A 1,153,433-nucleotide genomic window follows, 5' to 3' on the forward strand; every position below is an offset into this window, starting at 1 on the left:
AATGCGGTTTTGAAAAGAAATGCCACAATGTTTTCGATTTCCACTCTCCATCAGTATTTTCCGCTCTTTAGAGTAAATTATGGTCTAAAACGAACGAATTATCCGAATGGGACGGAAAACGGTAGATTGATGTACTTGTACAGATAAATAAATGATTACAGTTTCAGAAAAACTGTATGATTCATTCAAGAGAAAGAGCTTCACAAAGTGATCAAGTCAATAATGCACTGGTGCACCTCTGGCCCTTATGAAGTAATTATTCGGCTTGCCATTGATTGATAAGAGTTGTGGATGTCCTCCTGACAGGTACAGTCACGAATCCGTTAAACTCTCGCGTTAGATAGTCAAAATCCCGAGCTTGTTAAAGGTGCCACGGATGACAACCAAAGGGTTCCAGGTATGAAAAGAAATGCCACCCCAGACCGTCACTGCTGGTTGTCGGACGGTGTGGCGGGCGACAGGTTGGTATCCCACCACCGTGTGGGGCGTCTCCAGACACCTCTTCCCTGGTCATCGGGGCCCAGTTCGAAGAGGGAGTCATCACTGAAGAGAATTCTACTCCAGTCGATGAGACTACAGGCCGAAGAAGTGTACGAAGACGCCTCGGACAGTGGTGGGGTCCCAACATGATTGTCGCCCGACAAACAGCCTGACAAGTAGGAGTGATCGTCTGAGGTGTCATTTCATTTCATAGCAGGACACCTTTGTTTGCCATCCGTGGCGCCGTTACAGCATAGCGACACGTCGACGATATTTTACGCCTCGTTTTGTTGCCCTTCATGGCAAGCCATTACGGGCTTACATTGGGACAAGGTAATGCCCGCCCGCACGCGCCGAGAGTTTCTACTGCTTGTCTTCATACTTTCCAAACGGTGCCTTGGCCAACAGTGTCGTCGGATCTCTCTGGGCAGGGGTCTCCAACTAGTTAGAGATTCCGAGAATCTTACATGCCAGTTCGACAGAAGTTGACAAGATATCCGCGGGAGGACATCCTACAGTTCTATCAGTCAATACCAATCGGTGTAACTGCTTACATAATGGTCAGACCTTGACCAACTTGTTGTTGACTTACTCAATTTATGAAGTTCTTTCTCGTGAATAAATAGTCCTGTTTCTCTGAAATTGTATTCATTTGTTTGTCTGTACATGTACATCACATGCGTTCTAACTACTGATATTACATTCTGATTCTTACTAGTTTTCCTTCCACTCGGCCATAACCCACCAACAATCTGACACTAACACCTCAGGTTTTTGAAATAGTGGAACATCAGGACGTCATTAAACATCTGTCGCTTTGCACGTGAGATTTGTACGCTCCTTTCGTAGATGGTACCGATCTTCCAGTGCAGCGACCGGTCAGAGGTGCGGCACCATGCAAGCCTTAGTGGGGAAGGGCAGAGGACGGAATCGAGGACAGTCCAGTGCGCCGTACGGACTTTCCTTTTATTAGTCGTTCTCGCAACAGCGGCCGATTCAATTTTGCGGCGAGGACGGCCGTATCGGTGCAGAGATCTGCCGGGGTGAGGCTGCCCCCCGGAGCGCCGCGTGCGCGCTCGTCCGTGTCTTGGGCAGCTCGCCGGCTGGCGCCGTATCTCCTCTCGCGCCGTGCGATGTCACGCTGCCCTGAGCACTGGGCACCCAGCACCCGCCGTTGCCCTTCCCTCAGCCGCTCACCTCCACCTCTCCCGCCGTTTCTCACTCTTCACGGCTCATTTCCTCTCCTCGTGACGCATCCGTACCGCGTAGCCTTCCTTTCTGTCAGTCCATCCACTCTCGAGCCCTACGAGGATCAGACAAACATGCTGAGGCTGACAGAGAAACACTCTTTTCTTTTTTAGGTCAAAACTAACTTGGTACTGTACGTAATCCCATATACACTTAACGGAGTTTCCGGTATGAGAACGCAGTTAAGAGAAAAAATACGACGGTATGTACAGGGTGTCCGAAAAGACTTTCCATGATTACATAAATTGATAACTCAGGCTAGAAGTAAGATACAAATATGAGACTTGTGTCCAATTGTTTACAACTATCAAAGTTTTATTTCCGTTTTAGATTCGCAGTACGTAAGTAGTGGATGAGGTGCAGTGCCCAAGAAGCCATGTTAACCAATCAGGAGAAGGCACAGTGTGTCCTGTGGTACCATGAGACACGATCACCAACCACAGTGCAGAGACACTTCCAGACAACATCTGGAAGGAATCCACCTGATGTCAAGAGCTTTAAAGCCTGGTATGAGAAGTTCAAGGTAACAGGATCGGTTGCTGACCTTCCGAGGTCTGGTCGACCAAGAACCTCAGCAGACAGGGTGGAAGCTCTAAGGCAATCTTTTCTGCGAAGTCCGAAGAAATCGGTGCGCAGGGCCTCACATGAATTACAGATGCCAAAAAGCTCTCTCCATGACATTTTACACAAACGTTTATTGTTTCGTGCGTACAAAGTGCAAATCGTTCAGGCGCCTTGTTGCTTTTTAATGACAGTACGTACACGTCGATAAGACTTTGCGGTCGAAATGCTATCACGTATTGAGGACCATGATGGTTATCTCCTCAGACGAATTGCCTTTTCCGACGAAGCGACTTTTTTTGTCAGTGGAGTAGTGAATCGTCATAACGTGCGCATTTGGGTTTCACAACCCCCTGGCGAGGTCATGGAGTGCACCAGAGGCAGTCCAGAGGTGAATGTTTGGTGCGCGCTATTGCACGATCGAATTATCGGGCCATTCTTCTTCGCTGAGGCTACCATCACATCTGCAGTGTATCTGGACATGTTGCAATTGTAAGCTGTTCCTCAACTGCTTCAGTATCACCCCGATATCGTGTTTCACCAAGACGGCGCACCACCTCATTGGGGTTTGGACGTCCGTGCCTATCTCGATATCACCTTTCCTGGGCGATGGATTGGTCGTGATGGGCCAACAGTTTGGCCTCCACGCCCTCCTGACAAACCCCATTAGACTTCTTTTTATGGGGCTATGTCAAGGACGAGGTCTACCGAACACGTGTGCCAGATCTTGAAACCCTGTGACAACGGATAACCACAGTCGTTGAATCGATCCCTCCAGTGATGTTGGCTAATGTGTGGACGAAAATTGAATATCGCCTAGATGTGTTACGTGCTACCAAGAGTGCTCATGTGGAAGTTTACTGATGTGTGAAAAAAAACTTTGATAGTTTGTAAACAATTAGACACCAGTTTCATATTTGTATCTTACTTCTAGCCTAAGTTACCAATTTATGTAATCAGGGAAAGACTTTTCAGACACCCTGTACTTTTTCAAAATATTGTTAAGTTTGGCAGTTAGCTTTAAATTGCCAAGAAAGTAAAATTATGCACTCCACAAAACGAAAAGTCGTCGTATCCTATTGCGATACTGCAATGGTGTCAGCCAGTTAAGTTATAAATTGAAAGCCGTGTCTTCAAAGCTTCAACGTTCCCTCTCTGCAGGAATAATTTTGGGCCAGGTTAGTTTCAAAGCAACACGTTGCAAACTTTAATGTCACTGACTGTCAAAGGAGCTCCTTCGTTTGAAGAAGAACGCTAGGAGCAGAAGCATACGTTCCTGGGGGCTAGCTGGCGGCTAGGACCAACCGGTAATAGCATCCCTGAGAGATCTGAAGAGTTCCCTCCGTACTCGTTAATAATATGGACACACGGTCTAGCCACATTAATCTGATCACCGCCTGTGTTCGAAGTCAACAGACAGCAGGTGACAGCACTAGCGGAGGAGAATAATAAAGCATGTCGGAAGAGGGAGGGGACGCAAAAAAAAAAAAGTGCAGCCATTGTTGTAATACGGAAACGGAGCTGTTCATCTGACTTCCAAAAGGGCATAATCATTGACTTGCGTGACAAAGATGGCTAAGATTGTAAACTGTTCGAGTACCGCCGTGGTTAACGTACACCGTGTATGGCAAAATACTGCTATCCAAAACCGGAGCCAGGCCAACTGTGGTGAATCACGGGCCGTAGATGACGGCTGTGGGGATGTGTATGGGAGAATAGGCGTGCAACTGTTGAGCAATTAAGTGTTTAGATGAGCCAACAATGCCTCCTCAACGATCGTTGCTGCGTATGGGGCCTCCACAGCAGGCTCCTTCACGCACCCATGATGACTGCTGTTCATCGGCGACGAAGGCGGGAATTTCACATCAGCTGGACGTCTGCTGAGCGGCAACAGGTGTAGTTTTCAGATGAATCATGCCTCATGTTCCTGTGGACAGATGGCTGTTGGCCTGTACGGAGTGAAAAACGTGAAAGCAAGCACCCTGCAACAAATATCGGTCTGGAGAACGTATTCGTGATAGTCTCTGGGTGATCTGGTCATTCTGAAAGGTACAATGGATCAACACACGTATGCATCTATTCCTGTAGATGAGGTCCACGCCTACATACACACTGTGTCTCCTCGGCATGATGGCATCTACCAGAAGTACAATTCAACGCGTCACGCAGTTCACAGTGTACATGCATCGCTCGAAGAGCACCGGATAAGTTTACCGTACTTTCCTCGCCACCAGACACCACGGATTTTAACCCTGTCAGGAAAATGTGGGACCACCTCGATCAGCCCATTCGCACCACGGATACTCTACCGAGAAACCTAGTGCAGCCTCCACATCCCTGTCGATACTTTCCAGAACATCTCTGACACTCGTCTCGCACATATCGCAGCGGTCCGCTCTGCAGCGAGTGGTTATTCAGGCCTTTGACAGGTGTACATTTGTATCGTATGTAAATTAATTTTTGAATTTAAAACCTTGCCTCCAGCATTTTACAGCAATAATTTTGGGCCAGGTTAATTTCAACGCAGCGCCTTTCGGACTTCAATTACTAGTGGTCAGCTAGATGTCGTTGACCTTTAAATAGGCTCCATAGTTTGAAGAAGGACGCTAAGAGCGCAAACAAACCTTCCTGGGAGGTAGTTGGCGGTTAGGACAAGCCAGCTAGTAGGATCCTAACAGATCTGGAGAGTTCGGTAGTTTCACAGACTTAGTTGTTTTCTATGAACGCCTGTTTAGGATATGCAACGCCGCTTCCTTTGGACGCAAAGATGAAAATATAAAAACAGTACCCAAAATCCAATATAAGCCCCTAACCCAAGATCCAAATTTCATAAAAAAAGAAAACAAAGTCCCACTATGATAGCATCACTTTAATAGTAGCAAGTATACTGAAGAGAAACAATGTAAAAAGAAGCAGAAAAGAAATCCAGTATAAAGAAAGTAAAATTGAATCCCTTTTGTGTCAAATTAAAGTAAAAGTAGATCGCAAAGTAGTGTACTTATAAATCACGGAGTAGAACAAGTGACCTCAAAGAATACTCCTTGTGAATACTGTTTGAGGACACCGCGGAATACAGAAGATACAGTTATACATTGTTTATGTGCTCCTAGCGCTTGCTTGATCGTGTTGTAACTTAACGTGTGCTCGTGTACGTAGGCGATACGAGATTGTTTTTACATTTTGGAGATTTGCGATCTGCTAGAAATCCTTAAGCTTGAAATAGGTAGATCAGCCACTTTGAGTATATCATTACGTAGAGTGAAGATAGGAAAAGAACGGAAATTTGTCTTAAATTGATTACTATCAATGAAAGACTGAACTTTGTCGCAAAGTGATAGACTGTTAGTAATTTAACGAAAAAGGAAGTCAATATTCGTATCGAATTGTGAGAAAATACCTAGACTTCGTTAAAACAACTGGTGAAATCTGGATCTTATTGCAAACTCTTTGACTGAATTTTACGTAACTAATTCCACCCAGCTTAGAAAAAGGTCACTTCTTTAAGACAATGATAGTGCTTAGTAATATTACGTACTTACGTAACTTTTTATCAGTGCAACGATACAGATTAATAACAGAGCGCTGAATATATCTATATATATATATTCTTTATCGCTCCAAAAAAATGTTATCGTACTGATTCAGACTATTTAGCTTACGTAAACTGAAAACTTTAGTGGAGAAACTATTGCTGTATATAGTCTGTAATCATGATTAGTGCAATAACAGCAGTTTGTATGCATCTATGTGTATGCATCTACATGTGCTCGTACACGTTGGGGAGCATATGACTATTTGAGCTGGCCAGTACAAATAATACGCACTCAGCGTGAATACAGTGCAGCAGGAGAGATTTCTTTTGTAGTGTTCCTCATCAGACAGTGTACAAACATTCTACCGCTAGCTGGTCGGACCACGAAATTCATCAACGAACATTTTCAATACAAGGAGCGGTTAGAGATTGCAACAGAATATAGTGCCTGCCTTGAAACTTCGAGAATGAGATATTCACTCTGCAGCGGAGTGCGCGCTGATATGAAACTTCCTGGCAGATTAAAACTGTGTGCCGGAACGAGACTCGAACTCGGGACCTTTGCCTTTCACGGACAAGTGCTCTACCATCTAAGCTACCCAAGCATGACTCACTACGACCCGTCCCCACAGCTTCAATTCTGCAAGTACCTCGTCTCCTACCTCCCAAACTTCAAAGAAGCTCTTCTGCGAACTTAGTGACTGCCTTGACAGCCTGTTTTCCTGCTGGAACCGAGTTCTCAGCAGTATCGCTCAGCCTCACTTTTGCTGCTGTCTGGAGCAGATACCACGTAGCGTCAGTATAGTCAGTGTCCCTCAAGTAAGACCTTGTGGTAGGCGTCACATTGGTGAAATTTTGGCAATAAGGCCTCACGCACTTTGAGGAGCTGTGAGAGCCGTTGGAAATCAAATATGAAGTTAACTGTTCGTCAGACGTAAATGATCTACGTAATTCATGCAGTTCAAAGACATGCGTAACAGTCCAATAGTGGCTTCCTTGATGTGGAACCTGATCTTTCATACTGGTGCACTCTTTCCTCCCGATTTCAGTGTTCTGTATTCGTTTTCTTGCATATTTTTAATTCTTTAATGAAGAATACTTTGCAATAGATGAGTCATATTTGGGCTTCTCCCATTGCAATGATTGTGGGATGGTCCTCACTGTTCGCCTACATCCTCATGATAAGCTGTGATTAACAGATGTTCAGTTTGACTGCCTTATTCAAGTGTTTAAGTAGGACAGAGTCATATTATGAAAGAAAACACATGCAACACTGCTTTAATATTTTACAATATTCACTATTAATTTCATAAACCGGTTTTCGGCTGTCACTCCATCGTCAAGTACAAAGATAAATATGTGGTGCAGTGACATTTTGTATTTCCACAGATGAAAATGTTAATGTTAGATTTTGGAATAAAACGAAAGGAATTATTTAAGTGGAGCTATGATGAAGCTTATTTAACTAAGATAAAATATGGACACATTCAATCATGAACTACATCCAAATTACAATTGTTCATAGAAGAAAATAAATTTAACAATAAACTTTGGTGATATGTTCCAAGGATGTGGCTGAGCAAAATATTCCTGCCTTTAATAGGTCCTAAAGCACAAATACCTAAGATTTACTGGTCAGATTAGGTAGCTATGTGAAGCAGCTGTTATTACACAAAGTAGTTTTTTAATACGACAAGAGAAATTATAGTAAAGGATATAAAGGAAAAATGAGCCATGTGAGTAAGAGGGGTATTTTACAACATGGCCTAGATAGGATTATAAGACATATCTGCAGTTAGAAGTGGCGAGTAAGGGAACTGTGTTTGGGCCATTCAATACTAAGCTTGGGCAGACAGATATATGTTTATTAAATTGCAATTCTAATTGCAGATCCTGCTCATCATCCTGTCCACGCCATGCTGTAAATTACTCCTCTTACTAACTTGTCCCTTTTTTTATTTCATTTACTATAATTCCTCTTTGTAACGATAATGTAAAACTCCTAAAACTCGTAATTGCTTTCGTTAAAACTCATATTTGTAAGTGTGTGGTAGGCATCTGAAAATTGTATACAATTTATGTTGATATCGAACATGTAAATATCAGTGCAGAGCTACAGAATTATGTGAAAATTTAATCTTGAATTGAAATATGTGGAGCTCCAGCTACACTATGTGAAATCCAGACTAGCCAATACATTAAACTATTCGTCTTGGAAAAAGTAATCTGTTTTGAACGAGATTTATGTATTCCATCTGACTGCCGAAAAATGACTCAGATTAAAATGTTGGCACTAAATATTACTAACCTTTATCTTAGTCTTGCAAAGAATCATTGTGTCAGAGCTGTTATTCCAATTACACGGGAAATTAAAATAAAATTTAACGTATCTGAATTTCTCATAAAACTGCGTGAGACCTCACAAGATAGCACTTTACTGAGATCTTCTGCTGGTATTAACCTTCTGAACTGATATGATATTTTCACAAACACATTCTGTCAATCACGGTACTTTACAGTGGACATGAACTTTTATGATAATTAAATTCATTGGCCTAGCTGTGCGAGCAGAACGCTTGTCTCTTCTGCAACCCGTAACTATTCAGATAATGATGAAACTGTCAACATCAAATTTCATTTGCCGTACTTGTGATGTGCAGTGCAAGACAGGGTCTTATCAATTTTCATAAAAATGCTTCTGCAGCATACAACTCGCGATGTGCAATGCGAATGTGCAAACACATTCATAAAGATAAAGAACGAAAAATGAGAAAGTTAATTTAACGACTGATGAATGAGAAAGATTCCAAGTATGTTTCATTAAGCCATAACAACTGTACACCCTTTCATAAAGTTCTCATAACTAGACAATTTAGCAAAGTATTTCTTAATTAGTTTTGCTCTGTACAACTACCTTCATTGACACTTGTTTCAATTATAAGAAAAATCCATGCACTTCAGTATAAAATTTCTATAGTAAACTACAGCCATACACAATGTGCTGACAGTAAGAAACTACACAGTTACAAATATGAAAAAAGCTAGATTACCTTAACACTCGAGTTCGTAATTCTTCCATTATATTTACTCAGTGGCTTGAATATTCCTCAAAAAAAAAAATATTATTACAAAATGTTTTTTTTAAATATTGCTGATTCCACTACACAGTAGGCCAGATTCCATCCTTTTCAAACCAAGTACATCACCATACTGTCCAATACACACTGCCTGCAACTCTTGGAAAGGAGTAACTGCTCTGACCAACATCTGTGGTCTCAGGAACAGACTTACAAGGACTGTGGTTATATCGATACTACAGATGGCCAAAAGTCTTGAAAATCGATATTCACTTACTTGCTTAAGGTCACCAGTACAGTTTATCTGTTCATAACTTAGGGCCTATTAAAGACAAGATTATTTTGTTCAACCACAGCCTTGGAACATGTTACCAAAGTTTAGTGTTAAATTTATTTTCTTCTATGAACAATTGCAATTTGTATATAGTTAATTAGTTAATGTAATTTAGGACCAATTAAAGACAAGATTATTTTGTTCAGCCACACCTTTGGAACATGTCAACAAAGTGTATTGTTAAATTTATTTTCTTCTATGAATAATTGTTGTAATTTGTATATAGTTTAATAGTTAATGTTTCACATATTATATCTTAGTTAAATAGTCTTATGTCGCACTTTCACTGAAATAATTCCTCTCGATTTAGTCCTAAATCCAACATTAACATTTTTCACCTCTGGAAATTGAAATACTCTATAGATACACTAGTTTAAAATCTTCGATCCTACAAAATTTCAATGCACCACCACAGACATTCATTACTAGACTGCAAAGACGCATCTTTTACTGAAGCCTGACGTTTGATAAGGGAAGTTTGTGTATGGTACTAAAACGATTTTCTGAAAGGAAATGACGTAAGCTTTGCGAGATGGTCTAAACAAGTTCTATAGTTGAGCAAATTTTTGCCTATTAGTTGAACATAACACATACATTGTAGAATCGTATTATGAAAAGAATATCACGCTACATATACATGCGTTTAAAGCGGACATTAGTTTTCGTAAGAACACTCATATGAATAAAGAACTTTTTATTAACGACAAGTAGCACATTCTACTTGTGGAACACTTCCGTAACGTGCACACTATTCGAAGAAAAGACGAAGTTGTTCAAAACTGATTAAAAACACATCACTAAGCTACGTCTGGTAATAATGGATTTATTAAACCCCTTAAAATGTACATAAAATATTAAAATTCTGTAATATTTCAGATAAGGTTTTGTATCTTCTGAAACTTGAAAGAGTGCATAGTCGTCTCGTGAAGGGCTTTTCACACGCTGGCTGTGTACCGCGAGCCGGTGTTGGCGTTCTCCTCAGATCACTGTAACAAAGCTTCCTCAAACTGAATAGTTCGTTCACTGCAAGATCTATTAGTTTTCCATTGTCCTTATCTACGGGATCTTATTTTACGAAGCATTTGAAGCATTTGATATGTGACATAATTTGTAACCTTCTCGCTGGAAATCGTTCTGGCGCCTTGTTGTTCGACTGTTGCATAGTGTCTCATCACAAACGAGATGCAAGTCAGCTAACCTGGTCAGAACGTGAAAACCATAAAGAACCCGTAAAAATGATAAGACACTTTCATACAAACACGTAACAATAATAACGTAATTACCTATTCAGGAACGTAAATTGCTGTTTGCAGTTATGGAAACTTGCCCTTGTTTACAGTAATATGTAACTGCATTGCAAATCAGATTATATGCCACATCATAAGATTCCATATCGGACTGCATACGAAACAATGAAAACAATTGTGATTGTCGGCCTAAGGGACGTCCAGTGTCAAATACTTCAAGAAACTCTAGTAGGGAAACGGTGCATCTTTGATATATATATGTCATAAAACAAAAGCGTCTCCCTTGGCGAAAAAATAATAAACAGACAGTGGCAAAATGGAAGGTTCATTTAAACCCCTTGAGCACGGTTTCGTTCAAACTTACTGGGTTACATGATGGAGTGGAGGTATGTTAAAAATAGCTGAATGGCGTCAGTAAAATATAAATTTTTACGTCCATAATATTAAAAACATGAATGGAGTAGTTCTTCACCAACGTACAGCTAATGCACTAGCTAATGCACTTGGGCTAAGGAAAGCCTCCAGCGAGAGAGGGTACTAGTAGCGTGTGCGAGGAAAGTGCGCAATTGTGTTGAAAATTATTATGCTAAACAAGCTTAAAACGTTAAAATTAAAATTATGACACTAGAAATCATATGATATTTGGCTATGTACTTATGTAAAATAAATAAAATGGCAAAACAACTGAGAATAACCTGTTATTGAAGGTTAACTTATTAACTATATGCCATTTTATTAATTTTACATAATTACGTAACCAAAGATGATGTTTTTTAACGTCATAATTTTAATTTGAAAGTTTTACTTTAGTTTAATACGTATTCACTGTTAACCTATTTAGGTTGTCACTATTTTCCTTCCTTTCTGTTATTATTTCTTAAATATTTAGTTTTTCTGAGTCAATGGTGACTTTGTAAGAAATATTGTTTGTTCTATATAAAACTTGCAACATGATGTGCCTAATATTTTCACAATATATGATCTACAGACGAAAATAAACTAAACTATACTAAACTATGCCAAGACCGGCGTCCATTCGGAGCACTCATGAAAAGTGGACATAACTTTGGCGTGGGCACTTACGTCATTAAAAAAAGAAAATAGGTGCAGTATAAATCAATATTTTTGCTGTAGATGTTGATACATGAAGATGTATAGACACAGTCTGTGTCAGACTTTGGCAAACTGCGTAGTTGAATTGCTTTGTTGCATGTGTTTAATGATAATGTTATTGCATTTCATTTCGAACAGCACATATACTTCTTTGTATTATTAACTGTAAAGATACAGCATTGCATTTGTACAACATAGATAAACTTGCGTTATTTCAGCTTTTTCAGACGAGTCGTACAGTATGACTTAAAACTTTGACTTGATTACTATCTTGTAATTTTGAAAGTTTTGTTTTATTACTATTAAATATTTATGTATGCTCCAAATTGTTTTTGCCAATGTTATACAGCGATTTAAAATCTTAAGTAGTCTATTGGAGCACAATTAGTAATGCGAAGCCTGATGCAGGCATATCATTATTCGAATTATGAGCAATACTGGCCTTTGTGGTATGTTGACAGTTCGACTAAATTCACGGAGGCAAAAAAAGACGCGAAATGGCACTACAGACTTACACTGTACGTTGTTTTGAAGCCAGGGTTGGCGGGGCCTACAGCAATCTCAAATAGCCCAAAACATTAACATACCACTGTTCACGATTGGTCCTTGTTCGTTATTTGTGTCGTGTGCACGCAACAACTGTTTTAAATACTAAACATTACAGTGCTTACATGAATAACACAGTGTCACGAAGTCAAATTTCGAACGTTATTCTGTCCTTGAAGGCGTATTGGCTCCGTACGACACATTTGGCCTCGTTAATGCAAGTTATTTTTTGTTGATATATTTAGAATAACCAAGAAGAGAAGTACGTGACGTACAAAGCATGCTTTCGTAATCCATTTAATTCCACTTTTACTGTATTTCTATCGATAGCAAGTGAACCTGGAACTCCCAATCCTTGTTCGTTACGTATTCCGCTTTCGACATTTTTAACGTTCTCGTTTCCAAAAGACTTGCCTACGTGTTAGCCCATAAACGTGTGCAATGACGGGAGACCCAAGACATGGTATCGTATGTTGATCATGTCAGCAAAGTGAACGAGTGTTGAAATGTCAAAGAAAGAGACTAGCATAGAGGTGTACCTCCATACAGGATAGAGTTCTTGTTTTATTAGATTGTTAGTGCATTAGTATCACTATAGTTTACACATCTTCTTACTTTTAAATCTTACCTGTGATCCATCTTTCAGTATGTGACCAATAATAGTAATTTACAGGGTAAAAAAACGGTGTAATTTTTTAAGAATGTTCCAGCAATGTGCAATACTATAAATAGTCTCAAACGCTTAGACCCCGTAAAATGGATATTTTGCTTCAACATGCATGTAAGTCCTTTTTTTTTTAGTGATGATAACCTAAGCTGTTTAACATATAGACCTACCTTTTCAAAACTTGTCTGTTTGCTTGTTTTCCAAGCACCTGCCCGCGAAAGGCAAAGGTCCCGAGTTCGAGTCTCGGTCCGGCACACAGTTTTAATCTGCCAGGAAGTTTCTTATCAGCGCACACCCCGCTGCAGAGTGAAAATCTCATTCTGGAAACATCCCCTAGGCTGTCGCAAAGCCATGTCTCCGCAATATGCTTTCTTTCAAGAGTGCTAGTTCTGCTAGGTTCGCAGGAGAGCTTCTGTAAAGTTTGGAAAGTAGGAGACGAGGTACTGGCAGAAGTAAAGCTGTGATGACGAGGTGTGAGTCGTGCTTGGGTAGCTCAGGTGATAGAGCACTTGCCCGAGAAAGGCAAAGGTCCCGAGTTCGAGTCTCGGTCCGGCACACAGTTTAAATCTGTCAGGAAGTTTCATATCACAATAGAAATGTACGTCTACTTTCATCATCTGCTTCAGTTTACTCTTGAATTTCACTTTGAGCTTTTTGAAGTACATAAGTCTATACCACTCCTACCGTGCTCTCAGTGCTCGCGGGTTAACGAAATAGGTGCTCCTACACTGGCGCGATCATACTTAGCTGCACACTGCGTCTGGGGGAGCGGTCACGACCACTTCCGCACTCTTTCATCACTGAAGCTGCTCTGCTTCCTTTATGCTCCCAGCTCGACAGAGAGTTTCCATACGAAAAGCTAAACAACGGCACAGTAACTGGCATTTCGTCTTTGGTATCGGTATATTAAAATAAAGTTCCCGTGGATATTACCCACCAATTAACGAGACATTACAATTACAATCAATTAGATACATTCACAAATAAATACACTATTACATCCATTACATATTAAATATATTTATCTGTAACAAAACCTGCAGATTCAGAATTAGAAGTACAGCATAAGTTACCAACGGATATTAAACGGAGAAAAATTTTGGATGGTGCAGAAGGTATTTTACAAGTATCTGCATTTTCGGTGTTACAAACGGAAATACGCAAAGACTTCAGAAAAAATAAAATAATTTTAGTTCACAAGAAGACAGGTGCTGACAGACCAGTCTAATAATTCATGGTTGGAAAATACTGACACAAATTATTTAAAGAAGGATGGAGAAACTGGTAGAATCCGACCTTAGGGAAGATTCGTTGGCTTACAGAAAACTGTAGAAACACGAGAGGCAATGCTAACCCTACGACTGTCTTAGAAAATAACTTCAAGAAAGGGAAACGTACATTTATAGATTTAGAGAAAGCTTTTAACAATGTAGACTGGACGACACACCTCGAAATTTTGAAGATAGCAGGTATAAAATACAGGGACCGAATGATTATTAACAACTTTTACGGAAACCAGACGGCAGTTACAAGAGTCGAGGGCCATGAAAGGGAGGCAGTTGTTGAGAAGGGAGTGAGACAGCGTAGTAGCCTATTTCTGATGTTATCCAATCTGCACACTGAGGAAGCTGTGGAGGAAGCCAACGAGAAATTCGGAAAGGGAGCTACAATTCAGGGACAAGACGCAGTTTTTCGACGACATTGTAGTTCTGTCAGAGACGACTAAGGACTCAGTAAGGCAGTTGAACGGAACAGGCAGAAACCAATGAAAGTAAAACGAGGGTAATGGAATGAGGTCTAATTAAATCAGGCGATACTGAGGCAATTAAATTAGGCTCAAATGGCTCTGAGCACTATGCGACTTAACTTCTGAGGTCATCAATCGCCTAGAACTTAGAACTAATTAAACCTAACTAACCTAAGGACATCACACACATCCACGCCCGACCGTAGCGGTCGCTCGGCTCCAGACTGTAGCGCCTAGAACCGTATGGCCACTCAGGCCAGCAATTAAATTAGGGAATGAGACACTAAACGTAGAATTATTTTATATAGGCAGTGCTGAACGGCTTTCAGGGAGGTTAAAAACTATTACGAAGTACACAGGTGTACCACTATTTTGTTATTCAAGACAATGGATTTCCGTCCAACATCAGACCATCTTCGGGTCTCCTGCACCAGGAGGGGAAAACCAACGCGTGTTCATAGGTCTGCCAGGGAATATGCTGTTCGAAATTGTCTCGTGCATGCAGCCGAACTGATTGATCATTGTAGAACGAATATACATACCAGTCGTCTCCTCCCTCCGCCGACTCTGTATGGATCTCGCGATGTGCTGGCCGTGGTGGTGGCGGTAGCTCGCGCTCGGGAGTCGAGTGGTGGGCCTCAGTCCGTGCTCTGTCTTCGACGTGCTCGGTGTTCCGTTTCCGCTGCGTTTGGAGAATTTTCAGTGCCGGAGCCCACGCTTGACGAAGTGGAGTTCTGCTGCTCTTATTGATGACGTTCTCATGTAGCCATCCGAATGCGAGAATGCATATGTCGGACAAACAGTTCGTACAATTGAAGAAAAGTGTACGAAACATAAACGGCACACCGACCTCCAGCAGCCTACAAAATCAGCAATTGCTCAACACTGCCTTGAAGTCAACCACAAAATTAAATACGAAGATACAGAACTTTTGTACAACACATCCCACTATTGGGACTTTGTCTATAAGGAGGCTATCGAAATCTGACTACATGAGATCCTCGGCAACAAGGCCAATTGATTTTAACTTAGTTACGCGTGGGATCTGGCACTGACAACTCTCCAAAATCAGTGGAAACGGGACACCAAGCATGGCGAAGGCGGAGCGCAGACTCAGGATCGCCACTCGACTCCCGAGCAGGAGCTACCGCCCCCTCCGTGGCCGACACATCGCACGGTCCATACACGGAGTCAGCGGAGCAGGGAGACGACTGGTAAATATATGGCACACCCACTTGTCTAGGATGTCAGTCAGCAGGAGTAATCTGATGATGGCACTTTGTACTGTCGAAAATTCGCTCTACAATGATCAGTCAATCTGGCTGCATGCCTGGGAGACTTTCAAGCAGGAGGAAACCGTACAACAAACGTATACAATTCTAGCTCATAACTATTATGTATGTAGACATTAGCGAGACGCCCTGCTTGACCTACAGGACACGACAGTTAGTATAAATTGTGGAAAGGGACCAAGATATGGGGCTGTCAGTTGCACTCGAAAATCCAACTTTATTATTTGATCAAATATTACAAGAGCCCCAAAAAAATTTTTTTTTAACACACAGCTTTAATCTTTGGGACTTAATTATCTGCTGAAAGATACTAATTTAAAAACGGCCGAATCCCAATAACTTAAAACCCAAGCATAATCAGAAATTTAAAAGGCAAGCTTTATCTTAAAACAGTTCTTTAGTTAGGCTGAGGTAAACAAGTTAAGTTCAAATCGGCTGAAGGCCTAGCACTTAAAACTCCATAACTTTAATTTTTTTAACACCAAAGGCCTTACGTTAAACAGTTCTTTAATTTAGGCTGAAGGCCTAAAAAGGAAACAACTCAAACCCAAAATCGTCTGAAGGCCCAAGACTTAAAACTCAACAACATTAAATTTGTTAAGATGCCAAAGGGCTTACGTGAAACAGTATATCAAACTAGGATGAAGGCCTTAAGAGCAAAACAACTCTAACTTAAAACCAAAATCGGCTAGAAGCCATACAAGTAGAAACAACAAGAACAAATTTTAAAAAAAATAGGGCAGTACACCCAAGGACTCTCAAATGTTCGAGGGTCGGCCTGGAATTCAAACACTAACGCTCGCTTTGATGAGACAGGCAGTCGGCATAACCATTTTCAATCCACTGGGAACCCAACCGACAGACAGTCAACAGACCAATGATCAAGATCAGTTCCGCTCCACACTTGAACCAAAACTCAAACGATTCTGACAGCGGAGACTGGATCAACAACCAGAACGGATCACAGACAACCCATAAGCGATGGACGGCCCAAATACACGTCGTCTAATCAGACGACCGACCAAACGGCCAAGCAAGATCGTTGCCGCTCAAACGTGTGTGTCGGCAATCGTCGGTCGAGTGATGGCTATCCTTTCCTTCCTCGCTACTCCACGCCAATCAACCAATTCAGAGCCAGTACGACGACAACCTTTAAATAACTTGTCAGTCAAACCACATAAACTACACATAGTTTCACGAACACTTGCACGAAGAACTACACAATGCTAAAGGCAGTGACTGAGCAAAACAAGGACGAATCACGAGCTGGCACACACAGCCAACCCGTAAGCGATCGCCGGCCAAATATACGTCGTCCGACAAGACGACCGACCGACGATCAACCAAAGTCGTCCCTTCTCAACTCATGTGTGTCAGCAATCATCGGCGAGTGATGGCTATCCGCGCCTCCCTGGAGCTGCATGCCCCACTGGCGCTACAACGCGACTGCACCAACCGACCAACTGCTACACATCAGCACGGAAACAACACTAAAATAAGTGGGCAGTGAATATCACAGGTTACACACAATTTCACGAACACTTAGAAGAAGAACGCACCAATGCTAAAAGCAGTGACTATGCAATCACCAGGACGAACCGCGAGTTGAGACACACACCGCCAACCCATAAGCGATCGGCGAGAAAATACACGTAGTCCGGTAAGACGACCAACCGACGATCAACCAAGGCCGTCCCCAGCCATGTGTGCCGGCAACGGTCGGACGACTCATGGCTATCCGAACTTCTCTGCCGCTACAAACCGACCGAACTTCTGCCGCGTCCCAATTGTCCAACTGCCAGGTCCGAACTCCAATGCTGGCGCGTTCCAATTGACTTCATTGCCCGGTCCGAACTGCACTGCTGGCACGTTGCAACTCGTTAGACCACACACGACGACCAGGAAGTAATAGCAGTCCAGCAAAGATAATACGGCAGGGCCTATATCGATAAGCGCTGCTGCTGCCGCTCACGGGCAGGCAAGGCAGCAACTCAGTGACACCAGTAATTGAAAATTAACATAACGAAGAGGCAGGACGGTAAAAACAGGGTGTTAAATAAGAGATGGCACGAACACGAGCCACGCACGGCTCAATTAGATATTCACAATCATATGTTAATGCAAGAGCGTACTTACGAAAACAGCTCAGCTAAGCATGCTCACAGTTGCAATACCAATCGTAACTTACAGACTGTTCCATTATTATTATCAACTGTCTATGCATATCATTTATGTCCTGACAACATTAGTGACGGTTGTGTGTGCCCTGTTATCACGTTCTCTACTGAACAGGTCAAAGCCCTCGTGACGGAATCCTTATACATTCCAGAGATATAATGATTACTAATATATTCATGGAGGTAAAAAAGAAGGAAGTTTCCAGAATGAGATTTTCACTCTGCAGTTTCAAGAAGGAAGTTGTCTTTACGTCACAAACTTGAAGCCAACGTCCACCATCTAACGTAGCCCAAAACATTATGTTCGCCGCATTTATATTTCCGTGGTTCACTGCCGCGATGCTTCCCCGTGATGTCACTCTGACGCACCCTTTGTAACGTCCCCTTAGAAAAATTAATGAATTACTGTGCTGATAAACATCTTACGTTATTTGATTTTCAAACAGCTGAGCAAAACTGAACGTACTCAGACATTCACTAAAGTGACACACAATATTTTTAGCCCAACGCAATCTGACTTTCAGTAATCCCTACAAAATAATGGCCCTGACTAACAATAACCCATACCTTTCATGAATTCTTACCTCAAAAAAATCTTCGTTACTCGAACTACTGCAATACAGCGAGCGCCAATGCTGCCAGCTAAATAAAAGATTCTAACTACTGAAGGCACTAACTACTGATAGGCTTAGTTAGCAAATGAAAGATTTTGATAAAGAACAAAAAATGTATTTACCTCAATAGTGTTCAAAAGTCATAAAATATATAGCAGTTCATGACATGCAGTCATACAGATTTACTGTCTCTGTCCAGATCATCCGCTCTCAAAACTCCGCCATCTCACTCCCCACATCCACCACTGCTGGCGGCTCACCTCCAACCGCGCAACGCTACGCGCTGTTAACATCCAACTGCCCAAGACTACAATAGCGAATATTACAACAATGTTAACAGCCACAGACTGCACACAGCACAGCCAGTGAATTTCATACTGAGTGCTACGTGGCGTTACCAATATAAAAACCTAAACAGCCTACTTACACCGTGGCCAGTTTTGGGGAAGGGGCCCAAACAGCGAGGTCATCGGTTCCATCGGATTAGTGAACGATGGGGAAGGAAGTCGGCCGTGTTCTTTCAGAGGAACCATCCCGGCATTTGCCTGAAGCGATTTAGAGAAATCATGGGAAACATAAATCAGGATGGCTGGAGACGGGTTCGAACCGTCGTCCTCCCGAATGAGAGTCCAGTGTGCTAACCATTATGACACCTCGCTCGGTGACCATGGGGGACATCTGTTGACTTTTGCGGTCGTGTCCCAAATAGCGTCTGGTGTTTTGACTTTGTGGAGATGTCGTCATTTCATCAGAAATGCAGCTTGCTTCGTTTACGGGTGTACTAGTCAGTCAGATTGTAATCTAAAGTTTAAAGGAATCACATTTTATTCGTAAGTGGAGCCGTTGAAGCTATATAGTCTTTTGTAAACCTGAATTATGATAGCGCTGTTTACTTTCACTCATTCACAGACCGCTGTCACTCTCCGAACTGGCGTACAAAGGCTGGGCTGCTTCCCCTCAGCTTATGCGTTATTGTTACCGGCCCCGTCCTGTTTACATGCTTGCTTGCTTGCTGCCATGTTTTCAACAGTCGTTTTCAGACTCTTGGATTACAAGAACATACGTATTTTCACATGGTTTGCCTGAATATCATACCACTTACGCCATAGTTCTCCATATGAAGCACATAGCAGTATTCTACCGATCACTTGTACAGTATGATTCTGAAGCTAAGGAGTGCAAATCATATCTCTAGAAACCCGAAACTTTTGCGAGATGCAGCAAAGTGAAATGTCCTGCAAACCACTGAGTAACTGAAAACTTATCTCGTCTCTGAAGATCTTTATGTGAAAAGTGGAAAATAGAGGAAACTGTTAGTTCCACTCGTATTTTTTAACGAATACTGATGTCAATGATAAAACAGATTCAAAAATCATCCTTCTACTTTACAAAGTAAGGTTTTTCTCCTGTCCGGAGAATCAGCAAATATCTCTTCCACCTGTCTTTCATCATCTAGATCCACACAACACACACAACAATCGATGTTCTCTCAGCCAAATAAAGACAGGAAATACATAGAAGCAGTCAACCAGACAATTTACTTGGAAGGGAATTATTGTCCAGCGCAAACACATGCTCCAATTGAATCTCCTCAAATTTCCATGGAGAACACACGCAATCACGAAGACTGGCCAACACATACTGAGTATTAGTTCGCTATTCACTCGCCTAGAGAGCGATACAGTTAGGTCAGCTACATTTCTGTACCCCAACCAGCCTCTCCATTAGGATGGCTCTGCTGTAAGCTGGAAATGTCAGTCGTTTTGGCCACACATCACCGCCGATACACGCTCTCTGATTGCTAGGCCAAATCGTCCTAGGAAATGTGCCACATATATTTTATCACTGTATTTACAATTAAATTTTACGATTTCAGTCTCAATCTGATGACATTTGACAATGAGCGAAGTATCAGAAATGACCCCCCCTGACAGCTGTGGCTCTGGAATTATGAAAATCTGTAATATTCTTATGAATGTACGTAATCTTCCACGTAAAAAATCTTTCATTCCACTTACAGCCATTGCAAGTTTCCAAGTCAAATGCATTTCTTCGCACGTCTGGACATAGTAATTTTCTTTGTACATGTCAGCACACTGACCACAATCTTCAATCACAGCGAATCTATCACACATTCCCTACTAAGTATAATACTTCGCCAATAAATGAAAGCTGGTGATATCAAATAATACTGAGTGAAAATCCGTGATGGATAGACAAGTCTCATTTGTTTTTCTTGGGAGTAGTACCAGTGTCTCTTAGGAAGAGATATGTAATCATCTTATAAGCGACCAGCTATTAAAAGAAAACACAGAAATGTACAAAATCGTTTGACCATTACACTGGCCTTTCAGATATATAGTGTTATGCTTTCTGGTAGATATGCTGTCTGTGACTTGGAATCAAGTCTCTCCCTTCAACCACATACTGTCCTATAGAGATGTATTTTAATGATTACATCCACTGGTTAATCATATCCATGGCACTCTCATATCTCGAGGCGATTAACCTTTTTCGAGTCTATCTGCTACAGTAAAACTCCAACGTGGTTTTAGACAGCCCCTCTGCATCCAGTAACTGTCCCTCAGTCTCTCATCCAACCCCCCTTCACCTTTGGGCATGTCATCATACCAATTTAAGTCGGAACAGAGAAGAAATCAGAGAGCACTATATATAAAACATTCTGCAAACTTTAGAGAAACAGAGTGAGCTGAATTAATATGACAGGACTGGCTTTTTTTGAATACTCAGTGGAAATGGGAGCATGCTGTCATAGCTCCTCCAATTATGTACAATGTGCAAAGACAGCACCAAAACGAAACTTTCTCTTGCTACATGAGGTAGTAGAAAAAGACAGTACATGCAGTTACACGAACTGGAAGAACGATGAGAGTTTTTTGCTACTGCACTGCAATGCATCTCCAAACTACACTCCTGGAAATTGAAATAAGAACACCTTGAATTCATTGTCCCAGGAAGAAGAAACTTTATTGACACATTCCTGGGGTCAGATACATCATATGATCACACTGACAGAACTACAGGCACATAGACACAGGCAACAGAGCATACACAATGTCGGCACTAGTACAGTGTATATCCACCTTTCGCAGCAATGCAGGCTGCTATTCTCCCATGGAGACGATCGTAGAGATGCTGGATGTAGTCCTGTGGAACGGCTTGCCATGCTATTTCCACCTGGCGCCTCAGTTGGACCAGCGTTCGTGCTGGACGTGCAGACCGCGTGAGAGGACGCTTCATCCAGTCCCAAACATGCTCAATGGGGGACAGATCCGGAGATCTTGCTGGCCAGGGTAGTTGACGTACACCTTCTAGAGCACGTTGGGTGGCACGGGATACATGCGGACGTGCATTGTCCTGTTGGAACAGCAAGTTCCCTTGCCGGTCTAGGAATGGTAGAACGATGGGTTCGATGACGGTTTGGATGTACCGTGCACTATTCAGTGTCCCCTCGACGATCACCAGTGGAGTACGGCCAGTGTAGGAGATCGCTCCCCACACGATGATGCCGGGTGTTGGCCCTGTGTGCCTCGGTCGTATGCAGTCCTGATTGTGGCGCTCACCTGCACGGCGCCAAACACGCATACGACCATCATTGGCACCAAGGCAGAAGCGACTCTCATCGCTGAAGACGACACGTCTCCATTCGTCCCTCCATTCACGCCTGTCGCGACACCACTGGAGGCGGACTGCACGATGTTGGGGCGTGAGCGGAAGACGGCCTAACGGTGTGCGGGACCGTAGCCCAGCTTCATGGAACGGTGGCGAATGGTCGTCGCCGATACCCCAGGAGCAACAGTGTCCCTAATTTGCTGGGAAGTGGCGGTGCGGTCCCCTACGGCACTGCGTAGGATCCTACGGTCTTGGCGTGCATCCGTGCGTCACTGCGGTCCGGTCCCAGGTCGACGGGCACGTGCACCTTCCGCCGACCACTGGCGACAACATCGATGTACTGTGGAGACCTCACGCCCCACGTGTTGAGCAATTCGGCGGTACGTCCACCCGGCCTCCCGCATGCCCACAATACGCCCTCGCTCAAAGTCCGTCAACTGCACATACGGTTCACGTCCACGCTGTCGCGGCATGCTACCAGTGTTAAAGACTGCGATGGAGCTCCGTATGCCACGGCAAACTGGCTGACACTGACGGCGGCGGTGCACAAATGTTGCGCAGCTAGCGCCATTCGACGGCCACCACCGCGGTCCCTGGTGTGTCCGCTGTGCCGTGCGTGTGATCATTGCTTGTACAGCCGTCTCGCAGTGTCCGGAGCAAGTATGGTGGGTCTGACACACTGGTGTCAATGTGTTCTTTTTTCCATTTCCAGGAGTGTATATACAGGTAGCACAGTCTTAAGGAGATCTGCGTTCCTCAGGGTGCATTTACATCTGCCACCCAAACATTCTCTCTTTCATCATTATTGCGTACCTCCAACAGAGAAAAAACTGCAAACTATAAAAACTCCACTGGCATCATCTGTGAGAGTTCTCAATAAAATTTTACCATACCCCTATCTTCTGACATATATATCGAAAATAAATACCGGCTGTGTGCTGGCGTCTAGCATATGTGGCGATACTATTAAACCCATAGGTATTCATCCACCCAGTGATCAAAGTCACCTGCACAAACCAGCGTAAAGTTTCATCACCTGTACTGTAGGAGGACCATATCCCACAGTTGCAAGAGAGGGTCCATGTTTCGTTGTCTGATACATTCTTTTTTCTGCTGTAACACATTCAAGCAGTGTATGACTACAGTTTTGTACACCACCATACATTTGATTTTTGCCACCATGACTTCGAGGTCTGTGTCAGGTTCTAAACTGACTCCATTGGCTCTCACAGAAAACTGGACATCACATGGTGTAAATTATGCTGCTGCTCCCACAACACACATACAGGATGATTGAAACAAAAAAACAGACAGTGTTTCTTATTGACAAAAAAGCTGAATATTGGTACGTTTTTACTTAACACCTGCTTTGTTTAACCTTTAAATCTAAAGGGAGTGGAAAGGCTGACCAATAAAGTGATCATTTCAATTCCAATGTGTTTATTAAATAAAAAAAATCTCACATAGACATTGACAGACGCCACTCAGACAAGCTTATTTACGAAACACTACATAAGATCATAAGCAAGTTAATAAATCATTAGCCATCGTTCTCCCATAAACATTGAGAAACGCCACTTAGGCAAAATATTTAAGAAACTCTCTCATTGCGAAAACTCATTAATAAACCATTAGCAACGATCTCATATAAAATTGACAGAAACGACTAAGGCTGAATTTGAACATAACTTTAACAAAACAACTCTAGTTCAGACAAATTGTTAAAGACCCCTTCAATTCCAATACTTTAACGTTACATGTAAAATAACAGTGGGCACACTGCCTCAATTTTAACACGAATACTTAGAACATATTTATTAAAACCTAACTTGGGCAATCTTGCAAATTACTAGACTAGAGAACCTAGCAGAGTGAAACCCGAAATTATTCAAATGCCCACTGGCTTGTAAGATGGGCTTTTAGGGCGCAGAAAGTTACAACTTTGTAAACTCATAAATGTGTAATAACAGAAGTAAGGCCCAAGCTTTTAAGGCCGAAATTTAACCACGAACGGTGGAACCGACTGATGGAAGCAATACTTAACTTTGAACCAAGACGTGGCTCCGTTTGCAACCCCACGTCGAATAGGCCACCGAAATGTGAACCCAGCAAACGCTACCGAATGGGAACACACGAGCTCAGGCGAAGTCCACCGCCCGTAAGCTAAACTTGTATTCTAAAGGGAAGCTCTGCGTTTCGGTTGCCCGCTGCCTCAGCTCACTGAAACACAGACCACACCTGACAACAGGAGGCCAAATACCTTTCCTTAACTTTAACATTCAAGGTAGACCAGTAAATTAACACTATAAAATCAAGGCTGAACAACAACTAATTTCACTTACAAGTCCTTTGCTTAAGTGAAACAGGACCTGATAACAAAAGCTAAGAGTGGGAAATGAACTGGCTCACGAGAACCGACACTCACTAGAACTTAATGACACACATATTGGCCACCTTACGTGGGCCTGCAAAGCTCAACACGATAACCTTTAGAAACAAAAACTCAGATTGCCCGCAGAGGACATATTGACATGGATTAACTGATATCGTAAGCAAATTAAACACTTACTAATAATAGCTAATGAACTAACATTCTCCAAATACATCAATATTACGCGAAGCAGAGCATACGCTTAGTAAGAGGAATGAAATGAAATTGGACACACATAACATCACACGTCCTGCAATGTCTTACTGTACCAAGAGCGATCACAATCACAGTTAACTAAGTGTTCTTAGTAATTAGAGTACTTAACTGGGTGTCCTGATGCTGGGGCAGTTTGCGAAGATGTCAGACCATCACTTTGCGAGACCTTAACAGCGTGTTCCTCCAAGGAAGCGGGCACATCCACAGCTCACGAGGTTGCCGGAGAATGCACAGCTCCGGCCAACTCCTGCCGCCTCCAGTATAACCACGCGATAACTGCCGCCCGGCCTCAGGCATGCTGTCCTCGCTTCTGCTCGCCAGTCAATCGCCTACTCGCGCACTGTCGCCTTCCACTCTCAAAATGTTCCCTTACTCGCGGTCGGCACTCGCTTGTATCCCGAGCCGGCCCCAAGCCCCCAGAGACACCTCTGTACTAGGAAATCGATCATACTGATGTCAGAAATACTGCTGACGCCAGTCCGACCAAGGCTCACAGATATCTCAACATATGGAAACTGGAAGAGCTTTGTGGCATTGTGGAACGTTTCCAAACAGTTATCTGGAGGTGACTGATGACCTCTACCCTTAAACTCTTCTTTCACAATGGCAGAGTACCAGATGGCTCTGTGTTCCATGTCAGCTGATTCCTCATATTGCTGTCATGTACACAATCACTTTTTCAGTGCTATCCATCCCCGGAAGGTGCTGCCTCTCCACCAAGACTCCTTCTGCATCTCAGACAAGTGATGTCAGTCTTTATGTGGTAATGTGGTGTGCATACTGTAAGACCTTCGGTACACACACCATCAGATTATTTGACTTTTCGCTCTAACGAAGTAGGCGAGTGTCAGCAATATGTCTCGTGGTCTTATCGTGGCGTGTTTATCTTCTGCCGTTAGGTCAGTCGGTAGAAATGCCACTTGCACGCTTAGAGTAGCAGATTGACGGTGGCCAACTTTAAGCAGAACTTGATTAATTTTCACACACATTTATTAAAATAATAAAAATCATAAACCTTACTTAACTTGATTCTGGATGCTATTTACAATTGACAATCTGAAGTTCCTTTGGTCTAAGTACATTAACCTTATTCTCACATATCTCTGATACTTGACAAAGTGTCTATTCATTTCTCTTCATGGCTATGGACAGGAATATGATAATCTTATTAGGCGCAGACTGAAACTTGACTATAGACTGGTACAGACAAATGCACACTAATGCAGACCTGTACAGACTGGCTAATCAGAGGTCTGCACACTCGCGTGTTCAGGTATCACTGGGCGAGTGTGTTCCGCGAGGAAAAAAGGTTCTACTTTAGCAGCAATCTCATTGGCTGCGTTACATATTAATACGCGGATCGGCGGAAGCAGAATTTGGCCCATCTCTAAGACAGCGCCATCTCGTAGTGCGGAGACGGACGAGCGCTACACCTGCGCTGTTGTGCTTAGCGGAGCGCGCTCTAGTGGGAAAGTTGTGTACGCGCTGACTACGCGGAACTATGTACACAATAGGTAATGAACAGCATACCAGTGAATGGATGGGATAGGAAAAACACTGTGTATGTTCTGTAACAAACATCAGAGTTGATAGTGCGATCAGTTTTAGCAATTTTACCAGTTTTTTACCGTAATTTCAATGTTGGCCAATGACTCAGCAGCATGCTTCCCAGTTTATGTTTCATTGCTAACCCACCTCTCCTCCACTTTGCGAGTACCATATTCTAGATTGCGAATGTGGATAGATGACTGTGCAGTACAGCCATTCATTGTTTATTCTCGAACATATACACCAAAGTATACAAGATCCCTTATCATTTAGCTACAATATAGCAGGTCAGCAACTAGAAGCAGTTAATTCCATAAATTATCTTGGAGTACGCATTAGGAGTGATTTAAAATGGAATGATCATATAAAGTTGATCGTCGGTAAAGCAGATACCAGACTGAGATTCATTGGAAGAATCCTAAGGAAATGCAATCCGAAAACAAAGGAAGTAGGTTATAGTACGCTTGTTCGCCCACTGCTTGAATACTGCTCAGCAGTGTGGGATCCGTACCAGATAGGGTTGATAGAAGAGATAGAGAAGATCCAACGGAGAGCAGCGCGCTTCGTTACAGGATCATTTAGTAATCGCGAAAGCGTTATGGAGATGATAGATAAACTCCATTGGAAGACTCTGCAGGAGAGACGCTCAGTAGCTCGGTACGGGCTTTTTTTTTAAGTTTCGAGAACATACCTTCACCGAGGAGTCAAGCAGTATATTGCTCCCTCCTACATATATCTCGCGAAGAGACCATGAGGATAAAATCAGAGAGATTAGAGCCCACACAGAAGCATACCAACAATCCTTCTTTCCACGAACAATACGAGACTGGAATAGAAGGGAGAACCGATAGAGGTACTCAAGGTACCCTCCACCACTCACCGTCAGGTGGCTTGCGGAGTATGGATGTAGATGTAGATGTAGACAGCGATCTACATATTTCTATCACTTCGATCATAGTGCATCATTTACGATTACGATTGCCCATCTTTCCCTAAGTGAATGGGAGTCACAGTGCATCCTCGCATTCTTAGGATAAAGTTTGAGACTGAAAGATTTCCTCATATTGTCTTTGACCAAACCTACCTGCAACACTGTCACCGATTTAGCTTGCAACTGACCAGAAGTAGACCGCTACATTCCATGTCTCATGAAGAAACAAAGGCAGCTGGGTCCGTAAAGTGCTGTTCCTCAGCAGTCTTACTCACGGCACCAATCCAACTGCACAAAATCTCTCCAGATGCGCTGCGCATGTCGAGGATGTTATGACCCATTGTTGGTGTATACTCGATATGAAAGTACAGTGGTGATATAACAGATGGTTAAGAAGAAGAAAACGTGTGGTTTTATGAATCATTGTGCTCCAGATGGACAAATTTTGAAGCATATGATGTAAATCTACTGCGCTATCAATTCTAAAGAATTACTCTAGTTTTTGGAAAAAACGACATTTTGTCTATGGAGTGCGTGATTGATCCTCTTGCAAAAATTTTTGTTTATTTATAGACACAATCACATGTTTATGACACAGTCATAATCGGTTTCGGCCATACAATGACCATCTTCAGATACTAAAGGCGGTATACACTGAACACAGGTTCATGCGTTGTCAAATTACTCTAGTGTCTGGGGTCAGTACCAAGAAGGTGTTGGTAAGAGAGCAATGAACATGAAGACATTCCATCTAATTCCGGACATAAATGTCCAACATCTGACATACGAGTATATCTGCCCTGTAGGTTTTCTATGCCGTTCACTATGGTGACGAACTTTAAGAAGATAAAACTATTTCCTTAAAACATAGTCTTTGTGATACATGCACAATATAGCTTTCTAGATGTGTATAGCACTCACTGTTTATATCTAATCATGGTTCAGAAATTGTACTGTGCTCACATTAGTCCTGTATAAAATGATCGTTAGTAATGGAGTATGCCTCTTACAAAGAAAAAGACAAATGCATAGCAGCGGTGTTTGACATGTGAAATTACACATGCCACTAACTCTCTAAACAGAACATCTACCGAGCAGATGTATACATGGGATTGCCATTCCTCACAAAGAGCTGTCACTAATTTAGAATAACCACAGTTATGAAACCGAAGATTCGATTTTATGCCTCAAGATGCACCGGGGGAACAGAGTACATTGCATAAATCTTTGTTCGGCTAGAGGATGGTGTCAAAACAGGATGGACATGTTTCATCGTCATCACACGTGTGTTGTAAGTCCTCTGATTGCTGAGAGATTTGCTGTTAAAGATTGCATGTAGATATTACTACTATCTCATGTTGCAAGAGAAAGCTTCGTTTGTGCTGCCCTTACAGATCGTACATAATTCGTGAAGCTACGACAACGTGCTCTTATTTCCAATGAGTGGTCAAAAAAGACGGGTCTGTCTTATTAACTCACCTCACCTTGTTTCTCCACAGGATGCAGAAGGTTTTTAGACCTAGTGCTCTCCAACTTCTGCTCAGTTCTGACTTAAATTGGTACAATCACATACACAAAGCTGCAGGGAGGATGGATCAGAGACTGAGGGACAGTTACCGGATGCAGAGCGACTGTCTAAAACCATGTTGGAGTATTACTGTAGCAAATAGGATTGAAAAACATGACTCATTTCGAGATGTGAGAGTATCACGAATATGATTAAGTAGTGGCTGTAATAATTAAAAGACATCTCTATATGATCCAACGCAAGTAGGTGGTTGAATGTAGAGACTTGATTCCAAATCACAAACAGCTTATCTACTGGAAAGCGTATTACTATATATCTGAAAAGCCAGTGTAATTCTCAAACAATTTGTACATTTCTCATCACCTCAAGCTATTGTAGCTTTTTTAAATGATTCATCGCAAAGCACACCATCTACTGTATGTGATCATTCTCAGTCAACCATCATCCTCCCACATATATAGCCCAGTGGATGTATCGCAGAACCTTTGACATGGCATTGAGACAGAATGTACTACAAATACTGGAGAAATATGCAGTAGTGGTATAAGGAGTTGCAGATACCATCTTCATATCACGTTCCTTAGCCGAAACACATTATAAATTCAATGATGTCATTGTATGCTTACACCACTCGCGATGTGTACTCGCACATTCGGACTGATAATAAACAGCCCAGCGATCACTGTCTATATTCAATGTCGTGGTATTTGTGTGAAAGGCCACTTCATTCAGAGGGAATGCTCTATCTCGATTTATAAAACTTGTATAATTCTTAACATGGATACTGTTACCGATACGTCTGTGCACTGGCAGAACAAAGACCACTTGTGAAAGTAACACAGCCGCTGTAATCGTATTCCTTTTTTAATAGCTGGTCGCTTAAAAGACGATTACTTCTCTCTTCCCAGAAAGCACTGGTATCACTCGCAAGAAAAACAAATGAGACAAGTCGATCCTTCGCGGATTTTCACTCAATATTGTTTGGCATCACCAGCATTCAGTTATTTACGAAGTGTTACACTTAGTAGGGGATGTGTGATAGAATCGCTGTGATCAGTAGTCTAATAAAGTAAGTACACTTTGGTCAGTGTTCCGACATCTGCAAAGAAAATTACTATGTCCAGGCGTGGGGAAGAAATGCATTTGACTTCGAAAATTGCAATAGCTGTAAGTGGAATGAAAGATTTTTTTTTTTTTTTTTTTTTTTTTACGTGAAACATTACGTACAGTCATAAGAATGCTACAGATTTTCGTAATTCCAGAGCCACAGATGTCAGGAGGGGTTATTTCTGATACTTCACTCATTATCGAATGTCATCAGAGTGAGGCTCCAACCGTAATATTTAATTTTAAGTACAGTGATAACATATATGTGGCAGTTTTCCTAGGACGATTCTGCCTAGCATGCAAGGAGCACGTATCGGCAGTGACGTGTGGCCGGAACGACTGACGTTTCCAACTTACGGCAGAGCCATCCTAATGGAGAGGCTGGCTGGGGTACAGAAATGTAGCTGACCTGACTGTATCGTTACAGTGGTACTTAAAATCCGTCTTGATTGCAAATTTTTTTATTCACATGACCGGTTGCGGTCGCGTAGCATGTGAAAGTTGTTGGATTTGGACGAGTTACTCCTGCAACTGAAATATCAGATCTGAAGATGGTTCTGAATGAACCGAAACCGGTCATGTGAATAAAAAATTTGCAATCAAGCCGGATTTTAAGTAACATTACAAAATCACTGATTGCTGTTATCCCATAAGACATTATGTCTGTTTTTGCAAAACTGACTGTATCGCCCTCTAGACGGGTGAATAGCGAACTAATACTCAATATGTGTTGGGCAGTCTTCGTGATTGCGTGTGTTCTCCGTGGAAATTTGAGGAGATTCAATTGGGGCATGTGTTTGCGCTGGTCAATAATTCCCTTCCAAGTAAATTGTCTGGTCGACTGCATCTATATATTTCCTGTCTTTATTTGGTTGAGAGAACGTCGACTGTCGTGTGTGTTGTGTCCACCTAGATGATGAAAGACAGGTGGAAGAGATATTTGTATGGTTCTCTGGACATGAGAAACACTTTAGTTTACTTTGTAAAGTAGTGAATGAGTTTTCAGTCTTTTTCATCACTGACATCAGTATTCGTTAAAAATTTGAGTGGAACTAACGGTTTCTTCTGTTTTCGATTTTTCACATAAAGATCTTCAGAGACGAGATAAGTTTTCAGTTACTCAGTGGTTTGCAGGACATTTCACTTTGCTGCATCTCGCAAAAGTTTCAGGTTTCTACAGATATGATTTTCACTCCTTAGCTTCAGAAGCGATCGGTAGCATACTGCTATGTGCTTCATGTGGTGAACTATGGCATAAATGGTATGATATTCAGGCATAGCATGTGAAAATACATACGTTCTTGTAATCCAAGAGTCTGGAGGTGGCTGTAGAAAGCATGGCAGCAAGCAAGCAGGTCTGGGACGGAAAACATAACGCCTTTGCGCTGAGGGCAACCAGCTCGGCGTTTGTACATCAGTTTGGAGAGTGACCGCAGTCTGCTGAGAACGCTCTGATCGCATTATCAGGCAAGAGTGTGCGGGGGCAGTTGATTTGTGATCGTTGGCCACGGTGGATGGACAGAAGCAGAGTAGAGCAGTGTAATTGAGGAAGTGTCTTTGGCAATAGTTTTTGTATTTCATGATTGTAGACCTCTTTGCCAGTGTTTAACTGTCAGTGTAGTATGACGTATGAATTTTTCCGCTCTGTATCAAGTATTCCTCGACAGTAGCAGAGCAGAGCAGTGTAACTGAGGAAGTGTCCTTGGCGATAGTTCCCGTATTTCATTAACTGTGTATCACTTTTGCGGGGAACTGTCAGTGCAATATGACTGCTGCCTGTTTTTCCTTTTTTTTTTTTTTTTTTTTTTTGATCTGCACAAAATAGTTTTGCTGCTGAAAGCCTCGTAATTTGTCTATTTGTAGAAAATGGCGCAAAGTGCTCCCACATTGGCAGCAGCAGAATTTTGGCGGGTAAATTCAGTAAGAACTAATCAGAATGCTCCATTCACAGGAAGTTCCATGACGTCAGAGGGTCACAAGACATTCTTTGTGCGGGACATAGGAGCTTCTGCAGAATGGCTCGAACAATACGGTGGCAAGATATATACGGGAAGCTCTGTGACGTCTGAGAGTCACGTGACGTCATCATTGTTCGAGTTTTCAGAGACAAGTTCAAGCAGACTATACTCCTCCAGCTCGGACAGGTGGGATGCTGTCCTTCAACCTCCATTTTGCCTTTAGAGCATCTCCAGACCAGCAGCTGTAGGATATCGAAAATTCACGTAAAATTCCAGCCATGTTTCTCGTCAGTAAGACAGTGCTTCGAATTCAGTTTGTGTAACTGTTTTGATATTCCCTCTGTGATTAGACACCAGCGTGTGCTTCGAGAAGTGCAGAAAGTATCGTCCCTAACTCCAGCAACACTACATAAAAACTAAGCCCACCCACCGTTTCAGAAAAGTGATGAACATCACAGCAACTGCAGGAAATCTTTCTCTCTGTGGCAGTGCCTTCAAACAAGCAGCTAAAACTCGAAAATTGGTGCGTAAAATCAGATATTGCAGCTGATATCAGTTTCGGAATCTCTTTCTAATAAAAGTATGTGAAGTGTCTCAGGGAGATTTGACAAGTGTGCAGCGATCTTTTTTGAGTCTGTGTTCAAGTGTGCCAGTGATGGTATACCTCGGAATAAAACGAGTAATTACATTGCAGATTCGTAGATTGTTTAAATATTTTTGCGTCATCTGCAAAACTCCCTCTCTCTCCCTCCCTCTCTCTCTCTCTCTCTCTCTCTCTCTCTCTCTCTCCCTGTCTCTCTTTGCGCAGTGGTACATTTAGTTCCTGTAACGTCTTCACGTTATGCATGTGACAGTATTCCGCACATTGCGTGAACACCTATAACTCTCGAAGCAGTTCGTGTTCAACGACAAAGGTCATGCGTGCGCCGGGAATGAGAAGGAGGAAGGCTGCGGCTAATTCTAACGCGACAGGGAGTGCTTAGCGCGCGGTCCTGCAGCTGCCGCGAGGCCGCGCTGAGAGCTGGGCGCCCATTGGAAGAGGTCACACACTGGAGTTGGTGAACGTCTTGCCTCTTGCGCTTCGGAAAACTGACTGAACTTTTATCGAACAAACTACAGTTACAGCACACGCATTTATAAGCAAGAGCTGCGAAGTGTAACGTAGCCCCATCCTGCTGCATCTTCATTATTTGTTGAAGCGTGTTTGTCTTCATCAAATGTCATTGCTTTCCAAACATCATGCAGGTGGCTATCGATGCAGTCCTCAGTTCCATGATTACAGCTAATACACCCATTAAATACCTCCTTTTCCAGCACGGAGATTTCATCCATCAAACATAGTAAACAATTACGTCCATCCTCCCAGTCCAGCAGCTGGACACACACTAAGTCCTTATTCCGCAATTTTTTCCCACACCGCCATCTTGGATTACATCACGGGAGGGAAGAGGGGGAGGCTGATAGCGCCGCCTGATGGTGGTGTTCTGAACTAGGCAGTTGGACTCCGAACCCCGTGGTGAACACACTGGGTCGAACTACTGTCTATGACAACTGTAATTGTTTAAATAAACAATGCATGCAAAATAAAGACTTATGTCCATCCTAACCACAACACCAGCACAGACTGAGTCCCACTTGCCTAATGGGGGACGGGATGGGTGGCGTGGAGAAGGGAGGGTGTTGAGGGGTTAGGGTTAGGTTATTGGATGTAGCCCAATTGACCTATTTTCCGGCCAAACTTGAACTTCCGCCATGACGTCACCACGACGTTGCCATACCCATGGTCGCCATCTTGGATCCGACATCTTGAATAAATCTGGCAAGACTGCAGCGTGGGGTTGCGTTCTTGTTGATGTTCTATTAGCGTTCGCCGCGAGCCACAGCCACAGTAGTGCATCGAGTAGGATTGAAGATTTGAAAGATGCTCCCCGCCTCCCACGCATGGTGTGGGGTGACAGGTCGAGTGTAATATCATTGAATGTCCCCCTCCGAGACAGAGTCCAGCTGCTGGACTGGGAGGATGGACGTAATTGTTTACTATGTTCAATGGATGAGATCTCCGTGCTGGAGAAGGAGAATTTAATGGGTATATTAGCCGTAAACATGGAACTGAGGACTGCATTGATAGCCACCTGCACGATGTTTGGAAAGCAATGACATTTGGTGAAGACAAACACTCTTCGTCCGATGTGTAGTTTTCGAGATATTTCAATGTTTTCAGTTAAAATGATCACCCTATGTAATCGGTATGAAAGCTTTAGTGCCTCCAGGTCTCTTCCACTTCTACAAACTTATGTTATGATCCAGAATGAGATGTTCACTCTGCAGCGGAGTGTGCGCTGATATGAAACTTCCTGGAAGATTAAAACTGTGTGCCGGACCGAGACTCGAACACGGGACCTTTCCCTTTCGCGGGAAAGTGCTCTACCAACCGAGCTACCCAAGCACGACTCACGCCCGTCCTCACAGCTTCACTTCTGCCAGTGTCTCGCCTCCTACCTTCCAAACTTTACAGAAGCTCTCCTGCGAACCCTGCAGAACTAGCACTCCTGAAAGAAAGGATATTGCGGAGTAATCTGCCAGGAAGTTTCGTATCAGCGCACACTCCGCTGCAGAGTGAAAATCTCATTCTGGAAACATCCCCAGGCTGTGGCTAAGCCATGTCTCCACAATATCCTTTCTTTCAGGAGTGCTAGTTCTGCAGGGTTCGCAGGAGAGCTTCTGTAAAGTTTGGAAGGTAGGAGGCGAGGTACTGGCAGAAGTGAAGCTGTGAGGACGGGGCGTGAGTCGTGCTTGGGTAGCGCAGTTGGTAGAGCACTTACCCGCGAAATGAAAAGGTCCCGAGTTCGAGTCTCGGTCCGGCACACAGTTTTAATCTGTCAGGAAGTTTTATGTTACGATTGTTAAACCAAATGTTAGCGACGGTTAAATTATACTCTGTGCAGAATTATATCAGATCGTTTCCTTTTCATTCCTTTCCGCTGACATTCACCTACTAGTTTTCCTTCTTTACTTTTCCTACTATCTATTTCCAGTCTCCCACAATATGAAATATTGTTGCCCTCTAATTATCTGAGTATTTCTTTTATATTACAATACATTTCTTCAATCTCTTCATCTGCGCAGCTAGCTGACATATGAACTTGTGCTACTGTGGTAGGTGTGGGCTTCGTGTTTATCCTGGCCACGACAATGTGTTCACCCTGCTTTTCATGGTAGCTTACCTTCATTCCTACTTTCTTATTCATTATTAAACCCACTCATGGATTCCCCCTATTTGATTTTGTATTTATAACCCTTTATTCACTTGACCAGAAGTCCTGTTCCTCCTGCCACCGAACTTCACTAATTCTCACTACATCTAACTTTAACCTGTCCATTCGCCTTCTTAAATTTTCTAACCTACCTGACCGATCAAAGGATAGAAACTTCCAGCCTCGTATCTGTAAAACTCCAGTTTTGTTTCTCCTGTTGACGATATCCTCATGAGTAGTCCCCACTCAGAGATCTGAATAGTACGCTATTTTACTTCCGAAATATTTTAACCAATAGGTTGCCAGCATAATTTAATTACTCAGTAAATCTGCATGCCCTCAGCAAAAATTATGTGTGTAGTTTCCCCTTGCTTTCAGTTATTCATAACACTAGCACAGCAAGACTGTTTTGGTTGATGTTAAAAAGTTAGATCAGTCAGTCATCCAGACTGATGCCCCTACAACTACACTGACTTTGTTAGGGTTTGTAGTTCTTGCAGTGAAATTATCACTCACTCTTCTCGTATCGTTCTTTTCAGCTCATATGCGACCTCAAATTGCCTTCCACTGCGATAAGCACGTCTTGTAAGTGTTCCCCAAAGATTTTCCACGGAGTTCAAATCCTGGCTTCTTAGAGGCGAGGAAAAGACACCAATATCTTTATCTTCAGACCACTTTTATACTGTAGCAGAAACATGCACCGATGCATTATTCTGTTGAAACTTTTATATTCCGGCTGCAAGGCAGCGCGCGGGTCTGCTCTTGTAAACTGAATTGTAGGCCAAATGTAAGGAGTGAGTAGGAGCAGGAAAAAGTGAAAATCTCTCGGTATTGCACTTAGAAATGGTTTAACTATATCACAATATTAACTGAATACATAATAATGTGAATACCTAACTTTGCTCTGAGGTGCACGTAGGGGCTAAGTCTTAGACCCGTCGTAAGTAGTGCAAACTCCATATGAAGCGAAACTGAAGCGAAGTGTCACGGCCGTCTGCTCTTGATCAAATGGGTACAATCTGCAGCGGCGCTCGTAGAGCTGAACAGCGCCAGCTAGAGCGCGCTGTCGTCGGTGTCGGTGTTGTGGTGCCAACTTATGAACTTGCACCTACGCCGTGGCATCGTAGCTATCGATACCACATCCCTCCCCGTGAAACGACGCACCGTCGTTGAGTGTGGCTTCCGACGGCGGGTGGAGGGACCCAGGGGCGGCGCATCTGAGGGGGCGGACAGCAGAACTGCCGGGGAGCGCTGTCCACCCACGACCCGAATTGCTCGTGAGGGGGCGAGGAAAACGCCCCGTGGAAAACCTGCCCTGGCTGCGCACCGCCACTGGGTATGCTTAGATAAGGAGGTGGAGCAACGACTGGGGCGGCGTGATGGCAGCCTCAGCGTCCATCGGTTCTGGCACCGCGGAGGAGCACGGCGGCGGCGACGGCGGCGGTGACGGCGGCGGCAGTGACAGCAATGGCTGGAGGTGGCGCCGTGGTGGCGGCGAGAGGCGTCCATCTGGTGACCGACCCGGCAGCGGCGACGACAGCAGGTGCGTGCGCGGCGGAGGCGCCGTCGGTGGAGTCGTGGGCTGAGGCGGCGGAAGCCGCGAAGCCCCCAGTTCTGCCGGAAAATAACCAGCGGCAGAAAACCGAGGACGGCACAAACGGATCTGGTTCCGGTGTCGCTTGACAGTGCCGGAGGGACCAGAAATGACAAATAAAGTGCAGCCAAGCTGGCGAAGAATGCGCCCCTGCTCTCAGCGCTGCCTGCCGGAGAAAACGCGATAGAACACCAAATCATGCGGTGCCAACCCAGAACGAGGCGAAGCAGTGGGAGCGCGCGGCGATGTGTGCAAGAACTGTAGGAGCGACCGATGGCCATGGCCATGTAGCATTTCCGCTGGGGAACGGGTACTGCGCGGTTGGGAGCGATATGAAGCAAGGAAAGTCCAGAGTGTGCACTCGCGATAGTGCATGGCGTGCAACTTGCTCATCTGCGACTTAAACGTGCGCACAAAGCGTTCAGCCTCGCTGTTCGACTGGGGGTGGAATGGGGCTGAGTTCAGATGGCGAACGCTAGTAGCAGCACAGAACGCTTCAAACTCTGAGGCCATGAACTGGGGGGCCATTGTCGGAGACAATAACTTCAGGAAGGCCCTCGAAGCAAAACATTGACGTCAAAGCCCGAATAGTACTGGCAGATGTAGTAGAAGACATAGGCACAACAAAAGGAAAGTTGCTGTACGCATCAATGACTATCAACCAGCGGGTGCCCCAGAAAGAACCCACAAAATCAATATGAACGCGCTGCCAAGGCGCGGTAGGAATCGGCCACGCAAAGAAGCACTGGCGGGGAGCAGATTGATGCTCCGCGCAAGAGCGACAGTTAGCAAGCAAATTCTCATATCCTTATCTATGCCGACCCAAGTGCAGTGACGACGCGCTAATTGCTTCGTCCGCACTATACCCCAATGACTAGCGTGTAGCAAACGGAGGATTTCCGACTGCAACGAACGAGGTACAATCATACGAGACTGATCATTGTCAGTTCGTAACAATATAACACTGTGGTGTACAGACAAGTTGTGACGTTGAGCAAAGTAACGCCGTACAAGGTGATCTCGAATCTGCGTAGCAGATGGAGGCCACTGAGTACGAATATACTGCAACAGAATCTGCAAAGAAGCGTCGACGACTGACGCGGAAGCAATGCGACGAAAATCCACCGGAAAACCATCAGCTAATTCCTTATCTTGTGAATCAATAAACATGCAGGACAGTTCGGAAGAATCAAACACTTCGTCAGGACCCACAGGCAGACTACACAAAGCATCAGCATTGCCATGCTGGGCCGTAGGCCGAAACAAGATTTCGTAATTGTAGTTAGACAAAAACAAAGACCAACGTTGCAACTTTTGTGCCGTATGTGCTGGAATTGGCTTTGACAGGTGAAACAACGACGTGAAAGGCTTATGGTCGGTGACCAAATAGAACCTGTGACCGTACAAAAAATCATGAAACTTAGTTACTCCTCAGACAAAAGCTAAAGCTTCTTTCTCGATTTGTGAGTAGTTTTTCTGGGCAGAATTGAGCAACACAGACGCAAAAGCGATCAGGCGATCGACAGAATTAATGCAGTGCGAGAGAACCGCTCCGATGTCGTGAGAAAATGAGTCGACAGCCAAAACAACTGGTTTGGAGGGATCAGAAGGAATCAAACAGTGATCATTCAACAAAGCAGATTTGAGCTTGTGGAGAGCAGCCTCACATTTCGAAGACCAAACAAAAGGAACGTTCTTACGCCGAAGGCAATGCAAAGGCGCTGCAATCTGCGCTGCAGTTGATATAAACCGAATATAATATGTAATTTTGCCCAACACAGTCTGAAGTTCTTTCAAGTTCCTGGGCGCTGGTAAGTCTCTAATCGCACTAAGATGTGCCGGCGAGGGGTGGATGACCCGTCCGTTAATCATATGTCCTAAATACTGACTCTCAGTTTGAAAAAAATTGCACTTCTCTCCGTTACACTTTAGTCTTACCTGCAAAAGTACACTTAACAAGGCACGCAAATTCTGCAAATATTCGTCAGGGGTGCGACCTGATACAACTTTATCGTCCAGATAATTGGAACAACCAGGGACAGTGGCACACAACTGCTGCAAGTAAGACTGAAAAATAGCAGGAGCCGAAGCACAACCGAACGGAAGGCGGCGAAACTTGAACAATCCAAGGTGGGTGTTGATCACAAAATAGCACTGCGACTGTTCGTCGAGCGGGATCTGAAAGTATGCGTCCTGTAAGTCAATTGTGGAAAAGAATTTTCCCGCACCAAGCTTATCAAAAATGTCCTCAGAACGCGGTAAGGGAAACGTAGCTACCACTGTCTGAGGACTTACTGTAGACTTAAAGTCAGCACAGCCGTTTCGTTTCTTTACACACACTATAGGCGAGGCATGGCGAAGCAGAAACAGGTTCAATGACACCACTGTCCTGCAAATGCAGCTACGGCGTCGCGCAGTGCGTGCAGTACCGGGCGTGCGCGCCGGGAAATATACATGGAATTGTCTTTAACTACAACATGTGCTGCAAAGTCCGTGGCACAACCAAGGTCATCAGAAAAGAGTTCAGCAAAATCATCGCACAGTGCGGCAACACTGTCTGCATGGTCACTAGCGTTGATGCAAAGTACATAGTCCTGAACTGCGAGGCCAAAAACTTCAAATGCGTCTATGCCAAAAATGTTCGTAGCATCACTAGAGCGGAGCACATGGAAAGACACTGTACAGCTCGTTGCACCATACGTGGCTTGCAAACTACACACGCCGAGCACTGAGATTTCCTGTCCAGTAAATGCAGTCAGCGTGGAATGCGAACGACGAAGCGGTGGCGAACCAAGCAAGTCATATGTTGATTTGTTCAGTAAAGAAACTGACGAACCAGTGTCCAGCTGCATGCGAACCGAACGTCCACAAATGTGCGAAGTCACAAAAAGTTTCCTCGCATCACGCTGAATGCGAGAGGAAGTATCTTGCAATACTTCATTCACACGACAAGCTGTTGACGCATGTGAAGCAGAAGGCTTTGAATAAATGGCATTAACGTCCATAGGGTGAGGTGAATCATGATCATGGCGGTTGCCATTGCGGTGACGCCCACGCGAGTCACGTGAATGGGAGACAAGTTGTGTATTAGAGTTTCTCTTACTACACAGCTTGCACGCGTCCTTTCTTATTACAAAAATAACACTGTGCTTGACGGGATGGGCAACTGTCCCGTGGGTGGACACGAAAGCAGTTTGGACATGATTTCAGTTTCTTAGTGGGTGCCAGGCCTGGAGCTTGTTTACGTATGCATGAGCAGCGCGGTATGGCTGGCCGTGCTGGGGCCAGGTGGGAGGGCAAATGTTGTGCCACGCTAACAGTACACACACCCTGGGTCACGTCGAACGTGGAAGTAGTCATGTCTAATATATCTTGTCTGTCTAGAAAGTCCACTACTTCCTGCAAAGACGGGTTTTTAAATTTGAGGATTTGCTCGCGGATGCGGTGATCCGCCACATTATGTGCAACAGCGTCTCTAATCATTATATCCACATATGAGCGTCCAGACGAGCAATTAAAGTCACAATCAGAAGCTAGTCCCTGAAGGTCCACTAACTAAGATTTATTGGACTGAGTAGGGCCACGCTGGAGGCAAAAGAATTTGTAGCGTGCAGCTATCACATTTACACTGTCACGGAAGTGTGAGTTCAAATCATCAATAACTTCGTCGTAAGTTTTAGTTTCTGGGCGGGTGGTGGGAAACAACTTGACGAGCACACGGTATAACACAACAGCCGCGTTGGCAATGAAAAAAAGCAAGCCGCTCCGTACCTGGTATGTTGTATGCTGCGAAGTGTGCCTCGAGCTGGGCGATGTATTCTGGCCAGCGTTCAACGTCTGGACTGAAGGCACGAAGTGGCGGCACGGTCGGCGACGGCGTCGGTACAGGCGGTGGCGTCGGAGGCGCCGAAGTAGCTGCAGTTTGTAGTGTGGCCAGTCAATTAATGGCAGCAGCCAGCTGCGTCATTTGCTGAGCCTGAAAACGTACAAGATCGGACAGCGAAGCCTGTTCCTGTGGCGACGCCATGGTTTACACAAATGAAAGTCTTATAGCGACTGGGGGAAGCAGTCATTCACTCACACGGCCATACGAGAATATCACAAAAAAACTAAATCAGTACCGAGCAAAAAACATAGGTAAGAGAGAAAAGCGGCAGCTATGTCGCCAACTTTTGTATCTCGCCGGCAAGGCAGCGCGTGGGTCTGCTCCTGTAAACTGAAGGGTAGGCCGAATGTAGGGAGTGAGTAGGAGCAGGAAAAGGTGAAAATCTCTCGGTACTGCTCTTATAAATGGTTTTACTATAGCACAATATTAACTGAATACATAATAACGTGAATACCAAACTTTGCTCTGAGGAGCACGTAGGGGCGAAATCTTAGACCAGTCGTAAGTAGTGCAAACTCTATATGAAGCTAAACTGAAGCGAAGTGTCCCGGCCGTCTGCTCTTGATCAAAATGGGTAGAATCTGCAGTAACGCTCGTAGAGCTGAACAGCGCCTGCTAGAGGGAGCTGTCGTCGGTGTCGGTGGCTTAGTGCCCACCTATGAACTTGCACCTACACCGTGGCATCGTAGCTATCGACACCACAGAAACGTTAGACTTTCGTCCTCTAGGTCCCCATACATTCTAAACCATTAGGTCTCTAGCATATCAGTGTACGTTTTAGAGTTCATTCTGATATTAACCCAAGCAATGCATGATTTACCTTCAATGCAGAAGGCTGCCCAAATCATAACACTTCCATCACAAAAATTTCTGCTCATTCTTACCCCCAGCTCTGTTCTCTGATGTCAATCAAACTGAAATCTAGCCCGACTGTCTAAATTAAACTTCTTTTCATTACTGAAGATCACTTTGTCCCATTCTCAAGTCCATGACGTACGTTTTTCACCAACGTAAGTCCATCCTGTTCATGTTTAGGCAGCAGGTGTCTGCAGTCGTCTGTTGAGTATAAGACGTTTTCACTTGACAAAATTTGTTGTACACGTCAGGCAGTTACTGGCATCTGTAAATCAGCAGCAAGTTGAGAATAATAACGGTTTGTGGCCCTTGCTTTGTCCAAAAGCAACCGTTTCGCGTCTCGGATAATTTTCTACTCTGCCCATATTTTCCGTACCATGCTCCCAATCTAGCGAAATTATCAATCACTATGCTTGAATGATTTAATTTAAGAGCGATTTCACGATTAGAGTGTCCCATATCTTTTTTCGCACTGCTTTTTCACCACATGACTACTGTTTTCCGAGTGGCGTTGTTACAATCGTGGTTTATGTACGCGACACACACTGTCACTGATGGTGTCTGTTTCCTATCTGCAGTAAAGGTACGTACACACACACTAACACCACACAGAGCTGACTGCCTTTATACCGAGTTGTCCCTCTGTTATCTGAATCGTTGATATTTTGTTATATGTTGTATTACTGTCCTTAAATGCGATACCATTCGATTGCATTTGTCGGTATACTGGATCTCATACTAACGTATACGTACTGTGCACAAGTATCCCAAACGGTAATAATTTTTATGCAAATACCCATGCCTTTATACTGATTTCCACTACGGATCATATGCAAGTCCAAATAGTTGCGTTGGCAACCCGTCTTATCTACTCAGAACCACATATCAGAGTAGTCTGATACGTGGTTCTGAGTAGACAAGACGGGTTGCTAACGCAACTACTTAGATCTGAGCCGGCTGTTGTGACCGACCGGTTCTAGGCGCTTCAGTCCGGAACCGCGCTGCTGCTACGGTCGCAGGTTCGAATCCTGCCTCGGGCATGGATGTGTGTGATGTCCTTAGGTTAGTTAGGTTTAAGTAGTTCTAAGTTCTAGGGGACTGATGACCACAGCAGTTAAGTTCCATAGTGCTCAGAGCCATCTGAACCATTTTTTTAAATACTTCCACTAAAACACTTTTTTTTGGAGGGGGGAGGGGGCCAGCATAGGACCCCTGACAATCCCCCCGTCCCCTTGGATCCGCGCCCAAGCTGAACACCGGAGAGCTACACTGCGGCAAGGCCCATGGCTCCGAGGCGGCAGGGTAGCGGGCGTGCCGGACGGGTCGTAATTTAGCGAACGGGGCCTCGGCAACTGAAGAAAGCACTCGGCTGATGGACGGGTGCGCGCGCTGCAGAGGCCAATTCTGTCGGCAAGTGGCGGTCGTGCTCGCGCGGGTGGGCCGGCGCTCCGGATAAACGGACGGCGGCGCTCGTAAGGAGCCGGCCGGATAACTCGGGCGGTTCCACCTTGATTACCGTTCAGTCGGGCCCGCGAGTGTCGAGTTACGGTCGGCAGACGGCCGTTAGCACCGTGCTAAACTGACGGCTATTAGCTTTACGACCGCGACTCGCAACAACGGGCGCAGTTCGTACGACAAGAGCGTTCGCTACGGCGATATTTCACCTGCTGATGCAAGACTCCCGTCTGGCGCGCTCGCCAGCCACAATGGGCCATCCGGTTGTCCGTCTCTCCGTGCTACCAGAGCGCTTCTGCAACCATCACATCGGGGCCGCATTCGACACGACACACAGCTCGGCAGATGCCGAGTAATACGAAGATTTGGACACTGAAAATCTCTATAAAAATCAACATGAATTCCACAGACAGACCATCCCGGCATTTGCCTCGATCGATGTAGGGAAATCATGTAAAACCTAATCCTGGACGGTCACATGTCGATTTGAACCACCATCCTCCCGAATGCGAGTCCACTGTCATGAAAAGAGGTTATCAGATAACTGTCGAAAAAAGAAAAACAATAGTAATGAGAGAATTAAGTTAGGAAGCGAGACACTAAAAGTAGTAGATGACTTTTGCTACTTGTGCAGTAAGATTATTGATGAAGGCCGAAAGAGAACATAATGCAGACTGGCAGTACCAAGAAAAGAATTTCTGAGCAAGAGAAATTTATCAACACTGAATACAAATTTACAATGGAGTGACAAAAGTCATGGCATACCTCGTAATATCGTGCAGTGCAGCAACTCGAAGTGGGAAAGTCTCAACAACTCTCTGGAAGTTCCATGCAGAAATACTGAACTATGCTGCTTTTACAGCCGTCCATAATTGAAAAAGTGTTGCCGGTACAGGATTATGTGTAAGGACGGACCTCCTGGTTATGTCCCATACATATTCGATGGGATTCATGTCGGTCGATCTGGGTTGCCAAACCATTCGCTCTAATTGTCCAGAATGTTCTTCAAACCAATCATGAACAACTGTGGTCTAGTGACTAGGCACTTTGTCATCCATAGAAGTTCTATTGTTGTTTGGGAATATGTAGTCCATTAATAGCTGCAAATGATATCCAAGTACCCGAATATAACCGTTCCCAGTTGGTTTCAGTAGGATCAGAGGACCCAGTCCATTCTACGTAAACGCTGCCCACACCATAATGGTGCCACCAACAGTTCGCACAGTGTCATGTTGGCAACCTGGATCCATGCTTCGTGGGGTCTGCGCCACACTCGAATCTCATCATCAGCTCTCACCAGCCGAAATCGGGGCTCATTTGACCGGGTCACGGGTTTCCAGTCGTCTAGGATTCAACCGATACGATCACGAGCCGAGGAGAGACGCAGCAGGCGATATCGTGCAGTTAGCAAAGGCACTCGCGTTGGTCGTCCACTGCCATAGCCCATTAACGCCAAATTTTGCCGCATTGTCCTAACAGATACGTCCGTCGTACGTCCCACATTGATTCCTGCGGTTATTTCAAGCAGTGTTGCTTATCTGTTAGCACTGACAACTCTAGGCAAAAGCCGCTGCTCTCGGCCGTTAACTGAAGGCCATTGGCAACTGCGATGTTCGTGGTGAGAGGTAAGGCCTGAAACTTGGTACTCTCAGCACACTCTTGACAGTGTGGATCTCGGAATACTGAATTCCGAAATGGAATATCTCTTGCATCTAGCTCGAATTGCCATTCTGCGTTCAAAGGCTGTTAATTCTCGTCGTGCGGCCATGATCACTTCGTATGCTTTTTCGTATGAATAACATGAGTACGAATGACAGCTCCTCCAATGCAGTGCCCTTTTATATTTCGTGTACGCGATACTGCCGCCATCTGCGTACTACATAACGCTATCCCATGACTTTTGTCACCTCAGTGTGTTAAGGAGTCTTTTCAGAAGTATTTGTCTGGAGTGTGTCCTTGCGCGAAAGTGAAACGTGAAAGATAAGCTGTGGAGAAAAGAAGAGAACTGCAGTGAAACGTCGTGGTATAGGAAAGTGCTGAAGAATAGATGGGTACATCGCATAACTAATGGGCATGTACTGGATCGAACTGAGGAGAAAAGAAATCTATGTCTACGGTGCTGAGAGAACTGGTCGGTTTATAAGACACTTCCTGAGATATCACGAAATCGTCTGTTTAGTAATGGAGGGAAATATTGGGCAAAGATTGTAGAGAGGGACTAAAGCCTGAGTTTAGTGAGCAGGTTCGAATGTATGTAGACTGCTGTAGTTAACGGAGATCAAGAGCCTTGCACATGAGAGTCTGTCGTCGAGAGCTGCATGAAATTAGTCTTCGGACTGAAGACACAACAGCAGCGCAAGCAGCACCAGCAGGAACAACAACAACAACAACAACAACAACGTAGTAATAATTCCCGGTTTGTTGGTCACTTAATAATTTTTAAGAATTTGTTGGTGCCAGGGAATGTGGTGCCAGCGAAGAGTAACGATATCGTTTGATGTTTTTGCAGAAAAATACAAATTGCGTCACATATGGTGGTGCGATAACCACCAGTTTTCAGCCATCTGCTGCCACGCTGCAACTTTCTATTCAGTGATTGTTGAAATGGAACTGTCCGTGAAAAGCCTGCTTGGCGCTTTCGCCGTTTCTCGGCGCCCGTTGTACTGGCAGCAGTTTCTTACTTGCTATCCTCTTGTAGTGCAAGTGAAGACGATACACTAAGGCGATCCAGTTTCCTTCACTCTGGCCTGTCGCGAAATAGCTAATGTACCGCCACTTTTGCCAAAACTAGTTCAACCAAAGTAGCCTACTTCTAAGGAGAGAACCTCACAGACAGCCGGATCGCCGATGCTACGAGTTGCGTCTGCTTTTTTTCTCCTTTCTGTTTACTTTCTGAGGGCATACGCGCTCTCAAAATACTTGAGAAACCAGTCTGTGCAACAACAAAAAAATAGACACGTTTCTTAGTGTTAAGGTAGGATGGGAACTGAAAGATATATAAGTATAATAAAAACATGTTTATAATTAGTGCCTGGGACAAAATGACCACAGCAAACGTTCCGTATCCTACGTGACTGCATCTTAACCATTTTCAAACTCTATTAAGAACGAAATATAAACGAGAAAGAGAGAATAGCGCGTTCTTTTCTGTCTAGCTATTCCATGGAGAACAACGCAGTGTTCCTGCATCTACAGTATGTACATTGCATACCACTGTGAAGTGAATGGCAGAGGATGTTAACCACTGTACAACATGGTAGAACTTCTTCCTGTTCCATTCGCGTATGGAACAGGAGAATAATGCTTGACTGAAGAGTAGCGCTCCACCAAAACCCCGGCTCAATAGGTGTGGTACACTACATAAATGTCGTAGAAAACGTAGAATTACCTGTGTTATTGGTAGCACTGGCAGGGAAAGAAACATATATGAATATGTGAGACAGAAACTGGGAGCCAGCCACTTTCGTTTATTTCTTTTGAACATGATTAGAACCGCACATCGTTCAATGTTGGTCCAGTGTGTATTTTATAACGTTACAAAATATAAATTTCAATTTATAAGTAATAAAAGTTAGCTGCTCGTGTAACTGTCACGTAAAACAGAACTACAAAACTAAACTCCGCCCAAATAGCGCATGAAGGCCCAACGATACCTAACGGCCGTTGTGTCATCATCACCCCACAGACGTCACTGGATGCGGATATGGAGGGGCATGTGTTCAGCACCCCGTTCTCCCAGCCCTATCTCAGTTAACGAGAGCAGAACCGCTACTTCTCGATTACTTACCTACTCAGTTTTGCCTCACAATGGCTGAGTGCACCCTGCTTGCCAACAGCGCTCGCCAGACCGGATGGTCACCCATCCAAGTGCTAGCCTAGCCCGACAGCGCTTAACTTCGGTGATCTGACGGAAACCGTGTTACCACTGCGGCAAGGCCGTTGCCGTAACTTTCGTCGAACAAAAGCAGTTACTTTTGATGCAAGTACAGCTTACATCCACAACCACAAAATGAAGCTATATAACTGTTGTTATTTTGTACTCAATAGTACGTTCTTCATCATCTTCATGATCGAAGGCAAGAGTTTCCAGTTATTATTGGTAAGTGTGAAAGTTGTGTATGAATAACAGGAACATGTTTCGTTCATTTAATTCGTATTATAACAGCCCTGTGTTTCAGGTTGCAAACCAACAAGGTTAAGTTTTATATAGGAATCCAAATCCGAGAAGGTCATCCAACGACGCTACAGAGCTCAAAGTTATAGGCGCCGGCGCTTGTAAAGTCTTTTCTACTACCTTTACAAGTGTGTAACATGAAACGAAGCACTCTCCGAAAAATACTTCACAAATATCCAGTCTGATCTTGGTAAGTTTTCAAAGAGGTGCAAAAATTGGCAACTTCCTTTAAATGTAAGTAAAGTAAAATGTACAGCTCACAAAACGAAGAGAAATAGTATCGTATGATCACAACATCAATGAGTTACATCTGGAATCAGTCCTCCGGCGCCTGTCATTTTGACACTCTGTAGCGTCTTTGGATGACGTTTCTGGACATGGGCTCCTGTCTAAAACTTAAATCTTACCTCCATAAATATGTAACATGAATTGTAAAACACTCTGTATATTAAACAGTGACAAGCAGTAGCTGACAATATTGGTGGGCGAGGTGGTCGTGACGCCGACACCGCATGCCTTATGCATATGGTGGGTGAGTCACATGACAGGGTGGCTCACAATCACAAACAAAAAAAAAGATTGAGGATGCTTGGAACTTTTTCTGTAGATATCACTTTACTGCTTAAAGATGTACCTAACACAGGCTTCATATTAACGCATAAATCTGTAATGAAAAAAAAAATACAAGTATTTCTCGCGGAACACTTCTCAGAGAAAATGCAGTCAAATAGGACTATCATGTCGCCATTATCGTATATCCAGCATGGTGATCATAAGAGGGATTAGAGAACGCCATAAAATACTTAAGTGTAAGTCTTTAGCCCGACGTACTGCAGGATGCACATTCCGGGTTCGGAGTCACTTGCAGGAATGTACTTCACCATCCACGAGAGAATTGGTTTGCAGAGTACCTACTGGACTGTTCTTTACGAGTACTGGCCAGCCTGGGGCTCTGGCGGATTAATATGTGAAGTGTGCTTTATTCGTCACAGGATCGCGGAACGTTCAACAATAACAAAAAACTTATATGCCTGTGATTATGAATCACCGATTGCCATCCCGGTCAGAAAGGGAAGTGCTTATTAAGATACGCAGCTTGCGTTTCCAGATCAGGACGGTTGATGTTTGAGATGCTTATGCTGTATTACGTTTCAGGAGATGGTTTCGATTTTCAAGTACTTTACTGTGTGGGAAGACTACGCCAGTGGCTGTTCTGGTGTAACCACAAGCATCGGAACGAAGAGGAAGAACACAAGACCAGAGAAGGCGGTGAGGCGACGTCAGCCAATAGCCCACTGACAAGGACAGCGCCACGACAGGAGCGACCTCTGTGAATATAAAGCGCCGCTCCTGCCAGCCTCGGCCAGACATTAGTGGACAGTATTCGCAGAGTGTTAGCACAGCCCAGCAGAGAAAGCTTGCCAACAGGTCGCGTGTGGACGCTGGGACTGCGTTTTAATAAAGTGTGTTTCCTCTCTATTTCTTATCCTTTACTTTGGTGAGGAGACACAGTAGCGTGCCGATGGCTACAGCGGTTCACGTGGCCTTGCTACGGTATGGCGTTGGCCAGAGAATACGAAGGCGACAGCCGGGGCTGGCAACTTCCAGCATCTACCCCTCCCGGACGATGAGCTTCGCCCTGACGTCTACCCTTCCTACCAACTCTAGCCCCACCTTCCCCCTGCCTCCTCCTCAGGGCTCCCTCTCCTCCCCCTCCCTTCTCCTGAGCGGCTTTCCCCCTCCTACGCCCCTTCCCTCTCCTGTGCTCCCTTTCAATGTCTCTGCACTCCCTCCTGCCTTGTCCTCCCCTCTTCATCTCCCGCCCTGCCTGTCTCCTACCTCTTGGTGCGCCCCCTGTCCCTCCCTTTTCCTCTTCCTCCCGCCCCCATCTCCCCTCCCCTCTTTTTTCTTCCTCTCCGACCTCCATTCCTTCGGCAGGTCCCTATCAACGATTATTGTTCTTTGTGAGTGTTCCGTCGTTTCCAGTGATCTTGTTTTTTACGTGTCTCCCTCTGTGTGATTTTTATACTGTGGTCAACTTTTAACTGGTGTTTGATGATGTGTTGGCAAATGTGCCAACACCTTGTAGATAGAGGAGGCCGAAATGCACGTTATCTAACGCTGACGGGCGTGAATTCTGAAGCAGGATAAGTAGTGAATGCTAATAACAAAAGTATGCAGCTCCTCGAATACTCAACTTTTATTCCTTCATGTGAATACAGCATTCTTGATGAGACATTTCATACGATAACTATCAAACTATGCAAGGCTAATGGCGCCTTGCTAGGTCGTAGCCATGGACTTAGCTGAAGGCTATTCTGTCTCTCGGCAAATGAGAGAAAAGCTTCGTCAGTGAAGTCGCTATCAAAGTCGTCGTACAACTGGGGCGAGTGCTAGTCCGTATCTCGAGACCTGCCTTGTGGTGGCGCTCGGTCTGCGATCACATAGTGGCGACACCCGGGTCCGACATGTACTAAATGGACCGTGGCCGATTTAAGCTACCACCTAGCAAGTGTGGTGTCTGGCGGTGACACCACATTTGACTCCACTGGTTTTAAGTATTGCCTGCTGTGTTCTTTTAACTTTATGTCGACTTTTTAATTGTCTCCCAATGTCCCCATATTAGTTTATATTTTAACTCCCGTCATCTCCATTTACTGTATTTTTATGTCCCCTTTTAACCTCCATTTTTTATGTAAGAGTTCCCCTTGTATTTTTGTTAAAGCTATTTGGCTGGAGAGCAGTGGACTGTGCCGCTGCCAGCCCTACCCTGCCTATATGGGGCAGGGGAATGAAATTACAATAAAGGAAAAAAAACGGGGCTGGCCAAAGGCGGGGCTTTGTATATCGGGACGGGTCTTGTACAGTGACAGCAAGCGCCCCTGCGATGGGTATTGTTTCTATCGTGACCTGACATAACAACCTTCGTCTGGCCATTGCTGTGGATTCTTTGATTGCTCTCGGGGAGGGTCATCAAACTAGAGCACATGAAATATTAGTTCAACTGGGGCACAACGCTTCCATGCTAAGCTCTTGGCCTCTGATGCAAGGGCACTGCAGTGCTAAGAGGTGGTCTTCAGGAGCGCCTCCATTCGTCGTTGCAGATTGCAGCGACCCTTCGCTAATGTCTGTGCTATTGATTTCGCGTTGTCGACTTTGGGGTGATACCACGATCTATGGACGTTACCACAGTTTGTGCAACTCTCCATCATCTCGCCACGTACTAATCGTGCAGAAGAATGTAGCAAGCGTGTACGTATTTGCTGCACTGTATAAATTGTTCTGTTAACATATGACGCTGTGGAACCGCGCGACCGCTACGGTCGCAGATTCGAACCCTGCCTCGGGCATGGATGTGTGTGATGTCTTTAGGTTACTTAGGTTTAAGTAGTTCTAAGTTGTAGGGGACTGATGACCTTAGCAGTTAAGTCCTATAGTGCTCAGAGCCATTTTTATGACGCTGTGATACTTGTTTATAAGCGTATTTTGTTAGAATAATGTGCTGCAGTACTGGATAAATGTTCTTTCTTTGAACTGAGGCGTGAGTATTTGGGTGAATTATAGCTAAGAGCAATGGGAAGCATCAGGAACAGTCATGGCGTCATTTTTACTGTGGTAGTTCGGAACACCAAAGCAGCTCATCCCAGTAATATTTACCGCCATTTTCTAAGTAGGATAGCTCTGCTGCTGATGTTCCATCTTACTACAGAGTATAGTTCCGACTGATGAAGAGGAGGGGAGGTGTTGAGCAAAATTATTGTTAATAATCTGACATTAATTTGTTATTCTCATTTATAAGAAATACCTCCCAATCCAAACATGCTCCTTTGACTGCTGAGTACATAGCATAAATGAATGGCAAAACACACTCAGCCATCTATAGTAGTAACATAATGTAAAACTGTCTTGTCTGTCTATTTGCCTGTTTGAACATGTTTCTAGAAAATTACTTCGCGAATTTTCATGGGGTTTTCGCAACTAACTTTACCGTCCCAACGCAGCTTGAATCAGTTCCCTCTCACAAACAGTCAGATCTGCCCCAATATTTATCCCTCCCACCAATTTTCACTCTTCCCCACCTATCCCGCTCCTTAGCAGGGCTCTTCACTTCTTTTCCCTCCCCATCCAGCCCCATAACATTCCTATTGATACCGCATAGCACTGCCCTACCCACACACCACAGTCCTCCTCACCCTCTGTCTTTCGCACTTTCTGTCTTCCCACTATCCACCCTAACACTAATCATCTCCACAGTTTCCTACTTAACAGATACCTATCTTTTTCTGTCCACAACTCTAAAGCCTCAGCATATTATCTCTTCCCGAAATACTTCTCTCCCACCGCAGGTTCTTCAGATTTTAAGTAAAAGTTCAGTGCTCTTTAGAGGAAAAATTTAACCTTCCTGCAAAGCGTTTTTAAAATGTGCACAGGTTCGTCAGTAACAGTTGAAAAGCTTTTATGGCTGTTGAAGGGTAGGTTGTGCTGTTAAGAATAAAAATTCGGCATGTTGCGCCGTTTTCGAATTAACTAACAGAAAGTAGCCAATCAGGCCGTTGCTCGCGCGAAATCTAGTGACCTGTCAGGTACAAGCAGTGTCAGTTGTTCTCATAGCGTAGACGATAACGCAAGAGAATTCTCAGCCTTTGGCTCTATTTCGATCCTTACTACAGCCTCAAGTCCAATATTTGTACCGCTTTCTTGTTCAGTTTTAGGAAACCAAACAAAGAACACGTTTGGCGGCACCGGCTCTGTCTGACCACTTGAATTTGTTCGCACAACGGCCTGACTGGCTAAATTCAATAGCAATTAACTCGGAAGCGGCACAACGTATCGAATTCAATGCTAATAACTCGGAAACGGTGCAACGTACCGAATTTTTTCTTATCGGTTATTTCTCAGCACAACCCACCCTACAATAATCTTACAGGCTTCTCACGTTATTTCTGACCACTCTGTATATTTTCATTTTCAGCTGTTAGTCCCCTGATTTCTGATTTGAAAAAGACAACAGTCTTAACGTTTTGTATGTTGACGCCAATAAAATTTATCTTATTTGTTGTTTTTAAGAGCGTGGATAACGTTTCTCCTTAACAACATTTCTTCCCATCTTTGTTACATTTTGCAATTTATCGTGGCTGAAGAGAGGAAATACGGCTGCCAGCACACCCGCCACCCATACGGGTCGAGAAAATCAAATAACAATATAGGAGAAAAATTTAAAAGGTGTTGAACTGGCACTCTGATGTCCCTTCAAAAGATCTTTCGCCTTTAACTAAAGATTTCCGTCGAGGGTAACAGACTCTAGGGAATTTTCGTAGTGCTCAGCTATTGCTGAGCCATAATCACAAGCCGGCCGTTGTGGTCGAGCGGTTCGCGGCGCTTCAGTCCGGAACCGCGCTGCTGCTACGGTCGCAGGTTCGAATCCTGCCTCGGGCATGGATGTGTTTACTGTTCTTAGGTTGGTTAGGTTTAAGTAGTTCTAAGTCTAGGGGACTGATGACCTTAGATGTTAAGTCCCATACTGATCAGAGCCATTTGAACCATTTGAACCATAATCACAAGAAAAACATAGGTAATAACGAGTGGCAGTAACAACAGGCAGATTGAATTGTGAGAACGAAGCGTGTGGTGTAGCGGAGCACGTCGGGTCAAGTAAATGTTTTGGTTTGATTTCGGATTGTGACACGCTGTGTCGTAGTATAATGAAATCAGTACATTTACCCTGAAATTGCGTGAAACGTCTGTCTATTCAGACGGGTGTAGAAAGAATATAGAATTCTATTGCTCGAGTTACATAAATTTCAGGAGCCTAATATGCAAATAGCATAGAAGTACTGATAATGTTTTGGGTTTTTGTGATAAACTCAGAAGAAAGTCTCTCGAGCAATGCTTTGCAGAGGCGAATGTGAATGCTTTCTACAGCAAATCGTTACAAAGGCACAAGTGGTATAATTCTTAAAAGCCTTACCCAACCCCAGTGCTAGATATTTCGAGAGTGTTTACTTGCACTGCACTTCCACAACCACGCATAAGCTGATATTTGCGAAGTGAATGATGAATGATAGGATTTTCTAAGTTTTTTTTGTAATACCAGTATATGGTTAGGAGACTGAGTTTTTAAAGGCAAAATTACTTTTATTGCACAACTATGTGCTTTGTAGGTATGGCGTCAGTGATATTTCGGTTGAAGGAGGTTGGAAATGATTTCTTTTTCACTTATTTCCAAGAGAATTGGTAACAGTGGCACTGGCTTCTTCCATAATAATTACTTGGTTCTTTTGTTCATAACAGCTGATGAACATGACATAGATGCCTAGTATTGAATTGAGTAGCAGTCTCCTGATAGGTATAATTTAGATATGATCTGTCTCAATGAGACGTAAATCTTGAATTTCAAGAGTTCTTCCCACACACAGAATGAAGAACTATGTATCTGCTGTTGACTTCAATGTTTGAAAGTTACTTGTGTACAACATTAGCCACACTTCGCAGTTTCTTTTTCAGTAACTCCGTGGAAGATGTGGCACGTATTACTAAAATGTTTACTGCTTCCTGTGGTTTTTTTGATTCAGCTTACCTTTTAAGTAAAATTGATGGGGGCCCATCCTTGACGTACGCGTACACAGGGCTGGTGCGTATTGGGCACCAGAAGAACGATGAAATATCAATAAACTCCTTACAATGAAACTACTTTCCCTGCAGTCTAGTTTCGCTGTGGGATGCAGTGAAATGATATTGGCAGAGGATGTGGCAGATAATCACTTTGACCAGCCTGGTTTTTTTATGCTTTGTAACAGTGTGTATACTCATTCCTGATTGTGAAGTGTAGTGTAGTGGAGTGGCCGTAGGTAGGTGACATTACACGGATCCAAGAGCACACAGTGTATGACAGATTGTAAGCTTTAGTATTACTCAAGCACCAACCAATACTTTTCTTTGATTATTGTGATTAAAGGCTCGTGTCAGAATCCATTCACAGAGTCACGCTGTTCTCTCAGGAACGTTAACCAAATATGGAATATGATGATAACATCCTGCAAAGTGCACAGAAGTATATATTTGAGCATCTATGAAAACGTAAGAAGTAACCACTGTTGTTATTGTTATTCAGAGTTAATGTTGTATTTATGTTTCTCTGAAATTCAGTTTTCTGTCTGTGGTTTAGCCCTTTAAACACGCCAGAAGCTCAAGTTGGTAGTTTTTGTGTTGCAATTGAATTAATTTTTGACTGCGGTGTGGTATTGGCATTTGTTCCCTGTTCACTGTGACATGAAAGCTAATACAAAAAAATAGTTTGTAGATTCTAAGTTGTACCGGCTAAGAAACACTTATGGGATGAAGGTCCCGCTTCATCTTTTTCTGATATGATACGAGGATTCCAAAACGTCTTGCATTTTAGAATGGAGTTTCTCAAAGTTGTTGTATTGTTGTCAAATTATCCATTATTTTATGAGAAATTTACTTTGCTTTTTTTAAAAAAAGAAAAACGATCTTCTGCAAAATAATCTCTGTCCTGTTGCTGTACCAGCTGGCCTGATGGAGCGGAAAAAGTTTCTAATGACCCTCCCTTGGCCACTAGCAAAATTATTAAGTATTCGGTGATAAGAGCAAAAAGAACAAACAGACAGGCAGCCTCGAAACTTCCCGCTGCAAAATTGATTATAACTACTGTTCTCTACTCTTACCAGGTCCTCTTCCTTCCTAGTAGTAAATGATTTAAATAAATCTGTCCTTTGGCGTTACTTTTGAATATGAAAATTGAAACTGACTTTTTCATCAAAAATAAAATATTTAGTGCTGTCGATCTTAATTACTGTTTTCTAGGCTGAAAAAGAGTAAATTATTAATTTTGCAGTAATGCGTGGTGTCTCCGGAGTTCAGTCGAGCGCACCCAGCTTAAAGTTCTTCTTAGCAACCAGCGTAAGAAACAGCTTTTCAAGATGTGCGTCTTAATGTAACTCTGAAAAATTCTTGACGCTTTTATTGAAGAGCAAGCCAGACGAATACGATTCCGAAAACTATGCATGATAGCCTGTGTCGGTAGGGCAAGTTCCACAAATGTTCGCATTTCACAAAAGACAATCTGTTCATTCCAAAAGGCTGTGTTATTAAACAGGAATAGCAGAGTACTGCCTAGCATTCAAAATCCTAAGTCTTCTGCTTGCTTGCACTTTTTATTGTAATTACTAGGAGAAGAAACGAGAAAAGTTTTACCTTTTTAGGTAACAATTATTATTTCATACAAACGTCCTTCTCAGTGCTCACCTATTATAGTATACAGGGTGTCTCATAATTAATGGCGTAAACGCATACGGTTGAAAGTACACGATACTAGAAGCAACGATGTCTCAGTAAACACAGGGTCGAAAATGTATACCTTAAGAGCTACGAGCAATTTTTCATCTTCGATACTGTGAAGCAAATCTCTTCTACTGCAAGTTCTTTGCCTTCCATATTTTGGGAACTGGTAGTATGGACCAGAACAAGAAAAAAAAGTCAAGTAAACATGTGCTCTAGAATGCATTCCTTAAGAGCTATGAGCACATGTTCATCTTTGCTACTTTGAAACACAGCTCTTCTAATGATTTTAATCGTAACACGTTGGTATCATAGTTCAAGCATAAACATTCGCATAGTATGTATAGATCTGCGAAACATATTGACAAAGAGATTCGTAGAGACATGCTATACACTGTGGCTCTTCTTCTACTTAACACTTCACATAAAAAATTGTGTTTGTGGACCAAATAGCCGTGAAGTTACGGGTGTGTGATTGATAGTGTGGACACGACGCTGAATGAAAGTATTTGTGAGTATTTTCAAAATGTCCACGTGACGAAAAGCAATACTCTTGATTGGCGAAAAGGAAATAACATAATTACGAGTACCTTATATCAACAGCTGTTGGATGAGTATCAAGTAAGACACAAAGCGAAACAAATGGGAAAGTACGGATGCAAGTGGCCAAATATCGACCAAAAACTCACACTGTTACATGAGATGAACATGCTAGTGCAGTGCGAAACTTTCGGAAGTGAGGGGCGGTATTAAATAAAGCACAAAAGTGCTATGTGATGACCTCTTGTGAATTACACTCTTTCAGTGGCTATTTTGCGTGTCTGCTTCCGCCATGGAGCACTAGTGTACGTGCCCCAACCCGCCATCTAATGTCCGGAGGTGCAAGTGGTGTTTAGCACAGTCCCACTTGAGGCACCGTCCGCACCCGGTAGCTGAGTGGTCAGCGCGACAGAACGTCAATCCTAAGGGCCCGGCTTCGATTCCCAGTTGGGTTGGAGATTTTCTCCACTCAGGAACTGGGTGTTGTGTTGTCCTAATCATCATTATTTCATCCCCATCGACGTGCAAGTCGCCGAAGTGGGGTGAAATCGAAAGACTTGCACCCGGCGAACGGTCTACCCGACGGGGGTCCCTAGTCACACGACTGTATCTGTATACCTGAGGTACTTGTCTCCGATTACGGCAAGAAAGAAGTACCACACAAAATATTTCAGTGAAGAATCATTACATCATGAAGGGTAAATAGAGGTAGAAGTAAGGTTCTTCGCAGAATCTCCAAGTTTAACTAATTGTTCGAGAAGGAAATGGCGAAATGAGAAGAGGTGGCGTATTCTCGTAGGACGTATTGACGGGCTTGTGGCATAATTAGCAAGTGGTCATCCCTTTCCACGAGCACCGCAACTCTGCTCTTCTTACCAACCTCGAGGAATCAGATTCGGATAATGGCTAACGATTACCCTCCTTTGGCCACCAATAATGTGTCAGTCTTGTTACGGCCATTCCATGTGTGACATCCATAGTACGACCACCAGTATCACTACCTACCATACAGGGTGGTCCATTGATAGTGACCGGGCCAAATATCTCACGAAATAAGCATCAAACGAAAAAACTACAAAGGAAAAAACTCGTCTAGCTTGAATGGTTGGCCCGCTGCCATAGGTCAAACGGACATCAACTGCGTTTTTTTAAAATAGGAACCCCCATTTTTTATTACATATTCGTGCAGTACGTAAAGAAATATGAAAATTTAGTTGGACCACTTCTCTCGCTTTATGATGGATGGCGCTGTAATAGTCACAAACGTATAAGTAGGTGGTATCACAAAACACTCGCCAGTGCGGAAGGTATTTGCTTCGTGATACATTACCCGTGTTAAAATGGACCGTTTACCAATTGCGGAAAAGGTCGATATCGTGTTGATGTATGGCTATTGTCACCAAAATCCCCAACGGGCGTGTGCTATGTATGCTGCTCGGTATCCTGGACGACATCATCCAAGTGTCCGGACCGTTCGCCGGATAGTTACGTTATTTAAGGAAACAGGAAGTGTTCAGCCACGTGTGAAACGTCAACCACGACCTGCAACAAATGATGAAGCCCAAGTAGGTGTTTTAGCTGCTGTCGCGACTAATTCGCACATCAGTAGCAGACAAATTGGGCGAGACTCGGGAATCTCAAAAACATCGGTGTTGAGACTGCTACATCAACATCGATTGCACCCGTACCATATTTCTATGCACCACGAATTGCATGGCGACGACTTTGAACGTCGTGTACAGTTCTGCCACTGGGCACAAGAGAAATTACGGGACGATGAGAGCTTTTTGCACGCGTTCTATTTAGCGACGAAGCGTTGTTCACCAACAGCGGTAACGTAAACCGGCATAATACGCACTATAGGGCAGCGGAAAATCCACGCTGGCTGCGACAAGTGGAACATCAGCGACCTTGGCGGGTTAATGTATGGTGCGCGTAATGTTCTACCGATGTTACTACAAGATGTTTCACTGCATGACAGAATGGCGATGTACTTCCAATATGATGAATGTCCGGCGCATAGCTCACGTGCGGTTGAAGCGGTATTGAATAGCACATTTCATGACAGGTGGATTGGTCGTCGAAGCACCATACCATGGCCCGCACGTTCACCAGATCTGACGTCCCCAGATCTCTTTCTGTAGGGAAAGTTGAAGGATATTTGCTATCGTGATCCACCGACAACGCCTGACAACATGCGTCAGCGCATTGTCAACGCATGTGCAAACATTACGGAAGGCGAACTACTCGCTGTTGAGAGGAATGTCGTTACATGTGTTGCCAAATGCATTGAGGTTGACGGACATCATTTTGAGCATTTATTCCATTAATGTGGTATTTACATGTAATCACGCTGTAACATCATGCGTATTCAGAAACGATAAGTTCACAAAGGTACATGTGTCACATTGGGACAACCGAAATAAAATGTTCAAACGTACCTAAGTTCTGTATTTTAATTTAAAAAACCTACCTGTTACCAACTGTTCCTCTAAAATCGTGAGCAATATGTTTGTGACTATGACAGCGCCATCTATCACAAAGCGAAAAAAGTGGTCCAACTAAAACATTCATATTTCTTTACGTACTGCACGAATATGTAATAAAAAATAGGGGTTCCTATTTAAAACCTATGGCAGCGCCATCTAGCGGGCCACCATAGTGCCATCTGGTTTCCCCCTTCAAGCTAGACAAGTTTCGCTTTTTGTAGTATTTTCGTTTGACGCTTATTTCGTGAGATATTTGGCCCGGTCACGATCAATGGACCACCCTGTATAGTTGGGTTACAGCTTGCCCGCAACCTTGAACTTCCACCGTCGGCGGATGGTATGGTACTTCAAGTCCCACTGCCACACCTTCAACGTGCTCTCCAGTGATGTCATTGTAAGATAGAAAAATTTTACCCCCAACACCAAGACAGTCAGACCCCCGTCCATTGGTGACGCTGTACCACAACCGAACACAAAAAAGACGCTTTCTACCAGTCAGCTGGGCCCACACATAGCGATGTTCACTAGCTTGCTGCAGCAGCAGCCATCTCGATGGCTGCTGCTGGTGCCGTGTTGTCTGCGAGTCGCTGCCGCAGCCGACTGGTAATAGGCATTTCCCGCTGCCGCGGAGCATCATCACTGCTACTCCTTCAGATGTAGAGCATGTACTGCTCCAGGACTCAGTAGTTGGCTGGAAACCCGCGGAGAGAGAAAATAAGGCTATCCCTGCCAGCAGCGTACCCCAATACACGGGAGGGTGGCGATCAACAGGCGATCTGTCCGTCGAAGAAGAACGACGTCCGCTCTCCAAAACTTCGCAGCAGTCCAGACGAAACAGTTCTCCTTCCAACCATTCTGAATACACTTATCAATGAGACTGCATATACGAAATTAATGACATCCCACGTGATGTTGACCAAAAACGGCTGCATGGAAACACATCAACTTGGCCTGAAACAAAAGTTTTAAGTCATAGGAATGAAATTGTAGAAAGGGAAGACTAGGTATCCAGACCAATGCCACAACTTCTTGCGCTGTTATTATGAAAGTATATCCGAATTGTAACATAGACTGTGGTACAGAACAGCAAGGAACTTCCTTAAGCTGGGAATTGCAGGGTGAGCTAGAATCCCAAATCTAGACATCAGTGATGCAAATGCCCTTAACAGGAAAACGTGGTGCCGAAGCCATAAATCCAGGACTATGACGCAATGGAAGAAAGTCATTTTTTCGGATGAGTTTTGTTTCACACTGTTCCCAACTTCTGACTGAGTTTACGTCTGGCGTATAGAGTCTGAAGCCTGCTATGCAGAGTGCTTGATGCCATGAGTGAAACGTAGAGGGGTTGGGGGGGAGGGCGGGAGCGGGAGAGAGAGAGGCTCGGTGTCCATTTCGGCAACCATATCGTGGTATTCCATGGGGCCAATGCTTACTATGCAAGGTCGCATCACCGTCAAGGATTGTGTGATTATTTTGGTTGATGAGGTCCATTCCATGCTATACATTTGTTCCCAGTCGTGATGCTGTTCCCAATGACGACAGGACCCTTGCTCACACAGCTCGCATCGTTCAGAGGACGTTCGTGAGGACGAGGATGAATTTTCGCATCTCCCCTGTCCACCGCAATCACCGGATCTCAAAAATATTGAATATTTGTTGGAGAGATGGGTGGGTGATCACTGTCCACTTCCATCATCGTTAGCTGAACTTGACACTACTTTACAGGAAGAATAGTATGAGATTCCCTGTACTTATTCATTCCGAGACGACTGGAAGCTATTTTGGGTAGCAACGCTCTGGATAGTTACTCCTAAATATTTTACGGCAGATACCGTTTCCAGCGGTTTGTCATCAATAGTATAGCTATACAGCAGTGGATTTCTTTTCCTATGTACGCTGGATTAGGCTTGGAAATTTGCTCTGTTTTTGGCATTTCTATATATTTGTCCACCCCCTGGAAGTATCGTTAAGAAATAGACAGCTTTGTTGAGAAATTAATTTTCCAGTTAACTGTTTCAAATCAAATAATTAGAGAAATATAGTGTTTATTTCGTAATTTTTCACTCAGTGTGAGTACTTCAATCTAGTTTGGAACATCAAGTTGTCAGCTTTAAAATTTCGTAGACATTTAGTGAAATTTGTAAGCTAAACGTAAAAAGAGCCATTGTGGTAACATATCGAGTCGAATAAAGATTGTAAACGTTATAATTCATAAATTTTAAAAAGATTGAAGGAACATTATTGTAACACAAAAGCTTTTCCTTTGTGCAGGTGACGCCCTACAACTCCTATGTATTTAAAAAACGTCAAACACTGCTGATAAATAATTCTTTATTTTCAACCGGTTTCAATTTTCAGATCACCTTCAGGACTATTAAAAGTTACTTAACACAGCTTACACGACAGTATTAACAACGCAGCGTCCACACAGGCGGTTTATCCATGCAACACATACTACAGGCACTGCCCAGTTTTTCGGGGGAGAGGGGGAATTTACGTTAGCAGTTTTGTACTGAAAAAAAGAATACTGTTTAGTATCAAATGCGCACGAATGTACGCCGTTTTTCAAGCTATGGAAATAATAAATCGCTGAGCCAAATTCTGTTCTCAAGTCTTTAAAGAATACGTTGTTCTAATTCTACACTCATGCTCATAAATTAAGGATAATGCTGATACATGGTGAAACAACGCTCTGGTGGCGGTTTGCGGGTTTAAATCACCTCGGGGTATGATCATGCGGTGCATTTGACCTGCGGTCGTCGCACGGTGGCGCTGGCAGCAGTCCACGTATGCAGAGGTGTGTTGGTGCATGTCAGAGAACGGTGCAGCGAGTAGGTGTGCAGACGTTTTCAGACGTGCTAATGGTGACTGTGTGTTGAAAATGGCTCAAAGGACACATATTGATGACGTTATGAGGGGTAGAATACTAGGGCGACTGGAGGCTGTTCAAACACAGCAGGTCGTAGCACGCGCCCTCTGTGTGCCACAAAGTGTGATTTCAAGATTAGGGCAATGATTCCAGCAGACAGGAAACGTGTCCAGGCGCTACAGTACGGGACGTCCACAGTGTACAACACCACAAGAAGACGAGTATCTCACCATCAGTGCCCGCAGACGACCACTGTGTACTACAGGTAGACTTGCTCGGGACCTTACCGCAGCCACTGGAACAGCTGTCTCCAAACACCCAGTCTACAGACGACTGAACAGACATATTTCATTCGCCTGGAAACCTGCAAGGTGCATTCCACTGACCCCTGGTCACAGGAGAGCCCGTAAAGCCTGGTGTCAAGAACACATTACATGGTCATTGTAACAGTGGTCCCTGGTTATGTTCACGGTCGAGTCCAGCTACAGTCTGAACAGTGATTCTCGCCAGGTTTTCATCTGGCGTGAACCAGGAACCAGATACCAACCCCTTAATGTCCTTGAAAGGGACCTGTATGGAGGACGTGGTTTGATGGTGCGGGGTGGGATTAAGATTGGTCCATGTACACCCCTTTATGTCTTTGACAGAGGAACTGTAACAGGTCAGGTGTACCTGGTTCAAATGGCTCTGAGCACTATGCGACTTAACTTCTGAGGTCATCAGTCGCCTAGAACTTAGAACTAAATAAACCTAACTAACCTAAGGACATCACACACATCCATGCCCGAGGCTGGATTCGAACCTACGACCGTAGCGGTCACTCGGTTCCAGACTGTAGCGCCTAGAACCGCACGGCCACTCCGGTCGGCAGGTGTATCTGGTCTGGACGTCATTTTGCACTAGTATGTCCGCCTTTACAGAGCTGCACTGGGTCCCACCATCCTCCTGATGGATGATAACGCACGGCCCCACCGAGCTGCCATCGTGGAGGAGTACCTTGAAACAGAAGATACCAGGTGAATGGAGTGGCCTGCCTGTTCTCCAGACCTAAACCCCATCGATCACGTCTGGGATGCTATCGGTCGACGTATCGCTGCACGTCTTCAAACGCCTAGGACACTTCAGGGGCTCCCACAGGCACTGGTGCAAGAATGGGAGGCTATACCCTAGCAGCTGCTCGACTACCTCATCCAGAGTATGCCAATCCGTTGTGCGGCCTGTGTACGTGTGCATGGTGATCATATCCCATACTGATGTCGGGGTACATGCGCAGGAAACAGTGGCGTTTTGCGGCACATGTGTTTCGGGACGGTTTTCTCAAATTGTCACCAATATCGTGGGAATTACAGATCTGTGCCGTTTGTGTTCCCTATGTGCCTATGCGATTAGCGCCAGTTTTGTGTAGTGCCACGTTGTGTGGCACCACATTGTGCAGTTATCCTTATTTTATGAGCATGACTGTACTTCATTAATCCACATTGTTGTGTCGGCTGCTACGGGAGTCACCATGGACACAAACAATAAAGGAGAGAAGTTGCGATAGCCAGCGGCAAGAATACAAAATGATCTGCGCAGAACACTTTAGCAATAATTGATCACTTTATTTTTAAAAAGTAATGAAACTTAGCTTCTTGTGCCTCCTAAGTATCGTCTCCCTGTCACTCGGTACTGGTGTTATCTCTCGGAGTCTGCGGCCCAAATGGCCGACGAGCGGTTGGCGTCTGGTTAAATCAGCGTTGACAGGAGGCGCTGAGCTCTGTTTTCCTAGAGGTGTGACGCTGCCCGCTCTTTCCAGTGGCGCACGCGTCAGCGTCTTCTTGATGCCGTTTTGTGGCGCTGTATTGGTCGGTGTGCAGTCGATGCTTTAAGGCCCGTTTCGCACTGGGACACTGGTGACAGTCACCAGAGACGGTCACCAGTAATTGTGATGAACACTCCTGGATCACCGGTGTCCGACACCGTAGGTAATTCCAACTGATTAGTTAGTGAAATGGACTCGAGAGAGGAGGAACTTTCGTTAGTGCTTCTAAACAAGAGGAGGAGGAGGAGAATGAAGACAAAACGTTCATTACACTTGCATCCACTGCTACGAGGTCGGCTGGAGAAAATATTGTTATATACTCTTTAAGTCGATCTGAGGCAAGATGACAAGAAGTTTTTTCAGTATTTTCGAATGTCGAAAACTTCATTTGATGAACTGCTAGGAGAAGTTCAAAAAATGGCTCTCAGCACTATGGGGCTTAACTTCTGAGGTCATCAGTCCCCTAGAACTTAGAACTACTTAAACCTAACTAACCTAAGGACATCACACACATCCATGCCCGAGGCAGGATTCGAACCTGCGACCGTAGCGGTCTCGCGATTCCAGACTGTAGCGCCTAGAACCGCTCGGCCACTCCGGCCGGCGCTAGGAGAAGTGAAAGAAGAAATCACAGGAATGGACAATAATATTTGAGCTGTATTTTTTGGACCATAAGGCGGAGCGCCTTAAGACGACGATAAGACGCACACTTAATTTTGTTATGAAAATTTTGAAATATAAGCATTTTTCTAGATTTCTTCTTCATTTCCCCTGTAGGGGTGTCCCTTCTTATCGCATTAAGATTGCGTAAAGATACGCTTAATACTAGTAAATGCGAAGGATAAGGGGTGAGGGATGCAAATGTGCTTGAAGGTTAGTGTCGTGCTAGCCTTTACAGGCGTAGCAACTAAATTTCGCTACTCTTTTATGGTCCGAAAAATAAGGCATTAAATTTGAAAAACATACAACTTAACATTCTTTTTCATCCATGCTCTTCTCATTGAAATCAGGCACAAACTTCGTTATAATTTCTTGCCAAGCATTCGTTTTCACCACTGTGTTGGTATAATCATCGCTTTTGACATCCCAAATAGCAGGACGACTTTCTACTTCACTTACAAAGTCTTCCGTGTTAATCAAATCTAAACTCATGGCTACAACGTTTACAGTATAATGGACAACGAATGTTCCGCGTCACTGTCTCAAAAATGACTGCCTGTCTGTTGGCAAATCGGCAGCGCTGTCTCTGTGATTTGTGTGCCAGAGCGAACACTCAATTCAAACTAATGCATGTCTGGCGGTGACTACTGTGAACACAGTGACCCTGTCCGTCACATGTGGCGAGCGTCACTGCTGGGTCACAGTAGCCCGGTGAGGCGGTGTAGTACAAATGGTTCAAATGGCTCTGAGCACTATGGGACTTAACATCTGAGGTCATCAGTCCCCTAGAACTTAGAACTACTTAAACCTAACTAACCTAAGGACATCACACACATCCATGCCCGAAGCAGAAACCGAACCTGTGACCGGACCGTAGCGGTCGCGCGGTTCCAGACTGAAGCGCCTAGAACCGCTCGGCCACACCAGCCGGCCGGCGGTGTAGTGTCCCGGTGTGAATGCTTCAGTTCAAACGAATGTATCTCTATCGGTGACCGTCGCTGGTGACCGTCACCAGTGTCCCAGTATGAAACGGGCCTAAGACTGCACATTCCTCCACCCAAAATGCCGCACTGTTGTCGTGTAGCGAGCCGACTTACGACAACTCTTTCCAGGCCGGTCCGACGAAAACCGGAGAGGGCAGCGATGACACGGTGCCGGCGCCGGGACGAGCGCTGGCAAGTTGAGCTGTTGCGGCTGCAAAGGCCATGGGTCCAGCTCCATCGGTTCCGCTGGCGGATCCGAAGTGGCACTGGGGGTGGGGGTGCGGATGGGGGGGGGGGGGGGCGGCCGCAAGATGGTCCCCATAGGATGGGAATCTGGAGACATAAAACCTGCGCTAGACTCTCGCACTCGACAAGCATGAATCTGCTTCTGATAGCGCCGCAACAACCCAGCTCAGGACCTTGAATTAAATACATGCAAGCGCTCAAATTTCAGAGAACCGTTCCTCTCCCCCTGCGCCTGGTGCGACCAAAAACTCTGAAAAGAATATAACATTACACGCAAAGCGATTCTTGTGGAGCGTGGGAGGTGCCGTGCTGTGCGGTGGGTGCAGCAACTGGAGCAGCGTGCGGTGGCGCCGGACACGTAGAAGCTCTATCGACGACGGGCCGTCTCGGGGGGCTGGAAGGAAGAGCAGCAGCGCTTGCTTCTGTGTGTGGGAGCCACGTAGTCTGTTCATATGTTGCTTGAACGTACGCACAAATCGTTCAGATTCTCCATTCGACTGAGGATGAAACGGAGCACTGGTAAGGTGAGTGGTACCGTTGGCTGTGATAAACTGTTCAGAGTCCTGAGCTGTAAGCTATAGACCGTTGTCTGTAACCAACACTTCAGGCAAACCTTCCAAGTAAAAAATAGATGACAAAGACTGAGTGACACTACGCGGCGTAGTCGACTTTATGGGCACTGCAAACGGATATTTGTTAAAAGAGTCCACAACGATAAGCCAAAGAGTGTTCCAAAAGGGACTAGCAAAGTCAGTACGCACTTGTTGCACGGCGATTGAGACTTTGGCCACGCTGAAAACGTTTGTGGAGGGGCCGATTGATTTTCAGCAGAAACGCGACACTGTAACGTCATCTGTTCAATGTGTGCGTCTATGCCCAGCCAAGTACAGTGCCGACGCGCTAACTGTTTTGTGCCTACAATTCGCCAACGTCCTTGCTGGAGCAGTCTACATCTACATCATAGTCCGCAAGCCACCTAATAGTGTGTGGCGGAGGGTACTTTTTGTACCACTAACTGAGTCCTCCAACCCTATTCCACTCATGAATAGCGCGTGGGAAGAATGATTGTCGGTAAGCTTCTGTATTGGCTCTAATTTCTCGTATTTTCTCCTCATGTCATTACGCGAGACGTGTCTCAGGGGTCCGGAACCGCGCGACTACTACGGTCGCAGGTTCGAATCCTGCCTCGGACATGGATGTGTGTGATGTCCTTAGGTTAGTTAGGTTTAAGTAGTTCTAAGTTCTAGGGGACTGATGACCACACATGTTAAGTCCCATAGTGCTCAGAGCCATTTGAGTATCTGAGGGGAAGTAATATGTTTTCCGACTCTTCCCGGAGAGTGCTCGATTGAAATTTCAATAGTAAATCTCTCAGTGACGCATAACATCTTTACTGTAATATCTGACAGTGGAGTTTGTTGAGAATCTGCGCAACGCTCTCGTGCCGACTTAACGATTCCGTGACGAAACGTGCCGCTCTTTCTTGGATCTTCTCAATCTCTTCTATCATTGCTATCTGGTAGGGATCCCAGACAGATGAACAGTACTCCACAATCGATCGAACAAAAGCCTTATAAACCACGTCTTTCGTGGATGAGTTATATTTCCTTAAGCTTCTTTCTATGAATCTGAGTCTTCCATCTGCTTTTCCCACTATTTGTCTTACGTGATCTTTCCACCTAAGATCGCTCCGGATAGTTACTCCTAGATATTTTACGGCAGCTGCCGTTTCCAGCGGTTTGTCATCAACAGTGTAGCTATATAGTAGTGGATTTCTTTTTCCTTTGTATGGGCAATATGTTACATTAATTTACGTTCAGGGTCAACAGCCAGAGCCTGCATCATTCATTAATTCTCTGGAGGTCATTCTGTAAATCGTTACTATCTTCTGGCGTTGCTACTTTGTTATAGACAACCGCATCATCTGCGAACAGCCTTAAAAAGCTTCCGACGGTTTCTACTAGATCATTTATATATACCGAAAACAGTAACGGTCCTATCACACTTCCTTGGGGTACTCCGGAAATTTTGTTCCGTTAAAAGCGACGTATTGAATTCTGTCTGCAAGGAAATCCTGTTTGAAATCTGCTCAGATACTCAATAAGCTCATTTTTTCCACTAAACGGCAGTGCGGGACGGTGTCAAATGCCTATCTGAAGTCAGGGAACACAGCATCAACCTGAGCGCCATTGTCTACGGCGCTGTGGATCTCATAGGGTAACATAGCGAGCTGAATTTCGCAGAATCTCTGTTTGCGAAATCCATCCATGTTTATTTTTATAGAGAAGATTTTCTTTCTCCAATAGCGTCATAATTCTTGAGCTTAAATTAGATTGACCTCAACGATACAGGTCTATAATTGTGTGCATCTGTCCTATGGCCCTTGTTAAAAACTCGTGCTTTCTTCCAGTCGCTAGGTACCCTACGTCGCTGAAGCGATTTCCGATAAATTACTGCTAGAAGGGGAGCAAGTTCTTTTGCATAGTCATTGTAGAATCCTATAGGTATCTCATCTGGTCCTGAACCCTTTGCATTACTGAGCGACTGAAGTTGTTTTTTCTATTTCGCAGTCGGTTATCTCAATATCTGCCATTTGGACGTTCACAAGACGATTGAAAGAATGGGCCGTGTCTGCGGTGAAACAATTTTGGAACACCGAATTTCGTATGTCGACCTTCTCTCTGTTATCTTTCGGTTCGGTACCAACATGGTCACTGAGCGAATGAATAGATGATTTTGACCCACTTACTGATTTTACATATGACCAAAACTTCTTAAGAGTTTTTACTCAAAACAGTTGACAAAGTTTTACTTTCAAAGTCATTAAAAGCTTTTCTCATTGCTCTCCTTACGCTCGTGTTCGCTTCGTTCCACTTTTGTTTGTCAACTAGGTATTTACCTCTCTTGAATCTGAGATCAGGTTTTCTTTGTGTACGTAGCAGTTTTATAACACGGCTATTACACCGTGGTGGGTCATTCCCATCCGCTAAGACCTTATTCGGAACATACTTGTCCAGAGCATATTGCACGATTCCTTTGAATTTTTTCCATTTCTTCCCCACATCGTCGTCCTCATCATCGAATACTTGATGCTGACTGCTCAGGTACAATAAAATTTGTATCCTGTCACTCTTGCTATGCAAAAACATCTTCCTACCTTTATTAACATTCTTTGTCAGACCCATTGCCATAGATGCTCTCACAGCCTTATGATCACTCATACCTTCCTCTACGTTAACTAATTCGATAAGTTCAGGATTATTTGTTGCCAGGAGGTCTAAGACGTTACCCTCACGAGATGTTTCTCTGAGCATTTGCTCAAAGTAATTTCCGGACAGGACATCCAGAACAATCTCACACGAATCCCTGTCTCTGGCACCAGTTTTGATAACATGTTGTAATACAACGGCATGATCAGGAAAATTACTAACGATATTCTACTAGTTCTGTCTGAAGCGCTCTACCACTTGAGCTCCTCATCCACGCAGTCTATAAAAGCATTCGATTACCACTTTTGAGCGATCTTTGATACTAACTTCACCCAGATTAATTCACGATCGGAATCCTTGATAACCTCACTAGATTTTATCGAATTCTTTACTTCAATAAACACCCCGCCATCATTGGTGACTAACCTACCCTTAAGATAAATATTCCACTCTGAACTTAGGATATAGTTGTCACTAACGTTTGGTTTGAACCAACTTACTGTTCATAATGCTATTTATGCATTATAGCCTTCAGTAAGTGACACAAATTCTGGGACCTTTCCTTGGATGCTCGTGCAATTTACTAAATCATATTAACCGTTTCTATCTCTGCTCTGCGACTATGAACGTTCTCTGAGGACATTATGGCTAATTTATCAGGCAAATCGTCTTTGATCCCAAGGGAGGGTTTCTCTAACCTATAAAAGCCCCATGAACACGCCACACGTACTACGCTACCCCTAGTAGCCACTTTCTGCGTGTAGTGCACGCCTGACCTATTAAGGGGAACCCTACAATTCTGTACCCGATAGCGAAGGTCGAGGAATTACCATCCGATGCCGTCGCAGAATCGTCTGAGCCTCTGCTTTAGACCTTCCACTCTGCTCTAAACCAGAGGACCATGATCAACCCTGGGTACGAGGCTACCAATAAATAGCTTAGCCTGCACCCAACGTGCGACGCTAGTTGCATACACCAAATCAGGCACCCGCCGAAAGGAGCCGAATACGCCCTCAGAACCTAAGCGGCAGGCGTCAATGGTGCCGACATGTGCCACTGTATGCAGCTGGTTGCACCCGGTGCGCTCGATAGCCGCTTGCCACGGACGAGACCTCCCGGCAAACATACAGAATGCACACTGGAATTCCTTCCCGCCTTGCCTGCTATCTCCCTGAGGGGCTCCATCACCCGCCTAATATTGGAATTCCCAATGACAAGCATACCCACACTCTGCACTTGTCCAGAGTGGGCAGGAAACTCAGCCACTGGTCCAACAGGAGAGGCATCCCATGCTGGCTCGGAGTTATCATCAACACTGGGAAGCACCTCATATCTGTGAATGTATGCTTCCCCGGCGTATACAGCTGGCGAAGAGTTCTCGGGCTTCCAGCCGGGTGGCGATGTCTTCAAACTGCGACGTTTCGACGAGTGACATGCTCATCATCTTCTGGCGAAGTGCCGAGACTTTTCGGATGCCGGTCCCTTTATACCTGCGGTGTGCCCCCCACCACCTGGCCGCGGGAGGCTGGGTCCAGAGGAGCCGTCGGGCGGGGTGGAGGGGGAAGCGGGTGCGCCGTTCGTGTCTCCGTCAGAGCATTCTGATCGCGTCTCGTGAGCTGGACGGTTCTTGTTGCGTTCCTGGCGTATTGCGGCTAATGCTGGATTCCAGGCCGCGCTCAGTTGATAGCTTTCGTCCCTGTTCACAAGATTCTCGTGGACCCGTATTTCTATTGATTCTTTAATGACGCTATCCCAACAGCTCCCGGCTCGGCACAGCACCCTGGTGTTTTCGAAATCAAAGGTGCGGTTTTCTTTGATGCTATGTTCAGCTATAGCAGATTTCTCCATCTGTCCAAGTCGAACATGCCTGATGTGTTCCTCGCACCTGTTAGAGACGCAGCGCTGCGTTTGACCAATGTACTGCACACCACATTCGTATGCAATGCTGTATATACCAGGTGTGTTTCCCGTCTGAGAGGCTTTCTTTGACACAAATGACGTGCGCCCTATGTACCAAGGTGGTCAGTACTGACTGGCGTTGCGCCGGATGGTGGCAGCTGGTTGCATGGAGGTACGGGTCTGTGTGCGTCTTTTTTCTATATACTGAATGGCCCAACGTGCCATCCGCTTTCTTCCTGATCAGTATGTCCAGGAATGGAATACAGCCATTCTCTTGTACTTCCATCGTGAAGGTGATATTCTCATGTATGCCGTTTAGGTGGTCCACGTGCTCTGAGGCTATAAACACTGCGATAGGGAATAGCTTAGTAGGCAGTTCAGTTGAAGAGGAATTTACATCTCTAAAAAGGGCAATCACAGAAGCTGAAAAAAAAACATACATACAAAGAAGGTAATTGCGAGGGTACCAGGGATAACACAAGAAATACCCCAGTTAATCGATGAAAGAAGAACTACAAAAACGTTCAGAGAAATTCATGAATATGGAATATAGACATAAAAGTAACTGAGGAATGAAATAAATGGGCTAAATGGCTACAGGAAAAAGTGTGAAGAAATCGAAAATGAAATGATGGTCCGAAGGACTGACTTAGCATATAGAAAAGTCAACAGAAGCTTCGGTGAAATTAAAAGCAAGGTTGGTAACATTTAGAGTGAAATGGAAATTAGACTATTAAATGTAGAGAAGAGAGCAGGTAGGTGGAATGAGTACACTGAAGGCCTTTACGAGGGGGAAGTCTTGTCTGATGAAGTGATAGGAGAAGAAAGAGGAGCCGATACAGAACAGATGGGGAACCAGTATTAGAAGCAGAATTTAAAAGTGCTTTGGAAGACTTAAAATGGAATAATGCACAAGGGATAGACAACATTCCATCAGGATTTCTAGAAGCCTTGGGGGAAGTGGCAACGGAGCAACTATTCACCTTGATGTGTAGAATATGTGAATCTGGCGAAATACCATGAGACTTTCGGAAAAACATCATGCACTAAGCTCCGAAGATTACAAGACACGATAAGTGTGAGGATTATCGCACAGTCAGCTTAACAGCTCATTCATCCATGTTGCTGAAAAATATACAGAAGAATGGAAATGAAAACTGGAGATCTGTTCGATGACAATCAGTTTGGCTTAAGGAAAGTAAAGAAGATACCAGGGAGACAATTCTTAAGTTGCGCTTGGTAATGGAAGCAAGACTGAAGAAACATCAAGACAAGTTCATAACATTTGTAAACTGTTCGATAATATCAAATGGTGAAAGAAGTTGGAAATTGTGAGAAAAATAGGGATAAGCTGTAGGAAAAGTTGGGTAATATACGATGTGTACAAGAACCAAGTGGGAACAATCAGAGTGGGAGACGAAGAACCAAGTGCTCGGATGAAATAGATTGTGGGACAAGGATGTATAGTCTTTCGCCCCTACTGTTCACTCTATACATCGAAGAAGCAATGACGGAAATAATATAAAGGTTCAAGAACGGAATTAAAATTCGAGGTGAAAGGATATCAATGATAAGATTCGCTTATGACATTGCTATCCTCAGTGAAAGTGAAGAAGAATTATAGGATGGAGTGAAGAGTCTAATGAGCACATAATATGGACTGAGAGGAAATCGAGGAAAGACGAAAATAATGAGAAGTAGCATAGTGAGAAATTTAAAATCAACGTAGGTGATCATAAAGTAGATGAAGTTAAGGAATTCTGCTATCTGGTCAGCAGAATAGCCCATGACGGTCGGAGCAAGGAGAACATAAAAAGCAGACTAGCACTGGCAAAAAGGGCATTCCTGCCCAAGAGAAGTCTACTAGTATCAAACATAGACCTTAATTCGAGGAAGAAATTTCTGAGAATCTACGTTTGGAGCATGGCACTATATGGTGGTAAACACGAGCCGTGGGAAAACCAGAACGGAAGAGAATCCAAGCATTTGAGATGTGGAGAACCAGTGAGGAAAGGAATATATGGAAAACACTGACAAGAAGAAAAGACAGGATGGTAGGTGATCACGGAATAACTTCCATGGTACTAGGGAAGCCGTAGAGGAAAACAAAGGTTGGAATACATCTAGCAAATAATTGAGGACGTAGATTGCAAGTGCCACTCTGAAATGAGAAGGTTGGCATATGAGAGGAATTCGTGGCGGGCTGCATCAAACCAGTCAGAGGACTGATGGATTAAAAAAAATGTAGCCATAAAAAAGTTCCATTTCCAATTCTGTTAAAAACTTGTGTAATACCGACCTTTACTTCATTTTCTTGAAAGGAAAACACCTGGCTAGAGAATATTTTTTTCTATATAGTTTCCTTTCCCTGAGAGCTATGGGGTGGGCGCCCCCCACACTGCACCCATATATGGACGCCCTTGATCAAATCCAACTATGTCATTTTAGTAAAAATTTTGACTTCTTATTAATATTTTGTTGTTTCTTCAAATACGAGGAATTATGTTTACTTTTTGCTGATAAGTTTTGATAAACGTTAGTATGGACTACACATAAAACAGTCAATAAAAATGTTTTCAAAATTCAGTGACTTTTTTCTTTGATGAGATTCCTATATGGAGCGCGATCACTGTAGCATCAACGTGAACTTTAATAAGTTAGAATGAATTTCGAGACTGCAGAAATCAGTGCCTGCAGTGGCTTGCAACTGTTGTTTTTTCTTCTTGCTGGTAATTGGATCGATGGTAGATACATGGTACAGTGAAACCTGGTACAGTGCTCAAGTTACTCCTCCCACATGGTGAAAATGCGAGTAGATATAATGTGTCACTTGATCAGTTTCAGTGTATACCGGCATTACTACGTAGAGGTCCAAAATATTATTTTAAATTTAATGTTTGAGAGAGAAATTGTTCCTAAAAGGCTGAATACGGTTTTCAGACCTGCAATAGTGCTGGTCCAGCTACAAGTAACATGAGCGAAAATTGTGGTTCCTTCAGCAACATAGTGTACGCCACAAATAAAAATGCTAAATAATCATAAAATGCTGGCTTTCACTGCCAGAATTTGCGTAAGTGCTGAAGGGGATAATGCATGACCCAAGGTATAATTGTCTCCCTAGCGTTTCACCTTCCAATGCTGGAGACATCATTACAGGCTGTAACGACTCAGAAAGCATTTACAGTCTCGAGCAAGCTCAGCAAGCCGAACTGTTTATATGAACGGTTCTCAAACGATTTTGCTTAAGAGTCAATATTGACAATGTAGGGTGAGATCTTGGGCTGCATAAGAAGGGGCCGGGTAATGAGGATACCAAACCATGATTACTGATAGCAGCTTAGCACCTGCATATTTCGAACCTACGTATTAGTATTGGAACAACATTCGTACCACTCGAAAGGACCGTTATCCAAGATGGCGGCGATGACGTAATCCTGTATGGCGGCTGTGACGTGAACCAAGACGGCGGATTTTGGCGGGCAGTTTAAATTTAGGCGGGAACGCAGCACGCCCACCTCTCCCCTCCCCCAAAGAAATGCCCTGAAGTTGAAATTCCAACATGATAATGCACCAAAACGCTCTTATCTCTACTAAGCAAATAAAATGGCGGAAAAAGTACTTGTCTCTATTATTTAACCAATTTCAAGCAGATGTGTTCGCCACCAGGTCTGGACTCCAACTGGCTTAGTTCATATCGGTGCCACTAGAGGGCGCTCTCCTGACATCAGGTGATGATGCAAGTACCGTTATTCAAGATGGCTGCACCCAGTGCGTTCACCAAGACCTCCAGAGCCCAACTCACATAGGCCATATTGTGCTCACCAGAGGATGCTACAGTGACATCAGGTGATGACACAACATCGTCTGCTGCTCTCTCTCCCGCACTGTGTCAGCCGCACGCAAGCGAGTGACCACTGATGCCACAGCCTCAAGCCCGTACCTTTAAACTTGCACCGGACATAGTCTTTCGTAAATATGCTAACGAATTTAACTGAACACAAGTGACACCAACAACATGCATCTAACCTGTCAATTACCTAGGTACTTAATTCCAGTTGAGTTTTAATCATATTCAATAAGTGAATTTACAATTTCAATATTCAATATGGTGTTCATTCATAACCTAGCACCCATCAACCCCCCCCCCCCCTCCCCCCTGAGAAGGCTGCACTCCTATTTACTGCTGTAGTCATGTGATTCGACTTCATAGAACCTAGGACTTGGAACCAATTTCCACCAATGCCACACCCACCTGGACTTGGAATCAAATAGTTAAAGTCTCCACCACAATCCTCAACCGTCCGCCACATCCCCCTATCAGCCCATATTCTCGGCCTAACGTGCACTAACGTGCATAGTACATGATGTAATCCAAGATGGTGGGGCGAAATGGCGGGAAAACGACTCTCTCTGTTATGGACATAACTTTTTATTTTGCAATCAATGTCTCCACCACGAGATCTAGACTCCAGCTGACCTAGTACTCTTTACTGCCACCACAGGGTACTGTCATCCCTCCTGTGACCTAATCCCAGATGGTGGTCTGTAGGAGGAAACTAGCGCAAAAATGACTCAGACTCCGCTGGGCTGCTGGGAAAACTAAGGAAGGAGTGCACTCTATTTAGTTTGGAACATTTTATTTAGAAATCGAATATATTTATGACACTGACGCAAAACACTCGCCATGTTATGCTTGGAGTCACAATACACAGTCTGCAGACACGCAAACAGCTCCTAATTTATGCAAATAATTTAAGTACAGACATTCAGACTCCTCCTATATATCTCAGCACAATTATGTCTAGACACGCTTAGTACTTGTAAACTGTCCAAATAACGGATAGCACGGACTACAGACCTGCTCGTAAAATAATTCAATCAATGCGTGCAACCACCCTCCGCAAACTCCTCTCCAGTAGAGTGCACAGGCAACCCCAACGAAGTGGCACAGCCGTCAGCGGTCAAATTACACACAGGCCCCCACCCGGGTCCTGCAAGCATTAGGCGGCGACATCTCATTCATACTTCATTTCTGAGAAATTCATATCCAAATACGTGTTCACCTAGACACACGTGCTGACGTGATTAAACAGAAGCGAAGCCTCGAACTGCTGCCGAACGTAGACGAAAGTTGTATGTAGGCGCCGTTGATCATGCGATGGGACAGGGGCGAAGGCTTATTTACAGAGCCTGCACACCAAGCAGGGCAGCGTGCGTGGTGTGTTCCTCGCTACCCTCACTCTAACAGTGGTCCGGCGAAGATGCTGCAGAAATCCATTCCAGAAGAGCAGAACCTGCTTTTATCTTAGCAGTTGTAATGGACCATACGTAACGTTTGACTGGCACTCGCCGCGTGTAGCTACTTACCATCGCAAGCGCATCTAGCAACGTTCTCAATCTTATACTCAAGCTACATTGCTATCTAAAATAATAACCAAGTCGAACTCTAGTAAATTCCGTAGTCCCCCAGAAATACTTAACTTGCGCTTTTGTAGTAGTTTTCGTCTTCTCTCAGCCTGTATGCACGGAATGGTTAAATGGTTCAAATGGCTCTGAGCACTATGGGACTTAACATCTATGGTCATCAGTCCCCTAGAACTTAGAACTACTTAAACCTAACTAACCTAAGGACATCACACAACACCCAGCCATCACGAGGCAGAGAAAATCCCGCCGGGAATCGAACCCGGGAACCCGGGCGTGGGAAGCGAGAACGCTACCGCACGACTACGAGATGCGGACCCTGCATTGGTTAGCAGATAACGATTGACTGATATGGCTTGTTTGAGTCGGGGAAAAAAGTTTTGGGGGATGTTAGCAGCGAAACAATGAGACATGAGTGCAATATGAGGAATGAGTCGAAAGCGGAATGCATAGTCATCAGCTATTCCGTCAGTGTGAGAGACGAGTCTAAATGTAGAGCTCATGAATGACATTCAGACTATAGTTTGGAGACCTACGCCAACGTCGTAAAAGTCTTCAGTTTGCTTATGTTGTATGTGTCTTTTATTTAAAAATCAGCAGATGTGTGGCGTGTTATGGTTTCCGCCGTAAGACACAGGAGGTAGTAGCAGCAGCAGTTTGAGGTGAAAAATACGCAAAGGGACTGTGTATACCGCTAGGAATGCTTGGCTGGCTGCACACTGCGCTATTCTTGGAGTGTAATGTGAAATCTCTTTCTCTGTGCTGGATCACAGTGCAGCTGTATGTCATTGCGCAAGCATCGGTCCCTAGTTGACTTCTAAATGGGGATGAGATATTTATAGTTCGTAATTTTTCTCTGTTGGGGGGCGTAGAGAATAACTATGATAGCATGTTGAACTGATATGATTAAAATTGAACTGGAATTAAGTACCTTGGTAATTGACAGGTTAGATGTGTCACTTGTGTTCAGTTAAATTCATTAGTATATCTACAAAAGACTATGTCCACCGTGAGTATAAGGGTGCGGGCTTGAGGCTGTGGCATCAGTGGTCGTTCACTCGCGGACCACTTACGGGGCACGAGAGAGAGAGCAGATGATCTTATGTCATCACCTGATGTCAGTGTAGCTCCGTCTGGTGGACACAATATCAACTAAGTCAGTTGGGCTCTGGAGCTCATGGTGAACACACTGGGTGGAGCCAGCTTCAATGACAGTGCCTGCATCATCACCTGACGTCAGGAGAGTACCCTCTGGTGGCACCGATACGAACTAACCCAGCTGGAGTCCAGACCTGGTGGCGAACAGATCTACTTGAAATTGGTTAAATAATAAAGACAAGTACTTTTCCCGCCATTTTCTTTGAGTTGTGGTGCATTATCATGTTGGAATTCAAACGTCGCGCCATTTTGGGAGGGGGTGGGGTGGAGGTGGGCGTTGCACTTTCCTGCCAAAATTCTGAATAACGTCATAACCGCTATCTTGATTGACGTCAAGCTGCCTTCTAGGACAATGTTATCGCTGTCATCCTGGATAACGGTACTTTGGGATGGTACGAACATCGTTCCAATACTCATATTATAAGGTTTCACACTAAATATTTTTAAGTGAAAAAGAAAATAATATATTGGAAAAACATGCACTTTTCTGAAAGCTTACATAGTGACCAATTTTCCATATCTAAGCGGGTACTGTGGCCAGTGCCATCATAATAGGATCCAATGTTTTTGTGATTTCCAGGCACATTGTCTTGGCATCGTCATACTCTATTTTCTGAAAGAATACCAAACGTCTGCAGCAGATCGTTTTTTATCAGACGTTTGTATTAGGCCAAAATAATAGAACAGAGATGGTTTTAAATTATATAAGTTAGTCAGTTCAAAAGTGCCACGAAAGGTTAGAATTGTGGATGATAGCTTTCAGTATAGCAGGTTTTAGTATTCAGTTTTATCTGTCATATTATGCTTGGTTTTGGGAAGTAACCAATTCTTATTGGGGTGATCACCTTGGTCATTCATCCCATAGTGTGGTCACTTCTCCCGATCGGACACCATGTAGGCATTTGTAATTCACGGAAGAAACTATCAAACTGAAACAAATAACAAGGAGCTATATTTGAAGGCCAAAAGACGTTCAAATACTGGTATTGTACAAAAATTATTAGTTTCCATACAAGTGAGGTAACAAGAATAATATAAATGATTGTCTTACATCAGACGACTCAAAAACAAAACAAAAAAGCTTTAACTACACTACTGGCCATTAAAATTGCTACACCATGAAGATGACGTGCTACAGACGCGAAATTTAACCGACAGGAAGAAGATGCTGCGATATGCAAATGATTAGCTTTTCAGAGCATTAACACAAGGTTGGCGCCAGTGGCGACACCTACAACATGCTGACATGAGTAAAGTTTCCAACCGATTTCTCAAACACAGACATCAGTTGACCGGCATTGCCTGGTGAAACGTTGCTGTGATGCCTTGTGTAAGGAGGAGAAATGCATACTATCACGTTTCCGACTTTAATAAAGGTCGGATTGTAGCCTATCGCGATTGCGGTTTATCATATCGCGACATTGCTGCTCGCGTTGGTCGAGATCCAGTGACTGTTGGTAGAATATGGAATCGGTGTGTTCAGGAGGGGAATACGAAGCGCCGAGCTGGATCCCAACGGCCTCGTATCACTAGCAATCGAGATGACAGGCATCTTATCCGCATGGCTGTAACGGATCGTGCAGCCACGTCTCGATCCCTGAGTCAACAGATGAGGACGTTTGCAAGACAACAAACATCTGCACGAACAGTTCGACGATGTTTGCAGCAGCATGAACTATCATGATAGTCGCATCCGTGTTTGGTGACATCACGATGAATGCACATTGGAAGTGTGTATTCGTCATCGCCATACTGGCGTATCACCCGGTGTGATGGTATGGGGTGCCATTGTTACACGTCTCGGTCACCTCTTGTTTGCATTAACGGCCCTTTTAGCAGTGGACGTTACATTTCAGATGTGTTATGACCCGTGGCTCCACCCTTCATTCGATCCCTGTGAAACCCTACATTTCAGCATTATAATGCACGACCGCATGTTTCAGGTTCTGTATGGGCCTTTCTGGATACAGAAAATGTTTGACTGCTGCCCTGGCCAGCACATTCTCCAGATCTCTCACCAGTTGAAAAGTCTGGTCAATGGTGGCCAAGCAACTGGCTCGTCACAATACGCCAGTCACTACTCTTGATGAACTGTGGTATCGTGTTGAAGCTGTATGGGCAGCTGTACCTGTACACCCCATCCAAGCTCTGTTTGACTTAATGCCCAGGCGTATCAAGGCCGTCGTTAGGCCAGAGGTGGTTGTTATGGTTTACTGATTTCTCATGATCTATGCACCCAAATTGCGTTAAAGTGTAATCACATGTCAGTTCTAGTATATTTGTCCAATGAATACCCGTTATCATCTGCATATCTTCTTGGTGTAGCAATTTTAATGGCCAGTAGTGTAAAATCTGTCAGTCTCACTGACAGCGACAGTGATATGTATTACAACTATTCTGACCACTTCTCGATAGGCAGCATCACTGTTCAGGGTAAAAAATGTGAAATGGTCACTTTTCTCGACCCGATCACTTTACCACACCTCCCCCTATCGAGCTTACTATTAATTGGTAATTTACGAGGGTAGCTTGAAAAGTTTTCGGAACGGAATAGAAAAAACGCACTTGGTCCAACGATTTCCAGTGCCTTGATCCCATCTCGAAAATGCGTTTCTTCCAGGCCCACAAACTAGTTGTCAAAAAAATGGTTCAAATGGCTCTAAGCACTATGGGACTTAACATTTGAGGTCATCAGTCTCCTAGACTTAGAACTACTAAAACCTAACTAACCTAAGGACACCAAGCACATCCATGCCCGAGGCAAGATTCGAACCTGCAACCATAGCAGCAGCAGAGTTCCGGAATGAAGTGCCTAGAACCACTCGGCAAAACCAGTTGTCAACTACGGCTATCAGTTCTTCGTTTGAAGTGAATCTTCATCCACCAAGAAAAATTTTCAGTTTTGGGAAGAGATGGAAGTCTGATGGAGCCATATCAGGTGAATAAGGCAGGTGTGGCAACAATTCGTACCTTAGTTCGTGTAATTTTGCCATGGCGACGGCACATGTGTGCAGGCGCGCATTGTCATTATCAAAGATGACTTTATTCCTTTCTAAATCTGGCTTTTTTCGCGTATCTTTTGTTGAACTTTGTCCAGGAGGTTAACATAGTTTTCTCCAGTAATTGCCCACCCAATGGGGAGATAGCATACAAACAGAATCCCCTTCGCATCCCAGAACATTGATGCCATGACCTTTCCCACCAAAGGAGTTGTGTTTGCTTTCTTTGGTGGCGGAGAATCAGCATGTGTCCACTGCTTTGATTGTTGTTTTGTCCGTGGGGTATACTAGTGCACCCAAATTTCATCTGTGTTCACAAAATGGCACAAAAAATCTTGTTCATTTCTCCTAAAACTGACCAAACATTGTTCCAATATGTCCATTCTCATGCATTTTTGAGCCAGCATCAAGAGCCGTGGTACCCATCTTGCAGATATTTTTTTTCATTTTTAGTTCTACAGTTAAAATATGATATACACTTTCAAATGATATCAGACAAGCGTTAGCAATTTCACACACATTCTATCGGCGATCCTCCATGATCATTTTGTGCACCCTTGCAATGATTTCTGGAGTAGTGACACATCTTGGTCAACCACTGTGCGAATCATCATCTAAGCTCTCCCGACCAAATTTAAATTCGTCTGTCCACTTCGCAACAGTTTAATATGAAGGAGCCGAGTCTCCCAGAGAAATCTAGAAACCAGCATGAATGTCCTTTGCTTTCATACCTTTCTTTACGAAGTACTTAATCACTGTTCGAATCTAAATTTTTTCCATCTTCGCAAATCACTATGCGGGAACAACAATTGAGCCGTGTCACCACCACAGCTCTCTTCCAAGAGCACTGACTTTGCACACGTTTCCAGGCAACAGTTCAATGAATATCACATGAACAACTCGTTGCACTAGCGATGACCTCTCGTCGTGACTCTGAGAATTTTCCAAACCACCTTCATATATAAATTAGTATGTTGTATTAATAATAGCAAATGCTATAGGAGACATGATCACAAAGGTTTAATAAATTTTTTGGATGTCATTTCTCTTTTAATCATTGCATGGTATTACACCAGCCGTAAGTTGGTTTCGTATTACTTGCTACATACATGTACCTAATTTAATGATGACTGCATCTATTATGTGCATTTACAAATTCATATTACTTCCATTTATATCATAGCTGCTGACGGGTGCTAGTTGCACACATTCGTTAGTTGTCGGCATTGGAGGACGAACAATAAAGCCTTTTCTCTCTCACTGCTATAAGCCCCGGAGTGGCTGTGCTACTTAGCACTCTCCACCTGACATAAGCAGCAAGCTTCATGCATCCCATGACCGAATTCACCAATATCAATTAAAGTTAAGCGCATCTCAAAATATTATTGTCTCTGTAAGAATTTTTGTTTGTTACTGAGCAAGAAAAATAAACTCTTATGAAGATCTTAATATTAGCCGACTTTTTGGATTCGGCTGTTTGTTAGTGGATACGACTGAGAATCGCTGACTGCACGATCACTTGATTCAGGCCATTTGTGGCCTTTGACAACCACTGGTATATATGTATCCAAGCAACGGGCGGTCCGTGGCGCCATCAGACCACTTCCCAAGATCGAAGAGTCGCGACGACGTATGCCATGGTACTTGTAGTGAGGAAGAGTTGGTGCCGTTTGTGTTATTTAGCATTAAGGCCCTTAACTTGTCTAATTTCAATCCTTTCTCTTTTCTGTTAAAACTGTTTTTGTGCTTCTGAATATCAATGGCCTCTCTGTAGGCCAACATACTATCATAATAATTAATAGATTATGGTAAAACCACAGTGTCAGAAAAACAAACTTGTGGTTTCCATGTCCTATAATGCATGATATGCTGCTGCTGATTTGTCCGTCTTGCCCAGGCAACCGCTCTTGTGCTCTTTAAGGCATGTGCTAATATTTCTTTTTGTAGTTCCTATGTAGGCTACTCTTGGCCACAAGTGCAAGGGAGTTTGTATGCTCCTACTGTGGCAAGACTGATGATTTACCTGGCTCTCAAAGGCAAACCATTAGGCAGAGCATTATAATTTGGACTGTGGCTTTACAAGCATAGAAACCTCATCCCTCCTGTTCTAAACTCTCTCTCCACAAATCACCTCATCAGAGTTAGCACTTGGCCAAAATCACTTTCTTTTCATTATGTTTCTCTATCTGGCTGTGTGAGTAATGAGGTGTATTACAATCAAATCAAGGTTCTACAACTGAATAATCACAAAACAATAAAAACCTAATAAAAAATCTTCTTAAGAAATAAAATTTTTCTTGAATATTAAATTCTCTTTGGAGATAAAATTCTTGGTGGAAACTAAACTCATCTTGGAAACTAAGTCAACATAAAACACCACTCTCCATCCAGGAGGCGATTCTGTTCTGTCAGTATGATGGTGTCTGTAATTAACTTGTTTCAGTGCTATGTGCTGTGTACTTCATCGACACCAATCTGTGTTTGGATTTTGACTTTATATTGTTGTTACAGCTTGACAATATGACAGGATTAAGCAGGGCCAATTTAAGATCCAAGCAACACAAGTCACTGCTTGGGGTGCTTGCTCCTGTTCTGAACTATATAAATGATTTACCTAAGACAATGGAGAGCACTTCACAACCAGCAGTGTTTGTTGTTGACTTAAGTGTGTTGATAAAAAAGAGTCCAAATATATACATTCCAGATATAGACATCAGAATAATGGAACACACATACTCCTAGTTCATAGCTTAGTTCTTAATCTTACAAAAACTAATATTAGCAAGTTAAGAACAAATAAAAATGTCTCACAAATGTCAGGAGTAGTGATCAATGGGTGTACACTGCAAGAGGCTCCATGTGTGAAGTTTCTGGGCACTTAGATAGACAATAAATTGAGGTGGGACCTGCACATGGATACATTAACCAAATAATCTCAGTTCTGCCTGCTTTGTTCTTAGAAACCTCTCTAAGTGCATCGATTTACAAACAAGATTGCCAGCTGCCTGACAACTAATATGAGCTGTGCTTTATAACAGCCCTTTAACACCTAATTTATTTATATTGTTCATTAACAAGATTGTTGAACTAATTTATAGTAGCATCACCATGATTTGCCCATTTGAAATTTTCATTTACAACACCACCAGGACATTTAGCATAATCTGTAGTTTTGATACATTTGTCTTCATACTTTTACTTCTTACATGTATTCCGAATCTCAATTTGTTGTAAACATGTGTGTTTTGAATTTAAAATCAGTGGTGTTAATTATCTGCATAAAGTGTAGTGTGTGTAGTATTTATGCAATTTGTACAGAACATGAGAAATAATGGGCTAAGTACTGACCCTTGTGGAATACCCAACAGGAAGAAACTGATTGAATAAAAATAACGAAATGTTATATGGTTCCCAACCTGATGCAATCCTTTCAATGCAGTGATGTTACAGCAACACACCTCTTGCTTTTGCTGCTTGTTTATCCAAACAACATCTCAAGTGGTTTTATAAATCTCAGTGGGATCCATGCTATTATGTCCAATGGAGTGAAAATCTGAAACTATGAGTGACCATAACTGTGGTGTCTGTATTACTGTTCAGCAATGCTAACCTTTATTTAATGTAGGCAGTCATATGATTTAATACAAATTTTTTGTAACGCCTTCTGTAGAGGAGGAGGAGGAGGAGGAGGAGGAGATTAGTGTTTAACGTCCCGTCGACAACGAGGTCATTAGAGACGGAGCGCAAGCTCGAGTGAGGGAAGGATGGGGAAGGAAATCGGCCGTGCCCTTTCAAAGGAACCATCCCGGCATTTGCCTGAAGCAATTTAGGGAAATCACGGAACTTCTGTAATCACACTTTAAGAAAATGATAAACTTTCTCTAGCATAGATTGTGTGTTGCTGTAGACATTCCGCAAACTTCCTACTGTATGATTCACTGCAAAATAGGTAACCAGACATTTGTTTTGGACTCAGCCTATTGCTCCATCAGGCAAAGCATCAAAGTTTTTCATTGTTCTCTACGTTCTGTATTACTGTGATAGGGGACCTGCACTTATCGTCCCGAGGTACTCACAGGACACAATTTACTTGAGATATCCTACATGTAAACACCAGTGTAAATATTGGAATAGGCATAAGCAAGAACACATACATTTAATAATTGCTAATTGTTTGTCTTCTCTCATGGCTATGCTCTTTCATTATGAAATAAACAATAAATGTCTTTTGTCCTCAGTCACAGTTGCACTGTTTCATTAGGAAATAAACACTAAACTGTTCTGAAGTGTGCACTCATCAGTCTATGTGAAACCAAAAAGCACCAGTGGTTGACATGGGTATACAGTTGCTTTCTGATAATGAATCAAACAGTGTAGAGATCAAGAAAGAGATGATCTTACTCATGACAATTCACTTCCATCTGGACAACTTACTGTCTTTCTGCACAAATGACTATTACCAAACTGCGACTAGTGGCAAACTTTTCTGCATAAAAATTTACTTAACTACATACTAATATTTTAGATTTTTATAACAATTTGAAGACCATTTTCGTACCACTATTTTTGCTTAAACCTGGCATTATGATGTTTCCCCATGTTTTCATTCTGTCTTCATGTCCATTAATTGCACAAATAAATCATCATCATGAATATGAGCATTCAGTAGTTTCATGATGTCATTAATTAAATGTGTCATATCTGTGATACTTGAGGTGTGGAGAGCAAGAGAGGATTCTGTTATTAATGATTTATGATAGTAATGTTTTACAACTACTGCTGAGTCACCTGCCTCCCAATGCTTCACAGTCCCCTCTTACACCTGCACATGTTCCCATACCCTATGTCCTCCATCAGGATAACCACTTATAAACCAAGTTTTGCTGCAAAGGGGAGAGTCAGTGTTTTCTGAGACTAGAAAAAGAGTATGGACTCAAAAGTACAACTTTCTAATCTGTTACCTGTGTCTATGGACCATTCACTTATCAGTCAGCTGCATTTTTTAATCTTGTTTTTCAGCTCCATGATATTTGTTTCTGAAATTTCACTGATGATGTTGAATACTAAAGGAAATTTAATCATTTTAAACTGTTTCCAGCATGCCAATGACAAAAATTTATTTTGCTAGGAACAAATCAATTTGTTAACATAATCAATGTATATTATAATCAGCTGCGTACATTATCCAATTGTACAACATACTCCTTCTTGCCATAAACAACAACAGATTCTTAATAACTGATTTCTAAGTGAACATTTATTTATATTACCTTGCAATGCTTCAGTTAAATTTGTCAGACATTCTACATACACAGAATTTTCTGTACAATACCCATTAAAACATAGTGTTAGGTTATCTACAATCTGACCTCTCAGAACACAGAGGATTCAAGCTCAGTCTTACACATTAAACTGCAATTAACAATCCATAACAATGTATTACACAATCTGAAGTACAAATCAAACGGCTTCTACAGAACAATGGTAGCAAATATATTCATTATTTCATCAGACTAGTTTAGTTATGAATGTTGAGCTGATTAAAGTACTTTTGTTTTTATTCCATCAGTCATATGCCAGATTGTTTCTGGTTTCTTCAGGTATTTGCTTCTGATTGGCCCCTCTCCCATAAGAATCACTATTATTTAAATATTTCTTATACGGTACATTATTCCACTTTGTGTTGCCTGTACTTTGTAGCATTGCACTTTGTGCTTGAAAAATAAGGAATCAGATAACTGGTGTGAACACTGGCAGTTCATTACACTAATACCAAAGATAGTTTGTATATTAGTTCTATATATGTCAGGATTTCTTTTTTCTTCTCTCCTTTTTTTTGGGAGGGGGGGGGGGGGGGGGGGGTGTGCAATGCATCAGTTCCAATAGTAATTTCTGTCCAGTCAACAAAAAGCACGTAAAATTAAGTGATATGATTAATCAGCACTTTTCCCCAAGATCTTTCAGTATAATGTTAAAGTTAAAATGCTGAAGGAGCAGCACATATGGATTCCCCCCCCTTGCTTGCAGTTGCTTAGGAGTATGTGTTATGAAATGATAACATCTGGCTAGCCATAGGAAAAAACCAACATGACAAACTTGAGGGATAAGTAGGAACTGTTAGTACAGCATCATTATCATGAGTTAATGAAACATATTACCTACTACTAACTTCATTCGACGAGGGGCATTTATTTAAAATAATCTGAAGAATGTACAAATTATGATTAACATTTATTAAATAAGGCTACTACAGATAAATAAAATACAATGTGCAAAACTGCGAAGTACACATCATGAATTGTGAACACTTGTTCATATTAGCACCGATTACTACACAACAAAAGCAAAGCATTCTTACAACACAACCATTTATCTGCTGGAAAAGCTTACTAAATAAATTAAACTAAATTAGCAAAACATTTATTTTAATTACAATACAACAGTTTTGAGTGCCTGATCCCAGTCAAGGAGAGAAAGATAACAGGCCATCCTTAACGGAAAACAGCAGGTACTGTGGGTCATAATACATCACAAAATTAAAATATGTTTTACATTTAAATGTTACCTATTCTGACACATGTGACACAATATTAATTTACAACACTATCAAAAATATATGTTTATCTATTAAACCCTGTTATAAATAATGGTTACCTTCACTAAATTTTGCAAAAAAGCTACTCTGAAATATTAAAATACTGCTGTGGTGATGAAATGAACATGAAAGATGTTTTGAAGGCAGAATTGCGAGCGATTTTCAGATGTTAACATGAAACAAAGCTACAAAAGAGTCAATAACAGCAGTGATATAAATAAAATGTTGATATACAAGCTGGATATAGCATCATTTATATAGCATTTTTCTATCAACATTCGCAGTTTAGTGGAAAGGCAAAAAATATACACAGAAAACAGAATGTATCAAAACTAGGTAACATGTCTGCCCCCTAGGAACATTTATTATAAAGATGCACAAATTAGACCAGACTGCACTCTTCGCAATTATTCTACATGGTACATTTCATTGCTTTTTTTGTTTCATCATGTACAGCCTTTTACAACACTTACATGTATAGAGTTATATTTAATGCAAATGAATACAATTTTGTTACAAATATAAAATAACTTTTTACAGCGTACATATATTTACAAAAATGAGTTATACTTGTAGGACAAAATGAGGATTATTAACATCTTTTGAGCACAACATAATTCCACACAGATGGTTTATAAAAATAACAGGTACTTTTGTTCTTTGAATAGTGTGCACTGATGTGCGCATTTAGCACCTAGAATGGTCCATATCATTACTTATGTACTATACATTCAGTCTTCTAAAATATCATAACCTAGAGATACAAGTGTGTTCCGCCGCTCTTCAAACAATCCCTTTGCATAATTTATGTGATGTGATACCTGTAAAGAGAGTTTTGAGCAAAATCATTAATGAAGCAAAGAAAAACAGTAGAAACTGAGAAGAAGAAATGTAACAGTTATATGCTCAATAAATGCTGTTGAAGTGGTACTTTTGGATCAGACCTAAAATTATTTCTAGAAAGATGACTGTTTCTGCAAACTGACAGTTGCTTCACTCCATCAGATGAACTGGATTTCAGTTGGATTTCTTTCTACCCCACTTAAACAAAATTTTTTTTTTTTACTTTTATGGTAAAATCTTCTGAATTTTTAGGCCACATCACATTATTCCTTAAAATTCTAAAATACTCAATGTTTCAATCTATCTGCTGGGGTAGTTTTCAGAATTGTTCTGGAGTTTACTCCTTGTCTTTAAATATGTCTGCTTGTGTGCGAGTGTATACCCGTCCTTTTTTCCCCCTAAGGTAAGTCTTTCTGCTCCCGGGATTGGAATGACTCCTTACCCTCTCCCTTAAAACCCACATCCTTTCGTCTTTCCCTCTCCTTCCCTCTTTCCTGATGAGGCAACAGTTTGTTGCGAATTTTGTGTGTATGTTTGTGTTCGTTTGTGTGTCTGTCGACCTGCCAGCACTTTCATTTGGTAAGTCACATCATCTTTGTTTTTAGATATGTTTTTCCTACGTGGAAAGTTTCCCTCTATTATAACCAAATAATATATACAGTTCCTCAATGGTCTTGGTGTTGTTATTGTTGTCTGCAGTCCAAGGACTGGTTTGATGCAGCTCTCTATCCTGTGTAGGGTTCTTCATCTCCAAATAACTACTGCAACCTAACATCCTTCTGTAGCTGCTTACTGTATTCATATCTTGGTCTTCCCCTATGATTTTTACCCGTCCACACTTCTCTCCAACACTAAGTTGGTAATCCCTTGATGTCTCAGAATGTGTCCTATCAACCGATACCTTCTTTTAGTCAATTTATGCCACAGATTTTTTTCCCATAATTCTGTTCAGTATCTTCTCATCAGTTATGTGATCTACCCATCTAATCTTCAACATTCTTGCGTAGCAGCACATTTCAAAAGCTTCTGTTCCATTTTTGTTTAAACTTATTCTCGTCCATGTTTCATTTACATACAAGGCTACACTCCAGACATGTACTTTCAGAAAACACTTCCTAGCTCTTAAATATACATATTCAATTCCATTATCCTCATTTTGCTTTTGTTGCTGTTCATTTTATATCCTCCTTTCAAGGGTATATCCATTCCGTTCAACTGCTCTTCCAAGTCCTTTGCTGTCTCTGACCGAATTACAATGTCATTAGCAAACCTCAAAATTTTCATTTCTTCTCTCTGAACTTTAATTCCTGCTCCAAATTTTTCTTTAGTTTCTTTCACTGCTTGTTCAATGTACAGATTTAATAACATCGTAGAGGGGCTACAACCCTGTCTCACTCCCTTCTCAACTACTGCTTCCCTTTCATGCCCCTCAACTCTTACTACTGCTGTCTGGTTTTTGTACAAGTTGTAAGTACCCTTTCACTCCCTTTATTTCACCCCTGCGACCTTCAGAATTTAAAAGAGTATTCCAGTCAACACTGTCAAAAGCTTTCTCTAAGTTTACAAATGGTATAAACGTAGTTCAGCCTATCTTCTAAGATAAGTTGGAAGGTAAGTATTGCCTTGTGTGTTCCTAATCTCTCCAGAATCCAAGCTGATCTTCCCCAAGCTTGACTTCTATCAGTTTTTCCATTCTTCTGTACTGAATTCGTTTAAGTATTTGGCAACCAGAACTTATTAAACAGGTAGTTTGGTAATTTTCACAACTGTCAGCAACTGCTTTCTTTGTAATTGAAATTATTACATTTTTTTAAATCAGCGGGCATTTGCCTGTCTCATACATCTTGCACACCAGACAGAAGGCCATCAGTAGTTCTGATGGAATATTGTCCACTCCTGAGGCCTTGTTTCGACTTAGGTCTTTCAGGGCTACATCAAATTTTTCTTGCAGGATTGTATCTCCCATCTCATCTTTATCTATGTCCATTTCTTTTTCTATAAAATTGCCTTCAAGTTTACCTCCCTTGCACAGACCCTCTATATATTGCTTTCATATTTCAACTCTCTCTTCTTTGCTTATTACTGGTTTCCCATCTGAGCTCTTGATATTCATACAGCTGCTTCTTTTTTCCCCAAAGCCCTTCTTAATTTTCCCATTGGCAGTGTCTATCTTTCTCCTAACGAAATGTGCTTCTAAATCCTTACATTTCTCCTCTACCCATGCCTGCTTAGCCATTTTGCACTTTCTTTCTATCTCATTTCTTAGATGTTTGTATTCCCTTTGGCCTACTTCATTTGCTGCATTTTTATAGTTTCTGTTTTCATCAAATAAATTCAATATCTGTTGTGTTATCCAAAGATTTCTACTAGGTCTTACCTTTTATCTATTTGATCCCCTGCTGCCTTCACTATTTCATCTCTTAAAGCTACCCATTCACCTTTTACTGTATTCTTTTTTCTCTGTTCTAGTCAACTGTTGCCTAATACTCCCTCTGAAACTCTCAGTAATATATGGTTCTTTCAAATTATCCAGATCCCAGCTCCTTAATTTCCTACCTTTTTCCTATTTCTTCACTCTTAATCTATGGTTCATAACTAGTAAATTGTGGTCAGAGTTCACATCTGCCACTGGAAATCTCTTAAAATTTAAAACCTAGTTCTGAAACCTCTGTCTTACCATTACACAAACAATCTGAAACCTTACAGTGTCTCCAGTTCTCTTCCATGTATATTATTCTTTCTCAATTTTTAAACCAATTAAATTATGCTCTGCACAAAATTCTAGCAGATGGGTTCAATTCCAGTCCCCCACGACTACTAAATTTTAATCTCCTTTAATTCTCTGAATAGTTTCTTTTATTTCATCATATATTTCTTCAATCTCTTCATCAAGTGTGGAGTCAGTTGGCATATAAACTTTAACTATTGTGGTGGGTGTGGGCTTTGTGTCTAGCTTGGTTACAATAATGCATTCACCATGCTGTTCATAGAAAGCTTACCAATTTTCCTATTTTCTTATTCATTATTAAACCTAATCCTGCATTGCCCCCATTAGACTTTGTATTTATAATCCTGTATTCACCTAACCAGAAGTCCTGTTACTCCCGCCACTGAATTTTACTAATTCACTACTATATAACTCTGACCTAGCCATTTCCTTTTTTAAATTTTCTTAACTACCTGCCCAATTAGGAGATCTGACATTCCGTGTTCCGATCCTTAGAATATAGATTTGTTTTCCCTGATAGCAACATCCTCCTCCTCAGTAGTCCCCGCCCGGAGAGCTGAATGCGCAACTATTTTAACTGTAGAATATTTTCCACAAGAAGATGCCATCATTATTTTACTAAAGAGTAGAGTTGCATTTGCTTGAGAAAATTTACAGCTGTAGTTTCTACATGCTTTCAGGTATATGCAATACCAGCACAGGAAAGCCATTTTGGTTGATGTTACAAGGCAAATCAGTCAATCATCCAGACTGTTGCTCCTGCAACAACTGAAATGGCTGCTGCCCCTCTTCCAGGAACCATACATTTGTCTGCCCTCTCCACACACACACACCTCTGTTGTGGTTGTACCCATGGCATGGCCATCTGCATCGCTGTGGCACAAAGGGTACCCCAAGGCAAGGTCCGTGGTTCGTGGACATACTGACACAAAAAGGGGAAATGACAGAGAGAAGGGCAAACTACTAAATTTCATCCTGCAAAGTTGTTTTATTTACAAGAGTCATTCTAAAAGTAAATAACTTTTGTTTCAAGCAGCTGTGATTCAAATTTAAACATCTGTCATGGCACTCCACAAGCTTTACTATACTTTCTGCATACTCACTTGCTGCCAAGTTACTGAACTAGTCACCAATGTCTCTTTCAGTTCTTTGCATTGCCATTGGACTTTCTGTACAAAACACCTGCTATTTGGGAAAATGATGATAATCATTTGAGACCAAGTCCAAGCTATAAGGAAAATGTTCAAGAACTTCTCAAATAAATAGCTGAAGCAAAACATTTGCCAGTGTGGCAGAATGCGGGTGACTGTTACAGTGAAAAAGCACAGTGCCACTAGATAACAATCCATGCCATTTGTTTTGAATGGTGCAGCATAGTTGGTGAAGGCTCTGAGAGTAGGTCACTGCATTCATTGCCTTTCCTGTAAGTATGAAATTGATGAAACGGATGCTGTTTCAGTCCAAAACACTGTTTACATAACCTCCTTGGCACTCAGAACTTTTCTGTTCTTTTTTATTTATTTATCATGAGTTTGTGACTAACGAAATACTGTAATTAGGCATGAATGTCCTAAGAATCATAACTTAATGTATTTTTTTTTTTTTTTTTTTTTCAAATTTATTTGACTTCAATACAGTAGTCAAGCCACAGTCACAGTAAATTACAGAAAGCTTACATGACTAGTTTTGGTGAAGCTCAGAGACCACTATCAAATGTAACAAGTATAAAATGAGTCTGCTATTCATTATGAGAACCTAAATATAAGTTACATCTAACCATAGCACCTTTGTCATAGGAAACAATGTTGTGAATATCATGTTAAATTAAGCCTCTTTATGCAGTAATGGCAAAGAAGAAACAACATTGCAATTGATCACTGTAAAGTGTTTATCTACAGAGAACATAAAAATCTTAAGTCGTACATGTTGTATTACGATCAGCATTGTCCAACTACTTACATAACGAACCTGACAAGTGAAAATCTTGTCTTATTAATCTTAGCAATTCTGCTGTTATTCTGAAACATACATCACTGAAGTATGAGATGGAACCATTAACGGAAGTATCAGAATTCCCCTTGATGAAGTTAATGAAACAACATCCATGCATGAATACTGTATATTATTATCTGTGTATATTGGCTCCAAACTAACTGGTCAACTCTGAGACAAAAATCTCCACATTCCAACACCTTAAAGCTGAAAATACATAGCTTGTAATCTGGAACACAGCACTCAACAGCACTATGTCCAAGAAGCAACTGTTTGCTTGGACAACACATGTACAGCCGAGGTTAACACATAATTGATCAACACAATGGCCACAGCACTCAACAGCACTATGTCCAAGAAGCAACTGTTGTTCTAATGGAAATTCCACAAGTGTTTTGTAACTTATTTGTATTCAACAGTATCAAATGATTGTTATAATGACAAGAGTACATATTTGTGCATTGCCATCTGAGAACATGTATGGCAATCAAATTATGAGGGCAAGTCAATAAGTAAATGAATTTTTTTTCTGCTCCTCAAGTTGAGAGCACTAACTCAATACTGACATGCCTTAATGTCACTGTTGTTCATGTTATGCTAGCTGTTTTGGCTCAATTAATATTTCTTTTTGTAGTGACTTCAGAGAATTTTACTATGAGAGCTCTGTTTTCTGTATTCACCAATGAAGAAATGAAGGCAGTGATTCATTTTCTATATTCTGAAAGAGCTAAATTTGTGATGATTATTGACAGACTGCAGCTGCAGCATGGTGACAGCTGTCTTAGTGAGTGAAAGTATAAGTGGATAAACTGCTTTCAAAATGGTCATGTGTTGATTTTCATGCAAGAATTGAAATATCTACTTTTGCCCAAAGCAAAAAAGTTCAAAAGGAAAGCTGGTGAAGGAAAGATGATGTCGACAGTGTTTTTGGATATGAAAGATCCACTGCTAATTCATTACATTCCCAAAGTGTAAATAGCATATCATGACAGCTACTGTGAGCTACTGGAAGATCTGTAACCCAAAATCAAAACAAAGAGGAGAGTGAAAATTTCAGAAAGTATTGCTGTACTTCAGAACAGTACCATCCTTCATAAAGCTGACAAAACAATTCCTGGCATTCAAAATCTTGGCTTTGAGCTACTCCGGCAACCATTATACAGATATTACTTAGCTGCAACTGAGTTTACCTTTTTGGTCTAATGGAGGAGCACCTGTATGAATCAAATTTTTTGTCAGATGATGAAGTTGTGCAAGTCTGGATGTGTACAATGCCACAAGACTGCTTCCAGAATGAAATTAGGAAGCTTGTCAAAATGATATGGATAAAAGGCATGTAGGTAAAAGAGGTTGCATGAGAAACAACATTCTTTCCAATTCCATTATCCTAACAAAAAATTTCATTTAAAAAAAATTGGCTTTACTTTTTGACTTGGCCTCATGTTTTCTGCCCACATTTCAGTATCAGACTGATGATCAGATTAATGGACAGAAGTCTCCAGCCCACTAGGAGCAGGAAGTCATAAAAGAAATGAAAATGCTTGCATTGTTATGTAATTATCTGTCATGGTGTATTAGTGCACTGCTGTTATTATACTTACAACTGCAGCCTTATTCTGTGAAAAGTTTCATCAAAATCAATGAACATAGCAGCAGGGAACAATCAGTTTATGGGTAAGTTGTTGCAATCCCCCGGAAATTGTTGCATCCCAGATTGGCCACAAATACATGTACTTACCAAATATATTCAGTTAGTGGCGGCCACTTTCAAATCAGGACCCTTTTCCGTCTGCGCATGTCTGCATTCAGTGCTTTCAAAGCTCAAAACATTTCCTTGATGTCATTTTTTATAAATCTGTACATTGCTCACCCAGTTTTTCCCTCTGGCAGAATACAAGACCACTTCAATTGTAAGTGGCCTATGCACTGCCAATAACAAGATTACTTTTGATCAAATTTTTTAGCATAAGTATAATATTTGAGACAAAAATATAATAATAATAATAAAATAAAAACTCCGCCATTGCCGGTCCCAAGCCCGGATCCTCATCTTACAAGTGATGAGGGAGGAGGAGGGGGAGGAGTAACAACCTCGTAAAAAAAACCTGGGTCCATCTGGCTCCGGATGGTAGCACCCTGTGAGGGCCCCTGCCTAGGGTTACGGGTGAAAACCGGTCAACGGTCTCATAGGCGGATGAGGAATTTTTAACTCCCAACGGCTGAGAGAGCGGAGGAACCAAAAATCTATAACTGCAAGCGTCTGTACCCAGATTGGGCGGCTTGTGGGCAGCGTCTGTTCCCCATGTTAGAGGCGGCTGTTTCAAGAAAACCTTCTAACGCTAACAACGTTAGTCGTATTCCTGGTAGGTTACGCAAGTAATCTCCCCAACTTTGAAGAATTTCAACAGTTACAATCTTAACGCATGATGGAAATGTCTTTCAATAACGAAACTACCCCAGGTGGCCAATCCACCGTCGGCAACGACGCAAGCAGACCCATGGATTCTGGGGAGTCTGCAACACCATGCAAATCCAACAAGATTAAATCCAGAAAAATCTTCAACATAGCAACTCTCAACATAAACTCCCTTCTCAAAGTGGGAAAACTTAAGCACCTTACAGACCAGTTACACACGGAAGACATACAAATTGTGGCGCTACAAGAAACTCGCTTCACTGATGAAAACACATTTGAATCAAACAAATTCAGAATATTTAAAGGAAAACCTGGAAAAATTGTAATGAAGAAATGCCCTCAGCTTGGCACAGCTTTTTCTGTAAACACAAAAATTCTGAACTCTGTCGAACATTTTTGGTCAACATCATCGAGAACATCTTTCCTCACTTTTCGATGTGCAAATAAAAAATACACATTAATCAATGTTCACGCTCCCACAAATGACAAAAATAATGCTAAAAATAGGGAAGAAACAGATGAATTCTGGGAAAACCTTAAGGATCATATACCAGAAAGCCCAGAAAACAATGCAAAAATACTTCTAGGAGATTTTAACGCTCAGATTGGAAAAGAAAAGAAATTCCGCGATATTGTCGGCAACTTTCCCGCACACAAACGAACCAACAAAAATGGAGAAAGGTTAATTATGCTCTGTAAGCAGTTTAAACTCAAGCTAATGTCAACACGTTTTAAACATCTTCCCAGAAAACAAAAAACCTGGGTATCTCCGATAAAGAGTATTGGAGGATTTTCAAATAGATCACGTTGCCATCTCCTCCAAATTTGAAAAAGAAATATTGAACATACGTGTCCGAAAATCTCTAAACCTCGACTCTGATCACTATCTCACGAAAATAAAAACTAAACTGACCCCACAAAACAAACAGAAAAGCAGAAACGGTGAATATAAAAACAGAAATTAAATAAATTTTGATCTTACAACCCTGAGAAATTACAACCTTAAGTCCAACTCTAACCTCAAGGATTTTCAGAAAAAACTAAAGACATTTTCCCCTTCACAAAACCTCCAAGAATTTCAGAACAACTTGATTGAGGCGACAGAAACAACCTTTCCAAAAAAGAGCAAACCGAGACACCTGTGGTGGGACAGCAACTGTAATGAAGTTCTGCATGAAAAACTTAAAGCCTGGAAAAAGTGGAACTCACATAAAACTGAAAACAACTTTGATGAATTTAAGCAAGCCAGAAAGAATGCCTCAAAAACTATTCGCAACACCAAGAGACAATATGAAAAACAACAACTGGACTCAATCGAAGAGAATTTCAAGAAATGCAACACGGCAGCTTGGTACAAAACATTCAACCAGAAACTCCGAGGATACCAGTCCCCTTGCCTAAACCTTATGAGAAATAATAAGACTCTCGCCACCAACAATACTGAAAACTGTGAAATCCTGGCTGAATATTTTGAGACACTCCTAAACTGCCAAACACCCATCCAGACTCTCAGTTTTACGCAACCAGAAACATTACCAACACATTCAACACCTCCGACACGAGAGGAAATCACAAACATAATCAAAAATCTCAAAAACAGGAAAGCATGTGGAGAAGACACAATCACAGCAGGAATGCTCAAGCTTGGGGGAGAAACATTAGTAGAAGCACTACACAAAGAACTTGAACAAGTATGGGAAACCAAAAAATCCCAAGTCACTGGAAAACTGCCCTAATTCACCCTTTGTTTAAAAAAGGTGACACAAGGGATGTTAACAACTATCGTGGAATATCGCTTCTCCCAGTCCCATACAAAATTCTGTCAAAAGCCCTGCTCAATCGTGTATCACCAATTATAGAGGGAAAACTTGGAGAATATCAAGCTGGTTTCAGACCAGGAAAATCCTGCGCCGAACAAATTTTTAACCTCAAAACAACAATGAACTATTTATCTACAAGGAGCAAGAAATATTTCATAACATTCATTGATTTCAAAAAAGCTTATGACTCAATCGATAGGGACACACTCATCAAAACACTTCGAGAATATGAAATAGATGAAACAACAATCACCATAATCAAAGAAACATTAACAAATACAACATCAAAAGTAAAATTCCAAGGAGAAATTTCACGGCATTTCGAGGTCAAAACCGGTGTCAGACAAGGAGATGCGCGGTCCCCGGTACTCTTCAACTGTGTTCTGGATAAAGTGATAGCAGAATGGAGAAAACTCCTGCAAAAACATGGAGTTGAGAAAGTCCAAATTGGAGGGAAGTGCTACAAAGCCATTGAAACAAACTGTTTTGCCTTCGCTGACGATCTCGCCTGTTTAGCTTACACACAAAAAGACACAATAAAACAAATAGAATTACTTAAAGAAACTGCTGAAAAAGCAGGCTTGCAAATTTCATTTGAAAAGACAGAAATCACTACAAATATCAAAAATCCACCAAAGAAAATAACTACGAAATACGGGAAAATGAAGGTATCTAAACATTTTAAATATCTTGGTGAACTAATTCAGCCTGTGGCAAAAGGTCATCCAGCCTGCAGGGCTAGAATACAAAAAATTGAGACAGCAACTCACTACTGCCGACAAATGTATTCAAAAAAATGTATATCCAAAAACATTAAACTCAGACACTACCAGACTGTCATTAGACCGCAGATACTATATGCATCAGAAACACTGGCAAATTTTACATATGCAGAACAGATAGAAAATCGTGAAAGAAGAATTGTGAGGACAATTCTTGGACACAGGAAAATAGACGATCAAGGCAAGCCTGTATACAGACTAAAAAGCAACAAAGAAGTGTATACGAAGTGCAGCAAAATTACAGACGAAATTAGAAAAAGAAGATGCTCCTTTTATGCTCACATCATGAGGATGAACCCGAATAGGCTTACAAAACAAATATTTTCGTACATCGCAAATCTAAAAAATAAAAATTTATGGTTTATCAACACAGAAAGAGATCTAAAAGAAATGGACATAGATCAATATTTAACAGAAACCTTTTTAGAAAAAAACTGAATTCATTCACGGGTTTCGGTGTGAAAATTAAGAAGACTTGTGGAACTAAATGGTCTGAAGAGAGAAAAGCCGCCTTCAGTGCAAGAATGAAAGAAGTGTGGACTGAGAGAAAGAAGACTTCCCAGAAGCGCAAGAAATAACTGTTTTCACGGTCTTTAACGGCCAAATTTGTATAATAAAAATAATAATAATAAAATAAATCTGCATACCAATCCACAATGGTAAATGAGTTCTTCATAAAAATGAAATGTTATTTGGCAAGTGCCTCCCGGCGGGTAGACCTGATCATCTGGTGCAAGTCTTCAGTGACTCGCACGTCAATCAGGATGAAATGATGATGACGATGATGATGATGAAGATGATGATGATGAAGATGACACAAACACCCAGTCTCTGGGCAGAGAAAATCTCCAACCCAGTTGGGAATAAAACCTGAGCCCCCGGCATGACAAGCCAGCACACTGTCCACTCAGCTACAGTGGTGGACAGTTTCTTCATAAAGCAAGCAGTCTTGTCTCTTTCATGTAAAGGTAGCACTTTTTTTCACAACTCTGCATTGTAGACAGAAAGATACCACCACCACCACCACCCCCCTCTTTCTTGCATATCTTTTGTTCTTTTTTGGGTATGCACTTTAGAGAAAGAACCTTTCATGTTCTTTTAAGATATTTTTATAGACTTATTACTAACGTTGTCAGTGTTACTGCAACTTAAAGAGTTTTAGTAATTGCGTCCACCTTATCTGCCTCTAATGTTGTTGTTGTTGTTGTTGTTGCTGCTGCTGCTGCTGTTGTTGTTGTGGTCTTCAGTCCAGAGACTGGATTGATGCAGCTGTCCATGCTACTCTATCCTGTGAAAGCTTCTTCATCTCGAAGTACCTACTGCAACCTACATCCTTTGGAATTTGCTTAGTGTATTCATCTCTTGGTCTCCCTCTATGATTTTTACCCTCCACGCTGCCCTCCAATACTAAATTGGTGATCTCTTGACGCCTCAGAACATGTCCTACCAACCGACCCCTTCCTCTAGTCAAATTGTGCCACCAGTTCCTCTTTGCCCGAATTCTATTCAGTACCTATTAATTAGCTACATGATCTACCCATCTAATCTTCAGCATTCTTCTGTAGCACCATATTTCGAAAGCTTCTATTCTCTTCTTGTCTAAACTATTTATCGTCCATGTTTCACTTCCATACAAATACTTTCAGAATAGACTTCCTGACAACGATGTTAACAAACTTCTCTTCTTCAGAAACGTTTTCCTTGCCACTGCCAGTCTACATTTTACATCCTCTCTACTTCAACCATCATCAGTTATTTTGCTCCCCAAATAGCAGAACTGGTCTACTACTTTAAGTGTCTCACTTCCTAACCTAATTCTCTCAGCATCACCTGATTTGAGTCGACTACATTGCATTATCCTCATTTTACTTTTGTTGATGTTCATCTTACATCCTCCTTTCAAGACACTATCCATTCCGTTCAACTGCTCTTCCAGGTCCTTTGCTGTCTCTGACAGAATTACAATGTCATCGGCAAACCTCAAAGTTTTTATTTCTTCTCCATGGATTTTAATTCCTACTCCAAATTTTTCTTTTGTTTCCTTTACTGCTTGCTCAATATATAGATTGAATAATGTCACAGATAGGCTACAACCCAGTCTCACTCTCTTCCCAACCACTGCTTCCCTTTCACGCCTCTCAACTCTTATACCTGCCATCTGGTTTCTGTAAAAATTATAAATAGCCTGTTGCTCTCTGTATTTTACATGTGCCACCTTCAGATTTTGAAAGAAAGTATTCCAGTCAACATTGTGAAAAGCTTTCTCTATGTCTACAAGTGCTAGAAATGTAGGTTTGCCTTTCCTTAACCTATCTTCTAAGATAAGTCGTAGGGTCAGTATTACCTCATGTCTTCTAACACTGCCTCTCATACAGTTTGATAAGAAACAAAACCAACAATTTGATACACATATCATAGTAAAGTGAATATTGATTGGTGTACTACATTGTTCTAAAATTATTTACCTGTTTAGCTGTAATTTCATCATCACAGCGAACACGTGGCTTCTTGACTGCCTCCTGCAGCACCACAAGCCTTTCACCGGCAGCTTCAGCTCTGACTGTCAGTTCAATATAATACATGAGGCTGCCGCTGCTAAGTGACATTTCTTGCACTGCTTTGCAGAAAAACAAGTCACTGAAACAAATTCACATGAGTTATTATGTAAAACAGGTAGCAATATTTTTCTTTACAGGAAGAAAAATATGTTGACAGGACACAAATCATGTAGTGAAAAAGTATTATCAAACATACAAAAATTTAATGTTTTTCAAATATACTGTAAATGACTAAGTACTTTTCAAATGGTTTGAACTGTTTGAGTTGATTGTTTCATCTCGGGCCATGCTGCTAAAATCAGATAGACAAAGTTAATTTTTAGAGTTTGAGTGCAACATTCGGTCACTGTGATTGCACCAACATACAATATTTCTATATTTATGATGTTTAGATATTCACACTTATCAGTTGTATTAAATACCATGTGCAATAGACAATACAATAGTCAACGACTGCTACATCATGGCTATGACAAATCATCACCAACTACTGTCAACCATGCCGACTCACATGGAAGTTTAAAATAGGAGCTACCAGAGAAGTGTCCATTGGAAAAATAGCAATTCCTTGGCAACAATGATATATGTAAGTATTGTGCCTCCCTCAGAGTATCCATTAGGTCAACAGCAAAGGAGTAATAAATTCATCCATTAGACTATGGATGTCTGGGATCGCAAGGCTTGAACTTTGAAGTTATAGTTACAGTGTGTAAACTTTTAGATGGCAGACCTCTCCCTAGTCCTGCATCGGTAGAAGTCGGTAAACGTCGGGAGGCTTCGGTAGGCACGCAGTTTCGACTGCTGTCAACATTACGTAGCTGACTGTGTTGTACAAGGTAGCCATTGTCGTCTGCTTCGTTATTGTTTTGCGCTGTACTGTTCTGTGAGTTTTTATTGTGCAGTTGTGCTAAAGATTATCAAAATGAGTGAAGAGGCAGTTGCTGGCCCATCTCGGGAGTCGCCAACAACCCCTACCGGTAGGACTACGGTTAGAAGGAAGCCAGTATTACATAGCGATGCACGCAAAATTATATTGCGTGTGATTGAATTCTGCAAAAGGGAAAGGGAGCAGAAAAAATTGCTTCACCCGATTTACAAATCTTCAGTGAAAGCTGCTACATACACAGGACAAAGCATGCGTAGCATTGGAAGATTCAAACAGTTTTCCAAGAATCATCATGGCGTATCACCACAAATGCCTGGCAAGAAAAGGTGAGTTTCCATTTCAGATATTTTGTTCACGATCACTTTGAAGGAGCCTCCTATTTCATCCGAATTACCTTATATTTACCTCCTCTATGGTATAGAAAGAATTGTTAAGAAGAAACCACTTTAAACTACATTTGAAAACACTTGTGCTACCTATCAGACATTTTATTTCCATTGTTAGACTGTCAAAGAGTTTTACGGCTCCATATTTTACCCCTTTCTGTGCAAAAGTTAGTTTCATTAAAGGATAATGCAGATCATTTACCCATCTTGTGTTGTCTTGTGAATAGCTCTGTTGCTCTCAAATGTAGATAGGTTGTTGATAATATAGTTTGTAAGTGAGTAAATGTACTATGAGACTGTGGTTAATATTCCCAGCTGCTTAAAGAGATACCTGCAAGATGTAGATGTGTGAACTCCACTTATAATTCTAATTACTTTTTTGTACAATAAATACTTTATGCCAAAAAGAGGTGTTAAGCCAGAATATTATGTCATGTCCTTACCTAAAAGACAAGTCCTGCGACCAATATTGAGATTTAGTTAAAGTAAAGATGGAACTTCGGGTGTGACAGAAAAAGCCACAAGCCACACATGTTAGGCTGCTGGAGCCAACTTGGGCGGCCTATGGGGAAAAAGTCACATGCCTGGGTTACAGTAGCCCAGGAGAGAGACTCAGGGGGCCTACTGAGACAAGGGATACATTACTGAATTAATGAGGTGACGTTCTTAGATGGTTAAGATAAATAAGGTGACAGAATTAATGAAGCAAAGTCCTTGGGCAATAATTGCGAGAGAAAGAACGAAGCTATGAGGGGGTGGGGGTGGGGGGGGGTGAGAGAGAGAGAGAGAGAGAGAGAGAGAGAGAGAGAGAGAGAGAGAGAGAGTCTTGTGGTGGGGGGTACAATATATCACAAGAAGCCAACGGAAGGCATAAGATGAATTTGGCAGCCTTAGAGGGAAAGACTTTCTAACCTCTCCATACAGGCTCTGAAACATAACTGAAGAATAACTAAGTAATATAGCCAATGAAGCTTTGACATTGTGTCATGTCAGGGATGGCAGGCTCTAAGGGGAAAGGCAAGTGGAGGGGTCCAGCAGGAGATTCGTAGCACACTGCTTTGGAAGAGAAGCAGACACCTGTAGTGGAGATAGGCCTGAGAAATGGTCATGGGCGGAGACAGCCATAGTGTTCGGCTGACGTTGCTGGGCGCAATTGGATAGAGGCAAGGCTCTGTTGATGCTATACTGAGATGACTGTTTCAGTTAGTAGATGGAACAATGATAGACAGTTACTGTCTCACTGCAAGGACTCGAATTTAGTGGGAAGACACCTCAGCTAGAAGGTCAATCTGACGAAGATTCCGAGTAAACTTCAATGTTAATAATTCCGTTTAGTGCTTGTTCACCTCATCATCCTCCCATCTCCTACATGTAAATTAGGGAATTTTCATCGGACAATCAAGTCTCCCATTCAGTTCAGTCAACCAACTGCATTCCACATATCATGAACTCCTGTCACTCAATCCAAGACAAAACCTAATCTCAGAGCACAGCAGTTAGCCCACAATACTTCAATGAATTAAAATATGCTAAATATGTCTAAGTTTTCATCAATATGCATTCCAAAGAACTTACAATTTTCTACTCCATTTATTATTTCTTGAGTATGTAACCAACTGTTTTAAATAAAGCACCAAAAAGAGCAGGTACAGAACACTGTTGTCCACTAAGCAATGCAAATTATGCTGACTGCAGTAGTGGTAATATAATTGTATTCATGGAGCATTTCATTGTAAAGCAAGAGGAGTTCAATGACCTGTCTATAGTTGTTAGCTGATGTGGATGTTCAAAAAGAATGTGTGATTTTGTTCCATTTAGCACTGTAGTAAAATTTGAATAGAAGGCATCTGTCATGAATTTAATATCTGGTACAGTTATGCACACTGCTTGAAAGGCTGTGCAGTTATACAGAGAGAAGTTTACACAAGCAATTTTGATTGGAAGACACATTTCTCACCAAAACGGGTACATGCATGAGATAGGATCATTAAAGTTAATACAAGATGCTCAGGTTGCAAGCTGGTGAAGGTTTGCAAACCAAAATTGGGGATGATGTGCTTCGGCTGCATAAAATAATTGCCGACAAGAAGCACCTTTTACTTTGTTCATACTGTTTGTGTATGGAGACTAGAGCTTGGCGCTTACTCTCCCAGAAACTACAACCATTTCACTCACTAAACATCTTCAAAATAGTCAACTGTCTTGTGTACACACGTTGTGATAATTTGTTTTGCCAGATGTTGGCCTTTTCTGCTTATTATGTGTAACACAGGTTTTTGTTCCTTCCAACATATTTATCATTCCAAATTATATTGTTCTTAAGCTGACTTCAGACTCATCTACCACCTATAATTAAGTATAAGATGTGACTAATATTTTGAGGATACTTTCAAGATTCTGCTGTTAATATTCTTATTTTTGGGTTGCAATCATGCACACATCTATTTAATACCATATTGCAATTAATTAACACAACTGTCTCAGGCAAGCAGAAGAATTACATGTTACCATGTTGATTTAGTTAAATTTCTGTTCATACAGTAAACTGCCTAAATGTTACTTAGAGATAACCAAGCAAACCGAAGACAACCCACAACTAGCAGCAATAAATATAAACTACACAATGTATTCATTCTTCCAATAACCGAATCGTGGCACAACAAGCGATACTTTTAAAAACTTAATATGTTACATTGAGGTGACAAAAGTCATGGGATGCTGCCTAACATTGTTTCAGACCTTCCTTTGCTTTATATAGTGCAGCACTGTAACGTGATGCGACTCGAGTCATTGAAAGTCCACTGCAGAAATACTGAGCCATGCTGCCGCTATAGCCGTACGTAACTGTGAAAGTGTTGCAGCTGCAGGATTTTGTGCACAATCTGACCTCACAATTATGTCCCACAAATGTCCAATGGGATTTGTATCAGGTGATCTGGGTGGCAAAATGATTCACTCAAATTGTCCTGAATGTTCCTCATACCAATTACACACAATTGTGGCCTGGTGACATGCGTATTGTCATCCATAAAAATTCCATCATTATTTGGAGACATGAAGTCCATGAATGGCTGCAATGGTCTCCAAATAGCCAGATCTAACCATTTCCAGTGAGTGAGGTATCAGAGGACCCAGTCGATTCTGTACAAATGCAGCTCACACCATTATGGAACCACCATCAGCTTGCACAGTGTCTTTTTGACAATTTGGGTCCATGGCTTCATGGGGTGTGTGCCACACTCAAAACTTACTATCAGCTCTTACAAACTGAAATCTGGACTCATTTGACCAGGTCATGGTTTTCCAGATGTCTAGGTTCCAACCGACCCAGGAGAGACACTGCAGGCAACGTTGTGCTGTTAGCAAAGGCACTCATGTCAGTCATGTCAGTCATCTGCTGTCATAGCTCACTAACACAAAATTCGCCACATTTTTTCTAATAGATACATTTGCGTATGTCCCACATTTATTTCTGCACTTATTTCATGCACTGCTGCTTGTCTGTCAGCACTGACAATTCTACGCAAACACCACTGCTCTTGGTCATTAAGTGAAGGCACCAGCCACTGGATCGTCCATGGTGAGAGGTAATGCCTGAAAAGCGGTATTCTCATCACACTCTTGACATTGTGGATATCAGAATAGTGATTATCTTATTATTTCCATGTGCCCCATGCATCCAGCTCCAGCTACCATTCCATGCTCAAAGTCTGTTAATTCCTACCATGTGGCCATAATCATGTTGGAAACCTTTTCACATGTATCATCTGAATTCAAATGACAGTTCCACCAGTGCATTGTTGTTTTATACCTTATGTATGTGATACTACCACCATCTATATATGTGTATATTGCTATTCCATGACTTCTGTCATCTCAGTGTATAATGCGTATATACTCTTTGAAATGCCTGTATTTATTTATTCAAATAATCCTTTTGGAGAGTATGTAAATCAACTTTGGCTTTTCTTCTCTCTCTCTCTCTCTCTCTCTCTCTCTCTCTCTCTGTGTGTGTGTGTGTGTGTGTGTGTGTGTGTGTGTGTGATTTTCCTTGCTCTCAGACTTATTTTATTCTTTGAGACTATCATTCCTTTTCTTTCTCGGTTCATGTCCTTCCATTTGTTTACCTCTTTCTTTCCTGAAATCCTGCCTTTAATGTTGCTTCTATAAAAAGTGTTCTGTTATCTATTAGGTGCATTCTAATTTCAGTGTTTCTCAAACCTCTGTCAGTTTCAGTGAAGCATATGGATTTGGTTTTGCAGCTATTTAATTAGTTAATGTTTTGCTTGGTTAGTCTGTTAATCATTTAGTATGTGTCTCCATAAAACTGTAGTCTTCTTAATCAGTTTGCTTCTCCATTTTCAATGCTTAATCTTCATTTGCATTCATGATTGCACTGCTTTTATGTTTTAGCATTTTCCTTAAAATTCTTCTTTCAACTTTTTCCAATTTGTCATGATACTCAAATTTTGTTACTCTTGAGGTTTTCTGCTGCGTACAGTGTCTCGGGCCTTACCATAGTTTTATAGTGTCTTAGTTTTGTATTCCAGGACCAAGATTGTTCCTTACCATTTTACACTATCCTTCCTCCCTTTATTGTTTAGCACTGAAGCTGAGGCTGTGTTGACTAATCTACAATCTTTGTGAGACTACCCTTAGTGTGAAGGGGAAGGTATTAGAATGGTGTGATTTCCTCCATTTTTGGCCCTGTCAACCTAAGTTCCTGTTGCTCCCTCTTACCCTTTTCCCACCTCCACCAGCTCTTTCCTCTGTCAAAGAAGAACCTGTAATTCTGAACAAGTACTGTTTCTTAACATAGATATATGCAGCATAGACGTAGTACTACTGATGAAGCTACAGCAACTGCAACGCGAGGCAAAGGTTGATTCCCTTATAAAAAATACCCATAAAGCTAGTGTGGACACCCCAGACAGCTCACTGGTTACCTTGAGTCCACATCTGAAAACGCCCAATTTCTATTCATTGACTCATGAAACAAAAATAATTAGTTTCTCTATTTTAATATTTCAATTTTGGAACAGAGAAACAATGATTGATGTACAAATACTTACAGGATTAATATCTGTAGTAGCGGTGGGAACTGTTGCACAAAATTATCTTCCTCAGCTGCATTTAATCTACACAAAGCCCATCATTTTACAATCTTTCAGTCCTTGTAAAAATTCATCCTTCTATTCTGCACTTTTTATTTCAGTACTTTTTTGTTTCATGTGACATCATATAAACACCTTTCCCCAACGCAAACAGTTTTTCTAACCTCTCTCTCTCTCTCTCTCTCTCTCTCTCTCTCTCTCTCTCTCTCACACACACACACACACACACACACACACACACACACACACACACACAAACCCCAGTGCGCGCGTGCCGCTGCTGCCCCCCCCCCCCCCCCCCCCGCCTCCTCCTCCCCCCTCTAATGAAACCTTTTTTTGCTATTTGTTATTTTTTAGTTACAAATATATCTCATCTATTAATAAATAAGATTGATGGAAAAAAGTGTTTTATTTTGCTCACCCTAAATTTATTTCCAGAACTATATTGTGACTGGCTGCAGCTGGTCCACAAGTAAATACACGTATTATCTCACTGGACACCAAGATACGAAGATCTTCTGCTCCACTTCGTAGACACTCATATGCAATAAACCTGAGAAATACAAGCAATGTTGGTAAGAGAAACTTTTGGCAATAAGAAGTAATAACTAAAGAGAATGACACAAAGGATGAGTGTGAAAAGGACAGTCACAGGAAGCAGATACACACAAAAGACTACAAAAACACAATCTACTACATTTCAGTCCCTGTAAATATTACACACCCATATTTTTAATATTAATCACAAAATCTGTCACTCAACCCTGCAGCCCTTCTAATGGTGGTAAATGTTGATTTTGCTCTGCATGTACTTCAAGAGAACTATACACTTCTTTGGAACAAAATTTAATGGTTGAAGCTTTGTCCTCTTATGGACTCAATAATCATAAACATAGAAGATAATGCATGGAAGTGACACCTGTGAAACATAACCAAATATACAAAGCAGAAAGCAAACAAGGTGGAAATTATGTTCGTAACTCTAACATTTGTGATTTAAAATTATATTAGGAATCATGCACGGAACAAGTAGCAAGAAGTACAGGACGCTGTCAAACCAACACCAAATCAAAAATTTCAGGCAGTTTCATGAATATTGTTGCATAAGAACATACATGTAACAACAAACATACCATCTGTTTAGCTTCATTTTCAATCAGGAAAGAACGATATATTATCAAACATTAAGTGTAAGAAAAAGCTTAGGAAAATTAGTGTAATAATTAACTATACTATACTTTCTAGGTATACAATCTCTGACCATTCAGACCAAGTTAATGTGACATTACTGCAGATAATAAGATAGAAGACAATGTGCAGGTTATATGCTCCTGGGGTTCAAGAGAGAAGATGTGAGAGATTCAACAATTCCAATTTTAGAAATAAATGCAGAGAAAGAGAGAGAATTGTAAGAAAAATAATTTACAAGATGTAAAGCCATGAAAAATATTTTGAAACAGTTTGCATAAACACAGAGAGTAATTTGGGAAAGAAAAAGCACTGTCTAAAGAAAAAGATTTGTGTCAGATTTTTGGATTGTTTAGTCTTAAAAAATTGTTAAATAATTCAGCATTGTGTTATATTCATCCGAGGTGAACTGAAATGTGTGACGATAACTTATGCCATATTTTTTTATTAGGTGAATTGAAATTTGATGATAACATATGCATTGTTTTAAATAAGACCATCATTACTGACAATTTTTCTGTAAATACTTACTTTTGCACTGCCAAATAACCTGCCCCCCCCCCCCCTCAAGAAAGTCATTCCTTTCAAATTTATCAATGGAACAGAAATTTTGGAAGATAAGTATGATTAGTACCGCATGATCAGCCTGACTGCAACATCCAACTGGTGAAATGAAAATAATTAAATTTATTGCGATGAGTGTCTCAAGCAGTCAGTATAAAATGAAAGTACTTTATTAGAATCCTGGAAAAAATACGCACATTAATATAATTTAGAAGCTTGAGGTACCCATAATATAGGCACCAATTAGAAAAAGAAAGAACATGCACTAAAAAGAGTCTGTGGTATAGGTTTTAAAGTTGCAGCCCATGGACACCTACACGTTGACAGTGTAGGCTGATAATACTTAACAGGCTATCCAAAAATAATCTATGTTTATTTCACTTATGGTTATAATAGAGGGAAACATTCCACGTAGGAAAAATATATTTAAAAACAAAGATGATGTGACTTACCAAATGAAAGTGCTGGCAGGTCGACAGACACACAAACAAACACAAACGTACACACAAAATTCAAGCTTTCGCAACAAATTGTTGCCTCATCAGGAAAGAAGGAAGGAGAGGGAAAGACGAAAGGATGTGGGTTTTAAGGGAGAGGGTAAGGAGTCATTCCAATCCCGGGAGTGGAAAGACTTACCTTAGGGGGAAAAAGAGGACGGGTATACACTCGCACACACACACACACACATATCCATCCACACATGTACAGACACAAGCAGAAATATGAAATATGTCTGCTTGTGTCTGTATATGTGTGGATGGGTGTGTGTGTGTGTGTGTGTGTGTGTGTGTGTGTGTGTGTGTGTGTGTGTGTGTGTGTGTGTGCACGCGCGCGCGAGTGTATACCCGTCCTTTTTCCCCCCTAAGGTAAGTTTTTCCGCTCCCGGGATTGGAATAACTCCTTACCCTCTCCCTTAAAACCCACATCGTCTTTCCCTCTCCTTCCTTCTTTCCTGATGAGGCAACAGTTTGTTGCGAAAGCTTGGATTTTGTGTGTATGTTTGTGTTTGTTTGTGTGTCTGTCGACCTGCCAGCACTTTCATTTGGTAAGTCACATCATCTTTGTTTTCAGATTTATTTCACTTATGTATGATTTTTTGGAAGTTAATTAAAAAATTCAAGACTTACAGTTCTGAATAATTTCTATCATTGATATCATAAAGATATCGCAATCCTGTGCTTTGTTTTGAGTCATATGGTGGCAATAGACCACTTGTACCTATGACACAACGAGTTTCACGGACTTTTTGGCGATTTATTCGTATTGAGCTGAAACATCAAAATTAATTTGTGTATTACATAAACCTCAAAATTGCAAAATAAAGTTCTACAATATCACATTAAACTAATACCTCCACACTAAATTTTTAGCATTTGTTACAGAAACAAGTAACTCACAATCCAAGCAGCTTACCTTCGGCTGGAATCTCTTACAGCACTTGCAGCTTCAGAAGCTAGATCCAAAACTCCAACAACAGGTTTAGTTACTGTTCCTACAAGTCCTTTACCAAGTCCAGAAATGAAGCCCTGTCACACAAAAAATAATAAATAAATAGGAGGCAAATACAGCAAGTATTATATTTTGTACTGTGCTATTTTGGCTTCCATAGTTACAGCTTTTAACCAAGATAGTGATCAGTCAGAACATAGTTACCACACACTTATCATGGGAATGAGCAAGTAACTTTGCAAACAAGATGAATGAAAAGGGGCACAGCAAAATTATTTAGTTATCTTTGTATGAAATGTGATTTAATCAAATTTGACTAACAGTCTAGTATAGTGGTATAGGATTGTTCTAGGTATTAGATTTTGGGCATTAAACAGGGAAGTCTTCAGTGCTGACTTCTTAAAATTAGGAACTGAAAGTTATTGATTTTTTTACAGGTTTAGATATCCACAAACCTGATCATTAATACAATTCTTGCACATCATCAATATCTCAAAAGATATCGCTTTTATTGTAAATAGAATAATTTGAAAAATCTCATAATCTGATTTAGCATGTGTGCATTGCTGGTTGATCACAAATTTAGAAGGATCAAGCAACCACTCTAAAACACCCTACAATTGCCCAATCAAGTTAAGCTAAACTTAAAAATCACACATCAAAAATTAAAGTTTGTCTAACTGGCACCCCATTATCACCTAAAATTGAGTGTAAATCACTTTGTCAGCCAACAGCTTCCCTCTTTTTGAACATGCAAAAGGAAGGAACTTAAAATGTTGCCCAGAGTGAGTGCCATTCCACAAGCTCCATCTTATCAGAGGAAATAAGTGTTCATCTAAGGTTAGTGTCTGAGACAGAGGAGAACAACGACTACTTTGTTTTTCTTATAACATGGAGGAAGAGAATGAGGACTACTTCATCCTACTTATAAAATGGAAGAGTACAGAATTTCATTAGACACAACTTCCTGTTTATCACATCTGCCACTAACTCTCTCTCGTTTTGCTTTCAATCCTTTGCATTGCCCATGAAACAACAGCCTAACAACAGTCAGAAGAAGTGTTTTTCATGGAGAATAATTTTGCTGCACTATCAATTTTCTTATTTCTGACAACACCACTATTTCTTGGCACCCAGCAAAATGCCATCTCACCTTCACAGAACAATTCTGTTCGATATCATCTGGATTAATTTATCCACTGGCTGGATTGTTTGTAAAGTGAGATGACAAGGAAATTCTGACCATCTTGAAATGTCATAAAACACACAGAAATGACTTTGTAAATAAATCTAGTGACACAATAAGGAAAACAATAAGAGATTCTCCCCCCCCCCCCCCCCTTAGCTTATAAAAAAACAGCTATAGTCCCATGTTCCTCAGATAGCATGTCATGAGGAGAAGTGCTTATAACATATCCCCCCATTTCCACTTTTAGCCTGGGTATGATAAGCACCATCAAGGATATGTGTTCCATTGCTGTTTGAAGACAGAAATGTTTGCTACATCAATTAGTGCATCTGGATGGCAAATAGCTTGTTTTCTTGCAAGTTTTGCTCAATTACCCAAAAAATGACTGTGCAGCCCAAGTGCTGATGAGAAGAAACTCTGACATAGACAGGACTTTGTATAATGTTGAACAAGGTGAAAATATTACTGTATATTAATAGGTACCTCGCAAGTCTCAGCACAGAGGATGTTAATGGGACTGGTTATCATGGTGGATGGCATTAAAGAACTACAAATAGGAATGTGTGGCTGATGTGTATACTGTAGTATCATAATCGAGTCTCACATTAACGAAAGTTTCACTAATTAATCTGCTTTCCAATTCTCACTGTTAAGAAAATTTAAAATGTTTAGCCCTCTAGTTTCATGGCATTCTGGTTCGAACTGCCACAGATGGCAGTTGTGTGCACGTGATATGTGCTTGCTTGTGCGAATGAACGCGCGCGTGTGTGTGTGTGTGTGTGTGTGTGTGTGTGTTTCTTTTTCTGCTGAAGGCTGTGGCTGAAAACTAATGTGTAAGTATCTTTTAGATGTGCCTGTCTGCAACTTAATATGTCATCTTTATGGTAAGTAGCAACCTAAATTTTCCCTACATTGTTAAAAATTATTTATAGCCACAATAAAAAGAAAAAAACTCAAAATACTCTCCTGGGGTACATAGGTGCACATTTTGAATGTCAACATATTAGAACAACCATTTAGCAAGGATCACAGCATATTACGAACTGTTCACTCAATCTACTATATATAATTAATGGCTGATATCTCCCAGTGGTTTCTGGCAGTGAGTTGAAGATTTCAAAACTGCTTTATTGCACACCTATCTGTGCCAGATCACAATGCAGGTCCCCATTCCTTCTTGGTTTGGTATCACAGTGCATAAAATTTCAACAACTAATGACTTTATGGAATAAATATATTGGGAAGTGATGACTACTGTCAATATTTTTTTTCTTAAAAGGAATATGACAGGATAATATGAATGACTGTTTTGAAGATGGAAGTTTTAGTTTGTTTTTGTATGAGAAATAACTACTCATGACTTTTTTATTCAGCAACCACCCACCTCATTATCACACTTGTTTTAAAGTTGTGGCTTTTCAAAGTATTTTGTACCATACTCACAACCTAGAAAATAAAGATGAGATAATCATTGCATGTGGCATACACAGTTCCACTGTAATGCTGAATGGTGGCTTCTGAAGCATTTTCAGAGCTTACAATGACAGGGGACTGATGGTGCTGACCAGCTCACACTCTGGAGCCACCCAGCCTGTATATGCAAAGTTCTTTGAATTTCTTGCCATTTGGCACCACCAAACAGTTGGAAGGAAGTGTCTTGAACATAATAAGAGTACTCTGATTTGAAACTGCTGATGCTGACAAATTATACTGAAATTGATAATGGATGACAGGCTCCTAACTCACAAATCATCATCTTGAAATATTTGGGAAACAAATTACCTGTATGTGGGTGTACAGTACCATTACTGCTGCTCACATTATAAGTACTTGTAGAATTCAAGCCACAATCTATTTACTAGATCAAAACATTATTCTGACAATAGACTTTATTTCTATATGGAAAATAATGAAATGAAAGAAATGACAACTGGTCACAGAACAGAATAACATCCATAGTCATTTAAATGGAAAGGCTATAAATGGTGAGTCACTGGTGGCAGATCTATTTAATATTCATTTCTTAAATGTAGTAGAAAATATAGGTAAAATCAATTCAAGACAAAAATTGAAGCACAATGTTGAAAAAGCAGCTTTCATAAAATTCAGTCATAGGATGTCTCACTCACTCTGCTTTTTGAAACTATAAAAATTTTACCTTCTCTCAAAAGTAAAACCCCACTTGCATGTGGTGGTGTTTCCAACAGAATACTAAAAAATTATTCACATATAAGATGTAATGCATCACTAACTTAGAGCTTTTCCAGAGAGCTTGATATAATTAATCATTAAACCCCTCTATAAGAAAAGTAATAGGAGATGATAAAGGTGATTGGCACTTCCAATATAGCCACTGACCATAAATACTACCTGAGAAACACCACAAAGCCTGAAAGTACATTTAGCTTTAAACTGGTCAAGGTACAGGATGTTACTAATATACTGAGGAAAATGAAGAACAGTTTTAGTAGTGACGTTCATGGTTTAAGTTCAGCCATGTTAAAGTGTGATTCAGTTCAACTGCCAGAATTGATAACACATGTAGTAAATACATATATTTTGGAGGCTCAGTTCCCAAAGGCACTAAAGTTTGTTAAAGTCACTCCAATACACAAAAAAGGCAGCCTCTCAAGTTGTGATAATTTTAGGCCTGTTTCAATTGTGCCAATCTTGTCTAAAGTGATAGGAGCTATATTAAATAATCAAATAGTAATATACTTTGAAGAAAACAAAATCTTCACTGTTAGTCAATTTGGCTTCAGATCAGGGTTAGGAACTGTTAAATCTGCCTTATTACTTTTAACACAGTGTGTGAAGCAACTAGAAAGCAAGCTAGTGGTTCAGAATAAACTCTCTGATTTATCAAAAGCTTTCGACACTGTGTCTCATGAAATCTTATTGAACAAACAGCAATTCTATGGCTTTACAGGAAGTGCTCTGGAATTGATAAAATCTTATCTAAGTAATAGAGTGCAGAAGGTGGTTTTTAATGGTGCAGAATCAGATTACTTACCTGTGGGCATGGATGTCCCAAGGTTCTGTACTTGGCCCAATTCTATTTATTATTTATATAAATGACTTACCATGTAACATAGTTGGGCCGTCAACTAGGACTTACTTATTTGCAGATGATCTTGCAGTCTGTATAACTGCAGAAACAGCACAGAAGGTGAAATATGAAGCAGACCAGTGCACTGTCAAAGCTGAAAATTGGTGTAAAGCTAATTCCCTTTGTGTCAACCGAAAAAAAAAAAAAAATAATACAAGACCTGTATGTATTGTGGAATAATAACACTGAACTTGAGCAGAGCTCAAATGCTGTTAATTTTCTTGGAATCTCAATTGATTCAAAATTATCCTGGGGTAGCCATATAGAAAAAGTGGGAAGCAACATTAGCAAAGGAACATTTGCTCTAAGGAAGCTGCGTCTTTGTCTAAACGTGCCAGTACTTAAAGTGGTTTATTTTGCTTTAATACACAGTCACATTTCCTATGGTACAATACTGTGGGGACATCAAAGCAAGGCAGCTAATGTCTTCAAACTACAAAAGAAGGCAATAAGACTTATATGTAGCTTGGCACCCAGAGCTCACTGTAGGCCAAGCTTTAAAAAATTACAGATTATGACCCTGGCGTCAATATTTATACTACAGTGTGTAATCCATATTAAGGAAAACTATCCGAGTTATCAACAGTATGACATGCGACATAATTATAACACAAGAAACAAGCAGGACCTAGTTTCTTTCTGATGTAACTATAAAAAAACACAAAAGTGCTTCTTATACAAGTCCATAAAATTTTTTAATGCAATACCCCAACATATCACGGATCTTCCAATTCAACAATTCAAAAAAAAAGTAAAAGAATTTCTTCTTGAGCTCAGCATTTATGAAACTGATGAATTTTTAAGGGAGGCAAAGAATATGGTATGACTACACTTTGTGATCAGTTTTTATATGCTTCTATATATGAGTAAGTCTGTAATTGGCTAAATTTACTATGCAATATCAATTTGTACCAGAAGTTTCTCTGTTTTGTTTTTGTGTGAAGGTACCTTAATTATCTGTGTCATATTTATATTGTGTAATATTTTTCTTGTTTTTGTAATTATTTGTGTAACATTTATACTATGTAACATTGACTTTTGTAATGCCTCAGATGATCTCTGAGGTCTCTACAACAATAAAAATCAATCAATCAATCAATCAATAACTACAGAACTGTTTCACTACTGACATCATTTTCCAAAAATTTTGAGAAGGTGGTGTACTCTAGAACAATATCCCACCGGAACAGCAACAGTATTGTCAGTAAATCACTGTTCGATTGTCAGAAGAGTTGCTGAATTGAGAATGCCATTTACACATTCATTCGCCACATTTTACGAGCATTAAATAATGAAACTGCACCTATCTAATGCACAATGTAAATCAAATTATTCTTCTAGATAAACAAAGATTTTATGGAGTTGATGGTATAGCCAACCAATGGATGTTATACCTAATGATGAGAATGCAGTAAAATGAACTTAATAATTCAACCCATATAAGCAGGGAGATTCTTCTGACAAGGGAAAAATCATTTCTGGGATTCCAAAATTCTCAATGTTAGGACCACTATTGTTCCTCATGTTTGTAAGCAACCTTCCATCTAATACGAAGCAAGCACAGTTATTTCTTTTTGCAGATGAACCCAAAAATACACACAACAGAAGAAATGGTAAATAGTTTTCAAAAGTATTACTGAATGATTTTCTGTAAATGATCTTCCACTAAATTTCATAAAGACATAACATACTGCACAGCTAGAGGTAATGATGATGAGGTCCCATACTCCGAGGAGCCGCACCACCGTACTAGACATGGTCCCAGTGGAGGTGGTTTGCCATTGGCTTCCTCCGACCATAATGGGATGAATGATGATGGTGATAACGAAAATGACACAACAACATCCAGTCGTCTCGAGGCAGGGAAAATCCCCGCCCCCACTGGGACTCGAACCCGGGAACTCGTGCACGGGAAGCATGAAAACTACCACAAGACCACGAGCTACAGATGCAGCTATAGGTACTACACCAAAGTTAAGTGTAACACATAGTGAGGAAATAATAACTAAGGGAGAAACTTCAAAATTTTTAGATGCCCTTACTGATGAGAATAAACACATATTTGAACTCCTAAACAACTTACTGTAGTTCAGTCACATTTGCACTTTAACCATTCCACGTCTTAGGGAAAGAAAAATCAGTAGGTGGGCACATTCTACATATTTTAATTCAACAATAGCATATGGAATAATGTTTTGAGGTAACTCATATTTAAGAAAGAAAGTCTTCGTTGTTCAAAAATATGCTGTAAGAATAAATAATATGTGGTTCTAACCCATGATTACCTTGCAGACACCTGTGCAAGGAGTTAGGCATTTTGACAATTACTTAACAGCATTTTTATCCCCTCATGAAGTTTGTCATAAATAACCCACCACAGTTGAAAAGGAATAACGATGTCCATAATTACAATACAATAAAAAAAAGACATGTATGTTTGACACACTGCTAACAGCTGGAGGGCAATCTAATTGTTATATTATTCTGAAATATCAGGTATGCCAAGATCACTTTTAAATATTTTTATTGATTACCAGTTTCAACAGATCTGTGATTTCATTGTTGGATCTTGTAACACATTCTGCTAACATGTTACAAGATCCAGTGATGACAGCACAGATATGTCGAAACTGGTAATCAACAAAAAGATTTACAATCAATCTTGCCATACCTGATATTTCAGGATATTAATAATTAAAAAAGACATTCATTAGTCCACATTAAGGTTGCCTTTAACACAAAAAGGGGTGCACAATGCTGCCACCAAAAGTTTTGAACACAAATGTTTGACAGACAACCAAGTTAAACTTGGAAACAAACTGAAAAAGTTTCTCTATTCTGTAGAAAAATTTCTATTTTTGTAATATGTAAAAGGTAGTGGGTACTAATTACTAATTCACATCTGTGTTTAAAAAAACACTTGTAAATGGTCAGCACGTAGCCATATTTACATTTGAATTTCATCATAATACCAATACGGACCTCTTTTTTAAAGTGATTTTTGATTTTTTTCCCAAAACTTCATTGAATGCTCTTTTTTCCTTTTTTAAAAAAAGAACATAGAGTAAGATACAGAAATTTGTATTTGGAGATGTTGCAAACATGGTTAATATCTCAGCTTTAAAAAAAGGCAATCAATATGAAGAAGCTGTAGCATACACTGCTAATCAGGTGTGCGAGTTGTACTCCAGTACACAATATACTTTTCTGTCCTTGGGATATAAGTCCTTTTCACACAGAGAGTACTTTATTAAGCCTTACAACATGTTGCTGCAGACAACAATCAGGTTCATCCAGCAGCAGTGCAGTGCCATTGAGGTATGACAACTGTGCAGTCTTGAAGAAGCACTTATTGTGATTTAAAATTACTGCAATGCAACTAAATTAGACATCTCACTCACTGGCAGCAGTTTTTAAGTTGGACTAGGCTACTTTACACCATGAAATATTGGTATGTGTGACATTGCTTCAACTCTACAGTATTTAATACTTACTTCAGCAATACTATTCAAGAATGAATTTTAATTTTTTCCCTTCATACACCATTGTGCTACAAATGCCATGTAACTTCTCAGTATAACGTGAACTTTACCTGCATGCCATCATTTGCAGCTCCTTCATATGTCTGCTTAAAGACACTGGTAACACCTCCAAGTAGGCCAAAACCTAGGCCTTTGAGTCCAGCTACCAAATGTTCACCACTACTGCTGTTTCTGACTTTGCGTATCCGCTGTCTGGTCTCCTCATGTTTGTCATCCAGAATGACTCTACCTAGGCCATCAGACAGAGATCCTGAAGCACAAAAACTCACAATTAATTATGAGTCACTAGTTATCGTGAAGCATGCTGCAGCAATTCATTTTCAGCAGAAGTGAAAATGTTGCAAAAGAATCAAATAAAAAGAGTTTTGATCATGTTTTCAACTTTTTTTTTCATTATTATTATTATTACTCTTTCTTTTCTCAGATGTTATGTCTGGTCAAAAATGGAAAGTGACGCGGACCTTGATCAAGCGTGACTTCCTTTTAACTGTACGGTATACGATACATTGCATTTAGGAACTTTCGCGTAATTGAACATGAATCAATAATTACAGATTTCTGTAGTTGTATATATAAGTTTGGATGTAGCTGTATTGTGTTGATGCACTGGTGGATATTGTGTGGTATGACTCCTGTAGTTGACAGTATAATTGGTATAATGTCAACTTTATCCTGATGCCACATGTCCTTGACTTCCTCAGGCAGTTGGATGTATTTTTCAATTTTTTCTCCTGTTTTCTTCTGTATATTTGTTGTACTGGGTATGGATATTTCGATTGGTTGTGTTAATTTCTTCTTTTTATTGGTGAGTATGATGACAGGTTTGTTATGTGGTGGTGTTTTATCTGTTGTAATGGTTCTGTTCCATTATAATTTGTATTCATCATTCTTCAGTACATTTTGTGGTGCATACTTGTATGTGGGAATGTGTTGTTTTATTAGTTTATGTTGTATGGCAAGTTGTTGATGTATTATTTTTGCTACATTGTCATGTCTTCTGGGGTATTCTGTATTTGCTTGTGATGTGATCTACTGTTTCTATTTGTTGTTTGCAATTCTGCATTTATCTGTTGTGGTATTGGGATCTTTAATAATATGCTTGCTGTAATATCTGGTGTTTATTGTTTGATCCTGTATTGCAATCATGAATCCTTCCGTCTCACTGTATATATTGCCTTTTCTTAGCCATGTGTTGGATGCGTCTTGATCGATGTGTGGCTGTGTTAGATGATACGGGTGCTTGCCATGTAGTGTTTTCTTTTTCCAATTTACTTTCTTCGTATCTGCTGATGTTATGTGATCTCAAGGGTCGTATAAGTGGTTATGAAATTGCAGTGGTGTAGCCGATGTACAGGGTTATTACAAATGATTGAAGCGATTTCACAGCTCTACAATAACTTTATTATTTGAGATATTTTCACAATGCTTTGCACACACATACAAAAACTCAAAAAGTTTTTTTAGGCATTCACAAATGTTCGATATGTGCCCCTTTAGTGACACGGCAGACATCAAGCTGATAATCAAGTTCCTCCCACACTCGGCGCAGCATGTCCCCATCAATGAGTTCGAAAGCATCGTTGATGCGAGCTCGCAGTTCTGGCACGTTTCTTGGTAGAGGAGGTTTAAACACTGAATCTTTCACATAACCCCACAGAAAGAAATAGCATGGGGTTAAGTCGGGAGAGCGTGGAGGCCATGACATGAATTGCTGATCATGATCTCCACCACGACCGATCCATCGGTTTTCCAATCTCCTGTCTAAGAAATGCCGAACATCATGATGGAAGTGGGTGGAGCACCATCCTGATGAAATATGAAATCGGCGCTGTTGGTCTCCAGTTGTGGCATGAGCCAATTTTCCAGCATGTCCAGATACACGTGTCCTGTAACGTTTTTTTTTTTTTTTTTTTTTTGCAGAAGAAAAAGGGGCCATAAACTTTAAACCGTGACATTGCACAAAACACGTTAACTTTTGGTGAATTGCGAATTTGCTGCACGAATGCGTGAGGATTCTCTACCGCCCAGATTCGCACATTGTGTCTGTTCACTTCACCATTAAGAAAAAATGTTGCTTCATCACTGAAAACAAGTTTCGCACTGAATACACCCTCTTCCATGAGCTGTTGCAACCGCGCCGAAAATTCAAAGCGTTTGACTTTGTCATCGGGTGTCAGGGCTTGTGGCAATTGTAAACGGTAAGGCTTCTGCTTTAGCCTTTTCCGTAAGATTTTCCAAACCGTCGGCTGTGGTAAGTTTAGCTCCCTGCTTGCTTTATTCGTCAACTTCCGCGGGCTATGGATGAAACTTGCCCGCACGCGTTCAACCGTTTCTTCGCTCACTGCAGGCCGACCCGTTGATTTCCCCTTACAGAGGCATCCAGAAACTTTAAACTGCGCATACCATCACCGAATGGAGTTAGCAGTTGGTGGATCTTTGTTGAACTTCGTCCTGAAGTGTCGTTGCACTGTTATGACTGACTGATGTGAGTGCATTTCAAGCACGACATACGCTTTCTCGGCTCCTGTCGCCATTTTGTCTCACTGCGCTCTTGAGTGCTCTGGCGGCAGAAACCTGAAGTGCGGCTTCAGCCGAACAAAACTTTATGAGTTTTTCTACGTATCTGTAGTGTGTCGTGACCGTATGTCAATGAATTGAGCTACAGTGAATTTATGAAATTGCTTCAATCATTTGTAATAACCCTGTATTTATATGAGTGATTGCTTTGTGTATTTTGCTAGTTTCTGCTCGTTCTAGAAAGAATTTTCTTAAATTGTCTACCTGTCCATAATGTAGGTTTTTTATATCGATGAATCCTCTTCCTCCTTCCTTTCTGCTTAATGTGAATCTTTCTGTTGCTGAATGTATGTGATGTATTCTATATTTGTGGCATTGTGATCGTGTAAGTGTATTGAGTGCTTCTAGGTCTGTGTTACTCCATTTCACTACTCCAAATGAGTACATCAATATTGGTATAGCGTAAGTATTTATAGCTTTTGTCTTGTTTCTTGCTGTCAATTCTGTTTTCAGTATTTTTGTTAGTCTTTGTCTATATTTTTCTTTTAGTTCTTCTTTAATATTTGTATTATCTATTCCTATTTTTTGTCTGTATCCTAGATATTTATAGGCATCTGTTTTTTCCATCGCTTCTATGCAGTCGCTGTGGTTATTCAATATTTAATCTTCTTGTTTAGACTATGCTATTTTTCTTACATTTGTCTGTTCCAAAAGCCATATTTATATGATTGCTGAATACTTCTGTTATCTTTAGTAATTGGTTGAGTTGTTGATTTGTTGCTGCCAGTAGTTTTAGATCATCCATGAATAGCAAATGTGTGATTTTGTGTGAGTATGTTCCAGTAATATTATATCCATAATTTGTATTATTTAGCATGTTGGATAGTGGGTTCAGAGCAAGGCAGAACCAGAAAGGACTTAATGAGTCTCCTTGGTATATTACACGCTTAATCTGTATTGGCTATGATGTGATATTATTTGAATTTGTTTGGATATTAAGTGTGGTTTTCCAATTTTTCATTTCTATGTTTAGGAACTGTATCAATTTAGGATCTACTTTGCATATTTCCAATATTTGTTGTAACCATGAGTGGGGTACACTATCAAAAGCTTTTTGGTAATCAATGTATGCGTAGTGTAGCAACCTTTGTTTAGTTTTAGCTTGATATGTCACCTCTGCATCTATTATCAGTTGCTCTTTACATCCTCTTGCTCCTTTGCAACAGCCTTTTTGTTCTTCATTTATAATTTTGTTCTGTGTTTTATGTGTCATTAATTTCTGTGTAATGACTGAAGTTAATATTTTGTATATTGTTGGTAGGCATGTTATGGGGCAATATTTAGCTGAGTTTGCTGTGTCTGCTTGATCTTTAGGTTTCAGTTATTCGATGTGTAAGTGTATCAGGGAATGTGTATGGGTCTGCAATATAACTGTTAAATAATTTAGTTAAATGTGAATGTGTTGAGGTGAACTTCTTTAGCCAGAAATTTGCTATTTTATCTTTTCCAGGGGCTTTCCAATTGGGAGTAGAATTAATTGCTTGGGTGACTTCATGTTGCAAAATTATCACTTCAGGCATTTGTGGTATCATCTTGTATGCATCTGTTTCTGCTTGTATCCACTGTGCATGCCTGTTATGCTGTACTGGGTTTGACCATATGTTGCTCCAGAAGTGTTCCAAATCTGTTATGTTTGGTGGATTGTCTATTTTAATGTGTGTGTTATCTATTGTCTGGTAAAATTTCTTTTGGTTTTGTTTCCTTCTATTTTCACTTTTTTTTGTATTTTCTAAGTCGTTTGGCCAATGCTTGTAATTTCTGCTTCTTTTCATCTAATTGCTCTATCGCTTCTTGTTGTGAGACTTTACTTTTTTCATTTTTTGTCTGACATTTCACTTCTTATAAATTGTTTTAGCTGTCTGATGTCTTTTCTCAGTTTTTGTATTCTGGTCTGTAGCCTGTGTTGCCATGCTGGTTTCGTGGGTTTCTTCTGTGTGTTGGTTGGTTCTGATCTCTGACTAGTGTGTATATTTAGTGTAGTGAGTGCTCCTATATAAACCAATAGTTGTAACTCTTCCATAGTTGTATTTTCATTTATTTTGTTGTGTATGATTGTGTTGATAGTTGTTATTGTTGTTTCGACTTGTGGGTTATTTGGTGGTCTATGCAAGAATGGTCTAATGTCTGTATTTGTGTCTTTGTATTCTATACATGTCAGCTGAAATTTTTCTTCTATATCTAACATGTGTGTCACTTCGTGTTCTATTTGTGCTTGTTCTGGTGGCTGTCTTAAGATTTCGTTTTCCTCTGATTGTTTAATTGATGCGTGTTGTTCTTTGTTTGTTTGCTCTGGGATGTTTGAGTCCATTACTGTATTTTCTTCTTCTTCTGATTGCACATTATTTTGTTCCAGTATTTGTTGTACTTGTTGTTTGATGTTTTCTAATTCTGACTGGGGTATCCTGTTATTTTTGATTATTACGCAGATCTGATCAGCTAGTCGTTGTTCTGTTAAAAATTTTAATTCTGGGTATCTGGTAATAAATGTTGTGTATATTTGTGATCTGTATCCAGTTGTATTGGTTCCTAAGTTTGTTGCTTGGTAATAACAGAACATGATGTGTCGATTAACTTCATCTAACCATCTCATCCTCTGTCTTTGTTTTCCTTCTAGAGTGGTTGCAGGAAGCATATCCTGCAAACCATCTCTATTTGGATTTAAATCATTTTCCGTGTGGCTAGCAGTGTCGTTACCATTGTGGATGGGCATAGGGTTCAAGCACTGTCCCCGACCATGACAGTGCTTGTCCGAGGCTTCATTAGTTCTGTCCTGAACCAACTAATCACACAAAAAGGGGGGTTAGCCCTATTAGTGGTTTGTTGTTTTCGTCGCCTTTTACGACTGGCAGAACATACCGGAGGCCTATTCTTTTCCCGGGCCTCCACGGGTTTTATTATTATTATCTTTCCTTTCTCAGACCTTAGGTCTGGTTCGGAATGAAAGTGACGCGGACCTTGATCAAGCGTCACTTCCTTTTAACTGTACGGTATATGTTACATTGCGTTTAGGAACTTTCGGGTAATTGAACATGTATCAATAATTACGGATTTCTGAAGTTGTATATATAAGTTTGGATGTATCTGTATTGCATTGATGTACTGGTGGATATTGCGTGGTATGACTCCTGTAGTTGAAAGTATAATTGGTATAATGTCAACTTTATCCTGATGCCACATGTCCTTGACTTCCTCAGCCAGTTGGATGTATTTTTCAATTTTTTCTCCTGTTTTCTTCTGTATATTTGCTGTATTGGGTATGGATATTTCAATTAGTTGTGTTAATTTCTTCTTTTTATTGGTGAGTATGATGTCAGGTTTGTTATGTGGCGTTGTTTTATCTGTTATAATGGTTCTGTTCCAGTATAATTTGTATTCATCATTCTCCAGTACATTTTGTGGTGTATACTTGTATGTAGGAACGTGTTGTTTTAAAAGTTTATGTTGTAAGGCAAGCTGTTGATGTATTATTTTTGCGACATTGTCATGTCTTCTGGGGTATTCTGTATTTGCTAGTATTGTACATCCGCTTGTGATGTGATCTACTGTTTCTATTTGTTGTTTGCTAAGTCTGCATTTATCTGTTGTGGTATTGGGATCTTTAATAATATGCTTGCTGTAATATCTGGTGTTTATTGTTTGATCCTGTATTGCAATCATGAATCCTTCTGTCTCACTGTATATATTGCCTCTTCTTAGCCATGTGTTGGATGCGTCTTGATCGATGTGTGGCTGTGTTAGATGATACGGGTGCTTGCCATGTAGTGTTTTCTTTTTCCAATTTACTTTCTTTGTATCTGTTGATGTTATGTGATCTAAAGGGTTGTAGAGGTGGTTATGAAATTGTAGTGGTGTAGCCGATGTATTTATGTTTATTATTATTATTATTATTATTATTATTATTATTAATAGCAACCAGTTTCAAACCTTTCCTTGGATCATCTTCAGGCTTTTCCTGTCATCAACAGTCATTATGGTGGAAAATGCCTGAAGATGGTCTGAGGAAAGGACCAAAACCAGTTGCTAACGAATAAAAATCTGAAAATGTGATTGAAACTGTTTTTGTTTGATTTTTAGCATGTTATTCTCATCGCTGCTTTACTCTAACTAACAGAATCTTTCTAAAATTTGAAAATGATGTAGTTGTGACAGCCAATCCAGAAGGCTCCAGGAGACAGCTGGATTGTCCAATCACAGCTGTAACATTTCCATGAATGAAAATGAATCATCGCACGATACTCCGCTGCGCCATTTTGTTTTGCATGCACACACACACACACACACACACACACACACACGCACACACACACACACACACACACACACACACACACACACACACACACACACACACACACACACCAAGCATTTTCATAAATAACACACTCAGATATGAAAACAACAATTAACTAAATAAATCCTTTACCAGTGACTTTAGCAGCTGAATTGGAAAGGCCATGTGTAACATTCCTCAGAAGTGCAGTAACATTGCCCTCAAAAATAAGACCAGACATCCCCTCAGACACATCGTTCACAAGGCCAAGGGGGTTTCCCAAAAAATCGACAGATCCCAAGATGATAGCTGCCTGCCACTTCAGTTCCTGAAAATGAGTGATTTGAAATTTTAGTTAGATCAGTAATAAGAAAACTGGCAGATTATATCCCCACTATATAACATGCAGAATCACACCAAAGACATTCAGAAAAACAATTTTTCAGCAATAAGTCTCCAGGCTAATGTGCATCACGCATCCAAGAACTTAATGGTCAGCTGAATTCTGGACAAAAACCACAATAAATTATTTGCAAGAAACCTTATGAAAATGAAAAAAAAAACATCACCAAATTTATGCAATTCTGCATACATTCTCGCAATCTTTAACAGACAGTTGACAGACTTCGTTGTTGTTTACTCTAACAAAGTTGAGTCATGTCTTTCTCCAGTACTTTCCTCCTCCTCCTCCAGATGCACAGGAGAGTATCAAGGTGATGCTGAATGAACTTAACTGGCAGATGCCTGAAGATAGATGCAAACAATCCTGTGAAAGCCTATTTAGAAAGTTTCTTGATACAGCTTTAAATGATTAATCAGGGAATATATTACTGCACAAACCTCCATATACTGTTCCTGTAGGGAGCGCAGGGATAGATAAGAGTAATTACCACACACATAAAGCATTTAAGCAATATTTCTTCCTACAACCCATATGTGAATGGATCAGAAAAAGTCCTAAAACTGGCACAATGGGAAGTACCACTCTGCCATGCTCGTAGCAATGGTTTGCAGAGTACAGTTGTAAATCTAGATGAATATTAAATTTTATTAAGTTAATGTGCACAACTATTTTGTTTTATGTCTTTTTATCAAATGAAATACAGAATAGGGATAAAATTCTAGCTTTCAGATGGTTGATTACCAATGGAAATTAATCCTAAGTTGATGAAAGATTAATAAGTCTGCTCCTACATTTTCAAAAGTTTACACCACATCATCAGTTGAATAAACAACCAAAAGACCAAAGTAATAAACAATTTGGCATTATACAGGTGTTGATTAAATCATTACCACAACAGGAAATTCAGCAGAAATATAATGGTGTATTTTATACTGATTATTATGAGAACACTATTCTTTTGCTTTAAGAATAAATGACATATAGAAAAATTACTTGTTTATGTTATTTTATCCATGATGGATTGTGTTGACCTCTGTGCTTGTTCTTCAATTAAGGATTGTTGATGCTGAACGCAACCAGCTACAAATACTTTTAAAAAAGGTTTTATTTTATTGCCATCTTTTGATGGTTACACCTGTTTAAATACAGATTATATTCATCTGCAACATTTCAGACACTTCTGCAATTTATTCTAGTGAATGTCATTTCAATTGCTTTCCTCCTCCTGCATTTCTGGGAGGGTGCATACATATATTACACAAATAACTGTGGCACATAAAAACTTCACAAACTTCTCCATGTCAATTGCAAATTTCCACATGTACTTTAAATTAAGCATCTGTTTTGGATAAGCCAAGGAAAGGTATCAGTATTTATTCTGGATAAACATGGGAGCATATGAGGCAATACTGACACCATAACTTGTCCTAAAGGATAGACTGAAAAAAGGTTACAGGATTCTTCCGTATTACCAGTGATTATAATTCAGTAATATAAAGGTAATTTAATAAACTGATGTTGATTGGATGATTACAAGAACACACCTTGACAATGGGAAGTAAAGAAGGAACTGTCAAAAAGGAAAACAACGAGAAAATATAACATTGGTAACATTTGGTTTGTAGACCAAAGAACAACAAATATACTCTTAATTATTATCCCTCATGGTAAACCTTAAATTGTAACATTTGTAGATTTACAGAAAACTTTAGAAAATGTTGTCTGAAATACATTTTTTGAAATTCTGAAGATAGCAGGCATAAAATAAAGGTAGCAAAAAATTGTACAAAAGCCAGATTGTAGTCACAAGAGTCGAAGGGCATGAAAGCGAAGCAGTAGCTGAGAAGGGAGTGAGGCATGGTTGTAGCCTACCCCCAATGTTATTCAGTTTGTACACAGAGTAATCATTTAAGTAAAACACACAGAAATTTGACAACGGTATGGTTAAGCTTAGAGAGAAGAAATAAAAACTTTATCGTTTGAAGATGATGACATCATTCTGACAGAGACAGCAAAGGACTTAGAAAATTAGTTCAGCGGACTGGATAGTGTCTTGAAAAGAGGTTATAAGATGAATACCCAGAAAACTGGAATGGAATATAACTGAATTAAATTATATGATTTGAGGGAACTGGGAGTATGGAATAAAACACTGAAAGATGTAGATAAGCTCTAGTATTTGTGCAGCGAAATCACTAACAATAGCACAAGTAAAGACATAAAATGCAGATTTGCAAATGCCAGAAAAGTGTTTCCAAAAACAGATACATATGTTAATGACTGATTTAAATTAGGAGTTTAGCATTATAGATAAGTGAAATGTGGATGACAAACAGTTCAAATGAGAAAAAAATAAAAGCTTTAGTAATGGAATATTTGTTAAGAATGCAGAAAGATTAGAGGGGTCGATCAGATACGTAATGAAAAGGTACTGAAGTGGAGAGTAAACACATCCTGAGGCATCAAGGAATCATCAGTTATCTGTTTCAAAAGAGAGGGAAGTGAAGGCAATAAAAATTGTTCAGGGACACCAAAGCTTGACTACAGCAAATAGGTTCTAGTGGATGTAGATCACAATGTGTATGAAGAGATTGCACTCACACAGAACAGCCTAAAGTGGAGAGTTTCTTCAAACCCATCTTCGTACTGAAGATCACGCCAACAACAATGATAATAATAATAACACAGCAGCACCAGCAATATACAAAAGTTTTATAAACAATCTAACCACATATTCAAGTGATTTTAAATTTAAAATGTTTCTGGAATCGACAAAACAAAACAAAATTACATATAGTAAAATTTAGCATAAAGGTAGCTTAACTGTCATGTTAAATTTATCCATACTCACTCTTTTTCTAGAAATTTGCTACAATTTGTGAGATATATACATTTACGTATGAAGCAGGGAGAAGAAATAAAAACTTTACAGTTTGTGGATTATGACATAATTCTGACAGAGACGGTCTGGTCATGGCAGCCAGAGACAGTGGTCATGCATGTGTGAGCTGGAATTGCGTGAATATATATCTGTGTGTGTGTGTGTGTGTGTGTGTGTGTGTGTGTGTGTGTGTTTTGTCTATTTCGGCAGGAGCCTTTTTGGCTGAAAGCTTAGTGTTAAGTAGTCTTTATGTTGTGCCTATCTGCCCTGCCTACAAAATATCATAGTAATATCAGCTGCCACAACCTTATAGAAATATATTGTATTAATTTTCATTTCTGTACCTTCTCTGGCTTCTATTTATTTTATTAATCAAATTGTATATAAAACTAATATTCTAATCTCTTTAATACATTTCAAACTGATTTAAAAATAAATACAGTAGCTCCTCCTTACTGTACACACATCTCATACCAAAGCAATTAGAGATTTCTTTTATCCTTGCAATGTCTGTCACATTTTCCATCATTGTTGTTGTTATCATCAGTTGTTATTAGCAGTGCTTTTGTTAAGTGCATGATATGTACACTTAGTGTTAGTAATTTCAAAGGGTACTACATCAATAATTTCTGACATTTGTACACCCCCCCCCCCCCCCCATAGCAAACAAAGGAAAAAAAAAACACTCAAATTTCCATTCCAGTGTATGACAGTGGCTACAGGAGAAGAAATAAAAATATACCTATTTCCATTCCAGTGTACGACAGTGGCTACAGAAAATCACTCTTGGCAAAAGAATAACTTTAGTAATGTATTCCCTTGTTCTTTCTATCAGTTATTTACAGCCACTTCCCAACAAGGCTTATTTGTCGGCGGGTAACTGCAGCTGATGAGCATGCATTCTATATGCAGTAAATATGATTACAGGAGCATACAAGGAAGTGTGCAGTAGTGTTTGTATAAGGCATGTTCAGAAATTAAGTGTACTGTGAACATAAAGCTCTGTAGAGGATGTCAAATTAAACACTTTTCAGCTGTCAATTTTCAACCTTATTTTATTGGGCAACCAGTTTCAGCATTTTACTACACCGTCTTCAGGTCACTGACTGATGTGTAGGAATAATCTGCATCACTTGTGACCAAAACAGGGGCCAGCAATACTAGTATTAGTAGATCACAAGTGAGGTAGATTATTCCTATACATCGGTCGGTAAAATGCTGAAACCGGTTGCCCGATAAAATAAGGTTGAAAATTGACAGCTGAAAGGCATTTAATTTGACATCCTCTATCAAACAGCCGAGTCCCACAACCATTGCTAAAAAGATGGACGTACAGAGATAACACTCTGTGGTTTTCTGTTTTGTGAGGGTTAGAAAAGAGTGGTAGAGTGGGGTCTCTTGACCAGAGCAAGCATGACAGGAAAAGGATGGTAGGTACACTCACATTATAGTGTCCAGATGCATGAATGAAGATGGTCAGAAATTGTGGCAAGTGCGAGCCACATGCTGAAGGAAATTTCTTTGTGAATCAAAATGGTTTATTGCGAAGGTGTTATGAACAGAGCTAGTGTATTTAATTAGTGTAGGGAGTTTAATTGAGGTAGAACAAATGTTTATGATGAACACAGGAGTGGAAAATCATTTATTCTGACTGACGTATTGATGTAAAAAATTGAGAAAACATCATGAAGGTCAACAACTGACAATGGATGAAATTTCTATGATGTTTCCACAGAACTCCAGAACACTCTCATATGAGATACTCTCAGAAATGGTTGTATACCAGAAACTGTGTGCAAGATGAGTCCCAAAACAGCTGACTGAGCAACACAAGAAAAATTGGGTCAATAGTGCCCACACATTCTTGAGCAACTTGAACTGGAAGGTAAGGATTTTCTGAGCTCTATTGTGACTGGAGATGAAACAAGGATGGCCGATTGCAGGCCTGTGACAAAACAGAGTCATCACACCAATTACCCATCTGTCAAAAAATTTGAAACCACAATTTTGGGTAAAAAAAATGATGGCCTCAATGTTTTGGGATCAAAAAGGCATTTTTGGTTGAATTTATGCTTCGGGGGGAGACCATCAATGCACAGTGATACTGTGAGACCCTAAAAAACTCTAAACGGGCATTCAAAACAAAAGGAGGGGAATGCCAATGAGGCAAATGTGCTTGTTGCACCAGACTGCTTATCCTCACAAAACCTTAGCCATGAAAGCACTCTTGGACTCACCTGGTTGGGATGTTTTGCACCACCACTCACCTTCCCATGACTTGATGCCTTCAGATCATCATCTTTTCACTTACCTGAAGACACACAAGAGTGGAATTAAATTTTCAACTGACGAGCTGGTGCAGAAAGGGCTTCTGAAGTGGACGAAGGAACTGGCTGAAGAGTTCATCGAGGAGAGCATAAAGAAGCTTGAACCATGGCTCATCAATGAACATCGAACAGGACAATGATAACGTGGAAAACTAGTCAACAAGTATATCAACAATATCCTGCAATTCCTTTTTATTCAAAAATATTTTTTTTAATTACATAAAAATCTAGTACACTTACTTTCTGCAGAGGCCTCATACATAATTGAATGCCTAATTGATGTACACCTCATAATGTCATAAAATATTTAATTAGACAAATATCTATTTTAGTACAAAATTAAAAAGTGCATGAAAGTAGACTATTAACATGTGTAAACTGAAGGGATTGGCAGAAGAAACTACTAATCCTCAATTTAGTAGGTATATGACTGAACACATTATCTGTTGTGTTTTCGGGTGTGTGTCATGCCAGTACGTAGTAGCTGCCTACATAATGCTAGATAGCTCTGTCTACTATACATACTGTTTTCTCTTACGGTATGTATGTTCTTGTCTTTGAATTTAACCAAACATGTAATACGCAATATCTCAAAACATGCTCATGTTAGTACTTTCTTCTGCCTACCCCTCCAATTAGGAAAATTCTTTACATAATAAACTGTCCAATAAAAAAAGTAAAACACCCTGAAGGGGACTAAGAAATGAAATGAAACTTCACAGGATAAGAGAGTGTATGATTTTACTTCACAGTGAGTGCAAAATGTAATAAATTTTTTTAAGGAACTTGACAGTCTGAGCCCACTTATCAGTATGTCATTGCATACCTTCTGGTGTGGATGCATGCACTGATTTGGTTGGGAAGGTTACCATAAAATCATTGCATCCTCTCCTGAGGCCAACAATCCACAACTGTTTTAAATGGTCCTTGATATCCTAGATACGGGCACTGTATGGAGTTGCCATCTAATCTGCTCCTACACATGTTCTATTGGAGAAAGATCTGGGCGCCTTGCTGGCCATGGGAGTGCCTCAACATCATGCATCTAGTTCATAGACATGTGTACCATGTGTGAATGAAAACTGTCATGTTGAAAAATGGCACCACAATAGTGTCACATGAGAGGGAACAGGATTTCCATGACAGATTGTTGTCCCTCACTTGCTACCAGCGAACACCTGAAATCGTACCTGACCAAGATGCCAGGAGTGGCACTGCTATGTCTCTTCAAAATATTGAAAGAGTGGGATCTCTCCCCACGTACTGCAGAACTGTGATTCATCATTGAACACAATGTGACACTATCATCAGCAGTCCATGCTTCCCACTTACGCCAGTATTTCATTTGCAGCTATTTGGGTCATGGTGTTAATTGTAACCTACACATGGGACAGTACTTTCCTAGCCCAGCTGTTGCAAGTCTCTAACCAATGGTGCAGAATGACACAGAATGATGAATTATTTGTTCTGGCAAGTGTTACAAAATGCTTGGTGCATAATACAGTGATCCTCCAATGTGTTGGTCAGAAGTAGTCAGCTGGAAACCTGATGATGATTATGCCTGCTCTCATATTCCAATGCAGTCCAACATCAGGCCACTGTCACTTCTTAATGCCACATGGACACTCCATGATTTGGCCAGCCAGCCAAATAGAAACCCACAATGAAGACCTTTTGAAACTCTGTCAGGTGCTGACAACATTGTCTCACACAAGTAAGCAACATCTTTATGTCCTTCGCAGAGATCACTCAACATATGACAGTGGACAGTGTTAATGCCGCTTATATACCCTACCCGGCCTTGTAACAACACTAATGGGTTCTGGTGGCCATTATACCTGTCACAGAGAAGTAAAACTCTAATCATTCACATACTCACCCATGGTGTGTATGTGTATGAAGTTACACTGACATCTGACCATGACTTCTGGGTGCTCCCCCCCTCCCCCCCCCCCCCCCCCTCCATTTATTTTTCAGGTAGTGTATATAATTCTAAAATATGTCACACATCTAGATTTTTTTAAACAGTGATTGGTACATACCTCTTTGAAATGTTTGATTATAGAATTAACGAGGAAAAGACTGCTCTCAAACTGATGGGTTTTGTAGTATGGCTCCAAATCAACTGCGGCATCTTCAAATTTAATTAGCTTCAGTCCAAGTTTACGCTTGATAGTGCGCAGTTCAGGAGCCAACTTGTTAGATGTCAATACACTCAACCGAATCTACAATGGAAATTATGATAATTACTATCTGAAAGACTTCCTGCAATGTGTGAATTACAGAAATCATGATGACTGTCTACATTTCTGATATAAAGTTCACTGGAAAAAAATTTCAAACCTGGCTGGGCTCAAGACGTAAACTTCCAAAGTAATAGCGCTTTGTACTAATTGATGAGGCTTCAGTGATCAATCTCTGAGTCTCAACATCACTTTCTTCCATAGCTTCTTGGTCAGCATCCAACTGGCTGTACCCCACAAATAGGAAGAGTTTCAGTAGAAGCCTTTCTTCTATTGTAATAGACAGGTTCTTCACAGAGACCATCAATCGCTGAAATTTAGAAAAAAGAAACTTAGAAAAAGCAAACCATGATCTATTTTACAGTAACTCAACTATATGTTACAGTACCCCTAACCTAATGAGAAATAATTAAATTTGAAAAATGCAATAATACCAAATGAAATCACAGAAGGTCAAGATTAACTGTCTAGGAGGATTCACAATAAATTAACATCACAGAAGACAGCACAAGAAGCTGTGTAAGCCTCTTGGAATACTATATAACAACATGGCAGAGGTTCATAGTAAAACTAAAAATAAAAACCTCAAGACCCAATAAAAAGAACATAAGAAAATTACACAGTGAAATCGCAAAGGGATTTTGGTAGCATAAGGTGACAAAAACCATAGAACTGAAATGCATGAAAAGAAAAGTGGGTCTAACTACATTTGAAGGCCCTTGTAAAAGGTGATTAAAATTACAAGGGGCATTAAAAAAGAAACAAGCCGGAGGCATAATTACAGCTGGAAGTCATTGTCTGAGGTGAATCGTTTGCCCCTCAGAGTCTTTTTAAGGGGTCCGAAAATGGCGTAATCACAGGGAGAGAAGTATGGACTCTATGGAGGGTGGCCAACAACCTCCCATTTGAATTTCTGCCGTGACTGTGTTAGGCGTATGAGGCTTTGCATTGTTCTGGAGCAGAATGACCCCCATGGGTGAGGATGCCGGGTCATTTTGATTTGATCGCTTGGCGAAGGATGGTCAAGGTTTGCAAGTAACGCTGGGCATACACTGTTGTGCCATGCTACAGGAAGCGAATCAGAAGGGAGGGGTGACCAGGGGGGGGGGGGGGGGCATCTTGGTCAAACAAGGACGTTAGCATAATGTTTCCTGCACTTGTGTGGATGGCCTTGACTTTTTTTGGTGGTGGTGACCTTGGATGCTTCCACTGGAGACTTTGTCATTTTGATTCTGGTTGAAAGTGATGACACCATGACTCATCTCCAGCCACCACTCGTGCCAGGAACGCATTCCCTTCCCGAGCATAGCGCTGCAGATGAGCAAGACACTTGGCCATTCAACATGCTTTCTGGTGTGGTTGAAGACTGTGGGGCAGTCATTGGGCACACACTTTGCACATGTGCAGTTGTTCCTTCATTTATTTATTTATTTATTTATTTATTTATTTATGCATTTATTTTACCTGGCAAGATTAGGGCCTTCAGGCCCTCTCTTACACCTAACCAGGCATACTCAGATTCAACAAATTTCAGTGTCTACAGAAAATTAGGACATATAACATGTTATACAATATTAATGTTAAAGAAAAAAAAATAGAGATTATAAAAGTAGTACAATGATAATTATAACAACCAAAAAATAATTATAACAATCAAGAATAATAAAAATAATAATAATAATGATAATAATAACAATAATGACTATGTATATGAAAGTAAACATGTTTTTCTTTTATGAGTGTCAGTCCTATTGCTACTTGGGAATTTTCTCGTTATATTCTTGCAGCTTGTGAGTTATTCTCATCAAGCAGAGACATAAGACGATGGAATGGGGTGAAAGAGATATAGAAGAGGTAGATAGGTTAGAGGAAGAGAAATAGAATGGTAAAATTCGAAGCTATGATGGAGAGGAGAAAGAAAAAGATGAGGGGGGGGCACAACAATGGTGGCTATACCGTCCCTAATATGTAAGTCTTAAGTTCCCTCTTGAATGTTGAGTGGTTTTGGATAAGACGCAGATCACAGGGGAGCGCGTTCCATAATCGTATGGCTGAGATGGAGAATGACACGGAGAAAGATTTTGTGTTATGTAAAGGTACAGCCAAGATGCTACACGTATCCGATCTGGTATTGCGGTTGTGGAATGATGATAGGTGTTTAATGTGAGAAGATAAGTATTGGGGGCACCAGTGGCTAAGAAATCGATGAAGTAAGCACATCGTGTGGAGATCGCGTGCCTTATGTGGGCGTATCCAACCAAGCTGGGAGTATGAAGGACTGATATGATCATACAACCGTATGTTGCATACGTATCTAACACAAGCATTCATCACTAGCTCGAGGCATCTCGAATTTTCATTATTTGTGCCATGTTGAACTACATCACAGTAGTAAAGATTAGGCAAGACTAGTGTTTGGACTAATTTTTGTTTAACATGGGTTGGAAATATTTTTCTAAATTTTTGAATTGCATGTAGGGAGGAGAGCGATTTCCGGCAAGCTGTGACTGTTTGTTCTTCCCAGTTTAGGTGTTCATCCAAGATTATTCCAAGGTCTTTTACTGTTTTTTGGTATGGTAGTTGGGTACCATTGAGGAGTATTTGAGGGACTGTTTCGCGAAAGTACCGACTGATTAACTTTGGATGAGATATAAGTATGACCTGGGATTTCTTGGGGTTTAGTTTCAGACCTAGGTTCTGTGCCCATCGAGAAACAGAGCAAAGATCTGCGTTCATACTCGCTACTGCGTCAGCAATGTTCTTGGGGCTTGCACTTATGTACAGTTGGATGTCGTCGGCATATAGATGGTAGTTGCAGGAGTGAATCACTGAAGAAATATCATTAATGTACAGTGAGAAGAGTAATGGACCAAGGACGGAGCCTTGGGGAACTCCAGAGCGCACGTTTTTCCATGATGACTTTTCCGACCCACAAATGATTTGTTGACTTCTGTTTTTGAGGTAGCTGTCGAACCAGTGTATTGCGCTGTTTGAGAAATTCAGCTGCTTCATTTTAATTAGTAATATATCAAAGTCAACTGTATCAAAAGCCTTGCTAAAGTCAAGCAGTGTTAGGATGGTAGCTTCACGTCTGTCCATAGCATGTTTAATGTCATCAGTTACTTTGATTAATGCAGTTGCTGTACTATGGTGCTTTCGAAAGCCTGACTGATATTTGTCGTGGATGTTATGAGTTTTGAGGTAATCCGTCAGCTGTTCATGGACGATGTGTTCTAGGGCTTTAGATATTGCAGGAAGTATGCTGATCGGCCTGTAGTCACCTGGCGACTTAGGGTTGTCAGTCTTGGGTATAGGTTGAATTAAGCTTTGCTTCCACTCAGTTGGATATGTACTACTGACAAGAGACAGGTTGAAGATGTCTGTGATAACTGGAGTAATAGTGTTTACGACGGTCTTAATCATGCCAATGCTCACTCCATCATTTCCTACTGCCTCGGAAGAGATTCTCATAATTGCCTTGTGTACTGTGCCGGTAGTGACATGTTTTAGGAAAAACTTGTCTCTCGAGAGATTGATATCTTGGGGCTGGTAATTTTTCGCTGCGTGGCAGTTTACGGCTGTTGAGAAGAAATCGTTTAATTCTTCTGCAGACGCTTGATAAACAGCGTCAGATCTTCGCTTCCCTATACCGAAACTGCGCAGCTTTTTCCACAGTGCAGCAGGTTTTGATATGCCGCATACGACAGAGCGGGCATGTCTGATTTTGGCATTCCTCACGCTTTGCTTGGTTCTATTTCGGAGTTTCCTATAAGCTTCGTACGCCTCGGGAGTTGGGTTACGCTTGAAGGCCCTATGTGCAGAATCACGTTCATTCATTAACTGGCGTAATGCAGTGGTGAGCCACGGAGCGGGAGCTCTCTTTACCTTGACAGTGCGTTGAGGAGCATGTTTATCATACAGTGCAATAATTTTGCGACATAATTCCCGAATTTTTCCGTCTAAAGTCGATTCATTGCTTATATCATGCCAAGGGATGTCTGAGCAATCCTTTTGAAAAGCATCATGGTTAACATTTTTTAGGTTTCTGTAGGTTACCAGGTGAGATTTTTCTTTGGTAGTATGTACTGAGTAATTTAAGAAAATCACGTCATGAGCAGAGAGTCCTGGAGCGGATGTCTGATTGGCGCGAATTATTTTATCTGGTCGCTTTGTTGCTATTATATCTATGAGTGTATGGCTGTGTGGCGTGTGATGAGTTGGGTCCAGCGGTGTTAAACTCATATCATTGGAGTGGAACAGTCTCCTAAGTTTTTCTGCAGAGGGAGATTTTAACTGTAAGTCGATGTTTGTGTCGCCCATAATGATTATGTGTTCATACAGTGTCACGAGCGAGGACAGGGCAGACTGAAAGGAGGACATAGCACCGACGTTTGGAGGTTTATAGATTACTCCAATTAGCAGTTTCTGATTTGATGTATTTATTTCGAAAAACAAGAACTCTGCTTCTCCTTCGCCCTTTGCATCCGATGTGCATAGTATAGTAGGTCTCAGATCAGAGCGAATATAGGCACCCACACCACCCCCGCGTCGTGTTTCACGATCTGCCCTTAGGAGAGAGTAACCAGTGATTCGGATAGCGTCGGAAGAAATGTTTGGTTTCAACCAAGTTTCAGAGACGAGGATAATATGGAACAGCGATTGGCAGAACAGGTCACAGAACTCGTCGAAGTGAGCCGTTAGCGACTGAGCGTTCGCGTGGGCCACAAAGAGCCTTGGTGTGAAAACTTCTGACGATCAATCAGACCACAGCAGCTATGGCTTTCACTGTCACTTGGAGGTCCTGGATAATGAGTGCATCCACCAGCTGGGCAATGCCATTGGTAATGCAGTGTCATGCTCCAGACTGTGCATCATCGGCTAATGTCCTTCCCTGAAGTGCTTGTGCCACGCCTTGACCACTGCAAGGGACATGCAGTGTTCACCATACACTTGTGACATTCGTCAATGAATGCTCATTCCTCCTACTCCTTCTGCTGTCAGAAAATGAACAACACTTCTTTGCTCTTCTTTTCATGCCTCCATGTCACTGTTTGCAATGCAACTGGCAGTGTTGGACAATTGATGCATGCTGCTGCTAGCTCTATACAGTCACGTGACATGCACACGTGCCCTCCAGTGAGGGGCTGTGAATTTCCACGTTCTGGTCGGAACCACTCCTTGGTACACACGCCACGATATTACCCTCCTGTCACCAGTTTGCGCATTCCAGACTGTGGCTTGTTTCTTTTTGAACGCCGCTTATGTATAACAGCAGAGACACTTACGAAATGTGTTACAAAAAGACGTGAGACTGGTAAGACTGTGTACGAACTGACAGTGTCGTTGCTTCTCCCTCCGCATGACTGGCTGAATAATGCCCTGGACTCAATGCACTTTTAAACTTGCTGCAGTTGCTACAGGAGTTTTGAGAGCATCTGAAGTAAAGTTGTATCTGCTGGTGTCTTATGACAATGAACCAGCAAAAGAATGAGCAGTACTGCACCATTAAATTCTACATGAAGCTCTGTCAACCTCCTACTGTGATTAACGAAAAGTTATAAATAGTTGATGGAGAACATTTCTAGCCACAGCACAAGTGCTCAGAAGGAAAGTTGTGTGAGACAGTGTGAGTTGGGATTAGCCCAACTGACGTTTTCAAAATTCATGCTGGTTGTAATGGAGGACATTCTGTTCTAGATACCTCATTACGTATAAGCTCAGAATATGTTCTAATTATATAACAAATGTAAATGTAGGATATTGTACAATAGTTCTGTGGGTCATTTCTGCTATCCTTCTCATAGATGGGTGTGTCGTGTCTTGTCAATGAGTGTCTGGACATTAACTTTGGTGCCAATAACAGCTTTATATATAGCCAGAATTTTTTTGGTTTTTGTGAGGGACCTTTTGACAATATTCAGTTACAGTAGTTACTGAAAGCTTCACACATTGTCCTATCAACAGACAAACATGTTTTGTTCAGTATCTCTCTGTCTATAATCCTATGCTTTGTTTTTACAATTATTGTGTAGTAAGAGTCTTTGTTGCTGTAGAAGTTGCACATCAGTTACTATATTACAAGGAGAGTCCCTCCTGCAATTGTGACATATAATTGCCATGTAAGTACAAGCACAATGTATATCTGACATCTGGAGCAAAAATATTTAAAAACATTCACAATTAAGATACCATACCACAATAATGCCGTAATTCTTCATATTATGTCACATAATTACATTCTCATCATAGGGGCTCAACTGACGGTGGTTGCCAGACAGAATGAAAAAGGATGCCAGAAATGTTTACATTTCAGATTATATCCTTCATCAGAAGTAGAGTGTCACTGTTATTCTAGAAGCTAAGGCCTCCTCTATGTGGTGAGTAGCTCTCTATACCCTTCCCATATATATTGGTATCACATGCGATAGTAGCCATGCTTCAAGATTCACTGATTTAATAAAGAAATATGGTTTCAAATTGAGTTTCTTTGAATGTACCAGAGACAATGGGCAATCAGCAACATGTATTGACAATGTTCTAACTAATTATGTATATGAAGATGAGTATAAATTTTGTCTAATTCTAGATATTTCAGATTATTGTGCATTGTTCATTGAACTGCCACAGACAGACAGGAACATCTCACATGCATGAGAATCCATATAAGCAGGAACTTAAGCAAAGAAAACTTGCTAATATGTAGTGAGAAGCTAAAAGAGAAAATATGGACTTTTGATCATTGTAACTCAAGTGACAAAAACTTTGAGAAATTCCTAAATAGTTTTATTGGTGCCTTTAATTAAACATTTCCACCTAGATTCTGCAGCAATAAAAAAACAGATAAAGTAAAGTAGATTACCCAGGGCATAAAAATTTCCAGTGTAAGGAAAAGGCAACTGCATAGAGAACTAAAATATAATATAGATATTAATTTCATTGAGTATGTTAGACTCTATAAAACAAAATTTAAAAGAGTTGTCATGGCAGCAAAACAACTGGCAAATAACAGGCTAATTTTAAATCATAAAAATAAGACAAAGGCTGTGTGGTCAGCCATTAAATCTCAGTTAGGTGTTAAAGCCTGTAACCAAGAAATATCAAAAATTGACATTGAAGGAAATACTATTACAAATCCAACTCAAATACCAGAATACTTTAAGAAATTCTTTATAAATGTAGCTAGGTCTGATGTACATATAACAGATTATCACAACAAAGTAAATCCCTTTGGGCTAGGTGAAAATTCTGAAAACTTTACAAAATTCTTAAAAGTTTCTGTGGAGGATGTGGAAAATGCTATTCTAACATTAAGAAACAAAAAATCTGCAGGTTGGGATGGAATGCCCATCAAAGTTAAAAGTGGTACACAACAGAATTGCAAACCCACTAGCTCAAACAATAAATCAATGTTTTGAAGAGGGCTGATTTCCAGAGGTACTGAAATATGCTGAAGTCAAACCACTCTTCAAGAAGGGATCAACAGAGATGATGGTAAATTATCGTCTTATCTCGATTCTCACAGTCCCATCTAAAATATTTGAAAAACTTGCTGTTGCACAAATCCAAAACTTTCTTCCAAAGTATTCTGTTATTCTAAACACTCAATTTGGTTTTCAGCAGGAGAAAAAACATCATAGATGCAGTAAACAGTTTCATTGAGAAAATAAGTACATCATCGGAGAAGAGAAATACGGTGGCAGGAATTTTCTGCGACTCACAAAGGTGTTTGATTCTGTAAACCATGCACTGCTAATTTACAAACTTGAAAAGTATGGCATTGGCAGCAGTGGTAGTGCCCTACAATGGCTTAAATCGTACTTCTCCAACAGAAAGCAAAGAGTTAGCATCTCTTCAAATGGCGCGTATTATTTTTAAAGTGGGAAAAAAAATTATTTCAGAGAGTTCCTCAAGGCTCCATATTAGGCCCAGTCCTATTTCTCTTCTATGTTAATGGCTTACCATTAAATATCAGCTTCCCATCAGTTCTGTTTGCAGCTGATACTTCTGTCTTAGTTGAAGATCAGGCTTTGGAAAAAATTCCCGAATCTGTGATCAGTACCCTCAGTACCTTAGAAACTTGGTTTCAGCTAAATGGGTTGAATCTAAACATATCTAAGACTCATGTGATGCGTTCAAAACCAAAAAGTCAAAATGTGAGCAGATTAAGATTGTACACAACAAACAAGATACAAAAGAAACTGACTCAGTCAAATTCTTAGGTTTAAATGTAGATAAAAATTTGAGCTAGCAGGCACACATTGAATACCTGGCCAATAAAATGGGCAGTTTTACATTTGCAATGCAAATATTATCAACTGCAACTGACATAGACACATGAAAAGTAGCATATACAAGCTACTTTGAATTCATTATTAGGTATGGTATTGTTTTTTGGGGTAACTCGACAAACAAGTGCAGATACTACAAATACAGAAAAAAAAAAATCATTTGAAATATGAGCACTGCAACTCACAAAGAACAATGCCAACCATTATTTAGGAAACTTAATATTTTAACTCTGCCATCCTTATACATATATGAGATTATTATATTTTTGTACACCACACATGAATTATTTGAGGGAAACCATTTTTTCCATTCACATGATACTAGAAACTAAGAAAATTTTATGCTCCCCACACACTGCTTCAGACTGTATGCCCAGGGACCTAAATACATGGGAATGAAAATTTGTAATAAATTCAAAGGGAACAAGTTGATGCAGATGAATTTAGGTTCACTTAAAAGAAAGCTGTATGAGATACTTACACTGAAGTGTTATTACTCGGTGGATGAATTCGTGGAGGACAAACTCGAAATTTGAGCTGGATACAATGTGTTACACATTCCAAGAAATATCCTTCTAGTTTTATTATTTATTAATGTAAAAATCACTGTAACTGTATTATAAATTTTTGACATGTCTCCTGTATCCAAACCAAACAGATTGCAAATGTACATCATGAGATGAATAAAAATACAATTCATAATGTTAGTCCTTCCTGGACTTTCAACTGCTTAAAAGAATGTTGACTTTATATGCCAATAACAAAAGTACAGAGTGGACAGCCACTGTGGATTTAATAGGTAATGCAGCACATATATCCAGGAAATTATTGTACTATCAGGGGAGGAGGGGGCACCTACAAATATGCGCCAACACCAGGAAATGCAGTGGTTGGAGAGGATAGGCAATGAGGAATGAGATGAAAGCATCTTTTATCTTAAATGCCATTACACAAAAAGCATTAAAATTCAATATATAAGCTTAAAAATATTTATTAAATATTCACAGAAAACAAAGCAGTAATGAAAAAGATGTAAAGTTTAACAAATCTTGTTCTACAGAACAAGTAAGTACAAGGAAATTACATGCATCTATGAAAGTAGAAAAGATGCTACCATTGAAAACAATCTCAGGTTTGGCTGAGCCCACAAACCCACAACATTTCATCAATAATCCAAGAGCCTAAAAACTGAAAGGTGCTTCACCTTGTTTGGATTTATTTCTAACCACACAGGACCAAAGAGATCTGAGAGAGTATGTTAAAAGCAGATTTAGCTACCAACATATGATAAAACCTGTAGCAACTTAACAGACTTGCTAGGCATATTATATTGCTAAATGTTGTAGTGTTCCTGTTGGTTGTAGCTAGCTATTTTGTTCTTGAGCTATTAACTTCAAACTATAAATTCACTTATCTAGTTATTTCTTCACAGCCACCAATATTGAAAAAGTTTGGACTTCATTACCAAAATTCTGCAGTAGTCACTAAAAGTACATCACTCAACATAACATGTAGTTTTGTAAATGAATGCGACACCAGTTCAACTAACATGACATTTCAATAAAGGTATTTCACCTGATGCCAAGACGAAAAGCACATTTACATTTTATGTGAAGTTATTGGACATATGTTTTCAAAGCAAATTTATCTCACAGAGGTGAGTTTTTCCTGGACAAAAACGAAATATCTGAAGTTGACTTATATGCATATTGCACGGATTTTGCACTTAGTTTGTTTCATGATATAAGACTGGTTTACAAGGAGGAAAATCTGAATAAAGACTGCTTAGCTTTCATTGATAATACAGTTACCCTCCTCTGTCAGCCACTGGAATGATCCAAGTGTGACCTTAGATCCCAGATGACAGGTTCCAGTCTCAACTGATGACACCAGGAGAGCAGCAAGTTGCATATTTAGCTTTCTGTGTGTGCTTCCAAAGTTTTAAACTTGAATTCCTTCAACATTTTTGTATTTAAGAGGTGTAGTCTCACATTACAGTAAGTGTAAAGTGTAGATTCATGTAGTCTGTAGAGCAGTTGTCATTTCTTTTGAAAGGCCAGCCACACGTTTCAGTAGGGAGCCAGCTTCCTGTGGTGACACACAGGACAGCAACAAGTTATATATTTATCTTTCTCTGTGTGCTTTTATGGTTAATATTTAAAATTTAGAAACACTAGAATGGATAGGAGTGTGTGCATCCTGTGTGTGGATGTAGGAGCAGCTGGCCACAGCTTGCAAACAGCTAATGATACTTTTGGCAGCAGTCAGTCGTTTTCAGGCTGCTGGCTCAGGGTGTAGCCAATCTGTGACTATTTGCTGATGGTTCTAAGGTGTACAGGAATGTGTAAACATTTAGTGACTTTAAGAGGATACAAGTTTGATTAGACAGAATTTCCAGTTGGTGTGATGAATGGCAGTTTGTAATAAATGTGGAAAAATGTAAGCTAATGCAGACAAATATGAAAAATAACCCTGTAATGTCCTAATACAGCAATAATAGTGTGCAATTTAAAAAAGTTGCAAAGCGATATGTAATGGAACAAGCACATAAGGATGGTATTAGGGAGGGCAATTGGTCAACTTTGATCTATTGGGTGAATTTTAGGGAAGTGTAGTTCTCTGCAAAGGAGCCACTGTATGGAATACTAGTGTGACCTATTCTTGAGTATTGCTTGAACAACATGCAAGTCTTAGGAAGACGCTTCGTGAAGTCAAATGGGAATCTCTCGGGGATAGATGACATTCTATTCACAAACAACTATTGAGAAAATATAGAGAACCAGCATTTGTAGCTTACTGCTGATTGATTCTACTGCCGCCAATGCACACGTTGCATAAGGACCACAAAGATAATAGAAAGTAGGGCTCATACAGAGACATGTAGAAAGTCATTTTTCCCTCATTCCATTTGCGAGTGGGAACAGGAAAGGAAATGACTCCTTACGGTAAAACGTATCCTCTGCCATGCACTATATAGTGGCCTGCGTAGTATGTGTGTAAATGTAGAAACAGAAGACCAGAGAAAAGTGATGCTACTAAACTACATGAATTAGTCCAGAAATTTTAAATGAAAAAACACAATTATTGAATGTTACAACATACTGTGAATCAACACACAGAATAACTCAGAAAGCAGACTAGTTCAGATGTCTGAGAGAGTGGATACAAAAGCCAAACAGAAACGGAAAAAATTAATAACAATAGGACTCAGAAAATGGAACTGGCTTACAAGTGAACACAATAGAATTACAACAAGAAATGTGTATTCATCAAAGCAAAATTTTGAAGTTTAAACAAGATAAACAAATCTTAATGAGAATGTGGAAGATGCTACTGGTAGAACCAGGCATTTCTGTTCAGCTAACTGAATTACTTAAATTAGAGCATGCGGGATATTAAATAAAATATTAGACAGCATAATAACAATCACAAGGATAATGCCAATGCTTCGAAAGGAAATATGCAGAAACGGAAACATTAAACATAATTTAACAATACCAGAGAAGGAAAGTTGCTACTCACCATATAGCGGAGATGCTGAGTCGCGATAGGCACAACAAAAAGATTCACACAATTATAGCTTTCGGGCATTCAGGCCTTTGTCAGCAGTAGACACGCATACACACACACACACACACACACACACACACACACACACACACACATTCATGCAAACGCAACTTGCACACACCAATTTTGCATTAGTGTGTATGTGCGTGTGTATATGTGTGTGTACTGCTGACAAAGGCCTTAATGGCCGAAAGCTATAATTGTATGAATCTTTTTGTTGTGCCTATCACAACTCAGTATCTCTGCTATATGGTGAGTGGTAACTTTCCTTCTCTGGTATTGTTACATTCCATCCTGGATTTTCCATTGTTTAAACATAATTTATAAATTCTTCCAGGCTAAATATTTACACACTGTATTATAAAAAACCTAGCATACCTGCCTGGATAGCCATGCATATTAAAGTGTCACTTCCAAGATGTGGAGGAGCACCAGATCTATCCGGTAGATTAATGACAAGGGTAGGTGCGCCGGTCAGCCTGAATGTGGCTTTTAGGCAATTTTCCACCTCCCACCAGGTGAACAAAGGACTCGTACCCAAGTTCAATCTCAGTTACATAATTTAAAAACATTTAGAAAACTTTTGTTCACTTTCACATGGAGAACACTACACAAAGACAGTTGTGGTAAACACATGTTGGGGTGGCAACAGGATGGGCATCTGGCCATCCCTTAAATTAACATCACATCCACTAATCACCATGCCAACCTTGCACCAATGTGGTACCAAGTTATAATAAAATGATGATGATGAAAACCTAACATCTCTAAAATAAGTGCAATCTCTCAATAACATAACTGATTTGAGATAATTTCAAACAGAAAGAAAAATCAGACTGCAACATACTGAGTAATCAGCTATGAGTTTTATCAGCAACATTGCTTTACCTTATGTATTCAGTTGTACAAAATGTATGTACGATTTCTTAATGTGCATTTGCAGCCTTATTTGTTTGCTTCACTTTTCATTTAGCCTTGCTCCCAGCTAATTCATCCTTTTCAACCTACATACTTCATCTTTTTAAAAGATTTAGCTCACCAATATTTGCACAAGGAATTACTGCTTCTGTGGATTAAGTAGATAACATTAAGGCTTCCTACTTTGGCTGCTTTCATACATTAATGTCATATACTATTACATTCTGGGGAACCAAACTCTTTGGGGGGGGGGGGGGGGGGGGGGGGTGAATCCACTGTGGAAAAAGAAAAAAAAAAAGCTATTAGAATAATGAATGGTGTCCATCATAGACACCCTTACAGGCTCTTGTTTTGAAAGATAGGTATCCTTTCTAAAGCCTCATAGTATATTTTTCCCTTGTTGGCATTTACCTGTAACAACTTTGCTCTGTACAATGACAACAGTGAATATTTTTCCTACAACACATGAAGTTTGTACATGGAACTGAAAAGTCTAAATCTGATTTAAAAAGAGGTTTATTACTCCAACATGTTTAATGCACTACCATCACACATCAAATGCCCTCAAAGTGTCAAAATTCACATTCTGAAGGAGTATCTAGTAGAGAAATCTTTTTATGCGGTCCATGAATTTTTGATAGGAAATGAATACCATCACTAAACTTAAATTGTTTTACACATATTTATTTTGAGCACTATCAAAGGCATTCAAAAATCTGGTTTTTGGTATTCATGTATTTATTTGTTGAGTGTAATAGTTAGCTAAACTCTGCTTCCTGCTGATCCTTCTTCAGCATAACACAACTTTCTGTTAGTTGGATATATGTTTTTAATTTGATGTTATACCTGCATAGTTTTCATTTATGTAAGTTACATCTAAACTACATACTATTTGAAATGTTCCCTATCACTGCAATTCGCTCACTACCTGACTCTACGGAATAATAAATAAATAAATAAATATTTCCATCTCTAGTCATTGCAGCTGGTTGGAGGTTGATTTGGGGGAGGGACCAAACAGCGAGATCAACAGTCCCATCAGATTAGGAAAGGATGAAGAAGGAAGTTGGCCGTGCCCTTACAAAGGAATCATCCCGGCGATTAGCCTGAAGCGATTTAGGGAAATCATGGAAAACCTAAATTACGATGGGCGCATGTGGGTTTGAACCATCATCCTCCTGAATGCGAGTCCAGTGTGTTAACCACTGCGCCACATCACTCGGTCGAGTCACTGCTGTTCTCTGCAACTTCTGGGTCTGTTTTTTTTTTATTATTTTATTTTTTATTTTTTTTATTCCTGTTTCCTTTATTATCAGTTGCTTCACATACATTTTCTTTTACTTTGGAATGATTTAATATTGTGATGCTTCTCCCTCCTCGCTTCGACCACTGCTACGTGGAGAACTTGGACGGAATTTCTGTCTGGTCCTCCCCCTTCCTGCTTCCTCCCCCACTACAGTGGAACCTTGCATAGAGAGCATAATTTATTCTAGAATCTTACTCGTAGTGTGAAACATTCATTAAGTAAAATAATTTATCCCATCTAAATTAATACAAAATATGATAATGCATTCCATGCAGAAAAAGTATAAAAGTTTTATGTTATTCATGCCCTTTATTCAAAGAAAATTATACTTACAGTATTACATACTTTATTATTTATGATACATAACTAATTCTTTTTTACTAGGAAGCTATCTATAGTCATCTGTTTCTGCCAATGCTTCAACACTTGGTGAAGGTGCAACACAGCATTATTGTCAAATAAACTTGTAGCATGCATAGCCGCTTTATTGGGGTGGTGATAATCGACGTACGATGCAACCAATTCCTATACTTTCAGCATTTCTCTTATTGCGCCAGAAGACTGCTGCTTTGCTGTTAGCACCTCTGCCACTGTCTCCTCGTCCTCCTCTGTAACTCCATAAGCTCTTAGATGGTCATTTCTTGGTTGTGATCTTCCACAAGCTCATCAACAGCACTGTTATCCACTTCTAGTCCCATGCTCTTGGTCAAACACACACTCTCATTGACTACAGGTGCCACAGGTACTGACTCAAATGCTTCAGGGTCACAATCAACAATGCACTCCGGTCAAAGCTTCTCCCAAGCAGAAGTGAGAGTTTCCTTGGTAACCCCTTCCCACGCCTTTTCAATCATCTTGTCACAGGCAATGAAGTTAAAATGATATTTCCAAAATTCTCTGAGAGTGAAATTGGTAGCTTCAGTCAATTCAAAGCAATGCTTGAAGAATGCTTTAGTGAAGAGCTTCTAAAAGTTAGAAATAATCTGCTGGTCCATAGGCTGCAGTAACGAAGTGGTGTTGGGAGGCAGAAACTGGATCTTGATTAATTGAAATTCTTCAAGGAGGTGGTCTTGCAGGCCTAGAGAATGGGTAGGAGCGTTGTCCATAACAAACAAGACATGGAGTGGGAGATTCATCTCAAGTAAATATTTCTTCACCAATGGACCAAACATTTCATTGACCCAATCACAAAAAAAAATAATCATATGTCACCCAAACCTTGTTGTTGAACCTCCACATCACATTTAACCTGCTCGTCTGGACTTAACACCTCATGAAGGCTCGTGGAGTTTCTGAATGGTAAACAAGCAGTGGTTTAATTTTCATATTGCCACTTGCATTGGCACAGAACAGCAGTGCCTTTTGATCGGGCAATACATTTTCCTCTGATGTTATAAAGGTATACTTCAGCAGCTTTTTACAGAATAGACCTGTCTGATCACAATTAAAAACCTGTTGCAGCAGATAACCCTAAGAATCTACGAGCATCTTGAAGCTGCTTGATAAAGTTCTCTGCTGCCTTTGTGTCGGAGCTGGCTGCTTTGCTGTGCCTCACAAGGCTGTGGAAGTTGGTTCTTATCTTAAACTTCTCAAACAATCCATGGCTTCCCTCATCATCCAGAATACTAAACCATTGTTTAGATACTCTTGTCACTCCCTTTGAAGCATCTGTATCCTTAATCTTGCTCTTGTTCTTGAGTATAGTGCAAGTAGTTGATGTAGACAGATTGTATGTGTGTGCTAAATCAGCAATGCTCACACCACATTCATGTTTTCCAATGATTTTATGTTTAATTCCTAAGGTCACTTTGTTTCTATTATGGTCACCTTCTTGCGACTTTATCTTCGGGGACATTTCTACAAAGGGTATTAAAATTTGCACGCAAAAACAGCTCTGTGTGAACACAAGCTGCACTAAGATGGTAGCAGAATGAGCGCTAAAGCCAAACTGCAGTACATACTAAAGACATTGTTCATATGCCACGGCCAACAATGAAAGGTGTTCATATTGTTGAACATTTCCCACGCCATGCATGAACAGCTGGTGACGTCACATTAAATGTTGTCACTTGTTATGTGAAACATCACTCATTAAGTGAGTCATTTTTTACAATTTGTTTTGCTCCTTATGCGAATTGCACGTTATGGGTGTGTTCGTTAAGCAAGCTTTCACTGTATTTTCTTTTTACCATACATACCTGAAATAAAATCCACTCAAAACTGTGATGAAACAAAAGATCGGATTCCGTATAACCAACGCATCTTTGATGAACAAATTTATAAATGAACTGTATGAAAGGAATTAGTTCACACTGTAAGCTACTCACAATATTTGTGATAGTTCTGTTCTCTCAGTTTGTTTAGTTATTGTTGTTTCTATTATTTTTAGTGACAGCAACATAATTCATTATTAGCAGTGGCAGTGTTGATGAAATTGACACTTTATTATTTTAGCCCACTTATCGTGCCAATATTTCTACTAACATATACCAGATGCAGACAGATACTCTTTGGCTGAATAATTAGATCTGCTGGAGTTGTACATTCATTAAACTATGCTGTCAGTGACCTCCATCTCCTTTCTCCCCTTCCCCATGCCCTCTACCCTTCATCTTTTTTTCCAGTAACAATATATGCTGCATTAGGCCTGAAATTAACTGGATGTTTATGAGTATTTTTAGCAGACTTACCAAAATTTTTTCCTTAGATGATGGGCACTGCTTTTTTACATTGATTTAAAATGTTAAGTCGTACAATTTTAGGAAAATGGTTTTGCAGAAGTTTTACAAGGAGGAGGGGAAGGAGGAGAGCAATCACATAACAGAAGCTTAACACACTGAGAACCTGTGTCATTAGAAAAAAATAATAATAATAAAAATAAAACAAAGAACTACTTTCTGTAACAGGCAAGAGATTCTTGCTGATAGTATTCAAAATTAAGTGAAACCACTGCAATACTTGTAATAGGAATATAGTGAATTACCTTATATATTTCAGCATTAGTACTAGAACTTGCTTGTTGTTCAATCATAATCTCCAAGGCAAAATCTCCACTTGATGTTTCTCCATGGTTTGATCGAGACTGAGTCACATAGAGCGGCACAGCACACTGTGCTTCCACCAACTGATTGTCACACTGTACATCACGTACACGTAAATACATTGATGTTTCTTGGTCTGACCATAATGCCTTCAAGTCTATTTCTTTAAGTGTCAAATACAGTAACTCTTCTGCTGGTGTATGCTGTGATACGAGGCTCAGCCCAAGACCAGCTGGTAAACTGATTTTTACCTATAAAACATGCAGAAATGATAAGCTCATTGAACTAACAACACATTTATTGCTTTGTGTAAGCTTTTAACAGCAATCTCAAAACATAATTACAGGCTGTAAATCGTGCTCTGGAGAAGTGCCATGTCCAGATGGCATGCAATCAGGTTTTACAAAGAGTACTCCACGGCACTGGGCCCTTACTTAGCTTGCATTTATCACAAATTCCACACCTCGAGTAAAGTATAAAGTGACTGGAAAAAGCTCAGGCGACTCTTGTACATAAGAAGGGTGAAAGAATGGACCAGCCAAATTATGGATTAATATCAGTTCGCTGCAGAATTCTGGAATATATTTTCACTTGGAATATCATAATTATATTTCCTAGAGACGGAGAAGTTTCTGCCCACAAATCAGCAAGGTTTTAGGAAGCATCACTTTTGCAAAACTCCACTTGCCCTTTTCTCATATGTTATACTGCAAACTATTGGATCTACTTGTATGTCTACATCTACACCCAAACAGACACTCCGTGTCACCATACAGTGTGTGATAGAGGGTTCCCTGTACCATTAATTTCCTTTTCTGTTCCACTCACAAATAGCGAAGGGTAAAATGACTGTCTATATGCCTCCATAAAAGCCATAATTTCTCTTATCTTCATGGTCCTTAAGCGAAATATATGTTGGCAGCAGCAGAATCATTCTGCAGTCAGCTTTAAATGCTAGTTCTCTAATTGCCTCAACAGTGTTCCCTGAATAGAACATTGTCTTCCCTCCAAGGATTGCCATCTGAGTTCTTGATGGATCTCTGTAATACTTGCAAGATGATTGAATCTACAGGTAACAAATCTAGCAGCACACTTGTAAACTGCTTCAGTGCCTTACTTTAATCCGAGATGGTAGGAATCTCAAACACTCTAGCAGTACTCAAGAATGGGTCATACAGGTGTTCTATACATGGTCTCCTTTACAGATGAGTCACACCTTCCTAAAATTCACCAAATATACTGTAATCGACCATTCACTTTCCCTATAACCATCCTAACATTCACATTCCATTTCATATTGCTTTGTAATGTTATACCTACATATTTAATCGACAAGACTGTGTCAATCAGGACACTAATAATGCTGTATTCAAACATTACAGGATTGTTTTTCCTAATCATTTGTATTAACTGACTTTTTCTATATTTAGAGCAAGCTGTCATTCATCACACCAACACAACGTTATTTAAGACATCTTGTATCTTTTTACTGTCACTCAATGATGGCACGTTCCTATACACAACAGCATCATCAGCAAACACTGCAGATTGCTGTCCACCCTGTTCGCCATATCATTAATGGATATAGAAAATGATAGCAGTCCTGTCAAACTTCCTTTGGGCACTCCTGATGTTACACTTGTCTCTGATTAACACTCGCCGTCGATGTCAATGTACTGGTTTCCATTACTTACAAGTCTTCGAGCCATGCACTTATGTGGGATCCTATTCTATATTATCGTACCTTTGTTGGCAGTCTGCTGTGGGGCACCATGTCAAATGCTTTTCACAAATCTAGAAACATGTAGTCTGCCTGTTGCCCTTAATTCCTCTACACCCATCTTACTAGAACTAAGTGATGCCAGTTCATGAAGTGAGATGTTAGTAACTGCTTATCTGCTCTGTCTAGCAGGAACACTCTCCTAGCCTTCTTGACTGATTTACTAACTTTTCTAATGATTGCTGCTATAATGACATCACAATCACCAGTCCTATTTCTGTACTGACATTGTCAATAAGTTCCAGCCTATTTGTAGCTACAAAGTCTAAGGTATTTCCACTGTGTGTGGACTGCTGAGCTAGCTGCTCAAGACTGTTTATAGAAAACTGTCTAGCAGATTCCGTATTTCTAGATTTGTGGAGAGTATTTGACACGGTGTCCCACTGCTGGTTGTTAATGAAGGTACAGGCGTTTGGAATAAGTTCACATATATCTGAGCACCTCAAAGACTACTTAAATAACGGAACCCAGTATGTTGTCCTTGACAGTGAGTGTTCATCAGAGACAAGGGTATCATCAGGAATGCCCCAAGGAAGTGTGATAAGACTGCTTCTGTTCTCTATATACATAAATGATTTGGCGGACAGAAATCTGTGGTTGTTTACTGATGATTCTATGGTGTACAGTAACGTGTTGAGTGGCTGTAGGAATATACAAGATGACTTGACAAAATTTCCAGTTGGTGGCAGTTAGCCCTAAATGTGGAAAAATGTAAGTTAATGTGGATGAGTAGGAATATCAAACCTGTAATGTTCGGACATAGTATTACTAGTGTTCCACTTGACACAGTAAAGCCATTTAAATATCTGGGCGTAACATTGCAAAGCAACATGGGGTGGAACAAGCATGTGAGAACTGTGGTAGGGAAGGTGAATTGTCAACTTCAGTTTACTGGAAGGATTTTAGGAAAGAGTTGTTCATCCGTAAAGGAGACCACATATAAGATGCTGGTGCAATCTATTCTTGAGCACTGCTCTCGAGTGTTTGGGATCCATACCAGCTTGGGTTAAAAGAAGACATCGAAGCAATTCAGAGGCGGGCAGCTAGACTTGTTACCGGTAAGCTCAAACAACATGTAAGTGTTACAGAGATGGTTCGGGAACTCAAATAGGAATCTCTGGAGGGAAGGCGACTTTAAAATAAAAAAAATAATAAAAAAAAATAAAAAATAAAAAAAAAAATAAAAAAACCGCTAATGAGAAAATTTAGAGAATCAGCATCTGAAGCTGCCTGCCAAACGATTCTACTGCTGCCAACATCCACTGCGAATAAGGACCATGAAAATAAGATACACGAAATTAGGGCTCATACAGAGGAATAGAGACAGTCGTTTTTCCCTCTCTCTATTTGCGAGTGGAACAGGAAAGGAAATGACTAATAGCAGTACAGGGTACCCTCCGCTATGCACCATATCTCTTCTCCGAAAACTATGTGGAACAGATATTTTAAACCCTGCCTTTGAGGAAGTTCACATGAAACTGGTAACATGCAGTTATGGCAACAATGAATAATAAAATACAAAGGCCAATTAGAACAAGAAGAAAGATTGAATGTTCAGCAAACTAGACAGAGAAACAATAGTGTGATACTTCAATGAGAAACATGAAACTTTTAGCTCAGGATACGATCACATAGAGGAACTATGGCTCAAGTTTAAGAGAATAGTCGGCCATGCACTGGATAGATATGTACCCGGCAGGACAGTGTATAGCAGGAGAGATCCTCCATGGTAATCAGTCATTGTAAAGGAACTTCTAAAGAGACAGAGACTACTATGTAATGGGTATAAGACAAAATATAGCACTACAAAGAGATGCTGAATGAAACACGTTTGGACGGCAAGGGATCAATGTGTGAAGCCTACAATGACTACTGTAGCAGAATAATGTCAGAAGATCTTTTACAAAACCAAAAGAAATTCTGGTCATGTGTAAAGACTGTTAGTGACTTCAAAATTAAGTGTCCATTCACTCACAGATGAGATGAACTGAGATTAAGAATAGCAAAGCAAAAGCAAAAACACAATTTTATAAATGTTCCTTTACAAAGTAAAATCCAGAGTATTGCCCCAAATTAATTCTCATAACACTGAAAAGATGAGTGAAGTATGTATTACTGTCAGTGGTGTTGTCAAACAGCTGAAATCTTTAAAATTGAACAAAGTCCCAGGGCCAATTCATGGCTGATTTAGCCCCTGTTACTATAATCTATAATAGCTCCCTCAACTAAAAATTTGTGCCCAGTAGTTGGAAGAAAGCATCAGTCACACTTTTCTACAAGGAGGACAACAGAAGTGGTCCAAAAACTACCATCCAATATCCTTGACATTCATTTGTTGTAGAATCTTAGAACAAATTCTGAGCTCAAATATAATGAGGTCTCTTAAACAGGATGACCACCTCCATACCAACCAGTAGGGATTTCAAAAACATACATCATGTGGACCCCAATTTGCACATTTCTCACATGACATCCTGAAAGCCATTGATCAAGGTAGTCACATATATGCAATATTTCTCGATTCCCAAAAAGCATTTGACTCAGTATCACATGCTTATTACTGAAAGTACAATCATATGGGGTATCAGGTAAAATATATGACTGGATTGAGGATTTCTTTGTAAGGACAACACAGTATGTTATCTTGGATGGAAAGTCATCAACAGATGTAGAAATGACTTCAGGAGTACCATTAATGACCTCGCAGACAATATTAATTATACCCTCACGCTTTTTATAGATAATGCATTTATCTATACTGAAGTAGTCTGGATGAAGCTGCACAAATATTCAGTCAGACCTTGATATGTTTACAAAGTAGTGTAATGATGAGAGCTCGTTTTAAATGTTCAAAAATGAAAAAATGAAAAAAACATAGTATCGCATGAATATAACATTATTGAGTCACAGCTACAATCTGTAAACTCAAATAAATACTTGGCTGTGACACTCCGTAGGAACATTAAGTGATCTATCATATAGGCTCAGTTGCGGGTTAAGCAGGTAGCAGACTTCAGTTTATTAAGATAGAAGTAAACTATCCTGAGAAAGCCTGCTAACAAATTTTCAAGAACTGGCTATAAATGGTAACTCTAGGAATATATTACAGCCCACTGCATACTGCTCCCACAGGGATTGTGAGGACCAGATTATGTTAATTACAGCACGCACAGTGGCATTTAAGCAAACATTTTTCCCACACTCCATATGTGAATGGAACAGGGAAAGCCCTAACAACAGGTATAGTGGGATGTACCCTGTGCTACGCACTTCACAGTGGTTCACAAAGGGTAGATGTAGGTATATGCAGAAGTAGATGAAGAAACATGATATTACAATGCATTTTGAATGTTGTTTCAAAACGCTATTAGCTTCAGTACTGTCAGGGGAATATAATCAACACAAGAAGTTTCATGGAGTCACATTATGTTCCTTGCATTTTTTAAATCATTTTTTGCTGTCAAACTCTTATCCATTTCTGTGAAATTATCCTATTTCTGCCACAAAGATCACTACACTACACCACCACAAATATACAGTACTCAATATCAGAGCATAAATCTCTCTCTCTCTCTCTCTCTCTCTCTCTCTCTCTCTCTCTCTCTCTCTCTCTCTCTCTCGTATGCCCCCCAACCCCTTTCAATACACCGAGTGATCAAAAAGTCATTATAAATTTGAAAACTGAATAAATCACGGAATAATGTAGATTGAGAGGTACAAATTGACACACATGCTTGGAATGACATGAGGTTTTATTAGAACCAAAAAAATACAAAAGTTCAAAAACTGTCCGACAGATGGCGCTTCATCTGATCAGAATAGCAATAATTAGCATAACAAAGTAAGACAAAGCAAAGATGATGTTCTTTACAGAAAATGCTCAATATGTCCACCATTATTCCTCAACAATAGCTGTAGTCGAGGAATAATGTTGTGAACAGCACTGTAAAGCATGTCCGGAGTTATGGTGGGGCATTGGCGTCGGATGTTGTTTTTCAGCATCCCTGGAGATACCGGTCGATCACGATACACTTGCAACTTCAGGAAACTCCAAAGCCAATAATCGCATGGACTGAGGTCTGGGGACCTGGGAGGCCAAGCATGACGAAAGTGGCGGCTGAGCACACAATCATCACCAAACGACGCATGCCAGAGATATTTCATGCGTCTAGCAATATGGGGTAGAGTGCCATCCTGCATAAACATCATGTGTTCCAGCAGGTGTTTATCAGCCAGGCTGGGGATGATGTGATTCTGTAACATATCGGCGTACCTCTCACCTGTCACAGTTTACAAAACCAGAATCATGCATTTCCTCGAAGAAAAAAGGCCCGATAACAGTAGATGTGGTAAATCCAACCCATACCGTGACTTTCTCATCATGCAATGGAGTTTCCATGACAGTTCTAGGATTTTTGGTAGCCTAAATTCTGCAGTTGTGGGCGTTGACAGACCCTCGGAGTGTGAAATGAGCTTCGTCGGTCCACAACACGTTACTAAACCAATCGTCATCTTCCACCATCTTTTGAAATGCCCACACCGCAAATGCCCTCCGCTTCACTAAATTGCCAGGTAACAGTTTATGATGCCTATGGATTTTGTACGGATAGCATCGGAGGGTACGCCTCAGTCCCAACCAAACAGTAATGTATGGAATGACGGTGCGACGTGCAACTGCACGAGCGCTGACTTCCCCGTACATAGACGAACCCGCTACATTCTCCATTTCTTCCTGAACAGTCTCAGCAGCATTACGCCTTGTGCTCGGTCGGCCACTACATGGTCTATCTTCTAAACAACCAGTGGCTTCGAACTTTGAAATCATTCTCGCCACAGCTGCATTTGTCGACGGACCTTTACCCGTTCGAATCCCCTTCCTATGGCGATAGGATCGTAACGCTGAACTAGCACATTCCCCATTCTGATAATACAGCTTCACTAAAAGAGCCTTTTCAGGTAATGCCAACATGCTGCGGCTGCTGGTGCATATGATTCTCTCTCTCATTACAGCTCCTTTTATACACAATTGTCATGCGCGGTCACTGATGTTTTTCTGTCCAGCGCCATCTGTCGGACATTTTGTGAACTCACTCTCTCTCTCTCTCTCTCTCTCTCTCTCTCTCTCTCTTTCTGTCTTTTTGATCACCCAGTACATGTACAATACACCTAAGTTCACAGAAATACTTTCTATGGAGCATATTTGGAGATAAATAAAATAAATGTTGCATGACTCAAACCTCAGTGCAAGCCTTTGGATTTGACTACACTTTGGCTGCATGTCTGTCAGTTTTGCTGCTAATCTCATCAGCCAGTTTCTCTTTTGGCCTCAAAAGGCTGATTGGGCCACATTTCAGACCTTGGCACCACAGAAAAATCTGAGATGTTCACCATGTACCTCCATGTTAGTAGCCATTGGTGTAAACCACTACATCATGGAGGTTCATTAGAGGTTTCTTTGTGCAAAATAAAATATTTTCTGTGAAATGAGTAGCAGCACACATTTTAGTATTCACTGATCAATAGTGTGTCTGACACACACACACACACACACACACACACACACACACACACACAAGTGCATGTGCATGTTCATGTTTGTGCACCCTTGTCGAAAATGCTACTCTAGAGCTCAATCAGTTCTCACAAAGACTGGAACCAATCACACAAAAACAGGGTACTATTATAATTAAAGAGCCCAATTTGTTTCTATGTATTTGAGAAAATGAAAACACAGGATCTTTTTATGAAGACATAAACATAACAGTTATAAACTTTCAGAAAGAAGCCTAAACACTAGGTCAATTTTAACATGTATTTTCCCAAAATGAAATTACTTTTCAGAACAGGCAACAAAGGTAAAGCTATGAAGGTGAGTCAAGAGTTATGCCAGGATAAATCATTCAGCAAGATGATTGCCTGCAAAAGGCAAGGATTCGGGTTTTTGTTCCATTAGTCAAAAAGTTTTGACCCATCAGGGAGTATATTTTACTATTCCTTTCTCCGACTAAGATGGAGGGGCAGAGTTCTGGAAAATAAAAATGTTTAATCTTGTTTATGAAACACATTTTATCAGTTTGTGGATTACAAGAAACAGCAAATCACAAACTTTGCTCACAAATAGGTCTTCCTGCAGGAAAGAGGCAGTTATGTGTTGTTATGTAGTTTCCTGTTCTTTTCTTTGGACATGTTGATGGGATCAGGTTCTACAGCTTTTTTTGTACCCACTTCTGGCTGCCCACTCTTCCCAATCACAAACTGTTCTATCCAATGATTAGATGACACATGTGTTAAGACTGTTTAATTCATCACACTAAATCCCTCAAAAGCAACTTTGGATACTGCATCAGGTTTATAATTTCATAAACGTTTATGAGCTCTCTGCAAAAAGACATTTTTCTGATTTTTACCAAGTAAAAGAAAAAACCTAAAAAAAGATGAAACAGGAACATTTAAAAATTCCAGTTAGAATCCTCATGCATTCGTTGGTTACTCCACTTCAGTGGATAGCTCTTATCATTATTTTTGCACAAAAAACTGAAATTTTTAAATAAACTTTAATGTTCCTTTTTAATTGCAAGTGGAAACCAGAGACAAGTAATTCCTACGAGTAATTTACTTTCAACATGATAAACCAACACACACATACTTATTTTCTTCATAAATCCAGTTTCCCTTAATGTTTTCAGCCCTGAAAGCTTGGAGTAATGATTTTATTTTTGTGCCTCCTGAAGGTAAAACCTATCCTGCATCTCTGTGAAATCAATAACGTTTTTAACTTTGGTCAATTCCATTGCCTTTCAGAATTTATGCCACCATCCAAATTTATATCTGGTGTAGTTGGTGCAGTTACTTTATTCTAATCTTTGAACTGACTTTTCTAGTTACAGGCTAACATATAGATTAACATGGACTCCTAGCCATTAACTCACTGCTGGATGTGAAAAAAGTATGAGCAACAGATGAAAATCCTACGGCTGACAAGGTATCAAACTCCCAAACTTTTAAACCTGTAGTCTGGCACTTGTTGAGGTACTATGTATTCCTTACCTTAAATAATAGTTCCCTTGAAAAAATAAAATTAATAGTAGATACAAGGAACAATGGTGCTATGATATATCTCATGCCTCATGCATTGCTGAAGTGTAGTTGCATGAGTAGAACTAAAAAATAATGTGTTTGTTAATGTTAACGCTAATCATGTACACATTTTCCACAAACTGACACATTCCACATCATTTTGATACAAAAATCATTCAAATGATGTATGCAACATGTGACTAACTAACCAATCAACTGTTATTTATGATTGGAAAGGCTCAGCAGCTCAGTTGTTAAAAGCCAGACTACAGATTCAGAGGTATGGGGTTCGATCCACTGTCAGTCCTAGGTCTTTTATCTGGCATTTATCACTTCTTTTAACCTCTGGGAGTGATTTAATTTGAAAAATGCTGAATTGCACCACAGTTTGGAGTCCATGTTAAACCGTAGATCACTCTGTAATGAGCTGCCTAAATTAGATCAAAGTTTAGAGGTGTGTATCAACACCTACAACAGGACAAAGCCTAGTAAAGCACTGTAGTGTTCAAATTAACCTTCTGGTTGATGACAAATTTACTCACCAGTAATTACATCCCTTACTTCACAAAACAACTTCAACTTTAATTATATGTAGCTTCTAAGCATATGTTACTTCTGTGCATTTTACTTCTCACCAGTAACACTAAGTAAGGGAGCTGGAGCTCACTTCCTCTTCTTCCTAAACCCCCAGCCAACCCTTTAAAAACCAATCAGGAAAAAGTAGTTACATAAGTCTGTAAAATTTTTCTAATTTTCTACTTTATATGTCTGGATATGTATTGTTCCAATACAATGTTTTATGACACTGTTCTCTTTAATACATCTTTTTTCTCAATTTTAATGTTTTACAGTGTGTATCAAATGTGAATTACCAAGCTATACCCTCTCATTCAAGTCAACTATTTTGCAGAAATTGTTACAACACATTTCTGTTCACAACTGGGCAGTTTCCATAGGTAGATCTTTTAATGTGCAATGTTGTATGTGTGGGTCAGTACAGTGCATAAATGTACTCAGCTGGTGAGACGTGCACAATTATATTTTGGTCCTGACCCATCACAGCAGTACTGTTAAAGAGGAATTATAGCTAGTCTTGTTCAACAACATAAAACAATTTTTTCAGTCACAATGAGAAATTACCTGCATCTCTTTTGAGTCGTTATGACTAACTCGTCCATCAGTGGATGTAGCACCATGTTTAATAGTCATTACTCTGTAATTGTGAGCATCAGCATGCTGCAACACAACAAAAAGGCATTAATGAGACTGATTTTTACTAATGATAGAATAATGAAAGCAAAATTATGAACAGTAGGCAGATGTGTAGAAGACACAATAGTGAATGGAGAGTAAGAGATAAAACTAACGTTTCAGTGGTTACTGCAACACTGATGCTTATTGAATACTTCAAACAATCTCATATGACAGTTTTGAACTGCAGTTATAGTTTTAGTTAGGATTTCGGTTTTTTATGTGGCTGTAAAGAGAATATGCAAATTGTGCCCTTCAGTTTCTCCTATTAAACTCCCAGTTGAGAGATTAAATAATCCCTTCTAGCATCCCATAATATGAAATAACCTGTGCCAAAATAGTATTACAAGGCAACATCAGATATGCCTTCAGACAACCTGTCAGCTTAAGAGAACAGAACTGCAATCAAATAAATAAAAATAAAATCTAAAGTAGAGCAACAACACTTTCATATAGTTATACCCACTAAAAGATAAGTCATAATTAAAAGTAAGAAGTATCAATGGGTTTCCATCAATACAGAAAAGACATCAGCTTTAATAAATAAAGCAACTGCACAGAAAACTAATAAACACAAAACCAACAAATGTTTTATTACTGCAAGGAAAAACATGGACAACAGATGAAAATATAGTAATCAAAATTTACATGTTCTGTTCTCAATATATGGTATAAAGATGTTTTTTAAGCAGCCTTCTTTTGTGTGTGGGCCACAGCTTCCCTATATCCTACCAGCAGATTGAACCTGACCATTTGCTATACCTAGCACTGAGTTCATGTATTTATTCCACTCCATATTTTCACACACTGGTTTTCCTAGCCATTTGCACTGTTCATTTTCTTAACACTCCCGTACAAGGTAGAAAATGTAACACAATAGAACAACCCAACATGGCTCCATTCCTTAAACAACTACTTTCCATCCTATCTTCCCTTTTTCTGCATATACTGCATTTTTATTTTGCTGACAGGCTCAAGGAAACTAATACAGTGTCACCCTCCACAGCATCTACACTTGGCTTTGGACAGTGTGTTTCAAAAAGACTGATCTGATTTCAAAACTCCATATTTATTGATAAAAACATATTACTACCATGGACAAATTGCAAAATACTCACAAAATTTAATAAGTTTTTGCTATGCAAATACAAAAGCACTGTGTGCCCACCAGCAGTATCACAAACAACATCTAAATGATAACTAAATTCGTCAAACTTTACATAATGTATCTGCTTTTACAGAAGTTATGGCAGTTGTTATTCTGTTTGTTACTTCTTCTATGTTACGATGTAAAGGAGAGATGAATACACTTTCCTTCGCACACCCTCACAAGAAAACATTTCATGTGGTCAGGTCTGGTGATCTGGGAGGCCAAGAATGAAGGGCAGTGTCTCAGGGTCTCGTGTGCCCTATCCAGTGTTGGGCTATCTTCAAATGCTGTGGAACTGGCTTTTTCCACAATTTCAGGAGGACTCCGATGACTTCATTTTCCAACAGGATGGAGATCCACCACATTAGCACAACAACATATTTCAGTTTCTCAATGACACACTGCCTTGACACTGGATAGGATGCACGAGACCACAAGACACTGCCCTGCTTTCTTGGCTTACAAGATAGGCAGAGATAAAGCCATGCAATTTGTTCTTAGGGAATACGTGAAGGAATGTGTTGTCACCCCTCCTTTACCTTGTAACATAAAATAAGTGAAGAACAGAATAACAGCTGCCATAACTTATGTACAAGCAGATGCATTATATAAAGCTTACGATAAATTTAGCTTATCATCTAGATGTTGTTCGTGCTGCTTCTGGTGGACACAGAGTATTTGTAACAGCATAGCTAAAACTTTAAGATTTTGTGTATATTTTACAATTCATCCCATTCCTGTAGTACATTTTTACCCATAAATATGGAGTTTTGAGATCGGGTCATTCTTTTTTACACACCTTGTATTTTGTCTACTCTTATAATATACATGGTATAATGTACATCTAAGTAGTAGTTAACACAATCTAAGACCTCAATTTGCAATGAAAATAACTGAATGATTTTCGGCTTTTCAACTGCTTACACATGTAATTTAACAGGTATTTTTATTCAGGTTTAGCTTCCAATTCACATACAAGAATTAAGTTTAACAGATATAAAATCACATGCACTGGTAGCATCTGCTTATTAACTTTTATGTGCATAATTATATAACTAATTATAATTAAAGCCAGTCAGTAGTCATTGTTACAAGCATTTATTTTTTTTAAAATTCTTTCCATGTACTGTTGCTCATACTTCTTGCTATTTAGGTTGGATGCACACCAATGGCACACAGCTATCACTATGCTTCAGACTTATACTGGTATATCCATATTATATCAAGAATTACGAAGCTGACTATCATTTTAATACACCATGGCATTAAAATCAAGACCTAAGTTTCCATTATACTACGCAAAACATATCTCTGTTGTAGAAAAAAAAGTGTCAATGTCCCATCTTCAACTGACAATAATAATTCCTGTACAGACAATACTGAACTTTATAAAAGTTTCAGTGATGTGGATATGAATGTGTATTGAAATATAAAGTAGAAATCAGGAAGCAAAAAGAGTGGCACTCTTTTCCTAGAAGGCAGGCACAGCAGAAAACTATCAAACATTCTGCAAGATATTGATAAAGAGCTTCAAGATATTAGCATTGTCAACCCCGACGCAGTTATGAAAAATGTCCCTGTTGTAAAATCCCAAAAGTTCATGCTATAACAAAATGATTTCATAGTCTGTATTATGCATATGAATGACATAGCAAAGAATGAGTGAGATGCTTGTCTGAGATCTCTACAGAACTTTTTAAAAATTAATGAATGTAGAAATGCTATAGTCATTATGATGCCATCCAGGCATGTTTTAATTCACAACTCTTGTGTAAATAAAAAAATTAGAAATACAAACATAGAAATTAGGAAGCTATGCTTCCAGCACACAAATTATGATGTATTAAAGGTAGGTGAACTGAGCAGAAACCTGCACACTAGACATAGTACACACTAGATATGGAATGAATCTCAGTTATGAAGGGAATACATTTTCATGTAACAAAATCAATGTGGTAATGAACTACAGACTCCCACAGAGTGAAACATTTGATATTAATGTTGCATTTTTAAGAACAAAAATACAGCTCCTGGTTTTGGGGAAGGTACAAAGGACAAATGTTTTCTTGTGCCTGATTCCATTCTACATGAAAGCTAGTAAGGAGGATCACCAACCCATATGATTTGGTCCACAAGTAACGAATCTTTGAAAGACTGCACTGAATTTCAGACCCCTGAAAATACCAGAGCCCACTGGAAAGACATTTTAGATGTTTTAGTTTGTAAAAATAACTCTTCTGAGTCATTATGCATACAAAATCAATGCACAGAACTTTTATCTGTTCTCAATTGTAATTACAACCTTGCAGAATCAAAATTTGCAGAAAATATCTATATTTATTATCAGACTATTTAGTCTGTAAGAAAGAATTTTTTGGTATTAGACCTATTTCTGCTTTAACTCTATTTGATTCTGTATTTATAACTCTGTACTCCAGCCTGACAAGTGGGGGTGGGGGGAGAGTGGGAAGTGGGGTGCTATTGGTAAAATACCAGGAACCCAAGCCTCATGGGGGCAACCAAGTCTCTCAAGGGTTTGGATCCTCCAGGTGCTAAGCTAGTAAATGCCACACTAATATTGTAAAATAATGTAGAAAAAAACAGATTGCTACTTACTGTAAAGAAGACATGTCAAGTTTCAGACATGCATAATTAAAAAACACTCACACTAAGCTTTTGGCCACAGCCCTTGTCAGTAAAACACACACACACACACACACACACACACACACACACACACACACACACACACACACAAAAAAAAGCAAGTACAACTCATGCACACATTATTGCCAACTCCAGCATCTCGAGCCGGAATTCCGTGTCATGTGAGATGCAAATAGCAACCTGGAGGAGGTGGAGAAGAGAATGGCAGTAGTATATGGGTGCGGAGACACACAAATGCTGTCTGGTAGAGTGTGCAGGGCCTGCACTACCAAAATGTACACAGCCTGGAGGTTGTTGGGCAGAGAGGTGGGGGAAAAGGGAGCAAAAAAGGAGAGGAGTGAGGGAAGATGGGCTTATGCATTGGCAGAGGGCTGCAAATAAACAGGGTGGGAGAATGATAGGATGAAGGGGGCAGGGGCTGTTGGCCAGAGGGTGTGGCGATAGCATGTTACCATAGGTTGAGACCAGGGTAATTACAGGAGTGGAGAATGTATTGCACGGATAACTCCTACATGCACAGTTAAGAAAAGTTGCTGGTGGACGGAAGGATACAGATGGCCAGTGTAGTGAAGCAGCCATTGAAATCAGATGTGTCATGTTCAGCTGCATATTGCACTACAGGGTGGTCTACCTTGCTCTTGGCCACAGTTTGGCAGTAGATGTTCATCCTGATGGAAAGCTGGTTGATAATCATATCATTATAAAAATCTGTGCAATGACTGCAGCACAGCTGGTAAATGAACACCTTTTCAGGAGGGGTGGGTAGAATCTTGGGCAGAACATCCCTCATGTCAGGGTATGAAGATAGGTAATCAAAGCCCTGGTGAAGGATGTGGTTCAATTGTTCTAGACCAGGGTGGTACTGGATGATGAAGGGGTAACAGTCTTTTGTGGCTGGTTCTTGGGGGTGTGAGGGGAAATGGTGTGGGAGAACTGTTTGCAGACTAGGTCTGGGGGTAATGCCTGTCTGTGAAGGTGTCTGTGAATTTTTGTAACTGCAGCTATGCTGTCCCTCAGTGGCCAGGCTACGCAGGAGGGATTTTTTGTTGTGAAAGGATGACAGCTGTCAAAATGCAGATACTATTAGAGGTTGGTGGGTTTAATGTGCAGATAAAGCCATCAGAGAGGGGGAGGTCAACATCTAGGACAGGGTACACTGGGCTGAGGAGGACCACATGAAGCAGATGGGAGATGAAGTGTTGACGTTGTGAATGAATGAAGACAGTGTGTATTGCCCATGAGTCCAGATCATGAAGATGATATCAATGAATCTGATCAATGAACCTGAACCAGACTAGATGTTTTGTGTTTAGGGAGACTAGGAAGAGCTCCTCTAGATGGCCCATAAAAAGGTTGGCAAAGGAGGATGCCACGTGGGTGTCCTTGTCTGAGGTTTATGATACTTACTTTCAAATGAGAAGTAGTTGTGGGTTATAACAAAGTTAATAAAGTGTATGAGGAATGAGGTAGTGGGTAGTAATTGGTGACTTTGATGTGGGAGGCTAGATCATGGGAAGTTGTTGGTCAGTGAGCAATGGGGCATCCAGAATTGTTGGGTCTGTGGGTCTTGGGGAGCATGTAGAAGTTGGGTGTGCTGGGTGTCACAGGGGTGAGGAAGGAAATGGATTCAGGGAAGATGTTCTGGGAAGGGTATATGGTTTTAAGCAGGAATTGGAGTTTGTGTTGGACTTCTGGGATGGGATCATACTGGCAGAGTTTACAGATGGAGGAGTTAGATAATTGTCAGAGACCTTCTGCCAGGTAGTCACTGTGATTCGGGACAATAGTGGTGGAATCTTTGTCTGCAGCTGGGATGATTAGGTCAGGATTTGTTTTGAGGTTGTGTATGGCTGCTCTTTCTTCTACTAAAAGGTTGGTGTTCTGAGGAAGGGGGCAGGAAGATGAGGCTAAGTTCAAGGTATGGTTATGTGATTTTTTTTTTGGGGCGGGGGGGGGGGGGGGGGGGGGGGGGGGCGGGAGATCACAGTTGGATGGTGATATGAACTGTAGGAGAGAGGGTTCAATGTTCTTCAAGTTTTTACCACCATCTAACTGTAAACCTCACCCCCCCCTCCCCCCCCCCCCCCTCATCTAACCACCTGTTGGTCACCTGCAAGGAATTCCTTACCTCCAAGCTAGCCTCACCATCCTTCCCAAGTTCCTTCCTCAGAAGACCAACCCTTCAGTAGAAGAAAGAACAGCCATACACAGCCTCAAAACAAATCCTGACCTCATTATCCTAGGTCAGACAAGAGATTTACCCCCGTTCTTATGAATCACAGTGACTACCTGAAAGAAGGCCTCCACCAATTATCTGACTCCTACACCTATAAACTCTGCCAGAGTATTCCCATCCCACAAGCCCAACACAAACTCCAATCCCAGCTTAAAGCCTCAAAAGCCTCAGACCCTTCCCAGTACATCTGCCATGAATCCATTTCCCTCCTCACCCCTATGACACCCCTCACAATCAACTCCTACATGCTCCTCTAAATCCACTAACCCAACAACCCTGGATGCCCCATTCTGGCTGGTTACTGTGTCTCCACTGAAAGAGTTCTGGTGCTCACAGACCAACAACTTCAACTGAATGCCCGTAATTTAGCCTTCCATGACAAAGACGCCTACCACTTCCTTTACTGATTCTCCACCATTACCACCCCTTTACATCCTGGATCCCTTCTTGTCACTGTTGACACAACTTCCCTATACACAACCATCCCTAATGCCCATGGTCTTACAGCTATTGAACACTATGTTTGCCAATATCCTTCAGACTCTAAAACCACCACCTCATTCCTCATACACCTTACTAACTTTATTCTAACACACAACTACTTCCCATTTGAAGAGAAGGTGCATAAACATATATGCAGCACAGCCATGGGCACCCACACAGCATCCTCCTACGCCAACCTTTTTATGGGGCATCTAGAGGAGACCTTCCTAGCCTCCCAGAACACCAAACACATGGTCTGGTCTAGGTTCACTGATGATATCTTTATGATCTGGACTCAGGCCCAAGACATCTTATCTTCATTCCTTCACAACCTCAATGCTTTCTCTCCCATCTGGTCCTCCTCATCCCAGAGTGCCACATTCCTAGATGTTGATTCCTCCTCTCTGATGGCTTCATCTGCATATTAAACCCACCAACCACCAACAGTGTCTGCATTTTGATAGCTGTTATCCCCTTCACACCAAAATACACCCCCCTCCTCCCCCCCCCCCAACATAACCTGGCCACCCGGGGGCAATATAGCTGCAGTGACAAAAATTCCCATGATCAGTAGGCAGTGACAAAAATTCCCATGCCCAGTATGCTGAGGGTCTCACCAAGGCCTTCACAGATAAACAATACTCCCAGACCTAGTCTGCAAACAGATCTCCTGTGCCATTATTTCCCCTCCCCCCCCCCAACCCCCCCCCCTCCCCCCCAGAAGCAGCCACAAAGGAGTGTCCCCTTCATCACCCAGTACCACATTGGACTGGGACAACTGAACCACATCCTTTCCCTGGGCTTTGATTAGATATCACCATGCCCTGAAATGAGGGACATCCAACCCAAGATACTTCCCACCCCTCCTAAAGCAGTGTTCTGTCACCCACCCAACCTCCACAACATCCTAGTCCATCCCTATGCCACTCCCAATCCCAACCCCTTGCACAAGGATCATAGCCGCATGGAAGGTCCAGGTGCAAAACCTGCCCAATCCACCCACCGAGCACTTCCTATTGCAGTCCTCTCACACCCACGAGAAGCCAGGACGCCTAGGAAAGCAGCTATGTCTTTTACCAGCTCTGCCACAATCATTGCACAGATTTTTGTATTGGTATTATTACTCGCAAGCTGTCCACAGGATGAATGCCAAACTTTGGCCAAGAGTAAAGTAGACCACCCTGCACCACAACATGCAGCTGAACATAACACATTTGATTTCAACGGCTGTTTCACTACCCAAACCATTTGGATCCTTCCCTCTACCACCAGCTTTTCTTAACCGAGCAGGGGGGAGTTATCATTATGACACATTCACCGCTTCTGTAATTACCCTGGTCTCAACCTATGGTAACATGCTGCCCCACACCCTCCGCCCAACAGTTTCCATCTCTCCTGTTTTCCATCTCTCCTGTCCTATCATTCTCCCACCCTGTTTATTTGCAGTCCTCTAACAATGCATCAGCCCATCTTTCCCCACTCCTCTCCTTTTTTGCTCCCTTTTCCCCACCTCTCTGCCCCACAACCTCCTGACACCACACCTGTTGGCAGCCTAGGCCATGCACACTCCATCAGACAGCATTAATCTATCTCCCCACCCATATCCTATATCCCTTCCCCTTCCCCACTCCCTCTTGCTTGCATCCCACCGTTTGATGTTGCATTCTGGCCCAAGATGCTGGAGTTGGTGGTTGTGTGTGCATGAGGTGTGCTTGATTTTGGGTGTGTGTGTGTGTGTGTGTGTGTGTGTGTGTGTGTGTGTGTGTAAGTGTGTGTGTGTGTGTGTGGTTTTTTTTTTTTACTGATGAAGGTAGTGATCGAAAGCTGTGAGTGTCTTTTAACTGATGAAGGCTGTGATCAAAAGCTGTATGTGGGTGTCTTTTAACTGTTCCTGTCTGTAGCTTGAAGTGTCTTCTTTACAGTAAGAAGCAGTCTGTCTTTTCCTACATTGCTGATATTCCTATCTGGAGTTTCCATTGTTTGATATTGTGTACTAATTTTTTATCATACAGTAAATAGAGGAACATTGCCCCAGCACCAGCACTGCTCATCTACTCTACATCTTTGATTTACACTTCAGTTCTTCCCTTTTATCATCTTTCAGAGAGATTGAATACAATTCTATTTTATGTTTAATCTTGCATGCACAATATTTTCTTTAGACATAATCCACTAATACCACCTTGTGTTGGAGTCCAAGAACCACTTTCTTTAAATATTGTCGGAAATCTTAACAAAATATTTTCCCAACAAATGTACCTGGCAACAGCTGTGAAATGTCATTATAATTTGGTAGGATTGACAACAACATTCAAATATAATGAACTTCATTCCAAGATGATTTTACACAAAATACATAGAAAATATCTTGCATGCAAGAGTACAAACAAAAAATATTTCTATGCATATATATGAGATGTTGTTGTGAAAGAACTGTAAAAGGAAGAAATGAAATGATGAGAAAGGGGTAACATTGATCATACTGATGCTTGGAAGTAAAGAGGTAATGTTCTTCTTTTGTTTATTCTAAGGACAATCAATTTACATGGGAACTCTCATTTTACTTTATGAGACATTATTTCTTTGTCAAAGAGGCTTGACCTTCAGGAGTCCATCTCAGTAAAACTGGAGAACTAAATAATGGCAATTTCCTCAGAATATTAAAACTATTGAATAACTATGATACAGTTCTTGCAAAACGCATTAGCAAAGTCAGAGACGGACAAGAAGCTATAAGCATTTACAAGCATATCATCTGTAAAGTGATACTCAGAACGAATTTATTGCTAGTTGTGCCCATAACCTCAGGAGTTCCATCCTGAAACAAAGAGAAAATGAGTTCTATTATTCAATTATTGTTGATGCAACTCCTGATTCAAATCATGTTGAAAAGACAACATTCATCCTGCATTATATTTACTTCTGTAAGGAAACTGATGCATATGAGATAAATGAATGGTTCTTGGAATTTGTAGATTATAATTAGAAAAGAGGACTTACTAGTGCACATTTAAATAGAATCAATACTTGTGAAATGCTCAATTCCTGATAGTGAATGCAGTGGACAACGTTATGATAACAGAATAACATGATAAGAAGCAATTGCCTGAGGCTACAGTTGCGTGTGTGAGTTGCATTTGCGTGCCTTAATGGCTGAAAGCTTTAATTGAGATTGCCTTTTTGTTGTGCCTATCTGTGACTCAGCACATGGTGAGTAGAAACTTTCCTTTTCATAATTTTTAAATTCCATCCTGGATTTTCCATTTCTTCAATGGAACCCTCTTGCAAAATTTTCTGTGTGTACTTGCCATTGGCTGATACAGAGCACATGCAGCCGAGAGTTGTCATGGAGAAGATACTTTCTTCAGAGGGATTCAGCATCTTTACAATCTGGTCATTTGCAGTCCACAATGATTGAAAATTCTGAAACTAGGTGTTGGAAGTTTTTTTTATTCCATGTCTGATTTCTGTAGGAGAGCTCGGGTTGAAGCTGTAAAACCAATTTCAGCTAACTTGGATAAAACTGCGGTTGCTTCTGAACTCTCAGAAGTTAATTTAATCAGCTACAACAGGTTCTGTGGCACGGGGTGTTTAGGATACGTGAGATGCTTCAACTGTTTAATCATGGCATCAATTTGGCTACAGTTGATGGTATCAATTGACTACAGAAAAAAAAGTCATTACAAACTCTAAATACTACCACTGATGTTGAAGTAATACACTTAGAGAGCTTATTAAATGACTTAAAATATTTTCACAAAAATTGAGGCACCATTCTCCCAGAATCTAAAGTTGTTACGGGGGCAATTTTGATTGATTCTGAATTTCCAGAGGTGCGGTGCTTTCTGAAATGTGTGGGAACACAAGGAAATGAGCAAGGATAGAACACTTCATATCATAGTGTTATTGGCACTAGACATTTTGTTAATGTAAAAGGCAGTATAATACTTAGCTTTTTTGTTTTAAAATGAAGTGAAGTAAGTTAAACCAATTTTTTAAAAAATTAAATGGCACTTCTACACATTTTACAATAATTCATTACTTAGTGACATCTGAAATGGAACTTGTAAGTTCATCAGTCGAATCAGTTTTCTCACTTGCCATTTAGATGTCGGTTGAGCTATCATCCAGTTCCTTATCTGTTGTGCTCTTGGTTTCCTGACAACTGTCTTCCTCGCTGCTTTTCAAAGCAATATTTATTACTATTCTTTCAATCGCCAACTCAATGAAAGTAACATGGCACTGGTATTCTTTCTCGATATTTTTTTCCTTTGTATTCGCACACTCATTCATCATTCATACGATTGGCGTATCAGTTCTTTAAAAGCTGCAGTAGGAAACTGGAGACATGGTTGTGATTACTCTGTATTTTACTACATTCCAAATGACTTTTTGATTGTAATAGAACATAACACAAGGCGTAACACAATAACTATTTCCAGTTTTCTGAAATAACAGAGGGCATGAACTTGAACATTTATCTTAATAAAGCAATGTCCAATAATGCATTTTTAAACTTGAACTGGGATGAAGAAAACTGTGTATTGTAATAATGGTGCTGGAAGGACTTCAAGGCAAAACGAGTATGAAATTCAGAGCGCATTCTTAGCAATGACACATCATGCAAGTGTGCTAGACACTGTTTTTCTTTCAATGAAATTTTTACAATTAAATACAATCAACATTGCGAATATATTTTAAAATGTTATTTCAATTTGTAGGCACATCAATCTATTCTTTTTGACTGAGAACATGTGGAAATCAGAAATGCGAATGCAGATAATATGATTGGAAAATATTTCATGCTTGAACCAGATAATTTGTAACATGTAACTGAGCTTAGTGCTGTTAATAATGGCTTGATGATATACTTGTGTATACTACCAGAGCTATTGCACCATGGAAAACTGTTAGTCTGCTTGAATTCCACTGGCAATATCTCATTCAATATACAGTACCTTAGTATAAACTGCATTTGTGAACTTAGGTTTAGTGTTTGACATGAAATTTTACACAGTCCAGTCACATTAACTGATCACTGCCTGTTTGATGTCAACGTGCAATAATCACTCACAGATGGCAGGCGGTTGCTATAGTAGTCGAGGGCACATTTTTAGCATGTTTGAGGGGGGTGGGAGAGGGGGGGGGATGAGGAAAACAGTGCAATCATTGTCACATTGTGAAAACAGAGCAACTTATCTAACATCCAAGAAGGCATGATCATTGGCTTTCTAGCCAAGGGTGGAGGCATTTCCAAGATGGCTAAGTTTTTTAACTGTTAATGAGCTGCCGTGGTTGAAGTATACCATGCATGGCCAAATGGCACTATCCAAAACTGGTGCCAAGGCAACTGTAGAGCACCATGAGCCATAGATGATGGGAGGAACAACGGCTGCAGAGATGTATATGGGTGAACTGACATGCAACTGTTGCACAACTGACCGACTAGATGAACCAAGAGGCTATCAACAGGGTCTCCTCAATGAGCATTCAATAAACATTGCTGCATATGGGCCTCCACAGCAGGCACCTGGCTCAAGTACCACTGCTGACTGCTACTCATTAGTGGCAAAGGTTGGAATTTGCATGCCAATACTGCAACTGGATGTCCACTGATTGGCAACAGGTGGGTTTTTCAGATGAATCATGTTTTATGTTCCATTGGCACACCCTGCAACAATCGTCAGGAGAGTTCAAACCAGAAGAGGGAGAATTATGGTCTGGGAAATGTTATCATGTCATTCCCTGGGTCGTGTATCACCACATTGGCACACCTACATGCATTTTGTTTTTCCTCAACACAATGGCATCCACAGGCTATCATTGGCACACCTACATGCATTTTGTTTTTCCTCAACACAATGGCATCTAGCAGCAGACAATGCAACATGTCACTCAGCTGATAATGTAGGTGCATGGTTTGAAGAGCAAGGGGGTGAGTTTACTGTACTCCTCTGGCCACCAAACTCCCCAGATTTAAACCCAATTAAGAACCTATGAGACCACTCCATCAGCCTGTTTGTAATATGGATCCTCAGTACCTTCAAGAACCTCACTGACACTCTTCCTGCATGCCCATGCTGCAAAAGGTGATTATTCAGTTTTTTTATAGGTGTTCACATTAATGTGACTTGGTTAAGTATTGATTTTTTATTTCATTCCAATAAGCATTTTTTGTGTGTCTGCAACACACCCCAAGTTAGGCTATGTTTAAAATAACAATAAAATTGGACTGCTATGTTTGGAGATGGGGCCAGTCCTGGCTCTCAGTGACCAACCAGAAGTCCTGTTAATCCTGCCACCACACTTCACTGATCTCCACTATATCTAACTTAAACTTCTCCATTTTCCCTTTCCAATTTTCTACCCTACCATCCCAATTAAGTGATCTAACATTCTACTCTCCAATCAATAGAATGTCAGTCCCCCACGATGACAACATGCACCAGAGTAGCCCTCACCCAGAGATCGCAATGGAGGACTGCTTTACCTGTGGAATATTTTACTCAAGAGGATGCCATCATTATCTAACCATACAGTAAAGCTGCATGTTCTTGGGAAAAGTAACAGATGTAATTTCCACTCGAAAAAATGGTTCAAACGGCTCTGAGCACTATGGGACTTAACTTCTAAGGTTATTAGTCCCCTAGAACTTAGAACTACTTAAACCTAACTAACCTAAGGACATCACACACATCGTGCCTGAGGCAGGATTCGAACCTGCAACCACAGCGGTCACGCGGTTCCAGACTGAAGCGCCTAGAGCCGCACGGCCACACCGGCCGGCACATCGAGGTCATGTTGGCTGATGTCACAAAAGTCAGATCAGTCATCCATATAGTTGCCCCTGCAACAACTGAAATGACTGCTGCTCCTCTTCAAGAACCACATGTTTGTCTGGGCTCTCCACAGATACCTTCTTGTTGCGGTTGAAGCTACTGTGTTGTTGAGGCATGTAAGCCAACCCATATTAGCTATATCTGTAGTTCATAGGAATTTATGTCAAATGAACATTTTCTTGAGTTGATGAGCAATGTTGGAAGAAAGGCATGGTACTCTTAAACAAGTTTCTGTTGCAGCTTTTTAGGCAGCCTCAAGGCAGTGAGCCTTGGTACTGTACAGGAATCATGGGGCAGGGAACTATCTTGATATTGTAAAAGAACTACTGAGGTCATACCACCTTATGGGATGTAATATGTCACTTAAATAACATTTCTTGAATGATCATTTGGACTTTTCCCTGGATAACCTTGATGCCATTAGAGATGAAAATGGGAGAATTTCTGAAATGGAAAAATGTTATAAAAGTAATTGAACTAACAATATTATGAAATGGATATAATACTACTTGCCATTTGGTAGTCCCTTACTTCCACCCACATATCCCCTTCCCTTTTCCCACCCCAGCACTACACAGCTTTCTATTTACCCACTTACCTTATTCCCTTCTCTACTCCCACCCCTCTCCCCAAAGCTCCCAACTGTGTTTAACAGCCCTACCACCACATCCCTCCATCCTCCCATAAGCAGCTCTACACCTTCTCCACCCATACCCTGCTATCCCCTTCTCCCCCCCCTTACCCCCCACTACCCATGCCAGTTTGCTTCTCCTATCTGGCACAGCTGCTGTCTACAGTCTCGCCATGGCAGCCAGTGAGAGTGATCATGTGCGTGTGAGTTGTGCTCATTTGAATATGTGTGTGTTTACTTTGGAAGACGGTCTTTTAGCTGAAAGCTTAAATTTACAGCAGCCTTTTCAATGTGTCTTTCTGCATCTCTGACTCCTCTATATGGTGAGTAACATTCTATTATTTCCATAATATTATTATTGTTATTCCCTTCTAATCCTTCCATTAATTGCAATATCACAGTGTTGTCCAACTACTGCTGGTCCTTACTAAGCAGCATTTCTGAGGCAAAGTACTGTGGGAAATCTGGAAGAATATATATTTAAGTATGATTATTTACTTTTCTTTACTCCAATGTTTCTCATTTCTTTGATTCCTTTGCACAGTGATAGACTTTTTGGCTGCTTGCATCTTGAAGTCTTGTTGCAAGAGGGGGTCATTTTACCAGACACATACAGGGTGTTTCTATCTTCATTATATGAAAATAACCATTAATTATGAAAAAAGGTACATAACCTGCAGAAATGTTTGATACAGCATTGAATGCAGTATATCTTCAAATTTTACTTAAAAATGTCCAATGTGGATAACTTTTGTAACATGACAAATGTTCCATCTGTACTTAATTCCCTGACACATTTTATGAAGCAAGTCTTGATGTATGGTGCCAGCTGCTTGCATTATCCATTGTCGCAGCTCGTCACTGCTTCCCAGAAGTGGAGGAACAAACATTTTTCTTAAATGTAATGCCATACACAGAAGTCCATTGGGGTTAAATCAGGTGATAGTGCCGGCCAGAATATTGTCCCATCACATCCAATCCAAGTCAGCACATTCCTACAGAGACACGTGACAAGTTCACGATGATAATGTGGTGGTGTGGTGCGCCATCTTGCTGGAAAATAAATTCTGTGTCCATATCCTGTTGTAATTGAGGCATTCAATAATGTTCAAGAACACCAAGGTATGATATGCCAGTCATAGTTTACTGAGAAAGAAAGGAAAGGACCATAAATCTTGTTACAACATACAGCACAAAAAAATTACCTTAGGCAAGTCCCATACATGGTCAGTTATGTGACACTGTTTCTGTTCAGCACATATGTGAACAATATGCCAATTTCCTTTACTGCAGGTATGTCACTGAACACAATTTTATTAACAAAATCATCTTCAGTCGCCATTTTGTTAAACATTTCTACACAAAACTCAACTTGTTTTCCTTTGTCACTTTCTCTTAAAGCTTGCAAAAGTTCCAATTTGTAATGTTTGAATGACAGTGACAGGGTTTTCTGTTTTACCTTCAGCACTGTAACACTAGGCATATTCATGTCTCATAGATTTACTGCTGCATCACAGAGTGCTGTCCGACCATGACCATGGTGATATATAGCCCAGCTTCGGTGAAATGACTGTACCAATTAATAAAGGTTTGTCTTTGAGGTGGTGGCGAGTGATATTTAGTCCTGAATTGTCTCTGATCTGTAGTAGCAGATTTGGATTCATGGAACCACAAGCACATGCTCTGCACCATTATATGACTCCATGATGACTGTTGAATTAGCTCATTTGTGCATGCCACAATATTATGTGCGAATAAAACTGAAGATATACTGCATTAAGTTCACTATCAAAGATTTCTGCAAGTTATTTACTTTTCTTCACAATTACACATTACTTTTGTATAACTAATTTATAAAAATTCTGTATAATTATTAAGCTGCTGTAAGAATTTGCAAACACAATTATTAAATGAAAACTGAGGTCAGTACAGAAATTCTTAAATTTGATCTGGATTCAGGGACCAACTATCTTCCAGAATATGTTCTTGTAATGGATTTTGTGTGTGTGAACAGTTATATCAAACAATTTCTCCATTTGCATCCTGTGAGTTACTGAAATGGATGCAATATGGGGTATTTCAGCATAGACCTTGTCTCCAATTGCTGTAACTTCCACATTGCAGGATGCTGAAACATCATAGGTATGTTCATTAATCAGTGCGCTGATGCAGTATGACCCGTGGTCTAGGGGTAGCGTCTTTGATTCATAATCAAAACGTCTTCGGTCCCGGGTTCGATCCGCGCCACTGCCTAAATTTTGATAAATAATCGGCATTGGCGGCCGAAGACTTCCGGCATAAGAAGTCAGCCTCATTCTGCCAACGGCCTTGTAAAAGAGGGCGGAGGAGCGGATAGAGGTTCAGGGCACTCTCTTGTCCTAGGGGTGGGAAATTGCCCCTAAAGGCGGAAGAATCAGCAATGATCAACGACATGAGGATGCAGAAGGCAATGGAAACCACTGCATTAAAGACACGTAATGTGTATCCACAGGACATGTGGCCTGTATCTGAAGAAGTGTCATGATGATCTCTCCATTGCCAAAAGATTCCGGAATAGTCCCCCATTCGGATCTCCGGGAGGGGACTGCCAAGGGGGAGGTTACCATGAAAAAAAGATTGAATAATCAACGAAAGGATAACATTCTACGAATTGGGGCGTGGAATGTCAGAAGCTTGAACGTGGTAGGGAAACTAGAAAATCTGAAAAGGGAAATGGAAAGGCTCAATCTAGATATAGTAGGGGTCAGTGAAGTGAAGTGGAAGGAAGACAAGGATTTCTGGTCAGATGAGTATCGGGTAATATCAACAGCAGCAGAAAATGGTGTAACAGGTGTAGGATTTGTTATGAATAGGAAGGTAGGGCAGAGGGCGTGTTACTGTGAACAGTTCAGTGACCGGGTTGTTCTAATCGGAATCGACAGCAGACCAACACCGACAACGATAGTTCAAAGAAAAGGTTACAGGAGAATATGGGCTTGGAACAAGGAATGAAAGAGGAGAAAGACTAATTGAGTTCTGTAACAAGTTTCAGCTAGCAATAGCGAATACCCTGTTCAAGAATTACAAGAGGAGGAGGTATACTTGGAAAAGGCCAGGAGATACGGGAAGATTTCAATTAGATTACATCACGGTCAGACAGAGATTCCGAAATCAAATACTGGATTGTAAGGCGTACCCGGGAGCAGATATAGACTCATATCACAATATAGTAGTGATGAAGAGTAGGCTGAAGTTCAAGACATTAGTCAGGAAGAATCAATATGCAAAGACGTGGGATACGGAAGTACTAAGGAATGACGAGATACGTTTGAAGTTCTCTAACGCTATAGATACAGCAATAAGGAATAGCGCAGTAGGCAGTACAGTTGGAGAAGAATGGACATCTCTAAAAAGGGCCATCACAGAAGTTGGGAAGGAAACATAGGTACAAAGAAGGTAGCTGTGAAGAAACCATGGGTAACAGAAGAAATACTTCAGTTGATTGATGAAAGGAGGAAGTACAAACATGTTCTGGGAAAATCAGGAATACAGAAATACAAGTCACTGAGGAATGAAATAAATAGGAAGTGCAGGGAAGCTAAGACGAAATGGCTGCATGAAAAATGTGAAGACATCGAAAAAGATATGATTGTCGGAAGGACAGACTCAGCACACAGGAAAGTCAAAACAACCTTTGGTGACATTAAAAGCAACGGTGGTAACATTAAGAGTGCAACGGGAATTCCACTGTTAAATACAGAGGAGAGAGCAGATAGGTGGAAAGAATACATTGAAAGCCTCTATGAGGGTGAAGATTTGTGATAGAAGAAGAAACAAGAGTCAATTTAGAAGAGATAGGGGATCCAGTATTAGAATCGGAATTTAAAAGAGCTTTGGAGGACTTACGGTCAAATAAGGCAGAAGGGATAGATAACATTCCATCAGAATTTCTAAAATCATTGGGGGAAGTGGCAACTAAACGACTATTCACGTTGGTGTGTAGAATATATGAGTCTGGCGATATACCATCTGACTTTCGGAAAAGCATCATCCACACAATTCCGAAGATGGCAAGAACTGACAAGTGCGAGAATTATCGCACAATCAGCTTAACAGCTCATGCAATGATGCTGCTTACAAAAATAATATACAGAAGAATGGAAAAGAAAATTGAGAATGCGCTAGGTGACGATCAGTTTGGCTTTAGGAAAAGCAACGGGACGAGAGAGGCAATTCTGACGTTACGGCTAATAATGGAAGCAAGGCTAAAGAAAAATCAAGACACTTTCATAGGATTTGTCGACCTGGAAAAAGCGTTCGACAATATAAAATGGTGCAAGCTGTTCAAGATTCTGAAAAAAGTAGGGGTAAGCTATAGGGAGAGACGGGTCATATACAATATGTACAACAACCAAGAGGGAATAATAAGAGTGAACAACCAAGAATGAAGTGCTCGTATTAAGAAGGGTGTAAGACAAGGCTGTAGCCTTTCGCCCCTACTCTTCAATCTGTACATCGAGGAAGCAATGATGGAAATAAGAGAAAGGTTCAGGAGTGGAATTAAAATACAAGGTGAAAGGATATCAATGATACGATTCGCTGATGACATTGCTATCCTGAGTGAAAGTGAAGAAGAATTAAATGATCTGCTGAACGGAATGAACAGTCTAATGAGTACACAGTATGGTTTGAGAGTAAATCGGAGAAAGACGAAGGTAATGAGAAGTAGTAGAAATGAGAACAGCGAGAAACTTAACATCAGGATTGATGGTCACGAAGTCAATGAAGTTAAGGAATTCTGCTACCTAGGCAGTAAAATAACCAATGACGGACGGAGCAAGGAGGACATCAAAAGCGGACTCACTACGGCAAAAAAGGCATTTGTGGCCAAGAGAAGTCTACTAATAACAAATACCGGCCTTAATTTGAGGAAGAAATTTCTGAGGATGTACGTCTGGAGTACAGCATTGTATGGTAGTGAAACATGGACTGTGGGAAAACCGGAACAGAAGAGAATCAAAGCATTTGAGATGTGGTGCTATAGATGAATGTTGAAAATTAGGTGGACTGATAAGGTAAGGAATGAGGAGGTTTCACGCAGAATCGGAGAGGAAAGGAATATGTGGAAAACACTGATAAGGAGAAGGGACAGGATGATAGGACATCTGCTAAGACATGAGGGAATGACTTCCATGGTACTAGAGGGAGCTGTAGAGGGCAAGAACTGTAGAGGAGGACAGAGATTGGAAAACGTCAAGCAAATAATTGACGACGTAGATTGCAAGTGCTACTCTGAGATGAAGAGGTTAGCACAGGAAAGGAATTCGTGGCGGGCCGCATCAAACCAGTCAGTAGGCTGATGAAAAAAAAAAAAATTGTAGTTCCACAGTCTGCCACCAGGTGAAAATAAACTGCCTTGACAGAAGAATGGGACACATCCCCAAGGAAGCTGCCTTAACAGAAGAGTGGGACACATCCCCAAGGAAAACAGTTCGGTAGCCAGTGTGAATAACTGGTGAGTCCAATATCGACCTATATGTCGGGAGTCTGACCTGTGTCAAACATGAACATTACACATGTCTGTTACCCTGCTTTCCATATGACAAAACCTGTACCATTTTTTGTTGTAAATATACCACTCCACCCCTATTATGTACGTAATGTGTTTCAAGTTGTTCATCATTGCCAGTTATTGTCAAATGTCAAAAGTGTGTGAATTCCTATGGGACCAAACTGTTGAGGTCATCAGTCCCTAGACTTACACACTACTTAAACTAAATTCTGCTAAGGACAACACACACACCCATGCCCGAGGGAGGATTCAAACCTCCGGCGGGAGCAGCCTCGCAGTCTGTGACATGGCGCCTCAAACTGCGCGATTACTACGCGCGACACCTGTTATTATTCTTGTCCAACAATGTCCCTGCTCCTTTGCAATTGTCAAGCAGTGCATTATTCTACACACATACGTGAGGTGTAATTCAAAGGCCACAAAGAAAACACAGTGGTAATATTACAAGTCTACCTAAAAGTTGCAGAATTCAGTACTTACGAGAATGTGATATGACTGCTTCTCCTTCAGATCACTTATTTGCAAGACAGTTGTGGGTCCATCCATGAGAACATTGACTGCCAAAAATCCAGAACCTGGGCGCAACTTTTGCCTGCCAACAGCCTGCTCTATAGGTATACCTGTAACTGTCAACTGATGACATACTGGCTGTGGTGGTCCCAGCACAACCTCATTCCCTAAAATAAGGAATGGAAATGGATTATTAATCTCCATATATATCTAGATAGGAAATGATTACCTACCATAAAGGCATAATTTACAGAAATTACACATTTTCAAGCAGGAACAAATCAATTAATTTGGTAAAAGGAGATATCAGAGTGTCTACAGCTGAATATGAGCAAAGTATTAAAGAGCTTTCCTCTGTATTAAGCAATGCTGTGGAAGATTTGTAAAACTGGTGGTATATTAAATGAATTATCCCACAATCAAAGTACAAGCTACTAAGCTACTGATAATTTGTTTCCTACTGTTGCTAATATTAAAACACAACAATTCAAGATGTTGATTTTGGACCTATTTAAGAACAACTTTACGCAAATTTTTAAAGTATATGAGTTAACCATCACATGAAGATCTACACCGACAGTGTCTTAAGAAGAAAAATAAAACCAGTACTATGTGGTGCTTCTGTTAATATATCACTGTTTAATGTGTTGGTAATTTCTGTTATCATTCTCTCTTCTTCAGTTAATAAGAGTCACATAGCTTTGGTAAACAAGACCAGAGGTAGGCATTCATCGGCAAGCAAACTGGTTTCCCGGCAACAGTGGAAACTAACTTGCTCAGGTGACAAGGTCCAGCCACATCTCAATTTAAAGTAGCATGTGGTGTTACCTCACAGTGCAAGCATGAAAAATACCTTTGCACTAAGCTGTCACAGCTTGCTGTTAATGGCTAAATTTTACTGACAGTGAGAAAAAGAAAGGTGTGATAGTGCCAACAGAGTAAACAAGTCAACGGTATGCAAATTACGGAAGGAGGGACACAATGCTGAATAGATCACGATTCAAGTATCTGCTGTAAAGCAGAGTAAGTAATATAAAAAAATCTATTCACCAAGTGGCGGTAGGAGAACACACACACAAAAAGGTTTAACTTTTACAAGCTTTTGGAGCCAGGGGCTCCTTCTTCTGGCAGAAGAGTTGAAGGGGAAGGAAGAAGGATGAAGGAAAAGGACTGGAGAGGTTTAGGAAAAGGGGTACAATTCAGAAAAGTCACCCAGAACCTCAGGTCAGGGAAGACTTACCAGGCAGTATGAGAAGGAAAGATTGATTGTTGGGGACAGTCCCCAACAATCAGTGTGTTCTTCTGCTGTCACTTGGTGAGTTGATTTTTTTATCTATCCATTTACATTATATTGTCAATAACCAATTGTTTTCATTATAATAAGTAATAGGCACACAGTAAATATTTCATTGAGCATAGAGATAAATGTGTTATCAAAGACAACAATTTCTGTAACTTTATGAATGATGCAAGGAAATACCATCTTTGCAAAAACTTTACAATTTTGTCACATGGAAATGGACTTCCAACTTAGCAAAAAAAAGTCTGAGAAAAAGTATTCCAGCTATACAGTTTTCGATTACTTATATTAAATAGTCATTAGCAGACCACAGAAAAAGTGATTTTTTTTAAGGAAAGATGAAGCATCAGAATTAAAACAGCCAGTGATTAGTTTAGATGAACAGTGGATTCATAAATGCCACACTGTGAATAAATGTTGCAAAGTGACAGTGCGCAATGCCATTTTTTGTGAAAGCAGAGTTTCACTTCTTGATCACTTCTCTTCTATGACTACAACAGGAAAATCGATTTTATCATACAGAAATGGATATAAAAAAATTAAATATATAGAGACATGGAAAGAGAAACTTTTGTCATTATTTAAGGCGTACCAACCTTCTCCTGTTACTTCCAGTGACAAAATTTTGCAGGAAAATGCTTTCCTCCCTAGTGCCATCATACCATGCAGACCTAAATCCTACAATACTACTCTGAAGTCTTGCAAAAACAAAGATCCTTACTCATAATGCATCAGGTATCTTGTGCTCTAAACCAAAAAATAACAGGAAATGGTTCCTGCTGCTAGTAAACAAATGATGTGTGACATCTGGCCTAGAGCAAGCCACTCAATATAATGTTACCTCAGCAGTTTGTGTGTCAATTTTGCTGATTTTATATTCAATCAGTTTTTCAGTTGACCACACAAGACTAAGTGGACTTCCTTCAAGATCTCTCCACCACACAAAAATTTGAATTTGTCAACAGGAATCAAACTTGGGACCTTAGTATTACTACCTAAACATAATACCCATTAGATCACACAGTCAGTTTATATTTGTTACTGTGATATTAGCTTATACTCAGTGATGGATTCACGGGGTGGCCCAGGGGGGGAAAGTCCCCCCCCCCCCCCAGAAATTGGAAATTCCCCCGAGAAATTCATATCTATAGTTGTGGTGAAACATAAAAATTATCACCTGGTCTGTTAACTTGTATCGTTGTGACAAAATTTAAACTACGCCAGCTGCTGTTGCTAACGAAGTTTGGAGTCAACTATGGAGAAGTCATGATGACATGCAGTTTTTACAAGCAAAATGAATGTGTAAGACAATAGGTGGCGGCTGGGTCCCTATAGTTTGGTTTCGTTACTTATCGGTTCGGTTTGGAACACTTAGCATTGATTGTTCTGTTTTTATTATTATTATTATTATTTTCGATTATTCCCATTTAAAGAGAGTGTTTGAACTTGAATTCCTTTATGATGATTGTTTATGTTTTTTTCTGAGACCAAATTTTCTTCATGTGTTCACTGCGTTGTTTCTTTCCCTCCGCTGTCCATTTGCATCCTGGTCTCTTCTGTGATGTGGTGTCAAATTTATGTTTTTTGATTATGTTCCTGAATTCAGTTCCATTTTCTGCATTGTTTACTGTTATGTGTGCTTGTCTGAGGTCCTCTTTAACTTCTTATATTCATTTTGTTTTCATTCATCCTGTGGATATGTCCATAGAACTGCATTCTTCTTTGCCTTATTGTATCCGTAATCTTGTCTGTGTATTTATATAATTCTGATGTTGGTCTCTTCTTCCAGATTCCTTGCTCTTGTATTGGGCCAAAAATTTTCCTGAGAATTTTCCTTTCTTGTTTCTCTATTTCTTTGATTTTAGTTTGCCCACTTATTTGTGTTGTTTCAGATGCATACAGTGCCTCTGACAGTACGACAGTGTTGTAGTGCATCAATTTTGTGTTAATGGATATGGACTTTTTGTTATAATAGTTCCATGTGAGTTTATATGCTCTCTGTAGTTTTTTTATTCTTTCCTCATTGGTCTTTAGGTTATTATGATTAGTATTAGTATTAGTATTATGGTAGTATTATTTCCAACACCAACAAATTAGCAGTTGCTGCATAATAAGTGTGCAGTAAATCTAAGCGTTGCAAGGTGTGTTGGCAATGCCAATTGTGGAATAAGTCAGTCTTTCCTCTCTCATGTCTTCCCTCACCGCACATCCAATCGGCCTAATGTGTAAACTAATCCCTTAGCTACACAGCCCACCCTCGCTGTGAACTTTATTCTTATCCGCCACTCATATCTATACTTTATTTGCCCTTAGAATAAACCTGAGGTCGCAAAACACGTCCCCGAGTATTGATACGGAATTGGAAGTAGCATTTGACAGTATAAAAGATTGTTTTAATTTTTTTATTGCATTACTGGGAATATTTCCAAGATTTAATAGCCATACAGATTTTTCCTAACCAATGAATCGAAAGCTCAAACCAAATATTTGCGTACACTTGACAATGATTTTCGCAGTGTCAATGGGGATACACAATTTTTGCCTAAGAAGCAGTACATTCCACCATGAGTGGTACTTTTGGCAATGCTGATATACGAGTATAATCTAAGCTTTCATTGTTGTATAAAAACTCAATGCATTGTTGAAACTGTTGTAAGGTTGTAACAGTCAGTCGACAGGTTACTATGGAAGTGTAATGTGATTACGTAGTGTACTACGCGCAGCCTTCGTCGGTTTATAACATAAAAAGAAGTGTTAGTGCTGAAATACAATCTCGAAACAATAAACTTTGATTTCTTTCTTTTCTAATAAAAGACAGTGTATTGCAAAAGACAAAGACGAGTGTGAGTCTACTGAAAGAAGTGCTAGTGATTGTGACGATGAATTGCGTAGGTCTACCAAGTCTTCAGTTTCCCTTCCACAGTTTTCAAACGATAAATGTGCTATTTCTGGCCCATCCATAAACTGCAATTCTAAACAAAGTATTGAATGGAGATTAAGTATCAGCAAAAATGGGAGTGTAAGTACAATTGGTTGTACTTTGATCACAAGCGGGGAGGGGCTTCCTGAAAATTGTGTAAAATGTATTTAAAAAACTATATCAAAATTCTACAGAAAACAGGAGGAGTGTTTATTTCTGTACCTTTCACTAAATTTAGAAAAACTACTGGAAGCACGGGAAAACTAGAAAAGCACGCCAACTCAGAAAAACATGCAAGAGGCGTTGCACTTGGAAACTGTAGATTACAGGGCTTAAATGCTCCAATTCATGCACAGATATTTAAACAAAATGAAAATGAAAAAGCTTTAAACTGCCAAGCATTGTCATCATTAATTCAAAATCTGTATTTCCTTAGTAAGGAAGAAATACCCCGCACAACAAAATATGAACCTCTAATTCGTAAGGTAGTACTGAAAAGCAACATTCATCTTGAAAAGTGGTTAAAATTTAAGAGTGAAAGGTCGACATATCTTAGTAAGTATACTGCATCAGAATTGTTGACTTGTTTGGGAGAGTCTTTAGACTTTCAAGATCTAACGTTTCTCCGTGACAAATATTTTTCATTAATGGCAGGTGAAAGTGTCTTTAGTAGTTCGATATGTTGCACCGTCTCCATCGTTTGAAGTGAAGGAAAGGTTGTTATGTCTCGTTGAGTTGAAAAGCACTTCAGCTGAATCCATATTTACAGCAATTGATACTGAACTAAAGAAAAGAAAACTTTCTTACGACAGATTATTATCTTGTTCTTTCGACGGTGCTGCTAATTTTAGTGGTTCTATCTCAGGAGTCCATGCTCGGTTGTCAGAGAGGAAGGGCCATAAGCTGCAATACATTCACTGTAGCGCGCATGTTTTGTCAATTGCTGCCACCAACTCTAGGAATAAACACCCCATTATAAAACACATGTTGTAAAAGACATTTGCAAACTTTTTCATTGTTCTTCCAAAGGAGAAAATGTTTTGCATGAAATTCAGTGTCCTTTAGAGCAACCAGTTTTAAAAATACTCAAAGCTGTTGACATCCGATGGTTAAGTACCTATCAACAGTTCATGCTATTTTCCTAACCTACATGTCCATTAGAATGGCATGTGAACATATACACAAGGACGGCGCAGATTTAACAAGTTTAACTGGAGGAATCTTGTTAGAAATGATGAATTCCAATTTCATTGTAGGTTTAGTGATTTTATACGATACGTTAAATGCAGTCTCAAACTTATGTAAAGTTTTGCAGAGACAATCACTTAAAATTTCGCAAATCCCTCTACTTGTTTCTGGAACTCTGGAACATTTAAGACACATTGGCTGTCTTTGTGACTGCGATGGTCATAGTGCAGAAAATGAAACTCATAATAAAATTAAAAAAACTGCAGGAGGACGCAATAAAAGTTAAAGGTGTGCTACTCACGAACGTAGAGGAGCAGATTTAAGCTATGAAAAGCACAAGGAAATTGGTTAAAAGTATGATTGATGAAATTGAGCAACAGTTTGATGAGAAGGCAGTAAAAGTGATAGTTACTAAGTGCATATTTTGAAAGTTTTAAAAAATTTCTAGAGTTTATTGACAATGATTGTAAAGAACTGTGCTTGATTTTGGGGCTTACAAACATTGACACTGTTATTGCAGATTTGCATTCTTTTAGGTACATTGTTACTAATGAATTAGATGATACATCTTCTGATGCTTCTTTCATTCTGAGAGCCAACATCGGCTACGAAGCACTACGAACACTCCCTGAATGTGTATTGTGCATTCCCGTTTCAACTTGCAGTGTGCAAAGGTCATTTAGTACAATGGACAGGGTGATGAAAAAATTAAAGAATAGGATGGGTCAGGAAATGCTCCAAGTTTGTGTGAAGATTTCAACTGAAGGGGACGACAAGCCAACAGAAAGTTTTATTGATGACGTCATCAAGAGATATGCTGTAAAAAATCCTCAACGTATTAGTTTGATGTAAGTGTGAGTTTTTTTTGCATGCAATAAAATTATTTTATTATTTAATATAATTAACTTAGGCTTAGCATAACAGCTTAGTACTGAACCTACATATTATTTAATTATATATTAGCCATTCACGAAAAATTTTAAATATTAATAGCGCTGCTACGTCTTTAGAATGCTACCATTTAAATTTTAAGCCTATAACTTTGTCCCCCCACCCCCCACCGTCAAGCTATATATTCCCCCCGGGGAAAGTGGCTGGATTCATCACTGCTTATACTGATGTAACATTATGAAACTTGGATGGTCATGTGCAATATTACAAGAGAGTATGCAATAACTGTGGGAGGAAAGATAGTTGTAAAAACAAAGAAACTTAAAATGTAATAAAATCAGTTGGAATCGATTGAAACAAAGAATTGGTTTTGCCGTTTGCAACTGAAATAGCAGATAATGACTCAACTGGCACAGCTGTGGAAGAGTGGGGAAGGTAGTTTTAGAGACACAGCCAAGATGAGATACACTGTATACACTGTTTCCGATTTTGGTATAAATACATAATTCATTCAGTGGTGCATACAGATATGTACTAGGACAGCGCTCTACTTCTCAGACCACTGGAGTATAAGCATTTATTGCTTCTTGGGCATAAACATGATGGTGCTGCCACCCTGGCCAAGTAACCAGTTTAATTTACCAAGCAATTTAAGTAATTTCTTTTTCTTTTTAGTTAATTTATTTCAGTTTTAACATTTAACTAGTGACACAATATTTTAAAATGTTATACAGAAATTCAAATATTTCATCTTCATCATAATTTGTGTTTTTGCATTAAATCAGTTTGGACTTTGGAACATTCCAGAAGAGAAGAGGCGCCATCACTGGTCACTGATCAAAGATGACCCAGAGGAAAAATATGAGAACACTGCTATACAATATGATGACACAAGTAAGTTCTTGCTCGATAATGTAAAATTAAAATCATATTGTTGGATCATTTAAAACCATATTGTTAGATCATCAAAGCAAACAGGTTGTGGTTTTTAGCTTTCATGCTATTCTGACAATCCTAAAAAAATTCAATTTTATTTCACAACAAACAAAATCTACAGATGAGATCAGTTGAACAAATCATTAATTCACAGAGATAACCATTCTAATACTGCCCATTCACTCATGGCCCATTGAAAAATAGTGTATGAAATATATATTTTAGGCAACTCAAGCAAAAATTTAATAAAATATGGAGTACTAGTTACTGAGGTTAAATAAATTCTTCTTCTAATTTAGTGTATCTATCTTATGACAAGTTTCAATTGGAGGCTCTCCATTGAGTCTTGTTTTTCCTTCATCTGTTTGTACGTTCATCCTCTTCTAATGTTAGCCATCATTCTAATTCTCTTCCTACCTCTTCCTCTCATCCTTTTCACTTTTCCCTCTATAACTGTTTGTTGCAGAAAATTCTTATGCAGTATATGGCCCAGCCAAGTTTTACCCCTCTTTCTGATCACTTCCAATAATCTTCTTTCTACCTGCACCTTTTTCATTACTTCCTCATTCTTAAGTCTGACAGTCCACTTCACCTTATGAAGAAGAATGGTTAATTCTTCTTTATAGCCACATTTCAGAACTTTCTTAATATATTTCTTCTTTCTTTTTAACTCTTGGAAAAATCACCGGGATAATGCTGTGGAAGTTCATCCTTATACAGATAGGCAGGGTTTGGCTGCTCCATGACAATGTTTCAAGCCTGCCGTTTGGGTCAATCTTTAAGGTATTCTTCTCTTTCAAAAGCGCTCTGTAGGGACCAGTATACGGAAGGTGTAACAGTCGTTGTACAGTATAACGTCTGAGCCACAACTGTGATCATGTAAGCAGATCTCTATGGATGAAAACATTTCTCTCTCAGTACCTCACAGGTGGACCTGAATGCAAACATTTCATATGGTACCTGAAGTGCCATGCAAACTCTGTCATTGTTTGTGGAGTGGTCGACTGAATTGGTGCTGGAACAATGAGTTGTCCTGGTAACACACAACTGCTTGACACAAACTAGGCGAGCTGGCAAATACTGCAGATCCTCCTTTAGTATTGTGCACAGTCCTAACAATACCAATAGCAAGGCATCTGTCCACATTTACGAGTAACCCATCAATGCCACCTTTAGCATGTGATGGAACCATTCCACCATTTCATTACTGGTGATATGGTAGCTAGTAATGGAAAGGTAGTTGCAGCCGCACAGTTGAAGAAGCTCGTTAAACAGCTGTGACTCAATCTGGTGTCCACAGTTAGTTTAACGGTTTGAGGAATGCCAGACCTCGTAAACCATATATGCACCAATGTCTTTGCAACTGCTTCTGTGGATATGTGTGGTATGGTAACAGCTTCAGCCACCTCAAGAAATGATCCATTACAGTTACTAGATAGTAGTGACCATCTGAGAAGGGTAACAATCCTACTATGTCCACATGTATGTGTGAAAATCTTGCATCTGGGGTTGCAAAATGTGCAGCCGGTTGTAAAGAATGTCTGCCAACTTTGCTGCACTAGCAACTTCGGCAAGAGTGTGCCAAATCACAGCAGTCCTTCTGAATTGTGGACCACACCACCTAGCTTGCCACAAACTTTGCTGTTGCTTGGATGCCCGGATGAGCCAAAATTCTGCGGGTATGTACAAGCGTTGTTTGCTCGGGATGTGTCACACCAGACACTCATGACACAATATGGAACAAAAATGTGTCATAACTACAAGGCTGTGTGTCCACTTTGGAGCAAGTTGTGCAGTACTGTGTCTTTTTGTTTCTTGGCCACTATCTCAGCTCACGTCACCGCCTGTAAGCTGGCACTATTTTGTGACAGGCAACCTGTGGCAATGCTGTTTCTACATGAAATGTGATGGACAAGAGTTGTAAATTGCATTATATATCCCACTTGCTTACACTGCCGATGTGAGCCATGATCTCTCACACACTGGAAGAAGCAAATTAGTGGTTTGTGGTCAGTAAAAATTGTAAAATTTATTCCTTCCACACATAATAAAAAATGTTTAATGGCTGTGTAGACAACCAACTACTTGAGATCAACAGCACCCCATTTCTTCTGTTATGGTGTAATGTTCTGTTAGTAAAAGGCAAGAGGCTGCCATCAACCATCCACTCTCTGCTGCAATGTTGTGCCAATTGTATTTTGGTTCACATCCATTACAGCCAGTTGGGCACTAATGTGTGGGTGAGTCAGCTGTGCTGCTTATGCCAAACATTGCTTGACTTTATCAAATGCTGCTTCACTCCCCAAAGTCCAAGGACCTTCCAGCCGCTGGTTGTCTGCTTGCCTGAGAGTAGTGCAGTAATTGGTTCCTGCTGACTTGCCAGCCCTGAAAGTTGTCACCTTAGTAATTTAACATTTCTAGAAATCTGGGCAATCCTCTCCCAATTGTTGGCAAAGGCATATCTTGCACTGCTGCCACATGTTCAGGAAGTGGTGATGGGCCGACTGATGAGACAACATACCCAAAAAAACTGCCACACTTATTTGCCGAAAACACTCTCCGCAGTATTAATGACTATGCCATACTCCAGTAGGTGCTGAAAAAGCTGTCTCAAGTGAGACAGATGCTCCCAAACTGCAGATGAAAACATGAGGATATCATCCCTATAGAAGAATTAGGAATGGTAACCCACACAGCTCTGCTTGCCTGAGAGTAGTGCAGTAATTGGTTCCTGCTGACTTTCCAGCCCTGAAAGTTGTCAAATAATTGCATAAAACACTGCCATGTCTGCATGGCATTTCTCAAACCACAAGACAAATTTACACTGAAAAAGTCCAAAACGCATTAATACAGCAGGTGTTTGAATGTCCTCTGGCACTATCAGAATTTACAAAAATGCCTTTGTACAATTGACCACAGTAGAGAACTGAGCATAAGTGATGGCACTGTTAAACTCAGTCACTTGAGACACAGGGTGACGATCGGAAATTGTAGAGGGCACAAGTGCCATGTAATCCCTACATCACTGCCAGGAGCCATCCCTTTTGCATACCATGTGTAGTGGAGCTTCCCAATGCCTGTTTGATCAAGTCACAATATCTGCTTTCAACAGCTCTTCGAGCCCTGCTTGCGCTGTCAGGAGAATGTGAGGTGGAAGCTTATGTGCTGCTCTTTCAGAACAGTGGAAAGCCCTCAGGACTTAAACAAATAAATCACAAATAGGATAAACTGTCAACTAAACATTTATGTTATTTAACTGTATTGAATGTAAGAATGAAATAAGCAACCAATTACACTTATTCTATATGGTCAAGAGTAAAATGCAATACCCTGTATCCAAGTACCTGAGTGAGACAACAACATAAAAATTATGTAAAATATTATTTTCTACATGGAAATGTATCAGCTTCAAAAGTTTTTGCACACCTATTAAAATGTGAACTACTCCTGTTTGGTGATTACCTATTTGTTTGTATTGAAGACATTTGAACTTTGGGGATCATTTAAAAAAATCCTGCACACTATGCATGCGCGACTGTTATGATGGTGTGATCAAGTTGAAATTCATGTCAGTTGTGAGCAAGGCTTAAGGTGTTATGTCTATATTTGTGTTTGCTGATTTGTGTGGCTGTGTCATGAGTTTTTCAGGTTTACAATGGAATCTGAAACCTAGTCAGATTGGCTTATTTGTAGTGTGTTACTATATCAAAATCGAATCCCCACGTGGAAAGAACACAACTGAAATTTACAACACTTTGAAAGGAATACTGTGGAATAGTGTAGTGGGTCGTAGCACACTATCACAGTATCACAGTGGCCTGGTTGTAAGATCAGGTAAGCACTGAGGATGACCCAAGTAAGTGGAAGGCCATCAACAGCAATAGGCTTCATTTCTCAAGTTACTGTTAACGAGACTTTGATGGAGGAGTGACAAAAACAAGTGAGAAAATTTCACAAGCCAGACTGCCTGTCACTTCAGTTTACAGAATCATAACTGAAAAGTTGTAGATGGGAAAAGCTGCTGCCAAATGGGTTCTGCATGGTCTGAGTGCAGAGCAGAAAGTAGGTCACAAATGAATTGCAAAATTGTTTCAATGTTATCAAACTGAAGGAGAACAGTTTCTGAAAAGGATTGTTACAATTGATGAAACCTGGTTACAGGATTTTAAGCCAGGACTGAAGTTCCAGTCATTACAATGAAAAAGTCCCAACTCTCCACGCCCAAAAAAATTCTGCCACCAACAGTCAAAGGTGAACGTGATGATGACCTTTGTGTATGACAGGAATGGAGTCATAGCTACAAACAGAGTGCCCCAGGGGATGTCTGTAACAGGTACATACTACAAGATGTTTCTGCAAAATGTTTAGCACCCAAAAATTCATTAAAGAAGGCCTGAAATGTTTGCAGCTGCTGTCCTCATTTCACACATTAATGGAAGACAGCACATTGCTGTACCTGTGAGTGAAATGCGTGACAAATGTGGATGGGAAATACTTCCCCACGCACCATAGAGTCCTGATACGAGCCCATCAGACTTTGTTTCCCGAACTGAAGGAATCATTCCGTGGAAAATATTTTTATACATTTGAGAAGCTTTCAGTGAGATGACCCAAGTAATCAGACAGCTCAACAATGAAGGGGCCCTATCTGGAATACAGACATTGCCAAAACATTGGAAAGCTGTCATAAGCAAAAATGGAGATTATATTGAAGGCCTGTAAAGGTAAGTTGTAAAATAAATTATTTTCTTCAGTTCTGTCTCATAGTGTGCAGAACTTTTGAAATGATCCTCATATTATCTGAGATTCACATTTAAGTTATATCCATCATCATTAATTTCTGCAAGAAATTTAACATAAGCAAACTACATGAACCTCATATAATTAACTTTTCCTTGAGATATTTGAGTCTCATCTTCATCTACAATAATGATAGCAGCTGAAGAAATGAATTAAAATTTGTGCCGCATACAGGTGCTATTCCAATACAGTGATTATATAAGAAGGGGAAAACAAGCTGAAAACATGAACTGAAGTTTGTGTTAAGAGTCGGCAATAGGGTAGGGTAGCCCATGCAGCTGTGTTGGGTGGTTTGAAAAGTTCTCTGAATCACGACGAGAGGTCAGCGCTAGCGCAACGGGTTGTTCACATAATATTCATTGGCCTGTTGCCTGTAAACACACAGCACGTCAGTGCTCTTGGAAAAGACCTGTGGTGGTGACGTGGTTCTGTTGTTGTTCCCGTGTAGTGATTCGCGAAGATGGGGGGGGGGGGGGGAGGGGGGAGGGGGGGGATCGGGATTTGAGCAGTGATTAAGTACTTCATAAAGAAAGACATGAAAGCAAAGGACATTTATGGTGATTTCCAGAATACACTGGGGACTCTGCTCCTTCATATTCAACTGTTGCCAAGTGCACAAATGAATTTAAATGTGATCGGGAGAGCTTAGACGATGATCCACGCAGTGGTCAGTCATGATGTGTCACTACTCCAGAAATCACTGCAAAAGTGCACAAAATGATCATGGAGGATCACCGATTGAAATTGCGTGAAATTGCTCATCCTTACCAGATGTCATCTGAAATGGTATATCACATTTTAACTGAAGAATTAGAAATGAAAAAATTATCTGCAAGATGGGTGCCGCAAGTCTTGATGCTAGATCAATGCACGGCCACACACGTGTGCCATCGCCATGGCAAAATTACACAAACTAAGGTATGAACTGCTGCCGCACCTGCCTTATTCACCTGATATGGCTCTGTCAGACTTTCATCTCTTACCAAAACTGAAAATTTTTCTTGGTGGATGTAGATTCACTTCAAATAAAAAATTGATAGCCATAGTTGACAACTATTTTTCAGGCCTGGAGGAAATCCATTTTTGTGATGGGATGAATGCCCTGGAACATTGTTGGACCAAGTGTATTAACACACAAGGAGACTACATTGAAAAATAAAAAAGTGTCTGTGATGTAAGTACTTTTTTCCTAATCCGTTCCGAGAACTTTCCAAACCATCCTTGTATAATGGTATAATGCCTAGAACCATGCCTAGTAAGCTGGGAGACCCTTGTTCAAGTCCGGACCATGTCATAAATTTTAATTCATTTCTTCACCTGCTATCATTATCGTAAACTATATAAAGTTTCATTCATACAGCAGCCCCTCTGAATTTAAAGATAGCAGCCACATCAAAATTGAGACTGATTTACAAAGCTTTGTGATAACAAGGCATAATTCATTACCGACATCTGCGCACTGCTGTCTATGACTTTCATTCAATCATTTCCCTACGTTCTATGCTAGCAATGTCTCAAATGAGATAGTTAACCTTCTGAAGCTGATGTACAAATAATACTACTGGTGTAACTAGAAAACTTTACACATGACTGTGGACAAATACATATCCAAGATCAGATTTCAAAAGTATAACACTGTCAAATTCAATCACAAATAAGTTCTAGTGAGTAGAAAATGAAGGAGAAAGATGCTGATCCAAATGCAATAGTTGTACTTTGCATGTCCATGACAGATCAAAGTCCCTAACTTCTTATTACTGTGGAAATAACTTCAGCTCCGTTAGGTACCTAGTGAGGACCGTATTTCACTTAGCTTTCTGATAAAGTCCTCCAACAGAGCCACCAAATTTGCCAATGTTGTCAACTGATGAGTGACAACTCTCTCTCTCACCATAACTTTATCACTGGAAAAGTGGAATCAGATTATCTGGCAGGACTTCAGCTACCTCTCATAATACTATGAAATGAGGAACTATTCCACCTTCCCACTTCTCCCAATGTGATGTTCTGCCATCAACCCAACACACTCAATATCACTGTCTGCCTCTTGCTCATTATTTTCCCAAGCACATGCCTATGTCATGTGAAAGATCCAGGTACAAGATCTGTCTCATTCATCAACCACCACCTCCTATTTCAGTTCTACAATAAACTTTCTTATCCCATTAAAGGCAGAGCAACCTGTAAAAGCAGCCAAATCATTTATAAACATTGCTGCACCTATGGCCAAAAACCAACTCCACACCCTGAAGAATGTCACCTGTCAAACTGCAGCCAAAAGAGAACTACACTACCAAGTTACACAGCATATTGCACAAAATAATGGTGTTGACTCATAAGACTTCTACACAACCCAAGAAACTGAGGACCCCCCTACCTCCAAAACACCAGTTTTTATTAACTGGAAACTCACATAGCCTTTGTTCCACAACCTCTCTGCTCTAAATCTATTTCATAATCCTACCATGCCCCATGCCACCAAATCCAGCCACTCATCCCAACATCAGTCGCTGTTTATCCTTCTTCTGGAACCACTTCTTATCTTTTAAGCTCTTACTGCTCAACTTGACTCTTCAGGAGTCCCCTGTACTCTCTTCTTTGCTTCTAACATTCTTCTTAGTAGTTCCCTAACCTGCCCTAGAACAGATCTACCAGTTATACCACAGAACATTTTTTTTCTGATACCATCATTTCCCTTCCTCCCTTCTGCCACTCCATATACCTTCAATGTCCCCACAAGTCAAATCAGCAAAGATCAATACCGCCCATGTCACATGTCAGAATCGGAAGATAAACTATTTCTGGGTGAGTTACAAGTGTTCTCTGGTTTCCTGAACATGATGAAGTATTATGCTGAAAGCGAGCAATTATTGCTCAGTACCTACCCTACTTGGTGAGCCTTGATCTAGCCTCTGAACACACAATCAGTATCTGATTCTTATCTTAGAATATATTTTCAGTACAAATGGAAAAGTTTGGGCTATAGGATATTACTATCTTCTATAACCTATGTACATAATATAATAGTACTAACATAGTTTAAAGTAACTGTTCAATTTTAATCACGCCTAAAAGTCTGACACATTTGAACTGACAACACCAGTAGCAACAATATTAGATCAACAAAGGAGTACTGATAGAAAGCCAATTAGTGTATTGCTGGTTTGACTATTCCATTCCTACAGACAAAAATAGAATCATCAACCTTGTTGCACACCTATGAATGTGTTGTCAGTCAAGGGCATATCACGGTCTGAGCAAATGGCATATGTTGATGAAGCTCTAAAATATTCACACATGTTCAAGGTGAGAGATTTATTTTCCCCAATTCAACAATACTAAGGAAAATACATGGATGTCTACATGCTGCAGGTTGGGAAAAATTCGAGTGTACCTTGGACAAGGCGAGTTGAGGAGGCTATGAAGGAAACCATTCCCCGATACAGAAACTCTGACTGGCGATGAATGATGTAAGCACAAGATTTTCTGACAATACTGAAGTTGCATGCATAGTGTTGCAGAATTAACATCAAAATACTGTAAAAATATTAGCTGTACTGTAATAATTTTCTAGTGGGTCTTGTGTGACTGGATCAAGTATTCATTTCCAAGTGTGATGCTACTGCTGCATAGTCTCAGCGATACGTGCACTTCATGCTCATAGTCAAATAAAATTATACTGTGAGCGTGAGTTTTAGTCTTGTTAACAAAGCAGTTTAACTTATGGGTTTATACATTCTTCATAAAACCTCTCATTACTCTGAAACTCTTACAATAAACTTTAGGTGCAATAGTAGAGAGCTACAGCACTTATGGATAGGTGGTATTAATAATACAGAAATTAAATGAGAGCACAGGAAGGGGGAATATTAATGAAAAGCTAACATTATTGAGTGAATCTACTTCATCATTCTCACCTTTACTCATTTAATTGCAATAATCATTTGTTACAAAAGCAAAATTAATCAGAAATAAAATGTTAACAGAAATCTGAATGAAATACCTACACATTTGCCAAGAAGAGCTTAACCGGGATCCTCCTGAAAAAATATTAGCAGCAAACTAAACAAAGCAGTAATTAAATATCAAAGAAAGATGTAATATTAGTCTTTTAAAAAGAAACAATAACCACAGAACAAAAATTAGTAGCATGCATTGAAAAAGTTGTATAATTTTCAATCACAAGCTAAAGTAACTGCATAACAGATTTAAAACAAAATAAATAATTTTAATTTTGCACAAGAAGTGTACATCAATCTCCAATATAACTCACGCATAACAAAGAAATATGTACAACAAGAATAAAAAGATTGACATGCATAAACACATTCATGGTGATGCCTCAAACAAAAATGTAACCATTTTTTTTAACTCACCAAGAAATCATATGCTCACCATTTGTGGTTTAATTTCATTCAAGAGAAATAAAATAAAGTCAACAGTAAACTAGTAACAAGTGTTAAATTCCTAGCTTCAGAGGATAACATTTCACATTAATCTTCAGTTCTAGATGATCATACAGGCTGTTCCTAAAGAAATTATGAGGAGTTGGTATGAACTATCTGAAGGGAATACATAACATAAATAGACAATCTACTCCAAAGAGTCAATTAGATGTATCTGAATTTTCCAGGGACTGACATGTGACCAACCTGCACCATCACACAATTTACACAGAAATACACCAACCACAGATACAATATAAGGAGAGGAAAGATTAACCATCTCTTATGAAAAATGTAACAATATTATGAAAAATGCAAATTCTATAGCTGAATTGGAGTAACCACCAACTTTTTATGTGGCTATCCAGTACCTAAAGCCTTTTCTTCATGAGGGATGATTGGTCTTTTGCTTATTTTTCTTTTGGATCCACTGTTAATTTATTACTTTTATTGTAATGTATTGAAAACAACAAGAACTCTCATTACAGTCCAGGTAACAACATCTGTACCATATGCCATAGTATGAGTATATTTAAAAGCAGCTACCCTAAAAAGCATTAGATCTCACATAACAATAGATAAAAAAAAGTTAAACCCCAAAATTGATAGTAGCAAGATTATTGGGGAAAATTTATGTGTATATCAAAAGGATACTCTAATGGGAAAACGGAAGTTGCAGTAGATACAAAACTCAAATCCACCAAGCTAGAAACTGAATCTAAACTTGAGATTGAATGGGCAAGACTCAGTATCAGGTTTGAGCATAAACCAATAGGTGCATTTTCCATTTGACCACCCGACTCAACCCCAAATCTAATCAAACCTTCAGAGAAAACTTTATTTCACCAATACATATGTTCCTCAATCACACCATCATTATCAAAGGAGATTTTAATCATTCAGAAACTGGGATAGTTACAGATTTTTAAGTAATAGGAATGACAAAGGAACACTACACAATATTACAAAACGCCTTCTCTGAAAACTAAGTAGACCAGATACTTTAGAAGACCACTCATGATGGAAATAAATTAGCCGTAATAGCAACAAATTGACCTGACCTTTCGATGCCAGATTCAATATGGACATCCTCAAAGATCACAAAGCATTTTTAGCAATAATGATTACTAAAATGAGGAGGCTTGCATATTCCCTAAGTAAAATAACGAGACAATCATATCATGTCTCTCAAAGAAAAATTCAAAACATTTACTCTTGGGCAGGAACATGTAGAAGAACTGTGACTCAGGTATAAAATAGTACTTGACCAAGCACTGGATGGATATACAGGGTGGTCCATTGCTAGCAACCAGGCCAAATATCTCACGAAATAAGCATCAAACGAAAAAACTACAAACAACGAAACTCATCCAGCTTGAAGGGGGAAACCAGATGGCGCTATGGTTGGCCCACTAGATGGCGCTGCCATAGGTCTAACAGATATCAACTGTGTTTTTTTAAAATAGGAACCCCCATTTTTTATTACATATTCGTGTAGTACGTAAAGAAATATGAATGTTTTAGTTGGACCACTTTTTTCATTTTGTGATAGATGGCGCTGTAATAGTCGCAAATGTATAAGTATGTGGTATCACGCAACATTCTGCCAGTGCGGACGATATTTGCTTCATCATACACTACCCGTGTTAAAATGGACCGTTTACCAATTGTGCAAAAGGCCAATATCGTGTTGATGTGTGGCTATTGTGATCAAAATGCCCAATGGGCGTATATTATGTATGCTGTTCGGTACCCTGGACGAAATCATCCAACTGTCCGGACCGTTCACTGGATAGTTACGTTATTTAAGGAAACAGGAAGTGTTCAGCCACATGTAAAATGTCAACCACAACCTGCGACAAATGATGATGCCCAAGTAGGTGTTTTAGCTGCTGTCGCGGCTAATCCGCACATCAGTAGCTCACAAATTGTGCAAGAATCAGGAATCTCAAAAATGTCGGTGATGAGAATGCTACATCAACATCGATTGCACCCGTACCATATTTCTATGCACCAGGAGTTACAAGGCAATGACTTTGAACTTCATGTACAGTTCTGCCATTGTGCAGAAGAGAAATTACAGGATGACAGATTTTTTTGCATGCGTTGTATTTAGTGACGAAGCATCATTCACCAACAGGGGTAACGTAAACCGGCATAATATGCACTATTGGGTGACGGAAAATCCACAGTGACTGTGACAAGTGGAACATCAGCGATCATGGCGGGTTAATGTATGATGCGGAATTATGGGAAGAAGGATAATTGGCCCCCATTTTACCAATGGCAATCTAAATGGTGCAATGTATGCTGATTTCCTAGATAATGTTCTACCAATGTTATTACAAGATGTGTCACTGCGTGACAGAATGGCGATGTACTTCCAACATGATGGATGTCCAGCACATAGCTCGTGAGCAGTTGAAGCGGTATTGAATAGCATATTTCATGACAGGTGGATTGGTCGTCGAGGCACCATACCATGGCCCGCACATTTGCCAGATCTGGCGTCCCTGGATTTCTTTCTGTGGGGAAAGTTGAAGGATATTTGCTATCGTGATCCACCGACAATGCCTGACAACATGCGTCAGCGCATTGTCAATGCATGTGCAAACATTACAGAAGGCGAACTACTCGCCGTTGAGGGAAATGTCGTTACATGTATTGCCAAATGCACTGAGGTTGACAGACATCATTTTGGGCATTTATTGCATTAATGTGGTATTTGCAGGTACTCACGCTGTAACTGCATGAGTTCTCAGAAATGATAAGTTCACATAGATACATGTATCACATTGGAACAAATGAAATAAAGTGTTCAACTGTACCTACATTCTGTATTTTAATTTAAAAAACCTACCAGTTCCCAACTGTTCATCTAAAATTGAGAGCCACATGTTTGTGACTATTACAGTGCCATCTATCACAAAGCGAAAAAGTGGTCCAACTAAAACATTCATATTTCTTTACATACTACACTAATATGTAATAAAAAATGGGGGTTCCTATTTAAAAAAACGAAGTTGATATCTGTTTGAGCTATAGCAGTGCCATTTAGTGGGCCAACCTTAGCGCCATCTGGTACCCCCTTCAAGCTAGACAAGTTTTGTTCTTTGTAGTTTTTTCGTTTGATCCTTATGTCATGAGATATTTGGCCCAGTCACGATCAATGGACCACCCTGTATACTTAGTAGAACAGTTCATGGTGGGAAGTACACTACATGATGTACAGTTATTGTAAAGAAACATCTAAAGAAACAAGGACTACTGCACAATATGTGTAAACAAAGCACAGAGTTACAGAGACAGAGATCCTGGATGAAATGTGTTTAGTTGTCAAGAAGGCCTTCAATGGTTATCCTAGCATAATCTTTTCAAAGTATCTCTCACAAAACTCAAAGAAATTTTGATGATATGTGAAGTCTGTTAGTGGCACCAGAGTTGGTGTCCAGCCACTCAGAGGGGGCACAGGAACTAAAATTGATGGTAGCAAAACAAAGGTGAAATGCTGAATGTTTTCAGTATCTTTACAAATGTTATCAACAGAGTAATGTTCCGTTTAAAGTCAGGTACCATTTCATAGATGAGTGAAATACATATTACCCTATCCAGTCATATTAATTGGACCACTTGTCAAAAACCTGAAAAATCGCCTTTGGCAGTGAGAGATGTGAAAGAAGTGAGTCAGTGAGATACTGGAAGGTACCAACAGGGATGTGGAGTTATGTCTACTCCAGTACTGTGACCAGCTGTGCTACATTTCCCAGTTGATGACCCATGGCGTGAGCAACATGATTTACATGGTCCCAACAATTCTTGACTGGATATAATATGGAGAGTCAGTTGCCAGGGCAATTTTGTAAACTCATCCTGGTGCTCTCAGAGCCTTGCACATACATTGTGAGTTATGTGACATGTTGCAGTGTCCTGCTGCTAGATGTCACCGTGAAGAGGAAAAATGAAGTACATGTCGGGGTGGACATGGACCCCATGGATATACGGAAACTTGTGTTGATCTACTGTGCCTTCCAGCATGGTGAGGCCAACCAGAGAATGCCATGAAAACATTCCCCAATCCATAAAGCTCCCTCCTAGTTTGTTTTCAGAGGTTTTACATCACACAAGCTAAAAGCCATCTGTCTGATGGAGCATAAAACATGATTCATCTGAAAAGGCTGACTGTAGGCACACAGTGGACAACCAGCTGCGGTGATGGCATGCAAATTCCAGCCTGCATTGCCAATTAACAGCAGTCAGGGTGAGTGTTATCAACCAGGTGCCAGCTGTGGAGGCCAATATGCAGCAACATTCACTGGACGGTCATTGACGAGACACTACTGGTAGCCTCTTGGTTCATCTGGGTGGTCAATTACTCAACAGTTGCATGTCTACTCACCTGTACACATCTGTGCAGCTTTTGTTCACTCCTGTCATCTATGGCCTGTAGTGCTCCACAGCTGGCTTTTTGCTAGTTTTTGATAGTGCTATTGTGCCATGCAAAATATACTTTAACCAAAGTGACATATAAACAATTTACAAACTTTGCCATTTTGAAAATCTTCCACTCTTGGCCTGAAAGTCAATGATCATGCCCTTTTTGATGTCAGCTAAATCATTCCATTTCCACATTCCAATAATGACTGCATTTTTTTCCACATCCCACCAACACTTTATATACCTTTCACTGATTCTTCTGCCACCTGCTGTCTGTGAGTTGTATGTTGATGTCAAACACAGGGGACAGTAACATCAATGTGACTGGACCATGTAGTAGGGTTTAGAACAGTTGAAATCATTTTAATCAGATATATTTTTTGAGTGGTGCATTAGAAGGTAGTAGGAAATGGCTGCTAAAAGAATGTGTAGCAATTTTACAACCCTACTGAAGAGTGTTTACACTATTCACAAAAACTATTTAAAAAAAAACACCTAGCTAAGAGAATTTAGTGATTTGAAGTGACAATTATATGGGCTGAGACTATTAATCAAGTTATGAGATGAACTGCCTATGTTGGTAAGAGAGAAGATTGCACTAACAATACTTTAAATAGCATCAGTTTACAAAGGAAATTGCTTACAAACTACTTGTGAGAAACATTTTAGAATTATGATCAAGTGTGTAAAATTGTACCAAATAGAATGAACATAGGATACTGCTTATATACAGAAATGGGCAGCATGAATAGTCACACATTTTTTTGACTCTTGGAAGAATGTTATGGAGGTAGATGCTGAAGAAACTGAACTTGCAGACTCTTGGAAAGTAGGTGCACACTATCCCAAGAAAGCCTACATACAAAGTTCCAAGAACCAGCTTTAAATGATGAAGCTAGGAATATACTACAACCACCTACATATTTCTCCAACAGGGATTGTGATAACAAGGTTAGGCTAATTCCAGTATGCACAGAGGCATTTAAACAGTCACTCTTCATGCATTTCATATGTGAATGGAACAGGAAGAAGCTCTAATAACCAGTATGATAGGAATTGTCAGTTAGACCATCAGTGAGAGAAAACCTCGAGTTCCTGCAGCTAGTAAGGCAAGTACACCATTCGTTTGTTATATATCTTTTAGGAGCTTGAAACAAGAGTGTTTTATTTTCAGTTATCTGTGTAGTTACTAGTTTATTTTTGAAATTTCTTGCGTGTTTGAGTGCTTACTCGACAAACCTTTTATTTTAATAACAGTGTAGCATACAGTACTACCGTTGTTATCGACACATGTATCAAACCTTGTATTGTACAGTCATTTGTTTGTTTTGGTTAGTATAGCTCAGTGTCGGTTAGACTGTCAGTGAGAGAGCACCTTGAGTTTCTCCTGCTAATAAGCTGAGTACACTGTTCATTTGTTATTTTTACAAGCTTCAAACAGGAGCGACTTCAGTAATGGATAGTAACTGTGATTGCTATATACAGATGTGAGCTGAGTTGGTGACCCTTCGCTCACAGTTCTAGGCGTTGTTGGCTTCCGTCACACAGCTTGAGGCTGCTGCCAAGGGGCACCACTGTGGGTCAGATTCAGATGCATGGATGCGAGGGACGTCGAGCACGTCCCATGTAACCCCTCCTCCCAACCGGTTCTTTGCTGTAGCCGCCTCGGGTACAGTCAGCACTGATGTTGACCTCTCACCCGTGGTCAAGTGAAGTGGCAGACGGAGCAAAAGACCTTCTGAGAGGCCGAACATAGGACCTCCCTGGTATGTTTGATGAGCAGGTTTATGTGGCTGATGAAGTCTCTAAGCCGATGCAGTCATCCACCCCATTCCAGAGGAAGCTTCTCGACCTGTAGGGTCTGGGCATTCACAGAGGTTGGGTTTGATATAGTAGGGAGCTCCAACATTAGGTGCGTAATGGGGCCCCTTAGGAACATGGCTGCCAAGGAGGGGAAGGAAGCCAGCGTGCACTCCGTGTGCATACCAGTGGGAGTCATTCCAGATGTGGAAATAGTGTTTCCAGATACCATGAAGAGTACAGGGTGCAGCCAACTGGAGGTGGTGGCTCATGTTGGTACCAATGTTGTGTGTCACTTTGGATTGGAGGAGATTCTCTCTCGTTTCAGGCAGCTAGCAGAAATGGTAAAGACTGCTGGTCTTGCTTGTGAGATTAAGGCAGAGCTCATCACCTACAACATTGTCAATAGAACTGACTGTTGTCCTTTGGTGCAGAGCTGAGTGGAGGGTCTGAATCAGAGGCTCAAGCAGTTCTGTGACTGTGTAGGCTGCAGATTCCTCAACTTGTGCAATCAGGTGGTGGGTTTCTCGGTTCTGCTTAATAGGTCAGGAGTCCACTACACACAGGAAGCGGCTAAATGGGTAGCGGGGGCTGTGTGGAAGAGTCTGGGCGGTTTTTTACGTTAGAGGGCCTCAGGAAGCCACAGAAAGGGCATTGGTCTAAAAGGGGGCAGGTAAAACACAGTACAGTAGTTGTAGCAACAATCGATATTGTAGTTGTAAATTGCTGTAGCTGTGTTGGGAAAGAATCAGAGCTGCAAGCCCTACGAGAAAGCACTGAAGCTCAAATACTTATAGGTATGGAAAGCTGGCTAAAGCCGGAAATAAGTTCAGCCGAAATTTTTTCAAACTGCCTAATAGTGTTCAGAAAGGATTGATTAAATACAGTTGGTGGTTTTTATTGCTCATGAAAACCACACATTGCAAGTTGTACCACCATACACTGAGACCTTCAAAGGTTGTGGTCCAGATTGCTGTACACACTGGTACCTCTAATACCCAGTAGCAATTCCACTTGCACTGATGCATGCCTGTATTCATCTGGCATACTATCCACAGTGTTCATCCAGATTGTCCCACTCCTCAACGGCAATTTGGTGTAGATCCCTCAGAGTGGTTGGTGGGTGATGTCGTCCATAAACAGCCCTTTTCAATCCATCCTGTGCATGTTTGATTGGGTTCATGTCTGGAGAACATGCTGGCCACTCTAGTTGAGTGATGCCGTTATCCTGAAGGAAGTCATTCACAAGTTGTGCACAATGGGGGCAAAAATTATTGTCCATGAAGACAAATGCCTAGCCAGTATGCTGCTGATAGGGTTGCACTATCCGTCGGAGGATGGATTTACATATCGTACAGCAGTTACATTCCCTTCCATGACCACCAGTGGTGTATGTCGGCCCCATCTAATGACATCCCAAAACAGCAGGAAACCTCCACCTTAATGCACTCGCTGTACAGTGTATCTAAGGCGTTCATCCTGACCAGGTTGCTTCCAAACATGGCTCCAACGAATGTCTGGTTGAAGGCATATGTGACCCTCATTGGTGTAGAGAACGTGATGCCAATCCTGAGTGGTCCATTCAGCACGTTGTTGGGCCCATCTGTACCGAACTGCGTGGTGTCGTGGTTGCAAAGATGGACCTTGCTATGGATGTCATGAGTGAATTTGCGCATCATGAAGCCTATTACGCACAGTCTGAGTTGTAACACGATGTCCTGTGGCTGCACAAAAAGCAGTATTCAACTTGGTGGCGTTGCTGTCAGGGTTCCTCTGAGCCATAATCCGTAGGTAGTGGTCATCCACTGCAGTAGTAGCACTTGGGCAGCCTGAGTGAGGCATGTCATTGACAGTTCCTGTCTCTCTGTATCTCCTCCATGTCTGAACAACATCGCTTTGGTTCACTCCGAAACACCTGGACACTTCCCTTGTTGAGAGCCCTTCCTGGCACAAAGTAACAATGCAGATGTGATCAAACCGTGGTACTGACCGTCTAGACATAGTTGAACACACAAGACACACACAAGACAACACAAGCCATGTATCTGCTTCCTGGTGGAATAACTGGAACTGATCAGCTGTCGGACGCCCTCTGTCTAACAGGCGCTGCTCATGCATGGTTGTTTACACCTCTGGGCAGGTTTGGTGACATCTCTGAGCAGTCAAAGGGACTATGCCTGTGATACAATATCCACAGTCAACATCTATCTTCAGGAGTTCTATGAAACTTGGTGGTGCAAAACTTTTTTTGATGTGTGTAGTTACTGAACAGTCCAAAGATAACTAGAGTCTCATTTCAAATAGGTACCCCACTCATACAATTATAGTCAGTGGTGACATCAATCTACTCTCAATACGCTGAAAAAATTATGCATTTAAAGCCGGTGGCAGACACAAAATGTCATCCAAAATTATACTGAATGCTTTCTCAGAAAATTACTTTGAACAATTAGTTCATGAGCCCACTCTAAGTGTAAATGATTGCGAAAGCACACTTGATCTCTTAGCAACAAATAATCCTTGACAAATAGGGAGTTTCATGACAGATACAGGAATTAGCGACCACAAGTCAGTTGCTGCTAGGCTGAATACCGTAACACTCACAACCATCAAAAAGAAATGCAAAGTACAGCTATTTAAAAAAGCTGACAAAAATGCTCTTAACGCCTTTTTCAGAGACAGTCTCCACTTCATCCGACGTGATCATGTAATTGTAGAAAATATGTGGAATGATTGCAAAGAGACAGTATTGACAGCAATTGTGAGATATATACCACATAAATTAATAAGTGATGGCACTGATCCCCATGGTACACAAAATACGACAATCGCTGTTGTAGAAGCAATGAAAAAAGCATGCCAAATTTAAAAGAACTCAAAATCCCGAAGATTGGTAAAGTTTTGCAGAAGTTTGAAATACAGCGCGTGCCTCAATGCGAGATGATTTTAATAATTTCCTCAACGAAACTCTGTCTCAGAATCTGGCAGAAAACCCAAAGAAATTCTGGTCATACATAAAGCACACCAGTGGCAAGACACAATCAATACCTTCACTGCATGATAAGAATGGTGAAGTCACTGATGACAGTGCCACTAAAGCAGAGTTATTAAACATGGTTTTCTGAAACCCCACCAATGAATATGAAGTAAATATTCCTGAATTACAATTAACAAAAACTGCCATGATAAGAAAAATAGAAGCAGATATCCTTGGTGTAGCAATGCAACATAAATCACTTAATAAGAGCAAGGCCTGCGGTCCAGATTGTATAGCAGTCAGGTTCCTTTCAGAGTATGTTGATACAATAACTCCATATTTAGCAATTATATACAACCACTCGCTCATAGAAAGATCCATACCTAAAAACTCGAAAAATGCCCAAGTCACACAAATACCCAAAAAGGGAAATAGGAGTAATCCACTGAATTACAGGCCCATATCACTAATGTCGATTTGCAGTATGGTTTTGGAACATATACGGTGTTCAAACATTATGAATTATCTCAAAGAAAATGATTTATTGACATATACTCAGCATGGATTCAGAAAATATTGTTCTTGTGAAACACAACTAGCTCTTTATACTCAAGAAGTAATGAGTGCTATCAGCAGGGGATGTCAAACAGATTCCACATTTATAATTTTTCCAGAAGGCTTTTGACACTGTTCCTCAAAACGTCTTCTAACCAAACTGCATGCCTATGGAATATCGCCACAGTTGTGCGACTGGATTCGTGATTTCCTGTCAGAAAGGAATTCATAGTAATAGACGGAAAGTCACTGAGTAAAACAGAAGTAATATCCAGCATTCCCCAAGGAAGTGTTATAGGACTTCTATTGCTCCAGATCTACATTAATGACATAGGAGACAATCTGAGTAGCTGTCTTAGATTGTTTGCAGATGATGCTGTCATTTACCATCTTGTAAAGTCATCAGAATTGCAAAATGATTTATATAAGATATCTGTATGGTGTGAAAAGTGGCAATTAATCCTGAATAAAGAAAAGTGTGAAGTTATTCACACGACTACTAAAATAAATCCATTAAATTTCGATTACGTGATAATTCACACAATTCTGAAGGCTGTAAATTCAACTAAATACTTAGGGATTACAAATAGCTTTAATTGGAACGATCACGTAGATAATGTTGTGGGTAGAGCAAACCAAAAACTGTGATTCATTGGCACAACACTCAGAAGGTGTAACATGTCTACTAAAGAGATTGCTTACAACATGCTTGTCTGCCATATCCTAGAGTATTTTTGTGCGGTGTGTGATCCGCATCAGGCGGGACTGATAGATGACATCAAAAAAGTACAAAGAAGGGCAGCTCATTTTGTATTATCATGACGTAGGGAAGATAGTGCCAAAGACATGGTACGTGAATTGGAGTGGCAATCATTAAAACAAAGGCATTTTTTGTTGCGACGGGATCTTCTCATGAAATTTCAATCTCGAGTTTTCTCCTCCAATTGCGAAAACATTCTGTTGGCACCCACCTACATAGGGAGAAATGATGATCACAATAAAATTAGAGAAATCAGAGCACGCACAGAAAAATTTAAGTGTTCGTTTTTCCCACACGCTGTTCGAGAGTGGAAGGGTAGAGAGACAGCTTGAAGGTGGTTCACTGAACCCTCTGCAGGCACTTTATTGTGAATAGCAGAGTAATCATGTAGATGTAGATGTAAATGTAAATGAAGTGCCCTCTGTCATCCACTTCACAGTGGTTTGCAGAGTATGGAAGTACATGTAGAAGTAGAATGTCAGCAATGCTCAACTACGAAAAATCAATGCCCAGATGAGCAACAGTACATTACGATGAAATGAGATCAACCTGCACGTGCAGTTCATTGAGCTGCAACGAAACATTTGTAGCTTCTTCAGAAACATGAATAATCAATGATGGTTACACTGCAGCAAAACTGGACATTTTGTGAACATGTAAAACAACTTGCTGTTAATTCAACAAAGGTCTATGACATTAAAAATGTTAATTGTCTTCAAATGCTTATTCACAATTCTAAGAATGTGTTATCAACCAGGAGTATTTAATTACAAAAACAGGCTCAAGTTCCAAAAAAACTGAAAGACATACGACAGATCACATTTCCCCAGAGGCAATGGTTACTCTAAATATGAAAATAGTTATAGCAGATGTAGTCAGTTTCCATTATTCAAGTAAAGTTTCTACAATATCACACAATTTGGAAAGAAATGACTAAGACATATGAGTAACTTCTCTGTGTAGTACGAAACCTACGAAAAATTTAAAGATCTATTGCTTTCTGCCTCTTTATGTGAAGAGGAGGAGGAGGAGGAGGAGGAGGAAGAGAAGAAGAAAATGTAGTAACAATTTCTATCTTTACTGATAATAAATAACATTATCACTAAGTGATCTGTAGCACACATAGTAGAATGGGATCCATACACCTAATACAGCATGAAGATTTGGATAAAATGACAACTTTTTTGACTTAGTCTCCAATGGTAGTGTTAGCCAACAGCTCACCATAGTGTATGCTGAATGGTATATGGGTATATTTCGCAAGTATATTTTTCTGGTATTGAGATAAATGGAAGACAGCCAAGTACCATAACATATAGTTAGACAAATTACAAGAAACAGGCGAATAAAAGCTCTTTACAAGATAACTGAAATATGAAATTGTTGCCCTAAACAATGTGAGTTTAATGAGCAGCATATTCGTCCATCAAATTCTTGATCAAGGGAAAGGAAATGGACCACATATGGTGTAGCAATTAAATTGAGCAAGTACAGGAGGAGGAGGAGGGGGGGGGGGGGGGGAGGCACACTTACACTATGAACTGCATCATAAGGGATGTAAAGCCTAATCCATCTGCAATTGAACACCATAACAGGTACACAAATTTATGGAACCACAATTCAGAGTCAGCCATGCCATTATTTGGTAAAGAAACTAATCTACCTTCACAATGTAACAAAAATTCTTCTCTTATAGTTGTTATTAACAAGCATGCATCTGTAAATGATCACTGCAGCAGTACAAACAAGTGGTATGATAATTCTGGGATCTTCTAAGATGAATATCTGATACTACTATAATATCATAGAGTTTAGTGTATGTAGTGGTATTCCAAAGGCCCAACAAAGATGATACAAGAAGTATACTTATGGATGGGAAGGATTAGAGAATGAAAAGATCCATGGTACACAATTAGAAGAAATTATAAAAAGTGGAGAAAGTTTAAATCTGCATAATTTTGAGGCAATGGTGTTGGATGAGTCACCAAATTACACACATACTTTAAAAGCAACAATTTTCATTGTGCTTTGTTGCAAAGCATATTTTATGGTTTATAACTGGGAGCTTTCAATTTACACAACTAGTGTTCTGTTTATTCATACTGCCAATTTATGCAAATCATACCTGCACACAACGCTGTATAGTTTTCCTATGTGAGGAATTTCACACATCGCCTTTCTATAATAATGCAAATTTCACCACTGACTGAGCTGAAACAGAGTCACTGACCATGTGGCTGGGTGTATGCTTTCAACTGGATACAAGGAACAAGTTTTGAAAATGAGCAGTAAGCTTGGTTACAGCCAGGACAACTAAGAGGAACGGTATGTATTCTATGGTGATCATAAAAGGTCAATTCCCTGTTCAACAGAAACCTCAGAATAGAAATGTCATACTTGTGTGTAATCTCTTCTCTTAAGTAGCAATGATACTGAATTTTTAAGGACAGTGGAAACATCCATACGACACCCATTATGAAGTAGTAAGTGTCCACTTGTGTTGGGCAAGCAATCATACTTACAGTTTCGCCTAAGACTACTGAGCAGCTTGAGGTTTGTAATAAAAATAGAAAATTCGTTTTCTGGTAGCAAATAAAAAAAGAAAAGAAAACAGAAACAAGAACCTTCAGTTCTAACCATTACTGTATTGCTTGAAAAACATGCAGCACATTATTGATTAAAAAATGGTGTGGTACGAGGTCCGTTCAAAAGATTCTGGAACATTTGTAATTTAACACCAATAGTATGTTGGAGTAAAATGCAGTTGGCACCCCTACACAAGCCTGTGTCTAATGTGTAATTCAGTTCTGAATTGAGTAGAATGCCATGTAGCACAGTTTGCGAATATCGACATGGCAGTGTTGGAGGAGCAACATGCCTGAATTACATTTTATGTGAAAGTCAAGAAAACCTTTATAGAGACCCACCAAATGAGGCACAGAGCCTACAGTGATGAGTGCTTTTAAGCCATACTCAGCATTACAAATGGTTCACATGGTTTCAAAATGGCAGGACGGAAGTTAAAGATTATCCTCAATACATATCATCCCTTCAATGTCTACCGATGACGCTCATGTCAGAACATCAACGAAACTGTTCATGCCAGTTGAAGACTGTCCAACAGATTGCATCAGAATGTAACATTTCAGCTGGATCATATCACGAAATCCTGAAACAGAATCTTGGAATACATCGTGTTGCCACCAAGTTTGTCCGACAGATCATGAGTCAAGACCAGAAAGACCTTCACCTCCTAATCTGTGAAAGCTTTTGGATCACACAAATGAGAATGAGATGTTCCTTAAGAGAATCATAACTGGTGATGAGACGTGAATCTATGGTTATGATGTTGAGAACAAGGTTCAATCTTCACAACAGGTCAGGAAAGGTTCTCAAAGACCAAAAAAAGCTTGTCAGATCAGGTCACATGTCAAAACCCATGCTGATAGTTTTCTTTGACTTTGAAGAATTAGTTCACCATGAATTCATGCCACAGGGACAAACTGTCAATCAATGGGACGTGTTGTGACACCTGCAAGAAAATGTGAAACGGAAACTGCCTGAAATTTGGTGGGACAAGTCATGGCTCTTGCATGATGATAATGCACCCACATATTCATCACTGTCGACGTGTGACTAATCCACAAAAAACAAAATGACTGTGCCGCCTCATCCTCCATACTCTCCATACCTGGTGCCTGTGGACATTTTTTTATTTCTAAAGTTGAAAACCCCATTGAAAGGACAAAGATTTGTAATGTCAATTGAGTTAAATGAAAATTCGCAGATGGTGCTTTGCATGAACCTGCAAGAGGCTTACCCAGACTGCTTCTGGAAGTGGTGTTGGAAGCAGTGTATCAATTGTGAAGGAGAGCATTGCAAAGGAGACCATGCACAACACGTAAAAGGTAAGTGAAGAAAAAATTTGTGGACAAAGTTTCAGACGTTTTTGAACACTCTCATATAAGCGAATGAGTACCTTATTTTCCCTTTCCTCATTCTCTCATTCTGAAGAGAGCTTGTAAAGTAGCAGGTAGTCATTTTTTGTTTAATAGAGTAAAACCTTGGTAATTCAAGCCCCAGCAATTTGAACCCCCGTTTAATTTGAGGTTGGTGATGGATGACAACTACATTAGAAAAAATTAAAAGAATATCACGCATAAAATCGAAAATATGCAGGGAGTGGATGTGATCGGTGGTCGAGCTGCACGTGCATACATTGTTTACAATCATGCACACTTTAGCCATTTTTGTTGTTTCACTTGCTGCCAGCTGGCCAGTGTCTGCTCTGGCTCAGTTTTGTCAGGCCATGTTTAGTATTTATTATTGTTCCTACCTTATTTTGCCAATATCAGCTTTGACTCTTCAAAACAGAAGAAGACATTTGCTTCTTTGGAAAAGAAAGTTTTAGCATTGTAAAGATTGGAAAGTGAGGAGACTATAAAAAAGATAGTTGCAGAGTTGGATGTAGGCAAAGTAACAGTAGGTGACTGGTGACACAACACAGCCAAACTAGAGCACTCATATTCTACCAAAGCATCTTGTTCTTCTAAAAAACATCAAAATTTACAGATCATAAAATCATGAAAACATCAGATTATGAAAACACTAGCAAAGCCTTTTATTTGTTGTTTACTCAACAGCGAGCTATAAGAGGTCCAATAAGTGGTCAGATGATTCAGGAGAAAGCGTTTTTATTTAGAAAAGAATTGGAAGAAGAAGGAGAAGAAAGTTTTTCTGCTATTTCTGGCTGGCTGGATTGGTAGAAGCAAAGATATGGGTGGGCCAGTTTGAACTCTGCACTGAAAAATTATCTGCTAACAGTGGAGCTGTTAAACTGATCCAAGAAAAAATACAAAATATAGTAAATCAGAAAAATCTGTCATTTTATCAAGTTGATAATTGTAATGACATACGACTCGATCATAGAATGCTTCCTACTCAAATGCTAGCAGCTAGAAATGAATCCTCTGCTACAAGTTATAAGAAATCAAAAGATAGAATAACGATCCTAGCTTGTAGTAATATCTTTGGGGGTCACAAATTGTCATTTTTGTTAATTGGTAAGTCTGCTAAAAAAAAGAGCTTTCAAAAATATACAGATGACAATCTTACCAGTTTTGTAAAAGAATAAAAAAAGTGCCAAGATGGATATTTCAATTTTTTAGCAGTGGCTTTTTGACACATTTGTGCCAGAAGAAAAAAAACTTAACAAACAAAAAATTAATGCTCAAGGGACTCCTTACTCTAGACAATGCAGGATGTCACCCCAAAGCTGACGAACTTCACAGCGGATATGTTTACTCATTTGTTTTATCTCCCAATACTGTTAGCCTCATGCAGCCAATGGACCAAGGAATGTTGGTGTATTTGAGGGGAAAAAAAGTGTTAGCCCAAGTTGTTGCAATCTCTTCTGCTCTCAATATAAAATTAGCCCAAATCACTAGAAGCTGCCTCGGGCGAGAGGGAATTGAGGGATGTTGTCTATTGTGTTGCAGAAGCCTGGGATCATTTAAAACCAGAAACATTTAAAAAAGTCTTGGAAAATATGATAATGAAACTAAAATACATCATTAAAGCAAAACAAACATTCTGTCAGAACAAAATGACAATGAACAGTTGTTAGATCTTATTCGACATCTCTGCTGACTGATAATGAAGTGCAAATGTGGCTGAACTAAGATGATCAGTATGAAATGACCAATAGTACAACTGAGGAAATGGCAAACAAAGGAAACCAATTCTAAAGATGAAAAGGAAGATGACAATGTTCGTGTCAACAAAGTGAATCACAGTGATGGGATGGTGGCATTAAAATTAGCACTGCACTAAATGCAGAACGAGAATGTGGCAACACCAGCTGGCTTTATGCTTCTAAGAAGATGGCAGGACAATGCTACTAAGAGCAAACAGTCTTCACAAAAACAAAACACTGTTGATTATCAACAACCTCTTGAGTTGCAGACAGGCACAATGAAAAGACTGTTAAACATTACTGCTTTCAAACACGGCATTCTTAAGCAAAGAAAACACATACATTCACAAAAACAAGCGCACCTCAAGTACACATAACCACTACAATTGGCAACTCCTACCAGAGGCTTTGGTCGCATGTTATAATGTCTAACAGTCTATTTGTTGTGCCCATCTGCAACTCAGTGGGTCATCTTTATGGTGAGTACCAATCTATTCTTTTCCTAATATTGTCGATTTTCCAACCTGGAGTTTCCACTGTTTGAAAAACTGTTGATTATTTTTTCCAAAAATAAAATATGTACAGTAGAAACAATTGTAAACTAATTCATTTAATATGTACGTATTTAACATACAATGTTTGAGTTTCTACTAGCATATTATTTCTAAAATAAACTAAGTAATACATTAACGATGAAACAACTTTGTTTTTTGTACTAGTACTGTGAACATCAACTTCTGAATCTTTTTCAAATAAAAGATTTTTAAAATTGACAGTCTTCATGTTATTTGAGTTTTCACAAATTTGAGCTCTATTTGGCTCAAATTATCTTGAATTAGCAAGTTTTTACTCTACTAAGACTGCAAAATACTAACACGAATTCTTTACAGACGAATGGAAAAACTAGTAGAAGCCAACCTCGGGGAAGATCAGTTTGGATTCCGTAGAAACACCGGAACACGTGAGGCAATACTGACCTTACGACTTATCTTAGAAGAAAGATTAAGGAAAGGCAAACCTACGTTTCTAGCATTTGTAGACTTAGAGAAAGCTTTTGACAATGTTGACTGGAATACTCTCTTTCAAATTCTAAAGGTGGCAGGGGTAAAATACAGGGAGCGAAAGGCTATTTACAATTTGTACAGAAACCAGATGGCAGTTATAAGAGTCGAGGGACACGAAAGGGAAGCAGTGGTTGGGAAGGGAGTAAGACAGGGTTGTAGCCTCTCCCCGATGTTGTTCAATCTGTATATTGAGCAAGCAATAAAGGAAACAAAAGAAAAATTCGGAGTAGGTATTAAAATCCATGGAGAAGAAATAAAAACTTTGAGGTTCGCCGATGACATTGTAATTCTGTCAGAGACAGCAAAGGACTTGGAAGAGCAGTTGAATGGAATGGACAGCGTCTTGAAAGGAGGATATAAGATGAACATCAACAAAAGCAAAACAAGGATAATGGAATGTAGTCTAATTAAGTCGGGTGATGCTGAGGGAATTAGATTAGGAAATGAGGCACTTAAAGTAGTAAAGGAGTTTTGCTATTTGGGGAGCAAAATAACTGATGATGGTCGAAGTAGAGAGGATATAAAATGTAGGCTGGCAATGGCAAGGAAAGAGTTTCTGAAGAAGAGAAATTTGTTAACATCCAGTATTGATTTAAGTGTCAGGAAGTCGTTTCTGAAAGTATTTGTATGGAGTGTAGCCATGTATGGAAGTGAAACATGGACGATAAATAGTTTGGACAAGAAGAGAATAGAAGCTTTCGAAATGTGGTGCTACAGAAGAATGCTGAAGATTAGATGGGTAGATCACATAACTAATGAGGAAGTATTGAATACGATTGGGGAGAAGAGAAGTTTGTGGCACAATTTGACCAGAAGAAGGGATCGGTTGGTAGGACATGTTCTGAGGCATCAAGGGATCACCAATTTAGTATTGGAGTGCAGCGTGGAGGGTAAAAATCGTAGAGGGAGACCAAGAGATGAATACACTAAGCAGATTCAGAAGGATGTAGGTTGCAGTAGGTACTGGGAGATGAAAAAGCTTGCACAGGATAGAGTAGCATGGAGAGCTGCATCAAACCAGTCTCAGGACTGAAGACCACAACAACAACAAGACTGATGAGCAAATTCAAGAACTTCAAGTTTGTACTTTATTCCATTCATGGTCTTATTACATACTTCTTTTGTCACAGAGGAGCAGCACTCTACCAGCCTTACAGAAAAGAAGGCAATGTGAAGCTGCTCACATATTAACTGATACTCTGTACAGCTGGCAGCCAAGCAGTGCCAGAGGATACAGCTGCCTTAGTTCACTTGGCTTCCATTTCATCTCCCAATAGTTAACTGTAGTCAGAACCCACAGTTGTGAAGAAGACAGATAGATAGATTAGACGTACTTTAGTTCCATAGATCCAAAATGAGGATATCATCAAGAATGTAGAACATGTCATGAAACAAGACTACATAATACATATTTACAGAGAGAGAGAGGGGGGGGGGGAGGGGGGCGGGGTAGAGCTTCTCCAGATCCTATGTGAAATGGCACTCATAGATGCAGAACAAGCAAAAAAATTTAACATTTTAATTTAAGACCCTAATAACATAATTGTCACAAAATAAGTAAATGTATAATACACTGTGGTGCATATGAGAATGTGATAACAGATTACTGTATGAATTTTGAACTTATTGTTGGTACTATTTTGCATAATAAAACAAAAAAGTGTTTAAAAAAACACATGACTTAATTTAAATAACAGAAAAATGGTTCTAGCAGTGATTTGATCTTAGGTCAAAATATTTTACGGTAGCAGCTGAGTCTACAGAGTAATACCGAAGCACCACTGAGCACGATACAGATACCAGGTATACAGAATGTTAAGTAACTAGGAAAGTGAGAGAAATCCTTATTGAAAAATTCTTACCAGGCTCAGAATTAACAAATCAGTTTATTGGTCTGGCACTATCTGATTATGATGTTACTCTAGCACTCTAGGATAACACATCTATTTCAAAAGAAGTAAAAAATTAGGTGTAACCTCTAATCTGAATCAAATAACAGCAAGTGGGAGGAGAAATTGATCACTTAACAGAAATTCATTAATGGGGGAGATTTTTGATATCATTCATTTTGTAAAGAGCTAACATTTTGTAAAAATGTAACATAAACAAACATTGTCCATCACAATGTCCTCCTTTATTGCTCCATAATAAAACAAGACCACAGACAGCCACCAAAACCACAAGAATGAAAATGTCAGTTGCAGTGGCATAAGCCTACAAGGAAGCGTTACAAAATCTTGTGTACCATTGCGATAAATGTTTTAGTATTTTATTTTTTTTAATAAGTGGACCTTACACACCTTTGAACAATTGTTCCTTTCTCCTGATCTCCCTGGGGAATATACAGCAAGTGGATAATCACACAAGGGTCATTCAATAATGAAAGAGAGAAATTGGTCTGGAGAAAAAAGAATTTATTTTTACAAAACAATACTTTTTCTACTTTCCAATATAATCCCCTTCAAAGTTTATGCACTTGTTCCATTGGACTACAAGATTTTTTATTCCAGCTGCAAAGAACTCATTATCTTGATGTTTGAACCAATTTCCCACTAACTTTTTCATGCCCTCATTGTCCTGGAACCTCTTCCCACATAATGCCTCCTTCAGCGCACTAAACAAATTGAAATCACTAGGTGCTAAACCAGGGTTGTAAGGGGAATGAGGCAGTACTTCCCAGCCCATTTTGTCGATGGTTTCATGGGTTAGTTGAGCAGTATCAGAACGTGCGTTGTCTTGCTGGAAAATCACACCTCTCCTCTTAGATCCACAACTTCTCCCTCTGTTTAAAAGCAGATCCAAGTAGTATTGGCTGTTCATTGAATGCTGCTCTTCGAGGACCGTCAGTATCCCAAAAAAACTGTCAGCATGACTTTTCCTGCCAATACTTGAGTTTTTAATTTTTTCTTGACAGGTGAGTTGGTAAGCTTCCACTCTACGCTTTGTCTTTTTTCTTCTGGTTCATAATAGTGAACCCAAGTCCCATCACAAATTAAAATTTTGTTGAGGAAGTGCTCACCTTCTCTTTTCATAGCATTCCTTTAGCTCTGTGCACACTATCAACATTGTTTCCTTGTGTAGCCGTATCAACTCCTTTGGGAGCCATCTTGTGCACGTTTTGCGGTACTTCAGCTTGTTGCAGATAATGTTATGAACTGTACCAGTACTAACTTGAACCTTATCAACTATCATTTCCACAGTCACACAGTGGCCGGCATGAATAATGTCATCAACGCGACTTTCAAGTGGGGGAGTTGAAACTGCAACTGGTCGGCCAGAACGGTGTTCGTCAGTCACAGAGTTAAACTGCTCTACCAACTTGTAAAAATTTGCACAATTCATACAACCTTCACCATAAACATTAGACATTCTGCCATATATATTCACTGGTTACTTGCCTTCAGCAAGTAAAAAATGAATAACAGAACGTTGTTCAACTACTGTGGATGTTTCCAGCAGACTTTCCATCTTGAAATGTATTTTTGAGGTTATAAACAAAACAATGTTGATACATCAGCTGATCAGAGCTCATCCTAGTGATGCCAACTTAAAGCCATAAAAGTACCAAACTTGCCCTACTAACAGTTTTTCCCCCAGACCAAATTGTCTCTTTAATTATTGAATAACCCTCATATTTTCATTACCATTGAAACTGTCGTTAACAGCATTATATTTAATGTGAGCGGCAGTATAAAAAATGCGCATATTGTTTTGCTGAAACTTCTTTGAATGTGTGTAACTAATGCCTGTCTTCTAGAAATATGGTCAACACAATCATTCCATTGCAGTTTTAATGACTGCTGTTTAGATCAAAGGTAAGACCCAATTTTTCTGGAGCACAGACCTCACAACAGTGGTCCTTCATTATGGAGACTTGACATTTAAAGTAAATGGTACTTTACCTTGCCGTAAACCAAAGAAGCCATCCTTAGCTTGAACACACATGTTATAATGAGCACAGCAGAGACGTCCTTCAGCAGTAAATCTCCAGGTTTGCGTAGACTGACGGCGGGCATCTGGACGTCGTAACACTAGAGGGACATATTGGAGTGGCTGAGGAGCTGGTCCAGCTATATCTAGGACAAGACCACCACTGCCAGATTGATCATGTGGTGGTGAGCTTCCTTCATGCTGCAGCAAGCCCTCACTTGACATCCGCCAAAGCTGAGATCTTACTCCATGCTCTTTTCGAGCTAACGTAACACGGTTACTTCCAGGTAACACCTCCAGAACAAGCTGCTGGCCTCTGACATCTAATGGATCACCGTGAACACTGGTGGCAAAGAAGCAATGATAATGTTTACTGGTTGACTAGAAATACTGAAAAATAGTTACACAGATTTTTAATGGCAAACAGGAAAATACCAAACCATGATAATTTTGAATAGAATCAATATTGCCTAGGTGAGGAGAAAGCAGATATTTTTCTCTTTCAATTTTGGGTAAAAAACTGATTTCTTGAATAACTGACATTAAATGCGTTTTGTCCACGAAAATCTGAGACCCAAAATCTGTCGCATACACAACTTGAACTATTTTTCAGATTTTGGAGAACTGTGATCAATGACAATAACGAATATGAGATGCAACTGATTACCAGCTTTTGATATTAATAATTATTTGTTTCAAAGCACAGTAATTGGAAAATGAAAGAAGCAAAAACAGCAAAAAATGCTAGTGGAAGCTATCTCACATTTGAAGCTCCTAATATAAAACTTAACAGAAAAACTCAGTACAAGCAACTGATTAATGAGCTGCATAAATATTAAGTGTCCAAAATGATGGTAGTATCTGGCTTTGTGAGCAGCAAGTCAAATGGAATATAGGGACTGTAGGCAAGCGGCACATTGGGTTATCAGAAAATCAAGATACTTCAAACAGAATCAAAACATAAAATCAGTTATCAAATGTGTATTTAAAAAATGATGAACAGGGAAAGGAGACTCAAAGGAAAGAAAAAGAGGAGAGAAAATACAGGAAACAAAGATTTTAACAAAAGAGACTCATGGAAAGGTTGACTAAGGGGAGCAGCAGAAAAAAGCCTACTGTGTTCTGTAGGACCAAATTGAGGAGCAAATCTCCATGGTCATGAAACATGTCAGTACATGAAATTACAACTGAAAAGTAATAACAGATAAAATAAAATGTATGTGAATCATAAAAAACGTCACGCTACAAGCTTATGAAAATGCAATCAACAATATAACACAGGAATCGGCTTATTTTTTCAAGGAGTTCCTCAACAGAACCGAAAGAGTGACCCATGAGGAAACTCTTCAGTTTGGATTTGAAAGTGCATGGATTACTGCTAAGATTTTTGAACTCTTGCGGTAGCTTATTGATAATGAATGCAGCAGAATAGTGAATGCCTTTTGGCATGAGTCAAGGAAGTACGATTCAAATGCAGATTGGATTTCTGTCTAGTAGTAACTGAGCAAAAGCTGCTAATTCTTGGGAATAAGGCGATATCATTTACAAGAAACAACAGTAAAGAATATACATATTGTCAGGCCAATGTTAGAATACTCTGACTAATAAACAAGAGGTTTACAAACTTACACCACCTAGTGCCCGAACTGTCCACTTCTGAGCCCAAGATACCATTTGAGAATGGGAAGAGTTACCCCAAAATTTAATATCATATGTCTTAAGTGAATGAAAATATGCAAAGTAGACTACTTTCCATGTCGAACTATCACTCACTTCAAATACTATTTTAACAGTAAAAACAGCAGCATTAAGTCTTTGAACAAGTTCCTGAATGTGGACTTTACATGACAGTTTACTATCTGAACACTGACAGCAGTTTCCTATCTATCTGAACACCTAGAAATTTGAACTGTTCAATTTCACTAATCATATGCCCATTCTGTGTAATTAGAACATCAGGTTTGTGTGTGTGTGTGTGTGTGTGTGTGTGTGTGTGTGTGTGTGTGTGTTAGAAACTGTAAAAACTGAGTCTTACTGTGATTTAACATTAGTTTATTTTCTACAAGCCATGAACTTATGTCTTTAACTGCACTATTTGAAACAGTGCCAACATTGAACACAACATCCTTTATTAACAAGCTAATGTCATCAGTAAACAGAAATATTTTAGAATCACATGTACCACTAGAGCACACACCATTTATATAAATAAGGAAAAGGAGTGACTCCGGCACTGATCCCTGGAGCACACCCTCCACCTCTATTTAACCATACCCTATTCAGACCCCACAACACAGCCATTCTCAGTACTGTAGAGAATGACCTTTTGCTGTCTGTTCTTAAAGCAGGAGATGAACCAATTGTGAGTTACTCACTGTATTCTATACCGGTCCAACTTCTGGAGCAATATTTTGTGATCAACACAATCAAATGCTTTAGTTAAATCAAAAAAGACGCCTAGTGATCGAAAACTTTTATGTAATCAATCCAGTATCTCACAGAGGAAAGTAGCATTTTCAGCTGTTAAATCACTTGTAAAACCAAACTATACATCTGATAGCAAATTGTGTGCTATAAAATGATCAATTATCCTTACATACATAGCCTTTTCAAAAACGTTAGCAAACAATGGTGCCTACGTTATTTCTTTCTATAAAGCAGCTTTACTACTGAGTACTTAAATCATTCAGAAAACTGACCATTCCTAAAGGAAAAATTACAAATATGGCTAAGTACAGGGCTGATATGTGCTGCACAGTACTTTAATATTCTGTCAGATGCTCCATCATATCCATGAGCGTCTTTAGTCTTCAGTGACTTAACTACTAACTTCTCAGTATCACAGAGGATTAATTCAGACATCAGTCTCGGAAAGGCATTTTCCAATATAGTTATATGATTCCCAGTGGAAACTAATTTTTTATTTAATTCACCAGCAATGTTCAGAAAGTGATTCTTAAATACTGTACATATGTCTGACTTATCAGTGAGAGAAATATTTTTACTACATACTGACTTAATGTCCTCGACCTTGGCACTGCTGACCAAACACTTCCTTCATGATATTTTTATCCCACTAGTCAGCTACCCAGGCTGCCTTTTACTGCTAGTACTCTGTTTAGAATGTTCTAATGGAAATAAACTTTAAATAGCATGAGAAATGTGTTAAGGAAAGCATTATATTTCTCATCTATGTTATCAGCACTATAAACAATCTGCCACTCTTGTTCCTTAACGAGGTTTAAAAAGCTCTCTGTTGCTACTGGATTACCTTTTTTACATAGTTTGTAATTATATCTAACATTTTTTTGTGTACAAAAACCTTTTAGTGTTAAAATTTGTGTATCATGATCTGGAAGGCCGTTCACCCCTTTTACTAACAGATTGCCCACCTAGTAATGAAGAAGGAATAAAAATGTTATCTATGGCTGTACTACTGTTCCCATGCATCCTGGTTGGAAAAAACACAGTCTGCATCAGATCATATGTATTTAGGAGATTTCCAACATCGTTTTTCTTACACAATCACATATAAAATTAATTCTGAAGTCATCACAATAACTAATTTTTGGTAATTCCTATAAAGTGAAGCAAGAACCCTCTATAGCTTGAGCAGCTCTGAAGTCTGAGTTAGGAGATCTACAAACTACAACAATTAGAATTTTATTTTCACTAATTTTGCTGCCCCTGCACAACATTCAAACACCTGTTCAGTGCAGTGCTGTGATATGTCTACAGACTCAAATGAAATACTGTTTTTTGCATACATGGCTACTCCCCCCCCCCCCCCCCCCTCTGCAAAGAACTCACTGAAAAACAGCCTCCTAATGAAAATCTGAAAATCCTGGTAAATGCCTCTGAATTGTCAATTAATTTAAATGGTGCTCTGGTATACTAATAATGTCGGAGTCAACATCTATAAGCAGTTCACAAACTTTATCTCTAATACCTCTTATATTTTGATGAAATATGCTAATTCCTTAACTACTTGGATACCTGACCTTCTCTGAAGTTGGTTTTTTTGTTAGACACACTTCCTTCAAGTAGGAATACCTATCAGCTGACTTTAATCTTAAAAAAGGTGCATCTCTAACACCATCTACAACAGGAATTTTCCCACCAGTGATCCCACCACTGCCCACTACACTGCCACCTATAAGCATTGTCAATCTTCACCTCTCATACCTATTGAGACGTAGGCCATGCCTAGGAAAAACTGATCTATTGATAAGACTCAACTCGCACCACTTCAATGTGGACCAAGCCCACTACCATCTGTGCCTGCTCAAGCCCCATCTTAACACTCGTAACAGTGACATTAAGATGAGGCCGACCGTGATGCTGAAACAGTTGTACAAATGGCACATTTTCCCCCTGCGCTTGTCTCCCTCCACAACCTATCTAGTTCCTCCTTCGCATTCCGAACATGAAGGGCACAGATCTTAAGCTTCTCATCCTCTATTGACTTATTTCTGCTCCAAATTCTGCATTTCCATCAGAGGAATTTTCTAGAGTGCCCACTGGCTTCCCCACTACATCCCCCCCCCCCCCCAAAATGAAAATACTTTGAACAACCCTCACATCATAATCGACTACTCACAAACCTATGACAAAGCACACACTTCCCACTCATGGTGAAATGTTAGCAGTTACTGAAAAAACTAAATGCTTATGTGACCTAAGTTCAATTACTACAGTAGAAAGATTTAAATAACTAAAAATATTGATTCTGAAATTTGCTAAAGCAACTACTTCTATTAATAGTACTAAACTACAACTAACACCAATACCACAAGAACTTCACACAATTTCTTATCTACAAGCAAAAGTTCAAGTGTCCACTAGAACACAATGAAATTAAACACACTGAATGAAAATTTTTACTTAAATGTTTCACTATAAACAGTAAAAAATTGTGGCTGAAAACTACTGTACTAAACATGACTACATGCTGAAATCCTCATTCCGTCTTCAAGATGTAATGTTTTCCCAGTATTCATGATGGTAAATGCTTTGACAATTCCAATGAAAAGGACACTGATATTTTCACTAGCTATCTTTGTTCATTCGCAGCTTGAGCTGCATCTATCAAGAAGGGGTCACCATGGAAATACTAGACCTTCATCTTCCTTCATTCTTCCACAAACAAAGCTGATACTTTTATCTTTTTTTTTTTATTATGCTGTCCAACTACTAACAATTTCCAAGGTCAGTGTTATTAGTTCTCAAATTAGCACACATGAAGGTACTGATTTGAATAAAAGAGTGTTTTTGTTATGATTGTACTCGTGCAAAATCAGTTGTCAACTCTAGTTGCAGAATAGGTTTAATTATATCGTGTTTCAAAGTAGTCCCCACACATGCTTAATCAGATAAACAGCAATAGTGTGCTATTATAATATTATGGGTTATTTAACACAAAGAGAAATTCATCAAAACTTTGTGAAGGTTTATGCAGAGTGTGATCTTTAATTTTCAATAAATGGACAGCTGAATTAAAATGTATCTGTTCTCTTGGAGCAAGTTTATGTGGAAGAATTCCCAAAACTGCAATCACAAACGAAAACAAAGAGAAACAAAATTTGGTACTGAGCAATCAGTGATTAAAGGTATATGAAACAACTGAAGCCATTTGCAATTTAGTTACTAATGTTAATGTATGTAAAACCTAAAGCTTAGCTCATTTCATGTACAATACAGAAAGTGAAACCAACAAATAACTAGCAGATCTCAAACAAGTCACAGTTAATAACAAAAATCATAATACAATAACTGAAACACTATACAAGACATTTAAAAGAGGCATTAACATGAAAAAAAACTCTGTGAATGCAGTGAATAATGTACCGTAGAAAATAAGAGGGGCATGAAGGAAGTGGCACTTGGTTCTCCACATCAGCTTGGCTGCCTTTTTTGTACTGTGGCTACCTCCTCTCCCCCACTACGTTAGGCTCTATGTGCTGTCAACAACAGTGGCATTACTTGAAGCCCATAAGTGGCCATGGATTGGGAAATCTTAAATGACTGTGCAATATTCAAAATCGCTTATACCATAGGGTCCTTAACGTGAAGGCACTCTGATACACCTCCTTATTTGGGGCTGAATGAATGATCATGTCTCTGACTCTGTGTCTGCATAGGACACCTGGGGCATACCCATGATGAACTGACACTTACGACTGAAGCCATGAAGCTTGGCTGCCCAACTCCATACAATTGCTGTGGCTGTTTGTGACACTGGAATAATTCAACACACAGAGTGATAATATACATTTATCCATAATAAGAAAAAGGATCCTTACAGACCTATGTGATGCCCATCAGGAACACCACAAAATGCTGATGATGGACTTCTCTAAGCGTCTCAGTCTTCTGCATGTTCATCATGGCGGGGGACGAGAGAGGTGAAAAACCGATGGCTAAGCCTGTGTCAAAATAGCCAAGATTTGTTCCAAAACAGCCCTATGCACCTGTTGTTATTGCAGAAGTGATTGGAGTGAAGCCTAAGAGGTGAATAGCACAAAAACCACAGAATCTAAAACAATAATTCAACTCTCATTGTCACCACTTGTGTTCTGACTAGGGACACAAGGAAACATACAGCCATAAAAGAAACACAGTTTATACGGCCATAGAGTGACATCAACAAAGAGCACACTGAAACCACTTTACAAGTCTCGAACACATTTAAATCTGAGTAATCGGAGGCCCCTGCCTGCCCTTTTAAAGATGCTACCCATGTCAGGTACCACTGCTGTAGTGCCTCCCACACATGGTAGACCTGCTGATGGTATACAGTAACCAGGCTGCCCCTTGCGGCCACCTCGGGTAGTTGTAAGCTTGCCATTTGAATGTCAGCATGCACTACGTCTGCTGTAGTGGCCCGGCTTACATCCGCCGTGAGCCGTACATACTGTAACCAGCTGGTTACTACACAAACTGTTTGACCAAAGCCTCATAGATGTGGATAATGCTGACCGAGCACTGATGACAACGTGCAGACAATCAGGGAACTGATTCATGGCAATTGAATATTTTCTGATGGTGAGGATGTTCATACAGTGGTTCTCAAATGGTTCCATGGCCAAGGAGTGGACTTCTCTTGTCGGGGGATTGAAAGATTGGAAGAAGAAGAGTTGGAATATTTACAAAAACTGGGTGACTATGCTGAAAAATAATGTCATGTATCTGTGTCACTTTAAAGCGTAATGCAGAATTCGATGAAAGTTACTTGGCCTGATACAGTACAGTGTAACTTACATTTCGATGTCCCGCAATACGGTCAATATGAAATGAAATAACTGGGATATGGCACTTTTACCATTTGTAACATCTGTTTGCATCACTGTCATATAAAATACCATACAATTTAACTTTCACTCTAATTGTGTGATGTGAAATGGAAATGTGACAGCCACATCACAGAAATGTGTGAACGGACCAGAGCTGCTCACTGCCAGCACATGCTAGCTTCGACAGGTATCAGTCGGAATGCACATTTAGTGATAGGCTAAATTCTGGCAATGTGTGGTGCGCACAGGTGCATGTCAGCAAAAAGCAACATACCGTGTAAGCTGGGCTATGGTATGTTGCAGACACTTATCCCGGAGTCTGATTCTACAAGCCATGGACCACAGGGGCTGAGTTCAACAAGAGCTCCCCTATGACGCATATGGCAGTTTGGCTGGTGGTCTCCATTCATATTTGTTCCTGTTTCATCGCACCGCGAAGTACACGGCACCCTCGCAACAAAAAAGAAAGTTTAATTCATTCTAGACAAGCGTCCACTGTTCTCCCGCAACCACGAAATCTGTCAACGCATTCTCACGGCAGTGCACCAATGAAACTACTATGCAACACCGTTACCGTTATCGCCAGCTAATAGACACTGCAATCAGAATTTAGTTCGTCAAGTGTACATTTACACATTTGTGCTGATTAAATATATTCATGATAAATATTTACTTTCACAATGCCTGTCACCACAACCTACAACCTGAACGTAGTGCATGGAAGCAGCAATTAAGTCGGCTCTCTATACAACTGACATTTAAGCATTCCCGCTTCAAAGGGAATCATAAACACTTTTTTCCTATTTTATATAGATCAATGAGGATTGGATTAGATTATTAATAATAAAAGCCAAGAAATCTTGATGGTTACTTGATTAATTTATCAAGATAACAAAGATTAATTCCATTCTAAAAGTTAACATAGTAAAAAGAACATGTAAGATACAATAATTATTTTATCATTGTACATTATATACTGATATTTTTGAAATATTACACTTACTTCTCAAAGGTGCCAGTGAATGCGATGTATATAAAATTTTCATAAGTCAGTCCTCGACCAGGTCCTAGAGTTGCCATTTCGTAGACACAAGATGCACCTCCAGGTGCAACTAGATTTATGTAATGGGGCTGAGTGGGTTCATCCCAAGCATAAGCAATACATGTTCTTGGTCTCACTACAGTCTGCAGGATTTCGTCACTGATGCAACTCTGTTAAAATAAATGTGAAACTTCTAGTTCAGTAGCAGATATCTGTTACACAAGCCAATAACAGTTTTCACAAAGTTCTCTTCTACTTTGTTTACAAATCTTTTGGAGATCTGACTGTCCATTACGATCTTAATTTGTAGTTCCCTTACAAGGAAACATTCCTAGAGTGTGTATGTAGAGAGGGAAAAATAATACAATACATTTTTTTTTTTCATTTTTGCCCAATTTCAATTTCATATCCCAAAAGGTAATTTGGCATTTAGGTTTACAGGAAATATCTGCTAAACCACGAAATTTGAAAACCGTTTTTCATATGGAAGATGAAATGCAATTAACTTTCTTGAATTTTTGCAAAATAACCACACCATCATTAATTAATTTTGAAACATGAAAGCTTTTGATATAACACAAATTCAAGACGCTTTCATGCCACTACCATTGATGTGTAATAAAGCTGATTTCTGAAGCACAATTTTTTGAAAATAAACTGAAAACCTGGCTGTCTGAGTATTTTCAACATACCAAATTAAAATAGCAAAGCATTCACTATTATTCTAATTATTTCTTTTACTTATACTGTATCTGCTTTATGTTTTAAATAGTGTTTTCATATTTTAAATTCATTTTTTTTACATGCATGTTTTTTGTTACTTGATAGTTGTGAGTACAGTAACTCATTATAATGATACACATCATTGCAATAATGATAATCTGAAAATAAATGCTTGAAACTTTGCGAAGAGAACTGATACTAGTGACTGCAGTTTGAGTATACTGTTCCTCAATTGGAGATTATGATGTCAGTTATTCAGCAGAACTAGATCTGAAAATTTTCTCATGAAGTTCTTCCAAGATAAAAAGCCATATACATCCAACAGCTGCACCTGTCCTGTTGACACTTTTGGGATCACCAAATGGAAAAGTTCTTTGTCCTCGTGTATGACACTCAGAACAATTCTTTCACACTGACCACCCCAGGAATCTAAAAATAATACAGATTTTTTTTCCTGCAGTGGTGATGTGGTCAGATGTTAGATTACCACATTTCAATGCCATCACATGACCATTTGGGGCTTCAAAAAGAGATTCTCAAATTCTTGGTACCAACTCTCCATTAGTTTCTTTTAAAACTACGAAAATGGGAGTGGTGAGTGTGAAAACACAGTTTGGAGCATCGTACATGAGGACAAGGAACTTGTTCATCCAGTGATCTCTAACTGGTTGATGGGGCTGCTGGACATATATGGCTTTCAATATTGGAAGAATTTGTGAGATTTTCAGACTGTTCTGCTGAATGATTATGATGTCAGCCTCCACTTGAGAAACAATATAATCAAGCTGCAGCTACCAGTAAATAAACAATTCTCTTCACCATGGTTTTACAATGTGCTCAAATATGCTTGGTACAAATCTGGATATTTGGAGGACCACCTGTCACAATTTGAAATCCTGCTGAATTTTGTTTTAGAGTGTGTTTCCCGTCACGTGTATTATGTGAAGAAATTTCATTCATTCAGTGTCCTTGGCATAAAAAAAGTTGTGTTTCAAACTTTTTTTTTTTCCAAATTATCATTACTGTAACAATTTAGTATCATAATAATGTGTTACTTATTGTTTTCAATTAACAAAATACATGTATGTGAAATGGTAAAAAAAATTAATAATAATGACATTGTTTCTTTTTAAGGTATATCTTTATATTATTATTATTATTATTATTATTATTACTGTTGTTGTTGTAAAGCAGGTTATTTGTGTAATAACCTGCATAATCAGGGAATTTTCAGCTAGATACCAGACAACTGCCATACACTCTTCAACAACCAAAAACAACAATTTCTGCAAGAGTTGGATATTGAGCTAAGTTCTGTAATAGATTCCTATTTTATCAACAGTAATACCATGGATTTCATTAGGGTGACAGCATGTGCCAAACATTTCACAAAACTGTAGCTCAGTTTTAAATGAGATGCTCACCAAAAGGCAGAAGCGCTGCATCATTGATAGGCATACAAACCAAAGATTGGATAGTGGTAGAGTGAGGGATAGAGAGAGGTGGGAGGCAGTGAGGGGGTTCACATTGTTTTTGGCAACAGTTTGGTGATGGCCATTCACTCTAGTTGACAACTGATTGTTGTCATACCAACGTAAAACAGTGTGCAGTAGTGTAATGGATCCTTACAGCACATCCGCCACTCCCATAACCTTCCTGGCCTAAACCTAAGGTAACTGCCCCCCCCCCCCAAATCCCCACCCAAGAGCGTGTTCGCGTGCCCAGCGGTATGCCACCTGCCCCCTCTGTCTGCACCCGTAGCTAGCCCACAGGCATCTCCACACTCTCCCACAAGCCAATACACATTTCCCTCCAATCCCCTCCCTGCCTCCCACCTCTCTCCATCCGTCACCCCACACTACCCCATACCCACACCTCCCCCCAGTACAGTCACCATGGGACAATAAAGAGCGGGCAGTTAACTGAGCACAATGTAGGGAGACAAGCATGTGCCTATGAGTAGTGAGTGAGCGAGTGAGAGTGTGAGTGTGAGAGAGAGAGTGAGTGAGTGAGTGAGTGAGAGAGAGAGAGAGAGAGTGTGTGTGTGTGTGTGTGTGTGTGTGTGTGTGTGTGTGTGTGTGTGTGTGGGCGCGCGCGCGCGTGCGTGCGTGTGTGTGTGTGTGTTTCCTACATCTAGATACAGGAAATACATTTTTAAAGGTAGCATAACTCCATACATTTTGCTTGTGCGCCTATCGACAAAAGAGCACTTCTGCCTTTCGGTGAGTAGTCTCCTTTATTCGTAAATAACTCATAGTTTTCAACCAGAACTTTCCATACAATACTGTAGCTCAGTTTTATCACAACCAGCTACAAATCTGCTACATATGGCAGATTATTAGTAAGAGGACCAACCTGCATGAAGTAATGACTTTGTTCCTATGAGAAACAAATGACAGATGAGTTCAAGTTATACTATCAACTGTTCACTTCTCTCTCAGCCCTAAGTCTTGTGTGTTACCAGAAGACACTGCGCAGAATTTTATAAGAGATGTCAAAATAGGAAATAAATAGATTTGGAAATAGTCTGATACAAACCTGATAAAACTGCATGGATACCTCTGACAAATTGTCAATGCGTATTGGTGGAGGCATTGTATCAGCATCTGTGAATACAACACAGTATGTGGCACCTTTCAAAACTACTTCCACACGCAGCAGGTACATTTTACTGCTTACATCTCTGAAAAAATAAATTGCAATAACTACAGGCTTAAGTTACTTGGAACAAAATGGGTATAAATCACATTTTCACATTTTATACCTTATATTTACATGCAGAGAATAACTGATATCTATCTGGAATCCTCCAGACCACAAAGAGCCTGAAACATTAGGTAAACGAACACAAAGTAACTGGTCTTTGTCGAGCCGAGGCCAATGCCATGCTAAATTGCAATCAGGCACAGTCCTCAGGTAAGTTGCTTCAGCTCCAGGATCAGTCTAAAAGAAAAGGAGGAACTATCAGTGCCAATCACAAGTGAGAAGACGAAGAAATGTTTCAATTAGCCCAATATCCTGTTGTTTTAATTATACTACAAGGATAACAGTAACCAAAAAATAAAATATAAGAATTACTAATAATTTCATCATAGTTTTCTGCAATCAGAATTTGTGCTGAGGGTACTAAAACAACCTAAAAACTTGGAGGAGCACTGAAATACTAATACAAACATTTCTATTCAACTGAAACACACAGTTTACAGTATCCAAGTTACAGATATCAAACTTTTTATATTGATGTTTAAAGTAGTTATAACTGTAAAGAATTCAGTTTAGTCCTTCTGCCACTACTTCTATCAATGAAAACTTGTTGCAGAAAATGAGTTGCATTCTATTTTATGCTACAGTTCTTATTCCTATACGACTTACAATCTGTATCTGGAAGGGAAAGGAATAAAGTACACAGATTCCACACTTTACGAGAGCCAGCATCAGTAGGTATTTACTTTCAGGCTAGGAAAATACCTTTATGAACAAGTTAATCCTTTTAGTACTAAATGTGATTCAGTCATCACAACAATTTCCATAAAAAGTGTAAGTTATGAAATAATGAGATGTGGTGTCCTATACTTCCAAATCAAGGCAAATGTTATAGTGTTTCTGTACTGTGAATACAAAGCAAGGTCAAAGCATGGCTCTAAGGCACTTCTTTCAGTTTATATGTTGTGCAAGGACTGTTGTAACAGTCAAACAGCCATATTGTTATGTTTATGCCTGCAAGATATTATCAACAGCAAGGATGTTAGTTCAAGGAAGGAAGGGAATCGACTGTGCCCTTTCGAAGGAACTATCCCAGCATCTGCTTGGAGGAATGTACAGAAATCAGGGAAAACGTAAATCTGGATGCTGGATGCGGGATTGAACCATCATCCTGCCGAATGTCAGTTCAGCATGTACACAATATTAGTTTAAGTTAGCACTATTTTGATTACATGAAAATTAACTTGAGTTATGATGTATTTTCGTTTTGCAGAGGCTGTATCCAGTTTTGAAATAGTTATTGTTGATAACAACTAGTCATTTTATTATTTAAGACATGTTTGCCCACTGGGAAGAAACTAAGGCACACTACAAAAAACAACTTTCATTGGCAACAAATATGCTGAATTCTGCTTTTATTATAGAAACAGGTTGTATCACTGAAGTATAGAATAATATTTGTTGGTTTTCTGAACCAGAGTTTAAAACTTCATTTACATGATTTAGCACACCTAATTACCAAAGAAGACAATATACATGCTCTGTATTTTTTCTATGAGTGACAATAGCTTCCAAACTATACAGAAACTGATATTATTCTTTTTAATGTTGTTGAGCAGTTCTGGAATACAGTAAAGATATAAGGGGGACTTCCAAAAGTGAGTTATGCATTATTATGGCAAGCAAAGTAACTTTTATCGAATGCTGCAATACACTTCAAAGTGACATGGATACATGACACTACTTTTCAATATAGTCCCTAAATCCTTGTACACAACAGTTCAGAATGTCCTCCCAATCATTCAGTTCCATGACAATAGAAATCTGCTCCTTGGTCACTGAGTCATTTGAGAACCACTTTGTGAATGTCTTCATAATTGGGAAATCTGCGCGAACTGCAAATCAGTTCCTTGGTTGCCTGCAATCGTTGTCTGTGGCCAATGTTGATGGACTTCATTCCCAATCAACATAACCCACCTCTTGTGGCCTTTGTCACATTTTTGGCATCATTTCATAACTGATGGACATGACACTGAATTTGGCCCATATAACACCAGAATTTCACAGTGAATCTACGTGCAGTTTAGACATTTTGGCACAAGGATCGCACTGTTCCACAAACTTCCACTTTGGAGTACATCTCACTCCCACACTGAGAAGAATCTGTTATCCATATCACAGTAGAACAGTCTCTGCAAGAAATCCAGAACATGAATTCTTTTCTGAAGTGTCACATTTGTTGCAGAGCTGTGTTAAAGCGAGACACTTTATTTTTGAAGCCCCATCACAAATTCAGTGTGGCACTGGAAAAGGGAAATCTGAAAGTAGTAGTGGGAACCCTAGGAGTTAGTAGAAAAAGGGGAGTGGCCTTTCTCTGTGCCAAGCTCCTTATCATTTAATAAGTCCATCACAAAACAGTGAACAGGTTAACACAATGTACATTTGCCATGAAGGCATTTCACAAGAATAGTGGCAGTCAGATAACTGCTCAAACAGAATTCCAAATCATTAAAATTTAAGCATCACAGTCACATTCCATCTTACCACATGAAGACAAGGGTTGAGAATTTAGAGGAGGCATGTTCAGCTCTAAAAAAGAACCACATGGTGGTCAGTGCACTTATAAAATCCCAGAAAATATTGAAGGACTATTAGCATGAACTGGAAGGAAACCACTGTGATCAGCAAAGAAACTAAAAAGAACAATCATCTATTGTATATTCCACAGTGATTTGAAGTTCCACTTTTATCCAATTCAAGTAATACAGGAAGTGAAACTGTTTGACAGGTCTTCATTAAGCACATGTTTTCACAACATGGCTACATTCATTGGCCCCAAGACCACCACATTTGTCAGTGTGAAATGCTTCTTTGTGGGGCTATTTCAAATGCACAAAGTATACACCACTTGCCCAATGACAACCTCTAAGTTGAAAACTATGATTCGAGAAGTAATTGCTGTAATTTCTATGGATTCATTCAAAATAATCCTTCACTCCCAGGAATACATACATTTGAATGACCATCATCTTAAGGATCTTTTCTAGACACAAACTTTCGGTGTTGTGACCCTTAAGGTTGTGGAATTTACTGTCTGCTTTCAACAATACAGCCTGTATATTAATTTTCTTCCCTTTTGGGGAAGTTAGTTATAAGTTCCCTATTTCCTCATGGACTTCATTTCAAGGCGGTAACTAACTCAGCTGCATGTTGGCTTCCACCAGTCCACATGATTACTGCTGTTGCTACACGTCCTATGCAACACATCATAGTCTAGAAACACTAGATTAAAGATAAGTACTTTCTCTCTCTCTCTCTCTCTCTCTCCCTCTCTCTCAATTCTTAACTTTGCAAGTGAATTATGCACATCTGTGCTGCTGTCATTGTCTTTTGTCTATCTGCTTTATAAACAGCACAGCCCCTGCATACCATTTCTATTGAATCTTGCAAACATTTTTAATTCCGAAAAATACACCTTCTTCCTTCAGCCTGTATGTCTTCATGGACAGCTAACTAATCTATTCACTTCCACGGGTTTCTTTATGTAAGCCCTAATGATAATTCCAGTGGGACAATGTACCACTGTTGCATTTGTTCCTTTCCATCAATCCAGCCAGTGCCGGGTCGGGACACGTACAGTGCTTCACCAATTTCACGGAGAGACCTGTTATTGTGATGAGGTTGCCACTCTTCTCTCTCTCTCTCTCTCTCTCTCTCTGTGGGAACAATCTGTGTTTCCCTTCTGCCTGCATACAGTGTAACGATGTGGTCAAATGTGACAACATTTTTCAATGTTTGTGCATCATGTATCTGAAGCAGGACATGGGAACCAGCCCAGTATTTACCTAGGAGGATGTGGAAAACCACCTAAAAACTACAGCCATGGTGGCCAGCACACCAGCCCCTATCATTATGCCATGAGTCAGATTCAATCTGCTGCCGGTGCACATCACCATGTAACAGCAGCAAGTGCTTTAATGCATTCTGCTATCAGAGATGATACCAATGTTGCAGTCTTCCTCTACAATTCTGTCCTACATTAAACTTTTGTATCACTTTCTATGTTCCTCACTTATTACACAACTAAGAAACAGTGAACAATGGTTCATTTTTGTACATTTTTGCTTTTTGATAGTAGCATTTCCTTTCTGAAACCAGAAAACAAGAACACAATAGTTGAAGCCTCAACAAATACAAATAAGCTGAAAACATCATACTCAACTTCACACAATCAAAATATTTCTCTAGTCCTAAATCACCATAATTTTAGCTATGGTGCCTCTTAATTATCCCATCCAATATAAACAATGAAGCACATTAACTTTATTACTCAAGTCTAGCACTTGGATATTTAGTTGTCCCTTTTCTGATTAACAGTATTGTGACTGAAAGCTTACTATTTTAAAAACAACGCCTGAACAAAATTGTAACAGGCATAATTAGATATCACAATAATCACAGACTTGTGAAAGAGCTAGTCCTCTTATAAAGAAAAAAAATTAGAAAGGAAGAAGTGAACATTCATGATGTTTAAAGCATAAATATATACATATAAGATATAAGAGAATGAGGTCTTTAGGTATGGAACAAAGAATCGGTTTCGACAAGGATGTGGAAAGAAATTGAACACATCTTTTTGAAATAAACCATCACTGCATTTGTCTTAAGCAGTTTAAGGAGATATGGAAAAAATCCAGCTACACAGTGATTTTAATACAATTCCTTCTAAATGACGCCACAGCTTTAGCCACTGTAGCACCTTGTTCAGTTAGTAGTCTTGGGTTGTGTTCATCAGCACAGGGCTATATTTGTAAATGCATCACCGTTCTGTAACACAGTATTTAAGTATTTCCAAAAACTATGACAAGGCATATGTATGTTAACACATGGTAGCAGTTATTTTGGCACCATAGATATCAATTTACTGACAACATCTTAATTGGTACCTACCGTACCACCTGTGAAGCATTTTTGGGCAAAAAGGAGATGATGACTTGACATATTGTGAAGTTGGTATCTTGGAGATAAAGTAACTATGTGTGTAACTCTGTGACGGCCACGACCAGGGCGAACTTCGATACCAATTAAATACACAAGATCTGGGCTGTTGCTTCTCAGAGCAACTCTCAGTCTGCGCACTTGTAGGCCTTTCTGAAGGTGGAAGTGATTGCACCACTGTAAAATAAATGACATAATAAAAAAGAAAATTCATTGCTCAAGATTCAGCAATATACTGGAAAGTTATAAGAACTTGTGATTGCTTTTATATGAATTCTTTTTCATCAAAACAAACATTTTCAGTGACAAAATGTAAATTCTGCTTACATGTGGAATTCCTTCTGGGTGTACTTTATTGCCAATCCTTGCAACAACTGTTGGAGTAGTTTCATGATCTGCAAAGGAAAACATAAGTGGTGCCACCATGCGTGCCATTTCGTGCTCATCAAATTGCCCAGCTGTGTCTGTTGCAACTCCTTCCTGTCGAAATACTAGAGGGAGACCAGTTCTATTGTAGATCCAGAAAGGTACTGATACAGAAACCTAAAAAAGAAAGTAAAGTATGCCATTTCAAGGAAAATTCACCAAATATCTTTATACTGGATTTTTAGCATTTACAGTAGTGAGGGTAATTCATGTGAAAAGTTAAACTATATGAACAGTTTCTTCCATATCTTTTTCCATCACCACAGTCTCCCAAATAATTTCCTTTAGATCATTTTTCTTGGCTTTGTTGTGGAACAGACACATTTTAGATTATTTATGTACATCATTCTCAGGTCTGAATAACTCCCATTTCACATTACTACTTTGACCTTAACCAAGTGTAGCCAATCAGATGTAGGATTTTGAGGCATATATGTCTTAAGATAAAAACTGACAAATGGCATGTGTATATCAATATTACATTCAAACTATATGAAGCAACAAACCTATGAAATAGGATGGCACATATGTAAATGTTTGTTTGAACTGTATAAACAGAGAGCTATTAATTGAGTTTAAATTGCCAAGCTATTGATAATATAATGACTGTTAGTCTTAACTGAATACAATATTGGAAAATGTTGGCTGGGATACACATAATCAATTAGTTACTATAAAGTGAGATGTTGCTCAGCGGCTAGGTATATAAACAAAAACTTTATCACACACACACACACACACACACACACACACACACACAGAGAGAGAGAGAGAGAGAGAGAGAGAGAGAGAGAGAGAGAGAGAGAGAGAGAGAAAGGGGGGAGCGTAATTAGGTTACATTGGTCCAGACTGTGCAGTCCAACCAGATGACAAGTTGTATAGTGTAGAGAGTGTGGTAAACAAGGAAAAGGCAAATGAAAGGAAGGATGAAAGGAAACATAACATTTTGCACTCTCTTAAGAGAAATCATAAAAAATTAGTTCCTCAATGATTTGCATATGAATAATTTGAAGCAAAGACAGCCGAAAAAATAGATGCCCGAAATAATGTGACAATTAGCTTCTGACATCTCTGGAAGTAATTGTGGGATACACTTGAAAGTTTGCATGTAATAACTTACCAATACAAGGTCGTAGCATATAAAATGTCATTCTCCTACTGCTTTCCAATAGTTTACAAATTGAGAGGAAGAAGGTGCTTATAACAGTTTTCACAACGAAACTTTGTCTCGAAACCTGACAGAAAATCCAAAGAGATTCTGGTCGTATGTGAAGTATGTTAGTGGCAAGAAACAATCAATGCCTTCTCTGTGCAATAGCAATGGAGATACTGTTGAAGACAGTGCTGCCAAAGCAGAGTTACTAAACACAGCCTTCCAAAATGCCTTCACAAAAAAAGAAGTAAATATTCCAGAATCTGAATTAAGAACAGCTGCCAACATGAGTAACATAGAAGTAAATATCCTCAGAGTAGTGAAGCAACTTAAATCACTTAATAAAAGCAAGTCTTCTGGTCCAGACTGTATACCAGTTAGGTTCCTTTCAGATTATGCTGATGCATTAGCTCCATACTTGACAATCATATACAACTGTTCGCTCACAAAAGATCTGTACCCAAAGACTTGAAAGTTGCACAGGTCACACCAATATTCAATAAAGGTAGTAGGAGTAATCCACTTAATTACAGGGCCATATCATTAACATTGATATGCATCAGGATTCTGGAACATATACTGTGTTCGAACATTATGAATTACCTCGAAGAAAACAGTCTATTGACACACAGTCAACATGGGTTTAGAAAACGTTATTCCTGTGAAACACAACTAGCTCTTTATTCACATGAAGTGTTGAATGCTATTGACAAGGGATTTCAGATTAATTCCGTATTGCTGAATTTCCAGTAGGCTTTTGACACTGTACCACACAAGCGACTTATAGTAAAAATGCATGCTTATGGAATATGGTCTCAGTTATGTGCCTGGATTTTTGACTTCCTGTCAGTGAGGTCACAGTTCGTAGTAACTGACGGAAAGTCATAGAGTAAAACAGAAGTGACTTCTAGTATTCCACAAGGTAGTGTTATAGGCCCTTCACTGTTCCTTATCTATATAAATGATTTGGGAGACAATCTGAGCTACCATCTTAGATTGTTTTCAGATGACACTGTCATTTATCAACTAATAAAGTCATCAGAAGATCAAAACAAACTGTAAAATGATTTAGGAGAGATATCTGAATTGTGTGAAAATTGGCAGTTGACCCTAAATAACGAAAAGTGTGAGATCATCCATATGAGTGCTAAAAGGAATCCGTTAAACTTTGGTTACAAGATAAATCAGTCAACTAAATACCTAGGAATTGCAATTACGAACAACTTAAATTGGAAGGAACACACAGAAAATGTTGTGGGGAAGGCTAACCAAAGACTGTGTTTTATTGCCAGGATACTTAGAAAATGTAACAGATCTACTAAAGAGACTGCCTACACTACACTTGTCCGTCCTCTTCTTAGAATACTGTTACGCAGTGTGGGATCCTTACCAGATAGGACTGATGGAGTACATCGAAAAAGTACTTTTTGTATTATCGCAAAATATGGGAGAGAGTGTCACTGAAATGATACAGCATTTGGGCTGGACGCCATTAAAGGAAGGCGTTTTTAAAACTCAATAATGACTTTCTTTCTTTCCTCTTCAGCTGAGATGTACTAGCCATAAGCAATAGTTTAACTGCAGTTTTTAAACAAAGATAATTTATATGGAATAATATTCATATAATTAATACACTTTTAAATACTAAGTATTTTCAAGTTTGTGATTTATAAAACGCAATAAAATTTAATTTCAGTGCTAGGTTAAAAACAAAGATTTCCCTGAGGGCTTTTACTTCTTCTTCTTCTTCTTCTTCTTCTTCTTCTTCTTCGAGTCACATGGACTTTATATCACTTGCTAGACATCAAAATTTTTAATACTGCCTTCCCCACAGAGTACTAAACAATTATTGTATAACATAATAAAAGATGTTAGATTTAATTTGAATACCATTTTCAATGCAGCTCTACCCGGTCATATTTTATTAGTGGCTTATATATGCTCACACAGCAAAACCAAATATAATTTTTAGGTGGTTTAGCATTTAGAACATTGTCTTTCTAATGAAAATAACTTAACATAGTTCGCAGAAGACTCTTTTTTATAAATGCAGGGCAAAAATAGCCACTTTTGGTGTTCTTAGAAAAATCGTCAACTTTGCCCTAATTTTGCAAACAATTAAAAGCTAAACATCAGATTTTTTTTCAAGTCACTATTTTTTTCAGCAGAATCTGCTGCAAATTATCCATAAGCAAATCACAGATGAAGTCTTTTTTCATAATTTTGCTTAAGACAGCGCAAAAAGTTGTGCAAGGTGACCTAATTTTCTTTTTACTTCAAGAAAAGGTTACCAGAGATGACATGACTCAAAGCTGTTGAAAATGCACAGGTGGACTGTAGATAGCTGCACTGTATTTCCGGAAGTACTGAATTAATGACCGTGAAACTTTACCAATGCTCACTGGAAATGAGTGATTGTTCATAGTAAATTACATCAAAGTCCCTGATCGTCCTGTGGAAACCGCTACACCAATTGGAGTGGAATGACGAAGAGACAATGTCCAAAGGTACTGCCTTACCAAAGAATATGTTAGAGAGAAAGTTTACACAATCATTTAAGTCAACCATGTTTTTGCTCAGCAATATTATCTGTCACTGAGCAGTTATATATCTCCTTCATCTCAATATGGTGGCAATTAATGCAAGTGGAGAGCTAATTAGCAGTTTTTGCACATAAAAAGGTGTGAAGGAGATGCAATAGAGTTAGTACACAGTAGCTGCTTTCAGAAGTGGCTCTGCCTCTGATGGGGTAGGACAAACTGGGCACAAGGCACAGTAAGAGGTAAGGTGAAAGAGGGTATTCTTTTGCAATTGGTAATTATTATTGTTTAGTATTAGGAGAATGGGAGGATATAAGATATTTGTTCGTAGACCAGGTCTGAATCACCGTGCATGGCTGTGACGATCTTGGCAATGTCTTAAGCATGCTGGGATAAGGACTGCCAATCAGTGCAGACAAGCCATCTACAGACAGCAAGACTGTAAAGCAGAGAATCTTTGGTGTGGAAGTAATGGTATACTATATTATAGTGAGAACTGTAGGTTTGATATGAATAGACATTTTTATCCAGCCATCAATCAAGTAAAGATCGGTGGCTAGGAAGGTAGGTTGTAGAACCAAAAAGGTGCAGGTGAAACAGATGGGATCAGGAAGTGTTAAGGGAATAGTGTCTTGCCCAAATCCAGTTCATGATCATAGCATCAGTTACCTTGGGTTAGATTTTGGGTTTAAGATTTGATATGGCTATGAGGGACTACTCCAGACAGTCCATAATTGGGGCTCAGATGTTTAGATGATAAAAATCAGGAATTTATCTACTTTTTATGTTCTAAATATACTTTAATAATGCGAAAAACAAGTAAAAATAACAATATTATGAAAAGGGTAGTTGCTAGTCACCATATAGTGGAGATGCTGAGTAGCAGGTAAGTACAACAAAAAGACTGTCGGAAAGTAAGCTTTTGGCCAACAAGGCCTTTGTCAAAAATAAACACACACACGCACACGCATGCAAATGCAACTCACATACACAAGATCACAGTCGCTGTCAGCTGAAACCAGAGTGCGAGAAGCAGTGCATGAGGGGCTAGGCAACTCGATGTAGCATATATTGCAGGGTGAGTTCCCATCTGTGCAGTTCAGAAAAGCTGGTGTTAATGGGAAGGATCCAGATGGCACAGGCTGTGAAGCAGTCTTTGAAATGAAGAACGTCACATTGGACGGCGTGTTCGGCAATAGGGTGGTCCAGCTTTTCTTGGCCACAATTTGTCGGTGCCCATTCAAGTGGAGAGACAGCTTGTTGGTTGTGCTGCCCACAATGCTGCATTCTATGTGGACATGACAACCAACAGGCTGTCTGTCCACATGAATGGCCACCGACAAACTGTGGCCAAGAAACAAGTGGATCTTTCTGTTGCTGGGCATGCAGCCCAACATGACATCCTCCATGTTGTCATGTCCATAGAATGAGGTACAGTGGTTGCAGTTTAACTTGTAGATCACATGACTGGTTTCCCAAGTAGCTCTGCCTTTGACAGAATAGGTGGTGTTTGTGACCGGACTGGAGTAGACGGTGGTGGGAGGATGTACAGGACAGGTCTTGCATCTAGGCCTATTACAGGGATATGAGCCATAAGGCAAGGGGATGGGAGCAGGAATTGTGTAGGGATGGATGAGGATATTGTGTAGGTTCAGTGGGCAGTGGAGTAAAACTGTGAGAGAGGTGGTAAGGATAGTAGGTAAGGCATTTCTCATTTAAAAGCACGATGAGAGGTAGTTGAAACCCTGACAGAGAATATGATTCAGTTGCTTCAGTCCTGGATGTACTGAGTTACAAGGGGAATGTTCCTCTGTAGCTGGACATTGGGTCTTTGGGAGATGTTGGATGATTGGAAAGATAAGACACAGGTGACTTGTTTTTGTACAAGGTTGGGAGAGTAATTATGGTCTGTGGAGGCATCAGTGAGACCTTCAAGCTGGATTGCTTGTAACTACAGATGTGAATAACTTGGGGGGGGGGGGGGGGGGGGCACTGTCACAAGGGGTAGAGTACCAGTGGTTACAAGTGACAGATTAGCAGTTTTTTAGGGTAGAGAGGGCAGAAACAAAAGATGTTCAGAGACAGGCTGAAAATGACATTCACATTGATGAAGCAGGCAACCAGAAAGCAAATTTTAATGTACACAATTCATGCTGACAGCCTCTGATTGAAACTAGAGATAATCAAAAACTGGCAGGAAAATTACGTTCATCCAGTTGTCATTCAGCCAGTGCACAAAATTAGTTATCGTTATTGCATCAGAATATCCGAGGACTAAGGGGTAAGCTTAATGAGTTGCTTATTTGTGTTGAAGAATTAGAGTTGAGCAAACCAGTTGATATAATCTACATCTCTGAATATCATGTGACCACTGGTATAGATACGTTAAATGTTATGGATTCACGTTAGCTTCTATATTTCTGTAGAGAAAATACGGAGAAAGGAGGAGCTGCCATATTTGTCAGAAACTGCTTCAATTTCAAGAATATTTATATTAATAAATTTTGTTCAGAGAAGCATTTAGAAGCTTGTGCAATGGAAGTTGTATTACATAATGGAAGTTGTATTTCATAATAAGTCCTTTATAATAATAGGTGCATATACAGATCACCTTCAGGAAATTTTAACCTTTTCATAAAAAATCTGGAAGCTCTGCTGTCCCATCTGATGGTAAAAAACAATGTGGATTTATTGAAAAGCCCTGTCAGCGAACAATTATTGCAGTCAGTAACACTATCATTCAATTTAGTTCCTACTGTGAACTTTGCTACTACGATATGTAAATGCTCTGAGGCTGCTATTGATAACATCTTTGTAGACAAATCTAGGGGAAAAAGTCATGTCACAAAACCAATAGTAAATGGGCTATTTGATCATGACATGCAGCATCTTGTGTTAAATGTTGAAACTTGTCAGGATAAAAAAATCTATTAAATCTGAGTACAGCAGGATAATAAATAAGTCAAAAATTGCTCAGAGACATGAACTGGATAGATGTTTACAATACTTCTGACTCAAATGGAAAATACAAAGCATTCATTAATAAAGTTACTTTCACTTTTGAAAACTGTTTTCCTCTAAAGCTAACTCAAATCACACAGAAGTCAAAAAATAAACCGTGGATTACACAAGGAATAAAGATATCATGTGGGACAAAAAGTAGACTGTATCAACTACCTAGGAACAGCTCTGATGTTACAATTGTAATGCATTACAAAGAATATGGCAAAATACAGAAGCAAGTAATCCAGAAATCGAAGCAGCTTTATTATGAGAAAAAGGATAATTGCATCAGGCAACTAAATAAAAACTGTATGGGATATAGTGAAGACGGAGACAGGTGGGGCCAAAAAGGAAGAGGAACAGATAGCTCTCAAAATAAATGAGACATTGGTAACAAGTACAGGTAGTGTTGCAAACCCCTTAAACAAGTATTTCATTTCTGTTACTGACAGCATGGGGTTATCAGGTTCTGTGAACAGTGCAATGGAGTATCTGAGACCAGAATTTAAAAATAACTTCAGTAAAATGGAAATGACTCTCACGGCTCCCAAAGAAGTAGCATCCATCATAAAATCTTTAAAATCTAAATATTCCAGTGGGTATGAGAACATTTCCAGACTGGCTAAAATATGCTGAAGTTAAGCCTCTTTACAAGAAGGGGGATAAAGAGATACCATCAAACTATCGACCAATTTCACTTTTGCTGGCTTTCTCAAAAATATTTGAAAAGGTTGTGTTCAAGCATCCTTAAGCATCTGACTGCAAAAAATATATTGTCCAAGTCAGAGTTTGGATTTCTTAAGGGTTCTGATATAGAGAAAGATGTTTACACTTATAGTGAGAATGTACTTAATCCATTAGATAATAAATTAGAGGCTACTGGCATTTTCTGTGACCTGTCAAAAGCCTTTGACTGTGTGAACCACAGCATTCTCTTAAGTAAATTAGAATATTATGGTGTCACCAGCAATGCTGTGAAATGGTTTGAGTCTTATCTGTCTAACAGAAAACAAAGGGTGTCATTGCAAAATACCTGTGCAGTAAGCTGTCAGTCTTCATCTGACTGGGAATTAATTACATGTGGTGTTCCTTAAGGGTCCATTGCTTTTTCTTGTGTACATTAATGACCTCTCATCCGTTACATTGCCAGATGCTAAGTTTGTTTTGTTTGCAGATGATAGAAACATTGCAATAAGTAGGAAGTCAAGAACAGGTTTACAAACAGCTGCTAATCAAATTTTCACTGACATTAATAAGTGGTTTAAAGCTAATTCACTGTCACTAAACTTTGAGAAGACCCCTATCTGCAGTTCAGAACCTGTAGGAGATTTCCTTTCGGCATGTGTATAACATACAAAGACATGCAGATCGAAGAGGATGACAGTGTTAAATTTCTCAGATTACAACTTGATAATAAATTCAGTTGGAAAGGGCATATCACAGAACTGCTTAAGTGCCTAAAGAAGTCTATTTGCCGTGAGAATGATGTCAGATGTAGGAGGTATAAATATAAAAAATCCTGCATACTTTGCTTATTTTCATTCTATTACTTCAGATGGGATCATATTCTGGGCAAACTCATCAAACCGACCAAAGGTTTTTTGGGGTGCAAAAGCATGTGATAAGAATCATTTGTGTTGTAAATTCAAGAACATCGTGTAGAAACCCGTTCAGGAAACTTGGTATTCTAACCACTGCTTCTCAGTATATTTGTTCCTTAAGTGATACATTTCTATTTCCCACCAATAGCTCAATACATAGTATCAATAATATGAATAAGAACAATCTACATAAAGACCTAAAATCACTTACCTTGGCCCAAAAAGGGGTCCAATAGTCAGAAACAAACATTTTCAATAAATTGCCAGCAACCATTAAAAACTTGGTTTCAGATAAAGCATGGTTTAAACAGAGTTTGAAAGACTTTTTGATAGGCAACTCCTTCTATTTCATAGATGAATATCTCAACAGAGAGTGTTAAGCCATAATATCTGTTAGATTTCAGTTTTGACAGCACTTGGCCACAACAGTCAAGATTAGGTATTTTGTGTATGATTTATTAATAGAGCCTAACAGTGTTTCATTCTGACAGCATGTTAATTCTGTAAGTATTACCTTTTCCCATTTACTGCATTGTATTCACCTATTTCGACAATCTCCTGACATATGATCAGGGTAGTAAGTACTATATTCAAATGTTTTATGTTTTTATGTTATACTTTTTGATATGTTCCACACCCATGACAATCATCTCTCTTTTTTTAAAAAAAAAAGTCTACAGAATGAAAGCTGAATCTAATCTAATCTCAACTAATCTTATGGCGAAAGATGGCTAGGTTGTATGGAAGGGGCTTCTTTGTACAGAATGGGTGGCAGCTGTTGAAGTAGGGGTGTTGCTCGTAGTTAATAGGTTTCATATGAACAGAAGTACTGATGTAGCCATATTTGAAGTGGAGGTCAACATTGAGGAAGGTGGTTTGTTGGGTTGAGAAGGACCAGGTGCAGCAAATGGGGGACAAGGTGTTGAGGTTCTGGAGGAATGTGGACAGGGAGTCCCTATTCTCGATCCAGATCACAAAGATGTCATCAATGAATCAGAACCAGGTGAGGGGGTTTGGGATTCTGGGTGTTCAGGACGCATTGCTCTAGATGGCCCATGAATAAGTTGACATAGTACAGTGCCCATAGCTGTACACCAAGTTTGTTTATGCCTTCGAAGGAGAAGTAATTGTGGGTGAGGATATATTTGGTTGTGGTGACCAGGAAAGAGATTGTAGGGTTGGAATCCATTGTGCATTGAGGAAGGTAGTGTTCAACTGTGGCAAGGCCGTAAATGTAGGTGATACTGATATATGCCTCAGTCATCCATTTTCTCATTTAGAGGCAAGAACATGGAAAATGGCAAGGCAATGCTGCTTTAGTGTGATCTGCTAGAAGAACATTTCTGTCTACTTCTGCACATGCTGTTCGTAGTATGGTTCTTATTCCTTGAAGAAATGGAGGACTGCAGGAGATGTGCTAAGTGAAAAGTTCCACTAAAGTTCACTGTACTGATACTATTTTCACCAAGTGCACTTGAATTGAGAAAGGTCAGGCTTATTGTCATTTTTGCTGTTTCTGACACCAACTTTTTTATTGCCCAAAAAATACCTTGCCATGGCAGTACACGAGTATGCAGGTAAGACAACTATGTCGTTTAGGTTTTTCAACAGTATGATAACAGTTATCATTAAAAAACCAGAAGCCAGAATTATTTTCATGGTGATTACCTCTAAATATAATCTGGAATGTAAATGTAACTGGAATCCAGAGAGTTCTCAGATATCAAGTATCAAGCAGCATAAAAGTATAGGTTGTAAGAATGCAACAATGTAAAGAAATAAGTGGCAAGCAGTGCTGCTGGTTGCCAATGGGCAACAAAACTACGTCACACATCAATTACAGTGACAGTCGTAAGTCTCTGAATCTCTTCTTGATGCCAACATCTAGTGCTTGCCAACTGAATATGATCCAGCTGTCATAATACACACATCAAAAAAAGTTTTACATCACCCTAGTTCCCAGGACTCCTGAAGACAGACATTGACTGTGGGTATTGTATCACAGACACAGTCCCTTTGACTGTTCAGAGGTGTCACTAAACCTGTCCAAAGATGTAAACAACCATGCCTGTGCAGTGCCTATTATGCGGAGGGGGTCTGACAGCCGATCAGTTCCAGTCATTCCACCAGGAAGGAGGTACAGGCTCATGTTGTCTGTAGTTCAACCAAGCCTACATGGCCAACCGCAGTTCGATCACATCAGGAAGAGCTCTCAACAAGGGAAGAGTCCAGGCGTCTCGGATTGAACCAAAGCGATATTGTTCGGACATGGAGGAGATACAGAGAGGCAGCAACTGTCGATGACATGCTTCTCAGGCTGCCCAAGGACTACTATTGCAGTGAATGACTGCTACCTACGGATTATGGCTCGGAGGAACCCTGACAGCAATGCCACCTTGTTGAATAATGATTTTCATGCAGCCACGGGACGTCGTGTTACCACTCAAACTGTGCGCAATAGGCTGCATGATGCGCAACTTCACTCCCAATGTCCATGGTGAAGTCCATCTTTGCACCACAACACCAGGCAGCACTGTACAGATGGGCCCAACAACACGCCGAATGGACCGCTCAGGAATGGCATCACTTTCTCTTCCCTGATGGGTGTTGCATATGCCTTCAACCAGACAATCGTCGGGGACATGTTTGAAGGCAACCTGGTCAGGCTGATCGCCTTAGACACACTGTCCAGTGAGTGCAGCAACGAGGAGGTTCCCTGCTGTTTTCGGGTGGCATTATGTGGGGCTGACATACACCGCTGGTGGTCATGGAAGGCGCCACAATGGCTGTACGATACATGAATGCCATCCTCCGACCGATAGTGCAATCACATCAGCAGCATACTGGCTAGGCATTTGTCTTCATGGATGACAATTCGCGCCCCCATCATGCATGTCTTGTGAATTACTTCCTTCACAATAACAACATCGCATGACTATAGTGGCCAGCATGTTCTCCAGACACGAACCTTATCGAACATGCCTGTGATAGATTGAAAAGGGCTGTTTATGGACAACGTGACCCACTGACTGCTCTGAGGTATCTACACCGAATTGAGGAGTGGGACAATCTGGACCAACAGTACCCAGTGCCTTGATGAACTTATGGATAGTTTGCCATGACAAATACAGACATGCATTAATGCAAGACGATGTGCTACTGTGTATTAGAGATACCAGTGTGTACAGCAATCTGGGCCACTACCTCTGAAGCTCTCGCTGTATGATGGTACAGCAGGCAATGTGTGGTTTTCGTGAGCAATAAAAAGGGTGGAAATGATGTTTATGATGATCTCTATTCCAATTTTCTGTACTGGTTCTGGAACTTCCGGAACTGAGGTTATGCAAAAACTTTTCAATGTGTGTATGTTCATGTAACAGTAATACTAGCGCTACCTTTCGCTCAATCATGTCTCCTTACTACCCCATAAATGTCTGGTTCTCTTCTTTTACGTACACATCCATTACCCATGTCCAATCCTCTGCACAATCAAGAACTATGTCTTTAAATTTCCTACCAACTGAAATCTAGTACTTCATTCCTGGGACAGATGATGGATTATACCCTCACTCAAACTTATTTCTCCATGTAGAGGAAATCCATAGCACTGTGATGAGCACACAGTGGCACACTCGTATGCCAGTAGCTATGGATAGGGCTTGGATTTTTATGTAGATGGCCTGGTTGTATAATGCAATGTTAAAAACAACATACAAGAAACTGATTGTAAACATTCTGCTTCCATTGCTGTACACAGCATGCCGTGCTGGTTTCGCCACACTTCTGCCAAGTGGTTGGCAGCATGTTTATGATCAAAGTTCTGGAATGTTGTATTTAACATTATATATGACAACCAGACCATCTATTTACTGACTTCAACACAAGTCGGCAACCTGAAAATGTTCAAAGAAACAAAACCGGTCATAACACAATAAAAGTGTAAAAATACAGTTGAGGTGATTTTCATTAATTATTAACATACAAAAAGGTTAATGGGGTATTCCACTAGTATACACGAGTTTTGAACTGGACAAATTTTCCTGCTACATATTTCACATTCAAGTTCCAGTAAATTTCTTGTTAGATGGTAATGCATTTAATGGCTTGAGCAACTCATACAAAGAGCATATTTTAAGGAGAAAAGTCAATTTTTTAAAAATATGATGTAATAGGATAAATAAAAAAAAATCTACTCGTCAAGTGCCAGTCACTGCTTGAGAGTGGATTTTTTATCTATCCAGTTATATTAAAGGGCATATTTTGCCTGAATCAAGGCTAAACAAGCTACACCACCTTTTTCTCTAATACACCCCATTTCATTTGCATTCTCAGCTGGAAGTAGATACTGACTCCTGTACCTCCAAATGCAGAAAATCATCATTCCCATAGCATCCAGCCAGTGGGTTAAGCCTATGGTCATCGTTCTTAAGACAGGTAGAAAGATGACTTTAAAGCTACTGCTCAGTCACTATTTGAGATTGATGCCTTCCCTAATGATGGCTAAGCTCTCATGAGGTTACTATCTAAAGGCTTTGCTTGGCCAACAACTATCTGCAGTTTGCCTAAGATGAAGACTCAAAGAAACTCATGGTAATCAGTAATCCTTCTGGCTTGCGTGAGTACAACTACATCCTCTTTGGGGTAGCCAGTGAATCACCTTCAACAATTCTGCCAATGGTTTCATACTGTCCTAATTATTTAGATGATATTATATCTACAAGGGGGTAATGTTACTGAATCTCACAACCTTCTTTAACATACATGAGTGTGGATCATTTAGGTCATATTCTGAGTAGTAAAATCCTCAGTCCTATGAAGCAGCATATATAAGCTGCACATGAACTGTCTGCACCACTTAAATGCAAGGAGTTACACTCATTTGTTGAAAATCAAATTATTACAGGAAGTTTATTTTAATAACAAAACAAATTTAGTTTTCTTTAAACAGTCTCTCTCTCTCTCTCTCTCTCTCTCTCTCTCTCTCTCTATTCTTCTAAAATTGTGGCCTCTCTAGCTCCCTCTAGTATCATGAAGTTATTAAGTGACGTCTTAACATGCCCTCTCTCTTCCTCTAATGAGTGTTTTCCAGATGCTTCTGTCATGACCAATTCTGTGGAGAATCTGACTTCACAATAAAAGTGGCAAATTCAAATGATAGTGCAATTGTGAAAAAGTTGTCAAAACATCACAACTACATCTTAAAATCCTGCTCTTTTTTTTATTACTTATGCGTCCAGCAACCATCTTGTTATTATTGAAGCTTTGCAGTGCAGCACTGGCATTATACTCTCACAAAAATGTTGACAGCACTCAGTAACAATCTGCCTTTGCCTCAAAAACACATCATGGTGGCACAAGCTAGCTATTCACACACTGGCGAGGCACCTTTGATTATGTTTGCATTAAGAAATTCCACATCTATTTTTATGGAGTTCAGTTTCATCTTATCACTGATCACAAACCACTCTTTGTTTTAATCGCCCATGTTTTCTTAACTTGACTGACTAATGATGTGCTTCTGTATGCAGAGGCAAGTTGCTGAAAAAATTTTGTGCATAATAATGACAATATTATGACCAGGATACACTGCTACTCTCCATTTAGAGGAGATGTTAAGTCACCGACAGACACAACAAAAAGACTGCTATACATCTGGGCTTTTGGCCAAGAAGTGTTCTTCTAAAATAGAAAACACACATACATTCATGCAAGCACAACTCACACATACATGGCCATTATCTCTGGGCACTGAAGGCAGACTCTTGGGCCTCAGTGGCCAGAGGCATTAGTCATGTGGGTGTGAGTTGTGCTTGTGTGAATGTGTATGCATTTTCTACTTTGGAAGAAGCCCTTTTGGTCAAAAGCTCAAATGTATAGCATTCTTTCTGTAGTGCCTGTCTGAGACGCACCTCCTCTATATGGTACTATATTGTATACTTTTCGTCAGATTGTCTTTATTTTATCCAGTATTTTCCTTTGTTTGGTTTATCCACAATATTTTGATGACTGTATAAGTTGTTGAACTCTGATGTACACCCGAGAACACATGACTAACCACTCTCTGCTCTGTTTGATCCACACACCTTTTTGCTAGAAAGACCCAACAAGTTACAGCACTGCAAACTTTTTCGCAGAATTTATCATTACACAATCTGCTCTGAAACATAAGGTCTGCAAAATAAACTTCATAATTTTCTGATTACACTGTATCAAATTGTCCAGGTGACTCGCTGCTTCAACTGATAATGAAGTGCGCTCAAATGGATGGCCAGAGGGGCCCTTCTGTGAATTCTCCCTTCTATGGCAGTCCCGTCACAAACTGAGCTACTACCACCATACGAGCTATTTACAGGAAGGAGAGATTAAAATCCCCAACACACAAACAGATGACATCTAACGCAGACTCGGATGACAACACACAGCAACCTCCCAATGGTGCCTCAGGAATATTTTTGTGTACCTCTCATCGGCACAGCAACCACTTATCGCTGGGGTCTACCCACTGGTTACCTTCAAGGCATGAAACATTACCTGCTACTGCCAATTCTCAGTTGCATTTTTACTACTTACTCGTTTATATAACTTGCTGTATGTGAATCTGTGAGCTCATCTACTGTGTGGACTTTGGTTATATTTGGACTGCTTCAAACTTGGTGAGATCTCGGGGGTGCATTTATATGGCATTAATCAAGTTGGTGTATGAACTGACAAAAAAAGAAGTTGACATACAAAGTTGGATGTGGGTAATAGGTTGCTCATATTGTCTGACTGGGGTAGGAATTCTTTCACTGGGATGACAGTACAGTAACCACTATCTCTGAAACATGTATTGTGGGGTGTTTCCAAAAAGAAGATATCTGTAGTCCACTGCAGAGCATAATAGCCTGTAGTATGAGATGATGTGTCATGTTAGGTTCCCCACACCATACACCTTGTGGCACATACGACATTCAGAGTAAGTCCTGTTTTGGTAGCAATACAGTCAACTTATCTGGCTCAGAATCATCTGGTGTTCAAATGAAGCCCAGTACCTTTGCCGATTGTCAACCGATAAAGCTAAATGACCCAAACTGTATGGTATACATTGGGCACATTTGGCATTTTTGATAAAATACAGGTGTTTTGCAAGGCAACAGATTAAGAACATTTCCGACACACCATTCAGATAGTAGATCAATCACATTTCTTTTCCCTGAGCAATACTTTTCACCCCAAGAGAGCTATAATGCTCCCTAAATACATATCGAAATGTCTAAGATTATTTCTGGATTTCAAAAGTTGTCATTATCTACGGTTGTGTGTTTATTTTCCAGATCTGTTACTAATGGGCGAGAGTCAAAGGTATTTTGGTTGTACACTTCATTGTGCCACAAGAGAGAACAGCTATGACTTTCACTGCCACATTTGCAGATGAATCCTCAACGATGATATATAACAACATTACTGATGCACTTATACACAGTTGAATTGTGGGTAGGTTAATAAAGATGTATTTTATATAGCTCACACCACCCATAACTAAAATGTGTGCTGTCCATGTATGTTCTTCCAGGCAGGAAAAATTTAACTGCAGTATCATAAGCAACCAACTATTGCTTATAGTATTGCATTTCACACTAACATGTGTTTCATAACCAAGCGTTTTATAACTGATGATGGTGCATAAGGCACTGAAATTAGTTATTACAAAGATACTTAGCAATCGAGATAGAAAATTTTTTATATTACTAAACTGATGGTTTGTCTTTTGTCGCCTGCTTTATCGATGCAAGAATTGGGTTATTTATTCAACTTGGGTTTAACGAATGTTACAGCACAGAAGATACTTTCCCTAAGAAGTGTCATAAGATGCTTTACATCAAATGGGTTGGAAAGTCAATACAAAGACCACAATAATGGACGTGAAAACAACCTTTTCCTTTAGGGAAAATAAGCACATCACAGTAGTATAAGTAATAATCATTTAATTATTTACAAAATAGAAAATAGAAGTTATTTGAACATTTTACATGGAACATACACACATTTAGCTGAACAACCAGAGAATACTCTGAGGAAAAGGAGGAGGAGGAGGAGGAGGAGGAAAAAAACACCTATGAAACACAAGACAACTGAGATCTTTAACAAGATTCTTCTCAATACATATATAAAGCCCCACTTTGTCTCCCATTTCACATTTGATTTGCATTTGTGCAGTGTAGTATTCTGTGCTTATGTATCATATGTATAATGTTGCCTAATAATACAGACGTAATACAAAAAAAGTCTTCCCCTGATTATGGTTGAATTGTACTGAATGTCAAGATCATAATGATTTTTGTTTTTTGCTTTCATCCTGGAAGTTTCAGTGCAACAATAAATGTTTATTTACAGAGCTTAGAGAATCTGTACTGTTAATGTTTTCTTCAGTCACTACCATGCTTCCAATGACAATGAAGAAAGGTAATAGTGGACTGTCAAGGTGGTATACTGTGACAGCAAATATTCATGCTGATTATAAATATAAGGATCTGATTCTGTGACGTACCTTGTATCCTGTACCTCTTCGTACATTCACTGAAATCTGAAGATACAGTCTTCGCCCTTGGAGGTCCTGAACCCGAACACGTCCACTAAAAGAGCTACTTCCTGATGGAATTATCAATGTACCAATTCCTGGAAAATTTTCCAACCTGAAATTTATTTCCACTGCAGCCTCTGTGTCTACCTGTAAATGAAGAGATTTTGGCATCGAATATATATATGCAACACATTTTGACCTCTATAAAAGGAGCATATTTTCCTACAGCTTAATGATTTAATGAATGAACTGTTAAAAAAATTTGAAAGTGTTTTATCCTGTTCTGATACCTATATGGAAAAATTAAGGTTGCAAAAACCTCAAGCTTCCTCCATGAAGAAATATATGCAAATCTGATTTATGAACTTTGGACTGAAAACACTAAAAAGGGAAATGGAGGTTTAATGCAATTATTAGGACTTTCAAGCTTTGTAAAACACACACACATGTACACACATCAATCAAGTTTAGTGGAAAGGGGGACAAATACTATGTGAACCTTCAACATGAGTGGATCAAATCAGAATATCTCACATTGTGAACAGGTCTTACACTGAACTTTAAAAGCTACTGGCATGGACACAGGAAGCCCTTGTCAAAACTATCCAGTAATTAAAAACAATGGCAGAATGCGAGAACAAAAACCACTCAACCATTATGTTATGAATTAATTAACCAGAAACCATGAAGAAATACACACGCAAATAGATGTACCATTCAAGCTTTTATCGATCGCTATGATGGCTATTACACTCAAAACTTGCCTCAGTAACACAAATAATGATAAACACATTTTGCCTAGAATGAACACTATTACAAGAACCATTGTGTAAACTGGCTCCCTCATCACTCTAATGAAGATCACAAAAATATTATTCACACCTTTTGCTTAAAGAGGTTTAGCTTAAAATAAGGACAAAAGGATTTTCCCATACATAACCACATATGATAAAATTTGGATCCATAGTCACATACCACAATGGCAACAACCAGACCACGAGTCATAGAGAAGAAATGACTAGATCACTTCAGTAGTGCTAGTAGCAGAACAGTATATGTGGACTTCCTGTGAACACCACATTCTGTCTCAGGTAAGTAATAAACTGTAAAATATATACACACCAAGCACAAAAATAAATAAAAAAACTCTCACAACAACATAAAATAAAATATGTTTAGAAATCTAGCAATTTAGTACATCAGACTAAAGCAAAATTCATCTCAATTTTATCTGGTAGTCTGCTTAAAAGGAAGTATGGAGGTTTAAGTTATAACATATGCCTGGGTTGATGACTGCACGTTGACAGTTGAACAGCTGATCTGTTTGTAACATGTTGCAAATAGCGATTTTAAATGCACTCCCTGATGGGCTCAAACCAGACTGTAAGGGGCCACTACAGCAAGAGTACGTTCGAGATCAGCACCTGCTGCACCAGATGAAGATGACTTTGTTCATCATTAGAACAGTATGCACAAAAATAGTGTTATCCTCTTGGCAGGGGATTAATACATATGCATTCTGTTAACCACACTGCTTACATCTTAAAAATTTGAGGTTATTTAGTTTCATTGAAACTTCCTGAATATTATTCTTGAACATCAGCAACTCTTTTGAAAGTCAAAATAGCATCATCCTTTACCTGATGTAAACTAAATGACTCTGCTGGACGAACATGTCCCTCAAATTTTTGGTCTTTTGACACACTGAAGTGAAGGTCATATGGCAGTAAGTTGGTTATGCAGAGAGGGCTGAACAATGTTATAGTATGCCCTGGTTGCAACCACGTACTTCTTGCCAGTGGTTTTTCAACAGGATAATTGTCCCGATGCACTGCCACACAAAATCTGTTACAAAGAAAATTACAAGTGGTTAAGAATACCATCTACAAATACTATTCAAAATGTCATTATGTTTTTGAATACCAACCTGTAACAAAGATCTCTGCTACTGAGACACTGTCGATGTTCTGTAACAACTTCCCCTGGTTTGCTCACATGATTCCATATGATTGGACGAGTGCAATATAAGTAACGTTGATCAACAGGACGTATCCAAAGCTGTGACATGACATGAGCGAGAGGTATAGGCATGGCAGTAGATGCAGGTACTCGCAAAAACTTCACAGCTTCTGTAAAATAAAACTATTATGAAGCAGTGTGACTATACGGAAATCAATATTATTTTCGTTCCTGCATGGTGAAGAGGAACCCAATGATAAATAAATGCTATTCAAGTCTATTTGCAAAAATTGTTGTTTGTATTGTAGTTACCCACTTAACTACAAAAGACAGATAAACATTAACAACACAAAAGACTTTATTCAAATACGACTACATGAGATATATACAAAACACATGATGTTGTCACAGACAGGGACCACACTGCAGTTCTCAGATCAAAACAAACTCACTATGAGTCACACTGACTTCTCGCACTATAAATGTGTGACAAACAATATGTCACCACAGATAATAAGTAGTTAAAACATTTTGATAATATTGGACTTCTAATGAGAAGCTTGGACTTCTAATGAGATGCTAATAAGCAATGTAATTATCTGTTTTTTACTAAATTTAAGAAGCAGGAGAATAAACTACACACAATTCTCAAAGTTCTTGTCAGCAATGAAGTGGAAGTATGTGCATTACTGTTCAGTTAATATGTAGTTTGGAAAGTTAAGCACTAAATCTTGAATGATGTTTTGAACATAAATGCCTACGATCTGAATTCACAAAAGCCATACTGAGACTTCTAACAATTTCATAGTTCTATTCTACAGTCAACACATCCAAATAAGAAAAGAAATCTATCATCCAATCTGAGTTATTGTTATAACAGTCCACAATGTGAGACTGTCCTGCTCCTTGTGGTAGCCATGGGATACAAAAGAAAGCATTTCACCTCAATGATTTCTTTTATGCTCTCAATTTGTGTTTCAAGGTCTTGAGCAACTACATTTTGCATTTGGGAATTGGAAAAGTAGGAGAGAAGTATTGCCTTCCTCAGATAGAAAGCATGCATGGATAACTCTGTTGATAACCTGTATAATGATAACATCTGTGTTCTAATCCAAGTTTGGCACATAGTTGTGAACCTTTATGAGGTTTGATACAACACACACTCTGACACAAGATAAAGGAATCATTACTTATACCAAATATTGATTCTTGTCACAACAGTAAGTCAGTTTTTAACTAAATGACTTAGCTGCAGCTTAGGTCACTGGCACAATGCAATGAAGCATAATCTATTTTGATTTGGACAAGTACAATACATCTTATACTGAGGTTCTGAGTAGTGTAGATAAATGACCAGAATGGTGCAGAAATTTCAAGCAGCGGTTTACTGTTGGAGTGTGACTCGCTCACAATCAGCACACACTCGATTCTACAAATAATGTGCCACTTTTACAGACAGTGATTGATTAATTTCTCACATATATTTTTAGCAAGCTGAACCTAAGCACATACTGCTAAGTGAAAAACTCTAAATAAAATGTGAAAAAGAACAACTGAATAAAACAACAGAACATCTGAATTGGCAAACCTACTGTTCCTATCTGAAACTAAAGAAAGTAACATTCCAGTTCCATCACTTTTGTTGTACCTCTCAAACTGTATACCAAATTCCTAGATAAGATACAGAGCTCATATTAAAGATAGCTTGACGACTCGAGAAAAGCATGCATCTGCTTCAGCAAACGATTAACAATAAAAAGAAGACTGGTACCATCTACAAACTGCATCCCAGAGATGCAAATATAATTCCTTTGTAGTCCACTGAGAATGAAATGGCACTACTAATTAACAATAAAAAACAATTTAAAACCAAATGTGAATTACAACAACATAAATAACACCACATGCTCATTAAAGATAACAACAGATGTTTTAGAACTTAATAATGCTGACAAAACAGTGCTAGGTCACAAGGCTAACAAATCTATACAAAAATACAAAGGTATGGAGGAACATTAACAAATAATTTTGAAATAAACATGCTCCAGTTCATCAATAACAAACTCCAAAATGACAACACCTTAGCAGACAAAGCAGAAGAGGGTTTCACAATAATTGTTATCAATAAAGACAGATATACACAAAAGACATCTAATCTCTTTTACAAAGAGTGACATACATGAAGCCACTCTTGGAACACACACAAAAGTTCCAAGCTAAATTAATGAAATACCTGAACTATTAATAACTTCCTTTCATTAATAATGAATTAAAGACCCTGGTTGTAACAAATTCCGCAGTTCCTAAGGTCATAGTGCAGCTAAAGAATCATAGCAACAACATACCTAACAAGCCCACTGAAAATTCTACCAACGGCCATGTCATAAATTAATGAGAGGACTACATGTCACTTTAAATGAAAGTCCACTTTTAATAAATCACGGTCAACTAGAAGGCACGTAAACCATTACATAAATTCCACCCCCCCCCACACACACACACACACACACACACACACACACACACCACTGTGCTGTATTGCTTCCTTCCTCGTCATCAGTTTCACAGAAAACAGGAATGTAATTTTTATGAATTATCATTTTATGATTAGAATACTACTGCAGAATCTGAATCATTGAAACTTCATAATCCTACAATCCTACCACTGACAGAAAGAAAGAAATTAAAACTGCACATTTTCACAGCAAAGCACACCCTTTTTATTTCTCACAGTCAGTTCCATAAGAAAACTTTTACTTTGCTTTTAAGGAGATATTTAGCTTACATACATCTGAATGTTTATTAGAATATAGTGTAAAAATAAAGAACAGTCTTTATACAGTAAAATACATAACATGTACCTTAAGACACCACACTGCTTCTACCACAATGTCTTTAGGAGCAGTAAACTGCTTAAGCTCCAAAGAGAGGTTAGTGGAATTGGAAGAAAAGTCACGTAAAATCAAGAAAAGTATTAAGGTTATCAAAAGTATGGCAAAACAACAATCAGCCAACTGAATTCAAAATAAGTCTCGTTTCACCTGTGACTATGGCTACCCGCATTACAAACACGGTCAACATTTCGTCAGATGCACAGGAAAGGATGGAAGGAAGAAAGAAAGGAAGATTGGGTTTAATGTCCCATCCACATCAAGGTCATTAGGGACGGTCCAGCTCCACAGGGGACACACTTGTAGCAGACCCCAATGTTAACAGTACTTCAGGCATAGCGTGTAACTAAGAATGAGCTGGGCTGTGTTCAAAACACACCTGTCTGGTTTTAAGTAGAACTCCTGCCGGCATCACAGAATCACTTGGCACCAGCTTCCCCACATGAGGTGCTAGGACAGAGCCCAGGGGCATATACTTTGCAGACAACAGTGCCATGATCATGAGTAGTACATTGCCTACACCAACCACATACTCTCCAGGCATCGAGCAGATATCACTCTGCAATGTGTTTAGTCATCCAATGAGCTATTCTCTGTCACTTCAGTTCACTGAGCCACTGCAAGCAATTCAAATGCAGGAAGACCTCCGCAGTATACACCTCCCAATGCCAGCAGTCGTCCAATCTGGTAGACACCTCACTGCAGCCACTACTGCCTCCACTACAAGCTGCGAGATGTCAACCAAAAACTTCACATCCTCCCACCAACCTTGGACTTGGTGCTCCAAGACAGGTACTCTTGTGTGGCACTTGGACTATTAACAGTGCTCAGTATTCATCGTCACTATACAACCTAACAGACTTTGAATTTAAATCGTTAAGTGCCACTCCTTTGGATTTACGATTTATTATCCTGACCGTAGCTTGTTCAGTGACTCTGATCTTTGAGATTCCTTCAATGGAACTTCTTATCCTTCAACATAGACAGAGATTTAGTGATGTTATGGTTTATGAATTGTTAACTTGTGGTAGTGACAATGTATACTGAATTTACACAGTTCATCGGTAAGAGCAATTTAGTTGTATTCTGACAATAATATAAAAAGGATAAACAGCCACTCATCACACAGAGGAGATGATGTGTTGCAGACAGGTACAACAAGAACATTGCTACACATTTTGCTTTCAGTCAAAAGGTCTTCTTCTAAAGTAGAAAACACACAGACATTCATACAAGCACAACTCTCACAAACATGACCACTTTCTCTGGCCGCTGAGGACAGACTGCCCATAGCAACTATGCCCGATGGGAAAGCAGTCTACATGTTTGAAAGATATTTCCACCGTTTGTTTGTACAAACTTCTTTATTTTATATTATTATCATGATTTTGGCATTAAGCTGAAGTACAACAATGTTGGGTATAATTAATACATGAAAGCATAGGGAACACAACAAGCGAAAATGAATAAATTACTCTTACTGTTGTTCTCTTTATATTGTTTGAAATGAAAAATTAAAATAATTTAAATTTTGCCTATTGAAAAAGATCTGAAATAATTAATTGTTCTTGTTTCATTCTAATAGCAATTCGCTCTACCTGTCTCTCTACAGAATAGAAAAATCAATCACAAAGGCAGTCGCTGATGGCAGAGATGCACAAATGTGTGTGTGTGTAGGTTTCCCTCTTCATTCTCATTATGTCCAATTGTGTAAACAAAATGTGGAAGCAAAAGAATTCCATGAAACCACATTAAGAAGATATTCATGTTCAAATGTGAGACTTGTTTCTGATAACCACTATAAAACTTGTAACACAATATAGGTTAAAAAACTAAAGCTTGCAGTCTTCGTAAACAGAGAACAATAGGCACAAAATCTAAAGCTTGCTGCCAACAATGAGGTCACTACACCAGTGACACCTTTGGTGAGAAAATTTTTTTGTCATCTTAAGGAGCATCTTGAAGAGGAATTTTTACATCTGACATCACGTCATACCACCATAAGACTGTGCACCTAGTACGGATTACTGTATTTCATGAAGAAGTAACAACGATTCATGAGCGCCCATTATAGAGATGGCCATCTCCAAAAAATACTTTCCCACCCTTCCAAATCCTGCAAACCTATAATATAGGTGGCCATGTGTATAGTCTGTGTTTTCTGCTGTGTTGCAAGGCTGAGTTCGTGTAGGAATGCAATGCACTTCTTGCAGAAATCTGTATGAAAATCAATGTTAAAGGTCGAGATAACATCAAAGGAAACCTAAAATGTGGACACTGCATTGAGAGAATAGGACTTCTCTCATGACTAATAAAAATGAACATAAAAAGTAGGAAACATAAAATGCGGGAATGTAAAAATGTTGTTTTACTGTATAAGTATTCTATACAACTCTTTTCTAACCCTGGTACTCTCCAGCTCTGAGATGCCCAGCACACAATCAATGAAGTTATGATACACTGACGACAAAACTACAGCAATATGTCCAGTGTATTCTCCCAGACAATCAAGCCCTGATGGGAGAGTACATCTAAAAGTGGAAAATTTTCCCCTGTGTGCACAAAACAGAGGTGTCAGCTTTTCATTATAATAACAGACTTGCAAACAAAGAGTTCAACATTTGCTTGCAAAACAGATGTCCTAGCTGCAACAGTCATGATTCAGTCATGACTGCCCCTACATATTACGATGTCTAGTAATGCTTATGTTATGTTTCAAAAGAACTCAAACTAGGGTATATGCGAATCAACGCAAAGTATTACTGCCACTATAAATTCAACATGGACACAATTTCTACTTGGTGCAAGTCACATACCCTCACTTGTGATAAGCCAAAATCTTCGACAAATGACCAAGACATTCAAGATCTTTAGGATTATCAACTTCAGTCAATGTGCCTAATTCTCATCATTCTCATAATAATTTCACATCTACAACAACAGAATTTTCTCCTTAAATATCCCTGAAAGTACTTGTACATACATTATTCTCCCCCTTCAGGTGAGAATATGCCTCATACATCACTGTGGCTGCCAAGTGCTGTGATTTACAACAGTGTAAGTGATGGACATACCAACATGTGTTCATGCTGCAGAAATGAGGGACACTGATGTCACCTAAGAGTGATAGTGGTCTCGAGAAGTCAACCGTTAAAGAAATTGTTGAACAGTATCCTATAGTAATAGCTGTCTTCCTGTGGACTTCTTAATAGAAACAAAGATATGTGTGAACTATATATTAAATTTAGATCCAAAATTTTAACACACACACACACACACACACACACACACACACACACACACACACACACACACACAACCACCACCTTCCTGTAACTTTGTCTTGTATTATATACAAAAAATTTCTTGCTGTAATTGTCATGCAACTAACAAATTACCAAGTAAAGTTCCCCATCGTGAGAATCTTATATATCAAGTAATAATTAATTCTGGGAACATAAAACTCCTAACTGATGATAGCAAAGCTGTCAGTTTTGAGAACACAAGCTGATTCCTAACTAGGTCCATTTATTCTGCCTTACAAGTGTTTAAACTTCTATCACAACAATTTTTTATTAAGTTTTATATTTCCACTGTGACTATTAGTCTTGGAAGAGAAAGTAATGAACCGTTCCTTCTTGAAGGGGTGCTCTACACCAACATATGATATTCCACATAAAGAATAAGATGAAACTCTGCAAATATGTGAGTTACCTCCTGGTTCCAGTGAACTGTTTTCTAGCTTCACCTCGACTGCTTCATGAAGCTTGTTTGATAACACTAGAGCTGACCTCACAGTCACTAATTTCTTGGCAGACCCTTCTAATGTTACTTCAAACACAATCCTGGCCTCTGGTACATCCAAGTACTGAAAATTAAAACATTTTTGAGTTTACTAACTGAATGTTAGTAAGGCAATAACACACAACATACAGAAACCTTTTATCTTCTCTAGCTTTAGATAGCAACAGGTATGTAACATATTTAGAAGTAATATCAGAATGGTTACCATAAGAATTCACAATTATGACTCAGGTTTTCAGTTGCAAAGTTTTATTTTCTTTAGCAGGAATAAGAAAAATACATAGCAACTTTTGTACTTGCAGCCTGATAATTCAAAGTTTGTGCTTACAGAAACAATGAAGCACTTTTGAACTAAACATTCCTGCAATGCCAGTACAGTCAGTTTTAGTTAACAATTAGATTTGTCACGTGTAACAGAATTTTTTTATTTTTTTATTACTGCTGTGCAAAAATCTGACTTTCTGCATGTTAAACATTCTCAAGATGTCTTTGTTCCTTACATATTTGCAGTTGTTCTCCAATACGGAAATAATACCATATGTTGAAGGTCATTATTACTGTTAGATTTCCATTGGTGCTGTGTACCCAAAGAGCACTCTCTCAGAACCGGAAAGAACAGCACAGCAGAGCAAAGCACACCGTTACTATGAAAATGAGGTACACATTTACTTAACCACAGCATATATATAGATTTATTATTGTTACAAATTTAACAACAGTCATCAGAAAAACTCAATCACTCACTGTAGACCAGAAAGCTGTTGAGGAACTCATATTTCCAACAAGAACCCATTGATGTATGTATTATTTATGAGAAACATGAATACATTATAATATCTGAATTCAGCACAGTTTCAGTGCAATAGTGAACTGTCTACATATGTCTTGTCAACTGATTTTGTTTTGACAATGGCTGCAATACTATATGAATTATTACTTGTTCTTTAGAATGTACTCATAGGCTTTTAAATGTCTGTGATAAGCTTTTTAATTAAATAGTGTGCAGTGAGCAGATTGAAGAACATACAACAGAATGTTGAAAGCCTATGAGGGGCAGTAACTTGCTGTCACTTCATCAGTAGTATAGAAGACACACAGGAGATGTGTATGATTACGGGCATAATATATTTTCATCCAATTTCTCACAAATAAGTCAAATGAAATAAGTATTTTGCCAGACTCCACACACAGTTTAGGAATATTTTATAATCATTAGCATAAAAAGGAGAAATTCAATTGTGAATATTGTTATAAACAAAGAGCCATCAGATCTTGCATTGTACCAATGGCCTCCAGGATCACCTGATCTCATGGTACATGATTTTTTTTATTATCACTTGGTTGCATGTTGGGCATCCACTGGAAAGTACACTAAACATTTGTGAAATATAAATGAAAGCTTTGACATTGAAGATTATTACTAAAAGTACCCAAAAACTGCCCATGCATCATTTACAAGATATATCCTTAAAAGATTGTACAGTTCTGAAAACAAAAACTTTTTAGTTATTTGTGCAAGTTAAAATTGATCCCAAGTCTCTGTCTTCATTCACATAGAAAATATAGTCTAGTAAAATTGAATGAATCTTTTTGAAACATGTTGTACATAGCATCAGGAGTTCCAACACTCAGTACATCGATATAAACACTTACACTAAAAAATTATACTTCTAGCTTTCAGATCTTCATGCTCTTACTTCAGGTAGGAAATTAGGATTTAGTGGTGAACATTACAAGGACCTTAGGTTGACAGGGATCAGTCTGTTGTAAGGAGGAATAGCAGAAAAGATGACGTAAACTCTGTCAGAGTTACAGCAAAAACAGTAACCCTAGTAAATACAACACACTTATTTCTGCTTCCCATTTTCTCCTCCTATTTTAATCCATCTTTACTTCTCACTCTCTCCCTTTTATTATCTGAAGATGATACAGCACTGATCCATGTACTATCTTTGTCCTCAGACCTCCACCTCACAACAGATGAGCCCTTCTCAATCTAGAGTATGCATGATGTGCCTCTCACCCTCCTTCCCAACTTTCTCTAACCAATGACCTCTTTCCTCCATTATGCAGGAACTTAAACTTCCAAAAGCTAGGATTATTGTTTTCTGCTTTAATAACAATATTATGTAAAGCATAGTTGCTACTATGCTATTCACCATATCAAAGATGCTGAGTCACAGATAGGCACAATAAAATTATTATTAAACACGTAAGCTTTCAGCCAAAAATACCTTCATCAGAACTGTATTGTATTCTACGGAACTGGGGACCTAGAAATAACGGAGAGCCTTTGTCCCCACCGTAGCCCTCAGTGGTTCACAACCCCACAACAGGCTACAGCAGTCCACTCATCCCACCACTGCCCCACACCGAACCCAGGGTTATTGTGCGGTTCGGCCCACAGTGGACCAGAACCCCCTTCCCCCTGGGAATGTCTCACGCCAGACAAGTGTGGCCCCAATGTTGGCAGGGTAGAGTAATGACAGTGTACGCATACATGGAGAAAGTGTTTGCGCAGCAATCGCCGACATAGTGTACATGAACACAGTCTCTGGCAGCCAGGGCCAGTCTGGCCTTTGCAGCCAGAAACTCTGTGTGTGTGTGTGTGTGTGTGTGTGTGTGTGTGTGTGTGTGTTTTGTCAAATTCTGATGAAGACTTTTTTGGCCAAAAGCTTTTTTGTTTGACAGTCTTTTTGTTGTATCTATCCGCGACTCACCATCTCCGCTATATGATGAGTAGCAACTATCCTTTTCATTAATGCTGTCATTATTCCATCCTGGATTTTCCATTGTTTTATTTTCTATTTTAAGTATTTCTATCAGCAGTACTCAGAATTTCATCTCCTAATTGTAGATACTGAAAAGTCATTCTGTCTTCTTGTAATTTCACAAATTCCCTCAATTATATTTTCTATCTGATACAGTTGATTCAATAATCTATTTGTTACAATTTTGATACTGTGGTATTTCAAACAAGTTTTCATAGCCTTTTAAATTTCTTGAGTCTCTCTGCAAGGAGTAAAGAACAATAGCCCACAGCCTGTATTAGTAGCATTCAACACCCTTCAGTTAAAACTTCCAGGTTGAGAGACCGTGATTGATGTAGAAAACTAATCCCTGACATTTTGATTCAGACTGCAGGAAATATCTTTGGAGGTAAAATGGCAACTGCATCAACAGCTCTACTAGTGGCCAAAGAATTTACAGAGCTGCATCCATCAGGTGATGCTGATCCAGAAAACTGAGTTGTCCCCAGTACACTCTCTCTCTCTCTCTCTCAATGGTAAACTGAACTTTTAGATTGATGATATTGACATGTCCCGAGAAGACATATAATTCCTCTTTGACATGTGTCCATACAGTAAAGGTATCACCTATATGGCAATACCACTCAGCATGTCTTTTATTGGCAGTTTGCAGCACCCATTATTCAAAAATCTCCATAAACAAGTTGGTAACAGCTGAACTAAGAGGGCTGTCCATAATCAACCTGTCAATTTGCTCATGAATATCACCACTGCATTGGAAACAGGCTGCAGCAAGACGGTCTCTAAATAAAAATACTATGTCAGTCAGAAAAATATCTAATATATACAAAAATATTATGAATAGGATAGATTGCTTGTCACCAAAAGGTCTTCTTCTTAGTAGACAACACACACATTCATTCAACCACAACTCATGCACACATGGCCACTGTCTCCTGACACTGAGGCCAATTCGGTGGCCTGAGACAGTGGTTATGTGTTATGAGTTGTGCTTGCATGAGTGTGAATCTCACATGTTTAGCAGTCTTTCTGCTGTGCCTGTCTGTGACTCAGTACCTCCACTACATAGAAGCAATCTATCCTTTATAAAATACTGTCATTATTCAATCCTGGATTTTCCATTCTCTAATATATATGAAATAGCAACAATGTACGAAAAGATGGACTGCAACTTACCATAAAAAAGGACATGTTAAGTTGCAGACAGGCACAATTAAAAATTACATAAAGAAAGCTTTCAGCCAGAGCCTTCATCAGGAAAAGAGAAACAAGCACTATTCATACCCACAAGCAAGCACACTTCATGCACACATGACCGCCAACTCTAGCAGCTTGTGCCAGAAAGCAACTATCAGGTGCCATTGCAGCAGTAATCTGGAGGGGGCTGGGAAGAGGAAGGGGAATGGCTATTAGTGTACAGGTGGCGGGGGGGAGGGGGGGGGGGGACACACAGATGAAACTGTCTGGTGAAGTGTGCAGGGTCTAGAATACTAACAGGCCCAGCGTCAGGAGGTTGTGGGGCAGGGAGGCGGGAGAAAAAAGGAGAGGGGCAGGGAAAAATGGATAGGTGCATTGGCAGAGGGCAGCAAACAAATAGGCCGGTAGGTAAGAATGGGGAGAAGATCATAGAACAGAGGGGATGTAAACTGTTGGGTGAAGGGTGTGGGGAGAGTATGTTAATGTAGGTTGAGGTTGGGATAATTATAGGAGTGGACATTGTGTTCTAAGCATAATCGTCATCTCTTCACTTCAAAAAAGTTGGCAGTGGAGGGGAGGATCCAGATGGCTCGGGTAGTGATGCAGCCACTGAAATCAAGCATATTATGCTCAGCTGCGTGTTGTGCAACTGGGTCGTCTACTCTGCTCTTGGCCACAGTTTGGCAATGGCCGTTCAACGTGGTGGACAGCTGGTTGGTAGTCATACCAATATAAAAAGTTGCAATAGTTGCAGCAGAGCTGGTAAATGACATGGCTGCTCTCGCAGGTGGCCCGGCCCAGGATGGGGTAGGATAAACCTGTAACAGGACTGGAATAGGAAGTGCTGGTTGGGTGGATTGGGCAGGTCTTGAACCTGGTTCTTCCACAGGGATAAGATCTCCTGACACAGGAGGAATTTTTTGGTGTGAAATGGATGGCAGCTGTTGAAATGCAGGTACTGTTGGTGGCTGGTGGGTTTAATGAGGACAGAGATGCAGATGACGCCACCAGAGAGGAGTAGTTAAACATCTACGAAGGTGGGATGCTGGGTTTAGGACCAGGTGAAGTAGATGGGACAGAAGGTGTTGAGATTGTGAGGGAATGAAGATACGATGTCTTGGCCCTGAGTCCAGATCATGCAGATATCATCAATGAATCTGAACCAGACTAAGGATTTGTCATTTTGGGAGGCTAGGGATGTGTCTTCTAGATGACCCATAAACATGTTGGCATAAAAGGGTGCCATGTGGGTGCCCATGGCTGTGCTGTAGATTTGTTTGTACACCTTCCCTTCAAAGGAGAAACAGTTGTGGCTTAGGGTAAAGTTAGTAAGGCGTACGAGGAATGAGATGGTGGTTTCAGAGTCTGAAGGACATTGGGAATGGTAGCAATCAATAGCAGTAAGACCATGGGCATGAGAGATCTTTGTGTACAGGGAGATGGTATCAACAGTGACATGTAAGGATCCAAGAGGTAAAGGGGTGTGTGTGGTGGAGAATCAGTGAAGGAATGAGTTGGTGTCTGTGATGTGGGACACTAGGTTACGGATTCATATGTGAAGTTTCCATTGTTAGAAATATGACATAGCTTCATTTGTAGGTATCATCATAAATAAGGGCACAATATCTAAGCTGACTCGGGTCCATGGTCATGTCTTAGTTTCTCAATAAAGTGCACCAAGTTTTTGATATTACTATCAGTTAGTTCTATGGCTGCAGCAATGTGACTAGACATCTGGCCACCTTACAGGTGGGAGACCCTACAGCACTCAAAATATGAATCTCTGGCTTGCAAACCTCTGGTAGGCAATACAGTTTGTCCTGCAGAGTTGTTTCTTACTGTTCAAGGAGAAAGAAGATTCTTTTACCAGTTGATTGGTAATTCTTAAAACTTTCCTCGTAGGATCCTACTGAAGCTATTACAAGTAAGACCAGTAATCATCTTATCATAAATCTTCAGTCTGGCTTCGTCAGCAGTAAAGACTATACTGTCACTATTTTCTTTGATATCCCTCAATGCCTTTCTTTCTGCTCATGACAAAAATTAATGTTAGGTGGCTTGGACTGAGGACGTCTCTCCTTTCACAGCATTTGCAATTACCCTGTCCACATTCGTGTTACATACTGTGTGACTTTGACATCAAATTGTTAAGGAAACTTTCTTCCTCACTTGCTTTTCCCTTTTCACAAAACTGTTTCTAAGGAGTTCACAGTCTGCAAGACACTATACACTAATCTTCCTTCCCTTTCGTTTTCTCAAACCAAAGATAGACTATCTTTGAAAAAGAAAATTTTCACCCTTTAATAATGACTTAATGCCATCTTTCAATGGTAATTCTAGTATCCTGCCACTGCAGTGATACTTAGGGTGACTCAGAGTGGTAGCAGACTCATTTGTACAGCATACAGTTCCATCTTTGACTGACATAACTCTAGGGACTGAAGCACACAAGTCACCATGGGGATGGCTGTTAGCCCTCAACACCAAACATATACCCAGGCAAGAGGATGGATCAGCAGTTTGTATTTCTTTACTGCAGCCTCCTTGCATTAATTCTAAAATACAACTGTTACTTTGCTTTCTGGGCCTTACTTAAGATTTGGGACTCTGTGTAATTGCATGTTGGTGTTTACAATGATTTTGGCTTTGTTCAATGATTCTGATTTAAGAAGACATTACTTTCAGTCACAATATTCACCCTCTACTGAATTTTCAACCTAGTGTCAATTTTCATTAACAGTTTCCATTGTTATGCAATGCTAGTAATACTTCTCACACTCACATTCACTCTGCTTTGCTACTGTTTTCTGGTACTTGCAATTACTAGCTGGCTCAAAAATTACAACCACTTGTAAAACCTAGTAACATGTCATCCAGTGTCTTGTATAATGTCTGGTCTTTTGAGATGCAAACACGTGTAGAGGGTGCTAGGCTTAAGTCTCAGTCAGTGTCAGAAGAAAGGAACCTGTCCTCTGTATCCTAGTTGGTTGACCTACAAGGTCTCAGCTGATGGTGTAATTTACTGCACTCACAGTATAACACATCCTAAGTGAATCTTTGTGATGCTTGTAGTTCCCAACCATGAAGTTCGGGCTAGCTTTCTTAAGCCAAGATTCTTCACATAGCTGTCATTTGAAATTGACATCAGCAGTACAATGTGCTTTTAAAGTTGAGAAATCACAATGGTTTTCTTGCAACAATCATGGGTATTTGGTGTCTGTTTCTCTAAGCACCCATAACTATCACCATGGCTCAGTATTGCAATGTACAACATCAGGGCAGTGACATCAGCCAATACCAAACTTCCACACAAACTGATTATCTCAAAGATCATTAACAGTCTGGATACAGATTTTCATGTGGATACTAGAGCTTCTATATGCCTAAATAACACTGAAACATACAGGCATATCAACTCATCACCTTAGGAGGCAACTTAACATCACCTGGTAATGTAATCAGTCTGTTACTTTAACATGAGAAGTAACAGTCCGGGTTACCTATAAACATGTAGGTACGTAGACTAATATCATTTTTGTCATGTTTTCACCAATAGCAAGAATTGCCATAACCATGGGAGTGTGCATTTCAGTGTCTGCAAGTAAGATATTTATGTACTTGTGGTAGAAAAAAGAGCTACTGCTCAAAAGCTAGCATGAATGCTGTTTTCGGTTACATGTTTCTGTGCTACATGCATGAATCCAATAAAGGTGATTCATTGCCTTGTCCTTATTTTACATACTGCTCCATCCAGGCATTTCTATTGTTGAATATGCTAATTTATGAGAATGTAATCTAGGTTGTGCGCAAAGCTTTGAAGTATACATACCATTAAAATCTGGTGTTAACCCTCATTTCTGTCTGGGGCACAAGTAATTACTTAAGGTGGTGCAGTACTGGCCACAATCCAGATGGCCACATTTCCAAATACGCACTCCGCCAGTCACAGAGTTGCATTTCCTACCGCTGCCACCCAGGCATGAGGGCATTGCCACAAATGATTACACCGCTGCCAAAGAGATGCAAGCATTCCCTCTCCAGAGCTCCAGCAGTGGATGTACTTAAGTTTGAACATTCATGCACTGACCCCCATTTTGTGTGGTTGCCAGCTGAACAACATTTACAGACTTTCATAGTAGCCAGGGCTCAACATCTTCTGAATAGCCATTGTATTGATGAATGATAGATTTATAAATATTTTGTATCTGTACACATTTCTACATTCAAATCTACTGTTAGCAACTGACACTGCGTCTACAGCAACAATTATGTATTATTTTTATTATTTGATATTAGCTGTAGAATAAATTAATATCTGAATTCTCTGTTCATGAATGGCATCCGATCCTTCCTTCTGTATCCTCTAAAGAACCACGAAGTGTGGACGGAAGACAGCAGGTCTTGCGGGACCAATCACATCCATGCACTGTTGTAATCACAGAGCACTAAAAGCACAAGTCATCTTTGTGGTATATTAAAGCATCTATTAGTGCTCAATCTAACAGAGATCTTAATTCAATTCCACATTCTTAAGAGCTACTTTCAAAGTTATCAAGAGGCCAGTCCTATTCCAAGATAAGCTGATGCTTATCTGCAATTAGTCTTAGTTGCAGAATCAAAGTGGTTTATGGTAATCAATGCATCTTCGTGCTATATCAATATCACAGATTACCTTTTGATGTAAGTGCTCTCACAATACTTCAAAAATATTTCAAACAGTTTGCACACAGGAGTGTTAGTGGGTTCAAATACAAATTAAGAGAGTGTCATATTTCGAGCGGGACACTCAGTGCCTCAACCACATATTGAGTCACAGTGGTCCAGGTCCACACCAACCCATAACAAAGCAATCAACAGTCTCCCTCCATCTACAAATTTGTAGGAGATCCTGTCCTCCTTGTTCAAGATAAATTACTATAGCAAATTTATGCTAAATGGTGAGCAGATAACATAAACCATCAATCAGCTTATAAATAAATAAGAATCCAATTTTAATGGCTCAGCACTGTCATGCGGCATTCTAGAAGGTAAAAAAGTGTTTGAAATCTGATTTCCACCTGCCCACATTGACACCATGAAAAAATTTAACCTTGATGATACACACACAAAAATTCAGAGTAGGCAATGTTCTGCCATTTAGGCCCACCAATGGCACAGAATAACTGATAACATATGCATCTAAAACGTTTACAGCAGCACAGATGAATAACTGCCTAATAGAAAAGGAGTCACTAGCTATTATTTACAGTATCTCAAATTTCTTATTCATAACAAAATTTCACCTAGTCACAGACCACAACCTGCTAATTTCACTTTTTGGCCCTGAGCAAAGCAACCATATAAGATGGTGCAATGATTACAGTGATGGGCACTCCCTTTGAGCAGTCACCATTATGTGGTCCACTACCAGCTTACCACTCAACATGGCAACACTAACACCCTGGCACATCAACCAATGGATTCTAGTACGAGGTCGATAAGTCAGAGGCACTTCTGTTTACACGGTCATGAAAACAAAATCGTAACTGAATACAGCAATGTGCAGTCACCAACATATTTATATTCAAAGATTAAAACAGATAATTTTAAGACAACTGACAGATAATTTTAAGGCAATTATCATGATATATACTTAGGATACTCACCGAGAGATAAGGATTCTGGTTTTCAGGCACTGCTTGTCGAAAGTATACCCCTACTTTATCAACAGAAACAGGAAGTGTACATTTCCAGCCATTAACCTTCACTAGAAGCTGATGAATGGTATGTTTGTGTGTGTCTCTATGGCGAATTTTTCCTGCAGAAAAAAAAAAGAAAACAGATACTCACATTAGCAATTAATAGTAGAGGGAGGGACTGGAAGGAGCCTCAAGCAAAATTTTCTAAAATCTTCATCAGCTATTTGATATCCACTACTGGATTAAAGTCTCCCCTACGACATTCACATCCATTATAGTTTTCAGTATTACGCCAACATGATGCTCCTACACAAATTTCTATTTCTATCTGAATACTTTCTGTAAGCTTTGTCTCTGTCTTTTCTTATGTCTGTTTAAAGCCACAGAGATTTTTCTTACATCTTTATGGATTTCAAGTTGCCAGAAAAGACCACGATGAAGATGTAATAGATGGTGGGCAGATGGCATTTGAAAGCACACAGTAGCAAAATACATGATTACTTCTGAAGTCCAAAATACAAGCTAAAATAATATGAGCCCTTGACCAAGCAGTGGATGTTAAGTAGTGGTGGTGGTGGTGGTGGTGGTGGTGGTGGTGGTGGTGGCAACAATTTTGTTAGTAAAATTCATAACTTTATTTGTGGTACAAAAAAACATGCAGATTATACATAGCAGTGATTTGTTAGTAACCCCTCCCCCCCTTTCTCATATCTTCCATGTTTTAGTTTATTCTTTTGAATTTCTGCTGACTGTTTATGAATACCAGGTTGTTACCTGTTTCCATATCCATACATCAACAGTCCAGTGTGTGTTTCTTGAATCTTTTCTTACCATGGCATCATGATATACAGCACAGTTGACATATTCTTGTCTCTGAGAACTTTCCAAGTCCATCTTCCTCCTCCTGTGGAGCAAATTTTGGTTACAATTTGCTGACATCTACCACAGAATTCCATCTTCCTCTTTCATTTCTTTTTCCCAGTCCATAATTTTCAGTGATTCTTCCATTACCCCCCCCCCCCCTTTCTCCCACTCCCAACATGTTGCTATATTTCAATCTGCAAAGACTTCCTAACTGTCATCCCATTTGAAATCATTTTTATTATTTCCTCAATTTGCACATACATTCTTTCTATTTCACTACCATTGGCTTACTATTTCTGTTTCAGAAATGTATGTATGCTTCTATAAACACACAAAAATACAGCCTACAAACTGACTTTTCCATATCATTAAACTGCAATGCTAAAACAATGAAACTAATGAAGTATTCAAAAATTGACAGAACAGTCCACAAGTGTACTCGTGGTGCTCTGTGTCCAATGCGCATACCAAGTACCAGTACTACACCCATGAAGAGTCAACAAATAAGCAGGGAAAAACTAAAGAAACTTATTCAAAACAGATTGGAAAAATTTTAGAACAACATATGAAAACAATTACTCTTACCATGAAAATACTGATCCCCATAGAGGAATCCCTTCTTGAGGGTGTGTGTGGGGTGGGGGGTGGGGGCAAACACATGGGTCCTTAGCTGAATCTCACATTACTTCAACTTGCTTGTGTCAGGCTGCTTCTGTTTTCTTTTCTATTGATCTCAATTAGTCAACTTTTTTTCTCCCCACCAAAATAGTATAAGGTTCTGAGGCTCCAGGTCATCTTTCATTTTCCTGTTTTATTTCTAAAAGCGAAGAACCCAAAAGAGTTAGGGTGGAAGAGGAGTCTTCTGGAATGACTTAACTGCAGAAGAATTATCTTTAAGGCAACCTGAAAACACTGTTGCCTTGCAGATAAGTGTTGACTTGTCAAAGGCTAGAGGAGGAAAACATCGAACAAAAATTACCTGGCCCTTCTGGATCGGTGTTTTGCCAAGAATTGGTAACCCATACATGTAAAAAGATACACACTTAAAAGTCTCACATTGAACCTCAGAACAAAGCCGGACATGGAACAGGTACTAGGTCTAACCTTCGAGTTGCAAACAAAGAACAATATCGCTAACAGATTGACACTTGACAAGTGAACAACATTTCTTGGTACTAGAAAATAAAATGCAGAAAAAGAATTTGAGGCCTGAGGCATAGATATGGAGAAATCCATTCATTCACAAGCCTCTAGATGAAGTTAACTGATTATAGGTTTTAAAAGGAATTGACAAGAGCACCTATTTCTCAGTCTTTTTATTAGCTGAACCAGAGATCATCCTAATTACCGAAGTCAGAGCCATAATAAAGACATGAATGAAGAAACTATTTATTTGTTTTATCCCAGCAACCAATCAATTTATTTATTTTGTTTTCATTTAATATACTGTGATAGGTTTCAACTTTCATATTTTGCATCAATCTTTCTCCCCCCTACCCCTCATGTTCCCATTAATGCTGAAGTTACTGAATTAATCTTAAACCAATACCACTGTAGTTTACAAGCACTTTCCAATGTAATCCCAATGCAATCATTTTGTGTGAGAAAAAGTGGAGATATGGGGAGAAAGAACAAAGTGGAGCATGATCATTAAACATTATCCCTGCAAGTCAGACATTTTACTTACAAGTTAAAAAGTCCATATTTCTTACGTCATATATTTCTTAGCGCAATCAGAACAATGTATTAAACAAATTCCATCACATCTCTATAAGCACAAAGTACTGAGCACTGTACAGCTCGCTCCTGAATTTTCTAAATTTTACTGTAGAGCTTGGTTTGTGTCCTTCATAACTAAAGATAAACACTTACTGCATTACTGCAATACAACACATGCAGTTTGCCATAAGAAATTGATTATTGATCTGTCTGCACTGACATTTGTGGTAATAATAGCTAGGCATTCATTTGTTTACCAGTGAAGCAACTGGCTAGTACCAGCACAAAACAAATACTTTATCTATAACAGGCATTGAGGTCATTCAGGTGCAGGCTACATTTAATTACAATTTTTTCTATCTGATGACAAATGGTGCTCCACAACATATTTAAAGCATAAAGAATAATTAAATGTATCACTATTACCTCTGTCTTCATAGGTGAAGGGCACTGTTGCTTCAGGTGGAACTTCAATCCATTTCTTGTGTTGTTCTGTGTGCATGGTCTGGCCTTCGGACATGCTTGAGTAACGAAAAGTATTATATATACACACATTAATTTTAATCTGTATAAATACAATCATTAATTCAATGTTTAATCAACAAGTCTTTATGAGAGCATAGAGAAACAGACTGGTACACTGATGGCACTAATACCAAAGAAACTTTATTTTTATTATGTTTTTAGTGAATATTTAGTTCAAGCAGATTAACTGGAACACTGGTCAGTCATAAAACTCTTTGTTTTTAACAGTTTATTGGCACCAGAGATTAAATCAAATTAGTGAAAATTTGTTAAGATTCTGTTCCTTTATTTTCAGCTGTTATAAAATGAGTGGTTTCATTCAAATGCAGCCATGTTTCTCTTGAAGATGATCCAAGTGAAAGACATCCATGAATAGCAACGTCGGTTGCAAACATTGATGAAATGTGAATATGGGACCGAGTGAAGAAAAGAAACTGATTTTGTGCAAGGCTCTATTACTGTGAACAATGTGTGGGACTGCCACTTCACCCCAGTAACAAATCTGCAATCAAATCACTGGATCAAAGCCAATGACTTGTACAAAAACAAAGTTTCAGTACATTTGCTGGACATACTTTACCCAATGTTTACTGGGATGCTACAGATACTATTCTTGTTGACTTCTTGCAAAGGCTACAACAATTGGCAGAAGCTACACTAGGTCTTTCCATCAAATATTTGAAAAACCACATTAGCAGTGTATGGGACGCGAACAGGAAAAAAAACCTTAGAACAAAGAGGCTTTGACAATGGGGAAAAATGAGGGATTTGAGGTGAGAACTGCTGGAGCACCACACCTGTACACATATTCGGCACCCCTCTTTCTTCTGACCATCACCACATCTACAGAAACTGCCTGAAAATAGTGTCAAATCAAATGAAGCTGTTATTTACAGCTACAGGTGCACATTTCACAGAACTTTAGAAACGCAACCAGAAATTGAATTGACACACTGAATATATGAAGATGGTATCTGTTCTTTTGGACATGTCCATCTTCATATAGTTAAGGCAAACCAGCCACTGACCAACTTCTTCTGTGCTGGATGCACACGCATTGCCCGAACTCTTACGGGACTCGGTAAGATTGTCTGCCGCGAGTAATGAGTGTAATGGGCAGGGGCACTACGAATGTAGTGTGTGGACATTAAGTTGGGCTTGTGGGTCTCAAGGGGAGTGTGCAAGGGATAAATCCCTGCAGTCACACTATCCTCTGCGCCCTCAGTGGCTCAAATGGATAGAGCATCTGCCAGGTAAGCAGGAGATCCCGGGTTCGAGTCCGGTCGGGGCACACATTTTCAACTGTCCCCGTTGATGTATATCAATGCCTGTCGACAGCTTAGGGTCTTGATTTAATTATCATTTCACTCACTGAAGGCCCTCTGGACATTGGCTACTGCTGTAGTAGAGAATTCTGACAAACAGTAGAACAATATTTACTCATAAATATTCTTTCACCATTAAACAGCAAAAAATTTCTACTTTTCTTTGTAAATTATTATTTACGAACACCATACAGATATATGTTGGTTTGGTGCTACGGAGAAATACAATATAATGAATGTATGTTGTATCCCACAGCACCTATCGCTTTTGTCAATGTCACTGAAAGAAAACATTTCATCATGCACTGATACATTTAAAGTGAACTTATCAGCAAAGCAAAGTTAACAGTAGCTTTCAAAACCCCGTTGAGCTATATAATAAATTAAAGTGGAGACCAATAAACAGATACAATTTTTATGAATTCCTTGAATGAATGAAGCAGAGAAGAATGGCACAAAGAAACCAGGGACTTTGATTTCACACATTCCAGCAGAAAAGCTTGGACTTCGGTCTGGAAGCTGCAACAAGACCCATCCCTTAATACAAAGGAGTCAACAGTTTTATGTGACATGTGACTTAGCAAGAATTTCCTAGGTTCTAGCAGATAAAGCAAATGTTTGACAAGTAAAAAAAAAACATTAATGAGGTCAAGAACTCTCTACTTCAGCCACACAAAATTAAGAAAAGTTTTGAATGCAAATAGGCTCTATCCTGAATTTCTGACGTTACGCACAGTGACGTGACGCAAAAGTAACTAATTCCACTTTTAACAAAATTCTACACAAACATACATTATCAGCAAAATTTAAGAGATCTATGCTCTTTTTTAAAAAAAAATAAACAAATAAATAACAAATAAAAAGAGAGAGAGAGAACAGTTGAAGAGATATGGCCACCTGTGTAAGCACCCATGTCATATACCCCCTCTGATGCAATCACTGCACAGCATTTTATGTGGGCATGACCATGGACCACCGACCAGCTGTCCAACAGAATAAATGTTTGCCACCAAACTGTGTACAAGAACAAAGTTGACCACCCAGTGGCACAATATGCTTGATTTCAATGGGTGCTTCACAATTTGTGCCATCTGGATCCTTTCCTTCAGCAAGAGCTTTTCTGAGCTATGTAGAATGTAGATAGGAGTTATCCTTGCAACACATCCTTTCCTCCCATAATCCTTCAGGCCTCAATCTCTGCTAACCCATTGTCCCCTTACCCTCTACCCAATAGTTTCCCCTTCTTCTGTCCTGTAATCTCCACCCAAACCATGCCTCCATGTCATTTTCTTCACATACAGTATCTAATCAGCTCCAGTACCCATGTGCCTCATGCGTAGCCCATGCCCCTACCAGCCCTCCCTCCGGCATTCATAACCTGCACACCTGCTGTCTCTCTTCAAGCTGCTATCTACCTGTTTGCAACCCTTCTTCCTGCTTCCCACATCTTTCTCCCTCTACCCACACACACCTAGATGCTAGAGAGAGAGAGAGAGAGAGAGAGAGAGAGAGAGAGAGAGAGAGAGAGAGAGATATTATTAATTCATGGCAACTTTGAACTAATGTTTTTAAAACAGAAATATGTCTTTTCTGCCTCTCTAATTGTCTGGCATCAGCAATAACCAGCCCATGGTACCATCCTCCTGGCATAGTCAAGCCAAAATATCCTGGTGTCACATTAGACAGAATGCAGACATAACAAACACCTTTCCAACAGAGGTAAGAAAGTACAAACACATGAGTGAAACTGGTGTGGAATCTGGCAGGTGAGCATATACATCAGTTCCCCACAGAGCATCCCTTGCAATGATATACTCTGCAGTCAGATATTGCACACAAGTTTGGTTCTGCAGCATTATGTGGAGAAAGTTTACGTTATTTTGAATGCTGCAATAAGAATTATTAGTGGCATAGTCAATTCTAAATCTACAAGCTGGCTACTGATACTATCAAACATCTGCCCAGCTTATTTTCATCAAAGGGCAGCTCCTTTAAAATCTTTGTCAGCAAGTTTCTAAAACTGAATCACTTGATTTTTGCAAAGATTTATTCTTGCTGCCAACAAGATGCCTAGAAACCGAAAGACCAATATACGGAGGAGTCAAAATGACTTCCACTGGATTCAATCAGGACGCTTGATCAAAATGTGAGTGGCGAGCCACAAAAACATGAGACCACAAACTTGCTAACCCTACAATTAATGTTGCAGGCTTTCTTCATCTTAGGGAAGTATAAGTACAGCTCATCATATTCCAGACCGGAGTAAATATATGCAAATACAACATGCACAAATGGGGCTTTTGCTCTGACAGTAATCAAACAATGGAAACTCCTGGTAGGAATATCAACAATGTAGGAAAAGACAGATTGCCACTTACCATAAAGAAGACATGTCAGGTAGAAGACAGGCACAGTTAAAAGACACTTATGTAAAGCTTTGACCACAGCCTTCATCAGTAAAAGACACACACACACACACACACACACACACACACACACGCACGCAAGCACACCTCACGCACACACACCTGCCAACTCCAGCCTGCTGATGATGATGATGATGATGATGATGATAGGTTTGTGGGGCACTCAACTGCACGGTCATCAGCGCCCGAACAAGTCCCTATTTTTAAACAGTCCAATTTTTACACTGTCCAATCTAGCCACTGTCATGATGAATGATGAAATGACAGCGACAACACAAACACCCAGTCCCCAGGCAGAGAAAATCCCCAACCCGGATGGGAAACGAACCCAGGACCCTGTGATCCCGATGCAGCAACACTCTAGCCACTAGACCATGAGCTGGGGACAACTCCAGCCCGATATGCTGGAGTTGGAAGTTGTGTGTGTGTGTGTGTGTGTGTGTGTGTGTGTGTGTGTGTGTGTGTGTGTGTGTTTTACCAATGAAGGCTGTGGCTGAAAGCTTTATGTAAGTGTCTTTTAATTGTGCATGTCTGCAACTAGACGTGTCTTCTTTACAATGAGTAGCAACCTGTCTTTTCCTGCATTGTAGACTGTGGTGAAATTTAGACAGTGAGCCACATTGTAAATAAGTGCCTTGACAGATGTTTCCCTGGTAGTATCAAAATGCGCTGTGTAATGTCAGGGTTGCAACGAGATGGCCTAAGTGAAATTCTCTGATATTCCACTGATTTCCAGACAAGTTATAGCATTTTTCCTGACAAATTTTAAGATCCCGAGGGTAAGTACAGATGTAAGTTGACAAAAAAATATAAAGACTTCTGTATTTCTCCCCTGTGCGAGCAAAGACCTTTAATACTAACATCAACATCTTCTGTAATGAACTGTTTTTACATGGAGAAAGTAAGCCAAATGGTATGTGTGTTTCATTAAAACCACTGTTGTTTTTTATTTACATAAAATGAAGCACATGTGGTGACAATAATATGTATTTCCTTGGAGTCACAAGACAGATTTAAAATACCTTCACTGGTTTCAGAAGTAACTCAGAAAAAGTAGGCCTGTTGAAAGAATTGTATAAGGCAGGGAAGAGCTGCATAAACCAACACTATAGGTGACCGCTAATAAAATGTTGTCTCTAATTTGTTCATTATTGTTGGTTGTTACCCACTGTGTTATATCTATTATTTTACAGGTACTGTGTGATTTTTCTTTCGAGAAATATATGAGTATACAGCATGCAAATCACCAGCAACTGCCACAATTTTCTTCTTCTTATCACACACACTTTCTTACATATACACCAATTTCGAAGCGCCAAAATGTACTACAATAAATAATATGTCTATAAAATGCCATACTGTACAATGTACTTGTGGTGAGACAGTCACACTCTCTTAAATCCATCGCCTGTGGCCTCCGGCCTGCTGAGGAGCACCTCTATCCTGGGTCCATGTATAAACCACAAAAATCCACCAGATTATGCCACACACAAACAGTGCCAGCCTATGAGCAGATCGGTGAGACTAGATCCAATGGGCACGGTCAACACATCAGTGTGAAACAATGGGCTTCAGATCAGCAGGCGCGATCCGTTAGAGATACCTGCACAAATGGCCTGTGGTTTCGGCCCATTGCGGATATCCACTCGTGTGGCCAGCTATTCAATTGTCACAGACAGCATGTTGATGAAATGTTGATCAATCCATGCAAAAGATAACTTGCGCAAACACTCTGAGAATCAATACTAATGAGTATAGGTAGCAACTCACCTTAAAGGTGATCACTGAGCCACAGCAAGGCACATGGAAAAGACAATCACAATCTCATAAATAAATTTTTGGCAATAGCCTTTGTCAGAAAACGAGAGCACATACACATCCATACAATCACTCAGACATGACTCATGCACACATGACTGCTGTCTCCAGCTGCTCCATCAACAATCTCTGAGAATCAGATACAAATAAACCACTCCTCATGCCTCCCTGCTTCTCGTCCACAGCTACTAGGCTAGCAGCAAGAAGTGGTGGCAGCACTGACTGCAAAGCTGAGGGGAGTGGTAGGAAAGTGAGAAGCAGTAAGAATGAGAGTTTAGGGAAGCGGCGCATGTTCTCAGCTGTGCGCAGCCAGTGATGATGCATGTCAGTAAACAAACCATTTCATATGCTGAGACAAAAACAAGATTTTTCCAGTTTTTTTCTTTCTTTCTTTTCTTTTTCAAAGTTCTCTGATATTCCCCTGACATGTCTGAAATTCCCTGATATTCTCTGATTTCCATAACTTGTGGCAAACCTGAATGTTTGTATAGTGTAAATAGTTGCACCTGTGTAATTTTTGGTTGAGTATGTAAAACTATTGGGCTGTTGTACTGAAGCATGTAATAATGATGATGATAATGATACTACTACTACTACTACTACTACTACTGCTGCTGCTGCTGCTGCTGCTGATGATGATGATAATAATAATAATAATAACTAGCAATGGAATATACCTTAAGCTACACCTTCATTCACATTTTAAATAACACAGAAGCTTCTTGACATACTGCTACAAGACGGAGCAAGCAAATCACAGGGAACCCAATCTCTTATACTTAAATACTGATGTGCCTGTTTTTCTTTACACGCAAACAATAACCAAAAGTAACTCAACAGCAGATGTTACTAACTGTATTAGTGACACACAAAATATTACTATAGCTAGGGTGGATATTATGGCTTGTAACAATATAGAGACCTATACAAAATTCAAATATTCTTTCCCCAAGCATTGACATGAGTTCCACTATTTACTGTTTCCTGGATATGATGAATGAACAGAACAAGCTGGATTAAAAACAGTAAGTACTGTGAAAACCATGTTGATTTCTACAGAGACGTTGTTTGATACGCATAAAACTCATCTAAGTGGAAAAAGTCTATAGTTATGTAGAGTTGTTTTGATAAACCTTTTCTCCACTCACATGTATGTTTTATTGTTCCAGCAGCCAAAAATAAAACACTGGTATGAGACAGCCAGGTAAATCAGATACTTAATATAGAGTATAACCTGCTAAACCAACAGATTGACCACTTCAACTTACTTCCAATTCTGCACTCATATATTTTACATTCTACTGTTTTTTGCATAAATGCTACAACTGAAAGAAGAAACTGTGTTGTAGACTTCAGTAAAGCAAATGCAAAAAGACAATTTAACAATCTGATATTTCAGTTTTCCTTTTCTGAAATGTAATGGATATTTCTTCTCTTCCAAAACAACTACAGGTGACGCACTCACGGATCTTGAGTAGAACATCTACCTGCTTATTTGTATACAGGGGGGTTTATTTAAACACCCCCACCCCCAATAAAAAATAAAATAAATAAATAAATAAAAAATCTTTATTCATTAGTACTGGTCAATAAAACTGCACTTCAGACTTATGCAAAATTGATTGAGCATCTGGTTTAAACCTTCCACCCGGCACCACACAATAAGACAATGCTACATATTCCAAATGGGACTTATGATGGCCTTCGAACCCAGGCAATAGGCATCACAGGTGTGAATATGAGCCATTACCTGACAGCTGCCGCTGGATGCACCCAGTACATTCAATAGTGGTTGACACTCTTCTCCACATCCTGGATGAGGTGCCCTACCCCTTCTCAATACCAGACCTTGTAGAAATATTGGCCCCAGTACTAACAAGTGAGGTGGCTCACATTTTCAGCTATTTACCCCGGTTAAGCACATCACATCAGAAGAGGCAGCATGCTCAGGGATCTCAGGTTATGTTACTCATACGAGAGGTGGCACAGCCATTAGCCTAAAGCCTCATCATTGTCACAGCCCAGAGTAACACTGCACACATAAGCACTTAAGTAAACAGTTAATCTATACACTATATATCAAAAAGTTTGTGGACCACTACCACCTGCCAGGAACACAATATGCTACCTTTACTGAGCAAAAGTAAAGAGTGATGATCATCAGGTACAGGAAGCTTGAATGGCAGTTTTGAACATTGTGTCTGTGACATTGTAGAGTCCTAAGAAAGGCCGGACTTGACACTGCTTGACATGTCTTCCTGCACATGTATAAATTCAACCCACATCTAGTAAGCCATTGACTGTGCCCCTTTGCTCACTTAACTGCAACACTTAGCCATTCCTGACATTTTACTCCTGAAGACACTGCCAGTGATAGTTGTTGAAAACTTGAAAATGCTAACATAATTGACACTGCTTGAAAACTGAGAGTATCTTATTCAGCCATTTCACCACCATTGACTCTCTGGTGGTATTAGGAAAATTATTCCTCACTATCTTATTATTCAGTAGATTGCTTAATTGTGGTATTCAATGTACTTTAACAACAGGTGTCTTGGGAGATCCTAAATTCATTATCAGTTTTATTTCTGTTGTCACTTTGTATATTAAATGAACAATTAATTCTCAATGCTAGCTCCATCTTTAACATGAAGACTAAATATTTTACATATATATTACTTCTCTATATCCGTGACGTGAGTATGGAACCACAGAGTCGAGCCTGTCTTGTTGTGTACAGCATATGGTACAAAAGGAGAGCGGCGTCTGTAACCAGCTGGGCTATTCTTGGAATAAAAGTCAACTCTGGAACAAAAACACACTCTCAGTTGTAATAAAGTACGGAGTATGGAAATTGGATTCCAGAAAAATCAACTTCAAGGTCAAGTTCACCTGTCTTGTGACGTACTCCCATAATCTAGCATCCAATTTTCTTTAACAGTCTTGAACAAGTCTACAATAGTACTGGTAATATTTACATTCAAGATATCTACTGAAGTTATGTTCACATTTAATCTGTTCTCTAACAGACTTGGTGAGGAGGGTGATGATGGAGAGTGATTCCATGTTAACTGACACCTGAAAATAATGTCATTGACAAAATAAATGCTAGTAAGCAATACGCACAGGAACAGAGAGAGAGCCACAGATAAACAGAAATCATTAGGCAAGAAAAAGTCAAATTATTGGTAATATAACAATGAAAATAATCATTTTTTTACAATGTAATATAATTGGATACATAAAAAATCTACTCACCGAGTAGCAGCCGGAGAACACACATACAAACAAAAGGTTGTACTATGCACAAGCTTTTGGAGCCAGTGGCTCCATCTTCCGGCAGAAAGGTTGAACGGAAAGGAAGTGGGGTGAATGAAAAAGAAATGGAGAGGTTCACGAAAAGGGGTAGAGTTTGGAAAAGTCACCCAGAACCCCGAGTCAGGGGAGACTTACTGGACGGGATGGGAAGGAAAGATTGATTGTTGAGGACTGCACTCGACTAGATTTGTAAACCCAAGAGCTAAAAGGTGGAAGACAGGGTAATATCAAGACAGAGATTGCTGCTAAAACATTGCACACAAGTTAGTAAGAATGAAAAGCTAAGTGCATTGTACATAACAGAGGTGGGAGGAGGTCAGTGAAAAATGACAATGAAAGATGTAGAAAACTAAAGTGGAGTGAAGAAAAGAGTAGTTATAATGAAGAAATGCTGAGGTGGAAGAAATTAATGTAACTTAAGGCCAGGTGGGTGACAAGAACCAAGGACATGTTGTAGTGCTAGTTCCCACCTGTGAAGTTCTGAGAAACTGGTGCCTGGGGTAAGAATCCAAATGGCACGTCTGGTCAAACAGGCACTGAGGATACCATTGTCACATTGTAAGAGCATGCTCTGCAACAGGATATGCGTGTTGTCAGTATACACCCTCTGCCTTTGCCAATTCATCCTAATAGATAATCTGGTGGCAGTCATGCCAATGTAAAAGGCCAAACAATGTTTACGTAACAGCTGATATATGGCAGGTGTCATTCCACAAGTGGTGCTCTCTCTTTGACAGTATATGTTTTGCCAGTTACAAGGCTGCTATAGGTGGTGGTAGGTGGGTGCATAGGGCAAGTCTTGCAGCAGGGGCAGTCACACGGGTAAGACCCATAGGGTAGGGAGGTGCAGAAAACGCATAGTGTCTGACAACGACATTGCGGAGCTGATATATGACAGGTGTCATTCCACAAGTGGTGCTCTCTCTTTGACAGTATATGTTTTGCCAGTTACAAGGCTGCTATAGGTGGTGGTAGGTGGGTGCATAGGGCAAGTCTTGCAGCAGGGGCAGTCACACGGGTAAGACCCATAGGGTAGGGAGGTGCAGAAAACGCATAGTGTCTGACAACGACATTGCGGAGATTGGGAGGGTGACAAAAAGCTATTCTAGGTGTGGTGGGTACAATCTCAGACACAATGGATCTTATTTCAGGACATGATTTTAGAAAGTCATGGCCTTGTTGAAGAAGCTGATTAATTCATTCAATACCAGGACAATACTGAGTGACAAGTGGAGTGCTCCAAAGTTGTTTTTTGGAGGGCATGGGATTCAAAACAGGATCATATGAAATTTAATTGGGAGAAGGTATTTAGACATTCCAGGAAATTAAACAGGTCAGCTTCACCAGAGATGGCATGGCAAAGAGGTCATCAATGTATCTAAACCACACTGTCAACTGGAAATATCATTTTGCGACCCAGTCCCAAAACCTTTCCAACAACAAACCTGGCTCTGAACCCAGCTTTGAACAGTTCTGACCACAATCCCAATTTGATCCACCACCACTACCTCAAAATCATCCCTTACAAGCCTTCCGAGAATTTCTCACATCCAGTATTGCTTCACAATCTTTCTTCAGCTCCCAGCAACATGGCTCTAATCTGTCCTCTGCAAAACTCCAGGCTTTGCGTTCCCAAATGCTGATGACTCCATCATTATCTTCCCAACAGACAAAGGACCTACCACTGTGGTACTTGATTGACAGAAGTATGTTAGTGAAGGTCTATGCCAGTTGTCTGACACCTCTACATACAGCATCTGCCATCAAGATCCCATCCCTGTGATTCCAACTCAACTGTTAAAATTTACCTTCTCCCAACTTAATTTCACATCGTCTTATTCTGAATCCCATGCCACTTTCCTTGATAATGATATTCTCACCGAAGGCCAGCTATACATATCTGTCCACATTAAACCTATTAACAAACAACAGTATTTACATTTTGACAGCTGCCATCCTTTCCATGTCAAACTTTACTCACCCCATACCGCCTTGGCATTCGAGGCAAACATATTTATTCGGATGCCGACTCTTTATAGCAATACACCACCATTCTCACATCAGCCTCCATTAGACATAATTGCCCCACAAGCCAAGCTCAAACGCAGATTTCCCTAGCTATCACAGCCAATCCTGGTACTGCTGATCCTCTCAAAAAACAACTTTGGAGCACACCACTGGTGACTCAGTATTATTCTGGTCTGGAATGTATTAAGCAGCTACTTTAACAGGGCAATGACTTCCTAAAAATCATGCCCTGAAATGAGATTCATTCTGTCTGAAATCTTGCCCACCACACCTAGAATAGCTTTTCGTCGCCCTCCCAATCTCCACAATGTCCTTGTCAGACCCTATGCTCTTTCTGCACCCACCTCCCTACCCTATGGCTCCTACCCCTGGTGACTGTCCCCACTCCAAGATTTCCACTACGCACCCTCCTATCACCATCTATAGCAGCCCTGTAACTGGCAAAACATATACTATCAAAGGGAGAGCCATCTGTGAAATGACACGTCATGTACCAGCTATTACTTCAACACTATTTAGCCTTTTACATCGGCATGACTACTACCAAGTTGTCAGGATGAATGGGCATAGCCAGATGGAGTATACTGGCAATACAAGATATCCTGTTGCAGAGCATGCTCTACAACATGACAGCCATGACCTCAGTGTCTATCTCAGCACATGTGCCCATCTGGATTCTTCACCCAGACACGTTTCTCAGAACTCCACGGGTGGGAACTAATGCTACAACATGTCCTCGGTTCTTGCCACCCACCTGGCCTTAATTTACCTAACTTCTTCTGTTTCAGCATTTCTTCATAGTAACTACTCCGATCTTCACTCCATTTTGCTACATCTTTAATTTTCTGATCTGTCTATTTTTCCCCATCCCCTCCCACCTCTGTTATATACAATGTATATTACCCTGTCTCCCACCTTTAAGCTCTCACGTTTTCGAATCTCATCCAGTGCAGTCCCCGACAATCTGTTTTTCCTTCTCATTACGTCCAGTAAGGGCCCCCTGACCCAGAGTTCTGAGTGACTTTTCCTAAACCTGTCCAGTTCCTTTCCCTTCACCCATCTTCCATCCCCTTCAATCCTTCTGCTGGAAGAAGGAGCCATAGGCTTTGAAAGCTTGTGTATGTAAAACCTTTTTTTAATTATTGTTAATAATAAATAATGGTGGTAATAATAATAATAATAATAATAATAATAATAATAATAATAATCCAGGGTTCCTTGTAAGTTAATTTTTCATTCTTTCTTCCAGATAATACATCATTACCTGCATGGTAATACACAGTACACGTGTGTACTCAAGCTTTCACAGTCACTGCGACAGAAATGTAACAGGCATGCCTTTCTGACAGATTAAAAAACACAACCAGAGGTGAAAGATGTAATAAATGACAGAAAAATCCTTAGACTGCCTGGGGGTTGAACCTACGACCTATGGAACTGTAGTCTGGCACTCAACTATGAAGTCACACACCTTACGTTATAGAAACTCATAAATAAAGAGGACTAGTGTGGAGCTTTTTTTTTTAATTAAGTGCAATACAGAAAGCTACATGCAATACAAAAAAAGTAGGAAAATGAGAGTAGCAAACACAGATAATCTTATTATATTAGAGGTGATTATTAGAGAAATATCAAACCTCTTAATATATCTAGCACAGCTCTGGAAGAAATGTCCTTATAACCAAGAATGTGGCCATTTTTAGCTATTGTCAAATTTGAGAACAAGGTTTTATCTATAAAGCTATCAAAAAGCAATCACAGAGTTTTGATTACAACTGAAGCCAATTAACTATCAAATTAGAAAATGTCTGTACTGAGTGTCATGATACATTTTACATGAAAGGTAACAAGTTGTTCCATACTGAACAGTGAAGTATGCCCTTTCAGTATTACCAGAACATATTAGAAGGGTAGTAAATGCATATCCTTACAGAGTACTTTAGGCACAGAAGAAAGTTTTACAAGAACTGGCAGAAAAGATGTTGGAAGAAGACATAATTCATGAAAGCCAATGTGCCAGTGTTATTACTGTCAAAAAAAAAGGAGAGCTAATGGATGAGTAAAATAAAGATGACAGGGCTACCATAACGTGAATGAAATAGCAGTCAAAGAGGCTTTCCCCATACCTATTATTTATCACTGAAATACTGGATCAGCTGGTAAGAGCAATGTACTTTCCCACTTTATTCTCTGCTAGTTGAAATCACCAAATACTGATGGAAAAAAAAAACAGCAATTAGTACAAATTTCCAGCACTATGGGCACAAGAGCGTGTCCACAGGATTGAGAAATGCATAAGCATTTTCCAAAGATTACTAAATGTTCCTATGCCAGGGTTATAGGCAACGTCTAGTATATATGAATATTATTATTTTTGTTAGAAACTCACTAAATGAGAAAATGAAGTTGCAAGAAGTTTTCGATAGGACAAGGAAGCACCAGCTGAACCTCAAGCCAAGTAAGTGTGAATTTCTAAGGTCTGAAGTGCTATTTTTGGGGCACAAGTTAATGAACAAAAGGATAGAAGTGAATGAAAGAGATGTGGAAAAAATCAAAAACTTACGAGTCCCTAGGACAACAAAGAAAAAAGAAGGGTATCTCAGACTCTCAAGATTTTACAGCAAGTTCATTCCAAAAATTTGCCAGATTTTGAATCCCCTGTACATGTTATTAAATTACAAGAGGGGAAACAGCAGCAAGCAGCGTTCTAAGTTAAGAGAAAAATTGGTGAACCCCTTGATACTGAGCTACCCTGATTTTGGAAAACTGTTTGTAGTAACCATCAATGCCAGAGGAGAAGTGTTACAATTGTTTTTGTCACACGGAAAGTTTGGTGCAGATTTGCTAATAGCATGTGCCTTGATGTCACTCATTAAAAACAGATAAGAGTTTACTGCGACTGAGTAAGAATGCTTAGCAACCTTGTGGGCTATGAAGCAGTTCGGACAATATGTGTACTGAAGAACTTTCACTACAAGCCTTTGACCTGTATTTTCAGTGTTAAAGACCCACTGTCACAATTGTTTAAGTTGTGGTTGAAGACCAAGGAATACCTGTACGATGATGTGTACATGATGAGAAAATTTACGTATGTGCACATGCAATAATTAAAATACAGCCCAGTGAAAGAGAGCCACACAAATGGTAGACACACGAACACTGGAAGAGAGCAATGAAATTAGTGTGGATGAACAGCCACAGAACGTGAAAGATATGCATGATAATCAATTAGAAGGGCACCAAGCGATCACAGGATGTTAGACCGCATAAATAGTATAAAACAGAGAGACAAATGAAAAAATATATCCTACAGTAGATTCGAACCTGTAACACTTGCCAGAAAAGTAATTTCACACACAGCAAAATGAAAGTACTGTTAGTGATTACAGACAGGGGAGAAATGGACTTTGAGAAATGCAGTATCAATATAGAGGGTCTATTCTATATATGTAATGAAAGCAGGAAACATGCACATACTAACATTTCAAGATGACTTAAGTAAGGTCACATCAGTGATCCAATAGAATATCGAGGTGTTGAGACAGTGGTGAAAGAATTTGTGGAAGGGACTGTATTGTGGTATGGAATTAGATCAGTACTATTAATCAACTAGGTCTTGAATTTTTTGGACTGATGAGTAATACTGGGCCACCTAAAAGTAACAGAGCTCACACAATGGACCTAGAACAAGGGACATCAGTTCTTTTCACTTCTATGAGAAGTAGCAGAGATTTGATAGAAGTAGAACAAATGTGAGTCGCATTTGTCTCTATTGCATAACTAGGCAAAAAGCCAGACAATTTTAAGATAACTCTCCAAATAGGGAAAAATGTTTCAAGCAGTACATATTATTCACACTTGAGCAATAATTGATTAAAGCCAAGAAACTTTATTCTATTACAACAGGTTTCTTGGGCCTGGCAAATCCATCCACTCCACTAGACTGTCCTTAAACAGTCAAGGAGTTTTCTCTCTCTCATTCCGTTGAAATTGCGAAAGGAGTTACTGCAACCCATTCATTGTTGTTCAAGTATTGTGTGAAACTTATGGGGACCCAACAGATGCTTTGCTTTTGACATTATAGTTACAGAGGATGTAGAAGACAGGGTGCAAATGTTATTCACAAATTGAACCACATATAGTCTACCTACATTTACTGATCTAAAAAAACAACACTGCAGTCATAGAAATATAACACATTAGATAAAAAAACAAATTCTCATTTTAGCTATTTAGGTTATGATATCAGTTAACAGTATGATGATAATACATGTATAAAACTACACAAATCCCAAACAATGTACATAACAATTAAATGCAATCTGGAAGGAAACCAAAAATGGAAAATCAATTCAAATTTATAAAATTATGATTGGTGGGTAGTTCCTTAGAGAAGTACAACATGGGTAATGCCCGAAACAGACAAAAGTCACACAAAAGCAGCAGGGAAGAACTTCCTTAGCTCTATCAAAGGGTATGCATTAAATGATAAAGTGGTTAGAGAGGAATTTAGATTTTTTAGCATCAACTGCACAACAAAAGTGGACATGAGGAAAAGGCAGAGGTTTACCTAAATGAGAAGAGAAATGTAGTCAGAACTGCTGGAGAAAGCAGTCATGCATGTATGAGGTGCTTGCTTGTGTGAATGGTGTATTTTCTTTTTTGAAGAAGGTTTTGGCTGAAAGCTAAATGTGTTAACAGTCTTTTCGTAATGCCTGTCTGCAGCTCATTGCACCATCTGTATGGTGAGTAGCAGTCTATCCTTTTCCTAATATGTTTGATACTCCAATCTCAAGTTTCCAGTACTTAAATTCTGACAGTTGCCATCCCTTCCATGTGAAACAACCTCTCCCATACAGCCTTGACATCCGAGGCAAATTTATTTGTTCAGCTGCATATATTTTACATCAGTTCACCATCATTCTCACCTGAGCCTTCACTGGGCATAATTGCCCTACCAATCTAGTTGAAAATTAGATTTCCCAGGCCACCACATCCAATCCTGGTACTGCTGATCCCTCCAAAAAAAAAGGGTTCAGGAGTACAATTCTCATCACTCAGTATTATCCTGGTCTTAAAGATATTTGTCAGCTACTTCATCTAGGTTATGTCATGTATCAGCTGTTATGTAAACACTGTTCACCCTTCTACATAGGTATGACTACCACCAAGTTATCCAACATGTTGAATGAGCATAGACAGAGGGTGTAAACTGGCAACACACAATATCCTGTTGCAGTGTGTGCCCAGCAACAAAACAGTCATGACTTCAGTGCCTGTTTCACCACATGTGCCATCTGGATTCTTACTCCCAGACACAAGTTTCACAACACTTCAAAGGTTGGAACATGATCTTGGTTTTTGCCACCCACCTGGCCTTAATTTACACTAGTCATTTTCTTTAATTTCCTCAATCTCAGCATTTCTTCTCAGTAAGTATTCCTTTCTTCATTCCCTTTTAGTTTTATAAATCTTTTTATTTTTTGACCTGTCTATCTCAGATCCCCCTCCCCTCCCTCCAATAAAGCCTATCACATACAATGCACTTACCTTTCCGCTCTTCGTAACTCCTTCACAATGTTCCATCAAAAATCTCTGTTTTGCTTACTGCCCTAGCTTCCACCTTTAAGCCCTCAGGTTTTCAAATCTCATCTGGAGTTGTCGCGAACAACCCATCTTTCCTTCTCATCTTGTCCAGTAAGTCTGCCCTGACCCAAGGTTCTGGGTGACTTTTCCGAATTTTCCCCATTTCCTAAAACTCGCCAATCCTTTTTCTTCCTCTCTCTTCCTCCCCCTTCAATCCTTCTGCCAGAAGAGGGAGCCATTGGCTCCGACAGCTTGCACATTTCTTTAAACTTTATATGCATTTTCTCCTGTCACCACTTGGTAAGTAGATTTTTTGTACCAACCCTATTACATTATATTATATTTTTATATTACATTATATATTAGACACATTTTTACCCCAAAAATATATAATTGTTTTTGTTTATATATACACTTCATGTTTTTATTTAGCTGTAAAGGTACTTGTTACTTACCCCCATGGTTCAAGGAAAGGCTCCCATCCAGACAAGAGCCTGTTGTAATAATCACCACATAGACAGAAAGAGGAGTTTCCAGCACCACCAAGTTCCTGTTTCAGTTGCAACTGCAGAAATGTCAGTTCAAATAATGGGACATCAGAATCTCTGCAGTCATCTATTATCACCAAACGTAGGCATGTGGTCTCCACCTATCAAAAATATGGGCTGTTATGGGTGATATGTTCTTGCACACATATCAATTCATATAATGAATGTAATAGGGAAACATTCCACACGGGAAAAATATATTTAAAAACAAAGATGATGTGACTTACCATACGAAAGCGCTGGCAGGTCGATAGAAACACAAACAAACACATACATACACACAAAATTCTAGCTTTCGCAACCAATAGTTGCTTCATCAGGAAAGAGGGAAGGAGAGGGAAAGACAAAAGGATGTGGGTTTTAAGGGAGAGGGTAAGGAGTCATTCCAATCCCGGGAGCGGAAAGACTTACCTTAGGGGGAAAAAAGGACAGGTATACACTCGCACACACACACATATCCATCCGCACATACACAGACACAAGCAGACATTTTTGCCTTTGTGAGGGATTTTCAGATTACCTCAAAATTTTCCTTTGACAACATTTTAAAACTCATTAAATGGCTCTGTGCTAGACTGAAGCATGCATACAATCAGATGAATATGCAGGAATCTTTTCCTTTTACATTTTCGTAATGTGCTTCAATCTAACACAGACCTGTTTTAAGGTTTTTAAAATGTAAAAGGAAAAGGTCATTATGATTGATCTGATTGGATTCATGCTTCAGTCTAGCACAGAGAGATTTAATGGTCTTTAAAATGTTGAAAAAGGAAAATTTTAGGATAATCCAGAGACGCTACATGAACATGAAATGCATTGCTAGTAAAAGAGTAAACCGCAACCAAGACGGTTTTTATTTCAAATATTCTACATACAGTTGCTTTACCAGATGGCCTCATTGAGTGGAAAACATCTTATATTTTTTTAAAAATTATAGTCACAGACAAGCACAACAAAACGACTGCTAAACAAGTTAGCTTTTAGCCAGAAAGCCTTCTTCTGAAATAGACAACATACACACACAGAGATTCATGCAAATGCATCTCACACAGATGACCAACCAATTTCAGGAGGAGGACTTCTGACTGAAAGCTTATTTTTTAGTAGTCTTTTTGTTGTACCTGTCTGCAACTTAACATCTCCACTATACAGTGGGTAGCAATCTAGCCTTTTCATAATATTGTCATTATTCCATCCTGGACTTCCCATTGTTTGTTTTATATAAAAGAAGTATTTCTGCTACTCGTGTTCAAAATTTGTCTTACTTATTTTGTAACTTAAATAAAATGTTGTGTCGCCGCCATTGGTCCTAGGGTTAATCTCTCTCATGGGGAACAATGTCAATCATTTGAATGTGTAAAGACATTACTGACCCATAAGGTGCCCAGCTGTAATCACAAGTTGAGATTGCACAATGACTTTTAGAACTTGAGCGGATGGACTATATCTGCTACCCACAAGGTGAGGCTATGAAACTCAGTGCATAAAGGCCATTTAGTTTCAACTTTCTTAAGTGTGCAGTAACTTTGTCTACAAGCTAAAGTGAGTCTCTAGCAACTCACAGTGTTTTTAAATTTCAAAACAGCATTCCTCACTGCGAGCTTAGACGGATCAAAAACTTCATGAGACTTGTTAACATCAACACAAGCTGGTTTCTGCAAAGTGAACTTAAAGCTATTAGTACCATCCCACTTTTGTAAACTCTTAAAAGTAAATAAGTGTCCAAGGAATAGAAAAGCAACTGGAATCACTCAATAGAGGAAAGTCCACTGGACCTGACGGGATACCAATTCGATTCTACACAGAGTACGCGAAAGAACTTGCCCCCCTTCTAACAGCCGTGTACCGCAAGTCTCTAGAGGAATGGAGGGTTCCAAATGATTGGAAATGAGCACAGATAGTCCCAGTCTTCAAGAAGGGTCGTCGAGCAGATGCACAAAACTATAGACCTATATCTCTGACGTCGATCTGTTGTAGAATTTTAGAACATGTTTTTTGCTCGAGTATCATGTCGTTTTTGGAAACCCAGAATCTACTATGTAGGAATCAACATGGATTCCGGAAACAGCGATCGTGTGAGACCCAACTCGCTTTATTTGTTCATGAGACCCAGAAAATATTAGATACAGGCTCCCAGGTAGATGCTATTTTTCTTGACTTCCGGAAGGCGTTCGATACAGTTCCGCACTGTCACCTGATAAACAAAGTAAGAGCCTACGGAATATCAGACCAGCTGTGTGGCTGGATTGAAGAGTTTTTAGCAAACAGAACACAGCATGTTGTTATCAATGGAGAGACGTCTACAGACGTTAAAGTAACCTCTGGCGTGCCACAGGGGAGTGTTATGGGACCATTGCTTTTCACAATATATATAAATGACCTAGTAGATAGTGTCGGAAGTTCCATGCGGCTTTCGCAGATGATGCTGTAGTATACAGAGAAGTTGCAGCATTAGAAAATTGTAGCGAAATGCAGGAAGATCTGCAGCGGATAGGCACTTGGTGCAGGGAGTGGCAACTGACCCTTAACATAGACAAATGTAATGTATTGCGAATACATAGAAAGAAGGATCCTTTATTCTATGATTATATGATAGCGGAACAAACACTGGTAGCAGTTACTTCTGTAAAATATCTGGGAGTATGCGTGCGGAACGATTTGAAGTGGAATGATCATATAAAATTAATTGTTGGTAAGGCGGGTACCAGGTTGAGATTCATTGGGAGAGTGCTTAGAAAATGTAGTCCATCAACAAAGGAGGTGGCTTACAAAACACTCGTTCGACCTATACTTGAGTATTGCTCATCAGTGTGGGATCCGTACCAGATCGGTCTGACGGAGGAGATAGAGAAGATCCAAAGAAGAGCGGCACGTTTCGTCACAGGGTTATTTGGTAACCGTGATAGCGTTACGGAGATGTTTAATAAACTCAAGTGGCAGACTCTGCAAGAGAGGCGCTCTGCATCGCGGTATAGCTTGCTCGCCAGGTTTCGAGAGGGTGCGTTTCTCAATGAGGTATCGAATATATTGCTTCCCCCTACTTATACCTCCCGAGGAGATCACGAATGTAAAATTAGAGAGATTAGAGCGCGCACGGAGGCTTTCAGACAGTCGTTCTTCCCGCGAACCATACGCGACTGGAACAGGAAAGGAAGGTAATGACAGTGGCACGTAAAGTGCCCTCCGCCACACACCGTTGGGTGGCTTGCGGAGTATAAATGTAGATGTAGATGTAGATGTAGATGTAGAAGTTGCAATTGATTGCTGTTATTGGAAAGTGCAGAGGTGGAGCAGAAAACAGCAAAACATATCTTTGAGTGCTATACAGAGCTTCTTATGTTGGGTGTTATTCTATTAAACAGTCACAAATAATGATTATTACAAAACAGAACCAAGAGGGGGACAATTCTGCTGTGATCAGTGTGATACCTATAGAAATGTTTGAAGAGAACTATAAGGATATTGACAGTCTACCATGGAATCCACATTCATGGCACTCTCAGATGATGTTATGCCCCAGATGTAGAGGGGGACAGGGATTACTACAAGTTGTCTGCATAAGAAGACTTGCTGTAGAGCCTCATCCTGATTATTAATCAATGAGTAAAAACTCCTGAAACCACACTGGTAACAACTGAGAATTTTCTTGGTTTTTGGTTCATAATCTTCAACACCTTCATTACGATATTACTAATCTGAATACTTACATGATTATTTGAGTACGTAAGACCCTCGTTTTGGAAGCACAGTGAGAAAAACCCGTCTCCAAGAACAAGGAAAATGTACTATCTATCAAATTTAGTTGAAAATGGAAGGAAAATTTCCTTTTGACTGTATCTGATTCATTATTTGCTGTTGTAATATTTACTGGGTAGAGAAAAGGTCGTGGTACATTTTATCATTCTTGGAAATGATATTACCACTGATTTTTCTAGAAACTCTATATAGTGTTTCCCATTTATCTTTACCACACTAAATAACTGTTTGTACAGATGCAAATTACAAAACGTTTCAAGCAAATGTTCTTTAGCCGTCATGGGGACATCAATCAGCACAACAACCCACATTGTAGCTTTGGTTTTTACAAAGATATGAACATCGGTATGACTTTTTTAAATGGCACCCTGTATTTTTTATTTGGTAATTCATTTCCTCTCCTAAAGACTTATTCAAAAATATATCACAGTGTATCATTCAGTGAAACACAATGATATTAATCACATAACACAACACGGACTTTGAGTCCAGGATCACAAACTCATCCATTTGCTGGAGCTGTCAAAAAACAAATGAAAACCAAGTAAAAGCATAACACAAAATTGACTTTGACTCTCCTGTACCATTGCCCAGTAGTAGAACATTCAAAGGTGCTCAAAAGTGATGACCCTGGACACAGATACACTGGTGCACTCATTGAATGAAAGAATTATTTACTGCTTCCAGTGTTGCCTGCTGAAGAGAATTACAAGCATGCATAATATGTTCCTGCATGTCCTCTGGAGTTGTTGGAATATCACAATAGACAATGCCTTTAATGCATCCCCAAAGAAAGAAGTCCAGAGGATTTAAATCAGGAGACCAAGTAACTGTTCCTCTTTGCGCAATCCATTTAACATGATACCTTTGGTTCAGAACACAACTTGCAAGCAAGGCATTATGTGCTGGACATCCATCATATTGATACCACATATGCATTCTGGTCCATAGCGGCACTTCAGCCAGAAGAGGAGGAAGAATTCATCTGAGGAAGTTGGCATACGCTGTGCCATTTAGGCTACCATTGATGAAATAAGGGCCAATAATTGCAGTACCAAGCCTCCGACACCAGATTTTAACTCTCCACTGACGCTAATGTTCCACCTAAGACATCGTTGGTTGTCGCTGGACCAATAATGCATGTTCCTTGTATTTACCTGTCCTTTGTTTGAGAAGGAACACTTATCAGTAAATAGAACATTGGAAAAGAAGTTCGGGTTGGTGAGGATATGCTGCTGTGCCCTCTTGACAGAACTGTAAACGATTCTGGAAATCATTCCCATGCAATTCCTGATGTAGGTGTACATGGTAAGGATGGAACCAGTTACGTGTAATAATACGATGTACACTGGTTTTGAGAGTCGATCAAGTACGTAAATTTAAATATCTCGGAACAATTGTAAATGAGGAGATTGAAAGCTCAGAAGAAATTAAATCGAGAATAGGACAGGCCAGAAGTATCTTTAATAAGATGAAAAATGCATTCTGTTCGAGAGACATTTGTTTAAACACAAAAATGAGGTTGCTAAGATGCTATGTATTCTCAAAATTATTATACGGAATGGAAGCGTGGACATTGAAAAAGAAGGACATGAACAGTTTAGAAGCTTTTGAAATGTGGGCATATAGAAGAATACTTAGAATTAGTTGGGTGTCGAGGATTACTAATCAAGATGTCCTAAGAAGAATGGGAAAGGAAAAAGAATTAATTAAAACTATTAAAGTAAGGAAACTACAATATTTAGGCCATGTTATTAGGGGAGTACATTACAAAATATTGCAAATAATACTAGAAGGGAAAATTTGTGGGAAGAGAACGAGGGGTAGAAGACGGACATCCTGGATTGACAATTTAAAAAATTGGTACAACTGTTCAACGTCAGAACTCCTTAGATCAGCCAAATCAAGATCAGAAATTGCCATTATGACAGCCAACCTTCTTAGAGGAGACGGCACATGAAGAAGAAGACTGGTTTTAGGAATGCCAATCTTGTGTTCAAGCTGTTGTGTGCTCACATGTGGATTCATAGTAACAGATGTGAGAATAGTAACTTCAGCAGCTTCGTCTGTGCGAGTGCTACGACAAATGCATTGTCATGGGATGAAACTTCCTGTTTCCTGAATCATCGCAACATGACAAGAACACATCCGTCGGGAAGGTGGGTTCTTGTCAGGATATCGCTCTCTGTACAGTTCCGAAGCCTGTGTAGCATTTTGCCTACCTTCAACAACAACAATAAAAGAAACATTATGTAGATGCAGTTTGTAGGAAGGATAGCATTTACTGTATGCCTACTCCACACAACAGTATTTAAAATAACTAAACTACAGAACTAAATGTACCCATACATAAGGAAACAGTATTGCAATTACTGTTCTGTTAACTTACATTCCCTATAGATGAGTAGCATTTCTACCTTCTCTTCGTTGGTGTACATTCTACTCACACAAGTCTTCAACTGACAATGGTTGATGGAATTCCGGGTGCGCATTCTACTTATGTTTACATTTGTCCTCTGTCAACGTCAGCACTTGGATGTGTTCCATTAACCTGAGTACCTGCACTGGGAGCTGGGAGCATGAATGTCAATGTTGTGTTATGTAATTAATAACATTGTTTTTATTGTGAACGGTAAACTGTGATACATTTTTGAATAGGTCTTTTGAATAGGAAATGAATTACTGAATAAAAAATACAGGGTGCCATTTAAAAAAGTCATACCGCTGTACATATCCTTGTAAAAAACAAAGCTACAACGAAGGCAATCATGCTGATTGATGTCTCACTGATGGCTAAATAATGTTTGCTTGAAACATTTTGTATTTTGGATCTGGACAAACAGTTATTTAGGGTAGTCAAGATAAATGGTACACCCTGTATTCCAGCAAAAGTTTGGGTCCATGTTAGCTTCGGCAGCCACACAAGTAACATGTTGTGCCATTGCCCAACCAGTGTCAGCAGTGCTTACATGTAGGCTACACTGTGTAATTGCAGCTCATATTAGAGACCTGGAATATGTGTTATAACAAATTCTGATGACGTTTCACACTTTAGTGGAACTCATTATCCACTTAATTGAATTTAAGAACAGAGTCTGGCCCTGGGAGTGATCTCCACTAACCTGTCTGATGAACTCAGAATAAGAAGGGGACAGCAGTGTCATGCTGTACGAACAAAATGCAGAGGTTTTCCTAACCCTGGATGAAACAAATGTTTTATGTTAATGTGATGAGGTGCAAGATCTGGGCCACCTGCTGCGGTGTTGCTTGCTGGATGAACCTTAAACACTATAAAGTCTTTCTAAATACAATAATGAGGCTAATTCAACAAAAATTTCCCAGAAAACTTGTTCAAATTAACAATTAAAGGAATAAAGTCAGAAACTCCAGCCTTGATTTTTTCTTGCTGTCCTTAATGATTTTTCTTCTTTTGATCTCACAATACAAAATGTAGCAGGTTTCCTGTGATTGGACCACACACGAAACTGCTATTAATTTAGAGTTGTAACTATCATTCCACAAAGGAACACAGCCTCCTGAGTTTGCCAAAAAACACTGGTATTGATGTTCTGTGGCCTGATCCACACATTCCACCCTATCCTGTGAACTGTCACAGTGTTTGGACACAGCTAACTAGTCATACAGAGTGCAGTTGGCTCTCCTACACGTACATTCAGAGGCTTTCTTTCAATGTTTGCTGGATCTTACAAGTTAACCCATAATGGTACAGATGTCACTTGAATGAACATCAGTATCCACTTTCGACTGACATGCATCTGTGAGAGATGAAAAGCATAATAACAGGACAATAGCAGAAAATAATCCAAAGAAGTAGTGACAGGGGTGTAAGTCCAGTACTGAGGAGGCATACATTCTTGAAGAATCACACTGATTCTTTGGCTGATACTGGTGGATAAGGTTGAAAAAGGAAGATCAGGGCTCAACATCCTCCTAACATCAAGAGAGATGATGCACAAGCTCAGAATGTTTCAAGGATGGAGAAGGAAATCGGACGTGCCATTTCAAAGAAGACATCTTGGTATTTTCCAGGAGTGATTTAGCGAAATCACGGAAAAGCTAAAACTGGATGGTCAGATACACAGTCCTACGTCCATGGAGAAGGAGTACCACACCATAATTTTTGGATTGAGGCCCACCCAAAGAAAGAATCATAGGCGAGTTAATCAACGACAGTCTTCAAAGTCTGCCTGTCTACAGACTCACTTAGTGAAAAGTATAGCAAACATAGTGTAGCCATCCTTTGGAGAGATACTGTAGCTACAGGTGCTTGCTTCAAACGAGTGACACAACGCACAGGCAAGCTACCATTCAGTCTCGGTTTATGTGTTGATTTAATACATTCCCCGAAACAAAACTGGAATCCTTTGGATACTAGTGGTACACAGAAACTGTTGAATATTCAAATGTAAAGGAGCCCAGCAGTCAATTGCAGAATCAGTAATTTATTCCAGATCCAGTTTTCAACAATAACATAATCACCATTGTGAGTTACCAGAAGAGTCAAAAGGCATAATGACATTGGAGCATAAACATTTGACAAGCGGCACCAGTATTTACATGGCAGAAGCTACTCAAACGACAAGTACTGGTTTCAAGGTCTGGAAACCTGACAAATAGGAGGAACTGATAGAGTATGACATGGTAGTCGGACAGTACAGCATGGTACACAAGGCTGTAATGCTGAATTTTTAATGAGGACACAGGTGGTGTAATTTTGAGTGTCATATTTTCCAAATCGCTAGTGGTACTCGGTAAAGTAGTTATGTTGCCTGACAAACTGTCATCATTTGGATCAGATACTATTAATTATCATATGGCAATTACACATCACTTTAGAAATACAAATAAAATTTATACATAATGTGAATCAGTACACTACCATTACACAATTCTTTAAATGATTCCAGTGTAACTGTCACATTCTCAAAAGCTTCCTTAACACATAAGTAGGACAGTTATACTGTTTATGACAATAAACACATTCAGGAAAACAATAAATATTCTCTGTTGTTATCTAAAAGTACTTGTGATGTTTCAACAGGAAGTCTCAATACACTGGTGGTCTTAGGTTTGTGGGTATTGGTGTCTGCTGGTGCTGACCAAATCTACTAGAACCTGTATGTTTAAATTTGCAAAGCTCATTTGTATACCACAAGAAACTGAGAAAGCCTGTGTCAATGCAAGTAGTGCCCATTATACCTGAGAAAGCACTGTTCAACTGAAGTGTGACAAGTGCCCTAGACGATGCCCGCCAATAGCTGTTTTACCTCAACAGCCATCTATCATTTCTACATATACATCTATGTCTACTTGGATACATTGCAATGCTCGGCAGAGGGTTCATTGAACCACCTTCACAATAATTCTGTATTATTCCAATCTCTAATCAAATGTGGAAAAAACTAACACCTATATCTTTACAAGTGAGCTCTCATTTCCCCTATTTTATTATGAAGAATGTTTCTCCCTATTTAGGTCAGTGTCAAATAAATATTTTCTCATTTGTAGGGGAAAGTTGCCAACCAAATTTCATGAGAAGATTCCACTGCAAAGAAAAACACCTTTGTTTTAATATTTTTCACCCCAAATCCTCTATCATGTCTGTGACACTGTCTTCCCTATTTCTCGATAATACAAAATATGCTGCTCTTCTTTGAACTTTCTCGATGTACTCCATTAATCCTATCTTGTAAGGATCCCACACTGCGCAGCAGTACTCCAAAAGAGGACAGACAAGTGTAATGCAAGCTGTCTCTTTAGTATATCTGATGCATCTTCCAAATGATCTGCCAATAAAATACAGTCTCTGGTTTGCCTTTCCCACAACATTTTCTGTGTGTTCCTTCCAATTTAAGTTGTCCATAATTGTAATTCTTAGTTATTTAATTGAATTTATGGCCTGTAATTTGATTGATTTATCGTGTGACCAAAGTTCAACGTATTCCTTTTAGCACTCATGTGGATGACCTCACACCTTTCATTATTTAGGTGCAAGTGCCAATTTTTAAACCAATTTGCAATTTTTTATTTTTATTTTCTGATGACTTTACTAGACAATAAAGACAGCATGACCTGCAAACAATTTAAGGCAGCTACTCAGATTGTCTCCTAACCATTTATATAGATAAGGAACAGCAGAGGGCCTGTAACACTACCTTGGGGTACGTCAGAATCCACTTCTGCTTTACTTGCTGGCTTTCTGTCAGTTACTTTGAACTGTGACCTCTCTGCCAGGAAATCATGATGCAAGTCACTTAACTGAGATGATATTCCAGAAGCGCACAATTTGACTACAAGCTGCTTGTGAGGTACACTGTCAAAAGCTTTCTGGAAATCTATAAATGTGGAATCAATTTGAAATCCCTTGAAGAATTCATAATGTTTGAACACAATGTGTGTTCCAAAATCTTGCTACATATCAAGCCATGAAACTTCTACCCACATACCTGTTGAATTGTAAGCAAAGCACTAAATTGTCATACAAAGTAGATAATAAAATCACGAACTCCCAGTCCACCAGTGAACCTGTATTACAAGGTGTACCACAGGGCTCAACCCTTGGACCCTTTCTCTTCCTTATATATATTAACGGCATTGCACAACCCGCTAACTCCCATATTGTAAGCTATGCAGATGACACGTCAATCTTATTCCATGGGAGCGAATCTAAAGAGCTAGAATCTCTTGCTACTAGTGGTGTAACAGAAGAAACAAAATACTTCAATGATCAGGGACTCAAGGTGAATGTCACCAAATCTCAACTACTGACATTGAAAACAGGCAGTTCTCACCACAACAATATGAATAGTGTGTGTAATATCTCTGCAACAGAAAATGGTAACTGTAAATTCCTGGGTGTATATGTTGATGAAAATTTGGGTTGGACATACCACATTAATTTCGTATGCGGAAAAGTCAGTAGTGCCATATATCTCCTCAGCCAGCTCGCAAAGATAGTTCCGAGCCAAGCACTGAAATTAGTATATTATGGAACACTTTAGCCCTTTCTCAATTACGGAATTGAACTATGGGGCTGTCAGAATACTACTACCACAGAAAAGAGCAATAAGACTTATACATAGGATGGGACACAGAGATTCATGTCGTGAAGTGTTTGTGCAGCAAGAATATCTGACAATATATTCTCTGTATATCTTCAAAATAGTTGTATTTTTTATAAGTCAACCAACAGAAGCTATCAAGGGCAGTGATGTACACGATCACAACACTAGAACAAAGTGTAACTATTTCCATAACAGAACAACGTTAAAAATGACTGATAGAAGTCCATATATTAGTGGTTTGATTTGGTATAACAAGCTACCAAACTCTCTAAGAACATACACGGGAAATGTTTTTAAAACAAAATTAAAATCTATTCTAATAGAAAAATGTTTATACTCTTTCAATGAATTTTAAGATAGTGATTGTAACATGAGGCATTAGCATATCTGTTGTAATGAAATAAATGTAAAAAATAGACATAAGAAGCAACAGCTACATAATATAGTGTATTTTATAAGTATAAATATAGCCACAGTATTAAGTTTGACATTTGCAAAAGCCATTATTACGATGGCTCCACGCAAAGAAAATGTAAATAAATAAATACATAAATGTGGGCCTGTAACTTAGTGGATTACCCCTACTGCCTTTTGGTGAATATTGGCATAACTTGTACAACTTTCCAGTCTTTGGGTACAGATCTTTCATCAAGTGAACAGTTGTATACGATCATTAAGTACAGAGCTATTGCATCAGCATACTCTGAAAGGAACCTAATCGGTATACCATCTGGATTGGAAGACTAGCTTTTACTACGTGATCCACGTTGCTTCATTATTCCAAGGATGTCTACTTCATCTTCTTTGGTGAAGGAATTTTGGAAGGCTGTAGCCCTACCTTGGCAGCATGTCATCGATAGTATCTCCATTGCTATCATGCAGAGAAAGCACTGACTGTGTCTTGCCACTAGCATATTTTAAATACGACTGAAATATCTCTGGTTTTTCTGGCAGGTTTCAAGACAAAGTTTTGTTGTGGAAACTATTGTAAGCATCTTGCACTCAAGTCCGTACTAATTTTGAGCTTCTGTAAAAGATCACCAGTCTTGGAGATTTTGCATTCGTTTAAATAGGGTGTGCTTTTTTCATTGTTTATGCAACAGTGCTCTGTCTTGTTTTGTGTAGCAAGGGGGATCAGCTCTGTCATTTGTTGATTTATTTGGTAAAAATCTCTCAATTGCTGTAGATATTATTTCTTTGAATTCAAGCCACATCTGGTCTACATTTACATTGTTAATTTGGAACGAGTGGAGATTGTGTCTCAGGAAGGCATCAAGTGAGTTTCTATCTGCTTTTTTGAATAGGTATATTTTTTGTTTATTTTTGAAAAATGTTGGAGTTACAGTATTCAATCTCATTATGACATCCCTGTGTTCACTAATCTCTATATCCATTTTAGGTTTACTATTCGAGTGGGAACTTGAACTAATTGCTCTAAATAATTTTCAGAGAATGCATTCTGCACAATGTTTTATGCTTATCTCCGGATTTAAACATGCATTTTCACCAACATATCAAGGGTAAATTGAAGTCGCCACCAACTATAACTGTATGAGTCAGGTATGTGTTTGAAATTAGAATGAGGTTTTCTTTGAACTTTTCAGCAATTGTATCATCTGCCTTGATATTCATGAATATGTATCACACTCATGATACAGGCAGTTACGCCAGTGTCCCCATACTCTGTGACATGCAATTTCCATTGTTGCATAGCACAATGGTCACTCAAGCATGCTTGAGGTTGTTTGCTTGCTATGCTGTACTGTACTGATATTTATGAATCAACCATCTACTTTGTTATTACAAAATGTTTTATTATAACATAAAATAACCTATAAGTAATTTTATATTTACCTGATTTCTTTTTTCTTTCATCCCAAAAGCTGGTGAACAGTTTTATCTTGTCACATAATCAAAGCAATATACACGCCAGCCAAAATAAGAGAATTCAATCCTCCAACTACAAGTTACCCCTTATAACCATTTTCCCAGAGGTGCTAGTCTTACACTGTCATGAGGCCTCTGCAGAGATTAAAGGAAATAGGCAGAATTTAGTGACAAGCTGAAGATTTGAGTTAGCCTGTGAGGTGTTTTCAAATAGCATAGTTGGCACTGAATCACACACAAAACAAAAATCTTCAGGTAGAAATCACAGATCAGGATACAGTTAATAATAGTACCATTCTCATTATTCTCTTCATTGCCAAAAGAAAAGTCTGTGGCTATGCTGAATGCGCAAAGAAAACTGTGTGTGTGTGTGTGTGTGTGTGTGTGTGTGTGTGTTAGTTTTTGGGGGAGGGGGGGGGCGGGGGGGGGGCTTGAGTGGGAGAGACTCAGCAAAATGTAACTAACGAAGGCTATTATTTAAAATTGTGGAAGCAGATTGGTCTCAAGTATGGCATGATTTCGTTCAGTGTACAATCACAAATGTTGCTTCCACAATGTTAAATTCTTATTTGAGGTACATTATAATCATCGATATGTGGTTTATACTGTTTCAACTGTTAACTCTGCCAGAATAAAATATTATTTAATAGCAACTTTTGGTAGTATAAAAAAAATTTTATCGGCTCTACTGATGCTGTGAGCACAATTTAAACATTTTTTTACACAATTTTATACTCACTGTGATTGCTTCAAAACCCAAAGCTGTGTGTCTATCTGACAAACTGTCAGAATTCTCTCTGCAATCTGGAACAGCATTCTGTGTAAGCCAAATAGCTGCATCATCTATATCACCATGGCAAAATTCCAGCGCACGAAGACAGTCCTCGGCTTTGAATCCAATATTCACTAGTTTGTTTACTTGATCTGCCAGCATAAAATGTGTAACAATCAGTGAAGACATACTAAAGATGGATAAAAGACACTTTGTAATGAACACTGCTGATCCAACATCCAATACTATTTTTTTCTGAACTATCACTACTCTGCACTGAAGGCCTACATGAAACAAAGGTCTTTGTCACATTTCTAAATTGCAATTAAAACTGTGTGGAATGAGGCCATGCTTACATATATGGTGCCAGTAGTACATCAGTGCACCTACTTTTTACACAGCAGTTTGAGATATACTCCAAAAAACATACAAGAAACTGTGTGGAAGTAGTGAATGCTGATGTAAAAAAGTTCCATTTAATCATTTGTTGTGTAGTGTTTTTTGTGCAAATACTGTGTTAAATATTATCCTGTTTCTTTGATACATGTAAAAAATGTAAATGTTACATACATCTTATGTTTGCAGGCTGGTTGCTCTTGGTGCTGTGAGAGTCTTGAGCCTTGGCCCATGGGGTCTGTTTTGGTAAGCTATTTAGGATTTGAAGGAACATGCGCATATCATGATATGACAATCGTATAGTTAGATCCTTTGATATTATCTGAAAAATAAACATATACTATGTCAGACTGCAGCCATCCAAAGAAATAAATGTTTTATGGTTTTTTTGTGTTACCCTTACCTCCAGCACACTGTCATTTGATGCATGGCGAGCTATTTCTATGCTGATGTGAACAGGATCTATTATTGACAATGCTGTGTCATCTTCCATGTCCAATACACAGCTAAAAAGTTCGCAATTATTTAGTTCACAAGAGAGAGGTTTCTCCTCTATTTGTGGGCGATAAACAACAACAGAGTTACTCTGCAAGACATAAAAAGTGTTTATAAATTGTGACAGTGCAAGATATTTTACAATGACAACAAAATGTCTTAGCTAATACAAAGTACATTGAAATGACTAATGTAAAAGAGGAAAGAAATAAAATGTAATGCAATTGAGCCAATCAAAACTAGCTGTTGCAATAAAAATAAGTGATATTTAAGAAATGAATATCACCAAAAAGAAGTAAATAGTATAGTGTACACAATTCAAATGGTTCAAATGGCTCTGAGCACTATGGGACTTAACATCTGTGGTCATCAGTCCCCTAGAACTTAGAACTACTTAAACCTAACTAACCTAAGGACATCACACACATCCATGCCCGAGGCAGGATTCGAACCTGCGACCGTAGCAGTCACGCGGTTCCGGACTAAGCGCCTAGAACCGCTAGACCACCGCGCCTGGCTGTACACAATTATCTCCACTTTGTCAACATTACATTGGTTCAATTTGAAATTATTACTTGTTTTCATTTTTTCTCATTTCACATTCTTGCAAGCAGGACAGGTGTCACAGTCATTACCAGCGACACTATGCCTCCACTATAATTGAATGCTGCAGATTTTCCACCTATAGCTCATTTTAGGTAATTTCATCATTGACATTCTAGTTTAAATATTTAATAACTGGTCAAATTAATATGTACTAAGCAATTAATCCAAAAGTATAACATGCCAAACACAGCGTTCAGTACTGTAACTTACTTTCAGTATAACAGCACTGGAGTCCCATTGAGCTGCATTTTCCACTAGCACTATTTCACAGTTTGTTATATTCATCTTTAGTTCAAATGCTGGAACTGTGTTACTGCCTGGTACAGCTCCAGCTGTGCTATTTGCTCCTGATTTCTCTATTGTTTCATTTTCTAGATTTTCATGGAATGATATGAAAAGTTCTATGAGAAAGTATTTCAGCTGTTTATAATGAACAAAATAGAGTCTGACATATTTCACAACATACAATAGTAATAAATAAAAACATACCTCCCCTGGGTACGTCTGCATTCTCAATTATAAAATTTCTAACAGCTTCCCACCAGTCTAGAATTGCCATGAGGCGCATGTCCTTCAGCAGAATTGTGAACATCGCACTATCCTGTCTCCTCCTAAAAACAACAACATATTTTTCCAAGAGTACAAAGTGATTTCTTGCTGTATTAGTTCTCTGAAATGCTGGCATTTGTTGAGAGTTAATTTTTTTTTTTTATTCATATGTTGTCATTATACAGGGTGAGTAAAAAGAACTTCACAACTTTGGAATAATATAGAAATTTATTGCAATAACTTACACAATCGGTAGATGTGTCAATTTGTAGCAAGTAACCTCAAGTTTTACATAAAAGTGTCAAGTGTCATATTGGTTCAATGCGACTACCATTTGTGATGCGGCAAATATCCCAATGGTAATCAATTTATTTCCACACTTGTTGCAGATAATCAGGTATAACTTGTGCAATGGCAGCGTAGATTCGATTTTTCCAGTCAGCTATATTGTCTGTTAAGACAGGAACAAACAAATAGTCTTTACTGAAACCCCAGAGAAAGAAATCCAGTGGTGTCTAGTCTTGGGAGTGAGGTGACCATGCGACGGGCCCTCCATAGCCAATCCCCTGACCTGGGAAGCAATTATCAGGAAAACATCAAATTTCCATGAGAAATTGAGGTAGTGCATGATCTTGCTAGCAGTGAACCTCCCCTTCGTGGTCATCTTCATCGACCTGTGAAATTACAAAGTTTCCAAGCACATCCTATTACACAATACCAGTGACAGTTTTCTCCATGAAGAAGAAAGGACTGTAAACTTTCAATTTGCTAAGGGCACAAAACACATTAATTTTGGCGCTGTCATGAATGTGTTAAAGGATTGCATGTGGCTTTTCACCATCCCATATTCTGTAGTTGCGGGTGTGCACCATGCCACTGATATGAAATGTTGACTCATAGCTGAAGATTACTGTGTTCTGGAACATGTGGTTGTCCTCTATCCGATGTAACATTTCTGCACAGAACTCCTCATAAGTAACCTTATCTGCATAACTAATGTGCTGTGTCATTATGAATCTGTATGGTTTCAAGTGTAAACATCCAGGTAGTACTCGCTGAACATTCTTTTGAGGAACGCCAATCTCGTGACATGCACTTAACGTTGATTTTTGTGGACTACAGGAAAAGCTCTCCCTAACCTGTTAGGCATAATCATCAACACACAGGCATGCTGGGGATTTATCATGTTGAAGTGAACAACCCGTCTCAACAAAGTTCTTGTGCCATGAGCAAATTGTAGGCCGGCTTGCATCTTCTTTAGCATATTAGGTGCGAAATTTACACCTAACAGTTGTTGCACTGTTTGTTTCATGAAACCAAAACACACAGCAAGCACACTCTGCACCAGTGAAAGTAGCTATTGTAACTGTGTGCTGTGTTGGTGCTCCTGGTGGCAGAATGGTGTACTGATGCACTGCATGAATCAAACTTGATGTTGTTTGCTATAATATGTCACATGCAACAATTCTGTAAGTTATCTGAGTAAATTTCTACATCATTCCAAGGTTGTAAAGTCCTTTTTGACTCACCCTGTATATTTTGATTAATGTATATACTGTATATACCCAAGTATAGGACAACTCTGAGCATAAGACAACCCCTTTGCTGTGAGTGAACCAAGCAGCAACATAATTTATGATCTTGGTTGTCACAAATATTAGGCATTTTTTCCAGATATGTTGCAATTTCTGAGATAGATCCTAATAGTAAGGGAGAGTTTTGTACCTTAGAACACTCTTCAGACATTCACTTCTACACTCCATTCATCATAAGAATAAGCCTAACGTAAACAAGTACAAACGCAATGGTTGGTCAGAAGCCATAACACATGCACACTGGTGTTGTTCACTCTTGGAAGTAGGTCCTACTTCTGTATTAGATATATTATTGCTAAGCTACATTAAAAGAAACTAAGATATTCAAATGTATAAATAGCCATCAATGTTTTTCTTAGTCAAATTTTAGCCACGTAGTTTTTATTTAAAAAATCATGTACAGTCACATCCTCTGCACTATTGTCCTCCGTTGATGCACAGTATAAATAAAATGACTGAGGATGCTTCCTATTCTGTAGTGAAACACGGTTAAAAAGTGCCATGAAATAGGTTGATCTTAATGATTTTCATAAATTTAGAGAGAGATAGTCAGCTTTGAAGTTTTCCATTGAACTATATTAAATTCTGTTGAGACACAAATACCAACAGGACATACAGCAGAATCAGTAGCAGAATTCACTGAAAATCTACTACAGTTCATGATCCGCTGGTTCAAATCTCATCCATGTCATTGATTTTTCTCACTCAATTATAAATAAATACCTACATCTCGTAATTGTAAAATTCATATTCTTTTGTGAATAATGCATGCCTTCTTGTTTCTAATTACATATTCCACATGAAATTCCTGTTTTCATTTCAAATATAAATTCTTAATCATTGATATTTTATGAAAGACTGTTGATAAAAGTTGCTTAAGTTAAGGAAATATAACAATTTAATTTTTAAGGCAAAAATGAAAAACCAGATATTCTTTATTTGGACTATGTCCATCGTTTTATATCACATATGCAGATAAGTGTTGTAGAAACATGAAGAACATGAAAAATAATCATTTTTCACAGTATCGAGCACACCATACAAATGCCGCATTTTTACATTTGCCACTGTACAAGTACAATATGAACCCTTCAGAACTGACCTGGAGCCAAGTTATGAGATTTGGGCCAAGAAGTAACAAGACTGTCAAGCTGCCAGATGTACATAAATTTTTCACATGTAACTGCCGAACGCTGGCGCAATATAGAATGGCTCCTCATAAAAGAAAAGGAGAAAATGCGTTGCCTGGTTGGCTTCATGGATTCTGTTGTTGATAGGCTTGTTACCAATGTAGCAGATGACACTTCCAGAACTGAAAAGTATTTCTCCGATTCTGATAAGGAACGAGCTAAGAGATTACCAGATGACTGACTGTAATTATCTGCAGTGGCTTCAGTATTCAACAGTATGGTGAAATCCCTGCAGTGTATTTTTGCATCACACACAGCTCACTAAGAAAAATTACCCTATGTTTAAGTTGGAAATTTTCATCACTCTTGTTTGTAATTAGAATATTATGTCACATAAGGATGAGAGCATTTTATGATTCCCGTCTTTTCACCTAAGAAGCACACGGTAATGCTGGAGTTTTGCTGAATATTATTTCTTTCTCTTTAAAAATTAAATGGCATGCAAAGCTATACTGTTTCTTTGCTCATCTCTTTTTACATCTGAGCTGCAACTGCTCATGTCTTAACAGGTTAGTTGGACCACTGGCTGGGCAGTGCTGTCCCAAGTTTAATGTGCCGGCAAAGCTGCTGTCCCACATTATCGTTCAGTCTATGTGCATGTAACACAGGATAAAACATATCCTTATGATCATACTTGACTGTACTGGTCACAGCTTGGCTTCCGCTCCACATGAAATGAAACCCAATGAGTTTCATGCAAACGCGGAAGAATACATGTGGTAATGTTTACATCAGGTTTATAGAGCTAGCCCTGTAACAGAAATTTAATATATTTTCTTATTCCATTTTGAAATGATAGCAATAGCTTTGTGTGTGCTGCAGTCTTTTTCTGAAATTACTAAAACTACTTCAGAAAAGCAAGGTGAAAAACTGTTTCAAGGTACAACATCCTCATATACATGGTACAGTCACATTAAAGTGACCACCACTTACATTAGACATTAAAGTGCAATAACCACTGTGTAAGTGGATGTAAAACTGTTTAGGGATATGAAGTGGAATGATCACAAAGGCTCAGTTGTAGGTAAAACAGGTGGTATACTTCGGTTTATTGGTAGAATACTGGGGAGGTGCAATCAGTCTACAAGATAGAGTGCTTACAAGTGACTCTTGTGACCCCATTTAGAACGTTGTTCATGTGTGTGGGACCCATACCCAATAGGACAAGTAGGAGATACTGAACATATTCAGAAAATGCAGCACAAATGGTCACATATTTGCTTGATGCTTGGGAGAGTGTCACAGAGGTACTGAAGGAACTGAACTGGATGAACAGACATAAACTATCCCAAGAAAGTCTATTAACAAAGTTTCACAAACAAGCTTTAAATGACAACTCTGAGAATATACTACAATCCCCTACATATTGCTCACACAGGGGCTGTGAGGATAAGATTAGAGGAATTACTACATGCACACACATAGTCAATCAATCCTTCTTCCCATGCTCCCTACATGAATGAAATGAGAAGAAACACTGATTACTGCTACAGCAAGACGTACCCTCTGCCCTGCTCTTAACGGTGGTTTGCAGAGTGTAGATGTAGATGTAGATGGCAAGTTGCAGCACTTGCAGTGGATGGTATATAAAGCTTGTTGGGGGATGACAAAAACAGTGCAGTCACTGTCATAATGTGGAAATGGAGAAATTTGCCTGAAGTTCAAAAGGACATGATCATTGGCTTCCGGGGCAAGCACAGAAACATTTCCAAAACAGCCACGTTTGTAAACTGTTTGCATGTCTCCATGGCTAAAGTATACTCTTTAAGGCAAAACAGAGCTATCTAAAACTGGCACTGAGGCAAATGTGCTGCAGCACAGGTCATAGATGACAGGGGTGACAACGGCTGCAGAGATGTATGAAGCTGAATATAAATGCAGCTGCTGAGCAACTGACTGCCCAGGCAAACCAAGGGGTAACCAACAGTGTCATCTCAACACGTTTTCAGTGGACACTGCTGCGCATGGGCCTCCGCAGCAGGTTCCAGGTTCATGCATGCATGCGCGACTGCTGTTTGTCATCGATGAAGGCTGGAATTTGCATGGCAATACTGCTACTGAATATCCACTGAATGGTAACACGTGGCCTTTTTAGATGAATCATATTTTATGCTCTATAACACAGAAAGAAAAACACCTTGCAACAACAGTCAGGCTGAAAGAGGGAGAGGTATGGACTGGAGAACGTCGTTTTATTACATTCCCTGGATGATCTCATAATTCCGGAGGACACAGTCCACAGTCGATCAGCAGAAATATGCATCTGTCCTTGGGTACCACGCCATCTCTAAATCTAGCATTTATTCCTCAGCAGGATGGCACGTATCACCAGGACAATGCAACATGCCACACAGATTGCAATGTACATGTGTGGTTTGAAGAGCACCAGGATGAGTTTACCATACTCCCCTGGCCACCAAATTCCCCAGATTAAAACCCAATAGAGAATCAGAGGAACAACCTGATCAGGCTGTATGCACCATGGATCGTCAACCAAGAAACCTAGTGCAGTTTGTCATGGCTCCGCATCCCTGTTGGAACCTTCCAGAACCTCACTGACGCACTTCCTGCACATGTCGAAGTGGTCCATACTGCAAAAGGTGATTATTCAGGCTTTTGACAGATGGTCACATTAATGTTACTTAACAGTGTACCTTGTAACAAATATTCTATTCAAATTTAGAAATACTGCAACTGAGAAAAATCTTGTCAATGCTGTAAATAAAAGTCTATGTATTACATTGTTATTCTACTACATACCAATAATAGTAGGAGAATTCAAATTAGGAAGTGGTATTATAGAAAGCTTGTAACAAGTTGAAGCATTTTGTAATAGAAATTATTAGCAACAAAAACAAAATTCCATTTTTGGGACATGTAAAACTGTTATGACATTAAGTAAACTCAGTTCTTTTGAAAATATCATGTGATCGATAACAAAGAGATCTTCCATTTCACAGTACAAGATGGTGCACTATGACAAAGTATGACAAACAGCCACACATTATGCAACTAGTTTTAAAAATACACATAATGTTAGTCACCGTAAAACACTGTAAATGAATAATTAGTAATAACCACAAAATAGCTTTAACATATAGTACAGCACTCATGTATGTAAAGCTCACAATACTTACAAACACTGCACAAAACACAACTCATGTCTCACAACAACAAAAAATAATAGAAAATACTGGAAACTTCTTATGGCAGTCTCTAGTGAGTGTTCCCTCATTTTATTTCTAAAATATGTCATTAGATCGAAGAACCGATCAGGAATCATTGTGTTTCCATAAGTACACTATCCTCCAGGTATAACTATCTCCCCTATAACTGAAATTGCTATGAGGGAAAAGAGCAGCAATGAAATTTATAATCTTGGTTGTCACAAATGCTTGGTAGCTTCTGAACGTGTCACGATTTCTGAGGTTGTGTTCAGGATGGAACCTAATACCAGATCTGAAACTGTTGTTAGTTAAAAGAGGGGCAATGAAATTTATTGGAAAAAGCTGGTGACAGTGTTCCCTCTCCAATCCTTCCAAATTCTGCAAAATACGAGGGTGGTAGGAAAAGTTCTCAGAACAGAATAAAAAAAAGTACTGATATCACTGAAACATTTTTAATTTTCTATTGTCGTCTCCTTGTAAATTAATGCACTTGGTCCAACGACGTTCCAGTGTCTTGACCCTATCTCGAAAATGTGTTTCCTACAGGGCTGCAAAATAATTGTCAACTCCGGCTATCAATTCTTCGTTTAAAGTGAATCTTCGTCCACCAAGAAAAATTTTCAGTTTTGGGAAGGTATGGAAGTCTGACGGAGCCACATCAGGTGAATAAGGTGGGTGAGGCAACAATTCATACCTTCGTTCATGTAATTTTTCCATGGCGATGGCACATATGTGTGAGCATGCATTGTCTTGATGGAAGATGACTTTTAATCAGCAATCCCCCATGACCATTTTTGTACACTTTTGCAATGATTTCTGGAGTAGTGACACATCTTGGCCAACCACTGCATGGATCATTATCTAAGCTCTCCCAACCAAATTTAAATTCATTTGTCCACTAGGCAACAGTTGGATATGAAGGAGCAGAGCCCACGGTGTATTCTGGAAATTAGCATGAATGTCCTTTGCTTTCATACCTTTCTTTACAAAGTACTTAATCACTGCTCGAATCTCAATTTTTTCCATCTTCGCAAATCACTACGCAGGAACAACAGAGCCACGCCACCACCACAGCTCTCTTCCAAGAGCACTGATGTGGCATGTGTTTACATGCCACAGTCCAATGAATATCAGGTGAACAACTCGTTGTGCTAGTGCTGACCTCTTGTGGTGATTCTGAGGACTTTCCAAACCACCCTCACACATTTACATGTGACCTCAACTGCCACAGCTTCATCTGCAAAGGTAAGATAACCCATCTGTTAATCTATGACACAATGTAGCAACAATGACCTTAGCAGCAACCCATTCTGTACGCTCGAATGATAGTCAACAATCTGCAGAGAAGCACTGTGTCAAACACTTTCTGGAAATCTGGGAATGTGGAATCTCCCTGTTGCCCTCCATGCATTGTTCCCTGGATATCATGTGAAAAAAAGGAGAAGCTGTGTTTCATATGAATGATGCTTTCTAAATCCGTGCTGATTTGTGGACAGAAGATTTTCTGTCTCAAGGAAATTCATCATATATGAATATAGGATATGCTCCAGAATTCTGCAGCAAACAGATGTTAAGGATATTGGTCTGTAATTTTGCTGGTTCGTTCTTTTATCGTTCTTATATACATGAGTCACCAGCTCTTCTTCCCAGTCACTCAGGACTTTACATGTGTCAAGAGGTTTGCAATAAATCCAAGCTAAGGAAAGACCAAATGTCATAAAGTTTTCTCTATAAAACCAAACTGGGATTCCATCTGGATCTGGCGACTTATTTGTTTTCAACTCCTTCAGTTGCTTCTCTATGTCAGTGAAGCCTATTACTGTGTCAGGTATGACTATTCTATGTTCTTCATACGGAAGTCTGTGTGACAGTCTGTACAGTCCTCCTACACCAATGGTAAAATTTAAAATTACAGCTTTCTTTTTGCTGCCTTCTAGATCTCAACCAGACTCTTTTAAACATTGTTCAATTGGTCACTTATCATTAAAGTCAGTCAAGGCCACTACAGAAACAACTCTGCAACTGAATTATTTCGGGAACACTAGACTCTGTCTACAATATTTCCGGTGCGCCATTTCCCAGGCTCCCAGTGAGGGCATACATTATATGTCAACAAAGAGACAAATGCAATTTTATTAAGTAACTGGTATGTGATTTTACATTCTTGGTAGCAGAGATAAAGTGCTTTCAGGAGACCAAGAGAAAGTTACATCACATAACCTATTCAACATAAATGTTTTCTTGGTGTGTTTTCACCTACAACAAGTCACTCAGAATTATGGAAAGATACGCTAAATGGAATACACAATGGTAAAGCAAGATGTAGAGAATGTTAAGGGAAACATAGGCCAAGAGAAGGAACTGATACACAGGGCAGAAACACATTCAATCAAATCAGATTCCTGACAACGCCTGTATAATGTAGGTCCACCATCCACATCTGCCACCCCATTCCACTTTTTTTCCCCTGCCCCCACGCATCCTTCCCTGTACCCCATTATCTTAGCCTCACAGTTATCACATTGTTCGGCAACATCAGAATACTGTTGACTAAGCTACAGGTTTTATATTTATTAAATATAATTTCAGCAACCTACATAGGATGTCGATTTGCAGCCTTGGAATCAGTTCCCAGCAGGATGCAGCAGCAGCAGCATTCTACTGAAGATGGCGAACACGTGGATTGCCCAAATATTGAATTGATTTGACTTTAGGATTTAGCAAACTGGAAGAGACTTTCAAGACACATTACGCCGGAAATGTGTACAAAGTCACAATAATTATTCTTACCTACAAAATAACAGTCTATTAGGTTTCTGCATATTTCTGTCATACCTGGCAATGTGTCTACTACGGATGTTGTAGGGTGAGAACCTGCAAGCCTTCAAACTTTAAGTTGGAGCTAAGAACTTCTATTAATCAAATAAGTACCATTCAAAGCTATACTGTTCTGTAATATGTTTGTTTCCACGGCCATCTTCACAGTAGCTGTTATAATCGGTTATTATTAGTTGCCCATGTGTTCTACCTATGAGATATTACACAATCAAGTCACTTTTGTAGGAAGTCTTCACAAATATTTTGAGAATTGTTTCAATTGTAATACTTATGTCTCCAGAATATGATCAAAATGTTCAAAACTGGGATAGTTAGTTGATGACAGATTTTTATGTTAACAGTATCTGTAAAATTCTATCAGTGTACACAACTCTTCATTTCAACTAACCACTGTACACAACTTATTTATCACCTTTTGATGTGTTTTATTAGTGTGCTTCAACATTTCTAAACTGTTTCATTTCATTTTACAAAAGAAATGTGGATAACACTGGCATCACATCAATGAGAGAGAGAGAGAGAGAGAGAGAGAGAGAGAGAGAGAGAGAGAGAGAGAGAGGGGGGGGGAGAGGGAGAGAAGCAAGGATTATATCAGGGTCTAACCAACATTAAAGATTAATTATGGCTATTATATTACACTTCTTTTCAAGAACCATGTCTTCAGCTTCTTGCACATTTATATCACAATTTATCTACATCTACATCTACACGGATAGTTTGCAAATCACACTTAAGTATTTGGCAGAGGGTTCACCGAACCACCTTCACAATAATTCTGTTATTCCACTCTTGAACAGTGCAAGGAAAAAATGAACACCTATATCTTTCCAAGTGTGCTCTGATTTCCCTTATTTTGTTACAATGATCATTTCTTCTTATGTAGGTTGGTGTCAACAAAATATGTGCATATTCTGTGGAGCAAGGTAGTGATCGAAATTTTGTGAGAAGATCCTGTCACAATGAGAAACAACTTTGTTTTAATGAAGTCCACTCCAAATCCTGTATCAAGTCCATGACACTCTCCCCCTATTTCTCAATAATACAAAACATGCTGCCCTTCTTTGAACTTCCTTGGTGTACTCCGTTAATCCTATCTGATATGGACCCCACACCACACAGCAGTACTCCGAAAGAGGACGGACAAATGTAGTGTAAGCAGTCTCTTTTTATGCACCTTGTTGTATCGACTTTTAACACTTAATGCATGAAGCAGCATTAGTTATATCTTTGCTTTTGTTTGTTCTTCACAACAAACATGTCGAGGACCACCTCATGAAACAAAGTGTGATTGATGGCCGACCTTCCTACAATTGTCCACCACATACGAATTTCATTACTAGTATGAGGAAGCAAATCTTTCATGAATGGTCACAGATGTGGAAACTCTCACAATACATGAAAGGAAGACATTATGCAGTAACACAGCTGAGCATTCTGCAAGAAACCTGTGTTTCACCGTTTATGCTATCTAGATGCTATACCACTACTATAACGCACATCACGTTGGGTCACATGTTATTCTTCACCTCTTTATAGGATGAAAGTTCAGCCACCTCAGTACTGCAAAGTGCATCCAATGAGATTGCAGACCTCATCCACGTAATACTTGGGTGTTCATGTTATCAACAGCACAAACTTCTTACAGCCTTGATCAGAGCAGAAATTCTCCAACCTGCAATGGTGACCCATCAGTTTCAGCAGCTGTCCAGAGCAGACTGTCAGTACTGCCCATTTTCCGCAAAAAGCAGATATCTCTACATATGTGAATTGAAGTCCATTGTTCACTTCTGTCTGCACGTTCATGCTACTCTCAAATTTTAATACCATTTTCACTAACATATGGACCAATTTGTGAGGATGTTTTGTGTATATAATTTTAAGTATTTTGTGCTAATTAGCTGAACTACAATTAATGAAAGTCCCCACCGCTGTGAAAATGATTTTCCATCTAGCAGTGAAAGGCGTAGGACCGCCTGACTATTGCGCCACTCTGGTGCAAGCATCACAGGTTGTTTATGAACTGCTGTATATTCAATCTCCCCTGAAATTTTATGCTGACAACACCTACAGTGTTTGAAATGTTTCAATGCCAAGTAACAGTGGGAAAATGATGCACAAGTGTGTTTCCTGTTTGGGATTGGGTTCCAGTGCCCCATAAAACATCTGTTGAAGCATAACACAAAATAATGTGAGATTTGCATAACAACCATAGCCCTATGTTCCTGTTTGGGATTGGGTTCCAGTGCCCCATAAAACATCTGTTGAAGCATAACACAAAATAATGTGAGATTTGCATAACAACCATAGCCCTATGGATAATTGCACCAATTTGTTCTCTGCTGACTTCCATCAAATCTTACCAGTAATCATATGAAGCCAAGGCATCTGCCATTGCCCTCTAGAGGTGAACTGCACTATTAGAAATCATCCATACGTTTTACACACACAAGTTACCTGCCACGTTTTTCTGTCTGTATGTGAAGGCTAATCTTAGACACTACTGTGCAAATTTTGACCTGGTTTTCACAAATACATTCAGATATTGTCCAGAATAATGTGAGTGATTTCCATCACACCAATTATGTTCACTAACTTAACTATGGTGTCTCCCACAGTGCAGACTGTTACTGTGCGAAGGAGAATGCCCACTTCTCCTTCGCTACTCCCTGTAGCAGTGAAAGTTCTCGATCTCTTAGAGCCACCACTGATGCAGTAGTGTGATCCATTGTCCTGCCAAAAGCAGGATGACCAACTTCAAAAGTCGACTCAAAAACTAGAATTTGATATTGAAGATAAATGTAATAATGTAGAATCTGAATTAAGTGGAAAATTAAAATTTTGTGAAAATGTATGTAATGTTAAATTTAATTCTGTAAGATAGGAAATGAATATCTTGAAAGAGAGCACAGATCGATCTATGGAATTAATATTGATTACGCAATCGAAAATTCCCTGTGTTAGTATATGAGCTGTTACTACAAGAGATGTCAGTTCACAAGTAAATAATGTAGAACAAAACTTCAAAGAAAAAATAGTCAACTTTGACATTATAAATGTAAGTAGTCTGGCAGAACCTTTTGAGCTAATTATAGATAGAGACATTTCCGAGAGTATAATCTCCGGAAACATTGGGACTGTTGCTATTTCCAAACCTAATGATATTAACACCATTATAGATGACTTGGGCAAAGAATTCAAACTTGTCCATGCCAAGGTAGAAAACAGAATAACTTTACCTGATGTTGTGTTATCTAGTAAAGTGGTAATTGTTCTGTTGTGGGTAGACTTTCATACAAAATTTAACGAAAAGTACAGGTTTGCATTTGCTCAAGTGAGGTTCATATCAGATCCATGGGATCTGGGCGGAGTCACATCTGTCCCCCATGGGATGTTAATGTTCTGTGTTAATATCAAGGCCATACCGCTTCTTGTAGTATTAGCAATAAGTGATCGTATCATCATTCGTGGTCTCGAAGGTGTTACGTATGCTTCTGGTCCATGTTATGTAATCAACTGCATAAATTGTGTTATTATATCAAGTCATGACTGAAGAATCTATTAGTGTTTTCATAATATGCTCTCTAAAAGCAGTTGGATTCTGATTTGATATATCCGCAGTTGCCTCCATAACAATTAGTGCCCAATGTAGATGTAAGTCGAGCGCACCCTCCACTCCAGTTAGCATTAAATCCCGAGTTAGAAGAAGTCCTTGAGTATTTAAGTCACCCATGCACTCCGCTCTAGTCAGCAAGTATCCGGAATCCCAGTATCAGAGAATAGTTAGGTCTTCATTTTGCCTAAGCTGTTCTTTGAGAGTTACCAAGAAATATTAGATTAATACCAGACAGAAATCTGTATGAAACATTACATAAAACATAATTTTTTACCCTTTGTAAGATATAATATAAATGTGATTCAACAGCCAGTCTCTTGCGCCTTCCACATATATTTAGGTTTTTATTTTTGTCTAAATTAGTCATTGTACGTAATCTCTTCACCAGTTTTTCCATACAAACACGTGTGTACAGGTATTGATGAACGGAGACGGATTGTGTGTGTGTGTGTGTGTGTGTGTGTGTGAGAGAGAGAGAGAGAGAGAGAGAGAGAGAGAGAGAGAGAGAGAGTGGACAGTATAATATGATGGTACTATTGAGACATAGTGATGTCAAGGTGACATGAACTGAATAGAGGATTATATATGTGTATAGAAGTATAATATAAACTGAATAACTAGACAACTGATTGTAGTGTATAAATTTCTATTTTTATAGAATATTTTATACCTTTTATGTAATGTGTTGTAAATGGGGAGGGTTTGTATCGATTTTGAAAGGGATGAGTAATGTAGGTAAAAGCATGACTAACACTACACACGCATCACACCTTTCAGACAACCTTTGCAGACAAGTGTGACTGATTCTTCACTATTTGCCATTCCATAGGTGCTGCTAAGATTCTTTCTTCAGGGACTTAAAAGGTGAAGGTCAGAATGTCCATTCTGCAGGAGACGTTTAACATCATACATCCTCCGGCTTCTCACTCAAGTACCGGCAAAGAAGGGATCCTGGGGAAGGGGGAGGTGGGAAGGGTTTCCTGTCCTTGGGGCTATCTTCTTTCACTTCTTTGATCTTAGCAACCATCTCTACTTCTTCCTTTCTTACTTCTCTACTGAGTACCTATCTATATTTCCCTCTTTCCATGTGAATATACTTCTACTATTGAAGTACTTCTCAATTTCCGTGGTTCATTATAACCTGCAACTTATTTCACATAAGTCAGCCGAAGAATCAGGCTACACAAACACACTTAAGCATACACAGCATTATATATAATTTTGTGTCTATCAACATACCAATGCTTTCGTTTGGTAAGTTACATCATCTTTTGTGGGAAAAATATACCTAAAAACAAAGATTCTGTAACTTACCAAACGAAAGCATTGGTAAGTTGACAGAAACAATAACACAAACATGCACACAAATTTCAAGCTTTTGCAACCCACGGTTGCTTCATCAGGAAAGAGGGAAGGAGAGAGAAAGACGAAAGTATGTTAGTTTTAAGAGAAAGGGTAAGGAGTCATTCCAATCCCGAGAGCAGAAAGACTTACCTTGGAGGGGAAAAAGGGACAGGTATACACTCGCGCACACACACACATATCCATCCGAACATAACAGACACAAGCAGACATGCTTGCAAGTCTTTCCGCTCCCGGGATTGGAATGACTCCTTACCCTCTCCCTTAAAACCCACATCCTTTCGTCTTTCCCTCTTTCCTGATGAAGCAACCGTTGGTTGCGAAAGCTTGAATTTTGTGTGTGTGTTTGTGTTTGTTTGTGTGTCTATCAACATACCAATGCTTTCGTTTGGTCGATACATGCATCTACCCTCTGTCGCATTGAATCCCTGATGCGCTGATGCAGACCTGGAGAATGGCGTATTGTATCACAGCCGTCTACAATACGAGCATTAAGAGTCTCTACATTTGGTACCGGGGTTGCGTAGACAAGAGCTTTCAAAAGCCCCCATAAATGAAAGTCAAGAGGGTTGAGGTCAGGAGAGCGTGGAGGCCATGGAATTGGTCTGCCTCTACCAATCCATCGGTCACCGAATCTGTTGTTGAGAAGCGTATGAACACTTTGACTGAAATGTGCAGGAGCTCAATCGTGCATGACCCACATGTTGTGTTGTACTTGTAAAGGCACATGTTCTAGCAGCACAGGTACAGTATCCCGTATGAAATCATGATAACGTGCTCCATTGAGCGTAGGTGGAAGAACATGGGGCCCAATCGAGACATCACCAACAATGCCTGCCCAAACGTTCACAGAAAATCTGTGTTGATGACGTGATTGCACAATTGTGTGCGGATTCTCGTCAGCCCACACATGTGTATACCTGTCCCTTTTCCCCCCTAAGGTAGGTTTTCCGCTCCCGGGATTGGAATGACTCCTTACTCTCTCCCTTAAAACCCACATCCTTTCGTCTTTCCCTCTCCTTCCCTCTTTCCTGATGAAGCAACCGTGTGTTGCGAAAGCTTGATATTTGTGTGTTTTTTATTGTGTCTATCTACCAGCGCTTTCCCGAAGAGAGAGAGAGAGAGAGAGAGAGAGAGAGAGAGAGAGAGAGAGAGAGAGAGAGAGAGAGAGGGAGGGAGGGAGGGAGGACTAATAATGACCCCTTATCACATATGTACAGAAGTATAGAAAAGCTAGAATAATTCTACATCAAGTATGCATCAGAGGATACGTGAGTAAAGAAAGAGGACATAAGCCAGAGGAGAAATTATTAAGGAGGGTCAGTCTACCAAAAAGTCTGACAACATGTAGGATAGTGGGACTCTTATAACCCAAGAAAGCATAAAATATGTTGAATAATGGATGTAGGCATGATGTACGCTGGAAGCGTAGAAGTTGTTGCTTAAAGGAGGTCTCTAGGATATGAAATGAGGTATTAAAGAGTGAATATGAAGTGTGAAATAGATTTTAATTTTACCAGATAATATTTAATAATGGTGTACATATAGACGCATACTGGGGCAATGAACTATGAAGCCCCTCAGGAAGGAGAAGGAAGACGCACCCAGTATGTATTGGATGAAAAGGGCAGATAGGCAGACCCAAGAGAGGCTGACCTATACTGTGCGGACAGGGGCGCCAAGAAGGGGATTGACCTGTACCAGAGATTAGGAAGTTAAAAGGGGCGTACCGACCAAAACGGAAGGAGGAAGAGCATTCACAGAGTCAACTTGTACATAAGGTATAGGTACTGTGCCTAAACGGATAAAGGCAGTATCATGACAAAAATCACACATTTTGCACAAATTATTCTGGTAAGTTTGAATTCTCTATTCTACTGGTAGTGTCAGTTTGTATGTTTAAGAGTGTCTGAAAGAACACTTTTATTTGCCCAGAGTTCCTCCAGACTACGAGAAACTGTAAATAATGAAATGGATAAGTACTAAAGAAAGAAAACGAAAAACAGTACAGAATGGTAGTGTAAAGAGCAACCGTAATTAAGGGTCTGTGACACCTGAAGTTTACAACTGGAAACTGAGACAGAGTTCTAACGAACCCTAAATATTAGGATAACTTATCAGAGTACCATTAAATATTCGAGGTTTAATGTCAACTTAGTGTAAGAGTAGAATGAAGGAAAAGGTAGTTAAAGTTTACTCTAAATAAGTACAAAGAGCTGTGTTAGAATGTATACTGCTAGAATTGTATGTGATATAAGTTTACCTAATGATTTTATAAAATATCGTGTGTTCGATTTACAGGGGGGGTGGGGGGGGGGGGGGTGGATGTAGTGCTTCGAGAATTTCAGAGGAAATTCTAGAATCACTCGGCCTTCCACCATTTGGAACACCCGATATTTTAGATATGAGTATGAGAAACGAATCAGCCGACTGCCCATAGCTGTATGTGCAGGTCAAAAAGAACAGCCACGAGGAAAAAGATGGACACGACGGCACAAACAGCAGCAGACAAGTACTTGCTGTATGGTCCACAGAGTTTCATGTACGGGCAAAGAAGAAAAAGAAAAGTTTATGTAGTATTCTGTGCTCTTTAATTTCTGTGATTATTGTAAAAAGACTAGCGTACAAATGAAAGTAGTTTCCTAAGGTGAAACACGTATGTAACGTAGCAGCGATAATGAGGCACGTTAAAATCTTTGACCAGAGAGCCTTTTATCGTGGTTAGTATGCGCTTGACCGCGCGAGTGTTACGAGCAGTACTCTAGTAGTCGTCGTGCAGTGCACTCTGTCGGTAGCAGTAGCTCAGTGCAGTCGTCGGTATTAGTCGGTCGGTAGTAGTCGTGCAGTACAGTTGCGAGCAGTCTGTCAGTGGGCAGTCTGTGAGCAGTGCAGTATGTCGGTAGTAGCAGTCGAGTGCAGTTGTGTGGGACGCAGTCACAGGCGTCGACATGGGTCTCTGGTCAAGATGCTGAATGAGGTATATTATTAATGTAAGTAACCATCAGATAATGTAAAGTTTATTTATTGTAATTAATTTTCAACAAGTGCCCCAATAATAATTTTGATTTCAAAGCAATATTTTTAACAAAAGAACTATTTAATTGAACGAACGATTTCCTTCCATTTCCTTTAAAGAAAAGTTTCAGTTAAATTTCAAAAAAAAAAAAATATAAAAAAAATTAATACTTGCAATGCATTTCCTCCAAGCCGTGGCCAACAATAAGAGCAGAAATTTGACATGCAGTTTCAATGAGGTAAGAAATTAATTATGATTTTTTGCAAAGGGCCAAAGACCGATATTTCGGTTTAATTGAGTTATCATTATCACTGAGATTTTTTTATCACTGAATTGACTTTCATTTTGTGGGGAGCTTACACTAGGAACAGATTGCTAATTTTTATTTAATTGTCATTGTCATTAAATTTATTTGCTAGGGAGGTTACACTTAGCTCAATGATCATTAGCAGTCTTAAATAATATCTTTAAAATTTCGGTGGAAAGGTTACAAAGGACACTCATGAATTGGACTTGTTTGAGACTAGAGATTCTCGAATTACTCTATGTCTTGGTTATGATCGAAGCGAGACACATGTAAGCTATTTTGAAGAAGAGCAAATGATTCTAATGTTCAAAGAATGAGTTAGCTTGGCAAAGTTATTGTTGATGAACATTGAAAATATATTGTGATTAAACTGAAAAGTATTCTACAAGTACACAAATTATTTCAAGAATAGAAAAGTAATTAGTAAATTCCCTTAAGCAGCTTTCAGGAGATCGACAAGTGGATTAATCAGAGAAGAGGATCGGCTACACACACCGTTGAATTGAGAGACGTGTGAGTATTGCACTCCAGCACCACACTGTCTCTTGATGTCATCCAGAGAACGTTATAAGCTTTCCTGGCACATGCTGCTTAAATTGTTTAAGATGATGGTACTCATTTACCTGATGATGTTCTCTCAACTTTAATCATAAATCTATGCAGTTACCCATAAATACAATTGCCATTATACTACACAAGTCATCAAACTGCAGAGACTTTGTGCTACCTGTGCAAAGCTGGGGAGGATTGCTAATCCAGCTATAAATTAGATGCAAAGGTTTCAACATAACAAGATGTGGTACATGTACTGTATTATTTTTAGCAAAAGGAATACCAGTGAGGTTGTCTTGATCTGATTGGTGTAGTCTTCAAGGGAATTCATATGTACAGGATACTCAGACACAATTTATGTGTAGGAATGTCTACTGCTGTTGTGAACATTTCTTTCTCATTGTTAGAGTCATATTCTCTTTCATTTCAATAGTTCAAAGTGCACCATGGAGTTTAACTTGTATCATGGTAATTTAATATAAATGTGTTCTATATATGATATTGTATAACAGTTCTGCCAATATTCACTTCTAAGGCTAATTTGTTACAGCCTATGCCTAATTAATATAACAATAATAATATTATAAATAACTCCTCGATATGTTTTCATTTATCTGCTGACCAGTTATAGCAATGATTTCAAACTGGACACACCACGTCTTTGGCAAGGTATATCCATTTGATTCTGATGTCCGATGAGGCAGTAAGTATATGGATCGCCATATTGATATGATATGCTATGACATGTGATTAATTTTTACCTTTCGCAAGTATGAATTTATACCACCTATATACAGGGTGTTACAAATAGCTACGGCCAAACTTTCAGGAAACATTCCTCACACACAAACAAAGAAAAGATGTTATGTGGACATGTGTCCAGAAACGCTTAATTTCCATGTTAGAGCTCATTTTAGTTTCGTCAGTATGTACTGTACTTCCTCGATTCACCGCCAGTTGGCCCAATTGAAGGAAGGTAATGTTGACTTCGGTGCTTGTGTTGACATGTGACTCATTGCTCTACAGTACTCATTGCTCTACAGTACTAGCATCAAGCACATCACTACATAGCATCAACAGTTTAGTGTTCATCACGAACGTGGTTTCGCAGTCAGTGCAATGTTTACAAATGCGGAGTTGGCAGATGCCCATTTGATGTATGGATTAGCACGGGGCAATAGCCGTGGCGTGGTACGTTTGTATCGAGACAGATTTCCAGAACGAAGGTGTCCCGACAGGAAGACGTTCGAAGCAATTGATCGGCGTATTAGGGAGCACGGAACATTCCAGCCTATGAGTCGCGACTGCAATGGACGAGGCAATTCTTTGTGCAGTTCACTATAACCCTAATGTCAGCGTCAGAGAAGTTGCTGCTGTACAAGGTAACGTTGACCACGTCACTGTGAGTGCTACGGGAGAACAGGTTGTTTACGTACCATGTACAGCATGTGCAGGCACTATCAGCAGTTGATTGGCCACCACGGGTACACTTCTGCGAATGGTTCATCCAACAAATGTGTCAATCCTCATTTCAGTGCAGATGTTCTCTTTACGGATGAGGCTTCATTCCAACGTGATCAAATTGTAAATTTTCACAATCTACATGTGTGAGCTGACGAGAATCCGCATGCAATTGTGCAATCATGTCATCAACACAGATTTTCTGTGAATGTTTGGGCAGGCATTGTTGGTGATGTCTTGATTGGGCCCCATGTTCTTCCACCTACGCTCAATGGAGCACATTATCATGATTTCATATGGGATACTCTACCTGTGCTGCTAGAACATGTGCCTTTACAAGTACGACACAACATGTGGTTCATGCATGATGGAGCTCCTGCACATTTCAGTCGAAGTGTTCGTACACTTCTCAACAACAGATTCGGTGACCGATGGATTGGTAGAGGCGGACCAATTCCATGGCCTCCACGCTCTCCTGACCTCAACCCTCTTGACTTTCATTTATGGGGGCATTTGAAAGCTCTTGTCTACACTACCCCGGTACCAAATATAGAGACTCTTCGTGCTCGTATTGTGGACGGCTGTGATACAATACGCCATTCTCCAGGGCTGCATCAGCGATCAGGGATTCCATGCGACGGAGGGTGGATGCATGTATCCTCACTAACAGAGGACATTTTGAACATTTCCTGTGACATTGTGTTTGAAGTCACACTGGTACGTTCTGTTACTGTGTGTTTCCATTCCATGATTAATGTGATTTGAAGAGAAGTAATAAAATGAGCTCTAACATGGAAAGTAAGCATTTCCAGACACATGTCCACATAACATATTTTCTTTCTTTGTTTGTTAGGAATGTTTCCTGAAAGTTTGGCCGTACCTTTTTGTAACACCCTGCATAACTGATTGGACTTTATGTATTTATAGTTATTTCATGCTTCGTCCTGATGTAAAAAGATACTATGATGATGATGATGTGAAACCAAAACCAGTACTTACAATAACAGACAAAATTAAACAACTATCTTCAATTTAAACACACACACACACACACACACACACACACACACACACACACTATTTATTATATTGAAATAATTTTACTGACATTGTACAATGCGTCTGTTACTTTTCTAGATGGTCACGATGTTTTCCATGCATTTTTGGTAATGTGACAAGTTTCCCCAAACCAGTGATGTAGCAGGATGGGTCCTGCGCTCATAACCAGCTGTTCACTGTCGATGCGACTTCATTATCAGTGTTGAAGTTTTTACCTATAAGATGACCTTTCAGTTGGGTGAACAGGTGAAAATCACCTGTGGACAAGATCTGGTGAATATGGAGGATGAGGGAACATTTTGCAATTGAATGTTCTGAGCTCCGCCTGGGTCATTCGAGCTGCATCATGCTAAGCATTGTTTTGAAGGAAGAGAACTTTGTCTCTCAAAGTCCTGGATGCTTTCTTTTGATGACAGTTTGCAGATTCCTCAAGACATTACAGTACCTCTTTGCATTCACTGTGATGTTGTAAGGGTTGGGTTGTTTTTTGGGGAGGAGATTAAAGGAACCATCCTGGCATTTGCTTGGAGCGATTTAGGGAAATCATGGAAAACCTAAATCAGGATGGCTGGAAGCAGGATTGAACCATTGAACCGTCATCCTCCCGAATGCGAGTCCAGTGTGCTAGCCATTGTGCCACCTCGCTCTGTTATATGTCGTAAGGCAGGTGGTGAATGAGTAACATCTTTTGACAGTCCCAAAACGTGGTTGCGACAATTTTACCTGCCAAATGTGCAACCTTCGCCTTTTACTATGGATCTCTCTTGCCAAGTTGCAAGCTCTGACATTTTGTCTCCCCCATCTGAATGCTCAGCCTTCCCCACAGAAAAAGATTAACCCCTGATTGATATCAATGGTGAATAGTTGTTTTGCTGCAGGAGGGGGAGGGGGGGGGAGGAGGGGGGCGGGGGGGAATGACGGAGTGCATCTCACAAGTGGGACACTTTGCAGTGACAACTCCATGCCAACTGGCAGCAACCGGCAAGTTACTGTGGCATGCATCGTAAGCTGCTGTGTGAAGATTGTTTCTACATACCAGTCAGACTCACCAGCCCTCAGTTGTCACAGGCACAGTTTATTTTGGAGAGAAATTAAAACAAGGAAACTTATTTACTGGATGACCCTCATATTTAACACCAAAAAGGAAACTTCTTGCACTCCCTCACCTATGATGGACTTCAGCTTGTACTTCTTTGTCAGCATGAGCAGTTTTCATAGGTTGAAGAATGTTGGTGAACACATTAGCTCTCTTGTTCACTGGTTCAGCTGTAATTATAAAATTTAAATATCAACTCAGTTATTAGAATAAGATGAAAAAGATAAATTAAAAAAAAAAAAGATTTGCTAACTTTCATTATGAACAACTGCTGATTACTTTGGTATGCAAGATTTTTTTAAACATATTTAACACTGTTTCAACAAAAACAGAACACAAGAATTTACTACAAAATAAAAAAATAAATATAGCAGAAGGTTCTGCTTAGAAGAAATAGGTGGACATCACACCTGGACCAACAGCTATAGATATTATGAAAGTGGGAGCCTCAGAGATCACCCCAGTATCAGCATAAAAGTCAACAAAAGGCAACATAGCAATGAAGATCAGTCTGAGTTTCGTAAGAAAAGCCACAATGTTTACCAACATTACACAATGGCTATGTGATTAACTTGATTTGTATTTTAGTTTATCAGTTGACTGTTACTTCTGAATCATTCCTGTACCCCCAAACTCTAATAACCCATGGGTTGGAGTGACTGTCTTCCCAGGAAACACTTTATTTTTCCTATTTCCTTGCATTTTCCCAATGAAAAAATTATTTTTTAATCAAAACTTTAGTTTCAATTCTGTTTTAAAAATTACACATATGCTAGCTTTGTCCAGTTGTTCCTATTTTGGAAGCTGATTAATTGAAGCTTCTTTACTGTTGGGTATGTTTCATTTAACATACATGAAGTCATGCTAAAACATCGCAAATCTGTGAAGTACACTTACAGGGTATAATATAGTGAAAGTCTGCGTGATTTTTAAGGATTGCACTTCTGACATGCTTCAATTTCACGTGTTGGTATGGTACCCTCATTGTTATTCCATTTGTTTCAGATTTTTCTTGAAAGATAAATATATGTTCATTCATTTTAATTGGATAACATGATTCTTCTGTAAGATGTGAAACACTCACCAACTACCTGGATATATAGTTTATTCAGTGTTATTCTCTTCAGACATGTGTTTCCGATGTAAAAACTAAAATCATTGCAAACGACATTTATCAATGGTACCACAATTCAGCTCTCAACAGCCTGAAAGATTTGACAAATTCTTTAGGGTCTTATCTTCCACTAAGGGGAAAATCCTGAGCTTTACCTTCACAATCATGAAGAACATGCAATGTCATGGACGAGTAATACACTTATGCTCATAAATTAAGGATAATGCTAATACATGGTGAAACAATGCTCTGATGGGCAGTTTTCACGTTTGAATCACCTCGGGGTATGACCATGCGGTGCATCTGACCTGCTGTCGTCGCATGGTGGAGCTGGCAGCAGTCCACATACAAAGAGGTGTGTGGTGCATGTCAAAGTACGATGCAGTGACTAAGTGTGCAGACATTTCCAGGCGTACTAAAGGTGACAGTGTGCTGAAAATGGCTCAAATAACACATATTGATGACGTTATGAGGGGTAGAATACTAGGGCGACTGGAGGCTGGTCAAACACAGCAGGTTGTAGCAAGGGCCCTCCGTGTTCCATAAAGTGTGATCTCATGATTATGGCAACGATTCCAGCAGACAGGAAACGTGTCCAGGTACTACAGTACGGGACGTCCACAGTGTACAACACCACAAGAAGACTGATATATCACCACCAGTGGCCACAGATGGCCATGGAGTACTGCAGGTAGCCTTGCTCAGGACCTTACCGCAGCCACTGGAACAGTTGTCTCCAGTCACACAGTCTACAGATGACTGAACATACATGGTTTATTCGCCCGGAGACCTGCAAGGTGAATTCTACTGACCCCTGGTCACAGGAGAGCCTGTAAAGCCTGGTGTCAAGAACACTGCACATGGTCATTGGAACAGTGGTCCCAGGTTATGTTCACAGATGAGTCCAGGTATAGTCTGAACAGTGATTCTCACCAGGTTTTCATCTGGCATGAACCAGGAATCAGATAACAACCCCTTAATGTTCTTGAAAGGGACCTGTATGGAGGTCATGGTTTGATCGTGTGGAGTGGGATTATGACTGGTGCATGTACACCTCCGCATGTCTTTGACAGAGAAACTGTAACAGGTCAGGTATATTGGGACATCATTTTGCACCAGTATGCCTGCCTTTTCAGGGGTGCAGTGGGTCCCACCTTCCTCCTGACGGATGACAACACATGACTCCAACGAGCTGCCATCGTGGATGAGTACCTCGAAACATAAGATATCAGGCGAATGGAGAGGCCTGTCTGTTCTCCAGACCAAAACCTCATTCAGCATGTCTGGGATGCTCTCAGCCAACATATCGCTGCATGTCTTCAAACCCCTTTGACACTTCAGGAGCTCCGACAGGCACTGGTGCACGAATGGGAGGTTATACCCCAGTAGCTGCTCGACCACCAGAGTATGCCAACCCATTGTGCGGCCTGTGTACATGTGCATGGTGATCATATCCCATATTGATGTCAGGGTACATGCACAGGAAACAGTGGCGTTTTGTAGCACGTGTGTTTCGGGACGGTTTTCTTAACTTATCATCAATACAGTGGACTTGCAGATCTGTGTCGTGAGTGTTCCCTATATGCCTATGTTACTAGCACCAGTTTTGTGTAGTGCCACGTTGTGTGGCACCACATTCTGCAATTATCCTTAATTTATGATCATGGGTGTATATGCAAGTACCGAGCGATCCTCGGGATAAGGAGTCACACCTGTTTCAAGAGTCAACAGCCTTTCCTGAGGGAAAGTTCAGAGCATTCTTTTGCCCTAGGATGGGAAACTGTTCCACAGGACAAAAGAACCACAGGGCTAGTCACTGACATGGGGGGGAAGAAACCATCTGTATTAAAATCACAAAAACAACAGTATGATGGGTTCCTCAAACATGAAATAATCCGGAATAGTCTCTACTCTGGATAAGTCATTCAACAAAACTTTTGACATCTGTGAATGACTGGGCATTGAGTGTAAACTGCCTAACAAAAAAAAAACACCATAGAGAGTGATAATGAGAGGCTGACAAAGCCATTCAGTAAATTTAGAGCGACACATTTTTACCCAATTACTGATACTTTTGTTCACAACCACAAATGCAAATCTCATGCAAATCCAATGGATGAAGTTATAGGCACATGCATAGCAATGCAGCCTTTATTTCATCATTTTTTCTGGTATGGATCCAGGATATTAATGATTCTTGTTCTGATAATTCACCTGATAATCTTCCAGGCATTCTTGAGGTAAGTTGCTTGCAAGACTTTTAATCATCTTACAAAATACTGTGGAGTAAATGTGCATTTTAGCCAATTAATCATCTAAGGAAGAAAGGAACATTATGGTTCTACTTTCTGCTGACACTGATATCATCATCTTGATGGCCTGACATGGGTTTGAATGACTGTCCTCCCAAATGCGATTCCAGTGTGTAACCATTGCACCACCTCACTCTGTGTTAAATTACCAGACACAAGATCTGTATTTACGAGGTGGAATCCAAAATTTTCAGGACTGGTGCTGCCATCTGGAAAGTAGGAGTAGTAGATCTTTACACCGCTACGTGGCAAGAGCTACATATCTGATGAGTCAGAGTGCGGAGTGGCATTCAGCTGGGAGGACATGTTGTGTGCCCACAGTGATTTCAGTAATACTCCGTGTTTGGTGTGTGGCGATTTTACGATGGATCTGCGAACAGAACAGTGCGTGTGTATCAAATTCTGTGCAAATCTCGGGAAAAGTGCTGCGGAGACCCTTGCAATGATTCAACAAGTCTTTGGGGAACAGAGCATAAGCCGTACGCATGTGTTTGAGTGGCATGCTCGGTTCAGGGCCAGCCATGCAGATGTCGAAGATGAAGCTCGCACTGGAAGGCCCATTAGCCACACAATGCCAGACGTAGTTGCCAAACTTCAACAACTGGTTCGTGCGGACCAACGTCGAACCATTCAAGACCTTGCGGATGTAGTGGGTATTGGTTATGGGACATGTCAATGAATGTTGACTGATAAATTGGGCATGCATCATGTCACTGCAAAATTTGTGCCAAGGATCTTGACTGACAATCAGAAGGCACAGCATGTTGAAGTGTGCACGGACCTTCGTCAGACTGCACCTGATGATCCAACCTTCTTGTCACAAGTTATCATTGGTGACGAGAGTTGGATTTACAGTTATGACCCAGAGACAAAGCAACAATTCTCCCAGTGGAAGAGCCCGGGCGCTCCAAGACCCAAAAAAGTGAGACAGGTGAAGAGCAAGGTGAACAGCATGATAATTGCTTTCTATGATGCCAAAGGAATTGTGCACAAAGAATTCGTTCCACCCAACCAAACAGTGAATTCCACATACTACTGCGACGTTTTGCGACATCTTCGTGAAAACGTGTGGCAAGGACGGCCCAAACTTTGGCGTCAAGGGAACTGGCTGCTGCATCACAACAACGCGCTCTGGCACATGTCCTTGCTCACCAAGACCTTTCTGGCAAAAAACAACATGGCGGTTGTACCCCACCCACCATACATGGCAGATTTGGCACCTTGCGGGTTCATGCTATTCCAAAACTGAAACTCAAGTTGAAAGGCCGTCGGTTCGACACTCTAGAGAGGATTCAGGAAGCATCGCTGGCAGTGATAAACACCCTCAAACAACACGACTTCCAGAAAATGTTTGACCAGTGGCAGAAGTACTGGGACCAGTGTGTACATGCAGATGGGAATTACTTCGAGGGTGATGGTGACCATTAGACCAAAGGTAAGGTTTTTAACAGATGGCAGCACCAGTTCCAAAAATTTTGGACAGCAGCTCATATTATGTACTATGACCTCTTGACAAAGGAGCAAAGCAAGCAGTGGAAACATGCATTCACCACTACCAGTACCAGTAAAGGCCCAACTACTATCAGGCATGATGATGATGCCGAATGTTTGGAGACTGCCATGGTGCGATGCTAACAGATTGTCAGCTTATGCCTGTAAGGGGGCCAGACCATCAGAGAAGCATACTACTAAAATCTCCTGATGAAATTACGTGCGTCTGTAAAGATGAGGCATTGCAGGAAGCTATCCAAGGGGGTGCCAAATTTAAAAGAACGCAAAAGCCCCAAGACTGGTGAAGTTTTACAAAAGCTGAAAATTTAGCACAAACTTCAATGTGAGATGCTTTTAGTAGTTTCCACAATGAAACTCTGTCCTGAAATTTGGCATAAAACTGAAAAACATTCTGGTCATATGTGAAGTACACCAGTGGCAAGACACAATCAATACCTTCACTGCACAATAACAATGGCGATGTTATTTATGACAGCGCCACAACTGCAGAATTACTAAATATGATTTTCCAAAATTCTTTCACAAAAGAAGGTGAAATAAATACTCCAGAATTCAAATCAACAACAACTGTCAACATTGGTAACTTAGAACAAGCTATCCTCGGTGTGACAAAGTAGTTTAAAACACTTTAAAAAGACAATATATAAGAATTAAAGTCACCAATCTTACCTTGGAAACGTGTGTCAATAAGAAGTATCTCCTGAGATGCAAGGTCAATGTCTTGTGAGCCATCATTCATCAGTTCCAGCAGTAATCTAGACTTAATGAAATTTATTCCGGCTAAAGGAATGCCCTGTTGCCTTTGCAGTTGAAGAGTTACATTCTCCAGCTCCAACAGAATAGAAAGCAGAGTTCTGTCTCCTTCCTTTAAAAAAAGGACATTTTTCAATTTTCTGACTTCACATTTAATCTGTAGATGGCATTTGCATTATTTTGTTTTTTTTGTCTTAGAAAGATACTTAGAATATCCTTTCAGTCAAAACATTACTTTAAAACAGCACACATTGTGTGTTGTGTAACAAAGAAAGCTAGGGAGTGATCCTATAAAACCCCATTACATTACTGAGAATATAATACTATATGTATACAAACTGAAATGATGAATCAAAATCTGTACAGCTCAAGTCAAATTTCAGGAGAGCAAACGAAAATTTTATATAAGATGCAAACTGATTACAGCATTGTTTGCAACATTGTTGGACAGTTAGGGTTGTTGTGCCAATAGTTCTGCACATAATTTACTGTGTTACTGTATGAAAGAGTCGAGAATAAAGTAATTCTATATATTTGCCATAAAGATGATATAGTAACTTGCAGACAGGCACAGCGAAAATACTTACAGATTAGATTTCAGCAAAAGTCTTCTTCAGAAAAGGACACACACACACACACACACACACACACACAATGACCACAATCTCCAACAGTTCAGAACAGATGCCGTCTGGTAACAGATCACACATTTCTGCAATATTCTAGGGCAAGTGGCATGAGTGTTTTATAAGAAGTCTCCTTTGTAAACTGATTGTGTTTTGCTAGTATTTTTCCTATGAAAGGAAGTCTCTTTCTGCATTTTCCTATGACTGCAGCAGTGCTACTGTTCCATTTCATTACCTAACAAACTGTTACAGTCAACTATTTGTAGGAGTTCACAGATTCCAGTTGTGACTTATTGATATTGTAGTCATACGATAGTACGCTTTTTTGTTTCATACAGTGCACAATTTTACATTTATGACCATTTAAAGCACGTTCCCAATCTATACATCATTTTGAAATTTTATTAAGATCAGAATGAACATTTTATCGGCTTTTTTTTTTTTTTCAAATAGTACCTCATAACATATTACTGCTTCAGATTTGAAGATGCTGAGGTTACTATTAATACTGACTGCAAGGCAGTTAATTAACAACATGAACAGCAAAGGTCCCAACACACTCCCATGGGGCACACCTTAGTTACTTCTGTACCTCTCAATGGTTCTCCATCCAAGTTAACATGTTGTGTATTCCCTACCAAGAAATCCTAGGTCCAGTTACAAATTTCGCTTAATATCCCACACAATACAACTTCCCCTAATAAGTATAGATGTGGTGTTTAGTCAAATGCTTTTCAGAAATTGAGAAATAAAGAATTTAAATGACTGCTTCATCCATGGCTTTCAGGACACCATGAGCTTCACGTGACTGGTGGTTTTGGAATCCATGCTAGTTGTCAGGGAGCAAGTGATTCTGTTCAAGATACGTGCTTCACTACCAGGGACCTGAAAATGTAGCAACTATTTTTGTCAAAATTAGTATTTGATAATGGCTCCTGTGTCATTGCTTGCTAAGGTTGGTAGCATCATAAATGAGGCAGTTCAGGCTCAACCTCTACTGATGCCTTAAACCACTTTAGATCAAAACACCTGCTGTCTGAAACTGCCATGTTACAGTGTCCATATAATACCAAACAAACAACATAGCAAACAAATGTACATATTTCATTGTTCTAAGATGCTAGGTCTCATGGCAGAGTCCTAAACTGTATCTTAGAAGGGCTGTTCAACCTACTCCGTCTTGTTGCACCGGAGCATAGCTTACGCGCACTGATGTACTGTTGCATTCATTCCTAGGTGTGCTATTTATTTTGCAAACATGTTCTTATGTACATTCTATTGCCAAATTGGGCAATAGCAGTAACCAAAAACTGGTTAAATTTTCTATATTTAAATGCAGAAAATAAAGCTATTTCAAATGTCCTTCGATAGTTTATCTGGATACAAGTCACTATGAAATTGCAATTATTTGGCATATTCACAATTTGGGGCAGAATTCACATTTATATTCGCATTTATACTGATTGTGAATTTTTTAGGTGCCTACTCATAATGTTTGAGCTCAGACTGTTACATAATAAATGGATGTCAAGGATGTTGGATGGTAGTTTTGTGGAACACATCAAGCATCTTTCTCATACAAAGGTATGAGCTGTGATTTCTTCCAACTACTGGGCATGGTTTTCTGTTCAAGGTATCTACAATAAATTATGGGTAAAAAAGGTGCAAACTCAGTTCAAATTCAGTACAGAATCTGATCAGAATTCAATAGGGAACTACAGCTTTATTCAATTATAACTACTGCAGTTATTTCTCAACAACTATATCACTTGTCTTTACACTGGTGCAAGAATTAAATTGGGTAAATACCCATGGACATTTGAACATGAAGTTCAGCAATTCTTCTTTTGCTTTGCTACCCTCAATTTCAGTTGCAAAGGTAATGGTGAGGCTTTGAATGCAAACCCTGGTGCCACTAACAGTCTTTACACATGACCACAATTTCTTTTTGTTTTGTGGACATTCCTTCAATAATGTTGCCCTCTTGACAATCAAATGCTTTTCATTCAACATCTCTCTCTCTATTACCCTATGCTTTGTTTTACATCTAATATGCAATAGTCTCTGTTCTTTAGAAGTTTCTTTTGAGTAACTGTATAACATGAGCTGTTGTACAAGATGTATATCTACCAAGTGCATGGAAAAAACTATTCCTCTAAACCTGAGCCACAATTATTCTAATGCTACTCTCCAGAGCTACATGTTTTGAGTACCCTAACGAGATTCTACACTACTGCTTCTTTATCCAACTTGCTGAGCATATACAGGGTATTTCAAAAATGACCGGTATATTTGAAACGGCAATAAAAACTAAACGAGCAGCGGTAGAAATACACTGTTTGTTGTAATATGCTTGGGACAACAGTACATTTTCAGGCGGACAAACTTTCGAAATTACAGTAGTTACAATTTTCAACAACAGATGGCGCTGCAAGTGATGTGAAAGATATAGAAGACAACGCAGTCTGTGGGTGCGCCATTCTGTACGTCGTCTTTCTGCTGTAAGCGTGTGCTGTTCACAACGTGCAAGTGTGCTGTAGACAACATGGTTTATTCCTTAGAACAGAGGATTTTTCTGGTGTTGGAATTCCACCGCCTAGAACACAGTGTTGTTGCAACAAGACGAAGTTTTCAACGGAGGTTTAATGTAACCAAGGGACCGAAAAGCGTTACAATAAAGGATCTGTTTGAAAAATTTCAACGGACTGGGAACATGACGGATGAACGTGCTGGAAAGGTAGAGCAACCGCGTACGGCAACCACAGAGGGCAACGCACAGCTAGTGCAGCAGGTGATCCAACAGCGGCCTCGGGTTTCCGTTCGCCGTGTAGCAGCTGCGGTCCAAATGACGCCAACGTCCACGTATCGTCTCATGCGCCAGAGTTTACACCTCTATCCATACAAAATTCAAACGCGGCAACCCCTCAGCGCCGCTACCATTGCTGCACGAGAGACATTCGCTAACGATATAGTGCACAGGACTGATGACGGCGATATGCATGTGGGCAGCATTTGGTTTACTGACGAAGCTAATTTTAACCTGGACGGCTTCGTCAATAAACAGAACTGGTGCATATGGGGAACCGAAAAGCCCCATGTTGCAGTCCCATCGTCCCTGCATCCTCAAAAAGTACTGGTCTGGGCCGCCATTTCTTCCAAAGGAATCATTGGCCCATTTTTCAGATCCGAAACGATTACTGCATCACGCTATCTGGACATTCTTCGTGAATTTGTGGCGGTACAAACTGCCTTAGACGACACTGCGAACACCTCGTGGTTTATGCAAGATGGTGCCCGGCCACATCGCACGGCCGACGTCTTTAATTTCCTGAATGAATATTTCGATGATCGTGTGATTGCTTTGGGCTATCCGAAACATGCAGGAGGCGGCGTGGATTGGCCTCCCTATTCGCCAGACATGAACCCCAGTGACTTCTTTCTGTGGGGACACTTGAAAGACCAGGTGTACCGCCAGAATCCAGAAACAATTGAACAGCTGAAGCAGTACATCTCATCTGCATGTGAAGCCATTCCGCCAGACACTTTGTCAGAGGTTTCGGGTAATTTCATTCAGAGACTACGCCATATTATTGCTACGCATGGTGGATATGTGGAAAATATCGTACTATAGAGTTTCCCAGACCGCAGCGCCATCTGTTGTTGAAAATTGTAACTACTGTAATTTCGAAAGTTTGTCTGCCTGAAAATGTCCTGTTGTCCCAAGCATATTGCAACAAACCGTGTATTTCTATCGCTGCTCGTTTAGTTTTTATTGCCGTTTCAAATATACCGGTCATTTTTGAAACACCCTGTAAATCCTCCTCCTTTGTTGCTGATACCAGTTTCAATGCTGACATTCTCAAAGGGGTCTGTTTTATTTGTTGCTATTAGGTCCAATATATTTTCATCATGAGTGAGCTTCTGAACAATCTCTTCTTCGTAGTTCACAGAGAAGATATTTAGTAATGTTTCTCATAATGTCTTGTCATAATTGGCACTTGCAGAACTGCAATTTTCCAAAATTATTATTGAGTTATTAAAATCTCCTCCAATGATGGCACTGTGACGGGGGAACTTACGTACCACCAAACTTAGGTTTTCTCCCAAGTTTTCTGTTATATCTAAAGGTGAATCTGCTGATTGACAGTAGGGTTAAATTTATGCCCATCCTTAATACCAAGTCTTGCGTAGACAATCTTGGGTGCAGTTTCAGTTTCTATCTCAGTGGATCCAAGTTTCTTGTCTACTGCAACAAATACACTACATCCATTTTCCATTAGCGTATCCTTTTGATATACACTGAGATTTTCTGCAAAATCCTCCCTGCTATCAACTCCTAGATTTAACCAGTTTTCTGTATGTAGTACTATGTGAGCTCCACTGCCTTTTAGGAGCACTTCAAACTGTGGAATTTTTCTGTGAATGCTTTGCAGTTAATCACTACCATTTTAATACTCTCGTGTGTAGGGGGAATTTCTTTAGAGCTTATACTGAGACTTCCAGCTCTCCTACAGCAAATGTTACCTGAATGGAGAGTAGTTTAATCTAAAAACCCTCACACACACACACACACACACACACACACACACACACACACACACACACACACACACACAGTCAGCTATGTGGATAGCAGCTTCTGATGTGTAGTATACACTTGACCGATTCAGTGGGACCCTGCAGTTCTCAGTCCTATGATAAATGTCCAGGTAGTTGCTCTCTAGCTTGTCACATAACCTTCGCTATATCTGGTTCAATCTTTCCATTAGACTCAGAACCAGGAGCCCCATGCTTAGTTGTAGCAACAATTCTGCAACTTGAGAGTTTCACTGAATATCCATGAGCACCGCTACTATTCTCAGCCCTTCTGCTATCTTGAATGGAATGATCGAAGTATGATCTCTGAGACCCGGTGACAGTATGTGCCACAATCTGCAGTTAGCTGCACACTGTTCTCTCAATGGCTGCTGAAACAACCTTTTGAATATGTTGAATGAGGCCCATAGGCACGTACACTAAGTGCACATAATGTCCCTCCCCATTCCTTGCTGCCATTTCTCCAACGCCCCCTTTCCACCAAAGCGAACACAAGTGAACACGCAACAGCAAATGAGAATTCTCACTGGTGTCAATGCTAGGCACGTCATGGTTCGTCATGCAAGGGTCATATTCTCAGGTGTTCACTTGTGATCCACTGGTTGTCGGTTTTAGAGCAAACCATCAAAGGAAGTATGTGTCCTCTCCACTTTGGCACTAACTTCAGTGTGTTAAACAGAGCACACTCACTTGGCTGCTGTATGCTGCTTTTTGTACGCAAATTATTTTTTGCTATTTAATGAAAGTGAATCTGTGGTGATGGAGTGCATGTATGATAGCGTACTTCTGTTGATAGAAGAGTACAGATCCCACAGTTGCTTGTGACACCCTAGGGATCCACAACATGAAGCACTTAACCAAAAAAAATAAAAAAAAAATAAAAAATGCTTGGTAATAAATTGCCAAAGTGCTTAAAATGCCAACACAAACAATGAAGAAGAAAACAGTCTCCTTGCTATTCTTAATTGGAATGATATGAGCCTTCCGGAGGTCTATAAGGTATAGCCACAGACACTGGAACTGCGTTTGAGTAACAGCACTTTCCTGAGATAAACTTACATACATTTTTGTGAATAATCTTATTGCTGCTGCTTTGTGGAAATGCAAGGGTATCATCTAAACTAAAGGAGAGTAAGACAAAACCTGGCAAAATCCAAATTAGTTCCCATCCTAATGGAGGATAACTGAATATTTTAACCTTTCCCGAGACAGCCATTGTGGCAAAATATTACCATTCAGACAAATTTTAATGGACCCTTTAGCAACCAAAATATTGGAATGACACTGCCGTAGTGTCCCAGATTTCCAATAATGATTATGATAATATACTGTAACAATTTTTGGTAATGGGATGTGCTAGTTACATCTTATGTATCTTTGAGTTAAAGGGCTCTTATGCTTTTAAATTTATTTTAAAGCTTGTTGGTTGTCATGCCCACATAGAATGCAGCACAGTGGGCATGACAACCAACAAGCTGTCTGTCTGCATAAATGGCCACCAACAGACTGTGGCCAAGAAACAAGTGGACCACCTTGTTGCTGAGTAGGCTGCCCAACATAACGTCCTTCATTTCAATGACTGCTTCACAGCCTGTGCCATGTGAATCCTTCCCAACAACACCAGATTTTCTGAACTGCACAGGTGGGAACTCTCCCTACAATATATCCTATGTCCCCATAACCCTCCTGCCCTCATCCTCCATTAATCACTGTCCTCACCCATGCAGCCTGTTCCCATTCTAGCACTATACAGCTGTCATTCCAAATTGCACTCCTCTTTTTACTTCTCTCCTTTTCTGCTACCCCGTCCCCCCCTCTCCACCATCCGTCTAATCTTCCAACTGCACCTAGCTGCCCGACCCTCTCTCCACCTTGCCCTGTGCACTTCCCAGCAGCACTTCACTGTCCCCCACCCCTACCTACTATCCTTCCCCCACCCTGCCCCAGCCACCTCCTCATCCCCAACCAGTTGCCACTCGCATTGTGCAGTGGTGCTGCTGCTCACAGTGTGGCTTCATGTGCCAGAAACTGCAGTCGTGTGTGTGTGTGTGTGTGTGTGTGTGTGTGTGTGTGTGTGTGAGTTGTGTTTGCACGAGTGTGTGTGTGTGTGGGGGGGGGGGGGGGGGGTGTCTATTTTTGACAAAGGTCTTGTTAGCCGAAAGCTTATTTGTGACCGTCCTTTTATTGTGCTTGTCTGTGACTCAGCATCTCCACTGTATGGTGTATATGGTGTGTAGCAACTTTCCTTTTCATAATATTGTTATGTTCCATCCTGGATTTTCCATTGTTTAATAGTTAGGGTTAGTCCCTTTTTAGTTAACATTGAGTTAATAGTGCCCCACAGAAAAATATTGTGATCTAGTACATGTATGGTTAAAAAACACCAAATGCCAGTTCAGCAAAGAAAGTGTGAAATTATTCCATCATAGATTAAATAAATAAGGTGGAAAGACTTACCTTAGTGGGAAAAAAGGACAGGTATACACTCGCGCGCACACACACACATATCCATCCGCACATATACAGACACAAGCAGACATATGTAAAGGCAAAGAGTTTGGGCCTTTACATACTCTTTTGCCTTTACACACGTCTGCTTGTGTCTGTATATGTGCGGATGGATGTGTGTGTGTGTGTGTGTGTGTGTGTGTGTGTGTGTGTGTGTGTGTGTGTGCGCGCGCGCGCGCGAGTGTATACATGTCCTTTTTTCCCACTAAGGTAAGTCTTTCCGCTCCTGGGATTGGAATGACTCCTTACCCTCTCCCTTAAAACCCACATCCTTTCCTCTTTCCCTCTCCTTCCATTTTTCCTGATGAAGCAACCGTGGGTTACGAAAGCTTGAATTTTGTGTGTGTGTTTGTGTTTGTTTGTGTCTCTATCAACATACCAACGCTTGGAACCAGTGATTAAAGTACACAAATATTTTATTAGCTGATCTTTCTAAGACTACACTTGATTTGTTATTTATTGCAATGTTTGTATCATCGGCAAACAAAATGAACTTGGCATCTGGTAATGTTACTGATGAAAGGTCATTGATACACACAAGAAAAAGTAAGGGCCCCAAAATGAAACCTTGTGGGACCCCACATGTAATCAGTTCCCAGTTGGATGATGCCTGATAGCTTGATACATGTTTCTTTCCTAATAAGACCCTTTGTTTCCTGCCAGAGATATAAGATTTGAACCATTTTGCAGCATTTCCTGTTACACTATAATATTCCAATTTATTTAAAAGGATATTGTGATTTACACAGTCAAATTCCTTTGACAGATCACAAAATGTACCAGTTGCCTGCAATTTTTTTGTCTAATGAATTAAGCACATTTTCACTGTAAGTGTAGATAGCCTTCTCAATATCAGAACCCTTTAAAAATCCAAACTGTGACTTTGACAGTATGTTATTTGAGATAAGATGGTTATAAAGCTGATTGTACATGACTTTTTCTAAAATTTTTGAGAATGCTGGCAACAGTGAAATTGGACGGAAATTTGATGCTATTTCTTTATCTCCCTTCTTAAACAGTGGCTTAACTTCAGCATATTTCAACCATTCAGGAAATATTCCACTGATAAACAACTGGTTACACAGATAGATTAATATGTTACTTAGCTCAGAATCACATTCTTTATTTAACGTTGTTGATATTTCATCATACCCACTAGATGTTTTTGATTTTAAAGATTTTATGATGGACATTATTTCTGCTGGGGTAGTGAGGTTCAAATTCATATTATGGAAGTTACTTGAAATATCCGGTCTGAGGTATTCCATAGCAGCCTATACCGAACCTGACAACCCCACCTTTTCAGTAACAGTTATAAAATGTTTGTTAAAAAGTCTACAAAACTATACACATCTGTCACCAATGTATCATTTACTCTTAATGCTATTTGTTCCTCTTCATGTCTGGTTCTACTGGTCTCCTCTTTCACTATATCCCATATTGTCTTTATTTTGTAATCTGATATGACTATCTTTTCCTTGTAATATATTTGCTTTGATGTCCATATTACAGTCTTTAATATTTTGCAGTATTTCTTGTAATGTGCTATAGCATCAACATCAGAACTGTTTCGGATTGACAGATACAGTTTTCTTTTTGTTTTACAAGATACCCCTATTCCTGGAGTAGACTTTGCTCTAACCTTTGTAAGTTTTGGGGGAAAACAGTGTTCGAATAAGGTAAGCACTTTATTAGCAAAAGTGTTATATTTTTCATTCATGCCATGAGCACTGTAAACATCAGTCCAGTGAATGTCTCTGAGGAGTGTCCTAAAATAATCAAATATGTGTCAAATACTAAAACTTCAGAAAACCATCATTAGAAGTATGTACAATGTGGGGCAAAGAAAATCACGTCAACTACTTCTAAAAAATTTATGTATATTAAGTGCTCCCTCACTATACATACATGAACTGATTATCTTTGTACACAGTAACCCTGATTTATTTATAGCAAATCATTTTCAATATCAGAAATGAAAATAATTTTACGTTGCCCACCCACCGTTTAAAACTTTATGCTCAAACTCCACATTATATGGTTATAAAAATTAATAGCAAAGTGAAAAGAGGAAAATTGCTCAACATAAATTTAGAAACACTGAAAAAATCCTTATATGAGTAACTAATGCAGAAATTTTACTATTCAGTAGAAGAATTCATAAATGACAACCTGAAATTTTGAGCAGGAGACAGCAAGTACTTAGGGCTGTTAATTTTTAAAAGTTTGTTACTTTTGAAGAAAAATTATTAATTGCTTACTTAATTAATTATTCAGTACTGTATATTACTGAAACTATAAGGAAAATTGTAAACTAGTTTCTGTGTTTTGATGAATTTCCAGTAAATTAAGTCAATGGCTTGAAATTGTATATTATGAGACAATAAACTTCTGTTCTATACTACAGTGATGACTTGACCAATGTAGACTGGAGTATCTGCCCAAACAATCGCTTAATGTCAAGCATGCTTAAGATTTAACATAAATATAAAAGCAGAAGAGCTCTTTAACTCAAAGATAAATAAGCTATAATCAGCACACCTCAATACCAAAAATTTTTACAGGAAATTATCATAATCACCAATGAAAAGCTGGAACGCTACAGCAGTGGCATTCCAATAGTTTGGTGGCTATAGAGTACACAAAAAGTTGTCTGAATGATAATATTATGCCAAAATGGCTGTCACTGTACAGATTAAAATACTCAGTTATCTTTCATTAGGATGGAACTAATTTGGATTTTGCCAGGTTTTGTCTTACTCTCCTTTAGATGATAACCTTGGGATTTCCACAAAGCAACAGCATTAAGACTACCCACTAAAATATATGCAAGGCTCATATCATTCCCATTAAAGGCAACAATGTAAATGTCTGTATCAGCGTCAGCTTTAATCTAATTATTTTTCACAGTTCTTTGTCACATTTCTTGTTTTTCCACAGTTAATTTCATGTCATGATTCACAACATGCTCTCACATGTCCCCCCCCCCCCCTCAACTTGTTGAAAATCTTGTCATCACAGCACTTGGAATACCATGCCACTAGCAACACTTATTTCTTGGAAAATACCTATTTTATTTGACAATTTATATGTTATTTCTCAAGACATTTATCAATAAAAGTCCACTATAAACCTGACATATATCTTCATAACAATTGTTAGAAATGTGTAAATAATTATTTTCTATTTAGATTCTGACATTTTACATGAGATAATTAGCATTAAATATTTCATTACTCTATTAAGAATTTGTTTTTACCAGGGAATATGATCTTGATGCATCAGGACTGCTTGAGTAATAAACCAGAAGGTCCTCTACATTTTCTCCAATATTGTAAGTGAGAAGACCACGAATCAATTTGTACTGAGCCAAATCTACTGCAGCATGTACTGCTGATAATTTTCCATTAACACTCATGTCCGGTACTGCAATGAAAGAATAAAATGATCATAAAATTGTTCACTTAACAACTAGTATTCCGTCAGATGCAAGAAAATGCAATTATATACACAAAGTGCTTAATGTCAACAGGCTTACAAAGTTATACTGGGAATTTAATCTATTTCTGTACAACAAAATGAAGTGCATAAAACACATGCATATGGTTTGAAGAAACATATGAGACAAATTACTTTCTCTGTGAGCAGTATGTGTGTTACAACAAAAATTGGCACCCATACTATGAACATTTGGGATCCCATCATTAAGGAAACAGTGGAAATATGATTATCTGAGGACTTCAATTCGGACAGTGGTTTCCAGCTGGACACTATGAAGAATCCTATCAATGGGGAAACTTTGTACTTGACCTATCTGATGTTCTTTTGTGTTTTTATGGAATGAAATCAAAATGTATGCCTACAGAATTTGCATCAGAAGTCCATCCCTTCAAGTAACTTATGTGCAATGACTCATAAGCATACCACACATGTGTCACCTGGGTCTTACACAGTTCAGTATTCCACCACCAGTATACAACCAAAGATGATCTTAAGCCTCTGCGCCAAAATATTGTTGCACCATGTTACTGACATCTAGCAAATCTCCCAAAATTTCTTAAAACAATGTATCCACAGGGAAAGGTTTCCATGTCATAAGTGTATTATTGCTTTTTTGTAAAATGTGAGATTACCTGGTTCAGTAAAAACTACAAGTCTTTCTCTCTGACACTCTGCTGGTATACACTGACATGACAAAAAAAAATTACATACTTCCTAATAATGTGTCGCACCTCCTTTTGCCTGGCGTAGTGCAGCAACTCGATGTGTCATGTACTCAACAAGTCACTAGAGTCTCATGCAGAAACACTGAGCCATGCTGCCTCTATAGCCATCCATTATTATGAAAGTGTTGCTGGTGCATGACTTTGCGCACGAACTGATCTCTCGATTATGTCCCATAAATGTTTGATGGGATTCATGTCTGGTGATCTGGACAGTTAAAACATTTGCTTGAATTGTCCAGAACGATCTTCAAACCAATTGTGAACAATTTTGGGCCCGTAACATAGCACACTGTCACCCATAAAAATTCCATTGTTGTTGGGGAACATGAAGTTCACGAATGGCTACATATGGTCCCCAAGTAGCATAACACAGCCATTTCCAGTCAATTGTTCATTTGGATCAGAGGACCAGTACGTAAACACAGTCCATGCCATTATGAAGCCACCATCAGCTAGCATATTGCCTTGTTGACAACTGGGGTCCACCGCTTTATGAGACCTGCATCACACTCAAATCCTACCATTAGCTCTTAACAACTGAAATTAGGACTGATCCAACCAGGTCACATTTTTCCAGTCATCTAGGGTCCAACTGATATGGTCACTAGCCCAGGAGAGGCACTGCACATGATATTGTGCTGTCAGAAAAGGCATTTGCATCAGGTGTCTGCTGGCCCAGCGCATTAACAACAACTTTCCCTGCACTGTCCTAACTGATATCTTTGCCGTACATTTCACATTGATTTCTACAGTTATTTCACACTGTATTACTTGTGTGTTGGCACTGACAACTCTATGCAAACGCCGTTGCTCTTGGTTGTTAAGCGAAGGCCGTCAACAATGCATTGTTTGTTGTGAGAGGTAATGCCTGAAATTTGGTATTCGCAGCACATTCTAGATACTGCGGATCACTAGTGTTGAATTCCCTAACAATTTCCAAAACAGAATGTCCCATGCTTCTAGCTTGAACTACTGTTCTACATTCAAAGTCTGTTAATTCCCAAAAAGGTTCAAATGGCTCTGAGCACTATGGGACTCTGAGCACTATGGGACTCAACTGCTGTGGTCATCAGCCCCCTAGAACTTAGAACTACTTAAACCTAACTAACCTAAGGACATCACACACACCCATGCCCGAGGCAGGATTCGAACCTGCGACCGCAGCAGCAGCGCGGCTCGGACTGGAGCGCCTAGAACCGCACGGCCACCGCGCCCGGCGTTAATTCCCACCATGGGGCCATAATTACATCAAAAACCTTTTCACATGAATCACCTGAGTACAAACGACAGCTCCTCCAATGCTCTGCCCTTTTATACCTCGTTATTCAATACTACCGCCTTCTGTAGATGTGCATATCGCTATTCCATGACTTTTGTAACCTCTGTGTGTAATGGAATGAGTAAATACAACCACTATACTCACTGTGCAGTTAAGGAAAACAGTGGTGAAGAGACATATAAACTGGACTTGAAATGTTGCTGAGCTTTCAGACAATGTCCTGCTTCAGAGCTAATTATTATAAAACACTCATAAAGTGTGGCTGACAGCTGGGAGAAAGTAGCAAAGAGGGAACAAGAGGTACTGCAGGCAATGCAACACTGCTGATATCATCCTGGTACAGACAGGTGAAGTTTTATGTGGCACACAATAAATCAAAGGAGTGGGCTCAGAAGAGTGGAGTGGAATGCAACAATGAAAGAGGGAGATTAAGGAGAGGAAAATGTGACCGTAGATTAATGGGTTAAAGTCATAAGCAGTATTAAGACAGGGATGGAGGTGAATATGGGACAGGGGCAAGTGGAGATTGAGGCCAAGAGAATTATAAGATTGAAGGATGTGTTGTAAATATAATAGCCATCTACATAATTCAGAAAATCTGTTATTGGGAGGAATGATTCAGATGGCACAGGTTGTGATGCAACAATCATTCAGGTTGAGAATATTGTGATCAGCAGCATATTCTGCCACTAGATGGTCAACTTTGTTCTTGGCCACAGTTTGGCAGTTAGTATTCATTCAGATGGACAGCTGATTGGTGGTCATGTCTGCACAAAAGGCTGCATGAATGTTACAGCAGAGTTGGTACTGGACATGACTGTTTCCACATACAGCCCTGGCAATGTAGGAAATACTCATGAAAGAACTTTAATGGAGTATATTGGGGGGATGTGTCGCATCTTTTGGATATGATGTGCAATAAACAGGTCTAGCTGGTCTGAAACACGTGTTCATGCAAGCAATGTACTTCTTGCTCTGATAATTGTCTTCAACTAACATAAAACATTTGAATGTACCTACATTCTGACACAGAGTAGGTACAAAAATGTTCCTTCAGTTACTCTGTTTCTCTGGTTCCAACGCATGTTTCTCCTTCAAGCATCTTTTGTTTCCTTACCAAAAAGTAGAAGTGTTGAGGCATCAATATGCACACACAAATAATGGTATTAAATCTCAAAGATCATTTACTTTTTTAAGTTACAAAGCTTTTAATAAAGGCCAACATAACTATTAATTATCATTCATAAATACAGGGCGTTTCAAAAAGAAAGAGCAGATTTCAAACATTTATTTCTCAAAAACTACAAATGATAGAAACACAATTCAAACGTTTCTTGTCAGAGAAAGGTTCAAAGTTTTTCAATGGTCCGCGCAGAAGTTCCATGCAAATCCGCAGTGGCGCTGGCGTTTGTTTGTAGGAAAATGGCGACGACACCACAGGAACGATCATTTTGTGTGCTGCAATTTGCAAAGTTAGAGTCCATTGTTGGTGTGCAACGTGCATTCCGCCGTCAATTCAACAAACAGCCGCCTCGTCATAAGCAAATTTATGAGTGGCATCACAGATTCGTAGAAGATGGTTGCATCTGCAAGCGAAAAAGCACGGGTCGTCCACGCACATCGGATGAAAATGTCGAGCGTGTCCGTGCAGCTTACGAAAGGAGCCCTAGAAAATCCACGACACGGGCAAGTCACGAACTAAACATGTCTAAAACAACGGTATGGCGCGTTCTGAGTAAGCGTCTGCACATGAAGCCGTACAAACTGCAGTTATTGCAAGCATTGCGTCCTGACGACCACAACAAAAGGTTCGAATTTTCAACTGCAATTCTACAGGACATGGAAGAGGACAATTTTGCCGAACGATTAATTTTTTCAGATGAATCAACGTTTCACATTTCTGGTAAAGTTAATCGGCATAACGTACGAATTTGGGCGAGTGAAACTCCGAGGGACGTTATTCAACATGAAAGAGACTCACCAAAGGTTAACGTCTTTTGTGCAATTTCGGTAAACAAAGTTTATGGACCTTTCTTTTTCATGGAGAAAACTATCACAGGAACCATTTACCTGGACATGTTAGAAAACTGGCTATTTCCTCAACTTCAGGAAGATTCAAATCACTTCATCTTCATGCAAGATGGCGCCCCACCACACTTCTCTGAACCTGTACGACGGTACCTAAATAACACCATTCCAGGACGGTGGATTGGAAGAGCAGGAGCACAAGATCAATGTCATCGTCTGTGGCCTCCCAGGTCACCAGACCTTACTCCCTGCGATTTTTATTTGTGGGGGTACATAAAGGACTGTGTTTATGTCCCACCTATGCCCGCTACTCTTCAAGAGGTACGACATCGAATTGTTGCGGCCGTGAATTCGGTAACTAAAGACCAGTTGCGTCGTGTGTGGCAAGAAATGAGATACCGGTTTGATATTTGTCGTGTAACAAATGGTGCTCATATTGAGGTACAGTTTTGATATTTGTTGTGTAACATTTGGTACTCATATTGAGTGAAGGACCGTTGGAATTGTGTTTCTATCATTTGTAGTTTTTGAGAAATAAATGTTTGAAATCTGCTCTTTCTTTTTGAAACGCCCTGTAGTTGATAACTGAGGTACACTTTACACGGTCACATATGCCTAGAGCTGAGAACTGCCACACTGCTTTCAGTTGCTGTCCACCGGTGGAAGATGCTAAAATTATTATAGAATTATGAAGAATTTCAACATAGCTGTCTTTCATACTGTAGCAAAAACCACTATTGTAGCAGATATGCACTCTGGACCAGGCTGGAGGTCTGCTGTTCACTGCCTACTATTTGGGAAAAACCCTACAATTGTGCACTGTTGGGCAGTCCTGTGTCGATATAAGAAGCCCACATTGAAAGCCCCCTCACTAAAAGCTCTTGCCTTGGCCTCTGCAGCCATACCAAACTCTCATGATACATTTTAAAACTTCTCTCTGGCTAATTCCCTGAGCATATGCATTCTGTTACAAGTCACATTTCTACACATAAAAAGATGTAAATAACAACAGATTATGTGATTGAAATCACATGTAAGATACGTTGTCAGAGCATTTAATCAATGTATGAGGGTTGACTGAAAAGTAATGCCTCCACCTTCGTAACTCTTCAACAGTTGGCAGCAATGGTATTCCACAGAGCCTGGCTTGTTCCGTAGCCTCTTCTCTACAGCTCCAGTTGGCAGGAAGCCTTAGCACTGAATGGCTGTGTTGTTACAGCATAAAGTATGGAGCCCTGTGCAGACGGTCAGTCAATGCGATTTAAGCAATGTGCAGTCTTTGAATTCTTGGCATCAGATGGTGTCACACCAAAGGAGATTCATCAAAGAACAAAAGATGTTGAGGTGGGAACATCTGACCTGTGTGACAAACAAAGGATTGGACATCCTGTGACAGCAACCAATGAGTTTCACACACAAAATGTTGACAGATTGATTCAGAACAATTGTCGTATGACAGAGAAACTGAAGCACAATCGGCATTTCACATGAACATGTAGTTCACATTATTGCTTTGCTTGGCTATCAGAAGATCTATGCACGATGGGTACCTAGGATGCTGACTGCTGAAATGAAAGTGCACAGACTTGAAATTTGCCAGGAACTCCTCTCACGTTACGAGAATGAAGGTGACACCTTTCTCCATTCAATTGTGACAGGAGGCGAAATGTGGATACACCATTACGACCTGAAGACAGAACATCAGTCTATGGAATCTCGACACAAAGACTCGTCCCAGAAAAATAAATTCTATACGCAGCCCTCAGCTGGAAAAATCATGGTCACAGTGTTCTGGGATGCAGATGGTGTTACGATTTCATTGATCATGGAACAACAATAAATTCAGAGTGTTACATCACAACACTGCAAACTCTGAAACAATGGCTAAAAAGGGTCCGAAAGGAAAAGGGAAATGTTTCCCTGCAGCATGACAATGCCAAACCACACACTTCATGTGCCACCACAGCAGAACTTCAGAGACGGAATCTCACCACCGTACGGCACTCTCCATACAGTCCAGATTTAGCACCATCTGACTTACACCTGTTCCTGATAATGAAAGATGATCTGCGGGGACATCATCAGGCTTCTGATGAAGACATTGAGAGAACTGTGAGATCTTGGTTGAAGAAACAGAGTGTCGACTTCTTCTGTGACAGCTTCAGGAAGCTTGTTCATCGTTGGCAGAAATTTATCCAATTGGCCGGTGATTATGTGGAAAAGTGAATATTGGTAATTAAAGATCACATTCTAAGGATTATTTCTGCATTTGATTTATTAAAATATTGACATCCAAATCCAATTAACAAATGTGGAGGCATTACTTTTCATTCAACCCTCGTACAAAACAAACCCATTCTTACAAAAGAATCTGGGTGCATTCGATGTAGCATCTAGAAAACAATTCACTATTCTGATCTTACACAGTAAGAATCAATGATGAGAGAAAATTATGAATGTTCTGCATTCATTACTGTGGCATTACAACATACATTTCTTCAAACTTTCATAAATAGAACTTTTATTTCTTTAACATTGTTATGATAACCTATCCAAGGTTTTGCTGTAACAAATAGCACAAACAATGAAACATGTCAATGTACCAACATTAAAACTGCTGTATCTGTGCATTCATGATTTTATTGACATACAAGGGTACAAAATAAAATGTGCTTCATCACTTTCTGTCATTCCTCAGTTGCTTCTAAGTTCTTGCAGAAGAAGATCCAGTGTGGGGAGTAAGCGGCTCTCACCCACATTGCGAGGACGCAGACATGAAAACCAGCCTAAGACCAACGACGCCAGTACCAGTCGCTGATCACTGGTGCCGATTCCACACACACTTGCCAACGCTGAAACCACCATTCGACGCTGTCGGTGCCAGCACTTTTCACCGGCTCTGATTACACATCCGCTCACCAACACAGCTAGAATTCTATGCCAGGTGAGTGTGAAATAAAAACTTTATTACTCTAGTAAGAAGTGTTACAAAATACTGTGGGGTGAACTTTTACTGTGTAATTGGTATAATTATAATTGGTATTAAATGCTCACAAGAGCTGAAGTCTATAGAAGCATGGACAGTATGCAACAAGTTAGAGGGAAGTCAGAACCAGCTATGGCTATGAGAATTACTAAAGAAGGGTCGAGTTAGTAAATCTGATCAAAACTTTAAATGTTAAATTAGACACTCACTTCAAAGCCCAGAGTGAAGCTCTACGTGCTCATTCCAATGCTCAGAGTTCAGCTTTAGATGCAATTTTTTTATATATATAAAAAAAATTTTAAAAAACCTAGACTTAATAAACTCAACAAATTCTAAATTAAAGGCTCGAGGTGAGATTGTAAATAAAGGACTAGATTTAGTAAATTCTCAATTGAAGGTTCAGAATGAAACTCTGCATATTCAAACAATGAATATAGGTTCGTTAAATGTCAAAGTAGATGCTCAAAGTAAAGAATGTAGTAATCTATGCGAAGGCATGGGTCCTTTAAAAACTGAATTCGATGTCAAATGTAATAACGTAGAATCAGAACCTACTGAAAACTTAGAATCTTTGGAAGACGTGTACATAGTGAATACAATAATGTTAAGAATGAATACTTTGAAACAGGGTGTAGATCAGCCTAAGGAATTAATACTGATTATTCAATCGCAAATTACAGGTGTCAGTAGTTGAGTGGATAATGTCGATGAATACTTCAAAGAGAATATATCTAACTTTGATATTATAAATGTATGTAGTTTGGAGGAACCATTTGAAAAAATTGTAGATCGAAAAGTTACTGAGAGTCTAACCTCCGGAAAAGTTTCGACTATTCCTTCTTCCAAACTTAATGATACTTGCAAGGTTACAGATGACATGTGGATAGAATTCAAGCTTATCCAAAACGAAGTAGAAAAAAATGTATCATCACCTAATGTTGTGTTACCTACGGAAGTGGTGACTTTTGCAGTGGGGAGACTTTCAAATAAAATTTAACGAGAAGTACTGGTCTGCACTTGCTCAAGTGAAGTTAATATGAGATCCCTCTTTCCTGATGAAGCAGCCGTGGGTTGCGAAAGCTTGAAATCTGTGTGTGTGTTTGTTATTGTTTCTATCAACGTACCGGGAATGACAGGTGAGGTATGAGCGGCGGCAACTTTAAATTAGCGGAGATTGAGGCCTGGTGGGTAATGGGAAGAGAGGATATATTGAAGGGCAAGTTCCCATCTATGGAGTTCTGATAGGTTGGTGTCAATGGGAAGTATCCAGATAACCCGGACAGTGTAACACTGTGCCAAGATGTGCTGGCCATGCACCAAGGCATGTTTAGCCACAGGGTGATCCTCATTACCAACAAACACTGTCTGCCTGTGTTCATTCATGCGAATGGACAGTTTGTTGCTGGTCATTCCCACATAGAAAGCTTCACAGTGTAGGCAGATCAGTTGGTAAATCACGTGGGTGCTTTCACACGTGGCTCTGCCTTTGATCATGTACACCTTCCGGGTTACAGGACTGGAGTAGATGGTGGTGGGAGGGTGCATGGGACAAGTTTTATACCGGGGGCGGTTACAAGGGTAGGAGCCAGAGGGTAGGGAAGGTGGTTTGGGAATTTCATAGGGATGAACCAAGAGGTTACAAAGGTTAGGTGGACGGCGGAAAGACACTCTTGGTGGAGTGGGGAGGATTTCATGAAGGATGGATCTCATTTCAGGGCAGGATTTGAGGAAGTCATATCCCTGCTGGAGAGCCAGATTCAGAGTCTGATCCAGTCCCGGAAAGTATACTGTCACAAGTGGGGCACTTTTGGGGTTCTTCTGTGGGAGGTTGAACATACCTACCGAAACAGAAGGAGGAAGTGCACTCATAGGGTCAACCCAGGTGTAAGGTACAGATGCTGATCCTAGGGGAAAAGGACAGTATCGTGACAGAAGTCACACATTTAATAGGAATTCTACATTCCACTAGCATTATTATGTTTTATGTGAATTTACAAGTGTCGAGAAGAACACTTTCATTTGCCCAGAGTTCCTCTGGACTACAAATAGTCCATAATTAATGGGGCTATTATGTACTAAAGAAGCAGTACAAAGAATTAGAATAAAGAGTAAAATACTCAAGTGCCATGAACACCTGGAGTTTATGATTGGAAACCCAAAGGTTTAGGCCCCACAATTCGTAGACATAAAAGAATTGATTCCAACATTGAATGAAATACTCCCGTTTTATAATCAAAGTAAAATGAAAAAAGAAAATCTAAATAGTAAATAAAAGGGTTATACACAGTTAATAAAAAAGTGTGGAATTATGAATTGTTATTCTATGTAATACTAATGTACATAATGAGTATGTATTAAACACATGCGTGTTTGAGCTGAGGGGAGGGATATGTAGTGCTTCAAGAATTTCCGTGTAAATTCCAGAACCACTCATCCTTCTACAGTCTCGAACAAACAATACTTTAAAAATTAAGTGTGAGAGAACGTACATACTGCACGACACATGTTTGTGTGTGCAGGCTGGTAAGGAGTCACGAGCACAAGGTAGACGCGACAGACAAACGGCATTGACAAGTGTTTGCCACTCACGCCACGGAAGCTGTATTGGAAGAGCAAGAAGTAGTCATGTAGTATTTCTTGCTGTTTTGGTGTCTGTGATTATTGTTAAAGAAAAATGAACAATTGATTATAGACATTTAATTGTACTTCATGCGTTGGACTTGCTAGAAGTAAGACATGTTCATAATTATGTAGTTGCAAAAACTATGCTAAAAATGTATTTAACCAAATCTAATGCTAGACAAATCGGTTGAATTGCAAACATTCGAATATTTATGTGAGAAGTGGTGAATTTGTTCTTTGTGGGAGCAGAAATATATCAAGGCCAAAATAAAAGTATTCTGTGAGTATCCACTTATTTCATGAGGAGAGGAGAGAGAGAGTGTCCGATAAATTCCCCCAACCAGCATTATTCTTTGGAGAAGGAGATTTTGGAGATTGATGTAGCCAGCTATCCAGATCAGACGATCAGCTGTGCACATCAAGTAAGTCAACTGATGTGAGAGAGGTGTGGATTTTGCTTGCAATCCAAAGTCACACCGCTTCTTATCGTCGCACAGCGTTAAGAGGTTGAAACATTGTGAACAGAGCAAAATGGAGTCTACTTACAATATGGCATTGTCTGACTATTTTGCAGTGTGAAAACTACTGATGAACTACTGTAAGATTTCAGTGATAAATAGTAAGTGTGTCTAATGCATAGACGATAATTCAGCTAAGTAGTTCACTTCAAAAATTAAATTTTTCAGGGAATTTTTGTCTGAAAGAATTTACTAAATCACATACTTCATCTTGTCAGAGCAATATTAATTACACATATATTGGACTACGTTCACTTTTTCAAATGAGACAATAGTAATTGCTGCTAGCACCCTCATGGATTACAAAAAGACAAATTTAATCAAGTTTCACTATCCAAACTAAGATAAGCAGTTTCAGAGAAAACAGAATAATTATAACTGCCTATTTTAAAGATTAAACTGATTGCTGCCTTCTGTAAAAGTAGTTCCAAATAAATAAATATGTCAGTAGCGTGGAAGGACTCCAATCATGCAATATTAGTTGGAGGCAACTTTAACAAAGATAGGCTGGGATTATACGGATTCATTTAAGGTGCTGTGGACAGAATGTCTTGTCAAGAAGTTCTGAACATGTTTTCCAGAAACATGTCTGGAGTAGCTAGTTCAACAACTCACATGCAATGTAAATATTTTATAACTTGTAGTTACAAAAAAGCATGCCAGTGGTAGTGGTCATGTGTGCATGAAGTGTGCCTGCTTGTGAGAATGTATGTTGTTTTCCTTTGCTGAAGAAGGCTTTGGATGAAAGCTATAATGTGTAACAGTCTTTTTGTATGCCTGTCTTCAACTCAATGAGTCATCTCTCTCTTAATGTTGATTAGTTGGTAACTCTTTTTTCCAACCAATAGTTCTATTTTACTGTGTTCCATTCCATTTTATGTGAATTTCCTGATGATGCTGCTGTTCCCAATGTTTTCCAGAAACTTAACAATCCAAATGTATGGCAATGAGTCAGAGGCTTTTCTGCAGTCAATCCAGGACATATATAGATTTGTTTTCCAGCATTTGCAGTTTTCCAGAACCATTTTGTCAATCAGGAGTTGGTTTTTTGTACCCCTACTGAATGATAAGATGTTAGTGAAACTGTTAAGACGGGAGGGGGACTGACCTCCATAAGATATAAATCAAGTGCTATGACACGACTGGTTTGTTTAGAAAATCAAGTGCTATGACAATACTATGATTTGTATCTTCTGAGGGTTAGTCTACCTGTCATCTTTACAGTTTCACTAATATCTTATCATTTAGTGACATTTTGAATGTTGCACTGCTGGAGGTGACTGTCGCAAAAACATACAACATATCAAACTGATATCTTGGCTGAAACTTAACTGAAGGGCTATTGACAGGTTGATGTGTTAATGCTCAAGTATGTTTCAAGCTACTTCCAAAAATTTCAACATACCTATCAGTGTAAGTAGCCCCCCCCCCCCCCCCCCCCCAAAAAAAAAAAAAAAAAAAAAAAAATCACACTCCTTTCTCCTATCTGCTTATGATTAATAAATGTTTTCTTTCTTATTTCATGTCAAACAGTTCAATTTATTACAGTTCAGCACTGATATCGATCTAACAGAAACTACCCTTCCTCTTCTTTTTATGAAGATCAGTCTTGGAGAAATTGTTAGACACTTTTTCCTCTTTCTACTGCATGCATGCAATGGCATTCTTCCATTTTTTCCTTCAACATCCACATATTTGCAAGCAGCTGCAAATACAAGATACAGTGACACAAATAGTTATAAATAGAACCTACTCCACAAATGCTTCTGATAGTTGAGGTTCCGATCAACCTGCAGGTGCAGTTGACATTTCTCTTGTAAAAGTGATGGCCCTGCTCGCATGACATAAGCTGACATTCCCAACATGAGGCTGCCTGCAGGAGGAGACTGGTCATCCAAACACATCACTTTCCATTGTCCAGGATACAGGTCCATGTTCATCAGTTCAACTTCCATTACATCCAGTAAACACATTTCTGCAAACACAGATATCCAATGTTACAAAATTTTATTACATTAACAACAAAAAGGAAAAATTTACTTATAGCTGAAACAGTAAGGACTGCTGCAGGCTGACATACATACGGCACTGGTCCTCTTAAACATTTGCTTCATCTTGAAAAATGGGAAGAAGATTAATGTTTAACATATATTTGACAAGCACATTGTTAGAGACTGAGCAAAAGCTCAGGTTAGGGAAGGATAAGGAAGGAAATCAGGCATTCCCCTTTCAAAGGAACCACCCAGGCATTAGCCTGAAGTGATTTAGGAAAATCATGAAAAACCTAAATCAAGACGGCTGAACATGGGTTTGACCGCCATCCTCCCGAATGCGAGTCCAGTGTGCTAACCACTGTGCCACCTCACTCAGTGGGAGGTGCAGTATATGTAGTAAGCATTGCATAGTAACAGTATCTTGCGGAGGGAGTAGAAGTGGTTCTCGGATGCCTGAGCCATGGTGAGGTGTTTCTGCAGTCATGAAAGGAGGGGTGGGGTTCAGAGAACAGGATTTTTATGGCTAGGACACTGCGAGTGGGGAGAGGGTGGGGGGAATTCCTTGGCTTGGACAGCATTTAGGGAACAGTTTTAAGGTTTTAGCCATGGAAAGGAATACTTTTCTAAATTGTTGCAGTTAGATGGAGTAGGAGTCCATTGTGGGAGAGATGATGTTAGAAAATGGGAAATGATATGGAAAATGGAAGAGTGAAAATATTAGGTGGTCATTAGGGGAACTGAGTTTGAGGAGTGAAAAGGATGGAAATAATTGAGCTGGGAGCAACAGGGTGGTTTTGTGAGTTGGTATATTTGACCACATGTTAGTTATCAATATCTTTCAACACCCATCCTCCTCATAATGAACCCCTCCCCCCTCCCCCTCATCAACCCCACACAGAACACCAAGACTATCTAGCTGACCTCTTCAATTAACCACATCCTCCGAAACAACCTCCCAACACTCCACCAACACCAGAACCCAAGAAATCCAAAAACAATGTCGTTAAACTTTCCAACAAAAACTTCAATCCCACAGAGGATTGTTGTATCCGAAGGCTTCAACTTCAGCCTCATACCCAAGTTTAATCACACTGGATTTGTTAAAGATCTACTTCCCCCCCCTGCCAACCCCTACAGTGGAGATACTTAGGCCTCAAATCAATGCCAATGTAATGACAATATTGAACCCTTGCCCATCCAACATTGACCCTCCTACCTAACCACCCCTGCAACACCTTCCTTTAATTCCTTACTTCCAGCTTGGCCTCACCATCCTTCCCCAGGACACTTCCTAAGAACACCAACCATTGAACAGGAGAACAGAGATCCTGACCTAATCATCCTTCCTCCAGACACAGGCTACACCACTGTTGTGATGAGTCACACCGAATACCTGACAGAAGGCATCTGTCAACTGTGACTACTCCACCTACAAGCTCTACCATAGTGATCCCATCCCAGAAGTCCATCATAGCCTCCAATCCCTACCAAAATCTACAGGCCCTTCCCAGAACCTTTCCCCTGAATCCATTTCTCTCTTCAACCCAACAACACCACACACACGCACACACCTTCTACATGCTCCCCAACATGCACAAATTCAACAGTCCTTGATGATCCACTGTAGCTGGCTATTGTGCTACCATTGAAATAATTTCGATCCTTGTTGACCAACACCTCCAACCAACTGGCCAAATCTAGGTGATGTGCCGCAATCATTTTGGTTTAACCACAATCCAGTCCAGTGACATCGCTAGTAGGTGATTGGTGGATACATGTCACGTGTTTAAGTTCTCCCCCCCCCCCCCCCCCAATTAAGCAGCACGCTATGCCGGGGAAGGGGGGGGGGGGGGGTTGCTGAATGAGGTGCAACCGGAGACTGATGCTGGCAGTGGTTCTGTGGGATATGTGAACATTTCGTGCCAGATGAAATGCTTTTTTTTTGGTGAGATGGAGTTTGCACACATCCTTGTGAGGTGCGGAAAATTCTGTAGAAGCTTTGGACAATAGTTAATATGGTGAGCTGCGACAATGAACTGTGGGGAACAGCGCTGGCATTGCAAATCACTATAAATGTTGTACATTGCATTCAGTTGCTGCCACTGAATTTTGAATTGGTGTTCTTCTGGACATTCCAAGGTTCTAATTGATAGAGTTGTCTCACCTTATGGCTGGTTAAAATCGTCAAGGGTATATATCTTTGCTAAGTTTTGATTTTCAGAAGGAAGCTGTTTTGGCAGCATGGACATATTTAGCCAACAAATTTCAATTTGTAAAAATAATTATTAGACCATTCTGGTTCCCTGTGTCAAAGTCCAATGGGCACATTTCAGCCAATAATAATTGTATGTATGGAAATGTATGTCATTTCAGTTAACTAATTTCACTTCTCTGTTTGTTGTCAAAGCCTGATAATACTCTGTGCATTGGTTCCCATGGTAGCACAACATTGTTTGTAATTGCAAGCAGCCTGATGCGGGTTTGATCTCTCTTGTCCAGGCGATGAAATGGTCCATTTTCTGGCTGCAGTTCGGTAATGGTGGTAACTTAGTTTCCCAGGATTAAAATTTCTAAAGAGAAAGGTATGAGCCCGCTCGTAACTGCTAAAATGAATCTAATGTAAACAGTTGTGACTTGACGCTCATTGGAGGCAATTTGTTGTTATGATGGATTTGCATAGTCACATTTTGCTGTTGGCAGACGCTTACATGAGCACTGTGTGTCGTTGTTGTATATGGCGCATTTCCTTTGCAATTTAAGTTATTTTCGTTTATTTCTCTTGTTTATGTTTTATTGTTGAAGTATTATTCTGCAGTAGCGAGATACAGTAATATCCTTTGTTAGAGTATCAGTTCTTATCAGTCAAAATTACAAAAATTTAACTGAAAACTGAAGCAATGATAAATTCCCGAAATTCTAAAAAATTCCTGGGTTTTTTCCCAGATCTCCTGGTTGTTCCGGGTCGTATACACCCTGATAAATGGAAATCAAGCTTTACTTTAACCTCGTACAGTTTTGGGATGGCTTCACATTAGCGAAGGTGCTAAATTTCAGGCAAAATCTTTTATTAGCTGTAACTCCGTAACTAAACATTTGTGGACCTACGTTTATCTGAACTTTTTTCTTTAGTTTTACTTGTAGAATAACATATTAAAATATTTGCACGTCTTCGTGAATCACCTTGTAGAAACAGGCAGGCAAGTATTCATACTGCCGTCTCATTCTGTTCTCCCACCCCCCATTCTCGAATGGTAACATTCCCTCCCCTCCCCCCCCCCCCCCCCCCCACCCACCCTTTATTCAGTCAGTATCTTGTGTATTGATCCATACATAAGTCATCAACAAATTCTTTAATTGTCAATGTAAAGGACCTGTTGTTGTTGTTGTTGTTGTGGTCTTCAGTCCTGAGACTGGTTTGATGCAGCTCTCCATGCTACTCTATCCTGTGCAAGCTTCTTCATCTCCCAGTACCTACTGCAACCTACATCCTTCTGAATCTGCTTAGTGTATTCATCTCTTGGTCTCCCTCTACGATTAAGGACCTATGAGTACCATAAAATATGAAACTGATCTTCATGCCACAACATATATCACACACATTGTGTACAACAGGACAGAAACATTCTTGATAAGATGATTGCAATTTAAGTCTTCACATCATCTCAAAGTTTCGCTCTACAAGGGTTTTATTGTGTCACGTATATTTAATTAACCCAGCAATCGGAGATTTACTTTTATGACATACCATGACAATCCAACAGAGCAAAATGTTTATTCTGCTTGCATATATAATAAACGTCTTTCTTTTCTCCTCCTCTTTTCACAGTATGTTTGACTCAACTGCAAAATTTTTCAGCTCTTTTTTTTTGTACTAAAAAGATCAGTATGGACTAACAATTTTGTGAAAGAAAGTTAAGCATCCAAAACTATCTTAAACACCAGTCACAACAACAAACAGATTTATTAAATAAGGAACTGACCTGGTGGTGATGCATCTGGTGATATTTCCTGTCGAGAAGGTACTCTTATAGTCCCAGGTGACCCATACATCTTAAAACTGTTGCTCACGGTAAGCCTGCCCAAATCTGCTACTAGGATGTCTGATGAGAGTGAACTGACTGGCAGCATGATAACCGGAGAGCCTGCATGCAATTCCAGAAGCATGCGTGGTGCATGTGTCAATGATTTCGGTATCTAAAAGAAATTAAAAGCGTCTCAGCAACAGCTTGGAATGAATAACACATCTAATGTTTTGTATGAGGTGTTTGAATCTATGGATAACAAAAAGTAATTAAATACAACTAAAATGTCTCAGGAATGACAGACCATTACTACTACTACTACTACTACTACTACTACTACTACATCATCATCATCATCATCATCTTCTTCTTCTTCTTCTTCTTCTTCTTCTTCTTCTTCAGCTCATGTGTTAGGAACCTCTCCTGGTTATTATTTCCAATACTGTATGCTCTTGTACAGCCTTTCAGTTTTGTATGATAAGTCTTTTCTTGTGTTGTATTATTCATTTTTATTTATTGGTGATGAAGACTATCACTCACTTTCACATCTGGGTGTGGTGACAGCAACAGACTCATAGGATATAATTAATGTCCTCTTTGTTTCTTAACTTTTAAAATTGCTCCACATATTAAATGTATTGTTCACTTTCTGTTCAGAGTCCTGGCTATAACCTACATTATTTCAAATCTCAGATATCATAACTTTTAATTGTTCTATTATGTCATTGTTAACCATTATCTATGATCTTTTTGCCTCTTGTGTTACAATGTGCACTGACTGTTTCTTGGATGAAACTTTTATGATCTATTACTGCAGTGCAAACGTAAATGGAGGTGGGATTCATTGCCAGCAAACAAAATTATTGTCTGCCTGTAGAAGTGATCTGAGCATTGTATCTGTTTGGATTCCTTTATAAAATTTATTCTTCCACCTTATGAATTGGTGTTGACACAAAAGTCAAAAAGGACTCATACTTGCAGTATCAAATTAGACTTGGAATGAAAGACTTACACACATAGCTAGCAAAGTTGACAACAGAAATGCTCTAAGAAATAGAGTGCTAACAAACTAAGTAATTCAAACACAAAAATATTTTATAACAGTATTCCACAGAAAAATTTAATAATTTCTCTCATAGTGTGAACCCTCCAACATTTTTGTATTTAAATTCATGAATTTATTTACTGATAGTCACAAATTGAGCATCCATCTCTATTATACCATGTGCATCTTTCCTTCATCGGAGAAAATGGACAGTTGGTATCATATCAATCAGACATATCACATAAAAACTGCCAACAGCATATATACACATATCAAGCACATCAAAATCACCACCAATCACTCAATTTCCTACTCTTTTCTCGTTTATTATTGCAAGCTGGAAGCTTCAGAAGTGGTAAGTACATGCAATTTATCATCACTATTATAACTGAATGTTCTGTTAATTGGCTTTCCTTCTTCCAATTGCTTGTTCTCCCTTACACCACAATTTCTTGTTTTTTTTTATTCTCCCCCTCCTCTCCTCTTTACTCACTCAAAAGGCTGTAATATCCTGTCACATTAGTTACTAATGCTGATTTTCACTAAATGGCCAAGTATTGTCACGTAAATCCTCAAAGCACAGTAACATGAATATGGTTTCTATGAAAATCAACTGTCTCATTCCAAAATAACTGCTTAATAAGCCGATTCCTTCACTGCATACATATTAGTTGGAGATCAAAGAGCTGAATATATATAACTGTCTGAAGAAATTCACTGTAATAAAGCTAAAGGTAAATGTTGTGTAAGCTGAATATTTTTTTCATATCACTCATCATCAGTAACAAACACAGAAAGACAAAGTCAAAAAGCTTTCTGATTTTGTCTTTCTATAGCTGGCAATTTTCTATTTTGTAATTCTACAGTTGCAACTGATAGGCTCAACACCCACTACTTCTTCAGCAGCATAAGGAAATATTCAACTAATGCAGTCTTTACTAATGCCATCTACATCCATATCTGCATCTATATACATACTCAGTAAGCAACCATATGGTGCGAGGCAGGGGTTACTCTGCACTGCTAAGAGTCATTTCCTTCCCTGTTCCACTCGCAAATAGAGTGAGGGAAAAATGACTATCTACATGCCTCTGCACAAGCACTAATTTCCCTTATCTTATCTTTGTGGTCCTCATGCAAACTATATGTTGATGGCAATAGAAACGTTCTGCAATCAGTTTAAAATTCCACTTCTCTAATTTCCTCAATATTGTTCCATTAAAAGAACACTGTCTTTCCTCCAAGGATTGCCATTTGACTTCAAGACACATCTTCATAATACTTGCCTAATGATCAACTTCACCAGTAACAAATCTAGCAGCACACTTCTAAATTGTGTCCTCCTTTAATCTGACCTTCCAGGGATCTAAAACATTTGAGGGGTACTCAAAAATGGCTCGCACTAGTGTTCTATACACAATCTCCTTTAAAGATAAATCACACTTTCCTAAAGTTCGTCAAATACACCGAAGTCAACCATTTGACTTCCCAACCACTGTATCCTAACATACTCTTTCCATTTCAAACTGCTTTGCAATCTTACATCTATATATTTAATTAATGCGACTTTGCGAAGCAGCACTTTACTGGTGCTGTATTCAAACGTTATGTTGTTGATTTTCCTATTCATCTGCATTAACTTACACTTTTCCACATTTACAGGCTTGTGTACTTCTCCAGTCATTCAATGACGACGCCTTTCCATACACCACAGCATCACCAGCAAAGAGCCACAGACTATTGCTCACCCTGTCCATCAGATCAATGAACCATGGGGCCTACTCACAAAGGATAAGGTGGGTGCACCGAGCTTTTATTGAATGAAGAATATGGCAGATAGGCAGAACGAAGAGAGGCTGACCTATACTGTGCGGGCAGGGGCACCAAGAAGGGGATTTACCTGTACCATAGAATATAGGAATAAAAATAATGATGATGAGACTTACCAAACAAAAGCGCTGGCAGGTCGATAGACACACAAACAAACAGAAACGTACACACAAAACTCCAGCCCTCGCAACCAACGGCCGCCCCGCCAGGAAAGAGGGAAGGAGAGGGAAAGACGAAAAGTTGTGGGTTTCAAGGGAGAGGGTAAGGAGTCATTCCAATCCCGGGAGAGGAAATACGGGTATACACTCGCGCACACACACACATACCCATCCGCACATACACAGACACAAGCAGACATTTGTAAAGCCAAAGAGTTTGGGCAGAGATGTCAGTCGAGGCGGAAGTAAAGATGCAAAGATGCTGTTGAAAGACAGGTGAGGTATGAGCGGCGGCAACTTGAAATTAGCGGAGGTTGAGGCCTGGCGGATAACGAGAAGAGAGGATATACTGAAGGGCAAGTTCCCATCTCCGGAGTTCTGACAGGTTGGTGTTAGTGGGAAGTATCCAGATAACACGGACGGTGTAACACTGTGCCAAGATGTGCTGGCCGTGCACCAAGGCATGTTTAGCCACAGGGTGATCCTCATTACCAACAAACACTGTCTGCCTGTGTCCATTCATGCGAATGGACAGTTTGTTGCTGATCATTCCCACATAGAATGCATCACAGTGTAGGCAGGTCAGTTGATAAATCACGTGGGTGCTTTCACATGTGGCTCTGCCTTTGATCGTGTACACCTTCCGGGTTACAGGACTGGAGTAGGTGGTGGTGGGAGGGTGCATGGGACAGGTTTTACACCGGGGGCAGTTACAAGGATAGGAGCCAGAGGGTAGGGAAGGTGGTTTGGGGATTTCATAGGGATGAACTAACAGGTTACGAAGGTTAGGTGGACGGCGGAAAGACACTCTTGGTGGAGTGGGGAGGATTTCATGAAGGATGGATCTCATTTCAGGGCAGGATTTGAGAAAGTCGTATCCCTGCTGGAGAGCCACATTCGGAGTCTGGTCCAGTCCCAGAAAGTATCCTGTCACAAGTGGGGCACTTTTGTGGTTCTTCTGTGGGGGATTCTGGGTTTGAGGGGATGAGGAAGTGGCTCTGGTTATTTGCTTCTGTACCAGGTCGGGAGGGTAGTTGCGGGATGCGAAAGCTGTTGTCAGGTTGTTGGTGTAATGGTTCAGGGATTCCGGACTGGAGCAGATTTGTTTGCCACGAAGACCTAGGCTGTAGGGAAGGGACCGTTTGATGTGGAATGGGTGGCAGCTGTCATAATGGAGGTACTGTTGCTTGTTGGTGGGTTTGATGTGGACGGACGTGTGAAGCTGGCCATTGGACAGGTGGAGGTCAATGTCAAGGAAAGTGGCATGGGATTTGGAGTAGGACCAGGTGAATCTGATGGAACCAAAGGAGTTGAGGTTGGAGAGGAAATTCTGGAGTTGTTCTTCACTGTGAGTCCAGACCATGAAGATGTCATCAATAAATCTGTAACAAACTTTGGGTTGGCAGGCCTGGGTAACCAAGAAGGCTTCCTCTAAGCGACCCACGAATAGGTTGGCGTACGAGGGGGCCATCCTGGTACCCATGGCTGTTCCCTTTAGTTGTTGGTATGTCTGGCCTTCAAAAGTGAAGAAGTTGTGGGTCAGGATGAAGCTGGCTAAGATGATGAGGAAAGAGGTTTTAGGTAGGGTGGCAGGTGATCAGCGTGAAAGGAAATGCTCCATCACAGTGAGGCCCTGGACGTGCGGAATATTTGTGTATACGGAAGTGGCATCAATGGTTACAAGGATGGTTTCCGGGGGTAACACATTGGGTAAGGATTCCAGGCGTTCGAGAAAGTGGTTGGTGTCTTTGATGAAGGATGGGAGACTGCATGTAATGGGTTGAAGGTGTTGATCTACGTAGGCAGAGATATGTTCTGTGGGGGCTTGGTAACCAGCTACAATGGGGCGGCCGGGATGATTGGGTTTGTGGATTTTAGGAAGAAGGTAGAAGGTAGGGGTGTGGGGTGTCGGTGGGGTCAGGAGGTTGATGGAGTCAGGTGAAAGGTTTTGCAGGGGGCCTAATGTTCTGAGGATTCCTTGAAGCTCTGCCTGGACATCGGGAATGGGGTTACCTTGGCAAACTTTGTATGTATGTGGTGTTGTCTGAAAGCTGACGCAGTCCCTTAGCCACATACTCCCGACGATCAAGTACCACGGTCGTGGAACCCTTGTCCGCCGGAAGAATGACGATGGATCGGTCAGTCTTCAGATCACGTATAGCCTGGGCTTCAGCAGTGGTGATGTTGGGAGTAGGATTAAGGTGATGTGGGAGAGGAAAGATTAAGGACTTTTATTAAGGATAGGAGTTGACGGGTGTGTTCATTGGCTGAGTTGATGTGTAGGTGAAGGATTAGGTGGCTGAGGGCAATGGATTGTTCAGTTTGGAACTGGTATAGGGACTGATGGAAAGAAGGGCTGCAGCCAGAGATGGGAACTTTAAGTGTGAGCCCTTTGGGGGTAATGCCAAATGTCACACAAGCCTGAGAAAATAGAATATGGGAGCGTAATCTGGCTAGGGCGAAGGCATGTTTACGGAGGGAATGTAAATAAAACTTAATGGGGTCATTGTGGGGGTGTTGTGAGGGTGACATGGTATTAGAAGGTGGAAAGTGTAACATGAGGAAATGAAAATGAAAATAAAAATATATGGGGAGGGATAAAGGTGGACTGGAAAGTAACTGGAGATCTGGTGCGAAAAAAGGCGAAAAGGTGTTGGTTACAGCTGGGCTATGTTGGACTTGGGTTGGTAGAAAACGATGTGCACAAAGGTTATGTGGTTGTGTTGCCGCCAAAACACGTTAGAGGACGGAGAAATTCGGGAAAATTTCGAAAAAACTGCGTGTAATATATTAAAAGAAGTGGTTTTGTGGTGGCAGATTATGAAAATGAGGCTAACAATTGTCTGACGAAGAAATAATGACGTTAAAACCTGTGGGAAGCGGCTAAAAATTATCAGTGATGTGGGAAAAACGGAAATGGAAATAAAGCGAAAGTTATTAGAACTAGCCGAAATGGTTGTTTAAAAGGTGAAAGGAACTGTTTGTGAACTAGAAATGGTGGATTTTATAGTGGCGGTAGTGTTGAAAGCGGCGAAAAAAATTTTTTTGGTTATGGTTTGGAAGTGGGTTACGTATTATTGGGTATATATAGGCGGGATAAAATTGTATAGTAGATTACGGTAAAAAGGAGAACATGAATACAAAGTGAAACTACTGGCAAAAACAGAAAGAGAAAATAAGACGACAGAAAAGATTTCGAAATGCAACAGTGACAACAACAAACGTAATTGTTGGGTTCAAATTACTGATATCAATATAATAGAGGGAAACATTTCACGCGGGAAAAATATATTTAAAAACAAAAATGATGTGACTTACCACACGAAAGCGCTGGCAGGTCGATAGAAACACAGACACACACATACATACACACAAAATTCAAGCTTTCGTAACAAACTGTTGCCTCATCAGGAAAGAGGGAAGGAGAGGGAAAGACGAAAGGAAGTGGGTTTTAAGGGAGAAAATCACCCTCTCCAAACCTTCCAGGAATTTCTGACTTCCAGTCTTGCATCTCAATCCTTCTTAAAAAACCTTAATCCTACTCCCAACATCACCACTGCTGAAGCCCAGGCTATCCGTGACCTGAAGGCTGACCGATCCATCGTCATTCTTCCGGCGGACAAGGGTTCCACGACCGTGGTACTTGATCATTGGGAGTATGTGGCTGAGGGACTGCGTCAGCTTCTGGACAACACCACATACAAAGTTTGCCAAGGTAACCCCATTCCCGATGTCCAGGCGGAGCTTCAAGGAATCCTCAGAACCTTAGGCCCCCTGCAAAACCTTTCACCTGACTCCATCGACCTCCTGACCCCACCGACACCCCACACCCCTACCTTCTACCTTCTTCCTAAAATCCACAAACCCAATCATCCCGGCCGCCCCATTGTACCGGGTTACCAAGCCTCCACAGAACGTATCTCTGCCTACGTAGATCAACACCTTCAACCTATTACATGCAGTCTCCCATCCTTCATCAAAGACACCAACCACTTTCTCGAATGCCTGGAATCCTTACCCAATGTGTTACCCCCGGAAACCATCCTTGTAACCATTGATGCCACTTCCTTATACACAAATATTCCGCACGTCCAGGGCCTCACTGTGATGGAGCATTTCCTTTCACGCCGATCACCTGCCACCCTACCTAAAGCCTCTTTCCTCATCACCTTAGCCAGCTTCATCCTGACCCACAACTTCTTCACTTTTGAAGGCCAGACATACCAACAACTAAAGGGAACAGCCATGGGTACCAGGATGGCCCCCTCGTACGCCAACCTATTCATGGGTCGCTTAGAGGAAGCCTTCTTGGTTACCCAAGCCTGCCAACCCAACGTTTGGTACAGATTTATTGATGACATCTTCAGGATCTGGACTCACAGTGAAGAACAACTCCAGAATTTCCTCTCCAACCTCAACTCCTTTGGTTCCATCAGATTCACCTGGTCCTACTCCAAATCCCATGCCACTTTCCTTGACATTGACCTCCACCTGTCCAATGGCCAGCTTCACACGTCCGTCCACATCAAACCCACCAACAAGCAACAGTACCTCCATTATGACAGCTGCCACCCATTCCACATCAAACGGTCCCTTCCCTGCAGCCTAGGTCTTCGTGGCAAACGAATCTGCTCCAGTCCGGAATCCCTGAACCATTACACCAACAACCTGACAACAGCTTTCGCATCCCGCAACTACCCTCCCGACCTGGTACAGAAGCAAATAACCAGAGCCACTTCCTCATCCCCTCAAACCCAGAATCCCCCACAGAAGAACCACAAAAGTGCCCCACTTGTGACAGGATACTTTCTGGGACTGGACCAGACTCCGAATGTGGCTCTCCAGCAGGGATACGACTTTCTCAAATCCTGCCCTGAAATGAGATCCATCCTTCATGAAATCCTCCCCACTCCACCAAGAGTGTCTTTCCGCCGTCCACCTAACCTTCGTAACCTGTTAGTTCATCCCTATGAAATCCCCAAACCACCTTCCCTACCCTCTGGCTCCTATCCTTGTAACTGCCCCCGGTGTAAAACCTGTCCCATGCACCCTCCCACCACCACCTACTCCAGTCCTGTAACCAGGAAGGTGTACACGATCAAAGGCAGAGCCACATGTGAAAGCACCCACGTGATTTACCAACTGACCTGCCTACACTGTGATGCATTCTATGTGGGAATGACCAGCAACAAACTGTCCATTCGCATGAATGGACACAGGCAGACAGTGTTTGTTGGTAATGAGGATCACCCTGTGGCTAAACATGCCTTGGTGCACGGCCAGCACATCTTGGCACAGTGTTACACCATCCGGGTTATCTGGATACTTCCCACCAACACCAACCTATCCGATCTCCGGAGATGGGAACTTGCTCTTCAATATATCCTCTCTTCCCGTTACCCACCAGGCCTCAATCTCCGCTAATTTCAAGTTGCCGCCACTCATACCTCACCTGTCATTCAACATCATCTTTGCCTCTGCACTTCCGCCTCGACTGACATCTCTGCCCAAACTCTTTGTCTTTAAATATGTCTGCTTGTGTCTGTGTATGTGTGGATGGATATGTGTGTGTGTGCGCGAGTGTATACCCGTCCTTTTTTCCCCCTAAGGTAAGTCTTTCCGCTCCCGGGATTGGAATGACTCCTTACCCTCTCCCTTAAAACCCACATCCTTTCGTCTTTCCCTCTCCTTCCTTCTTTCCTGATGAGGCAACAGTTTGTTGCGAAAGCTTGAATTTTGTGTGTATGTTTGCGTGTCTGTCGACCTGCCAGCACTTTCATTTGGTAAGTCACATCATCTTTGTTTTTAGATATATTTTTCCTACGTGGAATGTTTCCCTAACTTCAATATTAAGTGCAATGCTCAGATAATTATTATTGAAACAAAAAGAAAAAGAAGAGCTATGTATTAGGTACACAATTGCTGGAAAAAAAATATTATATAAACTGATTGAAATGTAAATTAGCGTTATGTGAATACGATCTTGATGTACATAATGAATGTGTTAAAGGTAAGGGGAGGGATATATAGTGCGCTGAGAATTTCAGGGTAAATTCTAGAGACACTGGTATTTCATCGTCTCAAACACACGATATCTTAAGGATCAGTGTGTGAGAGTGGAAATGTGCCTACTGTGACACGGTTTATGTGTGTGCAGGACATGCGTTGTTAGGAGAAGACTAAAGTTGTGGCGGTCTATCGGCACTGACAAGTGGTGGCTGCGCATACCTTGGAAGCCATATGTCCAGTACAAGGAGTAATCCAAAGCTATTCTTTGGCAGTGAAATAGTAGTGACTGTTGGGAACAAACGAAATATGTTTTATCTAGAGATTGTTTGACTTGCTAGGAGCAAGAACTGTTTTGACAAGTGTTATAAAAACCAAAAGAAACTGTAATGATATATGTAAAGTACTAAGGTTTACCAGATGGGGTCGATTTGCGAGACGTGAAAGCGCATGTGAAACTTGTGTAGTTTTTTTATTGTGAAGAAGAAAATATAGAAATATAGCAAAGTTGATATGAAAGTATTCTGAGAGTAAGAAATCATTTCAAACGTAGGAAAGTAGTTCAGTATAATTTCCCTAACCAGCAAAAAATCATCTTAGAAGAAGCATTGTGAAGATTGATGCAGCCATTGGCTGCACATAACACATAAATCACCCGCAAGAGACGTGCGAGTCTTGCACCCCAGTACCACACAGTCTCCAGTCCCAGGAAAACGTTAGAATGTAGGTCGTCGAACTACATGCTTAAGGCAGTTTTTGGATAACATGTTCAAAAGTTCTTCACAAGGCTGCCTGTTCATACCACCTGCAATGAATCCATAGATGTTCCCATCTAGGCTACCTGTCCATACCACCTGCAATGAATCCACAGATGTTCCAGTCTATATTTGTAGATTAAAGTCACTTTCAACTAACACTGCATGATCTGTGTATTTAACTGCTACTGAGTATAGACTTTCTTTGAATTATTCTAAAACTGTCATGTGACTTGTAAAAACAGCACTTAACCTGAGTTCACCTAGACTGTTACACACATCCAGGTAACTTCGTAGTCAGACTCAATTTTGAGCTTGATGGGCATAATATTTTTGCCGACTGCAATGAACACTCCTCCTCCTCCTATAGTGTCCGATCTGTCTTTTTTTGGTATATGTTCCACACTTCACTACATATTTCAGAGCTTTCTACTTACAGATCTCAGATGACTCTCAGTTCTGAGAACAATTTGAGTCTTCACCACTTCCACCAGTTGCCCATATGAACTGAGGATGGTCCCAGAAATCAAGTGTGAAACGTAACTGGTGCCAACATGAGCCACAACTTACAGACAACTGCACCTTACATGCCTGGCAACCACAACAAGGGCCTTCTCGACATCTCAGATGAGTTCCCCTGGCAGACATACTGAGTGCATATTGGATTTCTTTCCGGCCCTGGATACTAGCATTGGAACTTCCTATCAGTAGCAAATCCCTCCTCCCATCTGCCTGTTCAGACCCTGTTGAACGACTGGCTACACGTCCACTCACAGAGTGAATGGGTGAGGCCAGATGGCCAGTCTCCACACTGACTCTGAGCCTTGAGTGACACATACGGGTTACCACCTGCCCCATTTACCCTGTAGTGAAGGCAATTTCATTGTGTCGGATACAGTATGAGATGCCACAGCAGCTAAACATCTGGATGAAACAAGTGACACCTGAAATGTTTCACATGGCATGCCGGATTCTTCACCACCACAGCTCCCTTATGCAGCAGCTTCAAGACTGCTGACCATTGCCAAACTATCAATAGCTATTCGCAAACTGTGGCTATTTATCCCATCACTATGAACTGCTTCAAATATATCTAAATAGCAGAGCATTATGTTTCAGAAATATTGACAAGTCTCCAGCCTCACAATTGAGTATGTTGCTGCCAATATTTAGCTTTTGATTAATTATCTCTACAATGTAACACTCAAGTCCACATCACTTGTCTGAGGAATTTATACACAAGTCAATGTTTGTTTGTGAAATTAAATCCATTGTTTTGGTTATTGGGTTTAAAACACAGTTGACTAATAGCTCATTACATGCCAAGAATTAGGTTAGGTCTGACAAAGCTGGATGAAACTGAATGTGTCACTGTTGGAAGAGACACATTAATATCACTTGCAGCACCTTATTAATTAAGGTGGCCTGAGAGGTACATAAAGTAGCTCCATATATACATAAAGTGCATTTTTTTTACAATGTCGCGTCATCTTGGTAACTTTAGCATCTGAAAAAATTGCACTGTATTTTGAACATAACGCCCTCTCTATTGCCTAGAAGTAATTATTTGCTGCCAAAGTAGGATGAGTAAAATTGATGTTAAGAAATAAAGATGAAACCAACAAAACTGGTGGAAGTAACAGAGTAATCAGTCTACTGGATGTAGAGCTGTCATCAGCCATTATTCATTGAAGAGTGTAATTTCCTTTCCTGTAGTTTCTATATACATTACTGTTGAAACAAGCATCTACATAAGCATGTTGCACATACTAGTATACAGAGTGTGTGGTTGTATTTGTCATGGTTTTCACCTTTGATGAGGTTCTGTTCCCAGCTGGTGTCGTCAAGCACCAGAGCTTTCAGCCTTCTGCAAGAGTATTCCTAGTACTTCGATTTATGTTTGCATTCAGCAAAATCTTTCTGAGTTTGTCCTTATGGAGCTTTACAGAGGCATCATGAGTTATTCTGGGACCAGAAACTCACCATACTCGTTTAGCAAGGAATTCTGTTATTACTCAAGTGGTGGATATGTGCAATTCATCTGACACCGATTAATCACAGTGGCATCTCTATGTTCAACTGTGATTTCCTGTTTGAGGTCCAAAACTGACCAAAGCTTCTGCTGGTAAAAAACAAACAATTTCTTGTTATCATGAATCTACATTCCACATCTATAAACCACTGATAAGACAATAACTACATGGCTCATCATCATGTTTATTTGTAGATCTTTATCAAAAAAGATCTGGCGGTAAATTGTCCTAAGGTTGTTTGTGCAATACAGATTCAGATTTCCACATCATTTTCGTGGGTGCAATATTCAGAGACACCACTTCCAAAGTTGGAGAAGTGTGCTACCTGCTCAATATATGTCACACAGTGGAAAATTCAAGACGGAATAACAGCAATATGGAACTGTTGTTCCATAAACCACACACAATGGAAAATTCAGGACGGAATAACAGCAATATGGAACTGTTGTTCCATAAACCAATCACAAAGGACACTATCACAGTAAGGAAGAGCAGATTCCTGAGCAGCATATGGAAGAACTGGGGTTTTCTCAATTATTCATATGCACTTTTGTAACAACCGACAGAAACATGAACTGGAGAATAATTGTCCTTCGTTAACAGTGTTTGTTTGTTTAATCTTTTACTGTGAAAATGTTATCCAATTGATACACTATTCGTTGTTGGGTATGACCATTAAGTAGAGGGTAAAAACTGTGTGTGAGAACACACAGATGTGTTTAATCCCGCCTGTAACTGAAATACACAGAGAGATCACTTTGGTACAGAAATTAAGCAATCACGAAAGTGTGGAGTATTACTCCAGTCACAACTGCAAAAGGTACACTGATGAGCCAAAACATTATGACCATCTGTCTAATAGCCTGTTTGTATGCCTTTGGAATGAAACACATCACTGATTCTGTGTATCCTACATCTGACAGTTTGTTGGTAGGATTGTGAAGGTATGTGGCATTATATGTCTATGTACACGTCACGTAATTCACACAAATAATGGGATGCTGATAAGTGTACACAAATATGGCACCTGACAGTGACCCAGAAGGGTTCTATAGGCATTACATCAGGTGAATTTGGTTGCCAAGATATCAATGTGAGTTCACTGTAATGCTCCTCCAACCACTGTAGCACAGTTCTAGCTCAAGACATGAACAATTACAGTGCTGCAAGATGACACTACCATTAAGGAAGACACCAAGCATGAAGGCATTCAGATGGTTTGCAGCTATCAGCGTATCCCCGATTACTACCACAGGCCCCATGCAAGAGCAGGAGACTGTCTCCCATAGCATAATACTGCTCCCACCAGCCTGTGTCCATGGCGTGCTACACGTTTCAAGCCACTGTTCACCTCGAAGATGGCATTTGTGGAGATGACCATAGATCTTAGTTGTAGCAAAAATGTCATTCACCTGGAGAGCCAACACATTTCCACTGATCGACAGTTGAATCCGTAAGGTCCCATGCCCACTGCAATCATAATTGATGATGTTGTTGGGTACAGATGTGGACACATAGGGGCGTCTAATGCAGAGCCCCATGTTCAACAACATACGACGAGCTGTGTACGCCAGAATACTTGTGACCACCATTGAGCTCTTTTGGCAGAGATACCACAGATCATCTATCCTACTTTATAAAGCAGACAAGCCTTAGAACCACACATTCTGTGAAGAGTCATGGATGTCCAGTCATTTAGTGCCTAGTGGTAGTTTCACTGTACTGTCTCTTTCTGTAGATGCTCACGACAGTAGCATGTGAACATTCGACAGCTTTGCCGTTCTCAAGATATTCATTCACAGGCTCTGTGTAATAATAATTTGCCATTCATCAAAGTCATTTAACTCTATTGATTTCCCCCATTTGCATCCCATATCTTTGCTAGGATGATGCCCTGTCCATGTCTGCTCCGCTTACATACTTCTGTTACCACGTCACATATCCGCAACACCATCAGGCAGCATCCGACATCACGGTGGGCAGTGGTCATAATGTTTTGGCTTATCAGTGTATAGAACAACCATAGCACCTTGAAACCACTCATGTCTTCAGGGCAATTTGTTGAAGGTCTGTTACAAGTCACAGAACACTAAGAATAGAAGTTCAATGTTGTTCTCTGCCTTTTTCTTCTGGTTATACGATACTGAAGAATATGTCCATTGCAACTCTGTAGGAGTGAATGCCATACTAAGACAGTATGTATGAAGACTTTTCAGAGGAATTGTAGAACAGATTTTTCATGTCAGCTGTTACTAGATAGGATCCATTTCCTGCTGCAAGAGCCGCAACATTAGTATGTAAAACAAATTACTCCACCTTTGTCGTTTAATGCTACTTTAATATTCCATTGTGCAAGACTTATTGGAACAGTAAAGCTATTAAACAGCTATGATGGAGTTGTTTGTTTTACATATTAGCTCTTACCGACTCAGTTTTTCACATTAAAGGATCAAGTGATGATTCAAGGCTTGATGGGATATTCTACACTTTGCATGAATTCTATGGAAATATTGTCTGCCCTGGTCCACAGACATATCATGGTTTCAGCATCTCAGGAGCTTTTTTGGGCTCTATGAATGATGGTGCTGTCAAGATTTGTAAAGGATGTTGGGAGTAATTATAAAAGAAAGTCTTCTACAGCAGGAGGGTTACACTTCAACAGTGAATTAAAGTGTTCTTTCCAGCATCTCAAGATGTCTTAGTTATCAGTGATAATGTTAATAACGATGTAATCAGTCAGGGTTCGTAATGAAGTACAGATGGTATAGATATAAAAATCAAGTAGGTGGTAATGTGTAACCATGTAGTTCATCGACTTTTCTTTTTTCTTTTTTCTTTTTCTTTTTTTTTTTTTTTTTTTTTTCCTTCTTCTTCTTCTTCTTCTTCTTCTTTTTACCACAAGTTATTCTTGAGTTTTCTTATTTCTGTCTGACAGTTCTGTTGCAGCTCTTAAAAATTAATCTTCTTCACACTAGAGACAGCACCTGAGGTACAGATGAACAGCGTTGTCTTTTGGCATTAATGAACAGTTAAATTTGTCTGTTTATTTTATCAAATCAGACATTCTTTCCTTTTGTTGAATCCAATGGCCATTTGTATCGATTCTACAATGATGTTTCAAAGTGTGGTACATTTCAGGTCTACTTCTTTTGTACTGACTGGATGGTGAGTCAGCTGGTCTGTAACAGAGTGTTGGTATCAAGCTGCATAGGTATTGCTTAAAAATGAGCACAGCTCAAACTGAGTAGTGAAAATGGAGTTAAAAAAAATTGCAGCTATTGAGACATTATTATGTCTCTCATGTAATGTACAACATAATAGTTCTTCCCATTATTTTTTATTGTTATTGATCAAACATTTGGCTCATCATCCTGCCTCTCGTTATCAACAGTACTATAACTAACTATCCATTACGTTTATCTTACCAATTACCACTTGTATTTCTGGGCTGATCATTTGGGACTGACAAATAATTCATAAATGTATCTAGAAATAACTTCATGGAATCTACACATACCTCTCTACCAGTTGTAGCAGCTCGAATACTGGCCATGACACCACGCAACTGTGAGAAATGATGGAAAAATGCCTGTATTTCAGCAACAAATCTCTTTGTATGGATGTATAGAACTGTTGACATTTCTAATTTCAAATGAGAATCATACTCGCGCTGCAGTGACACATCTTGCTGCCCATAGCTGAAAAAATATTGGAAACAGCTGACTCTTACTGAAACACACACAAATCAGCCAAAACAAGAGAAATTGTACTCCACAGGGAACAATTTTTAGTAACTACTACTCCATTTAAAAAAATAAATAAATGAATAAAAATATTAAGTATAGTTGCATGAGTAGGACTAAAATAGTTTGTGTTCATTAATGTTAACACTAATCATATATTCTGTAAATCATACATATTCTGCGAGCTGACTAAGCCCACATAATTTCGATAAAAGAATCATTCAAATGATCAACAGAACATGTAACTACACTATGTGATCAAAAGTATCTGGACACACTGAGAAACATATGTTTTTCATATTAAGTGCATTGTGCTGCCGCTTGCTGCCAGGTACTCCATCTCAGCGACCTCAGTCGTCATTAGAAATTGAGAGAGAGCAGAATGGGGCACTCCGCAGAACTCAAAGACTTCGAACGTGGTTCAGGTGATTGGATTGTGCCATACGTCTGTACGCGAAATTTCCACACTCCTAAACATCCCTAGGTTCACTGTTTCCAATGTGAGAGTGAAGTGGAAATGTGGAGGGACATGTACAGCACAAGGTCGACCTCATCTGTTGACTGGCAGAGGCTGTCGACAGTTGAAGAGGGTTGTAATGTGTAATAGGCAGACATCTATCCAGACCATCACACAGGAATTTCAAACTGCATCAGGATCCACTACAAGTACTATGACAGTTAGGCGGGAGGTGGGAAAACTTGGATTTCATGGTCAAGAGGCTGCTCATAAGCCACACATCATGCCGGTAAATGCCAAATGAGGCCTCACTTGGTGTAAGGAGTGTAAACATTGAACACTTGAACAGTGGAAAAACATGAGGAGGAACAAATCACAGTTCACAATGTGGTGATCCAATGGCAGGGTGTGGGTACGGCGAATGCCCGGTGTAAGTCATCTGCCGGCGCATGTAGTGCCAACAGTAAAATTTGGGGGCAGTGCTGTTATGTGTGGTCATGTTTTTCATGGAGGGGGCTTGCACCCCTTGTTTTGCATGGCATTACCACAGCACAGGCCTACATTGATGTTTTAAGCACCTTCTTGCTTCCCACTGTTGAAGAGCAATTCAGGGAAGGAGATTGCATCTTTCAACACAATCGAGCACCTGTTCATAATGTACAGCCTGTGGCGGAGTAGTCACATGACAATAACATCCCTGTAATGGACTGGCCTGCACAGAGCCCTGACCTGAATCCTATAGCACACCTTTGGGATGTTTTGGAATGCCAACTTTGTGCCAGGCCTCACGGACCGACATCAATACCTCTCCTCCTTATTGTTAAAATCCTATTCCTCTCTTAATATTTGCTGACACTGTTACACATTGCACATTAGAACTTGCAGTGATGAATTTTGTATTTTAGATGGTACTATGATATAGAAAGCACAGAAAACCTAATTCCAAATAAGTGCACTAGGATTTGCTCCACATTTCTCCCAAATACAATTTGCCTTCATCATCAGTACCTCAATCCGTTACAACAATGTTTAGTTTTCTCGAATGAGGGGATAGTAACTGTCTTTTAATTTTCTTTTGGATTATCTTAAAAGATCTATCTTTCAACTGATTAAAGATTTTTACATCACATTTTCCATTATTTTTAACTTACTTCATTCAATACTGAGGCTGTGTTGAAGTGACAGAAATTAACTGTACAAATAAATCAGTTACATACACAGACAGTGTTAAGTCTGTTTTGCAACTTTTCTCCCATATTACGTAACATTGTAAATATGGTAACATAAAGTTCTGTTGAAATGCAAATAATTGAAGAGTAAAGGCAATTCCTCACATAATGTTAAACGACACATCTGGAAATACTGAAGTCTACATGCAGCTGGGATACCTACTCTTGAAACTTGTATACTAACATAACGAAGAAGCAGAATTCAAGTTGTAAGTGGTTTTTAAATACATAAAATTTGCGAGTGAAGAAATAGCAAGCACTGGTAATCCACATATTAAAAGTGGTATTCATAAAACTACCTGCTAGGTCAATTTAAAAATCATTATTTTATATAAGGAGTGGTCATAGTGAGATTCATAAGCTACATATTGCTTTTGCTTCAGTGTAGTGCAGCTCTTGAAATAGAGTATATAAATAGATAGAGCATAAAAATAATAATATTTTTAAAAAATAATACACACTTATACAAGACCACGTCCATGCCTGATGCATCATGCAACACACAAACACACTGCACAGGTTTTAGTAGAGTGTTCGTAGGTACACAGAAATCTTCCAGTGCGCGCACACATTCGTCATTAAAAATGGAAAACGAGAAAACATCACCAAAAAGACCTCCACATGAATGAACCATTTCCTCTGATGTATCAATATAGTGTGGAAGTTATTTATTGTTGTGCAGAGCAGGTTTGTCTGACACCCACATCTGATGTGCCACACTGCACTGAACCTCCTTTTTTGGTTTTGCACAGAGCGGCACGGCTGGGTGGATGCACTTAATACAAAAGGAACTCCTCGCTCAAACTCACAACTGTGCAACCTTCTTGTCAATTTGACAACACTAGGTCAGCAGCCAGTCACATTCATAGCTAATAATATGGTTACTTTTCTGTGAGCAGAGAAACTGTTCAAGTAAACTTGTGAGTGTTGCTTGTGACCTGATAGTTAAAACGTTATCTAATAAGTGTAAAGACACAAAGAAGAGAACAGTGCGTTTAATAAAGAGAGAGAAAAAAATTCCTTTTTGTAGAAAGGAATGGGAAACCAATGTGTCTTTTGTGTTGAATGACTGTTACAGTACAAGGTGAGTACTCTCAAATCCCATAATGACACAAACCACAGGGAAGACTTTCCTCTTGTTTCCCAGTTAAAGAAAGCTAAACTGTCAATATTAAAGGAAAAATTTCAAGGACAGAGCTTTTCCCCCTTTTTTACACTGAAGGATACTACACAAGGTAGTGATACCAAAAAAGCCCTGGATGGTGTTTTAGTGTCCACTGTATTCCTCATAGAGAACATTTAGCACCTAAATATTTTGAATATCCATAAAGTTATGCAGATGGTGCAAAGAACTGTGAGCTACATTTACTCAAATGACAAAAGACACAGACAGTTCAAATCCTCCATAAAATAAATCAGCAATACAATCTTCCTGACAATGTGCAATGTGTCTTGGTACTGTTTAGTGAGATAGCTATCAGAAGTAATGTTCTAGGCAGATTTTTCTAATTAATGGATACAACCAAGCAAGAAAAAGGAAAATCTTTCCCTCGGCTTGATAAGCCACACTGGCTGTTACGTGTGGCCTTTTTTTACTGACAATGTTCAGCATTTACAAATACTAAACACATCATTACAAGAAAGAAAGAAACTTATTCTGTGTTAGCATAGTCTGTTTTCAGCTTTGATAACAGATTAAGACTCTTTCTGAAAGACCTTGCAACTAAAAAATTTGCTCATTTCATATGCTTGAAGGAAATTAATGAAAGCTTTCCTTTATGTCAGATGCAAATACAAGATTATTTAAACAGAATGTCTGTTCTGAAGAAATAAATGTCATATTTAGTGATTTCATGGCACTTAAATCTTTACTTTCATTCTTGAAAGATCCTTACATTGTTGATGATGTGGAAGATGGGTGTTCCATTTCACTGCTACTTCTTATGGACTCAGCAGCTATACAGTTGGAGTGAAGGGAACTTCAAGAGGACAAAGGACTAATGCAGTGGTTGTTCAGTTGTTGAATTTTGGACGAAGGTTCCAGAAGACAAATATCAATGAACAAGGGAGTGTGCCAAGAGACTGTTCCATTTTTGGAACCACTTATATGTGTGTGCACAAGTTCATCAAATCTAAATACTGATGTGTTCTATCTGACAATCTAGGCTCACCAATTATCAGCCTGGTTTTAAAATTATCAGCCCAATTTCAAACAGCTCAGATCAAAGCAAACAATGAGGAAAACACATCACCAATGTAACTTCTGATTTCTTGTTGTGTAATACAATAGTGTTATATCAATTACCAGTCCCTAAAAAATTCAGCTCACTCCTAAAGATAAAGTAAGGTAAGTGATGATGATAAAGTCCCATACTCCGAGGAGCGTAGGGGATGATGTGGGAAACCCGCACCGCCGTACTAGGCAAGGTTCTAGTGGAGGTGGTTTGCCATTGCCTTCCTCCGACCGTAATGGGGATGAATGATGATGATGATGATGATGATGATGATGAAGACAACATAACACCACCCAGTCATCTCGAGGCAGGGAAAATCCCTGACCCCGCCGGGAATCAAACCAGGGATCCCATGCGCGAGAAGCAAGAATGTTACTGCAAGACCATGAGCTGTAGACTAAGGTAAGTGGCCAACCCCTGGTCTACATAATTCCACTGTGGATATTAATTAATTCAATACCGAAAATTTAGCCACATGTATATGCCAAGATACAACAGAACTATATCAAGACAATTCCCTGTGATTTTTGTAATGTACTACTGACCTGTTATTAATATATAACAAAACTATCATCAGACATTTTGATAAATTTTGTTTTTGTTTTGTGCAAGTTTTGTAACTGTGGTACACACTAATACTCTGTCAGCTGACAAATCAGTACAGCACAGCACCTACCAATGATAAAAGCACTCTTAACTACAAATATACTTAAGTATCTTCCTGCTTGATAAGTAATAATCTGGTTCATTAATTTTATGATTTCCACATTTCTTGATACTTTGTCATTGTTTCCACAATCTTATCCATAAAAAAAATTTATTCTTTACCTAAAGTAAGTGAAATTAAGAGCCTCATGGCCTGATGAAATAAATCGCTCCCTGTAAAGATGACTATGTGGGGATACGTCCAAAAGGGACATACTTCCCAAGCGGCCATCCACATAAGTATCTTGGCCTCGAGAGCGGACAGTAGTGTGCAAGTTGGAGATATTAGCACAAGCAACCTCATGTGCTGGAAGGTTTAACACTAAGGTCACAGATCTTACATCCACCTCCAAGTCTGAATTAATAGTATCTGGTTCCTTCACTGAAACAGACCACAAAAGGAGAATATTTAATCAATTACATCTACATATGATATCTGAAGTATTTTGCAAGTGCAAATGCAATTTCAAGGAATTCAAAAACTGACTATTAAAAATCATGTGAAATTTCACACAAAGATAAATAAAACATTAGCAAAGCTGTGAAAAAGAGATTTGAAGGTAAAGACCTCAGATATGATGGCATAAGAAATTAGTGAGTGAAAATAGGAAAAATGAATCAACGTTTTGACATTTTCATCTCCAAAACCTGCTATTATTTGTAATACAAAAGTCGCAGAGCTTAGACGCTTTAGAACATCTGCAACATGCAACTTCCTGTTAACGAAATAAACAGCTAAGAATTCAGAATTTACCAAATATTGGAAAATCCACAACAGACTAATAATATGAATCAGGATTGCTACTCACCATGTTTAGAAGCAGACAATGCTTTTAAATGTAAACCTTTGGATGAGCCATCCCATTAAGTCCTTCTTCATATGTAGAGAAGACACACACACACACACACACACACACACACACACACACACACACACAGTCATCTCCAGGCCTCAACACACAGAGACAACAAAATCAGAATATTAAGTTTCGTTTATTATTTCTAATGGTGTGGTCTGCTCTTGTGCAGCCCTGAGTTGCAATTATCAAGTTTTATCTAAATTCAGTGACAGTCGATTAGTATTTAACTTACTCCATTAAGTTTGCTTGTAACACTTGCATAGTCAGCAAAGAGAATTACTTCTACTTGATAGATATACAGGGTCATTCTTATTAACATATGAAAACCCCCAAAGCAACACAGATGATGCTGAGACAAGTAATTTAATATAAGAGCCATGGGGCTGTAAATGTAGGGAAATACCCTACGGATAAGAAATGAACATGTGACATTGCCAGATGATGTATCTCATAACAGAATGAAATTTTCACTCTGTAGCGGAGTGTGCGCTGATATGAAACTTCCTGGCAGATTAAAACTGTGTGCCCGACCGAGACTCGAACTCGGGACCTTTGCCTTTCGCGGGCAAGTGCTCTCCCAACTGAGCTACCGAAGCACGACTCACGTCCGGTACTCACAGCTTTACTGCTGCCAGTATCTCGTCTCCTACCTTCCAAACTTTACAGAAGCTCTCCGTTCGCAGGAGAGAAACAATGATTGAGCAATGCAATACTTGCATTCGAGCAAACAGCACAAATTTTGAACATCTTTTGTAAATGCGATCTTTTGTAAATGTAGAAGTTACAAAATTATTGACTTCCCTGTAAGCAAGCAAAGGCTGTTCTTATTTTGTGTTTCTTTTGTTTTTTAATCATGTAATACTGTAATGCATAATGGTAAGGTTATTCAAAAAGTTTCTTTTGTGTGTAACAAAGTTTATTTGGATCTCTATTAATGAAATCTGTCATAATGAGGCATTTAACCTTAAAACAGTTCCCTCTCCCAGCTGTAACCATGGCAAGACTATCTTGATGTAGCTCTCCATTTTGTTCTATCCTGTGCAAGTCTCTTCATCTTTGCAGAGCTTCTGCAATCTGCATCTAGTCTAACCTCTTGCTGTAGTCACAAAAATTGGCCTCCCTTTAAAATGTTTGCCCCCCTCCTCAGTTCCTTCTATTAGTAAACTGAAAATACTTTGAAGTGTCCCATGAATCAATCCCTTCTTTTAATCAAGTTGTGCCATAAATTTATTTTCTCAACAATTTGATACATTACCTCCATATCGAACCCATCTAATCATCAGAATTCTTCAGTAGCACCACATTTCAAAAACTACTATTCTCTTTTTGTCTGACCTGCTTACAACCAGTGTTTCACTTCCATATACGATTACACTCCAGACTCCAATGTCAGCACTTTATAATCAGGTGCTGCATCATGGCACAGCACCTATCCCTTATCTTGCATGATCAAGAACGCTCACCTATTGAACTACATACGAGACAGCCAACATAATTTCATATTTCTTTTTCCCAGGTTTGTGTTTTTGAATATTTTATGGTTCAGGCAATGAAGGATAAGCTGCAGAATGCCATTCTCATTCAAAGCTGATTATTTGTAGATTATCACTGAACAAAGTGCCAGATGTTTCAAAATGTGTATTGAGGTTCTAAGGCTTTGTAGCATGTATTACAGTCAACTTGCAATTATAAATAATACATCACACAAAAGAGTAACTCAAACAAATTTTCTTACAGTTGTTCAATGTGAGTACCAATCGTCATGCGGCACACATCAAATCGATAGGCAAGTTCTTCCCAAACTTTGATCAGTGTGTCTGAAGCAATTGTTTCAACAACTGCTTCAGTTCTGTTCCGTAAGTCAGGTAGATAAGCTGGTAGCAAAGGCACATGCCCATGATCCTTTATGAACCCACTAAGGTAAAAACTGAATGGCATCAGATTGGATGTAAATGGAGGCTATGAAAAATGTGCTCTGTCATCTGGCCCCTTGCAGTCCCAACAGTCAGGTACGTCATTTAACCAATCCCATAATGAGTTATGCCAGTGAGGTGGTGCACTATCTTGGTGCCAATGTTATGTAGTTCAGCTTGTTCCAATTGAGGAAATGCCCTAGTTTTAGCACATCACTATAAGAAACACAAATTATAGTTGCTTCACCGAACAAGGAAGACCCATAAACCTTCCGCCAAGATACAATACAAAAACATTCCATATAGGAGATTCTTGTTGCAATTGTACCTTCCTGTGAGATTTGCAGACCCCCTGATGTGCTCACATTTCCACTTAGGTGAAACGTTGCTAAGAAAATAATTCTAAACATGGCCGTAAGTCACCACAAAGATGTCACTGGAATTGCTAATTCATATCTCGCTTTCCGGACTCTCACTTGTTAAATGCATTCTTCAGTCAGTCTTGGTCCCTTTGCAAAATCAGCTGGTGTCTTCAAATTGATGGTATCATCTATGGATGTTGCCGTCACTTGGAGGATTATAATGGAACTTCATACAGAATGCACACTGCACTGTAACAACAGATTAATCCTTGCAAACTGTAAAACACAAAAAGCTTTCTGTTCATTAGTTGCCATTTTTGCAAGTAGTGGTTTCTGACAGGAAGAGACCAAAAATAGTGCATGTACACAGGTATACAAATAAAACTGTTTAAGTCACTCTTTTATTTGATGTATTATTTATAATTATACATTGAACATAATAAATGCTACGTAGTCTTAACACCCTGATACTCGTCTTGAACCATCCAGGACACTGAATGTGCTGTTTTCTAAATGGCTTCCAAAGATTCAAAATAGTTTAAGTGTTTATCAAGATAACCTCAAAAACATGTGAAGGTGAATACAATGAAGGGGATTTTGGAGGAAGCATTCAAAATTTCTGTATTCCTAGTGTGATAGCCACAACACTTAGGTCACAAACCTATCTATAATGAGCAACAAAGTAAATAGGGGTGTTTACTTAATAACTTCAAAAAAATAGACTATCTGCCAAAAAGAATTTCACTTGCTGCCAGTCAAATTACATTTTGCTGTCAGAATAGTTCACAGTGCAAAGGCACAATTACAGAGCACATACCTGTTGCTTCCGATGACCCCTCGGGTGAGACTGTTCTTGATATTGATGGCATTCCAGAGCCAATGCTGAAGAAGTCAAATACAACAACCCAAGACTCAATGTTGGCCACAATATCCAGGGAATTGAAATCTACTGTCACTGAACGTTGTACCTAGCAGTAAAATAAAGTAACAAACTGTATTCCTTAAATGTGGACTTCAGAATGACAAGAACTAGAATTTAACATGATAATCTCAATGCACCTTACACAATATTGCTTCCAGCAGCCTGAACATATGTCAAGCAATTTGAAATACGACAACTAGAGCATGCAATGTGATCAACAATTACAATATATTAGGAACACAAGGATACACAAGATCATTAAAGACACAATTTATTGGGGCATGAAGTTACATCAACAAGAGTACAATGAAAATAGTTTACATGTATCAAATACATTTAACAACTAAGGGCTCACAGGTCCATGCACACCCTAATTAAGATGCTATCCACATCAAGTGTCATTTATGTAATACGGCGACCACATAGAACACACGTCGACAGCCACCCTGGGTACTTGCTGCCACACTGTTGGCAGGCACTACACTTGCTGTTGTGGTTGACACCTGATTTTGTATATTAAAAGCAGTTTTTGTGAAAGCCTGAACTGTAAAAATACTGGGTTTATTTATAAATAACTTTTCTGCTACAAGTCACAATTTTCTTTTATTCATATATGATGTATCTCGTGAAATGATACCCATTTTCAAGTGTATATATTCTTTGTACAATGCCATTTTTATGTAATTTTTTCGAGGCTGACACCTGACAATGATACAAGAGAACCAGTAACATGATATGACTATGTCTGCCAATTGTGTAAAAAAGCAGCTTTAAAGTGAATGTAATGATGCATCCACAAGAGATGTGAATGTGGTCAAGGATGCGATTTTCAACAAAGGCATGTGGTAGAACAGCCTTCGATGGCTCACTGGAGGTTGAGTAACAGATGGACACTCACAACATAGCGGTGTGTAGTAAATGATGAATAGCTGTAAGCCCAAAATTTCTTTGATCACAACAAATTGTAATGAAAATGCAGAGGTTTAGATAGACCTTTAATGAACTGATTGCTTGAAACATCTTATTTCAAGAATCTCAAGTTTTAGTGCTAAATTCACCACATATTTATTCCTATGTAATGTCTCTTAGGTTTGGCTCATGACACAGTGAATCATCTTGCATAGCACTGGTTCACATATCATAGTACATTTTTAAGATGTGCTGTTCCTAATTTTGCTATTAATTGTTTCGTATTTTGGGTTCATTATGTTCTCAAGTGACTTTTATAATGAAGCTGTGACACCAAACACAGCTTGTTGTGTTCCACATTTTCATTAACAGAGTAGATCCTTTGATGAGAGAGTCTGATAGGATATGACTAGGGTTAGTGAATCAGAATATGAACCAATATCAGGTTACAAGGGAGAAAAGTAGATAAAATATTGCTGGAGAAGCAGATATAAGAGCAGATACTAAGTACAGGAGGATAACATAGATAAGGAAACAGGAAATTTAACAAGATTAAGAGAAGATCCATCATGGAAAAAAATGAATGCATGTCTTTCTTGGGTGACCCATAATGACGTAACATTTAACACATACAATAATGTAGGAAAAGATAAATTACTACACAAACCTCAAGCATACAAAACCGCCAACTCCAGCTTCTCGAGCCAGAATGCAACATCACATATGATGCAAGCAGCAATCTGGAGGGGTGGGGAAGGGGAAGGGATAGTACTGTGTGGGTGGGGCGAGGGACAAATGCTGTCTGGTGGAGTGTGCAGGAACTAGACTGCCAACAGGCATAGCATCAAGAGGTTGTGGGGCACAGAGGTGAGGGAAAAAAGGGGGAAAAAAACAGGACAGGAGAGGGGAAAGACATGGGGATGCATTGGCAGAGGGCTGCAAAAAAACAGAATGGGATATGAGAATCGGGAGGAGGTGATAGGACAGACAGGATGGAAACTGTTGGGTGGAAGGTGTAGGGACAGTATGTTACTGTAGGTTGAAGCCGGAATAATTACAAGGGTAGAAAATTGTAAGGATAACTCCATCTGCACAGTTCAGAAAAGCTGGTGGTAAAGGGAATGATCCTGATGGCTTGGGTACTGAAGTAGTCATTGAAATCAAGTATGTTATGTTCAGCTGCAGGTTGTGACATAGGCTGGTCTACTTTACTCATGGCCACAGTTTGGCAGTGGCCATTCATCCTGGTGGACGATTGGTCAGTTGTCACACGAATATAAAAAGTGCTGAAATGATTGCAGCAGAACTGGTAAATGACATGGCTGCATTCACAGGTGGCCTGGCTTCTGATGGGGTATGACAAACCTGCAACAGGGAGGATGGATTGGACAGGTTTTGCACCTGGGTCATCCACAGGGATATGACCCTTGTGGCAAGGGGGTTGGGACTGGGAGTGGCATACGGATGGATCAGTATGTTGTGGAGGTTGAGAGGGTAATGGAACACCACTTTAGGAGGTGGTGGGAAGTATCTCGGGTAGAATATCCCTCATTTCAAGCCACGATGATAGGTAATCAAAGCCTTGGCGAAGAATGTGGTTCAGTTGTTCCAGTCCAGGGTGATGAAGGGAACACTCCTTTGTGGCTGGATTTTGAGGGTAGGGGAGGATTGGTGGTTGTGAGCGGAAATCACTTAGGAGAACTAGGTTTGGGGGATAGTGCCTGTCTGTCAATACCTTAGTGAGACCCTCAGCATACCAAGCAAGGGAGTTTTTCTCACTGCAAATATGCCATCCCTGTGTAGCCAGGCTATATGGGAAGGATTTTTTGGTGTGAAAGAGATGACAGCTGTCAAAATGCTGGTAATGTTGGTGGTTGGTGGGTTTAATGTGGGCAGAGGCGCAAATGAAGCCATTAGAGAGGAGGAGGTCAACATCTAGGACGGTGGCATGCTGGGCTGAGGAGAACCATGTGAAAAGGATGGAAGAGAAGGTGTTGTGGTTGTCAAGGAACAAAGATATGGTGTCTTGGGCATGGGTCCAGATCATGAAGATATCATCAATGAATGTGAACCAGACTAGGCGTTTGGTGTCTTGGGACACTAGGAAGGTCTCCTCTAGATGGCCCATAAAAAGGTTGACATAGGAGGGTGCCATGAAGGCACCCATGCATGTGCTGCCTATATGTTAATATACCTTCCTTTCAGATAAGAAGTAGCTGTGTGTTAGGATAAAGTTAGTAAGGTGAATCAGGAATGAGGCAGTGGATTTGGAGTCTGAAGGACATTTGGAAAGGTAGTGTTCAATAGTAGTAAGACCATGGGCATGTTGTATGTTGGTGAATAGGAAGGTGGCACCAACAGTAACGAGTAGGGATCAAGGAGGTAAAGGGGTGGGGATGGTGGAGAGTCAGTGAAGGAAGTGGTTGGTATCTTTGACATGGGAGGCTAGATTATGGGCAACTGGTTGGCGGTGTTGATCAGTGAGTGCTGAAACTCTTTCAGTGGGGTGACAATAACCAGCCACAATGGGGATCCAGGACTGTTGGGATTGTGGATCTTGGGGAGCATGTAGAAGGTGGGTGTGCGGGCTGTGACAGGGTGAGGAGGGAAATGGATTGAAAGGAGATGTTCTGGGAAGGGCCTAAGGCTTTAAGCAGGGATTGGAGTTTGTGTTGGACTTTTGGGATGGGATAACTCTGGCAAAGCTTATAGTTGGAGGAGCCAGACAATTTGCAGAGGCCTTCTGCCAGGTAGTCACTGCGATTCATAACAACAGTGGTGGAGCTTTGTCAGCAGGTAGGGTGATTAGGTCAGGATTTGTTTTGGAGTTAAGTGGGATCAACAGGAATAAATGTAACTAATTTTCAGAGGAGAGAATCTGGGGCTTGCATCAACAATCCGCTCAGTCGTGAAGTCTGTGTTGTGCGCAGACAGTCGTTGACACAGTGTGGTTCGGAAGTAGATGCATTTTGAAAGGCAGTGAATAAACACAGAAAAGCAGAGAAAGAACGGACACTGAGAAGAGTAATGCTATAGAGAAGAGTAACATACAGCCACACAAAACTACTGTATCAAATTAGAAATTCCAACAACAAAATGACCTAGAAGATAACAGTGATGACATATTTATAACAGTGAATCAGCTTCAAAAATTCACAAATTCAACCACGGGTAATCATAAACTGCTTTAAGAAAATGTCACCACACTCATGACCTGCCTTGTTCGTACTGTTGCTGTCATCGTTTATGTTTTGTTAGAAAGCTCTTTCTCAATACTCATTCAAACACGAGAATTTGCTACCTACAGTCACCTACGTAACTTGGATAAAAGTAAACCTGCATTCTCAGTGCTGTTCAGTAGAGAACTATGCCTCCAACTGTGGCTGGAGCAATGCAACTCGAGTACACCATTCAGTCTGTGAACACGCCTCAAGAGTCAAATCAACCTTAGATCACACACACTTTGTCACTTCACGAAAAGTATAGTTGTTAAAATGAGACCTTTCCTGCACAGAGAGATGTCTTTCAAACATTTAATTGCTGCTGTGAGAAACAAAACACTGAAAATCTGCCTTCCCCCACAATCAAAAGAACAAGCTGAAGAGAGCTACCTACAAATTGTGGCTTTTAGGTGTGTGGAGGAGAAGACAACAAAACTGCAAGCTGTTTCTTTCAAGGGAATTGGAACAGCTGTGTTGCCCCAGACAGTACATAATCATATGCACACAAATAATTTGGCCTCTACACATCCATATTAACGACAGTGCAAATATTCTAAGTACTGTAGGGAGTGAAGAAGACGGTTACGAGAGCACCTGGAGTGCAATCAGGATCAATGTTGTCAGGTTCTCACCACTGATAAGTACAGGATTTATTTTCCGCTTGATGATGATCATAGAAGTGTATGGACCTAGTCACATACTAATGCCCATCTCAGGCAAGCAGTTCAATAAATTCAGCAAGGCAGTCATGTTTGGGGTTGGTATTGTGGCGAACTTTCACCGCCCATCGTCTGAGCAGTTCTGTACGTCCCTAGCTCACTACAGCCATCTGCTATGGTACTGAGTTTCTTCCTTCATGCATCTGCTTCCTTCCCAAGCTGTTGATCCTGCTGTGTAACCAGATACCTGCCTTCTAGTCTCTGGCTACCTGTACAGGGCAATAGTTTGGCTCTTAGCAAGGCTCTACCCCCCACCCCCCACCCCCCACCCCCCCACCCGCAGACGAAAATGCATGGGAACACCTTGCCAACCTCATGAACAGCTTCCTGTAGGAGGCACGAAGCAAACAAAAATGGCCTGCACTATCTACTGACATAAATCTGACTGAGCATGCTTGGAACATGTTATGCTTATAGTGACAAACCCTCCTAACACACTGAATGGCCTCAGGGCGACCACTGACGAAGAGCTATAGGCAATGAGGAACAATTTCTCGACTACTTTGTGAGCACCATGTCAAGGACGATCCAAGGAAATTACAGTGAATGGAAAGGAGCAACATAGCACTGAAAATTACCCAGCAACTGGTTTTGATTTTATGGATGTAAAAAGATGAGCAGTTTCAGATGGGCTGCCTTTATTTCAGCTACTGTTTTGCTTTTATTTCATGTAACTCTTACTTTTTTGTGTTTTGCAAGGTTTATTATTTCATCCTCTGTTCCTTTGAACTTTAAACCCACACTCATTTGTAGATGAGTAGTTTATCATCTTGCATCTGTGTCAGAGGGGCAACCAAAGTTTAATTATCACCTTACAAAATAGAATAACATACTCAATTTTTTGTTAGCTGGTTCATGTCCGCAGTCCTGGTACACAATTAAATACTCCAATCACATTACCACAGCATGCAGCTACAAGAGCCAAAACCAAATGGCACAGCCCATCTCTACTTTAGTACATAACTTTGTCTTTTCAAAGCAAAAGTTAAAACTTTATAACTGTCCCTTGTACTTACAATAATCTAATTTAATACATACACACCATCAGCATACTCATAGTGAACCAAAAATCAAACTCAACACGATAGACAAGTGGGACGAATACTTACAGAATTATAAAATGAAGCAAAATTTGGTGCTTTTGTATCTACAAGTACAACATTTATGTGCATGAGGTTATCTTCCCGGAACATTCGTTGAGGTGATCCGTGTGCACGTGGAGATGGTGGTGGTGTGCATGGGTATTCCACAGTTTTTGTTTTCTGGAGCATTCTACCTATAACAAACAAAATTGAAATTAAATTTGTCTTATAATATTAATAGTTCACAGGATCAGCTGTTTGAATATATTATCTGGCATTCTCTCAGACTAAAAATCAAAACAGGCACAACGGCCCCACACACATTAATTTCACAAAAAATAATGATTTAGAGGCACTAAAACAGGTGCACATGCTTTTCAACAAACTGATATCAAGGAATAATCATGTCAGATACTTCCCCTATTCACTAAGGAAAATATGTCAGTGATAATAGGTCAAATATAAAACACCAATAAGTATTATGGCAGTTTCAGGTAGACACAGAAAAAAAATTGTACGGTTAGGGAAAGGAATAATACGAAAAGCACAATTAATAGAGATAAAAAATCAACACCTATTGGACATAAATAAAGAAAATTCTAACAAACATCAATAAAGGAGAGGAAAATGGGGTGTGGACAGGACATCTACAAGAGGGACAGTCCATTTGCATACATTTGTCCTTCCTGCCTGTATGCTAGCGATCAATCATAAGTATTAGCCATGCAGCAAACATGTCGGATGGTAAAATACATGAATAGTTCTAGATATAGACTTGCCTTTGATGTTACGTGTTTTGAAAAGATGGAATACGTGGTAATAGGTAGGTTCATGTTATTGGTTTTACTGACTGGATGGTTGCATGGATGGGCTACAACTTTCTCAGGTCAAGCACTTAAACGACAACATTCCTACCTAACAACCTTGCCATATGTGCCAAAGTTATGTTCAAGACACCCTAGTAACCTTTTCAACAGCCTTGAAAAAATTTCTAGCATTTGCAAATCATTGTGGCCAACAACTATGACTGAAATGGGCACATGACCATCATTACTGGATGTTGGCGCAGTAGCAGAGCATTACATGGTCTGATGAATCCCAACACCTTCTTCATCACGCCAACAAGAGGGCACGAATCCATCCTCTTCCAGTAAAGCAGCTCCTTTACACCTGTACTGCAAGACAGAGACAAACTGGCAGAAGTTTCACTTCGCTCTGGGGAACATTTACGTTGTCATTCATGGGCCCAGTGGAGTTTGTGCAAGGCACCATGATGGCCAAGAAGTATTGTACACCAGTTGGGACAACATACACCTCTGATGATGTACACGTTTCCCAATGGCAGTGGCATTTTTTGACAAGAAAATGCACATGTCACAAGGCCAGGAATGTGCTGGAGTGGTCTGAGAAACACAGTAGTGAGTTCCAAATGATGTGCTGCCCCCTTCCCCTCCCAACTCACCAGATCTAATCCCAAATGAACAGTCTCAGAAAGCTACAACAAAAAAGACAGTCAGAAAGGCCAACAAGGACTTTTAGGCCACAAACTAACTTTCCGACAGTCGTTTTTGTTATGTCTTTCTGTGACTCAGCATCCATGCTTTATCGTGAGTAGCAACCATCCTTTTGATTATACTGCTAAAGTAACAATGGTATAACCTAAGCTGACAAAATATATCTACTTCTTCAAAACACCAGTCATGCTGCCCTTTCATGACCCCCGCCCCCTCCATCATCATCATCATCATCATCATCATCATCATCATCATCATCCTCCACCACCACATCCACCAACTCCCTTTTTTCCCTACCGTTTCCTCACCCCTTCCACCATGCTTCTCTTCCACTACCCAACCAAATGTAAACCAGTATTTGACACATACTTTAGCATGTAGTAAAGGCCTGATGTTCACTAATGTGTCTGACCGAGCTCTTCATCAAGAACCTCCATCCAATTTTGCAAATGAACAAACCTGCTTCCATATATTACCTGAAGCTGTAATATTTGCTGGTCTTCTGAAACCAGTCCCCAGGTGACATGGAAGTGATCCTCTGACCTCCGGAGGTGGCTGTACTGCTAATGTAGCAGCAAGATTTGGACATGACTTGGAGACAAATGAAGGCGGTTGCACATACTGACCATCGCTCTGTGCAGATGACACAACTATACAACGATGTTTGTCTCCAGGTTCCTTCATCAAATCCTCCATCAACAGAGATCGCAGGCACATCTAAAAGAGGAGAGAAAAGTTCTAAATTAATGAATTTATTCAGTATGTTTTTCCCATAATAAACTATCAAGTATCAGAAAATACAATAACACACAGTTCTTTGTGTGCAACAGCAATTACACCAATGATATACCCACACGTTAAATTATCGCTAGCTGTCACAGGCATAAAACTAGACCAGAACTAAAATACAAATTAAATGCTGTTCATTATCTAACTTATGTTAATTTTTAATAATTCTTTCATTAGAAGAGTTGGAAAAAAAGAAATCAGTAAAAGTAAGGGCAGATTGTTCAGGCACAAGAGGAAAGCAAAAGTGCTCAAACCTTCAAATCAGAGAAGTAAGATGTGAGGCACGAAAGTACATGAAGTAGTTACAGTGGGCGAGAAGCAAGCGGAGTGCAGTGAATGAGAATGTCTAACACCTACGCACTGTTATTAAAACACACAGGAAGTCATGACACATTTTGCAGGTTTCAGAGTTTCAACAAAAAGAGGAAAAATTTAAATGTAACACTCAATCAAGAACAGAATCATCAGAGATGGGGCAACATCTCAGACTAAGTACGGATGGGAGCAGGCAAATACCACAACGTTTTTCAATAAAACACTATAATCATCAACTGAAACTAAGCAAGGAATGCATAAAAAAAACTTTATCTTTATGGCCACAAAGAGTTCTAGCTCTTCAGATACAAGTTGTTGCAGAGTGAGTTTTCAGAATTTAGTAAACAAATATCCATTGTGTCATTTTTAAACAAAAAATTTTTCTGCCTTTCATTTTCTTTTATGTAGCCCATTGTGTCTACTACAGTTTTGCCTAGATCATAATTTATTTACAACCAATTACAACTTCACAGAGTTCATGAATTTTTGTAAATACAGGGTGATTCAAAAAGAATACCACAACTTTAGGAATTTAAAACTCTGCAACGACAAAAGGCAGAGCTAAGCACTATCTGTCCGTGAATTAAGGTAGCTATAAAGTTTCATTTAGTTGCACATTTGTTCGCTCGAGGCGCTGTTGACTAGGCGTCGGCGTCAGTTGATGCTAAGATGGCGACCGCTCAACAGAAAGCTTTTTGTGTTATTGAGTACGGCAGAAGTGAATCGACGACAGTTGTTCAGCGTGCATTTCGAACGAAGTATGGTGTTAAACCTCCTGATAGGTGGTGTATTAAACGTTGGTATAAACAGTTTACAGAGAATGGGTGTTTGTGCAAAGGGAAAAGTTCTGGACGGCCGAGAATGAGTGATGAAAATGTAGCACGCATCCAGCAAGCATTTGTTCGCAGCCCAGGAAAATCAACTCGCAGAGCTAGCAGAGAGTGCAAATTCCACAATCAACCGTATGGAGAGTCCTATGAAAAAGGTTAGTTATGAAACCTGAACGTCAACTACCCGAGGCGATGGATCGGCCGCCAGGCAGCCCGTGACAGAGCACTTCATCACTGGCCTCCAAGAAGCCCTGATCTTACCCCCTGCGACTTTTTCTTATGGGGGTATGTTAAAGATATGGTGTTTCGGCCACCTCTCCCAGCCACCATTGATGATTTGAAATGAGAAATAACAGCAGCTATCCAAACTGTTACGCCTGATATGCTACAGAGAGTGTGGAACGAGTTGGAGTATCGGGTTGATATTGCTCGAGTGTCTGGAGGGGGCCATGTTGAACATCTCTGAACTTGTTTTTGAGTGAAAAAAAACCTTTTTAAATACTCTTTGTAATGATGTATAACAGAAGGTTATATTATGTTTCTTTCATTAAATACACATTTTTAAAGTTGTGGTATTCTTTTTGAATCACCCTGTATATTTGGTATGTGTACAAAGGTTCTGAATTTATTTCTTTAACTATACCTGCCAGTGGACATCATGAAGGAGAAGACAAGCTGACATGTAGCGCAACTGAACAGTGTGCAAGTTGCTCAAATTTTGAAGCACTCCACTGAGCCTGAGAAACTTCCCTTTAATGAGCTTTGTTAGGTGCTTACACCCCATTTTTGCCATCAACCCATTTGGTGGTGGCTGGTTTACAGCTTAACCAGCATCACAAGTGCCCTGGGCAGTCATATGCAATGTGGATCATCCTTTTGCAGGGCCTCTCACCAAGTGTTGTTTAGAGTGTCCGAAATGCCACCTCATATGCATTCACTAATTCTGAACTTGATTGTCAGGCTAGCTCCTGATCACAACATTCGGATCAGGGCATTGACCTTGTCTGACCCCTTTTTAAGTGACATTGCTCAAACTGCAGAATCACATGAGCTTATGGTGATGGCATGGGACATCCTTTCTGATAATTCACTATTGGCTGATGGCCCAACTGGATGTACATGGTAAACAGCCACTGGTGCCCCACTGTATAACCAAGGCGGCTAGACTCTTGCCAAGTCATTGTGGACTGCTGCTGTTGATGAAGTCAGTACTGTGGCATCACTGCACTTTCCGTCCTCGCCCATGCCAAGCTCGGCAGGCTCACGCCACTTGCAGCGTCATCGTTCCCGCCAGCAATATTTTCCAGGTCCTCAGCACCATTGTCCTTTCAGTCGTCCGACAAGCCAGCTGTCTGGTCTCAACTGTCATTTGATGCAAGTTAGCCATGACTGCCAGCATGAGGGGGCCATGTGTGGGGTATGGTGGGGAACAGGTCAACTGGCAACTGTTTGTGACAGTGGATGGGCTGTGAGTCGGTCATCTGATGCCCTGGTGTTTTCACTGGACTCTGGGGCTGCAACCAAATCCCTGCATGTGTCGCCCCAAAGTATTTTTCTGATGTTGGTAGTGGATAGGCAGCCAGTGCAATTTCATGCAGACACAGAAGCGGCAGTCAGCCTAATTAATTTAGATACAATCAGGCTCTTGGGGTGCCTAGAGTTGCAATGGCCGTTTCGTCAGCTTACGTCTTACATTAAACTGCGTGCTCCTTTGTGGGAGCAATTATCTGTATCCACATGTTATAAGAATGTAGAAAGTCAACTTATCTTGTTAGTGGCCAACTAACCATGGGTGCAAAATACTTTTGGGCTTGTTGGATTTTCTGTTTTTGGCTCCCAGATAGTTGACAGAGTGCATTCAGTGTCTCAATCCATCCCTATTCACAATTTGAACCAATTATAGAGCTCCTACAGGAGCTGTTTGAGAACATCTTGGTCCGAGCAGAAAATTTTGAGGCCATTGTCGGTACCCAAATTTTGTCATCTCCACCCCATTCCCTTTGCCACATGCATCTTGGTAAACGCTGAGTTGCAGTGTTGGCAGGATCAGGATATTGTCTCCCCTATTTCGTCATGTATGTGGACCAGCTCTTTGGTGGTGATTCAGTCAGTTTTACAACACCACCTAGAGAATGGCCCTTGTTCCAAGCTTGAGAACTGGAGTTTTTTCCCTGGAGGTGAATGTTTTTGGTCATGTGCTTACTCAAGATTATTTTTTCCACATGAATGATGACATCAAGACCACTGTCAACCTACCAGTGTCCAAAAACCTGAAGGAGCTCGAGTCTTTTTGTGTAAGCTTTTGTAATATGCTCAGTTCATTCCCACTCCATGCCCACGTGCCAGCCTCTCAATTACCTTGATCAGTAGTGCAATAAGTTTGTCTGGTATGCGGATTGTCAAGGCGCTTTTCAGTCTCTCAGGCAGTGTTTGTGCTCTGCTACCTGTCTGACTTCCTTTACATTGAGCAAACCTTTAACCCTGGCCTGTGATGCTTCCCAGAATGGCACTGGTGCTGTCTTGTCACACCAGAACCCAGACGGCATCGAACAACTCATCGCTTATGCATCACGAGTGCTAGCTATTATCTTTGGGGTTAAAAAGTTCTATGTCTTCTTCTATGGGGTTAAATTCCACATCAATGATCACATGTCATTTGTTTGCTTATTTGGCCTTCATTACAAGCGGCAAGATAGGAGTGTCCACTGGTTGCAGTAACTATTGATATGACATTCGTGTGCTATGGCGGCTACCAATGGGACCTGATCTGGAGTTTGATTGGCAAACCACATGGTTGTTGGTGGTCAATGCAATTTCCCATATGTAGCCAAGCTGTCCTCTGTTGCTGACTGCCACAGTTAGTGCATTCTTAGTCACTTTTGCCATCGATAGGCTCCCAGGACCCTGGTATCTGACAACAATCGCCAGTTTGTGCCACAGGAGTTTGAGGACTTTTGTGTTCACAATGATACTGAGTATCTGACTACTGCAATATTTCACCAGGTTTCTAACTCGGAGTTGGAGCACTTCATGCATACATTTAAGATCCAAACAAAGAAGTCTGTGTCTGCCGCTTCGGGTGGCAATGCACAGTCGAGTTTTTTGGCTACATACTAGGACGGTGCCTGTCAACAGGAATAGTCTGGTGGAAAGTAACCATGGATGTGCGGGTTCCCCTGTATTTGCTAGACTCTTGAGTGTTATCTCACAGACAACTGTGGACCATCATGTTTTCCTCCAAGGGCTACCACTTGGGTCCAATCCTTCAGCCAGTGGCAGAAGTGGCTGTTAGGTATCATGGTAAGCCACAAAGTTCTGAAGTTGTTTGTGGTGGATCTTGGTAGGGAGCAAATCAGCTACATCCACATCCTGTTGGGACATCACCACAGCAGTCTGCTGGTCTGCCAGGCAGTCGGTTCAGTCACAATGTTGTTCTGGGCAAGGGCTTCCACTTGCAGCACTGTGTTTCACTAATGTCGCCCCCTCCCTTACTCGGCTTTCACCTGCAGCAGTGGCCCCCAGTGAAGCACGCATCTGCATCTGGCGATGTATAAAATAAGCACTCTTACTCTCCCTGATCTCTATTTGGATTTTATATACTTCACTAGCATATTAGGTTTGCAATTATTCATGCCTTCTTTCTAATATTAATAAAAAGTACCCGTCACCAATGCCCAAGGAGAAATTTTCTCGGATTGCCATCAAATTTTACTTTGCTGTCTGTCAGACATTTCGTATAAAGTGACTGAAAAATTTTGTTGCAGTACAGTGCACCCTTTTTTGTGCCAAGGACAATCTTAATGTGAAGTAATGAATGTTATTTTTCCTCCTGGTACTGTAATTAAGTATTTCATTGTTCCTTCTGAACTGTAGTGGATTGTTTACAGCAAACTTCATGAAGGAACAGATACATTGTGAAGCAGTGGTCAGACTGCCGAAGTTCTTAAACAGTTGTCTACGAGGTGATCATGGGTGAGTGTCACATATTATTCTTACAGCACATTTTTGCTCAAAGAAGACTTTCTTTCTTAAAAATGAGTTACCTCAGAACATTATTCCACATGACATTACTGAATGAAAACATGCAAAATATGTCAGCTTACTGATTTGTTTCTCCCCATGATCTGCAATGATTCTAAGAGTAAATGTGGCAAACTAAGTCATTTTCGGAGGACCAAAACGTCTTTTTTTCCTAATTTAGAATCTCATCAATATGGAGCCCTAAGAATTTTGATGTTTCCACACTATTTATTATTTCTCCACCATATGTTACACTTATCATTTGTGCAGGACCTCTAGACGTGCAGAACTGAATATTCGCAGAAAACCTGTCAACAATACTTTTAAGAACTTTGCTTGCCAGTTCTTCTGTTTCTGTATGTATGATTGGACTGATTACAATACTAGTGTCATATGCAAAAGAACTAATTCTGCTTATTGTATACTAGGTGGAAGATTGTATACATATAAGGGGAACAGTGGTGGACCTTGGGGAACCCCACATGATTTCTCTCCAGTCAGGATTATGTCACTACACTACTTAAATTACTATATACAACTTTCTGCACTCTTTCAGTTAGATATGATATTATTCGTTGGTTGGCTATACCATAAATCCCATCAGACAACAATTTATCTAAGAGAATACTGTGATTCACACTGTCAAATACCTTAAAGTAGTTGCAGAAAATACCAACCAGCACTATTTTATTACTTAATGCTTGTAAAATCTGATGAGTGAATCTGTAAATAGCATTCTCAATCTAGCAACCATATTGAAATCCAAACTGTGATTTGCTAAGGATACTATTATTGCTAAAGTGAGATACTATTCCAAAACACACTATTTCTCAAAAATTTTCAAGAATGACGTCAGCAGTGAATCAAGTCAGTAGTTATTGGCATCTCTCTTACCACCTTTCCTGAAGAAGGGTTTAAAACGGCATATTTCAGTCTCTCTGGAAAAATGCCGTGAATCAGTGATGCATTACTTGTTTCACGTAAGACTGGGCTTATTACATGGGAACAAATTTTTAGTACTCTATTGGAAACACCATGCAAGCCAGATGAGCTTTTAATTTTTAAGAGGATGAATAATTTTCTTAATTTCAGGAGGAGGAGTTTTTGATACATTCATATGACTGAATGTCATTAAAGTTACTATTTCAACACACACCAATTCTATTGCTCTTTTGCTGTTTGTCCCTATGCTTTCTTCTATATTTAAGAAGTGATTGTTAAATGCATTTGCTACCTGTGACACATTATTTATAGCCCATCCATTCAGTTCAATAGATATTTCGTCTTGTTCTGTGGCTGGTTGTCCTGCCTCTCATTTCACTACATTCCGCATAGAATTCTGTTGTTGGAAGTACTGATTTCTGACATTATGTGCATGTGCTTTGATTTTCTAATAAAATTTCTTAGTAATTTTGAGTAGTTTTTGTAGTTTGCAGCTGCTGGAGGATCCATACTTGTTCTTGCCACAAGATATATTTCCATTTTCCTTTCACAAGATACTTTAATCCCTCAAGTGAACCATGGCTCTTCACATAGCTGTTTAGTGTCCTTTTTGATTAGCTTATGTGGAAAACTATTTTTCAATAATGATATGAATTTATCAAGGAATAGATAAAATTTTATGTTAGCACTTGATTCATTATATGAGCGTGAGTCAAATGAAAGCCTTAAATTTGAAATAACAAATCGAACTTTCGCACCGTTATCCTGTAAGTCGGTAAGCGTGCTACAAACAGCGTACAGAATGGCCTGTAGGTGGCAGCATAGTGCAGATGCACACATACCGTTGCAGTATCAGTACAAAGATGGCCGCCCCACTTGCGACTTGCACCAGGGAAGAACAGCGCTCTGTTATTCAGTTTCTGTGTAGTGAAGGTGTGAAACCTATTGAAATTCATCACTGAATGAAGGTTCAGTAGGTGACGCATGTTTATCCCAGCAGCAAGTCTACGGATGGAGTAGGAAGTTCTAAAATGGTGTGACTTCAGTGGAAAATGCTCCTCGTCCAGGTCAGGCACAATGAGTTGTGACTCCACAGAACACTGTAGCAGTTCAAGCCATAGTTAAGGAAAACCACCAAGTGACACTGAATGACACTGCAGCATGTTTACAGATTAATCATGGGTCAGCACACCACATTGTGCATGATGTGCTCCACTTTCACAAAGTGTCTGCAAGATGGGTGCCATGGCAGCTGACTCCTGAAATGAGAGAAAGACGTGTTGATGCTTGTGAAGAACTTCTTCGGCACTTTGAACGAGAAGGTGATGGCTTCCTTGAAAAAACTGTTACTGGGGACGAAACCTGGGTTCACTTCCACCAACCAGAAATGAAGAGAGTGAGCAAGGAATGGCGCCATTCCTCATCACCAAAACCAAAGAAGTTTTGAACAGAACCATCAGCAGGGAAGGTTATGCTGACTCTTTTATGGAATGAAAAGGACATCCTTTTGGAGCATTACATGCCTATAGGGACAACTGTCACCAGTGCATCATACACAGATCTCATAAAAAAATCATCTGCGGCCTGCAATCAAATCAAAGCGACGTGGACTGCTGTCAGCAGGTGTCCTTTTGCAACATGTCAATGCAAAGCCCCACACTGCCCATACAACAGTTGCAACAATCACAGACCTGCATTTTGAGTGTCTTCCTCATCCACCATACTCACCAGACCTTGCCCCAAGTGACTTCCATATGTTTTGACCACTCAAAGACTCAATGGAAGGAAAGAAATTCCGTTCTGATGAAGAGGTACGCCACGCGATGCATGAGTGGTTCCACGCACTACCAAAAGAAGGAAGGAAAGAAGTTCCGTTCTGATGAAGAGGTACGCCACGCGATGCATGAGTGGTTGCACGCACTACCAAAAGAATTTTTTTCTAAAGGAATTTATGCACTTTGTAAGCGCTTGGGGACTTGCATTGAGCATGGGGGAGATTATGTTGAAAAGTGATACAGCTTTGTAACACTTCGGGGCAATAAACAATATTTTAAAAAATATTTAAGGTTTTCATTTGACCCAACCTCATTAATTACCTCCCACGTCATCACCTGTAAACTATTCGTAAAAACATTTGTCCTTGAATCATTAATTAGTCTAGATTATTTTTACTGAAGTGTATCCATACTGTAAAGTGCTATGTTATTTATCCTAACTAACAGTGCATCACGAACAGAGAGAGTATTTGTTATTGAGTAAACAGTTATTTTCTTACTCTGAGCTTCATCAGAGAAACCATTATCAATTAGGGCCCTACTGTCTTTATCCACCTATGTTGGAAAATTAATTATTGAGACAAATATGTAGGTTCCAAATAAGGTTTCCAGATCATTTTTACTGTCAGAAACCCTTAGAAAATCCATACTGAAGTCACCAGAGACTATTAACTTCTTGCTGCTCTCTGACAGATAGCACAGTAAGATATCTAGATTCCTCATCAATAGTTCAAAATTTCTCAGTAGGGATCTAGATACAGTTACAATTAAAAGCAAACTACTTTTCAGGATTAATTCATAAGCACACATTTCTATGTTCTAATCACTACAAAATCATCTTCTCTCAATGTTTTTGAACTTGTGCTCTGTCTTAAAGTATGCAACAACTCCTCCTTTCCCTGCGTTATTTCTGCTTGAGTAGGCTGCAATAGTGTAATCTTTTACATGTAACTTATCTAAACCTGTGGTTATGTGGTACTGAGACAGACAAAGCATGTCCATCTTTTCAGAGCTCTCAAAATTTTCCAAACAGCTACTGAACATTCTATTCACCAACAAATTTCCCTTTAAAAATAGTAAAAAAACCGTCTTATTTTTCATTACAGTTAATTAAAAGCAGCTACATTATGTATATATGCAGTTTTGGCAATATACCTGTATGTTGGTTTCATAACGATGAGATCTATCAAACTGAACACTGAAGTCTCTTATAGACAAATCTACTAGGCCTTGTTCTCCTCTTCCAAAATCACCTTTCAACTCTGCTATGAATACTGGAAGATCAAAGGACACTGCAAGAAAAAGAAGAAATACCCACGACATTAATGAAGAGCTATACATCACATTTTTATTCAACCAAGCACTGCTAATAATAAGTGTGTGTGTGTGTGTGTGTGTGTGTGTGTGTGTGTGTGTGTGTGTGTAAACCAAATTAATGATTTCCATACGAGGTTATTTGTGAATATACTACATATTTTGGTCATAATCATTCAGCTCAAGCACAGTCCAAAAGATAGAAATTTCAGTACAACTACAACTACATTTTGCAGAAATTAATTTGGAACACTTGATGAACAGAGACAGTGCTTTATTAGGCTTATCCCTACTGAATATGGTATCCTCCTGCCTTTCTCTATTATGAGAACTGACTCTCAGAGTTACCCAGTGTAGCCACAGTCTTGTGTTTATCTTCACCCCAAGTGAAGATTTTCTCGTATGCATTCAAATTACTCAGTCTTTGATTGATTCCTGGTAATATTACATTTCTTTTTGATCATCATTAGTGTTGTATGCAGTGAATATATCATATTTACACTGTGCAACAAAAGTATAGGCTCACTTTTTCAAAACCCTATAATTATCTTCCATTGTGACACATAAGTTTGAAATGTGGCTCAAACATACCTACAAACTTCCTCTGCTACAATGCAAAAGCATGTCACCCTGAGATGTCCCCCTTGGGATTCAGCAATCCAAACAGCAAGGTGTCAATGCATGTATAATAAAAAAAAAAGTCACAGCTGAACTTCATGTGAGCTACAAGGTGGGTGGATGATGTCACACTGGCACCAAAGTTCACCAAAATTCTGAAGGCCACCACAGATGCTTCACATGATGGGAAGGTCGTCACAGCCTACCCTCTTTTCACCTCTTCTTTTGACGCTTTTATGATGGAGGTCAGAACCATGACACCCAACATTGAAATGACACAGTTTTCTTACAGGTGGGCAAGGAAAACATTTCAGGCACACCATCACTAAGAACTGACACAAAAAGGACTCAGGCTGTGGCACAAAAGGCTTCATTGGGACCATACCTTCCCTTGGGACATCGATCCCTGTACTTTGTGCAGTCAAACATGGAAGTTTGCACTGCGATGAGCAACAGGACGATGTTCTTGACAATGTTTGACACTGCTGCTACCCGGGTATGACCACTTGTATTTGGTGCATTATCCTTGTATCTGTACTAAAAACTAAACTCCGTCCAAACAGGCCTTGGAAGGCCCAACGGTACTGACCAGCTGTCATGTCAACTCAGCCCACAGGATATGGAGGGGCATGTAGTAAGCACACCGCTCTCCCAGCCATTTGTCAGTATACGAAACCAGAGCCACTACTTCTCAATCAAGTAGCTCCTCAGTTTGCCTCACAAGGGCTGAGTACACCCCCCTTGCCAACAGCACTCAGCAGACCAGATGGCCACCCGTCCAAGTGCTAACCCAGCCCGACAGCGCTTAACTGTGGTGATCTTATGGGAACCGGTGTTACCACTGCGGCAATGCCGTTGGCTTTGTATCCGTACATATTGTTTATTTTAAAACTGACATGTTGATGTCCAGTGATTTTCATGACCTTCACATGCATATTCGTGATGTGCAATGATACATAATACAGAGGGAGGAGATTGTGTGAATTTGTACAGCATAAGGTATGTTACTTTTCCAAGTGTCGTCATTATCATCATCATCATCATCATCATCATCTCAGCCTTTTCCCACATATGTGGGTTCAGGGTTGCTTTGCAGAATCCTTCTCTTCCATAAATGCTATCCAGTGCTTGTTCTCCGAGCGATCTTTTCTCCCGTAGGTCCCTTGCTATCTTGTCTTTCCATCTCAGTTTCGGTCTTCCTCTTCCCCTTAATCCTTCGATTTCTAGGTCTTCAACTCTTCTCCCCACGTAGTACTCCCCTCTTCTCTGCACATGTTCATACCACCTTAGCCTACTTTCTTGGATTTTCTTCCCTATGGGTCCCACTTTCACTGTTCCCCTGATGTACTCATTCCTTAGTCTATCCTTTCGTGTCACTCCACTCATCCACCTTAACATTCTTATTTCTGTCACTTCCATCTTTTTCTCTTGGGCTTCTGTAATTGGCCAAGTTTCTGCACTATACAGCATCACGGGCCTCATCACAAACTTGTACAGATTTCCTTTCATTCTGCAGCTAACCTTCTTATCACACAGTACTCAACTCAGTTTCCTCCAGTTCATCCATCCACTATTTATCCTGTGTTGTATTTAGGTCTCCAGTCCTCCATCACTTTGCATGTAGGAGACTAGGTATTTAAATTTCTTGACCAGCATCAGTTGTTCTAATTGCAGGTTACTATATGCTCGATGAAGAAACAATACCGCATAACTGACAAATTGCTGATTTTTCGTTTTTTAGTCAGATGATGTCGTTGACCGTACATGCATCTGCTCTTAACGCCATAATGCTGAATTGTTAATTATTTACCATGAAAAAATCATCTAAAACAATACCATCTATGTGACACAGCAAATAAATAGATGGCAATACTATGGAACTGTAGAGAATTAAATACTGCCTATCTACAATCTATGGATTCCGTAAACAATACCACGTAAACACAGGAGCAAGCGCAGCACATTGTTACTGCCTTATTACATATTTAACAGCGCTCGAAAGTGGTTCCATGCTTGTAGCTTCATTCGTGATAATGGACATCGATATAGATGACGAACTTTTTACTGAAGAAGAAATTGTTTCTCAGCTGAAATCAGCTTATGAAAGCTGAGAATCATTCATGAGTGTGACTGACAGCGGTAAAAAAATGGTTTTATTATTCACCTTTGAATGTTAGTGGAACCGCAAGTGTCTTATTGTGATATAAATCAGAGTGCCCCCACTTCACTAGTTTTGTGCTTTATTCATTTCTGCCAAAGATTTGTAGACTGTCCACTTTCTTGTAGGATCTTCCGTAAATGCAGAACAAACAACAGGTGAGAAAAGTCATAATGCTGAAGTTACATTTACCGAAGAAGAATTAATTTCGTATATGGTGTTCTTGGTTACTGTTCCTGCAACATCTAATGATGCAGGTAATTTTCTTGGCATTATTGTTAATAGTATTACTGATGCCGTTGTTCTCATAAATACATGAATTTCAGCTTCATCTTTGCTTAAATTAATTTATAAATATTTTTCCACCTAGAAACTTCAGTGGCTGTATCCAACAATGCTCAAAACGAAACCACAGTCACAGTTTCCACTAGAGACAACAGTACTTCACACTCATTGCTATGCGATGATGCTCATTGCTTGCCAAACATTATGGATAAATTATCAGAAGATCATGGGAGCAATAATGATGCTGACAGTGAAGGCCACGAATTTTATGGTGACGCAAGCAATGACAGGAAAAGGAAGTCTAAACCATATCCTGAAGATTGGAATAAAAATGCCAATAACATTCTGAGAATGTGTGGACAGGCATATATCAGATATAAAAGAAGTTGAATTGGTAAAATCACTCATGATACTCCAAGAGATACGAAAATTAGGTTCAACATGTACTTAGAAGAAGTGCCAGAAATCCGTTCAAAGGAAGTGTCATCAGTTTTCTGTGGATGATAGGCAGGCAGTATTTAACACATTTCGGGAAACGATGTCATGGGATCAGAGGAAGGTTTACGTCATCAACCTTGTGGACATAATTCCAACCAAACGTCCAGGGAAGAACACTGGCGAATCCAGGAGAAAAGGGACGCTCATTTATCATTTGAAAAATGAGCTGGGGAAACAAAGTATGCAAAAAGATGTTTCTCAATACTCTTGGGATTAAAGAATGGACTGTCCGATATTAGCTGGGTAATTCCACACATGGGATGAGTCCTGATACGGAATCGTCATGACCTCGAATCAAAGAGAAGAAGAAGAAAGATGAGAGAGCCTTCATGAAAGAATTCCTGGACTCTCTTCCGAAACTTCCGTTGCATTACTGCAGGAAATCCTCCTCAAAGTTGTACCTTGAGCCTATTCTACAATCCAAACAACAGCTGTATGGACTCTATGTGGAAAAATGTCATGCAGAGAAGGTTTCATCATTAAGTCGGGCTACCTTTAACTTGATTTTAGAAGATTGAAATATTAGCTTATAAGACCAGTGCGACTTGTGTTGTAGTTACAGGCTTGGTAACTTGAGTGAAGGCGCGTGGAAGCAACACACACAATTGAAAGAGCAGGCAAGGATGCAAATAGATGCTGACAAGAAAGAAGCCCAGCAGAAGCTCTGCTCAGTGTACACCATGGACTTACAGGCCTTGAAAGTAGCTCCATTTTTAAGTGCAAGTGCAGTTTATTATAAAACAAAGTTGGCTGTTCATAACTTAACAATTTAGAATTTAGAAAGTTGTCATACAGTATGTTACTGGTTCTATGAAATGCAAGGTGATTTGGTTGCATCATGTTTTGCCTCATGCATCATGGACACCCTACCCAGAACGATTAAGGAAAATCCCGTTCAAGTCATTCTTTACTCTGACGGCTGCACATATCAGAACAGAAATGTGATATTATCAAATGCTCTTTTAAGATTAGCAATTGATACTGGAGTACTGATTACACAAAAGTTTTTGGAGAAAGGCATACTCAGATGGAAGTGACTCAGTTCACAGTTCCACTGAGTGCAACCTTAAAGGACGTGAAGTTACACTTCCTAGCCAATACGCTATGATGTCTAAAGAAGCGAGAAAAAAGCCACAGCCATATGAAGTCCATTACCTAGATTATTACTTTTTCATCAACTACACAGAGAAAAGCTTGTGGCTGTACAACTCAATTAGGCCTGGAAGAGCTGTAAAAACTGAGCCTACAGTTACCGATCTGAGAGCGCTACAGTACCACACAAATGGTATTATTTACTACAAGTGCTCTTTCAACGAGGTGTGGCAAGAATTACTGAGGCGTCCGAGGAAAATTTTTGGAGATGTTTGCTTCCCGAAACTATACAAGGAAAGACTGAAAATCAAGAAATCCAAATGGTATCATTTACAACTTAAATCAGTTCTTCCTAAAGATTGTCATAGTTATTATGACAACATTCCTTATGAATGAAAATTATCATGGAGGTAACTGTGTGATGAGTATCAGTGCAGTGTAATTCTCTGTTGCTGCTTTGAGTGACGTTTAGGATTTTTCTTGAAGAATGGTGCAGACATTATCAGAACTATGTAAACAGTATATTAATTTAAAATGTTTCTATGAAATCTTTCAATAAAAAAGATTAATGCTCCAAAACGTGTTCTTATTAGCTTTCTCTGCACCAAATACCAACATAAATGTGTCAAGTCGTGCCAGGAGACTAACAAACAAATACCGCCTAAGTAACAGATCATGGCATAATAATTCCACGTATGTGCCGTAATTAAGCTTTCTAAAGCGTATCGTTTTTGTTTCACAATTTTAATTGATCCAATATTTCCTTGTAGTGCTACGATGCAAATTTAGCGCCACTGTGAAATGCATTAGGCATTTCGGAGAGTTTTTTGTCTCTCGTGTAAAATTCTTCTTTTGCTACTTACGCAGTATTGTTTCTTCACTGACGACGTAGATCTTTGGCATCCTTTGTACACATATACCCTGTTTTCACCCTGCTAATGCTCATTTCCCTTTCCTCTAGAGCTTTTCTCCACTGTTCAAGATTGTCTTGAAGTGCCTTTTGGGTGGGTTCACAGATTACAACATCATTGGCAAATATCATGCTCCAAGGTGCCTCTTTTTTCACATCTTTGACTAGTACATCCACGACAAGGTCAAAGAGATATGGGCTGAGAGCAGAACCCTGATGTAGTCCTACTCTCATTGGTAATGCCTTTCTTGCACCTGCACTGCAAGTGTCACTGGACCTTCATACATGTCTTCCACCACCCTAATATATTTTTCATCTCCGACATCTCCATACCTCTTGCCCCGACACTCTGTCATACGCCTTCTCAAGATCAATAAAGAACATATGCATTTCGGCTTGTACTTCTCTGTGCCTCTCCATCAGTTGCCTTAGTGCAAATATTGCGTCAGTTGTTCCTCTTCCCGGCATAAATCCAAACTGTTCTTCACATACCTCAGTTTCTAGATGCAACCTCTTCTCAATTATCCTTTCTCAGATCTTCATTGTGAGGGACATTAGTTTTATCCCTCTATAATTGCCACAGTTATGGATATCCCCTTTCCCCTTCTACATGGGAACCAGTATACTGCTTCTCCACGCATGCGGCATTCTTTCTTCTTTCCCCATCTTCTACATTAGATCCCAGAGAATATCAATTCCCTATTCTCCCAGACTTTTCCATACTTCTATTGAGATTTGGTCTGCCCCAAGGGCCTTCAAATTTCTCATTTTCTTCACCGCGTGTTTGACTTCTTCCCTACTTATATTTTGGGTCATTCCTTCATTTACATCACCATCTTCACACTTCTCTCGTACATTTTCCTCATTCAGTAGCCTTTCTAAGTACTCCCACCACCTATTCAGGATTTCCTCAAGGTCATGTAATATTACACCTGATTCATTCTTTATCTGCCTCATTGATGTTACGTCCTTGCTTTAGCAATCCCTAGGAGTTGCCTGTCACCCTGTCTTCTTTCCAGCTCTTCATATGCCTCTTCCATTGCCTCAGCCTTTGCTTTTGCCACTGCTCTTTTTGCCATCTTTTTAGCGGTCTTGTAGGGTTCCCTATTCTCCAGTCTTCCTGTTAAGTCTCATTGTTTTTTGCATCTTTCTTCACTTTTATTGATTTCTGAACCTCCTCATTCCACGACAATGCCTCCTTATCTTCTGGTGCTCCCTACTCTGGAACATTTACTTTGAGAAGTATCCATTGTTGTTTTGGTTTTGCACTAGATTTGTGAACTTATTACCCTGTAACTTGGTTCTATCCACTGCAGATCCATAGATGGCAACATACTCTTACTGAAATAGGTTATCAAAATAAATGCTTTACTCCCAATTTTGGCTTTTTGGAGTTTTACTTCTGAGTTTATTACACTGCAGACTGCCTCCATCCTGGCACAATGCCACGAATATATAATACATATGTCACCTAAGTTATAAAAGCAGCAGAAAGAACGAGAACAGAAATCATTCCCTAAATGAAGATATACGTGACAACTAATGTATAAATAAAGATAAAGTATCAGTCCAGAGAAAAAATTGTCTGGCAGCATATCTGAGCATTTAGTTATCTCTACAGAAGAACAGGAATTTTATCAATAACAAATAAAGTAACAAACAGGAAGAATACTGGAACAACAGGCCTTATATTAGATATTTTCACATAAGTAACTAATAACAGGGCACAGGAAAGAAGATCAATGTTATAAGGTAAGGAGTTAGGAAACATACATTTACAGGGTAGTTGTTACTGTTAAAGATTTAAGATGGGATGTGACCAAGTTTGGGTAGGTATATTGGTGAGTAAAGGGTAGGTGGCGCCATGGAAGGGAAAGGCTAGACATAGGTCTGGTGAACGCATGGAAGGAATGACCTGTACTGCGTCTTTTATGCACAGTAGGATGAGAGGGATAAACACATTCATGAAATAAAAGAAGTATTTGTACTGCATTTGCCCACAGAATAAGATGTAAGTGCAGCTCTTACACAGGTGTGAAGCTGTACAATGACTGTCAGTCACACTGTTGAAGTGTTCTCCAAACTAGTTGCAATATAAAAGACATGGAAACTTGTATTATTTTCAGTTCTACGTCTAAGCTAAATACTTTGTCTCTTCTATCTGCAGCATTGTCAAGTGTGCATCACTCAGTTATACATACCCACAACAGGTCAAAATTAATATTCTGCATATTTTGTAATCATCAAATTGGATGGGAACAGAAGAATAATATTGGAAAACACAGCAAAACAGACACACTCGGTTTGCCAGCAGAAAAATTCTGTGGCTTCTCAATAGAAACATTCACTTTCTAAAAGTGTAAACATAGCCAAAAGAAGGAAAGAAGCAAAGACTATTTCAGGAAAAAAAATTTGTTGATCATTCAAAAAATTTTACATACATGTGAACTCCAGTGATGAGAGGTTAATCTTAGTTTTGGATTGAGATTCCTTGAATGTATTACTTTGCAAGATCACAGAAGCCTTTCAATTTCCATGCACACATTTTACTAGCAGACTACTAGGCCCAGCTGTAAAGTACGAGGGGTGTTTTTTAAGTAAGTACCATTTCGAAATAAAAATAAACAAATAGACTTTACTGAGCAATTATATTTTTACATAAAAGGCTGAACTTTAATTTACTTTCCTACATAATTCCCACCAATATTAAGGCACTTACTGTATCATACAAACAGCTTTAAACAACATCCATTCAGAAACCTGCCACCTGAGCCTAACTTTCAATAATTAAAAATGTTCTTTAACAATTGCATAAAAAACAATTTCTGATACTTGAGGAAACTCATCAGATGATGTCAGAATCGTAAAGTGTCTCTTCTCTCACACATTTTCATCAACTTTCTGCTACAAATTATCAATAATGATTTTGTTCTTCACCACGCACAATCATATGGTCATCTTTAAAAGCTCTCACCCATCTCCGTACCATCCCATTGCTCATAAATGTAAGTAGTGTGCTTTATGCAGTTGTTGCAGACCATTTAAATTATCAGAATTTATGCCCAGGCAGCAGATTTCTAGAAGGATGGTATTCGAAAGTTGGTTGTACGATATGGTAAGTGCCTTAATACTGGTGGGAATATGTAGGAAGGTATATTAAGGTACAGGCCTCCATATAAAAATTAAATTCCTGCAAAAGTCTACTGGCTTTAATTATTACAAAACTGTACTTACTTAAAAACGTGCCTCATATAAATGAAGAATACTGTCATCTAAATCATGTATTTTGAATTAAAAAATGGATTTTCACACCATATTTTCTCAAATTCGAAGTTCATTGCCAGGTCACAAGAAGCGGTGCTGTTGTTCTCTGCTTCCGTATTGTAATATGGGCCGTGCACTTCTTATATTTTGTTGTTCTGTGAGATCCCACTTGTTTCAACCAGTCTGTGTCAGTGAATGTTCAATAACTTGGCTCATTTAATATACTGTATTATCAAGATTTCAAGATGTTAAATGGAAAAAAGTGTTTTATATAGTTCATGAAATCTAAAAGTAGAACCTAGAGTTGTTCAAAAACCACTTGACAATCATGAGCAGTAATGTGATTTTAGTTCACATTTTATTCAGTAATCTTCTCTATCCCCTTAGCTATCTTGTTGATTGTGAACAGTTCAGAAAGAATCTTTCAGCAGCAGCAGGAGTAGTAGTAGAAGTAATAGTAATAGTACAAGGATAAGGGCAGGACAACATATTGCATTTAGGAAACACTAGGCCTCACAAAGCATGTCACAACACAAAGAAATGTCACTGAATGAATAGAAGTTTGGTCTATCATCTCCTGCAGTTACTAACTAAGGTCCTCACTATCATATTTAAAGTAGTAGCTGATGAATACCAATCAGAGCTGTAAGAAATGAAACCTGCTTGGCACTTGGTGATAATAGTAAGGACTTGAATATCTTTCTTCTGACATAATCACATAGCTAAAAGCGTAGCATGTTAGCCTGTGATACAGAAAGGTGTGCCAAAGCCATGTGAATTCAGACAGCAATCACGTTTATTGTCACATTAATGACTGGCTTAGCTTGGTCACTGTGGCAGTTAGGTTTTCAATCAAAAACTTTATTGTTAATTTTCCAGAGTATATTTGATGTTGTGCTGGATGGAAGTGGGTCGCTTCAGGTAACTAGGATGATAAAAATGGCAGCAACACAGAAACTCTCATCAATATGGAATGACTATAGTGTGGCACTCCTGATTTCTGAAAAATATAACGCCGATGACCTGAGAACTCTTTGTGGCAGTTTCACATAACTGTTTAACAACAACTTAAAAAATCTAACATATTTGTAATAAAATACAGTAGGAAATGATTACAATTGAAGTAACTTTTCATTATCAAAATGAGAAAATTGTGCACTGCACAGTAATATTTAATCCTGCAATGTCGATGATTCTGAAACAGGCAAGAATCTGCATGCTTCATACATCATGAGAAGCTGGCCAATGGTGACTCATCATACCTAACACAAAGGCTGCTTATAAAAGTTATATACAAGCAACTGTAGTACAAATATGATCTTCTGTGGAAAATCTAACACTTCTAATTTCTAACCCTGGTTCAAATGGCTCTGAGCACCTAGAACCGCTTGCCCACACCAGCTGGCTCTAATTTCTAACCCTCCTCCAGCCTGCTGTCAGTCATAATTGGCAGTTTGCTGCTGCAGACTTGGAATATTCAAGGACACATAATATATTGAAATATATGTGCAGTCTATTTGGTGGCTGGTGATGGAGGGGTGGGGGCGGGGAGGGAGGGGGGGGAAGGTACATGGTCCAAGCACACAAGACACATTGGTACCCACAAGTCAGAGATGTATGACGCACAATAAAGATGTCATGGAGGTGTGGATTTTGGACGGGGGTGAGCGGTCAGAGGAAGGAGAAAAATTGTTGGGTAGAGGGTATGGGACAGCCCACTAGAATGAATGGCCTCTGCCAAACCGTGGCCTAGAAGGAAGTTGAGTATGAAAAGGCACAACATGCTCGAGTTCAGTTGCTGCTTTACAACCAATGCCATCTGGATCCTTCCCTCCAGCAGATGTTGTTCTGAACTACACAGATGGGTGTTATCCTTGCACTGCAGTTTTTGCTCCTCTGGTCCCGTAAACCTCCTGGATTCAATCTGCATCGCTGTCCACACACCCTCTATCAAAAATTTTTCCCTTCCTGCCTCCTGTTATTCACCCAATCCATGTCTCCGTTTCGTCATCATCATGCGCCACACAACACTGGCTTGGTGCCAGTGGGTCACATGCCTAGCCAGTGTGTCTGCTACCGCTTCCTCCTGCTTTCCTAGCCTGCACACCTGTCACCTCACTCCAAGCTGCTGGCTATCCCTTCCCAAAGACTTCCGAAAGCTGGCATAGTTTTTTTTTTTTTTTTTTTTTTTTTTGTAAGCAGCTGTTGAGGACTCATTTCAGTGAGAGGTCTCCTTTACTTCTAAATCATTTGCACTTTGCCAGAACTTTCCTTACTATCAGTTATTATTGGTTTTCTGTCCTGAACTTACTGCAATTTAATTAAAAAGAATTACACCAAACGCGTTTCACTTCTATTTATAATGCATCTTCCGTGGTTATTCTGCAAATCAAATACATATGTTTGTACATTTTCGGTCATTTTAGATTGAAAACAGTGTTTTGTTTATGAAGTTGGAGCGCAAATTACTTACGGTGTATCTTTACACTTTCTCTTTCTTTACATTTTCTCCACACCACTGCTTCTTCTGTCCTTGTTAGCAGTGGCTGATGAAAGACTTCCTTTCACATATTCACTTGGCAGTTCTTGACATTCTACAGTATTTCTTAAACTTCACCTTCATGAACTGATCTGAAGTTACAGGTGTTTCTCATTCTGCACAGTATAGCAGTGTTTCTGTCTGTTCCTTGCATAAAAAGTTCTCGGTTTACTTGCCGCGTCAAATTTGGATAAAATCCCAAGCTTTCGATGACTACCTCCGTCATCTTCGTCAGGGGTAAAACTGACTGTCGTGGACCGGTGAGGCTTCCGCTTTTATAAGCAGTGGACGGTTTCTCATTAGCTGGATGACGTCACGGTGAAACCGATGCGTACTGAGGTGGTGGCCTCTATATCCATAGATTTTGTTTGCGCGCTTTATCCAGCGTTGCTTGCAGCGCCATCCATCGCAACAGGCGGAGAACTGCGAGGAATGTAAGAAGTCTCCCTCTGTGCCCTTTCTATATCAATTGCGTGCTTCCATGCATTGCTGAGTGCATAACCGGAATCTCTGTTGAAATTATTTTCACAGAGTCTAATTTCAACTGCTTCCCTGATGACAGAGTCCCAATAGTTTGAAGCGTGAGCAAGTAGTCTTGTTTCATCGAATAAAATCTTATGTTTATTTAACAAACTGTGCTCAGCCACCGCTGATTTTTCTAGATACCTGTATTTCAGGTGACGCTGATGTTCCACACTGCGATCGGCGACAGTTCTATGGATATAGAGGCCGCCACCTCAGTACGCATCGGTTTCACCGTGACGTCATCCAGCCAATGACAAACCGTCCACTGTTTATAAAAGCGGAAGCCTCACCGGTCCACGACAGTCAGTTTTACCCCTGACGAAGATGACGGAGGTAGTCATCGAAAGCTTGGGATTTTATCCAAATTTGACACGGCAAGTAAACCGAGAACTTTTTATGCAAGGACTCCATCGCGAAAGACTTCGTAGTCATATTTCTGTCTGTTTGTTTGTTTTCGTGCAGGTTGTGACTGTTGCTGACCTGGGAAACTACAACTTTTCATTTCTACTTTTTTAAATTATTTTTGTGTGTGTGTGTGTGTGTGTGTGTGTGTGTGTGTGTGTGTGTGTGTGTGTGTGTCCACTTGTCTTGTATGTTTGGCAGAGATGTTAGAGGAGATGGGGGAAGGGAAATCGCAAAGTTAGTGTTTTTCCTTTTTTTTAAAAAGGGGACAGAACCTGGGAGGAGATGGTAGCAGTAAATGAAGACTGTAGTTATTTGTGTATATTTAATGTTATATTAAGTAGTCAGCTGTCAGTTTAAAGAGTGTATGGTTTGCCAGGTTATGGCTTTTTGATTGTGGTAGTTTTCTTGAGTGAGAAGGTGATTTTTGTTGTTGTTTATTCTTAAGATTTCCATGGCTGTATCTGTTATGTTGGTGTAGGTGTTCTGCAGAAACTGATTTATTTGTCATATATTCCCATGTTCTTATACGCTCTTTGTACCTGGTATCAAATGTCCTCCTCGTTTGAGCAATCAGTTTTACTTGTTGTTTTTGAGAAGTATCTCTCTCTCTCTCTCTCTCTCTCTCTCTCTCTCTCACACACACACACACACACACACACACACACACACACACACACACACACACACACACACACAGAAACAGACACACACACACACACACACACACACACACACACACACACACACACACACACACACACACCAATAAATAAATAATAAAAAGATAAAATAAATTAGTAATTTCACAGGTTGGCAATGCTCACAACCTGCATGAAAACAAACGAACAGACAAAGTCTATAACACTGTGCAGAGTGGGGAACACACACAACTCCAGTTCATTTTATGTGGGTGAAGTGTGAATAACCCAAATGCAACAGAAGAAATACTGCAGAATGGCAAAAACTGTCAAGTGCAATGTGAAAGGAAGTCTTTCAACGTTAACCACTGCTAACAAGGAGGGAAGAAGCAGTGGTTTGGAGAATATGTAAAGAACACATACAAACATATGTATCTGATCTGCAGAATAATCACAGAAGATGCTTTATAAATAAAATCAAAATATGTCGATACAATTCTCTTTAATTAAACTGCAGTATGCTCAAGACAGAAAACTAATAATAACTTATTTTAACAGCTGTTTCAGAAGATGGCCACACAAACAAATATATTTCCTTACTATATTTACATCTTTGATATAGTTTAATACAACATTGACTGCTGTAGGTGAGATCTGTGGAATATGAGTAATGCAAATCAATGTATACCCAAGATGAATTCTTCTACATAAATATGAAAGGAATAACAAAATTGTAATGACCAAGCATGTATACAATCAATATCAGCTGCGACACAGATAACTAATTAAACTTACACCCATGAAGTTTGTAAAGACACTAAGATGATAGTCTACTTTAAAACATTTTTAAGGACACACAAAATTAACTGTCAACACCAACCTTTCAAAGTAAGGGGATGCTTGTGCCCAGAAAGTTGCCCTGATGAGTCCACTGCATGAGTATGCAATGCTTCTTCTAACTTGAGAGTGGATATACCAGATGTCTCCTCTTCTGCAATATCAGCTAACCTGCGGCTAGTTGCTGTAGGGGATGGTTCCAGTAATGGAGGTGTTACCAGAGTTGATACAGTTTCCAATAATTGTTCATATTGCTGACGAGAAAGTGAAATTTTTAACTGTGTAACAACAGTCCCAGTTACCTACAGCAAAAAATTTAATTTAAGACTTAAAGTCACAATGCTGAAATTTTCTTTCAGCTGTAAAATAAATAAGACAACATATATTTGCTCCTCTTGTTGTCAAGACCTGTTTGGTTTAAATAATACATTGTGTGGTTCTCATTAGAAGTAATGAGCAAGAACAGGTGCATAGCACAAAAATTATTTGTTGAACAGTAATGAAGTGAAAAAATGCAGTGGGAATGAAACTGGAAGAAAACAGAACAAAAAATGCACGAGACCAAAACCATTTACACTAAAAAGAAAGTTACTCTGGGCTAAATTCCCAAAGAAATAAATAAGAACAAAATAGCTAGCAATGAGTTGAATAATAAAGCACGGAAATATGTAAGCACAAGAAAATAATTTAAAAAATAAAAAGATAACCTGTGAGGAGGACTTAACAGACTTAATGAATGAGTGAATGGAAGAAGCAGCTGCTGGATGTCCGTAGAAAAGAAATTTTCATCTTAATTTTGGTGGCAGTACAGAACAAGTACAAACGTAGCTTGTATACTCTATCTTGGAATATCATTGTTATTTTGCCGTAAGTGTACCACTAGAAATTGGGACAGTAACCTGCTTAACTTCATCTCTGATAGCCTCCTGTAATACCTACCATTCTACCATTCAGTAGATTAACATTATTTAATGTCATTTCTACAGGAACTTTTTCAATACAAGTGTGTATGACACATCATCAAGAATTTCACTTGTCAACAAAAACAATTACTCACTATCATTAAGTGAATCACTACCTAAGTAAATCAGAGCAAAAGCATCCTGAATTAAAAAAGGCGTACATGGAAGATCTCCTCAGATTCTCCTTTTAAATATAAATGGGTGTGTGTGTGTGTGTGTGTGTGTGTGTGTGGGTGGGTGGGGGGGGGGGGGGTGCATGCTACATTGTTTTCATAACAAATAAGCAGTGCATTGTGCTGTCAAAAACTTGAGCATGACCTTGCCACCAGTTGCTCTAATCCTGACAGGTATCTACATTTAAGACTAAACAACAACTGATGTACAGTTGACGAAGTGAAATCCAACTTTGTGAAATGTTGTCCCATATGGCATAGGAGAAAAATACACCTAATATTTACAATAACATAAGGAAAAGATAGATTTCTGCTCACCATAGGGGTAACACGTCCCGTTGTAGGCAGCCACAACAAAAAGACACTTACACATTAGCTTTTGGCCAAAGCCTTCATCAGAAAAGAAAACACACGCACATTCAATTCACACAAGCAAACACATCTCGCACACATGACTGCCATCTTCAGCAGTTCGGACCAAATTGCTGGAGATGGTGGTCATGTGCTTGCTTTTGTGTGTGTGTGTGTGTGTGTGTGTGTGTGTGTGTGTGTGTTTCCTTTCCTGACAAAGGCTATGGCCAAAAACTAATGTGTCAGGTCTTTTTGTTGTGCCTGTCTGCAACTCAAAAAAATGTTCAAATGGCTCTGACCACTATGGGACTTAACTACTGTGGTCATCAGTCCCCTAGAACTTAGAACTACTTAAACCTAACTAACCTAAGGACATCACACACATCGATGCCCGAGGCAGGATTCGAACCTGCGACTATAGCAGTCGCGCGGTTCCGGACTGCGCGCCTATAACCGCTAGACCACCGCGGCCGGCTGTCTGCAACTCAATTTGTCATAGTTATGGTGGGCAGCAGTCTATCTTTTCCTTACAATGTTGATATTGCAAAACAAGGAAAAGATAGGCTGCAGCCCATCATAAAGATGATATTCCAAACTGAAGTTTCCACTGTTAGATTACACCTAATATTTAGACTGATGATTTTTACAGCCATCACTCAATAAAAGCAAAAGTACTTACTTTCATGTCTGAAAGAACAAAGAAGATTGGCAATCCACAGCTGCACAAAATACTTTGAAAATATATTTGCTAACTGTGAATTCCTTGGCATCAGCTATATTAGGTATAGATACACTACCCATTAGTGACCTATGAAGGTGTGCAGGAGTAGTCGAAATGGTTAAGGTGACCACTTGCAGTAAGTGGGAAATCCATAGCTTTGCACAAATTTTCACACCCCTAATGGGTAATGTATCTATACCTGATACATTTACTGCCAAAGAATTCACAGCCAGTGAAATATTCAAATATTTTCTATAGCTGAGGATAATCAAACTTGTATGTTCTTTCAGAAATGTAATCAAGTACTACAAACCTAGGGTGGCATATAATGATGATAACCTTGATATCGATTCCTCATGGTCTTATTCGCCCCATTGTGGAAATCCCAGTAATGTTGCAAGCATTAGATGATGAATATAGCTGACTATGTAATAAAGCTGTAAACAGCGAGACATGTGGAGGTTTGGATCAGTCCAGGGAGTGTGCACAGAGAGCCGAAGCAGTTAAGGTGACTGTTCATGATAAGCAGTAAATCCAGTTTCGAGTCCCAGCCCAGCACAAATTTTCATTTGTCACTAATGGGTAGTATATCTATACCTAATACAGCTGATGCCATGGAATTCACAGTCAGCAAATACATTTACGAAGCAGAAGTAGTGTAGGCATTCCCTTCATGTCCATGAAATAATGTCATGCAGTTAATCAATGTGCATACTAGGATTTATTAATAAAAAACAAATCACACAAAGGATTAAGAACTTACTGAGTTCAATAAACATCACCTCCAAAATCTATTACTGTACACACAACATCTAGTAATAAAGTAAAATAAATTACTTTTGTAAGAAAACACTGCAAATAGGAAGGTAGACCTGCCTGCATCAAATCATGTAATTCCACTTCTTGAAATTCAGGAGGAGTCTCTGCGCCAAGCAGCAGGTTATCAGTTTGTTGTCTCATTAGCCCACAGTGCCTTTCCACCAGAAGACGCAAAGCTGTGTCATGAAGAATTGGCTTGCCCTCCTCCAAACAAGAATACAGTTTCTCTGCACGCATTGGAGGACAGTCAGGGTTCAAGCTAAATGAACAGCACATTTGTCAAAAATAATTTCATAATTTAAGATCATATTTATTTATTAACTCGTCGAGTTCTGTAGGACTAAATTGAGGAGCAAATCTCCAAGGTCATGGAACATGTCAGTACATGAAATCACAACATAAAAGTAATAACAGATAAAAATAAAATGTTTATGAACCCGAAAAAAGTCAATCCATAAGTTTAAGTAAACACAATCCACAATACAACAAGAATCAGCTTAATTTTTCAAGGAACTCCTCAACAGAATAGAATGAGTGACCCATGAGGAAATTCTTCAGTTTTGATTTGAAAGCATGTGGATTACTGCTAAGATTTTTGAATTCAAGTGATAGCTTATTGAAAATTGAAGCAGCAGTACACTGCACACATTTCTGCAAGAGAGTTAAAGAAGTCCGATCCAAATGCAGGTTTGATTTCTGCCGAGTATTAACTGAGTGAAAGCTGCTTATTCTTGGGAATAAACTAATATTGTTAACAATAAATGACAGTAAGGAACATATATATTGAGAAGCCAATGTCAATATACCCAGACTCGTGAACAGGGGTCAACAAGAGGTTCATTAACTTACACCAGTTATTGTCCGAACTGCCTATTTCTGAGCCATAAAAATTCTTTATAATACCATACGACATAAGGGAATGAAAATAAGCAAAATAGACTAATTTTCATGTTGAATGATCACTCACTTCAGATACCGTTTAAATAGTAAAAATGGCAGCTTCAAGTCTTTCAACAAGATCCTGAACGTGGGCTTTCCACGACAGCTTACTATCTATATGAACACCTACAAATTTGAACTATTCAGTTTCGCTAATCATATGCCAATTTTTTGCTATTTTGCTATATTTGCTATTTTGCTATATTTTGCTATTTGGGGAGCAAAACAACTGATGATTGTCAAAGTAGAGAGGATATAAAATGTAGACTGGCAATGGCAAGGAAAGCGTTTCTAAAGAAGGGAAATTTGTTAACACAGAGTATAGATTTAAGTGTCAGGAAGTCGTTTCTGAAAGTATTTGTATGGAGTGTAGCCATGTATGGAAATGAAACATGGACGATAAATAGTTTGGACAAGAAGAGAATAGAAGCTTTCGAAATGTGGTGCTACAGAAGAATGCTGAAGATCAGATGGGTAGATCACATAATTAATGAGGAGGTATTTAATAGAATAGGGGAGAAGAGGAGTTTGTGGCACAACTGGACTAGAAGAAAGAATCGGTTGGTAGGACATGTTCTGAGGCATCAAGAGATCACCAATTTAGTATTGGAGGGCGGTGTGGAGGGTAAAAATCATAGAGGGAGACCAAGAGATGAATACACTAAGCAGATCAGAGGGATGTAGGTTGCAGGAGGTACTGGGCGATGAATAAGCTTGCACAGGATAGAGTAGCATGGAGAGCTGCATTAAACAAGTCTCAGGACTTAAGACCACAACAACATGAACAACAATGCCAATTCTGTGAAATTAAAACGTCAGGTTTCATTGAACTGTGTTGTTAGAAACTGTAAAAACTGAGTCTTACTGTGATTTAGTTTTAGTTTATTTTCTACTAACCATGAACTTAGGTCACGAACTGCACTATTTGAAACTGAGCCAATGTTGCACACAACATCCTTTACTATCAAGTTAGTGTCATCAGCAAACAGAAATACTAGAGGGCATATAATCTATGTAAATAAGGAACAGAAGTGGCTCCAAGACTGATCCCTGGGGCACCCCCCACTTGACCGTACCCCACTCAGACCCCACATCACAGCCATACTCAACATTGCGAATAATGACCTTTTGCTGTCTGTTGCTAAAGTAAGAGGTGAACCAATTGTGAGCTACTCCCAGTATTCCGTAATGGCCCAAATTGTGGAGCAATATTTTGTGAACAACACAATCAAAAAATATGCCTAGCATTCGAAACCTTTTGTTTAACCCATCCAGTACCTCACAAAGAACAGAGAATATAGTATTTTCAGTTGTTAAGCGACTTCCAAAGCTGAACTGTAAATTTGATAGCAAATCATGCGATATAAAATGATCAATTATCCTTACATACAGAGCCTTTTCAATAACTTGAGCAAACACCGATGGCATAGAAATAGGTCTAAAATTTTCTACATTGTCCCTTCCTCCCTTTTTGTAAAGCAGCTTTACTACTGAGTACTTTAATCGTTCAGGCAACTGACCATTCCGGAAGGAAAAATTACAAATATGGCTAAATACAGTGCTAACATGTGCAGCACAGTACTTTAATACTCTGCTAGGCACTCCATTATAACCATGAGAGACCTTAGTCTTCAGTGGTTTAATTACTGACCCAATCTCCCCCTTGTCTGTATCAAAGAGGAGTATTTCAGACATCAATCTCAGAAATGCATTTGCCAAGACAGTTATATGATTCTCTATAGAATCTAAATTTTTATTTAATTCAACAGCAATGCCCAAATAATGATTGTTAAATACTATACATGTATCTGATTTATCAGTGACAGAAATATTTTTACTATGAACTGTCATATCGTCGACCTTGTGCTGCTGACCAGACACTTCCTTCACAACTGACAATATGGTTTTAATTTTACCCTGTGAATTAGCTATTCTACTTGCATACCACATACTCTTTGCCTTCCTAATAACATTTTCAAGCACCTTACAATACTGTTTGCAATGGGCTAATTGCAGCTTGATTGTGACTGCTTCTAACATTTTGATATAATACCCAATTTGTTCTACATGATATCTTTATCCCACTATTAATGGGTGAGTATATTAACACAGTACAAACATTACATAAAATTTTTAACAGATAACAGTTCCACATTTAATATAGACTAAATAGACATTTATTGTTTATCTCTTTCTCATGAATCACTTACTGAAGATCTCGTGTGCCCCTGCGTATCGTATCCAGAGAATACACATTAATATCTTTGATGTCTATGTTGTAGTATTCACGCCTTATCCATATGTCTTCAGACTCACTTGGCCAGCTGTTGTTCAGTGACATTTTACCCAGGTGTGCAACAAAAACTTCATAGCTGGAAGCACAGCGTGGCAGTACAACAACTGGGGAGTCCAGTACAATGTCCAGTCTAGAAAAAAATGATACATAAAAACAAAATCAGTGACAAACTGTGTCTATTTTAGTAAGAATGACTGCATAAAAGCAATATGAGTTACTTATAGAAATTTTATCATTTATGAAGAAGCAGCTATTTCCTAAACAAGATACTATTGTGTGTTAGGGGAACATTTTAATAGTGGTGATATTCCCTAAATGACAGTTCAAAAAGATGTACAAATGTAAACTTCTACACAAAAGATACATTTTTTCCAGGAATAAAATGATGCGAATTTTTTTAAAAAAAAAATGAGGGAGTGGGGGGAGGTTAAATGCATTTATAATTATCGGACAATCTAAGTAATAGTTACCGATATACAGAACCATTTTTGTTCATTTTAAGGCAAAAATATTTTAATTTTCACTGTTTTAGCATGAAAGATGCATGCAAGGACACCATGAGGTATAAAGTCAGACTTTACAGACAACAGAGAACAGAGGCAAGAGTTGGGGGGGCAAGATAAAAATCATAACTGACAGTCAAACTCAACATTAAAATGAACTACAGACACACACATAAACCAGAATGTTTGTAGTACTGGGAGTGATTGGGAGAATGGTGGCGTGCTCACCCATTACAAGCAACATACAGCATTCTTTAAATAAGTGCATATATTTTTCTTTAGTTGTGTCAGCTTCCTCTGGATGCTCATTCTAACAGGTTTTTATACACTGAAAAACTGTACACAAATTAAATACTGAGTAGTTCAATATTTAACCCTTCTGCATTTTCTCTGAGCAGTAAATATTTACACAGCTTTGTGGTGAATGAAGTGCAATGAAGATGCAGATGTATGGAAAATTCCTGATGGAATGTTGTATGCAAAAGCGAATCACTGATCACCATGTGAAAGAGACACTGACCTTGGCACGCATGTATAAAATATTGAAAATTACTGAGCTTTCACACCAACTCCTCCTTCAGAGGTACCTTCATGCAAAAGTTAAGCAATTTCGCATCTTTTACACAAATTCATGTGTTGTTCACAAGGCAATGCTCTGGCTTACATGGTCAAAACCTGTTTATAGAAAGAGAGGGGTGGAGATGGATGGAGGGAGGGAGGAAGGAAGGAAGGGAGTGAAGAGGGCGGGAGAAAGGGAAAGGGAGGTAGAAAGGGAAGGATAAAGAGGAGGGAAAAGCACAAAGAGGGGGGGAAGGAGGGGGGAGAGGGAAGGGGAGGGAGGGGGGGGGGGGAGAGAGAGAGAGAGAGAGAGAGAGAGAGAGAGAGAGAGAGAGAGAGAGAGAGAGATAAGAACAGTATGACATTTCTCTTGAAATGCTCAAGCATATCTTCAAAGATTGTAACAGATACCTGGTTTATTGTTAAATTGCAGACAGGACCTTCTCTAAGTAGCCTCCTTCAAGTAACTATGGCAGAGGATCCTTTCCACCCATTCAGACAATGCTTCATGCCCTACCTTCATGGAAAAATATTCAGTTTCCTTTGTACTTTTAGCACAAGGAACAGGACATGCAGGGGCAGAATAGGATTGTAAAGTGAATGCATGGTAACTGGATAGGAAACTCTTCAAGAAATGTTTTTGTGTTCATCACAACGCAAGTAGACACATTGTCATAGCATAATAAGAACTCACACTGGTCTGACAAGTGCATCAATTTGCTTTGAAAGGCATAATCTAGCATACTTACTTTTCAGTTTTTTTGCATGAGTCATTGTGGCTATGAATTCACTTGCCTAAACATCTGAGAAGTGTAGCTACAACAGAAACCATCAAAACCATACATGGTATTATCTTGACTTACAGTGGATATGTTGAGTAACAGACAGGCACAACAACAAGACTACTAAATAAATGAGATTTTGACCAAAAGGCCTTCTTCTGAATTAGATAAAACACACACACACACAAATTAGTGCAAACACAATTCACACACACATGACCACTGTTTCTGGCTGCTAAGGCCAGACTGTCAGCAGCTGAAGTGACGGGAGAAGCAATCTGGGTAGTGGAGGTAAGGAGGCAGCTGGGGCACTAATGCAGAGAGATAGAAGGGTTTTGGTGGAAGATGGTAAAGTGCTGTTTATGGGAGCATGCAGGGATGAGGTGGGAGAGGGAAGGGCAGCTAGGTGCAGATGGGAGTTTAGACGAAGGGTGGGAGGAGGAGGAGTACAGAGGAGTACAGAGACAGAATGTGATGGTGGTGTGGGAACAGGGAAAGGGATAGGTGAGTGAGGAAAAATGACTAATGAAGGTTGAGGTCAGGAAGGTACCTTTGATATGGACGGAGGTACTGATGTGGCTATCTTAGAGGTGAGGGTCAACTTCAAGGAAGATAGTTTGTTGGGTTGAGGAGGACCAGGTGAAGTGAATGGGGGAGAAGGTGTTGAGGTTCTGGAGGAATGTGGATAGCGTGTTCTCACCCTCAATTCAGGTCACTAAGATGTCATCAAAAAACCTGAACAAGGTGAGGGGTTTTAGATTCTGGGTGGTTAGGAAGGTGACCTCTAACTAGCCCATGAATAGGTTGGCATAGGATAACACAGTGCACGTGCCCATTGCTGTACACTGGATTTGTTGGTAGGTGATGCCTTCAAAGGAGAAGTAATTGTGAATGAGGATGTATTTGGTTGTGGTGACCAGGAAAGAGGTTGTAGGTTTGAAAACCATTGGGCATTGGGATATCAGTGTAAAGGGAGGTGGCATCAATAATAACAAACAGGGCACCGTGTGGTAAAGGAACAGGAATTATGGAAAGTTGGTGAAGGAAATGGTTGGTATCTTTTCATATAGGAGAACAGCCTGTGGGTAATAGGTTGAAGGTGTTGGTCTACGAGAGGAAAGATTCTCTCAGTGGGGGCACAGTAACTGTCCAGGGTGGTTGGATTTACAGAATTTAAGAAGCATCTAGAACGTAGGAATGTGGGGCATGTTAGGGGTGAGGGGAGAGATAAACCCATCTCAGAACCTCTCCCCAAAGTCTTAAGGATTTGAGGAGAGAATGGAGATCCTGCTAGAGTTCAGGAATGGGGTCACTGTGGCAGTGTTTGTAGGTGCATGAATCTGACAGCTGGTGGACTCCTTCTGGTTCAAAACAACAGTGGAGCCTTTGACAGCAGGTAGGATTATAAGGTCGGGATCAGTTTTCAGGCAGTGGATTGCAGTTCTTTCTATGGCTGTAGGATTAGCTTGCACGTTGAAGGATTTGGGCAATGTTGCTGAGGAAAGGTTTGAGGTTAAGAAATTCTGGAAAGTAAACAGGGGTGATTAGGGGCACTGGGTATGGATCACAGTTGGATGGAGCAGTCAACAGAGTCAGGCTGGGTTTCACATAGGTCTTTGTCAGGATTGGTGATAAAGTGTTTCCACTGCAGGGACTGGAACAAGGAGAGGTGGTTTTTAACAAATCCAGCATGACTGAATTTGGGAGTGGGGCAAAAGGTAAGGCTTTTGGAAATAACTGATACTGCTGTGGGACTATGGCTTTTGGAGGATTACGTTTTGGATTCTGTACTGTGGTGGTAGGGAATATTTGAGGGTAGGGTAAATGCAGTAGGTCTGCAAGGCAGAGTTTGCCAGCTATGGGAGGAAGTTTGAAGGCTGTTGTATAGGTGGTGGATAGTAGTAGTGCAAGGCAGAAGTAGGAAGTAAACTGGTTGGAGAGCTTTTTAAGGTGGCACTGTGCATGCTGCTCTAGCTCCTCAAGGGCAAGAGTTTCAGTGTGTGAGATGGGATAGAGGACTTTGGGATTGCAGAAACCAGAATTTCTTGTCCTCAACTCTCACTTGCCTCATCATCAACATTCCCCAAATCCCTGAAGATGCAAGTTAACCTTACATCTGCAGTAAGAACTACAATCCACCACCTAAAAACTGATCTTGACCTATAATCTACTTGCTGACAAAGGCTCCATCACTGTTGTTTTGAAAAACAAGGATTACCTGTCAAAAGGACTCTGCCAGCTGTCAGATTCATCCACCAACAGACCCTGCCACAGTGACCCCATTCCAGAAATCCAGCATGATCTTCAGTCTCTCCTCAAATTTGTACACCCATCCCAGAACCTCTCCCCAGAGTCTCTCTCTCTCCTCACCTCTATCACTCCCAGCATTCCTACCTTCTAAATGTTTCCTAAAATCCATAAACCTAACCACACAAGATTCCCCATTATTGACAATTACTGTGCCCCTACTGAGAGAATCTCTGCTCTCATACACCAACACCTTCAGCCTATTACCTGCAACCTATCCTCCTCCATAAAAAAAAAACCAAACATTTCCTCCACCAACTCTCCACAGTTCCTGTTCCTTCACAACATGGTGCTCTACTCTTCACTACTGATGCCACCTGCCTTTACACTAATGTCCCCAATGCTCACGGCCTTACCACTGTTGAACACTACCTTTCCTAACACCCGACAGATTCTAAACCTACAACTTCCTTCTTGGTTCACAACCAACTATATCCTCAACCACAATTACTTCTGCTTTGAAGACATCACCTTCAAACAAATCTGGGGTACAGCAATGGGTACCCACATGGCACCATCATATGCCAAGCTACTCATGGGGCATCTAAAGAAATACTTCCTAACTACCCTCAGTTCTAAACCGCTCAACTGGTTCAGATTTACTGATTACATCTTTGTGATCTAGGTTTAGGGTGAGGGCACCCTATCCGCATTCCTCAAGAACCTCAACACCTTTTTCACTTCACCTGGTCCTCCTCAACACAACTAGCAACATTCCTCGATGTTGACCTCTACCTCAAAGATGGCTATATCAGTACCTCCATCCATATCAAACATACCAACCCACAAACAATACCTCCACTTCTACAGCTGTCACCCATTCCATACCAATACGGCCCGCAGCCACAGCTGTAGTGATGAGCAGTCCCTCTCGAAACACACCAAAGGTCTCAACGAGGCCTTCACCAACTGTAATTACCCTCCCAAACTTGTACAAAAACAGATCACCTGTGCATTGTCCTTCCCGTCACCCACCATCTCCCTCACACCAACGTAGCCACAAAAAGAGCGCTCCTCTCATGACTCAGTACCACCAAGGATTGGAGCAACTGAATTACATTCTCCGCCAGTGTTTCAGTTACCTCTTATCATGCTCTGAAGTAAGGAATGTCCTATCCATTACCCTTCCCACCTCTCCCACAGTGGTACTCTGCCATATACTAAACCTACACAACATCCTCGTCCATTCTTACACTATACCGCTCCCAACCCCTTGTGTCACGGCTCATATTCCTGTAATAGATTTAGATGCAAGACCCGGTTCATACATCCTCCCACCACTGGCTATTCAAGTCCAGTCACAAACATCACCTATCCCATGAAAGGCAGGTCTACCTTTGAAACCAGTATGTGATCTACAAGTTAAGCTGCACTCTACATGGGTATGACAACCACCAAGCTGTTTGTCCGCTTGAATGGCCACCGACAAACTGTGGCAAAGAAACGGCTGGACACCAAGTTGCTGATCCCACTGCCCAACACAATGTTCCTCATGTCAATGACTGCTTCACAGCCTATGTCATTTGGATCTTTCCTACCAATACCAACTTTGCTGAATTTCACAGGTGGGAATTATCCTATGTTCCCCTAACCCTCCTGGCCTCAGCCTTCATTAGTCAGGTGTTTTCATCCATCTATCCCCTTCCCTGTTCACACTCTAGCACTATACAGCCTTCTTTTCCACCAATACACCCAGTCTTTTTACTTCTCTCTTTTTCCACATCCCCTCCACCCCTGCACTCCATCTAACCTTCTGACAGCACCTAGCTGCCCACTCTCTCCCCATCTCATCCCTGTATGCTCTCACAGGCAGGATTTTACCTTCACCCACCCTTCCCAGCCACAGCCTCCTCCTTACCCCCTCCACCCAGATTGCTTCTCTCATTATACGCTGTTGCTCGCTGTCTGGTCTCGGCAGACAGAGACAGTGATCAAGTGTGTGTGTGCAAGCTGTACTTAGTTGAATGTATGTGAATATGTTGTTTACGTCTGAACAAAGTCTTTAAGCTGAAAGCTTAGTATTTACCAGTCTTTTTTGTTATGCCTTTTTGGGACTCATCATCATCACTGTATAGTGAGAAGCAATATCCTTTTCATAACTGTCATTATCCCATCTTGGATTTTCCATGGTCTAGTCTTGGAAGATGGGTGTACTCAGTTGTGTGAAATTTTTCATAACTGTCATTATCCCATCTTGGATTTTCCATGGTCTAGTCTTGGAAGATGGGTGTACTCAGTTGTGTGAAATTTTCAAGATTGTGTTGTATGAAGAATTGCACATGATAAAGCTTTATGGACAATGGGCTATGTATCTACCATGGTGGATCACAAACTATTTCACACAATAGTTTCAGAATCTGGTGCATTTTTTGTAAAAACAAAAGTTTTTTCTGTGTTGGTATGTGACAATGGATGAAACATGGAATCATTGCAACACACCAGAATCAGAATAAAAATCAAAACACTGGATACAAGCTGGTTCTTCACCACCAAAGGTGGGACAATGCCATTAGTGGAAAAGGCCACACCAACAGTAGAAAAGGCCACACCATCAATCTTTTGGAAATCAAAGGAATTGTGTTAATTAACTCTCTTCAAAAAGAAAACGGTAACTGGGCAGTAGTATTTATTTATTTAATCTGTCAACTTTTTAATGCAAGGGGGTACCAAAAGACACCAGAATTATTTTTTAAAGGCTATATATTTTCCAATTGTTAACAAAATAACATTACTGCCTCCAGAGTACTCTCGATTACAACTAATACATTTGTCCCAATGGTGCTTCCACTGTTTGAAACATTTTTTGTAGTCATCTTTGGAAATGGCTCATTTTTTTTCTTGGCTACTTCAACGTTTCCATGCTGGTGTCCTTTCACAGGATTACCAAAAGTCTCCCCAAGTGAAATTCACTGATACTTCCTTGATTTCCAGACAAGTTTTAGCATTTTTCCCTGGCAAATTTTGAGATCTCAAGCATAAGTACAGACATAAGTTGACAAAAAATGTAAGGACTTCTGTACTTCTCCCGATTTTTTGTTTTGTTCTGTTTTGTTTTGTTTTAGGGTGCAAAAACAACTAGTGTCATACGCACCCACGTCAAAACTGTGAAACACAAAGATAAAGAGAGAAGTTAAAAACGACTACGTGTCAATCCCCAATGATGGAAGATAAGATAGGTAAAAACAGGGACGTGGAGAAAGGTATATTAAATACGTCATAGAGAAATGGAGGCCCAGAAATAAAAATTAGATGGCCTTCACCATATTACAACGAATGATAAAAAGTAAAGCATGGTTGACAACCCGTGCTCATTCACTGAAACAGCTGATAACTCAGTCTGCAAACCCAAATGGGAACGTACACGGTCAAAAAACGGCATTACAGCAGGAAATGGTGGACAGTTAAAAGTTGGGTGCAATGTGCACAAAGTGGGGGAGGGGGGGGGGGGGGGGGGGCAATGTCCAAAAAGGCAACAGCGTAAGTGGCCTCGTTTCCTGTCAGACCGACATGACCTGGAACCCATATAAACATCACAGTGGCTCTATCAAGAGTGAGCAATTGAAATCTTTCTTGCACCCACTGCACTAAGAGATGGACGGTGAACAGTGCACAAAGGCTTTGAAGGGTGCCGGGTGAGTCTGGGCAGATAACACAATTGAAAATACTATGTCGTTTGATGTAAACTGTGGCCTGATACAGGGCGAAGATCTCTGCTGTAAATACTGAGCAGTGTGCCGGAAGCCGATATGTCAGTCCAAGAGCCATCAATGTACACAAAGGTACTATAGCAGAATTCCATGTGAAGGTCATGAAACTGAAGGCATAGAGCGAGGCTGGTATAGTCTCCTTAGGAAGCGAATTAAGTCCAAGGTTAACAAGGGCCACTTCACGAAGCCAAGGTGGTGAAGGGTTCACACCCACCAGGAAACTTGCAGGGAGCTTGAAATTAATCTGCCAGAGAAAGAGCCAAAAATAAACTCCAGAAGGTAAAAGAGAAGAGGGACATGCACCATACTGGCGATTAAAGGAGTGATCGAAGGAGGAGGCAGAGGATGGGTGGCCACATATGGCAAACAAACGGCATACATATCTGCTGAGGAGAAAGTTATGGTGGTAGGACAGTGATAGTTCGGCAGCTTCTGCATACAGACTCTCAACCGGGCTAGTGTGAAAGGTGCCAGTGGCAAAATGGAAGCCACAATGGTGGATAATATTGGGATGGTGTAAGAAAGACTGACGTGCAGATTCAAAAACAAAGCACCAATAGTCTAGATCAAACGGACAAGGGACTGCTACAAACAGAGGAGAATATTTCGATTTGGACCCCAGGTAGTACCATTGAAGACACGTACGACGATGAGGGCCACATGCAGCAGGCTGCCAGGTGAGACGTGGCAGGACCAAGAGTGTTTTCTATCAAGCAAGAGCCCCCGGAATTTCGTAGTTTCAATGAATGAAAGAGCAACAGGCCCAAGATGTAAAGATGGTGGAAGAAATCAACTGCGCTGCCAGAAATTCATACAAACTGTTCAGACAGTTGAAAAACAAAAGCACTGTTGATGCTCCATAATCAAAGACGATCAAGACATCACTGAAGACGCCACTCATTGAGCCAGGTCTGTGAAGAACTACAAGGGTGGCAAAATCATCAACAAAAAGGGAGCCAGAGATGCTCAGTGGGAGACAGGCCACAATAGGGTTAATGGCGATAGCAAAGAGGACAACGCTCAGGGCGGAACCCTGAGGCATACTGTTTTCCTGGCTAAAGAAGTCCGACAAGGCAGAACTCACATGCACCTTGAAAATTCAGTCTTTCAAAAATTTCTAAAGGAAACAGGGCAGGTGGCCAAGAAAGCCCCACGTGTAGAGAATACGTGTAATACCACAACCCCTTGGGACCCTATATCATGTTCCAATCTCATCTCCAATCTCCCAAAGAGGGCATATATACATATAATATTAGTAACAATACCAGAGAAGGAAAGTTGCTACTCACCATATAGCGGAGATGCTGAGTCGCGATAGGCACAACAAAAAGATTCACACAATTAAAGCTTTCAGCCATTAAGGCCTTTGTCAGCAGTACACACACACACACACACACACACACACACACACACACAAACCCAACTTGCACACACATCTGCATTCTCTGAGAGCTGAAACCACACTGCAAACAGCAGCACCAGTGCATGATGGGAGTGATGACTGGGTGGAGGTAAGGAGGAGGCTGTGGCGGGGAGGGAGAGGGATAGTATGGTGGGAGTGGCAGACAGTGAAGTGTCGCGGTTTAGACAGAGGGCAGGAGAGAAGGTGCTGAGGGGGGAGGGTGGTAAGTAGCAGTAAGGAGAGAAATAAAAGAAATTAAAAGACTGGGAATGGGGGTGAAATGACGGCTGTGTAGTGCTGGAATGGGAACAGGGAGGAGGCTGGATGGGTGAGGACAGTGACAACCAACAAGCTGTCTGTCCACATGAACGGCCACCGACAAACTGTAGCCAAAAAATAAGTGGACCACCCGCTCGAGTAGGTGTTAGAAATAATGGACCAGTCAGGACAATGGGAAGTCCAGAAGGATAAGTCCAAATGGGAATACACGTGCGAGGAGTCCGAAAGGAACGTGGGTGCTGCTTTGTTAAGGCAGAAAAGGTTAAGCTGATTAAGATGATCAGCCAAGAGGACACTTCTTGGACAGGTTCTGAGAGAACCCCAAATGGGATGGTGTGCATTAAAGTCACCAAGCAGCAGAAATGAGTGAGGCAGCTGCCCAATAAGCTGGAGGAAGGCAGCCCTGCTGACATTGAATGATGGAGAGGGAAGTAAATGGTACAAAGGGAAAAGACTGAGTGAGGAAGGAAAAGGCATACTGCAACAGCTTGAAGACTCCCCCATGAGATGGAATGCCAACCTCAGGCGGAAGGTCAAAACGAAGCAGGAAGAAATGCGAAACTCGAAGCGGTCGTAAGGACGCAATTTTGTTTCCTGAAGGCCGCGGAGAAGTGGGTGCTGCAATTCTAAAAGCAGCTGCAAATCCTCTTTGTTGGATCAAAGGCCATGAACATTCCATTAGAGGAGAGCCATGATGAGAAAAAAATGAGAGGGTGTCACCTCGATGGCTGCCGAGTGGCAGCTTGTGAAGACTCGCTGCTACAGGGCACAGAGGCAGGAGGATCCTGCTCCATGAGGTCCACAGAAGCATCGGCTTTCTTCTGCTGTCGACCTGAGGAGTTCAGTGCAAAAAAACAGTTGGTGATGTGCACCAGCAACATGGAGGCTGGCCAGTCAGAGGAATAACGTGGCAACACCATCGAAGAGGAACTTCGAGTTGGCGAAGATGACCATTCGCCCTTGTTGGAGCCTTTCCGGTTAGCAGAGGAAGACTCATGTGTTGGTTGGCTGGAAGGACATGGGAAGTCTAGACGGGAGTATTCCTTCTGTCCTTTCCAGCCTGCCGGTTGTGTAGCTGGTGACTTCGCCCCATGAGACAAGAGTTTGATGGCTTGTTGCACAGCTGGATGAGAGGACTGCAATGCTACCATGACACTGGACGATTTCACAACCTCAGAGCTGAATTTAAGGTTGCATATCTGCATGGCCATGTCCTTCATGGAACGAGATGTAGCAAGAACAGTACTGTAAGTGCCAGACAGTAGAACGCAGGGTTTGCGACAAGCCAATAACTTGCGAGCGACCAAGTAAGGAACTTTTACCTTTACCTGGATCTCCTGGACAAACCGCTCATTGAGATACATGGGACCATCTCGAGAGGAGGTGGCATGGTCACCACTGCAGTTGATACAGCAGAGAGAAGAAGGTGGACAATCACCCTTATCAGCATCCCTACCACAGGTTAAACAATTGGCAGAGTGTCAAAACGACATTCAGGTGTGGTTGATACGATGACACTGGTTACAGCGCATCGGGTTTGGAATGTACAGTCAGACTGTGAGAACTGCAAAGCCTGCTTTGATCTTGGACGGAAGTACCACTCTATTAAAGCTTAGAAAAACAATGTGTGTGGGCACTAACGAGGCATCTACCTTTATCGTCACCCAACAGATGGCAATGACACCCTGTTAGAGAGGTACGTTTGGATTTCAGCCTTGGTCAGACTGTCGAGCAGCCTTGTTGAAAAAACATAACAGGAAGAATTCAGAGATCTATGGGCCTTGACACGAACAGGAAAGCCATGGAGAAGCAAAGCGACAAGTAGTTGTTGCATTTGAGAATCAGAAGTAGTTCCTTTGCGTAAATGAGAGCAGGATTTCACAGGTCAGCGATTGCATCAACACCTTTCTGAATAATAAACAGATTTACCACTGCTAAGGACTGACCGCCTTCAGTATGTGAAACCATGAGGAACCGTGGTTCAGCTGGGAGCATTTTTGAGTCGTTAGCCTCATTTTGTAAACGCTGACTGTGAAGATGATTGGCTCATTGCAAGAAGATCTCTCCCCCCCCCCCCCCCCCCCCCCCATGCCCCCCATGATTGTCAGCATCTATGTGGGCATGCTCCTTCCGACTGGGTGTCCCCTTCACAAGAGGGCACACCTGCTTTAGGTGATTGTTCATGCCTCAGGTCACACCTCCAAAACACCTGACAGAGGGACCAATTGGTACTTAGGGAAGGTAGCAGCTCAGGCAATCATCCCTCCCTGGACCTGGCCTGTATGTGCAAACCCTACCTGTAGACCCAGGGCTGAGAATTATGCATTACCCAGTGACCTGTTGCACATCAGATGCATGGGCCAGCCTTCAGGAGTGCATAGAGAGAAAGAAGAAAAAAAGAGGAGCCTCTAACACCGAAGGGGAGAAAGGATAGGAGAAGGTGAATGAAGAAATGAAGAAAGGAAAAAAGAACAAAAAACAGTGGTGAGACTATTCTTATGTCAGCTATGGCTAGAGCAGAACATTCCCAAAAACACCCCAGACATGTTCCCCAAGGAAGGGGAAAAAGAATAGCAAGAAGATAGACATGCAGCACAGAAGAGAAAAGATGCTGCAAAGGCTGGGGCTCCGTGGTAGATCTCTCTCCCTTGTGAGCAAAAATCTTAAGTACTAACGTCAACATATTTTGTAATGAACTGTTTTTAGATGGAGAAAGTAAGCCAAATGGTATGTGTATTTCATTAAGACCACTGTTGTTATATTATTTCAACAAAATGAAACACATTTGTGACAAAAATATGCACTTCCTTGGAGCTGAAAGACAGATTTAAAATACCTTCACTGGTCTCAGAAACAAACTCAAAAAAAAGTAGGCCTCTTGAAAGAAGTGTACAAGACAGGAAGAGTTGTGTAAACCAACACTATAAGTGACCACCAATAAAATGTTGGTTCTACTATGTTCTTGTTGTCAGTTATTAGTCACTGTGTTATGTCTAATATTTTACAAGTATTGTGTGATTTATTCTTTCAAGTGTTATAATGAGCACACAGCATACAAACTGCCAGCAACTGCCACAGTTTTCTTCTTCTTATTGTCCATACTTTCTAATATACAAATTATTTTCAAAGTGCCAAAATTTACTATAATAAATAAAATGTCTCTAAAATGCTGCATTGCACAATTTACTTGTGGTAAAACAGTCACAATTCCTGAAATCCATCACCTGTGGCCTCTGGCCTGCCGAGGAGCACTGCAAAACCACAAAAATCCGCCGCATTATGCCACACACAAACAGACCTGCACTGCAGGCAAATTGGAGAGACTAGATCCAATGGACAAGGCTTGCACATTAGTGGGAAATGATGGTCTTCAGATCGGCAGGCGCGATCCACTGGAGACGCCTGCAGAAATGGCCTGCGGTTTTGGCCCATCGCGGGAATCCACTCGTGTGGCCAGCTATTCACTTGTCACAGACAGCATGTTGATGAAATGAGATCATGTTGATCAAGCCATGCAACAGAGAACTAGCACAAATACTCTGAGAACCAATACTAATGAGGATAGGTAGCAACTCACCGTAAAGATGATCGCTGAGCCACAGACAGGCACGTAGAAAAGACAGTAACACTCTCACAACTAAATTTTTGGCCATGGCCTTTGTCAGAATACAAGAGCATGTACACATTCACACAGTCACTCAACACAACTCGTGCACAGATGACCGCCATCTCTGACCACTGCGTCAACAATCTCTGGGAAACAGATCCAAACAAACCACTCCTCCCGCCTCCCCGCCTCTCATCAGTGGCTGCTAGGCTAGTGGCAAGAAGTGATGGCAGCACTGACTGCAAGCTGAGGAGAGGGGTAGGAAGGGGAGAAGCAGTAAGAATTAGAGAGTAGCAAAGTGGTACATGTACTCAGCTACGCCCAGCCAGTGATGACGCACGACATCTCAGCAAAGAAACCAATTCATCTACTGAGACAAAAACGAGATTTTTCCAGTGGTTTTTTTTTTCTGATTTCCCTGACATGTTTAAAATTCCCTGATATTCTCCGATTTCCAGAACTTGTGGCAACCCTGTTTCATGCTCTTTTTCATGTCAGAAACAAGAAAAAGTCGCACAGAGCCAGGTCAGGTGAGGAAGGTGCATGGGACAGCAGAAGCATGCCATTTTTTGCCAAAAACTGTTTTACAGAGCTGGCTGTGTGTGCAGGTGTGTTGTAGTGGTGGAAGAACAAGTCTCCTGTCTGTCATACATTGGGTCTTTTTTGAGGAACACCATGCTCCAAGATAACTCACTAACTTCTGACAGTTGATCAACTGTCTGGCAACAGACTGTGAGCATCAGCTCTCAATTTTTTTTTTTCAATTTTTTGGCCAAGCGGACAGCTAATGGATGTCCAGAAAGAGGTTTGTCACCAACCAGCATGCCGCCATTTTTAAATCAAGCAAACCACTCATACACTTGAGTTTTTCTCATAGCATCATCTTGGTAAGCTGGTTTCAGCATTGAAACAGTTAGAGCGGCATTTTTACTGAGAACAAAATAAAATTTCACAGCTGCATGTTGTTCACTTAAAGTTGACATCAAAGAAAACAAAACAAAACAGCCTAGCACAAACAATCACTGCAGATGAACAGAACAAGCCAGGTCGACAACATAGATGGCACTCAACTGGCAATGAGTTGTTCTTTATACACCTAGCGGCAGAAATGCATACTAAACAAGCTGCGCCCATTGCAGTGTTATTCCAGTTTTGGGGAGGGGGGGGGGGGTGCCCTCTCGTAAACATGGCTCCGATACAGTGGGAATTAGTGAAGCGTGATGGCACATCAGGACTTGGGGTCAGTTGAATATATGTTTATAAATACAAAGTAAAACAAAGGGTAGTGCAGGAGTAGGTCTAATAATCACTAAGAAAACAAGAATGTGGGTAAGCTACTATGAACAGCATAGTGAAAGCATTGTTGAATCAAGACAGACGTGAATCCAACACCCATCATAGTTGCACAACTTTACATGCAAACCGACTCCACAGGTGACGCGTAAAGAAAGTATGACAACAGAAAGGAAATTATCTACATAGTTAAATGTGACAAAAGCATCACTAAGACAGGTGACTGGAATTTGGTAGTGGGAAAAGGAACAGAAGGAAAAACAGCAAGAGAACATGGTCTGGGGAAAAGGAATGAATGAGGAAGCCACATTGTAGAATTTTGCACCCAGTATAATTTAATAATTGTTTATCTAAAAACACAGATGATGTGACTTACCGAACGAAAGTGCTGGCAGGTCAATAGACACACAAACGAACACAAACATACACACAAAATTCAAGCTTTCGCAACAAACTGTTGCCTCATCAGGAAAGAGGGAAGGAGAGGGAAAGACAAAAGGATATGGGTTTTAAGGGAGAGGGTAAGGAGTCATTCCAATCCCGGGAGCGGAAAGACTTACCTTAGGGGGAAAAAAGGACAGGTATACACTCGCGCACACACACACACACACATCCATCTGCACATACACAGACACAAGCAGACATTTGTAAAACTTAGTTGAATAACTAAAGAAGGATGTTGTACGCCTGAAAGAGATCTTGTGATGCTACACAGTTTCAGATTAATTATATGAAAGTAAGATATTTTAAAACTAGATTTTAAACTGTTAAGACACCTCCAGGGGGCAGATATGGACTCTGTCCATAATGTATCAGTTATCAACTGTAGATTAAAACTCAAAAGAAATTGCAAAATGGTGTGAAGCAAGGAGATGAGACCGGGATAAACTGAAGGAACCAGAGGTTGTTGGGGGTTTTGGTGGGGGCGTTACGTTACACTGGACTTAAACGAGGGAGAGAAATACAGTAGAAGACTAATAGCTAGCTTTACAGGTAAAATAGAGAAGGTAGCACAGGATCAAAGATGTAGAAAGACAAAGACTAGATGAAATCACTGGATAGTTCAGGATATATTGACTCTAAGTGACAAAAGAAGAAATTATAAAAATGCAGCAAATGAAGTAGGTAAAAAGGAACACAGATGTCTACAAAATGAGAATATGCAAACTGGTCAAGCTGGAACAGCTATGCGACAAATACAAGGCTGTAAACACATGCATGACTAGTGGGAAGATAGACACCATCTATAGGAAATTTAAAGAATCCTTTGCAGGAAAGAGAAGCAGCTGTATGAGTATCAAGAGCTCAAATAGCACCAAAGACGGGACAGAAAACGTGGAAGGAATATTCAGAGAGTCCATGTAAGGGAAACAAACTTCAGGACAATATTACAGAAAGACAAGAAGAAGTTGGTGAAGATGAGGTGGACAGTATGATACGGCTACATGAACTTGACAAATCACTGAGACATAGGTGAGGAAAAAAAGGGCACCTGGAGTAGATGACATTCGCTCTCAAGCTAGCAATGAGAAAATTTTTCCACCTGATAAGCAAGATGTATGAGACAGGCAAAATACCCTTATATTTCAGAAAGACTGTAATAATTCCAGTTCCACAGAATGGAGGTGCTAACAGATGTCAATACTATTGAAATATCAATTTAATATTCATAAGTCATGGTTGCAAAATATTCACCCTTTTTTTTCCTTTCTACTCAGATGACTAGAAAAGCTGTAATACAGTGCCTATTACTTATCTTAGAAGTTAGGTTAAAGAAAGGCAAACCTACATTTAGAGAATTAGTGAATTTAGAGAAAGTAGTTAACAATGTTGAAATCAAATAATGGGAAATTGAGGATGGAACAACAACATTATGAAAAGTATAGGTTGCTACTCACCATATTGAGGGGAAGTTCATGTGCAGACAGGCACAATAAAAAGACTGCTAAGCATTTGAGTCCAGTGTAAGTGGCCAGACACAATGACACTGTGTGTGTGTGTGTGTGTGTGTGTGTGTGTGTGTGTGTGTGTATGTGTGTGTTTGTTTTCTACTTTAACGAAGGCCTCTTGGCTTGTGTGTGTTCTCTACTTTAACGAAGGCCTCTTGGCTGAAAGCTCAAATGTTTAGCAGATTCCAGATGGCTGGTTGGTTTGTTTGGGGTATAAAGGGACCAAAGTACAGGGTCATTAGTTCCTTTTTCCTGATGCAAGCAAGGCTCAAGGTATAAAAAACACCCAACACCACAACTAAAAAGAAAATGAATGGAACAAATAAAAAGCGAGGAAAACATACACCACAAGGAAAAGTAGAGTAAGGGCTGGCTGATCACAATTATAAAAGAGGATGAGCCAGCCACTTTGCAACACATTAAAATGTCCACCCCAAAAAGACAAGGTGAGATGAACACACGTAGGGAAAAGACGATCATCAAGACAGACAAATGCAAAGAAAGTGAGACAGAGTTAAAATTGAGGGAGGGTGGCCACCTCAGAGAGAAGGCTAAATGCCCACCCTTATACAATATGGAGAAAAAAAAAAACTGGCAAATAAAATGTAAAACTAAATCTGTTGTTGAGGCACTGTTGCCCGACACTGAAGGTAGGGTGCTCGAAGTCTCCTTAAGGGCACGCAGTTTGTTGTGCGTACCAAGATTATGCCATTCCATCTACCAAAGCTGAAGAACCTTGCGGCACAGATGGACTCCTGGATGGTTGCTACCAAAGGATGGTGGGGGTAGCACTGGTCGATAGCTTGTAGGCTGCTCAAGGAGTCAGTAACAGAAGAAATGACTCGCAGAGCATGAGCAGATGCGCTGAAGAGCATGAGAAATGGCAGCCAGCTCTGCAGTGAAAACACTGCAGCCATCTAGCAACAAGTGCTGTTCAATATGTCCTCCATGAATATACGCAAAAGCCAACGTGACCATCAGCCATCGAGCCATCAGTGTAAATCACTTCATGGTCCCAGTACATGTCAAGAATCGAGAAGAAGAGACAGCAGAGAGCTGCGGGAATAACTGAGTCCTTAGGACCATATGAAAGGTCCAGGTAAAACTTTGGCCTAGGTGTACACCTTGGAGCTGTAAGTGAATGGACCTCGAGTATAGGTGGTAAAGGCAAGGACTCCACTTCAGACAGAAGAGATCAGACACAAACAGCAATCTTAAGCCCTGACCTGGGCCTCCGATGCGCGAGATGAGCCGCCATGGATGGGAAAAGGAGATGGTAATACGGATGCTCAGAACTATGAATGTGTGCAACATAACAGGCGAGAAGTTGTGCACGTCTAACCTTCAATGGAGGGTCTCCGGTGTCCACTACAATGCTGGTCACCAGACTCTTCCTAAAAGCTCCTGTTGCCAGTCGAACACCACTGTGGTGCACTGGGTCGAGTAAACGCAATGCTGAGGGCACCACCGAACCACAAACCAAACTCCCATAGTCAAGGCGGGATTGAAGAAGGGCTCTGAAGAGCTGCAGCAGCGTAGAGTGATCTGTAACCCAGTTGATGTTGCTCAGGCAGCAGAGAGCACTGAGGTGCTGCCAGCACTTCCGCTTCAGCTGACGAAAATGAGGAAGCCACGCCAATCAGGTGTTAAAAACCAGTCCTAAGAATTGATATGCCTCCACTACAGTGAGTGGATCATTAAGGTAAAGTTTTGGTTCTGGATGAACGGTGTGATGCCAACAGAAGTGCATGACACACAACTTCACAGCTGAAAATTGGAAGCCGTGGGCTAGAGCTTATGACTGCACCTTGTCGATAGCTGCTGCTAGACCATTAATGGCCACTAAAAATAGAGATACACTCAATATAGAGCCCTGCAGGCCCCCATTCTCCTGGATATGAGAGGAACTATAGGAGGCACAAACTCGGACATGGAAAGAACGGAGCAATATGAAATTTTGGATAGAAATCAGGAACGGGACCCGGAGACCCCATTCACATAATGTGGCAAGGATATGATGTCTGCAGGTCGTGTCGTAAGCTTTTCGTAAATCAAAAATGGCGGCAACCAGGTGTTGGCATCGGGTAAACGCTGTTCAGAAGGCGGACTCGAGGGAAACTAGTTTATCAATGGTAGAGTGACCCTGGCAGAAACTGCCCTAGCATGGAGCCAGTATGTCTCGTGACTCCTGGACCCAACACAAACGCCGGCTAACCGGACATTCTAACAACTTACAAAGAACGTTGGTGAGGCTCATGGGCCAATATCTATCCACACCAAGCAGGTTTTCACCGGGTTTGAGCACTGGAATGATGGTGATCTCCCGCCATTGTGATGGAAAGATGCCATCGCACCTGATCCGGTTGAAGATGATGAGGAGATGTCGCTTTTAGTCGGACGAGAGATATTTGATCATCTGACTGTGGATAGGATCTGGCCCAGGAGCTGTGTCGGGGCAATGTGCAAGGACACTGAGGAGCTCCCACTCTGTAAATGGAGCACTATAGGGTTCACTATGACGTTCAGTGAATGAGGGGGCTTTCCTTTGCACCCGCTGTTTGAGGGTGCGAAATGCTGGGGGATAATTCTCTGACGCGGAGGCTCGAGCATAGTGCTCAGCAATTGCGTTTGCATCAGTAGATAACACACCATTGACGTTAATGCCAGTAACACCTGTTGGGGTCTGGTACTCACAAACACATCTGATCTTCGTCCAGACTTGGAAAGGTGATGTATGTCATCCAATGGTCGAGACGTACCTCTCCCAACATGCCGGTTTCTGTCTTTTTATAAGCTGGCGAACGCGGGCACGGAGCTGTTTAAAAGCTATTAGGTGGTCTAGGAAAGGGAGCCACTTATGTCGCTGCAGAGCTCGCCGACACTCTTTAATGGCCTCAGCAATTTCCGACGACCACCAAGGTACTGACTTTCTCAGGGGCACTCTAAAGAACTAGGGATCGTGTTTTCCACTGCAGAAGCGATTATTCTAGTGACCTCCTCAACTACCACATTGATGGCACCATGTGGGGGAGATTCAACGGTGACAGCAGGGGTGAAAGCTTCCCAGTCTGCCTTGTTTAAAGCCCATCATGGTAGACGTCTGGCGGAATGGCGCTGGGGGAGTGACAGGATGATGGGAAAGTGATCAGTACCACACAAGTCAAGTGGGCTCTCCAGTGGACAGATGGGACAAGTCATGGGCTGCAGAGGAATAAATCAATGGCCGAGTAAGTGCCACAAGCAACACTGAAATGTGTGGGGGGCCCAGTATTTAAGAGGCAGAGGTCAAGTAGAGACAGGAAAGATTCAACTGGCCAGTAAGCACAGTGTCACACCACAAGGGGTTATGGGCATTCAAATCTCCCAAAAGTAGGAAAGGTTTAGGGAGTTGATGAATCAGTGCAGCCAATGTGTTCAGGGGTACTTCACCATCTGGAGGATGTATATGTTGCAGACAGTTATTTCCTGTATTGTCCTTATCCTGAAAGCCACAGCTTCAAGAGGGGTTTGACGGGGCACAGGGTCACTGCATACTGAGTTCAGGACATAGAGCGTCAGGTGGAGTTTGTGTCTATTATAGTTGCTACGGTTCTTGTAATATCCCCTTTAGCTGTGAAGGGCAGGGGTCTACATTGCCAGGAACCAGGTATCCTGGAAGGCAATGCAGAAAGCAGGTGTAAAGCTTAACAGTTGCCGTAGCTCAGCCAGGTGGTGGAAAAAACCGCAGCAATTCCACTGAAGGGTGATGTTATCATGAGGCTGGAAAGGCATGAAGCATAAAAGGAGACAGGTTACGCCTCAGGGTCATCTGCTGCCGCGGATTGAGTATTTGTATCTATTCCTATTGTGGATGAGGCATCAGTGAGATCCAGGTCCTCGGGGGATGTTGAGATTTCCATCTCATTTGCAGGGAGTGGTGGTGTTGGGGCCACCAGAGGGTCCTTTTTCTTAGCAGACTTCTTTGTTTGCTTGCCCTCTCACTTCTCTTTAGGGGCTTGCTGGTAGGACTTCTCTGAAGTAGCTTCAGGCACGGATGACGACCGTGAAGCTCTTCATCCAGCAGCTTTTGGCTCCTTTAGCCACTGGCGAGTGTCCACTGTGGCATTAGTGGAGACCTTGGGAAAGAGGGTCCCAAGGGACCCCTTCCACACCAGTGGAGCCGGAGGAGGCTGTTACTTCTCCAACTGGGAGGAGGGGACCAATGTCCCCTGTGGTTGGTGGGGGGGTGCTTGCTCCCGATGTAGGTACTTTGGGAGCAACGGAAGGAGATTTTTCCCCCTACCACCAAAGAGTCAGATGTATTCTGGAGGCCCAGAATTATAAGAACTGAAAGGCAGAAAAAGGAAATACACAGTGGCAAAGGTAGTGAGAGACAGTTGTAACCTATCCCCAGTGTTATCCAGTCTGTGCAATGAGCAAGCTGTGAAGGAAACCAATGAGAAATTTAGAAAAGGAACTAAAGTTCAAGGAGAAGAAACAATAACTTTATGGTTTGCCAATGGCATTGTAATTCTGTCAGCAATTGAACAGAAAGGATAGTATCTTTAAAAGAAATTATAAGCTTAATATCAACAGTAGAGTAATGGAACACTGTCGAATTAAATCAGGTATTGCTCAAGGAACTAGACTAGGTAATGACACATTAACAATAGCAGGTGAGGTTTCCTTTTTTAGCTACAAAATGAATGATGTTGGCTAAAATAGAGTGAATGTAAAATGCGGACTGGCAATTATAAAAGCATTTCTGAAAAAGAGGAATTTGTTAATATCACATATAAATTTAAGTGTAAAGAATTTTTTTCCTGAACATATTTGTCTGTTGTGAAGCTTTGTATGGAATTGGAATGTGGATTACAAGCAATTCACTGAAGAAGAGAATAAAAGCTTTTAAACTCTTATACTACCAAAGAATGCTACAAGTTAGGTGGGTAATTCTAACAACAAATGAGGAGGTACTGAATCGAATTGAGGAAAAATAAAATTTATCTCACAACTAGATTAATGTAAGGGCTTGTTGATGGGACACATCCTGAAGCATCAAGGAACTGTCAACCTGGTGATGGAATTAACTGTGGGGGTTAAAAATTGTAAAGGGAAGCCAATGCTTGAATACAGTGAGCACTTTCAAATGAATGTACGTCATGGTAATGTGGAGATGAAGAGGAGGCTTGCACAAGAAATTAGCATGGAGAACAGTTTCAAAACCAGTCTCTGGACTAAAGGCCACAACAATAATACATCTGAACGCAAAAATTTGAGGAAAGAGACCTGATTTGCAGAACATGACAATATTATTCTAGCAAAACAATGCACATGCCCACAGAAGTGTCTTGGCAAGCGGAAATTTGAGGGATCTGACATACAAACTTTTGGTACATCTGCCCTATTCCCCAGATTTGGTTTCCTCAGACTTCCATCTCTTCTCAAAAATCAATCTTCTTTGCTGGTCAGTAGTTTTTGTGCAACCAAAAAACAATAGCAGCTATACGTGGGTATTTTGCAGCACTTACAGAACACAACAGAGATAGAATAATGTCACACTGCTGGATGGTGTATGTTGATGTTAAAAAGAGATTATGGTGAAAAAAATTTTTTAAATCATAAATTCTCATTTTCACTATCAGGCCAAGAAAAAGTAAAGAATATTAGGGTGTAACATCCCATCAACAATGAGGTCATCAGAGGCAGATTATGAGACCAAGAACTTTTCAGACCACCCTCAATATGAATGTTGCTTTCTCTCTATTTCAGATCAGTGATGTCACATTTCCATAACATTCTAATTAATAGAACTACAACTGCTGAGTATTCTGCTCTCATACGGTATGCTCTCTGCATCAATGTCTGAACACAATATGCCTTTTCATTGATGAGAAGAATTGTTTGGTGACCACATGCATTTTCAGCTCCTGTTTCATAAAAGGGGCAGGACACAACAAAAAATTTCTATTCTTAAAAAATATGCTCACTTTGTAGTGTACATCTTCCTGGAGAGTTTCCTTTATAAAACATACATCTCTGAGGACATATAAGACATCTTATTTGATCTTAAGTGTAAGGAAGTGCAGCACCACATCTCTTCGCACAACATTCTTAAATCAACCTTTATACTTTCACCAGGGATTGTCATATCTGAAACGAAGGACTATCAGTATCAACACTTTTTCTGCTACTATCAATGTGCATTGTTTTGTTGCCTGATTTTGTTTATTACTTGTTTTTAAAGTCTTGTTGTGTGGTTTTGTGAATTTCAAGTCACTTTTCATTTCGGTGTGTTGTTTTGTGCTTGTTTGTGGCATATTATCACACAAGATGCCTAGAATTCATCGCTTCAAACATAAACAATGTCACCAGGGCAACACATACACATTAAAGTGTGCTACAACAAATAGTACACCAGTGGCAGAAGACTGCAACCTCTCAGTGCCAGTAAATGTATCAACACCAAGGGCTTCAAGAAAGAAATTTGTTCTTGGCACTAATGAAAATGGAGGCTGTGAATCTGAGGGTTCATGCAGTAGTGTTGTTGATATTAATACACTATCACAGTTAATATTTGACAATGTTATGAGCAAGCATTGCTTTGGCATGCAGTGTGTTTCTATGGTGGAAGATGAAAATGCAAGGAATGGCCTTGTAACAAACGTATCTGTACTCTGCAGCAAATGCAAACTTGGTGCATCTTGCATGCCATCTACAATCATAAACAAAGGCTATGATGTGGATGTGAGGGTAGAGTATGGTAAGCGCTGTATTGGTAGGGGAGAGAAGCAGCAAGAACGTTTTGAGCTGTGATGAATCTTCCACCTCAGCCAGGAAAATTTGAGGGATATTGTTGCTGAGGGCACACTTTGTTGAATGGCATTGTTACAGCAACATCTGTTGACACTGGCTAAGTATTAAATGTTGAAGTTTTTAGCAAATCTTATCACAGTTGTGTGAAAGGGATTCCAGATCATGAATGTAATATGAACTATAAGGGCTCAAGTAGAGGTATGGTAATACAGGGAGCTGTCAGCTTGTTTACCAGATCTGTTGGCATCCCACAGTCTGTGATATGTGAAGTATATTGTTAATGGTGACAGTAAAGCTTAACTTGAGGTTCAAAAATGTGCTCCATATGGAACTGACACTATTGTGCAGAAATTAAGAATATGTGGGGCATGTACAGAAAATACATAGCACTAGACTTAGAAAGCTGAGACAAGATTTGTCGTGATGGGAAGGAAATCAAACGGAGAGGGTGACTGACTGATGCAAAAAATTGACAAGCTACAGATATACTGTAGATTGGCAATAAGATGAAATACAGGGGATTTGAAAACATGAAGCAACCATTTTGGCTTTATAGTTCCACAAAAGGTCCACAAACAATAATCCTACTCACAATTTGTGCCCAAAGGGAAGTGAACCATGGTGTGGCTACTTAAAGTCAATTGCTGGTGGTGAAGAATATTATCACAGGAATTCTCCACCAGTTGCTGTAATGTTTATGGACTTTTTGAATGAGAAATTACTGAAGACATGTCTACATGGTGGTACCCAACACCCAAAAGGGAATTTTAATCAGTGTGATGGAAAGATTTCCAAAAACAATTTTTGGGGGAAGAAACACACTTGGTATTGCTGCTTATGATGCAGTTTCATGTTTTAATGATGGTGCGCAAAGCAGGAAATATGTTTCAGAGAAAATAGGAACCACGCATGGAGTGAACTGTACAAAAGCTTTGTATGCAATAGATAGAGAACATGTAGTGAAAGCAGAAAAATAAGTTTTGGAAGTGACAAAATCAAGATGAATGTATCATACAAATGTGAAAAAAAAGAAAACTGATACAGAAAGTGAAAAAGAACCTGCTTATAGGCTGGAAAATTCTAAAAGAATGCCAAAAACAACCTGAAACTTAACAGGCATTTTCTGCAAAACACAAATTTGTGTATGTAGGTACATTAATACCCAAAGCAAAAGTCCTATTACTTTCAAACTTTGCGTGCTTATAAAAAACAACCTCCTTAATGCAAAACACTATAATTTTCCACATCTATTAAAAAGTGATGGAAATTGAGATAATTAAATAAGAATTTTGAGTTTTTCTACACATGAAGTTTAAAATGTAAGTACTCATTCACTTTTTCAACAATTAAATAAACTCAAAGAATTCCCAACACCAGCAAGTATGTTTAGTATGTTCAGTAAAATTCATCAAAGAATCTGTCTTACTTATGAAGAAAAGTATACCTACATCAAAAGGTGATTCCAAAAGTTAGAGAAAAACTGATGAGATTTTACATGCAAAAAAATATTCTGTTAGGTTTTGGAACTTCCACTACTAGGAGTGTGAATCCTGCCTTCTTCCTGGTCATGCTGAAAAAGTTTTTTGAATTTATTAGGAAAAGTATTGGTAGTAGAAATTAAAATGTTCTGTGGTCTCTCTCCAGCTTTCAGTCAGTCATGGCAATAATTCCTACTCCAGGTAGTATCAAAGCTTCAATTCGTGTTTGTAAAATTAAACTCTTTTTCCATTAAGAAAGATATTACTTACTTTATATTGATGACTTGATCTAGAATTCCATCCTCACTGGGACTGTATGGTGTCTGTGTACTTGTTACACTATCCATCAGATCAGCTGCAGATTGTGAGACACTGCTCTGACCTCTTCGTTTTGGAGAAGGTGTCTCGGAACCAATGGCAGTAAGTGACGTGGACAACTTGTTGTTTGTATAAAAAGTCTGAGCTAGTAGCTCTGTCCTGTTAACAAAAGTTAAATATGAAGATTTAACCTGAATAAGCAAATAAACCTTGTCTATTTTAGAAAGTCTGACCACATGCTCATTAATTTCACAAACAATACAATCAGAAATACAGTTACAATATCCTAAAAACAAATATTGTTAAATTTATCAAATGAAATTTCTATATGGTCTACCATACACTAATTTTGCCATAAATAAAACCTCACAGCCAATCCCATCACAAAGAATAAAACTATCTCATCTTCAGAAAAGATCAACTGTGCATGGATGAAATTATGTACTTCAGTAGTACACATGGAAGACAGTGAAGGGTAAGTGGAAAACAGAAAGAGATGGGAGAAGGACATAAAGAAAGATGATGATTATGATGATGATGATGATGATGATGATGATGATAAGGAGGAGGAGGAGGAGGAGGAGGAGGAGCTACTGCATTACACAGAATTTTATTCATTTTAATCAAGTGACACCTATTTCTAAAGTTTTAGATGTTGATCGGTCATCATTTCCATTACCTTTAGAACAGAAAGAAAATGATCTTGCGTGCACAAGATAGGTTTATTTGATCTTCATATGTGATGTATTTAGCCTGTTCTAGGCATCATCAGACCATCTGGCAAAACTACAAACTTGTATAAGTATAAATTGACATTGAAGAACACAATAAATGAATAAATTAAAAATAACAAGAGGAACTCAGGGCCACAAATGTGTTTCAGGGGGTGGTGAGAGATACAAATTTCAACTCAAAGTGTTGCACCATATCTGAGCTTATCGACAAGCATTCTTGCTAGTATTGAACAGAATTAAGAGTCCCATAGGCCTGGGAGGTAACAGCCAGATAGCCACTGTCAATGCTTCATTACATCACCTCGAAGCAAAATGAAAGAAAGTAATAACAGTAGGAAAGATAAAACTACTAAAGTATGCAAGAGGTACGTAACACAGGCAAACAGGTATATTCAGTGAGAAGAAAAAACTCACAAGTGCAAAATAAACTCTTATAAAGGCTAGATTAATACACCTTTGGCAAATGATTGGGCATTCTAATAATAGAGAAATAGCTAAAATTTATAGCTAAAATTTTTAGTAAAAATATTAAGCAATGCTAAACCGGAAAATTAACTGAAACGATGATAACTTACACACAAAGAAACCACCCCACAAACACAAGTATGGTCTGTTCACAATGCTGTGAGCACCTGCTGTCTTGCTGGCAACTAGACTGCCAGAGCAAGTGTCAAGGCCCAGTGGAGACATAGTGAGGAAAGGTTCACAGGATGGTGCATTGAAACATAATTAATTGTTGGCTAGTGCTTAAATAAAAATAATCAATAAGTAATATAAGTGGCAACTATCATTTAAAGATATGCATCTTAATATCAAAAAATGTTTGATGTTTAGAAAAGTCTTGTTCTTTTAAAATTCAAAAGTTTTAAAAAGATATGCTTAGAAATTTTGAACTCTTCCAATAAACTCAGTTTCTTACCTTTGTTGGCCACAAGAAGGGTTTTAATGTTTTCTAAATATGGGGGTCGATGACCACAAGATCTGAGGTGTTGGGCAAAGAAGGAAATTTTTTCACTTGACCTTTTCTGTCAGTAGATATGAAGCAGCATTTATTGCATGGGAGAGCCCTTCAAAAAAATCTTTAACATTAGTATACCAAAATAGTTTAACCAAGTTGTATGAAAATGACCCATGAAATGGAATAGCCACAAGTGTACTTTCGCACACTGTGGATGTAAGTGAATAATAGTGGAGACTACATCGCTTTTCCACTCGTCATATAAACAGTTCATCAGTGAAAGGCTTTAACCATTTTTATGTGCTACAAAGGACAGATTGTCTAACTCTTTGTTGATATTGCCGTCAGAGAGAGGGAGTTCACACATTCATGTTACCGCAGCTCTAAAATAGCTGTGTTTATAGCTCCTTGTATGATTGGAGGAGGAGTGCACTGTTGAAAAACTAGTAGAAGGCTTTCAAAAATATTGAAGGTGATTTTACTGTCATTCAACTGCTGTGAGTGGTCAAGATAATTTAAGATCCCATCTTGGTCCATTATTGCATAAATGAAGATTAACTTAGGGTAACACTGACTGAACTCTTCAATCAATGACCCAGTCTCTTTGCAAGTGCAATCATCAAAACATCATCTACATATCTCTTGTACAAGATCAGTTTTTCACCAATAGAGCATTTTCATTTAATATATTCAGGTCCAAAAAGATTGACAAATGGATCAGCCAGGAAATCAGAGAGGCAACTGCCAATTGTGATGCTGTCTCCTTGTTTGTAAAAGAAACTGTTAAAAGAAAAGTGATTATGGGAAATTAATATTTCCAGAAGGCCAGTGATCTCGTAAACTTTCTCTATTAAGGACTCTTTTTGCAATCAAGAATTTACACTTCCGTACAGGTTTTTTATATCTGGGGAGAGTAGAGAACAATTTTTGGGTTGGGCAGACAAGTGCCTTGTAGGCAGGTAATTAACTGTTTCCCATTACAAATCTAATAAATGAACAAGTGTTTTGAAAAGAGCCAACAGTTTTTGATAAAATGATTTGTATCTTTAACTGATGTTTGCCACTTATATTACTTTTTGATCATTTTTATTTAAGCCTGAGCCATCAATTATGTTTCAATGCACCATCCTGTGAGCCTTTCCTCACTATGTCTCCACTGGGCCTTGACACTTGTTTGGCAGTCTAGTTGTCAGCATGACAGCGCATGCTCACTGTATTGTAAACAGACAATATTTGCGTTCATGGGATGGTTTCTTCATGGGTAAGTTATCATCATTACAGTTAGTTTTCCAATTTAGCATTGCTTCTCACTTTGTTGCTTCACATTTTTATTAAAAATTTTTGCTGTTTCTTCATTCTTATTAATGCCCAGTCATTTGCCAAAGGCGGATTAGCTGAGTCATTATAGGGGTTTATTTTGCACTCTTGAGTTTCTTCTGTACACTGACTATGCCTATTTGCCTAAGTTAGGTACCCTTTGCACAATTTAGTAGCTTCCTTTTTCTTACTGCCATTACCTTTTTTCATGTTGTTTCTAGCTGATGTAATGAAGCATCAACAGTGGACACCTGGTTGTTCCTACCAGTTCTACGGGACTATTAATTACGTTCAACATCTTGTTATGATTAGCAAGAATGTTTATCAGTAAGACAGTTATGGTGCAATATTTTATGAGTTGAAATTAATATATGTCACCACCCCAGAAACACAAATGTGGCCCTGTGTCCACAGTCCAATTGGGGTTATGTCTTCATCTTTTTATTTTTAAGTCATTCCTTTATTGTTGCCTTTAATAGCAATACAGTTTGTAATTTCTCCAAATGGTCTGATGATGCCTACAACGGGCGGAACATGATGCCTGTAAAGATTAAATGAACTTATTTTGTGCAACCAAGACTGTTTTTTCTGTTCTAAAGATCTATTATGCTCATGGCAATAGTGCCACTGTGACAATCATCGAGTGGACTGATTTTAATTTCCATTACCCGTAATGGTGTAATAACAAATGTTGAAGATAAAGGGAAATTACTACATACAGTCTAGTTCATCTCTTATACAGTCTAGTTTATCTCTTGGACAGCCTGACTGAGAAGTATCTTACAATATACATCATCAATAAATGTTCTGACTGTTTACTGCTGCAAGCACGTTTACTTACCGAGCTTGAACCAGCCCTATTGCCATTTCTGTAGCAGCTGATTTTATAGATCGAGCCAAATTTGTGAGATACTGCTGAAACTCTGCAACACAACACTGCAATTCTGCCACAATTTGAGGTGAGTGTGTATACCATACAGACGCCATACGGATCTTTATTTCTGGCCATTTCAAACCTATATGAACATCAAAACATTTTACATTTAATGGTGTAGACAGCTAATTATGTTATGTGCCACATATACTGTTACTGTACTTCTGTATTTCACACATATATGAAGATTTCTCATGTTTCAAAAAAAAAAAACAACCAATTTTTGAAAATACAATGTTTCAAAAAGTTTGAAATTAGCATCATTTAGATATAGTAGGTGAGTTTCAGAAGATCACATACAGACAGTTAAACATTCTTACGGATACATACAGGACTGTAAAAAATATACTGCTAATTGGTGCCCTGATTTTCAAGTCGAGCTCTCAATGCATAAGGTGCTTCCAAACACTCAATGTGAAGTAAAATTCCGAAACATCCAATAAATGACCAATTACATTTAGAGAAGATCATCACTGGCATACTGCTGTCAAGAAACCATCCTCAAGTATCTCATAATATGAACAGGTACATCACCACAATGATACAATTAGTCCTCAATGTTCATGAAAGCAGTTAAGAGCATGACTGAAATTTCAGTCTTTGAAACTTTCATACAAAGTAACAAAAGAGCAGAATCATCCCCACAAATATGATCATAATGCAATGGTTCCATAAGTACACTTCACATGCTGGAACATGTTATTAATCAGATATTCTTTTAATCAAAATACTATCAAAACACCACATCATTTACTATTAACAGTGGAGGAACATTGTGCATGACAGTGAATCAGTGGTCACTAATATAATATAGAGGGGATGGTTAGCATTGGTGAACATAACAATAGAAAGCAGCTTTCTGAACACCACATCCTTCGGCCTCGCAACACCTGGGTTTTCTCATCTTCCCCAACCAATCCCCCTTCTCTTTCCTCCCTGTGGATGGAACTAATAGTTTTGAAAGCCAAAAATAGTTTTTCACTTTTAAATATGACTAACAGCAGCACTGGAGTTTCACTTCCAGAAGGTACAAACTGGCCAGCCATTTTATCTCTTTGTAATATTCATAGTTTTCTCAAAAGTATTTTCTTTTGATACAACGGAACATCACATTAGACAAAAACAAGGCTTGGAGTGGCCCTCAGTACATCATACAAATAAAACAAACAACAGAATAGGTCCTAGAAAAAGAACCTACGGGAACATATTGTATTATTGTTTTCCACTTTGAAAAATAATTTACTGCATTTGAAATGATAATCACCCTATGTCTTCCTTTAGACAATTACTCTTTGCAGAGGTGTCTAGAATTTTTTTTATTTTTAAATCTTTAGTGAAGTAACTTTGGTCATTATTTCCTTTCAGTTAACTGGTTTCAATTAATTTTGTCATTGCAGTACTTTGCAGCGTCATTTAAATCTTGGTACTGACTGCTTCATTTGCTCTCATTTTTTCCACCTACCCATTCTTTTTTCATTGGAGTCTTTGTGGGTGTGATTATAATTATTTTTATACATTAACATCAATTTGATTTCTTCCATTTTATTATCTTATATTTTCATCCAAGTTAACAAATTCATTTCTATTCCTGATTTTGTTTGAATTTTGTTTTATTTACAATTCCTTCTTATGTTTAAATCTTCATCTGCATTATTTTGGCCATAGTATAACAAGAATTTACATTTTAAATGTTTTTATGATAATTACCATCCAAAAAACATACATTTTGTAATGAAAATACATTTTTGACATCATTGCAGAGCCAATTAATACATTATTTTGTCTCTTATTCATTAACCAACAGCACAGGAGTTTCAGACATTAAATATTATGACAGACAAAAAAAATAATTAAAATCACATGAACAAAGACTCTATATTTGAAAAAAAAAAAATGCACTCAGGCACAAGAAAACATGCAGGTTTACCCCGGACAATAGTATAAAAACACCCAGGACTTACCTGGACACCCTCTAAACTAGGACAAATCAGAGGAAACCTGGACGTATGGTAGCCTTAAGTATGCAATACATAGGAACTGAGTATACAGAAACAGTTAACACACAATCAGGCAAGTGATCAAGTGTGCTTTACAGTTCCTTCCATTCCTTGAGCCCGAATCACAAAGCCATGCCTTGCTATTTACATTTTCAGACTGTACCAGTATTGCAAGTAAGGGTTTTTTTCAATTCCATGCCATTTTCTATACATCAGTTGCAGTACATCGTACTTTTCACTTTTGTTATATAGAAATGCATAATTTTTAATTCTGCAGTGCTGTTTTGCAGTCAAAGCTACATACAATGCCTTCAAGACGAACTAGCAATAGTTTGTACCATTTCAATTAAAAAGAAAGTAATACCACAAAACGCATCTTCATGCAGTTGGAGGTTCATTTGGAAATTTAGGGAGACACTTAAGAAACATCTGACTCAACAACCTACTCTGATTCATCTTCCGTATTGGCTGGTGAACCATGCTTCAGACCTCAGCACTATACATCACACTCAAGTTTCCTAAGCCCTCAGTGCACTAAACTTCATCAAAGATTTGGGTGAAATTCGATTGAGAAGCAGTGGTTTTAATGCCACAACAAAACCAAAAAGTCATTAGTATTGTAAAAACAGATAAATACTTAGCTGAACTAATTTTACACAGGCTGTCTGACCTGTTACTTTGGTGGGAACGAGAAAAGTAATGTATCCTCACTTGCAAAAATTGTCCATGCCAGCTAGTTCAGTTCTTGCAGACACGTTTTTCAAAAGCTGGTCAAGTAATGACTGAGAAAAGAAATAGGTTGCTAACAAACAATATGTCTAAAACAATTTTTGTATGATATAATGGCTTGTAAATATTTCACTAAGAAAAAGTAATGTAAATGTAACATTATTTTGAATAAGTATTTGTTTGCACTTCGAGGATAGATTTTTTTTTTATTTTTTTTTATTCACACAAAATTCATTTATTGTATATCTAAATATTTCTTTCTAATGATATGAATATAATAGAGGGAAACATTCCATGTGGGAAAAATGATGTAACTTACCAAACAAAAGTGTTGGCATGTTGATAGACTGATAGACACACAAACACACACACACACACACACACACACACACACACACACACACACAAAATTCAAGCTTTCGCAACCAACAGTTGCTTCATCAGGAAAGAGGGAAGGAGAGGGAAAGACGTAAGGATGTGGGTTTTAAGGGAGAAGGTAAGGAGTCATTGCAATCCCGGGAGCGGCAAGACTTACCTTAGGGGGAAAAAAGGACAGGTATACACACGCGCGCACACACACACACACACACACACACACACACGTATCCATCCGCACATATACAGACACAAGCAGACATTTGTAAAGGCCAAAGCAACCGTTGGTTGCGAAAACTTGAATTTTGTGTGTGTGTTTGTGTTTGTTTGTCTGTCTATCAACATGCCAACGCTTTCGTTTGGTAAGTTACATCATCTTTGTTTTTAAATATTTCTTTCACATCATAAGAAAAAAATTTTGTGAAATAAGAATAAGTAATTCCTTTTTCCAGACTATCAGATATCAAAAAAGGCTGGAAGCAGATAAAAGATCTTGGTAACAATTGGAATAATTTGATCTATAGTGATTCCTACAGTCCAGAGAACAAAAAGACGGTCAGAAAGTGAGCTTTCGGCCAATAAGGCTTTTGTCAGAAATAGACAAAACGCACACACACATGCAACTCACACACACATGACTACAGTCTCTGGGGCTGCTGAGACCAAACTGACACTGTGACCGTGTGTGTGTGTGTGTGTGTGTGTGTGTGTGTGTGTGAGAGAGATCTGTTTCCGACGAAGGCCTTTTTGCCCAAAAGTTCACCTTCTGGCAGTCTTTTCGTTGTGTCTATCTGTGACTCAGTATCTCTGCTATATGGTGAGCCGCAACTACTCTTTCCATGATACTGTAACATTCTATCTTGGATTTTCCATCGTTTGCAGTTGGAAAAAAGGCCATTAAATTTTTGTAGGCAGTAAAATTTTGCTTTCTAATTGATTAGCATCAGGTTTTTTTCTAAGTGGTCTTATCTACATCTACATCTACGTGGCTACTCTGCTACTCACAATAAAGTGCCTGGCGGAGGGTTCAAGCTGCCTCTCTACCGTTCCACTCTCGAACAGCACGTGAGAAAAACGTGCACTTACATTTTTCTGCACGAGCCCTGATTTCTCTTATTTTATCATGATGATCATTTCTCCCTATGTAGGTGGGTGCCAACAGAATGTTTTCACAATCGGAGGAGAAAACTGGCGATTGAAATTTCATGAGAAGATCCCATCGCAATGAAAAACGCCTTTGTTTTAATGACTGCCACTCCAATTCAAGTAGGATGTCTGTGACCTTAACTCCCCTATTTCGTGATAATACAAAACGAGCTGCCCTTCTTTGTACTTATTTATTGGTACTTTAAGGTGAAAAAAAGACCTATACAGTTCACTTGAACTGTTTCTTCAAACTAGTTCAACAAGAAGAATTGTCTTCAAGGAATGGTTCTGTAAAAAGTATTACTTAGCCCATCTCTAATTCCTTGGTTTTAGTAATTGATCAATTTAATAAGATGCAATGGAGATTTGTCTCAACTAAAAGAATACAGAAATGGAATCCATGAGTAATTCTGCAGCTCTTATTGATATCAAATGAAAATATATTTAATTTCTGAGTAACATGTTCAACAATTTTTAAGTTCACTATTCATCAATAAGCTTCATGGTACCAGAAGTATGCAATGCTTTGATAGAAGGACCAGAAGATTTCATTAAGGGATGTTTGAAATAACAATACAATTATTATTATTTTTATTTTATTTTTGTTACCAGCAGACAACTGTTTACACTATCAGTTCCCACTTCAGGTATGTTTCGAGACAGTATGAAACTAATGGCATCAAATGCCAACTGCTTCCACGTCTCCTATGCAACTTCTTTGTCTCGCATTTGGCACAGGTTCGAAGACTTCAGAATCTTTTGTATGCCTCATCAAGTGTGAGTCCCAGCTGATCCAGCTGCTTTTTTTCAGACTGTGATCTTTTTATACATTAACCTGGCATGAATGAGGTGAGAAATTGTTACACAAGCTATGAGGTGGCTATGAGATACCCAAAACCCTGATGACTGATTTTTGATACTATAATCGTGTATTAAGTATTTTTTACTTGGGATATTAATAATGGTGTCTATTAAACAAGATGAGTAAGTAAAATACTATGTTTAAGATATAAAACCTTTTTTTGGGAGAAATAATGAGGTGCCTATATTTCCTCAGAAAAGTACAAGTTTCAGAAGTTTAACATTTTTTTTTTTTTTTTTCCTTACAAAATTCGAACAAAATCACAGATGAGGTGCTACAGCTGTTGCTATTGGTCAATGCACACCATGAACAGAGCACCAGACACAGTGTAGACGGCAGAGGGAACGCCTAGCACAACGTAGGAATAAATACCGGACTCGTTCCACACTGCAATCAGTATCAGACAGCACCTAAAGAAGACTGCGAGTCACGCAGTTGAAATATTGTGCAGAAAAGACGTGAATAACTGGCAGAAACCTGATTGATCAACATGACAACGCCTTGCTGGGAAAGCTTGAAGAATTACATTAGAAGTCCCTATGGTGAGCAAACGTATTTAAATATTAGAAAGCTAGACAAGCTTCGACAACGGAAGAGCAGACTGCTCAGTTCTCTCTGTTTCCTGCTGTGATGCCGAGAAGATGACGTGGTTCCAGTATTTGCAGAATCAAACATCACATAAATTCGAGAGCAGCCAACAGAATTGAACATTGAGCGAGCTTAGCATTGGTCAGGGAGAGAGTACGTAACATGTGCCACCGAATTGATGTGATGTCCAGAGAGTTGCTGGCTCTACACATTTTTATAGCAAATTCTCTAACCAGACAAGACTGGGACCGAGTTGATGGCACCTTCTGGACCCTAGCTGAGTGCACAAGAAAGAAATCGGCGTGTTGACAAATAGTCAAGTTTGAACGTCTTAACAAAAAGCACAGCTGAACGAGGACGCTCGCACTGTCGTCAACCTGAGTGAGAAAGAACTGGACGCGACCACCTTGAAAGTATTGAGCAAGGGTCTCAATTTTGCAATTACCCCCAGAAATATTCCTGTTGCGGCCTTCATCAGTGCGGTAGAGCAGGTGGCCTTGCAACCCAGCACTCTATCTTCTGAAGATGCAATGTACACAACATCCAGACCCCAAGGGACACAAGTATAAGGATAGAATTAGAGATGACAGCCGAGTACATGTAACTAAGGATGTACATGAAATGGCACCTCAGACAACATACAAAGTATCTGAGGATGATCTTCCGAGTCTTGAGCAATGATTTGAACACAATTGGCCTGAAAATGATGCTGCAGCCAATCCTGGGTCGGGGACAAGAATTCGGATGGAACGCCTAACAAGACACAGCATGGTAACAGAACGTCCTAATTCACAGAAGGGCTCAAATGACGCCATTCAGAACTTAATCCAGCTATACTGACAACGGATAATAACCAAAAAGTACGTGCACAGCATTCGAAACAGCCGTGGCTAGAAGAAAATGCTACAGCCGTTGCTATTGGTCGGCGCACACCACGAACAAAGCGCCAGATGCGACTTGGGAAGCTTGAAGAATTACAAATTACAGATTGTTTGATTAATTTACATAATGATATTATCTTCTAATTATAAAACAGAAAATGAAAATAAAAGGTCTTACGAGATCAATTAGCTCCGCACCAAAATTACACCTACCGATCAGCACATTCTTCGCACGTAAAAATCACTTCCTCCGTACATATTGACTACTCACACTTGGAACAACAATGTTTTGTTTTCCTGGTCTCACCACACCTGACATATCTACCAGTCAGTTTTTTTTGGAACTGGTGATGAAGTTTCTCCCAGTTGATCAGCAATCCTCTTTCGAATTTCTCTTGGAAGACCTACATTTTCTTGCCTAATGCAAAGACTGTCATTTATCAGATTCAACTCTAAATTACAAATGAAATCTCAGCACTTCATGCGTGTTTTGTCACCTTTGTTATTTTCTCTGTAGACTGTGATGGCATTTATGGCAGCCATATTGAGTATACCATAAAAAATTGTCAGGCCAACGTTACCTGTTGCAGGCAACATCATAAGTGGCACTCAGTTCATTTGTGACATCGACACCAGCTTAAGTTGCATTGTAATAAGTGATCATTTCTGGTTTTCTTTTATCACCTGTCGATTGGTCTATGTTTTTATCATGGTGTAATGCTGACATAATCAGCTCAACTTTTTTTTAAGGTATGTAGGACACCAATATAACATCATTCTGGAATCCAAATCGAGAACTACATACTTCAATTCCTTTTTTGAAAATCTCACGTACACTTGCCTTGTTTTTATGGGCTGTGCCAGCAGAAGTCAATGAATGTTCTTTCAAGAGATGGATGATAAGGGGGTAACTAGTAAACCAATTATTGAACATCAAATTCAAATTCCAAAATGGTTTACAATATCATATGCTTTATTACTAAGCTGGTAAGGCCCTGGTAGTCGTTTTCTCGAGTATACTTCCAGTTTGAGGATATAGAATGTCTTTACATTTACAAGAGCATATATTTTTATGCCGTATTTGGCTGGTTGGTCTGTCATGTATACACGGAAAGGACATCTCCCTCAGAAAGACAACAGCATCTCATCAATATTAAGGTTCTCAAACAGCATACAGTGTTGTTTAATATTTTCTGCAAAATTATCAAAAATATCTCTTATAGCAGCCAGACTGTCAGTCTTTTTCCTTTCATCCCAGGTGTTCTTATCATAGAATCTCAAATAATTTTTGAGAAAGCAAAACCTCAGCAGTGACTTTGTAGTCTGAAAGATTGCAACTCCAGTGCCACCTGTATGCCACAAATAGTTCAAGTTTTGTCTGTCTGAGCAGTTTAGGCCCGCTAGATACAAAAGTTCCATAAATGCCTTCAAATCCTCCAAAGTTGCATTGTTCATGTGGTACTGCTCTTTATTTTCTGGATTTTTCCCCTGATATTCCTTATTTGATTGTTTGTATGTCTAAGTATAGTATTCAACATACTGTTTGTTATAAAAAGACTCCAACATTCAGTCTCCATTTTGACACATTTTGCAGAACCTTTTACACCTGCATAATTGGTAATAATATTCTCTAAACGAATATAGGACAATACTTCATCCATTTTGTACCATCTTTGGAAGTATAAAAAATCCCACATACCTCAGGTGCCTGACTGAGCCAATAACACAGATTTTGGCTCTTCCAACTCATACAAAATACCCTCTAGCTCCGAATCACTTTCTTCACTTCTTTGAAAAAATCTGTCAATCTCTTCTTCACTCTCAGAGTCACAGGAACTAGCATTTGAACAGTTTTCTGAAACTACTTCTAGTAGTTCTTGTAGCCCATGTTTATTTTCTTCATAAGACTTCTTGAGAGATATAAAATCTAAAAATAAGTCAAAGAATACTGTAAATAACTATATATCTCACAAACTTGCTGACAGCTTAAAAATGTAACACTGACTACGAGATCGGGTGTGACGTACACAAGCCACCTTTGCACACATGTATCTCCCTCCGATGCTGGTGCAACAATAAATTCAACACTGCATCTTTCCTATCCCTCCCTTACCTCCAGCTACTGTGACAGCAAGATTTGTGTGGCAACAATGACTTTCAATAATCAGCACTTCAAAACACCTCAGGTATAACATACCCAACCTCACTCACACCGGGTTAATTTTGACATCCCATAGCTCAGCACATAGATGAATTGCATTTAGAAAACTCACAGTTCTCTCATTTTTCCACTTCTACATTGCTGTACACAACATACAACTACAAAATACATGGCTATATGTACACATGCACAGGAAACAAAGGTTAGAGCAAGAGGGAAACATTTACAGACAGAGACGGAGGTAGATACTGCTCTGCAATACGAAATATTCTCCACCTTCAGTGGATAACACCAGCAATCCTTTAGCAATTACCTGCAACAGCTACCAACAGCAGTACTGTCCAGCTATACAGCAAAATTGCAGCAATGTTTATGGCAACGATCGTGCAGCCAAAAATTACCATAAAATATGGCCCTCTCAATGCACCTCACGATATTAGGCACTCTCACCATCACTGAATCAATTATTTCATTAAGATACTTCTTAGACAGGTGCACTTCAATACACGATGAACTTCCCACCCAGAACCACTGATTATTTGTTAAATCTTTCTTGATCGCTCATGGAAAGGTGTACACGGAATAGAGTAAGCAAGTTCTGGCAAGCACACAGGCAGCCACTGGGACAGGAGCAGTACTGGCACAATGTTTACACCACAATTTTTTTTTTAATAACCAAGTTTAATGACAGTAGAAGTGACACATGCTTCATTATGAACGGTATAACCCCCCCCCCCCCCCTCTCCAATGAGGTACAGGTAGCAACTGCAACAGTAGACGCATTTCAGAACATATGAAAAGGTAGGGCAATATACATTCACTATGTAATGATTTTTAGAATGCTAGACAAAGTAGTTTTTTTATGGTCTACATGGTTAGTGGGCAGGCCACATAACACCAGCATCCCAAGTTTTCCAACTTCAGTCACATCAGTACAAACAAGTCCAGCAATCAAGGGAACCAACTAGATATACAGCTGTGGTAAAGTTGTAACACACAATCAACAGCAATTATTTCAAACCAAAATATATATGAACAAACCTTCTGTTAGTGATGTGTGACGATTCAGAGGTCTGCACACACTAAAACTCAGTGCATCAGTAACCTGGTTGTGGTGTTGCCCAAAGCTATAGAGGTCAGCAGCCAATCCTGCTAAAGAATCACGCTCTCCAAGTGGGTCTTTTCCAAGTGATAAGATGCGTGGGTGAAGATGACCTTCTGGTGTCAAATCCAACAACTGCAGTCCACCAAGAGATCCATGAATAACAACATCATTCCCTGTAAAATGAACAAATAAACACTGTGCTAAGAGGCTAATGAAAGTAGTTTAATAACACATCCATCACAGTGTCAAACAAAGGTGGAAGAATCTCCAACATATCAGCTAGAAAAAGACAATTGTCAACAAAAGATGACAAACTTTGGCTTTTGAAGTAGTTCTTCCATGTAGCAAAATAAAGGAAAGAGTTCAAGGAAGCAAGACTACTCTGATGTAAAGTTCCTTAGGACTATGGATTAAGACAAATAGAGAAAGACTGACAGAGTGGGAAGTCAATACATGAAAGCTGACAACTTGAAAAGTTGAAAGTGCAGGGAGTGTAAGGTGAACTAGAAGTGGAGCACATGTAACAAAAGTTGACAGCAGAAAAGAAAATGGAAAGAATATAGTAACTACAAAAAGATGTGACACAAGGGTCATTATTTTTGGGCACTTCGTCCCTAGGTATCAAAATCAAATACACAGTTCTTACTATACAAAAACCATACACCTGCACAGTCTACCTTCAGATAGTACACAAAACTATCAGTTTCTGGATTTTACATACTTCTGCTTTTACTGAGCAATGTGTGTGATCCACTGCTCAAAAATTTCATTCATACATGAAATACTAGATTTTCTGAGTTGCCAGAAATACAAAGATCATCTCAATGCAAAGAATAACAGAAATCAGATACTGAGCATAAAGAGCAGTAAAAATGCAAATTAAACTATGAAAAATCAGGGACTGAATAAAACAATATGAAATTAATAAATTGCTACTCACCACATAAAGGAGGTGTGAGTGGTAAAGAAAAACATTTAAAAGTGGCCACTATCAAACAACGTTCTTCGTGACATGGACACACACACACACACACACACACACACACACACACACACACACACACGACCACTGCTGTCCTCAGGTGCTAAGCTCTGACCTTATAATATCAGCAGTCTTTTTTCAATGTGCCTGCTTGCCACTCAAACCGCCTCTACATAATAAGCAGCACGTTAGTCATTTCATGTTGTAAAAAATGCAAATTAATTTACTCAAAGCATTTATTTGCAAATCGAGATTTAAAACCTGTATTCCCAATACACACACTTAAAAACCTTAAAGGGCATTTTAATAATTCTTTACTGTCATTTCAATTACATTATTGGACAAAAAATGAAATAAATATTAGTACTTACCGACTGTAGCCAGTATTTTTGCCTGTGACATTGTAGCAGTGGCAATTTTACGACCTACAATAGTTCCATCCCTTACAACAGCACGTAAGAGCAGCACATTCAACCTATGGAAGTCAAAGGTCACCTCTGTTCGTGTTGGTTCCCAGTTTGGTCCTTCACTTTCCTCTATGGGTTCAGGAGAAGGAGCTGGAATTCCAGTTCGAGTTCTTCCACTCCCTCCATTAAATTGCGGAAAGATAGTTTGCATGAAGCCCAGAAGTTCAACTATCGTCTCTTGGTTAGCTGCAAGACAAGATTTTATACTGACAAAAAATAGTACAGGGATGCATTATTATTACTATTATTATGCAGCATATTTAAAAGCATAAACACTGTGATCTTCATTCCGTGTATAAAATATTGCCTGCAGAAAACTTCAGAATACATTCTGGAAACAATCCCTTAGGATATGGCTACGCCACATCTCCACAATATCCCTTCTTCCATGAAAGCTTGTCAGGCTAGGTATGCAGGAGCACTTCTGCGAAATTTGGAAGATAGGAGATGACATACTAGTGGACTGTGCGTGTGGGACGTGAGTCATACTTCGATAGCTTTGTTGGTACAGCACTTGCCTGGGAAAAGTAAAGATCCAAGGTTCAAGTCCTGGTCCAGAGTTTTAATCAGCCAAGTAGTTCAGAATGTTGTTGCCTACATGGTAGTTATTGAATGTCTACATAATCCTACTTGAAATAAAGAACAGAAAATTAAACTGTTTTACACAAGTGCAGTCTGTTCATTTTTTCTTAATATCACATGTCAGACACACAATTCAACCAAAACTACCTGTCAAATGAAAGTACACTCTTAAATGTAAATAAATAAAACTACAGTCTTTAGCAAAGTAAACTTTTCTATGAATAGTTTGAACCATTCCTCTCCAACCTGAAAACAAGCTTCCATTCTATACTTGAAAAAAGAGACAGCATTGGTCGTATATTTTTTACTATTGCAAAATCGATTTTCTGTCACTGAGTGACCATCTTCAGTGCTATATTGTATAACTTAAATTGGGATGCACTGTTGTCACTAAGCTTACAGCAAAGCTTGCCGTAAGCTTAGTGACAACAGTGCATCCCAATTTAAGTTATACAATATAGCACTGAAGATGGTCACTCAGTGACAGAAAATCGATTTTGCAATAGTAAAAAATATACGACCAATGCTGTCTCTTTTTTCAAGTATACCTGTTATCTGGTCGTAGTGCACAAGACAACATGGAGTCGCCAATCAATAAGCTTCCATTCTCCTCAAGAAAGATGCATACGCACATGCTAGATTACCTCCAAACCTTCACAGACTAATGAAGATGTATGTTATACCTTTTGTTGCAGTTTAGTAGCCTCTGCTATTTGTCTCAAACTACACTTCTCAAGTGGCCTTGCAAAAAGTAATCCAACAAATTTAGATCTGGAGACTGTGAAGGCTATAATGTTTCTTCCTCTTGGACTTCTTTCCATGAGCATGTTCAATCACTTTCAAAAATTGCTGCTAATTTGTAGATCAGTATATAATTGTGATCTAAATTTTGATCTATTTTTATTGCTGGTATGTAAAGAATGCAGACTTTTTTTTTAAATTAATATGAATATTTTTTTCATAAAATCTATAGATTGCTCAATAGCCAGCCGAAGTGGCCGTGCGGTTCTAGGCGCTTCAGTCTGGAACCACGCAACCGCTCCAGTCGCAGGTTCGAATCCTGCCTCGGGCATGGATGTGTGTGATGTCCTTAGGTTAGTTAGGTTTAAGTAGTTCTAAGTTCTAGGGGACTGATGACCTCAGAAGTTAAGTCCCATAGTGCTCAGAGTCATTTTTTTTCATTGCTCAATGGAGCTAACTGAACTTTTTCCAGCACCTCTCAAGGAGACCAAGAACAATTAACAAACCCTACATGGTAACAGCAAAGTTATACACAGTGTTTCAGCAAAGCAGTTACATACTTTCAAGAGAGATACAGTGTACCTAGATGATGGCAAATCACACTGCAATGCATGGTCAGAAACACTTTCCTGGTGTGGTTGTGATGATGCAAAACACAAAAAAGGAATGACACGAACCGGGTGAAAAAACACGTTTATTACGGTTAGTACAGCAAACTTGCTGGCTAGCTTTGGCTGGTGTATGGGATAGATGGTGCTATGTACCGCAATGTCAGATGATGCAGCATGTGCATGGTCCTTGTAGTCATGCTCACTTAAAAGTTCATTTCACCTACTGATAGAGGGGAAGTAGTACGGCACACTAAACGAATGCCAAGCTCATCAACATGCATCTGGAATATGGGACCACTAATTCCTGTGGATGAGATACACAAGAGCTGTAGTCCAAACATTACCCCAAATGGAAACTTCACCTGCCACACTTTCTTTGCACACTTGCACAGGAGATGGTCTGCAAAGAGATCCTCCAGCAAGGAGAGAGAACAATGTGAGTGAATAGTAACATGGTAGCCAATGAGGAGATACGACAGTCATGTCAGGATTTTCCACAGCAGCATCTAGTGGGTCCTCCATGATAGCCCCATGCACCAGTATTGCACCCAGTGCATGCAGTTACTGGAGAAAGATGGTCTTACTCCACAAGTGGCATCTGTACAGTGGTATTTGCAGTTCTGTACAACAGTTCCACATTTCCCTGCCACCAAGTGTTGTCTGAATTGTTTTCTTTGGCCACCCACAAAAAAGGAAAAAAAAAAAAGAAGAAAAAAGAAAAGAAAAAAAAAAAAAAAAAAGCCTGTGTGATTTCAACACTGGATGTCGTGGTTCTGATCTCTCATCACAGAAGAGGCATTAAAAGAAGGGGTGAAATGTGGGGTGGGGGTAAGAGGGGTTTCACATCCTTCCATCATATGACATGTCCACAGTGGCATTACGCAGAAATGTGATGAAATTTGCTGCCGATTTGACATCATTAACAGTGGTGCATTTACATATAGGCCCACTAGGCACATTCCTTGGGGTGGCATCTTAAAGGGGGTGGCCTTTTTTGCTTTGTACTCATTTTAACCTTTTACATTTTAAAACAACTACACTTACAAACAACAGAAATTTTTAATATTGTTAAATAACTTGGTAGTTTAAATAAGCCTTAAGAACAAAATTCGACAATACAAGCTTGGAAATATACATAGTTTACTTGCTGACTGAATGGAAATATAACACTGGGCTTCTATCTGGTATCATCTTCATGATTGTTCAAAATATTTTGAAGTAAGCAGTCAGGATGGCAATCTACAATACAATGTTTGAAATGTTATTATTCCGAGAATGTTGTCGGCTTCTACTTAACCCTACCATATTTTACCTATGATAATACGGGGACCCCTGAAAAGCTGTGATAAACTAACCAGCAGTTTCTTAAATACTGTAACATGTGTGGCCCTCAGTATGTAAAACCCTACTCACTAAAATTTCTTGTAGAAATTACAGGGAAGTATCAAGTCAACCCTCCATTACTGTAATTAATGTGAAAGCTCTGTGTTCTTCAATATCTGAGCTTTGACTTAATGACACTCATTTAACAAAACATGTTGATACTGGGAATGTTTTACATTTTTAAACACATGTTTATATGAAAAGAACAGGCAGAATATCTAATAATGTGTGAAATACACTTCCAACAGTTTAAATTTTTTTAATTTATTTATTTAGTTACTTTTTTTGGCAAAACAAGAAGAAGCAACAAACTTCCGTTTGTCTCATTTATTGTGCTGCAGCCTGCAAAAATCAAAGTTTCCACTTGGTGCAATCGAACAGTACGTGGCATTGCAAATTTTACATTAAACTTCTTAACCCAGCTTTTTTTCTTCAAGGAAAGGTTTTTTTTTTATTTTATGTTGGAACAAAAGGTGCATTTGCATTTGTGTATCGACATAATAGCAGTGCTCACACAAATGACAACACACCACATCAACTGCCAACAAGAATACTTAAAAATTGTAAGTTATTCTGTCCCAGCGATACTATTGGGTCACAAACAAAACAAGTAGAGATACGCTCTTCAACTGATGAATATTTAAATATTTATGTATTCATCTGTTTGTCTCTATATGTGGTTGCGAGTGAACATACGATGAGTTCCACCGAAAATGTGTATTCCAATTGTACATTAAAAAGGGGTTACAGAAAATTATCGAGATAGCAAAGTTTACATTCATAATGACCATAGCCGTCTCATCTCTCCGCGATGCCTCGACAACCCTGCGTCAAGAGAATTGAAGCACACAAGAACAATTTGCATGAGCAGAAGAAGAGGGATGATCCAGAACCAGTATTGTCATACCAAGCTCTATGCACGATGGCAATAACAAGAAAAAGAAATACGTAAATTTAAATTCTGAATATATGTATTGAATACTGAGGATTTGGTGATATTAATGCCAGTTAAAGTTCACTCAAGATATGTGTACCTTGCAATTTCTTTCAATTATTCTTTCAAAACTTCCCTTTTAATTATTTGAGCAATTTTTGATCAGTTTCCACTATATATTATATCTTATTCCCCCCACTAATATTCAATGGCGACAGTTCAAAGGACAGCACCGAGTGGAATATGAACACACCTTTCAACTGTTGAGATAAAAAAATTTTGAGATAAATAATCCATTTTACCCTTAAAAGAAACTAATGAGGTCTTTGTTGCATCTATTACATGTCCATGAGATTTGGACTAATGAAAACTTTAAGGAGCAACTTAAATTCTGCCTACAAACAAGACGCGCCAGTAATGCGGATTTCAGTGGTTAAGGTAGGAAGCTGCTTTGCTGTATGCTTATATGGCCGCACTTGGCACTGTCTCTCTCGCAGTAAATAATCTCTTTTCCTTCCAATTAATGTCCTTTACAGAAAGTGCATTTCTATAGGAAAGATGAAAATTTGCGTAAAGTCAAGATTGGAGTACAAAATAATTCATTCAAATTCTGTAAGACTGTAACAGAGAACAATCAGATTCATTAATGAATACGTATATAAATCTGTTTTATTTGAAAAGTACCGATACAAACAAAATTTCATGCTTAAAATCTTTTTTTCTTTTCATAATTTTGTTAAACATTGTTCACAATGGAGTCAAAGGAAATGGCTATTGTCGAAAACTCATTACAAAGTGCAATACGTCAAGATGTCGGAAATCCGAGCTTGGCAACAGTTGAAAGTAACGCGCCTACTCATGAACTGTTCGATGGCTACCAAGACAACCAGGTTGGCATCCCACTATTAAGAATTGATGACACTGGATGTAACTAATCATTATGACACTCGATGAGACAATTTCTCAGTTCTCACCGGGAAGCGTTTTTCCAAACAGTGAAAATGAAGCACGCGACAGTGAATCTTTCTCTGACTATTTGCTCACTATGCCACAAACGCAAGAGCAGGAAATGGTTCAAAAAAGCAATTTAAATACTAGTGACACCCACAATTTGGCACAACTCATGCAACTAACAACACAACAGCTTACAAAACAACAGGAATTTCGGGAAAATATAGGACAAGAGTTTGCACAGCAAAATCAGGGCATTTAACCATTTCAAGAGTAGTATTAGTCAACAGTTCAGTGAGGTGAGCACAACTATACACACTGAATTATCTGACAAATTATCTGGTATGTTTACAGAGCTTGGTAAAGAACTAAAACAAGAAATAATTACCTGTGTGTCTCATAATATAAATACACTAACAAAAAAAGTAACATCCATACATTATAAACAGGAACAATTTGCAGACGAGTTACAAAAACTTATTGAAGCATATTCTCAAATTTAGGAAACGGAATCCCAAGTGGATGCGTCAGCAAAAAAGTGACAGCTGCAGTCAGCAGGCTGCAAGACGTATGCAAAAACCTACCTACAGAAATACACAAGTTGGGTCTAAGAGTAGACCAGTTAAGTTTAGAGTCGGAATTTGCCAAAAAGCAGAGGGATAAGTTATGTGCAGATGTAAAGGAAATAACTGAAAAAGCTGAAGCCGAGATGCTAGATAAGGGTAGCACCCTTGCTGAAATGTGGTTTCAGAATGCAAAATTTATGTAGATACTGTAGAAGAAGTGCTAAAAGAGAGATAAAGTCAACTTCTAGCTAAAATAGACTCGGGTTTAAAGGAAGGTGAGGAAGGGTTACGAGACAGTGTTGCTAAAACTACTGACATTCCAAAACAACATGTGACAGAAAACAAACCTATGCTTTTAGAAAAATTAGATACCTTCACAGGTTACCCACAATATGGGGTTAACCTGTTGAAGGAGAATAATGAAGGTTGCACAATGCAACAACACTTGCCGATAGTTCCACCTATCGAGCAAGCACAGTTGCCATGCACTAAGCCACGAGCGAACATAAACATACCTGTCACTGACAGCGTGGTGTGTTTGTCAACATTACTTGCAGATAAGGGATTACTTAGGCATCGACAATTCCCAATATTTACTTCTGAAGGGAAAAGAAGACACCCTGTGTTCTTTATCAGAGCATTTCGAAATGTTTTACCTCGTACCTGGATGGAAGCCCAGAAAATTAGATTTGTTGTTGGTGGATACACACATGGTGACATTCTGCTATGGGCTATGGACATGACCACTATTATGAACAGTTTAAGAGAGCATTTCTGGATAAGTGTTGGTCTGAGGCTATACAAGAGAGGCTCAGGCATGAAGTATTCAACCCAGCTCTGTTCAATAGCATGTATGAAAGCTAAGGAGCTATTTGGAAAAATATTTGAATAAAAGCAGATACTGTACAAACCTGGTATTTCAAGTAGACGTGCTGAAAACTTTAAAGAGCCATAAAAACTCATTACCATCCCGGAACACGATACCGAATACTTTCTATCTCTACTGGACTCAATAGAGTTAATAAATGAAGAGAGACCAGTACAACCAAAGCCTGTTAATATGCCAACAGCAACACAGAGATTTACGGACCAACAAGTAAACAACGGATTCATAGTATAACACAAATGGCAACCTTACCCCACACAGACCTATGGTAATGATAACGGTAATCACAGCGGCAATGGAAAAAGCCATAAATACAAAGGTGGATATAAAAGAAATGGACAAAAATATAATAAAAATAATTTCAATGGGCGAGTAGCATATGGCCAGCCTGTAAAATATGGCAGACACAAACTACCGGCAATAATTAGCCAATCGCTTGGCAAACACAAAACAATAACAGACAACCAAATAACCCATAGACATCGAAATTCGGCCAGCACATACGTGCTGAATAACAAGAGGCAAAGAGAATTTCAGTGGAGAGCCTCCCAGGAAACCAACTGGTGTAACCGAACACCAATGGTCAACATAGTGGAAGTTACGCCTAACCTAGAGATTGATGCCACCGCTATACCGGAAAACTTGAATCGGTCACGGTGGACCCCCGTTCTGTGACCTTGGAGGGGAGTGGGGGCACAAGCTCGATCGAGACTTGAGACTTGCTTTATCAAATACAATCAGGGTAATGAGGTGAGAGATGGCTCAGAATCAAGGTAATGAGGGTACACAGAAAAACTTGATAGAGAGCAAGGTACAAGCTGCTATTGAAAGCCAAAATATTTGACCTTGATGTACCCACTGTGCTTGACACAGGTGCTACAACTAATTTGATGTCACAGGGATTCTTTCAAGAACTGAAGAAATGTGGATGTGTATCCACACTGCCACTGCAAAATTGCAAGGTACAAACTGCCACTGGTCAGAAATCGAAGTGAGTCAAGATACAAGTCTTAATTCCCATACAATTAGGACAGTTTTCTGTAAGATGCAATTTTTTGATAGTAGAAAATTAATAGTTGATTGTTTAATTGGTATGGATACATTTAGGACGTACGAAGTAGAAATTGATATAGCAAAAGACCAATGTCATTTCACTGTAAATAACCAATTATTTGTAATAGACCTGATCAGGGGAAGTACTAATAGATGTAAAACAGAAGTTACTCACAACCTTGCAGTTCAATTGATAAATCCCATAGTTATGTTTGTCAACACGTCAACACAATAAGCACAAAGGTTAGGTAAATCAAAGTACTTGTCTAAAGAACAGCAAGCAGAACTTACGGAATTGCTACTTGCTTATATACACGTATTTGAAAAAAAAAAAAAATTGGTATTATTAAGGATTTCATGCACAAAATGGAAGTGTATCCTCACGAAACTTTTTGTTCTACCTCATACCCTATACCATGGACAAAGAGAGAAGCAGAAAAAAGATTAACAGGATGCTTGAATGGAACATAATACAACCATCATTTTCCCCTTATTGTAATCCTATCTTGGCTGTGAGTAAGCCGGATGGCAAGGTGCACTTGGTTCTTGACACATGTAACATTAATAATATTACTGTACCAGTTCGAACACGTCCAGACAGTTTAGAGGAACATCTTATGAAATTCCATAATGCTAAATTTCTTACTGTAATCAACCTCCGATCTTGATATTGGCAAATAAAATTACACTAAGAAAGTCGGAAGTATACTGTCTTCGTATCCAGGGGCAGAAGCTTTGAATTTCAAGTATTACCGTTTGGATTGAATGTAAGTGCAGGTGTATTTATCTCCGCACTTGACAGAGTGCTAGGGCCAAAACTTTTGAGTAAGGTAACAGTATACGTGGGCGACCTTTTAGTCACTACACCCACTTGGGTAGAACATTTAAGACTAATTGAACAAGTATTGAGGCATTTTTCCAAATATGGAGTAACAGCAAATCTCAATAAATCTAATTCCGGACACACAAAGGTAAAATTTTTAGGACATATAATCTCTCCGGAAGGCATACTGTCGGATCCTAAAAAAACTTGACACCATTAGGAACTGTCCTGTTCTTCAAAACAAGAGACAATTAAAGGCATACTAAGGCCTAGTGTCATTTTTCAGGAAATTCATCCCTAACCAACTTATGAATAGTGATGCTCTACTCAATCTTCTCCAGAAAAACAGACCATGGGTATGGGACAAGCAATGTCAAACAGATTTCGAAAACATCAAGCGAGCCTTATTAAATGCTAATATTTTATCTTAACCAGACATGAAGAAAGATTTTTGTTTATGCACCTAAGTGTCTTCTCACAGTCTGGGTACATGCCTTTTTCAAACTGTAGAAGAAGAAGGAAATCTCATTCCTGAAGTAATCAGCTTCGCCAGTCACACCTTATCTGAAGCTAAACGTTCATATTCAGTCACGAGGTTAGAGTGCTTGGCTGTAATTGGGTCCCTTAAAAAATTTGAATATTTCCTTTGGAGTAAACACACAAAAGTGTACTATGACCATCAGTCCCTATCGTTTTTGTTAACTTGTAAATTGCTACACCAATGGTTAGCCAGGTGGTGTATGTATCTTCAAGAATTTGATTTTGAAATGCTATATACAGGGTGGTCCATTGATCGTGACTGGGCCAAATATCTCAGGAAATAAGCGTCAAATGAAAAAACTACAAAGAACGAAACTTGTCTAGCTTGAAGGGGGAAACCAGATGGCGCTATGGTTGGCCCGCTAGATGGTGCTGCCATAGATCAAACGGATATCAACTGCACTTTTTTAAAAATAGGAAGCCCCATATTTTATTACCTATTCGTGTAGTACGTAAAGAAATATGAATGTTTTAGTTGGACCACTTTTTTCGCTTTGTGATAGATGGCGCTGTAATAGTCACAAACATATGGCTCACAATTTTAGATGAACAGTTGGTAACAGGTAGGTTTTTTTAAATTAAAATAGAGAACGTAGGTATGTTTGAACATTTTATTTCAGTTGTTCCAATGTGATACATGTACCTTTGTGAACTTATCATTTCTGAGGACGCATGCTGTTACAGCGTGATTACCTGTAATTACCACATTAATGCAATAAATGCTCAAAATGATGTCCATCAACCTCAATGCATTTGGCAATACATGTAACGACATTCCTCTCAACAGCAAGTAGTTCGCCTTTCGTATTGTTCGCAGATGCATTGACAATGCGCTGACACATGTTGTCAGGCGTCGTCGGTGGATCACGATAGCAAATATCCTTCAACTTTCCCAACAGAAAGAAATCCGGGGACGTCAGATCTGGTGAACGTGCGGGCCATGATATGGTGCTTTGACGACCAATCCACCTGTCATGAAATATGCTATTCAATACCGCTTCATCCGCACGCGAGCTATGTGCCGGACATCCATCATGTTGGAAGTACATCGCCATTCTGTCATGCAGTGAAACATGTTGTAATAACATCGGTAGAACACTATGTAGGAAATCAGCATACATTGCACCATTTAGATTGCCATTGATAAAATGGGGGCCAATTATCCTTCCTCCCATAATGCCGCACCACACATTAACCCTCCAGTCACTGATGTTCCACTTGTCGCAGCCATCATGGATTTTCCGTTGCCCAATAGTGCATACTATGCCTGTTTACGTTACCGCTGTTGGTGAATGATGCTTCTTCGCTAAATAGAACACGTGCAAAAAATCTGTCACTGTCCCGTAATTTCTCTTGTGCTACTGGCAAAACTGTACACAATGTTCAAAGTCGTCACCATGCAATTCATGGTGCTTAGAAATATGGTACGAGTGCCATCGATGTTGATGTAGCATTTTCAACACACACGTTTTTGAGATTCCCGATTCTCGCGTAATTTGTCTGCTACTGATGTGCGAATTAGCCGCGACAGCAGCTAAAACACCTACTTGGGCATCATCATTTGTTGCAGGTCGTGGTTGACATTTCACATGTGGCTGAACACTTCCTGTTTCCTTAAATAACATAACTATCTAGCAAACGGTTCGGACACTTGGATGATGTCGTCCAGGATACCGAGCAGCATACATAGCACACGCCCGTTGGGCATTTCGATCACAATAGCCATACATCAACACGATATCGACCTTTTCCGCAATTGGTAAACAGTCCATTTTAACACGGGTAATGTATCATGAAGCAAATACCGCCTGCACTGGCGGAATGTTACGTGATACCATGTACTTACACGTTTGTGACTATTAGAGCGCCATCTATCACAAAGCGAATAAACCGGTCCAACTAAAACATTCATATTTTTTTACGTACTACACAAATACGTAATAAAAAATGGGGGTTCCTATTTTAAAAAACGCAGCTGATATCCATTTGACCTATGGCAGCGCCATCTAGCGAGCCAACCATAGCACCTTCCGGTTTCCTCCGTCAAGCTAGACGAGTTTCATTCTTCGTAGATTTTTTGTTTGATGCTTATTTCGTGAGATATTTGGCCCGGTCACTATCAATGGACCACCCTGTATACAAAAGGAAATCAAAACATAATAGCTGACCTCTACCCAAGATACCGATACCAGAATTATCACTGGATGATAAAATATGACAAGCAGTACTCAACCTCGAAACCTAGGCTAAATATAGAATGTTTATACATTCAGAATGTTTATATATTGAAGAAGGGCTGTATACCGTCTAAGTTGTATATGTGTTTAATAATATTAGATTTAGGATGCTGGAAAATCACATTCTAGAATTTATGTTGTTAGTTGATAAGAAAAAAATTTTTTTCTTATATGTAATATGTGTAAATACGCATATATGAAAGAGGTATTAGTGACCATCAAGCCACTGTACACTTATCTAAGAAGATTTAGTTTAAGTTAGTATTAAGTTTTTTCTTCCAGGGAACACTGAATTGACATGTCCTCAAGTGAAGAAAGATAAATGCTTGTAGAGTGTTAATTACCACATAAACATAAGAAATGACCACACCGCAAGTAAATATAGTTGTAAGTTTATGATATGTATGAATGTGACAGTGTGAAAATATGTGTACAGGAATAAAGTTGCAGTACACGATGCTGAAGTAAGGTGGAGCACTACCAAACTATCAAGGGGTCTAAGCCTAACTAACGTGAGTGTCGACTACTCACGAGAGCGTCAAACACCTGATTTACATTGAAATTTTTATACACGTTTGATACTTATATAAACACTACTTTATGCTCATTTCACATAACATATACTACTGATGACAACTCTGTATACCTCAGCATACGAAACGGTTATCCTTTATACAATGAACATAACAAGTAAATGCTGAGATGCACTTTAAATACTGAATAAGTATTCAAAACGATTGGTACCGTCAGGTTTACAAGAGGTCACTGAAAATTGAAATGAAATGTATATCAGTTTATGCCATAAAGGAAAAAAGAATCTGTTACTGTATGAATGTTACGTAAAGAATGTAAAAACAAAAACAAGAGTAAAAAGTGTACTCATATAATTGAAATTTAACAATGTAACGAAATTATAATTTAACAAATTGCACTAAACAAAATGACAATCAGACTGTAATGTATATAAGCAACAATAAAGGCATATCAGCAAATGAATAGGATAAGTTTTTTTTTTTTTGTCATGTGTATAGTATGTGGAAAGGACACTACAGAAATTTTGTGTAATGCAACGGTATGAAAGACACTCAAAAATAAAGCGCAAAAATGTATGAAACCTGCCTGCAAAGTGTCAAGTGTGCATGTGAGACATGTGGGTGTGCGTGTTATGAGCTAAAAATGACAATACTTTGTGTAACATGAATTTTGTGTGCTTGAAAACGTTGTAGAAGTGGCAAGAAACATGCCTTGTTGGTGGATGTCGGATGTACGACTGGTGTCCCCACTGAATAAGTGTGAACAACAGGGTAAAATACATTCTTCAGGACGCTGATAATGGAAATCAGTTGTCACCACATCAAAGATTTCACAAGGGATCATGCCGATGGACACAAGCTCCACAAATTTGTGCAGTGAAGACTATGTGGATGCACGACGTGGGCACTCTGACTTGAAAGCGAGCAGGAACATTAGTGGACGTTAAGCTGCACGCGCATGCTTCGCAAGCTAAACAATGGGCAATACTGACTAACAATAATAGGACTATGTGGTTACAGCAAACACTTTTTTTATGAAGGAAAACTTATGTAGGTATGTGTTAAGGGAGCTGACATGCCTATATAAATTGGTAACCATATAGGGTAACTCAAAAATGGCCAAAAAATAGGGGCTATGCCCATACTGGCCAGAGTTATCAACCCATAAAAAGGGAAATAAGCTCAGACACTGTGCACCTCCGTATGACGTCAGTGCACAATGGGGAGCAATTGTGAAGAATCATATTATTATTATTACTTATTTCTTTTCTCAGACGTTATGTCTGATCAAAAATGGAAAGTGACGCAGACCTTGATCAAGCGTGACTTCCTTTTAACTGTACAGTATATGTTATATTGCATTTAGGAACTTTCGAGTAATTGAACACGTATCAATAATTACGGATTTCTGTAGTTGTATATATAAGTTTGGATGTAGCTGTATTGCATTGATGTACTGGTGGATATTGTGTGGTATGACTCCTGTAGTTGATAATATAATTTGTATGATGTCAACTTTATCCTGATGCCACATGTCATTGACTTCCTCAGCCAGTTGGACGTATTTTTCAATTTTTTCTCCTGTTTTCTTTGTATATCTGTTGTATTGGGTATCATGAATCCTTCCGTCTCACTGTATATATTGCCTTTTCTTAGGCATGTGTTGGATGCATCTTGATCGATGTGTGGCTGTGTTAGATGATACGGGTGCTTGCCATGTAGTGTTTTCTTTTTCCAATTTACTTTCTTCATATCTGTTGATGTTATGTGATCTAAAGGGTTGTAGAACTGGTTATGAAATTGAAGTGGTGTAGCCGATGTATTTATATGAGTGATTGCCTTGTGTATTTTGCTAGTTTCTGCTCGTTCTAGAAAGAATTTTCTTAAATTGTCTACCTGTCCATAATGCAGGTTTTTTATATCTATAAATCCCCTTCCTCCATCCTTTCTGCTTAATGTGAATCTTTCTGTTGCTGAATGTATGTGATGTATTCTATATTTGTGGCATTGTGATCGTGTAAGTGTATTGAGTGCTTCTAGGTCTGTGTTACTCCATTTCACTACTCCAAATGAGTAGGTCAATATTGGTATAGCATAAGTATTTATAGCTTTTGTCTTGTTTCTTGCTATCAATTCTGTTTTCAGTATTTTTGTTAGTCTTTGTCTATATTTTTCTTTTAGTTCTTCTTTAATATTTGTATTATCTATTCCTATTTTTTGTCTGTATCCTAGATATTTATAGGTATCTGTTTTTTCCATCGCTTCTATCCAGCCGCTGTGGTTATCCAATATGTAATCTTCTTGTTTAGTGTGTTTTTCCTTGACTATGTTATTTTTCTCACATTTGTCTGTTCCAAAATCCATATTTATATCATTGCTGAATACTTCTGTTATCTTTAGTAATTGGTTGAGTTGTTGATTTGTTGCTGCCAGTAGTTTTAGATCATCCATGTATAGCCAATGTGTGATTTTGTGTGGGTATGTTCCAGTAATATTGTATCCATAATTTGTATTATTTAGCATGTTGGATAGTGGGTTCAGAGCAAGGCAGAACCAGAAAGGACTTAATGAGTCTCCTTGTTATATTACACGCTTAATCTGTATTGGCTGTGATGTGATATTATTTGAATTTGTTTGGATATTAAGTAGGGTTTTCCAATTTTTCATTACTATGTTTAGGAACTGTATCAATTTAGGATCTACTTTGTATATTTCCAATATTTGTAGTAACCATGAGTGGGGTACACTATCAAAAGCTTTTTGGTAATCAATGTATGCATAGTGTAGCGACCTTTGTTTAGTTTTAGCTTGATATGTCACCTCTGCATCTATTATCAGTTGCTCTTTACATCCTCGTGCTCCTTTGCAACAGCCTTTTTGTTCTTCATTTATAATTTTGTTCTGTGTTGTATGTGTCATTAATTTCTGTGTAATGACTAAAGTTAATATTTTGTATATTGTTGGTAGGCATGTTATGGGGCGATATTTAGCTGGGTTTGCTGTGTCTGCTTGATCTTTAGGTTTCAGATAAGTTATTCCATGTGTAAGTGTATCAGGGAATGTGTATGGGTCTGCAATGTAACTGTTAAATAATTTAGTTAAATGTGAATGTGTTGAGGTGAACTTCTTTAGCCAGAAATTTGCTATTTTATCTTTTCCAGGGGCTTTCCAATTGTGAGTAGAATTAATTGCTTGGGTAACTTCATGTTGCAAAATTATCACTTCAGGCATTTGTGGTATCATCTTGTATTCATCTGTTTCTGCTTGTATCCACTGTGCATGCCTGTTATGTTGTACCGGGTTTGACCATATGTTGCTCCAGAAGTGTTCCATGTCTGTTATGTTTGGTGGATTGTCTATTTTAATGTGTGTGTTATCTATTGTCTGGTAAAATTTCTTTTGGTTTGTGTTGAATGATTGGTTTTGTTTCCTTCTATTTTCACTTTTTTTTGTATCTTCTAAGTTGTTTGGCCAATGCTTGTAATTTCTGCTTCTTTTCATCTAATTGCTCTATCGCTTCTTGTTGTGAGATTTTACCTAACCTTTTTTTGTTTTTTTTTCTGACATTTCATTTCTTATAAATTGTGTTAGCTGTCCGATGTCTTTTCTCAGTTTTTCTATTCTGATCTGTAGCCTGTGTTGCCATGCTGGTTTTGTGGGTTTCTCCTGTGTGTTGGTTGGTTCTGATCTCTGCCTAGTGTGTATATTTAGTTTAGTGAGCGCTCCTATATAAACCAGTAGTTGTAACTCTTCCATAGTTGTGTTTTCATTAATTTTGTTGTGTATGGTTGTGTCGATAGTTTTTATTGTTGTTTCGACTTGTGGGTTATTTGGCGGTCTATGCAAGAATGGTCTAATGTCTGTATTTGTGTCTTTGTATTCTATATATGTCAGCTGAAATTTTTCTTCTATATCTAACATGTGTGTCACTTCGTGTTCTATTTGTGCTTGTTCTGGTGGCTGTCTTAATATTTCGTTTTCCTCTGATTGTTTAATTGATGAGTGTTGTCCTTTGTTTGTTTGCTCTGGGATGTTTGAGTCCATTACTGTATTGTCGTCTTCTTCTTCTGATTGCACATTATTTTGTTCCAGTATTTGTTGTACCTGTTGTTTGACGTTTTCTAATTCTGACTGGGGTATCCTGTTATTTTTTATTATTACACGGATCTGATCAGCTAGTCGTTGTTCTGTTAAAAATTTTAATTCTGGGTATCTGGTAATAAATGTTGAGTATACTTGTGATCTGTATCCAGTTGTGTTGCTTCCTAGGTTTGTTGCTTGGTAATAACAGAACATGAGGTGTCGATTAACTTCATCTGACCATCTCATCCTCTGTCTTTGTTTTCCTTCTAGGGTGATTGCAGGAAGCATATCCTGCAAAACACCTCTATTTGGATTTAAATCATTTTCCAGTTGACTAGCAGTGTCGTTACCATTGTGGGCGGGCATAGGGTTCAAGCGTCGTCCTTGACCATGACGGCGCTTGTCCGAGGCTTCTTTAATTCTGTCCTGAACCAACTAATCACACTAAAAGGGGGGTTAGCCCTATTAGTGGTTTGTTCTTTTCGTCGCCTTTTACGACTGGCAGAACATACCGGAGGCCTATTCTTTTCCCGGGCCTCCATAATGATTATTATTATTATTATTATTATTATTATTATTATTATTATTATTATTATTATTATTATTATTATTTCCTTCCTCTTGTTCTTTTTTTTATATGTATAAGATACATATAAATAAAATAAAATGTTATTTTGTACCAGCAATACTATTTGGTCACAAACAAAACAAGTAGATACACGCTCTTCAACTGAACGGCAATATGACTAGTTCTGCCAAGTTAATATTGTTAAAAAATGTGTATTCCAGCTGTACATTAAAAAGGGGTTACAGAAAATTATCAAGATAGCAAAGTCTATTCGTACACTCACGACGACCAAACCCATCTCTTCATCTCTCTGTGACACACTAAGAACCCTGCATCAAGAGGATCGAAGCACACAAGAATAATTTGCATGAGCAGAAGAAGTGGGACGATCCGGAACCAGTATTGTCATACAAATCTCTACGCACAATGGTTGTAACATGAAAAAGAAGTACACAAATGTAAATGCTGAATTTATGTATTGAATATTGCGGGACTGTTGATAATAATGCCAGTTAAAGATCTTTCAGGATATGTGTACCTTGCAATGTCTTTCAATTATTCTTTCAAAATTTCCCTTTTAATTATTTGAGCAAAAATTTCCATTATATATTACATTTTATTCCCCCTGCCACTATTGAAATTGCAAAACATATTTGATTTTTAAATTAGAAAGACAGTGTCAAGAATATTCCGAACATATTTGCATCCCAGCTAAAATTCTGATGATGCAGGAAATGGAAGCCTAAAAAGGGACTGTCTCGTTTTCTTTACGAGACGAATTCCAGCCAGAAGGTATGCTTCTACTATTAACTGACAACAGAGAAACAGGTGACAATGAAATTAAATTATTCTGCATTGTCATTCTTTCATACCACAGTTATGTTAAGTAATCCGAGTTGGTCAGTTTAAAGGAAAAATCTTTGTGCTTGTGTGCCATGTTTAAAGTAAAAAGCTTCATGCTCATGTGCAGTGTAGTATGACTGGAACTGGATACAGTCTTTCTCTCTTTCCTTCCTTTTACAATTTTTTCCTTTTGTTTTGACTGTTGGTTGTAAGTGCCATAAAACGAATAACAGTGAAAAAAGCAAAATGAAGTGTGGCAGCATTTCGGAAATTATCGAAGGAAAGGCGAGAACAAGAAGCCAATGTTCTAAAAACAATTGGTAGAGAAGATAAATTTTTCGCAAAAAATGTTGCTGGTTCAATTTCGAGTTCAAGTAGTATGGATGATGTTTCTGGCACTGCAGCTGTTGTAAAACAAGTAAATAAAGACAAAACAAAAGTTAAAAATGAAGAAAAACAAATTGTTCCCGATTTCGAGTTTCACGAAAAATTAAGTGTCGAGTCAGGCATTACAAAAAGTAATACCCTCATTAGTGATGAACCTGCTGAATGGTGTGTCAATGAATCAACAATCGACATTCTCTTACAATGTGGCATTAATCAAAAATGAAATGGTGATTTTTCTAATTAAAGAAGATCAATAGGTGATAAAACAAGAAATTTTAACAAAAAGGTATTTTACTGAAAACTTTTAAATGGTGAATCGACTTTGTGTGATTTTTCTAGTATACTCCTGTAGGACCGGTGCTGTTTTTTTGGGCACCATCAACATGTAAATTGTTCAGAGGTAAGGCTGCAATTGGTACTAATGATATTGCAGATTGGAAAAATATTTATAACATTTTATTTCATCATGATAATTAACTTGAACACAAAAATTCTGAGTTATCACTCTCAACAAGAAAAAAAGTCACTTGGAACAATAGACAACCATTTCGAGTCATATGTTGAGGCAGAAAAAATGTACTGGCGTAGGGTGCTGAAAAGAGTGTTTGCAGTAGTGAAGAAGCTAAGAAGTCATGGACTTTACCTACATGGACACATTGAAAGATTCCATTCATTACATAATGATCAATTTATGATGCCTTTTGAACTTTGAGCCAAGTTTGATCCTTCTCTCGCAGAGCAGATTGAACAATACGGAAACCCAGGGCAAGGACATATAAGTTAGCTTTCTTCAACAATCAGTGATGAAATAATAGAACTTCTTTCTGAATGAATAAAAATAATTATAATAAGTGAAATAAAATAGGCCAAATATTTATCTACAATAGTAGATTCTAATGTGGACATTTCACATATTGATCAATTATCTTTCATATTAAGATATGTGAACGAGAATGGTGGACCTGTTGAATGTTTCCTTCTGTTTTCACCAAACCCAGGACACAAGTCCGAAAACTTAGCTGAGGCCATACTAAAAATCCTGTCTACAAATTCCATTGATATTACTTACTGTGGAGGCCAGTTATATGACAACACAAGCAATGTCAGGAACCTACATTGGTTTGCAGGCACACATTAAAGAATGAAACCTGAAAGTGCATTATGTGCCTTGTACAGCACATTCTTTGAATTTGGTCGGCACTAGTGTTGCAAACTGTTGTTGGGAAGCTTGTTCATTTTTCAATGTAGTGCAAAACCTTTGTAATTTTTTCTCTGCTACTGCACAGTGCTGGGATAAACTTCTTTCTTTCATGAAACCAGGAAGCAAAACGGTAAAAAGTTTATCAAAAACACGCTGGTCTGCGAGAGAGGAAGTGTGTGTAAGGCTATATGAAGACTGGGAGGGCATTATCAATGCCCTCACACATATTGCCAATAGTACGTTTGAAAAACCAACTGCGCGAAATGAGGCTTCAGCATTATTGAATCAACTCAGCAGACTAGATACAGTATTCATGATGACAGTTTGGAAGGACATACTCCAGAGATGTAATAGTGTAAATATGAAATTGCAAAGGGTAAATATTGATACTAAAATAGTGCATGAATTATATGAATCACTTTTAGGATTTGTTGCATCTATTCGTGGCATGTTCGACTATTACGAAAATAAATCCATGGAGATTGTGACTGATATAGACTATGAATGCATCTATAAAAAAATCAAGAAAATACAAACTTCATGATGACAAAGAAGTGGACTCTGAAGAAGTTTTTCTGACTGGAAGGGAAAAATTTAGAGTCGAAACATTTCTCCCAGTACTCGACAACTGGTACGCCAAATTAGCAAGTATGAAGGAAGCATACTGAACACTGCTGGACTCCTTCACAGTTTCCAGTAACCTTAAGAACAGTTCACCTGACGATATTGCTGAATGTGCAGCAAAACTCCAAACATCATACGACACAGATTTAGAGCCTTCCTTCCCTAGTGAGTGTGTACATTCCACGGAACTCTTGAAACTTCTGATATTAGTGATATACCAGTTGAAATGAGCAAAATTTTAAAAAAAGAGAGGTCACAGCCCGTGGTTCCAAATGTTTACATTGCTCTTAGAATATTTCTATGTAGGGCACTTACAAATTGTTCAGCAGAGCATTCGTTTTCAGCTTTTAAAAGACTGAAATCATACCTACGCTGTATGTTGTGTGAGGAGAGATTGAATGTCTTGTCCATTCTTCACGAAGCTGACCTCCTAACTGATAACCATCTGATGTATGAAGATATGATGAACGAGTTTTCTGCCACCAAAGCCAGATGCAAACTTTGCTGACTGGTGAGTTTATTTATTTATTCATATTAGTTTTAAAAATTTAAGATTATAATGTGATTTTTATTATAACTTAGAGCACATTCATTGGATTTACAAACTACGTATTACTTGTTTATTTTACAGAACAAAGAACTAAACCTCGTTTACGTGCAGACATGACCGAAGGCACCCGACAATACTAAACAATACCTAAATGACCGAGGCCACTCAGCACTGTACTGTCGTGTCATACTGATACTGTAGTATATTACAACTGATGCATATTCTTGGCATATGATGAAATGTATAGTTATAGCAGAAATATACGTTATTGGAGAGTAGGCTTAGCTGATAAAGTGTTAATAAAAAATGAAGTTCAGTTCTGTTGATAAATATATAAAAGCTTTGCTAATACCGTTAGAAAAAGCTATGGTGAGAGCAGTAGCTGCAGTACAAAACTGTTCAGCCCTTACATGGATTAAAGGTATTGTGTACACTTATTATGCAGCATCTAGCTACACAGATCCTAATGCTTTACAAGTTAGCTATCAGTTTATAAAACAAATTTGATTTTTCCACACTAGTCTGTAAAATTATGTAATAGCAAATCCAGTTCTGTGTTTGTTCGTCTGTATTTAGTTATTAGTTAGTGCACCAAAATCTCTATTTCATTTTCATTTCTTACGCTTTCCTGCAGATTCACGTATTAATACCAAACATGTTGTTTTTTATCTGCTACACATTCAAGTTATTAGATCATAAAACAACAGTTTAATTTTAATTTTGAACGCATCTCTGTAAAAGTATGTATTTATTTCTAATGTATGACACATTCGCTTCAATTTTTAGATTATAATACAACTTTTTTTTATTTTCACTTTCAACAGTTTCATATAAAAGTACACATTAAAAGCGAATGTATAACAAAAATCCGTTGTCTCCTACGTGCTCTGCTGAATTTTTAGGCCATAAAAGAAAAGTTACTTTCCTTGTGTTTGTTTCTGTTGCCTTTTAACAGAGGAATGTGTTAACACAATGCAGTTTTAAGTTTGTTTTATCCACTGCCGTACACCAAGTACACTTCAGGAACCATATTATATTTTGACTGAGCATGACTAGACCGCTGGCATGTTCTTCAGAAGAACAAATAGCAAAGTACAGAAACAGCTCACAGCACTCCCACACAAAACGGCAAATGTGAAGTGGTCGGGTAATAGTTATTATTTAAAATGCGCTTTTTGGGGGGTGGGGGGCATATAATATGGTGTGCCTATGGGCTCAAAATTTTAAAATCCGCCACTGCAGCCACCATTTTGTTTACTGATGAGGCAACTTTCATGCTGGAGGGAATGTTTAACCCACAAAACACCCAGTGCAGTTAGAGGAGAACCCACATGCAACAAGAACCCATACAGCCCAGGGACAGTTTTCAGTTAGTGTATGGGCTAGTGTTGTCGGCTACCACCTCGTCGGGCTGCACTTTTTGCGCCACCATTTGACAGGTGCAACCTATCTCACCCTTATTTAGCAAGTATCGCTGTAGCTATTGGACAACACACACACAGCCTCTGCAATGCGTTGTGTCATATGGTTTCAGAATGATGGGGGCCTCCCACATTACAGTCTTCATGTGCATTGCCACATGAATGCAATGTATTGTCAACACTGAATTTGACAATGTAGTACTGTGCCCTGACCAGCAAGATCGCCTGACCTCACCAGCCTTGACCATTTCCTTGGAATACCTCAAGACACTGGTGTACAGAACCCTCATTAACACCACTTTGGAGCATGTTGCATGCATCATGGCAGCTAATGAGGAAGCCTGGAACACACTCAGTATTTTCCAGCACAGACCTTCCATGCACAGGAAATGTGAGGCCTGCATCACATTCTGGAACATGATTTTGACACTACCTTCGATGATGATAGTTGTCTGTTTTTGCTCTTCAATTCAGTGTTTTATATTTGTACAGTCATTTTCACATACAAAAGAGTTACCCTTATATTTTATGATTCGGATAACTCGTAAGCAACACTGTCCATAACTAGTTAAGTTCTCCAGTCAATGTAGCAATATAACTTAAGAGATTAGAGTGTCGTGCAGCTATTGTCTCTCCTTTACTCAGGGTATTTGGATATTTTCATTAGAAATTTCTGTGACTTGTAAATAGAAGAGAGTACCTAATATTTTGAACAGGAACCCATGGCCGAAAAAATGTTTGACAGGTAGGTATGCAACAGGATAGTAATGGTGGGGGTCGTCAGGTCGGGTCAGCTGATGTCATTTGACATCTATTCTATGTCTTTGATCTGTTTCAAGACTTACTCACATGTCTGAGTGTACACACTTGCAGAATACACTAACATGATCCTTCTGAATGGTAAAGCTCATGGTAATGGAAGAGCTGCTCATTGCCTTTATCAAGACCGTTCTCCACAACATCCGACTCCACTGCATTCCCTTTTCACCACAATCACTCGACAGCTTTGAGAAAGCTACCTTCAATGTAAGCAGGAGTGACTGTGATGCTCCGAGGAAATGCAGCACACCCCAGCTGGGCAAGGTTGAACTGCATCACACTGAAGAGAACCCGTCAACAAATTCATGAGCAATTTCTTTGGCTATTAATAAGTGGAACTGAAAACATGTGATGCACTGGGGCATGTCTAATCAATTAAGTATTCACATTACCAATATGTTTTCAAATGGTTGTAGCATGGAAACTGCACATTTCCGGACATAGGTTCCAATACAAAATGTTATCTACTCACTCCCGTCCACTATTTCCGCATTACATGGTTAACATACGTAACTATTTGTATTGAATAAAATCAAACAATGGAAACTCCAAGTTGGAATATCAACAACATAAGTAAAACATAGATTGCTACTTACCATGAAAATGACATGTTAAGTTGCAGACAGGAGTAAAAAAACACTTACATACTAGCTTCCAGCCAATGCCTTTGTCAGGAAAGGAAATACACAAACACATTCATTCACACAAGCAAGCAACCTCCTGCATGCCTGCCCGCCATCTTCAGCAGCTCAGACTGGAATGCAACTGTCACATACAACAGAATCAGCAATCTGAAGGGGGCGAGGTAGGGAAAGGGATAGCAGGGTATGGATGGGAGGTAGAGAGGAGCACTGTCTGGTGGAGTGTGCAGGGGCTAGAATGCCAACAAACACAGTGTCAGGAAGCTGTGGGACAGGAAGGTGGAAAGGGTAAAGAAGGGGTGGGGGTGTGGGGCAAAGGGTACCGAAAAACAAGAGGAGCACGGAAGACTTTGTCTGCATACAGATCTCCTATGCCATTTCCCCTCAAACCTTCCCCCTGCCCCCCCCCCCCCAAGTCCTCCTGCCAATACCAAAAAGAAGTTACAAAGGAGCCCTCTTCATCACCCAATACCATCCCGCACTAGAAAAACTGAACCACATCCTTTGCCAGGGTTTTGATCACTTATCATCATGCCCTAAAATGAGGGACATCCTACCCGAGATCCTTTCCACCCTTCCTAAAGTGCTGTTCTATCACCCATTCAACCTTCACAACAACCTAATCCAGCCCTACACCACACTAAGTCCCAATCTCAACCCCTTGCCACAGGCATCATACCCCTATGGAAAACACAGATGCAAGACCTGATCATCAATTCACCCAGCACTTCCTATTCCAGTGCTGTCACAGTCTCATCCTACCCCATCACGGGCTGGACCACCTGTGAAAGTAGTGTGTATATACCTGTTATGCTGCAGTCCTTGCACATCCTTTGATACTGGTATAATTACCAATCAGCAGTATACCAGGATGAACGTCCACTGCCAAACTGTGGCCAAAAGCAAAGTAAACCACCCTGTGGCACAACATGCAGTTGAACATAACATGCTGCTTCAATACTCGAGCTATCTGGATTCTGCCGTCCACCACCAGCTTTTCTGAACTGCTCAGATGGGAGTTATCCTTCAAAACATTCTCCATTCCCGAAATTAACCAGCCTCAACCTACAGTAACCTACTGTTCCCCATAACCCTCCACCTAACAGTTCCCACTCCCTCTGTCCTACATCTCCTCCCTATTCTTATATCCCACCCTAAGTTCCCATCCCCTCTGTCCTATCACTTCCTCCCTATTCTCATCTCCCACCCTCTGTGTGTGCCATCCTCTGCCAATGCACCTGCCCATCTTCCTCCTTTCCTTCTCCTCTCCTTTGTAACTCCCCCCACTCCCTGTCCCACAGCCTCACGGTGCTGCACCTGTTGGCAGCCTAGTCCTTCCACATTTACCAGACAGTGCTCTTCTCTCCCTCCCACCCATACCTTACTATCCCTTCCCCTTCCATGCTCCCTCCAGATTGCTGCTTCCATTCTACATGACTGTCGCATTCTGGTCTGAGCTGCCAGAGATGGCAGTCATGCACATGCTTGTGCAAGTTGTGCTTGCTTGTTGAAAAAAAAACATTTTTTCAGCTACTGTTCTATCAACTTAATCTTTGTTAGCAATTGTAATAGGTAAACTTCTAGCTGATTCCTCATTAATTAAAAAAAGTTATACTGAGTGGAACTGTCACCCAATGTTGTTTATGCTGTGTCACCTTCACATAGAACATATCTACCATCACATATCTATAGACTAGCTTGAAAAGGAAGTAGATCCTTTCATTTACTTAATAACTTTCTGACCAGGTGTGTTCATCCTCCAACGGAAATAGCTAAAATATGTATTTCCATTAGTAATTTAAGTCACTCATCATTTGAGATGAGCAAGATACAGCTTCGATTCATTTTTCAACAATACACAGTTTGCTGTGCTCCTTCACAATGCTAGTTCAAGATTTAAACATTCTGGGCTGGACCAGTAATGGGAAGTCCTCATACCCTAAGCTTTAGGTGTTGTTTAGCATGTTTTTTGTTAATTATTTTGGAAAATACTCTCAGTATCCTCTCAGGAACTTGGGAGGTCGTATCACACCTTATTCTTTTGGGTGTCAGCCCTTTGGTTGCTACCAGGATAAAATATCAAAACTACATTCCACATTGAGCAGGGAACACTCTTTCTTGAGTAGTTCTAGATACTTCCATACCGAAGAGCGGATTCCCGAGAAAAGTGCAAATATGTACACCATGACTACTTGTCCTACAAAGCATTTTCTCTTTACTCTCCCATCACATGGAAAAACCTTAGCATGATTAGCAGATAAGGGTCTAGTTTGATTAATACCAGAGACACACAAAGTTAGTGCATTAATGTTGTGTTACACGAATGATAACAAAGAATCTGCAGGTAAAGGCATGCAAAGGTTATAAACATCTTCCCTTTAACTCAAAACTGAAACCTGTACAGTTTATAAAAATACAAAAATAGGTTTACTCATTATGATCTACAACTGGCAGCCCTTGTGACACTTATTGCTGTTTGCATTTCTCCAGTATGCCATGATCTGTTTTACTTCCTTAGTATCCAAAGAGTTTATGGTATCTTCAATTTCAACCATTCTGTTTGAGGTTATTTCCTCTTCACTATACCTGTATCCAGTTATTTTTCTCCCTTTATATTTGAACACTATGTATGGCAGGTTTGGTTTTTTTGTTCCTTTGCTTTACAGTAACAACTATCTATCTTTGTATATTGTCACTATCTGGGGAGGTTTAGTCCCCCCTTGTGAATTCCGAGCAGTCTTTCCCGACATCTCTTCTTCATGTGCTTTATTAAGGATATCCAACTGTTCCAAATAAGTTAAAACTGAGGTGACCTGACTCTTGTCCACTACAGCCCAATCATTTTCTCAGTTCATTACGTGGGCATCCTACTGATTAATCCTTTCATTAGATGACTCTAACACATTGTTTCATCTAAGAACTTTACCCCTGTTAGGTGGCATTCAAAATACTTTCAGAATCCACCCCATTAAGGTAATATGGTTGTAATTCTAGGGTTTGTTTCTGCTGTTCTCCCTCAAACAAATATTTCTCTTTACATTGTCTCCCAAAACCTTTACAATTCTGGAAGTCCTTCACATTAAGGACTGCACATTCTCCAGTTCTGACCATCCAATAACCTCTTATGAATCTAATTTTCTTTCTATCATTCTATGTTTGTGTAAAAGCATCTTCTAATGTTCGTATAAAGCCTGTAAGATGTATTTCCCTTTCGGGCTTGAAACACAGAAACTTGTTGGATAGATGACTTCCACTTCCTAGACAAAATTCCTTCCATCTCTCATTTATTCCTGGTGAGTGAACAATACTTCCTTTTCATTCTCTCTTGTTTTCAGATTTCTTTAATTTCTCTCTCAAAGAACAGTAGTGTGGACTCTACAATCTCTATCTCCATTGTCCTCGCAGCACTTTTAATGTGTGCATTTAGCGATCTATGCCATCTGCCTAGTAACTTCCTGTAACCTACTCTCAGTACGTTCTGTTATGTGTGTAAAATCTACTAGCACTGACCATTCTGTTTCCACTTCCGTAGTACAGTTTTGTCGGAACGTTTCTTTCAATTCAGTAATCAAATGACTATTAGAGCTCTCCTGCTTCTTTAAAGTTTTGAATTACTGTTAGTTTTCTCTTAACTTAGTTGTTACATCCAAGAAACATTCGTCCTGTAATATTCTTAACATATTTATATGAGATGACACTTCCTGCACAATTCAGGGACTGATGACCTCGGTGTCCCCTCCTCCAAATCAAGCAACTTCAGTTCAAAGCACTTCTAAATTATTGTTAAATTCCACTTTCAAGCATGTGTTATTTTTAATCAGTTCTTCTCCTAAATTAGTTTGAATTACTTAACTGATGATGCTCGTCAAGTTTTGTCACACTACTATTTAAAATCAGCAAACCTATCTAAACACATTAAAAAAAGTTTTGCGTCAAACACATAAAAAAAAGTTTTGCGTCACCTCGCTTCAGACAGTTCTGGACCCTGTACAGAAAATTGGAAGAGAGATCAACATAAACTTCATTTCCATCCTTTTTATTGCTCATGAAAACCACACATTGCATTTTGTACCACCATACAGCGAGATCTTCAGAGGTGGTGGTCCAGATTGCTGTACACACCGGTACTTCTAATACCCAGTAGCACATCCCCTTGCATTGATGTATGCCTGTGTTCGTCATGGCATACATACTATCCACAAGTTCGTCAAGGCACTGTTGGTCCAGATTGTCCCATCTTCAATGGCAATTCGGCATAGATTCCTCAGAGGAGCTGGTGGGTCAGGTCATCTATAAACAGCCCTTTTCAATCTATCCCAGGCATGTTCAATAGGTTCCGTGTCTGGAGAACATGCTGGCCACTCTAGTCGAGCGATGTTGTTATCCTGAAGGCAGTCATTCACAAGATGTGCATGTTGTCTATGAAGACGAATAGCTCACCAATACACTGTCGATATGGTTGTACTATTGGTCGGAGGATGGCATTAGACCTATCATACAGTCATTATGGTGCCTTCCATAACCACCAGCGGCGTACGTCGGCCCCACATAATGCCACCCCAAAACATGAGGGAACCTCCACGCTGCTACACTCGCTGGACAGTATGTCTAAGGCATTCAGCCTGACCAGGTTGCCTCCAAACACGTCTCCAAAATTTGTCTGGTTGAAGGCATATGCGACATTCATCAGTGAAGAGAATGTTATGCCAAACCTGAGTGGTCCATTCGGCATGTTGTTGGGCCCATCTGTATTGCGCTGCATGTTGTTGTGGTTGCAAAGATGGACCTCGCCATGGACATCAGGAGTGAAGTTGCGCATCGTGCAGACTATTTCACACAGTTTGAGTCGTAACATGATGTCCTGTGGCTGCACAAAAGCATTATTCAACATGGTGGCATTGCTGTCAGGGTTCCTCTGAGCCATAATCCATAGGTGGTGGTCACCACTGCAGTAGTAGCCCTTGGGCAGACTGAGCGAGGTACATCATCGACAGTTCCTGTCTCTCTCTATCTCCTCCATGTCCAAACAACATTGCTTTGGTTCACTCCAAGACGCTTGGACACTTTCCTTGTTGAGAGCCCTTCCTGGCACAAAGTAACAATGTGGACACGATCGAACCACAGTACTGACCATCTAGGCATGGTTGAACGCAAGTCGTGTACCTCCTTCCTGGTGGAATGACTGGAACTGATCGGCTGTCGCACCCTCTCTGTGTAATAGGCGCTGCTCATGCATGGTTGTTTACATCTTTGGGCGGATTTAGTGACATCTCTGAACAGTCAAAGGGACTGCGCCTGTGATACAATATCCACAGTCAACGTCTGTCTTCAGGAGTTCTGGGAAATGGGGTGATGCAAAACTTTTATTGATGTTTGTATATTATGATGGTTAGAAGCTTCAAACACAACTGATAATTTCTCTATTTTTTCTTTTATTCTATTTAGTTCTTTATTTAAATTGTCCATTCTAAGATCACACACTTAGTTCAATTTATACCTGCCGTTTAATTCTTTGTTGAAATTGTTTAAATCTCCTACCTTTCTTTTATTTCACCAAAATCCTTAATTCCCATGTTTGATTTTATTTAGGCTATTAAATTTTTTTACAAAGAAATAGTCAACTTTTGGTCCATCTTGCTATCCTTTCACTAATAAAGTTTCAGAAAGACAGTCACTGGTATTTCTGTCTGACCTTGTTCACCTTTACAATCACTTGGTGTCTGCTCACCGTCAGCGTGTGTGTCTGGTCAGCTTCCGAAGTGGCAATGTTAGCTGCCTCAGCCCATTACTGCACGTTGAAAAACAACATCCACTCTCACGAGGACAATCATAGTGGTGGTGGCGTCTACTCCCCTAGAAGTGAGATCCGGCAACTGCACAATTTGCAGTAGTGCCAATCAGTGACAGTTGTGGCATTTTTGATTGCAAAACTTAGACAAAACACTGCTGGAGCAAATGCGATATAATTCTTGCCACCCACTGCTGTTATAATTATCAGTCTTCAACAAATTACACTGGTTCCAACTGTTCTTTTGGATATTACAATTTGGAGATTATTATTGGTGAAATATTACTTTTGTTAATTTCTCATTTCTTCTTTGTTAACTTCCTTTGATTTCAGTCTTCTGTTCAGTAACCAGTTATAATGTTTCTTGCTCTTGGACTACTTCTCATGAGCATGTTCAATCTGTTTTGTGAAATGTCTGCCAATTCGTAGATAAGTATATAACTGCAACCTCAATTTCAATCTATTTTTATCACTGATACGTATAGAATACAGTTCTCTTCTTTTATCAATATACATATATTTTTTCATACGAGCTACAGCTTGCTCAATGGAGCTAATTTGCCCCAATGCCTCTCATGAGAACCAAGAACAATTAACATGTCCAATTTACACCCGAGGCATCATGGAGTTCATCAATCCATCTCTTTGGCATGTGTGGACCAATCAATTTGTTACCAATAATGCCACATTAGAAACTCAATGATAATTGTTCTTGAAGGTTTCATTCAATGTAAAAAGTATGAAAGAAGATATTTCTGGAGGTTCCTATGTGCATACTGCCCAATCTGTATGTGTACATTATAATTCTGTGGCTGGCATTAAAACAGCACTCTGTTTAACTGGTTTTTCACTATCATCCAAATTTTTAGCATTATGACATCTTTCTGTCTGTATGTCAGGAATTTGTGCTAGAAATCCATGGCATAAAACTGTGACTCCCCTTGCTGGTCGCAAACCACTTCTCATAATGTGAACAATAAGGGTGCGCAAAAGAAGTAAGTTCTCCAACAAGAAAACACCATCCATTCATAACATAACAGTTGGACACCACTTGCTTCGATTATAAGATGCTCCTGCCACAGTAAAATAAATCATGTTGCATCTGGTTACATCTAAATATGGTAACAGAAAGACAAAGTAGAATGTAAATATTTTAGGACTAAAGCTAAAAACTCAATAGTAAAGGCAGTGAACCATCGAAAGGCACACAAACATGACTGAAAACTTTGCTAGCTTTCATAAGAATCCTCTTTTCAGAGACAGCATACATGACAGACACAAAAAATATGACTGAAAACTTTGTGCTTTCAGATGAATCCTCGTGTGTGTGTGTGTGTGTGTGTGTGTGTGTGTGTGTGTGGTGTTACACTAAAGTGCTCACAACATCTTTCTGTCTGTATGTCAGGAATTACAGTAGAGGTTTTGATACTATTTTAACTAATAGAAAGACTGCCTCACACAGAGCATTTGTTTTTATTACCGCTATGTCAGACAAGTCATCCAGCCATAGATACTTAGTCCTACCTGTGCAAAGCCAAAGGATTTATCAACTACTACTTAAGAAACTGAGGCTTTATAATTCTCAACAGATCAATAGACATTTATTCGCAGTTAGTAAAATGTCGTCTGCTATCAGCTATGAACAAATTCCCGCTCTTATTTCCAAGCTAAATTAGAGAGTTCTTGTCAACAGCTCTTTGGATCAAACAAATAAAATCAAAATTATTTTTAAATTAACTTCATCTATTCCTTGAACGTGGTCAGGTAGTCCTACATGGAACACTGTAGCAGTCAGCTTACAGCATTTCATCGTGACGTTATTCCAATGGTACGTGTATTCTGAGATTTTTCTTGCAACTTTCAAGGTATCAAACAAAAACTTTCAATTCATGACTTGTTCTCACTGATTATATTACTTGTTTATCCACAAAACAGTGATAAGGCTATTTCTTCCATTTGGTCATGTTCAACTGTAAAACTATTTGTTCGCAAAATCCACTATTTCAGTTATGGCCATGTGGCCATTATCAAGTGATGTTGTGTGAAAATTATGCATCAATGTATGTCAAAACTTTAAAAAATATCTGACATTTCATTATCACATCCACATGCCACCTATTTAGTGTTGTGATATTTTACACAAATCATGTAAAACCATTAAACATTTTCATTGTATTAATAGTAACAATGTTAAATACCCATCATATGGAAATAATGATAACATACATACATGTCAACCCCCCATGAACCATGGACCTTGCCGTTGGTGAGGAGGCTTGCGTGCCTCAGTGATACAGATAACCGTACCGTAGGTGCAACCACAATGGAGGGGCATCTGTTGAGAGGCCAGACAAACGTGACATTCCTGAAGAGGGGTAGCAGCCTTTTCAGTAGTTGCAGAGGCAACAGTCTGGATGATTGACTGATCTGGTCTTTTAACACTAACCAAAGCGGCCTTGCTGTGCTGGTACTGCGAACGGCTGAAAGCAAGGGGAAACTACAGCCGTGATATTTCCCGAGGGCATGCAGCTTTACTGTATGATTAAATGATGATGGCGTCCTCTTGGGTAAAATATTCCGGAGGTAAAATAGTCCCCCATTCAGATCTCCGGGCGGGGACTACTCAGGAGGATGTTGTTATCAGGAGAAAGAAAACTGGCGTTCTACGGATCGGAGCGTGGAATGTCAGATCCCTTAATCGGGCAGGTAGGTTAGAAAATTTAAAAATGGAAATGGATAGGTTAAAGTTAGATATAGTGGGAATTAGTAAAGTTCGGTAGCAGGAGGAACAAGACTTCTGGTCAAGTGAATACAGGGTTATAAATACAAAATCAAATAGTGATGAAATGTATAATGAGATAAAAGAAATTATTCAGACAGAGAAGGGAGACGAAAATTTAGTAGTCATGGGTGACTGGAACTCGATAGTAGGAAAACTAAGAGAAGGAAACGTAGTAGGTGAATATGGAATGGGAGGAAGGAATGAAAGAGGAAGACGTCTGGTAGAATTTTGCACAGGGCATGACGCAATCATAGTTAACACTTGGTTCAAGGATCATAAAAGGAGGTTGTATACATGGAAGAAGCCTGGTGATACTGGAAGGTCTCAGATAGATTATATAATGGTAAGACAGAGATTTAGGAACCAGGTTTTAAATTGTAAGACGCTTCCAGGGGCAGATGTGGACTCTGACCACAATCTATTGGTTATGAACTGTAGATTAAAATGAAGAAACTGCAAAAAGGTAGAAATTTGAGGAGATGGGACCTGGATAAACTGAAAGAACCAGAGGTTGTAGAGAGCTTCAGGGAGAGTATTAGGGAATGATTGACAAGAATGGAGGAAAGAAATACAGTAGAAGAAGAATGGGTAGCTTTGTGAGATGAAATAATGAAGGTAGCAGAGGCTCAAGTAGGTAATAAGACGAGAGCTAGTAGAAATCCTTGGGTAACAGAAGAGATACTGAATTTAATTGCTGAAAGGAGAAAATATAAAAATGCAGTAAATGAAGATGGACCGGAAGTGCAAAATGGCTAAGCAGGGATGGCTAGAGGAGGACAAATGTAAGGATTTATAGGGCGCATATCACTAGGGGTAAGATAGACACTGACAGCCTTTGGAGAGCCAGTCCTAACAAAACTCTACCATCTGGTGAGCAAGAGGTATGAGACAGGAGAAATACCCTCAGGCTTCAAGAAGAATATAATAATTCCAATTCCAAAGAAAGCAGGTGTTGACAGATGTGAAAATTACCGAACTATCAGTCTAATAAGCCACAACTGCAAAATATGACACAAATTCTTTACAGACGAATGGAGAAACTGGTAGAAGCCGACCTCGTGGAAGATCAGTTTGGATTCCGTAGAAATGTTGGAACACATGAGGCAAAACTGACCCTACAACTTATCTTAGAAAATAGATTAAGGAAAGGGAAACCTACGTTTCTCGCATTTGTAGACTTAGAGAAAGCTTTTGACAATGTTGACTGGAATAATCTCTTTCAAATTCTGAAGGTGGCAGGGGTAAAATACAGGGAGTGAAAGGCTATTTACAAGTTGTACAGAAACCAGATGGCAGTTATAAGAGTCGAGGGGCATGAAAGGGAAGCAGTGGTTGGGAAGGGAGTGAGACAGGGTTGTAGCCTATCCCCGATGTTATTCAATTTGTATATTGACCCAGCAGTAAAGGAAACAGAAGAAAAATTCGGAGTAGGAATTAAAATCCATGGAGAAGAAATTAAAACATTGAGGTTCGCCGATGACATTGTAATTCTGTCAGAGACAGCAAAGGACCTGGAAGAGCAGCTGAATGGAATGGACAGTGTCTTAAAAGGAGGATATAAGATGAACATCAACAAAAGCAAAATGAGGATAATGGACTGTAGTCGAATTAAATCGGGTGATTCTGTGGGAATTAGATTAGGAAATGAGACACTTAAAGTAGTAAAGGAGTTTTTCTATTTGGGGAGCAAAATAACTGATGACGGTCAAAGTAGAGAGGATATAAAATGTAGACTGGCAATGGCAAGCAAAGTGTTTCTGAAGAAGAGAAATTTGTTAACATCGAGTATAGATTTAAGTGTCAGGAAGTCGTTTCTGAAAGTATTTGTATGGAGTGTAGCCATGTATGGAAGTGAAACGTGGACGATAAATAGTTTAGACAAGAAGAGAATAGAAGCTTTCAAAATGTGGTGTTACAGAAGAATGCTGAAGATTAGATTGGTAGATCACATTACTAATGAGGAGGTATTGAATAGAATTGGAGAGAAGAGAAATTTGTGGCACATCTTGACTAGAAGAAGGGCATATTCTGAGGCATCAAGAGATCACCAATTTAGTTTTGGAGGGTAGTGTGGAGTGTAAAAATCGTAGAGGGAGACCAAGAGATGAATACACCAAACAGATTCAGAAGGATGTAGGTTGCAGTAAGTACTGGGAGATGAAGAAGCTTGCACAGGATAGAGTAGCATGGAGAGCTGCATCAAACCAGTCTCTGGACTGAAGACCCCAACAACAACAACAACATGTCAAATACTTTTTGAAGTTTTGATATGCACTGAAGCACAATTTTGTCAGTACTCCACTGGGTAACGGCGTCATGGTCAAAACCCAATAGTGGATTTTATGAATGAACAGTTTAGCAGCCAAAGGCAACCACTATATCATTTAAAAATTTTACAAGTTTGTGAATCACAGCCATGAAAAGCTTCTTCCATTTGAAAATATTTACAGGATTGTGAAAATGTAACAAGACAGTACCAAGCAAGCTTCTGATTTTCCCTTCCCCACAGCTTAGGCAGTCTTCAAAAAAATATGAAAATCATGCCATTTCACATGTAGAGTTTCTCAAACTATTCTCAAAAAGGAACCACTAATAATGCTTACAACACTACAGGTATTTTCCCAGAATTCCTCCTATGAGTTCCTACCAGGCAGCTTTTCTCTTGATTATTAAATCTGTGGGTTTTTTTTTTTTTTGCCATTAAGCTACGTGGATGTTAGAGTCTATAATAATGTCTAAGTTAGGTGAGATTACAACACATGCCCACAAGTAGAGTTATCAAACTCTATAGTAATGAGAAAATTAAATAATCATACACCTTCCACTCTGCGGAGGTAAGTAGTAAAACAGTGCACATTACAGACAGGTGAAAAATTAGGTAAATAATCTGATATGAAAATTGCATTTGACAAGCAATCATCTTCACTGCTTTCAACAGCACAATTAATATTCTTTACCTCATTGAATTTGCACAACATGCACAGAATATCCATACCATCGCCAAGTGCTGTGTAGAGAGCATTCTGAAAACTTAAACTTAAGAACATTGAATTTTGTACTGTTCTGTGAAGCTGCACTTGGTCTCAACAGACATTTCATTTCAAATTTTGGAGTAGTATAAATCCAAATCTGTGTATTCACTTCTTGAAAGTCTGTTACGAAACAGGCAATGAATGTTTGCATCAATCAACTTTCACCCACTTTTTTACCAAGACCTTCCAATTCTGTGACCTTTCTGTGTGTTTGTCAATCTGCTACCATCTTCCAATGTCACAAGAAAACATACTTTTAACATATTTTTCTGCATAAACATTTTCAACTTAACAGTCCTTTCAGTTGTCTTACCTATTATATCCAGGTTATTAAACTGGATAGAAGCAACTTGAAGTGCTTCTCCACTGCCTTCATTGGATGGACAACTGGCACTAACAAGCAGAATTTCAACAGTAATGAGTGCTTCTGCATCCAACGGCTCCATAGTGATGGATGGTGGCCTTGCAGGTAGTGGTGGGGAAGTGATATGAGGTGGGGATGATGGCACACCATACGTAGGTGAAGCAGCTGTAAACCAGAAGAACTTGATTAATTTTTGATATGCTTTCAAGTTCTTTTCAAATATAAACCAATACAATTCATTAGATAAGACCAGATTCATTTTTTGCTCCACAGACCCAAAAATGTGATGATTCTCATGGATGTGGAACATGTCAGAAAGTATAACATACGAAACATAAAACATTTGAATATAATACTTAGTACCCCGATCACATGCCAAGAGATTGTCAAAATATGTGAATACATTACATAAATGGGAACTGCTAATATTTTAAGAATTAATACACTGTCAGAATGAAACATTGTTAAATTTATTAAACACAGAATATCTAATCTTGACTGTTGTGATCAAGTGCTGTCAAAACTGAAGCCGAACAGACATTTTTACTTAAGCTTGTCTAACAGTCCCTGTTAAGATATTCATCTACAGAAAATAAGGAGTTGCCTGTTGCCTATCTAAAAGTTTTTTAAACTCTGTTCAAACCATACTTCAACCATATTTTTAAAAGTTGCTGGCAATTTATTGAAAATGTGTGTTCCTGAATATTGGACCCCTTTTTGGACCAAGGTAAGTGATTTTAGGTCTTGTTCTCAAGGGAATTCAATGTCTTAAACCATTACTATAATAGAAATTCCATACCGTGGAGGGAAAAAATAGGAAAGATAGCTACTTACCTGCAGCTGATTGATGCACAGTGTGCAACCAAGCACACACTCACATGCCCACACCTATGCGCAAGTGCGCGAATGCACACACACACACACACTCACACACACACACACACACACACACACACACACACACACACACACACACACACACACACACAAAAAAAAAAAGAGAGAGAATACATTTCACTATCTTGGGGTGGGGGGGGGGGGGAGGAGGAGGGGTGTTGCAGGCTCGCAACACATCAATCAAATATTTACTTACAATATTTTATTTTTTAAATAACAGAGTCAAGCTAATAATTCAAAAGAAGTAAACACAGAAATATCAACAATGCACTAACATATAAAAACTACCAGCAGAAAAGGAAAAATATCAGTCAATCAGCTTTTGAATTGAACTGTCAACCTTATATCCTCCCACAAAAAGATGAGCAAAATGTGAGCTTTGGGTTGTTTATAATTAACTATTACATAGTAAAATATTAAAAAACACACTGAGAAATGAGGATTAAGGTTGAAGAAACAAGAGTAAAACTTATTTATTCAGTATAATAAAAAACACTAAAATGAAAATAAGGAATGGGCAAAATTGAAATATTTTCAAGAAGCTAATACCACAACATTTAAAACATTGTAGTTACATGTCTTTACAAGTCTCTAAGCAGAATAAAACTTTAACATGTTACAATCTCTCACTTACAGTTTCAAATGCAGCACAGAATATCCTATGATGCTGTAGAAACATAATGCAGAAACATTAACCATAGGATGCTTGATTATTTGCTTAATGAGTTCCATTTGGCAACAGACTTTTCACTGAAATGCAGTTTCATAGCATTATCACTGGGTAATATCTATTGAATTTCTATGTTTGTTGCAAGCTCTGGAGCAGCAGCCACCACAAGTTGAACTATCTGGTACGCGTACATTACTTGTGGTCACACTCTCATTCAGTTTCCATACTGCTGGAGTGGTGGGATATTACACACTGCTTGCGACAAGCACATAAATAATTTTCAATCTGGTACCAACTTGCCTATGACAGAACAACTAATCATTTTTCTGAACTTATCACATTAACTGTTTGTCAGTCTCACTTTCACACAGTATGCTCCACAAAGAAAGCCATCCTAGACTTCACAAATTTAAGCTCTAGCAGGGCTAAAGAAGAAAAATTATTCTGTTGGTATGCTACCCCGCTAAAGTCTTTGATTGTTTGGATCATAAAATTCCACTTGTCAAAACTAATGTACGGCACTAACAATATCCCTCTTGTGTGGATGGAGTGTTACTTTCATGAAAGAAAGCAGTGTGTCACAATGGAAAGCTGTGTCCCAGCATGAAACTAACTTCATAGCTTGGAAATATAACATGTGGAGTCCCGTAAGTGTTGTTACTGGATGGATTCTTATTCTTATGCTACATAAATGACCTTCCCAAGTTTAAAAAATGCTGCCGATACAAGCATATTAATTAATGGTCTAAAGTCAACCTCATGAAATACACCTCAGATGATAGCTGTAAAGGCCTACAACCGATGGACCATGAACAGTTGCCTTCATTTCATGAAAACTCCTATTACACAACTCTAAATGTAGCTTTAGTGTTTCGTGACTGAGGGGAAACAACACGCTACAACTGAAGTGTGTAGATAGCCAAGAAAAACTGTATGTTTATTAAGCATAAAGAACAGAACACTACGACAGTTTCTCATGACATGAGTTGCTCTACTTGGATCAGTCTGACAGCCTATGAGCAAGGCCTTGGGTGGCAGTATAGGTGTAGTGTGCTTGAGGATAGACAAACCCGACGTATATGAGGTCATCCGCAATGGTGAGCCTAGGGTGCTCACAGCTGGGCTAAGTCCCTGGATCCATCACCAATAGCGAGCGTAGGGTACTCAATGATGAATCAAGTCTGCCGATGCTGCAATGAAACGCTCCTCATTGGCTCTGTGAAGTATACTCCTGTCAATGGACTGCTAGGCGCAGCCAGGGTAAAGAACACAGTGTGATGTAAGCATGAAGTATGAACGACTGATGGGTTGCTAAACACAGTGGAGTGTGAACTTGTTGCTGAGCAGTTCAAAAGCAACCTAAATATTTGTCCGGCAGAAGGATATTAGCAGAGGCACATGACATGTGGAAAGGAGAGTATGCCATGATGGCTGCTGTTTGTGGTGATGCTTAACTTCTGGCACTGAGTCTGGCACCACAAGGTATCGTGGCGGATGCTGAAGGTGTGAGTGTTCGATTGTTTTCATTTAATCTCCACAGGAAGTGTTGTTAAAGGCTGAACGCGGACACACCAAGTAGAAAAATTGGAGTTCTGCAAGCACTTTGCAGAAGCTTGTCACAATGAATGAAAGCAAAAGCAACAGATGTAGACCTTTTAGGTCACAGCCACAGATATGATTTGCTGTGCAGAACTACGAAGTACCCACCATGTATGGTAGTTCCTGCATTGTTTAGGAAAGACATTTTGCAATAGGCCCATGATCATCTGTTGGCGGGTGATGGAGGATGTACAATGACCAACAGACAGACATGCAGCAGAAAAGTTTTGGTGGAGAACCAGAAAGCAAGCTATTGACCACTAAATGAAAGACCATTTGGGATGTGTGCAAAGAGCAGATCTGAGTTACTGACAAGTGCCATTGCAAAGATTATCAGAAGTGACAAAACACTTTGAAATGCTTGGTTTATATACTCTTGGACTTTTTCATAGGACATAGGATCAATGGAGAGACGTCTACAGACGTTAAAGTAACCTCTGGTGTGCCACAGGGGAGTGTTATGGGACCATTGCTTTTCACAATATATATAAATGACCTAGTAGATAGTGTCGGAAGTCCCATGCGGCTTTTCGCGGATGATGCTGTAGTATACAGAGAAGTTGCAGCATTAGAAAATTGTAGCGAAATGCAGGAAGATCTGCAGCGTGTAGGCACTTGGTGCAGTGTGTGGCAACTGACCCTTAACATAGACAAATGTAATGTATTGCGAATACATAGAAAGAAGCATCCTTTATTGTATGATTATATGATAGCGGAACAAACACTGGTAGCAGTTACTTCTGTAAAATATCTGGGAGTATGCGTGCGGAACGATTTGAAGTGGAATGATCATATAAAATTAATTGTTGGTAAGGCGGGTACCAGGTTGAGATTCATTGGGAGAGTCCTTAGAAAATGCAGTCCATCAACAAAGGAGGTGGCTTACAAAACACTCGTTCGACCTATACTTGAGTATTGCTCATCAGTGTGGGATCCGTACCAGATCGGTTTGACGGAGGAGATAGAGAAGATCCAAAGAAGAGCGGCGCGTTTCGTCACAGGGTTATTTGATAAATGTGACAGCGTCACGGAGATGTTTAGCAAACTCAAGTGGCAGACTCTGCAAGAGAGGCGCTCTGCATTGCGGTGTAGCTTGCTCGCCAGGTTTCGAGAGGGTGCGTTTCTGGATGAGGTATCGAATATATTGCTTCCCCCTACTTATACCTCCCGAGGAGATCACGAATGTAAAATTAGAGAGATTAGAGCGCGCACGGAGGCTTTCAGACAGTCGTTCTTCCCGCGAACCATACGCGACTGGAACAGGAAAGGGAGGTAATGACAGTGGCACGTAAAGTGCCCTCCGCCACGCACCGTTGGGTGGCTTGCGGAGTGTAGATGTAGATGTGAACAGCTGGTAACAAATATATTCTAATGATAACAAATCATTTTTCCCATTAATAGCAATGATAGCGATTCGAGACCAGTGAGCAAGCACAGTCGCAAACGCAATGGTTAATAGTTGGATACTAACATTTTATGTTCCTGATACTGTAATTACAGATCACAGTACAAATTTTATGTCAGACCTTTTGAAGCAGTTCATCACCTGCTTTGTACCTGAGAACTTCAACCTAGTCCTTCCTTTACACAAGCGAATAGTCGTACTAAATGGATTTACCATACAATTTCACATATAATAAGCCGTTACACTGGTAGTCAATTGGGATACATATTTGCAATATGTCGTCTCAGAATATAATTCAAAAATAGAAAGTAGTGCAGGGCTGTCACCAAATGAGATGAATGGCACCATCTCCTTTCAAGGTTCTGAAACCTAAAAATTCAGAGCCAATGATGCATCAATGAAGAAGTTCATGATATGAATAAGAAAACTTTGGGAGAAGATCAAACAAGTGAATACAAAAGCACACAAACGTCAAGAGAACATGGGGCAACACACAGGGAAATTACTGTTTTATCAAGTAAATCAGAGGGTATTGGTAACTAACCTATACCCAAGAATAGGAAGAACGAGAAAGTTTTTAAGTAAGTACAAGGGTCCACATCGTGTGACAGGGATGACATCGCCAATGAATGTGAAGATATAGTTTCCGATGAAAACATCGGTTATTCATGTAGGCCAAGTCAAACCCTTTAGTGGACCGGCACACACATTGCCATAGATTCCTAAACCACCAGTGTTATGGAAGACAAACTCTAGGAAGGCAAAGAAGCTAGGCCTTAAAAATGTTCAGTGTTCTTATAGCATACCATATCCATTAAGACCACATGTTAACTGTGTACATCTGTTTTTGTTTAAACCACTGGGATTTACATTGTTTTGTTTTGGGGGTTTTGCTCTTGATTAGGCTAGATAGTTTAATGAGTTCATATTGTGTAGTGTACAGAAGAATTTTGTTGTGCACTGAAGCTTTTGTAAGGAGGGCGGGAAAATGACAAGAAATCTCTTTCACTCAGGTGGCACGCCAGGCACCCAGGAATAACACAGTAACTTGGTGCTCTTACAACTCGTAGATTGGGGGATAGGGAGTGAATTAAAGAACCTCTCTCTTGAATTTGGAGTTGCATTCTAAAGACAGTGCGACATCCTATTAAACAGTCATCGGTGGACACCCGGTTTAACTCAGAATGAATGGAAGATGAGAAATGAGGTGCATTGTTTAGAAGACACTCTTGGGACTTGCAAAAAGAAGCAGAGGAGGAATATCACTGACTGCAACCATCTTATACGAAGCCAAGGTAACAGTTGAAGCAGGTAACTGACTGGTGTGAAGGACACTGACTTGGAAAATGAGAGGATGGATAAACACATTTGGACACCTTTTCAAGATAGTATTTCAAACAGCAGATGATGAAGATATCTGAAATTTAAATAACACACTGCGCCAGGTACAAGGAGTAAGGCGGACCGACATTACCATTCAAGTGAGAAAAATTAAGATGAAACCAGCTGAGGTCGGTAGATAATTGTAGCCAGATTGTTACAGATTTTGACAGATGGTATCAATATGCACAATTGGAGACAGTAACATTGCAGGAATCTGTTTTCCACGCCATACATGCCATTTCTGTAACTGAATTATGGCATTTAGTGGGAATAAATGATGGTAACTTTGCATTATTTTACCACACATCAGTAGTTGAAGTGGTGACAGGTTGAGTGTGTTTAGGTGTGTCAATATGTTTTCCAGTAGTAGGTTTAAACACCTGGTATCAATGTTTTATTGTATACCCTTAAGCTGTGAAGTGGAGCATGGTACGAAAATGAGTACAAGTATTCACTAGCGAAGTACCAGAATGGTCTGGACTGGCATGCAAGCATGTGAGGTACAGCTGTTCCTGGGGAAATCCAAAGCAATTGAGTGTTGGAGGGAAGTATTAACCCCTTATCCACGTTTCTATAGGTTGATTGTATGTTGGACATATTCGTTATACACTCCAGAGAAGCCACAGGGTACGTCTAAAATGGAGTTTAAAAAGGGGGGGGGGGGGGGGGGGGGGGACTTAATAAATGGAATGGTTTGCAATAAAGCTGGATGAAATTTACGCTTACCAGGAACAGTTATGGGTACAGCAGTAATTCAGTTACCCTTTGCTGTTATGGCCAGAGCTGTTAGAGATACTGCCAATCCAAAACCTGATCTTTTTAAATAATACCCTAAACTCTGTTATCACATCCAACAGTACTACGAGAAGCAGCATAGTCAGGTTATAATCAGAAGCATTTCAGCTACGAGTGCTATAGTGGTTCTGCCTGTCATTTGTGTAATTTTCTCCATGACATTCTCAAAAACATAACAAAAAGCACTTATGACAAAAAATGTAGTACTCAACAAAAGGAAGCTTGATAATTTGAGAAAGAAGAACCAGCTACCTATAAATAAATGCATATATAAGAACAGTAACCCTATAAATATTTTCCAAGAGTTGTAAATACAACTGACATTCAATTGAATCACGATATAAGGGCACTGCTAAAAAGAGCGTGAAGCGTAGTCTAAATCCAAAAACGAATCACAACAAAATAAAAGACACCATATGCACACTAAAGATAGCTGCAGACTTTGCAGAACCTAACGATGCTGGAACAAGCAGTACAAGACTACAAGGCTAGTAAAATTACACAAAAACACATAGGCCACTAAAGCAGCAAATAAAAATAATTTTACAATAAATATAGTTAAATCCACCAATAACAAACTTAAAGAAGAGTATAAATTACACACACTTTAATTCTTTGCAAACAATCACATACATGAAGTCCATGTTGACCCAACACCAAAATTCCATGCTAAAATAAGAAAATGCCTCAATAACAGTAACTTCCTCTCCACTAACAAGGAACAATCTCCAGAGGTGGGATTGAGTTTTTGAAACCATTTATACGGTGATGATGGTTAGGGCCCCAGGTATCTCACGCTCTAGACATTCACCCAGGTGGATCCTCTTTTGCAAATAATCAAGATTTTTACAATGATGTTCTAGAACCTTAAAATAGCAGTTGTACATACAGTGGTGTTGTATCATAGTACGTAGTGTTTGAGCTAACTCAATTAATTGGTTTAAATATACTTTTTTTTTAATTTCTAATCCTTGGCATGTCATTTTAATCATCATATTAACTTCTTCATTTGCTCTTATTTTTCTTCCTATCATTTTGTTTTCATTTTGAATATTTTTGCATGTGATTGTAATTATCTTCTATATTAATTTCAATTTAATTTCTTCCACTTGGTCATCTCATATTTTTGTCCATGTTACTGCATTCATTATGTATATTCTTCATTTGGAACATTTATTTATAAACCATTTTTACCATTTATATCTTCATCTGTGTTATTTTGTTCACAGTCCAACAGGAACTTGGGTTTTGAATTTTCATATGTCAATTACCATCCAAAAAAATGTACTACTTGTACAAAACGTAAAATACATTTTTGACATCACTGCACAGCCACTATAAATGGATTACTTCATCTTCTCCTTTTAAACCAATAGATCAGCATTTTCAAACGTTTAAATAGTGTGATAGCTGTTTTCATTGATTTAAACTCATCCAATGTGCCTAAAACAAAAGTTTTATGTACAGGAAGCGAAGCTACATCCATCTCTGCAGATAGTTTCTCAGTAAAACTTCTACTTTTGTGTAAAAAGCTGAAAGCCACAGTTTTGGGATTTACTCGTGTTCTCTCTCTCTCTCTTTCAATTTTGAGGCAATTATTCAGCAAAAAAATTTGATTTTTCAACATCTTTTAGTCACTTATAACAACTTGATAGTAAACTGGTTTTATTATCATTATTACCCATACTTATTGTGGTACTCCTCAAATAAGTAAACTACCAGGCATATTTTGAAAAGTTCACAGGGAAGAATGTAGTCACTGCTCAGTTTATATTTGGAGTGTTTTAAGATATGGGTTGCTGCATACTAAATACAGTTAACATATCAAAAAAAAATTGAACCATGGAAGAAGGGCAATATCTCTTTCCAGTCCCCAGTAAATAACATATATTTTGACATTTGATCACTATGAGCTATAACATGCAGCAGTCAACATCATGGTCATGCAGTAGGCGTATTTGTGACATACATTTCTCTTTCATATCCCGAAGTCAGTTGCAATCACATTCTCAGTTAGTACTGCATTAAGAGCTATTTTCATTTTTCAAACTAGGAGCAGACAGCTGCAGATCCATTGGTTGAGCTAGCTATATACCGTGTACATAAATTTTTCCTGTCTACACTAACAGTTTCATTTGTGAAACATTCAGTAACTATTTTCAGTCACATAATGTCCAACAAATGGTGTGTGTTAGAGCAAGCAGTGAATGAGAAATGGGATTTTGCTATTGATATAACCCAAGTCTTCTGCATTTTGGATGTTTTACACTTATCTATCTCCTTATCTATTTTATGCTAACATACACTTAAGCATCAAAGACTTATATAGGCATGCATATTCAAATAGAGGGGTATGTAAACAGGCAGAATACGGTGCTGCAGTCGGCGACGTCTATATAGGACAACAATTGTCCGGCGCATTGTTAGACCGGTTACTGCTGCTACAATGGTAAGGCATCAAAATTTAAGTGAGTTTGGACCTGGTGTTATAGTCGGCGCATGAACGATGGGACACAGCATCTCCAAGGTAGCGATGAACTAGCGATTTTCCCGTACAACCATTTCACGGGTGTACCTTGAATATCAGGAATCTCTGACATTGAAGTGGTCGGAAAAAGATTCTGCAAGAATAGGACCAACAATGACTAAAGAGAATCGTTCAAAATATCAGAAGTGCAACCCTTCCACAAATTGCTGCAGATTTCAACGCTGGACCATTAAGAAGTGTCAGTGTGTGAACCACTCAATGAAACACCATCAATATGGGCTTTCAGAGCCAAAGGTCCACTCGTGTACTCTTGATGACTGCACAACACAAAGCTTTATGCCTCACCTGGACCCATCAATACCGACATTGAACTGTTGATGACTGATGTGCCTGGTCAGACGAGTCTCGTTTCAAATTGCATTGAGTGGATGGACATGTACGGGTATGGAGGCAACCTCATGAATCCATGGACACTGCTTGTCAGCAGGGGACTGTTCAAGCTGGTGGAAGCTCTGTGATGGTGTGGGGCATGTGCAGTTGGAGTGATACTGGACCCTGATACATCTACATCGACTCTGACAGATGATTTAAGCATCCTGTCTGATCACCTGCATCCATTCATCCGACAGACTTGGGCAATTCCAGCAGGACAATGCATCAACACACATGTCCAGAATTGCTACAGAGTGGCTCCAGGAACACTCTTCTGAGTTTAAACACTTCCGCTGGTCACGAAACCCGCCAGGCATGAACATTATTGAGTATATGTGGCATGCCTTGTATTGTGCTATTCAGAAGAGTTGTCACCCCCTCGTACTCTTACGGATTTATGGACAGCCCTGCTGCTTTCATGATGTCAATTCCCTCCAGCACTACTTCAGAAATTAGTTGAGTCTATGCCAAATGGTATTGTGGCACTTCCGCATGCTCACAGAGGCCCTACACACTATTAGCCACGTGTACCAGTTTCTTCGGCTCTTCAATGTGTTATGTTGAATTTACCATATTTTTTCCCTTTTTTCAACCATAATGGATGTACCCATCATCATCTTCACTGCTGAACGTTTACGAGTTACAAAAGATCAAGCATATTAATATCTTCATCTGGTGAAGACTACATATTCCGATTCATTCATAGCACAACTGTCCCACATGTCTCTGACAGCACCATTTCAGTGTGAATTGCCCATGTCCCATCTGTACTACATCCCTAACTCGCTGTGCCACGTCATGCCAATTCTGTGTGAATTGGGGCGTGGGCTGCTACAGAGTAGAGAAATATGCCAAACCAGCAGTAGCAACATGCATTAATAACACAGGCCACTCTTTGAAAACTGAAGACAACTTGGAAATATCACACAAAATCAAAATAAGTAAAAGAATGGACATGATGGAAGAAATTGAAATTTTAACTCGTAATACAAAAAATTGTGATAATATTCTTAATCAGACAACTGAATTTGAAAACTCAAAATTCTTCAAAAACCTTAAAGCAATACTAATGCAATAGATTAAAGATGTACTAGTGTGAATCATATGACTACCAGATCATCAGTACTGTAAATAACACTGAAAGAAACAATCGATATTCATCCACACACTGATGGGGCACCATATTGTATTTATGATAGACTGTTTACTTCTATGGAGAAATGACTGTGTAGTGAAAGTGCATCAAAAAACAATGTTAAAATAAGCAGGGCAATAGTGTAATGTTGAACAACAGCTCCGTCAGTGCATCAATGATGTAGATGAAGCTTTGAGATGTCAGAATCTACATATAAAAATTATATCACACGAGTAAGCATAAACGTCTGATGATGAGCAAATCATGCTCAAAAGGCATTGCAATGAGTTAAATAAAACATATAATAAATAACTTAATTAATGGAAATGGTAGCAGAAAAACACAAATAATTATTCACGTAGTCATAGTTCCTACTAAACTTAGTCTGTGTGGCTACAGTTAATAATAATAAAATAATAATAATATCAATTTAAGAAAATTCTTTCTAGAACGAGCAGAAACTAGCAAAATACAAAAAGCAATCACTCATATAAATACATCGGCTACACCACTGCAATTTCATAACCACTTCTACAACCCTTTAGATCACATAACATCAACAGATACGAAGAAAGTAAATTGGAAAAAGAAAACACTACATGGCAAGCACCCGTATCATCTAACACAGCCACACATCGATCAAGACGCATCCAACACATGGCTAAGAAAAGGCAACATATACAGTGAGACGGAAGGATTCATGATTGCAATACAGGATCAAACAATAAACACCAGATATTACAGTAAGAATATTATTAAAGATCCCAATACCACAATAGATAAGTGCAGACTTTGCAAACAACAAATAGAAACAGTAGATCACATCACAAGTGGGTGTACAATACTAGCAAATACAGAATACCCCAGAAGACATGACAATGTAGCAAAAATAATACATCAACAGCTTGCCTTACAACATAAATTTATAAAACAACATGTTCTCACATACAAGTATGCACCATAAAATGTACTGGAGAATGAGGAATACAAATTATACTGGAACAGAACCATTATAACAGATAAAACAACACCACACAACTAATCAAAATATCCATACCCAATACAACAAATATACAAAAGAAAACAGGAGAAAAAATTGAAAAATACATCCAACTGGCTGAGGAAGTCAAGGACATGTGGCATCAGGATAAAGTTGACATCATACCAATTATATTATCAACTACAGGAGTCATACCACACAATATCCACCAGTACATCAATGCAATACAGCTACATCCAAACTTATATATACAACTACAGAAATCCGTAATTATTGATACATGTTCAATTACCCGAAAGTTCCTAAATGCAATATAACATATACCGTACAGTTAAAAGGAAGTCACGCTTGATCAAGACAAAATACTTTACTTTCTCAGACGTTAAGCCTGGTTAAAAATGGAAAGTGACGCGGACCTTGATCAAGCGTCACTTCCTTTTAACTGTATGGTATGTGTTATATTGCATTTAGGAACTTTCGGGTAATTGAACATGTATCAATAATTACAGATTTCTGTACTTGTATATATAAGTTTGGATGTAGCTGTATTGCATTGATGCACTGGTGGATATTGTGTGGTATGACTCCTGTAGTTGACAGTATAATTGGTATAATGTCAACTTTATCCTGATGCCACATGTCCTTGACTTCCTTAGCTAGCTGGATGTATTTTTCAATTTTTTCTCCTGTTTTCTTTTGTATATTTGTTGTATTGGGTATGGATATTTCGATTAGTTGTGTTAATTACTTCTTTTTGTTGGTGAGTATGATGTCAGGTTTGTTATGTGGTGTTGTTTTATCTGTTATAATCGTTCTGTTCCAGTATAATTTGTATTCATCATTCTCCAGTACATTTTGTGGTGCATACTTGTATGTGGGAACATGTTGTTTTATAAGTTTATGTTGTAAGACAAGCTGTTGATGTATTATTTTTGCTACATTGTCATGTCTTCTGGGGTCTTCTATATTTCCTAGTATTGTACATCCACTTGTGATGTGATCTACTTTTTCTATTTGTTGTTTGCAAAGTCTGCATTTATCTGTTGTGGTACTGGGATCTTTAATAATATGCTTGCTGTAATATCTGGTGTTTATTGTTTGATCCTGTATTGCAATCATGAATCCTTCCGTCACACTGTATATATTGCCTTTTCTTAGCCATGTGTTGGATGCGTCTTGATCGATGTGTGGCTGTGTTAGATGATACGGGTGCTTGCCATGTAGTGTTTTCTTTTTCCAATTTACTTTCTTCATATCTGTTGATGTTATGTGATCTAAAGGGTTGTAGAACTGGTTATGAAATTGCAGTGGTGTAGCCGATGTATTTATAAGAGTGATTGCCTTGTGTATTTTGCTAGTTTCTGCTCGTTCTAGAAAGAATTTTCTTAAATTGTCTACCTGTCCATAATGCAGGTTTTTTATATCTATAAATCCCCTTCCTCCATCCTTTCTGCTTAATGTGAATCTTTCTGTTGCTGAATGTATGTGATGTATTCTATACTTTTGGCATTGTGGTCGTGTAAGTGTATTGAGTGCTTCTAGGTCTGTGTTACTCCATTTCACTACTCCAAATGAGTAGGTCAATATTGGTATAGCATAAGTATTTATAGCTTTTGTCTTGTTTCTTGCTATCAATTCTGTTTTCAGTATTTTTGTTAGTCTTTGTCTATATTTTTCTTTTAGTTCTTCTTTAATATTTGTATTATCTATTCCAATTTTTTGTCTGTATCCTAGATATTTATAGGCATCTGTTTTTTCCATCGCTTCTATGCAGTCGCTGTGGTTATCCAATATGTAATCTTCTTGTTTAGTGTGTTTTCCATTGACTATGCTATTTTTCTTACATTTGTCTGTTCCAGAAGCCATATTTGTATCATTGCTGAATACTTCTGTTATCTTTAGTAATTGGTTGAGTTGTTGATTTGTTGCTGCCAGTAGTTTTAGATCATCCATGTATAACAGATGTGTGATTTTGTGTGGGTTTGTTCCAGTAATATTGTATCCATAATTTGTATTATTTAGCATGTTGGATAGTGGGTTCAGAGCAAGGCAGAACCAGAAAGGACTTAATGAGTCTCCTTGTTATATTACACGCTTAATCTGTATTGGCTGTGATGTGACATTATTTGAATTTGTTTCGATATTAAGTGTGGTTTTCCAATTTTTCATTACTATGTTTAGGAACTGTATCAATTTAGGATCTACTTTGTATATTTCCAATATTTGTAGTAACCATGAGTGGGGTACACTATCAAAAGCTTTTTGGTAATCAATATATGCTTAGTGTAGCGACCTTTGTTTAGTTTCAGCTTGATATGTCACCTCTGCATCTATTATCAGTTGCTCTTTACATCCTCGTGCTCCTTTGCAACAGCCTTTTTGTTCTTCATTTATAATTTTGTTCTGTGTTGTATGTGTCATTAATTTCTGTGTTTATTATTATTATTATTATTATTATTATTTTGATAATTAATTATGAGTGCAGTATGAAATCATTATCATTGATTACTAAATCTCACAAAATGAATAAGAAAGGAAAAAGCAACACTAAATGTGATGTAAGGAAAAAAATAACCACAGTACACACAAATGAAAGAAACATTATAAACATTTCTGATCTTTTCTTCAGCTAGGAATTAATTTTCATTCTTGAAGTTAAAAACTTTTCACTCATTAATTGTCTAGAACAGAAATAAATGTGTTACACACACGTTTGTTTGACAAACAAATAAATTCAATTGTGACAGATGAGTTATGTATTTTTTCAACAAGAAAAACACAAACACATTTTAAATCCACTTTTTTATCCTTTTAAGCATTAGCAACATGATTATCAGAGTAGCTGCACCATATAGCCACTTATAATAAAAAAAAAAATCTTTATTTATGACAGATTGTTTCAGCTTTATTGCCATTATCAAGTGCGTCTAGATTGATGCAATGTCCATATTATGTTGTTAGTGGACTGTCTTATAGTTATCATTTTTTTAATAATATGGTAAATGATGTTAAGACATTGAAAATAAAATGTTAATGATGCCGTGACAGTAATTTGACAATTCCAGTGTCGTAAGAGTGGAACTGTCAAATTACTGTCGCATTGTAGTTAACATTTTATTTTCAACTTATTCACATCACTTACCATTTCACTGAAACAGTGACAGTTATAAGATAGTCCACTAACAAAGTAATATGGACGTCACGTTAATCTAGATGTACTTGATAATGGTGGTAAAGCTGAAACAGTCTGTCATAAATAAAGTTTACTTATTTTACGCAGCTATTTGTTGCATCTACTCTAATAATCGTGTCAGTGTCAGACATACATTACGCTGCTGGTCCTAAAGAAGAAAAATTTTTAAGCATTACATTGTATGCTCAATCTGTATATTGAGCAAGCAATGAAGGAAACAAAAGAAAAATTCGGAGTAGGTATTAAAATTCATGGAGAAGAAGTAAAAACTTTGAGGTTCGCCGATGACATTGTAATTCTGTCAGAGACAGCAAAGGACTTGGAAGAGCAGTTGAACGGAATGGACAGTGTCTTGAAAGGAGGATATAAGATGAACATCAACAAAAGCAAAACGAGGATAATGGAATGTAGTCAAATTAAATCGGGTGATGCTGAGGGGATTAGATTAGGAAATGAGACACCTAAAGTAGTAAAGGAGTTTTGCTATTTAGGGAGTAAAATAACTGATGATGGTCGAAGTAGAGAGGATATAAAATGTAGACTGGCAATGGCAAGGAAATCGTTTCTGAAGAAGAGAAATTTGATAACATCGAGTATAGATGTAAGTGTCAGGAAGTCGTTTCTGAAAGTATTTGTATGGAGTGTAGCCGTGTATGGAAGTGAAACATGGACGATAACCAGTTTGGACAAGAAGAGAATAGAAGCTTTCGAAATGTGGTGCTACAGAAGAATGCTGAAGATAAGGTGGGTAGATCACGTAACTAATGAGGAGGTATTGAATAGGATTGGGGAGAAGAGAAGGGCATCAAGGGATCACAAATTTAGCATTGGAGGGCAGCGTGGAGGGTAAAAATCGTAGAGGGAGACCAAGAGATCAATACACTAAGCAGATTCAGAGGATGTAGGTTGCAGTAGGTACTGGGAGATGAAGAAGCTTGCACAGGATAGAGTAGCATGGAGAGCTGCATCAAACCAGTCTCAGGACTGAAGACCACAACAACAACAACATTGTCAGGGAAAGAGGTTCGCAGGAAACAAGAAACTCCTAGGATAAATAGTTGTAAATACTGAATCAGAATACATAAAGTGCAAATAAACGGCTGGAAGTTGCCTGCACTTTGTGCCTTTTTTGATCAACTGTTTAGAGCAATTTTTTGCTATTTTCCAACATGAATCTTCCTTTCTTTCACTGTTTCCTAATCCCAATGAAGAAAATGCTTAAGGACTACTGATAGACTGATAGTTCGAGATTCAAATTTTTATTTGCCATTTGTATTAACTAATCATTTCGCTTACAGTATTTTTTGAGTACTTAGTTTTCAATTATCCTGCACAGCAAAAACCCTGATATTTTCTTTCAAAAGTAGAAGAAGAAGGAGGAGGAGGAGGAGGAGGAGGAGGAGGAGGAGAAGAAGAAGAAGAAGAAGAGTCAGTTCTTCTTTTTTTTTTTGTCAGCATGGCCAACTTAATTTGTCAGATGTATGACTTCCTTTCGACAGTAACATGTAACATGGGAAATGTAGGAGTCTTGCACAGCTCCTAAATATGTAACAACTTTTCAGCAGTTTCCACCCGTATGAAAACCATTGTTTCCATAGTAAATGAAAAAAGGACATATGTAACTTTCATATGAGTGACAACTTAGCATACAACAATAAATTACAACATATACATACCTCGTAATGAAGCTAGAGGGTCTAACTGGAGGCTAGATAATGCCTGAGTAAGTGCGATGGGTGATGTCGCTTTGAATGAACGAGGAGCTGTGGGATCAGGTGAACCTGGCGAAGTTGGAGATGTAGGTTCACTGTCCCGCAGGCTACCGCTTACACTGTCCATTCTGTACAGGAAAATAAGTGACATATTTAAAAGATGCACTGCCCGTTGCATAATAAATTTCATTATGTCTAATATGTTTTTTTCTTTTATTATTATTGTTGAAGTCCTAGCCAAAATTATAGATAGCTGACAAAAGTAACTTTAATATAATAAGAGAAATTTTCATAAACAACAGAATTTCATAGGCTCTAATGTATCAGCTGCAATATGGCGTGTGTAACTTACAGCCAACAGTATAAACATCTCTGAATGGAGATCAATTTTGACGTCAGTTCGGAAATTGAACTCTGTTCGGAAATCTGCTCTACTGCCTAACACTAAATTTGGGTGCACTGGAAGAGCTTCATTATTGATCTAAATTAGCAATGAACATGCCTGGTAACATCACTGAAATCAGTTACTGGCATAATTATCACACTTTGACCACAGGTATTAATTGTACATCACAGATACACATCATATATTATCAACAGTGTCATGTTATAAAGCTGCAGGAAAGTAACATGGAAGATGTGCAATCTTCAAACTTCTCCCCAGCCTGAACCAAATATGGATTTGAGTAGGTAAAGAATTTAAAGATTTAGTTTACAATGAAAGAGCTAAGAATTACCCTGGTTGACAGATCGATTCATTGTTCAGTACATCAAGAAGCACTTGTGCTAAATTTGCAGGCATGCAGCATGTGAAAAATATTTGATGGTATGAACAGAAAAATTTCTGAAGTCACACTCATTATTCTACTGTCAACCGCAAATGTTTTTGATGGAATTGTACACTGAGCATGGGTACTATGTACATCTGCAAAGTACATTTTTTTTTAAGTCAAGGGCCATGCCTGGAATAATTTTTCAATTAAACTCACCATTCTTGAATTTATGAAGGAAAAAGGAGTGCAACAACGAAAATTATGGATTGCTGACCTCGCATTTTAAGTGGCTTTGACTGCACACCATCCACAGTAAGACATTGCAAGATGATGAAGAACTTCTTTCTGATCTGATTGGGATGCATTTAAAAATAAAATTGCATTATAGAAGGGATACTTTGACAAACACAGTCCACTTCCCTAAGCTCACTGCTGCTAAAGATGACAAGAGGTCTGAAGAACTCACTGTAGCCTTGAAAGAATTATGAAAACAGTTTCTTAAATGTTTTGAGGATGCTGTAAATCTTACTTCTGTTTTTGAAACTGTTTGCTGATTCAATTGAAAACACCCCTGTGCATGTGCAGATGTAACAGATTGATCTGCAAGGGAATTCACATTTTAATGACAAATTATTCTATGTTAAAACTGCCCACAATATCTGCATATCTTTCCTTGGGTAGAGCTTCCGTGTCACTATAATGAGGTTGTGAAAGTGCTACAATATTTTGATCATCATATTTGAGCGAAAAATCTTCATTCGGTTATGAAACTAATCAAGTCATGATTATATGGAAACTTGAGTACAGAAATCTGCGAAACTGTCTGTGTCTGTCCATATGCTGACAGTTTGTACTAGATAATAATCATGTCTTCAGTGTGCCAAAAGTAATTAAATAATACTGAATATTTGTTTTGTTTCTGATCTACGTTGTTGTGAAATCTGAAATATAAAACCAAGATGTATGCAATGAAACTGCACTGGCAGTTAAATGTGGCCCATTCGCTGTTTCCCTCTCTTTCCTCTCCTTTTGCTCAGAGAGTGCAGAGAGAGAGAGAGAGAGAGAGAGAGAGAGAGAGAGAGAGAGAGAGAGAGGGGGGGGGGGGGAGGGGGGGGGGGAGTTTTGTGCAGCAAAGCTGAGCGCTACGACACTCCTGCCAGGATGTGCCCAGAAGGTAAAATCTTGGTCGCCCCAGCCTTAAACTAGCCACATTAAGTATGAGTCATCTACAAGAACTGTTACGACATCAGTTATTATCTGCACTTATTATTTGCATAGCTAGTGATTTTCTTAACCTAACCTTACAAATCTATGAATATATTTTGAGATTTAGCAACGTAAAACTGATGTATTCAGATATGTATTTAACATTTTTTGTGTTTAACAATGACTAATTTATTATTTACTTCTTTTTAACTCATATTTTCACAAAACTAATGTATTGTTTTGTAATGTCACTAGGTTGTAAACTGACAAATACAGCTAATCTGAGAAATTTCACCAGCCAAAGAAAATCTTAAATTTACATTTTTGTAACCGTTTTCTAAGTTCAGCTTGACCAAAGGTCATTTTCTGTGTTGATCTAACGTCAATTGCTTTACACAATAAGTCATTTTGTTAAGTTATGAGTAGAAGATAAGGAACCGGGGTGGGGGGGGGGGGAGGGGGGGGGGTTAGAGAGAGAGAGAGAGAGAGAGAGAGAGAGAGAGAGAGAGAGAGAGAAGCAACCAACTAAAGCAATAAAAAGGAAGATTTGGATTTATTATTGTCAATCATGTGACCATTAAAGAGGGGACACAAGCTCAGATAACAAGTGTGGCAAAGGAAATCAGGCACCCATTTGTGGAAGAACTATCCTAGCATTTTATGGAAACAAAGGAGGAGTGCGAAGCAATCAAGGTATGCTTTAGATTCCCAGAAAGTTTAGAAAGTAGGAGAGATGTACTGGTAGGACTGAAGCTGTGCCAGGTTAGCTCAGACAGCAATTGCTTTGCTCACAAAAGCCAAGATCACTGTTTAGAGTTCTCAGTCAGCACACAGTTCTGTCTGTAACTTTAACATGCATTAACAACTTGCAGAAGTTAAACAAAATCTCCATTACACTTAACAGATTTGTCAGGAAAGACAAAATGTATGTGAAGAATGAGACAAATATGACTATTCAAAACTTCACTTGCAGTTTCTATTTGAATATAAATTTTTCTTTGCTTATATTTGTGTATTTTGATAACTAAACTTGCATTCAAATAGAATAAATTCATTAAAGACCTCATGAACACTTTCCTTGCCAATTAAATTAATCAACCACTAACTAAAATTCTTTGGATGATATGATTCAACACTGAAACAGCACCAGAAACATTTTCACACCACTGACTATATAAATTTCTATCATTCATACAGTGAGAGAATAAGAATTTTAAACAATCCCAAAGCAATATCGCAATTTGTAGCCACAATTTCCATTAAGTAGAAACATTATTTACTTTTAATAAATTTAAAAGAAACAGAGTTTATACAAGATCAGCCCTTTTAATAGTGAGAGCTAGAATCACTATAAATCAAAATTTCAAAAATTGCCAATAAATAAATAAACACAACACGATGACAAAAAGGAAACTTCTTTACCCAACATGCTTATGACTTGCAACAAGCAGCTCAAAGTCTGGGCCAAATGTCTGTAATGCATCAGCCAACAGTAGACTGTGAACACTGAGCGACATGCTGGTATCAAATGGACGCTTCGTGAATGATGCCCGCACTCCTGAGACCTGCAGCTCAGCTATGCTACGGCCTCTGGACTGGACCTATGGATGAGACAAGCAGAAATTATTTTTCAATGCATAGTGTACCAATGCATAAACAAATTTATCAAATTATAGCAAAAACCTACCAAAACATTGAATATAAATATTTTAGGCACATTTTAACAGAACAAATATTTTGACTCTTCAAGCTCTCATAGCTTAGGAAATTAGTGAAGAGTTTGAAGCAGACTGTAAATATCACAGCATTAGCACTCATACCATTTTGACAAATTATGCTACATCTGTCATCATCATGTACTTTTTGCTTATTGAACATCATAATTTATTAGGTAAAATCAAACAACAGAAAAACCAGGACAAAATGGCTCTGAGCACTATGGGACTTAACATCTATGGTCATCAGTCCCCTAGAACTTAGAACTAATTAAACCTAACTAACCTAAGGACAGCACACAACACCCAGCCATCACGAGGCAGAGAAAATCCCTGACCCCGCCGGGAATCGAACCCGGGAACCCGGGCGTGGGAAGCGAGAACGCTACCGCACGACCACGAGATGCGGGCAGGACAAAATAATGACAATATTATGACAAGGATAGATTGCTACTCACCAAATAGTGAAGATACTGAGTCGCACACAGGCACAACAAAAAGACAGCGAAACAAGTAAGTTTTCGGCTAAAAGGCCTTCTTCTGAATTGGACAAAACACACACACACACACACACACACACACACACACACACACATTCATGCAAACACATTTTACACACATACGACCACTGTCTCAGGCTGCCAAAGCCAGACAGAGGATGGGGAAAGGATGGGAGTAGGTGGGAGCAGGAAAGGAGAAAAATAAAAAGACTGTGGATAAGTGGGTGAACAAGAATGACTACCAAAGGTTGAGGCCAGGAGGATTAGGGGAATACAGGAGATATTGCAGGGAGGGTTCTCACCTGCGCAATTCAGAAAAACTGGTGGTGGTTGGGAGGATCCAGATGGCACAGGCTGTGAAGAAGTCATTGAAATGAATAATGTTGCATTGGGCAGTGTGCTCAACAACTGGGTGGTCCAGCTGTTTCTTGGGTGAAGTTTGTCAGCGGTCATTCATGTGGACAGACAACTTGTTGACTGATATGCCCATGTAGAATGCAGCACAATGGTTGTAACTTAGCTTGTAGATGATACAACTGGTGTCTCATGTAGCCCTGCCTTCAATAGGATAGGTGATGCTTGTGACAAGACTAGAGTAAGTGGCGATGGGAGGATGTATGGTAGAGTTCTTGCATCTAGGTCTATTACAGAGATATGAGCCATGAGGAAAGAGGTTGGGAGCAGGTATGTGGGATGGACTAGGTTATCATCTAGGTTCAGTGGGCGGCGGAATACTACTGTGGGAAGGATAATGGGTAGAACATTCTTCGTTTCAGAGCATGATGAGAGGTAACAGAAACCGCAGTAGAAAATGTGATTCAGTTGCTCCAGTCCTGGTTGGTATTGAACAATAAGGGAAATGTTCCTCTGTGGACAGATGGTGGGCCTTTGGGAGATGGTGGGTGACCGGAGAGACAAGGCACAGGAGGTCTGTTTCTGTTCCACATTGGGAGGGTAATGACAGTCTGTGAAGACCTCAGTGAGACACTTGGTGTATTTTGAGAGGCACTGCTTGTCACTACAGATGTGATAGCCGCAGAGGTCTGAGGATTTTGTGGTATGAAATGGATGTGAGCTGTTTGAAGTGGAAGTATTGCTACTTTCTTTCGTTCATCTTGCTTTACCACCTCCCTGTCTCCTCCTCCCCTCATCATTCATTAATTCAACCATCTGGCTGGAAACTTACTTGTTTAGCAGCCTTTCTGTTGTACCTGTCTGTGACTCAACAGCCCCAATACATGGTGAGCAGCAACCTATCTTTTCATACTACTATAATTTATTAGGTGATCTATAATTATAAATCTGAAAAGTTCAGCACTTTTAGAATTGTACAAAGTGTACAACTTTGCTTTAGCCGTTTGCCAGTTGGTGGTGACAACAGTAAGTAGCAGGCGAAAGAAATAAATCGCAGATATCAGGCACTTAGCTTGGACCTCGGTCAACATAACTTCATTCAAACATTAGTCAATTTGTGCCTGCATCATAAAGTTGTTCTTCATTGAAAATGTCAGTTTACGAGCCTAATTCTCATCATTTGCAGGAGGTGTTATTGTTTTGTTTCAATGTGAAGAAAACAGTGGCAGAGTCTCATCAAATGTTCTCAAGTACATACAGTAAGGGCACTATTAGTGAAATAACATGTCGTGAATGGTTTCAACGCTTCAAGAATGGTAGTTTTAATTTCACTTACTGCCACAGTGGTGGAAGAGAGAATGTTTTTGAAGATGCGGAATTGGAGACATTGCTGAGTGAAGACTTGCATCAAACTCAAGACGAAATGGCACAATTAATGGGAATGACACAGCAAACCATTTCAAAACATCTCAAGGCTATCGGCATGATTCAGAAAGAAGGAACTTGGGTCCCGTGTGAGCTGAAACCAAGAGACGTTGAACAGTATTTGTGTGTTTGTGAACAGTTGCTTCAGAGACAAAAACGGAGGGTATTTCTGCATTGCATTGTGACTGGGGACAAAAAATGGGTTTGTTACGATAAACCTAAATGCAAAAAGTCATGGGGATATTCTGGCCATGCTTCCATGTCGATGGCAAAACTGAATATTCACGGCTCCAAGATCATGCTCTGCATTTGGTGGGACCATCTCGGCGTCATGTACTATGAGGTGTTAAAACCAAGTGAAACAATCACAGGTGCTCGTTATCAAACACAATTAATGCATTTGAGCAGAGCATTAAAAGACAAACAGACGCAATACAGCGAGAGGCATGATAAAGTGATTTTGCAGCACGACAACGCATGACCCCACGTTGCAAAAGAGGTCAAGACGTACTTGGAAATGTTAAAATGGGAAGTCGTACCCTACCCACCATATTCTCCAGACATCGATCCCTCTGACTATCACATGTTTAGATCAATGGTGCATGGCCTGGCTGACCAATACTTCCGATCTCATGAAGAAGTCACAAATTGGATCGATTTGTGGATTGCTTCAAAAGATGAACAATTTTTTCGACGTGGGATTCGAACACTGCCCGAAAGATGGGAGTAAGTAGTGGCCAGCGATAGAAAATATTCTGAATGATACATGTGCAACCATTTTGTTTCATTAAAGCCTCAAATGTTGGTGAAAAAATGGGGGAAGCAAAGTTGTACATCTTGTACACTGACTTCATTATTACTTCTAAACAGACAATTTCTGTCCATTATAATTATACGGGCTGTTATGCCGTGGTCGGTTGATGAATTCTGTGTCGATTCCCAACGTTTCATCTCCGACTGTGGGAGACATCTTTAAGGGGGTCCGTAGCTCCATGGAAGGTCCAACACACCCACTGCAGTCAGTAGCGAGCCAGTGGGAGTGTTGGACCTTCCATCAAGCTTTGGACCCCCTTGAAGATGTCTCCCGCAGTCGGAGATGAAACGTTGGGAATCGACACCGAATTCAGCAACCGACCACGGCATAACAGCCCAGATAATTATAATGGACATGATATTTCCGGCAGTGAAAGTCTACATTTTAGTATCAGACAATTTCTGCTTCTTGGTGGGTAACATCAACCACGACTTGAGATGTATGTAATGAACCAATAAAATTATTCTTGCATCCAATTCCTTAAAGACAAATCCAAAGCTTTCTTTCTTTCTTTCATCCTGTTCTTCCATCTCCCTGTCTCCTCCACTCCTTATCACACATTAATCCATACATCTCCAATACAGTTATTAGTTGTAATGAGGCATTTACAACAAGACCGCTTTCACTGTTTCTGTCTACATTAATTTTTTTCTAGCACCACACAGCAATCGGACAGTCTACATATTACAGTGAAACCTTGTATTAATGAACCCACTTTTAGTGAATATTTCTATTGGTCCTGGAAATTCTGTTTTAATGAACACCACTTTTAAGTGATAAATATTGAACAGTATACAACCCAGATATGATGAAATTTCTATCACATTCAAGAGTTCACACCTATTTCTTTTATTTTTGAATTAGTTCGGCTAAAGAGCTGATAGAGGGAATGTCAGTAATTTACAATCAATTCCTATTGACAATACATAGGTCATAGCTTCTCGTTTTCAGTTCCGCACAAGTTCCAATTCTCGCAATTTTAAACTGCTAGGTGATTTAAAAATATAAAAACACTACTGTGCACTTAAGGCATTATTAGCACTGGATGACTGCTGAAATTTGTATAAAGTTTCTTAACATTTGACAAGTTAAGATGGATGCAGCAAGAAGAAAGCTCATTCTTATCATTGATAGATGCCCTGTACATTCGCGTGGAATGATATTTTGTTATTTCATGCTAACTGTACTGCAGCCGCTAGGCCTGGGCGTAACCCATTCTGTAACAGCTAAATACTGAGTGGCTGTTGTGCACAGATCAAAGAAAAGGATGTAATGTGAATTAACGTTTTACAAATAATGCATATGTTTGTTGCCACCTCAAATACTGTAACCGAACAGCGTGTTGAACTGATTTACAAACTTCCAGAAATAAAGGATAATATTTAAGGTGGCTTCCTTTTTATGTAATCACATATATCTGTCATTAGTTGAATAAAGAAACTCCTGAATACAAAAAAATTCTTCTTTGTGCCAGACGCTGCCTTCAAATTCAGACAGCAGTTGCTGATTTTACATGTGACATATAAATGCTTGTTGAGTTAGTGAAAAATGTGTGGCACATATGTATAAATTTTATGATTTGCTAGAGTCAAATCATATGCATTTCTGATTCAAGAGTACAATCTCTATGGCGTCAAACCTCCACATTATGATTATGGGTTACTTTGTTGGCAAATTGGACCCAAATCCACATTTAAGGAAAAAGCATTCTGATCCCCAGGGATTCGTTAAAAAGGGATTTTAAACAAATTACTTGTATGCTAACTAACAATTTAATTAGAAATAGTTCCCTAGCAGCATGTACCACATATTTATATATGCTAACAGCAGTGGTCTACTTGTCTGGGCTTTGCAGGATACAAGATTACCGAGGCTAACCACAGTATCAATAAGTCATCCTAACAAAAAGGCAAAAGTTAAAGTACGACCCAGGACACATGTATGCTTCAGAATCATTCCAAATGTCTCAACAGAATTGTTATCAGGGGGTCATGTGCATTGACAAAATATCTTCATTCATGATGGAAGATCTCTGCATCATTCATATGTGAAGGTGGCAGACATCCCTGGTGACCCATTTCATTCTGCACAAACACTTCCCACATGAGTACATCATAATTAGCTTGCAATGTCTCCAAATCATGATAGGTATTTAATATCTCACATTCTTTGCCACATTCATAATGAATAAGATATGATACCCACGTAGTTAAACATTATTGAAGTCCATGTTTCGTTGTGATTAGTTAGCAGAAGTACTCATTAGGGACGGTGTCTTTAGTATCTTTTAATGAGTGGGTTGTTCTTGATAATACAGCTGCTCACACTTTGCTAAGCATCTGTGAAGAATGAGTGTCTACTACAGTGTGGGTAATTTTATTAGCTGTACGGTTTAAACAAAGACAAGTTACATAATGACAAACATACTGTCATGGAAAATCCAACAAAACATGTGCAGACTACATTTGTCTTCACGGTGATAATCTGGAATCTGGTTCAGGATAAGTTTTTCATATGGCAATCATGTTTATGTCATCTGTTTCTTAAAACACTTAGCCAAATAAGAAGTACTTCCAACTAATTAATGTTACTTTATCTGACAGCAAACCTATCATTGTTCAGCAGCCAATGCTTCTGTCTTCCTTACGTAGAAAAGAAAATGTAGTAGCCTTCATTATGGCAATTGTGAGCAAGGTGGTGAGACAGTTCACATAATGAATTCTCATTTGGTAGAACTTAGATATGAGGTATGTGTTTAGTCTCTATTACTGCTCTGAATTGAACATAATCTTATTCCGAATTTGACATTTGTAAGCAATATTTTTGAAACATATTATAAAGAAGGCAATATTCACGAAAATGAAGTAATTCCCTCTTACATACTGGACTTACTTTTACTAAAATATGATATTCACTTTTTGTATAAAAATATACCTCAATTGAAAGGTGTTCCACAGTAAATTGTAACATCAGCAGACGGGACACTTCTCGCTGAGTTTTCTCTGATAAAAGGTCACTAGAGCCCCCAACTTCCGCCTCTCGTAGTATCTCTCCTTTCATATCACTTGTTGGTGTCATTTGAGATCTACAAGTATAAAAAATGATTAGCACACAGTACTCATATAGTTGTCTGGGGAACACAAGAAATTATCAATTTAGATGGCACAATTAACAAATAAAAAAGCAAATTTTCTGATGAAGCAATAGACAGAAAAAATATATAAAGAATGAGATTCATTGTATTAATAACCTATTTTCACAAAAACACTTAAAAGGAGGATTCCTGAAATACTCACCTATGAAAATGAGCCACCAACCAAACTAAATAGGATCCAGAAACTACCTTCACAAAAGTAAATTATGCACAACCGTACATAGGATTGCATACTTGCTTATTGCTATCAGTTGAAACGCAAAAGAAATTAATGAGGAAAGTATTTTGTTGTATGCCTCACCTGAAAGGGGAAGGTAGTAAACCACCTCCAGCAACTGTAGACATGACTGTCTTTATTGCCTGGACTTTGTTCTCATTCATATGTACTACAAGTCGAGGCAATGTTGCAGATAATGCCAAATTTGGAAAATTCGGATCAACTGTAAACACTCGTCGTCTTTCCAGCATAATAGCTATGTTAAATCGGTCTAAAAGATGTAGAGTGGAAGTGCCCTTAAGATGTGCATATTTCCAGTTATCACGGACTCTTCCTACAAGAATCTGAAGATCACCAAGTTCCATGCGATACCTGTAACAGAATGTGAAAGGATTTTAACTAATGCTAAAACTTATTGATGAATAAGGAATTATTTTCATCCATTACACTGAAAACAGATTAAAACACACACACACACACACACACACACACACACACACACACACACACACAAACTACTTGTGCCATTCATCTTCCTCCTCCTCCTCTTCTTCTTCTTCTTCTTCTTCTTCAGCATCACATCAGGTGCCTCAGCACCTGTCTCAGTAATATAATTTGATCTTTGTGTTACAAATCTAATTTATTATTAGTGCAAATTCTCAATCAATTTGAAGAAAAATTGTGTCAACACTATTCTTGGAAATTTTCTGTCCCTGAATAGAACTGTCTAAATACCAAGAACTGACTCACTTGATACTTTCCTCAGACTCAGCCAAAATCCCTCTTTAATAGCATGATGTCTGGTAACTGAAGGATGTTAATCAAATACAATGTATCATATTAAATTTTCATTGGCTCGGTAAGTTCACAGGTTGTGGTGACATTGCACCAAAGGCTATATTTAACTTCCATAGGCTTCAGACTTTTGTAAGTTTTTATACTTTCGGTACATGAAGTTCACAACTCAAACATCAATCCCCCAAAGCAGTTCAATGTAACTCTCAAAAATTCTTGAGAAAATCGACCTTTGAGTTCTCCAACGGACTTTAATTTGCAAAAGGTCAGACAGTTTTCAATGGACAGGGTGTGTCTATCAGTAGTGCCCAGGGTTGGTTATCACTGAATCACTGGTTTGAGGAGTCTAGTTTTGGTCATTATTTTATTATTTCACTCAATTTGAATACCTACATACCTAAATACAAAATTTATAAATATACACTGATCAGCCAGAACATTATGATCACCTACCTTATAGCTGCCATGTCCACCTTTGGCATGGATAACAGTGGTGATACGTCATGGCAAGGAAACAATTGGGCCTTGGTAGGTTACTGGAGGAAATTGGCACCACACTTGCACACACAAGTCACCAAGTTCCCAAAAATTCAAGCGGAGGGTGGGGGTAGGTGGGGCGACGTGCGATACGCACTGACACCACGTTCAATCACATGCCAGACGTGTTGCATTGGGTTCAGGTCTGGCAAGTTGGTGGGCTAGCACATCAATTGGAACTCACCACTGTGTTCCTTGAACCACTCCTTCACACTCCTGGCCTTGTGACATGGCACATTACCTTGTTGAGAAATGCCACTGCCATCAGAAAACATGATCATCATGAAAGGGTGTACATGGTCTGCAACTAGTGTACAATGCTTCTTGTATGTCATAGTACCCTGCACAAACTCTACTGGACCGATGGATGCCCACATGAATGTTCCCCAGAGCATAATGGAGTTGTCACCAGCTTGTTTCCGTCTCACAGTATTGATGTCAAGGAGCTGTTCCCCTGGAAGACGATGGATTCGCACCCTCTCACTGGGCTGGTGAAGAAGGTATTGGGATTCATCAGACCATGAAACACTTGTCACTGTGCCAAAGTCCAGTGCTGATGGGCACATGCCCATTTCAGTAATAGTTGCTGATGTCATGTTGACAGGCACAAGCATTGGTCATTGGCTGTGGAGGCGGTCCATCATTAGGAATGTTTGGTGCACTGTGTGTTAAGACACATCTGTACTCTTCCCAACATTAAAGTCTGAAATTAGTTCCGCCACAGTTCGCTGCCTTTCCTGTTTTACCAGTCTGTCCAGCCTATGACATCTGAAATCTGTAATGAGGGGTGGCTGCCCAACCCCACAACGTCTGGATGTGATTGCACATCGGTTTTGCCATGTGTTGAAGACACTCACTGCAGCACTCCTTTAACACAAACAAGTCGTGCAGTTTCTGAAATGCTCAAGCTGATCCTCTGGGCCATCACAGTCTGTCATCAGTCAAATTCAGATAGATTGTGTGCCTTCCCCATTCTACACACAGACAGTACACTCACTGATACTACATGCACCATGTGTGTCTCCAGCAGTTATTGCCTGAACAGATTTATATCAATAGTAGGTCAGTAGTCATAATGTTCTGGCTGATCAGTGTATCCTAATTATATGTAATCATCATTTTTATAAAAAATGCATGTATTCTTGTTTCTAATTACATACTGCACTCAAAAATCCAAGTTTCATTATAAATATAAAACACACACACACACACACACACACACACACACACACACACACACACACACACACACACACACATGGCCACTGTCTCCATGCGCTGGGACCACGTGTTTGCGAGTTGGGCTTTTGTGTGTGTGTGTGTGTGTGTGTGTGTGTGTGTGTATTATGCCAGTCTGTGACTTAACTCCTCCTCTGTATGGAGAGTAGCAATCTCTCTCTTCCATAACGTGAATATCTGGCTTACGACCAGCAAGTACACTTTGAGGAAAAATCTGTGTACTCCATGCTATTAATAATATATGGTACGTATGTATTCAGGGACCTACTGTCTCAGAAATAAACTAAAAATACTTCGAATGAGCTGGTTCTGTTCTAGGTTTTCAGGAGGTTTCCCTTGTTGTATGGAAAATGCCACAACTGGTAATACCCACTTATATATTCACAATTGAGAATCCTGTCTACCCCACTTCTCATTCCCAAGAGCTGTGATGAATTGAGCTCCACAATTGGGCTGGATCATAAACAGCCCATCCTGCTTTTGGATATGAAATGAAAATAAAAGAACAGGAAAAAAGATGAAAAAATGGTATATTATTGTATGAGATGAGTTTATTCCACAGTTCATTACACTCTACCAGATTACCAAAAAAGACACGTCCGTGGCCCCTTAACAAAGTGCATACAACACCACAGTCAAGCTGATAAGGATAGCTATTTCATTTCAGCACGGAATTACTTTTCTTCTTCCTTTCCATGTGTGAGTTTCCCCTATTCTGTAACACTAATGCTACAATTCTGGTACTGTATCCCTTACTGTAATTAGTCCTCAATGGAATAAAAAAACTGTTAGACAGTGCCATCAGTGCAATCTACATTGTACAACTTAATAAGTACTGATGCCACAAAGTTATTAAGTGATCAGTCTTGTCTTTGGAACTGCTTCATTCAACTGCACACATTCTCTAAAGGATTTTAACTGGGTGTCAATGTGGGCAGACTAGCTCATTGTGTCTGCTCATAAAGTAAAGCCATAATCTGCTTACAAATATAATCATTCACTCATAGCAATTTTATACAACACCTAGTTAATATTTTACTGTCACACAGATTTACGTGCTCCCTGATACAAAGATGTTGCTGGAGATATCATGCCCACCCCCACTGAGTGAAAGAAATACGAGTACTTCATGGGGCGGGGGAATGTAACTATATCCTTCCCCAACAAGAGAACATTCCCTATTCTTTAGTGTGAAGTTAGACACACAGTATCAGTTTAATTAGACTCCTCACAGTCTTTACCTATAGAGTGCTCCAGCTTTTGTAATAAATGAAGTCAACTCTTCTTTGAAAACTGTGTCTCATGTGCCAGTTTCCTTCAGAACAGAGAGTGTATGTTTCAAGATCTTAAGGATGGTTGGCCTTTGAAGAAGTGCACTAAGTGGACAATACAGGGTTATTTGTAAGTACTTGCAGGGTTTCATATGACTGCACAAAAACCATATACCAGTGGACACAGCATCAATCAATATGTTTTGTGATGTAGTTGCAGAACACACTACTAGGGGACCTGTGCATCAGAACTTACCCTATAACAGAGCAACATGTGTGTTTTGTGTCAATGAATTCACTAAATGTGAGTGTGTTGTATCGGTTTAGTGATAATTTTATACCTGATATCAGGTGAAATCTCCGACAGACAAAACAATTCATGAGTGGCATGACACATTCAGTGAGACTGGCTGTATATACGGTGTTAAGAAAACAACTCCACTGGGATCATAAGCAGAGGAGGTGGAGTGTGTACACAAATCATTTATCAGGAAACTGTAGTAATCTATGATACATACATGCAGAAAACTGTAGATACAACAGTCAACTGTCTGGCACACTCTACGCAAACATCTGAATGTAATGCCATATTGACTCCATTTATTAAATGTGCTGACTGCTCGGGACAATGAGCTTTGTTTTGACGTTACAATGACTTGCAGCATCTATAGTAGGAAGACAGTTTTTCACAGAAGTTGGTTTTCAATAACACAGCCATGTTTCACGAGTATGGACAGGTGCATTATTGTACTGTTTATTTTGGAGCAGAACATCCACACGAGATTGTGGAGTACATTTGTGATTCACCTAGAGTTAAAAGTCCTTTGTGCCATGTCCTCTTCAAAAGTTTATGCACCACTTTTCTTTATGGTCGAAACTGTGACTAGTTTTCTGTACCCGGTCATACTGCAGCAGTAGCTTGCATCACAAGTACAGCGAGACAGTGCATACTTCATTTTGGAATGAGACAGTGCTCGATCACACTTTTTCAGCCATTCACAATTACTTCAATGCTGGACTGTCTCAGAACTGGAGGGGGCGTACTTCTCAGGATGACTCTCATCTTCTTCAGTGGTCCCCATGCACACGTTTTAACTCCATGTGATTCCATGTTATGGGGTTATGTTAAATATTGTATGTTACTGCTTCCACAGCCACTTAATTTGGGAGAGTTGCAAGGAAGGATAATTAATGCAGTCATAGACATTATCAATGATATATAGGGCAAAATCTATCGTATTGACATTTCCCAGTGTCACAAGCAGTGTCCATATTGTGCTAATGTAATGTTAGTTAAAACTTGGAGAGATGTTCTACAGACTGATTTGTGCGTATTTTTTCATGTCTAAATCAAACTATGTAAAGACTAGCAGATTTCATGCAGTTGTCTCCTGAAACAACAGAGGTACATATGAATACACTGACCTGTACAGCAGGTAATATGGAGAAAAGAAAGGCATACAGACTAATAAAGGGATTTAAGGAATCCACAAACAACCTAACCTGGATGGCAAAATATGAAATTAAATCCCACTCCTCCTAAATGCTTGTCCAGATACCTAACCACTGCAACACCTCACTTGGTAATTACATAAGAGACCCTATTGTGATGATGCAACTACAATCTGATTAAAACTACTTGGATAGTTGACACATCACGTGTTGTAACTGGTTCCTCCAATTAGAGTGCTCAGTATCATGTCCGAACCATTCGCTGCTGCCAACCTGCAACAAGAATCAACTCACTTCCCAATTCCTTGTCTGGCTTTCTTTCTTGACGTATTTGGATCCTGAATCATGGGTCCGGTCCTTTTCGTATTTCATCACACATGACAACCATGTCAAAACCAACACACACACACACACACACACACACACACACACACACACACACAACGCTAACAAAATACACAGGCTTCATAAACAACACTAACCAAACACTACCGAATCCTTCTGCACAAGACACGATTCGGCATCATTTATACAGTTATTATAATCATAGAGATTGGCTTACACCAGATAAGCTTCCCATGACATTGCATGTAGCTGAAGTTTTGAAGGCTGTCAATTAATTTTTGTGACTGGGTCAACAGAGTCATAACTCAACAGCCTTTTGAAGTGTAATAGTGAAGTGTAGTGGTTAGAGTATAAAACTGACATGTAAAAGGTTGATGGTTCAAATCTCACCAAATGTAATGTTTTTTTTTTATTTTCTAAATCTAATCAAAAGACTTCAATTATCATTTCTATTCAATTAACTGTTTTAAAAGTATTTTTTTTTATTTCTAAATCATCATATTGACTTTTTTATTTGCTCTTATTTTTCTTCCTATCGTTTGTTTTTCGTTCAGAATCTGTTTGTGCCAGATATAACCCGCAACCAAGTGCCAACCAGGACTTCTCATCGATTGGTAATGCAGCATCACATGTAGCCCAGGTGAGAATAGTTTCAGGTAACTAATGAGAGTGAGAAATTACATTTTGCTTTTACCACTAAAACTGAAATTTTGTTGTGGAAGATGGCTAGGCAAACAAACATATTATGAAATTTTTCTTTGTTTAGTTTACTCTTAGAGGTTAGTCTTAAACGCCATGAACAAAGCAAATATGATTTTAGTTCTGCTACAGATTGTAGAGCACCATTTTTTTCAGATACACTGCACATCATGAGGTTGTGGTTACGACAGGACATCTGTTTAAATTCATGGCTACAACATCCATTGTTGCCACAGTTCAGTCGTTGGTCACCTAAAACCAGCCACTGAGAGTATCTCCCGTTTCCGTCGTACCTCACAGTGGCCACTTCCAACTTTGCTCCACATTACACATTAACAGCATCTGTAAAGTGGCCCACTGTGTTTGCGTGTAACCTATAACAGAGCGGTAGCCGCCAGCAGATGTGGCAACATTGTAGCAGCAAGTGACAGACTGAATTATCAAGTAATTTTAATCGGACCACACTAAAGCAGCTTATTTGATGTCAAGGGTGGCTTTGACATGTCCATAGACTGAGCTACATTCATGTAAAGACTCACCGATATCAAAGTCAATGTGATTCCTGCTGCAGTAAGCAGCTTATACTAGTGTATAATGAAAAGGATACTTGCTACTCACCATATAGGAGACGTTTAGTCGCAGATAGGAACAACAAAAAAAACTGTTGGAAAGTGAACTCTTGGCCAATGAGGTCTTTGTTGAAAATAGCCGACATACACATATACACACTCATGCAAATGCAACTCATACACACATGACTGCAGTCTCTGGCAGCCAAGGCCACACTATGGGCAGCAGCGCATGATGGGAAAGCCAATAGGGTGAGGATGAGGAGGGGGCTAGGGTGGGGAGGGAAGTGGGAGGGAGAGCAGGTTAGGGGTGGGGGATTGTAGTGCTTCTAGTGGGAGAGAGCACGGACGAGATGGAGAGAGGGTGGGACAGCTAGATGCAGTCAAGTGGCTAGATGGCTAGATGGTGGGGAGGAGGGGGGGGGGAGGGGGGGGGGGGGAGGGGGAGTAGTAATGGAAAAGGAGAGTAGTGAAAATACTGAATGTGTTGATGGAATAGAAGGCTGTGCAGTACTGGAATGGAAACAGGGAAGGGGGCTAGATAGATAAGGACAATGACTAACAGAGGTTGAGGCCAGGAGGGTTACAGGAACATAGGATATACCACAGGGAGAGTTCCCACTCACGCAATTAAGAAAAGATGGTGTTGGTTGGGAGGATCCATATGGTACAGGCTGTGAAGTAGTCACTGAAATGAGGAATGTCATGTTGGATGGTGTGCTCAGCAACACAGTTGTCCAGCTGTTTCTTGGTCACAGCTGGTCGGTGGCAATTCATGCGGACAGATGGCTTGTTGGTTGTCATGCCCACGTACAATGCAGCACAGAGTTTGCAGCTTAGCTTGCAGATCACATGACTGGTTCCACAGGTAGTCCTGGCTTCAATGGTATAGGTGATGCTTGTGACTAGACTGGAATAAGTAGGTGGTGGTGGTGGTCGTGGGTGGTGTTGGTGGTGGTGGTGGTGGGAGGATGCGTGGGACAGGTTTTGCATCTAGGTCAATTACAGGGATACGAGCCATGGTGCAAGGGGGTAGGAGCAGGGGTTGTGTAGAGATGGACGAGGATATTGTGTAGGTTCGGTGGGTGGTGGAATACCACTGCGGAATGGATGGGAAGGATAGCAGGTAGGAAATTTCTCATTTCAGAGCACGACGAGAGTTGGTAGAAAGCCTGACAGAGAATGTAATTCAGTTGCTCCAGTCCTGGTTGATACTCCATCACAAGGGAATGTTCCTCTGTGGCTGGATGGTGAGACTTTGTGAGGTGGTGGGTGACTGGAAAGATAAGGCACAGAAGATCTGTTTTTGTACAAGGTTGGGAGGATAATTACAGTCTGTAAAGGCCTCAGTCAGACACTTGGTATATTTCAAGAGGGAGAGCTCGTCACTACAGATGCGACAGCCGCAGGTGGTTAGGCTGCAGCTTAGCTTGTAGATCACATGACTTGTTTCACAGCTAGCCCTGCCTTTTCTATTTTCAACAAAGGCCTCATTGGCCGAAAGCTCGCTTTCTTACAGTCTTATTGTTGTGCCTATATGAAACTGAGCATTTCTGCTATGTGGTGAGTAGCTATGATCCTTTTCATAATACTGTTACATTCCATTCTGGATTCTCCATTGCTTATTTTATATTAGCATACGTGACTTTCTAAACAAGAAAACTGATTTAATGAGTAATGCTCTCAGAACCCAGAAAAATAATTATGGCTGTTGATCATGATCAAGTAATAGGCACCATTAAATTATTAACACGGCACATGTCAATTCAAAATTGCCATGCCTCCAAACACTACATCCTAGTGTTAAGGGTTGAAAGATTTAGGTTGAGTTTTCAGTAGAGGTGCCTCAAAATTTTTATTAACTATGATGATATTCATTGCACAGTTCATATTGGAGACAATATTTTGAGTTATTAGGGCAAAATTCAAGTGCCAACCTCACAGCTTCATTGCCTGCAAAAGGCAAGGTTCTGAGTCTAATTTCCAGTAAAGCACACGGTTTTAACCCTATTAGATTACCCTTCAACTGTCACCCTTGGTGAGTGAAACTGGACATCAAGACAACAGCAGATTTCTTTAATTAGCTCCTTCGTTCTGGCCCTCGGCTGTAGTACATCAGGGACAGCTTGGTGGTACTGTCCAGTTGCCTCTTGTGCGAAACAATAGACATCAAGCATTGCTGACAGCACAAGGAGTGGAGTGAAGCGTGGCGCCACTCAAATGCCACTGTCACTGGCGTCTCTGGCTGTAACCAAGATGACGGCGTGGCAATGTGGCTGATGATTCCTTGGGGGGTGGCCGTGACCTCCCTCCACTGAGCAGATGGCTCTCTGTCCAGTGGCGGCTGCTTTCATGACTTAGGACACACTGCCCTGTACTGTGGTCAAGCACTACACCCCAAACTGCATTCCAGGATGTTGCTCTGGGTGTCACAGGTATGTGGTGTAGGCTGTGATGCTGAGACTAGAATATTTTAGTACACGAATGGCTGAGTGCTCATATGCTCCTGACTATATTTGTTTAGAGCTTAAGGGATGTACTCTAAACACTTCTGTGGTGGCAAGTGAGGAAATGCTTCCATTCTTCCCGAAGTGTATTGCAGCATTGGCTGTTGCTATACCACATTTAGCTGGCTCTGCTTCGCAATGCCTGTTGGCCATGTTTTGCTTCACAACACATAACACTCTTTCCTGCCTGTGGTTGGCTCTGCTGGAACTCACTTCTGTTCTGGCTTGATACACTACATTGCCCTCCTTTTTATCAAGACTTGGTTCCTGGAGTCATCTAAACTAGATTATCCTTTACACTAGAGTTCCTGCTGACTGGCCCTAATGGTCCTGTTTCGCCTCCTTAAGAGTTATTCTAACAACTGGTTTCCTTAACCCTATCACTTAATCTTACACATTTCTACTGTGCTGCTTGCCATGCTACTTAACTCAAACACCATGGAACTTATTCCATTACTAGGTTTCTCGCACAATAACTTTTAACTCTTTATTCCAAACTTTCACGCTAAAATGAATCAATTATCCTTAATACTGCCCCCTTGTGCATTCATCTTCATTCTGCTGCTTTTACGCTCAGGGTATCCAATCCACTGGAATCTGAATGACAGCCTGATCCCAACTTCATTTTCTATGTACCAAAAAAAAGACTGCACTCAGCAGAACAAGTGTCGCAGCAGTGGTTGGTACGACAATAATCATGGTTCTCTCTTTCCAGTACTGATTTTCCAGATATAAATTTACATGCTGCAATAAGGTTTCCAGGGAGACTTGTCCCTCCTGATGGTTCAGAAACATGTTTATATACTGCATTAATTCTGACCTTAGAGTTTGATTTAAGTTGGTTAGATCTGCACCAGGTTGCACTTCCACGGGTTCCCCTGACCAATACAAACAAGGCTAAAATCTCAGTGGACAGATGGAAAATAGGTCCATTATCCCTCACACTGTTCCATTTAATAATAAACCACTCCTGTTTAATTCTAGCCTCTTTGCTGATTTAAGCTTCCCCTGTGCAAAAAAACTAGCCACTACTACCACCTTGTCAAAGGTAGAGTACAACCAAAGCACCTGACCCGCTGAAAACACAATTCTGGCTTGACACTTCTTTATTGCATTCTCTTACCTCCTTTTGTCTCATTAGCAATTTCACTGTGCAGGAATCCTGCCCCTCTCTTATTACCATATTCAGACTGTATTTCCCCTTGGTAGCATTTTCGTAACTTTGCTTCCATCATTTCTACATATCTTCCCATGTCTTTTGCAATTAACAACAGTCGCTGAATTTTTACTCTCACACATTTCTTCAATATCCCCCATATTACAGCATACACATGAACTATGTAGCAGTCTTAACATGCTTGTTTCCCTGTTATTGGTTCAGAAATGGAGATGTAAACTTTTGCACCATCAGTTCTCATCAATACTACAGTTACATTGAAATAAAAAGGTAACTTTTGTGCTAGAGTTCTAAAAACAACCCCAACTCTGGCAGCAGTTCCCTTCTGTACTTTCTTTAGACCATCTAAATATTGCTCTGGTGACAGCAAGTTTACCCCCAGCTGACCTCTCACAGCCTGCTTCTGTAGTACTGTTACTTTCCCTTGTGTTTCTCAACACCATCTTCTAAGGACTGGAACCCTTTACTCGTAACTACTTGCCTTTCTAAGACTTCTACTTCTGACTAACGGCCCCTTCTCCATCTCTAGCATACCACATTACTTCTCCAGTCACTTGTAGTAGTAGTCTTGTGTTATTCAATACGTCCTTCCCTAAACTTGTAATCTGCATAATGTGCCAATCACTCATGGGTTTGTTCCCTTTTGCACACTACTTAACCTCTTCTACAGTGTCGTTCACCCTTCTAATGTCTTCCTCATAAGCATTGCCAAATATTGTTTTCATAAGCTGACCTCCAGCACTGATCAAACCCCTCTTCCTTCACGTATGGGGAGTAACCCACAGTACCTGGGTCATCTCACTCCTTACTTTCTCGTATGCTCCATGTACTCTCTCATATACTCCAGCACTTCCTTTGATCACTACATCTTCCTGCTTGGTGAACAGCACTCCCCCTTCCAGGTACAGATTCCTTAACACTTCCACCCCAACGAAGACCAGTGGTCCTGCTATGAACCGTGTCATCTCGTCTTTTTGCACCTCATCTATGTGCAGGAATACCTATTAATCCTCCTCAATTTCAATGCTGCTCTGCAGCTGCTTATACTAATTACACTAAATCTATACCTAACAAAAAATATATATTAAATGGCTATCTCCTCTGTCTTAATCCAGATGGGTTCCTCATAACCGTTTCATTCACAGCCTATTGTTCACCTTCTGATATCTTTCTTCTCACTCTCCCTTTCTTGTTCACATCTCCTATACCTAGAATAACTTCCACACGCCCTTGGAAAGGTTTCAACTCCCCTATATGCACGATTGTTTTTCTCGCTGTCAATTTAATCTTGACATTCACTGGCAACATAGTCTGTACCTCTTGGTATGACCCCTGATACTCTGCAGAAAACTTCTTTGTCTTTCCCTTTGGTTTATATGAAGTTGATAGCATCGCCCCACTAAACAACCTTACACTGTGGCATTCTTGCATTATGGGCCACTGCTTCTTCCTGTGTCTTCAGTGCTTGCGTATTTGCCCTCTGTACTCTATTTCAAATTTCCCTTATCACACTGGCAAATTCCTTAACAAACTCTCCAGTCTTCCCTTCCTTTGTTTTCAATATGTCGAACGGTGGAGGAGTTTTATGACCATATACTACTTCATATGTCAATAATCCTGGATTCATAATCCTGTATTCATATGCTGTTTTGAGTTGTAGGCAGAGAAGACATACTTTAAATAAATTTTGCAGGTGGTGTGATGAACTAGCATCATCCCGATTGTCCTTTGCATTCTTTCCCTTCTTCCATTGGGTTGTGGATGGAGAATACACATCCTTAACTTCTTCACATTCACTAACTTACACAATTCCTTGAGTAGATTTGACATGAAGTTCATTTCCTGGTCTTTTAATACTGTTTCAGGCACTCCAAACTTCAGTATCCAATTATTCAAAAGTGCTCATGCCACTGTTGCTGCCTAGTGGTTTGGCATTGCGACCATTTGTACATATCTTAAAATGATCTATAACTGTGAGTATGTACTTATTCCCTGCAGGTGTTTTATTGAATGGATCTAAAACATCAAACCCCAGAAATTTGAATGGTGCTAATGCTTCATGTAACCTCTATAACTCTCGTTCGACACAATCCGCTCTCCGTGTGCACTGTATGCAATTCCACACATACTGGTTTACGTCCGTCTGCCTATACCTCCACCAATACCTTTCTGCTACTCTTCAGCTGGTAGATCTGCACACTATTCCTTAGCTTCGCTGGTACCACAAACCACAGTCCCAACTTTGTTTCTCTGCATAACAGCTCATCCTGAACACAAAACTGTGACTGTTTAAAATACTGCTTACATTCGTCATTCGCTCTCTGTGCAGTTTGCCATTTCTTATGCTCATTACCCTCATTACCCACAATATGCAGTACTACTACTTTTCTCCTTAAGCCATCAACATTTCTGTGCTTCTCCTCAGGTTTATGTATAACTTTGAAATCAACATTACTTAGTTTTACAGGCCATCGCATCAACATGCTAGAAGGATCCTTTAACCCTAACAACCAATTTACAGCTGCATGATCTGTTATTAATCTAAACTTCTCACTGTACAGATAACGTATTAAATATGTGATTCCATAAATAAGGCTTACCATCTCTTTCTCTATTGTGGAATAATTTCTTTCTGCAGAATTTAGTTGTCTTGATGCTTAAGCTACTGGATGTTCTACACCTTCTACCTCTTGTCACAAAACACAGCCCAGAGCAAGATTTGATGCATCACATGATAAAACAATTTCTCTATTAAAATCCAGAAATAGCAATACTGGGCTCGATGCTAAAACTTCTTTTAGCTCTTCAAAAGCATGGTGGCACTCTTCTGACCACATAAATTTATTACCTTTTTCTTAACAACTGCGTCAATGGTCTAGCAATACCCAGCAATCCAAACCAGCAGCAATAGTTCGTGACTCCTAAGAACAATTTCAACTTGTTTACAGATTCTGGTACAGGAAATTCATGTACAGCTCTAATCTTGGGTCTGTCTTAACTCCATCTTTACTTACGATATGACCTACGTATGTTACATCTTCTATCACAAAATTACACTTTTCTGTGCTCAATGTTAACTTTGTTGCTTTCAACCTTAGAATTCCTTCCCTTGGATCACTGCATATCGCTTCCATAGACAATTATGTAACCGTGGTACACTAAGCACTACCATGGTTTTAAGCCTCTGAGGACTCCGTCCAACAACCTTTGAAGTGTTTCAGGCGTTTTGTCTCAATACTATAGTGCAACCTCTATCTCGTGATAACCACTCTTCAAAATCTTCACTGAAATATATTTGCGTTGTCCTAAATGGTCCATGTTTCTGTCATGTTTGGCAAAGGTTAGATGTCTGTTATGGTTTCCGCATTTAGATGTTTGTAATCACAACAAAACCTATCCTATATTTTCGTGTTGCATCCTTTTTTGAACGCAACTATTCCTGCCCCCTATGCACTGTTACTTTCTTCAATTATTACATCTTTCAGCTGCTGATCGATAAATTCCTCAAAATTGGCTGTAAGTATCTAGGTATTCTATATGGTCTGCGGAACACTCATGATTCATTTCTTGTTGGTATGCAATGCTGTGTAATATGCGTAGATGGTAATAGCCCTTTTGGAAAAAGTAAATCCTTAAATTCCAATAGTAATTTTTCCGTCCATTCCCTATTGCTTCCTTCCAGGTGCATCACTTTTCCTTGTAAGGAAGTTTCAATGGCGTCTGGTAATTGTCTGTGGCTGACATCCCTCGTGTCCCATTCTTCTACCAGAATATCCATATTAGCAATTAACAACCTCTTTGTTAATCCTATGTCCTCTGCATTAAAATTATTTATAAAAACAAATCCCATCTTTTCACCCTTTATTTCTTGTATTCTTAGAATACCTCTATTAACTAAGCAACCCACCTGATCTAATAATCCATTCTCTTCTAATGGTTCCACCATGCATAAAATTCCTATCAACAAGCTAGACTCAGCACTGAACTAAATGATTTCCCAGTACCCTTTGGTACACAATCGTGAAAATCAAGTCTTAGTGTGATCGTTCACAGTTTAATGAGTTTGTTCGTCTTTCATGATACACTCTTCACAACATCACTACACTGGCAATGGCTTCACCTAACAAACATCAAGTTCCACCCTATGTTGCCGAAGATTGATTATGGGAGAATGCTAAATAAGAAATCTAACATAACTCACATATGGCACAATCTCTACACAATGTTAATCTGAACTGTACAAAAGCGAATGTCAACCAATCCTAATGGTGTGACGTCTTTATCCCCTACCCCATGCAAACTGTACTGTAGTGGGGTCCCATTGCTTACATTTCACCAGATCACTATTGGCAACTGATACATGCGCCCCTCTGTTCAATAATATCCTGCAATCCTTTTGTCCTGCTATTCCTCTTTTTGCACAGTCCACCTCTGCAAACAATTTCATAGCATCCAATCTTACTGGGTTTGACCATGGGTGGACGTGGGACTCCCCGCTGCTGTTTAACACCTTATTCTTACCCAGTCCTTTACTTCTAAAACTATTACTTCCTCTTACTTTATTCGCATAACCTTGACGCTAGTGACACTGCCTCCTTACATGCCCCATTCAGCCATACCTGAAATATTTTATGTAAGTTGCAAATACTGCCCCTTTACCCTGCATTCCAGTTCACAAATCAATCTCCTCACACTATATAGCTAACTGCATTGCTGTGGCAAATCTGCCAGACCCCCTGCCCAACCACGTCTTGACATTTTTTTTCGCATGAACCTCTGAAGATGGCATCAAGCACCCTCTGCTCAGCTCCTTGCAAAATAATTTCATTGACTGCAGCATCCTGTCTCCATCCACTGGCACATCCATTAATTTTCCTTATTCTATCCACAAATTGTTCCACAGCTTCTGTATTTCTCATAGTTATTACCCCTGATTCTTCCCTACAGTGTCTGGTGCTATTTCATTTTGTATATCTCTGAATTAACTCTTCTCCAATTTCTTCAAATGTTGCAGCTCCCCTAAGAGCTTCTGTATACCATACATAAGTTTTAGCTTACCCTGTCCGTCTCAATTTTTCAACACAAAATAATTCCTTATCAGACAAACCTTCCATCTCAGCGAAATTTCCAAGGTCTCCCACAAACGCCTGCACATCCTCAGTTGCCTTACCAGAAAAAGGAGCAATTAAACTTGCGACTGACAAACCTACACCCTACTGTCATGATCACGTATCTGTCAACCCACGCAGTTCTGTATTACTTGCTGTTAATTATGCTACCTTTTCTAATAATATGCGTACTGCTTATGGCTCTGACATACTTAGCATCTCTGGTCTGTCAAAGCTTTGTCCTTGACAACACTAATTTTGAGAACTAACACTCACAAGACAAGAAAACAAAATACATTAACTTAATTCTCACATTGAACAGCGCACTCTTATTTCATACATATGTTTTCACTATTTGTAATGTGACATCACTGCTGCCTGTTAGCAACGAGGTGATTGTCTGAAATTAACCTAAAATTTCTTTCAATATTTTAAGTATCTGAAAATGTGAAGTTTTCAGTTAGCTAAACTTTCTCATCTTGCCAGTTTAGTTAGGTATTACTTATTTCTATTTCAGCTTTTAGCATGAAACTATAATCTCTTGCATCATTCTTTTTTAGCCAGTGTTGTTTCTAGTTAACAACCTATCTGTGATTAACCTTTCCTTTAATTGGTAGTTCCTTCAAAACTGTAAAATTGGTTAGTTTATCATGTTCTGAAATGAAACATTGTTATTATTTAGTTCTGTTAGTCCTCAATACAACAAATGTTTAGTAATTTTTTAAACCTATGTATTTTCTTGAAAACGGCAGCAGGCTAATGTGCAGTTTACATCAACAGCAATAAGCTTATAAACACATATTTACAGGATGATGCATAGAAAGTAAGAAGGTGAGGTACATAGGAGTGCAATAAAACTTTACCTGTCATACAATTTTTGATGGAGAGAGATTTCAGATAAGTCCTCATTTCTGGATGGAGGGTGCAACACTAGGGAAGGCATCTGTGAAAGCTCAGGTTCACTTGTCTGACTTCCTGGTGGTGTGGAACAAGGTGTCTGAAATTCATCTGCAAAATAATACGGTTCAAGCAATAGATTGAGAACACTAAAAGCAACATAAAATATTATTAGTTTCTCTGTGTTCAGAGGGTGCTGATTCCCAAACTGTATGTTTAATAATGAAAAGTCACTCCAATTGCTAACAAGAACTTTATTAAGTCTACGACCGGTTTGGGCCTATATATAATTTTTTTTTTTCTACCTCCTATTATGTAAAATATTTATAGACAATATCCGTCACATTATGCATTAACATTGGCAGTTTCACATCACTTGACAATAGCCTAATGTAAAGGTTGAAACCAATTGTGGACTTAATGAAGTTCGTTTTAGCAACTGGAGCATCTTTTCATTAACTAAAATAAAATATTGCAACAAAGAAGTGTGTGCTTAAGTTTAACTGTTTGAAAAATGCCAAAATGGGCGATTTGATAACAAGAGGAAAATAACCAACCACCAACATAATTCCTGCAGCCAATTAGCAGTGTCTTTAAATTAATAGCTACAGATATACTTTTACTTGAAGACAAAAAAAATCTTGAGGAACTCCCTAAAATGAGTAGAAAAGACAAATTAAGCTGAAAAATCTGTGCCTATGACTCATAACAGTAACAATAAACACAAGTACTGTCACAACAGCTCACAGTGCCAAGAGGCCCACTATGAAAACAGAGAAAAATGAAAATAACTGTATATCCCCAATGTGTTGTACTTAATATCTACAAAAGGTAAGTAAATATATGACGTATCTACAAGTCACATTTCAGTTTTTTATCATATGGTTAACAGAATGAAGCACCCTTAAGTGAATGCCAGTGCTACATGTACTGACTAATTCCATTTAATGTTTGCTTCCAGCATAAAAATCACGTGAGGTAAGACTGGCAGAACTGACACACAAGAGCCACTTAGGTAATAACGCAGACCTTAGTGTATGAGCAACCCTTGCATCTGCTAGGTCATGGTGCTAGCATGCTTTACTGTCGCACGAGAGTTACCAAATGTTAAAGATAAAATTTGTCTGAATGCTGGTAATAATTTAAGTATTTCTAATAGTAAATATCATTGTATTGCTGTAAGTACTGTGATCCACTGTTGTTAACCAGCATGTTTAAAGAGCAAGAGAGAAATTTCAAAGTATTGTTTTCTGGAAAAGGATTAACAACAGACAGACTGATTAGAAAGGCAACACTGTCAAAGGAGGAACGACTTTGGAGATTTTGGTGGGAGACAGACACATTCAATCTGCAATGATACAGCATGAAGAATAATTACATACCAGTAGATATTTGCGACTAGTGCTTGGAAAAGTGATAACTTGGAGCAGACATTTTGGTTGGAAATATCGTACAAGAACCCAACCAGCAAGTTGTTTAAAGCTACAGAAGCCTGGAAATAACTGGTAACAAAGTTACTTGCTGGCTTGGGAAAGATTATGTTGTGTGTTACATTGTCTGTTAGAACAAACTTTTCAGCAAATAATTGATTTTTCATCTAATACATGTTTCAGTCAACTCTTTTGTATAAAATATTTGTGATCTCAATGCTGTCTCAATGTAAAAGACTTCATTTAGAGTTTTTGTCTGGTAATAACTGAAATTCTTTCCAGTCTCTCTACATACAATAAAATACTGTTGTTAAATGTTAATCACTAAAGGTATTGTGCCACATTCTGTAGGTTACATTGTGTAGAGTGCAGAGTGAAAAGTTGAAAAAAGAAGTTGAATTCAGGAAGGTCTCTGGCCTTAATAATTCACAAACTTTAGAACTCAATTTCTACTAAGTGCCATGGTAACATGGCTACTGAACACAGAATACATGGTTATTATTACTTTATATTCTAACTGCAAAGCTACTGCTAATTCTCGTTGTGGTACAGTCACAGAATGAACTTAGCAATGACTAAAGAAGAATCGTTAATGAATTCTATGTTTTATTCAGTGAACCTTTTCACTAACTGATCAAGTTGCACTGCTTTCTCTCTATAGTGTTGGATGCCTGTAATGTCAAAGGAACTATAAATTAGAAAGGCCGAAACTAATATCCTTTAGTGTAAGTTTGATGCTGAATATGGTAAATGCTGCATACTACCAATTGTCTTACCAAAAAAACTAGATAATTATATTTTTGCTTTGGACACTGGCTTGCAAAAGGAACTTTTTAGGAGCTCTTATTTCTGTTGAATGCTTAAGTTTGGTTAACAGTTTCTGTTATTCTTGAAGCCAAGTGGATGAATGTAATATCTCATACCTGTGACAATACTGGTGCGTTATACAGCAAGGTTTATAAGGATCACCATTATTTGCAATCTTAATATTATTCCCAATTTGTAAGTACTGTATCTGTGGTATGAAATTGCTCACTTTTTTTTTTAATAAGCTAGTAGTAGAACAATATATTTTTCATATATGTATGCAAATATTGATATTACACAAATATTGATATTTTGGGGCACCGGTTGTACTAAGGAAGTCTGGGTACAGCACTAAACACAGTGTAATAACATAGATAAACGCTGAACAATAAATGTGATGCAATTATTTTACTGTTAAAAGTAACGAATGAACTTATTTTGTATAACTTGAAACATGTCGAGAAGGTACACAATCATTATCAATGATACTGTAAATATATTGAATGTACAGTTGCTTGACTACTGGTTTCAATCAAGACTGGTCAATGAACATTGTACTGAATGCCTGTTTAGAACTAGGTAACCAATGACTGTACAGAACAGGCATTCTGTGGCAGATACACACATAAATAAGAACCAGAAGAATCAGGGTAACTTGGATTTTCCCACATTCGTAACTCTATATCCAACACCAACAATCAGCTGTAGTGAGTACTCCCCTCATTATCTACCTGGTATCCTCTTTACCTACAAATTATATTGGTGTTCTTTTATTTCAATGCCAATCTCATTCCCATTCTTTTGCCCATATAGGGCCTACACTCTCAACCTCCTGAAATACTCAACCATACGTGAGAGAGTAAAGCACACTCACCAAGCCCACTGTATTGCAGTATCGAGACAGGTGCAAGGCCCCTTTAAAACACCTTCTTTATATGTCAACTTTGTTATAAATTATGTAGAGCCTTTTGTAAGCATGAAAGCTACAAACTGTCCATCCAGATAGTGGCCAAAGATATAATTGTTTCAAAACTTTTGAAAAGTTATTGATTCAGAAACACATTCACACTTTCTAAATACAATATATCCCCTCAGAGTATCTAACCAGATTTGCAAATGAATAGAAAATTTCATGACAGCGTGACACAGTTATTTATCCTGGATGGAGAGTCAACACCAACTAAAGAACTATCTAGTTTCCCCCAGAAAGCATATCACTGTTGTTCATTTTATACATCAATGACTTATAAGATAATATTGCAATCTCAAACTTTTCATGTATGTTGGAGTTATCTACCTGGAGGTTCTGTCTCAGAGTTTTAGTAATATCCAGTTAGATTTCAGAAAAGTATCAGCCTGGTGTAATAGTGGCAACTAACACTTAATGACAAGAAAAGAAGGTTGTGCACTTTATGAAACATAAAAGTGTGACAAATATGCACACTTGTGTAGGAACTTGTGCGATTACTACAAAATTTTCACTTTTTTCTGCTCACTTATTGTTCTAACACAGTTATCAACATTCTACAACTGTTATGTAAACTTAGTGTTTATGAATGTAATCCATACAATGGCAGCTGTAGGAGATTCCAAAGTATTAATGTAAGACCCAAAGAAATGTCTTCCTCAGATGAAATTATTAAACTGCAAGTGATCAACTGCGCAGAGTTCAAAGCAGTCCTAAAAAGCAATGGAGCTCGTATAACACTTAGTGAACATAGATGACTATACCCTGAAATAGACAAAAGTGAGATTTTTGGAGTAGATCTGTGTATCAATTAAATAGGCTAATGGCAAAATATGGCATTGCATTTGTTACAGCAGTTAAGAAACTTAAAATCCTCCAAGACAAATGGAAACTACACACGAGACTGTTCAAGCAAATCTCAGTGTGAAGGGTGAAGATAAACTTTCAATTGGATCTTTGTACCTATCACTGGGCTCACCTTCAGATGTAATCAAAAACATTAAAGAAAACCCCAATCATTCTGTCATCACTGGAGAAGACTTAAATCATTCAACAACTGACTGGGATGATTACAGTTTCATTAGTGGTAGGACAGACAAAACATACTGCAGAATATTACTAAATACCTTCTCTATAAACTTCCTGAAACAGATAGCTCAAAAGATGGAAATAAATTACATCTAATGCAACAAATAAAACTGACCTCTTTGCTGTTAGTTATAAAACAGACATTCTCAATGATCATGAGGCATTTTATCAATAATCAATACTGAAGTACAAAGGGTGGCAAAAGCAAGTAGGGAAACTTTCACATTCAATAAGCAAAATAAAGAGGCAGTCACATCATATCTCAAAGAAAAACTCAAAACATTTATCTTTGGGCAGGAATACGTAGAGCTGTGGCACAAGTTTAAAATAATAGTTGACCAGGGAGAAACCCTCCATGGTCTACAATGAAGGGGGGAAAAAAAGTGATTACTGGATAAGAGGTGTAAAACAAAGATTAGGGCTCCAGGTGCAGAGATGTAAATGAAATATGTTTGGTTGTTAGGACGGCAATGCAAGAAGCCTTTAATGACTACCTTCGCCAAATCTTATTGAAACATACCTCACAAAATCTGAATAAATACTGCTCAGACATAAAGGCTGTATATGGTACCAAAGTTAGTATCCAGATACTCGTGTATGACACTGGATCAGAAATTGAGGCAAAGCAAAAACAGGAATGCTGAACCCTGCTTTCAGATGCTTGTTTGTAATGGAAAACACCAAAGTACAGCCCTGGTTTACTTCTTGCACCACTGCAAGGATGAGTGATACCCATTTTAGTGTCACTAGAGCTGAGATGTAGCTAAAATCGCTGAGATGTAGCTAAAATCGCTAAAATTAAACAAGCTTCCAAGACCCGATGAATCCCTGCCAGATCCTATATAAAAATGGCAACTGAGTTGGATCCCATTTTAACCATAAGATACTGTATGTGCCTTGAACAAAAACTGTTACTGGAGGAAAGCACGGGTCACATCCATTTACTAAAAGGGTAGCTGAACTGATCAATAAAACTACCGTCCAATATCACTGACATACATCTGTTGTAGAATCAGAACATAATCTGAGATCAAACATAATGGTATCTTGTACAGTATGATCTCTTCCACACCAATCATAATGGATTCCAAAAGTATTCATCACGTGAAACACAATTTTCACTTTTCTCACATGACATCCTGAAAACTTTGGCAATCAGCTGAATGCAGCATTTCTTAACTTTAAGAAACTATTTCGACTCAGTGTATCACGTGCTCTGTTTGAAAGACTGACTGAAAAGTGGGGTGTCAGCTGCCTCGTTCTGCCTTCCTCAGCATCCTCAAAACTTTTCCCAAACATTTTGGCATATGAATATATTCACACTGTTTTCAACATGTAACTCACCTCTCACTCACTCAAGCTCCCATAACTGTTACTCGCTCACACTCACTAATCCATCTCTGTAAATCGCTCATTCCCATCCACTCCTGTATGCCATTCACACTCCCTCATTTAACCAACTCACTGTTATCATTTCTTTGTGTGTCTATGCCATTGTCTCCTGCATCAGAGCCACAGTCCCCTTTGTTCTATCCTACTAATACTGTCTCCTCTCACTGTCACTGTCTCCTCTTGCTCTATCTCTTACAACTGCTATCTCCTTCATTCCTTCCCACTGCTGCTGTCTCTTCTCACTGTCACTATCTCTCTCCTCCCCACTGTCATTGTCATAGACTCTGTCTCTCATTACCACTGGCTCTCATCCACTTCCGCTTTCTCCTCCTTTTTTCCCTCTCCCACTGGCAGTGTCTGCTTCACTGTTCAGTCACTGTCAACTATGTTCCACAGGCACTACATCCCTCTCTTTCTATCATACTCCCATTGTTTCCTCTGCTCTTTCTACATCACAGCCATTGTCTACTCTCTTCCAGTATTTATTACTTTTACATCTCCTTCACAATGCAAAAGTCTCCTCCTTCCTCATCATAAACTGCAAATACATTCACGAGCCAAAATTTTCAGGAAAAATTTTAAAGGTGCTGACAAAGGCAGAATAACGCAACTGGTACCCCACCTTACAACTGGAATTTTTTTTAAACAGGAGCAGATTTCCCTTTTTGTGCTCCGATAGAAGCATTTTTCTGCTAGTTCCCTTGTTTTTCCTGCTACAGCAGGGCATATCACTCATATACAAAGAACTTTATGGGCCAGTAAAATTTTGATAGTTTACTTACGTGAAATTAAAATAACACAAAACTAATTTTACACCTCAGACCAGATTTTACACGCACAAAAATTTTTCATGTGTTTCAGTGCTGCAACATGGGGTTCCCCAAACCCTTCTGATGATAATGGAGGCTATTTACAGCATATTTTTCCATGCTAAGTCACTTTATAAATTACGTTTTCACCTCACACCGTATTTTACATGTATATTTTACGTGTTCAAGTAGGGTAACTTTGAACCCCCTATATTTCTGAAATGGAGAATGATATCACGAAAATTTTCAAGGTTGTTTGAGATCCAGTTCTTAGGAATATATCTGAAGAATTTCAGCTATTTGTTGCACATTGCCATCTTAGAAAAACAGCTCACTTTCAGTACACGAAAGCCATGTTTTTCACATTTTTCAGGTAATGCCCATGAACTAAATGGCGCCTCAAGAAACTCCTTAAGGCGCACGATAGACCACATACAATGCAAAAAGAACCAACCAATTTTCTCCGTTTGCCTATGCTGGAAGAACTGTGTAATATTGAAAATTTGACTCTGTATTGTAGGGCAGTTACAGTATGACACTCCTTCTGTTAGGGCTACACAAAAAACCTGACCCTACCTTTCTATCACCAATAGAATCCAAGGAATGGGACCTGGAAAAATCCCATTGTTATGTGCAATGTTTTGGAACATTATTAACTAGTACATGCTGTCACACATGTGTATCCTTTAATGAAATGGCAGGCAATATTAATTGCAACCTCAGTCTTTTTGCAGATGATGCAGTTACGTATAACTAAGTACTGTCAGAAACAAAGTTGCAGAAATATTCATCAAATTTTAGTAAGATACCAAGTGTTGTAAAGACTGTTTACAATGATCAGAAATGTAAACTTGTGTACTTCACGAAACTCAGAAAATTAGCATACTTTGAGAACAACATCAACGAGTCACGACTAGATTCAGTCAACTCATATTAACACATGGGTGGAACACTTTTCAAGGGTATGAAATGAAACTATCACATAGACTCAGTGCTATAATAGGGTGCACACAAAAAGGTGGGTGATGAGGTGATGTGCAGTGGCAAGAAGCAGTGTACCAAGTTACAATCCAGCTAAGAGTATCGTTCTGACGTGTCTGCCTGCAGCATGCATTTCAAGGTGCGCATAGAATATTTAGCATTGATTTTCATGTTAGTTTAGATACACTGATGTTTAATTAGATACTGTAGTGTTAATTATGGATGGCAAAAAGCAAACACCACAAGTATTATGTTAAGATGGAACAAGGTAGTTTTTACAGCACCTAAATTCTACTAGAGAGAGTCGGGAGCTGAAACAGTCGCTCAGACTTGCCAGTTATCAGGGTAGGTAACATCTAGAGGATGAGGCATGGGTCAGAGACAGAGTGCACAATGGTGACACCACAAAGCATTCTCTCTCTCTCTCTCTCTCTCTCTCTCTCTCTCTCTGCAGAATGCATCATGCAGCCGATTTCTAAAGTGCACACTACTATAGGTATGGGATGTTGCATGCTTCGCTCTGTTGGTAAGATGCAGGAAAATGCAGTCAATGGGAATAAAAGAGTATATTTAACACACACATAAAAAGGGCAACAATAATAGTCACAGGTTCTTTTTAATCATAGGAGAGCATCTGCCAAACGCTTGATGACAGATGCCTGTTATTAAACAAAAGCATGTTTACAAAATTTCAAGAAACACTATTAGCCACAGTAAATACAGATATTCTTCAGCCCCCTATGCACCATTCCTAGAAGGACTGTGAATAAAGGATTAGACTAATTACAGCATGCACAGAGGCATTTAAGGAGTCTTTTTCCTGTACTCCATACACAATTGGAACTCCCAAGAAACCCTAACTTGTAGCAACCACAATGCTCAATAGACCATTAACAGCCGGAGAATACAGTAACAAAACAAAATGTGAGGACAAAAGAAATTTATTCCCTGCTTACAACAACAATGTAGTGCATAGTCTTCCAGTCTTCTAAATGGAAGAGAAAACTACCATGTTTCATCAACTAGAATTCAATGTTGTCAACAATTTCGATCAATCATTTCATTTCATGATAAGTATTGTCAGTCAACTGTTGCAGTTAAAAAATGAAGCAGTAAATTACAGAAAACTTCCCAATTGAGGTCATAGCTACATTTACATCAACTCTTACCTTCTTCATCACTTTCTTTGTTCTGGCTGGCATTAATGCTTGCTCTTGGCAGGTCAGCTCTATTACTGAAGTGGAATTTGCCAAAGTCCACAACAATCATGAGCGCATTTTTGTCACAGAAATGTTCCAAGAATATAATTTGTGGGGCAGAGATGTTCAGCTCAATATCCCACACTTTGCGATCAATCTGAAAAATTACAAGTGTTTCACTTACACACACTTTTGGCACATCTGCATTTCAACACAAACTACAATGGAGAAAGTTGCAACACACATTCTGGCATATAGTAAATATTGTAGTAAAGTTCCATGTTCTGGCCCTAGACAGGTCAGTCGGTCCCGACTGGCCAACATCTCATCCTCTGTCAACAGCATCATTGGATGTAGTCACACTACTGCTCTCCTAGTCAGTGTCAGGTTTCTTGACCTTAGAACTACTTCTGACTGGGTGAGTAGCTCCTCTGTTGGTTTCACGAGGCTGAGTGCATCCCATACCACTCATCCCATGAATGAAAAATACCTGGCAGCCAGCCATGCTGACCACTCAGCTACAGAGGCGGACATCCTGAACCATAGCGTTCCCATGTTTGATGTATTTGCTGCAGAATTCTTGAGCATATTTTGAGTTTGCAAACAATCAATTTCCTCGAGAGAGAAGCTGCTATACACAAATCAACATAGATTTAGAAACAATCATGCATGCAAAACTCGCATTGCCCTTTTCGCACATGATACCCTAAGAACCACAGACGAAGCCAACGGACAGATTAAATATTCCTAGACTTCCAGAAAGTGTAGAAGCTGCTATACACAAATCAACACAGATTTACAAAGAATCATGCATGCAAAACTCGCATTGCCCTTTTCGCGCATGATACCCTAAGAACCACAGACGAAGCTAACAGGCAGATTAAATATTCCTAGACTTCCAGAAAGTGTGTGATAGTGCCAAACTGCATGTTGTTAAGGGTCAGAGCATACAGATAAGGTGAGCAGCAATCAGTAACTGTTTACTGAAGACACCATAGTGGATGGGACAGTGTCATCACTGAATGACCACACACAGGATGACTTGGAGAGAATTTGACTTTGGTTTGATGAATGCAACCTTAAGACAAAAATGTAAATTAATAAAGGCGAGTAGGAAAAACAATCCTATAATGTTTGAATACAGTTCAGCGATGTGCTGATTGACACAATCACACTGATTAAATATCTAAGTGAAACACTGCCAAGTGATATGAAATGGAACAAGCACATAATGTCAGTTGTAGGGAAGAAGAATGGTCAACTTCAGCTAATTGGGAGAAGTCTAGGAAAGTGTAGCTCATCTTTAAAGGAGACAACGTATGAATACTTCTGTGTCTCATTCTTGAGTACTGCTGGAGTGTTTGGGATCTCCACCAGGTCAGATTAAAGTAAAACACTTAATAATACAGCAGCATTAAAAATAATCTACAAACTGAAATGGGAATATCTAGAGGAAAGAAGATATTCTTTTCACAAAACACTATTGAACCCTTAGAGAACCAGCATTTATGACAGACTGCAGAACAATCTTACCGCCATCAACATACATCTCACATAGGGACTACAAAGACAAGATATGAGAAATCAGGACTCATATGGAAACATACAGACAATAGTTTGTCCCTCATTTCATTTGTTAATGGAACAGGAATGGGAATGATTAGCAATAGTACAAGGTACTTTCCACATGCACTCTATGGCGGTTTGCTAAGTATATATGTAGATACAGATGTCGATATTTGAGAAACTGATGTATCATCATTCTATCTGAATGAGGTAATTTAAATGTCCATAAAAATACTGGCAAAGGATACCAAGAAACATTTATGATTTACATTACTTGTGCAAACCAACCAACTTTAAAAAACAAAAAACCTGGAGATTCAGTTTTAAAAATTGGGAGGTACGAATGACCGAAAACTATGGCTCATTTTCAGTGAAATATTGAGACAACTGAGATGAATCTTTCCCTATGACATCACGAAGCTATATCATGGCTAAAAAAAAAAGTGAATAAAAACACTGGAACTACCCAAAATTTGGCAGAAGAGTTTCTGTAAAGTTTGGAAGGTAGGGGACGAGATACTGGTGGAACTGAAGCTGTGAGGATGATTCTTAAGTGTGCTTGGGTTGCTCAGTCAGTACAGCACACCCCACAAAAGGCAAAGGTACTGAGTTCAAGTCTTGGTCTGGCACACAATTTCATCTGCCAGGAAATTTCATACCCAAAATTTGATTTGTAAAATAAGGGAAACGCAACCACTTACCTATAGTGGATTGGTGTGTTGTGCATAAAAACATGTAACTGAAAACAGTTAACCAACGATTTATTTCTGTTATAACACTTCAATCATTCAGCACTTATCACTCCATCACTTCCACTTTTAACACCTAATACCTGTTATTATTATTATTATTATTATTATTATTATTCATACAAGCAATGTTTTCTCAGTGCTTTTATTATTTCCACAGGCTCTGAAAGATAATTTGTCCATCTCATGATACACAAATGTCACATCAGCTGAGAGTACAAAATGCAAACAACGGATGTTTACTAGACTCAATAAAGTTTGGAAAATGTTCTGGATATTGCCTCAGGAGAACAGAGTCACATTTTTTTGCCAGAATGAGGAACAGAACACCAAATCAAAATACTATATTATAAATTACAGGATGAATAACATGCATCTGACATAGCCGTTTACACAAAAGTACAGACTTTCAGGGACTCTGATAACAAAATAACATTCTTAATCACCCACTCTAAAGACTTATACCTATTGTAAAAATACTGAATAATAAGCGACTTCAATTAAGCACAGTGACAACACACACACACACACACACACACACACACACACACACACACACAGAGAGCACAACACTTAACAGTAAAAGTATACATTCTACAAAATGCACGGATATGAGGAAAAATAGCAACTGATATACAGGTCGCATGTGACTTCCAGCTTTCTATAAACATTGATATGTATGTTGATTAGAAACAGTAGGTAAGGGACTTCCGACCACTGCCCAAAAAAACGGGAAATCGTGGGTTTTCATAACAAATGTATTAGGTTTGATGATAATTGACTAAAAATTTGGAGAAATTATGGAAAAATCGGGAGGGAGGAGAAATTGTGGAAAATCAAATGTCTCTTGCCTAAAACGGGAAAGTTAGCAGGTATGCTAGTGTCATTAAGGGACCAACAGTGTCTAAAAGTTGGAAGTGAAGAGATTCAATAGTTGTACACATGCTTCTGTCCAATTCTGATTCCTTTTCTGTAGAATTTAAGAATGAATATATTTTGTTTCCCAGATAAAACATAACTGCAGCATACTCCTCTTTGATTAGTACATGTATTTCCATAACTAATCCAAGCTTGGGCTACTACATATATTTCCATAACTACACCAAGTTTGGGTGATAGGGACAGCAGTTACATGTGTGTACCAGTCATATCACACAACACTTGGCACGTGAAAAACACCAAACTACAAAAACTGTTGCATCACTGAATTTTAAAGTTATGATACACATCCCTTCTTAAAACTTGTGTTATAATTAACTATCTGAAGAAAACAGGGAATGTGTATCAACCAACACCAAATAAATACTGTCATGATGAGGATGAGGAAAGAAAACTAACTGTGACTCACTGGACTCATGGAGAACAGCTTATCTGTACATAAGTGAACAATGGAAAATCCAAGGTGGGATAATGACAGTATTGTGAACATTATATTGTGGGCCGCAATCTATCATTTTCATAATACTGTCATTATTTGTACATAAAATACACTCATGAATAAAGATAGCCACAGTGACAAAGAGATGGTTCTCATATCCGTATGGCAATAGTTAGACATCTCAAGTGATTGGGATGTCGTGTGACCTTGCACTGGGCATTGGAATGGCAGTCAAATGTAGAATGAGCAAGATGCAATATCGGTGTCTTTGATTGCAGCCAAACTGTGGATGCCCAGCACATGTTGCAATGTGATGTCTTTTTGAATACATTCTTTTACAATGATATTAGAGAAGGAAAGTTGCTACTCATCATACAGCAGAGATGCTGAGTCACGATAGGCACAGCAAAAATATTCACACAATTATAGCTTTCTGCCATTAAGGTCTTTGTCAGCAATAGACACACATACAAACATGTTTACACACACTCACGCAAACGCAACTTGCACACACGTCTACAGTCTCTTTCCATTGTTTGATTCTTTTACAATGAGATGCATATGCTTAATTAGGCTTCTAACAAATTACAATCTATTTTCCATAAGCACACTCATAATGTATTCAGCCTACCATCAACTGCCACCATTACTAGCATTTCTCGATAGTGAAGTTCTGTTGAGTTGAGACATACTACTGTGCTATCCTACTACTGTGTACATCTACAAAGTAACTGCTGATAATAATTTAACACAGTAACATTCCTCTCCAAAAGCTGATCGCTCACATGCCTTTTATTTAGAAATGTCATAGTAAGAAACACAAAAAACCATTCTAAATCACAAGACACTGTAATTAAGACATTGTATTTCAAGCAATGCTGCCTCTTATAATAAAACAGCAGAACATACTCATACATTTACCAGAACAATGATTCTAAATTTACACGAATTTATTTAAGAAAATAACTGTTTTTTAACTGTTCACGGCAGATGAACAAAATTGACTTTACACATAAATTTCCATTATATTTTTCAATTCAATTTTGGAAGGAATGTAAGGGTTTAACATTCCATCAACAATTAGGTCACCAGAGGCAGGGCATAATCTTGGAGAGGGCAAGAAAATACTACACTTCCTTTCAAAGGAAAATGGCATCATTCCCAGTGCCCAAATCTCTCAAGGCTCAAGGGTTCGGATCCATCAGCATCCTAAGTTGGCAAAAATCAACCTTCCATTGTAAAATATTTTTTATGTCATATTATAAATGTAAGAACATCTCCCCAGCACCAGCATAACCACTCTCTCTCTCTCTCTTCCTTTCCATTTCAGTATTAAAAGTCGTACAGGTCAATCCGTACAATTCTATTTCATGTTTAATCTTGAATACGCAACACTTTCTTGTCTATGCACTATAACTACTGTGAAATGGACTCAAAAAATACACTCTCTTTAAATGCTGTTGGAAATCCTACCAAAACATTTTCCCAACTAACTTTCACAGAATCAGCTGTGAAACATCATTATAATTTAGCAGGTCCGCCAACAACATTCAAAGATAAGGCACTTCCAATTCCATCACAAGGTGATTTTAAATGAAAATGAGTGTACAGAAAATATTTTGCATTCAGGAGTACACACAACATAAAACATTTCTATTTGTATACAGTTCTTCTGGAAGAATCATGAAACTGAAGAAATGAAATGACATTAAAGATGTACATTTCCCTTGCTGATGTTCGGAAGAAAAGAATTACCATTACTCTTCTTCTTCTGTTAGTCCGTGAAATAGCCAACTTACATGGGAACTCTCATGTGACTTGATGTGACATTATTTCTTGGTCAAAGAATATTGGCCTTCTGAGGTTCAGCTCTGAAAACTGGAGGGCCAAATAATGAAAATTTCCTTGGAATGTTAGAGCTCTTGTGTCACTAGGATCCAGTTCTTGCAATATACATTAGCAAGGTCAGAGACTGACAAGATCTGGAAAGTATTTACAAATACATTATCTCTCAAGTGATACTCAGAATAAATTTATTTCTTAGTTGTGCCCATCATGTCAGGGGTGCCATCTTGGAAATGAGAGAAAATTAGATGTATTATTCAATTACTGTCACTGCAACTCCTGACTCAAATAATATTGACCACACAACATTTATCCTGCATCATATTTACTTCATGAATGAAGTTAGGTTTTTGGAATTTGTAGATTGTCATTAAAAAATTAGGGTTACTACGGACATTCAATTCCATCAACACTTGTGAAACAGTCAATTCCATGCAGTGAATGCTGCGAACAAATTTGTGATAAGTGAAGTAATATTAGATGGTCTTATAAAGGAGCTCAGACACTTTTTTTTTCATTGAAATCATCTTGCAAAATTTTCTGTGTGGTTGTCATAGGCTTAAGTCAAGTACATGCAGCCAAGAGCTGTTATGAAGCAGATCCTTTTTTTGGAGTGATGCAACTTCTTTACAACCTTTTCAGTAGCAGTACATCTGTTCTGAAACAGAGTTGGAAGTTCTTTGTATTCTATGTCTGATACCTGTTGGAATGCTTTAGGTTGACACTGTAGTACCAACAGCAGCTCATCTGGATAATATAGCTATTGCTGTTGAAACTCTAAGTTAAATTTGTCAGCTGAAACATGCTCTGTGGTATGGGGTGTTCTGGATTCTTTGTTATCATTCAGATGTTTAATCATGGCATCAGTTTAGCTAAAGGTTGCTGGTACCAATTGACTACAGAAACATATTACTATAAACTCCAAACACAACCAATGACTTTGTGGTAAGATGCTCTGAGACCTTATTACATCTTTGCAAAAATTGAGATGCCATTCTCCCTGATCTAAAGTTGTTGCCAATGTAGGTAATACCAATGCCGAATTTCCAGAGCTACGCACTAGAAAGAGAAAATAATTTCATACTGAGGCCAGGAATGAAGCGAAGATGTGAATTCAGAAAATTTATTCAAGATAAATGTATTTCAAACCTTTCAGGACAATCTAGCGTCTAACTTGAAAACCTGATTAGAAACAGAGCAAATATTAGACGAAACATTTGGGTTTTATGAAAAATACTTAAAAATGACTGACAATCATCGGTCATTGAGGCATGCAAGTTATTTATCACAGAATACATATTTAGAAGAAGAAATTAAATATCTGAAAAAACTCATACTTCAAACTTTGAATACATTATTTTGGAACCATCAGAACTATTGAATGAGATGCACGAGCTTAAAATTCTATGATTGTTTCCAAATGTATATGCATGTATGCACACTTTTTATGCTCTTCTAGTGACTGTGGCTGAAGCAGAAAGGTCTTTCAGCACTCTGACTCATGTTAAAGGTTGTCTCATATCAATTACACATGAACATCTCACAGATTTGGGATCCTCGGAAACTGAATATAATTTGACAAGTCAACTAGACTCTGATGCTATGACTCAAACATTTCTTGAGCAAAATGCCTGCAATGTACCACTGACAGTGTTATAGGCAAGTAGGTTACAATATGTTCCAAGCTGTGTGTATGACTCATGGTGGCCTATATGCAAGTGGGCTGACGTCGATTCACTGAAATATGTGGACACACCATGGAGTGAATGAGGGAGGATCACTCCTTATCATAGTGTTACTGGCACCAGACCTCTTGTCAATGTAGAATTTGTTATAATACTTAGCCTTTTGTTTTAAAGTGAAGTGCAAGTAAATGAAAGCAAATTAAATAATAAAATGAAATGGAGTATACTCATATTTACTTACACTTTACATTAGTTCATTATTGAGTAGCACCTGAAGCCTAACCTGTGAATTTGTAAGCCATATCAGCTTTCAGCCACGCCACTACAACTGTCTGCTCTCTTACTTATCTTTTCCCCTATGCCCATATGCTTAAAATTTTGGTCCAAAATGCACCCTTCCCCCACATGTATGGATGTTAAAGTTCGCCAGTCTGGGAGGGTCCAGATACTCCCAAAGCCTATGTACGGCGCCCCACATTTCTCTTTTCATTTTCACTGTCTCCTCTCTCTTTTCCTCCTACTCCTTCTATCTTCATGCATCTCTCTTGGGTTTTTTTTTTTTTTTACTGCCCCTGTCTCTCACTGACTGTCTATGTGTCTCCTCTCCCTCTGGCTGCCACTGCTACTGTCTCCATCCATCTCTCTCTCTCTCTCTCTCTCTCTCTCTCTCTCTCTCTCTCTCTCTCTCTCTCTCTCTTTCACTGACTTGACTGATAGTTTCTCTCTGTTACTATCACTGTCTCCACTTTCTTCTCACCTACTGGCACTAACTTTTCTCACACATCATGTGTGGATGGATATGTGCGTGTGTGCGAGTGTATACCTGTCCTTTTTTCCCCCAAAGGTAAGTCCTTCCGCTCCCGGGATTGGAATGACTCCTTACCCTCTCCCTTAAAACCCACTTCCTTTCGCCTTCCCCTCTCCTTCCCTCTTTCCTGATGAGGCAACAGTTTGTTGCGAAAGCTTGAATTTTGTGTGTATGTTTGTGTTTGTTTGTGTGTCTATCGACCTGCCAGTGCTTTCGCTCGGTAAGTCACCTCATCTTTGTTTTTATATATAACATAAAAATATTGAACATACACAAACACATGCATGAGGTTTCCACTGGGGAAAATATTTGTTTTCAACTAAGAGACAGTAAAATTTAGCGTACACAGTTGTAACCAGTGGTTCTGGAAGGGTTAGTAATAATGCACAAATTTATCCCCACCACCACCCCACCAGAAATGCATTCTTACAACAGTAGTAAGACTAAGTTTTTGCATTACATTTTATACTGAGTGTGCATTACAGTTTAAATTTTAGACACAGGTTTAGGCAGAAGTCAGATGAAATGCCAGTTAAAATATAATTGTAATTTGTGAAGTTTCCTTCAGTATATTGCTTATTAAAGCCCAAGAGCACAATTTTGCCCAATTTTCCTCTACTTTGCTCACTGTATGGCATAGTACACAGAGATTAGCTTGAGTGCAGGAATACTGTCAACTGATGTTTGAAGCTTATAGAAAGATCTTTTGGGCTGAGGAGTCACAGTATATGTTGGTACAACTGATCACTGGGTACGAGAACAATGAGACCACAGGAGTCAGCAAATCCTGATTGCTGAAAGACACTGCTGAGGCAAGTGGAGGAGGAACTGCTGAATGGGGATATTTACACAGGATGAAATGGGTCTCCTGAAATGACTGCCATCATGTCTTGTTGGCAGGCAATATAGGAACCCACAACCCAAACATGTGCATCTAGTTTTGTTCTTGTAGCCCATAAGCAACCTGTGTCTTCAGTCAGACAGTGCACAAAACCATCACCCCTAAATCGAGTCATACTGTTTGGAGTAATATTCCACATGTCTGGAGTGGGCCTTAAATCTAACTGCAAGGAAACTCCATGAACTGTGGTAAAAGTTAAAGGGTAATGGACCACAGCAGTGTGTTTATGGTATCTAATGAAACCCATGTCACACTGCATTGCTGCTAGAATCAGAGAGAAAGGGAGTGTTACTTGCTACTTAGTATGTTTGTCCAATTCAGTTCCTAATGAGTGTACAATGACATTTTCATTAAAGCTTATTCTTTGATCAAAGAAAAATGTGCAGCAGCATAGATACAGATTAATAAATCTGCACTAAATGAGTGTTAATTTTAGTTAAATCTTAAAATGAAATATCTTACTACTTCTCCTTCAAGCATTTGTTCCCAGTTCCGTAAAAGTTCTTCTTTTGTTTTCTTTTTCATTGCTTCATAATGATGGCGAGCAGCAAGCCTCAACTCCGCATCTGGTTTTTTATGTGGCCTTGTGAAGAAGTCTACCAAAGACTTCACTGCAGCAGGGTTATACACAATGTCAAGAGACTGTGACTGGATATGTAACCTAAAATCACATATATATATATATTGTAGAAGGAAAATTCACAATTAAACTACAGATGTGACATAACAATAACAATAATAATAATAATAATAATAATGCAAAAGACCATGAGGTTATGAATCCTGCTCCCTCCAAACATGAATTAATGCACATAGTCCTTTCAAGTCATGAGTTAAGTTTAAACTGGAAAAAAATACCATCCACTTCACATGCATACAAGACGATCATGAAGGAACTGACGGAAGACGATGTGTCTATTTGAACAATGCACCCCAATTCAGTGTAATTAATTGAATTCCTGGAAAATGACATCACTATTTTTCAGAAGGTGTCCCCTGAGTCACAGCATAAGAAAAACCAGAAACCTGTAAATGGTACATATCACACAAAATTTCAAAGAACATAGATCAAAATTGCAGTTTTACATTACTCAATATAAGGAGTATTCGGAAAGTAAGTTCCGATCAGCCACAAAATAGAAACCACTGTGAAAATAAAAAATGTTTTATTTGCAACAGTTAACTAAAAGTTCCAGTTACTTATGTACATCGTTGCCTATCAGAAATTTATCAGAGCATTGTACCAGCTTTCCAATGCCCTCATCACAGAAGGCAGTCACCATTGCTTTCTGCCAATTCTCTACGCTAGTCCACAGCTCACTGTCTGTGCCAAAATATTGTCTTCATAGCCAGCGGTTCATGTTAGCAGACATGGAATTCAGAGGGAGCCATTTACAGGTTGTATTTTGGGTGTTCAAACATTTCCCATTAAAAATGCTGAAGGAGCATCTTCACTGACCATGCAGAATGCAGCTGAGAGTTGTCTTGAAGAAGGAAATGCACGACAGTTATGTTATGTGAGCTGCACAGCTTCAGGTGAAATTTCTCACCAGGCATTGGTTGGAGACACTATTTTCTAGGCGTCTTTACATGCTCACTGGGCACTCAGAACTGAAAAGAGCGATGTGATGTCTTTGATGGGTATAACAGAGGCACTGCCCAACACATCATCTTGGAGTTTCACAGTGGTTTCCATTGCACAACCAATCGGAACTTACTTTTTGAACACCCTCATACTTACCACAACAAATAAGGAATTGGGAGTTTCTTCTGTATAACATGTTCATATCATTCTGCCTGGTGCATGCATGCACGCAGGCGCGCGCGCACACACACACACACACACACACACACACCAGCAAAGCAAGTTAAAAATGCCACTGGATATTTACCAAATAATTAAACACAGTTTATGTTTCTTGGCAATGAAGATATTCACAGATATGATAAAAATTAAATTTAATACATGTTTATGCATTCTTAATGCAGTTTCCTTTCCAAAATTTCTACTGAACTGAAATTTGTTCTTTTTCTTATCCCAATTTGTTTCATCTGATCAAAAATATAAAAGAGGAATGTCTTGCAAGTTAGTTGATGGATGTGAATACATTAGACTCTTGCTAAACTGGCCATTCCTCACACATATGGGTGCCAGATAAGTGGGAGTGCCGGATTGTTGAGAGTTTCTAAAATTTAGTATAAACACATAGGGATCGTACTTTATCAAATCAAAAGATACATTCATTTTTACAGAAAACTTAGCACTTGTGTGTGTACATGCGTATTAGTATCACTCAACATTCAATATGAAACATGTCCCAAATGTTAGTTGTAACCATGATGATATGCAACGGTAGTATACTTTACTACACAATGGCTTTACAAGCATTTCAGAGGTCGTTCCATGTTTCTAATTGTTTCATAATGTACTCCAGGAAGATGTCTCCAGCATCAGCACCAGTGGTTTTGAGATATCCTCATGTTCTCTCCTCCTATATCGTCTTCTTCATTAGTTTCATCGTAACTTTCCCGTGAGCTTATGATTACCTCTTTTCTGCTGAAGTTTGGTCATAAATAGTTGTTCATTCAACACTGTTGCCAGTAGCAATGGTTTTCTGTGAAGAACCTCAGTTCAGTTTATATCTAATTTCGAGTTTCTGCTTGAGGTCTAGCATAACGTGTTTCCCTTTAGAAGCATTGATAATGAGCCATAAGGAAAGCCACAATTTCAAAGTGTACAGGAACGTCGAACATTGTAATTAACTAACAACATTTTTGCAGACCAAATTTCTTTATTGTAAGCGTCATTTCAGGTTGAAAGACTAGAAGCTGGAAGTGTGCTGGATTACTGCGAGGCTGGACTACTGAGGGCCGTATTAGCGAGAGTTTAGTGTAATAAGCTTCCGTCAAATATGAGAAGAAATATGGATACAAGTGTTAGGAAGTCTTTTCTGAAAGTATTTGCGTGGAGTGTAGCCATGTACTGAAATGAAACATGGATGATAAACAGTCATTGTGGTGCTACAGAAGAATGCTGAAGATTACATAACTAATGAGAAGGTACTGAATAGAATTGGGGAGAAAAGAAATTTGTGGTCCAAAATGACCAGAAGAAGCGACTGGTCAGTACAATACATTCTATGGTTAACCAAGTGAGTATTTAAGGGAAATGGGAAAGGGAGGTTGGGGGGGGGGTCGGGGGGGGGGGGGGGGGGGGGGAGTGTAAAAATTGTAGAGGGACACCAAGAGATGAATATATTAAGGAAATTCAGAAGGTGCAATTGTTATTCGGAAATGAAGGGATCTGCACAGGATGTAGTAGCATCTACTACTCATCTACATGGATACTCTGCAAATCACATTTAAGTGCCTGGCAGAGGTTTCATCTAACCACCTTCACAATTCTCTAATAATCCAGTCTTGAATAGCGTGTGGAAAGAACGAACACCTACATCTTTCCACATGAGCTCCAATTTCCATTATTTTCTCGTGGTGATAGTTTCTCCCTATGTAGGTCAATGTCAACAAAATATTTTCGCATTCGGAGGAGGAAGTTGGTGATTGGAATTTCATGAGGAGATTCCGTTGCAATGAAAAATGCCTTTACTTTAATGATGTCCAGCCCAAATCCTGTATCGTTTCAGTGACACTCTCCCCCATATTTCACAATAATACAAAACGTGCTGCATTCTTTGAACTTTTTTAATGTACTTTTTTAATGTATCTGGTAAGAATCCCACACCGTGCAGCAGTATTCTAAAAGAGGACAGACAAGCGTAGTATAGGCAGTCTCCTTAGTAGATCTGTTACATTTTCTAAGTGTCCTGCCAATAAAGCACAGTCCTTGGTTGCCTTCCTCACAACATTTTGTGTTCCTTACAATTTAAGTTGTTCTTAATTGTAATTCCTAGGTATTTAGTTGAATTTATGGCCTTTAGATTTGACTGATTTATCGTGTAATAGAAGTTTAATGTATCCCTTTTAGCACTCATATGGATGACTTCACACTTTTCATTATTTAGGGTCAACTGCCAATTTTCGCACCAGACAGATATCTTTTCTAAATCGTTTTGCAATCTGTTTTGATCATCTGATGACATTAGTTGATATATGACAGCGTCATCTGCAAACAACCGAAAGCGGCTGCTCAGACTGTCTCCAAAATCGTTAATATAGATAAGGAACAGCAAAGGGCCTATAACACTATCTTGGGGAACGCCAGAAATCACTTCTGTTTTACTCGATGACTTGCCGTCAATTACTATGAACTGCGACCTCTCTGACTGGAAATCACAAATCCAGACACATAACTGAGATGATATTCCATAAGCACGCAGCTTTTCCTACAAGTCGCTTGTGTGGTACAGTGTCAAAAGCTTTCCGGAAGTCCAGAAATACGGAATTGATCTGAAATCCCTTGTCAATAACACTCAACACTTCATGCAAATAAAAAGCTAGTTGTGCTCCACAATAACAATGGTTTCTAAACCCATGCTGACTGTGTGTCAATAGATAATTTTCTTTGAGGCAATTCATAATGTTCGAACACAATAAATGTTCCAAAACCCTGCTGCATATCGACGATTATGATATGTGCCTGTAATTAAGTGGATCACTCCTACTACCTTTCTTGAATATTGGCGTGACCTGTGCAACTAATGCATCAGCATACTCTGAATGAAACCTAATTGGTATACAGTCTGGACCAGAAGACTTGCTTTTATTAAGTGATTTAAGTTGCTTCACTATTCTGAGGATATCTACTACTACGTTACTGGTGTCGGCAGCGGTTCTTCATTTGAATTCTGGAATATTTACGTTATCTTCTTTTGAGAAGGCATTTCGGAAGGCTGAGTTTAGTAACGCTGCTTTGGCAGCACTGTCTTCGATAGTGTATCCATTGCTATCATGCACAGAACCTTGAACAACTACAGACAGGACACTTATATTCACAGGACATGTACATTAGTTTGTTCTGCAGATATGATTATCATTTGAACCACGTCGGCCCGAGGGTTCAAGTCAACGTCAATATCGCGACACAAGTCCACCTACCGGTATTTGTAAAGCAAATAATTTTTGCAATTTCTTGCAGTAGGGTGTGTTGGATTGTCTCTTATCTCACTTATTCTTGTAACATTTTAGTGGTTTCTGTGGGCAGATAAGACAGACAACAAAGTTTAAGTAGTCTTACTGGCAGTTGATGTGGTGTGTTGTCATTTGTGTAAACACTGCTGTTATGTCTACATGCAAATGCACCTTTTGTTCCAACCTAAAATAAAAATAACCTTTCCTTGGAGAAAAAGAAGGTTAGTTATGAAGTTTAATATAAAATTTGCAATGCCACATACTATTCGATTGCACAGAGTGGGAACTTTGATATTGTAAAGGCTGCAGCACAATAAATGAGACAAACAGAAGTTTGTTCCTTCTTTTTTTTCCAAAAAAAAGTAACTAAGTAAATAGATAAAAAAATTTAAACTGTTGAAAGTGTATTTCGCACATTATTAGATATTCTGCTTATGTTATTCTCATATAAACATGTGTTTAAAAATGTAAAACATTTCCAGTATCAATAATTTTGTTAAATGGGTGTCATTAAATCATTGCTCAGATACCGAAGACCACAGAACTTTCACCTTAATTACAGTATCAGAGGGTTGACCTGACACTTCCCCGTAATATCTACAAGAAATAAGTAGAGTTGGGTTTTACATACTGAGGCTCATACATGTATTTAAGAAACTGCTGATTAGTTTATCACAGCTTTTCAGGGGTCCCCATATTTTCCTGGGTTAAGTAGAAGCCAACAACATTATCAGAATAATGACATTTCAAACACTGTATTGTAGATTGCCATCCTCACAGCTTACTTCATAATATTTTGAACAAGCATGAATATGATACCAGATGGAAACCCAATGTTAAATTTCCATTCAGTCAGCAAGTAAACTATGTATATTTCCAAGCTTGTATTGTCAAATTTCATTCTTAAGGCTTCTTTAAACTAGCAAGTTGTTTAACAATATTAAAAATTTTTGTCATTTGTAAGTGCGGCTATTCTAAAATGTAAAAGGTTAAAATGAGTACAAAGCAAAAAATGTTGCCTCCCTTAAGATGCCGACCCCAGGCCCATGCCTAGTGGGCCTATATGTAAATCCATCACTGTTGATGACGTGAAATAAACAGCAAATTTCAACACATTTCCACCTAGTTCCACTATGGTCATGTCATATGGTGGAAGGATGTCACACGCCTCTTACCCCCACCCCACATTTCACCCCTTCTTTTAATGCCTCTTCTGTGACGGGAGATCAGAACTACGACATCCAGAGTTGAAACCACAAAGGCTTTTTTTTTATTTCTCTTTTATGGGTTGCCAAAGAAAACACACTGATCAGAATTGACAAGAAAAGCCCTCAGAAAGTGACCCGAGGGGCATCAATGCACACACCCTGAAGTACACAGTGTGATGGTTTGTTTGTTTTGTTTTAGGGTACAAAAACAACTAGAGTCATATGTGCCCATGTCAAAACTGTAGAACACAAAGACAAAGAGAGGAGTTAAAAACAACTGCATGTCAATCCCAAACAATGGAAGAAAAGACAGCTAAAAACAGGGGCATGGAGAAAGGTCTATAAAATGCCCATAGAGAAACAAGAGGTCCAGAATGAAAAATTAAGTGGCATTTGCCACATTGCTACACCGGATAAAAAGTAAAATGCAGTTGACAGCCTGCGCGTTGTTCGCTATAACAGCAGATAACTTGGATAGCAAACACAAACGGGAATGTAAGTGGTTAAAAAAAGGGCATTCCATCAGGAAATGGCAGTCTGCCAAAAGTTTGGCACAATGAGCTCCCCCACCACTTAACAAATAGTGCTGGCTAAAAAGACAGTGCTTGATATGCAACCTAGTTAAAATGATCTCACAGTGAGAGGGCCGAGAGGAGATTGTACAAGCTGCTGGGAGAGGCTTAATAACCTGGAGCTAGTTCCCATGGAAGGAGGACCAGTGGTGATGTACCGTATTTACTCGAATCTAAGCTGCACTTTTTTTCCGGTTTTTGTAATCCGAAAAACCGCCTGTGGCTTAGAATCGAGTGCAAAGTAAGCAGAAGTTCTGAAAAATGTTGGTAGGTGCCGCCACAACTAACTTCTGTCGTCTAATATATGTAATGCTTCGCAGGCACAAAGATAAATACTGGCACCAAAACCTTTGCGTCAGTAAATAAATTTAAAAAAAAGTGGAAGACGAGCTTTTTTTCTCCGCCCTGAGCTTCGACCACTGGATTTTCAAACATTATCCAACAAAGTAAATACAAATTCTGTATTGTTCATCTTTGAATGTAGCAGCATTTCAATGTACTACGAAAATCCAACTGGCAAGACTATTTGGGATGTTTGTCAATATGGCCAACTCTGAGTACTGAATCTTTTCCTACTTGTGAGAAGAAATTGTTGCTAAAAGGAACTTTTATGAATTGTGAATCACATGCAGTATTCTCTTCACCATAAGAATAATACAAATATAAACATTTTGCCGTGTATTCTTTCGTGTTTGCTGCTATCTCATTTAAATCCTGTCTGCTTACAAAACTGAGTGAGACAACAGCAGACGCGAAAGAATACACATATCATGTCATGTTTATATTCGTATTATTCTTATGCCTAATAGCGATACAGTCAGGAATGAAGCACGGCAATTGACTAGATTTTTAAATCTAAGATGACTAATTTCTGTGCAGAATGTAATGTACTAAAGAGGCGTCTGCAAAGATTTTCAAACGGAGAAAAATTTTCGCTTAACTCTCGTTCAGAACATCATCTTTCATACGCAGTCTATTATTTGGTTCTTGTTGATCGTTATCAAAGAAAGCAGCAGTGTAAGTAACAACAAATAGCAGTCTCTTGCCATTGTTTCGCTAATGAGACGATTCCTCTCTTTGTTTTTTTTAATTGTAAGCGGCGGTAGCGTGCACAAAAGCAAGCCATACCACGAGCGGCGACAGGCTGTAAACACTCATTATCAGAATGCGACAAACAACGCATGACACAGTACAGTAATGCATTTTCAGCTTTTAGTGACGGAAACACCTATAACAAATAGAACAGCACTTATCAGATCAAAGAAAAATAAGCAATCAATTCAAACCAGACGAAGCACGAGAAAAAGGAAGGGTACCCGTATAAATACGGACGGAGCGCCTGACGCATAGCAACGGCTACCTGGTAAAGCGTAACTGCTAAGCTTACGACTCGAACCGAACTACTATAGCTGTATCGTCATTCATTCGACCTAAATTGTGTCTCATATTACAATGGACCAACTTTGTTTCAATTTGGAGGTGCAGCCTAAAACTTTTCTCTCCCCTTGAATTTCAAGTCTCAGATTTCAGGTGCGGCTTAGATTCGGGAAATTTTTTTTTCCTCGATTTCAAGTCTCATTTTTCAGGTGCGGCTTAAATTCGAGTAAATATGGTAATAGGAGCAGCAACAGCTCACACTTGTGTGGGGTTTGTAGATGTTTTGCAGTGCCATGACCAGCCCTGGGTTAATACAGTTGTCAACCATGTTAACAGAGTGCTGAAGGGGGGAGGGGGGGTTAATGTTGGCAGAAACTAAATCTCACATCTGTGCTGTGCCTGTTGATACAATTAGGAGGTGGGGTCACTCTAGTCATGGCCTGCACCTGGATAGGAGCGTAGGAGGGCGAAGGATAGATTAGTTGATCTTGCAGAAAATGTAAGGGGGCCACATGCAGACAAAACAAAATACCTGTGATTACTGGAGTCAGAGGGACACATTTTTTAGGTTAGAGTAAGGTTACAGAAAGAGAGTACTGAAAGAGATTAAAACAGAACAGTGCCATAATGTATGTAGCAGTATCTGAAGAAATGAAATTTGTGTGGTTCATCAGAACATTAGAGGATTGAAAAATAAGATAGATGAGCTTCTTGTATGCTTAGAAAATGGGTTAAATTATGAAGGTATAGATGTTTTGTGTCTCTCTGAACACCATGTAACTGCAGGTATGGAGAAGTTAAGTTTAAGAGATTACAGATTAGCATCTTATTCATGTAGAGTCAACATGGAAAAAGGAGGAGTTGCTACTTATATAAAAACTGGACACAAAGTCAAAAATATTGAAACAAATAGTTTTTGTGTAGATCAGATTCCTGAAGCATGTGCTTGTGAGTTGCTACTGCAATATACTTCTATAGTAATTGTAACAATCTACAGATCCCCTGAAGGTAACTTCCAGCTATTCATGAAAAATCTAGAGGCATTGTTGAGCTACCTGTCAAACAAAAAGAAGCAGTCAGTGGTCTGTGATGATTTTTATGTAGATTTCTTAAAAGAAACGGATAGTAAAAATGAGCTAGAATCTTTGTTTGGTTGTTTCAATCTAGTATCTGTTGTAAATTTTCCAACTTGTGTGCAGCAGGATAGTAGGTCACATATCAATAACGTTTTCATAGACAGTGCTCAGGCAGAAACAATTAATTTGTACCCAGTTGTTAATGGGCTATCTGATCATGATGCACAGTTAATGGAAATAACACATAGCACTTTACGGGTTTCAGGCAGGTTCATACAAGGCAGGGAGGCTTATTGATGCGAACAGGATACAGAGTTTTAAGAGCATCCTAGAAGAGGTAGAATGGGATGAAGTATACAAAAAATGATGCTGATGCCAAATTCAATTTATTTCACTGCAAATTTGTCTCAATATTTCAGTTTCTTTCCTTAAACCTTATCCAAAAAAAGCCATTACAAAGTCAAGTAAGCTGTGGATTACTAAGGGAATTAAGATGTTGTGTAAGAGGAAGAGAGAAATATATTGACAGGCCAGAATACGTCAGGATCTGACGTTACTTGCTTACTACAAAAGATACTGTAATATTTTAAGGAAAGTCATTAAGAAGTCGAGAAGCTTATGTCTTCTGACAGAAATTAATAATGTGGATAATAAGATTAAAATTATATGGAATATTGTCAAACGGGAAACAGGGCAGCCTGAGAGTGCACAGCATACCATAGCAATAAAGCTAAATGACGATGATGTGACTGATAATTCACAAGTTGCAAGTATTTTTAACAATAACTTTCTGAATGTGGCAGCAAAAATAGGGTTAAAGCGCTCAGTTGAAGAACCAAAAAAACATCTTAAGAAGTCATTCCCCATAACTTTATGCCTTTAGAAATAGCACCAACATCCCCCACTGAAATTAAGGGAATTATAAATATACTGAAAAAACAAGAGCTTATGTGGTGTTGATGGACACTCTAACAGAATTTTGAAGTGTTGTTCTGATTTAATAAGTGGAGTCCTTCGTGATATATGTAATGCTTCGCTGGCACAGGGAATTTTTCCAGACAGATTGAAATAGGCAACTGTCAAACCTCTTCATAAGAAAGGGGACAAGAGTGACTTAAATAATTACAGACCAATCTCATTGCTGACTTCATTTTCTCAAATATTCGAAAAAACTATGTATTCAAGAGTAGTCTCACATTTAAGTGAAAATTATTTACTCAGCATGTCACAGTTTGGATTCTGGAAGCGTCACTCGACTGAGAACGCTATCTACACATTTACTCATCAAATAGTACAAGCCCTCAATAACAAATTATCACCAGTCGGTATTTTTTGTGATCTTTCCAAGGCATTTGACTGTGTGGATCACGTCACATTCTTAGAAAAACTCAGGTTTTATGTAACTGAAGGCTATACACACAGCTGGTTTGAACCATACTTAACGAACAGAAAGCAAAAAGTTGTGCTGAATAACACAAATAATGTTGGGAGGGTGGTAAATTCTAGTCAATGGGGAGTTATCACAGGGTTCAATTTTGGGTCCTCTGTGAATGATCTCGCACTTAACGTTCAGCAAGCAGAATTAGTATTTTTTGCAGATGACACAGGTGTTATAATAAATCCCATTCCAGAAAAATGAAATGATCGTATGGCATTGTTGGCCGGGAGGCCCCATGAGGGGAAGTTCAGCTGCCGTATTGCAAGTCCTTTTTACTTGACGCCACTTTGGCGACTTGCGAGTCAATGATGATGAAATGATGATGATGATGAACACACAACACCCAGTCATCATGAGGCAGGGAAAATCCTGACCCAGCCGGGAATCGAACCCGGGACCCTGTGCGCGGGAAGCAACAACGCTACCACAAGACCACAAGCTTTCAAAAAATTATTAAATGGTTCTCAGAAAATGGACTCTCCCTAAATTAAAAAAAAAAAAAAAAAAAAAAAAAAAAACCACTCACTATATCCAGTTTTGTACACCAAATAGTAGCATATGAACAGACCTCAGTTAGCAGGGTAGATTTCTCCACATTTTTGGGTGTTCACATTGATGACAACTTGAACTGGAAGAAGCATATTACTGAGCTTCTCAAACAATTAAGTTAGGCTTCTTTCGCTCTTTGTATAATCGCTACTATTGGTAATAAACAGATCAGCCCCCTAACGTACTTTGCATATTTCCACTCAATTATGTCTTATGGAATAGTTTTCTGGGGTAACTCACCACTTAGACATAAAGTATTGATTGCACAAAAGTGAGCAGTAAGAACAATTAGTGGTGTTCACCCAAGGATGTCATGTAGGCACCTATTCAAGGAGTTAGGTATTTTAACTGCACAATCAGAGTACATATATTCGCTAATGAAATTCATTATAAATAATCCGTCTCAATTTGCGAAGAACAGTGATGTTCATATGTACAACACAAAAGGGAAAAATGACCTTTCCTATCCATTATTGAAGCTGTCAGTTTCTCAAGAAGGAGTACATTATTCAGCAACAAAAATCTTTGATCATTTGTCCAACAACATAAAGTGTCTGGCAGATAGCAGATCAAGTTTTAAATCTAGCTTAAAATCATTTCTTTTTGACAACTCCTTCTATTTCATGGATGAGTTTCTGTTTCAGAACTGATAAAAAAAATTTGTACCTCTAAATGTAGTTGCATGTGTAGAACTAAAAATTTCAGAAATATTAATATTAGCACTATTCATGTGTGTGTGTATATATATCTTGTAAGCTGACTTGTTCCACATCATATCGATAAAAAAAAAAAAAAGATCGAGAAAATGATCTACAGAACATTACATAACTAAACTAAACGATGGCAAAGTGACACAACCTGCTGGCACACAGCAACAGAGAGATCATCGCAGGGGATATAAGAGCTAGCAGGCTGAGGTAAGAGACTGCAGCCTTGACAACAGCGTCAGTGGCCTCGTTTCATGTCAGACAGACGTGACCAGGAACACACACAAACATCACAGTAGCTCCATCAAGAGTGAGCAAATGACAGCTTTCCTGGACCCATTGCACTAAGGGATGGATGATACATACACACAAAGGCTTTGAAGGGCACTGCGAGAGTCGGAGTAGATGACGCAATTTAAAAGCCTGTGTCACCGGATGTACTACATAGCCTGATACAGGGCAAAGAGCTCTGTTGTAAATACTGAGCAGTACGGGTAAGACAAACAGATGCTTCCATTCCCTGTTTTACTTGTTTTCCCCTGATTGAAGGATTTTTAATAGGTTTGTAATTTAGTGTCTCTGTCAGCCCCATTACAGCTTCCTCTGCCCCACCCTATCTCTCATTTTCATTGCATTAGATAAAGAGATTCTTCTTTTATTACACACTTCACTTATAGAAAACAATATTTTTTCTGTAATATGTAATGCTATTACTGCAGTAAACTTATTCAGTAATTCATAAATACAAATGCATTTTGCAGTAAATAAAATTGGCAATAATGCAAACAGGTACATAAATATTTAAGCTTCCACAGAAGAATTATTGTCCAAAACCATAAACACAAGATAGATGTGCGCTAAATTGTGACAAGATGTGAGCATACTGTCATGCAACTTTGGGCAGTATTTCAACATTTCATTGGTGCCGGTGCTCGTAATTTGATTTGAGGCATTGTCAACAGAGTTGGTCATTGCCCTTACAATGGACGCAAGGCAGTCAGCCTATGTTGGGACTTGTGCCAGCAGCCAGACAGTGCCATATCCTAAAGTACAAAGCATTATGCAGAAAACAGTAGAGTTTCTGCTAATGTGTTATCGCAATGTATTTCGAATATTGTGAACAATCAGACAAAAGTAGTTTTATAGAAGTGTACGTATTTGCCAACAATTGGAAAGTGCTGTTTGCTAACCGTGCTTATATGTATGCATGAACATAAATTATTATTATTAAGATATTTGTGTCTATACCACTGAGAAACTTCAGTAACATTATGAAACTAAGCCATGGTTCTTGTCTATAACAAGTTTACTGACAGTACAACATCAGCATTTGTAAACTTTAAGGCAGTACTAGAGCGCAAAAATATTCTGATTTTACTTGGACAGTAATGTATAATCAGTAATTAGTTCTGGCCACACACATATGATTAACATTTACCAAATGGAAAGTGTAGCTTCTTATTTTCATAGAAGGATTTTCAGGATATACGAAAGTGTATTTTCGAGTTTGTTTGATGTTACTCTGAACATCGTAATTAACATTTTCAGATGTGATCTGGAGCAGTGTGGACAATAAACACTTGCCGCCTGCATACAGCTGAATGGTGAGTGATATAAAAACTGTGTTGTGCTCTGGTCAGACCTTAATGGACATACAAAGGCACTATGCACATTTTATTTCATAATGTGCCATATACAGGTATAGACAACATGGTCAAATGTCATAGTAGAAGCAGCACCAATACACACAAACCACACTTACATAGACCAAACCTTTTAAATGAATATTACAATATCAGCAAACAAAACATCATGTTCAGATTTAGTTACAATCACAGAACAGGTTATTTTTGTATGTTACAACAATACAAACAATGTCACCACAGCTGATGCATCAGTAATGACAAAATACAGAAGCCATGGAAGGGGGGTTGTTAATTCAAAATATCTGTCATGCACTGACCTGCAGTCAGTTCCAGGAACAAAAGGCTTGTACTCGTAACTAAGTGAGAAAAGAGGTTCTTCTGATGGTCCAGCTCCTGCTGTTGCTGCACGTGTATTAAGTAGAAATCTCTGGATACCAGATGCAGGCGTTCGTCCACCTGGCCCTGGTCGAGGAAGGGCTGATGCAGAATCAGGACGATTCTGAGGTGCAATTAACACAGGAAACACTGAGTCTTGTGTCAGCTGATCACGTAAGTATATGGCCCCAAGTTCAATATCGAAACGATGCGATCCAGTTCGTGGCCGTGATTCAAAATCAAGTTTTACATTCTCAAACTGCAGCTCAATGAATGGTGTCCTACAAACAAATAATATACTTTTTAAGCAACAGCTTAGGGACAAATATAAACAAATCAGTAAGACGTTCAATACACAACTAGAGGCTGTAATTTAAGTTTTGTCATTAGAATATATACGTTTTCCTACAATGCTATCCTCTACGGCAGTGAGATGATTTGAACCCTTTGTTTTAAAACTGTTGTGATAGAAACAAGCAACATTATAATACATACAAAGACAGTTATTTAAAGAATAAACAAATATTTTGGGTAAAAACATAGAACTGCACTATGTGTTTAACGTAAGTATCCTTTTATCTTTACTCATTTCTGAAAAATCAATCCACCCTTCATATTGCACAGTTTCATTATTGATACCTGCTCATTATTAAATGAGCTGCAATACTATCCACATAAGATACAAGGGCCAACCCTTCTAAACACTCATTCCAAAAATGTCTTAAGAAGAGAGACAAGTGTAGTGTGGAACTGAAGATAACAAGAACAAAAATAATAAAAATCTGACTACCAAAATATGAATAATGAGCAGTCAGTAATTCACAGGTGCAAGAGGACTAAACTCCAAACAAATAACAGGATGCCTATGGAGATATGAGAGTTAAAGGATGGGGATGAAAGAGTGGAGTCCCTGTCATTTACTCTAGAGTTTGGAGTAACAGTGTCTCCCCTCATTTTTCATCTTCAATCCTCCTGACACAGAAACTTCCCAAAGTTCTAAAAGTTGCAAATTCAGTTATTTTCTAACTTCTTGTGTGTGTGTCCATCATGCTCCAGTTCACCCACTTTTGGCCACTGGGAAGTAGAAGTTCCATTTCAGTATCAGATAAACTTACATTAACTGCCTTTATTTTCATTTATAAAATATTCTACTTCTACCAAGTGAATTCCAAGTAGCAGTGAACAAATTTTCACACTATGTGCAACAAGCCAAATTTCCAAAAGTTACTTACTTCTTCCGATCTTCAGTACTTGTGCACAAGTTGAAAGTACCCCACTTCAATGTGAAATTGCACTGTCCAAATACAACATCACGGCGTAGCAAAGTGTTATTTTCTAGTGTGTCTGCTAATGCGTCAAGTAACTGATCTTCTATGGGATTCTGTTCCGTCTGCTGCTGGGAGGATGTAGAAGTAGAAGCTGATGTAGATGGGCTGGTATACCACCACTGGGGAAACCACTGCATCAGCACACTACGGCCCGAACCCGTTTGCGGCGCAGCAGCTGGAACTTGAGGGGGACGCACTCGTTTCATTGCTATCTGTAACGAAATAGAGGAAAACTAAAGCCATAATGTTCCCCAGAATTTTCCAGTAATCTAGATGATATCCAAAACCATAGAAAAATCTGCAATCAAACCCTTACATTTAAGACATAATAAAATTTGTCAATGGTGAGAACTCAGGCTATGAATTCAAAGGTTCTAGAACGGAATATAAGATAGTCCTGCCAGATTTTTCAGAATTTAACAATTTTTTCCTCTCAAAATGCTTTGTATCCACAAAAAATTCCAAGTAGCTAAAATCTTAAGAGTCCACATTAAACTGACTAGCTGAGATGGTTCTCAGGATATAGGAACTGCATATTTTCCATCTCTGACATAACCACATTTTAATCCACAATGCACCCATATTCGCAACGTACATTACACTATAACTGCATATACTGTTTCAGTTACACAATATAATCTGTTATGCTAGAGAAGTACAATACACTGCAAACCTTTTACACAATCCCTGACCAAACAAGCTTGAGAGATACCTTGATCCATTCGAAGAATTCAGGTAAGAGCTATTTAGTATAGTCTTAGTGTCACAGATAACACTCTGCACAAACAACACACTAATTTAATACAAAAGTAACAGGATTGGTTGGATTATTAAGGAATTATTTTAAATTTCCTGGCATTTTAAAACTGTGTGCTGGACTGTGACTTTAACCCAAAACCTGACATTCTGCACGAAATGTTCTTACACACTCATTTATCCAGGCACAATTCACAACCTGTACTTGACCTTACTTCTGCCAGTAACTTCCTTTTCCTCCTACATTTCAAAGTTCACAAAAGTTGTCCTGCATACCTTGTGGGACTAGCACTCCTGAAAGAAAGGATACTGTAGAGAAATGACTTAACTACAGTTTATGGGATTGCTTCCAGAATGAACTAACCTCAGAAAGAGACTGTTTCCTGAATGTGGCACAGCTATTTATCCACAATATCCTTTCTTCCATAAGTGCTAGTCGTATGATGTATTTCAGAGAACTTCTTTGAAGTTTGGAAAGTAGGAGATGAGGCACTGTCAGAAGTAAGACTGTGAGGGCAGGTATCAGCCATGCCTGAATAGTTGCTTCAGTAAGAACACTCTCTGTTAAAGATAAGGTTCTGGACTCAAGTTTATGGCTGGCACACAGCTTTAAATTGCTAGTAAATTTCAAAACAGCACACTCTCCACTCCGGAGAAGAAATGAAAATATTTTTGCAACCTGAAACAGTATGCTTACCTCATGCGAGACTCATCAAAATTGATCTACTCAATGGGAAAGGAGAAACTGTTTCCTACAGACATGTTTTCACTTGCTGCTGGGAAATCATGTTTGAGGCCCCAATACAATTCAAATAAGACAGACTGCTAATTTCCATACTTATTACAGTATAATTAAAAGAAGAATGTTGGTTTGCACACTGTAATGCTTCACTAGACACAATCTTAATGCAGGGGGTATGCCCTTGCATTCCTCCAATCTTTAACTGGCTTAGCAACCGGTTATAAGGGGACCCACAATTTGCATGAACTCCAAAGTTCAGCATTACCATGTCAACTGTTTCTCACATCATAATGAATCAGACAATAATAAAACAAGTAATTCAATGGAACAGGGCCAAACCCAAGAAGGAGGTTGTAGGTCTGGTATCAGCTGGGCATTTGGAAATATAGTGTTCAATAGTGGCAAGGGAGAATTGGGGATGTTAGTGTGGAGGGAAGTGGCATTGATAGCGACGTGTATGGTGTCATATGGTAAAAGAACAGGGACTGTTGAGAGTTGATGGTGGAAACTGTTGGTGTCTTTTATATAGAGGCTAGGTAGAGGTTACGGTTAATAGGTTGGTCCAAGAAAGCAGAGAGACTGTGGACGCACAGCAACCAACCACAACAGAGTATTCTGGATGTTTGGGTTTATCAACTTTAGGAAGCATAAAGAAGGTAGAAGTGTGGGGAGTTTGGAGGAGCCCTGCTGTTATTCAACACTACCGTTCCCAATGCCCAACTGACTCCAAACCTACAACCTCCTTCCTGGTCACCATGATCCAGTATTTCCTCACTCACAATTACTCCTCCTTTGAAGGCTTTACCTACAAACATATCCATGATATAACAATGGGCACCTACATGTCACCATTGTATGCCAACTTATTCTAGGCCCATCTACAGGAATCCTTCCTAATCACTCAGAATCCCATACCCCTCACCTGGTTCAGATTCAATGATGACATCTTGATCTGTACTGAGGATGAGGACACCCTATAACCATTCCTACAGAATCTCAACACCTCCCCCCCCCCCCCCCCATTCGTTTCAACTGGTCCTCCTCAACCCAACAGGCCACCTTTCTTGATGCTGACCTCCAACTCAAAGATAGCTTCCTCAGTACCTCAGTCCGTATCAAACCTACCACAACCATCAGCACTACCTCAATTTCTACAGTTGCCACCCAATCCAAGAAATCCCTTCCATACAGCCTAGCCACCCATGGCTGTTGCATCTTTACTGATGAGCAGTCCCTCTCTAGACATACCAGGGTCTCACTGAGGTCTTGATAGACTGTAATTACCCTCCCAACCTTGTACAGAAACAAATCTCCCATGCCCTGTCTCCAATCACCCACCATCTCCCTCATACCAACCACCTGGCCACAAAGGAGCACTCCTCTCGTGACTCAGTACCACCCATTACTGGAGCAACTGAATCACATTGTCTGCCAGGGTTTCAACTACCTCTCATCATGGCCTAAATTGAAGAAAACTCGACCCACTATCCTCCCCTTTGCTCCCAGTGGTATTGTGGTGCCCACCAAACCTACGCAATATTCCTGTCCACTCCTACTCCACCCCTGTTCCCAACTGCTTGCCTCATGGCTCATATCCTTGCAACATAGTTAGATGTAAGATCTGTCCCATACATTCCACCACCACCACCACCACCACCACCACCACCACCCTCCCGGCCCCAGTCTCCTCCTTAACACCATCACCCACAGACTGCTTCTCCTATCAGGTGCAGTTGTTGGCAGTCTGGCCTCAGTGGCCAGGAACAGTGGTAACACGTGTGTGAGTTGTGCTTGTGTGAATGTGTGTGTGTGTGTGTGTGTGTGTTTTCAACTTTATAAGAAGGGCTTTTGGCCGCAATCTTAGACGTATAGCAGTCTTTTTGTTATGTCTGTCTGTGACTCATCACCTCCTCTATACAGTGAGTAGCAATTATCCTTTCCATAATATTGTCATTCATTGATGTAATATATTTCCTAGTCCACGAGTGACTTACATAGTCATAGCAGAGGTCTCTTTTCACCACTTCCAGACACTTAATAGTTAAACACATTTATTAAATCTATTCAGTGTTAGATAATTTCAGATTTTGTTATCCATAATCTGAGCCAGAGCAAATAGTTCAAACATTCAAACCTTAGTCTTTGTCAACTAGCCGCCATACAGGATTGTTAACTGTTCTTTGCATATTTTTGCTACCATCAGATCATGTTTTATTTTTCTCATCACACTTAACATGTATTTTTGTCCAATTTTAATACATAAACTTGTGCCATAACTTTTACAAAACATCAATCCCATGTTGATATACTAATCACTCATCAACAACTGACAAAATAATGACAGGGCCACCATTTCATTAACATTATTACAGCACTGAGGTTCATTCAGATTCTGATAACTGTGATAACCTCTGATGCATCCTATCAACAACAAACACGATTAATGGGCAAAAACAATTTAGCAGACGCATGGGACAGGTAGTCAAGTGGAAGGTTTACTAGTTAAAGTGACTACTGTCATGGTAGTAACTCAGAGCTGCCTGTCGCCTTTCAAAATATACTGGAAGTCCAGTGTAGTCTTGCATGCTTATCACTGTCAACAATTATGAATTCTCTCTCTCTCTCTCTCTCTCTCTCTCTCTCTCTCTCTCCCACCCCCCCCACCCCCCACCCCCCCACCCCCACCCTCACTCACTCCAAAATACAGTGTAAATGAATATGAAAGCACTTGCTTTCTGGTACATGAAACATAGCAACAATAGAAAATAAATTACTCGTTTATCAAGCCCAACTTCATTTGGATTACTGGTGTTCACAACCACCAATTACTGATTTCTACAACTTCATACATAATCATTATGTCATACATTTCATTAATACATATTTTTGGAGTGTTTTGCAAATGAAAAACCAAAATACATACAAGACTAAGCAAAAAAATTACAGTGCATTTACAAACCTCACGAAGAATCCGTAGTTCATCCAAGCTTCGTTCAGTTTCTATGCGGGTGCGCAGCTGCTTGTCTAATGGGGCCGCACCCGGGTTGGCCAGACTATGGGAATACAGTTTTACATACTGCACATTATCTTTGGCACGTGAAAGTGCTTGCTGCCAACCTGCACTACCTGTCAAGGGTGTATCTGGCAAGAGCAAGTCATGGCAGCGAGCAGCATACAGCCACCACTGCCGAGGACAGACTGACGGCTGCTCCGTTGGGCGCCAACGTTGCCGTCTGAACAGTTTTCCTACTTTGTTAAGGCCTTTTATGCAGCCTACCATCTGTGCATACTGCCACTGGAACAAATCATTTTATTATTTATCACTGTAACACAACTAAACAACAGAAAGGTTTCATCAAACATGAAATCACAAAGGTTTCTTACTATGAGTATCAGAAGTGAGCCGCAGCTCGTATTTTTGTCTTTTCTCCACTTACAAAACAGCAACTATCATATTTATTGAGGACTCCAACAGCAAGATGGGAATCTCGCAGCACTGAAGTGTAATCCTATGGTGAACTGCTACAGCAGTTGCAACGAGCAGTGCCCCAAGGTTGATGGCCACAACATTTTAGTGCCAACATGCTGGTTGAGTAGTTGACTGCTGCAGTAGGTTTGAGGAACATGTTTGATCTGTTATTTAGCTGTGGTAGAATATGAGGCCCATTTCACTGCAGCCTCACTCGTGGATTCTCATCACATCACAACCTAACAGATAGCATTTTAATGTGTATCTTATTTCTCTCGTTTCTGCATTTTTCCAGTTCACTGTGAGACTTCATTCCTGTTACCCACTGCCTCCACTAATTGTTCAGCTGTGTTAGCAATGTGAATTTAAGTATCATTACAGTGCATAAAAAGCTTGTGATCTCTTAACTACTAAACTACTAATGTAAAGTTTGCTAGAGAGTGATTCTAAAGAATAGCCACATTCATCAAAAAATGCTAAAATTGAAAGAAGAAAGTTTTTTAAAACAATTTCTGATCCATACGCACTGATTCCCAATTTTCATCATTTGTAATTACCACTGCATTGTCTATGACACAGGGAGGATGTACTCGCTGTCTACAGCCATATAATACTCTTCATTCTTGGATGATCACAGCCAACAAGCAAGACACAAATGAAATAAGCAAAAATCAATTTATACCATGAAGTCCCTTCCATACAACCTAACCACTGACAGTCGTCACACCTGTAGTGACAAGCAGTCTCTCTCCAAAAATGCCAAGTGCCTCACAGAGGGCTTCCCAGCCCCTATTATCATCCGAACCTCGTCCATGAACAGATCTCCCATCCCTTGTCTCTCAAGTCTTCTACACTTCCCACATACCCACTGTTCAGCCACAGAAGAGCACCGACCAAGTTGCTGAACATGCCACCCAATGGTACGTTCACATTAATGACTGCTGCACAGCCCATGCCATCTGGATTCTTCCTATGAACATCAGTTTTTCTGAACTGCACAGGTAGGACCTCAACCTGTAACATATCTTTCATTGCCATAACCTCCTTGGCCCATACCTTTGCTAGTCCCTTGTCTCAGACCTTCCTATCCCTTCCCTGCTCCCACTCCAATGCTACACACATGTATCTTGCCAAGGCACTTGCAAGTCCTTTCCTCTTCTCTTATCTCTTATCCCCCCCCCACAAAAAAGCCTCCCAATGTAGCAACCGTGTTCTGTCTCCATCTAGTCCCTGCATGCTCTGCTAGGCAGCACTAGCATCTTCCCCAACCCTTATCCTGCTATCCTTCCCCCTGCCTGCCTCACACCTTTTCTTTACACCAACCACCCATCCCTGATCGCTGCTCTGTCAGATGCAGATGCAGTTGCAGTGTTTAACATTTTAACAATCTTCCTCATTGTGACTTTATGCGACTAACACCTCCTCTGTACAGTGAGCAGTAATCTATCCTTTCCATATTGTTGTTTAAATTTCTGAAGATGAGCTAATCCTTGATACTGGCCAAATATTAAATAATTTACAAGCAAAGTGGATGGATTATCATAATCAAGATAGGCACAACTTCACCATTGATCGTTGTAGCACAAGTATGCATGCCCATTAGTAAGCAGATGATGATGATGATGATGATATTTAACAAATTTATGTTTATATAAACGAAAATTATTGAGTGTGTTAAGGAAGCTGAAAATTTAATAGTGATGAGGGATTGGAATTTTACTGGAGGAAGAGAATGAAAAATATTAGGATGACATGAACTGAGGGAAAGAAATAAAGTGGAAGTCCCAGGTAGAATTCTGTGCAGACCACAACTTAATAATTGCTAACATATGGTTTAAAAAATGTGACAGAAGATTGCATATATTCAAGAGACCTGGAGGCACTGGAAGGTATCAGTAAGATTAAATAGGGGTAAGACAGGAATTATATTTTAAGCTGAAAAATTTTTCAATAAGCAAAGAGAGTATTATCTATGCTAACGTGTGTGTGTGTGTGTGTGTGTGTGTGTGTGTGTGTGTGTATCACCAGTTTTTGTATTGACGTGTTTTTTCTGTTCAGATAGTCACAGAAAAATGAAGTAGTGAGCATTATTCTGAAAGTAACTGCTGAATCATATTTATCTATATATTTTTGTGCAACCAATGTTTTACACTGAATTAGGAAAAGCTGTTTTACCACTGCATGAAACTTTGAAGGCAAACAACTATTTTTCTAAATACAAAATCACATTGCTGCTCACTACAACTAATTGGTACTGAACGGGAATAGGAGAGTTTGTGTGCTGGTAACCTTGTAACCTACGTTAAATACAAACAGCCACCGTTATAAAACCAAATCCTGTAGCTTATCTTCTTAAAATGACCTTCAAAGTGGTGACAAGTAAATTTAATTAAAATGTTATGTACAGCAACAAATTAACAATGTATTTATGTTATTAACTGATCCACACACATCAAGCATTTCTTTATCATTTATAACATACAGTTCATATTTGAGTGCTTGCCTTTAAAAAAAAGTATTAAAAAGTCACCAATATTGAACATCAAACCCACAATCCTAAAATACACATATCAAAAAAAGTTTTGCATCACCCTGGTTCCCAGAACTCCTGAAAACAGACACTGACTGTGGATATTCTATCACAGACACAGTCCCTTTGACTGTTCAGAGATCTCACTAAACCCGCCCAAAGATGTAAACAACCATGCATGAGCAGCGCCTATTAGACACACGGGTCCAACAGCTGATCAGTTTCACTCATTCCACCAGGAAGGAGGTACACGGCTCATGTTGTCTGCAATTCAACCGTGCCTAGACCGTCTATACTGCAGTTCGATTGCATCCACATTGTTACTTTGTGCCAGGAAGGGCTCTCAACAAGGGAAGTGTCCATGCATCTCAGAGTGAACCAAAGCGATGTTGTTCAGACATGGAGGAGATACAGAGAGACGGGAACTGTCGATGACATGCCTCACTCGGGCCGCCCAAGGGCTACTACTGCAGCGGATGGTCACTATCTACAGATCATGGCTTGGAGGAACCCTGAAAGCAATGCCACCATGTTGATTAACGCTTTTTGTGCAGCCACAGGATGTCGTGTTATGACCCAAACTGTGCGCACTAGGCTGCATGATGCGCAACTTCAATCCTGATGTCCATGGCAAGGTCCACCTTTGTAACTACGACACCATGCAGCAAAATACAGATGGGCCCAACAACATGCCAAATGGACCGCTCAGGATTAGCATCATGTTCTCTTTACTGATGAGTGTCGCATATGCCTTCAACCAGACAATCGTTGGACATGTGTTTGGAGACAACCCGGTCAGTCTGAACACCTTAGACACACTGTCCAGCGAGTGCAGCAAGGTGGAGGTACCCCCATGTTTTAGGGTGGCATTACATGGGACCCGATTTACGCCACTGGTAGTCATAGAAGGCGCCGTAACAGCTGTACAATACGTGAATGCCATCCTCCGACCGATAATGTAACCATATCAACAGCATATTGGTAAGACATTCGTCTTCATGGACGACAATTTGCGCCGCCACCATGCACATCTTGTCAATGACTTCCTTCAGGGTAACAACATCGCTCAACTAGAGTGGCCAGCATGTTCTCCAGATTGAACCCTACCATACATGCCTGGTACAGATTGAAAAGGGAGGGCTGTTTATGGACGATGTGACCCACGATCCACTCTGAGGGATCTACGCCGAACTGCAGTTGAGGAGTGGGACAATCTGGACCAACAGTGCCTGATAAATTTGTGGATAGTATGCCACGATGAATAAAGGCATGCATCAATGCAAGAGGACGTGCTGCTCGGTACTGGAGAGTACAGCAATCTGGACCACCATCTACATCTACATTTACACTCCACAAGCCACCCAACAGTGTGGTGTGGAGGGCACTTTACGTGCCACTGTCATTACCTCCCTTTCCTGTTCCAGTCGCGTATGGTTCACAGGAAGAACGACTGCTGGAAAGCCTCCATGCGCACTTGAATCTCTCTAATTTTACATTCGTCATCTCCTCAGGAGGTATAAGTAGGGGGAGGCAATATATTCGATACCTCATCCAGAAACACACCCTCTCGAAACCTGGACAGCAACCTACACCGCGATGCAGAGCGCCTCTCTTGCAGAGTCTGCCACTTGAGTTTGTTAAACATCTCCGTAACGTTATCACGCTTACCAAATAACCCTGCGACGAAACACACTGCTCATCTTTGGATCTTCTCCATCTCCTCTGTCAACCCGACCTGGTACGGATCCCACACTGATGAGCAATACTCAAGTATAGGTCGAACGAGTGTTTTGTAAGCCAACTCCTTTGTTGGTGGACTACATTTTCTAAGGACTCTCCCAATGAATCTCAACCTGGCACCTGCTTTACCAACAATTAATTTTATATGATCATTCCACTTCAAATCATTCATACACATACTCCCAGATATTTTACAGAAGTAACTGCTACCAGTGTTTGTTCCGCTATCATATAATCAGAGAATAAAGGATCCTTCTTTCTATGTATTCGCAATACATTACATTTGTCTATGTTAAGGGTCAGTTGCCACTCCCTGCACCAAGTGCCTATCCGCTGCAGATCTTCCTGCATTTTGCTGCAATTTTCTAATGCTGCAACTTCTCTGTATACTACAGCATCACCCGCAAAAAGCCACAAGGAACTTCCGACACTATTTACTAGGTTATTTATATACATTGTGAAAAGCAATGGTCCTATAACACTTCCCTGCAGCACGCCAGAGATTACTTTAACTTCTGTAGAAGTCTTTCCATTGAGAACAACATGCTGTGTTCTGTTTGCTAAAAACTCTTCAATCCAGCCACACAGCAGGTCTGATATTCCATAGGCTCATAAGGCGACAGTGCGGAACTGTATCGAACACCTTCCAGAAGTCAAGGAAAATGGCATCTACCTGGCTGGATACGCTGTTTCGATCCGCTCACTGATTTAATGTAAGACCAGAACTTCCTAGGATTTTCTGTCAAGTCAGTACATAGAATTTTACTTTTGAATTCACTGAATGCTTCACGCATAGCCCTCCTTACGCTAACTTTGACATCGTTTAGCTTCTGTTTGTCTGAGAAGTTTTTGGCTGCGTTTAAATTTGCAGTGACGCTCTATTTGCTTTCGCAGTAGTTTCCTAACTTTGTTGTTGAACCACGGTGGGTTTTTCCCGTCCCTCACAGTTTTACTCAGCACTAAAACACATTTTACGATTGCCTTGAACTTTTTCCATAAACACTCAACACTGTCAGTGTCGGAACAGAAATTTTCGTTTTGATGTGTTAGGTAGTCTGAAAATGTCTATTACTCTTGCTAAACAGATAAACCTTCCTCCCTTTTTTCTTATATTCCTATTTACTTCCATATTCAGGGATGCTGCAACGGCCTTATGATCACTGATTCCCTGTTCTGTGCTTACAGAGTTGAAAAGTTCAGGTCTGTTTGTTATCAGTAGGTCCAAGATGTTACCTCCACGAGTCGGTTCACTGTTTAATTGCTCGAGGTAATTTTCGGGCAGTGCACTCAGTATGTCACTTGATGCTCTGTCCTATCACCCGTCCTAAACATCTGAGTGTCGCAGTCTACATCCGGTAAATTGAAATCTCCACCTAAGACTATGACATGCTGAGGAAATTTATGTGAAATGTATTCCAGATTTTCTCTCAGTTGTTCTGCCACTAATGCTGCTGAGTCGGGAGGTTGGTAAATGGAGCCAATTATTAACCTAGCTCGGTTGTTGAGTATAACCTCCACCTATAACAATTCACATGAACTATCCACTTCTATTTCACTACAGGATAAACTAATACTAACGGCAACAAACATCCCACCACCGGTTGCATGCAATCTATCCTTTCTAAACACCGTCTGTGCCTTTGTAAAAATTTCGGCAGAATTTATCTCTGGCTTCAGCCAGCTTTCTGTACCTATAACGATTTCAGCTTCGGTGCTTTCTATCAGCACTTGAAGTTCCAATACTTTACCCATGAAGCTTTGACAGTTTACAATTACAATACCGATTGCCGCTTGGTCCCGCACCCTTTGAGGCTGTTGCCCTTTCTGTACTTGCCTTAGGCCATCTAACCTAAAAAAAAAAAACGCCCAGTCCATGCCACACAATCCCTGCTACCCTTGTAGCCGCCTGCTGTGTGTAGTGGACTCCTGACCTATCCAGTGGAACCCGAAACCCCACAACCCCATGGCACAAGTCAAGGAATCCGCAGCCCACACGGTCACAGAACCATCTCAGCCTCTGATTCAGACGTTCTACTCGGCTCTGTACCAAAGATCCGCAGTCAGTCCTATCGACGATGTTGCAGATGGTGAGCTCTGCTTTCATCCCGCTAGCGAGACTGGCAGTCTCCACCAAATCAGATAGCCGTCGGAAGCCAGAGAGGATTTCCTCTGATCCATAGCGACACACATCATTGGTGCCGACATGAGTGACCACCTGCAGATGAGCGCACTCTGTACCCTTCATGGCATCCGAAAGGACCCTTTCCACATCTGGGATGACTCCCCCCCCCAGAGTGCACATTGGTTTTCTTCCCCTCCCTTGCAGCCATATCCCTAAGGGGGCCCATTACGCACCTGACATTGGAGCTCCCAACTACCAGTAAGTCCACCCTCTGCGACCACCCGGATCTTGCAGACCGAGGGGCAACCTCTGGATCAGGACAAGCAGCCACGTCCGGCCGAAGATCAGTATCAGGCAGAGACAGAGACTGAAACCGTTTCATCAGACAAACTGGAGAGGCCTTCTGTTCAGCCCTCTGGAATGTCTTTTGCCCCCTGCCACACCTCAAGACGACCTCCCACTCTACCATGGGTGAGGGGTCAGCCTCAATGTGGGCAGTATCCCGGGCAGCCACAGCCATAGTCCGATCGAGGGATGCGTGGGACGAACTGGCCGTCCCCGACAAACCCCTGTCCGGACCCCCACAGTGAATCCCATTGGCAACAGCCTCAAGCTGTGTGAATGAAGCCAACACTGCCTGAAGCTCGGAGCGAAGGGATGCCAACTCAGCTCGCATCCGAACACAGCAGTCGCAGTCCCTATCCATGCTAAATATTGTTGTGCAAAGAACATCTGAACTGATCTACAGAGAGCACAAACAATTCGACACAAAATTTAAACGGTTATTAAAATACAAGACTGCCTAGTAAATGCAGTAACACTGCTACTTGTGCACTGCTGACACACTGCTCAGCGGCAGAAGGCTAACTGTACTCTCAGTAACGTACAAAGCCTATTTGAAAGAAATAAACAAATGACAGACTACTACGTGACTTTATACACCACATATATTAAAATGCAAATCTGCCAATGCTAAATACGAAACTACACAATGATTTGGTGGATTTAACTAAACAAGTGCGCTAAGAACACTCAACCAAATTTTCAACTTGACTACAACACTTATATGAACGCTAAATAAGCCACTTCCTGCTACTTGTGCACTGCTGACACACTGCTTGGCGGCAGAAGGCTAACTGAAAGTCTCGTTGTGTGATGGTACTACATGCAATGTGTCATTTTAAAAGCAATGAAAAGGGTGGAGATGATGTTTATATTGATCCCTACTGCAATTTTCTGTATGGGTTCTGGAACTCTCGGATCCGAGGTGATGCAAAACTTTCTTTTACGTGTGTAGTACAAGGTACTATTTGGCAGTAATATTACCTGAACTAGTTACCATGTGAAGTCAGAGATCAAATTATCTGCTACTCATAACACATAATGAGTCTACATCAACAACCCTTCCCCCTCCCTAAATCCTTAAAATACTAAGAGTTCACTGAGCAGTACCATTTGTCTTAACTCACAAAGTTGACAGTTACGACAACTAACACTGCTCTTACCATCGCCAACTAGCAACCATTAAACAATGACTACATACGAGATTACTATCTTAATTTTTCTTTCACTTACATCCACCAGAGTTAACGGGACCTCATCTAGCTGCAGATCACACACAATACGTGGCTGTGTCTTTGAACGTAGCGGTTGTTCACTCCTGTTCCGTTTAATATGTGCCTGTGCGCTCACGGGAGACATCAAAAAATGGTGCTCCCACGTAGATGATTTCGACATTTTTACCTAAAATTGTGTAACTTTCATTAGCCATAAAGTTAAAAAATAATAATGTTAAGTAATTGACTTAAGTATTCTAGAAAATTTTATTTTCTTGAAATATCATACGTGTCCCATTACATCCAGTTACTTAAATTTCATCTGGCAGACATCTGCAACTCTTAACCATTACTGAAATGGCAAAACTACACTTTAAATGAAACCTGGTATACTCACAGCCAGTTCGTCTAAAGGTAAATTCCCCAGCAATGTATTTACAGTGTCCCAATACAGAGCAAGTGTGTTCAGCTCCACAAGTTTGAAACTGGTGCCTCTTGCCTCCCAATTTGTGAATCGTGGTATCCATTTATCATCGCAGCTTTGAGCAGTCAGTGAGTCAATAGTCACACCACATACAAACATCTCTCCAGGTACAGTTACATCATCCTCATAGCGCACATGAACATCCTTTATTCTTAACTGAAAATATAGATGATATATAAATATTATGTAGATACTTAAAACTGATTTACACAGAAAAATATTTCCTTTAATTTGAGAAACTAAAGGAAAGAAAAAAATACATTTGCTAAAATTGAAAATTATTTATAATAGCACACAGAGGAACATAAAGTATAAAGTTCATGAAAGCGAAAGACACTCACAGTGGAATACATTGTAACTATAAAATGAAATATTTCTTTGCCTCTTACAATCGACTATTCACAATCAGCAGAAAGGCCAACTAACTGAACATTCCCTCAAACAATTAATATTTTTATGAATCAAGCACTCAGATGAGTGTAAACTGAGAAATTAGATATTACTGATACTATCAACCAAACAGCACATAAGTCGTCTCTGTTATGCAGCCACATGGCATAATATATTGTAGATACATATTTTATATGAATTTCTTGCATTCAAAATTTTGTTGTTGGCTTCTTTCTAATGGTCCACAATTTCTTACTTTTAAAGTAATAAAATTCTTTATGTAAATTAATAAATGTAATATGAGGTTTCCTGTTGATCTCTGTTTGAGATGCAGCAAAAAATTAAAAAAATTGTGTCCATTGCTGATATGCCTTTTCTTAACCCAATTTCTTGCTAATCTGAAGCATTCTCCAATACACTTCTTAAACTATTACCCCAAAGAATGTACTAGATGATTGATCCCTTTGTAATTGGTATAACAACTAGCTTCCTTTGTACATAACTTTATCATGTTTACACTCCACTATAGACTTTTAGTCTTTTGGTGTGCAAAAGAGACTTATACCTAGGGATTTTCTGTTATAACTCCCTTAATAACTTTGGTCACTTTTCCTGCATATGTGTGGTCTATGCTTGTCACAACTAATTCTCTCACTGCAGTTTATGATGTGTGTGTTCCTTCGTTCCATGGCAGTAGACTATCCACATCTTTTCTAAAGAATTTTCACAGTTTTGAAAATTATTCAACCTAAATATGATAGTACTATTATAACTACTGTCATTTGCTTTGCAAGTAGCATACCATAGGTAACTTTATCACACAGATGTTTATTTTTGACAGCTTACTCTTCAACTTAACAATAAAATATTTTATCTGGTCCTATACATTCTGTGGCAATAAAGTAATTCAAAACATTCATCAAGGCCAGGAACAGCTGTGAAATGTCATGTAGCCGGAAGTTATGCACAGCGTGAAGTTCTCTCGCTGTCTTTTGTTACAATTCACAAATACCTAACATATACATGAGTATAGTCAGTACTGTTATTATCTTATCAAATCAATAACTTTTCTTATAACCTCATTACCAGTGAATAAATTGAAAACATCTACAATTCATTACATGTATTTCAGTATTTTGTGGAATCTTGGAAACAGTTTCCCCCAACATTTGACTTTTTAGGATGATATAGAGATATGCCAAAAAATTATAATAGGACTTTTGAAAAAGACAGGTTACAACAGTCTATCAAAACTCAAGAGTTTATTTCCTTCCAAAATAGACAAATCTAAAAAAAAATTCTTAATTCTCCCTACTTATAAATGTGTCAGTTCTTGGTTCACTCTCCTTAACTTCCAACAATGCTTACTGTAAACTAGAACACAAGTATACTTCAAAATCCATGCTAAAATATTTTTGCCTTGTCTTCATTCATACTATATAAGTTCAAAGTTTAAACTTTAATTGCACAGGAACGTTTGATGTAATTACTAATGTTTTTATTTTTTTCAAAAACAATTTTTTCGGTGTAGTTCTATTAACATCAATACTATGTGAAACTCCTATTTATTGCCATCTGTGTTACGCACATATAAAACCACATACCTGCAAATTTTCTACAATATTAGTCACGAGACCAGTGCCATAACTGAACCACGAAGAATAAGAACCTTCCTGCGGTGTTTCAGTTTCTGCACGCCATCTTGCTTCCATTGCATCCAGGAGGTACAATTTATATTCCTGATCAGCATTTTCTTCTGCTTCTTTATTCCACTGAAAAATATTAAAAATTAATTGATTGTATCTTCAATGATTACTTACACTCACTCTCAGTAAAAATGCAGACAAGTTCCAAATAAGTACTAACTAAGTACAAGTATAATATATACTTTAAACAATATGAAATACATGTCAAGAACTGCTTGAAATAATGTCAGGATTTAAGACATTTGCATAAAATAACCTCATTAAGTGTCAATGGTCCTGCTATGACATACAGCCTTTCAATAATGACAACCCATGGTGCACTTCTAATTTGACGCACAGGTATTTGGAGTTTCACTTTTCCAATAAAACCACTTCGTATCTGTATTGGAAGCCCAACTTGACGTAATGCATCTTTCCTTAGCGGAAGATTCTCCAATTCAACTTCTCCTGCAATGAAAGTAAACACAATGTAAAATTTAAAAGCAACACTCTGATCACACCACATTTTATACGCTACATTTACCACATGCAGAACTAAGTAATTTACATTCCACGTACATGTTGAAAGATAACAACAGAAAGTAATTACAAGCTCTTCTCTTAACTAAGGACATTCAATGTATCTATTAACTAACTGCTACTGAAGCTATAATATTTGCAGCCCTTTTTTTATTTAAATCTTGCAGCATGTTTTTTATGATTAAGGTACAAGAGTAGTAAATCTACTTTCTGCAAATTCTCTGCTTGGTTGTACAAGTAGTAGTTTTGTAAATCCTCGTTGCCAGTTTTGTAAAGGCCTCATCACTGCTGCTGTAGAGGCTATGTTGCCACTGAGTTTGTGAAACAGCTTCTAATGCTGTACACTGCTAAGACAATTTCTCTCTGCCACTACTACACAGCCATGCCCCAGGGTCAGGTAACATGATAGAACGACGATTCTACAACACTCCAACAAATACGTAACGAAGTCACACAAATGAGTGAAAAAGGTTTACTTCGAAAAATGAAGTCTGCAACACTGCATGTAACATAACGCAAAAAAGGCCCTCAATGGCTAAGTGTAAACAACTGTAGGTAAACTTCACAGTAAATAGTGGATGCAATTTACAACAATTGTCTGTTCACTTCTAAGAGTTAACTAAGCGACATCCCCCGTCTAGATCAGCCCCGGACGATGATCTATAAGCAAGTGAGTGAGAGCTGCTCTTCTATCTTCCGAGTAGACTTCTGTCCATTGTCGTCTGGTAATTGGCAGATTTTACTCAGCCGGCAATTGGCCAATGCAAAGTCGATACCTTCATCCTCAGCACCGCACATGGTGTTGGTGCAACTCACAGAAGTAGTGAGTCCCTATGGAACTGGTATCAGCTCGCGTCTTTGCACCTGCAGTGCTTTTGCCCTGGCTGTGTCTTGCTTGGATGACAGAGCAAGTAGTGCTGAAATAACTTGCTAGTTAAATGGAATTAGGCCAAAAAAAGGTTGAGATTTTGGGGTAGTGGGGAGGGGGCATAACAATAATCAAAAAATGTTACCAGTTCAATATAATGATGGATCAATTGTATGACAATGTCAACAGAAATGGTCTTATCAAGCCATTACACCTCTCTGAGTGACAACACCTTGAAGTAACACTGTCAGAGTGGGTGGGGAGGCTTGTGTGTTCGTGTGAAGCTGAGGGCTATGCCAGCTGTGGGAACCTATGGTCGGAAAGGTCTTGGCTGATGGACCAGACTTAGTGGGTCCCACAGCGACCTGTCATCCCACATCCATTCCTTGTCCTTTCCCAACTCCTCAATACCCAGCCCAACGTGTTATGTGATCTGTGCTGAGGGGTGCATGGCACATGGGAAGATGTGTAGCAAATGGAGTCACCTCCGTTATTAATTAGCCTTGCACCACATGGGGATTCCGTCGTGTGGACCAATTAGATTCCCAACTCTCATAGGACCAAAATGGACACGAAAGAAAATAGCAATACTGAGGGGCAAGTTGAGACCTCATGACACCCAAACATCGGGGCTGAAACTGATGGAAAACATCCCGTCAGGTGAACAGGGGACAGACCTGTTCAAGAAGTGGGAATGGTTACTAAGAAGTTGCACCAGATTAAGATCAAAGACTTGTCTGGGGCTCAGAGGAGAAACTTCTTAGAGAACAAAAGCTAAAGGAAGCGAAAGACTGGCTTCCTGAACAAAAGTGGAGGGAACTAAAAGGGCTGGCACCCAAGACCTCCAAGAAAAGACGGTCCCAGGGTGAAGGGGGGTGTACAAACCCCTTCTACATCAAGGGCAGGCAGTAAGAGAACAAGGGAGGAATCTAAAAACCCCTCTTCTCAGGGTAAGCATATCCAGAAAAAGCCAAGACAAGAAATAGGGAAACAGACCTATAGTACTGCAGTCTTGATTTTTACGGTGGTGGTTATCCAGAAAGGCTATCCCCTGGTCAAGATCACCTCGCAACAGGAGCAGCTCATGCACATGACTGTCTTTGAGAAGACTGGGGGGAAAACTGGTCCAGGACCCAAATTCAGGAGAGAGTATCTGGATCACGGTGCTCTTATGTTTGTCTGTGAGGGGGTGGGTACAGTGGACTGGCTTAAGGAAAAGGTGCCCCTAATATCACCATGGGAGGATGCAAAGCTGCTGATAAAGACAGCAGCTGAGCTCTTCAAGACCACAAAGACATTGATCTGGGTGCCAAAACTCCTTAAGGATACCTCTCCAGAGACTCTGATTGATAAAATAGTGTCTCAAAACCCTACATTCTCAACAGAGGATTGGAAGGTAATCAACTTGAAGGTTGCACCAAACGGCCAAAGCCTTGTGATAAAAGTTGGAGAGAAGTCCCTGAAGGCAATGCAGGAACAGTACCTGAGACTATCCTTGGGGTTCTCGCAGGATGTCGTCAGGATAATCAAAGACATCAGAAGCAACAATGGCAGCTAGATGTTCTAATGGAATGTTGTCTACTCCCAGGGCCTTGTCTCAACTTTGGCCTTCTAGTGTTCTGTCAAATTCTTCTCGCACTATCATATCTCCCATCTCATCTTCATCTACATGCACTTCTCTTTCTATAATATTTCTTTCAAGTTCATCTCCCTTGTATAGAACCTCTTTATACTCCTTCCACCTTTCAGCTTTCCCTTCTTTGCTTAAGACTGGTTTTCCATCTATTTCTTCAGTTTTAATCTATTCATAACCAATAAATTGTAGTCAAGAGTCCACATCTGCCCCTGGAAATGTCTTATAATTTAAAATCTGGTTTAGAAATCTTTGTCTTACCATTATATAATCGATCTGAAACCTCCACATATAAAGCCCTTTCATGACTCTTGAACCAAGTGTTAGCTACGATTAAATTATGTCCTGTACAAAATTCTAACAGGCGGCTCCCTCTTTCATTTCTTTCCCTCGGACCATACTCACCTACTATTTTTCCTTCATTTGCTTTTCCTGCTGATTGGGGCATGTGCAGAGTTGGAAGAACAGCAAGTGCCAAAGACAATGCTAAGTGCATTGTTTTGTTTTGTTTTAGGGTGCAAAAACAACTAGGGTCATACGCGTCCATGTTGGGACTGTAGAACATGAAGACAAAGAGAGGAGTTAAAAATAACAACACGTTAATCCTAATCAATGGAAGAGAGGGCAGATAAAATTGGGGACGTGGAGAAAGGTTAATAAAACAAACCACAGAGAAACGGAGGTCTTGAATGAAAGAATAAATGTCCTTTGCCATACTGCTACGACAATTAGAAAGTAAAACTCAGTCAATAGCCCACACGTTGTTCACTAAAACAGCCAATAACTCAGACGGCAGATACAAATGAGAATGTAAGTGGTTAAAAAAAAAGGGCATTCCATTAGGAAATGGTGGACTGTCAAAGGCTGAGGGCAATGAGCACAAAGCGGTGGGGGAGAACCACTTAACAAATGGCAATGGCTAAAAAGACACTACCTGCTGACAGACAGCAACATAGAGATCATCGGAGGGGGGGGGGGGGGGGGCCGGCTTGGAGGTATAAGGAGGGGAGATGCCATGATGTCACAAACTTGAAGCTGACAGAAACCGAGCTCCGCCATTGCAGTTTGGTCAGAAGACTCGTTTCCGGTTGTGCTACTGTCTAGAGCTGCTGAAGGTTTTTTCATTTTAAAATGCCAGTTTGCGTTGTTTACGGGTGTACTAACCGTTGGAATAGTGCTACCAAGTTAAAAGGAATCACGTTCCATGCGTAAGTGGCCCCGTTCGTAAAATATTGTCGTTTATATTCGTTAGATGTGCGGCCTTGTTTACGTTTTGTGAAACCGTTTTCTTCTTATTTTATTTCAGATTTCCGATCAATGAAGCTCGTAGGGCTCTGTGGGTTCATATGCTTATTTTTCTTGACAAAGTACAAACGATGTTTGTATTTACAAATGAAATTTTGTATAAGTGTGTAAACGAGTAAGAAATATCATCCGGTATGTAAACTAGCATAGCTTTCGGGTTCTGCTTTCAGTTTACATCGACACAAATACAGTAAAAGGTGATTTGAGTTTGAAAAGAGCTTTGTACACTGTTATTTTTCATCATTCGAAGTTCGTATCCAAAAGAAACACTTAAGTTAACGAGACCAAATCAGTTGTATTGCTGGGGCAAAAACGCATTAAAAACAAAACGAAAACACCTGAAAAAGCTATTCTGACGTCGTGTTATGCATGTAAACATTGTAACACTCATCATCTGAAATTATTTCGCAGACATAACGTTAAATATGAAGAACACGCAATTCTAACAAGAGCTCTGTCACTGTTTTGACCAATCAAACATGGCGGCCCACCGGCTTCAAACAGACGTACAGTAGACGGCCATAGTGCCATCTCCCCTCCTTATACCTCCATGGAGGGGAGTAAGAACTAGTGCACACAGTCTTTGAAGGGCAGTAAGAGAGTCTGAGCAGAGCACACAATAGAAAAGATGAGTTGCCAGATGAACTCCATGGCCTGATACAGGGCAAAGAGCTCAGCTGTAAATACTGAGAAGTGTGCTGGAAGCCTACAGTGAAAGACATGGGTTCCAATGGCGAAGGCACACCTGACACCACACTCTCAGTCTGAGAGCCATCAGTGTACACAAATGTACTATTGTGACGTTCCATGGGAAGGTCGTGAAACTGAAGGCGACAGAGTGAGGCTGGAATAGTATCCCTAGGAAGCGAATGAAGGCCAAGGTTACCATGGGCCACTTCATGAAGCCTCAGAGGTAAAGGATTCACACCCAATGGGAAAGTTGCAGGTAGTATAAAGCTGAGCCGCCAGAGCAAGTGCCGAAAGCAGACTCCAAGAGGTAACAGAGAAGAGGGACGTGCCCCATACTGGTGATTAAAGGAGTCATCAAAGGAGGAGGCATAGGATGGGTGACCATGCATGGCAGACAAATGGTGTACATACCCTGATGAGGAGAAAGTCATGACAATAGGACAGTGGTAGTCGAGCATCTTGAGCATACAGACTCTCAACCAGGCTAGTATAAAAGGCACTAGTGGCCAAATGGATGTCAAAATGGTGGATAGTGTTGAGTCGGAAACAGCGGGGTTGGACATGCAAGCACATAAGCAAAGCATTGATAGTCTAGTTGCGAATGGACAAGGGACTGGTACAAATGGAGGAGGATAGTTCGATCTGCATCCCAGGACACTTAAGACATTGAGGGACCGCGTACAGCAGGCTGCTAGGTAAGAGACATGGGAGGACAAACAGAGTTTCCTATCGAGCATGAGCCCCAGGAATTTCATAGTTTCAATGAATGGAAGAGCAACAGGCCCAAGATTTAAAGATGGTGGGAAAAACAAAGCTATTGTCGATGCTCCAGGAGTAAAGATAATCAAGACATCACTGAAGACACCACTCAGTGAGACAGGTCCATGAAGAACTGCAACAGATGGCAGAGTCGTCAACAAAAAGGGAGCCGGAGATGCCCACCGGGAGACAGGCCATTATAGGGTTAGTGACGATAACAAAGAGGATGATGCTCAGTACGGAACCCAGAGGCACTCTGGTTTCCTGGATAAAGGTGCCCGACAAGTCAAAACCCACACGCACCTTGAAAACTCAGTCTTTTAAAAATTCCTGAAGGAAACACAGCAGGCGGCCAAGGAAGCCCAACGTGTAAAAAGTACGGAGGATAGCAGTTTTCCAGTAGGTGTTAAAGGAGTTCTCCAAATCGAAAAAAAGGGTCACAGTCTAGGATTTCCAAAGAAAACCATCCATGACATGGGTGGACAAAGTAATGAGATGGTCAACTGCAGAATGGTGCGCTCAAAATCCACCCTGTGCAGTCGTTAGTAAATTGCAAGACATGATCCACCATACCAGCCGAGCATGAATCATATGTTCCATCACCTTGCAAACACAGCTGGTGAGAGAGATACGGTGGCAGCTAGAAGGAAGGTTTTTGTCCTTCCCAGTCTTAGGTATGGGTATGACGGGTTTCACACCAACATCCGGGAAATGTGCCCTCTGCCCAGATGTGGTGGTACGTATTAAGCCGAAAGCGCTTGCCTGCAAGAGAAAGGTGCTGCAACATCTGAATGTGGACAGCGTCTGGCCCTGGGGTGGAGGATCAGGATGAACTGAGAGCATGATCTATCTATGAGGGCGGTTCAGAAAGTAACCTCCGATTGGTCACAGTGCGGGTTGTGGGGGGAGTAGCGACGCCATCTGTGCGTTCACGCACTCAACAGGTCAGTCAGCATCAAGCCGTGGTCGAGTGAACGTCGTACCTGCGCTAGTTTAGTTTTTGTGGCAGTTTGAAATGTGTGCTGCAAAAGATAACCCCGCCAAATGTGAAGTGCGTGCTGTCATAAGGTTTTTTACAGCCAAAGGATATTCTGCAGCAGCTATTCATCGTGAGCTTTGTGCCGTGTACGGACCAAGAGTTATGAGTGAAGGAGTTGTCCGTGAATGGGTACGTTTATTTAAAAGTGGACGAGAAAACGTTCATGATGAAGAGAGGAGTGGTAGACCAACATTGGTGACTGACGAACTCGTTCAGAAAGTTGATGCAAAAGTTCGTGAAAATCGACGTTTCTCAATGTCGGAGTTGTCTACTGGTTTTCCACAGATTTCTAAGACTCTCTTGTACGAGATAGTGACAGCAAGATTGGGTTACCGTAAGTTCTGTGCACGATGGGTACCCAAAATTCTTACCGACCACCACAAAACTCAAAGAATGGCCTCTGCATTAGACTTTCTGTCACGTTATGAGGACGAAGGAGAACCATTGTTAAACAGAATCGTGACCGGTGACGAAACCTGGATTAAGTACGTGAACCCCAAGACAAAAGAACAATCAAAGATGTGGGCACATTCAAATTCGCCTACCAAACCAATAAAAGCGTCGCAAGATTTTTCTGCCAGAAAACTGATGGCAACAGTGTTTTGGGATGCCAAAGGGGTGTTGTTGGTTGAATTCATGGAACGTGGTACGACCATTAATCAAGACGTGTACTGTGAAACAATAAAAAAGTTACGACGGGCTATACAGAACAAACGCCGTGGTATGCTGACTTCCGGTATCGTTTTTTTGCACGATAACGCCCATCCTCACTCTGCTCGCAGAACAACGGCCCTTCTTGAGTCCTTCAAGTGGGACGTTATCAACCATCCACCTTACAGCCCAGACCTGGCGCCAAGTGATTATCACCTCTTCATGCATTTGAAGAAATGGCTCGGGTCACAGCGGTTTGATGACGACGAAGAGCTCAAAGATGGGGTCACAGGCTGGCTCCAGGCACAAGCGGGTGATTTTTATGCAGAAGGAATTTCAAAGCTTGTGAAGAGATACGATAAGTGCCTCAATCGCTATGGGGACTATGTAGAAAAATAGTGCAAAGATGTAGTTGTAAGATGTATATATTAAAATATTTTTATTTAACTTGGTGTATTTTTTTAAATCAACCGGAGGTTACTTTCTGAACGGCCCTCGTATCTCGTAGTAAAGGTGGCATTGTGGGACTGACGATTGTGAGAAGAGAAGGGTATCACCTGAACCTCCTCTGCTCGTTTCCAATGGTGGAAGGCAGGGCGATAGCGGGAAGAGCTTGAAATTTCCGCACAATGGCGGCCAAAGGTGTTGGAGATAGCAGTAGGGTCCACGATGACATCATCTGTTACTGACAGGCTGTAAATTGGTGAATGGACCTTGGTCCCAGAGAGCCATCAGAGGTTGGCTCACATGACAGAGGAAGGGGTGGAACAGTTAAAAGAACTAGTGAATGAAATCCAGCTTTCCCAAAGAATGCAGGACTTTGCACACATCTGTTTATAATGAATGCAGTTTGCCATTTTAGGATGGAGGTTAAAAACCCGGGGAGCACGTCCCCATGCGCAAATTGCATTGCAGCATGCCTCAGTCCACCAAGGGACTGGGACATGGAGTGGTAAAGAGGAAGGCCGAGGAATTAGGCATTCTGCAGCAGTAAGGATAACACTTGTGAGATGTTCCACTTGTTCATCACAACTGGGGAAATCTTGTTCTTCAAAGGTCGCCAGGGAGAAGTAAAGCCACCAGTCAGCCTCAGTATGCTGCCATTCGGGTGAGCACGCAGGTGTGGTAAGAGTCAGCAAATGGATAGCACATGGGAAATGGTCGCTCGAGTAGATCTCAGAATGAACAGACCACTTAAGAGGATGGGCAAGCTGGGCAGTGCAGAAGGATAGGTCCACATGGGAATGGGTGTGTGAGGAGTCAAAAAGGAATGTGGGTGCTCTAGTGTTAAGGCAGAAGAGATTGAATTGATTAAGAAGATCAGCCAAGAGGGCACCTCTCTAACAGGTTCTGGGAGAACCCAAAGGGAATGATGCGCATTAAAGTCACTGAGTAGCAGAAATGGGGGACATAGCTGCCCAATAAGCTGAAGGAAGTCTGCCCTGGTGACATCGAGTGATGGAGGGACATAAATGGTACAGATGAAAACAGTCAGGCGAGGAAGGAAAAGGCCAACTGCAACAGCTTGAAGATGAGTAGCCAGGGAGATGGGTTGACTATGAACGTCATCCCATATGAGAAGCACGACACCCCCATGAGATGGAATGCTGACAGGGGGAAGGTCAAAACGAACCGGGAAGAAATATGAAAGCTCAAAGCGATCATGAGAACACAATTTTGTTTCCTGAAGGCAGAGTATAAGGGGATGCTGTGATGCTACAAGCAGCCATAAATCCTCTGAAGGCCATGAACATTCCACTGGAAGAGAATCATGATGAGGATGAAATGAAGAGGTGTCACCTCGGTGGCTGCCGAGTGATAGCCTGGGGAGACTCACTGCTACAGGGCACAGAAGCAGGAGGATCCTGCTCCATGGGGTCCAAAAACGCATCGGCTTACTTGTGATGTTGGTCTGTGGAATCCAATGCAGAAAAGAAGTTGGTGGTGAGCGCTGGCGACACAGAGGCTGACTGGGCTAGGGTATCACATGGCAACACCATCGAATAGGATCTTCGAATCGTTGAAGTCGTTTGCCTTTGTTGGACTTCTTCAAACCTTTTTGGTTAGTAGAGGAAGACTCAGGCGTTGTTTGGGAGATAGGAAGTCTTCACAGGAGTACTCCTTCCGTCCTTTCTGGCCTACCAGTTGTGTAACTGGAGGCTTCATCTTTTGAGGTGAGTTCTCTTGTTGCATAGCTGGACAGGGAGATGGTGGTGCTACCTTGACACTGTGCAATTTCACAACCTCAGAGCTGAATATGAGGTTGGTTGGTTGGTTTGTTTTGGGTACAAAGGGATCAAACTATAGGGTCATTAGTCCCTTTTTCCTGACGCAAGCAAGGCTCAAGGTACAAAAACACCCAACACAACACCTAAAACAAAAACGAATGGAACAAACAAAAAATGGGGAAACATACACCACAAGGAAAAGTAGAAGAGGGTATTAAAACCGTAGAGCATACGGTAAGGGCTGGCTGATCACAATAATAAAAGAGGATGAGCCAGCCACTCTTCAACACATTAAAATGTCCAACCCAAAAAGACAAGGTGATATAAATGCATGTAGGGAAAAAATGACCACCAAGACAAACAAATACAAAGAAAGTGTGACCGAGATAAAATGGAGGGAGGGTGATGACCTCAGAGAGAAGGCTAAATGCCCACCCTTAGATGGTATGATAATAACCCTCCTCACGAATAAAATGTAAAACTAAATCTGCTGTTGAGGCAATGTCACCCAACACCGAAGGTAGGCTGCTGGGAAGGTTGAAAGTCCGCCGCAGTGTGGCTAAAAGTGGGCAGTCAAGCAAGATGTGGACGACAGTCATATGTGAGCCACAGTGACTCCGAGGTGGGTGGGTCCTTGCGACAGAGGAGGTAGCCATGTGTTAGCCACGTATGGCCAATGCGGAGCCAGCAGAGAACCACAGTGTGTGTGAGAGGCCCACATGGAGATCTTCCACACATTCGTGGTCTCCTTAAGGGCACGCAATTTGTTGTGCGTACTGAGATTATGCCATTCCGTCTCCCAAAGCTGAAAAACCTTGCAGCGAAATAATGATCGCAGGTGGGTTACAGGGATGCCGATCTCCAGAAGCGGTTTCCATGCAGCTTGTTTGGCCAGCCTGTCGGCAAGTTTGTTGCCTGGGGTCCACACGAACCCCATGGAATCACTAGACCATTCCAGTGCACAGATGGCCTCCTGGATGGTCGCCACCAAAGGATGGCGGGAGTAGACTGGTCAATAGCTTGTACGCTGCTCAAGGAGTCAGTACAGAGGAGAAACGACTTGCCAGGGCATGAGCGGATGTGCTCAAGAGCACAAGGAATGGCCACCAGCTCTGCAGTGAAAACAATGCAGCCATCTGGCAAGAAGTGCTGTTCAATATGTCCTCATTGAACGTAAGTGAAGCGAACATGACCATCAGCCATCGAGCTGTTAGTGTAAACCACTTGATGGTCCCAGTACATGTCAAGAATCGAGAGGACGTGACAGCAGAGAGCTGCGGGGTTAACTGAGTCCTTAGGACCATTTGAAAGATCCAGGTGAAACTTCAGCCTAGGTGTACACCATGGAGGTGTGTGAATGGACCTCGAGTATAGATGGTAAAGGCAAGGACTCCACTTCAGACAGAAGAGATCAGACACGAACCGAAATCTTAAGACCTGACCTGGGCCTCCGATGCGGGAGACGAACTGCCATGGATGGGAAAAGGAGACGGTAATTCAGATGCTCAGGGAAACTATGAATGTGTGCAACTGGCGAGCAGTTATGCACGCCTAACCTGCAATTGTGGGACTCCGGCCTCCACCAGGATGCTGGTGGCCACCTGACTCATCCTAAAAGCTCCTATTGCCAGTTGAATGCCACAGCGGTGCACTGGGTTGAGTAAATTCAATGCTGAGGGTGTTGCCAAACCATAAACCAGATTCCCATAGTCAAAGCAGGATTGAAGAAGGGCTTCGTAGAGCTGCAGCAGCGTAGAGCGATCTGCACCCCAGTTGGTGTCGCTCAAGCAGTGGAGGCCCTTGAGGTGCTGCCAGCACTTCCGCTTCAGCTGACGAAGATGAGGAAGCCACGCCAATCGGGTGTCGAAAACCAGTTCTAGGAATCAATGTCTCCACTACAGTGAGTGGATTGTCATTAAGGTAAAGTTCTGGATGAATGGTAAGATGCCAACAGAACAGCATTACACACGACTTTGTGGCTCAAAACTGGAAGCCGTGGGCTAGAGCCCATGACTGTGCCTTGTGGATGGCTCCCTGCAGGCGCCGCTTGGCAACACCAATACTGGAGGAGCAGTACGAAATGCAGAAGTCATCTGCATACAGAGAAGGTGAGACCGATGGCCCGACAGCTGCTGCTGGACCGTTAATGGCCACTAAAAATAGAGATACACTCAATACAGAGACAGATCCCTGCGGGACCCCATACTCCTGGATTCCTGGATATGGGGGAGGGGAGGGGAGGGGAGGGGAGGGGAGGGAACTACAGGAGGCACCAACTTGGACATGGAAAGTACAGAGCAATTGGAAATTTTGGATAAAAATGAGGAGTGGACCCTGGAGACCCCACTCATATAAGGTGGCAAAGATATGATGTCACCAGGTCGTGTCAACTTACTATATGATCTAACACCTTACAAAGAACATTGGTGAAGCCGATGGGCCGATAGCTATCCACATCAAGTGGGCTTTTACCGAATTTGAGCACTGGAATGGTGGTGCTCTCCCACCATTGTGATGGGAAGATGCCATCATACCAGATCTGATTGAAGATGACAAGGAGATGTCGCTTGTAGTTGGATGAGAGATGTTTGATCATCTGACTGTGGATCCAATCTGGCCCAGGAGCTGTGTCAGGGCAATGTGCAAGGACACTGAGGAGCTCCCACTCTGTAAATGGAGCATTATAGATTTCACTGTGACATTCAGTGAACGAGAGAACTTTCCTTTCCATCTGCTGTTCGAGGGTGCGAAATGCTGTGGCATAATTCTCTGACATGGAGGCTCAAGCATAGTGCTCAGCAAGGTGCTCGGCAATTGTGTTTGCGTCGCCAGACACCACACCATTGAAGTTAATGCCAGTAACACCTGTCGGGGTCTGGTACCCACAAACACGTCTGATCTTCGTCCAGACTTGAGAAGGTGACGTATGGTACCCAATGGTCGAGACATACCTCCCCCAACATGCCTGTTTCCGTCTTTGTATAAGCTGGCGAACACAGGCACGGAGCCATTTAAAAGCTATTAGGTGCTCTAGGGAAGGATGCCACTTATGTCGCTGTAGAGCTCGCCGACACTCTTTAATGGCCTCAGCGATTTCTGGCGACCACCAAGGTACTGACTTTCACCGGGGGCACCCTAAAGAACAAGGGATCATGTTTTCCACTGCTGAAATGAGCGTTCTAGTGACCTGCTCAACTAGCACATCGATGGTACCATGCGGGGGAGATTCAATGGTGACGGTAGAAGTGAAAGCTTCCCAGTCTGCCTTGTTTAAAGCCGATCATGGTAGACGTCTGGGGGAATGGCGCTGGGGTAGTGACAGGAAGATAGGAAAGTGGTCAGTACCATACAAGTCATCGTGGGCTCTCCAGTAGACAGATGGGAGAAGTCCTGGGCTGCAGAGGGATAAATCAATGGCTGAGTAAGTTCCATGAGCCACACTGAAATGTGTGTGGGCCCCAGTATTTAGGAGACAGAGGTCGAGTTGAGACAGGAAAGTTTTGACATCTCTACCTTGGCCAGTAAGCACAACGCCACCCCACAAGGGGTTATGGGCACTAAAATCTCCCAAAAGTAGGAAAGGTTTATGGAGTTGATGAATTAGTGCAGCCAATGTGTTCAGGGGTACTGCACCATCAGGAGGGAGATATACGTTGCAGACAGTTATTTCCTGCGTCACCTTTATACTGAAAGCGACAGCTTCCAGAGGGATTTGAAGAGGCACAGGTTCACTGCATACTGAGTTCAGGACATAGACACAAACTCCACCTGACACACTATTATAGTCACTACGGTTCTTGTAATATCCCCTATAGCCGTAAAGGGCATGGGTCCACATTGCCGGGAACCAGGTTTCCTGGACGGCAATGCAGAAAGCAGGTGTAAAGCTTAACAGCTGCTGTAGCTCAGCCAGGTGGTGGAAAAAACCGTGGTAATTCCACTGGAGGATGTCATCATGAGATCGGAAAGGCATGAAGCATAAAAGAAGGCTGGTTATGCCTCAGGGTCACCTGCTGCCACTGATTGAATATTTGTATCCATTCCTATTGCGGATGAGGCATCAGTGAGATCCAGTTCCTCAGGGGATGCTGAGATCTCCACCTCATCCGCAGGTGCAGAATTGGTAGGGAGTGGTGGTGTTGGGGCCACTAGAGGGTCCTTTTTCTTAGCAGAATTCTTTGTTTGTTTGCCTTCTTGCTTCTCTATAGGGGCTTGCTGGGAGGATTTCTCTGAAGTAGCTACAGGCACAGAGGAAGACCGTGAAGCTCTTCGTCCAGCAGCTTTTGGCTCCTTTAGCCACTGACGAGTGTCCGCTGTGGCATTAGTGGAGACCTTGGGAGAGAGGATCCCGAGGGACCCCTTCCACACCAGAGGAGGCTGTTGCTTCTCCGGCCGCGAGGGAGGGGACCGATGTCCCCTGCATTTGGAGGGGGAGGAGACCCCCTTGCTCCTGAAGTAGGTACTTTGGGAGCAACGGAAGGAGGTTTTCCCCCTACCACCAAGGGGGCAGATGTATTCTAGAGGCTCGGAGGGTCCACTGTTCATGGCACAGCGGATGGTACGATTGGTAATTTTGATTTCAATGGTAATGTAGCTGCAGCGTATGTGGACATCAACTGAATGGTGTTTAATAGTTCAAATTGATGTTTAGTCTCTTGGTAAGTCAACCGGTCCAGGGTCTTGTACTCCATAATTTTCCGCTTCCTTTGGAGTACCGTGAAGTCTGGCGAGCAGGGGGCATGCTGTTTTCCGCTGCTGATACAAGTGGGAGGAGACGCACAGGCAGTATCTGGATGCAGTGGTCATCCACAGTCTCGACATGTAGCGTTGGAAGTGCAGTGGGAAGAAATGTGCCCGAATTTCCAGCACTTAAAGCACTGCATAGGACGAGGGACGTACGGTTTAACGTCACAGTGGTAAACCATCACCTTGACCTTTTCAGGCAATGAATCACCCTCAAAGGTCAAGATGAAGACACTGGTAGCAATCCTGTTGTCTTTGGGTCCCCTGTAAATGTGCCGGATGACATGAACACCCCACCATACTAGATTGGCACAGAGCTCATCGCCAGACTGCAAGAGGAGGTCATGATGGAAAATAATCCCCTGGACCATTCGAGCCTTTTATGGGGAGTGACGGAAACAGGAATATCACCCAGCTGGTCACAAGCGAGGCTGGGGATGCTGTCTGAATTAAGGCTGCACTGCTTCTCATCTTGGACAGTACTGTCTCTTCCCCAAACTTATCCTCAAGATGTTCAACAAACAATTGAGGCTTCATACGTAGAAAGGAGTCCCAGTCCATTCTGCTACTGACTAAAAACTGAGGCGAATATGGCTCTCTTCTTTCTCTAGCCCTAAGTTCCTCCCATGCTTCATGGCGGGTCATCCGCCCTGACACCACACACTCCAATCAGGGACTCTCCCCACGGGCACCAGCCACAGCAAAGGCCACCTGGTATGATGGCAGTTGCCGGGAGTCCTGACGCCCCAGGAAGACAGGCCTCTACTCCTTGGCATAAGTGGGGAGTTTACAGCTCAGGCATCAGCAGTGCCATCACTGTGTTGTCAGGGGGCTACCATCGAGTGGGTACATGACAACCCCACCACAACATACTGGCTACCATGCTGGATATTGGGTGCAGAGAAATCCAATACTATCATGGGGGCAAAAGAGGACAGGAGACAATGGAAGATGACATACTACGAAAAAATGTCCTCGCCCAAATAGTTGAATTGGAGGTAGAGATGCAAAGCCATGACAAGAGATTCAGGAGATTGAATCTAAGGGCACTATGAATAACTCACACACCATGTAAGGCGTCCTTCCCCACATGGCCCACACTTCTGTAGAATTTGGAAAGTGGCAGGTCAAACCATAAAATGGGACCTGAACGTATAGAGCCAAAAAGTAAGAGACTCCTTTCAGTTACCTCTTACAAGAGGCAGGGATACCTCGGGCCTATTCTAACCCCAGAACCCGCAGGGAGACTGAATTTGAGGTCTCATGTCTGCGTGGCCATGTCCTTCATGGAGCAAGAGGTAATAAGAACAGTACTATAAGTGCCAGAAGAATGCAGGGTTAGCAACAAGCCAATAACTTGCGAGCAACTAGGTAAGGCACTTTTTCCTTTACCCAGATGTCCTGGACAGCCCACTCAACAAGATACATGGGACAATCCCGAGAGGAGGCAGCATGGCCGCCATCGGAGTTGATGCAGCGGGGAGAAGACGGTGAAAAATCGGCCTCATGCACATCCCTACCACAGGTTAAACATTTGGCTGGGTGTCAACAAGATGTTCTAATGTGATTAAAATTATGACACCGGTAGCAGCACATCGTGTTCAGAGTGTATGGTTGGACTGTGACAATTTCGTAGCCTGCTTTGATCTTGGACAGAAGAACCACTCTATCAAAGGTGAGAAAAAGAGTGCGGATGAGAACTAAGGAGGAATCTACCTTTTTCATCACCTGATGGACGGCAATGACACCCTGATCAGAGAGGTAAGACTGGATTTCGGACTCTGTCAGACCATCGAGCAGCCTAGTGTAAATAACATCATGGGAAGAATTCAGAGTTCTACGGGCCTCAACAAGAACAGGATAGCCATGGAGAAGTGAGGTGGCAAGCAGTAGGTGTGCTTGAAAATCAGAAGTAGTCTCCAAAAGCAAAGTGCCATTCCATGAACGAGAGCAGGATTTCACAGGGCTCGTAATGGCATCAACACCTTTCTGAATAATAAACAGATTTACCATTGCAAAGGACTGGCCATCGTGAAACCGTGAGGAACTGTGGTGCAGCTGGAAGGGTCTTTGAATCATTAGCTTCATTCCGTTTATGTTTCATAGACAATGAGCGTGAAGATGATTGGCCCATCGAGAGAAAATCCCCCAGATTGCCAGCATCTCCAATGGCACGCTCCTTCCAATGCCCCCCCCCCCCCCAACTCAGAAGGGTGCGCACCCACCTTAGATGATTGTTCACACCTCCAGGTTACACCTCCCGAACACCTGACAGAGGAATCAATTGACAATTTAGGAAGGTAGCAGCACATGCAATCATCCTTCCCTGGGCCTGGCCTTTTCCAGGTAGTACTTACGAACCCTACCTGTTAACACGGGGCTGTGAACTACGCGTCAGCCTGCCACCTGTTACGCGTCTGATGTGTGGGCTGGCCTTCAGGAGCACACAGGAAGAGGAGAAAGAGGAACCTCAACTGCTCAAGTGCAGTAAGGATAGGAGAAACAAAACTAAAAAAAAGAAAGAAGGAACAAAAGACAGCAGAGCGACTGTTACGATATTGGCGACTGAACATGCAGAACACATTTGCAACAACATTCCTGACATGTGCCCCATGGGAGGGGGTGGACATGCAACATGGAATGGAAAAGATGTTGCAAAGGCTGGGGCCCCATGGTAGTCAAGCACGAACCCGTCAAAGAGCAGTGAGCCCCTTGGGGGTATGCTAAGTGCATGGCTAGAGGGTAGTCACTCAGTGGGGAGACCACAATTGGGATGGCTGGATGATGCAGACACAAATCTAAAAAGGTCAGGAGTGCAGAACTGGAGAAGGCTGGCGAAGTGGTTGAGGGATGACTGGAGGAAGTAAGTGGATGATAAGGCCCTTCACTGGAATAGAAAAGGAGAAAAAGAGTTGGCTAAGATAAGTTTGCAGCCGGCATCAACCATTTTTATTGTACCCACCTGCAGCTCATATGTTGCGTTGGGACTTTATTTGAAGAGGAAGTGAAGACAACATCGTTTGTTCCACCAAGAAACAGGCCATCATCTGAAGAATGGACGGGTATATCCCAGTCGTTTGAAAACGGCCTGCTGACTGTATTACAACTAATTTGCCTTTTGAAGCATCCATCTATGCAGTCTCCTTTCAATCACCATCCAAGTCCGCAGGTGAATCCACACCAAAAAGTGGTCTCCGGAATGCAAATCTGTGGTTGCTCCTCACTGAACTGAATCTACAAGAACTGGGAACAAAAACGTAAGACATTGACTAAAGATGACCCTGTAGCTGTAGAAAAGTATGTCATCTGACAAGAGTTCAAAAGGCAAATACACTCTAAATGGTTAAGGTGCTCAAAAATTCAACCCCTGGGGCATGTGGAAGACAAGCCCCACAGCATATTTTGTGTACTGAAGTCACGTATGAGGAGAAATGGGAAGGGGTATGCCTGGGAGAGCTCTGTCAGTGCATCTGCATCCAATGGCTCACGAGGTGGAAGATATAAAGAACACACACTCACTGTGATTCAACCTGATGTGAGAACATTCACTGCAACTGCTCGTACAGCCATGTTAAAACCAACAGAAGAGGAGTGGCATCTGTCACCAATGAAAACAGTCACCCCATCCTTAGCCCTGTCCCAGTAAGCACATACTTACTGTAAGGGCGGGAGTCCCTCAATGCAGGTGTCCCGCTGACTTTAAAATGAGTTTCTCGTAAACAGATGCAGAATGGTCTCTCCTGAGCCAGAAGCAACAATTGTTCCAAATGCATATTAAAAGAATAAACCATCATTTAACTGTTATTATTATATTTATCTTTTGTACTATCCAGATTTTGGCTTTCATGCCACCATCAAATACAATTTTAAAGGCTGTTAGACCCTTATTAAGTCATGTTTGTCAAGGCAGTCTAAAGCAGGAAAACAAGGCTAACAAATGTCTTTAATATGTTAACTGCCAAAGAATCTTCGGAATCAGACAGGGGATATCTCATTGGCCTAATTCACGTACAAATATCCTATCTCACATTCTAATCTGTCATATTGCAAGAAACTTCTATGTAGCAATAAATAAACACTCTTTCAACCACCATATCCTTAGACCATACCAAGTAAACCTGACCCTCTCCAAGAACTATAGACACCTGAGATTTCTTTAAATGAGGCAGGTTATTTTCACAAAATATACACATGACTTCCAAGTGATGCCCTACTGCAGATCTAAAATACAAAATATCCCAATACCAATGCAAATTACCATCCTGTTAAACTTATTCCCTCACTAAGCATATGGAAAACTTATCCTCTATATCGCACTCACCATTATCATTACAGTCCTGCAAGTACATTTCACTCCACCAAATTTGGTAGAGCCACACAAGACACAAATTTTATTTAGCAACTCCATTGTTGAGTATCCTTTAATGTGAATTACCATTACCAGATTGCTACCAAATGCAAAATTATGCAACCACAAGCTACATTAAAACATATTTTTCTCAAATTAACAATGTATGAAAAGATAGATTGCCACTTACTGTAAAGAAGACACAAGAAATTACAGACAGGCACAATTAAAGGACACTTACATAAAGCTTTCAGCCACAGCCTTCCTCAGTAAAAGACACACACACACACACACACACACACACACACACACACACACACAAAAAAGCACATGATCGCCAACTCAAACATCTCAGTCCGAAATGCAACTATCTAGTGGGATGCAAGAAGGAGCGGGGATAGTAGTGTACGGGTGGGGAGAGAGAGGAACACTGTCTGGTGGAGGCTGCCAACAGGTGCAGCGTCAGGAAGTTGCAGGGTAGGGAGATGGGGAGAAATGGAACAAAAAAGAGAGACGGGCAGATGTGTCTGCAGAGAGCCTCAAATAAGTAGAATGGGAGTTGAGAATGGGGAGGAGATATTAGGACAGAGGGAGTGGAAACTGCTGTTGGGTGGAGGGTGTGGGGACAGTATGTTACCAAAGGTAGAGGTCAGGATAGTTCCAGGAGCGGAAAATGTGTTGTAAGGGTAACTCCCACCTGCGCAGTTCAGAAAAGTTGGCAGTGGAGGGAAGACTCCAGATGGCTCGGGTAGTGGCTTCACTATTATGCTCAGCTGCATGTTGTGCCACAGGGTGGTCTACTTTGCTATTGGCCACAGTTTGGCAGTGGGCATTCACCCTGGAGGACAGCTGGTTGGTAGTCATACCAGTTTAAAAAGCTGTGCAAGGAATGCAGCAGAGCACATAAATGACATGGCTGTTTTCACAGGTGGCTTGCATCCCACAAGACAGTTGCAATCCAACCCGAGATGCTGAAGTTGGCAGTTGTATGTGCTTGAGGTGTGTGTGTGTGTGTGTGTGTGTGTGTGTGTGTGACTCTTTCACTGACAAAGGCTGTGGCTGAAAGCTTGTAAGTGTCTTTTAACTGTATCAATCTGCAATTTGACGTGTCTTCTTTACAGTAAGTAGCAACCTGTCTTTTCCAACATTGTTGACATTCCTACCTGTAGTTTCCTTCATTTGATTTTCCTCAAATTAGTAGTTTAAAAGGAAAAGCAGAAGCATTTCAGGAGTGTGTCAGAAGCCTGATACGGAGCAAGGATGTACCCCGAATCAGTAAAAAGGTTACATACTGGTCATACTATGTCCCGATCCTGACATATGCATCCGTAACCTGGGTTGTGAAAGGAAGAGATACAAGGAAAGTACAAGATAGTGAGGAACAGTATTGGAAAGACAAAGATACACAGGTTAAGAAACGAGAGAATCAGAGAGTTAATGAAGGTGGAACCATTACCCGGAGGAGACATAGAAATCAAGGCTGAGATGGTATGGGCATGTTATGCAAATGGAGGATACACGAGATGAAACTGGAAGGAAAGAGACCAAGAAGAAGACAGAGATGGATAGCTGAAAGGAGTGGAGGAATGCGCCCAGAAGAAAGGAGAAGACTGTCAGATCAAGGTGAGGACAGAGTGATGGTGGCAAGAGAGAAGGCGATGGAGAGGTCTATGTTCCAAACAGACCCCGCCAGAGGCTGGAAACTATCCAAGATGACGATGACAAGTAGTTTAACAGGTTTGAAGTATATCTCAACACAATAGTCGTAGCTTAGGTGCAGATACAAAGAACAAAATAACATCAACGGAATGTGCATGGATTCTTTCTGGTTCCCAAGGTATCGTAAGTAGCACTTGATTGAACTGCAAGTGGTAAAATAGATCTGAAAATGTCAGCATGTGTATATATTAATACTGGACATGCATGGTACGCATTTATATCCCAATGAGCCATTATTACAAAACCCCTTGAACTCTGCACCTTTGATGCAACAGACATATCCATAAAAAACAATAATCCACCATGAAAGATAATAAGGGTGTTCATAAGTTAGCAGCATTTCGGATTCGTTTCCAGTGCAAGTTGACATGTGCATCAAATGGTCAGACGAATGTGGCTAAGAACTCCAGCATAATACACAAATGTCAATGCAGAAAGTCCTACAGAAGACATGTGAAACAGGCACTGAGGTATGAAGTAAGTCCATTCACGTCTCCTCTAGGGATCAGTGCAGCTGAGTATGACAGCTTGGAATATTCTTACACTACTGTGCATGTATGCCATGACAATCATGTCAGAAAACTGATCATTCTTCAAATACTTCACATATGTTGGCCTAGACTGTCAGCTATCGCAGAGTGGAAATTGATTTTCTTCTTTCCATTCTTCACAAATCATAGCCTACACAAAAGCACTTGATATTTTGATTGCAGCTGACAGCCAAACTAACACTGTGAGACAACAGTAATGATTGTCAATTAGAGGTAATAGGTGGTCATAACATCTTTATGCAAACATTTCACAAAAATAACTAGCTATGTTAGCCTAAAATGAAACATAATATAACCGCAAGCTAAGACTGTGATGTGATGGTTCTTTCCCAGCTGGTCCTTTTTTTTTCTCCAAACCTTATGGATATGGGATGTTAGTTATTTGTCACGTTTTTATCACATTCACTGGCTAAAGTTTACAATGGGTCGCCCATGTATAAGGCTTGGCTTGGGTTGAGTCCCACCCCTGACAAAGTCATCGTGTCTAATGCCAAAAATTTGTACCAAGACAAGAATTGGATACTCCAACTTGAAGTGCAATATCAAAACCGACAAGAAGGAAGTTTTTGGTCTTCATGTAACATCTTTACTGCCCTGCAAAACAACTCTATAGAGGAATATAAACTTGCTGCCGTGAATTCAGTGTCGCCGTGAAAGACATTCCTTGCCAACATCATGTAAAGAATCAATATATAAAATCGCAATACTCAGACGCTGAGGAACAAAAGAGTTTCGCTGTCTCCTGAACCGACCTGAAATTTAGCAATCACGTTACTTTATGTATGCACTAGCATTATTCAAAAATTAAATCTTGGAAAAACTGATACATGGTGAAGAAAGATTTGTGTGAATGTTATGCTCTCACATAAATAAGCAAGCCGTCATAAAGAGGTCTGCTTCTGAAGTTCCGGGCAAACATAAATATATCAACCAGTCGTTGGGAACGGACAATCGACGAACTGAACTTACCTTGCAATAGTGCAATGCTAAGCTGATCTGTGTTCAGATTCTCAACGTATTTGCCCAGATAGGTGTTTAACACCCAAGCGACTAAGCCTTCTAACATCTCCCTCAAATAATTCGTTCAAATTAAGTGACGAACACCATTACGCTGAGGTACGACACTAATTCGCGACACTGTTACGTTAACACCACTGTTACATCCAAAACAGCGCATGTCAACAAGCAGGACGGTTTTTCTCGGCTATATTTACTTGCGGCGATTTGTATATCGCGCACAAACGAGGTTAGATCTCCTGATTTGCTTAAGAACGACATGCCATCACTCCACCGTAACTTGTTCTTAGTTGTCTATAGACGTTGTTTCAGAATTATGACGGAAATCAAAACATAAAATTCTCGCTTCCCTCCGATTCATCGACTGTATACAATAGCCCTTTAAATACTGCTTTCATATCTTTGCAAATTTATTCGAACACTTGTAGCAAAGACTACTTATAGTGATATCTGCTTAGTATGAAATGCCTTGGTTTAGAGTCGCACTTACTTCGTTGACCATGAAGTGCTGGCCACTGACAGTTGTTAAAAAGTCTATTGTTATTCCTTCCAGGGCCCTCACTATTTATCACTGTTTCCGGCAGATTCTGTTATTTCCCAAAGGCTTTAGAAAGAAACAGAACCCATGAATGATAAATGTGATGCAAATTATTGGAAAGAGTCTAACTAGTCACTGTCTTGTCCGTTTGAAAGTTAAAAACGAAGAATAAAATAGATTTATCAACTGAATTCAGATGGAAAAGGCTCTCAGTTTATAACATTAAAAATATTACCGTGAACTGTACAGCTGAAACACAACAATTTTTTTTTCTAAAAGAGACTGAAACACTCGGACCAGTGTGAAAACACTTGTTAAGCCCTATCGTGACTGAATTGAAACAAAAGGCATTTACACGTTGAGAGTACAAAATTGTGAAATGGCAGCTAAACATGCTACGTAATTTGCAATTTCTAACATATCTTTTCCCTTCCTTTTCAACAACTTCTGAATCTTAGTGACACCCATACCCATGTCCTTTCTCATCCAGCAGAAGGCCGTTTCACACAACGCATACCAGAACCAGCTCCATATAACACACTGAAAGAATAAATACATGCCACTTTTTGAAAACGCTTGCTACTTTACTAAAAAGAAACAAAATTTTAAAAATATAATGATAATTGTATAGAATATGAAGCTCGTGTCAGCATTAGCTGTTATAGTAACAGAGGAGGTAAAAACTCATCCGTCGAGCCTTGGCCACTGAATTTTTCCAGATCTAATACCTTTCGTTCTATCAAGTGACTAAGTATGAGACCTCAATTGACATAAAGAGTATGTAAGGTGTCTGTGAGCCACAGTGGTTTGTTGAGATACTTTTTACATCATCTTCAAATTGCATAAGAATCAAAGTAGGACGAAACGCCATTCATTAGAAGAAGATGCTGGAGCGGATGACACATTGCCAACAAATATAGTAACATAAGTAAAACAAGTTTGCCACTGAAGGTGGGCATGGTAGCACGAAACTGGTAACGGCATTTTTAAATAAAGTATTCAAAAAGTATTTATGGCTGGTTGGATACCTCATCAATAATCCTTAACAGCTGCATAGTTCGACAAGATCCAGCATGCATAAAATAACAGGTGTAGCAATTTTTCCAAGATTGGTTCTCCCAAGAACCTTACTAATTTTCAGAGAATTTCGTTTACTTCAGAAACTTGAGTCGGTTCAAATCTTCCATTACTCCGTCGAGTACTTCTCACAGTATAACTCGTTCCATCTTATATTCATCTACTTCCTCTTTCTTTCACATAACAAGTCTTCAAGTTTCTTTCCTTTATACTGCCCTTTTATATTGGTGTGTCTAAACAGTGTGATGAATGGTATCAGACAACAAACAAAACAAAGGATACAAACAAATGTTCTTTATTGCCCTTCAAAATAGTCGCCACCCGCTACAACACACTTCGATCGCAGAATGGGTGTCGTTCGATCTTTGATGGCATTCATGTCCGCACAACGTTCATCTTTCATGGCCGCCTTCAAGTGGGAAAACCGGAGAAGTCCGCAGGAGTCACTTCAGGGGAGTACGGAGAGTGTTCTCAAGAACAGTTACCATCTTCTGAGCCAGGAATTGTCAAACACGGATCACGCAGTGTGCAGGGGCATTGTCATGGGGCAGTATCCATTTTGCAGTCCTGTGCAACTCTGGCCGAACCCGCCAAATACGCCGTAGCAATCGGTTCAAAATGGACTGGTAAAATGCAGCATTAATGGTTTGACCTACAGGAACAAATTCGTTGTGGATGATGATGTCGTCGAAGAAGGCGATCAGTAGTGTTTCCACCTAGGATTTTTACAGATGGGTTTTTTCGGTAGCGGGGAAGACAGTGAACACCATGACATCGATTGCCGTTTTGATTCCAGAACTGGTAGCATCGGGTCGCATCTCCCGTGACGATGGTGTTCAGAAACGATTGATCCTGGTCACACATGGAAAGAAGTCACCAGCGGTTTCAATCCGTTTTGCTTTCTGCTCGTCTGTGAGCTTTTGCTGCACAAATCTGGAGCAGATCTTCCACTTACCAAAATCATCGCAGACGATCGTGTGCACTGTCCCCTTGCAACTGCCCAATTCCTTCGCAATCAATCTGAGAGTTCGTCGCCGATCTTGTGCCAGCATTTGTCGCACTTTCTCGATCTTTTCTGGGATTCTGCTTGTCGATGGCCTATCTGAACCTGGCTCATCCTCAGTTTTTTTTCCCTACACGGAAGCGTTTAAACCATTCATAAACATATTTTATGCTCACGGCGTCCCTCCCATACGCCTGCACCAACATTCAATGTGTCTCCGTTGCAGTCTTCTCCAATTTGTAGCATAACTTATGTTTACACGTGGCTCCATTGCGCTGTGACACTTCCTCTCACACTGACTACGTTCAAATGGTATGTTTACACAGCCACTCACACACAGTGCATGCCGTGTATCGAGTCTCTGAAGACCTATGCGCACGCACGTACACATGCGCCAAGTTGCCGTTCAGATATGACACCATTCACCGAACTTTATCGGTACACCACGTACATTTCATCCAACTTTCATCCTTACTTTCTTTGCATGGTACTGGCGTGATATCTCTCGACGTTCATATAGCTGCTTCTTTTTTCTCCAAAGGCTTTTTTGATGACCCTATACACAGCATATACTTTACAACCGGCCCTTAGTAGTGTAGTGATCCGGCAAAACATTTCTGTCAAAATTTCATTTTATAGGGTACACCAAGAAGATAATATGTAATTTTTTCTTACTTGTTGTTCCTGTTAGTTGTTTATTTCCACTCTGGTAGTTTGAATCTATGGATTTTGCTAGTAACAATAACAATGCTTATCATTCACACAACGAGTCAACTACATAAACAAACAGCGATTGGCATTCACTTGTGCGGGTTTATACGGCTCAGCTCGTATAGCATCATCCCCTTTTTCTAGATGCGATGGGGATTCCCCTGGCTGAGTCATCAAGTACACTTTACATGAATTCAGAAATCAACGTATGATTCGTTCGGAAATCAACTCCAAAAACCAACAGGGATGCGTTTCAAAGTCATATGAATAATGGGTAGATCAATGTCTGTTAGATGCTAGACGCTTTGTGAAATAAGGTTTTTTCTTTGAGAATATGAATTTGGAGCCCCCTGAAAATGCCGCCCAGAGCAGATGCCCCTGTTTGGTCCCACTAGATCTGGGTCTGCTCTCTGTAGTCACATTCATGTATTTAACACTTTTTGAATCTAGTTTGCCATTGTTAGTAAGTTCCTTGTAGTCGTTGATACTGTAAAACCATCCCCCTGAATATCTGAATTATTTCAGTTCTATAAAGTAATGTCTTTTATTCTTGTTTGTGTGCTGAATGCACACTTGCAATCCTCTCTTTAAAAAAAGCATAGGCAGGACTAACTCATTTACACGCCAAAACAGACAGCAGGTGCCAAACAGCACCCTTCTAGTAAAATGGGGCACCCCTGACTCACTGGATCAAAAATATGTAAGGGCAGATTCGATGTGTCCAGGACAGCATCGATGCATGTATGCTTATAAGACACACATAATCTTTTATGAGTTTTGGATCCTTCTCTCTGTCAACTTGTTAGCAAGACATTATAAGGGAGAGATGCTGTCTAGTTGTTATCTCTATGGCACCATTGAGCTTTAATCTGCTTTTTCTCCTCCAGCCTTCAGAATATTGATCTTAGCTCGTCCCCTTCTTGTAAAATTCCTGTCTTGTTTGCTTGTCGAATATCAATATGATGATTGATTCAAACAGCTGTATTCAATTAAGCTGTAATAAGATTTGATATGTAAATGTTGCATCTTAGGCATTAATAGGGCGTTGTCAGGGTGTAGCTCAAGTGTGCTTCACAGGTTTACAGATTTCAGTCAGTTGTTTAAAAAGTGCCATGTTTTCACTTTGTTCCCTTCACATATGGAACCTGGATAAATTGAGACAAGCAAAAGCCACTGAGATTATATCTGAAGAAATCGGGGAAGTACAGGAAATTAAGGAACTTGGACCAGGATAAGTATAAAGAACAAGAAATTGTTACGAATTTCCAAGGAAACATTAGGCAACTATTGACTGAAATAAGTAAAGTTATACTATGAATGAGTATATTTTACAGATCTAACAATGAAGACAGCAGAGGCATAACAAGGCCAAAAGATGAGGTGCAATAGGAGCCATTAGATAACACACAATACATTTAATTTCTTTGATGAGAGGAGAAAGTATAAAAATGCAGCAAAGGAAGCAGGCAAAAGCAGATACAAAGGTCTAAAAATTAGGCTGATAGAAAGTACAAAATGGTCTTATAGGGGTGGTTAGAGGAAATGGGCAAAGTTGCACAAACACGTAGTAATGCCTAACCAGAGAATAAACTCGGGATAACTAAACTGGTGATTCTGGCAGGGTTAGTGAAGTTAACTAGAGAATAAGTTTTGACAATGGCAGGAACAGTTACAGAATTAGTGATGACAAGTTTGTTTGTTAGTATGAGGACGGAGAAGAAATGGAGACATCACTCAAATTATATGGAAGAATATGACGATTTCAAATTTATGTAAAAATTTCTTACTTATACTATTTTTCGATCTCATGCTTGAGAAACTAGAGCATCTGAAAGAAATGTGGAACTATTTCCTAACATAAAACTTTTTGCTTGTAACAGCCTAATAGGCATTTTATATTTGTACTTCATGAATTATATTCTGTCGTGTTAATTAGGTAAATGAGGTAGATAAAAATGACCATTTGTGCCAAAACATTCTCGCTTGTTTGGCGCGTGTTACAATTGCTGCAATGTTAGAAATACATACACTCCTGGAAATTGAAATAAGAACACCGTGAATTCATTGTCCCAGAAAGGGGAAACTTTATTGACACATTCCTGGGGTCAGATACATCACATGATCACACTGACAGAACCACAGGCACATAGACACAGGCAACAGAGCATGCACAATGTCGGCACTAGTACAGTGTATATCCACCTTTCGCAGCAATGCAGGCTGCTATTCTCCCATGGAGACGATCGTAGAGATGCTGGATGTAGTCCTGTGGAACGGCTTGCCATGCCATTTCCACCTGGCGCCTCAGTTGGACCAGCGTTCGTGCTGGACGTGCAGACCGCGTGAGACGATGCTTCATCCAGTCCCAAACATGCTCAGTGGGGGACAGATCCGGAGATCTTGCTGGCCAGGGTAGTTGACTTACACCTTCTAGAGCACGTTGGGTGGCACGGGATACATGCGGACGTGCATTGTCCTGTTGGAACAGCAAGTTCCCTTGCCGGTCTAGGAATGGTAGAACGATGGGTTCGATGACGGTTTGGATGTACCGTGCACTATTCAGTGTCCCCTCGACGATCACCAGTGGTGTACGGCCAGTTTAGGAGATCGCTCCCCACACCATGATGCCGGGTGTTGGCCCTGTGTGCCTCGGTCGTATGCAGTCCGGATTGTGGCGCTCACCTGCACGGCGCCAAACACGCATACGACCATCACTGGCACCAAGGCAGAAGCGACTCTCATCGCTGAAAACGACACGTCTCCATTCGTCCCTCCATTCACGCCTGTCGCGACACCACTGGAGGCGGGCTGCACGATGTTGGGGCGTGAGCGGAAGACGGCCTAACGGTGTGCGGGACCGTAGCCCAGCTTCATGGAGACGGTTGCGAATGGTCCTCGCCGATACCCCAGGAGCAACAGTGTCCCTAATTTGCTGGGGAAGTGGCGGTGCGGTCCCCTACGGCACTGCGTAGGATCCTACGGTCTTGGCGTGCATCCGTGCGTCGCTGCGGTCCGGTCCCAGGTCGACGGGCACGTGCACCTTCCGCCGACCACTGGCGACAACATCGATGTACTGTGGAGACCTCACGCCCCACGTGTTGAGCAATTCGGCGGTACGTCCACCCGGCCTCCCGCATGCCCACTATACGCCCTCGCTCAAAGTCCGTCAACTGCACATACGGTTCACGTCCACGCTGTCGCGGCATGCTACCAGTGTTAAAGACTGCGATGGAGCTCCGTATGCCACGGCAAACTGGCTGACACTGACGGCGGCGGTGCACAAATGCTGCGCAGCTAGCGCCATTCGACGGCCAACACCGCGGTTCCTGGTGTGTCCGCTGTGCCGTGCGTGTGATCATTGCTTGTACAGCCCTCTCGCAGTGTCCGGAGCAAGTATGGTGGGTCTCACACACCGGTGTTAATGTGTTCTTTTTTCCATTTCCAGGAGTGTATTTCGTTTTACCTTGCAGGCAGTGACAAAATAGACGTTATCAAATCGAGAAACCACACCAGCCTTGGATACTACTTATATAATGGCTCTTTCAGTAGTAGACAACGATATTTTGATTTTTTTCGTGTGGAAAAACATTTGACGAATTTTGATAATGCAACAGAGTCTTTCACTGAAAGGAAAGCACGGTGTGTAAAGCCACAGCAAGATTAGAGAGAAAAAATGCTGGAGCCTAAAGACTGAAGAAATGTGGTCTGTTTCGCATGTCTCTTGTCTTTACTGGCTTTTTGTTTCCAATATTTAATTTTATGTCACACAAAAGAGAAAGTCATTAGTTAATAGGCAATAAAGAGTGCAAATTTTCTGGAGAGTTCTTATTCTCCCAGTCACAAATAATCCCATCCAGTATTAATTGTGAGTTTTTCTTAAGCGGGGGTACGATATCGAACCAACCGACTGGGAGCAGGAGAGGCAGCACAAGTCATTTTAATTTCCACTGTCCTGAATATCGATTTGATGGCTTCAGTTGCAAAATATACACATTTGAATTCAACAGAGTGAAGTACAGTGATGTGCGATAAAAGAATGCTGTGACAAGAGACGTGGAACTGCACTTTGGCACACTTAAGACCAAATAACATGTCTCACATTTCCTCGAATATATATGTTTCATAGGTCAAACTCGTTAGAAAGATGTGCGCTATAAAATGAACATATTTTTGAAAAATCAATTTTTTTAAAAAACTTTTGATTTCCTACCTCAAGTGCTAGATGGGGAAGGGGTGGTAGGCGCCACTATCATGTTTTTGCCATGGTTCTAAAATATTGTAGATCCGGGGCTGGCAGAGTGAGTGTGATAAGACTCATAGAGATGATCTTACTTGTCATTAAAGTACAATACGCGAGTATTGTGAGATCACTGTGCTCTTTATTTAGCCTGGGAATATTACTGACAGCATTTTGGTGGGAGTTTTGATTAAGATTATGGGAACAGTGGATACGGCATGTGTCAATAGCCACATGGTAAAGAACTTTCTCGAACTGGCCCATGTAACTTGGGTAAAAGCTCACCCTCCACACTGTTATATTGATGAAATCTTGTTGCCTGTTAAAATTCAGATAGCTAACAAACATGAATTAGATTAAGTAAGAGCAGAAGCAACTTACATTTCGATGGTAGGCAATGAAAACCTTGTAACTCCATGTGTCTGTAAAAACCCTTAATTCCAGTAAATAGTAACTCCATTATCAAAGACCGATTTGAAAGTGCATGGATTTCTCTAATCTGCCAACAACTAGGCTTTTAGTATATTGTTACACATAACAGCAACTTTATCTGTATCACTTATATATTTTTTTAATGCACCATTTCTGCTTCTCCCACAAAGTTTAGCAAAATAGAGTCACGAGGTTTTCGTTGCCTGCCATCGATTTGTCGACGCATGAAAGGACGTCAACGGGTTTCACCTTCAGATACGATGGTAAGAAAATAATAATGAGCGCAGAAACAGTTTCCAAATATTCGAATGTACTGAGAACCTTGATAAAAGAAAGAAAAAAGAAGATGAAGAAGGCGGAGTGTGAGCCAATAGATCGAGCAGATGCCACCTTATAACACATAGCAACCAGAAATACCAGAAAACAATGAACCTAAGTGTAGTGTGATGCTGTAGACAATTAACAAAAGGTTCACTACTGTAGAAAAACAGTGTAACAGTGCCACAGTATGTAAGTAATGATAGGTTTTGCAATAGGCTAAATAGTGAACACAAAATTGCATGTGATGAAAGTGGTTTTCAAAATTTTTAAGCGTTGCTAGGAGCAGGGTAATATTCAGAAAAAATGAGAAGAAGCTTAAGATATTGAAAATTGAGCTAATATTATCGGTATGTAAGACTTAGCTGGAATGTGTATCAGATGAGGTCGACTGTCAGTTGAACGTAGGGAAAACGAAACAGTTGTTATTAAGGAGTGAAATTAAACAGGGAAGTGGGTCTGACGAGGAGGAGTATCCAGTTAGTAAATTGACAGAATACTCCTTTGAGAATAATATGAAGTACAAAAGTACGGGAAATCTGAACACATCCCAAACGAAAGACACGGAATATGTAAACACTTCCAAAACAGACAGGCAGGAAGTTGTAGTGACAAGCACAGATAATGACTATGCCACAAAAGCAGAGCCAAAGATGAGGAGAGGAACTATTACTGATTTCGACCTAATAATGAAGGCACTAAGGAAAATGGAATCTTCAATACTAGTGTGAATAGATGAAAAACAAGAAAAACTGTCCAAGGATTATTTTAATAAGGTGTGTGCGCCCAAATGCATCATTATAGACAATCCCACCCATTTCACCAGCAAAACGTGGGCAGATGCATTGACTAGACATGGTCTGAAGCTGATGTACATTTCAAATACCGTCTGGCCTCTAAACCTGCTGAAGGAATGATGAAAGAAGTAAATAAGTTGTGCCGGGTGTATATTCACAACAGACACTGTCAGTGGGCACAACAGGTTAATACATATTATCGAAGACATTATCAACAATATTGCACACAACAGCATGGGATGAGAACCCATGGAAATTTGGTTTAGCAAGGTACCAGACAGCCTAATGGAGAGAGAGATATACTGAGGAACAAGTGGGAGGAGAGTATTACATGAGATGAGAACACCTAAGATGCAGAACTGACCATAATCAGAAGAGCTGAGGCACGCAAGGATCAGTATAACAAATTCATACATCCGATGGTGTTGATACAAACACCTGTCCAATACGAAAAAGATGAAAGTGAGATAAATATGTTCCATCATGTGTATAAAAGGCTACACAAAATCATAGACCTGAAGCATCTGGACACATTGGATCATGAAGAATGTGATAGCAGTAGGTGGCTTCACTCTAAGACTGAGCCTCGTGGAAAGCCACAAATGATTTCTCCCCAGTCAGAATGCTCTCCCCTGCTTATATTAGATGGATTAATACGTACAACTTACTCAATTCTTTTGGTCAGAAATAACATTTTCGTTGACTGGCTGTATCATAAAATCCATAGAACCTCAGTTTATCTAGAAGAATATTGTGGTTTACACATTCAAATGCTTTAGATACATCACATAAAATACCAACTGGTGGTATTTTGCGATTTAATGCTTATAAAATTTCGTGAGTGACTGCATGAATGCCACACTTTCAGTTGATCAACTCTTTTTAAATTCAAATTACCAATTACTGAGGATATTGTTGTTGCTCAGTTGGCATACTATTCTAGAATGCATTACCTTCTCAAAAATTTTGGAAAATGATGACGGTAGTGCAACACGTTGGTAGTTACTGACATCTCTCCTATTACCACTCTTTTAAAGCAGCTTAACAATGGCAAATTTCAATCTCTCTAAAAAAATGCGCTGTTTTAGTGATACATTCCATGTTTTACAAAAGACAGCGCTTATTAAATGCGAACAAGTCTTAAGCACTCTATTGGAAGCACCCTCAAATCCAAATGAACTTTTAATTTTGAGAATATATGACTTTTCAGTTTCAGAAGGAGAAGTGGGTGAGACAACAATAAGTAGGGGTTTTATGTGAGTTGCTTTTACAGCATACAGCCTTGATTTTTCTGTTGAACTGTTGATTCCTATAATTTCTATTATATTTAAGAAATGATTATTAAACTTACCTGCAACCTCTGACTGTTCATTTATAGGTCTTCCATTTAAATCAGTAATGATGTTATCCTGTTCTACGACCTGTTGTCTCGTCTCTACTTTCAGTAAATTCCATATATAGTTAAGTCTGATGTTGGAATTGCTGAATTCTGGCATAATGTGCATGTTTCTTTGTTTGTCAAATCACTTTTCTTAGTAATTTTTTCGGAGTGTGCGATTACTTCACAATGTTTACTTGTTCTTGCCAGCAGATGCATTTCCATTTTCCTTTCACAATATACTCCATTTCCTCTACTGATCAAAGCCTCTTTTCATGGTTCTCAAATTTCCTTTCTGATTAGCTTATGCAGAGAGTTGTTTTCAAATATTGATATAAATTTATCATGGAATAGATTAAATTTTATGTCAGCATTTGGTTCCAGATCTTTAGTTGTAAACAATTCTTGAAAACCTTTGTCCTAGAGTCATTAATTACTGTAACTGATTTTCACTGAGGAGTCTCCATACTGTAAGACACTACCATATTTATCTTAACTAACCATGACTCATGATGAGACAGAACATTTGCATACAGTTGTTTTATTGCTCTGAGCTTTATAACAAAAACTTCATCAGTTACAATCCCACTGTATTTATACACACACATTGGGCATTTAATTACTGAGATCAAATTGTTGCTTCAGAATAAGGTCTCCAAATAATTTTTGCTATCAGAATCCCTTAGAAAATCTACATTGAAATCATCACAGAATATTAAGTGCTTGTTGCTGCCTGACGGATGGCATAGAATGGAATGCGGATGCCTCATAAACAGTTTGAGATGGCAATAGAAAACATCAAAAAGAAAGCTGAAGGGTTAAATTTCATGTTTCAGAAATCATTCACGCAGGAGTATTGTACAAATGTACTGTTGTTCGACCATTGAACAGACTTCATTTGGAGGACATATTAATAGGCATCCCTTTCGTAGAGAAGCAACTAAAAGAGTTGAAAATAACTAAGTCACCAGATCCAGATGCAATAACAATTCGATTTTACAGAGAGTACTCTATGCCATTGGTCGCTTACTTAGTTTGTATTTATCGACAGTCTCTCCTCCAGTCAATGTCCTAAATGATATAATAAGTGTAAAGAATCGGCCAAAAAAATTAAAAAGTAATGTACTTGACGTCAGTTTGCTGCAGAGTTCTTGATCATATTCTGAGTTCGAATATAACAAATTCTCTTGAGTCAGAAACGCTTCTGTCCATAAATAAGCAAGGATTCAGAAAATAAGGCTCATGCGATACTGAAGTTGCCCTATTCTCACGTATTCTGTGAACTATGAATGAATGGCAACAGGTAGATTCCATATTCCTAGATTTCTGAAAAACGTTTGACCAGTGCTTCACTGTAGACTGTTAACAAAGATTCAAGCATACAAATGAGGTTTCTACATATGTGAGAGACTTGAGCATTTTTTTAAGGAATAGAACCCAGTAGTCTGAAAAGTTTGAGGAGACGGTGACTGACTTATTATAAGGCTTTATTTATTCATTTTTTTGACGTAATCACTTTTTATGACACAGTCGTAACCGGTTTCGACCTACAATGCCCATCTTCAGACGCTACAGGAAAGGAAATAAAAGCTTGTATTAAGACCTGGACCAAGTACGAATGTTTTCACTGGATCTACTCGTGAGCTTAGTAAAGAATTTGGTGAAAAAGTGTTCATGCATTTTCAACTAAACGCAAAGTCTGAAATCAGGGAATTATATACATACAACTAAGTGTACTTTTTCTTCCCTCCTCTTTGCACTATATTCGCGCGTCCTCTATAAGATATCTTCAATCGTAAGAATCACAAAATGTGAGAAATATCAATCGCTTATTCATAAAACCTGAAAGTAGAACACAGGTCTTTAAAACAGTAAAACCTATTGAAAACAGAGTGAGGTCTTTACAATAAGAGAGACAGAGTACCAGTCCTTATGGTACATTTTTCGTGTGGCTGATGGTGCTGAAATTCAAGTTACTAGATGTTTACGCCACAACATACAAGCGTAGGAGAGACAACACGGACTACCAGAATAGTTACCTGTTGCAACTCGCTGGCACATCTCTTTCGGCTGTGAGATGTTTATGTTAGCTGGGCAGATGTCAGGAAGTGCAGACGCGGCCTGGACAGCACAGTGCAGCACTCGTTCGCAGGGAGGTCCTATCATCAGATGGAGGATGTATGCAGTGAGCTACGCCTACCTCAGCTAAGTAAATCATCGTAACTACTGACATATGCATTAGACGCAAACTCGTTCTCCTCATGGAGGAGTTTAGCCGTTCCGTGTGTTTTGTGACATAAATCACAAGTTCTTCTGAATGTCTAAGCATTTACTTTTTTCAGCATTATTTAAAATTTGTAGTTGTTCTCCTTTTGCATATGTGAGGCTAATGCAGTTTTATTGCTGAAATTTAAAGAACACACCAATGCACCAGGCATTTTTCCAGAGAGTTAGAAATTCGCCATTACGTAACCAGTCTATAATAATGGTGACATGACAGATGTCAGTAACCTTTTCAGTACTGTCATCATTTTTCAAATGTTTTTAGAAGGTGCTGTATTCTAGATAGTATCATACTTGAGCGACAATAATATCCTCAGTAATCATAGTGTGGATTTAAAAAGAACTGCTCATCTGAGAGTGTCCCATTCACTCATCAAATTTCATAGGCGTTAAATTACAGAATACCACCAGTCGGCGTTTTATTGCTGAGATTTAAAGAGCACACCTCTGCCAGCAATATGGCTTGTGAAGTATGTATCTAGCTGTAGATATAGACCAAACAGTTCAAAATTTCCCAGTGGGGATCTACGCTGAAGAGCCAAAGAAACTGGTACACCTGCCTAACATCGTGTAGGGCCCCCACAAGCACGCAGAAGTGCCGCAACACGACGAGGCATGGACTCGACTAATGACTGACGTAGTGCTGGAGGGAACTGGCACCAAGAATTCTGCGGGGCTGTCCATAAATCCGTAAGAGTACGAGGAGGAGGAGACTTCTTCTGAACAGCACGTTGCAAGGCACCCCAGATATGCTCAATAATGTTCGTATCTGGGGAGTTTGATGGCCAGCGGAAGTGTTTAAACTAAGAAGAGTATTCCAGGAACCACTCTGTAGCAATTCTGGACGTGTGGGGTGTTGCATTCTCCTGCTGGAGTTGCCCAAGTCCGTCGGAATACACAATGGACATGAATGGTTGCAGGTGATAACACAGGATGCTCACGTACGTGTCACCTGTCAAGTCGTATCTAGATGTATCAGGGGTCCCATTTCACTCCAACTGCACACACCCCACACCATTACAGTACCTCCACCAGCTTGAACAGTTCCCAGCTGATATGCAGGGCCCATGGATTCATGAGGTTGTCTCCATATCCGTACACGTGCAGCCGCTCAATACAACTTGAAACGAAACTCGTCCGACCAGGCAACATGTTTCCCGTCAACAACAGCCCAGTGTCGATGTTGAGGGGTCCTTGCGAATTGTAAAGCTTTGTGCCGTGCAGTCATCAAGGGTACACGAGTGGGCCTTCGGCTCCGAAAGCTCATATCGACGATGTTTCGTTGAATGGCTTTCACGCTGACATTTGTCGATGGCCCAGCACTGAAATCTGCAGCAGTTTGCGGAAGGGTCTTCAGTCGTCGTTCGTCCCGTTCTTGCAGGATCTTTTTGCGGCTTCAGCGATGCCGAAGATTTGATGTTTTACCGGATTCCTGATATTCATGGTACACTCGTGAAATGGCCGTACAGGAGAACCCCCACATCATCGCTACCTTGGAGATGCTGTGCCCCATCCCTCGTTTCCCAACTATAACACGACGTTCAAACTCTTTTAAATCTTGATAGCACGCCATTGTAGCAGCAGTAAGCGATCTAACAACTGCGCCATACGCTTTTTGTCTTATATAGGAGTTGCCGACCACAGCGCCGTATTCTGCCTGTTTACATATCTCTGTATTTGAATATGCATGCGTCTACCAGTTTCTTTGGAACTTCAATGTACATGCAGGGTTATTTTCAGAGTAAACTTTTTTCCAGTGTTAATTTACAAGCTCACACTTCCATGTGCTGGTCGTTTACAGCCGGCCGAATTGGGTTCAGAGGGTTCAATGAACCACCAACTCTGCCTTTTCCAATATTCGTTCTACATGGGCAAGATGCTAGAGAGTAATCTTGTGTACTTAACTTCACTAACCCTCTAACATTCTGCGTGGTGTCTGTTGTTCTATGTCGTGTCTCCCTGCCACTTTCGCGCAACGACGCTCTGCGCCTGTTTTTTAGGGAACTGACTAGTTTGAACCTGGGACCTGTTGCTGGTAAGGAGACGCCAGACCACACATGACATGTAGAGTTCAGAAGAGTTCAGTGAGACTAGCGATGATATAACCAAATACTTAATGATTTCAGCGACAGCTCCACTGCACTCCCTGTAAAAGAATCTTAATGCTAACTAAATTTAGTGGAAGGGGTTCAAGGCTTTCCTATTTTTAGTTAGCTGGTAAAATAACATCGAAAAAGCAGTTAAGTTTACCATTGGAAATTTTATTCTACTCACAAAACATTGTTTATAAATTGCACTATTAATAAAAGGAAATATTTTAATACAGGATGATAAAAACCAACTGCGCTCAACAAAAATGTGAACGAATATTCCCTGAATGGGTTTCCAAGTTCTACAATAGATCGAAGGATAACCTATGCCATATCACATCTATAATTTAGGTTTAAATTAAGTTTCACAAAAGAGAAAACTATCAAAATGGTCTACAGTGACCCTCAATTATCTTTAATTACCTATCTAACTTGTCGTAAATTACAGTGGCTGATGTGGCTTCTCAATAATCATATAACAGAAAAATCATCGCGTTTCAGATTTTAACTTACATAGCAAATGTGAATACCATGAGCTTTAATTGACGATCGACACTAGTATTACGCAAAACGGGGGTGTAACAGATGAGACTTCTGCAGTTCTGAGTGAAGCTTTATGCGCTGTTACGCGGCATCGCGTGCGTTCATTACCTTGTCGTTGGTTAGGCAGTGTCAGGGGGCGTCGGTCGGCACAGCTCCACGCACCTCGCCAACTCGGAAGCAACTCTCTCCTAACTTCTCCTTACTACAATTTACCGAAGTTGGTTTAAAAAAAACTATCTGGCTGTGTTTTCATCCGACCAATCAGGGTCTCAATGTTAACCTTAAGCTCCGCCTACAAAAATTCTGTCTATCCAATGAGAAACGTGATACTTTTCGTGGTGGGGCAATGTTTTTAAAAGTTTGCAACGTAACAGAGACGCGAAAAAGTCTCACGCTAAAACTCGCGGCTAGTGTGGCCCTTTTTGTGTGATCGTATGATCTATACTGTTCTTCTGGAGGGCTCTAGCTTTTAACATGGGCTGGGGGGGGGGGGGGGGGTGGTCCTGTCGGTTAGCTGGAAACGTGGGTGTCCGTCCCTTATCGTAGGGCCTTCTAGCTTAACACGGTTCTGTTCTCGGCTTCTGTTCTCGTTTCTCCCCTCGGAACTGCGTCTGTCTCGCGGTGGGAAGGTATGACATGTATTTAGGCATTCTTGTGTTAGTCTGTGGTATTCCAATTGCTCACTGGTTACTCGTATTACTTTTGTTAATTTAATGTCACGATTTATTCGGAGCTATGTGACATACTACTGGATTTGCTTATCATGTCAGGGTTTTCATGGAAGGTGTTGGATTTGCCTGACACCTTACAACCCTATGATTACATGGTGCTCGAAAAGGCACAGGAAGTCTGTCTCTTCAGACTTCTCAAAATTTTACAAGCAGACAAGAAGCTCTCCAACATTATTACTCATTCTTCTAAAATTCTAGTGCAATAAAGTAACCTTGCCTTTCTGAACATCCTTAAGCATTTTGTATGGCTCTTGTTGTAGCTTCTTTCACAACAGAGTCCTGAATCCTCCTATCCTAGGAAAGGTACTCTGACACCAGTAATCAAAGGGATCTTCCTTTGTGTAATGGTGATCTCCTGGACATTTTCTACAAGAAGCTCAGTCAACTCTTATTCAGGTGTAGGTCGTGTCTAGCATTGCCCCCAAGTCCCAATTATAGCAACAGGCTTTGCACTCATATGAGATTTCGTCAGCAGCACCCTGCTCAACCCCCATGTTCAGACAGCTCAAAGCAGTGTTAACCAATGGCTGGTCATGGCACTGAATTATCCCCGCAAAACTCACAATTATGTGTGATGTTGCCACTCCTATTCCATCCAGGTCACCCCTCTTCTGAAATTTCTTTCTTTAGCCAGACTGTTCCTTGCGCTACCTGCTACGATCAGCTGATCCTTTTTGTCAAAATGCTTACACTGATTCCCTGATTAAGGCTAGCATTTGGCTTCGAATACTTGTGACTTCGTAGCCTGCTTCTAATTTTTCCTTTACCATCCATGCTGCCCCTGCCAAGGTTACTATCCAGCAACAAGATTTTATTTTTCGTAATTTCTTTTGTTACCGATCTGCACTTGGCTTTTTTGCTAGAAGTCTGTGCCCCCTGTTGTTACCTACAGCTGGATGAGGCTCTCCCATCATACTTCAGGTAACTAGTCAAACTTCTTAGATATTGTGAATTCAAATTTGGTTGAAGAACTTGAAGAGTTGTTCCACTTTCACCCATTACTTTTTAATTTTATCGAGTTCTCACAGTTCTTTTTCCCCCTTCAACCTACACTCATGCTTATAAATTAAGGGTAATTGCAGAATGTGGTGTCACACAACGTCGTACTACAGAACACTGGCACTAATAGCATAGGCACATTGGGAACACACACGACACAGATTTTTAGGTCCACGGTATTGATGATAAGTTGAGGAAACCGCCCCAAAACACATGTTCTACAAAACGCCACTGTTTCCTGCGCATGTACTCCGTCATAAATCTGGGATTATGATCACCATGGACACGCACACAGGCCGCACAACAGGTTGGCATCCTCTGGATCAGGTAATCGAGCAGCTGCTGAGGTATAGCTTCCCATTCTTGCACCAGTGCCTGTCGGAGCTCCTGAAGCGTCGCAGGGGTTTGACGACGTGTAGCGATACGTCGACCGAGAGCATCCCAGACGTTCTCGACGGGATTTAGGGTTGGAGAACAGGCAGGCCACCCCATTCGCCTGGTATCTTCTGTTTCAAGGTACTCCTCCACGATGGCAGCTTGGTGGAGCCATGCGTTATCATCCATCAGGAGGACGATGGGACCCACTGCACCCCTGAAAAGGCGGACGTACTGGTGCAAAATGACGTCCCGATACACCTGACCTGTTACAGTTCCTCTGTCAAAGACATACAGGGGTGTACGTGCACCAATCATAATCCCACCCCACACCATCAAACAATGACCTCCATACAGGTTCCTTTCAAGGACATTAAGGGGAATTCTGGTTCACGCCAGATGAAAACCCTGCGAGAATCACTGTTCTGACTATACCTGGACTCGTCAGTGAACATAACCTGGAACCACTGTTCCAGTGACCATGTACTGTCTTCTTGACACCAGGCTTTACGGGCTCTCCTGTGACCAAGGGTCAGTGGAATGCACCTTGCAGGTCTCTGGGCGAATAAACCATGTCTGTTCAGTCGTCTGTAGACTGTTTGTCTGAAGACAACTGTTCCAGTGGCTGCGGTAAGGTCCCGAGCAGGGCTACCTGCAGTACTCCGTGGCCGTCTGCAGCCACTGAAGGTGAGATATCGGCCTTCTTGTAGTGTTGTACACTGTGGACGTCCCGTACTGTAGCGCCTGGACACGTTTCCTGTCTGCTGTAATCGTTGCCATAATCGTGAGATCACACTCTGTGGCACACGGAAGGCACTTACTACGACCTGCTATGTTTGACCAGCCTCCAGTCGCCCTAGTATTCTACCCCTCGTAACGTCATCAATATGTGTTGTTCGAGCCATTTTCAACACACAGTCACCATTAGCACGTCTGAAAACGTCTGCACACTTACTCGCTGCACCGTACTCTGACATGCACCGACACACCTCTGCGTATGTGGACTGCTACCAGCGGCCACCGTGCGACGACCGCAGGTCAAATGCACCGCATGGTCTTACCCCGAGGTGATTTAAACCCGCAAACCGCCCACCAGAGCGTTGTTTCACCATGTATCAGCAGTATCCTTAATTTATGAACATGAGTGTAGTTCAAACTTCGTCTCATGCTTTTGCGAACTTGTCCGGAGCCAATGCATTCACTTTTGTTGCTATGCACCATCGCATTTCACCTAAAATCGTTGGAAGGGGGAGCACAAAGATGGAGTGCTTACAAACTCAAAAAATCGCGCTGTACCCTGGGTGTGGCGAATGCCTGGAGACCATTACCTGCCATATTGTGTAATGCAAGTAGTAAAGTACAGCGAAGATGGTGTTATAGTATGGGAGTGTTCTTCGTAGTAAGTGTGTGGTTCCCTTATTATGCTTAAGGTAACACTAAAGGCGGAAGTATATGAACACATTTTACAGCACTGTGTACATCGTACAAATGAGGAACAATCTGGAAATGATGGTTGTTCGTGGCAGCTTGACATGCACCCTGTCATAGAGCAGCGCGTGTGAGGAAATGATTTGTGGACGATAACATTCCTGAAATGAAAGCCTGAATCACACCTGAATCTAGCGGGAACTCCAAATTGGTACAGCTCTTAGGCCGATCAGTGTTGAGACACATAATTGCTAACGAATGCTCTTATGGTGCAGATGCCAGTGTGGGAATGCTCGTCTTGTTGAAAAATAAAATTTGCGGGGTGTTTTGTTGGTAGTTATCGCCATGACGGCTCGGCGCTCACTGGGTAGTGAACGTGCCGGCCAGTCACATCAGGGATAACCCTACCGAGAACTAGATGAACCGTAAACTTAAAACTGGCGCCAAGGTTTATTTTTAGTTGCTGTGTTTAGGTTAAATGTTTCCCAAAGTTTTTAACTTCGTTAGCGCGGTACATTTAGTCTTGTAAAATCGGATGAATATTTTTGTGTACCTACATGGAAATAAAGTTTGCACAAATTTCGTACAACAAAGTTGTGCTGTCAAAATTTATTTCAGTCCTGCAGTGTTCTCTTTTGAGTGGATCGTCACTTTGATACCAAAAGCAGCAAAAAAAAAAAAAAAAAAAAAAAAAAAAAAAAAAAAAAAAAAAACTGAGAGAGAGAGAGAGAGAGAGATAGAGAGAGATTGCACATATTCAATCTCCATAGCTACAAACCAGCAGGATAAATGTTGTGATTCCTTCTTAACATACTGGTTTGTAAATCTGGATCAAACAGATGAAATGACTCAGTACGTCGTATATAAATCCTATTTGCAGATTAACACTATTCAAAATGTGTGTAGTATACATTCAGTGGATAGACTGATAGAATAGCCTACTCCTACAGTTATCTTGTCACATAAATACATGATCAAGTAATTATAAAAATTAGGCCTATGATACTGCGGCTTCCTTACACTGTGTCTCAAAATTATTCGTGTATAGAATGCCTATTACTGTATGATAACTAGGTGGTCCTGTCACATTAATGTGAGCACCGCCTGTGTTTGCAGTCAGCATGCAATAACCACAGACGGCAGTTGGCAGCACTAGCAGTGGAGTGTGTATGTTGCTGGCATTGTGTGAAATCCGGGTATACTACAGGATGCCTAGGTAATGTATACAATGCCTCATGGTTTTAGGCAAACTATGAAATATAAATTGTTTGTGAAAATGTTACACACTTTTTCTAGATATTCTATACAATTCCTAGGCATTATACAGAATGACCAGTATCATTTACGCAAAGTGTTAGAATGGCACAAGATGAAAAGCTCTTATTAATTAATACACATTTGAAACTGAAAGAACAAAACTACGGAAAACAGTGAAAGCGATACTGAGATTGAAGTAGTTGTTACAGTATGTATTCACTTTTCTTCTTCACAAAAAACTTTACATTTTGGCAATTTCATCTCATACATACATATCACTATTTAAAGAAGAATGGGAACAGAACATTTTACCGGTAAAATACAAATCAGAAATGGCATGACCTACTTGTTGCAGCAGGGCAGGCTACAGTGACATTTTGAATTGCATTTAATTTTCTTTTTCACACAAAGGTACATCATATTTTGGCATTTCGTATTGCACCGACATCTGACGAATCCTTGGCTGCTTCCAGTGGACTGAGAAGTAGCTGCAGATTGGAGAGCTATTTCGTAGTCTGGAACTTCTTCAATTCTCGTTCAGTTCTTTTGAGGTACGGTGAATTCTTATCTTGCGGAGAAGTGCTTCAAGATTCCTTCTGCGGTTCCAGGTCGACAAAAGCCATCCTCCGTCACGTTCGTAACAACTGCCAACACACTGCGCGAGTCACCCCGCGCTTTGTCGACGCCGGGAATCGGAACTCGCAAGGTGGCATCCAAAGGCACGGGAGGAATTTTTTGTCAGAATCTCTTTTCATTTTTTTTTGCCTGAATCTACGTTCAATTTTTATTCCGTTTTACTTTGGATAGCTTTCGCAATATTGAGGCAAGCACTGCACAAAATACTTACCCCATAACTCTTTACTTCGTTGCCGTTAACATCTTTAGGAGAATGTCCACAGATTGCATGAGCGTTTCGACATGTATAAGCACCGCAACAGGTATCAGAAGAAGGGTTTTCGGTAACTACAGAAATGGAAGCTCTTCGATAACCGTAACTTCATCACTGTTTTCGTTACTTCCCTCATGGATTGCATTCTCATCCATGTCTTGTGCATGGAGCTGCGACCCTTGCATTGATTAATCTCGTCTTTCTTTCTGCTGTTCTGTTGTCTGTACGCTCTCTATTATTTTCTCCAGCTCTCCCTCAGTAAAATGTCAGGCAGGGATGACGTCAAGAGACCTATTCTAGCTTTGCAGCCGAACAGAGCTTCGCATGGTGATCTGTTAAGCGCAGAATGAAAAGCTCTGTTTTTCATATGTTGAACGAATTGCAGCTAGTTTTTTCATCTTGCATCCAAACACACAGCATATTTTCAGTGTCCTACTTTGCCCTTTCGACGATCCATAGACTTCGTTAGTGGAGCGATTTACCATGGACGATCTTCAAGGCGGGCCAGTACTCCTTTAGGCTGCTTACCACATTGTATGCAAATTCCCTGCTGTTATAGGACTGTAGAATCGTTGGAGCACCAAGCAACGTAAATATGTCGATAAGATTGTAGGCCACTTCCTCCGTTCTTTGATTTCAGAGACCTGAGAACTACAAACTTAGTGAGATGATCTTGGTAGACGGTTATAAACTTGTACTCTCCATCAGGATGTGACTGAAAATCGATGAGATTGACTTGACAACGGGAACTGAATTCCGAAAACAACCACTGGCTTGACCACAACACCTTTTTCAACACCTTTTTGCTGTGTGCTCAACATTGGTAACAATTTTAGAAGGACCACCGAAATCTTCGTCCCTGTAATTTTAGATAGGCTTGGGGTTTATATCTAATGCAGACTGAGACAAAAAGAAGTTAGCAATATTAGTTCATACTGCACTATTGGTCAGACTACTCTGTGTATCCTATGCGATATTCACCCATTCTTCATGTTAAACATTATATGTGAAAATCTATACTTTGGCAAGACTACATATTGTGTAGATCCACTATAGCGTTATACAGGTCGTTTCAAGAGGAATTGTCAAAATTCAGGGATATTATAGGAACGATCATTCAAAGCAAAAAAGTCCTGTAAACATAGGCTCTAAAATTCGTACCCTTAGAACTCTGATCACCTCTTCATCTCCAATACCGTAAAACAAATCTCTTCTACTAGAAACTCTTTGCTTCCCATATTTTGGGAGGAGGTAGTATGGACAACAACAAGGACTTATTGTTCAGTAAATACGGGATCTAAAATGCATACCTTAAGAGCTATGAGCACTTGTACAGCAGAAGAGTTGAGTTTCATAATAGTGAAGATGAACAAGTGTTCATAGCTCTTAAGGCATGCACTTTAGAGCCTTTGTTTATGGGACATTTTTCCTCGTTTTTGTCCGTGCTACCGCTCTCGAAATACGGAAAGCAGAGAGCTTGCAGTAGAAGAGATTTGTTTCACAGAATCGATAATTAATAAGTGTCCATAGCTCTTAAAGCATACATCTTAGAGCCCATGTTTACTTGACTTTTTTGCTTCGAATGATGGTTCCTGTCACATCCCCAAATATTAACCATTCCTCCTGAGACAACCCATATAAATCTCAAATGTTAAAAATAAAACAATAATAAACCAAATGTAAGATGTGTAGGACTCTCCGAAAGCCAATAAAAATAAACACTTGTTTACTTCATTTCTCAGAGAGAAACTGCAGCAAATTACATTATGTTATCTCTTAAATAGGTCTAAAAATTCTTTTCAAGATTCAGTAAGTCCATCTTACTGTAGGATTTTTGCGGGACTTCAGCTGTCCAATATAAAATGTCACATCAAAAACACCTTCAGCCGCCTGTGCTTCCAATTTTATTTTATTTTTACGACGTTTCAGAGTTCCACCATATTTTCAGGACCCTGACCGACGCGTAGGAAGAACCCAAACTCATGTAGAATCGAATAGGGGCCAGCATACAACCACTGCTATCCGTAGACTTCTGTTTTAATAACCCCATCGCCTCATGCGTCAATTCAGATTTCAAGATTAGTTTCCAAGTGTCATCAGTTGTTATTTCAAAGTGCAGCATCACAATTAGTGAACCATTCTGAAAAAATAGACGCGTTTAATTTTGTCTAGGAAACGAAAAATAAATGTACAGTAAAATACTTCCCATACAGCAGGTGCTGATATACATCTAAATCATGGCTAATAGTCCACTTACACCATGGAGGAACGGCTCGTAATGAGCATATGGGCTCACGAACAACCTCATACAGGTAAATCAGTGAGAAATATCCAGCATGATTTCACTGTAAGGTTTCGGAAACTTCCCCACCAAAACCAACAATCTTGCTGCAGAAGAAAAGGCTTTTGGCAACTGTTTGCATAAAATATAGCCGCTCTCAGGGCGACCACCAACACGACTGGAAACGTGTGTGGAGGCTGCAGCATTTGTCAAACGTTCGCAAAAAAAATCCATTTGTAAGCAATCATAGGAATTGGGAGTTCCACACTCGGCATTACAAAAACATTTGGAGAATGAAGTTCAAGACATTAAAATCTTCGTTCGCAAACGAATTGAGAGATAATGACAAGCAAAAACGTCATCAGGTTCGACGGCAAATGATGTCTTTAAAGATCTTCCTTCAAGGGGGAATGCGTTTTTCTTGGACGAGTGTGCAATATATCGCAGAGCAAAAGCGAGAAACGTGTATATAACCCACATTTTTTATGAAGAACTTGAACACAACCCAGTACATGTCATGATCTGGATTGGAACGTCTGCAACCCACTTGGAAGTTCCATATTTGTTTGACATTGTAGTGAATCACATTGTGTATCTCACCATGTCACAGTACGTGACTGACTTATTCCACATCTGGAACACTGCAGTTTTCTTGGTCGCCTATGGTTGCAACAGGATGGAACACCAGCTCATTATGTTATTTCCATTAGGGAACATCTCAACAAGGTATTTCATGACAAATAGATTGGACGTGGTTCTGTCCATTTCCACGCACCTTTGGAGTGGCCGTCCCAAAGTCGTGATCTGTCATCTTGCGAAAACGCATTATGGGCGTTTATTACAAAGAAAGTTTTTGCCACACGTTACGAGACAGTTGAACTTACGGGTGCTGTTCGACATGCATTTATTGCCATCACGCATTCAGTGTTGAGGAGAACATCACATCGCACGTGGAGGCGATCATACTGTGTTATGGAAACAATGGTAGACACACAGATGCTCTGGAATAAATATACTAATAAAGAAAAGTCACACTACCTCAAAGTTGTTCTCTGACATAATCCCACATTAATACTATACGACCATCTGTGAATATGTGGAGACGCGGTAGTGGGTAACAGAACTTCGTGATCACTCTGTATTGGAATTTATGACTGCGGCAGAACTACATGGGTGAATCCAACATAAACCAGAATTTTTTATAAGTATATTTAAGCTTCAGTAAAATTCATACGCACGAACATATTTTTCTGTATAGGCTCCTGAACGTGGAACACATTTTTCCTAGCGAATACGCAGTTTTTTCATCGAGTTTTCGTAAAATGAACGTGGCTGCGACAGCAGCCAGTTGCACACGAACACTTCGACAGCGCCATCGTCATCATATCTGTGTTCTCCGACTGCTTCCTTTAGTGATTTAAAGAAATGAAAACCGCAGGGCGATAAGTCCTGACTATAGGGAGGATGTTCTAGTATGGTCCAGAACAGTCCCTGATTTTTTTTTTTTTTTTGGGTCGAGCGTTGTCATGAATCACTATCAAAACCGGCTTTCTAATGCGTGACTTTTCTGACAATACACACGTTTTGTTTGGTCCCAAGATTGACAATAATAAGCAGCGTTTACAGTACGAAGGTCATAGAGAAAATCAATAAGAAGAACGCCTTTAAAATCAAAAAAGACTGTTGCAAGGACCATCCCCACTGAGAAACTTTTTTGTGTTTGAAGGATGCAGATTTGTTCTTTTTGTCCCATTCCATGCTGCTATCTTCGATTCTGGGATGTAATGGTACACTCACGTTTGATCGCGGGTTCACAATCCGGTGCAAAAAATGTTCTCCTTCAGTTTGGTAGCGTATCAGTAGCCGTTTCTCACAACTCAAGACGATGGAATTTGTGCTCTGCGGACACTTTCCGAAGTCCAAGGTGTCAGTAATGATCGCCTGAGCACCACCGTAGCTTATGCCAAACTCAGTAGCAATTGCAGCAATTATTAATCGGCGATCGTCATCAGTAAGCTGGCTAACAAGACGAATATTCTCCTCCTCAATGGGATGCTAGTCCTCGGGTGACGTCGGTGAGCTGCTTCCTGAAATATTTCTCGTCCTCATAAAAACAGTTTGTGCTATACGTACACTTGCGTCTTTCTCAGAGTATTGCCCCCGAACTGTACCGCAGGTCTTTTCAAAACTACGGGTGTTTTACTTCCTCTGTTGTGAGAAACTTGATTATGATGCGTTGCGCGACAGATGGCAACATCTCTTCTTTCGACACTGCGATTCTCACTAAAGAAACCTTACGACTACGTTCTAGCTGTGGACAACTATCAGTAGGAACGAAAGCATTAAGTAGCAGAGATCGGGCCGCACCCCGTTTACAAAAAGGCAGCGTAAAAGAAAAAATCATGTTTATATTTTGTTTCAACCTCGTACATAAAGTCATTGTCGATTCCTTTATTAAACACAGTACTGCTGAGATGTTGAAGATGCTACTAAGGACCGGCATTATAAAGCTTAGAACACAATTCTGAAATTTTATTAAAATTATTTGAACAGTATAGCACAGCACGCAAACTGAACAGTTTTCAAAATAGTAAAAAGAGAAGACTTAAAGAGCCTTTTAAGTTAATAAAAGTGGGTCTCTTCCGAAACAGTCTGTGTTGTCCCCATATATTTTGTTTGGCAAGCATGTCACATGAGCGAGAATTCTTATCGACAGCTGCTTACTCAAAGAAGATAACATGCTACCGATAGGCTCCACCCGCATGCCATATAGTGCATTCCTTTTAGAGTTCTTCAGTCAAGAGTATCGTCGATAACAGCGATCAAACACCTTTGCTACTTACAGTTTAACTCAGGAGAGGGTGACTGACTTGCCATTTCTCGAAGTGCCAGATCTTCCGAAACTATTGATTACATTTTCGTTGTCATCAAACTACACAGTTGCCGATTATACTGTAACTAGCATAGCGCCTGCTGCTTCTCTCACGTGGATAATCTGCACGGACTTTTTTGTTTTTCTGTAATTGAATTTTTATGTTCTTCACAAACTGGCAAACCTTCTTAACTTTTCACTCTAACGAAGGCCCTAGAAGCATGATCTTTCCCGAATGTACTTCTGACCAAAATGCAATTCTTGTAGTTCGAGTCGTAGGTTTTTGTTTATCATGTCTTTTGCGTTATTGTGGTGATATTTTCATATAAACCTCCAGTCCTTAACACATGTTTCTTTTATCTAGCAGAGAAGTGAAACATCAGTTTTCATAGTTTTAGCTTTAAAAGAGTTGCATAAAATTTTCATCCCCTATTTCAGCCACTTTGGGGTTGAAATCCAGAAAACAGTGAAATACGATTTTTTGTATTTCTTATAGAGAAGCCAAAAACAAATTTTCATATATTTAACTTTGAAAATGCTTTCATAATTGAATAATTTCATAAAAGTTTTCAGTGTTTTTAGAATTCAACACCACTCCCTTATGGAGTTGAATTATAAAAATACTGAAAGACGTATTTTTTAATTGTAACGGAGAATTCAAATACCAGTTTTCACAGATGTAGCTTTTAAAATGCTTTAGTAGTTCTTTAATAATGATTTCTTTCCAAAGAACTTTCACCCACTCTTTTTCCCCTCAGTGGTTGAATTTCCAAAAATGCTGGAACACGTATTTTTTTAATTTCTCATTGATAAACTAAATACCAATTTTGTTAACTCCAGCTTCAAAACTGCCTTAATGGTAGTATGTTTTCAAAAAACCTTTCATCCCCTATCTCACCCTCTGAGGAGTCAAACAAACCCTTCTTAAACGATGCCTACAATATAAGACCTACACCCACACCAAATTTCAGGTTTTTATCCTTAGCAGTTTGGGCTGGGCTATGACGAGTCAGTGAATCGGTCTGGCCATTTCACCCCCTTAGGGGTTGAATTTCCAAAAGCAGCGAAATACATATTTTTTCCTTTCAAATCTAGAAGCGAAATACCAGTTTGCAAAGATTTATCTTTAAAAATGATTTCACAATGAAATATTTTCATCCAACATTTCACCTCCTATTCCACCCCATTGGGAATTGAATTACCAAAAACAGTGATGTGCTTATTTATTTATTCCTAACAACGAAACGAAACACAAATTCTCATTGATTTTCTTTAAAAAATGCTTGCATAACGAAATTTCTTTAAAGATGTTCGTCCCTTATTTCATCCCCATACGGACTGAATTTCAGAAAACAGTGAAACACGTATTCTTTACTCCCCACCAGAAAACGAAATTCAGATTAGCATAAAGTTATCTTTAAAAATGCTTTCATAATGAAATAATTTCATAAAACAGTTCATCTCCTATTTCACCTCCTTCGTGCTTGAATTTCCTAAAACACTGAAACAGGTATTTTTTATTTCTAACCAAGAATTCAAATACCATTTTTCAAAAACATAGCTTTAAAAATACTTCAGTAGTTCTTTAATAATGAGTTAGTCAATCAGTCAGGACATTGCCTTTTATATATGGAGATTAGTTTTGAGCCTGCTGCATCGCCTATGTAGACTATATGGCCTGCAGAGATTTTTTTTTACTTTATTAAATCGAATTTTTATGTTGCTCACGAATTGCAGCACCTTCCAAGCTTTACACGCTAATTAAGGCCATAGAAGCATGGTCTCACCGAATGTACTTCCGATTGAAAAGCTATGCTGGTAGCTGGACTCCAGTGTTTTGCTCAGTCATGCCTTTTGCTTTCTTTAGGAGATGCTTCCATAGCAACTTTCATCCCTGTTAAATGACCCTTGGATTATCGCCCATGCAGAGACAACTGAGACATCAGGAGAACAGTAGATTTGTTCAGTTAATTTCTTTATTCTGGCCCTCAGCCGAAGTACAAGAGCAACAGCTTGGTGGAGGCAATAGGTTGTCTCTCATGCGAAACAACTAACGTCCAGCACTGCTGACAGTGCAAAAAATGGGGCTGAGCATGGTGTCACTCGAATGCCGCTGCCAGTGATGTCTCTGTCTGTGACCGTGATGACAGTGTGGCGGCATAGCTGACAATGGCCGTGAACTTCCTCCAGTGAGCAGGCAGATCCCTCGTGACTCAGGGCAGGCTGCCCTGTTTCGTGGTCGAACAGTAGACGCCGTTCTGCATTCCAGAATGTCACTCTGGGTGTCATAGGCTCATGATGTAGGCTGTGATACTGAGACGAGAATGATTTAGTACACGAATGACTGAATACTTACATGATCCAGACTATGTTCGTTTAGGGCTTAAGGCATGTACTCTAAACACTTTGAAACGTCCCCTTTGAACAATTATACACAAGACTGTGCTGAAACTGACACAATATTTTTAGCGCAACGCAATCTGACTTTGAATAATCCCTACAAAAGATTGGCCCTGACTTACATTAGCCTATACCTTTCACAAATCTCTTACCTCACAAAAATCTTCGTTACTCAAGCTACAGCAATACAGCGAGTGCCGCTACTGCCAGCTAAATAAAAGATTCAAACTACGGAAGGCACTAACTACTGATAGGCATAGTTAGCAAATGAAAGATTTTAATAGAGAACAATGTATTTACCTTAATAATGTTGAAAAATCATAATATACATAACAGTTCATGACATCCAGTCTTACAAATTTCCAAACTCCGCCATCTCTCTCCCCACATCCACCACTGCTGGCGGCTCACCTCCAACTGCGCAACGCTACGCGCTGTTAACAGCCCAGCTGCCCAGCACTACAATGGCAGACAACAATGCAAACCAGCCACAGATTGCACACAGCACAGCCAGTGATTCTCACACAGACCGCTAAGTGGCGTTACCAATAAGAAAACCTAAACAGCCTACTTACAACTTCTGAGGTGGCAAGTCAAGAAAGGCTTCCGTCCTTCCATTACCATTTGCAGCGTCAGCTGTTGTTATACAGTGCACACAGCTGACTCCGCTTCGCAGCGTCAGTTGGCTGTGTTTTGTTTTGCAATATATAACAGGCTCACCCTCCTAAAGCTGGCTCTGTTGCAACTCACTTCCGCTCCGGTGCATTTTTTGACTGAAACAGGTCGATACGCTACAATCTTCCGACAAGTCTTTCTTTACATTTAACCGAGAAGTGAAATACCAATTTTCGAAGATTTAGCTTTAAATTTTTTTAATACGATGAAATTTTTTCTTAAAAATTTTCACTCCTTTAGAGGCTGAATTTCCAAAAACACTGAAACACTTATTTTTTAATTTCTAACCGAGAAGTCAAATACCAAATTTCGTAGATGCAGCTTTAAAGATGCTGTAGTAGTTCTTTAGTAATGATTTACTTTCAAAATATTTTCACCCGCTATTTTACCCCCTTAGTGGTTGAACTTCCAAAAATGCTGAAACATGTAGTTTTTGCTTCTGGCTGAGAAATCAAATACCAATTTTTGTAGTTGTATCTTCAAAATTGCCTTAATAGCGACATAGTTTCAATAAGCCTTTGATCTCCTATTTCACTCTGTTAGAAATTCCCAAATTTCTGGTTTCTATCCTTAGCAGTTTCGACTGGACTATGATGAGTTCGTGAATCAGTCTGGCCCTATTTGGCCCCCTTGGGGGCTGAATTTTCAAAAACAGAGAAACACGTACTTTTTTTATTTGTAACCGAGAAGTCAAATATCAATGTTCATAGATGTAGCTTTAAAAAAAATAGTAGATCTTCAGTAATGATATATTTTTAAAAAAGCTTTCACCCACTATTTCACCCTCATAGGATCAAATTTCCAAAAATGCTGAAACATGTATTTCTTTACTTCTTACTGAGAAATCAAATAATAATTTTCGTAGGTCTAGCTTCAAAATTGCCTTAATAGCGACATTTTTCAAAAACCTGTAATTCCTTGTTTCACCCTCTTAGGGGTGGAATTTCGAAAAATCTCTTCTTAAACGACGCTTGCAGTATAAGATCAACACCCTATGCAGATTTCAATTTTGTATCCTTGATGATTTTGTCTGGGCAATGATGAGTCAGTCAGGACATTGCCTTTTAAACGGATGTGTAGAGATTACGTTGGCAAAACCGATACCGACTCACTTACGAATCATTTTCAAGCGTACTACGTGTTAATGCTGAGGACAGCTCGGTAACAGCAAAATCTGAAGTCTGGACGGCATTTGTTGACAACGAACTTATACATTTTGATATGTGACCATTTTGCCACACTTAATACATATATTTGCAGGAACACATCTACAGTCCTGGAACACAATGAAATCCCCACGCCACAGTACCGTAGCCCGTCGCCAGACGAACCAAAACCAGACAGACAGGGACAGCCAACTGATAAAGTGGAACATCCTGTGGCGATTCGTTTTCAGCAGCAGTGGAAATGCTGAGTTGTGTCCGATCACAGGTGCAACATTTCCGCTGCTGCCAAAAATTAATTACCCGACATATCCCCTTATATCAGCAGGCTGTGGCATTTTGTTTTGACTCGTATAGCAGCGAGTTTTTCTACTGAAGCTGTGGCATCGGCAGCGTTTGATGACAAACGGGACTGATTCAAATACTGGGTGGTTGTAATTAAGGTGTAGCTACTCACAATGGTCCAGTGTGAGCTGTAATTATTGTATGGCAGCAAAATTTGATAAGTATTCTAATAGATTAATGCGGAACCGATTTACGATGGAAAAATAGTTCCAGTTTAGGCCACCATGTGCAAATCTGGCCCTGTGAATTCAAGAAATACGTATAGAAATAGTTCCATAAGTAATAGATTAGGAATGGGATGTGGGTTGAAAAGGTCAAACAAAGTGAGAAATGCAATACTGATTTTATTATTAATCGCCACTTACACAAACGACGTTATCAATAGCTGATCTCAGCAGTTCCGGTGGAATCTGAGTATTGTATTCCTGTATACTGCCCCTGGCAACCGCAGTCTTTCGATATCCCCAGAACCAAAAGTCACGTGGATTCAGGTCAATTGATCTTGCAGGCCATGTATCTGGAAAACCTCTGGAGATAATAAATTCATGGAAATTTACAGCAAATCTTTCACTGGGCAAGCGATATGAGGTGTTGCCCCATCTTGCATGAAAACAGTGGTTTCCACACAGCTGCGCTCGTGCAAAGCAGGAATCACGTGCTGTACAAGCGTGTCTCACTAACGTGCAGACGTCACGAAACACCTGACAGGCCCTTTGGGTGTATTCTTTCCAAAGGAGAATGGACCGAGAGTAAAAGTGCTTGTGAATCCACACCACACAGTCAGATATGGCGAGTGCAGTGGATCTTCATGCACAATATGTGGTTTAAAGTTACCCCAAGTACGGCAGTGTATTCACTGCACACTGTAGCGTACAATGTGCCTCATCACTCGATAGAATGTGGCCCAGTCGCATGTCATCAACATTGATCCTTGTCAGAAACCAAAGAGCTAAATCTAAACACTGCTGCGGATTATGAGTTTTCAGTTGCTGCACCATCTAGACCTTGTACGGGTTAAAGTGTGAAATAGACAGTAAAACTTTCCGTGCTGTTGACCATGGGATAGACAATTCTCGTGACACTACATGAGCACTAGAACTGCCGAGGACACATACTGCATGGTCAGTTACAGCAATAGCAACCTCATCAATAACTTCCACAGGGATAGGACACATTCCTCTCCCAGTTACCACACCAAGCTTACTCGTGTTGCCGAATGTCATTATCATCTTTCTTATACCATTTGATGAGATTGGGCCTCTCCTAGGACCTTTCAGTTGGTGATACCGTCGCAATGCCGCACTGTAATTGCTGACATTCACATAAAACAGTTTCACTAAAAGTGAACGGTCTCTTTTTTCGATAACCATACTGTTCACTCACGCTATGGCTTGTCAATCGATAGGGTGGATGTCATGCCGTCGTACAGTGTACAGCACCAGATTTGCACCTGGTGGCCTAAATTGGAACTAGTTTTTTTCTAGCGTAAATGAATTCGCATTAACGCAGTAGCATATCTACCCAGTTTCGCTGCCATATGATAATTACAGCCCATATTCGACCTCCATGAGTAGCTGCACTTAAATTACAATCACACGGTACCTACTTAAGATCGCAGGCCGCTTCATCACGTGACGTGACAGAACACTAGCGGATAAAGTCAAAACTATAGAGTTCGTAACGTTACGGTAATATTTCAGGTCCGGTCACACAAGTTCGGGACGTGTCAGGACCGAGCGTTGGATCAGTGACGCCCGAGCTCCTGCCCGTTTCTCTAGTAACCACACAAAACCGAGGCTCATCCATGTTTCTGTTGTTCCTTTTACAAACCCGGAAGTGGTGGACTATGTGCCTGTTTGAGAAAGTTGTAAATACGTTCACTGATTTCCGTTGTAGTGAACTAAGGCTTATATCATTTGCTTTATAGGGAGAAGAAAAAAGATAAGGAAAAAAAGGAGAAATGTGTGGATCTGTAATGCCTGGTAAGTAATATCAGTACAGGAAGAGTATCGAACATAATTTCTTCATCTCATGGACGACGAGACGAAGTTTTATGAATATCTGTCAACTTTTAAACGAACTAGAACCAAAATTGAGGAAAAAAACGACAGTTTATGGAGACTATCAATTTCACACAAAGTTTGCCTGAATATTTTTTTAAAGGTAAGTTCAAAAAAGAGTAAACAGAAATGAAAAAAAAGAAAGTTACGAAAATCTTACGAACTACTTCTATTAGCCTTTCCACATCGATTGTTTGTACACAAAACAGTCTTGCACAGTGCACAGTCTACAAAACAATTCTACCGTCGCGTCGTCTGTCACATGAAAGATTAAACACAACAAATGTCGCCCGGAACGATTTCGGCTCACTGACGTTCTTCGAGCATGGCCCGGCCATGTCTGGACCGCTACATTTATTTTAATGGTACATTTCGTCCTCTGTATGAAGGCGGATACTCAGACGTGTCTCGGCACGGACACGGCCCGGACATGTTTGACCGATCTTGGGGGGGGGGGGGGGGGGGGGGGGGGGGTAAAGCAATGATATGAATGACACCCCTTCCTCACGTGCCACTCGAACAAATTATTCGTCAAGACCTATGTTGAGAGCACATTCATGTTCTCTCTTGAGATGTTAAAATTATTTACTTGTCGTAACATTGTTTCCTTACAAACGACGTTTTACAATACCTGTCTCTTAAAAACTTTCGTTGTGAAATCCAGCATGCCGTCAGCAAAGAAACGATGTTCACACCTCAATTGTCCAAAATACCTTCAAAGACTAATAACATTAGTATAGGTTATTTCTGTAACACACAGTAAATTAAGCCATCATTTCTTTGTTCATTTTTAAAATTTTGGAAGTCTAAATCGCTTGAATGCAGCATGTCTAGGGGTATTATACAGAAGCCACATGGAAAAATGGGAACTTACAGTGGTTTGCGTCGTAAGTTGCAAATTCGAGGTGAACCGAGTGTCGCCTGAAATATATTAAAATGCCTCCCAGGTGGAGTGTAACACAAGTGCCTCCCTGTAACTTCCACAAATTTCTTGTTGAGTTGGGCTAAAAAGCATCACAGGTCACCGATTGCCCATCCATGCTGTAGCACAATTTCAGTGTGTATCAGAACTGCAGACACGTACCTGTAAATAAAAAAGTAATTGTGGTTATTGTGGTCTTCAGTCTGAGGACTGGTTTGATTCAGCTCTTCATGTTATTCTATCCTGTGCAAGCCTCTATATCTCTGAAAAACTGCTGTAAATTACATCCTTCTGAATCTACTTACTGCAGTCATCTCTTAGCCTTCTTCTACAACCCCCCTCCCCCCCCCTCCCCCCCCCCCCCCCCCCCCCCCCCCGCGCACCTCCTTCCAATATCAAATTGGTGGTCTCTTGATGTGTCAGAATGTGTCCTCTCGACCGATCCCTTCTTCTAGTCACATGCCAGAAATTTCTTTTGTCCCCAGTTCTATTGAGTACCTCCTCATTAGTTACATGATCTACCCATCTAATCTCCAGCATTCTTCTGTAGCCCCATACTACAAAAACCTCTGTTATCTTCTTATATAATCTGTTTGTTGTCCATGTTTCCATTCCATACATGGCTACACTATATACACGTACTTTATGAAAAACTTCCCAACACATAAATCTACATTCAATGTTAACAACGTTTTCTTCTTCAGAAACGCTTTCTTGCCATTGTCTCTCTAAATTTTATATCCTCCATCCCTTGGACATAATCAGTTATTTTGCTGCCCAAATAGCCAAACTCATCTACTATTCTGTTTATCTCGTTTCCTAATTCTCTCAGCATCATCTGATTTAATTCGACTACTTTCTATTACTCTTGTTTTGCTTTTGTCGACGTTCATCTGATATCCTCCTTTCAAGACACTTTCCATTCCGCTCAACTGCTCTTCCAAGTCCTTCGCTGCCTGTGACATAATTGTAATGCCATCGGCAAACCTCGAAGTTTTATTTCTCCTCCCTGGACTTTAATTCCTACTCCAAACGTTTCTTTGCTTTCCTTTACTGATTACTCAGTGTACAGATTGGGTAACGTTGGGCACAGGCTACAATCCTGTCTCACTCCCTTCTCGACCGCTGCTTCCTTTCACACTCCTGACGCTTATAACTGCCATCTGGTTTCTCTACAAACTATAAGTAGCCTCTCGCTCCCCATATTTTACCCCTGCTACCTTTGGAATTACAAAGAGAGTGTTCCAGTCGACATTGTCCGAAGCTTTCTCTAAGTCTACAAATGCTATAAACGTGGGTGTGCCTTTCCTTAAGCTACCTTCTAAGAGAATTTGTTGGGTGACTATTGTGTCATGTGCCCCTTACACTTCTGCAGAATCCAAACCGATCTTCCTGGAGGTAGGCTTCTACCAGTTCTTCCATTCTGTACAGAATTCGTGTGGGCATTTTGCAACTATGATTTATTAAACTGATAGTTCGGTAATATTCACACCTGTCAGCACCTGCTTTCTTTGGAACTGGAATTATTATATTCTTGATATACATCTTGCACACAGATGGAAGAATTTTGTCGTGGCTGGCTCTCCCAAGAATATCAGTAGTCCTGATGGAAAGTCGTCTACTCCTGGGGCCTTTTTTCGAATTAGATCTTTCAGTGTTCTGTCAAATTATTCTCGCAGTATCATACCTCCAATCTCATCTTCATCTACGTCCTCTTCAATTTCTATGACATTGCCATCAAGTACATCTCCCTTGTATAGATCCTCTATAAACTCCTTCCACCTTTCAGCTTTCCATTCTGTGCTTAGGGCTGGTTTTCCATCTGGAGCTCTTGATATTCATACAGGTGCTTCTCTTTTCTCCGAAGTCTTCATTAATTTTCCAGAAACCACAGAGAGATAGGAAATTAAGCCGATGGGACCTGAATAAGTTTAAAAAAAGACAGAAGTTGTTGATAGTTTCAGAGGGAGCATTACACAACAATTGACAAGAACAGGAGAAACCAATACAGTAGAAGACAAATGGGTAGTTTTGAGGGATGAAATAGTAAAGGCAGCAGAAGACCAAATATCTAAAAAGACAAGGCCTAGTAGGATTCCTTGGATAATACAGGAGATGCTGAACATAACTGAAGAAAGAGGAAAATTTAAAAATGCACTAAATGAAGCAGGCGAAAGGAAATAGAAGCGTCTAAAAATAAGATTTTAAGGAAGTGCAAAACAGCTAAACAGGAATCGTTGGAGGACAAATGGTTCAAATGGCTCTAAGCACTATGGGACTTAACATCTGAGGTCATCAGTCCCCTAGACTTAGAACTACTTAAACCTAACTAACCTAAGGACATCACACACATCCATGCCCACGGCAGGATTCGAACCCGCGACTGTAGCAGCAGCGTGGTTCCGGACTGAAGCGCCGGCCGTTGGAGGACAAATGCAAGTATTTAAAAGCATATGTCACTAAGGAAAAGATAAAAATTAATTATGAAACATTGCATTTTCTTGTTGATAATTAAAACTTCATGACAACCTTTGTCGAGTGTAAACACCATTACGTGAATAAGAGGAGAACATAATTGACAAATGGAGAGTCTGAGTTCAACAGGCTACTGTTACTGTTTTGGCCTTTCCTCACTTAAAAGGCAAGTGCAAAAAAAGTGAATGTAACGCCAGATGCTAAACAACAAGAACATGACAGTACCTAAGCTGGTGGTGGTATTCTATGGAGGGTGTCTCTGACATTTTTAAAAGTAGTAGTAGAAATAGTAGCAGTAGGATATTTTTAATATCAAATTAATATGCAAATTAATTAATTGATCAATTAATTATCCCCTAACGACGTCATCTGCTTCCCCTGGCCAGCATGTGGCTCCCTTCCCCCTCCCTTCCCCTCCTCTGCCCTCGAAATGGTGGGAAATTGAAACTTTGTCAGGAAATTCAAAAAATGGAGGTAAATTCAAATTTATTGGCGGGCATATCAAATTTGCGTGTTCACTCTAAGGTCCAGAGACCAACTGACCTAGTTCACAACGCCACCATCAGAGAGTGTTATTGGCCCTGCACCACCATCACCACCTCTCTCCCACTACCCCACATCCCCCCCTTCCTCCACCTGTAAGGGAGTTTCTGTGTTTGCTGAGCCATTGGACAGGACTGATGTAAATCTTTGCTCTGTAGTATGTGTTCAATGGCCGAGATGTCTGTGTTGCTCAAGGAGGAGTTTATCAGTGATATTAGCTATAATCGTGTAGTTGAGGACTGCACCCACAGCTCCCTACACGCTGCTTGGAAAGCGATGATACTGAACGAGCATATTAAGAACATGAATACACTTCATCAGATAATGAAGATGCAGGAGGATGGGGTTAAGTCACACATCTCATGAGGATAAATGTCTGTGCTGGAACTGTAGATCATTTGAGAAAAGCCCAATCAAAGTGCAAGAGGTAAGGGATTCACCCACTCCAGTGTAAGCACCCATGTGTGCACAATGTGTTCAATTGAGGAGATTTTGGATATGAGCAGAGAGGAGTTTAACAGTTTCACTACATGCCAGCATGCAACTGAGGACTGCTCCCACAGCCTCCTACATGAAGACTGGAAAGAAAAGATAATAGATGGACACAGGGTGAACACTTCCTGATAAATAATGGCGATGCAGTGGGATGGGATGAAGATGCATTTCAGAACTCACACAGATAGATACGTGTGCTGGAACTGTCTACCTTTTCTGAAATTGCCAGAGGTATTCGGGTCTTGAGTGAGTTAGATCGTAATATCATCACCAGATGGCGCTATTGTCCACCCCCCACCATATCCTCAGGAGCTAATAGGTGTGCAGGAATGCTATATCTCGTGTCGTGATGTATAGGATATAAGGCTAATGTGGCAGCTCTCCTGTTTTATTCAGTCTCTAGAACAAGAAAACCCATGAAGCACCACTAGCAGCAGTCGAGATTGTGTGGCACACAACAGCAGCAGAATAGGAAGAACCATAAAAGTATATACATATATTCACTGCAAGTCCATTTTTTGCTTTGTTCAACTCCATTTTCTTTGTCTAAGTGGATGCTTATTGCTTCTTCTTCACTATTCAGTGGTGACCTCCGACATATCCAGACCAGCAGCAACAACGACCACCATCTTGTAAGGGACTGCAGTGTCCTGCAACATGTGAGGACAAGCATAAGCATTAGCACCGTAGGATTCTATTGCACCCTAGTTAGTATGCTGGAATAGGACAATAGTGTGCTGTTGTCTATACCACTCAGTTACGAATACACCCAATATGTCCCTAATTCGCAGAACTGTGCAGATAGTCCTACCCCACAGAGTACAATAGTGGCTGCCAACATATGAGCCATCTCATAAGACTCCGATGGCACTGCAAGAAGAACGAGGTGTAGTTATTGCAGATGTGAAGGTAGCAGTTCTACCTAGCGCTCTAATACTTTTTACTTCAAAATGCAGTTTGACATCTACAGGTTCAAAGCATTTAAATATCGGTATACTAGGAGCTGTAGAAGCCAATGACTGGTGTGTGTTGTTAGAAATTGAAAATATATCTAAATCGTTAAAGTGCAGTTTACTGAACACAAATGGAATGAAATGAAATGTACTGAAGCCTATATCGATCAGCAGATGACCATCCAACTCGTACCTCACCAGACATTAACTGTGGTGCTCTAACACAGCACTCTGTGTGATATTAGGGAACACGTCATTTATCTGCGACACTCAACTGTAACAAATATCTTCGGTCTAGGGATGGCATCATCTTGCATGTTGGAAAGACAGAACAGAATGCTGTATTGTGTTGAAAGTGTGTGTAAAGACATTGTAGGCTACCTTCAAGGCAATAGTGTGCATATTGATGATTTACACCTATGTATCAAAAAAGTGCCAAAAGAAACTAAAGGACAACCAATAAGTTTGAGAGAAATTCAAGCTGAATTCCATGCATACAAGAAACCATTATATGGTAAATTCTGTACAGGAGTGAAGGTGAAGAGAGAATCTGTTGATTTTTCATACATATTGCATCCAATGTATGATTTTTGAATTATATGCATGTAATCGTAAATCCTGTGTGTTATTTCTTACTTCATAACCCCCTTATTACAAAGAAGCCACAGTAGCTCAGTTGGTAAGATGATTGTGCTGTAGTGGCTACACAAATTATTATTATTACAAGTGTTCACTTTTCTATAAAAGCTCATTCCATATCATGACTTGATGTAGTTGCCATCATGACAGAATGGGTGAAGCATCAGGACTTTGTTGTAACTGACTGGTCCTGAGGTGGTGTGGAAGAAGACTGGAAGAAGAAGAATGGGATACTTCTTCCTGGTAACACAAGAGCTATAATTGTGGGTCCACCCAACTGTGGCAAGACACATGTTCTCATGTCACTGCTAACACACCTTGGTGGGGTCCACTATTAGCATTTATGTGTATCTTCAAAAACGCTATTTCAACCCAAGTACCAACTCCTACAAAGGAGACTGCAGGGTGTAGCTGGTGTAACAAACACAACATGCAGTCAAAGCAGTCAAATCCTTCTACCAGAAAAAGTAAAACCAAACATAGTGTTCTTATATGACGATGTCTCTGTAGAAAACCAAGTTCAAATTCGACAATATTTCTGCATCATATGGGTATTGATGTTTTTTATTGGAATCAGTCATATTCCAGAATCCGGAAACATCTGGTGAGAGATAACGGAAATCTCATCATAACTTTCAGTAATTAAAATCTCATCATCACTTTCAGACAAGACAATTTGAATCTGAAACACATTTACTAGGAGCATCTTACATCTTTGTAAAGATATGTGCAGATTCAGTAAGAGCACAAGAGCATGTATAAGCACCCTAACTTTCGACACCCTGTGTATTTATTGGTTATTTTTCTTTGAATGCTGTTTTACGAAACATATATGCTGCAATCTGCAAGATACGGCACTTAAGTCTACCGTGTTTCTTCTCCTCTAGACTCCATGAAACTTGGCAACAGAGTTGTGAGCACATCTTCAGTTGTGCACGTTTTAAGGAGCTTTTGCATATGCGCAACTCGCTTGACGGATCTGCCTTATGGACCAAATACATACGAATTTGATAAACAAGATGCATGGTTCATGATGCGCACAGCTAGTCCTTGACACTCAACTACAAGTTTACGAAAGTGTCACCAGCTGGTAGCACACTGCGGCAAACTTTTATTCCCATTTGCTCAGCATAAACCTGCTACCGATAGCACATTCCTCAGATATGCTAATTCACTCATTATATGCGATAGTAAAATTAGATCAGACGTCAGTATACATTAAAGTTGTATTGACAGTAAACCTATTTTGTGGAGTGCTGAATGTGTAATAATATATTAAGTTATGAATTTTATCGTATGGTACTCTATTTGAGCCGCTGAAAATCTTAAGGGTCTAAAGCACGTCACCATCAATTGTGAGATTTTAACATTTATTCTTGCTTCTGAAATCTGTTGATCTTATGGTGAGTCAGATTTATTTGTGCTGCAGGCCCACATTGCATATATGAAAAATTCAAATTCAAATGGCTCTGAGCACTAAGGGACTTAACTGCTGAGGTCATCAGTCCCCTAGAATTTAGAACTACTTAAACCTAACTAACCTAAGGACATCACACACATCCATGCCCGAGACAGGATTCGAACCTGCGACCGTAGCGGTCGCGCTGTTCCAGACTGTAACGCCTAGAACCGCTTGGCCACTTCAGCCAGTGTGAAAAATTCACGAATAGATATACCTCTGGTTTCTCTGATATTCACGTAAATGTGGGATCGACGGCAGTTTGCTTCAAACCTTATGAGTCTGTGCACCACATTTGTATTCTGGTCAAGTAACCATGTCAGTATACATTACTATTTGAGTTTAATCATTTCCAGAAATGGCACTTTGTGTTTGGAGTTGGTTGTTTTCTGTGCTGGAATCGGATTTTTTGTGCAGTGTAAACACAAATTATGTTGAATCTATTTGAAATGCTAACTGAAAAGTAAAGTTATGAGGATGGGTCATGAGTCGTGCTTGGGCAGCTCAGTCAGTACAGAACTTGCCTGCAAAAGGCAACAGTCCCAAGTTCGAGTCTTCGTCAAGCACTCAGTTTTAATCTACCAGAAAGATTCATATCAGCATACACTCTCCTGAAGAATAAAAACCTCATTCTGAGAACAGAAAAGCAAATTACCAGGAAAAGTTAGCTGCAAGGGAAGTAGAGCCTCTCGGAACAGATCTTTTGATTGACAGAGTGATGACATCAAATAAGTGTGATTACAAGCAAACGTTTAACAAGGAATGTTGTGCATTTGTCCAAAACAATGGAAAAATTCTCACTTACGTAAAAATGGGAAATGGAGAATTGCGAAAGCTAACACATTATTTTGTTATTGTCCTAAACTGTACTTCATTATGTACAAAACAACAAAATTCCACAAAAACCATTCTTTCTTTTGTCAGATAAGCTATTATTATTAATGTTGTTGTTAGTACTGGCCGTGGCTGTAGCTGCACAAATTTGTTGACAAGCATAATTGTTATACATCAGACGCTATTAATTTCCCACTCTGAGATTTATTTGAACCTAACAATTTTTGAACACCTAGAATGTACACTCATGAGCAGCCATTGCGCCGATTGCTGGAATCACACACAGTACAGGTTTCTTGTTATTGACAAACCAAGAAAACTGAATGACAGTAGGTATATATGGAACTTCCAAGAGTTTCTATATAGTGTATAGCTATAAAAAAGTGAATAGTATGTTAGTATACATCATACCATGGACACGTTCACACATATGTCAGGGGCTCCACAGGAGAGGATGGGTGTGCACAGACAGAGAATGTATTTGTACATGGAGGGAAAATTTCAGTCTCTCAAACGTAAACTTTAGGAGCTAGACACATATGCCCAGACCCTTCTCAGACTGCTCAATGAATTAGATGCTAGGGTTAACAAACTAGAGATGTACACCCACATCATTATGAGGAAGAAAGTAGATGACATAACTGTAAAGATTGATGGAACTGAAAAGAAAGTACATGATGTAACAGTAAAGTTTGAACTAATTGTTTGTAAGGTGCAGCCTGTGAAGCAGCCTGCTTAGCATATAGCAAGATGTCAAAAAGTCATTGCTGCATAGAAGGCTGTTCAAGAGATGTTATGGTTGCTGAGGTTAGGACATTTGCATCAAGAGCAGACACTATGATAAACGTTTAAACCAGTTACTGATTTCTCAATGAACTCTCAGAAAAATAATATGATGATGATGATCCAATTGCCGGTTTCATTAACCTTCACAGCAATGCTATGACAGACAGGACATTTGGTGTCAGTAGTGAAAACCCATACATGTTGGGCACCAGCCTATAACTTTAAATGTAAAAAACGGTACAGATTGGGGGGTGGGGAATTACAAAGAACACCAAGTCTACTAACCTCATTTTCCTAAAACCCTTAAAAAACAATAATATTTTCCCCCAAAGATCTGGAGATGTATGGTAAAATACTACAGTTCATCAGTGTACACAGGAAAGTAGGAAACCAATGCAGTGGGAAGTACAGAGACATTATAAAACCGTTATTATTAGATGGTCAGTATAGCATTGGTGATGGTATTGACATTCAGCGTGAAAGAAACAGCAATCAATACCATAACGACCCCAATGAGATAACAGATCGACTATGACTGTCCATGGCATCAGCTGCTGCTGGCAATATTGCTCACTCAGATGAGGTTGTCTCAATAATTTCAGAGCTTACAGAGAGAGAGGTATAATCGAATGGGTGTGGAGATGGCAGTTCGAGAATTGCAAAAACTAGCGTGCAAGACATGCCCTCTTAGGCACATTACAATTAAAGATTTGGGTGACTTATGGCAGGCTGATATTGTAGACATGAGGGAACATTTGCATGATAATAATGGATTCAAATACGTTTAATGGTTTTTGTTACATAATCCAAATCTGCCTGGGCATTACCTGTCGAAAAAAAACTGGGAGAAACGTCAAGGATGTGTTTGAACATTTGTTGCAGAAGGGGTCGAATCGATGTCTGGACAACCTCCAAACCGATCACGGTGGAGAGTTTTATGACAGTTATTTCAAGACCATGATGCAGCAGTCTGGAATACATTACTACTCAACATTCACCCACATGAAGGCGAGTATCGCGGAACCTCTGAACAGAACAATAAAAGGTCAAATGAGGATGTGTTTTAATCTTCGCAGCTCATACAAATGGACAGATATCCTCCCAGAAATAACTGCACAGTATAAATGAACCAAACATAGCATAGTAAAAATGAGACCAATCTATGTTCACGATAATGGATCATGGATACAGTGTGCTATTGTATTTAAATAAACAGAAATTTAAAGTGGCTATTTGGTAAATATCTCAAAACACAAGACATCGTTTGAGAAGTCATACCTCCCAAACTGGTCGAGTGAGGTGTTCACAGTTTTCAAAATGCAGAAAACTAATCATGAAGGATAGCAGTGGCATTTATACACTCCTGGAAATTGAAATAAGAACACCGTGAATTCATTGTCCCAGGAAGGGGAAACTTTATTGACACATTCCTGGGGTCAGATACATCACATGATCACACTGACAGAACCACAGGCACATAGACACAGGCAACAGAGCATGCACAATGTCGGCACTAGTACAGTGTATATCCACCTTTCGCAGCAAAGCAGGCTGCTATTCTCCCATGGAGACGATCGTAGAGATGCTGGATGTAGTCCTGTGGAACGGCTTGCCATGCCATTTCCACCTGGCGCCTCAGTTGGACCAGCGTTCGTGCTGGACGTGCAGACCGCGTGAGACGACGCTTCATCCAGTCCCAAACATGCTCAATGGGGGACAGATCCGGAGATCTTGCTGGCTAGGGTAGTTGACTTACACCTTCTAGAGCACGTTGGGTGGCACGGGATACATGCGGACGTGCATTGTCCTGTTGGAACAGCAAGTTCCCTTGCCGGTCTAGGAATGGTAGAACGATGGGTTCGATGACGGTTTGGATGTACCGTGCACTATTCAGTGTCCCCTCGACGATCACCAGTGGTGTACGGCCAGTGTAGGAGATCGCTCCCCACACCATGATGCCGGGTGTTGGCCCTGTGTGCCTCGGTCGTATGCAGTCCTGATTGTGGCGCTCACCTGCACGGCGCCAAACACGCATACGACCATCATTGGCACCAAGGCAGAAGCGACTCTCATCGCTGAAGACGACACGTCTCCATTCGTCCCTCCATTCACGCCTGTCGCGACACCACTGGAGGCGGGCTGCACGATGTTGGGGCGTGAGCGGAAGACGGCCTAACGGTGTGCGGGACCGTAGCCCAGCTTCATGGAGACGGTTGCGAATGGTCCTCGCCGATACCCCAGGAGCAACAGTGTCCCTAATTTGCTGGGAAGTGGCGGTGCGGTCCCCTACGGCACTGCGTAGGATCCTACGGTCTTGGCGTGCATCCGTGCGTCGCTGCGGTCCGGTCCCAGGTCGACGGGCACGTGCACCTTCCGCCGACCACTGGCGACAACATCGATGTACTGTGGAGACCTCACGCCCCACGTGTTGAGCAATTCACCCGGCCTCCCGCATGCCCACTATACGCCCTCGCTCAAAGTCTGTCAACTGCACATACGGTTCACGTCCACGCTGTCGCGGCATGCTACCAGTGTTAAAGACTGCGATGGAGCTCCGTATGCCACGGCAAACTGGCTGACACTGACGGCGGCGGTGCACAAATGCTGCGCAGCTAGCGCCATTCGACGGCCAACACCGCGGTTCCTGGTGTGTCCGCTGTGCCGTGCGTGTGATCATTGCTTGTACAGCCCTCTCGCAGTGTCCGGAGCAAGTATGGTGGGTCTGACACACCGGTGTCAATGTGTTCTTTTTTCCATTTCCAGGAGTGTATTTCAGGATTCTTTTACACTGAAGAAATGCAGACACAAAAGAGCCGGATTGACACTGACGATTTTGCTGTATAATGAGGTGCACAGGGCACAACCAACACAGTAGCGTAACATGCATGAGAGGAGACGCATTGCAGGAGGTGATGGTAGACAAACGTCCCATCAAATTGCACATTTCGGCGTGTAATTATTGTGGATCTGTTACAAAGCTTCAAAAACGATTGGCAGGTGGTGATAAGGAGATTAACCTACTTGACGAGACGGGTTTTGCACACGCCATTGCGCATGCAAAACATAAAGATCTCCCACGGCGCCATGCTTCAGTTCGGATTTTAACTGATAAAGTGTAGGCAATATGTGCGAGAAAGGGTATTGGTATAGGACAACGCATTGCAGCATTTGTAGTTCATAAAACCATAAATGGTAAAATTAAGTTGGGCTTGGGTGTGAATTTCAAGCGAAAAGAAGAAGAAGAAGAAGGAGAAGATAATGATGAAGAAGGAGTGTTTACAAAACTGGGTCCTGACAGCGATGTTGTTAAGGTGGCTTTAATTTCACACTTTACAAGCACTCAACCATATACTTTGCCGTACAACCACAATTAGATATCATTTGATAGGCTGTACATCGTATATATGAATATTTAAAGGAGACTGACATTGTCACGTACACCTTGTAAATAATTGTTAACGCTTATTGTATGAAAGGTGACGGAGTGACTTTATTATAAAAACGGCCTATACTAGTAGAGGTTGGAACGCCAGTGGAAATCAAACGGCAGGCGAACTCAAGCCCTGGGTAGAAGGCCCACACAGGTGTGTTGGCCCTGCTTAAACACTGGAAGTAGCAAGACGGACGTCGTAGCACCTAAGTGCTGGAGCACAATAGAGTCGCGACCGCCCAGTATTGTAGCCGAACCGGAAGGATTACACTTCGGAAACTACGAAACTCCTGGACGCAGATGAGAGGAACGAAGAAGCGGCACCTCAGAAACCATGCAGGCTGGGTTATTTCCAAGGATTTTTACTCAGAAGCATACCATTGTCGAGTATAGGTTTTTCCTCGCAAACTCTCCGCGCTTGACGACAAAAGACTAAAATGTGGTTGGTCGGCGTTCGGAAGAATCTGTAGAGAGGGAGAATATTTCGTGGTTTCTGGAATATGATTCGTTTTCAGAAATACGGTGCTGGGGAGCTGAGCCTTGCTGGGAGGCCAGCGGTGGAGAGAAGGGGTCTTCCGTTGTGAGCGCCCATGTGTGACAGTCGCGCAGTATCAACTTTGTTGGTACAGACGGACTTCGTGTCTTTGCTCTCAGGAGAGTTTATAGTTAGAACAGTTAGGCACTGTACTGTTGCGAACCTATACGATTCTGGACTTCACCTTTGGGTTGAAAGTCGTCACTGAGTACGCAGCGTTCAGTAATTAAGAGCACTTCCTCTGCCTATACTTACGTTGAGACGTTATCTGAACTGCGTCCTTGTGGTTGGGAGTTCGCGTTTCTCGTTTTTAGAACACAGAGCGGAGAAGACAGTAATAGAGTATATTAGTCAGAGGACCGCCTTCTGCCGTCCCAGTGCTTGAAAGATTTTATTTGTGGCTGGAGTTCTTCCATCGTGGTTTCTGGAATATGATTCGTTTTCGGAAATACGATGCTGGGGAGCTGAGCCTTGCTGGGAGGCCAGCGGTGGAGAGAAGGGGTCTTCCGTTGTGAGCGTAGAGGTAATTTCGGGAGTACCGCAGGGAAGCGTGATAGGACCTTTATTGTTTACAATATACATAAATGACTTAGTTGACAACATCGGTAGCTCCGTGAGGCTATTTGCAGATGACACGGTTGTCTACAAGAAAGTAGCAACATCAGAAGACTCGTACGTACTCCAGGAGGACCTGCAGAGGATTAATGCATGGTGCGACAACTGGCAGCTTTCCCTAAACGTAGATAAATGTAATATAATGCGCATACATAGGGGCAGAAATCCATTCCAGTACGATTATGCCATAGGTGGTAGGTCATTGGAAGCGGTAACGACCGTAAAATACTTAGGAGTTACTATCCGGAGCGATCTGAAGTGGAATGATCACATAAAACAAATAGTGGGAAAAGCAGGCGCCAGGTTGAGATTCATAGGAAGAATTCTAAGAAAATGTGACTCATCGACGAAAGAAGTAGCTTACAAAACGCTTGTTCGTCCGATTCTTGAGTATTGCTCATCAGTATGGGACCCTTACCAGGTTGGATTAATAGAAGAGATAGACATGATCCAGCGAAAAGCAGCGCGATTCGTCATGGGGACATTTAGTCAGCGCGAGAGCGTTACGGAGATGCTGAACAAGCTCCAGTGGCGGACACTTCAAGAAAGGCGTTACGCAATACGGAGAGGTTTATTATCGAAATTACGAGAGAGCACATTCCGGGAAGAGATGGGCAACATATTACTACCGCCCACATATATCTCGCGTAATGATCACAACGAAAAGATCCGAGAAATTAGAGCAAATACGGAGACTTACAAGCAGTCGTTCTTCCCACGCACAATTCGTGAATGGAACAGGGAAGGGGGGATCAGATAGTGGTACAATAAGTACCCTCCGCCACACACCGTAAGGTGGCTCGCGGAGTATAGATGTAGATGTAGATGTAGATCGTCACAGACGAGTACGAGAACCATCACTTCGACTCACCGGACGCAGTACCTACGGTGATATCGCAAATTGCTTGAAGGTAGTGTCTTCTAGTGTTTGGTATGAAGCTGATGTCAGTCATTTCGCGTTATTGATATTAGACTGCGCAGTCATAATAAGGGGCAGAGTTGGGCAATTGATCAGTAATTTTACTTAGGAAATGTAAACTTTGTAATATAAAGGTTTTTTTTAAATCTACAATTAATATATAAGCAGGAACAACGTTTATCATTTAGTAGGATTAGTCGCCTTCATCATTCATTAATGTTCAGATTGTAATTTATAGAATTAAGAGATTCTAAGATCTGCTTCAGGAGGTACTCAGACTGAGCCAAATCTTCATTTTAGCGTTAATTATTTTCCGTTGCGCACATTCATTTTTACACCTGCGTGGCGTAGCATCTTTGAATGAAACACAGCTAAAATTGCCCTGAAACATGAAGCCAATACCCAAGACATCAGGTGGAATTATCCCCTTCCTCATTCCTGCCCTCGCAGGTCACTCTACGATGGGTTCTCTGGCTGGTGCTGCGGCTATTGCCAGAACAATGAAGAACGCGCAGAGCTCCCAGCAGCAGCTAAAGGAAGCATGGAGACATGATCGCATAATGGAAGCAGCAGCGATCAGAAAAGGATTATAGTTGAAGCCATACCAGAAAGGACTTGGTCTCTTCATAAATAAATTAAAATGTTGTTTGAATGCATGGTTTCCGTTGCTTCGAAACAAAAGCAAAGATATGTAGCAGACCGGGACTCGAACCCGGAATCTCCTGCTTATGAGGCTGGTGCAGTAACCACTGCAGCATCTGGGACACAGTGTTACCGCAGCTGCATGGACTGTCTTGGTACACCTCACAGTCGATCCACACTCCCACCGAGCGCCACCTATCTGCAGTCCCTGTCCATTATACTCCTGTTCGCTACTTAGAGATTCCTACAGGAGGTCGGACGTATTTGTGTACTCACACTGAAGAAAGTGGATCCAGCCGGGCTTATGAATTATTTGAATGCATAGTGCCTGTTCCTTCGAAAGAACAGACACAACGCAGACCCCCGAGCTGTGAAACACTTTATGTAAATTGAAGGGAGGGTGACTGCTATCAGCTGCAGCTGCAGCTGGACAATGGATCCACTTTCTTCAGTGTGAATGCACAAATACGTCCAACCTCCTGTGGGAAACTCGAAGCAGAGAACAGGAGTATGATGGACAGGGGCAGCAGGTAGGTGGCGTTCTGTGGGAGTGTGGATCTACCATGAGCCATACTGAGATAGTCCGTGCAGTTGCGATAACACTGCCGGCCGCGGTGGTCTAGCGGTTCTAGGCGCGCAGTCCGGAACCGCGCGACTGCTACGGTCGCAGGTTCGAATCCTGCCTCGGGCATGGAAGTGTGTGATGTCCTTAGGTTAGTTAGGTTTAAGTAGTTCTAAGTTCAAGGGGACTGATGACCACAGATGTTAAGTCCCATAGTGCTCAGAACCATTTGAACCATTTGCGATAACACTGTGTCTCGGATGGCGCAGTGGTTACTTCACGTGCTAGTAAACAGGAGATCCCACGTTCAAATTCCAGTCCAGTACACATTTTCGATCGTCGCTGCTGATTCCGCTGAAAGTCCCGTTGCAGCTGATAGCAGTAACCCCCCTTCAATTTACGTATAAAAAGAAACGTCCGTTAGCTGTCTTGTCGGAAAGACCAATTACAAACACTCGTCTACTCAAGTTTGTCAGGAAAAGAATCAGCATTCCAAGATTCAGTGGTGTGTTTATGCGGAATATATTACTCAAGACTATGTGGAAGTCCAGAGAATGTGCAGTTGTGAATTTGGAAGTTACTTAGGGGGGGGGGGGGGGGAGGAAGGGGAGGGCAGGAACCCACGGGGTGGCGTATGTTAAGATAAATACAAACAATGTCTACTATTTCGACTCATTTGGAGACTTGCAGCCGCCAGAAGAGTTAGACATGCCTTCAACAATTTCCGCTGCTACCAGCAATTTAATACCTACTTGTGCAGGTGTCTGTGCATAATATCCCTCATAACATTAACAGAGAAGTATCTATATAAGGAAACGCATTAAGCACCCACCCGTCAGTCGAGGTTCAGATGCAGTGTAACATGCTCTGGCTTTGAAAGAACGACAGTCAGTATTACGCGCGAATTACTTCCCACCGATTGATTTAAACGATGCGGTGTGAAGTATTGCGCTGACTGTACTTAAGACTTACAACAGCATTCCGAATATCGTGGAGGCTAACAATTAATATCATCTGGAAATAAATTACGGAAAAGAAATAGTGGAAATAGAACCTGGTGCACCATTTGACGATTTAAACGAAGTTTTAAAATCGTCTGGAAAAGGGATTGCGCTACATGCAGACGTGAACACACTTAAATCTGAAATAAAGACAATGAATGTAACGATTGACTTTAATCAGAAAGGATCATTAGAACGGTAATTCCGTTTCACAAAAGGATATGTTTGAATAAGGATCCTAATAAATTGTACAGATCCGACCAGTCAGTGGGTATACTCCCTGTCAGTATAATCCGAGTCGAGTACAACAGTGCAACAAACTCTTATGTCAACAACAGATTGATTCATAAAATTTACGGATTCTTCCCATCAGATCCGTGAGAACCTACCAACGCTATTTACCTACCAGTAACAGTTCACACTTTGGACTATATGGAGCTAGTTATTCTGCACCAGTATAATCATCTTGTCGATTTTCGAGGCGAGGAAATCATTGTATGGATACATCTGAAGGGGAACCAGGCAGCGACCTTGAACATGCAGAGACCCAGAAGCGGTGGCGGCCCTCAACCTTCTGGACCTGTTGGAGGCAGAATCGACAACCTTTAACTTACCAAACCAGAAGTGTCGGCAGCGTAATTTAACAAGTCAGGGATCGCTGCAGCCCTGTCTTGTCGACGAAGACAGGATGGGTGCAAGTGCACAATGCGTACTTCACAACAGAACAACATGGTGATAACATGTGCAGACTACGAGTTTCTTAAATTTGTGGGTCTGAAGCCATGCAATGACGTCGTTCAGTATAAATAGCAAGGTGGAAAATGACGAGTATATTACATGCAAGGAATACTTTTCGCATAAACCTTATACGTAAACCACAATTAAAAAGAAGTATGGAATTAGGAATGTCATCCAACACCAAGACACTTTAACTCTCCCAGGCAGGAGAAGGATGAAATTAGGATTGTCATCCAACACCAAGACAATTTAACCCTCCCATGCAGAGGTTTCATTTATCTTGATGGATCATTAACGAAAAGGAATGGTACTGCTACAGTGGCATCGAATCTTACACATAATGCTTTAATGTTCCTGTTTCATGAGATACGATATGAACTTAAAGAGGTAATGTAGGCATTAACATCAACTCTTAAAACTAATGTCTCTGCTTCCCCATAGGATCTGAACTATTTAGACAATGGTGGATCGTTCATAGATGAACCAGTAGATAGAACAGTGTAAGAGTAGAAGAAATTTACTGCATCTATACCTTTAAAATTGCTTATGGGATACTTTGAAGACATGTGGCGAATTGTTCTGAACGCTGAGCAGGAACTTAATCTAATACAGAGTGCAACGGATAACAACTCATTCATTCAAGGAGCTCAAGAGGAGAACGAGATCACCATCAGTTATATCATATGGAAAATGCCACTCATCACAGTATCAGATCAGCAGCGATTGAAGGTTTTAAAAGTTCTGAATGCTGGTGTATTTCCACCATTATCTCTGTGTTCATGGGAGGTTTTAGAGTACTGAGAGCTACCGACTGCAAATGTGGTCTATTAAATCCTCTGCTCAGCTAGAAACGCCCAGGTTCACCTTAATTGCGTTTCAGACCACCAGAAGAGGGAATATAGCAAATGATTCTATCAAATTTGATAACTGCAAATTAACTAATGCCAGAGTCTACATGCACACCGAATTCTATCTGTATGATAATTTACACCTGCAGTGGGGTGAAAATGTATGCAGTCTACCATATGGCATATACATGAGGTTCCATACTTCATACTATGAAGAGGAAGAATGTCTACTCAGTTCACGAAAATTCAAGGAGTGGGGGCCATCTCGCAGAGGTTATTCGGTTATTGAGACTACAATTCAGTTCCTGAGATTCCAATTTGATTCTGAAATTTCACTGAGAATACTTTACGGCAAGCAGTAATTCAGTTCTTGAGGTTACAGCTTAGTTCTTGATGAACAGTTCAGTTCCTGAGATTGTAATTCAGTTCCTGAGATTACTGTTCAGCTCTTGAGATTACATTATAAGTCTGATGTTTCAACGAGAATATTTTACAGTAAACAAAAAATCTTAACTACAATTTGTTTATGATATTTTAATGCATAGCTACTACTAAACATTGAGAATATTTTACAACTAAATCAATAACTCTCAGTTTCAGTTCTTGAGATTACAATTTGGATCTGATAGTTCAATGTAGAGATTCTTTTAACTTACTAATAAGCAGTTAGGATATTTAAAGATATATAAATCTACAATAAAAACTGAAGTGGAGTTACATATTTTTTTACTACAACTAAACTGTACAGTCCCAATAGTGCAGACTGAATAACAACAGTAATTCTGATGGAATGTGTACACTTGGCAACTATTCAGTTTTGGACAACTAGTGGCAGGTGAAACTTAAAAACTAATTATGCATATATATATATATATATATATATATATATATATATATAGTACTCATGGCCTCTATGTATAAATAAATATACATATATTTTCTTATTTGTTTGTGCTTTTGTTTAAATTTTTTAACTTTCTCTTCTTTACTTTTTTCCCCACACATGGTGTGCACATATATACATGTATATACAGTACACATAAACAAATAAATATTTACACAGCACGCACACAAACGTACACAATTATCATGCAAACTGATAGGGTATGTGAGCTCTGCCTCCACCACATATCCTACATCAGAAACAGCTGCCATACCCACCTTTATTTTTCCACCTGATCCCTTGCAATTTGTCTTTGGGCACCCATCGAAAGTCACCAATGGCACTGTTTGTTGCATGGTGTGCCTGTATAAGTTACTCACATCCAAGTTTGTGATGTAACTCGAATCAGGAGATGTGTTGAACCTGTCACCCATCCACAGGTTTTTTGCCTTGGCATGCTTATGGATACATTGTCAAAGTCCTTCATGGATTCTTCGCTCAAAGAAAAGAAGCATGTCAGCATCAGTCAGCATCAGTCAATAATTTTCCTAAGCACTGCATCCCAAGACAACAATAACTGTTCGTCCCAGTCACAGTGGAGCGGCGTAACAGCACAGAGCGGAGCTGTGCTTTGGGCAGCTATCATAGCGCTGCTTCGCGCCCAGGTACAGTGGGGCAGCGAGCTGCCGAGCAGCCGGCAGGCTCTTCACTGCCAGGATGGCAAACTCACAAGCTGGCCTATGTGAAGACTTTCTCAAACGACTTTAAAGAAAACTCGGTGATAAAATTTGACTCTCAACTGTCTCATAGCTTTACTAGTCAGCTTCATGATGAACTGCCTATCATTTCGTCACTGGTCATAGTTACTGTGATATTTCAGAATTAAGCAACCCAAATAGTTTGCATTGAAAGATAGGGTTTGCTATGAATTTCCGTTTGGTGCATGTTAGGTCATATGTTTCTGTGTACGAAATGTAGCTAACATACTGAATTATTCTTTAAACTTAACAGGATATCGCTGTCTATCACCAATCTCGAGAAAATTGATCGTATATAGAGCACTTCGCAAAGAGGAGAATATTTTGCCATATGATTAATAGGTAAAACTTCCATATCTAACTGATATTCAAGCTACTACAGATTTTTCCAATGAAATAATGTCATTTTTAATGGCCATTGGTAGCTACTGAAACGAGAATTTTTATGGGTTCCTAGAAACTATAAGAAGCTCTTGAGACATGGGCCTAACATTCACAAGAGGATTCACAACCGTTATAAGTATTGTGAAGTCAACTAACAAAATGTGGAATTGCCTCCAGTGACTCCACATGTGAGTGCCTTTTTCTAAATGCTGTATGTTATTTATGTAACATACAGAACCTCCTAGCTGCGGTCGGTACTGTTGACAAACGCATTCGTCTAAAATACCCACAAAATTGTGGTACAATGTTCTGTAGTATGGAAACTTTCATTCAGCTGTACTATAAGGAGTTGCAGGTCCTCAGGGGAAATTAATTACAATTGGGTGATATGGGAAGAAACAGGAAGATGGTAGATTTTATTCTTCGTGTGTATTTCGCTTGTTGCATGAAGGGGAGCTACTGCCAGACTCTCCACTACTAAATAGGTCAGATGGATTGTCTTTTGTATTCATTGGAGACTAGGCACATCAGTTGTTGAGGCATTTCATCAAATATTACAGTCAATGTGTTTTAGATCTGTGGAATGAATACTTCAACAAACGCTATTCCAGACCACAATTATTAACAGACTGTGCTTTTGGAATAATGAGCACACTGTGATATGTACATGTTCTCCACAGCACTGTCATTGACCTACAAAGATCCCTTAGTGTCGATGAACAACACAAAGAAGATATCGAATGCTGTATTCAACGCATTTATCAGACAGGACAGAACTTTAACAGTCCTTCAAATGAAGCTGTCCAAATGAAAAAAGTTTTGAAAACTTTTTGTTACATAATAAAACACGATTTTCATGCGTTTCTCAGCTATGCTACTTCAAAGTAGCCTCTCGTTTTAAGACAATGAAAGAAACAAGAGCTTAATGAAATGCTACCACATCACCTAACTTCTCCTAAATGAATCATTTGTGGTGATAGTAGTTTTGGTGGTCCCACAAAGGACGCCAAGTAAAAACAGCTGCTATCATAGCTTTGGCTGATGGCAATTTCTTAACAGTACAACAAAAGGAACACAAGCATCAGCAACAGTACTGACGCTGCCACCCACAGTGAAAGCCAAATACTGCCAGTGGCGCCCAACCGCAACTGGAGTCAGTGGAATGCTTTGGTCACCTCTCTGTGAAACAAACATGTTTGATTCGCTCAGCGCCGCTCTATGCCGGTCTGCTCTGCATCCAAAATTTTCGTGACTGGTGCTGCCATCTGTTGAAAACCCAACCTTTGAACGAATGGTCATCATCACCCTCGAAGTAGTTCCTATCCGCATGTACACACCTGTCCCAGAGCTTCTGACACCGGTCAAACGTTTTTTGGAAATCCTGTTCTTTGAGGGTGTTTATCACCGCCAGCGATGCTTCTTGAATCCTCTCTAGAGTGTCGAACCGACGGCCTTTCAACTTGAGTTTCAGTTTTGGGAATAGCGCGAAGTCGCGAATCTGGCGAGTATGGTGGGTGAGGTACAACCGCCATGTTGTTTTTTGCCAAAAAGGTCCTGGTGAGCAATGACATGTGACAGAGCGCGTTGTCGTGAAGCAGCAGCCAGTTCCCTTGCCGCCAAAGCTCGGGCCGTCGTCGCCGCACGTTTTCACGGAACCATCGCAAAACGTCACAGTAGTACGCGGAATTCACTGTTTGGTTGGGTGGGGCGAATTCTTTGTGCACAATTCCTTTGGTATCATAGGAAACGATTATCATGCTGTTCACTTTGCTCTTCACCTGTCTCGCTTTTTTGGGTCTTGGAGAGCTCGGGCTCTTCCTCTGGGACAATTGTTGCTTTGTCTCTGGGTCATAACCGTAAATCCAGCTCTCGTCGCTGGTGATAACCCGTGACAAAATGGTTCAAATGACTCTGAGCACTATGGGACTTAACATCTATGGTCATCAGCCCCCTAGAACTTAGAACTACTTAAACCTAACTAACCTAAGGACATCACACAACACCCAGCCATCACGAGGCAGAGAAAATCCCTGACCCCGCCGGGAATCGAACCCGGGAACCCGGGCGTGGGAAGCGAGAACGCTACCGCACCACCACGAGATGCGAGCTAACCCGTGACAAGAAAGTTGGATCATCAGATGTGATCTGACGAATGTCCGTGCTCACTTCAATACACTGTGCCTTCTGATCAGCAGTCAAGATCCTTGGCACAAATTTTGCAGCGACACGATGCATGCCCAAATCATCAGTCAACATTCGTTGACATGTCACATTACCAATACCCACTTCACCCACAAGGTCTTGAATGGTTCAACGTCGATCCACACGAATCAATTGTTGAAGTTTGGCAACAATGTCTGGCGTTGTGCAGCTAACGAGCCTTCCAGTTGAGCATCATCTTCACGTCAGTATGGCTGGCCCTGAACCGAGCATGCCACACAAACACACGAGTATGGCTCATACTCTTTCCCCTGAACACTTGTTGAATCATTGCAAGGGTCTCCGTAGCACTCTTCCCGAGATTCGCACAGAATTTGATATACACACTCTGTTCTGTTCGCGGATCCATCGTAAAATCGCCACAAACCAAACACAGAGTATTGCGGAAATCACTATGGACACGCAACACGTCCTCCCAGCTGAATGCATCTCCGCACCTGACTCATCAGATATGCAGCTCTCGCCACCTAGCGGTGCAAAGATCTACTACTCCTACTTTCCAGATGGTAGCACCAGTTCCAAAAATTTTGGATTCCATCTCATATCTGTAGTCAGTGCTTAAGTGAAGCCACAGATGGTGTAAAGTGCGACACCAATGGACACTGGAGGACTAGAAGGTAGTGAGTTTGAGTGATGAATCACGCTATACGCTGTGGAAATGTGATGGAAGGGTACATCATAGTAGTGCCAATAGTGAAGTACAGAGGAGGTGGGGTCAAGGGACGGGGGCATTTTCGTCGTGAGGGAGTGACACCCTTACTGCACTTATGAAAACGCTAAATGTGGAAGGATATGTACCCATTTTATAGTACTATGTACTGCATACAGTAGAGGAGCGGATCAGAGACGATGATTGTTTGTATCAGCAGGACTGTGGACCCTGTCATGAAGCAGCATCTGTTAGGCAATAGTTTGAGGACAGTAACATTCCTGAAATGGACTGGTCTGCTCAGTTCTAACCTGAACCTGGGAATGCCTTCAGGATGTGTTAGAACATTGACTTCACCCCAGACTCCACTCCACTATCTTCTCTGGTTTCATCTCTTGAGGTGGAATGGGCTGCCACTCTTCCAGACATTCAGCAACCTCACTTCAAATGTCCTCAACAGAGTTCAAGCCATGAATGCAACTGGGCCACCCCATATTAAAGTACTCTTATAGGTGTCAGATTTTTTGATCAGATAGTGTAAGTAGTGGAGCTGAGACAGTTTGAGGCCAGTTCTGTTGTTACCGGGTTTCTCCATCCCCTCCCTCTCTCACTTACAAAGTCATGTAAGTTTGCCAGATTTCCCCTTCCCCAGCACTCTGATATAGGCTAACTGCCCTATTTATAAAATGATGGAAAATTAGATAATGGATGGAAAATTCAAAACTGGCAGGTAATGCAAAATAAGCTGATTGCGTTATGTATTATCAACACTCAGAATATGAAAATTAACAACCAATTTCACCAACTATGACGACTCCAATGAAACAACTGAATGGTTACAACTGTTCTTATCACTGGCTGCAGCTGTGAATACGGCTCATTCAAATGAAATCTTTTCAGTAATTTCTGAGCTTAGAGAAAGATGTATCATCAAATTTATATGGAGACAGTTGTTCAGGAACTCCATAAACCAGCATGCAAGTCATTCTCATGTAGGTGTGTTACAGTTCAACTTATGGCAGGCACATCTTGTAGATATGAAGCACTAACCAAGGCAGAATAAAGGTTTCAGATATTCTAATGGTTACTGACTGATACATACTCATATTTGCCTGGGCTTAAGATGTGAAAATAAAAACGGGGAAGGCAGCCACACAGGTGACTGATCAGTTGCTTCAGACAGAAACCAATCACAACCCTGACAATCTTCAAACTGACTACAGCTACGAGTTTTATCATATATATATATATATATATATATATATATATATATATATATATATATATATACATATCAAGTGGCCATTGAAATGGTATGGAATAAACCACTATTTCATGTTCTCTCCAGTGAAGGCAAGTGTTGTGGAACACTGAACAGAACAACAAAATGATAAATATGTATGTGTTATAACCTTTGTGGTTCTTATTGAATGGACTGATATCCTTCCACAAATCATTGACCTGTATAAACGAACTGTGTAGTGAACAAAAAAAATTATGATGTTCATGATTAACAGCTTCTAAATATGATGTGCAGTCATATCAAAAAGTTTCATCCATGCAAACAGTAATGTAATGTAGGTGATTTAGTATGTATTTCAAAACACAAGCCTGCATTTGAGAAACCATCCTAACGAAATGGTCATAGGAGGTATTTAGAGTTTCTAAGATGCAATGAACAAACACTAGATATCACATTTTAAAAGATAGCATAGTAGTTAAACAGTTGGTACTTTTTACACAGGAGAATTAAAGAGAATCTGTGAACCTGACATCTTTCTCATAGGGGTATATGGCCTTGTTAAATGGCTATGTTCTCTTCATTGGAAGATTTGCTATTTGACAAAGTGCACAAACTTCAAATAACACAATAGCGTAAGATGCATGACAGCAAGTGCATCAGCATAGGTAGTAGTACTCTCAACATTTTACATATATAACTTCACATCATTGTGCATAGCTACTTTGGACCTGTAACCAAAGGAGAGAAACAACTCACACATGGTGACAAGGAAATCAACCTTTTAGATGAAGCCTAAGGCAGCACAGTCTCGTGTATGCATCAATGCATTCTATTGAGGTGTGAGAACAGTCTTTCTCTATTTGTCTGATGTCCAAGTGGAATAAAAACAAGGTTTCATAGAACTTACACAATGGATTTTTGTCTGATTTTTCATAACCCAAAAGAGTGGGAAATGGACAAATGGGGATCAAACCGCATGGCATGAGGTCTAGTACTGTAAAAAAGTTTTCAATTGAGGAAAAATTACACAATAAACCTACCAGCTTGAAGTTTAGTTTGAAAAAGGAAAGTTTAATTTTTCTTAATGAAAGTTCGACCATTAGACCGTATAGATCATTGATTATATAATGCAGGTTTAAGTTTAATATACTCCAGCGGTGGCTTCGTTCATATAAGTCTGATTATGCCCAATGCTGTGGTACTTGCAAATGGTCAAAGGTCGAAAACATGGCTGTGTGGTAGAGTAAATGATCCATACAGTCAAATGACGGGACTTTCATTTAAAACGTATTATGGAATTCTGGCACCAAACTGCAGTGAAACTATCGACAGGTTTAACTGTTTCAAAGTAATTAAAGTAAAAAACTTAATTAGTGATGTTAGGGAAAATTTTTGCCTTAATTTCATAGCTAGACAGTGGGAAACAGACACACAGGTTTTCAAACTGAGCTGTGTGAGGTCTAGTTTTACAACAGAAGATTTAATTGCATGAGAGTAATCAACTGCAATTAAGGAAAACTTAATTAATGACTTGAGAGAAAACTGAAATTTTTCATGAATGTCTACTGGTTGTCATATAAAAAAAGTGTCAAAAGTGTGAAATCATAGCATAAATTGAAACTTCTCTGTTTCCTCTTGATCTGTATTCTCTAATAATAATAGATGGCAATCGGCATTTAAAGATATTATATTTCATGCTTTTTGAACAAAACCTGAAAATAAAAAAAAATGAAGAAAATAGTCAAATATTTTGTGAAATTATTTATCTAAAGGTCAGGAATAAAACAAGTTAGAGGACCATTCGATGCATGATTGAATGATGGTCAAAATGTGCACAGCAAATGAGGTGGCAATTGAGAATGTAGACTTCATTGTTTAACTCTAGAATCTTACAGGTTTAAAGAGTACTAGAGTATATTTGCCTGATGGAATTTCGAACATTGATCTCTTTACATCACTAGTATGCGTGCATCTCAGCTGCTGTAAATGATTTCAAGCATCTTTCAAAGGCAAATCAAATGTTTTTCTAATCTATTTTATTCTTACTTTTAGACAAAGTGAGCAAGGTGGTGCAGTGTTTAACACACTGGACTTCGTTTGGGAGGTTGACAGTTAAATTCCCTGTCTAGCCATCAAATTTAGGTTTACCATGATTTCCCTAAATCGCTTCAGGCAAATGCCAGGAGAGTTCATTTAAAATGTGCTCAGCTGATCTCTTTCTTCATCCTTTTGAAATCTGAGCTTGTGCTCCATCCCTAATGACCACGCTGTTAATGGGATACTGAACTCTAATCTTCCCTCTCATATGTATGTAATATGTACAAAAGACCGTCGTAAGAGTGGGGCGGTACACTCGATCTTCGCACTGCTTCAAGGAGCCTGGATATCACACAATCATTAGACCTTAATTTTAAACGTTAGAAAAGAGAGTATAATTAAGATATTTTAATTTATGGGGTAATTAGAAAATAGTGAGAAATGAAAAAAAGACACTCGATCATGGAGAGTAGCATTAGTTACTCTCGTGATTTCTTAACTCGCTACTGCACTGTGTAAAAAATGAAGGCAGGAAAAAATCCGCTCTTTCGTGCCAAGCTGAAAATTTTTGTATATTTGTAGTAAGTGCCTATGGGATCAAAGTGGTAAGGTCATCGGCCCCTAGGCTTACACACTACTTAATGTAACTTAAACTAACTTACACTAACGAGAACGCACACATCCATGCGCTAGGGAGGACTCGAACCTATGAAGGGGGAGCCGAGCGAACCGTGGCAAGGCGCCCTAGACCGCACTGCTGCCTAATGCGGCGTGCCAAGCCGACTTAACACATAATGTACTGTCTTCAAGTTGACTAGGAGACGTAGCCCAACTGTTGTAGTAATTACTGTACATCGATAAACCAAGCTATGGAAATTAGTGCAGGTCCCATATGCTTTTGTAAAGTGCGAATTGTTTACTTTGCATGAGTTATCAAAGAACAACAATAAGATTGATATGTGCGCTCTCGGAGAGATGGCTGATGGAACTACTTGAACCGATAGAAATAAAGTGACATTAGCTGCTGTTAATCGATTTGTGACCACTGCTTACGTGCACCAAGGGCAACGCTGTTTAGTGCATCTATATCTACATGAGCAAAAGTGACACGCTGAAAATGTTATGTTTAATTGATTTTAACATTATCTTATTGTCAGACCCATTGAACACAACGTTATCTGCTGTCTTAAAGTGGTAGTGCTCGAAAGGAATCAATTTTGATTACCGACATTTGATTTCACTCGCCACAGCATTCACGTCAGTCACCCTTCCGGGAGTAGAGTGCACATTTGCTATTGTTGTACTCAGACGAGATACTGTGTAATAAAACAGTTTCTTTTACCGAAACTATAGCTTCAAAACCACTTATATTTCGCCGGCCGGTGTGGCCGAGCGGTTCTAGGCGCTTCAGTCTGGAACCGCGCGACCGCTACGGTCGCAGGTTCGAATCCTGCCTCGGGCATGGATGTATGTGTTGTCCTTAGGTTAGTTAGATTTAAGTAGTTCTAAGTTCTAGGGGACTGATGACCTCAGATGTTAAGTCCCATAGTGTTTAGAGCCATGTGAACCACTTATATTTCATCAAAACAGATTGAAGAGATATGCACTATTTTAATCATGTCAGAGGGCATTCATACAACTGAACCTGGCCTGGCTCCCGCCCACTTCATGAGGTGTAACAAAACAAGTGACAAGGTTCTCGAAAAAAAATCTAGAAAACTGGAATAAACAAATTACAGTTGCCGGCAACATTCCGAGCACAAGAATTGCAGCCACATGTACTACAACAATACTGGACACTATTGCCAGGCCTGTTTGCGGCAATACATTTGCGCCCCAGTAGTAATTACAAGGGGCTACACTGTTGCCACAAGATTGACGAACGCGAGCTAGTGGAAGTAAGTGCGGCTCTAGTATTTTTACGTCACGCAAGGTATCAAGTCAGAAAGAACAAGAGAAATGGGCTTTGCAGATGCGTTCTTTTTTTAGTAAGGCGGAATGCTTCAGAAAATTTAACTAGTGAACTGAAGTTGTTACAGAATTTTACCAGAATGTCGAAACACAATGTCTCGTAAGAGCACTTGGTCCGAGATATGCTAAAACCGGTACAAATACGGGAGGATATATACCAGTTAGAACCCGATTGGCGGTTATCCTTCCGTTTTTAGCTATTGGTGATTCGGACAGAAGTTTAATGTACCTTATTAAAGTTCACAGTTAATCAAAAAGCTTCATCGTACCTGAAGTATGAGATGCTTTGTTAGAAGGACTGAAAGATTTCGTTAAGGAGAGTTTGAAATAAGGAAACGGTACAATTTTTATCTTTGTTTTATTTTTGTTAACTGTTTTCTCAGACTGCTATCTTTGCATACATTAATTTCGACATCCCATAGTTCTGGACGTAAATGAACCGCATTTATAAAATTCGAAGTTCTCTCGTTTGTCCGCAACCACGTTCCGCTTGAAGTCATGCACTTTGTTACGTAACTATACAAGCATGGAAGGTGAACGTGGAAAAATTCTCCATGGACAGGTGTACCGGCTAGCGGGTAACACGATTAAATTTATGTAAATCGATGGCGGAGGTGGAGAAAAGAAACGAAAGGAAGGAACTAATGATATCAGCTGTACCGGGACTTTGTGCGGAATCAGCAGCGACAAATGAGCATGTGTGGCAGACTGGGTAGCGAACCTGGTGTCTCCTACTTACTAGGCATTTGCGTTAACCCACACAAGGAGTGTATACGCGGACCATCATGGCACGCTCTCTGGGATACTCACATTCCCACGTAGCGACACTTACCCTCAGTCCCTGTCCATGTTCTGCATGCTCGCTAATTTTAGATTCCCGCTGGAGGCAGAACCTAAATGTGCATCCACGCTAAAGACGATGGATTCATTGCCCATCGAACCGAAACAGATATATGAATGCACTGAGTCTGTTCTTTCTGACATGAGTCGGCCGGGAAGTGTGACCAGATATTCTGTGCATTTAGCATGAACACTGAGTGCAGGTGGAACCGTAGTTCATGCAACTGCCTATTGAGCAGCAGATCCCGGTTTTGAGTCCCGATGTGCACACACTTTCACTCGTCGCGACTGATTCCGCTCAAAGACCGGACGCAGCTGATATCGTTAGTTCCTTCTCTTTCCTTTCTCCCCCCCCCCCCGCCCCTACCGCTCCAATATATATAATATGTATCACACCTATGCTCCCATATAACATCTGTTCTTTTGGACGTGCCTGAAAGAACAGACAACACAAATTCATATAATTAATTCGCCTCAGTGGGCAATGAATCCACAACCTTCAACGAGGATGCACATTTACGTCCCACATCCAACGGGGATTTAATATCACCGAACATTGAGGGCATTGACGGGCGCTGCGGACAGGTGTGAATGTGAGCCAGCCCGGGATGGTGCATAGATAGTCCTCACAGTTACGAAAACGCTGTGGGTGGTGCAGGGGTTAACGCAATAGCCTAGTAAGCAGGAGCTCACAGATTCGACTCCCGGTCTAGCGCACATTTTCACTCGTCGCCGCTGATTCTGCATGAACTCCCGATGCAGTTGATGTTATTAATTCCTTCACTTTCTTTTCCTCTCTCCCTCCCCCCTCCCTTTCAATTTAAATAATATGCATCACAGCATGTCCAAAAGAACAGATAGCATACATTCATGTAAATGATTAAATAATTGATTTGTTGACGATGGGAATGACAGAGGATTTATCGTGTCAAGGGGGAGGCGACGGAAAGTGCTGCCAAAATGTTGTGAGCTACAGGATGATTTGCAAATTGCAGAAGGAGGCACAGGAAGCCGATCAGAGAGGAATTTAAAAGTCTGCACTAAAGAAGGGGAACTGAGAGTCTCACGATAGGTATTCCATTGACGATCTGAATAAATATATCAGCAGGCAGCAATTTTTACGCTATTACTAACAAAGTAAAGAAATACTAACTTTGCGAAAACCACAGCTTTTGCTTCACAGAAATGAACGACTAGGTTATCAAAGAAACTTTTAGAAAAAGTGTTCTTTCTATGGGATTCAGTTTTAAAAGATACAAATAAACGTGTTGTTATGTGCGAAGGAGAGGGCATAGTTGCAAATAGGGCACACTTGTTTAGGTTTGCAAGGAAGAATGAAGCATCAGAACTGAAGGCGCCAACGGTTTACTTAAATGGAACATGGATTCATGAACATTACACTGTAAATGCACTGATAAGCCGAAACATTACGACCACTAAACACCACAAGGTTGAATGCCTCCTGGTGGTGTTGGCGGGCACGTGGCGCAGTAAGGAATGAACGTAAGAGGAAGAAAGGCGAATGGACAGTCATTATAGCGAAGACACGAGCCGCAAATATGAAAATCCACTGATATAAGCGGTTTTGACAAGGGGCACATTGTTATGGCGCTGCGGCTGGTAACGAAAATCTCTGAAACGTCGAAACTGGTCGCCTTCTGGCGTACTACTGTCGTGAGCACCTTTGGAAAGTGGCTGAAGGATGGTGAAATAATGAGTAGGGCTTATGGTACTGGACGACCATCTCTCATATCCAAAATGTAGAGGTCGAAGGGTCGTCGTCGTCGTGGTCGTGTCCCCCCCCCCCCCCCCCCCCCCCCCACCCCGTCGTGTAATCCAGGAAACGTAGCGAGCTGTGGCATATGTGGCGACAGAGAGCAATGCTGGTGCAGGCACAAGTGTTTCGGAGCACACCGTTCAAAGGCCATTGTTGAACATGGAGTTCTACATCACGTGAGCCCTACACGTTCTTGTGTTGACCCAACGACATCGTCAGTTATGATTGCAGTGGGCACAACATCACTGCGTTTTCACCGTGGATCAATAGAAACGAGTCACCTGTCGAATGAATCGCATTTGTTGTTACACCAGGTCGACGGTTGGATCCTTACACTCCATCAGCCAGGCGAATGGCTGTACAAAACACGCACCACGCCACAGATGCAGGCAAGTGAGAGCAGAATTATGCCAAGGGGTAGACTCAGTTGAGCATCCATGGACTCTGTGGTGGTAATCGAAGGCGTCATGACAGCAGTGAACTATGTGAATATCATTGCATCGCCTCGTGCTTGAAGTCTCCCCCTACGGCGACGACATTTCCCAGCAAATTAAATGTCTGTGTTGCAAGGTCATAATCGTCCTACAGAGGGACATTCTAGCGAACTCACATTGACGTCTTAGCCAGCAAATATACCTGATGTGTACCCCCTGGAACAAATATCTGGCGCCAGATGCATGTTCGTCAACCACCATTCCGTAATTTGCGGTAATTGCTTGACCTATGCGTAGACATCTGATGCCATATACTTTCGGAAACGAAATATTCTCCACCATTGGTAGGCAACACTGACAAGACTTCGGTAGCTACCAGCTACAGCGTGAAACATCCGTAATATCGCCCAGCCATACCACAAAATTGCCGTCCAATGCAGCAACTGCACTGAGGCCAAATGTTGCGGTAAAGTATGGCCATCTAAACGCATATTACAGCCTCAATATTTCTCATTGTGGTCCACATTATACTCCAGTTGCGCAAACCTGCGGTTTAGACTTTAATTTCTAGAAGTGTGTGATAATACTGTAATTTTTAAAAAGTCTGTACTCTAGATTCCAAAGCGCGAGGAGGTATGGGGTGGGGGGGGGGGGGGGGAGGGGCAAGAGCCCTGTATAGTCTCCCCGCTCCCCATCCCGCTGCCGAACACCCAAGGAAGCAAAGAAAGTAGGGAGGATTATTAGTGTTTAACGTCCAATCGACTATGTACTTGCCGGCCGATGTGACCGAGCGGTTCTAGGCGCTTCAGTCTGGAACCGCGCGACCGCTACGGTCGCAGGTTCGAATCCTGCCTCGGGCATGGATGTGTTTGATTTCCTTAGGTTAGTTAGGTTTAAGTAGTTTTAAGTTGTAGGGGACTGACGACCTCAGAAGTTAAGTCCCATAGTGCACAGAGCCATTTGAACCATTTTGACTATGTACTTAAGCATCGAGCACATGCTCACACTGGATACGGCTTGTGAGAGGATATCGGTCGTACCCTTTACAGAGCAACCATCCTAGCCGCCGCCTTAAGCTATTTCAGCGAAACCAAGGAAAACGTGATCTGGATGGCCGAAGATGGATTTTAACCACACTCCTCCTAAAAGCGAATCCGTCTCTTGACCACTGCGGCAGTATGAGATAGACAGTTAGATAAATGGAACAATAATCAGTGCCGCAAAAACTGGCACACACCTTACCATTTTCCTGGACGAAATGGATCTTGTGATTTGTTTACGACTGTTGACCAACGTATTAACATGGCAGGAAATGTGCAGATGGACAGACAATACGTATACTAAGGGTACATACAGTCCTTGTTGTAATAAGGAAGCAATTAATAAAATGAAGTATTCACGTGTGTTAAATAAAATTCCAAGACCAGCAGCCGTAAGAAAACAAATATTTCTTTTTTATGTATCAAGTCTACTCCGGATGCACTCGCCGACAGCACCTGCAAATAAACAAAGAGAGTCATTTTTCCGAGGCTAATTTTAAGTTTTGCTTGATTATTCCTATCCCAAGTGCCTTGCGTTAAATTACTTATCTCAGAATTGTCGCAGAATCAACAGATCCGTTTAAAAGTTGGCCAGGAACAGCTAAGAAAGCGCAAGGAACCGCAGCAAATTGTGTTTCCATTAGCGAAATAAACGCAGTAAATACCTTCGAATACGTATACCAACGACAACACTATACCATCTCCGAAAGGGTACAACACTTCACCATCACTGGAAGGGGAATCCAAGGCGCCACAGAAAACGTGTACATGAGGATTAAATACATCAAGGATGCTAACTGGGAAGAACTATAAGAACGGGGTTTCAGTATCCGGGAAGTCCATCGCTGGGTGATAATGTAAAATTTAAAGCACAAGAACTGACAGTGATTATACATAGAACAATGGAGGCATCGATACCTGACAGCAGAGGTCATTCTAAAAGAGTGCCTTATATCTGGACCGAGGTGCTGCAGAAATTAAGACGTGAAACCAGAAGAGCCAGGAAGCTGTAACAGAGCAGCATGACCCAAGACGAAAGAGTCCGAAGGGTGCATAGTTACAGGTACGTTAAACAACGTTTTAAGAAAGAGTTACGGAAAACAAAAATGGAACAACAGAAGTAATTCGTGGAGGTTAACTTAGAAACCGATCCTTGGGCTGTACCATGTAAAATAGTCTGCTAAAAAATACGATCACCCACAATCTTATCCACGCTCATAAGGAACGGCGGGGTGGTAACGGAAAGTTGGGAGCCGTCCAGCTAATGGAAAAACTGCTTCTTTACGATGGAGAAGAAGGCGAGACCGATGATCAACGTAGGTTACGAAAAATGTTATTGAAAGACTATGGAAACAATAAACTTGTGTATCCCTTAGCACAAGAATAAATTAGGATAATAATTTTAAGACTGAAAAAGAAAAAATCTCCAGGACGGGACGGGATCCCTGTCGAAGTAATACAAGCCATATGTGACCAGTTAGGTAGTTACTTGCGCGAACTGTACAACGCGTGTTTCCCTGCACCGTGGAAGAACGCTTATGTGGTACTAATTAGTAAAGTGCAAGATAAGGATCCAGTAATATTCAAATCGTTAAGACCAATCTGTCTTTTTCGGCAAGATCATAGACTGCTATACGAGATACAGGTTTAGAAGAGGCAAATCAACTGAAAACGCAGTTAATAAGACGACTCCGCTAGCGACAGATACTCACTCTATGTACGCTCTAGCGATGATGATTGATACTGCTGGCACTTTCGATAACCTACGGTGGCCGTCTTCTTTGGTCGCCTTACGAATTTCGAGTGTGCAGAGGCGCTGTACAACTGCTTGAGAGATTACTGCCACGGGCGACATGCCCAGGAAACAAAATAACGAAGACAGTAACAAAAGGCTGTCCGGAGGTATCAGCGTGTGATCCAGAGCTTTGGGATAAAGCACTGGAGCCCATAGCACAGAAGTTACAGTGCAGCGGTAAGATAAGCGTACTGGTAGCATTTGCAGATGACGTGCTGTTAGTTGTGATGACTCCAGAAGAATTGTAGAAGACAAATGCAATGCGGTGCTCCACGAACTTGAGGGCTGGTGCCGAAATGTTGGATTGACACCAGCACCTCACAAACCCACGTACCTCCTACTGAAAAGAAACATAGTGGAAAACCCAAAAATAAAATTAAATGATATAATGATTAGGAGAAGTAACGAGATATATGGGGGTATTTACGGATGAATGTCGTAGCTTCGCACATCATATAGAGGAAGCAGGCAGAAAAGGTACAAACGTGATGAATATAATTACAATAATTGGAAATAAGCAATTTCGGCTTCCCTTGAAAACAATCACGAGCAGACTATCAATCTATATTAGCATCAGTCGTAGGATATGGTGTGAGCGTTTCGGCTCATAGATTGCAGCTAGTGAAGCTAGACTCATTAATGAGAAGAGTTCAACGAGGAGTGCAACTAAGATTAACGGGCGTCTACTGAACAACTCCGAATGTTTGTAATGCTAGGAATACGTCCACCAGATATGAAAATTGGTAAAAGGGGACCCTTTTACTGGTTAAAGAAAGACTTTCAAATGGAAGTACGAAGGGTGCTTGGAACTGAGGTCAATCCGAAAAAGGCAATAAGACACCGCATATTGCAACTGTCGCAAAATGAATTGGAAACTTCAGTCACCGGCAGGAGAACACACGAATTTCTTCCTAACATCAGAGAGAGGTTAAAAACGAGATTTCTTATTCCATTGAGTGGACTGATACATTACCTGACTGGCCATGGCTCGTACGCTACGTATCTATACAAAATCAGAAGATAGATGAATGATAGCGACACCTATGGCAGCGTGGGCATTCCAGAACACTCATTGTAGGACTGCGTACTCTATAAAGATGTGGTAGGTAATGAACGGCAGGTATTAATGATGTTGGATCCCAAATTAGCACTAGGGAGCATATCGATCTGGTGCACCTTGGACAATACTGAAGCCGTAGTATCCGGGAAGGCCAAGAAAAACTTCACGGGGCGTTCAGTCGATAGTCAGCATGCTGCCATCTAGGCTAGACAAAAGCTCTGCAGATGGAGAGAAGATAACTGAAGTCGGCGCCACCGAATGAAATAGTCCCAAGAATCTACAATGCGTTGGTGCAAGTGGTCTTGGAAGTGTGGACTTCAAGACGTAACAGTGATTGGTGTAATTACTTGCTATAGTGGAAAAGCTGCTGACGTGCTACCCGACGCCGAAGGACGCTCAAGGATTGTGGTAGTATGAGGGCAGATCCATTAACGCAAACAACCTACAAGTTAAATGCACCAAAACAAATTAACAGACAGAGAACAGATTCTTTAGTGCTTATAGTAGCATTAGCAGTTGGGTAACTTGTTAAGGGTTTTATTATAGTTTTGTAGTTGTAAAAGTAGCTTCAGTATTTCAAAAATTAAGTTCAAATGGTTCAAATGGCTCTTAGCACTATGGGACTTTACATCTGAGGTTATCAGTCCCCTAGAAATCATAACTACTTAAACCTAACTAACCTAATGACATCACACACATCCATGCCCGAGGCAGGATTCGAACCTGCGACCGCAGTGGTCGCGCGGTTCCAGACTAATGCGCCTAGAACAGCTCGGCCTCAACGGCCGGCCAAAAATTAAGTATTACAAATAAATAATTAATACATAATTCAGTAGCATGAAAGGAAATGTGGTTTGTTAGGCGTATTTTAAATGGTTCAAATGGCTCTGAGCACTATGGGACTCAACTGCTGAGGTCATTAGTCCCCTAGAACTTAGAACTAGTTAAACCTAACTAACCTAAGGACATCACAAACATCCACGCCCGAGGCAGGATTCGAACCTGCGACCGTAGCGGTCTTGCGGTTCCAGACTGCAGCGCCTTTAACCGCACGGCCACTTCGGCCGGCAGGCGTATTTTAGCTTTTCAGATAATAGACTGCAATTATGAAGAATAATAAGTAAATAAATACCAACGACAAGCACTATCCCAACACTTTAGTGGTATCACCAGAACGCTGTGGATTACCACCATTCACAGCAAATGTTTCCAGACACGCTAAAATTTTGCGTGTAGGCCTACATTACTAGATGCAGTGTCGCAGGAAGGAAAGCCAGAGGTCATCAGGAAATTCTGTGGGACTGTGGTGTCCCGCAAAAGTAAATTAATTAGAATGTTGGAATGTGTAAACGATGACGTCTACGACCTAGGAACATTGTGACAACTTATAGTATTTTTTATAGTTTGTAAATTTTGAATTCGGAATCCAGAATTCGTGAGCGGATCCCTAAGCATGTGCACGAGTTCTTGTCGTCTCCAAGGATAATGACGAAACGGATGACGCACAGCGCAGCAGCTGCCAAGAGGCGGTTACACTTATTGCGAAAACGTCCAAGCCACAGCCACGTGAGAATCTCGGGTAGACATCTTTCCTCAAAAAATTGAGACGCGGATCACTTACATTCGCAAACGAAGAACAAAGTTAATGAATACAGAAGGCGTACCAACTTCGTTATTTTTTAAGTTCTTCGCAGAAGATTGGTGTTGAAAAGATGGAAAATATAATAAGCGGACATCGTGTAGCGGACAAGCGTAATTGTGTTCATCATAATATCTGCAGATTGCCTTTCTACACAACCCCCCCCCCCCACACCCTCCTAAAAATTGGTGAGAACTCGGCTAATTGTGTTTTGCTAACTAAATGTTAGTTGTAACAAATATTAAAGCTTTACACCGTTGTTGTGCAATGGACGTTACTATTTTATCATTGCTGCCAAGGAGAAAACTAAAATTCTTGATATACCAAAATGTTTATCAGACTGATGATCATGATCGGTCAAGTGTACATGAGTACATAAATGAGATGTGTGAATGTCCTACGTACGGCGACACAATTTATAATATTACAATTGAGAGAGTACAAATTGCTTGTGACACTATTCATTGAAACCTACGACTCTGCCTGTACACATGTCATACACCTGGCACCGGTAGAGCCGGTTCCAGAACATTTTTCCGCACCAGCGATTTATCACTTGGCGCCCCCCCCCCCTTCCCCACCTCCCAATTCCCTCGTACACTGTGTCAGTTTTCGCTACTAATTGTGATACGCACTGTAAATAAATCTTGCACTCAGGCGCCCCTCTCAGCTTAGCGCTCCAACCGGCCGCTTGTGTCGCTTGGGTCTTACAGGGGTTTTCCGTTGTAGAAGTTAAAAAAAAAAGATTTTTATTGCATATTTAGATACCTTATATTACGGAGAACACGTAGACGAAACCGTTTTACCCGTAAACTTTGCGTATACTCCAAACACACGATCATCGGACCAGCAGTCCCGCGTTGTCGAGCGCCTACGAACGGCGATCGGAGGCAATCAGACCTGTACACTAAGACCTATAGAATGACAATTTACTGGAAAAACGTATTGGCGCGAACACTTAAAATCTAATGAGTCAATAAATTGGCTGATTTGGACGCTTTCCCAAAACACATACATTCCGGTAAATAAGTAGAAATTGCAAACAGTTTGGCAAAAGTTATCTTCAACGATGGCTTCATGGGACTCGCACAGACAATGAATGTCATGGGCATTCAACTTGGCAACACGGCGTTCGAATTTTGCAGAAGGCACAACGAAGAACCACCTTGCACGCTCAGATCACCGTGTGTCTACGACCAGTAAAGAAGTCAGATCTGCAGCCCGAGATGAAGGGGTGCACGCGAAAGAGACTTGCGAGAGCGAGGAAGACGTGTATGGTCCATACATCGCACACTGATGGTGAGATACAAAAAAAAAAAAAAAAAAAAAAAAAAAAAAAAAAAAAAAACGAAAACCCTTTCCAAAACTTCAAAGGCGACTTCCTAAAAGTCACACGTTTTTTGCTTGGTGGTTGGACGCCGAAAAAGTACTCGGCCGAGTTTCATGCCGCTTAGCTCTTTTTTTTTTGCAGACAACTGAACTGGCTATGGACAGAATCCCTAAAAGTTAAACAATTTATCGATTGTTTATGTACGTTTGAATGCCCAAAGTCGATCCTTCTTACTTTTTTTCAAATAGCCGCCATTTTGTGAAAAATGGACATTTTTTTCACTTTTCAGAGGTTCTGACCGTAGCCATACTCATATGTTTCAATAATTTTTTGGTCTGGTCTGTTTCAGACCACACAGTTATCTGAACCAAGTCCACCCGCATAACGGTGCATGGCGTGCATTACGATCTTCGGCGCCAATTTGTTCAGAGTAACCCCTTAATATTTTTGCAAAAAAATGTTTAATGCAGGTAAGAGATGAATGAAAGGATATAAGCGTTGTTTAACTTATCGTTTTATTTCACCTGAAAAGAAAAAGTTGAAAATGAGGTAAAGATCTGAGCCGAAACCAGAAAAACCGCATAAACCGGTTCCGGATACGAAATCCATATTCTGTACTTCAGCTTTATTACTAGCAATATCTTTCGTAATACTCTGCAGTTCCTCAGCATGCTGCCAATGAATCGAATACCGCCATTTCCTTTTCCTACAATAACACGTGTGTAATCATGTCATGTAATATTTCCATGTACTGTTGCTTCCCGTGATGAGCGCCGCAACGAAGTGCTGCCTAGGTAAAAGCCACAGCGAAGACCTCTGCGATTAATAGCCTGGTGTTCGGACGAAGTCCAATGTTGAGTGTGTTGCGTAGACGTCAGAGGCTTGTGAGTCACGCCTGAGAATTGCGCACTGTGAACTATGACGTAACGACGGCAGCCGCCGTCCTGGTTCTCTGCCCATCTTTTCCTCGCCACTGACACGCTACAGGAGTACATACTCCGCAAACCACTGTCCGCAGAGTATTTCGTGCCTATGTTAGATGTTTTTGTCCTATTTCGTTCGCGTTTTGTGCGAGGGGAAAATGACTATCTATACGTCTTTGTTCTTGTACTAATCTATCCTATCTTATTCTCACGATGTCTACACGAAATGAACGATGATGGCAGCACAACAGTAGGCACGGTCTTGACGAGTTCAGGCTTTATATTTTTTCAAAAGAATTTCACGATAACTACGTCCCCTTTCATTGAAGTTTTCTCATTTAAGTTTTCTGAGGATTTTTGTTATACTTCCGTGTGGGCAATATCGACCTGTTACGATCACAGCAGTGCCTCTCTGTATTCGTTCGACGTTTGCTGTCATTCCAACGTCTTAAGGATTCCAAAAACTGAAACAATATTATAGAATTAGTCGCACTAGCTTCTTGCACGCTATTTTCTTTACAGATGCACTTCACTTTTCCAGAATCATTCCAATCAATGTAAGTCCTTCATTTGCCTTTCCTAATTCTTCGTACTACACGGTCCAGTCGCATTAATTCCACAACCGCCTTTGCTCGGCGTTAACATGCAATCACCACTCGCAGACGGCGCGTGGCAGCCCTAGCAGTGGAGGTTATACAGGGTGTTACAAAAAGGTACGGCCAAACTTTCAGGAAACATTCCTCACACACAAATAAAGAAAAGATGTTATGTGGACATGTGTCCGGAAACGCTTAATTTCCATGTTAGAGCTCTTTTTAGTTTCGTCAGTATGTACTGTACTTCGTCGATTCACCGCCAGTTGGCCCAATTGAAGGAAGGTAATGTTGACTTCGGTACTTGTGTTGACATATGACTCATTGCTCTACAGTACTAGCATCAAGCACATCAGTACGTAGCATCAACAGGTTAGTGTTCATCACGAACGTGGTTTTGCAGTCAGTGCAATGTTTACAAATGCGGAGTTGGCAGATGCCCATTTGATGTATGGATTAGCACGGGGCAATAGCCGTGGCACGGTACGTTTGTATCGAGACAGATTTCCAGAACGAAGGTGTCCCGACAGGAAGACGTTCGAAGCAATTGATCGGCGTCTTAGGGAGCACGGAATATTCCAGCCTATGACTCGCGACTGGGGAAGACCTAGAACGACGAGGACACCTGCAATGGACGAGGCAATTCTTCGTGCAGTTGACGATAACCCTAATGTCAGCGTCAGAGAAGTCGTTGCTGTACAAGGTAACGTTGACCACGAGACTGTATGGAGAGTGCTACGGGAGAACCAGTTGTTTCCGTACCATGTACAGCGTGTGCAGGCACTATCAGCAGCTGATTGGCCTCCACGGGTACACTTCTGCGAATGGTTCATCCAACAATGTGTCAATCCTCATTTCAGTGCAAATGTTCTCTTTACGGATGAGGCTTCATTCCAACCTGATCAAATTGTAAATTTTCACAATCAAGATATGTAGGCCGACGAGAATCTGCACGCAATTGTGCAATCACGTCATCAATACAGATTTTCTGAGAACTTTTGGGCAGGCATTGTTGGTGATGTCTTGATTGGGCCCCATGTTGTTCCACCTACGCTCAGTGGAGCACGTTATCACGATTGCATACGGGATACTCTACCTGTGCTGCTAGAACATGTGCCTTTACAAGCACGACACAACATGTGGTTCATGCACAATGGAGCTCCTGCACATTTGAGTCGAAGTGTTCGTACGCTTCTCAACAATAGATTCGGTGACCGATGGATTGGTAGAGGCGGACCAATTCCATGGCCTCCACGCTCTCCTGACCTCAACCCTCTTGACTTTCATTTATGGGGGCATTTGAAAGCTCTTGTCTACCCAACCCCGGTACCAAATGTAGAGACTCTTCGTGCTCGTATTGTGGACGGCTGTGATACAATACGCCATTCTCCAGGGCTGCATCAGCGCATCAGGGATTCCATGCGACGGAGGGTGGATGCATGTATCCTCGCTAACGGAGGACATTTTGAACATTTCCTGTAACAAAGTGTTTGAAGTCACGCTGGTACGTTCTGTTGCTGTGTGTTTCCATTCCATGATTAATGTGATTTGAAGCGAAGTAATAAAATGAGCTCTAACATGGGAAGTAAGCGTTTCCGGACACATGTCCACATAACATATTTTGTTTCTTTGTGTGTGAGGAATGTTCCCTGAAAGTTTGGCCGTAGCTTTTTGTAACACCCTGTATAAATTTTGTTAAGGGGTCACGGAAAATAGTGCAGTCGTTGTCGTAATGTGGAAACGGAGCGATTTATTTGAAGTGCGAAAGGGCACCGTCATTGGCTTTCGGGCCAAGAATGGGAGCATTTCCGAAACGGCTAAGTCTGAAAAGAGTTCGCATTCTGGCGTAGTTGTAGCCTACCGAGCACGACAAAGTGACACTGTCGAAAACAGGGACCGAGTCAACTGTGGTGCACCACTGGCCGTAGATGATAGGGGTGAACGACGGCTACAGGAGAACTGTGCAGGCGAACAGACGTGTAACTTTGAACAACTGATCGCCCAGCTGAATCAAGGGACTACCAAAAGTGTCTCCTTAACGACCATTCAGCGAACGTTGCTGTGTATGGGCCTCCGCAGTAGGTACTGGTTCATTCACCCATGGTAATTGTTGTTCATCGGGAAGAAAGCTGGAATTTGCACACCAATAGCCGGCCGGTGTGGCCGTTATGTTCTAGGCGCTTCAGTAAAGCCTATGTTTCAAAAATATTTTCATTTTGTAGGGCACGTCTTTCTGAAGAGTTTGATTTGTAAAACAGATATGTTCAGGAAATGTAAGACATGTTATTTGGTCCTAAGTGTACCAAACTGCAGTGCCACACCTGTTCACACAACATTCTTTTATCTCACGTCATCTTATCTCGCTCTGTGGAATATGAGTACATACGTGTATATTTTGTAATGGAAGCCATCAACCCATATTCAGGACAGTGGAAATTACAATGTCCTGTGGTTCCTCTACTGCTCGCAGTCGGCCAGTTGGACATCCTACCCCCCAATAAAAAGCTCTCAATTAATGCTCGGTGCGATTATTTATGATCAGGAGAACAAAAACTCACTAGAAAGATTGCGCTCTTTAATGCCTATTAGCTAATAAGTTTCTCTTTTGTGTGGCATATAATTAAGTGTGATGAACATAAAAGTAGAAAAGACAACAGACGAGCTAGACAGTACACATTTCTTCAATCCTTAGTCCCCAGCATTTTTTTTCTCTCTAACCTTCCTACATTTTTACACGGCGCGCTTTCCTTTCTGCGTAAGAGTTACCTCATCCAAGTTCGTCAAACATTTTACCATATGAAAAATCAAAATGTCGCTGTCTAATACTGAAAAAAACTGTTAAAACGAATACTACCCAAGGCTGGTGTGGTTTCTCAATTTGGCTGCGTCTGTTTTGTCACTGCCTGTTAGATAAAACGAAATAGGCTTTTCTAATATTGCAGCAATTGTTACACACGCCAAATAAGTGAGACTGTTTTGGCACAAATGGACCTTTTTGTCTACTTCATTTACATAAATAACACACACAAATTGACCAACAAAAATGGCATGCAAATCCAACTTTGTCAACAATTCAACATGAAAATCAGCTCAACGTCGTTCAATAAGAAACCAAGAAAACAGAAGATCTGGAGATCCCCTATAAGCCAATTGGGAGAATTTCAAATTGACCATGTGGCCATCTCATATAACTTCCAAAAAGAGATCAGAGATATCCAGGTTAGGAGAGGTGCAAATATTGACTCAGATCATTATCTCACAAGAGTTCGGGTCCAATTCATCCCAAGAAGGAAAACACCAAGAATTCCACCAGCAATCCCAAAATTTGACCTACAAAAACTAACAGAATCAGAAACAATTAAAAAATGGGAAAATTCTCCCGCAAACAACTGGGAAACATTCAAGGAAAAAATCACAAAAATAGCGAAGGAGCAAATACCACTGAAGAAGAAGCACAAACATCCATGGTGGAATATGGAATGCGAAAAGGCAATTCAAGTTCGTACAGAAGCCTTTGCGAAGTACAGTTCAAATAAAAATGAGAAAACTCTTCAAAACTTTTTAGAAACACGGAAACTTTCAAATAAACTTATTAGACAAGAGAAGAGAAAGTATGTAACTCAGCAACTGGAATCAATAGAAGCAGATTTTAAAAATTATAATACGCATGGATTCTACAAAACTTTTGCAAACCAAATTAAAGGGTATATCCCTCAAAATGTCTGTTTTCGGAAATCAGATGGGAATCTGGCACTAAGCGACGAAGAAAACTGTGAAGAATTAGCTAAATATTTTGAAACGCTACTAAACTGTCCAGAACCAACAGAAGCTCTTCCAATATCCAGCACTAAAGCCCCGCAACAGCAAGACTCTGTACCGCCAACTGAAGAAGAAATTATCAAACACATAAACAAACTAAAAAATTACAAAGCATCAGGAGAAGATGGAATTGTAGCCGAATTTCTCAAAAGTCTAGGGTCTAACTCAAGAAATGAGCTAGTTAAAATTATTCAAAACATATGGGTTACTGAAGAAATACCAGAAGATTGGAAATGTGCCCTAATACATCCGTTACATAAAAAAGGGGATAAATCGGATGTGAACAACTATAGAGGAATCTCCTTACTTGCCGTCACATACAAGATATTATCAGCTTGTCTTCTTGAAAGAACACAAAAACTGCTAGAACCCAAAATCTCAGATTTCCAAGCTGGTTTCAGACCAAACAGATCATGTCCAGAACAAATTTTGAACTTGAAATTGATTACAAGGATGAGACAAATGCGAAGGAAGCCTACAGTATATGTCTTTGTCGACTTTAAAAAGGCATATGATTCAATTCACAGACCCACACTATTTAAAATTCTTGAAGAACAAGGACTGGATAAGAAGACACGGAACATCATAGAGCAGACATTAACAAATACAAAATGCAAAGTGAAATTCATGGGAAAACTTTCAAAATCATTTGAGATAAAAACTGGGGTTAGACAAGGTGATGGATTATCACCTCTGTTATTTAATTTAGTTCTGGATAGGGTCATGGCAGAATGGGAAAAAGAACTCAAAAAAGAAAAGTACTGGAAACCAATATCACTGGGAACCAAAAAAGATGACCTACAAATCCCCTACTTAGCCTACGCAGACGATCTTGCAATAATGGCAGATTCTAGTGAAATGGCAGTCAAACAGATAGAAACCTTAAAAGAGTGTGCAGGAAAAGTTGGCCTACAAATATCTTTTGAGAAAACGGTGTTTACAACAACAAATCTAGAAATTTCTAAGTTACAAACCAAATATGGAGAAATTAAGAGGGTACCATACTTTAAATATTTAGGAGAGATAATTTCTGAAAAATACTCACAACAAGAAAGAATATTAAAAGCTCGTAGGGGTCTAGGGCTGGTCCAAAACATTTACAATAAAAAATGTCTATCTATAAATACAAAAATTAAACATTATAAGTCGGTAATTAAACCAATAATGCTATATGCCAGCGAAACCTTGACACTTAAAAGGAAAACAGATATGGAAAACCTGAAGAAAGAGGAAAGGAAAATCATTAGGAAAATTCTGGGACCAAGATGGACCAAAGAGGGGTATAGATTACAGAAAAATTCTAAAATTGAAGAATATTCTAACATAGAGATAGACATGAGGAAGAGGCGTCTAAAATTCTATGGCCACATAATGAGACTTCCCGACCACAGACTTACAAAAAAAATAGTAAGACACGTAGCATCCCTTGTTAATGGAGGAGAATGGATCAAAAATGTAAAGAAAGATCTGGAATCAGCCAACATTACTACTGAAGACATGAACAAAAGAAACAATTTCAAACTTAAAGTTGACAAATGGGAGGTCAAACCAGAGACAAAAGCGCCGAGAACTGGAACAAAATGGAGCGAAGAAAGAAAAGCTGAATTCTCGCAAAGAATGAAGACCTGGTGGGCAAACAAGAAGAATAAGAAGCCCCAGAAGTAAACCATCTTTACTCAGCGTCTTCCATGTTGGGAGCTTTACGACTAATAATAATAATAATAATAACACGACAGAATATAATACACGAAATACCAAAATCAGTTTTTGTGAAAACCAGAGTATTGTCCTCAGCAAGCAGTAAGTGCATTTTTCTTGCGGCTGTAGTGTCTGTCCATCATTATACTTTCTGAACCTAAAACAAAGTGAGCAAAGAAGACAACGAACGGACGTCTCTGAGCTACTATAATTAGTTTTTTCACGGTGATCACTCTCCATTTTTCCAGCTGTCTGATAGTCTTCTCTGTTGTAGTGTATCGAAGTACATTTCTATCCACTCAATTTTTGTCAGTACCGTCAAATTCCGTAGTTTTCGTTTTCATTTACATCCCTTTCACGGAGATTCAGAACATGCGCTCGCAAAATGGCTCTGAGCACTATGCGACTCAACTTCTGAGGTCATCAATCGCCTAGAACTCAGAATTAATTAAACCTAACTAACCTAAGGACATCACACACATCCATGCCCGAGGCAGGATTCGAACCTGCGACGTAGCGGTCGCTCGGTTCCAGACTGTAGCGCCTAGAACCACACGACCACTCCGGCCGGCACGTGCTCGGATTGAGAGATTCTGCCGATCTTACTTCACTGTTAGTAGGAATTACAATCTATTTAGGAATAGAAATGTTGTTGTCATTTTACGAACTTCCGCAAAGTTTACACAATTCCTGGCTTCTTCATTGATGGCCAGAGCAGTAAAAAATCTTCAGTACGTTCGATACGAGGAGTGTAGATTGCTTTCGAATGGGTTTTCGCCCTTTTCGCACACCAGCTGCAGTAGCGCTACACGTACATCAGGCTCACTACCAAACACGCATCAGCTCCAAATTCACTGCCTCTGTCCAAAGACAGGTCCGCGTCGTACTGAGGAATTGGGAGCTCCACACTCGGCACGGTCAGTTAATCATGGACGTTACTCATCCAGTCGCAGGTGATTTACAAGCAAGCAAATTACGCGCAGCCAAAACGAGTGATTCATTTCGGCCAAAAGGTAGTTGGTGTACAACGATCTTAGCATGTGATGCAGGGGTGGCCGAAAAAGTTTCAAATTCTTTTTTCAAATCGTTATACTGAGAAAAAAAGTAATTTAAGGAGATGAAAAATGGGAAAAAACGAAATCAAACCGATTCATATATTCTGGTCTTACATGCGATCTAAAGCTGGCATACATTTACAATAATTCACATTTTTACGGCAGTTTTTAATATTCTGCAACTTGCAGCCACCAGAAAGTAATAGCTCAAATTGTTATGTCGTAGTACCAACTTCTTAGTACCACAGAAAATACTGTTAACATATTATTTGAATTCGTCAACGTCTGTAAGTTGCATATTGACTTTAAAGTTGATGAAAAACATGGAACAATAATTTAAAGAAAGATAGATCACAGTTAAATGATACAATTACTAACAACTTACAGCTTTTTACGTTTATTTCACTTCCGTAAGTTAAAATATTTCAAAACAAATTATTTTAGTAACACAGTAATAGACCTATTGATAAGCAAAAACAGCTGTTACTTTAAATATTGAGAAAACTATAATTTCTTTGCGGAGAAAAGTACAGTCATATAACGTATAATTTCTCCGCTTTATTACCTACTAGCTTACAAACCCGACATTGCCCGGGTATTCATTTTGCCAATTTTTATTGCTCTATCGGTGGCTATGGTTTTCGCCTAAATACGTTTGCGATGAAAGCTGTCAAAAGGGCTGCCAGGTGTCAGGGATTTCCTTAAGTTGACTCGACTGTAGGAATGTCTTATCGGCAAAAAATAAATAAATGTATTAAAACTTCATCCAGGATACGCGTTTTCTCCCGTCTCGTTGTTTATGACGTCATATTTCTTGATCTATGTGTCCTACAATGATGTAATTTTGTAGATACATTCAGTGGCATGTGAGAATACCGTCAGCAAAGTACGTTGCGGATAGAGTTAGTAGGAAAGAAGTAATAAGTTTTAACATCGTGCACTGTGCGAGAGTTTTTCACGTGTCTCAGTGTTTATGACGTCTATCTCTTGAAGTATGCGTGATACTATGATATACTTTGGTAGATCGATTTAGTGGCGTATTTCGATACTGTCTGCGAAGTTTATTTCGAATAGAGGTAGTAACACAGAACTAATACATTTAAACTTCATGCATGATGTGTCAGTTTTCCACGCATCTAATTGTTTATGACGTCATATCTCCTTAACTATGACAGGTAGGTTGTTCTTAACCCCAAAGCGATTCTTGCCTGACATTAAAGGATATGTGTACTAACTTTGACTGAAATCGGGCAAGCGGTTTAGGTGGAGATGTGGAACATACGTACACACATACATACATACTTACACTCATTTTTATGATACATATGTATTCCCAGATGAAGGTACTTGGGCAACCGATTTCTCCTTGAAGTTAAGCATGGCCGATTTCGGCAGCAGCGTCGTTCTAAATTCTAAATGAAGCCGTCAGTAGACTCAATTCTGCAAACTTTTTCCGATGCTTCCGTAACTAGTTCACACGTCGTTTGGTTGCCTGTGTGTGAAGTGGGAATTTCTAGATTATCCTATCCCGACTAGGAACCGACCCACACTGAATATGTGATTTTATCTCATCGTCACTGATTCCTCTCAAAAGTTGGGGGGGGGGGGGGGGGGGGGGGGGAAGAGGGAAAGGAGATAAATCACAGTGCATCGGAACGTTCTAATGTGATTTATTTGATGTTGTATTGAAAACTGCCTTCGATCATACGGTCAGCAATACCACGCAGATCTTCGGGCAGGAAGCGAAGTTTGTAGTAATTCATACACAAGTTTTGTTTTAATACTGAACCATAGTCACACGTATGATTTTTTAAAAAATACAACTATTTCTTGAAGTTGGGATGTGGGCCTTTCTTGACTCAAGTATTTGCTGTTGCAAGTCACCTGGAAAGTGAGAATACTCACTGCCATTATTGTAATTTATAGAATAAATTGTTTATTTCTTTCCTATGCTAATCACCAAAATTAGTATAACTGTTGTCTGCACAAACTGCAGAGGCCCCCAAAAATTCATATTTCTTTAAAATCTCCAACACACAATTCTGAAGTAAATCTGAAGTTGCTCCAGATAAGTTAACCAAATCGATCATTACAGAAATGAATTGAATAGTTTTCAGTTCATTCAAAACCTACCGAGCTGCATGCAGTGCAATAACATTTGAAATGATTGCATTGGATGTCGAGTGTTTCAGGTGAATTTGGGAATGAAAACTTTTTTTAGCAACTGCTGCATTACAAGCCATTGACTTACATCTATGGTTAAACATTGCACTCTGGTGTGCGAATGCAGCTTGTTGTGCTGCTAACTGCTTATCGCCTTATCCATTTCAGTCATTGTTTTGAAGTTTACTACCTAATAGTCACTAATACTTATATTTGTACTTTTCGTTTGAACGAGTTTCTCGTGTAAAAGTGATTCACAGTGTCAGCCCTTTCACCATGTCCCACATCAAAGTTTGATTTACGCTGCAAACATTCTACAGTTCTCCATTCCAGTGATAAAAGGAAACTCACTTTTTATGTTGCTGTTAAAATTGCACTTTCGTTTTGACATTGCTTGTACAACACAGCTTAAAATGAATCAACACTAAGACTGGTGCAAAACATAACAGTAAATAAAGACTCTAGAGCAAGTTGTTAAAGTGGCACTTTCTGGCGTATATACTTCTGCAGTAAACTGCAAATCTAACGTCCGGGAGCGTATAATACTTTATACATGTGAGCATTCCCCCAAAAAAAGCAACAAAAAAACACGGAGGCAGCAGGACATTTTTAAAAAGAGGAACGGGACTGTCCCAGAAAAAACGGGATGAATGGACAGCCTTCTCTGACTGGCAGATGAGAATGCAGTTAAAATGATTTCAAGCAACATTGTTCGAAGTTTTTCAGGTAATAGCTTAAAAATGTCCCATTGTTGTAAATCGTATTTTCCGTCCAAAAGAATCTTTTTTTACATTGTTGCTATGATTTTCGCTCGCTGTAATACTTACCATGCAGTGCATTTATAAATTGTGCGATTCCCGTCTCTGCAACGTTAGGGACGGATGCTTTCTAAAACAAATCTTTGATTATGTAAGCTACTGCACTTGCAACTTTTGGAAAACTGACGCTCTTATTAGACTAATTTCTACTAACTTCACGCTACAATTTCTCTCCTGTGAACATCACCGAATCACGTCTCACCTGTAGAAAACTCGTTTGTCGAAAAATCCCTAGTGTACCAAATACAGTGCAATTAAATACCTATCGTGTGATGATTTTCTTACACAAAGCCGTATTTCAACAATACAACAAAATAACACTAAACTTGTAGATTAAATTACAAATGATAATTTCATTGATAACTGGCAGAGGGATTAAAACATATCGGACACGAGGAACGAGTCCTGATTGGCAGAACAATGGCGTGAAGCGATAGGAAGAGAGAAAAGGTTAGGGGCACTTGTGTCCACTGAGCGACCTTTGCATGTTGTTTCCGCCCTAGTCACGGTGGACCGAGGTCCCGCTGTCGGATTGCGGTGTGGAGTTCTACTTTTATGGCCTCCGGCTCGGGGTGTTACAGCCACCCCACCCCGCCCGCTTCGTGACAACCACTGTTGCCTTCTACGTCAGTCTGCACTGCTTGCCTGGATTCCCTTCACCCACTGACACGACCTGTGCGCAGTAAAGCCCGCAAAATTTCCGATTTTAAATCGTCGTAGATCGTGAACCACATCAATCCCAATTCAAGAAAATACATTCAAGTAGGAAATTATCACCATTTTGATTGAACGGTTTTTTGCTAATAAAATAATAGTAATTTGTTTTCTCAGTCGATTTGTTTCTCGAGTTACTTGAGACTGATCCTTCGCAGGGGAATCAAAGTGAAATTTTATCAGCACTCTGCACCTAGTTAATTAATTGGATGGAAATCGTAAATGGCCCAGCTGGGAGGACTGCACTAAAAATTACGTAAAACAAGAAACAGATGCAGCGTTGTGAGTATCGACGTAAGGTTCCAATGAATAAGAAAAAGAGCGTTATCAAAAAATTAAAGTTTAGAAGCAAATATGAATTTCTCATCATATTTTCCTCGCAAATATGATATAAAGTAGTTTCATAAAGTGTGTTTACAGTTAATACAGATATTTTAATACTTTTTTGAAAGTTATTTGTTAAGCATCTCTCTCTAAACAATATTTCTAAATGAAAAGTAAGAAATATTCAATGCGATTTTTCAGTTTTTGCATAACGTAAGGGCCGAGGGAGCAGCCAACTCCTCTCCTTATCGAGCCTAAATAACACACAGCTCATTTTTTTGTAGAATGGAACCAGGCTGAGTGGTAGCACAAATAAAAGATCAAACTTGAAAAATAAGAGCCGCCCTAATGCACTGAGACTGACGCTCGCCAGTGGGAACAGTTGTTAGTAGATTGTTTAGTTCTTTATGCCAGTATAAAGCTTAACAGTCATTTCGACGATTAATCCTGTATATCAGAGTGCGCTACTTAGTTTATGATCCCCTACCGTCACTACACTTTTGATCCCAAAGATTTGCGAGACCTTGCACATGCTAGTGCCACTGGTGTTTACTTCCATATGTTTATATCGTCTTGTGCTACCTGTGTGTTACTAGAAGGGATATTCTACTAAATTTAGGTGTTGGCCCAGTATTAGTACCCTTTTTCTTTATTTCTTTTCTTTATTTCATATGAAGAGTTTTACCTGTTAGGATCGTCATCAGCCATATTTATGAAATGATGGAAGCCGCTGATAATTTTACGAAGTACCATGTAGTTCCTTTTAATGCGCTTCACAAGGAAAATATTACAGATATTTATATTTCGTTGACGATCCATGGTTAGTAACTTTGGCCTTCATTAACAGAGTCGCAAATTACAGTATTACTATCGATACAAGGCCACAGAGGATTGTGCAGACAGCGGTCTCCGGATACATCTTTACTTTACTAATTTTAAACTTATAATAAAAGATAATAGTTCACAGGTAACGCAATTAGTTTTCCTTCCACATTCTATTACCGGTCTTATAAGAGCAATACAGAAATTCATCTATAAACAAAACTATTTTCGTCGCGTAGTTCAGGTACTCCCTTTACAGTGGATTACTGTACAAGCGTATTAGTTCGTAGCACTCACGTACTGTATGTCGAAAAAGACACCTTGTGCGATAATGTCTACTTGACATTGTTTGGAATATTACTAGATTTTCCACGTGATATGGAGACTCCCAATATTTCACAAACTAATGGAGACAGCACATTTTTTATATACGCACAACAGACACGTATTACACGGCGCGGAGGATGCTTCACAGCTAAAAAGAAGCGAAATGCTTATGGCATAAACACAGCCTTTTGCTAAGTCGCATAGACGGACCACATATCCAAGAAAAAAAAAGAAGCGACGAAGGAACGACAGAAACTGTAAAAATGGCTATATTTGTTTAACTACAGAAATTTTTAAGCAATTTTGATTCCACAACATACTTCTGAAATATATCGAGAAGTCGTGACAAGACAGTTATCTGACGTAATTAAATTGAATCATCAACTGTAGAGTGTAGCTAGACACTGGGTTGGAGTTGACGTTTCCGTCCATCTTTATGCAACCTCTCGGATAAAAATTTAATTTCTAAACAAAATTATGAAAATGCAGTGTGATACAATAAGAACTTCTACTGGTTAAAGTATTTATATCTACGCGTTTTCACTGGTTACGTTACAATGAGCCCAACTTCTGTTCTGAAGGTGTTCACTAGGGGAGAAGGAACTGGAAGGTAACATGGCCGACATTACGACGTTTTTCGCTAGAGAGGCATTCTAGGGTGTTGTCCCTGGCTGACGCAAGGTGGGGGCAGCACCTGTGCGTGCTGCTTTTCGTGAAGGGCAAGTTGGACGTGGCCCTAGACGCTGCGCGACTTCTTTGTCTGCTTCTGTAACATTGGCGCATTGATACTTCCAGTGAAGAGTGAACTGTTTTGTTTCGGCGTCTAGTACATCTGGGATGACACCCCTTGGGCACAAGAATGGGATCGTCCATTTGGCCAAGCAAGTGAAAAACGCAAAATAGTGCGCATTCAATTTACTCTTTTTGAGCATCCTCTTAACAGAAAGGAAACGCGAGGAATGGTAATGTGTTCCCAGTAAATTTCTTTTAGTTCAAAACAAACATTTTGAGAAAGACAACAATCGTACCTGATGACAAGATATCGCAAGTGGTTAAGTGGAGAGACATCTGCGTGACTGTGCAATTGCGTTGTGACGAAAGGCTTTGTCGTGGAGTGCCGGGTAGACTGATTTTGTGGGTTTTTATGTCACCAATCGCTTCAGAGAAAGTTTATTATTAGCATGATTATTTGGCATGAAGGTTCACGAGCAGTTGCCTTTTTCGTGACAATCCAGCAGCAGATGTACCATCGTTCGTTGGTGTCAAGGATGGCTACGCGGTACAGCAAGCTGCCACATCTCTCAAGTAAGTCTCCACGTGCTAGCGCTTTGCGACTGTGTGTGTTTGATGACTATGCTTGAGCTATTGATGACCGAATATTCGGGATTAGTGGCGCAGAAGGAAGTACTCAGTTCTTGCAACTCGGATTTACAGTTCCTATGGCTAGGTATGACAGTTGATTTGTGCGTAATTAATTGTATTTCGTATTGTAGGATACATTTTAAAGTGAGCAATAAGTTTTATGTCACAATTATTCCAAGAAGGTATAGAATTTTGCGCTACCTCATAACACCTAATAAAAGTATTTGTGAGAAGGTACAATACATGTTTAAGCGAGAGTGTAATAGTCTCCGTGCTACGCACCCCAGAAATTCTTGCTATTGTGTCAGACTGATTTGTGGCGTAGCCGGAAGTCTAGGTTAAGAAGATTGCACACGTTGAACATTTATTGACAATACTAGTTTGACAAACTTTCAATCTTTTGGAGCTACCCTCACACCATCAATAATAATAGGCAAAGCACTATTAGAAATTTATGATGGGGAAGATTCGAAAAGTGGCGTGTGTCACTATTTTTGCTATAGGTGGCAAAAATAACTAAAAAAAATTACCAAAAAATAGGAGCGACTTGTCGCATGTTACTTTATTCACTCTCAATAGTCACGGTATAGTATGTGACCCACTTTTCTAAGCAGAAACGTTTTTGCGTTAAGTTTTCAGATTGATAACGCAAACCAACCTATAGTGAATCGTCCACTGACCATCCTAAAGAAGAAATACCTTGACACCCATGCATAGGCCTACTAAATCTGTTTTGTATTAAATTACGAACTGAAAACATAAACAGTACGTACCTAAGCAATGTGGCTGGTTCGTAAAACTGTGTCAACATCTCACTGGCGAATTTTGTCAACAGTCGACCTCAGGCGCTCAGTGCGTATTGAGAATACTGACAATAATTTTGAGGCTATCAGTACTGTTCGTCCATATTACAGTTATTGACTTCAAAATACTGACATTCATTTTGAGGTCACCAATACTGCTTCTCCATATTTGAGTTATTTACCATACTTCAGTATGAGCCCTCAGATGGTCAGTATTATAATGGTTCAAGAGACTAATTACAGTGTGAGGTGCCCCTTTAAAAAAAGCTGGAAGGTTGCAATTTGGCTGCGAGTTTGAGAAGTCAACGAACATGAATGTGAAGTACAGATTTCGACGTAAGATCGATCTGTAGCATAGCCTTAGCATGTCTACATTGGTGCTCGTTTAACATACTTTGCTATGTTTTGCGCACTTTTCTCGTGAGTAAAATTTAGAAGTGCAAAGCCGTTTCAGAAAAACCAATATTAGATAATACACAAGTCTTCGACAGGTAATTTGCCACATATTATATGCATAGCGTACATAATTCATCAAAGGCAACAGGGGAGGGGATACATTTGCATTCTTTAGTCAGGTGGCTTTTCACTACTTTGGTGTCAGGCACAAATGTATTTGGGGAAAGGCATTTTCTTTATGAAGACACGCTTCCTACGAAACTGAGGTTCTTTTTATGTGGTAGCTACACTCTTAATATATTAACAAACTTTCCTTGACTAAGTTACAGGTTGGGAACATTTTATCATAATATTTTATTTTTCTGCTTTAGTCGAAAGCGTTTCGGAGGTACAACTCCATTTTCGTGGAATAGATTCTTGAGCGTTGCATCTGATTTAAACCATAAATGAATTGCCTAGTTTTAGATTTACGCGAAAAAATCTCAAACGAAATAAAATATTGTTAATAATTGCCTTCATTTGGCCACGAAATGTCCATCTTCTGCATCGGTTAAAGGAAAAAAATCGTGTGCAATAAATGAGAGTGTAAAAACAGTTTTTAACAGTCACTGCTTTAAAATATTTTATTGTGTGTGGTTTGTTATGTAAACGATACTAACAGGACCTGTGCTTCTGTAATACATCCTAAAATCACAAATTCAAGTGTTTTATTAGAATAATCTGGTTTGGCCATAAACATCAGCAAAAGACGTCAAAATTTTCCTTGAATATGGAATAGTAGTGTCGAAAAGCGTTAGATTGAAACAGTAGAATAAAATATTGGGAATGAAGACACCGTATCACTAGCAAAACTATATAGTATCTGCAGACCGGGCTGGCATCTGACAGCCAGCGAGCCACACTGCTCACGCCAGCAATACACAAATGGAGACGTGGCATTGTCGGCTTTTGCTGCCTCTCTCTGCATAAGGCATTGTTGTGCTTGCCATTGCCGAAGTAGGAATCTTTTTGGTCGCGATATTGCCAGTTCCTGACGAAACGTGAAGGCCGGTGTTACACGATGACGCTAATTGTAAGTTCCGAAACCAAATATCGAAACTGTGCTATCGGCCATTGTGCACGTGTCACTTCCGACTGCGTCATGTGCTGGCGAAACTAAACTGTTCGGGATTGTTCCAATTGTGTGTACACGAAACCAGTAGCCGCGCGTGGTTCGTGGTTAGGTATCGTGTCGGTAGTGTGTCAACAAAGCTAAAAATGAACCGGGGATCGCTTACTGGACATCTTTTGCTATGCATAGGTGTTTGTGCGAATTCTATGATAATGACAAGGAATGGTGGTTATCCATGAAACAACCGGTTTTCGGTCTTACAGTTTTTTTCATCTCCAGTTCAACCAGACTGCTAAAACCGCTCAAAATAACCGATTTCTGAAACGACCGATTTTCGGTTCTTATTTCCAGTAATAAAAAACTTCTAAGACTCCCTCACCTCTTGCGTTATACGTTTCAAGATACCTAGAATCAGAAATGAAATTAAATAACTAAATAAAAGAAAATTTGTGCTTATATTGTTTGTTCGCTGCTTTTCTCTAAAAGTAATCAGGGGCAGAATACTACATAAAGATCACCAGTTTTCCTATTGATTCTAAATTTTTGGAACTCTGCTTAGAAGTTATGTTGTAATAGAATTTCAAACAACTATTTTGGCATTACGAATTGACAGTGGTAAGATTGAAAACTGAGGTTAGGGATGTCCGTCTTTCTCGTTACGTTGTCCGTTTCCAAGAGCTACGAACGCATAAATCGTTGATCTGCTGTTATAATGAACAACGAACGAATTGTTACGTTTTCAAGTTATTACTTTTGTCTTAATTTTTCTTTCTCTTTTATTATTTCACATAAATGAAAGACAAATAATATGCTTTTCTCTAAATTTGGGGCATTTTTTTATTTAATCATTTCGAATGAAAATAGATTATTTGCTTTCTAACAGGAATTTGTATGGAACTGTTTTTTTTTATAAAAACTTAAAAATTCCCTTTCAAAAAATGTGAATGAACAATTTAGAGACCGAGTGAGATGGTGTAGTGGTTAGCACACCGTATTCGCATCCGGGTAGACGACGGTTCAAACCCGCGTCCGGCCATGCGATTTAGCTTTTCCGTGATTTCCCTAAATCGCGTCGGGCAAATACTGGGATGGTTACTTTGACAGGGCACGGCCGACTTTCTTCCCCATACTCTTCTAATCCGATGGGACCGATGAACTCGCTGTTTGGTCCCCTCCCGCCTGACTCAACCAACCAACAATGTAGATAACAGGCAAGATAGATCATTTACCAGTGACAGTTGGCACATAGCAGTTAAAATTATTAATGAATTAATCTATTGGCCGGTATTTATTGACCACACTGGCCACACACGCGTTCTACAGAATGTTGATCAGTAAGTCGACTCTTTTAAGCAAAACAATATCATTCAAAGACGATACCAATCTTTCAGAAGCCACAGAACTTCCGATCAACGATCAATATTTTTGGTCTACGAATTGTAATAAACCTGGCATACACCTTTTACTACGCTCCCAGAAACGAAAAGGCCACTGCATCTGAATAGTAAAGGGTAACAGATACGTTATTCGCTCATCAGTGATGACCCATTTCTTATGTTCTGTGTTTTTTGTTCGTTTGCAATTGTCGGTCTTCTTGTTAAAATAAAACTGATCGCTAAACATCATTCATTTTTGGAAAAGTTCTATTTATAAACCAAAAATTTTATCATCACAGCTATGACAAATCAATACAAGCGTTTTATACCCGGTTATCAATAAAAAAAGAAAAAAAAAGAACTTGTAATCAAGACCAGACAAATTCCGAAAAATACCGATTATTAAGAACTAAAATACTGGTACAGGTTTCAACCGGTCGGCTTTTCCCATCTCAAACTGTTAACTACAAAAATAAGCAGCGACGTAGACGCAGCCGTACGCGAACTGAACATGGATGAATTGAAGATATTTTAGCTGAAGAATAAAATTCAATCCATTATGAATACATATATAAATGAATTTCGAAAAATATAAGAAAGTAAAACATGTGGCTGTGGAACAGAAATCTACCGCAGAGGCGAAAATAAATCCCCACTTCCCAAAAAATTGATTGGTACTTTCAGTTGTGGTGACAATGTTTCACGCGTTATAGTATCTTTTTCCTTGTTGCATCATTAACCCTACCAGCGGAAAAATTCTCCCGCCGGAGTACCAAAAGGCGAATACGTCCCTCTTTGACAGGAAAGTGGGGAAACAGCTGCCTCAAACCTCGTTCTGCCTTCCTCACCTAAAATTTTGGCATGCAAACATGTTTGCTCTCTTTAAACACAGAACATTCAACATTCTTCTACCGAGTCTCTCTTTGTAATTAAGCGCCCATACTCTGCATCTCCATATGTATCCCATTGTCTCGTTTTTCTCTCAATCATGTATATCCCACTGCCACTGTCTCCTCTGTCCCGTACACTGTCTCTTATGACTGTCTTTCTCCCTGCCACTGTCTCCATCATGCCTCAACAGCTCAAAAATTCTGTGGATCCGACGTATTTTTTTCTCCTGTTGTTGTTGTTGTTGTTGTTGTCTTCAGTCTAGAGACTGGTTTGATGCAGCTCTCCATGCTACTCTATCCTGTGCAAGCTTCTTCATCCTCCAAGTACCTACTGCAACCTAAATCCTTCTGAATCTGCTTAGTGTATTCATTTCTTGGTCTCCCTCTACGGTTTTTACCCTCCACGCTTCGCCCCAATACTAAATTGGTGATCCCTTGATGCGTCAGAACGTGTCCTACCAACCGATCCCTTCTTCTAGTCATGTTGTGCCACAAATTCCTCTTCTCCCCAATTCTGCTCAGTACCAGCTCATTAGTTACACGATCTACCCATTTAATCTGGAGCATTCTTCTATAGCACCACATTTCGAAAGCTTCTATTCTCTTCTTGTCTAAACTATTTATCGTCCATGTTTTACTTCCATACATGGCTACACTCCATACAAATACTTTCAGAAAAGACTTCCTGACAACAATGTTAAAAAACATCTTTTCTCAGAAACGCTTTCCGTGCCATTGCCAGTTTACATCCTCTGTACTTTGATAATCATCAGTTATTTTTCTCCCCAAATAGCAAAACTCATCTGCTACTTTAAGTGTTTCATTTCCTAATCTAATTCCCTCATTATCACCTAATGTAATTCCACTACATTCCGTTATCCTCGTTTTTCTTTTGTTGGTGTTCATCTTGTATCCTGCTTTCAAGACACTGTCCATTCCATTCAATTACTCTTCCAGGGCGTTTGCTGTCTCTGACACAATTAAAATGCCACGCCAAACCTCAAAGTTTTTATTTTTTCGTCATGGATTTTAATTCCCACTCCGAATTTTTCTTTTGTTTCCTTCACTGCTTGCTCACAATACAGATTGAATAACATCGGGGACATGCTACAAACATGTCTCACTCCCTTCCCAACTACTGCTTCCCTTTCATGCCCCTCGACTCTTATAACTGCCATCTGGTTTCTGTGCAAATTGTAAATAGCCTTTCGCTCCCTGTATTTTACCTCTGTCACCTTCAGAATTTGTAAGAGAGTATTCCAGTCAACATTGTCAAAAGCTTTCTCTAAGTCTACAAATACTAGAAGTGTAGGTTTGCCTTTCCTTAACCTATCTTCTAAGACAAGTCGTAGGGTCAGTATTGCCTCACGTTTTCCAGCACTCTATGGAATCTAAACTGATGTTGCCCGAGTTCGACTTCTACCAGTTTCTCCATTCGTCTGTTAAGAATTCGTGTTAGTATTTTATAGCAGTGATTTATTAAGCTGATAGTTCGATAAGTTTCACACCTGTCAACACCTGCTTCTTTGGGATTGGAATTATTATATTCTTTTTCTTTTATACCCCCGTGTATAAAATTTCGGCCCAAAATGCGGTCTATCATATACCCACGTGTTGAAAGTTCGCCGATCTCGGATATGGTGTCCACTCATCTGATTCGTCTTTCCCCTCTCTCATGTGAACCCACCGCTTCTATCGTCATCCATCTCACTTTCACTGCTTGTTTATCTCCACTATCACTGGCTCACCTGTCTTTCTTTCCTACTGTCTCTGTATCCTCTCTTTCCACCATCACTGTTTCTCTGCTACTGTCTTTCAGCACAAGAAAAACATGACAGGACTGAGGCAGCTGGTCCCCCACTTTTCGTCAGACTTTTAAAGATAAACGTGTTTTTTAAAGAAATTTCTGCCATTTGACTGTTAATTGTTCATTTATTTTACACAGTCATGCTTTCGGCTTTATAGCAATTCTCAAGTGCACGCTGAAACGTTAAAATATGTCTGACGTGCCTGTGACATGTCATTGTTGAAAAAACATATTTATGGTCCTACATTTCTTTCTAAAAATTCTACATGACTGTGATCCCCCACAAACTAAAGGAACAATAGCAGGGAAAAGAAGGGAACCAGAGGAAAGATGATCCTGTCGGAGGACGATAAAGGCGAATATGTTCCCTTAGTTTGTGAGGGACCACAGTCATGCATAATTTTTAGAAAGAAATGTAGGACCACAAACATGTTTTTCGACAGTGATATGTCACAGGCACGACAGACATATTTTAACGTTTCAACGTGCATTTGAGAATTGCTATAAAGCCGAAAGCATGACTGTGTACAATAAAGGGACAATTAACAGTCAAATGGCGGATATTTCTTTTAAAAACACGTTCCTCTTTAAAAGACTGACAGAAAAGTGGGGGACAGCTGCCTCAGCTGTCAGTATTGCCTCACGTGTTCCAACACTTTTATGGAATCCAAACTGATCTCCCCCAAGTTCGTCTTCTACCAGTTTGTCCATTCGTCTGTAAAGACTTCGTGTTAGTCTTTTACAACCATGACTTATCAAACTGATAGTTCGGTGAAACTCGCTAAGTTTCACACCCGTCAGCGTCATAATCATATAAAATGGATTATATAGGTAGTAAAATTTTGACCGTTTATTTACAGGGTTCCCCAAAATAATATATACACTACTTGAAACTGAACATCTCTTAAATGAAAGGGGTTAGAAATACAATTTTAGTGGTGTTAGGTGCCTCATGGCCCGGCTTAAAGTGGTAAATTCTCAGACTAGTGTCCGTCTATCGCAATGAACCACGACAACGACTTACGACTGAGTGACATGCCAACTTTACTGTTTCCAACGGAATAGCACCACAGGGTTGCTCAATTTGCTCTCTAAAATCATCCAGTATGTGTGGTGTCACAGCGTAAACTGTGTTCTTGAGAGTACCCCACAGAAAGAAGTCTACAGGAGTTAAATCTGGAGATCTAGCGGGATATTCCACACTCCCTCTTCGTCCTATCCATCTGGCAGGGAATGTACGGTTGAGAAATGCCCTCACATCTAGGTGAAAGTGAAGTGGCGCCCCATCCTATTGAAAGTAACAATCTTCATTTCCAAACACAAAGCTAACTAAGACCAGGAGTTTTCATATCCAAGTACGGGTCGCCCGTGACAGTGTTGTCAAAGAAGTACGGCTAGATTAACCCTCTAGAAGGCAGACTACACCAGACTGTTATTCGTGGTTGATTAACATGCCTTTGCTCGGTTACGTATGGATTCTCCCCGGCCCAGTACACGCAGTTATGGCGGTTGATTGTTCCATCAAGTTTAAACGTCGCTTCGTCTGACCAAAGAATTCGATCTTGGAAACGCTGCTTTTCTTCACATTTGTTAATGAAGTAATCACAAAATTCGCTTCGCCTATCAGAATCATCCTCTTCAGGAGCATGGAGAAGTCTTGGAATGTAAGGCTTAAAGGTCTGAGACCGCAAAATTCTATGAACACTGCTTCCGCAGATCCCGCACCTTCGACTTCAAACTTATCTCTGATTCTTGTAATTGTTACTCTTGTCGGTGGTGGTGTTCCAAATTCAACTCTCCGACGTCGGCGTACCGCAGTCACAAGTTTCCGTTTTCCAGTAACACTTCATCACCCATTTCCGTTGTTTAAACGATAACGCCATGTTTACTGTCAATCCTGAAACAAAAGAAAGCATTGTTCTGTTTTTCACCGCCTTGTAAATTATTACCTATAAAAATTGTATTTCTGTCTTTTTTAATTAAAGAGTTATTCTGTTTCAAAGCGTGTATACATTATTTTGGGGCACCCTGTATATACTTGGACGCATAAAAACCAACGAATAAGTTCCCTTGATGTAATATTAACTCAAAATCGTTAGCTTCATTTTTTTCCGGATATTTTGCTCATCGGTTGCAATTCATTGAAAACGCCTGGCTTATGATTTTTATCTTAAAAGAGTAAAATTGTTATTACAAATATTTTACTGGATTTGCATCTTTCCAGTTTTACGCAGTTATTGACAGTCTTTTAAGTTCTTTGTAGGAATGAGATGTTAACCCCCTTTTTATCCCATTTTTTCTCACTGCAGTGCCATTTTGGGCATATTTGTGTAGGCCTGAAGTGCCAAATATACAAACACAGCATATCATAAAATTATATTGGCGAAAAAATGCTGACTATAAACGTAGTTTGGTTAACCTCAGAATCCTTGCGAAAACCCTAGGACGCTTGCCATGTTTTCACTACGTCAGTTAAAACATTAACGCCTAGGACCGGATATTACGTGGATAACTACGGCAACTTTGAACCCATGGTCTCGGTAACGGATCATGATATCGAAAAGAGTTTCGAAGTTCCGCGAAAATATCATCTTAATAACGTATGGCAAAAATTTCGACCATCTGCGATGAATAGAAATTATAGAAGTGCCTAGTACATTTAGTATCCAGAAAGCATGGTGTTTCAGGGTTTTCTCAGGAACCGCTCATGAACAAATGGTGCTTTTATAAGACGCCGAGGGTTCACCATAGACCTCACCTATTGCAAAAGAACCAACTGATTTGCTCAATTTGTCTAGGCTGACAGACTTGTGTAATGTTTAAATTTTGACCCTGTATTGCAGGATGGCTTAACAGCGCTGATGGTATTTTCAGATGTTGAAATCTCGGATCTTCTATGATCTTCTCTTAGCAAGCTCGCTGAGCAGCCGGGTTAATATCTTTTTTGAAATCCAGTCACGTAACTCATTTCTTTCTTTTAAGCACTGACTTCATGGAGACAGGTATTAACTCCACCGCTTCTAGTTCAATTGCCAAAACTTTCATTTAATAATAGAACCCAGTGTGTTGTCCTCGACGTCCAGTGTTCATCAGAGACAAGGGTGTCGTCAGCAGTGCACCAGGGAAGTGTGATAGGACCGCTAACCGCTGTTGTTCTCTATATACATAAATGATCTGGCGGACAGGGTGGGCGGCAATCTGCGATTGTTTCCTGATGATGCCGTGTCGAAAGGTGCCGAAATTGAGTGACTGTGGAAAGATACAAGCCGACCTAGACAAAATTTCCAGTTGGTGTGATGAATGGCAGCTAGCCCAAAATGTGGAAAAATTTAAGTTAATGAGTAGGGACGTCAAACCTGTAATGTTCGGATACAGTATTGCTAGTGTGGCGCCTGACACAATCAAGCTGTTTAAATATCTGGGCGTAACGTTGCAAAGCGATATGAGATGGAACGAGCGTGTGGGACTGTGGTAGAGAAGGCGAATGGTCGATTTCGGTTTAGTGGGAGAATTTTAGGAATGAGTCGTTCATATGTCAAGGGGACCGCATATAGGACGCTAGTACGACCTATTCTTGAGTACCGTTCGAGTGTTTGGTACCCATACCAGGTAGGATTGAAGGAAGACATCAAAACAATTCAGTGGAGGGCTGCTGGATCTGTTGTGTTACGGAGATGCTTCAAGAACTCAAATTGGAATCCCTGGCGGGAAGGCGACGTTCTTTACGAGAAACGCTATAGAGAAAATTTAGAGAACAGGCATTTGAGGCTGACTGCCGAACGATTCTACTGCCGCCAACGTACATTGCGCGTAAGGACCACGAAGATTAGATACGAGAAATTAGGACTCATACGGAGGCATATAGACAATCGTTTTTCCCTCGCTCTGTTTGCGGGTGAAACAGGAAACGAAATAGTGGTACATGGTATCTTCCGCCGTGCAGTAGATTTGAGTGTCTGTGTAGATGTAGATCCTAGCAGCCACAGCACGTGCGAAAGTGGTTTCGCGGTGTCTACAGTCACATACGAAACCAGTTTCGTGAAGCTGCTTTCACGGAATAAGTTTCGCAACCTAATATCCTCATGTACATTAGCCTTAAAGCTGACCGTAATTAAAAATAAGAAAGATATTTGGCATGCCAGGACACCTTAGATATCTACACCATACGCGAATTTAACATTTGGTAGGAGAGACTTCAAAGCGATTTTTTTATCGCTGTAGAGAACGGACCGCTGTGGCGCCAGTGGCGTAATTTGTGTCCATAAGCATCACATGCAAACTAATTTAAATCAGACTACTGTTACACTATTATTTTGCTAGCGCAACAAATACTTTCTCGATTAAATATTAGGACATGCGTTAAGAGCGCATTTTGCGACCAACAACTAACAGGTAGATGCCGCACAAATCCAGCCCCCGTGTCTGCGAAGTGTTTCGCAATGGAGAGTAAGTGCATTTTGGAGACTTGATCCACACACACTGTTTGAGCACTCGGCACTTCAGTGTGCTTACATAGCGTTACGCCGTTGTATTTTCATAAATGCATTTATATAACGCCCTATTATTCTAATTAAAAGAGAGTTATAGATTGACTTTCCGTCGACACAATTGCTTTTGTGTATGGGACACCGAAGAAGGCGAAGTAAATATTCCAGAATAAAATCAAGAACAGCTGCCAACATAAGTAATTTAGAAGTAGATATCCGCGGAGTAGTGAAGCATCTTAAACTGCTTAATAAAAGCAAGTCTTCCGGTCCAGACTGTATAGTAATTACCTATCTATATAAATATCTTTCAGAGTATGTTGATGCCATAGCCCAGTACCAAACAATCATAGTACCAAACAATCACATCAACCGCTCACTTGACGAAAGATCCGTACCCAAAGACGGGAAGGTTGCACAGGTCACACAAATATTCAAGAAAGGTAATAGGAGTAATCCACTAAATTACAGGCCCCTATCGTTAACGTAGATACGCAGCAGGATTTTGAAACATATATTGTGTTCGAACAGTACGAATTACTTTGAAAAGAACGGTCTACTGACACACAGTCAACACGGATTTAGAAAACATCGTTCTTGTGAAACACAACTAGCTCTTTATTCACACGAAGTGTTGAGTGCTGTTGACAAGGGATTTCAAATTGATTGCGTATTTCTAGGTTTCCAGAAGGCTTTTCACATTGTACCTAACAAACTGCTTGTAATCAAATTGCATGTTGTGGAATATCGTCCCAGTTATGCGACTAGATTCGTGATTTCCTGTCGGAGAGGTCACAGTACGTAGTAACTGACGGAAAGTCATCGAGTAAAACAAAATGGTTTCTGGCGTTCCTCAAGGTAGTGTTATAGGCCTTCAGCTGTTTCTTATCTATATAAACGATTTAGGAGACAATCTGAGCAGCCGTCTTTGGTTGTTTGCAGATGACGACGTCGTTTATTATCTAGTAAAGTCATCAGAAGATCAAAACAAATTGCAAAACGATTTAGAAAAGATATCTGTATTGTCCGAAAATTGGCAGTTGACCCTATATAATGAAAACTGTGAGGTCATCCACATGAGTGCTGAAGTTCAAAGAAGAGCAGCACGTTGTGTATTATCGAGAAACAGGGGAGAGAGTGCCACAGACATGATACAGGATTTGGGGTGGACTCCATTAAAAACAAAGGTGTTTCTCGTTAAGGCGGAATCTTCCCACGAAATTTCAATCACCAACTTACTCCTCTGAAAGTGAAAATATTTTGTTGGCGCCAGCCCATATAGGGAGAAACTATCATCATAAAAAATACGGTAAATCAGAGCTCGCAGGGAAAGATATATGTGTTCGTTTTTTCCGCACGCTGTTCGGCAGTGGAGTAATAGAGAATTATTGTGAAGGCGCTTCGATGAAACCTCTGCCAGGCGCTTAAGTGTGATTTGCAGTGTATTCATGTAGATATAGACACTAAGAGTTGTCTATTGCCTTAGCCACAGAAAGAAAATACAAAAAAATCTTAATTATAGTGGTAGTAAGGGGATTTATAGGTATATACATCGTCCCTCGAAGGTGAATGCAGTGTCTTAGCCACGTTGGTCACGCTACGAGGACGTGCTGAAAATTAATGTCCCTGACTTCATTTGTAGAAACGCTTGAAACTTTTTACATAAAACAAACGCTATTTATATTATACAGCTTCATTCTTCATGTCTACATATTTGCAGTCCTCTGCGGCTAGAGGGCTCCAGATAGCAGCGTATAACATGGCGGTGTGTAATGGGACTGTGTCGGTTGATAACCACTCCATCAGCATGAACCGCGCGAGGTGGCGCAGTGGTTAGACACTGGACTCGCATTCGGGAGGACGACGGTTCAATCCCGCGTCCTGCCATCCTGATTTAGGTTTTCCGTGATTTCCCTAAATCACTCCAGGCAAATGCCGGGATGGTTCCTCTGAAAGGGCACGGCCGACTTCCTTCCCTAATCCGATGAGATCGATGACCTCGCTGTCTGGTCTGCTTCCCCAAAACAACCCAACCCAACCCATCAGCATGACAATGCCACACCTCATGCGACCGCCGCGACAACGGAAACAATGCGACGCATTGGGTTCGCTGTCATCGAACCTCCTCCATGTAGTCCCGACCTGGCGCAGTCCGATTTTCAACTGTTTCCAGAACTTAAAAGAACGCCTTCCAGTACTTCACTTTGATAGTGATGAAGCGGTACAGGCAGAGGTGAGGTTGTGGTTCCGTCAACAAAGTCAGTCATTGCAGGGTGGCGGTATCAGCAAACTTGTCACTCGCTGGTGAAACTGTGCTCGTCGCCAGGGTTTCTACTTTGAGAAATAAATATGTAGCCATGAAGGACAAAGATGTAATAACGTTTGTTTTATTTTAAAAACTTTAGGAATTTTCTCTAATAAAATTGGAGGCATACAAAAGAAATCCCCATTGGCAGCATTTTATTAATGGACAAGAGTCAACGGCGATAGCATGAAATTTTGACACAGATTTGTAAAAAAAGCGCTAGCGCTAGCTATTAAACAGTTCTTCAGACGCGCCGAAAAACAAATTCACAGATTTTTCCGTCTCACAGCATTTATCTTTAGTCGTGTCGCCGCTATTGTTCATACTCTTTGTTAAACTGAGAGGCATTTGTCCAAAAACACAGACACAAATTATACTAGAAGCCCCTGAAACGTCAACTATTTCTAACGACCGATTGTATAAACATCACTAACTGGAGATCAAATTTGACATTAGATCATAAACTCAGTTACGTTCAGGACTCAGCTTTATTGTGTAACGCTAAACTGGAGTCCACCGTAGATTCAGATTTGATCTAAGGTAGCACGTAACATGCTTGGCAACACGGCTGAAATTTGCTGTCGACACGATTATTGCGCTTAGACCGCAGATAATCTTCGTACATCATAGACACACAGTATTTATTATTGACGGTGTCGTGCTATAACTGTGGAAGCAAGCAAACAGAGAAAGGAGCGATCCTCAAACTTTTCTCAATGCGATAAATATTTACTGCTGCAAATTGTGTCGGGACGGTGTAAAGATATAATCGAGTGGGGAAAAAAACAGATAAAGTCACTGCGGCCAACAAGGTAAAGGCATGGAGAATTGCTGTTGACTTTAATTCTCGTAAAATTGGGACAGATCGTGACTGGAAGAGTCTGAAAATGTGTCACGAAAATGTTAAGAAAAGGACCAAGAAAGCGTTAGTGCGTGACAAGGTATAACTTCAAGATATACTTTCTAATTATTACGCCTCTTTTCTATGCATGTGGTATGTAAACTGGAGCAAAAACGGTGTCAAATCTTTTCAAGATGCATAAAACTGGAGGCAGTAATTTCGTAAGGCCTACTGTTACAGAAAGAGGACAAAAGCTAACTGCAGCCCCGAAGCCACGATTTTTTTTCCTTTTACCAAACCCTACGATGATGATGCCGATTTTCATCCTAAAGTTACGTGCAGTGGTTTGTAAATATTTTGATACGATCGCATAAATTCTTTTGAAGCAAGTTTACTGAGTAAAAGGTAGTTCATAATGTTATCCGTAATGTTTGAATATTGGCCAGAATAGAGGGGCGGACATAAAATATAATACATAATGGAAACTGATATAATTGCTGCTTGAATAATTAACAAAATTGGTAAGAATAATTGAAAGAAATTGGACTGAGTGAACTTTAACTGTCACTAATATCAACTTACAACAAAGTGCTTGCTGTAACCGCATAGTTCCATTATTGCCAGTTAGTATCTGCCCAGTGTTAGCTTGCGAAGCATGCGCGCGCAGCTCGACGTCCGTTACCGTCCTAGCTCACACTCACATGTTTAATACGAAGACTGAGTGCCCGTGTCGTGCGTTCATAGTAGCATTCACTGCACAAATTCGTGAATCTCGTGTTCAGCGGCTTGATCCTTTGTGAATCTTCGATGCGGTGACTACTGGTTTCCATATCAGCGCCCCGAGGAATTTATTTCACCTCGTCGCTCTCACTTATTGAGTGGGGACACCAGCCCTACATCCGACATCCGTCGACAAGGTAAGTTTCTTGCCGTTTTTTACGTTGTCGAGCACATAAAATTCATGTTTTTACAACGTTGTCGAGCGCAAAAAATTCATGTTTTTACAACGTTGTCGGGCACAGAAATTTCATGTTACTTGTACTATTGTCATCTTTAATTTATCACGCGCACTCCCACGTATATCACTCGCACACTTAACACTTTGCAGGCAGGTTTCGTGTGTTTTTTTTCGCTTTGTTTGCTTTACACAAAGTTTCTGTAGTGTCTTTTCCACATACTGTACACTTGACAACAACAACAACAACAACAAAATACAAATACAATTACAAAAATAAACTTATCCTATTCATTTGCTGACGTGCCATTATCTTTGCGTACATACATTGTAGTCTGATTGTCATTTTGTTTTAGTACGTTTTGTTAGATTATAATTTCCTTAAATTGTTCAGTTCCAATTATATGAGTACACTTTTTACTCATACAATAATAGATTCTGTTTTCCTCTATGGCATAAATTAACGTACGTTTCATTCCAATTCACAGTGACTACTTGTCGGACCACCTTTATCAATTTCAAAGAATTAAAGAAGTGTACAATAGTCGCTACTACAGATTTTACGCGCTGGTCAAATAACTACGCGTGGCCTCGCGCGTCTAGCATTCTCCAAAAAGGATCCACATATTACAGGGTTGAGGAAATTTTACAGAAAGGCATTTATGTGCTCAGTTACATCTCGGTACTAGACTTAACCGTGATCCCAAGAACAAAATAGTTTTGTTGTTTATAAATACAAATCTGACGATACCAATCCTATCAAATACTTATTCAGTGTTTAAACTGCAGCTCAGTTTTTACTTGTTATGTTCATTGTATGAAGGATAACCATTTCATATGCTGAGGTATACAGAGTTGTATCATTAATACTATATGTCATTTACAATGAGCGTAGAACAGTATTTACATAAGTAACAAACGTGCAAAAGAAGTTCAGTGTATATAAGGTATATGACGCTCTCATGGGTAATCGGCGCTCGCAGTAGTTATGTTTCGACCCCTTGATTATTTGGTAGTGTTCTGTCTTAGTTCAGCAACGTGATATGTGACGTACTGCAACTGTTTTCTTCTGCACATATTTTCACAATATCACATTCATACGTATTATAAACTTATAACTATATCTGTCTTGCTGTGCGGTCCTTTTTATTTTTACATGGTAATTCACGCACATTTGAACATTTTCAGTGCATTTTGCAGTGCCATAATGGCCCCAAGTATTGGGGTGTGTATAAGATAAAATCATCCACATATTCCTCTGGCAGACATACGTGCCATTGTTCTAGTTCCGGATGGTACTTGTTGGACAGAACACCTATGTGAATAGTGAAAAACTTTTTTTAATTTTTCATCACCGTTTTGTGTAAGTTTTACCTTACTACAGTGTGTGTATTTCTGCTATAATTGCTCCGTCTGTTGCATATGTGGACATAGTATGGTTGGAGTGTTTTGTCCTCCCTCTACACAGCTTTTATTTCACCTTCCTGCTGTAGAAGATCATTGAATTACTTCAGCCTTGTGGTAGTCGAGAAAAAGCATCAGCTATTCCGTTTTGATTGCCTTTTATGTATAGTGTTTCAAAATCGAATTCTTGAAGGTACATAAACCACCTGGCTAACCGTCAGTGTAGCAATTTACAAGTTAACAAAAGCCATAGGGACTGGTGGTCACAGTATAGTTTTGTGTTTTTATTCCAAAGGAAATTTTCAAACTTTTTAAAGGACCAAATTACAGCAAAACCGTATAACTTCGGGACTGAATATGAACATTCAGCTTCGGATAAGGTGCGACTGGCGAAGCTATTTCTCTCTTCTTATACCACTTGAAAAAGGCATGCATCCAAACTGTGAGAACACGCGACGGTGCATAAACAATAATCTTTCTTCATGTCTGGTTAAGATAAAATATTAGCATTTAATAATGCTTGCTTGATGTTTTCGAAATCGGTTTGACATTGCTTGTCCCATAAAAAAGGTCTGTTTTTCCGGAGAAGATTGAGCAAAGCCTCATGAGTTGGTTAGGGATGAATTCCCAGAAAAATGACACTGGGCCAAAGTATGCCTTTAATTGTCCCTTGTTTTGAGGACAGAGCAGTCGCTAATGGCATCAAGTTTTTTAGGATCTGACAGTATGCCCTCCGAAGAGATTATGTGTCGTAAAAAATTTTACCATTCCTTGTCCGAAATTAGATTTCTTGAGATTTGCTACTCATATTCGAAAAAGCGGCCCAATACTTGTTAAATCAATGTTAAATGTTCCACCCAAGTGAGTGTAGCGACTAAAAGGTCGTTCACGTATACTGTTACCTTACTCAAAATTTCGGGCCCTGGCACTTTACCAAGGTTAGAGATAAATACACTTGCACCTACGTTCAATCCAAACGGTAATAGGCCTACTTGAAATTCTTAACTTCTGGCCCCACATACGAAGGCAGTATGTAGTTTTATTTTCCAATATGGAGACCGGAGGTCGATTATAGTAAGAAATTTAGCACCATGGAATTTCATTAGCTGTTCCTCTAAATTGTCTGGATGTGTTCGAACTGGTACAATAATCTTATTAATCTTACGTGCGTCGAGGACCAAGTGCACTTTGCCATCTGGCTCACTCACGGTCAAAATGGGACTACAATAAGGGGAAAATGATGATTGTATTATGCGCAGTTCAAGCAACCTGTTAATCACTTTTCTTACTGCTTCCCTCTACGTCTGTGGTATATGATCTGAGGTAGAACAAAAAGTTTCGTGAGAATACACTTCCGTTTTGTACTCGAAATCCTTAATAATGCCAGGTCTTTCTTTTAAGTACATGTATATAAGCAAGTATCAGTTCGCTAAGTTCCGCTTGTTGTTCTTGTGACAAGCATTTTGATTCACTTACCTTTGTGCTTATTGCGTCGACGTTTACTTCTTCTGCTGCCGACTGTTCGTTATTGTAAGTGTTGACAAGCATAACTATGGGATTTACCGACTAAACTTCAAAGTCGTGAGTAACTTCAGTTTTACATCTACTAGTACTTCCCCTGATTAGGTATATTGCAAATAATTGGTTATTTACAGTGAAATAACATTGGCCTTTTCCTATTATCAATTTGTTCTTGGTATGTCCTAAATGTATCCTTACCAATTAAATAATCAGCTATTAACTTCTCTACTATCAAAAAATTGCATCCTACAGAAAACTGTCCTAATTGTACGGGAATTAAGGCTTGTATCTTGACTCCTTTCGATTTCTGACCAGTGGCAGTTTGTACCTTGCAATTTTGGACTGGCCGTGTGGGTATATGCCCACGTTTCTTCAGTTCTTGAAAGACTCCCTATGTCCATCAAATTAGTCGTAGCACCTGTGTCAAACACAGTAGGTAAATCAAGCTAAAATATTTTGGTTTTAATAGCAGCTTGAGCCTTGCCCTCTGTCAAGTTTTTCTGCGTACCCTAATTATCGTGATACAGATCATCTGTCACATCATTACCATGATCGTATCTGATAAAACAAGTGTCGATCAAGCTCGTGCTCCCACTGTCCTCCCAAGGTCACACAGAGCGGGGGACTCACCGCTAACGGGTCAAGTTTTCCGTCGTCGCGGTGGCATCGGTCTCTGGGTTAGACATAACTTCCACTGTGTGGACCGTTGGTGTTTGATTACACCAATTGGTATCCTGTGAGGCTCTCAATTGAAATTCTCATTGCCTCTTCTCGATATTCGGCATATGTGCGTTACTTTGCTGGCCGAATTCCGCTGTCGGCGGGTTATTCGGTTGTCTGTTATTGTTTTGTGTTCGCTAGGCGATCGGCTGATTATTGCCGATAGCTTGTATCTGTACATATTGTACAGTCTGGCCATACGCTACTCGCTCGTTGTAGTTGTTTTTGCTAAATTTTTGCCCATTTCTTTTATATCCGCCTTTGAATTTACGGCTTTCTCCATTGCCGTTGTTATTACCATTACCATTACCGTCTTTTTGGGGTAAGGTTGTCATCCGTGTGCTACGAATCCGTTGTTTACTAGTTGGTACGTAAATCTCTGTGGCGCTATCGGCGTATTAACAGGCTTGGGTTGTACTGGTCTCTTCGTATATGAAATCTATTGAGTCCAGTACAGATAGAAAGTATTTGGTGTCGTGTTCTGGAATGGTAATGAGTTTTTCCCTAATGTGGGCAGGAAGACGACTCTTCAAAATTTTCAAAAAATTGTTCAAATGGCTCTAAGCACTATGGGACTTAACATCTGAGGTCATCAGTCGCCTAGACTTAGAGCTACTGAAACCTCACTAACCTAAGGACATCACACACATCCATGCCCGAAGCAGGATTCGAACCTGCGTCTGTAGCAGCAGCGCGGTTCCGGAGTGAAGCGCCTAGAACCGCTCACGTCTACTTGAGATACCGGTTTCGTCCAGTATCTAGTTTTATTCAAACATTTTTCGAAATACCCCATTAAGCTTCCATACTTGCTATTGAACGGAGCTGGGTTTAATACTTCACGTCTGAGCCTCTCTTGTACGCCTCAGACCAATACTTATCCAGAAATGCTCTCTCAAACTGTTGATAATAGTTCAAATGGCTCTAAGCACTATGGCTTAACATCTGAGGTCACCAGTCCTCTAGACTTAGAACTACTTAGACCTAACTAACTTAAGGACATCACACACATCCATGCCCGAGGCAGGATTCGAACCTGCGACCTTAACAGCATCGTGGTTCCTGGCTGAAGCGCTTAGAAACGCCACAGCGGCCGGCGTTCATAATAGTGGCCATGTCCGCAGCCCATAGCCGAACGTCACCCTGTGTGTATCCAACACCAAATCTAATTTTCTGGCCTTCGGTCCAGGTACTAGGTAAAACATTTCGAAATGCTCTGATAATGACCACAGTGAGTGTTTTTTTTTTCCTTCCGAAGTAAATATCGGGTATTGTAGATGCCTAAGTGACCCTTCATCTGCAAGTAATGTCAGTGCCAGGCGGGATTATGTTCGCTTGTGGCGTGTCGCATGGCAACTGCGCTTGCTCGACAGGTGCAACTGCCGGCATCCGTTGTTGCATTGTGCAGCCTTCGCCATTTTCTTTCGACGAGCTAGCCCCGTATTGTGGGTAACCAGTGAAGGTATCTAACTTTTCTGAAGGCATGGGTTTGTTTTCTGTCAGATGTTGTTTTGGAATGTCAGTAGTTTTAGCAACACTGCCTCGTAACCTTTCCTCTGCCTCCTTTAAACCCGAATCTGTTTTAGCTAGAAGTTGGCTTTCTTTCTCTTTTACAGTATCTACATAAATTTTGCACTCTGGCGCTACCTGTTCAACAAGGGTGCTGCCGTTATCCAACATCTCGGCTTCAGCTATTTCAGTTTTTTTTCCATTACATCTGCACATAACTTATCTGTCTTTTTTTTGGTGCAAATTCTGACTCTGAACTTAACTGGTCTACCCTTAGCCCAACTTGTGTATTTCTGTAGGTAGGTTTTTGCAGACGTCTTGCAGCTCGCTGACTGCGTCCTTCATTTTTTTACCGACGCATCCACTTAGGATTCCGTTTCCTGAATTTGAGAGTATACTTCAGTAAGGTTTTGTAACTCACCTGCAAGCTGTTCCTGTTTATAGTCTACGGATGTTTCTTTTTCCATTAACGTATTTACACTGCGGGACATGTCGGTAATTATTTCGTGTTTAAGTTGTTTACCGAACTCTGTGAACTTCCCGGACAATTCGCCAGATAATTCAGTGTGTATAGTTTTGCTCACCTCACTGAACTGTTGACTAACACTGTTCTTCAAATCGTTGAATGCCTTATTTTGCTGTGCAAACTGTTGTTCTATGTTTTCCTGATACATTGTGAACTGCTGTGTAAAACTGTTGTGTTATTATTTGCATGAGGTGTGTCAAATCGTGTGTCTCGCTAGTATTTACAATGCGTTTAAGAACTGTTTCCTGTTCTTGCGTCGCGACGTCGTGAACAAATAATCAAAGGAATTTTCGCTGTCGCGCGCTTCAGTTTCACTATTTGAAAAAATGTTTCCGTGTGAGAACTGAGAAATTGTCTCATCGAGCGTCATAAAAGTGAGTTCATGATTAGTTATGTTACCAGTGTCGTCATTTTTTAATAGTGGGACGCCAACCTGGTTGTTAATGGTAGCCATTGTCTAGTACACGAGTTGGCGCGTTACTATCAACTGTTGCCAAGCTCGAATTTCCGACCAATTGGTATGTTGCATTCTGTAATGGGTTTTCAACTATGGCCATTTCGTTTGACTCCATTGTGAAAATTATGAACGAAATTATTCAAAAATGAAATTTTTTAGCATCGGTACTTTTCAATTAAAGTAGATTTAGGCATATTCATTAATGAACCTTATTATTTTCTGATACAGTCTTACAGAATTTGAATGAGTTATTTTGCACCTTAATGTTGACTTTATACAAATTTTCGTCTTTTCTGTAGAAATGCACTTAAACAGCGTAACAGCTTTTCCCTGCGCATCCCGTTTGTAGGCAGACTAATGCAATAAAGGTCTCATTAGCTTCTCGTAACGATAAAATGGATCATTTATCTCAAACAATTTTTTATTTCAACAATTGCAAGGTGTGTTCAAGTTTTGCATTACCTCGGTTTGGAGAGTTCCGGAACCTATACAGAAAATTGGTGTAGAGATCAACATAAACATCATTTCCGCCCTTTTTATTGCTCAATCGTCTCCATACACTGCCTGTTGCACCACCATACAGTGAGAGCTTCAGAAGTGGTGGTCCAGATTGTCGTTCACACCGGTACCTGTAATACCCAGAAATATGTCCACTTGCATTGATGCATGTCTGTAATCGTCGTGGCATACACTCCGCAAGTTCATCAAGACACTATTGGTTCAGATTGTCCCACTCCTCAACGACGATTCGGCGTAGATACTTCAGATTGATTGATGGGTCACGTCGTCCATAAACAGCCTTATTCAATCTATCCCAGGCATGTTCGATAGGGTTCATGTCTAGAGAAAATGCTGGCCGCTCTAGTCGAGCGATGTCGTTATCCTGAAGGAAGTCATTCACAAGATGTGCACGATGGGAGCGCGAATTGTCGTCCATGAAGACGCACCATATGCTGCCGATATGGTTACACTAACGGTTGGAGGATGGCATTCACGTATCGTACAGCCGTTACGGGGCCTTCCATGACCACCAGCGGCACACGTCGGCCCCACATAATGCCGCCCCAAAACAACAGGGAACCTCCACCTTGCTGCACCCGCTGGACAAGTGTGTATTAGGCGTTCAGCCCGACCGGGTTGCCATCTCCGACGATTGTCTGGTTGAATGCACACGTGACAATCATCGGTGAAGAGACCGTGATGCCAATCCTGAGTGGTCCATTCGGCATGTTGTTGGGCCCATCTGTACCGCGCTGCATGGTGTCATGGTTGCAAAGATGGACCTCGCCATGGACGTAGGGAGTGATGTTGTGCATCATGCAGCCTATTGCGCACAGTTTGAGTCATAACACGACGTCTTGTGGCTGCACGAAAAGCATTATTCAAAAAGGTGGCGTTCCTGTCAGGGCTCCTCCGAGCCATAATCCGTAGGTAGCGGTCATCCAATGCAATAGTAGCCCTTGGGCGGCCTGAGCGAGGCATGTCATCGACAGTTCCTTTCTCTCTGTATCTCCTCCATATCTGAGCAACATGGCTGTGGTTCACTCGGAGACGCATGGACACTTCCCTTGTTGATAGCCCTTCCTGGCTCAAAGTAACAATGCGGACACGATCGAACCGCGGTATTGACCATCTTGGCATGGTTGAACTACAGACAATAGGAGCTGTGTCCCTCGTTCCTGGTGGAATGACTGGAACTAATAGTCTGTCGGACCCCCTCCGTCTAATAGGCCCTGGAAATGCATGCTTGTTTACATCTTTGGGTGAGTTTAGTGACATCTCCGAACAGTCAAAGGGCCTGTGTCTGTGATACAGTATCCACAGTCAACGTCTATTTTCAGGATGCAAACTTTTTTTGATGTGTATAATGGAAACTAATTAAAAATTGTTGCTTGAAAAATTAAAAAATGGAAAGAATAATTGAAAGAAATTGGAAGGTATATCCTGAGTGAACTTTAACTTCAAAGGAAATTATCGCTTTTGTTGATGACAATGAAAATGAAAACGAAGGAGAAATGAAATAAGTGTAGGTTTGTTGGCCGGAAGGCCACATGCGGGGAAGTTCGGCCGCCGAGTGAAAGTCTTATTTCAGTCGACGCCACTTTGGGCGACTTGGACGCCCGTGATGAGGATGAAATGATGTTGAGGACAACACAACACAGTCCACGAGCGGAGGAAATCTCCAACCCGGCCCAGAATCGAACCTGGGCCCGCTGCATAGTAGGCAAGCACTTTACCACTCAGCTAAGCAGGCGGACAACGAAGGAGAGAACGTTTACATTGATGGAGTAACAAGGTAAAGCACTAGAATAATGTAGTAACTCCGTTGTGACAGCACAACATCGAGTATTTTCACGGAAAATTACCTCTAATTACAGGTAGATGTGCAACAAGCCAGCCAATATTCTGTTATAGTGTCAGAATTTCGTCCCAAAAACAAATAACAGAAAATGTTCTCGATAAGAAATATCAGCTTTACAAGAGAAGATTAAAATGCCTCGAGAAGAATGGAAACTCTCAAAATAGATAATGAAATTATAGAATTGAAACTTAAAGAAATTAAAAGACAATCAAAATTTTAATGTGACACATTGTAAATTTTTCCAATCTTCTAACTTTTTGTATAAATACTTTTTTTCATAAATTTTACACTCATTGCATTGTGACTGCCGTTACCTTCGTTTTCTGTAGGTGTGTAGCCTACTCGAATTTCTTCATGGACAGATTTTCATCCCGATGTTATATACTGTGTTTTGTACACATTTTAATACTCTCTGATTAATGTTTTGAGATGAATTTGTTCTGTAACGAATAATATTATTCGTGGTGTTCTTATTCTGATACAGAATTTAATAACCAAGATACAGAGAAGTAACCAGAACTAAAAGAAAGGAAAAGAAAATCCGGCTTTCAAACTGGCATTTTGTAGATTTATTCCAATTTTTAAATTCTTACATAAATACATTGTTAATTACTGCCGCCCTCACTGCATTATGACCCCTGTTGACTTCATGTTTTGCAGGTACTGGAATTTCTGCATACACTCTTCTCCCAACAACTATATTGTCATCAATTTCAGGCTCCTGCTCTGTTGCGTTGACAGTCATATTGTGCAAGACATGCTTCAACTATTATAACTGCAGCAAGATTTACTTTCACTCTGAGTCCTAAAAACAAAAAGGGAAATCATCTTTTTACTACCCCAAACACTCTCTCAATTGTTGATCTTGTTTTCTTGTGGGTACGATTTTAGATCCGCTCAGCCGCCGTTTCTTCACGAAGTACCGGCGTCAACAAATATCTGCGACACTGATAGCCACTGTATCCCAGGTGCACGTACACGCGAATTTCCGGAAATATTGCTGTCATGGGGCAGATCCTGGACATCTAACTACGATATTTAAATATCGGAGCCTAGCGTCTGAAATCGCTTGTACATTTAAAGAAAAACCACCCGTGACGATTTTTAAATATCTCAGCATTGTCGTCACCAGGTGATTTGATGGGGATACGAGCGCAATCAGTACCACCTAAAACGCCGGGAAAATGCGCTATTTGATAAAAATGACGCTGGGTGTTCCTAACGTCATTTTCAACCATTGGCATTAGATAAATTCATTTTTTCAATGAGGCAATGTAGGCCAATACCTTATGGACAGCCCTGGAGACTTGCTATGTCTACTTTTAATAGATCACCAACCACCAACTGATAGGTCTCTGTGGCGTAAAATCTTAACAGCAACATGTACATTGGAGTCAGTGGCTGGTTTCTTTTGGTTGGCTTCATCAGATAGTCCCTAAGCCTTCGTTCCAACTGCTCTACCGTTCTTTTTTCCAAACGAAACCTTAGCTTAAATGACTTGTCATTTAATTCCAGGAGTGGGTTCACCCTTTCACGAAACGTGCAGGAACTCGATGGATCTCGCCATTGTCCTCAGTGGACACATCTGAGTACTCAGTGTGAAATAAACGAAAGGAAATAATGTAATTCACATTGCGTAGGGTTGTTGCACACAGAAATATGCTCAACAGTGGTGCAGAACGCTCGGAAAACGGAGAGGGTATGTATGGTATGGTGTGGTTTCAGTGCGATGGTATGGAATGGCGTGGTAATGTTATTATAATCATCTTTACGAACAATTAAGTAGAGAAAATAGTAACAAACGGACAAAATATTTCCAGAGCCGTGACGTCGTCCAGACAAATGATCTACTGCACAGTAGTTTCAAACGCAACCCCTGAGCCACCGACTAATCGATCACGTGATAGGTTGGGTGTTTGAAGATACTTGCGTGTATTCTATTTATCGACATACGTACGTAGAATTGCCATAGCAGTTTCAGGACGTGCTCGGTAGTTGAAAATTTAATAGTAATTTCGTAGTTAACTGCTACTCCAGTCGAGAAACAAGTTATGACAGATATTGAATTGTTATTAACTGCTGTCAAAATTCCCTTACTTCTGTTCACTGCAGACATTTCGAATCATTCTTTCTTACTCTGCTGCTATGTGCCTATAAAATTCCTTTGAACTATTGATATAAATTATAAGTCGTTTCCCAAGAGCTGTTATAAGATTGATTATTACGTACACACGGTAGCTGGTAATTCCCTTAATTTAATCTTCCAGATCGAAAAAAGAAGTATATCGAGCATCAGCTGGGTGGGAGTTGGTTATTCACATATTTACTTACCATTTTTGTGTTTTCTTTTATTATTTCGATTGATATCTACAAAAAACAAAAGCGATGTATCGTAATGCCACAAGACTATAAACTGACGATTAGAGCTGAACCTGATTTTGGATCGCGAATTTTCCCGACTTCACTGCCATATGATCTGGGATTAACGTTTATACAACGCAGATTTCCAGGTTAAGTTTGATCTGAGGTCATTTTCTGTCTTAACCTACGATTAAATGCTTCATACAATCGTCCGTAAGTGTAACATGCACGTGAAATACATTGTTGTCTCCACTGTTTTTTTTCCTAGATAGTCGTAAATTATTAAACAAATGGAGAAACTACAGATGATTCGTTGCAGTAAATGAAATGTACGCAATGAAGTAAGCCTCAAGGAAATGTCTACATCTGCGTAAGCCACCGTACGATGCATGGCGGACAGTACTTTGTACTACTCCTAGCAATTTCCTTCCTGAGCCCTAATTTCTCTCATTTTATTTTCGTGGTCCTTGCGCGAATTGTACGTTGGCCTCAAATGCTGCTTCTCTAAATTTTCTCAGTACTGCTTCTCGAAAACAACATTGTGCTCCCTGCATGGATTCCCATTTAAGTTCACGGATAATCTGTAGTACTTGAGTGCTGATCGTACCTGCCGGTAACATTACTAGCAACACTTCTCTGAATTGCTTGGACGTCTTTCTTTAACCCGGCGTGGTGGGGGACCACACACTCGAGCAGTTCAAGAGAATGGATCGAACTAGTTTTCTATACGCATTATAGATAAGCTACGCTTTCCAAAAATTTTCCCAAGAAACTGAAGCCGACCATTCGCCTTCTCTGTTACCGATCTTACGCGCTCGTACTACTTCAGATCGCTGTGCAACGTCACACGTAGATATTTACTCGACGCTATTGTGTCAGGCAGCGCACCACTAATGCTGTAATCGAACATTATGGGATTGTTATTCCCATTCATGTGCATTAACCTACATTTTCCTACATTTTCTACATTCACCCATCACACCAACGAGAAGGTTTCTAAGTTATCTTGTATCTTCCTACAGGCACTCAGCAACGAAAATTTCCCGTATACCACAGTACCATCGGCAAACAGCCGCAGAATACTGCTCACCCTATCCGTCTGATAGTTTATGTCGACAGAGAAGGAGAGCGGTCTTCTCGAACTTGTCTGGGGCACTCCTGACGATACCCTTGTCTCTGATCAACACTCTCCATCGAGGACAACGTTCTGGGTACAGATGCAGTTTGGTGATTCTGGTTTGAAAACGAGTTTTACTTTTTTATATTAACTAATTGAAGATGCATAAATTTTTATCGCAAAATTCTAAAGAGTCTACATGTTGTCAAAAATGAGACTGGTCGAACCGTTTAGCCGCAAACCTCGCAAAAAAATGGAACTTTCTTGTAATGATGTCATATAAATGGCCGCCTACTGACGGCCTCGGGAGAGCCAGTCCTGACAAAACTCTACCATCTAGTGAGCAAGATGTATGAGACAGGCGAAATACCCTCAGACTTCAACAAGAATATAATAATTCCAATCCCAAAGAAAGCAGGTGTTGACAGATGTGAAAATTACCGAACTATCAGTTTAATAAGTCACGGCTGTAAAATACTAAAGCGAATTCCTTACAACCGAATGGAAAAACTAGCAGAAGCCGACTTTGGGGAAGATCAGTCTGGATTCCGTAGAAATATTGGAACATGTGAGGCAATACTGACCCTACGGATTATCTTAGAAGCTAGATTAAGGAAAGGCAAACCTACGTTTCTAGCATTTGTAAACTTCGAGAAAGCTTTTGACAATGTTGACTGGAATACTCTCTTTCAAATTCTGAAGGTGGCAGGGGTAAAATACAGGGAGCGAAAGGCTATTTACAATTTGCATCGAAACCAAATGGCAGTTGTAAGAGTTGAGGAGCACGAAAGGGAAGCACTCGTATATTGAGCAAGCAGTGAAGGAAACAAAAGAAAAATTCGGAGTAAGTATTAAAATCCATGGAGAAGAAATAAAAACTTTGAGGTTCGCCGATGACATTGTAATTCTGTCAGAGACAGCAAAGGACTTGGAAGAGCAGTTGAATGGAATGGATAGTGTCTTGAAGGAAGGATATAAGATGAACATCAACAAAAGCAAACCGAGGATAATGGAATGTAGTCAAATTAAGTCGGGTGATGTTGAGGGTATTAGATTAGGAAATGAGGCAGTTAAAGTAGTTAAGGAGTTTTGCTATTTGGGGAGCAAAATAACTGATGATGGTCGAAGTAGAGAGGATATAAAATGTAGACTGCCAATGGGAAGGAAAGCGTTTCTGAAGAAGAGAAATTCTTAACATCGAGTATAGATTTAAGTGTCAGGAAATCGTTTCTGAAAGTATTTGTATGGAGTGTAGCCATGTATGGAAGTGAAACATGGACGATAAATAGTTTGGACAAGAAGAGAATAGAAGCTTTCGAAATGTGGTGCTACAGAAGAATGCTGAAGACTAGACGGGTAGATCACATAACTAATGAGGAGGTACTGAAAAGGATTGGGGAGAAGAGAAGTTTGTGGCATAACTTGACTAGAAGAAGGGATCGGTTGGTAGGACATGTTCTGAGGCATCAAGGGATCACCAATTTAGTATTGGAGGGCAGCGTGGAAGGTAAAAATCATAGAGGGAGACCAAGAGATGAATACTCCAAGCAGATGCAGAAGGATGTAGGTTGCAGTAGGTACTGGGAGATGAAGAAGCTTGCACAGGATAGAGTAGCACGGAGAGCCGCATCAAACCAGTCTCAGGACTGAAGACCACAACAACATTTTGAAATGCTGACTAGTTTCAGAACAGTAAGGCGCCCATTATACAGTGGCAGCCTGGAAGTGTCGTTATGCCATATTAACAATCTTTAACGTGTGTGCTTCAATCAGTGATACGTACAGAAATATTGAACACGCCTTATGTCCCGGGCGTACCTATCGGTTAACGGTGAGCAGGTGCTTGACTCACCTCTCCTCCCCCCCTTCCCCGCGACCCTTCACGCATCCTGCTCCTTAAAGGGCCAACATACGTTCAGTTTGTCAGCATAGTTATCCCTTCAAGTCAAAATCTGTGCAGTTATCTGATCTGAAGGTGTGTAAGCTACGATATGCTCACTTCCTCCAAATTTCCGCGTACCATGAGTTTCCCCAGGACCTCTCAGTTCTGGTGTACCGCGCAATGCTCGTAACATAAGGTGACCAAACGGGTGGCATAAAAAGCAGAGGTGCAACATTGCTGCTTCTTTAATCATGTTTGAAACACAGATTGAAGGTTGTTTATTTCTTCACTACACTACCATGAGTCGCAACAGACTCCAGAGTCCGCCCCCTGATAGCTAAGTGGCCGGCGCGACCGAATGTCATACCTAACGGCCTGGGTTCGATTCCCGGCTGGGTCGGAGATTTTCTCCGCTCAGGTACTGGGTGTTGTGTTGTCCTTATCATCATCATTTCATCCCCATCGACACGCAAGTCGCCGAAGTGGCGTCAACTCGAAAGACTTGCATCAGGCGAACGTAATACCCGCCGGAAGGCCCCAGCCACACGACATTTACATTTACAACGCTGGATATTACTTCTGTTTTACTCGATGACTTTCCGTCTATTACTACAAACTCACGAATCCAGTCGTACAACTGGGGTGATATTCCATAGGCACGCAGTTTGGTTAGAAGACGCTTGTGAGAAATGGTGTCGAAAGCCTTCTGGAAATCTAAAAATATGGAATCAGATTGAGATCCCATGTCGATAACACTCATTACTTCATGAGTGTAAAGAGCTAGTAGTGTTTCGCAAGAACTATATTTTCTGAATCCGTGCTATGTCTCAATAAATCGTTTTCTTCGTGGTACTTCATAATGTTGTTCTAAAGCCTTACTGCAAATCGATGTTAGTGATATGGGCCTGTAATTCAACGGATTACTCCTATTTCCATTTTTGGGTATTGGTGTGACTTGAGCAAATTTCCAGTCTTGTACGGATCTTTCTGTGAGAGAGTGGTTGTATATAATTGCTAAATATATAAGCTAGTATATCAGCATACTCTGAGGGGTACCTGACGTATACAATCTGGACCGGAAGCCTTGCCTTTATTAAGTGATTTAAGCTGCTTTTTTGCGACACCGAGGATATCTACTTCTATATTTCTCATCTCGGCATTTGTCCTTGATTGGAATTCAGGAATATTTACTTTGTCGTCTTTGGTGAAGAAGTTTCGGAAAATCGTGTTTAATAACTCTGCTTTAGTGGCACGTGTCATCAGTGACTTCACCGTTGTTATCGCGCAGTGAAGGTATTAATTGCGTCTTGCCACTGGTGTGCTTTACATATGCCCAGAATCTCTTAGGGTTTTCTGCCGAATTCCGAGACAAAGTTTCTTTGTGGAAATTATTAGAAACATCTCGCATCTAAGCACGCCCTGTACTTCGAACTTCTGCAAAACTTTGCCAGTCTTCGGGATTTTGCGTTCTTTTAAATTTGGCATGCTGTTTTCGTTGCTTCTGCAACAGCAATCGGACCCTTTTGTCTACCATGTGGGACCAGTACCATCGCTTATTAATTTATGTGGTATATATCTCTCAGTTGCCGCCGATACTATCTCTTTGAAATCATTCCACATCTTTTCTGTGCTTACATGATCAATCGGAAGGAGTGGAGACTGTCTATTAAAAAGGCTTTAAAAGCATTTTTATCAGATTTTGTAAATAGATATACTTTGCATTTCTTTGTGATGGCTGTAGATGTTACGGTATTCAGCGTAGCAGCAACTGCCTTGTGGTAATCCTGTAACCGCATGATACTCCCATCTTGTCCAGGATTATTTCTTGTTAAGAGGTCAAGTACGCTTTCGCAACCATTTACGCTTCGAGTGGCCTCATGAACTAATTGTTCAAAATAATTTTGTGAGAAAGCATTCAGTACCATTTCGGATGACGTTTTACGCCTGCCGCCGGTTTAAACGTATGATTTTTCGAGCATATCGAGGGTAGATTGTTCTTTCTGTACCTTTAACTGTTTGAGCTTCAGCGCTTGGAGCTCTGTTTCTTTCCTAACACAGCTACGACAATTCACAACTACAATACCGATCGTCTCTACAACTAACTTGCTATGTTTTACCTGCCCCCTTTTAGACGAACGCCCTTTCTGTTGTTCCCTGAGACCCTCTAACGTAAAAAACCGCCCAGTCCCTTCCACACAGCCCCTGCTACGCGTGTAACAGTTTCCTGTGTGTAGTGGACTCCTGACCTATTCAGCGGAACTCGGAAACCCACCACCCGATGGCGCAAGTCAAGGAATCTGCAGCCTACTCGGTCAAAGAACCGCCTGAGCCTTGATTCAGAGCAGTCTTTACCATTTTCGCTATCCGCCTAAAAGTTGAGAAGTATTCCGGTCGCCTTCCGTAGAAGCCAAAAGCGCATCTCTTTTCTTTTTTCCATGGATTTCATGACGGCAACAGGCGAGTTTCAGGTGTCTGGCGCAGTTCTCTTTGGTAACTGACAGCCATTTTTGAAAGCGCCATACTCCAAATTCGACAAAATGAGTTAAGAACGGTTGTTGTTGTGCTCTTCAGTCCTGAGACTGGTTTGATGCAGCTCTCCATGCAACTCTATCCTTTGCAAGCTTCTTCATCTCCCAGTACCAACTGCAACCTACATCCTTCTGAATCTGCTTAGTGTATTCATCTCTTGGTCTCCCTCTACGATTTCTACCCTCCACGCTGCCCTCCAATACTAAATTGGTAATCCCTTGATGCCTCAGAACGTGTCCTACCAACCGATCCCTTCTTCTAGTCAAGTTGTGCCACAAACTTCTCTTCTCCCCAATCCTATTCAGTACCTCCTCATTAGTTATGTGATCTAACCATCTAATCTTCAGCATTCTTCTGTAGCACCACATTTCGAAAGCTTCTATTCTTTTCTTGTCCAAACTATTTATCGTCCATGTTTCACTTCCATACATGGCTACACTCCATACAAACACTTTCAGAACGACTTCCTGACACTTAAATATATACTCGATGTTTACAAATTTCTCTTCTTCAGAAACGCTTTCCTTGCCATTGCCAGTCTACATTTTATATCCTCTCTACTTTGACCATCATCAGTTATTTTGCTCCCCAAATAGCAAAACTCCTTTACTACTTTAAGTGTCTCATTTCCTAATCTAATACCCTCAACATCACCCGACTTAATTCGACTACATTCCATTATCCTCGTTTTGCTTTTGTTGATGTTCATCTTATATCCTCCCTTCAAGACACTATCCATTCCATTCAACTGCTCTTCCAAGTCCTTTGCTGTCTCTGACAGAATTACAAAGTTTTTATTTCTTCTCCATGGATTTTAATACCTACTCCGAATTTTTCTTTTGTTTCCTTCACTGCTTGCTCAATATACAGATTGTATAACATCGGGGAGAGGCTACAACCCTGTCTCACTCCCTTCCCGACCACTGCTTCCCTTTCATGTCCCTCGATTCTTTTAACTGCCATCTGGTTTCTGTACAAATTGCAGACAGCCTTTAGCTCCCTGTATTTTACCCCTGCCACCTTTAGAATTTGAAAGAGTGTATTCCAGTCAACATTGTCAAAAGCTTTCTCGAAGTTTACAAATGCTAGAAACGTAGGTTTGCCTTTTCTTAATCTAGCTTCTAAGATAAGTCGTAGGGTCAGTATTGCCTTACGTGTTTCAATATTTCTGCGGAATCCAAACTGATCTTCCCCGAGGTCGGCTTCTACTAGTTTTTCCATTTGTCTGTAAATAATTCGCGTTAGTATTTTGCAGCTGTGACTTATTAAACTGATAGTTCGGTAATTTTCATATCTGTCTAGCTTTGCTTTCTTTGGGATTGGAATTATTATATTCTTCTTGAAGTCTGATGGTATTTCGCCTGTCTCGTACACCTTGCTCACCAGATGGTAGAGTTTTGTCAGGACTGGCTCTCCCAAGGCTGTCAGTAGTTCTAATGGAATGCTGTCTACTCCTGGAGCCTTGTTTCGATTCAGGTCTTTCAGTGCTCTGTCAAACTCCTCACGCAGTATCATATCTCCCACTTCATCTACATCCTCTTCCATTTCCATAATATGGAAACTGGGTTTCCATCTGAGATCTTGATATTCATACAAGTGGTTCTCTTTTAGCCAAAGGTCTCTTTTAATTTTCCTGTAGGCAGTATCTATCTTACCCCTAGTGAGATAAGCCTCAACATCCTTACATTTGCCCTCTAGCCATCCCTTCTTAGACATTTTGCGCTTCCTGTTGATCTCATTTTTGAGACGTTTGTATTCATTTTTGCCTGCTTCATTTACTGGATTTTTATATTTTCTCCTTTCATCAATTAAATTCAGTATTTCTTCTGTTACCCAAGTATTTATAGTAGCCCTCGTCTTTTTACCTACTTGATCCTCTGTGCTGCCTTCACTACTTCATCCCTCAAAGCTACCCATTCTTCTTCTACTGTATTTCTTTCCCCCATTCCTGTCAGTTGTTCTCTAATGCTTTCCCTGAAGCTCTGTACAACCTCTGGTTTAGTCAGTTTATCCAGGTCCCATCTCCTCAAACTCCCACCTTTTTGCAGTTTCATCAGTTTCGATCTACAGTTCATAACCAATAAATTGTGGTCAGAGTCCACATCTGCCCCTGGAAATGTCTTACAATTTAAAACCTGGTTTCTAAATCTCTGTCTTACCATTATATAATCTATCTGAAACCTGTCAGTATCTCCAGACTTCTTCCATGTATACAACCTTCTTTTATGATTCTTGGACCAAGTGTTAGAGCTATGATTAAGTTGTGCTCCGTGCAAAATTCTACCAGGCGGCTTCCTCTTTCATTTCTTACCCCCAATCCATATTCACCTACTACGTTTCCTTGTCTCCCTTTTCCTACTACCGAATTCCAGTCACCCATGACTATTAAATTTTCGTCTCTCTTCCCTATCTGAATAATTTCTTTTATTTCATCATACATTTCTTCAATTTCTTCGTCATTTGCAGAGATGGTTGGCATATAAACTTTTGCTACTGTGGCAGGCGTGGGCTTCGTGTCTATCTTGGCGCCGGCCGGAGTGGCCGTTCGGTTCTAGTCGCTACAGCCTGGAGCCGAGCGACCGCTACGGTCGCAGGTTCGAATCCTGCCTCAGGCACGGATGTGCGTGATGTCCTTCGGTTAGTTAAGTTTAATTAGTTCTAAGTTCTAGGCGACTTGTGACACCAGAAGTTACGTCGCATAGTGCTCAGAGCCATTTGAACCATTTGAATCTATCGTGGCCACAATGATGCGTTCACTTTAAGAACGGTACCAGATGATATACACATACAAGGTCGTGCTGAAAAGTGATGATGTCTTCGATTTTTTTACATGAAAATCCTTAAAGCTGGTTAAATAGAAGAAACGTTATTAACATTCTACATCTTTATTCTTCATGTCTATATATTTATTTTCAACGTAGTTACCTTGGCGACGAACGCATTTCTCCCAACGAGTGACCAGTTTGTTGTTGTCGTCGTTGTGCAATGACTGACTTTGTTGCGGAGCCGCAACCTCCCCTCTGCCTGCACTGCTTCATCATTATCAAAGTGAAGTACTCGAAGGCGTTCTTTAGTTCTGGAAACAGATGAAAATTGGACGGCGCCAAGTTGGGACTGTATGGGGTATGTTTGATGACAGTGAAACCAAAGCGTCGGATTTTTGAAAATCTCGCAGAGCTCGTATGAAACTTCCTGGCAGATTAAAACAGGATGCCGGACCGAGACTCGTACTCGGGACCTTTGCCTTTCGCGGGCAAGTGCTCTACCAACTGAGCTACCCTAGCACGACTCACGACCCATCCTCGCAGTTGGTAGAACGCTTGCCTGCGAAAAGCTAAGGTCCTGACTTCGAGTCTCGGTCCGCCACACGGTTTTAATCTGCCAGGAAGTTAAATATCAGCGCACATTCCGCTGCACAGTGAAAATCTCATTCTTGTCGCAGTGCTCATACTGTATGGGAACTGTAACTTGGCATGCGTGCCCCTTAGTTCGAATCGGAAACCATCGGCAGCAGTCGGGAGATTTCGTGGCATGGCGTGGCGATTTGTGCATGTTACCAACTGTGCGGCGTAGACTGCATATGTAGTCTGCTTTGATGCCTGCTATGTCTGTCGCTTAGCTGTGCTGTTGCTGTCAGTGTTTCGAAAATGAGTGATGATCCGGTTGCTGGCCCATCGCGGGAGTTACGTCGACTCCATTTTGGAAAAAGACAATAAGTATTTAACTGACGATTAACTCTTCCTACACATAGCTGCTTTTGTGGAAGATTGAGAAACACGTTTGTGTTGTCTGCAGTACATGGAGGCGGAGCTTGTTGCCCTCCTCACCCCGCCTCTCCCCTCAGCAGCCCTTGTGCTCGCTCCCCGTTCCCCCCGCTGGGAGAGGCCAAGTAATAGTTCGCGTAGTAGTATGTGGAGAGGTATTGTCATGCTGATAGTGAGATTGCTCTCTGTGTAGAAGAACTCTTCGAACTCTAAATTGGATACAGCACGCTGCTTCTCATGAACCGACATAGTCCCATTACGCACCACCAGAGAAAACTGGAAATTTGTGTAAGTTCTATGGGAACAAACTACTGAGGTCATCGGTCCCTAAGCTTACAAACTACTTAATCTAACTTTAAATCAATTTACGCTAAGGACAACACACACACACCTATGCCCTAGAGAGGAATCGAACCTCCGACGGGGGCAGCCGCGCCAAACGTGACAAGGCGCCTTAAACCGCACGGCTACCCCGCGCAGCTCTAGCGGCAGAGGACTGCAAATATGTAGACATGAGGAATAAAGCTGTAGAATGTTAATAACATTTGTTTTATTTAAAAATCTTTAAGAGTTTTCACATAAAAAATTTGGAGGCGTTTCCTTTCAGCACTCACTAGTCTAACACATGTATCTACATGAAACGATTTATTCCACATATTGTAAACGTGCTTTTACGAATTCTTTACAGTGACATTAATATTGTGAAAGGGCTTTACATATGGAATAATACCCTTTCAGTGGCGATCATCTTCTCATGCATGTATCGAGTACCTAATGCACTATACATTGCAGGATGTATTTTATCCTCGGCAGCTATGGGTAAATGTATTTTGTAACCATAACATAAAGAATGCTGAGTCGGTAATGTATGTATGCCATGAAGGCATTGCGAAGAAAGGAGCAAATGAAGTGAGCTCCTTCGTATTTTTTTTTTATATATAACAGAATATGTACCAGAGCTACGTTTGTTTTCCAAGATTTGCGTAGGGTAAAATAAGGATCACTGTACGATTCGAATGTTGCCCCTTTGGTGGATATTAAACATTTTGAGAAAGTGGAACAGTATTTTCCAGTTCGTTGATATTCATATAGTGTGTGTGAATGGAAAATTTCCATTGTGAAATGGGTAACAAGAAGATTTGATAGAATGTAGAGCCTATACAATGAAATAATATTGTGAAATGACTGCCAGTGCTTCCAAAATCATAAGTTCGCCATAAAGCTAACAGAAACTGCTCTAAGTGGTGGCCAAAATACTGCAGGGATAGGGAGACATGTTCCAAAAAACCAGAAAGTAAGATTCCAGCTATGTTCCTTTTTGCGTTTTTAACGCAGCAAGTTACAGCCAGGTATTGTGGCTTCTCAATATGTAGGATTACGGAAGTATTCATTCGCTCTTTTATTCCGGAATAGTATGTTGTTTTTAATTTTGAAAACGTATGCTTTAATCTGTGTCAATTAACAAGAACAAAATACAAGATATTGAACGTTTATAGGTGTTTCTATGATGAAATGGCTTGTATGTATCATAGATGCTCCTGCTGCTGCTGCTGAGGATGATCAATGATACCATTTTGTGTGTACTTCGATTAGTTACAATAGTGTGAAAATGTATGAGTAAAAAAAAAGAAACAACGTAAGACACTACTAAAAAACATAACTTGACCATCCGCTTCAATTACTTCCTCAGGAAAAGGACCTTATTGCAAGACTTTGGACCATTTTTTTTCAAAGTGACTGTAATGGCACAATATCAAATGGTTCAAATGGCTCTGAGCACTATGGGGCTCAACTGCTGAGGTCATTAGTCCCCTAGAACTTAGAACTAGTTAAACCTAACTAACCTAAGGACATCACAAATATCCATGCCCGAGGCAGGATTCGAACCTGCGACCGTAGCGGTCTTGCGGTTCCAGACTGCAGCGCCTTTAACCGCACGGCCACTTCGGCCGGCGGCACAATATCCATTTCATTCTATACTTCAGACATTGGAAAAGTCCAACCTACTACATTTCAAATACTCACCTGCAGAATGTCTTCCTTCGTAACTGAAGTATTTTGTAGCATTGTCGTATAACAAATGACAGTATCCCTGACACAATTATATCACGTATGATAAACTGCGCACATAGCCGAACTTGCATCGTGCCTCGCCACAAAGGCACACTTTCAAATCGAAACTGGCTGGTATCCAGGGCCATTCGTCGTGAAATCTAATAATTACACGGTGGTTATAATTAAAGTTTCGGTTTGAGGGTGATGGTTCTCTAAATTTTCCCGATTTAAAGATACCTATTGTAGGTTTCATGGATATTTTTCGTAAAACAACTACTGATATAATTACTGCTGCCAACTCTTGTCACCTTCCAGCTCACAGGCGTGCATCCTTTTCATCAGTGTTTCATTGGTTAACGAAATTAGGTTTTGGATAATGATGTTGTTAGCAAGGATATCAGTACACGTAGGACAGCCAGTGGCTATTCGGTAAAGATCGTACGTGAAATGAGTGGGGAAATTCTTAATGAAGTGCAACGTCAGTTCATCATCATCATCATCAGTGGTGTTCTGCTAAAAGTCAGGTTTTCGCGTGGTAGTTCTGCAGGATGTCCGGTCTTCCGCCATCCTCTTCAGGTCTGCATAATTTCCTCATCCATTTATGTCGTCTATCATCTTGTATCACCTTCTCAGTCTTCTCCCACAAACCAATCCTTCCAAATCATCTGCCAGCAAGCACTCCCTTCTCAATGAATGTCCCAACCAGTTCTTTTTCCTTTCTCATACAACCTTCAGCAGACATAATCTCTCACCAACCCTTTCCAAAACTCTTTCATTACTCAGTCTTTCTATCCAGCTTATTCTCTCCATTCTCCTCCACATCCACATCTCAAATGCTTCTAACCTTTTTTCATCCTCTCGTCTCAGCTTCCATGTTTTTGCCCCATATAGTGCAGCACTCCAGACAAAACATTTGCCAAGCTTTTTTCTTAGACCCTTATATAATTTGCCACATAAGAGTTTCCCCTTTCTGTTGAATGCATCCTTCGCCAGGGCAATTCGAGTTTTCACCTCCTGGTGACATCTCAAGACTTCAGTTATTGTGCTTCCAAGATATTTAAATACATTTACTTGGCTAATGATTGTCCTATTTTAATGTTGGACAGTCTACATCTTGTGCTGATGGCCATACTCTTTGTTTTTGCTGTGTTTGTTTTGCATCCCATATTCCACACAAGCTTCATTCAGATCTTTCAGCATGTTATTCACTGTCCGTTCACTTTCTGCCATTTATACCATGTCATCAGCAAATCTTATACATTCTATACTCTTTCCACCAATACGTATTCCTCTTTTCCCATCTAAGCCTTTCGCAATAATCTCTTCAAGGTATGTGTTAAACAACAGTGGGGAAAGGCAACAATCTTGTCTAACACCTCGTCCAATGCTGCTTCCTTCTGACATTTCATTTCCAATCCTCATCCTTACTTTATGGTGTAAATATAGATTATGTACCAGTCGTCTCTCTTTCCGATCTATTCCTTTCCTCTTCACAATATCCATCAGCTTGTTCCACTGAACTCTGTCAAAAGCCTTTTCTAAATCTATAAAAACAGCAAAGATTTATCTACATTTTTCCATATATCTTTCCCCTGTAGTTCTTAACAGGCCAGTAGCATACCTTGTTCCTATTCCTCTTCTCAGTCCGAACTGCTCCTCTGCAATCTCTCTGTCCAGCTTGCCATATAACCTTCTGTTCCACACTCTTAGCAGGACTTTAGCTACACGAGAAATTAAAGACTGATGATCCTATGCTCTTCACATTTTTTAGTGTTTCTCTTTTTCTCTATTGGTATCGTAACTGTTGCAAGGAAATCCTCAGGCTATTCCACTTTGTCATATATCTCGTTACAGAGATAGACTATTTCTTTTCTTGCCTGGTTTCCCAGACTCTTCAACAGTTCTGCTGGCAAATCATCAATTCTACATGCCTTCCTATTCTTCATCTCCTTCAGCGCCTTTTCTACTTCTGCTTCCAAGATGGTGAATACCTTTCCATCTTCCGGCACGTATTACTCCTCTTCAACCTTAATTTCGCTTTGTATTTCATCCCCCTTATACAGACATTCAGTATATTCTTGCCATCTGTTCAAACTCTCCTGTGGTTCTTCTGCTAGAGTACCATCCGCTCTTTCTATTTCCATGTTATCCCTCACTCTATTATGTTCTAAAACTATTTCACTAGCCACTCCATGCATAATTTCATACTTTACCTCTTTCTCCATTTTCTCTGTTTCGTCGCATTTCTGTATCATCCATTTTCTCTTGCTTCTTCAGTTTCTCTTCTTAATTCATTATTCAGTTTCCTGTACCTCTTTCTGCCTTCTTCAGTTTTTCCACTTTTTCTGCTCTTCCATCTTTTTCAACATTTTTTCTCTTATCCATTCTTTCCTGGTACTTTGGGATACTCTAATTCCTAGTAGGCCTACTTCTTTGGCAGAGTCCATGAGTCCTTCCCTCATGTTTATCCATTTGTCATTAACACTTTCATCAACACTACCTCTTTTCCATTTTTCCATAAATATGTTCTCCAAATATGATTCCTTTCCTAATTCTGGAATCTTTCACGTGGAGAGACATACCAAGTACTGCTTCGGAATGTAATGTGGTAGTTTCCCGTTAGTTTCCACATAGGCAGTAGGATGCCCAGCCTAAAATCAGCCGCTCACTATGAGTCAGATGCTGTCGGTAGCCGCCCCTCTGGGGTACAGTCGCTACTTGCACTCTTTTTGTACCCAAAGAGAAAAGGTGCCTCTACTGCAAGCTCCGCCGTACCGAAGTCCATCTTCTCCGCCTTCGCTGCCTTTGAGGTTTAACGTCAGTTACAATTACATATATTTCCATGACCTAATTCGGCCCTTGTTGCAACAGTATTGCGCACACCTTCGGAAAAGCGAAGGTACAGATGGGTTTCTGCACACGAAAGACTCTCAGACTGATTTTGTGGTATAGTGTCTGTGATAAAACCGGTAAGTTCAAAAACTCGGGTGTTTACAGAATCAAGTGTGTTCTTGGACGATGGCATCTGTGGGCCAGACGGGTAGAGATTTTGCAACTAGATTTAGGGAGCACACTTTTAAAAATAATAGTGCACATGGATATCATTTGAGAGAGAATAGTCACCTGCCCCCCCCCCCCCCCCCCCCCCGCCCCCTGATGAACAAGTATCTAAATGACAGGACTGGTCTTTGCGTTGGACGGAGACGTGTAAGGGGAAATCCTGATGGAATCGGCGCTGCCAACAGAAACTACAACGTTTAACTTCACCAAGCAATTTTGACACCTCAACTGCTAGGTCGCCGTCGTTTGCAGAAATGAAAAACAGGGAATCTGACATGAAGTGTTCCACACAAATCCGATATGCGACGAAACCGACCGACGGACCCATCGGACAACTTTTATTATGCCACTTATCTGCAGTTATCATTACTAGGATAGTGGTTACCGCCAAGAGTGAACGTGCATCGTTTTCCTTTCAATTTTTGCTCTAAGGGGAATAAGCAGGCTTCTAAGTTGTTGTTGTACAGAATATCTAATAATAAACCATTTCTTAAATATACCGCTCTTAAAACTGGCAACACATTTCCAATGTGCAGCCGATCTCTCTTTTTTTTCCGTTACGTCGATATACCTTTCTGTTAACATATCGATAAATTTTTCGATACGATGAGGTCCGATAATGGTATTCTTTTACATATCGATACATCAGATACTATATATTTTTGAAAATATCAACATCCTAATCAAAAACCATAAAAATGTGAATTAAGAAATTTAAACATCTATCTTGACATTATCTACCTGGCAGCAAAAATTACGAGCAATAGCGAAAAGAGAGTAATTCATTATCAAGTTACGACGTAAGACTACAAGGTGCGAAAAATCATTTTTATTTATCGCATTGTTTCCTCAAAATCGAATGAGATAGACTGCATGCGTAGAACACACGCGAATCGCAAAACAGTGGCCTTTAATTTTTTAATGCGAAAAGTGAATTTTAATGAGAACCAAACTACGTAGACAGATGTAGCCTTACTTCATTTACGTATAACAACTGTTTTAGAGGCAGAGTAGTCGACTGGATGTTTGGCTTTCTGCATTTCGTTCATCAGCGAGCCACATGGGTACAGGACATGGTGTCTCGCCGCAGTACGTTTTCCGTTGTGGAAACACTGCGCTCGTGTGGCCACAGTTTTTATCAGTGGTCGTCAAATAGCAGTCCAAAGGGCCGCATGTGACTTGAATGAAGCATTCATGCGGCCCATGGTTCTCAACCGTATTTGATTATAATATGCATCCAGAACCTAACGTCGGAACTCAAAGAGGCAACTAACATTAAGAAATTCTTAATAGTGTAGGTCTCCTCCTCAGTAACGAACAAATGTTCTTCCGGTTCAGTAATATTTTAAGACGTGCTTAATTGTAACTGACGTCGGTGAACTCGGCCGTGAGATAATTCAAGAGTGGCCGCTTACCTCAGGAGGAGAGGGCTGAAGTAAGTCCACTGTAGGGTTAGAGGATTTGAGAGGGGGGAGGGGATGTTTCACTGTTTGTACATTGCTGACAACTCAAGGGCGTGTATGTCTCTTATCGATCACCTGCTACGATATAAATCTCTAACGGAAGTAACTTTAACGGAAGTAACTTTGGTTTCGTGAATTCGCATTATGGAGAGAGTCATCTCCTAATGCGGTATATATTTGTAGCAAGGAATATGAATTTAAATTAAGGCTACTGTAATATGACGCAGTGAGTAGAAGAAAAATGACATTCAATACATGTACTAAACATTTGCGATCGTGTCTCATATTGCTTAGTGCATTTACATAAAGTAGTTACTGTTGTTAATCAACCACACGTACATGTTATTAATCATCGACGCACACAGATAACAACATCAACACTTCGTCCGTCAGGCAGTTACAGTGTCACAACTTTGAAGTCGCTGAAGATGGCAGCTATCTGAAACAGATAACAGTCGACATGTAGTGTTTTATGTGATACAGACGTCTAACAAGCAGTACTTGGCCGGGGGGGGGGGGGGCAAGGTGTGCTCATAACATATTAATTCATGTAGCCTACCAATCTATATGAGTAAAAAGGTAAATGTTCGTTTGTTCAAAATCGTGTATCTCCGAAAGTTCTTGACCGATTGCTTTGAAATTTTGACACAATGTTGAATTATAATACGGGCTTGGTTTTAGTACCTAATTTTTTAATATATGTGTATGTAACTTTTTAAATTGTTTTGTATCAGCGTTTTCCTATTATTAAATTCATATAAATTTATGTATTACATATATTAAAAAAAATTGCTAGATAAAAACGCGCGCGTATACCAATGCAAACTTGTGTCAAAATTTCAAAGCAATCGTAGGAACATCTTCATTTTCTATATAAGCACAAATGTATATGTTCGTTTCTTCAAAGTTTCAGATCTCCGAAATTCGTCATAGACTGCTTTGAAAGTTTGACACAACATTGTATTCGAATACTCACGTGTTTTTAAGTACTTACTGGAACGCCATTTGGTACATGTTTTTAATAAAATGGAAAGCGTCGTAAAAATGTAAATATTGGTTTGTTCAAAATTTTAATCTCCGAAAGTTCTATCGATTGCTTTGAAATTTTGACATAATCTTGAATTACAATATGGGCGTGTTTTGATGTACGTAATTGCGTAATAAGTGTGTATTTTTAATTCCTATAATATATAAATACATGTATGTGATATATAAAGGAAAAATATTGTTACCAAAAGCTTCAAACTGTACCTTTCTGATTAACTTTAAATTTTCGCTCATTACTGTAATAAATGTTTCGTCCAACAGAGAGTATATACTTTCCGGTATATACATATGTATTTAAAATATACAACAGTGAAACGTTGTTAGCAAACAAGGCAGCTGTATTTATGGCTTATTGGTTTATGAGTAGAAAACTACTACAGAATCTGAATTTGCAACAACAATAAACAAGGCTCAAGATCAAGAGAGGGGCAAAGAGGACATGGACAGAGGGCTGGGAGGAAATGGACAGAGAAAACGTGTAGGAGGAAATGGAACGAGAGAGGCAGCAGTAGGGGATGAAGGGAGGGGGAGGAGGAGAAGATGAATAGAGAATGGGTGAGGAGGTGATGAAAGGTGAGAGGGAAGGAGATAGAGGGAGCAGGAGGAGGTGAACAGAGAGGGGGGAGAGGAGAAGACGGTCAGAGAGACGGGGAGGAGGTGATGGACACAGAGAAGGGGGGGAAGGAGGAGAAGATGGACAAAGAAAGAGGAGAGGGAGATTGACAGAGACAGGGGAGATCATGAGATTAGGACGTGTATCCAATTCCCAAACATATTAGAAACTTGTGCTTTCTCTTTTCTTTCTTATCCTTTTAAGCAGACAGAGCCACAGCAAAGCGTGGCTGGGTACTGCTGGTTAATTATACACTCCTGGAAATTGAAATAAGAACACCGTGAATTCATCGTCCCAGGATGGGGAAACTTTATTGACACATTCCTGGGGTCAGATACATCACATGATCACACTGACAGAACCACAGGCACATAGACACAGGCAACAGAGCATGCACAATGTCGGCACTAGTACAGTGTATATCCACCTTTCGCAGCAATGCAGGCTGCTATTCTCCCATGGAGACGATCGTAGAGATGCTGGATGTAGTCCTGTGGAACGGCTTGCCATGCCATTTCCACCTGGCGCCTCAGTTGGACCAGCGTTCGTGCTGGACGTGCAGACCGCGTGAGACGACGCTTCGTCCAGTCCCAAACATGCTCAATGGGGGACAGATCCGGAGATCTTGCTGGCCAGGGTAGTTGACTTACACCCTCTAGAGCACGTTGGGTGGCACGGGATACATGCGGACGTGCATTGTCCTGTTGGAACAGCAAGTTCCCTTGCCGGTCTAGGAATGGTAGAACGATGGGTTCGATGACGGTTTGGATGTACCGTGCACTATTCAGTGTCCCCTCGACGATCACCAGTGGTGTACGGCCAGTGTAGGAGATCGCTCCCCACACCATGATGCCGGGTGTTGGCCCTGTATGCCTCGGTCGTATGTAGTCCTGATTGTGGCGCTCACCTGCACGGCGCCAAACACGCATACGACCATCATTGGCACCAAGGCAGAAGCGACTCTCATCGCTGAAGACGACACGTCTCCATTCGTCCCTCCATTCACGCCTGTCGCGACACCACTGGAGGCGGGCTGCACGATGTTGGGGCGTGAGCGGAAGACGGCCTAACGGTGTGCGGGACCGTAGCCCAGCTTCATGGAGACGGTTGCGAATGGTCCTCGCCGATACCCCAGGAGCAACAGTGTCCCTAATTTGCTGGGAAGTGGCGGTGCGGTCCCCTACGGCACTGCGTAGGATCCTACGGTCTTGGCGTGCATCCGTGCGTCGCTGCGGTCCGGTCCCAGGTCGACGGGCACGTGCACCTTCCGCCGACCACTGGCGACAACATCGATGTACTGTGGAGACCTCACGCCCCACGTGTTGAGCAATTCGGCGGTACGTCCACCCGGCCTCCCGCATGCCCACTATACGCCCTCGCTCGAAGTACGTCAACTGCACATACGGTTCACGTCCACGCTGTCGCGGCATGCTACCAGTGTTAAAGACTGCGATGGAGCTCCGTATGCCACGGCAAACTGGCTGACACTGACGGCGGCGGTGCACAAATGCTGTGCAGCTAGCGCCATTCGACGGCCAACGCCGCGGTTCCTGGTGTGTCCGCTGTGCCGTGCGTGTGATCATTGCTTGTACAGCCCTCTCGCAGTGTCCGGAGCAAGTATGGTGGGTCTGACACACCGGTGTCAATGTGTTCTTTTTTCCATTTCCAGGAGTGTAATATCGGTACATAAGCGGCCCAAGGTGCCGCTCATAATGTCAATATTGGCTTTTGAGCAAAAATGCTTGTCTGAATCATTAAAACCACACTTGGAAGATTTTAATTTCCAAGAAATTTCGAACACCCGGTCTTCTACTTACTGTCCACTAGCGTCTTTAAAAACGATGTAAAATTTGTGCCTCGAATTGTGTGTTTCAAGCGTGGTTCTTCTTGCTCTATTACGTAGCGAATGTAGAGAATAGGGCAGAACAGCTTGGAGATCTGCATCAAACCAGTCATCAAACTGACAACGTAAAACAACAATACACCGAAGCTACCGCTGTTATGTTTTTAATTGAGGACCTGGTATGTAAACAGTGTTAAGGCACACACGATTAGAAACCAAGTCACTGTACGTGAAACATGGTACCTGGTGTGCTTTATACGTATTCGTTGATGGCTAACAATAAACCGAGAAACTGCAGCTCTATCTCTAGTCTCAGTTTCTCACTAATGGCAACTTTGTCAGGAACTGTGCATCGCAACAGTGGTAAGTGGGAAAAACGAGGCTACTAGTGCCCGCAGTAGTAAAGTCTGTGGTTTTCATGCCAGAAAAGTGCTTTTCAGGGAAGATTTGTACAAATCTGAGGATGCTTTGGATAACTGTGATTCAGATGAAGATCCTGAATATGTCCCTGAATGGTAATGCGCTTCAAACGTTGCTGCTAATCAGGTAAATGGGAATAATACTTTAAGCAAATAACCAGTGTTGTGCCCTGTAAAACTGTTTATGTGAATTCATAACAAACTACTCCATCTGATGTGCACGCTGTATGAGATAGGCTAAATATCCTCAGACATCAAAAGACTGTAATAATTCAAATTCCTAAGAAAGCAGGTGTTGACAGGTGTGAATATTACCAAACTCTTTCTGTTTAATAAGTCATGGTTGCTCAATACTAACACGAATTCCTTACAGAAGAGTGGAAACATTGGTAGAACTCCACCTCAGGGAAGATAAGTTGGGATTCCAGAGAAATGTAGGAACACCCAAGGCAATACCGACCCTACAACTTCTCTTAGAAGATAGGTTAACGATCGGCAGACCTACGTTTATAACATTAGTATACTTGGAGAAAGCTTTTGACAATGTTGACTGGAATACGCTCTTTGAAATTCTGAGGTAGCAGCAGTAGATACAAGGAACAGAGGAAGCTTTTAACAATGTTGACTGAAATATACTCTTTGAAATTCCGAAGTTAGCCCGAGTAAATTACAGGTTTATTTACAACGTGTAAGGAAACCACACGACAGTTAAAGTGTAGGGGCATGGAGGGGAAACAGTGGTTGACAAGGGAGCAAGGGTGTTGCAGCCTTTCGTCGATGTTATACAATCTCTACAATGAGTAAGCAGTAAAGCAAAGCACACAAGAATCTGGAGTATGAATTAAAGTTCAAGGAGAAGGAATAAAAACATTGAGGTTTGCCGATGACTTTGTAATTCTGTCAGAGATAGTAAAGGACTTGGAAGGACAGTTGAATGGAACGGACAGTGTCTTGAAAGGAGAATATTAGGTGAATATCAACAAAACCAAAATAAGATTAATGGAATGTAGTAGAACTAAATCAGTTGATCTTACGAATGAGTTTAGGTAACTAGACACTGCTGTTTGGGCATCAAAATAACTGATGATGGCCAAAGTCGAGAGGATGTAAAATGTAGACTGGCACTTGCAAGAAAAGCATTCCTGAAGAAGAAAAATGTGTTTTTTTAATATAGATTTAAATGTTAGAAAATCTTTTCTGAAGCTATTTGTATGGAAGGTAGCCAAGTATGGAAGTGAAACGTGGATGAGAAAGTCTTCTCTGAATGTATTTGTATGAAGTGTAGCCGTGTATGGAAGTGAAATGTGGACGATTAACAATTCAGACAAGGAGAGAATAGAAGCTTTCTAAATGTGGTGCTACAGAAGAATGCTAAAGATTAGACGTGTAGATCGGGTAGCTAATGAGGAGGTACTGAATAGAACTGGGTAGACAAGAAATGTGTGGCACAACTTGACTAAAAGAGGGGATCAGTTAATGGGACACATCTTGAGACACCAAGGGATCACCAATTTAGAACTGGAGGGAAGTGTGGGGGATAAAAGTCATTGAGGGATGAAGACTGGCATTTGTGGGCGGACAAATAATGGAAACTAATTAATAATTGCTGCTTGAATAATTGAAAAAAAAAAGATTGGAGAGAATAGCAGACACAACTTGGAAGGTTCAAAAATTGTTCAAATGGCTCTGAGCACTATGGGACTAAACATCTGTGGTCATCAGTCCCCTAGAACTTAGAACTACTTAAACCTAACTAACCTAAGGACATCACACACATCCATGCCCGAAGCAGGATTCGAACCTGCGACCGTAGCAGTCGCGCGGTTCCGGACTGAGCGCCTAGCAACTTGGAAGGTAATTTGTAAAACTGTGCACATATCGTGGGTGAACTTTAACTAGTACCAATATCAACAGACCTTCAGTATCAATACATTTAAGATCAGTATTCATAATTTGAGTTACGTACTGCTTCACATTAATTCCATTGTCCGTAGTCCTGATTATAACAATGCCGATGCAGGATCGCTCCTCCGCTGCTCGCGGAAATTCCTCTTGTCTGCTCCGAACCTCCATATGCAGGATCACGGCGGCGGGCGAAATGATCAACAGACAGGTGTGGTCGTCATGAATGTACGAATAAACTTTGCTTTCCTAATAACTTTTTATAACACCTTTTAATGTACTGTTGAAATACACATTTTTAAACAATTCTGGTACGACGGGTCTAATCATCCGTCCGCCTGTTACCACTTATAGAAACAAACAGATGAAGATACAGGAATTAATAAGTTGAAGAGCGTATTTCTTCTTCCATTTTTTCATGCGGATGTTTCAAAACATTATCCTTGCCGCAAAACAACTCGTTAATTTATCTTGTCGCGGTCTATAAGTCATTCAGTTTTCGTATAGCTTAAGGTACGTTTACACTGGGATACATATATCGCGACATGTATGAGCGACATGTCAATTTGACATGTCGCGATACATCACCTCATACAAAAATTCACGGAACTTGTATGCGGACCCTCGAGCTCATACATGTCGCGTATACATTTTGTTTATCGCTTTTTGGCCATATACGCGACATGTATGAGCGACATTTGAAGAACTCGCGCATGCGCAGTACTATCATTTCCTGTCGTCTTGTCGACTGCCGCTTATTTCGACGATTAGCGTATGCGTAGTACCAGGCTCTTTGGCGGCTGTTTGAGTTTTGAAGGTGCCGACTGTCGTTTCGACGTTAATGTATCTGCATAAAATATCAAAAAGTGCCATATGCAACATTATTCTTCGTGTTTGCGAGGCCATTGTGGAAGTTTTATCCCAAGAAGTGAAGGTAAAAGTTTTATATATATCAGAGTATGTCATACATTAAATAATTTTTTCATGCATCTGGCACGTATATCAATGTTTTGCTGTTATTCCGGCGGCCTCGCGTGATAATGTTGACAACGGATGCCGACAATCGTGTGTGAGACGTCGGCATTAGCAATCGCGCGACAATGCAAATGTTTTGTCATGAAATCTTCGTTTTACGAGGAATCCCCAGTGGCTAAAAAACGGAGTGTTACTGCCAACTGATCCTCTGGTGGAATCGCTTCCCGAAAGTTTGTGTTGGTTTTGGACACAAGAAGAGCCACAAGTGATAACAAACCGCGGAAATCCTCCATACTCATCCTAACATAATTTCTAAAATATGGCGTTAATTCGCGGGAAACTCTCTGTGCCACCATCTACGCTTCCTCCGCCTTTTCTTCCTATCATTTTCCAAAAGAGCAAGTGTATCAGCACACAAAAATGTGAAAACTTTCAAATCGTCGTCGGAAGCTATCGCACAGTGATACATATCAATCAGTGTAAACGAACGCTCATACATGTATGAGGTTGATACTTGTCAACTCATACAACTCATACAAATCGCGATACATGTCGCAAAGTCGCATATACATGCATCTCATACATGTGCCGATACAAATCGCAGTGTAAACGCACCTTAACATGTATAAAAAGAAAAGAACGAAAAAACTATGAATCGACATAGGGAGACCAAGATATAAGTAGTAAGTAGATTCAAAAGGATGTAGGGTGCAGTAGTTTTTCGGGAGCTTGTGCAGGATAGAGTAGCTTATGGAGAGCTGCATCAAATCAGTCTTTGGACTGAAGACCACAACAACAACAAATCTGGCATAATAATTACATTTTAATACTAATTTCAGAGTAATATACAAAGAAAGTTCAAGGCCAAGAAAGAGTGATCACAAATCTGCTTTATCAGTTTCCAAAGAAACACACACTTTAATTCACTAGGGGTAAAACAAAAACTGGATGTGTTTTACCATGACGAACATGAATTTTGTTTATCAGGGTTCCTTTGGGTATTTTATGCACTCGGCGAGCCCTTTTAAGTGCTCATGTCTCCATTTAGACACAGTTTGAAAACATTCATGGTATATTTCTTCAATTTACCCGATTTGCGTTTGTACACGTGCGGCATTTTCACACTGACAACACTTACCATTTCAACAATGCAACAAACAAAATTGTGGACTGCATGTCAAATTCATAAATCATAGTACAGACAGAACAGTTACTTGATTCTGTTGGCGGTTATTCTGTTTGAGATATCTCATTATTTTTGAGCTCGGGGTATGTTCTAAGATTCTATAATAATTCGATGCCAAAGATACTGGACGGTGGTTTTGTGTATCACATCTCCTACCCATCTCGTAGACGAGTGACCTGTGCTTTCTTCCAACTGCTGTGCTCGGTTTCTCGTTTGAGGGATCAACGACAGATTATAGTTAGAAGAGGGGATAACTCAGCTGCAAATTCAGTATAGAATCTAATAGAATCCTGGAGCTTTTTTCAGTTTCAAAGATTTCAGTTGTTTCCCTGCACCACAAACACTGACACTTATTTCACTCATCTTCTCAGTGGTACGAGATTTAAATCGGGGTAATTATCTGGGGTTTTCATTTTGAAAGCAACATTTGAAAACAGACATAAGCGTTTCAGCTATTGCTTTTCTATCCTCAATTTCTGTTCCTGTCTCATTCTCTAGGAACTGAATACTAACTTTGGTGCCACTAAGAGCCTTTACATAAGACCAGAATTTCTTTGGATTTAGTGAAAGATCATTTGACAGAACCCTGCTACGGTAATCATTGAAAGCTTCACAAATTGTTCGCTTGGCAGCCAAATGCTTTTCATTCAGTATGTCTATCGATAGCCCTATGCTTTGATTTTCACCTATTATGCAGTAGTCTCTGTTTCTTTAGATGTGACTGTATACCTTAGATGTTCCCTTCTGTTATGAACTGTTCTACTGGGTACATATCTGTCCAGTGCAAAGTCAAGTGTTTATTTTTAAACTTGAGCCATATTTCCTCAACGTGCTCCTGTCCCGTGGTGAAAGTTTCAGGTTCCTCGTTGAGATATGACACTACTGACTTTTTTATCTAGTTACTGAACACACACACACACACACACACACACACACACACACACACACGCGCGCGCGCAAAAACACACACACATATCTTTCCATTGTTTTAATTGTCCTTTGTACTTTGCTAATCATTGTTGCCACGCTTATTGCAGTGATTGAACTGCGTTTTTTGGGGAGAATTATAGGAAAGCCTAGTTCATCTTAAAAGGAGACCGAATACAGAACACATGAGTGGATCAGAGAATTCTGGGAAAGTGTAGCTTATCTTAAAAGCAGACCGCGTATAGAGCACTTCTGTGACTTATTGTTGAGTACTGCTCGAGAGTTTAGCATCGCCACCATGTCTGATTAAAGGAGGACATCGAAGTAATCCACAGGTGTGCCGCTATTTTGTTACCTATAGGTTTGATCAACACGCAAGTGTTACGGAAATGATTTTGCGAAACGTTGTTGAAAAAATGTAGAGAACCAACTTCTACGACAGGCTGCAGGACGACTCAACTGCCACCAAAGTAGATCTCTCGTAAGGACTGGGAACATAAAACAAGGGCGGCCTGGGTGGCCGAGCTGTTCTAGGCGCTACAGTCTGGAACCGCGCGACCGCTACGGTCGCAGGTTCGAATCCTGCCTCGGGCATGGATGTGTGTGATGTCCTTAGGTTAGTTAGGTTTAAGTAGTTCTAAGTTCTAGGGGACTGATGACCTGAGATGTTAAGTCCCATAGTGCTCAGAGCCATTTGAATCATTTTTGGTAAAAGAAGAGAAATCAGGGGACGTACCGAAACGTGGACTATTACGAGGGGCGATGAAAAGGTTCTCTGACAGATGTCTACCGGCGTTTGTCCGTCGGCAGCCAGGAAAAGTATAACTACTCGTTGGTCCTGTTTGGGTGCACTTGCATCGTCGTCATAGTTAACGTTTCAGCATGTATCACACACGAGCCGGAAAGACGCGAATGCCGCACTAGTTCCTTACTTATACACGTCGGTGCTTACATACCCGCAACAGTCGTGCTACGTTGCGTATACACAGCAGCAAGGCCCTGAAACGGAAACTTTTTGATCGCAGCTTATAGACAGTCGTTTTCGCGTCATCCCATCTACGAGTGGAACAGAAATTGTTTGTGAATTCCTAAGGGACCACACCGAGCGAGGTGGCGCAGTGGTTAGCACACTGGACTCGCATTCGGGAGGACGACGGTTCAATCCCGTCTCCGGCCATCCTGATTTAGGTTTTCCGTGATTTCCCTAAATCGCTTCAGGCAAATGCCGGGATGGTTCCTTTGAAAGGGCACGGCCGATTTCCTTCCCCATCCTTCCCTAACACGAGCTTGCGCTCCGTCTCTAATGACCTCGTTGTCGACGGGACGTTAAACACTAATATCCTCCTCCTCCTAAGGGACCAAACTGCTGAGGTTATCGGTCCCTAAACTTACACACCACTTAAACTAACTTATGCTAAGAACAACACACACACCCATGCCCGAGGGAGGACTCGAACCTCCGGCAGGAGGGGCTGCTCAATCCGTGACACGGTGCCTCAAACCGCACGGCCACTCCGCGCGGCTGGAACAGAAAAAGGAATGATAAGCAGTGTTACCGTATAGTAGCTTTCGGAAACGTAAGTGTACAGGATAACAAACTATACGGAAAAAAACGTAAATTTGTTACAACCTACGGCGTACCCACACTTCATTCAACATCTAAACGTCTCTACAGGTATTCGGATATCGGTTATGACTAGACTTCAGACTTTTAGGTTCTAAAAATCATAAATTGGGTACCTAAAATAGGTTCTGTCACTTACAAAAATAGGTTATAAAATCAGAAAATAGATGACCAAAATCTGACATTGTATTGTCTAAAAAAATTAATAGATTGACAAAAATCCACATTATATTATTGTCCATGTAAATAACTAACACTTTCTCCAGATTTTCCGTTGAGAAACTGCATCTCTTGTCTGTTTATAGCATCTTACATGCCGAGAATGAGAGTTCCTCGTCAACAGATGTCACCGGAACATATTTAAATGACCGTATTAGGCGCAGTGGGGCCGCACACTCATGTTCTGTTGATTTACCTGATAACATGTTAGCCACTGTGCGGAGGGTGGTCAGTCCTGGAATTTTTCGTAGCACTGTCTATAGTTTTTTGCTAACTTTCATACCAATAGAACCTGGGATCAAGTTGATTTTTTTCTGTTACCTTCAATCGCAGTTGCGTGTGTTCCCTGAGCACTCTAGAGCTTTAATAATAGAGACCAAATATGCATAATGAGATTTTATGTATGCAGTGTCGTTGGAAATTGTTGGCTCCTTTAGATCATCTTTAGCTGAAGTAATGCTCACTGCCTCTTCACGCAGTTTTAAGAACAATGTTCTTAATGTCTTCCTAATGCTCGCTGTAATATTCCACGGCCTCAAGTCATGTTCTCCAGCATGTTCTGGGGAAGAGGGTTCTTGTGGAAGTGGCACTTTGGGTAGTTCCTCTCGGAATAATTGGATTCTTGTAGGTCATTTAATAAAAACCTGTTTGGTGATTGAAACTAGCACTAGCTTATATACATGTGGAAATTCTATACGTATCGCCTCGGCTACACGATTCATGACATGGACAAGTAATGTGATATGGAGCAGTGCTGTTTAAATACTTTCAACAATTTAACAGCAGCAATCATTTATGCCACTGCATCAGTGTAGATTACAATTACTTTATTTTCATCTAGAATGTAGGGGAAAAGTAATTTGAGAGCTTTATTAACAAAGTGAGCAATTGTTTCCTGGCTAATTTTTTTTAGCTCCTTGCTGCAAATCAGAGTACAGGGCAAGTGTCAGCATCTAACTTTCCAACAGACAAATTAGCCACATATCGACCTTGTCTCTCAGTTGTCTCAGCGACAGAGATCCACATATATGAATCTCCTATATCTTCCATTATCCTTCTCAGTGGATTTCATATAAAGTGTCTAAATAGTTCTTTCTCAGTGTGCATTCTGATGGAATGCTGCAGTAACAGTATTTCTCTAGAAAACTTTTGAACTGGCTATTTTCAACTGCATTGATGAATGGTATATTTGCTGTAACACAGGTCAAGACGAAATTTGTTTTTGTTTGTTGCATTTGGTTTAGTTACAAACGGTTGTTTCAAGTTTGATTGATTTCTTTAATGTGCGTGGTGTTTAATCCCTGCAACATGCTGACTTAAATGTTGCCTCTGTTCAGAACGTACCTAAAAACAAAAAGAAATGAGAAATACTTTGTGGAAGAATTTACGTACGAGATCTGCTTAGCAAAATTAACCTATGTTAACGGTTCAGAAACTATTTTTGCATTCGCATGTGTCTGGTCCAAGTTGTTGTGGCCTTCAGTCCTGAGACAGGTTTGATGCAGCTCTCCATGCTACTCTAACCTGTGCAAGCTTCTTCATCTCCCAGTACCTACTGCAATCTACATCTCCCAGTATCTACTGCAACCTACGTCCTTCTGAATCTGCTTAGTGTATTCATCTCTTGGTCTCCCTCTACTTCTTTTACCCTCCACGCTGGCCTCCAGTACTAAATTGGTGATCCCTTGATGCCTCAGAATATGTCCTACCAACCGATCCCTTCTTCTAGTCAAGTTGTGCTACAAACTCCTCCCCAATTCTATTCAATATCTCCTCATTGGTTATGTGATCTACCCATCTAATCATCAGCATTCTTCTGTAACACCACATTTCTAAAACTTCTATTCTCTTCTTGTCCAAACTATTTATCGTCCATGTTTCACTTCCATACATGGCTACACTCCAAACAAATACTTTCAGAAACGACTTCCTGACACTTAAATCTATACTCGATGTTAACAAATTTCTCTTCTTCAAAAATGGTTCAAATGGCTCTGAGCACTATGGGACTCAACTGCTGAGGTCATTAGTCCCCTAGAACTTAGAACTAGTTAAACCTAACTAACCTAAGGACATCACAAACATCCATGCCCGAGGCAGGATTCGAACCTGCGACCGTAGCGGTCTTGTGGTTCCAGACTGCAGCGCCTTTAACCGCACGGCCACTTCGGCCGGCTCTCGTCTTCAGAAACGCTTTCCTTGCCAATGCCAGTCTACATTTTATATCCTCTCCACTTCGACAATCTTCAGTTATTTTGTTCCCCAAATAACAAAACTCAATTACTACTTTAAGTGTCTCATTTCCTAATCTAATTCCCTCTGCATCACTCGACTTTGTTCGACTACATTCCATTATACTCGTTTTGCTTTTGTTAATGATCATGTTATATCCTCCTTTCGAGACACTGTCCATTCCGTTCAACTGATCTTCCAAGCCCTTTGCTGTCTCTGACAGAATTACAATGTCACCGGCGAACCTCAAAGTTTTTATTTCTTCTCCATGGGTTTTAATACGTACTCCGACTTTTTCTTTTGTTCCCTTTACTGCATGCACGATGTACAGATTGAATAACATCGGGGAGAGGCTACAACCCTATCTCACTCTCTTCCCAACCACTGCTTCCCTTTCATGTCCCTCGACTCTTATAACTGCCATCTGGTTTCTGTGCAAATTGTAAATAGCCTTTCGCTCCCTGTATTTTACCCCTGTCACCTTCAGAATTTGAAAGAGAGTATTCCAGTCAACATTCTCTAAAGCTTTCTCTAAGTCTACAATTGCTAGAAACGTAGGTTTGCCTTTCCTTAATCTGTCTTCTAAGATAAGCGTAGGGTCAGTGTTGCCTCACGTGTTCCAACCTTTTTACGGAATCCAAACTGATCTTCCCCGAGGTCGGCTTCTACCAGTTTTTCCCATTTATCTGTAAAGAATTCGCATTAGTATTTTGCAGCCGTGACTTATTAAACTGATAGTTCGGTAATTTTCACATCTGTCAACACCTGCTTTCTTTGGGATTGGAATTATTATACTCTTCTTGAAGTCTGGGGGTATTTCGCCTGTCTCATACATCTTGCTCACCAGATGGTAGAGTTTTGTCAGACTGGCTCACCCAAGGTTGCCAGTAGTTCTGATGGAATGTTGTCTACCCCCGGCGTCTTGTGTCGACTTAGGCTCTCAGTGCTCTGTCAAACTCTTCACGCAGTATCATATCTCCCATTTCATCTCCATTTCCATAATATTCCCTCAAGTACACCGCCCTTGTATAGACCTTCCATATACTCCTTCCACCTCTCTGCTTTCCCTTCGTTGCTTAGAACTGGGTTTCCATCTGAGCTCTTGATATTCATACAAGTGGTTCTCTTTTCTCCAAAGATCTCTTTAATTTTCCTGTAGGCAGTATCTGTCTTATCCCTAGTGAGATAAGCCTCTACATCCTTACATTTGTCCCCTAGCCATCCCTGCTTAGCCATTTTGCACTTCCTTTCGATCTCATTTTTGAGACGTTAGTAATCCCTTTTGCCTGCTTCATTTACTGCATTTTTATATTTTCTTTTTTCATCAATTAAATTCAATATTTCTTCTGTTACCCAAGGATTTCTACTAGCCCTCGACTTTTTTCTACTTGATCCTCTGCTACCTTCACTACTTCATCCCTCAAAGCTACCCACTCTTCTTCTACTGTATTTCTTTCCCCCATTCCTGTCAGTTGTTCCCTAATGCTTTCCCTGAAGCTCTGTACGACCTCTGCTTTAGTCAGTTTATTCAGGGCCCATCTCCAAAATTCCCATCTTTCTTGCAGTTTCTTCAGTTTTAATATACAGTTCATAACCAATAGATTTTTGTCAGAGTCCACATCTGCCCCTGGAAATGTCTTACAATTTAAAACCTGGTTCATAATCTCTGACTTACCATTATATAATCTATTTCTGATACCTTCTAGTATCTCTAGGCTTCTTCCAGGTATACACCATTTTTTTTGTGATTCTTGAACCAAGTGTTAGCTATGATTAAGTTATGCTCTGTGCAAAATTCTACCCGACGGCTTCCTCTTTTCATTTCTTACCCCCAGTCCATTAGCACCTACTACGTTTCCTTTTCTTCCTTTTCCTACTATCGAATTCCAGTCACTCAAATAGTCATGACTATTTGACTGGATTTTTAAAAATTAGATACAGTCAGGTTCTAACATGAAATTAGGTTTTTTTAGGATCCTTAAGAATGAGGTAGTCAGGTTCTAACATGAAATTAGGTATTTTAGGTACTATAAAATTACAGTTTCTGATAAAATAAGTGCGTAAATCTTAGCTGGGAAGACCACGAAAGAATGTCAGTCGTAAAAAATTTTATTTAACTGGATTTTTAAAATTTAGGTACAATCAGGTACTAATCTGAAATTAAGAATTTTTAGGTGCTGTATTTGTCGATCATAAAATGGCGTAATTCGTGGATGTACAACTTTTATTGCCTTTATTTAATGAGGAACAAAATAGGTATTTACCTCCCGGCAGAGGTTCGAGTCCTCCCTCGTGCATGGGTGTGTGTGTTTGTCCTTAGGATAATTTAGGTTAAGTAGTGTGTAAGCTTAGGGACTGATGACCTTAGCAGTTAAGTTCCATAAGATTTCACACATATCTGAACATAGGTATTTACCTAAAATCCGAGGTCTAGTTATGACATGTTTGATATGACTGCAATCATTGGCGATGATGTGACGCAAACGAGTAGCGAAACTATGCATGACCGAAGTGTCGGAACATCGATGATGTCGACAACCTCCTGAATGGCTGTTTTCAGCTCAGCAATGATTTTCGGGTTATTGTTGTGTATCTTGTCTTTAATATAGCCCGACAAAAAGCAGTCGCACTTTTTCAGATCCGGAGAATGTGGCGGCCAACCGAAGCCCATGCCAGTGGCCTCTGGCTACCCCAGAGCCAGAATGCAGTCTCCAAAGTGATCCTCCAGGACATCAAACACGCTCCTGCTTCGTTGGCGTCGAGCTTCGTCTTGCATAAACCACATCTTGTCGAAATCGGTCACTTTGGATAATGGGGATGAAAACAACTTACAAAACCTTCACGTACCGTTCCGTAGCCACCATGCCTTCACGAAATCTCGCACCGATTATTCCGTGACTGGACATTGCACACCACACAGTCACCCGTTGAGGGTGAAGAGACTTCTCGATCGCGAGATACGGGTTCTTAGTCCTCTAATGCGCCAGTTTTGGTTATTGACGAAACCATCCAAATGAAAGTGGGCTTCGACACTTATATACCAATTCCCATCATGCTCCGCGGCTAACCGTGCAGTTTGAACGTCTTTGCGCAAACCGTTCAGAAGTTACGACGATTTTATTTCATATGTGTAAGTCTGCAGGCTTTCGTGGCCGTTGTCACTGATGTTAACATCCTCTGGGTTATTAGGCCGCGTCATGTTTCTTCTGAAATGATCGACGTTTCGACCCCTTTGCTGGGTGTCTTCCTCAGGATCTTCTGGTGTCCACTAATGCTGTCATATAGTTCTATACTTAAGAGTGCAGTGTTGATGGTGGGACTAGATTCTATCAGGTCCATTAAAGAAAAGGATGCTCACCATCTTGTTAGAACATCTGTTACACCTACATCCAGGGCCGGTTCGAGAACATTTTCCTACACAAGTGACTTCTCATGGGCGCAGCCCCCCCCCCCCCATTTTCCCTCGTACACTTACTTCATCCGCGTCAGCTTTCGCCGCTAACTGTGATACGGTACGCACTGTTTACAAACCATACACCTGCGGCCCTATTCTGTATCGTTCATACCGATCGGTGTAGTAGCTTAGTCACGGTACTGACGTCATGTTCTGTTCTTTATCCAAATATCCCATTCAGTAAGCTTCTGCGACCTGTTACCGAACGGTCCTCCCACCGATTTTACGTCAGTTGTACCCAGAGGTTTTGGATTTCCGTGTGGATCTGTCGATCGGTGAGCTGTGGTTTATGTACACCTACAATTTTTTATTTTAAACATATTTAGCGGTTTTAGCTTTGAATTTAGTGATTCTGTTACTAAAAAATCACCAGAGGACGTATCCAGTTGGAAAGTGAGTTCATAACAGACTATTTTCCTTTGTTAGAAATATGGTTAGGTTAGGTTGTTACTGTGAATGATTGTATATAAAAAAAGTTTTCGGTCAATATTCTCTCAAAATACGTGTTGTTCTTCTTTCGATTTCGGCCATCTTTGGACCACGTTCAACAATTCACTTGCCCGGCTTTTTGATCTTTTTTTCTCTCTTCCCAATATTTCCTCATCATTTTCGAGTGGTTCCTCCTCCGCTCTTCCGACCATTTCCTGTTATTATTCTTTAGTTTCGTTTCTTCTGGAAAACACTTAATTTCGTTCACTATTTGTCTAAACTTTTCCCTGTCCCTGATTGACTCACGGGTGACATTAAAATAGGCCAAATCCTTTTTCACCATCTGTATCCATTTATTGTTGGTTTTTTCGTTCCTGTTACTATGTTCAAACACTTTTCTTGTTAGTCTGTTTCCATCCATCCTCGACAGGTGACCATAAAACGTTAGTCTGCGTTTACGCATTGCCTCACTCACTTTCTCAATAGTTTTGTATATTTCCTTATTACTCTTTAGCTTGTACTCTTCTCCAATCTTTCTCGGTCCTAATATTTTTCTCAAAATTTTCCTTTCTTTCTTTTCCATGTTTTCTATTTCCCCCTTTTTGTTAAGAGTTAGGCACTCCGATGCATACAGGCATTCTGGTCTAATGACAGTTTTATAATGTCTTAATTTAGCTTGAATCGAAATGTTTTTTTTGTTATATATGTCTTTGGTTTTTTGAAAAGCAAATTCCATTTTCCTTGCTCTCGCCTGGTTTGCACTCTTGTCTAAACCATTCACTTGAATTATTTCACCTAAATACTTAAATTTTTCTACTCTCTTAATATTGCCGTATTTAGTAATAAGATTTTTCTTGTTATTTCTATGATTAGACATATACACGGTTTTTTCAAATGAAATCTGCAGTCCAGCTCTGGCCGAAACTTCTTGTAGTTTCTCCAGGTAGTTCTGAGCTATTTCTTCGTTTTCTGTAATTATTGCCAGATCGTCTGCAAAAGCTAAACAGTCCACTTCTATTTTTTCTTTTTTTGTTCCAATTCTGATGTCATTCTTGGTGCCTTTGAGTTCTTCTTTCCATATTCTCAATATCTTTTCCAGTACGCAGTTGAAGAGGATTGGGGATAAACCATCACCTTGTCTAACACCTGTTTTAATTTCGAACTTCCTTGAAATTTCACCCATAAATTTAACTTTGGCCTTACTGTTTGTTAGCGTCTGTTTGATAATTTGAATTGTTTTCGTATCGACCCTAAATTCTTCCAATCCTTTCAGTAATGTTTCTCTATCTACCGAGTCGTATGCTTTTTTGAAATCTACAAATACTATTGCAAATCTCTGGCCTCTTGAGATTCTGTAACGAATTAGTGTTTTCAGGTTAAATATTTGTTCAACACAGGATCTACCTTGTCTAAAACCTGCTTGATATTCACCTATTTTTTTATCCAGAACTGGCTCCACGATTTGAAGTAATTTCCTTGACAAAATTTTGTATCCTACTGGTAGTAGCGAGATCCCTCTATAATTATTAACATTCATCTTATCCCCCTTTTTGTGTAGTGGGTGTATCAGGGCACACTGCCAGTCTTCAGGAATTCTTTCTTCGTCCCAGATCTTCTTAAACATATGTTCCAAAACTTGTGGGAGGTTGGTATCCATTATTTTTAGGATTTCTGGTACTATGGAGTCTTCACCTGGGGCTTTATTGTTTTTTAGACTGTGTATTATGTGTTTTGTTTCTTCAGCGTCTGGAGGTTTTGACTCGGTATTAGTATTTCGGTGGTTTTCAAAACTCATTTTATCTTTGGGTGGTTCACAATTTAGTAGATTCTCGAAATATTTTGCTAATATTTCACAATTAGTCTTGTTTGTCAAACCTAGCTTGTTCTCTTCATCTTTAAAACATAAATTTGGGGATTGGTATTTGGTTAGCTGTTTTCTAAAAGTTTTGTAGAAATCTCTAGAATTATTTCTTTTAAAGTCTTCCTCAATCTGTTCTAGGTTATCCTGAAATTGTCTTCTTTTTTTGTTACGGAAAAGCTTAGCTGTTTCTCTTCTCTGGATTTTAAAATTGTCAAGATCTTGAGGATCTTTTGTGGAGTTCCATTTCTGCCACAATTTCTGTCTCTTCTCCAGGTTCTCGTCACATTCATTGTCCCACCATGGATGTCTTCTTACTCTTTTCACGAGACAATTTTCTTTTGCTATTTCAACTATTTCGTTTTTGATCTCCTCCCATCCCGCTTCCTTATTTATTGTGGATATGCCATCGCTATCTTTGTGCAATGCTCTTTGAAACCGTTGTTTAATTTCTTCATTTTTTAACGTTTCTGTGTTATATTTTGGAATTTTGTAAAAGGTTTTCTTCTCTTTTCGAAATGGGAGTGGTCTGAATTTAATCGTAGTCAAATAGTGGTCTGAATCAACATCAAGGCTTTTCAGCACTTTAGTGTTTTGAATTTCTTCTTGACAATGAAGTGAGATAGCCACATGGTCAATTTGGAATTCTCCGAGAAGTGGATTTGGTGATCTCCATGTTTTAGTTTTTCGGCTCAGCTTTTTGAAATGTGTTGTCATTATTTTCAAGTTGAAATGCCTACATACCTCTATAAGCCTTTCTCCATTTTTTGAAGTTCTTTTGTGACCTGGGAAGAGGCCTACTGTTCCATGGTATTTTTTCTCCCTTCCTATTTGTGCGTTAAAATCGCCTACTAACATTTTTATGTTCTTCTTTGAGCATCTATCCAGTTCCATTTCAAGTATCTCCCAAAATTCTTCAACTTTCTCCGGGTTATTTTTGTTGTCCTGGTTTATGGGTGCATGGCAGTTGATTATAGAGTATCCTTTGTTTTTACATTTAATCTCAAGAATGGATAGTCTCTCAGAACTCGAGTAGAAGTTAGTAACTGAATCTAAAATTGAGTGATGTACCAGAAATGCTGTTCCCAGGTATGGCATTTGTTTCATTAAGATTTTACCTGGTTTTCCTTTAAATAAACGATAGTTTTCAAAATCTAAAGCAGTTTCATCTAAAAACCTTGTTTCTTGTAATGCACATATTAAAATTTCTTTCTGGTTCAGCTTTTCAATCAATAATTTCAATTTTCCTACTTTAATTAGAGAGTTTACATTTAGGGTTGCAAACATAGTTGCTTTCTTAAATTTCAGTGTTGAGGGCTGCATATATGTTGGTTGGGGTCCTCCAAAATCCTTTGACCCCTTTGCATTGTTTCTACGAACAACGGAGGATTTGCCATTCGGTCTACCTCTTGGAGTAGTGTCTATCTTTGACGACGTTCCCATCATGCTTTGCAGTAATTGTTGGATAATAAATTGGGGGATCGGGTTGCCCCGAATCCGAAATTAAAACCAAGGTTGTAAGCCCTGGAGTTAGCTCTTCCGCTCTCTCTGCCGTTGGGAAATTGTTCCTCTTCCGCCATTGAGACCGTTGGCTGGGTTTCACCTAGTAACCCTAGGCAGGGGCCCTATGACAGGGTGCTACCATCTGGAGCCGGACGGACCCTGGTTTTTTTACGAGGTTGTTACTCCTCCCCCTCCACACTTCCCCATCCTCTTGTTTTTAGATGGGCCCGGGCTTGGGCAAATGCAAAATATCATGAAATATCAAGACATCGGCTCTGTTTACGTATAGTACATGTGTGTGAACTGACGTTACTAGTGACTTTGTGTACTTTTCCCCACAAATGGTTTAGTTAGTAATTATTGAAACGTGTTTACAACATTCAGGTCACAATGGAAAGCAATTATGTGAAGCCTGATATTGGACACCTTCCAAACTATCACGCATTTATGACTTACGCAGCACCGTTTGGCAACGAAGTCAGCCTACGTTCCTCTACACAATAGTACAAGAATTGAGAGTTACGGTTGTAATGTTTGGCGTGGCCTAGTGATAGGGGGCCCGGGTTCGATTCCCGGCAGGGGACTGGTTGTTGTGAGTCCTTCATCATCATTTTCATTTGACTCGCAAGTCGCCGATGTGGCGTCACCTAAAAAGAACTTGCAATTCGATGGGCGAACACCCAGAATGGGGCCTCCCGGCCTCCAATGCCATATGATCATTTCCATTTTGCCGGCACGGTAGCTCAACGTGTTCAGTCAGAGGGCTGTTTGCTCTAAAAAAATACATAAATAAATAAATAATAATAAAAAGTGAGTAAAGGAACCAACGATCAACTTGCACGGATGTCTTGTGACTTCCTCCCAGACCCAACGCAACGGAAAAAAAAGGTTGGCGCGCGAAATGCAGTACGAAAGGACACGGGTTCGCACACGGATGGGTGTAAAATCTTTTTGTTATTCGTGTAAGTTAAGATTTTTCTGCAAAATTCGTTATCACTTACACGTAAGAGCGCACTTCCTCAGTAATGATTTCGTGATTTCTGTGTGTTTAAAAAACGAAATATGAAATTGCTGTGAGTGAAACAAACGACAGTGACGTTTCCAGAATGAGATTTTCACTCTGCAACGGAGTGTGCGCTGGTGTGAAACTTCCTGGCAGATTCAAACTGTGTGCCCGACCTTTGCCTTTCGCCCGCTGTGGCTAAGCCATGTCTCCGCAGTATCCTTTCTTTCAGGAGTGCTAGTTCTGCAAGATACGCAGGAGAGCTTCTGTAAAGTTTGGAAGGTAGGAGACGAGATACTGGCAGAAGTAAAGCTTTGAGGAACGGGCGTGAGTCGTGCTTCGGTAGCTCAAATGGTAGAGCACTTGCCCGCGACAGGCAAAGGTCCCGAGTTCGAGTCTCGGTCGGGCACCCAGTTTTAATCTGCCAGAAAGTTTCAAACGACAGTGACCTTTATATTTTTTCTTGTCATAAATAATTCACTATTTTTTCCGAATATGTAGGGATCTCCGAGTATGTGGTTAGACGGGAAACTAAGAGCACAACTTAAATTACTGGGAATGTAACTAGCAGCTGCCATCTTCATAATCTTGCTTGTCACAAGGATTTATGTGCGGTCGAATCCTCAGCAACAGTAGACAGAGATGAAAGATATCCGTCGTAATATTTTTAGACTGTAGCATCATATACGAAACATTTTCACGAACTGCAGGAGATCTCGAAAAGGCGTTTTTTCAGTTTTGTTTTTAAGACCCAAATCGTTGACGTATCATATAGGGAAGTGGGCTACTTAATCATTTGGATCTCTAGGAGCGAGTTATAACCACATTCTGTTTACCTTCTTATTCTTTGAAACTCTCAGAACTAATTTTTCGGGTGTTTTTATAGATGTATTAGTACAATGTTGGACTACGCACTATTCCTAACTCATTTTCCGAAACGTAAAATTCAAAACACGATGTCAGTGTGAATGAGAATAAGATGACATAATGCGGCATTTACGACAATATGGAGAATACGGTTAAATACGCTATCGTTATTATAGTATGCATGCATGGAAACATGCGGTCAGGGAAACTGTAAAAATTTCTATGCATTTCAGCTGAGAATCATGGAAATGGATATATTGCGCCTGATACTGTTAAGGAGGAGGCAAGAGCGATGAAGGTGGGTACGTCAGCCGATGGAATGCGGCGTCATGCGTTATGGCAACGTAAACGCAATTTTCGGTACTCCGCGCCCGTGTCGTCTGCAGGCCCCCACAACCGCACGAGTGGTCGACTGTGAAGAGCGGACAAATTGAATACCTGGGCGGCGGCCATTAGAGTGGTAAACTGACGCGCGGAGTTCGAATGTTTATACATCGGTTTTGGTTATAAAATGCCTTCCCTTGAGTTAGGTCACAAACATAATGACTCATTTAAATACGTTACTACAATATACTTTTTAATTTATGAACAAACAGCAACTAGTCACTGTTTATGAATTTATCTTACGTACTACATGGAATCTGCCGTAGCTAAAAGTTATGTACTGGACCCCTAGCATTTTTCGTAGTTTATTTACGATAGATGTAAGCAAAATGCATCAAAATACTCGAAGATTTGCCCACTATATTTTCTGACTCTACCTTGCTTTAGATTTTATGACGAGAAGTGCGTTATATATGGCATAGTGCTTTGGCAACTCACGACCAAATTATCAAGTTTCAACCTAACCTAGACCATGAAAACACTACCGATCAGCCAACTTTCTTCAAAATGATCAGAACATATAAAATGGTATTCTGTCGGTCGGAAATCTTGCCTCCTGACAGCGTGTAACCAATTTTGTAACAGCTGTGGTTTTGAGAAAGGAAACCTGCAAATAGATGCACAGACATTATGCGAATACCATGTTACAGAAACGTTTATTAAGCAAGTGCACAGACATACAAAACAACGTAAAATATCCACATACCTGTGAAATGCAATATTCATTCCATTCTCGAATTTATTTGTACAATTAATCGCTGCACAACTCTTCACCATTATACTTCTTTTGGTTGGAACGTACAGACAGTAGAATTACGAGTAACAAATACTGTATGTACGCCCCAACAAATATACAATGTTTAATCAGGGTCTTCATTAACAACAATACTACACAACACAACAGACTACAACCACTATAATGGCGTCCAGCCGAAGTTTCAAATGATCCCGCGACTGCAGCGCCATCAGTGAGTCTAGTTATTTTTAAAAAGGTCTTTGGTCGTCTGCTAGCCGCTTTGTGTTCGTGGCGCCGTACGCGTTGCAGTGCGCCTGCGCGGATCTGCGGCTGCTTGCTTTTGATTGGCTTGCGCGACGCCGAACCGACAACAGCGCTTCGGTTCTGTAGACCCGAACGGTATCGCTTCCGAAATGCATACTGAATAATGCAGGGGCTCTAATTCGAGTACTTGATCGTTCGGTGCTCTAAAGTACCGAAACTACCGACACAATAGCGGAAAGACATAGAATAGGCACCCAGGGTGCCCCTCTCAGCTTGGCAGCCCAAGCGCTAGCTTGCTTAGGACAGAGCCACTATTAAACAATGCGCGTAAACCGAACACCTATGCACCAGCGCTCCAGGCGTGCATATATGTAACTGCAGACTGGTTCACATAGACCTATTACACCATCCACATGGGATACAACTGGCGCGCATGCACAGTAGACGGTGATCTCGAATGCAAATAGAACTGTCTGATCTCTCGTAAAGTCGTTCGTTCTACCGCGCGAAACACAAGGGGGGGCCGTATGATTTATTGGAACGTCATTCGCTCCAATTATTTGAGTGAGCTCAAGGTTCCTATTTAATAAGAAATTGTTTTTATCATTATTTATTAGTTGTTGTTCTCGTATGTAAGTTACCACTGTTCTGCATATCTGTGCCACTCAGTTTTGCTGTCCTTGTCTGTCGCACTGGTCCGAACTGCGCGGACTTTATCCCCTATCACTGCCAGTTTCTCTTTACTGGCACGCTGAAATAAAGCAAGAGATGCAATCAAATCAAACATGCACTTTCGCAAACTAAGGCATTACGATACAAATCGAAAATCGCCGTATAACGATATGCATATTACTCAGAAACGATTGCCGACGTACCTTATTTCGAGAATTGGCAGCAATCAATTGAAAAAATGCACTCACAAACAACTTGTATAAAAGAGAACAAGCAGAAAGCACTGTGGTACCCCTTTTGCGCATGCGCGAATTGTCCCTGCCAATTGCGCATACGCGGATTGACTGCAGTTTAGAACTGTTCTATTCTGGCGCGCGGGTAACGGGTCTGCTGATTTTCAGAGTTCCTCCCGTTGGCGGTGGATCGTCGTGTAATACCCACTTTAAACCCGCCCGGTCTACATCTATAATCCACAACCCAGTTTAAGGGGTGTAGCGGATGCTACTTTGTTTTCTGCTGACACACAACTCCTTTCCTGTTCCAGTCATGAATGGTTCGTGGGAAGAACGTTTGTCGGTAAGCTTCTCTGTGAGCTCGAATCTCATGAATTTTACGTTCACAGTCTTTTCTCGAGATATGCGTAGGAAAAATCAGAATAATAGTTGACTCTTCTAGTAGTGCACGCTCTTGGAATTTTTACAGAAAACCCCACTGTAATGCAAAACGACTCTTGCAGCGTCTACCACTGCCGTTGGCTGAGAATAACCGTGACGCTTTCGCCCTTATTAAATGAACCTGTGACAAAACGTACTGCTCGTGTTTGGATCTTCTCTATTTCTTCTATATTTCCTATCTGGTGCAGATCCAGACTGACGTGTAATTTTCAAGTATTGGTCGAACGATTTTTTTTTTTCTTTTAACGCTAATTCCTTGATGGATGGATTATATTTCCTGAGGATTTTTCCACTGAGTCTGAGCGTGGCATCTGCCTTGCGCTTAGTTTTATGTGGTCGTTGCTATTGATAACGAAAAAATGTAGTCAATCGACAAAGGAAATTGTTTACAAACACTTGTGTGACCCATCCATTGAGTATTGCCCAAGTGTGCGGGACCCGTAGCAAGTACGGCTACTTTGTTTTAAGCAAGGAATAATCACAGGTTTGTTTCATTCATGGGAGAGCTTCACGGAAACGCAAGATGCTAGACGCCAGTGATCTCGCGAAACCCTACTTGCAAAGTATTAAGAATCAGTATTACGTGAAGAATCCACGAATATAGTGAGTGCCTCCCGCTTATCGATACCGTAGGCTGCGAAGGCGAGATTAAGACCAATTACACCGCGCGTATAGTGGTTGAAGCACTTATTCTTTCCGAGCTCTGTACAGAAAAGGAACGAGGTGAAACCCTAGTACGTGACACAATGTGAACTACCCTCTGCCATGCACTACACATTGGCATCCAGAGTGTGGATGAACACGTAGATCTTCCGTTTTATATCTTTTATGCTTTGCGAAGTATTCATTTGTGACAGTATTGGTATAATTTGAAGTAATACTTATATTTTACTGATGTTAGGTTACATGGAATGAGTATATGGAAATAATAATGAACAAGGGGGTATTTAACAAGTTTAGGTAGAAAAACATTTCCAATTAGGTGGTTGAACCTTGGGGTCTCCCAGCCAGTATTGCAGTACGATTTCACTACTTGTAGCGCATAAAAAAACTGCACTGGCAACACTGGTAGCCGAGTTGGCAGATGATGGGGAGGGGGAAGGCGGCCGATCCGTGAGAAAGTTTTGCGCTCACACTGCGCAGTTTATTTTGTGTTTTATTATCGTGTCGTGTTGTACCTGCGGTCGCGAAATACAGTGATGTTAATACCGTGTCGTCTGTTCTCTTCTGTATAAACGTACGTATTTAATTTTCTATTTCTGAATGTTAGCATTTCCTACTGTAGGATGTAAAGATAGCATTTCCTACTGTAGGATGTAAAGATGCGTGGTAGGTTTGGTTTTGTATTGAGTCGCATGTCGTTATTTACTAGAAAATGAAGCTTTGACTTTATGTGGGATTCAATATGGTTAATTTTCGAATAATTTTCGTTTCGGTTCTTTCTGATGAGATAATTGCTGTGGCAGTTTTTTCAGTTCTGTAAAAATTAATTATAATGCCGTAATAGTTAACGTTTGTGACTTCATGCAAAATGGCCCGATTTATCACCCCAACAGCTCTGCCATTACTGCATTAAATATCTGTGGTGCAATCGGCACTGTAACAATCTTACTACTTTTAAAAAAATTAAGCGCACTGTAAGCTCTGTCGCCATTTTCGCTCGAGCAAAAAAATTTGACTCCTTTCTTATGATTGTATAACATGTGTCGGAATGATTATACTGAAATGATTAGTACATAACTCGACGATTTTTCACGTGAGCTGCTACATCCCACTGTGACTAGCATCATTCATTGATTTAATCTTTGTTTTTTAACCGTAAGCTAATTCGGTAGACTCCTGTGTGGAGGACTGACAGGAATGCGATATAACTTACAGAAGTACGTAGGCAAAAGTAAACAGGCAATCATTTATTGGCAATGCGTCTAGGTTGCATTTAAACTCACTGTATTGTCGCCTGCCGCGGTGGTCTAGCGGTCCAGGCGCTCAGTCCGGAACCGCGCGACTGCTACGGTCGCAGGTTCGAATCCTGCCTCGGGCATGGATTTGTGTGATGTCTTTAGGTTAGTTAGGTTTAAGTAGTTCTAAGTTCTAGGGGACTGATGACCACAGATGTTAAGTCCCATGGTGCTCAGAGCCATTTGAACCATTTGAACTGTAATGTCGAAATCAGTCAAAATTAAAATTTATTTCAGCTTATAAACTGTTGAAGTAAGTGTAGACTTTTTTGAACGTGGGGGGAGGGGTGGAGAGAGCTCGTGGTGGATCAGAAAATATTACTTTCTTGTTACTTTGTTTGTTTCACGATGCAGTGCACTTTGTGCAAAAAACAAGAAAACTTAAAAACACAACAGAACAATGCAGACCTCAGATAAATGAAAATATCGCTAATAAGTGGCATAGAACACAGGAATCCCACTTAGAAACGGGAATAATTTCCCGAACCTAGTCGTGCAAAATACAAATAAAAGAAAATCGTGACTGGTAACAGGAAAGTTATTTATTAACAAACTCGTTGGTTTTACATTCGCGGGCTTCCGCATACCATTTCCAATGGATCAAATAAAATCACAGTTTCTTCGAATACATTGGGCATTCCGTGCTTATGTTCAAATCACAATTTTACGCAGTTGCTTGACTTATTGCTACGAAAACTGTCGCCTGCCTGCTGTAATTTATCATTTCATCCATAGCTGATGCTGCTCAGGGTTAAATGCCATTAAATGAAGAAATGCACTCCGTTATGACTGAAGAATTATTTATTTCTATCAAGAAATTGTTGTACAGTGAATGAAAAGCAGACCCAATTTCTTAATTGGAGTCCACGCCACTGGTTTCGGCATTATTATGAAGTTATTATCAAGTGTTTCCGAAGATGCCATTACATAATACGAATTTATAAATCACCATATATAAAAGGCAGTGTCCTGACTTGACTCATCACCGCCCAGCCGAAACCCCTAAGGATAGAAACTTGATATTTGGAGATTTGATTCGTATGCTGTAGGTGTCATTTAAGAAGGGATTTTTCGAAATTACAACGACAAGGGTGTGAAATAAGGGGATGAAGGTTTTTCTTTGATGTCGCTATTAAGGCAATTTTGAAGTTACACCTATGAAAATTGGTATTTGGTTTCTCGGTCAGAAAAAAAGAAATACGTGATTCATCATTTTCGAAAATTTAACACTATAGGGGTGAGATACTGATTGAAACCTTTTTTTTTGAAATATATCATCATTATAAAATATTTTTAAAGCTACGTCTATGAATATCGATATTTGACTTCTCGCTTACAAATGAAAAAAATACGTGTTTCAGTGTCTTTGGAGATTTTTTAAGAAAATATTCTATTATGAAAGCATTTCTAAAGCTAAATTCGGCTTCTTAAAATAAAAAAAAATACGTGTTTCACTGTGTTTAGAAATTCATCCCCTAAGGTGGTGAAATGGGGGTTACAGTTTTTATGGAAATATTTCTTTGTGCAAGTATTTTGGAGTCTGAATCTACGAAAATTTGTATTTGGCTCCTCTGTCAGAAATAAAACAAACGCATGTCACTGGTTTTGGTAATTCAACTCCTAAGGGCGTGAAATAGGGGTGAAAGGTTTTATGAAAATATTTAATTGCGAAACCATTTTTAAAGCTAAATTTTTGAAAATTTGTAGAGATGAAAAAAACTTGTTCACTGTTTTTGGAAATTCAACTCCGAAGGGGGTGACATAGGTAGGGTCAGACAGATTTACTGACTCATCGTCGCCCAGCCGAAACCGCAAAGGACAGAAACTTTGAAATTGGAGAGGGTATAGATCTTAGACTGTAGGCATCGTGTAAGAAGGTTCAAATGGCTCTGAGCACTATGGGAATTAACATCTGAGGTCATCAGTCTCCTAGAACTTAGAACTACTTAAACCTAACTAACCGAAGGACATCATAAACATCCATGCCCGAGACGGGGATTCGAACCTGCGACCGTAGCGGTTGCGCGGTTCCAGACTGAAGCGCGTAGAACCGCTCGGTAAAAAGTACGTTTCTGGAAATTCGACGCCTAAGGGAATGCAATAGGGGACGAAAATTTTTAAGAAAATATTTTGTACATTAAAAAAATTAAAAGCTAGATTTAGGCAAAATTAGTGTTTCAATTCTCGGTTAGATACAAAGAAACATTTGTTAGGGGATCAAAGTTGCTGTGGAAATACTCCACAAGAACGCAAAAGCCATGATTAACAAACTTTTGGACTCCAGCTACCAGACTTACGCCCATAATTAGCGTGAAAAACTAAGATGACATTGCAGTTTGTGAAAGACATATAAATTCGATTAAATAAAAAAGTAAAAATCCTTGCAAGACTCATACAGTCTAAGCGAACGAAGCAGCGGATGCTAAGTTAGTTGGAGAGGAGACAATGTTTATACTGTGTATGTACAGTAAAAGTACAAAAAGATACATACCAACTTATGGCATACTGTAGTTAAGTAACTTCGGTGATAAAAAAAACAGTAAAATATCAGTTAGATTTAATAAGTTTTGCGCCCAATGATATCCTGAGAAAAATGGACGTGTCATAGTTATAAAAATTTTACAATACAAAACATTAAAAGACTAGCATGCTTTGGAATGTGAAGATTTATTTTCTGATTGTTTAAAAATTTCAAATTGCATATTATCTCCAATAAAATAAAAGTAATTATTTGGACTTAATAAAAGAATAAAATAGACGAACGTAAGGTTACGCCCTCGAAAGAACAAAATTCAAACCACTGGGAAATGTTAAGGGCTTTACGAAAGGAGAATTTTGGACGGGTCGTCGAGTGCGTACAAAAGTATGTTTACAAACATCTAGGTACAGCTGCGAATAATTCACGAAACATGTCAGAATATGACTTCTCGTGGCCAAGTCATACTAATCGTTTTACTGTATCTTTATGCACAGTTTTTATAATTATGACACGCCTATTTTTCTCGTAATGTCATTGGGCACGAGACTTCGGAACGATCATGCAAAGCAGAAGAGTTGAGTAAATGTGCTCTAAAATGCATACTAAAAGAAAGCTATGAGCGTTTGTTCAGTAGAAGATATAAGTTTCATTGTAACGAAGATGAATACAAGCTCTTAATTAAGCACTTTGGAGCCCTTTTTTACGACATTTTTTACTTGTTTTGGTCCGTATTTCCACCTCTCGTAATATGGAAAGCAAAAAGCTCAGTAGAAGAGATTTGTTTCACAGTGTCGAAGATGGAGTACTTATAGCTGCTGTTTATTAGACCTTCTTGCTTTGAATTATCTTCCCAGTCTTATCCCTGAATACTGACCATTTTTCCTGGGACACAGTGTATATTTTTTGTACATATACTGTACACATAAAAGTATTGTCTCCTGTGTTATATAACATATTTGTATATCCATATTATGCACTGGCAGTTTCAGATACACAGTACACTTGATAATGGCTTAATAAAAAGACTGAAACCGGTCGTGTGGTCTTAAGAAAGTGATAATTAAACAAATTGGGTTTTCAGTAAATTTTAGAAATAATGCAAAGATTCTTGTAGATGAATTCAGAAGAGGCTTAAGATATGACTGAAATAAATTCTTGTAATATCCTCATCGCAGTACTTACTTTGTCAACTTTTAATATGTTAAGTTATATGACTTGACATGTAAAGCACTTGGAGACAATTTTTGTCTTTCATTTTCATTTCCTATGTTATTGGCAGAGAGTGCGAGTGGGAACTTTAATTTATTAAATTTGTTGCAGCTAAGACTTGTAAATTCTTTTATTAATGGCTAAATCGGTGTCAAATGAAGACTCATTATCAGTAGCCCATGAATACTTCTTGGCTGATTTGCATTGAAGCATGCTATTATAATCGTTCATACATCTGTGCCACTTCAGGCAGTGCTTCTGTATCGAGCGCGCATATTTTGATTTATTTAAAATTCCATGTTGATTGGTATAATCGAGATTATTTTCAATGGATTTCGCGAAGCGATTTCGGATCGACGGAAGAAGCGTCCAATTCCACCCGTCGGCTTTGACACGTGACGTAAGGCTGTTGTGGTGTGTGACGTCACGACGTTGCGGAATTTAATTTGTGAGATTGGCATGTTTGTAAGTGTCGTTTTGATGTGATCGGTGGTACTCTCTGGTGGTGTGTTTATGTCTAGTGTGTTAGGTGATGTTTTTGGTTTGGTTTGCGTGTGTGGCGTGTTTATAGGTGGTGTATTGTTGCGGACGGTGGTTCTCTCTGGTGGTGTGTTTATGGGCAGCGTGTTATGTGGCGTATGGGGTTCATTTGCGTGGTAGCATTGCACATGTGTGGTATCGGTAGTGACTGTGCTTCCAGCGGAATATTTTTCAGTGAGTTAACAAATTTAGTTTTGTTATGTCGACGTTATTGTAGTTTTTTTTTCTGTTCGTCATGTGTGAATTTTGGTGAATTGCTTTGTTTATGTCTATGGTAGGTATGGATGTGTCTGACAAGGTCAACAGTTTTCGGTTGTCGGCAATGATGGGGGACAGAGCATTGTCTCTGATAAAATTTCAACTGTTCGGATTGTTGCACGAAGACGTGAAGTGTTCAGTGTGTCGTGAAGAAATGAGGCTTAGTAAAGTTCCGGCGTCTCGGACCAGGGACGGCTATATGTGATGTCGTAAGGATAACAGATCAAGGGAAGTGTTCAGTTCCAGTGTATATTGTTCTTAGTTGGTTTTGGGAAGGTTGTGTCGTTTTATTTTACCGTTTTTGCCTTTTGTTTTAGTGGCATGTGTTTATTTTCAGTTTGTCCCCACCCTGCCGGGCGTTGCGGCCGAGCGGTTCTAGGCGCTTCTCTGGAACCGCACGACCGCAACGGTCGCAGGTTCGAATCCTGCCTCGGGCATGGATGTGTGTGATGTCCTTAGGTTAGTTAGGTTTAAGTAGTTGTAAGTTCTAGGGGACTGATGACCTCAGATGTTAAGTTCCATAGTGCTCAGAGCCATTTGTCCCCACCCAAAAACACCCAATTTCCCGCGCTTGTCCCGTTAGTTTCATTATATTTTTGGAGGAATATGTGATTGATGGTTTTTCGATCTGTTTATGTGTTTGTTGTCATGTTTACCCAATGACGTCATTGTCGCGATGTGGGAGTTGTGAATGGTCAAAGCAGACGGGTGGAATCAGACGTTTCCGTTAACCTGCCACCTTTTCGTAAAGGCTCGTTTTTTGACATTGCGACCGAAATGAATAAATCATCAACTTTGTTTTACCATCGTTCATGATTTGAGAGACCGGTCGTGATCCTGTTCTACTTTTTGGGTACAAGTGCTTAGTTGTAGTGTAAAAGGTCAAAGTATGGTAAATTCATCATATTGTGCAATCAAAGTGGCTTATAAGTCTTGTCGTACCAAATTTTGGCTATACTTTACTGCCTTGTATCTACTGACAGAGTAACTTCCTGAAGCTAATACTTTAGTTACCTGCAGCATGTCATAAAGCTCTGCAAGTGGCACCCAGATTGCTCAAATAATAACTGAGCTATCGAAGTTCAAAGTGTGCTAAAAAATTTGATGAGTCAATTTTGGCTCACTTTCAAAAGGTCATATCTCAAAAGGAATCACTCAAATTTGATTTTTCTTGGCACCATTGAAAAGAGCTCACCTTTTTTCGTCAGAAAAAGTTGTTTTTATTATGGATACTTTGCATTTAAGAACAAATAAACTTATATTTTCATTACATTTCTCGACATTGCGACTTAAATGAATAAATGATCAACTTTGATTTACCATTTCTCAGAATCTGAGAGACCTGTCATGCTGAAACTTTGTGATCCTGTTCAACTTTTTGGGTGCAATATTTTAGCTATCAAACACAAGGTCAAATTATGGTAAATTCATCATAGTGTGCTATCAAAGTGGCCCATAAATCTTGTCGTACCAAATAAACTTACATTTATATTACATTAAAAAATACATGTGCCAGTCGTACTCTTTATGGTTCCCAAGCCATATATTTCAATTCTTATTAATTCATTTGCTGAAATTTGTTACTAATAGCAATTACAGTTGATTCTAACACGCTATAATGTTGGCCCATTCTTGTTGTTGATGGAACTGGAATGACAGAAATAATTTGTTGGCTTGGAATCCAACAAGCATCCTGCCCAGCTGGCCAATAGAATGAATGTGCAGGTCCATTCGGGTGCTTGAAACTGACTAAAACATCATTTTCTTCTTCTGTAACTTCTGACACATTACCAATCCACCAGTTTCCATCATATATACAGGCAATGTATTGGCCCAGTTGTAAGGCTGTAATATTTCTGAATGAAACTGTTGCTTGACTTTGGTCAACATTTGCTACAAAAAGTTTGTATCATTGGATACTCTTATAATACAAACTCGCTTTTCCTTTAATGGCACAAAATAGTGATTCTGTCTTGTTCCTGATGTTGTGCAGCCATTTTTGAACCTTGCTTCCTGCTCACTTTTTAGTGTTTCAATTTCTTCTTTTGAAACAAAAATGAATTGAATTCCTCTGATATTCTTTGTGCAGTGTTTACACAAATTAGTTGGTGTCAAAATCTGGTCCTCAGTTGGTCTTTGAAGGCTTGCTCTTGCAGCCAGGCACTTAGTCCATCACATGGAGATTTTTCCATTGCTTGTAGCAAAAAAGTTCCATTCAGCTGAGATTCCAAAGTCATTTTGATGGTGGCAGAGATTCAGAAAATTTTTGAAGTTCGTGTATTGCACTGCCGACCCATCACTGAATTAGTAAATGTGTGTGATTTTTCCATGGGGACACTTCAGATCTTCTATTAATTTCACTATAAAAGCATGTACAGCGATTGCATCTTGTTTCAGGCTGTTGCTTATTATACAGTAGCTGATGCTGCTGATGTCAAAGTTATTTCTGAAGTACACAACAAATGGGTGTAAAGTTGCTTGGCTGTTATTCCACTGAAAACCTTCAGCAGCATTCTGCACAATAAAGGAATAATTTTCAACAAAGTCCATTAATATGATAGTTCAGTTGGCTTACAGCTTTCTTTTATGCATTTTAGGTGCTTGCTCCGGTGCTTTGCAACATGATGATGAGTGGAAAGTTTGTCAATTTTTGAAGTCAGATCTTCAATAAAATCCTTGGTGGTCAATTGCTTTGTTTCCAATGTCTCTCTATCACTGTGCACCCACTGTTTGAATTCAATGGTATCATCTGGATCACTGTCTTCAAAACTACTTTCTACCAACTGTTTCAGTAGTTCTTATCCCGGACGGATTTCACAGTGATGAAGCATGCAGTCTTTAGATTCCAAATCACACACTGTTTTAGCAATCAGACTCTTATAATTTTCTTCAATTGGACTGCTTGCAAGCATCAGTTTCACATTTTGGTGTAAAGTGCAAACATAGACTGAGTGGGTTCCTGCAGCACCCACAGTGATGCACCATTTTGGCCTCAATTCGGAAAATTTGGAAAATCCAGTTTCAGAATCACAAAGTTTCAGCATGACAGTTCTCTTGGATCCTGAACAATGGTTAAACAAAGTTGATCATTTATTCATTTCAGTCGCAATGTCAAAAAACGAGCCTTTACGAATAGGTGGCCACCATACTACTAATGAAGCTGTAATTTGGCAGTGCTTCATGTAAGGTCTATATGTACATCCTGTAAAAATTTCATCGACATCGGAGATGGTCGGAGTGGGGACCCTTAGACCACTTGACATGGAATGACCCTTTGTTAACTTTAGTAAATAGAGTTATAAGAGGTTGGGCAAATTTCATGTATTTTCTTTTGTGTTCTGCACGATAACTATTTCTTTGTCATTCTCCCTGAAAAATGTAGGGAGTGTTGTATGTGTTTATGGTTGCCTGTTTCAGTATGGAAAAATAAATTGCGTTTCAAAGATAAAGCCTGTCAATGCAGTAGGCCAATTAGAGTGGAGTTAGCATCAAACAGTGAAAACATTTGGTACAAATCGACTGAAGAAGTTCAAATTATCATCTGATGTGTTGTAAACATTTGTGTTTGAACATATTCATCATAGAATGGGTGGAAGTGCCAGTAAATTAGTGGAAAAAAGGAAAAGAAATGGACATTACACAAGTTCCAAAAGTCAAAATTCATGCCAGTTCAGGAAGCCAAGAAACTTTTTGTGCTGCCACCCCCTATTCCTCCTAAACCATGATTTTCTGACATTTAATATTTCATGTTTGTTTCAGTATTACTTTGAAAGTAATTAAGGAATTATCAAAACCTAAAGAAATGGATATTTGTCTCCTCACAAAATTAAAATTCATTAAGAAATATTTTATTTTGTGTGTGTGTGTGTGTGTGTGTGTGTGTGTGTGTGTGTGTGTGTGTGTGTGAGAGAGATTTCAGTTGACGAAAGTGAGAGTTAACATTAGCAAACTCTCCTGCAGTTTTAACTAAGGGAAAGCAACAGTCACTATGCAAGTTGTTGGATTAATTATAGCCCTGTGTCAAAAGTGCGACCAGTAGGCCTATAATCATTCCACCACAGTTTGTCCAATTTTACCTTGGGCCACTTATCTTCTTTATAACAGTTTGAAACATTTATGTTGCTTGATCACTAAATTTTTATGGACTACGCCTTTATTCATCTACTCAAGATGTTTAAGGTAAGGAAAGAAAAAGAAAGATTAATTTACAGTAATTGGCTACAGACAACTTAAGTCATTGCTTCTGCTCTGCCTCCTCAATTGGTTTCAAGAATTTCTAGAATGCAGCCTTTGATCTTGTTCCTGTTTTTGGCTCTCATAACAAACAGTTTCTTTGTTTTGTCTACGTGTGCATTTGTAAATCTCATCTAGGATATATTTCGTGTGTCTTAAGAATGCCTTGAAATTGCTTTTTAATAGGTTAGTTGTTTACAATGCAGCATTAGAATTTCACACAAATCTGCCTTTTCAATAAGTTTTTGAGTACATACACAGATATAAGGGTTGGATAAAAAGTAATGGCTTCACTGCCATAACATGAAGGGTATGTATTGAATAGCATGCACTCTGTATGTAGGCGATAGCAGAACGTCAGTGAAATAATGCAGTGAGTGGCGGCAGCTGTGTTTTAGTTAGCTGCAGTGGTACTGCCTGAAAGTGTGGAAGACCAGTTCAGCCTCCCTAACAGTATGTTTAGGAAACACGAATAATGTGTAGATCAAGATTGAAGTGGCACATGCTTTTGAGTGTACAACAATGTTTTCGGGAGCTGCATGAGGCATGTGGAGATACAGCATTGCCATATCGTATAGTGACGTGATGGGTGAAAGAGTTCCGGGATGGCAAGTATGTCAGTCAGGATCGGCCCAGTGAATGGAAATGCCCTGGTCCTCTTGGCTCACAAAATGTGTGCTGTAATCCAGGTGGTAGCAAACAGGTTGTAATTCTGGCTTTTGATATCCATGCTTCAATCCCGCATCACATTGTAGAGCAGGGGCAGATTGTCACAGCACCCTCCTACCAATATGTCTTATGACATCACCTTCATCCCACAGTGAGAAGAAAGCAACAGCACATCCTGGCAGTGCGCCCTATCATTTCTCGTGACGTTACACGATTCCACATTGTGGATCCTGAGCGGAAGCTCCTGCATACTTGGGATTGGAATGCAATATTCACCCAATGTGAGTCCATGAGATTACGACGTGTTTGCCAAAGTGAGGGAACTTTCTCATGGCACATGCTACAATACAAGAGGAGACATCATCCCTGGCATAGGGTGGTCCTTGCAAGATGTTGACAGAGACGGATGCACTGATGGTTTACGACGCCTTTCACGTGTGTCTGGGGGAAAGTGATCGGTATGGGGGGAGATTATATTGAGGGCATGTAATACACTGTATGTCTGTTAGTAAAGTCTGGTATGAATTAAAACAGAGTTGCCACTACTTTTTATCTGACCCATGTATTTTATTTTGTAACTTGAAACCCCATGTTGGAACTGTTCAGAACCAAGTCCGTCAACATTTACTTTTTTCCTCTCCTATGACAGAATGTGGGTCACAGTGCACCATAGATTCATGTGGAGCTAGACCAAAATTTTATTTTGTAATGTTCTTGGAACAATGTACAACTTGCTTGCAGTTGGTACCTTCCTCCACTCTACTTCTAACTTCACTGGTGAATACTGAAATCTTGTTTTTTGGGTGACTCAAAGATTTTCATTATTCATAACGCATATATTACTGTATAACAAGGATAGATAAATTAATGCGTGATGCCCAGGCAAGAATATTAGTTAGATCTATCTTGATATGAGAAATATGAGACATATTTTAAATAAACCTATTTAAATAAAATTAGCCTAGTTAGAATGCAGACCAAATATGAATTGTAGATGTTTTGTATATATTTTCAAAAGTGACAAAAACAGGACAGACGTGCATCTACTTATGACCAACTGGGAACCAAGGCTATGTATGGGTCTGTTAATAGCCATAGAAGTTTAATGGTATGAGTTTGGGTTGTACCATATTTAACTTGTTTGAAATGAAACTATAATGCATAACCTTATCTTCCAACAGTTTCTTCTGATGTTTAAATTAAATGTGAAGAATATGGAACACCGATTATGCATTCTTGAAAAGAAAGACTCAGCAAAATTCAACTTCTTCAAGACCAACCTTTTCACAAGATTTTGACTCCAAATGAGAACAGAGAAACATGTGTTGCTTTATTTAATCAAGTAGCACATTCCATTTTCTTAATAAGAAACTATTGTAAGATTGGCTGATATTCGAAAGAAGCTTAAAAATTCACTAATTGCATCAAAGTGGCCATAAGTGGGCCTTCACGTGGGAATGCTGGAAGTGTTTTCATTGGTCCAAAGTATGAAAATAAGTATTTGTTCCCTAAGTGACCCTGCCACATGGAAAATACAGATGTGTAACAGGTGAATGAAGGGACACAATTTAAACTGTAGTTATGGTGTACTAAAGGAGTTATTGTGTTGACGCATAAGTTTATAAGGTTTTTCCATAAGTTTAATAAACAGAGCAGATACACATAACAGAGACTTTAGTCAATAATATATTCTCCTTCACTATTTACAACAGTCTGCCACTCCTGGGGTAATTTTCGATTCAGTGGGTGTGGGAATCACTTGGTTTTAAGGTGAAGAACTCATTGAGTCATGTCCAGTGTGCATTTTTATCTGGAAAAGAAGTTTTTTGAAGCTTATTCGATAGAGTGTGCCAAAGGTGAAAATTTGAGGTGCAAGTGCAGATGAATAAGGTGGGTGCAGAGTGACTTCCCAACCCAACTCCTGTGTACTGTTTTTTGTCAGTCTAGTAGAATGTCGGTGCTTGTTACTGTGGAGTGCATCACTTCACGCAGTCATCATGATTGTTTTTCCTGGGTTGTCTCTGCAAGATATCTCTGTTGTTGACACTAAATGTCAGCAGTTATGGTTGTACCTCAGGGAAGCCATTTGTAGTCCACCACACTGTCATCATTTCACCAGGTGCATAACATTATGTTTTGTGGATGCATGTAGGTCTTTTTGTGGAGAGTTACTGCTTTATTTGGCCTCAAAAATTCTTTTCTTTTCCTTACGTTAGCCTAAAGACACCATTTATCATCGCCAGGAAAGATACAGGATTGGAGTGGTTGGTGTTCACATGTCAGTTGATGCCAAGAAGCAGAGATGCAAATATGGCCACCCACAGATTTTGTGGTTTTGGCTTCGACCATGCGGTATCCATACACCTGATTTTTGAACCTTACGCTTTGCATGCAAATGTCGCACGATGGTATAATGATCACGGTTCATCACATTTGCCAGGTCTTGAGTACAGTGATGTGGATCATTGTGGATTAAAGCGTTTAAACAATCTTCTTCAACCCCGAAAGTCTTCCTGAATGTGGAGAGTGACAAATGTCTAAAACAATTCTCCTTATAATGAGAAGACCATTTTCTTGCTGTGCTCTGTCCGATGGCATTATCTCCATACATGGTGCAAATGTTTCTGGCTGCTTCTACTGTGTTGTCCCTCACCCTCTATTGAACTGAAACAGAAGAGAGAGTCAGAAATGTTCCAATTTCTCCACATGGCAGTTCAATCACATAGCAGTTCATTTTCTTGCGTCCACAGCTCCACTCGCTGTCTCCAAATGACAAAATGACAATATGTAAACACAAATAGCAACAGTGAACTACAAATGAAATACGGCAATTAATAAGTAAAACCCATAGCAGCCAGATTACCAACAGGCGAAACAAAAATGCTCTGAACTTAAGCACCATGCTAGTATTTATACTACATTTCTTGTAAAACCACAGAAGATTGCTGAAAGGTAGGAAGGTGATTCATTCCGTGTAGAGGACTGAGGAATGGCATTGTTGATATTTCAATTGGTACAGTCATATGCACAAAAGGATTAAAACTAGATTTAAATATGCATAATTGTAAAACTAACAATATTTTTCTTTGTCATCCTGTACCCCTCTCTCCCCCTCATTAGTATTGTCTTCTGTGTACTTTTTATCTTTTTAGCTTTTCATATACTCGTATATCTTGTGTGAAGAGTGTGTGTGTGTGTGTGTGTGTGTGTGTGTGTGTGTGTGTGTGTGTGATGATTGTGCAGCATTGTATTCATTTTTATTTTTCAAGTGTTATACTGAATGGTATTTGCTCAATTAGATTAACCTTTGACATAAATATTGTTGTAACTGCAGATGATTTTATTGTTGTGGTGGTCCATCTGAAGATTGGTTTGATGCAGCTCTCCACACCTCTCCCCTCTAAGCAAGTCTCTTCATTTCATAATAACTACTGCAGCCTATATCCTTTTTAACTCGTGTACAGTTTTCATCTCTTGGTATCACTCTGCAATTTTTACTCCCCACACCTCCCTTCAATACTAAATTGGTGGCTCCGTGATGTCTCGGAACATGTCCTATCCACCAGTCCCTAGTTTTAGTCAGGTAATGCCAAAAATTTCTTTTCTCCCGTATGCTATTCAGTTCTTTCTCATTGGTTACATGATCTACTTGCCAAACTGTCCACATTTTTCTGTAACACCACATTTCAAAAGATTCTTGTGTATGTATTGTTTGTCATTCATTTTTTACTTCCATACAAGACTGCTGTCTAGTCAAATTGGCAGCTTCTGAAATTACTTTGTAACACTTAAATCTGTGTTCAGGGTTAACAAAATTTTTCTTTTCTTTAGAAACACTTTTATTTCCATTATCATTCCACACTTCACATTCTTTCTGCATAGCCCATCATCAGTTTGTTTACTGTTCAAATATCAAAACTCATCTACTACAAGTGTCTCATTCCCGAATCTAATCCACTCAGTATCGCCTGATTTAATTCAAGTACTTTCTGTTAGCCTTGTTTTGGTTTTGGTGGTGATTGTGTTATATTGTCCTTTCATGACAGTCGAGTATGTTCAACTGCTCTTCCGGGTCCTTTGCTGTCTATAATAGAGTAACGAATGTCATTGAAAAACGTCAAAAGTTTTTGTTTCTTCTCCCTGAACTTTAATTCCTTTTCCAATTTTTTTTTTTTTTTTTGGATTTCCTGTACTGCTTGCCCAGTACAGATTGACAAATATCAGGGATGGGCTGTAACCCTGTCTCACTCCCTTCCCAGCCACAAACATTAGGGATAGGCTGTAACCCTGTCTCACTCCCTTCCCAGCCACTACTTCCCTTTTATACGTCTTGGCTCTCATTACTGCCATTGATTTCCATACAATTTGTATGTAAACTTATGGCTGTCTGTATTTTACCCCTGCTACCATCAGAATTTCAAAGAGTGTATACCGGTTGACATTGTTGAAAACTTTTTCTAAATTTACAAAAGTTATAAATGTAGGTTTGCCTTTCTTAATGTATTGTCTAGGTTAAGTTGTATGGTCAGTATTTCCTTGCATGTTCCTACATTTCTCTGGAATTCAAACTGATCTCCCCTGAGGTCAGCTTCTACCAGTTTTTCATTCTTCTGAAAGTAATTTGTGTTAGTATTTTGCAGTCATGACTTATTAAATTGATAGTTCATTAATATTCACACTTGTTAGCATATACTTCCTTTGGAAATAGAATTATTACTCTCTTTTCGGGATCCGAGGGTGTTTCACCTGTCTCACACACCATACATACCAAGTGTAGTTTTTTTTTTAATGATTGGCTGTCCCAATGATATCGGAAGTTCTGAGGGAGTGTCTTCTCCTTTTGGGCAATATTATGACATAGGTCTTTCAGTGCTCTCTCAAATTCTTCTCATAGTATTGTATCTCCTATCTCATCTTCATCTACATCCTCATATTTTTTCTATAATATTGCCTTCACTTACATTTCACTTGTATAGCCCCTCTACATACTCCTTCCACCTTTTAAGCATTCTGTTCTTATCTTAGAAGTTTTTGCCATCTGAGCTCTTGGTGTTCATACACTTCTTTTCTTTTCTGCAGATGCCTCCTTAATTTTCCTGTTGGTGATACATTTATCTGCCCTGGTTGTACATTCTTCTATATCCTCACATGTTGTCTCTAGCCATTCCTGATTAGGTATTCATTTTGCATTTCCTGTCAGTCTCATTTTTATACGTTTGTATTCTCTTTCTCCTGCTTCTTTTTCTGCATTTTTATACGGGGTCTTTCAGAAAGAATGATTCAAAATTCCGTATTTATTGATAAAAACATGCTACAGACATGAGTTAAACTGCGAAATACACAAACATATTAAAGTCTTAGCTTTGCTGTTACAAATTCTCTTTGTGTCCACCAGCAGCAACACAAACAATATCAAGACAATAGTTAAATTCATCATAAACTCTACGAATGTATCTGCTTTTACAGAAGTTTTGGCAGCTGTTATTCTATTCTTCACTTACTCTATGTCATGAGGTAAAGGGGAGATGAACACACTTCCCTTTACATGTCCCCACAAGAAAATATCACATGAGAGGTCACATCCGGCAATCTTAGAGGCCAAGAACGCAGGCAGTGCCTCGGGTGTCCCGTGCGCCCTATTCATCGTTGAGGCAGTCATTGAGAAACTGACATACCCTGTTGTGCCACTGTGGTGGAGCTCCATCCTTTTGGAAGATAGTCATTGGAGTTTTTCTGAAGTATGGAAATTGCCATTTTTTCAGAATTTGATGATAGCTCAACACTGGAAAAGGCACATGGGACTCCCCAGACAATGCCTTGCATTCTTGGTCTCAGAGATCACCAGACATGACCCCATGCGATTTTTTGTTGTGGGGGATATGTGAAGGAGTGTGTATTCACCTCCCCTTTACCTCTTGATGTAGATGTGAAGAACAAAATAACAGCCACCATAACTTATGTGGAAGCAGATAGATTGTGTAAAGTATACAACGAATTTAGCTATCGTCCAGATGTTGTTCATGCTTCTGATGGTGGACACATGGAGCATTTATAATACCATAACTAAAACTTCCAGCTTCTTTCAGTATTTCGCAATTTATCCCTTGTTTGTAGTATGCTTTTATCAATAAATATGAAGTTTTGAAATCAGCTCGTTCTTTTAGAAATACCTTGTATTTTCTTTTTCATCAATGAAATTCCATGTGTCTTCTGTGATATCCAAGGATTTCTACTAGGCCTTATGTTTTTACCTATTTGATCCTCTGCTGCCTTCATTATTTCATGTCTCAAAGGTACCCAATTGTCTTCTGCTGTATTCCTGCCCCTTGTTTCAGTCAGTTGTCTCTAGGTCCCATCTTCTTAATTTCTTACCTTTTTGCATGTTCTTCAGCCATTATATAATCAGTTTGAAACCTTCCAGTGTCTCCAGGTCTCTTCTACTGAATTCCTGTCCCCTGTTTCAGTAGTTGTTGTCTAATGTTCCTTCTGAAACACTCAACAACCTCTGGCTCCTCCCAGGGGGTCCACAACTCTTTTGACGATATGTGCGTGGTGAGCAAGGGAACCCGAGCTAGTGCGGCTCTTTCCTTTCCAGGCTGCATACCTTCCTTTTCCACATCCTTCCCCGTCCCCCATCCTCCCCCCGCCTCTTCCATTCCCCTTCTCCTTCTTTGGGAGTATGTTTCGTGCCTACGTATGGAGACGGGCACTTGTAACTGTAAGACATAGTTTCTCTTCATTGCTCTCTATGCTGGAAAGTCTCTGTCCTCCCTTTGTCCTTCTCTTTTCCTCGCCTCTTCTCTTTACCTTCTTCTCTGCTGTGGCATTTGAGACCTCTCTTCTTTCCTTTTCTTTGTTCCTCCCTTTCCCTTTCTTTCCTCCCTGTGCATGTCTGAAGGCCGACCCACGCGTAGCCGGTGCCGGGGTAACACGTAATTCCCCGCCCTGGGTAGACAAGTAGGGCATGTACGTACCCCCCTTGTAAAGGCCAGGCCCAGGGAGGGGTGATTACCCGAGCTGGTACCTCCTGAATGTGCCGATTGCCTTTCCCTTTCTTTCCTCCCTGTGCATGTCTGAAGGCCGACCCATGCGTAGCCGGTGCCGGGGTAACACGTAATTCCCCACCCTGGGTAGACAAGTAGGGCATGTACGTACCCCCTGGTAAAGGCCAGGCCCAGGGAGGGGTGATTACCCGAGCTGGTACCTCCTGAATGTGCCGATTGGACCCTCTGTCCGTTTCTTGGGAGGTGTGGCCTGAGGTGTGAACAATCACCTAAGGCAGGAGTGCCTTCAGAGAGGGGCCCCATGAGGAAGGAGTGCGCCATCAGAAATGCTGGTAATCATGGGGGATACTTTTGCAATGGTTTCTTCTACGCCTACAATTTCTGCTCACAAGCGAAATTTAGATGAGTCTCAGCTATGGACAATTATTCCATCAGCGCCACAGTTCCTCGTTGTTTCTCGGTGTGATGAAGGTCAAGACTTCTCCACAGTCAACCCTTTCATTATTCAGAAAGATGTCGACACAATTGCAGGTCCTGTAAAGTATTGTTCCTGATTACGAAATTGCACCTTATTGTTAGAAACAGTCAGTGCCCTCCAGGCACAAAAATTGTTGCGAACTCCACTGCTACACACCTTCCCTGTCCAGGAGGAAGGGCACCGCACTTTAAATTCATCATTCAGGGTGGTTTTTATACGCTCACTTGACGGATTGTCCAATGAGGAAATTCAAAACTACCTGCTGACCAGGATGTAACAGCTGTACATCGAGTCATGAAAAGGGTTTACAAGGACTTGGTACCAACCCGTACTATCTTCTTCCATTGAGCATTAAAGTGGGCATTAGATAACCTCAGTTCGCCCTTACATTCCTAACCCTGTGTGTTGACATTGGTGTCAGCAGTTTAATCATACCAGCCAGTCATGTTCCAATCCAGCCAAATGTGTTACATATTGCAAGGATGCCAATGAGGATGTTTGTCCACCTCCATCCCCTCATTGCATCAACTGTATGGGCGACCACGCTTCCTCTAGACATTACCCCATTTTCAAAGATTAACGAATTATTCAGGAAATCTGAGTGAAAGGAAAGGTGTCTACATTTGCTGCTAGTAAGTTATTCATCAGTCGAAAGCCCACTGTGCCCCCAGCAGGTAAATATAGCACTTTCCTTTGATCTCCTCAGCCTACTAAGTAGGCAGCTACGCAGACTTACAATCTCACCTTTAATGCCACGGTTGTCAGGTCAGCCAGCGCAAAGATTGCCCATTCAACCTCCCACTATCACCTGCTCACTCCACGGCTCAGTCTTCATCGGCTCCTGCTATATCATGAGCCCCAAAATCGGACACCCAGGCTTATAAAAAGGAGCCTACTCGCAAAGATTTCTTACGTACCCGAACTTCACAACCATTGATTCCTCCCTCATCTCAACATCCTGTTTCCAAGAAGGCTCATAAGAAACAAAGTTCCTCTCCTCCGCCATGACGTGTCTCATCTACAGCACCACCCTGCGGTAACAGCCCTCGGCCGTCTTCCGTGTCGCCGAGGCGCACCGCTGGTGGCCGATCAGCCGGCTGATCGCTGGTGTCAGGAGCTGCCCCCGAACAACCTATGGATCAGGATCTTCTGCCTTTGGCTGAATGCCGTTCCACGCTGTCGGCCACTGGCTCTCAGCAGTCATTGAGTTGACAGCAACCTTGATAATATTCTTCCCTTTTCTGTCTATCCTATGTCAATTGTCGATTGGAATATTCACGGCATTCGAGCCAATCAGGATGAATTGTGTATCCTCTTATGATCCTATTCCCCGGACATCTTCTGTCTTCAGGAAACAAAGCTACATCCCCACACTTGCTTTGTTTTCCCTCATTTCCTGTCAGTCCGGTTTGATCTCCCCTCAGTTGATGGCACTCCGGCACATGGGGGAATTACGACTCTTCTCCATGATACTGTCCATTATCACCCAATCCCATCAAACAGTTCCTTCCAAGCTGTCACTGTCAGTCTTTCCCTTTCTGGATACACCTTCTCTCTTTGTACCGTATACATTTCATTGTCCACACCGATGGCAAGAGCTGATCTCCTTCTAATCCTTGGTCAGTCCCCCCCCCCCCCCCCCCCCATTTGCTGGTTGGGGACTTCAATGCCCACCACCCGCTTTGGGGATCTTCGTGTCCTTCTCTGTGAGGCTCTCTATTGATTGACCTCTTCCATCAAGCGTATCTTGTTTGCCTCAACACTGTGGAACCTACATTTTTGTCTGCCTCCACAGTTATTTCTCTCATTTGGACCTTTCGGTTGGTACTGTTTGGCTAGCTCTGCACTTTGAATGGTTCACTCTTGCTGATACACACTTGAATGACCATTTTCCGCGTGTCCTTCGATTGCAGCCACAACTGCCATCTATGCACCCAAGACGCTGGAAGTTTGCCCAAGGCGATTGGACACTTTTCTCCTCTCTAGCGATATTCGATGACCGTCACTTTCCTAGTGTCTTGCAGAAGTTATTCTTACAACTGCGGAACATTCAATACCTCGCACCTCCATCCTTCTTGAATGACGTCTTCAAGGATCTCTCAATCGCCTCCACTCTTGGAGCATTGAAACTGGCTTCCGCTTTTCTCCCAGTAAGACTGTCTGTGTAAATTTTTGGCATCATACGGAGTTTCCTCCTCCTTCCCTACATCTAGGCCCTGTTGACCTTCCATTAATGGACGTTGCTAAATTCTTGGGACTTAAGTTTGACAGAAAGCTGTGCTGATCCTCCCACGTTTCATATCTTTCGGCTCGCTGTCTGCGATCCATCAACACCCTCCATGTTCTGAATGGTACCTCCTGGGGAGAGGACAGAGAGGTCCTTGTCCACCTATATCACACCTTAGTGCACTTGAAATTTGACTATGGAAGCATAGTTTACTCCTCTGCTCGGCAGTCTATTCTTCGGCATCTCGACTCTGTCAACTGCCATGGATTGCGTTTAGTGTCTGGAGCTTTTTACATCAGCCCTGTGAAAAGCTTTTATGCTGAGACTGTTGAACCTCTGCTGTCAAATTGTCAAGCTGTCCTTTGGAGTTGTTAACGCTAGTCATCTGTCTTACATGCCTGCTCATGTGGCCCATGCCCTTTTTTTCGACGCCTCCTTAGATTTAGGGCATTCAGGCCGCCCGTCCTCTCTACTACCACCGGGAGTCCTCTTCCTTCAACTGCTACATTCTCTTTCCTTCCACTTTCCCAAAACTTTCTTGACAACTGGGGGTACAGCACCACCTTGGCTTTGCCTCCAGACCTGTCTGCTCCATGACCTTTGTCAGCTTCCCCAGAATGGTACCCCTCCTCTCATTTATTGTCGGGCATTTGCTGCTCACACAAATGGATGATGCCACATTTATTTACACTGACGGCTCAAATATTGGTGTTTGGAGTGCCTATATTGTTGGCGACACCCCTAATAGATTTTGGCTTCCCCACCAGTGTTCTTTTTTACTGCAGAGCTTTACGCTATTCTCCAGGCTGTCCAATACATCCATCACCATAAGTGGATACAGTATATTTTATGCTCGGATTCAGTTAGCTCTCTCCTCAGCCTCCAAGCTCTAGGCTGCAGTCTCTCTTCCTCGGCATGCTGTTCGCATGGTTCCCTTCGCTGATCTGCAGTGTGTTTTATGTCGTCGTGTTGCTCTTCTATGGCACGCACATTGGTCTCCACCTCCTGATGATAAATTGCAGGACGTGAAACCTCTTCCCTGTGCTTCGACCTCTTCCTCCCAATCTTGTCGTCGGGAGGAGGTAATTGTAACTAGATTCTGGATAGGGCACTGCTTTTTTAGCCATCGACATCTTTTAAGTGGCGATCCTCCTCCTCTTTGTCCCCACTGCTCTCAGCTGTGGACAGTGAGACACCTTTTACTTCAGTGCCCCTATTTTACTTGCTACATCATGCCCGTTTACAGCTGTCGCGTGATATATCTTCCATTTTAGCAGGCGACACGTGCTCAGCTGATCACGTCCTCGAGTTTATCTGTGTCAGTGAGATTACATCGGTCATTTGAAGATCTTTTTTGGGGAAAACACCCCCCCCCCCCCCTCCAAAGTTGTTATCTAAGCTTTCCTTCTGTTTCTAGTTTCCCTCTTTTTGAGTTTCACTCCCATTGCTGCTGATTTCCCATTCGGTTTTTTTTACTCTTCCCTAAGCCACAGAATGGTTGCTAATGACCGAAGCAGTTTTGTGCCCTAAAACCATAACAAAAACGAAAAAAAAAAACCTCTGGCTCTTTCAACTTATCCAGGTCCCATCACCTTAATTTTTTACCTTTTTGCAATTTCTCCAACCTTTATAAAACCAGTCTGTAAACTGCTATTGTCTCCAGGTCTCTTCCATGTGTACAACCTTCTTTCATAATTCTTAAACTAAGTGTGAGCAATGAGAAAATTATGCTCTGTGCAAAATTCTACCTCGTGGCTTCCTCTTTCGTACCTTCCCCCAGTCCATATTCACCTTTCCTGCCAACGAATTTTAGTTCCCCATCTCAGTTAAGTTTATCTATCCCTTAACTATCGGAATAGTTTCTTTTATCTCATCACACATTTTTTCAGTCTCTTCATCACCTACAGAGTTAGATGCCATAAAACTTGTACTAGTGTGGTGGGTGTTGGCTTTGTGTCTGTCTTGGCTACAATAATGGGCTCACTGTACTGTTTGTAGTAACATAACGACATTCCTGTTTTCTTATTCGTTATCAGACCTACCCCTGCATTACACGTATTTGATTTTATATTTATAAATCTATAGTCACTTGACCAGAAGTTTCTTTCATCATGTCACTGAACATCACTCATCCCCCACTATATCTTCCACCTATCCATTTCCCTTCTAAAATTCTGTAAGCTATCTGTCTGATTAGGGGATTTAACATTCCATGCTCTGTCCCATAAATTCGGTTTTGTTTTTCTTGATGACTGCATCCTTCAGAGCAATCCCTGCCCAGAAACCCAAATAATGGGAACTATTTCACTACTGAAATGTCTTACCCAAGAGGATGCTATCATATTGTAATCATACGGTAGAGCTGCATGCAATTGCTGGGTTCTACAAGGATTGTTTCTAACCTACATAAATGACCTTCCAGTAACTTTAAAGTACATTTCCAAAACTTTAAAGTTTGCTGATAACACAACCACCGTGGTTAGTGTCCAAACTCAACCTTATCAGACACAGGTCAGATGATAGCTGAACAGACTCATCTACATCTACATTATTACTCTGCTATTCACAGTAAAGTGCCTGGTAAGGGTTCAATGAACCACCTTCATGCTGTGTCCCTACTGATCCAATTTCAAACTGCGCGTGGGGAAAAACGAGCATTTAAATTTTTCTGTGCAAGCCCTGACTTCTCTTATTTTCTCGTGATGATCATTTCTCCCCATGTAGGTGGGTGCCAACAGAATGTTTTCGCAATCTGAGGAGAAAACTGGTGATTGAAATTTCACGAGAAGATTCTCTTGCAACGAAAAACACATTTGTTTGAATGATTGCCACTCCAATTCAGGTTTCGTGTCTGTGGCACTATCTCGTCTATTTTGCGATAATACAAAACGAGCTGCACTTCTTTGAACATTTTCAATGTTGTCCATCGGTCCCACCTGATGTGGATACAACACCGCACAGCTATACTCCTGGAGAGGGTGGACAAGCATGGTGTAAGCAGTCTCTTTAGTAGACCTGCTGCACCTTCTAAGGGTTCTGCCAATGAATCACAGTCTTTGGTTCGCTCTACCCACAACATTATCAATGCGATCGTTCCAATTTAGGTTATTTGTAATTGTAATCCCTAAGTATTTAGTTGAATTTACAGCCATAGATTTGTGTGGGTGTAATCTAAATTTAGCGGATTTCTTTTAGCATTCATGTTAATGACTTCTAACTTTTCTTTATTCAATTGCCACTTTTTGGACCACACAGATACCTTTTCTAAATGATTTTGCAATTTGTTTTGGTCATTTAATGACTTTACAATATGGCAAATGACAGCATCCTCTGCAAACAGTCTTAAGAGGGCTATTCAGATTCTCTCCTAGGTTGTTAATATAGATCAGGAACAATACAGGGCCTATAACACTTCCTTGCAGAAAGCTGGATATTACTTCTGTTTTACTCGATGACTTTCAGTCTATTACTATGAACTGTGTGACCTTTCTCACAGGAAATCATCAATCCAGTCACACAACTCAGGCGATATTTCATAGGCACGCAGTTTGGTTAGAATATGCTTGTGAGGAATGGTGTTGAAAGCCTCCTGGAAATCTAAAAATATGGAATTAATTTGACATCCCCTGTCAATAGGGGGGGGGGGGGGACAGTACCACCACTTTCTAATTTATGTGGTATATATCTCTCAATTGTCGTCAAATACTATGTCATTGAAATCATTCCACATCTTTTCTACGCTTAAATAATCGATAAGAAGGAGTAGAAACTGTCTATTAAAAAAGCTTTTTATCAGATTTTGTAAATAGATATACTTTGCATTTCTTTTTGATGGTTGTGGGTGTTACGGTATTCAGCCTAGAAGCAACTGCCTTGTGGTCGCTAATCCCTGTAACAGTCATGATACTCCCTACTTGTCCAGGATTATTTGTTGCTAAAGAGATCAAGCACGCTTTCGCAACCATTTATGCTTAGAGTGCGCTCATGAACTAATTGTTCAAAATAATTTTCTGATAAAGCATCCAGTACAATTTCGTATGATGTTTTATGCCTGCCGTCAGCTTTAAATGTATAATTTTTCCAGGATATCAAGGGTAGATTGAAGTCACCAGTGACGATAAGTGTATGAGTGAGGTATCTATTTGAAATGAGACTCAAGTTTTCTTTGAACTGTTCAGCAAATATATCTTCTGAGTTGGGGGGCCTGTAAAATGATCGAGTTAATAGTTTAGTCCGATTGTCAAGTATAACGTCTACCCATACTATTTCGCAGGAACTATCTACTTCAACTTCACTAAAAGGTAAACTACTGCCGGCAGCAATAAATACTCCACCACCAACTGCATTTAATGTATCCTTTCTGAACACCGTTAGATTGTTTGAAAAATTTCAGCTGAACTTATTTCCGCCTTTAGCCAGCTTTCTGTACCTATAACTATTTGAGCTTCAGTACTTTGTGTTAGGGCTTGCAGCTCTGGTTCTTTCCACAACTCGGCTAATACCGATCGTTTCTACAGCTAACTTAACTGTGTTTTACCTGTCCCCTTTCAGACGGACGCCCTTTCTATGGTTCCCTGAGACCCTATAACCTAGAAAACCGCCCAATCCCTTCACCCAGCCCCTGCCACCTGTGTAACCGCTTTCTGTGTATAGTGGACTCCTGACCTAGTAAGCGGAGCCCGGGAACCCGCTACCTGATGGTGCAAGTCATGGAATCTTCAGCCTACACGGTCAAAGAACCGCCTGAGCCTATGATTCAGACCCTCCACTCGGCTCTGCACTGTGCATGTCAGGATGTGGCTGAGGTGGAAGTGGGGTCTAAAAAAGAACAAGTGTTAATTTTTCAACTCAGGTTGGCAAACTGCTACCCGTTTATTGAGAAAACATTTACTGATAGACCTAGCCGGGGTACATTATGTGAGTTTAGTGGCCCTAAGGCGCAAACAGATTGAGCCAGGGCTCGAAAAGTGCACAGAGGCAACCGGCCAATGCGTCTGATCTCGTCGGGGCCTGTCAGTAAGAGAGGGCGATCCACACATCTCGTCCGCACAGCTCGGTGCGGTGGGCGCTCACATGTGATCTCCTGGACCTTTCTGATTGGCTGCAGTAGGAGCTCTGCCTAGGCAAGCGACGCTTCCCTAAGCGTCACCCCGTCAGCAGAAAGGCTGTTTGTTCCTCTAGCACGTGAACAAGCCGTGGGATAGCGGCACATACTGGAAAAATCTGATCTGTCGCCAACCCAGGGCCCATGCACGGCTTTGTGAAGATCCATTGCCATCCATAACTCACTCATTTAAAAAAAAAATTCCCTTTTCTTTTATTGAAAATAGGGGTCTCCCGTACTCAATCTGTCAGCACCTGTACAGCACCAAAGGATCACAGTCGGTTCTATCGACAATGCTGCAGATGGTGAGCTGCGCCTTGATTTGATTTATTTGATTTGATTTTAACAGGGAAGCTAAAACAACTTACGTCTAACCCGCCACTGCCCGCACCGAAATTAAGTTTATTGTCCGTTATCACTCCCTGTCTATCTAGTAAAGCCAACCAGTGCCCTTAAGTAGTGCAAGGAGTCCCTCTACCAGTTTTTTGTTTGACACCATTTCTTCAGGTCCAGTTATCCCAAAGATTCTGTATCTTTTACTCTCCAATGCCGTGCATTTGAAGATTAGGTGTGATGCAGTTTCTTCTCCCTCATCACAGATCCTACATTTAGGGTCCTCTTCTGTTATACCCATTGTGTGTAGATGTTTATTGAAATTCCCATGGCCGGTCATCAGTCATGAATTTGATCTCTTTCCTGTTCAATCCCAGGATGACAGACCTCCTTTTGAAACATGGCTTGGGCATCGTTACCTTACCATGTTTGTGTTTATGGACCTTGGTCCAATATCCTACGTGCTGTTTCCTAAGCAAGTTCCGTAGTTCTAATTTAATCATAGCCTTGGTGATTGTCAGGACAGGTTCTGGTCCAATAAACAGAGTTGTTGCCCCCATCCTAGCCAATCTGTCGGCTTGTTCATTGCCAAAGACCCGATTGGGCAGGGACCACTTGGTTTACCCTATTGCTTCCCCCTAGCTCCACCAGAACCCTATGGCATTCTGCAACAATCTTAGATCTTGTTGCTGGAGCTGCCAATGATTTCAGAGCTGCCTGGCTGTCTGAATAGATGTAAATGCTATGGTCCTTGTAGCACCTATGCATATTCTCGTCCACACATGCCCTGATTGCAGTAATTTCAGCTTGCAATACAGAGACCAGTTTTTCTACAGAGATGGTGCCCTCCAGTCTTGGCTGAACCATGTACACCCCTGCTCCAATGTCTTGGTCTATTTTCGACCCATCAGTGAACCAAACGATGTCCCCGTATGATTTCAAACTGTTTTTTCCCACTGCTCCCTGCTTCCAATTATTATATTGTAAGGCTTGTCGAAGCAGTTGGGAATTATTATGTAGTCGGCAGGCATTTCCCCAGCCATTCCTATATTTACCTCACTTACTATGTTAGTGTGTGATTCTGGATATCCGAATGAGGCCCAGTTTTTGCCAGTTTTAAATCTGTTTGCCCCCAGCTGCTGCCTCCATCTTGACCCAAAGGTATAGTGGAGGCATGTCCAGCATGGCTTCCATTCCAGCATTTGGTGTGCTGCTAATTCCGCCTGTTATGGCTAAGCAGGCCAATCTCTGCACCTTAGCAAGCTCCTTACCTGCAACCTGCTGTTCTACCTTCTTCCACCAGCCGGCTGGTGTGGCCGTGCGGTTCTAGGCGCTTCAGTCTGGAACTGCGTGACTGCTACGGTCGTAGGTTCGAATCCTGCCTCGGGCATGGATGCATATAGTGGTCCCAGATCATGCACCTCTACTGCCCTTACCATGGAATCAAAGGTTGTGTTACTGAAGGCCCCCTCGATATCCAGGAAGATGCAGAGGGCTATTTCTTGGAAGTGAAGTGCTTTCTCCACCTTCCCAACGAGCATGATTTACCTGGTTGATACATTAATCAGTTTTTCCAGTGTTTTGAGAATGGAGGAGGACAGACTGATTGGTCTCATATCCTTAGGCTTGGTATGATCAATTCTCCCTGGCTTTAGAATGAAGACAACCTTCACTGCCCTCCAAGCATTGGGAATGATTCCTACTGCTAGGCTAACCCTGCATAGCCTGCATAGTATTCTTATGAGCTTCTCTCCTGCCTGTTGCAGGAGAGCTGGAAAAATTCCATCTGGGCCAGGTGACTTTAATGGTTGGAATGCTCCCACCGCCCATTGGATTTTATTAAAGTTCACCCTCTCCTTGGGCGATTCCCAGTCCTCTCTTCAAGTGCCTGAGAGACATTGTCTCTTCAGGATCGCATTCTGGACTGTGTCGTTTGGCAGATCATATTGAGCAAAGTGAGTTTTGAGAGGCAGTTACAGCATCTCATTTGCTGTCTTTGTGTATTTCCCATCCTCCTTCCTCAACCTATCTACTGGATTGGTTGGTGCTCTAATAAGAATCCTGTGCAGTCTGGCTTGTGCAACCATGCTCTCCACTTCCTCACAGAATGCCTTCCAGGATGCCTCCTTTGCTTGTCTGATTGCAAGATTGTAGTTGACAAGAGCCTCACGATATTTAGCCCATTGTCCTTTATGTCTCACAATATTAAACAGTCTCCGTACCTGTTTTCTTTGCATTTCTAAGTTGTTATTCCACCAAGACACACTCCTATTTGTGCTCTTCTTGGTGGTTGTGCAGTTGTCTTGATATGAGGTCACCATGGCAGAGGTAACACCCTCTGCTACTTCCTCCAATTCTACTGGATTCTTTATCGAGGTTTTAATTTCTGATAAGCCTAAATCATGGTCCCTCCTGTATGTCTCTCCGTCTGTTTTCCTGGGATTCCTATAGGTCATGATCTGTCTGATTCCCATTTCAACCTTGAATTTAATGTACATGTGGTCCGATGAGGAATGTGGGTTCATTGCCCCTATTCAGGACCTCCAAGCTATCTAAAAGGAATTCAAGAAGATACTCACCTCTACTGCTGGTGTCCTTGCTGCCCCACACTAGGTTGTGGGCATTGGCGCTGCATCCCACCAGCACTTGCCGATGACAAGTCTCTACCAGTCTCGTCATCTCCAAGGGAGGAGGAGAGTTGTCTTCGTAAAGGAGGCATGCTGAGGCGAAAACAATTTACCTCGTGATATCTTCCTCACATTGCTGCATTTTAAAGGTCACTAAATCTCTAGAGCAGAAATCCATCATAGGCATGAAAGAAATTCCATACCTTACGTATATGCATGTTCTGGAGTTCCTTAGATTTCTAACATAGATCAGCTTACCTCCAGTGCCACCGAGGCCTGATACACACCCCCTTTATATAAGTAGGGTTCTTGTATCAGGGCCATGTTCACTTCCTGCCTCCCCAGGCAGTGACTCAGGGCAGCAGAGGCCCCTTTACTGTGCTACAGATTAATCTGCAGCACCTCCAGTGACCGTCTTGCTGCCATCTTTAAGGTCTTAGAAAACCCTGATGGTGACCTGCGAGAACCCTAAAACCAGTTTCAGGTCCTGCTTCCGCATCGCGTTCAGGGACTTCTCTCTGACCGCCACTACCAGGGTCGTTCTTCTGGTGCAACCTTCTGGTTGAGCACTCTCCAATATTCTGTCGAGGCTTTTGGGTTCTGGGCCCCTATTTTCCCAAACCGTGTCTTGGGAGAGATCTTTGGTACCCATATTGATATCTTTGCGGTCTTAAGAAGCTCCGCTGCCGTTTTAACCAGCAGCTTCGCATCTTCCCACGGGGATATCATGGGCACCTTGTCCTTAAGCCATTCCACCATGTGCACCCCCTCACAGACAAAAATGAGGGCACCATGATCTAAATAGACCCTCCTGAAGTTGGGTTCTGGGCCAGCGTCCCTCCCAGTCTTTTCAAAGAGTGCCATCTGTACCAATTCCTCCTCCTGCGAGGTGATTGCCATCTGTACCAATTCCTCCTCCTGCGAGGTGATGGCCACCAGTGGATAGCCTTTCTGGATAACTGCCATCCTAAAAATCGAGACAGCAGTACTGTAGGTCTGTTTCCCTATTTCTTGCCTTGGATTTTTCTGGATTTGCATATCCAGGGAGGAGGGAGCAAGAAAGACTGGCAGTCTTCACCATTTCCGCTAGCTGCCCGAAACCGGAGAGAATCTCCTCCGATCCAAAGTGACACACGTCATTGGCACCAACATGAGCCACCGCCTGCAGTTGGCTGCACCCTGTACTCTTCATGGCATCCGGAAGCACCCTTTCCACATCTGGAATGACTCCTCCTGGTATTCACACAGAGTGCACACTGGCTTCCTTCCCCTCCTTGGCAGCCATGTTCCTAAGGGGCCCCATTACACGCCTAACGTTGGAGCTACCAGCAAACCCACCCTCTGTGAATGCGCAGACCTTGCAGGCCGAGAAGCTTCCTCTGGAACAGGGTGGGTGACTGCATCCGGCTTAGAGACTTTGTCAGCCACAAATAACGCCTGAAACCCATTTGTCAAAGGAACCGGGAAGGCCCAGGATCGGCCTCTTGGAAAGTCTTTCGCTGCCTGCCAGACTTTGGAATGATCTCCCACTTGACCATGGATGAGGGGTCAACCTTAGTGCAGACAGTACCTGGGGCAGCCACAGCAGTGGACCGATCGGGGGGCACGTGGGACATGCTTGATGTCCCTCGCATCCCCGCATCCGACCCCCCACAGTGATGCTCTTTGGTAGCACCTTCAAGCTGTGTGACAGAATCAACACCTCCTGGAGCTGTGAGCGAATGGTCACCAACTCAGTTCACATCTGTACACAGCAATCACAGTTCTCATCCATCACAGTTCTCATCCGTAACGGAAGTCACTCCTGTTCGAAGATCGTAAAAATTGTAACAAATGAACAGTGTACTCGGCTTATTAACAGCAGGAACTGAAGGTGCTCTCTCACTGACAGTCTAACCGACACTCAGTTCTAGTAACCAAAACAAACAAAAGCCTGTATGATATGAGAGTTGATACAAGCGTTGATAGCAACGGCGTAAATGTACACTACATTGTTATTAAAATAAAATGTTGTGCCTAGTAAGCATCAAACAAGCAAGAAATAACAAAAATAAACTAGTAACTACACAGATAACTGAAAATAAGTTGCTCCTGTTAAAAGTTCGTTAAAATATATAACAAATGAACTGTAACTTGCCTTATTAGCAGCAGCAGGAACTCGAGATGCTCTGTCTCTGAAGGTTTAAGTGACACCCATAATTAGTTTACAGTGAATAATTTAATTCTTAATCTCTGATGGACTTGTATTATACAATTTCAAATGGGTGGTGGTGATCTTTGAGCACTGAAAGTAGACATTAATGGCCATACAGTGTATGAAGCGCAGCGTGTAAAATTATTCCAAGTGGATTTTACGCTAAACTGGAGTCAAAACATGGATAATCAAGATGCTTGGTTCAGCATGTTGTGTCATTAAATGCCTCTCGCATTATGTTGACCTACAGACATGAGTGTTTACTTGTTTTTCATATTCCCACTGCTTGTCGTATGGAATTATCATCTGTGCAAATGTACCTAAAGTAAATTAATTGTTCAGCAGAAGTGAGCAGTGAGGATATTGTGGCGTAATCCATAGCAGTTCAGGCAGGCTAGGAAAAAATATTACCCTCATAGGTTTTGGACGTTACTGAATTTAGCATGTTAAAATTAAGTAGTACGTAAAGAATACACATCCTCCGAGATACAGCCCTCCAAAGATGACACTGTGCATGCCATTTTGAAGATACGAATGTTGGAAAAAAATTTTAAATGCTGTATCTCTGGAGTTCTAGATATTTTGTTGTTTTGTTTTATATTTGAAAGATAATTGCTTTTGATTACAAAGAAATCCTCCATTTGGACTTACCTGTCAAAGTTCTTTTACTATAGCGTCCTGAAAAAATTTGATTTTTTTGTTGATCAGTACCATATAATACCCTGAAAAAGTGTTTTTCCACTTTTAGGTTGAACAAGTTTTATAAACAATTGAAATGTTTGCCATACGTTAAACCTGTTTTTTACCACATTATCGAACCGAGCGAGGTGGCGCAGTGGTTAGACACTGGACTCGCATTCGGGAGGACGATGGTTCAATCCCGCGTCCCGCCATCCTGATTTAGGTTTTCCGTGATTTCTCTAAATCAGTCCAGGCAAATGCCGGGATGGTTCCTCTGAAAGGGTACGGGCGACTTCCTTCCCCATCCTTCCCTAATCCGACGAGACCGATGACCACGCAGTCTGGTCTCCTTCCCCAAACAAACCAACTAACCAACCAACCAACCTTACCACATTATCACATAACAGGCTCTTAAAAATCAAAACCTAGCCATATTTAACGTAATTTTAGTTTTGAAAGGTGAATAAGAGACTCATTTTCTAAGCATTTTAAGTGGTTCCAAAATGTATGTGGAAGGTCCAAAGACTTAAAGGTTACAATTTGTACAACTTCTGTGCACTCTGTTTTGTACTGAAATTAGCCAGTCAATGAACTAAAAATGTGTTCCACTGCTTCAGCATCTCCCTTTGATATAGAGTGATGCTTTTCTGTTGAACCAATAGGAAGCGGAGCACTTACAATCTTCAAAACATTGTGAACAGGAAGTAAACACTGATCGCATTGTTACTGTCCTTAAGCTAGAAACCTATATCCAGCAGCTGATCCATGTGGTAGCAAAAAGTTCACTACAATTTCGTTTAATTCATAACTGGTGTCTGTAATTTCTGGAATCCGCCAATCTTAGTCATACACACACACCACAAACATCCCTCTCCTCAGGTTGTGAATCTGAATATTATCCTGCTCTTTCTGAAGTGGTGACCTAACGAACGAAATTTCTTCTTTCTTGCTCTTTAAAGTACATGCAATATAAGTTCGCCCATTACGTCGAGTCCAGAAATGCGTCTTCTGAATTCCTTTCACAGGAGTAGTTTGTGTGGACCATTCTTCTTTTTTCTGCTCATGGAATTCTTCAATTGCCTGTTTGGACAAAAGAATGAGGGCTGTGGATGTGTAATATTTCACGACTCTCGTAAAATACTCAGCATTCTGAATCGCAGCTATATTTGGTCTGGAAAGATTATGTTTTATGGCATGGTGCTTCAGCAGGCCTCCTACACCATCACAAGGCCCCTTCCCGTGACCAGTAGCATTGTATACCCAGTCAGCTGGCACAAGTGACTTACTCAATTCAAACAGCTGGTAATGATTTTTAAAATGACTAGGAGCACGATCAGAAATGACTATGATCTTCTCTGTCCCATTTGCAGTTTAAGAATTTTGTGCATTGCTAGCAAAGCATGTGCTGAGTCATGTCCTGTGTCATCACCTGTAACTGCAACACTTGTGGTCTTGTTTTGAAAAGATGTCACCCCTGTAAACATTGAAACCTGGTCATTACCCCAATGATACACTTGTACTTCTTATGGGTGAATTACATACCAGTTCTCAGCAAAATTTCAGTGAAGCACTAAACATAGTTCTTCAGCCTGTACACACCCTTTCACTTCCGCAATGTGTTGTTGTAATTTCTTCAGATGCTGGTGTGTTACTGCTTTCACTGACCATTTACTAAGTTCATCAATGAAACTGTCAAAGGCAACAGTTTTCTTAATTAGTTTATTTGTCTCCCATGTCTCATATGTAATTCCTGCAGAGTTACCTGCTGCTACACCTTCCAGGCCAAGTGTCTGTAAAGACAGTCCACTCTTTCCAGGGCAGTCACCACATTCTTGAAACATACAAGTCTCTAACTTAAATCACAGACTACTAATTACTTCACACACCCAGCCCAGGTGTCATGTGTCACGTGCTCCAGTAATTTCTTCAAAGTTACCACATAAAGTTCAAAATTTGCACTGTACACACACAGACAGACATCCCTAGGTGAGTGTGGAACTACCCACTTAGGTCATAGTGCATAAAATTTTGATCTTCCAATATGTGAACTTGTATAGTTGCTCTTATAAATTGCAAAAGTTTCTTTAATACTGCCAGTCATATACCTCTTCACTTTCACAACTTTTTGACCTGCAAGTGTTACAGTTTTTTTGACACTCTGGTGAGAATGGTCCCATTTATCTTCCAGGTAAAATACGGCACTATTTGAACTTGGACTGCTTCTACAGGCTAACAATAATAGGGATCTGGTCTTCCAAAGACTCCTTTTACAGATATCACATTACTTGATGTGTCTACCATGTACTTTAATACTGATTCAGTGTGGTTCAAAATTGTGTCCTTTGAAAATGTCTCTGGAATAATAGTTAAAACTTGCACCTTTTCACTGTAGGGTGCACAATATTTAATAGCTGAATTGATATTTGTGAAAAATTCCTGGCAAGATATACAAGAGTGCTTTGGTTCATTTTGTTCTGAAGATGGAATTTGTATTTTGAAGAGTGTGGTCAGTTTTGCTGTAGTGTATTCATCCATAGCTTTAGTAATTTGTGTGCGCTTTCTTAATGCATAGAGTTTGACTCGACTTCACTGATCATGGTTTCTTAATAGTACTAACACCTACCTCTGTAGTTGACTGATTCAGGGTATTTAATTCCTCCTCTATTGTTGCAAAATCTGCATCATCTGCGCCGTGGCAGGCTTCACCTTGTTCAGGTACTATCATTGTTGTTCTTCTGTCAAAACATTTAGAACACAAGAAGTTATCACTGGAAACATCTTCACTTTGAAACAGAGTCTACAAATCGTGGAATATAAGACTCTGGACCGACTGACATACACTGAGGCTAAGAGGAAATTTGAGCACCTACATCCTGTGGCTATGACCTCCTCTTACTCCGCCACTACGAGAACAGAGACTACACCCGCTGCCTTGATAATGAGGGGTACCCCCCTCCCACCGTTGGTTCCACACCACCTACTTTGGGAGCACCCCCCCCCCCCCCCCCCCCCCAACCATTGTGGATATCAGTCCCCACTTCTGAGCTGGAGAAGCGTTAGTCTACTTCGGCTCCTCTTGCTAGGAGGGGATCACTCCCTTCCCAGGCTTCTGTTAGTGGGAAAGATAACACCCACGAGTAGCTGAATAGCCCAAAAGCAGCTGGTTGTAGGGTTTCGTGCTCATCCTCAGTCCCGAAGACTGAATCAGTGGAGTGCTCCCAGCCCAGGAAACCTAAGGAGCAGCGAGAGAAATCCAAAAAGAAGGTCCCCAAGACCAAGGGAATTGCGGTGGCGCCCACAACACCGCTGCATCTGCGAAGGAGGTAGAAATTCTGGTGTCCACTGAGGACCTAGATCTCGCCAGACCCTCAGACACAATGGATATAGACTGCTCAGGCAAAAAGTCGTTGGCAGCAGGTGACCTTTAGGCGTAAACTGCCTCACTGAATGTTCTGTGCCTTCCCAATCTCATGATGACGTCATCCTCCAGTGGAATTGCGGCGGTTTTTTCCACCGCCTGGCTGAGCTACGGCAACTGTTTAAGCGTTACACCTGCTTTCTGCATTGCCCTCCAGGGAACCTCGTTCCCGGTAATGTGGACTCCTGCCCGCCGTGACTATAAGGGATACTACAGGAACCGTAGCGATTATAATCCAGTGTCGGGTGGAGTTTGCATTTATGTCCTAAACTCAGTCTGTAGTGAAACAGTGCCCCTTCAAACCCTTCCTGAAGCTGTGGCTGTCAGAATAAGGACGACGCAGGAAATAGCTGTCTGCAATGTATATCTTCCTCCAGATGGTGCAGTATACCTGAATGTATTAAATGCGCTGATAGATCGACTCCCTAAACCTTTCATACTTTTGGGAGATTTTAACGCCCATAATCCCTTATGGGGTGGCACCGTGCTTACTGGGAGAAGCAGAGATGTTGGAACTTTACTTTCTCAGTTCGACCTCTGCCTCTTAAATACTGGGGCCGCTATACATTTCAGTGTGGCTCATGGTAGCTACTCAGCCATTGATTTATCAATTTACAGCCCAGGACTTCTCCCACGTATCCACTGGAGAGTACATGACGTCCTGTGCAATAGTGACCACTTCCCCATCTTACTGTCACTGCCCGGTGTCAGGCACATGTACGCCCGCCCTGATGGGCTTGAAACAAGGTGGACTGGTAAACTTTCACCTCTGCTGTCACCGTTGAATCTCCCCCACATGATAACATCGATGTGATGGTTGAGCAGGTGACTACAACAATCGTTTCTGTGGCAGAAAACATGATCCCTTGCTCTTCAGGATGCCCCCAGTGAAAGACTGTCCCTTGGTTGTCGCCGGAAGTCGCTGAAGCAATTAAGGAGTGTCGGCAAGCTCTACAGTGGCATAGGCGGTGGCACTTTTTCATGGAGCAGCCTTTAAAAGCTCTGTGCTCGCGTTCGGCAACTTATCAAACGACAGAAGCAGGAGTGTTGGGAGAGATATGTCTCGACCATTGGGTGCCATTTGTCACCTTCCCAAGTCTGGACAAAGATCAAAAGAGTTTTCAGGTACCAGGCCCCTAACAGGTGTTCCCGGTGTTAATATAAACGGCGTGTTATCTACCGACGCAAACGTTATTGCCGAGCACTTTGCTGAGCCCTAAGCTCGAGCCTCTGTGTCAGAGAATTACCCCCCAGCCTTACGAACTCTCAAACGGCGGCCGGAACGGAAAGTTCTCTCGTTTACTACATGCCACAGTGAATCCTATAACGCCCCATTTACAGAGTGGGAGGTCCTCAGTGCCGTTGCACATTGCCCTGACACAGCTCCTGGACCAGATCGGATCCACAGTCAGTTAATTAAACATCTCTCATCTGACTACAAGTGACATCTCCTTGTCATCTTCAGCCGGATCTAGTGCGATGTCATTTTCTCATCGCAGTGCCGGGAGAACACCATCATTCTGGTTTTCAAACGTGGCAAAAACCAACTTGAAGTGGATAGCTATCAGCCCATCAGCCTCACAAACATTCTTTGTAAGCTGCTGGAACGTATGGTGTGTTGGCGGCTGGGTTGGGTCCTGGAGTCACGGGGCCTACTGGCTCCACGTCAGAGCGGCTTCCGCCAGGGTTACTCTACCACTGATAATCTTCTGTCCCTGCCATCTGCCATCCAAACAGCCTTTTCCAGACGCCAACATCTGGTTGCCGTCTTTTGTGATGTACGACATGACATGACCTGTCGACATCGTATCCTTAGAACATAATGCAAGTGGGGTCTCAGAGGCCTGCTCCCAATTTTTATCCAAAACTTCCTGTTGCCTCGTACTTTCCATGTCAACGTTGGTGCTTCCCATAGTTCCCCCATATCCACGAGAATGGGGTCCCGCAGGACTCTGTATTGAGTGTATTTCTTATTTTTAGTGGCCATTAATGGTCTAGCAGCAGCTGTAGGGCCGTCCGTCACAGCTTCTCTGTATGCAGACGACTTTTGCATTTCATACTGCTCCATCAGTACTGGTGTTGCTGAGCAGTGCCTACAGAAAGCCATCCACAAGGTGCAGTCATGGGCTCTGGCCCACAGTTTGCAGTTTTTGGCCTCAAAGTCTTGTCCTGTGCACTTCTGTCGGCGTCGTACCATTCATCCAGAACCAGAACTTTATCTTAAAGACGATCCACTCACTGTAGTGGAGACATAGAGATTCTTAGGACTGGATTTCGATGCCCGATTGTGTTAGCTTCCTCACTTTCATCAGCTTAAGCGGAAGTGCTGGCAGCACCTCAGTGCCCTCCGCTGCCTGAGCAACACCAACTGGGGTGCAGATCGCTCTAAGCTGCTGCAGCTCTACTGAGCTCTTGTTCAATCCTGCCTTGACTATGGGAGTGTCGTTTATGGTTTGGTGGCACCCTCAGTGTTGCATTTACTTGACCCGGTGCACCACTGTGATGTTTCCCTATCGACAGGAGCTTTTAGGACGAGTCTGGTGACCAGCGTCCTTGTGGAAGCCGGAGTGCCTCCATTGCAGGTTAGGCATGCACAACTGCTGGCCAGTTACGTAGCACACATCCGTAGTTCTGCGCATCCGAATCACTGTCTCCTTTTCCCACCCACGGCAGTTCATCTCCTGCATCGGCGGGCCAGGTCAGGGCTTCCAATTGCAGTTTGTGTCCGATTCCTTCTTTCTGAACTGGAGCCCTTGCCTTTACCACCTATACTTGGGGTCCATTCACATACACCTCCATGGTGTACACATAGGCCACGGCTTCGCTTTGACCTTTCACATGACCCTAAAGATTCAGTTAACCCCGCGGCGTTCTGCTGCCACTTCCTCTCGATTCTTGACAAGTACTGAGCCCACGAAGTGGTTTATACTGACGGCTCAGTGGCTCATGCTCATGTCAGCATTGTGTAAGTCCATCGAGTACATATTGAATAGCATTCCTTGCCCGATGACTGCATTGTTTTCACTGCTGAGCTGGTGGCTATATCTTGTGCTCTTGAGCACATCCGTTCATGCCCTGGGGAATCGTTTCTTCTGTATACTGCCTCATTGAGCCGCCTACAAGCTATCAACCAGTGCTACCCTTGTCATCTTTTGGTAGCGACCATCCAGGAGTCAATCTATCCCCTGGAATGGTCCAGTCATCCAATGGTGTTTGTCTTGACCTCAGGTCACGTCAGAATCCCAGGAAAAACTTGCAGACAGGCTGGCCAAACAGGCTGCGTGGAAACTGCTTGTGGAGATCAGCTTCTTTGCAACTGGTCAGCATTCAGTACTGCGCCGCAAGGTTTTTAGCTTTGGGAGACGAAATGGTAGCAGCTCAGCACGCACAACAAACTATGTGCCATTAAGGAGACTATGAATGTGTGGCAGTCCTCCAAGAGGCCTCTTGCAGGGACTCTGTGGTTCTCTGCCAGCTCCGCATTGGCCACGCTTGGGTGACACACGGCTACGTCCTACGCTGTGATGACCCAGCTCAGTGTCGGTGCTGACAGTGGCCCATATCTTCGTGGGCTGTCCTTCTTTGGCTGCCCTGTGACAGACTCTTCAGTTACTGGACTCGTTGCCGCTCGTTTTGTCTGACAATGCCTCGTTGGCTGATTTAGTTTTACATTTTATGCATGACGGTGGGTTTTATCATCCTATATCGCCCAACCATGGTATGAGTTACATCTACATCTGTGTCCTGCAAACCACCGTGAGGTGCATGGCAGAGGGTATATTCCATTGTACCACTTATTAGCGTTTCTTCCTGTACTGTTCATGTATGGGGTGCAGGAAGAATGATTGTTCGAATGCCTCTGTGTGTGCAGTAATTATTCTGATCTTATCCTCACGATCCCTTTGTGAGTGATGCATGGGGATATGTTTCTAGAGTAATCATTAAAACTTGTTCTTGAAATTTTGTTAATACGTTTTATTGGGACAGTTTATGCCTCTCTTAAAAAAGCAACGACAACAACAACAACAACCTGTGATGATACATGCTGTCCTCCTCTAGATACATTCAGTATCCCCCATTAGTCCTATCTTGTACGGGGTGCACACACTTGCGCAATGTTCTAGAACCGATCGTATGAGTGATTTGCAAGCAATCTCCTTTGTAGACTGATTACACTTTCCCAGTACTGCTGAACCTATATGATCATGCCATTTCATTACCCTACAAAGGTTACATCCAGGTATTTGTACGAGTTGGCCGATTCCAGTAGTGACTCTTCATTTGTATAGTGGTAGGATAGTACACTTTTTGTTTTGTGAAGTGCAATATTTTACATTTCTGAAGTTTTAGAGCAAGTTGCCAATATCTGAACCATGTTGAAGGTTTATCAAAATCTGACTGAAAATTTATGGAGCCTCTTTCAGATAGTACTTCATTGTAGATAACTTCATAATCTGAAAAAACCATGATTTTACTATTGGTAGTGTCTGCAAGATCATTATTACACTAGACTCTCACTAATCTTGCCATTCCTGGCACATATGGGTGCCAGATTAGCGGAAGTGCCAGATTATTGAGTGTCTGAAATTTATTTTATTCTTTTATTTTGTTTTTTATTTATTTTGAAAGCATAGGGGATATAGTGTGCTGTACTTTATTAAACCTAAGGATACAGTTTTAAAACATGAGGATATACTTTATTAAATCCAAAAATACATTAATTTTCAAAGAAAACTTAGTCCTCGAGTTTATACTGTACATAATTATACAGTCGTATCACTCACTATGAAACATGTCCCTAATTTTTAACTGTCGCAGTGATGACACGCAAAGGGGGCATGCTTTATCATGCAACTGCTTTACAAGCATGTATCTGGTTGTTGCAGAATGTACTCCAGGAAGAGTTTGGTAGCTTCAGCACCAGCAGTGTGAGAAATCTTCATGCTCTCCCCTCCTTTGTCCTCTTCTTCATCACTTTCATCATTACTTTCTTGCATGCTTTTGTTTATTTCTTCATCTTTTAAAGTTAGGTCCATATATCAGTTTTCCTCATTCAGCCACTTAGTATCATCATCATCAATTTCTTGTCCTCATGGAAGGTTGAGGAACATGTCAGTGTACAAAATAATGAATAATTCTGAATTGACTGGCTCATCGTGGTCACTCACTACTGGATCCAACGCGGCATCAATGGATGGCCACAATTTTCTCCAGCTCTTCATTATGGTAGTGCTCTCCGCTTTATCCCATGCCTCGGCTGCTTGGAAAACAACTTCACGTATATTAATTGCTTTCCACGCATTCAGCGTAGTCTTGATAGTCATTTTCACTTTTGTAGAGCAAAGAGACAAGAAGTGAATGTCGATAATGATGTTTGAATCCAAAGTTCTCTGGTCCATGGGCTGAATTAGGGCTGTCACATTGGGTGGGAGAAAGAGTACTTGTACATGTATACCATCGGACGTTAGAGAAACATCTGAAGGATTGCTGGGAGCATTGTCAATTATAAGGATATCTTTCAGTGGAAGCTTTTTCTTCTTTCTCTCTTTTCTCACTGCTGGTACAAACATTTCATGGAACCATGGATAGAATATTTGTCTGTCAATCCATGCTTTCTTATGAGCCAATACTGCACTGGTAGAGTATTTATGTCAGTGTGTTGAAAGCAACGTGGATGTTGGGATTTTTAAATCACCATAAGCGGTAGTTTATGACTCCCATTTGCATTACAACACGCCATTAATGTTACATGCTGTTCCTGTTGCTTGTAACCACAAGCTTTCTTCTCATTCTTGGCACTAATGTTTTTGAAGGAAGCATCTTGTAAAAGAGTCCTGCTTCATCAGCTTTCTACAAGGCATCAGCAATTAAATCTTCTTCCTCTGTTGTCTTCCGTATCTTGCTTAAAAACTCATCAGCATCCTTATTGTTAGCTGAGCGATTTTCACAGGTGACTGCAGTGAGCGAAGGTTGGCTATCAAACTGTAAAAAACGACATGGCATTCAGTAGCTGACAAACAAGTTACTACCACCAAAGTTCTTTGTTAAATGCAGCTGCTTTTTCCTTTATAATTGGGCGACTGCCTGGAATTCCTTTACTGCATTGTTGTACGAACCATCTATAAACAGCTACATCCAGTTCTTCATTCTCACTCTTTTGCATAACCTTCAGTTTTCCCAACTCACTATCCATTTGTGTTGAGTATTGTCGAATAACATCGTCTTTCTTTTTTATGTCATGAATAGTTGCTCATCCAACACTGAACTGAGCAGCAATGGCTTTCTGTGACGAACTTCGATTTAATTTATCTAAAATTTTGAGCTTCTGCTTGAGGTCTTCGTAACGCGTTTCCTTTTAGAAGACATGATTCTGAACTGTAAAGAAAGCTACAATGTCAAATACAGTATATAAAGCGTTCTATAACAAAGCATTGTTGCACATGATAATTTATTGTGCATATGTTTTTGGATGTGTGCCGGATTACTGAGAGGCTGGACTACTGAGGGCCGGATTAGTGAGAGTCTAGTGTATACATTTGAATAGCGAGGGTCCCAACACACTACCCTTCTTGTAGACAGGTGTAACCTATGCCTTTTCCCAAGAACTGGGCACGGTTTTTTGTTCGAGGGGTCTGTGACAGATTATAGTTAGAAGAGGTGCTAACTCAGCTGCAACTCTGTATAGGATCTGATAGGTCCCTTGATCTATTATCAGTTTTAATGAATTTTGTTGTTTCTCAACGCCTTAAACACTACTTAATATCAGTCATCTTTTCAGTGGTACCAGGATTAAAGTGGGGCAATCCTCCTGAATATTTTTTGTAAAGGAAATTTGAAAATGGAGTTAGGCATTTCAGTGTTTGGTTTGCTACTCTGTTTCACTTCCTGGCTCATTTCCTGGGGACTGGACACTTAACTTCGATCCTACTAACAGCCTTTACATATGACCAGAATTTCTTTGGATTTTGTGAAAGATCATTTGTCAGTATCATGCGAAGGTAATCATTGAAGACTTCACACATTGCTCTCTTGGCAGCCAAATGCTTTTCATTCAGCATCCTTGTATCTGTAGCCCCACGCTTTGATTTACACCTATTATGCAGTAGTCTGTTTCTTTACAGTGACTCTATATCATGGATGTTCCCTCCTATTATGAACTGCTCTGCTAGGTACATATCTGTCCAGTGCATGGTTAACTATTCTTTTAAACGTGAGACAGAGTTCCTCTACATGCTACTGCCCTGTGCTGAAAGTTTCATGTTCCTCATGTTTTCTGAACATGTATATCTTTCTACTTGTTTTAGTTGTCCTTCATACTTTGGTAATCATTGTTGCCACAACCACGACGTGGTCACTGATACCAGTTTCGATGCGGCCTCCTCAAAGAGGTCAGGTCTATTTGTTGCCATTTGATCCAATATATTTCCATCATGAGTGGGGTTCCTAACTATCTGTTGTAGGTAGCTTTCAGAGAAGGTATTTAGTAAAGTTTCACAGGATGTCTTATCACGTCTCCCGCTAACAAAGCTGTTGTTTTCCCTATTACTTCTTGGATGATTAAAGTCTCCACTAATGATTACAGTAGATTGGGGAACTTACGTGCAAATGAATTGAGCCTTTTCTCTAAAAGTTTTCAGTCACGACAAGAGATGAGTCTGGTGGGTGATAGAAGGATCCAATAATAATTTTATGCCCATCTCTGATACTGAGTGTTGCCCAAATAATCTCACTGATGAGGAGATTCTGTCTTTCCTCTCTGATCAGGGAGTGACGTCTGTCCATCGGGTCATGACACGGGTCGACAAGGACCTCATACCGACCCGAACCATATTCCTGACATTCGACAATGTGCAATTGCCTTCATGAATTAAAGCAGGTTATGAGATCATTTCTGTTAGGCCGTATGTACCCAGCCCTACAAGGTGTTACCAATGTCAGGGGTTTAACCATACACGGCAGTCTTGTTCAAGTGCGGCTAAATGCGTTACCTGTGGCAGGGATGCACATGAGGGTGACTGTCCCTCTCTGTCGCCTCGTTGCATCAACTGCATGGGTGACCGCGCTGCCTCTTCTCGCGACTGTCCCGTTTACAAAGATGAGAAACGTATACAGGAAATTCGAGTGAAAGAGAAGGTGTCGACCTCAGGTGCTCGCAAGTTATTCAATAGCAGAAACTCCACTGTGCTTCTGGCAGGTCAATACAGTACTGTTCTTGCCTCTCCTTGGCCTACCAGGGAGGTAGCTACACAGACGTGATCTAACATTTAGCGATTCGGTCGTCAGATTGGCCAGTGCTAAGATCGCCCGATCAACATCTCCTGTTCCTCCCACCAACCCTAAGGCTCAAACATCATCATCTGCTACTGCTAAAACAAGGACCTCCAAATCAGATGCTCAGACCTTCAAAAAAGAACAGACACGCAAAGATTTCTTGTGTACACAAACTTCACAGCCATCAACTGTTCTTTTGACAAAACATAATTCTTCAAAGAAGGCTCATAGAAAGAAGAGTTCTCCATCTCCGCCAAGGCACGTTTCTTCTCCTGCGCCACCCAGTGGTTGCCGCCCCCCCGGCCATACCCCCTGTGGCAGGTATTCCGGCTCATGGAGGGGTCATGTTGCTGGTTCGGGATGATGTCTACTACGATCCAATCACATTGCACACAGATCAGCGGGCAGTTGCCGTCCGAATTACTCTCCCACTTTCATATTTTCCATTTGTACTGTTTACACTCCGTCATCGTCTGCCTTTACTAGTGCAGACATGATACAACTGATTGCTCAGCTTCCTACACAATTTTTGTTGATTAGAGACTTTAATGCCCGCCATCCCCTTTGGGGCTCTCCAGCATCCTGCCCGAGATGCTCCCTCTTGGCAGACCTTTTCAACCACCTCAATCTAGTCTGCTTAAATACTGGTGCACCTATCTTCCTTTCGGACGCAATGCATACCTATTCCCACTTGGACCTCTCAATGTCCACTGTCCAACTTGCACGTCGGTTCGAGTGTTATGCTCTGTCTGACACATGCGACCATTTCCCCTGCGTAATCCATTTCGTGCATCACACCCCTTCTCTACGTTCCACTAGCTGGAACATCTCCAAAGCCGACTGGGGGCTTTTCACCTCCCTGGCGACCTTCCATGATTGCAACTTCTCCAGCTGCAATAGTCAGGTCGCCTACCACACGGACATTATTCTCACTGCTGCTGAGTATTCCATCCCTCATACTTCCTCTTCTCCATGTCGAGTCCGAGTCCCCTGGTGGACTACAGCATGCAGCGACGCTATTCGTGCTCGGCACATGCTTTATGCACCTTCCAACACCACCCTATGGTAGTGAACTGTATCAATTACAAACGACTCCATGCACAATGTCTTCATGTTATCAAAGAAAGCTAAAAGGCTTGCTGGGTGGCTTTCACCAGCTCACTCAACAGTTTTACTCCTTCTTCAGTTGTCTGGGGTGGCCTGCACCCGCTAACTGGCACCAAGGTCCCCTCCCCAATTTCTGGCCTGACTGTAGCGAATGAAGTCCTTGTGGATCCTGAGGATGTCTCAAATGCCTTCAGCTGCTTTTTTGCGGAAGTTTCGAGCTCTGCCCATTACCACCCTGCCTTTCTCTCCCGAAAACAAGCAGAGGAGGCACAGTCACCTTCTTTCCAGTCTTTGAATCATGAAAGTTACAGTGCCACCTTCACTGTGCGAGAACTCGAAAGTGCATTCGCCCAGTCCCGATCTTCTGCTCCGGGGCCCGATGGTATCCATATTCAGATGGTGAAGAACCTTTCTCCTGCCGGTAAAGGCTTTCTTCTTCGTGCCTATAATCGCATCTGGACTGAAGGTCATGTTCCCACACGCTGCTAGCGTGAAGCGATTGTTGTTCCCATACCCAAACCAGGAAAGGACAAACACCTTCCCTCCAGTTATCGCTCCATCTCCCTTACCAGCTACGTCTGCAAGGTGATGGAGTGCATGGTAAATTCTCGATTGGTTTGGCTCCTTGAATCTCGACGCTTCCTTACCAGTGTCCAATGTGGCTTTCATAGGAGCCGCTCTGCTGTTGACTGCCTAGTTACCTTGTCGACCTTCATTATGAACAACTTTTTGCGTAAGCGCCAGACGGTGGCTGTGTTCTTCGATTTGGAGAAGGCTTACGACACCTGTTGGAGGGCGGGCATTCTCCGCACCATGCACACTTGGGACCTTCGCGGTCGCCTCCCTCTTTTTATTAATGCATTTTTAATGGATCGAATGTTCAGATGCCTTTCACCAGGAGAATGGGGTGCCCCAGGGCCCTTTTTGCCATAGCTATCAATCCAATAATGGATTGCCTTCCAGCTGACGTTTCAGGCTTCCTTTTCGTGGACGACTTTACGATCTACTGCAGCACTCAGAGAACATGGCTCCTGGAGTGCTGTCTTCAGCATTGTCTTAGACCGTCCGTATTCCTGGAGTGTCGCTAACGGTTTCCGTTTTTCTGGTGAGAAAATGGTCTGTGTAAACATCTGGCGTTCCAAACAGTTTCTTCCACCATCCTTACATCTCGGTCCCGTTGCTCTCCCATTCGTGGAGACAACAAAATTTTTAGGTCTTACTTTTGACAGGAAACGTCGCTTGTCTCCACACGTATCTTACTTGGCTGCTCGTTGTGCCCGTTCCCTAAATTTCCTCTGTGTTCTCAGTGGTACATCATGAGGAGCAGATTGACTGGTCCTGCTTCACTTGTATCAGTCCATTGTCCAATCCAAGCTGGATTATGGGAGCTTTGTCTACTCTTCTGCCCGGCCGTCCATCTTACACCGTCTAAACTCTATCCACCATCGGGAGTTACGTCTGGCGACTGGAGCATTCTACACCAGCCCTGTTGAGGGTCTGTATGCTGAAGCTGCCGAATTACCGCTAAACTACCGGCGTGATATGTTGCTTTGTCGGTACGCCTGCCGACTGATGTCACTGCCTGGCCACCCGTCATATTTCTCCTTTTTTTTAAAGACTCTCTCGAGCGCCAATACGGGCTGTATGTCTCTGCCCTTTCATCTCATGGAGTTTGCTTTTGTCGCCTGCTTCAGCAACTTGATTTTACCCTCCCTACGACTTTTCGAGTGGGTGAGAGCCCGACGCCATCTTGGCTCCAGGCTCAGGTTTGCATTCACCTTGAACTCAGCTCGCTCCCATAGGAGAGAACCGCAGATTTGATATACTGCTTGAGGTTTGCCGAACTTCGTTCGAGGCTCGCTAATCACGTCTTCATTTACATAGATGGCTCCAAAACTACTGCTGGCGTCGGATGTGACTTTGTCGTTGGGGATGATACCTTTCAATACCGGCTCCTTGACCATTGTTCAAGCTTTAGATCTGAGCATTTTGCTCTCTATCGGGCTGTTCAGTATATCCGCCGCCATTGTCATTCTCCCTATGCCATCTGCTATGATACTTTGAGCACCATTCAGAGTCTCCGTGGCCCATATTCGGGCCATCCTCTCGTGCAACAAATTCACCGGTCCCTTCAGTCGCTAGCTGATACTGGCGCTCGTGTCCTCCTTCTGTGGATTCCTGGCCATGTTGGTGTGCCTAGGAATGAAGCTGCTGATGCTACAGCCAATGCTGCTGTCGTCCTACCTCAGACAGCTTCCTTTTGTGTCCTACCAACTGATGTTAGTGGGGTTCTCTGTCGGCGCATTTCATCATTGTGGCATGAGGCTTGGTCCTCCCTCCATGAAAATAAGCTTAGGGCCATCAAACCGATCCCGACGGCTTGGACGACCTCCTCACACCCTTCCTGGTGAGAGGAGGTCATTTTGGCCAGGTTGCAGATTGGGCATTGCCGATTTAGCCATCGCTACCTGTTGTCCGGTGACCCCCCCACCCTGCAGTGCCCCTGTGGTCATCCATTGACGGTGCGCCATGTTTAATGTCTTGTCCCCGTTTTCTTCACTCTCGTGTTGTCCTGTGTCTGTCGTCTACCTTACAGGAACTTTTAGCTGACGATGCTCGAGCAGTTGCTTGTGTCCTTAGTTTTATTACGTTGACGGACTTGTCCAAAGAGATCTAACTCTTCTATTTTGTTTATCTGTGTCTTTGTAAGTACGTTCTGGTGTTGCCCCCATCTGTTTTTTGTACACTATTAGTGCACTAACGTTTGTGACTGGGCGCAAATGACCATAGTAGTTGAGCGCAAAAAAAGTGGGGGGGGGGGGGGTTATCTACCTGAGGAGCAGCCTCTGATGTGTGGTGCTCACCTTTCCTCTTTAGGGGATTCCTACAGTTCTCAACGCAATGGTGTAAGTACAGAAAGTCGCAGCCTAGCTTGTCAGGAAACCTTCGAAGTCTCTGGTTCAGTCCTTCCACTCGACTAGAACGAAAGAGCCATGATCAGTTCTGGGGAGAAAGCTGCAAACTGTGAGCTTTGTTGAAACTCCACATGCAAGGTTGGTCTTCTCAATCTTCTCTACCAGTCGCTGGAATGACTCAAGAATGATCTTGGAGCCCAGACGACAGGCATCATTTATTCCAACATGTGCCACAGCATTAGTTTCAAGATGGTATGTCAGATTAGATTAGATTCAGTTTTAGTTCTATAGACCCAAAAATGAGACGATTCTTGTGGGTGAAGAACATTTCAGAAAATGTAACATTAAAAAATAGAACATTTGAATTTAATACGCACTTCCCTGATCATTTGTCAGGAGATTGTCGAGATATACAAATACATTACACGATACTGGAACTGCTAATCTTTACAGAATTAGTACACTACCTGAATGCAACATAGTTCTGCATGTGAATAAATTTATCGTACCCAAAATACCTAATCTTGACTGTTGTGACCAAGTGCTGTCAAAAGTGAAGTCTAACAGACATTTATACTTACACTAGTGTAACAGTCCCTACTAACATATTCATCTCTAGAGTGGGAGTTGCCTACCAAAAAGTTTTTAATAGTTGCTGGCAATTTATTGAAAATGTGTGTTCTTGATATTGGACCACTTTTTAGACCAAGGTAAGTGATTTTAGGTCTTCATTAGTGTGTTCTTATTCCTAGTATTGATACTATGTATTGATCCATTGATTGGAAATGGAGACACATTATTTGCAACAAATTTCATTAAATAATACATATACTGAGAAACAATGATTAGAATACAAGAGTTCCTTGTATAGGTTTTTACAAGGTGTTCTTGAATTTACACCTCAAATGAGTCTTACTACACACTTTTGCACTTTTAAAACTTTTGCTCAGTTTGTTGAGTTTCCTAGAATATAATCCCCTATGACAGAATGAAAGTAAGCAAAGTACAAAAGTTTTTTTTTTATATTTATATCTATATCTCGTGGATCTGAAATCATTTGCGTTGCAAATGCAGACTTGTTTAGGCACTTCTGCGGTATGTGCTTCGGAAGTGAATTTATTATTGAGATGTAATCCCAGAAATTTAATACCGTCAACAGCTTCTATTTTCATGTCTTCGTATGATATACACACGCTGGAAGGAAATCTGTTACAGGTTCAGAACTGCATGTAGTAGGTCTTTTCAGATTTTAATTACAGTGAATTAGCTTTAAACCATAACATCACATGAGCATCATGTTCTTTTGAAATAATTGCAGGTGTTCTGCAGTTCAGCTCTACGTACTACTCCCTTAGCAACACAAGTTTTATAGGTTAATTATAATTTGGACTGGTAGCAGTCAGTCTAGCAATATCAGAGTGTGTGTGTTAGGCATGCTCAGGCACTTTTTATTGTTTTTTTCACCTCTTGCTCTTTCTGGCCATTTGTGTTACCAGAAGTACCCATTATCACTCTTCCTTTTTTCTTTTGTTTTCAGTCTTCTGACTTGTTTGATGTTTCTCATCATGAATTATTCTGCTGTGACAGCCTCCCTGACATTCCAAGCTGCAACTCATAGAATACTGCTGCTTAGTCATCTTCCTAGAGACCAGAATGAGGGAGTACACTGGAGTTAGTACCAATGGAGAGATATCATAACACTTCTTTAATTACAGACCACATATCCTCCTTCCCCAGTGGGCTCATACTGTTTTGTGAGTGCCAATGGGGCCACAGCCTTTGCAGCATTACTTCCTTTTCCTGCTGCAAGCTTATACTGCCGCTATCCATTTCCCCTGAGCTCTCTATCAAATGTTTATCTTGGTGTAGAGCCTGCTTGGACCTAGTTTATGATTTGGGACTAGAGTTTCCACTTCTGGTGTTTTCTACAATTTCCCATTAAATATATACATGGTTCCCACTGTTGGGTATGACCTGCCACCAGTTTTCAAAATTCTCCAGAAGTGTGGATCGTGCAGGGAGGGGCGCCCAATGCAGTGTATGCTCTACCTTTGTGCCTTTCCGTCTGTGCACCCCTCTCTTTGCTAAGGTAATACACCCAAAACCCAGCTTGGTTGCCATCCTGTTTGTGGTGTTCATCAAGTACCTACACAGTTTGGTAACCTGATGACGTAGGCATTGCATCTTTGGTGCCTGAGCTGAGAACTCCCCATGCATGCCAAGGAGTATGTGTCCATCCTGACTGGGGCACGGAGACTCTGAGCAACAGATTGCTGGCCATTTAGCCGTTGCTGAGGCTGGGTGACACCCATGAAGAGAGCCCCTGTTCGGAGTGGGTTTGCCCAGGAGCTGATGGAAATTCCTTCTTGGCCACAAAGCCCTCATTCTTGTGGAGAACATAGATGACAAGTTGGCGGAAGTGGAAGCCATCTCTAGATTGAAAAGTGAGTCAATTTTGATCAAAGCAGCATCCCTGCCTGGTCACAGGTGCTGCTCACTTGTTACAAGTTGGGTGACATACTGGTGATCACACCTCATAATAGTGTAACATAAGGTTCAGGGCATAATTTTTCACTGAGACCTTCTCTTGCAATCTGATGATGAGCTACATGTCAACTAAGAACGATGGTGTGTACACCTTGTCCCGTCATTTCCATAGGGAGCAAAGGACAGTAAGGTAGCTACCAGTGCTTTCAACTTGACCTTAGAGGGTGATTCATGACCTGAAAAGGTCAAAGTGATGATAATCCAATGCAATGTAGAACCATATGTCCACCCCCCCTCCCCCCAACCACCCCACCACCCCCGATGCGGTGTTTCAAGTGTTTGAAATTCGGACTCATGTCTTTGCAATGCAATGCTAGCCCCATCTGTAGAGATTGTGGATGACCACTGCATGCGAACACTCCTTGTGTCTCTCCCTCCAACTGTGCTAACTGTGGAAAGCACCATTCTCCCTGCAGAATGACCTCAGGTCCTCTCGACCGTGCCTGCCACTCTGATGGTTGGGGGCTCTCCTGTTGTTGCTTCCCCCACACCTACTTTGGGATCATTGGCTTCCTATCCACTGCAGACATCGGTCCGCAACTCCCAGCTGGAGACAGATCTCCTTCCTGGGGCTTCTCTTGCCAGGAAGGGGTTCTTCGGACACTTTCACTTCCTTGCAAAGTGTCTGCGAGCCTACAACCGGACACCAGCCAGTGGTTGAAGGAGCCACAGGCTGCTGGTTGCAGGATTTCACAATAATCATTATTACCCTCACAGTCACCCAATTGCCAAGGAGAGGAAAGATAAGAAGTCAGCCAAGGAGGAGGAGATTCCAGTGGCCACCATGCTATCAGATCCTGGCTATTTCACTCTCATGGCTGATGCAGAGATTTCAGTGGCCCCTGAGGTCCCAGGTCGGACCACACAACAGAATCCACAATGTGTATATGTTGAGGGCATAACCTCTTAACCAGTGGCATCAGTCGACTATAGGACATAACCTGCCTCCTTGGTCCCCTCATGGCTCACAATACATCAACAACATTATTTTCCAGTGGAATTTTAGTGGTTTTTTCCACCATCTGGCTTGAGTTATGACATCTTTTAAACACTTCCACTGCCTTCTGCATTGCTCTTTAGGGGACTTTGTTTCCAGCAACACGGACCGTGGCCCTTCATGAATACTGGGGATATTATTATACGACAGGATGTTGGGCAGTGTTTGCACATAGGTTCTGGATACACTATATAGTGAACTTGTGCCTTTTAATACACCTTTGAAGGCTGTGGCTGTTCGGGTAAGGGCATTTCAGGATATTACCGTCCGCAGTGTTTACCTCGCGTTTGTTAGTGAAGTGTCTTGGAATGTATAGTTTGTGTTGGTTTCTCAGCTTCCCACACCTGTCCTAATCTTGGGTGATTTAAATTCCCATAACCCGTTATGAGGTGGAACCAGGATCACTGGATGTGGTAAAGACCTCGAAAACTTATTGGCCCAACTTGGCCTCTGCGTCTTGAATACTAGTGTCCCCACACAATTCATTGTGGTGGATGGAACTTCCTCAGCCATTGAACTTAACATCTGAAGCCCTTGTGTTCTTCCACTCATCCGCTGGAGAGTCCACAATGACCTGTGTGGTGGTGACCACTTCCTTATCTTCCTGTCCCTTCCTCAGCATCACTGCTTTGGATGCCAGCCCAGATTGGCTCACAGTTGTGTTGACTGGTGTGCTTTCGCCCCTGCTGTTGCCCTTGGCTCCCTGCTGCAGGGCGATATCAACAAGGCAGTCCAGTATACAACTACAGCCATTCTTTTGGAGCTGATTTAGCGATCACCTGTTCTTCAGGACTGCCCCGATGGGAGACAGTACCTTGATGGTTATCAGAAATTGCAGAGGCCATTATAGATAGTAGGCAGGCTCTGCAATACCATAAGCAGCACCTGTCCGTGAAGCATCTCATTGCCCTTAAGAGGCTCCATGTATGGGGCTGCCACCTAGTAAGACAATGGAAACGAGAATGCTGGGATTGGTGCATTTCAGCCATCAGACCAAGCACCTCTACATTGTAGGTATGGCTAAAGATCAGATGTTGCTACAGATATAGAAACTATAAAGTGAAAGCGGCGCAGCTCAGTCAAACAGCCTGCAGGTGTACCGGGTATTATCTTGAATGGCACGTTCTACACTGACCCAGATGCTGTCGCTGAACATTTTGCTCTGTACTATTCTCAAGCCTGTGCATCTGAAAACCATAAACCTGCTCTTCATGTTAAAAAATAGTGGGTGGAGCGAAAGCAACAATCATTTTCTAAATGCCACTTAGAGCCATATAATACTCCATTCTGCAAGTGGGAATTTATCAGTGTCCTAGCTCACTGCCCTGATACAGCCCCATGGCCAGATTGCATCCACAGCCAAACGCTGAAGATCCTGTCAGTGGATTGTCAGCATCATATCCTTGCTATCTTCAACTATATCTGGAGTGAGGGTGAATTTCCATCATAATGGCAAGAAAGCATTGTTGTCCCAGTACATGAAACTGGGTGAGCAGCCTCTAGAGATGTACAGTAATCAACCAAATACTCCCAACATTGTTCTCTGTAAGTCGCTTGATCACATGATGAGCCAGTGGCTGTGTTGGCTCCTGAGTCTTTGCGTCTTCTGGCTGCGTCCTAGGGCAGTTTTTGTCAAGGCCGTTCCACTTCCGATAATCTGGTTTACCTGGAGTCTGCTCTGAACAGCTTTTGCCCAACTTAGCTATCTTCTTTTACCTTATGACACCACATGGCGACTGCACATCCTAACCATCTTACCCAACTGGGGTCCCTGTCCACTCTTGATTTTTATCAAGAAATTCTTGTCTCATTGTATTTTCAGGTTCATGTTGATTCCTACCACAGTTCTCCCCATATCCAACAGAGAGTGGTCACACAAGGCTCTTTCTGTACTGAGTGTCCCTCTTTTTCTAATACCCGTGAATGGTTTAGCAGTAGCTGTGGGGTCCTCAATATCACCCTCCTCATATGCTGATGACCTGTGCCTCTTCTGTTGCATGTCTAGTGTGGGTGCCACTGAACATAGACTGCAAGGTGCCATATGAAAGGTGTAGGCATTCGGTTTTCAGCTGCCAAGACTCGCATCACACACTTCTGTCGATGTCGTACCATTCACCTGCAACCATAACTTTATCTAGACGGCCACCTACTCAATGTGATGGGGACTTGTCACTTTGTAGGCCTGATCTTGAATGCTCGGTTGACGTGGATTGCCCATCTTCGCCAGTTTAAGTAAAAGCACTGGCTGCAACTTAATACAGTTTGCTGTCTGAGTAACACCTGATGTGGTGCAGATCCCACTGCCCTAATACAATTCCGTCTTGATTGTGGGAGTCTGGCATATGGTTTGGCATCAGCCTCAGCATTGCATATACCACTGCAGGGCTTGACTTGCAACAGGGGCCTTTAGATTTAGGCCTGTGAACAGCTTTATCGTGGCAGATGGGGTCCCTCCATTGCAGATCAGGTGCCAACAACACCTTGTCAGTTATGCTACAAACGTTTGCAGCTTCCCTAAGCACCCAAACAACCATCTCCTCTTTCCAAACATCGAAATCAGACTCCCACAACAGCAGCCTAGATCAGAGATTATGATCCTAATGCATGTCCGGTCCCTGCTCTCTGACTCAGTTTATTCCTTGACCAACTCTCCTCTGGGCACACTCCTGTTTCTTCTGCCTTTTAATGGAAGTTTCCTACCCCCAAGGGCTTGAGGATGTTCCCGAACTTCTCTTTTACATACTTAACAAGTCAGTCAAGGATCTCTCCTTAACACCAGAATTGTTGAACCACCATTGCTGATTATTTTTATTCAGAATTTAAACAGCACCATTGCTGATGATTTTTATTCAGAATTTAGACAGGAACAGGAACTGAAGCTGGAACCAATAATGTTTTGATTACTAGTCAAAGATGCTATACTGACATGCTGCATGGTAATAAATATAGGCCTGGATCTACATCTACATTTATACTCCGCAAGCCACCCAACGGTGTGTGGCGGAGGGCACTTTACGAGCTACAGGACTACCTGGAAACGCTTGGTGAACCCTTTCCGTACCTCAGTTCTAGATGATTTGAGAGTGTTTACTTGCACTGCAGTTGCACAACAGCATATAAACTGATATTTTCAAGTGAATGATGAATGATAGGCTTTGTAAGAAATACTGGTATGTGATTAGTAGATTATGTTTTGAAACCCAAAATTATTTTTACCACAGAAGTTTGTGATTTGTAGGTATGATGTGAGTGAGCTTTGGGCCGAAGATGGTGGTTAGTTGGGCAGGATGAGTATTTAAATGGTTTTCAATAGAGTGGATATTAGTGACACTGGCTTGTTGCCATAATGTGTTTGTTCATAACAGTGTACTCAGTTGTGTAGAAGATTTAGGTGAGAAAGAGACAGTTGTTGAATATGACATAAATAGCTAGAAATGAAGTAAGTAGTAATTTCCTGCTAGGTGTAGTTTGGGTATGGTGTGTCTCAGTGAGAGATAAATCTTGAAATTGAAGGGTTGTTCCTAGCTACAGTCTTGGAAACTATGTATCTGCTGTTGACTCCAATGTTTTCAAGATTACTTGTGTACAAAATTGGGCAGACTTTGCAGTTTCTTCTTCAGTAAATCAGTGGAAGGTGGTGCAGATAATGGTAAAAATGTTCAGTGCCTCCTGTGAGTTGTTGATGCTGCTTGTCTTTTAAGTAAAATTGATAGGGGCTCTTGATTGACCCAGCCATACACAGAGCTGGTGCATACTTGGCTTGAGAAGACTTTGGTCAGTAAATGACGAAATACCAACACAGTGCTCACAACAAAGCTCCTTTCCCTGCATTCTAGTTTCCCTCGGGTATAGAGTGACATGATATTGGCAGAGGATGTGCAGATAATCACTTTGATCAGGCTGTTTGTTTTTTTAATGCTCTTTTACCAGAATCCATGCATAGTGATAACTGTGTTCTCTGGTGGAACACGATGAGAACATTGTGTGAAGTGCACAGAAGTAGCTATTTGAGTATGTATGAAAATGTGAGGTAACCACTGTTACTCCTAAATTTCTGTGGAATTAAGTTTTCTGTATGTGTGTGTGTGTGTGTGTGTGTGTGTGTGTGTGTGAGGTTCAAGTTGGTAGTTTATATGTTGCAAGCGAAAAAAGCTTTTTAGTAAACTGAGGCACTAGCATTAGTTTCCTGTTCACTGTGACAAGGAAAGTAGTTTGTGGTTTTGCTTGCAAAGAAGTGCTCATGGGATGAAAGCACTGCTTGGGATTATTCTGAGATGATGGGGGGATTGCTAAACATGTAGCATTTTAGTAAGGAGCTTGTCGGAGTAGTTGTATAGTTGTAAAATTATTTGTTATTTTATGAGAAATTTCTGTATTCATAGCACATGGGCCATCATAGTTGAAGCATACAGATTGGCATGGTATGCGTAGGTCTGTAAAATGTCCTGACAGTGATGTTGATAGAGACTTGTTGTATACTTTGATTCTTCATCTGTTTAACAGTAGACATAAGAAATGTATTAGTGGAGCAAGTAGCTGTGAAATTACTGGTGTATGATTGATAGTATGGACGTGGCGCTGAATGGAAGTGTTTGTTCAGCTGTGGGTGTTTTCATAATTGCCATGTGAGGAAAAGCAATACTCGTGATAGGCGAAAAGAGATACAGAGAGAAACACATTTGTTGCGAGTATTGTATATCAGCAGCTCCAAGGGCGGGTATCAAGTAAGACGCAAAGTGAAACGAAAGAGGAAGTATGCATGAAAGAGGCCAAATATCGACAAGAGTTCGCACTGTTAGAGTGAGGTGAATGAGCTAGTGCTGTGCGAAAAATTTCGAAGAGAGAGGCGGTTTTAAAGAAAGCACAAGAGTCCTATGAATGCCCTCTTGTGTGTTTCTCTTTCAGTGGCTATTTGGCATGTCTGCTTGCGCCGTAGAATGCTACTGTATGTGCCCCAGGCCGCCATCTAGCGGCCGGAGGTGCAAGCGGTGTTTACATACAGTCTCGCCTGAGGCAATGGTCTCTCATTTCGGAACGCAAGAAGCACTGGTAGCGCACAAAATAGCTGAGCGAGATCATGGCGGCCAAGTAAGAGTAGAAGTAGGTTCTTTGCAGAATGTCCGAGCTTGTAAATCGCGAAATGTGAAGAGTGTGTCGTATTCTCGTAGGGCGTGTTGACGGTCTCGTGGCGTAAGTAGCGAGCGGTGATAGCTTGCAAGCAAGATCATACTTCACAGGATCATTTCTGTAGTATGTCTTCAACTCTCTCTAGTTCAAAGCTGGAGTAGACGTAACCACGATGATGAGTGGTAGCACTCTCCCTGAGCGTGAGGCTTGCGATCGAGATTCATCGCATCTTGGTTGTAATCGATGATCGTTCACCACATTCTGAGGGATGTGGGAAGGGAATAGCGCTTTCCGAGTGGTGGTTTTATTTTATAGATCAGAAGCGTAAGTCATACCTTTGGTATCGGGACCCGCGTCGTTGCAGAAATGTCGCTGCAGGTTAGAGGTGGGCCAAACGGTTATTCTGGAGTAACCGTTATCACAGTTCCAGTTATTCTTTGATAACCGTTATCGTTAACGGTTATTAATAACTGCCAAGTTATTTTTCGCTAGCGAATACCGATAACTCCGAAGTTACATAACGACATAGTTGGAATCCATCAGTTTAGTTATCAGTATAACTGCGAGTAGTGTGAAATAGCAGGAATGTCGTATGAATCGTGTCATAACCTCAGCTTATTAACTCCGGGTACATTTTAGTTGATGTTAGAACGATTATTAGTGTTTCAGATTATATGTTTGTAGGTTATCGGTCGCTATTAGAAATATTATCTTCGCAGCTGCGACAGAAAGTACGCGGAACTTCGCCAAAGCACTGTTTAAGTAAAATGTTAACAACGTGCGTTTTTAAGTATGAAGTAATATGTAAACTGAGTACTGTAGGTTAAATTCGAAGCTTAATTTCTTGTGCTGCTCACATAATAGAATAAAGTGTAAAGCCTTGTAATACAACAAAAAATATACGTAATGTGACAGATTCGTTTACTCCTGTGCTGTAAAAGCTAGTCCTATTGGGGAAAGTATGAGTACGCTAATCCAAGTTTTATGTCAGATTTGCAAACTGCTCGATTTCTCCAGCGACAGCATGTTTATAACATATGAAGACATGCAGATCGAAAAGGTTGACAGTGTTACATTTCTGGGACTACAACTCGATAATAAATTCAGTTGGGAAGGGCATACCACATTTTTTCATTCTATTATTTCATAAGGGAACATATTCTGTGGTAACTCATCAAACGTAGCAAAAGTTTTTCGCATGTAAAAGCGTGTAATAAAAATCGTTTGTGGTATCAATTCAAGAACATCATGTAGGAACCTGTTCAAGGAACTTTGTATTCTAACCACTGCTTCCTAGTATATTTATTCCTAAATGAAATTTGTTACAAGTATTTCCAACCAATAGCTTGATACATAATATCAGTACTAGAAATGGGAACAGCAATCTACATAAAGCTCTAAAATTACTTACTTTGGTCCAAAAGGGGTCCAATATTCAGGAACATGCATTTTCAATAAGCTGCCAGCAAGTCAGCAACCATTAAAAACTGGGTTTCAGATAAGGCACGGTTTACAGTGTGTTTGAATGACTATTTGATACATAAGTGTCTAATTCCACCCATCATCAATATGCCAGAAATGTCTATTTTAAGTGTGTCTATGACGTCACTACATACACATGGCAACAAACACGAAGATACATATCAATAATACAATAACATTTCCCACCAAAAATACAATCAAACCAATGGGACAACTGCGGGAAGTTGGGGGTTTTAGGGTGAGGACAAGCTAGTAAAAAAAACACACCATGATCCCAAAACACAAAATGAAGAACAAAAAAGAAAAAACATACAGCATTCTACTACACCAACAAAAATCTGCAGGAATCGGACACTTCCCTTGAACAATATAGGTCAACTATAGGTGACCATACCAAAACACCAATACCCACAACTAAACGTACGAAAATTGGAATCAGACATTTCCCTTGACCTACATAGGTCAACCTCAGATGACGATACTAAAACATCAACACACACAATTATGAAAATGGGAATCGGTCATTATCCGGTGACCTATATAGGTCCACCACAGCTACTGATGCCAAAAAACCAACACCTACAACTGCGAAAAATAAAACCACAATCCCAAAAGTCCACAAATCAATCATCCCTACATAAATTAAATCACATTCAATACTTCATAAATACACAAAACATCACAGCTAGAAAAAAAAAAAAATTAATTACCACCAGCAAATTCCGGCACTGCAACCTTGATCGACAGCCCCCCCCCCCCCCCCCCCCCACACACACACACACACACAAAAACCAACTCATAAACACCGTGCCGTAATGACATTCACACACCACAACACCTTTACGTCGAAGCAGACGGGTGGAATCAGACGCTTCCAGTGACCCCTCCTTCTACTCTGTAGATGAATATCGTAACAGAGACTGATAGACCAGCTTAGGTAAAAATTCTGCTATATTTCAGTTTTGACAGCACTTGGTTGCAACAGTCAAGATCGGGTATTCTGTGTACGATAAATTTATTAAAAGTACGTAACTGTGTTTTATTCTGTCAGTGTACCAATTCTGTAAATATTAGCAGTTACTGTGATATATTCACGTATTTTGACAATCTCCTGACAAATGATGAGGATAATAATTATTATATTCCACTGTATTATGTTATACTTTCTGACATGTTATTTGTCATTCGCGATGGCCAGCGGCTATCTCCGTAGCAGTACGAAAATATTTGTTCGCTCCAGTTACTATCCTCTCTGGAAATATCACCTGGAACTACGACCTTTAACTGGAGTCACCGAGTCAGGAACGTCTAGACACACAGTTATTCCGTTACCAGCTTCCAGGATATCTGTGGTGGTAGCCCGATAACTACCAGAGAACTAGAACTACGAGCCAATAACGATAACTGCCAGAGGAGAATACCGGCTCTGACAGTTATTTCCATAGTCGCTCGAATTCCTTAGTAACCTTCCTTGTACTACCCGTCCAAGCTAAATTAACACGTAAGGCGGTGGCTTAAGGGAACGACCGTACTTGATAATGCCTGTACTGCAGCTCCTATCAGCCACGGCTCGGACATTAACTTTATTTAATTGTTTATGCTAAAAGTAACGAAGGCCCACGAAATAGTACACAGTTCTTATCAACAGATGGTGCGCAGTCTCACAGTTATTCCCATGGTCTATAGAACGCCTTCCAAATGCGCAGTACGATCTTCGGTCAACAGATGGCGCGAGGCACTGTTGACACTAAACAGTTATTGAAATAACTGCCAGAATCAGAGGAACGGTTATCGCAGTAACCGTTACTTCTCAGTAACCGGTTATTTCTATCAGTTACGTTATTTTTTGCCACCTCTACTGCAGGTTGTGGAAGGACTTTGATTGCGACATGTCATGAAAGCCTTGTGGAAGTTTCTCGAGTGTCACGGGGACGAGCCATTTGATTTGGCCTGCTCCAAGTGCTAGGCTTGGATGACAACGACGTACTTTTGAGTTACAAGACTGAGTGAGCAACACAAGAAGAGTGCAATTGATGACCATAAAAAGCTGACACACAACACAGTGTTGATAATCACCACTAATGCATGATGTACGAAACATTTAGGAGGAGCACGTTTGGCTAGCAAACATGAATTGAGCGATTTGCAAGGCACTGTTATCTGCAAGAAGGAATGCATGAAATTGGCAAATGGATAAGACTGGTTCAAATACTATCGACAGAAATTTTATTTCTGTTGTCAACTAGTATTAATTAGATGTGTGGGAGTAGGGGGATATTTCCCTTGCACCATACATCTACATACACGTTGCGTCTGATGTGGCCTAGTTTTGCGTACAAAGAACTGTCTAGTTGTCAGTTTTTTCAGTGAACGAATGTGGTAGGGAGGAGAGAGATTAGTGTTAGATGCAGAGCAGTGCGGGCAGTTGTGTGTCGGACGTTGTATGTCGGACGGTGAGTCGCCGACAGGAATTAGGCGTGCTGCCATCTGTCGGCAGGTGAGGTAATGAAGCAGCTTGAATGGTGACAGAAATGATGAAAATAGTTAACTAAAGAGTAATAGCGACGACATTTGGCCGACACGTGTTTCAGCGTTGACAGTTAGTTTGGGGTGTGTGCTTGCATGACACTGGAAGTCTGTTGACGGTAGAGAAGTAGACAAGACGGAAAGAATTTTCCGCGTTCTCGCGGAGAAGTAATAGAGAAGCAGCCATAAGTATTGAAGTGAGGGCGTTGATCGGCACTCTGGTTTCCCTTCAAAACGAATAAATCTTTCGCCTTTTACTAAAGATTTCCGTGGAGGGGAACATTAAATGAGTCTATAAGGTATTTTTCGTAGTGCTCGGCTATTGCTGAGCCATAATCACAAGTGAAAACGTAATGTAAGTAGCAAGAGGTAGATTGTGTTGTGTGAATGAAGGGCGCGGAGTAGCGGATGACGTTGGATCAGGCAGATATTTGTTTTTTTAAAATTTGAAATTGTAATAGGCCGTGTCGTAGTATAATGAAACAAGTACATTTGCCCTGAAATGGCGTACAGTGTGTTAGACGATTGTGTAAAGACAGAGAGGGAGCTACAGGACTACCTGGAAACACTTGGTGAACCCTTTCCGTACCTCAGTTCTAGATGATTTGAGAGTGTTTACTTGCACTGCAGTTGCACAACAGCATATAAACTGATATTTTCAAGTGAATGATGAATGATAGGCTTTGTAAGAAATACTGGTATGTGATTAGTAGATTATGTTTTGAAACCCAAAATTATTTTTACCACAGAAGTTTGTGATTTGTAGGTATGATGTGAGTGAGCTTTGGGCCGAAGATGGTGGTTAGTTGGGCAGGATGAGTATTTAAATGGTTTTCAATAGAGTGGATATTAGTGACACTGGCTTGTTGCCATAATGTGTTTGTTCATAACAGTGTACTCAGTTGTGTAGAAGATTTAGGTGAGAAAGAGACAGTTGTTGAATATGACATAAATAGCTAGAAATGAAGTAAGTAGTAATTTCCTGCTAGGTGTAGTTTGGGTATGGTGTGTCTCAGTGAGAGATAAATCTTGAAATTGAAGGGTTGTTCCTAGCTACAGTCTTGGAAACTATGTATCTGCTGTTGACTCCAATGTTTTCAAGATTACTTGTGTACAAAATTGGGCAGACTTTGCAGTTTCTTCTTCAGTAAATCAGTGGAAGGTGGTGCAGATAATGGTAAAAATGTTCAGTGCCTCCTGTGAGTTGTTGATGCTGCTTGTCTTTTAAGTAAAATTGATAGGGGCTCTTGATTGACCCAGCCATACACAGAGCTGGTGCATACTTGGCTTGAGAAGACTTTGGTCAGTAAATGATGAAATACCAACACAGTGCTCACAACAAAGCTCCTTTCCCTGCATTCTAGTTTCCCTCGGGTATAGAGTGACATGATATTGGCAGAGGATGTGCAGATAATCACTTTGATCAGGCTGTTTGTTTTTTTAATGCTCTTTTACCAGAATCCATGCATAGTGATAACTGTGTTCTCTGGTGGAACACGATGAGAACATTGTGTGAAGTGCACAGAAGTAGCTATTTGAGTATGTATGAAAATGTGAGGTAACCACTGTTACTCCTAAATTTCTGTGGAATTAAGTTTTCTGTATGTGTGTGTGTGTGAGGTTCAAGTTGGTAGTTTATATGTTGCAAGCGAAAAAAGCTTTTTAGTAAACTGAGGCACTAGCATTAGTTTCCTGTTCACTGTGACAAGGAAGCTAGTATAAAAAGCAGTTTGTGGTTTTGCTTGCAAAGAAGTGCTCATGGGATGAAAGCACTGCTTGGGATTATTCTGAGATGATGGGGGGATTGCTAAACATGTAGCATTTTAGTAAGGAGCTTGTCGGAGTAGTTGTATAGTTGTAAAATTATTTGTTATTTTATGAGAAATTTCTGTATTCATAGCACATGGGCCATCATAGTTGAAGCATACAGATTGGCATGGTATGCGTAGGTCTGTAAAATGTCCTGACAGTGATGTTGATAGAGACTTGTTGTATACTTTGATTCTTCATCTGTTTAACAGTAGACATAAGAAATGTATTAGTGGAGCAAGTAGCTGTGAAATTACTGGTGTATGATTGATAGTATGGACGTGGCGCTGAATGGAAGTGTTTGTTCAGCTGTGGGTGTTTTCATAATTGCCATGTGAGGAAAAGCAATACTCATGATAGGCGAAAAGAGATACAGAGAGAAACACATTTGTTGCGAGTATTGTATATCAGCAGCTCCAAGGGCGGGTATCAAGTAAGACGCAAAGTGAAACGAAAGAGGAAGTATGCATGAAAGAGGCCAAATATCGACAAGAGTTCGCACTGTTAGAGTGAGGTGAATGAGCTAGTGCTGTGCGAAAAATTTCGAAGAGAGAGGCGGTTTTAAAGAAAGCACAAGAGTCCTATGAATGCCCTCTTGTGTGTTTCTCTTTCAGTGGCTATTTGGCATGTCTGCTTGCGCCGTAGAATGCTACTGTATGTGCCCCAGGCCGCCATCTAGCGGCCGGAGGTGCAAGCGGTGTTTACATACAGTCTCGCCTGAGGCAATGGTCTCTCATTTCGGAACGCAAGAAGCACTGGTAGCGCACAAAATAGCTGAGCGAGATCATGGCGGCCAAGTAAGAGTAGAAGTAGGTTCTTTGCAGAATGTCCGAGCTTGTAAATCGCGAAATGTGAAGAGTGTGTCGTATTCTCGTAGGGCGTGTTGACGGTCTCGTGGCATAAGTAGCGAGCGGTGATAGCTTGCAAGCAAGATCATACTTCACAGGATCATTTCTGTAGTATGTCTTCAACTCTCTCTAGTTCAAAGCTGGAGTAGACGTAACCACGATGATGAGTGGTAGCACTCTCCCTGAGCGTGAGGCTTGCGATCGAGATTCATCGCATCTTGGTTGTAATCGATGATCGTTCACCACATTCTGAGGGATGTGGGAAGGGAATAGCGCTTTCCGAGTGGTGGTTTTATTTTATAGATCAGAAGCGTAAGTCATACCTTTGGTATCGGGACCCGCGTCGTTGCAGAAATGTCGCTGCAGGTTGTGGAAGGACTTTGATTGCGACATGTCATGAAAGCCTTGTGGAAGTTTCTCGAGTGTCACGGGGACGAGCCATTTGATTTGGCCTGCTCCAAGTGCTAGGCTTGGATGACAACGACGTACTTTTGAGTTACAAGACTGAGTGAGCAACACAAGAAGAGTGCAATTGATGACCATAAAAAGCTGACACACAACACAGTGTTGATAATCACCACTAATGCATGATGTACGAAACATTTAGGAGGAGCACGTTTGGCTAGCAAACATGAATTGAGCGATTTGCAAGGCACTGTTATCTGCAAGAAGGAATGCATGAAATTGGCAAATGAATAAGACTGGTTCAAATACTATCGACAGAAATTTTATTTCTGTTGTCAACTAGTATTAATTAGATGTGTGGGAGTAGGGGGATATTTCCCTTGCACCATACATCTACATACACGTTGCGTCTGATGTGGCCTAGTTTTGCGTACAAAGAACTGTCTAGTTGTCAGTTTTTTCAGTGAACGAATGTGGTAGGGAGGAGAGAGATTAGTGTTAGATGCAGAGCAGTGCGGGCAGTTGTGTGTCGGACGTTGTATGTCGGACGGTGAGTCGCCGACAGGAATTAGGCGTGCTGCCATCTGTCGGCAGGTGAGGTAATGAAGCAGCTTGAATGGTGACAGAAATGATGAAAATAGTTAACTAAAGAGTAATAGCGACGACATTTGGCCGACACGTGTTTCAGCGTTGACAGTTAGTTTGGGGTGTGTGCTTGCATGACACTGGAAGTCTGTTGACGGTAGAGAAGTAGACAAGACGGAAAGAATTTTCCGCGTTCTCGCGGAGAAGTAATAGAGAAGCAGCCATAAGTATTGAAGTGAGGGCGTTGATCGGCACTCTGGTTTCCCTTCAAAACGAATAAATCTTTCGCCTTTTACTAAAGATTTCCGTGGAGGGGAACATTAAATGAGTCTATAAGGTATTTTTCGTAGTGCTCGGCTATTGCTGAGCCATAATCACAAGTGAAAACGTAATGTAAGTAGCAAGAGGTAGATTGTGTTGTGTGAATGAAGGGCGCGGAGTAGCGGATGACGTTGGATCAGGCAGATATTTGTTTTTTTAAAATTTGAAATTGTAATAGGCCGTGTCGTAGTATAATGAAACAAGTACATTTGCCCTGAAATGGCGTACAGTGTGTTAGACGATTGTGTAAAGACAGAGAGGGAGCTACAGGACTACCTGGAAACACTTGGTGAACCCTTTCCGTACCTCAGTTCTAGATGATTTGAGAGTGTTTACTTGCACTGCAGTTGCACAACAGCATATAAACTGATATTTTCAAGTGAATGATGAATGATAGGCTTTGTAAGAAATACTGGTATGTGATTAGTAGATTATGTTTTGAAACCCAAAATTATTTTTACCACAGAAGTTTGTGATTTGTAGGTATGATGTGAGTGAGCTTTGGGCCGAAGATGGTGGTTAGTTGGGCAGGATGAGTATTTAAATGGTTTTCAATAGAGTGGATATTAGTGACACTGGCTTGTTGCCATAATGTGTTTGTTCATAACAGTGTACTCAGTTGTGTAGAAGATTTAGGTGAGAAAGAGACAATTGTTGAATATGACATAAATAGCTAGAAATGAAGTAAGTAGTAATTTCCTGCTAGGTGTAGTTTGGGTATGGTGTGTCTCAGTGAGAGATAAATCTTGAAATTGAAGGGTTGTTCCTAGCTACAGTCTTGGAAACTATGTATCTGCTGTTGACTCCAATGTTTTCAAGATTACTTGTGTACAAAATTGGGCAGACTTTGCAGTTTCTTCTTCAGTAAATCAGTGGAAGGTGGTGCAGATAATGGTAAAAATGTTCAGTGCCTCCTGTGAGTTGTTGATGCTGCTTGTCTTTTAAGTAAAATTGATAGGGGCTCTTGATTGACCCAGCCATACACAGAGCTGGTGCATACTTGGCTTGAGAAGACTTTGGTCAGTAAATGATGAAATACCAACACAGTGCTCACAACAAAGCTCCTTTCCCTGCATTCTAGTTTCCCTCGGGTATAGAGTGACATGATATTGGCAGAGGATGTGCAGATAATCACTTTGATCAGGCTGTTTGTTTTTTTAATGCTCTTTTACCAGAATCCATGCATAGTGATAACTGTGTTCTCTGGTGGAACACGATGAGAACATTGTGTGAAGTGCACAGAAGTAGCTATTTGAGTATGTATGAAAATGTGGGGTAACCACTGTTACTCCTAAATTTCTGTGGAATTAAGTTTTCTGTATGTGTGTGTATGTGTGTGTGTGAGGTTCAAGTTGGTAGTTTATATGTTGCAAGCGAAAAAAGCTTTTTAGTAAACTGAGGCACTAGCATTAGTTTCCTGTTCACTGTGACAAGGAAGCTAGTATAAAAAGCAGTTTGTGGTTTTGCTTGCAAAGAAGTGCTCATGGGATGAAAGCACTGCTTGGGATTATTCTGAGATGATGGGGGGATTGCTAAACATGTAGCATTTTAGTAAGGAGCTTGTCGGAGTAGTTGTATAGTTGTAAAATTATTTGTTATTTTATGAGAAATTTCTGTATTCATAGCACATGGGCCATCATAGTTGAAGCATACAGATTGGCATGGTATGCGTAGGTCTGTAAAATGTCCTGACAGTGATGTTGATAGAGACTTGTTGTATACTTTGATTCTTCATCTGTTTAACAGTAGACATAAGAAATGTATTAGTGGAGCAAGTAGCTGTGAAATTACTGGTGTATGATTGATAGTATGGACGTGGCGCTGAATGGAAGTGTTTGTTCAGCTGTGGGTGTTTTCATAATTGCCATGTGAGGAAAAGCAATACTCGTGATAGGCGAAAAGAGATACAGAGAGAAACACATTTGTTGCGAGTATTGTATATCAGCAGCTCCAAGGGCGGGTATCAAGTAAGACGCAAAGTGAAACGAAAGAGGAAGTATGCATGAAAGAGGCCAAATATCGACAAGAGTTCGCACTGTTAGAGTGAGGTGAATGAGCTAGTGCTGTGCGAAAAATTTCGAAGAGAGAGGCGGTTTTAAAGAAAGCACAAGAGTCCTATGAATGCCCTCTTGTGTGTTTCTCTTTCAGTGGCTATTTGGCATGTCTGCTTGCGCCGTAGAATGCTACTGTATGTGCCCCAGGCCGCCATCTAGCGGCCGGAGGTGCAAGCGGTGTTTACATACAGTCTCGCCTGAGGCAATGGTCTCTCATTTCGGAACGCAAGAAGCACTGGTAGCGCACAAAATAGCTGAGCGAGATCATGGCGGCCAAGTAAGAGTAGAAGTAGGTTCTTTGCAGAATGTCCGAGCTTGTAAATCGCGAAATGTGAAGAGTGTGTCGTATTCTCGTAGGGCGTGTTGACGGTCTCGTGGCATAAGTAGCGAGCGGTGATAGCTTGCAAGCAAGATCATACTTCACAGGATCATTTCTGTAGTATGTCTTCAACTCTCTCTAGTTCAAAGCTGGAGTAGACGTAACCACGATGATGAGTGGTAGCACTCTCCCTGAGCGTGAGGCTTGCGATCGAGATTCATCGCATCTTGGTTGTAATCGATGATCGTTCACCACATTCTGAGGGATGTGGGAAGGGAATAGCGCTTTCCGAGTGGTGGTTTTATTTTATAGATCAGAAGCGTAAGTCATACCTTTGGTATCGGGACCCGCGTCGTTGCAGAAATGTCGCTGCAGGTTGTGGAAGGACTTTGATTGCGACATGTCATGAAAGCCTTGTGGAAGTTTCTCGAGTGTCACGGGGACGAGCCATTTGATTTGGCCTGCTCCAAGTGCTAGGCTTGGATGACAACGACGTACTTTTGAGTTACAAGACTGAGTGAGCAACACAAGAAGAGTGCAATTGATGACCATAAAAAGCTGACACACAACACAGTGTTGATAATCACCACTAATGCATGATGTACGAAACATTTAGGAGGAGCACGTTTGGCTAGCAAACATGAATTGAGCGATTTGCAAGGCACTGTTATCTGCAAGAAGGAATGCATGAAATTGGCAAATGAATAAGACTGGTTCAAATACTATCGACAGAAATTTTATTTCTGTTGTCAACTAGTATTAATTAGATGTGTGGGAGTAGGGGGATATTTCCCTTGCACCATACATCTACATACACGTATCGTCTGATGTGGCCTAGTTTTGCGTACAAAGGACTGTCTAGTTGTCAGTTTTTTCAGTGAACGAATGTGGTAGGGAGGAGAGAGATTAGTGTTAGATGCAGAGCAGTGCGGGCAGTTGTGTGTCGGACGTTGTATGCCGGTCGGTGAGTCGCCGACAGGAATTAGGCGTGCTGCCATCTGTCGGCAGGTGAGGTAATGAAGCAGCTTGAATGGTGACAGAAATGATGAAAATAGTTAACTAAAGAGTAATAGCGACGACATTTGGCAGACACGTGTTTCAGCGTTGACAGTTAGTTTGGGGTGTGTGCTTGCATGACACTGGAAGTCTGTTGACGGTAGAGAAGTAGACAAGACGGAAAGAATTTTCCGCGTTCTCGCGGAGAAGTAATAGAGAAGCAGCCATAAGTATTGAAGTGAGGGCGTTGATCGGCACTCTGGTTTCCCTTCAAAACGAATAAATCTTTCGCCTTTTACTAAAGATTTCCGTGGAGGGGAACATTAAATGAGTCTATAAGGTATTTTTCGTAGTGCTCGGCTATTGCTGAGCCATAATCACAAGTGAAAACGTAATGTAAGTAGCAAGAGGTAGATTGTGTTGTGTGAATGAAGGGCGCGGAGTAGCGGATGACGTTGGATCAGGCAGATATTTGTTTTTTTAAAATTTGAAATTGTAATAGGCCGTGTCGTAGTATAATGAAACAAGTACATTTGCCCTGAAATGGCGTACAGTGTGTTAGACGATTGTGTAAAGACAGAGAGGGAGCTACAGGACTACCTGGAAACACTTGGTGAACCCTTTCCGTACCTCAGTTCTAGATGATTTGAGAGTGTTTACTTGCACTGCAGTTGCACAACAGCATATAAACTGATATTTTCAAGTGAATGATGAATGATAGGCTTTGTAAGAAATACTGGTATGTGATTAGTAGATTATGTTTTGAAACCCAAAATTATTTTTACCACAGAAGTTTGTGATTTGTAGGTATGATGTGAGTGAGCTTTGGGCCGAAGATGGTGGTTAGTTGGGCAGGATGAGTATTTAAATGGTTTTCAATAGAGTGGATATTAGTGACACTGGCTTGTTGCCATAATGTGTTTGTTCATAACAGTGTACTCAGTTGTGTAGAAGATTTAGGTGAGAAAGAGACAGTTGTTGAATATGACATAAATAGCTAGAAATGAAGTAAGTAGTAATTTCCTGCTAGGTGTAGTTTGGGTATGGTGTGTCTCAGTGAGAGATAAATCTTGAAATTGAAGGGTTGTTCCTAGCTACAGTCTTGGAAACTATGTATCTGCTGTTGACTCCAATGTTTTCAAGATTACTTGTGTACAAAATTGGGCAGACTTTGCAGTTTCTTCTTCAGTAAATCAGTGGAAGGTGGTGCAGATAATGGTAAAAATGTTCAGTGCCTCCTGTGAGTTGTTGATGCTGCTTGTCTTTTAAGTAAAATTGATAGGGGCTCTTGATTGACCCAGCCATACACAGAGCTGGTGCATACTTGGCTTGAGAAGACTTTGGTCAGTAAATGATGAAATACCAACACAGTGCTCACAACAAAGCTCCTTTCCCTGCATTCTAGTTTCCCTCGGGTATAGAGTGACATGATATTGGCAGAGGATGTGCAGATAATCACTTTGATCAGGCTGTTTGTTTTTTTAATGCTCTTTTACCAGAATCCATGCATAGTGATAACTGTGTTCTCTGGTGGAACACGATGAGAACATTGTGTGAAGTGCACAGAAGTAGCTATTTGAGTATGTATGAAAATGTGGGGTAACCACTGTTACTCCTAAATTTCTGTGGAATTAAGTTTTCTGTATGTGTGTGTATGTGTGTGTGTGAGGTTCAAGTTGGTAGTTTATATGTTGCAAGCGAAAAAAGCTTTTTAGTAAACTGAGGCACTAGCATTAGTTTCCTGTTCACTGTGACAAGGAAGCTAGTATAAAAAGCAGTTTGTGGTTTTGCTTGCAAAGAAGTGCTCATGGGATGAAAGCACTGCTTGGGATTATTCTGAGATGATGGGGGGATTGCTAAACATGTAGCATTTTAGTAAGGAGCTTGTCGGAGTAGTTGTATAGTTGTAAAATTATTTGTTATTTTATGAGAAATTTCTGTATTCATAGCACATGGGCCATCATAGTTGAAGCATACAGATTGGCATGGTATGCGTAGGTCTGTAAAATGTCCTGACAGTGATGTTGATAGAGACTTGTTGTATACTTTGATTCTTCATCTGTTTAACAGTAGACATAAGAAATGTATTAGTGGAGCAAGTAGCTGTGAAATTACTGGTGTATGATTGATAGTATGGACGTGGCGCTGAATGGAAGTGTTTGTTCAGCTGTGGGTGTTTTCATAATTGCCATGTGAGGAAAAGCAATACTCGTGATAGGCGAAAAGAGATACAGAGAGAAACACATTTGTTGCGAGTATTGTATATCAGCAGCTCCAAGGGCGGGTATCAAGTAAGACGCAAAGTGAAACGAAAGAGGAAGTATGCATGAAAGAGGCCAAATATCGACAAGAGTTCGCACTGTTAGAGTGAGGTGAATGAGCTAGTGCTGTGCGAAAAATTTCGAAGAGAGAGGCGGTTTTAAAGAAAGCACAAGAGTCCTATGAATGCCCTCTTGTGTGTTTCTCTTTCAGTGGCTATTTGGCATGTCTGCTTGCGCCGTAGAATGCTACTGTATGTGCCCCAGGCCGCCATCTAGCGGCCGGAGGTGCAAGCGGCGTTTACATACAGTCTCGCCTGAGGCAATGGTCTCTCATTTCGGAACGCAAGAAGCACTGGTAGCGCACAAAATAGCTGAGCGAGATCATGGCGGCCAAGTAAGAGTAGAAGTAGGTTCTTTGCAGAATGTCCGAGCTTGTAAATCGCGAAATGTGAAGAGTGTGTCGTATTCTCGTAGGGCGTGTTGACGGTCTCGTGGCATAAGTAGCGAGCGGTGATAGCTTGCAAGCAAGATCATACTTCACAGGATCATTTCTGTAGTATGTCTTCAACTCTCTCTAGTTCAAAGCTGGAGTAGACGTAACCACGATGATGAGTGGTAGCACTCTCCCTGAGCGTGAGGCTTGCGATCGAGATTCATCGCATCTTGGTTGTAATCGATGATCGTTCACCACATTCTGAGGGATGTGGGAAGGGAATAGCGCTTTCCGAGTGGTGGTTTTATTTTATAGATCAGAAGCGTAAGTCATACCTTTGGTATCGGGACCCGCGTCGTTGCAGAAATGTCGCTGCAGGTTGTGGAAGGACTTTGATTGCGACATGTCATGAAAGCCTTGTGGAAGTTTCTCGAGTGTCACGGGGACGAGCCATTTGATTTGGCCTGCTCCAAGTGCTAGGCTTGGATGACAACGACGTACTTTTGAGTTACAAGACTGAGTGAGCAACACAAGAAGAGTGCAATTGATGACCATAAAAAGCTGACACACAACACAGTGTTGATAATCACCACTAATGCATGATGTACGAAACATTTAGGAGGAGCACGTTTGGCTAGCAAACATGAATTGAGCGATTTGCAAGGCACTGTTATCTGCAAGAAGGAATGCATGAAATTGGCAAATGAATAAGACTGGTTCAAATACTATCGACAGAAATTTTATTTCTGTTGTCAACTAGTATTAATTAGATGTGTGGGAGTAGGGGGATATTTCCCTTGCACCATACATCTACATACACGTATCGTCTGATGTGGCCTAGTTTTGCGTACAAAGGACTGTCTAGTTGTCAGTTTTTTCAGTGAACGAATGTGGTAGGGAGGAGAGAGATTAGTGTTAGATGCAGAGCAGTGCGGGCAGTTGTGTGTCGGACGTTGTATGCCGGTCGGTGAGTCGCCGACAGGAATTAGGCGTGCTGCCATCTGTCGGCAGGTGAGGTAATGAAGCAGCTTGAATGGTGACAGAAATGATGAAAATAGTTAACTAAAGAGTAATAGCGACGACATTTGGCAGACACGTGTTTCAGCGTTGACAGTTAGTTTGGGGTGTGTGCTTGCATGACACTGGAAGTCTGTTGACGGTAGAGAAGTAGACAAGACGGAAAGAATTTTCCGCGTTCTCGCGGAGAAGTAATAGAGAAGCAGCCATAAGTATTGAAGTGAGGGCGTTGATCGGCACTCTGGTTTCCCTTCAAAACGAATAAATCTTTCGCCTTTTACTAAAGATTTCCGTGGAGGGGAACATTAAATGAGTCTATAAGGTATTTTTCGTAGTGCTCGGCTATTGCTGAGCCATAATCACAAGTGAAAACGTAATGTAAGTAGCAAGAGGTAGATTGTGTTGTGTGAATGAAGGGCGCGGAGTAGCGGATGACGTTGGATCAGGCAGATATTTGTTTTTTTAAAATTTGAAATTGTAATAGGCCGTGTCGTAGTATAATGAAACAAGTACATTTGCCCTGAAATGGCGTACAGTGTGTTAGACGATTGTGTAAAGACAGAGAGGGAGCTACAGGACTACCTGGAAACACTTGGTGAACCCTTTCCGTACCTCAGTTCTAGATGATTTGAGAGTGTTTACTTGCACTGCAGTTGCACAACAGCATATAAACTGATATTTTCAAGTGAATGATGAATGATAGGCTTTGTAAGAAATACTGGTATGTGATTAGTAGATTATGTTTTGAAACCCAAAATTATTTTTACCACAGAAGTTTGTGATTTGTAGGTATGATGTGAGTGAGCTTTGGGCCGAAGATGGTGGTTAGTTGGGCAGGATGAGTATTTAAATGGTTTTCAATAGAGTGGATATTAGTGACACTGGCTTGTTGCCATAATGTGTTTGTTCATAACAGTGTACTCAGTTGTGTAGAAGATTTAGGTGAGAAAGAGACAGTTGTTGAATATGACATAAATAGCTAGAAATGAAGTAAGTAGTAATTTCCTGCTAGGTGTAGTTTGGGTATGGTGTGTCTCAGTGAGAGATAAATCTTGAAATTGAAGGGTTGTTCCTAGCTACAGTCTTGGAAACTATGTATCTGCTGTTGACTCCAATGTTTTCAAGATTACTTGTGTACAAAATTGGGCAGACTTTGCAGTTTCTTCTTCAGTAAATCAGTGGAAGGTGGTGCAGATAATGGTAAAAATGTTCAGTGCCTCCTGTGAGTTGTTGATGCTGCTTGTCTTTTAAGTAAAATTGATAGGGGCTCTTGATTGACCCAGCCATACACAGAGCTGGTGCATACTTGGCTTGAGAAGACTTTGGTCAGTAAATGATGAAATACCAACACAGTGCTCACAACAAAGCTCCTTTCCCTGCATTCTAGTTTCCCTCGGGTATAGAGTGACATGATATTGGCAGAGGATGTGCAGATAATCACTTTGATCAGGCTGTTTGTTTTTTTAATGCTCTTTTACCAGAATCCATGCATAGTGATAACTGTGTTCTCTGGTGGAACACGATGAGAACATTGTGTGAAGTGCACAGAAGTAGCTATTTGAGTATGTATGAAAATGTGAGGTAACCACTGTTACTCCTAAATTTCTGTGGAATTAAGTTTTCTGTATGTGTGTGTGTGTGAGGTTCAAGTTGGTAGTTTATATGTTGCAAGCGAAAAAAGCTTTTTAGTAAACTGAGGCACTAGCATTAGTTTCCTGTTCACTGTGACAAGGAAGCTAGTATAAAAAGCAGTTTGTGGTTTTGCTTGCAAAGAAGTGCTCATGGGATGAAAGCACTGCTTGGGATTATTCTGAGATGATGGGGGGATTGCTAAACATGTAGCATTTTAGTAAGGAGCTTGTCGGAGTAGTTGTATAGTTGTAAAATTATTTGTTATTTTATGAGAAATTTCTGTATTCATAGCACATGGGCCATCATAGTTGAAGCATACAGATTGGCATGGTATGCGTAGGTCTGTAAAATGTCCTGACAGTGATGTTGATAGAGACTTGTTGTATACTTTGATTCTTCATCTGTTTAACAGTAGACATAAGAAATGTATTAGTGGAGCAAGTAGCTGTGAAATTACTGGTGTATGATTGATAGTATGGACGTGGCGCTGAATGGAAGTGTTTGTTCAGCTGTGGGTGTTTTCATAATTGCCATGTGAGGAAAAGCAATACTCGTGATAGGCGAAAAGAGATACAGAGAGAAACACATTTGTTGCGAGTATTGTATATCAGCAGCTCCAAGGGCGGGTATCAAGTAAGACGCAAAGTGAAACGAAAGAGGAAGTATGCATGAAAGAGGCCAAATATCGACAAGAGTTCGCACTGTTAGAGTGAGGTGAATGAGCTAGTGCTGTGCGAAAAATTTCGAAGAGAGAGGCGGTTTTAAAGAAAGCACAAGAGTCCTATGAATGCCCTCTTGTGTGTTTCTCTTTCAGTGGCTATTTGGCATGTCTGCTTGCGCCGTAGAATGCTACTGTATGTGCCCCAGGCCGCCATCTAGCGGCCGGAGGTGCAAGCGGTGTTTACATACAGTCTCGCCTGAGGCAATGGTCTCTCATTTCGGAACGCAAGAAGCACTGGTAGCGCACAAAATAGCTGAGCGAGATCATGGCGGCCAAGTAAGAGTAGAAGTAGGTTCTTTGCAGAATGTCCGAGCTTGTAAATCGCGAAATGTGAAGAGTGTGTCGTATTCTCGTAGGGCGTGTTGACGGTCTCGTGGCATAAGTAGCGAGCGGTGATAGCTTGCAAGCAAGATCATACTTCACAGGATCATTTCTGTAGTATGTCTTCAACTCTCTCTAGTTCAAAGCTGGAGTAGACGTAACCACGATGATGAGTGGTAGCACTCTCCCTGAGCGTGAGGCTTGCGATCGAGATTCATCGCATCTTGGTTGTAATCGATGATCGTTCACCACATTCTGAGGGATGTGGGAAGGGAATAGCGCTTTCCGAGTGGTGGTTTTATTTTATAGATCAGAAGCGTAAGTCATACCTTTGGTATCGGGACCCGCGTCGTTGCAGAAATGTCGCTGCAGGTTGTGGAAGGACTTTGATTGCGACATGTCATGAAAGCCCTGTGGAAGTTTCTCGAGTGTCACGGGGACGAGCCATTTGATTTGGCCTGCTCCAAGTGCTAGGCTTGGATGACAACGACGTACTTTTGAGTTACAAGACTGAGTGAGCAACACAAGAAGAGTGCAATTGATGACCATAAAAAGCTGACACACAACACAGTGTTGATAATCACCACTAATGCATGATGTACGAAACATTTAGGAGGAGCACGTTTGGCTAGCAAACATGAATTGAGCGATTTGCAAGGCACTGTTATCTGCAAGAAGGAATGCATGAAATTGGCAAATGAATAAGACTGGTTCAAATACTATCGACAGAAATTTTATTTCTGTTGTCAACTAGTATTAATTAGATGTGTGGGAGTAGGGGGATATTTCCCTTGCACCATACATCTACATACACGTATCGTCTGATGTGGCCTAGTTTTGCGTACAAAGAACTGTCTAGTTGTCAGTTTTTTCAGTGAACGAATGTGGTAGGGAGGAGAGAGATTAGTGTTAGATGCAGAGCAGTGCGGGCAGTTGTGTGTCGGACGTTGTATGCCGGACGGTGAGTCGCCGACAGGAATTAGGCGTGCTGCCATCTGTCGGCAGGTGAGGTAATGAAGCAGCTTGAATGGTGACAGAAATGATGAAAATAGTTAACTAAAGAGTAATAGCGACGACATTTGGCCGACACGTGTTTCAGCGTTGACAGTTAGTTTGGGGTGTGTGCTTGCATGACACTGGAAGTCTGTTGACGGTAGAGAAGTAGACAAGACGGAAAGAATTTTCCGCGTTCTCGCGGAGAAGTAATAGAGAAGCAGCCATAAGTATTGAAGTGAGGGCGTTGATCGGCACTCTTGGTTTCCCTTCAAAACGAATAAATCTTTCGCCTTTTACTAAAGATTTCCGTGGAGGGGAACATTAAATGAGTCTATAAGGTATTTTTCGTAGTGCTCGGCTATTGCTGAGCCATAATCACAAGTGAAAACGTAATGTAAGTAGCAAGAGGTAGATTGTGTTGTGTGAATGAAGGGCGCGGAGTAGCGGATGACGTTGGATCAGGCAGATATTTGTTTTTTTAAAATTTGAAATTGTAATAGGCCGTGTCGTAGTATAATGAAACAAGTACATTTGCCCTGAAATGGCGTACAGTGTGTTAGACGATTGTGTAAAGACAGAGAGGGAGCTACAGGACTACCTGGAAACACTTGGTGAACCCTTTCCGTACCTCAGTTCTAGATGATTTGAGAGTGTTTACTTGCACTGCAGTTGCACAACAGCATATAAACTGATATTTTCAAGTGAATGATGAATGATAGGCTTTGTAAGAAATACTGGTATGTGATTAGTAGATTATGTTTTGAAACCCAAAATTATTTTTACCACAGAAGTTTGTGATTTGTAGGTATGATGTGAGTGAGCTTTGGGCCGAAGATGGTGGTTAGTTGGGCAGGATGAGTATTTAAATGGTTTTCAATAGAGTGGATATTAGTGACACTGGCTTGTTGCCATAATGTGTTTGTTCATAACAGTGTACTCAGTTGTGTAGAAGATTTAGGTGAGAAAGAGACAGTTGTTGAATATGACATAAATAGCTAGAAATGAAGTAAGTAGTAATTTCCTGCTAGGTGTAGTTTGGGTATGGTGTGTCTCAGTGAGAGATAAATCTTGAAATTGAAGGGTTGTTCCTAGCTACAGTCTTGGAAACTATGTATCTGCTGTTGACTCCAATGTTTTCAAGATTACTTGTGTACAAAATTGGGCAGACTTTGCAGTTTCTTCTTCAGTAAATCAGTGGAAGGTGGTGCAGATAATGGTAAAAATGTTCAGTGCCTCCTGTGAGTTGTTGATGCTGCTTGTCTTTTAAGTAAAATTGATAGGGGCTCTTGATTGACCCAGCCATACACAGAGCTGGTGCATACTTGGCTTGAGAAGACTTTGGTCAGTAAATGATGAAATACCAACACAGTGCTCACAACAAAGCTCCTTTCCCTGCATTCTAGTTTCCCTCGGGTATAGAGTGACATGATATTGGCAGAGGATGTGCAGATAATCACTTTGATCAGGCTGTTTGTTTTTTTAATGCTCTTTTACCAGAATCCATGCATAGTGATAACTGTGTTCTCTGGTGGAACACGATGAGAACATTGTGTGAAGTGCACAGAAGTAGCTATTTGAGTATGTATGAAAATGTGAGGTAACCACTGTTACTCCTAAATTTCTGTGGAATTAAGTTTTCTGTATGTGTGTGTGTGTGAGGTTCAAGTTGGTAGTTTATATGTTGCAAGCGAAAAAAGCTTTTTAGTAAACTGAGGCACTAGCATTAGTTTCCTGTTCACTGTGACAAGGAAGCTAGTATAAAAAGCAGTTTGTGGTTTTGCTTGCAAAGAAGTGCTCATGGGATGAAAGCACTGCTTGGGATTATTCTGAGATGATGGGGGGATTGCTAAACATGTAGCATTTTAGTAAGGAGCTTGTCGGAGTAGTTGTATAGTTGTAAAATTATTTGTTATTTTATGAGAAATTTCTGTATTCATAGCACATGGGCCATCATAGTTGAAGCATACAGATTGGCATGGTATGCGTAGGTCTGTAAAATGTCCTGACAGTGATGTTGATAGAGACTTGTTGTATACTTTGATTCTTCATCTGTTTAACAGTAGACATAAGAAATGTATTAGTGGAGCAAGTAGCTGTGAAATTACTGGTGTATGATTGATAGTATGGACGTGGCGCTGAATGGAAGTGTTTGTTCAGCTGTGGGTGTTTTCATAATTGCCATGTGAGGAAAAGCAATACTCGTGATAGGCGAAAAGAGATACAGAGAGAAACACATTTGTTGCGAGTATTGTATATCAGCAGCTCCAAGGGCGGGTATCAAGTAAGACGCAAAGTGAAACGAAAGAGGAAGTATGCATGAAAGAGGCCAAATATCGACAAGAGTTCGCACTGTTAGAGTGAGGTGAATGAGCTAGTGCTGTGCGAAAAATTTCGAAGAGAGAGGCGGTTTTAAAGAAAGCACAAGAGTCCTATGAATGCCCTCTTGTGTGTTTCTCTTTCAGTGGCTATTTGGCATGTCTGCTTGCGCCGTAGAATGCTACTGTATGTGCCCCAGGCCGCCATCTAGCGGCCGGAGGTGCAAGCGGTGTTTACATACAGTCTCGCCTGAGGCAATGGTCTCTCATTTCGGAACGCAAGAAGCACTGGTAGCGCACAAAATAGCTGAGCGAGATCATGGCGGCCAAGTAAGAGTAGAAGTAGGTTCTTTGCAGAATGTCCGAGCTTGTAAATCGCGAAATGTGAAGAGTGTGTCGTATTCTCGTAGGGCGTGTTGACGGTCTCGTGGCATAAGTAGCGAGCGGTGATAGCTTGCAAGCAAGATCATACTTCACAGGATCATTTCTGTAGTATGTCTTCAACTCTCTCTAGTTCAAAGCTGGAGTAGACGTAACCACGATGATGAGTGGTAGCACTCTCCCTGAGCGTGAGGCTTGCGATCGAGATTCATCGCATCTTGGTTGTAATCGATGATCGTTCACCACATTCTGAGGGATGTGGGAAGGGAATAGCGCTTTCCGAGTGGTGGTTTTATTTTATAGATCAGAAGCGTAAGTCATACCTTTGGTATCGGGACCCGCGTCGTTGCAGAAATGTCGCTGCAGGTTGTGGAAGGACTTTGATTGCGACATGTCATGAAAGCCCTGTGGAAGTTTCTCGAGTGTCACGGGGACGAGCCATTTGATTTGGCCTGCTCCAAGTGCTAGGCTTGGATGACAACGACGTACTTTTGAGTTACAAGACTGAGTGAGCAACACAAGAAGAGTGCAATTGATGACCATAAAAAGCTGACACACAACACAGTGTTGATAATCACCACTAATGCATGATGTACGAAACATTTAGGAGGAGCACGTTTGGCTAGCAAACATGAATTGAGCGATTTGCAAGGCACTGTTATCTGCAAGAAGGAATGCATGAAATTGGCAAATGAATAAGACTGGTTCAAATACTATCGACAGAAATTTTATTTCTGTTGTCAACTAGTATTAATTAGATGTGTGGGAGTAGGGGGATATTTCCCTTGCACCATACATCTACATACACGTTGCGTCTGATGTGGCCTAGTTTTGCGTACAAAGAACTGTCTAGTTGTCAGTTTTTTCAGTGAACGAATGTGGTAGGGAGGAGAGAGATTAGTGTTAGATGCAGAGCAGTGCGGGCAGTTGTGTGTCGGACGTTGTATGTCGGACGGTGAGTCGCCGACAGGAATTAGGCGTGCTGCCATCTGTCGGCAGGTGAGGTAATGAAGCAGCTTGAATGGTGACAGAAATGATGAAAATAGTTAACTAAAGAGTAATAGCGACGACATTTGGCCGACACGTGTTTCAGCGTTGACAGTTAGTTTGGGGTGTGTGCTTGCATGACACTGGAAGTCTGTTGACGGTAGAGAAGTAGACAAGACGGAAAGAATTTTCCGCGTTCTCGCGGAGAAGTAATAGAGAAGCAGCCATAAGTATTGAAGTGAGGGCGTTGATCGGCACTCTGGTTTCCCTTCAAAACGAATAAATCTTTCGCCTTTTACTAAAGATTTCCGTGGAGGGGAACATTAAATGAGTCTATAAGGTATTTTTCGTAGTGCTCGGCTATTGCTGAGCCATAATCACAAGTGAAAACGTAATGTAAGTAGCAAGAGGTAGATTGTGTTGTGTGAATGAAGGGCGCGGAGTAGCGGATGACGTTGGATCAGGCAGATATTTGTTTTTTTAAAATTTGAAATTGTAATAGGCCGTGTCGTAGTATAATGAAACAAGTACATTTGCCCTGAAATGGCGTACAGTGTGTTAGACGATTGTGTAAAGACAGAGAGGGAGCTACAGGACTACCTGGAAACACTTGGTGAACCCTTTCCGTACCTCAGTTCTAGATGATTTGAGAGTGTTTACTTGCACTGCGGTTGCACAACAGCATATAAACTGATATTTTCAAGTGAATGATGAATGATAGGCTTTGTAAGAAATACTGGTATGTGATTAGTAGATTATGTTTTGAAACCCAAAATTATTTTTACCACAGAAGTTTGTGATTTGTAGGTATGATGTGAGTGAGCTTTGGGCCGAAGATGGTGGTTAGTTGGGCAGGATGAGTATTTAAATGGTTTTCAATAGAGTGGATATTAGTGACACTGGCTTGTTGCCATAATGTGTTTGTTCATAACAGTGTACTCAGTTGTGTAGAAGATTTAGGTGAGAAAGAGACAGTTGTTGAATATGACATAAATAGCTAGAAATGAAGTAAGTAGTAATTTCCTGCTAGGTGTAGTTTGGGTATGGTGTGTCTCAGTGAGAGATAAATCTTGAAATTGAAGGGTTGTTCCTAGCTACAGTCTTGGAAACTATGTATCTGCTGTTGACTCCAATGTTTTCAAGATTACTTGTGTACAAAATTGGGCAGACTGCAGTTTCTTTTTCAGTAAATCAGTGGAAGGTGGTGCAGACAATGGTAAAAATGTTCAGTGCCTCCTGTGAGTTGTTGATGCTGCTTGTCTTTTAAGTAAAATTGATAGGGGCTCTTGATTGACCCAGCCATACACAGAGCTGGTGCATACTTGGCTTGAGAAGACTTTGGTCAGTAAATGATGAAATACCAACACAGTGCTCACAACAAAGCTCCTTTCCCTGCATTCTAGTTTCCCTCGGGTATAGAGTGACATGATATTGGCAGAGGATGTGCAGATAATCACTTTGATCAGGCTGTTTGTTTTTTTAATGCTCTTTTACCAGAATCCATGCATAGTGATAACTGTGTTCTCTGGTGGAACACGATGAGAACATTGTGTGAAGTGCACAGAAGTAGCTATTTGAGTATGTATGAAAATGTGAGGTAACCACTGTTACTCCTAAATTTCTGTGGAATTAAGTTTTCTGTATGTGTGTGTGTGTGTGTGTGTGTGTGTGTGAGAGGTTCAAGTTGGTAGTTTATATGTTGCAAGCGAAAAAAGCTTTTTAGTAAACTGAGGCACTAGCATTAGTCTCCTGTTCACTGTGACAAGGAAGCTAGTATAAAAAGCAGTTTGTGGTTTTGCTTGCAAAGAAGTGCTCATGGGATGAAAGCACTGCTTGGGATTATTCTGAGATGATGGGGGGATTGCTAAACATGTAGCATTTTAGTAAGGAGCTTGTCGGAGTAGTTGTATAGTTGTAAAATTATTTGTTATTTTATGAGAAATTTCTGTATTCATAGCACATGGGCCATCATAGTTGAAGCATACAGATTGGCATGGTATGCGTAGGTCTGTAAAATGTCCTGACAGTGATGTTGATAGAGACTTGTTGTATACTTTGGTTCTTCATCTGTTTAACAGTAGACATAAGAAATGTATTAGTGGAGCAAGTAGCTGTGAAATTACTGGTGTATGATTGATAGTATGGACGTGGCGCTGAATGGAAGTGTTTGTTCAGCTGTGGGTGTTTTCATAATTGCCATGTGAGGAAAAGCAATACTCGTGATAGGCGAAAAGAGATACAGAGAGAAACACATTTGTTGCGAGTATTGTATATCAGCAGCTCCAAGGGCGGGTATCAAGTAAGACGCAAAGTGAAACGAAAGAGGAAGTATGCATGAAAGAGGCCAAATATCGACAAGAGTTCGCACTGTTAGAGTGAGGTGAATGAGCTAGTGCTGTGCGAAAAATTTCGAAGAGAGAGGCGGTTTTAAAGAAAGCACAAGAGTCCTATGAATGCCCTCTTGTGTGTTTCTCTTTCAGTGGCTATTTGGCATGTCTGCTTGCGCCGTAGAATGCTACTGTATGTGCCCCAGGCCGCCATCTAGCGGCCGGAGGTGCAAGCGGTGTTTACATACAGTCTCGCCTGAGGCAATGGTCTCTCATTTCGGAACGCAAGAAGCACTGGTAGCGCACAAAATAGCTGAGCGAGATCATGGCGGCCAAGTAAGAGTAGAAGTAGGTTCTTTGCAGAATGTCCGAGCTTGTAAATCGCGAAATGTGAAGAGTGTGTCGTATTCTCGTAGGGCGTGTTGACGGTCTCGTGGCATAAGTAGCGAGCGGTGATAGCTTGCAAGCAAGATCATACTTCACAGGATCATTTCTGTAGTATGTCTTCAACTCTCTCTAGTTCAAAGCTGGAGTAGACGTAACCACGATGATGAGTGGTAGCACTCTCCCTGAGCGTGAGGCTTGCGATCGAGATTCATCGCATCTTGGTTGTAATCGATGATCGTTCACCACATTCTGAGGGATGTGGGAAGGGAATAGCGCTTTCCGAGTGGTGGTTTTATTTTATAGATCAGAAGCGTAAGTCATACCTTTGGTATCGGGACCCGCGTCGTTGCAGAAATGTCGCTGCAGGTTGTGGAAGGACTTTGATTGCGACATGTCATGAAAGCCTTGTGGAAGTTTCTCGAGTGTCACGGGGACGAGCCATTTGATTTGGCCTGCTCCAATTGCTAGGCTTGGATGACAACGACGTACTTTTGAGTTACAAGACTGAGTGAGCAACACAAGAAGAGTGCAATTGATGACCATAAAAAGCTGACACACAACACAGTGTTGATAATCACCACTAATGCATGATGTACGAAACATTTAGGAGGAGCACGTTTGGCTAGCAAACATGAATTGAGCGATTTGCAAGGCACTGTTATCTGCAAGAAGGAATGCATGAAATTGGCAAATGAATAAGACTGGTTCAAATACTATCGACAGAAATTTTATTTCTGTTGTCAACTAGTATTAATTAGATGTGTGGGAGTAGGGGGATATTTCCCTTGCACCATACATCTACATACACGTATCGTCTGATGTGGCCTAGTTTTGCGTACAAAGAACTGTCTAGTTGTCAGTTTTTTCAGTGAACGAATGTGGTAGGGAGGAGAGAGATTAGTGTTAGATGCAGAGCAGTGCGGGCAGTTGTGTGTCGGACGTTGTATGCCGGACTGTGAGTCGCCGACAGGAATTAGGCGTGCTGCCATCTGTCGGCAGGTGAGGTAATGAAGCAGCTTGAATGGTGACAGAAATGATGAAAATAGTTAACTAAAGAGTAATAGCGACGACATTTGGCCGACACGTGTTTCAGCGTTGACAGTTAGTTTGGGGTGTGTGCTTGCATGACACTGGAAGTCTGTTGACGGTAGAGAAGTAGACAAGACGGAAAGAATTTTCCGCGTTCTCGCGGAGAAGTAATAGAGAAGCAGCCATAAGTATTGAAGTGAGGGCGTTGATCGGCACTCTGGTTTCCCTTCAAAACGAATAAATCTTTCGCCTTTTACTAAAGATTTCCGTGGAGGGGAACATTAAATGAGTCTATAAGGTATTTTTCGTAGTGCTCGGCTATTGCTGAGCCATAATCACAAGTGAAAACGTAATGTAAGTAGCAAGAGGTAGATTGTGTTGTGTGAATGAAGGGCGCGGAGTAGCGGATGACGTTGGATCAGGCAGATATTTGTTTTTTTAAAATTTGAAATTGTAATAGGCCGTGTCGTAGTATAATGAAACAAGTACATTTGCCCTGAAATGGCGTACAGTGTGTTAGACGATTGTGTAAAGACAGAGAGGGAGCTACAGGACTACCTGGAAACACTTGGTGAACCCTTTCCGTACCTCAGTTCTAGATGATTTGAGAGTGTTTACTTGCACTGCAGTTGCACAACAGCATATAAACTGATATTTTCAAGTGAATGATGAATGATAGGCTTTGTAAGAAATACTGGTATGTGATTAGTAGATTATGTTTTGAAACCCAAAATTATTTTTACCACAGAAGTTTGTGATTTGTAGGTATGATGTGAGTGAGCTTTGGGCCGAAGATGGTGGTTAGTTGGGCAGGATGAGTATTTAAATGGTTTTCAATAGAGTGGATATTAGTGACACTGGCTTGTTGCCATAATGTGTTTGTTCATAACAGTGTACTCAGTTGTGTAGAAGATTTAGGTGAGAAAGAGACAGTTGTTGAATATGACATAAATAGCTAGAAATGAAGTAAGTAGTAATTTCCTGCTAGGTGTAGTTTGGGTATGGTGTGTCTCAGTGAGAGATAAATCTTGAAATTGAAGGGTTGTTCCTAGCTACAGTCTTGGAAACTATGTATCTGCTGTTGACTCCAATGTTTTCAAGATTACTTGTGTACAAAATTGGGCAGACTTTGCAGTTTCTTCTTCAGTAAATCAGTGGAAGGTGGTGCAGATAATGGTAAAAATGTTCAGTGCCTCCTGTGAGTTGTTGATGCTGCTTGTCTTTTAAGTAAAATTGATAGGGGCTCTTGATTGACCCAGCCATACACAGAGCTGGTGCATACTTGGCTTGAGAAGACTTTGGTCAGTAAATGATGAAATACCAACACAGTGCTCACAACAAAGCTCCTTTCCCTGCATTCTAGTTTCCCTCGGGTATAGAGTGACATGATATTGGCAGAGGATGTGCAGATAATCACTTTGATCAGGCTGTTTGTTTTTTTAATGCTCTTTTACCAGAATCCATGCATAGTGATAACTGTGTTCTCTGGTGGAACACGATGAGAACATTGTGTGAAGTGCACAGAAGTAGCTATTTGAGTATGTATGAAAATGTGAGGTAACCACTGTTACTCCTAAATTTCTGTGGAATTAAGTTTTCTGTATGTGTGTGTGTGTGTGTGTGTGTGTGAGGTTCAAGTTGGTAGTTTATATGTTGCAAGCGAAAAAAGCTTTTTAGTAAACTGAGGCACTAGCATTAGTTTCCTGTTCACTGTGACAAGGAAGCTAGTATAAAAAGCAGTTTGTGGTTTTGCTTGCAAAGAAGTGCTCATGGGATGAAAGCACTGCTTGGGATTATTCTGAGATGATGGGGGGATTGCTAAACATGTAGCATTTTAGTAAGGAGCTTGTCGGAGTAGTTGTATAGTTGTAAAATTATTTGTTATTTTATGAGAAATTTCTGTATTCATAGCACATGGGCCATCATAGTTGAAGCATACAGATTGGCATGGTATGCGTAGGTCTGTAAAATGTCCTGACAGTGATGTTGATAGAGACTTGTTGTATACTTTGGTTCTTCATCTGTTTAACAGTAGACATAAGAAATGTATTAGTGGAGCAAGTAGCTGTGAAATTACTGGTGTATGATTGATAGTATGGACGTGGCGCTGAATGGAAGTGTTTGTTCAGCTGTGGGTGTTTTCATAATTGCCATGTGAGGAAAAGCAATACTCGTGATAGGCGAAAAGAGATACAGAGAGAAACACATTTGTTGCGAGTATTGTATATCAGCAGCTCCAAGGGCGGGTATCAAGTAAGACGCAAAGTGAAACGAAAGAGGAAGTATGCATGAAAGAGGCCAAATATCGACAAGAGTTCGCACTGTTAGAGTGAGGTGAATGAGCTAGTGCTGTGCGAAAAATTTCGAAGAGAGAGGCGGTTTTAAAGAAAGCACAAGAGTCCTATGAATGCCCTCTTGTGTGTTTCTCTTTCAGTGGCTATTTGGCATGTCTGCTTGCGCCGTAGAATGCTACTGTATGTGCCCCAGGCCGCCATCTAGCGGCCGGAGGTGCAAGCGGCGTTTACATACAGTCTCGCCTGAGGCAATGGTCTCTCATTTCGGAACGCAAGAAGCACTGGTAGCGCACAAAATAGCTGAGCGAGATCATGGCGGCCAAGTAAGAGTAGAAGTAGGTTCTTTGCAGAATGTCCGAGCTTGTAAATCGCGAAATGTGAAGAGTGTGTCGTATTCTCGTAGGGCGTGTTGACGGTCTCGTGGCATAAGTAGCGAGCGGTGATAGCTTGCAAGCAAGATCATACTTCACAGGATCATTTCTGTAGTATGTCTTCAACTCTCTCTAGTTCAAAGCTGGAGTAGACGTAACCACGATGATGAGTGGTAGCACTCTCCCTGAGCGTGAGGCTTGCGATCGAGATTCATCGCATCTTGGTTGTAATCGATGATCGTTCACCACATTCTGAGGGATGTGGGAAGGGAATAGCGCTTTCCGAGTGGTGGTTTTATTTTATAGATCAGAAGCGTAAGTCATACCTTTGGTATCGGGACCCGCGTCGTTGCAGAAATGTCGCTGCAGGTTGTGGAAGGACTTTGATTGCGACATGTCATGAAAGCCTTGTGGAAGTTTCTCGAGTGTCACGGGGACGAGCCATTTGATTTGGCCTGCTCCAAGTGCTAGGCTTGGATGACAACGACGTACTTTTGAGTTACAAGACTGAGTGAGCAACACAAGAAGAGTGCAATTGATGACCATAAAAAGCTGACACACAACACAGTGTTGATAATCACCACTAATGCATGATGTACGAAACATTTAGGAGGAGCACGTTTGGCTAGCAAACATGAATTGAGCGATTTGCAAGGCACTGTTATCTGCAAGAAGGAATGCATGAAATTGGCAAATGAATAAGACTGGTTCAAATACTATCGACAGAAATTTTATTTCTGTTGTCAACTAGTATTAATTAGATGTGTGGGAGTAGGGGGATATTTCCCTTGCACCATACATCTACATACACGTATCGTCTGATGTGGCCTAGTTTTGCGTACAAAGGACTGTCTAGTTGTCAGTTTTTTCAGTGAACGAATGTGGTAGGGAGGAGAGAGATTAGTGTTAGATGCAGAGCAGTGCGGGCAGTTGTGTGTCGGACGTTGTATGCCGGTCGGTGAGTCGCCGACAGGAATTAGGCGTGCTGCCATCTGTCGGCAGGTGAGGTAATGAAGCAGCTTGAATGGTGACAGAAATGATGAAAATAGTTAACTAAAGAGTAATAGCGACGACATTTGGCAGACACGTGTTTCAGCGTTGACAGTTAGTTTGGGGTGTGTGCTTGCATGACACTGGAAGTCTGTTGACGGTAGAGAAGTAGACAAGACGGAAAGAATTTTCCGCGTTCTCGCGGAGAAGTAATAGAGAAGCAGCCATAAGTATTGAAGTGAGGGCGTTGATCGGCACTCTGGTTTCCCTTCAAAACGAATAAATCTTTCGCCTTTTACTAAAGATTTCCGTGGAGGGGAACATTAAATGAGTCTATAAGGTATTTTTCGTAGTGCTCGGCTATTGCTGAGCCATAATCACAAGTGAAAACGTAATGTAAGTAGCAAGAGGTAGATTGTGTTGTGTGAATGAAGGGCGCGGAGTAGCGGATGACGTTGGATCAGGCAGATATTTGTTTTTTTAAAATTTGAAATTGTAATAGGCCGTGTCGTAGTATAATGAAACAAGTACATTTGCCCTGAAATGGCGTACAGTGTGTTAGACGATTGTGTAAAGACAGAGAGGGAGCTACAGGACTACCTGGAAACACTTGGTGAACCCTTTCCGTACCTCAGTTCTAGATGATTTGAGAGTGTTTACTTGCACTGCAGTTGCACAACAGCATATAAACTGATATTTTCAAGTGAATGATGAATGATAGGCTTTGTAAGAAATACTGGTATGTGATTAGTAGATTATGTTTTGAAACCCAAAATTATTTTTACCACAGAAGTTTGTGATTTGTAGGTATGATGTGAGTGAGCTTTGGGCCGAAGATGGTGGTTAGTTGGGCAGGATGAGTATTTAAATGGTTTTCAATAGAGTGGATATTAGTGACACTGGCTTGTTGCCATAATGTGTTTGTTCATAACAGTGTACTCAGTTGTGTAGAAGATTTAGGTGAGAAAGAGACAGTTGTTGAATATGACATAAATAGCTAGAAATGAAGTAAGTAGTAATTTCCTGCTAGGTGTAGTTTGGGTATGGTGTGTCTCAGTGAGAGATAAATCTTGAAATTGAAGGGTTGTTCCTAGCTACAGTCTTGGAAACTATGTATCTGCTGTTGACTCCAATGTTTTCAAGATTACTTGTGTACAAAATTGGGCAGACTTTGCAGTTTCTTCTTCAGTAAATCAGTGGAAGGTGGTGCAGATAATGGTAAAAATGTTCAGTGCCTCCTGTGAGTTGTTGATGCTGCTTGTCTTTTAAGTAAAATTGATAGGGGCTCTTGATTGACCCAGCCATACACAGAGCTGGTGCATACTTGGCTTGAGAAGACTTTGGTCAGTAAATGATGAAATACCAACACAGTGCTCACAACAAAGCTCCTTTCCCTGCATTCTAGTTTCCCTCGGGTATAGAGTGACATGATATTGGCAGAGGATGTGCAGATAATCACTTTGATCAGGCTGTTTGTTTTTTTAATGCTCTTTTACCAGAATCCATGCATAGTGATAACTGTGTTCTCTGGTGGAACACGATGAGAACATTGTGTGAAGTGCACAGAAGTAGCTATTTGAGTATGTATGAAAATGTGAGGTAACCACTGTTACTCCTAAATTTCTGTGGAATTAAGTTTTCTGTATGTGTGTGTGTGTGTGAGGTTCAAGTTGGTAGTTTATATGTTGCAAGCGAAAAAAGCTTTTTAGTAAACTGAGGCACTAGCATTAGTTTCCTGTTCACTGTGACAAGGAAGCTAGTATAAAAAGCAGTTTGTGGTTTTGCTTGCAAAGAAGTGCTCATGGGATGAAAGCACTGCTTGGGATTATTCTGAGATGATGGGGGGATTGCTAAACATGTAGCATTTTAGTAAGGAGCTTGTCGGAGTAGTTGTATAGTTGTAAAATTATTTGTTATTTTATGAGAAATTTCTGTATTCATAGCACATGGGCCATCATAGTTGAAGCATACAGATTGGCATGGTATGCGTAGGTCTGTAAAATGTCCTGACAGTGATGTTGATAGAGACTTGTTGTATACTTTGATTCTTCATCTGTTTAACAGTAGACATAAGAAATGTATTAGTGGAGCAAGTAGCTGTGAAATTACTGGTGTATGATTGATAGTATGGACGTGGCGCTGAATGGAAGTGTTTGTTCAGCTGTGGGTGTTTTCATAATTGCCATGTGAGGAAAAGCAATACTCGTGATAGGCGAAAAGAGATACAGAGAGAAACACATTTGTTGCGAGTATTGTATATCAGCAGCTCCAAGGGCGGGTATCAAGTAAGACGCAAAGTGAAACGAAAGAGGAAGTATGCATGAAAGAGGCCAAATATCGACAAGAGTTCGCACTGTTAGAGTGAGGTGAATGAGCTAGTGCTGTGCGAAAAATTTCGAAGAGAGAGGCGGTTTTAAAGAAAGCACAAGAGTCCTATGAATGCCCTCTTGTGTGTTTCTCTTTCAGTGGCTATTTGGCATGTCTGCTTGCGCCGTAGAATGCTACTGTATGTGCCCCAGGCCGCCATCTAGCGGCCGGAGGTGCAAGCGGTGTTTACATACAGTCTCGCCTGAGGCAATGGTCTCTCATTTCGGAACGCAAGAAGCACTGGTAGCGCACAAAATAGCTGAGCGAGATCATGGCGGCCAAGTAAGAGTAGAAGTAGGTTCTTTGCAGAATGTCCGAGCTTGTAAATCGCGAAATGTGAAGAGTGTGTCGTATTCTCGTAGGGCGTGTTGACGGTCTCGTGGCATAAGTAGCGAGCGGTGATAGCTTGCAAGCAAGATCATACTTCACAGGATCATTTCTGTAGTATGTCTTCAACTCTCTCTAGTTCAAAGCTGGAGTAGACGTAACCACGATGATGAGTGGTAGCACTCTCCCTGAGCGTGAGGCTTGCGATCGAGATTCATCGCATCTTGGTTGTAATCGATGATCGTTCACCACATTCTGAGGGATGTGGGAAGGGAATAGCGCTTTCCGAGTGGTGGTTTTATTTTATAGATCAGAAGCGTAAGTCATACCTTTGGTATCGGGACCCGCGTCGTTGCAGAAATGTCGCTGCAGGTTGTGGAAGGACTTTGATTGCGACATGTCATGAAAGCCCTGTGGAAGTTTCTCGAGTGTCACGGGGACGAGCCATTTGATTTGGCCTGCTCCAAGTGCTAGGCTTGGATGACAACGACGTACTTTTGAGTTACAAGACTGAGTGAGCAACACAAGAAGAGTGCAATTGATGACCATAAAAAGCTGACACACAACACAGTGTTGATAATCACCACTAATGCATGATGTACGAAACATTTAGGAGGAGCACGTTTGGCTAGCAAACATGAATTGAGCGATTTGCAAGGCACTGTTATCTGCAAGAAGGAATGCATGAAATTGGCAAATGAATAAGACTGGTTCAAATACTATCGACAGAAATTTTATTTCTGTTGTCAACTAGTATTAATTAGATGTGTGGGAGTAGGGGGATATTTCCCTTGCACCATACATCTACATACACGTATCGTCTGATGTGGCCTAGTTTTGCGTACAAAGAACTGTCTAGTTGTCAGTTTTTTCAGTGAACGAATGTGGTAGGGAGGAGAGAGATTAGTGTTAGATGCAGAGCAGTGCGGGCAGTTGTGTGTCGGACGTTGTATGCCGGACGGTGAGTCGCCGACAGGAATTAGGCGTGCTGCCATCTGTCGGCAGGTGAGGTAATGAAGCAGCTTGAATGGTGACAGAAATGATGAAAATAGTTAACTAAAGAGTAATAGCGACGACATTTGGCCGACACGTGTTTCAGCGTTGACAGTTAGTTTGGGGTGTGTGCTTGCATGACACTGGAAGTCTGTTGACGGTAGAGAAGTAGACAAGACGGAAAGAATTTTCCGCGTTCTCGCGGAGAAGTAATAGAGAAGCAGCCATAAGTATTGAAGTGAGGGCGTTGATCGGCACTCTGGTTTCCCTTCAAAACGAATAAATCTTTCGCCTTTTACTAAAGATTTCCGTGGAGGGGAACATTAAATGAGTCTATAAGGTATTTTTCGTAGTGCTCGGCTATTGCTGAGCCATAATCACAAGTGAAAACGTAATGTAAGTAGCAAGAGGTAGATTGTGTTGTGTGAATGAAGGGCGCGGAGTAGCGGATGACGTTGGATCAGGCAGATATTTGTTTTTTTAAAATTTGAAATTGTAATAGGCCGTGTCGTAGTATAATGAAACAAGTACATTTGCCCTGAAATGGCGTACAGTGTGTTAGACGATTGTGTAAAGACAGAGAGGGAGCTACAGGACTACCTGGAAACACTTGGTGAACCCTTTCCGTACCTCAGTTCTAGATGATTTGAGAGTGTTTACTTGCACTGCAGTTGCACAACAGCATATAAACTGATATTTTCAAGTGAATGATGAATGATAGGCTTTGTAAGAAATACTGGTATGTGATTAGTAGATTATGTTTTGAAACCCAAAATTATTTTTACCACAGAAGTTTGTGATTTGTAGGTATGATGTGAGTGAGCTTTGGGCCGAAGATGGTGGTTAGTTGGGCAGGATGAGTATTTAAATGGTTTTCAATAGAGTGGATATTAGTGACACTGGCTTGTTGCCATAATGTGTTTGTTCATAACAGTGTACTCAGTTGTGTAGAAGATTTAGGTGAGAAAGAGACAGTTGTTGAATATGACATAAATAGCTAGAAATGAAGTAAGTAGTAATTTCCTGCTAGGTGTAGTTTGGGTATGGTGTGTCTCAGTGAGAGATAAATCTTGAAATTGAAGGGTTGTTCCTAGCTACAGTCTTGGAAACTATGTATCTGCTGTTGACTCCAATGTTTTCAAGATTACTTGTGTACAAAATTGGGCAGACTTTGCAGTTTCTTCTTCAGTAAATCAGTGGAAGGTGGTGCAGATAATGGTAAAAATGTTCAGTGCCTCCTGTGAGTTGTTGATGCTGCTTGTCTTTTAAGTAAAATTGATAGGGGCTCTTGATTGACCCAGCCATACACAGAGCTGGTGCATACTTGGCTTGAGAAGACTTTGGTCAGTAAATGATGAAATACCAACACAGTGCTCACAACAAAGCTCCTTTCCCTGCATTCTAGTTTCCCTCGGGTATAGAGTGACATGATATTGGCAGAGGATGTGCAGATAATCACTTTGATCAGGCTGTTTGTTTTTTTAATGCTCTTTTACCAGAATCCATGCATAGTGATAACTGTGTTCTCTGGTGGAACACGATGAGAACATTGTGTGAAGTGCACAGAAGTAGCTATTTGAGTATGTATGAAAATGTGAGGTAACCACTGTTACTCCTAAATTTCTGTGGAATTAAGTTTTCTGTATGTGTGTGTGTGTGAGGTTCAAGTTGGTAGTTTATATGTTGCAAGCGAAAAAAGCTTTTTAGTAAACTGAGGCACTAGCATTAGTTTCCTGTTCACTGTGACAAGGAAGCTAGTATAAAAAGCAGTTTGTGGTTTTGCTTGCAAAGAAGTGCTCATGGGATGAAAGCACTGCTTGGGATTATTCTGAGATGATGGGGGGATTGCTAAACATGTAGCATTTTAGTAAGGAGCTTGTCGGAGTAGTTGTATAGTTGTAAAATTATTTGTTATTTTATGAGAAATTTCTGTATTCATAGCACATGGGCCATCATAGTTGAAGCATACAGATTGGCATGGTATGCGTAGGTCTGTAAAATGTCCTGACAGTGATGTTGATAGAGACTTGTTGTATACTTTGATTCTTCATCTGTTTAACAGTAGACATAAGAAATGTATTAGTGGAGCAAGTAGCTGTGAAATTACTGGTGTATGATTGATAGTATGGACGTGGCGCTGAATGGAAGTGTTTGTTCAGCTGTGGGTGTTTTCATAATTGCCATGTGAGGAAAAGCAATACTCGTGATAGGCGAAAAGAGATACAGAGAGAAACACATTTGTTGCGAGTATTGTATATCAGCAGCTCCAAGGGCGGGTATCAAGTAAGACGCAAAGTGAAACGAAAGAGGAAGTATGCATGAAAGAGGCCAAATATCGACAAGAGTTCGCACTGTTAGAGTGAGGTGAATGAGCTAGTGCTGTGCGAAAAATTTCGAAGAGAGAGGCGGTTTTAAAGAAAGCACAAGAGTCCTATGAATGCCCTCTTGTGTGTTTCTCTTTCAGTGGCTATTTGGCATGTCTGCTTGCGCCGTAGAATGCTACTGTATGTGCCCCAGGCCGCCATCTAGCGGCCGGAGGTGCAAGCGGTGTTTACATACAGTCTCGCCTGAGGCAATGGTCTCTCATTTCGGAACGCAAGAAGCACTGGTAGCGCACAAAATAGCTGAGCGAGATCATGGCGGCCAAGTAAGAGTAGAAGTAGGTTCTTTGCAGAATGTCCGAGCTTGTAAATCGCGAAATGTGAAGAGTGTGTCGTATTCTCGTAGGGCGTGTTGACGGTCTCGTGGCATAAGTAGCGAGCGGTGATAGCTTGCAAGCAAGATCATACTTCACAGGATCATTTCTGTAGTATGTCTTCAACTCTCTCTAGTTCAAAGCTGGAGTAGACGTAACCACGATGATGAGTGGTAGCACTCTCCCTGAGCGTGAGGCTTGCGATCGAGATTCATCGCATCTTGGTTGTAATCGATGATCGTTCACCACATTCTGAGGGATGTGGGAAGGGAATAGCGCTTTCCGAGTGGTGGTTTTATTTTATAGATCAGAAGCGTAAGTCATACCTTTGGTATCGGGACCCGCGTCGTTGCAGAAATGTCGCTGCAGGTTGTGGAAGGACTTTGATTGCGACATGTCATGAAAGCCCTGTGGAAGTTTCTCGAGTGTCACGGGGACGAGCCATTTGATTTGGCCTGCTCCAAGTGCTAGGCTTGGATGACAACGACGTACTTTTGAGTTACAAGACTGAGTGAGCAACACAAGAAGAGTGCAATTGATGACCATAAAAAGCTGACACACAACACAGTGTTGATAATCACCACTAATGCATGATGTACGAAACATTTAGGAGGAGCACGTTTGGCTAGCAAACATGAATTGAGCGATTTGCAAGGCACTGTTATCTGCAAGAAGGAATGCATGAAATTGGCAAATGAATAAGACTGGTTCAAATACTATCGACAGAAATTTTATTTCTGTTGTCAACTAGTATTAATTAGATGTGTGGGAGTAGGGGGATATTTCCCTTGCACCATACATCTACATACACGTTGCGTCTGATGTGGCCTAGTTTTGCGTACAAAGAACTGTCTAGTTGTCAGTTTTTTCAGTGAACGAATGTGGTAGGGAGGAGAGAGATTAGTGTTAGATGCAGAGCAGTGCGGGCAGTTGTGTGTCGGACGTTGTATGTCGGACGGTGAGTCGCCGACAGGAATTAGGCGTGCTGCCATCTGTCGGCAGGTGAGGTAATGAAGCAGCTTGAATGGTGACAGAAATGATGAAAATAGTTAACTAAAGAGTAATAGCGACGACATTTGGCCGACACGTGTTTCAGCGTTGACAGTTAGTTTGGGGTGTGTGCTTGCATGACACTGGAAGTCTGTTGACGGTAGAGAAGTAGACAAGACGGAAAGAATTTTCCGCGTTCTCGCGGAGAAGTAATAGAGAAGCAGCCATAAGTATTGAAGTGAGGGCGTTGATCGGCACTCTGGTTTCCCTTCAAAACGAATAAATCTTTCGCCTTTTACTAAAGATTTCCGTGGAGGGGAACATTAAATGAGTCTATAAGGTATTTTTCGTAGTGCTCGGCTATTGCTGAGCCATAATCACAAGTGAAAACGTAATGTAAGTAGCAAGAGGTAGATTGTGTTGTGTGAATGAAGGGCGCGGAGTAGCGGATGACGTTGGATCAGGCAGATATTTGTTTTTTTAAAATTTGAAATTGTAATAGGCCGTGTCGTAGTATAATGAAACAAGTACATTTGCCCTGAAATGGCGTACAGTGTGTTAGACGATTGTGTAAAGACAGAGAGGGAGCTACAGGACTACCTGGAAACACTTGGTGAACCCTTTCCGTACCTCAGTTCTAGATGATTTGAGAGTGTTTACTTGCACTGCGGTTGCACAACAGCATATAAACTGATATTTTCAAGTGAATGATGAATGATAGGCTTTGTAAGAAATACTGGTATGTGATTAGTAGATTATGTTTTGAAACCCAAAATTATTTTTACCACAGAAGTTTGTGATTTGTAGGTATGATGTGAGTGAGCTTTGGGCCGAAGATGGTGGTTAGTTGGGCAGGATGAGTATTTAAATGGTTTTCAATAGAGTGGATATTAGTGACACTGGCTTGTTGCCATAATGTGTTTGTTCATAACAGTGTACTCAGTTGTGTAGAAGATTTAGGTGAGAAAGAGACAGTTGTTGAATATGACATAAATAGCTAGAAATGAAGTAAGTAGTAATTTCCTGCTAGGTGTAGTTTGGGTATGGTGTGTCTCAGTGAGAGATAAATCTTGAAATTGAAGGGTTGTTCCTAGCTACAGTCTTGGAAACTATGTATCTGCTGTTGACTCCAATGTTTTCAAGATTACTTGTGTACAAAATTGGGCAGACTTTGCAGTTTCTTCTTCAGTAAATCAGTGGAAGGTGGTGCAGATAATGGTAAAAATGTTCAGTGCCTCCTGTGAGTTGTTGATGCTGCTTGTCTTTTAAGTAAAATTGATAGGGGCTCTTGATTGACCCAGCCATACACAGAGCTGGTGCATACTTGGCTTGAGAAGACTTTGGTCAGTAAATGATGAAATACCAACACAGTGCTCACAACAAAGCTCCTTTCCCTGCATTCTAGTTTCCCTCGGGTGTAGAGTGACATGATATTGGCAGAGGATGTGCAGATAATCACTTTGATCAGGCTGTTTGTTTTTTTAATGCTCTTTTACCAGAATCCATGCATAGTGATAACTGTGTTCTCTGGTGGAACACGATGAGAACATTGTGTGAAGTGCACAGAAGTAGCTATTTGAGTATGTATGAAAATGTGAGGTAACCACTGTTACTCCTAAATTTCTGTGGAATTAAGTTTTCTGTATGTGTGTGTGTGTGTGTGTGTGTGTGAGGTTCAAGTTGGTAGTTTATATGTTGCAAGCGAAAAAAGCTTTTTAGTAAACTGAGGCACTAGCATTAGTTTCCTGTTCACTGTGACAAGGAAGCTAGTATAAAAAGCAGTTTGTGGTTTTGCTTGCAAAGAAGTGCTCATGGGATGAAAGCACTGCTTGGGATTATTCTGAGATGATGGGGGGATTGCTAAACATGTAGCATTTTAGTAAGGAGCTTGTCGGAGTAGTTGTATAGTTGTAAAATTATTTGTTATTTTATGAGAAATTTCTGTATTCATAGCACATGGGCCATCATAGTTGAAGCATACAGATTGGCATGGTATGCGTAGGTCTGTAAAATGTCCTGACAGTGATGTTGATAGAGACTTGTTGTATACTTTGGTTCTTCATCTGTTTAACAGTAGACATAAGAAATGTATTAGTGGAGCAAGTAGCTGTGAAATTACTGGTGTATGATTGATAGTATGGACGTGGCGCTGAATGGAAGTGTTTGTTCAGCTGTGGGTGTTTTCATAATTGCCATGTGAGGAAAAGCAATACTCGTGATAGGCGAAAAGAGATACAGAGAGAAACACATTTGTTGCGAGTATTGTATATCAGCAGCTCCAAGGGCGGGTATCAAGTAAGACGCAAAGTGAAACGAAAGAGGAAGTATGCATGAAAGAGGCCAAATATCGACAAGAGTTCGCACTGTTAGAGTGAGGTGAATGAGCTAGTGCTGTGCGAAAAATTTCGAAGAGAGAGGCGGTTTTAAAGAAAGCACAAGAGTCCTATGAATGCCCTCTTGTGTGTTTCTCTTTCAGTGGCTATTTGGCATGTCTGCTTGCGCCGTAGAATGCTACTGTATGTGCCCCAGGCCGCCATCTAGCGGCCGGAGGTGCAAGCGGTGTTTACATACAGTCTCGCCTGAGGCAATGGTCTCTCATTTCGGAACGCAAGAAGCACTGGTAGCGCACAAAATAGCTGAGCGAGATCATGGCGGCCAAGTAAGAGTAGAAGTAGGTTCTTTGCAGAATGTCCGAGCTTGTAAATCGCGAAATGTGAAGAGTGTGTCGTATTCTCGTAGGGCGTGTTGACGGTCTCGTGGCATAAGTAGCGAGCGGTGATAGCTTGCAAGCAAGATCATACTTCACAGGATCATTTCTGTAGTATGTCTTCAACTCTCTCTAGTTCAAAGCTGGAGTAGACGTAACCACGATGATGAGTGGTAGCACTCTCCCTGAGCGTGAGGCTTGCGATCGAGATTCATCGCATCTTGGTTGTAATCGATGATCGTTCACCACATTCTGAGGGATGTGGGAAGGGAATAGCGCTTTCCGAGTGGTGGTTTTATTTTATAGATCAGAAGCGTAAGTCATACCTTTGGTATCGGGACCCGCGTCGTTGCAGAAATGTCGCTGCAGGTTGTGGAAGGACTTTGATTGCGACATGTCATGAAAGCCTTGTGGAAGTTTCTCGAGTGTCACGGGGACGAGCCATTTGATTTGGCCTGCTCCAATTGCTAGGCTTGGATGACAACGACGTACTTTTGAGTTACAAGACTGAGTGAGCAACACAAGAAGAGTGCAATTGATGACCATAAAAAGCTGACACACAACACAGTGTTGATAATCACCACTAATGCATGATGTACGAAACATTTAGGAGGAGCACGTTTGGCTAGCAAACATGAATTGAGCGATTTGCAAGGCACTGTTATCTGCAAGAAGGAATGCATGAAATTGGCAAATGAATAAGACTGGTTCAAATACTATCGACAGAAATTTTATTTCTGTTGTCAACTAGTATTAATTAGATGTGTGGGAGTAGGGGGATATTTCCCTTGCACCATACATCTACATACACGTATCGTCTGATGTGGCCTAGTTTTGCGTACAAAGAACTGTCTAGTTGTCAGTTTTTTCAGTGAACGAATGTGGTAGGGAGGAGAGAGATTAGTGTTAGATGCAGAGCAGTGCGGGCAGTTGTGTGTCGGACGTTGTATGTCGGACGGTGAGTCGCCGACAGGAATTAGGCGTGCTGCCATCTGTCAGCAGGTGAGGTAATGAAGCAGCTTGAATGGTGACAGAAATGATGAAAATAGTTAACTAAAGAGTAATAGCGACGACATTTGGCAGACACGTGTTTCAGCGTTGACAGTTAGTATGGGGTGTGTGCTTGCATGACACTGGAAGTCTGTTGACGGTAGAGAAGTAGACAAGACGGAAAGAATTTTCCGCGTTCTCGCGGAGAAGTAATAGAGAAGCAGCCATAAGTATTGAAGTGAGGGCGTTGATCGGCACTCTGGTTTCCCTTCAAAACGAATAAATCTTTCGCCTTTTACTAAAGATTTCCGTGGAGGGGAACATTAAATGAGTCTATAAGGTATTTTTCGTAGTGCTCGGCTATTGCTGAGCCATAATCACAAGTGAAAACGTAATGTAAGTAGCAAGAGGTAGATTGTGTTGTGTGAATGAAGGGCGCGGAGTAGCGGATGACGTTGGATCAGGCAGATATTTGTTTTTTTAAAATTTGAAATTGTAATAGGCCGTGTCGTAGTATAATGAAACAAGTACATTTGCCCTGAAATGGCGTACAGTGTGTTAGACGATTGTGTAAAGACAGAGAGGGAGCTACAGGACTACCTGGAAACACTTGGTGAACCCTTTCCGTACCTCAGTTCTAGATGATTTGAGAGTGTTTACTTGCACTGCAGTTGCACAACAGCATATAAACTGATATTTTCAAGTGAATGATGAATGATAGGCTTTGTAAGAAATACTGGTATGTGATTAGTAGATTATGTTTTGAAACCCAAAATTATTTTTACCACAGAAGTTTGTGATTTGTAGGTATGATGTGAGTGAGCTTTGGGCCGAAGATGGTGGTTAGTTGGGCAGGATGAGTATTTAAATGGTTTTCAATAGAGTGGATATTAGTGACACTGGCTTGTTGCCATAATGTGTTTGTTCATAACAGTGTACTCAGTTGTGTAGAAGATTTAGGTGAGAAAGAGACAGTTGTTGAATATGACATAAATAGCTAGAAATGAAGTAAGTAGTAATTTCCTGCTAGGTGTAGTTTGGGTATGGTGTGTCTCAGTGAGAGATAAATCTTGAAATTGAAGGGTTGTTCCTAGCTACAGTCTTGGAAACTATGTATCTGCTGTTGACTCCAATGTTTTCAAGATTACTTGTGTACAAAATTGGGCAGACTTTGCAGTTTCTTCTTCAGTAAATCAGTGGAAGGTGGTGCAGATAATGGTAAAAATGTTCAGTGCCTCCTGTGAGTTGTTGATGCTGCTTGTCTTTTAAGTAAAATTGATAGGGGCTCTTGATTGACCCAGCCATACACAGAGCTGGTGCATACTTGGCTTGAGAAGACTTTGGTCAGTAAATGATGAAATACCAACACAGTGCTCACAACAAAGCTCCTTTCCCTGCATTCTAGTTTCCCTCGGGTATAGAGTGACATGATATTGGCAGAGGATGTGCAGATAATCACTTTGATCAGGCTGTTTGTTTTTTTAATGCTCTTTTACCAGAATCCATGCATAGTGATAACTGTGTTCTCTGGTGGAACACGATGAGAACATTGTGTGAAGTGCACAGAAGTAGCTATTTGAGTATGTATGAAAATGTGAGGTAACCACTGTTACTCCTAAATTTCTGTGGAATTAAGTTTTCTGTATGTGTGTGTGTGTGAGGTTCAAGTTGGTAGTTTATATGTTGCAAGCGAAAAAAGCTTTTTAGTAAACTGAGGCACTAGCATTAGTTTCCTGTTCACTGTGACAAGGAAGCTAGTATAAAAAGCAGTTTGTGGTTTTGCTTGCAAAGAAGTGCTCATGGGATGAAAGCACTGCTTGGGATTATTCTGAGATGATGGGGGGATTGCTAAACATGTAGCATTTTAGTAAGGAGCTTGTCGGAGTAGTTGTATAGTTGTAAAATTATTTGTTATTTTATGAGAAATTTCTGTATTCATAGCACATGGGCCATCATAGTTGAAGCATACAGATTGGCATGGTATGCGTAGGTCTGTAAAATGTCCTGACAGTGATGTTGATAGAGACTTGTTGTATACTTTGATTCTTCATCTGTTTAACAGTAGACATAAGAAATGTATTAGTGGAGCAAGTAGCTGTGAAATTACTGGTGTATGATTGATAGTATGGACGTGGCGCTGAATGGAAGTGTTTGTTCAGCTGTGGGTGTTTTCATAATTGCCATGTGAGGAAAAGCAATACTCGTGATAGGCGAAAAGAGATACAGAGAGAAACACATTTGTTGCGAGTATTGTATATCAGCAGCTCCAAGGGCGGGTATCAAGTAAGACGCAAAGTGAAACGAAAGAGGAAGTATGCATGAAAGAGGCCAAATATCGACAAGAGTTCGCACTGTTAGAGTGAGGTGAATGAGCTAGTGCTGTGCGAAAAATTTCGAAGAGAGAGGCGGTTTTAAAGAAAGCACAAGAGTCCTATGAATGCCCTCTTGTGTGTTTCTCTTTCAGTGGCTATTTGGCATGTCTGCTTGCGCCGTAGAATGCTACTGTATGTGCCCCAGGCCGCCATCTAGCGGCCGGAGGTGCAAGCGGCGTTTACATACAGTCTCGCCTGAGGCAATGGTCTCTCATTTCGGAACGCAAGAAGCACTGGTAGCGCACAAAATAGCTGAGCGAGATCATGGCGGCCAAGTAAGAGTAGAAGTAGGTTCTTTGCAGAATGTCCGAGCTTGTAAATCGCGAAATGTGAAGAGTGTGTCGTATTCTCGTAGGGCGTGTTGACGGTCTCGTGGCATAAGTAGCGAGCGGTGATAGCTTGCAAGCAAGATCATACTTCACAGGATCATTTCTGTAGTATGTCTTGAACTCTCTCTAGTTCAAAGCTGGAGTAGACGTAACCACGATGATGAGTGGTAGCACTCTCCCTGAGCGTGAGGCTTGCGATCGAGATTCATCGCATCTTGGTTGTAATCGATGATCGTTCACCACATTCTGAGGGATGTGGGAAGGGAATAGCGCTTTCCGAGTGGTGGTTTTATTTTATAGATCAGAAGCGTAAGTCATACCTTTGGTATCGGGACCCGCGTCGTTGCAGAAATGTCGCTGCAGGTTGTGGAAGGACTTTGATTGCGACATGTCATGAAAGCCTTGTGGAAGTTTCTCGAGTGTCACGGGGACGAGCCATTTGATTTGGCCTGCTCCAAGTGCTAGGCTTGGATGACAACGACGTACTTTTGAGTTACAAGACTGAGTGAGCAACACAAGAAGAGTGCAATTGATGACCATAAAAAGCTGACACACAACACAGTGTTGATAATCACCACTAATGCATGATGTACGAAACATTTAGGAGGAGCACGTTTGGCTAGCAAACATGAATTGAGCGATTTGCAAGGCACTGTTATCTGCAAGAAGGAATGCATGAAATTGGCAAATGAATAAGACTGGTTCAAATACTATCGACAGAAATTTTATTTCTGTTGTCAACTAGTATTAATTAGATGTGTGGGAGTAGGGGGATATTTCCCTTGCACCATACATCTACATACACGTATCGTCTGATGTGGCCTAGTTTTGCGTACAAAGAACTGTCTAGTTGTCAGTTTTTTCAGTGAACGAATGTGGTAGGGAGGAGAGAGATTAGTGTTAGATGCAGAGCAGTGCGGGCAGTTGTGTGTCGGACGTTGTATGTCGGACGGTGAGTCGCCGACAGGAATTAGGCGTGCTGCCATCTGTCGGCAGGTGAGGTAATGAAGCAGCTTGAATGGTGACAGAAATGATGAAAATAGTTAACTAAAGAGTAATAGCGACGACATTTGGCCGACACGTGTTTCAGCGTTGACAGTTAGTTTGGGCTGTGTGCTTGCATGACACTGGAAGTCTGTTGACGGTAGAGAAGTAGACAAGACGGAAAGAATTTTCCGCGTTCTCGCGGAGAAGTAATAGAGAAGCAGCCATAAGTATTGAAGTGAGGGCGTTGATCGGCACTCTGGTTTCCCTTCAAAGCGAATAAATCTTTCGCCTTTTACTAAAGATTTCCGTGGAGGGGAACATTAAATGAGTCTATAAGGTATTTTTCGTAGTGCTCGGCTATTGCTGAGCCATAATCACAAGTGAAAACGTAATGTAAGTAGCAAGAGGTAGATTGTGTTGTGTGAATGAAGGGCGCGGAGTAGCGGATGACGTTGGATCAGGCAGATATTTGTTTTTTTAAAATTTGAAATTGTAATAGGCCGTGTCGTAGTATAATGAAACAAGTACATTTGCCCTGAAATGGCGTACAGTGTGTTAGACGATTGTGTAAAGACAGAGAGGGAGCTACAGGACTACCTGGAAACACTTGGTGAACCCTTTCCGTACCTCAGTTCTAGATGATTTGAGAGTGTTTACTTGCACTGCGGTTGCACAACAGCATATAAACTGATATTTTCAAGTGAATGATGAATGATAGGCTTTGTAAGAAATACTGGTATGTGATTAGTAGATTATGTTTTGAAACCCAAAATTATTTTTACCACAGAAGTTTGTGATTTGTAGGTATGATGTGAGTGAGCTTTGGGCCGAAGATGGTGGTTAGTTGGGCAGGATGAGTATTTAAATGGTTTTCAATAGAGTGGATATTAGTGACACTGGCTTGTTGCCATAATGTGTTTGTTCATAACAGTGTACTCAGTTGTGTAGAAGATTTAGGTGAGAAAGAGACAGTTGTTGAATATGACATAAATAGCTAGAAATGAAGTAAGTAGTAATTTCCTGCTAGGTGTAGTTTGGGTATGGTGTGTCTCAGTGAGAGATAAATCTTGAAATTGAAGGGTTGTTTCTAGCTACAGTCTTGGAAACTATGTATCTGCTGTTGACTCCAATGTTTTCAAGATTACTTGTGTACAAAATTGGGCAGACTTTGCAGTTTCTTCTTCAGTAAATCAGTGGAAGGTGGTGCAGATAATGGTAAAAATGTTCAGTGCCTCCTGTGAGTTGTTGATGCTGCTTGTCTTTTAAGTAAAATTGATAGGGGCTCTTGATTGACCCAGCCATACACAGAGCTGGTGCATACTTGGCTTGAGAAGACTTTGGTCAGTAAATGATGAAATACCAACACAGTGCTCACAACAAAGCTCCTTTCCCTGCATTCTAGTTTCCCTCGGGTATAGAGTGACATGATATTGGCAGAGGATGTGCAGATAATCACTTTGATCAGGCTGTTTGTTTTTTTAATGCTCTTTTACCAGAATCCATGCATAGTGATAACTGTGTTCTCTGGTGGAACACGATGAGAACATTGTGTGAAGTGCACAGAAGTAGCTATTTGAGTATGTATGAAAATGTGAGGTAACCACTGTTACTCCTAAATTTCTGTGGAATTAAGTTTTCTGTATGTGTGTGTGTGTGTGTGTGTGTGAGGTTCAAGTTGGTAGTTTATATGTTGCAAGCGAAAAAAGCTTTTTAGTAAACTGAGGCACTAGCATTAGTCTCCTGTTCACTGTGACAAGGAAGCTAGTATAAAAAGCAGTTTGTGGTTTTGCTTGCAAAGAAGTGCTCATGGGATGAAAGCACTGCTTGGGATTATTCTGAGATGATGGGGGGATTGCTAAACATGTAGCATTTTAGTAAGGAGCTTGTCGGAGTAGTTGTATAGTTGTAAAATTATTTGTTATTTTATGAGAAATTTCTGTATTCATAGCACATGGGCCATCATAGTTGAAGCATACAGATTGGCATGGTATGCGTAGGTCTGTAAAATGTCCTGACAGTGATGTTGATAGAGACTTGTTGTATACTTTGATTCTTCATCTGTTTAACAGTAGACATAAGAAATGTATTAGTGGAGCAAGTAGCTGTGAAATTACTGGTGTATGATTGATAGTATGGACGTGGCGCTGAATGGAAGTGTTTGTTCAGCTGTGGGTGTTTTCATAATTGCCATGTGAGGAAAAGCAATACTCGTGATAGGCGAAAAGAGATACAGAGAGAAACACATTTGTTGCGAGTATTGTATATCAGCAGCTCCAAGGGCGGGTATCAAGTAAGACGCAAAGTGAAACGAAAGAGGAAGTATGCATGAAAGAGGCCAAATATCGACAAGAGTTCGCACTGTTAGAGTGAGGTGAATGAGCTAGTGCTGTGCGAAAAATTTCGAAGAGAGAGGCGGTTTTAAAGAAAGCACAAGAGTCCTATGAATGCCCTCTTGTGTGTTTCTCTTTCAGTGGCTATTTGGCATCTCTGCTTGCGCCGTAGAATGCTACTGTATGTGCCCCAGGCCGCCATCTAGCGGCCGGAGGTGCAAGCGGTGTTTACATACAGTCTCGCCTGAGGCAATGGTCTCTCATTTCGGAACGCAAGAAGCACTGGTAGCGCACAAAATAGCTGAGCGAGATCATGGCGGCCAAGTAAGAGTAGAAGTAGGTTCTTTGCAGAATGTCCGAGCTTGTAAATCGCGAAATGTGAAGAGTGTGTCGTATTCTCGTAGGGCGTGTTGACGGTCTCGTGGCATAAGTAGCGAGCGGTGATAGCTTGCAAGCAAGATCATACTTCACAGGATCATTTCTGTAGTATGTCTTCAACTCTCTCTAGTTCAAAGCTGGAGTAGACGTAACCACGATGATGAGTGGTAGCACTCTCCCTGAGCGTGAGGCTTGCGATCGAGATTCATCGCATCTTGGTTGTAATCGATGATCGTTCACCACATTCTGAGGGATGTGGGAAGGGAATAGCGCTTTCCGAGTGGTGGTTTTATTTTATAGATCAGAAGCGTAAGTCATACCTTTGGTATCGGGACCCGCGTCGTTGCAGAAATGTCGCTGCAGGTTGTGGAAGGACTTTGATTGCGACATGTCATGAAAGCCCTGTGGAAGTTTCTCGAGTGTCACGGGGACGAGCCATTTGATTTGGCCTGCTCCAAGTGCTAGGCTTGGATGACAACGACGTACTTTTGAGTTACAAGACTGAGTGAGCAACACAAGAAGAGTGCAATTGATGACCATAAAAAGCTGACACACAACACAGTGTTGATAATCACCACTAATGCATGATGTACGAAACATTTAGGAGGAGCACGTTTGGCTAGCAAACATGAATTGAGCGATTTGCAAGGCACTGTTATCTGCAAGAAGGAATGCATGAAATTGGCAAATGAATAAGACTGGTTCAAATACTATCGACAGAAATTTTATTTCTGTTGTCAACTAGTATTAATTAGATGTGTGGGAGTAGGGGGATATTTCCCTTGCACCATACATCTACATACACGTATCGTCTGATGTGGCCTAGTTTTGCGTACAAAGAACTGTCTAGTTGTCAGTTTTTTCAGTGAACGAATGTGGTAGGGAGGAGAGAGATTAGTGTTAGATGCAGAGCAGTGCGGGCAGTTGTGTGTCGGACGTTGTATGTCGGACGGTGAGTCGCCGACAGGAATTAGGCGTGCTGCCATCTGTCGGCAGGTGAGGTAATGAAGCAGCTTGAATGGTGACAGAAATGATGAAAATAGTTAACTAAAGAGTAATAGCGACGACATTTGGCCGACACGTGTTTCAGCGTTGACAGTTAGTTTGGGGTGTGTGCTTGCATGACACTGGAAGTCTGTTGACGGTAGAGAAGTAGACAAGACGGAAAGAATTTTCCGCGTTCTCGCGGAGAAGTAATAGAGAAGCAGCCATAAGTATTGAAGTGAGGGCGTTGATCGGCACTCTGGTTTCCCTTCAAAACGAATAAATCTTTCGCCTTTTACTAAAGATTTCCGTGGAGGGGAACATTAAATGAGTCTATAAGGTATTTTTCGTAGTGCTCGGCTATTGCTGAGCCATAATCACAAGTGAAAACGTAATGTAAGTAGCAAGAGGTAGATTGTGTTGTGTGAATGAAGGGCGCGGAGTAGCGGATGACGTTGGATCAGGCAGATATTTGTTTTTTTAAAATTTGAAATTGTAATAGGCCGTGTCGTAGTATAATGAAACAAGTACATTTGCCCTGAAATGGCGTACAGTGTGTTAGACGATTGTGTAAAGACAGAGAGGGAGCTACAGGACTACCTGGAAACACTTGGTGAACCCTTTCCGTACCTCAGTTCTAGATGATTTGAGAGTGTTTACTTGCACTGCAGTTGCACAACAGCATATAAACTGATATTTTCAAGTGAATGATGAATGATAGGCTTTGTAAGAAATACTGGTATGTGATTAGTAGATTATGTTTTGAAACCCAAAATTATTTTTACCACAGAAGTTTGTGATTTGTAGGTATGATGTGAGTGAGCTTTGGGCCGAAGATGGTGGTTAGTTGGGCAGGATGAGTATTTAAATGGTTTTCAATAGAGTGGATATTAGTGACACTGGCTTGTTGCCATAATGTGTTTGTTCATAACAGTGTACTCAGTTGTGTAGAAGATTTAGGTGAGAAAGAGACAGTTGTTGAATATGACATAAATAGCTAGAAATGAAGTAAGTAGTAATTTCCTGCTAGGTGTAGTTTGGGTATGGTGTGTCTCAGTGAGAGATAAATCTTGAAATTGAAGGGTTGTTCCTAGCTACAGTCTTGGAAACTATGTATCTGCTGTTGACTCCAATGTTTTCAAGATTACTTGTGTACAAAATTGGGCAGACTTTGCAGTTTCTTCTTCAGTAAATCAGTGGAAGGTGGTGCAGATAATGGTAAAAATGTTCAGTGCCTCCTGTGAGTTGTTGATGCTGCTTGTCTTTTAAGTAAAATTGATAGGGGCTCTTGATTGACCCAGCCATACACAGAGCTGGTGCATACTTGGCTTGAGAAGACTTTGGTCAGTAAATGATGAAATACCAACACAGTGCTCACAACAAAGCTCCTTTCCCTGCATTCTAGTTTCCCTCGGGTATAGAGTGACATGATATTGGCAGAGGATGTGCAGATAATCACTTTGATCAGGCTGTTTGTTTTTTTAATGCTCTTTTACCAGAATCCATGCATAGTGATAACTGTGTTCTCTGGTGGAACACGATGAGAACATTGTGTGAAGTGCACAGAAGTAGCTATTTGAGTATGTATGAAAATGTGAGGTAACCACTGTTACTCCTAAATTTCTGTGGAATTAAGTTTTCTGTATGTGTGTGTGTGTGAGGTTCAAGTTGGTAGTTTATATGTTGCAAGCGAAAAAAGCTTTTTAGTAAACTGACTCACTAGCATTAGTTTCCTGTTCACTGTGACAAGGAAGCTAGTATAAAAAGCAGTTTGTGGTTTTGCTTGCAAAGAAGTGCTCATGGGATGAAAGCACTGCTTGGGATTATTCTGAGATGATGGGGGGATTGCTAAACATGTAGCATTTTAGTAAGGAGCTTGTCGGAGTAGTTGTATAGTTGTAAAATTATTTGTTATTTTATGAGAAATTTCTGTATTCATAGCACATGGGCCATCATAGTTGAAGCATACAGATTGGCATGGTATGCGTAGGTCTGTAAAATGTCCTGACAGTGATGTTGATAGAGACTTGTTGTATACTTTGATTCTTCATCTGTTTAACAGTAGACATAAGAAATGTATTAGTGGAGCAAGTAGCTGTGAAATTACTGGTGTATGATTGATAGTATGGACGTGGCGCTGAATGGAAGTGTTTGTTCAGCTGTGGGTGTTTTCATAATTGCCATGTGAGGAAAAGCAATACTCGTGATAGGCGAAAAGAGATACAGAGAGAAACACATTTGTTGCGAGTATTGTATATCAGCAGCTCCAAGGGCGGGTATCAAGTAAGACGCAAAGTGAAACGAAAGAGGAAGTATGCATGAAAGAGGCCAAATATCGACAAGAGTTCGCACTGTTAGAGTGAGGTGAATGAGCTAGTGCTGTGCGAAAAATTTCGAAGAGAGAGGCGGTTTTAAAGAAAGCACAAGAGTCCTATGAATGCCCTCTTGTGTGTTTCTCTTTCAGTGGCTATTTGGCATGTCTGCTTGCGCCGTAGAATGCTACTGTATGTGCCCCAGGCCGCCATCTAGCGGCCGGAGGTGCAAGCGGTGTTTACATACAGTCTCGCCTGAGGCAATGGTCTCTCATTTCGGAACGCAAGAAGCACTGGTAGCGCACAAAATAGCTGAGCGAGATCATGGCGGCCAAGTAAGAGTAGAAGTAGGTTCTTTGCAGAATGTCCGAGCTTGTAAATCGCGAAATGTGAAGAGTGTGTCGTATTCTCGTAGGGCGTGTTGACGGTCTCGTGGCATAAGTAGCGAGCGGTGATAGCTTGCAAGCAAGATCATACTTCACAGGATCATTTCTGTAGTATGTCTTCAACTCTCTCTAGTTCAAAGCTGGAGTAGACGTAACCACGATGATGAGTGGTAGCACTCTCCCTGAGCGTGAGGCTTGCGATCGAGATTCATCGCATCTTGGTTGTAATCGATGATCGTTCACCACATTCTGAGGGATGTGGGAAGGGAATAGCGCTTTCCGAGTGGTGGTTTTATTTTATAGATCAGAAGCGTAAGTCATACCTTTGGTATCGGGACCCGCGTCGTTGCAGAAATGTCGCTGCAGGTTGTGGAAGGACTTTGATTGCGACATGTCATGAAAGCCCTGTGGAAGTTTCTCGAGTGTCACGGGGACGAGCCATTTGATTTGGCCTGCTCCAAGTGCTAGGCTTGGATGACAACGACGTACTTTTGAGTTACAAGACTGAGTGAGCAACACAAGAAGAGTGCAATTGATGACCATAAAAAGCTGACACACAACACAGTGTTGATAATCACCACTAATGCATGATGTACGAAACATTTAGGAGGAGCACGTTTGGCTAGCAAACATGAATTGAGCGATTTGCAAGGCACTGTTATCTGCAAGAAGGAATGCATGAAATTGGCAAATGAATAAGACTGGTTCAAATACTATCGACAGAAATTTTATTTCTGTTGTCAACTAGTATTAATTAGATGTGTGGGAGTAGGGGGATATTTCCCTTGCACCATACATCTACATACACGTTGCGTCTGATGTGGCCTAGTTTTGCGTACAAAGAACTGTCTAGTTGTCAGTTTTTTCAGTGAACGAATGTGGTAGGGAGGAGAGAGATTAGTGTTAGATGCAGAGCAGTGCGGGCAGTTGTGTGTCGGACGTTGTATGTCGGACGGTGAGTCGCCGACAGGAATTAGGCGTGCTGCCATCTGTCGGCAGGTGAGGTAATGAAGCAGCTTGAATGGTGACAGAAATGATGAAAATAGTTAACTAAAGAGTAATAGCGACGACATTTGGCCGACACGTGTTTCAGCGTTGACAGTTAGTTTGGGGTGTGTGCTTGCATGACACTGGAAGTCTGTTGACGGTAGAGAAGTAGACAAGACGGAAAGAATTTTCCGCGTTCTCGCGGAGAAGTAATAGAGAAGCAGCCATAAGTATTGAAGTGAGGGCGTTGATCGGCACTCTGGTTTCCCTTCAAAACGAATAAATCTTTCGCCTTTTACTAAAGATTTCCGTGGAGGGGAACATTAAATGAGTCTATAAGGTATTTTTCGTAGTGCTCGGCTATTGCTGAGCCATAATCACAAGTGAAAACGTAATGTAAGTAGCAAGAGGTAGATTGTGTTGTGTGAATGAAGGGCGCGGAGTAGCGGATGACGTTGGATCAGGCAGATATTTGTTTTTTTAAAATTTGAAATTGTAATAGGCCGTGTCGTAGTATAATGAAACAAGTACATTTGCCCTGAAATGGCGTACAGTGTGTTAGACGATTGTGTAAAGACAGAGAGGGAGCTACAGGACTACCTGGAAACACTTGGTGAACCCTTTCCGTACCTCAGTTCTAGATGATTTGAGAGTGTTTACTTGCACTGCGGTTGCACAACAGCATATAAACTGATATTTTCAAGTGAATGATGAATGATAGGCTTTGTAAGAAATACTGGTATGTGATTAGTAGATTATGTTTTGAAACCCAAAATTATTTTTACCACAGAAGTTTGTGATTTGTAGGTATGATGTGAGTGAGCTTTGGGCCGAAGATGGTGGTTAGTTGGGCAGGATGAGTATTTAAATGGTTTTCAATAGAGTGGATATTAGTGACACTGGCTTGTTGCCATAATGTGTTTGTTCATAACAGTGTACTCAGTTGTGTAGAAGATTTAGGTGAGAAAGAGACAGTTGTTGAATATGACATAAATAGCTAGAAATGAAGTAAGTAGTAATTTCCTGCTAGGTGTAGTTTGGGTATGGTGTGTCTCAGTGAGAGATAAATCTTGAAATTGAAGGGTTGTTCCTAGCTACAGTCTTGGAAACTATGTATGTGCTGTTGACTCCAATGTTTTCAAGATTACTTGTGTACAAAATTGGGCAGACTTTGCAGTTTCTTCTTCAGTAAATCAGTGGAAGGTGGTGCAGATAATGGTAAAAATGTTCAGTGCCTCCTGTGAGTTGTTGATGCTGCTTGTCTTTTAAGTAAAATTGATAGGGGCTCTTGATTGACCCAGCCATACACAGAGCTGGTGCATACTTGGCTTGAGAAGACTTTGGTCAGTAAATGATGAAATACCAACACAGTGCTCACAACAAAGCTCCTTTCCCTGCATTCTAGTTTCCCTCGGGTATAGAGTGACATGATATTGGCAGAGGATGTGCAGATAATCACTTTGATCAGGCTGTTTGTTTTTTTAATGCTCTTTTACCAGAATCCATGCATAGTGATAACTGTGTTCTCTGGTGGAACACGATGAGAACATTGTGTGAAGTGCACAGAAGTAGCTATTTGAGTATGTATGAAAATGTGAGGTAACCACTGTTACTCCTAAATTTCTGTGGAATTAAGTTTTCTGTATGTGTGTGTGTGTGTGTGTGTGAGGTTCAAGTTGGTAGTTTATATGTTGCAAGCGAAAAAAGCTTTTTAGTAAACTGAGGCACTAGCATTAGTCTCCTGTTCACTGTGACAAGGAAGCTAGTATAAAAAGCAGTTTGTGGTTTTGCTTGCAAAGAAGTGCTCATGGGATGAAAGCACTGCTTGGGATTATTCTGAGATGATGGGGGGATTGCTAAACATGTAGCATTTTAGTAAGGAGCTTGTCGGAGTAGTTGTATAGTTGTAAAATTATTTGTTATTTTATGAGAAATTTCTGTATTCATAGCACATGGGCCATCATAGTTGAAGCATACAGATTGGCATGGTATGCGTAGGTCTGTAAAATGTCCTGACAGTGATGTTGATAGAGACTTGTTGTATACTTTGGTTCTTCATCTGTTTAACAGTAGACATAAGAAATGTATTAGTGGAGCAAGTAGCTGTGAAATTACTGGTGTATGATTGATAGTATGGACGTGGCGCTGAATGGAAGTGTTTGTTCAGCTGTGGGTGTTTTCATAATTGCCATGTGAGGAAAAGCAATACTCGTGATAGGCGAAAAGAGATACAGAGAGAAACACATTTGTTGCGAGTATTGTATATCAGCAGCTCCAAGGGCGGGTATCAAGTAAGACGCAAAGTGAAACGAAAGAGGAAGTATGCATGAAAGAGGCCAAATATCGACAAGAGTTCGCACTGTTAGAGTGAGGTGAATGAGCTAGTGCTGTGCGAAAAATTTCGAAGAGAGAGGCGGTTTTAAAGAAAGCACAAGAGTCCTATGAATGCCCTCTTGTGTGTTTCTCTTTCAGTGGCTATTTGGCATGTCTGCTTGCGCCGTAGAATGCTACTGTATGTGCCCCAGGCCGCCATCTAGCGGCCGGAGGTGCAAGCGGTGTTTACATACAGTCTCGCCTGAGGCAATGGTCTCTCATTTCGGAACGCAAGAAGCACTGGTAGCGCACAAAATAGCTGAGCGAGATCATGGCGGCCAAGTAAGAGTAGAAGTAGGTTCTTTGCAGAATGTCCGAGCTTGTAAATCGCGAAATGTGAAGAGTGTGTCGTATTCTCGTAGGGCGTGTTGACGGTCTCGTGGCATAAGTAGCGAGCGGTGATAGCTTGCAAGCAAGATCATACTTCACAGGATCATTTCTGTAGTATGTCTTCAACTCTCTCTAGTTCAAAGCTGGAGTAGACGTAACCACGATGATGAGTGGTAGCACTCTCCCTGAGCGTGAGGCTTGCGATCGAGATTCATCGCATCTTGGTTGTAATCGATGATCGTTCACCACATTCTGAGGGATGTGGGAAGGGAATAGCGCTTTCCGAGTGGTGGTTTTATTTTATAGATCAGAAGCGTAAGTCATACCTTTGGTATCGGGACCCGCGTCGTTGCAGAAATGTCGCTGCAGGTTGTGGAAGGACTTTGATTGCGACATGTCATGAAAGCCTTGTGGAAGTTTCTCGAGTGTCACGGGGACGAGCCATTTGATTTGGCCTGCTCCAATTGCTAGGCTTGGATGACAACGACGTACTTTTGAGTTACAAGACTGAGTGAGCAACACAAGAAGAGTGCAATTGATGACCATAAAAAGCTGACACACAACACAGTGTTGATAATCACCACTAATGCATGATGTACGAAACATTTAGGAGGAGCACGTTTGGCTAGCAAACATGAATTGAGCGATTTGCAAGGCACTGTTATCTGCAAGAAGGAATGCATGAAATTGGCAAATGAATAAGACTGGTTCAAATACTATCGACAGAAATTTTATTTCTGTTGTCAACTAGTATTAATTAGATGTGTGGGAGTAGGGGGATATTTCCCTTGCACCATACATCTACATACACGTATCGTCTGATGTGGCCTAGTTTTGCGTACAAAGAACTGTCTAGTTGTCAGTTTTTTCAGTGAACGAATGTGGTAGGGAGGAGAGAGATTAGTGTTAGATGCAGAGCAGTGCGGGCAGTTGTGTGTCGGACGTTGTATGTCGGACGGTGAGTCGCCGACAGGAATTAGGCGTGCTGCCATCTGTCAGCAGGTGAGGTAATGAAGCAGCTTGAATGGTGACAGAAATGATGAAAATAGTTAACTAAAGAGTAATAGCGACGACATTTGGCAGACACGTGTTTCAGCGTTGACAGTTAGTTTGGGGTGTGTGCTTGCATGACACTGGAAGTCTGTTGACGGTAGAGAAGTAGACAAGACGGAAAGAATTTTCCGCGTTCTCGCGGAGAAGTATTGAAGTGAGGGCGTTGATCGGCACTCTGGTTTCCCTTCAAAACGAATAAATCTTTCGCCTTTTACTAAAGATTTCCGTGGAGGGGAACATTAAATGAGTCTATAAGGTATTTTTCGTAGTGCTCGGCTATTGCTGAGCCATAATCACAAGTGAAAACGTAATGTAAGTAGCAAGAGGTAGATTGTGTTGTGTGAATGAAGGGCGCGGAGTAGCGGATGACGTTGGATCAGGCAGATATTTGTTTTTTTAAAATTTGAAATTGTAATAGGCCGTGTCGTAGTATAATGAAACAAGTACATTTGCCCTGAAATGGCGTACAGTGTGTTAGACGATTGTGTAAAGACAGAGAGGGAGCTACAGGACTACCTGGAAACACTTGGTGAACCCTTTCCGTACCTCAGTTCTAGATGATTTGAGAGTGTTTACTTGCACTGCAGTTGCACAACAGCATATAAACTGATATTTTCAAGTGAATGATGAATGATAGGCTTTGTAAGAAATACTGGTATGTGATTAGTAGATTATGTTTTGAAACCCAAAATTATTTTTACCACAGAAGTTTGTGATTTGTAGGTATGATGTGAGTGAGCTTTGGGCCGAAGATGGTGGTTAGTTGGGCAGGATGAGTATTTAAATGGTTTTCAATAGAGTGGATATTAGTGACACTGGCTTGTTGCCATAATGTGTTTGTTCATAACAGTGTACTCAGTTGTGTAGAAGATTTAGGTGAGAAAGAGACAGTTGTTGAATATGACATAAATAGCTAGAAATGAAGTAAGTAGTAATTTCCTGCTAGGTGTAGTTTGGGTATGGTGTGTCTCAGTGAGAGATAAATCTTGAAATTGAAGGGTTGTTCCTAGCTACAGTCTTGGAAACTATGTATCTGCTGTTGACTCCAATGTTTTCAAGATTACTTGTGTACAAAATTGGGCAGACTTTGCAGTTTCTTCTTCAGTAAATCAGTGGAAGGTGGTGCAGATAATGGTAAAAATGTTCAGTGCCTCCTGTGAGTTGTTGATGCTGCTTGTCTTTTAAGTAAAATTGATAGGGGCTCTTGATTGACCCAGCCATACACAGAGCTGGTGCATACTTGGCTTGAGAAGACTTTGGTCAGTAAATGATGAAATACCAACACAGTGCTCACAACAAAGCTCCTTTCCCTGCATTCTAGTTTCCCTCGGGTATAGAGTGACATGATATTGGCAGAGGATGTGCAGATAATCACTTTGATCAGGCTGTTTGTTTTTTTAATGCTCTTTTACCAGAATCCATGCATAGTGATAACTGTGTTCTCTGGTGGAACACGATGAGAACATTGTGTGAAGTGCACAGAAGTAGCTATTTGAGTATTATGAAAATGTGAGGTAACCACTGTTACTCCTAAATTTCTGTGGAATTAAGTTTTCTGTATGTGTGTGTGTGTGTGTGTGTGTGAGGTTCAAGTTGGTAGTTTATATGTTGCAAGCGAAAAAAGCTTTTTAGTAAACTGAGGCACTAGCATTAGTCTCCTGTTCACTGTGACAAGGAAGCTAGTATAAAAAGCAGTTTGTGGTTTTGCTTGCAAAGAAGTGCTCATGGGATGAAAGCACTGCTTGGGATTATTCTGAGATGATGGGGGGATTGCTAAACATGTAGCATTTTAGTAAGGAGCTTGTCGGAGTAGTTGTATAGTTGTAAAATTATTTGTTATTTTATGAGAAATTTCTGTATTCATAGCACATGGGCCATCATAGTTGAAGCATACAGATTGGCATGGTATGCGTAGGTCTGTAAAATGTCCTGACAGTGATGTTGATAGAGACTTGTTGTATACTTTGATTCTTCATCTGTTTAACAGTAGACATAAGAAATGTATTAGTGGAGCAAGTAGCTGTGAAATTACTGGTGTATGATTGATAGTATGGACGTGGCGCGGAATGGAAGTGTTTGTTCAGCTGTGGGTGTTTTCATAATTGCCATGTGAGGAAAAGCAATACTCGTGATAGGCGAAAAGAGATACAGAGAGAAACACATTTGTTGCGAGTATTGTATATCAGCAGCTCCAAGGGCGGGTATCAAGTAAGACGCAAAGTGAAACGAAAGAGGAAGTATGCATGAAAGAGGCCAAATATCGACAAGAGTTCGCACTGTTAGAGTGAGGTGAATGAGCTAGTGCTGTGCGAAAAATTTCGAAGAGAGAGGCGGTTTTAAAGAAAGCACAAGAGTCCTATGAATGCCCTCTTGTGTGTTTCTCTTTCAGTGGCTATTTGGCATGTCTGCTTGCGCCGTAGAATGCTACTGTATGTGCCCCAGGCCGCCATCTAGCGGCCGGAGGTGCAAGCGGTGTTTACATACAGTCTCGCCTGAGGCAATGGTCTCTCATTTCGGAACGCAAGAAGCACTGGTAGCGCACAAAATAGCTGAGCGAGATCATGGCGGCCAAGTAAGAGTAGAAGTAGGTTCTTTGCAGAATGTCCGAGCTTGTAAATCGCGAAATGTGAAGAGTGTGTCGTATTCTCGTAGGGCGTGTTGACGGTCTCGTGGCATAAGTAGCGAGCGGTGATAGCTTGCAAGCAAGATCATACTTCACAGGATCATTTCTGTAGTATGTCTTCAACTCTCTCTAGTTCAAAGCTGGAGTAGACGTAACCACGATGATGAGTGGTAGCACTCTCCCTGAGCGTGAGGCTTGCGATCGAGATTCATCGCATCTTGGTTGTAATCGATGATCGTTCACCACATTCTGAGGGATGTGGGAAGGGAATAGCGCTTTCCGAGTGGTGGTTTTATTTTATAGATCAGAAGCGTAAGTCATACCTTTGGTATCGGGACCCGCGTCGTTGCAGAAATGTCGCTGCAGGTTGTGGAAGGACTTTGATTGCGACATGTCATGAAAGCCTTGTGGAAGTTTCTCGAGTGTCACGGGGACGAGCCATTTGATTTGGCCTGCTCCAAGTGCTAGGCTTGGATGACAACGACGTACTTTTGAGTTACAAGACTGAGTGAGCAACACAAGAAGAGTGCAATTGATGACCATAAAAAGCTGACACACAACACAGTGTTGATAATCACCACTAATGCATGATGTACGAAACATTTAGGAGGAGCACGTTTGGCTAGCAAACATGAATTGAGCGATTTGCAAGGCACTGTTATCTGCAAGAAGGAATGCATGAAATTGGCAAATGAATAAGACTGGTTCAAATACTATCGACAGAAATTTTATTTCTGTTGTCAACTAGTATTAATTAGATGTGTGAGAGTAGGGGGATATTTCCCTTGCACCATACATCTACATACACGTATCGTCTGATGTGGCCTAGTTTTGCGTACAAAGAACTGTCTAGTTGTCAGTTTTTTCAGTGAACGAATGTGGTAGGGAGGAGAGAGATTAGTGTTAGATGCAGAGCAGTGCGGGCAGTTGTGTGTCGGACGTTGTATGTCGGACGGTGAGTCGCCGACAGGAATTAGGCGTGCTGCCATCTGTCAGCAGGTGAGGTAATGAAGCAGCTTGAATGGTGACAGAAATGATGAAAATAGTTAACTAAAGAGTAATAGCGACGACATTTGGCAGACACGTGTTTCAGCGTTGACAGTTAGTTTGGGGTGTGTGCTTGCATGACACTGGAAGTCTGTTGACGGTAGAGAAGTAGACAAGACGGAAAGAATTTTCCGCGTTCTCGCGGAGAAGTATTGAAGTGAGGGCGTTGATCGGCACTCTGGTTTCCCTTCAAAACGAATAAATCTTTCGCCTTTTACTAAAGATTTCCGTGGAGGGGAACATTAAATGAGTCTATAAGGTATTTTTCGTAGTGCTCGGCTATTGCTGAGCCATAATCACAAGTGAAAACGTAATGTAAGTAGCAAGAGGTAGATTGTGTTGTGTGAATGAAGGGCGCGGAGTAGCGGATGACGTTGGATCAGGCAGATATTTGTTTTTTTAAAATTTGAAATTGTAATAGGCCGTGTCGTAGTATAATGAAACAAGTACATTTGCCCTGAAATGGCGTACAGTGTGTTAGACGATTGTGTAAAGACAGAGAGGGAGCTACAGGACTACCTGGAAACACTTGGTGAACCCTTTCCGTACCTCAGTTCTAGATGATTTGAGAGTGTTTACTTGCACTGCAGTTGCACAACAGCATATAAACTGATATTTTCAAGTGAATGATGAATGATAGGCTTTGTAAGAAATACTGGTATGTGATTAGTAGATTATGTTTTGAAACCCAAAATTATTTTTACCACAGAAGTTTGTGATTTGTAGGTATGATGTGAGTGAGCTTTGGGCCGAAGATGGTGGTTAGTTGGGCAGGATGAGTATTTAAATGGTTTTCAATAGAGTGGATATTAGTGACACTGGCTTGTTGCCATAATGTGTTTGTTCATAACAGTGTACTCAGTTGTGTAGAAGATTTAGGTGAGAAAGAGACAGTTGTTGAATATGACATAAATAGCTAGAAATGAAGTAAGTAGTAATTTCCTGCTAGGTGTAGTTTGGGTATGGTGTGTCTCAGTGAGAGATAAATCTTGAAATTGAAGGGTTGTTCCTAGCTACAGTCTTGGAAACTATGTATCTGCTGTTGACTCCAATGTTTTCAAGATTACTTGTGTACAAAATTGGGCAGACTTTGCAGTTTCTTCTTCAGTAAATCAGTGGAAGGTGGTGCAGATAATGGTAAAAATGTTCAGTGCCTCCTGTGAGTTGTTGATGCTGCTTGTCTTTTAAGTAAAATTGATAGGGGCTCTTGATTGACCCAGCCATACACAGAGCTGGTGCATACTTGGCTTGAGAAGACTTTGGTCAGTAAATGATGAAATACCAACACAGTGCTCACAACAAAGCTCCTTTCCCTGCATTCTAGTTTCCCTCGGGTATAGAGTGACATGATATTGGCAGAGGATGTGCAGATAATCACTTTGATCAGGCTGTTTGTTTTTTTAATGCTCTTTTACCAGAATCCATGCATAGTGATAACTGTGTTCTCTGGTGGAACACGATGAGAACATTGTGTGAAGTGCACAGAAGTAGCTATTTGAGTATGTATGAAAATGTGAGGTAACCACTGTTACTCCTAAATTTCTGTGGAATTAAGTTTTCTGTATGTGTGTGTGTGTGAGGTTCAAGTTGGTAGTTTATATGTTGCAAGCGAAAAAAGCTTTTTAGTAAACTGAGGCACTAGCATTAGTTTCCTGTTCACTGTGACAAGGAAGCTAGTATAAAAAGCAGTTTGTGGTTTTGCTTGCAAAGAAGTGCTCATGGGATGAAAGCACTGCTTGGGATTATTCTGAGATGATGGGGGGATTGCTAAACATGTAGCATTTTAGTAAGGAGCTTGTCGGAGTAGTTGTATAGTTGTAAAATTATTTGTTATTTTATGAGAAATTTCTGTATTCATAGCACATGGGCCATCATAGTTGAAGCATACAGATTGGCATGGTATGCGTAGGTCTGTAAAATGTCCTGACAGTGATGTTGATAGAGACTTGTTGTATACTTTGATTCTTCATCTGTTTAACAGTAGACATAAGAAATGTATTAGTGGAGCAAGTAGCTGTGAAATTACTGGTGTATGATTGATAGTATGGACGTGGCGCTGAATGGAAGTGTTTGTTCAGCTGTGGGTGTTTTCATAATTGCCATGTGAGGAAAAGCAATACTCGTGATAGGCGAAAAGAGATACAGAGAGAAACACATTTGTTGCGAGTATTGTATATCAGCAGCTCCAAGGGCGGGTATCAAGTAAGACGCAAAGTGAAACGAAAGAGGAAGTATGCATGAAAGAGGCCAAATATCGACAAGAGTTCGCACTGTTAGAGTGAGGTGAATGAGCTAGTGCTGTGCGAAAAATTTCGAAGAGAGAGGCGGTTTTAAAGAAAGCACAAGAGTCCTATGAATGCCCTCTTGTGTGTTTCTCTTTCAGTGGCTATTTGGCATGTCTGCTTGCGCCGTAGAATGCTACTGTATGTGCCCCAGGCCGCCATCTAGCGGCCGGAGGTGCAAGCGGTGTTTACATACAGTCTCGCCTGAGGCAATGGTCTCTCATTTCGGAACGCAAGAAGCACTGGTAGCGCACAAAATAGCTGAGCGAGATCATGGCGGCCAAGTAAGAGTAGAAGTAGGTTCTTTGCAGCATGTCCGAGCTTGTAAATCGCGAAATGTGAAGAGTGTGTCGTATTCTCGTAGGGCGTGTTGACGGTCTCGTGGCATAAGTAGCGAGCGGTGATAGCTTGCAAGCAAGATCATACTTCACAGGATCATTTCTGTAGTATGTCTTCAACTCTCTCTAGTTCAAAGCTGGAGTAGACGTAACCACGATGATGAGTGGTAGCACTCTCCCTGAGCGTGAGGCTTGCGATCGAGATTCATCGCATCTTGGTTGTAATCGATGATCGTTCACCACATTCTGAGGGATGTGGGAAGGGAATAGCGCTTTCCGAGTGGTGGTTTTATTTTATAGATCAGAAGCGTAAGTCATACCTTTGGTATCGGGACCCGCGTCGTTGCAGAAATGTCGCTGCAGGTTGTGGAAGGACTTTGATTGCGACATGTCATGAAAGCCTTGTGGAAGTTTCTCGAGTGTCACGGGGACGAGCCATTTGATTTGGCCTGCTCCAAGTGCTAGGCTTGGATGACAACGACGTACTTTTGAGTTACAAGACTGAGTGAGCAACACAAGAAGAGTGCAATTGATGACCATAAAAAGCTGACACACAACACAGTGTTGATAATCACCACTAATGCATGATGTACGAAACATTTAGGAGGAGCACGTTTGGCTAGCAAACATGAATTGAGCGATTTGCAAGGCACTGTTATCTGCAAGAAGGAATGCATGAAATTGGCAAATGAATAAGACTGGTTCAAATACTATCGACAGAAATTTTATTTCTGTTGTCAACTAGTATTAATTAGATGTGTGGGAGTAGGGGGATATTTCCCTTGCACCATACATCTACATACACGTATCGTCTGATGTGGCCTAGTTTTGCGTACAAAGAACTGTCTAGTTGTCAGTTTTTTCAGTGAACGAATGTGGTAGGGAGGAGAGAGATTAGTGTTAGATGCAGAGCAGTGCGGGCAATTGTGTGTCGGACGTTGTATGTCGGACGGTGAGTCGCCGACAGGAATTAGGCGTGCTGCCATCTGTCGGCAGGTGAGGTAATGAAGCAGCTTGAATGGTGACAGAAATGATGAAAATAGTTAACTAAAGAGTAATAGCGACGACATTTGGCAGACACGTGTTTCAGCGTTGACAGTTAGTTTGGGGTGTGTGCTTGCATGACACTGGAAGTCTGTTGACGGTAGAGAAGTAGACAAGACGGAAAGAATTTTCCGCGTTCTCGCGGAGAAGTAATAGAGAAGCAGCCATAAGTATTGAAGTGAGGGCGTTGATCGGCACTCTGGTTTCCCTTCAAAACGAATAAATCTTTCGCCTTTTACTAAAGATTTCCGTGGAGGGGAACATTAAATGAGTCTATAAGGTATTTTTCGTAGTGCTCGGCTATTGCTGAGCCATAATCACAAGTGAAAACGTAATGTAAGTAGCAAGAGGTAGATTGTGTTGTGTGAATGAAGGGCGCGGAGTAGCGGATGACGTTGGATCAGGCAGATATTTGTTTTTTTAAAATTTGAAATTGTAATAGGCCGTGTCGTAGTATAATGAAACAAGTACATTTGCCCTGAAATGGCGTACAGTGTGTTAGACGATTGTGTAAAGACAGAGAGGGAGCTACAGGACTACCTGGAAACACTTGGTGAACCCTTTCCGTACCTCAGTTCTAGATGATTTGAGAGTGTTTACTTGCACTGCGGTTGCACAACAGCATATAAACTGATATTTTCAAGTGAATGATGAATGATAGGCTTTGTAAGAAATACTGGTATGTGATTAGTAGATTATGTTTTGAAACCCAAAATTATTTTTACCACAGAAGTTTGTGATTTGTAGGTATGATGTGAGTGAGCTTTGGGCCGAAGATGGTGGTTAGTTGGGCAGGATGAGTATTTAAATGGTTTTCAATAGAGTGGATATTAGTGACACTGGCTTGTTGCCATAATGTGTTTGTTCATAACAGTGTACTCAGTTGTGTAGAAGATTTAGGTGAGAAAGAGACAGTTGTTGAATATGACATAAATAGCTAGAAATGAAGTAAGTAGTAATTTCCTGCTAGGTGTAGTTTGGGTATGGTGTGTCTCAGTGAGAGATAAATCTTGAAATTGAAGGGTTGTTCCTAGCTACAGTCTTGGAAACTATGTATCTGCTGTTGACTCCAATGTTTTCAAGATTACTTGTGTACAAAATTGGGCAGACTTTGCAGTTTCTTCTTCAGTAAATCAGTGGAAGGTGGTGCAGATAATGGTAAAAATGTTCAGTGCCTCCTGTGAGTTGTTGATGCTGCTTGTCTTTTAAGTAAAATTGATAGGGGCTCTTGATTGACCCAGCCATACACAGAGCTGGTGCATACTTGGCTTGAGAAGACTTTGGTCAGTAAATGATGAAATACCAACACAGTGCTCACAACAAAGCTCTTTCCCTGCATTCTAGTTTCCCTCGGGTATAGAGTGACATGATATTGGCAGAGGATGTGCAGATAATCACTTTGATCAGGCTGTTTGTTTTTTTAATGCTCTTTTACCAGAATCCATGCATAGTGATAACTGTGTTCTCTGGTGGAACACGATGAGAACATTGTGTGAAGTGCACAGAAGTAGCTATTTGAGTATGTATGAAAATGTGAGGTAACCACTGTTACTCCTAAATTTCTGTGGAATTAAGTTTTCTGTATGTGTGTGTGTGTGTGTGTGTGAGGTTCAAGTTGGTAGTTTATATGTTGCAAGCGAAAAAAGCTTTTTAGTAAACTGAGGCACTAGCATTAGTCTCCTGTTCACTGTGACAAGGAAGCTAGTATAAAAAGCAGTTTGTGGTTTTGCTTGCAAAGAAGTGCTCATGGGATGAAAGCACTGCTTGGGATTATTCTGAGATGATGGGGGGATTGCTAAACATGTAGCATTTTAGTAAGGAGCTTGTCGGAGTAGTTGTATAGTTGTAAAATTATTTGTTATTTTATGAGAAATTTCTGTATTCATAGCACATGGGCCATCATAGTTGAAGCATACAGATTGGCATGGTATGCGTAGGTCTGTAAAATGTCCTGACAGTGATGTTGATAGAGACTTGTTGTATACTTTGGTTCTTCATCTGTTTAACAGTAGACATAAGAAATGTATTAGTGGAGCAAGTAGCTGTGAAATTACTGGTGTATGATTGATAGTATGGACGTGGCGCTGAATGGAAGTGTTTGTTCAGCTGTGGGTGTTTTCATAATTGCCATGTGAGGAAAAGCAATACTCGTGATAGGCGAAAAGAGATACAGAGAGAAACACATTTGTTGCGAGTATTGTATATCAGCAGCTCCAAGGGCGGGTATCAAGTAAGACGCAAAGTGAAACGAAAGAGGAAGTATGCATGAAAGAGGCCAAATATCGACAAGAGTTCGCACTGTTAGAGTGAGGTGAATGAGCTAGTGCTGTGCGAAAAATTTCGAAGAGAGAGGCGGTTTTAAAGAAAGCACAAGAGTCCTATGAATGCCCTCTTGTGTGTTTCTCTTTCAGTGGCTATTTGGCATGTCTGCTTGCGCCGTAGAATGCTACTGTATGTGCCCCAGGCCGCCATCTAGCGGCCGGAGGTGCAAGCGGTGTTTACATACAGTCTCGCCTGAGGCAATGGTCTCTCATTTCGGAACGCAAGAAGCACTGGTAGCGCACAAAATAGCTGAGCGAGATCATGGCGGCCAAGTAAGAGTAGAAGTAGGTTCTTTGCAGAATGTCCGAGCTTGTAAATCGCGAAATGTGAAGAGTGTGTCGTATTCTCGTAGGGCGTGTTGACGGTCTCGTGGCATAAGTAGCGAGCGGTGATAGCTTGCAAGCAAGATCATACTTCACAGGATCATTTCTGTAGTATGTCTTCAACTCTCTCTAGTTCAAAGCTGGAGTAGACGTAACCACGATGATGAGTGGTAGCACTCTCCCTGAGCGTGAGGCTTGCGATCGAGATTCATCGCATCTTGGTTGTAATCGATGATCGTTCACCACATTCTGAGGGATGTGGGAAGGGAATAGCGCTTTCCGAGTGGTGGTTTTATTTTATAGATCAGAAGCGTAAGTCATACCTTTGGTATCGGGACCCGCGTCGTTGCAGAAATGTCGCTGCAGGTTGTGGAAGGACTTTGATTGCGACATGTCATGAAAGCCTTGTGGAAGTTTCTCGAGTGTCACGGGGACGAGCCATTTGATTTGGCCTGCTCCAATTGCTAGGCTTGGATGACAACGACGTACTTTTGAGTTACAAGACTGAGTGAGCAACACAAGAAGAGTGCAATTGATGACCATAAAAAGCTGACACACAACACAGTGTTGATAATCACCACTAATGCATGATGTACGAAACATTTAGGAGGAGCACGTTTGGCTAGCAAACATGAATTGAGCGATTTGCAAGGCACTGTTATCTGCAAGAAGGAATGCATGAAATTGGCAAATGAATAAGACTGGTTCAAATACTATCGACAGAAATTTTATTTCTGTTGTCAACTAGTATTAATTAGATGTGTGGGAGTAGGGGGATATTTCCCTTGCACCATACATCTACATACACGTATCGTCTGATGTGGCCTAGTTTTGCGTACAAAGAACTGTCTAGTTGTCAGTTTTTTCAGTGAACGAATGTGGTAGGGAGGAGAGAGATTAGTGTTAGATGCAGAGCAGTGCGGGCAGTTGTGTGTCGGACGTTGTATGTCGGACGGTGAGTCGCCGACAGGAATTAGGCGTGCTGCCATCTGTCAGCAGGTGAGGTAATGAAGCAGCTTGAATGGTGACAGAAATGATGAAAATAGTTAACTAAAGAGTAATAGCGACGACATTTGGCAGACACGTGTTTCAGCGTTGACAGTTAGTTTGGGGTGTGTGCTTGCATGACACTGGAAGTCTGTTGACGGTAGAGAAGTAGACAAGACGGAAAGAATTTTCCGCGTTCTCGCGGAGAAGTATTGAAGTGAGGGCGTTGATCGGCACTCTGGTTTCCCTTCAAAACGAATAAATCTTTCGCCTTTTACTAAAGATTTCCGTGGAGGGGAACATTAAATGAGTCTATAAGGTATTTTTCGTAGTGCTCGGCTATTGCTGAGCCATAATCACAAGTGAAAACGTAATGTAAGTAGCAAGAGGTAGATTGTGTTGTGTGAATGAAGGGCGCGGAGTAGCGGATGACGTTGGATCAGGCAGATATTTGTTTTTTTAAAATTTGAAATTGTAATAGGCCGTGTCGTAGTATAATGAAACAAGTACATTTGCCCTGAAATGGCGTACAGTGTGTTAGACGATTGTGTAAAGACAGAGAGGGAGCTACAGGACTACCTGGAAACACTTGGTGAACCCTTTCCGTACCTCAGTTCTAGATGATTTGAGAGTGTTTACTTGCACTGCGGTTGCACAACAGCATATAAACTGATATTTTCAAGTGAATGATGAATGATAGGCTTTGTAAGAAATACTGGTATGTGATTAGTAGATTATGTTTTGAAACCCAAAATTATTTTTACCACAGAAGTTTGTGATTTGTAGGTATGATGTGAGTGAGCTTTGGGCCGAAGATGGTGGTTAGTTGGGCAGGATGAGTATTTAAATGGTTTTCAATAGAGTGGATATTAGTGACACTGGCTTGTTGCCATAATGTGTTTGTTCATAACAGTGTACTCAGTTGTGTAGAAGATTTAGGTGAGAAAGAGACAGTTGTTGAATATGACATAAATAGCTAGAAATGAAGTAAGTAGTAATTTCCTGCTAGGTGTAGTTTGGGTATGGTGTGTCTCAGTGAGAGATAAATCTTGAAATTGAAGGGTTGTTCCTAGCTACAGTCTTGGAAACTATGTATCTGCTGTTGACTCCAATGTTTTCAAGATTACTTGTGTACAAAATTGGGCAGACTTTGCAGTTTCTTCTTCAGTAAATCAGTGGAAGGTGGTGCAGATAATGGTAAAAATGTTCAGTGCCTCCTGTGAGTTGTTGATGCTGCTTGTCTTTTAAGTAAAATTGATAGGGGCTCTTGATTGACCCAGCCATACACAGAGCTGGTGCATACTTGGCTTGAGAAGACTTTGGTCAGTAAATGATGAAATACCAACACAGTGCTCACAACAAAGCTCCTTTCCCTGCATTCTAGTTTCCCTCGGGTATAGAGTGACATGATATTGGCAGAGGATGTGCAGATAATCACTTTGATCAGGCTGTTTGTTTTTTTAATGCTCTTTTACCAGAATCCATGCATAGTGATAACTGTGTTCTCTGGTGGAACACGATGAGAACATTGTGTGAAGTGCACAGAAGTAGCTATTTGAGTATGTATGAAAATGTGAGGTAACCACTGTTACTCCTAAATTTCTGTGGAATTAAGTTTTCTGTATGTGTGTGTGTGTGAGGTTCAAGTTGGTAGTTTATATGTTGCAAGCGAAAAAAGCTTTTTAGTAAACTGAGGCACTAGCATTAGTCTCCTGTTCACTGTGACAAGGAAGCTAGTATAAAAAGCAGTTTGTGGTTTTGCTTGCAAAGAAGTGCTCATGGGATGAAAGCACTGCTTGGGATTATTCTGAGATGATGGGGGGATTGCTAAACATGTAGCATTTTAGTAAGGAGCTTGTCGGAGTAGTTGTATAGTTGTAAAATTATTTGTTATTTTATGAGAAATTTCTGTATTCATAGCACATGGGCCATCATAGTTGAAGCATACAGATTGGCATGGTATGCGTAGGTCTGTAAAATGTCCTGACAGTGATGTTGATAGAGACTTGTTGTATACTTTGATTCTTCATCTGTTTAACAGTAGACATAAGAAATGTATTAGTGGAGCAAGTAGCTGTGAAATTACTGGTGTATGATTGATAGTATGGACGTGGCGCTGAATGGAAGTGTTTGTTCAGCTGTGGGTGTTTTCATAATTGCCATGTGAGGAAAAGCAATACTCGTGATAGGCGAAAAGAGATACAGAGAGAAACACATTTGTTGCGAGTATTGTATATCAGCAGCTCCAAGGGCGGGTATCAAGTAAGACGCAAAGTGAAACGAAAGAGGAAGTATGCATGAAAGAGGCCAAATATCGACAAGAGTTCGCACTGTTAGAGTGAGGTGAATGAGCTAGTGCTGTGCGAAAAATTTCGAAGAGAGAGGCGGTTTTAAAGAAAGCACAAGAGTCCTATGAATGCCCTCTTGTGTGTTTCTCTTTCAGTGGCTATTTGGCATGTCTGCTTGCGCCGTAGAATGCTACTGTATGTGCCCCAGGCCGCCATCTAGCGGCCGGAGGTGCAAGCGGTGTTTACATACAGTCTCGCCTGAGGCAATGGTCTCTCATTTCGGAACGCAAGAAGCACTGGTAGCGCACAAAATAGCTGAGCGAGATCATGGCGGCCAAGTAAGAGTAGAAGTAGGTTCTTTGCAGAATGTCCGAGCTTGTAAATCGCGAAATGTGAAGAGTGTGTCGTATTCTCGTAGGGCGTGTTGACGGTCTCGTGGCATAAGTAGCGAGCGGTGATAGCTTGCAAGCAAGATCATACTTCACAGGATCATTTCTGTAGTATGTCTTCAACTCTCTCTAGTTCAAAGCTGGAGTAGACGTAACCACGATGATGAGTGGTAGCACTCTCCCTGAGCGTGAGGCTTGCGATCGAGATTCATCGCATCTTGGTTGTAATCGATGATCGTTCACCACATTCTGAGGGATGTGGGAAGGGAATAGCGCTTTCCGAGTGGTGGTTTTATTTTATAGATCAGAAGCGTAAGTCATACCTTTGGTATCGGGACCCGCGTCGTTGCAGAAATGTCGCTGCAGGTTGTGGAAGGACTTTGATTGCGACATGTCATGAAAGCCTTGTGGAAGTTTCTCGAGTGTCACGGGGACGAGCCATTTGATTTGGCCTGCTCCAAGTGCTAGGCTTGGATGACAACGACGTACTTTTGAGTTACAAGACTGAGTGAGCAACACAAGAAGAGTGCAATTGATGACCATAAAAAGCTGACACACAACACAGTGTTGATAATCACCACTAATGCATGATGTACGAAACATTTAGGAGGAGCACGTTTGGCTAGCAAACATGAATTGAGCGATTTGCAAGGCACTGTTATCTGCAAGAAGGAATGCATGAAATTGGCAAATGAATAAGACTGGTTCAAATACTATCGACAGAAATTTTATTTCTGTTGTCAACTAGTATTAATTAGATGTGTGGGAGTAGGGGGATATTTCCCTTGCACCATACATCTACATACACGTATCGTCTGATGTGGCCTAGTTTTGCGTACAAAGGACTGTCTAGTTGTCAGTTTTTTCAGTGAACGAATGTGGTAGGGAGGAGAGAGATTAGTGTTAGATGCAGAGCAGTGCGCGCAGTTGTGTGTCGGACGTTGTATGCCGGTCGGTGAGTCGCCGACAGGAATTAGGCGTGCTGCCATCTGTCGGCAGGTGAGGTAATGAAGCAGCTTGAATGGTGACAGAAATGATGAAAATAGTTAACTAAAGAGTAATAGCGACGACATTTGGCAGACACGTGTTTCAGCGTTGACAGTTAGTTTGGGGTGTGTGCTTGCATGACACTGGAAGTCTGTTGACGGTAGAGAAGTAGACAAGACGGAAAGAATTTTCCGCGTTCTCGCGGAGAAGTAATAGAGAAGCAGCCATAAGTATTGAAGTGAGGGCGTTGATCGGCACTCTGGTTTCCCTTCAAAACGAATAAATCTTTCGCCTTTTACTAAAGATTTCCGTGGAGGGGAACATTAAATGAGTCTATAAGGTATTTTTCGTAGTGCTCGGCTATTGCTGAGCCATAATCACAAGTGAAAACGTAATGTAAGTAGCAAGAGGTAGATTGTGTTGTGTGAATGAAGGGCGCGGAGTAGCGGATGACGTTGGATCAGGCAGATATTTGTTTTTTTAAAATTTGAAATTGTAATAGGCCGTGTCGTAGTATAATGAAACAAGTACATTTGCCCTGAAATGGCGTACAGTGTGTTAGACGATTGTGTAAAGACAGAGAGGGAGCTACAGGACTACCTGGAAACACTTGGTGAACCCTTTCCGTACCTCAGTTCTAGATGATTTGAGAGTGTTTACTTGCACTGCAGTTGCACAACAGCATATAAACTGATATTTTCAAGTGAATGATGAATGATAGGCTTTGTAAGAAATACTGGTATGTGATTAGTAGATTATGTTTTGAAACCCAAAATTATTTTTACCACAGAAGTTTGTGATTTGTAGGTATGATGTGAGTGAGCTTTGGGCCGAAGATGGTGGTTAGTTGGGCAGGATGAGTATTTAAATGGTTTTCAATAGAGTGGATATTAGTGACACTGGCTTGTTGCCATAATGTGTTTGTTCATAACAGTGTACTCAGTTGTGTAGAAGATTTAGGTGAGAAAGAGACAGTTGTTGAATATGACATAAATAGCTAGAAATGAAGTAAGTAGTAATTTCCTGCTAGGTGTAGTTTGGGTATGGTGTGTCTCAGTGAGAGATAAATCTTGAAATTGAAGGGTTGTTCCTAGCTACAGTCTTGGAAACTATGTATCTGCTGTTGACTCCAATGTTTTCAAGATTACTTGTGTACAAAATTGGGCAGACTTTGCAGTTTCTTCTTCAGTAAATCAGTGGAAGGTGGTGCAGATAATGGTAAAAATGTTCAGTGCCTCCTGTGAGTTGTTGATGCTGCTTGTCTTTTAAGTAAAATTGATAGGGGCTCTTGATTGACCCAGCCATACACAGAGCTGGTGCATACTTGGCTTGAGAAGACTTTGGTCAGTAAATGATGAAATACCAACACAGTGCTCACAACAAAGCTCCTTTCCCTGCATTCTAGTTTCCCTCGGGTATAGAGTGACATGATATTGGCAGAGGATGTGCAGATAATCACTTTGATCAGGCTGTTTGTTTTTTTAATGCTCTTTTACCAGAATCCATGCATAGTGATAACTGTGTTCTCTGGTGGAACACGATGAGAACATTGTGTGAAGTGCACAGAAGTAGCTATTTGAGTATGTATGAAAATGTGAGGTAACCACTGTTACTCCTAAATTTCTGTGGAATTAAGTTTTCTGTATGTGTGTGTGTGTGAGGTTCAAGTTGGTAGTTTATATGTTGCAAGCGAAAAAAGCTTTTTAGTAAACTGAGGCACTAGCATTAGTTTCCTGTTCACTGTGACAAGGAAGCTAGTATAAAAAGCAGTTTGTGGTTTTGCTTGCAAAGAAGTGCTCATGGGATGAAAGCACTGCTTGGGATTATTCTGAGATGATGGGGGGATTGCTAAACATGTAGCATTTTAGTAAGGAGCTTGTCGGAGTAGTTGTATAGTTGTAAAATTATTTGTTATTTTATGAGAAATTTCTGTATTCATAGCACATGGGCCATCATAGTTGAAGCATACAGATTGGCATGGTATGCGTAGGTCTGTAAAATGTCCTGACAGTGATGTTGATAGAGACTTGTTGTATACTTTGATTCTTCATCTGTTTAACAGTAGACATAAGAAATGTATTAGTGGAGCAAGTAGCTGTGAAATTACTGGTGTATGATTGATAGTATGGACGTGGCGCTGAATGGAAGTGTTTGTTCAGCTGTGGGTGTTTTCATAATTGCCATGTGAGGAAAAGCAATACTCGTGATAGGCGAAAAGAGATACAGAGAGAAACACATTTGTTGCGAGTATTGTATATCAGCAGCTCCAAGGGCGGGTATCAAGTAAGACGCAAAGTGAAACGAAAGAGGAAGTATGCATGAAAGAGGCCAAATATCGACAAGAGTTCGCACTGTTAGAGTGAGGTGAATGAGCTAGTGCTGTGCGAAAAATTTCGAAGAGAGAGGCGGTTTTAAAGAAAGCACAAGAGTCCTATGAATGCCCTCTTGTGTGTTTCTCTTTCAGTGGCTATTTGGCATGTCTGCTTGCGCCGTAGAATGCTACTGTATGTGCCCCAGGCCGCCATCTAGCGGCCGGAGGTGCAAGCGGTGTTTACATACAGTCTCGCCTGAGGCAATGGTCTCTCATTTCGGAACGCAAGAAGCACTGGTAGCGCACAAAATAGCTGAGCGAGATCATGGCGGCCAAGTAAGAGTAGAAGTAGGTTCTTTGCAGCATGTCCGAGCTTGTAAATCGCGAAATGTGAAGAGTGTGTCGTATTCTCGTAGGGCGTGTTGACGGTCTCGTGGCATAAGTAGCGAGCGGTGATAGCTTGCAAGCAAGATCATACTTCACAGGATCATTTCTGTAGTATGTCTTGAACTCTCTCTAGTTCAAAGCTGGAGTAGACGTAACCACGATGATGAGTGGTAGCACTCTCCCTGAGCGTGAGGCTTGCGATCGAGATTCATCGCATCTTGGTTGTAATCGATGATCGTTCACCACATTCTGAGGGATGTGGGAAGGGAATAGCGCTTTCCGAGTGGTGGTTTTATTTTATAGATCAGAAGCGTAAGTCATACCTTTGGTATCGGGACCCGCGTCGTTGCAGAAATGTCGCTGCAGGTTGTGGAAGGACTTTGATTGCGACATGTCATGAAAGCCTTGTGGAAGTTTCTCGAGTGTCACGGGGACGAGCCATTTGATTTGGCCTGCTCCAAGTGCTAGGCTTGGATGACAACGACGTACTTTTGAGTTACAAGACTGAGTGAGCAACACAAGAAGAGTGCAATTGATGACCATAAAAAGCTGACACACAACACAGTGTTGATAATCACCACTAATGCATGATGTACGAAACATTTAGGAGGAGCACGTTTGGCTAGCAAACATGAATTGAGCGATTTGCAAGGCACTGTTATCTGCAAGAAGGAATGCATGAAATTGGCAAATGAATAAGACTGGTTCAAATACTATCGACAGAAATTTTATTTCTGTTGTCAACTAGTATTAATTAGATGTGTGGGAGTAGGGGGATATTTCCCTTGCACCATACATCTACATACACGTATCGTCTGATGTGGCCTAGTTTTGCGTACAAAGAACTGTCTAGTTGTCAGTTTTTTCAGTGAACGAATGTGGTAGGGAGGAGAGAGATTAGTGTTAGATGCAGAGCAGTGCGGGCAATTGTGTGTCGGACGTTGTATGTCGGACGGTGAGTCGCCGACAGGAATTAGGCGTGCTGCCATCTGTCGGCAGGTGAGGTAATGAAGCAGCTTGAATGGTGACAGAAATGATGAAAATAGTTAACTAAAGAGTAATAGCGACGACATTTGGCAGACACGTGTTTCAGCGTTGACAGTTAGTTTGGGGTGTGTGCTTGCATGACACTGGAAGTCTGTTGACGGTAGAGAAGTAGACAAGACGGAAAGAATTTTCCGCGTTCTCGCGGAGAAGTAATAGAGAAGCAGCCATAAGTATTGAAGTGAGGGCGTTGATCGGCACTCTGGTTTCCCTTCAAAACGAATAAATCTTTCGCCTTTTACTAAAGATTTCCGTGGAGGGGAACATTAAATGAGTCTATAAGGTATTTTTCGTAGTGCTCGGCTATTGCTGAGCCATAATCACAAGTGAAAACGTAATGTAAGTAGCAAGAGGTAGATTGTGTTGTGTGAATGAAGGGCGCGGAGTAGCGGATGACGTTGGATCAGGCAGATATTTGTTTTTTTAAAATTTGAAATTGTAATAGGCCGTGTCGTAGTATAATGAAACAAGTACATTTGCCCTGAAATGGCGTACAGTGTGTTAGACGATTGTGTAAAGACAGAGAGGGAGCTACAGGACTACCTGGAAACACTTGGTGAACCCTTTCCGTACCTCAGTTCTAGATGATTTGAGAGTGTTTACTTGCACTGCGGTTGCACAACAGCATATAAACTGATATTTTCAAGTGAATGATGAATGATAGGCTTTGTAAGAAATACTGGTATGTGATTAGTAGATTATGTTTTGAAACCCAAAATTATTTTTACCACAGAAGTTTGTGATTTGTAGGTATGATGTGAGTGAGCTTTGGGCCGAAGATGGTGGTTAGTTGGGCAGGATGAGTATTTAAATGGTTTTCAATAGAGTGGATATTAGTGACACTGGCTTGTTGCCATAATGTGTTTGTTCATAACAGTGTACTCAGTTGTGTAGAAGATTTAGGTGAGAAAGAGACAGTTGTTGAATATGACATAAATAGCTAGAAATGAAGTAAGTAGTAATTTCCTGCTAGGTGTAGTTTGGGTATGGTGTGTCTCAGTGAGAGATAAATCTTGAAATTGAAGGGTTGTTCCTAGCTACAGTCTTGGAAACTATGTATCTGCTGTTGACTCCAATGTTTTCAAGATTACTTGTGTACAAAATTGGGCAGACTTTGCAGTTTCTTCTTCAGTAAATCAGTGGAAGGTGGTGCAGATAATGGTAAAAATGTTCAGTGCCTCCTGTGAGTTGTTGATGCTGCTTGTCTTTTAAGTAAAATTGATAGGGGCTCTTGATTGACCCAGCCATACACAGAGCTGGTGCATACTTGGCTTGAGAAGACTTTGGTCAGTAAATGATGAAATACCAACACAGTGCTCACAACAAAGCTCTTTCCCTGCATTCTAGTTTCCCTCGGGTATAGAGTGACATGATATTGGCAGAGGATGTGCAGATAATCACTTTGATCAGGCTGTTTGTTTTTTTAATGCTCTTTTACCAGAATCCATGCATAGTGATAACTGTGTTCTCTGGTGGAACACGATGAGAACATTGTGTGAAGTGCACAGAAGTAGCTATTTGAGTATGTATGAAAATGTGAGGTAACCACTGTTACTCCTAAATTTCTGTGGAATTAAGTTTTCTGTATGTGTGTGTGTGTGTGTGTGTGAGGTTCAAGTTGGTAGTTTATATGTTGCAAGCGAAAAAAGCTTTTTAGTAAACTGAGGCACTAGCATTAGTCTCCTGTTCACTGTGACAAGGAAGCTAGTATAAAAAGCAGTTTGTGGTTTTGCTTGCAAAGAAGTGCTCATGGGATGAAAGCACTGCTTGGGATTATTCTGAGATGATGGGGGGATTGCTAAACATGTAGCATTTTAGTAAGGAGCTTGTCGGAGTAGTTGTATAGTTGTAAAATTATTTGTTATTTTATGAGAAATTTCTGTATTCATAGCACATGGGCCATCATAGTTGAAGCATACAGATTGGCATGGTATGCGTAGGTCTGTAAAATGTCCTGACAGTGATGTTGATAGAGACTTGTTGTATACTTTGGTTCTTCATCTGTTTAACAGTAGACATAAGAAATGTATTAGTGGAGCAAGTAGCTGTGAAATTACTGGTGTATGATTGATAGTATGGACGTGGCGCTGAATGGAAGTGTTTGTTCAGCTGTGGGTGTTTTCATAATTGCCATGTGAGGAAAAGCAATACTCGTGATAGGCGAAAAGAGATACAGAGAGAAACACATTTGTTGCGAGTATTGTATATCAGCAGCTCCAAGGGCGGGTATCAAGTAAGACGCAAAGTGAAACGAAAGAGGAAGTATGCATGAAAGAGGCCAAATATCGACAAGAGTTCGCACTGTTAGAGTGAGGTGAATGAGCTAGTGCTGTGCGAAAAATTTCGAAGAGAGAGGCGGTTTTAAAGAAAGCACAAGAGTCCTATGAATGCCCTCTTGTGTGTTTCTCTTTCAGTGGCTATTTGGCATGTCTGCTTGCGCCGTAGAATGCTACTGTATGTGCCCCAGGCCGCCATCTAGCGGCCGGAGGTGCAAGCGGTGTTTACATACAGTCTCGCCTGAGGCAATGGTCTCTCATTTCGGAACGCAAGAAGCACTGGTAGCGCACAAAATAGCTGAGCGAGATCATGGCGGCCAAGTAAGAGTAGAAGTAGGTTCTTTGCAGAATGTCCGAGCTTGTAAATCGCGAAATGTGAAGAGTGTGTCGTATTCTCGTAGGGCGTGTTGACGGTCTCGTGGCATAAGTAGCGAGCGGTGATAGCTTGCAAGCAAGATCATACTTCACAGGATCATTTCTGTAGTATGTCTTCAACTCTCTCTAGTTCAAAGCTGGAGTAGACGTAACCACGATGATGAGTGGTAGCACTCTCCCTGAGCGTGAGGCTTGCGATCGAGATTCATCGCATCTTGGTTGTAATCGATGATCGTTCACCACATTCTGAGGGATGTGGGAAGGGAATAGCGCTTTCCGAGTGGTGGTTTTATTTTATAGATCAGAAGCGTAAGTCATACCTTTGGTATCGGGACCCGCGTCGTTGCAGAAATGTCGCTGCAGGTTGTGGAAGGACTTTGATTGCGACATGTCATGAAAGCCTTGTGGAAGTTTCTCGAGTGTCACGGGGACGAGCCATTTGATTTGGCCTGCTCCAATTGCTAGGCTTGGATGACAACGACGTACTTTTGAGTTACAAGACTGAGTGAGCAACACAAGAAGAGTGCAATTGATGACCATAAAAAGCTGACACACAACACAGTGTTGATAATCACCACTAATGCATGATGTACGAAACATTTAGGAGGAGCACGTTTGGCTAGCAAACATGAATTGAGCGATTTGCAAGGCACTGTTATCTGCAAGAAGGAATGCATGAAATTGGCAAATGAATAAGACTGGTTCAAATACTATCGACAGAAATTTTATTTCTGTTGTCAACTAGTATTAATTAGATGTGTGGGAGTAGGGGGATATTTCCCTTGCACCATACATCTACATACACGTATCGTCTGATGTGGCCTAGTTTTGCGTACAAAGAACTGTCTAGTTGTCAGTTTTTTCAGTGAACGAATGTGGTAGGGAGGAGAGAGATTAGTGTTAGATGCAGAGCAGTGCGGGCAGTTGTGTGTCGGACGTTGTATGTCGGACGGTGAGTCGCCGACAGGAATTAGGCGTGCTGCCATCTGTCAGCAGGTGAGGTAATGAAGCAGCTTGAATGGTGACAGAAATGATGAAAATAGTTAACTAAAGAGTAATAGCGACGACATTTGGCAGACACGTGTTTCAGCGTTGACAGTTAGTTTGGGGTGTGTGCTTGCATGACACTGGAAGTCTGTTGACGGTAGAGAAGTAGACAAGACGGAAAGAATTTTCCGCGTTCTCGCGGAGAAGTATTGAAGTGAGGGCGTTGATCGGCACTCTGGTTTCCCTTCAAAACGAATAAATCTTTCGCCTTTTACTAAAGATTTCCGTGGAGGGGAACATTAAATGAGTCTATAAGGTATTTTTCGTAGTGCTCGGCTATTGCTGAGCCATAATCACAAGTGAAAACGTAATGTAAGTAGCAAGAGGTAGATTGTGTTGTGTGAATGAAGGGCGCGGAGTAGCGGATGACGTTGGATCAGGCAGATATTTGTTTTTTTAAAATTTGAAATTGTAATAGGCCGTGTCGTAGTATAATGAAACAAGTACATTTGCCCTGAAATGGCGTACAGTGTGTTAGACGATTGTGTAAAGACAGAGAGGGAGCTACAGGACTACCTGGAAACACTTGGTGAACCCTTTCCGTACCTCAGTTCTAGATGATTTGAGAGTGTTTACTTGCACTGCGGTTGCACAACAGCATATAAACTGATATTTTCAAGTGAATGATGAATGATAGGCTTTGTAAGAAATACTGGTATGTGATTAGTAGATTATGTTTTGAAACCCAAAATTATTTTTACCACAGAAGTTTGTGATTTGTAGGTATGATGTGAGTGAGCTTTGGGCCGAAGATGGTGGTTAGTTGGGCAGGATGAGTATTTAAATGGTTTTCAATAGAGTGGATATTAGTGACACTGGCTTGTTGCCATAATGTGTTTGTTCATAACAGTGTACTCAGTTGTGTAGAAGATTTAGGTGAGAAAGAGACAGTTGTTGAATATGACATAAATAGCTAGAAATGAAGTAAGTAGTAATTTCCTGCTAGGTGTAGTTTGGGTATGGTGTGTCTCAGTGAGAGATAAATCTTGAAATTGAAGGGTTGTTCCTAGCTACAGTCTTGGAAACTATGTATCTGCTGTTGACTCCAATGTTTTCAAGATTACTTGTGTACAAAATTGGGCAGACTTTGCAGTTTCTTCTTCAGTAAATCAGTGGAAGGTGGTGCAGATAATGGTAAAAATGTTCAGTGCCTCCTGTGAGTTGTTGATGCTGCTTGTCTTTTAAGTAAAATTGATAGGGGCTCTTGATTGACCCAGCCATACACAGAGCTGGTGCATACTTGGCTTGAGAAGACTTTGGTCAGTAAATGATGAAATACCAACACAGTGCTCACAACAAAGCTCCTTTCCCTGCATTCTAGTTTCCCTCGGGTATAGAGTGACATGATATTGGCAGAGGATGTGCAGATAATCACTTTGATCAGGCTGTTTGTTTTTTTAATGCTCTTTTACCAGAATCCATGCATAGTGATAACTGTGTTCTCTGGTGGAACACGATGAGAACATTGTGTGAAGTGCACAGAAGTAGCTATTTGAGTATGTATGAAAATGTGAGGTAACCACTGTTACTCCTAAATTTCTGTGGAATTAAGTTTTCTGTATGTGTGTGTGTGTGAGGTTCAAGTTGGTAGTTTATATGTTGCAAGCGAAAAAAGCTTTTTAGTAAACTGAGGCACTAGCATTAGTCTCCTGTTCACTGTGACAAGGAAGCTAGTATAAAAAGCAGTTTGTGGTTTTGCTTGCAAAGAAGTGCTCATGGGATGAAAGCACTGCTTGGGATTATTCTGAGATGATGGGGGGATTGCTAAACATGTAGCATTTTAGTAAGGAGCTTGTCGGAGTAGTTGTATAGTTGTAAAATTATTTGTTATTTTATGAGAAATTTCTGTATTCATAGCACATGGGCCATCATAGTTGAAGCATACAGATTGGCATGGTATGCGTAGGTCTGTAAAATGTCCTGACAGTGATGTTGATAGAGACTTGTTGTATACTTTGATTCTTCATCTGTTTAACAGTAGACATAAGAAATGTATTAGTGGAGCAAGTAGCTGTGAAATTACTGGTGTATGATTGATAGTATGGACGTGGCGCTGAATGGAAGTGTTTGTTCAGCTGTGGGTGTTTTCATAATTGCCATGTGAGGAAAAGCAATACTCGTGATAGGCGAAAAGAGATACAGAGAGAAACACATTTGTTGCGAGTATTGTATATCAGCAGCTCCAAGGGCGGGTATCAAGTAAGACGCAAAGTGAAACGAAAGAGGAAGTATGCATGAAAGAGGCCAAATATCGACAAGAGTTCGCACTGTTAGAGTGAGGTGAATGAGCTAGTGCTGTGCGAAAAATTTCGAAGAGAGAGGCGGTTTTAAAGAAAGCACAAGAGTCCTATGAATGCCCTCTTGTGTGTTTCTCTTTCAGTGGCTATTTGGCATGTCTGCTTGCGCCGTAGAATGCTACTGTATGTGCCCCAGGCCGCCATCTAGCGGCCGGAGGTGCAAGCGGTGTTTACATACAGTCTCGCCTGAGGCAATGGTCTCTCATTTCGGAACGCAAGAAGCACTGGTAGCGCACAAAATAGCTGAGCGAGATCATGGCGGCCAAGTAAGAGTAGAAGTAGGTTCTTTGCAGAATGTCCGAGCTTGTAAATCGCGAAATGTGAAGAGTGTGTCGTATTCTCGTAGGGCGTGTTGACGGTCTCGTGGCATAAGTAGCGAGCGGTGATAGCTTGCAAGCAAGATCATACTTCACAGGATCATTTCTGTAGTATGTCTTCAACTCTCTCTAGTTCAAAGCTGGAGTAGACGTAACCACGATGATGAGTGGTAGCACTCTCCCTGAGCGTGAGGCTTGCGATCGAGATTCATCGCATCTTGGTTGTAATCGATGATCGTTCACCACATTCTGAGGGATGTGGGAAGGGAATAGCGCTTTCCGAGTGGTGGTTTTATTTTATAGATCAGAAGCGTAAGTCATACCTTTGGTATCGGGACCCGCGTCGTTGCAGAAATGTCGCTGCAGGTTGTGGAAGGACTTTGATTGCGACATGTCATGAAAGCCTTGTGGAAGTTTCTCGAGTGTCACGGGGACGAGCCATTTGATTTGGCCTGCTCCAAGTGCTAGGCTTGGATGACAACGACGTACTTTTGAGTTACAAGACTGAGTGAGCAACACAAGAAGAGTGCAATTGATGACCATAAAAAGCTGACACACAACACAGTGTTGATAATCACCACTAATGCATGATGTACGAAACATTTAGGAGGAGCACGTTTGGCTAGCAAACATGAATTGAGCGATTTGCAAGGCACTGTTATCTGCAAGAAGGAATGCATGAAATTGGCAAATGAATAAGACTGGTTCAAATACTATCGACAGAAATTTTATTTCTGTTGTCAACTAGTATTAATTAGATGTGTGGGAGTAGGGGGATATTTCCCTTGCACCATACATCTACATACACGTATCGTCTGATGTGGCCTAGTTTTGCGTACAAAGGACTGTCTAGTTGTCAGTTTTTTCAGTGAACGAATGTGGTAGGGAGGAGAGAGATTAGTGTTAGATGCAGAGCAGTGCGCGCAGTTGTGTGTCGGACGTTGTATGCCGGTCGGTGAGTCGCCGACAGGAATTAGGCGTGCTGCCATCTGTCGGCAGGTGAGGTAATGAAGCAGCTTGAATGGTGACAGAAATGATGAAAATAGTTAACTAAAGAGTAATAGCGACGACATTTGGCAGACACGTGTTTCAGCGTTGACAGTTAGTTTGGGGTGTGTGCTTGCATGACACTGGAAGTCTGTTGACGGTAGAGAAGTAGACAAGACGGAAAGAATTTTCCGCGTTCTCGCGGAGAAGTAATAGAGAAGCAGCCATAAGTATTGAAGTGAGGGCGTTGATCGGCACTCTGGTTTCCCTTCAAAACGAATAAATCTTTCGCCTTTTACTAAAGATTTCCGTGGAGGGGAACATTAAATGAGTCTATAAGGTATTTTTCGTAGTGCTCGGCTATTGCTGAGCCATAATCACAAGTGAAAACGTAATGTAAGTAGCAAGAGGTAGATTGTGTTGTGTGAATGAAGGGCGCGGAGTAGCGGATGACGTTGGATCAGGCAGATATTTGTTTTTTTAAAATTTGAAATTGTAATAGGCCGTGTCGTAGTATAATGAAACAAGTACATTTGCCCTGAAATGGCGTACAGTGTGTTAGACGATTGTGTAAAGACAGAGAGGGAGCTACAGGACTACCTGGAAACACTTGGTGAACCCTTTCCGTACCTCAGTTCTAGATGATTTGAGAGTGTTTACTTGCACTGCAGTTGCACAACAGCATATAAACTGATATTTTCAAGTGAATGATGAATGATAGGCTTTGTAAGAAATACTGGTATGTGATTAGTAGATTATGTTTTGAAACCCAAAATTATTTTTACCACAGAAGTTTGTGATTTGTAGGTATGATGTGAGTGAGCTTTGGGCCGAAGATGGTGGTTAGTTGGGCAGGATGAGTATTTAAATGGTTTTCAATAGAGTGGATATTAGTGACACTGGCTTGTTGCCATAATGTGTTTGTTCATAACAGTGTACTCAGTTGTGTAGAAGATTTAGGTGAGAAAGAGACAGTTGTTGAATATGACATAAATAGCTAGAAATGAAGTAAGTAGTAATTTCCTGCTAGGTGTAGTTTGGGTATGGTGTGTCTCAGTGAGAGATAAATCTTGAAATTGAAGGGTTGTTCCTAGCTACAGTCTTGGAAACTATGTATCTGCTGTTGACTCCAATGTTTTCAAGATTACTTGTGTACAAAATTGGGCAGACTTTGCAGTTTCTTCTTCAGTAAATCAGTGGAAGGTGGTGCAGATAATGGTAAAAATGTTCAGTGCCTCCTGTGAGTTGTTGATGCTGCTTGTCTTTTAAGTAAAATTGATAGGGGCTCTTGATTGACCCAGCCATACACAGAGCTGGTGCATACTTGGCTTGAGAAGACTTTGGTCAGTAAATGATGAAATACCAACACAGTGCTCACAACAAAGCTCCTTTCCCTGCATTCTAGTTTCCCTCGGGTATAGAGTGACATGATATTGGCAGAGGATGTGCAGATAATCACTTTGATCAGGCTGTTTGTTTTTTTAATGCTCTTTTACCAGAATCCATGCATAGTGATAACTGTGTTCTCTGGTGGAACACGATGAGAACATTGTGTGAAGTGCACAGAAGTAGCTATTTGAGTATGTATGAAAATGTGAGGTAACCACTGTTACTCCTAAATTTCTGTGGAATTAAGTTTTCTGTATGTGTGTGTGTGTGAGGTTCAAGTTGGTAGTTTATATGTTGCAAGCGAAAAAAGCTTTTTAGTAAACTGAGGCACTAGCATTAGTTTCCTGTTCACTGTGACAAGGAAGCTAGTATAAAAAGCAGTTTGTGGTTTTGCTTGCAAAGAAGTGCTCATGGGATGAAAGCACTGCTTGGGATTATTCTGAGATGATGGGGGGATTGCTAAACATGTAGCATTTTAGTAAGGAGCTTGTCGGAGTAGTTGTATAGTTGTAAAATTATTTGTTATTTTATGAGAAATTTCTGTATTCATAGCACATGGGCCATCATAGTTGAAGCATACAGATTGGCATGGTATGCGTAGGTCTGTAAAATGTCCTGACAGTGATGTTGATAGAGACTTGTTGTATACTTTGATTCTTCATCTGTTTAACAGTAGACATAAGAAATGTATTAGTGGAGCAAGTAGCTGTGAAATTACTGGTGTATGATTGATAGTATGGACGTGGCGCTGAATGGAAGTGTTTGTTCAGCTGTGGGTGTTTTCATAATTGCCATGTGAGGAAAAGCAATACTCGTGATAGGCGAAAAGAGATACAGAGAGAAACACATTTGTTGCGAGTATTGTATATCAGCAGCTCCAAGGGCGGGTATCAAGTAAGACGCAAAGTGAAACGAAAGAGGAAGTATGCATGAAAGAGGCCAAATATCGACAAGAGTTCGCACTGTTAGAGTGAGGTGAATGAGCTAGTGCTGTGCGAAAAATTTCGAAGAGAGAGGCGGTTTTAAAGAAAGCACAAGAGTCCTATGAATGCCCTCTTGTGTGTTTCTCTTTCAGTGGCTATTTGGCATGTCTGCTTGCGCCGTAGAATGCTACTGTATGTGCCCCAGGCCGCCATCTAGCGGCCGGAGGTGCAAGCGGTGTTTACATACAGTCTCGCCTGAGGCAATGGTCTCTCATTTCGGAACGCAAGAAGCACTGGTAGCGCACAAAATAGCTGAGCGAGATCATGGCGGCCAAGTAAGAGTAGAAGTAGGTTCTTTGCAGCATGTCCGAGCTTGTAAATCGCGAAATGTGAAGAGTGTGTCGTATTCTCGTAGGGCGTGTTGACGGTCTCGTGGCATAAGTAGCGAGCGGTGATAGCTTGCAAGCAAGATCATACTTCACAGGATCATTTCTGTAGTATGTCTTCAACTCTCTCTAGTTCAAAGCTGGAGTAGACGTAACCACGATGATGAGTGGTAGCACTCTCCCTGAGCGTGAGGCTTGCGATCGAGATTCATCGCATCTTGGTTGTAATCGATGATCGTTCACCACATTCTGAGGGATGTGGGAAGGGAATAGCGCTTTCCGAGTGGTGGTTTTATTTTATAGATCAGAAGCGTAAGTCATACCTTTGGTATCGGGACCCGCGTCGTTGCAGAAATGTCGCTGCAGGTTGTGGAAGGACTTTGATTGCGACATGTCATGAAAGCCTTGTGGAAGTTTCTCGAGTGTCACGGGGACGAGCCATTTGATTTGGCCTGCTCCAAGTGCTAGGCTTGGATGACAACGACGTACTTTTGAGTTACAAGACTGAGTGAGCAACACAAGAAGAGTGCAATTGATGACCATAAAAAGCTGACACACAACACAGTGTTGATAATCACCACTAATGCATGATGTACGAAACATTTAGGAGGAGCACGTTTGGCTAGCAAACATGAATTGAGCGATTTGCAAGGCACTGTTATCTGCAAGAAGGAATGCATGAAATTGGCAAATGAATAAGACTGGTTCAAATACTATCGACAGAAATTTTATTTCTGTTGTCAACTAGTATTAATTAGATGTGTGGGAGTAGGGGGATATTTCCCTTGCACCATACATCTACATACACGTATCGTCTGATGTGGCCTAGTTTTGCGTACAAAGAACTGTCTAGTTGTCAGTTTTTTCAGTGAACGAATGTGGTAGGGAGGAGAGAGATTAGTGTTAGATGCAGAGCAGTGCGGGCAATTGTGTGTCGGACGTTGTATGTCGGACGGTGAGTCGCCGACAGGAATTAGGCGTGCTGCCATCTGTCGGCAGGTGAGGTAATGAAGCAGCTTGAATGGTGACAGAAATGATGAAAATAGTTAACTAAAGAGTAATAGCGACGACATTTGGCAGACACGTGTTTCAGCGTTGACAGTTAGTTTGGGGTGTGTGCTTGCATGACACTGGAAGTCTGTTGACGGTAGAGAAGTAGACAAGACGGAAAGAATTTTCCGCGTTCTCGCGGAGAAGTAATAGAGAAGCAGCCATAAGTATTGAAGTGAGGGCGTTGATCGGCACTCTGGTTTCCCTTCAAAACGAATAAATCTTTCGCCTTTTACTAAAGATTTCCGTGGAGGGGAACATTAAATGAGTCTATAAGGTATTTTTCGTAGTGCTCGGCTATTGCTGAGCCATAATCACAAGTGAAAACGTAATGTAAGTAGCAAGAGGTAGATTGTGTTGTGTGAATGAAGGGCGCGGAGTAGCGGATGACGTTGGATCAGGCAGATATTTGTTTTTTTAAAATTTGAAATTGTAATAGGCCGTGTCGTAGTATAATGAAACAAGTACATTTGCCCTGAAATGGCGTACAGTGTGTTAGACGATTGTGTAAAGACAGAGAGGGAGCTACAGGACTACCTGGAAACACTTGGTGAACCCTTTCCGTACCTCAGTTCTAGATGATTTGAGAGTGTTTACTTGCACTGCAGTTGCACAACAGCATATAAACTGATATTTTCAAGTGAATGATGAATGATAGGCTTTGTAAGAAATACTGGTATGTGATTAGTAGATTATGTTTTGAAACCCAAAATTATTTTTACCACAGAAGTTTGTGATTTGTAGGTATGATGTGAGTGAGCTTTGGGCCGAAGATGGTGGTTAGTTGGGCAGGATGAGTATTTAAATGGTTTTCAATAGAGCGGATATTAGTGACACTGGCTTGTTGCCATAATGTGTTTGTTCATAACAGTGTACTCAGTTGTGTAGAAGATTTAGGTGAGAAAGAGACAGTTGTTGAATATGACATAAATAGCTAGAAATGAAGTAAGTAGTAATTTCCTGCTAGGTGTAGTTTGGGTATGGTGTGTCTCAGTGAGAGATAAATCTTGAAATTGAAGGGTTGTTCCTAGCTACAGTCTTGGAAACTATGTATCTGCTGTTGACTCCAATGTTTTCAAGATTACTTGTGTACAAAATTGGGCAGACTTTGCAGTTTCTTCTTCAGTAAATCAGTGGAAGGTGGTGCAGATAATGGTAAAAATGTTCAGTGCCTCCTGTGAGTTGTTGATGCTGCTTGTCTTTTAAGTAAAATTGATAGGGGCTCTTGATTGACCCAGCCATACACAGAGCTGGTGCATACTTGGCTTGAGAAGACTTTGGTCAGTAAATGATGAAATACCAACACAGTGCTCACAACAAAGCTCCTTTCCCTGCATTCTAGTTTCCCTCGGGTATAGAGTGACATGATATTGGCAGAGGATGTGCAGATAATCACTTTGATCAGGCTGTTTGTTTTTTTAATGCTCTTTTACCAGAATCCATGCATAGTGATAACTGTGTTCTCTGGTGGAACACGATGAGAACATTGTGTGAAGTGCACAGAAGTAGCTATTTGAGTATGTATGAAAATGTGAGGTAACCACTGTTACTCCTAAATTTCTGTGGAATTAAGTTTTCTGTATGTGTGTGTGTGTGAGGTTCAAGTTGGTAGTTTATATGTTGCAAGCGAAAAAAGCTTTTTAGTAAACTGAGGCACTAGCATTAGTCTCCTGTTCACTGTGACAAGGAAGCTAGTATAAAAAGCAGTTTGTGGTTTTGCTTGCAAAGAAGTGCTCATGGGATGAAAGCACTGCTTGGGATTATTCTGAGATGATGGGGGGATTGCTAAACATGTAGCATTTTAGTAAGGAGCTTGTCGGAGTAGTTGTATAGTTGTAAAATTATTTGTTATTTTATGAGAAATTTCTGTATTCATAGCACATGGGCCATCATAGTTGAAGCATACAGATTGGCATGGTATGCGTAGGTCTGTAAAATGTCCTGACAGTGATGTTGATAGAGACTTGTTGTATACTTTGATTCTTCATCTGTTTAACAGTAGACATAAGAAATGTATTAGTGGAGCAAGTAGCTGTGAAATTACTGGTGTATGATTGATAGTATGGACGTGGCGCTGAATGGAAGTGTTTGTTCAGCTGTGGGTGTTTTCATAATTGCCATGTGAGGAAAAGCAATACTCGTGATAGGCGAAAAGAGATACAGAGAGAAACACATTTGTTGCGAGTATTGTATATCAGCAGCTCCAAGGGCGGGTATCAAGTAAGACGCAAAGTGAAACGAAAGAGGAAGTATGCATGAAAGAGGCCAAATATCGACAAGAGTTCGCACTGTTAGAGTGAGGTGAATGAGCTAGTGCTGTGCGAAAAATTTCGAAGAGAGAGGCGGTTTTAAAGAAAGCACAAGAGTCCTATGAATGCCCTCTTGTGTGTTTCTCTTTCAGTGGCTATTTGGCATGTCTGCTTGCGCCGTAGAATGCTACTGTATGTGCCCCAGGCCGCCATCTAGCGGCCGGAGGTGCAAGCGGTGTTTACATACAGTCTCGCCTGAGGCAATGGTCTCTCATTTCGGAACGCAAGAAGCACTGGTAGCGCACAAAATAGCTGAGCGAGATCATGGCGGCCAAGTAAGAGTAGAAGTAGGTTCTTTGCAGCATGTCCGAGCTTGTAAATCGCGAAATGTGAAGAGTGTGTCGTATTCTCGTAGGGCGTGTTGACGGTCTCGTGGCATAAGTAGCGAGCGGTGATAGCTTGCAAGCAAGATCATACTTCACAGGATCATTTCTGTAGTATGTCTTGAACTCTCTCTAGTTCAAAGCTGGAGTAGACGTAACCACGATGATGAGTGGTAGCACTCTCCCTGAGCGTGAGGCTTGCGATCGAGATTCATCGCATCTTGGTTGTAATCGATGATCGTTCACCACATTCTGAGGGATGTGGGAAGGGAATAGCGCTTTCCGAGTGGTGGTTTTATTTTATAGATCAGAAGCGTAAGTCATACCTTTGGTATCGGGACCCGCGTCGTTGCAGAAATGTCGCTGCAGGTTGTGGAAGGACTTTGATTGCGACATGTCATGAAAGCCTTGTGGAAGTTTCTCGAGTGTCACGGGGACGAGCCATTTGATTTGGCCTGCTCCAAGTGCTAGGCTTGGATGACAACGACGTACTTTTGAGTTACAAGACTGAGTGAGCAACACAAGAAGAGTGCAATTGATGACCATAAAAAGCTGACACACAACACAGTGTTGATAATCACCACTAATGCATGATGTACGAAACATTTAGGAGGAGCACGTTTGGCTAGCAAACATGAATTGAGCGATTTGCAAGGCACTGTTATCTGCAAGAAGGAATGCATGAAATTGGCAAATGAATAAGACTGGTTCAAATACTATCGACAGAAATTTTATTTCTGTTGTCAACTAGTATTAATTAGATGTGTGGGAGTAGGGGGATATTTCCCTTGCACCATACATCTACATACACGTTGCGTCTGATGTGGCCTAGTTTTGCGTACAAAGAACTGTCTAGTTGTCAGTTTTTTCAGTGAACGAATGTGGTAGGGAGGAGAGAGATTAGTGTTAGATGCAGAGCAGTGCGGGCAGTTGTGTGTCGGACGTTGTATGTCGGACGGTGAGTCGCCGACAGGAATTAGGCGTGCTGCCATCTGTCGGCAGGTGAGGTAATGAAGCAGCTTGAATGGTGACAGAAATGATGAAAATAGTTAACTAAAGAGTAATAGCGACGACATTTGGCCGACACGTGTTTCAGCGTTGACAGTTAGTTTGGGGTGTGTGCTTGCATGACACTGGAAGTCTGTTGACGGTAGAGAAGTAGACAAGACGGAAAGAATTTTCCGCGTTCTCGCGGAGAAGTAATAGAGAAGCAGCCATAAGTATTGAAGTGAGGGCGTTGATCGGCACTCTGGTTTCCCTTCAAAACGAATAAATCTTTCGCCTTTTACTAAAGATTTCCGTGGAGGGGAACATTAAATGAGTCTATAAGGTATTTTTCGTAGTGCTCGGCTATTGCTGAGCCATAATCACAAGTGAAAACGTAATGTAAGTAGCAAGAGGTAGATTGTGTTGTGTGAATGAAGGGCGCGGAGTAGCGGATGACGTTGGATCAGGCAGATATTTGTTTTTTTAAAATTTGAAATTGTAATAGGCCGTGTCGTAGTATAATGAAACAAGTACATTTGCCCTGAAATGGCGTACAGTGTGTTAGACGATTGTGTAAAGACAGAGAGGGAGCTACAGGACTACCTGGAAACACTTGGTGAACCCTTTCCGTACCTCAGTTCTAGATGATTTGAGAGTGTTTACTTGCACTGCGGTTGCACAACAGCATATAAACTGATATTTTCAAGTGAATGATGAATGATAGGCTTTGTAAGAAATACTGGTATGTGATTAGTAGATTATGTTTTGAAACCCAAAATTATTTTTACCACAGAAGTTTGTGATTTGTAGGTATGATGTGAGTGAGCTTTGGGCCGAAGATGGTGGTTAGTTGGGCAGGATGAGTATTTAAATGGTTTTCAATAGAGTGGATATTAGTGACACTGGCTTGTTGCCATAATGTGTTTGTTCATAACAGTGTACTCAGTTGTGTAGAAGATTTAGGTGAGAAAGAGACAGTTGTTGAATATGACATAAATAGCTAGAAATGAAGTAAGTAGTAATTTCCTGCTAGGTGTAGTTTGGGTATGGTGTGTCTCAGTGAGAGATAAATCTTGAAATTGAAGGGTTGTTCCTAGCTACAGTCTTGGAAACTATGTATCTGCTGTTGACTCCAATGTTTTCAAGATTACTTGTGTACAAAATTGGGCAGACTTTGCAGTTTCTTCTTCAGTAAATCAGTGGAAGGTGGTGCAGATAATGGTAAAAATGTTCAGTGCCTCCTGTGAGTTGTTGATGCTGCTTGTCTTTTAAGTAAAATTGATAGGGGCTCTTGATTGACCCAGCCATACACAGAGCTGGTGCATACTTGGCTTGAGAAGACTTTGGTCAGTAAATGATGAAATACCAACACAGTGCTCACAACAAAGCTCCTTTCCCTGCATTCTAGTTTCCCTCGGGTATAGAGTGACATGATATTGGCAGAGGATGTGCAGATAATCACTTTGATCAGGCTGTTTGTTTTTTTAATGCTCTTTTACCAGAATCCATGCATAGTGATAACTGTGTTCTCTGGTGGAACACGATGAGAACATTGTGTGAAGTGCACAGAAGTAGCTATTTGAGTATGTATGAAAATGTGAGGTAACCACTGTTACTCCTAAATTTCTGTGGAATTAAGTTTTCTGTATGTGTGTGTGTGTGAGGTTCAAGTTGGTAGTTTATATGTTGCAAGCGAAAAAAGCTTTTTAGTAAACTGAGGCACTAGCATTAGTCTCCTGTTCACTGTGACAAGGAAGCTAGTATAAAAAGCAGTTTGTGGTTTTGCTTGCAAAGAAGTGCTCATGGGATGAAAGCACTGCTTGGGATTATTCTGAGATGATGGGGGGATTGCTAAACATGTAGCATTTTAGTAAGGAGCTTGTCGGAGTAGTTGTATAGTTGTAAAATTATTTGTTATTTTATGAGAAATTTCTGTATTCATAGCACATGGGCCATCATAGTTGAAGCATACAGATTGGCATGGTATGCGTAGGTCTGTAAAATGTCCTGACAGTGATGTTGATAGAGACTTGTTGTATACTTTGATTCTTCATCTGTTTAACAGTAGACATAAGAAATGTATTAGTGGAGCAAGTAGCTGTGAAATTACTGGTGTATGATTGATAGTATGGACGTGGCGCTGAATGGAAGTGTTTGTTCAGCTGTGGGTGTTTTCATAATTGCCATGTGAGGAAAAGCAATACTCGTGATAGGCGAAAAGAGATACAGAGAGAAACACATTTGTTGCGAGTATTGTATATCAGCAGCTCCAAGGGCGGGTATCAAGTAAGACGCAAAGTGAAACGAAAGAGGAAGTATGCATGAAAGAGGCCAAATATCGACAAGAGTTCGCACTGTTAGAGTGAGGTGAATGAGCTAGTGCTGTGCGAAAAATTTCGAAGAGAGAGGCGGTTTTAAAGAAAGCACAAGAGTCCTATGAATGCCCTCTTGTGTGTTTCTCTTTCAGTGGCTATTTGGCATGTCTGCTTGCGCCGTAGAATGCTACTGTATGTGCCCCAGGCCGCCATCTAGCGGCCGGAGGTGCAAGCGGTGTTTACATACAGTCTCGCCTGAGGCAATGGTCTCTCATTTCGGAACGCAAGAAGCACTGGTAGCGCACAAAATAGCTGAGCGAGATCATGGCGGCCAAGTAAGAGTAGAAGTAGGTTCTTTGCAGAATGTCCGAGCTTGTAAATCGCGAAATGTGAAGAGTGTGTCGTATTCTCGTAGGGCGTGTTGACGGTCTCGTGGCATAAGTAGCGAGCGGTGATAGCTTGCAAGCAAGATCATACTTCACAGGATCATTTCTGTAGTATGTCTTCAACTCTCTCTAGTTCAAAGCTGGAGTAGACGTAACCACGATGATGAGTGGTAGCACTCTCCCTGAGCGTGAGGCTTGCGATCGAGATTCATCGCATCTTGGTTGTAATCGATGATCGTTCACCACATTCTGAGGGATGTGGGAAGGGAATAGCGCTTTCCGAGTGGTGGTTTTATTTTATAGATCAGAAGCGTAAGTCATACCTTTGGTATCGGGACCCGCGTCGTTGCAGAAATGTCGCTGCAGGTTGTGGAAGGACTTTGATTGCGACATGTCATGAAAGCCTTGTGGAAGTTTCTCGAGTGTCACGGGGACGAGCCATTTGATTTGGCCTGCTCCAAGTGCTAGGCTTGGATGACAACGACGTACTTTTGAGTTACAAGACTGAGTGAGCAACACAAGAAGAGTGCAATTGATGACCATAAAAAGCTGACACACAACACAGTGTTGATAATCACCACTAATGCATGATGTACGAAACATTTAGGAGGAGCACGTTTGGCTAGCAAACATGAATTGAGCGATTTGCAAGGCACTGTTATCTGCAAGAAGGAATGCATGAAATTGGCAAATGAATAAGACTGGTTCAAATACTATCGACAGAAATTTTATTTCTGTTGTCAACTAGTATTAATTAGATGTGTGGGAGTAGGGGGATATTTCCCTTGCACCATACATCTACATACACGTATCGTCTGATGTGGCCTAGTTTTGCGTACAAAGGACTGTCTAGTTGTCAGTTTTTTCAGTGAACGAATGTGGTAGGGAGGAGAGAGATTAGTGTTAGATGCAGAGCAGTGCGGGCAGTTGTGTGTCGGACGTTGTATGCCGGTCGGTGAGTCGCCGACAGGAATTAGGCGTGCTGCCATCTGTCGGCAGGTGAGGTAATGAAGCAGCTTGAATGGTGACAGAAATGATGAAAATAGTTAACTAAAGAGTAATAGCGACGACATTTGGCAGACACGTGTTTCAGCGTTGACAGTTAGTTTGGGGTGTGTGCTTGCATGACACTGGAAGTCTGTTGACGGTAGAGAAGTAGACAAGACGGAAAGAATTTTCCGCGTTCTCGCGGAGAAGTAATAGAGAAGCAGCCATAAGTATTGAAGTGAGGGCGTTGATCGGCACTCTGGTTTCCCTTCAAAACGAATAAATCTTTCGCCTTTTACTAAAGATTTCCGTGGAGGGGAACATTAAATGAGTCTATAAGGTATTTTTCGTAGTGCTCGGCTATTGCTGAGCCATAATCACAAGTGAAAACGTAATGTAAGTAGCAAGAGGTAGATTGTGTTGTGTGAATGAAGGGCGCGGAGTAGCGGATGACGTTGGATCAGGCAGATATTTGTTTTTTTAAAATTTGAAATTGTAATAGGCCGTGTCGTAGTATAATGAAACAAGTACATTTGCCCTGAAATGGCGTACAGTGTGTTAGACGATTGTGTAAAGACAGAGAGGGAGCTACAGGACTACCTGGAAACACTTGGTGAACCCTTTCCGTACCTCAGTTCTAGATGATTTGAGAGTGTTTACTTGCACTGCAGTTGCACAACAGCATATAAACTGATATTTTCAAGTGAATGATGAATGATAGGCTTTGTAAGAAATACTGGTATGTGATTAGTAGATTATGTTTTGAAACCCAAAATTATTTTTACCACAGAAGTTTGTGATTTGTAGGTATGATGTGAGTGAGCTTTGGGCCGAAGATGGTGGTTAGTTGGGCAGGATGAGTATTTAAATGGTTTTCAATAGAGTGGATATTAGTGACACTGGCTTGTTGCCATAATGTGTTTGTTCATAACAGTGTACTCAGTTGTGTAGAAGATTTAGGTGAGAAAGAGACAGTTGTTGAATATGACATAAATAGCTAGAAATGAAGTAAGTAGTAATTTCCTGCTAGGTGTAGTTTGGGTATGGTGTGTCTCAGTGAGAGATAAATCTTGAAATTGAAGGGTTGTTCCTAGCTACAGTCTTGGAAACTATGTATCTGCTGTTGACTCCAATGTTTTCAAGATTACTTGTGTACAAAATTGGGCAGACTTTGCAGTTTCTTCTTCAGTAAATCAGTGGAAGGTGGTGCAGATAATGGTAAAAATGTTCAGTGCCTCCTGTGAGTTGTTGATGCTGCTTGTCTTTTAAGTAAAATTGATAGGGGCTCTTGATTGACCCAGCCATACACAGAGCTGGTGCATACTTGGCTTGAGAAGACTTTGGTCAGTAAATGATGAAATACCAACACAGTGCTCACAACAAAGCTCCTTTCCCTGCATTCTAGTTTCCCTCGGGTATAGAGTGACATGATATTGGCAGAGGATGTGCAGATAATCACTTTGATCAGGCTGTTTGTTTTTTTAATGCTCTTTTACCAGAATCCATGCATAGTGATAACTGTGTTCTCTGGTGGAACACGATGAGAACATTGTGTGAAGTGCACAGAAGTAGCTATTTGAGTATGTATGAAAATGTGAGGTAACCACTGTTACTCCTAAATTTCTGTGGAATTAAGTTTTCTGTATGTGTGTGTGTGTGAGGTTCAAGTTGGTAGTTTATATGTTGCAAGCGAAAAAAGCTTTTTAGTAAACTGAGGCACTAGCATTAGTTTCCTGTTCACTGTGACAAGGAAGCTAGTATAAAAAGCAGTTTGTGGTTTTGCTTGCAAAGAAGTGCTCATGGGATGAAAGCACTGCTTGGGATTATTCTGAGATGATGGGGGGATTGCTAAACATGTAGCATTTTAGTAAGGAGCTTGTCGGAGTAGTTGTATAGTTGTAAAATTATTTGTTATTTTATGAGAAATTTCTGTATTCATAGCACATGGGCCATCATAGTTGAAGCATACAGATTGGCATGGTATGCGTAGGTCTGTAAAATGTCCTGACAGTGATGTTGATAGAGACTTGTTGTATACTTTGATTCTTCATCTGTTTAACAGTAGACATAAGAAATGTATTAGTGGAGCAAGTAGCTGTGAAATTACTGGTGTATGATTGATAGTATGGACGTGGCGCTGAATGGAAGTGTTTGTTCAGCTGTGGGTGTTTTCATAATTGCCATGTGAGGAAAAGCAATACTCGTGATAGGCGAAAAGAGATACAGAGAGAAACACATTTGTTGCGAGTATTGTATATCAGCAGCTCCAAGGGCGGGTATCAAGTAAGACGCAAAGTGAAACGAAAGAGGAAGTATGCATGAAAGAGGCCAAATATCGACAAGAGTTCGCACTGTTAGAGTGAGGTGAATGAGCTAGTGCTGTGCGAAAAATTTCGAAGAGAGAGGCGGTTTTAAAGAAAGCACAAGAGTCCTATGAATGCCCTCTTGTGTGTTTCTCTTTCAGTGGCTATTTGGCATGTCTGCTTGCGCCGTAGAATGCTACTGTATGTGCCCCAGGCCGCCATCTAGCGGCCGGAGGTGCAAGCGGTGTTTACATACAGTCTCGCCTGAGGCAATGGTCTCTCATTTCGGAACGCAAGAAGCACTGGTAGCGCACAAAATAGCTGAGCGAGATCATGGCGGCCAAGTAAGAGTAGAAGTAGGTTCTTTGCAGCATGTCCGAGCTTGTAAATCGCGAAATGTGAAGAGTGTGTCGTATTCTCGTAGGGCGTGTTGACGGTCTCGTGGCATAAGTAGCGAGCGGTGATAGCTTGCAAGCAAGATCATACTTCACAGGATCATTTCTGTAGTATGTCTTCAACTCTCTCTAGTTCAAAGCTGGAGTAGACGTAACCACGATGATGAGTGGTAGCACTCTCCCTGAGCGTGAGGCTTGCGATCGAGATTCATCGCATCTTGGTTGTAATCGATGATCGTTCACCACATTCTGAGGGATGTGGGAAGGGAATAGCGCTTTCCGAGTGGTGGTTTTATTTTATAGATCAGAAGCGTAAGTCATACCTTTGGTATCGGGACCCGCGTCGTTGCAGAAATGTCGCTGCAGGTTGTGGAAGGACTTTGATTGCGACATGTCATGAAAGCCTTGTGGAAGTTTCTCGAGTGTCACGGGGACGAGCCATTTGATTTGGCCTGCTCCAAGTGCTAGGCTTGGATGACAACGACGTACTTTTGAGTTACAAGACTGAGTGAGCAACACAAGAAGAGTGCAATTGATGACCATAAAAAGCTGACACACAACACAGTGTTGATAATCACCACTAATGCATGATGTACGAAACATTTAGGAGGAGCACGTTTGGCTAGCAAACATGAATTGAGCGATTTGCAAGGCACTGTTATCTGCAAGAAGGAATGCATGAAATTGGCAAATGAATAAGACTGGTTCAAATACTATCGACAGAAATTTTATTTCTGTTGTCAACTAGTATTAATTAGATGTGTGGGAGTAGGGGGATATTTCCCTTGCACCATACATCTACATACACGTATCGTCTGATGTGGCCTAGTTTTGCGTACAAAGAACTGTCTAGTTGTCAGTTTTAGCAGTGAACGAATGTGGTAGGGAGGAGAGAGATTAGTGTTAGATGCAGAGCAGTGCGGGCAATTGTGTGTCGGACGTTGTATGTCGGACGGTGAGTCGCCGACAGGAATTAGGCGTGCTGCCATCTGTCGGCAGGTGAGGTAATGAAGCAGCTTGAATGGTGACAGAAATGATGAAAATAGTTAACTAAAGAGTAATAGCGACGACATTTGGCAGACACGTGTTTCAGCGTTGACAGTTAGTTTGGGGTGTGTGCTTGCATGACACTGGAAGTCTGTTGACGGTAGAGAAGTAGACAAGACGGAAAGAATTTTCCGCGTTCTCGCGGAGAAGTAATAGAGAAGCAGCCATAAGTATTGAAGTGAGGGCGTTGATCGGCACTCTGGTTTCCCTTCAAAACGAATAAATCTTTCGCCTTTTACTAAAGATTTCCGTGGAGGGGAACATTAAATGAGTCTATAAGGTATTTTTCGTAGTGCTCGGCTATTGCTGAGCCATAATCACAAGTGAAAACGTAATGTAAGTAGCAAGAGGTAGATTGTGTTGTGTGAATGAAGGGCGCGGAGTAGCGGATGACGTTGGATCAGGCAGATATTTGTTTTTTTAAAATTTGAAATTGTAATAGGCCGTGTCGTAGTATAATGAAACAAGTACATTTGCCCTGAAATGGCGTACAGTGTGTTAGACGATTGTGTAAAGACAGAGAGGGAGCTACAGGACTACCTGGAAACACTTGGTGAACCCTTTCCGTACCTCAGTTCTAGATGATTTGAGAGTGTTTACTTGCACTGCAGTTGCACAACAGCATATAAACTGATATTTTCAAGTGAATGATGAATGATAGGCTTTGTAAGAAATACTGGTATGTGATTAGTAGATTATGTTTTGAAACCCAAAATTATTTTTACCACAGAAGTTTGTGATTTGTAGGTATGATGTGAGTGAGCTTTGGGCCGAAGATGGTGGTTAGTTGGGCAGGATGAGTATTTAAATGGTTTTCAATAGAGTGGATATTAGTGACACTGGCTTGTTGCCATAATGTGTTTGTTCATAACAGTGTACTCAGTTGTGTAGAAGATTTAGGTGAGAAAGAGACAGTTGTTGAATATGACATAAATAGCTAGAAATGAAGTAAGTAGTAATTTCCTGCTAGGTGTAGTTTGGGTATGGTGTGTCTCAGTGAGAGATAAATCTTGAAATTGAAGGGTTGTTCCTAGCTACAGTCTTGGAAACTATGTATCTGCTGTTGACTCCAATGTTTTCAAGATTACTTGTGTACAAAATTGGGCAGACTTTGCAGTTTCTTCTTCAGTAAATCAGTGGAAGGTGGTGCAGATAATGGTAAAAATGTTCAGTGCCTCCTGTGAGTTGTTGATGCTGCTTGTCTTTTAAGTAAAATTGATAGGGGCTCTTGATTGACCCAGCCATACACAGAGCTGGTGCATACTTGGCTTGAGAAGACTTTGGTCAGTAAATGATGAAATACCAACACAGTGCTCACAACAAAGCTCCTTTCCCTGCATTCTAGTTTCCCTCGGGTATAGAGTGACATGATATTGGCAGAGGATGTGCAGATAATCACTTTGATCAGGCTGTTTGTTTTTTTAATGCTCTTTTACCAGAATCCATGCATAGTGATAACTGTGTTCTCTGGTGGAACACGATGAGAACATTGTGTGAAGTGCACAGAAGTAGCTATTTGAGTATGTATGAAAATGTGAGGTAACCACTGTTACTCCTAAATTTCTGTGGAATTAAGTTTTCTGTATGTGTGTGTGTGTGAGGTTCAAGTTGGTAGTTTATATGTTGCAAGCGAAAAAAGCTTTTTAGTAAACTGAGGCACTAGCATTAGTCTCCTGTTCACTGTGACAAGGAAGCTAGTATAAAAAGCAGTTTGTGGTTTTGCTTGCAAAGAAGTGCTCATGGGATGAAAGCACTGCTTGGGATTATTCTGAGATGATGGGGGGATTGCTAAACATGTAGCATTTTAGTAAGGAGCTTGTCGGAGTAGTTGTATAGTTGTAAAATTATTTGTTATTTTATGAGAAATTTCTGTATTCATAGCACATGGGCCATCATAGTTGAAGCATACAGATTGGCATGGTATGCGTAGGTCTGTAAAATGTCCTGACAGTGATGTTGATAGAGACTTGTTGTATACTTTGATTCTTCATCTGTTTAACAGTAGACATAAGAAATGTATTAGTGGAGCAAGTAGCTGTGAAATTACTGGTGTATGATTGATAGTATGGACGTGGCGCTGAATGGAAGTGTTTGTTCAGCTGTGGGTGTTTTCATAATTGCCATGTGAGGAAAAGCAATACTCGTGATAGGCGAAAAGAGATACAGAGAGAAACACATTTGTTGCGAGTATTGTATATCAGCAGCTCCAAGGGCGGGTATCAAGTAAGACGCAAAGTGAAACGAAAGAGGAAGTATGCATGAAAGAGGCCAAATATCGACAAGAGTTCGCACTGTTAGAGTGAGGTGAATGAGCTAGTGCTGTGCGAAAAATTTCGAAGAGAGAGGCGGTTTTAAAGAAAGCACAAGAGTCCTATGAATGCCCTCTTGTGTGTTTCTCTTTCAGTGGCTATTTGGCATGTCTGCTTGCGCCGTAGAATGCTACTGTATGTGCCCCAGGCCGCCATCTAGCGGCCGGAGGTGCAAGCGGTGTTTACATACAGTCTCGCCTGAGGCAATGGTCTCTCATTTCGGAACGCAAGAAGCACTGGTAGCGCACAAAATAGCTGAGCGAGATCATGGCGGCCAAGTAAGAGTAGAAGTAGGTTCTTTGCAGCATGTCCGAGCTTGTAAATCGCGAAATGTGAAGAGTGTGTCGTATTCTCGTAGGGCGTGTTGACGGTCTCGTGGCATAAGTAGCGAGCGGTGATAGCTTGCAAGCAAGATCATACTTCACAGGATCATTTCTGTAGTATGTCTTGAACTCTCTCTAGTTCAAAGCTGGAGTAGACGTAACCACGATGATGAGTGGTAGCACTCTCCCTGAGCGTGAGGCTTGCGATCGAGATTCATCGCATCTTGGTTGTAATCGATGATCGTTCACCACATTCTGAGGGATGTGGGAAGGGAATAGCGCTTTCCGAGTGGTGGTTTTATTTTATAGATCAGAAGCGTAAGTCATACCTTTGGTATCGCGACCCGCGTCGTTGCAGAAATGTCGCTGCAGGTTGTGGAAGGACTTTGATTGCGACATGTCATGAAAGCCTTGTGGAAGTTTCTCGAGTGTCACGGGGACGAGCCATTTGATTTGGCCTGCTCCAAGTGCTAGGCTTGGATGACAACGACGTACTTTTGAGTTACAAGACTGAGTGAGCAACACAAGAAGAGTGCAATTGATGACCATAAAAAGCTGACACACAACACAGTGTTGATAATCACCACTAATGCATGATGTACGAAACATTTAGGAGGAGCACGTTTGGCTAGCAAACATGAATTGAGCGATTTGCAAGGCACTGTTATCTGCAAGAAGGAATGCATGAAATTGGCAAATGAATAAGACTGGTTCAAATACTATCGACAGAAATTTTATTTCTGTTGTCAACTAGTATTAATTAGATGTGTGGGAGTAGGGGGATATTTCCCTTGCACCATACATCTACATACACGTTGCGTCTGATGTGGCCTAGTTTTGCGTACAAAGAACTGTCTAGTTGTCAGTTTTTTCAGTGAACGAATGTGGTAGGGAGGAGAGAGATTAGTGTTAGATGCAGAGCAGTGCGGGCAGTTGTGTGTCGGACGTTGTATGTCGGACGGTGAGTCGCCGACAGGAATTAGGCGTGCTGCCATCTGTCGGCAGGTGAGGTAATGAAGCAGCTTGAATGGTGACAGAAATGATGAAAATAGTTAACTAAAGAGTAATAGCGACGACATTTGGCCGACACGTGTTTCAGCGTTGACAGTTAGTTTGGGGTGTGTGCTTGCATGACACTGGAAGTCTGTTGACGGTAGAGAAGTAGACAAGACGGAAAGAATTTTCCGCGTTCTCGCGGAGAAGTAATAGAGAAGCAGCCATAAGTATTGAAGTGAGGGCGTTGATCGGCACTCTGGTTTCCCTTCAAAACGAATAAATCTTTCGCCTTTTACTAAAGATTTCCGTGGAGGGGAACATTAAATGAGTCTATAAGGTATTTTTCGTAGTGCTCGGCTATTGCTGAGCCATAATCACAAGTGAAAACGTAATGTAAGTAGCAAGAGGTAGATTGTGTTGTGTGAATGAAGGGCGCGGAGTAGCGGATGACGTTGGATCAGGCAGATATTTGTTTTTTTAAAATTTGAAATTGTAATAGGCCGTGTCGTAGTATAATGAAACAAGTACATTTGCCCTGAAATGGCGTACAGTGTGTTAGACGATTGTGTAAAGACAGAGAGGGAGCTACAGGACTACCTGGAAACACTTGGTGAACCCTTTCCGTACCTCAGTTCTAGATGATTTGAGAGTGTTTACTTGCACTGCGGTTGCACAACAGCATATAAACTGATATTTTCAAGTGAATGATGAATGATAGGCTTTGTAAGAAATACTGGTATGTGATTAGTAGATTATGTTTTGAAACCCAAAATTATTTTTACCACAGAAGTTTGTGATTTGTAGGTATGATGTGAGTGAGCTTTGGGCCGAAGATGGTGGTTAGTTGGGCAGGATGAGTATTTAAATGGTTTTCAATAGAGTGGATATTAGTGACACTGGCTTGTTGCCATAATGTGTTTGTTCATAACAGTGTACTCAGTTGTGTAGAAGATTTAGGTGAGAAAGAGACAGTTGTTGAATATGACATAAATAGCTAGAAATGAAGTAAGTAGTAATTTCCTGCTAGGTGTAGTTTGGGTATGGTGTGTCTCAGTGAGAGATAAATCTTGAAATTGAAGGGTTGTTCCTAGCTACAGTCTTGGAAACTATGTATCTGCTGTTGACTCCAATGTTTTCAAGATTACTTGTGTACAAAATTGGGCAGACTTTGCAGTTTCTTCTTCAGTAAATCAGTGGAAGGTGGTGCAGATAATGGTAAAAATGTTCAGTGCCTCCTGTGAGTTGTTGATGCTGCTTGTCTTTTAAGTAAAATTGATAGGGGCTCTTGATTGACCCAGCCATACACAGAGCTGGTGCATACTTGGCTTGAGAAGACTTTGGTCAGTAAATGATGAAATACCAACACAGTGCTCACAACAAAGCTCCTTTCCCTGCATTCTAGTTTCCCTCGGGTATAGAGTGACATGATATTGGCAGAGGATGTGCAGATAATCACTTTGATCAGGCTGTTTGTTTTTTTAATGCTCTTTTACCAGAATCCATGCATAGTGATAACTGTGTTCTCTGGTGGAACACGATGAGAACATTGTGTGAAGTGCACAGAAGTAGCTATTTGAGTATGTATGAAAATGTGAGGTAACCACTGTTACTCCTAAATTTCTGTGGAATTAAGTTTTCTGTATGTGTGTGTGTGTGTGTGTGTGTGTGTGTGTGTGTGGTTCAAGTTGGTAGTTTATATGTTGCAAGCGAAAAAAGCTTTTTAGTAAACTGAGGCACTAGCATTAGTTTCCTGTTCACTGTGACAAGGAAGCTAGTATAAAAAGCAGTTTGTGGTTTTGCTTGCAAAGAAGTGCTCATGGGATGAAAGCACTGCTTGGGATTATTCTGAGATGATGGGGGGATTGCTAAACATGTAGCATTTTAGTAAGGAGCTTGTCGGAGTAGTTGTATAGTTGTAAAATTATTTGTTATTTTATGAGAAATTTCTGTATTCATAGCACATGGGCCATCATAGTTGAAGCATACAGATTGGCATGGTATGCGTAGGTCTGTAAAATGTCCTGACAGTGATGTTGATAGAGACTTGTTGTATACTTTGATTCTTCATCTGTTTAACAGTAGACATAAGAAATGTATTAGTGGAGCAAGTAGCTGTGAAATTACTGGTGTATGATTGATAGTATGGACGTGGCGCTGAATGGAAGTGTTTGTTCAGCTGTGGGTGTTTTCATAATTGCCATGTGAGGAAAAGCAATACTCGTGATAGGCGAAAAGAGATACAGAGAGAAACACATTTGTTGCGAGTATTGTATATCAGCAGCTCCAAGGGCGGGTATCAAGTAAGACGCAAAGTGAAACGAAAGAGGAAGTATGCATGAAAGAGGCCAAATATCGACAAGAGTTCGCACTGTTAGAGTGAGGTGAATGAGCTAGTGCTGTGCGAAAAATTTCGAAGAGAGAGGCGGTTTTAAAGAAAGCACAAGAGTCCTATGAATGCCCTCTTGTGTGTTTCTCTTTCAGTGGCTATTTGGCATCTCTGCTTGCGCCGTAGAATGCTACTGTATGTGCCCCAGGCCGCCATCTAGCGGCCGGAGGTGCAAGCGGCGTTTACATACAGTCTCGCCTGAGGCAATGGTCTCTCATTTCGGAACGCAAGAAGCACTGGTAGCGCACAAAATAGCTGAGCGAGATCATGGCGGCCAAGTAAGAGTAGAAGTAGGTTCTTTGCAGAATGTCCGAGCTTGTAAATCGCGAAATGTGAAGAGTGTGTCGTATTCTCGTAGGGCGTGTTGACGGTCTCGTGGCATAAGTAGCGAGCGGTGATAGCTTGCAAGCAAGATCATACTTCACAGGATCATTTCTGTAGTATGTCTTCAACTCTCTCTAGTTCAAAGCTGGAGTAGACGTAACCACGATGATGAGTGGTAGCACTCTCCCTGAGCGTGAGGCTTGCGATCGAGATTCATCGCATCTTGGTTGTAATCGATGATCGTTCACCACATTCTGAGGGATGTGGGAAGGGAATAGCGCTTTCCGAGTGGTGGTTTTATTTTATAGATCAGAAGCGTAAGTCATACCTTTGGTATCGGGACCCGCGTCGTTGCAGAAATGTCGCTGCAGGTTGTGGAAGGACTTTGATTGCGACATGTCATGAAAGCCTTGTGGAAGTTTCTCGAGTGTCACGGGGACGAGCCATTTGATTTGGCCTGCTCCAAGTGCTAGGCTTGGATGACAACGACGTACTTTTGAGTTACAAGACTGAGTGAGCAACACAAGAAGAGTGCAATTGATGACCATAAAAAGCTGACACACAACACAGTGTTGATAATCACCACTAATGCATGATGTACGAAACATTTAGGAGGAGCACGTTTGGCTAGCAAACATGAATTGAGCGATTTGCAAGGCACTGTTATCTGCAAGAAGGAATGCATGAAATTGGCAAATGAATAAGACTGGTTCAAATACTATCGACAGAAATTTTATTTCTGTTGTCAACTAGTATTAATTAGATGTGTGGGAGTAGGGGGATATTTCCCTTGCACCATACATCTACATACACGTTGCGTCTGATGTGGCCTAGTTTTGCGTACAAAGAACTGTCTAGTTGTCAGTTTTTTCAGTGAACGAATGTGGTAGGGAGGAGAGAGATTAGTGTTAGATGCAGAGCAGTGCGGGCAGTTGTGTGTCGGACGTTGTATGTCGGACGGTGAGTCGCCGACAGGAATTAGGCGTGCTGCCATCTGTCGGCAGGTGAGGTAATGAAGCAGCTTGAATGGTGACAGAAATGATGAAAATAGTTAACTAAAGAGTAATAGCGACGACATTTGGCCGACACGTGTTTCAGCGTTGACAGTTAGTTTGGGGTGTGTGCTTGCATGACACTGGAAGTCTGTTGACGGTAGAGAAGTAGACAAGACGGAAAGAATTTTCCGCGTTCTCGCGGAGAAGTAATAGAGAAGCAGCCATAAGTATTGAAGTGAGGGCGTTGATCGGCACTCTGGTTTCCCTTCAAAACGAATAAATCTTTCGCCTTTTACTAAAGATTTCCGTGGAGGGGAACATTAAATGAGTCTATAAGGTATTTTTCGTAGTGCTCGGCTATTGCTGAGCCATAATCACAAGTGAAAACGTAATGTAAGTAGCAAGAGGTAGATTGTGTTGTGTGAATGAAGGGCGCGGAGTAGCGGATGACGTTGGATCAGGCAGATATTTGTTTTTTTAAAATTTGAAATTGTAATAGGCCGTGTCGTAGTATAATGAAACAAGTACATTTGCCCTGAAATGGCGTACAGTGTGTTAGACGATTGTGTAAAGACAGAGAGGGAGCTACAGGACTACCTGGAAACACTTGGTGAACCCTTTCCGTACCTCAGTTCTAGATGATTTGAGAGTGTTTACTTGCACTGCGGTTGCACAACAGCATATAAACTGATATTTTCAAGTGAATGATGAATGATAGGCTTTGTAAGAAATACTGGTATGTGATTAGTAGATTATGTTTTGAAACCCAAAATTATTTTTACCACAGAAGTTTGTGATTTGTAGGTATGATGTGAGTGAGCTTTGGGCCGAAGATGGTGGTTAGTTGGGCAGGATGAGTATTTAAATGGTTTTCAATAGAGTGGATATTAGTGACACTGGCTTGTTGCCATAATGTGTTTGTTCATAACAGTGTACTCAGTTGTGTAGAAGATTTAGGTGAGAAAGAGACAGTTGTTGAATATGACATAAATAGCTAGAAATGAAGTAAGTAGTAATTTCCTGCTAGGTGTAGTTTGGGTATGGTGTGTCTCAGTGAGAGATAAATCTTGAAATTGAAGGGTTGTTCCTAGCTACAGTCTTGGAAACTATGTATCTGCTGTTGACTCCAATGTTTTCAAGATTACTTGTGTACAAAATTGGGCAGACTTTGCAGTTTCTTCTTCAGTAAATCAGTGGAAGGTGGTGCAGATAATGGTAAAAATGTTCAGTGCCTCCTGTGAGTTGTTGATGCTGCTTGTCTTTTAAGTAAAATTGATAGGGGCTCTTGATTGACCCAGCCATACACAGAGCTGGTGCATACTTGGCTTGAGAAGACTTTGGTCAGTAAATGATGAAATACCAACACAGTGCTCACAACAAAGCTCCTTTCCCTGCATTCTAGTTTCCCTCGGGTATAGAGTGACATGATATTGGCAGAGGATGTGCAGATAATCACTTTGATCAGGCTGTTTGTTTTTTTAATGCTCTTTTACCAGAATCCATGCATAGTGATAACTGTGTTCTCTGGTGGAACACGATGAGAACATTGTGTGAAGTGCACAGAAGTAGCTATTTGAATATGTATGAAAATGTGAGGTAACCACTGTTACTCCTAAATTTCTGTGGAATTAAGTTTTCTGTATGTGTGTGTGTGTGTGTGTGTGTGTGTGTGTGTGTGTGTGTGTGTGTGTGTGTGTGTGTGTGTGTGGTTCAAGTTGGTAGTTTATATGTTGCAAGCGAAAAAAGCTTTTTAGTAAACTGAGGCACTAGCATTAGTTTCCTGTTCACTGTGACAAGGAAGCTAGTATAAAAAGCAGTTTGTGGTTTTGCTTGCAAAGAAGTGCTCATGGGATGAAAGCACTGCTTGGGATTATTCTGAGATGATGGGGGGATTGCTAAACATGTAGCATTTTAGTAAGGAGCTTGTCGGAGTAGTTGTATAGTTGTAAAATTATTTGTTATTTTATGAGAAATTTCTGTATTCATAGCACATGGGCCATCATAGTTGAAGCATACAGATTGGCATGGTATGCGTAGGTCTGTAAAATGTCCTGACAGTGATGTTGATAGAGACTTGTTGTATACTTTGATTCTTCATCTGTTTAACAGTAGACATAAGAAATGTATTAGTGGAGCAAGTAGCTGTGAAATTACTGGTGTATGATTGATAGTATGGACGTGGCGCTGAATGGAAGTGTTTGTTCAGCTGTGGGTGTTTTCATAATTGCCATGTGAGGAAAAGCAATACTCGTGATAGGCGAAAAGAGATACAGAGAGAAACACATTTGTTGCGAGTATTGTATATCAGCAGCTCCAAGGGCGGGTATCAAGTAAGACGCAAAGTGAAACGAAAGAGGAAGTATGCATGAAAGAGGCCAAATATCGACAAGAGTTCGCACTGTTAGAGTGAGGTGAATGAGCTAGTGCTGTGCGAAAAATTTCGAAGAGAGAGGCGGTTTTAAAGAAAGCACAAGAGTCCTATGAATGCCCTCTTGTGTGTTTCTCTTTCAGTGGCTATTTGGCATCTCTGCTTGCGCCGTAGAATGCTACTGTATGTGCCCCAGGCCGCCATCTAGCGGCCGGAGGTGCAAGCGGTGTTTACATACAGTCTCGCCTGAGGCAATGGTCTCTCATTTCGGAACGCAAGAAGCACTGGTAGCGCACAAAATAGCTGAGCGAGATCATGGCGGCCAAGTAAGAGTAGAAGTAGGTTCTTTGCAGAATGTCCGAGCTTGTAAATCGCGAAATGTGAAGAGTGTGTCGTATTCTCGTAGGGCGTGTTGACGGTCTCGTGGCATAAGTAGCGAGCGGTGATAGCTTGCAAGCAAGATCATACTTCACAGGATCATTTCTGTAGTATGTCTTCAACTCTCTCTAGTTCAAAGCTGGAGTAGACGTAACCACGATGATGAGTGGTAGCACTCTCCCTGAGCGTGAGGCTTGCGATCGAGATTCATCGCATCTTGGTTGTAATCGATGATCGTTCACCACATTCTGAGGGATGTGGGAAGGGAATAGCGCTTTCCGAGTGGTGGTTTTATTTTATAGATCAGAAGCGTAAGTCATACCTTTGGTATCGGGACCCGCGTCGTTGCAGAAATGTCGCTGCAGGTTGTGGAAGGACTTTGATTGCGACATGTCATGAAAGCCCTGTGGAAGTTTCTCGAGTGTCACGGGGACGAGCCATTTGATTTGGCCTGCTCCAAGTGCTAGGCTTGGATGACAACGACGTACTTTTGAGTTACAAGACTGAGTGAGCAACACAAGAAGAGTGCAATTGATGACCATAAAAAGCTGACACACAACACAGTGTTGATAATCACCACTAATGCATGATGTACGAAACATTTAGGAGGAGCACGTTTGGCTAGCAAACATGAATTGAGCGATTTGCAAGGCACTGTTATCTGCAAGAAGGAATGCATGAAATTGGCAAATGAATAAGACTGGTTCAAATACTATCGACAGAAATTTTATTTCTGTTGTCAACTAGTATTAATTAGATGTGTGGGAGTAGGGGGATATTTCCCTTGCACCATACATCTACATACACGTTGCGTCTGATGTGGCCTAGTTTTGCGTACAAAGAACTGTCTAGTTGTCAGTTTTTTCAGTGAACGAATGTGGTAGGGAGGAGAGAGATTAGTGTTAGATGCAGAGCAGTGCGGGCAGTTGTGTGTCGGACGTTGTATGTCGGACGGTGAGTCGCCGACAGGAATTAGGCGTGCTGCCATCTGTCGGCAGGTGAGGTAATGAAGCAGCTTGAATGGTGACAGAAATGATGAAAATAGTTAACTAAAGAGTAATAGCGACGACATTTGGCCGACACGTGTTTCAGCGTTGACAGTTAGTTTGGGGTGTGTGCTTGCATGACACTGGAAGTCTGTTGACGGTAGAGAAGTAGACAAGACGGAAAGAATTTTCCGCGTTCTCGCGGAGAAGTAATAGAGAAGCAGCCATAAGTATTGAAGTGAGGGCGTTGATCGGCACTCTGGTTTCCCTTCAAAACGAATAAATCTTTCGCCTTTTACTAAAGATTTCCGTGGAGGGGAACATTAAATGAGTCTATAAGGTATTTTTCGTAGTGCTCGGCTATTGCTGAGCCATAATCACAAGTGAAAACGTAATGTAAGTAGCAAGAGGTAGATTGTGTTGTGTGAATGAAGGGCGCGGAGTAGCGGATGACGTTGGATCAGGCAGATATTTGTTTTTTTAAAATTTGAAATTGTAATAGGCCGTGTCGTAGTATAATGAAACAAGTACATTTGCCCTGAAATGGCGTACAGTGTGTTAGACGATTGTGTAAAGACAGAGAGGGAGCTACAGGACTACCTGGAAACACTTGGTGAACCCTTTCCGTACCTCAGTTCTAGATGATTTGAGAGTGTTTACTTGCACTGCGGTTGCACAACAGCATATAAACTGATATTTTCAAGTGAATGATGAATGATAGGCTTTGTAAGAAATACTGGTATGTGATTAGTAGATTATGTTTTGAAACCCAAAATTATTTTTACCACAGAAGTTTGTGATTTGTAGGTATGATGTGAGTGAGCTTTGGGCCGAAGATGGTGGTTAGTTGGGCAGGATGAGTATTTAAATGGTTTTCAATAGAGTGGATATTAGTGACACTGGCTTGTTGCCATAATGTGTTTGTTCATAACAGTGTACTCAGTTGTGTAGAAGATTTAGGTGAGAAAGAGACAGTTGTTGAATATGACATAAATAGCTAGAAATGAAGTAAGTAGTAATTTCCTGCTAGGTGTAGTTTGGGTATGGTGTGTCTCAGTGAGAGATAAATCTTGAAATTGAAGGGTTGTTCCTAGCTACAGTCTTGGAAACTATGTATCTGCTGTTGACTCCAATGTTTTCAAGATTACTTGTGTACAAAATTGGGCAGACTTTGCAGTTTCTTCTTCAGTAAATCAGTGGAAGGTGGTGCAGATAATGGTAAAAATGTTCAGTGCCTCCTGTGAGTTGTTGATGCTGCTTGTCTTTTAAGTAAAATTGATAGGGGCTCTTGATTGACCCAGCCATACACAGAGCTGGTGCATACTTGGCTTGAGAAGACTTTGGTCAGTAAATGATGAAATACCAACACAGTGCTCACAACAAAGCTCCTTTCCCTGCATTCTAGTTTCCCTCGGGTATAGAGTGACATGATATTGGCAGAGGATGTGCAGATAATCACTTTGATCAGGCTGTTTGTTTTTTTAATGCTCTTTTACCAGAATCCATGCATAGTGATAACTGTGTTCTCTGGTGGAACACGATGAGAACATTGTGTGAAGTGCACAGAAGTAGCTATTTGAGTATGTATGAAAATGTGAGGTAACCACTGTTACTCCTAAATTTCTGTGGAATTAAGTTTTCTGTATGTGTGTGTGTGTGTGTGTGTGTGTGTGTGTGTGTGTGTGTGTGTGTGTGTGTGTGTGTGTGAGGTTCAAGTTGGTAGTTTATATGTTGCAAGCGAAAAAAGCTTTTTAGTAAACTGAGGCACTAGCATTAGTTTCCTGTTCACTGTGACAAGGAAGCTAGTATAAAAAGCAGTTTGTGGTTTTGCTTGCAAAGAAGTGCTCATGGGATGAAAGCACTGCTTGGGATTATTCTGAGATGATGGGGGGATTGCTAAACATGTAGCATTTTAGTAAGGAGCTTGTCGGAGTAGTTGTATAGTTGTAAAATTATTTGTTATTTTATGAGAAATTTCTGTATTCATAGCACATGGGCCATCATAGTTGAAGCATACAGATTGGCATGGTATGCGTAGGTCTGTAAAATGTCCTGACAGTGATGTTGATAGAGACTTGTTGTATACTTTGATTCTTCATCTGTTTAACAGTAGACATAAGAAATGTATTAGTGGAGCAAGTAGCTGTGAAATTACTGGTGTATGATTGATAGTATGGACGTGGCGCTGAATGGAAGTGTTTGTTCAGCTGTGGGTGTTTTCATAATTGCCATGTGAGGAAAAGCAATACTCGTGATAGGCGAAAAGAGATACAGAGAGAAACACATTTGTTGCGAGTATTGTATATCAGCAGCTCCAAGGGCGGGTATCAAGTAAGACGCAAAGTGAAACGAAAGAGGAAGTATGCATGAAAGAGGCCAAATATCGACAAGAGTTCGCACTGTTAGAGTGAGGTGAATGAGCTAGTGCTGTGCGAAAAATTTCGAAGAGAGAGGCGGTTTTAAAGAAAGCACAAGAGTCCTATGAATGCCCTCTTGTGTGTTTCTCTTTCAGTGGCTATTTGGCATGTCTGCTTGCGCCGTAGAATGCTACTGTATGTGCCCCAGGCCGCCATCTAGCGGCCGGAGGTGCAAGCGGTGTTTACATATAGTCTCGCCTGAGGCAATGGTCTCTCATTTCGGAACGCAAGAAGCACTGGTAGCGCACAAAATAGCTGAGCGAGATCATGGCGGCCAAGTAAGAGTAGAAGTAGGTTCTTTGCAGCATGTCCGAGCTTGTAAATCGCGAAATGTGAAGAGTGTGTCGTATTCTCGTAGGGCGTGTTGACGGTCTCGTGGCATAAGTAGCGAGCGGTGATAGCTTGCAAGCAAGATCATACTTCACAGGATCATTTCTGTAGTATGTCTTCAACTCTCTCTAGTTCAAAGCTGGAGTAGACGTAACCACGATGATGAGTGGTAGCACTCTCCCTGAGCGTGAGGCTTGCGATCGAGATTCATCGCATCTTGGTTGTAATCGATGATCGTTCACCACATTCTGAGGGATGTGGGAAGGGAATAGCGCTTTCCGAGTGGTGGTTTTATTTTATAGATCAGAAGCGTAAGTCATACCTTTGGTATCGGGACCCGCGTCGTTGCAGAAATGTCGCTGCAGGTTGTGGAAGGACTTTGATTGCGACATGTCATGAAAGCCCTGTGGAAGTTTCTCGAGTGTCACGGGGACGAGCCATTTGATTTGGCCTGCTCCAAGTGCTAGGCTTGGATGACAACGACGTACTTTTGAGTTACAAGACTGAGTGAGCAACACAAGAAGAGTGCAATTGATGACCATAAAAAGCTGACACACAACACAGTGTTGATAATCACCACTAATGCATGATGTACGAAACATTTAGGAGGAGCACGTTTGGCTAGCAAACATGAATTGAGCGATTTGCAAGGCACTGTTATCTGCAAGAAGGAATGCATGAAATTGGCAAATGAATAAGACTGGTTCAAATACTATCGACAGAAATTTTATTTCTGTTGTCAACTAGTATTAATTAGATGTGTGGGAGTAGGGGGATATTTCCCTTGCACCATACATCTACATACACGTTGCGTCTGATGTGGCCTAGTTTTGCGTACAAAGAACTGTCTAGTTGTCAGTTTTTTCAGTGAACGAATGTGGTAGGGAGGAGAGAGATTAGTGTTAGATGCAGAGCAGTGCGGGCAGTTGTGTGTCGGACGTTGTATGTCGGACGGTGAGTCGCCGACAGGAATTAGGCGTGCTGCCATCTGTCGGCAGGTGAGGTAATGAAGCAGCTTGAATGGTGACAGAAATGATGAAAATAGTTAACTAAAGAGTAATAGCGACGACATTTGGCCGACACGTGTTTCAGCGTTGACAGTTAGTTTGGGGTGTGTGCTTGCATGACACTGGAAGTCTGTTGACGGTAGAGAAGTAGACAAGACGGAAAGAATTTTCCGCGTTCTCGCGGAGAAGTAATAGAGAAGCAGCCATAAGTATTGAAGTGAGGGCGTTGATCGGCACTCTGGTTTCCCTTCAAAACGAATAAATCTTTCGCCTTTTACTAAAGATTTCCGTGGAGGGGAACATTAAATGAGTCTATAAGGTATTTTTCGTAGTGCTCGGCTATTGCTGAGCCATAATCACAAGTGAAAACGTAATGTAAGTAGCAAGAGGTAGATTGTGTTGTGTGAATGAAGGGCGCGGAGTAGCGGATGACGTTGGATCAGGCAGATATTTGTTTTTTTAAAATTTGAAATTGTAATAGGCCGTGTCGTAGTATAATGAAACAAGTACATTTGCCCTGAAATGGCGTACAGTGTGTTAGACGATTGTGTAAAGACAGAGAGGGAGCTACAGGACTACCTGGAAACACTTGGTGAACCCTTTCCGTACCTCAGTTCTAGATGATTTGAGAGTGTTTACTTGCACTGCGGTTGCACAACAGCATATAAACTGATATTTTCAAGTGAATGATGAATGATAGGCTTTGTAAGAAATACTGGTATGTGATTAGTAGATTATGTTTTGAAACCCAAAATTATTTTTACCACAGAAGTTTGTGATTTGTAGGTATGATGTGAGTGAGCTTTGGGCCGAAGATGGTGGTTAGTTGGGCAGGATGAGTATTTAAATGGTTTTCAATAGAGTGGATATTAGTGACACTGGCTTGTTGCCATAATGTGTTTGTTCATAACAGTGTACTCAGTTGTGTAGAAGATTTAGGTGAGAAAGAGACAGTTGTTGAATATGACATAAATAGCTAGAAATGAAGTAAGTAGTAATTTCCTGCTAGGTGTAGTTTGGGTATGGTGTGTCTCAGTGAGAGATAAATCTTGAAATTGAAGGGTTGTTCCTAGCTACAGTCTTGGAAACTATGTATCTGCTGTTGACTCCAATGTTTTCAAGATTACTTGTGTACAAAATTGGGCAGACTTTGCAGTTTCTTCTTCAGTAAATCAGTGGAAGGTGGTGCAGATAATGGTAAAAATGTTCAGTGCCTCCTGTGAGTTGTTGATGCTGCTTGTCTTTTAAGTAAAATTGATAGGGGCTCTTGATTGACCCAGCCATACACAGAGCTGGTGCATACTTGGCTTGAGAAGACTTTGGTCAGTAAATGATGAAATACCAACACAGTGCTCACAACAAAGCTCCTTTCCCTGCATTCTAGTTTCCCTCGGGTATAGAGTGACATGATATTGGCAGAGGATGTGCAGATAATCACTTTGATCAGGCTGTTTGTTTTTTTAATGCTCTTTTACCAGAATCCATGCATAGTGATAACTGTGTTCTCTGGTGGAACACGATGAGAACATTGTGTGAAGTGCACAGAAGTAGCTATTTGAATATGTATGAAAATGTGAGGTAACCACTGTTACTCCTAAATTTCTGTGGAATTAAGTTTTCTGTATGTGTGTGTGTGTGTGTGTGTGTGTGAGGTTCAAGTTGGTAGTTTATATGTTGCAAGCGAAAAAAGCTTTTTAGTAAACTGAGGCACTAGCATTAGTTTCCTGTTCACTGTGACAAGGAAGCTAGTATAAAAAGCAGTTTGTGGTTTTGCTTGCAAAGAAGTGCTCATGGGATGAAAGCACTGCTTGGGATTATTCTGAGATGATGGGGGGATTGCTAAACATGTAGCATTTTAGTAAGGAGCTTGTCGGAGTAGTTGTATAGTTGTAAAATTATTTGTTATTTTATGAGAAATTTCTGTATTCATAGCACATGGGCCATCATAGTTGAAGCATACAGATTGGCATGGTATGCGTAGGTCTGTAAAATGTCCTGACAGTGATGTTGATAGAGACTTGTTGTATACTTTGATTCTTCATCTGTTTAACAGTAGACATAAGAAATGTATTAGTGGAGCAAGTAGCTGTGAAATTACTGGTGTATGATTGATAGTATGGACGTGGCGCTGAATGGAAGTGTTTGTTCAGCTGTGGGTGTTTTCATAATTGCCATGTGAGGAAAAGCAATACTCGTGATAGGCGAAAAGAGATACAGAGAGAAACACATTTGTTGCGAGTATTGTATATCAGCAGCTCCAAGGGCGGGTATCAAGTAAGACGCAAAGTGAAACGAAAGAGGAAGTATGCATGAAAGAGGCCAAATATCGACAAGAGTTCGCACTGTTAGAGTGAGGTGAATGAGCTAGTGCTGTGCGAAAAATTTCGAAGAGAGAGGCGGTTTTAAAGAAAGCACAAGAGTCCTATGAATGCCCTCTTGTGTGTTTCTCTTTCAGTGGCTATTTGGCATGTCTGCTTGCGCCGTAGAATGCTACTGTATGTGCCCCAGGCCGCCATCTAGCGGCCGGAGGTGCAAGCGGTGTTTACATACAGTCTCGCCTGAGGCAATGGTCTCTCATTTCGGAACGCAAGAAGCACTGGTAGCGCACAAAATAGCTGAGCGAGATCATGGCGGCCAAGTAAGAGTAGAAGTAGGTTCTTTGCAGAATGTCCGAGCTTGTAAATCGCGAAATGTGAAGAGTGTGTCGTATTCTCGTAGGGCGTGTTGACGGTCTCGTGGCATAAGTAGCGAGCGGTGATAGCTTGCAAGCAAGATCATACTTCACAGGATCATTTCTGTAGTATGTCTTCAACTCTCTCTAGTTCAAAGCTGGAGTAGACGTAACCACGATGATGAGTGGTAGCACTCTCCCTGAGCGTGAGGCTTGCGATCGAGATTCATCGCATCTTGGTTGTAATCGATGATCGTTCACCACATTCTGAGGGATGTGGGAAGGGAATAGCGCTTTCCGAGTGGTGGTTTTATTTTATAGATCAGAAGCGTAAGTCATACCTTTGGTATCGGGACCCGCGTCGTTGCAGAAATGTCGCTGCAGGTTGTGGAAGGACTTTGATTGCGACATGTCATGAAAGCCTTGTGGAAGTTTCTCGAGTGTCACGGGGACGAGCCATTTGATTTGGCCTGCTCCAAGTGCTAGGCTTGGATGACAACGACGTACTTTTGAGTTACAAGACTGAGTGAGCAACACAAGAAGAGTGCAATTGATGACCATAAAAAGCTGACACACAACACAGTGTTGATAATCACCACTAATGCATGATGTACGAAACATTTAGGAGGAGCACGTTTGGCTAGCAAACATGAATTGAGCGATTTGCAAGGCACTGTTATCTGCAAGAAGGAATGCATGAAATTGGCAAATGAATAAGACTGGTTCAAATACTATCGACAGAAATTTTATTTCTGTTGTCAACTAGTATTAATTAGATGTGTGGGAGTAGGGGGATATTTCCCTTGCACCATACATCTACATACACGTATCGTCTGATGTGGCCTAGTTTTGCGTACAAAGAACTGTCTAGTTGTCAGTTTTTTCAGTGAACGAATGTGGTAGGGAGGAGAGAGATTAGTGTTAGATGCAGAGCAGTGCGGGCAGTTGTGTGTCGGACGTTGTATGTCGGACGGTGAGTCGCCGACAGGAATTAGGCGTGCTGCCATCTGTCAGCAGGTGAGGTAATGAAGCAGCTTGAATGGTGACAGAAATGATGAAAATAGTTAACTAAAGAGTAATAGCGACGACATTTGGCAGACACGTGTTTCAGCGTTGACAGTTAGTTTGGGGTGTGTGCTTGCATGACACTGGAAGTCTGTTGACGGTAGAGAAGTAGACAAGACGGAAAGAATTTTCCGCGTTCTCGCGGAGAAGTAATAGAGAAGCAGCCATAAGTATTGAAGTGAGGGCGTTGATCGGCACTCTGGTTTCCCTTCAAAACGAATAAATCTTTCGCCTTTTACTAAAGATTTCCGTGGAGGGGAACATTAAATGAGTCTATAAGGTATTTTTCGTAGTGCTCGGCTATTGCTGAGCCATAATCACAAGTGAAAACGTAATGTAAGTAGCAAGAGGTAGATTGTGTTGTGTGAATGAAGGGCGCGGAGTAGCGGATGACGTTGGATCAGGCAGATATTTGTTTTTTTAAAATTTGAAATTGTAATAGGCCGTGTCGTAGTATAATGAAACAAGTACATTTGCCCTGAAATGGCGTACAGTGTGTTAGACGATTGTGTAAAGACAGAGAGGGAGCTACAGGACTACCTGGAAACACTTGGTGAACCCTTTCCGTACCTCAGTTCTAGATGATTTGAGAGTGTTTACTTGCACTGCAGTTGCACAACAGCATATAAACTGATATTTTCAAGTGAATGATGAATGATAGGCTTTGTAAGAAATACTGGTATGTGATTAGTAGATTATGTTTTGAAACCCAAAATTATTTTTACCACAGAAGTTTGTGATTTGTAGGTATGATGTGAGTGAGCTTTGGGCCGAAGATGGTGGTTAGTTGGGCAGGATGAGTATTTAAATGGTTTTCAATAGAGTGGATATTAGTGACACTGGCTTGTTGCCATAATGTGTTTGTTCATAACAGTGTACTCAGTTGTGTAGAAGATTTAGGTGAGAAAGAGACAGTTGTTGAATATGACATAAATAGCTAGAAATGAAGTAAGTAGTAATTTCCTGCTAGGTGTAGTTTGGGTATGGTGTGTCTCAGTGAGAGATAAATCTTGAAATTGAAGGGTTGTTCCTAGCTACAGTCTTGGAAACTATGTATCTGCTGTTGACTCCAATGTTTTCAAGATTACTTGTGTACAAAATTGGGCAGACTTTGCAGTTTCTTCTTCAGTAAATCAGTGGAAGGTGGTGCAGATAATGGTAAAAATGTTCAGTGCCTCCTGTGAGTTGTTGATGCTGCTTGTCTTTTAAGTAAAATTGATAGGGGCTCTTGATTGACCCAGCCATACACAGAGCTGGTGCATACTTGGCTTGAGAAGACTTTGGTCAGTAAATGATGAAATACCAACACAGTGCTCACAACAAAGCTCCTTTCCCTGCATTCTAGTTTCCCTCGGGTATAGAGTGACATGATATTGGCAGAGGATGTGCAGATAATCACTTTGATCAGGCTGTTTGTTTTTTTAATGCTCTTTTACCAGAATCCATGCATAGTGATAACTGTGTTCTCTGGTGGAACACGATGAGAACATTGTGTGAAGTGCACAGAAGTAGCTATTTGAGTATGTATGAAAATGTGAGGTAACCACTGTTACTCCTAAATTTCTGTGGAATTAAGTTTTCTGTATGTGTGTGTGTGTGAGGTTCAAGTTGGTAGTTTATATGTTGCAAGCGAAAAAAGCTTTTTAGTAAACTGAGGCACTAGCATTAGTTTCCTGTTCACTGTGACAAGGAAGCTAGTATAAAAAGCAGTTTGTGGTTTTGCTTGCAAAGAAGTGCTCATGGGATGAAAGCACTGCTTGGGATTATTCTGAGATGATGGGGGGATTGCTAAACATGTAGCATTTTAGTAAGGAGCTTGTCGGAGTAGTTGTATAGTTGTAAAATTATTTGTTATTTTATGAGAAATTTCTGTATTCATAGCACATGGGCCATCATAGTTGAAGCATACAGATTGGCATGGTATGCGTAGGTCTGTAAAATGTCCTGACAGTGATGTTGATAGAGACTTGTTGTATACTTTGATTCTTCATCTGTTTAACAGTAGACATAAGAAATGTATTAGTGGAGCAAGTAGCTGTGAAATTACTGGTGTATGATTGATAGTATGGACGTGGCGCTGAATGGAAGTGTTTGTTCAGCTGTGGGTGTTTTCATAATTGCCATGTGAGGAAAAGCAATACTCGTGATAGGCGAAAAGAGATACAGAGAGAAACACATTTGTTGCGAGTATTGTATATCAGCAGCTCCAAGGGCGGGTATCAAGTAAGACGCAAAGTGAAACGAAAGAGGAAGTATGCATGAAAGAGGCCAAATATCGACAAGAGTTCGCACTGTTAGAGTGAGGTGAATGAGCTAGTGCTGTGCGAAAAATTTCGAAGAGAGAGGCGGTTTTAAAGAAAGCACAAGAGTCCTATGAATGCCCTCTTGTGTGTTTCTCTTTCAGTGGCTATTTGGCATGTCTGCTTGCGCCGTAGAATGCTACTGTATGTGCCCCAGGCCGCCATCTAGCGGCCGGAGGTGCAAGCGGTGTTTACATACAGTCTCGCCTGAGGCAATGGTCTCTCATTTCGGAACGCAAGAAGCACTGGTAGCGCACAAAATAGCTGAGCGAGATCATGGTGGCCAAGTAAGAGTAGAAGTAGGTTCTTTGCAGAATGTCCGAGCTTGTAAATCGCGAAATGTGAAGAGTGTGTCGTATTCTCGTAGGGCGTGTTGACGGTCTCGTGGCATAAGTAGCGAGCGGTGATAGCTTGCAAGCAAGATCATACTTCACAGGATCATTTCTGTAGTATGTCTTCAACTCTCTCTAGTTCAAAGCTGGAGTAGACGTAACCACGATGATGAGTGGTAGCACTCTCCCTGAGCGTGAGGCTTGCGATCGAGATTCATCGCATCTTGGTTGTAATCGATGATCGTTCACCACATTCTGAGGGATGTGGGAAGGGAATAGCGCTTTCCGAGTGGTGGTTTTATTTTATAGATCAGAAGCGTAAGTCATACCTTTGGTATCGGGACCCGCGTCGTTGCAGAAATGTCGCTGCAGGTTGTGGAAGGACTTTGATTGCGACATGTCATGAAAGCCTTGTGGAAGTTTCTCGAGTGTCACGGGGACGAGCCATTTGATTTGGCCTGCTCCAAGTGCTAGGCTTGGATGACAACGACGTACTTTTGAGTTACAAGACTGAGTGAGCAACACAAGAAGAGTGCAATTGATGACCATAAAAAGCTGACACACAACACAGTGTTGATAATCACCACTAATGCATGATGTACGAAACATTTAGGAGGAGCACGTTTGGCTAGCAAACATGAATTGAGCGATTTGCAAGGCACTGTTATCTGCAAGAAGGAATGCATGAAATTGGCAAATGAATAAGACTGGTTCAAATACTATCGACAGAAATTTTATTTCTGTTGTCAACTAGTATTAATTAGATGTGTGGGAGTAGGGGGATATTTCCCTTGCACCATACATCTACATACACGTATCGTCTGATGTGGCCTAGTTTTGCGTACAAAGAACTGTCTAGTTGTCAGTTTTTTCAGTGAACGAATGTGGTAGGGAGGAGAGAGATTAGTGTTAGATGCAGAGCAGTGCGGGCAGTTGTGTGTCGGACGTTGTATGCCGGACGGTGAGTCGCCGACAGGAATTAGGCGTGCTGCCATCTGTCGGCAGGTGAGGTAATGAAGCAGCTTGAATGGTGACAGAAATGATGAAAATAGTTAACTAAAGAGTAATAGCGACGACATTTGGCCGACACGTGTTTCAGCGTTGACAGTTAGTTTGGGGTGTGTGCTTGCATGACACTGGAAGTCTGTTGACGGTAGAGAAGTAGACAAGACGGAAAGAATTTTCCGCGTTCTCGCGGAGAAGTAATAGAGAAGCAGCCATAAGTATTGAAGTGAGGGCGTTGATCGGCACTCTGGTTTCCCTTCAAAACGAATAAATCTTTCGCCTTTTGCTAAAGATTTCCGTGGAGGGGAACATTAAATGAGTCTATAAGGTATTTTTCGTAGTGCTCGGCTATTGCTGAGCCATAATCACAAGTGAAAACGTAATGTAAGTAGCAAGAGGTAGATTGTGTTGTGTGAATGAAGGGCGCGGAGTAGCGGATGACGTTGGATCAGGCAGATATTTGTTTTTTTAAAATTTGAAATTGTAATAGGCCGTGTCGTAGTATAATGAAACAAGTACATTTGCCCTGAAATGGCGTACAGTGTGTTAGACGATTGTGTAAAGACAGAGAGGGAGCTACAGGACTACCTGGAAACACTTGGTGAACCCTTTCCGTACCTCAGTTCTAGATGATTTGAGAGTGTTTACTTGCACTGCGGTTGCACAACAGCATATAAACTGATATTTTCAAGTGAATGATGAATGATAGGCTTTGTAAGAAATACTGGTATGTGATTAGTAGATTATGTTTTGAAACCCAAAATTATTTTTACCACAGAAGTTTGTGATTTGTAGGTATGATGTGAGTGAGCTTTGGGCCGAAGATGGTGGTTAGTTGGGCAGGATGAGTATTTAAATGGTTTTCAATAGAGTGGATATTAGTGACACTGGCTTGTTGCCATAATGTGTTTGTTCATAACAGTGTACTCAGTTGTGTAGAAGATTTAGGTGAGAAAGAGACAGTTGTTGAATATGACATAAATAGCTAGAAATGAAGTAAGTAGTAATTTCCTGCTAGGTGTAGTTTGGGTATGGTGTGTCTCAGTGAGAGATAAATCTTGAAATTGAAGGGTTGTTCCTAGCTACAGTCTTGGAAACTATGTATCTGCTGTTGACTCCAATGTTTTCAAGATTACTTGTGTACAAAATTGGGCAGACTTTGCAGTTTCTTCTTCAGTAAATCAGTGGAAGGTGGTGCAGATAATGGTAAAAATGTTCAGTGCCTCCTGTGAGTTGTTGATGCTGCTTGTCTTTTAAGTAAAATTGATAGGGGCTCTTGATTGACCCAGCCATACACAGAGCTGGTGCATACTTGGCTTGAGAAGACTTTGGTCAGTAAATGATGAAATACCAACACAGTGCTCACAACAAAGCTCCTTTCCCTGCATTCTAGTTTCCCTCGGGTATAGAGTGACATGATATTGGCAGAGGATGTGCAGATAATCACTTTGATCAGGCTGTTTGTTTTTTTAATGCTCTTTTACCAGAATCCATGCATAGTGATAACTGTGTTCTCTGGTGGAACACGATGAGAACATTGTGTGAAGTGCACAGAAGTAGCTATTTGAATATGTATGAAAATGTGAGGTAACCACTGTTACTCCTAAATTTCTGTGGAATTAAGTTTTCTGTATGTGTGTGTGTGTGAGGTTCAAGTTGGTAGTTTATATGTTGCAAGCGAAAAAAGCTTTTTAGTAAACTGAGGCACTAGCATTAGTTTCCTGTTCACTGTGACAAGGAAGCTAGTATAAAAAGCAGTTTGTGGTTTTGCTTGCAAAGAAGTGCTCATGGGATGAAAGCACTGCTTGGGATTATTCTGAGATGATGGGGGGATTGCTAAACATGTAGCATTTTAGTAAGGAGCTTGTCGGAGTAGTTGTATAGTTGTAAAATTATTTGTTATTTTATGAGAAATTTCTGTATTCATAGCACATGGGCCATCATAGTTGAAGCATACAGATTGGCATGGTATGCGTAGGTCTGTAAAATGTCCTGACAGTGATGTTGATAGAGACTTGTTGTATACTTTGATTCTTCATCTGTTTAACAGTAGACATAAGAAATGTATTAGTGGAGCAAGTAGCTGTGAAATTACTGGTGTATGATTGATAGTATGGACGTGGCGCTGAATGGAAGTGTTTGTTCAGCTGTGGGTGTTTTCATAATTGCCATGTGAGGAAAAGCAATACTCGTGATAGGCGAAAAGAGATACAGAGAGAAACACATTTGTTGCGAGTATTGTATATCAGCAGCTCCAAGGGCGGGTATCAAGTAAGACGCAAAGTGAAACGAAAGAGGAAGTATGCATGAAAGAGGCCAAATATCGACAAGAGTTCGCACTGTTAGAGTGAGGTGAATGAGCTAGTGCTGTGCGAAAAATTTCGAAGAGAGAGGCGGTTTTAAAGAAAGCACAAGAGTCCTATGAATGCCCTCTTGTGTGTTTCTCTTTCAGTGGCTATTTGGCATGTCTGCTTGCGCCGTAGAATGCTACTGTATGTGCCCCAGGCCGCCATCTAGCGGCCGGAGGTGCAAGCGGTGTTTACATACAGTCTCGCCTGAGGCAATGGTCTCTCATTTCGGAACGCAAGAAGCACTGGTAGCGCACAAAATAGCTGAGCGAGATCATGGCGGCCAAGTAAGAGTAGAAGTAGGTTCTTTGCAGAATGTCCGAGCTTGTAAATCGCGAAATGTGAAGAGTGTGTCGTATTCTCGTAGGGCGTGTTGACGGTCTCGTGGCATAAGTAGCGAGCGGTGATAGCTTGCAAGCAAGATCATACTTCACAGGATCATTTCTGTAGTATGTCTTCAACTCTCTCTAGTTCAAAGCTGGAGTAGACGTAACCACGATGATGAGTGGTAGCACTCTCCCTGAGCGTGAGGCTTGCGATCGAGATTCATCGCATCTTGGTTGTAATCGATGATCGTTCACCACATTCTGAGGGATGTGGGAAGGGAATAGCGCTTTCCGAGTGGTGGTTTTATTTTATAGATCAGAAGCGTAAGTCATACCTTTGGTATCGGGACCCGCGTCGTTGCAGAAATGTCGCTGCAGGTTGTGGAAGGACTTTGATTGCGACATGTCATGAAAGCCTTGTGGAAGTTTCTCGAGTGTCACGGGGACGAGCCATTTGATTTGGCCTGCTCCAAGTGCTAGGCTTGGATGACAACGACGTACTTTTGAGTTACAAGACTGAGTGAGCAACACAAGAAGAGTGCAATTGATGACCATAAAAAGCTGACACACAACACAGTGTTGATAATCACCACTAATGCATGATGTACGAAACATTTAGGAGGAGCACGTTTGGCTAGCAAACATGAATTGAGCGATTTGCAAGGCACTGTTATCTGCAAGAAGGAATGCATGAAATTGGCAAATGAATAAGACTGGTTCAAATACTATCGACAGAAATTTTATTTCTGTTGTCAACTAGTATTAATTAGATGTGTGGGAGTAGGGGGATATTTCCCTTGCACCATACATCTACATACACGTATCGTCTGATGTGGCCTAGTTTTGCGTACAAAGAACTGTCTAGTTGTCAGTTTTTTCAGTGAACGAATGTGGTAGGGAGGAGAGAGATTAGTGTTAGATGCAGAGCAGTGCGGGCAGTTGTGTGTCGGACGTTGTATGTCGGACGGTGAGTCGCCGACAGGAATTAGGCGTGCTGCCATCTGTCAGCAGGTGAGGTAATGAAGCAGCTTGAATGGTGACAGAAATGATGAAAATAGTTAACTAAAGAGTAATAGCGACGACATTTGGCCGACACGTGTTTCAGCGTTGACAGTTAGTTTGGGGTGTGTGCTTGCATGACACTGGAAGTCTGTTGACGGTAGAGAAGTAGACAAGACGGAAAGAATTTTCCGCGTTCTCGCGGAGAAGTAATAGAGAAGCAGCCATAAGTATTGAAGTGAGGGCGTTGATCGGCACTCTGGTTTCCCTTCAAAACGAATAAATCTTTCGCCTTTTACTAAAGATTTCCGTGGAGGGGAACATTAAATGAGTCTATAAGGTATTTTTCGTAGTGCTCGGCTATTGCTGAGCCATAATCACAAGTGAAAACGTAATGTAAGTAGCAAGAGGTAGATTGTGTTGTGTGAATGAAGGGCGCGGAGTAGCGGATGACGTTGGATCAGGCAGATATTTGTTTTTTTAAAATTTGAAATTGTAATAGGCCGTGTCGTAGTATAATGAAACAAGTACATTTGCCCTGAAATGGCGTACAGTGTGTTAGACGATTGTGTAAAGACAGAGAGGGAGCTACAGGACTACCTGGAAACACTTGGTGAACCCTTTCCGTACCTCAGTTCTAGATGATTTGAGAGTGTTTACTTGCACTGCAGTTGCACAACAGCATATAAACTGATATTTTCAAGTGAATGATGAATGATAGGCTTTGTAAGAAATACTGGTATGTGATTAGTAGATTATGTTTTGAAACCCAAAATTATTTTTACCACAGAAGTTTGTGATTTGTAGGTATGATGTGAGTGAGCTTTGGGCCGAAGATGGTGGTTAGTTGGGCAGGATGAGTATTTAAATGGTTTTCAATAGAGTGGATATTAGTGACACTGGCTTGTTGCCATAATGTGTTTGTTCATAACAGTGTACTCAGTTGTGTAGAAGATTTAGGTGAGAAAGAGACAGTTGTTGAATATGACATAAATAGCTAGAAATGAAGTAAGTAGTAATTTCCTGCTAGGTGTAGTTTGGGTATGGTGTGTCTCAGTGAGAGATAAATCTTGAAATTGAAGGGTTGTTCCTAGCTACAGTCTTGGAAACTATGTATCTGCTGTTGACTCCAATGTTTTCAAGATTACTTGTGTACAAAATTGGGCAGACTTTGCAGTTTCTTCTTCAGTAAATCAGTGGAAGGTGGTGCAGATAATGGTAAAAATGTTCAGTGCCTCCTGTGAGTTGTTGATGCTGCTTGTCTTTTAAGTAAAATTGATAGGGGCTCTTGATTGACCCAGCCATACACAGAGCTGGTGCATACTTGGCTTGAGAAGACTTTGGTCAGTAAATGATGAAATACCAACACAGTGCTCACAACAAAGCTCCTTTCCCTGCATTCTAGTTTCCCTCGGGTATAGAGTGACATGATATTGGCAGAGGATGTGCAGATAATCACTTTGATCAGGCTGTTTGTTTTTTTAATGCTCTTTTACCAGAATCCATGCATAGTGATAACTGTGTTCTCTGGTGGAACACGATGAGAACATTGTGTGAAGTGCACAGAAGTAGCTATTTGAGTATGTATGAAAATGTGAGGTAACCACTGTTACTCCTAAATTTCTGTGGAATTAAGTTTTCTGTATGTGTGTGTGTGTGAGGTTCAAGTTGGTAGTTTATATGTTGCAAGCGAAAAAAGCTTTTTAGTAAACTGAGGCACTAGCATTAGTTTCCTGTTCACTGTGACAAGGAAGCTAGTATAAAAAGCAGTTTGTGGTTTTGCTTGCAAAGAAGTGCTCATGGGATGAAAGCACTGCTTGGGATTATTCTGAGATGATGGGGGGATTGCTAAACATGTAGCATTTTAGTAAGGAGCTTGTCGGAGTAGTTGTATAGTTGTAAAATTATTTGTTATTTTATGAGAAATTTCTGTATTCATAGCACATGGGCCATCATAGTTGAAGCATACAGATTGGCATGGTATGCGTAGGTCTGTAAAATGTCCTGACAGTGATGTTGATAGAGACTTGTTGTATACTTTGATTCTTCATCTGTTTAACAGTAGACATAAGAAATGTATTAGTGGAGCAAGTAGCTGTGAAATTACTGGTGTATGATTGATAGTATGGACGTGGCGCTGAATGGAAGTGTTTGTTCAGCTGTGGGTGTTTTCATAATTGCCATGTGAGGAAAAGCAATACTCGTGATAGGCGAAAAGAGATACAGAGAGAAACACATTTGTTGCGAGTATTGTATATCAGCAGCTCCAAGGGCGGGTATCAAGTAAGACGCAAAGTGAAACGAAAGAGGAAGTATGCATGAAAGAGGCCAAATATCGACAAGAGTTCGCACTGTTAGAGTGAGGTGAATGAGCTAGTGCTGTGCGAAAAATTTCGAAGAGAGAGGCGGTTTTAAAGAAAGCACAAGAGTCCTATGAATGCCCTCTTGTGTGTTTCTCTTTCAGTGGCTATTTGGCATGTCTGCTTGCGCCGTAGAATGCTACTGTATGTGCCCCAGGCCGCCATCTAGCGGCCGGAGGTGCAAGCGGTGTTTACATACAGTCTCGCCTGAGGCAATGGTCTCTCATTTCGGAACGCAAGAAGCACTGGTAGCGCACAAAATAGCTGAGCGAGATCATGGCGGCCAAGTAAGAGTAGAAGTAGGTTCTTTGCAGAATGTCCGAGCTTGTAAATCGCGAAATGTGAAGAGTGTGTCGTATTCTCGTAGGGCGTGTTGACGGTCTCGTGGCATAAGTAGCGAGCGGTGATAGCTTGCAAGCAAGATCATACTTCACAGGATCATTTCTGTAGTATGTCTTCAACTCTCTCTAGTTCAAAGCTGGAGTAGACGTAACCACGATGATGAGTGGTAGCACTCTCCCTGAGCGTGAGGCTTGCGATCGAGATTCATCGCATCTTGGTTGTAATCGATGATCGTTCACCACATTCTGAGGGATGTGGGAAGGGAATAGCGCTTTCCGAGTGGTGGTTTTATTTTATAGATCAGAAGCGTAAGTCATACCTTTGGTATCGGGACCCGCGTCGTTGCAGAAATGTCGCTGCAGGTTGTGGAAGGACTTTGATTGCGACATGTCATGAAAGCCTTGTGGAAGTTTCTCGAGTGTCACGGGGACGAGCCATTTGATTTGGCCTGCTCCAAGTGCTAGGCTTGGATGACAACGACGTACTTTTGAGTTACAAGACTGAGTGAGCAACACAAGAAGAGTGCAATTGATGACCATAAAAAGCTGACACACAACACAGTGTTGATAATCACCACTAATGCATGATGTACGAAACATTTAGGAGGAGCACGTTTGGCTAGCAAACATGAATTGAGCGATTTGCAAGGCACTGTTATCTGCAAGAAGGAATGCATGAAATTGGCAAATGAATAAGACTGGTTCAAATACTATCGACAGAAATTTTATTTCTGTTGTCAACTAGTATTAATTAGATGTGTGGGAGTAGGGGGATATTTCCCTTGCACCATACATCTACATACACGTTGCGTCTGATGTGGCCTAGTTTTGCGTACAAAGAACTGTCTAGTTGTCAGTTTTTTCAGTGAACGAATGTGGTAGGGAGGAGAGAGATTAGTGTTAGATGCAGAGCAGTGCGGGCAGTTGTGTGTCGGACGTTGTATGTCGGACGGTGAGTCGCCGACAGGAATTAGGCGTGCTGCCATCTGTCGGCAGGTGAGGTAATGAAGCAGCTTGAATGGTGACAGAAATGATGAAAATAGTTAACTAAAGAGTAATAGCGACGACATTTGGCCGACACGTGTTTCAGCGTTGACAGTTAGTTTGGGGTGTGTGCTTGCATGACACTGGAAGTCTGTTGACGGTAGAGAAGTAGACAAGACGGAAAGAATTTTCCGCGTTCTCGCGGAGAAGTAATAGAGAAGCAGCCATAAGTATTGAAGTGAGGGCGTTGATCGGCACTCTGGTTTCCCTTCAAAACGAATAAATCTTTCGCCTTTTACTAAAGATTTCCGTGGAGGGGAACATTAAATGAGTCTATAAGGTATTTTTCGTAGTGCTCGGCTATTGCTGAGCCATAATCACAAGTGAAAACGTAATGTAAGTAGCAAGAGGTAGATTGTGTTGTGTGAATGAAGGGCGCGGAGTAGCGGATGACGTTGGATCAGGCAGATATTTGTTTTTTTAAAATTTGAAATTGTAATAGGCCGTGTCGTAGTATAATGAAACAAGTACATTTGCCCTGAAATGGCGTACAGTGTGTTAGACGATTGTGTAAAGACAGAGAGGGAGCTACAGGACTACCTGGAAACACTTGGTGAACCCTTTCCGTACCTCAGTTCTAGATGATTTGAGAGTGTTTACTTGCACTGCGGTTGCACAACAGCATATAAACTGATATTTTCAAGTGAATGATGAATGATAGGCTTTGTAAGAAATACTGGTATGTGATTAGTAGATTATGTTTTGAAACCCAAAATTATTTTTACCACAGAAGTTTGTGATTTGTAGGTATGATGTGAGTGAGCTTTGGGCCGAAGATGGTGGTTAGTTGGGCAGGATGAGTATTTAAATGGTTTTCAATAGAGTGGATATTAGTGACACTGGCTTGTTGCCATAATGTGTTTGTTCATAACAGTGTACTCAGTTGTGTAGAAGATTTAGGTGAGAAAGAGACAGTTGTTGAATATGACATAAATAGCTAGAAATGAAGTAAGTAGTAATTTCCTGCTAGGTGTAGTTTGGGTATGGTGTGTCTCAGTGAGAGATAAATCTTGAAATTGAAGGGTTGTTCCTAGCTACAGTCTTGGAAACTATGTATCTGCTGTTGACTCCAATGTTTTCAAGATTACTTGTGTACAAAATTGGGCAGACTTTGCAGTTTCTTCTTCAGTAAATCAGTGGAAGGTGGTGCAGATAATGGTAAAAATGTTCAGTGCCTCCTGTGAGTTGTTGATGCTGCTTGTCTTTTAAGTAAAATTGATAGGGGCTCTTGATTGACCCAGCCATACACAGAGCTGGTGCATACTTGGCTTGAGAAGACTTTGGTCAGTAAATGATGAAATACCAACACAGTGCTCACAACAAAGCTCCTTTCCCTGCATTCTAGTTTCCCTCGGGTATAGAGTGACATGATATTGGCAGAGGATGTGCAGATAATCACTTTGATCAGGCTGTTTGTTTTTTTAATGCTCTTTTACCAGAATCCATGCATAGTGATAACTGTGTTCTCTGGTGGAACACGATGAGAACATTGTGTGAAGTGCACAGAAGTAGCTATTTGAATATGTATGAAAATGTGAGGTAACCACTGTTACTCCTAAATTTCTGTGGAATTAAGTTTTCTGTATGTGTGTGTGTGTGTGTGTGTGAGGTTCAAGTTGGTAGTTTATATGTTGCAAGCGAAAAAAGCTTTTTAGTAAACTGAGGCACTAGCATTAGTTTCCTGTTCACTGTGACAAGGAAGCTAGTATAAAAAGCAGTTTGTGGTTTTGCTTGCAAAGAAGTGCTCATGGGATGAAAGCACTGCTTGGGATTATTCTGAGATGATGGGGGGATTGCTAAACATGTAGCATTTTAGTAAGGAGCTTGTCGGAGTAGTTGTATAGTTGTAAAATTATTTGTTATTTTATGAGAAATTTCTGTATTCATAGCACATGGGCCATCATAGTTGAAGCATACAGATTGGCATGGTATGCGTAGGTCTGTAAAATGTCCTGACAGTGATGTTGATAGAGACTTGTTGTATACTTTGATTCTTCATCTGTTTAACAGTAGACATAAGAAATGTATTAGTGGAGCAAGTAGCTGTGAAATTACTGGTGTATGATTGATAGTATGGACGTGGCGCTGAATGGAAGTGTTTGTTCAGCTGTGGGTGTTTTCATAATTGCCATGTGAGGAAAAGCAATACTCGTGATAGGCGAAAAGAGATACAGAGAGAAACACATTTGTTGCGAGTATTGTATATCAGCAGCTCCAAGGGCGGGTATCAAGTAAGACGCAAAGTGAAACGAAAGAGGAAGTATGCATGAAAGAGGCCAAATATCGACAAGAGTTCGCACTGTTAGAGTGAGGTGAATGAGCTAGTGCTGTGCGAAAAATTTCGAAGAGAGAGGCGGTTTTAAAGAAAGCACAAGAGTCCTATGAATGCCCTCTTGTGTGTTTCTCTTTCAGTGGCTATTTGGCATGTCTGCTTGCGCCGTAGAATGCTACTGTATGTGCCCCAGGCCGCCATCTAGCGGCCGGAGGTGCAAGCGGTGTTTACATACAGTCTCGCCTGAGGCAATGGTCTCTCATTTCGGAACGCAAGAAGCACTGGTAGCGCACAAAATAGCTGAGCGAGATCATGGCGGCCAAGTAAGAGTAGAAGTAGGTTCTTTGCAGAATGTCCGAGCTTGTAAATCGCGAAATGTGAAGAGTGTGTCGTATTCTCGTAGGGCGTGTTGACGGTCTCGTGGCATAAGTAGCGAGCGGTGATAGCTTGCAAGCAAGATCATACTTCACAGGATCATTTCTGTAGTATGTCTTCAACTCTCTCTAGTTCAAAGCTGGAGTAGACGTAACCACGATGATGAGTGGTAGCACTCTCCCTGAGCGTGAGGCTTGCGATCGAGATTCATCGCATCTTGGTTGTAATCGATGATCGTTCACCACATTCTGAGGGATGTGGGAAGGGAATAGCGCTTTCCGAGTGGTGGTTTTATTTTATAGATCAGAAGCGTAAGTCATACCTTTGGTATCGGGACCCGCGTCGTTGCAGAAATGTCGCTGCAGGTTGTGGAAGGACTTCGATTGCGACATGTCATGAAAGCCTTGTGGAAGTTTCTCGAGTGTCACGGGGACGAGCCATTTGATTTGGCCTGCTCCAATTGCTAGGCTTGGATGACAACGACGTACTTTTGAGTTACAAGACTGAGTGAGCAACACAAGAAGAGTGCAATTGATGACCATAAAAAGCTGACACACAACACAGTGTTGATAATCACCACTAATGCATGATGTACGAAACATTTAGGAGGAGCACGTTTGGCTAGCAAACATGAATTGAGCGATTTGCAAGGCACTGTTATCTGCAAGAAGGAATGCATGAAATTGGCAAATGAATAAGACTGGTTCAAATACTATCGACAGAAATTTTATTTCTGTTGTCAACTAGTATTAATTAGATGTGTGGGAGTAGGGGGATATTTCCCTTGCACCATACATCTACATACACGTATCGTCTGATGTGGCCTAGTTTTGCGTACAAAGAACTGTCTAGTTGTCAGTTTTTTCAGTGAACGAATGTGGTAGGGAGGAGAGAGATTAGTGTTAGATGCAGAGCAGTGCGGGCAGTTGTGTGTCGGACGTTGTATGTCGGACGGTGAGTCGCCGACAGGAATTAGGCGTGCTGCCATCTGTCAGCAGGTGAGGTAATGAAGCAGCTTGAATGGTGACAGAAATGATGAAAATAGTTAACTAAAGAGTAATAGCGACGACATTTGGCAGACACGTGTTTCAGCGTTGACAGTTAGTTTGGGGTGTGTGCTTGCATGACACTGGAAGTCTGTTGACGGTAGAGAAGTAGACAAGACGGAAAGAATTTTCCGCGTTCTCGCGGAGAAGTAATAGAGAAGCAGCCATAAGTATTGAAGTGAGGGCGTTGATCGGCACTCTGGTTTCCCTTCAAAACGAATAAATCTTTCGCCTTTTACTAAAGATTTCCGTGGAGGGGAACATTAAATGAGTCTATAAGGTATTTTTCGTAGTGCTCGGCTATTGCTGAGCCATAATCACAAGTGAAAACGTAATGTAAGTAGCAAGAGGTAGATTGTGTTGTGTGAATGAAGGGCGCGGAGTAGCGGATGACGTTGGATCAGGCAGATATTTGTTTTTTTAAAATTTGAAATTGTAATAGGCCGTGTCGTAGTATAATGAAACAAGTACATTTGCCCTGAAATGGCGTACAGTGTGTTAGACGATTGTGTAAAGACAGAGAGGGAGCTACAGGACTACCTGGAAACACTTGGTGAACCCTTTCCGTACCTCAGTTCTAGATGATTTGAGAGTGTTTACTTGCACTGCAGTTGCACAACAGCATATAAACTGATATTTTCAAGTGAATGATGAATGATAGGCTTTGTAAGAAATACTGGTATGTGATTAGTAGATTATGTTTTGAAACCCAAAATTATTTTTACCACAGAAGTTTGTGATTTGTAGGTATGATGTGAGTGAGCTTTGGGCCGAAGATGGTGGTTAGTTGGGCAGGATGAGTATTTAAATGGTTTTCAATAGAGTGGATATTAGTGACACTGGCTTGTTGCCATAATGTGTTTGTTCATAACAGTGTACTCAGTTGTGTAGAAGATTTAGGTGAGAAAGAGACAGTTGTTGAATATGACATAAATAGCTAGAAATGAAGTAAGTAGTAATTTCCTGCTAGGTGTAGTTTGGGTATGGTGTGTCTCAGTGAGAGATAAATCTTGAAATTGAAGGGTTGTTCCTAGCTACAGTCTTGGAAACTATGTATCTGCTGTTGACTCCAATGTTTTCAAGATTACTTGTGTACAAAATTGGGCAGACTTTGCAGTTTCTTCTTCAGTAAATCAGTGGAAGGTGGTGCAGATAATGGTAAAAATGTTCAGTGCCTCCTGTGAGTTGTTGATGCTGCTTGTCTTTTAAGTAAAATTGATAGGGGCTCTTGATTGACCCAGCCATACACAGAGCTGGTGCATACTTGGCTTGAGAAGACTTTGGTCAGTAAATGATGAAATACCAACACAGTGCTCACAACAAAGCTCCTTTCCCTGCATTCTAGTTTCCCTCGGGTATAGAGTGACATGATATTGGCAGAGGATGTGCAGATAATCACTTTGATCAGGCTGTTTGTTTTTTTAATGCTCTTTTACCAGAATCCATGCATAGTGATAACTGTGTTCTCTGGTGGAACACGATGAGAACATTGTGTGAAGTGCACAGAAGTAGCTATTTGAGTATGTATGAAAATGTGAGGTAACCACTGTTACTCCTAAATTTCTGTGGAATTAAGTTTTCTGTATGTGTGTGTGTGTGAGGTTCAAGTTGGTAGTTTATATGTTGCAAGCGAAAAAAGCTTTTTAGTAAACTGAGGCACTAGCATTAGTTTCCTGTTCACTGTGACAAGGAAGCTAGTATAAAAAGCAGTTTGTGGTTTTGCTTGCAAAGAAGTGCTCATGGGATGAAAGCACTGCTTGGGATTATTCTGAGATGATGGGGGGATTGCTAAACATGTAGCATTTTAGTAAGGAGCTTGTCGGAGTAGTTGTATAGTTGTAAAATTATTTGTTATTTTATGAGAAATTTCTGTATTCATAGCACATGGGCCATCATAGTTGAAGCATACAGATTGGCATGGTATGCGTAGGTCTGTAAAATGTCCTGACAGTGATGTTGATAGAGACTTGTTGTATACTTTGATTCTTCATCTGTTTAACAGTAGACATAAGAAATGTATTAGTGGAGCAAGTAGCTGTGAAATTACTGGTGTATGATTGATAGTATGGACGTGGCGCTGAATGGAAGTGTTTGTTCAGCTGTGGGTGTTTTCATAATTGCCATGTGAGGAAAAGCAATACTCGTGATAGGCGAAAAGAGATACAGAGAGAAACACATTTGTTGCGAGTATTGTATATCAGCAGCTCCAAGGGCGGGTATCAAGTAAGACGCAAAGTGAAACGAAAGAGGAAGTATGCATGAAAGAGGCCAAATATCGACAAGAGTTCGCACTGTTAGAGTGAGGTGAATGAGCTAGTGCTGTGCGAAAAATTTCGAAGAGAGAGGCGGTTTTAAAGAAAGCACAAGAGTCCTATGAATGCCCTCTTGTGTGTTTCTCTTTCAGTGGCTATTTGGCATGTCTGCTTGCGCCGTAGAATGCTACTGTATGTGCCCCAGGCCGCCATCTAGCGGCCGGAGGTGCAAGCGGTGTTTACATACAGTCTCGCCTGAGGCAATGGTCTCTCATTTCGGAACGCAAGAAGCACTGGTAGCGCACAAAATAGCTGAGCGAGATCATGGCGGCCAAGTAAGAGTAGAAGTAGGTTCTTTGCAGAATGTCCGAGCTTGTAAATCGCGAAATGTGAAGAGTGTGTCGTATTCTCGTAGGGCGTGTTGACGGTCTCGTGGCATAAGTAGCGAGCGGTGATAGCTTGCAAGCAAGATCATACTTCACAGGATCATTTCTGTAGTATGTCTTCAACTCTCTCTAGTTCAAAGCTGGAGTAGACGTAACCACGATGATGAGTGGTAGCACTCTCCCTGAGCGTGAGGCTTGCGATCGAGATTCATCGCATCTTGGTTGTAATCGATGATCGTTCACCACATTCTGAGGGATGTGGGAAGGGAATAGCGCTTTCCGAGTGGTGGTTTTATTTTATAGATCAGAAGCGTAAGTCATACCTTTGGTATCGGGACCCGCGTCGTTGCAGAAATGTCGCTGCAGGTTGTGGAAGGACTTTGATTGCGACATGTCATGAAAGCCCTGTGGAAGTTTCTCGAGTGTCACGGGGACGAGCCATTTGATTTGGCCTGCTCCAAGTGCTAGGCTTGGATGACAACGACGTACTTTTGAGTTACAAGACTGAGTGAGCAACACAAGAAGAGTGCAATTGATGACCATAAAAAGCTGACACACAACACAGTGTTGATAATCACCACTAATGCATGATGTACGAAACATTTAGGAGGAGCACGTTTGGCTAGCAAACATGAATTGAGCGATTTGCAAGGCACTGTTATCTGCAAGAAGGAATGCATGAAATTGGCAAATGAATAAGACTGGTTCAAATACTATCGACAGAAATTTTATTTCTGTTGTCAACTAGTATTAATTAGATGTGTGGGAGTAGGGGGATATTTCCCTTGCACCATACATCTACATACACGTTGCGTCTGATGTGGCCTAGTTTTGCGTACAAAGAACTGTCTAGTTGTCAGTTTTTTCAGTGAACGAATGTGGTAGGGAGGAGAGAGATTAGTGTTAGATGCAGAGCAGTGCGGGCAGTTGTGTGTCGGACGTTGTATGTCGGACGGTGAGTCGCCGACAGGAATTAGGCGTGCTGCCATCTGTCGGCAGGTGAGGTAATGAAGCAGCTTGAATGGTGACAGAAATGATGAAAATAGTTAACTAAAGAGTAATAGCGACGACATTTGGCCGACACGTGTTTCAGCGTTGACAGTTAGTTTGGGGTGTGTGCTTGCATGACACTGGAAGTCTGTTGACGGTAGAGAAGTAGACAAGACGGAAAGAATTTTCCGCGTTCTCGCGGAGAAGTAATAGAGAAGCAGCCATAAGTATTGAAGTGAGGGCGTTGATCGGCACTCTGGTTTCCCTTCAAAACGAATAAATCTTTCGCCTTTTACTAAAGATTTCCGTGGAGGGGAACATTAAATGAGTCTATAAGGTATTTTTCGTAGTGCTCGGCTATTGCTGAGCCATAATCACAAGTGAAAACGTAATGTAAGTAGCAAGAGGTAGATTGTGTTGTGTGAATGAAGGGCGCGGAGTAGCGGATGACGTTGGATCAGGCAGATATTTGTTTTTTTAAAATTTGAAATTGTAATAGGCCGTGTCGTAGTATAATGAAACAAGTACATTTGCCCTGAAATGGCGTACAGTGTGTTAGACGATTGTGTAAAGACAGAGAGGGAGCTACAGGACTACCTGGAAACACTTGGTGAACCCTTTCCGTACCTCAGTTCTAGATGATTTGAGAGTGTTTACTTGCACTGCAGTTGCACAACAGCATATAAACTGATATTTTCAAGTGAATGATGAATGATAGGCTTTGTAAGAAATACTGGTATGTGATTAGTAGATTATGTTTTGAAACCCAAAATTATTTTTACCACAGAAGTTTGTGATTTGTAGGTATGATGTGAGTGAGCTTTGGGCCGAAGATGGTGGTTAGTTGGGCAGGATGAGTATTTAAATGGTTTTCAATAGAGTGGATATTAGTGACACTGGCTTGTTGCCATAATGTGTTTGTTCATAACAGTGTACTCAGTTGTGTAGAAGATTTAGGTGAGAAAGAGACAGTTGTTGAATATGACATAAATAGCTAGAAATGAAGTAAGTAGTAATTTCCTGCTAGGTGTAGTTTGGGTATGGTGTGTCTCAGTGAGAGATAAATCTTGAAATTGAAGGGTTGTTCCTAGCTACAGTCTTGGAAACTATGTATTTGCTGTTGACTCCAATGTTTTCAAGATTACTTGTGTACAAAATTGGGCAGACTTTGCAGTTTCTTCTTCAGTAAATCAGTGGAAGGTGGTGCAGATAATGGTAAAAATGTTCAGTGCCTCCTGTGAGTTGTTGATGCTGCTTGTCTTTTAAGTAAAATTGATAGGGGCTCTTGATTGACCCAGCCATACACAGAGCTGGTGCATACTTGGCTTGAGAAGACTTTGGTCAGTAAATGATGAAATACCAACACAGTGCTCACAACAAAGCTCCTTTCCCTGCATTCTAGTTTCCCTCGGGTATAGAGTGACATGATATTGGCAGAGGATGTGCAGATAATCACTTTGATCAGGCTGTTTGTTTTTTTAATGCTCTTTTACCAGAATCCATGCATAGTGATAACTGTGTTCTCTGGTGGAACACGATGAGAACATTGTGTGAAGTGCACAGAAGTAGCTATTTGAGTATGTATGAAAATGTGAGGTAACCACTGTTACTCCTAAATTTCTGTGGAATTAAGTTTTCTGTATGTGTGTGTGTGTGAGGTTCAAGTTGGTAGTTTATATGTTGCAAGCGAAAAAAGCTTTTTAGTAAACTGAGGCACTAGCATTAGTTTCCTGTTCACTGTGACAAGGAAGCTAGTATAAAAAGCAGTTTGTGGTTTTGCTTGCAAAGAAGTGCTCATGGGATGAAAGCACTGCTTGGGATTATTCTGAGATGATGGGGGGATTGCTAAACATGTAGCATTTTAGTAAGGAGCTTGTCGGAGTAGTTGTATAGTTGTAAAATTATTTGTTATTTTATGAGAAATTTCTGTATTCATAGCACATGGGCCATCATAGTTGAAGCATACAGATTGGCATGGTATGCGTAGGTCTGTAAAATGTCCTGACAGTGATGTTGATAGAGACTTGTTGTATACTTTGATTCTTCATCTGTTTAACAGTAGACATAAGAAATGTATTAGTGGAGCAAGTAGCTGTGAAATTACTGGTGTATGATTGATAGTATGGACGTGGCGCTGAATGGAAGTGTTTGTTCAGCTGTGGGTGTTTTCATAATTGCCATGTGAGGAAAAGCAATACTCGTGATAGGCGAAAAGAGATACAGAGAGAAACACATTTGTTGCGAGTATTGTATATCAGCAGCTCCAAGGGCGGGTATCAAGTAAGACGCAAAGTGAAACGAAAGAGGAAGTATGCATGAAAGAGGCCAAATATCGACAAGAGTTCGCACTGTTAGTGAGGTGAATGAGCTAGTGCTGTGCGAAAAATTTCGAAGAGAGAGGCGGTTTTAAAGAAAGCACAAGAGTCCTATGAATGCCCTCTTGTGTGTTTCTCTTTCAGTGGCTATTTGGCATGTCTGCTTGCGCCGTAGAATGCTACTGTATGTGCCCCAGGCCGCCATCTAGCGGCCGGAGGTGCAAGCGGTGTTTACATACAGTCTCGCCTGAGGCAATGGTCTCTCATTTCGGAACGCAAGAAGCACTGGTAGCGCACAAAATAGCTGAGCGAGATCATGGCGGCCAAGTAAGAGTAGAAGTAGGTTCTTTGCAGAATGTCCGAGCTTGTAAATCGCGAAATGTGAAGAGTGTGTCGTATTCTCGTAGGGCGTGTTGACGGTCTCGTGGCATAAGTAGCGAGCGGTGATAGCTTGCAAGCAAGATCATACTTCACAGGATCATTTCTGTAGTATGTCTTCAACTCTCTCTAGTTCAAAGCTGGAGTAGACGTAACCACGATGATGAGTGGTAGCACTCTCCCTGAGCGTGAGGCTTGCGATCGAGATTCATCGCATCTTGGTTGTAATCGATGATCGTTCACCACATTCTGAGGGATGTGGGAAGGGAATAGCGCTTTCCGAGTGGTGGTTTTATTTTATAGATCAGAAGCGTAAGTCATACCTTTGGTATCGGGACCCGCGTCGTTGCAGAAATGTCGCTGCAGGTTGTGGAAGGACTTTGATTGCGACATGTCATGAAAGCCTTGTGGAAGTTTCTCGAGTGTCACGGGGACGAGCCATTTGATTTGGCCTGCTCCAAGTGCTAGGCTTGGATGACAACGACGTACTTTTGAGTTACAAGACTGAGTGAGCAACACAAGAAGAGTGCAATTGATGACCATAAAAAGCTGACACACAACACAGTGTTGATAATCACCACTAATGCATGATGTACGAAACATTTAGGAGGAGCACGTTTGGCTAGCAAACATGAATTGAGCGATTTGCAAGGCACTGTTATCTGCAAGAAGGAATGCATGAAATTGGCAAATGAATAAGACTGGTTCAAATACTATCGACAGAAATTTTATTTCTGTTGTCAACTAGTATTAATTAGATGTGTGGGAGTAGGGGGATATTTCCCTTGCACCATACATCTACATACACGTATCGTCTGATGTGGCCTAGTTTTGCGTACAAAGAACTGTCTAGTTGTCAGTTTTTTCAGTGAACGAATGTGGTAGGGAGGAGAGAGATTAGTGTTAGATGCAGAGCAGTGCGGGCAGTTGTGTGTCGGACGTTGTATGTCGGACGGTGAGTCGCCGACAGGAATTAGGCGTGCTGCCATCTGTCAGCAGGTGAGGTAATGAAGCAGCTTGAATGGTGACAGAAATGATGAAAATAGTTAACTAAAGAGTAATAGCGACGACATTTGGCAGACACGTGTTTCAGCGTTGACAGTTAGTTTGGGGTGTGTGCTTGCATGACACTGGAAGTCTGTTGACGGTAGAGAAGTAGACAAGACGGAAAGAATTTTCCGCGTTCTCGCGGAGAAGTAATAGAGAAGCAGCCATAAGTATTGAAGTGAGGGCGTTGATCGGCACTCTGGTTTCCCTTCAAAACGAATAAATCTTTCGCCTTTTACTAAAGATTTCCGTGGAGGGGAACATTAAATGAGTCTATAAGGTATTTTTCGTAGTGCTCGGCTATTGCTGAGCCATAATCACAAGTGAAAACGTAATGTAAGTAGCAAGAGGTAGATTGTGTTGTGTGAATGAAGGGCGCGGAGTAGCGGATGACGTTGGATCAGGCAGATATTTGTTTTTTTAAAATTTGAAATTGTAATAGGCCGTGTCGTAGTATAATGAAACAAGTACATTTGCCCTGAAATGGCGTACAGTGTGTTAGACGATTGTGTAAAGACAGAGAGGGAGCTACAGGACTACCTGGAAACACTTGGTGAACCCTTTCCGTACCTCAGTTCTAGATGATTTGAGAGTGTTTACTTGCACTGCAGTTGCACAACAGCATATAAACTGATATTTTCAAGTGAATGATGAATGATAGGCTTTGTAAGAAATACTGGTATGTGATTAGTAGATTATGTTTTGAAACCCAAAATTATTTTTACCACAGAAGTTTGTGATTTGTAGGTATGATGTGAGTGAGCTTTGGGCCGAAGATGGTGGTTAGTTGGGCAGGATGAGTATTTAAATGGTTTTCAATAGAGTGGATATTAGTGACACTGGCTTGTTGCCATAATGTGTTTGTTCATAACAGTGTACTCAGTTGTGTAGAAGATTTAGGTGAGAAAGAGACAGTTGTTGAATATGACATAAATAGCTAGAAATGAAGTAAGTAGTAATTTCCTGCTAGGTGTAGTTTGGGTATGGTGTGTCTCAGTGAGAGATAAATCTTGAAATTGAAGGGTTGTTCCTAGCTACAGTCTTGGAAACTATGTATCTGCTGTTGACTCCAATGTTTTCAAGATTACTTGTGTACAAAATTGGGCAGACTTTGCAGTTTCTTCTTCAGTAAATCAGTGGAAGGTGGTGCAGATAATGGTAAAAATGTTCAGTGCCTCCTGTGAGTTGTTGATGCTGCTTGTCTTTTAAGTAAAATTGATAGGGGCTCTTGATTGACCCAGCCATACACAGAGCTGGTGCATACTTGGCTTGAGAAGACTTTGGTCAGTAAATGATGAAATACCAACACAGTGCTCACAACAAAGCTCCTTTCCCTGCATTCTAGTTTCCCTCGGGTATAGAGTGACATGATATTGGCAGAGGATGTGCAGATAATCACTTTGATCAGGCTGTTTGTTTTTTTTAATGCTCTTTTACCAGAATCCATGCATAGTGATAACTGTGTTCTCTGGTGGAACACGATGAGAACATTGTGTGAAGTGCACAGAAGTAGCTATTTGAGTATGTATGAAAATGTGAGGTAACCACTGTTACTCCTAAATTTCTGTGGAATTAAGTTTTCTGTATGTGTGTGTGTGTGAGGTTCAAATTGGTAGTTTATATGTTGCAAGCGAAAAAAGCTTTTTAGTAAACTGAGGCACTAGCATTAGTTTCCTGTTCACTGTGACAAGGAAGCTAGTATAAAAAGCAGTTTGTGGTTTTGCTTGCAAAGAAGTGCTCATGGGATGAAAGCACTGCTTGGGATTATTCTGAGATGATGGGGGGATTGCTAAACATGTAGCATTTTAGTAAGGAGCTTGTCGGAGTAGTTGTATAGTTGTAAAATTATTTGTTATTTTATGAGAAATTTCTGTATTCATAGCACATGGGCCATCATAGTTGAAGCATACAGATTGGCATGGTATGCGTAGGTCTGTAAAATGTCCTGACAGTGATGTTGATAGAGACTTGTTGTATACTTTGATTCTTCATCTGTTTAACAGTAGACATAAGAAATGTATTAGTGGAGCAAGTAGCTGTGAAATTACTGGTGTATGATTGATAGTATGGACGTGGCGCTGAATGGAAGTGTTTGTTCAGCTGTGGGTGTTTTCATAATTGCCATGTGAGGAAAAGCAATACTCGTGATAGGCGAAAAGAGATACAGAGAGAAACACATTTGTTGCGAGTATTGTATATCAGCAGCTCCAAGGGCGGGTATCAAGTAAGACGCAAAGTGAAACGAAAGAGGAAGTATGCATGAAAGAGGCCAAATATCGACAAGAGTTCGCACTGTTAGAGTGAGGTGAATGAGCTAGTGCTGTGCGAAAAATTTCGAAGAGAGAGGCGGTTTTAAAGAAAGCACAAGAGTCCTATGAATGCCCTCTTGTGTGTTTCTCTTTCAGTGGCTATTTGGCATGTCTGCTTGCGCCGTAGAATGCTACTGTATGTGCCCCAGGCCGCCATCTAGCGGCCGGAGGTGCAAGCGGTGTTTACATACAGTCTCGCCTGAGGCAATGGTCTCTCATTTCGGAACGCAAGAAGCACTGGTAGCGCACAAAATAGCTGAGCGAGATCATGGCGGCCAAGTAAGAGTAGAAGTAGGTTCTTTGCAGAATGTCCGAGCTTGTAAATCGCGAAATGTGAAGAGTGTGTCGTATTCTCGTAGGGCGTGTTGACGGTCTCGTGGCATAAGTAGCGAGCGGTGATAGCTTGCAAGCAAGATCATACTTCACAGGATCATTTCTGTAGTATGTCTTCAACTCTCTCTAGTTCAAAGCTGGAGTAGACGTAACCACGATGATGAGTGGTAGCACTCTCCCTGAGCGTGAGGCTTGCGATCGAGATTCATCGCATCTTGGTTGTAATCGATGATCGTTCACCACATTCTGAGGGATGTGGGAAGGGAATAGCGCTTTCCGAGTGGTGGTTTTATTTTATAGATCAGAAGCGTAAGTCATACCTTTGGTATCGGGACCCGCGTCGTTGCAGAAATGTCGCTGCAGGTTGTGGAAGGACTTTGATTGCGACATGTCATGAAAGCCTTGTGGAAGTTTCTCGAGTGTCACGGGGACGAGCCATTTGATTTGGCCTGCTCCAAGTGCTAGGCTTGGATGACAACGACGTACTTTTGAGTTACAAGACTGAGTGAGCAACACAAGAAGAGTGCAATTGATGACCATAAAAAGCTGACACACAACACAGTGTTGATAATCACCACTAATGCATGATGTACGAAACATTTAGGAGGAGCACGTTTGGCTAGCAAACATGAATTGAGCGATTTGCAAGGCACTGTTATCTGCAAGAAGGAATGCATGAAATTGGCAAATGAATAAGACTGGTTCAAATACTATCGACAGAAATTTTATTTCTGTTGTCAACTAGTATTAATTAGATGTGTGGGAGTAGGGGGATATTTCCCTTGCACCATACATCTACATACACGTATCGTCTGATGTGGCCTAGTTTTGCGTACAAAGAACTGTCTAGTTGTCAGTTTTTTCAGTGAACGAATGTGGTAGGGAGGAGAGAGATTAGTGTTAGATGCAGAGCAGTGCGGGCAGTTGTGTGTCGGACGTTGTATGTCGGACGGTGAGTCGCCGACAGGAATTAGGCGTGCTGCCATCTGTCGGCAGGTGAGGTAATGAAGCAGCTTGAATGGTGACAGAAATGATGAAAATAGTTAACTAAAGAGTAATAGCGACGACATTTGGCCGACACGTGTTTCAGCGTTGACAGTTAGTTTGGGGTGTGTGCTTGCATGACACTGGAAGTCTGTTGACGGTAGAGAAGTAGACAAGACGGAAAGAATTTTCCGCGTTCTCGCGGAGAAGTAATAGAGAAGCAGCCATAAGTATTGAAGTGAGGGCGTTGATCGGCACTCTGGTTTCCCTTCAAAACGAATAAATCTTTCGCCTTTTACTAAAGATTTCCGTGGAGGGGAACATTAAATGAGTCTATAAGGTATTTTTCGTAGTGCTCGGCTATTGCTGAGCCATAATCACAAGTGAAAACGTAATGTAAGTAGCAAGAGGTAGATTGTGTTGTGTGAATGAAGGGCGCGGAGTAGCGGATGACGTTGGATCAGGCAGATATTTGTTTTTTTAAAATTTGAAATTGTAATAGGCCGTGTCGTAGTATAATGAAACAAGTACATTTGCCCTGAAATGGCGTACAGTGTGTTAGACGATTGTGTAAAGACAGAGAGGGAGCTACAGGACTACCTGGAAACACTTGGTGAACCCTTTCCGTACCTCAGTTCTAGATGATTTGAGAGTGTTTACTTGCACTGCGGTTGCACAACAGCATATAAACTGATATTTTCAAGTGAATGATGAATGATAGGCTTTGTAAGAAATACTGGTATGTGATTAGTAGATTATGTTTTGAAACCCAAAATTATTTTTACCACAGAAGTTTGTGATTTGTAGGTATGATGTGAGTGAGCTTTGGGCCGAAGATGGTGGTTAGTTGGGCAGGATGAGTATTTAAATGGTTTTCAATAGAGTGGATATTAGTGACACTGGCTTGTTGCCATAATGTGTTTGTTCATAACAGTGTACTCAGTTGTGTAGAAGATTTAGGTGAGAAAGAGACAGTTGTTGAATATGACATAAATAGCTAGAAATGAAGTAAGTAGTAATTTCCTGCTAGGTGTAGTTTGGGTATGGTGTGTCTCAGTGAGAGATAAATCTTGAAATTGAAGGGTTGTTCCTAGCTACAGTCTTGGAAACTATGTATCTGCTGTTGACTCCAATGTTTTCAAGATTACTTGTGTACAAAATTGGGCAGACTTTGCAGTTTCTTCTTCAGTAAATCAGTGGAAGGTGGTGCAGATAATGGTAAAAATGTTCAGTGCCTCCTGTGAGTTGTTGATGCTGCTTGTCTTTTAAGTAAAATTGATAGGGGCTCTTGATTGACCCAGCCATACACAGAGCTGGTGCATACTTGGCTTGAGAAGACTTTGGTCAGTAAATGATGAAATACCAACACAGTGCTCACAACAAAGCTCCTTTCCCTGCATTCTAGTTTCCCTCGGGTATAGAGTGACATGATATTGGCAGAGGATGTGCAGATAATCACTTTGATCAGGCTGTTTGTTTTTTTAATGCTCTTTTACCAGAATCCATGCATAGTGATAACTGTGTTCTCTGGTGGAACACGATGAGAACATTGTGTGAAGTGCACAGAAGTAGCTATTTGAGTATGTATGAAAATGTGAGGTAACCACTGTTACTCCTAAATTTCTGTGGAATTAAGTTTTCTGTATGTGTGTGTGTGTGAGGTTCAAGTTGGTAGTTTATATGTTGCAAGCGAAAAAAGCTTTTTAGTAAACTGAGGCACTAGCATTAGTTTCCTGTTCACTGTGACAAGGAAGCTAGTATAAAAAGCAGTTTGTGGTTTTGCTTGCAAAGAAGTGCTCATGGGATGAAAGCACTGCTTGGGATTATTCTGAGATGATGGGGGGATTGCTAAACATGTAGCATTTTAGTAAGGAGCTTGTCGGAGTAGTTGTATAGTTGTAAAATTATTTGTTATTTTATGAGAAATTTCTGTATTCATAGCACATGGGCCATCATAGTTGAAGCATACAGATTGGCATGGTATGCGTAGGTCTGTAAAATGTCCTGACAGTGATGTTGATAGAGACTTGTTGTATACTTTGATTCTTCATCTGTTTAACAGTAGACATAAGAAATGTATTAGTGGAGCAAGTAGCTGTGAAATTACTGGTGTATGATTGATAGTATGGACGTGGCGCTGAATGGAAGTGTTTGTTCAGCTGTGGGTGTTTTCATAATTGCCATGTGAGGAAAAGCAATACTCGTGATAGGCGAAAAGAGATACAGAGAGAAACACATTTGTTGCGAGTATTGTATATCAGCAGCTCCAAGGGCGGGTATCAAGTAAGACGCAAAGTGAAACGAAAGAGGAAGTATGCATGAAAGAGGCCAAATATCGACTAGAGTTCGCACTGTTAGAGTGAGGTGAATGAGCTAGTGCTGTGCGAAAAATTTCGAAGAGAGAGGCGGTTTTAAAGAAAGCACAAGAGTCCTATGAATGCCCTCTTGTGTGTTTCTCTTTCAGTGGCTATTTGGCATGTCTGCTTGCGCCGTAGAATGCTACTGTATGTGCCCCAGGCCGCCATCTAGCGGCCGGAGGTGCAAGCGGTGTTTACATACAGTCTCGCCTGAGGCAATGGTCTCTCATTTCGGAACGCAAGAAGCACTGGTAGCGCACAAAATAGCTGAGCGAGATCATGGCGGCCAAGTAAGAGTAGAAGTAGGTTCTTTGCAGAATGTCCGAGCTTGTAAATCGCGAAATGTGAAGAGTGTGTCGTATTCTCGTAGGGCGTGTTGACGGTCTCGTGGCATAAGTAGCGAGCGGTGATAGCTTGCAAGCAAGATCATACTTCACAGGATCATTTCTGTAGTATGTCTTCAACTCTCTCTAGTTCAAAGCTGGAGTAGACGTAACCACGATGATGAGTGGTAGCACTCTCCCTGAGCGTGAGGCTTGCGATCGAGATTCATCGCATCTTGGTTGTAATCGATGATCGTTCACCACATTCTGAGGGATGTGGGAAGGGAATAGCGCTTTCCGAGTGGTGGTTTTATTTTATAGATCAGAAGCGTAAGTCATACCTTTGGTATCGGGACCCGCGTCGTTGCAGAAATGTCGCTGCAGGTTGTGGAAGGACTTTGATTGCGACATGTCATGAAAGCCTTGTGGAAGTTTCTCGAGTGTCACGGGGACGAGCCATTTGATTTGGCCTGCTCCAAGTGCTAGGCTTGGATGACAACGACGTACTTTTGAGTTACAAGACTGAGTGAGCAACACAAGAAGAGTGCAATTGATGACCATAAAAAGCTGACACACAACACAGTGTTGATAATCACCACTAATGCATGATGTACGAAACATTTAGGAGGAGCACGTTTGGCTAGCAAACATGAATTGAGCGATTTGCAAGGCACTGTTATCTGCAAGAAGGAATGCATGAAATTGGCAAATGAATAAGACTGGTTCAAATACTATCGACAGAAATTTTATTTCTGTTGTCAACTAGTATTAATTAGATGTGTGGGAGTAGGGGGATATTTCCCTTGCACCATACATCTACATACACGTTGCGTCTGATGTGGCCTAGTTTTGCGTACAAAGAACTGTCTAGTTGTCAGTTTTTTCAGTGAACGAATGTGGTAGGGAGGAGAGAGATTAGTGTTAGATGCAGAGCAGTGCGGGCAGTTGTGTGTCGGACGTTGTATGTCGGACGGTGAGTCGCCGACAGGAATTAGGCGTGCTGCCATCTGTCGGCAGGTGAGGTAATGAAGCAGCTTGAATGGTGACAGAAATGATGAAAATAGTTAACTAAAGAGTAATAGCGACGACATTTGGCCGACACGTGTTTCAGCGTTGACAGTTAGTTTGGGGTGTGTGCTTGCATGACACTGGAAGTCTGTTGACGGTAGAGAAGTAGACAAGACGGAAAGAATTCTCCGCGTTCTCGCGGAGAAGTAATAGAGAAGCAGCCATAAGTATTGAAGTGAGGGCGTTGATCGGCACTCTGGTTTCCCTTCAAAACGAATAAATCTTTCGCCTTTTACTAAAGATTTCCGTGGAGGGGAACATTAAATGAGTCTATAAGGTATTTTTCGTAGTGCTCGGCTATTGCTGAGCCATAATCACAAGTGAAAACGTAATGTAAGTAGCAAGAGGTAGATTGTGTTGTGTGAATGAAGGGCGCGGAGTAGCGGATGACGTTGGATCAGGCAGATATTTGTTTTTTTAAAATTTGAAATTGTAATAGGCCGTGTCGTAGTATAATGAAACAAGTACATTTGCCCTGAAATGGCGTACAGTGTGTTAGACGATTGTGTAAAGACAGAGAGGGAGCTACAGGACTACCTGGAAACACTTGGTGAACCCTTTCCGTACCTCAGTTCTAGATGATTTGAGAGTGTTTACTTGCACTGCAGTTGCACAACAGCATATAAACTGATATTTTCAAGTGAATGATGAATGATAGGCTTTGTAAGAAATACTGGTATGTGATTAGTAGATTATGTTTTGAAACCCAAAATTATTTTTACCACAGAAGTTTGTGATTTGTAGGTATGATGTGAGTGAGCTTTGGGCCGAAGATGGTGGTTAGTTGGGCAGGATGAGTATTTAAATGGTTTTCAATAGAGTGGATATTAGTGACACTGGCTTGTTGCCATAATGTGTTTGTTCATAACAGTGTACTCAGTTGTGTAGAAGATTTAGGTGAGAAAGAGACAGTTGTTGAATATGACATAAATAGCTAGAAATGAAGTAAGTAGTAATTTCCTGCTAGGTGTAGTTTGGGTATGGTGTGTCTCAGTGAGAGATAAATCTTGAAATTGAAGGGTTGTTCCTAGCTACAGTCTTGGAAACTATGTATCTGCTGTTGACTCCAATGTTTTCAAGATTACTTGTGTACAAAATTGGGCAGACTTTGCAGTTTCTTCTTCAGTAAATCAGTGGAAGGTGGTGCAGATAATGGTAAAAATGTTCAGTGCCTCCTGTGAGTTGTTGATGCTGCTTGTCTTTTAAGTAAAATTGATAGGGGCTCTTGATTGACCCAGCCATACACAGAGCTGGTGCATACTTGGCTTGAGAAGACTTTGGTCAGTAAATGATGAAATACCAACACAGTGCTCACAACAAAGCTCCTTTCCCTGCATTCTAGTTTCCCTCGGGTATAGAGTGACATGATATTGGCAGAGGATGTGCAGATAATCACTTTGATCAGGCTGTTTGTTTTTTTAATGCTCTTTTACCAGAATCCATGCATAGTGATAACTGTGTTCTCTGGTGGAACACGATGAGAACATTGTGTGAAGTGCACAGAAGTAGCTATTTGAGTATGTATGAAAATGTGAGGTAACCACTGTTACTCCTAAATTTCTGTGGAATTAAGTTTTCTGTATGTGTGTGTGTGTGAGGTTCAAGTTGGTAGTTTATATGTTGCAAGCGAAAAAAGCTTTTTAGTAAACTGAGGCACTAGCATTAGTTTCCTGTTCACTGTGACAAGGAAGCTAGTATAAAAAGCAGTTTGTGGTTTTGCTTGCAAAGAAGTGCTCATGGGATGAAAGCACTGCTTGGGATTATTCTGAGATGATGGGGGGATTGCTAAACATGTAGCATTTTAGTAAGGAGCTTGTCGGAGTAGTTGTATAGTTGTAAAATTATTTGTTATTTTATGAGAAATTTCTGTATTCATAGCACATGGGCCATCATAGTTGAAGCATACAGATTGGCATGGTATGCGTAGGTCTGTAAAATGTCCTGACAGTGATGTTGATAGAGACTTGTTGTATACTTTGATTCTTCATCTGTTTAACAGTAGACATAAGAAATGTATTAGTGGAGCAAGTAGCTGTGAAATTACTGGTGTATGATTGATAGTATGGACGTGGCGCTGAATGGAAGTGTTTGTTCAGCTGTGGGTGTTTTCATAATTGCCATGTGAGGAAAAGCAATACTCGTGATAGGCGAAAAGAGATACAGAGAGAAACACATTTGTTGCGAGTATTGTATATCAGCAGCTCCAAGGGCGGGTATCAAGTAAGACGCAAAGTGAAACGAAAGAGGAAGTATGCATGAAAGAGGCCAAATATCGACAAGAGTTCGCACTGTTAGAGTGAGGTGAATGAGCTAGTGCTGTGCGAAAAATTTCGAAGAGAGAGGCGGTTTTAAAGAAAGCACAAGAGTCCTATGAATGCCCTCTTGTGTGTTTCTCTTTCAGTGGCTATTTGGCATCTCTGCTTGCGCCGTAGAATGCTACTGTATGTGCCCCAGGCCGCCATCTAGCGGCCGGAGGTGCAAGCGGTGTTTACATACAGTCTCGCCTGAGGCAATGGTCTCTCATTTCGGAACGCAAGAAGCACTGGTAGCGCACAAAATAGCTGAGCGAGATCATGGCGGCCAAGTAAGAGTAGAAGTAGGTTCTTTGCAGAATGTCCGAGCTTGTAAATCGCGAAATGTGAAGAGTGTGTCGTATTCTCGTAGGGCGTGTTGACGGTCTCGTGGCATAAGTAGCGAGCGGTGATAGCTTGCAAGCAAGATCATACTTCACAGGATCATTTCTGTAGTATGTCTTCAACTCTCTCTAGTTCAAAGCTGGAGTAGACGTAACCACGATGATGAGTGGTAGCACTCTCCCTGAGCGTGAGGCTTGCGATCGAGATTCATCGCATCTTGGTTGTAATCGATGATCGTTCACCACATTCTGAGGGATGTGGGAAGGGAATAGCGCTTTCCGAGTGGTGGTTTTATTTTATAGATCAGAAGCGTAAGTCATACCTTTGGTATCGGGACCCGCGTCGTTGCAGAAATGTCGCTGCAGGTTGTGGAAGGACTTTGATTGCGACATGTCATGAAAGCCCTGTGGAAGTTTCTCGAGTGTCACGGGGACGAGCCATTTGATTTGGCCTGCTCCAAGTGCTAGGCTTGGATGACAACGACGTACTTTTGAGTTACAAGACTGAGTGAGCAACACAAGAAGAGTGCAATTGATGACCATAAAAAGCTGACACACAACACAGTGTTGATAATCACCACTAATGCATGATGTACGAAACATTTAGGAGGAGCACGTTTGGCTAGCAAACATGAATTGAGCGATTTGCAAGGCACTGTTATCTGCAAGAAGGAATGCATGAAATTGGCAAATGAATAAGACTGGTTCAAATACTATCGACAGAAATTTTATTTCTGTTGTCAACTAGTATTAATTAGATGTGTGGGAGTAGGGGGATATTTCCCTTGCACCATACATCTACATACACGTTGCGTCTGATGTGGCCTAGTTTTGCGTACAAAGAACTGTCTAGTTGTCAGTTTTTTCAGTGAACGAATGTGGTAGGGAGGAGAGAGATTAGTGTTAGATGCAGAGCAGTGCGGGCAGTTGTGTGTCGGACGTTGTATGTCGGACGGTGAGTCGCCGACAGGAATTAGGCGTGCTGCCATCTGTCGGCAGGTGAGGTAATGAAGCAGCTTGAATGGTGACAGAAATGATGAAAATAGTTAACTAAAGAGTAATAGCGACGACATTTGGCCGACACGTGTTTCAGCGTTGACAGTTAGTTTGGGGTGTGTGCTTGCATGACACTGGAAGTCTGTTGACGGTAGAGAAGTAGACAAGACGGAAAGAATTTTCCGCGTTCTCGCGGAGAAGTAATAGAGAAGCAGCCATAAGTATTGAAGTGAGGGCGTTGATCGGCACTCTGGTTTCCCTTCAAAACGAATAAATCTTTCGCCTTTTACTAAAGATTTCCGTGGAGGGGAACATTAAATGAGTCTATAAGGTATTTTTCGTAGTGCTCGGCTATTGCTGAGCCATAATCACAAGTGAAAACGTAATGTAAGTAGCAAGAGGTAGATTGTGTTGTGTGAATGAAGGGCGCGGAGTAGCGGATGACGTTGGATCAGGCAGATATTTGTTTTTTTAAAATTTGAAATTGTAATAGGCCGTGTCGTAGTATAATGAAACAAGTACATTTGCCCTGAAATGGCGTACAGTGTGTTAGACGATTGTGTAAAGACAGAGAGGGAGCTACAGGACTACCTGGAAACACTTGGTGAACCCTTTCCGTACCTCAGTTCTAGATGATTTGAGAGTGTTTACTTGCACTGCAGTTGCACAACAGCATATAAACTGATATTTTCAAGTGAATGATGAATGATAGGCTTTGTAAGAAATACTGGTATGTGATTAGTAGATTATGTTTTGAAACCCAAAATTATTTTTACCACAGAAGTTTGTGATTTGTAGGTATGATGTGAGTGAGCTTTGGGCCGAAGATGGTGGTTAGTTGGGCAGGATGAGTATTTAAATGGTTTTCAATAGAGTGGATATTAGTGACACTGGCTTGTTGCCATAATGTGTTTGTTCATAACAGTGTACTCAGTTGTGTAGAAGATTTAGGTGAGAAAGAGACAGTTGTTGAATATGACATAAATAGCTAGAAATGAAGTAAGTAGTAATTTCCTGCTAGGTGTAGTTTGGGTATGGTGTGTCTCAGTGAGAGATAAATCTTGAAATTGAAGGGTTGTTCCTAGCTACAGTCTTGGAAACTATGTATCTGCTGTTGACTCCAATGTTTTCAAGATTACTTGTGTACAAAATTGGGCAGACTTTGCAGTTTCTTCTTCAGTAAATCAGTGGAAGGTGGTGCAGATAATGGTAAAAATGTTCAGTGCCTCCTGTGAGTTGTTGATGCTGCTTGTCTTTTAAGTAAAATTGATAGGGGCTCTTGATTGACCCAGCCATACACAGAGCTGGTGCATACTTGGCTTGAGAAGACTTTGGTCAGTAAATGATGAAATACCAACACAGTGCTCACAACAAAGCTCCTTTCCCTGCATTCTAGTTTCCCTCGGGTATAGAGTGACATGATATTGGCAGAGGATGTGCAGATAATCACTTTGATCAGGCTGTTTGTTTTTTTTTAATGCTCTTTTACCAGAATCCATGCATAGTGATAACTGTGTTCTCTGGTGGAACACGATGAGAACATTGTGTGAAGTGCACAGAAGTAGCTATTTGAGTATGTATGAAAATGTGAGGTAACCACTGTTACTCCTAAATTTCTGTGGAATTAAGTTTTCTGTATGTGTGTGTGTGTGAGGTTCAAGTTGGTAGTTTATATGTTGCAAGCGAAAAAAGCTTTTTAGTAAACTGAGGCACTAGCATTAGTTTCCTGTTCACTGTGACAAGGAAGCTAGTATAAAAAGCAGTTTGTGGTTTTGCTTGCAAAGAAGTGCTCATGGGATGAAAGCACTGCTTGGGATTATTCTGAGATGATGGGGGGATTGCTAAACATGTAGCATTTTAGTAAGGAGCTTGTCGGAGTAGTTGTATAGTTGTAAAATTATTTGTTATTTTATGAGAAATTTCTGTATTCATAGCACATGGGCCATCATAGTTGAAGCATACAGATTGGCATGGTATGCGTAGGTCTGTAAAATGTCCTGACAGTGATGTTGATAGAGACTTGTTGTATACTTTGATTCTTCATCTGTTTAACAGTAGACATAAGAAATGTATTAGTGGAGCAAGTAGCTGTGAAATTACTGGTGTATGATTGATAGTATGGACGTGGCGCTGAATGGAAGTGTTTGTTCAGCTGTGGGTGTTTTCATAATTGCCATGTGAGGAAAAGCAATACTCGTGATAGGCGAAAAGAGATACAGAGAGAAACACATTTGTTGCGAGTATTGTATATCAGCAGCTCCAAGGGCGGGTATCAAGTAAGACGCAAAGTGAAACGAAAGAGGAAGTATGCATGAAAGAGGCCAAATATCGACAAGAGTTCGCACTGTTAGAGTGAGGTGAATGAGCTAGTGCTGTGCGAAAAATTTCGAAGAGAGAGGCGGTTTTAAAGAAAGCACAAGAGTCCTATGAATGCCCTCTTGTGTGTTTCTCTTTCAGTGGCTATTTGGCATGTCTGCTTGCGCCGTAGAATGCTACTGTATGTGCCCCAGGCCGCCATCTAGCGGCCGGAGGTGCAAGCGGTGTTTACATACAGTCTCGCCTGAGGCAATGGTCTCTCATTTCGGAACGCAAGAAGCACTGGTAGCGCACAAAATAGCTAAGCGAGATCATGGCGGCCAAGTAAGAGTAGAAGTAGGTTCTTTGCAGAATGTCCGAGCTTGTAAATCGCGAAATGTGAAGAGTGTGTCGTATTCTCGTAGGGCGTGTTGACGGTCTCGTGGCATAAGTAGCGAGCGGTGATAGCTTGCAAGCAAGATCATACTTCACAGGATCATTTCTGTAGTATGTCTTCAACTCTCTCTAGTTCAAAGCTGGAGTAGACGTAACCACGATGATGAGTGGTAGCACTCTCCCTGAGCGTGAGGCTTGCGATCGAGATTCATCGCATCTTGGTTGTAATCGATGATCGTTCACCACATTCTGAGGGATGTGGGAAGGGAATAGCGCTTTCCGAGTGGTGGTTTTATTTTATAGATCAGAAGCGTAAGTCATACCTTTGGTATCGGGACCCGCGTCGTTGCAGAAATGTCGCTGCAGGTTGTGGAAGGACTTTGATTGCGACATGTCATGAAAGCCCTGTGGAAGTTTCTCGAGTGTCACGGGGACGAGCCATTTGATTTGGCCTGCTCCAAGTGCTAGGCTTGGATGACAACGACGTACTTTTGAGTTACAAGACTGAGTGAGCAACACAAGAAGAGTGCAATTGATGACCATAAAAAGCTGACACACAACACAGTGTTGATAATCACCACTAATGCATGATGTACGAAACATTTAGGAGGAGCACGTTTGGCTAGCAAACATGAATTGAGCGATTTGCAAGGCACTGTTATCTGCAAGAAGGAATGCATGAAATTGGCAAATGAATAAGACTGGTTCAAATACTATCGACAGAAATTTTATTTCTGTTGTCAACTAGTATTAATTAGATGTGTGGGAGTAGGGGGATATTTCCCTTGCACCATACATCTACATACACGTATCGTCTGATGTGGCCTAGTTTTGCGTACAAAGAACTGTCTAGTTGTCAGTTTTTTCAGTGAACGAATGTGGTAGGGAGGAGAGAGATTAGTGTTAGATGCAGAGCAGTGCGGGCAGTTGTGTGTCGGACGTTGTATGTCGGACGGTGAGTCGCCGACAGGAATTAGGCGTGCTGCCATCTGTCGGCAGGTGAGGTAATGAAGCAGCTTGAATGGTGACAGAAATGATGAAAATAGTTAACTAAAGAGTAATAGCGACGACATTTGGCCGACACGTGTTTCAGCGTTGACAGTTAGTTTGGGGTGTGTGCTTGCATGACACTGGAAGTCTGTTGACGGTAGAGAAGTAGACAAGACGGAAAGAATTTTCCGCGTTCTCGCGGAGAAGTAATAGAGAAGCAGCCATAAGTATTGAAGTGAGGGCGTTGATCGGCACTCTGGTTTCCCTTCAAAACGAATAAATCTTTCGCCTTTTACTAAAGATTTCCGTGGAGGGGAACATTAAATGAGTCTATAAGGTATTTTTCGTAGTGCTCGGCTATTGCTGAGCCATAATCACAAGTGAAAACGTAATGTAAGTAGCAAGAGGTAGATTGTGTTGTGTGAATGAAGGGCGCGGAGTAGCGGATGACGTTGGATCAGGCAGATATTTGTTTTTTTAAAATTTGAAATTGTAATAGGCCGTGTCGTAGTATAATGAAACAAGTACATTTGCCCTGAAATGGCGTACAGTGTGTTAGACGATTGTGTAAAGACAGAGAGGGAGCTACAGGACTACCTGGAAACACTTGGTGAACCCTTTCCGTACCTCAGTTCTAGATGATTTGAGAGTGTTTACTTGCACTGCAGTTGCACAACAGCATATAAACTGATATTTTCAAGTGAATGATGAATGATAGGCTTTGTAAGAAATACTGGTATGTGATTAGTAGATTATGTTTTGAAACCCAAAATTATTTTTACCACAGAAGTTTGTGATTTGTAGGTATGATGTGAGTGAGCTTTGGGCCGAAGATGGTGGTTAGTTGGGCAGGATGAGTATTTAAATGGTTTTCAATAGAGTGGATATTAGTGACACTGGCTTGTTGCCATAATGTGTTTGTTCATAACAGTGTACTCAGTTGTGTAGAAGATTTAGGTGAGAAAGAGACAGTTGTTGAATATGACATAAATAGCTAGAAATGAAGTAAGTAGTAATTTCCTGCTAGGTGTAGTTTGGGTATGGTGTGTCTCAGTGAGAGATAAATCTTGAAATTGAAGGGTTGTTCCTAGCTACAGTCTTGGAAACTATGTATCTGCTGTTGACTCCAATGTTTTCAAGATTACTTGTGTACAAAATTGGGCAGACTTTGCAGTTTCTTCTTCAGTAAATCAGTGGAAGGTGGTGCAGATAATGGTAAAAATGTTCAGTGCCTCCTGTGAGTTGTTGATGCTGCTTGTCTTTTAAGTAAAATTGATAGGGGCTCTTGATTGACCCAGCCATACACAGAGCTGGTGCATACTTGGCTTGAGAAGACTTTGGTCAGTAAATGATGAAATACCAACACAGTGCTCACAACAAAGCTCCTTTCCCTGCATTCTAGTTTCCCTCGGGTATAGAGTGACATGATATTGGCAGAGGATGTGCAGATAATCACTTTGATCAGGCTGTTTGTTTTTTTTTTAATGCTCTTTTACCAGAATCCATGCATAGTGATAACTGTGTTCTCTGGTGGAACACGATGAGAACATTGTGTGAAGTGCACAGAAGTAGCTATTTGAGTATGTATGAAAATGTGAGGTAACCACTGTTACTCCTAAATTTCTGTGGAATTAAGTTTTCTGTATGTGTGTGTGTGTGTGTGTGTGTGTGTGTGTGTGTGAGGTTCAAGTTGGTAGTTTATATGTTGCAAGCGAAAAAAGCTTTTTAGTAAACTGAGGCACTAGCATTAGTCTCCTGTTCACTGTGACAAGGAAGCTAGTATAAAAAGCAGTTTGTGGTTTTGCTTGCAAAGAAGTGCTCATGGGATGAAAGCACTGCTTGGGATTATTCTGAGATGATGGGGGGATTGCTAAACATGTAGCATTTTAGTAAGGAGCTTGTCGGAGTAGTTGTATAGTTGTAAAATTATTTGTTATTTTATGAGAAATTTCTGTATTCATAGCACATGGGCCATCATAGTTGAAGCATACAGATTGGCATGGTATGCGTAGGTCTGTAAAATGTCCTGACAGTGATGTTGATAGAGACTTGTTGTATACTTTGATTCTTCATCTGTTTAACAGTAGACATAAGAAATGTATTAGTGGAGCAAGTAGCTGTGAAATTACTGGTGTATGATTGATAGTATGGACGTGGCGCTGAATGGAAGTGTTTGTTCAGCTGTGGGTGTTTTCATAATTGCCATGTGAGGAAAAGCAATACTCGTGATAGGCGAAAAGAGATACAGAGAGAAACACATTTGTTGCGAGTATTGTATATCAGCAGCTCCAAGGGCGGGTATCAAGTAAGACGCAAAGTGAAACGAAAGAGGAAGTATGCATGAAAGAGGCCAAATATCGACAAGAGTTCGCACTGTTAGTGAGGTGAATGAGCTAGTGCTGTGCGAAAAATTTCGAAGAGAGAGGCGGTTTTAAAGAAAGCACAAGAGTCCTATGAATGCCCTCTTGTGTGTTTCTCTTTCAGTGGCTATTTGGCATGTCTGCTTGCGCCGTAGAATGCTACTGTATGTGCCCCAGGCCGCCATCTAGCGGCCGGAGGTGCAAGCGGTGTTTACATACAGTCTCGCCTGAGGCAATGGTCTCTCATTTCGGAACGCAAGAAGCACTGGTAGCGCACAAAATAGCTGAGCGAGATCATGGCGGCCAAGTAAGAGTAGAAGTAGGTTCTTTGCAGAATGTCCGAGCTTGTAAATCGCGAAATGTGAAGAGTGTGTCGTATTCTCGTAGGGCGTGTTGACGGTCTCGTGGCATAAGTAGCGAGCGGTGATAGCTTGCAAGCAAGATCATACTTCACAGGATCATTTCTGTAGTATGTCTTCAACTCTCTCTAGTTCAAAGCTGGAGTAGACGTAACCACGATGATGAGTGGTAGCACTCTCCCTGAGCGTGAGGCTTGCGATCGAGATTCATCGCATCTTGGTTGTAATCGATGATCGTTCACCACATTCTGAGGGATGTGGGAAGGGAATAGCGCTTTCCGAGTGGTGGTTTTATTTTATAGATCAGAAGCGTAAGTCATACCTTTGGTATCGGGACCCGCGTCGTTGCAGAAATGTCGCTGCAGGTTGTGGAAGGACTTTGATTGCGACATGTCATGAAAGCCTTGTGGAAGTTTCTCGAGTGTCACGGGGACGAGCCATTTGATTTGGCCTGCTCCAAGTGCTAGGCTTGGATGACAACGACGTACTTTTGAGTTACAAGACTGAGTGAGCAACACAAGAAGAGTGCAATTGATGACCATAAAAAGCTGACACACAACACAGTGTTGATAATCACCACTAATGCATGATGTACGAAACATTTAGGAGGAGCACGTTTGGCTAGCAAACATGAATTGAGCGATTTGCAAGGCACTGTTATCTGCAAGAAGGAATGCATGAAATTGGCAAATGAATAAGACTGGTTCAAATACTATCGACAGAAATTTTATTTCTGTTGTCAACTAGTATTAATTAGATGTGTGGGAGTAGGGGGATATTTCCCTTGCACCATACATCTACATACACGTATCGTCTGATGTGGCCTAGTTTTGCGTACAAAGAACTGTCTAGTTGTCAGTTTTTTCAGTGAACGAATGTGGTAGGGAGGAGAGAGATTAGTGTTAGATGCAGAGCAGTGCGGGCAGTTGTGTGTCGGACGTTGTATGTCGGACGGTGAGTCGCCGACAGGAATTAGGCGTGCTGCCATCTGTCAGCAGGTGAGGTAATGAAGCAGCTTGAATGGTGACAGAAATGATGAAAATAGTTAACTAAAGAGTAATAGCGACGACATTTGGCAGACACGTGTTTCAGCGTTGACAGTTAGTTTGGGGTGTGTGCTTGCATGACACTGGAAGTCTGTTGACGGTAGAGAAGTAGACAAGACGGAAAGAATTTTCCGCGTTCTCGCGGAGAAGTAATAGAGAAGCAGCCATAAGTATTGAAGTGAGGGCGTTGATCGGCACTCTGGTTTCCCTTCAAAACGAATAAATCTTTCGCCTTTTACTAAAGATTTCCGTGGAGGGGAACATTAAATGAGTCTATAAGGTATTTTTCGTAGTGCTCGGCTATTGCTGAGCCATAATCACAAGTGAAAACGTAATGTAAGTAGCAAGAGGTAGATTGTGTTGTGTGAATGAAGGGCGCGGAGTAGCGGATGACGTTGGATCAGGCAGATATTTGTTTTTTTAAAATTTGAAATTGTAATAGGCCGTGTCGTAGTATAATGAAACAAGTACATTTGCCCTGAAATGGCGTACAGTGTGTTAGACGATTGTGTAAAGACAGAGAGGGAGCTACAGGACTACCTGGAAACACTTGGTGAACCCTTTCCGTACCTCAGTTCTAGATGATTTGAGAGTGTTTACTTGCACTGCAGTTGCACAACAGCATATAAACTGATATTTTCAAGTGAATGATGAATGATAGGCTTTGTAAGAAATACTGGTATGTGATTAGTAGATTATGTTTTGAAACCCAAAATTATTTTTACCACAGAAGTTTGTGATTTGTAGGTATGATGTGAGTGAGCTTTGGGCCGAAGATGGTGGTTAGTTGGGCAGGATGAGTATTTAAATGGTTTTCAATAGAGTGGATATTAGTGACACTGGCTTGTTGCCATAATGTGTTTGTTCATAACAGTGTACTCAGTTGTGTAGAAGATTTAGGTGAGAAAGAGACAGTTGTTGAATATGACATAAATAGCTAGAAATGAAGTAAGTAGTAATTTCCTGCTAGGTGTAGTTTGGGTATGGTGTGTCTCAGTGAGAGATAAATCTTGAAATTGAAGGGTTGTTCCTAGCTACAGTCTTGGAAACTATGTATCTGCTGTTGACTCCAATGTTTTCAAGATTACTTGTGTACAAAATTGGGCAGACTTTGCAGTTTCTTCTTCAGTAAATCAGTGGAAGGTGGTGCAGATAATGGTAAAAATGTTCAGTGCCTCCTGTGAGTTGTTGATGCTGCTTGTCTTTTAAGTAAAATTGATAGGGGCTCTTGATTGACCCAGCCATACACAGAGCTGGTGCATACTTGGCTTGAGAAGACTTTGGTCAGTAAATGATGAAATACCAACACAGTGCTCACAACAAAGCTCCTTTCCCTGCATTCTAGTTTCCCTCGGGTATAGAGTGACATGATATTGGCAGAGGATGTGCAGATAATCACTTTGATCAGGCTGTTTGTTTTTTTTAATGCTCTTTTACCAGAATCCATGCATAGTGATAACTGTGTTCTCTGGTGGAACACGATGAGAACATTGTGTGAAGTGCACAGAAGTAGCTATTTGAGTATGTATGAAAATGTGAGGTAACCACTGTTACTCCTAAATTTCTGTGGAATTAAGTTTTCTGTATGTGTGTGTGTGTGAGGTTCAAATTGGTAGTTTATATGTTGCAAGCGAAAAAAGCTTTTTAGTAAACTGAGGCACTAGCATTAGTTTCCTGTTCACTGTGACAAGGAAGCTAGTATAAAAAGCAGTTTGTGGTTTTGCTTGCAAAGAAGTGCTCATGGGATGAAAGCACTGCTTGGGATTATTCTGAGATGATGGGGGGATTGCTAAACATGTAGCATTTTAGTAAGGAGCTTGTCGGAGTAGTTGTATAGTTGTAAAATTATTTGTTATTTTATGAGAAATTTCTGTATTCATAGCACATGGGCCATCATAGTTGAAGCATACAGATTGGCATGGTATGCGTAGGTCTGTAAAATGTCCTGACAGTGATGTTGATAGAGACTTGTTGTATACTTTGATTCTTCATCTGTTTAACAGTAGACATAAGAAATGTATTAGTGGAGCAAGTAGCTGTGAAATTACTGGTGTATGATTGATAGTATGGACGTGGCGCTGAATGGAAGTGTTTGTTCAGCTGTGGGTGTTTTCATAATTGCCATGTGAGGAAAAGCAATACTCGTGATAGGCGAAAAGAGATACAGAGAGAAACACATTTGTTGCGAGTATTGTATATCAGCAGCTCCAAGGGCGGGTATCAAGTAAGACGCAAAGTGAAACGAAAGAGGAAGTATGCATGAAAGAGGCCAAATATCGACAAGAGTTCGCACTGTTAGAGTGAGGTGAATGAGCTAGTGCTGTGCGAAAAATTTCGAAGAGAGAGGCGGTTTTAAAGAAAGCACAAGAGTCCTATGAATGCCCTCTTGTGTGTTTCTCTTTCAGTGGCTATTTGGCATGTCTGCTTGCGCCGTAGAATGCTACTGTATGTGCCCCAGGCCGCCATCTAGCGGCCGGAGGTGCAAGCGGTGTTTACATACAGTCTCGCCTGAGGCAATGGTCTCTCATTTCGGAACGCAAGAAGCACTGGTAGCGCACAAAATAGCTGAGCGAGATCATGGCGGCCAAGTAAGAGTAGAAGTAGGTTCTTTGCAGAATGTCCGAGCTTGTAAATCGCGAAATGTGAAGAGTGTGTCGTATTCTCGTAGGGCGTGTTGACGGTCTCGTGGCATAAGTAGCGAGCGGTGATAGCTTGCAAGCAAGATCATACTTCACAGGATCATTTCTGTAGTATGTCTTCAACTCTCTCTAGTTCAAAGCTGGAGTAGACGTAACCACGATGATGAGTGGTAGCACTCTCCCTGAGCGTGAGGCTTGCGATCGAGATTCATCGCATCTTGGTTGTAATCGATGATCGTTCACCACATTCTGAGGGATGTGGGAAGGGAATAGCGCTTTCCGAGTGGTGGTTTTATTTTATAGATCAGAAGCGTAAGTCATACCTTTGGTATCGGGACCCGCGTCGTTGCAGAAATGTCGCTGCAGGTTGTGGAAGGACTTTGATTGCGACATGTCATGAAAGCCTTGTGGAAGTTTCTCGAGTGTCACGGGGACGAGCCATTTGATTTGGCCTGCTCCAAGTGCTAGGCTTGGATGACAACGACGTACTTTTGAGTTACAAGACTGAGTGAGCAACACAAGAAGAGTGCAATTGATGACCATAAAAAGCTGACACACAACACAGTGTTGATAATCACCACTAATGCATGATGTACGAAACATTTAGGAGGAGCACGTTTGGCTAGCAAACATGAATTGAGCGATTTGCAAGGCACTGTTATCTGCAAGAAGGAATGCATGAAATTGGCAAATGAATAAGACTGGTTCAAATACTATCGACAGAAATTTTATTTCTGTTGTCAACTAGTATTAATTAGATGTGTGGGAGTAGGGGGATATTTCCCTTGCACCATACATCTACATACACGTATCGTCTGATGTGGCCTAGTTTTGCGTACAAAGAACTGTCTAGTTGTCAGTTTTTTCAGTGAACGAATGTGGTAGGGAGGAGAGAGATTAGTGTTAGATGCAGAGCAGTGCGGGCAGTTGTGTGTCGGACGTTGTATGTCGGACGGTGAGTCGCCGACAGGAATTAGGCGTGCTGCCATCTGTCGGCAGGTGAGGTAATGAAGCAGCTTGAATGGTGACAGAAATGATGAAAATAGTTAACTAAAGAGTAATAGCGACGACATTTGGCCGACACGTGTTTCAGCGTTGACAGTTAGTTTGGGGTGTGTGCTTGCATGACACTGGAAGTCTGTTGACGGTAGAGAAGTAGACAAGACGGAAAGAATTTTCCGCGTTCTCGCGGAGAAGTAATAGAGAAGCAGCCATAAGTATTGAAGTGAGGGCGTTGATCGGCACTCTGGTTTCCCTTCAAAACGAATAAATCTTTCGCCTTTTACTAAAGATTTCCGTGGAGGGGAACATTAAATGAGTCTATAAGGTATTTTTCGTAGTGCTCGGCTATTGCTGAGCCATAATCACAAGTGAAAACGTAATGTAAGTAGCAAGAGGTAGATTGTGTTGTGTGAATGAAGGGCGCGGAGTAGCGGATGACGTTGGATCAGGCAGATATTTGTTTTTTTAAAATTTGAAATTGTAATAGGCCGTGTCGTAGTATAATGAAACAAGTACATTTGCCCTGAAATGGCGTACAGTGTGTTAGACGATTGTGTAAAGACAGAGAGGGAGCTACAGGACTACCTGGAAACACTTGGTGAACCCTTTCCGTACCTCAGTTCTAGATGATTTGAGAGTGTTTACTTGCACTGCGGTTGCACAACAGCATATAAACTGATATTTTCAAGTGAATGATGAATGATAGGCTTTGTAAGAAATACTGGTATGTGATTAGTAGATTATGTTTTGAAACCCAAAATTATTTTTACCACAGAAGTTTGTGATTTGTAGGTATGATGTGAGTGAGCTTTGGGCCGAAGATGGTGGTTAGTTGGGCAGGATGAGTATTTAAATGGTTTTCAATAGAGTGGATATTAGTGACACTGGCTTGTTGCCATAATGTGTTTGTTCATAACAGTGTACTCAGTTGTGTAGAAGATTTAGGTGAGAAAGAGACAGTTGTTGAATATGACATAAATAGCTAGAAATGAAGTAAGTAGTAATTTCCTGCTAGGTGTAGTTTGGGTATGGTGTGTCTCAGTGAGAGATAAATCTTGAAATTGAAGGGTTGTTCCTAGCTACAGTCTTGGAAACTATGTATCTGCTGTTGACTCCAATGTTTTCAAGATTACTTGTGTACAAAATTGGGCAGACTTTGCAGTTTCTTCTTCAGTAAATCAGTGGAAGGTGGTGCAGATAATGGTAAAAATGTTCAGTGCCTCCTGTGAGTTGTTGATGCTGCTTGTCTTTTAAGTAAAATTGATAGGGGCTCTTGATTGACCCAGCCATACACAGAGCTGGTGCATACTTGGCTTGAGAAGACTTTGGTCAGTAAATGATGAAATACCAACACAGTGCTCACAACAAAGCTCCTTTCCCTGCATTCTAGTTTCCCTCGGGTATAGAGTGACATGATATTGGCAGAGGATGTGCAGATAATCACTTTGATCAGGCTGTTTGTTTTTTTAATGCTCTTTTACCAGAATCCATGCATAGTGATAACTGTGTTCTCTGGTGGAACACGATGAGAACATTGTGTGAAGTGCACAGAAGTAGCTATTTGAGTATGTATGAAAATGTGAGGTAACCACTGTTACTCCTAAATTTCTGTGGAATTAAGTTTTCTGTATGTGTGTGTGTGTGAGGTTCAAGTTGGTAGTTTATATGTTGCAAGCGAAAAAAGCTTTTTAGTAAACTGAGGCACTAGCATTAGTTTCCTGTTCACTGTGACAAGGAAGCTAGTATAAAAAGCAGTTTGTGGTTTTGCTTGCAAAGAAGTGCTCATGGGATGAAAGCACTGCTTGGGATTATTCTGAGATGATGGGGGGATTGCTAAACATGTAGCATTTTAGTAAGGAGCTTGTCGGAGTAGTTGTATAGTTGTAAAATTATTTGTTATTTTATGAGAAATTTCTGTATTCATAGCACATGGGCCATCATAGTTGAAGCATACAGATTGGCATGGTATGCGTAGGTCTGTAAAATGTCCTGACAGTGATGTTGATAGAGACTTGTTGTATACTTTGATTCTTCATCTGTTTAACAGTAGACATAAGAAATGTATTAGTGGAGCAAGTAGCTGTGAAATTACTGGTGTATGATTGATAGTATGGACGTGGCGCTGAATGGAAGTGTTTGTTCAGCTGTGGGTGTTTTCATAATTGCCATGTGAGGAAAAGCAATACTCGTGATAGGCGAAAAGAGATACAGAGAGAAACACATTTGTTGCGAGTATTGTATATCAGCAGCTCCAAGGGCGGGTATCAAGTAAGACGCAAAGTGAAACGAAAGAGGAAGTATGCATGAAAGAGGCCAAATATCGACTAGAGTTCGCACTGTTAGAGTGAGGTGAATGAGCTAGTGCTGTGCGAAAAATTTCGAAGAGAGAGGCGGTTTTAAAGAAAGCACAAGAGTCCTATGAATGCCCTCTTGTGTGTTTCTCTTTCAGTGGCTATTTGGCATGTCTGCTTGCGCCGTAGAATGCTACTGTATGTGCCCCAGGCCGCCATCTAGCGGCCGGAGGTGCAAGCGGTGTTTACATACAGTCTCGCCTGAGGCAATGGTCTCTCATTTCGGAACGCAAGAAGCACTGGTAGCGCACAAAATAGCTGAGCGAGATCATGGCGGCCAAGTAAGAGTAGAAGTAGGTTCTTTGCAGAATGTCCGAGCTTGTAAATCGCGAAATGTGAAGAGTGTGTCGTATTCTCGTAGGGCGTGTTGACGGTCTCGTGGCATAAGTAGCGAGCGGTGATAGCTTGCAAGCAAGATCATACTTCACAGGATCATTTCTGTAGTATGTCTTCAACTCTCTCTAGTTCAAAGCTGGAGTAGACGTAACCACGATGATGAGTGGTAGCACTCTCCCTGAGCGTGAGGCTTGCGATCGAGATTCATCGCATCTTGGTTGTAATCGATGATCGTTCACCACATTCTGAGGGATGTGGGAAGGGAATAGCGCTTTCCGAGTGGTGGTTTTATTTTATAGATCAGAAGCGTAAGTCATACCTTTGGTATCGGGACCCGCGTCGTTGCAGAAATGTCGCTGCAGGTTGTGGAAGGACTTTGATTGCGACATGTCATGAAAGCCTTGTGGAAGTTTCTCGAGTGTCACGGGGACGAGCCATTTGATTTGGCCTGCTCCAAGTGCTAGGCTTGGATGACAACGACGTACTTTTGAGTTACAAGACTGAGTGAGCAACACAAGAAGAGTGCAATTGATGACCATAAAAAGCTGACACACAACACAGTGTTGATAATCACCACTAATGCATGATGTACGAAACATTTAGGAGGAGCACGTTTGGCTAGCAAACATGAATTGAGCGATTTGCAAGGCACTGTTATCTGCAAGAAGGAATGCATGAAATTGGCAAATGAATAAGACTGGTTCAAATACTATCGACAGAAATTTTATTTCTGTTGTCAACTAGTATTAATTAGATGTGTGGGAGTAGGGGGATATTTCCCTTGCACCATACATCTACATACACGTTGCGTCTGATGTGGCCTAGTTTTGCGTACAAAGAACTGTCTAGTTGTCAGTTTTTTCAGTGAACGAATGTGGTAGGGAGGAGAGAGATTAGTGTTAGATGCAGAGCAGTGCGGGCAGTTGTGTGTCGGACGTTGTATGTCGGACGGTGAGTCGCCGACAGGAATTAGGCGTGCTGCCATCTGTCGGCAGGTGAGGTAATGAAGCAGCTTGAATGGTGACAGAAATGATGAAAATAGTTAACTAAAGAGTAATAGCGACGACATTTGGCCGACACGTGTTTCAGCGTTGACAGTTAGTTTGGGGTGTGTGCTTGCATGACACTGGAAGTCTGTTGACGGTAGAGAAGTAGACAAGACGGAAAGAATTCTCCGCGTTCTCGCGGAGAAGTAATAGAGAAGCAGCCATAAGTATTGAAGTGAGGGCGTTGATCGGCACTCTGGTTTCCCTTCAAAACGAATAAATCTTTCGCCTTTTACTAAAGATTTCCGTGGAGGGGAACATTAAATGAGTCTATAAGGTATTTTTCGTAGTGCTCGGCTATTGCTGAGCCATAATCACAAGTGAAAACGTAATGTAAGTAGCAAGAGGTAGATTGTGTTGTGTGAATGAAGGGCGCGGAGTAGCGGATGACGTTGGATCAGGCAGATATTTGTTTTTTTAAAATTTGAAATTGTAATAGGCCGTGTCGTAGTATAATGAAACAAGTACATTTGCCCTGAAATGGCGTACAGTGTGTTAGACGATTGTGTAAAGACAGAGAGGGAGCTACAGGACTACCTGGAAACACTTGGTGAACCCTTTCCGTACCTCAGTTCTAGATGATTTGAGAGTGTTTACTTGCACTGCAGTTGCACAACAGCATATAAACTGATATTTTCAAGTGAATGATGAATGATAGGCTTTGTAAGAAATACTGGTATGTGATTAGTAGATTATGTTTTGAAACCCAAAATTATTTTTACCACAGAAGTTTGTGATTTGTAGGTATGATGTGAGTGAGCTTTGGGCCGAAGATGGTGGTTAGTTGGGCAGGATGAGTATTTAAATGGTTTTCAATAGAGTGGATATTAGTGACACTGGCTTGTTGCCATAATGTGTTTGTTCATAACAGTGTACTCAGTTGTGTAGAAGATTTAGGTGAGAAAGAGACAGTTGTTGAATATGACATAAATAGCTAGAAATGAAGTAAGTAGTAATTTCCTGCTAGGTGTAGTTTGGGTATGGTGTGTCTCAGTGAGAGATAAATCTTGAAATTGAAGGGTTGTTCCTAGCTACAGTCTTGGAAACTATGTATCTGCTGTTGACTCCAATGTTTTCAAGATTACTTGTGTACAAAATTGGGCAGACTTTGCAGTTTCTTCTTCAGTAAATCAGTGGAAGGTGGTGCAGATAATGGTAAAAATGTTCAGTGCCTCCTGTGAGTTGTTGATGCTGCTTGTCTTTTAAGTAAAATTGATAGGGGCTCTTGATTGACCCAGCCATACACAGAGCTGGTGCATACTTGGCTTGAGAAGACTTTGGTCAGTAAATGATGAAATACCAACACAGTGCTCACAACAAAGCTCCTTTCCCTGCATTCTAGTTTCCCTCGGGTATAGAGTGACATGATATTGGCAGAGGATGTGCAGATAATCACTTTGATCAGGCTGTTTGTTTTTTTAATGCTCTTTTACCAGAATCCATGCATAGTGATAACTGTGTTCTCTGGTGGAACACGATGAGAACATTGTGTGAAGTGCACAGAAGTAGCTATTTGAGTATGTATGAAAATGTGAGGTAACCACTGTTACTCCTAAATTTCTGTGGAATTAAGTTTTCTGTATGTGTGTGTGTGTGAGGTTCAAGTTGGTAGTTTATATGTTGCAAGCGAAAAAAGCTTTTTAGTAAACTGAGGCACTAGCATTAGTTTCCTGTTCACTGTGACAAGGAAGCTAGTATAAAAAGCAGTTTGTGGTTTTGCTTGCAAAGAAGTGCTCATGGGATGAAAGCACTGCTTGGGATTATTCTGAGATGATGGGGGGATTGCTAAACATGTAGCATTTTAGTAAGGAGCTTGTCGGAGTAGTTGTATAGTTGTAAAATTATTTGTTATTTTATGAGAAATTTCTGTATTCATAGCACATGGGCCATCATAGTTGAAGCATACAGATTGGCATGGTATGCGTAGGTCTGTAAAATGTCCTGACAGTGATGTTGATAGAGACTTGTTGTATACTTTGATTCTTCATCTGTTTAACAGTAGACATAAGAAATGTATTAGTGGAGCAAGTAGCTGTGAAATTACTGGTGTATGATTGATAGTATGGACGTGGCGCTGAATGGAAGTGTTTGTTCAGCTGTGGGTGTTTTCATAATTGCCATGTGAGGAAAAGCAATACTCGTGATAGGCGAAAAGAGATACAGAGAGAAACACATTTGTTGCGAGTATTGTATATCAGCAGCTCCAAGGGCGGGTATCAAGTAAGACGCAAAGTGAAACGAAAGAGGAAGTATGCATGAAAGAGGCCAAATATCGACAAGAGTTCGCACTGTTAGAGTGAGGTGAATGAGCTAGTGCTGTGCGAAAAATTTCGAAGAGAGAGGCGGTTTTAAAGAAAGCACAAGAGTCCTATGAATGCCCTCTTGTGTGTTTCTCTTTCAGTGGCTATTTGGCATCTCTGCTTGCGCCGTAGAATGCTACTGTATGTGCCCCAGGCCGCCATCTAGCGGCCGGAGGTGCAAGCGGTGTTTACATACAGTCTCGCCTGAGGCAATGGTCTCTCATTTCGGAACGCAAGAAGCACTGGTAGCGCACAAAATAGCTGAGCGAGATCATGGCGGCCAAGTAAGAGTAGAAGTAGGTTCTTTGCAGAATGTCCGAGCTTGTAAATCGCGAAATGTGAAGAGTGTGTCGTATTCTCGTAGGGCGTGTTGACGGTCTCGTGGCATAAGTAGCGAGCGGTGATAGCTTGCAAGCAAGATCATACTTCACAGGATCATTTCTGTAGTATGTCTTCAACTCTCTCTAGTTCAAAGCTGGAGTAGACGTAACCACGATGATGAGTGGTAGCACTCTCCCTGAGCGTGAGGCTTGCGATCGAGATTCATCGCATCTTGGTTGTAATCGATGATCGTTCACCACATTCTGAGGGATGTGGGAAGGGAATAGCGCTTTCCGAGTGGTGGTTTTATTTTATAGATCAGAAGCGTAAGTCATACCTTTGGTATCGGGACCCGCGTCGTTGCAGAAATGTCGCTGCAGGTTGTGGAAGGACTTTGATTGCGACATGTCATGAAAGCCCTGTGGAAGTTTCTCGAGTGTCACGGGGACGAGCCATTTGATTTGGCCTGCTCCAAGTGCTAGGCTTGGATGACAACGACGTACTTTTGAGTTACAAGACTGAGTGAGCAACACAAGAAGAGTGCAATTGATGACCATAAAAAGCTGACACACAACACAGTGTTGATAATCACCACTAATGCATGATGTACGAAACATTTAGGAGGAGCACGTTTGGCTAGCAAACATGAATTGAGCGATTTGCAAGGCACTGTTATCTGCAAGAAGGAATGCATGAAATTGGCAAATGAATAAGACTGGTTCAAATACTATCGACAGAAATTTTATTTCTGTTGTCAACTAGTATTAATTAGATGTGTGGGAGTAGGGGGATATTTCCCTTGCACCATACATCTACATACACGTTGCGTCTGATGTGGCCTAGTTTTGCGTACAAAGAACTGTCTAGTTGTCAGTTTTTTCAGTGAACGAATGTGGTAGGGAGGAGAGAGATTAGTGTTAGATGCAGAGCAGTGCGGGCAGTTGTGTGTCGGACGTTGTATGTCGGACGGTGAGTCGCCGACAGGAATTAGGCGTGCTGCCATCTGTCGGCAGGTGAGGTAATGAAGCAGCTTGAATGGTGACAGAAATGATGAAAATAGTTAACTAAAGAGTAATAGCGACGACATTTGGCCGACACGTGTTTCAGCGTTGACAGTTAGTTTGGGGTGTGTGCTTGCATGACACTGGAAGTCTGTTGACGGTAGAGAAGTAGACAAGACGGAAAGAATTTTCCGCGTTCTCGCGGAGAAGTAATAGAGAAGCAGCCATAAGTATTGAAGTGAGGGCGTTGATCGGCACTCTGGTTTCCCTTCAAAACGAATAAATCTTTCGCCTTTTACTAAAGATTTCCGTGGAGGGGAACATTAAATGAGTCTATAAGGTATTTTTCGTAGTGCTCGGCTATTGCTGAGCCATAATCACAAGTGAAAACGTAATGTAAGTAGCAAGAGGTAGATTGTGTTGTGTGAATGAAGGGCGCGGAGTAGCGGATGACGTTGGATCAGGCAGATATTTGTTTTTTTAAAATTTGAAATTGTAATAGGCCGTGTCGTAGTATAATGAAACAAGTACATTTGCCCTGAAATGGCGTACAGTGTGTTAGACGATTGTGTAAAGACAGAGAGGGAGCTACAGGACTACCTGGAAACACTTGGTGAACCCTTTCCGTACCTCAGTTCTAGATGATTTGAGAGTGTTTACTTGCACTGCAGTTGCACAACAGCATATAAACTGATATTTTCAAGTGAATGATGAATGATAGGCTTTGTAAGAAATACTGGTATGTGATTAGTAGATTATGTTTTGAAACCCAAAATTATTTTTACCACAGAAGTTTGTGATTTGTAGGTATGATGTGAGTGAGCTTTGGGCCGAAGATGGTGGTTAGTTGGGCAGGATGAGTATTTAAATGGTTTTCAATAGAGTGGATATTAGTGACACTGGCTTGTTGCCATAATGTGTTTGTTCATAACAGTGTACTCAGTTGTGTAGAAGATTTAGGTGAGAAAGAGACAGTTGTTGAATATGACATAAATAGCTAGAAATGAAGTAAGTAGTAATTTCCTGCTAGGTGTAGTTTGGGTATGGTGTGTCTCAGTGAGAGATAAATCTTGAAATTGAAGGGTTGTTCCTAGCTACAGTCTTGGAAACTATGTATCTGCTGTTGACTCCAATGTTTTCAAGATTACTTGTGTACAAAATTGGGCAGACTTTGCAGTTTCTTCTTCAGTAAATCAGTGGAAGGTGGTGCAGATAATGGTAAAAATGTTCAGTGCCTCCTGTGAGTTGTTGATGCTGCTTGTCTTTTAAGTAAAATTGATAGGGGCTCTTGATTGACCCAGCCATACACAGAGCTGGTGCATACTTGGCTTGAGAAGACTTTGGTCAGTAAATGATGAAATACCAACACAGTGCTCACAACAAAGCTCCTTTCCCTGCATTCTAGTTTCCCTCGGGTATAGAGTGACATGATATTGGCAGAGGATGTGCAGATAATCACTTTGATCAGGCTGTTTGTTTTTTTTTAATGCTCTTTTACCAGAATCCATGCATAGTGATAACTGTGTTCTCTGGTGGAACACGATGAGAACATTGTGTGAAGTGCACAGAAGTAGCTATTTGAGTATGTATGAAAATGTGAGGTAACCACTGTTACTCCTAAATTTCTGTGGAATTAAGTTTTCTGTATGTGTGTGTGTGTGAGGTTCAAGTTGGTAGTTTATATGTTGCAAGCGAAAAAAGCTTTTTAGTAAACTGAGGCACTAGCATTAGTTTCCTGTTCACTGTGACAAGGAAGCTAGTATAAAAAGCAGTTTGTGGTTTTGCTTGCAAAGAAGTGCTCATGGGATGAAAGCACTGCTTGGGATTATTCTGAGATGATGGGGGGATTGCTAAACATGTAGCATTTTAGTAAGGAGCTTGTCGGAGTAGTTGTATAGTTGTAAAATTATTTGTTATTTTATGAGAAATTTCTGTATTCATAGCACATGGGCCATCATAGTTGAAGCATACAGATTGGCATGGTATGCGTAGGTCTGTAAAATGTCCTGACAGTGATGTTGATAGAGACTTGTTGTATACTTTGATTCTTCATCTGTTTAACAGTAGACATAAGAAATGTATTAGTGGAGCAAGTAGCTGTGAAATTACTGGTGTATGATTGATAGTATGGACGTGGCGCTGAATGGAAGTGTTTGTTCAGCTGTGGGTGTTTTCATAATTGCCATGTGAGGAAAAGCAATACTCGTGATAGGCGAAAAGAGATACAGAGAGAAACACATTTGTTGCGAGTATTGTATATCAGCAGCTCCAAGGGCGGGTATCAAGTAAGACGCAAAGTGAAACGAAAGAGGAAGTATGCATGAAAGAGGCCAAATATCGACAAGAGTTCGCACTGTTAGAGTGAGGTGAATGAGCTAGTGCTGTGCGAAAAATTTCGAAGAGAGAGGCGGTTTTAAAGAAAGCACAAGAGTCCTATGAATGCCCTCTTGTGTGTTTCTCTTTCAGTGGCTATTTGGCATGTCTGCTTGCGCCGTAGAATGCTACTGTATGTGCCCCAGGCCGCCATCTAGCGGCCGGAGGTGCAAGCGGTGTTTACATACAGTCTCGCCTGAGGCAATGGTCTCTCATTTCGGAACGCAAGAAGCACTGGTAGCGCACAAAATAGCTAAGCGAGATCATGGCGGCCAAGTAAGAGTAGAAGTAGGTTCTTTGCAGAATGTCCGAGCTTGTAAATCGCGAAATGTGAAGAGTGTGTCGTATTCTCGTAGGGCGTGTTGACGGTCTCGTGGCATAAGTAGCGAGCGGTGATAGCTTGCAAGCAAGATCATACTTCACAGGATCATTTCTGTAGTATGTCTTCAACTCTCTCTAGTTCAAAGCTGGAGTAGACGTAACCACGATGATGAGTGGTAGCACTCTCCCTGAGCGTGAGGCTTGCGATCGAGATTCATCGCATCTTGGTTGTAATCGATGATCGTTCACCACATTCTGAGGGATGTGGGAAGGGAATAGCGCTTTCCGAGTGGTGGTTTTATTTTATAGATCAGAAGCGTAAGTCATACCTTTGGTATCGGGACCCGCGTCGTTGCAGAAATGTCGCTGCAGGTTGTGGAAGGACTTTGATTGCGACATGTCATGAAAGCCCTGTGGAAGTTTCTCGAGTGTCACGGGGACGAGCCATTTGATTTGGCCTGCTCCAAGTGCTAGGCTTGGATGACAACGACGTACTTTTGAGTTACAAGACTGAGTGAGCAACACAAGAAGAGTGCAATTGATGACCATAAAAAGCTGACACACAACACAGTGTTGATAATCACCACTAATGCATGATGTACGAAACATTTAGGAGGAGCACGTTTGGCTAGCAAACATGAATTGAGCGATTTGCAAGGCACTGTTATCTGCAAGAAGGAATGCATGAAATTGGCAAATGAATAAGACTGGTTCAAATACTATCGACAGAAATTTTATTTCTGTTGTCAACTAGTATTAATTAGATGTGTGGGAGTAGGGGGATATTTCCCTTGCACCATACATCTACATACACGTATCGTCTGATGTGGCCTAGTTTTGCGTACAAAGAACTGTCTAGTTGTCAGTTTTTTCAGTGAACGAATGTGGTAGGGAGGAGAGAGATTAGTGTTAGATGCAGAGCAGTGCGGGCAGTTGTGTGTCGGACGTTGTATGTCGGACGGTGAGTCGCCGACAGGAATTAGGCGTGCTGCCATCTGTCGGCAGGTGAGGTAATGAAGCAGCTTGAATGGTGACAGAAATGATGAAAATAGTTAACTAAAGAGTAATAGCGACGACATTTGGCCGACACGTGTTTCAGCGTTGACAGTTAGTTTGGGGTGTGTGCTTGCATGACACTGGAAGTCTGTTGACGGTAGAGAAGTAGACAAGACGGAAAGAATTTTCCGCGTTCTCGCGGAGAAGTAATAGAGAAGCAGCCATAAGTATTGAAGTGAGGGCGTTGATCGGCACTCTGGTTTCCCTTCAAAACGAATAAATCTTTCGCCTTTTACTAAAGATTTCCGTGGAGGGGAACATTAAATGAGTCTATAAGGTATTTTTCGTAGTGCTCGGCTATTGCTGAGCCATAATCACAAGTGAAAACGTAATGTAAGTAGCAAGAGGTAGATTGTGTTGTGTGAATGAAGGGCGCGGAGTAGCGGATGACGTTGGATCAGGCAGATATTTGTTTTTTTAAAATTTGAAATTGTAATAGGCCGTGTCGTAGTATAATGAAACAAGTACATTTGCCCTGAAATGGCGTACAGTGTGTTAGACGATTGTGTAAAGACAGAGAGGGAGCTACAGGACTACCTGGAAACACTTGGTGAACCCTTTCCGTACCTCAGTTCTAGATGATTTGAGAGTGTTTACTTGCACTGCAGTTGCACAACAGCATATAAACTGATATTTTCAAGTGAATGATGAATGATAGGCTTTGTAAGAAATACTGGTATGTGATTAGTAGATTATGTTTTGAAACCCAAAATTATTTTTACCACAGAAGTTTGTGATTTGTAGGTATGATGTGAGTGAGCTTTGGGCCGAAGATGGTGGTTAGTTGGGCAGGATGAGTATTTAAATGGTTTTCAATAGAGTGGATATTAGTGACACTGGCTTGTTGCCATAATGTGTTTGTTCATAACAGTGTACTCAGTTGTGTAGAAGATTTAGGTGAGAAAGAGACAGTTGTTGAATATGACATAAATAGCTAGAAATGAAGTAAGTAGTAATTTCCTGCTAGGTGTAGTTTGGGTATGGTGTGTCTCAGTGAGAGATAAATCTTGAAATTGAAGGGTTGTTCCTAGCTACAGTCTTGGAAACTATGTATCTGCTGTTGACTCCAATGTTTTCAAGATTACTTGTGTACAAAATTGGGCAGACTTTGCAGTTTCTTCTTCAGTAAATCAGTGGAAGGTGGTGCAGATAATGGTAAAAATGTTCAGTGCCTCCTGTGAGTTGTTGATGCTGCTTGTCTTTTAAGTAAAATTGATAGGGGCTCTTGATTGACCCAGCCATACACAGAGCTGGTGCATACTTGGCTTGAGAAGACTTTGGTCAGTAAATGATGAAATACCAACACAGTGCTCACAACAAAGCTCCTTTCCCTGCATTCTAGTTTCCCTCGGGTATAGAGTGACATGATATTGGCAGAGGATGTGCAGATAATCACTTTGATCAGGCTGTTTGTTTTTTTTTTAATGCTCTTTTACCAGAATCCATGCATAGTGATAACTGTGTTCTCTGGTGGAACACGATGAGAACATTGTGTGAAGTGCACAGAAGTAGCTATTTGAGTATGTATGAAAATGTGAGGTAACCACTGTTACTCCTAAATTTCTGTGGAATTAAGTTTTCTGTATGTGTGTGTGTGTGTGTGTGTGTGTGTGTGTGTGAGGTTCAAGTTGGTAGTTTATATGTTGCAAGCGAAAAAAGCTTTTTAGTAAACTGAGGCACTAGCATTAGTCTCCTGTTCACTGTGACAAGGAAGCTAGTATAAAAAGCAGTTTGTGGTTTTGCTTGCAAAGAAGTGCTCATGGGATGAAAGCACTGCTTGGGATTATTCTGAGATGATGGGGGGATTGCTAAACATGTAGCATTTTAGTAAGGAGCTTGTCGGAGTAGTTGTATAGTTGTAAAATTATTTGTTATTTTATGAGAAATTTCTGTATTCATAGCACATGGGCCATCATAGTTGAAGCATACAGATTGGCATGGTATGCGTAGGTCTGTAAAATGTCCTGACAGTGATGTTGATAGAGACTTGTTGTATACTTTGATTCTTCATCTGTTTAACAGTAGACATAAGAAATGTATTAGTGGAGCAAGTAGCTGTGAAATTACTGGTGTATGATTGATAGTATGGACGTGGCGCTGAATGGAAGTGTTTGTTCAGCTGTGGGTGTTTTCATAATTGCCATGTGAGGAAAAGCAATACTCGTGATAGGCGAAAAGAGATACAGAGAGAAACACATTTGTTGCGAGTATTGTATATCAGCAGCTCCAAGGGCGGGTATCAAGTAAGACGCAAAGTGAAACGAAAGAGGAAGTATGCATGAAAGAGGCCAAATATCGACAAGAGTTCGCACTGTTAGAGTGAGGTGAATGAGCTAGTGCTGTGCGAAAAATTTCGAAGAGAGAGGCGGTTTTAAAGAAAGCACAAGAGTCCTATGAATGCCCTCTTGTGTGTTTCTCTTTCAGTGGCTATTTGGCATGTCTGCTTGCGCCGTAGAATGCTACTGTATGTGCCCCAGGCCGCCATCTAGCGGCCGGAGGTGCAAGCGGTGTTTACATACAGTCTCGCCTGAGGCAATGGTCTCTCATTTCGGAACGCAAGAAGCACTGGTAGCGCACAAAATAGCTGAGCGAGATCATGGCGGCCAAGTAAGAGTAGAAGTAGGTTCTTTGCAGAATGTCCGAGCTTGTAAATCGCGAAATGTGAAGAGTGTGTCGTATTCTCGTAGGGCGTGTTGACGGTCTCGTGGCATAAGTAGCGAGCGGTGATAGCTTGCAAGCAAGATCATACTTCACAGGATCATTTCTGTAGTATGTCTTCAACTCTCTCTAGTTCAAAGCTGGAGTAGACGTAACCACGATGATGAGTGGTAGCACTCTCCCTGAGCGTGAGGCTTGCGATCGAGATTCATCGCATCTTGGTTGTAATCGATGATCGTTCACCACATTCTGAGGGATGTGGGAAGGGAATAGCGCTTTCCGAGTGGTGGTTTTATTTTATAGATCAGAAGCGTAAGTCATACCTTTGGTATCGCGACCCGCGTCGTTGCAGAAATGTCGCTGCAGGTTGTGGAAGGACTTTGATTGCGACATGTCATGAAAGCCTTGTGGAAGTTTCTCGAGTGTCACGGGGACGAGCCATTTGATTTGGCCTGCTCCAAGTGCTAGGCTTGGATGACAACGACGTACTTTTGAGTTACAAGACTGAGTGAGCAACACAAGAAGAGTGCAATTGATGACCATAAAAAGCTGACACACAACACAGTGTTGATAATCACCACTAATGCATGATGTACGAAACATTTAGGAGGAGCACGTTTGGCTAGCAAACATGAATTGAGCGATTTGCAAGGCACTGTTATCTGCAAGAAGGAATGCATGAAATTGGCAAATGAATAAGACTGGTTCAAATACTATCGACAGAAATTTTATTTCTGTTGTCAACTAGTATTAATTAGATGTGTGGGAGTAGGGGGATATTTCCCTTGCACCATACATCTACATACACGTATCGTCTGATGTGGCCTAGTTTTGCGTACAAAGAACTGTCTAGTTGTCAGTTTTTTCAGTGAACGAATGTGGTAGGGAGGAGAGAGATTAGTGTTAGATGCAGAGCAGTGCGGGCAGTTGTGTGTCGGACGTTGTATGTCGGACGGTGAGTCGCCGACAGGAATTAGGCGTGCTGCCATCTGTCGGCAGGTGAGGTAATGAAGCAGCTTGAATGGTGACAGAAATGATGAAAATAGTTAACTAAAGAGTAATAGCGACGACATTTGGCCGACACGTGTTTCAGCGTTGACAGTTAGTTTGGGGTGTGTGCTTGCATGACACTGGAAGTCTGTTGACGGTAGAGAAGTAGACAAGACGGAAAGAATTTTCCGCGTTCTCGCGGAGAAGTAATAGAGAAGCAGCCATAAGTATTGAAGTGAGGGCGTTGATCGGCACTCTGGTTTCCCTTCAAAACGAATAAATCTTTCGCCTTTTACTAAAGATTTCCGTGGAGGGGAACATTAAATGAGTCTATAAGGTATTTTTCGTAGTGCTCGGCTATTGCTGAGCCATAATCACAAGTGAAAACGTAATGTAAGTAGCAAGAGGTAGATTGTGTTGTGTGAATGAAGGGCGTGGAGTAGCGGATGACGTTGGATCAGGCAGATATTTGTTTTTTTAAAATTTGAAATTGTAATAGGCCGTGTCGTAGTATAATGAAACAAGTACATTTGCCCTGAAATGGCGTACAGTGTGTTAGACGATTGTGTAAAGACAGAGAGGGAGCTACAGGACTACCTGGAAACACTTGGTGAACCCTTTCCGTACCTCAGTTCTAGATGATTTGAGAGTGTTTACTTGCACTGCAGTTGCACAACAGCATATAAACTGATATTTTCAAGTGAATGATGAATGATAGGCTTTGTAAGAAATACTGGTATGTGATTAGTAGATTATGTTTTGAAACCCAAAATTATTTTTACCACAGAAGTTTGTGATTTGTAGGTATGATGTGAGTGAGCTTTGGGCCGAAGATGGTGGTTAGTTGGGCAGGATGAGTATTTAAATGGTTCTCAATAGAGTGGATATTAGTGACACTGGCTTGTTGCCATAATGTGTTTGTTCATAACAGTGTACTCAGTTGTGTAGAAGATTTAGGTGAGAAAGAGACAGTTGTTGAATATGACATAAATAGCTAGAAATGAAGTAAGTAGTAATTTCCTGCTAGGTGTAGTTTGGGTATGGTGTGTCTCAGTGAGAGATAAATCTTGAAATTGAAGGGTTGTTCCTAGCTACAGTCTTGGAAACTATGTATCTGCTGTTGACTCCAATGTTTTCAAGATTACTTGTGTACAAAATTGGGCAGACTTTGCAGTTTCTTCTTCAGTAAATCAGTGGAAGGTGGTGCAGATAATGGTAAAAATGTTCAGTGCCTCCTGTGAGTTGTTGATGCTGCTTGTCTTTTAAGTAAAATTGATAGGGGCTCTTGATTGACCCAGCCATACACAGAGCTGGTGCATACTTGGCTTGAGAAGACTTTGGTCAGTAAATGATGAAATACCAACACAGTGCTCACAACAAAGCTCCTTTCCCTGCATTCTAGTTTCCCTCGGGTATAGAGTGACATGATATTGGCAGAGGATGTGCAGATAATCACTTTGATCAGGCTGTTTGTTTTTTTAATGCTCTTTTACCAGAATCCATGCATAGTGATAACTGTGTTCTCTGGTGGAACACGATGAGAACATTGTGTGAAGTGCACAGAAGTAGCTATTTGAGTATGTATGAAAATGTGAGGTAACCACTGTTACTCCTAAATTTCTGTGGAATTAAGTTTTCTGTATGTGTGTGTGTGTGTGTGTGTGTGTGTGTGTGTGTGTGTGTGTGTGTGTGTGTGAGGTTCAAGTTGGTAGTTTATATGTTGCAAGCGAAAAAAGCTTTTTAGTAAACTGAGGCACTAGCATTAGTTTCCTGTTCACTGTGACAAGGAAGCTAGTATAAAAAGTAGTTTGTGGTTTTGCTTGCAAAGAAGTGCTCATGGGATGAAAGCACTGCTTGGGATTATTCTGAGATGATGTTGGGATTGCTAAACATGTAGCATTTTAGTAAGGAGCTTGTCGGAGTAGTTGTATAGTTGTAAAATTATTTGTTATTTTATGAGAAATTTCTGTATTCATAGCACATGGGCCATCATAGTTGAAGCATACAGATTGGCATGGTATGCGTAGGTCTGTAAAATGTCCTGACAGTGATGTTGATAGAGACTTGTTGTATACTTTGATTCTTCATCTGTTTAACAGTAGACATAAGAAATGTATTAGTGGAGCAAGTAGCTGTGAAATTACTGGTGTATGATTGATAGTATGGACGTGGCGCTGAATGGAAGTGTTTGTTCAGCTGTGGGTGTTTTCATAATTGCCATGTGAGGAAAAGCAATACTCGTGATAGGCGAAAAGAGATACAGAGAGAAACACATTTGTTGCGAGTATTGTATATCAGCAGCTCCAAGGGCGGGTATCAAGTAAGACGCAAAGTGAAACGAAAGAGGAAGTATGCATGAAAGAGGCCAAATATCGACAAGAGTTCGCACTGTTAGAGTGAGGTGAATGAGCTAGTGCTGTGCGAAAAATTTCGAAGAGAGAGGCGGTTTTAAAGAAAGCACAAGAGTCCTATGAATGCCCTCTTGTGTGTTTCTCTTTCAGTGGCTATTTGGCATCTCTGCTTGCGCCGTAGAATGCTACTGTATGTGCCCCAGGCCGCCATCTAGCGGCCGGAGGTGCAAGCGGTGTTTACACACAGTCTCGCCTGAGGCAATGGTCTCTCATTTCGGAACGCAAGAAGCACTGGTAGCGCACAAAATAGCTGAGCGAGATCATGGCGGCCAAGTAAGAGTAGAAGTAGGTTCTTTGCAGAATGTCCGAGCTTGTAAATCGCGAAATGTGAAGAGTGTGTCGTATTCTCGTAGGGCGTGTTGACGGTCTCGTGGCATAAGTAGCGAGCGGTGATAGCTTGCAAGCAAGATCATACTTCACAGGATCATTTCTGTAGTATGTCTTCAACTCTCTCTAGTTCAAAGCTGGAGTAGACGTAACCACGATGATGAGTGGTAGCACTCTCCCTGAGCGTGAGGCTTGCGATCGAGATTCATCGCATCTTGGTTGTAATCGATGATCGTTCACCACATTCTGAGGGATGTGGGAAGGGAATAGCGCTTTCCGAGTGGTGGTTTTATTTTATAGATCAGAAGCGTAAGTCATACCTTTGGTATCGGGACCCGCGTCGTTGCAGAAATGTCGCTGCAGGTTGTGGAAGGACTTTGATTGCGACATGTCATGAAAGCCCTGTGGAAGTTTCTCGAGTGTCACGGGGACGAGCCATTTGATTTGGCCTGCTCCAAGTGCTAGGCTTGGATGACAACGACGTACTTTTGAGTTACAAGACTGAGTGAGCAACACAAGAAGAGTGCAATTGATGACCATAAAAAGCTGACACACAACACAGTGTTGATAATCACCACTAATGCATGATGTACGAAACATTTAGGAGGAGCACGTTTGGCTAGCAAACATGAATTGAGCGATTTGCAAGGCACTGTTATCTGCAAGAAGGAATGCATGAAATTGGCAAATGAATAAGACTGGTTCAAATACTATCGACAGAAATTTTATTTCTGTTGTCAACTAGTATTAATTAGATGTGTGGGAGTAGGGGGATATTTCCCTTGCACCATACATCTACATACACGTTGCGTCTGATGTGGCCTAGTTTTGCGTACAAAGAACTGTCTAGTTGTCAGTTTTTTCAGTGAACGAATGTGGTAGGGAGGAGAGAGATTAGTGTTAGATGCAGAGCAGTGCGGGCAGTTGTGTGTCGGACGTTGTATGTCGGACGGTGAGTCGCCGACAGGAATTAGGCGTGCTGCCATCTGTCGGCAGGTGAGGTAATGAAGCAGCTTGAATGGTGACAGAAATGATGAAAATAGTTAACTAAAGAGTAATAGCGACGACATTTGGCCGACACGTGTTTCAGCGTTGACAGTTAGTTTGGGGTGTGTGCTTGCATGACACTGGAAGTCTGTTGACGGTAGAGAAGTAGACAAGACGGAAAGAATTTTCCGCGTTCTCGCGGAGAAGTAATAGAGAAGCAGCCATAAGTATTGAAGTGAGGGCGTTGATCGGCACTCTGGTTTCCCTTCAAAACGAATAAATCTTTCGCCTTTTACTAAAGATTTCCGTGGAGGGGAACATTAAATGAGTCTATAAGGTATTTTTCGTAGTGCTCGGCTATTGCTGAGCCATAATCACAAGTGAAAACGTAATGTAAGTAGCAAGAGGTAGATTGTGTTGTGTGAATGAAGGGCGCGGAGTAGCGGATGACGTTGGATCAGGCAGATATTTGTTTTTTTAAAATTTGAAATTGTAATAGGCCGTGTCGTAGTATAATGAAACAAGTACATTTGCCCTGAAATGGCGTACAGTGTGTTAGACGATTGTGTAAAGACAGAGAGGGAGCTACAGGACTACCTGGAAACACTTGGTGAACCCTTTCCGTACCTCAGTTCTAGATGATTTGAGAGTGTTTACTTGCACTGCAGTTGCACAACAGCATATAAACTGATATTTTCAAGTGAATGATAGGCTTTGTAAGAAATACTGGTATGTGATTAGTAGATTATGTTTTGAAACCCAAAATTATTTTTACCACAGAAGTTTGTGATTTGTAGGTATGATGTGAGTGAGCTTTGGGCCGAAGATGGTGGTTAGTTGGGCAGGATGAGTATTTAAATGGTTTTCAATAGAGTGGATATTAGTGACACTGGCTTGTTGCCATAATGTGTTTGTTCATAACAGTGTACTCAGTTGTGTAGAAGATTTAGGTGAGAAAGAGACAGTTGTTGAATATGACATAAATAGCTAGAAATGAAGTAAGTAGTAATTTCCTGCTAGGTGTAGTTTGGGTATGGTGTGTCTCAGTGAGAGATAAATCTTGAAATTGAAGGGTTGTTCCTAGCTACAGTCTTGGAAACTATGTATCTGCTGTTGACTCCAATGTTTTCAAGATTACTTGTGTACAAAATTGGGCAGACTTTGCAGTTTCTTCTTCAGTAAATCAGTGGAAGGTGGTGCAGATAATGGTAAAAATGTTCAGTGCCTCCTGTGAGTTGTTGATGCTGCTTGTCTTTTAAGTAAAATTGATAGGGGCTCTTGATTGACCCAGCCATACACAGAGCTGGTGCATACTTGGCTTGAGAAGACTTTGGTCAGTAAATGATGAAATACCAACACAGTGCTCACAACAAAGCTCCTTTCCCTGCATTCTAGTTTCCCTCGGGTATAGAGTGACATGATATTGGCAGAGGATGTGGAGATAATCACTTTGATCAGGCTGTTTGTTTTTTTAATGCTCTTTTACCAGAATCCATGCATAGTGATAACTGTGTTCTCTGGTGGAACACGATGAGAACATTGTGTGAAGTGCACAGAAGTAGCTATTTGAGTATGTATGAAAATGTGAGGTAACCACTGTTACTCCTAAATTTCTGTGGAATTAAGTTTTCTGTATGTGTGTGTGTGTGTGTGTGTGTGTGTGAGGTTCAAGTTGGTAGTTTATATGTTGCAAGCGAAAAAAGCTTTTTAGTAAACTGAGGCACTAGCATTAGTCTCCTGTTCACTGTGACAAGGAAGCTAGTATAAAAAGCAGTTTGTGGTTTTGCTTGCAAAGAAGTGCTCATGGGATGAAAGCACTGCTTGGGATTATTCTGAGATGATGGGGGGATTGCTAAACATGTAGCATTTTAGTAAGGAGCTTGTCGGAGTAGTTGTATAGTTGTAAAATTATTTGTTATTTTATGAGAAATTTCTGTATTCATAGCACATGGGCCATCATAGTTGAAGCATACAGATTGGCATGGTATGCGTAGGTCTGTAAAATGTCCTGACAGTGATGTTGATAGAGACTTGTTGTATACTTTGATTCTTCATCTGTTTAACAGTAGACATAAGAAATGTATTAGTGGAGCAAGTAGCTGTGAAATTACTGGTGTATGATTGATAGTATGGACGTGGCGCTGAATGGAAGTGTTTGTTCAGCTGTGGGTGTTTTCATAATTGCCATGTGAGGAAAAGCAATACTCGTGATAGGCGAAAAGAGATACAGAGAGAAACACATTTGTTGCGAGTATTGTATATCAGCAGCTCCAAGGGCGGGTATCAAGTAAGACGCAAAGTGAAACGAAAGAGGAAGTATGCATGAAAGAGGCCAAATATCGACAAGAGTTCGCACTGTTAGAGTGAGGTGAATGAGCTAGTGCTGTGCGAAAAATTTCGAAGAGAGAGGCGGTTTTAAAGAAAGCACAAGAGTCCTATGAATGCCCTCTTGTGTGTTTCTCTTTCAGTGGCTATTTGGCATGTCTGCTTGCGCCGTAGAATGCTACTGTATGTGCCCCAGGCCGCCATCTAACGGCCGGAGGTGCAAGCGGTGTTTACATACAGTCTCGCCTGAGGCAATGGTCTCTCATTTCGGAACGCAAGAAGCACTGGTAGCGCACAAAATAGCTGAGCGAGATCATGGCGGCCAAGTAAGAGTAGAAGTAGGTTCTTTGCAGAATGTCCGAGCTTGTAAATCGCGAAATGTGAAGAGTGTGTCGTATTCTCGTAGGGCGTGTTGACGGTCTCGTGGCATAAGTAGCGAGCGGTGATAGCTTGCAAGCAAGATCATACTTCACAGGATCATTTCTGTAGTATGTCTTCAACTCTTTCTAGTTCAAAGCTGGAGTAGACGTAACCACGATGATGAGTGGTAGCACTCTCCCTGAGCGTGAGGCTTGCGATCGAGATTCATCGCATCTTGGTTGTAATCGATGATCGTTCACCACATTCTGAGGGATGTGGGAAGGGAATAGCGCTTTCCGAGTGGTGGTTTTATTTTATAGATCAGAAGCGTAAGTCATACCTTTGGTATCGCGACCCGCGTCGTTGCAGAAATGTCGCTGCAGGTTGTGGAAGGACTTTGATTGCGACATGTCATGAAAGCCTTGTGGAAGTTTCTCGAGTGTCACGGGGACGAGCCATTTGATTTGGCCTGCTCCAAGTGCTAGGCTTGGATGACAACGACGTACTTTTGAGTTACAAGACTGAGTGAGCAACACAAGAAGAGTGCAATTGATGACCATAAAAAGCTGACACACAACACAGTGTTGATAATCACCACTAATGCATGATGTACGAAACATTTAGGAGGAGCACGTTTGGCTAGCAAACATGAATTGAGCGATTTGCAAGGCACTGTTATCTGCAAGAAGGAATGCATGAAATTGGCAAATGAATAAGACTGGTTCAAATACTATCGACAGAAATTTTATTTCTGTTGTCAACTAGTATTAATTAGATGTGTGGGAGTAGGGGGATATTTCCCTTGCACCATACATCTACATACACGTTGCGTCTGATGTGGCCTAGTTTTGCGTACAAAGAACTGTCTAGTTGTCAGTTTTTTCAGTGAACGAATGTGGTAGGGAGGAGAGAGATTAGTGTTAGATGCAGAGCAGTGCGGGCAGTTGTGTGTCGGACGTTGTATGTCGGACGGTGAGTCGCCGACAGGAATTAGGCGTGCTGCCATCTGTCGGCAGGTGAGGTAATGAAGCAGCTTGAATGGTGACAGAAATGATGAAAATAGTTAACTAAAGAGTAATAGCGACGACATTTGGCCGACACGTGTTTCAGCGTTGACAGTTAGTTTGGGGTGTGTGCTTGCATGACACTGGAAGTCTGTTGACGGTAGAGAAGTAGACAAGACGGAAAGAATTTTCCGCGTTCTCGCGGAGAAGTAATAGAGAAGCAGCCATAAGTATTGAAGTGAGGGCGTTGATCGGCACTCTGGTTTCCCTTCAAAACGAATAAATCTTTCGCCTTTTACTAAAGATTTCCGTGGAGGGGAACATTAAATGAGTCTATAAGGTATTTTTCGTAGTGCTCGGCTATTGCTGAGCCATAATCACAAGTGAAAACGTAATGTAAGTAGCAAGAGGTAGATTGTGTTGTGTGAATGAAGGGCGCGGAGTAGCGGATGACGTTGGATCAGGCAGATATTTGTTTTTTTAAAATTTGAAATTGTAATAGGCCGTGTCGTAGTATAATGAAACAAGTACATTTGCCCTGAAATGGCGTACAGTGTGTTAGACGATTGTGTAAAGACAGAGAGGGAGCTACAGGACTACCTGGAAACACTTGGTGAACCCTTTCCGTACCTCAGTTCTAGATGATTTGAGAGTGTTTACTTGCACTGCGGTTGCACAACAGCATATAAACTGATATTTTCAAGTGAATGATGAATGATAGGCTTTGTAAGAAATACTGGTATGTGATTAGTAGATTATGTTTTGAAACCCAAAATTATTTTTACCACAGAAGTTTGTGATTTGTAGGTATGATGTGAGTGAGCTTTGGGCCGAAGATGGTGGTTAGTTGGGCAGGATGAGTATTTAAATGGTTTTCAATAGAGTGGATATTAGTGACACTGGCTTGTTGCCATAATGTGTTTGTTCATAACAGTGTACTCAGTTGTGTAGAAGATTTAGGTGAGAAAGAGACAATTGTTGAATATGACATAAATAGCTAGAAATGAAGTAAGTAGTAATTTCCTGCTAGGTGTAGTTTGGGTATGGTGTGTCTCAGTGAGAGATAAATCTTGAAATTGAAGGGTTGTTCCTAGCTACAGTCTTGGAAACTATGTATCTGCTGTTGACTCCAATGTTTTCAAGATTACTTGTGTACAAAATTGGGCAGACTTTGCAGTTTCTTCTTCAGTAAATCAGTGGAAGGTGGTGCAGATAATGGTAAAAATGTTCAGTGCCTCCTGTGAGTTGTTGATGCTGCTTGTCTTTTAAGTAAAATTGATAGGGGCTCTTGATTGACCCAGCCATACACAGAGCTGGTGCATACTTGGCTTGAGAAGACTTTGGTCAGTAAATGATGAAATACCAACACAGTGCTCACAACAAAGCTCCTTTCCCTGCATTCTAGTTTCCCTCGGGTATAGAGTGACATGATATTGGCAGAGGATGTGCAGATAATCACTTTGATCAGGCTGTTTGTTTTTTTAATGCTCTTTTACCAGAATCCATGCATAGTGATAACTGTGTTCTCTGGTGGAACACGATGAGAACATTGTGTGAAGTGCACAGAAGTAGCTATTTGAGTATGTATGAAAATGTGAGGTAACCACTGTTACTCCTAAATTTCTGTGGAATTAAGTTTTCTGTATGTGTGTGTGTGTGTGTGTGTGTGTGTGTGTGTGTGTGTGTGAGTGAGGTTCAAGTTGGTAGTTTATATGTTGCAAGCGAAAAAAGCTTTTTAGTAAACTGAGGCACTAGCATTAGTTTCCTGTTCACTGTGACAAGGAAGCTAGTATAAAAAGTAGTTTGTGGTTTTGCTTGCAAAGAAGTGCTCATGGGATGAAAGCACTGCTTGGGATTATTCTGAGATGATGTTGGGATTGCTAAACATGTAGCATTTTAGTAAGGAGCTTGTCGGAGTAGTTGTATAGTTGTAAAATTATTTGTTATTTTATGAGAAATTTCTGTATTCATAGCACATGGGCCATCATAGTTGAAGCATACAGATTGGCATGGTATGCGTAGGTCTGTAAAATGTCCTGACAGTGATGTTGATAGAGACTTGTTGTATACTTTGATTCTTCATCTGTTTAACAGTAGACATAAGAAATGTACTAGTGGAGCAAGTAGCTGTGAAATTACTGGTGTATGATTGATAGTATGGACGTGGCGCTGAATGGAAGTGTTTGTTCAGCTGTGGGTGTTTTCATAATTGCCATGTGAGGAAAAGCAATACTCGTGATAGGCGAAAAGAGATACAGAGAGAAACACATTTGTTGCGAGTATTGTATATCAGCAGCTCCAAGGGCGGGTATCAAGTAAGACGCAAAGTGAAACGAAAGAGGAAGTATGCATGAAAGAGGCCAAATATCGACAAGAGTTCGCACTGTTAGTGAGGTGAATGAGCTAGTGCTGTGCGAAAAATTTCGAAGAGAGAGGCGGTTTTAAAGAAAGCACAAGAGTCCTATGAATGCCCTCTTGTGTGTTTCTCTTTCAGTGGCTATTTGGCATGTCTGCTTGCGCCGTAGAATGCTACTGTATGTGCCCCAGGCCGCCATCTAGCGGCCGGAGGTGCAAGCGGTGTTTACATACAGTCTCGCCTGAGGCAATGGTCTCTCATTTCGGAACGCAAGAAGCACTGGTAGCGCACAAAATAGCTGAGCGAGATCATGGCGGCCAAGTAAGAGTAGAAGTAGGTTCTTTGCAGAATGTCCGAGCTTGTAAATCGCGAAATGTGAAGAGTGTGTCGTATTCTCGTAGGGCGTGTTGACGGTCTCGTGGCATAAGTAGCGAGCGGTGATAGCTTGCAAGCAAGATCATACTTCACAGGATCATTTCTGTAGTATGTCTTCAACTCTTTCTAGTTCAAAGCTGGAGTAGACGTAACCACGATGATGAGTGGTAGCACTCTCCCTGAGCGTGAGGCTTGCGATCGAGATTCATCGCATCTTGGTTGTAATCGATGATCGTTCACCACATTCTGAGGGATGTGGGAAGGGAATAGCGCTTTCCGAGTGGTGGTTTTATTTTATAGATCAGAAGCGTAAGTCATACCTTTGGTATCGCGACCCGCGTCGTTGCAGAAATGTCGCTGCAGGTTGTGGAAGGACTTTGATTGCGACATGTCATGAAAGCCTTGTGGAAGTTTCTCGAGTGTCACGGGGACGAGCCATTTGATTTGGCCTGCTCCAAGTGCTAGGCTTGGATGACAACGACGTACTTTTGAGTTACAAGACTGAGTGAGCAACACAAGAAGAGTGCAATTGATGACCATAAAAAGCTGACACACAACACAGTGTTGATAATCACCACTAATGCATGATGTACGAAACATTTAGGAGGAGCACGTTTGGCTAGCAAACATGAATTGAGCGATTTGCAAGGCACTGTTATCTGCAAGAAGGAATGCATGAAATTGGCAAATGAATAAGACTGGTTCAAATACTATCGACAGAAATTTTATTTCTGTTGTCAACTAGTATTAATTAGATGTGTGGGAGTAGGGGGATATTTCCCTTGCACCATACATCTACATACACGTATCGTCTGATGTGGCCTAGTTTTGCGTACAAAGAACTGTCTAGTTGTCAGTTTTTTCAGTGAACGAATGTGGTAGGGAGGAGAGAGATTAGTGTTAGATGCAGAGCAGTGCGGGCAGTTGTGTGTCGGACGTTGTATGTCGGACGGTGAGTCGCCGACAGGAATTAGGCGTGCTGCCATCTGTCGGCAGGTGAGGTAATGAAGCAGCTTGAATGGTGACAGAAATGATGAAAATAGTTAACTAAAGAGTAATAGCGACGACATTTGGCCGACACGTGTTTCAGCGTTGACAGTTAGTTTGGGGTGTGTGCTTGCATGACACTGGAAGTCTGTTGACGGTAGAGAAGTAGACAAGACGGAAAGAATTTTCCGCGTTCTCGCGGAGAAGTAATAGAGAAGCAGCCATAAGTATTGAAGTGAGGGCGTTGATCGGCACTCTGGTTTCCCTTCAAAACGAATAAATCTTTCGCCTTTTACTAAAGATTTCCGTGGAGGGGAACATTAAATGAGTCTATAAGGTATTTTTCGTAGTGCTCGGCTATTGCTGAGCCATAATCACAAGTGAAAACGTAATGTAAGTAGCAAGAGGTAGATTGTGTTGTGTGAATGAAGGGCGCGGAGTAGCGGATGACGTTGGATCAGGCAGATATTTGTTTTTTTAAAATTTGAAATTGTAATAGGCCGTGTCGTAGTATAATGAAACAAGTACATTTGCCCTGAAATGGCGTACAGTGTGTTAGACGATTGTGTAAAGACAGAGAGGGAGCTACAGGACTACCTGGAAACACTTGGTGAACCCTTTCCGTACCTCAGTTCTAGATGATTTGAGAGTGTTTACTTGCACTGCGGTTGCACAACAGCATATAAACTGATATTTTCAAGTGAATGATGAATGATAGGCTTTGTAAGAAATACTGGTATGTGATTAGTAGATTATGTTTTGAAACCCAAAATTATTTTTACCACAGAAGTTTGTGATTTGTAGGTATGATGTGAGTGAGCTTTGGGCCGAAGATGGTGGTTAGTTGGGCAGGATGAGTATTTAAATGGTTTTCAATAGAGTGGATATTAGTGACACTGGCTTGTTGCCATAATGTGTTTGTTCATAACAGTGTACTCAGTTGTGTAGAAGATTTAGGTGAGAAAGAGACAATTGTTGAATATGACATAAATAGCTAGAAATGAAGTAAGTAGTAATTTCCTGCTAGGTGTAGTTTGGGTATGGTGTGTCTCAGTGAGAGATAAATCTTGAAATTGAAGGGTTGTTCCTAGCTACAGTCTTGGAAACTATGTATCTGCTGTTGACTCCAATGTTTTCAAGATTACTTGTGTACAAAATTGGGCAGACTTTGCAGTTTCTTCTTCAGTAAATCAGTGGAAGGTGGTGCAGATAATGGTAAAAATGTTCAGTGCCTCCTGTGAGTTGTTGATGCTGCTTGTCTTTTAAGTAAAATTGATAGGGGCTCTTGATTGACCCAGCCATACACAGAGCTGGTGCATACTTGGCTTGAGAAGACTTTGGTCAGTAAATGATGAAATACCAACACAGTGCTCACAACAAAGCTCCTTTCCCTGCATTCTAGTTTCCCTCGGGTATAGAGTGACATGATATTGGCAGAGGATGTGCAGATAATCACTTTGATCAGGCTGTTTGTTTTTTTAATGCTCTTTTACCAGAATCCATGCATAGTGATAACTGTGTTCTCTGGTGGAACACGATGAGAACATTGTGTGAAGTGCACAGAAGTAGCTATTTGAGTATGTATGAAAATGTGAGGTAACCACTGTTACTCCTAAATTTCTGTGGAATTAAGTTTTCTGTATGTGTGTGTGTGTGTGTGTGTGTGTGTGTGTGTGTGTGTGTGTGAGTGAGGTTCAAGTTGGTAGTTTATATGTTGCAAGCGAAAAAAGCTTTTTAGTAAACTGAGGCACTAGCATTAGTTTCCTGTTCACTGTGACAAGGAAGCTAGTATAAAAAGTAGTTTCTGGTTTTGCTTGCAAAGAAGTGCTCATGGGATGAAAGCACTGCTTGGGATTATTCTGAGATGATGTTGGGATTGCTAAACATGTAGCATTTTAGTAAGGAGCTTGTCGGAGTAGTTGTATAGTTGTAAAATTATTTGTTATTTTATGAGAAATTTCTGTATTCATAGCACATGGGCCATCATAGTTGAAGCATACAGATTGGCATGGTATGCGTAGGTCTGTAAAATGTCCTGACAGTGATGTTGATAGAGACTTGTTGTATACTTTGATTCTTCATCTGTTTAACAGTAGACATAAGAAATGTACTAGTGGAGCAAGTAGCTGTGAAATTACTGGTGTATGATTGATAGTATGGACGTGGCGCTGAATGGAAGTGTTTGTTCAGCTGTGGGTGTTTTCATAATTGCCATGTGAGGAAAAGCAATACTCGTGATAGGCGAAAAGAGATACAGAGAGAAACACATTTGTTGCGAGTATTGTATATCAGCAGCTCCAAGGGCGGGTATCAAGTAAGACGCAAAGTGAAACGAAAGAGGAAGTATGCATGAAAGAGGCCAAATATCGACAAGAGTTCGCACTGTTAGTGAGGTGAATGAGCTAGTGCTGTGCGAAAAATTTCGAAGAGAGAGGCGGTTTTAAAGAAAGCACAAGAGTCCTATGAATGCCCTCTTGTGTGTTTCTCTTTCAGTGGCTATTTGGCATGTCTGCTTGCGCCGTAGAATGCTACTGTATGTGCCCCAGGCCGCCATCTAGCGGCCGGAGGTGCAAGCGGTGTTTACATACAGTCTCGCCTGAGGCAATGGTCTCTCATTTCGGAACGCAAGAAGCACTGGTAGCGCACAAAATAGCTGAGCGAGATCATGGCGGCCAAGTAAGAGTAGAAGTAGGTTCTTTGCAGAATGTCCGAGCTTGTAAATCGCGAAATGTGAAGAGTGTGTCGTATTCTCGTAGGGCGTGTTGACGGTCTCGTGGCATAAGTAGCGAGCGGTGATAGCTTGCAAGCAAGATCATACTTCACAGGATCATTTCTGTAGTATGTCTTCAACTCTTTCTAGTTCAAAGCTGGAGTAGACGTAACCACGATGATGAGTGGTAGCACTCTCCCTGAGCGTGAGGCTTGCGATCGAGATTCATCGCATCTTGGTTGTAATCGATGATCGTTCACCACATTCTGAGGGATGTGGGAAGGGAATAGCGCTTTCCGAGTGGTGGTTTTATTTTATAGATCAGAAGCGTAAGTCATACCTTTGGTATCGCGACCCGCGTCGTTGCAGAAATGTCGCTGCAGGTTGTGGAAGGACTTTGATTGCGACATGTCATGAAAGCCTTGTGGAAGTTTCTCGAGTGTCACGGGGACGAGCCATTTGATTTGGCCTGCTCCAAGTGCTAGGCTTGGATGACAACGACGTACTTTTGAGTTACAAGACTGAGTGAGCAACACAAGAAGAGTGCAATTGATGACCATAAAAAGCTGACACACAACACAGTGTTGATAATCACCACTAATGCATGATGTACGAAACATTTAGGAGGAGCACGTTTGGCTAGCAAACATGAATTGAGCGATTTGCAAGGCACTGTTATCTGCAAGAAGGAATGCATGAAATTGGCAAATGAATAAGACTGGTTCAAATACTATCGACAGAAATTTTATTTCTGTTGTCAACTAGTATTAATTAGATGTGTGGGAGTAGGGGGATATTTCCCTTGCACCATACATCTACATACACGTATCGTCTGATGTGGCCTAGTTTTGCGTACAAAGAACTGTCTAGTTGTCAGTTTTTTCAGTGAACGAATGTGGTAGGGAGGAGAGAGATTAGTGTTAGATGCAGAGCAGTGCGGGCAGTTGTGTGTCGGACGTTGTATGTCGGACGGTGAGTCGCCGACAGGAATTAGGCGTGCTGCCATCTGTCGGCAGGTGAGGTAATGAAGCAGCTTGAATGGTGACAGAAATGATGAAAATAGTTAACTAAAGAGTAATAGCGACGACATTTGGCCGACACGTGTTTCAGCGTTGACAGTTAGTTTGGGGTGTGTGCTTGCATGACACTGGAAGTCTGTTGACGGTAGAGAAGTAGACAAGACGGAAAGAATTTTCCGCGTTCTCGCGGAGAAGTAATAGAGAAGCAGCCATAAGTATTGAAGTGAGGGCGTTGATCGGCACTCTGGTTTCCCTTCAAAACGAATAAATCTTTCGCCTTTTACTAAAGATTTCCGTGGAGGGGAACATTAAATGAGTCTATAAGGTATTTTTCGTAGTGCTCGGCTATTGCTGAGCCATAATCACAAGTGAAAACGTAATGTAAGTAGCAAGAGGTAGATTGTGTTGTGTGAATGAAGGGCGCGGAGTAGCGGATGACGTTGGATCAGGCAGATATTTGTTTTTTTAAAATTTGAAATTGTAATAGGCCGTGTCGTAGTATAATGAAACAAGTACATTTGCCCTGAAATGGCGTACAGTGTGTTAGACGATTGTGTAAAGACAGAGAGGGAGCTACAGGACTACCTGGAAACACTTGGTGAACCCTTTCCGTACCTCAGTTCTAGATGATTTGAGAGTGTTTACTTGCACTGCGGTTGCACAACAGCATATAAACTGATATTTTCAAGTGAATGATGAATGATAGGCTTTGTAAGAAATACTGGTATGTGATTAGTAGATTATGTTTTGAAACCCAAAATTATTTTTACCACAGAAGTTTGTGATTTGTAGGTATGATGTGAGTGAGCTTTGGGCCGAAGATGGTGGTTAGTTGGGCAGGATGAGTATTTAAATGGTTTTCAATAGAGTGGATATTAGTGACACTGGCTTGTTGCCATAATGTGTTTGTTCATAACAGTGTACTCAGTTGTGTAGAAGATTTAGGTGAGAAAGAGACAGTTGTTGAATATGACATAAATAGCTAGAAATGAAGTAAGTAGTAATTTCCTGCTAGGTGTAGTTTGGGTATGGTGTGTCTCAGTGAGAGATAAATCTTGAAATTGAAGGGTTGTTCCTAGCTACAGTCTTGGAAACTATGTATCTGCTGTTGACTCCAATGTTTTCAAGATTACTTGTGTACAAAATTGGGCAGACTTTGCAGTTTCTTCTTCAGTAAATCAGTGGAAGGTGGTGCAGATAATGGTAAAAATGTTCAGTGCCTCCTGTGAGTTGTTGATGCTGCTTGTCTTTTAAGTAAAATTGATAGGGGCTCTTGATTGACCCAGCCATACACAGAGCTGGTGCATACTTGGCTTGAGAAGACTTTGGTCAGTAAATGATGAAATACCAACACAGTGCTCACAACAAAGCTCCTTTCCCTGCATTCTAGTTTCCCTCGGGTATAGAGTGACATGATATTGGCAGAGGATGTGCAGATAATCACTTTGATCAGGCTGTTTGTTTTTTTAATGCTCTTTTACCAGAATCCATGCATAGTGATAACTGTGTTCTCTGGTGGAACACGATGAGAACATTGTGTGAAGTGCACAGAAGTAGCTATTTGAGTATGTATGAAAATGTGAGGTAACCACTGTTACTCCTAAATTTCTGTGGAATTAAGTTTTCTGTATGTATGTGTGTGTGTGTGTGTGTGTGTGTGTGTGTGTGTGTGTGTGTGTGTGTGTGTGTGTGTGGTTCAAGTTGGTAGTTTATATGTTGCAAGCGAAAAAAGCTTTTTAGTAAACTGAGGCACTAGCATTAGTTTCCTGTTCACTGTGACAAGGAAGCTAGTATAAAAAGCAGTTTGTGGTTTTGCTTGCAAAGAAGTGCTCATGGGATGAAAGCACTGCTTGGGATTATTCTGAGATGATGGGGGGATTGCTAAACATGTAGCATTTTAGTAAGGAGCTTGTCGGAGTAGTTGTATAGTTGTAAAATTATTTGTTATTTTATGAGAAATTTCTGTATTCATAGCACATGGGCCATCATAGTTGAAGCATACAGATTGGCATGGTATGCGTAGGTCTGTAAAATGTCCTGACAGTGATGTTGATAGAGACTTGTTGTATACTTTGATTCTTCATCTGTTTAACAGTAGACATAAGAAATGTATTAGTGGAGCAAGTAGCTGTGAAATTACTGGTGTATGATTGATAGTATGGACGTGGCGCTGAATGGAAGTGTTTGTTCAGCTGTGGGTGTTTTCATAATTGCCATGTGAGGAAAAGCAATACTCGTGATAGGCGAAAAGAGATACAGAGAGAAACACATTTGTTGCGAGTATTGTATATCAGCAGCTCCAAGGGCGGGTATCAAGTAAGACGCAAAGTGAAACGAAAGAGGAAGTATGCATGAAAGAGGCCAAATATCGACAAGAGTTCGCACTGTTAGAGTGAGGTGAATGAGCTAGTGCTGTGCGAAAAATTTCGAAGAGAGAGGCGGTTTTAAAGAAAGCACAAGAGTCCTATGAATGCCCTCTTGTGTGTTTCTCTTTCAGTGGCTATTTGGCATGTCTGCTTGCGCCGTAGAATGCTACTGTATGTGCCCCAGGCCGCCATCTAACGGCCGGAGGTGCAAGCGGTGTTTACATACAGTCTCGCCTGAGGCAATGGTCTCTCATTTCGGAACGCAAGAAGCACTGGTAGCGCACAAAATAGCTGAGCGAGATCATGGCGGCCAAGTAAGAGTAGAAGTAGGTTCTTTGCAGAATGTCCGAGCTTGTAAATCGCGAAATGTGAAGAGTGTGTCGTATTCTCGTAGGGCGTGTTGACGGTCTCGTGGCATAAGTAGCGAGCGGTGATAGCTTGCAAGCAAGATCATACTTCACAGGATCATTTCTGTAGTATGTCTTCAACTCTTTCTAGTTCAAAGCTGGAGTAGACGTAACCACGATGATGAGTGGTAGCACTCTCCCTGAGCGTGAGGCTTGCGATCGAGATTCATCGCATCTTGGTTGTAATCGATGATCGTTCACCACATTCTGAGGGATGTGGGAAGGGAATAGCGCTTTCCGAGTGGTGGTTTTATTTTATAGATCAGAAGCGTAAGTCATACCTTTGGTATCGCGACCCGCGTCGTTGCAGAAATGTCGCTGCAGGTTGTGGAAGGACTTTGATTGCGACATGTCATGAAAGCCTTGTGGAAGTTTCTCGAGTGTCACGGGGACGAGCCATTTGATTTGGCCTGCTCCAAGTGCTAGGCTTGGATGACAACGACGTACTTTTGAGTTACAAGACTGAGTGAGCAACACAAGAAGAGTGCAATTGATGACCATAAAAAGCTGACACACAACACAGTGTTGATAATCACCACTAATGCATGATGTACGAAACATTTAGGAGGAGCACGTTTGGCTAGCAAACATGAATTGAGCGATTTGCAAGGCACTGTTATCTGCAAGAAGGAATGCATGAAATTGGCAAATGAATAAGACTGGTTCAAATACTATCGACAGAAATTTTATTTCTGTTGTCAACTAGTATTAATTAGATGTGTGGGAGTAGGGGGATATTTCCCTTGCACCATACATCTACATACACGTATCGTCTGATGTGGCCTAGTTTTGCGTACAAAGAACTGTCTAGTTGTCAGTTTTTTCAGTGAACGAATGTGGTAGGGAGGAGAGAGATTAGTGTTAGATGCAGAGCAGTGCGGGCAGTTGTGTGTCGGACGTTGTATGTCGGACGGTGAGTCGCCGACAGGAATTAGGCGTGCTGCCATCTGTCGGCAGGTGAGGTAATGAAGCAGCTTGAATGGTGACAGAAATGATGAAAATAGTTAACTAAAGAGTAATAGCGACGACATTTGGCCGACACGTGTTTCAGCGTTGACAGTTAGTTTGGGGTGTGTGCTTGCATGACACTGGAAGTCTGTTGACGGTAGAGAAGTAGACAAGACGGAAAGAATTTTCCGCGTTCTCGCGGAGAAGTAATAGAGAAGCAGCCATAAGTATTGAAGTGAGGGCGTTGATCGGCACTCTGGTTTCCCTTCAAAACGAATAAATCTTTCGCCTTTTACTAAAGATTTCCGTGGAGGGGAACATTAAATGAGTCTATAAGGTATTTTTCGTAGTGCTCGGCTATTGCTGAGCCATAATCACAAGTGAAAACGTAATGTAAGTAGCAAGAGGTAGATTGTGTTGTGTGAATGAAGGGCGCGGAGTAGCGGATGACGTTGGATCAGGCAGATATTTGTTTTTTTAAAATTTGAAATTGTAATAGGCCGTGTCGTAGTATAATGAAACAAGTACATTTGCCCTGAAATGGCGTACAGTGTGTTAGACGATTGTGTAAAGACAGAGAGGGAGCTACAGGACTACCTGGAAACACTTGGTGAACCCTTTCCGTACCTCAGTTCTAGATGATTTGAGAGTGTTTACTTGCACTGCGGTTGCACAACAGCATATAAACTGATATTTTCAAGTGAATGATGAATGATAGGCTTTGTAAGAAATACTGGTATGTGATTAGTAGATTATGTTTTGAAACCCAAAATTATTTTTACCACAGAAGTTTGTGATTTGTAGGTATGATGTGAGTGAGCTTTGGGCCGAAGATGGTGGTTAGTTGGGCAGGATGAGTATTTAAATGGTTTTCAATAGAGTGGATATTAGTGACACTGGCTTGTTGCCATAATGTGTTTGTTCATAACAGTGTACTCAGTTGTGTAGAAGATTTAGGTGAGAAAGAGACAGTTGTTGAATATGACATAAATAGCTAGAAATGAAGTAAGTAGTAATTTCCTGCTAGGTGTAGTTTGGGTATGGTGTGTCTCAGTGAGAGATAAATCTTGAAATTGAAGGGTTGTTCCTAGCTACAGTCTTGGAAACTATGTATCTGCTGTTGACTCCAATGTTTTCAAGATTACTTGTGTACAAAATTGGGCAGACTTTGCAGTTTCTTCTTCAGTAAATCAGTGGAAGGTGGTGCAGATAATGGTAAAAATGTTCAGTGCCTCCTGTGAGTTGTTGATGCTGCTTGTCTTTTAAGTAAAATTGATAGGGGCTCTTGATTGACCCAGCCATACACAGAGCTGGTGCATACTTGGCTTGAGAAGACTTTGGTCAGTAAATGATGAAATACCAACACAGTGCTCACAACAAAGCTCCTTTCCCTGCATTCTAGTTTCCCTCGGGTATAGAGTGACATGATATTGGCAGAGGATGTGCAGATAATCACTTTGATCAGGCTGTTTGTTTTTTTAATGCTCTTTTACCAGAATCCATGCATAGTGATAACTGTGTTCTCTGGTGGAACACGATGAGAACATTGTGTGAAGTGCACAGAAGTAGCTATTTGAGTATGTATGAAAATGTGAGGTAACCACTGTTACTCCTAAATTTCTGTGGAATTAAGTTTTCTGTATGTGTGTGTGTGTGTGTGTGTGTGTGTGTGTGTGTGTGTGTGTGTGTGTGTGAGGTTCAAGTTGGTAGTTTATATGTTGCAAGCGAAAAAAGCTTTTTAGTAAACTGAGGCACTAGCATTAGTTTCCTGTTCACTGTGACAAGGAAGCTAGTATAAAAAGCAGTTTGTGGTTTTGCTTGCAAAGAAGTGCTCATGGGATGAAAGCACTGCTTGGGATTATTCTGAGATGATGGGGGGATTGCTAAACATGTAGCATTTTAGTAAGGAGCTTGTCGGAGTAGTTGTATAGTTGTAAAATTATTTGTTATTTTATGAGAAATTTCTGTATTCATAGCACATGGGCCATCATAGTTGAAGCATACAGATTGGCATGGTATGCGTAGGTCTGTAAAATGTCCTGACAGTGATGTTGATAGAGACTTGTTGTATACTTTGATTCTTCATCTGTTTAACAGTAGACATAAGAAATGTATTAGTGGAGCAAGTAGCTGTGAAATTGCTGGTGTATGATTGATAGTATGGACGTGGCGCTGAATGGAAGTGTTTGTTCAGATGTGGGTGTTTTCATAATTGCCATGTGAGGAAAAGCAATACTCGTGATAGGCGAAAAGAGATACAGAGAGAAACACATTTGTTGCGAGTATTGTATATCAGCAGCTCCAAGGGCGGGTATCAAGTAAGACGCAAAGTGAAACGAAAGAGGAAGTATGCATGAAAGAGGCCAAATATCGACAAGAGTTCGCACTGTTAGAGTGAGGTGAATGAGCTAGTGCTGTGCGAAAAATTTCGAAGAGAGAGGCGGTTTTAAAGAAAGCACAAGAGTCCTATGAATGCCCTCTTGTGTGTTTCTCTTTCAGTGGCTATTTGGCATGTCTGCTTGCGCCGTAGAATGCTACTGTATGTGCCCCAGGCCGCCATCTAACGGCCGGAGGTGCAAGCGGTGTTTACATACAGTCTCGCCTGAGGCAATGGTCTCTCATTTCGGAACGCAAGAAGCACTGGTAGCGCACAAAATAGCTGAGCGAGATCATGGCGGCCAAGTAAGAGTAGAAGTAGGTTCTTTGCAGAATGTCCGAGCTTGTAAATCGCGAAATGTGAAGAGTGTGTCGTATTCTCGTAGGGCGTGTTGACGGTCTCGTGGCATAAGTAGCGAGCGGTGATAGCTTGCAAGCAAGATCATACTTCACAGGATCATTTCTGTAGTATGTCTTCAACTCTTTCTAGTTCAAAGCTGGAGTAGACGTAACCACGATGATGAGTGGTAGCACTCTCCCTGAGCGTGAGGCTTGCGATCGAGATTCATCGCATCTTGGTTGTAATCGATGATCGTTCACCACATTCTGAGGGATGTGGGAAGGGAATAGCGCTTTCCGAGTGGTGGTTTTATTTTATAGATCAGAAGCGTAAGTCATACCTTTGGTATCGCGACCCGCGTCGTTGCAGAAATGTCGCTGCAGGTTGTGGAAGGACTTTGATTGCGACATGTCATGAAAGCCTTGTGGAAGTTTCTCGAGTGTCACGGGGACGAGCCATTTGATTTGGCCTGCTCCAAGTGCTAGGCTTGGATGACAACGACGTACTTTTGAGTTACAAGACTGAGTGAGCAACACAAGAAGAGTGCAATTGATGACCATAAAAAGCTGACACACAACACAGTGTTGATAATCACCACTAATGCATGATGTACGAAACATTTAGGAGGAGCACGTTTGGCTAGCAAACATGAATTGAGCGATTTGCAAGGCACTGTTATCTGCAAGAAGGAATGCATGAAATTGGCAAATGAATAAGACTGGTTCAAATACTATCGACAGAAATTTTATTTCTGTTGTCAACTAGTATTAATTAGATGTGTGGGAGTAGGGGGATATTTCCCTTGCACCATACATCTACATACACGTTGCGTCTGATGTGGCCTAGTTTTGCGTACAAAGAACTGTCTAGTTGTCAGTTTTTTCAGTGAACGAATGTGGTAGGGAGGAGAGAGATTAGTGTTAGATGCAGAGCAGTGCGGGCAGTTGTGTGTCGGACGTTGTATGTCGGACGGTGAGTCGCCGACAGGAATTAGGCGTGCTGCCATCTGTCGGCAGGTGAGGTAATGAAGCAGCTTGAATGGTGACAGAAATGATGAAAATAGTTAACTAAAGAGTAATAGCGACGACATTTGGCAGACACGTGTTTCAGCGTTGACAGTTAGTTTGGGGTGTGTGCTTGCATGACACTGGAAGTCTGTTGACGGTAGAGAAGTAGACAAGACGGAAAGAATTTTCCGCGTTCTCGCGGAGAAGTAATAGAGAAGCAGCCATAAGTATTGAAGTGAGGGCGTTGATCGGCACTCTGGTTTCCCTTCAAAACGAATAAATCTTTCGCCTTTTACTAAAGATTTCCGTGGAGGGGAACATTAAATGAGTCTATAAGGTATTTTTCGTAGTGCTCGGCTATTGCTGAGCCATAATCACAAGTGAAAACGTAATGTAAGTAGCAAGAGGTAGATTGTGTTGTGTGAATGAAGGGCGCGGAGTAGCGGATGACGTTGGATCAGGCAGATATTTGTTTTTTTAAAATTTGAAATTGTAATAGGCCGTGTCGTAGTATAATGAAACAAGTACATTTGCCCTGAAATGGCGTACAGTGTGTTAGACGATTGTGTAAAGACAGAGAGGGAGCTACAGGACTGCCTGGAAACACTTGGTGAACCCTTTCCGTACCTCAGTTCTAGATGATTTGAGAGTGTTTACTTGCACTGCGGTTGCACAACAGCATATAAACTGATATTTTCAAGTGAATGATGAATGATAGGCTTTGTAAGAAATACTGGTATGTGATTAGTAGATTATGTTTTGAAACCCAAAATTATTTTTACCACAGAAGTTTGTGATTTGTAGGTATGATGTGAGTGAGCTTTGGGCCGAAGATGGTGGTTAGTTGGGCAGGATGAGTATTTAAATGGTTTTCAATAGAGTGGATATTAGTGACACTGGCTTGTTGCCATAATGTGTTTGTTCATAACAGTGTACTCAGTTGTGTAGAAGATTTAGGTGAGAAAGAGACAGTTGTTGAATATGACATAAATAGCTAGAAATGAAGTAAGTAGTAATTTCCTGCTAGGTGTAGTTTGGGTATGGTGTGTCTCAGTGAGAGATAAATCTTGAAATTGAAGGGTTGTTCCTAGCTACAGTCTTGGAAACTATGTATCTGCTGTTGACTCCAATGTTTTCAAGATTACTTGTGTACAAAATTGGGCAGACTTTGCAGTTTCTTCTTCAGTAAATCAGTGGAAGGTGGTGCAGATAATGGTAAAAATGTTCAGTGCCTCCTGTGAGTTGTTGATGCTGCTTGTCTTTTAAGTAAAATTGATAGGGGCTCTTGATTGACCCAGCCATACACAGAGCTGGTGCATACTTGGCTTGAGAAGACTTTGGTCAGTAAATGATGAAATACCAACACAGTGCTCACAACAAAGCTCCTTTCCCTGCATTCTAGTTTCCCTCGGGTATAGAGTGACATGATATTGGCAGAGGATGTGCAGATAATCACTTTGATCAGGCTGTTTGTTTTTTTAATGCTCTTTTACCAGAATCCATGCATAGTGATAACTGTGTTCTCTGGTGGAACACGATGAGACATTGTGTGAAGTGCACAGAAGTAGCTATTTGAGTATGTATGAAAATGTGAGGTAACCACTGTTACTCCTAAATTTCTGTGGAATTAAGTTTTCTGTATGTGTGTGTGTGTGTGTGTGTGTGTGTGTGTGTGTGTGTGTGTGAGGTTCAAGTTGGTAGTTTATATGTTGCAAGCGAAAAAAGCTTTTTAGTAAACTGAGGCACTAGCATTAGTTTCCTGTTCACTGTGACAAGGAAGCTAGTATAAAAAGTAGTTTGTGGTTTTGCTTGCAAAGAAGTGCTCATGGGATGAAAGCACTGCTTGGGATTATTCTGAGATAATGGGGGGATTGCTAAACATGTAGCATTTTAGTAAGGAGCTTGTCGGAGTAGTTGTATAGTTGTAAAATTATTTGTTATTTTATGAGAAATTTCTGTATTCATAGCACATGGGCCATCATAGTTGAAGCATACAGATTGGCATGGTATGCGTAGGTCTGTAAAATGTCCTGACAGTGATGTTGATAGAGACTTGTTGTATACTTTGATTCTTCATCTGTTTAACAGTAGACATAAGAAATGTATTAGTGGAGCAAGTAGCTGTGAAATTGCTGGTGTATGATTGATAGTATGGACGTGGCGCTGAATGGAAGTGTTTGTTCAGCTGTGGGTGTTTTCATAATTGCCATGTGAGGAAAAGCAATACTCGTGATAGGCGAAAAGAGATACAGAGAGAAACACATTTGTTGCGAGTATTGTATATCAGCAGCTCCAAGGGCGGGTATCAGGTAAGACGCAAAGTGAAACGAAAGAGGAAGTATGCATGAAAGAGGCCAAATATCGACTAGAGTTCGCACTGTTAGAGTGAGGTGAATGAGCTAGTGGTGTGCGAAAAACTTCGAAGAGAGAGGCGGTTTTAAAGAAAGCACAAGAGTCCTATGAATGCCCTCTTGTGTGTTTCTCTTTCAGTGGCTATTTGGCATGTCTGCTTGCGCCGTAGAATGCTACTGTATGTGCCCCAGGCCGCCATCTAGCGGCCGGAGGTGCAAGCGGTGTTTACATACAGTCTCGCCTGAGGCAATGGTCTCTCATTTCGGAACGCAAGAAGCACTGGTAGCGCACAAAATAGCTGAGCGAGATCATGGCGGCCAAGTAAGAGTAGAAGTAGGTTCTTTGCAGAATGTCCGAGCTTGTAAATCGCGAAATGTGAAGAGTGTGTCGTATTCTCGTAGGGCGTGTTGACGGTCTCGTGGCATAAGTAGCGAGCGGTGATAGCTTGCAAGCAAGATCATACTTCACAGGATCATTTCTGTAGTATGTCTTCAACTCTCTCTAGTTCAAAGCTGGAGTAGACGTAACCACGATGATGAGTGGTAGCACTCTCCCTGAGCGTGAGGCTTGCGATCGAGATTCATCGCATCTTGGTTGTAATCGATGATGGTTCACCACATTCTGAGGGATGTGGGAAGGGAATAGCGCTTTCCGAGTGGTGGTTTTATTTTATAGATCAGAAGCGTAAGTCATACCTTTGGTATCGGGACCCGCGTCGTTGCAGAAATGTCGCTGCAGGTTGTGGAAGGACTTTGATTGCGACATGTCATGAAAGCCTTGTGGAAGTTTCTCGAGTGTCACGGGGACGAGCCATTTGATTTGGCCTGCTCCAAGTGCTAGGCTTGGATGACAACGACGTACTTTTGAGTTACAAGACTGAGTGAGCAACACAAGAAGAGTGCAATTGATGACCATAAAAAGCTGACACACAACACAGTGTTGATAATCACCACTAATGCATGATGTACGAAACATTTAGGAGGAGCACGTTTGGCTAGCAAACATGAATTGAGCGATTTGCAAGGCACTGTTATCTGCAAGAAGGAATGCATGAAATTGGCAAATGAATAAGACTGGTTCAAATACTATCGACAGAAATTTTATTTCTGTTGTCAACTAGTATTAATTAGATGTGTGGGAGTAGGGGGATATTTCCCTTGCACCATACATCTACATACACGTTTCGTCTGATGTGGCCTAGTTTTGCGTACAAAGAACTGTCTAGTTGTCAGTTTTTTCAGTGAACGAATGTGGTAGGGAGGAGAGAGATTAGTGTTAGATGCAGAGCAGTGCGGGCAGTTGTGTGTCGGACGTTGTATGTCGGACGGTGAGTCGCCGACAGGAATTAGGCGTGCTGCCATCTGTCGGCAGGTGAGGTAATGAAGCAGCTTGAATGGTGACAGAAATGATGAAAATAGTTAACTAAAGAGTAATAGCGACGACATTTGGCAGACACGTGTTTCAGCGTTGACAGTTAGTTTGGGGTGTGTGCTTGCATGACACTGGAAGTCTGTTGACGGTAGAGAAGTAGACAAGACGGAAAGAATTTTCCGCGTTCTCGCGGAGAAGTAATAGAGAAGCAGCCATAAGTATTGAAGTGAGGGCGTTGATCGGCACTCTGGTTTCCCTTCAAAACGAATAAATCTTTCGCCTTTTACTAAAGATTTCCGTGGAGGGGAACATTAAATGAGTCTATAAGGTATTTTTCGTAGTGCTCGGCTATTGCTGAGCCATAATCACAAGTGAAAACGTAATGTAAGTAGCAAGAGGTAGATTGTGTTGTGTGAATGAAGGGCGTGGAGTAGCGGATGACGTTGGATCAGGCAGATATTTGTTTTTTTAAAATTTGAAATTGTAATAGGCCGTGTCGTAGTATAATGAAACAAGTACATTTGCCCTGAAATGGCGTACAGTGTGTTAGACGATTGTGTAAAGACAGAGAGGGAGCTACAGGACTACCTGGAAACACTTGGTGAACCCTTTCCGTACCTCAGTTCTAGATGATTTGAGAGTGTTTACTTGCACTGCAGTTGCACAACAGCATATAAACTGATATATTCAAGTGAATGATGAATGATAGGCTTTGTAAGAAATACTGGTATGTGATTAGTAGATTATGTTTTGAAACCCAAAATTATTTTTACCACAGAAGTTTGTGATTTGTAGGTATGATGTGAGTGAGCTTTGGGCCGAAGATGGTGGTTAGTTGGGCAGGATGAGTATTTAAATGGTTTTCAATAGAGTGGATATTAGTGACACTGGCTTGTTGCCATAATGTGTTTGTTCATAACAGTGTACTCAGTTGTGTAGAAGATTTAGGTGAGAAAGAGACAGTTGTTGAATATGACATAAATAGCTAGAAATGAAGTAAGTAGTAATTTCCTGCTAGGTGTAGTTTGGGTATGGTGTGTCTCAGTGAGAGATAAATCTTGAAATTGAAGGGTTGTTCCTAGCTACAGTCTTGGAAACTATGTATCTGCTGTTGACTCCAATGTTTTCAAGATTACTTGTGTACAAAATTGGGCAGACTGCAGTTTCTTTTTCAGTAAATCAGTGGAAGGTGGTGCAGACAATGGTAAAAATGTTCAGTGCCTCCTGTGAGTTGTTGATGCTGCTTGTCTTTTAAGTAAAATTGATAGGGGCTCTTGATTGACCCAGCCATACACAGAGCTGGTGCATACTTGGCTTGAGAAGACTTTGGTCAGTAAATGATGAAATACCAACACAGTGCTCACAACAAAGCTCCTTTCCCTGCATTCTAGTTTCCCTCGGGTATAGAGTGACATGATATTGGCAGAGGATGTGCAGATAATCACTTTGATCAGGCTGTTTGTTTTTTTAATGCTCTTTTACCAGAATCCATGCATAGTGATAACTGTGTTCTCTGGTGGAACACGATGAGAACATTGTGTGAAGTGCACAGAAGTAGCTATTTGAATATGTATGAAAATGTGAGGTAACCACTGTTACTCCTAAATTTCTGTGGAATTAAGTTTTCTGTATGTGTGTGTGTGTGTGTGTGTGTGTGTGTGTGTGTGTGTGTGTGTGTGTGTGTGTGAGGTTCAAGTTGGTAGTTTATATGTTGCAAGCGAAAAAAGCTTTTTAGTAAACTGAGGCACTAGCATTAGTTTCCTGTTCACTGTGACAAGGAAGCTAGTATAAAAAGTAGTTTGTGGTTTTGCTTGCAAAGAAGTGCTCATGGGATGAAAGCACTGCTTGGGATTATTCTGAGATGATGGGGGGATTGCTAAACATGTAGCATTTTAGTAAGGAGCTTGTCGGAGTAGTTGTATAGTTGTAAAATTATTTGTTATTTTATGAGAAATTTCTGTATTCATAGCACATGGGCCATCATAGTTGAAGCATACAGATTGGCATGGTATGCGTAGGTCTGTAAAATGTCCTGACAGTGATGTTGATAGAGACTTGTTGTATACTTTGATTCTTCATCTGTTTAACAGTAGACATAAGAAATGTATTAGTGGAGCAAGTAGCTGTGAAATTACTGGTGTATGATTGATAGTATGGACGTGGCGCTGAATGGAAGTGTTTGTTCAGCTGTGGGTGTTTTCATAATTGCCATGTGAGGAAAAGCAATACTCGTGATAGGCGAAAAGAGATACAGAGAGAAACACATTTGTTGCGAGTATTGTATATCAGCAGCTCCAAGGGCGGGTATCAAGTAAGACGCAAAGTGAAACGAAAGAGGAAGTATGCATGAAAGAGGCCAAATATCGACAAGAGTTCGCACTGTTAGAGTGAGGTGAATGAGCTAGTGCTGTGCGAAAAATTTCGAAGAGAGAGGCGGTTTTAAAGAAAGCACAAGAGTCCTATTGTGTGTTTCTCTTACAGTGGCTATTTGGCATGTCTGCTTGCGCCGTAGAATGCTACTGTATGTGCCCCAGGCCGCCATCTAGCGGCCGGAGGTGCAAGCGGTGTTTACAGCAGTCTCGTCTGAGGCAATGGTCTCTCATTTCGGAACGCAAGAAGCACTGGTAGCGCACAAAATAGCTGAGCGAGATCATGGCGGCCAAGTAAGAGTAGAAGTAGGTTCTTTGCAGAATGTCCGAGCTTGTAAATCGCGAAATGTGAAGAGTGTGTCGTATTCTCGTAGGGCGTGTTGACGGTCTCGTGGCATAAGTAGCGAGCGGTGATAGCTTGCAAGCAAGATCATACTTCACAGGATCATTTCTGTAGTATGTCTTCAACTCTCTCTAGTTCAAAGCTGGAGTAGACGTAACCACGATGATGAGTGGTAGCACTCTCCCTGAGCGTGAGGCTTGCGATCGAGATTCATCGCATCTTGGTTGTAATCGATGATCGTTCACCACATTCTGAGGGATGTGGGAAGGGAATAGCGCTTTCCGAGTGGTGGTTTTATTTTATAGATCAGAAGCGTAAGTCATACCTTTGGTATCGGGACCCGCGTCGTTGCAGAAATGTCGCTGCAGGTTGTGGAAGGACTTTGATTGCGACATGTCATGAAAGCCTTGTGGAAGTTTCTCGAGTGTCACGGGGACGAGCCATTTGATTTGGCCTGCTCCAAGTGCTAGGCTTGGATGACAACGACGTACTTTTGAGTTACAAGACTGAGTGAGCAACACAAGAAGAGTGCAATTGATGACCATAAAAAGCTGACACACAACACAGTGTTGATAATCACCACTAATGCATGATGTACGAAACATTTAGGAGGAGCACGTTTGGCTAGCAAACATGAATTGAGCGATTTGCAAGGCACTGTTATCTGCAAGAAGGAATGCGTGAAATTGGCAAATGAATAAGACTGGTTCAAATACTATCGACAGAAATTTTATTTCTGTTGTCAACTAGTATTAATTAGATGTGTGGGAGTAGGGGGATATTTCCCTTGCACCATACATCTACATACACGTTTCGTCTGATGTGGCCTAGTTTTGCGTACAAAGAACTGTCTAGTTGTCAGTTTTTTCAGTGAACGAATGTGGTAGGGAGGAGAGAGATTAGTGTTGGATGCAGAGCTGTGCGGGCAGTTGTGTGTCGGACGTTGTATGTCGGACGGTGAGTCGCCGACAGGAATTAGGCGTGCTGCCATCTGTCGGCAGGTGAGGTAATGAAGCAGCTTGAATGGTGACAGAAATGATGAAAATAGTTAACTAAAGAGTAATAGCGACGACATTTGGCAGACACGTGTTTCAGCGTTGACAGTTAGTTTGGGGTGTGTGCTTGCATGACACTGGAAGTCTGTTGACGGTAGAGAAGTAGACAAGACGGAAAGAATTTTCCGCGTTCTCGCGGAGAAGTAATAGAGAAGCAGCCATAAGTATTGAAGTGAGGGCGTTGATCGGCACTCTGGTTTCCCTTCAAAACGAATAAATCTTTCGCCTTTTACTAAAGATTTCCGTGGAGGGGAACATTAAATGAGTCTATAAGGTATTTTTCGTAGTGCTCGGCTATTGCTGAGCCATAATCACAAGTGAAAACGTAATGTAAGTAGCAAGAGGTAGATTGTGTTGTGTGAATGAAGGGCGTGGAGTAGCGGATGACGTTGGATCAGGCAGATATTTGTTTTTATAAAATTTGAAATTGTAATAGGCCGTGTCGTAGTATAATGAAACAAGTACATTTGCCCTGAAATGGCGTACAGTGTGTTAGACGATTGTGTAAAGACAGAGAGGGAGCTACAGGACTACCTGGAAACACTTGGTGAACCCTTTCCGTACCTCAGTTCTAGATGATTTGAGAGTGTTTACTTGCACTGCAGTTGCACAACAGCATATAAACTGATATATTCAAGTGAATGATGAATGATAGGCTTTGTAAGAAATACTGGTATGTGATTAGTAGATTATGTTTTGAAACCCAAAATTATTTTTACCACAGAAGTTTGTGATTTGTAGGTATGATGTGAGTGAGCTTTGGGCCGAAGATGGTGGTTAGTTGGGCAGGATGAGTATTTAAATGGTTTTCAATAGAGTGGATATTAGTGACACTGGCTTGTTGCCATAATGTGTTTGTTCATAACAGTGTACTCAGTTGTGTAGAAGATTTAGGTGAGAAAGAGACAGTTGTTGAATATGACATAAATAGCTAGAAATGAAGTAAGTAGTAATTTCCTGCTAGGTGTAGTTTGGGTATGGTGTGTCTCAGTGAGAGATAAATCTTGAAATTGAAGGGTTGTTCCTAGCTACAGTCTTGGAAACTATGTATCTGCTGTTGACTCCAATGTTTTCAAGATTACTTGTGTACAAAATTGGGCAGACTGCAGTTTCTTCTTCAGTAAATCAGTGGAAGGTGGTGCAGACAATGGTAAAAATGTTCAGTGCCTCCTGTGAGTTGTTGATGCTGCTTGTCTTTTAAGTAAAATTGATAGGGGCTCTTGATTGACCCAGCCATACACAGAGCTGGTGCATACTTGGCTTGAGAAGACTTTGGTCAGTAAATGATGAAATACCAACACAGTGCTCACAACAAAGCTCCTTTCCCTGCATTCTAGTTTCCCTCGGGTATAGAGTGACATGATATTGGCAGAGGATGTGCAGATAATCACTTTGATCAGGCTGTTTGTTTTTTTAATGCTCTTTTACCAGAATCCATGCATAGTGATAACTGTGTTCTCTGGTGGAACACGATGAGAACATTGTGTGAAGTGCACAGAAGTAGCTATTTGAATATGTATGAAAATGTGAGGTAACCACTGTTACTCCTAAATTTCTGTGGAATTAAGTTTTCTGTATGTGTGTGTGTGTGTGTGTGTGTGTGTGTGTGTGTGTGTGTGTGTGTGTGTGTGTGTGAGGTTCAAGTTGGTAGTTTATATGTTGCAAGCGAAAAAAGCTTTTTAGTAAACTGAGGCACTAGCATTAGTTTCCTGTTCACTGTGACAAGGAAGCTAGTATAAAAAGTAGTTTGTGGTTTTGCTTGCAAAGAAGTGCTCATGGGATGAAAGCACTGCTTGGGATTATTCTGAGATGATGTTGGGATTGCTAAACATGTAGCATTTTAGTAAGGAGCTTGTCGGAGTAGTTGTATAGTTGTAAAATTATTTGTTATTTTATGAGAAATTTCTGTATTCATAGCACATGGGCCATCATAGTTGAAGCATACAGATTGGCATGGTATGCGTAGGTCTGTAAAATGTCCTGACAGTGATGTTGATAGAGACTTGTTGTATACTTTGATTCTTCATCTGTTTAACAGTAGACATAAGAAATGTACTAGTGGAGCAAGTAGCTGTGAAATTACTGGTGTATGATTGATAGTATGGACGTGGCGCTGAATGGAAGTGTTTGTTCAGCTGTGGGTGTTTTCATAATTGCCATGTGAGGAAAAGCAATACTCGTGATAGGCGAAAAGAGATACAGAGAGAAACACATTTGTTGCGAGTATTGTATATCAGCAGCTCCAAGGGCGGGTATCAAGTAAGACGCAAAGTGAAACGAAAGAGGAAGTATGCATGAAAGAGGCCAAATATCGACAAGAGTTCGCACTGTTAGAGTGAGGTGAATGAGCTAGTGCTGTGCGAAAAATTTCGAAGAGAGAGGCGGTTTTAAAGAAAGCACAAGAGTCCTATTGTGTGTTTCTCTTACAGTGGCTATTTGGCATGTCTGCTTGCGCCGTAGAATGCTACTGTATGTGCCCCAGGCCGCCATCTAGCGGCCGGAGGTGCAAGCGGTGTTTACATACAGTCTCGTCTGAGGCAATGGTCTCTCATTTCGGAACGCAAGAAGCACTGGTAGCGCACAAAATAGCTGAGCGAGATCATGGCGGCCAAGTAGGAGTAGAAGTAGGTTCTTTGCAGAATGTCCGAGCTTGTAAATCGCGAAATGTGAAGAGTGTGTCGTATTCTCGTAGGGCGTGTTGACGGTCTCGTGGCATAAGTAGCGAGCGGTGATAGCTTGCAAGCAAGATCATACTTCACAGGATCATTTCTGTAGTATGTCTTCAACTCTCTCTAGTTCAAAGCTGGAGTAGACGTAACCACGATGATGAGTGGTAGCACTCTCCCTGAGCGTGAGGCTTGCGATCGAGATTCATCGCATCTTGGTTGTAATCGATGATCGTTCACCACATTCTGAGGGATGTGGGAAGGGAATAGCGCTTTCCGAGTGGTGGTTTTATTTTATAGATCAGAAGCGTAAGTCATACCTTTGGTATCGGGACCCGCGTCGTTGCAGAAATGTCGCTGCAGGTTGTGGAAGGACTTTGATTGCGACATGTCATGAAAGCCTTGTGGAAGTTTCTCGAGTGTCACGGGGACGAGCCATTTGATTTGGCCTGCTCCAAGTGCTAGGCTTGGATGACAACGACGTACTTTTGAGTTACAAGACTGAGTGAGCAACACAAGAAGAGTGCAATTGATGACCATAAAAAGCTGACACACAACACAGTGTTGATAATCACCACTAATGCATGATGTACGAAACATTTAGGAGGAGCACGTTTGGCTAGCAAACATGAATTGAGCGATTTGCAAGGCACTGTTATCTGCAAGAAGGAATGCATGAAATTGGCAAATGAATAAGACTGGTTCAAATACTATCGACTGAAATTTTATTTCTGTTGTCAACTAGTATTAATTAGATGTGTGGGAGTAGGGGGATATTTCCCTTGCACCATACATCTACATACACGTTTCGTCTGATGTGGCCTAGTTTTGCGTACAAAGAACTGTCTAGTTGTCAGTTTTTTCAGTGAACGAATGTGGTAGGGAGGAGAGAGATTAGTGTTAGATGCAGAGCAGTGCGGGCAGTTGTGTGTCGGACGTTGTATGTCGGACGGTGAGTCGCCGACAGGAATTAGGCGTGCTGCCATCTGTCGGCAGGTGAGGTAATGAAGCAGCTTGAATGGTGACAGAAATGATGAAAATAGTTAACTAAAGAGTAATAGCGACGACATTTGGCAGACACGTGTTTCAGCGTTGACAGTTAGTTTGGGGTGTGTGTGCTTGCATGACACTGGAAGTCTGTTGACGGTAGAGAAGTAGACAAGACGGAAAGAATTTTCCGCGTTCTCGCGGAGAAGTAATAGAGAAGCAGCCATAAGTATTGAAGTGAGGGCGTTGATCGGCACTCTGGTTTCCCTTCAAAACGAATAAATCTTTCGCCTTTTACTAAAGATTTCCGTGGAGGGGAACATTTAATGAGTCTATAAGGTATTTTTCGTAGTGCTCGGCTATTGCTGAGCCATAATCACAAGTGAAAACGTAATGTAAGTAGCAAGAGGTAGATTGTGTTGTGTGAATGAAGGGCGTGGAGTAGCGGATGACGTTGGATCAGGCAGATATTTGTTTTTTTAAAAATTGAAATTGTAATAGGCCGTGTCGTAGTATAATGAAACAAGTACATTTGCCCTGAAATGGCGTACAGTGTGTTAGACGATTGTGTACAGACAGACAGAGAGGGAGCTACAGGACTACCTGGAAACACTTGGTGAACCCTTTCCGTACCTCAGTTCTAGATGATTTGAGAGTGTTTACTTGCACTGCAGTTGCACAACAGCATATAAACTGATATTTTGAAGTGAATGATGAATGATAGGCTTTGTAAGAAATACTGGTATGTGATTAGTAGATTATGTTTTGAAACCCAAAATTATTTTTACCACAGAAGTTTGTGATTTGTAGGTATGATGTGAGTGAGCTTTGGGCCGAAGATGGTGGTTAGTTGGGCAGGATGAGTATTTAAATGGTTTTCAATAGAGTGGATATTAGTGACACTGGCTTGTTGCCATAATGTGTTTGTTCATAACAGTGTACTCAGTTGTGTAGAAGATTTAGGTGAGAAAGAGACAGTTGTTGAATATGACATAAATAGCTAGAAATGAAGTAAGTAGTAATTTCCTGCTAGGTGTAGTTTGGGTATGGTGTGTCTCAGTGAGAGATAAATCTTGAAATTGAAGGGTTGTTCCTAGCTACAGTCTTGGAAACTATGTATCTGCTGTTGACTCCAATGTTTTCAAGATTACTTGTGTACAAAATTGGGCAGACTTTGCAGTTTCTTCTTCAGTAAATCAGTGGAAGGTGGTGCAGATAATGGTAAAAATGTTCAGTGCCTCCTGTGAGTTGTTGATGCTGCTTGTCTTTTAAGTAAAATTGATAGGGGCTCTTGATTGACCCAGCCATACACAGAGCTGGTGCATACTTGGCTTGAGAAGACTTTGGTCAGTAAATGATGAAATACCAACACAGTGCTCACAACAAAGCTCCTTTCCCTGCATTCTAGTTTCCCTCGGGTATAGAGTGACATGATATTGGCAGAGGAAGTGCAGATAATCACTTTGATCAGGCTGTTTATTTTTTTAATGCTCTTTTACCAGAATCCATGCATAGTGATAACTGTGTTCTCTGGTGAAACACGCTGAGAACATTGTGTGAAGTGCACAGAAGTAGCTATTTGAGTATGTATGAAAATGTGAGGTAACCACTGTTACTCCTAAATTTCTGTGGAATTAAGTTTTCTGTATGTGTGTGTGTGTGTGTGTGTGTGTGTGTGTGTGTGTGTGTGTGTGTGAGGTTCAAGTTGGTAGTTTATATGTTGCAAGCGAAAAAAGCTTTTTAGTAAACTGAGGCACTAGCATTAGTTTCCTGTTCACTGTGACAAGGAAGCTAGTATAAAAAGTAGTTTGTGGTTTTGCTTGCAAAGAAGTGCTCATGGGATGAAAGCACTGCTTGGGATTATTCTGAGATGATGGGGGGATTGCTAAACATGTAGCATTTTAGTAAGGAGCTTGTCGGAGTAGTTGTATAGTTGTAAAATTATTTGTTATTTTATGAGAAATTTCTGTATTCATAGCACATGGGCCATCATAGTTGAAGCATACAGATTGGCATGGTATGCGTAGGTCTGTAAAATGTCCTGACAGTGATGTTGATAGAGACTTGTTGTATACTTTGATTCTTCATCTGTTTAACAGTAGACATAAGAAATGTATTAGTGGAGCAAGTAGCTGTGAAATTCCTGGTGTATGATTGATAGTATGGCCGTGGCGCTGAATGGAAGTGTTTGTTCAGCTGTGGGTGTTTTCATAATTGCCATGTGAGGAAAAGCAATACTCGTGATAGGCGAAAAGAGATACAGAGAGAAACACATTTGTTGCGAGTATTGTATATCAGCAGCTCCAAGGGCGGGTATCAAGTAAGACGCAAAGTGAAACGAAAGAGGAAGTATGCATGAAAGAGGCCAAATATCGACAAGAGTTCGCACTGTTAGAGTGAGGTGAATGAGCTAGTGCTGTGCGAAAAATTTCGAAGAGAGAGGCGGTTTTAAAGAAAGCACAAGAGTCCTATGAATGCCCTCTTGTGTGTTTCTCTTTCAGTGGCTATTTGGCATGTCTGCTTGCGCCGTAGAATGCTACTGTATGTGCCCCAGGCCGCCATCTAGCGGCCGGAGGTGCAAGCGGTGTTTACATACAGTCTCGCCTGAGGCAATGGTCTCTCATTTCGGAACGCAAGAAGCACTGGTAGCGCACAAAATAGCTGAGCGAGATCATGGCGGCCAAGTAAGAGTAGAAGTAGGTTCTTTGCAGAATGTCCGAGCTTGTAAATCGCGAAATGTGAAGAGTGTGTCGTATTCTCGTAGGGCGTGTTGACGGTCTCGTGGCATAAGTAGCGAGCGGTGATAGCTTGCAAGCAAGATCATATTTCACAGGATCATTTCTGTAGTATGTCTTCAACTCTCTCTAGTTCAAAGCTGGAGTAGACGTAACCACGATGATGAGTGGTAGCACTCTCCCTGAGCGTGAGGCTTGCGATCGAGATTCATCGCATCTTGGTTGTAATCGATGATCGTTCACCACATTCTGAGGGATGTGGGAAGGGAATAGCGCTTTCCGAGTGGTGGTTTTATTTTATAGATCAGAAGCGTAAGTCATACCTTTGGTATCGGGACCCGCGTCGTTGCAGAAATGTCGCTGCAGGTTGTGGAAGGACTTTGATTGCGACATGTCATGAAAGCCTTGTGGAAGTTTCTCGAGTGTCACGGGGACGAGCCATTTGATTTGGCCTGCTCCAAGTGCTAGGCTTGGATGACAACGACGTACTTTTGAGTTACAAGACTGAGTGAGCAACACAAGAAGAGTGCAATTGATGACCATAAAAAGCTGACACACAACACAGTGTTGATAATCACCACTAATGCATGATGTACGAAACATTTAGGAGGAGCACGTTTGGCTAGCAAACATGAATTGAGCGATTTGCAAGGCACTGTTATCTGCAAGAAGGAATGCATGAAATTGGCAAATGAATAAGACTGGTTCAAATACTATGGACTGAAATTTTATTTCTGTTGTCAACTAGTATTAATTAGATGTGTGGGAGTAGGGGGATATTTCCCTTGCACCATACATCTACATACACGTTTCGTCTGATGTGGCCTAGTTTTGCGTACAAAGAACTGTCTAGTTGTCAGTTTTTTCAGTGAACGAATGTGGTAGGGAGGAGAGAGATTAGTGTTAGATGCAGAGCAGTGCGGGCAGTTGTGTGTCGGACGTTGTATGTCGGACGGTGAGTCGCCGACAGGAATTAGGCGTGCTGCCATCTGTCGGCAGGTGAGGTAATGAAGCAGCTTGAATGGTGACAGAAATGATGAAAATAGTTAACTAAAGAGTAATAGCGACGACATTTGGCAGACACGTGTTTCAGCGTTGACAGTTTGGGGTGTGTGCTTGCATGACACTGGAAGTCTGTTGGCGGTAGAGAAGTAGACAAGACGGAAAGAATTTTCCGCGTTCTCGCGGAGAAGTAATAGAGAAGCAGCCATAAGTATTGAAGTGAGGGCGTTGATCGGCACTCTGGTTTCCCTTCAAAACGAATAAATCTTTCGCCTTTTACTAAAGATTTCCGTGGAGGGGAACATTAAATGAGTCTATTAGGTATTTTTCGTAGTGCTCGGCTATTGCTGAGCCATAATCACAAGTGAAAACGTAATGTAAGTAGCAAGAGGTAGATTGTGTTGTGTGAATGAAGGGCGTGGAGTAGCGGATGACGTTGGATCAGGCAGATATTTGTTTTTTTAAAATTTGAAATTGTAATAGGCCGTGTCGTAGTATAATGAAACAAGTACATTTGCCCTGAAATGGCGTACAGTGTGTTAGACGATTGTGTAAAGACAGAGAGGGAGCTACAGGACTACCTGGAAACACTTGGTGAACCCTTTCCGTACCTCAGTTCTAGATGATTTGAGAGTGTTTACTTGCACTGCAGTTGCACAACAGCATATAAACTGATATTTTGAAGTGAATGATGAATGATAGGCTTTGTAAGAAATACTGGTATGTGATTAGTAGATTATGTTTTGAAACCCAAAATTATTTTTACCACAGAAGTTTGTGATTTGTAGGTATGATGTGAGTGAGCTTTGGGCCGAAGATGGTGGTTAGTTGGGCAGGATGAGTATTTAAATGGTTTTCAATAGAGTGGATATTAGTGACACTGGCTTGTTGCCATAATGTGTTTGTTCATAACAGTGTACTCAGTTGTGTAGAAGATTTAGGTGAGAAAGAGACAGTTGTTGAATATGACATAAATAGCTAGAAATGAAGTAAGTAGTAATTTGCTGCTAGGTGTAGTTTGGGTATGGTGTGTCTCAGTGAGAGATAAATCTTGAAATTGAAGGGTTGTTCCTAGCTACAGTCTTGGAAACTATGTATCTGCTGTTGACTCCAATGTTTTCAAGATTACTTGTGTACAAAATTGAGCAGACTGCAGTTTCTTCTTTAGTAAATCAGTGGAAGGTGGTGCAGACAATGGTAAAAATGTTCAGTGCCTCCTGTGAGTTGTTGATGCTGCTTGTCTTTTAAGTAAAATTGATAGGGGCTCTTGATTGACCCAGCCATACACAGAGCTGGTGCATACTTGGCTTGAGAAGACTTTGGTCAGTAAACGATGAAATACCAACACAGTGCTCACAACAAAGCTCCTTTCCCTGCATTCTAGTTTCCCTCGGGTATAGAGTGACATGATATTGGCAGAGGATGTGCAGATAATCACTTTGATCAGGCTGTTTGTTTTTTTAATGCTCTTTTACCAGAATCCATGCATAGTGATAACTGTGTTCTCTGGTGGAACACGATGAGAACATTGTGTGAAGTGCACAGAAGTAGCTATCTGAGTATGTATGAAAATGTGAGGTAACCACTGTTACTCCTAAATTTCTGTGGAATTAAGTTTTCTGTATGTGTGTGTGTGTGTGTGTGTGTGTGTGTGTGTGTGTGTGAGGTTCAAGTTGGTAGTTTATATGTTGCAAGCGAAAAAAGCTTTTTAGTAAACTGAGGCACTAGCATTAGTTTCCTGTTCACTGTGACAAGGAAGCTAGTATAAAAAGTAGTTTGTGGTTTTGCTTGCAAAGAAGTGCTCATGGGATGAAAGCACTGCTTGGGATTATTCTGAGATGATGGGGGGATTGCTAAACATGTAGCATTTTAGTAAGGAGCTTGTCGGAGTAGTTGTATAGTTGTAAAATTATTTGTTATTTTATGAGAAATTTCTGTATTCATAGCACATGGGCCATCATAGTTGAAGCATACAGATTGGCATGGTATGCGTAGGTCTGTAAAATGTCCTGACAGTGATGTTGATAGAGACTTGTTGTATACTTTGATTCTTCATCTGTGTAACAGTAGACATAAGAAATGTATTAGTGGAGCAAGTAGCTGTGAAATTGCTGGTGTATGATTGATAGTATGGACGTGGCGCTGAATGGAAGTGTTTGTTCAGCTGTGGGTGTTTTCATAATTGCCATGTGAGGAAAAGCAATACTCGTGATAGGCGAAAAGAGATACAGAGAGAAACACATTTGTTGCGAGTATTGTATATCAGCAGCTCCAAGGGCGGGTATCAAGTAAGACGCAAAGTGAAACGAAAGAGGAAGTATGCATGAAAGAGGCCAAATATCGACAAGAGTTCGCACTGTTAGAGTGAGGTGAATGAGCTAGTGCTGTGCGAAAAATTTCGAAGAGAGAGGCGGTTTTAAAGAAAGCACAAGAGTCCTATGAATGCCCTCTTGTGTGTTTCTCTTACAGTGGCTATTTGGCATGTCTGCTTGCGCCGTAGAATGCTACTGTATGTGCCCCAGGCCGCCATCTAGCGGCCGGAGGTGCAAGCGGTGTTTACATACAGTCTCGTCTGAGGCAATGGTCTCTCATTTCGGAACGCAAGAAGCACTGGTAGCGCACAAAATAGCTGAGCGAGATCATGGCGGCCAAGTAAGAGTAGAAGTAGGTTCTTTACAGAATGTCCGAGCTTGTAAATCGCGAAATGTGAAGAGTGTGTCGTATTCTCGTAGGGCGTGTTGACGGTCTCGTGGCATAAGTAGCGAGCGGTGATAGCTTGCAAGCAAGTTCATACTTCACAGGATCATTTCTGTAGTATGTCTTCAACTCTCTCTAGTTCAAAGCTGGAGTAGACGTAACCACGATGATGAGTGGTAGCACTCTCCCTGAGCGTGAGGCTTGCGATCGAGATTCATCGCATCTTGGTTGTAATCGATGATCGTTCACCACATTCTGAGGGATGTGGGAAGGGAATAGCGCTTTCCGAGTGGTGGTTTTATTTTATAGATCAGAAGCGTAAGTCATACCTTTGGTATCGGGACCCGCGTCGTTGCAGAAATGTCGCTGCAGGTTGTGGAAGGACTTTGATTGCGACATGTCATGAAAGCCTTGTGGAAGTTTCTCGAGTGTCACGGGGACGAGCCATTTGATTTGGCCTGCTCCAAGTGCTAGGCTTGGATGACAACGACGTACTTTTGAGTTACAAGACTGAGTGAGCAACACAAGAAGAGTGCAATTGATGACCATAAAAAGCTGACACACAACACACTGTTGATAATCACCACTAATGCATGATGTACGAAACATTTAGGAGGAGCACGTTTGGCTAGCAAACATGAATTGAGCGATTTGCAAGGCACTGTTATCTGCAAGAAGGAATGCATGAAATTGGCAAATGAATAAGACTGGTTCAAATACTATCGACAGAAATTTTATTTCTGTTGTCAACTAGTATTAATTAGATGTGTGGGAGTAGGGGGATATTTCCCTTGCACCATACATCTACATACACGTTTCGTCTGATGTGGCCTAGTTTTGCGTACAAAGAACTGTCTAGTTGTCAGTTTTTTCAGTGAACGAATGTGGTAGGGAGGAGAGAGATTAGTGTTAGATGCAGAGCAGTGCGGGCAGTTGTGTGTCGGACGTTGTATGTCGGACGGTGAGTCGCCGACAGGAATTAGGCGTGCTGCCATCTGTCGGCAGGTGAGGTAATGAAGCAGCTTGAATGGTGACAGAAATGATGAAAATAGTTAACTAAAGAGTAATAGCGACGACATTTGGCAGACACGTGTTTCAGCGTTGACAGTTAGTTTGGGGTGTGTGCTTGCATGACACTGGAAGTCTGTTGACGGTAGAGAAGTAGACAAGACGGAAAGAATTTTCCGCGTTCTCGCGGAGAAGTAATAGAGAAGCAGCCATAAGTATTGAAGTGAGGGCGTTGATCGGCACTCTGGTTTCCCTTCAAAACGAATAAATCTTTCGCCTTTTACTAAAGATTTCCGTGGAGGGGAACATTTAATGAGTCTATAAGGTATTTTTCGTAGTGCTCGGCTATTGCTGAGCCATAATCACAAGTGAAAACGTAATGTAAGTAGCAAGAGGTAGATTGTGTTGTGTGAATGAAGGGCGTGGAGTAGCGGATGACGTTGGATCAGGCAGATATTTGTTTTTTTTTAAATTTGAAATTGTAATAGGCCGTGTCGTAGTATAATGAAACAAGTACATTTGCCCTGAAATGGCGTACAGTGTGTTAGACGAATGTGTACAGACAGAGAGGGAGCTACAGGACTACCTGGAAACACTTGGTGAACCCTTTCCGTACCTCAGTTCTAGATGATTTGAGAGTGTTTACTTGCACTGCAGTTGCACAACAGCATATAAACTGATATTTTGAAGTGAATGATGAATGATAGGCTTTGTAAGAAATACTGGTATGTGATTAGTAGATTATGTTTTGAAACCCAAAATTATTTTTACCACAGAAGTTTGTGATTTGTAGGTATGATGTGAGTGAGCTTTGGGCCGAAGATGGTGGTTAGTTGGGCAGGATGAGTATTTAAATGGTTTTCAATAGAGTGGATATTAGTGACACTGGCTTGTTGCCATAATGTGTTTGTTCATAACAGTGTACTCAGTTGTGTAGAAGATTTAGGTGAGAAAGAGACAGTTGTTGAATATGACATAAATAGCTAGAAATGAAGTAAGTAGTAATTTCCTGCTAGGTGTAGTTTGGGTATGGTGTGTCTCAGTGAGAGATAAATCTTGAAATTGAAGGGTTGTTCCTAGCTACAGTCTTGGAAACTATGTATCTGCTGTTGACTCCAATGTTTTCAAGATTACTTGTGTACAAAATTGGGCAGACTTTGCAGTTTCTTCTTCAGTAAATCAGTGGAAGGTGGTGCAGATAATGGTAAAAATGTTCAGTGCCTCCTGTGAGTTGTTGATGCTGCTTGTCTTTTAAGTAAAATTGATAGGGGCTCTTGATTGACCCAGCCATACACAGAGCTGGTGCATACTTGGCTTGAGAAGACTTTGGTCAGTAAATGATGAAATACCAACACAGTGCTCACAACAAAGCTCCTTTCCCTGCATTCTAGTTTCCCTCGGGTATAGAGTGACATGATATTGGCAGAGGAAGTGCAGATAATCACTTTGATCAGGCTGTTTGTTTTTTTTAATGCTCTTTTACCAGAATCCATGCATAGTGATAACTGTGTTCTCTGGTGGAACACGCTGAGAACATTGTGTGAAGTGCACAGAAGTAGCTATTTGAGTATGTATGAAAATGTGAGGTAACCACTGTTACTCCTAAATTTCTGTGGAATTAAGTTTTCTGTATGTGTGTGTGTATGTGTGTGTGTGTGTGTGAGGTTCAAGTTGGTAGTTTATATGTTGCAAGCGAAAAAAGCTTTTTAGTAAACTGAGGCACTAGCATTAGTTTCCTGTTCACTGTGACAAGGAAGCTAGTATAAAAAGTAGTTTGTGGTTTTGCTTGCAAAGAAGTGCTCATGGGATGAAAGCACTGCTTGGGATTATTCTGAGATGATGGGGGGATTGCTAAACATGTAGCATTTTAGTAAGGAGCTTGTCGGAGTAGTTGTATAGTTGTAAAATTATTTGTTATTTTATGAGAAATTTCTGTATTCATAGCACATGGGCCATCATAGTTGAAGCATACAGATTGGCATGGTATGCGTAGGTCTGTAAAATGTCCTGACAGTGATGTTGATAGAGACTTGTTGTATACTTTGATTCTTCATCTGTTTAACAGTAGACATAAGAAATGTATTAGTGGAGCAAGTAGCTGTGAAATTGCTGGTGTATGATTGATAGTATGGACGTGGCGCTGAATGGAAGTGTTTGTTCAGCTGTGGGTGTTTTCATAATTGCCATGTGAGGAAAAGCAATACTCGTGATAGGCGAAAAGAGATACAGAGAGAAACACATTTGTTGCGAGTATTGTATATCAGCAGCTCCAAGGGCGGGTATCAAGTAAGACGCAAAGTGAAACGAAAGAGGAAGTATGCATGAAAGAGGCCAAATATCGACAAGAGTTCGCACTGTTAGAGTGAGGTGAATGAGCTAGTGCTGTGCGAAAAATTTCGAAGAGAGAGGCGGTTTTAAAGAAAGCACAAGAGTCCTATTGTGTGTTTCTCTTACAGTGGCTATTTGGCATGTCTGCTTGCGCCGTAGAATGCTACTGTATGTGCCCCAGGCCGCCATCTAGCGGCCGGAGGTGCAAGCGGTGTTTACATACAGTCTCGCCTGAGGCAATGGTCTCTCATTTCGGAACGCAAGAAGCACTGGTAGCGCACAAAATAGCTGAGCGAGATCATGGCGGCCAAGTAAGAGTAGAAGTAGGTTCTTTGCAGAATGTCCGAGCTTGTAAATCGCGAAATGTGAAGAGTGTGTCGTATTCTCGTAGGGCGTGTTGACGGTCTCGTGGCATAAGTAGCGAGCGGTGATAGCTTGCAAGCAAGATCATACTTCACAGGATCATTTCTGTAGTATGTCTTCAACTCTCTCTAGTTCAAAGCTGGAGTAGACGTAACCACGATGATGAGTGGTAGCACTCTCCCTGAGCGTGAGGCTTGCGATCGAGATTCATCGCATCTTGGTTGTAATCGATGATCGTTCACCACATTCTGAGGGATGTGGGAAGGGAATAGCGCTTTTCGAGTGGTGGTTTTATTTTATAGATCAGAAGCGTAAGTCATACCTTTGGTATCGGGACCCGCGTCGTTACAGAAATGTCGCTGCAGGTTGTGGAAGGACTTTGATTGCGACATGTCATGAAAGCCTTGTGGAAGTTTCTCGAGTGTCACGGGGACGAGCCATTTGATTTGGCCTGCTCCAAGTGCTAGGCTTGGATGACAACGACGTACTTTTGAGTTACAAGACTGAGTGAGCAACACAAGAAGAGTGCAATTGATGACCATAAAAAGCTGACACACAACACAGTGTTGATAATCACCACTAATGCATGATGTACGAAACATTTAGGAGGAGCACGTTTGGCTAGCAAACATGAATTGAGCGATTTGCAAGGCACTGTTATCTGCAAGAAGGAATGCATGAAATTGGCAAATGAATAAGACTGGTTCAAATACTATCGACAGAAATTTTATTTCTGTTGTCAACTAGTATTAATTAGATGTGTGGGAGTAGGGGGATATTTCCCTTGCACCATACATCTACATACACGTTTCGTCTGATGTGGCCTAGTTTTGCGTACAAAGAACTGTCTAGTTGTCAGTTTTTTCAGTGAACGAATGTGGTAGGGAGGAGAGAGATTAGTGTTAGATGCAGAGCAGTGCGGGCAGTTGTGTGTCGGACGTTGTATGTATGTCGGACGGTGAGTCGCCGACAGGAATTAGGCGTGCTGCCATCTGTCGGCAGGTGAGGTAATGAAGCAGCTTGAATGGTGACAGAAATGATGAAAATAGTTAACTAAAGAGTAATAGCGACGACATTTGGCAGACACGTGTTTCAGCGTTGACAGTTAGTTTGGGGTGTGTGCTTGCATGACACTGGAAGTCTGTTGACGGTAGAGAAGTAGACAAGACGGAAAGAATTTTCCGCGTTCTCGCGGAGAAGTAATAGAGAAGCAGCCATAAGTATTGAAGTGAGGGCGTTGATCGGCACTCTGGTTTCCCTTCAAAACGAATAAATCTTTCGCCTTTTACTAAAGATTTCCGTGGAGGGGAACATTAAATGAGTCTATAAGGTATTTTTCGTAGTGCTCGGCTATTGCTGAGCCATAATCACAAGTGAAAACGTAATGTAAGTAGCAAGAGATAGATTGTGTTGTGTGAATGAAGGGCGTGGAGTAGCGGATGACGTTGGATCAGACAGATATTTGTTTTTTTAAAATTTGAAATTGTAATAGGCCGTGTCGTAGTATAATGAAACAAGTACATTTGCCCTGAAATGGCGTACAGTGTGTTAGACGATTGTGTAAAGACAGAGAGGGAGCTACAGGACTACCTGGAAACACTTGGTGAACCCTTTCCGTACCTCAGTTCTAGATGATTTGAGAGTGTTTACTTGCACTGCAGTTGCACAACAGCATATAAACTGATATTTTCAAGTGAATGATGAATGATAGGCTTTGTAAGAAATACTGGTATGTGATTTGTAGATTATGTTTTGAAACCCAAAATTATTTTTACCACAGAAGTTTGTGATTTGTAGGTATGATGTGAGTGAGCTTTGGGCCGAAGATGGTGGTTAGTTGGGCAGGATGAGTATTTAAATGGTTTTCAATAGAGTGGATATTAGTGACACTGGCTTGTTGCCATAATGTGTTTGTTCATAACAGTGTACTCAGTTGTGTAGAAGATTTAGGTGAGAAAGAGACAGTTGTTGAATATGACATAAATAGCTAGAAATGAAGTAAGTAGTAATTTGCTGCTAGGTGTAGTTTGGGTATGGTGTGTCTCAGTGAGAGATAAATCTTGAAATTGAAGGGTTGTTCCTAGCTACAGTCTTGGAAACTATGTATCTGCTGTTGACTCCAATGTTTTCAAGATTACTTGTGTACAAAATTGGGCAGACTTTGCAGTTTCTTCTTCAGTAAATCAGTGGAAGGTGGTGCAGATAATGGTAAAAATGTTCAGTGCCTCCTGTGAGTTGTTGATGCTGCTTGTCTTTTAAGTAAAATTGATAGGGGCTCTTGATTGACCCAGCCATACACAGAGCTGGTGCATACTTGGCTTGAGAAGACTTTGGTCAGTAAATGATGAAATACCAACACAGTGCTCACAACAAAGCTCCTTTCCCTGCATTCTAGTTTCCCTCGGGTATAGAGTGACATGATATTGGCAGAGGATGTGCAGATAATCACTTTGATCAGGCTGTTTGTTTTTTTAATGCTCTTTTACCAGAATCCATGCATAGTGATAACTGTGTTCTCCGGTGGAACACGCTGAGAACATTGTGTGAAGTGCACAGAAGTAGCTATTTGAGTATGTATGAAAATGTGAGGTAACCACTGTTACTCCTAAATTTCTGTGGAATTAAGTTTTCTGTATGTGTGTGTGTATGTGTGTGTGTGTGTGTGTGTGTGAGGTTCAAGTTGGTAGTTTATATGTTGCAAGCGAAAAAAGCTTTTTAGTAAACTGAGGCACTAGCATTAGTTTCCTGTTTACTGTGACAAGGAAGCTAGTATAAAAAGTAGTTTGTGGTTTTGCTTGCAAAGAAGTGCTCATGGGATGAAAGCACTGCTTGGGATTATTCTGAGATGATGGGGGGATTGCTAAACATGTAGCATTTTAGTAAGGAGCTTGTCGGAGTAGTTGTATAGTTGTAAAATTATTTGTTATTTTATGAGAAATTTCTGTATTCATAGCACATGGGCCATCATAGTTGAAGCATACAGATTGGCATGGTATGCGTAGGTCTGTAAAATGTCCTGACAGTGATGTTGATAGAGACTTGTTGTATACTTTGATTCTTCATCTGTTTAACAGTAGACATAAGAAATGTATTAGTGGAGCAAGTAGCTGTGAAATTGCTGGTGTATGATTGATAGTATGGACGTGGCGCTGAATGGAAGTGTTTGTTCAGCTGTGGGTGTTTTCATAATTGCCATGTGAGGAAAAGCAATACTCGTGATAGGCGAAAAGAGATACAGAGAGAAACACATTTGTTGCGAGTATTGTATATCAGCAGCTCCAAGGGCGGGTATCAAGTAAGACGCAAAGTGAAACGAAAGAGGAAGTATGCATGAAAGAGGCCAAATATCGACAAGAGTTCGAACTGTTAGAGTGAGGTGAATGAGCTAGTGCTGTGCGAAAAATTTCGAAGAGAGAGGCGGTTTTAAAGAAAGCACAAGAGTCCTATGAATGCCCTCTTGTGTGTTTCTCTTACAGTGGCTATTTGGCATGTCTGCTTGCGCCGTAGAATGCTACTGTATGTGCCCCAGGCCGCCATCTAGCGGCCGGAGGTGCAAGCGGTGTTTACATACAGTCTCGTCTGAGGCAATGGTCTCTCATTTCGGAACGCAAGAAGCACTGGTAGCGCACAAAATAGCTGAGCGAGATCATGGCGGCCAAGTAAGAGTAGAAGTAGGTTCTTTACAGAATGTCCGAGCTTGTAAATCGCGAAATGTGAAGAGTGTGTCGTATTCTCGTAGGGCGTGTTGACGGTCTCGTGGCATAAGTAGCGAGCGGTGATAGCTTGCAAGCAAGTTCATACTTCACAGGATCATTTCTGTAGTATGTCTTCAACTCTCTCTAGTTCAAAGCTGGAGTAGACGTAACCACGATGATGAGTGGTAGCACTCTCCCTGAGCGTGAGGCTTGCGATCGAGATTCATCGCATCTTGGTTGTAATCGATGATCGTTCACCACATTCTGAGGGATGTGGGAAGGGAATAGCGCTTTCCGAGTGGTGGTTTTATTTTATAGATCAGAAGCGTAAGTCATACCTTTGGTATCGGGACCCGCGTCGTTGCAGAAATGTCGCTGCAGGTTGTGGAAGGACTTTGATTGCGACATGTCATGAAAGCCTTGTGGAAGTTTCTCGAGTGTCACGGGGACGAGCCATTTGATTTGGCCTGCTCCAAGTGCTAGGCTTGGATGACAACGACGTACTTTTGAGTTACAAGACTGAGTGAGCAACACAAGAAGAGTGCAATTGATGACCATAAAAAGCTGACACACAACACAGTGTTGATAATCACCACTAATGCATGATGTACGAAACATTTAGGAGGAGCACGTTTGGCTAGCAAACATGAATTGAGCGATTTGCAAGGCACTGTTATCTGCAAGAAGGAATGCATGAAATTGGCAAATGAATAAGACTGGTTCAAATACTATCGACAGAAATTTTATTTCTGTTGTCAACTAGTATTAATTAGATGTGTGGGAGTAGGGGGATATTTCCCTTGCACCATACATCTACATACACGTTTCGTCTGATGTGGCCTAGTTTTGCGTACAAAGAACTGTCTAGTTGTCAGTTTTTTCAGTGAACGAATGTGGTAGGGAGGAGAGAGATTAGTGTTAGATGCAGAGCAGTGCGGGCAGTTGTGTGTCGGACGTTGTATGTCGGACGGTGAGTCGCCGGCAGGAATTAGGCGTGCTGCCATCTGTCGGCAGGTGAGGTAATGAAGCAGCTTGAATGGTGACAGAAATGATGAAAATAGTTAACTAAAGAGTAATAGCGACGACATTTGGCAGACACGTGTTTCAGCGTTGACAGTTAGTTTGGGGTGTGTGCTTGCATGACACTGGAAGTCTGTTGACGGTAGAGAAGTAGACAAGACGGAAAGAATTTTCCGCGTTCTCGCGGAGAAGTAATAGAGAAGCAGCCATAAGTATTGAAGTGAGGGCGTTGATCGGCACTCTGGTTTCCCTTCAAAACGAATAAATCTTTCGCCTTTTACTAAAGATTTCCGTGGAGGGGAACATTTAATGAGTCTATAAGGTATTTTTCGTAGTGCTCGGCTATTGCTGAGCCATAATCACAAGTGAAAACGTAATGTAAGTAGCAAGAGGTAGATTGTGTTGTGTGAATGAAGGGCGTGGAGTAGCGGATGACGTTGGATCAGGCAGATATTTGTTTTTTTTTAAATTTGAAATTGTAATAGGCCGTGTCGTAGTATAATGAAACAAGTACATTTGCCCTGAAATGGCGTACAGTGTGTTAGACGAATGTGTACAGACAGAGAGGGAGCTACAGGACTACCTGGAAACACTTGGTGAACCCTTTCCGTACCTCAGTTCTAGATGATTTGAGAGTGTTTACTTGCACTGCAGTTGCACAACAGCATATAAACTGATATTTTGAAGTGAATGATGAATGATAGGCTTTGTAAGAAATACTGGTATGTGATTAGTAGATTATGTTTTGAAACCCAAAATTATTTTTACCACAGAAGTTTGTGATTTGTAGGTATGATGTGAGTGAGCTTTGGGCCGAAGATGGTGGTTAGTTGGGCAGGATGAGTATTTAAATGGTTTTCAATAGAGTGGATATTAGTGACACTGGCTTGTTGCCATAATGTGTTTGTTCATAACAGTGTACTCAGTTGTGTAGAAGATTTAGGTGAGAAAGAGACAGTTGTTGAATATGACATAAATAGCTAGAAATGAAGTAAGTAGTAATTTCCTGCTAGGTGTAGTTTGGGTATGGTGTGTCTCAGTGAGAGATAAATCTTGAAATTGAAGGGTTGTTCCTAGCTACAGTCTTGGAAACTATGTATCTGCTGTTGACTCCAATGTTTTCAAGATTACTTGTGTACAAAATTGGGCAGACTTTGCAGTTTCTTCTTCAGTAAATCAGTGGAAGGTGGTGCAGATAATGGTAAAAATGTTCAGTGCCTCCTGTGAGTTGTTGATGCTGCTTGTCTTTTAAGTAAAATTGATAGGGGCTCTTGATTGACCCAGCCATACACAGAGCTGGTGCATACTTGGCTTGAGAAGACTTTGGTCAGTAAATGATGAAATACCAACACAGTGCTCACAACAAAGCTCCTTTCCCTGCATTCTAGTTTCCCTCGGGTATAGAGTGACATGATATTGGCAGAGGAAGTGCAGATAATCACTTTGATCAGGCTGTTTGTTTTTTTTAATGCTCTTTTACCAGAATCCATGCATAGTGATAACTGTGTTCTCTGGTGGAACACGCTGAGAACATTGTGTGAAGTGCACAGAAGTAGCTATTTGAGTATGTATGAAAATGTGAGGTAACCACTGTTACTCCTAAATTTCTGTGGAATTAAGTTTTCTGTATGTGTGTGTGTATGTGTGTGTGTGTGTGTGAGGTTCAAGTTGGTAGTTTATATGTTGCAAGCGAAAAAAGCTTTTTAGTAAACTGAGGCACTAGCATTAGTTTCCTGTTCACTGTGACAAGGAAGCTAGTATAAAAAGTAGTTTGTGGTTTTGCTTGCAAAGAAGTGCTCATGGGATGAAAGCACTGCTTGGGATTATTCTGAGATGATGGGGGGATTGCTAAACATGTAGCATTTTAGTAAGGAGCTTGTCGGAGTAGTTGTATAGTTGTAAAATTATTTGTTATTTTATGAGAAATTTCTGTATTCATAGCACATGGGCCATCATAGTTGAAGCATACAGATTGGCATGGTATGCGTAGGTCTGTAAAATGTCCTGACAGTGATGTTGATAGAGACTTGTTGTATACTTTGATTCTTCATCTGTTTAACAGTAGACATAAGAAATGTATTAGTGGAGCAAGTAGCTGTGAAATTGCTGGTGTATGATTGATAGTATGGACGTGGCGCTGAATGGAAGTGTTTGTTCAGCTGTGGGTGTTTTCATAATTGCCATGTGAGGAAAAGCAATACTCGTGATAGGCGAAAAGAGATACAGAGAGAAACACATTTGTTGCGAGTATTGTATATCAGCAGCTCCAAGGGCGGGTATCAAGTAAGACGCAAAGTGAAACGAAAGAGGAAGTATGCATGAAAGAGGCCAAATATCGACAAGAGTTCGCACTGTTAGAGTGAGGTGAATGAGCTAGTGCTGTGCGAAAAATTTCGAAGAGAGAGGCGGTTTTAAAGAAAGCACAAGAGTCCTATGAATGCCCTCTTGTGTGTTTCTCTTTCAGTGGCTATTTGGCATGTCTGCTTGCGCCGTAGAATGCTACTGTATGTGCCCCAGGCCGCCATCTAGCGGCCGGAGGTGCAAGCGGTGTTTACATACAGTCTCGCCTGAGGCAATGGTCTCTCATTTCGGAACGCAAGAAGCACTGGTAGCGCACAAAATAGCTGAGCGAGATCATGGCGGCCAAGTAAGAGTAGAAGTAGGTTCTTTGCAGAATGTCCGAGCTTGTAAATCGCGAAATGTGAAGAGTGTGTCGTATTCTCGTAGGGCGTGTTGACGGTCTCGTGGCATAAGTAGCGAGCGGTGATAGCTTGCAAGCAAGATCATACTTCACAGGATCATTTCTGTAGTATGTCTTCAACTCTCTCTAGTTCAAAGCTGGAGTAGACGTAACCACGATGATGAGTGGTAGCACTCTCCCTGAGCGTGAGGCTTGCGATCGAGATTCATCGCATCTTGGTTGTAATCGATGATCGTTCACCACATTCTGAGGGATGTGGGAAGGGAATAGCGCTTTCCGAGTGGTGGTTTTATTTTATAGATCAGAAGCGTAAGTCATACCTTTGGTATCGGGACCCGCGTCGTTGCAGAAATGTCGCTGCAGGTTGTGGAAGGACTTTGATTGCGACATGTCATGAAAGCCTTGTGGAAGTTTCTCGAGTGTCACGGGGACGAGCCATTTGATTTGGCCTGCTCCAAGTGCTAGGCTTGGATGACAACGACGTACTTTTGAGTTACAAGACTGAGTGAGCAACACAAGAAGAGTGCAATTGATGACCATAAAAAGCTGACACACAACACAGTGTTGATAATCACCACTAATGCATGATGTACGAAACATTTAGGAGGAGCACGTTTGGCTAGCAAACATGAATTGAGCGATTTGCAAGGCACTGTTATCTGCAAGAAGGAATGCATGAAATTGGCAAATGAATAAGACTGGTTCAAATACTATCGACAGAAATTTTATTTCTGTTGTCAACTAGTATTAATTAGATGTGTGGGAGTAGGGGGATATTTCCCTTGCACCATACATCTACATACACGTTTCGTCTGATGTGGCCTAGTTTTGCGTACAAAGAACTGTCTAGTTGTCAGTTTTTTCAGTGAACGAATGTGGTAGGGAGGAGAGAGATTAGTGTTAGATGCAGAGCAGTGCGGGCAGTTGTGTGTCGGACGTTGTATGTCGGACGGTGAGTCGCCGACAGGAATTAGGCGTGCTGCCATCTGTCGGCAGGTGAGGTAATGAAGCAGCTTGAATGGTGACAGAAATGATGAAAATAGTTAACTAAAGAGTAATAGCGACGACATTTGGCAGACACGTGTTTCAGCGTTGACAGTTAGTTTGGGGTGTGTGCTTGCATGACACTGGAAGTCTGTTGACGGTAGAGAAGTAGACAAGACGGAAAGAATTTTCCGCGTTCTCGCGGAGAAGTAATAGAGAAGCAGCCATAAGTATTGAAGTGAGGGCGTTGATCGGCACTCTGGTTTCCCTTCAAAACGAATAAATCTTTCGCCTTTTACTAAAGATTTCCGTGGAGTGCAACATTAAATGAGTCTATAAGGTATTTTTCGCAGTGCTCGGCTATTGCTGAGCCATAATCACAAGTGAAAACGTAATGTAAGTAGCAAGAGGTAGATTGTGTTGTGTGAATGAAGGGCGTGGAGTAGCGGATGACGTTGGATCAGGCAGATATTTGTTTTTTTAAAATTTGAAATTGTAATAGGCCGTGTCGTAGTATAATGAAACAAGTACATTTGCCCTGAAATGGCGTACAGTGTGTTAGACGATTGTGTAAAGACAGAGAGGGAGCTACAGGACTACCTGGAAACACTTGGTGAACCCTTTCCGTACCTCAGTTCTAGATGATTTGAGAGTGTTTACTTGCACTGCGGTTGCACAACAGCATATAAACTGATATTTTCAAGTGAATGATGAATGATAGGCTTTGTAAGAAATACTGGTATGTGATTAGTAGATTATGTTTTGAAACCCAAAATTATTTTTACCACAGAAGTTTGTGATTTGTAGGTATGATGTGAGTGAGCTTTGGGCCGAAGATGGTGGTTAGTTGGGCAGGATGAGTATTTAAATGGTTTTCAATAGAGTGGATATTAGTGACACTGGCTTGTTGCCATAATGTGTTTGTTCATAACAGTGTACTCAGTTGTGTAGAAGATTTAGGTGAGAAAGAGACAGTTGTTGAATATGACATAAATAGCTAGAAATGAAGTAAGTAGTAATTTCCTGCTAGGTGTAGTTTGGGTATGGTGTGTCTCAGTGAGAGATAAATCTTGAAATTGAAGGGTTGTTCCTAGCTACAGTCTTGGAAACTATGTATCTGCTGTTGACTCCAATGTTTTCAAGATTACTTGTGTACAAAATTGGGCAGACTTTGCAGTTTCTTCTTCAGTAAATCAGTGGAAGGTGGTGCAGATAATGGTAAAAATGTTCAGTGCCTCCTGTGAGTTGTTGATGCTGCTTGTCTTTTAAGTAAAATTGATAGGGGCTCTTGATTGACCCAGCCATACACAGAGCTGGTGCATACTTGGCTTGAGAAGACTTTGGTCAGTAAATGATGAAATACCAACACAGTGCTCACAACAAAGCTCCTTTCCCTGCATTCTAGTTTCCCTCGGGTATAGAGTGACATGATATTGGCAGAGGATGTGCAGATAATCACTTTGATCAGGCTGTTTGTTTTTTTAATGCTCTTTTACCAGAATCCATGCATAGTGATAACTGTGTTCTCTGGTGGAACACGCTGAGAACATTGTGTGAAGTGCACAGAAGTAGCTATTTGAGTATGTATGAAAATGTGAGGTAACCACTGTTACTCCTAAATTTCTGTGGAATTAAGTTTTCTGTATGTGTGTATGTGTGTGTGTGTGTGTGTGTGTGTGTGTGTGTGTGTGTGTGTGTGTGTGTGTGTGTGAGGTTCAAGTTGGTAGTTTATATGTTGCAAGCGAAAAAAGCTTTTTAGTAAACTGAGGCACTAGCATTAGTTTCCTGTTCACTGTGACAAGGAAGCTAGTATAAAAAGTAGTTTGTGGTTTTGCTTGCAAAGAAGTGCTCATGGGATGAAAGCACTGCTTGGGATTATTCTGAGATGATGGGGGGATTGCTAAACATGTAGCATTTTAGTAAGGAGCTTGTCGGAGTAGTTGTATAGTTGTAAAATTATTTGTTATTTTATGAGAAATTTCTGTATTCATAGCACATGGGCCATCATAGTTGAAGCATACAGATTGGCATGGTATGCGTAGGTCTGTAAAATGTCCTGACAGTGATGTTGATAGAGACTTGTTGTATACTTTGATTCTTCATCTGTTTAACAGTAGACATAAGAAATGTATTAGTGGAGCAAGTAGCTGTGAAATTGCTGGTGTATGATTGATAGTATGGACGTGGCGCTGAATGGAAGTGTTTGTTCAGCTGTGGGTGTTTTCATAATTGCCATGTGAGGAAAAGCAATACTCGTGATAGGCGAAAAGAGATACAGAGAGAAACACATTTGTTGCGAGTATTGTATATCAGCAGCTCCAAGGGCGGGTATCAAGTAAGACGCAAAGTGAAACGAAAGAGGAAGTATGCATGAAAGAGGCCAAATATCGACAAGAGTTCGCACTGTTAGAGTGAGGTGAATGAGCTAGTGCTGTGCGAAAAATTTCGAAGAGAGAGGCGGTTTTAAAGAAAGCACAAGAGTCCTATGAATGCCCTCTTGTGTGTTTCTCTTTCAGTGGCTATTTGGCATGTCTGCTTGCGCCGTAGAATGCTACTGTATGTGCCCCAGGCCGCCATCTAGCGGCCGGAGGTGCAAGCGGTGTTTACATACAGTCTCGCCTGAGGCAATGGTCTCTCATTTCGGAACGCAAGAAGCACTGGTAGCGCACAAAATAGCTGAGCGAGATCATGGCGGCCAAGTAAGAGTAGAAGTAGGTTCTTTGCAGAATGTCCGAGCTTGTAAATCGCGAAATGTGAAGAGTGTGTCGTATTCTCGTAGGGCGTGTTGACGGTCTCGTGGCATAAGTAGCGAGCGGTGATAGCTTGCAAGCAAGATCATACTTCACAGGATCATTTCTGTAGTATGTCTTCAACTCTCTCTAGTTCAAAGCTGGAGTAGACGTAACCACGATGATGAGTGGTAGCACTCTCCCTGAGCGTGAGGCTTGCGATCGAGATTCATCGCATCTTGGTTGTAATCGATGATCGTTCACCACATTCTGAGGGATGTGGGAAGGGAATAGCGCTTTCCGAGTGGTGGTTTTATTTTATAGATCAGAAGCGTAAGTCATACCTTTGGTATCGGGACCCGCGTCGTTGCAGAAATGTCGCTGCAGGTTGTGGAAGGACTTTGATTGCGACATGTCATGAAAGCCTTGTGGAAGTTTCTCGAGTGTCACGGGGACGAGCCATTTGATTTGGCCTGCTCCAAGTGCTAGGCTTGGATGACAACGACGTACTTTTGAGTTACAAGACTGAGTGAGCAACACAAGAAGAGTGCAATTGATGACCATAAAAAGCTGACACACAACACAGTGTTGATAATCACCACTAATGCATGATGTACGAAACATTTAGGAGGAGCACGTTTGGCTAGCAAACATGAATTGAGCGATTTGCAAGGCACTGTTATCTGCAAGAAGGAATGCATGAAATTGGCAAATGAATAAGACTGGTTCAAATACTATCGACAGAAATTTTATTTCTGTTGTCAACTAGTATTAATTAGATGTGTGGGAGTAGGGGGATATTTCCCTTGCACCATACATCTACATACACGTTTCGTCTGATGTGGCCTAGTTTTGCGTACAAAGAACTGTCTAGTTGTCAGTTTTTTCAGTGAACGAATGTGGTAGGGAGGAGAGAGATTAGTGTTAGATGCAGAGCAGTGCGGGCAGTTGTGTGTCGGACGTTGTATGTCGGACGGTGAGTCGCCGACAGGAATTAGGCGTGCTGCCATCTGTCGGCAGGTGAGGTAATGAAGCAGCTTGAATGGTGACAGAAATGATGAAAATAGTTAACTAAAGAGTAATAGCGACGACATTTGGCAGACACGTGTTTCAGCGTTGACAGTTAGTTTGGGGTGTGTGCTTGCATGACACTGGAAGTCTGTTGACGGTAGAGAAGTAGACAAGACGGAAAGAATTTTCCGCGTTCTCGCGGAGAAGTAATAGAGAAGCAGCCATAAGTATTGAAGTGAGGGCGTTGATCGGCACTCTGGTTTCCCTTCAAAACGAATAAATCTTTCGCCTTTTACTAAAGATTTCCGTGGAGTGCAACATTAAATGAGTCTATAAGGTATTTTTCGCAGTGCTCGGCTATTGCTGAGCCATAATCACAAGTGAAAACGTAATGTAAGTAGCAAGAGGTAGATTGTGTTGTGTGAATGAAGGGCGTGGAGTAGCGGATGACGTTGGATCAGGCAGATATTTGTTTTTTTAAAATTTGAAATTGTAATAGGCCGTGTCGTAGTATAATGAAACAAGTACATTTGCCCTGAAATGGCGTACAGTGTGTTAGACGATTGTGTAAAGACAGAGAGGGAGCTACAGGACTACCTGGAAACACTTGGTGAACCCTTTCCGTACCTCAGTTCTAGATGATTTGAGAGTGTTTACTTGCACTGCGGTTGCACAACAGCATATAAACTGATATTTTCAAGTGAATGATGAATGATAGGCTTTGTAAGAAATACTGGTATGTGATTAGTAGATTATGTTTTGAAACCCAAAATTATTTTTACCACAGAAGTTTGTGATTTGTAGGTATGATGTGAGTGAGCTTTGGGCCGAAGATGGTGGTTAGTTGGGCAGGATGAGTATTTAAATGGTTTTCAATAGAGTGGATATTAGTGACACTGGCTTGTTGCCATAATGTGTTTGTTCATAACAGTGTACTCAGTTGTGTAGAAGATTTAGGTGAGAAAGAGACAGTTGTTGAATATGACATAAATAGCTAGAAATGAAGTAAGTAGTAATTTCCTGCTAGGTGTAGTTTGGGTATGGTGTGTCTCAGTGAGAGATAAATCTTGAAATTGAAGGGTTGTTCCTAGCTACAGTCTTGGAAACTATGTATCTGCTGTTGACTCCAATGTTTTCAAGATTACTTGTGTACAAAATTGGGCAGACTTTGCAGTTTCTTCTTCAGTAAATCAGTGGAAGGTGGTGCAGATAATGGTAAAAATGTTCAGTGCCTCCTGTGAGTTGTTGATGCTGCTTGTCTTTTAAGTAAAATTGATAGGGGCTCTTGATTGACCCAGCCATACACAGAGCTGGTGCATACTTGGCTTGAGAAGACTTTGGTCAGTAAATGATGAAATACCAACACAGTGCTCACAACAAAGCTCCTTTCCCTGCATTCTAGTTTCCCTCGGGTATAGAGTGACATGATATTGGCAGAGGATGTGCAGATAATCACTTTGATCAGGCTGTTTGTTTTTTTAATGCTCTTTTACCAGAATCCATGCATAGTGATAACTGTGTTCTCTGGTGGAACACGCTGAGAACATTGTGTGAAGTGCACAGAAGTAGCTATTTGAGTATGTATGAAAATGTGAGGTAACCACTGTTACTCCTAAATTTCTGTGGAATTAAGTTTTCTGTATGTGTGTATGTGTGTGTGTGTGTGTGTGTGTGTGTGTGTGTGTGTGTGTGTGAGGTTCAAGTTGGTAGTTTATATGTTGCAAGCGAAAAAAGCTTTTTAGTAAACTGAGGCACTAGCATTAGTTTCCTGTTCACTGTGACAAGGAAGCTAGTATAAAAAGTAGTTTGTGGTTTTGCTTGCAAAGAAGTGCTCATGGGATGAAAGCACTGCTTGGGATTATTCTGAGATGATGGGGGGATTGCTAAACATGTAGCATTTTAGTAAGGAGCTTGTCGGAGTAGTTGTATAGTTGTAAAATTATTTGTTATTTTATGAGAAATTTCTGTATTCATAGCACATGGGCCATCATAGTTGAAGCATACAGATTGGCATGGTATGCGTAGGTCTGTAAAATGTCCTGACAGTGATGTTGATAGAGACTTGTTGTATACTTTGATTCTTCATCTGTTTAACAGTAGACATAAGAAATGTATTAGTGGAGCAAGTAGCTGTGAAATTGCTGGTGTATGATTGATAGTATGGACGTGGCGCTGAATGGAAGTGTTTGTTCAGCTGTGGGTGTTTTCATAATTGCCATGTGAGGAAAAGCAATACTCGTGATAGGCGAAAAGAGATACAGAGAGAAACACATTTGTTGCGAGTATTGTATATCAGCAGCTCCAAGGGCGGGTATCAGGTAAGACGCAAAGTGAAACGAAAGAGGAAGTATGCATGAAAGAGGCCAAATATCGACTAGAGTTCGCACTGTTAGAGTGAGGTGAATGAGCTAGTGGTGTGCGAAAAACTTCGAAGAGAGAGGCGGTTTTAAAGAAAGCACAAGAGTCCTATGAATGCCCTCTTGTGTGTTTCTCTTTCAGTGGCTATTTGGCATGTCTGCTTGCGCCGTAGAATGCTACTGTATGTGCCCCAGGCCGCCATCTAGCGGCCGGAGGTGCAAGCGGTGTTTACATACAGTCTCGCCTGAGGCAATGGTCTCTCATTTCGGAACGCAAGAAGCACTGGTAGCGCACAAAATAGCTGAGCGAGATCATGGCGGCCAAGTAAGAGTAGAAGTAGGTTCTTTGCAGAATGTCCGAGCTTGTAAATCGCGAAATGTGAAGAGTGTGTCGTATTCTCGTAGGGCGTGTTGACGGTCTCGTGGCATAAGTAGCGAGCGGTGATAGCTTGCAAGCAAGATCATACTTCACAGGATCATTTCTGTAGTATGTCTTCAACTCTCTCTAGTTCAAAGCTGGAGTAGACGTAACCACGATGATGAGTGGTAGCACTCTCCCTGAGCGTGAGGCTTGCGATCGAGATTCATCGCATCTTGGTTGTAATCGATGATCGTTCACCACATTCTGAGGGATGTGGGAAGGGAATAGCGCTTTCCGAGTGGTGGTTTTATTTTATAGATCAGAAGCGTAAGTCATACCTTTGGTATCGGGACCCGCGTCGTTGCAGAAATGTCGCTGCAGGTTGTGGAAGGACTTTGATTGCGACATGTCATGAAAGCCTTGTGGAAGTTTCTCGAGTGTCACGGGGACGAGCCATTTGATTTGGCCTGCTCCAAGTGCTAGGCTTGGATGACAACGACGTACTTTTGAGTTACAAGACTGAGTGAGCAACACAAGAAGAGTGCAATTGATGACCATAAAAAGCTGACACACAACACAGTGTTGATAATCACCACTAATGCATGATGTACGAAACATTTAGGAGGAGCACGTTTGGCTAGCAAACATGAATTGAGCGATTTGCAAGGCACTGTTATCTGCAAGAAGGAATGCATGAAATTGGCAAATGAATAAGACTGGTTCAAATACTATCGACTGAAATTTTATTTCTGTTGTCAACTAGTATTAATTAGATGTGTGGGAGTAGGGGGATATTTCCCTTGCACCATACATCTACATACACGTTTCGTCTGATGTGGCCTAGTTTTGCGTACAAAGAACTGTCTAGTTGTCAGTTTTTTCAGTGAACGAATGTGGTAGGGAGGAGAGAGATTAGTGTTAGATGCAGAGCAGTGCGGGCAGTTGTGTGTCGGACGTTGTATGTCGGACGGTGAGTCGCCGACAGGAATTAGGCGTGCTGCCATCTGTCGGCAGGTGAGGTAATGAAGCAGCTTGAATGGTACAGAAATGATGAAAATAGTTAACTAAAGAGTAATAGCGACGACATTTGGCAGACACGTGTTTCAGCGTTGACAGTTAGTTTGGGGTGTGTGCTTGCATGACACTGGAAGTCTGTTGACGGTAGAGAAGTAGACAAGACGGAAAGAATTTTCCGCGTTCTCGCGGAGAAGTAATAGAGAAGCAGCCATAAGTATTGAAGTGAGGGCGTTGATCGGCACTCTGGTTTCCCTTCAAAACGAATAAATCTTTCGCCTTTTACTAAAGATTTCCGTGGAGGGGAACATTAAATGTGTCTATAAGGCATTTTTCGTAGTGCTCGGCTATTGCTGAGCCATAATCACGAGTGAAAACGTAATGTAAGTAGCAAGAGATAGATTGTGTTGTGTGAATGAAGGGCGTGGAGTAGCGGATGACGTTGGATCAGGCAGATATTTGTTTTTTTAAAATTTGAAATTGTAATAGGCCGTGTCGTAGTATAATGAAACAAGTACATTTGCCCTGAAATGGCGTACAGTGTGTTAGACGATTGTGTAAAGACAGAGAGGGAGCTACAGGACTACCTGGAAACACTTGGTGAACCCTTTCCGTACCTCAGTTCTAGATGATTTGAGAGTGTTTACTTGCACTGCAGTTGCACAACAGCATATAAACTGATATTTTGAAGTGAATGATGAATGATAGGCTTTGTAAGAAATACTGGTATGTGATTAGTAGATTATGTTTTGAAACCCAAAATTATTTTTACCACAGAAGTTTGTGATTTGTAGGTATGATGTGAGTGAGCTTTGGGCCGAAGATGGTGGTTAGTTGGGCAGGATGAGTATTTAAATGGTTTTCAATAGAGTGGATATTAGTGACACTGGCTTGTTGCCATAATGTGTTTGTTCATAACAGTGTACTCAGTTGTGTAGAAGATTTAGGTGAGAAAGAGACAGTTGTTGAATATGACATAAATAGCTAGAAATGAAGTAAGTAGTAATTTCCTGCTAGGTGTAGTTTGGGTATGGTGTGTCTCAGTGAGAGATAAATCTTGAAATTGAAGGGTTGTTCCTAGCTACAGTCTTGGAAACTATGTATCTGCTGTTGACTCCAATGTTTTCAAGATTACTTGTGTACAAAATTGGGCAGACTTTGCAGTTTCTTCTTCAGTAAATCAGTGGAAGGTGGTGCAGATAATGGTAAAAATGTTCAGTGCCTCCTGTGAGTTGTTGATGCTGCTTGTCTTTTAAGTAAAATTGATAGGGGCTCTTGATTGACCCAGCCATACACAGAGCTGGTGCATACTTGGCTTGAGAAGACTTTGGTCAGTAAATGATGAAATACCAACACAGTGCTCACAACAAAGCTCCTTTCCCTGCATTCTAGTTTCCCTCGGGTATAGAGTGACATGATATTGGCAGAGGATGTGCAGATAATCACTTTGATCAGGCTGTTTGTTTTTTTAATGCTCTTTTACCAGAATCCATGCATAGTGATAACTGTGTTCTCTGGTGGAACACGCTGAGAACATTGTGTGAAGTGCACAGAAGTAGCTATTTGAGTATGTATGAAAATGTGAGGTAACCACTGTTACTCCTAAATTTCTGTGGAATTAAGTTTTCTGTATGTGTGTGTGTGTGTATGTGTGTGTGTGTGTGTGTGTGTGTGGTTCAAGTTGGTAGTTTATATGTTGCAAACGAAAAAAGCTTTTTAGTAAACTGAGGCACTAGCATTAGTTTCCTGTTCACTGTGACAAGGAAGCTAGTATAAAAAGTAGTTTGTGGTTTTGCTTGCAAAGAAGTGCTCATGGGATGAAAGCACTGCTTGGGATTATTCTGAGATGATGGGGGGATTGCTAAACATGTAGCATTTTAGTAAGGAGCTTGTCGGAGTAGTTGTATAGTTGTAAAATTATTTGTTATTTTATGAGAAATTTCTGTATTCATAGCACATGGGCCATCATAGTTGAAGCATACAGATTGGCATGGTATGCGTAGGTCTGTAAAATGTCCTGACAGTGATGTTGATAGAGACTTGTTGTATACTTTGATTCTTCATCTGTTTAACAGTAGACATAAGAAATGTATTAGTGGAGCAAGTAGCTGTGAAATTGCTGGTGTATGATTGATAGTATGGACGTGGCGCTGAATGGAAGTGTTTGTTCAGCTGTGGGTGTTTTCATAATTGCCATGTGAGGAAAAGCAATACTCGTGATAGGCGAAAAGAGATACAGAGAGAAACACATTTGTTGCGAGTATTGTATATCAGCAGCTCCAAGGGCGGGTATCAGGTAAGACGCAAAGTGAAACGAAAGAGGAAGTATGCATGAAAGAGGCCAAATATCGACTAGAGTTCGCACTGTTAGAGTGAGGTGAATGAGCTAGTGGTGTGCGAAAAACTTCGAAGAGAGAGGCGGTTTTAAAGAAAGCACAAGAGTCCTATGAATGCCCTCTTGTGTGTTTCTCTTTCAGTGGCTATTTGGCATGTCTGCTTGCGCCGTAGAATGCTACTGTATGTGCCCCAGGCCGCCATCTAGCGGCCGGAGGTGCAAGCGGTGTTTACATACAGTCTCGCCTGAGGCAATGGTCTCTCATTTCGGAACGCAAGAAGCACTGGTAGCGCACAAAATAGCTGAGCGAGATCATGGCGGCCAAGTAAGAGTAGAAGTAGGTTCTTTGCAGAATGTCCGAGCTTGTAAATCGCGAAATGTGAAGAGTGTGTCGTATTCTCGTAGGGCGTGTTGACGGTCTCGTGGCATAAGTAGCGAGCGGTGATAGCTTGCAAGCAAGATCATACTTCACAGGATCATTTCTGTAGTATGTCTTCAACTCTCTCTAGTTCAAAGCTGGAGTAGACGTAACCACGATGATGAGTGGTAGCACTCTCCCTGAGCGTGAGGCTTGCGATCGAGATTCATCGCATCTTGGTTGTAATCGATGATCGTTCACCACATTCTGAGGGATGTGGGAAGGGAATAGCGCTTTCCGAGTGGTGGTTTTATTTTATAGATCAGAAGCGTAAGTCATACCTTTGGTATCGGGACCCGCGTCGTTGCAGAAATGTCGCTGCAGGTTGTGGAAGGACTTTGATTGCGACATGTCATGAAAGCCTTGTGGAAGTTTCTCGAGTGTCACGGGGACGAGCCATTTGATTTGGCCTGCTCCAAGTGCTAGGCTTGGATGACAACGACGTACTTTTGAGTTACAAGACTGAGTGAGCAACACAAGAAGAGTGCAATTGATGACCATAAAAAGCTGACACACAACACAGTGTTGATAATCACCACTAATGCATGATGTACGAAACATTTAGGAGGAGCACGTTTGGCTAGCAAACATGAATTGAGCGATTTGCAAGGCACTGTTATCTGCAAGATGGAATGCATGAAATTGGCAAATGAATAAGACTGGTTCAAATACTATCGACAGAAATTTTATTTCTGTTGTCAACTAGTATTAATTAGATGTGTGGGAGTAGGGGGATATTTCCCTTGCACCATACATCTACATACACGTTTCGTCTGATGTGGCCTAGTTTTGCGTACAAAGAACTGTCTAGTTGTCAGTTTTTTCAGTGAACGAATGTGGTAGGGAGGAGAGAGATTAGTGTTAGATGCAGAGCAGTGCGGGCAGTTGTGTGTCGGACGTTGTATGTCGGACGGTGAGTCGCCGACAGGAATTAGGCGTGCTGCCATCTGTCGGCAGGTGAGGTAATGAAGCAGCTTGAATGGTGACAGAAATGATGAAAATAGTTAACTAAAGAGTAATAGCGACGACATTTGGCAGACACGTGTTTCAGCGTTGACAGTTAGTTTGGGGTGTGTGCTTGCATGACACTGGAAGTCTGTTGACGGTAGAGAAGTAGACAAGACGGAAAGAATTTTCCGCGTTCTCGCGGAGAAGTAATAGAGAAGCAGCCATAAGTATTGAAGTGAGGGCGTTGATCGGCACTCTGGTTTCCCTTCAAAACGAATAAATCTTTCGCCTTTTACTAAAGATTTCCGTGGAGGGGAACATTAAATGAATCTATAAGGCATTTTTCGTAGTGCTCGGCTATTGCTGAGCCATAATCACAAGTGAAAACGTAATGTAAGTAGCAAGAGATAGATTGTGTTGTGTGAATGAAGGGCGTGGAGTAGCGGATGACGTTGGATCAGGCAGATATTTGTTTTTTTAAAATTTGAAATTGTAATAGGCCGTGTCGTAGTATAATGAAACAAGTACATTTGCCCTGAAATGGCGTACAGTGTGTTAGACGATTGTGTAAAGACAGAGAGGGAGCTACAGGACTACCTGGAAACACTTGGTGAACCCTTTCCGTACCTCAGTTCTAGATGATTTGAGAGTGTTTACTTGCACTGCAGTTGCACAACAGCATATAAACTGATATTTTGAAGTGAATGATGAATGATAGGCTTTGTAAGAAATACTGGTATGTGATTAGTAGATTATGTTTTGAAACCCAAAATTATTTTTACCACAGAAGTTTGTGATTTGTAGGTATGATGTGAGTGAGCTTTGGGCCGAAGATGGTGGTTAGTTGGGCAGGATGAGTATTTAAATGGTTTTCAATAGAGTGGATATTAGTGACACTGGCTTGTTGCCATAATGTGTTTGTTCATAACAGTGTACTCAGTTGTGTAGAAGATTTAGGTGAGAAAGAGACAGTTGTTGAATATGACATAAATAGCTAGAAATGAAGTAAGTAGTAATTTCCTGCTAGGTGTAGTTTGGGTATGGTGTGTCTCAGTGAGAGATAAATCTTGAAATTGAAGGGTTGTTCCTAGCTACAGTCTTGGAAACTATGTATCTGCTGTTGACTCCAATGTTTTCAAGATTACTTGTGTACAAAATTGGGCAGACTTTGCAGTTTCTTCTTCAGTAAATCAGTGGAAGGTGGTGCAGATAATGGTAAAAATGTTCAGTGCCTCCTGTGAGTTGTTGATGCTGCTTGTCTTTTAAGTAAAATTGATAGGGGCTCTTGATTGACCCAGCCATACACAGAGCTGGTGCATACTTGGCTTGAGAAGACTTTGGTCAGTAAATGATGAAATACCAACACAGTGCTCACAACAAAGCTCCTTTCCCTGCATTCTAGTTTCCCTCGGGTATAGAGTGACATGATATTGGCAGAGGATGTGCAGATAATCACTTTGATCAGGCTGTTTGTTTTTTTAATGCTCTTTTACCAGAATCCATGCATAGTGATAACTGTGTTCTCTGGTGGAACACGCTGAGAACATTGTGTGAAGTGCACAGAAGTAGCTATTTGAGTATGTATGAAAATGTGAGGTAACCACTGTTACTCCTAAATTTCTGTGGAATTAAGTTTTCTGTATGTGTGTGTGTGTGTATGTGTGTGTGTGTGTGTGTGTGTGTGGTTCAAGTTGGTAGTTTATATGTTGCAAACGAAAAAAGCTTTTTAGTAAACTGAGGCACTAGCATTAGTTTCCTGTTCACTGTGACAAGGAAGCTAGTATAAAAAGTAGTTTGTGGTTTTGCTTGCAAAGAAGTGCTCATGGGATGAAAGCACTGCTTGGGATTATTCTGAGATGATGGGGGGATTGCTAAACATGTAGCATTTTAGTAAGGAGCTTGTCGGAGTAGTTGTATAGTTGTAAAATTATTTGTTATTTTATGAGAAATTTCTGTATTCATAGCACATGGGCCATCATAGTTGAAGCATACAGATTGGCATGGTATGCGTAGGTCTGTAAAATGTCCTGACAGTGATGTTGATAGAGACTTGTTGTATACTTTGATTCTTCATCTGTTTAACAGTAGACATAAGAAATGTATTAGTGGAGCAAGTAGCTGTGAAATTGCTGGTGTATGATTGATAGTATGGACGTGGCGCTGAATGGAAGTGTTTGTTCAGCTGTGGGTGTTTTCATAATTGCCATGTGAGGAAAAGCAATACTCGTGATAGGCGAAAAGAGATACAGAGAGAAACACATTTGTTGCGAGTATTGTATATCAGCAGCTCCAAGGGCGGGTATCAGGTAAGACGCAAAGTGAAACGAAAGAGGAAGTATGCATGAAAGAGGCCAAATATCGACTAGAGTTCGCACTGTTAGAGTGAGGTGAATGAGCTAGTGGTGTGCGAAAAACTTCGAAGAGAGAGGCGGTTTTAAAGAAAGCACAAGAGTCCTATGAATGCCCTCTTGTGTGTTTCTCTTTCAGTGGCTATTTGGCATGTCTGCTTGCGCCGTAGAATGCTACTGTATGTGCCCCAGGCCGCCATCTAGCGGCCGGAGGTGCAAGCGGTGTTTACATACAGTCTCGCCTGAGGCAATGGTCTCTCATTTCGGAACGCAAGAAGCACTGGTAGCGCACAAAATAGCTGAGCGAGATCATGGCGGCCAAGTAAGAGTAGAAGTAGGTTCTTTGCAGAATGTCCGAGCTTGTAAATCGCGAAATGTGAAGAGTGTGTCGTATTCTCGTAGGGCGTGTTGACGGTCTCGTGGCATAAGTAGCGAGCGGTGATAGCTTGCAAGCAAGATCATACTTCACAGGATCATTTCTGTAGTATGTCTTCAACTCTCTCTAGTTCAAAGCTGGAGTAGACGTAACCACGATGATGAGTGGTAGCACTCTCCCTGAGCGTGAGGCTTGCGATCGAGATTCATCGCATCTTGGTTGTAATCGATGATCGTTCACCACATTCTGAGGGATGTGGGAAGGGAATAGCGCTTTCCGAGTGGTGGTTTTATTTTATAGATCAGAAGCGTAAGTCATACCTTTGGTATCGGGACCCGCGTCGTTGCAGAAATGTCGCTGCAGGTTGTGGAAGGACTTTGATTGCGACATGTCATGAAAGCCTTGTGGAAGTTTCTCGAGTGTCACGGGGACGAGCCATTTGATTTGGCCTGCTCCAAGTGCTAGGCTTGGATGACAACGACGTACTTTTGAGTTACAAGACTGAGTGAGCAACACAAGAAGAGTGCAATTGATGACCATAAAAAGCTGACACACAACACAGTGTTGATAATCACCACTAATGCATGATGTACGAAACATTTAGGAGGAGCACGTTTGGCTAGCAAACATGAATTGAGCGATTTGCAAGGCACTGTTATCTGCAAGATGGAATGCATGAAATTGGCAAATGAATAAGACTGGTTCAAATACTATCGACAGAAATTTTATTTCTGTTGTCAACTAGTATTAATTAGATGTGTGGGAGTAGGGGGATATTTCCCTTGCACCATACATCTACATACACGTTTCGTCTGATGTGGCCTAGTTTTGCGTACAAAGAACTGTCTAGTTGTCAGTTTTTTCAGTGAACGAATGTGGTAGGGAGGAGAGAGATTAGTGTTAGATGCAGAGCAGTGCGGGCAGTTGTGTGTCGGACGTTGTATGTCGGACGGTGAGTCGCCGACAGGAATTAGGCGTGCTGCCATCTGTCGGCAGGTGAGGTAATGAAGCAGCTTGAATGGTGACAGAAATGATGAAAATAGTTAACTAAAGAGTAATAGCGACGACATTTGGCAGACACGTGTTTCAGCGTTGACAGTTAGTTTGGGGTGTGTGCTTGCATGACACTGGAAGTCTGTTGACGGTAGAGAAGTAGACAAGACGGAAAGAATTTTCCGCGTTCTCGCGGAGAAGTAATAGAGAAGCAGCCATAAGTATTGAAGTGAGGGCGTTGATCGGCACTCTGGTTTCCCTTCAAAACGAATAAATCTTTCGCCTTTTACTAAAGATTTCCGTGGAGGGGAACATTAAATGAATCTATAAGGCATTTTTCGTAGTGCTCGGCTATTGCTGAGCCATAATCACAAGTGAAAACGTAATGTAAGTAGCAAGAGATAGATTGTGTTGTGTGAATGAAGGGCGTGGAGTAGCGGATGACGTTGGATCAGGCAGATATTTGTTTTTTTAAAATTTGAAATTGTAATAGGCCGTGTCGTAGTATAATGAAACAAGTACATTTGCCCTGAAATGGCGTACAGTGTGTTAGACGATTGTGTAAAGACAGAGAGGGAGCTACAGGACTACCTGGAAACACTTGGTGAACCCTTTCCGTACCTCAGTTCTAGATGATTTGAGAGTGTTTACTTGCACTGCAGTTGCACAACAGCATATAAACTGATATTTTCAAGTGAATGATGAATGATAGGCTTTGTAAGAAATACTGGTATGTGATTAGTAGATTATGTTTTGAAACCCAAAATTATTTTTACCACAGAAGTTTGTGATTTGTAGGTATGATGTGAGTGAGCTTTGGGCCGAAGATGGTGGTTAGTTGGGCAGGATGAGTATTTAAATGGTTTTCAATAGAGTGGATATTAGTGACACTGGCTTGTTGCCATAATGTGTTTGTTCATAACAGTGTACTCAGTTGTGTAGAAGATTTAGGTGAGAAAGAGACAGTTGTTGAATATGACATAAATAGCTAGAAATGAAGTAAGTAGTAATTTCCTGCTAGGTGTAGTTTGGGTATGGTGTGTCTCAGTGAGAGATAAATCTTGAAATTGAAGGGTTGTTCCTAGCTACAGTCTTGGAAACTATGTATCTGCTGTTGACTCCAATGTTTTCAAGATTACTTGTGTACAAAATTGGGCAGACTGCAGTTTCTTCTTTAGTAAATCAGTGGAAGGTGGTGCAGACAATGGTAAAAATGTTCAGTGCCTCCTGTGAGTTGTTGATGCTGCTTGTCTTTTAAGTAAAATTGATAGGGGCTCTTGATTGACCCAGCCATACACAGAGCTGGTGCATACTTGGCTTGAGAAGACTTTGGTCAGTAAACGATGAAATACCAACACAGTGCTCACAACAAAGCTCCTTTCCCTGCATTCTAGTTTCCCTCGGGTATAGAGTGACATGATATTGGCAGAGGATGTGCAGATAATCACTTTGATCAGGCTGTTTGTTTTTTTAATGCTCTTTTACCAGAATCCATGCATAGTGATAACTGTGTTCTCTGGTGGAACACGATGAGAACATTGTGTGAAGTGCACAGAAGTAGCTATCTGAGTATGTATGAAAATGTGAGGTAACCACTGTTACTCCTAAATTTCTGTGGAATTAAGTTTTCTGTATGTGTGTGTGTGTGTGTGTGTGTGTGTGTGTGTGTGTGTGTGTGTGTGTGTGAGGTTCAAGTTGGTAGTTTATATGTTGCAAGCGAAAAAAGCTTTTTAGTAAACTGAGGCACTAGCATTAGTTTCCTGTTCACTGTGACAAGGAAGCTAGTATAAAAAGTAGTTTGTGGTTTTGCTTGCAAAGAAGTGCTCATGGGATGAAAGCACTGCTTGGGATTATTCTGAGATGATGGGGGGATTGCTAAACATGTAGCATTTTAGTAAGGAGCTTGTCGGAGTAGTTGTATAGTTGTAAAATTATTTGTTATTTTATGAGAAATTTCTGTATTCATAGCACATGGGCCATCATAGTTGAAGCATACAGATTGGCATGGTATGCGTAGGTCTGTAAAATGTCCTGACAGTGATGTTGATAGAGACTTGTTGTATACTTTGATTCTTCATCTGTTTAACAGTAGACATAAGAAATGTATTAGTGGAGCAAGTAGCTGTGAAATTGCTGGTGTATGATTGATAGTATGGACGTGGCGCTGAATGGAAGTGTTTGTTCAGCTGTGGGTGTTTTCATAATTGCCATGTGAGGAAAAGCAATACTCGTGATAGGCGAAAAGAGATACAGAGAGAAACACATTTGTTGCGAGTATTGTATATCAGCAGCTCCAAGGGCGGGTATCAGGTAAGACGCAAAGTGAAACGAAAGAGGAAGTATGCATGAAAGAGGCCAAATATCGACTAGAGTTCGCACTGTTAGAGTGAGGTGAATGAGCTAGTGGTGTGCGAAAAACTTCGAAGAGAGAGGCGGTTTTAAAGAAAGCACAAGAGTCCTATGAATGCCCTCTTGTGTGTTTCTCTTTCAGTGGCTATTTGGCATGTCTGCTTGCGCCGTAGAATGCTACTGTATGTGCCCCAGGCCGCCATCTAGCGGCCGGAGGTGCAAGCGGTGTTTACATACAGTCTCGCCTGAGGCAATGGTCTCTCATTTCGGAACGCAAGAAGCACTGGTAGCGCACAAAATAGCTGAGCGAGATCATGGCGGCCAAGTAAGAGTAGAAGTAGGTTCTTTGCAGAATGTCCGAGCTTGTAAATCGCGAAATGTGAAGAGTGTGTCGTATTCTCGTAGGGCGTGTTGACGGTCTCGTGGCATAAGTAGCGAGCGGTGATAGCTTGCAAGCAAGATCATACTTCACAGGATCATTTCTGTAGTATGTCTTCAACTCTCTCTAGTTCAAAGCTGGAGTAGACGTAACCACGATGATGAGTGGTAGCACTCTCCCTGAGCGTGAGGCTTGCGATCGAGATTCATCGCATCTTGGTTGTAATCGATGATCGTTCACCACATTCTGAGGGATGTGGGAAGGGAATAGCGCTTTCCGAGTGGTGGTTTTATTTTATAGATCAGAAGCGTAAGTCATACCTTTGGTATCGGGACCCGCGTCGTTGCAGAAATGTCGCTGCAGGTTGTGGAAGGACTTTGATTGCGACATGTCATGAAAGCCTTGTGGAAGTTTCTCGAGTGTCACGGGGACGAGCCATTTGATTTGGCCTGCTCCAAGTGCTAGGCTTGGATGACAACGACGTACTTTTGAGTTACAAGACTGAGTGAGCAACACAAGAAGAGTGCAATTGATGACCATAAAAAGCTGACACACAACACAGTGTTGATAATCACCACTAATGCATGATGTACGAAACATTTAGGAGGAGCACGTTTGGCTAGCAAACATGAATTGAGCGATTTGCAAGGCACTGTTATCTGCAAGATGGAATGCATGAAATTGGCAAATGAATAAGACTGGTTCAAATACTATCGACAGAAATTTTATTTCTGTTGTCAACTAGTATTAATTAGATGTGTGGGAGTAGGGGGATATTTCCCTTGCACCATACATCTACATACACGTTTCGTCTGATGTGGCCTAGTTTTGCGTACAAAGAACTGTCTAGTTGTCAGTTTTTTCAGTGAACGAATGTGGTAGGGAGGAGAGAGATTAGTGTTAGATGCAGAGCAGTGCGGGCAGTTGTGTGTCGGACGTTGTATGTCGGACGGTGAGTCGCCGACAGGAATTAGGCGTGCTGCCATCTGTCGGCAGGTGAGGTAATGAAGCAGCTTGAATGGTGACAGAAATGATGAAAATAGTTAACTAAAGAGTAATAGCGACGACATTTGGCAGACACGTGTTTCAGCGTTGACAGTTAGTTTGGGGTGTGTGCTTGCATGACACTGGAAGTCTGTTGACGGTAGAGAAGTAGACAAGACGGAAAGAATTTTCCGCGTTCTCGCGGAGAAGTAATAGAGAAGCAGCCATAAGTATTGAAGTGAGGGCGTTGATCGGCACTCTGGTTTCCCTTCAAAACGAATAAATCTTTCGCCTTTTACTAAAGATTTCCGTGGAGGGGAACATTAAATGAATCTATAAGGCATTTTTCGTAGTGCTCGGCTATTGCTGAGCCATAATCACAAGTGAAAACGTAATGTAAGTAGCAAGAGATAGATTGTGTTGTGTGAATGAAGGGCGTGGAGTAGCGGATGACGTTGGATCAGGCAGATATTTGTTTTTTTAAAATTTGAAATTGTAATAGGCCGTGTCGTAGTATAATGAAACAAGTACATTTGCCCTGAAATGGCGTACAGTGTGTTAGACGATTGTGTAAAGACAGAGAGGGAGCTACAGGACTACCTGGAAACACTTGGTGAACCCTTTCCGTACCTCAGTTCTAGATGATTTGAGAGTGTTTACTTGCACTGCAGTTGCACAACAGCATATAAACTGATATTTTCAAGTGAATGATGAATGATAGGCTTTGTAAGAAATACTGGTATGTGATTAGTAGATTATGTTTTGAAACCCAAAATTATTTTTACCACAGAAGTTTGTGATTTGTAGGTATGATGTGAGTGAGCTTTGGGCCGAAGATGGTGGTTAGTTGGGCAGGATGAGTATTTAAATGGTTTTCAATAGAGTGGATATTAGTGACACTGGCTTGTTGCCATAATGTGTTTGTTCATAACAGTGTACTCAGTTGTGTAGAAGATTTAGGTGAGAAAGAGACAGTTGTTGAATATGACATAAATAGCTAGAAATGAAGTAAGTAGTAATTTGCTGCTAGGTGTAGTTTGGGTATGGTGTGTCTCAGTGAGAGATAAATCTTGAAATTGAAGGGTTGTTCCTAGCTACAGTCTTGGAAACTATGTATCTGCTGTTGACTCCAATGTTTTCAAGATTACTTGTGTACAAAATTGGGCAGACTGCAGTTTCTTCTTTAGTAAATCAGTGGAAGGTGGTGCAGACAATGGTAAAAATGTTCAGTGCCTCCTGTGAGTTGTTGATGCTGCTTGTCTTTTAAGTAAAATTGATAGGGGCTCTTGATTGACCCAGCCATACACAGAGCTGGTGCATACTTGGCTTGAGAAGACTTTGGTCAGTAAACGATGAAATACCAACACAGTGCTCACAACAAAGCTCCTTTCCCTGCATTCTAGTTTCCCTCGGGTATAGAGTGACATGATATTGGCAGAGGATGTGCAGATAATCACTTTGATCAGGCTGTTTGTTTTTTTAATGCTCTTTTACCAGAATCCATGCATAGTGATAACTGTGTTCTCTGGTGGAACACGATGAGAACATTGTGTGAAGTGCACAGAAGTAGCTATCTGAGTATGTATGAAAATGTGAGGTAACCACTGTTACTCCTAAATTTCTGTGGAATTAAGTTTTCTGTATGTGTGTGTGTGTGTGTGTGTGTGTGTGTGTGTGTGTGTGTGTGAGGTTCAAGTTGGTAGTTTATATGTTGCAAGCGAAAAAAGCTTTTTAGTAAACTGAGGCACTAGCATTAGTTTCCTGTTCACTGTGACAAGGAAGCTAGTATAAAAAGTAGTTTGTGGTTTTGCTTGCAAAGAAGTGCTCATGGGATGAAAGCACTGCTTGGGATTATTCTGAGATGATGGGGGGATTGCTAAACATGTAGCATTTTAGTAAGGAGCTTGTCGGAGTAGTTGTATAGTTGTAAAATTATTTGTTATTTTATGAGAAATTTCTGTATTCATAGCACATGGGCCATCATAGTTGAAGCATACAGATTGGCATGGTATGCGTAGGTCTGTAAAATGTCCTGACAGTGATGTTGATAGAGACTTGTTGTATACTTTGATTCTTCATCTGTTTAACAGTAGACATAAGAAATGTATTAGTGGAGCAAGTAGCTGTGAAATTGCTGGTGTATGATTGATAGTATGGACGTGGCGCTGAATGGAAGTGTTTGTTCAGCTGTGGGTGTTTTCATAATTGCCATGTGAGGAAAAGCAATACTCGTGATAGGCGAAAAGAGATACAGAGAGAAACACATTTGTTGCGAGTATTGTATATCAGCAGCTCCAAGGGCGGGTATCAGGTAAGACGCAAAGTGAAACGAAAGAGGAAGTATGCATGAAAGAGGCCAAATATCGACTAGAGTTCGCACTGTTAGAGTGAGGTGAATGAGCTAGTGGTGTGCGAAAAACTTCGAAGAGAGAGGCGGTTTTAAAGAAAGCACAAGAGTCCTATGAATGCCCTCTTGTGTGTTTCTCTTTCAGTGGCTATTTGGCATGTCTGCTTGCGCCGTAGAATGCTACTGTATGTGCCCCAGGCCGCCATCTAGCGGCCGGAGGTGCAAGCGGTGTTTACATACAGTCTCGCCTGAGGCAATGGTCTCTCATTTCGGAACGCAAGAAGCACTGGTAGCGCACAAAATAGCTGAGCGAGATCATGGCGGCCAAGTAAGAGTAGAAGTAGGTTCTTTGCAGAATGTCCGAGCTTGTAAATCGCGAAATGTGAAGAGTGTGTCGTATTCTCGTAGGGCGTGTTGACGGTCTCGTGGCATAAGTAGCGAGCGGTGATAGCTTGCAAGCAAGATCATACTTCACAGGAACATTTCTGTAGTATGTCTTCAACTCTCTCTAGTTCAAAGCTGGAGTAGACGTAACCACGATGATGAGTGGTAGCACTCTCCCTGAGCGTGAGGTTTGCGATCGAGATTCATCGCATCTTGGTTGTAATCGATGATCGTTCACCACATTCTGAGGGATGTGGGAAGGGAATAGCGCTTTCCGAGTGGTGGTTTTATTTTATAGATCAGAAGCGTAAGTCACCTTTGGTATCGGGACCCGCGTCGTTGCAGAAATGTCGCTGCAGGTTGTGGAAGGACTTTGATTGCGACATGTCATGAAAGCCTTGTGGAAGTTTCTCGAGTGTCACGGGGACGAGCCATTTGATTTGGCCTGCTCCAAGTGCTAGGCTTGGATGACAACGACGTACTTTTGAGTTACAAGACTGAGTGAGCAACACAAGAAGAGTGCAATTGATGACCATAAAAAGCTGACACACAACACAGTGTTGATAATCACCACTAATGCATGATGTACGAAACATTTAGGAGGAGCACGTTTGGCTAGCAAACATGAATTGAGCGATTTGCAAGGCACTGTTATCTGCAAGAAGGAATGCATGAAATTGGCAAATGAATAAGACTGGTTCAAATACTATCGACAGAAATTTTATTTCTGTTGTCAACTAGTATTAATTAGATGTGTGGGAGTAGGGGGATATTTCCCTTGCACCATACATCTACATACACGTTTCGTCTGATGTGGCCTAGTTTTGCGTACAAAGAACTGTCTAGTTGTCAGTTTTTTCAGTGAACGAATGTGGTAGGGAGGAGAGAGATTAGTGTTAGATGCAGAGCAGTGCGGGCAGTTGTGTGTCGGACGTTGTATGTCGGACGGTGAGTCGCCGACAGGAATTAGGCGTGCTGCCATCTGTCGGCAGGTGAGGTAATGAAGCAGCTTGAATGGTGACAGAAATGATGAAAATAGTTAACTAAAGAGTAATAGCGACGACATTTGGCAGACACGTGTTTCAGCGTTGACAGTTAGTTTGGGGTGTGTGCTTGCATGACACTGGAAGTCTGTTGACGGTAGAGAAGTAGACAAGACGGAAAGAATTTTCCGCGTTCTCGCGGAGAAGTAATAGAGAAGCAGCCATAAGTATTGAAGTGAGGGCGTTGATCGGCACTCTGGTTTCCCTTCAAAACGAATAAATCTTTCGCCTTTTACTAAAGATTTCCGTGGAGGGGAACATTAAATGAGTCTATAAGGTATTTTTCGTAGTGCTCGGCTATTGCTGAGCCATAATCACAAGTGAAAACGTAATGTAAGTAGCAAGAGGTAGATTGTGTTGTGTGAATGAAGGGCGCGGAGTAGCGGATGACGTTGGATCAGGCAGATATTTGTTTTTTTAAAATTTGAAATTGTAATAGGCCGTGTCGTAGTATAATGAAACAAGTACATTTGCCCTGAAATGGCGTACAGTGTGTTAGACGATTGTGTAAAGACAGAGAGGGAGCTACAGGACTACCTGGAAACACTTGGTGAACCCTTTCCGTACCTCAGTTCTAGATGATTTGAGAGTGTTTACTTGCACTGCAGTTGCACAACAGCATATAAACTGATATTTTGAAGTGAATGATGAATGATAGGCTTTGTAAGAAATACTGGTATGTGATTAGTAGATTATGTTTTGAAACCCAAAATTATTTTTACCACAGAAGTTTGTGATTTGTAGGTATGATGTGAGTGAGCTTTGGGCCGAAGATGGTGGTTAGTTGGGCAGGATGAGTATTTAAATGGTTTTCAATAGAGTGGATATTAGTGACACTGGCTTGTTGCCATAATGTGTTTGTTCATAACAGTGTACTCAGTTGTGTAGAAGATTTAGGTGAGAAAGAGACAGTTGTTGAATATGACATAAATAGCTAGAAATGAAGTAAGTAGTAATTTCCTGCTAGGTGTAGTTTGGGTATGGTGTGTCTCAGTGAGAGATAAATCTTGAAATTGAAGGGTTGTTCCTAGCTACAGTCTTGGAAACTATGTATCTGCTGTTGACTCCAATGTTTTCAAGATTACTTGTGTACAAAATTGGGCAGACTTTGCAGTTTCTTCTTCAGTAAATCAGTGGAAGGTGGTGCAGATAATGGTAAAAATGTTCAGTGCCTCCTGTGAGTTGTTGATGCTGCTTGTCTTTTAAGTAAAATTGATAGGGGCTCTTGATTGACCCAGCCATACACAGAGCTGGTGCATACTTGGCTTGAGAAGACTTTGGTCAGTAAATGATGAAATACCAACACAGTGCTCACAACAAAGCTCCTTTCCCTGCATTCTAGTTTCCCTCGGGTATAGAGTGACATGATATTGGCAGAGGATGTGCAGATAATCACTTTGATCAGGCTGTTTGTTTTTTTAATGCTCTTTTACCAGAATCCATGCATAGTGATAACTGTGTTCTCTGGTGGAACACGCTGAGAACATTGTGTGAAGTGCACAGAAGTAGCTATTTGAGTATGTATGAAAATGTGAGGTAACCACTGTTACTCCTAAATTTCTGTGGAATTAAGTTTTCTGTATGTGTGTGTGTGTGTGTGTGTGTGTGTGTGTGTGTGTGTGTGTGTGTGTGTGTGTGTGTGTGTGAGGTTCAAGTTGGTAATTTATATGTTGCAAGCGAAAAAAGCTTTTTAGTAAACTGAGGCACTAGCATTAGTTTCCTGTTCACTGTGACAAGGAAGCTAGTATAAAAAGTAGTTTGTGGTTTTGCTTGCAAAGAAGTGCTCATGGGATGAAAGCACTGCTTGGGATTATTCTGAGATGATGGGGGGATTGCTAAACATGTAGCATTTTAGTAAGGAGCTTGTCGGAGTAGTTGTATAGTTGTAAAATTATTTGTTATTTTATGAGAAATTTCTGTATTCATAGCACATGGGCCATCATAGTTGAAGCATACAGATTGCCATGGTATGCGTAGGTCTGTAAAATGTCCTGACAGTGATGTTGATAGAGACTTGTTGTATACTTTGATTCTTCATCTGTTTAACAGTAGACATAAGAAATGTATTAGTGGAGCAAGTAGCTGTGAAATTGCTGGTGTATGATTGATAGTATGGATGTGGCGCTGAATGGAAGTGTTTGTTCAGCTGTGGGTGTTTTCATAATTGCCATGTGAGGAAAAGCAATACTCGTGATAGGCGAAAAGAGATACAGAGAGAAATACATTTGTTGCGAGTATTGTATATCAGCAGCTCCAAGGGCGGGTATCAAGTAAGACGCAAAGTGAAACGAAAGAGGAAGTATGCATGAAAGAGGCCAAATATCGACAAGAGTTCGCACTGTTAGAGTGAGGTGAATGAGCTAGTGCTGTGCGAAAAATTTCGAAGAGAGAGGCGGTTTTAAAGAAAGCACAAGAGTCCTATGAATGCCCTCTTGTGTGTTTCTCTTTCAGTGGCTATTTGGCATGTCTGCTTGCGCCGTAGAATGCTACTGTATGTGCCCCAGGCCGCCATCTAGCGGCCGGAGGTGCAAGCGGTGTTTACATACAGTCTCGCCTGAGGCAATGGTCTCTCATTTCGGAACGCAAGAAGCACTGGTAGCGCACAAAATAGCTGAGCGAGATCATGGCGGCCAAGTAAGAGTAGAAGTAGGTTCTTTGCAGAATGTCCGAGCTTGTAAATCGCGAAATGTGAAGAGTGTGTCGTATTCTCGTAGGGCGTGTTGACGGTCTCGTGGCATAAGTAGCGAGCGGTGATAGCTTGCAAGCAAGATCATACTTCACAGGATCATTTCTGTAGTATGTCTTCAACTCTCTCTAGTTCAAAGCTGGAGTAGACGTAACCACGATGATGAGTGGTAGCACTCTCCCTGAGCGTGAGGCTTGCGATCGAGATTCATCGCATCTTGGTTGTAATCGATGATCGTTCACCACATTCTGAGGGATGTGGGAAGGGAATAGCGCTTTCCGAGTGGTGGTTTTATTTTATAGATCAGAAGCGTAAGTCATACCTTTGGTATCGGGACCCGCGTCGTTGCAGAAATGTCGCTGCAGGTTGTGGAAGGACTTTGATTGCGACATGTCATGAAAGCCTTGTGGAAGTTTCTCGAGTGTCACGGGGACGAGCCATTTGATTTGGCCTGCTCCAAGTGCTAGGCTTGGATGACAACGACGTACTTTTGAGTTACAAGACTGAGTGAGCAACACAAGAAGAGTGCAATTGATGACCATAAAAAGCTGACACACAACACAGTGTTGATAATCACCACTAATGCATGATGTACGAAACATTTAGGAGGAGCACGTTTGGCTAGCAAACATGAATTGAGCGATTTGCAAGGCACTGTTATCTGCAAGAAGGAATGCATGAAATTGGCAAATGAATAAGACTGGTTCAAATACTATCGACAGAAATTTTGTTTCTGTTGTCAACTAGTATTAATTAGATGTGTGGGAGTAGGGGGATATTTCCCTTGCACCATACATCTACATACACGTTTCGTCTGATGTGGCCTAGTTTTGCGTACAAAGAACTGTCTAGTTGTCAGTTTTTTCAGTGAACGAATGTGGTAGGGAGGAGAGAGATTAGTGTTAGATGCAGAGCAGTGCGGGCAGTTGTGTGTCGGACGTTGTATGTATGTCGGACGGTGAGTCGCCGACAGGAATTAGGCGTGCTGCCATCTGTCGGCAGGTGAGGTAATGAAGCAGCTTGAATGGTGACAGAAATGATGAAAATAGTTAACTAAAGAGTAATAGCGACGACATTTGGCAGACACGTGTTTCAGCGTTGACAGTTAGTTTGGGGTGTGTGCTTGCATGACACTGGAAGTCTGTTGACGGTAGAGAAGTAGACAAGACGGAAAGAATTTTCCGCGTTCTCGCGGAGAAGTAATAGAGAAGCAGCCATAAGTATTGAAGTGAGTGCGTTGATCGGCACTCTGGTTTCCCTTCAAAACGAATAAATCTTTCGCCTTTTACTAAAGATTTCCGTGGAGGGGAACATTAAATGAGTCTATAAGGTATTTTTCGCAGTGCTCGGCTATTGCTGAGCCATAATCACAAGTGAAAACGTAATGTAAGTAGCAAGAGGTAGATTGTGTTGTGTGAATGAAGGGCGTGGAGTAGCGGATGACGTTGGATCAGGCAGATATTTGTTTTTTTAAAATTTGAAATTGTAATAGGCCGTGTCGTAGTATAATGAAACAAGTACATTTGCCCTGAAATGGCGTACAGTGTGTTAGACGATTGTGTAAAGACAGAGAGGGAGCTACAGGACTACCTGGAAACACTTGGTGAACCCTTTCCGTACCTCAGTTCTAGATGATTTGAGAGTGTTTACTTGCACTGCAGTTGCACAACAGCATATAAACTGATATTTTCAAGTGAATGATGAATGATAGGCTTTGTAAGAAATACTGGTATGTGATTAGTAGATTATGTTTTGAAACCCAAAATTATTTTTACCACAGAAGTTTGTGATTTGTAGGTATGATGTGAGTGAGCTTTGGGCCGAAGATGGTGGTTAGTTGGGCAGGATGAGTATTTAAATGGTTTTCAATAGAGTGGATATTAGTGACACTGGCTTGTTGCCATAATGTGTTTGTTCATAACAGTGTACTCAGTTGTGTAGAAGATTTAGGTGAGAAAGAGACAGTTGTTGAATATGACATAAATAGCTAGAAATGAAGTAAGTAGTAATTTCCTGCTAGGTGTAGTTTGGGTATGGTGTGTCTCAGTGAGAGATAAATCTTGAAATTGAAGGGTTGTTCCTAGCTACAGTCTTGGAAACTATGTATCTGCTGTTGACTCCAATGTTTTCAAGATTACTTGTGTACAAAATTGGGTAGACTTTGCAGTTTCTTCTTCAGTAAATCAGTGGAATGTGGTGCAGATAATGGTAAAAATGTTCAGTGCCTCCTGTGAGTTGTTGATGCTGCTTGTCTTTTAAGTAAAATTGATAGGGGCTCTTGATTGACCCAGCCATACACAGAGCTGGTGCATACTTGGCTTGAGAAGACTTTGGTCAGTAAATGATGAAATACCAACACAGTGCTCACAACAAAGCTCCTTTCCCTGCATTCTAGTTTCCCTCGGGTATAGAGTGACATGATATTGGCAGAGGATGTGCAGATAATCACTTTGATCAGGCTGTTTGTTTTTTTAATGCTCTTTTACCAGAATCCATGCATAGTGATAACTGTGTTCTCTGGTGGAACACGATGAGAACATTGTGTGAAGTGCACAGAAGTAGCTATTTGAGTATGTATGAAAATGTGAGGTAACCACTGTTACTCCTAAATTTCTGTGGAATTAAGTTTTCTGTATGTGTGTGTGTGTGTGTGTGTGTGTGTGTGTGTGTGTGTGTGAGGTTCAAGTTGGTAGTTTATATGTTGCAAGCGAAAAAAGCTTTTTAGTAAACTGAGGCACTAGCATTAGTTTCCTGTTCACTGTGACAAGGAAGCTAGTATAAAAAGTAGTTTGTGGTTTTGCTTGCAAAGAAGTGCTCATGGGATGAAAGCACTGCTTGGGATTATTCTGAGATGATGGGGGGATTGCTAAACATGTAGCATTTTAGTAAGGAGCTTGTCGGAGTAGTTGTATAGTTGTAAAATTATTTGTTATTTTATGAGAAATTTCTGTATTCATAGCACATGGGCCATCATAGTTCAAGCATACAGATTGGCATGGTATGCGTAGGTCTGTAAAATGTCCTGACAGTGATGTTGATAGAGACTTGTTGTATACTTTGATTCTTCATCTGTTTAACAGTAGACATAAGAAATGTATTAGTGGAGCAAGTAGCTGTGAAATTGCTGGTGTATGATTGATAGTATGGACGTGGCGCTGAATGGAAGTGTTTGTTCAGCTGTGGGTGTTTTCATAATTGCCATGTGAGGAAAAGCAATACTCGTGATAGGCGAAAAGAGATACAGAGAGAAACACATTTGTTGCGAGTATTGTATATCAGCAGCTCCAAGGGCGGGTATCAAGTAAGACGCAAAGTGAAACGAAAGAGGAAGTATGCATGAAAGAGGCCAAATATCGACAAGAGTTCGCACTGTTAGAGTGAGGTGAATGAGCTAGTGCTGTGCGAAAAATTTCGAAGAGAGAGGCGGTTTTAAAGAAAGCACAAGAGTCCTATGAATGCCCTCTTGTGTGTTTCTCTTTCAGTGGCTATTTGGCATGTCTGCTTGCGCCGTAGAATGCTACTGTATGTGCCCCAGGCCGCCATCTAGCGGCCGGGGGTGCAAGCGGTGTTTACATACAGTCTCGTCTGAGGCAATGGTCTCTCATTTCGGAACGCAAGAAGCACTGGTAGCGCACAAAATAGCTGAGCGAGATCATGGCGGCCAAGTAAGAGTAGAAGTAGGTTCTTTGCAGAATGTCCGAGCTTGTAAATCGCGAAATGTGAAGAGTGTGTCGTATTCTCGTAGGGCGTGTTGACGGTCTCGTGGCATAAGTAGCGAGCGGTGATAGCTTGCAAGCAAGATCATACTTCACAGGATCATTTCTGTAGTATGTCTTCAACTCTCTCTAGTTCAAAGCTGGAGTAGACGTAACCACGATGATGAGTGGTAGCACTCTCCCTGAGCGTGAGGCTTGCGATCGAGATTCATCGCATCTTGGTTGTAATCGATGATCGTTCACCACATTCTGAGGGATGTGGGAAGGGAATAGCGCTTTCCGAGTGGTGGTTTTATTTTATAGATCAGAAGCGTAAGTCATACCTTTGGTATCGGGACCCGCGTCGTTGCAGAAATGTCGCTGCAGGTTGTGGAAGGACTTTGATTGCGACATGTCATGAAAGCCTTGTGGAAGTTTCTCGAGTGTCACGGGGACGAGCCATTTGATTTGGCCTGCTCCAAGTGCTAGGCTTGGATGACAACGACGTACTTTTGAGTTACAAGACTGAGTGAGCAACACAAGAAGAGTGCAATTGATGACCATAAAAAGCTGACACACAACACAGTGTTGATAATCACCACTAATGCATGATGTACGAAACATTTAGGAGGAGCACGTTTGGCTAGCAAACATGAATTGAGCGATTTGCAAGGCACTGTTATCTGCAAGAAGGAATGCATGAAATTGGCAAATGAATAAGACTGGTTCAAATACTATCGACAGAAATTTTATTTCTGTTGTCAACTAGTATTAATTAGATGTGTGGGAGTAGGGGGATATTTCCCTTGCACCATACATCTACATACACGTATCGTCTGATGTGGCCTAGTTTTGCGTACAAAGGACTGTCTAGTTGTCAGTTTTTTCAGTGAACGAATGTGGTAGGGAGGAGAGAGATTAGTGTTAGATGCAGAGCAGTGCGGGCAGTTGTGTGTCGGACGTTGTATGCCGGTCGGTGAGTCGCCGACAGGAATTAGGCGTGCTGCCATCTGTCGGCAGGTGAGGTAATGAAGCAGCTTGAATGGTGACAGAAATGATGAAAATAGTTAACTAAAGAGTAATAGCGACGACATTTGGCAGACACGTGTTTCAGCGTTGACAGTTAGTTTGGGGTGTGTGCTTGCATGACACTGGAAGTCTGTTGACGGTAGAGAAGTAGACAAGACGGAAAGAATTTTCCGCGTTCTCGCGGAGAAGTAATAGAGAAGCAGCCATAAGTATTGAAGTGAGGGCGTTGATCGGCACTCTGGTTTCCCTTCAAAACGAATAAATCTTTCGCCTTTTACTAAAGATTTCCGTGGAGGGGAACATTAAATGAGTCTATAAGGTATTTTTCGTAGTGCTCGGCTATTGCTGAGCCATAATCACAAGTGAAAACGTAATGTAAGTAGCAAGAGGTAGATTGTGTTGTGTGAATGAAGGGCGCGGAGTAGCGGATGACGTTGGATCAGGCAGATATTTGTTTTTTTAAAATTTGAAATTGTAATAGGCCGTGTCGTAGTATAATGAAACAAGTACATTTGCCCTGAAATGGCGTACAGTGTGTTAGACGATTGTGTAAAGACAGAGAGGGAGCTACAGGACTACCTGGAAACACTTGGTGAACCCTTTCCGTACCTCAGTTCTAGATGATTTGAGAGTGTTTACTTGCACTGCAGTTGCACAACAGCATATAAACTGATATTTTCAAGTGAATGATGAATGATAGGCTTTGTAAGAAATACTGGTATGTGATTAGTAGATTATGTTTTGAAACCCAAAATTATTTTTACCACAGAAGTTTGTGATTTGTAGGTATGATGTGAGTGAGCTTTGGGCCGAAGATGGTGGTTAGTTGGGCAGGATGAGTATTTAAATGGTTTTCAATAGAGTGGATATTAGTGACACTGGCTTGTTGCCATAATGTGTTTGTTCATAACAGTGTACTCAGTTGTGTAGAAGATTTAGGTGAGAAAGAGACAGTTGTTGAATATGACATAAATAGCTAGAAATGAAGTAAGTAGTAATTTCCTGCTAGGTGTAGTTTGGGTATGGTGTGTCTCAGTGAGAGATAAATCTTGAAATTGAAGGGTTGTTCCTAGCTACAGTCTTGGAAACTATGTATCTGCTGTTGACTCCAATGTTTTCAAGATTACTTGTGTACAAAATTGGGCAGACTTTGCAGTTTCTTCTTCAGTAAATCAGTGGAAGGTGGTGCAGATAATGGTAAAAATGTTCAGTGCCTCCTGTGAGTTGTTGATGCTGCTTGTCTTTTAAGTAAAATTGATAGGGGCTCTTGATTGACCCAGCCATACACAGAGCTGGTGCATACTTGGCTTGAGAAGACTTTGGTCAGTAAATGATGAAATACCAACACAGTGCTCACAACAAAGCTCCTTTCCCTGCATTCTAGTTTCCCTCGGGTATAGAGTGACATGATATTGGCAGAGGATGTGCAGATAATCACTTTGATCAGGCTGTTTGTTTTTTTAATGCTCTTTTACCAGAATCCATGCATAGTGATAACTGTGTTCTCTGGTGGAACACGATGAGAACATTGTGTGAAGTGCACAGAAGTAGCTATTTGAGTATGTATGAAAATGTGAGGTAACCACTGTTACTCCTAAATTTCTGTGGAATTAAGTTTTCTGTATGTGTGTGTGTGTGAGGTTCAAGTTGGTAGTTTATATGTTGCAAGCGAAAAAAGCTTTTTAGTAAACTGAGGCACTAGCATTAGTTTCCTGTTCACTGTGACAAGGAAGCTAGTATAAAAAGCAGTTTGTGGTTTTGCTTGCAAAGAAGTGCTCATGGGATGAAAGCACTGCTTGGGATTATTCTGAGATGATGGGGGGATTGCTAAACATGTAGCATTTTAGTAAGGAGCTTGTCGGAGTAGTTGTATAGTTGTAAAATTATTTGTTATTTTATGAGAAATTTCTGTATTCATAGCACATGGGCCATCATAGTTGAAGCATACAGATTGGCATGGTATGCGTAGGTCTGTAAAATGTCCTGACAGTGATGTTGATAGAGACTTGTTGTATACTTTGATTCTTCATCTGTTTAACAGTAGACATAAGAAATGTATTAGTGGAGCAAGTAGCTGTGAAATTACTGGTGTATGATTGATAGTATGGACGTGGCGCTGAATGGAAGTGTTTGTTCAGCTGTGGGTGTTTTCATAATTGCCATGTGAGGAAAAGCAATACTCGTGATAGGCGAAAAGAGATACAGAGAGAAACACATTTGTTGCGAGTATTGTATATCAGCAGCTCCAAGGGCGGGTATCAAGTAAGACGCAAAGTGAAACGAAAGAGGAAGTATGCATGAAAGAGGCCAAATATCGACAAGAGTTCGCACTGTTAGAGTGAGGTGAATGAGCTAGTGCTGTGCGAAAAATTTCGAAGAGAGAGGCGGTTTTAAAGAAAGCACAAGAGTCCTATGAATGCCCTCTTGTGTGTTTCTCTTTCAGTGGCTATTTGGCATGTCTGCTTGCGCCGTAGAATGCTACTGTATGTGCCCCAGGCCGCCATCTAGCGGCCGGAGGTGCAAGCGGTGTTTACATACAGTCTCGCCTGAGGCAATGGTCTCTCATTTCGGAACGCAAGAAGCACTGGTAGCGCACAAAATAGCTGAGCGAGATCATGGCGGCCAAGTAAGAGTAGAAGTAGGTTCTTTGCAGAATGTCCGAGCTTGTAAATCGCGAAATGTGAAGAGTGTGTCGTATTCTCGTAGGGCGTGTTGACGGTCTCGTGGCATAAGTAGCGAGCGGTGATAGCTTGCAAGCAAGATCATACTTCACAGGATCATTTCTGTAGTATGTCTTCAACTCTCTCTAGTTCAAAGCTGGAGTAGACGTAACCACGATGATGAGTGGTAGCACTCTCCCTGAGCGTGAGGCTTGCGATCGAGATTCATCGCATCTTGGTTGTAATCGATGATCGTTCACCACATTCTGAGGGATGTGGGAAGGGAATAGCGCTTTCCGAGTGGTGGTTTTATTTTATAGATCAGAAGCGTAAGTCATACCTTTGGTATCGGGACCCGCGTCGTTGCAGAAATGTCGCTGCAGGTTGTGGAAGGACTTTGATTGCGACATGTCATGAAAGCCCTGTGGAAGTTTCTCGAGTGTCACGGGGACGAGCCATTTGATTTGGCCTGCTCCAAGTGCTAGGCTTGGATGACAACGACGTACTTTTGAGTTACAAGACTGAGTGAGCAACACAAGAAGAGTGCAATTGATGACCATAAAAAGCTGACACACAACACAGTGTTGATAATCACCACTAATGCATGATGTACGAAACATTTAGGAGGAGCACGTTTGGCTAGCAAACATGAATTGAGCGATTTGCAAGGCACTGTTATCTGCAAGAAGGAATGCATGAAATTGGCAAATGAATAAGACTGGTTCAAATACTATCGACAGAAATTTTATTTCTGTTGTCAACTAGTATTAATTAGATGTGTGGGAGTAGGGGGATATTTCCCTTGCACCATACATCTACATACACGTTGCGTCTGATGTGGCCTAGTTTTGCGTACAAAGAACTGTCTAGTTGTCAGTTTTTTCAGTGAACGAATGTGGTAGGGAGGAGAGAGATTAGTGTTAGATGCAGAGCAGTGCGGGCAGTTGTGTGTCGGACGTTGTATGCCGGACGGTGAGTCGCCGACAGGAATTAGGCGTGCTGCCATCTGTCGGCAGGTGAGGTAATGAAGCAGCTTGAATGGTGACAGAAATGATGAAAATAGTTAACTAAAGAGTAATAGCGACGACATTTGGCCGACACGTGTTTCAGCGTTGACAGTTAGTTTGGGGTGTGTGCTTGCATGACACTGGAAGTCTGTTGACGGTAGAGAAGTAGACAAGACGGAAAGAATTTTCCGCGTTCTCGCGGAGAAGTAATAGAGAAGCAGCCATAAGTATTGAAGTGAGGGCGTTGATCGGCACTCTGGTTTCCCTTCAAAACGAATAAATCTTTCGCCTTTTACTAAAGATTTCCGTGGAGGGGAACATTAAATGAGTCTATAAGGTATTTTTCGTAGTGCTCGGCTATTGCTGAGCCATAATCACAAGTGAAAACGTAATGTAAGTAGCAAGAGGTAGATTGTGTTGTGTGAATGAAGGGCGCGGAGTAGCGGATGACGTTGGATCAGGCAGATATTTGTTTTTTTAAAATTTGAAATTGTAATAGGCCGTGTCGTAGTATAATGAAACAAGTACATTTGCCCTGAAATGGCGTACAGTGTGTTAGACGATTGTGTAAAGACAGAGAGGGAGCTACAGGACTACCTGGAAACACTTGGTGAACCCTTTCCGTACCTCAGTTCTAGATGATTTGAGAGTGTTTACTTGCACTGCAGTTGCACAACAGCATATAAACTGATATTTTCAAGTGAATGATGAATGATAGGCTTTGTAAGAAATACTGGTATGTGATTAGTAGATTATGTTTTGAAACCCAAAATTATTTTTACCACAGAAGTTTGTGATTTGTAGGTATGATGTGAGTGAGCTTTGGGCCGAAGATGGTGGTTAGTTGGGCAGGATGAGTATTTAAATGGTTTTCAATAGAGTGGATATTAGTGACACTGGCTTGTTGCCATAATGTGTTTGTTCATAACAGTGTACTCAGTTGTGTAGAAGATTTAGGTGAGAAAGAGACAGTTGTTGAATATGACATAAATAGCTAGAAATGAAGTAAGTAGTAATTTCCTGCTAGGTGTAGTTTGGGTATGGTGTGTCTCAGTGAGAGATAAATCTTGAAATTGAAGGGTTGTTCCTAGCTACAGTCTTGGAAACTATGTATCTGCTGTTGACTCCAATGTTTTCAAGATTACTTGTGTACAAAATTGGGCAGACTTTGCAGTTTCTTCTTCAGTAAATCAGTGGAAGGTGGTGCAGATAATGGTAAAAATGTTCAGTGCCTCCTGTGAGTTGTTGATGCTGCTTGTCTTTTAAGTAAAATTGATAGGGGCTCTTGATTGACCCAGCCATACACAGAGCTGGTGCATACTTGGCTTGAGAAGACTTTGGTCAGTAAATGATGAAATACCAACACAGTGCTCACAACAAAGCTCCTTTCCCTGCATTCTAGTTTCCCTCGGGTATAGAGTGACATGATATTGGCAGAGGATGTGCAGATAATCACTTTGATCAGGCTGTTTGTTTTTTTAATGCTCTTTTACCAGAATCCATGCATAGTGATAACTGTGTTCTCTGGTGGAACACGATGAGAACATTGTGTGAAGTGCACAGAAGTAGCTATTTGAGTATGTATGAAAATGTGAGGTAACCACTGTTACTCCTAAATTTCTGTGGAATTAAGTTTTCTGTATGTGTGTGTGTGTGTGTGTGTGTGTGTGTGTGTGTGTGTGTGTGTGTGTGTGTGTGTGAGGTTCAAGTTGGTAGTTTATATGTTGCAAGCGAAAAAAGCTTTTTAGTAAACTGAGGCACTAGCATTAGTTTCCTGTTCACTGTGACAAGGAAGCTAGTATAAAAAGTAGTTTGTGGTTTTGCTTGCAAAGAAGTGCTCATGGGATGAAAGCACTGCTTGGGATTATTCTGAGATGATGGGGGGATTGCTAAACATGTAGCATTTTAGTAAGGAGCTTGTCGGAGTAGTTGTATAGTTGTAAAATTATTTGTTATTTTATGAGAAATTTCTGTATTCATAGCACATGGGCCATCATAGTTGAAGCATACAGATTGGCATGGTATGCGTAGGTCTGTAAAATGTCCTGACAGTGATGTTGATAGAGACTTGTTGTATACTTTGATTCTTCATCTGTTTAACAGTAGACATAAGAAATGTATTAGTGGAGCAAGTAGCTGTGAAATTGCTGGTGTATGATTGATAGTATGGACGTGGCGCTGAATGGAAGTGTTTGTTCAGCTGTGGGTGTTTTCATAATTGCCATGTGAGGAAAAGCAATACTCGTGATAGGCGAAAAGAGATACAGAGAGAAACACATTTGTTGCGAGTATTGTATATCAGCAGCTCCAAGGGCGGGTATCAAGTAAGACGCAAAGTGAAACGAAAGAGGAAGTATGCATGAAAGAGGCCAAATATCGACAAGAGTTCGCACTGTTAGAGTGAGGTGAATGAGCTAGTGCTGTGCGAAAAATTTCGAAGAGAGAGGCGGTTTTAAAGAAAGCACAAGAGTCCTATGAATGCCCTCTTGTGTGTTTCTCTTTCAGTGGCTATTTGGCATGTCTGCTTGCGCCGTAGAATGCTACTGTATGTGCCCCAGGCCGCCATCTAGCGGCCGGGGGTGCAAGCGGTGTTTACATACAGTCTCGTCTGAGGCAATGGTCTCTCATTTCGGAACGCAAGAAGCACTGGTAGCGCACAAAATAGCTGAGCGAGATCATGGCGGCCAAGTAAGAGTAGAAGTAGGTTCTTTGCAGAATGTCCGAGCTTGTAAATCGCGAAATGTGAAGAGTGTGTCGTATTCTCGTAGGGCGTGTTGACGGTCTCGTGGCATAAGTAGCGAGCGGTGATAGCTTGCAAGCAAGATCATACTTCACAGGATCATTTCTGTAGTATGTCTTCAACTCTCTCTAGTTCAAAGCTGGAGTAGACGTAACCACGATGATGAGTGGTAGCACTCTCCCTGAGCGTGAGGCTTGCGATCGAGATTCATCGCATCTTGGTTGTAATCGATGATCGTTCACCACATTCTGAGGGATGTGGGAAGGGAATAGCGCTTTCCGAGTGGTGGTTTTATTTTATAGATCAGAAGCGTAAGTCATACCTTTGGTATCGGGACCCGCGTCGTTGCAGAAATGTCGCTGCAGGTTGTGGAAGGACTTTGATTGCGACATGTCATGAAAGCCTTGTGGAAGTTTCTCGAGTGTCACGGGGACGAGCCATTTGATTTGGCCTGCTCCAAGTGCTAGGCTTGGATGACAACGACGTACTTTTGAGTTACAAGACTGAGTGAGCAACACAAGAAGAGTGCAATTGATGACCATAAAAAGCTGACACACAACACAGTGTTGATAATCACCACTAATGCATGATGTACGAAACATTTAGGAGGAGCACGTTTGGCTAGCAAACATGAATTGAGCGATTTGCAAGGCACTGTTATCTGCAAGAAGGAATGCATGAAATTGGCAAATGAATAAGACTGGATCAAATACTATCGACAGAAATTTTATTTCTGTTGTCAACTAGTATTAATTAGATGTGTGGGAGTAGGGGGATATTTCCCTTGCACCATACATCTACATACACGTATCGTCTGATGTGGCCTAGTTTTGCGTACAAAGAACTGTCTAGTTGTCAGTTTTTTCAGTGAACGAATGTGGTAGGAAGGAGAGAGATTAGTGTTAGATGCAGAGCAGTGCGGGCAGTTGTGTGTCGGACGTTGTATGTCGGACGGTAAGTCGCCGACAGGAATTAGGCGTGCTGCCATCTGTCGGCAGGTGAGGTAATGAAGCAGCTTGAATGGTGACAGAAATGATGAAAATAGTTAACTAAAGAGTAATAGCGACGACATTTGGCAGACACGTGTTTCAGCGTTGACAGTTAGTTTGGGGTGTGTGCTTGCATGACACTGGAAGTCTGTTGACGGTAGAGAAGTAGACAAGACGGAAAGAATTTTCCGCGTTCTCGCGGAGAAGTAATAGAGAAGCAGCCATAAGTATTGAAGTGATGGCGTTGATCGGCATTCATTCGAGGGTTGGATTCCCTCTCTTCTTCATCGAAGAGTTTCATTGCCTGGGCTACTCTCAGGGTGCGCCTTCGACGTGGAAGATCCCTGCCGTGTCGTCTGCTTGCCGTCACCGCCGCCGCCGCTTGGTCGCCGCCTTCCGGTCCTTGCAGCCGCCGCAGCCGTCGCCGCCTGCCGGGGCTCGCCGCCCCCGCCTGGTCGCCGCCTGCCGGTGCTCGCCGCCGCCGCCGCCGCCGCCGACGCCTGCCGGGGCTCGCCGCCCCCGCCTGGTCGCCGCCTGCCGCCGCCGCCGCCGCCGCCGCCGGTGCCCGCCGCCGCCGTCCGGTGCCGCCGTCCTGAACTTGGTCTACGGCCGTCTTCGTCTTCATCCGTCTTCGTCTTTGTCTGTCCCCAGTTTCTGTCCTCTCCTCTTCGTTCTGTTCGTTCTTGTTTCTCTCTCCCGTCATGTCCACCCCCACCACCACTGTCACTACTACCACCACCGCCATTGTCTATACCTCCCCTTCCGCCGCCTGCACCACTATAACTTGGTGTGCCCAGTCCCACCCCCCTCCTTCCATTCCACCTTTCCTCACTCTCCCTTCACCCTCTATCTTTGTCGCCCCCTCTCCCGCTTCTTCCTCCCGCTCCTCTCGTTCTGATCCCTTCCCCCCACTCCCCCAGCCTGTCACTGCAGCCCCAGCTCGGGTGATGGCCCGTCGGGCCACTGCCCACGCCCAGCTCTCCCCGTCACCTTCGCCATCACCGCCGCCACTGCCACCGTCATCGTCGCCGTCGCCTTCACCGTCACCGTCACCATCTCCGGCCCCGACTCCGGCCCCGGGACCTGCCCCTCCCCGCCACATTCCCGTTGTTCCCATCCCCCACACCTCCTCCACCGCCGTCAAGCGCCCCGGTGGCACCCCTGCTTCCTCTGCTTCCAAAAAGGCTGCGCCTCGTCCTCCTTCCCCCACCCATGATGCCATGGAAGTCTCCCCGCCTGTCCCTGCCCCCTCATCCTCCTCCTCTCCCCCTTCCTCCTACCGCTACCTCCTCTCCCGTCCTGATCCCTCTCTCCTTGAAGCCCGGAACCTCACCCTCTTCCTTCGCCAGCATTGTCCTGGTGCCCCCATCTCCCTCCTCACTCCTCGCCGAGATTCTGTTCTCATCTCCTCCCCCAGCCCAACCCTCCATACTGACATCCTCTCCCGTCTCCCCATCAACCGTTTTGGTCCCAACGCCTCCCTTACCCCTGCTCCTTCTCCATCTCCTACCCACCAACCCCAACCCCCGCGTCGCCCGCCGACCCTCACCGCCGTGATCACGCGGCTCAGTCCATCGATCACGGAGGAGGAGGTGTTGGCGGAGCTCCAGGCCCATCCCACGCTGGAGGTGCGGGCGGTCCGCCGCATTTTCAACTCGGCCGGCCCCACCCGCCTTATGCGGGTTTTCTCTGAGGACGCCCCCTCCATTGATCGTCTCCTGAAGGAGGGTGCCCTCCTCTTCCACCAGCGGTACAAGGTCGACCCTTCCCGTTCCCCTCCTCAATCCCTGCGCTGCCAGAGGTGTATGCGCTATAATGCGCACCCCACAGCTGAGTGCCGCGAGGCCCCCACCTGCCCGCATTTTCGGCAGGCGCACTTCCTCCGGCAGTGCCCTAACCTCCAATCCCCTCCCTCCTGTAATACCTGCAATCTCCCTCATCCCACCTACTCCCAAAAGTGCAAAGCCCGACCCCCTCCAACCACTCCTGAACTCACCGTACCTGTCCGTCCTCTGGACGCCCCCACCCCTCCTGGCAATTCCCTTCGTCCCCCACCCACCGCTGAGGACATCATCAGGTTCCTCACCATCGTCCTCCAGAATGTTCATCCCTTTCAGCGCCCTCACACCCTCCAGCAGATCTCCCTTGCTGCCCGTTCCATCTTCCAACTCAAGATGTACGCCACCTACTCCAACAACCAGGCCCATTTCACCTTCTCCCGTCTTGACACCCTCGTTTAAATCCCAGTCATGGCGCGACAGCAACGTATCCTTTTCAACAACATCCGCTCCCTTCCCGCCAACAAAAACCTGTTCCTGCACACCCTTGCCACCCACCGCGTGGATGCCTTCCTCCTCAATGAAACCTTCCTGCAACCCCACCACACTGTCCACACTTCGCCCTACCTCCTCCACCGCTCCGATAATCCCCTCCCGATTGCACGTGGCGGAGTTGCCATTGGTCACCACCGCCAGATCCCCGTTCGGCTCCAACCTCTCCTTCCTGACCCCACCGAACACCTGATCCTTAGTCTCTTCTTCCCCGGCCTTACCGTTACCTGCGCCACCATCTATGTCCGCCCCAACGCTCCTATTCCCTTCGACTTCCTCTCCCACGTCGATCGTACCTTTTCCTCCTACGTGATCGCCGCCGACCTCAACATCCATAGTCGTTCCGCTGCCCAGTTACGGCGATGGCATCGGTTCCTCTCCACCCTTCAAGGTGACCTCGTCCCCATCCCCCGGCATACCCGTCCTGAATCCAACTCCACTCCTGATGTTATCCTCTCCTCCCCCAACCTCCTTGGCCGCATAACGGTGGATGTCCTGGAGCCTATTGGTAGCGACCATCTCCCTGTCCTCCTCACCGTTTCAGACGGTCGTCGCCCTCGCCCCGACCCTCGTACTGACCCTCCCCCTAAGTATGTCCACGACTATTCCCGAGCCGACTGGAATGCCTACCGGGATACCCTTTCCACCCAGGTCGATAGCCACCCTCTCACCTACCACCACCCTGACGATGTCACCCATGCCGCCTCCTTTCTCCAGCGGACCTTGTCTGAGGCCGTGGAGGCCCACGTTCCTACTGTCGCCATCCACCCCCACCGTCCTACCTTACCCCCACAGGCCGTTCTCCTCCTCCGTGAATCCCGTCGTCTCTCCCGTGCCTTCCTCCGCACGCGTGACCCGGCCACACTCCGACGCCACCGGCAACTCCAGCGACACGTTCGTAATTTGCTCGCGGCTAAGAAACGCCGGGACTGGCGACAGACATGCACCCGTTTAAATGCAACCCTACCAATCAACTCGTCCAAGTTCTGGTCGGCCTTCCGTCGCCTTACCGGAACTAAACCCTCCCCCTATTATCCTCTTCTCCATGATGATCACCCTTTCCCTGACTCCCTTAGTAAGGCCAATCACTTTGCCTCCTACCTCTCCGATGTATTTTCCGTCCCCGATGATCCCCAGTTCGATTACTCCCTCTTCCCAGATATCCGCGATCGAACTGACACCTCTTCCCCTCCCCTCGCTCCTGGCTTCCAGTACTTGGACAACATTACACACACGGAACTCAATGCCCCTATCACTACACAGGATCTCATTGCTACCCTCCGCACAAAACGCAACACCGCTCCTGGTCACGATCGTGCCACCTACCGTCACCTTCGTGAAGCTCCTGTCTGTTTCCTCTCCACCCTGGCCAGGCTCTACAATGTAGTCCTGTCCACCGGTTACTACCCCGATCTGTGGAAAACCTCCCGTATCCTCATGTTCCTTAAACCTGGCAAACCGCCGTCAGCCGTCTCCTCCTACCGTCCCATCAGCCTTACCTCGGTCTTCAGCAAGGTCCTAGAATCTATCCTCACCCGCCGCATCCACCAGCATCTCCGCCAGCACCGCCTCCTTCCCGTCACCCAGTGTGGCTTTCGGCCATCCTTCTCTTCCGACGATCTTCTCCTTCACCTCACTCATCTCCTTTCCGAACAGCTTAATTCCCGTCGCTCCGCCATCTTCCTCTCACTTGACCTCGAACGCGCTTATGACCGCGTCTGGCATTCCGGTCTCCTCTTCAAGCTCCAAACCTTTGCCCTTCCCATTAACTACGTCCGTCTGATCGGTTCCTTTCTCTCCCGCCGTCCTTCCTATGTCACCATCCATAACACCGATTCCTACACCTTTTTCCCCTCCGCCGGTGTGCCCCAAGGCTCCGTCCTCTCCCCCCTTCTGTACCTTTTGTACACGGCGGACATGCCGCCGCCGTCGCCCCCCGTCCACCTCCTCCAGTTTGCCGATGACACCGCCTTCCTCGCCCTTGCCCCCACCCTGCAACGCTCCCAACGCCTTCTCCAATCCCATCTTGACCGGTTCACCGCTTGGTGTAACCAGTGGTTGCTCAAGGTCAATCCCTCGTAAACCCAGGCGATCATTGTAGGCAAAACCACCCCTTCCTTCCGCCTCCTTGATTTCTATCTCACCGTCTATGGCCGTCCTATCGCCCTCACTCCCACCCTTAAGTACCTTGGCGTCACCCTCGACCGTCGCCTCTCCTGGACTCCCCATATCCAGACGATCCAAGCCAAGGCACGTTCCCGACTCCGTCTCCTCAAGCTCCTTTCCGGCCGCACGTGGGGTCTGGACCCCTCCACAATCCTCCACACCTATAAATCCCTCATCCGCCCTATCCTTTGTTACGCCCATCCAGCGTGGATCTCCGCCCCCCCTACCTTTTATAAATCCCTCCAAATCCTTGAACGCCATGCTCTCCGCCTTGCCTATCGCATCCGTCTCCCCTCCCCCACGCGGATCCTGTATGATCTCATCTCCTTCTCCCACCTCCTCCTTTTTCTTGAAAGGATCCGTATCCTGTACACCTCACGTAAACTTGATCCTCCTCACCCGCTCCTTTCCCCGATCCTCTCCCACCCCCGCCCGCTGCCGCGCCTGTATTCCCACGTCCCACCCGGTCTCCATCTCTCCACCCTCCATACCCTCTCCCAAGGTGGCTTCCGCCAGCTCCCTCTCCCTGATGATGTCCTCGTCCCCTCCATCTACCCCTCCTATCAACTTTGACCCTGCCCCGCCCCCCACTTCCCGTGTCCTTTCCTTTCGGCACCCTCCCTCCCTTCTCTTCTCTTCCCTTCTTTTTCCGTCTCCCTGTCCCCTCCCTTCACCCTCTTCCCCCGGGCTTCCTCTCCCCCTTCCTCCCTCCTTCCTATCTCCCCTGCCCGTGGCATCTCTGCTCTCCCCTCTCGCTCTCCCTCTCCCCTTCCTACTCCTCCTCTCTTGGCAGGTCCCCGGACTCGCACACGTATAGTGAACATTCGCGCGCCGGAGATCGTCGCCTTTTGTGTCTCCTGTGTGTGACGTCGTATAGTGTTTTTGGTGTCCGCCGTCCCACTCCTACGTTCACTTGTGCCATCGGACTCATCAGTGCTTTGTGCGCCGTGCCGACGTGTTATCCGTGTTGTTATCGTCACATGTGAACGACTCCGTGTTTTTTATGTCTCTGTGACCTCTCTCTTTTGCCCGTCACTTTGTTCTTTGTCATTCACCATGTTTTATACTCTTGTAAAACGCTATGGCTGAAGAGCGGCGTAGTGTGCCGCTGCCAGCCTACCTGAGTTGTACAGGTTTTAAAATAACAATAAAGTAAAAAAAAAAAAAAAAGCTTGCAAGCAAGATCATACTTCACAGGATCATTTCTGTAGTATGTCTTCAACTCTCTCTAGTTCAAAGCTGGAGTAGACGTAACCACGATGATGAGTGGTAGCACTCTCCCTGAGCGTGAGGCTTGCGATCGAGATTCATCGCATCTTGGTTGTAATCGATGATCGTTCACCACATTCTGAGGGATGTGGGAAGGGAATAGCGCTTTCCGAGTGGTGGTTTTATTTTATAGATCAGAAGCGTAAGTCATACCTTTGGTATCGGGACCCGCGTCGTTGCAGAAATGTCGCTGCAGGTTGTGGAAGGACTTTGATTGCGACATGTCATGAAAGCCCTGTGGAAGTTTCTCGAGTGTCACGGGGACGAGCCATTTGATTTGGCCTGCTCCAAGTGCTAGGCTTGGATGACAACGACGTACTTTTGAGTTACAAGACTGAGTGAGCAACACAAGAAGAGTGCAATTGATGACCATAAAAAGCTGACACACAACACAGTGTTGATAATCACCACTAATGCATGATGTACGAAACATTTAGGAGGAGCACGTTTGGCTAGCAAACATGAATTGAGCGATTTGCAAGGCACTGTTATCTGCAAGAAGGAATGCATGAAATTGGCAAATGAATAAGACTGGTTCAAATACTATCGACAGAAATTTTATTTCTGTTGTCAACTAGTATTAATTAGATGTGTGGGAGTGGGGGGATATTTCCCTTGTACCATACATCTACATACACGTTGCGTCTGATGTGGCCTAGTTTTGCGTACAAAGAACTGTCTAGTTGTCAGTTTTTTCAGTGAACGAATGTGGTAGGTAGGAGAGAGATTAGTGTTAGATGCAGAGCAGTGCGGGCAGTTGTTTGTCGGACGTTGTATGTCGGACGGTGAGTCGCCGACAGGAATTAGGCGTGCTGCCATCTGTCGGCAGGTGAGGTAATGAAGCAGCTTGAATGGTGACAGAAATGATGAAAATAGTTAACTAAAGAGTAATAGCGACGACATTTGGCCGACACGTGTTTCAGCGTTGACAGTTAGTTTGGGGTGTGTGCTTGCATGACACTGGAAGTCTGTTGACGGTAGAGAAGTAGACAAGACGGAAAGAATTTTCCGCGTTCTCGCGGAGAAGTAATAGAGAAGCAGCCATAAGTATTGAAGTGAGGGCGTTGATCGGCACTCTGGTTTCCCTTCAAAACGAATAATTCTTTCGCCTTTTACTAAAGATTTCCGTGGAGGGGAACATTAAATGAGTCTATAAGGTATTTTTCGTAGTGCTCGGCTATTGCTGAGCCATAATCACAAGTGAAAACGTAATGTAAGTAGCAAGAGGTAGATTGTGTTGTGTGAATGAAGGGCGCGGAGTAGCGGATGACGTTGGATCAGGCAGATATTTGTTTTTTTAAAATTTGAAATTGTAATAGGCCGTGTCGTAGTATAATGAAACAAGTACATTTGCCCTGAAATGGCGTACAGTGTGTTAGACGATTGTGTAAAGACAGAGAGGGAGCTACAGGACTACCTGGAAACACTTGGTGAACCCTTTCCGTACCTCAGTTCTAGATGATTTGAGAGTGTTTACTTGCACTGCAGTTGCACAACAGCATATAAACTGATATTTTCAAGAGAATGATGAATGATAGGCTTTGTAAGAAATACTGGTATGTGATTAGTAGATTATGTTTTGAAACCCAAAATTAATTTTACCACAGAAGTTTGTTTTTTGTAGGTATGATGTGAGTGAGCTTTGGGCCGAAGATGGTGGTTAGTTGGGCAGGATGAGTATTTAAATGGTTTTCAATAGAGTGGATATTAGTGACACTGGCTTGTTGCCATAATGTGTTTGTTCATAACAGTGTACTCAGTTGTGTAGAAGATTTAGGTGAGAAAGAGACAGTTGTTGAATATAACATAAATAGCTAGAAATGAAGTAAGTAGTAATTTCCTGCTAGGTGTAGTTTGGGTATGGTGTGTCTCAGTGAGAGATAAATCTTGAAATTGAAGGGTTGTTCCTAGCTACAGTCTTGGAAACTATGTATCTGCTGTTGACTCCAATGTTTTCAAGATTACTTGTGTACAAAATTGGGCAGACTTTGCAGTTTCTTCTTCAGTAAATCAGTGGAAGGTGGTGCAGATAATGGTAAAAATGTTCAGTGCCTCCTGTGAGTTGTTGATGCTGCTTGTCTTTTAAGTAAAATTGATAGGGGCTCTTGATTGACCCAGCCATACACAGAGCTGGTGCATACTTGGCTTGAGAAGACTTTGGTCAGTAAATGATGAAATACCAACACAGTGCTCACAACAAAGCTCCTTTCCCTGCATTCTAGTTTCCCTCGGGTATAGAGTGACATGATATTGGCAGAGGATGTGCAGATAATCACTTTGATCAGGCTGTTTGTTTTTTAATGCTCTTTTACCAGAATCCATGCATAGTGATAACTGTGTTCTCTGGTGGAACACTCTGAGAACATTGTGTGAAGTGCACAGAAGTAGCTATTTGAGTATGTATGAAAATGTGAGGTAACCACTGTTACTCCTAAATTTCTGTGGAATTAAGTTTTCTGTATGTGTGTGTGTGTGTGTGTGTGTGTGAGGTTCAAGTTGGTAGTTTATATGTTGCAAGCGAAAAAAGCTTTTTAGTAAACTGAGGCACTAGCATTAGTTTCCTGTTCACTGTGACAAGGAAGCTAGTATAAAAAGCAGTTTGTGGTTTTGCTTGCAAAGAAGTGCTCATGGGATGAAAGCACTGCTTGGGATTATTCTGAGATGATGGGGGGATTGCTAAACATGTAGCATTTTAGTAAGGAGCTTGTCGGAGTAGTTGTATAGTTGTAAAATTATTTGTTATTTTATGAGAAATTTCTGTATTCATAGCACATGGGCCATCATAGTTGAAGCATACAGATTGGCATGGTATGCGTAGGTCTGTAAAATGTCCTGACAGTGATGTTGATAGAGACTTGTTGTATACTTTGATTCTTCATCTGTTTAACAGTAGACATAAGAAATGTATTAATGGAGCAAGTAGCTGTGAAATTACTGGTGTATGATTGATAGTATGGACGTGGCGCTGAATGGAAGTGTTTGTTCAGCTGTGGGTGTTTTCATAATTGCCATGTGAGGAAAAGCAATACTCGTGATAGGCGAAAAGAGATACAGAGAGAAACACATTTGTTGCGAGTATTGTATATCAGCAGCTCCAAGGGCGGGTATCAAGTAAGACGCAAAGTGAAACGAAAGAGGAAGTATGCATGAAAGAGGCCAAATATCGACAAGAGTTCGCACTGTTAGAGTGAGGTGAATGAGCTAGTGCTGTGCGAAAAATTTCGAAGAGAGAGGCGGTTTTAAAGAAAGCACAAGAGTCCTATGAATGCCCTCTTGTGTGTTTCTCTTTCAGTGGCTATTTGGCATGTCTGCTTGCGCCGTAGAATGCTACTGTATGTGCCCCAGGCCGCCATCTAGCGGCCGGAGGTGCAAGCGGTGTTTACATACAGTCTCGCCTGAGGCAATGGTCTCTCATTTCGGAACGCAAGAAGCACTGGTAGCGCACAAAATAGCTGAGCGAGATCATGGCGGCCAAGTAAGAGTAGAAGTAGGTTCTTTGCAGAATGTCCGAGCTTGTAAATCGCGAAATGTGAAGAGTGTGTCGTATTCTCGTAGGGCGTGTTGACGGTCACGTGGCATAAGTAGCGAGCGGTGATAGCTTGCAAGCGATCTAGAGGGTTGGATCCCCTCCTTCGAAAGCGTCAGATTGCAAAGCCTGGGCTACTCTCAGGGTGGAATCTCCGTCTTCGAAGATTGTGTGTGTCTGTGTGTCTGTCTGTCTGTCTGCCCGCTGCTGTCGCTGTTCGTTCTTTCGTTCGTCCGTCCGTCCGTCCGTCCGCCTGCTGGCTGTCCATCGCCGTCGTCGCAACCGATGCCGCCGCCGCCGCCGCCGCCGCCGCCGCCTGCTGTTCGTCCGTCTGTTCGCCGCCGACGCCGACGCCGCCTGCTGTTCGGCCGTCTGTTCGCCGCCGACGCCGACGCCGCCTGCTGTTCGCCGCTGCCCATCGCCGACGCCGACGCCGCCTGCTGCACGTCCGTCTGTCCGTATCCGTTCGTCTGCAATGAGTACTCCCACCTCCACCGTCATCTACACCTCCCCCTTCCCCTCTCCCACAGTGACTTCCTGGAGTGCCGCCTCTGGGCTCCCTCCTTCCACCTCCCCTACCCTTTCTCCACTAACCCACCCCCCTATCTCCTCCCCTGCTGTATACCCACACCTCTACACCCTTCCTCCAGCCTCCACACCCTCAACAGCTCCCACTACTACCCCCGCCCTCACGTACGCCTCTGTTGCCGCCTCTGCTGCCGCCCCTCGGGTGGTTGGCTTCCCCTCTCTCACCGACCTCGTCGCGTCATCTTCTGCATCTCCCACACGCATCACGTTGCGCCGAGCCACCATCGCCACCACTGAACCAGCTGCTTCTCCCGGTGCCTCCACTACGCCACAGGGATCTGCCACCCGCCACCTCCCTCTCCTCCCCGTCCCTCTCCCCTCCTCCCAGCCTCCAGTCTCCAAAAAACCCCAAAAGCGCGTCCATACCGACTCTGCTCCCGCCACTTCCCACAAAAAATCAACGCCACCTCCCCCTCCCCCTGCCATCACCACGGACACCACCCCTCCTCCTGCCACCCCTACCTTGGCCCCCACCCTCCACACCTTTGTCCTGTCAACTCCCGATCCTAAGTTCCTCGACGCTCGTACCCTAACCTAGGAAGTACGAAAGTACTTACCTGGTGCTCCCATCTCCCAACTCATTCCCCGCAGGGACTCAGTCCTTATCAAGTCCCCGTCCCCATCATTTCACACAGACGTCCTGCGAAAACTCCCACGAGTTATGTTTGGCCCCCACGCCTCTCTGACACCCTTCCTTTCCACTTCCACTCCTCGTCAGCCCCAGCCTCCCCGTCGCCCCCCCCCCCACCTACACCGCTGTGATCACCAAGCTCAGCCCGGTGATCACAGAGGATGAAGTGTTGGTAGAACTGAACTCCCACCCGGACTTGGAAATACGCTCTGCCCGCCGTATCCACAATGCCTCTGGTCCCACCTACCTCATGCGGGTATTCTCAGAGTCCGCCCCGTCCATAGACCATCTCCTCACCCAGGGTGCCCTGATATACCACCGTCGCCACACTGTTGAATCCTCCAAATCCCCTCCCCAATCCTACCGTTGCCAACGGTGCCTGATGTACGGTGACCACCTGACTCCCAACTGCAAAAACCCCCCCACCTGTCCCCATTGCAAGGCCTCCCACTTTCTCAAGAACTGCCCCAACCTCGCTGCTCCTCCTTCCTGTAATACCTGCAATGGCTCCCATCCCACATACTCCCACAAGTGTAAAGCTAAACCCCCTCCAGCCACCCCTGAACTTACAGTCCCAGTTCGTCCCGTCGATCCTCCTGTCCATCCTAACAATTCCCTCCGTCCACCCCCACAGCCGAGGACATCATCCAGTTCATTACCGTTGTACTCCAAAACATTCACCCTTTTCAGCGCCCGCACACCTTCCAACAAATATCCCTTGCTGCTCGCTCTGTTTTCCACCTGAACACCTTCGCCACTTACTCCCACAACCAAGCCCACTTCACCTTCACCCGCCTCGACACCCTAGTTTAAGTCTCTTCCCTTCCCTCTCTTCCCCCCCTCCTTCCCGTCATGGCGCGGCACGAGTCTCGCATCCTCTTCCAGAACATTCGCTCCTTCCGCTCCAACAAATACCTCCTCATGCACACCCTCTCCCACCACCAGGTCGACACCTTCCTCTTGAACGAAACCTTTCTCCAGCCCCACCATTCTATCCGCACCTCCCCCTATATCCACCACCGCACTGATGCTCCTGGTCCTCGTGCGCAGGGTGGAGTCGCGATTGGCCACCTTAAGCATATCCCCGTCCGGCCACAACCTCTCCTCAATGACCCCACTGAACACCTTATCCTTAGTGTCTTCTTCCCCTCCCTCACCATTACCTGTGCCACCATCTATGTCCGCTCCACTGCTCCTCTTCCTTATGACTTCATCTCACACATTGACTACACCTTCTCCACCTATGTGATTGCCGCCGACCTCAACATCCATAGCCGCACTCCTGCTGCCCTTCGGCGGTGGCATCAGTTCCTCTCCACAATCCAGGGTGACCTTGTTTCCATTCCCCAGCACACCCGACCCGAAAGTAACACCACCCCCGATGTTGTCATTGCCTCCGCCAACCTCCTTGGGCGTATCACTGTCGCCGTCCTTGACCCCACAGGTAGCGATCACCTCCCTGTCCTTCTCACCATAACGTCTGCAAACCGCCCCCCTCCGGCTCCGCAACCTGCACCCCCTCCCAAGGTCGTTCATGACTATCGCCGTGCCAACTGGGATGCCTACCGGGACTCCATCTCCACCCAGGTCGAAAGCCACCCTCTTACCTATCGCCATCCTGACGACATCATCCGCGCCTCGTCCTTCCTTCAGACGGTAATTACTGACGCCGTAGAGGCCCATGTTCCTACTAAAACCATCCACCCACACCGTCCCACTCTCCCTCCGCGGGCTGTCCTCCTCCTCCGTGAATTCCGCTGCCTCTATCGCTCCTTCCTCCGCACTCGTGACAGGGATACACTCCAACGCCACCGGCAAATACAGCGACACGTACGGAACCTTATTACAGCAACGAAACGCCGGGACTGGCGCCAGACCTGCACACGACTCAATGCCACCCTCCCTATCAACTCCTCCAAGTACTGGTCTGCCTTCCATCGTCTTACTGGTTCCCTTTCCGCTCCCCACTACCCCCTTCTCCATAACGATCGCCCCCTTCCAGACAACCTCAGTAAGGCCAACCACTTCGCTTCCCACCTTTCCGAGGTCTTCTCCATCCCCAATGATCCCCACTTTGATTATTCTCTTTTCCCCACCGTCATGGAACGTGCTGATACCTCAGTCGCTCCACTTGCTCCTAGTCTCCAGTACTCGGGGTAGTTGCCCCCCTCCGACATCAACACTCCCATCACAGCACTAGACATTAATCGAGAAAGCCCCTATTCCTTCCTAGCTGTCCTCGCCCATCTCTATAATGTCATCCTCTCTACTGGCTTCTACCCTGACCTGTGGAAGACCTCCCGCGTCCTCCTCTTCCTCAAACCCAACAAACTCCCTTCTGCCGCCTCTTCCTATCTTCCCATCTGCCTCACCTCCGTCTTCAATAAGGTCCTTGAATCCATCCTCTCCCACCGATCCATCGGCACCTTGCTCACCACCACCTCCTCCCCCTTACCCAGTGTGGCTTCCGACCCTCCTTCTCTGCTGACGACCAACTCCTCAACCTTGTTCACCTTCTGTCCCTCCAGCTCAACTCCCGTCGCTCCGCCATTTTTGTTTGCCTTGACCTCCAAAATGCCTATGACCGTATATAGCATCCCGGTCTCCTCTTTAAACTCCAAACCTACGCCCTGCCAATCAATTTTGTCCGTCTGGTCGCTTCCTTCCTCTCGCACCGTCCTTCGTATGTCACCCTCCACAACACCAACTCCCGTATCTTTTATCCCACGGCTGGCGTCCCCCAGGGTTCTGTCCTCTCCCCTCTCCTTTATCTCTTGTATACAGCTGATATGCCCAAGCCACCCCCACCAGTTCACCTTCTCCAATACGCTGATGACACCGCCTTCCTGGCTCTCTATCCTACCCTTCAACGGTCTCAACGTACCCTCCAAACCCACCTTAACCAGTTCACCACTTGGTGTAACCAGTGGCTCCTCCATCTCAACCCCTCCAAAACCCAGGCAATCATCATAGGCCGTGCCACTCGTTCCTTTCGCCTCCAAGATTTCTACCTCACCCTTTATGGTCGTCCTATCCAACTCACCCCCACCCTGAAATACCTTGGCCTCACCCTTGACCGACACCTCACCTGGACCCCTCATCTCCTGACCATCCAGCAGAAAGCCCATTCCCGCCTCCGCCTGCTGAAACTCCCGTCCGGCCGGACATGGGGATTGCATCCTTCTACCATCCTCCACACCTCCAAATCCCTCATCCGTCCTATCCTCTGTTATGCCAGCGTCGCCTGGATCTCCGCCCCTACCCGCTTTTACAAGGCTCTCCAAATCCTTGAACGCCATGCGCTCTGCCTTCCTCCCGTATCCGCCTTCCTCCCCCACACGGCTCCTGTATGAACTGATCCCCTTCCCCCACCTCCTCTTGTTCCTCCAACATCTCCGCATCCTTTACATTGTTCGCAGGGTTGATCCCCCCCACCCTCTGGTTTCCTCCTTCCTCTCCACCCCCCGCCCGTTGCCGCGCCTCTATCGCTGTATCCCTCCCTCTCTCCACCTCCACACCCTCCATCTCCTTCATCAGGGCAATTTCCAACGCCTCTCCCTCCCGGATGACGAACTTCGCCGTGACATATACCCTTCCTTCCAACTATAACCCGGCCTTGTTCCCCCCCCCCCCCCTCCCCAGGGCCCCCTTCTCCTCTTTCCTCCTTCTCCCAGAGCGGATTTTCCTCCGTCCCCCCCTCCCCTGAGACCCTGCACCCCATACTTGCCTCTCTCCTTCCCACATCCCTCCCTACCTGGCCCTCTTCCGAGCGCTCCCCATTCCCCTCCCCCATCTCTTCCCCTCCCTCCCTTCTTCAGGTCTCCCTCATCTCCTTGAACCTGGCAGATCCTCTGTATTGATCATCATCGGTGTGCCACGTCAGTGTTGTGTTTCGTGCTGTTTCTCGTGTGCGTCAAGAGGTGTGATTTTAATTGTGTACTGCCTTGAGGTTCGCCGTCAGTGTTACGTTGTGTGCTATGCCATCCGTCAACACCTTTATGCTCCAGTCATACTGTGCCTTGTGTTCTTTTAATCGTCGCAGTGTGTGGCTTTTTGTGTGTGCTACTTTTAAACAGTTTTTTATCTCCATTTTACAGTCACCCCGTTTTTTGTATATTGCCTTCCATGATGTTCTCCCATTTTTATATCTATGTTCGCCTTCTTCTCTACTTTGCTGTTTTTAAATGTCTTCTATTGTTTTGTTCTATGTCTTTCGGCTGAAGAGCAGCGCATATGCTGCTGCCAGCCCGCCCCGATGGGGAATTGAAATACAATGATGAGTGGTAGCACTCTCCCTGAGCGTGAGGCTTGCGATCGAGATTCATCGCATCTTGGTTGTAATCGATGATCGTTCACCACATTCTGAGGGATGTGGGAAGGGAATAGCGCTTTCCGAGTGGTGGTTTTATTATATAGATCAGAAGCGTAAGTCATACCTTTGGTATCGGGACCCGCGTCGTTGCAGAAATGTCGCTGCAGGCTGTGGAAGGACTTTGATTGCGACATGTCATGAAAGCCCTGTGGAAGTTTCTCGAGTGTCACGGGGACGAGCCATTTGATTTGGCCTGCTCCAAGTGCTAGGCTTGGATGACAACGACGTACTTTTGAGTTACAAGACTGAGTGAGCAACACAAGAAGAGTGCAATTGATGACCATAAAAAGCTGACACACAACACAGTGTTGATAATCACCACTAATGCATGATGTACGAAACATTTAGGAGGAGCACGTTTGGCTAGCAAACATGAATTGAGCGATTTGCAAGGCACTGTTATCTGCAAGAAGGAATGCATGAAATTGGCAAATGAATAAGACTGGTTCAAATACTATCGACAGAAATTTTATTTCTGTTGTCAACTAGTATTAATTAGATGTGTGGGAGTAGGGGGATATTTCCCTTGCACCATACATCTACATACACGTATCGTCTGATGTGGCCTAGTTTTGCGTACAAAGAACTGTCTAGTTGTCAGTTTTTTCAGTGAACGAATGTGGTAGGGAGGAGAGAGATTAGTGTTAGATGCAGAGCAGTGCGGGCAGTTGTGTGTCGGACGTTGTATGTCGGACGGTGAGTCGCCGACAGGAATTAGGCGTGCTGCCATCTGTCGGCAGGTGAGGTAATGAAGCAGCTTGAATGGTGACAGAAATGATGAAAATAGTTAACTAAAGAGTAATAGCGGTGACATTTGGCAGACACGTGTTTCAGCGTTGACAGTTAGTTTGGGGTGTGTGCTTGCATGACACTGGAAGTCTGTTGACGGTAGAGAAGTAGACAAGACGGAAAGAATTTTCCGCGTTCTCGCGGAGAAGTAATAGAGAAGCAGCCATAAGTATTGAAGTGAGGGCGTTGATCGGCAGCATTCGAGGGTTGGATTCCCTCTCTTCTTCATCGAAGAGTTTCACTGCCTGGGCTACTCTCAGGGTGCGCCTTCGACGTGGAAGATCCCTGCCGTGTCGTCTGCTTGCCGCCGCCGCCTTCCGGTCCTCGCCGCCGCAGCCGCCGCCGTCGCCGCCTGCCGGGGCTCGCCGCCCCCGCCTGGTCGCCGCCTGCCGGTGCTCGCCGCCGCCGCCGCCTGCTGATCGCCGCCGCCGCCGTCCCCGCCGTCCCCGCCTGCCGGGACTCGCCGCCGCCGCCGCCTGCCGGGGCTCGCCGCCGCCGCCCGGTGCCCGCCGCCGCCGCCATCCGGTGCCGCCTGGTCGCCGCCATCGCCGCCGTCCTGACCCTGGTCTACGGCCGTCTTCGTCTCCATCCGTCTTCGTCTTTGTCTGTCCCCAGTTTCTGTCCTCTCCTCTTCGTTCTGTTCGTTCTTGTTTCTCTCTCCCGTCATGTCCGCCCCCACCACCACTGTCACTACTACCACCACCGCCTTTGTCTATACCTCCCCTTCCGCCGCCTCCACCACTATAACTTGGTGTGCCCAGTCCCACCCCCCTCCTTCCATTCCACCTCTCCTCACTCTCCCTTCACCCTCTATCTTTGTCGCCCCCTCTCCCGCTTCTTCCTCCCGCTCCTCTCGTTCTGATCCCTTCCCCCCACTCCCCCAGCCTGTCACTGCAGCTCCGGCTCGGGTGGTGGCCCGTCGGGCCACTGCCCACGCCCAGCTCTCCCCGTCACCTTCGCCATCACCGCCGCCACTGCCACCGTCATCGTCATCGTCGCCGTCGCCTTCGCCTTCGCCTTCACCGTCACCGTCACCGTCACCATCTCTGGCGCCGACTCTGGCCCCGGGACCTGCCCCTCCCCGCCACATTCCCATTGTTCCCATCCCCCACACCTCCTCCACCGCCGTCAAGCGCCCCGGTGGCACTCCTGCTTCCTCTGCTTCCAAAAAGGCTGCGCCTCGTCCTCCTTCCCCCACCCATGATGCCATGGAAGTCTCCCCGCCTGTCCCTGCCCCCTCATCCTCCTCCTCTCCCCCTTCCTCCTACCGCTACCTCCTCTCCCGTCCTGATCCCTCTCTCCTTGAAGCCCGGAACCTCACCCTCTTCCTTCGCCAGCATTGTCCTGGTGCCCCCATCTTCCTCCTCACTCCTCGCCGAGATTCGGTCCTCATCTCCTCCCCCAGCCCCACCCTCCACACCTATCTCCTTTCCCGCATCCCTGTCACCCGCTTTGGCCCTCATGCCTCTCTCACCCCTGCTCCTTCACCACCTCCCTCCCGCCAACCCCAACCTCTGCGTCGCCCGCCAACTCTCACCGCCGTGATCACTCTGCTTAGTCCAGTGATCACGGAGGAGGAGGTGTTGGCGGAGCTCCAGGCGCATCCCCATTTGGAGGTGCGTGCGGTTCGCCGCATATATAACGCTGCCGGCCCCACCCGCCTTATGCGGGTTTTTTCTGAGCACGCCCCCTCCATTGACTGTCTCCTGAAGGAGGGTGCCCTCCTCTTCCACCAGCGGTACAAGGTCGACCCCTCCCGTTCCCCTTCTCAATCCCTGCGCTGCCAGAGGTGTCTACGCTATAACGCGCACCCCACAGCTGAGTGCCGCGAGGCCCCCACCTGCCTGCATTGTCGGCAAGCGCACTTCCTCAGGCAGTGCCCCAACCTCCAATCCCCTCCTTCTTGCAATACCTGCAATCTCCCCCATCCCACCTACTCCCAAAAGTGTAAAGCCCGACCCCCTCCAACCACTCCTGAACTCACCGTCCTTGTCCGTCCCCTGGATGCCCCCACCCCTCCTGGCAATTCCCTTCGTCCCCCCCCCCTCCCACCGCTGAGGACATCATCAGGTTCCTTACCATCGTCCTCCCGAATGTTCATCCCTTTCAGCATCCACACACCCTCCAACAGATCTCTGTCGCCGCCCGTTCCATATTCCAACTCAAGATGTACGCCACCTACTCCAACAACCAGGCCCATTTCACCTTCTCCCGCCTCGACACCCTCGTCTAAATCCCTATCATGGCGCAACGTATCCTTTTCAACAACATCCGCTCCCTACCCGCCAACAGGAACCTCTTCCTCCACACCCTTGCCACCCACCGCGTGGATGCCTTCCTCCTTAATGAAACCTTCCTCCAACCCCACCACACCATTCACACTTCGCCCTACCTCCTCCACCGCTCCGATAATCCCCTCCCAATTGCGCGTGGCGGAGTTGCCATTGGTCACCACCGTCAGATCCCCGTTCGGCTCCAACCTCTCCTTCCCGACCCCACCGAACACCTGATCATTAGTCTCTTCTTCCCCGGCCTTACCGTTACCTGCGCCACCATCTATGTGCGCCCCAGCGCTCCTCTTCCCTTCGACTTCCTCTCCCACGTCGACCGTACCTTTTCCTCCTACGTGATCGCCGCCGACCTCAACATCCATAGTCGTTCCGCTGCCCAGTTACGGCGATGGCATCGGTTCCTCTCCACCCTTCAAGGTGACCTCGTCCCCATCCCCCGGCATACCCGTCCTGAATCCAACTCCACTCCTGATGTTATCCTCTCCTCCCCCAACCTCCTTGGCCGCATAACGGTGGATGTCCTGGAGCCTATTGGTAGCGACCATCTCCCTGTCCTCCTCACCGTTTCAGACGGTCGTCGCCCTCGCCCCGACCCTCGTACTGACCCTCCCCCTAAGTATGTCCACGACTATTCCCGAGCCGACTGGAATGCCTACCGGGATACCCTTTCCACCCAGGTCGATAGCCACCCTCTCACCTACCACCACCCTGACGATGTCACCCATGCCGCCTCCTTTCTCCAGCATAGCTTGTCTGAGGCCGTGGAGGCCCACATTCCTACTGTCGCCATCCACCCCCACCGTCCTACCTTACCCCCACAGGCCGTTCTCCTCCTCCGTGAATCCCGTCGTCTTACCGTGCCTTCCTCCGCATCTGTGAGCCGGACACACTACGACGCCACCGGCAACTCCAGCGACACGTTCGTAATTTGCTCGCGGCTAAGAAACGCCGGGACTGGCGACAGACATGCACCCGTTTAAATGCAACCCTACCAATCAACTCGTCCAAGTTCTGGTCGGCCTTCCGTAGCCTTACCGGAACTAAACCCTCCCCCTATTATCCTCTTCTCCATGATGATCACCCTTTCCCTGACTCCCTTAGTAAGGCCAATCACTTTGCCTCCTACCTCTCCGATGTCTTCTCCATCCCCGACGATCCACAGTTCGATTACTCCCTCTTCTCGGATATCCGCGATCGAACTGACACCTCTGTCCCTCCCCTCGCTCCTGGTTTCCAGTACTTGGACAACATTACACACACGGAACTCAATGCCCCTATCACTACACAGGATCTCATTGATACACTCCGCACAAAACGCAACACCGCTCCTGGTCGCGATCGTGCCACCTACCGTCACCTTCGTGAAGCTCCTGTCTGTTACCTCTCCACCCTGGCCAGGCTCTACAATGTAGTCCTGTCCACCGGTTACTACCCCGACCTGTGGAAAACCTCCCGTATCCTCATGTTCCTTAAACCTGGCAAACCGCCGTCCGCCGTCTCCTCCTACCGTCCCATCAGCCTCACCTCGGTCTTCAGCAAGGTCCTAGAATCTATCCTCACCCGCCGCATCCACCAGCATCTCCGCCAGCACCACCTCCTTCCCGTCACCCAGTGTGGCTTTCGGCCATCCTTCTCTTCCGACGATCTTCTCCTTCACCTCACTCATCTCCTTTCCGAACAGCTTAATTCCCGTCGCTCCGCCATCTTCCTCTCACTTGACCTCGAACGCGCTTATGACTGCGTCTGGCATTCCGGTCTCCTCTTCAAGCTCCAAACCTTTGCCCTTCCCATTAACTACGTCCGTCTGATCGGTTCCTTTCTCTCCCGCCGTCCTTCCTATGTCACCATCCATAACACAGATTCCTACACCTTTTTCCCCTCCGCCGGTGTGCCCCAAGGCTCCGTCCTCTCCCCCCTTCTGTACCTTTTGTACACGGCGGACATGCCGCCGCCGTCGCCCCCCGTCCACCTCCTCCAGTTTGCCGATGACACCGCCTTCCTTGCCCTTGCCCCCACCCTGCAACGCTCCCAACGCCTTCTCCAATCCCATCTTGACCGATTCACCGCTTGGTGTAACCAGTGGTTGCTCAATGTCAATCCTTCGAAAACCCAGGCGATCATTGGACTCATCTCCTGGACTCCCCATCTCCATACAATCCAAGCCAAGGCACGTTCCTGACTCCGTCTCCTCAAGCTCCTTTCCGGCCGTACGTGGGGTCTGGACCCTTACACAATCCTCCACACCTATAAATCCCTCATCCGCCCTATCCTTTGTTATGCCCATCCAGCCTGGATCTCCGCCCCCCCTACCTTTTATAAATCCCTCCAAATCCTTGAACGCCATGCTCTCCGCCTCGCCTATCGCATCCGTCTCCCTCCCCCACGCGGATCCTGTATGATCTCATCCCCTTCCCCCACCTCCTCCTTTTCCTTGAAAGGATACGGATCCTGTACACCTCCCGTAAACTCGATCCTCCTCACCCGCTCGTCTCCCCAATCCTCTCCCATCCCCGCCCGCTGCCGCGCCTGTATTCCCACGTCCCGCCCGGTCTCCATCTCTCCACCCTCCTTACTCTCTCCCAAGGTGGCTTCCGCCAGCTCCCCCTCCCTGATGATGTCCTCCTCCCCTCCATCTACCCCTCCTATCAACTTTGACCCTGCCCCACCACCCACTTCCGGTGTCCTTTCCTTTAGGCACCCTCCCTCCCTCCCTTCTCTTCCGTTCCCTCCCCTTCTCTTTCCTTTTCCCCCGTCCCTCCCTCCACCACTCTTCCCCCCCGGGCTTCCCCTCCCCCTTCCTCCCTCCCCCCTTTCTCCCCTGCCCGTGGCATCTCCACTCTCTCCTCTCCCTCTCCCACTCCCCTTCCTCCTCCTCCTCTCTTGGCAGGTCCCCGGACTCGCACACGCATGGTGAACATTCGCGCGCCGGAGATCATCACCGTCAGTGTCTAGTGTGTGTGCTTCGTTTTGTGTTTCGTGCAGTTACAACTCCACTGTTCACATGTGCCGTCGCAGCTCTCCGTGTTTTGTGCGCCGTGTCAACAAGTGTTAGTGTTTTTTCGTCCAACGTGAACGGCTTCTTGTTTTTTTGTTTTTTTGTAACTACTTTCTTTGCCCGCCATTTTTTGTATTTTCTGGGTCATCTATCTCATATTATTGTACCCCATACGGCTGAAGAGCGGCGTATTAAGCTGCTGCCAGCCCGCCTTGTATGAGGTGCTGCAAATTACAATAAAGGAAAAAAAAAAGCGTTGATCGGCACTCTGGTTTCCCTTCAAAACGAATAAATCTTTCGCCTTTTACTAAAGATTTCCGTGGAGGGGAACATTAAATGAGTCTATAAGGTATTTTTCGTAGTGCTCGGCTATTGCTGAGCCATAATCACAAGTGAAAACGTAATGTAAGTAGCAAGAGGTAGATTGTGTTGTGTGAATGAAGGGCGTGGAGTAGCGGATGACGTTGGATCAGGCAGATATTTGTTTTTTTTTAAAATTTGAAATTGTAATATGCCGTGTCGTAGTATAATGAAACAAGTACATTTGCCCTGAAATGGCGTGCAGTGTGTTAGACGATTGTGTAAAGACAGAGAGAGAGAGAGAGAGAGAGAGAGAGAGGGAGAGAGAGAGAGAGAGAGAGAGAGAGCTACAGGACTACCTGGAAACACTTGGTGAACCCTTTCCGTACCTCAGTTCTAGATGATTTGAGAGTGTTTACTTGCACTGCAGTTGCACAACAGCATATAAACTGATATTTGGAAGTGAATGATGAATGATAGGCTTTGTAAGAAATACTGGTATGTGATTAGTAGATTATGTTTTGAAACCCAAAATTAATTTTACCACAGAAGTTTGTTTTTTGTAGGTATGATGTGAGTGAGCTTTGGGCCGAAGATGGTGGTTAGTTGGGCAGGATGAGTATTTAAATGGTTTTCAATAGAGTGGATATTAGTGACACTGGCTTGTTGCCATAATGTGTTTGTTCATAACAGTGTACTCAGTTGTGTAGAAGATTTAGGTGAGAAAGAGACAGTTGTTGAATATGACATAAATAGCTAGAAATGAAGTAAGTAGTAATTTCCTGCTAGGTGTAGTTTGGGTATGGTGTGTCTCAGTGAGAGATAAATCTTGAAATTGAAGGGTTGTTCCTAGCTACAGTCTTGGAAACTATGTATCTGCTGTTGACTCCAATGTTTTCAAGATTACTTGTGTACAAAATTGGGCAGACTTTGCAGTTTCTTCTTCAGTAAATCAGTGGAAGGTGGTGCAGATAATGGTAAAAATGTTCAGTGCCTCCTGTGAGTTGTTGATGCTGCTTGTCTTTTAAGTAAAATTGATAGGGGCTCTTGATTGACCCAGCCATACACAGAGCTGGTGCATACTTGGCTTGAGAAGACTTTGGTCAGTAAATGATGAAATACCAACACAGTGCTCACAACAAAGCTCCTTTCCCTGCATTCTAGTTTCCCTCGGGTATAGAGTGACATGATATTGGCAGAGGATGTGCAGATAATCACTTTGATCAGGCTGTTTGTTTTTTTAATGCTCTTTTACCAGAATCCATGCATAGTGATAACTGTGTTCTCTGGTGGAACACGATGAGAACATTGTGTGAAGTGCACAGAAGTAGCTATTTGAGTATGTATGAAAATGTAAGGTAACCACTGTTGAAACACGTATGTAACGTAGCAGCGATGGTGAAGCATGATAAAATCTTTTTTTTTTTTATTTTCCTTACTTTATTGTTATTTTGAAACCTGTACAACAGGCAGGCTGTCAGCAGCACACTACGCTGCTCTTCAGCCATAGAATTTACAAGGAGCAAAAACAGTGAGAAGACACGTAAGTCACAGAACGGTGGGCAATAAAACAGGAGACACATAGAGACAAACACGGAGCCGTTCACACTCGTCGATAATCCACACTGCTAGCTGATGAGACGACGCACAAACACCGAAGATGACGATGGTGCCGGTGAACGATGGAGTGGACGGTGATCACTGAACACTAAACATGACGGCACACACACAAAACACTGAGGGCGGTGATGTCCGGCGCGCGAATGTCCACGTAACGTGTGCGAGTCCGGGGACCTGCCAAGAGGGGAAAGGGGTGAGGTGAGGGAGAGGGGAGAAAAAGGATGCCATTGGCTTAGGAGAGGGGGGCAGGAGTAGAGGGACAGGTGAGTGGAGGCCCGGGGGAGAGGGGGGGAGAAAAAGAGGATGGTGGGAAAAGGGAGTGGAGGGAGGGAGGGTGTCCAGTAGAGTAAGTACAGGAGGAGGGCGGGACAATTAAAGTTGGTAAGAGGGGTAGATGGAGGGAAGGAGGGCATCATCAGGGAGGGGGAGCTGGCGGAAGCCACCTTGGGAGAGGGTAAGGAGGGTGGAGAGATGGAGACCGGGTGGGACGTGCGAATACAGGCGCGGCAGCGGGCGGGGGTGGGGGAGGATCTGGGAGCCGAGCGGGTGAAGAGGATCGAGTTTGCGGGAGGTGTACAGGATCCGTATCCTTTCAAGGAAAAGGAGGAGGTGGGGGAAGGGGATGAGATCGTAGAGGATCCGCGTGGGGGAGGGGAGACGGATGCGATAGGCGAGGCGGAGAGCATGGCGTTCAAGGATTTGGAGGGATTTATAAAAGGTAGGGTTAGCGGAGATCCATGCTGGATGGGCATAACAAAGGATAGGGCGGATGAGGGATTTATAGGTGTGGAGGATGGTGGAGGGGTCCAGACCCCACGTACGGCCGGAAAGGAGCTTGAGGAGACGGAGGCGGGAACGTGCCTAGGCTTGGATTGTCTGGAGATGGGGAGTCCAGGAGAGGCGACGGTCGAGGGTGACGCCAAGGTACTTAAGGGTGGGAGTGAGGGCGATGGGATGGCCATAGACGGTGAGATAGAAATTAAGGAGGCGGAAGGAAGGGGTGGTTTTGCCTACAATGATCGCCTGGGTTTTGGAAGGATTGACCTTGAGCAACCACTGGTTGCACCAAGCGGTGAACCGGTCAAGATGGGATTGGAGAAGGCATTGGGAGCGGTGTAGGGTGGGGGCAAGGGCAAGGAAGGCGGTGTCATCGGCAAACTGGAGAAGGTGGGTGGGGGGTGACGGCGGCGGCATGTCCGCCGTGTACAACAGGTACAGAAGGGGGGAGAGGACGGAGCCTTGGGGCACACCGGCGGAGGGGAAAAAGGTGTAGGAATCGGTGTTATGGATGGTGACATAGGAAGGACGGCGGGAGAGAAGGGAGCCGATCAGACGGACATAGTTAATGGGAAAGGCGAGGAGACCGGAATGCCAGACGCGGTCATACGCACGTTCGAGGTCCAGGGAGAGGAGGATTGCGGAGCGACGGGAATTAAGCTGTTCGGAATGGAGATGAGTGAGGTGAAGGAGAAGGTCGTCGGAAGAGAAGGACGGCCGAAAGCCACACTGGGTAACGGGAAGGAGGCGGTGCTGGCGGAGATGCTGGTGGAGGCCTTGCTGAAGACCGAGGTAAGGCTGATGGGACGGTAGGAGGAGACAGCGGACGGCGGTTTGCCAGGTTTAAGGAACATGAGGATACGGGAGGTTTTCCACAGGTCGAGGTAGTAACCGGTGGACAGGACTACATTGTAGAGCCCGGCCAGGGTGGAGAGGAAAAGGACAGGAGCTTCACGAAGGTGACGGTAGGTGACACGATCGTGACCAGGTGCGGTGTTGCGTTTGGTGCGGAGTGTAACAATGAGATCCTGTGTACTGATAGGGGCATTGAGTTCCGTGTGTGCAATGTTGCCCAAGTACTGGAAACCAGGGGCGAGGGGAGGGACGGAGGTGTCAGTCCGATCGCGGATATCCGGGAAGAGGGAGTAATCAAACTGGGGATCATCGGGGATGGAAAATACATCGGAGAGGTAGGAGGCAAAGTGATTGGCCTTACTAAGAGTGTCAGGGAAAGGGTGATCATTATGGAGAAGAGGATAATAGGGGGAGGGTTTAGCTCCGGTAATGCGACGGAAGGCTGACCAGAACTTGGACGAGTTGAGTGGTAGGGTAGCATTTAAACGGGTGCATGTCTGTCGCCAGTCCCGGCGTTTCTTAGCCGCGAGCAAATTACGAATGTGTCGCTGGAGTTGCCGGTGGCGTCGTAGTGTGTCCGGCTCACGCGTGTGGAGGAAGGCACGGTAGAGACGACGGGATTCACGGAGGAGGAGAACGGCCTGTGGGGGTAAGGTAGGACGGTGGGGGTGGATGGCGACAGTAGGGACGTGGGCCTCCACGGCCTCAGACAAGGTCTGCTGGAGAAAGGAGGCGGCATGGGTGACATCGTCAGGGTGGCGGTAGGTGAAGGGGTGGCTATCGATTTGGGTGGAGAGGGTATCCCGATAGGCATTCCAGTCGGCACGGGGATAGTCATGGACAAACTTAGGGGGAGGGTCAGTACGAGGGTCGAGTCGGGGGCGACGTCCATCTGAAACGGTGATGAGGACAGGGAGACGGTCACTACCAATAGGCTCCAGGACATCCACTGCTATGCGACCAAGGAGGTTGGGGGAGGAGAGAATAACATCGGGAGTGGAGTTGGATTCGGGACGGGTGTGCTGGGGGATGGGGATGAGATCGCCTTGAGGGGTGGAGAGGAACCGATGCCACCGCTGTAACTGGGCAGCGGAACGACTATGGGTGTTGAGGTCAGCGGCGATCACGTAGGAGGAGAAGGTACGGTCGATGTGGGAGAGCAAGTCGAAGGGAAGAGGAGCGTTGGAGCGGACATAGATGGTGGCGCAGGTAACAGTAAGGCCGGGGAAGAAGAGACTAAGGATCAGGTGTTCGGTGGGGTCGGGAAGGAGAGGTTGGAGCCGAACGGGGATCTGGCGGCGGTGACCAATAGCAACTCCACCACACGCAATTGGGAGGGGATTATCAGAGCGGTGGAGGAGATAGGGCGAAGTGTGGATGGTGTGGTGGTGTTGGAGGAAGGTTTCATTAAGGAGGAGGACATCCACGCGGTGGGCGGCAAGGGTGTGCAGGAAGAGGTTCTTGTTGGTGGTAAGGGAGCGGATGTTGTTGAAAAGGATACGTTGCTGTCGCGCCATGACAGGGATTTAGACGGGGGTGTCAAGGCAGGAGAAGGTGAAATGGGCCTGGTTGTTCGAGTAGGTGGTGTACATCTTGAGTTGGAATATGGAACGGGCGGCGAGGGAGATCTGCTGGAGGGTGTGGGGGCGCTGAAAGGGATGAACATTTTGAAGGACGATTGTGAGGAACCGATGATGTCCTCAGCGGGGGGGGGGGGGGGGGGGGACGAAGGGAATTGCCAGGAGGAGTGGGGGCGTCGAGAGGATGGACAGGTACGGTGAGTTCAGGAGTGGTTGGAGGGGGTCGGGCTTTACACTTTTGGGAGTAGGTGGGATGGGGGAGATTGCAGGTATTACAGGAGGGAGGGGACTGGAGGTTAGGGCACTGCCGAAGGAATAAAGGGGCCTCGCAGCACTCAGCTGTTGGGTGTGCATCATAGTGCAGACACCTCTGGCAGTGCAGGGATTGTGGTGGGGAACGGGAGGGGTCGACCTTGTACCGCTGGTTGAAGAGGAGGGCACCCTCCGTCAGGAGACGGTCAATGGAGGGGGCGTCCACAGAGAAAACCCGCATAAGGCGGGTGGGGCCGGTCGAGTTGTAAATGCGGCGGACCGCCCGCACCTCCAGCGTGGGATGAGCCTTGAGCTCCGCCAACACCTCCTCCTCCGTGATCGACGGACTGAGCCACGTGATCACGGCGGTGAGGGTCGGTGGGCGTCGCGGGGGTTGGGGTTGGCGGGTAGGAGATGGAGAAGGAGCAGGGGTAAGGGAGGGACCAAAACGGGTGATGGGGAGGCGGGAGAGGATGTCAGTATGGAGGGTTGGGCTAGGAGATGAGATAAGAACAGAATCCCGTCTGGGAGTAAGGAGAGAGATGGGGGCACCAGGGAAATGTTGGCGGAGGAGGAGGGAGAGATTCCGGGCCTCGGGAAAGGAAGGATCGGGATGGGACAGGAGATATTTGTATAAACTGGGGGGGGAGGAGGAGGAGGTGGGAGCAGGGCCAGGCGGGGAGACATCCATGGCACCCTGGGGGGGGGGGGGGGATGGAGGTCGGGGCGGGGCCTTTTTGGGAGCGGAGGAGGTGGGGGTGCCACTAGGGCGTTTGACGGCGGCAGAAGGGCGGGTGGTGACAGGAGGGACGGGAGCAATGGGGAGGTGGTGGGAAGGGACAGGTCCCGGCGTGGACGCAGCAGTCGGTGCCGGAGACGGTGACGGTGACGGTGAAGGTGAATGCGAAGGTGAAGGCGACGGTGACGGCGACGACGGTGGTGGCGGTGATGGCGAAGGCGACGGGGATAGCTGGGTGTGGACAGTGGCCCGACGGGCCACCACCCGAGTCGGAGCTGCAGTCACAGGCTGGGGGAGTGGGGGGAAAGGATCAGAACGAGAGGAGCGAGAGGAAGAAGGGGGAGAGGGGGCGACAAAGAGAGAGGGTGAAGGGAGAGTGAGGAGAGGTGGGATGGAAGGAGGGGGGTGGGACTGGGCGCACCAAGTTGTAGTGGTGGAGGCGGCGGAAGGGGATGTATAGACTATGACGGTGGTGGTAGTAGTGACGGTGGTGGTGGGGACGGACATGACGACAGGAAGAAAAAACGCACAGCACGAAAAGGAAAAGACACAAACTGGGAACAGGCGAAACGCAGACGGACGAAGACCAGGGTCGGACGACCAGGGCGGACGGCGACGGCGACGGCGACGGCGGCGGCGGCGGCGGAGGCGAGCACCGGCTGGCGGCGGCGGCGAGCACCGGCTGGCGGCGACGGTTACGGCGGCGAGCACCGGCTGGCGGCGGCGGCGAACAGACGGACGGACAGCAGGCGAGGGCGGCGGCGGCGGCGAACAGACGGACGGACGGACAGCAGGCAGCAGCGGAGACGGACAGCGAGCAGGCAGGCGGACGGACGGACGGACGAGCAGCTACAACAGTAAGCGGAGGGCAGACTGACAGACAGACGGACAGACGGACACAATCTTCGAAAGTGGAGATTCCAACCAGAGAGTAGCCCAGGCTTTGGAATCTGGCGCCTTCGAATGAGGGATCCAACCCTCTGATGGATAAAATCTTTGTCCAGTGAGCCTTTTATCGTGGTTAGTCTGCGCTTGACCGCGCGAGAGTTGCGAGCAGTACTCTAGTAGTCGTCGTGCAGTGCTCTCTGTCGGTAGCAGTAGCTCAGTTCAGTCCGTCAGTAGTCGTCGTGCAGTGCACTCTGTCGGTAGTAGTCGTGCAGTACAGTTGCGAGCAGCCTGTCAGTGGGCAGTCTGTGAGCAGTGCAGTATGTCGGTAGTAGCAGTCGAGTGCAGTCGTGTGTGAGGACTCGGCGGGCGTCGACATGGCATTCTGGTCAAGATACAGGACGAGGTATACTATTTTTTAAACAAGGTAATCAATCAGCAATGCCCTTAGCTAATAATGTAAATTAATTGTAGCTAATTTGTGCAATAATCGCCCCAATAATAATTTTGATTTCAAAGCAATTTTTTACAAAAGAAGCCTTTAATTGAACCAACGATTTCCTTCCATTTCCCTTAAAGAAAAGTTTCAATTAAATTTCAAAAAAAATATTATTTGCAATGCATTTCCTCCAAGCAGTGGCCAACAATAAGAGCAGAACTTTGACATCCAGTTATACTGAGGTAAGAAATTAATTCTGATTTTTTGCACAGGGCCAAAGACCGATATTTCGGTTTAATTGAGTTTACATTGTGACAGAAGTTTCATTAGCATTAAATTGTTTTTCATTATTTTTGTGGGAGCATACACTTGAGTCAGATTGCGATTCAAACACTTAATTGTCATAGTCAGTACATTTCATGCAGGGAGGTTACGTTTGGCTCCCATTTCTATCAAATAATATCTTTTAAAATTTCGGTGGGGAGGTAACACTTGGCGACACCCAGTCCAGGATCGAATTTCGTTGAGAGTCTTTTGAACAGCAGTCAGATATCTGCTCTTATTTGCTTAAGTATAATTAGGATTTGGCGCTACGCTTTTGCTAATTTTGTGACTTTTTTTTCCACAGATCAACGGCAATTCGTTTGCTCTGTTGTATTAGTGATTGTTGCTTTTTGCATATGTGCTTATTTGTTTTGTGAATATTTGTGACTATTGCAAAAATGCCGCGAAAGACTGTGAATAGTGTGTCGCGAGGTATTATGAATGAAATTAACGACTCAAGCAACTTTACCGATAGGACTTGTGACACGCAGTGTAATGATGACAATCCTGCGTTCACTGACAATCAGTGCATTCCAACCACTAGTGATGACTTTTACCTTAATGATGAACAAATGAACTCAATTGTCTCGTCTGTTAATTTGACGACAATTGATGACGCGGAGCGGTCTATAGTAATGAGAGCTGCCCAGCGTAACACACCCGGTTTGGAAAATTCAAGTAACGTTCAGACAAATATTTCTAATGAAAATGGGCAGTGTACTGAAAGTACGAGGGAGGACAGTGTACTGAAAGTACGACGGATCTATTTAATTCCGAAATAATGTCTGACAGTGTACATCCGACTGACAAACCTTTTTCTAAATCTCAGAATAACCAAATGGTTACAGTAAGCGAGAGAGTTCCAGATCCACCACTAAACAGCACAGAGAGTGTAAACGCTAAATTTGGCTTTGAACAAATTATGGCAAGATTGCTACAACAACAACTTGAAGATCTCAAACAACAATTTAGTGAACAGGACAAAAAATTTAATAAAGTTGATGAAAATTTCAGACAACTTTGTGAAATTTTCAAACAACAGAGTGAAGATAACAAACAATTTTGTGAAAGTATTAAACAGCCGAAAGAAAAACACGACAACTTTAACGAACAGAACAAACAAGTTAGGGAACAGATTACAGCTGTTACCGTGCAATGTCGGGACAGTAAAGAACAATTACGTGTGAATACTAAAACTTGTGCTAATAACAGTAATGAAAATGTTGGCACTGTTGCACAAGAATTAAGTAGTACACGTGTAGACACAACAGAATCACATAAAGACGAGATTAATGCAGTCACTGAACAATGTTCAGCAAACGCAACACAGATACACGAAATTAATGCAGTCACCGAACAATGTCCTAAAAACGCAGTACAGATACGCGACGAGTTTAATTTAGAGTCATTGAAAGTTTCACACACTCCGAATACGGAAGTTGACGAGAAAAGTGAATGACAAAACAGCCAAAATGTCAAAAGTTTTAAAGTAACAGAATTAAAATCTATTTCAGTCACCAACACGTCACAGAATCCGCCACGTTGCGAGCATTTATCAGAGTCACGCAGCGTGTATAATGTGAACAATTTACAGAGACTATGCGAATTGCCGGCCGAAATGGCCGTGCGGTTAAAGGCGCTGCAGTCTGGAATCGCAAGACCGCTACGGTCGCAGGTTCGAATCCTGCCTCGGGCATGGATGTTTGTGATGTCCTTAGGTTAGTTAGGTTTAACTAGTTCTAAGTTCTAGGGGACTAATGACCTCAGCAGTTGAGTCCCATAGTGCTCAGAGCCATTTGAACCATTTGAACTATGCGAATTAAAATCTGAAAAGCTACGCAACTTGAAGTACGAAATGACACAGACAAACAGATTCACATACAAACCTGAACGTGTTTACAAATTCAATGACGAGAACATAGATTACGAGCAATTTTTATCCGCAAGAAAATGTAAAGAATTTAATAATGGCAGAACACACATACACGATTCGCAATGTATACGACAATTTATTTTTGTACTTTCACCGCTATTACCTGTAATGGAGAAACGACCTTTGAACCTGATGCGACAATTTGCTATTGCTTTTTCATCAGCATTGCCTGTAATGAGGAAACTTGAATTAACATGGTTACAACAATTTGGTTTGGGAATTTTACCGCCATTGCCTGCAACGCAAAAGCTAAAATTTATTTGCAGTGCGTAAAAGACCTCAGGGGATTCATTACGCTTTAATGAATATGTGCCGTAGCGAGCATAGGGCCCCGAGCTGTAGTAGTGCTGTTTCATCTTTAGTTTTCTGCACTGCTGCCTTTTCTTCTACTATCCTTTATATCTATCAAAACTGCTCTTTAACTATTGCTCTATCTAGAATTAAGAATATGTAATGAAAACCCGATAAGACAAATTTTTACGGAATGTGACAATTTTCATTAGGCACTCGAGAAATGACAACTACGAGAACTTTAATAACAGATAAAATCGTAATCATCGGTATGTACAAAATTTTCGGCAGTCGCAACCACATTTTTGTAACAATAGATGTTTTTCACCACAATAGCATGAAAGTCAGCCGCTTAGCATACCTAACCAACAATGCAGTCTACAAGGTCAACCAAGCTCTTCTGATGTTTCGCCGCGTACACGTATAGTCTCAGCTACAACAAATAGTAACGCACAGCAGCAAAGAAATAACTACGTACAGACAACACACTATTTCAACTCGTATCGCAATGCGCCGTATAGAAATTACTATCATGACAGACGTAAAAAAAATGATGAGCACAATTTTCAGCGTACATTTAATAACAGTCGATCGTATGAGCAGCAACAACATATTATGATGAATGAACCAGACAATAGGTGTCACCTATAGCGTAACACGTCAGGAAGAAATAACAGAGCAGTTCAAATAGTCGAAATGCCACTGCATCCTCCGGTAAATAATAGCACGTACGATAGAATTTCACCATATACAGTACAGGTATCATTTTCCAGTAACGTAAGCAATAATTTTGACACGCAGAATCTTCTTCACGAAAATGTTATTAATTTTGACGCCATCCGACACACGTTTGCATTAAGGACAGAATTACGACGTATGTAGACGACATTCTTATCGCAGAAGCTAACTGGTCTGAACACAATATGATTCTTGAACAACTGTTACAAACTTTTCATGCACAAGGACTTACAGTTAATCTTAGTAAATCGCACTTTGGCAAAACTTCCATAAAATTTCTGGGACACGTAATTTCAGCAGAAGGCACTGCACCTGATCCGGAAAAACTTCAAGCTCTACGTGACATTACTGTTCCTACGACAAAGAAGCAATTACGCAGTTTTTTGGGTTTAATTAATTTTTTTCGTAAATTTATTCATCACTCCGCTTTAGACACACCCAGGTTATGCCAATTAACAGGTAAAAACAATATTTGATCTTGGGATAAGCAAGCACACTCTGAATTCATGAACCTGAAACATGCTCTGTTGAATGCACCACTTTTATCGCACCCAGATCTTACTAGAAACTTTTCCATTGCCACCGACAGTTCCAACACCGCTTTAGGCGTACACATTTTCCAGGAAATTGAAGAAGATGGCTCAACAGTAATTAAAAACATCGCATTTGCAAGTCGCATTTTGTCACCTGCTGAACGAAATTACTCCGTTACAGAATTGGAAACATTATGTGTTGTATGGGCTTTCACGAGATTTAGGCACTTTCTTTTTGGCAGACATACCACCGTCTACACAGACCACAGAGCGATACAGTTCTTACTTTCAGCTAAATTTACGCACGACAGGTTAAGTAGATGGAAACTTTATTTACAAGAATTTAATTTTACAATAGTTCACATTCCCGGCACACAAAATGTTATAGCAGACGCACTATCGCGTTCTCTGAGCAACAATCAGCAAGACGTAGCAACCAACTTCTGCAAAGCAAATTTCAGTGTCATGTACATACAAGAAGTAGCATTTGAAAATTTTATTTCGTCGTCATTACAGGACATAGCACAAGAACAAAATAAAGACAACGTGTGGAAAGAAATTAGACACCTTTGGCAAGATAGGAATAATGTTACGATTAGAAACCATTACACTGTACGCAATGACATTCTGTTTCGCCGCTCTCATCCTGACAGCAACAATTGGTTATTATGCATTCCCGACGAACTGGTTAACAAATTAATCTGGTTCACACATTTAAGTTACGCACATTACGGAGCAAGAAAATGTTTCCTTATACTGAGACAGAACTGTTATTTTACCAACATGGAGAAACGTATACGACGAGTTTTAGCGTCTTGTAAAATTTGCCAGAAAGCTAAATCAGACACCACTTCACATATTCCTCCTTTATATCCCATTGTACCTGTTAAATTAAAACATATGGCCGCTGTAGACATTTTTGGTCCTATTCCGAGAACTAACTGAGGTTTTTGCTACATCTTTATCGCTTTTGAGCTCACTTCAAAATTTGTTACTTTCACTCCATTACGCAAAGCGACTGCTAAAACTGTTTCGAAAGCATTTGTAAAACATTTTCTATTTCATGTAGGGCATGTGATGAAAGTAATTTCTGACAATGGATCACAATTTCGTTCTGGCATATGGACACGTATGTTACGAGCTAGAAACATTTCTCCGATCTATACATCCAAGTACCATGCTTCTTCGAACCCCTGTGAAAGATTAATGAAAGAAATTGGTAAGCTGTGCCGAATATACTGCCACAAAAGACATATTGATTGGGATACACACATACTCTCATTCCAAGATGTAATTAATTCCATTCCAAATGAATCCACTATGCTATCTCCGTCTGTTATACTGAAAAACGTTGAACCACCAAACAAAATTAGAGAATTAGTAAACTTCCCTAAATGTCGTCGACTAAGACACCACGAAATAATTGACATTGCGCTGAACAACATCAAACGTGCCGCAGAGCGCCGGAGAAGACAGCAAAAACAGGTTTGTACACGCCGCGACTTTCACGTTCGACAGAAGATATTAGTGCGTACACACTATTTATCCAGCAAATTAAAAGGTAAGTGCAGTAAATTTGAACTTCTATACGCAGGTCCATATCGGATTCGCAGCATCCCTCACCCCAATGTTGTACACATCGAAACTTTGAGAACCAGAAAATCGAAAGGCAACCACCATTGGTCAAACATTAAACCCTTTATTGAATGAAGACACTGTATGATTCAACACACTATGATGCCATTTACTAATTTTTTATGACCATTTATGCAATTATATTCACATTACTAATTACTGATGATTATCGTATTTTTTCTTGGCAAGTGTCCGGCAAGGTAAGGTTAGCAGGTCGCTCTTCTTGCCGTTACACATCAGACCGTGCAAATTTTCCATTTTTTTTTGTGTGTACGATTGTATTCCAGTTTTGTTTATATGCACTGTGAAATAGTTAAGATATAACACACACCAGTTGACTTTGACATTTTTGTTGCCCTATGACATCTCAAGATCGTGACTGTTTTACATTTTTTTTTTTTTTTTTTTGCTGCTGCATTGTATTATTCTGTGTACATTTTTTGCCTCTGAACACTATCAAGGTCTTTGACATATTACGTTTTCTGTCATGTTATGCTGTATGATTAATTATGTCACCATAAATCAGTTATTATTTAGCGGGTATATGATTTAAATGCAAGACATTAATCTTTGTTCATCAATTTCAGAAAGAAATGATGCGTGTAAGAAATAAATTCAACAGAAATGGGAATTTCACCTACGGAATAAACGAAAGAGGATGCAATAACTATATGAGGATGAGTACATGGATCAGGATTAACAAGCATTAACAAGAATATACTATGCACATCGTAGAATAGCAGTCTTAACTAATTTTTTCTTTCAGAATACAAGGTGATTGATGCAGGCTGTCAGACAGAACTACACATCTTAGTTTTAGTGATGAAATATGCTAGAGATAAGGAATAGTTGTATAATGAGTAATGAAGTGATTTTTTTGCAGATGATAATGAATGCTGATGAATAATGATGAAGAATTTGCTGTTATGAATAATGAAGTTTTTCTTTACAGGTGATGATAATAATGAAGTTATGATAATATGGATAATGAAGTGATTGATATTGAATTTTTTTTCTTTACAGATGAGGATAATGTTGAAGTTATGTATTTATGCTATGTAGTTATTTAAGTATTTGTTGCAGTTTGCTTTGACAGCAGGTGTTATATTGCATAGTAGGATGACGGAAAGTTTTGGAAAGGACAGCTATGGAACACATTTTTTATACACATTTCACTACCTGTTAGTTCGAAGTTCACTACTTTTCAGCATAGTATGCGTTTCTTCTTTCAGGTCAATAATCCATTTTGTATTTTTTCCAGGAGAAGCTTTTCATGATACTTATTAAACCTGTTACTTATTATACCTGTTCTAGTACTTGCATTTATATTTTTTTTACCCATTTGTGTCTATCATTTATAAATGTGATCACATATACTGCCTTGTTACATAACCTTGCTACAGCTGACTCATGACGAATGACGTTACCTATCCTCATTTGCAGCAATAGGTCAAAAGCAAATAGTATTATGCCTCAGCAATTAATTATCGATCCCAACGCAATGCATTGCTAACAAAGAAAAAAGTATTACCAGTCCCACATAATGTCACTAGTTTATGATAATTCTGAATAATACTGATTAGCTCTGAATAGTATGTCACTTGAGTAATGACTTCTTAATGAGACAAAAAAATATATATATATAAAATAATGCTTTGTAACTGGCTAATAACTGCCACTGTTTATTATAATGTGACTACTTATAATGCCACTGATTATTAATGCTATGACTGTAATTAACTGATTTTTAATAATGACTTCTTAATGATCTGAATAACACTGAATGAGGAACAATGTTTTATACTATTCGATACTTGATGGCCACTGAGTGCCAATAATTAGTGTCACTTAATGAATTATATATTAATTATGTCATCAATTAGCTCCTGTTTTCAATTATGACTTTTCATGTTATAATAACTGGCCACTGAGTGCCAATAATTAGTGTCACTTAATGAATTACATTATTAATTATGCCATTAATTAGCTCCTGTTTTCAATTATGACTTTTCATGTTATATTAACTGGCCACTGAGTGCCAATAATTAGTGTCACTTAATGAATTATGTTATTTGTTATGCCATTAACACGTTCGCTGCGGCTGACGCTTATAAGCGTTTCCGCGATCAACACGCCAGAGCGGCTGACGCTCATAAGCGTTTCCGCGATCAACACGCCAGAGCGGCTGACGCTCATAAGCGTTGCCGCCATCAGCAAGCCAGTGCGGGTAACACTTATAAGCGGTGCGCTCGCTAGCTGAGTTCTCACTAGGGGAGGTCGCCAACTGGGACACGCCGATTTCGTCCGAATTGTTTCTAGAAAGAGGTGGGACTCCACATAACGTGCCCGAAATATTTCGCCTGAGTTGGCCATAGGAAAGGAGAACATGCTCTCGAAAGTTGTTCCGATAGCACTATAGGAGGCTATACCCTATTTAGCGCTCTGTTCGTCGTTATTGGCGTAGAGTAATGGTCAAGCGCATTGCTCACGAAACAGGCGACTTGGGATCAATCCCAGGTCCGTCCTGATTTTTTTTTCTCATTTTTATTTTACTTCGTATCTTCAGAGTGTTTGGTTATTTACGGTAGATGTATATTTCTATCGTCAAGTCAAAAATCTAATTAAAAGATTACAAAGTGCCCCTGAATAACTCCAACAACAGCGAGAGGTATCATCAAGAGAAGATGCAATTAAAATACATTCGACCGTGCTGCATCAATTCAGTGCTCTTGTGGACACCCCTATGATCTAGTACGCTTGGTTTGCATCCAAACTATTAGAGGAAACACCTTAGTTTTAAAACTTGAATTAAGTGTGCTTTCCAATGAAGCATGTTGCAGAGAAATGTAACTGCTCAAACAATGCCTTCATAAAATGTGCCTAGAGTGAAACATATATGTTTCACATGTTTCTATGATATGTCACCATAAAAATGGCACAACTTCTACTGTCGTAATGAATAAAAAGTAGCGCACGTAATCACAAGAATCTTTAAAATCTTTATTTTCATTAAAACTTTCGCCTAGTTATATAAATATACTACTTGAATGTATTTAAATTCTACTGTAAATAGTTGCAAAATCTGACGAAACCAAGGAAAATAAGAATGAAAACAATGGAAAAAATTAGGAAGCACCTGGGATTGATTCCAGGTCGACTGTTTCGTGAGCAATGCGCTTGACCATTACGCTACGCCGTCAACATGTTCGCTGCGGCTGACGCATATAAGCGGCGCGTTCACTAGCAGAGTTCTCAGTTTAGTTTGTTCGGCTGTGCACTCGTGTTAGTTCAAGTAACCAACGACATATCACGTAACGTGTTCCTGTCTGCAGTTGTGTGTTTTCGTTTTTTGTCGTCTGTGTTGTGCATTGTTTGCAATGGCGGCGAATGAACCGACACCGGGGCCTTCGAACGCGAAAAAGTGTAGGAAGAGTGACCAATATACTGACCATGAGTTACTACGTGTGTTAGAAGATAGTGATGTAGAGTTCAGAGAGGACGAACCAGATGAGGGTGACTGGCATTTGGAGACTGCAGAAACAGACCACAGTGATGACAGTGTGGAAGCAGAACTGTCCAGTATGTTTCGTGACAGTTCGGAATCGGACGATACGGGCGACGATGATGAGGAAATCGCCGACGATAAAGAACCAGCGCTCGCAGAGGTAAGCAAACCAGGTGTTACGTGGCATGAAGAACCACATGGGATGCAGTATCACCCGTTTACGAAAGCAGAATGTTTGCTGATGAAGCCTGCTGGCAATACGCCAATGGATTTCTTTAGGCTACTGGTTACAGATGACATACTGCAGCTCATAGTTGACGAAACAAATGATAACGCACGGAATATATTTGCGAGCGCAAATACACAAGAGGGCTCTAGAATTAGTAATTGGAAACCCGTAAGTATAGAAGAAATACTTGTCTTCCTGGGGATTTCATTACATATGGGTAATGTCAAATGTGCCCGACTACAAGACTACTGGAAGAGGGATCCGCTGTTCGAAAATAAAGGAATAACGATGAGTATGAGCAGAGACAGATATTTGCTTATCTTACGCGCATTGCATTTTGCAAAAAATCCAGAGTCAGGCGAACCGAAACCAAATGATCGACTGTATAAGATACGCCCTATATTGAATTATTTCAACAACAAAATGTGTAATGTGTATTATCCAGGTAGGGATCTCTCTTTAGATGAATCAATGATTCTTTGGAGGGGACGATTGTCATTTAGACAATACATAAAAAACAAAAGAAATAAGTATGGCATCAAATTGTACATGCTAAATAACCCAGACGGCTTCATCAATAAATGCGCTGTGTACACGGGGATGCGTGGTGATATGGGGGGAAAAGGGCATGCTGAAAAGATAGTATTGCATTTGTTAGAAGAGAAGGTGAATGTTGGCCATCACATTTACATGGACAATTTTTACAACAGCTTTGCCTTAGCTAAAACCCTGTTGAATGCAAAAACACATTGCACCGGGACACTAAGGGTAAATAGGAAAAATACCCCTAAAGACGTGGTATGCGCCAAGCTGGGGAAAGGGGACACCATAGCACGATATTCGGACGGGGTAATGATCGGCAAATGGAAGGATAGACGAGAGGTCTCCTATATTTCCACAGAATACCCCAATACAATGGAACGTGTGCAGAATGCACTCCAGCAAATAGTCGCGAAACCACTGCCAATTATCAGATATAATAGTTGTATGTCTGGGACCGATAGGCAGGACCAGATGTTGTCTTATTATTTATGTGAACGAAAGACAATCCGCTGGCCAAAGAAACTATTCTTCCATGTAGTTGACATGCTAATGTTCAATGCACATTACCTATATAATAAATACTCAGGGCATAATATGACTTTGTATGATTATAGAATACAAATAATAAAGGGACTACTTCCACCAATGGACGTTACAAAAGGTGTGCGTAACAAATGTAAAGACACACATGTTGTGCAAAAGCGGGACGCAACGGAAGGGACGAAGCAAGTTATGCGGAAGCGATGTAAAACGTGCGCGGCACGGAGCAAGCGTACGGATACACCATACGTGTGTATAACGTGTCCAAACCAACCTGGATTCTGTTTGAACTGCTGCACAATTACACATCCATAATGTAATGGGACGTCGTATCTACAGAGGAAGATCTGTTTGTGTTTGATTTGTAAAGCGTTTGTTTTATTTGATAGCCGTGTAAATATAGTTACATTGGTTGCTCAGAATATGATGTTTCTGTACAGTACCGTATGTGGACTTATTTGTGGTTTGCTATAAAAACATCACCTCTACACCTTGAAAACTTATTTGTTACTAGCTGCAGTGCCCGGCGTTGCCCGGGTGTGTATTCATTCCTGTCTTATTTTAGTCCATCTGCTTCTTCTCTCTCTGTCCATCGCCTCCTGTTCTATCGCTATCTATTTTCCATTCATCTCAGTTCCGTTTTCACACAGGTCAATCTTCATGACATAATATTTCCTGTACTATGTGTCCCACAAGAATATAATTTTCCATGTTCTCCGGGAAGAATATTAGGAAACTGCAAAATGAGGTGCGAATGGAGTTGGTATTACAGACGTAATACATTACAACCACATGCATAGTGGGACGGATTTTCGTGCGTTTCATAGTTTTGACGTCATATCTCCTGTACTACGTGTCATACTATGATATAATTTCAAAGCTACATTTAGTGGTATATATGCATATCCTCTGCAAAATTCTTCGCGAATAGCTTTAGTAGTAATGACATAATAAATAGAAATCACAAACGTGATGTTGCGGTTATTCAAGAACAGAATTGTTTATGACGTCATATCTCCTGAACTATATATCGTAAGTAGTTTTTGCTACCATAGCAAATGATTCATTACCTTAGAGAAGATTTGTACCAAATTTGATTGAAATCGGTGTACTAGTTTAGGAGCAGATGTGGAATATCGTCACATGATGCGGCCGTTTTTGACGAATTACATTGTTCATGACGTCATATCTCCTGACGTATGTGTCGTATGTGGTTCTTACCCCTACAGTGATAGTTTTCCGATAATAGGAATATGTGTACCACGTTTCGTTGAAAGCGGTCCAGTAGGAGGAGATGTGGAACATACATACATACACATACAGTCATTTTTATAATATGTATATATTTGTGATTGGGTTTCCATAGCACCACATTGCAGACGAGTCCTGTTTCTTTTGCTTCGTTTTATAAATCTTTTGGTGTTTTCCGACTAATTCTTTTTCAATGGAGTGGATTTGTCACTTGTGTGAATTGCATTTTCTGTCCAGTTAGCAATACAATAAATAAATAAGGGGCTTTGTTAGAATTGTTTGCAATAAATGCATGTAACGCGTATAAGCGACAGACAGCAGGCAGCATTTATCACATGATCGGCATGCAGCTAAAGTGTACTTGTATTTCTATATCTAGCACCTCTTCCGCAGACGTTATATTCGTTGCCAATATTACGTTCGTGCACAACATGAATGTGTCGCAAAACTAGACATTAGTCTTGCGATCAAAATTTAGGCGTGTTCATAATTTGTATTCAGCCAGGTATGGATTACGAAATATAAATTCCAGCAGTATCTTATTATAACTTGAAACTGCTGACTTCCCTTGCAGAACAAAGTTTTATGCATCCATAAGAATTATGAAAAGATACAGTGGCGAGCTAAGTCGGTAACTATGTAAAGTTATTTCCTCGAAATAAAAATCATAGAAGGCCGTGCGGCTGCAAAGAGAAGTGATTGCAGCGCTCCTGGCAGCTAGCCCCGAACTGTTTTGACTGAGTGGAACGCTGCGCCTCTGGTAGCCAGCGTACGAACTCCAAACGAATCAGCTGGCGGCATCTAGTTTATTCGCCACAAACTTACAGGTTTCGCAGGGCTATGATTTCAGCTCTCAGCGCACGTGCGCTTACAAGCGTCCGCCTCGCGCGTTAGCGGCTCGCACTGGCGACCGCAGCGAACGTGTTAATTAGCTCTTGTTTTCAATGTTGACTTTTCATGTTTTGGCAAATGGCCAATGAGTGCCTATAATTTGTATCACTCAATGTATTAGGTTAATGCTAGGTCAATAATTGACTTTCCTTTTCCATTAAGACGTCTGATTAACATTATTGTGTCATACTAAATATGCTTTGTAATTGGCCAAGGACTGTCACTGTTTATTGTAATACGATTACCCATGATGCCAATAATTTAATTTTATGAACATTATTCTGTAATACTGCATACATGGTACAGAAATGTTCAATAACTAGGCTATGAATGCCGCAAATTACTACTGTAATTCTCAATATTATGTGACTTAATGTCCTTCACCTTATGAACTAACTACCCTGAATTACTGCAATGTCAATTTGTCCTGTCCATCCTCATAATCATGGAGCACTATATTTGGTTTTTGCACTAATTCTACGTTGGTGTGCCTTGTAAGAGCGTGGTGTTGACACGACATGCTGTCCACCACCGTGAGCGATGAAGACGTTATTATGGTCACACTGTTTGGTGTACCTAGTGTACTGCCAAAATGAAAACATGGAATATTACTACGACAGTTCAGTGCCTTGGCTACGCTGATAAATTCTGATGGGAAAAGAACTTCAAATTGTGTCACTTGGTGTTGTACTTCTGTAGAAAGATATGGACTTTCAGAACAGCTATGTGCAATCTAAAGTGCTACAACCATGATGCAATCCTTCCCTTTCCTATCCTAATTCTTGTCACATAGTGAAGATCATTCTTTGCTAACATCATTTATGTTCATGGGTTATACATTTTTTTTTCGATTTGCTGAACTCCAGTGCGAGTACACTTATGTCACCTGTCGACATGATATTTTGCCATTATGTTTATCTGTTGTGAAAATGCTAAAGACATTTTTTTTTTCGATGTGTACTGAAGTGCAGTATATGTGCACTCTTGTCTTTTACATTGTATATACATTTTTATTTTGATGATATGTTCTGAACTACGTGCATGTGCACTTATGTTATAATATGTTTTCTACTGAACTTTAGTGCCTGTGCACTTTTCTCACTTTTCAATATGATTTGTACTCATTCTGTATACCTTTTATGATTTCCTGATATGTTCATTACTTCAGTGCGTATGCACTTATGTCATTAGTTACTCATTGTATATACATTTCGTCATTTGCTGATATGTTCTCAACTGCAGTGCATGTGCACTCATGTCACTTGTCAACATGATTTTTTTGCCATTCTGTTTATTTGTTCTGAAAATGCTACAGAATTTTTTCAGTGCGTGTGCACTTTGTTATCTGTCAAATAATTTGTATATACAGTTTTCTGATTTGCTAATATGTTTTGTACTCATATCTTGTCTTTGTCTGAAATGTTTTGTATTCGGTGCATGTGCCCAACATTTAATTCATGAAACTAAATATTCTGTAAATTGTAAATGTTCATTAATTAAAGACAAAATTTTGCCGCGCTTGGCAAGTCCAAATGACTCACCATCGCTGCCAAATTTTTGCCCCCCCCCCCCCCCCCCCCCCCCCCCCCAGTGGAGGGTTATGAAACACGTATGTAACGTAGCAGCGATGGTGAAGCATGATAAAATCTTTGACCAGAGAGCCTTTTATCGTGGTTAGTCTGCGCTTGACCGCGCGAGAGTTGCGAGCAGTACTCTAGTAGTCGTCGTGCAGTGCTCTCTGTCGGTAGCAGTAGCTCAGTTCAGTCCGTCAGTAGTCGTCGTGCAGTGCACTCTGTCGGTAGTAGTCGTGCAGTACAGTTGCGAGCAGCCTGTCAGTGGGCAGTCTGTGAGCAGTGCAGTATGTCGGTAGTAGCAGTCGAGTGCAGTCGTGTGTGAGGACTCGGCGGGCGTTGACATAGCATTCTGGTCAAGATACGGGACGAGGTATATTATTTTTTAAACAAGGTAATCAATCAGCAATGCCCTTAGCTAATAATGTAAATTATTTGTAACTAATTTGTGCAATAATCGCCCCAATAATAATTTTGATTTCAAAGCAATTTTTTACAAAAGAAGCATTTAATTGAACCAACGATTTCCTTCCATTTCCCTTAAAGAAAAGTTTCAATTAAATTTCAAAAAAAATATTATTTGCAATGCATTTCCTCCAAGCAGTGGCCAACAATAAGAGCAGAACGTTGACATCCAGTTATACTGAGGTAAGAAATTAATTCTGATTTTTTGCACAGGGCCAAAGACCGATATTTCGGTTTAATTGAGTTTACATTGTGACAGAAGTTTCATTAGCATTAAATTGTTTTTCATTATTTTTGTGGGAGCTTACACTTGAGTCAGATTGCGATTCAAACACTTAATTGTCATCGTCAGTACATTTCATGCAGGGAGGTTACGTTTGGCTCCCATTTCTATTAAATAATAACTTTTAAAAATTCTCCAGAAAGGTTACACTGTTACTCCTAAATTTCTGTGGTATTAAGTTTTCTGTATGTGTGTGTGTGAGGTTCAAGTTGGTAGTTTATATGTTGCAAGCGAAAAAAGCTTTTTAGTAAACTGAGGCACTAGCATTAGTTTCCTGTTCACTGTGACAAGGAAGCTAGTATAAAAAGTAGTTTGTGGTTTTGCTTGCAAAGAAGTGCTCATGGGATGAAAGCACTGCTTGGGATTATTCTGAGATGATGGGGGGATTGCTAAACATGTAGCATTTTAGAAAGGAGCTGGTCGGAGTAGTTGTATAGTTGTAAAATTATTTGTTATTTTATGAGAAATTTCTTTATTCATAGCACATGGGCCATCATAGTTGAAGCATACAGATTGGCATGGTATGCGTAGATCTGTAAAATGTCCTGACAGTGATGTTGATAGAGACTTGTTGTATACTTTGATTCTTCATCTGTTTAACAGTAGACATAAGAAATGTATTAGTGGAGCAAGTAGCTGTGAAATTACTGGTGTATGATTGATAGTATGGACGTGGCACTGAATGGAAGTGTTTGTTCAGCTGTGGGTGTTTTCATAATTGCCATGTGAGGAAAAGCAATACTCGTGATAGGCGAAAAGAGATACAGAGAGAAACACATTTGTTGCGAGTATTGTATATCAGCAGTTTTTTTTTTTTTTACTTTATTGTTATTTTGACACCTGAACAACCAGGTAGGCTGGCAGCAGCACAATACGCCGCTCTTCAGCCGAAGAGAGTACATGGAGATAAACAAAGAAGAGACATCACTTAGAAAAGCGGCGGGAAAAAACAGGAGACACAAGAACATAAAAGCACAAGAAGCCGTTAACACTTGATGACAATCCACACTACGAACTGGAGACCCGACGCACAAACACTGAAGAAGACGATGGCACTGGTGAACAATGGAGCGTGACGGCGAAACTGAACACTAAACATGACGGCACACACGATACACTGATGGCGGTGATCTCCGGCTCGTGAATGTCCACTGAGCGTGTGCGAGTCCGGGGACCTGCCAAGATGGGAACAGTGGTGAGGAGGGGGAGAGGGGAGGAAAAGAGGATGCCACAGCTTAGGAGACGGGGACAGGATAGGGACAGTGGAGGGGTGGCCCCGGGGTCGAGGGGGGAGAAAAGGAGGAGGGAGGGAAAATGGAGAGAAGGGAGGGAGGGTGCCCAGAGGAGTAAGTACAGGAGGAGAGTGGGAGGATCAAAGTTGGTAGGAGTGGTAGATGGTGGGGAGGAGGGCATCATCAGGGAGAGGGAGCTGGCGGAAGCTACCTTGGGAGAGGGTAAGGAGGGTGGCGAGATGGAGACCGGGGGGGACGTGGGAATACAGGCGCGGCAGCGGGTGCGGGTGGGAGACGAGCGGGTGAGGAGGATCAAGTTTACGGGAGGTGTACAGGATGCGTATCCTTTCAAGGAAAAGGAGGTGGCGGAAGGGGATGAGATCATACAGGATCCGCGTGGGGGAGGGAGACGGATGCGATAGGCGAGGCGGAGAGCATGGCGTTCCAGGATTTGGAGGGATTTATAAAAGGTAGGGGGAGCGGAGATCCATGCTGGATGGGCATAACAAAGGATAGGGCGGATGAAGGATTTATATTTGTGGAGGATGGTGGAGGGGTCCAGACCCCACGTGCGGCTGGAAAGGAGCTTGAGGAGACGGAGGCGGGAACGTGCCTTGGCTTGGATTGTCTGGAGATGGGGAGTCCAGGAAAGGCGTCGGTCGAGGGTGACGCCAAGGTACTTATGGGTGGGAGTGAGGGCGATGGGACGGCCATAGACGGTGAGATAGAAATCAAGGAGGCGGAAGGAAGGGGTGGTTTTGCCTACAATGATCGCCTAGGTTTTGGAAGGATTGACCTTGAGCAACCACTGGTTACACCAAGCGGTGAACCGGTCATGATGGGATTGGAGAAGGCGTTGAGAGCGTTGCAGGGTGGGGGCAAGGGCAAGGAAGGCGGTGTCATCGGCAAACTGGAGAAGGTGGGTGGGGGGTGACGGCGGTAGCATGTCCGCCGTCTGCAACCGGTACAGAAGGGGGGAGAGGACGGAGCCTTGGGACACACCGGCGGAGGGGAAAAAGGTGTAGGAATCGGTGTTATGGATGGTGACATAGGAAGGACGGCGGGAGAGAAAGGAACCGATCGGACGGACGTAGTTAATGGGAAGGGCGAAGGTTTGGAGCTTGAAGAGGAGACCGGAATGCCATACGCGGTCATAAGCGCGTTCGAGGTCAAGAGAGAGGAAGATTGTGGAGCGACGGGAATTGAGCTGTTCGGAAAGGAGATGAGTGAGGTGAAGGAGAAGATCGTCGGAAGAGAAGGACGGCCGAAAGCCACACTGGGTAACGGGAAGGAGGCGGTGCTGGCGGAGATGCTGGTGGATGCGTTGGGTGAGGATAGAGTCAAGGACCTTGCTGAAGACCGAGGTAAGGCTGATGGGACGGTAGGAGGAGACGGCGGACGGCGGTTTGCCAGGTTTAAGGAACATGAGGATACGGGAGGTTTTCCACAGGTCGGGGTAGTAACCGGTGGACAGGACTACATTGTAGAGCCTGGCCAGGGTGAAGAGAAAAGAGACAGGAGCTTCACGAAGGTGACGATAGGTGACACGATCGTGACCAGGAGCGGTGTTGCGTTTTGTGCGGAGTGTAGCAATGAGATCCTGTGTAGTGATAGGAGTATTGAGGTCCGTGCGTGCAATGTTGTCCAAGTACTGGAAACCAGGAGCGAGGGGAGGGACAGAGGTGTCAGTTCGATCGCGGATATTCGCTTAGAGGGAGTAGTCGAACTGGGGATCATCGGGGATGGAAAACACATTGGACAGGTAGGAGGCAAAGTGGTTAGCCTTACTAAGGGCGTCAGGAAAGGGGTGATCATCGTGGAGAAGAGGATAGTAGGGGGAGGGCTTAGTTCCGGTAAGGCGACGGAAGTCGGACCAGAACTTGGACGAGTTTATAGGGAGGGTAGCATTTAAACGGGTGCATGTCTGTCGCCAGTCCCGGCGTTTCTTAGCCGCGAGCAAATTACGAATGTGTCGCTGGAGTTGCCGGTGGCGTCGTCGTGTGTCCGGGCCACGCGTGCGGAGGAAGGCACGGTAGAGACGACGGGATTCACGGAGGAGGAGGACGGCCTATGGGGGTAAGGTAGGACGGTGGGGGTGGATGGCAACAGTAGGGACGTGGGCCTCCACGGCCTAAGACAAGGTCTGCTGGAGACGGCACGGGTGACATCATCGGGAAGGCGATAGGTGAGAGGGTGGCTATCGACCTGGGTGGAGAGGGTATCCCAGTAGGCATTCCAGTCGGCACGGAAATAGTCATGGGCGTACTTAGGGGGAAGGTCATTACGAGGGTCAGGGCGGGGGCGACGACCGTCTGAAACGGTGAGGAGGACAGGGAGATGGTCACTACCAATAGGCTCCAGGACATCCACCGTAATGCGACCAAGGAGGTTGGGGGAGGAGAGAAGAACATCGGGAGTGGAGTTGGATTCGGGACGGGTGTGCTGGGGGATGGGGATGAGGTTGCCGTGAAGGGAGGAGAGGAACCGATGCCACCGCCGTAACTGGGCAGCGGAGCGACTGTGGATGTTGAGGTCGGCGGTGATCACGTAGGAGGGGAAGGTACGGTCGATGTGGGAGAGGATGAGGGGCGTTGGGGCGGACATAGATGGTGGCGCAGGTAACAGTAAGGCCGGGGAAGAAGAGACTAAGGATCAGGTGTTCGGTGGGGTCGGGAAGGAAAGGGTTGGAGCCGAACAGGGATCTGGCGGTGGTGACCAATGGCAACTCCGCCACGCGCAACTGGGGGGGGATTATCGGAGTGGTGGAGGAGATAGGGGGAGGTGCGGATGGAGTGGTGGGGTTGGAGGCAGGTTTCATTGAGGAGGAAGGCATCCACACGGTGGGTAGCAAGGGTGTGCAGGAAGAGGTTCTTGTTGGTGGGAAGGGAGCGGATGTTGTTGAAAAGGATATGGTGCTGTTGCGCCATGACAGGGATTTAGACGAGGGTGTCAAGACGGGAGAAGGTGAAATGGGCCTGGTTGTTGGAATAGGTGGCGTACATTTTAAGGTGAAAAATGGAACGGGCGGCGAGGGAGATCTGTTGGAGGGTGTGGGGGCGCTGAAAGGGATGAACATTCTGGAGGACGATGGTGAGGACCCTGATGATGTCCTCAGCGGTGGGTGGGGGACGAAGGGAATTGCCAGGAGGGGTGGTTGCATCCAGAGGACGGACAGGTACGGTGAGTTCAGGAGTGGTTGGAGGGGGTCGGGCTTTACACTTTTGGGAGTAGGTGGGATTAAGACGCAAAGTGAAACGAAAGAGGAAGTATGCATGAAAGAGGCCAAATATCGACAAGAGTTCGCACTGTTAGAGTGAGGTGAATGAGCTAGTGCTGTGCGAAAATTTTCGAAGAGAGAGACGGTTTTAAAGAAAGCACAAGTGTCCTATGAATGCCTTCTTGTGTGTTTCTCTGTCAGTGGCTATTTGGCATGTCTGCTTGCGCCATAGAATGCTGCTGTACGTGCCCCAGGCCGCCATCTAGCGGCCGGAGGTGCAAGCGGTGTTTACATACAGTCTCGCCTGAGGCAATGGTCTCTCATTTCGGAACGCAAGAAGCACTGGTAGCGCACAAAATAGCTGAGTGAAATCATGGCGGCCAAGTAAGAGTAGAAGTGGGTTCATTGCAGAATGTCCGAGCTTGTAAATCGCGAAATGTGAAGAGTGTGTCGTATTCCCGTAGGGCGTGTTGACAGTCTCGTGGCATAAGTAGCGAGCGGTGATGGCTTGCAAGCACATCAGAGGGTTGGATCCCCTCATTCGAAGGGGCCAGATTCCAAAGCCTGGGCTACTCTCTGGTTGGAATCTCCGCTTTCGAAAATTGTGTTCGTCTGTCTGTCTGTCTGTCTGCCCGTCTGCCCGCTGCTTACTGTTGTAGCTGTTCGTCTGCCCGTCCGTCCGTCCGTCCGTCCGCCTGCCTGCTCGCTGTCTGTCTCCGCTGCTGCCTGCTGTCCGTCCGTCCGTCTGTTCGCCGCCGACGCCGCCTGCTGTCCGTCCGTCTGTTCGCCGCCAGCCGGTGCTCGCCGCAAGCCGGTGCTCGCCGCGCCGCCGCCGCCCGGTTCTCGCCGTCGCCGCCGCCGCCGTCGCCGGCCGGTTTCTCGCCGCCGCCGCCTGGTCGCTACCGCCGCCGCCGTCGCCGTCCGGTTCTCGCCGCCGCCGCCTGGTCGCTGCCGCCGCCGCCGCCGGCCGGTTCTCGCTGCCGCCGCCGGCCGGTTCTCGCTGCCGCCGCCGCCGCCGCCACAGTCCGGCCCCGGTCGTCCGACCCTGGTCTTCGTCCCCTCGTCCGTCTCCTTTCCTTTTCGTGCTGTGCGTTTTTTCTCCCTGTCGTCGTGTCCGCCCCCACCACCACCGCCACCGCTATCACCACCGCCATCGTCTATACATTCCCTTCCGCCGCCTCCACCACTATCACTTCGTGTGCCCAGTAACACCCCCCCTCCTTCCATCCCACCTCTCCTCACTCTCCCATCACCCTCGCTCTTTGTCGCCTTCTCTCCCGCTTCTTCCTCTCGCTCCTCTCGTTCTGATCCTTTCCCCCCACTCCCCCAGCCTGTCACTGCAGTTCGGGCTCGGGTGGTGGCCCGTCGGGCCACTGTCCACACCCAGCTCTCCCCGTCGCCTTCGCCATCGCCATCTCTGCCACCGCCACCACAGTCATCATCGTCGCCGTCGCCTTCGCCTTCGCCGTCACCGTTACCATCTCCGGCGCCGACTGCTGCGTCCACACCGGGACCTGTCCTTTCCCACCACCTCCCCATTGCTCCTGTCCCTCCTGTCACCACCCGCCCTTCTGCCGCCGTCAAACGCCCTAGTGGCACCCCCACCTCCTCCGCTCCCAAAAAGGCCCCCGCCCCGACCTCGCATCTCCCCCCCAGGGTGCCATGGATGTCTCCCCGCCTGGCCCTGCTCCCTCCTCCTCCTCGTCCCCCGCCCTTGTTTATACAAATATCTCCTGTTCCATCCCGATCCTTCCTTTCTCGAGGCCCGGAATCTCTCCCTCCTCCTCCGCCAACATTTCCCTGGTGCCCCCATCTCTCTCCTTACTCCCAGACAGCATTCTGTTTTCATCTCCTCCCCCAGCCCAACTCTCCATACTGACATCCTCTCCCGCCTCCCCATAACCCGTTTTGGTCCCAACGCCTCCCTTACCCCTGCTCCTTCTCCATCTCCTACCCGCCAACCCCAACCCCCGCGTCGCTTGCCGACCCTCACCGCCGTGATCACTCGGCTCAGTCTGTCGATCACGGAGGAGGTGGTGTTGGCGGAGCTCAAGGCCCATTCAACGCTGGAGGTGCGGGCGGTCCGCCGCATTTTCAACTCGGCCGGCCCCACCCGCCTAATGCGGGTATTCTCTGAGGACGCCCCCTCCATTGACCATCTCCTGAAGGAGGGTGCCCTCCTCTTCAACCAGCGGTACACGGTCGACCCCTCCCGTTCCCCTCCTCAATCCCTGCGCTGCCAGAGGTGTCTGCGCTATAATGCACACCCAACAGCTGAGTGCCGCGAGGTCCCCACCTGCCCACATTGTCGGCAAGCGCACTTCCTCCGGCAGTGCCCTAACCTCCAGTCCCCTCCCTCCTGTAATACCTGCAATCTCCCCCTCCCCACCTACTCCCAAAAGTGTAAAGCCCGACCCCCTCCAACGACTCCTGAACTCACCGTACCTGTCCGTCCTCTGGACGCCCCCACCCCTCCTGGTAATTCCCTTCGTCCCCCCCCCCCCCCCCACCGCTGAGGACATCATCAGGTTCCTCACAATCGTCCTTCAAAATGTTCATCCCTTTCAGCGCCCCCACACCCTGCAGCAGATCTCCCTCGCCGCCCGTTCCATATTCCAACTCAAAATGTACGCCACCTACTCCAACAACCAGGCCCATTTCACCTGCTCCCGCCTTGACACCCTCGTCTAAATCCCTGTCATGGCGCGACAGCAACGTATCCTTTTCAACAACATCCTTAGTCTCTTCTTCCCCGGCCTTACTGTTACCTGCGCCACCATCTATGTGCGCCCCAGCGCTCCTCTTCCCTTCGACTTCCTCTCCCACGTCGACCGTACCTTCTCCTCCTACGTGATCGCCGCCGACATCAACATCTATAGTCGTTCCGCTGCCCAGTTACGGCGGTGGCATCGGTTCCTCTCCACCCTTCAAGGCGATCTCATCCCCATCCCCCAGCACACCCGTCCCGAATCCAACTCCACTCCCGATGTTATTCTCTCCTCCCCCAACCTCCTTGGTCGCATAACGGTGGATGTCCTGGAGCCTATTGGTAGTGACCATCTCCCTATCCTCATCACCGTTTCAGACGGACGTCGCCCCCGACCCGACCCTCGTACTGACCCTCCCCTTAAGTATGTCCATGACTATTCCCGTGCCGACTGGAATGCCTACTGGGATACCCTCTCCACCCAGGTCGATAGCCACCCCTTCACCTACCGCCACCCTGACGATGTCACCCATGCCGCCTCCTTTCTCCAGCTGACCTTGTCTGAGGCCGTGGAGGCCCACGTTCCTACTGTCGCCATTCACCCCCACCATCCTACCTTACCCCCGCAGGCCGTTCTCCTCCTCCGTGAATCCCGTCGTCTGTACCGTGCCTTCCTCCGCACGCATGACCCGAACACACTACGACGCCACCGGCAACTCCAGCGACACATTCGTAATTTGCTCGCGGCTAAGAAACGCCGGGACTGGCGACAGACATGCACCCGTTTCAATGCTACCCTACCAATCAACTCGTCCAAGTTCTGGTCAGCCTTCTGTCGCCTTACCGGAGCTAAACCCTCCCCCTATTATCCTCTTCTCCATGATGATCACCCCTTTCCCTGACATCCTTAGTAAGGCCAATCACTTTGCCTCCTACCTCTCCGATGTATATTCCATCCCCGATGATCCCCAGTTTGATTACTCCCTCTTCCCGGATATTCGCGATCGAACTGACACCCTCCGTCCCTCCCCTCGCTCCTGGTTTCCAGTACTTGGACAACATTGCACACACGGAACTCAATGCCCCTATCACTACACAGGATCTCATTGCTACACTCCGCACAAAACGCCACACCGCTCCTGGTCACGATCGTGTCACCTACCGTCATCTTCGTGAAGCTCCTGTCTCTTTCCTCTCCACCCTGGCCGGGCTCTACAATGTAGTCCTGTCCACCGGTTACTACCCCGACCTGTGGAAAACCTCCCGTATCCTCATGTTCCTTAAACCTGGCAAACCGCCGTCCGCCGTCTCCTCCTACCATCCCATCAGCCTTACCTCAGTCTTCAGCAAGGTCCTTGAATCTCTCCTCACCCGCCGCATCCACCAGCATCTCCGCCAGCACCGCCTCCTTCCCGTTACCCAGTGTGGCTTTCGGCCGTCCTTCTCTTCCGACGACCTTCTCCTTCACCTAACTCATCTCCTTTCCGATCAGCTTAATTCCCGTCGCTCCACAATCTTCCTCTCCCTGGACCTCGAACGTGCATATGACCGCGTATGGCATTCCGGTCTCCTCTTCAAGCTCCAAACCTTCACCCTTCCCATTAACTACGTCCGTCTGATTGGCTCCTTTCTCTCCCGCCGTCCTTCCTATGTCACCATCCATAACACAGATTCCTACAGCTTTTTCCCCTCTGCCGGTGTGCCCCAAGGCTCCGTCCTCTCCACCCTTCTGTACCTTTTGTACACGGCGGACATGCCGCCTCCGTCCACCTTCTCCAGTTTGGCGATGACACCGCCTTCCTTGCCCTTGCCCCCACCCTACAGCGCTCCCAACACCTTCTTCAATCCCATCTTGACCGGTTCTCCACTTGGTGCAACCAGTTGTTGCTCAAGGTCAATCCTTCCAAAACCCAGGCTATCATTGTAGGCAAAACCACCCCTTCCTTCTGCCTCCTTGATTTCTACATCACCATTAATGGCCGTCCTGTCGCCCATACTCCCACCCTTAAGTACCTTGGCATCACCCTTGACCGTCGCCTCTCCTGGACTCCCCACCTCCGGAGAATCCAAGCCAAGGCACGCTCCCGACTCAGTCTCCTCGAGCTCCTCTCCGGCCTTACGTGGGGTCTGTACCCCTCCACCATCCTCCACACCTATAAATCCCTCATCCGCCCTATCCTTTGTTATGCCCATCCAGCATGGATCTCCGCTCCCCGTACTTTTTATAAATCCCTCCAAATCCTGGAACGCCATGCTCTCCGCCTCGCCTATCGCATCCGTCTCCCCTCCCCCACACGGATCCTGTATGATCTCATCCCTTTCCCCCACCTCCTCCTTTTCCCTGAAAGGATACGGATCCTGTACACCTCCCGTAAACTCGACCCTCCTGACCCGCTTGTTTTCCCGATCCTCACCCACCCCTGCCCACTGCCGCGCCTGTATTCGCACGTCCCACCCGGTCTCCATCTCTCCACCCTCCTTACCCTCTCCCAAGGTGGCTTCCGCCAGCTACCCCTCCCTGATGATGTCCTCCTCCCCTGCATCTACCCCTCCTATCAACTTTGATCCTCCCCCCCCACCTCCTGTGTCCTTTCCTTTAGGCACCCTCCCACCCCCCCTTTCCCTTCCCTTCTCTTTCCTTTCCCCCCTCCCTCCTCCCCTCTCCCCCGGGCTTCCCCTCCCCCTTCCTCCCTCCCCCTCCCTCCTTTGCCCATGGCATCTCTGCTCTCCCCTCTCCCATTTCCCCTTCCTCCTCCTCCACGTCCTCTCTTGGCAGGTCCCCGGACTCGTACACGCTCAGTGAACATTCGCGCGCCGGAGATCGTCGCCATCGGTGTTTAGTGTGTGTGCATCGTTTTGTGTTTCGTGCAGTTACAACTCAACTGTTCACATGTGCCGTCGCCGTTATCCGTGTTTTGTGCGCCGTGTTTCCAAGTGTTAGTGTTTTTTCGTCCAACGTGAACGGCTTCTTGTTTTTTTTTTTTTTTTTTTTTTTTTTGTATCTCCATTTTTTTGCCCGCAGTTTTTTGTATTGTATATATCACCTCTCTGTCATGTTTATTGTTCCGCTTATGGCTGAAGAGCAGCGTACTATGCTGCTGACAGCCCGCCTGTATAGGTGTTTAAAATTACAATAAAGGAAAAAAAAAAAGTTGATCGGCATCTCCGGCGGTACACCGAAAGGTTGCCGCCCTTCGATAGTGCGATTCCAGCGCTCATTGAAGTGCTAGGTGTTACAGGTGCCAGCCAGCCAGCCAGCCAGCCCGGCAGAGCCGCCGCGGTCCAGCAGCAGGAGCAGCAGCAGCGGCGGTCCCGTTCCCGGTCCCGGCCTGCAGCAGTGGTCCCACCGGCAGCAGCCAGCCAGCCAGCCAGCCAGCCAGCCAGCCAGCCCTCCTCCTGTGGCAGCAGCAGCAGCAGCGGTAGTAGCAGCGGTCCAGCCAGCAGCAGCAGCAGAAGCAGCCCCGGCCCCGTCCGCGGCAGCAGTAGCTGCGGCGTTCCTGCCGCCCGCCGTCGCCGTCAGACCCTGGTCTTCGTTCGTCTGCGTCTTCGTCTTCGTCTGTTCCCAGTTTGTGTCCTTTTCATGCTGTGCGTTTTTTCTCCCTGTCATGTCCGCCCCCACCACCACCACCGCCACCACTACCACCACCGCCATCGTCTACACCTCACCTTCCTCCGCCTCCACTACTATAACTTGGTGTGCCCAGTCACACCCCCCTCCTTGCATCCCACCTCTCCTCACTCTCCCTTCGCCCTCGCTATTCGTCGCCCCCTCTCCCCCTTCTTCCTCTCGCTCATCTCGTTCTGATCCTTTCCCCCCACTCCCCCAGCCTGTCACTGCAGCTCCGGCTAGGGTGGTGGCCCGTCGGGCCACTGTCCACACCCAGCTCTCCCCGTCGCCTTCGCCATCACCGCCACCACCGTCATCATTGTCGCCGTCACCGTCGCCTTCGCTCTCGCCTTCACCGTCACCGTCACCATCTCCTCCCCTCCCCCCCCCCCCCCCAGTTTCTACAAATATCTCCTGTCCCATCCCTATCCTTCCTTTCTCGAGGCCCGCAACCTCTCCCTCCTCCTCCGCCAACATTTCAATGGTGCCCCCATCTCTCTCCTTACTCCCAGATGGGATTCTGTTCTCATTGACCGTCTCCTGAAGGAGGGTGCCCTCCTCTTCCACCAGCGGTACAAGGTCGACCCCTCCCGTTCCCCTCCTCAATCCCTGCGCTGCCAGAGGTGTCTGCGCTATAATGCGCACCCCACAGCTGAGTGCCGCGAGGCCCCCACCTGCCCGCATTGTCGGCAAGCGCACTTCCTCCGGCAGTGCCCTAACCTCCAATCCCCTCCCTCCTGTAATACCTGCAATCTCCCCCATCCCACCTACTCCCAAAAGTGTAAAGCCCGACCCCCTCCAACCACTCCTGAACTCACCGTACCTGTCCGTCCTCTGGACGCTCCCACCCCTCCCGGCAATTCCCTTCGTCCCCCACCCACCGCTGAGGAGATCATCAGGTTCCTCACCATCGTCCTCCAGAATGTTCATCCCTTTCAGCGCCCCCACACCCTCCAACAGATCTCCCTCGCCGCCCGTTCCATTTTTCACCTTAAAATGTACGCCACCTATTCCAACAACCAGGCCCATTTCACCTTCTCCCGTCTTGACACCCTCGTCTAAATCCCTGTCATGGTGCGGCAGCACCGTATCCTTTTCAACAACATCCGCTCCCTTCCCGCCAACAAGAACCTCTTCCTGCACACCCTTGCTACCCACCGTGTGGATGCCTTCCTCCTCAATGAAACCTTCCTCCAACCCCACCACTCCATCCACACCTCTCTCTATCTCCTCCACCGCTCCGATAATACCCTCCCAGTTGCGCGTGGCGGAGTTGCCATTGGCCACCACCGCCAGATCCCCGTTCGGCTCCAACCTCTCCTTCCCGACCCCACCGAACACCTGATCCTTAGTCTCTTCTTCCCCGGGCTTACCATTACCTGTGCCACCATCTATGTCCGCCCCAACGTCCCTCTTCCTTTCGACTTCCTCTCCCACATCGACCGTACCTTCTCCTCCTACGTGATCGCCGCCGACCTCAACATCCTCCTTACCCGCTCGTCTCCCCGATCCTCTCCCACCCCCGCCCGCTGCCGCGCCTATATTCCCACGTCCCGCCCGGTCTCCATCTCTCCACCCTCCTTACCCTCTCCCAAGGTGTCTTCCGCCAGCTCCATCTCCCTGATGATGCCCTCCTCCTCTCCATGTACCCCTCCTACCAACTTTGATCCCCTGCCCTCCTCCTGGTACTTACTCCACTGGGCACCCTCCCTCCCTTCTCTCCCTTTTCCCTCCCTCCTCCTTTTCTCCCCCCTCATCCCCCGGGCCTCCCCTCCCCTGTCCCTCTCCTCCTGTCCCCGTCTCCTAAGCCATGGCATCGTCTTTTCCTCCCCTCTCCCCCTCCTCACCCCTGTTCCCCTCTTGGCAGGTCCCCGGACTCGCACACGCTCAGTGGACATTGGCGCGCCGGAGATCGCCGCCATCAGTGTTTCGTGTGTGCCGTCATGTTTAGTGTTCAGTTTCGCCGTCACGCTCCATTGTTCACCAGTGCCATCGTTTTCTTCAGTGTTTGTGCGTCGGGTCTACAGTTCATAGTGTGGATTGTCCTCAAGTGTGAACGGCTTCTTGTGATTTTATGTTCTTGTGTCTCCTGTTTTTTCCCGCCATTTTTCTAAGTGATGTTTCTTCTTAGTTTATCTCCTTGTACTCTCTTCGGCTGAAGAGCGGCGTATTGTGCTGCTGCCAGCCTACCTGATTGTTCAGGTTGATCGGCACCCTGGTTTTCCTTCAAAACGAATAAATCTTTCGCCTTTTACTAAAGATTTCCGTGGAGGGGAACATTAAATGAGTCTATAAGGTATTTTTCGTAGTGCTCGGCTATTGCTGAGCCATAATCACAAGTGAAAACGTAATGTAAGTAGCAAGAGGTAGATTGTGTTGTGTGAATGAAGGGCGTGGAGTAGCGGATGACGTTGGATCAGGCAGATATTTGTGTTTTTAAAATTTGAAATTGTAATAGGCCGTGTTGTAGAATAATGAAACAAGTACATTTGCCCTGAAATGGCATGCAGTTTGTTAGACGATTGTGTAAAGAAAGAGAGAGAGAGAGAGAGAGAGAGAGAGAGCTACAGGACTACCTGGAAACACTTGGTGAACCCTTTCCGTACCTCAGTTCTAGATGATTTGAGAGTGTTCACTTGCACTGCAGTTGCACAACAGCATATAAACTGATATTTGGAAGTGAATGATGAATGATAGGCTTTGTAAGAAATACTGGTATGTGATTAGTAGATAATGTTTTGAAACCCAAAATTATTTTCACCACTGAAGTTTGTGATTTGTAGGTATGATGTGAGTGAGCTTTGGGCCGAAGATGGTGGTTAGTTGGGCAGGATGAGTATTTAAATGGTTTTCAATAGAGTGGATATTAGTGACACTGGCTTGTTGCCATAATGTGTTTGTTCATAACAGTGTACTCAGTTGTGTAGAAGATTTAGGTGAGAAAGAGACAGTTGTTGAATATGACATAAATAGCTAGAAATGAAGTAAGTAGTAATTTCCTGCTAGGTGTAGTTTGGGTATGGTGTGTCTGAGTGAGAGATAAAATCTTGAAATTGAAGGGTTGTTCCTAGCTACAGTCTTGGAAACTACGTATCTACTGTTGACTCCAATGTTTTCAAGATTACTTGTGTACAAAATCGGGCAGACTTTGCAGTTTCTTCTTCAGTAAATCAGTGGAAGGTGGTGCAGATAATGGTAAAAATGTTCAGTGCCTCCTGTGAGTTGTTGATGCTGCTTGTCTTTTAAGTAAAATTGATAGGGGCTCTTGATTGACCCAGCCATACACAGAGCTGGTGCATACTTGGCTTGAGAAGACTTTGGTCAGTAAATGATGAAATACCAACACAGTGCTCACAACAAAGCTCCTTTCCCTGCATTCTAGTTTCCCTCGGGTATAGAGTGACATGATATTGGCAGAGGATGTGCAGATAATCACTTTGATCAGGCTGTTAGTTTTTTTAATGCTCTTTTACCAGAATCAATGCATAGTGATAACTGTGTTCTCTGGTGGAACACGATGAGAACATTTTGTGAAGTGCAGCATACAAAAGAATACTGTTTGCCTCTTATTAGTACATATCAACAAAAGCAACATGATATGCACTGTGTTTTACCATAATTATTATGTTTCATGTTTAGTTGGTATACTTACATGAATGGGGTGTTCAAATGTATCTGAAACCATGTGAATACAGTAACTAATACCATATGAAAACACAAATTGCTTACTTTTTTTTAGATGCAGTATACACCTTTCACTCAAAAGATGAAACATGCATCATGTCTACAAACACTAAAGGAAGACAAATTATGGCAAATGGTACATGGCACTTACTTCAGAGCCAGTTCCTTCTTCAACACTATCATTATCGCTGCTACAGTCCATGGGAGAAATGCTGAAATTGCCTATGGTTGTAACTGAGGGCATTTGTGCCATAGTCGAGTGACTCATATGTATGTAATTTCAAGTAAAACACAAAAAACTGTGGACAACTTAGAAAAAAATAATTGGTCTTGTTTTATCCCAACCTTAATATATACAACCAGACAAAGATTAATTATGATTTTTACTGAATTAAAAAACTGGACTTGTCTCTCTCTTCACCAAACAACTCCATTTTATGAATATGAAGTTTCATGAATAATCATGTAACTAAATAACCAACTATTAGCACTTTGCAAGTTACTGAATATGATGAGCAGTCTGAGAATTATAAAAAAAAAGTTGATGTCGTTGTAAGTCATAGCTGTACATTGTTACTGTGGTATCCTTCATATGAACTGGATGATGCCAGGCGTCTTCGTTGACTGCTTCTGAGTGGTATACAATATTAAATCATTTTTCTGGTGTTACTTGTGCCACTACTTTCTCCAACAATTACTAACTTCCTTCCACAGTGAAGCCTGTATTATTCGTTGTCACATAATGTTTGATATGCACCCAAAACATTTCAATGGTACTGAAGAGGTAGTGGTCTGGAGAAAGCCTACAAATCTCGTGACCATGTTCTCTAGCTACCTCATCAACAACATACAGTTTAAATTGTGGCTGATTTTGTTTCACAAGTTCCCTGAGCTCTCCCTTAGACCAACTATCCTGAACATTCATATTGTGACATTTTAACCATTCAAAACGGTTGGCTTTTCTCATTCTCAACATCAAAACTTTATAACTGAATCATGTAGGTCTCATCCATTACAATGACAGCAGGCCAATTTAAGTAGTCACTTGTTTTCCTTGACTTGCAAACCGGGAGACAGATGCGAAACCAACGAAAGTTGTAGCATGTAAGATAATAATTATTGCATTCCTTTCCTACAACAGCTGTACTTCCACATCATAGCTTAAAAGTGTTCTTAAACATGGACAAAGCCACACAATGATATCATTAATCCCCATTATAATTTTCAATTCCCAAACGTTTGTGTATCTGAAACATAGGATGTTGACTACTGTTTACTGAGAAGACCTTCTGTCGCTGAATAATTCTTACTTGTAAAGAGCAACTCACAGCTCCTTCATGGTTGTGGCAATGAACATCAGCTTGTTGGAATGGAGTCCAGGTTCATTACTAATTGTTATCTTCCTCCTTTTACTGGATGTCCCTGGCTTTAATAAACCAGCCCCTTCACATTCTGAACAGTATTTTTCCTTACAGACTTTCACAATTTTTTGTTCCTCTCTACAAAGCCTCTTTTATTCTTTAAACTACATTGCTGAGAGGCAGTAGGGTTACACTGTTGTCTGCCCTTCTTCAAAAAATATTCCTGCAACAAGCACACAATCTTACGTATCTGACCAGGGAAGACATGAGCAAATTTCTGAACTTTCCATTTAGCAACCCTAATTTTCTCCACACTTCCACTGCAGACTTCAGATGTTCCACAGAGCAAGATAAACTCATCGCTCAAAGAAATGAACTAAAATGGAACACAGCTCTTAGGGTACCAGCCTCAGGTGTTAACTGTCACTGGCTAGTAGACACAACCTGTCACTGTAGAGCCACTTGATGCAGGGGCAGATACAAACTTCAGTTCCAGGAGGTGGGCAGGGGAAGAGAATAAATTATTCATGATTTTGGATTATTTTCAAAATGTTTTATCTTTGACATATTTTTTAAAGAAAAAGGTCCAAATATGGCAGGGAGGGGGGATGAAAGTAATGGCTTTTTAGTGTACAGGTTATTTTTAATGCAGATTCTCCATGCCGCCCCCTCACCACATCCCTGAAGAAATATAACTTGACACGGCTACATAGGATTGTAATATTAATAAAAATAACAATAGAATATATCATGTATTTTATTACAATAAAATACAGTTCATAGGAAAAACTCAAGCCATCTCTTCTTAATCTACAAAGTGTAGAACTTTGCTTCCGCCTTCTTTTCCCCAACAATTGAGACTTTAATGAAACAAATTGGTTACACATGTATCATTCAAAGATTTTTCCATCACTGGCCACTACTTTCTCCCATCATTTGGGCAGTGTACGAATCCCGCATTAAAAAAATTGTTCATCTTTGAAGCGATCCATGAATCGATCCCAATTTGTGACTTCTTCAGGAAATCGGAAGTGTTGGTCAGCCAGGCCATGCAGCATTGATCTAAACAGGTGATAGTCGGAGGGAGCAATGTCTGGAGAATCCGGCGGGTGTGTTAGGTCTCCCCAGTTTAACGTTTCAAAGTATGTTTTTATCTCTTTTGCAACATGGGGTCGAGCCTTGTCATGCTGAAAAATCACTTTATTGTGCCACTTGCTGTATTGAGGCCGTTTGTCTTTTAATGCTCTGCTCAAACGCATTAATTGCGTTCTATAACGAGCAGCTATGATTGTTTCACTTGGTTTTAACACCTCATCGTACATGACGCAGAGCTGGGAATATTCGGTTTGGCCGTCTATGTGGAAGCGTGGCCAAGACATCTCCATGATTTATTGAGTTTAGGGTTATCATAATGAACCCATGTTTCGCCCCCAGTCACAATGTGATACAGAAATCCCTTCAGTTTTTGCCTCTGAAACAACTGTTCACAAACGCCGTTCAACGTCTATTGGTTTCATATCATACGGGACCCAAGTTCCTTCTTTCTGAATCATGCCCATAGCCTTGAGGCATTTTGAAATGGCTTGCTGTGTCACTTCCACTAATCATGCCAATTCTTCTTGAATTTGATGCGAGTCTTTGCTCAGCAATGTCTTCAAATCTGCATCTTCAGAAACACTCTCTCTTCCACCAGTATGCCAGTCTACGACGTTAAAATACCGTTCTTGAAGTGTTGAAACCACTCACGACACGTTCTTTCACTAATAGTGTCCTTACCTTATGTACTTGAGAGTATTCAATGAGACTCAGCCGCTGTTTTCATCATATTGAAACAAAAGAGTAACATCTCCTGCGAATGATGAAAACTAGGCTCATAAAGTGACATCTTCAATCAAAAACAACTTTATGATGCAGACACAAATTGACTAATGTTTGAATGAGGTTATGTTGACCGAGGTCCAAGCTAACTGCCTAATGTCTGCGATCTGTGTCTTTTCACCGCTACTTACTGCTGTCGCCACCTATCGGCAAACGGCGGGAGCAAAGTCGTACACTTTGTATATAAATCTACAAATATTTCTAGATACTGTTATTTAGCAGTATCAATGTCACTATCTCAACTGAATTGCAATGAAGCTAAACCAGCAAGTCATTCTTCCCCCATGATTGGCTGAAACCAAGTCTTGAACCAATGAAGAGCTGCTGCTGCTACAATTACTGGAAGTATGGTAAAAATTTTTAGAATCATGCAAATGCAAGAATACATTTCACTGTCCCACAACTCCCGATGATATCAAGAAGACACTCTGGAATTCTAAGACCAATATCAACATAGTGCTTACATCTGGTTATTCAAAATTGGAACTCTTGCATTACAAATGAAATAGAAGTTCACTGAAGTTGCTTGTACACCTCTGTTGTTCCATTCGCAATTTCAGTGTCTTTTGTGTGGTACCGGTGCTTTTTGCTTTCCGAAATAAGAGACCTTTGCCTCGGGTGCAAACACTGCTTGCACTTTCGGCCGCTACATGGCAGCCTGTGGCACATACAGTAGTATTCTATGGTGGAAGCAGTCATGCCAAACAACCACTGAAAGAGTAACTCAGAAGAGGGCAGTCACAGCACTCATGTGATTTCTTTCACACTGCCCCTCTCTTCGAAAATTCTCGCACAGCACTAGCATGTTCATACACTCCTGGAAATTGAAATAAGAACACCGTGAATTCATTGTCCCAGGAAGGGGAAACTTTATTGACACATTCCTGGGGTCAGATACATCACATGATCACACTGACAGAACCACAGGCACATAGACACAGGCAACAGAGCATGCACAATGTCGGCACTAGTACAGTGTATATCCACCTTTCGCAGCAATGCAGGCTGCTATTCTCCCATGGAGACAATCGTAGAGATGCTGGATGTAGTCCTGTGGAACGGCTTGCCATGCCATTTCCACCTGGCGCCTCAGTTGGACCAGCGTTCATGCTGGACGTGCAGACCGCGTGAGACGACGCTTCATCCAGTCCCAAACATGCTCAATGGGGGACAGATCCGGAGATCTTGCCGGCCAGGGTAGTTGACTTACACCTTCTAGAGCACGTTGGGTGGCACGGGATACATGCGGACGTGCATTGTCCTGTTGGAACAGCAAGTTCCCTTGCCGGTCTAGGAATGGTAGAACGATGGGTTCGATGACGGTTTGGATGTACCGTGCACTATTCAGTGTCCCCTCGACGATCACCAGTGGTGTATGGCCAGTGTAGGAGATCGCTCCCCACACCATGATGCCGGATGTTGGCCCTGTGTGCCTCGGTCGTATGCAGTCCTGATTGTGGCGCTCACCTGCACGGCGCCAAACACGCATACGACCATCAATTGGCACCAAGGCAGAAGCGACTCTCATCGCTGAAGACGACACATCTCCATTCGTCCCTCCATTCACGCCTGTCGCGACACCACTGGAGGCGGGCTGCACGATGTTGGGGCGTGAGCGGAAGACGGCCTAACGGTGTGCGGGACCGTAGCCCAGCTTCATGGAGACGGTTGCGAATGGTCCTCGCCGATACCCCAGGAGCAACAGTGTCCCTAATTTGCTGGGAAGTGGCGGTGCGGTCCCCTAAGGCACTGCGTAGGATCCTACGGTCTTGGCGTGCATCCGTGCATCCGTGCATCGCTGCGGTCCGGTCCCAGGTCAACGGGCACGTGCACCTTCCGCCGACCACTGGTGACAACATCGATGTACTGTGGAGACCTCACGCCCCACGTGTTGAGCAATTCGGCGGTACGTCCACCCGGCCTCCCGCATGCCCACTATACGCCCTCGCTCAAAGTCCGTCAACTGCACATACGGTTCACGTCCACGCTGTCGTGGCATGCTACCAGTGTTAAAGACTGCGATGGAGCTCCGTATGCCACGGCAAACTGGCTGACACTGACGGCGGCGGCGCACAAATGCTGCGCAGCTAGCGCCATTCGACGGCCAACACCGCGGTTCCTGGTGTGTCCGCTGTGCCGTGCGTGTGATCATTGCTTGTACAGCCCTCTCGCAGTGTCCGGAGCAAGTATGGTGGGTCTGACACACCGGTGTCAATGTGTTCTTTTTTCCATTTCCAGGAGTGTATTACCCTAACAGTGCAAGCTCCTTATTGATATTTGGCCACTTGCATCCATACTTCCTCTTTCGTTTCACTTTCCATCTTACCTGATACCCACCCAAGAGCTGCTGATATATGCTACTTGCAATAAATGATTTTCTCCCTGTATCTCTTTTCGCCTATCACAAGTATTGCTCTTCCTCACATGGCCATTATGCAAACACCCACAGCTAAACAAACACTTCCATTCAGCGCCACGTCCATACTATCGACACACACCAGTAATTTTACAGGTACTTGCTCCACAAATAAGTTTTTTAACATGTACTGTTAAACAGGTGAAGAATCAAAATATACAACAGGTCTCTATGAACATCATTGTCAGAACTTTCACAGATCTATGTGTACCATGCCAATGTTTGTGCTTCAACTATGATGGCCAATGTGTTATCAATACAGAAGTTTCTCATAAAATAACAAATAATTTGATAACTATAGAACTACTCTGACAAGCTCCTTACTAAAATTCTAGATGTTTAGCAATCCGCGCATCATTACAGAAAAGTTTCAAGCAGGGCCTTCATCCCATGAGCACTTCTTTGCTGCTGCCGACAGACAAAACTACAAACTACTTTTTATAATAGTTTCCTTGTCACAGTGAACGGGAACTAATGCTAGTGCCACAGTTTACTCAAAAAAAGTTTTCAATAACAACATGAAAACTACCAACTTTATTCTCTCAAACTTTCAAACACACAGAAAAAACTTAATTCCACAGAAATTTCAGAGTAACAAAGGTTACCTTACATTTTCAGACATACTCAAATAACTACTTCTGTGCACTTCACTTCATACAATGTTCTCATCACGTTCCACCAGAGAAAACAGTTATCACTATGAATGCGTTCTGGTTACAGAGCATAAAAAAAACAACGCTGGTCGAAGTGATTATCTGCACAACCTCTGCCAATATCATGTCACTCTATCCCAGAGGGATACTAGAATGCAGGGAAAGGAGCTTCATTGTGAGCACTGTGTTCTTATTTCATCATTTACTCACCAAAGCCTTGTCAAGCCAAGTGTGCACCAGCTCTGTGTATGGCTAGGACAATCAAGAGCCCCCTATCAACTTTACTTAAAAGACAAGCAGCATCTTACTCACATCACACCCACCAATCACAAACTTGTGCAGTAATAATAATTTTGGGTTTCAAAACTCAATCTACTAATCACATACCAGTATTACTTACAAAGCCTATCATTCATCATTCACTTCCAAATATCAGCGTATATGCTGTTGTGCAACTGCAGTGCAAGTATGGCTCGAAGCAGTTCCACGTACTACTCTATCCTGTGCAAGCTTCTTCATCTCCAAGTACTACTGTAAGCTATGTCCTTCAGAATCTGTTTAGTGTATTTTTGCCTTGGTCTCCCTCTATGATTTTTACCCTGTGCGCTTTCCTCCAATACTAAATGGATGACCCCTAAATGTCTCAGAATGTGTTCTAGCTACTGATCTCTTCTAGTCAAGTTGGGCCACAAATTCTTCTTCTCCCCAGTTCTGTTCGGTACCTCCTCATTAGTTACGTGATCAAGCCATCTAATCTTCAGCATTCTTCTGTAGCACCACATTTCGAAAGCTTCTATTCTCTTACTGTCTAAGCTATTTTTCATTCATGTTTCACTTCGATGCATGGCTACACTTATACAAATACTTTCAGAAGAATTCCTGACACTTCAATGTCAACAAATTCCTCTTCTTCAGATACACTTTCCGTGCCATGCCCAGTCTACATTTTATATCCTCTCTACTTGATCATCATCAGTTATTTTGCTCCCCAAACAGCAAAACTCATTTACTACTTCAAGCATCTCATTTCCTAACCTAATTCCCTTGGAATCACGTGATTTAATTCGACTACATTCCATTACCTCCAGTTTGCTTTTTTTGATGTTCATCTTCGATCCTCCTTTCAAGACATTGTCCATTCCATTCAACTACTCTTCCATGTCCTTTGTTGTCTCTGACAGAATCACAGTGTCGTCGGCAAACCTCAAAGTTTTTATTTCTCCTCCATAAAGTGTAATTCCTGCTCCAAATTTTTCTTTTGTTTCCTTTACTGCTTTCTCAGTATACAGGCTGAATAACATCAGAGATAGGCTACAGCCTTCTCTCCCTCCCTTCTCAACCACTGCTTCCCTGTTGCGCACCTTAACCAATATCCATTTTTTTGGAAAGTTTGCTACTGATTCTGCTGTTGCGTGCGCACGCAAACTCTGAGTCTGAGGTGATATTGTTGCGATAGGCAGCGAGCAAACAGTCGTTGAGAGTGGTCAGACGCAGACTGGCATCGAGAGAAATCCCATCAGAAGAGGTCGTACACAGCCTGCCATAGGAGACTTTGGTATTAATCGAGGATTTTTGGTAATTTGCCTTTTTGCTCCACGTAGTTGTTTGCTTGCGCTTCAGAGGGATTTTGTCAGTAATTGATAGTAATATTCATATCCTTGTTGTGACCAGATACGTGATTATCGGTTATAGACATTGCTGTATAAATGAAGTTTTGCAGGTCTAGTGAAGCGGGGGATACAACCCGTCGGCTTTGACCAATGACGTCATACGTTAGTCATAGATAGTAACATCTTCACTTTGAGGCATAGATAATAAAACAGTTCTGTATTCCGGATAAGCGCTATTATCGTACATTAAAATAACTGAATGTGTATCTAAAAGCGATCGCTTGGTATGCCTTAAATTATTCATAATGTGATTTAATTAAATTAATTGGTTGTTTCTTATTCAAACGGTACTTAATTTTATTTGTAATGATATTGAGGTAATTTGGAGTATTAGTTTGTTGTTGTAGAACAATTTTAGTGTCTTATTTTCATTTATAGGAATGGATTTGTCTGTTGCAATGAATCTTGACGGTTTAAGACAAGCTATGAGCGAAGACATGTTGACCACAATTTGTTTCTTGCAAATGTGTGGTCTTATTGCTGATTACGTCCGATGTCGTGAGTGCGGCGAACATATGCGCCTCAGCAGTGTATCAAGTCACCGTGTTCACGACTTATTCGTATGGCGCTGCAGCAAAGATCGGTTGTGGCGGTCCATTAGACGAGGGACGTGGTTCAAAAAATCCAAGCTCGCCTCGAGAGGCATTATGAAAATCATGTACTGTTGGTGTTTGAGATATACTGTGTGGCTCTGTGTGCATGAATGTCGTGTGAGTAAGCGTACAGTTGTGGATTGGTACTCGTTTTGTAGGGAAGTTCGTGGGGAGTACATGAAATATAGGGGGCAGTTGGGGGGGTGTTATGGTCGAAATTGACGAGTTGCAAGGGTTCTGCTGTTATTTCCGACGGGTTTTCTTCATACAGGGGTTTAGGCAGTAGGGGTTATCAACATCTTGTAGTAAACCACAACATTCAATTTAGATCATTATCCACAGGGGCCTGCACTAACAGTATAGAGGGTTACTGGTCAGCAGTGGAATCTCTTACAGGGAAAAGGAAACGTCAGATTTCGACACTTCAAAGCCACCTAGACGAGTATTTGTGGAGACAAAGTATTCCGCGGACATACTACCCGTTTAAGTGTTTTATTAAACATGTTGGCAAAATGTACCGTCCCAAATATCGCAGCTAATTGGGGGAAGGGGCGGGGGGAGAGGTGTTTGTGAATATTTGTGTGTGTGTGTGTGTGTGTGTGTGTGTGTGTGAGAGAGAGAGAGAGAGAGAGAGAGAGAGAGAGGGAGAGAGGTTTCGTGATGTGTTTGTTGTGAGTGTGGGTATGTGATTTTCGTTACTGTCTGTCTAGGGGAGCTTCGGTTATTCCTCGATATTTCCGTCTGGTAAATTCACTGTTTTATTCCACCAATATGTGTATTTTCGTGTTGTGAAGTACGTAATAGAAATTTCTCAGCTGTCGATCTTCTTTCATTTCCCAGCACTAGTATCAGTACGAAATTTTCAAATGCGTACTTGCTATATTAAAGGCGAAACCCTCGACTCAACTAAAAGTTGTATCCCATCCTTCACTATGCCTTTACATTGACACTATATGTGTCAGTTGGCGAGCAAGATACAAATGTTGCGTATAGCTATGTAGCTCAAGTAACGAATGGGATTCTATTAGTGTCCAAGGCAACAAAAAAACTGTACCCCATAGTGAAGTACGGGATACAAATTGTACATGTGTCGTCTTCTTGTCTCTGTGTAGTTCAATTGAGGTACAGGTTGCAAATGTAACGTACATCTATTTCCACCTTTTCGTTACCTTTGTTACCAGTGTACATATATAGAGGTCAACGGAAGTCTGGTATACGTATATTACATATGACTTCTGTCATCAGTAGTACTGATATGTACGTAAGAATAGACTGTTAGTAATAGCGGGGACGAAATAAACAACACATCTACAATTTGTATCCCATGTTCCATTTAGGGTTTATTGAAGCGGAGGATACATCGTTCAAGTCAACAACAGGACAGTAATCCTAGTGAAAACGAAGAAATTGACTTCCGACAAACTCGTATTCCGTACTGCACTTAAGCAACACTCTTCGAATGAGCTTTTAATGTGATTTGTATCCTGTGTTTCATTTAAGGTTTAGTGAAGCAGGGGATACATAGTTCATGTGAACAACAAGACAACAATGCTAGTTAAAACTAAGAAATCGACGTACGTTAAACTTGTGTGCTGTACTGCACTTAAACAATACAGTTCGAAAGAGTTTCGAGATACAACTGACGTACATGTAACGTGGTGTATTCTTTGCTTGTCATATATTTCATTCATTTCATTCCATTGTATTTTGCGGAGAAACACTAAGATACAAACACACGATATCGTTAACGTGAAAATACTACTGGCCCTTATATATATGAAGTACAGTTTTTCTCTCTTGCATTCCTTTGTTTCTGAACATTCTTCTCAGCTCATTCATCTTTGTAATAGATGACTGTCTGGCCAATTCTGACGTCATTGGTCAAAGACGACGGGTTGTATCCCCTGCTAAACTAGACCCGAAAAAAGTGTATTTTCACCCGAGTAAAAGTGTGTTTTTTAACCGGGAAAAGTCTGGGAATTTTTTTCCTTGCCCGTGTATACACCCTGTTAAGGAAAGACCTTTTTCATCAATGTTTCGAAACAAGTATACTATCAGTCAGATATTTTATTTAACAGGGATATTGCCTGCATGTTTCACTCCAGTGCCAACTTTAGATTCATTTGATGGTAGTGTAGATCGTTTTCCCTTCTAGTGTTGTAGTTGATGCTATTTCTATTACTCCAAAACTGTATTGCATCACTGACAGCAAAACAGCAAATTTTGTCAGTGATTCCAGTTGCTTATAGTTGCCTGAATGATATATTTCAGTGTATGCACCCCACACATAATTATAATTACATTCTGGTGTGTGTTATCCAGCATATTATGGTGTTGGAAATGGGCAAATAAAAGATCACAAAATACCTTAAGTCACTGGTTTACATACCCTCAGAGATGGCAATTACTGTTGTGACAAGAATGTAAACGTTTTAGAAGGCATATTGTATGATTTTTCCAGATGAAGTTTTAATTGATTTGCCACTCAAGAACTGAGTACTTTCTGTCTTGTTTATTATTTCTTGTTGGTACATTACATTAATATCAATTGGGGTGCTTTAGACTGCTCAAAACTGTTTGAGCTGTGTTTTTAAATTTTAAATGTAGTCCATCTGTGTAAGATCATCTAATGTTGTTGTTGTGGTCTTCAGTACTGAGACTGGGTTGATGCAGCTCTCCATGCTACTCTATCCTGTGCAAGCTTCTTCATCTCCCAGTACCTACTGCAACCTACAGCCTTCTGAATCTGCTTAGTGTATTCATCTCTTGGTCTCCTTTTACGATTTTTACCCTCCACACTGCCCTCCAATGCTAAATTGGTGATCCCTTGATGCCTCAGAACATGTCCTACCAACCGATACCTTCTTCTAGTCAAGCTGTGCCACAAACTTCTCTTCTCCCCAATCCTATTCAATACCTCCTCATTAGTTATGTGATCTACCTATCTAATCTTTAGCATTCTTCTGTAGCACCACATTTCGAAAGCTTCTATTCTCTTCTTGTCCAAACTATTTATCGTCCATGTTTCACTTCCATACATGGCTACACTCCATACAAATACTTTCAGAAACGACTTCCTGACTCTTAAATCTATACTCGATGTTAACAAATTTCTCTTCTTGAGAAACGCTTTCCTTGCTATTGCCAGTCTACATTTTATATCCTCTCTACTTTGACCATTATCGGTTATTTTACTCCCTAAATAGCAAAACTCCTTTACTACTTTAAGTGTCTCATTTCCTAATCTAATTCCCTCAGCATCACCCGACTTAATTTGACTACATTCCATTATCCCAGTTTTGCTTTTGTCGATGTTCATCTTATATCCTCCTTTCAAGACACTGTCCATTCCGTTCAACTGCTCTTCCAAGTCCTTTGCTGTCTCTGACAGAATTACAATGTCATCGGCGAACCTCAAAGTTTTTACTTCTTCCCCATGAATTTTAATACCTACTCCGGATTTTTCTTTTGTTTCCTTTACTGCTTGCTCAATACACATATTGAATAACATCGGGGAAAGGCTACAACCCTGTCTCACTCCTTTCCCAACCACTGCTTCCCTTTCATGCCCCTCGACTCTTATAACTGTCATAACTGCCATCTGCTTTCTGTACAAATTGTAAATAGACTTTTGCTCCCTGTATTTTACCCCCGCCACCTTCAGAATTTGAAAGAGAGTATTCCAGTTAACATTGTCAAAAGCTTTCTCTAAGTCTACAAATGCTAGAAACGTAGGTTTGCCTTTTCTTAATCTTTCTTCTAAGATAAGGCGTAAGGTCAGTATTGCCTCACGTGTTCCAACATTTCTACGGAATCCAAACTGATCTTCCCCGAGGTCGGCTTCTACCAGTTTTTCCATTCGTCTGTAAAGAATTTGCGTTAGTATTTTGCAGCTGTGACTTATTAAACTGATAGTTTGGTAATTTTCACATCTGTCAACACCTGCTTTCTCTGGGATTGGATTTATTATATTCTTCTTGAAGTCTGAGGGTATTTCGCCTGTCTCATACATCTTGCTCACCAGATGGTAGAGTTTTGTCAGGACTGGCTCTCCCAAGGCTGTCAGTAGTTCTAATGGGATGTTGTCTACTCCTGGGGCCTTGTTTTGACTTATGTCTTTGAGTGCTCTATCAAATTCTTCACGCAGTATCATATCTCCCACTTCATCTTCATCTACATCGTCTTCCATTTCCATAGTAATGTCCTCAAGTACATCGCCCCTGTATAGACCCTCTATATACTCCTTCCACCTTTCTGCTTTCACTTCTTTGCTTAGAACTGGTTTTACATCTGAGCTCTTGATATTCATACAAGTGGTTCTCTTTTCTCCAAAGGTCTCTTTAATTTTCCTGTAGGCAGTCTCTATCTTACCCCTAGTGAGATAAGCCTCTACATCCTTACATTTGTCCTCTAGCCATCCCTGCTTAGACATTTTGCGCTTCCTGTTGATCTCATTTTTGAGACGTTTGTATTCCTTTTTGCCTGCTTCATTTACTGCATTTTTATATTTTCTCCTTTCATCAATTAAATTCAATATTTCTTCTGTTATCCAAGGATTTCTACTAGCCCTCGTCCTTTTACCTACTTGATCCTCTGCTGCCTTCACTACTTCATCCCTCAGAGCTACCCATTCTTCTTCTACTGTATTTCTTTCCCCCATTCCTGTCAATTGTTCCCTTATGCTCTCCCTGAAACTCTGTACAACCTCTGGTTTAGTCAGTTTACCCAGGTCCCATTTCCTTAAATTCCCACCTTTTTGCTGTTTCTTCAGTTTTAATGTACAGTTAATAACCAATAGATTGTGGTCAAAGTCCACATCTGCCCCTGGAAATGTCTTACAATTTAAAACCTGGTTCCTAATTCTCTGTCTTACCATTATATAATCTATGTGAAACATGTCAGCATCTCCAGGCTTCTTCCATGTATACAACCTTCTTTTGTGATTCTTGAGCCAAGTGTTAGCTATGATTAAGTTGTGCTCTGTGCAAAATTCTACCAGGCGGCTTAATCTTTCATTTCTTACCCCCAATGCATATTCACGTACTATGTTTCCTTCTCTCCCTTTTCCTACTGCCAAATTCCAGTCACCCATGACTATTAAATTTTCATCTCCCTTCACTATCCGAATAATTTCTTTTATTTCATCATACATTTCTTCAATTTCTTTGTCATCTACAGAGCTAGTTGGCTACTAGTTGTACTACTATGGTAGGCATGGGCTTTGTGTCTATGTTGGCCACAATAATGCGTTCACTATGCTGTTTGTAGTAGCTTACCCGCAATCCTATTTTTTTATTCATTATTAAATCTACTCCTGCATTACTCCTATTTGATTTTGTATTTATAACCCTGTATTCGCCTGATCAGAAGTCTTGTTCCTCCTGCCTCCGAAGTTCACTAATTCCCACTATATCTAACTGTAACCTATCCGTTTCCCTTTTTAAATTTTCTAACCTACCTGCCCGATTAAGGCATCTGACATTCCATGCTCCGATCTGTAGAACGGCAGTTTTCTTTCTCCTGATAACAACGTCCTCTTGAGTAGTCCTCGCCTGGAGAACCGAATGGGGGACTATTTTATCTCCGGAATATCTTACCCAAGAGCACGTCATCATCATTTAACCATACAGTAAAGCTGCATGCCCTCGGGAAAAATGATGGCTGTAGTTTCCCCTT

General features: G+C 41.3%; 1 protein-coding gene, 145 non-coding genes and 3 pseudogenes across 146 annotated transcripts; 147 read left to right on the forward strand and 2 right to left on the reverse strand.

Moving 5' to 3' along the window:
* Nucleotides 1–52,441: 52,441 nt before the first annotated feature.
* Nucleotides 52,442–52,543, forward strand: LOC126476722 (U5 spliceosomal RNA; annotated as a pseudogene).
* A 32,337-nt stretch (nt 52,544–84,880) lies between these two features.
* Nucleotides 84,881–610,268, reverse strand: LOC126474166 (intermembrane lipid transfer protein VPS13D). Its single transcript, XM_050101624.1, has 67 exons — nt 609,851–610,268; nt 588,085–588,275; nt 587,727–587,894; nt 585,646–585,888; nt 585,268–585,435; nt 576,791–577,126; nt 572,238–572,545; nt 570,948–571,286; nt 557,432–557,630; nt 548,008–548,194; nt 539,330–539,474; nt 522,852–523,139; nt 522,331–522,481; nt 516,011–516,189; nt 512,574–512,737; nt 495,850–496,065; nt 460,862–461,143; nt 459,445–459,681; nt 449,572–449,746; nt 445,674–445,880; nt 420,658–420,873; nt 417,566–417,767; nt 414,526–414,784; nt 400,555–400,691; nt 391,205–391,445; nt 389,242–389,408; nt 383,179–383,329; nt 379,350–379,608; nt 374,376–374,556; nt 358,990–359,203; nt 354,769–354,990; nt 342,616–342,782; nt 331,543–331,738; nt 326,006–326,105; nt 304,620–304,741; nt 304,341–304,501; nt 303,433–303,615; nt 303,204–303,351; nt 302,601–302,785; nt 289,041–289,234; nt 280,546–280,731; nt 280,333–280,458; nt 271,986–272,080; nt 268,944–269,095; nt 259,241–259,394; nt 252,604–252,805; nt 252,317–252,521; nt 250,644–250,823; nt 233,721–233,936; nt 233,346–233,570; nt 228,457–228,635; nt 228,231–228,375; nt 224,931–225,139; nt 216,608–216,978; nt 194,983–195,015; nt 178,911–179,107; nt 158,763–158,858; nt 148,708–149,016; nt 131,743–131,952; nt 131,442–131,624; nt 123,942–124,116; nt 116,992–117,191; nt 109,066–109,178; nt 108,780–108,920; nt 106,322–106,453; nt 99,422–99,593; nt 84,881–87,196 (listed from the first exon to the last, which is right to left on the reverse strand). The coding sequence occupies exons 1-67, from the start codon at nt 609,945–609,947 to the stop codon at nt 87,107–87,109; spliced, it is 12,681 nt and encodes a 4,226-aa protein (XP_049957581.1). The 5' UTR covers nt 609,948–610,268; the 3' UTR covers nt 84,881–87,106.
* Nucleotides 402,074–402,191, reverse strand: LOC126475735 (5S ribosomal RNA; annotated as a pseudogene).
* Nucleotides 610,269–818,849: 208,581 nt separating the features above from the next.
* On the forward strand, nt 818,850–819,056 carry LOC126476551 (small nucleolar RNA U3). Its single transcript, XR_007587047.1, has one exon. It is a non-coding gene; the product is annotated as a small nucleolar RNA U3 (small nucleolar RNA).
* A 3,921-nt stretch (nt 819,057–822,977) lies between these two features.
* LOC126476634 (U5 spliceosomal RNA) lies at nt 822,978–823,096 on the forward strand. The gene has a single exon (XR_007587119.1). It is a non-coding gene; the product is annotated as a U5 spliceosomal RNA (small nuclear RNA).
* Nucleotides 823,097–825,502: 2,406 nt separating this feature from the next.
* Nucleotides 825,503–825,709, forward strand: LOC126476552 (small nucleolar RNA U3). The gene has a single exon (XR_007587048.1). It is a non-coding gene; the product is annotated as a small nucleolar RNA U3 (small nucleolar RNA).
* Nucleotides 825,710–826,662: 953 nt separating this feature from the next.
* Nucleotides 826,663–826,781, forward strand: LOC126476636 (U5 spliceosomal RNA). Its single transcript, XR_007587120.1, has one exon. It is a non-coding gene; the product is annotated as a U5 spliceosomal RNA (small nuclear RNA).
* A 2,414-nt stretch (nt 826,782–829,195) lies between these two features.
* On the forward strand, nt 829,196–829,402 carry LOC126476553 (small nucleolar RNA U3). The gene has a single exon (XR_007587049.1). It is a non-coding gene; the product is annotated as a small nucleolar RNA U3 (small nucleolar RNA).
* A 953-nt stretch (nt 829,403–830,355) lies between these two features.
* LOC126476637 (U5 spliceosomal RNA) lies at nt 830,356–830,474 on the forward strand. Its single transcript, XR_007587121.1, has one exon. It is a non-coding gene; the product is annotated as a U5 spliceosomal RNA (small nuclear RNA).
* Nucleotides 830,475–832,888: 2,414 nt separating this feature from the next.
* LOC126476554 (small nucleolar RNA U3) lies at nt 832,889–833,095 on the forward strand. Its single transcript, XR_007587050.1, has one exon. It is a non-coding gene; the product is annotated as a small nucleolar RNA U3 (small nucleolar RNA).
* A 953-nt stretch (nt 833,096–834,048) lies between these two features.
* Nucleotides 834,049–834,167, forward strand: LOC126476638 (U5 spliceosomal RNA). The gene has a single exon (XR_007587122.1). It is a non-coding gene; the product is annotated as a U5 spliceosomal RNA (small nuclear RNA).
* A 2,406-nt stretch (nt 834,168–836,573) lies between these two features.
* Nucleotides 836,574–836,780, forward strand: LOC126476555 (small nucleolar RNA U3). Its single transcript, XR_007587051.1, has one exon. It is a non-coding gene; the product is annotated as a small nucleolar RNA U3 (small nucleolar RNA).
* Nucleotides 836,781–837,734: 954 nt separating this feature from the next.
* Nucleotides 837,735–837,853, forward strand: LOC126476709 (U5 spliceosomal RNA). Its single transcript, XR_007587182.1, has one exon. It is a non-coding gene; the product is annotated as a U5 spliceosomal RNA (small nuclear RNA).
* Nucleotides 837,854–840,259: 2,406 nt separating this feature from the next.
* Nucleotides 840,260–840,466, forward strand: LOC126476556 (small nucleolar RNA U3). Its single transcript, XR_007587052.1, has one exon. It is a non-coding gene; the product is annotated as a small nucleolar RNA U3 (small nucleolar RNA).
* Nucleotides 840,467–841,419: 953 nt separating this feature from the next.
* Nucleotides 841,420–841,538, forward strand: LOC126476640 (U5 spliceosomal RNA). Its single transcript, XR_007587123.1, has one exon. It is a non-coding gene; the product is annotated as a U5 spliceosomal RNA (small nuclear RNA).
* Nucleotides 841,539–843,960: 2,422 nt separating this feature from the next.
* On the forward strand, nt 843,961–844,167 carry LOC126476557 (small nucleolar RNA U3). Its single transcript, XR_007587053.1, has one exon. It is a non-coding gene; the product is annotated as a small nucleolar RNA U3 (small nucleolar RNA).
* Nucleotides 844,168–845,120: 953 nt separating this feature from the next.
* LOC126476642 (U5 spliceosomal RNA) lies at nt 845,121–845,239 on the forward strand. The gene has a single exon (XR_007587124.1). It is a non-coding gene; the product is annotated as a U5 spliceosomal RNA (small nuclear RNA).
* A 2,418-nt stretch (nt 845,240–847,657) lies between these two features.
* On the forward strand, nt 847,658–847,864 carry LOC126476559 (small nucleolar RNA U3). Its single transcript, XR_007587054.1, has one exon. It is a non-coding gene; the product is annotated as a small nucleolar RNA U3 (small nucleolar RNA).
* A 953-nt stretch (nt 847,865–848,817) lies between these two features.
* Nucleotides 848,818–848,936, forward strand: LOC126476643 (U5 spliceosomal RNA). Its single transcript, XR_007587125.1, has one exon. It is a non-coding gene; the product is annotated as a U5 spliceosomal RNA (small nuclear RNA).
* A 2,408-nt stretch (nt 848,937–851,344) lies between these two features.
* On the forward strand, nt 851,345–851,551 carry LOC126476560 (small nucleolar RNA U3). Its single transcript, XR_007587055.1, has one exon. It is a non-coding gene; the product is annotated as a small nucleolar RNA U3 (small nucleolar RNA).
* A 953-nt stretch (nt 851,552–852,504) lies between these two features.
* LOC126476644 (U5 spliceosomal RNA) lies at nt 852,505–852,623 on the forward strand. The gene has a single exon (XR_007587126.1). It is a non-coding gene; the product is annotated as a U5 spliceosomal RNA (small nuclear RNA).
* A 2,406-nt stretch (nt 852,624–855,029) lies between these two features.
* Nucleotides 855,030–855,236, forward strand: LOC126476561 (small nucleolar RNA U3). The gene has a single exon (XR_007587056.1). It is a non-coding gene; the product is annotated as a small nucleolar RNA U3 (small nucleolar RNA).
* A 953-nt stretch (nt 855,237–856,189) lies between these two features.
* LOC126476645 (U5 spliceosomal RNA) lies at nt 856,190–856,308 on the forward strand. Its single transcript, XR_007587127.1, has one exon. It is a non-coding gene; the product is annotated as a U5 spliceosomal RNA (small nuclear RNA).
* Nucleotides 856,309–858,726: 2,418 nt separating this feature from the next.
* LOC126476562 (small nucleolar RNA U3) lies at nt 858,727–858,933 on the forward strand. The gene has a single exon (XR_007587057.1). It is a non-coding gene; the product is annotated as a small nucleolar RNA U3 (small nucleolar RNA).
* A 953-nt stretch (nt 858,934–859,886) lies between these two features.
* Nucleotides 859,887–860,005, forward strand: LOC126476647 (U5 spliceosomal RNA). The gene has a single exon (XR_007587129.1). It is a non-coding gene; the product is annotated as a U5 spliceosomal RNA (small nuclear RNA).
* A 2,406-nt stretch (nt 860,006–862,411) lies between these two features.
* Nucleotides 862,412–862,618, forward strand: LOC126476546 (small nucleolar RNA U3). Its single transcript, XR_007587043.1, has one exon. It is a non-coding gene; the product is annotated as a small nucleolar RNA U3 (small nucleolar RNA).
* A 953-nt stretch (nt 862,619–863,571) lies between these two features.
* LOC126476707 (U5 spliceosomal RNA) lies at nt 863,572–863,690 on the forward strand. Its single transcript, XR_007587180.1, has one exon. It is a non-coding gene; the product is annotated as a U5 spliceosomal RNA (small nuclear RNA).
* Nucleotides 863,691–866,106: 2,416 nt separating this feature from the next.
* LOC126476563 (small nucleolar RNA U3) lies at nt 866,107–866,313 on the forward strand. Its single transcript, XR_007587058.1, has one exon. It is a non-coding gene; the product is annotated as a small nucleolar RNA U3 (small nucleolar RNA).
* A 953-nt stretch (nt 866,314–867,266) lies between these two features.
* Nucleotides 867,267–867,385, forward strand: LOC126476648 (U5 spliceosomal RNA). Its single transcript, XR_007587130.1, has one exon. It is a non-coding gene; the product is annotated as a U5 spliceosomal RNA (small nuclear RNA).
* A 2,406-nt stretch (nt 867,386–869,791) lies between these two features.
* LOC126476564 (small nucleolar RNA U3) lies at nt 869,792–869,998 on the forward strand. Its single transcript, XR_007587059.1, has one exon. It is a non-coding gene; the product is annotated as a small nucleolar RNA U3 (small nucleolar RNA).
* Nucleotides 869,999–870,951: 953 nt separating this feature from the next.
* LOC126476649 (U5 spliceosomal RNA) lies at nt 870,952–871,070 on the forward strand. Its single transcript, XR_007587131.1, has one exon. It is a non-coding gene; the product is annotated as a U5 spliceosomal RNA (small nuclear RNA).
* A 2,414-nt stretch (nt 871,071–873,484) lies between these two features.
* On the forward strand, nt 873,485–873,691 carry LOC126476565 (small nucleolar RNA U3). The gene has a single exon (XR_007587060.1). It is a non-coding gene; the product is annotated as a small nucleolar RNA U3 (small nucleolar RNA).
* Nucleotides 873,692–874,623: 932 nt separating this feature from the next.
* LOC126476650 (U5 spliceosomal RNA) lies at nt 874,624–874,742 on the forward strand. The gene has a single exon (XR_007587132.1). It is a non-coding gene; the product is annotated as a U5 spliceosomal RNA (small nuclear RNA).
* Nucleotides 874,743–877,157: 2,415 nt separating this feature from the next.
* On the forward strand, nt 877,158–877,364 carry LOC126476566 (small nucleolar RNA U3). The gene has a single exon (XR_007587061.1). It is a non-coding gene; the product is annotated as a small nucleolar RNA U3 (small nucleolar RNA).
* A 932-nt stretch (nt 877,365–878,296) lies between these two features.
* On the forward strand, nt 878,297–878,415 carry LOC126476651 (U5 spliceosomal RNA). The gene has a single exon (XR_007587133.1). It is a non-coding gene; the product is annotated as a U5 spliceosomal RNA (small nuclear RNA).
* A 2,406-nt stretch (nt 878,416–880,821) lies between these two features.
* On the forward strand, nt 880,822–881,028 carry LOC126476567 (small nucleolar RNA U3). The gene has a single exon (XR_007587062.1). It is a non-coding gene; the product is annotated as a small nucleolar RNA U3 (small nucleolar RNA).
* Nucleotides 881,029–881,981: 953 nt separating this feature from the next.
* On the forward strand, nt 881,982–882,100 carry LOC126476653 (U5 spliceosomal RNA). The gene has a single exon (XR_007587134.1). It is a non-coding gene; the product is annotated as a U5 spliceosomal RNA (small nuclear RNA).
* Nucleotides 882,101–884,513: 2,413 nt separating this feature from the next.
* LOC126476568 (small nucleolar RNA U3) lies at nt 884,514–884,720 on the forward strand. The gene has a single exon (XR_007587063.1). It is a non-coding gene; the product is annotated as a small nucleolar RNA U3 (small nucleolar RNA).
* A 932-nt stretch (nt 884,721–885,652) lies between these two features.
* Nucleotides 885,653–885,771, forward strand: LOC126476654 (U5 spliceosomal RNA). The gene has a single exon (XR_007587135.1). It is a non-coding gene; the product is annotated as a U5 spliceosomal RNA (small nuclear RNA).
* A 2,406-nt stretch (nt 885,772–888,177) lies between these two features.
* LOC126476570 (small nucleolar RNA U3) lies at nt 888,178–888,384 on the forward strand. The gene has a single exon (XR_007587064.1). It is a non-coding gene; the product is annotated as a small nucleolar RNA U3 (small nucleolar RNA).
* Nucleotides 888,385–889,337: 953 nt separating this feature from the next.
* Nucleotides 889,338–889,456, forward strand: LOC126476655 (U5 spliceosomal RNA). The gene has a single exon (XR_007587136.1). It is a non-coding gene; the product is annotated as a U5 spliceosomal RNA (small nuclear RNA).
* Nucleotides 889,457–891,862: 2,406 nt separating this feature from the next.
* Nucleotides 891,863–892,069, forward strand: LOC126476548 (small nucleolar RNA U3). Its single transcript, XR_007587044.1, has one exon. It is a non-coding gene; the product is annotated as a small nucleolar RNA U3 (small nucleolar RNA).
* Nucleotides 892,070–893,022: 953 nt separating this feature from the next.
* LOC126476656 (U5 spliceosomal RNA) lies at nt 893,023–893,141 on the forward strand. The gene has a single exon (XR_007587137.1). It is a non-coding gene; the product is annotated as a U5 spliceosomal RNA (small nuclear RNA).
* A 2,413-nt stretch (nt 893,142–895,554) lies between these two features.
* On the forward strand, nt 895,555–895,761 carry LOC126476571 (small nucleolar RNA U3). The gene has a single exon (XR_007587065.1). It is a non-coding gene; the product is annotated as a small nucleolar RNA U3 (small nucleolar RNA).
* Nucleotides 895,762–896,693: 932 nt separating this feature from the next.
* Nucleotides 896,694–896,812, forward strand: LOC126476658 (U5 spliceosomal RNA). The gene has a single exon (XR_007587138.1). It is a non-coding gene; the product is annotated as a U5 spliceosomal RNA (small nuclear RNA).
* Nucleotides 896,813–899,218: 2,406 nt separating this feature from the next.
* On the forward strand, nt 899,219–899,425 carry LOC126476572 (small nucleolar RNA U3). Its single transcript, XR_007587066.1, has one exon. It is a non-coding gene; the product is annotated as a small nucleolar RNA U3 (small nucleolar RNA).
* A 953-nt stretch (nt 899,426–900,378) lies between these two features.
* Nucleotides 900,379–900,497, forward strand: LOC126476659 (U5 spliceosomal RNA). Its single transcript, XR_007587139.1, has one exon. It is a non-coding gene; the product is annotated as a U5 spliceosomal RNA (small nuclear RNA).
* A 2,406-nt stretch (nt 900,498–902,903) lies between these two features.
* Nucleotides 902,904–903,110, forward strand: LOC126476573 (small nucleolar RNA U3). Its single transcript, XR_007587067.1, has one exon. It is a non-coding gene; the product is annotated as a small nucleolar RNA U3 (small nucleolar RNA).
* Nucleotides 903,111–904,063: 953 nt separating this feature from the next.
* Nucleotides 904,064–904,182, forward strand: LOC126476660 (U5 spliceosomal RNA). The gene has a single exon (XR_007587140.1). It is a non-coding gene; the product is annotated as a U5 spliceosomal RNA (small nuclear RNA).
* A 2,406-nt stretch (nt 904,183–906,588) lies between these two features.
* LOC126476549 (small nucleolar RNA U3) lies at nt 906,589–906,795 on the forward strand. Its single transcript, XR_007587045.1, has one exon. It is a non-coding gene; the product is annotated as a small nucleolar RNA U3 (small nucleolar RNA).
* Nucleotides 906,796–907,748: 953 nt separating this feature from the next.
* On the forward strand, nt 907,749–907,867 carry LOC126476661 (U5 spliceosomal RNA). Its single transcript, XR_007587141.1, has one exon. It is a non-coding gene; the product is annotated as a U5 spliceosomal RNA (small nuclear RNA).
* A 2,406-nt stretch (nt 907,868–910,273) lies between these two features.
* On the forward strand, nt 910,274–910,480 carry LOC126476574 (small nucleolar RNA U3). The gene has a single exon (XR_007587068.1). It is a non-coding gene; the product is annotated as a small nucleolar RNA U3 (small nucleolar RNA).
* Nucleotides 910,481–911,433: 953 nt separating this feature from the next.
* Nucleotides 911,434–911,552, forward strand: LOC126476662 (U5 spliceosomal RNA). The gene has a single exon (XR_007587142.1). It is a non-coding gene; the product is annotated as a U5 spliceosomal RNA (small nuclear RNA).
* A 2,406-nt stretch (nt 911,553–913,958) lies between these two features.
* Nucleotides 913,959–914,165, forward strand: LOC126476575 (small nucleolar RNA U3). The gene has a single exon (XR_007587069.1). It is a non-coding gene; the product is annotated as a small nucleolar RNA U3 (small nucleolar RNA).
* Nucleotides 914,166–915,118: 953 nt separating this feature from the next.
* LOC126476663 (U5 spliceosomal RNA) lies at nt 915,119–915,237 on the forward strand. Its single transcript, XR_007587143.1, has one exon. It is a non-coding gene; the product is annotated as a U5 spliceosomal RNA (small nuclear RNA).
* A 2,406-nt stretch (nt 915,238–917,643) lies between these two features.
* Nucleotides 917,644–917,850, forward strand: LOC126476550 (small nucleolar RNA U3). Its single transcript, XR_007587046.1, has one exon. It is a non-coding gene; the product is annotated as a small nucleolar RNA U3 (small nucleolar RNA).
* Nucleotides 917,851–918,803: 953 nt separating this feature from the next.
* Nucleotides 918,804–918,922, forward strand: LOC126476665 (U5 spliceosomal RNA). Its single transcript, XR_007587144.1, has one exon. It is a non-coding gene; the product is annotated as a U5 spliceosomal RNA (small nuclear RNA).
* Nucleotides 918,923–921,348: 2,426 nt separating this feature from the next.
* Nucleotides 921,349–921,555, forward strand: LOC126476576 (small nucleolar RNA U3). The gene has a single exon (XR_007587070.1). It is a non-coding gene; the product is annotated as a small nucleolar RNA U3 (small nucleolar RNA).
* A 953-nt stretch (nt 921,556–922,508) lies between these two features.
* Nucleotides 922,509–922,627, forward strand: LOC126476666 (U5 spliceosomal RNA). The gene has a single exon (XR_007587145.1). It is a non-coding gene; the product is annotated as a U5 spliceosomal RNA (small nuclear RNA).
* A 2,456-nt stretch (nt 922,628–925,083) lies between these two features.
* On the forward strand, nt 925,084–925,290 carry LOC126476577 (small nucleolar RNA U3). The gene has a single exon (XR_007587071.1). It is a non-coding gene; the product is annotated as a small nucleolar RNA U3 (small nucleolar RNA).
* A 953-nt stretch (nt 925,291–926,243) lies between these two features.
* LOC126476667 (U5 spliceosomal RNA) lies at nt 926,244–926,362 on the forward strand. The gene has a single exon (XR_007587146.1). It is a non-coding gene; the product is annotated as a U5 spliceosomal RNA (small nuclear RNA).
* Nucleotides 926,363–928,816: 2,454 nt separating this feature from the next.
* On the forward strand, nt 928,817–929,023 carry LOC126476578 (small nucleolar RNA U3). The gene has a single exon (XR_007587072.1). It is a non-coding gene; the product is annotated as a small nucleolar RNA U3 (small nucleolar RNA).
* Nucleotides 929,024–929,976: 953 nt separating this feature from the next.
* LOC126476668 (U5 spliceosomal RNA) lies at nt 929,977–930,095 on the forward strand. The gene has a single exon (XR_007587147.1). It is a non-coding gene; the product is annotated as a U5 spliceosomal RNA (small nuclear RNA).
* A 2,418-nt stretch (nt 930,096–932,513) lies between these two features.
* LOC126476579 (small nucleolar RNA U3) lies at nt 932,514–932,720 on the forward strand. The gene has a single exon (XR_007587073.1). It is a non-coding gene; the product is annotated as a small nucleolar RNA U3 (small nucleolar RNA).
* Nucleotides 932,721–933,673: 953 nt separating this feature from the next.
* LOC126476669 (U5 spliceosomal RNA) lies at nt 933,674–933,792 on the forward strand. Its single transcript, XR_007587148.1, has one exon. It is a non-coding gene; the product is annotated as a U5 spliceosomal RNA (small nuclear RNA).
* A 2,406-nt stretch (nt 933,793–936,198) lies between these two features.
* On the forward strand, nt 936,199–936,405 carry LOC126476581 (small nucleolar RNA U3). Its single transcript, XR_007587074.1, has one exon. It is a non-coding gene; the product is annotated as a small nucleolar RNA U3 (small nucleolar RNA).
* Nucleotides 936,406–937,358: 953 nt separating this feature from the next.
* Nucleotides 937,359–937,477, forward strand: LOC126476710 (U5 spliceosomal RNA). The gene has a single exon (XR_007587183.1). It is a non-coding gene; the product is annotated as a U5 spliceosomal RNA (small nuclear RNA).
* A 2,406-nt stretch (nt 937,478–939,883) lies between these two features.
* On the forward strand, nt 939,884–940,090 carry LOC126476582 (small nucleolar RNA U3). The gene has a single exon (XR_007587075.1). It is a non-coding gene; the product is annotated as a small nucleolar RNA U3 (small nucleolar RNA).
* Nucleotides 940,091–941,043: 953 nt separating this feature from the next.
* LOC126476670 (U5 spliceosomal RNA) lies at nt 941,044–941,162 on the forward strand. The gene has a single exon (XR_007587149.1). It is a non-coding gene; the product is annotated as a U5 spliceosomal RNA (small nuclear RNA).
* Nucleotides 941,163–943,568: 2,406 nt separating this feature from the next.
* Nucleotides 943,569–943,775, forward strand: LOC126476583 (small nucleolar RNA U3). The gene has a single exon (XR_007587076.1). It is a non-coding gene; the product is annotated as a small nucleolar RNA U3 (small nucleolar RNA).
* A 953-nt stretch (nt 943,776–944,728) lies between these two features.
* On the forward strand, nt 944,729–944,847 carry LOC126476671 (U5 spliceosomal RNA). The gene has a single exon (XR_007587150.1). It is a non-coding gene; the product is annotated as a U5 spliceosomal RNA (small nuclear RNA).
* Nucleotides 944,848–947,261: 2,414 nt separating this feature from the next.
* On the forward strand, nt 947,262–947,468 carry LOC126476584 (small nucleolar RNA U3). The gene has a single exon (XR_007587077.1). It is a non-coding gene; the product is annotated as a small nucleolar RNA U3 (small nucleolar RNA).
* A 953-nt stretch (nt 947,469–948,421) lies between these two features.
* On the forward strand, nt 948,422–948,540 carry LOC126476672 (U5 spliceosomal RNA). The gene has a single exon (XR_007587151.1). It is a non-coding gene; the product is annotated as a U5 spliceosomal RNA (small nuclear RNA).
* A 2,406-nt stretch (nt 948,541–950,946) lies between these two features.
* On the forward strand, nt 950,947–951,153 carry LOC126476585 (small nucleolar RNA U3). Its single transcript, XR_007587078.1, has one exon. It is a non-coding gene; the product is annotated as a small nucleolar RNA U3 (small nucleolar RNA).
* A 953-nt stretch (nt 951,154–952,106) lies between these two features.
* Nucleotides 952,107–952,225, forward strand: LOC126476674 (U5 spliceosomal RNA). Its single transcript, XR_007587152.1, has one exon. It is a non-coding gene; the product is annotated as a U5 spliceosomal RNA (small nuclear RNA).
* Nucleotides 952,226–954,629: 2,404 nt separating this feature from the next.
* On the forward strand, nt 954,630–954,836 carry LOC126476587 (small nucleolar RNA U3). Its single transcript, XR_007587080.1, has one exon. It is a non-coding gene; the product is annotated as a small nucleolar RNA U3 (small nucleolar RNA).
* Nucleotides 954,837–955,789: 953 nt separating this feature from the next.
* Nucleotides 955,790–955,908, forward strand: LOC126476675 (U5 spliceosomal RNA). The gene has a single exon (XR_007587153.1). It is a non-coding gene; the product is annotated as a U5 spliceosomal RNA (small nuclear RNA).
* Nucleotides 955,909–958,315: 2,407 nt separating this feature from the next.
* LOC126476588 (small nucleolar RNA U3) lies at nt 958,316–958,522 on the forward strand. Its single transcript, XR_007587081.1, has one exon. It is a non-coding gene; the product is annotated as a small nucleolar RNA U3 (small nucleolar RNA).
* Nucleotides 958,523–959,475: 953 nt separating this feature from the next.
* LOC126476677 (U5 spliceosomal RNA) lies at nt 959,476–959,594 on the forward strand. The gene has a single exon (XR_007587154.1). It is a non-coding gene; the product is annotated as a U5 spliceosomal RNA (small nuclear RNA).
* A 2,406-nt stretch (nt 959,595–962,000) lies between these two features.
* On the forward strand, nt 962,001–962,207 carry LOC126476589 (small nucleolar RNA U3). Its single transcript, XR_007587082.1, has one exon. It is a non-coding gene; the product is annotated as a small nucleolar RNA U3 (small nucleolar RNA).
* A 953-nt stretch (nt 962,208–963,160) lies between these two features.
* On the forward strand, nt 963,161–963,279 carry LOC126476678 (U5 spliceosomal RNA). The gene has a single exon (XR_007587155.1). It is a non-coding gene; the product is annotated as a U5 spliceosomal RNA (small nuclear RNA).
* Nucleotides 963,280–965,685: 2,406 nt separating this feature from the next.
* On the forward strand, nt 965,686–965,892 carry LOC126476590 (small nucleolar RNA U3). Its single transcript, XR_007587083.1, has one exon. It is a non-coding gene; the product is annotated as a small nucleolar RNA U3 (small nucleolar RNA).
* A 953-nt stretch (nt 965,893–966,845) lies between these two features.
* Nucleotides 966,846–966,964, forward strand: LOC126476679 (U5 spliceosomal RNA). Its single transcript, XR_007587156.1, has one exon. It is a non-coding gene; the product is annotated as a U5 spliceosomal RNA (small nuclear RNA).
* Nucleotides 966,965–969,372: 2,408 nt separating this feature from the next.
* LOC126476591 (small nucleolar RNA U3) lies at nt 969,373–969,579 on the forward strand. Its single transcript, XR_007587084.1, has one exon. It is a non-coding gene; the product is annotated as a small nucleolar RNA U3 (small nucleolar RNA).
* A 953-nt stretch (nt 969,580–970,532) lies between these two features.
* LOC126476680 (U5 spliceosomal RNA) lies at nt 970,533–970,651 on the forward strand. The gene has a single exon (XR_007587157.1). It is a non-coding gene; the product is annotated as a U5 spliceosomal RNA (small nuclear RNA).
* Nucleotides 970,652–973,080: 2,429 nt separating this feature from the next.
* On the forward strand, nt 973,081–973,287 carry LOC126476593 (small nucleolar RNA U3). Its single transcript, XR_007587085.1, has one exon. It is a non-coding gene; the product is annotated as a small nucleolar RNA U3 (small nucleolar RNA).
* Nucleotides 973,288–974,240: 953 nt separating this feature from the next.
* LOC126476681 (U5 spliceosomal RNA) lies at nt 974,241–974,359 on the forward strand. Its single transcript, XR_007587158.1, has one exon. It is a non-coding gene; the product is annotated as a U5 spliceosomal RNA (small nuclear RNA).
* A 2,407-nt stretch (nt 974,360–976,766) lies between these two features.
* LOC126476594 (small nucleolar RNA U3) lies at nt 976,767–976,973 on the forward strand. The gene has a single exon (XR_007587086.1). It is a non-coding gene; the product is annotated as a small nucleolar RNA U3 (small nucleolar RNA).
* A 953-nt stretch (nt 976,974–977,926) lies between these two features.
* On the forward strand, nt 977,927–978,045 carry LOC126476682 (U5 spliceosomal RNA). The gene has a single exon (XR_007587159.1). It is a non-coding gene; the product is annotated as a U5 spliceosomal RNA (small nuclear RNA).
* A 2,406-nt stretch (nt 978,046–980,451) lies between these two features.
* Nucleotides 980,452–980,658, forward strand: LOC126476595 (small nucleolar RNA U3). The gene has a single exon (XR_007587087.1). It is a non-coding gene; the product is annotated as a small nucleolar RNA U3 (small nucleolar RNA).
* Nucleotides 980,659–981,611: 953 nt separating this feature from the next.
* On the forward strand, nt 981,612–981,730 carry LOC126476683 (U5 spliceosomal RNA). The gene has a single exon (XR_007587160.1). It is a non-coding gene; the product is annotated as a U5 spliceosomal RNA (small nuclear RNA).
* A 2,406-nt stretch (nt 981,731–984,136) lies between these two features.
* On the forward strand, nt 984,137–984,343 carry LOC126476596 (small nucleolar RNA U3). Its single transcript, XR_007587088.1, has one exon. It is a non-coding gene; the product is annotated as a small nucleolar RNA U3 (small nucleolar RNA).
* Nucleotides 984,344–985,296: 953 nt separating this feature from the next.
* Nucleotides 985,297–985,415, forward strand: LOC126476684 (U5 spliceosomal RNA). Its single transcript, XR_007587161.1, has one exon. It is a non-coding gene; the product is annotated as a U5 spliceosomal RNA (small nuclear RNA).
* A 2,408-nt stretch (nt 985,416–987,823) lies between these two features.
* LOC126476597 (small nucleolar RNA U3) lies at nt 987,824–988,030 on the forward strand. The gene has a single exon (XR_007587089.1). It is a non-coding gene; the product is annotated as a small nucleolar RNA U3 (small nucleolar RNA).
* Nucleotides 988,031–988,983: 953 nt separating this feature from the next.
* On the forward strand, nt 988,984–989,102 carry LOC126476685 (U5 spliceosomal RNA). The gene has a single exon (XR_007587162.1). It is a non-coding gene; the product is annotated as a U5 spliceosomal RNA (small nuclear RNA).
* Nucleotides 989,103–991,531: 2,429 nt separating this feature from the next.
* Nucleotides 991,532–991,738, forward strand: LOC126476599 (small nucleolar RNA U3). Its single transcript, XR_007587090.1, has one exon. It is a non-coding gene; the product is annotated as a small nucleolar RNA U3 (small nucleolar RNA).
* A 953-nt stretch (nt 991,739–992,691) lies between these two features.
* Nucleotides 992,692–992,810, forward strand: LOC126476686 (U5 spliceosomal RNA). The gene has a single exon (XR_007587163.1). It is a non-coding gene; the product is annotated as a U5 spliceosomal RNA (small nuclear RNA).
* A 2,446-nt stretch (nt 992,811–995,256) lies between these two features.
* Nucleotides 995,257–995,463, forward strand: LOC126476600 (small nucleolar RNA U3). Its single transcript, XR_007587091.1, has one exon. It is a non-coding gene; the product is annotated as a small nucleolar RNA U3 (small nucleolar RNA).
* Nucleotides 995,464–996,416: 953 nt separating this feature from the next.
* LOC126476688 (U5 spliceosomal RNA) lies at nt 996,417–996,535 on the forward strand. The gene has a single exon (XR_007587164.1). It is a non-coding gene; the product is annotated as a U5 spliceosomal RNA (small nuclear RNA).
* A 2,413-nt stretch (nt 996,536–998,948) lies between these two features.
* LOC126476541 (small nucleolar RNA U3) lies at nt 998,949–999,155 on the forward strand. Its single transcript, XR_007587038.1, has one exon. It is a non-coding gene; the product is annotated as a small nucleolar RNA U3 (small nucleolar RNA).
* A 953-nt stretch (nt 999,156–1,000,108) lies between these two features.
* Nucleotides 1,000,109–1,000,227, forward strand: LOC126476690 (U5 spliceosomal RNA). Its single transcript, XR_007587165.1, has one exon. It is a non-coding gene; the product is annotated as a U5 spliceosomal RNA (small nuclear RNA).
* Nucleotides 1,000,228–1,002,663: 2,436 nt separating this feature from the next.
* On the forward strand, nt 1,002,664–1,002,870 carry LOC126476542 (small nucleolar RNA U3). Its single transcript, XR_007587039.1, has one exon. It is a non-coding gene; the product is annotated as a small nucleolar RNA U3 (small nucleolar RNA).
* A 953-nt stretch (nt 1,002,871–1,003,823) lies between these two features.
* On the forward strand, nt 1,003,824–1,003,942 carry LOC126476691 (U5 spliceosomal RNA). The gene has a single exon (XR_007587166.1). It is a non-coding gene; the product is annotated as a U5 spliceosomal RNA (small nuclear RNA).
* A 2,438-nt stretch (nt 1,003,943–1,006,380) lies between these two features.
* Nucleotides 1,006,381–1,006,587, forward strand: LOC126476543 (small nucleolar RNA U3). The gene has a single exon (XR_007587040.1). It is a non-coding gene; the product is annotated as a small nucleolar RNA U3 (small nucleolar RNA).
* Nucleotides 1,006,588–1,007,540: 953 nt separating this feature from the next.
* On the forward strand, nt 1,007,541–1,007,659 carry LOC126476692 (U5 spliceosomal RNA). The gene has a single exon (XR_007587167.1). It is a non-coding gene; the product is annotated as a U5 spliceosomal RNA (small nuclear RNA).
* Nucleotides 1,007,660–1,010,113: 2,454 nt separating this feature from the next.
* LOC126476544 (small nucleolar RNA U3) lies at nt 1,010,114–1,010,320 on the forward strand. Its single transcript, XR_007587041.1, has one exon. It is a non-coding gene; the product is annotated as a small nucleolar RNA U3 (small nucleolar RNA).
* Nucleotides 1,010,321–1,011,273: 953 nt separating this feature from the next.
* LOC126476693 (U5 spliceosomal RNA) lies at nt 1,011,274–1,011,392 on the forward strand. The gene has a single exon (XR_007587168.1). It is a non-coding gene; the product is annotated as a U5 spliceosomal RNA (small nuclear RNA).
* A 2,444-nt stretch (nt 1,011,393–1,013,836) lies between these two features.
* Nucleotides 1,013,837–1,014,043, forward strand: LOC126476545 (small nucleolar RNA U3). Its single transcript, XR_007587042.1, has one exon. It is a non-coding gene; the product is annotated as a small nucleolar RNA U3 (small nucleolar RNA).
* Nucleotides 1,014,044–1,014,996: 953 nt separating this feature from the next.
* Nucleotides 1,014,997–1,015,115, forward strand: LOC126476694 (U5 spliceosomal RNA). Its single transcript, XR_007587169.1, has one exon. It is a non-coding gene; the product is annotated as a U5 spliceosomal RNA (small nuclear RNA).
* Nucleotides 1,015,116–1,017,550: 2,435 nt separating this feature from the next.
* On the forward strand, nt 1,017,551–1,017,757 carry LOC126476622 (small nucleolar RNA U3). The gene has a single exon (XR_007587110.1). It is a non-coding gene; the product is annotated as a small nucleolar RNA U3 (small nucleolar RNA).
* A 953-nt stretch (nt 1,017,758–1,018,710) lies between these two features.
* LOC126476695 (U5 spliceosomal RNA) lies at nt 1,018,711–1,018,829 on the forward strand. Its single transcript, XR_007587170.1, has one exon. It is a non-coding gene; the product is annotated as a U5 spliceosomal RNA (small nuclear RNA).
* A 2,434-nt stretch (nt 1,018,830–1,021,263) lies between these two features.
* LOC126476601 (small nucleolar RNA U3) lies at nt 1,021,264–1,021,470 on the forward strand. The gene has a single exon (XR_007587092.1). It is a non-coding gene; the product is annotated as a small nucleolar RNA U3 (small nucleolar RNA).
* Nucleotides 1,021,471–1,022,423: 953 nt separating this feature from the next.
* On the forward strand, nt 1,022,424–1,022,542 carry LOC126476696 (U5 spliceosomal RNA). The gene has a single exon (XR_007587171.1). It is a non-coding gene; the product is annotated as a U5 spliceosomal RNA (small nuclear RNA).
* A 2,437-nt stretch (nt 1,022,543–1,024,979) lies between these two features.
* On the forward strand, nt 1,024,980–1,025,186 carry LOC126476602 (small nucleolar RNA U3). Its single transcript, XR_007587093.1, has one exon. It is a non-coding gene; the product is annotated as a small nucleolar RNA U3 (small nucleolar RNA).
* Nucleotides 1,025,187–1,026,141: 955 nt separating this feature from the next.
* On the forward strand, nt 1,026,142–1,026,260 carry LOC126476631 (U5 spliceosomal RNA). The gene has a single exon (XR_007587116.1). It is a non-coding gene; the product is annotated as a U5 spliceosomal RNA (small nuclear RNA).
* Nucleotides 1,026,261–1,028,704: 2,444 nt separating this feature from the next.
* On the forward strand, nt 1,028,705–1,028,911 carry LOC126476621 (small nucleolar RNA U3). The gene has a single exon (XR_007587109.1). It is a non-coding gene; the product is annotated as a small nucleolar RNA U3 (small nucleolar RNA).
* A 949-nt stretch (nt 1,028,912–1,029,860) lies between these two features.
* Nucleotides 1,029,861–1,029,979, forward strand: LOC126476703 (U5 spliceosomal RNA). The gene has a single exon (XR_007587177.1). It is a non-coding gene; the product is annotated as a U5 spliceosomal RNA (small nuclear RNA).
* Nucleotides 1,029,980–1,032,409: 2,430 nt separating this feature from the next.
* Nucleotides 1,032,410–1,032,616, forward strand: LOC126476617 (small nucleolar RNA U3). The gene has a single exon (XR_007587105.1). It is a non-coding gene; the product is annotated as a small nucleolar RNA U3 (small nucleolar RNA).
* A 953-nt stretch (nt 1,032,617–1,033,569) lies between these two features.
* On the forward strand, nt 1,033,570–1,033,688 carry LOC126476632 (U5 spliceosomal RNA). The gene has a single exon (XR_007587117.1). It is a non-coding gene; the product is annotated as a U5 spliceosomal RNA (small nuclear RNA).
* Nucleotides 1,033,689–1,036,101: 2,413 nt separating this feature from the next.
* On the forward strand, nt 1,036,102–1,036,308 carry LOC126476619 (small nucleolar RNA U3). The gene has a single exon (XR_007587107.1). It is a non-coding gene; the product is annotated as a small nucleolar RNA U3 (small nucleolar RNA).
* A 957-nt stretch (nt 1,036,309–1,037,265) lies between these two features.
* LOC126476697 (U5 spliceosomal RNA) lies at nt 1,037,266–1,037,384 on the forward strand. The gene has a single exon (XR_007587172.1). It is a non-coding gene; the product is annotated as a U5 spliceosomal RNA (small nuclear RNA).
* Nucleotides 1,037,385–1,039,812: 2,428 nt separating this feature from the next.
* Nucleotides 1,039,813–1,040,019, forward strand: LOC126476618 (small nucleolar RNA U3). Its single transcript, XR_007587106.1, has one exon. It is a non-coding gene; the product is annotated as a small nucleolar RNA U3 (small nucleolar RNA).
* Nucleotides 1,040,020–1,040,972: 953 nt separating this feature from the next.
* LOC126476633 (U5 spliceosomal RNA) lies at nt 1,040,973–1,041,091 on the forward strand. The gene has a single exon (XR_007587118.1). It is a non-coding gene; the product is annotated as a U5 spliceosomal RNA (small nuclear RNA).
* Nucleotides 1,041,092–1,043,515: 2,424 nt separating this feature from the next.
* On the forward strand, nt 1,043,516–1,043,722 carry LOC126476603 (small nucleolar RNA U3). Its single transcript, XR_007587094.1, has one exon. It is a non-coding gene; the product is annotated as a small nucleolar RNA U3 (small nucleolar RNA).
* A 953-nt stretch (nt 1,043,723–1,044,675) lies between these two features.
* LOC126476717 (U5 spliceosomal RNA) lies at nt 1,044,676–1,044,794 on the forward strand. The gene has a single exon (XR_007587189.1). It is a non-coding gene; the product is annotated as a U5 spliceosomal RNA (small nuclear RNA).
* A 2,458-nt stretch (nt 1,044,795–1,047,252) lies between these two features.
* Nucleotides 1,047,253–1,047,459, forward strand: LOC126476605 (small nucleolar RNA U3). The gene has a single exon (XR_007587095.1). It is a non-coding gene; the product is annotated as a small nucleolar RNA U3 (small nucleolar RNA).
* Nucleotides 1,047,460–1,048,412: 953 nt separating this feature from the next.
* LOC126476718 (U5 spliceosomal RNA) lies at nt 1,048,413–1,048,531 on the forward strand. Its single transcript, XR_007587190.1, has one exon. It is a non-coding gene; the product is annotated as a U5 spliceosomal RNA (small nuclear RNA).
* A 2,444-nt stretch (nt 1,048,532–1,050,975) lies between these two features.
* LOC126476606 (small nucleolar RNA U3) lies at nt 1,050,976–1,051,182 on the forward strand. The gene has a single exon (XR_007587096.1). It is a non-coding gene; the product is annotated as a small nucleolar RNA U3 (small nucleolar RNA).
* Nucleotides 1,051,183–1,052,134: 952 nt separating this feature from the next.
* Nucleotides 1,052,135–1,052,253, forward strand: LOC126476708 (U5 spliceosomal RNA). Its single transcript, XR_007587181.1, has one exon. It is a non-coding gene; the product is annotated as a U5 spliceosomal RNA (small nuclear RNA).
* A 2,432-nt stretch (nt 1,052,254–1,054,685) lies between these two features.
* LOC126476607 (small nucleolar RNA U3) lies at nt 1,054,686–1,054,892 on the forward strand. The gene has a single exon (XR_007587097.1). It is a non-coding gene; the product is annotated as a small nucleolar RNA U3 (small nucleolar RNA).
* A 953-nt stretch (nt 1,054,893–1,055,845) lies between these two features.
* On the forward strand, nt 1,055,846–1,055,964 carry LOC126476713 (U5 spliceosomal RNA). The gene has a single exon (XR_007587185.1). It is a non-coding gene; the product is annotated as a U5 spliceosomal RNA (small nuclear RNA).
* Nucleotides 1,055,965–1,058,396: 2,432 nt separating this feature from the next.
* On the forward strand, nt 1,058,397–1,058,603 carry LOC126476608 (small nucleolar RNA U3). The gene has a single exon (XR_007587098.1). It is a non-coding gene; the product is annotated as a small nucleolar RNA U3 (small nucleolar RNA).
* Nucleotides 1,058,604–1,059,556: 953 nt separating this feature from the next.
* LOC126476714 (U5 spliceosomal RNA) lies at nt 1,059,557–1,059,675 on the forward strand. The gene has a single exon (XR_007587186.1). It is a non-coding gene; the product is annotated as a U5 spliceosomal RNA (small nuclear RNA).
* Nucleotides 1,059,676–1,062,117: 2,442 nt separating this feature from the next.
* Nucleotides 1,062,118–1,062,324, forward strand: LOC126476609 (small nucleolar RNA U3). Its single transcript, XR_007587099.1, has one exon. It is a non-coding gene; the product is annotated as a small nucleolar RNA U3 (small nucleolar RNA).
* A 953-nt stretch (nt 1,062,325–1,063,277) lies between these two features.
* LOC126476715 (U5 spliceosomal RNA) lies at nt 1,063,278–1,063,396 on the forward strand. Its single transcript, XR_007587187.1, has one exon. It is a non-coding gene; the product is annotated as a U5 spliceosomal RNA (small nuclear RNA).
* A 2,434-nt stretch (nt 1,063,397–1,065,830) lies between these two features.
* On the forward strand, nt 1,065,831–1,066,037 carry LOC126476620 (small nucleolar RNA U3). Its single transcript, XR_007587108.1, has one exon. It is a non-coding gene; the product is annotated as a small nucleolar RNA U3 (small nucleolar RNA).
* Nucleotides 1,066,038–1,066,988: 951 nt separating this feature from the next.
* Nucleotides 1,066,989–1,067,107, forward strand: LOC126476698 (U5 spliceosomal RNA). The gene has a single exon (XR_007587173.1). It is a non-coding gene; the product is annotated as a U5 spliceosomal RNA (small nuclear RNA).
* Nucleotides 1,067,108–1,069,563: 2,456 nt separating this feature from the next.
* Nucleotides 1,069,564–1,069,770, forward strand: LOC126476610 (small nucleolar RNA U3). The gene has a single exon (XR_007587100.1). It is a non-coding gene; the product is annotated as a small nucleolar RNA U3 (small nucleolar RNA).
* Nucleotides 1,069,771–1,070,727: 957 nt separating this feature from the next.
* On the forward strand, nt 1,070,728–1,070,846 carry LOC126476704 (U5 spliceosomal RNA). Its single transcript, XR_007587178.1, has one exon. It is a non-coding gene; the product is annotated as a U5 spliceosomal RNA (small nuclear RNA).
* Nucleotides 1,070,847–1,073,280: 2,434 nt separating this feature from the next.
* Nucleotides 1,073,281–1,073,487, forward strand: LOC126476611 (small nucleolar RNA U3). The gene has a single exon (XR_007587101.1). It is a non-coding gene; the product is annotated as a small nucleolar RNA U3 (small nucleolar RNA).
* A 953-nt stretch (nt 1,073,488–1,074,440) lies between these two features.
* Nucleotides 1,074,441–1,074,559, forward strand: LOC126476700 (U5 spliceosomal RNA). The gene has a single exon (XR_007587174.1). It is a non-coding gene; the product is annotated as a U5 spliceosomal RNA (small nuclear RNA).
* A 2,406-nt stretch (nt 1,074,560–1,076,965) lies between these two features.
* Nucleotides 1,076,966–1,077,172, forward strand: LOC126476612 (small nucleolar RNA U3). The gene has a single exon (XR_007587102.1). It is a non-coding gene; the product is annotated as a small nucleolar RNA U3 (small nucleolar RNA).
* A 953-nt stretch (nt 1,077,173–1,078,125) lies between these two features.
* Nucleotides 1,078,126–1,078,244, forward strand: LOC126476701 (U5 spliceosomal RNA). Its single transcript, XR_007587175.1, has one exon. It is a non-coding gene; the product is annotated as a U5 spliceosomal RNA (small nuclear RNA).
* Nucleotides 1,078,245–1,080,694: 2,450 nt separating this feature from the next.
* Nucleotides 1,080,695–1,080,901, forward strand: LOC126476613 (small nucleolar RNA U3). The gene has a single exon (XR_007587103.1). It is a non-coding gene; the product is annotated as a small nucleolar RNA U3 (small nucleolar RNA).
* A 6,378-nt stretch (nt 1,080,902–1,087,279) lies between these two features.
* LOC126476615 (small nucleolar RNA U3) lies at nt 1,087,280–1,087,486 on the forward strand. Its single transcript, XR_007587104.1, has one exon. It is a non-coding gene; the product is annotated as a small nucleolar RNA U3 (small nucleolar RNA).
* Nucleotides 1,087,487–1,088,439: 953 nt separating this feature from the next.
* LOC126476711 (U5 spliceosomal RNA) lies at nt 1,088,440–1,088,558 on the forward strand. Its single transcript, XR_007587184.1, has one exon. It is a non-coding gene; the product is annotated as a U5 spliceosomal RNA (small nuclear RNA).
* Nucleotides 1,088,559–1,096,338: 7,780 nt separating this feature from the next.
* Nucleotides 1,096,339–1,096,514, forward strand: LOC126476623 (small nucleolar RNA U3; annotated as a pseudogene).
* A 6,309-nt stretch (nt 1,096,515–1,102,823) lies between these two features.
* On the forward strand, nt 1,102,824–1,102,942 carry LOC126476702 (U5 spliceosomal RNA). The gene has a single exon (XR_007587176.1). It is a non-coding gene; the product is annotated as a U5 spliceosomal RNA (small nuclear RNA).
* A 34,770-nt stretch (nt 1,102,943–1,137,712) lies between these two features.
* Nucleotides 1,137,713–1,137,831, forward strand: LOC126476716 (U5 spliceosomal RNA). The gene has a single exon (XR_007587188.1). It is a non-coding gene; the product is annotated as a U5 spliceosomal RNA (small nuclear RNA).
* The last annotated feature ends 15,602 nt before the right edge of the window (nt 1,137,832–1,153,433 follow it).

The sequence above is a fragment of the Schistocerca serialis genome, chromosome 4 (assembly GCF_023864345.2).
Source record: "Schistocerca serialis cubense isolate TAMUIC-IGC-003099 chromosome 4, iqSchSeri2.2, whole genome shotgun sequence".
In the NCBI taxonomy this organism is placed as follows: domain Eukaryota; kingdom Metazoa; phylum Arthropoda; class Insecta; order Orthoptera; family Acrididae; genus Schistocerca; species Schistocerca serialis.

Coding starts and splice junctions, on each gene's coding strand:
- LOC126474166 (XM_050101624.1), bottom strand. CDS start 609,947: ATGTTAGAAGGCTTAGTCGCTTGGGTGTTAAACACCTATCTGGGCAAA. Junction 461,144..495,849: donor TAATAACCTGGATATAATAG/GTAAGACAACTG, acceptor CTTGTCTTGCAG/CTAACCAAGAGACGATAGTT. Junction 374,557..379,349: donor CTTAATTTCACTTACTTTAG/GTAAAGAATAAA, acceptor ATATTTTTTCAG/CTATGGGCAGCAAGATGTGT.